This window comes from Balaenoptera physalus, assembly GCF_965194825.1.
Source record: "Balaenoptera physalus genome assembly, chromosome: 3".
In the NCBI taxonomy this organism is placed as follows: domain Eukaryota; kingdom Metazoa; phylum Chordata; class Mammalia; order Artiodactyla; family Balaenopteridae; genus Balaenoptera; species Balaenoptera physalus.
Genome location: NC_138890.1, coordinates 120,833,474 through 121,896,060, shown reverse-complemented (window position 1 = coordinate 121,896,060; position 1,062,587 = coordinate 120,833,474). Strand labels below are relative to the sequence as shown.

The 1,062,587-nt window shown below is 41.2% G+C and overlaps 9 protein-coding genes, 6 long non-coding RNA genes and 1 pseudogene across 53 annotated transcripts; 9 read left to right on the top strand and 7 right to left on the bottom strand.

The window, feature by feature from the left end:
- Nucleotides 1-15,901: 15,901 nt before the first annotated feature.
- Nucleotides 15,902-19,497, bottom strand: LOC309658589 (small EDRK-rich factor 1). Its single transcript, XM_082457433.1, has 3 exons — nucleotides 19,289-19,497; nucleotides 18,391-18,499; nucleotides 15,902-16,167 (listed from the first exon to the last, which is right to left on the bottom strand). The coding sequence occupies exons 1-3, from the start codon at nucleotides 19,293-19,295 to the stop codon at nucleotides 16,095-16,097; spliced, it is 189 nt and encodes a 62-aa protein (XP_082313559.1). The 5' UTR covers nucleotides 19,296-19,497; the 3' UTR covers nucleotides 15,902-16,094.
- Nucleotides 19,498-22,683: 3,186 nt separating this feature from the next.
- LOC309658620 lies at nucleotides 22,684-23,435 on the bottom strand. Its single transcript, XR_014262327.1, has 2 exons — nucleotides 23,313-23,435; nucleotides 22,684-23,072 (listed from the first exon to the last, which is right to left on the bottom strand). It is a non-coding gene; the product is annotated as an uncharacterized lncRNA (long non-coding RNA).
- A 47-nt stretch (nucleotides 23,436-23,482) lies between these two features.
- Nucleotides 23,483-110,918, top strand: BDP1 (BDP1 general transcription factor IIIB subunit). Of its 8 annotated transcripts, none has more exons than XM_082457049.1 (39): nucleotides 23,483-23,947; nucleotides 26,205-26,481; nucleotides 28,442-28,551; nucleotides 30,093-30,152; nucleotides 31,932-32,060; nucleotides 33,391-33,524; nucleotides 34,622-34,716; nucleotides 43,199-43,253; nucleotides 45,967-46,110; nucleotides 48,279-48,560; nucleotides 49,440-49,587; nucleotides 53,738-53,893; nucleotides 56,728-56,887; nucleotides 58,563-58,654; nucleotides 59,548-59,743; nucleotides 60,668-60,801; nucleotides 62,912-64,121; nucleotides 64,835-65,022; nucleotides 65,475-65,697; nucleotides 68,224-68,402; nucleotides 69,125-69,329; nucleotides 70,644-70,780; nucleotides 72,564-72,765; nucleotides 73,023-73,213; nucleotides 74,051-74,438; nucleotides 78,624-78,749; nucleotides 83,327-83,363; nucleotides 83,847-83,939; nucleotides 85,250-85,445; nucleotides 85,801-85,955; nucleotides 91,102-91,252; nucleotides 91,461-91,641; nucleotides 93,809-93,863; nucleotides 94,250-94,427; nucleotides 95,180-95,384; nucleotides 100,803-100,842; nucleotides 102,630-102,894; nucleotides 104,521-104,767; nucleotides 108,192-110,918. In XM_082457049.1, exons 1-39 carry the CDS (start codon nucleotides 23,736-23,738, stop codon nucleotides 108,321-108,323), a joined length of 7,368 nt encoding a protein of 2,455 aa, XP_082313175.1. In that variant the 5' UTR covers nucleotides 23,483-23,735; the 3' UTR covers nucleotides 108,324-110,918. The 8 variants fall into 8 exon arrangements, with proteins under 8 accessions (XP_082313175.1, XP_082313170.1, XP_082313172.1 ...); XM_082457044.1 differs by having other exon boundaries at nucleotides 85,247-85,445; XM_082457046.1 differs by having other exon boundaries at nucleotides 53,735-53,893; nucleotides 85,283-85,445.
- On the top strand, nucleotides 96,440-98,873 carry LOC309658616. The gene is made up of 3 exons (XR_014262322.1): nucleotides 96,440-97,084; nucleotides 97,387-98,356; nucleotides 98,664-98,873. It is a non-coding gene; the product is annotated as an uncharacterized lncRNA (long non-coding RNA).
- A 7,460-nt stretch (nucleotides 110,919-118,378) lies between the features above and the next one.
- MCCC2 (methylcrotonyl-CoA carboxylase subunit 2) lies at nucleotides 118,379-181,993 on the top strand. Its single transcript, XM_082457272.1, has 17 exons — nucleotides 118,379-118,667; nucleotides 122,016-122,082; nucleotides 129,883-129,967; nucleotides 132,153-132,254; nucleotides 134,409-134,536; nucleotides 137,276-137,388; nucleotides 148,989-149,102; nucleotides 155,543-155,607; nucleotides 160,588-160,687; nucleotides 160,798-160,893; nucleotides 164,051-164,123; nucleotides 167,071-167,147; nucleotides 170,004-170,070; nucleotides 173,510-173,666; nucleotides 174,549-174,663; nucleotides 176,513-176,598; nucleotides 179,309-181,993. The coding sequence occupies exons 1-17, from the start codon at nucleotides 118,539-118,541 to the stop codon at nucleotides 179,424-179,426; spliced, it is 1,692 nt and encodes a 563-aa protein (XP_082313398.1). The 5' UTR covers nucleotides 118,379-118,538; the 3' UTR covers nucleotides 179,427-181,993.
- Nucleotides 176,517-225,474, top strand: CARTPT (CART prepropeptide). Its single transcript, XM_082457428.1, has 4 exons — nucleotides 176,517-176,598; nucleotides 223,357-223,577; nucleotides 223,988-224,071; nucleotides 224,911-225,474. The coding sequence occupies exons 2-4, from the start codon at nucleotides 223,419-223,421 to the stop codon at nucleotides 225,016-225,018; spliced, it is 351 nt and encodes a 116-aa protein (XP_082313554.1). The 5' UTR covers nucleotides 176,517-176,598; nucleotides 223,357-223,418; the 3' UTR covers nucleotides 225,019-225,474.
- A 150,564-nt stretch (nucleotides 225,475-376,038) lies between these two features.
- On the top strand, nucleotides 376,039-849,165 carry LOC309658619. Its single transcript, XR_014262326.1, has 3 exons — nucleotides 376,039-376,574; nucleotides 846,850-848,460; nucleotides 848,984-849,165. It is a non-coding gene; the product is annotated as an uncharacterized lncRNA (long non-coding RNA).
- Nucleotides 561,930-562,960, bottom strand: LOC309658575 (large ribosomal subunit protein uL10 pseudogene; annotated as a pseudogene). Its single transcript has one exon. The product of its transcript is annotated as a large ribosomal subunit protein uL10 pseudogene (transcript).
- Nucleotides 580,211-674,371, top strand: MAP1B (microtubule associated protein 1B). 2 transcript variants are annotated; one of them, XM_082457040.1, is made up of 7 exons: nucleotides 580,211-580,580; nucleotides 589,083-589,184; nucleotides 649,850-649,932; nucleotides 652,029-652,169; nucleotides 659,133-665,649; nucleotides 668,518-668,756; nucleotides 669,889-674,371. In XM_082457040.1, the coding sequence occupies exons 1-7, from the start codon at nucleotides 580,397-580,399 to the stop codon at nucleotides 670,042-670,044; spliced, it is 7,422 nt and encodes a 2,473-aa protein (XP_082313166.1). In that variant the 5' UTR covers nucleotides 580,211-580,396; the 3' UTR covers nucleotides 670,045-674,371. The 2 variants fall into 2 exon arrangements, with proteins under 2 accessions (XP_082313166.1, XP_082313167.1); XM_082457041.1 differs by lacking the exons at nucleotides 580,211-580,580; nucleotides 589,083-589,184 and adding an exon at nucleotides 646,341-646,809.
- On the bottom strand, nucleotides 632,013-635,815 carry LOC309658611. Its single transcript, XR_014262316.1, has 2 exons — nucleotides 633,636-635,815; nucleotides 632,013-632,600 (listed from the first exon to the last, which is right to left on the bottom strand). It is a non-coding gene; the product is annotated as an uncharacterized lncRNA (long non-coding RNA).
- On the bottom strand, nucleotides 683,513-773,737 carry MRPS27 (mitochondrial ribosomal protein S27). The gene is made up of 11 exons (XM_082457394.1): nucleotides 773,650-773,737; nucleotides 767,321-767,398; nucleotides 754,899-754,969; nucleotides 752,809-752,867; nucleotides 702,832-702,946; nucleotides 699,282-699,360; nucleotides 696,066-696,181; nucleotides 692,247-692,349; nucleotides 689,844-689,986; nucleotides 687,633-687,806; nucleotides 683,513-684,746 (listed from the first exon to the last, which is right to left on the bottom strand). The coding sequence occupies exons 1-11, from the start codon at nucleotides 773,720-773,722 to the stop codon at nucleotides 684,507-684,509; spliced, it is 1,251 nt and encodes a 416-aa protein (XP_082313520.1). The 5' UTR covers nucleotides 773,723-773,737; the 3' UTR covers nucleotides 683,513-684,506.
- PTCD2 (pentatricopeptide repeat domain 2) lies at nucleotides 773,818-802,129 on the top strand. Of its 4 annotated transcripts, none has more exons than XM_082457344.1 (10): nucleotides 773,818-773,952; nucleotides 775,274-775,366; nucleotides 778,537-778,666; nucleotides 782,624-782,741; nucleotides 785,386-785,452; nucleotides 785,874-785,965; nucleotides 788,469-788,582; nucleotides 790,220-790,294; nucleotides 797,491-797,604; nucleotides 801,170-802,129. In XM_082457344.1, exons 1-10 carry the CDS (start codon nucleotides 773,838-773,840, stop codon nucleotides 801,392-801,394), a joined length of 1,143 nt encoding a protein of 380 aa, XP_082313470.1. In that variant the 5' UTR covers nucleotides 773,818-773,837; the 3' UTR covers nucleotides 801,395-802,129. The 4 variants fall into 4 exon arrangements, with proteins under 4 accessions (XP_082313470.1, XP_082313469.1, XP_082313471.1 ...); XM_082457343.1 differs by having other exon boundaries at nucleotides 785,386-785,464; XM_082457345.1 differs by lacking the exon at nucleotides 790,220-790,294 and having other exon boundaries at nucleotides 785,386-785,464.
- A 25,007-nt stretch (nucleotides 849,166-874,172) lies between the features above and the next one.
- On the bottom strand, nucleotides 874,173-945,249 carry ZNF366 (zinc finger protein 366). Of its 2 annotated transcripts, XM_082457197.1 has the most exons (5): nucleotides 942,865-945,249; nucleotides 896,095-897,455; nucleotides 892,723-892,914; nucleotides 882,331-882,505; nucleotides 874,173-879,363 (listed from the first exon to the last, which is right to left on the bottom strand). In XM_082457197.1, the coding sequence occupies exons 2-5, from the start codon at nucleotides 897,439-897,441 to the stop codon at nucleotides 878,840-878,842; spliced, it is 2,238 nt and encodes a 745-aa protein (XP_082313323.1). In that variant the 5' UTR covers nucleotides 897,442-897,455; nucleotides 942,865-945,249; the 3' UTR covers nucleotides 874,173-878,839. The 2 variants fall into 2 exon arrangements, with proteins under 2 accessions (XP_082313323.1, XP_082313322.1); XM_082457196.1 differs by lacking the exon at nucleotides 942,865-945,249 and having other exon boundaries at nucleotides 874,174-879,363; nucleotides 896,095-897,519.
- LOC309658566 (uncharacterized protein) lies at nucleotides 892,821-952,043 on the top strand (the record flags this gene model as incomplete). Of its 26 annotated transcripts, none has more annotated exons than XR_014262252.1 (5): nucleotides 892,821-892,953; nucleotides 895,867-895,940; nucleotides 898,274-898,373; nucleotides 920,309-920,448; nucleotides 921,625-922,208. XR_014262252.1 is itself a non-coding variant. In XM_082457413.1 (3 exons), the coding sequence occupies 3 exons, from the start codon at nucleotides 898,180-898,182 to the stop codon at nucleotides 950,325-950,327; spliced, it is 576 nt and encodes a 191-aa protein (XP_082313539.1). In that variant the 3' UTR covers nucleotides 950,328-952,043. The 26 variants fall into 26 exon arrangements, 1 of the variants encoding a protein (XP_082313539.1); XR_014262257.1 differs by lacking the exon at nucleotides 898,274-898,373 and adding an exon at nucleotides 914,815-914,939 and having other exon boundaries at nucleotides 895,867-895,967; XR_014262259.1 differs by having other exon boundaries at nucleotides 895,867-895,967.
- On the bottom strand, nucleotides 951,585-1,059,189 carry LOC309658633. Its single transcript, XR_014262340.1, has 3 exons — nucleotides 1,057,937-1,059,189; nucleotides 952,184-952,413; nucleotides 951,585-951,714 (listed from the first exon to the last, which is right to left on the bottom strand). It is a non-coding gene; the product is annotated as an uncharacterized lncRNA (long non-coding RNA).
- Nucleotides 969,754-999,240, top strand: LOC309658587. Its single transcript, XR_014262278.1, has 4 exons — nucleotides 969,754-977,396; nucleotides 982,896-983,022; nucleotides 992,232-992,379; nucleotides 996,753-999,240. It is a non-coding gene; the product is annotated as an uncharacterized lncRNA (long non-coding RNA).
- Nucleotides 1,059,190-1,062,587: the final 3,398 nt, after the last annotated feature.

Here is a 1,062,587-nt window from a genome sequence, read left to right as displayed (position 1 = left end):
ATCTTTTGATGTGTATTAGCTAATTAGGGCTATCTAAAAGGTTTTTGTTTGGTTTTAAGGAGCAAAAGGAAAAGCGTGTAGTAGGTTTTAAATCTTTCTGGAATTTATAGGGAAGTGCATTTGAGCAACTTATAGTCATTCTTCTTTTCTCAGTGATATTTTCATGACTTGGCCATCTGTAAAGACAATATATTCCAATATGTGATTACTATATAGCAAGTAGTACTTCAGTAGGTAAAGTTGTAAGAAGCAGTTTAATAAGTGTTTTTACTCAATTTGATCTAATAGAAAACCATGATTGACAATTCCGTAGAAATAATTCAATTCTTCAATTGAATTTTTTTTAATAGGTCCTCATCACCAAAGGCAATTAAGAATTTACCTAAAGAATCACGTTGAAGTTAAAAATTAAATGCTTTATTTGAATAATGAGTTCATTTAAGTAAGTGCCGTAAAATTTAATCAAGAACATTGAATTTTGGGTTTAATTTTTTTTTTTTTTGGCCACACTGTGTGGCATGTGGGATCTTAGTTCCCTGACCACGGATCAAACCTGCACCCCCTGCAGTGGAAGGGCAGAGTCCTAACCACTGGACTGCCAGGGAAGTCCCCTGCATTTAAATTTTAATGATTAATTACAACCTAGAGATCTTCCTTACCCTAATACATATGTTCTTTCGGACACCATAGTTTTTCCTAGATTTTTAACAATTAAAATTTTAAAAGCCCAAAGACATTCCACTACACAGGATATTTTAAACATGGAAATTATTCATTTTTAAAAAAAGGAAATAAAGGATATGGCTTAAAGCATAACAAGCTCTTTGTACTCAAGGCTTACCATTCTGTATAGAAATTCTGAAGACAGAATTACAGAAATCAGACCCATAAAGAATCTTTGTGATACAAGCAGACTTCTTCATTATACCTTTTAAAAATTATTTTATTTTTTAAATTTATTATTTTATTTATTAATTTTTGGCTGTACTTGGTCTTTGTTACTGCACAGGCTTCTCTAGTTGCGGCGAGCGGAGGCTACTCTTCCTTGCAGTGTGCGGGTGTCTAATTGCAGTGGCTTCTCTTGCTGCGGAGCACAGGCTCTAGGTGCGGGCTTCAGTAGTTGTGGCATGTGGGCTCAGTAGTTGTGGCTCGTGGGCTCTAGAGCGCAGGCTCAGTACTTGTGGTGCACAGGCTTAGTTGCTCCACAGCATGTGGGATCTTCCTGGACCAGGGCTCGAACCGTGTCCCCTGAATTGGCAGGCAGATTCTTAACCACTGATCCACCAGGGAAGCCCTATTATATCTTTTATTAGAATGTAACTTAAGCTGTTGTAATCCTTTTGCCCTCGTGATCACCCAAAAAATAGAACAAAGCTTTACTTTAACTGAAAATCTGTGTTAATAGGAAGATAACTCAGGCTAAAAAACTTCACGTTTGCCTCATTCGTATTAGGCACATGCAGGATTCCATCCTATTTAAGGGCGGTACCATTGGTACATGATCTATCACAAGATCGCCAGAACCATCATTAACTCATTATTGACCAGGGGATTTTTGCAGAAACTAATGCCTGTGTCCAGTAATTTGTTATATGAATGAATATTGAAACATCTCCCGTGACTTCCCTGGTGGTGCAGTGGTTAAGAATCCGCCTGCCAATGCAGGGGACGTGGGTTTGAGCCCTGGTCCAGGAAGATCCCACATGCCGTGGACCAACTAAGCCCGTACACCACAACTACTAAGACTGCGCTCTAGAGCACGCGAGCCACAACTCCTGAAGCCCGCAAGCCTAGAGCCCATGCTCCGCAACAAGAGAAGCCAATGCAATGAGAAGCCTGTGTACCAGAACAAAGAGCAGCCCCCACTCTCTGCAACTAGAGAAAGGCCCAACGCAGCCAAAAATAAATAAATTAATAAAAAAATAAAAATTAAAAAAAGAATCTGCCTGCCAATGCAGGGGACACGGGTTCGATCCCTGGTCCGGGAAGATCCCACATGTCGCAGAGCAACTAAGCCTGTGCACAACTGCTGAGCCTGCGCTCTAGAGCCCATGAGCCACAACTATTGAGCCCGCATGCCACAACTACTGAAGCCCGCGCACCTAGAGCCCACGCTCCACAACAAGAGAAGCCACCGCAATGAGAAGCCCGCACACCTCAATGAAGAGTATCCCCCACTCGTTGCAACTAGAGAAAGCCCACGCAGCAACAAAGACCCAAAGCAGCCAAAAATAAATAAATAAATAAATTTATGAAAAAAAAAAAAGAAAGAAAGAAACATCTCCAGTCAATAACGTTAGGGTAACAAAAGACGTATTACTACGTCTCTGGTCAATAATGTGTTAAGATATTACATAACTCTTGAAGATATGTCCATTCATGTAGTGGCAGACATAATAGATGATCAGTAAAAACCTGTTGAATTGCATGATGTGAAAAATGAAGTATTTGAATACTTTAAAGTTATTTATTACTTCAATGGTATTTTTATTCTTTTTGTAATAATTATGCATATTTACTTCAAACAGAACAAGGTCTCAAACCTCAGTTTCTCTAAGTTAATGTATTTCCAAATTTAAAATCCTCAAGTCATAAATTTTTGAAGAGTCTCAGAACAGACTAAAATTGGCAAGTATATATAGTAAAGGCAGTGGATCAGCCAGTAAAAGCTAGTATGAAGATTAAAAGACAAAAGTGGCAAAATAAACTATAACTACAGTTAGTAGTTAATACACAAAATAAAAAGATGTAAAATATGATGTCAAAAACAAAGTGTAGGATGTGGAGACTTGTGCACTGTTGGTGGGTATGTAAATTGGTGTAGCCACTGTGTAAAACACCATGGAAGGTGCTAAAAAACTAAAAATAGAAGTACCACATGATCCAGCAATTCCACTCCTGGGTATTTGAAGAAAATGAAAACACTAATTTGAAAAGATGCATGCAGTCCAATGTTCATAGCACCACTATTTACTATAGCCAAGATATGGACACAATCTAAGTGTTCATCAACAGATAAATGGGTAAAGAAGATGTGGTCTGTGTGTGTGTATACACACACACAATTAAATACTCAGCCATAAAAAAGAATGAAGTTTTGCCATTTGCACCAAGTATGGACTTAGAGGGTATTTTGCTGAGTGAAATAACTCAGACAGAGAAAGACAAATACTTATGTTATCACTTATATGTGGAATCTAAAAAATAAAGTAAATTAGCGAATATAACAAAAGAGAAACAGACTCACAGATATAGAGAACAAACTAGTGGTTACCAGTAGGGAGTGGGAAGGAGGGAGGGGCAAGATTGAGGTAGGGGATTAAGAGGTACAAACTACTAGGTGTAAAAGGAATAAGCTATAAGGATATATCACAGGGGATATAGCCAATAATTTATAGTAACCAGTTTTTTTTTTTGGCTGGACTGCGCAGCAGGCGGAACTTCCCTGACCAGGGATCGAACCCTTGCCCCCTGCATTGGAAGCGCAGTCTTAACCACTGGACGACCAGGGAAGTCCTATAATAACTATTAATGGAATATAATCTTTAAAAATTGTGAATCACTATGTTGTACACCTCAAATTTATATAATATTGTAAATAAACTATATCACAATTAAAAAATAAAAACATAAAATGTGGGAGGGGGAGAAAAAATGTAATGTTTTTAGAATGCGTTCGAACTTAACCACAAACCAAAAACTTAAAATAGATACACAAGCTATAACACTAAAGAAATATAGTTTATATATAGTTATATAGAACATATATAACTCTATACAAAATCATCAAACTACAAGGGAAGAGACAAAAGAGAAAAATAGGGAACAGAGAAGAACTACAAAAACAACCAGAACAATTAACAAAATGGCAATAAGCATATAACTATCATTTATCACTTTAAATGTAAATGGACTAAAAGACACAGGGTGGCTGAATTGATTTAAAAAAAAAAGACCAATCTATATGCTGCCAACAGGAGATTCACTTCAGATTTAAAGACACACTGACTGAAAGTGAAGGGACGGGAAAGGATATGCCATGCAAATAGAAACAAAAAGAAAGCTGTGGTAGCAATACACATATAAAACAAAACAGACTGTAAATAAAGATTGTAATAAGAGACTAAGAAGGGCCTTTCATAATGATAAAGGGGTCAATCCAAGAAGAGGATATAACATTCATAAATACCTATGCACTCAACATAGGAGCACCTAAATACATAAAGCAAATATTGACATAAAGGGAGAAATTGATAGCAATACAATAATAGCAGGGGACTTTCATATCCCACGTATATCAAATGGATAGATTATCCGGACAGACAAATCAATAAGCAAACACTGGCTTTAAACAACACATTAAACCAGATGTACTTAATACATATATACTGGACATTCCATACAAAAACTGCAGAGGGGGCAGAGTCAAGATGGCGTACTAGGAGGACACGGAATCTGCATCTCCGCACAACTAGGGCAACTAGCAGGCACCAGTGGGGGACCACGGACACCAAAGGGGATGGGAGGAACCCCCACGTGGGGCGTGGGGGGAGTGAAGGAGGAGGAGAAGTGGAGGCAGGACGGGACTGGTACCCCTGAGGGGCGGCTGGGGGAGGGGAAGGGATCCCACGCCTGAAGGGGTATATTGGGGAACCATTGGGAGGGCAGAAGATCAAAAGGGAGTGTGGTCAGGTTTCCCCTGCCCACTTGGACCCCCAGGAACCTGTTCAGATCCCAGGCCTGACCCTCTGCCCACCTAGGTCCCCTCCAGCCATGCGGGTCCTGAGGGAGTGGGAGGGAGGGAAGGGGGAGCAAAAGTAAAGGCTGGACCTCCAGGACTGGCACCCCTGAGGGGTGGCTGGGGAGGGAAGGAGTTCCTACAACCAGCGGGACCCACCCATGGTTAGGAGTCCAGCGGCAAAGGGGGAGACGTTGGGGGAGACGGTGGGGGGGGCACTAAGGGAAGGAAGGGAACGTGGCCAGTGCTTTCCCTGTCCATTTAGGTACTGGGGAGCCTGTTGGGCTCCCAGGCCTAATCCTCTGTCCTCAGAGCCTCCCTCCTGCCGTGCAGAACACAAGCCCCATCCCCACCCCCCCACCCAGGGCCCTACTTCTACACTTGGAGACCCCCTCCAACAAGCTGGGCCTAAACCCCACCCACACACCCTCACTCAGGGCCCTACCTCCAAACTCCAGAACTCAACATTCCAGAGACCTTCCTTTAGACATGCTGCCTCTCCCCTTCTGCGCAGGTCCTAAGCAGAGGCACCGCCCCATGCCTGAACATCGCCCCGCCTAGGCCCTGCCACATGCTCAAACGTCACCCGCCCCTCCTGCCTAGGTCCTGCCCCACCTTAAACCCCACCCCTGCCTAAGTTCCACCCCTCGCCTAAACTCCACCACCAGAGCCAAGGCTTTTTCTTTTTCTTTCTTCCTTTCTTAGATTGGGGTTCTGTTTTGCCTTGTTGATTCATTGTTGTTGATTCTTTCATATTTTTAATTTTCCTAATAAATCTTTTATTTTTCTAATTTTATTTTATTCTTTATACTTTGTTAGTGATTTCTCCTTTTGGCTTGTTTCCATCCCCCTTTTTTTTTTCTTTTTTCTGTTGTGGTTTTATTTTACCTTGTTGCAGTTGTTTCAATTATAATTTTTCCTAATATACTTTTTATCTTTCTAATTTTATTTTATTTTTTATTCTTTGATATTGTACTGCTTTTTTTTTTTTTTTTTTTTTTTAACCCCACCAAAAAGCTTGCGTGATCTTGGTTCCCAGGCCGGACGTTGGGCCCAGGCTCCTTTGGTGGGAGCTCCAAGTCCAAACTGCTGGACTAACAAAGAACCTCAGACCCCAGGGAATATCAATCAGAGTGAGGCCTCCCAGAGGTCCTCATCTCAGCACCAAGACCCAGCTCTATCCAACTGCCTGCAAACTCCAGTGCTGGACATCTCAGGCCAAACAACCAGTAAGACAGCAATACAGCACCACTCATCAAAAAAAAAAAAAAAAAAAAAGAAATGACAAAAAAATATGTTACAGATGAAAAAGCAAGGTAAAAACCTACAAGACCAAATAAATGAAGACGAAATAGGCAATCTACCCGAAAAAGAATTCAGAGTAATGATAGTAAAGATGATCCAAAATCTCGGAAACAGAATGGAGAAAATACAAGAAACATTTAACAAGGATCTAGAAGAACTAAAGAGCAAACAAATAGTGATGAACAACACAATTACTGAAATTAAAAATATTCTAGAAGGAATCAATAACAGAATAACTGAGGCAGAAGAACAGATAAGTGAGCTGGAAGATAAAATGGTGGAAATAATTGCCAGGGAGAAGAATAAAGAAAAAAGAATGAAAAGTATTGAGGACAGTCTCAGAGACCTCTGGGACAATATTAAACACACCAACATTTGAATTATAGGGGTCCCAGAAGAAGAAGACAAAAAGAAAGGGTCTGAGAAAATATTTGAAGAGATTATAGTCAAAAACTTCCCTAACATGGGAAGGGAAATAGTCAGTCAAGTCCAGGAAGCACAGAGAGTACCATACAGAATAAACCCAAAGAGAAACACGCTGAGACACTTATTAATCAAACTATCAAAAATTAAATACAAAGAAAAAATATTAAAAGCAGCAAGGGAAAAGCAACAAATAACATATAAGGGAATCCCCATAAGGTTAACAGCTGATTTTTCAGCAGATACTCTGCAAGCCAGAAGGGAGTGGCAGGACATATTTAAAGTGATGAAAGGAAAAAACCTACAACCAAGATTATTCTACCCAGCAAGGATCTCATTCACATTCGATGGAGAAATTAAAACCTTTACAGATAAGCAAAAGTTAATAGAATTCAGCACCACCAAACCAGCTTTACAACAAATGCTAACAGAAAGTCTCTAGGTAGGAAACACAAGAGAAAGAAATGACTTACAAAAACAAACCCAAAACAATTAAGAAAATGGTAATAGGAACATACATATCAATAATTACCTTAAATGTAAATGGATTAAATGCTCCCACCAAAAGACACAGACTGGCTGAATGGATACAAAAACAAGATCCGTACATATGCTGTCCACAAGAGACCCACTTCAGACCTAGGGACACATACAGACTGAAAGTGAGGGAATGGAAAAAGATATTCCATGCAAATGGAAATCAAAAGAAAGCTGGAGTAGCAATTCTCATATCAGACAAAATAGACTTTAAAATAAAGACTATTACAATAGACAAAGAAGGACACTATGTAATGATAAAGGGATCAATCCAAGAAGAAGATATAACAATTGTAAATACTTATGCACCCAACACAGGATCACCTCAATACATAAGGCAAATACTAACAGCCATAAAAGGGGAAATCGACAGTAAAACAATCAGAGTAGGAGACTTTAACACCCCACTTTCACCAATGGACAGATCATCCAAAATGAAAATAAATAGGAAACACAAGCTTTAAATGATACATTAAACAAGATGGACTTAATTGATATTTATAGGACATTCCATCCAAAAACAACAGAGCACACTTTCTTCTCAAGTGCTCATGGAACATTCTCCAGAATAGACCATATCTTGGGTCACAAATCAAGCCTTGGTAAATTTAAGAAAATTGAAATCATGTCAAGTATCTTTTCCGACCACAATGCTATGAGACTAGATACCAATTACAGGAAAAAATCTGTAAAAAATACAAACACATGGAGGCTAAACAATACACTACTAAATAACCAAGAGATCACTGAAGAAATCAAAGAAGAAATTTAAAAATACATAGAAACAATAACAATGAAAACACAACAACCCAAAAGCTATGAGATTCAGCAAAAGCAGTTCTAAGAGGGAAGTTTATAGCAATTCAATCTCAACTCAAGAAACAAGAAAAATATCAAACAAACAATCCAACCTTACACTTAAAACAACTAGAGAAAAAAATAACAAAGAAAACCCAAAGTCAGTAGAAGGAAAGAAATCATAAAGATCAGAGCAGAAATAAATGAAATAGAAATGAAGAAAACAATAGCAAAGATCAATAAAACTAAAAGCTGGTTCTTTGAGAAGATAAACAAAATTGATAAACCATTAGCCAGACTCATCAAGAAAAAAGGGAAAAGACTCAAATCAACAGAATTAGAAATGAAAAAGGAGAAGTAACAACTGACACTGCAGAAATACAAAGGATCATGAGAGATTTCTATAAGCAACTATATGCCAATAAAATGGACAACCTGGAAGAAATGGACACATTCCTAGAAAAGCACAACCTTCTGAGACTGAACCAGGAAGAAACAGAAAATATAAACAGACCAATCATAAGCACTGAAATTGAGACTGTGATTAAAAATCTTCCAACAAACAAAAGCCCAGGACCAGATGGCTTCACAGGCAAATTCTATCAAACATTTAGAGAAGAGCTAACACCTATCCTTCTCAAACTCTTCCAATATATTTCAGAGTGAAGAACACTCCCAAACCCATTCTATGAGGCCACCATCACCCTGATACCAAAACCAGACAAAGATGTCACAAAGAAAGAAAACTACAGGCCAATATCTCTGATGAACATACATGCAAAAATCCTCAACAAAATACTAGCAAACAGAATCCAATGGCACATTAAAAGGATCATACACCATGATCAAGTGGGGTTTATCCCAGGAATGTAAGGATTCTTCAATATATGCAAATCAATCAATGTGATACATCATATTAAAAAACTGAAGGATAAAAACCATATGATCATCTCAATAGATGCAGAAAAAGCTTTTGACAAAATTCAGTACCCATTTATGATAAAAACTCTCCAGAAAGTAGGCATAGAGGGAACCTACCTCAACAAAATAAAGGCCATATATGACAAACCCACAGCCAACATCGTTCTCAATGGTGAAAAACTGAAACCATTTCCTCTGAGATCAGAAACAAGACAAGGTTGCCCACTCTCACCACTATTATTCAACATAGTTTTGGAAGTTTTAGCCACAGCAATCAGAGAAGAAAAAGAAATAAAAGGAATCCAAATCGGAAAAGCAGAAGTAAAACTGTCACTGTTTGCAGATGACATGATACTATACGTACAGAATCCTAAAGATGCTACCTGAAAACTACTAGAGCTAATCAATGAATTTGGTAGAGTAGCAGGATACAAAATTCATGCACAGAAATCTCTTGCATTCCTATACACTAATGATGAAAAATCTGAAAGAGAAATTAAGGAAAAACTCCCATTTACTACTACAACAAAAAGAATAAAATACCTAGGAATAAACCTACCTAAGGAGACAAAAGACCTGTATGCAGAAAACTATAAGACACTGATGAAAGAAATTAAAGATGATACAAACAGATGAAGAGATATACTATGTTCTTGGAGAGGAAGAATCAACACTGTGAAAATGACTCTACTACCCAAAGCAATCTACAGATTCAGTGCAATCCCTATCAGACTACCAATGGCGTTTTTCACAGAACCAGAACAAAAAATTGCACAATTTGTATGGAAACACAAAAGACCCCGAACAACCAAAACAATCCTGAGAAAGAAAAATGGAGCGGGAGGAATCAGGCTCCTGGACTTCAGACTATACTACAAGGCTACAGTAATGAAGACAATATGGTACTGGCACAAAAACAGAAATATAGATCAATGGAACAGGATAGAAAGCCCAGAGATAAACCCACACACCTATGGTCATCTTATCTTTGATAAAGGAGGCAAGAATATACAATGGAGAAAAGACAGCCTCTTCAATAAGTGGTGCTGGGAAAACTGGACAGCTACATGTAAAAGAATGAAATTAGAACACTCCCTAACAGCAAACCCAAAAATAAACTCAAAATGGATTACAGACCTAAATGTATGGCCAGACATTATAAAACTCTTAGAGGAAAACATAGGCAGAACACTCTATGACATAAATCACAGCAAGATCCTTTTTGACCCACCTCCTAGAGAAATGGAAATAAAAACGAAAATAAACAAATGGGACCTAATGAAACTTAAAAGCTTTTGCACAGCAAAGGAAACCATGAACAAGACGAAAAGACAACGCTCAGAATGGGAGAAAATATTGCCAAATGAAGAAACGGGCAAAGGACTAATCTCCAAAATATACAAGCAGCTCATGCAGCTCAATATCAAAAAAACAAACAACCCAATCCAAAAATAGGCAGAAGACCTAAATAGACATTTCTTCAAAGAAGATACATACATTGCCAAGAAACACATGAAAAGATGTTCAATATCACTAATCATTAGAGAAATGCAAATCAAAACTACAATGAGGTATCACCTCACACCAGTCAGAGTAGCCACTGTCAAAAAGTCTACAAACAACAAATGCTGGAGAGGGTGTGGAGAAAAGGGAACCCTCTTGCACTGTTGGTGGGAATGTAAATTGATACAGCCACTATGGAGAACAGTATGGAGGTTCCTTAAAAAACTAAAAATAGAACTACCATATGACCCAACAATCCCACTACTGGGCATATACCCAGAGAAAACCATAATTCAAAAAGAGTCATGTACCACAATGTTCATTGCAGCTCTATTTACAATAGCCAGGACATGGAAGCAACCTAAGTGTCCATCGACAGATGAATGGATAAAGAAGATGTGGCACATATATACAATGGAATATTACTCAGCCATAAAAAGAAACGAAATTCAGTTATTTGTAGTGAGGTGGATGGACCTAGAGTCTGTCATACAGAGTGAAGTAAGTAAGAAAGAGAAAAACAAATACCATATGCTAACACATATAGATAGAATATAAAAAAAAAATGGTTCTGATGAACCTAGGGGCAGGACAGAAATAAAGACACAGACCTAGAGAATGGACTTGAGGACACAGGGAGGGGGAAGGGTAAGCTGGGACGAAGTGAGAGAATAGCATTGATATGTATACACTACCAAATGTAAAATAGCTAGCTAGTGGGAAGCAGCTGCATGGCACAGGAAGATCAGCTTGGTGCTTTGCGACCACCTAGAGGGGTGGGATAAGGAGGGTGGGAGGGAGATGCAAGAGGGAGGGGATATGGGGATATACGTATACATATAGCTGATTCATTTTGTTATACAGGAGAAACTAACACAACACTGTAAAGCAATTATTATACTCCAATAAAGATGTTAAGAAAAAAAACAACAAAAAAGAAAAAAAAAACCCAAAACTGCAGGGCATGCATTCTTTTTAAGTGTACATGAAACACTGTCTAGGAGAGATCACATTAGTCCACAAAACAAGTCTCAATAAATATAAGGAGACTGAAATCATATCACGCATCTTTTCTAACCACAACAGTATGAAACCAGTAATCAGTTATAAGAAGAAAACTGGAAAACACATAACATGTGGCGACTAAACAACTTTTTACTAAACCACCAATGGTTTAATGAAGAAATGAAAAAGGAAATAAAAAAAATACCTTGAGACAAATGAAAACGGAAACACAATTTTCCAAAATCTATGGGACACAGCAATAGCAATTCTAATTGGGTAGTTCATAGCAATACAGGCCTGCCTCAAGAACAAGAAAAATCTCAAATAAACAATCTAACTTTACATATAAAGGAACTAGAAAAAGAAGAACAAAGCCCAAAGTTAGTAGAAGTCAGGAAAAAATAAAGATTAGAGCAGAAATAAATGAAATAGAGGCTAAAAAAAATCAATTAAAAAGATCCGTGAAACTAAGAGCTGGTTCTTTGAAAAGATAAACAAAATTTATAAACCTTTAGCAAGACTCATCAAGAGAAAGAGGGGTCCCAAATAAAATCAGAAATGAAAGGGCAGAAGTTACAATTAATATCACAGAAATACAAAGAATCATGAGACTACCACAATTACACCAACAAACTGGACAACATAGAAGGAATGGATAAATTCCTAGAAACGTACAATTTTCCAAGAATGAATCAGGAAGAACAGAAAATCTGAACAGACTGTTTACTAGTAATGAAATTGAATCAGTAACCAAAAACTGCCAACAAATAGAAGTCCAGGATCAGACAGCTTCACAGGTAAATTCTACCAAACATTTAAGTAACAGTTAATTAATACCTACCCTTCTCAAACTGTTTCAAAACACGGAAGAATAAGGAATGCTTCCAAATTCATTCCATGAGTCCAGCATTAACCGATCCAAACCAGACAAAGACACTATAAAAAAAGAAAACTATAGGCCAATATCACTGATGAACAAAGATGCAAAAATCCTCAACAAAATATTAGCAAACTGAATTCAACAATACATTAAAAGGATCATACACTATAACCAAGTGGGATTTATCCCAGGGATGCAAGGGTGGTTCAATATCTACAAATCCATCAATGTTATATACCGTATTAACAAACTGAAGAATAAAAACCATATAAGTAGATGCAGAAAAAGCTGCTGACAAAAATTCAACATCCATTTATGATAAAAGCTCTCAACAAAGTGGTTACAGAGGGAACATACCTCAACATAATTAAGGCCATACATGACAAACCCATAGCTAACTTCATACACAATACTGGAAAGCTGAAAGCTTTTCCTCTAAAATTGAGAACAAGACAAGGACACTCTTGCCACTGTTATTCAACATAGTTAGACATCCCAGTCAGAGCAGTCAGACAAGAAAGTAAATAAAAGTCATCCAGGGACCTCCCTGGTGGTCCAGTGGTTAAGACTCTGTGCTTCCACTGCAGGGGGTGTGGGTTTGATCCCTGGTCGGGGAACTAGGATCCCACATGCTGTGCAGCACGGACAAAAAACAAACAAAAAGTCAACCAAATTGGACAGGAAGAAATAAAACTGTCACTATTTGCAGACAACATTATACTATATATAGAAAACCTTAAAGATGCCAGCAAAAAGACTATTAGAACTAAAAAAAAATTAGTATAGTTTCAGGATACAAAATGAATATACAGAAACCTGTTGCATTTTTATACCTTAATAATGAATTAGCAGACAGAGAAATTAAGAAAACAATCCATTTAGAACTGCATCAAAAAGAATAAAATACCTAGGAATTAATTTGCTCAAGGAGGTGAAAGACCTGTGCTCTGAAAACTGTAAAACACTGATGAATGAAATTGTAGGCACCTCAAATAAATAGAAAGCTATTCTGTGTTCATGGATTGGAAGAATTATTATGGTCAAAATGTCCATAACACCGAAAGCAATCTACAGATTCAATGCAATCTCTATCAAAATACCCATTGCATTTTTCACAGAAAAAGAACAAATCTTAACCTCAAATAGCCAAAGCAATCTTAAGAAAGAAGAGTTGAAGGTATCGTGGTCCCTGATTTCAAACTATACTACTAAGTTACAGTAATCAAAACAGTATGGTACTGGCACAAAAACAGACATATAGATCAACTGAACAGAATACAGAGCCCAGAAATGAACCCACACTTAAATGTACAATTAATCTACAACAAAGGTGGCAAGAATACAAAATAGGGGAAAGACAGACTCTTCAATAAGTGGTGGTGGCAAAACTGTAGAGTTATATGTAAAACAATGAAACTAGACAACTTTTTTACACCATGTATGAAAATAAACTCAAAACAGATTAAAGACTTAAATGTAAGACATGAAACCACAAAGCTCTTAAAAGAAAATATAGGCATTATGTATGATATTTCACACCAGCATTAACAGTATTTTTTTGGATCCATCTCCTCAGACAAGGGCAACAAAAGCAAAAATAAACAGGGAATTCCCTGGCGGTCCAGTGATTAGGACTCTGTGCTTTCTGTGTAGGTTCAATCCCTGGTCGGGGAACTAAGATCCCACAAGCCACATAGCACAGCCAAAAAACCCCAAAAAAAACAAAAAACAAAAATAAACAAATGGGATTACACCAAACTAAAAAGCTTTTGCATGGCAAAGGAAACCATCAACAAAATGAAAAGGCAACATCCTGAATGGCTGAATGGGAGAAGATATTTGCAAATGATATGTCCAATAAGGGGTTAATATAAAAAATACAGAGAGAACTTATACAACTCAATATAAAAAAAGAAACAATCTGATTAAAAAATGGTCAGAGGATCTGAACAGACATTTTTCCAAAGACATACAGATGGCCAACCAGTCCATGAAAAGATGCCCACCACCACTAATCATCAGGGAAATGAAAATCAAAACCATAATGAGATATCACCTCACACTTGTCAGAATGACTTTTATCAAAAAGAAATAATGAGCATTGGTGAGGATGTGGAGAAAAGGGAACCCTTGTGTACTGTTGGTGGGAATGTAAATTGGTATAGTCACAATGCAAAACAGTATGGAGGTTCCTCAAAAAATTAAAAATATCTGAAGAAAACAAACACACTAATTTGAAAAGATTTATCTGCCCCTACGTTCATTGCAGCACTTACAATGGCCAAGATATGGAAGCAACCTAACTGTCCCTTGAGAGATGAATGGATAAAGGAGCTATGGTGTATATGTACACATATACAACGGAATATTACTCAGCAATAAAAAAGAATGAAATCTTACCATTTGTGACAACATGAATGGACACAGAGAGTATTATGCTAAGTGAAATAAGCCAGACAGAGAAAGACAAATACCATGTGGTTTCACTTACATGTGCAATCTAAAAAACAAAACAAATGAACAAATGTAACAAAACAGCAATTCACTCACAGGTACAGAGAACAAACTGGTGTCACCAGAGCGGAGGAAGGTGGGAAAATGCACAGTATAAGGGAAAAAGATTAAGAGATACAAACTTAGCTATAAAATAAAAAAGTCACAGGGACATAATGTACAGCGTAGGGAATATAGTCAATAATATTATAGTAACTTTTTGTGGTGATGGTGACTAGACATTGTGGTGATCACTTTGTAATGTATAAAAACATTGAATCACTATGTTGCACACCTGAAACTAATATTCTAAGTCAATTATACTTCAACTAAAAACAATAAACATTAACATATCCACAAAAAAAAAAAGGCACTCTTAGAACGCAAAGAGTGAATCCTAATGTAAACTATGTACTTTGGGTGATAATGATGTGTCAATGCAGGTTCATCAGTTACAGCAAGGGTACCACTCTGGTAGGGGATGTTCATAACGGGGAGGCTATGTATGAGTAGGGCCAGGGGGTAGATGAGAAATCTAAATTTTTTTGCAACCCTAATTTTGCTCTGCAAAATAAACTCTATTAAGAAAAAAAAAGGCAGGGGCTTCCCTGGTGGTGCAGTGGTTAAGAATCCATCTGCCAACTCAGGGGACATGGATTCGAGCCCTGGTCTGGGAAGATCCCACATGCTGTGGAGCAACTAAGCCTGTGTGCCACAACTACTGAGCCTGTGCTCTAGGGCCCGCGAGCCATAACTGCTGAGCCCGCATGCCACAACTACTGAAGCCGCATGCCTAGAGCCTGTGCTCTGCAACAAGAGAAGCCACTGCAATGAGAAGCCGGCGCACCGCAACGAAGAGTAGCCCCCATTTGCCGCAACTAGAGAAAGCCCGCATGCAGCAACGAAGAACCAACACAGCCAAAAATAAAATAAATTTCTTTAAAAAAAAAAGAAATTCTTTAAAAAAAAAAAAAAGTACTTATTCCAGAAAATTTTAAAGCTGTAAGTAGAACTCTTACTGAGACCTCATTTAGTTTATGTTCATTTAGTTGCTATTCCAGGTGGTTTGTACTATTTTTTGTAAACTTTTCAAGCAAACTAGTTGATTACAAAGCAAAATTAGATAAATGTATCTCAAATTCTATTATACAATAAAGTTGACTTTAAAGATATACTTTAACAAAGTTTATGACAAAGATTCTAGATTTATATATAATATCCTGTTACCTGATCATATTACCTCTCTAATAAATTGTACAAATGCTCACTGGTGATAAAAAACAATGTTCACCAATATGTCACACGCATGGTTAGTGCTTTATTCTTTGAAGAATGGTTCTGAAACATCACACTAAGTCAGGCTGAAAGGTAACGTGTAAAATAGTTGTATAAGGATATAACATATGTACTGACTGTTCACGCTACAAAATCTTGATCATAGAGCTTATGATACACTTAGTTAGCAGCAGCACCCAGGTTTTCCAATAGTCATCATTTTTCTCTTGTCTGCATAGACTTCTTCTCATTGGCTGCCTTCTGCTTTTGTTGCATGATCTCAGAGTCCCTATATGGGGGAAAAAGGCTGTAAGTTGTTACAGAAAAACTGATTTTATGTTCTCATTTGTTTTCTATAATAATCCATTCAGTATATTAGAAAACAATTTAAAAGAAGATATAAACTTTCATGTCTTTCCATTTGCATGGACGGAGATAAAATGGGAAGGTGAAGAATGGAAAGGCTTTGAAGTCAGATCTTATTTTGAATACAGTCTGTACTGTTGTCATGACCTTGGATAAATAACCTCCAAGTCTTTTCAAAATTAGAGTAATACATATCAGGTTGTTCTGAGGAACACACACACACACACACACGCACACCATCTGACATGAGGCAGCTATATGTAGAAATAATGGCAATTAATCTTGGTTGTCAACAAAGTTAATTCACTATAAATTTTTTCGTGAATGAAGGGGCATTTCAGAAGTCTTCTAGATATCCTAAGTGGTACCTAGGATTAGGACATAGATGTTATGAATCAATTCAGTTTCTTACAAGCCAAAAAGCAGGATATTCAGGGCATTTTCTTAACCCTTTGTGTCTCTGGCTGAACCTTCACATACTGTGAACTAAAACCAGATTACTTGGGCTGGATGGTCCACGAGCCCGTATTAAAAAATATATTAAATGTCTATGTATTCAACACCTACTATGTGCCAGGCACTTTGCTGGCTCTGGATTAAGTCCCACAACAACCCTGAGTTATTGTCCCTATGTTTCAGATTAAAAAAAAAAGTTAAAGGCTTAGAGCTAAATAATTTGCCCCAAATCACATAAAAACTAAGGTCTGTCCAATTTCAAAGTCCAGGCTCTTTCCTATGTTGTTATTGCATATATTTAGTATTAGATTTTAATTCAGGATGAGTAGCTCTGTCCATGTTAGTAAGACATTTCTGAGAGGCCAATAGCAAAAACAAGGAATGCTCCTTCCTGAGAAGGAAGGAAAAACAAGACAGCTACAAAAAAAATGAGGTGTCCTGAATAAAAACAGTAATAGTTATTTTTCTGTTTGTAACCAAACTCTGCTGTGCTTGCTGTATGATCTTAGTAATGTTATTGAAGTTCAGAGCCCCAGTCTCTCATTGCATGTATTGGGGCTAATAGCACTTTTCATGATTATGATGAATAGAGGTAATAAATATAGAGCATCTAGCACAGAGCTTTGTAAGCAGTGGGTAGTCATTGAGCAGTGACTATCACTGAGCCAAGCTACACTAAGTTTCCCAATAAAAATATTATTTCAGGGTTACTGATCTGTACCATTCCACTGATTGGTTCACTTCTACTCCAATGTAAGTAAACAAATTTAAAGCAAAGCTTATCACTTTAACAATAAATGTCATAGAAAGACAATGTGAAGTGATAATTAAGGGCTTCAACTTCATTAAACTCTGACTGCATATCAGAATCACCTGGGGAGCTTTTAAAGTCAGGTTTAACTTAAGTATAATAAAATTTACCTAGAGCACCTTTTAATGTCCAACCCCACACCAATTAAATCAGGGCTGGGTGTAAGGCACAGGCTTGAGCAGACATCAAGTTTTCCCAGGTGGTTCTAATGTGCAGCCAGCCTTGAGAACCACAGAGAAGCCACGATGGAGCCTGTGTAGTCAATTCTTCACCTCGCCTCCAAGTTTCACATGAACAACAAAATTTGATTTTAGAATAAAATGAAATTTGGCTAACTTTTTTTTAGAAAGATGAATGTTTTTTTTAAAAAAATCTTAAGCTGTAGTCTCAAAGTACTGATATTTCTGTAGCAGTTTTGTATTGTCACTTGTATGTCAAGACAGTGCACCTGCATTCTCTCCAATCCAATGGATCTTCAGAAGTCAATATAACTACATATGCTTTGTGTCTCTTTCAGAAGTTATCAATATAATTGGTGACCTGTCATCCAGACTAGTATGAGTAGGATGTCTGCTTGGAAAATGTTTACCCTCAGTACCTAACAATGCCTTGCACATGGAAGCTAAATGAAATTCTTATGGTTGTGGTGGAGTTGCATGAGATTCTCTGCAAGACAAATTATAGCTTGAGAGCTTTAAATTCTTCATCCATGGGTTGGGATAATGACTACCGCTTATAATTTTAGTATGCCTGGCACACAACAGATATGCAGCTGTTACCCCTTCCTGCAGGCCTAGTTCTACTAAGGATTTAAAAACTGCTTTCCATTCTCCAAAATGAAAACTTCTGTGACTTGAGAATTCCTTTAGTATAACTCACCTCTGTTTCCTCTGAGAGGCACTCAAGCTATCCTCTTTTCTTTTTCCCTTACTAATTTCCTGGGATTTCTTCATGTTTTTCTGGCGGGCAAGTTCTCGTTGATTTCCGCCTACAAAGAGAAATAGTGATGTTATTTTTCCATCTCCAAAATTAATAATTCCATTCTAAGGGTCTTATTTAAATGCATCTGAAGTTTGCTTTTTAAGAGATAAGCCAGCAGAGTACTGCACTGACTGGTGTTCCGGGGATCTGACGACAAGGAGGAAGCTTAAAGGTAAACACTGAAGTTCCTGACAGTTTTATGATACCAGTTAAGATGTTCACTGGCTATAAACACCAGATCTCTTAAAAGAGGCGTTCCAATCGTCTGCCTCTGTGGGCCAGTATTCCAAAATAAGTTCTGGCTTTTGAGAGGTGTGGGTGGAGAGAGAAAGATACACCAGAGATTACACCTCGCACACGTTGGCCCACCATAATTCAACTGTTAAGCGAGCATTACAGATGCTTGTAAAACATTACCTTCGAGGGCCAAACAAAAGAACTAGAGAGGAGACTTACAGCTCCCTGTCCTCGTTAGGCCTCACGACCTTAAGTATTAAGTACCAGCTATAAACCACCTCCAGACCAGGATCCCTCCCGGGGCTCCACACACCTCACCACCGGGGAGGAGTTCCTTACCGTGTAAACTCGCACCCGAGGGGCAGGCACCTGCCCGACCTTTCAGGCCGAACCGGAGCCAACCGTCCCTCTCCCTCTGCTGACTAAAAACCGGGTCACCACCGCGCCGGACGGAAGGGGTTGCACCAGCTGGCCTCCGCCTGCCCTCCCGCCGCGCCTTGGAGCTCGACTTGCTCGCCGGACGCTCCCCGCCGCTTCCCCTACCCGTCCGCATACTCACGGGCCATGCTGACCACCGGACCGAGCCTGGAAAAGAGTGACTCGGAAAAGCAACGACTTGCTCGCACGCTCAGCGGCCGTCCCCACCCGTCGATCTGTAAGCCTAAGCCCGTGCGGGCCCTCAGCAGGGATACGCCTGTGCTCGGTGGACGGCCCAGCCCAACGAGGCCAGACAACAGCAGACGGCGAGGCCGGCGAGTGACTGCGCGTGCGTGGCCGGGAGGGCGGGGCGGTGCCCGACTAGGGCCCAGGAGCCGCGGCTCTGGGGTTAGTCATCCGACCCCGGCGCCTTTCGGCCGTGCAATTTTGCTAGAGTCGAGAAAGCAGGCCCTGTGTCTGAGCGAGGCATAGACGTGTGTGGATTTTCCCTCTGTGTACCGGTCACTGGGACTTAACCAGCCCCTATTTTTTTGATAACGAAGTTAAACGCTACAATATCTAACTTTTCGAAAAGGAACGTTGCTTTTTTTCATCCCGTTGCAGAGGCGGGAAGGGGAGAAAGGGGACAGAACAGATTGAGGGTTAACTCTTTGAAAGCCAGTGTTGGCCCTTCATATTTTCCTTCTTTATTCACGCACCAAGCCTGCAAGGTAGACTTCATTGTTCTCATTTTATGAAACAGGCGGCTGAGACTCTGAGACCAGAAGCGCTGACCTAATAGGTAGGGACGGGTAGAAATAAGATTCAAATTTAAAACGGACTTCAAAGTCTGTTCATTTCCCGTTTGATCCCAGTGCCCTTGTCACTCGACAGTACTTTAGGAGTTCTGTGGCTCTGTGCCTGGGTTGTGTGATGGGGAGAGAATGCTAGGGAATGCAGTCTCACCACGAATTCAGAATAGCCCAGAATAACCTTAAACCTATGTAAAAGCTATGGAGCATCTGCCATTGCTAGAAACAGATGTGTAAAGATGCTTGATACTTATTTTCTTCGTCTATTCCGTTAATTATTACAAACTGAGAAATGTATAGAGTTAGTCTGGACACCCTGAAATAACCCTTTTTTAAAAAAAGTTTTTAATTTGGAAGATTTCAAACATATACAAAAGTATAGAAAATACTATAATGGACCTCCAAGTATATAAGACCAAGCTTCAACAATTTTTATTTCATCTCATAAAAATTACCTGAGGGTTCTGGAGATGGAATGTCTGGGTTGAAAGCCCAGCTCTCCCAATGAGTAGTTATGTGAACTTGGGAATGTCATTTCATTGCATTAAAGCTTCCTTATTAGTAAAATGGGGAGGTAATTGTACCTCCTTCATTAATCAAGTTAATATATGTGAAGTAGTAAGTGCCCAGCACAGGATAGCACTCAACATATTAGCTATACTTGTCATCACTCTTTCAACCTCAGAGAGCCTTTCGTGCTTATCACTCTCCCTACGTCCCACCCCTCCTCCTCAATACTGCTTACAGGCCAGGTGTCTCCACTTAGGGACCTCTTCTGCAGTAACTTGAGCAGGGGAAAAGATTGACTTTCTGGCCAGGCTCTTTATAAAGAGACCATCTAAAGAGGAAGGGAGGGAAGGAGTTTGGGATTGAACTTAAGTAGAGTTGTTTCTGTGTGTGGTCTTAAGAGTCTAATTGAGCTTTTTCTTTGCAACTGAAAATATAGTTTTTGAGTTGTAGGGATACACATGATGTATCCCATGTATACAAGAAATGTTGGGTGTGTTTGCCAGAGAAAACTGGAGACTTTTAAAATTACTATGATGCCGTTAAGACTGTACAAACTAGGAGGAATTATGTGATCGCCCAAGGTCACACAGCTAGCCGTGAGCTGAGCCACGATCAAAACGTGAGTCTCAGAATTATTTTAAAATGATGAATTGGGCGATTGGGATTGACATGTATACACTGATGTGTATAAAATTGATGACTAATAAGAACCTGCTGTATAAAAAAGTAAATAAAATAAAATTCAAAAATTCAAAAAAAGACTGTACAAACTTGGGATGTGTAACAAATAGCTTATGATTTTATGTTAAATAGTAAAATTGAATCTGACTCTGTTCCCATCCCTTTACAAGTGGGAAATTAAATCCTAGTCATTATTTACTTCTTTACCTGCAGAATTGTGGGAGTACCATAGACTCTTAGGTGAAACAGAGAGTTTGGGGAAAGGCCTTATGTCTTCAGTCTATACCGGAATATGTTGTTTAAAGCTGTATGGTTCTGGCAGTAGCTCCAAGATTCCTGAGATATCTGCAGCAGGGGTTATTTTTCTCAACTCCTTGGGCTTCCTTAGGTGTGTTTGAGGTCCTATTCCCTCTCCAGAGTACTGGAGGAAGCCCACAGACCTCCATTTCCTTCCCAGTCTTGAGAGAATCTTTTCTCTCTGTACTTTCAGCCTTGCTTTCCTACTCTTAAAAACACTTGTCTCTCTTCTTTCTCCTTCTGGATGACCTAGCAATCTCTTCAATCAGTTCGGGATTTTATTTCTTTGACATGTAGAATTTTCTTCTCCTTCCAAGAAGGAAGTCAGGCCTTTGTTTTCCATGAATCAGGGGAATTGTATTACTGGTTCAAACACTGGCCCATAATCTCTAGTGTCAGCCTCATCGCTGGACATTTTCCCTCTCATCATAGAGGACTTCCCTAACCACCCTACGTAAAGGAAGCCAGCCCCCCATTAACCTCTGTCATATTACCCTCTAAATGTCTTTCATGGCATTTAATAATTCTTAAATTATCTTGTTCATTTGTTGAATTTTCCTTTCCCACACAGAATGTCTTGCTCATTGCTCTGTTGCTCCCTCCTGAAGCAGATTAAGAATGCTCACGTTAATTCACAAAGTTTTGGGACTAGCCCGGTGGTCCAGTGGGTAAGACTCTGAGCGCCCACTGCAGGGGGCCCGGGGTTCGATCCCTGGTCAGGGAACTAGATGCTGCATGCATGGCACCAGTTAAGATCCTGCATGCCACAATGATGATCCCAAGCGCAGCAACTAAGACCCGGTGCACCAAAATAAATTTAAAAAAAAAATTTTAAAAAAAGTTCCATGTTTCTCCCCAAATGAGCCTAATAACATATTTTTTAAAAATTTTACAAAGTTTTAACCATAATTTTTTCCTTTTTTTCTTCTTTTTAAACTTTTGGCTGTGCCGCGGGGCTTGCGGGACCTTAGTTCCCTGATCAGGGATGGAACCCATGCCCTCAGCAGTGAAAGTGCAGAGTCCTAACCACTGGACCGCCAGGGAATTCCCATTAACTATAATAATTTTTGAACAGGTATTACATTCACATTAAAAACTAAACAAGGATATACAGTGAATGTTCTTTTTTCCCACGTTGTGTTTCCCAGAAACGCAGTTCGCTTCCTAGGAGTTAACTATTATCACTTTCTTCACACTTTAATTTCTAATCTATGTTCCACTCATTTTAGAATTAAAAAAATTTATTTATTTATTTATGGCTGTGTTGGGTCATCGTTGCTGTGCTTGGGCTTTCTCGAGTTGCGGTGAGCGGTGGCTACTCTTAGTTGTGGTGCGAGGGCTTCTCATTGTCGTGGCTTCTCTTGTTGCGGAGCACGGGCTCTAGGTGCGCGGGCTTCAGTAGTTGTGGCACGTGGGCTCAGTAGTTGTAGCTCGCAGGCTCTAGAGCTCAGGCTCAGTAGTTGTGGCGCACGGGGATCTTCCCCCACCAGGGCTCAGGGCTCGAACCAATGTCCCTTGCATTGGCAGGCAGATTCTTAACCACTGCGCCACCAGGGAAGCCTCTCATTTTAGAATTTTTAAGCCTTAGGGATGTGCTGATGAACAGGCAGTGTTCTACAGGACCCTCTTAAAAAAAAAAAAAGCCAGCAATTTGTTTTTGTTTGTTTTTTGGTTTTGCCAGCATTCTCCCCCCCACCCCCACCCCGCCTCGCCGCGCAGCTTGCGGGATCTTAGTTCCCAACCAGGGATGGAGTCCGCACTACCCCCAGTGGACGCGCGGAGTCTTAACCACTGGACAACCAGGGAAGTCCTACGGCCAGGGATTTTAATAGTTCCTGTAAAAGTTTGGGCTGAAGGACTGACTACCTCCTTCCGCTCTTTTGAACAAATCCTGAGGAGCCCTGGAGAGGTAAGAGTACACCGTCTGGCGTCTCAATTTCCGGTTCGCAGGTAACCCAAGCTCCATAACTTGACGGTTACCATGGCTCCGGTGCTGTGCGTCATTCCGCGGCGCTGGATGATGACGTAATCAGTTCCGGCGCCCTCTGAGGGCGGGGGAATAAGGTACCGGGGGAAACTTAGCTATTAGTGTAGCAGGGTCATGAAGAAGAGGCGGCGGCGGGAGATCGGAGGCGGCGGCGGGGGCGTGAAACTGCGGTAGCTGCCCGCTGGGCTGGTGGTGTGGCTTTGTGGGAAAGGCGTAGTTCCTAAAGCCCTCTCCGGGCAGCGGCCGGGGCTCGGGGTTGAGAGCGGCCGTGGGGTCGCCTCCCCGGGCCCCCTGGCTCCGCCATGTTCCGCAGGGCACGCCTTAGTGTGAAGCCCAATGTCAGGCCTGGAGCAGGCGCCAGGGGCTCCACCGCCCCCAATCCACAGCGTGAACGAGAGGCTCCCAGGCCGCCGGAGCCTGCAGCGGCCTCTGTCCCGAAGCCAGCGGAATCCACAGATGTGCCCCCAGTGGACTGCGGGGAAGCGGAGCCCCGAGAAAAGACTCCCAAGAGCAGGTAAGTACTTGCAGAGGGGAGCATTTTCATCTGCCCCGCCTCTCCGGGCGTGTCACCTGGAAGCTGAGCAAAGAAACTTTACCGTAGAAGTACCCCCTCGCTTGTACTAAGCCTGACAGTTGAGGCCGAAGAACACACTGCCAACTGTAGTTGGTCCCTCTAACTACGGTGTGGCAAGTGTGGATTTTGTTACAGCGTGTAGATTCTCGGGGAGGGGACCATGTCTTCAAGTGGTGGTGGGAGGAATCCAGGTCTAGCAGTCCAAGAAAATCCACACGTGGTACTATTCATTAGAGCATTTAGATTACTGCAGTTTTCATTCTTTTGGAGTACTTTACGGGAGTAAGTTGTCTTTTTTTAAATCTTGAAAACATTTATTTTTAAAAGAAGTGCAGTGTTACTTTGATTCTGCTGATTTATGTCAATGGAAAGGAAGTCTGGTTACTTATTTTGATTTGAGGGTGTGCCCCTTTAACTATGGTGACCATGTTTTCTGAACAGAAAAGCATGTGTCATGTACCACATTTAGATTCAGGATTCTTCTTCTTAAGTTAACAATTTATGGACTTTGCCCAGGCAGAATGTACTCATCTGCAAAATGGGGATATTGTAACTCTTGCTTCGGAGAGTTATTGTGGAGATTAGAAGTAACTGATATAAACTGTCTTGCACAGGACATGACAGAATAGTTGCCTACCTTTAGGTGTTTAAAGGTGATGGAGCAAAGTAGTTAAAGTTAAGACATGTTGAGCTAATAATGGCCTCTGTTTTTATACTATAAATGTGAGGAAACCAGTGAAAACCAACCCTATTAAATAACAGTGAGATGGTATAAATTTATACTGTGACAGGAAGGTGACAATTTTATTCTTTTCTCTTTTGGCTTGGCTTCTGTTGACCTCAGCTGGTGCTGAGTATAGAGTATTATTTTGATAGCTTAATGATGCTTAGTAATTTCCAAGTTTCTTACATGAATTTGTGTCAGAATTTCTCCCAACAGTGGAATAGAAATACCAGTTACTGTTAAATTAATAAAGTTCACAGAGATCCTGTTAACTACATGTGAATGTATGATTATTGATAATTTAGTAAATTACTTATTCTGTAGTCTTGAGACATTTAAGCTCAAGGATATTGCTTTCTTAGACTTGACATTTAGGGACTATACTTGGTTTTTTATCATGTGTTTCCTTTTTTTTTTGGTGGGTCTTTGCTAATTGTAAAAATCCATAAGGTATATGTTCTGTCCTTATGCATTCATCTTGATTGGGTGAAATGCAAATGGCACATGTATCACATTATAAGGGCTGAGATAAGAATTTAAATTGGATACTTTTTGGAAAAATTATTCTATAGGTTTAGGCATTTTTTCACTTTTATATACAACTAATCATAACATATGAAAAAAGTAGACTGCTTTTAATTCTTGACTTATACCCTCTTAATTTGCTTTCAGGCCATTCCTGAAATATTTATATCCAATCTGAATTTGGATATGTAATTTGAAGTGACTGAGTACTTTTTTTGAGTGAAGAGTTTATTTTGATAGCTGAATAAGTAGAGTTATACCTGACAAAAGATAAATGATTTTTGCCTCAAACAGAATTTGGTTTGATTAATGTAGCTAAATGAATGTCTTCAAATACTGCAATACAAATATTTCAGAGGTTTGATATTTTGTTTGGTTTAACTAATCTCAAGTTGATAATTAAAGTAAAATGCCAAAAATTTAGATCACTTTAGGAAGTGTCAATGTGGATTATAAACTTAATTTTATAAAACAACTCTCATTTAATGGTGTACAGTCTGTAAAAATACTGAATCACTATGCTGTACACCAGAAACTAATATAATATTGTAAATCAACTATATTTCAATTAAAAAAATTTTTTTAGAGCTATCAAAAGAAAAAAAACCTCTCAGTTATCGAGTAATTCAAATTAGGCAAATTAAGCTTTGTTTTGTAACTTAGGTTTTTTGTTTGTTTTTTGAGGTACCTAGCATGAGCATAAAATTATGTGCTATAATGTTCTTAGGGATTTGAAGTTTGAAAAGGATCATCAGTCTTCATTAGAATTCCATATCTGTTAAAAATATGTACTGAACAAAAATTTTATTGCAACCACTGTTTAAGTCATTGATTATTACTAATGAGATTTTGCTCTTTTGGATTTTTGTCAGACTAGTTGTTAAGCCTCAAATATTTAAAAGAAGATCCATGGTGCCCTTTTTTTTTTTTCTTTTTAAATTTCAACAGTGATGAAAAGACTGATGGTGGGAAGGATGTTGAAGAATCCAGTAAATCTTCCTCTACTGTTTCACAGAGAAGAAAGCGAGTATCAAGTACTTTTAGTCTGGTTAAACCTAGTGTCAGCGTTCCTTCAGAACCTCATCCTTTATCTACAGTTAATCAAGAAGCTCCACAGCCAAACCCTGTTCCAACAAAAGAGAAACAGCCATGCTCAGACAGATACCGGATATATAAAGCCCAGAAACTGAGAGAAATGTTAAAAGAAGAATTGAGGAAAGAGAAGGTATGGTAGAAAAATCAATTCTGATTGTTGCCTGCTAGATTTCTGTTTTTATGTTAGGCATCATTTGGAGGAAGAACAAGCATCTGTAGCATTTTGATGAGGGAAACAAAACCAAGTAACAGCCCTCATGTTAATAGAATATCCCCTTTTGTTTGTTTGTTTGTTTTTTGCTGCCCAGATCCATCCCAACCAGGGATTGGACCCGTGCCCCCTGCAGTGGAAGCGCAGAGTCTTAACCACTGGACTGCCAGGGAAGTCCCACAATATCCCCTTTTGTTAACAGAACGATTGAGAAGCACCATAGAGTTAATAAGCTATTTTTTCCACGATATTAATTTTTGCATATTTTTTTCATCTATATTTCATTGTTTTTGGCGGAGGCCACAAATAGAAGTTTTACATGTGTGCACACACATATACAGATACACGTACAGATGTATTTATAAACTAAACCTTCAGTGAGATTTTTCGTGAAAATGTCCAATTGACGCGAGTTATATTCATTTGAATTAAGCCAAGTGTAGTTGAACAAAATGAATTGGTGATGTTTTCTAAATTGACAAATTTAGACTAGTGTCTAGCAAATAGTAAGAGCCCGACAAGTGTCAGCTCTTATTATTAATTTATAGAATGCCCCCCTTTTTTTAACTAAGAGGAAGGCACTTATCTTTTTTTTTTTTTAATTAATTAATTTATTTATTTTTGGCTGTGTTGGGTCTTCGTTTCTGTGCGAGGGCTTTCTCTAGCTGCGGCAAGCAGGGGCCACTCTTCATCGCGGTGCGTGGACCTCTCACTATCGCGGCCTCTCTTGTTACGGAGCACAGGCTCCAGACGCGCAGGCTCAGTAGTTGTGGCTCACGGGCCTAGTTGCTCCGCAGCATGTGGGATCTTCCCAGACCAGGGCTCGAACCTGTGTCCCCTGCATTGGCAGGCAGACTCTCAACCACTGCGCCACCAGGGAAGCCCGAAGGCACTTATCTTGGCGCTTTTTTTTTTTGGCCGTGCCACACAGCTTGCAGGATCTTAGTTTCTTGACCAGGGATTGAACCCACGCCCTTGGCAATAAAGCATGGAGTCCTAAGCACTGGACCGCCAGGGAATTCCCCCTTGGTGCTTTATATCCATTATCTCATTTAAATATCTCAACTGTGTGAAGTGGCTATCACTATTTACACAGGAGGAGGAGGAAATAAGCTCAGAGAGGTTATTTGCTTTGTATCCAACATCAGTGGAGGATATGGGATTTGAATTCATATCTTCTAAAATCTAAGCCTCTAAAAATGTTCTCTGTTTTATAGAATCTGCTTAATTAGATTTATTTGGGGGAATTAAAAATTAAACATTTGCTTCAAGAATTTTATAAAATATGCAGAATTCCAGTTCACTACAGGGCAAATAAAAGCTATGTATAAATTTTCAGTACACTATTGTAGTTAGTCAGCATCAGTAAGCATGATTTTATACATTGAGCTTTTATGTAGTCCCAGTCACTTTATTTATTTATTTATTATTTTTTGGCTGTGCCACATGGCACGCGGGATCTTAGTTACCTGACCAGGGATCGAACCCCGGCCCCCTGCAGTGGAAGCCTGGAGTCCTAACGACTGGACCGCCAGGGAAGTCCCAAGTCCCAGTCACTTTAGTGTTTTAAAATCCCTTTATGTGCTACAACTTTTTAATATTCAGTTTATAAAATTTTTCCTCAAATTAGGCATAATTGTGATAGGAATAATGTTCAAGCATTTGCAATGAATGCAACAATAGGCTGTATACTTAAATATATACATCTAAAATTCTTCGTTTTTAAAATTTTTTAAAATTTATTTTTATTTTTTTGGACTGCCAGGGAATTCCCCTAAAATTTATATATTTATAAAATAAAGTAAAATTTATATATTTATAAAATATATAAATAATATATTTATAAAATAAAAGTGTATCTGTGTGTTTGTGTGTCTAGAAGCAATGGAAAAACAAATATGCTGTAAATGAAAGTCAGAGGCCACCAGATCGTTCCAAAATGACTATGAGAGACTTCATATATTACCTGCCAGATAACAATCCAATGACGTAAGTAAACTTTATTTCTATTTTACTTTCTTTGAGTATATAGTGATTTAAGTAAGTATCACTTTTAGAGTACAGTTTCATGTTTTCCAACAACATGTTGACAAAATTTATAGCACATATGATGTTCTTTTGGATAAGAATTTTATAACAAAAATTAGTGGTGTTTTGGACTTCCCTGGTGGCTCAGTGGTTAAGAATCCGCCTGCCAATGCAGGGGACACGGGTTCGATCCCTGGTCCAGGAAGATCCCACATGCCGCGGAGCAACTAAGCCCGTGTGCCACAAACGAGCCTGCACCCCAGAGCCCGTGAGCCTGCGCCTCAGAGCCCGTGAGCCACAACTACTGAAGCCCGTGTGCCTAGAGCCCGTGCTCCGCAACAAGAGAAGCCACTGCAGTGAGAAGCCCGTGCACCGCAACAAAGAGTAGCCCCCGCTTGCCACAACTAGAGAAAGACCGCACGCAGTGATGAAGACCCAACACAGCCAAAAAACAAAAAAAACAAATTAGTGCTATTTCAAGTAACTTTTCTTGGGATGGTAAAGATGCCCTTTACCTCTGAGATTAAAAAAAAATTTCTTCTATTATATTACCGAGATGTAGTAAAACCAACTAAACAACTTTTCTCTAATCAAGTTTGCCATTTACATTTCTTACATACTATAAGGTGATCTAAAGGGGTGATCTAATTTTTTTTTTTTTAAAGATTTATTGATTGATTGATTGATTGATTGATTGCTATGTTAGGTCTTTGTTTCTGTGCTAGGGCTTTCTCTAGTTGCGGCAAGTGGGGGCCACTCTTCATTGCGGTGCATGGGCCTCTCACTATCGCGGCCTCTCTTGTTGCGGAGCACAGGCTCCAGACGCGCAGGCTCAGTAGTTGTGGCTCACGGGCCTAGTTGCTCCACGGCATGTGGGATCTTCCCAGACCAGGACTCGAACCCGTGTCCCCTGCATTAGCAGGCAGATTCTCAACCACTGCGCCACCAGGGAAGCCTGGGGTGATCTGATTTTTATATCCTACCTCCTCATTAAATACAGTGGCATTTGATTAACAAATCCTCCAAGAACAAAGCTTCTTTAATCAAAGTTAACCTGGGGAGGCAGAGAGTTTATAATAAATCTCCTCACTGTGTTGTTGATGGTGTAGCAGATGAATGTAGGAGTAATGGCATATTTTCAGTGTAGTCTTTTTCAGGCTCAGTACGTCTTTGGCTTAGTTAAGAGAAGAGCCAGAAACCTAGGTTTTGAGTTGTTTGACATCTAGGACTTGGAAACAAGCCACTTAGGTTGTTTCATGCCTTCACTGAGGAATTAGAGGGAAGAGTGTTCCCTACTTAGGGCCTAACAAATTGTTTATATTGATGACAGAAGTCTTTGACTGAAAAATGTAGTGTTGGACCACATCATCATTAATGGTAGTGTTATGGTATATCATAAAAAAAAATTGCAAGTTAAAATTATTTGCTTCTTCCTCAGATAGAATTGACAAAATGTAAATTGCTTATTTATTAAAAGGTATGTTTTGACTTGTGTTTAATAGTTCTTCACTGGAGCAAGAAAAGAAAACTGAAAAATCACTGACACCAGTCCAGACAAGAGAGTAAGCATCTCATCTGTTTTGAATATATTCTGTTATGGGTAAATTTTTTTAAAAAATGAAATCAAATGATGCTTCCTGTTTTAGTTAAATTACATGTGATAGGAATTTTTAAATGGAATCACAAGAATAAAAGTTACTGCTTGATTTAAGTCAACATGAAAGCTTCACACTCCTTGTGTATTACATGTATAAATAGAGTTATGACTTTAAATGAAAGCTTTTAGAATTAAAAAGGGTTTTGTTTCAGAATAATAATATTCACATGGTACAAAATTCAAAAGGAACAAACGTGTACTGAGAAAAGTTTTCCAACTTTGTTTTTCTGCCGTCTAGTCCGTCTTCCTGCAGGCCACAAATGTTACCACATTTTTAACGTATCTTTCTAGTTCTAGTCTATGTCTATCCAAGCAAACATAGTTTTTTTTCTATTTCCTTTTCTTTCCTTTCTCCTTTCCCCTTCCTTTTCTTTTCTTTTTTAAAAATTATTAGCACGTTTAATTATTATTTGTTTATTTATTTTTTGGGCTGTGTTGGGTCTTCGTTTCTGTGTGAGGGCTTCCTCTAGTTGCGGCAAGCGGGGGCCGCTCTTCATCGCGGTGCGCGGGCCTCTCACTATCATGGGCTCTCTTGTTGCGGAGCACAGGCTCCAGACGCGCAGGCTCAGTAGTTGTGGCTCACGGGCCTAGTTGCCCGGCAGCATGTGGGATCCTCCCAGACCAGGGCTCGAACCCGTGTCCCCTGCATTGGCAGGCAGATTCTCAACCACTGCGCCACTAGGGAAGCCCCTTTTTTTTTTTTTAAAGTATTTTGTATACACTGTCCTTCAGTAGGTATAGTTCTGATGCCAGTTAGAGAGTCTCTTTTTGTGTACAAGCCTTCACTGTCATATATTAGTTTATTCCTAAGAAATCCCTCCAAGAGACCTCCTAGGAAGTTATTGTAGACTTGTAATTCAAGGTAGGGAATTGTGGAAAATTAGCAGAAATATTGGGATTTTCTGGTTGTTACTTCAAATAACAATCATTAAATAATGATTACTTTTTTTTTTTTTTTTTTGCCACACCATGTGGCTTTCCGGATCTTAGTTCCCCAATCAGGGATTGAACCCAGGCCACGGCAGTGAAAGCGCCAAGTCCTAACCACTGGACTGCCGGGGAATTCCCTGTAATGATTAGTCTTTCTTAGAATCCACATTGTTTTAAAGCAGAACTCACAAGCTTCAGAAATAGGTTATGTTTTTACAGATTTATAGGTTATGTTTCTTTCAATAAGACCTTAAGGAGATAATGTAATTGAATGGAAAGTATATGGAATTTGGAGTCATTATTTGGAAAACTGTGTTTGGCTTCTTGGTCTGTTCTTATTGTTGTGTAATCTAGAGCAAAAGTAATTTATCTTCTCCAAGTTTCAAATGGGCGTGAAAAACTAACCCCCAAGGGTTGTTCTGAAGAGGTAATAACATGATCTGGAAACTAATGCTGTAAGGGTTATTTTTGTTAATTCCATAATATCTGGATGGTTTACTCTTATACTCTATTGAGATAGAAAAGATGAACATTTATTTCTCTTTAATAAAGACTCCTATTATATGCTACTAGATAAAATTTGAGAAAATCTTATAACCATGGCCTTAACAACACATAGTATTTTCAATTAGGTTATAGGGAAAGTGGGAAATAGCTAGAAGGTTGAAAGTGCAGTAATTTGTTTTAGAAGTTCATAATGTTCAGGGAATATTTCTCATAGCTGTATGAATTAACCTACCTTTACATTTGGTAGGCAAGAAGGTAAGAGTACTCCTGATGGTGAAGATAATGAAGAAATAGAAGAGGAGATGGATGATGGGCCATTGCTGGTTCCTCGAGTAAAAGTGGCAGAAGATGGTTCTATTATTTTGGATGAAGAAAGGTAAGTTAAAAAAGAGAGAGAGAGATAGATTGTGGTTTTATGAGAACAAACGAGCTTTGTCTAATGAGAGACATTGAGTTTCTGTATTTGTCACTGTCACTTAGACTCTAATGTTTATATTTGCATAATGGATGTTATAAAGAGGAAGATGGGTTACATTCATTTATAATTTTTAGAAATTTTTATAATGCTGTCCTTTATATGAGAAGGTGGTACTGCTGACCTGCCACCCACTAACCTACTACCATTGTTTTACTAATTTTACTGGTAATTGAGATGAGCTATTGAACTAATCACATGCTGTCCTCCACTGAGAATATATTTCGAAGATTGACTCAGCCTTGATGTCAATATTCAAGCTATGTATTATTAACTAATACCATATTCTGGTGTGTGGTGTTAACTATTGAAAATACAATGAAACATAGGTTTAACATATTTTATGATTTTTAATTGACTTTCTGGCTTAATTTCTTAGTTACCACATTAAATTTCTCGAATTTGGCATTGTGGAATTTAGTTGTCTTTCCAATGTGTGTTTTTTAAAAAAAGAAGATAAGAGACTTCCCTGGTGGACCAGTGATTAAGACTCCGTGCTCCCAATGCAGGGGGCCCGGGTTCGATCCCTGGTCAGGGAACTAGATCCTGCATGCCGCAACTAAAAGATTCCTGCGTGCCGCAACTAAAGATCCCGCTCGAGGGTACGAAGATCCCGTGTGCTGCAACTAAGACCTGGTGCAGCCAAATAAATAAATATTTTAAAAAATAAAAAAAGAAATTAAATTAGTAAGGAAATAAAAAAGAGGGATGGAAAGTCTTCTGACAGTTTTATTAGTAATGAATTGTTTTATAGTATGTAAATTCTATGATAAACGTAAATGTAATACTATTAATGATAATTGTTTTTGCATATTGTTTCCACTATTTGGTGATGATGATTTTATTGGTAATTAAATTCTTAAAAGCATATTTAACTGCTTTGTGTGCAGGAATATAAAATGTAAATATAAAATGCTTATATTTTGCAATATCCCCTGTTGGGTATTGCATGATAAGATAATATATATTAAATATAGGGGACATGCAGAAGTCAGTAAAAAACAATTATTTAGGCGGCCCAAAGATATTTTGTAAATTTTATATTGCTGTTAAGGATTTTGAAAAAAAGTTGACATTTATTTTTGCTTCCTAGAGTGAAAATCTGCAGATTCTTGGAAAATATGCATACTTCAAATGTATATTATACTTTTGATATGACTTTGCCATGGTAAATTTCAAAATATAGCTATTAAAATCTCACTTACTATTTGTTTCCTTACTTGTTTTTCAGTTTAACTGTAGAAGTTTTAAGGACGAAAGGCCCCTGTGTTGTTGAGGAAAATGACCCCATATTTGAGCGTGGTTCTACAACTACATACTCCAGCTTTAGGAAAAACTATTACTCTAAACCATGGTCAAATAAAGGTAACTGATTTTCATTTTAAGTTGTGTAGATTATTTATTGGAAATAAGGTGAATTATTTTCTCGGTTTCTGAATTAAACCAGGTCTCCCCTAAGTTAAAAAAAAAAAAAAATGTGAACTAGCAAATTTTTCTCTCTAGCTAATTTTATTGGCACCTTTCCCCTGCCCCCCACGATGGAACTATATCTCTGACTTTATCTTAGAAATCTTTTGAGGAGTTAGCATTATGGTCATTTTGGCTAGAATATTCTTCTTTGTCAAATCCCTGTACAACAAATACCATTTTAATGAAAAATGAACAATATTTTTAATGCTCCTAATAATGTTCTACCTCACTATTGTGTAATACAGTCTTTAATGATAAAAAGTACACAGAGAAGTATACATTACCTATTGCAAGCTGTTGCTTAGTACTTACTTTTTTTTTTTTTATTATTTTCCTAATTATTTTATTTTATTTTTTTTTTCACACACACACACTGTATTTTATTTTTACAAGAGATAAATAGACTGACACCAAGCATTAGTACTTACTTTTATTATAAAAATAATACAGTTTGTTTTGGGAAAAAAATCAGACACAACAGAATAATACAGAATGAAAAGAAAGATTCCCTTCTTTGACTTCCCCAATCCTGTTCTCTTGAGGTTACTTCTATTAGCAGTTTCTTGTGTATTTTTCTAGCTACTTTCTTTCACATACTACTTAGAATGTCTTAGTTGCTTACGTAGCAGCAGTATTACACTGGTAATGACTGACAGTTTTCTTCAAGGCACTTGAGACCAGATAGGCAGAATGTCTTTTAAAAATTCCAGCTGCTTTGGTTTGAACATGCAAATTTCTTAAACCATGTTTCTGTATAAAAGTTTAAAGGAGGTGTTTATAGATCCATGAGGTTCCTTGCAGTAAAATTGAGATATGTCTATGTACGTGTATGTAGAAATATTTCTATGATAAAAGATTTACTGGACTTTAATAAAAAACTTAAGTACTGTCAAATTTATTTTTAACTCAAAATATATACTAAGGTAAGATTTTTTTCCTCTGAAATATTTAGAAGATTATTCTCAGTCGTTCTAAATCTTTTACTTTTACAGAAACAGATATGTTTTTTTTGGCCATCAGCATGGTAGGAACTGACTTTTCTATGATTGGACAGCTTTTTCCTCACAGAGCAAGGATAGAAATTAAGGTAAAGTAAACCCATTATGTTTGTTGATTGAAAAGAGACTAAAAATTACTATTTTTTTAACCTTTGGTTGAAATATCAGTCCATCCTTTTTCACTACTGTGTTTTTGGTACATCTGTCCTTCTTTATAGCTCAAAAAGTAATGTAGTATTTCTCAATTCTAAAATGAGTACAGGGCTTCCCTGGTGGCGCAGTGGTTAAGAATCCGCCTGCCAATGCAAGGGACACGGGTTCAAGCCCTGGCCTGGGAAGATCCCACATGCCGCGGAGCAAGTAAGCCCGTGTGCCACAACTACTGAGCCTGTGCTCTAGAGCCCGCAAGCCACAACTACTGAGCCCACGTGCCTCAACTACTGAAGCCTGCATGCCTAGAGCCTGTGCTTCGCAACAAGAGAAGCCACTGCAATGAGAAGCCCGTGCACCGCAACGAAGAGTAGCCCCTGCTCACCACAACTAGAGAAAACCTGCATGCAGCAACGAAGACCCAACACAACCAAAAATAAAAGAAACAAATAAATAAATAAATTTTAAAAAATAATAAAATAAAATGAGTACAATCTCTTTAACCTCAGTATTATATTTTCTTATTTATATCTTCCTACTTCTAAAATGGATTTGAGGGAGTACCAATAAAGCCAGTGAAACTAAGATAAAAGAAGAGTTAGGTAATGAAAAGGGGAGATAAATGTACCAGAACTTTTGGGTTAAGGGTAGATTTTGAACACAAAATATATCTCTGAATTTCCTAGGAAGAGAACATGCTGAGTTATATAGTTCTCAATATCTGGTCTAACCATTGCTTTCCTAGGCCACCTTAACTTTGGGGGCAACCAGTGATACTATTTTTTTTTTTTTCCAGTGATACTATTAACAACAGCAATGATGTTAATCAATTAGTGCTTTAATATGCCTAAAAGAATGATCTTTCTCTATCTTATAGTTCCTTTTGCTGAGAAATTTCATTACAAGTTTCCTGGGTTGGAGTGCATTTGAGTGCACACCATGTTGCTCTAGTGCATTTCTAATTCATAGTGAGATTTTTATCCAACCATGGGCTTTTTCTTTCAGTAATTAAAGGGACCATTAAGAAAGATTTTTTTTTTTTCTTGAACTAGACTAGGCATGGACTGATTTACTGGGAACCAGTGAACAGTGTAATAGTCATTCTATTTCTACAAAAGATGAGGCATTTTTTATATTCTTTATGTTCCTTTTCAAATGTTGATCTCTGATATAAGGAGAACAGAATGTTAAAGTTCTGTGAAGGCTAGAAGTTGATCGTATAGGGGAGCCCTCAGATGTGACTAACGATAAGTTTGTCAGTAGACTATTTCTTTTAGAAGCAGTTTAGACTCTTCCATTAAAAGTTTAGGGTGGTCCCAGCAGGTCTTTGGGCAAAGTATAGAAAAGTAAAAATGGACTAGTGAATTACATCAATTTTCAATTTTTTTTAAAAAAATTTATTTATTTTATGCATTTTATTTTTGGCTGTGTTGGGTCTTTGTTGCTGTGCATGGGCTTTCTCTAGTTGCGGTGAGTGGGGGCTACTCTTCGTTGCAGTGCACAGGCTTCTCATTGTGGTGGCTTCTCTTGTTGTGGAGCACGGGCTCTAGGCGTGTGGGCTTCAGTAGTTGTGGAACGTGGGCTCAGTAGTTGTGGCTCACGGGCTTAGTTGCTCCGCGGCATTTGGGATCTTCCCGGACCAGGGCTCGAACCCATGTCCCCTGCATTGGCAGGCGGATTCTTAACCACTGCACCACCAGGGAAGTCCTTGATTTTCAAATTTTGAACCAACCTTGTATTCCTGTGATAAATCCCAATTAGTCATACTGTATTCTTCTTTTTATATGTTGCTGATTTTTGTTATATTTTCTTGAGGACTTTTTGCATCTTTGTTCATGAGAGTATTGGTTCATAATTTTCTTTTAGTGTCTTTGTGTTTTTGGTACCAAGGTTATGGTGGTCATAGAAAATGAGTTGGAAAGTGTTCCCTCTTGTTATCTGAGAAAATTTAAGATTAGTATTATTCCTGCTTTTAATGTTTGATAGAATTTACCAGTGAAACCATCTGGGCCTATGGTTTCCTTTGGAGGAAAGGTTTTGATTGTAAATGCAATTTCTTTAATACATATAGGGGTACTTATAGTTTCAGTTTCTTCTTGTGTCAGTTTAGATGCTAAGTTGTTGAATTTATAGGCATAAAAATTCATACTATTCACTTACCATTTTAACGTTTGTAGGATTTATAGTGATATATCTCACTGATTAATGATTTTTCTTTCTCTTTTTTTTTCCTTGTTTTGCTAAAGGTTTTTGACTTCCAAAACTCTTTTAATGAGCCAACTTTTAGCTATGTTAAGTTTTCAGTTGTTTGTGTGTTTTCATTGGTTTTTAAAAAACTCTTTAGCATTTCTTTCCTTCTTCAGGCATACCTCGTTTTATTGCATGTCACAGATACTGCGTTTTTTTTTAACAAATTGAAGGTTTGTGGCAAACCATCTGCATTGTCAGATGATGGTTAGCATTTTTTAACAATAAAGTATTTTTTAATTAAGTATGTACATTGTTTTCTTAGACATAATGCTACTGTACACTTAATAGACTACTTCACTGTAATGTAAACATAACTCTTGTGTGCACTGGGAAACCAAAAAAAAAAAAAAAAACCTGTGTGACTTACTTTATTGCGATATTCGCTTTATTGCAGTGGTCTGGAACTGAACCTGCAATATCCTCAAGGTATGCCTGTATTTACTTTGGGTTTAATTTTCTCTGTTCTTTTCTAGCTTCCTTAGATGAAAACTTAGAACATAGATTTTAAACCCTTCTTTTTTAATGTAGACATTTAAAGCTATACATTTTCATCTAAGCTATAGATGTATCCCATAATATTGATACAGTGTTTTCATAATCATTCAGTTAAAAATATTTTCTAGTTGCCCTTATGATTTCTTTTTTTTTTTTTAATTTTTATTTATTTATTTATTTATTTTTGGCTTCATTGGGTCTTCGTTGCTGCGTGTGGGCTTTCTCGAGTTGTGGTGAGCAGGGGCTACTCTTTGTTGCGGTGCACCTGCTTCTCATTGCGGTGGCTTCTCTTGTTGCAGGGCACGGGCTCCAGACACGTGGGCTCAGTAGTTGTGGCGCATGGGCTTAGTTGCTCCACGGCATGTGGGATCTTCCCAGACCAGGGCTTGAACCCGTGTCCCCTGCATTGGCAGGTGGATTCTTAACCACTGAGCCACCAGGGAAGTCCTTCCCTTGTGATTTCTTCCTTGACATGTCAATTGTTGAGAAGTGTGTTTAATTTCCAACATTGGGACATTTCTAAATATCTTACTGGTATTGTTTTCTTTGACATTCTGAATGTCAAAGGACATAATCTGTAAGATTTCAATCTTTTTGAAATTTGTTGAGATTTATTTTAAAACCTATCATACTTGTGGGACTTCTCTGGCAGTCCAGTGGTTAAGATTCTGCACTTCCACTGCAGGGGGTGTGGGTTCGATCCCTGGTCGGGTTATAAGATCCCACGCGACGCACCGCATGGCCAAAAAAAAAAAAAAAAAAGCCTATCATACTCTCACCTTGGTCAGTGTGCACTTGAAATGAATGTGTGTTCTGCAGTTGTTGGGTGTGGGGTCATCTAGTTCTGTCAGTTACTGAGAGAAGAGTTGACACGTCTAACCACAATTGCAGATTTGTGTTTCTCTCTTTAGATTGATCCATTTTTTTTCCTTTCCTTTTCTTTTCTTTTTTTTTTTTTTTTGGCACAGATCATTTATTTTTATTTATTTATTTTTTAAATTGAAGTATAGTTGATTTACAATGCTGTGCCAATCTTTGCTGCACAGCAGTGACTCAGTTATACACATAGAGACATTCTTTTTTTATATTCTTTTCCATTATGGTTTATTATCACAGGATATTGAATATAGATCCCTGTGCTATACAGTAGGACCTTGTTGTTTATCCATTCTAAATGTAATAGTTTGCATCTACCAACCCCAGACGCCTAGTCCATCCCTCTCCCCACCCTCCAACCCCCCAGGCAACCACAAGTCTGTTCTCTATGTCTATGAGTCTGTTTCTGTTTTGTAGATAGGTTCACTGTATCTACAGGAAATGTTCTTTGTATTCTTATGTTGCCCCTGATAAAAATAAAACAAAATGTCTGTTTTACATTTCTGTTAATAACTTAGTTCATTTATGTTTAATGTGATAATTGATATGGCTGTGTTTAAGTCTACCATCTCACTATTTCCCATTCATTCCATCTGTTTTTTACTCATCTTTTCCTGCTTTATTTGGGGTTAATCAAATTTTTTTAGTATTATATTTTATTTCTATTGTACCTTTTTACCCTTTACATAATATCTGCTTAGAAGAAGAATTCTATTTACCTTCCATCCTTCATTCTATTACATGTTTTACTTCTACTTATAAACCCCACTACACATGAACTTATTTTAGCTTAGAGAGTCTTTTGTTTTTAACAGAAATTTAGTAGATTAAAGAAACTACAGTTAACCCTTGAATAATGCAGGGGTTAGGAGTGTCGATCCTCCTTGCAGTCAAAAATCTGAGTATAACTTATAGTTGGCCTTTCATATCTGCGATTCCTCTGTATCTGCAGTTATGTATCCATGGATTCAGCCAAACTCGGATTGTGTAGTACTGTAGTATTTACTATTGAAAAAAATTCACGTATTTAAGTGGACCCACACAGTTCAAAGTTAGGTTGTTCAAGAGTCAACTGTAGTCTTTAATATTTAGCCACATGTTTACCATTTCTGATGCTTTTCACTCCTTGTAGTTCTGAATACCCTATCTGCTGTTGAAAAATTCTTTCAGCTTTCATTTTTCTGAAAGGCTTTTTAGTCTCATTTTTGCTAGGTATACAAGTCTGGTTGGATAGTTTTTCCGTTCAGTGCTTTTAAAATGTCATTCCATTGTCCACTGGCCTCCAGTGTTTCTGATGAAAATTCAGCCATCACTCATGTCATTCATGTCATGAATTGCTTTTCTTTTCTGTTTTTAAGGTTTTCTTTTTTTTTAATTTATTTTATTCAAGTATAGTTGATTTGCAATGTTGTGTTAATTTCTGCTGTACAGCAGAGTGATTCAGTTATACACATATATGAATTGCTTTTCTATGACTGCTTTCAAGATTTTTTCTTTAACTTTGTTGTTCAGCAGTTTGTTTATGATTTGCCCAAGAGTTGTTTTTTAAAAATGTTTTTTCTGCTTTGTTCCCTACTTCTGGTACTCCGCTTACCTGTGTTAGTTTGCATGACATTGTACTACAGATTACTAAAGCTCTGTCCATTTTTTTTCCCAGTCTTTTTTCTTTATTTCAGTTTGGTTAGTTTCTGGTATCATGTTTATAAGTTCACTGATCCTGTCTTCTGCTATCTTCAGTCTGCTGTTAAGGCCATTCAGTGAATGTTTCATTTCTGATATTATACCTTTCATTTCTGTGATTTCACCTTGGTTATTTTTCTTAGTTTCCATTCCTCTGCTAAGATTTCTGTATCTGTTCATTCCATATTTTCCTTTAAATCCTTGAACATATAACAGGTGCTTTAACTTTCTCATCTGCTAATTTCAACATCTGGGTCATATTGGGATCTGTTTCTGTTGACTCTTTTTATTTCCTTGACTGTGCATCACATTTTCCTGTCTTTTCTCATGTCTTGTGGATTTTTTTTTTTTTCAGTTGCATGCTGGACATTGTGGATATGTTGCACAGTGTCTGGATTATGTTTGTTTTTATTTTATATTTTTTTTCCTTTAAAGAGTGTTTAGTTCTAGAAGGCGGTTAATATATTGCCAACTCTCCTTATTCTTCCCAAGGCTTGGTTTTAGGCTTTATTAAGACTGGTCCTTACTCTAGGTTTCTCATCTGAACTACAGAAAATAATTTGTGTTACTGTTTTCTAATTTTTTCTAAGGATGGTCATATTACACCATTCTAGGTGTACAGGAAAGAAGGTGATTCATTACATGTAGTATATCCCTTAGGACATTAGGGCTTAATTCTCATGCTAGAACCTCAATTGAGAAAGGCTGCTCTAGGGTGTGATCCCTGTCTCTAAGTGGTGGTTGTTCTGGTGTCTGAGGTGAATGTTTGGATGTTAACAAAATCTTTCCATTCATGTGGGAAGAACCCTGTCATCTCACTATGTTACGTGACCTCTAGCATCTTCTTTTTGCTCCCATCCCTGTAGTAGCTGTTCTCCACTAGAGGTTATGCTCTGGGCATATGGAACCCAGACCAACAGCCTATGGGATACTTCTACCAGGCTTGTGAGACTCCTCTTTAAATAGCTGTCTTCTCTGTAGAACCGTGCCCCTAAAGATTATCTACTTCCGCAGCTCAGTAGGATGTCTGTGCTCTGTTTGGCCTTTGTCTCTTTCATTGGTTAGGAAATTTAGCCCAGGCAGACAGCCAGGGTGAACGTTGGTACATCTTTTGTGTTTCCCTTCTCTCTGGGATTGTGGGATTGTAGTCTTGCTCTGCCTATTGTCCAGTGCTTGAAAATAGTTGATGCACTTATTTTGTTTGGTGTTAAAGTTATTTATTTTGGCTTGGATATGTGGAACAAGCTCGTTACCAGTTTTTGTCAGGGCCAGGGATGGAAATTATGGGATTTATTTTATAATCGTGGAATTTGGCCTACAATGGTTCCTGCCTATGAATTCAATGACTAATATCAGGGAATTCCCTGGTGGTCCAGTGGTTAGAACTCTGCGCTTTCACTGCTAGGGCCTGGATTTGATCTCTGGTCCGGGAACTAAGATCTCACAAGCTGTGTGGGGTGGCCAGAAAAAAAACTGACTAACATCAATACATTCTTCAAAAAAGTTTTAAAGTATTCTGGATTATATTCTGAATTAAGTAAAATATGTTGTAGCAATGTTTTAGAATTGAATAATGCCTAAAGCCTACTGGTATTTCTCTCAGGATGTTTAATTTAGTGATTGTAGTCTGTCACTTTTTATGTGACTTTTGTTACATGTGGACCTGACTTTTGTTAACTTTTGAGGAAATGTTTAAAGAATAATATGATCTTTTAAGGGAGAAAGATGATCTTCCTTGAAAACTTCTATATTACTTGGTAATAAGTTTTATGAAGAAAAATAAAGAATGGAATAGAGGGATAATCTGTAGATTGAAAGATGTTAGTCACATGAAGTTTTAAAAAAATAGGAAAGGCTTAACTATAGAGCTAAGGATGCACACTTGGATGATAAACAGTGAGGAAATGTAAGAAAGTGATTGCTTTAAAGTCAGGTTAGGACTTCCCTGGTGGCGCAGTGGTTAAGAATCCACCTGCCAATGCAGGGGACACAGGTTCGATCCCTGGTCTGGGAAGATCCCACATGCCGTGGAGCAAGTAAGCCTGTGCGCCACAACTACTGAGCCTGTGCTCTAGAGCCTGTGAGCCACAACTACTGAGCCCACATGCCGCAACTACTGAAGCTGGAGCGCCTAGAGCCTGTGCTCCTCAACAAGAGAAGCCACCGCAAGGAGAAGCCTGTGCACCCGAGCGAAGAGTAGCCCCTGCTCGCTGCAACTAGAGAAAGCCTGCGTGCAGCAACAAAGACCCAACACAGCCAATAAATAAATAAATAAATAAATAAATTAATTAATAAAAAAAAATAAAGTCAGGTTAGTGGGTAGTTTCTTTTGGAAGGAAGAAGGGGGCCGTGAAGAGGTTCTTTATTTTGTGTTATTTTTCTCTCTTTTTTTTCAATAAAACGATTTTTGTATTTTTAATAAAAGCTTTTAGACCACTGATCTGTAGAAGGGAGAGATTGGCTGATCATTCCCTCCTGCAGGGTGTGTTTGTATATGTGTATGCCCTCAGACTTTCTAATGACCTTAGGATTCATTGAACCCTACCTAAACCTTAACCATCTCCATCTTAAAGGAGGTAATCTGGAGTGGAATTGGGAATGGGGCTCTTTGGTGCTCAGAAAAGCATGAGGAAATGTTCCTTAATATAAAGAAGTTTCTAAACATAAACTTGGCCTGCTTCAAAATTTTGCTTAGTTGTTTCTTTACAGTTTCCCATGCATGCCATTAAAAACATATTAGAATAATAATGTAAGAGGTTTAACTTGATATGAATATACTAGTTTTTAAAGAGTTAATACTGGTTAGCTTAATTGATTACAGTTTGATCTGTTTCCATGCTAGTTGACTTTATTTTTTTTCTATCCTCTGTAAATCCAGTTTCCGTTGCTAATTCATGTTATTGATCATAAGGAGGAGCACAGAGCTCAGTATAAATCTTTCATTTCTATTTTTTAAAAGCTAAGGGTTTAAGTAACTTGCCTATTAGCAAAGATGTGTTATTTATTAGAGAATCATATGTTATAATAAGAATTTTATTTTGATGCTTTTTTTAAGACATAATCTGCACTTGTTTCATGGGAGAAAATTACTAAAGGGTTTTTGTTTTGTTTTGTTAACAGAATAAATTTAAACGTGAGGAGAAAACAAATGGATGGAGAATAGACAAAGCATTCCGTAAGTATTAAGACCTCTTTCACAAGGAATCATTTGGAGATTCTAAAAAATGACCAATGTTTTGTCTTCGGTTCCAGTGTGTTTTAGATTTGTTTTATCCCTATATTGTCATAGGAAGAGTAAGACTGGAAATTTTTCTCTTTAGCAGTTCAGGTCGGGTGGTTGATACAGATCTATAGGCAAGGGAATAGCTAAAACAACAAGAAGCAAGTAAGCAGAGTTCTGAGTCCAAGAAATTAGGGGGACTGAAGATACTATTTCTAAGTGCTTTTTATTCTGGGGGAACTGTATTGAAGAAGAAGTTAATTGTTTCTGGACGATATTACACTATAGATGATTCCTTACCTACTGCGGTAAGTCTGTCATTCAGTCAGTAATACAGACCACCTGCTGTGTGCTAGTCACTGTTGTAGGCATGGAGGATATCATGGTGAACAGGGCAGATGGGAATCCTGCTTTTAGAGCCTTAAGTCTAATTGGGTGGGGGAGGAATATAATTGGTAAGCAGGATAATTTCAGATAGTGATTAATTTCTAAGAAGAAAAAAGGGAGTTAGGGGGTGGGTGTTTAGATTGGGTATTAAGGGAAGTTCTGTCTGAAGAGGTGACTTTTTTTTTTAATAAATTTATTTATTAAATTTAATAAATTTATTTACTTTATTTATTTTTGGCTGCATTGGGTCTTCGATGCTGCGCACGGGCTTTTCTCTAGTTGCGGCGAGTGGGGACTACTCTTTGTTGTGGTGCGCGGGCGTCTCACTGCGGTGGCTTCCCTTGTTGCGGAGCACGGGCTCTAGGCGCACGGGCTTCAGTAGTTGTGGCTTGCAGGCTCAGTAGTTGTGGCTCGTGGGCTCTAGAGCACAGGCTCAGTAGTTGTGGCGCATGGGCTTAGCTGCTCCACCGCATGTGGGATCTTCCCGGGCCAGGGCTCGAACCCGTGTCCCCTGCATTGGCAGGCGGATTCTTAACCACTGTGCCACCAGGGAAGCCCCTGAAGAGGTGACTTTTGAATTTAGACCTGATTTGAAGAAATGACGTATACCTTTCAGCTTTTAACTAATAACCTCATTAAAATGAACATTGTTTCTTTTTAAGTCCAGAGAACTACATCAAGGGATCTGTAAAGAAAAACAGAATTAAGTGTACCATTTAAAGTAGTTCCTTTATTCTTTGTTTGGAATATAATTACCAACATTTCATGATTAATAAGTGTATTCAATGTTCATTTGCCATAGTGTTAATCTTAGAAAAAAATTCTAAAGAGAGGTACTTAGATTGTGTAGCATGTACATTTATTTTATGAGTAGACACAAAGGTAGATGAGTGGACCCTATACCTTACCAATGTGGTATTGAGTCCTCAGGAAAACCACTTCCAGGAATGGCTCCTGGAAGATCTGGAATATTTTAGTCCTCAACCCTCTCCATTTTAGAGAAGTAGTCTTGAAACTTTTCATTATGTTTAATGCATTATAATCAGAAAAGAGTCCATAAATCTATAAACAGTCTTTATGGGGTGTGGAACCATTGTTAAAACCATTATAATAGAACCTTTAAAATTCACTGTTTGCTGCTTTGTAGTGGAAATTGTTAAAACAAACAAACAAACAAAAAAAAAAACCCAAATGGTGTTTTTTAGAACTTATATTTTTAATTCCTCTGAGAACTTCATGGATTATTTTAGTGCTGTGTTTTTCAGAATCATTTGTGTGGAAGGTCAGAACAGATAAAAAGCTGTGTCCACAATAAAATAGGGCTTTCAAGAATCTCAGGTTTGGGCTTAGTTTCCTGAGGCTAATTTATTTTGTTTTGGTATATACCTCTTTTTCTGAGGCCATCTTGTAGTCAAAACAATCTTGGAGCTTATGTATATAGAGCACCATTTTCCCTGTATTCATTTCTCTGTATTCACTGTATTTGTAGACATAGAGCTGAGGCAAGGATTGACTCCTGGAGTGGATTCATTCCGGTTTGTTCATAGATTACTCTTTCTGATACAATACTGTTAATAGATATTTAGTGAGAGTGGTCCTGATCAATATTCATTTACTATCCTCTTTGCTGATATTTGGAAGAGTAAGAGTTCATAGTGAAAGAGTTGTAATAAAGTGAGGACATAAAGTGGTGGATAGGCTTTTGAGGACTTCTTAATCATCCTAGCCTTTTAAAAAAGTATATTTATAATTATGGACAGTGCAATTTATAGTTTGAGTTTTGACAAAGAGTACACCTGTGTAACCACCACATAAAACAAGCCATGGAACATTTTCATCATTCCAGCGAGGCCACTTCTTTCCCTTTCTAGTCAATCTCCACTCCTAATCCTGACCCAGGCAACTACTATTTTCATTTGAATCATCATAGGTTAGTTTATCTTGTTCTAGAACATCTTATTCATAGAATCATACAGTATATACTCTTTTGTGTTTGGCTTCTTTCACTCAGCATGTTTTTGAGATTCACCTATATTATTACTTGTATCAGTAGTTCCTTCTTTTTATTTTTATTTTTTAAACTAATATAGTTTGTTCCTTTTTATTGCTCAGTGGTGTTCTGTTGTGTGACTGTACTATAGTGATTAGTGTTTTTTGTCCGTTCTGCTGCTAAGCCCATTCGCTTTTGATGTTATACTTAAGAAAAATGAAAACTTGAAAGTTCTTTTCCTTTTTTTAAAATAAAAACTTGAAGTTTCTTTTCTTTTTTTTTTTTAAACAGAGGAAAAGCGCCCTTTTGACTTCGATTTTTTTGCTCATTTGCTTCAGAAAGTTCTTGCTGAAGAAGAGAAAAGAAAACAAAAATCTGTTAAAAATCAGACTTTAAAGGAGAAGAAGTCCTCTAAGTCACGGAAAAATGTAAAAGGTATTTATTTAAAAGAAAGTGTGTTATTTTACTTAATAATAATAGACTTGCAATATTGTCCCTCAAGTCTTAGGGTGTTCATATGTAGTTCAGGTAGTTGAGATCATCAGGACATCCGATTGGAGGGAATTGATTTTTCTTCAATCTTCTAGTTATCTGGCCCCAAACAGCAGCTCCCTTTTAAATTTTATAATTGGATGGCTGGGCTATTTGACATTTTTCTTGCATCGAGGGCATAGTTGTAGCTAATAAAGGCGCATCAGAATATTGGGGTGTCATGTTTGGTTACTTATTATCATTTTTCTTTGTAAAACAAATCTGGCACAAAAGTCTAAAAAAAAAAAATGGAACTCTAATACTTTGGGCTTGTGACTCAACTGTATTGTTTGAGCACACCTTATTTCTGAGGGTTAACGTTGACTTGTACCAGGTAGGAAATTGTTTATATGTGGGTATTTCTATTTTTAGGCTTATATTTTCTTAACTATTTGAATTCTGATCTGAGGACAATGTTTAGCTATAATCACATAATTTAAAGAATCTTTGAACTACAGGGAACCTTATATATTAGTTATACATTCCAGCCCCTTTCCTTTTGTTTTAATAACCCAGAAATAACCTCAGAGATCCTAGGTCATTTTTTCCTAAGGTCTCACAGTGTTAGTAGTGGTAGAGGCAGGACTCAAGCTAGGACTGTGAGAGCCTGTGTAGGGGGACCCCAGAGCACCCCCAGGTTCAATTATTTGCTAGGACTCACAGGATTCAGCATATAGTTGTACAGACAGCTGAGATTTATTACAATGAAAGTATACAGAGCAAAATTGGCAAAGGGAAAGGCACATAGGTCAAAGTCTAGGGAAAAGAAGTAAAGCTTCCAAGAGTCCTCTTCCAGTAGAGTCACACAAGATGTGCTTAATTCCCCAACAACAAGTAGGAATGAGGTATGTAAAAAGCTGTCTACCAGGGAAGCTTGTTAGAAAGTCAGCACCCAAGATTTTTATTAGAGGTTGGTCATGTAGACACCTTCTTCCTGGCATGTACCAGAATTCAAAACTCCCAAAAGGAAAGCATTTGTTCAGCATAAACCACATTGTTTGTTTAAACAATTTAGGTGTAGCGAGCCACTTTTGTCAGTTAGGCTGGTGGGAACTCTCCGCAAACCCACGTTTCCAGACACAGCCCAAGGGCCAACCTTTTAAGCAGGCCTTTCAAAGGAGAGCAGTGAGGCCTGCTTTGTTAACTCCTTCTGCACAGAGCCAATATAGAACTTCTTTTTCTAGAGCATAGTGCCCCTATCTTTTTAAAAGTAGTATTGATAACTGCAAAGTTATTTCATTCTTTAGTCATTTTTTTTACTTACATAGCCCTGGGAAATTAAAATAGATATATTAATCTATCACTAATCTTGTGGTTATTATGTTACAGTGATAGCATAAGTAACTCACCGTATCTTATTTAATGTGAGAACTTTTCAGGTACTTTGTTACAAGTCTCAGAATTTAAAAATTGCTGATTATTATTTTGATAAAGAATAAATCCAGCATATTTTCTTAGTTTTAAAATCTTGTTTTGACTTTTTTTGAATAAAAATAAATGACATTTTATTATTTTTGTTTTTTAAAATGTAATTCATTATTTTCATCTTTTGATACAGTTAACTATTAATATGCCTTCAAAAAAGACACTAGAAATTGTTTAAAAATATTTGTTAATAAGGTTGTTCATTGAAAAACAAAGGATACAGAAAATAAAGTACTTGAACTCTCTCTTGTACCCTGCCCTCAAAGTCTTCAGCTTTCTTAGGGATGATTGTTAGTAAACTCTTTTCTATGCCTATATATGTGTATGTGTCTTAGAGTATATGTAATTGTTTTTCTTAAAATAAAAGTGTGGTGATACTGTGTATTGTTCTGCAACTTGATTTTTTTTTAAGGCAACAGTATTTTTTGAAATCTTTTACATGACTACATACAAACCTACCTCATTGTTATTTGCGGCATGGATTTCTATAGCATAAATGTATTATAACTTAGTTAGTCATTCTCTATTGGGCAGTTTAGGTTGTCTTTAAATTTTCACTCAGACATCCTTAAGTATTTATCTTCTCCACCTTTAAGAATTTTTCTGTAGGTTGTTTTTATATTTATAACAATTTCTCTTACTTTAAGTGAAAAAAGTTGCCAGTGAAAGAGTGAATGATAATCCAGATGAGTCTGTGAGCACTAGAATTTCAGACACAGAAGGATCTCAAAAGGATGCTCAGACAGTTGAAGAAGAACAACAGTCTCTGACTTTATCAGGACAGGATTCAGAACAGAATGCATTAGAACAAGATATAAATCAAAAGAAAAGGAGAAGAAAGAATCAGGATGAAGGTAGTGAACAAGAGGTAAATCTTTCAGGAAATGCCACTGTTCAGCCAGGCTCTTCTAAAGGAGAAAAACACAAAAGTAAGTGTATTACATATTTTAATAGCCCCTATATTACTTGTGAAGACATGTACACTAATATGATGTATAACTTAACTACTTTTCTTCTGGATAGTAGCAACTAATAATGCTTGTTAATTGGTTCTGTATTCTCGGTACTGTGTTAAACCCTTTTACTTTTAATTTAAAGAAAAAACGTTTATTAAAAAAAGAGTGAAGTGGGGAGATTTTTCTCTCAAGTTTGTCTCTGAGATGTGTTACCTCCTATGTACTCACATTAACAATTATTCTAAGTCACGTGCATATAATTAAATGTGTATTGTGTCTGTTAATAAATCACAGGTTTTCATGTTCTGCCTCTACAGAGCACCTCTATGAACCCAAAATAAGTTGTTTAATTTGTATAAAAGGTACTAGAATAAGTATTCCTCTCATTTTTCTTTTTTAAAACTCCCTAGAATACAGACATTTTGACACTTGTGAGTCACTAGGGAATGAGAGCTAAGAGTTTAGGGAAGTCTCGGTCTCTTTCTTTAAGAGTTCACATATAGATTACTTAAAGCAGATAACCAAGTAAAGAGAGGAGAAAAAGATAGTAGCAGACCAGAACAACCTTTCTGTAGAATTTAAGTTTTATGTGGTTCAACTTCACCAATAAGATTTTAGTAAGTGAATCCTGATAGATAGCATAGTGTGATTTATAAGCATCATAATACACTCTTTGTGGCTTACTAGTAAAGACATTACATATAAAGCAGAAAAGCTCAACTTTTAAGAAATTGGACTTTGGGATAATTTCTTAATCATTACATTACAGTGTTAATATGTAAATTCCTTTGTGCTTTAAATATATATGTTTTTGCTATCATTTTTATAATAATATGCATTTTGTATTAATAGATAAATGCCTGTCTTTAAGTCCTGAGATAAATGAAGATGAAAGCAGTAAGGAACAAAAGCTTCCCTGTGTACAGAACACAGATGACATTGTGGGTCTATCCTCTAATGAAAAGGCCGAGAAAAGAACTGACCCTGCTCTTTCACCAAGGTATTTTATGTATTTTTACTCACTTTGTCTACATCTTCTATCAGTTACCAAAGGAGTGGGAAATCTTCACCTGTAATTGTGAATTTGCTTATTTCTCTTTTCAGTTCTATTTGTTTTTCTTCATGTCTTTTGAAGCTCTTTTGTTAGGTGTGTACATATCTAGGATTGTTGTATCTTCTTGGTGAAATCACCCTTTTATCATTTGTGTGATATCATTCTGGTATTGCTCTCTGTTCTGATGATTGCTATGCCACTACAGCTTTCTTGTGGTTCATGTTTGCATGGGTTTATCATGTTCTGTAAAGATTTTCTCTTGATTTTTGGTTTTCAGCAATTTGAATGTGATGTATCCTGCTGAGGTTTTTTTGTTTGTTTGTTTGTTTTTACTTGTGGTAAAAAACACATAACATGAGATCTGCTCTTCTTACGAGGTTTTAAAATGTACAGCGTTGTTAACTATGAGCACATTGTTGTACAGCAAATCTCTAGAACGTTTTCATCTTGCATGACTGAAACTCTATATCTTTTGAACAGTAACTCTTTATTTCCTCCTTACCCCAGCCCCTGGTAACCACCCTTCTACTTTCTATGAGTTTGGTTACTTTAGATACTTCATGTAAGTGGCATCATAAATATTTATCCTTCTATGAGTGGCTTATTTCACCTAGCATGATGTTTTCAAAGTTCATCCATGTTGTAGCATATGCAGGATTTCCATTTTTATGGTCGAATAAAATGGTCGACCATTTATGGTCCATTGTAAGTATATAGCACATTTTGTTTATTCATTTATCTGTCAATGGACATTTAGGTTGTTTCCATCTCTTGGCGATTATGAATAATGCTGCAATAAACATGGAACTAAAGATATTTCTTTGAGATCCTGTTTTCAGTTCTTCTGGATAAATACCCAGAAGGGAAATTGCTGGATCATATGATAATTCTGTTTTAAATTTTTTTGGGCTTCCCTGGTGGTGCAGTGGTTGAGAATCTGCCTGCCAATGCAGGGGACACGGGTTCGAGCCCTGGTCTGGGAAGATCCCACATGCCACGGAGCAACTGGGCCCGTGAGCCACAACTACTGAGCCTGCGCGTCTGGAGCCTGTGCTCCGCAACAAGAGAGGCAACGACAGTGAGAGGCCCGCGCACCGCAGTGAAGAGTGGCCCCCACTTGCCACAACTAGAGAAAGCCCTCACACAGAAATGAAGACCCAACACAGCCAAAAAAAAAATAATAATAATAAATAAATAAATAAACAAACAAAAAAACCCAGCAACATTGCTTTGAAAAAAAAAAAAAATTTTTTTTTGAAGGGCCTCCATACTGTTTTTCATTGTGGCCACATTTTACATTCCCACCCACAGTTCATAAGAATTCCAGTTTTTCCATACTCTTGCCAGCATTTATTATTTTCTGTTTTTCTAAAAAGTTAATATATATATTTTAATTAATACATATTTTTAATTACATATATATTTTAAAAAATTAATGTTAGTATAACAGTTCCTAACAGGTGTGAGGTGATACCTCACTGTGGTTTTGATTTGCATTGCCCTGATGATTGTGATGTTGAGCATCTTTATTTTATTTTATTATTTATTTATTTATTTATTTATTTTTGGCTACGTTGGGTCTTCGTTGCTGCACGCGGGCTTGTTTTAGTTGCGGCGAGTGGGAGCTACTCCTCGTTGTGATGCGCAGGCTTCTCATCGCAGTGGCTTCTCTTGTTGTAGAGCACGGGCCCTAGGCGTGTGGGCTTCAGTAGCTGCGGCACGCGGGCTCAGTAGTTGTGACTCGCGGGCTCTAGAGCGCAGGCTCAGTAGTTGTGGCGCATGGACTTAGTTGCCCCACGGCATGTGGGATCTTCCCAGACCAGGGCTCAAACTCGTGCCCCCTGCATTGGCAGGCAGATTCTTAACCACTGCGCCACCAGGGAAGTCCCTTGAACATCTTTAAATGTTACTTGTTGGCCATTTGTATGTCTTCTGTGGAGAAATGTCTATTCAATTCCTTTTCCAGTTTTTTAATTGAGTTATTTGTTTTTCTGTTACTGAGTTCTAGGAGTTCCTTTTATATTTTGGATATTAAGCCCTTATCCAGTATATGGTTTACAAATCTTTTCTCCCATTCCATAGGTTGCCTTTTGACTCTTGATTGTTTCCTTTGCTGTACAGAAGGTTTTTGGTTTGATATAGACCCACTTGTCTATTTTTACTTTTCCTGCCTGTGCCTTTTGTGTCATGTCCAAGAAATTATTACCAATACCAATCTTATGAAGCTTTCCCCCATGTTTTCCTTTAGGAATTTTATACTTTAAGGCGTTACCTTTAATGCGGTGGGCCTGGGTTCAGTCCCTGGTTGGGGAACTAAGATCCTGCAAGCCACGTGGCATAGCTGAAAAAGAAAAAAATAAAAGGTGTTACCTTTAAATCTTTATTCCATTTTGAGTTGATTTTTGTGTATGGTATAAGATAAAGGTCCAGTTTCTCTTTTTTTGCATATGGATATCTGGCTTTCCCAACATCATTTGCTGAAGAGATTATCCTTTTCATACTGTGTAGTTTTGGCACCCTGTCAAAGATCATTTGACTGTGTATGCATGGGTCTTTTCTGTTCCATTGGTCAGCATGTACCCTCTTCTGAAAATTTTGATAAAAGCCATTTATTCTCATGTAGAAAAATACCTATATGCACCTGTGCCAATTTATTCATACAATTCAGAAGATTAATAATTTCTTTGAAGCCAAGCCATAGACCTCAGGCCCTTAACTTGCTGGGTGACAGACATCTAAATTCTGATCTCAGAGACACAACTAATTTCATAGACTATGCACAAAACAATACTGATGACTTTTTTTAGGGGGGAAAACTACCCTTTAATGAATGTTAAAATACCAGTTGGTTTTGTAAAACAGTGAGCTGATTCTAAAATTGTTATATACATAAGAGCAAAGGGTCATGAATGGTAAAGACAATTTTGAAAAACAGCTCTAGAGAGGAAATGTATTAAGACTTATTCTAAAGCTAGAGTAATTAAAATAGTGTGGTACTGGAAAAGGACAAACAAATTGACTGAGAGGATAATTGGATGTAGAATCTAGGAAGAGAAATTTAGGCATCATTTAGATGGCAGAGGTAGCATTAGAAATTAGTGGGAAAGATTGAATTAACCATTCATTAAATGGTGCTTAGATATGAAAAAGATAATAGTAGATCCCTATTTTACCCTATGCACTAACTTCCTCATAGATTAAAGACTACATATATAAAGCAAATCTTTATAACTTTTAGGAGAAAATGTAGAAAAATATTTTTGTGATGTTAAGGATTTCTTAAGACATAAAAAGCACAAACTTTAAAGGATGAAATTGATAAATTCAACTGCAGTAAAATTAAATACTTCTGTTGACAAAAGGCTCCATGAAGAAAGTAAAAGGCAAGCTATTGATTGGGAGGTTTTATATGTAACATCTAACCAAAAAAGAATATAAAAAGAGCTCTGGGAAAAGACAAACACCCAGTAGAAAAAAAGAACAAAAAAACAAAGCATGGCTAAATGTGAATTTGTGTTGAAACTGAATGCTCGTTAGTACATGGTCATCATTTATATTATTGTTAGTTGAAATATTTCCTAATACAGCAGTCCTCTCCTTGCACGCTACAGCATTAACTGCAACTTGTGCATGTTGCAGCTGTGTCTTCGATTTCCATGGCTCTTGGGTAAGTTACACAGTACCATGCAAAGCAAAGACTGCCAATACAAAATTTTAATGAAAGATAATTCCTAAACATTGATTCCTAAACTGTGATTTAGGAATCATAGGAACTATCATTCCTAAACTATGATTTTACACATACATTTGATTTGTGAACCCCATGTAGTTATGAGTTTTTCATTTTGTGACTTCTTGAGCACTTTCCCTGTTCATTTGTGACTGTTATTATCTCCTAAGATACAGTGTTTTAATAACATGGTGCAAGGAGGATCATAGAGAAACCAAAATATCCATTTTGATTATTCCGTGATATGAAGGATCATCTTCCAGAGTTTTGGCTTTGTATATTTTTTAACAATCTTTTAAATAATTTGTATAAAATGTGCATTACTAAGGGTTCTTTTCCCCTGATATATTTTCATTTCCGTAGTAGTCAACAAGATGCCATATCAGTAGCAACTGAGACTTCAGAATCAAGCGCTTCAGATTTGCCTTCATCAGAAGGTGGGATTAGAGCATTGTGTGAGGTGAATAATGCTGAGAGTAGTTGTACAGAAGAAGGAAATGGTGACCTAAAAGATAAAGCACTGTAAGTATTTTACATGGTAGGATTTTAAAATTTGTTTTCAAAATTTTGATAATTTATTACCATTTAAAAAATGATAATAATGTTGCTTCCTTTAGGGATTAGGAGAGGACTGTAGACCATTTAATATGTAATTGTACTGTGGTCTTAGTGACATTAAGGTTTTTCACTTTATATTTCATTATAGAAAGATTATCTTAGTGATACAAGTTATAGCAAACTGGTAACTTACGATGAAATTCTAAAATAATTTGGAAGCCTAAATATTTGCTATGAGATTTAACTTTTACTTGGTTTGAGTTATTTTTCATGCTTGTTGTCAAAGTGTAGTAGATTTTGATATTGATGACTTTAAAGAGATTATGTATTATGTTTTCTAGTATGAAAATACTGGTTAAATTAATATCTTCACTAAAAACAATAAAAGCACCACAAGAATCTCCCTTTGAAAAGATATCTCAAAAGTTCAGACTTCCTTTTTATCTCCTTCATAGCTCCTCATATGGGCTTAAAAGTTGTTTAGTTTATGAATTCTTATTTTCAGTAAAGCATAGTCACATTGAGAATCAAACTTTTTTTTTAAAGATGATTTTTAAATTTATTTTTTATTTATTTATTTTTGGCTGCGTTGGGTCTTCGTTGATGCGCACGGGCTTTCTCTAGTTGCAGCGAGCGGGGGCTACTCTTCCTTACGGCGCACGGGCTTCTCATTGTGGTGGCTTCTCTTGTTGCGGAGCACGGGCTCTAGGTGCGTGGGCTTTAGTAGTTGTGGCACGCGGGCTCAGTAGCTGTTTCTCACGGGCTCTAGAGTGCAGGCTCAGTAGTTGTGGCGCACGGGCTTAGTTTCTCTGCGGCATGTGGGATCTTCCCAGACCAGGGCTCGGACCCTGTGTCCCCCTGCATTGGCAGGTGGATTCTTAACCACTGCGCCACCAGGGAAGTCCCAGAGAATCAAACTTATTTTTTTAAATAAAAATTTAAACTAGTCTTTGGAATAGGCAGTATATTCCTGTGGTTCAAACGTCCAAAAGTGTGAGAAGGTATAGAGTGAAGTATCCCTCCTGTCATGTCCCCATTTACCCTAACAAGTAACCAGTGTTATTTATTTCTTAGTCTTTCAGAGATTTAAAAGAAAAAAAACCATTAAAGCTAATACAAATACATAAAGTTTATATATATTTTACTCTTTTTAAAACCCTAATGGTAGCATAGTATAATACCATTTTGTAATTTTTTTATCTTATATCTTCATATCTTTACTTAAAGACCTTTATTCTTTTTATAGTTGCATAGTGTTCTGTTGTATGGATGAATCACAGTTTATATTATCGGTGCCCTGTTGATGGCTATATATGTTGTTTTTACAAACAATGCTTAGAAACTTATACCTCTATCCTTTCACCTTTGTGCCAGTGTATTTGTAGGGAAAGTTCCTAAAATGAAATTGCTAGCCCAAAGGACACATTTGTATGTGAGTGTGTGTACATTTATACATTTATGATTTTGATAGATACTTCCAAAATGCTCTCCATAGGAGTTATTCTAGTTTATATTCCCACTAACAATGTAAGAAATGGCTCCCTTCCAAGAGTGTTATCAAACTTGGATTTTTGCTGGTCTTGATAGATTATAAAATAAAATAATATCACAGTATGGTATATATACCCCACTCCTCCTTTTTTGACAGGGGTATGTAATTCTATTTTTTTTTTTCCTTCAGTTGCTTACTTAAAAATTTTCTAACCTAAGGAAAAGTCAAAAGAACAATGAACATCTGTGTATAATTCCCCATAGATTCTCCGATTCTTAATATCTTTTCACATTTGTGCTTGCTCGCTCTACTTTTTCTTTTTCAATCTTTTTTTTCTTTTTTTCTTTTTTGGCCGTGCTGCACGGCATGTGGGATCGAACCTGCACCCACTGCGTTGGAAACGTGGCGTCTTAACCACTGGACTGCCAGGGAAGTCCAGCTCACTCCACTTTTAATTTGTACATTTCTTTTTGGGAGTGAAGCTGAGCATCTATTCACATTTAAAACCTATTTTTATTTTATTTTTTGTGAGTTCATATCCTTTTTCCAGTTTTCTAATGAGTTACTGGTATTGTTCTGTAGGAGGTCTTTACATTTTAGAGAGTACATTTTGTGATATGGTTGTAAAACATGTTTTCTTGGTTTGTAGTTTGACTTCTGACATATGTTTTGGCCATGTAAAAGTTTTTGATTTTTTTGTTGTCAGATCTCTCTCCTTTTTTTTTTTTTTTCTTTTATGGCTCCTGATCTTTTAATCAAGTTTTAGAAAGGCTTACTCCACCTCAAAGTTACAAAAGAATTCATTCATGTTTTCTGTATGGTTTCACTTAAATCTTTGATCCATTTAGAATACATTGTGAGTACAGTGCAAGGAATGGAGCTAATTTTATTTTATTCCCCAGTATTGCTAGTTTTCCCATCACCGTTAATTTAACATTTATTTAAAAAAATATATTATTTTTGTGGTCATCTTATTCTATTTTGAAATGCCAACTTTATTGTATAGTAAAATCATGTATTTTGGAGTCATCATCTCAGTTTTCTTTTGTGTTTCATTTATCTGTTATTCGTGTGTTAGTACCACAATATTTTAATTATTGATGCTAAGTAGTATATTTTTAACATCTGATAAAACAAATTAGTTACCCTTCATTGCTCTTCTTGTTCAGTCTTCTTTGCTACGTTTATTGTAAGTAAGCTTAAAGGAGTTCTTTTCTAGCTGTGAATGGATTTTTAAAGAATTTTCCAGAATTTCTTTTGAATATGCCTGCATGTTGGTACAATTTAAATAATGTTAATTTTCTAGGGAAACTGATCAAACAGAAAGTATTAAACCGATGACAAGAGGACGACTCCAGAGACCTAAACCCAATTTATCAAGGGCAGTTGGGAAGAAATCAGTTCTTTCACAAGGGAAAACAGATGCAGAGAACAAGAGTTTACATACAGAAACTTCGGTTGAAAAGGTATGGAGTAAGAGACTTAATGGAAATTAAAATTATAAAGTATTTTTTCTAAATAGTTAGGAATAAAAATATTTAACTTGTAATTACAAAGTAATGTTACCAATAGTAAAGCCAAGATATGAGAACTTCACACATTAATATTAAATTTGTCTTACTAGTCTCATGTTGTATACATTTTCTTTAGAATATAGGATATATCATTTCGAACATCCTTAGTAGTAACAAATATGTCTTTTGTTTACTTATATAAAGTATTTATTCAAACTATTTTTTAAACCAGCTATAATAAAATTATAACCACAACCCTCTTATCTATACACAGAATATTCCTCTGTTTGTCCTTCATAAACTTTATTTCTCTTTTTATGGAAGTAAACATTTTTGTAGTTTTTAGCCATATATAACATTTAAAACTTTTTTCTCTGAAACTATCCATTTACACTTTCTTGGAGTTAATTGATCTTTTTAATAGCTGCATCAGGTTAACATTATTATTAATTTACCTAACCATTTCTCTAATGTTTAGGTTGTTTCCATTTTTTTAACTCTTGTAAATAAAAGCAAACAATTTTGTAAATAGGCAAAGAATAAATTTCCAGAAGTGGTGGGATTAATGCGCCAAAGTATTTTAAATATTTTTTGGCTCTTGTTAGGCATTGTCAAACTGACAGTCAAAAAAAGGAATCTTGGGAATTCCCTGGAGGTCCAGTTGTTAGGACGCTTTTACTGCCTGGGCCCGGATTCGATCCCTGGTTGGGGAACTAAGATCCCACAAGACCTGTGACCAAAAAAAAAAAAAAAAAAAAAGAAGAATCTATTTACATTGCTTTAAGCATTAAATGAATGTTCCTGTTTCCTTATATCCTTGCCAGCATTATATTATTAAAAATGTTTTATTTTTGCTAAAATAATTTTTAAAATTTTAGTCTTTTTTCCTCTTATGTGAAATCTTTTTTATCTTAATAATATAACTGTAACTATATTATTATAATCTTATGAGATATTTTTAAATTCTAGAAGATTGGGAAAATACAGATTCATGTAAAAATTAAAACAAAAGTTAATTTTATTATCTACATGCAACCAACCTTTTAGACTATATCCTTCCAGCTTTTCTTTTACATACTTGAGTAGTAGTATTAATTCACTTTTGTATCCTCTGGTATTTTAACATTTCATAAATATTTTTCCATATCATTAAATATCTTTTGAAAACATGGTTTTTAGTGACTTCATAATATTCTATCAATGGGTATAACTGAATTTATTTAACAGTTTATTCATTATTGGATATTTTGTCAGTTTACAGTGTTTGCTGTTTTGCATAATGTTCCAGTGAACATCCTTGTACTTAAATCTTTGTCTAGATATTTTTTTAGAGTAGAGTCTTAGAAATGATATTACTGGGTCAAAGAGTATGAACATTATTAAAGCTCTTGATTCATGTTGGCAAAAGGCTTTCCAGAAAGGATATACCAATTTGTGCTTCTATCAGTGATGTATGAGATTATATGTTTAAAAGGTTCTCACCTGCCTTTATGATTTTAACAACTCTCTTTTAATAATTAGGAGTACAAAAAAGTGAAACTTTATTGTTTTAATTTCCATTTATTTATTTATTACAAAGTTTGAACTTTATGTTAAGTAGATTAAATATAAAAAATTAAATTCGTAGAATCATATGGAAAAGGATAAAATGAATGCACTTGGTATTTCTGGAATGGAGAATAAAGAGAAAGAGAATCCAGAAGCTGACACTGCATCTAAGTAAGTATTTAGGAAATAGAATAAAAATAGTAACTCTTAGGAATGATTGTAATGACTTATTTTCTACTTAATAATGTCTGCATTTTATTTTCAGCTAGTGTCCATTTTTAACTATAGGGATTGTTGAAACATTTTAATAATGCTCTTTATGCTTGGTATTGTAGAAATAAATTATAGTATGGATCCACTGGTGAGCAATTACGTTTCTCCCTCAACTTACTAACAAGATTTTAACAAAGTCTTGTTAGATAAATTAATGGTTAAGATATATGTTTCTGGATAATTTTATTTATAGCAAGGGGTTTCCAAAGGGAATATTTAGGGGAATTCCCTAGTGGTCCAGTGGTTAGTGCTCCGTGCTGCTACTGCCGGGGGCACAGGTTTGATCCCTGGTTGGGGAACTAAGATCTCGCATGCCGCGCGGTGTGACCAGAAAAAAAGGGCGGTGGGGAATCTTTAACTTGGAGTAGAGATCTAGAATAGGCCTTGCTCCAATATAAATCTGAACCAGTGGATTCTGGACTGTATGTTTATTCCATATTCTGTGTCCAGTGCCCTGGAGGTGTATGTACACAATGGTGTCCTGAGTGGGGAATAGTATTCCATGCTTGTCAGGTATAGATTTTTCCAATTTTGTGGTAACAATTTGATTTTAAAATGCTTCTTTATAGTCATGCTTTTAGGACTATGTCTGTTCTAGAGGGTTAAGGTATAGAGGGGTGTGTATCTTTGAGGGTGTTCTTAAGGACACTTGTGAATTATTTTGTATTCCAAATGGTTTACTTATTTATACCTGGGAGAAGAGAATACTGAAAACAAGCATGTATGTGATATACAAGTAATTATGTGACTTCAGAATAACCATTGATTTTATTCCTTTGTAATTACTCTAGTTTGAGTGAAAAAATTTGTCTGCAGGAAGATGATCAACTAAAGGCTTTCAGACCTGCACGCCTAATGAGGGGCTTATTGCAAAGGCCAAAGCCAAACGTAGGTAAAGCTGCTGAAAGAAAAGAAACTGTTACATCACAGGAAAAAATTGGGGCCAGTGTAGAAAAGAATGAAAATGAGTCCTGTATTGATAGAGATGTAAGTACTCTGATGCCCTCCAGTTTTTTGTTAAACAAATACATAAGCCTCCTTTCATCCCCCTTTTTAAACAGCAATACTGTACACAATTATGTATATTGTTCTTTGAATTTAATGCCCAAATCTCATAGCCAGCAGCTTTGCTAATTGTGAAGGCACTTAGCTCTCAGCTCTGTGGATTTTAAGCATTTATATGATGAATCATCTGCTTTCACCTTACTCATGTTTGGACTTGCCTTCCCCCATCACTCAGCAGGTGTTTGAATTATACTTCCCCTCTGAAAATATAGCTACGTATATGAATTTTAATACTGACTTAAACAAAATAAAATGTTAAAAGCTCCCTCCTAAAATATTCCAACAACAAAGATGATAAATTTTAGATTATTTACATAATAGCTGGTCTTTGTGATAAGAGTAAGAGTTGGCATGATTTGAGATTTGAATTTCTTCTGTTATGATTCCCAGGGTCTATAATGTGATTATAATAATCAAAAAGATTTAGAAAGATAGACCCCAAGGGATAATTTTAACAGATCAGACTGAAGCAGTTACTTGCTTTCTGATTAGGAGGGAAAGAATGGGGGCTTTGAGATGAGGTAAAAGGTGTGGCTTGTGAAATTTCCTATATCTAAAGAACAAACATTAAAAAGTGCCGCTTAGGGAATTTCCTGGTGGTCCAGTGGTTAGGACTCCGTGCTTCCACTGCAGGGGGCCCAGGTAAGATTCTGCAAGCTGCACAGCGTGGCACCACCCCACACCCCCGCCAAAAAAAAGAGTGCCCCTTGAATATCATTTTATAATTTTGAAATGTTTACCATTTTCCTTATACTCAAGTCATATATAATTTTCAATGAAGTCTTTTATAAATGTGTGTTACATTGTGAGACCTAAAACTTTTTAAAAAATGTGTTTGTTTTTAAGACTCCTGAACAAATAGAAGATCAGTCATGTAAAAATTTTGATTGTGAAGACATCATGTCACAATCTGAAAAAAAAGATACTTCTTTTCAAAATGTGCAGTCAGATGAGCCCAAGGCTCTTAATGAATGTCTAAGGTAAGCATCATCTTATTAATGACATAATGTTTGAATTATGTGTAAAGTTTTAGAAATTCTTAATCATTTTTTAAAAATAGCAAATCAGACTGATTTTGTTATCTGTATATCAAGTTACATAATATTTACAAGTGTAAATTCACCTTTCAAGGCAGTTTATGTCATTGCCTTCATGTTGATTTCTCACTTATTGGTATTTTGATGAATTGATTTACCCATGGCAAATTAGACCTTGAGTTAACATGGATAGTATTATCACTTCACATGCATAGTAAATTACATGTTTATATCCAGATGTGAAAATGCTACTTACTTTCTTAATATTTGTTTCTTTGGGATTAGATTGATCACATATTACCTTTATTTAAGGTTTATGTAAATTTTAAGTAAAACTCATACTTCCCATAGCCACAGCTCTCTGAATTTGTTGTTTCCCCTCTGCAGGATATTAAACCAGATCAACGGAATTATTAGTGTGCTTTAAAAACTTTTTTCCTTTTGGGAATATTCAATGCACAAAAGTACTGAGAACAGAATAACAGACTCCCATGTACCTACTATCTAGTTTCAACAATTATTTATAGTTTACCAATCTTTACATTTAAAGTCTGGCCTATTGTATACTTTATTACAGCTGTATGAGCCTGTTTAAATACTACCTAACCTGAGAGTGAAAGCTAGGTTTCCTGAACTACTCAAAAGATCTTTATTAGAAGACAGAAAAATTCCTTTATTCCTCTCTTCTTTCTCTATTCCTTTGTACCCCTTCCCTACACCCCCAACCTATTTTACTTCTCTGCCACACAAACTCTGGGTAGAAGCCTGTACAACTGCATTGCTTGTTGCATATCTCTGATACAAATATTAATTACAGATATCTGACAATTTGGATATTTTGTTTGTATTTTTTTAGTTTAAGCCAGACTCCATTTTCATGTGGCTTAGTAGAAAACCAAGTTTTCCCTGGGTGGCCTTTGGGTTTTAGAACCCTGCTGGATTGTTCATAACTAATATCCAGTCTGATATCAACAACTTTCCTCTCCAAAGGCAGTGGCCTTTCTGGCCTTTGAATCTCCAGTATTCATAAAAACAATTCTAAGATTCTGTGTTTTATCAAATCATATGCCTGTTTATATCCAATAGGCAGTTTCCCTCCTCCCCAGTCTCAAACACTTTGAACTGTTCAAGATGCTATGTAAGAAACTGAAAGAAGAGAAATATCTACACAAGAAAAGGGCCTCAGAGGTCAAAATCTTAACCAGTCACTAAGTGCTCTTTCATTCATTTGTATATTTTTATTGGTTTTACTCTCTATTATTATGATAAAGCACAAAGCAGAGCATGCTGCTGCTTTTTTGAAGAACAAGGTGCTTATACAAGATGGTGATTGTTGTGTGCCCAGTAGCATTCAACAGACTGCGAAACGTTGTTGTTTATTTACTCTTTTCTTTCATTCCCACATTGTATTATGAAATCACAAGCTTTTAGAGAAGTGACTGTACAGGAAATCTCATTTTTAATTGTTTTTAAAAAGTGAGGAGGGGCAGACCTAGTTTTTAGTCATAAGACTGTACCTTATTCAAATTATACCTCCACCCAGCTATTTGAGATCCTGGTTAGTGCTGGCCATATAAATGAGTTTTTTAACTCTTATAGCAAGACATATGTCTGGATAAAGGAGAGTAGGGGCGAAAAGGTAGGAATAGCAGACACAAATTGGTCTAGCTCCAACGTAGAGGACTCGGAGAGTCTTTCTCAGCCAGTATTTGCCGAGGTTGATGTGGATGACAATTAGAAAGAGACTATTTAAGCCCGATTAGCTGCTACTCTAATTGACCTTATTGACAGATTTCTCTGTATATATGTCTCTATATAATAAATATATTTAATTATTTAAAAAATTTACTGTAATTTCCAAGGATGGAATTTCTTCTCTACTTTAATTTTTTAATTTTGCCCAGAGATTCCTGGTGCTTCGTTATTTTTTTTAATTTTTTTTTATTTTTTAATTTGAGAGTTCTTGGTTTTTCAGTAGTGATTTCTCAACCATATCTCTTCAGTTGGCAGTCTAGTTTACAATTTGATTGTGTGTCTTTTTTTTTTTTAATAGTATTCAAGAGGATAATAAAGCAAATAAACAAGTTCAAATTCTAAAGACTCGATTTCAGAAACCAAAGCCAAATATAGGAAGAAGAACTGGAAGAAGAGAAATTCTCTCAAAGGAAGAAGAGGTACCAAAGGAAGTTCTTGCCTCCGAGGAGACGACAGCAGCTTTGAGAGAAACTGCAAGATTGGAAACCTCACCAAGGGAAAAGGTGCCTGTGGAGGCTAATACTGCTAAGGAAATGGAGCCAGATTTAAAAGAAACTGAAAGAAAAGATATCTCTCCCAGGGAGAAAATACCAGAAATGATTGATGTCACTGTGGAACTGGAGACAGATTTGAGAGAGACTGGAAGAGAGATTTTCCCAAGGGAGAAGATAACAAAGGTGACTGATGCCACTGAGGAAAGAGAGACAGATTTGGAAGAGACTGAAGGAAGAGAAATATCCCTACAGGAAAATGCCCCGGAGGAGGTCGATACTATTGGTGAAGTGAAGACAGGTTTGAAAGAAACTGGAAGAGAGATTTCTCCGAGGGAGAAGATACCAGAGATGATTGATACCGCTGAGGAAGTAGAGACAGATTTAGAAGAAACTGAAAGAAGAGAAATATCCCTACAGGAAAATGCCCCGGAGGAGGTCGATACTATTGGTGAAGTGAAGACAGGTTTGAAAGAAACTGGAAGAGAGATTTCCCCGAGGGAGAAGATACCAGAGGTGATTGATGCCACTGAGGAAGTAGAGACAGATTTAGAAGAAACTGAAAGAAGAGAAATACCTACACAAGAAAAGACCTCAGGGCTCAAAACTATAGATGATGAAATGGAGACAGATTTGAACAAAATTGGAATAGAAATTTCCCCAAGGGAAAATGTACTAGTGGGGACCAGTGCCACAGGGGAAAGGGAGATTGATTTGGAAGAAACTGGAAAAAGAGACATTTCCCTGATGAAGAAGGTATCAGGAAAGATGACTGCCATTGAGGAAACAGAGGCAGATTTGAAAGAAACTGGAAGAGAAATTTCCTTGAGGAAAAGCGGATCAGAAGAGATCAGTGCTTCTGAGGAAAAGGTGGCAGATTTGGAAAAAACTGGAAAAATAGACATTTCTCTAAGGGAAAATGAACCAGAGGAGACTGGGACCTCAAGACAAACTGAGACAGATTCATTGCAGAGGGGTAGTGGTGACTGCAGTGCTGTGCCTTCACTAAATATTAAAGTATGTATTTTTCTGTCCTTTAAAAAATATTTTTTTGAATACTTTTTCAGAGAAAAACAAATCAAAATAATTCTAGGGTTATTGCCCTTAAGTCCAACAACATTTAAAGTCTCTAAAAGCATAATGTCTTTCCCAGTCCTAAATTCTGTGTTTCAGGACCTTAAAGAAATTATATATTCTTTTTTTTTTTTTAATAATTGAAAAAATTTTATAATTGTGGAAAAGTTACTGTTCTTAATGTCAGTTTAAAGTTGCTCTTAGATAAAAGGAATATAAGAGATTGGACTGAATTTGTGCTAATTCTAGTATGAACATACACTGGAATTATTTCTTTTGACCATATCTGTATCAGTTTTTCTCTTTATTTCCTGCCCCACCCCGCTTCACTCCACTTTTAAAAGTTCATCTTATTAAAAGTTTCCAGTTAATTGAAGTTGAAGCTATTCTAACATTTTCCAGTTTTCTAACTTTTTTTTGGATAGGTAATGGCATTTGTAGTTTGGAAAAAACATATAATAATATGCAATATAGAAAGAAAGAAGAGTTTTCCAAATTCTGTGTTTTAGCATTTGTAAATTAAATTTTATTTTACTTACAAATTAAAAACCCCCAAACTTCTGCATTTTTAAAAACAGTGTGAAGAATATAGGCTTTTGTTTGAAATGTATGACATGCTTAAGGAATATTTTATATGTGTGCTGATTTATTTCCAGGACATTAGCAGTGAAGTACAATCCGTGGTGCATGTATCTGTAGAAGAAAAAAGAAATTCTGAAAAGGAAATATCAAGTCAGTTGAGTCACTTGAACATTTCTTCACAGACTTCTGAGCTTGATAAAATAGAAGACCAGAGGATGCGATCTCCAGATGTTCCAGAGCAGTTTTCAGATATTAATTTAAGGTACAAGTATATAGGTCTGTGTGCTTGTAAAGAGAAAGCATATAAAGTTATATTTGCAGATTATGTTAAACTAAATAAGGTTTTAAGACATATCATCTATAGCATAGTGTTGAAAATTTTAAGCTGGTTTGGGGAAGACAAGGAGAGATTTGAGGTCCTTCTGACAGTAGATTGTAAGAATTACTAACATACAAAATTGTGTACAACACATACTTTTAAGTCAGTACAGGTGTGACAAACCTGTATTTTCTTTGTGCGAAGATGATATAATTCCTAGGCTTATACCTGGATTGTACCACTCATGTTTTTCAGGATCTACCAAATAGTCCGATTTGTTTTCCTGTTAAGAATTAGAATTAAATATTTACTGCCAGTCTCTAAGGTTGTGCTAAGACTCCGCTCCCACTGCCCCTTCATTTCATCCTAAAGCTTGATAATCCTTGTTCCAAAAGCAAATCTCTTCCTCAAGAACAGAAGCCATTTGAAGTGAAACCAGCACCTTTTGTGAGAAGTAGATTCAAAAGACCAAAACCAAACTTAGCAAGAGCAGCTTCAAAAAGAGAGACTATAGAAGCAGAAAAACATGCACCTGGGAAGAAAGTGGAAGCTGATAAAAAAGGGACTGTTGTGATACAGCAGAATGGAGAACAAACGAGAACTCTCCCTTCTCAACGTGTGAGTGTTATTTAAGATGGAGGTTTTCTGTTTTAGTTATTATAATTGCTAAAGTAAAACACTTGGAATTAAAAATTCACAAATATTTCCTTATGTAATTTTTGCTGTGTGTGGTATTGGTGCTGTACTTAATGTACCTCATTGTTCCATGTGGTTTGTGTAAGAATCTTGAATCTCTGATGGTGGGCAAATGTGTCATGGGAAGGATTTTAAGAGGCCTAGGCTCTAGTTCAAGTTCTGACCTTTATTCATTATGTGACCATAGCCAAATGATGCAACTAGTTTCTTCACAGGAAAAATGAGAATGAGAGTCCATCTTTATTTCCCTCTGTTATGAAGGTGAAATAAAAAGTTAAAAGCTTGATATGAGTTAAAGGAGATTATTTTATTTACTTGATTAACTTGGTCTGTAAGAGGTTAAGATGTGTGATACAGCATCAAAAACCTTGAAATGAAACATTAACACTCATAAGTTGAGCGTTCTAAACATATGAAGTACTTTTTTGAATTAAAATTCTTCTTTTACATCTTAGCTCAGTTCTTACTGTGCTTGAACATTTGTACTTTTTCCTCCTAATCTTATGTTTAAAAAGGATAAATCATGGGAATTCCCTGGTGGTCCAGTGGTTAGGACTCTGCACTTTCACTGCCGAGGGCCCGGGTTCAATCCTGGTTGGGGAACTAAAATCCCACAAGCTGTGAGGCATGGCCAAAAGAAACAAAAACAAAAACAAAAACAAAAAAACCACCACTTTCATTTATTTATTTATTTTAATTTAATTTAATTTAATTAATTTATTTTTTGGCCATGCCATGTGGCATGTGGGATCTTAGTTTGCTGACCAGGGATTGAACTTGTGCCCCCTGTGGTGGAAGCACAGAGTCTTTTTTTTTTTTTAAATTTTATTTATTTTTTGGCTGCGTTGGGTCTTCGTTGCTGCGTGTGAGCTTTCTCTAGTTGCGGTGAGCAGGGGCTACTCTTCGTTGCGGTGCATGGGCTTCTCATTGCGGTGGCTTCTCTTGTTGTGGAGCATGGGCTCTAGGTGCACGGGCTTCAGTAGTTGTGGCACGCGGGCTCAGTAGTTGTGGTGCACGGGCTTAGTTGCTCTGCGGCATGTGGGATTTTCCTGGACCAGGGATTGAACCCGTGTCCCCTGCATTGGCAGGCGGATTCTTAACCACTGTGCCCACAGGGAAGGCCCAAGCGCAGAGTCTTAACCACTGGACCACCAGGGAAGTACCCAAAATCACTTTTTATTGATTATTTTAAATGATTATAAAAATTGCAAGGCTTCCCTGGTGGCACAGTGGTTGAGAATCTGCCTGCCAGTGCAGGGGACACGGGTTCGAGCCCTGGTCTGGGAAGATCCCACATGCCGCGGAGCAACTGGGCCCGTGAGCCACAATTACTGAGCCTGCGCGTCTGGAGCCTGTGTTCCGCAACAAGAGAGGCCGCGATAGTGAGAGGCCAGCACACCGCGATGAAAAGTGGCCCCCGCTCGCTGCAACTAGAGGAAGCCCTCGCACAGAAACGAAGACCCAACACAGCCATAAATTAAAAAAAAAAAAAAAATTGCAAATTGGGAAAAATATATCATCTAAAAAATTAGAGTCCTTTATAATGTTCCATCTTTCTCTCCCAAGTTAGTCCATCTCTCCCTCCCAAGTTAGCAATTTTAAATATGTCTACCTAAACTTTTCTGTATAGATACTTATTTATATAAATAATAAAATGTGCGGGTATTTATTTTCATTGTTTTACAAAAATGGCATCATATCCTGCCTTCTGATTTTTTTTCACTTAACACAGTATTGTGAACATCTTTTTTTTTTTTTTAAATAATTTATTTATGGCTGTGATGGGTCTTCGTTGATGCACACGGCCTTTCTCTAGTCGTGGCGAGCGGGGGCTACTCTTCCTTGCGGTGCACGGGCTTATTGCGGTGGCTTCTCTTGTTGCAGAGCATGGGCTCTAGGCGCATGGGCTTCAGTAGTTGTGGGCTCAGTAGTTGTGGCGCACGAGCTTAGTTGCTCCGCAACATGTGGGATCTTCCCGGACTAGGGCTCGAACCTGTGTCCCCTGCATTGGCAGGCGGATTCTTAACCACTGCACCACCAGGGAAGTCCATGAACATCTTTTTGGATCAGTATATAGAAATTAAACTTCTTTTAAATGACTCTGTACTGTTTCATTGTAAAGAAATTATAATTTATTTAGTTCCCTACTGATTTGTCTTGTTTCCAATTTTTTGTTTTTCCTTTTCTTTTTCTTTCCTTTTTTGGGGGGGCTATTATATTGCTGTAATAAATATCCTTGTGTATAATTTTCTAGATAGTTATTTGAGTGTTTTTATAAGATATATTTCTAGAAGTAGAATTGCTAGAAATAAAAATTCTTGATAGATATTGCCCTGTTGTCTACAAAGACTGTATCAGTTTATTTTTCTAACAGTTTATTAAAGTTTCTATTTCCCTATACTTTTACCAACCCTCGATGAAATTTTGTTTTTTTAATCTACCTTCTAGGATGTGGCTTCCCTAATGACATCAAGAGAAAAAGACAAATCAGATCACAGTCAAGAGGAGGCTGTGATATTACCATGTGTACAGACTGAAAAGGACCTTTCCCCTTCGAGTTCTTGTGAACCTATAGAGGAGTCTCAGCCTACACAAGCCCAGGAAAAGGAATTAGTTGTCTCTATGGGGTAAGCAGTGATAGTTTTATTAAAAATCTAAAATAGGAGAATTATTTCAAATAGTTCTTCATTTCTTTTTTTAAGAAATGTGTTAATGTATTTTGAAAGTGAGTATCAAGAATACTTGGTTTATTTTTATTCATATGGCCTAAAATACAAAGTCAGGTTGAGTTCAACACCTTTTAACACTTGCCTGCTTATATTCACTGTTAGCTGCTTAAGATCTTATACAAAGCAATGCATTTAAAAGTATATGTATATAGGGTATGTATTCATTACCTTTTTAAAAATTGTAGTAAGATGCATATAACATAAAATTTACTATTTTAACCATTTTTAAGTGTACAGTCCAATGGCATTAAGTACATTCACATCGTTGGACACCATTACCACCGTTCATCTCCAGAACATTCTTCTTCCCAAACTGAAACTCTGTCCCCATTAAACAATAACTTCCCATTCCCCCTACCTCCAGTCCCTGGCAGCCACCATTGTGCTTTCTGTTACCATGAATTTGAATATTGTAGGTACCTCATATAAGTTCAGTACCTTTTGAGAATTGAAATAACTATTTTTTTGTAAAATGAGATATAATCAGAAAGTAATTTAATTTTCCTTTAATGTACAAAACAGTTTTACAGAGTTTATTAGATTCAAATTTTATATTTTTATAGTAGTTTTCATCTTTTTACAATCAAGCTGTCTCTCTTTTGTCCTGTCCCCTTTTCTAGAACTTATCATATAAACACTTGCGAACAAGAAATGAAGGAAAGCGTTATCCAAACTGCTCCACCAGGAAGGGGCCGACTTCAGAGACCCAGTCCAAACTTAAGAAAGGTTGGACAGAGGCAAGTAATAGAAAAAAGTGAAGCCAAAGAAACAGTTAAGGAAGAAAGGACACTAGAAAAAGATGAAACTAAAAAATTCCTGACTGTGGTGAGTTATTGCTATGTAATTAAATCAAGCCTTTTAATGCATATTAAAATATCAAATGGTAGCTCAGACTTGGCTTAGAATATAGGCATCTGATACTCTACTTCATACATAATGTGTCTAGTTTTGTTTCAGATTTACCATTGTGGATTTTTTTTTTTAATGAAAATAAATTTTTTTTTCCTAACTAATGAACCTATTCATTGTGAAAATGTTCAATCAGTACAAAATAATATAATAATTACCCCTAGTCTCACCACTCTGAGGTAACCACTGAAAACCTTTTGACATATCTTACCGGATATATCTCCATGCATGCATGTGTGCATACTCATGTAAATTTAAATAATAAAATCATTGTAATCATGTTATTTTGTGACTTACTGTTTTTCACTTATCATATTAAGTGGCTTTCCATGTCATGAAATATGGAGGTACATCATTTTTAACTGCAGTGTAACATTCTGCTATTTGGAATGACAGTTTACCCAATCTCTTACTGATGGATCTTTTGATATTAGAAACAAATCTAAGTAGTTTAATGCCCATTTCAACAGATCTTGTTTTTCTGTCCTTTTCTCTACCAAGGGGAAAATCTACATTTAAAATAAAGTGATTGTAATCCTTATTTGAACCCCCCCCCAAATTAAAAAAAAACACATTGAACTTTTTGGGAGGGAGGTTCACAACAGATGGTTATTGTAGTTTTTAAAGCATTATGTGAACATATTACTGCAGTAATCTTTGAAACTTTCTCTGTACATAGGCAATTTTGTTTTGGGCAGCAAAACATGAACATTGCATACTCAAGTTTGAGACTTCATTTTAAAAAACTAAATATGTTTCTTTTTTATTATTATTAATTAATTAATTTATTTGTTTATCGCTGCATTGGGTCTTCGTTGTTGCGCACAGACTTTCTTTAGTTGCGCGAACAGGGGCTACTCTTTGTTGTTGTGCGCAGGCTTCTCATTGCGGTGGCTTCTCTTGTTGTGGAGCATGGGCTCTAGGTGCATGGGCTTCAGTAGTTGTGGCACACGGGCTCAGTAGTTGTGGCTTGCGGGCTCAGTAGTTGTGGCTTGCAGGCTGTAGAGCGCAGGCTCAGTAGTTGTGGCACATGGGCTTAGTTGCTCCGCGGCATGTAGGATCTTCCTGGACCAGGGCTCGAACCCATGTCTCCTTCATTGGCAGGCAGATTCTTAACTACTGTGCCACCAGGGAAGTCCCTAAATACCTTTCTTAATGATTAAAATATTTTAGGAGGTGTGTTCTGTTGTTAAAAAAAAAAAACAAAACTAATATAGTTTTGCATTTCAGCCAAATTCTCAAATTGCAACGGAAATTGAAGTTGTATCCTCCAAAGATTCAGAAGGCAGAAGGTATGAAAACCAGAGTCACGTTCTTTTAGAAAACCTTCATGTTAACAAAGTAAATGTTTCAGATGAAAAGACGAGGTAAGTTTGCTTTTAATCAGAAAAGCATAAAACTTTTCAAAGATAAAGGTTGGATATTTGAATAATCGATTTTATGTAATTTCACATTTAGTAAGTTTTATGAAAGAAAAAAGTAATTATGAAGCTAGAATAGTTTAAATCTGCTGAACAGCAGAGGGGGCCAGTGTGAAACAGGGGAAGAGGGGAAGAGGAGTAGATATATGAAAGGTAAAGGCTGAGTGGGGAGAAGCGCAGATTATGTAGGACCATTGTAAGGATTTTGAGTTTTACTCTAAATGAGCCTTTAAAGACCAGTGACCTTTGAGGTCAGCCTTTCCTAATGCCTTCATTTATAATTGACTGTATGGATCTAGAGGATTTAAATGGCTTGCTCAAAGTAACATTGGCAGTTTAGTTTTTAAACTTAAGTTTTCAGGATTTATGACTTTAAGACTAGCAAATTCCTATAGTTTATAGGCAGAGCTTCCTGAAAGAAACTTCACATGTTTCAAGAGATTTTATGTTCAGCCTTTGCATTTTTAATGAGCAAGATCTAACTTTCAAATTTCCTGTATAGAAACCCATTACCCACCCACCCCTCTTTTTAAAATCTTTTCTGTTTATGAAGTTTGTTCAAGCTTTTAGCTTTATCATGACTGATACTTTCTTCAGAGTATATATTCTGTATAGTTTTAAGTTAGCTTATTCTTATGTCCAGCAGTTTCTTACCCCCTTTTAACCCCAGTAGCACATTGAGCTTATATATATATATATATACTTTATTCTTAAGTACCTTTGTAGAATCACACTTGATTGTAAGTAGCTTATACTTAAGTTAAATATAACACGTTTTCCCAAATACATTAGCCTACGCTGGAATGTATTAACCAGCATCATTACTTTGTTAGAACTTCCTGTGAACTTCCTTGGTATTTCACTGCTGGAAGAACTTAGCAGGATTGGAACATTTAGAAATGTAACTAACTACTTTCTCTTGTAGGTAATTTATTACAAATATTACTTAAGATTAGTCTTTAATACAGATCTTTCAGAGAACTTATGATCGATACTTACAGACCCAGTTTTTCTTTATAAGTATCCAGATTTATATTAGTTTTAAGCTAGCTAATTCAGATCCTTGCCAGTTATTAAATATTTTCCAGGAAACCTTAAGGAAGCTGTTTGTGTTGCCTTGGGAGCTATGGCTACTGTATTGAATGTTAAAACCTTGTCTTTCTCTGATTTGGCAGATACAAATGGGTTATATTGAGATCCTTATGACACTGGCTGTCAATAAACCCTTTTCTATGAAGTGACAGGCATGTGGTAGGAGAACAGACTCTAGCTTTCAAGCCTGCTCTTGAACCAGAAGGACCAGGGTTGTTGTGACCATTGTATATTTGTTCATGCTTCAGAGCCCAGTTGAAGCATTTGTTTAAAGTGTCATTATGAAGTCCATCTTCAACTACTGGCATTTTTGTTTTGTATCTAGTTATTTCTCTGAAAATTACTTAAAGTAGCATACAACGACACACCAGAATCAATGAATGAAAGTAAAAAAAAGATTAAATATTATTCTGAAAGTATTCCCCAGGCTATATAGAAAATGGAAGTTATAAAAGCTTCTATGTTCTTTCTTTCATATCAGCATGTGTGGTTTCATGTTATATGTTTAGTTTTATAGACTATTTATATATAGTCCTTCGGACATAGAATTGGTTTGTGCCCCAAAATTGCTTAACAGCAGATACTTCAACAAGAATTCTGATTTTCGTTCTTCAACATGATTTGTTTTTCATTCTAGACATGAACATAAAACGTATGTTCCTAGTCCACCACAAATGTTAAGAAGGCAATTTCAAAAGGCTAAGCCAAATTTGGGAAGAGCACAAGGTAAGAAAGAGGAATCAGACATAGAAAAAGACAGAGCAGATCAGAGTGAGGCAAGGAAGCCAGAAGATAATTTGCTGCAGCATGGAGATTCTGCCACCCAGCTTCTTCAAAAAGTAAGTTTGAAAAAAATAATTTATTAGTGGGCTCTATTTTATCAATATCATGAAGGAGAACATTAAAAAAATAGTTTTGCCTTTTGTACTATAACTATTTTCATGAAAATTTGTTGACTTTCCAATATTATGAAAGTTTAGAGACCAATCACTTGTGTATATGTGTGTAAGCTTAGCGCTTTAGGCCAAACTACCAAACCAAATTACCATACAGATTGTTTCCATGGTAATATTAGTTGTTTCTTCTTAAATTTAAGGGAAAAGCTGAGTTTCTGACATCTCTGGAGATTTCAGCAAGAAAAGGTTCTGTAGGTTCCAAGGAGATTGGTTTGGCAAAAAAAGATGCTCAATCAGAAGTTGGACCATCAGGAAGTGTTGGAGAGAAAACCGTAGGCGATAATTCTATGTGTTCCGTTGTCGAAGAGCAGTATGTCAGTAAACCAGCAAGGTAAAGTTTTATTTAACAAGTACTTTCAGAATAGTAAATACAAGTAACTTATTCTTAATGGATGTCCTACTCTAACTTATTGATAGAGTAAAAAGATGGTTTGTTAACAGAAGTATTGGTTGTTTTTTATTGGCAGGTCTGTTTCTTTCCCACTTTTGATTTTTATTTACTAAAATTTCCTTTTTTTATGATCTTCTCAGAAACATTTTTCTTTCCTACATTTAAAATTTCTGGGTGTTGAGTTTGAGTATATTAGACATGAGCAGAAGCCTGACGAAAGAGTAGTACATATTACCTAAATAACTAGGGTGCTGATTCGAATTGGAGTCACAAACACAAGTGAAGGGTACCTTTCTTCCACAGTTTTCAAGGAAAGTGGAAGGGACCCTAAGTTCTAAAAAATGTTGTTCTGTTGGATTTCCTCATTCTGCTTTTTTCTTTTGACCTAATCTGTTTACCCAATAGGATAAACCGTATCATTTTTTGGTCTCATATTCTGTATTTATTGGTCCAGTGTTCTTGATCTCATTTTCTTCTAATAATTTCCAGTGTTGTATTTCATCACCACTTAAATAGCTAGGGGGAAAAATGGCTCAGATTTAAAAACTTACTGTGAAAAATTTGTAGGTAGATAACTAATATTTAACTTTGAGTGAGAAACTAAATCCTAACAGTAAATTCCGTTCATTCTCGTCATAGCATTAGTGTTTGATAGAATGGGTGGTGGGCATTTTATATTAATGGCTTGAATTGAGATTTCACTTTATAAGTTGGGTTTTCATTAAAATTATCCTTGTGCATGTAATGACTATGTTGCTATTTTGATTAAACCTCCAGCTCTCCACAGCTGTTAAAAGAATCACATTATTCTAAAATTGCTGTGGATCGAAGAACAGCTCTCTCTTCTGCCTCTGAATGTAAGATAGATCGTAGTGAAAGGAGAATGCGTCGAAAGATTAAACCAAACGTCCCCAAAGGGCGTGGATCAAAACGAATTCGGAGTAAGACCTCTAAGAAGGAACCTAGAGCTTCTAAGCCTGTGCTGGTGACTCTTCGAGCTTCCCAGGAAGAAGACGAAGATGATGCGGAAGACTTTGAGTCTGACTATGAAGAAGAAAGCTATCATCTTGCTCCTGAAGAAGTAAACAAAGCTCCAGTGTTTGTACCTGTTGGTCTCAGATCTCCTGAACCGGTTTCTGCTCAGATTGAGGAAACCATGGAAGAGGTAGTTTGAATTTTGAATCCTTGGAACTTTATCTTACTTGTTTTTTGCTTTTAGTGGATCATTATCTCTTCTCTTAGTGATTATTAGGATTTGAAGATTATTAGAGTAATTTGTTTGGGGCCTGCTGCATAGCCTAGGAAATCAGTAGAAATAGGCTTGTGTGATCTCCTATGTTTACTCAACCCCTGCAACCCAGGCCCAGCACAAGGTAATCAGTATAACAATACTGAGAGAAATCTAATTTCACTTGTATCTGGGGGCTACTTAATCTCCTTTCTGGTTAATTAAAAAAAAAACAAAAAACTTGGCAGATGTTTTCTATTAACTCTTTGTGGTAAGCTCAAGTTAAGCTCTGGTTGGTAGAGAAGGTAGAAGGGACATATTTCTTTCTCTTTCTCTGTCTCTTTTTTTTTAATGAATTTATTTATTTTGTTTACTTTATTTTTGGCTGCGTTGGGTCTTCATTGCAGTGCGTGGGTTTCTCATTGCGGTGGCTTCTCTTGTTGTGGAGCACGGGCTCTAGGCACGCAGGCTCAGTAGTTGTTGCGCACAGGCCCAGTTGCTCCTCGGCATGTGGAATCTTCCTGGATCAGGTCTTGAACCTGTGTCCCCTGCACTGGCAGGTGGATTCTTAACCACTGTGCCACCAGGGAAGCCCTCTCTCTTTTTTTAATTGTGGTAAATTACAGGTAACATAAAATTTACCGTCTTAGCCATTTTAAAGCCTACAGTTCAGTGGCATTAAGTGCATCCATCCACAGAACTTTTTTTCATCTTGAAAAACTACAACTCTGTACCTATTAAACAATAATTCTGATTATTCCCTCCTCTCTAGCCTGTGGCAACCACTTACTCTAGGTCCCTCATGTAAGTGGAATCATACAGTGTTTGTCCTTTTTGTGACTGGCTTATTTCACTTAGCATAATGCTTTCAAGGTTCATCTATACTGTAGCATATGTCAGGATGTCCTTTTTTTTTTTTTTTTGGCTGCATTGGGTCTTCGTTACTGCACACGGGCTTTCTCTAGTTGCAGTGAGCAGGGGCTACTCTTGTTGCAGTGCACGGGCTTCTCATTGTGGTGGCTTCTCTTGTTGTGGAGCGTGGGCTCTAGGTGCGTAGGCTTCAATAGTTGCAGCACATGTGCTCAGTTGTGGTGCGTGGGCTCTAGGCGCGCGGGCTTCAGTAGTTGTAGTGCACGGGCTCAGTAGTTGTGGCGCACGGGCTCTAGAGCGCAGGCTCAGTAGTTGTGGTGCACGGGCTTAGTTGCTCTGCGGCATGTGGAATCTTCCCAGACCAGGGATTGAACCCGTGTCCCCTGCATTGGCAGGCAGATTCTTAACCACTGTGCCACCAGGGAAGTCCAGGATGTCCTTTTTAAGGGCTAAATAATATTCCATTCAGTATATACAGTACCACATTTTGTTTATTCTTCTGTCAGTGGACAGTTGGGTTGCTTCCACCTTTTGGCTATTATGAAGAACACTGCTATGTACATGGGTATAAAAATATCTCTTCTAATCCCTGCTGTCAATTCTGCAAGTGGAAATGCTGGATAATATGGTAAATTGTAAATTGATGTTTAATTTTTTGAGCAACCCCCATACTGTTTTCCATAGCAGCTGCCTCATTCTACCATCCTATCAATAGTGTACAAGGGTTCCAATGTCTCCACATCCTTACCAACACTTGTTTTTTCTGTTTTTTGTTTTTTTGTTTTTTTTTTGATAGTAGCCATCCTAATGGATGTGAGGTAGAGGAACATATTACTTCAACTTACTTTATTATGAAAGCTCCTTACTCTTTTGCCTCTTGGTCTAACTTTGTAACTTCAAAGTTTTCTGTTCTGCCTCCATTTTTAGTAACTTATTTTGCTTATAGAGCATCATATCTGAATCAGTTTTGTATTCATGGTAGATTCAAAAGCCATTTGAATTACAAATGAAATTCCAAACTCACCTTTTTTTATTCATTGTTAATAATACCATGCTAAATGTTATGAAGTTAGTTGGAATGGTTGAAGCTAAATAAAAATGATGTAAAGTGGTTTCTTGTAATTAAAGTTCAAAGTAAAAATAATGAATTTAAATTTTGGTTGAAACCAAGAAAAGGTAAAAGGAAAGTTAATTTTGTGCAAGGATGGCTGGTTACCACTGCATGAAAATTCATTTAGCTATATGTTTTGTATTTTACAATTTCTTTGGGTGAAAGGCAAATTGCTCGTGAAAACTAATATTAGAAATTAACTTCTGAAAATCAGGTTCTAGGATATATCCCTGAATTAATACAGAATGCCTTTTTTTTTTTTAATTTACTTTATTTATTTATTTAGGCTGCGTTGGGTCTTCGTTGCTGCACGCGGGTTTCTCTAGTTGCGGCGAGCGGGAGCTAGTCTTCGTTGCGGTGCACAGGCTTCTCATTGCGGTGGCTTCTCTTGTTGTGGAGCATGGGCTCTAGGCACAGGGGCTTCAGTAGCTGTGGCACGTGGCCTCAGTAGTTGTGGCACACGGACCCTAGAGCACAGGCTCAGTAGTTGTGGCGCACGGGCTTAGTGGCTCCGCGGCATGTGGGATCTTCCCGGACCAGGGCTTGAACCAGTATCCCCTGCATTGGCAAGCGGATTCTTAACCACTATGCCACCAGGGAAGCCCCACAGAATGCCTTCCTAAATAGCATTGATTATAATAATAGAGCAAGGAAAGCTTAAATTGTATTCTTAATGGCCAGTTTACGAAGGCAGGGAAATTTGTTTATATGTTAGAAAAAGTCCCCTTTAAAAAGCGTTGAAATGCAATGGCATATTATTAGATCATAAAGGGATCTAAAATATTGATATATACTTCAGCATGAACCTTGAAACCTTGAAAACATTATGCTAAGTGAAAGAAACCAGTTATCAAAAAATCACATATTATATGATTCCATTCATGTGAAATGTCCAAAATAAGAAAATCTATAGAGACAGAAAGTAGATCAATGGTTGCTTAGGGATTTGGAGATGAGGAGTTAAAGGAGTCGGTATAGGGTTTCTTTTCTGAAGTGATGAAAATGTTCTAAAAGTAACTATGTTGATGGTTGCACATATCTGTGCTTCCATCACCAAAAAACATTGAATTATACAATTTAAATGGGTGAATTGTATGGAATGTAAATTATATCTAGATAAAGCTGTTAAAAAAATAAAGCTTTGAAACTGTGTAGTGCTTACAGAACCAACTTTCAGTTACCTAGAATATTCGCTTTATCCCCCCAATCCCAGCTTTTCAGAAAATATTTTGTCTTTTCAGATCACTTGAACTTTTAAAATTCATCCCAGGCCTATAGGATATTAGCAAAGATTTTTCTCTAATTGCATCTGAGCAGACAGACACAGAACACATAGGTGTTACCATAATAAATGTCTCAAAGGTAGATTTTCAAACTTGACTGCTCAATTTCTACTGAATCACAGTCTTTTATACTCATCTCTCTGTTAATAAGGGAATAGGAACCAGACTCCCTTCTTTATAGTCTAGGAGATAAATCTTAGTCTTTTTAACCCCCAGACTGTAAGGATCTTTGAAATAAGCCTGCTAAATGAAGAGTAAATGTGAGTGGACTCGTTATTTTACATGGCCATTCATCGCCATCAAGAATCATACAGGTTTTGGGGTTGTGGGAGAGGGTAATTGCCTTGGTGGGTCATGTGTGTGATAAATCTTTTAAAGTGCTTTCAACTCATCTGTATGATAGCACTTGGAACAGTGTATAGTTGATCACATGTCTGTTTTTCTTAGATTGTGAGTTCCTTGTGGGCAGGGACCAACTTGTCTTATTGAGCTTTGTATTCTTGTATCTGTAGCCCTCTAGTTTTTAGGAAGCATTTCATAAATGTTGACAGACTGATGAGAGAAACTGGGAAAGTAGGGACAAATTGGGGATAATGGAAAATGAAATGCTAGGTACTAAGTAGTTTAGCTCTGGAAGTTTTGCTTACTGTTTGTAAGAATCACAGACCCCTCAAAAACATTAAGTGTTTCACTTTTGCCAAGTTGATGTCAATCAGTTTAAGAATTACTATATTTCAGTTTTTTAAATCATGTATAAATGTGAATTATTTCTTCAGTTTAATATTTTATTTTATGATTCATTTTGTTTTTCTGTGATAGTATGCAAAAATGAATTAATGAAACTTTTCATTTTGACAGCTTGAAATACCCATGAATATCCCAGATGTAGGATGCATAGCTGTTGTTGAACATCAGCTCTCATCAAACATAGATTTGACTACTCAGGAAATGAAACAAGAAGACAATTTGAATGCATTATCAATTGTAAGCATCCATTTTAATATGTTTTGTCTTTAATTCTTTGTTTACTTTCAAAAGACTGAGTTTATTTTGAAAGCTTTAGGTTTACAGATGGTTCTTAACTAGTATGATAGAAATTATTCTATTATTTCTAGGAGCTGTTAAGTATGAATGGTAGAAACTAGTGAATAATTCATAGATTTTATATTTAACTTGAAAAGCATAGATTCCTGTGTGTGGGAATAGCTCAATATCTTCATAGACTTATGTTAAAATTCTGATGCATTAAATATATACTAAATGTAAATTATTTAAAACATATTTAGTTGCCTTTTGCTTGGCACTCTTCCTTATTTAGTTGGTATTTATCTTGTTTTTGTAAATGAAGACTTACAACTTTTTCAAAAACAGTTTTATTAAGATACAATTCATACACTATACAATTCATCCATTTAAAGTATATAATTCAGTGGCTTTTAGTGTATTTACAGCTATATGCACAGGCAAATTTAGAACATTTTCATCACCTCAGAAAGAAGTCTTATGCCCAGTGGCAGTTGTTCCCCCATTTCCTTCCAGCCTTCCCCAGGCCTAGGCAACCAGTGATCTACTTTTTGTCTCTATAGGTTTCTCTATTCTGGAGATATACACACAGTATGGTCCTTTGTGCCTGGTTTCTTTCACTTAGCCTAGTGTTTGCAAGGTTCATTCATGTTGTAGCATGTATCAGTACTTCATTCCTCTTTGTGGTCAAATCATATTCCATATGAATATACTACATTTCCTTTATTCATTCATCTGTTCATGGACATATAGGTTGTTTCCATCTTTTGGCCATTATAAATAATGCTGCTATAAACATTTGTGTACAAGTTTCTGTATGGACGTATGTTTTCATTTCTTTTGGGTACATTCCTAGGAGTATAATTGCTGTGTCGTATGGTAACATTGTTTAATCGTTTCAGGAACTAGCAAACTGCTTTCCAAAGCTGCTGGACCATTTTATATTCCCACCAGCAGTGTATGAGGGTTCCAATTTCTTCACATCCTGACAATATTTGTTATTTGATTTTTTGGATCTAACCATCCTAGTAGGTTTGAAATGGTACCTCATTATGGTTTTGATTTGCATTCCCTAATGATTAATGATGTTGAGCATCTTTTCATGTGCTATTATTGGCCATTTTTGTATCTTCTTTGGAGAAATGTCTATTTGGAGTCTTTGCCCATTTAAAAATTTTTTTGGTCTATTTGTCTTTTTTTTATTGAGTTGTAAGAATTTTTTTATATTCTGGGTACAAGTTCCTAATCGTATATATGATTTTCAGATATTTTTTCTCATTCTGTGGGTTGTCTTTTCATTTTCTTGATGGTTTCCTTTAGAGCAGGGGTCCCCAACCCCTGGGCCGTGGACCGGTACAGGTCTGAGGCCTGTTTGGAACCGGGCCACACAGCAGGAGGTGAGCAGAGGGTGAGCGAGTGAAGCTTCACCTGCCGCTCCCCATTGCTCCCCATCACTTTCATTACCACCTGAACCATCTGCCCTCCTCCCCCATCCATGGAAAAATTGTCTTCCACGAAACTGGTCCCTGGTGCCAAAAAAGGTTGCAGACCACTGCTTTAGAGTACTTGGACTTCATTTATCTATTTTTTTCTTTTGTTGCTCATGCTTTTGTTGTCATATCTAAGAATCCTTTCCCAAAGCCAAGATCCTGAAGATTTACTCCTGTTTTACATTTAAGTCTTTAATGCATTTTGAGTTAATTTTTTTTTTTTGGCCATGCCACATGGCTTGTGGGATCTTAGTTCTCCGACCAGGGATTGAACCCGGGCCCCCAGCAGTGGAAGCACCAAGTGCTAACTGTTGGACTGCCAGGGAATTCTCCCCATTTGGAGTTAATTTTTTATATGGTGTGAGATTAGAGTCCCACTTCATTCTTTTGCGTATGACTATCTAGTTGTTGCACCATTTCTTTGAAAAAACTGTTCTTTCCCTATTGAATGGTCTTTTATTTTTGTCAAAAATTCGTTGGCTGCAGATATGTGGATGCTCAATTCTATTCCATTGATTTATTTGTCTGTCTTTCTGCTGGTGAGGCTCTATTGATTTGTTGCTTTGTAATAAGTTTTGGAATTAAAAAGTGTAAGTCATCCTATTTTATTCTCTTTTTAGGATTGTTTTGGCTATCATGGGTCCCTTGCAATTCCATATGAATTTTGAAATCAACTTGTCAGTTTCTACAAAGACGTCAGCTGAGATTCTGGTTGGGATTGCACTGAATCTGTAGATCAGTTGGGGGAGCAGGTGTTGCCCTCTTAACAATGTTTGAGTCTTTCAGTCAATGAACATGGGATATTTTCCCATTTACTTAGCTCTTCTTTGATTTCTTTCAACAATGTTTTGTAGTTTTCAGAGTATGAGCTTTGCATTTCCTTAACTTCATTTTTAAGTATATTATTATTTTTGATGCTATTGTGAATGGAATTGTTTCCTTAATTTCATTTTTGGTTTGTTTATTGCAAGTTTATAGGAATACGTTTGATTTTTATATATTGGTCTTGTATCCTGCAACTTTGCTGGACTCATTTATTAGTTCTAATAGTTTTTTAGTGGATTCCTTAGGATTTTCTACATATAAGATCATGGCATATGTGAATAGAGATAGTTTTACTTCTGTCTTTCTGTATTACTTTTGTAGGGCTGCTGTAACAAAGTACCACGAACTGGGTGGCTTAAAACCACAGAAATTTATTCTGTCATAGTTCTAGAGGCTAGAATTCCAAAATCAAGATGCCCCTGATGATGGGTCCTTCTGGTGGCTCTGAGGTAGAAATCATCTTGGGCCTTTCTCTTACCTTCTGGCAGTTGCTGGCATTCCTTGTCATTCCTTGGCTTGTGGCAACACAAGTCCAACCTTTGCCTCCATTGCCACATGGTGTTGTCCCTGTATGCGTGTCTGTGTTTCTTTTCTTATAAGGACACCAGTCTTATTGGATTAAGGCTAACCCTAATCCACTATAACCTCATCTTCACTTGATTACATCTAGGAAGACCCTATTTCCAAATAAGGTCACCTTCACAGTACTGGGGGTTAAGACTTCAACATACCTTTCTGAAAGACATAATTCAGTTTATAACACATTCCAGTCTGGATGTCTTTTATTTCTTTTCTTGCCTAATTACCCTGTCTAGAACTCCAGTACAATGTTGAATAAAAGTAGGGGAAAGCATCCAGTCTTTCACCATTAAGTTTGATGTTAGATGAGATTTTTTTTCATAGATGCCCTTTTTCAAATTGAAAAAGTTCCATTCTATTCCTAGTTTGTGTGAGTGTTTTATCATGAAAGAGTGTTGGAATTTGTCATATGCTTTTTCTGCATCTCTTGAGATGATCATGTAATTGTCTTTTATTGTATTGATATGATGTATTACATTGATTGAATTTTGGATGTTAAACCAAAAGTTGTATCCCTGGGATAAGTTCTACTTAGTCATGGCATATAATTTTTTTTTGATATTTATTTATTTTCTTTATTTTTTTGGCTGCGTCAGGTCTTCGTTGTGGCACATGGGCTCCAGGGCGCGTGGGCTCCGTAGTGTGCGGCTCTCTTGTTCAGGCACGTGAGCCCAGTAGTTGTGGCACGCGGGCTTAGTTGCCCCGTGAAATGTGGGATCTTAGTTCCCTGACCAGGGATCGAACTCCCGTCCCCTGCATTGGAAGGTGGATTCTTTACCACTGGACCACCGGGGAAGTCCCCATGGCATATAATTTTTATATGTTGTTGGATTCAGTTTGCTAGTATTTTAGTGAGGATTTTTTTGTCCATATTCATAATAGATACTGGCCTATTATCTCTGATGAATCTGACACCAGGTTCTTGTGGTATTAGGAGCTGAAAGCCCTCCAAGTGGGGCCTGCAGGGAGAAGGGACCCTGTTTTCCTGGCCACAGCAGTCTGAGGTGGAGTCTGCCTCACTGAGCTGGAAGGAGGGAGAGAGCAGTCTTAGCTCAAATACCACAGACTTTCACCTTTGTTACTGAATTTTCAACAATTTTATCAAATATATTTGCATCTTACGCCCTTAGGACCATTTCCAGAGGCTTTAAATGGTGGTTCTTTAATAAATTTTACCAGTTTCATTGGGGAGAGGGTCAGCAGAGCTCCTCATGCTGTCATGCTGGACATAGATCCTATAACTTCTTAATTTATTAATATTCATTTAATTTTTAAGCCACCTAGTAGTGTAAAAAATTTGTGATATTGTTCAGACCTTGGTTTCCATTGAGTCAAAACTAGCAGCAGATATGACTAAAGTTGGATTATGAAATTGAAGAAGTAAGAAGGGCAGATGCTTGTTGCATATGATCAGAATTAAAATTTGCATATAATACAAGCAAAAGATAAAAGAAGGAGCAAGAGATGAAAATATTTGGCTTTTAAATGATTTCTGTTCTTGTTTATGAAATTTTATGAATAATTATAAATTTCCACTCCATTGTAACTAAAAGCATAGAAAGACCTGTAAAATGTAGTGCTTTGAGATATAGAACATGTGTTTGGGAAAATACCTAAGCTATTACTTTTCTTTTCCTCTTTTAGGAAATGACCACAGGTGAACATTCCCAAGCAGAAACAGGTAACTGTTCATAAGGAAACAGCTAAAAATACTTGGTTAACACCAGCGAACAGAGTGATTTAATAGTGGTGGTAATTAGTAAATGAGTCAGTTTGCTGGAGAATTGAATGAAAAGATCCAGCAGTTTGAATATGTTATCTCTAGGAGAAACTTGGGTTCTTGGAATGCTGCTTTAGAGAGTGATTAAATGTTTGATAAAGAAGTATTTATTTTCTCTGATTTGCACAGATGTATTTCCTTTGAAGGTATTAAGTTATTTAACGAGAAGGAGGCATTTTCAGTGAGTAAAAGTCAACAGTTGATGCTCTATTTACAGTATATAAGCTGAATGAAATACTCCCCTAGTAAGGGGTTAGTGGTATGGAGGGTTTTGAAACTTGTTACTAGAGGATAAACACCTAAATTAAAATTCTTTTCTAAGCAACCAAACGTAAATTTCCCGATTCATTCTTCTATTTTAATGTTGATCTGGTTTTTCACAAGGTACCAACGATGGAAGCACTGAAGCTGCCATAACTTTACTTACAATGGGAGGTCTGGTGTTGCAGTCAGAGATCAGTACAGAACAGAGTGACGGTAAGAATAAAAGATAAGCCCTACCAAAAAAAGAAACCTTTAAAATCCAACTTTTAAGAAATATACCCATATTTGAATATTAAGTGAATATCTGCCTTTTACATTTGAAGTTGGCATCACTGTGTTATTTTTCCAGAAAAGGTAATATGTATGCATTGATCCATCCTACTTACTTAGCCCTCTAATGGCCTCCATTTCCATATAGTGCACTGGGTTTATTAAGGATAATCTGTATTTGTAGAATAGTTAATCTAGTGAATCCTCTACCTGTATCATCATAAACATCATTGGTTAACTGAACTCCTTGATCACTGATCTCTTCATACATGTTTCTTTAGCGAAGGAGCCGCTGCTTTAGATAGTCTTCACAATTACGTGACAGTCAAATACAGTATGAAGGGGCAATAGCAGTCATTGAGATAATTTAGTTTAGACTATTCTGTTAGTTTGGACTGAGCCAAAAAATATGTCAACCCAGACTCTTAGTATTTTATTTTAGGCTATGGTCTTTACTATCAAAGTACCTTCTACTTTACATTAAATGGATAATCATGTTACTTATAATCCTGTTAATCATTTTAACTGCTGATGAGTGACCTGCCATTTGTTTTAAGTGTCAGATTTCTTGGCCCATAACTATATATTTATCAGGAAAGTCTCTGATTTGTGTTCCCTATAGAGCTCCTTTTTCAATGGCAGAGTATTGCATTGTAGCCTGTCACAAATGTCTAGAACGTAAAATACAGGTTTTAAAAAATTATAAATGAAGATAATCCTATCTGGAAATTCATCTGAGGTTATATAGTTACTGAAAGTAACAAAAAGATTTATTTTTAATTGTAATAACAGAAAAGTTTCAGTCTATAAGAATTATTAAACTTAGAACATGTCAAATCTCTGGCATGAAATATGAGGTCATAAATTTCAAGTTGGAGCCAAAAAGAGCAGACTTTAAAAAAACATAGATAGTCAGTTTCTCAAATGTGTTTTACCCATTTTATCATTCTGCTAGTCCTCTCCTAATGAATTGAATAAATCTTTAACACACTGCTTACTCAAAAAAAAAAAAAAAAAAATTAGGGAATTCCCTGGCGGTCCAGTGGTTAAGACTCCCTGCTTCCACTGAAGTGGGCACAGGTTCAATCCCTGGTCGGGGAACTAAGATCCTGCATGCTGCATGGTGCGGCCAGAAAAAAAAAAAAATTAAAAATAAAAATAACAGAATTCTACCATTGCTGCATGTTAAAGGATTTATTTGGACATCTATTTGTATTTGGTCAATTTTAATTTTCTGGTTTTTTCTGCAGTAGGAGTATGTGTACTTCCTGATGTTCATTCAAACGATAATACAAATCTCAAAATTGTTCATGAATGTCAGGAACCTTCTTCACCTATCCGTAGTACATCTCCATCAGTAGAAGAAAACAAGATTATATTGGATGAACAAAGTACTAAAGAAGAAATTGGTTTAATGGAAGAAGTAAAGGAAAACTCTATATCATCCAGGTTTATTTTGCTTTATTAAACTATTATTGTTTTTTAAGTTTTACAAAATAAATTAGTGTTCAATTAATAAATATATATAAACCAACCATCAATTTGGCCAATAGCTTTGAGTAACAAATAAATGTAAGGTGGGCAGTGCTAATTTTTCACTCTTTAAAGTAAGGTTTAGCAGATTTTGATTTTAGTTTAATAGTTTGCATATTAAAATTACCACAATGGGTGTTTTAAGCTTTAATGAAACAGTTTTATGTAAATATAGTCCCAGTTTTACAGACATGGTCCAGATTCTTACACAGAATCCTGAGAGAATTCTTACACAGTTGATCAATTTCTCTTTCTTCCCATATCTTTCTAGGACAACTTCAGAAGTGACCAATAATTTGAGAATGAGAAGTAGATTTGCCAAGCCTAAGCCAAATCTTAAGAAAATTTTAGGGACCAGCAGGTTTGGTGCTCATCAGGAAGTTCCCAGTTTGTTTGTAACTAAAGGAGAAGTGGAAATTCAAAGAGGTAAACTTTATTGTTCCCTTGAAAGTTACAAAATTACTTTGACCCAAGAAATTTCATTAGCATTTCAAATGGAATATTCAGTTGTTACAATTATTTTAAAAAGTTAAAAAGTTAAAACATACAGAAAGTAGAATGAGCTATAAAATAAATACCCATAAACCCACCAACTAGTTTCAGTAATTATTACCCTTTCACTATATTTACTTGATCAAACTTTCTCTTCATATATATTTTTTTCTGTGTGTTTATACATGAATACTCAAGCAAACATTTCTTAGGGATACATGCATGTGGCAAAAAATAAGACAGTACCCAAAAGTCAAAAATTTTAAAACCTCCCTCTTTCTTGGTTCCCAGCCCCTAATCCCATTTCCAGTATCAGTTTTTATTGTAGACTTCTAAAAATGTTTCTTACACATAAGCATCTAAATAAGGGTGTGTGTATATACAGACAAGCACCCATATATATACATACACACATACATATATATGTATACACATGTATATTCCTTTCAGCAAGAACAAAAATATATGTATACTATATCATATATACTATTCAGCACTTCTTAAAAATAACAATTTTATTGAGATAATTCACATACCATAGAATTCACCCATTTAAAGTGTACAAGTCGGGATTTTCCTGGTGGTCCGGTGGTTAGGACTCCACGCTTCCACTGCAGGGGCATGGGTTCGATCCCTGGTCAGGGAACTAAGATCCCATAAACTGTGCTGAGTGGCCAAAAAAAAAGAAAAAAGTGTACAATTCAATAGTTAGTATATTCAACTTTTGCATATTATAAATAATGCTGCTAAGAACAGTCATTTATAAGTTTTTGTGTGGACATATATTTTTATTTCTCTTGGGTTTATACCTACAAGTAGAATTGTTGGGTCATGTGGTAATTCTGTGTTTAACCTTTTGAGGAACTGCCAAACTGTTACAAAAGTGGCTGCACCATTTTATATTTTTACCAATATTCGGTGAGGGTTTCAGTTTCTCTGCATCCTCCCATACACTTGTTATTATTTGTCTCTTTGAGTATAGCTATCCTAGTGGGTGTGAAGTGCTATCTCATTGTGTGTGTGTGTGTGTGCGTGTGTGTGTGTTTTAATTGGGGTATAATTGCTTTACAATGTTGTGTTTTTGCTGTACAACGAAGTGAATCAGCTATATGTATACATATATCCCCTTGCTCTTGGACCTCCCTCCCACCCCCCGCCCCCATCCCACCCATCTAGGTCACAGAGCAACGAGCTGAGCTCCCTGCACTATACAGCAGGTTCCCACTAGCTATCTGTTTTACACATGGTAGTGTATATATGTCAGTCCCAATCTTCCAATTCATCCTACCCCCCGATCCCCCCCGCTCATGTCCACACGTCCGTCCGTTCTCTACGTCTGCGTCGCTATTCCTGCCCTGCAAATAGGTTCATCTGTAACATTTTTCTAGATTCCACGTATATGCATTAAAATATACAATATTTTTCTCTTTCTGACTTACTTCACTCTGTATGACAGATTCTAGGTCCACCCACGTCTCTACAAATGACCCAATTTCGTTCCTTTTTATGGCTGAGTAATATTCCATTGTATATATGTACCACATCTTCTTTATCCATGCATCTGTTCATGGACATTTATGTTGCTTCCATGTCCTGGCTGTTGTAAATAGTGCTGCAATGAACATTGGGGTGCATGTGTCTTTTTGAATTATAGTTTTCTCAGGGTATATGTCTAGTAGTGGGATTGTTGGGTCGTATGGTAGTTCTATTTTTAGTTTTTTAGGGAACCTCCATACTGTTCTTCATAGTGGCTGTATCAATTTACATTCCCACCAACAGAGCAAGAGAGTTCCCTTTTCTCCACACCCTCTCCAGCATTTACTGTTTGTGGATTTTTTGATAATGGCTATTCTGACCGGTGTGAGGTGAAAGCCCATTGTAGTTTTGATCTGCATTTCTCTAATAATTAGTGATGTTGAGCATCTTTTTATGTGCCTCTTGGCCATCCGTATGTCTTCTTTGGAGAAAAGTCTATTTAGGTCTTCTGCCCATTTTTTGATTGGGTTGTTTGTTTTTTTTGATACTGAGCTTCATGAGCTGTTAGTATATTTTGGAGATTAATCCCTTGTCAGTTGCTTCATTTGCAAATATTTTCTCCCTTTCTGAGGGTTGTCTTTTTGTCTCGTTTATGGGTTCCTTTTGGGCAAAAGCTTTTAAGTTTAATTAGGTCCCATTTGTTTATTTTTGTTTTTATAGTCATTACTCTAGGAGGTGGGTCAAAAAAGATCTTGCTGTGATTTATGTCAAAGAGTGTTCTTCCTGTGTTTTCCTCTAAGAGTTTTATAGTGTCTGGTTTTACATTTAGGACTTTAATCCATTTTGAGTTTATTTTTGTGTATGGTGTTAGGGAGTATTCTAATTTCATTCTTTTACATGTAGCTGTCCAGTTTTCCCAGCACCACTTATTGAAGAGACAGTCTTTTCTCCATTGTATAGTCTTGCCTACTTTGTCATGGATTAGGTAACCATAGGTGTGTTGGTTCATCTCTGGGCTTTCTACCCTGTACCATTGATCTATATTTCTGTTTTTGTGCCAGTACCATACTGTCTTGACTATTGTAGCTTTGTAGTATAGTCAGAGGTCAGGGAGCCTGGTTCTTCCAGCTCCGTTTTTCTTTTTCAAGATTGCTTTGGCTATTCAGGGTCTTTTGTGTTTCCATATAAATTGTAAAATGTTTTGTTCCAATTCTCTGAAAAATGCCATTGGTAATTTGATAGAGATTGCATTGAATCTGTAGATTGCTTTGGGTAGTATAGTTATTTTGACAATATTTATTCTTCCAATCCAAGAACATGGTATATCTCTCTGTTTGTGTCATTTTTGATTTCTTTCATCAGTGTCTTATAGTTTTCTGAGTACAAGTCTTTACCTCCTTAGGTAGGCTTATTCCTAGGTATTTTATTCTTTTTGTTGCAGTGGTAAATGGGATTGTTTCCTTAATTTCTCTTTCTGACCTTTTGTTGTTAGTGTATAGGAATGCAAGAGATTTCTGTGCATTAATTTTGTGTCTTGCAGCTTTACCACATTCACTGATTAGCTCTAGTAGTTTTCTGGTGGCATCTTTAGGATTCTCTATGTATAGTATCATGTCATCTGCAAACAGTGACAGTTTTACTTCTTCTTTTCCAATTTGGATTCCTTCTCTTTCTTTTTCTTCTCTGATTTCCGTGGCTAAGACTTCCAAAACTATGTTGATTAATAGTGGTGAGAGTGGACATCCTTGTCTTGTTCCTGATCTTAGAGGAAATGCTTTCAGTTTTTCACCATTGAGAATGATGTTTGCTGTGGGTTTGTCATATATGGCCTTTATTATGTTGAGGTAGGTTCTCTCTATGCCCACTTTCTGGAGAGTTTTTATCATAAATGGGTGTTGAATTTTGTCAAAAGCTTTTTCTGCATCTAATGAGATGATCATATGGTTTTTATTCTTTAATTTGTTAATATGGTGTATCACATTGATTGATTTGTGTTGTTGGATTCTGTTTGCTAGTATTCTGTTGAGGATTTTTGTGTCTATGTTCATCAGTGATATTGGCCTGTAATTTTCTTTCTTTGTGATATCTTTGTCTGGTTTTGGTATCAGGGTGATGGTGGCTTCGTAGAATGATCTTGGGAGTGTTCCTTCCTCTGCAATTTTTTGGAAGAGCTTGAGAAGGATGGGTGTTAGCTCTTCTCCAAATGTTTGATAGAATTTGCCTGTGAAGCCATCTGGTCCTGGACTTTTGTTTGTTGGAAGATTTTTAATTGAAGTTTCAATTTCATTACTTGTGATTGGTCTGTTTATATTTTCTGTTTCTTCCTGGTTCAGTCTTGGAAGGTTGTACCTTTCTAAGAATTTGTCCATTTCTTCCAAGTTGTCCATTTTATTGGCATATAGTTGTTTGTAGTAGTCTCTTATGATCCTTTGTATTTCTGTGGTATCTCATTGTGGTTTTGATTTGCATTTCCCTGTTCACTAATGATGTTGAGTATCTTTTTATGTGCTTATTTGCATATCTTCTTTAGAGAAATGTCTCTCAAGATCTATGCTCGTTTTATTTATTTTTATTTTTTTATTTTTTATTTTTTTTGATGTGGATCATTTTTAAAGTCTTTATTGAATTTGTTACAGTATTGCTTCTGTTTTGGTTTTTTTTTTTTTTTTGGCTGTGAGGCATGTGGGATCTTAGCTCCCCGACCAGAGATCAAACCCGCACTCCCTATATTGGAAGGCAGAGTCTTAACCACTGAACCGCAAGGGAAGTCCCTATGCTCATTTTATAATTGAGTTATTTTTCTTTTTATTATTGAGTTCTTTATATGTTAGTGCTGTTTTTAAAGATTAATATATTGACAAAAAATCTTTCTGTATGGTTGCATAGTGCTCTTATTTCATTTTTTCAATAGCCTCACTATACTTTCCATGTCCCGTCCCTGCCAAGGTCCCAATCTCTTAGGGTACTAGTGGGAGCAGGAGAAGCAGTGTAAGTGGTGGGCTGCCTAGATTGTATTCAGCCCCACACGTAGAAGATCTGGATAGTTAGCATCATCTTTTCCCTGTTTTGGGGTTCTTGATCTCTGGGATTTTCTTTTCGCCAACAATTCCTGTGGTTCAATTAGTTAATTCATTACTTTGGCTTGAGCGGTACCCGGAAGGTCTCTCAGTGTGCAGACCCCAGTTACCTCTTTTATACAGACGTCATTTTCTTCCGCTTTGTGATATTATTCATCACAGAACAGCTCCCTCCCCAACACTTCCCCCAAGGTGGAACCAGCCAGGCCTGATGTGTACCCACCTCTAAACCTCTTCTGTATGTGGGTTTCTGATCATACCTGCTATTACAGTAAAGTAGAGATACAATAGCTGCGGCTGCCAGGAGTGAAATGTGTGCAGTGCAGACTCATTAATTATCTCATTTATGTTAAAAAGTGTAATTGACCCAGACCACCTTTTTGCCATGTGAATAAGCTTGCTTTTTGGATTAAGAGAAGTTTGGAAGAGCCACTATGTAGTGATCTTTGAAAAAAGAATATGTTTCTAATATGGAGATTTTGACTTTACTATTTTGGGCTGTATTTTAAATGTGTTTTTTATTTAAGAAACTGAGAAAAATGCTTCTAAAGGAAGAGAATTAGAAGATAAAAACCTTGAATCAGTTACAACAGCAGAGAGTAAGGAGCAGAGCAAATTGGCATCTGTACACGGTATTGAAGAAACCAGTATTTCACAAGAAGCATGCCTAACTGGAAGGTAAAAGAGGAAAGATATTCTGGTATTTGATTTATATTCTGTGTCAACTATAGGCATAAGCAGTAGCTGTAAGAATTTGTTCTGTTGCATTAAATCTATCTTAAAAGTTTGAAAACCATTAAATTAGATGAACTTTGACATACCTAGCTCTAAACATAGTTCTGTGGTTGTCTCCTTGATTTCAGATACATACTAATCTGTCTTTCAGAGATGAAGATGAAGAAGGGAGGTCTGCAGAGGTTCAGCTGTCTTCAGTTGCCCCTGTTGTTTCGTCTGAGTCAAGGCCCCACACACTTGGTTTGGGTACGGGTCTTGGTGAGAGTTCTGTCGAAGAGCCCCTGGGAAAGGACTCTAACGGAGACAGTGTGCTTATACTTCATGTGCCAGAGGTAAACGAATGTAAAATATAACGGGGTGGCTAGCTGTTTATTCCTTATTTAAAATGTTAAGTTCTAATTTACACACAATAAACTTTGTCCTTTTTAGTGTTCAGTTCTACAGATTTTCATAAACGTATATAATCGTATAACCAATACATGAACAATTCCATCACTCCCCAACTTTTCCAGGGTCCTTTTTTAATTACTCCTTCTCTCCACCCCCCACCTCTGACAACCACTGATCTTTTTTTTTTTCCCTATAATTTTACCTTTGCGAGAATGTACTGAATATGTTTTTAGTCTCTGGAACATAGAGATAAAATAACCAATACCTAGCTTTGTTGTAAAAGCTTTGAAAAAGAAAGTGTTTTGTACAGAGAGAACTCTTGCTTCTTAGCCTCTGGATCTGAGAAGTTCATTCTCAGAGCAAGTGTTTATTGAGATGTTGTGTGTGCAATACTGTGTGAGATACTTGGAATACAACCTTGTGAGGAACAGATGAGTAAATGAATGGTTAAACTCAGTCTGATAGGTGCTATGAAAGAGAGTTGTGTGAGACTCAGTTGGAGTGGCCCTCAACCCAATCCAGCAAAACTAATCTGGTGGGAGCAGTGGGCGGAGCCCAGGCATTAGCTTTTTTTTTTTTTTAAAGTTCCCCAGGTTATTCTAATGTGCATCTAGCACTGAGCAAATCCTTGATCTGGAAGAACAAGTATGAATTAGCCAGTTACAGGGAGAGGAACATGTACAAAGAACAAGTGTGAAACAGTATGACATGCTCAGGGACTGTATAAGTAGCTGTGAGTGGAATATAAATGAAGAAAGTGCTTAGAGGTGAAGTTAGGTAGCCTGGGGACAGATCATAAAATGAATTTTTATGGCTTGCTAAGGAGTTTGGGTTACATCCAAAGTTATGGGATTTCCCCCTACCCCCCAACTTTTTAATTTTTATTTTGAAATAATTTCAAATTTAGAGAAAAGTTGCAAGAATCTTACATAGAAATCTGTGAACATTTTGCCTCATTTGCGTGCATGCCTAGCTCTAAACATTATTCTCTCTCTGTGTTGCTCTCCATCTTGGTAGGTACTTTAAAACAACTAAACCATATGAAAGTAAGTTGTAGACATGAGCCGTCACCCACAAATACTCCAGCTTGTATCTAAGACCAAGGACCTTCTCTTACAGAAAAATGACAATACTATTACCACACTCAATATTACCATACTACCTAGAATTGATTTAATAATAATGTGTAATATACAGTTGCAGCCAAACCTCTTACAGTGCATTTAGCTGTCATTTCTTCTTACTCTTTTAATCTAGAGTAGTCCTCTTGCCCTTTTTCCTCTTTTGTGTACTTGACATTTTAGAAGAGTCCAAGCTAGTCTATAATCTGGATTTCTTTTACTGCTTCCTCATTATTAGATTCAGGTTAAACGTTTTTTTGCAAGAGTACTACATAGGTGATGTTTTGCTCTTCTTTTGCATCATATCAGGGCACACATAATGTTGGTTTGTCCCATTATTGGTGTTGCTGACTGATCACTTGGGTAGAATGGTACCTACCAGTTTTCTCCATTATAATTGCATCTTTTCCACTTAGTCAGTAATTTAGTATGCATTGATGATTCTTGCCTGAATCAATTACTGACATTGTTGGTTGCAAAATGAAAGTTTTAAGATCTTAAGCAGTAGAGAATTACAATTGGAATTTCATTTTAGAGAAAACAGTGTTTACAGTTTTGTGGAAAACAGATTGGAGGGAACCATGCTGGGGGCAAGGAGACCAGTTTGCTTCCATATACATGTCACCTACTAATGGTACAGTGGCTGCTGTGATGGGGATAGAGAGAAGGTTGAAGGGTTTGGATCTCCCTTTTCTGTTACTTCAGAAATCATTTCATAGCCTGCACGTATTTAACAATTTAGTCATAATTCCCTTGTGTATATATATATATATATATATATATATATATATATGTGTGTTTATTTAAATGAATCAAAATTTTATTGGTACAACTAAAAGTTTCAAAACACTTGAAAAATTCTATATATAGGTTAGATAAGTTGTTGAGTTTTGAAACAATAACTGTTCACAATATCACATTGTCAGGAAAACTTTTTAAAACTGAGATTTGGTCAATCTCACTCTTTCATTTTAATTTTTTATGGCAGTGTAGTATTCCAGAAGTCCAACAAGAGAATATAAACAATCCTCAAGACCTAACAGGTATGATAATCTGCTTCAGTAGAGTCTTAGAACCTAATAGTATGTTTTTTACTGCCCATTTGACTTTGGAAAAACAAAGCAGTTTTTGTTGGTCTATGATGGCCTTAAATTAAAAAAACAAACAAAAAACTTGAAGTATTTTGTATATAAGTTTTGTTATTCAGAATTATAAATCTTAAAAAAAAAAAGGAATTATGAATCTTCTCCATAGTGAATCATCTTTATCCTTTAAGAAATTTTTATTTATTTGTTTCTTGAGGGGTATAATTTAGTTTTTTATTCTTCGGGATAAGTTGTCATGAGACTTTTTAGAAGTGAAATAAATTAATGATTTTCTGTCATTTCATGGTTCATTACTAACTTTTAAACTTTGATAATGAATCTAGTTGCTAATGTACATCAAGAAGGTGAGGATGAACAAGCATTCATTTTAACTCTGGTGGAAATCCCAACCAGTGCAGTAGAAGAATTTGCTGATACTACTATGCAGTTAATGCCAAACCCTTTACTGCCAGCCCCCATATTGGTCAAATCAGTGAATACAGAAGAAAGGGGGGACATGAGGTAATGAATCAACTAAATTGTTTTTGCTAGGGGGAAGGGGTGCTTTATGAATTGAACAGTATCGATTGAACAAGCCATTCACCAACATTATTTGTAGTTGTCGTGGAGATCTTATTTAGTAATTATGTGGTAAATTAGAGAAGAAATTACTGATTTTATATCTGATAAGGATGCCATTTAAATGTATAATATAATACTTTTGTATGAAACTTTGTTGGTATATTAAGTATTTTGAAAGCTAAAAAAATTTAGCAATCTGGATCATAAAATAGCATCTGTTAAAGGTTACTTTGTATACATTTATATATTTTTTAAATTCTGAAATAAATATACATTCACAGAAAGTTGCAAAAATAGTACAAAGGATACATTTAAAAATATTTTTGATATTCATTTTAATTCTTTGCTGTAGAATTCTTAAGTTGTATTTTAATAGTCATTGGTTAAGATGCTTAATTGTCTATCAAGTAACATTAGAAATTGAAGCCCTTTATATTAGGAAGAGGCATTTTAGACTAAAATTTAACTTTACTGGCAAAGAAAACATTATTTTTATGCCTCAGATTTAATTCAATATTATGGAACTTAAGTTGTGAGCTTTTAAGTATGAATGGAGCTCAAAACTAACATTTTTGTGGCCATGGCCATGTATATAATAGTTACTTTGAAGTTTTTTGGCAGTTTTCATTGGAATAGCTCAGGCTTTAACCTCATAAAATAACTAATTTAATGTGTGTGTATTTTCTATGCAGTATCAGTTTTCCAGTAACTTCAGCTGGTCAGGATGACATGTGTTTATCTAATTCTGGAAGAGATGATTCCGAAAAGCCTCCTGCTAATTTGGATCTTGTATCTAGGAAGAGATTTCATTGTAGGCTTGATGAAAGTGACCATGTTCCTCCTGCCAAAAAAAGTTCACTCACTTTAAGAGACGATTGTCAAAAATATACCTCTGAGGTAAGATGGTATCATTAAGCAAGTAAGACGGCCGTATTGCAACGGATCTGTTTTTCTTTTTCCTTTAGACTCTTTATATAAAGATAGCTCTAATACTTTTTGCCATAAATAATCCAGATAAAACCAGTTTTGGATTTTTACTTTCAGCCAGTTCTAGGTGAAAATTGATGGATATTAATCAGAAAACCCATTCCCAGCTCAGTGTCATTGGCTAAAAATTAAGCTGAAAGCATCATACAGATGTGGATCTTGGCTGTACCACTTAACAGCTGTGGGATCTTAGGCAAGATTCTTCACTTCTCTGAATGAGTTCCCTACTGTGTAAAATGGTAATAGTGATATCATCACTACCATTATCATAATGCTTAAAGCTTCCCGTTGCTCTTAGGAATAAAACCAGAACCTCTAAGGCACTGTTTTTGTTTGGCTGTTTTCTGTGTCTAATCTCATCTTGTGCTGGTCTCTGCCTCGCTAGCCACATTGACCATCTTTCAGTTTCTCAAATGCACCATACTCCTCATGTCCCAGGGCTTTTCTTTTGCTGTCTCTTCATTTATGAAACATTCCCTTGCAAAACACAGACTTCTTTAGCTCAGTCATCACTACCTTAGGGACGCCTGACAATACAGTGCAGATTCAGTTACCAGCCACTGTGTTGTAAGTTTCTTAAGCACCCTCTTGTTTTTGTTTCTGGTAATCATAAGTTACTACACTATAGAACAACACTATGGAAAAATTAGAATCTATATTCTCAAAGGGACAGTTGAAGACCAATAGTCCTTAGATGATAGTAGACAACAGAGGCGGTGTATTCTGCCATATCTGATAGGTTAAAAAATGGTATCCTGGAATAGTTTTTAATTTCTCTTACTATGAGTAAGGTTGAACATCTTTTCATATGCTTAAGAACCAGTTGTATTTCCTTTCCTTTGACGTGACTCTATACTCTTTACCCATTTTTCAATTGGGTTTGTTGATCTTTGTCTTGTAGATTTGGAGGAACTCTCTGTTTTTTATGTCTGTGATATGAGTTGCAAATTTTTTTTTCTCAGATTGTTGTCTTTTAACTCTACTTTTTGTGATTTTCTCATACAGACTTTTTTTGCTTAACTTTTTTTAAAATTTATTTATTTATTTACTTTTATTTTTGGCTGTGTTGGGTCTTCGTTTCTGTGCGAGGGCTTTCTCTAGTTGCGGCGAGCAGGGGCCACTCTTCATTGTGATGTGCGGGCCTCTCACTGTCGTGGCCTCTCTTGTTGCGGAGCACAGGCTCCAGACGCGCAGGCTCAGTAGTTGTGGCTCACGGGCTCAGTTGCTCCGTGGCATGTGGGATCCTCCCAGACCAGGGCTCGAACCCGTGTCCCCTGCATTGGCAGGCAGACTCTCAACCACTGCGCCACCAGGGAAACCCCTGCTTAACTTTTTAATGAGAAAGTTTTCAAACATTTAAAAAGGTAGACTGGCTAGTATAATGTATCCCTGTGTATCAGTCATCCTGTTTCAACATTTTGTCAGCATTCCATGCAGACATTGTTTCATTTTATTTTAAAAGTATATTTAATGACATGGAAAAAAGATCACAGTACATCACTACATGCAAAACTAGGTCACCAGTTTAAAATAGGCCATTTAAAAAATGATAGATATACATTGGTGTGACTCAATATATAAGAAAAGTATGTATAGTGTCTCTTGGGCCTGTTTGTGGCTTTTAAATATTTATTTATTTATTTATTTATTTATGGCTGTGTTGGGTCTTCATTTCTGTGCGAGGGCCCCCTCCAGTTGCGGCAAGCGGGGGCCACTCATCATCGCGGCGCGCAGGCCTCTCACCATCGTGGCCTCTCTTGTTGCGGAGCACAGGCTCCAGACGCGCAGGCCCAGCAATTGTGGCTCACGGGCCTAGCCGCTCCGCGGCATGTGGGATCCTCCCAGACCAGGGCTCGAACCCGTGTCCCCTGCATTGGCAGGCGGACTCTCAACCGCTGCGCCACCAGGGAAGCACTGTGGCTTTTATTTTCTAAACTGTTTTCAGCATTTTAATGATAAAAAGTTGCTTATAAATAGCCGAAGTTATAATTTTAAATTCTAGAATGTATATACACCACACTCAGATAGACATGCAAATACTTTTTATTTTTCTGTAATCAGATATATCAGTCTTTTGGGGAATTCCCTGGCATTCCAGTGGTTAGGACTCGGTGCTCTCACTGCTGGGACCTGGGTTCGATCCCTGGTAGGGGAACTAAGATCTCGCAAGCCGTGGAGCATGGCCAAAAAAAAAAAAAAAATTTTTTTATTAGTCTTTTTTTTTTTTAAATTTATTTACTTATTTATTTTTGGCTGCATTGGGTCTTCATTGCCGCGTGTGGGCTTTTTCTAGTTGCAGTGAGCGGGGGCTACTCCTCCTTGTGGTGCACGGGCCTCTCATTGCAGTGGCCTCTCCTGCCGTGGAGCACGGGCTCTAGGCACGCGGGCTTCAGCAATTGTGGCACGTGGACTCAGTAGTTGTGGCACACGGACTTAGTTGCTCTGCGGCATGTGGGATCTTCCTGGACCAGGGCTTGAACCCGTGTCCCCTGCATTGGCAGGTGGTTTCTTAACCACTGTGCCACCAGGGAAGTCCCTATTATCTTTTTATGTATAGATTATGCAGTATGTTATATATTGAAGGTCTACCTTGAATGTAATATAAATTCTTTTAATTAATATTGATTTCTATAAAATTTATTTTGGTTTTAAGAACAGTGGAACCAACTTAATTTTCCCCAGATGCATATCCGTTTGTCCCAGCACCATTTATTGAATAATTCATCTTTTGTCTGCTGATTTAAAATTCTACTTTTGGGGACTTCCCTGGTGGTCCAGTGGTTAAGGCTCTGAGCTGCCACCACAGGGGGCACGGGTTCAATCCCTGGTCAGGGAACTAAGATCCTGCATGCTGCACGGTGTGGCCAAAAAATAAAATAAAGGTGTATTTTTTTAAAAATTATTTATTTATTTATTTTTGGCTGTGTTGGGTCTGCGTTTCTGTGTGAGGGATTTTCTCTAGTTGCGGCAAGCGGGGGCCACTCCTCATCGTGGGTGCGCGGGCCTCTCACTATTGCGGCCTCTCTTGCTGCGGAGCACAGGCTCCAGACGCGCAGGCTCAGCAATTGTGGCCCACAGGCCCAGCTGCTCTGTGGCATGTGGGATCCTCCCAGACCAGGGCTCGAACCCGTGTCCCCTGCATTGGCAGGCAGACCCTCAACCACTGCACCACCAGGGAAGCCCCTAAAGGTGTATTTTTTAAAAAATAAAATGAAATTCCACTTTTGTCAGATATTAAATTCCCATACATATTTGGGCATATTCCTGAACTTTCCTTTCTTCTTCATTGATTTACGTATTTGTTCTGGAGCTAGTATCACACTGTTTTAATTATTGTAGCTTTTAAGTGCTTTACTATCTTAAAAAGGGATAGTCTGGGGGCTTCCCTGGTGGCGCAGTGGTTAAGAATCCGCCTGCCAATGCAGGGGACACGGGTTCGAGCCCTGGTCCAAGAAGATCCCACATGCCGTGGAGCAACTGAGCCTGTGCGCCACAACTACTGAGCCTGCGTTCTAGAGCCAGTGAGCCACAGCTACTGAAGCCCTCGTGCCTAGAGCCCATGCTCCGCAACAAGAGTAGCCCCCACTCTCCACAACTAGAGAAAGACTGCACACAGCAACTAAGACCCAATGCAGCCAAAAATAAATAAATAAAATAAATTAAGAAAAAAAAAAAAAGGGATAGTCTGTCCCTCTCCCCAACCACCAATACAATTTTCTTCTTTTTCCAAGTTTTTCCTAGTCACTTATGTTTTTTTTTTTCTTGGCTGTGTTGGGTCTTCTTGCTGCGCGCGGACTTTCTCTAGTTGCATCGAGCGGGGGCTACTCTTCATTGCGGTGCACGGGCTTCTCACTGCGGTGGCTTCTCTTGTTGCGGAGCACGGGCTCTAGGCACGAGGGCTTCAGTAGCTGTGGCTCACAGGCTCTAGAGCGCAGGCTCAGTAGTGTGGCGCATGGGCTTAGTTGCTCAGCAGCATGTGGGATCTTCCTGGACCAGGGCTCGAACCTGTGTCCCCTGCATTGGCAGGCGGATGTCTTAACCACTGTGCCACCAGGGAAGTCTGCTTATATGTTTTAAAGTTTATATTAATTTCAGAATTAGCTTATTCAGAGCTTAAAAAAAAAACAAAACCCTATTGGTACTTGTGTTAGGATCATACTAAGTTGACAGATGAACATAGAGAAAATTGACATCATAAATGTGATGTTGAATCTTCCTGTCCAGAAACACAGTGTGTCTTTCCAATTGTTTAAGACTTCTTTTGTGTCTGTCTCTCAGGGGTATTTTAAGTTCTTCTTCATATAAATCTGGTACATTTCTTATTGGATTATATCTAAGTATTTTATCTTTTTTGTTGCTATTATCATTGAATTCTTTTTAATCTAGAGAGCGTTACTGAATTACCCTCATTTTGTGTAGTAATTTTTCACTTGGTCTCTTGAGTTTTCTTAGTAAACAGTCATATCATCTGCAAATATAATTTTAATTCTTCTCTTCTACTTTTTACACCTTTAATTTCTTTTTTTCTAATTATATTGGCTAATACAACTTAAAAAAAATCAGAAAATAGCCCTAATAGTGGACAACTTTTTCTTATTCCTGACTTTAATGGGAATACTTCCAGTGTTTATGAAGCGGGATGCTGCCTTTCGGATTGCAATAGTTGTATTTTACGGTGTTAAGAAAATTCCTGTCTGTTCAATTTTACGTTTTTTTAAAGAATGGTATTATTGGACACTTTTCCTACAAATAGAGAGATGATATTATTTTTCTCCTCAGATCTGTTGATTTTTATTAATATGTTTTATAATATTAAATCATCTTTGTATTCCTGAAACAAACTTTTTTTTTTTTTTTTGGCTGTGCCTCGAAGCTTGTGGGATCTTAGTTCCCTGACCAGGGATTGAACCCGCACCCTCAGCTGTGAAAGCGTGGAGTCCTAACCACTGGACCGCCAGGGAATTCCCAAACAAACTCTATTTGATCGTGATGTTTTAGTCTTTTGATGTGCTGCTAAATTATGCTTGTCATATTTCATTTGATATTTTTGCACTGATTTGAGACTGGTTAGTTGGTATCATTATTATGCTTGATTTATAAAAGGCATTTGGAAGCTTTCCCTCTTCTGCTATGCTGTGGAATAATTTAAATAATAGTTGCAGTGTGTTTTTCATAAATGTTTGGTAGAATTCCCATAAAACATGTCTGACCCTAGCGCTTTCTGGGAAGTACAGGTTTTCTTTACTTAAGAAAGAAAGAAGGAAATAAAATTAATTTTATTTGACAAATAGATTTCTAATTTTTTTTTTGTAAATTTTCTTAAAACAGGTGTGTTCAAAGGAATTAATAAATGTTTTGGAGAAAACAGGTGAGTACATAAATTTTAATGTGATTGCATTTTGCTAAGTACCCCTGATTATTTTTGATATATCTTGTTTAAATTTGGGATTGAAGCAGAGTTTTCCTCATTTTTCTCTAAGAATCACGGCTTTATTATTAGAAGTTTTTCTTCCCTTCTGAGATCTTAGATTTGGCACTTTGGTGACCATGAAAAGCTACTTTCATCCTGTATTTAATAGAAAACAATATGGCTCCAGGATTTCCTGTAAAAGCTCAACAACTACATTTAAGGAATTAGAAAGCTGGGTATTAAGGAGTTTTTATAGGTCCTTAGCTTTACCCTTTTTTGTTTTTAATTAATTTTTATTGGAGTATAGTTGATTTACAATGTTGTGTTAGTTTCTGCTGTACAGCAAAGTGAATCAGTTATATATATGTATAACTGATACATATGTATATGTATAACTCCACTCTTTTTTAGATTTTATTCCCATATAGGTCATTACAGAGTATTGAGTAGAGCTCCCTGTGCTATACAGTAGGTTCTTATTAGTTACCTATTTTATATATAGTAGTGTGTATTTGTCAATCCCAATCTCCTAATTTATCCCTCTCCCCACCCTCCGCCCTTTCCCCCTTGGTAACCGTAAGTTTGTTTTCTATATCTGTGACTCTATTTCTGTTTTGTAAATAGGTTCATTTGTATCATCTTTTTAGATTTCACATATAAGCGATATCATGTGATATTTGTCTTTCTCTGTCTGACTTAACTTCACTCAGTATGACAATCTCTAGGTCCATCCATGTTGCTACAAATGGCATTTTTCGTTCTTTCTTATGGCTGAGTAATATTTCATTGTATATATGTACCACATCTTCTTTTTTTTTTTAAATAAATTTATTTATCTATTTATTTATTTTTGGCTGTGTTGAGTCTTCGTTTCTGTGCGAGGGCTTTCTCTAGTTGCGGCGAGCGGGGGCCACTCTTCATCGCGGTGCGCAGGCCTCTCACTATCGCAGCCTCTCTTGTTGCGGAGCACAGGCTCCAGACGCGCAGGCTCAGTAGTTGTGGCTCACGGGCCCAGTTGCTACGCGGCATGTGGGATCTTCCCAGACCAGGGCTCGAACCTGTGTCCCCTGCATTGGCAGGCAGATTCTCAACCACTGTGCCACCAGAGAAGCCCCGTGTACCACATCTTCTTTATCCATTCCTCCGTTGATGGATATTGAGGTTGCTTCCATGTCATGGCTACTGTAAATAGTGCTGCAATGAACATTGGGGTACATGTATCTTTTCGAATTATTGTTTTTTCCAGTTATGTGCCCAGGAGTGGTATTGCTGGATCATATGGTAGCTCTATTTTTAGTTTTTTTAAGGAAACTCCATACTGTTCTCCATAGTGACTGTACCAATTTATATTCCCACCAACAGTGTAGGAAGGTTCCCTTTTCTCCACACCCTCTCCAGCATTTATTGACTGTAGATTTTGTGATGATGGCCATTCTGACCTTAGCTTTACCCTTAATTAGAAAGTGATCGCTTTTTCATTTTGCTAGTTTAGGAAATATTTATGGAGAAAGCTTTTCTAAGTCAAAATATATTGATATGACTATTTTACATCTGAAGGTAGAAGCTGTTGCCATAGCTTTTACCCATTATAATATTCCTAATAGTCCACTAATTTTTAATTTAGCTTACTCTTGTTAGGGTAGGTTCATGACAGAATATCATGGGTTTTCTTCTTCAAATATTGCAATTTAATTGGATGTATTAATTTCAATATGTGTGCTTACCATTTATTTTCTTTTTTGAAGGAGAGTCTTACAAGGGACAAGGTATCTTCCCTACCTCAGGAAACACACATACAATTCCAGAACCTCAGAAAGAGCAACTTGAACCAACTTTTCAGAGTATCAGATCTAAACCTCTTGATAAAATAACAGATACACAAGAAAAGAATACATCTCAGTTACCTCAGGATGAGATAGTGGTGTCTGATAAGGAAAAAGGAACTTGTGCTGCTTCTAAGTCTGAACAAATGGATAGCATCACATCGTCTTCAAAAACCCCACTATCCAGGTATCATGAGAAAATCTTTAATAAATGTTTCTCTCTCTCCATTTTTCTCTCTCAGTGGATAAATATTACCTATATGGAATAGGTGTAACATGTATAATGACTAAGTCCAGTACTAAGGATGGTGTTTTGTAATCATACCCCTCTGTCAGAAATGTAAAGGAAAGGGGTGTCACCAAAGGAAATACAGTAAGGTCAAACACTTTCGGAGGACATTGCATATGACAAGAGCTTAACTTTAAGTGCTGAAACTTTGATTTTAGATAGAAAATCTTTAGAATTTAGTATTGCACACTTTCTTTTCCAGATTGTTCATGGTTATTATTTTAATAATTATTTATTCTACCATACAGTAGCTGCCAGTGCAGATGTAGATGGTCTGAGACATAGGGCTAACATCAGAAGTAGCTCTGGGGGTTGTTTTATTGAAGTCCCAAATACTGTGTGCGTTTTTCTCTCTTGTGGCATACCGAAGAGGTAAACCCTGGCTTTGTCCCTATAAGACTAAGTGTGGAATTTAAGCCCAAAGCCAGCCTCTCCCACATTATTTCCTCATACTCTAGAAGTGAGTCTTCTGGGTTATGGATAACTATTGGCTTGTCAGCAGCATTCAGGTCATTAACGTGGAGTTGGTGAGTTGGAGAGGGAAGACATGTACTAGCCTCCACTAAAGGAAAGTGGGGGAAAGGACATGTATAACTTGAAAAGGCATATTTAACGAACCTGTTGTTTTTGTTATATAAACTACATCTTTTCTGGTGTAGAGATGTGCTGAAAATAGAATGAGGGTAGCATCATGGGGGTTTGGGTTAAAACAGTTGAGAAGCAGTATTCTAGAACAAGGGTCAGCAAATTTTTGGGGTAAAAGATCATGTAGTATATATTTTAGGCTTTGTGGGCCATATATCTCTGTCGCAACTACTCAGCTACTCAACAGATATGTAATCACATCTTTTTACATATATGGTTACATATTACATATGTGGTGTGTGTATATATAATATACCACATATGTGATATGTAACCATATATGTAAACAGATGAGCATGCTGTGTTCCAGTAAACTTATTTATAGAATCAGGTGGTGGACTTCACTTGGCCTGTGGCTCATAGCTTGCTGACCCCTGCTCTAGAGCCCTTCTATTCAAAGTGTGGTCCTGGCACCAGCAGCAGGGACATCATTTGAGAACTCAGTAGAAATACAGGACTCAGGCCCCACTTCCCCACCAACTCAGTCAGAATCTTCATTTTGATAAGATCCCCACGTGATTTGTATGCCTTTCAAGCTTGAGAAGTACTGCTCTAGAGTAAGCTTTGACCTTTGTCACAAATATACATCATGGCAGAGTGATATCAGTACTTAGTGTATCAGTATTTAGTAGGTGTGCCACTCCTGTGGTATCACATGTGCCATTTTAGCATTCATGGAAAGAAGTTGGCATTAAGAATGTGTCTTCCTGGGACTTCCCTGGTGGCCCAGTGGTTAAGACTGTGTGCTTCCAATGCAGGGAGCATGGGTCCGATCCCTGGTCGGGGAACTAAGATCCCACATGCTGGGCGGCATGGCCAAAAAAAAAAAGAATGTGTTTTCCTGGATATTCTTGAATATCTTTACATTTGCATTTCTAGACCTGGCAGAAGACCCCTGGGATTTTTGTCTTTAATATGTTCAAAGAATAGTTTGGAGTCTGATGAACCTACTCAGGTTCATAGCAAGAAACGCCTGAAACCTCTTATACCTGTATCAAGACAGAATCTGAAAAGATCTAATCCGCTCAATACAAGCCAGGAAAAAACTCAAGAGTCCTCTGATCTTCCATCTCCAAGTGTTGTTGTTAATACTCAACCTAAAAATATTGATAGTTCAGCAACTCAGGTATGTGATAACTACTCTTTGTTTGTTTATTTGTATAGAATGGGTTGGATATCAGACTCACCTAGGAAAAACATGGCAATTGTTATTTTCATCTGAATATCAGAAATAATTGCAGAGCAACTCCACTCCATCTCCTCCTTATCCTACCCCACTGTACTGGAAGAAGATAGTTTGTTGAATTAGAAAGTTACAGCTAGTTTAATATAGAGCCATTGAACTAACCATAAATGGACACTTAATTGCCATTCCTTTACTGCAAAGACCCTTCTGACCTGTGGAAGCAAAACAAAGCAGTGCTTGCATTTTATTTCCTTTGGGGCAAATGTCATGACACCTACAAAAATTCAAGGAACAGTAAAATTAGAATTCGTTTGCATGTTTCATTTCTGTGCACTCTGAAGCTGTGATAGCAAGTACTGGGGCAGAAAATTTTGTGAACTTGTATCAAAGACTTTGGAAGAATATTGGGGTGACTTCAGATCTCAACAAAGAAAAGGCTGGTGACCATCTATTGGATAGCATGAGCCTCAAAGGAAGGAGTCCTTTTGTAAAGAACATTTTTAACGTTTTAAAAATATTTTAAATTATTTCTTACAACTATATTCTGAGACCAGGATTGTATGAGTCTTTATTATTATTGCCAAATTACTTTGGAGAATAGTTGTAATTACCAGCAGTGTAACAGTGCCAGTTTAATCACATTCTTGCCAGCCAGAGATATTACTCTTCAAAATACATTTGTTTTTCTTATTTAATATAATGGTGGGGGGGTGGTGGAAATGTCATTTCATTTTTAAAATTTGCATTTCTTCAGTTATTAGTAAGTTGTGTTCTTTCCCATATATTTACTAGATTTTCTGATTTTTTTTTTTTTCTTTTTTGTTCCTATCTTCTGCTGATTTATAGGTTTTGGGATCTTACTGGTTTTCTTACCAATTTGTATGAGATCCTTATGTATGTAAATAAGCCACGTACCTTTTAGCTCTTTACTGCAAGTATTTTTTCCAAGTTTATTTACTTTTTTTAAATTTGGAGGAATTTTTGTTATACATAACTTTTCAATGTTTAGTCAAATCCATTACTTGTTTCTTTGCAATTTGTTAAATTGCTTTTATAATGAAAAGTTTTTCTCCAGAGGTATAAAATTTTAAAACTTTAACTCTGTTCATGGTTATTGACTTTGGTATGTAGTGTGAGGGAAGAATTTAAACTAAATGTTATTCTCAAATTGCTACTTCATTTTTTTGAGTAAGCAGTATATTCCACATGTCTTAAAATTCATAACCTACAAAAGAGAGTTTATAGTAAAAAGTTTCCCACATCTGTCCTTTAGCTTCCTAGTTCCTCCTTTCCACAGGTATTTGGTATTATCAGATTTTGGTTTACTTTTCCAGAGACATTTTAATATACACAAATATAAACATTTTTCTTCCTTTTTACATAAATAATAGCATATCGGTCTCTGCTTTGCTTTTTTCACCTAATAGTATGTCTTGGAGACCTTGCAAAACAGTAGATAAAGGGCTTCCTCCTCTCTCTTGCTCTCTTTAAAAAATTTAAATTATTAACTTCTTATTTTGAGATAACTGTAGATTCACATGCAGTTGTAAACAACTATACAGAGAGATCCCATCTACCCTTCACCCAGTTTTTCCCAGTGGTAACATCTTACAAAACTCTCCTATAATATCATAACCACTATATTGCACTGCTACAGTCAACATACAGAACAGTTCCATCACCACAGAGATCCTTTGTGTTGCCCTTTTATAGACACACCTACTTCCTTCCCGCTCCCCAGTCTCTCTTTATCTTCTGGCAAGCTGGTTGCCATTAAATTCATCATTGCAAGAGTGTTATATGAATGGAATCATATATTTGGGATTGGCGTCTTTTCACTCAATGGTAGTTCCCTAGAGAGTCATCCAGATGATTTTATGTATCAAATAGTTTGTTTCTTTTTATTGCTGAATAGTATTCCATAGTATGGATGTACCAGTTTTGTTTATTCATTTACCCACCAAAGGACATCTAGCACTTGCTTTTATGAATAAAGCTGTGAACTTTTGTACACAGCTTTTTGCGTGGACATAAATTTTCCTATTTTCAGGACTAAGTGCCCTCATTATTTTTAATGACTACATAATATTCCATTGTTTGGATGTACCATAGAGTGATACTGGCCTCACACTGGTAGGCATTTAGGTTATTCCTACTTACTTGCTATTTCAAACAATGTGGTAACAGCTAACTTATAAATGGACGGTTTTTCACATTTATAGGTTAAATTCCTGGAAATAGAATTGCTGGTCTAAAGGAATGATTATTCTTTTGCCAGACATTGCCTGATTGTCCTGCATAGGGATTATATAAGTTTCTGTTCTTATCAGCAGTGTATGAGAGGGCCTTTTTCCTTACATTAGCGTATTATCAATGTTGTTCATTTTTGACATTCTTCATAGACTTAATGAACACATATGTCTGTGATACAGGTTGTAAATTTTTTTCCCTCTATGGCATTTATCTTTTGATTTTGTGTATGGTGGTTTGTGCCATGCAGACATTTTTTATTTTTACGTATGTGAATTTATCGATCTTTTCTGGCTTCTGGCTTTCATGTCATTGCTTCACACTCTCTCTCCCCAACTCTAGGATTATAAAAACATTTTCCCATGGTATTTTATAGTAGATTTTTAAAAAATGTTTTTACATTTAAGTTTATTGATTCATCTAGAATTTATTATATATTGGTGAAGTATAGGTTTGACTTTTCCTTTTTGTGAGATAGTTATACAGTTGTCCAACATTATTTATTGGATCATCCAACTTTTCTCAAATTTTTTTGGAGATATCACTTTTATCAGATACTAAATTTCCATCCATATGTGTTAGGGATATTTCTAGTCTTCTATTTCATTGATATGTATGTCTGTTCCTTTGCCAATACCATGCTGTCTTCATTTTTTCTAGATTTGTAAGTATGCTAATTTTTGATAGGATTGCTTTAATTTCTTATATTTCCTTATGTACTGTTCTGTTTCATGGGTCCTTCTATTCTGGTCATTAAAATGTTTTCATTTTCGATTTAATAATGTTATGTTTTTCAATATTATTTTTTTTCACAGAAATTAGGGTGAAGTAATCATGTGTAAACTACAGTTAACCTAATCATGTTTAGTGTTGTATATTTGTTGATTTTAATTTTATTATTATAACGAATGCTACAAAGGTTATCTCTTACTATGTTTAGGATTATTTCCTTAATATAACAGCATAGAAATGAAATTATTGGGTCAGTGAGTATAAACATATTTAAAACTCTTAATATTTATTGCTATATTGCTTTTCAAACAGATATCGATTTAGAATACCAGTATCAATATATAAATGTTATACTGCATACTTATTTTTATTATCTTTTTAGGTTTCTTGTAATCATCCCTTACCGAAAGGAGAATGTAAAGATGTCCAAAACCGGCAACCGGAAGAGGAACCAATGACAGTCTCTGAATATTTCTTTAGTGATATCTTTATTGAAGTGGATGAAACAGAATAAAAGTCTTCTTTTTTATTCTTTTCTTTTTTCTAAGGCTAGGATTTCCACAGTCAGTTATATCAACAAAGCAGTATCTAGCAAAAAGCCTCACTGGCAATTTTTCTTTAGGTTGATTTTGAATATTTAATAGGCTTGATTTGAAGCTTTTATAATCAGTGAAAAACATTGCTGAGGTTCCTTTCGTTCTGATTGATTCAGCATTTTGGAAATACCAAGCAATTAAGACTGCTTTCTCAGACAGAAATAACAGCTCTTGTTTACATTTTGACTCTTCCTGTGTTGAACACACATGGACATCTTGGAATGTTGTGGATAAATGTCTCTGTATAAATCACAGTGCCGACGTATTTGGAGATGGATTGTAGTTAACATTTAGCAAACCTTTTGTGAAGGTTTTTTTCTGTTTGTTTAGGGTTTTTTTGTTTTTTTGGATGGTGAAGGCCTTTTCAGTTGCCTCTAAGTGTGTGAAAGGAAATTGTGAAACTCCACTTTAGTATGGTAAATGTTAAAAACTTTTCTATTATCAGCTATTTGACTGAAAAATGTGTATTTTTCTAATTCGTGTTGATGTAACATTAGTCCTAATTGAAGAACTAGTATTTAAACTTACTATTTATAAAGATAAAACATCAAAAAGCTTATTTATTTTTAAATTTTTTATTTAAAAGAATATTCAGTTTTAATTATTTTTACCCCTGAGATTATGGGTAAAGAAATCATTAACAAATTTATGTTTGTCTCCTTTCCCTCTTTAATTTTAAAGGTATTTAAAGTGATAAAACTAAATTGTTTGGCTAGTATATACATTTTGAATACATTTTTTTCTCATAGTTTAGTATATTGACTTTGTACTGTGAATTTTTTTGTTTTTCTTATTTCTTGGATAATCTCAGGATTTGTATGGGGAAAAAAACCCTTAACTTTATTTATGAGGCAAATTTCCATACAAAACTCTGTCTCCAGTACACACACATATGCTCACATACACACATTCCTTCTTTAAAAAACGATTTCTTGGTAGTTTTTTTTCCCCCATTAAATTCTCCATAAGGAACTAAGTACTTAGACCTTTATGCACAGAACATAATTGTGATGTTAAAAACAGAAAATAAGATAAGACTTTATTAAGTCAGTGATTATCTTCAATATGAATTTAAGGGTTGGTTTTAATTTGAGATTTTGTGATTTACATAGGTAATTCTGTTACCCACCCAAGCAAATCTTTGGTGGTTCAAATTAAACTTGTGAAAGAACAGATTTATTCTTTTATTTGAAAAGCCTTCTGGGTTGATAATACATTAGATCAGGAGTCAGAAACATTTTCTGGAAAATATTTTCGAGTTTGTGGGCCAGATGCCCTCTGTGGTAACTACTCAACTCTGCCATTTCAGTATGAAAACAGCTACAGGCAATACTTAAATGATGGACATGGATGGGTTGGGTTTTTAGTTTGACCCATACATTAGACAGTAGTTTTCTTACCTTAAGGTGCTGATGTCATTACCTATGAGATATTTGCCACTGGAGTTATGAGATGTGCCTGACAACTTAAACCCTTGATTGCATTATGAAATCAGTATTTCAGTTGGGAAGATATTTTAATGTCTAATTATGTTTGTAATTTGAAAAAAATGGTGGCTAGTTTTCAAGTTCATTAGTAAAGTTGGATTTGGCTTGGCAAGTATAACAGTAATCCTGATTTATGAAAACAGTTGATATTAGAGCATTTCTTATTCATTGCTTTATAGTGAAATTTGCAGTTTAAACTTTTTTGTCATAAAGGAGGATCTATAAGGAAATTCTCTATAGATATGCAGTTATTTATTTCATGGGATTAATATGTCATAGAAATCATGGTAGCAAATCACATTGCTATTTTAATGCCCTGTTTTTATAAATTTTAAAAATCTCATATTCTGAAAAGGCTTTTTTCATTTAGTTCATGTTAGTTTGGGTGTTAGGTTGTCATAGCTAAACTATTATTTTATCCCTTGTTCAATGTACATTTTAACTTTGTTAACATCTGTCTCTTGTTCATCTACAATGAGTTAATTTTATGGAAGATGTAACTTCTTACTGTATAAAGGATAATTTTATCTTTGGGCATTCATTGTGTTAGAGAATCAAGTCAGACAACTAAATTATCCTACTATTATATCCTTAAAACTACTCTTGGAAAAAGAAACTTAGTGTATTTACCTTACAAGGTGGAAAGACTTGTTCACACCTGTGTTTAATGTGACTCATGTAAAGATGATGTTGTGAAGAATTTGTATTTTATAAATCTTAAAAGAGATATGTTTAAAGGTCTTTATTTTTTTCTTGACTTTTCCTCCTGAACACTTACGTCTTAGCAAGTGATCAACATGATGGCTTCAAAGCCTAATTGTTGGTAAATGATTGAGGCACAGATAAAAATATGAATATCCACTGTTTACCACCATGTTTTCTGAAATAGAAGTGACCATGTATACTATCTTGCTTGAAGAAGTCTTTGACAAAAAGCAATATCTGTCATTGTAAATTTTCTTGTTCTAAAGAAAGCAGTTATATTCTATAGATGTAAATTATGTAAATAAAAGTTATTTTATATTATTTCTGTTGTGTCCTCTTTTTTTCAAATGACTTAATAAAGATATTAATGTGTTAGTGAGCAAAAAATAGTTTTGTAAGTACAGGTTACCCTTCCTTCCTTCCCTCCTTCCATGAGAGTATAGTATATTTGGGAGAATTAATTTTTTCTTATGTTCATGCTCTGAAGGATATTATTTTGATTTTGTAAAGAATAAAAATAGACTTTCCCCCACATTTGGGACATATGAAGAGTTGCTTACTTTTTTGTTTATTTGCTCCTTTTGCAATGAATTTTTGGATAAAAGAACTCAATCTCTTTTACTCTTTTTTTACTTCCCACTTTTTTTTCTCTGTAGAGAAAGACAAATGGGAAAGTTTAGTTATGGATATACTGTAAACCTGGACTTTTTACATGGTCAGTTGACCTTTTATTATGGTATATAAGGATTTTACTTTCTTACAATTCTCACTCTTTTCCTGCTTTCTCCCAATGTTAATCACAATTTGGGGTTAATCCATATTCAGTATTTGTACTGTTTTAATTGTCATTTTTCACTGCTGTACCACCTAATGAACTAAGATGACATTTCCTTTCTGGTACAACTTTTTGTTTTTCTTGGAGTTAAGAATTGTTTCACTTTTTCATTTGCTTTGGGTTTGTTTTTGAACCTGTGGCTTAACTTTCAACACCCTCTGGCAAGTCTGTTTATACTTAGTTATAAATGCTCTGTTTATACTTTTCACATGGTCAAGCTGTCAGATGAACTGTTTCCTTCTCTCTTTTTTTTCCTGGAAAACTTTATGGAGCTCTTCCTTCCTGCTTTAATCTGGACTGAGGCTTCACAGGTCTCCATGTGCAGTGCAGCTGCCATACTGGGACTTCTCTGTGAATTCCCTACCCATCTTTTCTGGTTTGGATTCCCTATTCTGGAGCCAACGTCATTGTCTTTCTTGAGGAAAAGCACATCTTCCACTGTTTACTGCAAAAGGGTGCATGGATGATAACATAACTTGAGACTTTACATGTCTGAGAGTTCTTTATTCTACTCTCTCACTTAGTTGGGCTCTGAATAGAATTCTTGAATAATTTGAAAATAATTTCCACTTCATTTCAAAGTCATGCTCTGGTTATATTTTGGTTTTCAGTGTTTAAAAATCTTTTGCCATTCTGATTCTCTATCCTTCGAATGTGGCCTTCTATTTACATATTCTTTGACCCTGGTATTCTGCTCAGTAATGTGCACCCACCCTTTCCTGCCCCTACATTCATGCTCCTGGGCATGTCATGGGCCTTTTAAAATATGGAAACTCATTTCCTTCCCTTCGGGGAAATGTTCTTGCATTATTCCTTTGATAATTTCTCTCTTTCATTTTCACTGTTCTGATATCTGGAATTCCTATTAATCAGATTTTTTAATCTCCTTTACTTGTTCCCTAAGTTATCTTTTCTCTGCTATTTTCCATTTCTCCATCCCCTTCTCTCTCTCCTTATTTTTTTGTTCCCCCCTTTTTTTGCAGGGGGAGATTTTCTCAATTTTTACTTCTACAACTGGAGAAAAATCAAGTGTCAATTCCTTTTTAGAAGTAACTTTGTTAGTCACAAAAGCCGTAGAGAGAAGGCTAAGAATCTTGATACTTCTGATTAACAAATGTGCAGAATCAAAGTCACAGAATGTGAATCATCCTTTGACTTAGTTCATAATTTTGAATCAGCACAGTTTTCTGCAATGAACGTTTTTAAGGCATAATTTACATTTAAAAAAGTACACAGATCTTAAGCTTTTAGTTTGATTACTGACAATGTATACACCTGTGTACCACCCCACAAGACAAATAGACAACATTTCCATCATCCCAGAAAGTTCCTTTAAGCCCTTTCCCCACTGCCACCCACAGGTTAGTTTTGCCTGATCTTGAGCTTTATATATATATGCAGTATATGAACTTTATATTATGTATACTTTTGTATCTGTTTACTTTTGCTCAACACATTTTTGGGATTCATCCATTTTTGTAGAGTGTTAGTAGTTCCTTGTTGCTAAGTTGTATTCCATTTTATCCGTATACCACATATGAATATACCATAATTGCTATCTATTTTCCTACTGATTGTTTCCGAATTTTGGCTCTTTTGAATAAAGATACTATAAATATTGTTGTACAAATCTTTTTGAAGACATGTTTTTATTTCTCTTGTGTAAATGCCTAGGAGAGGCACATCTTAGATTTATTTTTTAAGTACTTGATGTTCTCTGATGCCTTTATAAATGGTGGTTTTTAAATGCTTATTTTCATTTGTATGTTTATTGCTGTAACATAGAAAAACAGTTGATTTTTGTATTGCAGTTAAGATTTTAACAAATGGGGAATTCCCTGGCAGTCCAGTGGTTAGGACTCCACACGCTTTCACTGCTGAGGTGGTGCGGCATGGCCAAAAAAAAAAAAAAAAGATTTTAACAAATGTACTTTCTTTTTTTTTTAAATTAATTTATTTTTGGCTGCGTTGGGTCTTCGTTGCTGCACGCAGCTTTCTGTAGGCTACTCTTTGTTGCGGTGTGCGTGCTTCTCATTGTGGCAGCTTCTCTTATTGTGGAGCACGGGCTCTAGGCGCTCGGGCTTCAGTAGTTGTGGCCTGCGGGCTTAGTTGCTCCGCGGCATGTACCATCTTCCCGGACCAGGGCTCGAACCTGCGTTCCCCGCATTGGCAGGCGGATTCTTAACCACTGTGCCACCAGGGAAGTCCGCAAATGTACTTTCTCTAACATCCTCTCACAGTCTAGCACTTGGAGCTATTAAGGCAAGACTTTTTTTTTTTTAAGTATTATAGGAATGCTCTTTGTTCTTAGCACACAGACTTAGAAACTGAATTATAATGATAAGATAAACAGGATAAATATAAACAAGTAAAATTTTAAGTAACTATAACATTAAATAAGTATAAAATGTAATGCCAATGGGAAATATTTGCTAACCTCTCATTTATTTAATAAATGTAAAGGCTAGTAGAGTATCTTATCTCCTTAGAACATCTGTTTTCTCATCCTTTTAATAATTTCTCCCTAGGAAATTCCCTGGCAGTCCAGTGGTTAGGACTCCCTGCTTCCACTGCAAGGGGCACTGGTTCAATCCTTGGTTGGGAAACTAAGATTCTGCATGCCGGGTGGCACAGCCAAAAAAAGAAAAAGAACTTTCTCATTAAATGGCTAATTAAACTCTGTAACCTCTAGCTTTTGTTACATTTTCTAGACAAGGAACTCTTTTTTATTTATTTATTTATTTGGCTGTGTTGGGTCTTAGTTGCGGCACACGTGATTTTTGTTGTGGCACATGGGGTTCTTCGTTGCAGCACATGGTCTTCTCTCTAGTTGTGGCATGCGGGCTCTAGAGCGCACAGTCTCCGTAGTTGTGGCGCACAAGCTCCTTAGTTGCGGCACACGGGCTTAGTTGCCCCGTGGCATGTGGGATCTTAGTTCCCCAACCAGGGATCGAACCTGTGTCCCCTGCATTGGATGGCTCTTTCTTAACCACTGGACCACCAGGGAAGTCCCCTAGCCAAGGAATTCTTGATTTTATATTTTTTTTCAAAACCTTTTTAAAATTTTTTCATAATCCTGGTCTTTGATGGATGCAATATATTTTCATTTCTCCAAGGATGTTATATTTTCTTATGTTCCTTGCACTGATGGTTTCTTTGGAGTTTTTTTTGTTTTTGTTTTCTTGGTGGTAGTGGGTGTCTTTTTCTTTTCCTTTTCCTTTTTAAAATTTCATTGTGTTTTTTCATATTGAAAGCTTTCTTCAGAGTCCAGAGTGTTAACCATTATGGAACTGCAACAGAAAGCTTTCTTCAAATGCCCATTGATCCTTGGCTATCCATGCATATGTTAGAGAAAGTGTCTAAAAAAGCTGATTAGGAGCTTTTACAAGCTATTGGAGGGTAGGTAGGATATGTCTATTTGTAGGTTACACTGTAGGTCAATTTTCTTTTTTTTTTTTTAAATGTTTCTTTTTTTTTTTTTAATTGGCTGCACTGGGTCTTAGTTGCAGCATGCGGGATCTATTTCCCTGACCTGGGATTTAACCTGGGCCCCCTGCATTGGGAGCAGGGAGTCTTAACCACTGGACCCCCAGGGAAATCCCTGTAGATCAATCTTCCAGGGAGCTTTTTCACTGGAGAACCTCAAATGTCACTTTGTAGATCTTTTCTGTAAAATGGTAAGGTTTCTCTAGACTCCCTTCTATATAAACCTGGTAGCCAGCATTTTGGAACTGGGTGGGAAAAGAGACTTGGGGGGAGGGGGCTCTCTTGATTTGGCCTCCAGACTGTCACTTAACCTCTCTGGTCTCAATTTGGCACTTCACTAGTGCCTAGTGTCCCTAAATTTGGAACATTTCAGATTCAGTTTCTCCAGGGAATATATATCTCCTGGACAGACTGGGGGGTGGAAACCTGGGGTTTTAACTACTTCTTATGCAAATTTTCAAGTAGTTCCACCATTTCTTGGTCTCTACCACCTTTCTCCACTTCCATGCACATATTTCTCTGTACCTGGTACCACCAATTCCTGGTACCACCAATTCTGAGAGGCAAATTGACTTGTTACTTGTTTGTATTTTCCACTGCAAGCACTTAGATTTCAACTTCCTTTATTTTGCTAAATTTATTATTCCAATTTTTGCCTATAGTCTTCATATATCCCCTAGTTTAATTGAAGGCGGGATATGAATTATTTTTTGTATTCCTTTGTTGCTCTGGGATCATTTCTGAGAGAAGGAGGTAAAAAATATCTTTATTTTCATGATAAAAGTTGAATTATTGTATTCCCTTAAAAATGAAAATTAATAAAGAAAAATGTAAAAAGTAAATCTGAATACTATGAACAACTGAACACCAACAAATTGGATTATCTAGATGAAATGGACAAATTCTTAGAAACAAAACCTACCAAGACTACATCACGAAGAAATAGATAACCTGAATAGACCTATAGCTAGTAAGAAGACTAAACAGTAACCAAAAAATCTCCCCACAAAGAAAAGCACTGAATATGATGGCTTCACTGGTGAATTCTACCAAACATTTGAAGAAGAACAAATACCAATCTTTCTCAAACTTTTCCAAAAACTTGGAGAGGAGGGAACACTCCCTAACTCATTCTATAAGGCCAGTGTTATCCTGACATGAAAGGACAAAGACACTACCAAACAAAACAAAACTATAGACCAATATCCCTTATGAACATTGATGCAAATATCCTTAATAAAATACTGGCAACTGAATTCAGCAGCACACTAAAAGGATTATACATCATGACCAAGTGAGGTTTATTCCTGAAATGCAAGGATGGTACAACATAGAAAAAATTGATCAATGTAGTTCACAACATTAACAGAATGAAGGAACAAACTTCACATGATCATCTCAATTGATGCAGAAAAAGTAGATGACAAAATTCAACACTTTTTCATGATAAAAATATTCAACAAACTAGGAATAGAAGGAAACCTCCTTAACATCATAAAAGCCACATGTGAGGGACTTCCCTGGTGGCACAGTGGTTAAGAATCCACCTGCCAACACAGGGGACATGGGTTCAAGCCCTGGTCCGGGAAGATCCCACAGGCCATGGAGCAACTAAGCCTGTACGCCACAACTACTGAGCCTGTGCTCTAGAGCCCACAAGCCACAACTACTGAAACCAGCTCTCCACAACTACTGAAGCCCACGCACCTAGAGCCCGTGCTCCGTAACAAGAGAAGCCACCACAATGAGAAGCCTGTGCACCGCAACGAAGAGTAGCCCCCGCTCACTACAACTAGAGAAAGCCCGTGCGCAGCAATGAAGACCCAATGCAGCCAAAAAAAAAAAAAAAAAAAAAAGCCACATGTGAAAAACTCACAGCAAACATTACACTCAATGGTGAAAAGCTGAAAAGTTTTCCTCTAAGACCAGGAACAAGGCAAGGATGTTCACTTTCACCACTTCAATTCAACATAGTACTATAAGTTTTAGCTGGAGCAATTAGGTAAGAATGAGAAATAAAAGACATTTAAATTGGAAAGGAAAAAGTAAAATTATCTCTATTCACAGATGACTTATTACAAAGCCCTAAAGATTACACAACACACACACACACACACAACCTGTTAGAATTAATAAATGAATTCAGCAAAGTGGCAGTATACTAACTTAGCACATAAAAATCAGTTGCATTTCTATACACTAATAATGAACAAACTGAAAAGGAAATTACGAAAACAATTCCATTTACAATAGCATCAAAAAGAATAAAATAGGAATTAACCAAGGAGGTGAAGACTTGCACAATGAAAACGAAAAAACACATGTCTTTATGAAGACATAAATAAATGGAAACACATCCCATGTTCATGGATTGGAAGACTTAATATTGTTGTCAATGCTACCCAACATTATCAACAGATTCAATGCAGTCCCTATCAAAATCCTGGCATTTTTTGCAGAAATAGAAAAACCCACCCTAAAATTAATATGGAATCTCAAGGGATCCTGGATAGACAAAAAATCTTGAAAAAGAACAAAGCTGGAAGACTCACACTTAATGATTTCAAAACTTACTACAAACCTACAGTAATCAAAAAACTGTGTGGTACTGGCATAAAGACAGACATACAGCCAATGTAATAGAATACAGAGTCCAGAAATAAACCATTGCTTATGAAATAAGTTTTCACAAGGTGCCAAGACTATTCAATGGGGAAAGGACAGTCTTTACAACAAATGATATTGGGAAAACTGGATATCTACATACAAAAGAATGAAGCCACACCCTTACCTAACACCATATACAAAAATTAACTCAAATCTAAGACTTAAGTGGACTAAATAAGATTAATTTTTCCTCACTGTCCAGTGGATGAGAAATTGTGAGGAAGCTCAGATTTGTTATAGGCAAAGTTATAGAAGTACGTTATAATTGTACATCTAAGTTGTAATTTATCACTATTAGAATTTTTATTTTTATTTACTTGTTTATGTTCTCTCCGCTTTATAAAAGAGGACGCTTTGCCTGTTCTCCACTGTATTCCCTGCTCCAGAAAAGCACTTGATAGGGGACATTAAAGACATATTTGTTGAATGAATGGTTATCTCCTTAAAGAGTTTCTTAGGGCAGCTTAATAAGCCTGTTCAGTTTCCAGCTCTCATATAAGGATAAGCTTTTTCAAGCCCCGGAACACCCTTTCTAGCAGCAGGGGAAGAAGAAAACAGCACACAGAAATAGCACGGAGGCCGACAGCAAGGAAACTCAGCCACAGCTTCTAAGCTCAGCATCTCGGGAGACTGGGAAGACGCAAAAGGGTCGCTCCACCCCGGTAACCGCAACGCTCCGGGGCTCGCGATGGGACAGGCCTCGCGGGGCTGCACCTCTGTCCCTTATTCGCTGAATTCGGGGGGCGTGGTGCTCAGCGCTGACCAATCACGGGCGGCGTGCGCCGGCACGTGCCGAGGCTGGCCTCAGAATCCGGGAGGTTTCAGGCGGGTTGGGACTGCAAAGGCCTCGGCTGAGCTGTATCCCGAAGCGTGGGAGTTGGAGGGGAAAGCCTCGGCTCCGGACCGGCGCAGGCCGGTCTCTCACTCTCTTTCCTGCCTCTGTGCCTGCTGCCATGTGGGCCGCCCTGAGATTAGCTTTGCGGCCGTGCGCCCGCGCCGCTGCCCCCGCGCCGCGCGCCTATCATGGGGACTCCGTGGCGACGCTGGGCACCCAACCGGACTCGAGCTCTGCCATCTACCAGGTAGGGCGGGTGAGCGGCCCGGGCCTGGAGTACCCAGCCCGAGTCAGTGATTCCTCTTCACCGACGGCACAAGGCGTTGGCCAGACTGGGAAGCAGGTACAGGGTAGGCGCACTTCAACAGTCGCTGCTCTTTTCTCTGGATCCCCAGTCATGATTCTGGGACGCACCAGGGGGTCGTGAAGTTTGAAAAAGAAAACAATTCCAAATCAGATACATTTTAGTTCACTTTTAGCACTGGCACTATACTTTGTATCTTTAAAATAAGTGGTTCTCAAAACCAGTGGCTCTCTGGTTTAGCAGTCACCTGGGAGCTTGTTGAATATACGGCTGCCTTAGCCTCACCCTGGACTTTTTCCGTCTCTGGGGTGGGGTCTTGGTGTTTGCATTGTTAATGAAGTTGGTGAGAGGGGAGGGCAGGGCCTTGGTGGCAGCCAGCTTTGGGAACAACTGGTCTAGCACAGCTGATCCTGGGTTGTGCTTATCACACTTGAAATGGTTGGTTATGTTAATAGAAAATATTTATCTTTAAATGGCTTTTCTTGGAATTGGGAGGTATCACAGCGTTAAAAAAACAACTCCTGGTTTGTGAAATATCAGAGCTGGAAATTTTCAGTCTGTCCCATGGTTTCTAAGCCTGTACAGATAACATTTAAATTGTGCAAATAACTTTCAGAGAAGACTTTTTCTGGCCGCGCCGCTGCGGCAGGTGGGATCTTAGTTCCCCGACCAGGGATCGAACCCGCACCCCCTGCATTGGAAGCTCAGAGTCTTAACCACTGGACCGCCAGGAAGGTCCCTCAGAGAATACATTTTAAATAATTCCTGCCTTTGGGAAAACAAGGAGGTTGAATGGAAATCAGCAGGCTGAGGCAGAAACAGTATCCAGTGGGAGATTTCCAAAAGTCTTTAGATGTCCTGGGATCAGGAGAGAATGTTTAATTCAGAAACTTTAAGTGGTTACTGTGGTCTAGCCACTATTTTAGGTATTTGGAATAGATGTGTAGGAATGGAATCATAATTTTGTGGGGGAGGTGACAAGAAAGCAATGCATTGTGATGAGTGATGTCTAAAGCTTAAAAAAGGTGGTTGCAGATAGGAGGCAATGAGTGAGTTGGATCTTGAGTTGGGTAAGAACTGGCCAGGTTCAGGATGGAGAATGGGAGGCAAGATTATACAAACTAAAGGAGTTATGAGAACATAGGTACCAAGTTATGAAAGTGGTTAGTGGGAGTGAGAACTTGGAAGTCCCGGCCAGGGTGGGGAATTCATGGAGTAGATGGGATTGCTTATGCAGCCAGGTAGAGGAGGGAAGCCATGTGTAGAAGCCACATTTAGATTTCACCTTGCAGTCTGTCTGCTAAGATATTTAAATAGAGAAGTGGCATGATCCTATGGACATGGTAGAATAATCAGCGTGGCTGCAGTGTGGAGAATGGGTTTCCCACCATTTTGAATGTGGCTTCTCGGCTGGGTGTTCTCTTGGTTGCTGTAGACCTCTGAGTGTTTTCCAGAGCTCCTGTAAGGTTACTTTAGCCAGTTTTGGGTTGTTTTGTGAAGTCTCTGTGGGGGAATAAGGGCCTGGAGCTTCCTGCTCTGCCATCTTTTTGAAGTCACGTCGTGGCTGATGTACTTGACGGTGGCTGCTAGCTAGGGCTTAGGGAGTGTGAGCCTGAGATTATAACTTCTTTCTCTGTGTAAAATGTTGTAAGTTCTGGTTCAGTCTGTGCGCCAGTAATTAGAATAGGGAAGTAGCTGTGCTATGGTGGGAAAAGCACTGGCTTAGTATTTCAGGTATGTTTAAAAGCTAACAAGCAACATATTTCCTTAGGGGGAAAAAGACCTGGTGGAAATGTGCTAAAGTGTCAACAGTGGCCCTTTCAGTGGGCAGAAGAGACATTGTAGCATGTTGCTTTAAGAGCGAGTTTCTGGAGTTGGTGGATTTTGGTTTAAATCCTAATTCTACTACTTGTTAGCTGAGTGACCTTGGACTAATTACTATATTAGCCAGATTTTGCTTCAGTAATGCTGAGTAGCAACCAATCCCAAGATCTCGGTGTTCAAAAGAACAAGTATTTATTTTTTGTGCTTGGATCTATGGGTTGGTTGTGGCAGTTCTGCTCTAGGACTGTAGTAGATTCAGGTCTGCTCTACTTGTTTCTTATTCCAGGACCCAGAATGAAGGGGCAGTGGCTGCTGTGGGATGCTCCTCTCATAATGGAAGGCTGGGGCACAAGAGGAGAGCATGGAAACACTTTGTCCTTCTTTAAGCCTCTTCTTGCAATTGGTACACTGTCACCTTTGCCCACATTCCACTCATCAAAGCAAGTAATACGGACAGATTCAGAGACTGTGGGGTAGGGAAGTATAATCTCACAGTGAACTTTGGCTAGGATGGGAGGGAAGGAAGAATTTAAAATAAGTAGTACAGTTTACCTTATGGTCTAAGATGGCTGCTTAAGCTCCAGCTATTATGTCTGAGTTCCAGGTGCAAAGGAGGAGAAAGGGTGAATAGGTAAAAGGACACCTTCACCTTCTTGTCCTTTTTTTTAAGGAGCCTTTCTAGAAGTCATACCTAACAACTTCTGCTTATATCTCATTGGTTAGCGTTTAGTCACATGGCCACACTTGTCTGAAAAAGGAGGCTGGGATTATTTTATTTTTTTATTTTTTGGCCGTGCCATGTGGCTTGTGTGATCCTAGTTCCCCAACCAGGGATTGAACCCATGCCACTGGCAGTGAAAGCCCGGAATCCTAACCACAGGACCACCTGGGAATTCCCCCCTGTTCCTTTCTAAACATAAAATAGAATCCATTTTCCCCCTGGGCTTTGTTTTTAAGTGTAATTTGTCAGTAAGTGTAAAACAAGTATTTCTGCATTGGTTGGAATCTCCTCAGGATAGTGGTTGACGGGACAGAAAAAATAAGATGGCATTCTAACTCTCAAAGGGCTTATATTCATTGACAAAAGAAAACAAAACTAGAGATCAATTAAGTTCTGTAGATGTGTAAGGAAGGAAGTTGTTAAAATGAGTGGGAGTAGCCAGAAATTGTGTTGGAGATGAGATGGAACATCAGTTAGGCTTTAAAAGGGAGTGAGATTTGGATAGATGGACCAGAGAGGGTGGTGGTAGCGCAGAAGAGCTTGAGCAAAGACAGAGAGGAACGAATTAATCTTTTTTACACGTTGGAGTTGGCCCAGCACGGAGGCCACACGGGTGGCAAAGTGGCGCAGTGTGGAGGCCACATGGGGTTGGCATGTAATGCTGTTCACCTTAACCCTTATTATGGTAAAAAAAAATCATTGCTTTCCTATAATACTCTCCCTCTTTTTCTTTGCTTCTGTTTTAGGAAAACTATGAGCAGATGAAAGCACTAGTAAATCAACTCCAAGAACGAGCACAGAACATCAGACTGGGTAAGCACTCATTTATTCTTCAGTTTATGCTTTTAATTAAGATGTCCCTTGTAATTATTCATTTTAGGAAAAACTAGTAGCATCAAGTTTTTGACTCTTCAAGACTGTGCATTTGCTGTTGGTGGGAATGTAAACTGGGGCAGCCACTATGGAACACAGTATGGAGGTCCTTAAAAGACTAAAAAGAGAGCTACCATATGATCCAGCAGTTCCACTCCTAGGCATATATCTGGAAAAGATGAAAACTGTAATTCAAAAAGATACAGTACACCCCATTGTTCATAGCAGCACTATTTACAAGAGCCAAGACATAGAAACAACCCAAATGCCCATCAAGAGGCGATTGGTTTAAGATGTGGTATATATATCCACATAAATATATGGGTGTATGCTCAGCCATAAAAAAGAATGGAATATTGCCATTTGTAGCAACATGGATGGACCTAGAGAATATCATACTAAGTGAAGTAAGTCAGGAAGAGAAAGACAAATATTATATGATATCACTTATATGTGGAATCTAAAAAATAATGCAGATGAATCTGTATACAAAACAGAAACAGACACACATAGGAAACAAACTTGTGGTTACCAAAGGGGAAAGGGAAGGGGGGAGAGATAAATTAGGAGTATGGGATTAACAGATACAAATTACTATACGTAAAATAGATAAGCAACAAGGATTTACTGCATAACACAGGGAACAATATTCACTATCTTGTGATAACTGATAATGGAAAATAATCTGAAAAAAAAATATAAAACTGAATCACTTTGCTGTACACCTGAAACTAACACAATAATGTAAATCAACTATACTTTAATTTAAAAAAACCCTGCATTTGTTGGCATGCAGACATCTTATTTTTTCCTATTACTTGGACAGTTTTTCTGCTCTTGTAGCACTGCCATTATTTGGGGGAAAGTAGAAATTCAGGTTCATCAGTTTCTTTTTTGGCTGCGCTGTGAGGCTTGTGGGATCTCAGTTCCTCTGCCAGGGATTGAACCTGGGCCACGGCAGTAAAAGCACCAAATCCTAACCACTAGACCACCAGAGAACTCCCTCATCAATTTTTAAAACTATTTCTTCTTAAGGTTTTTATTTCAGCCACAGCATCGCACTGAAATTTTTGTTTCACTTGAAGCAACTAAAACATTTTCTGTCCATTAGTCATATTCATACTACATACTACCTTTTGCGTAATTGTGCATTTTCTGCTGTGTCATGTAATTTGGAAATAATTTCTATATGGGTTTATTGCTAATTAAATAAATGAGATATCCTAAAAACTTTGTAAATTGTAATTATTTTTTATTTTTAAATTGTGGACATAATAGACATTTTTTTGCTTGGAAGAAATTGCATCATAGGGAGGAATATAAAATATTAATGTATAAACAGGTACCGCATCGCATTCTATTGTGCCCTTATTGGTGTATATGACAATTTAGAAGGCTATGTGACTTGAAACTAATGGCCATTTCCAAAGTAAGAGTCTTAATATATTACAGTACCTAACTGAGAAGGAACTATATGAATTTTACAGCCTTCATTTAAAAAGAATTCTCCCCAGTGTCCCCATAAAGAATCTATTTTATCTGTAAACCTGTGGTTTAAGGGTATTGTTTCATTCCTGGGTATGATCTTATCACACTCAGAGGACAGACTTTCAGTAGAAGTCATTAGTGAAATAATTTAGCAAAACCTTGATAGATTTCTCTTTAGTTTAAATAAAAATGTTTTTTATATTTTTTTCCTCTGAGGACTTTAAGGATGGAGGCAAGGTAATTAATTAATGGCAGATGAACAGAAAGACCATCCAAAGTTGTATATTCACTTGTGTAGGTGTTAGGGAAGAAATAAGCTCAGTATTTTGGTTCTTTGTAGAATTTTGAGGGTGGAAGGCTGGACTGGTTACTCTAATAATTAAGCAACTTTGGTCCAGTTATTTAATCCCTCTTATAAATTTTCAGTACCTCATTCATAACTTGAGACTTAGGAGTGGGTCTGTGAATTATAGGCATTATTCATTCCAAGCACACATTGCTGTCTTCTTTTGACTTAATAGATTAATCAAAATTAATTGAAAAGACCAGAAATTAAATCCATTTGGAATATCTTGGTCTCTGTCTTTTGTACTATAGTAGTTTAGGATCAAAATCAATTAAATCCTGTAAAAGTTACCATGACATGAACAAACAGATATGCAACTCAGTGTGGGACCAGTTGAAGCAAAGACCTCATTCAGATGGCAGTAATTGCTCCCATTCTATCTATGACGGTACAGGGGAGAATTAAAAAAAAAACAAACAAAAAACTTCATGTAGCTCCTTCTAAGTTAGGTATTTGTAATATATGAAGAATATTGTTTTGTTGATGGCTGTATTCAGTCCCTTTGGATTTAAGTCACAAATATCCAAATCAAACTTGTTTAATCCAGAAACCGACAACCAAACCATGGAAAGGAAGTGCTGAATGAACCGGGGGGCTCCAGCCCCTCCAGGACTCACTGTCTCTGCCCATCTTCTCTCATTTCAGGATGTGTATGTATGTGTGGACTGCGTTCTCTCTGGCTTCTCTGTGAGGTGGGGAACCATGTTGCTGGCAGGTCAGGGATTACATTCTTACAGTTTACAATCTGAAGGAAAGATCTAGTTATCCTTTCATCTCCGATTTGGAAAACTTTGATGGGTTCACTTGGGTCCCATGTTCATTCTTTGGCCCAGCCACTATATCCAGGGGGATATAGTATAATGGTGCCAACCTGGACCCATGTCCACCAGGGCTCAAGTGTACTGTGGCTGGCAGCTCCTGGAACTTCATGGTGGTGGCAGTACTGTTTTCAGGAAAAGGGGAAAGGAAAGTAAGCAGTCAAAAAGCAAAGAATGTCAATTACACTGTCCCCAGACCACCCGAATTTCTCTCTAGGGAGAGAGGGATGTGTAAGTAGGAGGGTGACTTGTGAAAACAGGGGTAGTGGACATTTGTCATCCTTTTTGACCAGGTAGCTCTCGAACCCCTGTTCTAAGTGTGAGGAAATGGTGTTAAAAAATGACATGAGTTTTTGTCTACTGGGTATGATTCGAGAGGCAAAATATCCTGCTGGTAGGCTTTTCAGAATGATGACTAGAATGATGGCTAGAAACCATCTTGGAATAAGGTCTTGTCTCCTGAAAAAGAACCAAAACCCTTGTTGAGATGAGAGTATGTTTTGTTAGGGAGCAGAATTGATGAATTGATCATTCCCTTTGGATATTAAGACTAGAGGGTTTGAATAAGAGGCGGTAGAGTCCTCCAGCACTGAGCATCTGCTGGGGATGGCGGGTTCCATCATCTGATGGTCTGGGCTCTAAAGGGGAGGAGAGGTGAGCATCTGCTGGGGATGGCGGGTTCTCATCATCTGACGGTCTGGGCTCTAAAGGGGAGGAGAGGTGAGCATCTGCTGGGGATGGCGGGTTCGATCATCTGACGGTCTGGGCTCTAAAGGGGAGGAGAGGACTGAGCAGCGCTCCTTGGGAGGGAAGCCAGGAAAGGACAAAGCCTTCTTCACAGTGTTGCCTGGAACTAATACTGTTATGCCAGGAAGATGGATATTACACAGGTATATGTAATTTAAAAGTAATATATGCTTATGTTATATAATATATATATTATAGAAATTTTGGAAAATAGAGAAAAGTATAAAGAAGAAAAAAAAAAATCCCCTCCTATCAGTAATACCTCTAAACACACATTTAAAAAAGATTATTGAAGTATTGTTGATTTACAATGTTGTGTTAATTTCTGCTGTATAGCAGTCATTCAGTTATGCATATATATATATGTATATATATACACACATTCTTTTTCATATTCTTTTCCATTATGGTTTATCACAGGATATTAAATACAGGTCCCTGTACTATACATAGGACCTTATTGTTTATCCATCCTATAAGTAATAGTTTGTATCTGCTAATCCCAAACTCCCAACCCATTCCTCTCCATCCCCCTCCTCCCTCGGCAACCACAAGTCTATTCTCCGTGTCTGTGAGTCTGTTTCTGTGCGTAGATAAGTTCGTTTTTATCATATTTTAGATTAATATGTGGTATTTGTCTTTCTGATTTACTTCACTTAGTGTGATAATCTCTAGGTCATCCATGTTGCTGCAAATGGCATTATTTCATTCTTTTTTATGGCTGAGTAGTCTTCCATTGTGTGTGTGTGTATATATATGTATATATATATATTATATATATATACATATATATATATATAATATATATATATACATATATATACACACACACACACCACATCTTCTTTATCGATTCATCTGGCAGTGGCCATTTAGGTTGTTTCCATGTCTTGACCATTGTGAATAGTACTGCTATGAACATAGGGGTGCGTGTATCTTTTTGAATTATAGTTTTGTCTGGATATATGCCCAGGAGTGGGATTGCTGGATCATATGGCAACTCTATTTTTAGTTTTTTGAGGAACCTCCACACTGTTTTCCATAGTGGCTGCACCAGTTTACATTCCCACCAGCAGTGTAGGAGGTTTCCCTTTTCTCCACACCCTCTCTCCGGCATTTGTTATTTGTAGACTTTTTAATGATGGCCATTCTGACTGACGTGAGGTGGCACTTCATTGTAGTTTTGATTTGCATTTCTCTAATATATAATTAACGATGCTGAGCGTCTTTTCTTGTGCCTGTTGGCCACCTGTATAGACATCCTGACTTTTATTTATTTATTTATTTTAAAAATAAATTTATTTTATTTATTTATTTTTGTTTGCATTGGGTCTTCATTGCTGCATGTGGGCTTTCTCTAGTTGCAGCGAGCAGAGGCTACTCTTTGTTGCGGTGCGTGGGCTTCTCATTGTGGTGGCTTCTCTTGTTGTGGAGCACGGGCTCTAGGTGCGTGGGCTTAGTAGTTGTGGCGCACGGGCTTAGTTGCTCCGCGGCATGTGGAATCTTCCCGGACCAGGGCTCGAACCCATGTCCCCTGAACTGGCAGGCAGATTCTTAACCACTGCGCCACCAGGGAAGCCCCATCCTGGCTTTAAAATTCATAAGATTTCCTAAGTAATTTTCAGATAAGAAGAAGGGACAGTGTTTCGGGTTGCTTCGAAAGTTAATCCTTGAAGTTTTCATTTGATAGAACTTCTCATAAATAAAAAGGTTGACAATAATGAGTGGACTCTTGTCCTCCTTTTTGTCTTTTCCTTTCTTTCTGCCTCACTGCTATCTTTGTTTCAGATTTCTTCTCAGGGTACCGTCTTTGCTATCCCCTTTGGTTCCTGTTGGAGCATGTAGGATTGCTAGGAGTGGCTTAGTCATTTCTGTACATGGAACAAGGATTAACCCAGCTGTGTTATTCGTGGTAGCCAGAACTAAGTACTTTGATTAACACAAGTTAATTGAAGGGCTCTAAGTGTTTTGATAGATTCAGAGTGCTTAGTTTTTCTAAAACTGGGTAGTAACTTTATTGATATAGAAAAACACGAATAGTTTTTGGTGGTTGAAAGGGGGTCTTTTAATGACCTTAAGATAAGGCTTGTGTAGTCTTTTAAAAAATTTACTTTACTGAAATATAGTTGGTTTACATGTCATGTTAATCTGCTGTACAGCAAAGTGATTCAGTTATACATATATATACATTTTTCATATTCTCTTCAATTACAATTTATTACAGGATATTAAATATAGTTCCCTGTGCTATACAGTAGGACCTTGTTGTTTAAGGCTTGTGTAGTTTTTGAAAACATTTGAAAATTCACGTTAAACTGCATGCAGGTAGTTCCAGCAATGCATATAGCACCATTGAAGTGACCACAGTTAGACATTTGTGCTGTGCACCCAGAGGCAGACAGCTATGTCGCGACTGCCCCCTGGTGACAGAGATGAAAAGATGCTATAAACTGTAAAATGCTTCCTGATTTTAGGGGTGTTAAAATGTGAACAAAATGTGTGTTTTAGAATCAGTGCAGTATGGTAAATGAGAAAGAAGGAAAACATCAGGCTTTTCTGGCTCTGAGTCTGTGGGAGTGGAGATAGTTAATGCAAAATCTTTTAAGAGTAATCCTTGGAAAACTAAGGTGCTGTGACATTCTGTCTTTTTGTGGTGGTCCACATATCCTAGGCCAGTTTAAATGCCAGAGGAGCTGAATTCTGTGACCTGAGAATCTGTATCAAGGATAGCACTCTTTCTGGGTTTTCCTAATAAAAACAGAATTCACTAGGTGCTCGGAATAGCAAAGTGAAGCTCTAGGCAGAATTAAGAATAATGTTGCTTTAAGTACTAAAAAAAAAAAAACCAAAACACAGATATGTTTTCTTATCTCTTTTTCATCCCACCCTCCCCTGCCATGCTTTTTCCTGCTAGCCCCTTAGTGGACGCTTATGTCGCCAAACTCTCCAAAGACCCTCACCCAAGCCTGGTCTTCTTTGCAGTGTCTTAGGTTTATTTTTCTTTAATACTTACTTTTAAACAGCTTTATTAAGGTGTAATTGTTATAAGCCGCATTATTTAAAGCGTACAGTTTGATGAGTTTTGACATATGTATACACCCGTGAAACCGTCACCACAATCAAGACGATGAATGTGTCACTCTCAGAAGTTTCCTCTGCCCTTTGTCACTCTTTCGTCCTCCCTCTCTCCTATAACCATACACACCTCAGTAGGGCACTCTGAGTTCTTGGTGGCTGGGAGAAAAGAGGAAAGCTGTTTGATTTAATTCATACTATCTTGTAAGGCTTTCCCTCCCAGAATTATTTTCATTTTAAAAGATTAGATGTATGTTATGATTTTCTTGGTTACCTTAAGGCAGATTTAGTCTTAAAAATATGCCCTCTACCTTTTCAGAAAAAAAAAAAAAATCCTCTTAGACATAGGAAAGTCCTGATTTGAAAATAAGGTTGTGCTACTTGGAGGCTTGTTTGAAATCTGTATGAACTTATTTGCTCACCTAAAAAACAAATAGCTTTCTTCAACAGCTGAACATTTCAGTAGACAAGGAGTATATTAAGATGGAACTCTTGGGCAACAGTGAAGGTAAACATATTTAGGTACAATTTGATCGTCTGTTCTGATTATTTACCTTGGTTTGCTGAGAGTGGGTTATGGATATTCCCCAGGTACCGAACCCAGCTGTTCTCAGGCTGGGTGAGGTTTGGTGTACCCCTCACCTCAAGCAGCCTCACTGGGTTGGTTACCCCAACGGACTCTTCAATTATTGTAATTTCCTTTAGTCTGGAGCAATGTCAGGAAACACCGAAGATCATCTCTGATTCAGGATACTAACAAAAGGGGACTTTTAAATTGCTGTATAAGGTGTTCAATTCTCTCCTATTTGGGGGCCTAAAAATAGCACCTTTAGCTAAGTTTTGTTGTGCTTATTATGGAAATCATTACTAAAATAATGCTTTTTACCTGGTACAAATGAAGTTAGGAACTTTTCAAATTTCACGTAGTGTATAGGACAGTGCTAGTATTTATAGTAGGTGTAATAAGTGTGGTGGAGATGAGACAGTATTTGCAATGTATGAGATGCAGAGAAAAGTACTGTGTTATTTCCTTAAGTAATTACTACTGAATTTAGAAAATGTATAATATACTGTGGGCTCAGGGATAGATTGATTTTAAAAAATGCCAGTTTGAATGATCTGAAAAATTAGCTGTTTTTCACAGGATATGTTAAATTTTTTAAAAAGTACCATATTTTGGATTAAGTGTTATATGTTTTTCTGGTATTAAGTTAAATGGAGACCTTATAATGAATTCATCTAATCTAATCCTATTTTTTATCACAGGAGGTGGTGAGAAAGCCCGAGCACGTCACGTATCAAGAGGAAAACTGTTACCAAGAGAAAGAGTTGACAATCTTATAGACCCAGGGTTGGTACATACCCAAGTGCTGGCTCAGGGTGTTCTCTATTCCATGGTGCTTTCTTAGATAGTTTTTTTTTGTTTTGTTTTGTTTTTTGGACGTGCCACGTGGCTCGTAGGATCTTAGTTCCCCGACCAGGGATTGAACCCAGGCCCTCGGCAGTTACAGTGCAGAGTCCTAACCACTGGACCACCAGGGAATTCCCATCTTAGATAGTTTTATAAATAAATGATTTTAAATTCTGCTTCTTATCGTAAGATTCAACAACAGATGTTTATTGCGAGGCTACTATGTGTCAGGTGCTGTTCTAGGTGCTAGTGATACATCACTGAACAAAATAAACAAAGTTCCTTGCCCTACTGGAATTTACATTGTAGCAGGAGGAGATAGAAAATAAACGATAAGTGTCATAAATTATATAGTATGTTAGAAGGTGATAAATGTCATGGGATAAAGAAAAGGTAGACCAGAGTACGGGAGAGAAAGATGAAGGTCAAGTTGTAGTTTCAAATGAGGTGGTTAGAATAGGCCTCATTGAGGTGGTGACATTTGAGCAAAGATTGGAAGGAGTGAAGAGAGATGGGCTCTAAATATCTGGGGAGAGAGCGTTGCAGGCGGAGGGGAGTGGCCAGTGCGAAGGTTCTGCGGTGGGGGCAGGTCACAGATGCTGATATGCTAAAGGGGCCAGAAGGCCATGTGGTGGGGTGGAGGGAGTGAACGGGGGAGTAGCAGGAGACGGGCGATTTCGGTAAGAGGTTTGTAGGCCAGTGTAAGAGTTTGGGCTTTTACTCTGACAGAAATGGGGAGACTTTGTAGGCCTTATCTGACTTAGGTTTTAAAAAGTTATTCTGGCTGTTGTCTTGTGAGTAGACTGTGGGCCTTGAGGGTGGAAGCACCAAGACCCGTTAGAGAGAGGGACTACCCTGGTGGTCCAGTGGCTAAGACTCCACGCTGCCAGTGCCCGGTCAGGGAACTTAGATCCCACATGCCGCAACTAAGACCCAGCGCAGCCAAACAAATAAATAAATAAACAAACAAACAAATAAATAAATCATAAAAAAAAAAAAGACCAGTTAGAGAGAGAAATGAAGGCTCAAAAGTATTGTTTCTGGGGACATGCACACACACGCCCAGCCTGGAGACAATCACCGTTAACACCTAGTGTGTATCCTTCTACACTGTTTTTATGCAAATGTGAATCACTTTTTTTTTTTTTTTTAAAGAAAAATGGAATCATACTAAATGTGGTGTTTTATAACCCCCTGCCTCCCCCTGTCCCCCGTCCCGCCAGTGTATCCTGAACATTTAAGTGTAATACAGTGGTTAAGAGCCTGGTCCCTTATTACAGAGCTTATTAAAACCCAACTCTGCCACTTACTAGTAGTTGTGTGACCTTAGACAACTGACCTAATCTCTGTGTTTCAGTTTCCTCATCAGTCAGTGGGGATCATAATAGGATCCACATCAGGAGGTAGTTCTGAGGAATGAATGAGTTAGTGTTTCTGAAGCTCCTAGGAGAGAGGCTGGCACGTGGTAGGTGCTACGTAAGTGTTAGGTGCCATTCTCTTTCTATATTAATAAACACATCTGTACAACATCTTTAAAAATAAGAACCTACTGTTCCTTTGTATGGCTATACCGTATAAATCCCCAGGGTGGTCACACTAGATTTTTTTTTTTCTTTTAAATTTATTTATTTATTTTTGGCCGCATTGGGTCTTCGTTGCTGCGGGCGGGCTTTCTCTAGTTGCGGTGAGCGGGGGCTACTCTTCATTGTGCTGTGCAGGCTTCTCATTTCGGTGGCTTCTCTTGTTGCAGAGCACAGGCTCTAGGCACACGGGCTTCAGTAGTTGTGGCGCACGGGCTTCAGCAGTTGTGGCTTGCGGGCTCTAGAGCGCAGGCTCAGTAGTTGTGGCACACAGGCTTAGTGACTCCATGGCATGTGGGATCTTCCTGGACCAGGGCTCGAACCCGTGTCCCCTGCATTGGCAGGCGGATTCTTAACCACTACACCACCAGGGAAGTCCCCTAGATTTTGTTATTGACATTTTTTTGGTAAATTTTATGTCCAACACGTGTATTTGAAACATTGCCCCATTAAAGAAAAAAATTTCCTTTTCCACGTGTTAACTGTTTAAATATGATTTTTTGAAAAACGACATTAATTCAAGCAGCATCTTTTCTTCCGTTCAGGTCTCCATTCCTGGAATTATCCCAATTTGCCGGTTACCAGTTGTATGGTGATGAGGAGGTCCCCGCCGGTGGCATTATTACAGGCATTGGGAGAGTGTCAGGGTGAGTATTCTGCCCACACTCTGCCATGTGCTTCAGGAAGCAGGCCGAAGAGTCAGGGTGTCCAGCACTCACTGCTCTGCATATGAGCGTGTGAGTTTTATGCTCGTGATATTATTTAGGACTGAGGCTTCCTACCCAGACATGTGTTAGATTCATCTGTGCAGTGTGTGCATTTTAGCTCTTGAGATTCCGTGGAGGCAAGGGCCAGGGCAAGACTGATTTTATCTTTTCACTAGAGCTGCTCTAGTGTTGGATAGTATGACTGAAAAAGATTTCACTCGTTTAAAAAGGTCTAAAGTAGTACTTCATAGTAATTAAAATTGACCTTTCTTACATAATCATATGGTTGAATATGGTCAGCACTCTTTCTCTGGCAGATGATAGATGTGCAAACTAGTTTAAATCAAAAAAGAATTTATTGACTCTCTTAACTGATACGTCTGGGCCTAGCTGGGTCGAGGAGCACAAACGGTGTTACCAGGTCACAGGCTGGGTTTTGGTTTTGTTCCTAGGCAGGCCGAGCTGTCCACAGGCATCCCCGGCTTCTGTGCTATAAGCTTAGCAGCTGCAGTGGGCTGAGAGCTCCTGAGGGTGAAGGCCTGGGACCAGAGCCCATTGTTGAGCCCACAGCGTGGACGCTGAGTAGAAAGGCCTGGTCCTTGGGCTCACCTCTGAAGATGGGCTTTGGGGTCAGTCCTGCTAGAGCCACACGGATCAAAAATAGAGAAAGGGCAGTTTCTGAAAGAAAGTTTAGTTTTGTCGCCAAAATAATAGATGCTGGGTAGGCAAAACCAATAGATGTCTAATACAGTATTTTTGTGGACTAATTTTATTTCTCATTCTGTAACATGTCTGTGACCTTTTAATAAGACAAGTAAAAGTGGTTATGTCTCTTGTCCAAGGTCGCATATATAGCAAGTGGCAGAGTCAGAATTTCACCCTAGCTTTGTCTGACTTCATAGCCTGGGCTCTTTCCTGTACCAGAGCTTCTTAAGCTTTTCTAGTGCAGCACCCCCAGGACGGAGGAGTGACCGTACTCTGGAGGTGTGGGGTTATGGCCCAGCACCCGCCAAAGCCTAAATTCCTTTTGAAGTCTAGTTTGTTCAATGTTAAAGTCATTAAAAATGTACATCCCACTCTATAAAATGTTAATTATAATGCGGAAAAAGGCTTTATATAACCTAGTGAATAAAATTGATGCTCAAAGGAGAGGAGCCACATACCCTAATAAAAGAAGTACAACACCACCTGAGGCCGTGTGCTCAGTTGCTGTTCTCTACTTCATTTTCAGCAAGGATTCAGTAAGTTTCTTTTTAGAATTCTAGAGAATATAAAGTGAGGTAACAAAAACATCATAAATATAAAGATTAAATTTTGTAAAGACCACACTGTTGTTCTCTCCAGTTTCAAGCGAGCCTCTCATCTTCGGGTTTCCTGGCAATACTAAGCAGCCTCCCTTACTGGCCCTCTTCATTCACTTCCCTGCTTCTTGCGTGTTACGTGTGGGCCATGGTACCTGACAGACTGGTTTTGGTGAGAAAGGGCACCACTAATGACTCATTATAGTATATGCTTTCAAACTACTATTTTAAAGTTTGTACTTATTGTTACTTTAAGCAAGGTAAGTGTTGTACTTTAAACTTCTTTTAGTTTTATAGAAAAGCATATGGCAGTGACATGAAGAAAATACGAAAAATAAATACTTTTGTGGATCAGTTTTCCTTTTTGAAAATTACCTTCCTAAAAGGAAATTTTAAAGGTTTATCATGAGGGATTTTCTCACCTTGAGACTTGGATGCCTTGTTGTTGTTGTTGTATTATCTTGTATTATCTTGTTAGGACCCCTTTATTCAAAGAACCATTACAAAATGTGGCTTAGGTTGTTAATTTTTCTCTACTAATATGGGGTGATGATTCTTTAAAAATCAAGTTAGAGTTTGTAAACTTATTAAAAGTGATTCATTTTATATAAATAAATATGTGAACAGTGATTAAAACTTTTATATCATAAGATTGTCTACTAATGGCTGTCATTTGGGATATGTACTAGAAATTGCCAGGCTGTATTGGGAGTGTCTTGTAATGAGATGCAATTGGTCTTTACTTTGAAGAACTCTCTCATGTTCTCTTTCCGATGAAATTTCTGCCTTTCAGAGTAGAATGCATTATTGTTGCCAATGATGCCACTGTCAAGGGAGGTACCTACTACCCGGTGACTGTGAAGAAACACTTACGGGCACAAGAAATTGCGATGCAAAACAGGCTCCCCTGCATTTACTTGGGCAAGTCATGAGAATTGTAAAATAAATGATTATTAGCTAGAAAAATACAAGATTGTTTAGAAGTCTATATATATATATGACATTATCAATGGATATTTTTTAAAAACTGTTGGCTTCTCTTATAATTACGGAAGAGACACATATTCTTTGCTAAAAACTCTGGGAGAAAAAGTAAACAAGCACCACCCATAATAACATCACTGAGGAAGAATCCCTGACAGTATTTTGGGGTTTGCCATTTTTTTCTCTACATGAGTGGTGTTTTTTTCTTCTATATATTGGGTGGGCCAAAAAGTTCCTTTGGTTTTTGAGTAAAAATAAAAGACATTTTTCATTTTCACCAAGAACTTTATTGAACAATGTATTCACCATTTTGTTCCACTACCTTCTGCCATTTTTCAGGCAACTTCATAATTCCATCTTCCCAAAACTTTTTATTTTTTTGAGCAAAAAACTGTTCCAGGTGCTTTTTACAGTCTTCCAGGGAATTGAAATTTTTTCCATTAAGAGAATTTTATAAAAACCTAAATAAATGGAAATCCGAAGGTGCAGTGTCTGGTGAATATGGTGGATGAATCAGAACTTCCCAGCCAATCTGTAACAGTTTTTGCCTGGTCATCAAAGAAGCATGGGGTCCTGCATTATCCGGATAGAAGATTATACCTTTTCTGTTGACTAATTCGGGACGCTTTTCCTAGAGTGCTGCTTTCAGTTGGTCTAATTGGGAACAGTACTTGTTGGAATTAATCGTTTGGTTTTCTAGAAGGAGCTCATAATAGAGGACTCCCTTCCAATCCCACCATATACACAACATCACCTTCTTTGGATGAAGACCGCCAGCCTTTGGTGTGGTTGGTGGTGGTTCATTTCCCTTGCCCCACAGTCTCCTCCGTTCCACATTATTGTACAGCGTCCACTTTTCACCACCCGTCACAAGTTGTTTTAAAAATGGCATGTTTTCATTATGTTTAAGTAGAGAATTGCATGCAGAAATATGGTCAAGAAGGTTTTTTTCACTTAACTTATGTGGAACCCAAACGTCAAAGCGATTCACATAACCAAGCTGGTGCAAATGATTTTCAACACTTGATTTGGATATTTTGAGTATGTCGGCTATCTCCCGCGTGGTATAACACTGATTGTTCTCAATTAGTGTCTCGATTTGATCGCTATCAACTTCAACTGGTCTACCTGACCGTGGACCATCGTCCAGCAAGAAATCTCCAGCATGAAACTTCGCAAACCACTTTTGACACATTTGATCTGTTACAGTGCCCTCTCCATACACTGCACAAATCTTTTTTTGCATTTCAGTTGCGTTTTTACCTTTCTTGAAATAATAAAGCATAATATGCTGAAAATGTTGCCTTTTTTCTTCCATCTTCAATATTAAAATGGCTACACAAAAATTCACCAATTTTGATAAGTTTTTTTTTAAAAATGCACTGCTGATACGACAGCTTTCACAATACAATCTAACAAAATTGTTTCGAGTGAAGTTAAGGACAACTAAGCACTAGTTAGAACCATGTTGTGGAAAAAAACGAACGAACTTTTTGACCAACCCAATATTTTGTTTTTCTGTTCACCTTAATGGGTTCAAACCATGAAAAAATAATAGCTAATATATATGGGTCTCTTGAGTGCCAGGTACTAGGTTAAATGCTTGATTATGTACATAGTTTGAGCAGACGTAATTTAAAGAAATTTAGTATTCAATGAAAGTAAATTTATATTTGGAATGAAAGTACATTTAAATCTAAGGATATCTTTAAAAGAACATAAAAGCAAGGCAGTTTAAAATTGGTACTTCCTGGATATTGGCTTAGTTTGTAAAAACGCCGGTATATACTGTTCATTTTTATGGATATTTGAACAGGTACTGATGAGATTTTTTTCTCCTATGAAAGTGAATTTACCTCATTGACTCAGAGTGTGAACTGCTTTTCATGTATAGAAAACAGCAAATGAGGCCCCACTGCTTGCAGGTGCTGTGCCCAACACTGTAGGGGATGCAGTGAAGAGTGTGGTGTTGTCCCTGTCGCTAATGTATTAAATATCAATAGAAGACTTCGTGGTTGCAGGCAAGAGTGATAGGTATAAGACTAGCTAACTTTTTGTAACGTTCACTCTGTGCACTCACAGTATGTGCTGAGCTAAGTGCTTCACATACACTATTTCATGTCATCCCAATAACAACCCTATGGGATAGCCACTGTTACCTTCATTTCACTGGTGGGGAGGCCGAGGCAGTAGACTGGTTCGGAAACACACCTGTGATCACACAGCTGTGAGGTAATGAAGCTCTGTTTTGAACTCAGCTGACATTCTTATCCACCACTGTAATCTGCAGTAAAAAGAGTACCAGAGGCAATGTGCAATAAAATTATCACATGAATTCTGTAGATGATTTTCAGATTGTTTTAAAAGAGAGAAAGATCCAATTTTAGCTGAACTGGTTAAGGATTTTTGGTGTTTCTGGGGCTAATCCTAAAGGGAGAGAATGTCCTAAACATTTCAAGTGGAATTCTGCACAGGGGTAGGAGAGCCTAATGTGTTTGAAGAAAACAGTACATTTTTGGGGGCTGTATTGAAGGATTGGAGAAAGAGGCTGTAGAAGACTTTAGAAAGATAGGGCAAGTTTTTTGCGAATGTAATTAAGAATTGATGTTATCATTGAGATAAGTCTTCCTGTGTGTAGCATGTTTTGTTCATTGAGATATACTTATTTCTCTTCAGTTGATTCGGGAGGAGCAAACTTACCTCGACAAGCAGAGGTATTTCCAGATCGAGATCACTTTGGCCGCATATTCTATAATCAGGCAGTTATGTCTTCTAAAAGTATTATACAGGTAATTTCTCATTAATGAGATGTATTGCTTTTTGCATCAAATGTCTTTGCTAACCAGGTATTCTGAGATGACTTAAAACAGAATTTGTTTTGTTTTTTTTTTGGCTGTGCCATGCAGCTGGCAGGATCTTAGTTCCCTGACCAGGGATTGAACCCAGGCCCTTGGCAGTGAAAACATGGAGTCCAAACCACTGGACCGCCAGGGAATTTGCAGAACAGAATTTAATACAGAATTTAGTCTTTCTCCACAGAAAGCATCATAAGGATATCTTCAGTCAGATTCATCTGCTAAATATGGGAATACTGTTATGCTATAATAAAGGTTATTTACCAAAGGAAAAGAGTTTTTAAAAAGAAAGAACACTGAGTAAAATTGCTTTTTTAGGACTATACTCTGGAGGAGTTCTAGTATATATATGAGGAGACATGTACAAGAAAGTTCCTTGTAGCATTGTTTGTTATAGCAAAAGTTAAAGAACAAAGTAAATGCCCATTCATAGGAGAGTTATAATAGTTAGCTGTTAAAATGAATGAACTAGAATTGTGTGCATCAACAGAAATAAGCCTCAAAAAATATGTTGGGTAAAAAAAAAATGTGTAGAATAAATGTATAGCAAATTGCTATGTATGCAAGTGTTAAATGTATCAAATAATCTATTATGTATAAACAGGTACATGGGAATGATAGACTCAACTTTAGAACAGTGGTTACCTTTGAGGTGGGAGGGAGGAGGAGAATAAAGGCCAAGTAGGAGGTCTATATAGGCTTCAACTGTATATGAAATATTTTATTCCTTTAAAAAAATTCAGAAGTAAGTTTGACCAAATGTGAAGATTTATTAAGACTGGGTATTAGGTAAAGAATATTTATTTTACTATTCTAATCTTTTTTGTATGTTTGAAATACTTCATAATACTGCTGCAACTCCTTTGTTTTTGTTTTGTTATTGAATTTCTTAAGTTTGTAGTATTTTTATTAGTATTCTAATTAATTAGTCATCACTTGCAATTATTATATCTCTCTTCTTTATAATCTACCAATACAATGTGTTGTTATTATTTATTATATATTTTACTGTTATGTGGAGACCTTGCATATATCTATGCTTTGTTTATCTAAATAGAAACTTCAGCTTTGCTCACTTTTACCCAGATGGCCCTTGCATCCATTATCTGTTATGAAATTCCTATTGTGATCTTTTGTCTTATAGGGGAAATTAGCCCATTTAACCTGGTATTATAATTTATATAGCTATACGAAACTTGTATTAGTTTCCTAGGGCTGCCGTAACAAATTACCACGAACAAGGTGGCTTAAAATAACAGAAATTTATTCTCTCAAGTTTCTGGAGGCTAGACATCTGAAATCAAGGTGGCGGCAGGGCCGCGCTCCCTCAGAAGGCTCTAAGGAAGATTCCGATCCTTGCCTCTTTGAGCTTCTGATGGCTCGAGGCGTTCCCTTGGCTTGTGGCTGTGTGACTCCAGTCTCTGACTTGGTCTTCCCATGGTCTTCTCCTCTGTGCCCTCTCTCCCTTATAAGGACACTTGTCACTCGATTTAGGGCGCCCCTGGGTAATCTAGAGTGATCTTATCTCAAGATCCTTAACTTAACTACATCTGCAAAGACCCATTTTTTTTCGAATAAGGTCACATTCACAGGTTCCGGAGATTTGGGTGTGGACAAATTTGGGGCGTGGAGGGGCACCATTTAACTCACTGTAGACCTCTGCCACCTTGCATGCTTATTCTGTGCTCTTTCTCTTCATGTAGCTTTTGTGGGACTATATAAAACGTCAGCCAACATCTAACAGATATTTATGGAGAAGCTACTGTAAGCCAGGCCCTATACTAGATGAATCAAACCAGGTAGGGTCTCTGCTCCTGTGGAACCTGAAGCTTGAAGTGCTTTAAAAACTAGGTCTTTTTAAAATTAAAAGTGTCCTTATAATTTTGAATAAGCAATATCTGCTTATGACAAAAAAATCTAAAATATCTAAGGGACATTTGACTGAATGCCTTCAGTTTGCCTATTTAATTTTTGTTTCCTAAAAATTTTAACATCAGTATTTCTTTAACTGAGCCACTTCTCAGCATTTATTTTTTCTGTTTCAACCCAATAGGAAGTTTGTGGTTGAGGTTTGCCTTCTTATATTCTTATGAACCTCGTGGAATTAAAAAAAAAATCTAATTGTTATTGTATCCTAGTGTCCATGGTGCCTCTTCTCATCTTTTCCCCTTTTTTTATAGTTTATGAACTATAAACCTGATATCGCCACTGAAGCTATTGCTTCGTACTTTACTGAGAAAGTCATGTGTGAGCACTGTTCTATTAAAAACAATACTGCTTACTCTGTCTTTTTTTTTAATCCCAGGAAGAATTGTCTCTGTTCTCCAAGACTAGACTTGTCATTTATAATCTTAATACTGATCCTTCATTTGTGCTTCATCATTAATCCTCTTTCTCTCTTTTGCTTTAATACTTCACATCCACTTAATTTTTTTTCTCACAGCCAATAATCATGTTGACTTCCTCTTTTTTTTTTTAAAGGAAAAAGTAGCAAAAAATGATGCACAAAGAAAAGGACCTTTTCTAGCTTCTGCTGTTTTTGAAGCTCCTCTCCCTCCCTGGATTACCAGACTTCTTAAGGATTGGCCCAGCATCTTCGTTCCTGACCACTCACTTTCCTAAAAACCTTGCTGCCCTCGGAGGGTCCCGCTAACCTTAACCTCCTAGAGATTCTCACGCTGTACAACCTGTTGGTTTTGTTATTGTTCCCTTTCTTGAAATTCTCCTTAGGCTTTGTGCCACTGGTTTCCTTCTTCTCCCACTCTCTTCATTTAATCCTCCCAACCCCATTCAAGAACTTGTCCTTAGTAGTTTAATAAAATCTAATGATATACCTGTCATTTCCATGATCATTCTCTGGTCCTGGCCTCCATCCACCTCCACCTACCCTTGGGGTTCTGTTGTTTGGTTAGATTTCCTGCTGGTACCAGAGGCTCAGAGTAGACATTCCGTATTTAGCTGCCCCTGCTGATTTGTTCCTTCACCCATGTTTCTGTGTGCTGTTGATGGTACTTCCTTCTTGCTCTTTTCTCTAGGATTGAAACTTTGATGTCATCATTGACTCTTCTCTGCTTTTTCCCCTACTTAATCCTTTTAGGTCAGAAATATATATCTTCCTCATTTTTGTACCCCTGGGAGGTCCTTTGATGCTGGGCAGATAATCAATACATAGTAAACCTTTGATGAATCAAGTCATGTTGGTTTTTACCTTTGGATTGGTCCTCTCCACTCCATTCCTACTGCCATCACCATAGTTAGTTCAGGCATTTTCTGTCTGTTGTACACATTACTATTAGGTTATTCTTTATCTAGTTCCCTTGTTCCAGACCAAACTTCATAGCCTGATACTTAAGACCTCGTGTGATCTGGTTCCAACCTAACTTTCTAGCCTTACTGATCATGCATTGTAAACTGCCGTCAGTCTGCAGCGCTTGCTATTTTTCATGTGTATCGTGACCTTTATGAGTTTCTGCTCAGGTCCATGCCGGACTCTCTTTCCCCCAGTCCTTCCATATGGATTGATCTGAGTCTCCAACCCATTTTCCAAGGTGCATCTCAGATGCCACCTTTTCCAGGAAAGCTTCCCAGAATCCCTTACCGGAAGTGATCTTCCCCCCCAACTCGCATAATTCTTGAGCTATACCTTACTAATGGCATTTATCCCTTTTATCTAGACATATCCTGACTAATTTCCCTTACTAGACTCTTTGCCACTTGAGATTAGAGACAATATTGGATTGTTTATATCCCAACGCATTTACTTACCTACTTAATAATTTATTATTTGAGTGAAACTCCTTAATAACCATTAAAGTGATACCTAACATACTGAGTAGTTCTATTTCCTATATTTTAATGTATGTTTATTATTATTACCATCATCATCGTTATTTTTGGCTGCGCCACATGGCTTGCAGGATCTTAGTTCCCCGAGCAGAGATTCAACCCAGGCCACAGCAGTAAAAGTGCCGAGTCCTAACCACTGGACGGCCAGGGAATTTCCAATATATTTTAATATTTATTTAAGACTTTGGTTTAGGTGGACTGTTAAAAACAATTTTTTGTATTTTCTACATAAAGCAATAACTGTTGTAACTGCAGTTATGTGTGCATTTTGATAGTGAGCACTAGCTTCCCTTACTTGTTCAATTCCTCTTCCTCCCCAAGATTGGTTTTTATTTAATGTTATTAACCTTGCCCTTTGTAAGTCCATTTATCCACTGATTTCTAAGAAGTATGTCTCTTGACAACCATATCTCTGTTTTTTCCTATATTTTTGCAGCTGTAAAGATGTGGCCAGATTCCTACAGACCTCCCAGGTTCAACAATTTTGTTTTTGCACTTGAGAAAAAACAGTTAACTAGGTAGTTACCTTTGTATTCTCTTCTGTTTCATTTTTCCTTACTTTCTGGTAGGTTTTAGGACCCTGGTTTGTTTTGAAGTTTAAAGACTTGGCGTATTGGTGTCCAGTGGTCTTTCTCTGAGCCTCATGTCCCGAGGATACCTTCTCTGGTCCTTCTCCAAAATCCATGCCTGATGCCGTGATGATCTTGGGGCTGTGCTTCTTTTATTTTCCTGATGTGGTTCCCATGTTGCTGGCTTTTTAAATGTGAGACTTATAGTTCTCTTCAGAAGTGGGATCTTGGTGTTTGTTTTCTTCAAGTCTTACATTACCATTAATTTTTATAGTCTAGTGAGAGTCTAGTCTAGACTGGTTTTGCTCTGATGCATTAATTCTCTTCCTCGTTTTACTGTGATCCTTACCACACCAGCAGCAAATGTTTCTGTTTTTTATTAACAGTTTATTTCTTCTGAAATAGCTGTTATTCACCTAGCTATGCTTAGTTGCAGCTCCTCAGGCCTTTCCCCCTTTTTTCTTCTTTGCACTTCTGCCTGTTTGTTCTTCTTTTTGGAGATGTGCCTAAAATTATTCTCAAGTGTCCCTCCCTTCCTCTTTTCTTAACTTTTCCCTCTTCCCTCCTTGGCTTAGCTCATTATTTTTGAAATTTATTTTCTTTGCTTCAGACCTTGGTAATTGTTTTGAGGGTCCTAGTTAGGATAAACACTGTATGTTATTATTTTAAAAATGCATTTCAACCTGCTCATGAAGCCAGATAGGGTCAGGGGTAGAAGAAACCACTCTGTTTTTTTGTTTGTTTTGAGGCTCTCTGATAAAAAGATTGAGGAAGAAACAGAATGTTCTGGGTGAGATGGACTTTTTGTTCCCTATGTACATTTCATCCTATCCAGTGAGCACGGATAAGCATGTACGTTCTAGGGTCAGCAGTGTGATCGTCAGTATAGTTGATAATGTTCTTAAATTCTGGACAGCCATTGAATAGATACTTGTGTATTACGGCTTTTAGTTTTTAATGGTGACTCTTTAGGTAGAGGAAGAAAAAAGTGATACAGGCAGTATTTGCTTTCTACAATACTTTGAATGGAAAAAGAAGAAAGATGAGAGATTTAAAAAACATATTATAGGGCTTCCCTGATGGCGCAGTGGTTGAGAATCTGCCTGCCAATGCAGGGGACACGGGTTCGAGCCCTGGTCTGGGAAGATCCCACATGCCACGGAGCAACTAGGCCCGTGAGCCACAGCTACTGAGCCTGCGCGTCTGGAGCCTGTGCTCCGCAACAAGAGAGGCCGCGACAGTGAGAGGCCCGCGCACCGCGATGAAGAGTGGCCCCCACTTGCCGCAACTAGAGGAAGCCCTCGCACAGAAACGAAGACCCAACACAGCCAAAAATAAATATAATAAATAAATAAATAAATAAAAGATTACTATTAAAAAAAAAAAAAAAACATATTATAATTTTAATGGCTTTTCCACCAAGCAACTGGAAATCTCCCTCCTCAGGTTCTATTACATTTATCACAGAGAGCCTTTGAATGAGATAGTCTTCTGCAATTTTTTAGTGGAAAGATGGAGGTCTAAAGTTCACACAGCTTCTCAGAATTGGGTATGAAACCTCTTGACTCCCTCTCAGACACCCCTTCCATAGGGCAGGCTGCTGACCTACAATATGTAATTTGTTTTTGGTGTGATGAAAACCAGCCTCTACTTGTGCAGGCAAGACCTGGAGGGTAATGAAATTTTGCCCAAAGTTTTTCCAGACTATTACCTCTGTTTTGTAGCCTCTTGTTTCCTTTCATTTCCAGCTTTTGCTGTGCGGTCTGTGCCAGTGATGACAAAGATTGTTACTGTCAGTTACACATCATTCTTAGCCTGCTTGCTGTTTTCTTGCCCTGGATTCAAGTTTTTGAGTTGCCATGGGGCTCCTGACCCTGCAAGAGGGATCTCTTGGCTTGTCCTTGTCACAGAGCAGGCCCACTTCACTGGTGACAGGGTGGATGGTGGCCTCTCAGTAACTGGTGGGAGCTGTCTTTTGTTCTGATGCACATGAGGGGCGCAGTCATGTCTCTCCTGACATAGTGCCTGGGATTTGCCCACACAGCCAAACCTGTACTCTGAGCACGGTCGGAACAGCTTGTGGTCACGCAGCTTCCTTATGTCCCTTTAATGTCCCTTTAGTACAAGAAAGCAGCAGAATTTTCTTTCTGGGGTTCTGAATCATTTGTCCAGTGTGGCCCAATGTAAGGTCTTCATTGTACTACAGATGAATGCTTTGGGATGTGGAAAGTCATTGGTGCTGCTTGGGCCCTGGGGTCCCCATGCTCTGTGAGAAGCAGCAGTAGACACAATAGCGGAGCTCTTGGTGCACGTTCACTCTATTTTGTGAGTGAAGGGCTCAGAATTAAATGCAGAAGAGGAGATTGTGTGACAGTGGTGACTTAACTGTGTTCTTTTATTTCTATTGAGCAATATATATATATATTTTTTATAAATTTATTTATAAATTTATTTATTTTTGGCTGTGTTGGGTCTTAGTTGCTGTGCACGGGCTTTCTCTAGTTGCAGCGAGCGGGGGCTACTCTTCGTTGTGGTGCACGGGCTTCTCATTGCAGTGGCTTCTCTTGTTGCGGAGCATGGGCTCTAGGTGCGCGGGCTTCAGTAGTTGTGGCACTCGGGCTCAGTAGTTGTGCCTCACGGGCTCTAGAGCGCAGGCTCAGTAGTTGTGGCGCACAGGCTTAGTTGCTCTGCGGCATGTGAGAGCTTCCTGGACCAGGGCTCAAACCCGTGTCCCCTGCATTGGCAGGTGGATTCTTAACCATTGTGCCACCAGGGAAGTCCTTGCTTTAGCAGTATTAAGTTTTGTGTCTGTTAGATACTTGGAACTAGAATAGCCTCTCTTTCTTATTGATGAAAAATTTGAGAATTTTGATTCCTGTATACTTAGTAACTCTAGCTCTTGTATTTTTTTTTTAGTTTTATAAGTTTTATTGAGGGGTAATTTATTGAGCTATAATTCACATACCATAAAATTTACTCGTTTAATGTGTATAATTCAATGGTTTTTAGGGTATTTACAGGGTTGAATCAATTTTAGAACACTTTTATCACCCCAGAAGGAAATGCCATACCCACTGGCAGTTAATCTCATTTTTACACAGTCCCTCCAGCCCCTGGTAACCTATGGATTTGCCTGTTCTGGACATTTCATATAAATGGAATTGTGCTAAGTGGTCTTTTGTGCCTGGTTTCTTTCACTTAGCATAATGGCTTCAAGGCTTATCCACGTCTTTCTCTTGGATTTTCATCACTCTCTGGGATGGTACAGAATGCTGATGCTGGTCTGTCTCCCATCTCTCGACTAGAGGAATAGTTCACAGATACATTAAAGAGCAACAGCGACAAAGCACTTCAAACAGAGACTTTCCTGGGTCTTCAGATGGGCCTCAACTGCAGGCGCTTAAGGGAGATGGTTTTTGATCTCTGTATTAGTTCTCTATTACTGCAGAACAAATTACCCCCAAACATAACAGTTTAAAACAACAACATTTATTATCGCACAGTTTCTGTGGTTAGGGGTCTGAGCACAGCTTAGCTGGATCATGTGGCTGACTGCAGTCCTCTCAAGGCTCCGCCCCCTGCCTCGTTCATGTGGCTGTTGGTAGGATTCAGGTCTTTGCAGAAACCCCTCAGTTCCTTATGAGCTGTTGTAGGTTCTTTCCTTTGTGGGCCTCTCCATACAGCATGTCACAGCACGTCAGCTAGCTGCATCAGAGTAAGCGAGCAGGTGGGCGAGAAAGAGGGCCAGCAAGACAGAGGACACGGTCCCTCATACCCTGAGCACAGCAGGGATGTCCTGTCACTTGCCATACTCCATTCATTAGCAGCGTGTCACCGGATCCACTGCACGCTCACGGGGACCTGATCATACAGGAGGTGACTGCCAAGAGTCTAGTATGGCAGGGGGCAGGGCGGTGGCGTTTTAGAAGCTGCCTACCACAGTCTCCTACTCTGTTACTGAGCAAAAGTCTTCTGTATATGTTTGTGATGCCTCACCTGGTGTCTGAGAAGTGGATTGTTGATTTCCTTGATTGCAGAGATTCTGTGGCGAAAAGGCATCTGAAGTGTTCTTAGGAATATGGTAAAATTCGTTTTGTGAGAGAGCATTTGTGATAGTTAAAAAGGGGCTTGGAGGTCTCAAACCGTAAGTTTTAAAAACAAGATAGAGGAGAATACAAAGTGAGTATGGTATTCTCTTCCCCACCCTCCCCCCCAGTCTAGGTTCAGAGATGGGGGAAGATCAGCCAGCAAGACAGAGAAGAACCAAAGGAGGTGGGACTGGGGTTTAAATGGGTCCCTGATGTGGAGCCCGGCAGCACTGCCCCTTGGAGCTGCGGGGTACAAAGGGGCTGCAGCATGATCGAAACCCTGACTGCCCATCTCAGACGGACATTGGAAGATCCGAGGGCTGGAGAGACTGTTGTTTGCCTTATGTGCTAATAATTTGTCAGCTATTCACTTGAGAGACTTTTCTGCTAAATGGGTACATCTTTTCTCTCTACCCTGAGATGACAGGATGACATTTAGTTTCATTTCCCTCATTTTTGTCTTACGACATTTTGACAAAATAATTCGTCTTTGCTCCATCCCCACCCCCCAACCCCCAGTCCTTGGTCTTGGAACACCACTTGCTGGCAGTTGCTCTTCTTTTCTCTCCTTTTGCTCAATACTTGTTTTCATGGAACCCTGCTGTGCCTCTTTAGTTCTTTAGAGCTTACTTTTGAAAATTGTCCCCTTTCATACTCTTACATCGTTGTGACTCTTCTCTAGTTCCTTGACTTCTTTTTTTGATGGTGGATTCTAGTGTTCTAGCACAGAGAACAGGGTGATAAGGTGAAATCGTGTCCTTTGCTTCTGATATGAACTTAAAGAAAAACCCATAAAATATTTCAAACTTGAAGAAAGTACAGAGAATAATAGACCAGAACACTCATGTACCCTCCACTTGGATTTATGAAGTACTAACCTTTCCTGTGTTATTTTTTGCCCCAGATTTTTAAAGAATTTATTTATCCACAGTATCCCTTTCAAAATATTGTATTGATGGACATGTTGGCTATTTGCATATTTTGCTATTATAAACACTGCTATGATGAATGTTTCCTTGTGCTTGTGGGCAAGAGTTTTTCTAGCCATAGATATCTTTAAAACAGACTTCTGTGGGGAGGTGGGGTGTGGGTGGAGGGAGAGAAATAAGTGAGGGGGATTAAGAGGTGCAGATCTCCAGTTGTAAAATAAATGAGTCGTGGGTATGAAATGTACAGTGGGGGGAATATAGTCAGTAATTATGTAATATCTTTATATGGCGACATACTGTAACTAGACTTATTGTGGTGATCATTTTGAAATGTATAGAAATATCAAATCCCTCTGTTGTATTACAGTAGCTAACAGAGTGCTGTAGGTTGATTATACTTCAAAACCAACCAAAGAAACAAGCCCATAAAAAAAGAGATCAGATTTGTAATTACCAGAGACGAGGGATGGGAGGAATGGGAATTGGGTGAAGGAGGTTGAAAGGTACAGACTTCCAGTTATAAGATAAATAAGTAATGTGATGTAATGTGCAATATGAATAATATAATTAACACTGCTCTATGTTATACATGAAAGTTGTTAAGAGTAGATCCTAAGGGGTTTTTTCATCATAAAGAAAATATTTTTCTTCTATTTTAAAAATTTTGGGGACTTCCCTGGCGGTCCAGTGGTTAGGCTCCGCTTTTTTTTTTTAATTTGCCACACGGCATGCGGGATATTAGTTCCTCCACCAGGGATTGAACCCGAGCCCCCTGAAGTGCAAGCACGGAGTCCTGACCACTGCACCGCCAGCAACGTCCCTGATGGATATTTTCTATAACTTACTAAGAATCATTTCATGCTATATGTAAGTCAAATCATTATGCTATACACTTTAAACTTATACAGTGCTGTATATCAATTATATTCCAATAAAACTGAAAGAAAAAAAACTGGGTGATTGATAAGCAAAACCATAAGTGATAAACACTTCTGTAGTATGTTGACAAAGAAATGTTACAACCATTTTTCATAACGTTACATGAAATAGGGGAAAATGCCTTTTGTGACAGCCATTTAGATGGAAAAATGTTAACTCATGCTGCCTTTCACTTTTGGATTAATACTAGTGTGGCTTTTTTTTTTTTTTTTTCCGGAACAGATACTTGTATGACTAGAAGGAAAACTGATGGCATATTGGAATTAGCAAAATCTACGTTCATGTGATAATTTAAGAAAATATTCACCACATACTTCTCTTATTTTTCTCTGTGGTCTTGTTTATTCCCATCTAGGGGTAATCAGCAAAACCCATATTTATTATGTGTCATACTAATCTCTAAGCAAGAATTTTTTTTAAGCTTTTATCATGGAAAGTTTCAAACACACACAAAAGTAGAGAAAATAGTACTGTGAACCCTCAGGTATGCATCACTGAGCTTCAACACAATGGACTTTCTTTTTAGCAAGATTTTCAATGTGATGCTAACATTAGTTTTATATTTAGAAAGCCTTATATTCAGGGTAACACAAAATTAACATTACTCATTTGGAGAATTATTTCAGTATTCCTATGAGGTAAGTGGCAATTGTTTAGAGGACTTATTATTACTGTTATTATTATTAGATTTAAAAGTTGTCCTTTTAATATAATTTTGCTAATTTATGGATGGATTGTGAGTTTCTTCTCTCCATTAGTTGCTCAGGGTAAAGGTCTGTTTGGCCAGTCTTCTCTTTAACAGGGAGATTGTCCACAAGCTTTGTAAAGTGTGACATAAGTCCTTCAAAATGCTTTGATACAAAAGTTAGGAAACTATTCTAAACACTTAGAGGACTACATTTTAAAAATGAAACACAGGGAGTTCCCTGGTGGCCTAGTGGTTAGGATTCTGGGCTTTCACTGCCATGGCCCGGGTTCAATCCCTGGTCGGGAACTGAGATCCCACAAGCCGCACAGCACAGCCAAGAAAAAAGAGAGAGACACGGGTACAAGCTAGTAATATCCCCTGGTACTGCAGTGTTTGTGGAACTGTAGATCCAGGGACTGTATAAATTCACTGTCTGAGCTGTACTGCATGAGTTTCTTGTGTGCTTGGATTCCAGATAGCAGTGGTCATGGGCTCCTGTACAGCAGGAGGAGCTTACGTGCCTGCGATGGCTGATGAAAACATCATCGTACGCAAGCAGGGTACCATTTTCTTGGGAGGACCTCCCTTGGTAAGAAGCTAGCTGTTTGTTTGTTTCTTTTGGTAAGAACATAGTCTTGTTTGCTTACTTGCTTGCTTGATTGAAGTAAAACATGCATAATATGAAATTTACCATTCTAACCATTTTTAAATATACAGTGCTCTGGCATTAAGTATATTCACTTTGTTGTGCAACTATCACCACCATCCATCTCCAGAACGTTGTTATCTTCCCAAACTGAAACTCTGTCCCCATTAAACACTAATTCCCTATCCCCCACCTCCTTCACTGCCCCGACAACCATGATTCTACTTTGTCTATGAATTTGGCTCCTCTAGGAACCTCATTTAAGTGGGATCATACAATATCTGTCCTTTTGTGTTTGGCATATTTCACTTAGCAAAATGTCCTCAGGATTTATCCATGTTGTAACATGTTTCAGAATTTCCTTCCTCTTTAAGGCTGAATAATACTCCAATGTATGTACATACCACATTTTGTCTGTTTATCCATCAGTGGACTTTTGGGTTGCTTCCACTTTGGGGCTATTTGGAATAATGCTGCTGTGACCATGAGCATACAAATATCTGTGTGAGTCCCTGCTTTCATTTCTTTTGGGTATATACTCAGAAGTGGAATTGCTGAATCATGTGGTAATTCTATGTTCAAATTTTGGAGGAATCACTTCATTCCTCTTTATGGCTGAATAATATTTCATTGTATGGATAGGCTGCATTTTGTTTATCCATTTATCGGTTGATGGACATTTGGGTTGTTTCCACTTTTTGGATATTATGAATAATGCTACTATGAACATTCATGTATAAGTTTTTATATGGGTGTGTTTTCATTTCTATTGGATATAAACCTACAAGTACAATTTCTGGGTCATATGGTAGCTCTAAGGTTAACATTTTGAAGAACAGCCAAACTGTCCAGAGCATATTTTGCATTCTTGCCAGCAGTGTGTGAGGGTTCTGATTTCTCTGCATTCTCTCCAACACTTGTTACTGTGTGTCTGTTTGATGGTAGCCATCATAGTGGGTGTGACATGGTACCTCAGTGTGGTTTTGATTTTCATTTCCCTAATGGCTAATGATACTGAGCATCTTTCATGTGCTTGTTGGCTATTTGTATATCTTCTTTGGAGAACTGTCTATTCAGATCCTTTGCCCATTTTGTAATTGGGCTCTTGTCTTTTTTATTGAGTTGTAAGAATTCTTCATGTGTTCTGGATACAAGTCTCTTATCAGATGTATGATTTGCAAATATTTTCTTCTATGGGTTGTCTTTTCACCCTCTTGATGGTATTTTCCTTTGAAGCATAAACGTTTTAAATTTTGATGAAGTCCAATTTTTATATTTTTTTCTTTTTTTTTTTTTGCTTGTGCTTTTGGTGTCCTCTCTGTGAAGGTATTGCCTATTCCAAGGTTGCAAAGATTTAATCCTTTGTTTTCTTCCAAGAGTTTTATAATTTTAGCTCTTACGTTTGGGTCTGTGATCCATTCTGAGTTATTTTTTGGTGCGGTTTCAGGAAGGGGTTCGACATTTTTCTGTACGTGGACATGCGTTTGTCTCAGCATCATGTGTTGAAAGGACTATCCTTTCCCCCTTGAATGGTGCTGCCTGAAGAAAAATACTTTTACTTATCTTTTCTTCTACTCACGGTCAATAACAAACCAATAAATTGTTAAGTGAAAACAGCAAGGTGCTTACACATAGTGTGTTAACTTTTGTGTAAAGTGGAGGGGGGGAATTATACATTTGTAAGCTTGTATACGCATAAAGAAACTGAAAAAGATAGAGTAAATGCTGTTTAAACACAGAGGAGATGAAGCAGGGTGGGAGAGAGACCTTTGACTTTCTGAGTCTTGTGAAAACATTATCTTTTCAAAAGGTTAAGTCCCCCCACCCCCCAAGAAAAAAGAGTTAGAATAGCTATGAGTGGTGCTCTAAATTGTTAATACTAGCAAGCTTTATGGATCACTGGTAGGGCAGTGATTTGCAGACCCCGGTGCAAAATGAAAATATGGAACCCTTTGTTCAAAAAGGAGAAAACTACTGTTAAAAGATACTAAAATATGAAACATATTCCCTTCTTCTGTGGTCTGTCTACCAGTCATGGTGTTTTTATTTGTTATTTAACGACAGGCCCCACCCCCCCCGCCCCTGCCAGGCATCTCTACTTCCCATGGGCCCACCATGTCCCCAAGGATGTGCTGCCTCCATGTGAGAATGTGCTTGGTACCCAGATGGGGAACGAGCAAAAGGCTAGCCCTCAGCATCCCCCCCGGCGCCCCCCCAACACGCAGAGTGGCCTGTTGGAGAGCACACCTCAGCACTGCCAGCCCAGGACAGTGATGGGGCTGCCGTGCTCTTCCCTGAGACACCATGGGGGGCGCACCTGACCTCTGATCCTCCCTACACCTGTGTCAGGCCCCCACTGGGGGCGGGTGTAACAGGTGCTAGGCAGGGGTGGGGAGGAGAAGGTAGGGCAGGACCCAGGGCCCAGGTACCAGTCAGCAGGGAAGCAGGGAGCCAAGAGCCCATCCCAGGGAGATGGGGGGAGGCAGACTGCACAAGATCTGAGGCTCTGAACCTCAACACACATGCTCCATTGTCCCATCAGACTTCACTTACAGAACACAAATTCAAAGATAAAGTTAGTTAGACTTTCACTAGGGTGACCACTGAGCATTAAACCCCAAGCACAGGGCCCTTCTGAGAGTGGGACCCTGTGCAACTTCACTGGCCACCTGCCCGTGATGCAGGTACTGAGGACTGGATTATGTCATCCTCGGCGCTTCCTCATCTCTCCTTTGGACGTCTCCATTGTGATTTTCAGGAAAGCAGTTGTCACCCTGCTTTGCTTATGTCACAACATGATCCTAGGCTTCAGAGTGATAAAGAGAGGCTGGGTGAAGACACAGGTAATTTCTACTGATTACAACAAAACATCCCATTACGTAAGTAAAATCCAAGAATATTAAATAGGTAAAAAGAATAATGTCAAGGAACTTCTAAAGCTATAATAAACCTACAAGTGGAGTAATTCAGCCATAAAAAGGAAAGAAGTTTTGACACATCCTACAACATGGACAAACCTTGAAAACATTGGGCCAGACACAAAGAACAAATATTGTATAGTTACCCTTCTCTGAAATATGTAGAATAGGCAAATTAATAGAGACAGAAAGTAGATTGGCTGTCGCCAAGGACTGGGAGGGGGTAGAATGGGAAGGGACTGCTAATGAGTATGGGGTTTCTTTTGGGAGCGATGAAATGTTCCGGAATTAGGTGGTGGTGATGGTTGTTATACAGCCTTGTTAATATAATAAAAAACACTGAATTGTATTCTTTTAAATGGTAAATTTTGTGGTATGTGAATTATATCTTAAAAAGTAAGTTTATTGCTTCAAAAGTCTGTCAAAGAATTAATCTGGTTTTGGAATATTAACACAAGTTTATTAAAAAGAGTACGTTAAAAGATGTTGTACTTTGATGTTAAATAAGTGTATTTTCCAAGTGATTGTGTTAATTTTTAATAACTTTTACTGAGGATCAGATGAGCCTGAAGAGCTGCCTTTTCAAATGAATTAAAAGTCTCAAGGCATTATTCAAAAAGCCTACAGCATAATATTAAATATTATTCTTCAATATTTCTCTAGCTATGTGTGATAGCAATTGTTTGTTAATTTACCTATGTGTAGTAAACTTTCCTGGGTAATTCTTGTTTATTTTTCACTAGAGAATAAGTAAAGATATGACTAAAACTTTAAAACATCTTTTTGGGAATATAGGTAGTGTCATGATACTGAAATAATGCTGTTTTCAAGAGAAGATTTTGTCTAAAGGTCAGCATTACAATGTCTATTCAGTGGATTCAGATTTAACTTGTGCCTCAGAAAGAAGCAAGGTAGCAGCTGAAGTCTGCAGTTCTGTTAGAGAACTAAACCTTGTTCAGTAGTCTACCATCAAAAGGCTGTATTTACAGGTAGAAAAAGAAGCAGCAGCAGCCTTATCTGCTTGAGAATTCTAAATTTTGATGCTTGTTTCACTGAAAATTGAGAAAAGGCTTTGTAGGTTTCACACATAATGTGAGGTTGTAGCTTTCAGTAGCTTAACGTGGTTGGAAAAAAATGCATACTAATAAGATAAATTTTTTTAACTTTTTATTTTATATTGGAGTATAGTTGATTAACAATGTTGTGATAGTTTCAGGTGTACAGCAAAGTGATTCAGTTATACATAAACATGTATCTATTCTTTTTCAAATTCTTTTCCCATTTAGGTTGTTACATAGTATTGAGCAAAGTTTCCTGTGGAATAAGACAAATTTTTGAAGGAGTTTTTTTGTTCTCCTATCTTTTGTTTATCATCCAAACTTGTTTCTTAATAGAATGAGCAGTTTTCATTTTCTCTTGGACTTTTATCATCTTTATACATATCACAGTTTCAAACATGTTGTGGGTGTTCCATAAATATTAACTGATGACAAATCTTTATTTTTTCAGTTGATATCAGTCAGTTCCCTGAAAATGAATTATCATATGTCAGACGTTTATTCGTTTTTACAACTTTAAATATCCAGACACCTCTTATAAGTAGTTATTGTCTGGACTGAATGTTATTTTGCACCAAATTTTTTGGGAAGAAGAGAATCAAGAATTTAGTTCTGGGGGTGCATAATTGGAGGTGAAAAATTTAATTACCTCTCCCTGTGGAATAATATTTTATTTAAGACAGAGCTTTTGATGTAGTGAATAACTCATTTCTATGCTGTATTTTAGATTAGTGTTCCTTATTCTAATAAAAGCTTTTCTTTTATTACTTGAAGAAAAAGAAACAAATCGACCACCCCAAAGAAGTAGAAATCAATAAATGATTCCTAAGGGATCAGGTTGGCATTTAGCATTAAATGATTTTTCTTGCTTTTTCTTGTTCGAATTTCTCAGGCTATAATTGTCATTCTTTTTTTAAATTATTATTAATTAATTTATTTATTTTTGGCTGTGTTGGGTCTTAATTGCTGTGTGTGGGCTTTCTCTAGTTGTGGCGAGCGGGGGCTACTCTCTGTGCGGTGCGCGGGCTTCTCATTGCGGTGGCTTCTCTTGTTGTGGAGCACGGGCTCTAGGTGCGCGGGCTGCAGTAGTTGTGGCTCGCGGGCTCTAGAGCACAGGCTCAGTAGTTGTGGCGCACGGGCTTAGTTGCTCCGCGGCATGTGGGATCTTCCTTGACCAGGGATCAAACCCGCGTCCCCTGCATTGGCAGGCGGATTCTTAACCCATGCGCCACCAGGGAAGTCCCTATAATTAAGTCATTCTTAATTTATTACTTAAGGTTTCTTTCTTTTTGGTCATATTATGCTGAATCTTAGATGTGGGTAATCATGGAGATTTTTTCCCCCATCTTAAAGATATTATACCTTTAAGAGTTTGTTTTTGATAGTCACTGGAATTTTTCAGCAAAGGTGAAAAAATAGCGTTACTTCAATATATATATTGTGTCCAAAGATGAATAAATCACAGTTTCTGCCATCAAGGAACTCACAGTATAGAGGAGATGACAGAGACACATGCAAATTACTGACATATAGTATGGTAGGCGCCATGTTGGAGGTGTAGGTGGAATGCTCTTGAACCACAGATGAGCAAACATTGCTCTGTTAAAACCATGGAGTGTTGTTAATGGTTAAAAGGCCTGGGCAGGTCAGGGAAAGCCACACAGAGCAGACAGGGCTTGAAGGATAATTGGGGATTCGCCGGGTGGGTGAGAGGGAGAAGGGAGCCCAGCAGTAGGATCAGCATGTGCACAGACAGAAAGGCTTTAACATGGGTGTGGAGGCAGAATAATGTAGGGGAAAGAGAGTGTGCTTTCAGACCAGGAATGTCTGGGTTCAAATCAGGTTCCATCCCTTGCTCAGGGGCTGTGGGCAAGTTCCTTAGTGACTGTGGGTTCACGTTTCTCGTCTGTAGACTAGAGACAATATTATCTAGGTTTACCTAGGTGGGTGGGATGAGAAACAAAATGTCTAGTTCTATGGAAGAAAGAATGGTAGATATAATCAGGTTAGGAGGTGTGTAGGACAGCATTTTAATACAGTAATTCCCCTACATACGAACCTTCAAGTTGCGAACTTTTGAAGATGCAAACGTGCCCCTGTACGTCAGCTGTTGTACTGTACTACTGTACTTTTCAAGGTACTGTACTGTAAGATTAAAAATATTTTCTTTATTTTTTGTGTTTGTTTGTTTTTTATGTATTATTTGTGTGAAAAGTGTTATAAACCTATTACAGTATAGTACTGTATAGCCGATTGTGTTAATTGGATACTTAGGCTAACTTTGTTGGACTTAACGAACAAATTGGACTTAACGAACACGCTCTCAGAACGGAACTTGTTTGTTTGTAGGAGACTTACTGTATCTCTGATGGAGAAAACTCACCATTGACTTTTATCCTTGCTGTAGGTTAAAGCAGCCACTGGAGAAGAGGTGTCAGCTGAGGATCTTGGAGGTGCTGATCTTCACTGCAGGTGAAACAGAAGCAGTTGTTTCTTTCCAGGATTGATTGTCATTTGTTTGTTTAAAAGAAGTGTTAAATTATTTTTTCCACGTGTTAAACTTGCCAGATCAAACCAGTTTATTTGTTCTAGATCTGCTCTTTTAGGGTCCAATTCTTTAGAGTTCCATTTCTAAGCAAGAACATCAACTTTTTCATTATAGCCTAGAAAGACTGGAGGAACAGGTTTCTTATTTATTTAACAAACATCCATTGAGCACCTGTTATATGCCAGGCACTGTTTAGGTATTTGAGATAATAAGATAGACATTGTCTTTGATCTCAAGAAGCTTATAGTCTAGTCAGAGAGGTGGGCAATAAAGAAATAATCACCAAAAAATTATATAAATATGTATACATGATAAGGGCTACAAAGAAGTATAGGCGTATAGAAGGTGGGGCTAACCCAGTGGTGTGCAGGCATTATGCCTTTGTTTAATTAACACTTGTTAAGTGGAGCACAGGGTGCTGGATGGTGAGCCGTGGTTCAACAACAGACCACAAGAGAATTTGAAATAGAGAAGTTTATCAGTCACAGGTCCTGGAGGAAGTACACAGCACACCTTGAGGGGCCACATGAGGCGGTCCAGGCAGAGTGCCCAGAAAGAGAGACAGGACCTGGGGTACATGTTTTTATTAGGGTCCATGGTTGGAGTGATTTGGGGTCCCCTGACTACAGCTGGATTGGTCAATCAAACCAGAAGATTGGGATATTGGTAAGTTCCATGGGGATTTTATCTAAGCATACAGGTGCGGAGAGGCAGGGGAGACTGTTGATCTTAAGGGCTGTTGGGGAAGTCATATGAGGACTTACATTTGCTTGTGACTGAGCTGCTATCTAGGGCTTGCTTGAGGGGCTAGTGTCCATTGAAGGTCCATGCAGGCTGCTTGCAATGCTGGGGAATAGCTTAGCTAAATGCTCAATAGCAGGTAAATGCTTAGCTGATTCACTGAGGAGGGAAAATGTCCTGCTTTGTGGCATCTGCCAATATCTGTGGTATGAATTATCCCGCCATAGCTGATTTTAAGCTACCAGCGGGACACCACTGAACATGGAATCAGGAAGAGATGCACACAGTTGGCTCTTGTGAGTCAGGCATGAGCTGCTCCATCACATCGCTGGTCTTCCCATTTCAGGTTAGAGTTCAGGAGTAAGAAGATCATCTACCTCCTAGAATTTTGTGAGAATTAAATGAGATGGTATGTGTAAATTGCTTGAAACAATACCTGCTTTAAAATAAGTACCTGTAATTGTTAACTGCCATTATTATTATTGTTTACCATCGTAATTGGTCATTAAATGTTTTGGACTTTTTCTTTTATGAGCAATTAGGAAACCATCAAAGAGTTTTAAGGAGAGATTGTGTTATTATTAAACATTTCATTAGGAAAAAAAAAATCCCTCTGTCTGCTAAATGGAGAATGACTGCTTAGAGGGTTGGCAGTAGTGTGTGTGAGGGACCAGTTGGGTGGTTGTATCAATAGCATACAACTATTGCTAGAGTTGGGTGAGAGGTGCCGGTGGCTTAGATAGTTATGGTGGTAGTGAACGGAGGAGGGGAGTAATCAGATTTGTGCTCTATTTTAGCGGTGGAATTGAGGGACTTGTTGATGGATTTCATATATGGGGCACAGTAAAGTGAGGTGACAAAGATGATAACATGAAATGGTTTCATTTCCTGAGATTGGGAAGATGGGGGGAGGGGCAGAGTTGGGGATAGGGCAGGGGGATCAAGTGTTGCTTTTGAACCTGCTAAGTTAGAGATGATCCAGACATCCAAGTAGAGATGCCGAATAGGCAGTTAACTGTAAGAGTCTGGAGCCCAGATCGGTGCTCAAGAACCATCAACATAGAGGTGGAATTTAAACCATAGGACTAGGTGAGCTCACCCTGAGGTGAGTGTAGATAAGGAAGAGGGCCCAGGACTAGACCCTAAAGAACCCAGACATAACTGACAGGTAGATCTAACCATTGAGCTCGGTGGCCTGGGAGGTGCAGTAAACCTTTCTTTGCTTTGCCAAACCACAAACCAGGGAGGCAGGTGACTGTGGGGGCAGTCTAGTAGGTGGGAGACGGAAAATAGGTACAACGTTTCCACCCTCCTATCAAAGAGCACTGCCTTGCCTTTTGAAGAGTTGGCTAAGGAACCTACCTTTGCCTCAGTTTTTCATTCACTCCTGTCTTTTTGAGCACTTATTTGTGGATAGATTGATTGTACTAAGTGTTATGAGTAATACAGAAAAATTTCAGGCCTAGTCCCTGCCCTCAAGGATTTATAATTTAACTCGGCAGGTAAGAGATATAAATGAATGAACTAAAAAACAATTACAAAACAAATAAGCTATTATGCTTCCAGTTTTACAACTAGAGGCAAAAGGAGGAATGATAAAGGGAAGAGCTGGAGCAGAATTGAGGTAGGCAGAGAAAAGCTTCGAGAGCTTGAGTTTTCTGCCTGGGTTTAAACAGAAGACTTGCTTATTTCGGTGAACACTACTGTGAGCAGAGATGCAGCATTTCTCTCGTATCTGGCCATTTACTGACCATTTCAGGGAGACAGTGAAGTAGATGTTTCAGCCTGGAGAGAGACAGGATGCGGGTAGAATAGAAACAGGACAAAGTGGGCTGCCACTGTTTGTAGGTGCTTAATCAGGGGAAGGAGATGAAGATAGTATTTGAGGAGCTTAATCAGGGGAAGGAGATGAAGATAGTATTTGAGGAGCATTAACTAAAAAAATTTTTTTGACAGTTTAAAAAAAGTCATCTGGTGCCCATAAAAGGTGTAGGCGGTATATCAAGTTAGGCGTGTAGGTTCTGGGATTCATCTTCCATTTGCCTCACTTGTTACCCTTGTGACTAGACAAACTGCATAACTTCCCGGAGCCTCATTTCCTCATCTGTAAAATGAAGATATGAATAGTTCCTGCGTCACAACAGTGTCTGTGGCATACTAAGTGCTCTATTACTTTTAGCTATTATCATTCATAATAGCCTGTTTAAAATCATGGGACAGTGGTTAGATGGTGATGGCTTTTTTGGGAACAGTGTCATAAAATTTACTAGTCACAACTTGCTTTGGGTTCTCTCTGTCATTGTAAATACGTATTTGTACGTCTCCGATTCGTCATCCTTCATAGTTAATTTGACACAAAGCTTTACATAGTAGAGTGTCTCATCAAAAGTTTTCCCTTTCCTGTTATTTTGGTAAATGCTAGACAGTTTTTAAAAGAAGGCATTATAGGACTTCCCTGGTGGCTCAGTGGTTAGGAATCCGCCTGCCAATACAGGGGACACGGGTTCGAGCCCTGGTCCGGGAAGATCCCACATGCCGCGGAGCAACGAAGCCCGTGCGTCACAACTACTGAGCCTGCGCTCTAGAGCCGGCGAGCCACAACTACTGAAGCCCACGTGCCACAACTGCTGAGCATGCGCGCCTAGAGCCCGTGCTCCACGACAAGAGAAACCACCGCAATGAGAAGCCCGCGCACCACAATGAAGAGTAGCCCCCGCTCTCCACAACTAGAGAAAAGCCCATGCGCAGCAATGAAGACCCAATGCAGTCCAAAATAAATAAATAAATAAATAAATAGTTATTAAAAAAAAAAAAGGCGGCATTTTATTTTAAATATTTACTGATTTGGAAGCAGTCCCTTCTGCTTTTCTTTGCTTACTGAGTTACTACAGTGTAGCTAGAAGTCAGCAATTGTAGCTGATATTTGTGAAGCATTTGGAAGACAGGGTCAGTTGTAAAACGTCCTACTAAATTAAAGAAACTGAAGGGTCTGCTATTTGCAAAGGGTTGGAGGACTATAAAGAGGAGCACACATGGTCCTTGCTCTTGTTGAGGAGCATGCAAGCCCGAGGGGGACAGTGATATGAAACCGCTGTGAGAGCCCAGTTCTAAGACGTCGCCTAAGGAGTTGGTGTTTTCCTTAGACAAGACATCAAAATTTAGATTGCTGCAGCTTAGTTCTTGCTCATAAAATGAACTAAAATTCTGTTTTTTTCAGGGGTTGTGTGTGTGTGTGTGTGTGTGTGTACACACACACACATATATATATATATATATATTTTTTTTTTTTCTATTTTTTGGCTGTGCTGCGTGGCATGTGGGATCTTATAGTTCCCCGACCAGGGATCGAACCCGTGCCCCCTGCAGTGGAAGTGTGGTGTCTTAACCAGTGGACTGCCAGGGAAGTCCCTTTAGGTGTATATTTTTGCCTGACTTTATAGTTGTTTTTTTTTTTAATACTTTATTAGAAAGTCATAGTATATCTACAAGTGAAACAACAGGCCATCTAATTGGAACCAGAGCACACCCATGCTTTATTCACGTTGAACTTGAAATTGAGCAGGCCCTTACCACAGTTCCATATTATCAATACCCTTTTTCACCATTGATCTGAGGAACAGCGTTTTCAAGCCTTTGTGTGTGCTACCTGCAGCAGCTTACTCTTGGGGTGTAACTTGGTAAGGAAGGCCTCAGCAGTCTCTCAGAAATGAGAGGCCATAGTTGGCATCTTCACTGGGGTCTCAGTGAGGTACAAACACTTTTTGTTGTTACCAACTACATCACGAAAGCGTGCCAGCTGTGGTTGAACTTTATCATATGCGATTTTGTCTGAGGTGTATGGGATGAGCATTCAATAAGGCCCTGTGGTCCAGTAGAAGAAGGTCAAGATTGAAAAATAGAAGGTGTGGGTTGTTATGCAGGTACTGGTGGTCCTAGGACAAGGTACTTTTAACTTTTGTGTACGTCAGTTTTTCCTGTTTGTAAAACAAGGTTAATACTGTTTTGCCAGGGACGTTATGAAGATCAAATTAGATGACAGTTATTAAAGTGTTTTGGAAGTAAAAAGACGTCATCCTTAGATGAGAGAAGATACTTGGGCTTTAAGATATTTAATTATTTTCCTTTTCCCTGTTCTGATTCTTTTAGTGTGCTTTACTCTGTAGAAAGTCTGGAGTAAGTGACTACTACGCTTTGGATGATAATCATGCCCTTCACTTAGCTAGGAAGATTGTAAGGAATCTAAATTATCAGAAGAAAATGGATGTGAGTTGGATCTGTTCTTATATTTTTTATTTTCCCAAAGCATTTTGGCTTATGTCACCTTGAAATAATGTCTTTAAATAGGCTAATGTGATTGTTCTATATTTCTGCAGGTTACCATTGAACCTTCTGAAGATCCTTTATTTCCTGCTGATGAATTGTATGGAATAGTTGGTGCCAACCTTAAGAGGAACTTTGATGTCCGAGAGGTGTGTAAAGTGGAACTGTGAGCTGTAAGCTATGCTATCATAGTTTATGACATGTGTTTAAACTTTGTTTGAACTATAGGCTGTGTGTATCCATTTTCAAAGCTGAAGTCTGTTTTAGGTATGTTCATCCCTAAACTAAGGGACTGTTGTGGGTCTCAGTAAGGAATGACATATAAGGGAAAGATATCTTACTAAAAGAAAGAGGGCAGGGAAAACCTCTTAATTACTGGAAAGTTTTCATTGCACGATGACTAAGCTTGCTTTGTTCATAACTCCATATTCCTGTGGACATTAGGAATGATGTAGCACAACTTTATAATTTCCAGCTATTTCTTTTTTGGGTTCTTATTTTGGGAAATGGATGAAATGTCAGTAAGTTGTTGAAAGGAAAAAACATACCCTTTTAGATCAATATGACATGAGTAAAGATTAGACATTTGATTGCAGTTGAAGATGTTGCTATGGTTACAGATTGTCTTCTGTAGTCTAGATTGACAATTTTTAGTGCTTGCGTATAGCATGTAGTCTTTTATTTTGTTCAGTATCCATATGTGGTAGGATACTTTCTAAATTAGGAAATTGTCCTAATATCAGATTCTGTGCCTTAATATTTTGTTATGTTTCCCCTTGACTATAAAACTATTATGTACTAACTGTGAAAAATATAGAAAATACAGAAAAACATAAAATTGCTTGTAATTCCACCATGCAGAGAAAGCAGCCAGTATTTTGGTGTTTTGACTTAGTGTATATGTGTACATTTTTATGTAGTTCAGATAGTATATATATACATATGTATATTGATATATATATATTTAATTCTGCTTTTTCCAGTTTAAATTATAAACATCTCCCCATTATTTAAAACTTCTTCATGAAATGTTTTTTGTGGTTAGGTCCTGATTCTTATACTAGTACCTGGTGACATGGTAGGCACTCAGTAAATATTTTTTTGGATGAATTGATGAATGTAATATCCCACTTATGGATATGTACAAATATTTATTTAGGCAATACCCTATTATTGTTAGAGGGTCTTAAATGCTGGATTTTAATGGAACTTCAACTGGTACTTCACTTTAGCAAGGTAATTTAGTTAACTGTAAGTTTTAGAATTAGGTTTTTAGTTTGACTTTTTAATTAATTACAGGCACAGAAAAAAATGGCACTTACAATCTGATGTGCCTGAAAAATGAGTTGTTCTAATAGTCAAGTTTTCTAGGTGGCTAAGGATTCATTCTTTCAAGCATAATCACTTTTTTCATTTATTCGACAGTATTTATTGAGTGCTTTTTCCGTGAAGGTATTGTTTCAGGCACTAGGGGTACAGAAATGAGCAAAACAGATGTGAATCCATGCCTTCATGGTAGTTCAATTTCATTTTAATGGATATCTTTTTATAAAGATAGACTTCTGCCTTCTTAAATTGTATCCTGGACTTCTGCCTTTTGTTGATTCATGTTCATCATTGTGATGTTAATTTATTATATTTTTCTGTAATTGCAAATAAGCCTTGTATGGAGGTCTTACTAGCATATGGAGCTGTGGGACAACATTGGGATATTAATTGAAAAACCCAGGTTCTAGTCCTTGTTTCCCTAGTCAGTGGTACTGGGGTTGAACCTCTCTGAGCATTGATTTCTGCTCCTAGAAATAGGAGTAGTGCCATATGATATGTCTGCTTCCTAAAGTTTGAGTCTTTGTGAAGATGAGTTAGTATATTTTATGTGGCTGAGTGGACTTCATTGTAAAGCAAATAGAAGGGGGTTTCACATTAAGTGGCCCTAGGTTGCTCTGACCTTTTGAGTGGCTTTATCTTTGTGTGGAAGAATGGTCGTTGCTATGTGTTTGTTTTTCAAAAGGTGTAATTTTTGAGCCACATAGCACTTAGACAACTTTTATATCTCCATTATGTTATTTGACCTTTCAGGAAAATAACTAAAATATAATTCAAAGTAAGCTATTCACTCATTTTTCAGCCTTTGCATCTTATAAAATAAGGCTTTGATTGATGTGGTAAACAGGAAAAAGGAAGCTCAAACTGGATAGAAAAAATGATGTGTAGCATCTAAAATAGTTTCTGAAAAAATTTAGAATATGCTTCATGTTTAGAACACTTTGAAATAGTCCTGATGTATAATGATGAATATGGAGGATAAACTAGTAACTTTGATTCTGTGTAGATTAATTATATGTGTGTATGTGTATGTGTATCAGATTCAGAATCAGTGAACCTTTATTAAAGGCTTAATAATAATAGCTACCTTTTGATGAGTACCAGGCAATGTTATTAGCTCTTAAGTATTATTATTATTGTTATTACTTTTTTTTTTAAAACAGATGAGGAAACTGAGCTTCAGGGATTTTAGGTAACCAGCCTGTGACTCTAGTTTCCAGTGGTAGAGCTGGGAGAAGCTGGGAGTCAGAGCTGGTTCTTCATCTCAGCATTATTTTCTTAGGTTCCTTTATTACTAGTTCATCACATCTTCACAACTTTGTTCCATCTTTGCAGAAGTGAGAACCGAGACTCAGAGGGGTTAAATGCCTTACTCCAGGACACATAAATCATATGTTATACCCTAGGTTGGAGCCTAAGTCTTCTGACTCTAAGGCTGGACCTTGCTTTCTTTCTTCTTTTTTTTTTCTTAATATAATCTTTTAATTGAAGTATAGTTGATTTACAATGTTGTGTTAACTTCAGGTGTACAGCACAGTGATTCAGTTATATATATATATATATATATATATTCTTTTTCAGATTCTTTTCCCTTATAGGTTATTACAAAATATTGAATATTATTCCCTGTGACATGTAGTAGGACCTTGCTTTCTGATTGAATCCCTGACTCTCAGCCAATACATTTGACAGCCCCTGAAGTTCTGAGTCTAGCAACCAGCCCATGTAGTCTCTGTGCTTCTCTGGTATACAACATGGAGCTGTTGCTTTTATAGTGAAGTGTAAAATCAGGGCCCAGAATGACTTCAGGGGATTAACCATGCATGTCAAGTGAAATTCTACTGAGAAGACTTTCTGAGTAGGGTGAAATTTTGTGAAAGTGACAACTTCATTACAAATTTGTTTTCCTTACAAATAACTTGAATGCAAAAATTCTTTTATAATATAATTGCTCAGGGACATTGTTATTTTTCCTCTTAGGTCATTGCTAGGATCGTGGATGGAAGCAGATTCAATGAATTTAAAGCCTTATATGGAGACACATTAGTTACAGGTATAAAGATGAAGAACTGAAAATGTGAACATTTTATGCTGCTTTGAAAATAAGTGATCTCTTGTCTCATGGCCCTGATGCACTTGGCATGAGCTTTGTTATTTAGAGAGGTATAAACGTGTGAGTCAGTACTCAAAAGGAGCTGTTTTGTAAAGATCACTTGTAGCTGAATGCCTTCATGGATCCAGAATTTTAAATGATGAGGGCAAGGTGCTCTGATCCAGACCATTATTCTGTGACTTTGTAGCATTAGCTGTATAAAAAGGCTCTTAGCATAGTAAAATTAACAAAAATATTTGTAGTTTTTAAAATTTCTCTGGATGACTATAATTATTTTGAAAATTTCAGCACTGTCTTCTTTATTCTTTAGTTTTCAGTTCGACTGTGAAGTTACGTGTGATGTTTTAGTTTCCCAGAAGACTGTAGACTGAGTTAAACCTTCTCACCACCTCTGTGTAGGTCTTATGCTGATCTACACAAAGACTAGATTGAGAATACAGGACAGAATACCAAGTCTGAAAAAACAAAATAAGAATGTTTATAAAAGTTAATTCATTCACCTAAACTGTTACGTTTGTAGGCCTTTGAAGAAATATTTGAAACATAGACACCAGGTCCATAGTAATCTATCTTGGACAAATGGCAAAAGAAATTTGGGCATTTTACTTGGTCTTAAAGAAGCTCCAAAATGTAGTAGTTAATCTGAAGACAGCATATCAGAGTAGAAAAAACAACTAGCTGCAAAAATCCAAATTGTAAATATACATTGAGGCTTAAGGATAAGTCACAGCAGTTTCTCCTGGTCTGATTTATGAGCAAGAGAAGGGTTCACACTGGAAGTGGAATTTATGTGTTTGTATTTAGGTGTTTAAGTGATTAAGAGCTTTTTCTTTGATATATAGACAGGATTTGTCACCAAATAGTTCAGGATGTAACCCTCATTGTGCAGCAGTTTAAAACACGTCAGAAGTGTTTCTGCTTCTTTCTCAGAGACGGGTGGGCTGTCTTTGTCATCTGTTTTTATGTATTTGCCCTGGACTTGCTAAAATGCTTGTGGTACCTTTGCCCCCTAAAATACCAGCGGTAGATCTACCAGATGGCAGATCTCCATCTCTTCTTGTCTGTACTGGAATTCAAATAAGGTTTGGGGGTGGGGGAGTGAGAGGGAGAAGAGAGGAATGAGAGGGGGAAGGGGGAAGGAGAGAGGATATGGGGAGATGGGGGGATGAGAGGGTGAGGATGCAGTAAGAGAGGATGAAAGGGGGCATGAGGGGGAGGGGGCATGAAAGGAGGAGGGAGGGATGAATGCGGGGGCCATGAGTGGGAGTGAGGAGGGAGAAGGACAGATTTTTCTAAGGATCAAGTGTCTCTGGCAGTTCTTACAGCTTTCCTCCTGCCCCTGCACTTGGCATAGGTAGGCCTAGGAGTTTCGTAGACAGTTTGCTTTCTTGTTTAGCCCATAGGAAGTTGGTGAAGGTGCTCCCTCCATGGGTGACCCTCGTGTAGTGGGGCATGCGCCCTACTCAGCAGGACTAAGGGTGGATGGAAAGTTTAAACAGCTCACAGGGCAGAACACCTTCAGGGGTAGCACCGTGCAGCTGAGACACGTGCGAGATTCCCAGCTCTTTTTGTGGGATGGGTCAGGACTCAGAGTGGATTGTTAGAACTTTGGGGAGGTTTGCCCCTCTCTGAATTGCCTCTGTAAGTGGCAGTGCCATTTAGGGTGTGTAGCCTAGGGTTTTGGCTGGGATTTTAGGTCTGAAAGACCAAGAGAAATCAAGGTGACCGGCAAATCAGTGTTTCATTTTAACATGTTAAATAAACATGTTAAACAAGGATTTAAAAAAATAAATCAAGACAAAGCCAGAGTAAAGAACAAAAATAAGTCTTAAAAATTTCGGTGTTCTGGCTTGTCAGTAGGTTGACATTCTCTCTTATCCATTCATTCTTCGAGCACCTGCTTTGTGTTGGGCGCCCCATGCCAGGGGCCTTAGTGGCAGCCTGTCCAAGCTTGAGCTTGGACACAGAGCCTGGTCCAGGAACTTTGGCATTGAGCTTCCTGTGACCCCTCTCACAAGCACAGTTTGTTGACACTTGGCTTCCAAGTATTTGACACCTATTTTTAGTCAGGTAGGTTTGTTGAAAATCACTCTTGGGAAGGTCTGTAGTCACATCCTTCATATTTACAAAATAGCCTCCTGGAATCACCTAAAGTGTCTACTTCACAAAATAACAGGGTTTTCTTCCCCCTTTTTCTTCTGTCTTATTTCTGTGTGTGTGTGTGTGTGTGTGTGTTTGTGTGTGTGGAGTGGAAGTGGTAGTGAGACAAAAACAAAACTTGTGGAAAGGAGAAAGAAAAAGATGCAAACACAGAGAAAATGAAAGTGTAGTGATTTATTCTTCTTATAAGCTTAACTGGATTTCTTACCTTAAACTTGGTTACCACCAGGCTTGACTGCATTCCTGCTTTTTAAAAAAGTTTGTCTTTGTTGAGTTTATCCCTTTTATTTCAAGGGCCTGTCATTACCTCAGGCGTTTTAAAGCAAGCTAGTCACCTGAAACTGGCCGATGGCTCTGAACATTGACCTTTAAAGGGATCTGTGTCTCTGATTTGTTCTATATCAGAATACCCTTCGTGTCTGGTACATAGTAGGCACTCATATATGTTACATGAATGAACGGATGACACACTAATCCAATCATCTAACCAAACTGGTTGGTCAGACAAGTGGATAAGTTTATATGTAACACACCCCTTTCAAGAAAGCAAAAAACCCAGACTCCGGTACCTTAGAAATAAATTAAGCCATGAGCTATTTTGTATCATAGATGAAATCTCTACATTTTAAACATTGATTTGAAATTAAACAATGTATAAATATGTCTGTTCGTTGTGAATTAAAAGCCCTCTGAAATACATACATCTTTTTTTCAATTTTCTTTTGAGGATTTGCTAGAATATTTGGATACCCAATAGGTATCGTTGGAAACAATGGAGTTCTCTTTTCTGAATCTGCAAAAAAGGCAAGTACTGTTAAAAATGTTTCAAGGTTTTTCTGTTTTAATTTAAACATTATCAAGTAATGAATGAAAATTATTACATAAAAGCTTTAAAATATTTAACCAGATGCCTTAGCAAACAGAACATTGTGTGCCTATACGTGTGAACATGTATGTGTGTGCATGTTAAATGTTTGAAACAGCTTTAGGGAGGTTTACGTGAATATGATGAACTGTCTTGAGCACTGTTAAAAATACAAATGTTTGTTTTAGGAAAGTTCTTTTAATACTTGAATTATAACTGCTGTGGATGACGTATACATTTTCTAAGAATATAGGAATACTTGTCTTGAAAGTATTTCATGCACTCGAGGGGTTCAAGCATACTATTCATATGGTTCTGAGACATGATCTGCTCTATTCTATCCCGTAATCAGTTTAACTTGATTATATTTTCACTTTTTGGAAACGGAAAGATAATGGGTCTTGTTACTGAAGCTCTGGTTTTAAAAGAAGGAATTCATGAATATCTTTTGGCTTAGTATTCAATTTCATACATCATTGTCTCAGATTTACCTAAACTTGGATAAATGTAATTCATGTACTTATTTTTTTTTTTTATAAATTTATTTATTTATTTATTTTTGGCTGTGTTGGGTCTTCGTTTCTGTGCGAGGGCTTTCTCCAGTTGCGGCGAGCGGGGGCCACTCTTCATCGCGGTGCGCGGGCCTCTCGCTGTCGCAGCCTCTCCCGTTGCAGAGCACAGGCTCCAGACGCTCAGGCTCAGTAGTTGTGGCTCACGGGCTTAGTTGCTCCACAGCATGTGGGATCTTCCCAGACCAGGGCTTGAACCCGTGTCCCCTGCACTGGCAGGCGGGTTCTTAACCACTGCGCCACCAGGGAAGCCCAATTCATGTACTTATTTGATAAAATATTTTCTTAAGAAAATAAAAAGGTTTAGCCTTGTTTTTCCTCTTCAAATGATAGAGTGAATAACAAGGTAAAAGTTCTCTTACTGAGGCAGGTAACAGGCAATTAAGCACTTTCATACCCTAATTAGGAAGAATTTGTCTTTGGCAGAATGTTTTATTAGTAAAGTTAGTTTCTGGATTTTGCTATTCATTATTGTTCCCCCACTGAGATTATAAGACGAAAATAAGAGAGTAAAAATAAAGAAAATAAAAGTCATCTACATTCATGCCAGAAATAACCTTGAGTAACATTTTATTATGGTTCCTTAGTTTTTTCTATTCCCCTTCTTTTTTTAAACAAAATTGGTTTTGCCATATATAGAGAAGTTTTGCTGGTTTTCACTTAATAGTATGTATAGTGAGCGTTTCCAAAAAATTAAATATTTCTGATACACTGAGTTTCTTTTTAAAGTTTATTTAATTTATTTATTTTTGGCTGCATTGGGTCTTTGTTGCTGCGTGCCGGCTTTCTCTAGTTGCGGTGAGCGGGGGCTACTGTTCGTTGCGGTGCGCGGCCTGCTCATGGTGGTGGCTTCTCTTGTTGCGGAGCATGGGCTCTAGGCACGCAGGCTCAGTTGTTGTGGCGCACAGGCTTATTTGCTCTGCGGCATGTGGGATCTTCCCGGACCAGAGCTCGAACCCGTGTCCCCTGCATCGGCAGGTGGATTCTTAACCACTGAGCCACCAGGGAAGCCCCTAATACACTGACTTTTAATGACTATATAATATACTTATTTCAATAGAGGGTATGTCAGACTGAGGCCGACAAACGCCGCCTTGTTTTATTTGTTGGCTTGTCACAGATAAATCCGGAGGAGAGCTATGTTTGGCCTCTGTTTGACATTTCATTTGTTGAAGTAAACCCCACAAGTCTGTGTGATTTCCTCATTCTCGTATTTGAGGTCGAGCAATTGCTTTGCAATCTTGTACTTGCCAAGGCATTTCCAGCTAAGTTAAAGGCATGTGCAAATAGAGAGTAAAATATAAAGGAAACAGCTTTAAGTGTTTTCTTACTCACATAATCTTTAGAAGGTAGGGAAAGGAATAGTTATATTTTTGTGTCATTAAATAACTAATTTCCTAAACTCAGGGTTAAAAGGTGTCTAGCAGTCATCTAAAATCCCATTTGGGCTTCCCTGGTGGCGCAGTGGTTAAGAATCCGCCTGCCAATGCAGGAGACACAGGTTCGAGCCCTGGTCTGGGAAGATCCCACATGCCACAGAGCAACTAAGCCCGTGAGCCACAACTACTGAAGCCCGCATGCCTAGAGCCTGTGCTCTGCAACAAGAGCAGCCACCGCAATGAGAAGCCCACGTACCACAACGAAGAGTAACCCCTGCTTGCCGTAACTAGAGAAAGCCCGTGCGCAGCAATGAAGACCCAACGCAGCCCAAAAAAAAAAAAATCCCCTTTATTTCAAGTATGTTGGTAAGAAAGATATATTTTACTATAATCTTGGTGCATGAAAGAATTTCAAGTGATCGTCAAAACGTAGGTATCCCAGCAGGGTTTATATTCTATCTTTTTTGAAGTTGAGAACCAGAGAATTGCGTTATGGTGAGGCTCAGAAATTCTCATTGACAAGCAATTCTTTCTTCTCTGTTCCTGAAGTTTCACTTGCTGTTTGGAATATTAGTGGTTGACTTCATCTCTGACACAGGAGTTGGCCTACAGTCATGTGCCAGTGATCACACAGGTGCCTGTGCAAAACAAGTACAGTGCAAATTGTAGTCACACGTTCCATTGACAGTGGGTCCCCATGGTAGTATTATTATTACTGTTACTATAAGGTCAGACTAGCCAAGCAAAGGGTAATCTTTCTTTGACCCAAATGTGTTGTTTACAGGGTAAATGATGATTAGATTTGTTAACCTCCCACTAAAAAGATTTTTATTTTATTTGCTTATAGGGAGCTCATTTTATCCAGTTATGCTGCCAAAGGAATATCCCTCTGCTGTTCCTTCAAAACATTACTGGTAAGAAAATAGCTTGGACTTCCTTGCTGGCCACACAGTGGTTAAGAATCTGCCTGCTAATGCAGGGGACATGGGTTCGAGCCCTGGTCCGGGAAGATCCCACATGCTACAGAGCAACTAAGCCCTTGCGGCACAACTACTAAGCCTGTGCTCTAGAGCCTGCGAGCCACAACTACTGAGTCCACGCCGCAACTACTGAAGCCTGCACGCCTAGAGCCCGTGCTCCGCAACAAGAGAAGCCACCGTGATGAGAAGCCCATGCACTGCAACGAAGAGTAGACCCTGCTCTCAGCAATTAGAGGAAGCCTGCATGCAGCAACGAAGACCCAACGCAGCCAAAAGAAAAGAAAAAGAAAATAGCTTAACCAGTTTGATTGCATTTATTCGAGAGCTGCAGTGTCCAGTATGGCTCATGTATTGGACAGTGCAGACGTAGAATGCTTCCATCATAACAGCTTTATTGGACATGCTCTCTCTAGATTATCTTTAAAGGTTAACACTTCGAGAATCTTGAATATTTGGGGGAATTTATCCATGTTTTTTAGTGAAGCAATTTCTGAGTTTCAAGTGTATCACAAACATTTGAGTGGCCTTCCTTTACTCCTGCACATGTGCACCCACCCACCCAGAAAACAGCAGAGTATTCTCGGCCAGTAACACTCTCATTAGTGCTGGAGGGTGTTATCTGACCCATGGTCTCTTTCCCAGTACTTTGTTCCCCATAAAGGATTTTAAGTACATACTGTGGTCCTCCCTTTTCCTTATCTTTCATTGTGCAGTTAATTCTACCTGAAGCAACATCTTAAATGGACATGCACATCCTGAGCCAAAGTCTGGGATTTGAGGGGGTTTTTTTAAGATTATTTATTTATTTATTTATTTATTTAATTTTTGGCTGCGTCGAGTTTTAGTTGTGGCATGCGGGCTCTTTCGTTGCGGTGCGTGGGCTTCTCTCTAGTTGTGGCGGGGGGTTTTCTCTCTCTAGTTGTGGCGTGCAGGCTCTGTGGCGCGTGGACTCCAGAGTGCATGGGCTCTGTAGTTTGCAGCATGCAGGCTCTCTAGTTGAGGCACACGAGCTCAGTAGTTGTGGCACACGGGCTTAGTTTCCCTGGCATGTAGTATCTTAGTTCCTTGACCAGGGATCAAACCCGCGTCCCCTGCATTGTAAGGCGGATTCTTTACCACTGGACCACCAGGGAAGTTCTGCGATTTGTGTTTTGACTCCAAAGAATGATAAGACCAATGTCAACTGTCTGATTTCATGTTCCATGGGTGATCCTAGCATGACGGATGAAATGATTTTTAAGGGCTCTTAGGGTTCTAGAGTTCTCCCTCCTGGCATTCTGTGATTCTCCTATTTATACTTTTTGTGTGTTGCATGGTGCCTGACAGATAGGAGGCACTCCGATATGTTGATTAGCTAAAAAAAATGTTTCCCCCCCATCTTCTAAGTCAGGGGTTCCCACCCCCGGGCCGCGGACTGGTACTGACCCACGGCCTGTTAGGAACCGGGCCGCACAGCAGGAGGTGAGTGGTGGGCGAGGGAGTGAAGCTTCATCTGCCGCTCCCCATGGCTCCCATTACCGCCTGAGCCTTCCCCCCGCCCGCCGCCACCCCGCTCGTGGAAAAATTGTCTTCCATGAAACCGGTCCCTGGTGCCAAAAAATGTTGGGACCACTGTTCTAAGTCACATGTGGTTATCTCAAGTTCAAAGGAAGGAGAGGTCCTTAATTAGTTGTTGGGATCAGGCATGCCTTTATGAGAAGGAGTTTGGCCTTGACAGTCAGCAGGGCTTTACATAGTACTGGTGCTAAAACATCTTCATCTGGTGCTGTTCTTAAGTTTAAGATACTTGGTTAGATGACTCTTGAGAGGAGTTATATCCAGATGGCAGCTAGAGAGGGCCCTATGTGGCAGACCTTCTAAGAGGGTGGTAAAAGTACTCTGAAGCTTCACTAGGCCAGAGACCTTGTTTCTAATAATGACTCATGATTTATTAACCACCAGTAAGTTAAACCGTGTGCTTGGAAGATTCCTACATTTTCTCTGTGCTTTATTTTTTGTTGGGTTGGGGTCAGAGAGCAGAGTTTGAGTTTGGTTTTGCAACATTGCATTTGAGGGACCTCAAATGTATCCATTTGGAAATATATGGTGGGCAGTTGAAAAGTCTTGAGCACGGAAGAGGTGTGTTAGCTGGAGGCGAACGTGGAGACATCCTCAGAACATGGAGATGGTGTTTAAAGCTGCGGGAATAGGTAACGCCCAGAGACAAGAGAAAGGGCTCAGGGATAATCTTTGAGTAACTCTAATTTCTTCCACAGAGATGAGAGTAAAGGAAGAAAGGCAGCATGATTATGTTGTTCTTTATGGTGAGAAAAAGAAGGGTTAGAGAAAGCCAAGTGAGATGGCCTCGGTCTTCTTTTTCAAGGCAGAATCACTCACGGGGACTAGAGGCACAGTGGGGTGATAGGGTGGTGGGTGGTAGGTGAGGGCTTTTAAAGAGAGTCGATATTTGAGATAGCTACTGTGGGAATGTTACAGGGAGTCGAGATAAAATAGATAAAGGAGTCTCTGAGCTATTCTGAGGGCCCAGTTCAGAGGGCAGGGCAGGTGACCAGGGGAAGCAGATGGTGCCTGGTGCGGGCAGGGCTTGTTACATCAGTACTGTTGTATCCACAGCAAGTACAAGTGATCCATAAAACATGGTTTAATTGAATTGGATTACCCATTGCTGGAGATTTGCAAAGCAAGAACAGCGACCATCACGTAGGCACGTGAGTCCTTGGGCGCGGAGGGAGACAAATGAAGCCTGATGCGACGTTTATAAGGTGAAGAGGAAGAACCCCAAGGCCTGGAAAGCCCAGTGACGCTGCAGACCAGTTTCAACAGAGCTGGGTGGGAGCTTGGAGAAGTAGAAGGATCCTACAATTATAATGAGAATTATTTTATCTTGCTATTGAGTCGCTGACAGGGACTCAGCATCTCTATGAAGCATTAATTTTATTTCATCAAAGTGTTAAAGCAGCGCTTCAGAAGGAATAATCTATATTTTAAACCAGGTCAGTGAGTCCTAAAGCCCTCACAGTTGGGCTTGCCATAGTACTTTTTCCTTAGCTTGCCATATCCTGTTCTTTCATCACCAAACTATTGTTCTGAGATAATTTCTTGAAGATACGTTGTATTCTTATCTTGTTTGAGGATCTCTGTGTGCATCCAGATGAACCATTTAAACAATTTTTTAAATGATTAGAGAAAATTTTATTTTACCTTTTAATGCAAATTTGTGGGGGGCATATTTCACATATAAATATTTTATTGGGGTGAGAGGCCTGTGGTAAAATATAAGGTTGACAAGATGTCCTTCTAGTACCTTGGTGAAAATGACTTCTGTACACTGATCTCATCACCCTGAGGCTCTCTTTCTGTTCTTTTCTCACAGGATTTATGGTTGGTAGAGACTACGAAGCTGAAGGAATTGCCAAGGATGGCGCCAAGATGGTGACTGCCGTAGCCTGTGCCAATGTGCCGAAGATAACTGTCATCATCGGGGGCTCTTATGGAGCTGGAAACTATGGGATGTGTGGCAGAGCGTTTAGGTAGGTGGTTGTCATGATTTTCTCTGAAAGAATGAATCATACTTCAAGTATCATTATGAATGGTCAGTTTACTTCAAGGCTATTTGAAATATAGAATGACATTCACAAATCTTAATCAGTATACCATAATTTGTATCATCTGGAGGGGTGAAATGAAATTCAGTGCTAAAAGTACCACTTGGAAGAAATCCACAGTGGGAATCAGGAAATATTTTGAAATGACTGATAATGAAAATACTACATGTCGTAACTTGTGTGATGTGTCTGAAGTCTTGCTTTGAGACAGGTGTGTAGACTTAATTATATATTATATACTGGAAGAGAAGTAAGGCTGAAAATCAGTGAGCCAAGCAGCCAGTTGAAGAGGTTCAAAGAAGAGCAGCATATTAAAACAAGAAAAATAAAAACAGGACATAATAAAGTACAAACATTATAAAGATAGAAGAATCAGGAAAGCCCAAAGTTGCTTTGTTTAAAAGTGTTAACAAACTTGAGAATCCCCTGTTAAAACTAAAAAATAAAGGGAGAAGGCACATATCACCAATTTTAGGAATGGAAAACAGCACATAACTGCACATAATAAGAGGATATTTTGAATACTTTTTTGCCCAGTAAATTTGGATGAAATGGAAAAATACTATTTATCAAAACAGACATCAGAATCACCTGGAGAGCTTAAAAATTCTACCATGCTGAAGCCCCACTGATGGAGATTACTCTGGGGTGGGTTCTAGGCATTGTTTTTTTTTTTTAATCCCCAGATAATTGTAATGCGCAGCCAGAATGAAGAACCACTGATTTAAAAGGTAAACGTGGGCCTCTGAAAATCTCTGTGTAGTACAGTGAATTCATTTGATCATTCTTTCCTTTTTCCCCCCATAGCCCAAGATTTCTCTACCTGTGGCCAAATGCTCGCATCTCAGTGATGGGAGGAGAGCAGGCAGCTAATGTGCTAGCGACAGTAGCAAAGGACCAAAGAGCACGGGAAGGCAAACAGGTAAGTGCTGTTTCTTTGTCTCCGGGTTTGACTTTCACCAGAACACTGTGGAGCCAGGGAGCAGCATACCCAAAACCCCTCCAAGTTTGTGGCTAGGATTCCAACATTCAGGGCCTGGCTCTATCTAGAAGACGCTGACCTGGAAATTGTTTTAGCAACTTAGACTTACACATTCTCCATCTCTCTTTTTAGAGCCATTTCACTTGAAGTACCTTCTTGCGGTAATTTACAAACTTTTCAGAATCTCCAAGAAAACACTTAACAAACTCTTATCTCTGGGTGCCTGAGGCATGAAGATGTTTGATTCTTAGTCATTTGCAGTTAGTGAGATTTAAATAAATCTGACTTATGTCTTTGATTTTATGACCTAAAGCAGCAGAATTTTGTGTCTCCTATTTTACTTTTAGATTGTTGTTAAGGATACCTCTAGTGGGAGGGCCCCATCGTGTAATGAGAATTGAATACCATTATTATACTGTGAAAGTATGAATGAAGAAGGAGGGAAAGGGCACTGGAAGCTTAATGAAAAGCAAATCAGCTAATAGCTGCTTTTGAGATGGATTCTTTTGTTTGTGTCTCTGTTAGAGATTCATCTGAAATTTTGCATTACATTTTATTATAACTTACAACAATTTTGTGTAAGCAGCAGGCCTATAAAATGATTGGTGCATGTTCCTAACGTTGCTTAGGTGTACTGTTTCATTGTAACAGGGCATAATGTGGAGGAGGCCCTGCCTTCTCAGGCTCTCACTTCTGCCATTTAGAGATTGATCATCTGGTCAACCTCCTAGTTTGTGGAGTGGGGATAACCAGAGGGTGGTTCCTGCCTCCCTGAATGCATCGCATCCATGCCTCACACCCCCAGCTATCTTTTCCAAGCAACAGTAACTCTGCAGACTTAAGTTGAAGTTTCAGATGCACTTTAGTACTAACTAGTATCCAAGCAAAAGGAAAGCTTTACTTTTGTGTGTATGTAGTGGGGAGTGGGGGATATGAAATTCTACCTGATATTTTGAAGGCATGTCTTAAATTCTAGCCCGGCATGGTGATATCTTATTAAATAGTTGTGCTTTGATTAATTTGATATACAGATATATGAATTCATCTATTTTTATATGTGAAAGGAAAGTATAGGATTTTAGTGGTTCTACCTCCAAATTCTGGACCTATAAATGATATTAAACGACGAAAGTACATAAAAGGTTGGATTTATTTGAAAAAAAAATCACTTGGTTTTTGGTGTGGAGTATTTTTTAAGTTGAAAATACTTTTCAGGATTTCAAAATTAGTTTGCATAAAGATTTTAACATCTGAATTATCACTTGTTTCTGGCAATATGGATGGGCAAGCCATTAAATTTTTAATTAGGGAAAAATCTCTCTCAGCTATCTGGGAAATTGAAGAGGTTATTTAAAATGGGCCTTATTGTTTTATCCCTTTAAGCTTTAAAATGTTTAAAATTTTAGCTGTTTTGAATGAAAATACCCTACTGTTCCACCTCCTTATACAGAAACTGCAAGATGTAATATAGCCCTTTGTTATATTGTATAATTCACATCCATTGCTATACCCTGCTGGAATATGTGATACCTTTGGTTTTGACCTGACATTAAACAGCCTCAGGACATTGGCTCTGGTAAGGGGGATATAACAGTGCACTAATTTGATACTCATGTCTCAGGTGAGATCATATATATTAAAGCATCCCTCGTAATCTATACATCAATGTGCAGATGTTGGTTGTAACATTATCGTTCATGAAATCTGTTGCCCCTTTTTTCTTGAGGTTCTCTTGAGTGGATCTGTTGTTCCCCTGCAGCGGCCTTACTCATTGTGCCTTTTCTTTCAGTTCTCCAGTGCTGATGAAGCAACTTTAAAAGAGCCCATCATTAAGAGGTTTGAAGAGGAAGGAAACCCTTACTATTCCAGTGCAAGGTGAGAGCCAGAGAATAACTGACTCCTTGATGGGCACATCTTGGCAGTCAGGGCAGCAGCTTTACAGAGATCTGAGCAGTTGGCATGATCCAACCCTCATGGGAACCAAAAAATAACCTTTGGACACAATTTTGTACTGTTGTTTCTATAATGGGAATGCTTAGTGCTGAAATGCTGCTCCTCCTCCCAGGCTGGGCTTTGGATCCATCACCATTGGTCTGATTCTGCCACTCTCCACCCCTCTTCCCTTACCCCGCTCCTAGTTGAAGTGGTCCAAGGCCTGCAGGAGCACCGTGGCCAGAGGTGGACCGCACTGGGGCTGGGAAGTTGAGAGCTATAGTTCTGGCTGTGTCACCTTCAGGAATTAGTTCTGCACTAATGGGTTCCTGTCATCCCCCTCTCTGATTATTTTGTTTTTACCCCATTTAAAGATGAAAATGGTTGAACACTTACTGACACTTGTTAACAAGTGAGCTTGTGCATTCAGAAGGTGATTATTCATAGCCAGGGTCCACATGTCAACACCAAGCAATTACCTCACACACCATGGCGGCTCTTATTCTGTTTGTTTCTTACACCACTTAAATGAGGTAATAAATTATCACAGCTGTCCCCGTTGGAGACATGCGTGTGCTTTCATACCTCTTTTTTCAACAACTTCAATGTTCTACATTCTGAAGAATAATTGAAGCTTCATGTTTTTCTTTTATCCCTTGGGCAGATGGAAAAAAGAAAATAACTATTTGTGTCCTTTAAAAATTGGGTTATGCTGTGATTTATGCCGTTTACTGTGAAGGCAAACTGGAGAGGAGGGAGAAAAGAAAATCAAAAGTTAGAATCCATGTCAGTTCCTCAAATGCATCTTTTGTGGCAGGCACTGCTCCTGATGTTGGGGGGCAGGAAAAATTGAACATATTTATTTCTCAGAGCATAATTAGTTTCAAAATTCAATTAATACCATTTGGGATTTTTGAAAAGCCTGTTTCTCTTCTTGTTAATATGTATTTCTACAAGCAAATGTACAGGTATATTTTGCTGTGGTGGGTCATTGATTCACTTAATTAAGAACAAAATATTTTGTAGTCTTTGATTTGAGAAGTAAATATTCTTTTTACCATCACTTAAATAGGCTTACATAGTAGCCAGTAGAAGCAAAGAGGAAATAGAAAATCATATAAAAGGTTAAAGAGAAAATATACATTGTAAGCTCACCTATAGTTTTTCGTTTGTTTTTACATAGACTTTGAAATTCACAAGGACAGTTAGAGTATTAAACTTTGAAAAATAACATATTTTGTGTGAACCATTAATTTGTTTTTCAGCCCTGGCTAAGTCATCTCTTAAGAAAGACTGAATCCTTTATTATTTTCATACTTACATTATTATTGTTTTTAGTGGATTATATTCAAGACAGGAGAGCATATGGCCCAGATAGACTTATCTTTGGAAATTAATATTGAAAAACAACAAGGTTTTTCTTCTAATTTATAGATGTTTAACCCTTCTGTTGAAACAGTTGGTGGCATGGAGACACCAACTTTGTTTCAAAGATGAAAGGATTTTCAAGCCAGTTTATGGCACCTTCCTTCGGTTTAATAAATCTCAGCTTAACAGTAAAATTCTGTGGTCTGTTTAGGCTTTAACGTGGCTAGACCTGTCTTTTCGGAGAGCTCTGTCATCATCTGTACAGTACTGTAACCTCCTATGTTTTTCTTAATCCTTACATGTTACATGTACAGCATGCCAATTTTCTTCTGCTTAGTTGTTTTTATTATAATCAAGCTTTTCCAGACATTTGATTAGGGCCTCTTACCTGGAACAGCCCCGGCACCATCATGCTTGCTATATTACTCTGCTGTAGGCTTCAGAAGGGAGTGTAATCAATTGACCGGGTTACAAACTACAAGAGAAATATTTTTTTTTTTTGGCTGTTGATACTTTAAGATCCCTATTATGAATATTTTATGAGCAATGATTTGATTCATGGTCTGTCGATGTAAGTATGGTTTAATAATTGATGCTATGTCCAGATACTGAAGGCAGTTTGTTTAAAGAAAGCAAAACTGCCACCCACTAATGACCTTTAAAAAACAATATTTCTTACTCATTTTTTTTTTATAAATGTGAGGTTGTCCATGAAAAGCAAACTAAGATTTCTACTTGAGTTTCTTCTGAAAGCAGTTTAAAGCCATTACTTGTTTTTCCTATTGTAGCAAAAAATAAAGAACTACGTATGAAGGTATTTATTTTATTAATAAAATGTATTGAAGTCTATTCAGTAATTTTCATAGTTTCTTAAGAGTTTGGGAGTTTGGAGGAATATACCTTTTCTAGTAGGAACTTTGGTTGGAGACTGTTAACCTTGGTTTATGTGGCTCTCCATAATAATAACAGTAATATATCAACTTGATTTGTATGTTTGTGTGGGTGGAGGAGGGACAGGAAAGTTTTTCCTGAAATAAATAAAACCAGGGTTTATTTTGAAGTTCCTTGCAGTAAGCTGTTCCTAAAGCTGTGTAAGAGTCATGTTATTTTTCTTTCTCTCTTTATTCCCCTCTTGAACATTGTTTCCATTGCGAGATTATAGTAGCTAATCAGTAGATCCACATATTACCTGAAGGAAAACCTCCTCGGCACTTTTGGGCATAGGGTGTATAACTGGTGGTTTGGTGGTGGACTCCTAATCACTCGGTTTTTCTTCTTTTGTCAGGCTGTGGGATGATGGGATTATCGATCCAGTGGACACCAGGCTGGTCCTGGGTCTCAGTCTTAGTGCAGCCCTCAACGCACCCATCCAGAAGACTAACTTCGGTATCTTGAGGATGTAATTGGAATATAAAGCATCTTCCATTGGACATGTACCAAAAATTAATAAATTAGTAGCCTTAAAATTTTAGACTTTTTCAATATGTGGCTATTACAGTAAAATTGTTTTCTTAACACAGTGCATTATACTTTTCTACCTTTAAAAAAAAAATCAGTGAAGATATTTATTTGATGCAGCTCAATTCCTTGTAAATTCTCTTAGAGAAACTCTTAGAGAAATTTTTCTATGGCTTAGCTTTACCACCCTGAAAAGGAAGAGAATAACTTAGAGTTATCCTTTCTAAGCCATAAGTACTATGAAAAGTTCTGTAATCTGTAAATTCCAGGTATTGTTGAGATTTTTAACATAAAGTTGTATTTCCACTGAACTGACTGCTTTGCAGATTATGCATGGTGATATTTTAATGTACTTTTAAAAATAAGCATCTGTTACTTTTCCCTCCAGCCACCACCGTCCTCCTCTCCATAGTTGTCAGACTTCTTGTCTGCACTCTGGGCTCTGTTTCCTACCCGTTCTCTCCTCACCCTCTCGTTTTCTGGCTTCTACTGCCAACAGCCCTCTCCAAGGTCACCACTGACCTCCATGTTCCTGAAACCAGTGGGTCCTTTTCCGATTTTACCTGATTTAATTCTCTGGGGCATTCAAATCAGTCAAACACTTCCTCCTAGAAATTCTGTCCTTAGCTTCCATTGCTGTAACACTCTAGGTTTTCCACCAGCCTCCGTGGCCATTCTTGTTCAGCTTCCTTTGCAGGCCCCATTTCCTCTGCTCATTCCTCCTTTCCTTTACCATTTGTCTTGATTTTTCATTAGTCATATGTGAATGCATTCTTATTTTGAAAGATACAAATAGCACAAAAGTATCTCATTATTTAATTATTCTTATTAAAATAATAATTGTGGTAAAATATACATAACATAAAGTGTACCATTTTAACCACTTTTTTGTGTGCAGTTCTGTGACATTAAGTACATTTACATCACCACCATCCATCTCCAGAACTTTTCATCATCCCAAATTGAAACTCTATTATTAAACAATAACTCCCCATTCTCTCTTCTCCCTGCCGCTGGCACATTTCCTTTTTCCTTTTTTTTTAATTGAGATGTAATTGAATATAACATTATATTAGTTTCAGGTGTACAACATAATGATTCAATATTTATCTACACTGCAAATGATCACGAAAATAAGTCTAGTTACCATCCATCATCAAGCACAGTTACAGACTATTTTCTTTTTTTTCCTGTGATGAGGACTTTTAAGATTTACTCGCTTAGCAACTTTCAAATATGCAGTACAGTATTAACTATAGTCACCATGCTGTACGTTACATCCCCAGGACTTATTTATTTTGTAGCTGGAAGTTTGTACCTTTTGACCCCCTACACTCATTCTGTCCACCCCACGTCCCTCTCCTTTCTGGCAAACACCAGTCTGTTCTTTGTATCTATAAGCTTGGTTTTCTGTTTTTCTTTGTTTGTTTTGTTTTTTAGATTCCACATATAAGTGAGATCTTATGGTGTTTGTCTTTCTCACTTCACTTAACATAGTGACCTCAAGGTCCATCCATGCTGTTGCAAATGGCAAGATTTCATTCTTTTTTATGGCTGAATTTTATTCCTCCTCATCCTTGAATGTATGTGTTTTACATGGCTTGATTTATGCTCGCTGGGCCATTTCAGCCCTTCTTATGGTTTTAGTTGCCATCTAAATGGGGATGATTCCTGTGTTGACAGTTCTTAACACAGTTCTCCCCTGAGCTCCAGACCTGTCTATCTAACAGGTCTAAGGGACCTCAGACTCAATCATCAAGTTCTACTGATTTTTGCCTCCTAACTGTCTCTTGAATTCCCCTACTATTTTTGTCTTTTACGCAGGCCTTAGAAGGGGTCTACCTGCATCCAGTCTTACCTAGTCCAGCCTCTCCATCACTCTGGAATTAGAGTGGCCCTTCTCAGGTGCACATCTGTCGTGCTGCTTCCTTCCTTACCTCTTTCACTGGTTCCCTGAAGGGCCAGACCCCTCATGGCCTCCACGGGTCTTGATCCTCAGCTCTTCAGTCTCGTCTCCCTGACTCCTCCTTTCACTCCGGGTGCTCCACCCATTCTAGACTTCTTCCAGTTCCTTAAACCTACGAAGTCCTTGCCCCCTTAGAGCCTGCGAGGCTCCCTGTGCCTGAGCCGTTCTCTTCTCCCTTCTGCTTAAACACCTATCTTTTGTCTCTGTGATTTCCCTGGGCTGGGTTAGACACCTGTTGTGTGCTCTTGTAGAGCACCGTCTTCTTCCTCTGTCACTTCCTCTGTCTTATATGTTTATAAGAAATACAAACATGTCTTTAATATTGCCCTCCTGCTAGAATGTAAGCTCTGTGAGAGCAGGGATCCACCTGTTTGGCCTGTATCTCCAATGCCTGGTACTTGTAGATGGCTCAAATATTTGTTGAATGAATGAAAAGTCCATATTTTAATTGTATCCTCAGGCCACATCATTTTAAAATAAAGTGATTGATCATATGATCTAAAGCAACTATCAAATGCTTTCCTAACAAAATTAATATTTCAAACATTTGTGTGTGATGTTCAGTTTAGGCTGCAGTGTGTATCAGAAGTCAATTTAGTTTTTTGAGAAGTATATAGATAGAAGATCACAATTCAGGAGTAAGTTGCATTTTCAGAAGAATGTTGGAGGAGGTCATGGGGAGGATGTGACTGCCAGTTGACCCCTGACCTGCTAGATGACCTCTGACCCAGAACCAGCCAATCAATTGTTGGCTCCTCCCCGCCTCCCCTACGGCCTACCATCCCCATAGCTTGCAGGACGAAGCCTTGAGAGAGTGAGATGTTGCTGAGACCACCTGGACTAAATACGTGACTGAACCCCGATAAGGCCTCTATATAAACTTTGAAGATTCTGGCTGGCGGGCGGGGAGATCCCCTCGTCTTGCGGCTGCCACCGCCAAGCCTCATCTGTGAGTTTCCTGGCCTATTAAACCTGCCACCTCCCAATCTGGAGCGGCTGCCTCTTTCCTCAGCCCTCCTAGCCCTGCACGTATGGCGGCTAGTTTGCCAACCAACAAAGGAACACAGTGAGTATTTTTAAATAGTAAATTATATTAAAATTTTGGTTAACATTTACAACCAGGTCAGAAAACAAAGTGATTTTTTATCAAGACTAGTTGGTGTTCCATGGGTAGGAACCATCCACAAGTCAAAGATTCATGAATATTTTAGGAGTGTTTTTACCTTTCTCTCTTTAGGAAAAATCCCGGTCATCACTGGCACCACACTTAAATTAATTAAATTATTTTGTATGTTTTATCTGATAAAAAACATTTATAACATTTCACCAAAATAGGCAGCCTTTTTTGTCTGCCCTTCCAGCTTTATTTACATAGAATTGACATACACCATTATGTAACTGTAAGGTATACACTGTGATGACTTGGTACACATACATTGTGAGGTGATTACCACAATATGGTTACTTAGCACATGAATCACCTCACGTAACTACTAATTTTTTTTAATGAGAATTTTTTAAACATTTTAGTTATTAAAAATAATTTCAGCCAGGATAATATGAGTAACTTAGAATTTTGAGAAATATACAGCTAGTTAGTCTCTAAATTAGCCCTTCTGGGCACTTACAGAATGAAAAAGAGACAGAATTACTTCTGTTTTTCAGTTTTCAAGAAAAATGTTTTCAAATGAGAATTTGTCACACTAGCAGAAGGCACTGTTGAATGTGCAAGTGAAAAACTAATCATTCACCAAACATGCATGGTTACGTGCAAGGCACGACTAGAGGCCGTATATTACATTTACAGGGGCAAGAGCAGGTTTTTGAATGATTTCATTAATAAGACTTTTGGGAGGGGAGATCACGTGGTTCTTGTTAGTTGTAAAATGTATTGATAATGGTGTTCTGGAAGGATGATTGTTGACTGTCCTGATCAAAACTGGATCTCTAATGATGGGCTCTGAAATTCAGTATTTAGAAAAATGGCAAGAAAATGAACTAGACACTTATGGTCTCCTGTCATTTATTACATTTATAAATGGTACAAATTAAATACAACTAATATTTAATGATGACATTGTTTTTTTTTGTTTTGAAAAAAAGCCTTTCGACAAACACTTAAAAATAATTTATTATTTAATGTACCTCGGATTCTCTTGTATCTGGAATCTGGATGCTAAGGATAAAGTTGTTCTTGCAGCTAAATGAAATTTCTGTCTGCCTTTGACCTTTGTAGGCAAATGTGCATTATAGATGAGGAGGCTTATAATCAACGTGACTGTATAATTGACCATTCACTCTGGGCCACTTGAGAGTGAAAGGGCCCTACTGCTAATAATTACACTGGGAAACAGGTGTGAGCCAGGACTGACCAGGCAGCCTGGATGTATGGTTGCTCTCTCTGTAACTCACTATCATGGACTGGGTACTGATGTTACACATCAGGTGTTGATAATTCTTACAAGCCAGTATTCCAGATAGCTGCTTTGGAGCTTTCGTTTTTTAAAAAAATTTATTTCATTTATTTATTTTTGGCTGCGTTGGGTCTTCATTGCTGCGCATGGGTTTTCTCTAGTTGAGGTGAGCGGGGGTTACTCTTCATTGTGGTGGCTTCTCTTGTTACAGAGCATGGGCTCTAGGCGCACGGGCTTAGTCGTTGTGGCGCGCAGGCTCTATCAGTAGGTGTGGCACAGGGGCTTAGTTGCTCCGCGGCATGTGGTATCTTCCTGGACCAGGGCTCGAACCCGTGTCCCCTGCATTGGCAGGCAGATTCTTAACCACTGCGCCACCAGGGAAGCCCTGCTCTGTAGCTTTTTAGTGGCTTAAAACAGAATTATTCTCTTATAGTTCTGGAGATCAGAAGTCTAAAATCAAAATGGCAGGGCTGCATTCCTTCTGAGGCTTTGAGGGGAAAATCTAATTCCTTGCTGATTTCAGCTTCTAGAGGCTGTCTGCCTGATGTGTAAATTTTAATATAGATTTCAGTATAATATCAAACACATGGTACGCTTTAACATTTTAGAGAGCTATGTAATTGACTCAAGAGGAGAATTTACCATAAGGCAGGGGTAATTTGATTTTCTGTGGCAGCCAGCATTTCAGTATGTCTGGAAGCTTTTTCTTTCACAAAGATGACCCAAATCACAGGTTTGAGCTTATGTTAATGGAGAGGAGTGTCTGAGAGAGGACAAGGTCTTAGAAGGTGGGGATTTAATGGAGAACTTATTGAAGAGAAAACGTGACCAAACTACTTGTCAGAAGTAAGCTGGAGAAAAGACATTTTTTTTTAATGTGTAATTGAGCAGATATTAATTGTAAGATGTGAACAAGTAGAATTTTGGAGAACTCGGACTAGTATCAAGAGGTTTCTGTAGAAGATGTATTTGATATTTTAAACCATAGCTCTATTCATCACATTCCTATAGCTGTAGGATAATTAAAAATAACTTTTGTTGCAAAATTATTTATAATTAAAAATCCAACAATGTTATTTGTAAAAAATTTAGAGACAGTGAAGAAAATAAAGTAAAATTCTCTGTAATTTCACCACCTAGAGATAACTGCTATTAATATTTTCTTGTATACTATTCTCTTTTTCTATCTGTAGGAATTTTTTTCACAAAAATGTTATTCTGTAATCTGCATTTTCACTTAATGTAGTATAAGTGTGTTGACATGTTTTCATGTCATTTAATATTTCCTCTACAATAATTTTGTTGTTGCATGATATTACATTGTATAGATGCCCTGTTTGATTTAACCACTCCCTTATTGTTGGATATTTAGGTTGTTTCTGGTTTCCCACTATTATAGATAATGCTGCAACAAATATCTTGTAGTTTCTTTATATGACTGTGATTATTTTGTTAGTACAAATTCCCAAAAGTGTATGTAGACTTTTAAGGCATGTTGCTAAATTGTGCTCTATAAATGTACATTTATGGTACAAGAACTGCTGGATATAATGATGACCCTGGTGCTTTCAGATACTGAAATAGCTTCTAGTAGAATTAAATGGTTTACAAACCGAGTGTTTCCTTTAATTTTTAAAAATTGTGTCTAGGTGACAATGTCACATCAGTAACAAGCTGTGAAGACTCAGCATAAATGCATGGGAGACGTCATGGTCGTGGAAAGAACACTAGACTGAGAAGGACTGGGAGAAGACCAGTTCAGTCCTAGTTCTGCTACTAAAATGTTGTGTGAACTTGGGGAAGATGGCAGGGGACCAAAATCAGCCTCTCTGACCTAGTAGTTTTCTTTCTTTTTCCAGAGGCCCAAGTTTTCTTTCCACCTCCTCAGGTCCCCTTTATCTCTGCCAGTACTAGGGCAAGTGGGCAGAGGAGGTGAGGATTTGAGGGAAGGGAAGGTCTTAGAAGGTGGGGATTTAATAGAGAACTTTCTGAAGAGAAAACATGACCAGAACTACTTACTAGAAGTGAAGCGGGAGGGGAAAACAAAAAGGGCGTGCTAAGGACTTTTTTTAAGTTAATTTTTTTTAATATTAATTAATTAATTAATGTATTTATTTTGGCTGTGGTGGGTCTTCGTTTCTGTGCGAGGGCTTTCTCTAGTTGCGGTGAGCGGGGGCCACTCTTCATCGCGGTGCGCGGGCCTCTCACTATCGCGGCCTCTCTTGTTGCGGAGCGCAGGCTCCAGACGCGCAGGCTCAGTAGTTGTGGCTCACGGGCCCAGCTGCTCCGCGGCATGTGGGATCTTCCCAGACCAGGGCTCGAACCCGTGTCCCCTGCATCGGCAGGCAGACTCTCAACCACTGCGCCACCAGGGAAGCCCAGGACTTTTTAAATTCCACACGTAAGTGTATGCACTAGCCGGCTTGGTAAGACTGATGGTGGAGAACATTTAGCAGGATGACGATGCATTCTTCAGCTTTGTCAGAGTTTATTTTATTCAAATGAACAAACACTTTCTGAAGGCCTACTGTCTGTCTGGCTTTGGGATGGGATGCAAAGATAAGTAGAGCACAGCCCCTGTCCTCTTGCAGCAGTGAGGCAGTGACTTGGAAGGGTCTTTCCACCTGCCTAGTACCCCTTCAGCTCCTTCTGCACCTTCATTCTCCTTTGGGAACTACCCCTCTCCTGTGTGATCTTGGTGAGCATGTCAAGCAGAGAGCCCTGGTCCCTAGCCGAGAGCTGGACGCATGACCGAGGCTTGGCCAGGCTGACTCTCTCCAGTGCTTTGACTCTTGAGCAGAGGGACAAAGATGGGAGGCGCCTGGCCCTGAGTTGTTCCAGTGGAGTTGATGAGGCTGGTCGTTCATTCTTGCTCTGGGCTCCCTGGCACTAACCTGGTTGCTGGACTCTGTGAGCCCGGGGTATCCTGGCATCCTACATTTTTCCAACAATCTTTGAAAAAAATTTGCCACCGTCAGGCTCCAGAGCTTGTAGCAACAAACACTAACTGGTAGCATGTTCTGCAAGCCATAGGTTAAAATAAATTCCTCTATATTTTCCAACTTGGTGAAAGCTTTACTGCCTGCACTAAAAACAAGACTTTTCAGAAATGAAACCACTGGAACACTGAAACTAAGTAAAAAAGATAATGTAAACAGAAAAATAAACTGAAGGTATTGACCCTCAGACTCAGAACATTCAGAGGAAGGTGGTAACTTCCCACCACCGCCAATAGTGAGGCTGGATTGGGTGTTTAAATTGCCACAAGGGAAACTCAATTATTTTATTTTTAAGAACGCTGATTTATTTGAGTATTTCTACTTTGTATTTTTTTTAAGGATTTATTGTTATTTATTTATTTTGGCTGCGCCGGGTCTTAGTTGCGGCACACGAGATCTTTGTTGCAGCATGAGAGATCTTTTTTTTAGTTGCAGCATGTGGACTCTTAGTTGTGGCACGCATGCGGGATCTAGTTCCCTGACCAGGGATCGAACCCAGGCCCCCTGAATTAGGGGTGCAGAATCTTACACACTGGACCACCAGGGAAGTCCAAGAGAAACTCAATTTATTGCAACCTTTTGATTGCTGAAATAAGTCACTGAATAAGACTTTAGGTTACTTTTAATTGGCAATCTGGTTAAAAAAATCTGACAATCTTCCATTGGGGATAATTTAAAGCCATATCAAGAGACAGAAAGTAGAACTAAGTGACTTCGTAGATAGCCTTAAGTGACCTTTTGGTCACTTTTGTGTAGCCTTAAGACCACAGTGCTGGTCTTAAATGAATGGTAAATATATTGTCCATAATCCCTTCTGAAACAAAAACACTTTGCATTTATTATATGGATGTTTGCAAGTATTTGTGAGGCTCCTTTTTTTATTTTGGAGCTATTGGTATTTTTATTTTATTTTATTCCTACTTTGTCTTGATTTTAATGTGGCCTGCCTTCTAACCTTCTCCTTCCACCATGAGGGATATAGGAAAGGTAACCAGAGGATCAGGCTCCTAGAACTGAGCCCTAAAAGTAAAGGGACAATGGAGTCTTCAGACTGGGTCACAATTAAATCTATACTAGAATGGATCTAGCATTCTGAGTAGGAGAACTTGAATTGCTTGCTGGACAGAGAGCTCAATTTGGGATCAAGGGATTTGGGCTCTTTTCTAGCTGGTGGTACTAACTAGCTGTCTAATCTTGGGCTAGTCTTTCCTTATCTTTTAATATAAGGGTGGGACTAGATTAGTGGTTTTCCACTAGAAACAGCTGAGGAGGTTTAAAAAAAAAAATCGTTGAATCAGAATCTTTGGGGGCGTGATGGGATATTGTTTAAAGCTCCCTGTAACTGCTCTAGAACAATGGTTCTCAAATTCAGCTGATAGCAGAATGGCCTGGAGGACTTCTTAAAATACAGATGGCTGGGCTCCACCTCGGATTCTGATTCCACAGGTCTGGAGTGGGCCCCAGACTATGCTTTTCTAACACATTTCCTGCTGATGCAGATGTTGCCCATCTGGGGATTGTGCCTTGAGAACCACTGACTGCTCTAGATTATCTTGAAGTTCCTTCTAAAGTTTTAGGATTCTAAGATCAGTTTCTGCTTTGGTGATATGATCATTTTTGTATGTTTTTGGTTAGGTACATTTCTCTCCCTCTCCCATTTTCAGGGTAGGGTGAATTTGTCTTAAATTCTAAGCCAGTGATTCACAGCCTGGACTGAACATTAGAATCACCTGAGGAACTCAGCTTACGAAAAATTCTGCTGCCCAGGCTGGACCCCAGATAATAAATCAGACTCTTTCAGCTCAGGATGCAATTAGTAAAGCTGCCTCAAGTGATCCCAGTGTGTGGCCAAGGCTGAGAGTCACTTCACAGGGTAAGGCGAGGTCAGGAGATTGCAAAATGGAACCACTGTGCATCTCAAGACACTTCCATAAATTTACGATCTTAAATTTCAGATCGTATATACATTTTTTTTTTTTAAGGTATAGCTCACAGCTCAGATAAAAGTTTGCCTTATTTTGACGTCTATATGTACCTTATTTCAGGCTATTTGTTGAAAGTGGTTACCAATAGTTAAAAGTTTCTAATGAGATTTTTTCAAGGTGATGGAAAGAAATAAGATCAGAGCAAAAACAAACACCTAAAAACAGGAGAAGTATTCTGCATCATGGGCCATAACAGCAGCTGATATTTTGCTTCCACAGAATTGTTTTCTGAGTCAGTTCTTTATGCCTTAGTGCCTTTGTTGTAACTTCTCAGTGAATTAAACAGAGGGTTTAAGCCTCTGAGGACTTCTGTCAGTTCCTCACTCCCAACCAACCGTAACTAGATAAAAAGGGGAATATTCATCCACATGGATGGTTGATAACTTGAGGTACATTTAAAACATGTTTTGTTGTGGCAAAACATACATAAAAATTTTCCATTTTAACTATTCTTAAGTGTGCAATTCAGTGGTATTAGGTATATCCACACTGTTGTGCGACCATCACCACCACGCATGTCCAGAGCTTTTTCATCATCCCAAACTGAGGCTCTGTATTCATTACAAAATAATTCCCCATTCTTCCCTTTCCCCCAGGCCCTGGTAACAGCTATTCTATTTTCTGTCACTATGAATTTGCCTGTTTTAGGTATCTTATATAAGTGGAATCACACAATATCTGTTCTTTCGTGTCTGGCTTATTTCAGTTAGCATAATATCTTCCAGGCTATCCGGAGATTATTTTTGATCAGTTGTATCCGTGCCACAATTGAGTTAGGTCCATAAAGGTATCAGCCTCATTTCAATTAAACACACACGCAGGTGATGGAGAATACTCCTATTTCCCTGGAGCCTTTAGGCAACCATGTGGGATGGGCTGAGGCAGTATATGGGATGGTCCTGCGCCAGGCACCAGCATCCTCCTAGTTGCTCAGTCCAGATGCATGGGTGTCATTGTGATTCTTCCCTCTTCCTTACCCTGACATTCTTATTCTTGCCCAATAAATGTTATTGATTCTACCTCTCAATAGCTCCGTAAATCCTCCTTCTTTATCACTCAACCAACCTCAGTTCAGACCTCCATCTATTCTCACTTGTATCAGTACCAGAGTCTCCTAACCGGTCTCCCTGGTTATCACTGCCATCAGTCATTACATCATTAATGCACTCAACAAATATTATATTGCACAAACATTTCTTGTCAGGCATTGAGCTGGCCTCTTAAGTTACAGAGCCTTGTGTATAGCCATTTGAGCCATTTGTCTCAATAACATAAATCTGATTGTACCCAAGCATGTCTGATTCTAGAGGCCAGCTTTGCCCAGTCCATTCACTGCCTTCCAATAAAGGATGGACTAAAGATTCAAGACTCTTGACAGGTGAAATTAAGGAGTCAAAACATCAAGAGGAATTTTAAGAGTAATAAGTGCATAGTCCTACATCTAATTCTAAAGGAAGATAAAGAGCTTATGTATAGAACTGGGGAAACCTGGCTTTGCAGCAGTTCATATGGAAAAAAAAAAGACCCTAAAGTTTTGGTTATCGGCAGGCTTAATAAGGGTTAACAGTGTGACGAGACTCCTTATAAGAGCTAGTCACACTTCAGGCTGCTCTAATTATGGGCCATAATAATGCCTATATTTAAGGCAAAGCATTGTCTTCAGCTCTATAAGCTGTATTCTAGGGAGAAAATTAACAAACTAGAGGGCATGCAGAGCAGTGGTTCTGAGGCGTAGAACTGGGCCTTGGCTGAACTTGTGGAGTATGTAAAAAACACAGATTCCTGGGATCTACCCCTGGGTATTTTCAGGTGATTCCAATGCACATATTAGGTCAGGGACCACTGATATGAACGAAATAAACAGTATGATCTGGAAAATATTGAAGGAACTTAGAGAGGGAGGACTATGGGGAAACATAATAGGTGTTTCCAAAATCTGAATGGTTGCCATTTGCAAGTTGAGATGGCAGCCCGAGGGGAAGGTGTAGAATGATCAGGGAAGCTTTAGTAAGAATTTACTAATAATGAGAGCTCTGTGGTTATGGACCTAGCTGTCCCAGGAAAGATTAGAGGAGCCCAGATGTCAGGGATGCTGTAGGGTGGTAATTCAAACTTTAATGCGCCTATGAATTGCCTGGGGATCTTATTAAAATGCAATTCTAATCTACTAGGTTTGGGGTAGGACCTGTGGCTCTGCACTTCTATCAAGCTTTTACCGATGCCAAGACTTCTGGTCTGTGGGCCACACTCTAGTAGAAGACTGTAGGGGATGCTGGTACTGGTTGGCCAGATGACCTAGAGGATGTCTCAGGGCAGAGTGGGTAGTTAGGAATGGTTCGTTAATTGACGACGGAGAAAGCACGCTACCAAAACTACACTGGTATCCTTCAGAACTTTTGGTGTGGACCATGCTTTAACTTGTTTAGTTTACTTCTTCCAATTCTCTAGAATCTAGTTATTGTAGATGAGTGACCAAGGGCATGATCTTCAGAATCAAATAAACTTGAGTTTGTGTCTTGTCTTCCTCATTACTAGGATTATGAAGCTGAGCAAGTAACAACCCACCTGAGCCTCATTTTCTTCATCTCTGATAACCCCTCGCTGAGTTTTTACGAACATTTCATGTGCTAGTGTATGTAAAGCGCTTAGTGTAGAGCAAGTGCTTGAGGAATGCTGTCTGTTATTATATTTATTATTCATTTAAACATGCATGGGCTCTGCATTGTTACCCTTCCTGGGCCTCCTATGTTCTTAGAGGATTCTTGAGTGCTCTGCCCACGGAGTGTGCCTGTGTGATCTCAGAGGCCGGGTGTTCTCCCAGATTTCTATGAGATTAACTGGAATTACTTTTTTGTGGGTCTTATGTCCTTACTGTTAGCATTTTCTTACTTTCACCTTCCAAAATCAGGATATTTTCTCTACTGATTTTGAACAAAATTACCAGTTAATATAGTTTGATTTCCTGACCCCATAAGTTAGTTTTTCCATTGAGATGTTGTAAAGGATGCTAATGGATGTCTGCTCAGCGTCCATCCTCCTGTTTTCTCTCCTGTGGAGCTCTATTTGTTCTTTCTTCAGTTGTTCATACCTACGAATGCATGCACATGCCTCGGGGAAGCCGGTCAGCCCTCAGCCCCAGGTGGGCCTTCCTGGTTTCCAGGTTTCCCATTCTCTTCCCCAGTGATTAGCCCAGGAATTGGCATGGGTGGAAGTCTGTAGAGGGGTGGTTCTAGGAGATGTTTCTTTGCTCCAGGGAAAAGCCAGAAATTTGGTCTCTTTCTTCTTCTGGATCTTGTCCTGTGGGCATGTGGCTCTGGGATTGGAGACTTGTTGCTGCCCATCAAAGGATGAAGCTGACATTGTGTATGGCAGAGCAGGATGAAAGGATCTGTATCCTTGGTCACATCATTGAGTCACAGAACCACCATTTTGAAGCTCTTCCCTCCTCTCTTTCTTCATCCATTCATACCACATAAATATTTGGATTAAAATTTAATGGGGAATATTTTCAAATATGATTTGCAAATTCAGGATCAGTTCAAAGACTGAGTATGTTAACTCTTGGTCATCTCCCTCTCCAAGTCCCACCCACACATGCCAGCAGGGAAATGGGCATGGAAGCACCTGAGACATCTGAAAGGTGCTATTCAGATCCTCGTTCTGTCCACACCTTTATCCCATGGCCATTAAACCCCAGGAATTCATCTTGTCTCTTTGGTTCTTAGTGGAAGATTTTTTTCTTCTAAACCTCCAGATTGGGCTTCAGTACAATATGGGGCCATATATAACTCTTTATACCCCAAATCAATAATGATAACTGATAGAATAAATGAAAAAGCCTGTGTCAGTGTGCTGTCCTACTATCTGAGAGCTGTGTGAGGTATGAGCTTATGTATTCTCACTGCTGGAACTTGGAATTGCAAGTGAAATAGGTTCTGAACTACTGAGCTTTGGGAACCATGAGTGTGGAAAGTAACTCTTTTCTTTTTTTTGAATTAAAAAAAAATCTTTATTTTTTCAAGTTTTATTGTGTACAATTGACAAATAAAAATTATATATATTTAAGGTGTGCAACATGATGTTCTGATACACATATACATTGTTGAAATGGTTACCACAGTGGAGTTAACATACCTATCACCTCACATAGTTACCATTTGTGTGTGTGTGTGTATGTGTGTGTGGTGAGAACACTTAAGATCTAGTCTCTTAGCAAATTTCAAGAATACAACACATTATTATTAACTAGAGTCATAATGTTGTACATTAGGTCACCAGAATGTACTCATTTCTAACTGAAAGTGTGTGCCCTTTCACTAACATCTCCCCATTTCTCCCACCCTTCAGCCCTTGGTCACCACCATTCTACTTTCTGTTTCTATGAGTTTGACTTTTTTAGATTCCACATGTAAGTGAGATCATATAGTACACTCTTCACATTGTAGGCTCCTCCTGAGCTTTCTTTTTTTTATATATATAATTTTAATTAATTAATTAATTAATTTTTATTTTTGGCTGTGTTGGGTCTTAGTTTCTGTGCCAGGGCTTTCTCTAGTTGTGGCAAGCGGGGGCCACCCTTCATCGCGGTGCGCGGACCTCTCACTATCGCGGCCTCTCTTGTTGCGGAGCACAGGCTCCAGACGCGCAGGCTCAGTAGTTGTGGCTCACGGGCCTAGTTGCTCTGCGGCATGTGGGATCTTCCCAGACCAGGGCTCGAACCCGTGTGCCCTGCATTGGCAGGCGGACTCTGAACCACTGCGCCACCAGGGAAGCCCCCCCCCGACCTTTCTTAAGAACAGTTTTTGATCATACCATTCTCTTGCTTAAATACTTTTGTTGGTTCTCTGTCACACAGGGATAAAAGTTACATGTCTTTCCTTGGTATCCTTGAGTGTTCTGGGCCTGGCTTAAATTCTTAAAAAAAAAAAAATTCAGACAGGGTGAGAGAGTGTCATGGACATATATACACTACCAAATGTAAAATAGATAGCTAGTGGGAAGCAGCCGCATAGCACAGGGAGATCAGCTCGGTGCTTTGTGACCACCTAGAGGGGTGGGATAGGGAGGGTGGGAGGGAGGGAGATGCAAGAGGGAAGAGATATGGGAACATATGTATATGTATAACTGATTCACTTTGTTTTAAAGCAGAAACTAACACACCATTGTAAAGCAATTATACTTCAATAAAGATGTTAAAAAAAAATCAAATGACACCTACAAATGGTTAAAATAAATAGAACAAGCAGTCTCATAATAGTCCCCTTATCCACTTTTCTCATCCATCTTTATCCATAGAAGCAACCACTTTTAACCATTTCTATTTTGTTCTTTTGGTGATATCCCTATTTAAAAGCTTATATTAATATTTCTTTGCTTTTCAGTTTTAGAAATCATCTATTTAATTCTTGCTATGATAAATTAAAACTTTAGCTCACTTACACAGCCATCCCCATTTCCTCTTTTTCTCCCCTCAGTATAGTTATATTATCACAAGTTCATAATATTTTATCAACAGTTTTAAAATTCAAAAGTCTATGAAATCTGAAAGATTTTTTTTTTGAAATCTTGGTGTCAAAACCCATTTGCTGGCAAATTCAATCTCTAACCTATCTCATGTGTGGTTAATTGTGATGAAGCATCTACAGAAGCAAGTATCCTTGGGAACAAGTGGCTGCTGCATTTGACCATTGTGGCAGTAATGGTGGCTACAGAGGACAGTAGCCTGGGATGGATTCTTCTAGGTACTTGGGAGCACTTAGAGAAAGAAAATGACAAGCTTAGATGTTTAAATTCTCAGCTCTAGTTATAGAGAACCAGAGAGCTTCTAGGGCAGCCCTAAAATAATCTCATTTCTTAAAGCCACAGAGCCAATCTAGCTGAAAATGAAATAGAAAATTTAACTGAATTCACAGCTTTGCCATGTCTCTCTTGTGACAGAACATTGAGAAGGAATGAAGTCTTAAGACTTGGATGGGGACATATTTCGGGCTCAGGTAGAGTTGAGAATCTCAAATCCCCAAGTCATTTCAAACTTCCCTTGTTGGTGGAAGCAGGCTACTCTTCTGCATCTGAGAAGACTAGTCTTCTCTAGCTTGAAGATAGTAATAATTTTACTTGGGGAAGTTGCCTTACAAGAGGATGCCAATCATCGTCAAGACCCACTCCAATCTCCCCTTGTTGTCACTAGATCCATAATTAGGTTGACAAGCACAAAGTCTGACATGGGAGGAAATAGCTAATACTGCTATTGTCGAACACAAAAGATGTGAGATGCTGCGACTTGCTGCGTCCTCATTTAACTTTCCTCTTCGGCCTTTGAAGAAGGCAGAAAAATCTTGGAGAATGACTGTAGATGATTGTAAACTTGATTCCAATTTTACATGCTCTTTCAGGTATGATGTACATGCTGGAGCAAATTAATACAGCCCTGGGCACCTGGTATTCAGATATTGACCCAGAAAATGCTTTTTTCTCTTTACTACTTTGTATCACCAGACACAAATTGCTTTTACCCAAAAGAACCAACCGTATATTTTCCCAGTCTTGCCTCAGGTCTACACAATCTGTTCTGCCTTCTGTTATAATATGGTCCACCAAAGCCTTGGACATTTTGACATTCCATGCAACATTATAATGGACCACAATTTTGATGCCGATATTAATTAGATCTGATGAGCACGAAGTAGCAAGTACTTAAGATGCCTTAATGAGACATATGTGAACCCAAGGTGGGAGATAAAGCCTGTGAACATTTAGTGGTCTGTCTCCCTAGTGGTTTCTGGGGGTCCAGTTGAAACAGCTCCTGCAAGGTAAAAGACAGGTTGCTGTATCTTTCATTGTCTACCAATAAAAGGAGGCACAGCACTTGGTAGGCCTTTTTGGATTTTGGAAGAAACATATTTGAATATGGTATTACCACTCTTTGTAACCTTTCAGATTTGGATGAATAATAGAGCAAGAGAAAGGTAATGATCTGGCTGCAGAGTCTACCATGCATGGTGTTGTGAGAGAATGTTTGCTTGGTGAACTGAATTTCAGCTAATTTCCAGTTAAGTCCTGCCCCATTCCTGCTGTCCTTCACACATTCTGAGTTTGGAGCCTATTGTACGTAGCAGAAGCTGTTGCTACCTGGCACCACATCCCTGCAGCTCACCTCTGAGTTCACCTGCAGTTCCAGTTCCTGTAGATACCAACAATTTCCTACTTCAGGTACCTGCTTTTCCTTGCTTGGAGGCTTTCTCCTGGGCCAGGAGGGCTTGGCTCAGCAAACAGGGCAGCCTGAAAGTGCTGGAGGGTTAAGCCTCCAGGGACAACCTTCAACCAGTGAGGGATGGAATTTGTTGGATAAATACTCCAGCTCTGAGGTGCATTACATCCCCACCGGGATGGAGCCCTAGTTGCCCACTAATAACCTTCAAATGAACATGCACTTGATTGGCTTTTTCTCCCTTTCTTTCCCATCTCCCTCATTATGCTTTTTTGGGATCACCTTCCAAACAAACTACCTGTACACAAGTCTTTGTCTCAGGGTCTGCTTTGGGGAAGCCTCAAACTTAGATGTCTGTCATCTACTCTGCTTCATGAATCAACACCGTTTCGAGTGTTTTTCACCTTGATGCGTACACTGATGACCTCCTTGCTGTATCTTTGTTTTTGTTGGCTTCCTCCTTTTGTGCTCCTTTCTGTGATTTTATTGGCATGTAAAGGGGGCAAGGAGACACATGTCCTTGCTTAGTTTGCCTTCTTCAGTCAAAGCCTGCCTAATCTCTTTCACCTGATTTCCTGTTCTGCCATCATTTGACCATAGTCCCACAGTCATGGAACCCTCAAATCTGTTTCCCTCTTTCATGCCTTTGCACGTGCTCACCCCCAACTTGGAATTTTATTCTCCTTGGTTGACTGACAAACACCCACTAAACCCTGAAATTTCTGCTCAAATGTCAGCTCTTCTATTACATTTCCCCTAAATTTTCCCTCCCTCTTTGAACAGTTAATGATTATGAGTTCACTATCTGTCTCCTTTACTTGGTTGTATGTTCTGCAAGGGCAAGGGCTATGCCTATTTATCTAGTGCTGTATTCCCAGTTCCTGACACAGTGCCTGGGCTGGCACATAACAGGTGCTTGATAAATATTGGTTTAATGAACAAATGAATTCATTCGTTAAGGGTAAGAAAGCCAACTTGGCTTGACCTGTCAGCACTAGAGCGAGATCCAGTACACAGGTGGACCCTCCAGAGTGACTTCAGGGGAGCTGTCTCTAACTCTTTGGGGGAAGTGTTTCCAAGATGAACATTTGGGGCAGTCAAAAGGAGGCTGTGGGGACAGCGGATTAGTGGTAGGGACATGGGTAAGAAATGAGGTTACTGTGTTCTGTCCTAGTGTTTGTCTATTGTCACCTTGAAATTGGTGCTAAAAATGATTTGATTTTGTGATGGCTCTGTCTCTCACCATTCCTTTACCAGAGGCTGCTTGGTACCAAGGTGAAGAGCTGGAGCTGAGTCTTGGGTTTGCAGCTTCAGCTCTGTCATTTCTTCATTTTGTATTTGAGGGGAGGGTACTTGAATTCTCTCTGTCTCAGTTTCATTATCTATTGTGAGGATTATAGTGAATATGTATTATTTATTATATTATTATATATATGTATGTATTATTTATTATACATATGTATTATATAGTCACTTAGAGCCCATTCAGGGCACATATTAAGGCCTAAGTATTAGGTTTTATTAATATAATAATTACCAGTGACTAATGCAAGATTCTAGGAGGTCAGCTGGTTTGCCCATAGCCACAGAGGAAGCCTGGGATGGGTCTTAAGTGATTACTATACTTTGAGATTGATGAACCATTAAAAAAAGTCCCAGCTGCCAGAGGCCTGCAGCCACTGGCTGCATGTCACTGAGCAAAAGGACTTGTCAGAGGCATATGCAGAGCTGTGCCTGGATCCAGGCAACAAATGGGATGATTCATAAAGTCTGTTTGATTTCCATCACCCAAGCGCCGATGTATTTGGCATCAACAGCTGGCTGTTCCTGAAGGGCACGTTCAAGCCCAAGTTGCTGTGTTTTGTCTCTGTGGACACATGGATGCAAAAAGGAACTGAGTCTTAGAAAAATTTATCCCTTGGTATTGAAAATGCCAGCAGACTTCTACTTTGGTTATCAGACATTAAACTGTATTAAAAAGTGAATCTAAAATTTCTTCAGGGATGATAAACATTGTTAAAACTGAAATAAAAGTGGTTAATGTCAAAGCTTCAGGACCCAAGCTTCTCTGGTTAAGTCACGGGCTCATGATGAGGATACCTGGCTCTCATCTAGTTCAATTCTCTCTATGGACCCCTATGGACTATTTGCCTATGTCCATTTTCTTTAAAAGTTTGCTCAGGTGGGTTTGGTTGTCTCCATATATATTTTTTAAAATTTATTTATTTACTTTATTTATTTTATTTTTGGCTGTGTTGGGTCTTCATTGCTGCACATGGGCTTTCTCTAGTTGCGGCGAGCAGGGGCTACTCTTCGTTGTGGTGTGTGGGCTTCTCATTGTGGTGGCTTCTCTTTGTTGCAGAGCACAGGCTCTAGGCACGCGGGCTTCAGTAGTTGTGGCACGCAGGCTCAGTAGTTGTGGCGCACGGACTTAGTTGCTCCATGGCATGTGGGATCTTCCCGGACCAGGGCTCGAACCCGTGTCCCCTGCATTGGCAGGCGGATTCTTAACCACTGCACCACCAGGGAAGTCCCAGCCTCCATATTTTGAGTTGAAAGGTGGGACCAAGGAAGTAGACCAGAGTCAAAATGTTAGAGGATATTTTTATTCCTGGAAGAGCAGCAGGTGAAAATGGTGAAGTCGGCCTGCATCTCTCAATGATGAGTCCTTCCTTTCTTTATTTTTTATTATTTATTTATTTTAAATTTAAAAAAAATTTTGCATACAGTTTTTAAAGATTTCACTCCATTTATAGTTATTACAAAATATTGTAATATTCCCTGTGTTGTACAATACATCCTTGTAGCCTTTCTTGCTCCCAGTAGTTTGTATGTCCACTCCCCAGCCTCTATGTTGCCTCTCTTCCCCCTCTCTGCACTGGTAACCACTATTTTGTTCTCTATGTCTATGAGTCTGCTTCTTTTTTGGTTATATTCACTAGTTTGTTGTATTTTTTAGATTCCACATATGTGATAATGTACAGTGTGTGTCTTTCTCTGTCTGACTTATTTCACTTAACATAATGCCCTCCAAGTCCAACCATGTTGCTGCAAATGGCAAAATTTTGTTCTTTTTTATGGCTGAGTAGTATTCCATTGTGTGTGTGTGAGTGTGTGTGTATACCACATCTTCTTTACCCATTCATCTGCTGATGGACACTCAGGTTGCTTCCGTATCTTGGCAATTATGAATAATGCTGCTGCGAACATTGGGGTGCGTGTATCTTCTCGAATTAGTGTTTTTATTTTTTTTGAATATATACCCAGGAGTGGAATTGCTGGGTCATATGGTAGTTCTTTTTTTAGTTTTTTTGAGAAACCTCCATACTGTTTACCACAGTGGCTGCACCAATTCACATTCCCATCAAGTGTATGAGGGTTTCCTTTTCTCTACATCCTTGTCAACATTTGTTATTTGTGTTCTTTTTGAAAATAGCCATTCTGACAGGTGCAATGATATCTCATTGTGGTTTTGACTTGTATTTCCCTGATGACTAGCGATGTTGAGCATCTTCTCATGTGCCTGTTGGCCACCTGCATGTCTTCCTTGGAAAAATGTCTATTTTTCTACCTATTTTTTAATCAGGTTGTTTGATTTTTTTGATGTTGAGTTGTTTGAGCTGTTTATATATGTTGGCTGTTAATCCATTATTGGTCATATCATTTGCAAGTACTTTCTCCCATTCAGTAAGTTGTCTTTTCATTTTGTCAGTGGTTTCTTTTGCTGTGTAAAAGCTTTTAAGTTTAAGTAAGTTCTCCCTTTCTTTAAATATCAGTTATTACTTTGAATCATATAATTACTGTCTTGTTTCATATTTTTTGTTTTAATTATTTAGTAGTTGCTCTTGGGTCTACAATGTGCCTCTTATCACATTTTGCTTCAAATAATATTGTACAACTTCCTGAATAATATAAGAACAGTACTAGAGTTTGCTTCCATTTTCTCCTGCCATCTTTTGTGTTATTATTGTCATATCTTTTAATTTTACTTCTGTTATAAAACCTACAATACACTGTTATTCCTTTTTGCTTTAAATTTTAAATTATCTTTTATAGAAATATAAAAAAAAACAACAAAAAGTTGTTTACTCACTTATTTACCTCTGATGCTCTTCATTCCTTTGAAGAGTTTCCTGAATTTCCATCTGGAATAATTTTCATTCAGCCATAGGAACTTCTTTTTACACTTGTTTGTAGTGTAGGTCTGCTAGCAACAAGTTCTTTCAGCTTTCATTTTTCCAAAAATGTCTTTATTTAAACTTCTTTTTCTTGGAGGGGGGGGGAATAACAGTTGGTTAAATATATACATCCATAGAATCAAACATATGTAACTGTTTAATGCAGAAATGCATTTAAAGACATTTGCTGTGTGTTAAGTGGAAAATAGCAGTTTATGGAGATGAATATACAGTGTAATGTCATTTTATATAAAATTATGTATGTATATTTAATCACAGAATAACCCTGGAACAATATACATGGGACTGTAAACAGTGGTATTTCAGTGAAGTGTCCTCTTGCATCTTGGAATTTTCTAAAGTTTCTAAAATGAACCTGCCTCACTTTCATCATTAGAAAGTAAAGTTTATTTGTTTAACCTATTTGGTTTTGCCTTCAAATCTTTTCATACTATTAAAATGCATAACTCAATAGAAGTAAATGTCATTTAAACTGTCTCCTAATAATACAAATGTTAATTGGTAGGATTAAATTTGAAGCATGTTCATGGATTCTGGGCTTTGCAGATATGAATGACAGGAAAAAATGAGACATTTTGTAAGAGTACTGGGAAAGCTAAAAGGGCAGTGCATTGACTTCACATACTAATCAAAGTTGAAGAAATCTTTTTAAAGAGATAAAATATTAGATAAAATATTAGGGATACAGTTCTGTTCAATTTTTTTTCTCCCCTCCCCCTCCTGAGGCCTTGTTTCCCCCTCTTTCTCTAATGAACTTCTCTCAGCAGCTAGGTGTAGCTTCTTCCAATCCGCAGAAAAATACTTTTACATAATACATTTATATGCTAGTAGCTAGTACGTGGTGTTATTATAATATATATGTGCTCTTCAAGTTTCCATAAATGATGTCTTACATAAAATTCTACATCGTTTTTTCCCCATTCACATTTTATTTTGACATCTATCCATTTTGATTCCAATAGAAATACAGGCAGCAATGTGGTTAGGGCCACAGGATCTGAAGTCAGCCTGTCTGGGTTGGATTCCAGTCCTACCATCACTAGTGTGTGACCTAGGGCAAATTCCCTATTTTATTTGTGCCTTAATTTCTTTATCTGTGACACGCATGTTCTTGTAGTCTTTACTTTATTGCACTGCTGGAGGAGAAATTGAGTGAAACATGTAAAGCGTGTAGAACAGTGCCTGACACAGAAAGAGCTCAGTAACTGCCGTTTGTTGTCATTGCTGTTATGAAAGATGCCCCTGGCTGTCCATCACTGAGACAAAGATACTGAATTATTTATTTCTATCACTGATACAGATTTCCACAGAATCCCTCTTGTGTTCTCAAGCAAGCATTACCAACATTGCTGCATGGGGGGTGGATTTGAAATCATTAGCCATAGAACAGAAATTTGTCCAGTTATTCCATGGTAAGCACTTGATAAATGTACAGTCTTGTAAACATCTAGATCACTTCTTTTAATTCTTGTGTAGTATTCCAGCAGAGCAGTACATTTCCTTCGGGTCGGCATTTAGGTTGTCTCCTTTGTTTCTCTAAACACAGTGCTGCAATATTCATCCACGACCATGGGGGCGTTGTGCACATGGGAGAGAATAGAATTGCTGGGTTGGGACTGAACCCAGGCCTGTTTAATGCCAAAGCCCTCAGTTATGTTTCTCTCACTTACAGGGTCCTAGGTAGAGACAAACAATACATTCTGAGAATGGTGATGACCCACGACCAACGGAAAAATCCCCCAGAGGTGAACATTGTCCTGGAGAGGCAATGTCAGCAGTCATTCAGAGAGGTCTTTGGCCAGGGAGACATTAAAAGTCTCCTCGCTCCATAAATGAATCCACGTTGAACATTTAGCTGAATGTGAACACGTGAGACCAACAGAAAAAAAAAAGATCTACAGGGATATTGTCACACAAACAGTTTTTATTGCTCCAAGAGTCAGGGTTTGTTAGCAAACAAAATTTTAATTTTATTTATTCACTTGATACTTAATTGTAGATATTTGCTATAGACTTGAAAGAGTGGTGATTTGTGGGGACAAGATGTTTTAGACGTTCTTTCTTTTTTTTTTTAACATCTTTATTGGAGTATAATTGCTTTACAATGGTGTGTTAGTTTCTGCTGCATAACAAAGTGAATCAGCTATACATATACATATATCCCCATATCCCCTACCTCTTGCATCTCCCTCCCACCCTCCCTATCCCACCCCTCTAGGTGGTCGCAAAGCACCGAGCTGATCTCCCTGTGTAGACGTTATTTCTTTTTCAGTCTGACATAGTAAGTCTTATTACTGAGCCAAAAACTATTTAGTTGTCTGTATTATCAAGGAGGTCAAGAAATTATTAGATGGTGTGACTAAGAGGTGGAGTATTTCAAAATGTCAAATTAGTGAAGACTGGTAGAAAAGGAGAAAGAAAGGGGCAGAGAGAAGACAAGAAAGAGGACTTCACTGGGGTGGGAACGGGGCAGTAGCAGAACATCCTGGTTTGATGGACGGACGTTCAATACGCGGCAGAGAGGACTGTCCATTCTCTCTTGTAAAGTCCATTTCTAGGGACAGACTCTACAATCTCCCTCAAGCAGACTTTTCTTAGCTTTTAGCAGGCTGAAAAAGAAATCTGAAAATTCAGGTTTAGCCCCACTTCCTCTCCTTCAGGCCTCTGAGGATCGTGATGGCAGCCCTGAAGGTGGGTCTGGAAGCTTATGCTCGCCTCTCCAGGCCCAGGGAGTGGAGGACATGGTGCAGGTGCTGAGCCTTTCCCTCGGTCCTCAGTCCCCTGCTCTGGGCTTCCCCTTCTCTTCCCGAGTCCCTGGCCTTCCTACTCCCCATTTTTCTACCTAATGCATCAAGACACCTGCAGAGGTGCGGGGATGCCCCGCTGGCAGAATTGTGGTCCTTGGTAGTGAGCTCTGCAGCTGGCTCGCCGGGTTTTGTAGTCCCAGCCTGCACCTCCTTTTCCTCTTCTGGGCAAAGATGCAAATGATAGCACTCACTCCATAGGGTTGCTGTGTAATGTGGGTAAGACTCAGCACGGTGTCGAGAAAGGGCTCTGCCATTATGATTCCTCAGGACACAAGAAGAGCACTTCAGTGTGATTGCAGAGGAAGAGGGGAGTAGCCTCAGCCTGTGAAAATTCAGGGCTTTGCTTTCGCTCATGCCTATCCCCAACCCTAACCTTAACCCTGGTCTCTCAAGTAGTTTGAGAGACACTCACAGACGACAGGCCTTAAGTGGACCCCTTACTTCTTTGAGTTGGTGGGGGGCTGGGGCAGCTGGATCCCCCCCACTCCAGGCAGGTCGGTTCTGGTCAGGAGCAGCCTGTGTCTTAAACCTTACAGCCCTTATCCTTTTCTATGTGTGCCTGACATTTGGGAGGTTATCTTGAATGACCTTAGGGTTAGCTAGCTAGTTGAAGTAAAGCAAAGGGTAGAAACTTGCCTCAAAGATGAAGTTAAAGACAGAAAAAGCAAACTGCGCTTTTTAATAAAGCAGTTTAAGGAAAAAACAGCTTACAGGCATTTTCTTCTGTGTGCGTGACCCAGCTGTGATGAGGTCTAACCATTTTTCTCATTTCTTCCCTTTTTCTCTCACCTGCTTTGTAGACAATGTATGTTATCCGGAATTATCCTGTCACCATTGTGATAAGGATCATGATTTCAATGAGTAACAATAGACAACAAAATAATAACAATATCCACAGATATGTTTCCCACAAAATTCTTTGGTTTCCGTTGCTATTATTTTGGGTTAAAATAAGTCATTTAGAAAAAGGAAGAGAGGAACAATTAGTCTATGGTACACTAAAAAGAAATACTGTAAAACATGAATTCCCAGCTTATAGCAAACTTACTTTACAGAATTTTAAACTAAAAACAGTCAATTAAATAGATAATCTTTTTAATGACAACCAATATGACTTATGAAAGAGCCTGGGGATACAGAATCTATGGAGGATAGAAAATAAATAGATCAAAGAATGGCAGATAAATTATACTTTATGAGAGTTAGGTCTGTTTATCTCCTCTTGATGAATAGCTTTTAACATATTTTCAAGGTTTTATAGGAAAACATAGCTGAAATCCCTTCTCATCCTATTTTTTCAGAAAGGCAGTGTAGTGAGTAGAAAGGATGTGGGCTTTGCATCAGATCTGCTTCAAATCCTGGCTCCACTACTCATCCGGCTGCGTGATGGTGGACACATTACATATTCTACCTGAGTGTCCTATTTCCCACCAATCTTTCAGGCTATTGTATGTTATACACACACACACACACACACAACTAATTAAGTATGTTTCCCCAAGATTCACCTTCATGTGGGTTTTAGCTGAGCATCCACTGATGGCATGATTATCCAATGAACACATTACACACCATTTCTGTTGAGTTATAAATGGTGACACTAGCAAATTACAGTTAGGAATGCTGATAAGTGTTGTAAGCATTTCTAAGTCTTTATGTACTTAATCTTAAAAAAAATTAGAATCTCTATAGTATGTAACATTAAGCACTTATTGTTTATTGTGATCTCAACTCAGTGTGTAAAAGTGTTTCTATGCAATGTATGTGATTCTGACTCTGTCACAGGCTGAACTCGTCTGAATCTGCTATTCCTTTTTTATTTTTACAATTATTAGTTTTATGTAGTTATCATTTGCTCTCTCAAGAGTTTAGCCATTGGGCTCATTTGTAGCAGCAAAGAGTAGAGGCCATAAGCTTGGACTCTGAAATCAGACTGCTAGGGTTCGAATCTCAACTCTGCTACCTACTTGCTGTGTGACCTTGGGCAAATTACTTACTCTCTCTGGGCCTCAGTTTCCTCATCTGCAAAAAAATGGGATAATATATAGTGTTGTTAAGAAGAATTAAATGAATTAATCTTTATAGGGCCTGCCCTATTCTAAACTGTAATTGCTATAAAGTCTGAAAGAATGGGGCTTCTCTGGTGGCGCAGTGGTTGAGAGTCTGCCTGCCAATGCAGGGGACAAGGGTTTGAGCCCTGGTCTGGGAGGATCCCGCGTGCTGCAGAGCGGCTGGGCCCGTGAGCCACTGTTGCTGAGCCTGCGCGTCTGGAGCCTGTGCTCCGCAACAAGAGAGGCCGCGACAGTGAGAGGCCCGCGCACCGCGATGAAGAGTGGCCCCTGCTTGCCGCAACTGGAGAGGGCCCTCGCACAGAAACGAAGACCCAACACAGCCATAAATAAATAAATAAACAAATACTTAAAAAAAAAAAAGCAACAACAAAACAAAAGGCAAAAACAAAACAAAAAAGCCCTCGTTTGCTGAAGGCAGTCAGAATTGATTTCTGTTTCTAAAAAAAAAAAAAAAAGTCTGAAAGAATGAAATTATTAACTTTACAAATGATTTGAAATGGATAAATAAAATACTTTAATAGTAAATTCATACTATTAAGATACTATTAATAACTATTAAATTAATAACTTAAAATATTAGTGCAGTGTACGTTATTCATGATACAGCTGTTTAAGAGAAATATCTATGTAATTCATCTGACACATAGTAGATATTCAGTAAACAGTAGCCATTTATTACTATTATTATATAATTCTATGATAATAATTCTATACTACTAATAATTATCTATCAGGAAAGGAATATATGCTGGATTGTATTTAAACGGCACCCACTAGATTCAGCTCTGTCTTAGAGCTTTGAAAGAGCAGCTTATTGAAAGCACATTGTTTTCAGGTTCAGCAGAAATGTGGTGACTCACGCTGAGCACTGTTACTGTTTGAAAGCCATGTCATCAGTATCCTGTGTGGTGTGGGAGCTGGATGTGGGTGACTGGGGGCTGTGTGAGTAGGTGGCAGGAGAGGGTCTCAAGGCTTTTGCCCTCCGGCCCTTTGTTCTCCTCACTGCTCCCGCAGGTCCAGTTTCCTCGCAGCAGCCTTGAGAGCTGTCTGCCTAAGGCGGCTGGTGATGAGGCCACCTAGATGGGGACAGGAAGTGGACACTGTGGCAGTGGATGGTGGATTTTTTTTTTTTAACAGTGATAATGTTTGTAATTTCAAAGCTATTTTTTTTAAAAAAATTTATTTATTTATTTATTTATTTTTGGCTGTGTTGGGTCTTCGTTTCTGTGCGAGGGCTTTCTCTAGTTGCGGCAAGTGGGGGCCACTCTTCATCGCGGTGCACGGGCCTCTCACTATTGTGGCCTCTCTTGTTGCAGAGCACAGGCACCAGACGCGCAGGCTCAGTAACTGTGGCTCACGGGCCTAGTTGCTCCGCAGCATGTGGGATCTTCCCAGACCAGGGCTCGAACCCGTGTCCCCTGCATTGGCAGGCAGATTCTCAACCACTGTGCCACCAGGGAAGCCCTGGATGGTGGATTTTAAGCTGGTTACCTCCCCTGGCTTTCTCGCTGACCTTTGAGTTCAAAAGCACAGAGATGGTGGCAGGAAGAACTGATGGAGCTATGCGGCAAAGGGCTCAGACTCACCACTCACAAGCTGTGTGACTACTTAACCTCTCTGAGCCTGAGTTTCCTCATGTGGAAATGGGAGAATAATTCCTGATCCTCAGTTTAAATGAGAAATGCCTGTCAGGTGCTTTGCTCAGTGCCTGGCCCAGAGTAAGGGCTCCATTAGCATACACGGCGGGGTCCTGATGTCAAAATCTATTGAGTGTAACCCCTAAGATACTAATGCATCTTGTCTTCAGAGCTGGTCTTCAGTAAGCTCTATGCTATCCTAAAAATTAATTAGGTTGTTATGCCCCCCTCCTCTTCACTACAAAATTGTAAAAGGTTTTTTCCATTTGTCTAATGCAATGTATTTTAGAACTAAAATTTTCCCAGTAGATGCAGCTATAAAGGAATAAGCTGTCTGACGACAAGACCCAGGCTTAGTTCAGGGAAATGGCCCTTGAGACGCAATCAGTGGGTATTACCAACAGCCATTTCAGCTTGATCTGTCTGATCCCTAGGAAAAGAGATCCTAGCCATTTCTTTCTGGAGGCATCAAGTCGGTATTTTCCCGTTCTTATGATGAAGTTCATGCTGTGTGGCATTGGAAGTCCAGTGCCAGCTCGTGTGTGATGTCACCCAGTGCCCACAGTCACTGACTGGCACCGTCCCAAACTCTGGTCATGCCGGATGTCCTGGGCAGCAGGGGCAAGGCCTTCCCTGAGGCTGACCTGTGGTGGGGTTCAGCAGGAGCCCCAGAGAAAAGACCCAGCATAGACTCCCTTTGGGAAGAAAGTTGGGAGTGAGGGGCCAGGAGTTTAAGGTCTCAGAATAAAGCCAGAATTGTACCAGTTGTGCAGTTTGTGTCTCCCTCTGTAGACACCTAGCCATGCTTCTCTGGGTGTGTGTGTGTGTGTGTGTGTGAGTGTGTGTGAGTGTGTGCGTGCGTGAGTGACAGTGCCTGTAAGGGAGGTGTGATGAAGAGGGAGGGGGAGGCACAGGCTTCTATTTCCATCCAGTCTGCTTTCCAAAGGCTTTCCTGGGGGCGGGGGTGGGGAGGGGGAAGGAAGCCAGGAACACAGCTGCAAAGGGGCCCTGAGACATTGCTGGACGTGCCAGGTGTGTGGGAGCATTCGCACCAGTTTGGCCGTGGGCAGGTGAAGGATGGCTGACTGCAGATAGCACGAGCTCCACATGGCAGGGGAGTGGGTGGCGGGGGCTGCCCAGAAGGCTGACCTTCCACTTGTTTCCTCATTCAGAACTGTTCATTCCGGGGCTTCCCTGGTGGCTCAGTGGTTAAGAATCCACCTGCCAATGCAGGGGACACGGGTTCGAGCCCTGGTCCGGGAAGATCCCACATGCCGCGGAGCAACTAAGCCCGTGCATCGCAACTACTGAGCCTGCGCTCTAGAGCTTGCGAACCACAACTACTGAAGCCTGCGTGCCTAGAGCCCGCGCACTGCAAGGAAGAGTAGCCCCTGCTCACCACAACTAGAGAAAGCCCGTGTGCAACAAGGAAGACCCAACACAGCCAAAAATAAACGAATAAATAAATAAAAAATTTATAAAAAAAAAAAAGAACTGTTCATTCCTGAGACGCTCTGTGCCTGGTGCTGTTCCACTCAGACCAGAAGCTCGTCCTCACTGAGTTTGCAATCTATGGAGGAAAATAAACCTTTGGCAAGGAAACAAATTAATCCATTTCAGATAGTGATAAGTGTTCTGAAGGAAATGGAGTTCTGTAATTAAGAATAACAAAGGACAGGTATTTTAAGTGGCTGTCGAGGTGACATTAGAGCAAAAGACCTGGAGGATGAGAAGAAGCCACTCAGGAGTAGGTGAGGGTCAAGGCGAGTGGCCTGAAATGAGGTGAGTGGAGGCCTACAGCCTAGTAGATGCTCAAAGAACCAGTGAATGTGGGTGGAGAGGGCAGCAAGGACCAGCTCACTCTGCATCTTGTAGGCCATGAAAAGAGTTAGGAATTCAAAGTGCGAAGTAAGCCTTCAAGGGATCTAAGCAGGGGAAGAACAAGACTCAGTTTATGTTTAAAAAAGATCACTATGTCTGCTATGATGGAGCATGGGATTTGAAGGAGCTAGAAGCACAGCTTTCGAGCTCCAGTTTGGAACGTTCTGTGCTTTTCTCTTTTATAGCTCATCTCACACTGTACTGGAATTGTTTGATGTCCCCTCATCCCACCTCCAGTAGCTTACCCATGGTTTAAGGGCCATTAAATGTTTATAATTCTCCACCATCAGCCCTGAATGCATACGGGCTCAACAATTGTTTGCTTAATAAATAAACTACAATGAATATTCCAAGAAGGGGGTGCAGGTCTTTAGGTTTGGAGTGTAAGTATACTGTCTCCAAGAATGTCTGCTTTGAAGGAAATTGTTAGGGAGGAAAATCTTTTCCTCCAGCCGCTTAGATTCAGTGACTGGGGACCTGCAAATTTGACTGACATTAGATAGATTAACAGGCTTAAAAACACAGAATTTTTATTAATATTTACATGCATGGGACTTCACAGAAAAGAAGTGAAACTCAAAGAAGCAGTTAGACTTGGGAGCTTATATACGCTTCTTAACAAAGGAAAGAGAGTTTGAGCTTCAAGGGACAATAAATTGTAAGGAAGTGACTAGGAAATACATGGGGGAAACTAATGGAAGAGGAGGGCTATTTTAGTAAGCTTTGTTTCTGCAAAACTCATTGCTGTCTCTCTATCTTCGGTGATAAGGGTCACTCTCCTCTTCTGGTACAGGAGAGGGGGATACCTTCACAAAGAAAATATTATTTTCTGCTTATAGGCAGATAAGGGGAGGGCAGAGAACTCTTTCTGTGTTTATTGATTCTCAATTGCCTTCAGCTCAAATTCTTATCAAAATAATCCTTATGCTAAAGTGGCATATTGTAGGGTAGCATACCCTGACCTCCTTCCAGATCTATTTGCACACGAAAGCTCTTAATTTTAAATAATCACTTACAGCTAATTCAAAAAGATATATGCAGTGTTCATAGCAGCATTATTTACGATAGTCAAGATGTGGGAACAACCTAAGTGCCCATCAATGGATGAATGGATAAAGAAGATGTGGTATATATAGAAAGAATATTACTCAGCCATAAAAAAGGCTGAACTCTTCCATCTTTCACAACATGGGTGGACCTTGCGGGTATTATGCTAAGTGAAATAAGTCAGACAAAGAATGACAAATACTGTAAGATTTCACTCATGTGTGGAATATAAAGAAAATAAACAAACAAAATAAATGAATAAGCCAAATCAAACAAAAACAAACATGTAGATATGGAGAACAGAGTAGTGGTTACCAGAGGGGAAAAGTTGGAAGGTGGGGAAGGCAAAATAGGGAAAGGGTTTCAACTGTATGGTGATGGATGGAAACTAAATTTTTGGTGGTGAACATGCTGTAGTGTATACAGAAATAGAAATATAACATTGTACACATGAAACTTATAAAATGTTGCAAAGCAATGTCACCTTCATAAAAATAAATTAACAAAAAATCAGTTATATTAGTTAATAGTCATACCCACTCCACTTCTGGGCCAGGGAATCTGAATCAGAGGTGGATATCTTGGTAAAGAGATACAGAGCAGAGAAGTATTCATAAAAAGCTGCCTAACCACTGATGGGATGTCATCTCCTCAAGAAAACTTGTTCTCTAATGTGGGAGCTCAGGTAAAGGACTCTGTATTGTTCAGCTTGGCCTCCTCAAGGCCTTAGTAGCGTGGTTGGAGATAGAAGTCACTACATGTTTGTAAATTAAACTGTACGTAAACAGATTTCGTGGAAGGTTGTGAACCATGAATGTAGCTGCTTTGCAGAATGCAAAGCCCACCAAGATGGAAAATGTAATTTCAGAACTGGCTGTGGGTGCTGGAGGCAAGATAGGGCTTTGCAGAAAGAGGCTGGGAGAAGGTGCCCTGGGTGACGTTTTTCGTCTCCTGGGTGATGTTTCTGTATCTGAAGAGGATGAAAAGGTAAACAGCACACAGTCTCATCCCTAAGGTTAATTCTGTTGGGAGACTGTATGCAGACTGCTAAAGTGTGGCATTTTCACATCCTGGTGAACTGATTGGCAGGTGCTATAGTAGATATAGTAATACGTGATGTACCTGAGGTATGTGGGAAGGAAGGCAGAATTCAGAGGGCAACAGGAATCACTAGAGGCTTGGGAAAATGCTGGAAAGAGAAAAGAGCTGTGAAGGGAGGGGACATTTGTTACCTGTGTTCCCTATGTGGAAGGAACATGTATTTGCCAGCTGTTGCAGATAAACAAAAGGAATTTAGAATTAAATTGGGTGTTTGGAAGAGCTCTCCAACTGTAAGTGTTCTGAGATGCTTTAATTCGATTACAAAGGGATGCAAATCGTTGCCTTTTCTGATTGGGAGTTTATGGAGTGCCTTCTATGTGCCAGGCACTGTGCTGAGTGCTCTATGTTCATTTTATGTCATCATTACAGCTCTATGGGGGAGGTATTTTTACGCCCATTTTATGGATGTGAAGTCTGGTAGATGGCTTGGTTTGTCTAGTGCCGTACAGTGGGTAAGTGTCTGGCTTCAGTGCCTGTGCTTTTTCCTATACATCACACTCTCTTATTGGTGGTCCTAACAAAAAGGCTCAACAGTGATCTTTTGGGGGTTCAGTTATTCCCCGTCTTATTTTTGTTGAGTTTCTTCTGAAGTCCTGGACCCAGTGGCACGTCCTTGTCTAAGGCCTGGGCTTAGGGTTACCGTAAGGGCTAGCCTCGGGCTCAGAGGTACCCCTCTTGGTTATGGGGATATTCCTGTGCTATCTCTGTAACCACAGTCTTATTAAATGCCAACTAAAGATACAAGGGTATAAATGAGAATCCACCTCTCTTCCCCATATTGATGGGGGCCAGTGTTTACCAGGTCATGCAATCAAGCTCTGTAGACCTGCTCTCTCTTTCCTTAGTTTTGTTAGTTTATCCTGGAAAGAAAGCGATAACCAGATCATCTGAGGACCCACTGTAGGAACTGCTGTGAAGGGGAACCAAGGCTATTGCCTTGTGTACCTTAAAAGGGTTTCATGTTAAATCAGTTGTCAACATTTTAAAATCAGGAAGTTTCATGTAAAAATCCAAATTTCCATCTATTGAAAAACCAGAAGTTCTACCACTCTCTATTGCCTTGTATATGGCCCTCTTCATGCCTTACCTTACTGGCCCTCTTAAATATCTGAGTTTGCAGCCCCAAGGCTAGAACAAAGCTAATTGACCCAAAGACTAGTTCAGTGTAGGCACCAAGAAGGCCATCTGATCATTGAAAGAATGAGATACGTCTGGCTTCCACCTGGGGAGTATTTATTTATTTATTTATTTAAACTGAAGTATAGTTGATTTAGAGTGTTGTGTTCATTACTGCTGTACAGCAAACTGATTCAATTATACATGTATATATATATCTACTTTTAAAATATTCTTTTCTATTATGGTTTTTCATAAGATATTGAATATAGTTCTCTGTGCTATACAGTAGGACTTTGTTGTTTACTCATTCTGTATATACAGATGCCCAATAGGTACACGAAAAGATGTTCAACATCGCTAATTACTAGAGAAATGTAAATCAAAACTACAATGAGGTACCCACCTCACACCAGTGAGAATAGCCATCATTAAAACGTCCACAAAAAACCCCCAAATCTCTTACTTCAATAAATGTCTTGCAAAAAAAAAATTGGAAACACAAGTTTGCAAACTAAAAAAAAAAAAAATTCTGCGAATAACAAATGCCGGAGCGGGTGTGGAGAAAAGGGAACCCTCCTACACTGTTGGTGGGAATGTAAGTTGGTGTGGCCACTATGGAAAACAGTATGGAGGTTCCTCAGAAAACTAAAAATCGAATTACCATATGACCCAGCGATCCCATTCCGGGGCGTATATCCAGACAGAACTATAATTCAAAGAGACACATGCACCCCTATCTTCATAGCAGCACTATTCACAACAGCCAAGACATGGAAACAACCTAAGTGTCCATTGGCAGATGAATGGGGAGCTTTTAAATGGCCCTTGCCTGGGCACTACCTCAGGCCGATTGAATGAGAGTCTGAGGCTAGATAGGCATTACTAGAAAAGCTCCCAGGGTGGTTCTAATCTGCAGCCAAGTTAGGAACAATAAGTAGGGCTTGCCCATAAGTAGCACTCCAGCCTCAGGTCTCTATGTCAGAGAAATGGGCTTATGAAGTCTTGCATCAAAGTTGCTGTTTTTACCTGTCTCCCAGCACCTCCGGGGTAGCCCCATTCACCTCATCCTGATTTACTCACGTGTAATTGGGCTCTTTTGACTTTTATGTTTGCACCTCCAGTGCTAAGATTTTATAGAATTCTGGAGAAAGAGAGAAGATGAGAAAGGAACAAAGAGTTATTTCAAAGTCTTCCTTTGAAATGCTCAAATATCAAGACTGTTTTATGGCAAATATTAAGATGCCTAGGAAAGAGGAAACATTTAGAAGCTACTTACTCTTTTATGTTCACCCTTGCTTCAGAAATAAAACATAATGATAAAAAAATACAATAAACTGGACAGGTTTCTTTGAAGTCCTTTTCATCTGCTAAGGAGAAATTTCATTAGCAAACACTGGAGGACATTGGTCTCTGTGGTTATCTGGTGGCTGCTGTGGGCAAAGCTCCAGCTTTTGTCCATTCCAACCCTCACTGCAGGGCTCTGGGCAAAGGCCATGTCCATCAGTGCTGTCTTCATCCAGGGCTAACCTGGCCAAGAGTGCAAATGGCAGAAAATGACATTTGCATCTGGGTACAAAGCATCACAAATGCTTGTCACTGTGGCTCCGCAGGGCCCCCTCCTCATCAGTCAGGCATGTGGGGTTTTGTGTCCTCATAGGCTGAGATCTTTGCTCTTCCAACGGCTAAAAGGCCCTAAGCCCTCTCGTGTACCTGACATTAAGGTCTCTGTCATAACATGGCCAGTCCCAGTTCACATTTCGAAAGTCAAAGCTTGCACTTGGAGACTTAACCTGCCATTTTTGCAGCTTCCAGTGGAAAATGACCTGGTTTTTCAGGGAGCAAGGGGGAATCTTGACCATTAGGCACTATCTTTTACTGTATTTAAAAATTATTTTAGAATTCAAGTTTTACTTTCTCCTTCTCTTTTGCTCCCTCTTTTTTTTTTTAACCCCCTTACAAAAATGATCAAGTTGATAAAATAAAATGGAAGGAAGGTATAAATAAGAAAACACTAGTTTTTCAGAGGATTTGGGTCCAACTTCCTTCCCACTTGTCTGGGGACCTGGATCCAGTTACTTAAATTATCAATTTTATCGCCTACAGAGTTAGGAACACAGTATCTGCTCAAGGTGAATACAAATAAGTCTTTCTTCAAGGTTTAATTACTTATTATATTTTTGGGGGCTTATTTCTGCATGCTAGGAGCCCTTGGAAAGCCCCTTGAGATGTGTTCATGACCCCTTAGATCAGGGGGCCATAGAAGTCTTTGCTGAACTGGCAGTGACTTGACTCTACCCATCTATACTGGGTAGAGTCTATATAGCTATTGAGCTATTCATGGTTTATGAACAAAGTGTATTGGAATCTTGAAAAGATTTGGCCTTGGAGATCTTTGTAGGGCAAAGCGTGCTTCCTGACACCTCACTAGATGATGCAGAAATCCCTGAGCAGTGCTCTTCAACCAGGGGTTTATATCATTCAGGTTATATCAGAATCACTTGGGGCAACTTTTTCCAATGACACTAGCATTCCCTGAAGAACCCTCAGTTTGACCAATCCCTTGCCAAGAACACTTTCCCCTCTTCTCTGCTCAAACATTCCATCCTTCCTTGACCTACCTTTCCAATTACTCCAGCCTAAAGAGCTTGTCTTCCGTGCGCTTCTTATTCACTCATTGTCCAGATGATTTATTTGACAATCAATTAGCAATTGATGGCTAGCTTCTGTTTCAGTTGAATGCAATTTGTCTTGCTATTTAATATTATCTCTGTCTAGTGGAAATAATACAGATCTGAGGTTTAGTTCTGGCTTGACTTCTAACTGTATATCTTAGGCAAGATATTTAGACTTCTTGGGTTTCAGAGCCCAGTTGTTAAATTCTGCAGTTCTCTTCTTACCTCACCAGTCAAGCCTAGGTTCTTGCACAATTCGTGTTAATCAAATTTTTTTTCTTTTTTGACAGAGTCATTGTGGTAGACAGTTTCTAACACGGTTCCCAATGATCCCTGCCTCTTGATAGTCACACCTTTATGTAATCCCCTGCCCTTGAGCGTGGGCAGGACCCAGTGAATAGAATTTGGCAAAAATGATGGGATGTCACTTCTGTGATTAGGATAGGAGGGACTGGGCCTGCTCTTTTGTTGGCATTCTCTTTCAGGCTCTTCTCGCATGCTTGCTCTGATGGAGAGGGCTACCTGGAAAGAATTGAGGGTGGCCTCTAGTCAAGAGTCAGCAAGTAACTGAGGCCTCAGTAAAATAGCCTTTGAGGAAGTGAAACTTACCAACATCCACTGAGTTATCTTGGAGGTAGATCCTACTCTAGTTGAGCCTTGAGATGACGGCAGCCCCAACTTCTTCTGATTGCAGCCTTCTGAGAGACCCTGGGCTGACACCTTGATTGTAGCCCTATAACAAACCCTGAAGGACCTAGCTAAGACACACCTGCATTGCTGAGCCACACCTGCATTCCTGACTCACAGAAATGGTGAGATAATAAACATGGATTGTTTAAGCCACTAAGTTTTGAGGTAATTTGTTATGTAGCAATAGATAACTAATATTATCTATGAGATGTGTTGATGGATATGGTAGTCTGTCTACCTGAACGGGTCAGATTAAGCTAAATTATGCTGCAGTAACAAATAACCCCCCAAGCTCAGTGGCTCATATCTACAAGTTTATTCCTTGATCACACTCTATGTCCACTGAAGTTTGGTTGTAGCTGTACTCAATATTTTCCTGCCTCCAAAACTCTCTATAACCCAGGCTGACAGAGCTGCTCCTTTTTGGAACATTGCCAATCATCATGGACGAGGAAAAAGAGAGCAGGGCCAAGTATGTACTGACTTTTAAATCTTCCCCCATGAAAACAACACATCATACTTCTGCTTAGTATTTCACTGGCCAAAGCAAGTCATGTGGTCACGTATGAGTTGAACAGGACCCAAAGTATAATCCTACCCCAGGGTGGAGCACTAAATAATCGTGAACAGGAACACAACGTATAATATACCATCAGAGAGAGGGGTAGCCACAGACTGCCATGATATACAGAAAAGAGAAGGAATAGCTCACATCCTCAGATGAATGAGAGTAGAGGCCCCAGAGCCTAAGAGAGGAGAGTACTATTAAAGAGCTCTCTTTTCCAGAGAAGGGTGGAAAATTAAGGGAATATGGGGTACTGAAGAAAGCTGAGGAGTTTTTAAGCATGTCCATAATCTTCATTGTCACCTCTCTAACATCCCCCTAAAACAGTCAACTCTTTGGCACGTGCAGCTTTAAGACATGCCCCTCTGTCCCCACTCTTCTAACTGGATTGCCTTCCCTAAAGTCTCTAAGCTTCTTTTGTATAGAAATATAAGAACCTTCCTTGTCTATAATACTGTTCATAAAGTTAAACTGGGTTTTCAAACAACTGTCTTCCAGCAATCATTAATAGGAGAGGAAAATGTTGAAATGTTACCTTGGGCAAGCTTGGCGTTCTCTGGATTGCAGTCTTTTCAAAGTCCACTCTAATCTCCCCTTCCTGAGTTATAAGCGCAGTCCCTGTGGATGTCCTGCAAATGTTGGAGGAGCTTAAGGAATGCTTGCTAGCCCATCCATCTCAGAGGCTGCCAGTCTGGCTTTAGAGAGGCAGTTTGATGGGAAGAACAGAGACCTGAATGTCAATACATCTAGCTTGCAGAACAGGAGAAGTGGGGTCTGACTTAGCTGGTAAGCCAAGCCAATGTGATGAATGTACTGTTAAAACCAGGACCAGATTAAACTTCTGTTGATGTGCAGTGGAGAAATGTCAGGGCCAGAGAGCTTCTAAAAAGTAGAGGAGAAACTTGTTGAAAATCTTTCTTCTTATAAAATATACTTTTGCCCTCAGGCCCTGCCTCTTTGGATCATGCCAGATGGTATTCTGTTTCTCCTGAGGTTATAGTTTATGTCAAAAGAAATAGACTTCACTTTGATGAGTTCCGAAGGAGGCATAGAAGAGTCCCAGAATAGTCGTTTTTAAAGTGACCTTAGATGCCGTCTAAGCCAAACCCCTGTCCAGCACAGAAGTCACTTCTTCATGTCTCCATGATTTGGAGATTGGTGATCAGGGACAGGTTTTAAACTTCCTAAGAATTTTTTTAGGATTGATCCTATTCCAGTTTTCTTTCCATATTGCACCATGGTGAGTGTGAGGGGAAAGCAATGAAGTAGAAGCCTATACGAAGAGCATGGAGACAATATCCTTCTTCCTAGTGACAAAGCAAGTTTTGCATTTGAGAAAAATTTTCCATTTTGCAACTGAAATGCCCTGAGGAAATGTTGAGAGAGGCCATAGTCTGAACCTCAGAAATCCTACCTCTGAAATAGACTACTATGAAACAGTTTTACCCCTTCTGGCACATTTTTTCCCCTCACACAAAGGTGACGATGGTGTTTCTGGATAGTAAATTGGTAGTACTTTTAAGCTGCTTGGATGAAGCTATTCTGCAATAGATTGTGTACTTTATTGGATGGTCATCTTGTTAGTGTCTAAAGGTAATCTTTCATTTCATAGCAACTAATGTTCCCCTCCTCATCTGTGTCAGGTGCCATGCTACATACTGAGAATACATAGGTGACTAGATATATTCTCTGCCCTCAAAGATCTTGTCTAGCAAATGAGATAGACATAGGATAATATGATGTAATGCAGGTTAGGTGTTTTAATAAGTATATGTACAAAGCTCTATGGAAACAAAGGCAAGGCAAACCTGGTGGTGTGATGGAGCAGTGGATGAGGAGGGCTTCAGGTAAGATGCATCTTGAAGCATGAGCTTTTTAGATGTTCAAGGTGAGTTTCATAGGGAAGGACATGGACAGAGGCAGAGGTACAAACATGCAGAGAACATGTGGTAATCATTAATGCATTCTAGGTTCCTGGTAACACTGTGCTTCTTATTTTGTCCCTTTTACCTTGGTGGAGCCATGTGACTAGTTCAAGACACTGAGTTGGAAACAAAAGTGAAATATCACTTCTGGGCCAAAGCTTTTAATAGCTTGTTTAAGACTGTCCAGAGCTCTTTTTTCCCTTTGGAACACAACCAGAAACATCAGACATGGTGAATGTTCTGTCAGTCTGGGTCCTTGACTGACCATGATGATCACAGCACTCCATCAACCCTTGATGTACATGTGACATGAGTAAGAAATATACCTGATTTTTTCAAGTCACTGAGATTTTTGATTGTTACTTAGCATAACCTAGTCTATTTCTCTAATTCAGTGCAAAATTAAGAAATAAGTATGGTGTGCCTGCAAAATAAGATACAAGATATCTGATGGGACTTGTTGGGAATGGAGAAAAATGAGATTGGAAATATGGGCTAGGACCAAATTATGAGAAACTTTGACACCATTGCTGTGAAGTTAACTAGAATCTATAGGCAACGAGCAGCCATTGAAGGATTCAAATTGCTCACTATTAAGTCATAGACTTCATCTCTTGGGGCATCCTAGTCTACTGCTTTAGTGCTAACCCTATACTTCCTGTAAGCTTAGGAGATCTGGATCCAGAAGAGTTAGAGGAGAAGACGGGATAGATGTGGCACAGGGAGTGTGGGCTAGGTGTGGCACTCCGTCTGCTGTGTTCCAGGTGTGCTATGCAAAAGAAACCAGAGAAAGATTGCTTGCTTTGTCCTGGGACAAGTATCTCTTCATCAGTGATTCCTCCTTATATCCTACTTTTCTTAGGCTAGACCTTTCATGTCAAGAAGCTTGATTTTAGTGTTAGTATTTTAAAAATTGAATTATTTGGGTTCATCTATTCTCGTGTTTCCTGTTCATTGGATCCAAAATTGGAACTATTTATTGCTGCTTTGGATGTTCTTTTTCTGCTCTACAGTTCCTTTTTTAGTCATGTTTCCCATTACACGTTGCCACCTCTCAGATTCTCCATGTAGCCTACTCACCAGCAAACCAGATCACTCAGTGTTCCCTGAGATGTCCTTGCCTCTGTGACTTCATTTACATAGCCTGCTTGTACCCGAGTCTCCAGAGTGGGATGTTTGGTATCACTGAAATTCTACCCAACCTCTAGGACCCACTCACATGCCATTTTTTTGTGAAGCTTCCTATCTTTAGAGGGAATTAATCTCTGAATTTTCTGGGCTTCTCCTTCTCTATTAGGACCCTAAGTTCACTGAGTTGTTATATTATGGGTATTGGTGGGCATGACCAGACCCGAAGATCAAGGGCAAGAATTTGTCTTGATTATCTTAGCAGTCCTCCTAGTACTTAGCAGTGTTGTGAACATATTGGCATTCATATTTTTAAAAATCAAAAACCTTGAAATTGAAAGCCTTTTAACTGAAAGCATAAAAAAATTAATGAAAAGCTTTGTCTAATTTCCCCTGCTTTATTCCTTCGGAGGCTGCCTGTAAAGCACATATTCTTCCCTACTACATCTCCAACACCTCCCAATTTAGCACCAACACCAAATGTCCTTCCCTGAAAGATTATTTTCTTTCACATAGTGATAAAGATGTTTAGTCAGAACAGAGTGAACATCAGTTCCTTTGGAAGGAAGGCTCTGGACTGAAAGTCAGTAAACAGAAGATGAATGCCAATGGAAAGTAATCTCTCTTCCAGAGGCAGGGAGGGTGGAGAGCAGACAATGTAGAAATGAAAGTGTGCCACCTGAGAGATTATAAACGTGTACCAAAGGAGACAGAATGATGTTTAACTTGGGGGGAAAGTGCAGCAAGCACAGGTAAAAAGAAACAATCTTAAATACAAATATTTAAGGATTTAAGGGACTTCCCTGGTGGTCCAGTGGTTAAGAATCCGCCTGTCAATGCAGGGGACATGGGTTCGAGCCCTGGTCCGGGAAGATCCCACATGCCGCGGAGCAACTGAACCTGCGCACCACAGCTACTGAGCCTGCGCTCTAGAGCCCGCGAGCCACAACTACTGAGCCTGCGTGCTGCAACTACTGAAGCCCGCACGCCTAGAGCCCATGCTCTGCAACAAGGGAAGCCACCGCAATGAGAAGCCCGCGCACCGCAATGAAGAGTAGCTCCCACTCAACCGCAACTAGACAAAGCCCGCGCACAGCAACAAAGACCCAACACAGCAAATAAATAAATTAATTAATTAAAAAAAAAAGAAGTTAATGAAACTGAGGAAGTTTTACTGTTGAACAAGACTTGGTTGTGGGGGGTAGAGAGGGCGTTAATGGACAACAAAGTAGTCTGACATTTGAGCAATATGACAATTCAAAAGGCTGGTGCTATTGCGGGCCATATAGGAAAAGAAATGATTCAAAATTTGAAAGAAGGAGGGAGAGGGAAGTACTGGAATTTGGAATGTCATTTTGGTGTCTGATTCTCCATGGTCTTCTCACTATTTAACACTTTAGGGCTCCAGAGTTATCATTTAGTAATACTGACCAACCCCTGTATTTTTAGGGCGTTTAGACCAGAACCAGACTCTCTTCTCTTGCCAAGTCACAAATCAATTAATGGGTTAATTAATTAATTTTTTATAGTGAAAATTTTAGAACTCCAAGAGATAGACAACGGTCAGAAGAGGTTTTTCCAATCTTTTTAATTCGGATAGCAGTACATTATAAGTAGATCTTACTGGCACTAGTTTCTCAGCTCTCTGCTGATGAGATTTCTCTTCTTGAGCTATTTCAAAGAGCAGAACGGGAGACCTGCTCTATCTTAGGAGGAGTGATTGAGAGATTTGTCTACAGTAAATCTCCGTAGACACATCCTGGTCACTGCTTCTCTTTTGAGAGGTGACTTGACTCCCATTTCTATATCTGAGATGAGAAGTAGTGATTAAATCCAATTATGACTTTACTTGCTTGGGGGTATCAAAGGTGGGTTTTTTTTTCTTTCTAATGGAGTCATTAGAAAGTAGCAAGAATACATAAATTCTCCTGCCAGGGCATGGTGTACAGACTGCAGAACATCTCATGCTTTTGTGCCCTCCCTTGTTATAACTTACATAAGTTATCTTTGGGAATAAAATGGTCTAAATCTTATTGTACCATATGATCCCTAAAGATAGGTTATCAAGTCATTCTATTCATAGATGAAAAAAGCAGTGCAGCGTGTAAATGACCAAGATACCTGTGGCTTGCTTCACAGGATTGTCCAAGGGTCCCTTTCCCAACCCTTCAACTAAATGTGGTGTCCTCCTTCCATGAAGAGGATAGCACCAACCAAGCATCAGTAGGACCTGAACTTTGAGCTGTTTTTCCAATAAGAGTGGCACAAAGGAAAAGCTATTTTTTGTGTCTTGATAGATAACAGTTTGAGAGAAAGTATTACATTGGGAATATCCCCATCTTTGCAGAAGGATGGGCTAAAATCTTATTTGGGACTGTTTTTCTTCTAAAGCTTAGAATACTTTTATCACTGGAGATGGGTTTTGCAACAAGTGCCAACATGTGTCTGTAAAGTTTGAGTGGCAATATGTGCTGCTACTGAAGTTTTATTGTATAGAATTGCAAGGTATGTGTGAAAGGCAGAGCTACAGGAGGTGCTATATTAATTTTCAAGTTGCATTTATCCCAAAGGAAAATGTTTTGATGCTGTTAATATGTGTGCCAGTTATTAGAAGAGATATTATTTCTTTTTTTCTTTTGAGATATTACTTCTTGAATTGCTTCCCAGTGTGCATTTGAGTAATAATTAAATACTTGATAAATGTAATAACCAGACACATATTATGCATTAACTATCCCAATGACCCAAAGCATCTGCTAAACAATAAATCTGTGGGAGAATAAATTAGTGGATACTTTAGATGGGGTGGTCAAGGACATTTAAACTGAGATTTCAATGACAGGAAATAGTCAATCATTTGGAGATGAAGGAATACCATTCTAGGTAAGGTAAATGTAAAGGCCTCAAAGTGGGAATGAACTTGGCCTGTTAGAGGACCAAAAAGAAGGCTACTGAGGTTGGAGTGGAGAGGGCAGAATGGTAGGACATGAGGTTGGACAGGGGTACAGATCATGTAGTACTTGGTAAGTCAGGATAATGAATTTAGATTCCTTGCTTAGTATGGGAAGTAAGGGGAAGCCATTAGTGTATTTTAAGGGGAAAAGCATTCTGGCTGGGGGTGACTTACGGATTAGAGGAAAGCAAGAGAAGATGACGTGGGAGTTGGGGGTAGGCAAGAAGTAGGTTGGGGCAGCTGTCCAGGACTCAGGTGGTAGTAATGGGGATGGACGAGAGTGGATGGATTCAGGAGCAGCTGAGAAAAAGAGGGTGTGGTGAGAGAAGAAGCCAGGTGGGCAGGCAGGTGGGATAAGCCTCTAGGTCTAAGTAGGAAAACATTGCCTCCCCTACAGGAACTTTCATCTGTGTTCAGGCTGTAGGGACTCCAACCTCTGAAAAAACAGAGTCTTCACAAATCACTGAGGACCTGGCTCACCACTGACTTTTAATCTTCGGAGATATTTCCATAATCAGGAATTTGCATTTTTTTCCACCCCTTTTCTTCTTTCTTTCTAGTTAGGCTTCTTAGATATCAGGGGTGGGCAGTGGGTAGGAGGGGTTCTGAGGATGGTTGAATTTGCCCTGAGGAAAAGCCGAGACACTGCACACACAGCCACTTGTCTGGTCAGCCTCAGAGTTCGAAGGAGAGGCTTGGTGCTCATTGTGCTATGGGCCAGGGGTTTTACATACCTAATCCGTCATTCCATTCTCCTGAAAACACTGTGAGGTACATTTTAAAATTCCAGTTTTACAAAAGAAAAGGGTGAGGCTCAGATATGTTCTTCATGTTGTCCAAAGTCACCCAGCTTGTAAGTGGTAGAGCCAGGCCTGAAACCAGAACCTGGCTCTCTACCCTCTCCACGCCGCCGCCGCTGAACTGGGGTTGGTCTCTTTGCCTTCTTTTCTCATTACCACACAGACTCCACCAAAGAACCCAGCATGAGAAAGGCCATGCTTTCTCTTTCTTTTATGTACTATATTTGCCTCCCCTCCACCACAGAGTACCTCGTAAGGTGCTCAGCAAACACGCCTGCCTGGAGGCAACACCGTCTTCTTGCTGCCACAAATGGGGCTGGGATAAGAAGCACGGCGGTGCTGGGAGTGGATCGTGCCGCCGCTGTGGCTGCTAGGTGATGGGGAAGGACTCTTCTGTCTGTGCCTTGACTCGAAGGCATTTTCCGTTTCCTAGTCCCCTCCCTCTCTCCATCCCTCACCTCTTGCCCCTCGACTTCAGCTCAGGCCCCTGGGGAGCGTCTCTTGCCGCGGGGCTGACAGCACTTGGGGGCGCGGGGTCCCTGTTCTCCGCGCTCTTGCCCATCTGTGCGCAGAGCCTCGTTCCGGGGCGCCTGGAGCCCAGCGGGCATTGACGTCAAGCGGCGGCGAAGCGCTGCCTACAGACGGTTGACCCGGACCCTCCTCCACACCCCCTTCCTTCATCGCCCCCTCCTTCTTCCCTGCGCCCAGGCTCAGGCTCGCTATAAAAGGCGGGAGCGCGGGTTGCCCCCGTAGCGCCGGATTTCAGCACCATGGAGAGCCCCCGCCTGCGGCTGCTGCCCCTCCTGGCTGCCGCCCTGCTGTTGCTGCTACCTCTGCTGGGCACCCTAGCCCAGGAGGACGCCGAGCTCCAGCCGCGAGCCCTGGACATCTACTCCGCCGTGGAGGATGCCTCCCACGAGAAGCAGCTGGTCTGTATCCCCCCCGCCCCAGACTCCCCTGGGCTGCCGCGAGGTTCCTTCCTTTGTGCGCGTCCTTCCTCTCTCCCTGCCTCCCCACCCCCATTCCTAAGTCAGGGCCCGGGGAGGTGGGCACAGATTCCCGGCTCCCGCTGTTACCCACGGGCTCCGGACAGTCTGTAGAGCGAATCCCTGATCCCGGCCCCTCGGAGCAACAGGAGTCTCCGAGGCTCCTGGACCTGCGGTCAGTTCGTGGGACAGCGCTCGCTGAGTTTCCACCCCTTGAACATCCGTCTTTGTGGAGTGCAGGGGAGGGGTGTGTGTGGCTCCGGGGTTCCTTATAACTAGGGCTGGAAGAGAGCACCGGGGCTGGGCGCACAGCCAAGGCGGCAACTTGGGGCTCTGCGGGCGCTGTGTTGCAGATCGAAGCGCTGCAGGAAGTTCTGAAGAAGCTCAAGAGTAAACGTATTCCGATTTATGAGAAGAAGTATGGCCAAGTCCCCATGGTAAGGCTTTGGGGTCACCCCTCCCCATGCTTTTCCAAGAGGAAATACACCACCTGGAGTCTTTTACACAACCTCCTCTCCAGGGTGTGGCTAATAATTCAGATAACGGGTTTGCAGCCTTCTGCGGGCTCCCCTTTGTTTCCACCGTCAGCGCTTGCCCCTTGGTCTCTAAGGTTAAAGAGTAGATCGGCCGTTTTGGAGGATTGAACAGCTTGTACCAGGAATCAGCCCTTGGGTTTCCGTGGAAAGCAGTATTTCCTAAAAATGGGCTTTTTTCACCTCACGAAGAATTCTCTGAGTTGGAAGAGCCCTTAAATCCAGTCAGTGCTTGTTCCCCTAATTTTCTTCCTGCCTTCCGGACCACTGCCAGTTTTTTAAAAATCTAAGTTCTAGGGTCAAAAATCTTGATTCAGGTCTGGTCACCTTCCTTGAAGAACACACACACACACACACACTTTAATCTTTCTTCTTGGGGTGAGGAGGTGAACATAGGGAGCAGGGGTTGTGAGAATATATAGGTCTATTGTTTATCTCTTAGATAAAAAGGTCTTGTTGATTTTTTTTTTCTTTTGGATGAGCAATTAAAGGAGCCAGGAAATGTAACTTCCCCACAAAAGGTAGAAGAAAGTAAGAGGGGTTCAATAATTTAAATTTCTTTCTTTTTATGTTCTCTCACTGAAATTATAAGCACAAGGCTCTCCTCGTTTCAGGCCTGACTATACTTAGACCAATGGCGATGGTGGTAGGGTTCATCTGTCTCTCCCATGAGGCAGACTTTGTGTTGATGGGGAGACGTGGGCATGCTTGTTCAGGATGACGACACGTTGTGTTGTTCGCAGTGTGACGCGGGAGAGCAGTGCGCCGTGCGAAAAGGAGCTAGGATCGGGAAGCTGTGCGACTGTCCCCGAGGAACCTCCTGCAATTCCTTCCTCCTGAAGTGCTTATGAGGCGTCCACCCTTCTCCATAAGTCCCCCTGCCCCCACTTTCCCCAGAGGACCATACCTTCATCCCCGGAGTTTGGCTTTAGCAACAGAGTTTGCATCTCCCTCTGAGGAAAAGGGGGCTCTTTTCCTGCTGTTTCCAAATAAAAGAACACATTAGGTGTTACTGTGTGAAGGGTAATGCCTTGTATGGTGTTGATACGTGTGCAAAGTGTTCTATTCTTATTTTATCTGTCTGACAAGCTTTTCAAAGCTTTTTCAAATAAAAAGCTTTTACTTTTTATTTAAGTAAAGAAGGAGAACTTCACTTTGAAAATTGTATTTTTGTAGGTGGCATGACAGGATGAAAATTAGATCAGGTAAATCTGGTAGATGACATCACCACCTGGAAAATAAATCACCCCAAGCATCACAAATTGAAGCATGTACAAATTATACATAATAAAGCGTTTTTCATAATTGCTCATAGTGCTTTGTTGTTTCTGCATAAGTAATTTCAACAGGAATGGTGGCATTAATCATGCTGTTGTTTTCAAGGAGAAATATTTTTAAAATAGCAGTCTATTGGGAAAACGGCACCACGGCTCCAAGGAGTTTTCATCATTAATTAGGAGTTTGCCATGCAAGCTTTTGTACACAATATTCCTTTGATTGCAGTGGTGTGGTGTGTGTGTGTGTGTGTGTGTGTGTGTGTGTGTGTGTATGAGAGAGAGAGAGAGAGAGAGAGAGAGAGAGATGAAATAAAATGAAGATGGTTGGAGTTGAGTTGATATATTTTGTTTATTAAACGCTTTAGCTAGAATACTTAATTTTAACAGGGAGACCAATACAAGAGAAATTGTCTCATACTTTAGCCATATTAAAAGCAATTTGAAAAATTAGGACTTTTGTTTTGACACCTCTTTATTAGAAGATATGCATTGGTTAAAAAAAAAAAAGTGGGCTCTTTGGTAGTTGTTGTTTGTCCAAAGGAAGGTAAATAGCTATTTCAGGTACCCTAAGGATGTGAGACACAATCATTCGCACTATTTAATACACCATCTTGGAAATATTCTCGCTTCAAAGGAATAACAGTCATTTCAGTAAATAGTTTTGAGGGGAGCAAGTGAAAATTAATGGGGGCGGTTTCAACTCAAGAAATACAAAAATCTTAAATGTAAAGTTTAAGAGTCTTAAAATGTTTCTGAGTGCTTACCCGAGGTCACGTTTCTGGGGGTTTAAACCAAACTAAGTAACATTTAGGTAGAAGCATCATGAGAGGAACAGATGCTTTTTCCTAATGCAAACTCAGGAGGCACCTGCATAGTAGTAGAATTTAAAAATAAAGTCCCTCCACTGATTCTTGGGGACCTAGAGTATGCTGTTAAAAAATATTTTCATACACAACTGCCTTTTGCGGTGTTCTTATTGTTACTGTTATCATGGCTGGTCTTCCTAATAATCTTGCAAGATACTGTTATCAGTCCTCTGCCCCCACCCCAGAGGAGAAAACAGACACCAAGAGAGGAGACAGAACTAGCTCAAGTTACCCAATCCTAAATCATGACTTCAGCTCTAATTTCTCTGACTCCAAAGATTTGTCTTTTCTCTCCATGTCACTCCAGAACAGGCTGTATGGACTCCCAAATTCCCCAGAAGCTCTTCTTTCTTTAGTAGAAATTAGCTCATTGGGATGCCAATTTATTTTGGGAGGGTCACACTTCCATTTGAATTCCAGGCTTTAGTTGTGATTGAAATGTGTTGCATTTTCATCTTTAAAAACTGAAAAGAGTTATTTAATAGCTTCATAGTCCACTGCTTTTCCAGAAAGCATTTCAGTTGAAATTCTATCTTTCTTCTCGAGTACCTTCACTCTTCCCATTTGTGTCAGTCCTACATAAATAAGATGAGGAAATTGCTTTAATCCTTGGTTAGTGCACAGATAGGACCCTCAGGGAAAACACTTAGAACTGCTTCCTATTTCACCCTGGAATGTTTCACCCAAAAGCAAGCAGTGTTGGAGGAATTTGTAGTTCAAAGAAAAGAATAAGAATGTTGCTCTAACCCCCTTTAACTTGCCCCCTCACCCCTACCCCTACTATGTTATCCCTCCTTTCTTGTTTAATACAATTAAAGGGTATGGACTTACGGGGGATTGATGATGGAGAATCTGTGGGCTCAGTATGAAAAGGCTTTTTCCAAAAATTTTGTGCAGGTGCCCAGATTTTGAGTTCATAGTGCTAGTAACATTTTTACATCAACAATGACAACATTTAATCTCAAGTGGCTTGTTAGAAGTAACTTTGCCTTTTCATTTTATCAGTATTAGAACTCCTCTTCCAATAGAATGTCTTAGTATGTTTAATGATTGAAGGTCCCTTTGGTAGAGGACAAGAATATTAAAGATCAAGAAAGTTTAAATGAGGAAAGTTGTCGCCCATATGGAGGCTTCCATGTGTGTGCCTTAGAGACCTTTTGAGATTGGCTGAAAGATCAGGGGTCTGAAAGTTGACAAGCTGCTCTATCTAAAGATCTGGGGAATAATATTACAAGGCATAGGAATGGAGCAGTGTTTCTCACAGGGGCCTGGAGATGATGTGTGAAAGTTCCTGGAGGACTTTTCTCAATTGCATACAAACATTCCCCTTCCCATGATGATTACTGATATTATACCCCTCACCCTATGCCAGAATCTGGAGGGCTGCGAGGGATACATAGTCTACCTGTGTACCTGTACCCTCTCCCAATCCTGAAAATGGCACATCTGACTCTAGGTATTGACAAAGATTCTTTGCTTGACCAAACTTTAGTCAGCTTCCTGAACCTTGTCCGAGACCCATCTGTGTGCTTCCTTGTAAAATACAGTATTAGCAAGAACCCTGTTAAGTCAGTTTATCAAGAACTCCCCACCCTGGACATTTGATCACTCTCCAAATATGATCAAGTTCCTTACCCTCCACCACCCCCAAGGTGATGTCTGTTCACCCTGGCCCACCTTCAGCAAAGATCCTGTTAGATCAGTTTAGCCAGGATCTCCCCTTTTACCTCTTAATAACTTTCCATTCATAGACACCCCAACCCTGTCCCTTGGCCATAAATTACTACTTGTCCATGCTGTATTTGGAATTGAGCCCTGTTCTATACTGAGGTCTCTTTTCCATGATTGTGACAGTCCTGAATAAAATCTGTTTTTATGTCTTTAACTACTGTCTAGCTATAGTTTTTCTTTGACAGTTTGAAGTGTAGTTAGGGAAGGGGGTTTAGGATTGTTTAGTTTAAATAAGATCCTCAGGTGGTTCTGCTAAGCTTCCTGTTCTAGAACCACTGCAATGCTGAGCTAGCTTTTAATATAATTCATTCATTCCACACTTTTTTGAGTACCTTCCATGTGCTAGGTACTGAGAACATAATGGTAAGTAAGATAGACATAATTCCTGTTCTCATAGAGTTTATAGTCTAGTGCTTGATAGTCTAGTGGTGAGAAAAATTAATAAGAAACAAACAAATAAAAATTGCAAGCCATGAGAAATTCTATGAAGGACATTGTGGTATCAAATGAGTGGTCAGGAAAGGTGATATATGAGCTGAGAGTTGAAGGATAAGGAGCCAGTCATGTCAAAGACAGAGTGGTTGGAGTACTCTGCCACAAGGGCTTCAGGCAGAGGGTTTGACATGTTCCAAGGCAGGATAGATGTTGACATGCTTGAGGAACTGAGAGAAGACCAAGGACTCTTAGCAGATGAATGCCCCACGAGGAGAGGCACAAGTGGCTACCCCTGTGAACAGTTCTTTGGGCCCCCTTGGGTGTACACAGTTGCCTTAATCAGGTGCCAGGTGAAATTAACAGATGTTCATAGGTTAGGAATTTCTCACGGGAAAGTAGGACTGAGAATAAGGAGGGTGGTTGTCCTGGCATCAACTTTTAATCTTCTTTGTCTCAGTGATGGATGAATATAATTCTCTCTTGCCTGGCTAATGTGTGTTTATGGTTTATTTCCTTTACCTTCCTAAGTGTGGGTGTGCTGTTTTTCAGGGTATCTAGTTTTGAGGGTCTATCAGCAAAATTTTTTTGGCTTGAAAATAGTGTATGTAAATATTTCTAGCTGGTGTTCCCTGCACTATTGAGAAGAGGAATCAGAAAAAAGGAAGAGGTTACAAATTTAGAAGAAAGAGGAGATAATTGATGAAGCAAGGCTCTTGTCAGGGATGAGGGGATGGGATTCAGAGCCAAGAAAAAGATTAGTTTGAAGGAGGAGTGGGAAGGTGGGAGAACATGATGTGCACGGATGCAGGTGAATTTGTAGGTGTGTTGGCAGGAAGTTGGGGTGGTTATTTATGGCTTCTGTTTTCTGAGGGAAGTAGGATATAAAGTCATTCTGCTGAGGAGAAGAAGCAACTTGTCCATTCAATAATTATATATACACCATATAGAAATTGATGATAGCCAGTGTGGAACCTAGAAAAACGGCATAGATGAACCGGTTTGCAGGGTAGAAATTGAGACACAGATGTAGAGAACAAACGTATGGACACCAAGGGGGGCAAGCGGGGAGGGGTGGGTGGGTGGTGTGATGAATTGGGAGATTGGGATTGACATGTATACACTAATATGTATAAAATGGGTAACTAATAAGAACCTGCTGTATAAAAAAATAAATAAAATAAACTTCAAAAATTCAAAAAAAAAAAAAAAGAAATTGATGATAGCCAGGTCTCTGCCATAAAGTGAGAGTTTCACCATAAGACACGATACATCTAATACTAGACAGAGAGAAAAATCAATTTAGAAGGCACAAGAGGTGAGTTATCAAGGCTTACAGACAAAGTGGTATTTGAATGTTCTTTGAAGAGTGTGTAATATTTCAAAGGGTGAAGATTGGGAAAACTTGTTTAAGGTGTGGGAAGTAGTGTGAATGAAAGTACACAGGCAAAAGAGAATGCAGTTAGAAATAACTTGAGCACTGGGTCCATGTGGTGTAAAATGATGAAGGAGACACGTTTGGCTCAGATTGTGGGGTAAGGGGCCAAGGCTTTATTCCTGGTAGCAGAATGATATGATCAGGGCTGTGTTTCAGGAAGCTCTCTGATAGCACACTAATGGAGGGACCAGAGAGGGAGACATGGGCACAGAAAGGGCAGGCGGGAGGATATTGCAGTAGTCCAGAAAAGAAGTGATGAGGGCCTGGATGGATAAGAGCAGTAAGGATGGACAAGAGTGACAAAGAAGACATCGTTCAGGAAAAGTCTGAAGCGGTGGTTTCCCAAAACTCTTCTGTTTGTAATGGTGTTTTATTTCATCTTCTATGGTAAAGTGGTGTGGAAGTTGGGATACCAAAGCTAGATATATCCAATTTCTAACTGTTTTAATTCAAAGTTTAGCATACTTGCGTTTAAAAAGTCAGGTTTGTTTGGGTATAATTTATATACAATAAAATTCATCCTTTTGAAATGTACATTCTCTATAAAATGTTCTTTCTTTTATGAAATGATAGTGGAAATAGATGGTTGTTTTCCTAATGTTTCCATTAACAAAACAAAATTTGGGATCTTTATTTTCAGATACCAGAATTTGGGGGGAAATTTGACTGGTCTAGAAAATCTGGAAATCTGGAAGCCATTGAACTCCTGGAGACTTGTGAAATGAGGAATCTGAAAGGCTGGGAGGATGGTAGATGCCAGAGAAAGGAGACATGGGGAGAGATGCTTGCAGTGGAGAGAGAGGACTGAGGTTTTGAATCTCTAAGGAACCTGGAGCTTCTCTAGGTTTGCTCTAGGTTCCAGTTCAGGTGTGGTTTCACCAGAATGGAGGTAAGGGCAGGGTAGCACTGCAGTGGAAGCAGGAAGCCGGGTTTCTAGTCATGGCTCTGCCACTCTTTACCTGTGTAGCCTTGCAGGGATTCGGACAGGCTGACATCTAAGATTCCCCTTCCAGGTGAGGTATTTGGAGACTGAATTCTACTTTATTTGATCATATCTAATATTCTGTGTTTGAGCAACTGGGAAATAAAGCAAATATGTCTCAGTCCAAATTGGTTTTGACTTTATTTGAACTACAGGCTTTAACAAGAAAGATTAAACCTAAAATCACCTCAATTTAAGTTTGGATTTTAAAATAACTAATAATTTTCTTTGTATAGGTTTTGGACTTAATAGGTTTTAGAATTTTTTCAAGTTTTAGATTTATTATTTGGTATCTTTTTGTTGCAAGTATGTATGCTTTTTAATTATATCATGTTTCATAACTGGTTTATTGGTATATAGGAATGTTACATATCATGTATAAACATGAGATCCTGTAATGTTTCTGAACTTTCCCATTAGTTAGTTTTAAATATTTTTTATATATTCTCTTGAATTTTCTGTGTAGACAATCACATTATCTGAAAATAAAGACAGTTTCGCTTCCTTTCTAATTCTTATCCTTTTCTTACTGTTTTATTACATTGACTGGGTCTGTCAGTGTAATGTCAATGGTATAGAGGTGACAGCAGGCATTCTTATTTATGCTTGATTCCAGTGACAGTGTTTCTTAAGTTTAACAGGAAATGTGTGTGTGTGTATTAAAAAATATATACCCTTTCTTAGACTGAGGAATTTTACTTTTATTCCTGGTTTGATAAGTTTTGTTTTTTTTCAAAAATAAATGAGTATTGAGTTTCAAAGAATTTTTTCTGCATTTATTGAAATAATCATTTTATCTTACTTCATCTATTAATATTTTACTTGACCTTTTAATAACCTGACTTCATCTACATCCTAGAGAAGTAGTCAGCCTCTAGCAGACTCCATGGATACATGCTAGTGGTTGAGCAATCAATCTTGGTGGAGTTCTAAGGTGGAAAGATCAGGATTGGAGTCTAAGATTCCGCCATGTCCTACAGCCATAGCCCTTGATCCTGCCAGGTGAGCGGCTAATACTTCTCACAGCCTGAGGGCCTGGATCCCTTTCTGAGAGGCTGCAATCTGATTCTTCTATGCCCTGGGCGGGCAGTGGGGGACCACATACCTGCTCCTGCTCTTGTCCCCATCACAAACTTCTCCCAGCAATGCTTTTCTAGACTTGCTGTTTTTGCTGCCGGTCCTTCACCTTGTCTGCTTGACATGCTGAATTTATTGATAGATTTTCTAATTTATTGATAGCTTTTCTTCTTTCAGTTTACCTCCATCTCCAGGCTTTCCTCTCCTGTCACTGCTACTCCTACAACTACTCCTTTTCCTGACTCCTCATGGCAGCTCTATTGGGTTGTGTAGTAGAATCTTAAACTCATAACTGGTACCTTCTAGTCTCTTTTAAAATAATCTAGTATTTTATATCCAGGTTTTTAACATTTAAATTTTTCTATATTTTTACCTTAGGAGTAATATGTTAACATTTGCATTAAACTACCCAACCAGTAGCAACACTTTTCTTGACTTAATTCTAAGTTTTATTGGTATTGCTCATCATTGATTCTTCTTAACATTGTCGCAATTTTTGAGTTCTTTATTCCAATTCATGGGAATCCTTCTTCGAGCACCTTTCTGGGGACTGGGTACTTGGGTGTTGTGTTTCTGAATCCTTGCATACTTGAATTTGTGTTTATTTTGCTTTTTCAAAAAACATAGTTTTTATTAATTGATGTAGAAGTGTCCTGTCATGCTGTTGGTCTATCGTTTCCTGGCATTGGGGTAAGGGAAGTCTTTCACTGTAATTGTCATTTTTTTGTTGTTGTTGGAGTGTTGTCTCTTCCCTCAATATCTGAGTAGAGATTATTTCCTATACTTGCACTTCAGAAATATCACTCAGGGTATCTTGGGGTAGGTCTGTCTCCATAATCTCGCCTGAATCTTGTTGAGCCCCTTCAATGGAAAGATTCTAGATTTTCTTTGGTTAAGTGAAAGATATTTTTCTCATTTCTTTGATTATTGTTTCTCTGCTGTGTGTTTAGTTCTCTTTCTGGGATTCTTTTATATAAACATAGAATCTCTTATATCTGCTGTATGTTTAGTTCTCTTTCTGGGATTCTTTTACATAAATATAGAATCTATTATATCTATGTTTATGTGAACTATATCTTTTCTCCTTTTTACCTTGATCTTTTCCCTCTGAGTCCTGGGGAAAATTTTTGAGGTGGTTCTCTAATTCATAATTTGTTTTTTTTTTAAATTTATTTATTATTGGCTGTGTTGGATCTTCGTTGCTGCGTGTGGGTTTTGTCTAGTTGCGGCGAGCGGGGGCTACTCTTCGTTGTGGTACGCGGGCTTCTCATCGCAGTGGCTTCTCTTTTTGTGGAGCACGGGCTCTAGGCATGCAGACTTTAGTAGTTGCAGCACGCGGGCTCAGTAATTGTGGCTCGTGGGCTCTAGAGCACAGGCTCAGTAGTTGTGGCACACGGACTTAGTTGCTCCACGGCATGTGGGATCTTCCCAGACCAGGGCTTGAACCTGTGTCCCCTGCATTGGCAGGCAGATTCTTAACTACCGCACCACCAGGGAAACCCCATAATTTGGTTTTATTCAGTAACTCATCTTCTGTTCACTAGATCAGTCCCCACATAGGAAATTTCCTCAAACTTCCTTTTCTTGTGGTTCTGATGTAAAAAGCAAATACTCCTGAAAGACGCAGACCACTCATTTACTCATGCTTATGTTAGGGTGGGTTTTCCACAGCCTCTTTTTTGGTGACGGCAGAAAGACTGAGGTATCAGGGCCCCATAGGGAGACACTGGAACTAGCTTTATCTGCTTCACACTTTGCTAAAGCCTGGCTGGAGATCTCAAAGGCTCAGCACACACCCCCAAAGGGAAAAAGAGTACCAAGGGCTCCAAGATGGCATGTGGGAGTGGCACCTCTCATTCTTCAAATCACATCACGATCGGAGGAGTGGTTTTCTTAACCACATGCAATATGGAAAGAATTTTTGTTTTTATTTTGCACTTAGTAAGGGTTGGGGGAGAGAGAGGGAGAGACAGAGAGTGAGAACGCTTGTGTGCTGTGTTGGGGAAGGGTTGAAGAAGAAGTCGTTTGGAAAAGGAATCTATGGGAAGAACATAAATGTATGTCTAATGAACATTTATCTAGTTATTTGCTGTATGTTTATGTATATTAGAAACCTTTCTTCCCGCTCGCCAATGAATTCTTCAGTAAATTCTTTGTTTCTCAAAGTAACAATTGATGTGGTTTCATTGAAAAAAATGCTTACCAATATTTCTTTCCTTTAGCCAATAGCTAGCATGGTAAGATAGCTATATCCATTCATTCATCCCTTTACTCATTATTCAACAAACATGTTTTAATTGTAGCATAGTTGATTTACAATATTATGTTAGTTTCAGGTATACAACATAGTGATTCAATATTTTATAGATTATACTCCATTTAAAGTTACTGCAAAATATTGGCTATATTTCCTTGTGCTGTACAATATATCCTTGTTGCTTATTTATTTTATACATAGTAGTTTGTATTTCTTAATCTCTACCCCTATCTTGCCCCTTCCCCCATCGTGCCCCTCCCCCCTTTCCTCTCCCTCCTGGGAACCTCTAGTTCTCTATACCTGTGAGTCTGTTTCAACAAACATTTTTTTTTTTAATTTATTTACTTTTGGCTGCTTTGGTTCTTTGTTGCTGCGTGTGGCTTTCTCTAGTTGCGGTGAGCCGGGGCCACTCTTCCTTGCAGTGTGCGTGCTTTTCATTGCCGTGGCTCCTCTTGTTGTGGAGCACGGGCTCCAGGCGCGTGGGCTTCAGTAGTTGTGGCACGTGGGCTCAGTAGTTGTGGCTCGCGGGCTCTAGAGTGCAGGCTCAGTAGTTGTGGTGCATGGGCTTAGTTGCTCCGCGGCAAGTGGGATCTTCCTGGACCAGGGCTCGAACCCGTGTCCCCTGCATTGGCAGGCAGATTTGTAACTACTGTGCCACCAGGGAAGTCCTCAACAAACATTTTTGAGCACCTACTCTGTGTCAGGCACTGTGATAGTCTCCAGGATAGAGTAGAGAAGAAAACAGTCAAGTTGCCACCCTCAAGGAGCTTATGCTTTTATGTAATAGAAGGCCCTGTTTAAGTGGGACCCATGCAGGTGGACGTAGGGAGGAAGAAAGATTCCTGCTATGGCATTGAATCCCTCTCCCCTGAGAATTTGTCCTGATAATCTTTCTTTTACCTGTTCCTACATGGTTCTCTTCCCTGTCATTTTCCCAGGTTGCCTGTAATTCCTTTTGTCTGTGTATCTCAGCTCCTGACATTTGTTTCCAACCTGTTGGCTCTGATAACCCTCTTTGAAACACTCTTCAGCTACACTTTGGCACTGATTTCCTAATGCAGTTCTCAGTTTTACCCTCTGGCCCCCAATATCTGTGGTTGCTGTAAAAGACCCACTACTCCCTCCCCACAGTGTTCTAACAGGTCCCTGGGGCCAGGCCTAGTTCCCACTTAGCCATTTTATGGGGAGAATCTGATAGTATCCACCATCTGCCAGAGGGACCTTCTCCCGGTCGTAATCCTTGAACACTTCTGTGTGAAAACCCAGCCTGCTTGGATGAGAGAGGCTGAATCTGTGTGTACAGACTCTGGAAGGCAGAGCTACACACACGGCTCTAGTTCTCTGTCCACCATCCCTGTTTCCCCAGAGCACTTCCACACTGTCGCCAAGGACAACTGCACACAGGGGCTGTCTGCTGTCTGGATGATTGAAACCATTAATAATTTACCAAACTCTGGCTGCTGCCTTTCATTAATTATCACTCTGCTAATGATGTCCCTCAGGAAAAGGGAAAAGTAATTCCCCCTCCAGGCTCAGTGCAGACAGATCATATTTCATAATATGTGGGCATTTGCTTTGAGTTCCTTTGAACCCTTCCTTCACCGAGAGAGAGGAGGTGAAAGTAGGCGTAATAAGATAAAGTGAAGCAGGTGAAGATCACTGATCAATGTCAATGTGCTGTCATTTAGTCTGTCTATTCTGTCACCTAGGAGTTGGGGTCACCTCTACTGAGACGTCTGCTCAGTACAGGTGGAGACTTTCTTAAAAATGTGACACCAGGAACTGGACACAGCACTCTTAAAATGAGACAGTCTTATAAAGCCACTGATGCCCTGTTAAGATGATGACACCTGCTCTCTAAGAAGGCAGTTTTTTTCCCCCATTTGATCTGACCTTGTTGACCCAAGGAGGACTAAGTGAGTTTAAATGTATGAACAGTACCTGAACGCAATAAGTATTCAATATTCCAAAGAATAAAGGAAAGTCTGCATCATTTCCTATGCTCTGAATTTGTGGCTGGCTTCTATAGGATTTGTTTCAGACATTGTGGGACATAACGGAGGAGTTTCACTATTGCATCTGAGGAACTGTCAGGTCACTCCTGCCCTCTTAGCAAGAAGGAGGTGTCTGGAGGTGTCTGGAGGTAGACTCCCAAATGGGATGTCCCATATCAAAACAGGCAGGGAAGCTTGAGGCTAAATGTGCCAAAATTTTACCAGCCTTTTGGATCCAGTGTGAAGTTATAGGATACTGAACCTGTTTTGGAAGTCTGGCAATTTTTTCTAGGTTGGGAGAAGGGAGTATGCATTCACCCAACAAATATTTGAATAATAAGCACTGTCCTAGGTACTAAATTTTTTAAAAAAGTTTTTTGTTTCTAACTTTATTACTATTTTTCATAACAAGTAAAATAGAAAATAACAAGAAAGTCATCACTCCTGTTTATTGCTCAAGACTTTTGGGGGGGGGGTGTTCCTTCCTGAATCTTCCCCATGAGACTGATGCCTGTTCTCCCCCGTGTGTATTCTAGCTGGAGCTGTCTCCTTTGGAATGCTACCTCTGTTAATGCAGTGAAAGAATCTGGAGACTTCTGCCCCTTGGGAGGCTTCCTCCTCCTCTCTCTCCTAGGTAGGTAGCTTTAGGCCAATACTGGGGACCTTTAGGGAAAGACTTCCCTCTTTGGGGTGTGTTTTCCCATAGATTTATCTTTCCCTGTCTCTTTTCACCCTGGTGAGATCTTCAGGACTAAGAGAGGGTATGGACCTAGAGACAGTGGAACAAGGAAGGCACTCAAATGGTTTTTGAATCAGGCTGCTCAATCAATCAATCTAGACCAGCCAAAGCAAGACCCTGTGAAATATGGTCCAGTCTATTCATCCAGCGTTCCTCAGAGAAGGTGGGGAGCAAATCTCTATCTGGTAATACTAAATATTTTGGCTTTATCCCCTGTGTTCATATCTTTTACAGGGATCTAGCTAGGGTCTCTTTGACCTTAGGAGGCAGGTGCTGGAGAGTTTAGGGGTCTCATTCCCTTTTTCCTGTTTCTTTCCTTCTTAGACACACATTGGTGTATTCTGCAGACTGAGCTGGGTATATCCTCAGGGGAAAAGTCCTACACAAAGAGTGGGGCTCCTCCTTCACTGGGAGACCTCTCACAGTGACACTTCAAATCTCACTTGCAGCTGGATGTTGCTGGGCAATACCCACCATGGAGCTGGTCATGTTTGAGTTTTGCAAGGAGGGGAAGAGGTTTTTGGCTGAGGGCAGGTTTCTTAGTGATTGTATACAGGTAATGCAGTTGCATTTCCTTGTAGGCGAAGTCTCAGGCAGAGATCCAGGCTGTTGCACTAGGAGAGAATGTAATAGATGGAATCTGGTTTTGATAAAGTCAGGGATCTATTTTGGGGCCAGAGCAGGCTTATCCAGAGCTGTTATCTGCAGCACAGTCATACTTCTCTGGGGCAAGGACATTGTGAATAGTAAAGAGTTCTGCTGTCTGGTTAGCGAGATCTAACACTGGCATCATTTCTTGGACCAGAACAAGTTCCTCCAAAACTAGACTGGGCTTCTGAGCTTGGTGTGAGGCATTTAACCATCATCATATTTTCCTTTGCCCTGCTTTTCAGCAATCTTATTTCTGGTCTGTCACTCTAGATAAAGTAGATCTTGTTGTAGAATAAAAATGGGTAGTATAAAGAATATTTGTATTCACAGAGTCACAAAGAGATGATGTTTTGAAAAGACTGAGAACATAGAATCTGGACCCTGATGGCCTGGGTTTGATTCCTAGCTCCATTACTATTTAGATAGATAACCTTGGCCAAGTTACTTAAACCCTCTGAAATTCATTTTTCTCATCTGTAAAATGGGGACATAAATAATAACAACCTTTAGGATTGCTGGGAAGATAAAATGTTAATGTGTGTTAAGTACCTATTTGTGTCTATTTAAGTGTTGGCTTTTCTAAAAAAATGTGGTTAATCGTTTACTACTTTTTTCCCTCAATAGCTTCCCAAGGACAAGGACAGTGTTTATCTTGCTCACCACTGGGTTGCCAGAGATAAGCACAATGCCTAGAACACGGTAGAAGTGCAATGAATACTTGTAGGAGAGAATGTTTTTAAATAGCTTAAGGTTCTTCAAAGTCAGAGAAACAAAATAGTTGAGGAATCCCTGGGTTTTGGAGTTAAGAACATGGCCAAGGATATGTTGTGTTTCCAGGGTCCCTGAGGGGTAGGCGCGGCCTGTACCAACAGCTGCACCAAGGCCTTTGTGCTCTGCTCTATTTGGAGAGATAGAGAAACTAAGAAAATTACAGGAAATAGAATTGTGGGAGTAGGAGGGGCTGTGTGCGTGGCTCACAAGAGGATGTGGATTATATTTGTAAGTAGAGCCTAACAATCAATTCAGAAAATATATTTTCCTACCGTTTCCAACTTTTAGAGGCTGCCCGCTATCCTTGACTCGTGCCCCCCTTCCTGCATCTTTAAAGCCAACAACATCCGGCAGAGTCCATCTCATGCTGCCATCTCTCTGGTTCCCTCTTCTAATGTTCTCTTCTACTTTTAAGGACCCCTGCAAATACTTTGGGCTCACTGGGTGTTGTTTTCTCTGCCTAGACTATCCTCTGTTCTCAGGTGCTGGGCTGGGGTGTGGCTCTGCCCTTCCTGCCAGCTGACCCAAGCCATTGGCCTCCACAGTCACTCTTGGCCTGGTCAGACCCAAACGCAGGATGCTCAGCCTGTCCCCCATGTTTTGTACCATCATAGATTTGAGAGCTTGGGTTTTCTAACAACATTCTTACTTTCTTAAAATTGAAACTAAATAGACATTTTTTAAAAGGACAGAAATTGGGGCTTTCAATAACTCTAAGTTGTCACTGAGGTATAAGGAAGGTGAAAATAGAGAAAAGAAGACAGAAACATGAAGTTCCCAAGAGCCTTGGTACTAGGCTTGGGTAGAGTAAGTGATGTATTTGGGGATTTTATTAGAATAAAATTAAATAAGCTGCTTGACGATTGACGACTCAGGCCACTTTCGGTGAAAAGGCAACATCTGTGGACTGATATGGCCTCAGTATCCCAGCATGATGTTGCCAGAAAAACCCAATAACATCTATTTTCCACTGTACCTGGCAAGTAAGATGATTGACTATCTCCCCATGAAAGATGAAATGTATACGCACGTGGACAGTGAAGGAAATTGCCACTGAAACTTTCTCTAGCAGTCAACAGCACAGCTCGTGAATTTTGGGCTCTTCTCTTTGGAAGGTGAACCAAACTGCAGAAGTCCCCAGGGCCTGATGAAGCTGAGGGCTCTTTGACTCTGACCACTGCTGATGTCATCCAGGTTTCTGCTTGTCTTGATTAGGTTGAGAATAGCCAAACACTGCTCATTAGACAGATATTGATTTTGGCCAGGAAGTTCTGTCATCAGTAGTAATTACAATCGCTTTTTAGATTTATTAGATCAGGACATCTAATAAATTCTCCATGACTCCTCTCCCCACTTTTTGCTGGTATGTGGAATAATCTCACCAAGTTATTTCTGAGAAAATGGGCCCTAAAACAGGACTTAACATGAAATGCAAACTGTTGCTTTCCTCTTTACTGTTCTTCATGGGAAACCACCTTCCTAGCTGTGTGGCCTTGGGCAAGCAGTTTATCCAGGCTACTTAAGTAGGCGCTGTACCTCTTTTTCTACATTTGTACAGTGAGAAAAATAATTGTACCTAGCTCTTGGGTTTTTGTAAAGATTAACCAGACTTATTCACTAAATACTTAGAACACAAGAACACATAGTAGGTGCTTAATAAATGTCAGCTATCATTGTTACTGTTATCATTGATGAACATATGAAAAGACATCTGAGACATATATTCTAGAGAATAGAAATGGATCCTTTTAAAGGTTTGTACTGAGGCAGTGCAGAAATGAACAGAGGGTTTGGGGATTAACTGAGTACAGCAAGTTGAATCCCATATGTGTTGAAGATAAAAAGAAACAAACTTGTCTAATTATAAAGCATTGCATATTTATGTAGAAAACATACAATTATACAAAAAGAAAAAATATATCCAAACTCCACAATCCAGAAATAACCACTCTTAACATTCTGATATTTTTTCTTCCAGATTTTTTTTTCTTTGCATCTATAAATACGTGTATTTTTAAAGATATTTAAGATTTTGTGCTATGTAGTATTATTTTAATTTTTATATTTTATTTTCTTTATTATGTTTTATATATGTCAAAATAATATGACATATATGTAACTTATAAAGCATAATGATATAATGAACACCTATGAATGTACTCTAATCTTTATTCCTCCTCTCTACCCCCTGAGGTAATGACTATCCCAAATTTTGTGTTTTTCATTCCCTTGCTTTTAAAATAAAAATTGTTTTATCTATGTCCAAGTAATATATTATTTGTTTTTGAGTTTTATAAAGAAAAGCATCATATTGTCTGTAATCTTCTTGAAATTGATTTAAAAAATCAACATTCTATTTCCATAAATGGATATAGCTTGATCCATCTTGCTGTATTTGACAACAAATCATTTTCAGTTCTGTATAGTATTGTATTGTGTGCTTATACCATACTTTACAAAAATCCATTCTTCTGTTGATGGATATGTATGTTGTTTCTAGTTTTTTGCTATTACAGGGCTGCAATGAACTTTTTTTTTTTTTAATTTATTTTATTTATTTATGGCTGTGTTGGGTCTTCGTTTCTGTGCGAGGGCTTTCTCCAGCTATGGCAAGCGGGGGCCACTCTTCATCACGGTGCGCGGGCCTCTCACTATCGCGGCCTGTTTTGTTGCGGAGCACAGGCTCCAGACGCACAGGCTCAGTAGTTGTGGCTCACGGGCCCAGTTGCTCTGCGGCATGTGGGATCTTCCCAGACCAGGGCTCGAACCCGTGTCCCCTGCATTGGCAGGCGGATTCTCAACCACTGCGCCACCGGGGAAGCCCCAACTTATCCATTTCTGTGCTGGTATCACACTGTTTTAATAACTAAAGTTTTATAATATATCTTGGTATCTGCTAGGACAGTCCCCTCAACCTAACTGTCTTCAGGAGTGTCTTGGTTATTCTTGACCCTTTGTTCTTCCATATACATCTTAGAATTGGCTTTCTAAGTTCTCTGAAAAAAAAAAATCTGTTGGGATTTTGATTAATTATATTGAATCTATAAATCAGTTTGGACTATACTGATATCTTTATGACATTAAGTTGTCTTTCTTATTAAACATGGTATGTCTTACTGATTATTTAGATTTTCTTTAATGCCTTCCAATGAAATTTAGAATTTTTCTCCATATAGGTCTCATGTATAGCTTTCAGATTTATTTCTGAGTATCTTTTGTTTTTATAACTCTTGTAGATAGAATCTTTTTTATTTATTTATTTTTGCATCCCGTAGCTTATTTATTTTATAGAAAAATTTTGTACCTTAGTAAGTCTTTTTTAAAGTTTTTATTTTATATTGTAGTATATTTAATTTATAATGTTGTGTAAGTTTCAGGTGTACAGCAGAGTGAGTCAGTTATACATATACATATATCTATTCTTTTTCAGATTCTTTTCCCATATATGTTATTACAGAATACTGAGTAGAGTTCCCTGTGCTATACAGTAGGCCCTTGTTGGTTATCTATTTTATGTATAGTAGTGTGTATATGTTAATCCCAACCTCCTAATTTATCCCTCCCCCCACACCTTTCCCCTTTGGTAACCAAAAGTTTGTTTTCTAAGTCTATGAGTCTGTGATAGAATCTTTTTAAATGTTATGTTTTCTAGTGAATGATTTCTGGTGTATACAAATGTAATTACTTTTTGTATGTTGATCTTTTAGCCAGGCTCCTTGCTAAATTATCTTATTACATCTAATAATTTTTCTGTAAAGTCTCTGAGTTTTTTATGTAGATATAATTATATTACCCTAAGTAATAATGGTTTTCATTTTTTCTTTTCAGTATTCTGCCTTTAATTTGTTGTTATTATCTAACTGTGCTGGTTAGAACCTCCCACACTATGCTGAATTAAAATGATAAAAATGAGCATTCTTGTCTTGTTCCTTTTCATGAAGGTAATGCTTCCTAAATTTCCCTATTAAAAATGATGCTTGCAATGGATTTTATGAAGATATCCTTTAGCAGGTTAAAACGTTCTCTTTCCTTCCTAGTTTGTTAGGACGTTTCTAAAGACTATAAATACATGTAGAATTTTGACAAATGTTTTTCTTGAACCTGCGGAGATTATTTCTTTCTAATTTAATCTGTTAACATGATTAATACATTCTTGCATTCTTGGCATATATTCAACTTAAGTTTGTTGTATTATCTCTCTTTAAATTCTAGCTTAAATTTGCTAACATTTTGATTGGCGTCTTTGCACTCATGTTCATGAATGTAACTGGCTTATTATTTTCCTTTCTTGTACTGTACTTGTCTGGTTTTGATATCATTATACCAGCCAACTTCAATTGAGGAATATTCTCTCTTTTTTTAGTATTTGGAAGAGTTTGTAAAATATTACAATGATATGTTTCTTGGAAGTTTGATAGGATTTTTCTATAAATTATCTGAATTTGGTGATTTCTTTGTGGTAATAATTTTAATTACTGATTTAAAAGCTTTAATATTTATGGAAATTCTCAGGGTTTACATTTCCTGTTGATTCAATCTTAGTAAGTTTCCGTTTTTATGAGTTTTTTATTCATCTAAAATTTCAAATACATCATCAAAAAGTTACTCATAGTGTGGACTAGGAAAGCAGCCTGCCACATCAGTAAATAAAGGATGTTGTAGCTACCCCCAGAAGTGAGCCCTGAAGGAACTCAGGAAGGAAACAAGGAATGCCCACCAGCTAGCAAAGTCAGTCTGCAGCCACCCCCAACGGTGCACCCTGAAGAGAGTCAGGATGAGAAAACAAAGGATACTGGCCCCAGCTAAAGTCCTAAGAATGTCTGCTGAATAAAGCATAACTCTCACCTTTTAGGTTGTGCATTTTTTTTCAGTTGACAATAGTATTATCTTTTTAACCTCTGCTATATATGCAGTTATGTTTACCTCTTCATTGCTAATATTGAGCCTTGATCTTATTTTAGATTAATTTCTCAGGAGGTTTGTTATTAGTTTTTCAAAGAGCTCATTTTAGCTTTGCTTATGCTTCCTATTGTTCCTTTTTTAAATTTCACTAATTTTTGATCTTATCTTTATTTCCATATTTTTTTGATTCTAAGGTGTATAATTTTTCTTATCATAACATACCTCAAATGTGGATGTGGCTTTTATTTGTTGTCAGCCAGGTAGCAGTTATGACATACTTGTCATTGCTCTGCATATGCAACCAAAGCTTGTAGAAAGGAACAAAATCCCCAAGACAGTAGTGGCACACTCTCTTAAGAAATGCTACATCACTCATGTTCCTGATAGCACAGAAAACAATATTATGTAGAAAAATTACAGACATTGATAACTTGGAGATGAAAAATAGTTGAACGATATGTGGGAAAAACTATGTCTAAGAATATAAATATAAAATAACAATGCATATAATCAATAACACTTCAAATTAAATGAAATATATTTTCTTCTATTTGGATTCATTTTGCTGTTCTTTTCTAATTTCTTATGTTGAATGTTTAGCTCATAAAGTTTTAGCCTTTTTATTTTCTAATATAGATACTAAAGACTATTGTTAAATCAGAAATGGTGAAGAGTGCAATCCGCTATGACTCTGCTCTCAATTTGAACGTGTTGGAGTTTTCTCACACCACCAAGCAGTTCTCCCGACAACTCAGTTCAACTCTAACACCATCTACCTGGAGATAGCATCACATTCCACAGGTTAAGGACTCAGTCTCACAAGACTGCCCCCACTTCAGATGCCAATTGCAAGTCCAGGTTGTTACCTGGGCTTCTGACTTACTGGCTATAAATCAGAGGTTCCCATGATCCCTTCCTTGTGTTTGATTAATTTGCTAGAGTGGCTCACAGGACTCAGGAAACCAGTTTACTCATAGATTACCGGTTCATCACAAAGGATATTAAAGGATATATATCAACGGCCAAATGAAGAGATACATAGGCTGAGATCTTAAACAAAGGAGTTTCTCTCCCCATGGAGTTTGAGACCCAGCACAGTGGCACGTGGTAGCATTCTGATTCCCAAACGTGGAAGCTCTCTGAACCCTGCTCTTTTGGGTTTTTATGGAGGCTTCATTACACAGGTGCGATTGATTATATCATTGGCCATTGGTGATTAAACTCAATCTCCCTGAATGTTAAGGGGTAGGAAAGTTCCAACCCTCTATTCATGGTTGGTTCCCGTGCAACCAGACTCCAAGCCCACCCCATCTTTAGGAAATTTGTAAGTCACCTTGTTAATATAAACTCGATTGTAGTTGAAAGGGGCTCGTTATGAATAACAAGACACCCATTTAACCTTTATGGCTCTGAAGTGATTTCAGAAACTGAGAACAAAAGACCAAATATCATAGCAAAATATGCTCCCATTGCTTAGGAGATTCCAAGGGTTTGGGGAGTGGTCAGAAGACCAAATATATATTTCTTGTTATGGATCACAATCTTTCTCTCTCTCTTTCTCTCTCTCTCTCTCTCTCTCTCACACACACACACACACACACACACACACACACACACACACACACCCCAACAGGAGACTTAAGACCCCTGGGTTGAGACAAGCGCTATTTACTATTCAGGTCAAAAGCAGCAACCAGAGTAGCTTCATGGCACTGGTTTCTTAAGTCCAAATCCCCATGGGGTGAAATGCTGAGACTTTGATAGTACATGTACATGCAATGGAGAGCATTTCAGGAGAACCCTGAATTAGGAAACTGACTTATAAAGAGCTGCTGGGATCTGCCCACCCTCCTTTCAGAGAGAGATTGCTCTTATCCTGGAATGTAAGCAAATCTGCAGGCAGGGAAGAAGAGGTCTTTATCTTTATTACCCAGGGTTGCCTCTGGGGAGAGAGATGTCTCTAAGCTTTACTATCCTGGAATGTCTCAATTATGTAAACATTAGTTATGAATGTCTTCTCTCAGAGACCCAGACTCTGCAGAAACATGACATATTCATGGAGACTTCATAGCTATGTTTCCATTAAGTACTTTCACTTCATCATGCAATTAAAAAAAAGGTTTACAAGTATTTTGTCATTTTATTTTTTCATCTTTCCTTCTTGCATCCTAGTCTATTTTTATGGAAAATTTTCATTTTTGCTGAGGTTTATTCTTTAGAGTTTTTTTTTTAAATGGATGCTACATTGATACAACTTTTTTTAAAAAATTAACACCTTTAATTATTATTTATTTATTTATTTTTGGCTGTGTTGGGTCTTCGTTTCTGTGCGAGGGCTTTCTCTAGTTGCGGCAAGTGGGGGCCACTCTTCATCGCGGTGTGCGGGCCTCTCACTATCGCGGCCTCTCTTGTTGAGGAGCACATGCTCCAGACGCGCAGGCTCAGTTAGTTGTGACTCACGGGCCTAGTTGCTCCGCGGCATGTGGGATCTTCCCAGACCAGGGCTCGAACCCGTGTCCCCTGCATTAGCAGGCAGATTCTCAACCACTGAGCCACCAGGGAAGCCCCTAGAGTTTTTTTTTTAAGTGAAGATTTGTTTGTGGTAAAATTTCTCCATTATGAGACTTCTTATTTAAATCCTAAGGAGAATGTTGATGTGTTTTAAAGCAGACAGAACCTGGTTAGGTTCAGGTCTCTTCTCTATGGACTATGTTTCCAATGTCAGTCAGTTTGCACTTCTACTTGGATCTGTCCTGCGTGTGCCCCAGCCAGTCCAGGACCCTGGCAGTGGTCTACCTTATAGTAGAGTTCTCAAAGCTTTTAATATACTCTTCAGAGTCAGATCCATGCATGCACAGCTTGGAGTTGAGTCCAGAGTTTTATACACAACTTTGTGAGATCTCTCTCTTGAGCTCTTTTTTCTCCATGATCTAACAATTTCCAGTTGATTCGAGTACCCGTTCCTAGTCTTCTGACCCAAAACCTGGGGTCTTAGTTTCCCCTTTCTTCTGTGTCTTTTCCTTTACTGCACCTCCACCCAAGGCAAAGCAATGGGGGGAGGGGGAGGGGGGAGAGAGGAGAGAGAGAGAGAGAGAGAGAGAGAGAGAGGAAGAAAAGGAACAGGTATTTATCCCATCCTCCTATCCTTTTCCTCTGGTCAGAGAGAAGAATTCCTCTCCCTGGGAGTTGTAAGTGCTCGTCTGGCCACTGATGCCATCATGCTGCTGTTGTGTGGTCCCTGGAATCTGGGTTGAGAGAGAATGGGGAAAAAAAGAACATGGTTTTCCCCGTACTCTCTCTGACCTTTAGAATTCCCCTTCAGACCAGAAAGAGAGGGCTTCTCCTGGCGTTCTTTCTTTCCTCACCCAACTTTTGAGCTGCTTTTTGAGTCTAGGCTGGGTAATACTGGAAAGGAAAAAAATCAGATACTCAATGCCAGTTTAGTTTGTTAAATTTTGGCCTCCTTCCACAATCTGTTATCAATCTTTAAGATGCCTCAGATAGCTGTCCCACACATTCTGGCCATGGTTTGTAGTCGTATTCAATGAGAGACAGATACAAATGTGTTTACTCCATCTTGTCTGGAACCAGGACCCCACTGTCATTTTGATGATGGTTTTGTTGGCATTATAGCTCTGAGTTGATAGTTATTTTTATTTCTCTTCTAACTACTCAGTGTTGCTGTTGAGAGATTTGCTCTCAGTTAAACTACCATTACTTTGAATGTAACCTATCAGTTCTCTCTGACTACTTTTCAGTATCTTCTCTTGTCTTTCTGATTCTGTTTCAGTACAACATATCTAGGCATGGATTTCTTTTTTCTTTTCCCTTTTTGAGATATGTTGTGTTGTCTAGATTTGTGGATTCATGATTATCACTAGTTCTGAAAAATTTCCGGTCATTATCTCTTCAAATACTCTCTTTTCCATCTTTGGTGTTCTTTATTCCCTCAGACTCATGTTAGATATATGTTAATGTATTAATCACGTTTTTTTATTTTTTATATTTCCTAGTGCTTTGATGTCTTGGGGACCTGCTGACCCAGGAGAGATTGCCCCTGCCAGGGATAGCCAATTCCTAGAGATAGTAGATGAGTCACCTGGGAACGTGCCTTTCACATGCAAACTAACCAATCCAAAGCCCACAAACCCCACCACCTCCTCTATTGAGCTGTCATACTCGGGGCCAATATCCCCCTGCCCTAATCACCCCAAGGCCAGGTACCAGACAAGTAGAGACAGCTCCTACACCCCAGAGCCCACTGAAATTATTCAAAGTAGCCAACCCTAAGCCTGCTTACCCTGCCTCACCCATTCCTTCCCATGGAAACCACAATAAAAGCTCTTGCCCATGTTTTCCCCTTGTTCCCTCTGCCTTCTAACCAACCCAGGGCTTCCCTGTGTAGTCCTGTGTGGCACATTATGCCCTCTGTTTCTAGGGATCTGTGGGTATAACAACTTCTTTCTTCATGACAGTCATTTTTGTGTTTGCATTTCTTACCACACCTGATTAAAACAAATCCCAGACACATTCTCAAACACTTAGAACTTCTCAACCTATCCTGCCTATCTCTTTTCTTCCCTTTGTATTTTCCATATACTCACCTCTCTGTGCTGCAGTCTGGATAATCGTTTCACCTCTGTTTTCCAGTTTACTAATTCCCTTTTTATTCTTACAAGTTTCATTAGTTTTTTTTTCAAATGTGTCTGCTATTCCTTACAGTATCTTGTTTTTTGTTCGTATTTCAAATTCCATTATTTATTTATTTAAATATTTTCTTTATATCTATTGCATATTTTGAGTCTGAGAGTTCCAATACTATCAGCCTCCAGGGGTCTAAATCTATTGTTTGTTTCCATTGGCTGTCCCACATGATGGCTTAATTTCTCAAGGGCTTGGTTAACTTTGTGAGTTTATTGCCTGACCTTAATTCTGCTGGCCTGAATTGAAGATGCTTGGAGGATATGAGGTGCTATTGACATGGCACTACTTTACCTTATTGAGTAGTGAAGAATTAACCCTACCTGAAGATCTGGACTTTTCCCTCAGCTACTGGAGGGTGATCTCCAGGCCTTTGGAATACTATGTCTGATAGGAGTGTGTTTGTTTGCCTAGGGACTTTGGCCACTAGAGAGTCAACAGTGTGATTTATACTGGGGGCGTTGGGTCCATTATCACTACTATCAGTTTTGCCTCTCAAAGGGGTTGGAGATTATAGGTATCAGCCTGACCTCTGAGAGGGCTGGAGACTAAAGGTCATCCACATGGGATATATGTTGCTAACCTAAAACAATGGAACAGCCAGTTATTTTACCAGAAAAATGGGTTTATATGGGATCAGTGAAGAATTGCAATTCGGGACATGCAAATATGGCAAGCCATATTCAAGTTTAGTAAAGCAAAGGAGAGGAAGTTTTTTTTTATAGAGGAGAAGGGAAAATTGGGAGAGGCTGTTATAAACAAAAAGTCCATTGGAGGAACCTGGGAGTTCAGAGTATAGTGGCTTTTCATTGACTGAGTGGCAACAGTCTCTTACTGACCAAACTGTTGTCAGGCAAAGAGAAAATCTTTCTTCCTCCTGCTGACATAGTAAAGTAGTGTCACTTCCTGCTGGAGATGTAAGGTATGTCTCTTCCTGTTGGGATCTTTATTGGTGCTGAGTGGTATGCATGTGAAAGCTCCATCCTTCTTCTGGACTCCATTTTAGTGAGGTTTCCCTTTATTAATTTTCACAGTATGATTGAGCCCAAATGAAAACTCTAGACACCAAAGGCTCAGGTGAGCGTCCCTGGATGGCAATACTTAGTGTGTATTGTCATACATTAATATGTCCATGATTCCATGGGGAGAGGACCGCGGAAGCTCCACATTTGGCACTTTTCCTGGACTCTGCCCTATGTGCTTCTTCTTTTAGTTTTATATTCCATGTTGTCACGTACTATGTCATCAGTATTGTCCTCTATTGAAGTAATTCTGACAAAAGCTATACTAGTGGCAGCTTGGCATAGCTCAGATCACAGTTATCTTTTGCCTGAATTCTTTCAATGGCCTACTTACATTACATTGTTTCCTCCAAAGCATTCTTTACGTTGCAGGTATAGCAATTGTCCAAGATGGCAAATCTGATCACATCAGTCTCCTTAATGTAGATGCCAAGGATGGAGCTCAAGTAGCTGTCTTGGATTGTGAGGCAACAATCCAATGGTAATATGTGGAATGGCAAGATAGGAGTCCAGGTCAGTGAAGACTCTGTGGGGTTGATACATCAGCTCAGAAATGTCTACTTTTGGACTCTTACTTAAGAGAGAAATAAATTTCTCTTTTTTTTCCCAGATGTCTGTTTCTTTCCCTAGTTTCCAGTACTTAACTGGTATGTACAACTGGCCAACTTGCATCTTTTACACATACCGTTCCATCTGCCTGAGTCAATCTTTCCCTGGTCAACTCCCCACCCATCCACAACTTGGAAAAAAATGACTGCTAGTCACCTTAAGATTTTACCTTAAATGTTTTCTCACCCTTTTTGCCTTCTTCCCTCCCTTTTCACTGCCTCCTTTCAACCCTCGTGGGCTTTGCATGCCTGTCTGCTTGACAGGACACCCCTGTTACTTTTGGCTGGACTTCAGGCTACTCACTCTCTAAGTACCAAAATTAATTTCTTAGGTAGAGTTTCCCCCATGAACTGAAGCTGAGAGCCTGCTCTACCACGTGAAGAGCTCCATTTCTAACCCCTAGGTCTGTCTTTGGGGCTTCTCTAGCCAGTTTCAATGTACCCTTTCAATCCCAGTTGCGTCCTGAAATGTAATACCTGAGTTAATAGTGCTGTCTTAACTGTAATCACTGAAGAGAGCTTTATTCAAGTTGTAGAGTGCCATGTATCATGCCTGGTCCATAGGAGAAGCATGGTAAATAAACAGAAGTTCACCAGAATGGCTGCATAGACATGGAGGTGTTTGTCTAGGCGTGCTGATAACAACAATGATGATGTCAGTTGTAAGAGAGGGAACACTGCTCCCCCTTCCTCCCACTCAAGAGCACTGACCTCTGTCCACCTCCTCGAGGGCTGAAGACTTGCTAATCTGGTGATGGAACAGAGTCCCAGACAATTACTTGTGTGTGAGGGCATTGCGCCTTGAAAGGTGCCATCTTTGGGTCCCCCGCCTCTCTCTTGTTCTTTGTCATTCTCCTTATTCTGTAGAATTGGTAAACTGTCACTTCTTCCTCTTTCATGTTGAGTCCAAGGAGTTGGATAATTGGATCCTGGGGGGCCCTGAGGGTCATCCATCTCTTTATTCCCCTCCATAGGAACTTGTAAGTTCCTAGATTCAAGTGCATGGGGAAGAAATAAGTTCAATGAAGGTCTCAAGCAGAATCTACTCTGCATTTTTCACAGAGCTCTTTTCGGAACGTCAGGCATTTGACAGCTATTCATGAATTGTTTTGATATGTTCATTTTGCCACTGAACCTTGCATATACCTTCCTAGAATCTTGCTGTGGGGAGCAGATGCGATTGCAGGGCAGAATTTGTCATTCCTGGGTCTCTGACCGTATGACCATGAATAGAGTGAAAACAACCTCACCCTTCCTCCTAATAATCATTCTGAAGTAAGAACTCATCATGCAGTGATGGCTTCCAGCTCTGAGTGGTCACCACTGCTGCTCCTGAGGGAGAAGGAACGAGAAGGGGAAGGAGGAGAGAGATGGTGAGCTGCCAGAGGCGAGGCTCTGGCGATCAGAATGCCAGCCATTACTGACTGCCTGACGCAGCTTCCACAGGTTGCCTCCAAGAGTAATTCCTTGTGATCCAAGGTCCAGTTTCACCGAAGAAAGGGACAATTTATTTTAAGTGACACCAAACAAGATGACAAGTGGAGAGGAGCAAGTTAAAAGATTGGCCTAGAGCTGAACTTTTCCCACCACTTGGGCAGGCAAAAGTCTTCCCTGACGAGTCACTCCACTCCCTCGCATTGGCTGTGAGCCTCTCTGTAGCATCCTGGATCAAAAACAAACTCCACACAAAACCTCAGCAGTATTTATGGAATGAACGCCACTGGTGAGCTGGCAATGAGGTGATGATGTTTGGCTTTTATTAAGTCTCCTAAGTAAATGAGTTATCATTGGAGGAAGTAGAAGCACAGGCATTATATTGTTATGAGCAGCAACAATCCAATGAGTGGCCCCCAGATCACTGTGGGGCAGGGAGGCGGCTCACGGAGCTGACAGGTCTGTGGGTGTCTGTATTCTCTCAGCTGCCTGCCACCAGCTGCCGATATCCCTGAGGCGAGGCGAGGGATGTGGCCTAAGAAGGACTTGCTGTTCCACACAGGACAGCTATCAACTGCTGCCGGGTCCCTCATTAGGAACTTCTCAACCTGACCCTCCCTGGGTGACAGCTGGTGTTTTCCTGCCACAGAGGAGGGAGGTGAGGCAGAGAGAGAACAAAGTCCTAGAGTGACCCTGGGATAAAACCAGGACTGGGACGTGATGTTCCCACTGCTTCCTACTGGCCCGTTCTGAATCCTGGCAGCTGCTACCCGTGAGCAGGGGGCGGCATGTTCTCTGCCATCACTCCCATCACTTTCTCCACTAACGAGCCTCTGGCCCAGGCAACTCAGAAAGTGATTGGCATGTCTTTGGTCCCGATGCTGGACTCATTGAGATGGTCAGGATAGATGTTTGTGTGTACAGGATGATATGGTTTAGCAAGGCAGACTACCCAGGCCGTGTTATCTGTATTTCTGTATAATATTGTATCCTTCACCCACCCAAGGATTATGGGATAAGCCAAGAAAAATAGACATAGCAATCAAAGATCAATATCCAAGACCTAAAGAAGCAGATAGAATCTGACCACTGGAGGTACTTAGCAACATCCAGATTTTGAGGAAGGCGGTCCAATATCATTTCTTGGAGATATTGATATTTGGATTGATGGGCTGACCATTCTGGCTCTTCTCCTGGAATAGAGTGGCTAAGGGCAGGAGGGAGGGGCTGGGGTGGAGCAAAGGTGCACATCTGCATAGCATAGGATTGGGATAGACAAACACTGCATCTGCTCCAAGCTGCATCCACCCTCATTCCCAGTGGAGAAACTGAGGCAGTTTAGCAGTTTCACCAGGGCTGAAGATAAACATATCCTTTCTGTGTATTCAGGTTATCAGCAGAGACCCTGGTTTGGATTTCATTTCTGTCCTGTTTATGAGAGGGAGGTGACAAGAGACACAGGGCTAATCTAACTACCCTTGGGGCTGGCAACAAACAGGGCTGGGATATCCCATGCCGCCTCCCCTGCATCCATCAGGCTTGGTCCAACACCCATTAGACCTTAGGTGATCGTCCACAGGCTTAGATTAATTACACAGGACTGTCTCTTTTATCTGAGCATATCAAAGGATTCTACAAAACCGAATGACTGTGGTGATGTCTTGTAGGCTTTTTTCTAAGCCCTCTTAGAAATCACTCTTTAAATAGTTAACACCAAGAAATTATTCCCTGGGTGAAATATGGCGCACAACATTCTCCAAGATCCCTGATCATTCATCACAGATCAGGCTGCCGGCAGCATGGGCTCAGCTTGATCCGGAAACTTGCTTCAAGCCTAATTGTTTATTCATTGGAGAGATCATCAGGGTCCAGGAAGGACAGGCGATGGCCTTGGTGTAAAGGATGTAGTGGGAGGGAAATGAGAGGAGGTTTGTTGTGTCTGCCTGCATTCCAGCAAGGTTATTGCAGCCTGGAGACAGCTCTCATATTTACTCTGTTAAGTGTTTGAATTTTTTCTGTTGACTTGTGATTTTGACAAATGTGTTGATATGTCTGTTAACACTATTAAAAAAAAAAAGTGATGAAAGAACTCCCACATTGGCAGAGGCATTGAGGCACTCGGAAAGGCCAGTTAGGACAGCACCTTGGAGAAAAGTGTGAGTGCATGCTTATCAGTGCTGTGGCCCCTACCCCATAGCATGATTGGGGCTCCCAGGGCAGAGGAAAAGGGGGCAGTGAAAAGACTAAACTGGCATGAGGCAGTGCTGTGATGAGGAAGGGGACCAACGAGGACCAATGGGATGGTGGTACCAAATCCCCAGTGCAAGGGGGCATGCTGAAATGTCTGATCTTGCCCTCAGCCATGCCTAAGGTAGCATGAAATCAGGGCTTCCAGGAGATGGCTGTGGCTCTTGGTTGCATCTAAGTGTCCAAAGTATAAATCAGAGGTTTACCTAAGCTAATATAGGGAAGAAAGAACCAGCCCCAAGGAAAGGAGCTGGCAGGAGATAGCTGAGGGAGTCGAGGTCTCCATTTCATTAGGATGGGGCAGGGGCTGGGCTCCAGCCTCAGTGGGGTTCCATCTAGTAACTTGGGATGTGAGCATAAGGCCTACCATGTAGTCTGACAGTCTGGGGATGAGCTAAGCACCATTTGCTTCTTCTGTGGACTCCAGACACAGGCAGCACAGCATCCTGATGGACCAGCTGGTACAGAAGGAGCTCCTAATGTTTCCAGTCCACAAGCCTCAGGACCCATAACTGTGCTGAGCAGGGCCAGGCAGCCAGCCCTACAAGGGGAAGAAGAGAAAAGCCTCTCTCCTTTGCCTGAAATTGTTTCTCTGAGGTTAGCAATGACTTCACTGCAGAAGGTTTGAAAGGCCTCTCTCCTTTCCTCAAACTGTGCCCTTCTCTCCAGTGACTCTGCACAGCATCCCTGCTTTCTTCAAATCTCCTCTCTCTCGGCACATTCCTCATTTTCTTTCTGTCTCTCTGGTGGTTTGCTTGCCCTTCCTTGGATCTCTTTACTCTGCCCTACCTTAAATGTCAGACTCTCCAAGTTTCTATTCCTGATATATTTCTCATCTCACTCTCTGATCTCTCTTTGTGTAATCTGGTCCATTCCCATGGCTCTTGTATTAGTCAGCTGGGGCTGCCGTAACAAATTACCATAACAAAATATTTGGTTTAAACAGTAGAAATGTATGTTCTCACACTTCTGGAGGCTACAAGTCCAAGATCAAGGTGCCAGCCTAGTCATTTTCTGGTGAAGATCCTCTTCCTGGCTTGTAGATGGCTGCCTTCTTGCTGTGTCCTCACATGGAGGAGGGAGAAAGAGTGCAAGCTCTCTGGTGTCTCTTCTTATAAGGTCACTAATCCCATCACAAGGGACCCAGCCTTGTTATTTCGTCTAAACCTAATTATCTCCCAGAGGCCCCATCTCCAAATCCCATCACAATGAGGGCTAAGGCTTCAACATATGAATATAGGCGGGCACAATAGCAGCTCTTGGTGATTTCCTAGTGCACATTCTTGGCCCAGAATTCTCTGCTGAGCAATCCATCTATATTTCTAACTGAAACAAATTGACATAGTTAACTCATGGACTCATGGGGGTGTCACAGAACACATTATCTTCTGTTCAATGTTTCCTAGATTAACTAGTGGCACTGCAGTTCTTCTAGGCATCGACTCCTCCCTTGTGGCACTTGAGTTTGATTTCCCTCTCAGGCCTGACTTTGGGTGGTCCAGAGCAGCTGTCCACCCAGGGCTGGGCTTCTGAGCACAGCAGTTATTACAGTTGGCCCCCTATATCCACAGGTTCCACATCTGTGGATTCGACCAACCAGAGATTGAAAATAGGCAGAAAATAAGCAGTTATTACAGTTGACCCCTTATATCCACAGGTTCCACATCTGTGGATTTGACCAACCAGAGATTGAAAATAGGCAGAAGAAAAATTCCAGGAAGTTCCAAAGAGCAAAACTTGAATTTGCCATGCACAGGCAACTATTTACATACATTTACATTGTATTTATGACTTTTTACCTAGCATTTACATTGCATTAGGTATTATAAGTAATCTAGAGATGATTTAAAGTCTATGGTAGGATACGGGTAGGTTATATGCAAATATTATGCCATTTAATATAAGGGACTTGAGCATCCTTGGCTTTTGGTATCTGTGGAGGTACTGGGAACAATCTCCCCTGGATACCAAGGGACAGCTGTAACATATACAAGACTGTGGCCATGTCTCTTCCTTCTATGTCAGCTGATTGACTCTTTAAGCTTGTAGTTCTCAACCCTAGCTTCATGTTTTAAAAAATACGGATGCCTGGGCTCCACCCCAGGCCAATGAATCCGTCTCTCTGGGGAGGGGTCAAGGACTCTGTGGGTTGCTCAGTGAGAGTGGAGAACTTGCTTTAAGCCACTCCACGTGAGGACTCATGTAAGATGTCTTGTGGCTGTCACAGCAGCGGGTTGGGGACCTTGAACAGCTTCCAGGGCTTGCCTTGCTTCACTCCCTCTTCCCCTTTCCTTCCAGGTCCATCCATGTCCTAAATCTTGTTTCCTACCTTTGGCCCCGTTCCTGCCCTCTGGACTTGTCAACTCATCCCTGTTTCCTGGATTGACCATGGCAGTCTCTAAGGGCTTCAACCTGGACCCCTTCTAGTATCTTATCCCCTGGTGGGCTGGTCTGGTCTTGCTTAGCACCACCTCCCCCCATCCCTCCACCACCAGGGGGTCTAGAAGGTCCTTTGCTAGCTTCTTAATGAATCACCAGCACACACAGAGGATGTTCAATACATGCTGTTGCTGTCTGAGCCCAAAGCTGCTTTTGATTATTGACTGAGTGCTACTGATAAAACCAGCAGCTATTTTTTTTTTAACATCTTTATTGGAGTATTATTGCTTTACAATGGTGTGTTAGTTTCTGCTGTATAACAAAGTGAATCAGCTATACATATACATACATCCCCATATCTCCTCCCTCTTGAGTCTCCCTCCCACCCTCCCTATCCCATCCCTCTAGGTGGTCACAAAGCACCAAGCTGATCTCCCTGTGCTATGCGGCTGCTTCCCACTAGCAATCTATTTTACATTTGGTAGTGTATATATGTCCATGCCACTCTCTCACTTCGTCCTAGCTTACCCTTCCCCCTCCCCGCGTCCTCAAGTCCATTCTCTACGTCTACATCTTTATTCCTGTCCCCAGCAGCTATTTTTTTTTTTTTTTTTTAATTATTTATTTATTTATTTTATTTATGGCTGTGTTGGATCTTCGTCTCCGTGCGAGGGCTTTCTCCAGCTGCGGCAAGTGGGGGCCACTCCCCACCGAGGTGCGCGGGCCTCTCACCATCGCGGCCCCTCCCGCTGCGGAGCACAGGCTCCAGACGCGCGGGCCCAGCAATTGTGGCCCACGGGCCCAGCCGCTCCGCGGCACGTGGGATCCTCCCAGAGCAGGGCTCGAACCCGCGTCCCCCGCATTGGCAGGCAGACTCTCAACCACTGCGCCACCAGGGAAGCCCTCAGCAGCTATTTTTAATGATCAATTCCCTTCTTTCTTTGAACGGCTTATTAGAAAAGGAAAGAAGAGGCGTATGGCATTCACTGGAGGAGATAACTAATTTGTTATCTGGCAGTTTTCTGTGCTTTGCTGTAGGTGTACAACACAGACAAGGGGCAATATGCTAACCCCAGGACTGGCTTGGACAAGAGTTTAATTTAGGTTATTGTGTCAGATTATGTTTGTTTTCTGAAAACTGACTGCACTTTGAGACCCCCTAAACAATAGTAAATCTTAAGAATTCAATATTAATAAGAACAAGGCAAGCAACAAAGTAGAAAAATTGGCAAAGATATAAACAGGCAATTCACAGAATAGGAAAGAAAAAAATGACCAATAAACGTTAAAGAACACAACTGCTCTAGTAATCAGGGAAATAGTTAAAAGACAGTAAGATAGATTTTTTTTCAACAAGCCAAAGGTATTAACAGACAATTAACAGAATAAGAAATGTACACTGATCAAGAAACATAAAAAGGTGCTCTTTGTCACTAGTAAGCAGGAAACTACAAATGTAAAGACATCATTTCTCATTAATCAGATTGGTAAAAATTACTGTGTTGGCAAGGATATGGAGAAGTAGATATACAAGGACATATGATATACTGCAGGTGGGATTGTAAATTTCACTGTATTCTGGAGGGCAATTTATCAGTATATATTAAAAGTTTTGTCAGTATATGTTAAAATTTTTGTCAATTTAAAAATTTATTTTGATTCAGGATTGTTTTTATAATTTCATTTTCTCCTGGAGCATCTTATAAGAGCAGGTTAGAAAAACTGTAGGCTAATGAGTGAAGTGGTGTTCCAGGAAAACTTTATTTAGGGCCACTAAAAATTGTGTTTCATATAAGTTGTGAAACATATCATTGTGATATGTTGTGAAGCAACATATTCATAAGTTGTGAAGCATATCATTATGTATCATTCTTTTGATTTCCACCCACAAGCATTAAAAAAAGTAAAAACCATTATAATCTTGGGGACTATACAAAAACAGGCAGTAGGCTGGATTTGGCCTGCAGGCCTTAGTTTGCCAACCTTTGTTCTGCATTATTACTTGTTTCTTAAAAATTAGAAATTGCTGTAACACTATTTACTATAACTTAAAAAACTAACCATTATTCAAAACAAAAAATTAAAGAGCTACTTCAAAGCAAGCAAAGGCAGTTCTCTTACCAATACTTTAAATTTCTTATTTTGTTAAATAAAGGCTAGGGTTTTAAAAAGTCTACCTTATGATCCACTCTTGTGCATTCTTTTCCTGGAGTTAGTCCCCAAATCCATTTGTATTGTCACTCTTATTCATAATTTATAGTATCAATATCAAGCTAGGACAGCTGATGGTGGTGACCTAGGGCAGTCCATCCATAACGTCCCAGATCTGGCAGCCAAGCATCTAGCTGGTCAGCATCTGGATGGTGGTCATGGTCTCATGTTTCAACATGGGTCCATACCTTGGACATTCTAACCACAGTCTGGATCATTCTGAAAATAGCCAATAAAATCCAAGACCAATGGGCTCATTCTAAGCCACTGGCTCAGTTCTGAAGAAAGAGAGAGAGCTAGTCAACTCAACTGAAAGGTGGTTCATTCTCACACATTTGGAAAAAAACCCTGTAGTTTCATGTTGCCATATCCTTATTTTTAGAGTGAAAGAATTCTGTCAAAAGAGTTATAGCTTTATTATTTTCAATAACTTGGGCAGCTTCTATGTCCTGAGCAAGTTTAGAGAGGTTGTCTTGCTCAACCTGTTAAAATAGGTTTCCTTTAAACTTTTTCTTGTGGCAACCAAGAAAGCAAGCTGATTTTTCTGGCTAGTGGTGGGCTCCAGGTTCATAATAAATATACTGAGGATTTACATTTACAAGAAGCTCAGCAGACCATAACCAGGGTACTGAAGATGCTATCTCTCTCCTTAATAATAATATTCTGAAAAGTGGTGGAATGCAAGCTTTAAGGATTTACTTGAGGAATTCAAACCAAAGTCAGAACTATTCTTCAGAACTATTTCTGAACTTTGAGCAGTCTTTCACATGATGCAATTAAACAGGAAGGAATGGTAGGAAGATCTTCATGGGACTAATGTTAAGCTTATTGAGTTTATGTGTGGTCAATCGGTAAAGCTGAAATCCTTTCATGTATCATTTGCAATAATTCAAAAACAGTATAATGGTATGCCAAGTAGGTATGGAGAGCCAAGAGGCTTTTGTTTTGTGTGTTATGTCCTTCTTGCTGGTGACTTGGAGGACATTGCTGAGTCCAATCTATAATCTTATTGTATGACCAGTTAACACCAAAAGGCAGATATGGCCCAGGATGCTCTTTACCTTAACTATGGACTTCCAGGTATGGTTCAACTTCCACATCCACCATCTCATAGAGGCTATTGTTGGACTTACATGAAATCTTGCCTTTTGTCCAAATTATACACTTTTGTGTGAATAGGATTGCATTCCACAATTTTTTCATTTACTGGATTATGCTTGCTTGCTGTCATACTTCCATGGGTGGAACATAGCAGTAGTTGTGGAAAGCATGTATTTGGAAGAAATAGTTACAGATGAGGAGCACTTTCCATCCTGGTTCAAAATGTCTACATGCGAGTCATAATCAGGGACCAACTACAATTCATTGTGTGTGCAGCTGATCTCTTATGCATCATCTTGATAATTTAATTAGTTTTACAATGGCATGTCTCATCACCTGTAATAATTCCGCCAAGCACTGGACGTTGGTTGGATGGGCTGCATCAAGCTGTGTACATGAGGTCAAGGAGTTTAGCAGCTTGTATTCACTCAGCTTAGATCATTGCGTGTTGTCCATCAATCAGCTACTTCTTGAAGGAAAGACTGAGAAAATCCTTGTTCCCTTTTCTGCAGGACTTAAGTGAGGTCCACATCTACTTCCTCAGGATTGCCTTTATCATTCAAAGAAGGAGCTGTGTTGTGGGACCAGAATGGATCCCAGAGTGGTGGTGAGTTTTTTTGCTGCCAGTGACTAGTAGTTGCTTTACTAATGAGCTCCATGGACATACCTAGCTCTCTCAAATCAGCTTGAGTAGCCTTTGTCCACTGAGGGTTTTCAAAGATCTATTGTATAGCCCATTTCAGACACCTTCAGGGGAAAAGGCTGCCTACCATGGCAGTCTGAGTTGTCTTAGCTCTGTCCATCTGGGCTCCTTGGACTTTTCCCCACTTCTGCTGCCCCTTGCTCATCATTCTCAAGGTCAGACTGAGAGAGGTTTAAAACCATGTTAAGATATATAACTATGTGTATCTTTTGCCCAGCAACTTTACTTCCTAGAATTTATTGTAATAAAACATTTACAAATATGTAGCTATTCACTGTATTATTTATTTATAATAAAAATTAGAAATAATTTAAATATCCATCATTATGGGGGTGCTTAAATGAACAATGTGAACATATAGGGAATGCTACATAGCAGGTGCTGAGTATGCGGTTAGATCTATAGGTCTGTAAAGTGGCATGAGCATTATCAGAAATCTATTGTTGAGTGCAACAAAAGGAAAGTCACAGATCAGTAGGTATAATCTGATGTCATTTCTGTAAAGTAACAATTAGCAATGACAAAAAAATGAAACTATTTATTTTGATAAGTCTAACTATAGGTAATCCAAGCGTAGAAACATGCCTAGAAGTATTCAAGCCAAACCGGCAATGATGGTTTTCTCTGTGGAGAGACTGGGATTTGGAGGTTCTGGGGAATAGTTAGCTATAAGTAACATTTAATATCTTTACTGTGGGAATGTACTTGTGTTTATTTGTGTAATTAAAAGTGAATAATAGCTTTTAAAAGGAAAATGAATGAAATGAGAGAGATGGATTAAAAAAAATCCAACCTTGAGAAATTGGCAGTTGTGTGGACGCCACTCCAGACTCCGCATGTGCAGACAGCCCCATGTAGACCACCCAGGCTGCCCCAGCACCCTCCACTCACACTATCCAGGCCTGTTCAGGAGCCACGTGCCTGCCCTGGACGCTGGGCAGCCAGTTCTTGGCTGGAAAGTTAAGAGAGACGATGATAATAATTGACTTCGTTTAGCATGAAGGATACGAAGGATGGGAGGGAGACACAGGGAAGGAAAAAACCTTTTCCTCAAACCTAGGTTCGTTGGCTGGGGCTCTGCAAATGAGACTGTCAAAAGACAGATTAACAGGAGAAAAACAATCAGAAGTTTGTTAACGCGTGCATCTGAGTACAAACGGGAGAAGTCAGTGATGAGCAACTCAGATTGGGGGTTAGAACCTGGGCTTACATAGCATCTTAACAAAAGAACAATACCTTTGTAGAGAAGTGACAAAGGAAAGGGACTTTGTGCTTCTAGGTGCAGCAAATTGTAGGAAGGTAAATATATAGGAGAAACTAATGGAAGATAAGGGTTGTTTTAGTGAGGTTTGTTATGTAGATGCCAGTGGTGTGGTCTCTGGGGTGAGTCTGGAATTGTCTCAGGTGATTAAGAATTGTCTTGCCCTTCCTGGCAGAGAGGGGGAGGGCTGAGAATTTCTCTTGTGCCTGCTTCTTCTCAATTGCCTTCAGCTCACAATAATCCTTATACCACAGTAGCGTATTTTGGGGTGGCATATTCTGAACCCCTTCAGAGGTACTTGAAGGAAAAAGACTACAGTTAAAATCTTGTGTGTGGTGAGAGAAATAAAGTCACCACTCTCAAATATGAAGAAGATTGCTGTGCCATGGACAGGATGCAAGAAAACTTCCTCTCAGATTTATCCTCACAACCCCTATCCCCAAGAGCCTTCATATTTGCCACTTCCAGAATTAGAGAGTTTAGCAGGGCTTGATGGTCTTTATTTCACCAGCTCTGGCTCTGTAAAGTCTGCCTCACACAGGAAGGACCGGAATACAGGCGCACTCTTTGGGGTCATAGGAGTCTTTAACCTCACCGTTAACCTGCTTATCACTTTGCACCGTGGCCTTGAAATAGTGGCATGGTTTGAGTAGTCCTGTTCTCTTAAAATCCTGTACTTGGCGCTGCAAAGACTGGTCCTCCGCTGCCCTCTACAGCAGAAAGAGGACACTGCCAGTTGTCCGGGGGCTTATCTTTTCAAGAGGCAACAGCTGTGCTCTGAGGAACAGACTACCAAAGTCAAGCGGCTTTGGTGGTTTTTAACTTTTCATACAGATGTTTCATCTGGTGATTTTTGTTATTGGAAATTACTTTCTCTAGTTCTAGTATTCTAATTTCTTTTGTATATAATTCATGATTGTTGCAATGGACTGAATGGGCCCCTCAAAATTCATGTGTTGAAACTCTAATCTCAGTGTGATGGTATTAGGACATGGGGCCTTTGGGAGGTAATTAGGTCATGAGGGCAGAGCCCTCCTGAATGGGATTAGTGCCCTTATAAAAAAGGCTCTGGCGAGCTCTTTTGCCCCTTTTGCCGTGTGGGGACACAACTAGAAGTTGGTGGTCTGCAACCTGGAAGAGGGCTGCCACCCTGATCTCAGACATCCAGCCTCCAGAACTGTGAGAAATTTCTGTTGTTTATAAGTCACCCACTCTACGGTAATTTGTTGTAGCAGACCGAACTAAGACAATCACTTCATTAAAGACTCCTAAAGAATAAGTAACATGCCTATGACAGCTGAATCTCTGCTGTTATTTTCCATCTTCTTTATTCCTGACTATGCACATGGGAAGGTATTTCAGGACCATCTGAGTGCATATGGGGTATATGATGTGTTCAGTGTTGTGGACTGCTGATGCTGGTCACCTGGCATGGCTTAGCATAGGTACAATCACTACCTTCCTTATATCTTGATAGTGGCTACAGTTGGTCAACAGGTGTAATAGTGTAAATGGCTGAAGGGGGAGTGGAAGGACCTGGCACCCGCCAGTTCAGAAGTCAGTTTGTGTGCAGTGGTGGAATGACTGTTATTTCTCGGTCAATGGAGTCTTTCTATGTGGGACAGTGAGAGAGAGCCAGAGCCTCTTTTTGCTTTCTGGGAGAGACTGTGTCAGTCTGCTGAAGCCCAGCATTTTATTCCTCAATCCATCCCTATTGATGATGCAGCTGGACTTTTGTGAGTCTTTTCTTATCATTACTTATTATACTATGACTGATATAGTCCTTTTCTTTTTGTTAGATATTTCGTGGGAAATTGGGAAGAGGTGTCCCAAACGCTGCTGGTCTGACATCATGATACCTTGTATATCATCATGGGTTTTTATTACTGTAACAATGGAAGTATCTACAATCTAAAGACCAAGATTGGCAGTGCCAGAACCACAAACTGAGAGGTAAGAAAGGTGGCAGGAAAAAAGGCAAAAAGTCTTACATCATTGGGATGTAAATTAGATGGATGTAAATTAAATGTCTTCTATGATTTTTATTATCAACTGGAGATGTTTGTACAACTCTGGCACAATGTCTATTGGGTGTTCAAACACAAATCTTTCAAATTCCAAAAGAGATTTTTTTTGTGGCCTATTGCAAAATTTGATTAATTAAAAATAAGTGTCTAAATTCCAAACAAGCAAGTAAGCAATGTAAGGCCTAAAATCATTCCTTCTCTTTTTCCCTTTTGTTACTTTCCCATTGAGCTTTGCATCATTTCAATTTTGTGAGGCTAATGAATTCATTATGAAAATTATGAAAGATTATGAATTTGGGCCTGGTTGGAGACAATTCTGTATGAGGAATGTGAAAGCCCCTAGATTATGAGTGTCCGTCTTCATAGGCACTATATGTCAGGCACTGTGTTGGTTGCTGGTGATTCAAAATGAAGTAAGGCATGGCAATTCTTTTAAAGGAGATTACAGTTTTTCTGAGAAGACTGAAAAGTAAATAACTAGCTGTATAATATACACCTGTACCTATACCTAGAGGCATACTTGGTACCTGTAACTGCACTGAAAGAGGAATGTAAAGAGTATTAAGGGAGCAGAGAGAAGAGGCACCTGATGCAGATGTGTCCGAGGATGGGCGAGGGATCTAGGACTTCTGGTTGAAACTGGCATTTTGTAGCTGCCTCCTGAGTAGATGTTATAAATTTAAAACCCCTCTGAAGACACAGAAAAAGCAGAAAGGTCCTAACAACACTGAAACCTAAAAGGGAAAACTTAATACCAGAATCTGAGAATTGCCACTAAGTATTATAACAGGAATCACTCTCAGAAGGAGAAAGATGCTTGATGTCTCTCTCACTTTTTGGCACCAAACCAGTGCTCAGAGACTGTCACAATAAAGCACCCATCTCTCTGCTACATGGTACTGATTTCTGAGGCAGTCCTTTCCTTTCCCTCCCCCTCCACAGCTCATCTCAGAGGCAGCAACACACACACACACACACACACACACACACACACACACACTACACACTACAGGAAGGGGATGGAGATGGGGAGATAGAATTGGTAAATTTCCTTTCCAAGGTGTAGTCCCCATGAATGAAGCAACGCAGAGCTCCTCCACTTCAGAAATTTCAACAGATAGTGTTTTGAAAACAATCTGCTTCTCCTTACCTTGGGGAGTACACACCTTCGCCCTCATTGCCCAAGGCATCCATAAGCCTAGGTGAAGATGAGAAATATTGCAGGAAGAATACAGAAAGAAACTCAGGGTAAAATTTATTTCTTGACATAAAATGTATGAATTTCCAGCAAGGTAACTGCCTTGCAAGCTATTTGTCTTGAGAAAGGGTTGCTTCATTTTCTTTGTAGAAGGTCCATGCTTGGTGTGACCATAGAGTTTTACACAAAGCAGGTTCCTTCCGTGTGTGAAGGGATCGGGTTGAGTGAGGCCAGAGAACAAAGCCGTGAGATTTTTGCTTTCAGAAATGCCCTCTTGGGGTTTTGACCCACAGACGAGCAGGTATGTTGTATAAACTGAGAGGAAGTCTGAGGGTAGGAGCCTCTTGACTGTACCTGTTTGGGCCCCAGGAGGGGCTGTCTCTCATTTTGGGTAAAGTCACATAAAAATAAATAAACTTGGTGGCACAGTGTGGTTTGGCAGAGGGAGTCCTCTAAGCTCCGCTTGCCAGACTTCTGGTGGGCCTGCTGCGGGGCCTGCTGCAATGAGGTGAGGCGATCCAGGAGCCAGACTGGGGGTGGGAGTGGGGGATGAAGCGGAAACCCAGGGGCACGTGGCTCACGAGAGGCCAAGGGAGAGTCAGCAAAGGGGAGAGGGCCAGTTTCCTTTGGAGAATGTCTGAGTCAAAAGAACGGTCTAGATCGGCAGCTGCTGATTGCAGCATCAAAGGGTGGGAGGGTGGCAGCTTTCAGGTGGGCAGTAACACCGCCCAAGAGCCCCCGACATTGGACAGAGCGCATTCAAGGACCAGTACGAGTGGGAGCCCTGCTTGTCCCAACTTTAGGGGACCTGTAAGCCACCATCCCTTTCCCTGTATATCTGGATGACAGCTTAGGGAGAACCAAGGATGGAGGAAGCCATCTGAGAGGCCAAGTGTTTGTTTTATTTAAGAGGTTGACACTATCTAAAGAGACAACATAAATTACTGGATTGAACTAAACTTTTTATTTTTTTTTCAAATTTCTTTTTTTTAAAAACAATTTATTTATTTATTTTTTGGCTGTGTGGGTCTTCGTTTCTGTGCGAGGGCTTTCTCTAGTTGCGGCAAGTGGGGGCCACTCTTCATTGCAGTGCGCGGGCCTCTCACTATCGTGGCCTCTCTTGTTGCGGAGCACAGGCTCCAGACGTGCAGGCTCAGTAATTGTGGCTCACGGGCCTAGGTGCTTCGCAGCATGTGGGATCTTCCCAGACCAGGGCTCGAACCCGTGTCACCTGCATTGGCAGGCAGAGTCTCAAACACTGCACCACCAGGGAAGCCCTGAACTAAACTTTAAATTGTATCGGACACTTAGTTAATTTTCCTTTGCTAACCAGTGGTGGGCAATTATAGTAGGAAGACCAGATTAATTATAGACAAAAATAAAGAAATGAGATTTTTTTGCATTAAATCCAAGTTGCACTGTGAATTAACTGCTACTCTGCTATATCACAAATTTTTATAGATGCAAGGAAAGCCATGTCAGTTTTGTGAGTCCCCAACAGAAGAAGGAAGTGGTGAGCAAGCATTTTGGTTTCCACCCTTCTGTATTATATTGATGTAACTACAGTGTGATATGGGCCTTGTTTGCTGATTGTGGAGATATTTTATAAAATATTTAATTCAATCATGTCTGAAAGTGCAAAAGCAAAGAATGTGTTAAATTTGCTGATAAGAAGAGGCATATGATTGTGATGAAAATGAAAATCAAGATAATTTTATGAATTCAAAATGGTGAAAAAATGACAAGTTCTACATGTAAATATGAGGGGAAGCATGCGGTTTCAGGTGAGGTCTCACGGAGGGTAGCTTCACCTTGATTTATCAGGGGAACTCTGGAGTGAAAGTGACCTATAGAATTTTTCCAGATTCAGACCAGGGAGCTGGGCTTTATATTTTGATACAAGGTGGTCATTGGCTAAGGGTCACTCTGGAGAGATGTAAATTCCCAAGTGTTTCCAGCTCTCTGCCTACTGGGGCAAAGTGGGGCTTTTGTAGCTTGATGGCAGTCTCCTGAAAGTGTCATAGGTACAGGCTGCTAGAGGCAAAAGCACACAGAAGCTGGAGGAGTGGACAGAATTGGTAAAAGAGATCCAAGGAGTTCTGGTTGGAGCACCAAACCATGGTTGCTGAAAATTCCTTAGAATACTGTTGGAGACCATCAAAGGAGTGAGGGAGTTGGGAGCAGAGGGATGACATTTGCCTAAAGAGATTTTTGATGTAGATGCAACAGTTCAATTTTAGAACAAGATGTCTGATAGGATGTTGGTAAAGTAAGAAGGGTACAGAGCTTCCAAGGGCCAACTCACACAGTAATTTAATGGTAATCCATCCAGGGACTGCAATCTTGCAGTATCTTTCTTGGTTATTTTTTACTTTCTGATGGGCTAATGAAGAGCTTCTGGAACTAACCTATTCCTAAACAGAGCTGCTTTTGTGTGGGTGACAGGGAGGCAGGAAGGGAGGAAGGAAGAGCCTTGGAAGCTGTTTATTAGGTTCCCCTAATATTTGTAGGACCCGGGGCAAGGAGTAGAAATGCAGGCTCATGCACCCTCTGTCTAAATTATTAAAAATTATAAGTCAAGATAAAAGAAAATAAATTCTATCATTTTACCTCAACAAATATTCCTTTAAAATAATCTGGAAAGCCAGGTTCAAATTTAGAATTTCCAGTTCCTTGGAGTTCCATTCTGGAATATTGGTGACTGGAGAATGCTGGCCTCAAGTCCATTAACCCCCAGCTTGGTCATCTTCTCTCCCCATCACTGTCTCCTGAATTGCAAGCAGCCTTAACACGTGTGAGTGGTACCCCAGCCGGAGTATCCAGAGCCTCTGCAAATAGCTGCCCTTGGCCATTTGTTGGGCCTGGGAGTGCACATGCTTGTGGCATGGGTTACCCTCAGGAGGGTGGACCTGTGGGCACAGCCTGTGTAGACTCTGCAAACAGGCTTGGGCTATTTGGGCAGAGAATTCCAGGGTCCTGACCACAATGTGGTCTAGAAGGGCTCATAGGTGGGCACATCCTTTTGGTCTCGCAGATTCTTCTCTTGGTGGGGTACGCATAACCAAAAAATGGCCAGAGTGGGTTCTCTGAAACACGGGGCCCAGGTACTAGGTGGTATTGCTGAGAAGTATGATCTTATATCACAGTGAGGCTTATCAGAGAACTGGACTGTGGAGCTAGGGGAAGAGGCTACCTCACCAGCAGGTTGTTGCTCACGATGACTATCTGGGTAATAAGCTTTGAGCTGGGCACACTGATCTATCCTTTTGTTGTAGACTTAGGTAGATTATTTGACTCACATCTAAGTAGACAGAGAGTGGGGTCAGGGGCAAATGCCTACCTGTTAGCTATCAGTGAGTCTGAATAAATCCTGCCTTGTTTGAGAATGAGTAAACATAAACAAAAGAACTTATGAGTCCAATTGAAAATACTGCAGAACAAAGGATAGGGGACAGTATCCTGGAACCTCAAAGAAATTTCCTATCTCTGAAGAGCCTAAAGGGTCCAGAAGAAAACTGTAGGATATTGTTTAGATTCTACAATAATAGGATTCAATGAGACACTGAATGTTGTGAAACAGGAACATAATGCCACGAAGAGAAAACAGGCTGAAAAGAAAGGACAACAGGTTGAGATATGGAAGACTTTCAAGTAAGATGAAAGTGTAATAACATAATTGGTACATGACTGGTTGCATGTAAATCAGCATCAGTTACGTGGAGAACAGATTTGGAAAGCTTTTCCAGGATGCAGAAAAAAAGCACAAGCAGAAGGAAACAGAAAATGAAAGCCAGAGCAAAGGTGTTCCTAAGGAAGATAGCATAACATACGAAATAGAAACAATAATAAAGGATGAAACAAAACCTAAGTACACAGGCTGAAGGGACTCAGTACATTCCATACAAAAACAGAAGGGACCCACATCTAGATATACCCAAAGAAAACATTTTGTATTACATGAGTTTAAAAAAATCCTGCAAATATCCACTTGGAAAGGCAGTTTATCTATAAATTGGAAGGGTAAATTGAGTATTTTTTTTTTGCTAAAAGCATTCTGATACTGTTTTGGGGAATTGCCTCTTTCCCACTTGAGTCAGTACAATGGAACTGTCAGATACTTTATCCTTTCCTGCCAAGAAGTGGAAATGTGACCTGAGACCAATAGAACAGTCTCTGTGGAACTGGAACTTTAACAGAGTTAACAAAAAGACAGAAGATAGTTGCTTCTGATCATTCACCCTCGTTGCAATGTCATGATATCCATTGTCAGTTTCTTCAACTGAAATTCCAGGAGAAGCTCTGTTTCTGTCTTTTAAAGCCTGTTGGTCCTTCTTTTAGATTTTGAGGATATTTCCCTATATTGTTTCCATAAATTCCACTTTTGCTCCAGTTGGCAAGAGACCCTAAGCAACTAAGAGTCTGCATGCTGTAACTAAGAAGCCCGCCTGCCGCAACTAAGAGCCAGCCTGCTGCAACTAAGACCCAGCACAGCCAAAATACATAAATCAATCAATCAAACAAACAAATAAATAAATAATTTAAAAAGAGGCAGATTTTGGGGGGCTGAAGAACTGGCCAGAATGAGGAAGAAAGCCGTTACATTCACCTTCATAAGTCAGGTCCCAACAGCCCACAGTATATCCCAGCAAAACTACGCATTCCAGTCTCCCTAGGTACACCAGAGGGTGGTGCTATGACTAACTTAATAGCTGATGCCCCAAAATAAAAGAGGCATTCTGGAACAGTGGCGTTGGATGGCTGCTTCTGATGGCATTGGATAACCTGAAACAAGAGAAGAGTAAAATCAAATCTCTAAATTATTGCCTCGGGCTAATTTGCTGCGGCCTGACTATTTGGAGGCTTCAAGACTCACAATTACTGATATAATGGACATATTGCCAGAGGCATGGTTCATGTGGAGTTCCTTCCTTGTCTTATCATTTTGGATAAGCTGAGAATATATCAGAGCAGACACTTTAGCTTTTGGCCATTTTAACGACAGAGAGTGCATTTACAGTTTACTATATTTATATTCTGTACACATGCACACACACAAGTTACCAGCTGAGAAGCCAAAATTGGGTTGTCTTCAGAATCACTGCAAGCTAGAAGCCTTTTAAAAGTACAGTATCGGTGGAATTTGGAGGAAGAAAAGGCTGTGACCCAAATATTTAAAATAAGCCATGTTGTGTTTTGTGTATGACCACAATTGAAAGCAATCCTTAGATATGTAAGGGCACAGGGGTCCACATTCCCTTCTTGAAAAAACCGCTCCAGCCAACCAAGAGAAGAAGCAAAGCAGAGAGCTAAATAAGGGGACCCATGGTCTGAAAGGAATCCTGGTTCCAACCTAAGCCTAACTCTGAACTTGGGAGCCCCATTGGATTCTTTGTTGTCAGGGGAATTTTGCAGTCAAAGAGGGAAGCTTGGTTCAGCTTGTGCTTCCCTAAGCTGCTTCCTTCCTTGGCTGCTCATTTTCCTGTACCAGGAAATGTGTCTATCGTTGACACATCCTTTGCCCCCTCATACTCGTAGAATCTAATACCTTGTTTGGTGAGTACTTGTGATTTGTATTTTGTTTATGTATTTGCAAACAAAGCCTAATCTATCCACAGGGCTGTGACTCAGAGCTCAGAAATAGATTTTCCCATTTGCACCCAGCAGGATGCTTACTGCAACATAAAGACCTTTTTAATTGTCATGAAAAGTAATGATTTTCTGCATCTTTAAAACTTGGATTGAACAGTTTTATCCTACAGAAATAAAAGAATTGGCTTGTAAGTAAATATACAAAGATATACATTAGGTGAAAAAAAAAGGAAACATCTTGAATGCTATCAAGAGAGTGGTTGAATAAGCTGTGACATGCCCCTATTTCTGGAATATTATGTAACTATTCAAAAGGAGGAGTGTGATTTACATGTATTTACCTGTGGGAAAAGTCATAAGAAAGCAAGTTGAAGAGAAATGTGTGTGGCATGACCTATTTTTGTAAAATCAGAGAAAAACCTTTTATTGGTGTGAAGATTTTCATTTGGGTGCATTGCTATGAACATAGAGAAGAATGTGGACATTAAGCTGTTAACATTTATCCTCTTCAGGGTGAGGTGGTGGTGGGAGTGAGGGTCATAGGGAAGGCAAATATTGTTGGGTTTTTCTTTGATACTTTTAGGATTTGGGGGGACTTGTAGTAAAAAGCAATAAAAGTATGTATTGCTTTTTAGTTTGAAAGAAAAATCCAATAAAGTAAATATTAAAGATAACTCATCCAGAATGACTTCAGTATTTTCTTTTTAATTGGGAAGGATGAATATCTCATCCAGGGACAAATATGGTGTCAAATCCCTTTGCATATCATTTTTGTGTATGATCTATGACTGTTCCAGTGCTAACTTCTTAAAAATTACTATATGTTGAAAGTTCTCAACTTAATAATTCACATACCATAAAATTCATCCTTTAAAAGCCTGCAATTTGGGCTTCCCTGGTGGCACAGTGGTTAAGAATCTGCCTGCTAATGCAGGAGACACGGGTTCGATCCCTGGTCTGGGAAGATCCCACATGCCACAGAGCAACTAAGCCTGTGCACCACAACTACTGAGCCTGCGCTCTAGAGCCCCCGAGCCACAACTACTGAGCCCACGTGCCACAACTACTGAAGCTCACGCCCCTAGAGCCCGTGCTCCACAACAAGAGAAGCCACTGCAATGAGAAGCCTGGGCACCGTAATGAAGAGTAGCCCCTGCTCACCACAACTAGAGAAAGCCTGCGCATAGAAATGAAGACCCAATGCAGGCAAAAAAAAAAAAAAAAAAAAAAAAAAAAAAGCCTGCAGTTTAGTGGTTTTTAAAGTATTTGGAGTTGCGCAACTTTTACTACTATCCACTTACAGACCATTTTCATTACTCCAAAAAGAAATCCCATACCCATTGGCAGTCATTCTCCATTCTTCCTCCTCCCAGCTCCTGGCAGCTACTAATCTACCTCTTGTGTCTGTGGATTTGCCTTTTATGGGACTTCATATAAATGCTCATACAATATTTGTGTCTGGCTTCTTGCAATTAGTGTAATGTTGTCAAGTTTTTTTCATGTTGTATCGTGTGTCAGTATTTAATTCCTTTTATAGACAAATAGTATTTCATTACATGGACATATCACTTTTGTTTATCTATTCATGATTTGATTGACATTTCCATTGTTTCTACTTTGTGTCTATTTATTGAATAACACTGCTTTGAACATTTGTGAACAAGTTTTTGTGTAGACACAGTTTTCAATTCTTTTTGGTATATACTTAGGGTAGAATTACTGAGTCATGTGGTAACTCAATGTTTAACATTTTTGGACACTGCCAAAGCAGCTATGCCATTTTACATCACAAGGAATGCAGGAGAATTCTACTTTCTTCACACCCTGGCCACCACTTCTTATTTTCTGTTGTTTATTTTAGCCATCCTGGTGTGTATGAAATGGTTTTGATTTACTTTTTCCTAATGGTGTTATTTTTAATGGTTTGTCAGCCATTTGTATTTCTTTTTTGAATAAATGTCTTTTCAAATCCTTTGCTCATTAAAAAAAATTGGGTTATTTGTCTTTTAATTGTTGGAATGTAAGAGCTCTTTGTACATTCTAGAAAGATGTCCCTTAGCAGATAATGTGATTTGCAGATATTTTCTCTCTGATTCTGTGGGTTGTCATCATTTTCTTGATAGTATCACTTGAAAGTTTTTAAATTTGATGTAATCTAATTTATTTTTTCTTATTTGTGTTTGTGCTTTTATTTTTTCTTAGGCTGTGCCATGTGGCACGCAGGATCTTAGTTTCCTGACCAGGGGTCAAACCCATGCCCCCTGCATTGGGAGCGTGGAGTCTTAACCATTGGACCGCCAGGGAAGTCCCTATGTTTGTGCTTTTTGAATTGTATTTAAGAAACCATTACCTAATCCAAGGTTGTAAAGATTTATCCCTATATTTCTTTTAAAAGTTTTATAGTTCTATTGTAGCTCTTGCATTTAGGTCAGTGATTCATTTTGAGTTATTTTTTTATATATGGTGTGAGGTTGGGGTCAGACTTGAGTTTGTTTTTTGTTTTTGCATGTGTATATCCTGTTGTCCCAGCAACATTGTTGAAAAGACTATTCTTTCCCATTCAGTTGTCTTGACACCCTTGTCAAAAATCAGTTTATCATAGACATATGAGCTTATTTCTGGACTCTCAATTAGATACCATTGATCTATATATCTATCCTTATGCCAATATTACACTTTCTTGATTAATGTAGCTTAGAAATAAGTTTTGCAATTGGGAAGTGTGAGTCCTCCAACTTTCTTTTTCTTTTTCAAGATTATTTGGCTATTCTGGGTCCCTTGCATCTCTATATGAATTGAGAATCAGCTTGTCAACTTCTACAAAGAAACCCAGTGGATTCTGATAGGGATTGCATTGAATCTGCAGATTAGTTTGGGCAGTTTGGTCATCTTAACAATAAGTCTTCCAATCCATGAACATGAGATGTCTCTCTATTTATTTAGATCTTCTTAAATTTCTTTCAATGATTTTTTTTGTAGTTTTCAGAGTACAAGTCTTATACTTTTCTGATAAATTATTTCTAAAGTATTTTATTGTTTTTGATGCTTTTGTGATTATAATTGTTTTCTTAATTTCATTTTCAGATTGTTCATTGCTAGTGTATAGAAATACAACTGTTTTTTGTATACTGATCTTGTATTCTGAACCTTGCTGAATGCTTTAATTCTAGTAGCTTTTATTTTTTGGTATTCCTTAGGATTTTCTATATTTGAGATCATGTCATCTCTGAATACAGATAGTTCTACTTCTTCCTCAGTCTTGATGCCATTTATTTCTTTTGCCTGGGCTTATTTGCATCTAGTACAACATTGAATAGATGTGATGAGAGCGGACATCTGTCCTGTTTTTAATTGCAGTGGGTGGGGAGAACAGGAGAGGCAGGTGGGAAGGGCTCTCAGGGACTGGAGGAGCAGGAGAGGAGAGGAGGGAGTTTGCCCCACCCACTCGGGCCAAGGAAGCCTGCTGGGCTCCCAGGTGAGGTTCTCCACCCTCTGAGATCAAGGGTGGGGGGCACACCTGGGCCGCTTTTGTTCCATTGAGCCTAAGCCCCACCCCCCACAGACCCCAGGACCTTTTCAAGCCCTGTGGGTCCTAAGCATAGGCCCCGCCCACCACCCAAACCTTGCCCTTGCTTAGGCCCTGCCCACCACAGACAAGGCATTGTTTTTTTTCTTTTCCCCCCTCCTCTTCTTTACTATTGCGGTACTGTTGTACCTTCCAGTTGTTGTTTCATCTGTATTTTTATTTTTATATTCTTTCTAACATATCTGTTAGTTTCCTAGTCTAATTTTATTTTATTTTTTAATTTTTAAAATTTAATTTTATATATTTTTTTCTACAGCAGGTTCTTATTAGTTATCCATTTTATACATATTGGTGTATACATGTCAATCCCGATCTCCCAATTCATCACACCACCAGGCCCCCCCCACCACTATCCCCCCTTGGTGTCCATACGTTTGTCCTCTGCATCTGCATCTGTGTCTCAATTTCTGCCCTGTAAACCAGTTCATCTGTACTATTTATCTAGGTTCCATATATATGCGTTAATATACAATATTTGTTTTTCTCTTTCTGACTTCACTCTGTATGACAGTCTCTAGATCCATCCACATCTCAACAAATGACCCAATTTCATTCTTTCTATAGCTGAGTAATATTCCATTTTATATACGTACCACATCTTCTTTATCCATTCATCTGTTGATGGGCATTTAGGTTACTTCCATGTCTTGGCTATTGTAAATAGTGCTGCAATGAACATTGGGGTGCATGTGTCTTTTTGAATTATGGTTTTCTCTGGGTATATGCCCAGTAGTGGGATTGCTGGGTCATATGGTAATTCTATTTTTAGTTTTTTAAGGAACCTCCATACTGTTCTCCATAGTGGCTGCATCAATTTATATTCCCACCAACAGTGCAAGAGGGTTCCCTTTTCTCCACACCGTCTCCAGCATTTATTGTTTGTAGATTTTCTGATGATGCCCATTCTATCTGGTGTGAGGTGATACCTCATTGCAGTTCTGATTTGCATTTCTCTAATAATTAGTGATGTTGAGCAGCTTTTCAAGTGCTTCTTGGCCATCTGTATGTCTTCTTTGGAGAAATGTCTAGGTCTCCTGCCCATTTTTGGATTGGGTTGTTTGCTTTTTAATATTGAGCTGCATGAACTGTTTATAGATTTTGGAGATTAATCCTTTGTCCGTTGATTTGTTGGCAAATATTTTCTCCCATTCTGAGGGTTGTCTTTTCGTCTTGTTTGTAGTTTCCTTTGCTGTGCAAAAGCTTTGAAGTTTCATTAGGTCCCATTTGTTTATTTTTGTTTTTATTTCCATTACTCTAGGAGGTGGATCAAAAAAGATGTTGCTGTGATTTATGTTCAAGAGTGTTCTTCCTATGTTTTCCTCTAAGAGTTTTATAGTGTCTGGTCTTACATTTAGGTCTCGAATCCATTTTGAGTTTATTTTTGAGTATGGTGTTAGGGAGTGTTCTAATTTCATTCATTTACATGTAGCTGTCCAGTTTTCCCAGCACCACTTACTGAAGAGACTGTCTTTTCTCCACTGTATATCCTTGCCTCCTTTGTCATAGATTAGTTGACAATAGGTGCGTGGGTTTATCTCTGGGCTTTCTGTCCTGTTCCATTGATCTATATTTCTGTTTTTGTGCCAGTACTATATTGTCTTCATTACTATAGCTTTGTAGTATAGTCTGAAGTCCAGGAGCCTGATCCAGCTCCGTTTTTTTCCCTCAAGACTGCTTTGGCTATTTGGGGTCTTTTGTGTCTCCATACAAATTTTAAGATTTTTTGTTCTACTTCCGTAAAAAATGCCATTGGTAATTTGATAGGAATTGCATTGAATCTGTAGATTGCTTTGGGTAGTATAGTCATTTTCACAGTATTGATTCTTCCAATCCAAGAACATGGTATATCTCTCTATCTGTTTGTATCATCCTTAATTTCTTTCATCAGTGTCTTATAGTTTTCTGCATACAGGTTTTTTGTCTCCCTAGGTATTTTATTCTTTCTGTTGCAATGGTAAATGGGAGTGTTTCCTTAATTTCTTTTTCAGATGTTTCATCATTAGTGTATAGGAATGCAAGAGATTTCTGTGCATTAATTTTGTATCCTGCAACTTTACCAAATTCATTGATTAGCTCTAGTAGTTTTCTGGTGGCATCTTTAGGATTCTCTATGTATAGTATCATGTCATCTACAAACAGTGACAGTTTTACTTCTTCCTTTCCAATTTGTATTTCTTTTTTTTCTCTGATTGCCATGGCTAGGACTTCCAAAACTATGTTGAATAATAGTGGCGAGAGGGGACATCCTTGTCTTGTTCCTGATCTTAGAGGAAATGCTTTCAGTTTTTCACCATGTGGGTTTGTCATATATGACCTTTATTATGTTGAGGTTGGTTCCCACTATGCCCACTTTCTGGAGAGTTTTTATCATAAATGGGTGTTGAATTTTGTCAAAAGCTTTTTCTGCGTCTATTGAGATGATCATATGGTTTTTCTTCTTCAATTTGTTAATATGGTGTATCACATTGATTGATTTGCATATATTGAAGAATTCTTGCATCCCTGGGATAAATCCCACTTGGTCATGGTGTATAATCCTTTTAATGTGCTGTTGGATACTGTTTGATAGTATTTTGTTGAGAATTTTTGCATCTATATTCATCAGTGATATTGGTCTGTAATTTTCTTTTTTTGTAGTATCTTTGTCTGGTTTTGGTATCAGGGTGATGGTGGCCTCATAGAATGAGTTTGGGAGTGTTCCTTCCTCTGCAATTTTTTGGAAGAGTTTGAGAAGGATGGGTGTTAGCTCTTCTCTAAATGTTTGATAGAATTCACCTGTGAAGCCATCTGGTCCTGGACTTTTGTTTGTTGGAAGATTTTTAATCACAGTTTCAATTTCATTACTTGTGATTGGTCTGTTCATATTTTCTATTTTTTCCTGGTTCAGTCTTGGAAGGTTATACCTTTCTAAGAATTTGTCCATTTCTTACAGGTTGTCCATTTTATGCTCTCCAAGCATAGAGTTGCTTGTAGTAGTCTCTTAGGATGCTTTGTATTTCGGTAGTGTCTGTTGTAACTTCTCATTTTTCATTTCTAATTTTAATGATTTGAGTCCTCTCCTTCTTTTTCTTGATGAGTCTGGCTAATGGATTATCAATTTTGTTAATCTTCTCAAAGAACCAGCTTTTAGTTTTATTGATCTTTGCTATTGTTTTCTTTGTTTCTATTTCATTTATTGCTGCTCTGATCTTTATGATTTCTTTCCTTCTACTAACTTTGGGTTTTATTTGTTCTTCTTTCTCTAGTTCTTTTAGGTGTAAGGTTAGATTGTTTATTTGAGATGTTTGTTGTTTCCTGAGGTATGCTTGTATTGCTATAAACTTCCCTCTTAGAACTGCTTTTGCTGCACCCATAGGTTTTGGATTGTTGTGTTTTTATTGTCATTTGTCTCTAGGTATTTTTTGATATCCTCTTTGATTTCTTCAGTGATTTCTTGGTTATTTAGTAACGTATTGTTTAGCCTCCATGTGTTTGTGTTTTTTACATTTTTTTCCTTGTAATTCATTTCTAATCTCATAGCATTGTGGTCAGAAAAGATGCTTGCTATGTTTTCAATTTTCTTAAATTTACTGCGGCTTGATTTGTGCCCCAAGATGTGATGTATCCTGGAGAATGTTCCATGCGCACTTGAGAAGAAAGTGTAATCTGCTGTTTTTGGATGGAATGCCCTATAAATATCAATTAAATCTACCTGGTCTATTGTGTCATTTAAAGCTTGTGTTTCCTTATTAATTTTCTGTTTGGATGATCTGTCCATTGGTGTAAGTGAGGTGTTCAAGTCCCCCAGTACTATAGTGTTACTGTCGATTTCCTCTTTTCTAGCTGTTAGCAGTTGCCTTATGTATTGAGGTGCTCCTATGTTGGGTGCATATGTATTTATAATTGTTATATCTTCTTCTTGGATTGATCCCTTGATCATTATGTAGTGTCCTTCCTTGTCTCTTGTAACATTCTTTATTTTAAAGTCTATTTTATCTGATATGAGTATTGCTACTTCAGCTTTTTGATTTCCATTTGCATGGAATATCTTTTTCCATTCCCTCACTGTCAGTCTGTATGTGTCCCTAGGTCTGAAGTGGGTCTCTTGTAGACAGCATATATATGGGTTTTGTTTTTGTATCCATTCAGTGAGCCTGTGTCTTTTGGTTGGAGCATTTAATCCATTCATGTTTAAGGTAATTATCGATATGTACATTCCTATTACCATTTTTTAAATTGTTTTGGGTTTCTTTTGGGGGTCCTTTTCTTCTCTTGTGTTTCCCACTTAGAGAAGTTCATTTAGCATTTGTTGTGGAGCTGGTTTGCTGGTGCTGAATTCTCTTAGCTTTTGCTTGTCTGTAAAGCTTTTGATTTCTCCATCAAATCTAAATGAGATCCTTGCCAGGTAGAGTAATCTTGGTTGTAGGTTCTTCCCTTTCATCACTTTAAATATGTCATGCCACTCCCTTCTGACTTGTAGAGTTTCTGCTGAGAAATCAGCTGTTAACCTTCTGGGAGTTCCCTTGTATGTTATTTGTCATTTTTCCCTTGCTGCTTTCAATAATTTTTCTTTGTCTTTAATGTTTGCCATTCGATGACTACGTGTCTCAGCGTGTTTCTCCTTGGGTTTATCCTGTATGGGACTCAGTGCTTCCTGGACTTGGGTGGCTATTTCCTTTCCCATGTTAGGGAAGTTTTCGACTATAATCTCTTCAAATATTTTCTCAGGTCCTTTCTCTCTCTCTTCTCCTTCTGAGACGCCTATAATGCGAATGTTGTTGTGTTTAAAGTTGTCCCAGAGTTCTCTTAGGCTGTCTTCATTTCTTTTCATTCTTTTTTCTTTATTCTGTTCCACAGCAATGAATTCCACCATTCTGTCTTCCAGGTCACTTATCCGTTCTTCTGCCTCAGTTATTCTGCTATTGATTCCTTCTAGTGTATTTTTCATTTCAGTTATTGTATTGCTCGTCTCTGTTTGTTTGTTCTTTAATTCTTCTAGGTCTTTGTTAAACATTTCTTGCATCTTCTTGATCTTTGCCTCCATTCTTTTTCTGAGGTCCTGGATCATCTTCACTATCATTATTCTGAATTCTTTTTCCAGAAGGTTGCCTATCTCCACTTCATTTAGTTGTTTTTCTGGGGTTTTATCTTTTTCCTTCATCTGGTACATAGCCCTCTGCCTTTTCATCTTGTCTATCTTTCTGTGAATGTGGTTTTTGTTCCACAGCCTTCTGGATTGTAGCTCTTCTTGCTTCTGCTGTCTGCGCTCTGGTGGATGAGGCTATCTAAGAGGCTTGTGTAAGTAATCAACTCCTGCTAGCCTTAAAAGTCTGATTCTCTAGGAATTCCTCCTCCCGTTTCCGCATCCCCAGGTTGGGAAGCCTGAAGTGGGGCTCAGGACCTTCACTCCAGTGGGTGGACTTCTGTGGTATAAGTGTTCTCCAGTTTGTGAGTCACCCACCCAGCAGTTATGCGAGTTGATTTTATTGTGATTGTGCCCCTCTTGCCATCTCATTGTGGCTTCTTCTTTGTCTTTGGATGTGGGGTATCTTTTTTGTTGAGTTCCAGTGTCTTCCCTTTGATGATTGTTCTGCAGTTAGTTGTGATTCCAATGCTCTCGCAAGAGGGAGTGAGAGCACGTCCTTCTACTCCGCCATCTTGAACTAATCTCCTCTAATTTTATTTTTTACTTTGTCATTGTTATTTTTCTTTTTCACCCCATGCAGCTTGCGGGGTCTTGGTTCACGTACCTGGGGTTGGGCCGAAGCTTGTGCGGTGGGAGCTCCGAGTCTGAACCACTGGACCAACAGAGAACCTCGTACACCAGAGAATATTCAGCAGAGTGAGGTCTCACAGAGGTCCTCATCTCAACACCAAGACCCAGCTCTACACAACAGCCTACAAACTCTAGTGTTGGAAGCCTCAAGCCAAACAACCAGTAGGATAGGAACACAATCCCACTCTTAAAAGGAAAAAAAAAAAAGAAACGGCAAAAGATACATCACAGATGAAGGAGCAAGGTAAAAACCTACAAGACCAAATAAATGAAGAGGAAATAGGCAATCTACCTGAAAAAGAATTCAGAGTAATGATAGTTAAGATGATCCAGAATCTCAGAAATAGAATGGAGGCATGGACTGAGAAAATACAAGAAATGTTTAACAAAGATCTAGAACTAAAGAACAAACAAACAGAGATGAAAAACACAATAACTGAAATGAGGAATACACTAGAAGGAATCAATAACAGAATAACTGAGGCAGAAGAATGAATAAGTGAGCTGGAAGACAAAATGGTGGAAATAACTGCCAAAGAGCAGAATAAAGAAGAAAGAATGAAAAGAATTGAAGACAATCTCAGAGACCTCTTGGACAACACTAAATGCACCAACTTTCAAATTACAGGGGTCCCAGAAGAAGAAGAGAAAAAGAAAGGACCTGAGAAAATATTTGAAGAGATTATAATAGAAAACTTCCCTAACATGGGAAAGGAAATAGCCATCCAAATCCAGGAAGTGCAGAGAGTCCCATACAGGATAAACCCAAGGAGAAACACGCCTAGACACATAGTAATCGAATGGCAAAAATTAAAAAGACAAAGAAAAATTATTGAAAGCAGCAAGGGAAAAACGACAAATAACATACAAGGGAACTCCCAGAAGGTTAAGAGCTGATTTCTCAGCAGAAACTGTACAAGCCAGAAGGGAGTGGCATGACATATTTAAAGTGATGAAAGGGAAGAACCTACAGCCAAGATTACTCTACCCAACAAGGATCTCATTAAGATTCGATGGAGAAATCAAAAGATTTTCAGACAAGCAAAAGCTAAGAGAATTCAGCACCACTAAACCAGTTTTACAACAAATGCTAAAGGAACTTCTTTAGGCAGGAAACACAAGAGAAGAGAAGAAAATGGTAATAGGAACATACATATTGATAATAACCTTGCATGTAAATGGATTAAATGCCCCAACCAAAAGACACAGACTGGCTGAATGGATACAAAAACAAAACCCATATATATGCTGTATACAAGAGACCCACTTCAGACCTAAGGACACATACAGACTGAAAGTGAAGGGATCGAAAAATATATTCCTTGCAAATGGAAATCAAAACTAAGTTGGAGTAACAATACTCTTATCAGATAAAATATTCTTTAAAATAAAGACTGTTACAGGAAATAAGAAGGGACACTACATAATGATAAAGGGATCAATCCAAGAAGAAGATAAAACAATTATAAACGTTTATGCACCCAATATAGGAGCACCTCAATACAGAAGGTAATTGCTAACAACTATGAAAGGAGAAATTGACAGTAACAAAATAATAGTAGGAGACTTTAACACCCCACTTACACCAATGGACAGATCATCCAAACAGAAATTAAATAAGGAAGCAGAAACTTTAAATGACACAATTGACCAGATAGATTTAGTTGAAATTTATAGAACATTCCACCCGAAAGTGGCAGAATACACTTTCTTCTCAAGTGCACACAGAACATTCTCCAGGATAGGTCACATCGTGGGTCACAAATCAAGCCTCAGAAAATTTAAGAAAACTGAAATCATATCAAGCATCTTTTCTGGCCACAACGTTATGAGATAGGACATGAATTACAGGGAAAAAAACTGTAAAAAACACAAATACATGGAGACTAAACAGTGCACTACTAAATAACCAAGAGATCACTGTAGAAATCAAAGAAGAGATAAAAAAATACATAGAAACAAATGACAGGGAAAACGCGACGACCCAAATCCTATGGGATGCAGCAAAAGCAGTTCTATGAGGGAAGCAATTCAATCTCAACTCAAGAAACAAGAAAAATCTCAAATAAACAATCTAATCCTACGCTTAAAACAACTAGAGAAAGAAGAACAAAGAAAACCCAAAGTCAGTAGAAGGAAAGAAATCAGAAAGATCAGAGCAGAAATAAATGAAAAAGAAACGAAGAAAACAATAGCAAAAATCAAAAAGATCAATAAAACTAAAAGCTGGTTCTTTGAGAAGATAAACAAAATTGATAAACCCTTAGCCAGACTCATCAAGAAAAAAAGGGAGAGGATGCAAATCAATAAAATTAGAAATGAAAAAGGAGAAATCACAACTGACGCCACATAAATACAAGGATTATAAGAGACTACGACAAACAACTATATGCCAATAAAATGGACAACCATGAAGAAATGGACAAATTCTTAGAAAGGTACGATTTTCCAAGACTGAACCAGGAAGAATTAGAAAATATGAACAGAACTATCACAAGTAATGAAATTGAAACTGTAATTAAAAATCTTCCAACAAACAAAAGTCCAGGACCAGATGGCTTCACAGGCGAATTCTATCAAACATTTAGAGAAAAGCTAACACTGGTCCTTCTCAAACTCTTACAAAAAATTGCAGAGAGAGAAACACTCCCAAATTTATTCTATGAAGCCACCCTCACCCTGATACCAAAACCAGAAAAAGATATCATAATAAAAGAAAATTATAGACCAATATCACTGATGAACACAGATGCAAAAATCCTGAACAAAATACTAGCAAACAGAATCCAACAACACATTAAAAGTATCATACACCATGATCAAGTGGGATTTATCCCAGGAATGCAAGGATTCTTCAATATATGCAAATCAATCAATGTGGTACACCACATTAACAAATTAAGGAATAAAAACCGTATGATCTTCTCAATAGATGCAGAAAAAGCTTCTGACAAAATCCAACACCCATTTATGATAAAAACTTTCCAGAAAATGGGCATAGAGAGAACATACCTCAACATAATAAAGGCCATATGTGACAAACCCACAGCAAACATCATAATGGTGAAAAACTGAAAGCATTTCCACTAAGATCAGGAACAAGACAAGGATGTCCCCTCTTGCCACTCTTATTCAACATAGTTTTGGATGTCCTAGCCATGGCAATCAGAGAAGGAAAAGAAATAAAAGGAATACAAATTGGAAAAGAAGAAGTAAAACTGTCACTGTTTGAGGTGACATGATACTATATATAGAAAATCCTAAAGATGCCACCAGAAAACTACTAGAGCTAATCAATGAATTCGGTAAGGTTGCAGGATACAAAATTAATGCACAGAAATCTATTGCATTCCTATATAGTAATGATAAAAAATCAGAGAGAGAAATTAAGGAAACACTCCCATTTACCACTGCAACAAAAAGAATAAAATACCTAGGAATAAACCTGCCTAAGAAGGCAAAGAACTTGTACTCAAAAAACTATAAAACACTGAAGAAAGAAATCAAAGATGACATAAACAGATGGAGAAATATTCCTTGTTGTAGGATTGGAAGAATCAATATTTTGAAAATCAGTATACTACCCAAAGCAATCTACAGATTCAGTGCAATCCCTATCAAACCACCAAAGGCATTCTTCACAGAATTAGAACAAAAAATGTTTACAATTTGTATGGAAACACAAAAGACCCCGAATAGCCAAAGCAATCTTGAGAAAGAAAAACGGAGCTGGAGGAATCAGACTCCCTGACTTCAGACTATACCACAATGCTACAGTAATCAAGACAGTATGGTACTGGCACAAAAACAGAAATATAGATCAATGGTACAGGATAGAATGCCCAGAGATAAACCCATGCCCATATGGTCACCTAATTTACGACAAAGGAGGCAAGAACATACAATGTAGAAAAGACAGCCTCTTCAATAAGTGGTGCCTGGAGAACTGGACAGCTACATGTAAAAGAATGAAATTAAAACACTACCTAAGGCTATACACAAAAATAAACTCCAAATGGATTAAAGACCTAAATGTAAGACCAGACTCTATAAAATGTTAAAGGAAAACAGGAAAAACACTCTTTGACATAAACCACAACGTGTACCACAATGTTCACTGCAGGACTATTTACAATAGCCAGGACATGGAACCAACTTAAATATCCATTGACAGATGAATGGATAAAGAAGATGTGGCACATATATACAATGGAATATTACCCAGCCATAAAAAGAAACAAAATTGAGTTATTTGTAGTGAGGTGGATGGACCTAGAGTCTGTCATACAGAGTGCAGTAAGTCAGAAAAAAAAAAAAAACAAATACCGTATGCTAACACATATATATGGAATCTGGAAAATAAAAAAATGGTACTGATGAACCTAGTTGCAGGGCAGGAATAAAGACGTAGACATAGAGAATGGATTTGAGGACACATGGTGGGAGGGGGAAGCTGGGGCGAACTGAGAGTAACATCGACATATATACACTACCAAATGTAAAATAGTTAGTTAGTGGGAAGCAGCAGCACAGCACAAGGAGATCAGCTTTGTGCTTTGCGATGACCTAGAGTGGTGGGATAGGGAGGATGCGAGGGAGGCCCAAGAGGGAGGGGATATGGGGGTATATGTATGCATATGGCTGATTCACTTTGGTGTACAAAAGAAACTAATACAGTGAAGCAATTATACCCCAATAAAGATCGATTAAAAAAAATTGTAGGGGGAAGGCATTCAGTCTTTCACTATTAAGTATGATGTTAGTGAGGGGCTTTTTTTAGATGCTCTTTATTTTAAATTCTTTATTGAGGAAGCTCCCTTTTATTCCTAGCTTGTTGGGTGTTTGTTTTTTAATTGTGAAAGGGTATTGGATTTTGTTAATTAACAACAACAGCAAAAGCCACTGTATTTAGGTATGATGGGACATACAAAAAGCTGTACTTATTTAATGTACACAACTTGATGAACTTGGAGATGTACACGAGTGAAACCATTACCACAATCTATACCATAAACGTACCCATTATTTCCATTGTCAAATGTTTTTTCTGCATCTGTTGAGATAACCATGTAGTTTTAATCCTTTATTCTTTTAATATGATGTATTATATGGACTGCTTATTAGATGTTAAACCAACCTTTCACTCTTAGGTTAAGTCCCACTTGGTCATTGTGTATAATCCTTTTTATATGTTGCTGGATTCAGTTTGTTAGTATTTTGCTAAAGATTTTTTGCATCTAAATTTATAAGAGATATTGATTTTTGGTTTTCTCTTGTGATCTTTGTCTAGTTTTGGTATCAGGGTAAAACTGGCCCCATAAAATGAATTGGGGAGCATTCTTTCCTTTGCAAACTTTTGGAAGAGTTTGTGAAAAGTGTTGTTAATTCTTCTTTAAATAGTTTGTAGAATTTACCATTGAAGCCATCTGGTTCTGGGCTTTACTTGTGGGGTAGTTTTTGGATTACTAATTCAATTTCTTTACTTGTCACAGGTCTGTTCCTTCTTAAGTCAGTTTCAGTAGTTTGTATCTTTCTAGGAATTTGTCCATTTCATCTAAGTTACGTAATTTGTTCCAAACATTGTTAATTGTGTTTGTCTATAATCATTTCAGTTTTGTAAGGTCCGTATTTATGTCTCCTATTTCATTCCTGATTTTAGTAATTTGAGCTTCTTTCTGTTTTTTTTCTTGGTCAGTCTAGCTAACTGTTTGTCAATTTTGTTGACCTTTTCAAAGAAGCAACTTTTGGTTTTGTTGGTTTTATTTATTGTCTTTCTATTTTTTATTTAATATATTTTCTGCTTTAATATTATTATCTCCTTCTTTCTTCTTCCTTTAGGTTTGATTTGCCCTTCTTTTTTAGTTTCTTAAGGTGGAAGGTTGTTATTGATTCAAGATTTAAAAAAATTTTTAATATAGGAATATACTGCTATAAATTTGCCTTTAAGCACTGCTTTAGCTCCATTCCGTAAGTTTTAATATGCTGTGTTTTAATTCTCAGTCATATTAAAATATTTTCTAATTTCCTTTGTGGTTATTTTTTCTTTGACTTCTTGGTTCTTTAAGGGTATGATTAATTTCCACACTTGTGAATTCCCCAAATTTCCTTCTGTCATTGACTTCTAATTTTATTCCATTGTGCTTGGCGAGCATATTCTGTCTATTTTCAATCTTGTAAAATTATTCAGGCTCATTTTATGGCTATTATATGGTCTATCCTCGAGAATGTTCCATGTGTGCTTTAGAAGATTACATATTTACTGTTGTTGGATAAAGTGTTCTGTTAGGTCTAGTTGTTTTATTTATTTATTTAAAAAAAACTTTATTGGAGTATAGTTGATTTACAATGGTGTGTTAGTTTCTGCTGTACAGCAAAGTGAATCGGTTATACATATACATATATCCATTCTTTTTCAGATTCTTTTCCCATATAGGTCATTACAGAGTATTGAGTAGAGTTCCCTGTGCTGTACAGTAGGTTATTAGTTATCTATTTTATATGTAGTAGTGTGTATATGTCAATCCCAATCTCCCAATTTATCCCCCCTTCCCCCCAGGTAACCATAAGTTTGTTTTCTATATTTGTGACTCTATTTCTGTTTTGTAAATAAGTTCATTTGTACCATTTTTTTAGATTCCACATATAAGCGCTATCATATATTTGTCTTTCTCTGACTGACTTACTTCACTCAGTATGATAATCTGTAGGTCCATCCATGTTACTTCAAATGGCATTATTTCATTCTTTTTTTATGGCTGAGTAATATTCCATTGTATATATGTACCACATATTCTTTATCCGTTTCTCTGTTGCTGGACATTTTGGTTGCTTCCATGTCCTGGCTATTTTAAACTGTGCTGCAGTGAATATTGGGGTGCATGTATCTTTTTGAATTATGGTTTTCTCCAGATATATGCCCAGAAGTGGGATTGCTGGATCATATGGTAGCTCTGGTTTTAGTTTTTTAAGGAACCTCCATACTGCCCTCCATAGTGACTGCACCAATTTACAGTCCCACCAACAGTGTAGGAGGGTTCCCTTTTCTCCACACTGGTCTAGTTGTTTTATGATGTTATGTATTACTTTGTAAAGTTAACTTGCACAATCTTGGATACATTACATAATTGAAATTAGATAAAAATTCTCAGCAAAATATTGAGGGAATCCATAATGATTTTAATAATTACTTCTGCCTGGTGGGACCAAGGATGGCTTTCTTCCCTTATTCTATTTCTCTGTATTTTCCAAGTGTCTCGTGATGAGCATATATTATTTAATAATGATAACATAAAGCTAATTTTAAAAAATCAGACAAAAATGGAAGAATACAGCTGCAAAAGCTTGCTGGAGGAGGTGATGAAATTGTGGTAAGAATTATCTAGATATATTTCTTACCACAGAGCATTATACAAAAAGCAGGTCTTCTGTGGCTGTTTGTTGAGTCAAAAATGACAGATTTGTGAGGGTAATTTGGATTTCCATCTGTCCAAATGTTAAATATACATATAAGGAGTAGACTGGTTAATTTGGCTGGTTACTTTGGCTTTTACATTAAAACCTGTAGACTTAGGGCAGCTCATAAATGTAAGTCGTCAGAAAAGACACCTAAGAATTGAAATTCTCAGTCTTTATTTAAGATGAATCGCCTAGTATCTGCCTTTTTGCTGTTAGTAAAATTGCCTGGTTTTGGATTTGGCAGCTCTATACTCCATATTTTTTATTTTATGCTAGATGAATCTTAATTAAAATTTTGTTGGCTATGTTTGCTAATGGTTCAACATATTAGGTCCTTTTAAATTCCCACTTTATGATATAATTATGTGTAATTGTTCGTGATCAAATTAGACAGCCACAAAGATATTTATTGGTTTATATCCACATTTGGTCCAAAAATATTTGCAATGGCTTGAAGATGATAGAGGTATTTCCTATAACTTTCAAGAACTGCCATAATGTGAATTTCGGAAAGCTTAAACAGAGTATGGCACTGCTGTGATTTCTGAGCGTTTTATTCCTGCTCACAAGCAGAGTATTTGTGGAATCAGCATTTCTTGTAATACGACTGGGTTGTAAATTGTGGTGCCATCTGCAAATAAACTAATAACATGTGAGGCAACGCCAGTTTTTATGCCTTATAATTTGGGATGATTCTCATCACAACTGTGATTTGTTCTATTCTGAAAGCAAGAGGAATGAGTAGATTACAGTCTCATTTCCCTCTAGACTGTAGTCTAAATGACAAAATTTATTTTGGGGCAAGATTTAGCTTCCCTACACAGAGAAATAATAACCTAAAATACACTTCTTCCAAATCCATTTTCTTTTTATTTCCGAAGAAATAAAGAACCTCCAGGGAGCTTCTAATGCATGGACACATTTCTGCAATTTATGGTAGTGAATTAAATTAAAATTTCCCCTATCAATGTCTGCCAATTTCCTGTTCCAAATAAATCTGCTGTGTTTGGGAGTCATAGAAGTCTATAAAATTGTTTTTGTTGCATCTCTATTGAGTTAGAACAAAAGCACAAATTAGGAATTTTCCTATTTGCTAAACTGATAATTCAAATAAAAATAAAAATCGACGGTATCCCATCTTCCTCTATTCTCTTGCTGCTGTTAAGGTTTTCAGTGATTTTTCCTAGTTATTTTTCCTATGACCAGACATCGAGGGCAGAGTGAGAGTTTACGAATTTAATGAATTTCAGACAATGGTTATATGCCTATGGAAGATAAAGTAACAAGTTTTTTTTTTCTCCTCCAATTCTCATGGTATCCCTTTTTACTTACATAGGATGATTATATATAAATATACATACGTGTGTGTATGTGTATGTATAGTACATATGTTAGTTTAAAACATTTGCCCTTCTATTTTATTCTTTATTTTTTCTCTGAAAATTTATCACTGGAATTTTTTTCAGCTGTTAATCCAGGAGTATCAGGATATCAGCAGGGCTACTCTGGACCAAAGAAGCTGATGGTTATGTCTCCCTGAAGTTTTGAGACTTAATGTTTTAATGTAAGGGCTGGAGGGGACATGAGGCCACCGTGGGCAGAATAATGATCTGATGTTTCTTCAAACCAGTGTTCTTGAAATATTTGATCTGAAATTATTTAGAGGGAAGGCTGATCACTCTGTGGAGGAAGGAGGACACTTGGGACGCCTTGTCTGTTTAGCTCTGGCCCTGGACTTGCACATCACACTCAGTATAACAAAGCACATCACACTCAGTATAACAAAGCACATCACACTCAGTATAACAAAGCACATCACACTCAGTATAACAAAGCACATCACACTCAGTATAACAAAGCACATCACACTCAGTATAACAAAGCACATCACACTCAGTATAACAAAGCACATCACACTCAGTATAACAAAGCACATCACACTCAGTATAACAAAGCACATCACACTCAGTATAACAAAGCACATCACACTCAGTATAACAAAGCACATCACACTCAGTATAACAAAGCACATCACACTCAGTATAACAAAGCACATCACACTCAGTATAACAAAGCACATCACACTCAGTATAACAAAAAGATCTTGCAATGAACTAAATCAGCCTCTTTTCTTTTTAATGGAATACGGAAAGGTTAATCGGCAAACACTTATGTGACCACCATACCAAGTAAAAAAAAATGTTTATCTTTCGTCATATTTTCTTCTCCCTCTCTTTTTGAAAAAAAAATGGAATAAAATATTACACATAAAGGTGAAAGCCTATATATTTTCCAGTCTCCCCAGAGGCGATGCTGTCATGGGTTTGGTTGCGAATCTAGTCCATATGTTTATACTTGTATGAAACTATGAACAATATATAATGATGCTGTGTGTATTTTAAATTTATGTGAATGGTAGTATGCCGCACTCAACATTCTGAAACAGGCTGTTTTCACAAAATGTTGTATTTTCAAGCACTATTGATATAGATCCACATGGCTAATTAATTTTAACTGCTATTTAGTATTCTGTTGTAAAATAACACCACAGTTTATTGGTCCATTCTTTGATTGATGGAAACAATACAATACAAATTTGGCCCTTAATCAAATTAAGAAAGTAACCCCCTAATCCCAGTTTACTAGGTATTTTAAACTGTCTTCCTTTTTTTAAAAAAAATATTTATTTATTTATTTACTTATTTGGTTGTGCTGGGTTTTAGTTGCGGCACACAGGCTCCTTAGTCTTGGCATGTGAACTCTTAGTTGCTTCATGCATGTGGGATCTAGTTCCCTGACCAGGGATCAAACTTGGGTCCCCTGCATTGGGAGTGTGGAGTTTTAACCACTGCCCCACCAGGGAAGTCCCTAAACTGTCTTCTTAAAGGCAGTTTTATCATTCTACTTGGGGGTCTTTCTCCCAAATCTGAATATCTAAGAGATTTCATAAATTCAGTTTTTTCCCATTTCATTTCAGTTTCCTTCATGTTTCAGTGCTCCCTGTTGATTGGTTTTCTGGAGAGCTGCCCAGCTAACCCACCCCTGCATCTGCCTCTACCAGTTTGTGAAATCCATCATTAGAATATTGTTTTCATATCCAGTTTAAAAATTAATTTCTGTGTTAAACAAAGGCTTCCATTTAATTTATAAGAATTCTTAGAATCTTTAGGTAGGGGGATTCTACGTAAAATCAACACTTAGCGTAATCAAAAAGGAAGAACAAAAATTGTCATCAGAGACTGAGATATTTTTGCACCCTAAAGCAAAAATGATAATTTTTTGGATTTGGGATATTCACTTTTTATTAAGCATAAAAACCATATATCAGACCTAAATTTAAAAAAGTAATCTGTATATAATTACAACATAAGCTAGATATTTAGGGAATAAGGTAAAATGACAAAATGAAGTATGTTTGTATTTAAATGTATGTTTATATATTTAATGTGTATTAAATATATATTTAATATATAAATGTTTATATATTCAGTACCTTTTGTGCTGCACAATGCAGCTGGAATTACATAAAGCATCCTGTGTTTGTTATTGATTATAATTGCTGTTAATAGGAGAGAATTGAAAATAGGAATTGCATAGAAAGTAAATATTTTATGTTTTCTCCGGCTGGAAGCAGGCGAAGCTTCCCGTGGTTGCCATCTCAACAATCCCCACGGTGTGGCAGGAGCAGCCTGCTCAACCCACTAGCGTGGGCGGCGTTCACCATGGCATCCTTTCGTTTCCTACTAGCTAGAAAGCTGTAATTATGTGGATGCTGAGTCGGAAGGAAGGACGGTAATTTAGAGTACGTCCCTCAAAATATTGCTCATATAGTATTGTGTAATCATAGTAGTATTGATGCCTGCATCGTGGAGGGTTTTTTCCTTCTAATTTCTTTTTCTTTCCCCAATAAACATTCTCCCATCTGTGTGGGCAACTGTGCATTACAAGGAATCATTTTATCTCAGATCCACTATGGTATGAGTCAAGATACTGTCAAATATTAAACAAACACAATATGAGCAACATAGCCCCTCAGAGATGCTGTAAACTACCGTTTAGGAAACAGAAGAAGTGTCAGTTTCTTTGTGAATTGCTGTCTTACTCACGGCGACGGCATCCCTTCCTAAGAGCACGTGATACTGAAAGAATTTACTGAGACTTATGTAATGGCTGTGGAGCTGACGGATCGCATGTGCTATTCGCATTATGCCTGCTGATGCTCGGGGATGGTTAAGATGCAGAATATTTCCAACTTGTGCTGGTAACACAAGTCACATTTGAGATGACGTGTGCTTTCATAAGTAAACAATTGTGGAATCAGGCCTAGCATTACGGACTTCGTTTAAGAAAACACCCAGATGTGCTTTAGGAGCCCTCTGCTTGTACATTGCCCCCAGTAGTGGTTCATGATCCTCGAAATCCCGAATATCAGCAACTACTTAGGGTTCTTCTGGAGAGAAGAGTGTTTTAATCAGGTTAAATTTAGTTATCCACTTCCAGTTGAGTTTGTCTAGCCCTAGGGACTTGCCCTAGTGTGCCAGATGTGTGGCAAAGCACAGGATAAATGTGGCATATCTTCTGGGAGGGCCATGTTTGCTCCTTGAGTACTATAAAACATGGCTGTTAAGTTCTTACAAGTAGATCTGAAATAAAATACAACATTCACATAAGTCTTAAGATGAAACATTCATCTTCAATTAATTTCCTGCTTGCAATGGACTGTTTCACTGCACAACTTCCAGACATTCTGGGGCCGTGTATTTTCTGTCTTCTATCTGAGGAAGGAATAGTAAATAGAGAGCAGAAAATTTGAGAAGTGCTAACCAATTAGCTTGAATTTATTCAACATCAGCACTCACCTGCTACCTATTTTAGAGATGACTGTGGCCATGAAACACCGAGGAGTGAGCTTCAAATGGCAGGTCATTGTCTAGGGGGATGGGATCTTGGCGTGGTTCTAATCGGGTACCACATGGGGAGTCTTTGGACAGAAGAAGGATGGCATCAGGGCACTGGCTACCTAAAGAGTGTCAAAGGCACCATCTCAATCTGCTCATGAAATACCTGCGACTCTCCTCAGTCTCTAGGATTATACCCCTGATTTTTTTACCCCCTTAATTTGGTTACTTCTCTAATTAAATTACTGTCAAGTGCAAAGAACCCAGACCATCTTACATGTAGGTACTTAGCATCTAGACTCCTCCATTCTAGATCCTACTCATTAGGACTGAATGCTCAAGTCCCACCTCTTAGCATCGGAGATGGTTTGGATACTCTGGTACATATTCTGAAGCCTTCCTGGCTTCCCATCTGAACTCCTCACCTTGGCCCTCTGGGCCCTTCATGATCTGACTTCTGGCTGCTCTTCGTTTCCCACCAGTCCCCAGACACTCATGGTGATCCAGCCACACCGGCATCCTTGCCACTCCTCAAACATTGCGAGCCATTCCTATCTCAGGGCCTTTGCCTTGCTTTTCTTCTTCCAGGAACGCTCATCCCATAGACATCAGTTTGGATCTCTTGCTCACATCGTCCACATCCACACTCGAATATTCTTTGATTGGTGCATTCCCCCTAGTCACCCTTTCTGACACAGCCCTGTGCTACTCTCTATCCCCTTACTTTGATTTGCTTGTCACTACTGCCATATAATATAGTCATCCGTTCATCTATTTATTGTCTGCCTTACCCCTTCCCCCCACCAGACTATAGGGCACTTCATTGTCTTGTTCAACACCGTATCACCAGAACCACAATAGTGCCTGGTTTATGGTCAGTGCTCAGACAAATTTGTTGTGTGAATGGCTGAGCGCTGTCATTTTACAGATCCCATAACCAAGGTCTGATTAGGTGCATGAGGTCAGGGGCTAGTGAGTCTCAGAACTGGGACCTTCACCCCTTGACTGCTCCCACCAGGCTGACCATTTCCATATCTGAGCGTGGCAGTCCCTATTATCCGTACCTTGCCATCTCATGCCTGACTGAGACCTGCCTCGTCTTATTCTTGGGTTGCTTCGTGTGTGGGTCATGTCTCCATAGCTAGATTATAATCACCTGGAGGGCAGGTATGGTACCTTTCTTTGGTATCTACAGTGCCTAGCACAGTGCCAGGAACCCAACAGATGGTTAATGAATGCTTATTAAATTCCTACTTTTTTTTAAAAAAGCAATATTATCTGGAAAAAAATATGAAATATTTATATGGAAGCTGGTGGGTGGTTTCTGGAATCAGGAATCCTGAAGGCTTTCTATGATTTTTAAAAGACTGTCTCCCTACTCCTGACCTAATCAGACCTCATCATTCTATAAATTTTGGAAAGAGCAAAAGACAAGGTTGCCTCCTTTGGCATTTTCTTATCAGAAAGAAAGGTTTGCTTTAGCAGGATATGGCAAATGAAGGGTCCCCAAAGACCACAGAGCTGTTGCCAGCACTGGGTTTTAGAAACGGCTGGCTAGTTTTATTACCAGTTAATAACATTTGTATTTGTGCTTTTGCAAATAACCATGAGAAATCAATCGTCAGGCATGGATGGTGTGAGAAAATTACTGTCAGGGTCCTAGGAAACTGGCTGGGGTTGAGGACTACGGTTCAGTAACTGCATCAACTGTATGAAGACGAAGGGGAAGGGTTTATACTGGGTATGTGCTGTTCAAGAAGAAGTAGGATTAGACAGTGCCTGGTGCTAACCCGCCTCCTCTCCCCACCACACACATCCGCAGGGCTTTGGAGAGCATCTTCTTTATCTATGGAGAATTATCCCATTTCATTCTTCCTGCAAATGTAAGGAGTGGCTGTGTTTTCAGCAGTGCCTGGGAAAATCCTAAGTCCTGGGTCTCTGAGGGACACTTTGGGTGATTAAGAGGAATGAGGAGGTATGAGTTTGAATCTTGCACCTACTATTTACTTGCTCTAAGAGTCTGGGCAAGTTATTGATTTATTTATTTTTTGGAGAGAGAGCTCTGAGCTCTCTTTTTCTTTTAAAAACTTTAAAATATATATATATATAAAATATTTATATATTTTAAAAAATTAATTGAAGCATAGTTGATTTACAATGTTGTGTTTAATTTCTGCTGTACATGGGCAAGTTATTTAAGCTCTCTCTAAGCCTGTTTTCCTATCTGTTAGGTGGAAACAAAAATGGTACCAAGTGCATGGATTGTTGTTGAGATTAAGTGAGGAGCTGCAGGTAAAGTGCTTATCTGACAAGCAGAAAAGGCTCAATGCATTTTAAATAAGTAAATATACATTCTTGAGTAAAGAAGGGAGGAACCAGCCCAGCCAATGACTTTCTTGTCTTCAAAACTGTCCCGCTTATCCCCTTGGAGGAATGAGCCAGAATTCTTTGGGCTGTTGGTTCACTCCTTGGTTAGCAAGCCTGTAGATTTATTTTCCCTAGCCATTTCAGGCTGTATGCCTTCCGAGGCCAAGTTACCTGCCTTGAAGGTGAGTAGGGAGCTAGATACAAACGGCTGAAGCTGCCCAGGCAGCAAGCCACCGGCTCTCACCAAAGCCCTGGAAAATGAAAGTGGCCATGATAACAAGGGTGGCCCTCTTTTCTTACCTTAGGGAGAGCAGACCCTAAACTGATCCTTATCATGAGCTTCTGGGAATTTAGGCTTGCAGTTGTGTAGTGAGCTGGGAGCGCAACTCTTTGAAGGCAGATTCTGGGCATGATTTCTTTGTGTAAAGTATCTTCTGTTAAGTGGAAGTATTCAGGGATATAAATTTGGGCAGCGAGGACTATCCTCTTGTAAGATTGGGTGCGTTGGCAGAAGTGGGGTCAACAGGCACTGGCCCCTTGAAAATAAATATGCTGTCTCTGATCTCTGGGTACCTCTGTTGGGTGACAAGCTCTTACAGAAACAAAGGGAGTGGTGGCATAGCAGGGACTGTCCCTTGTGGGGACTGTAAATGGCTAAGACTGTTACCATCTGCTCTTCTCGATTCAAATATTTAAGGAGGTTGAAAACACAGAAGTTACTATGAAATTACCAGTTTTTTCCCGAACTTAATTTCTGTCAAGGATGTGGAGGGGTTTGGAGACAGCCAGGAGATGGCGCCAGGGCTTGGTTCTGAAAGGACCCTGGGAGCACCAAGGAAAGGAAAATGCTTAGTGTAGCTCCAGTCTTTGCTTTTGGGTGAAACGATTTCTCCGTATATCTGAACAGAAAACCTGGCTTTGGCGTTCCTCGGGTTAAATTCTCTTCTCTTTTCATCCGACTAAGAATTGAGTTTCGTATCATGGTGCCCTACATTATCACTTAGCGATTCTCCATTAGAGGGTCACCTTGCTTCTGATGTTGTCTTGGTACCCACACTAACATGAAACAGAATGCAGCTTGGAGAGTGATTTTGAATGAATAAGGTTGGAACGTTCCAGTATGTACATGGAAAAAAAAAAGTAGAGATCATGTTATTTGGGAAAGTAGTAGATGTTTTGGATTATGCTAGTTTTTTTCTTTTCAGACCCTCTTCACTGATCTGCTGCAGTCAGCCTAGAAACCAATAGAGCTGATGCCTGAGATTCCAGCACTTTCTACCAGGCAGTGTTTACACTTCAGGGCTGATTTCCTACTAAGATTAATGTAAAAATAAACACCACAACATAAAAACTGCCTTCAGTGCTTGCTTCCTACATCCCAGCGCTGTGCTAAGCATGTGACACTCATCATCGCATTTAATTTTCTCAGTAATCTTCTGGGGTATGTACTTTATGATCCCATTTTCCAGACCAGAACACTGAAGCTTAGGTTCAAAAATTTGCCCAAAGTCATTCAACTAGTGAATAAGAGAGCAGGGACTGAAACCCAGGAAATCAGACTCGGGGTCCGTGTTGTTGTTCCCTGCACATACTGAGACGGTTGGTGACTGTGGGCGATAACTGGATACCCTGAAGTCAGTGCTCAGTGGTCCCAGGTAGCTCACCGTGCTGAGGGCACACAGACTCAGAGATGTGGGAATTGCTTAAAGTTCTCCGGGGACTTAGCCCTGTGCCATGTCCCGTGGCTTCTTGCAATATAACACAGAGACCTCACATTCTGAGACCTCACCATCTGAGCTCTGCTTCCCTCCTGTCTCTCCCTCTTGGAGAGATGGGAGGCACCTTTCTCCAGGCACCTTTCTCTTTCTGGAATTTGCCCAGCCCGTTCCTACCTCAGGGCCTTTGCACCTGCTGACCCTCTGACTGGAGCTCTCTTCCTTCAAATCCTCACAGGGCTTGTTGTTTTTCCTCAGGAATCAGCACAGACGTGACCTCCTCTGAGAGTCTCTCACGACATCATCTAACGAGGTTTCTCTGCCCCAGGTCCCCCTCGTCCATGACTTTCTTTCATTCCCTTCATTGCACTTGTGATGATTTCTAATTATCTTCTCAACTGGTTGGTCGGTTGGTTTACCTGGTGTAGCGTGTTTCTCCTCATCAGAAGGTAAGCTCTGTGAGACAGGAGTCCTGACAGTCCGTTCATTGCTGTATTCCTAGAATCTAGGATGTTCCAGATACAGAGGAGGTGCTTAAAAAATATTTATTGAATGAACATGGTGGGAGGATGTGACAAAGGCAGTAGGAGCTGTGGTCCCACTTGTCAGGAAGCTGGCAGTACAACTAGAGAGTCCCAGCTGACACAAAACAACCAGTGGTCAATGCATGGCAAATCTGGAGGCAGCCTGGAACAGTGGTTAAAAAAATAGAGTCTGGGGCTTAACTGCCTGGGTTTAAATCCTGACTCTGGTACCCGCTAGTTGTGTGACCTTGGCCAAATTATTTCGTTCTTTTGTGCCTCATTTTCCTCATCAGTATGTTGAAGATTAATAATACTATTATTGATAATAATAAATACCTCATGGGAGTGTTATGAGGATTAAATGAGTTAATATATGTGGTGTGCTTAGAATGGTGCCTGGCACACAGTGCTCTACAAGTATTTGTTAAATAAATAAAAAGATAATCAAATAAAAACCTGTGGCTTTTGAAGTTTGGGAAAATAAACTGCTAGCGTGAGGGAAGGCCCTGCTTCTTGTAGGAGGCTGGATTTGGATCAAGGGAGACAGGGGAGCCTGAGGGGATGCTTGCATTTGCTCTGGCCCCTAATTTCTACATAGATATTTACTCAAGAAATATTTGTTGAGCATGAGCAAAAAATGGTCGATAAACAATCTCTCCCACCCGTCCATCCTCCATCCCTTCAAATATTCTAGGAATTCACTATGTATAATGGGATTTGGGGAGGAGAACAATAATATTGTTTGGATTTATCACGCACAGCGATGCTTTAAAAAGAAAAACAAACCCACAATCTCTTCCCCCTCTAGACAAGGTCTTTCCTGTCCCAGTCGAGATGCAGGCTCTGGGGTTTATCTCAACTGGCTCTAGAATGATTCTACTTGAGAGAAATGCAAATTCCTCACTCTCTCCCCTCAATTAAATTCAACCAATGTGCATTAAGCACTAACTTCGTGCAAGGCAGGCATGCAGGGTGTAGAGAAGGTAATAAAAATGACACCCCTGACAACCTGAGCATCTAGAAGAAGTTTCAAATTAGAGTTGGTCCAGAGCCTGCAGTGCGGTTTGTAGGGAACAAAGGGGGCACCAAAGTGGGGGCAGAGAGAGGGACAGACAGAGAAGCCATAGTCGCAGGTATGGACTTCATGCCACAGAGTAAAACGGGCTCACACGTCCCAAGTGGTCGTGGCTCTAAAAGAGATAGTAGCATCTAATAATAGCAGCCACACTGAAAACAAAACAAGATGCTCATTTTTATATCAGAGGAGGGTGAGTTTTGGAGAAGGGCTTTGTGCATTTTCAACAAGGTGGGAGATAAATGGAAAGAAGCCTTCTTTCAGATATAAAGAGAACATCAAAGCTTCGTTATTGATCGAAGAGAAATAATTACAGTGACATCACGAGAAGAATCAATGAACTCCCGACATAGAAGCCCGGGCCTGATTTATGAAATCTCGCCCATTCCCAACACATGGCCTCGGGACACAGTGGCAAATAATAACATTTAATTAAAACACATAAAACAGAAGCGTCAGTGACAGCACATGTCAAAGTCCATAAAATGCTAATTTCTAAAGATTGTGTGTGCATGGGGTCTGGAGGGTCAGCATCAAGGAATTCCACAACAAAGGGCCTTTGTGAAAGGAAGCAGTCTTCCATTTCCTGAAGCTGGAGTCAGAGACCTTGGAGAGCCTCCAGCTCAAAACCCTCACTATACAGAAGGTAAACTGAGGCCCAGAGAACAGATAGTTTCATCATGTAATTAGTAGTAGGAGAATAATCTGAGTTTCAGACTGCTGTTCTGCATTCCCTGGACACGCTTTCTTTGAGTCCCAGAGTTATTGGCAGGAGTGCCCTCCCTCACTTTATGGGGGGGGTGGTGCCTGGATACCACCCTATGCCAAAGCCAGTGAGAGCAATTCATCCACCAGTGGCACAGGTGCCTCTAAATCTTCTTACAACACAAGACATCTTCCATGCCTGACTGCATCTCAACCAAGGTTTTTAACTGGCAACCTGCAGTGTGACAATTCTGAGTAGAATTGCTTCCTTGTGCCTGCAGGTCCCCTCCCTGTCTCTTGGAATTGAGCAGAGCACTTAAAACGTCAGCCTGACAATCCACTCTCTCTTCCCGAGATGCCTTCTTGGCGGGCAAGGCAAATAAAACAAATTATCTTAATCTATTTAGAACATAATACAATTCTGCAATAAATAAAATTTTCTTTTCATCCAGATGAGATCACTTGGGTAAAATGTTAGAAACCTGAGAAGGTTGTGTGGGGTTAGGATTACGTGGGGTTTCCATCAATTCCAGCTCTTGGTCTAAAATTTGGGCACAGAGTTCTGAAAACTCTAACGTTTTAAGAATTTGCTTGGCATTGATATCTTTGACTAAAATGGAAAATGGGGTATGCCTCAAGTCTTAATGGCATTTGTACACTTTGATTGGTGAGTCTTATCAAGCAGCAACAGTGAAGAACAATAGTTGGGGTTGCAGAAATGTGGGATTGGGGTGGTCGTGGAAATATAGACTCTAGGATGGATGATTTCTGCTCAGTAACAGATTTCATCTGAAAATGCCAACCTTACCGTTGCTCCCAGACCAGAGAATAGGTGTTTCTTCAGTGGCCTGTGCTCTTCTGGTTATCTGATTCTCCACTGAAGGCTTACTGAGTTCAGGTATTGGAGGGTGTTTCCACGCAGGCAACCTTACAACACGGGCAAATAGACATCTCCTTTTACGAGCTGGTAGAGTAGTGACCATGGAAAACTAGGAAATGCTTGGCAAATCCTGTCTAAATCAGGAGTTCCCCCAAACTTTCTAAATGAAAGGGGCTTAGGGCACTGATCTGGTTCTAAGTGGGGCAGCTAGGGAGCTGTTCTGCAGTAGAGCTTGCATAATAAGTTAAGCTGTCATTTGATGGAAACTTACTTTGTAGCAGGTGTGATTCATTTAATTCTCAAAACAATCCTATGGCAGATATTCTATTATCAATCCTACTGTTCTAATTTCCATTTGGGACACTGTAACTTGCCCCAGGTCATAGACAAGTGGTAAAGAAAGGACTCAAGTTAGTGTAGACTTACTCCAGAATCTGTGCGCCTGGCCACTATACCCTCTGCCTTTCAGTTGCAAGCATATCTGTCTATCACTTAGATGATAACTTGTAGAGTTCTCATTTGAAAGGATGGTTAGGGTAGACATCAGTGAGACACTGCTTCAGGCAGAGGCAATGGCCAGTGCAAAAGTCCCCTGTGCCAAGGAGAGAGTGGGTAAGGGAGAGAGTAGAAAATGTGAGATTAGAGCAGTGATAGGGACCAGGTCATGAGTGAAATGAGAGGCCACTGGAAGGTTTTGATCAGAGGCATAAGATAACCTGACTCTATATTTTAAAAGGTTTACTCTAGCAGCTGTGTAAGGAATAGACTGTGGGGGGCAAGGGTAAAATCAGGGAGACCACATAGGAGGCTCATATGATAATCCAGGTTAGAGAGGATGGTGGTCTGGACCAGGCTGGTAGCAGTAGAGTTGGTGAGAATTGCTGGGATTCTGAATATTTTTGGAGTTAGAGCCAACATGAGTTCTGATGGACTAGATGTGGGGATATATATGAAAAAGAAGAGTCAAAGGTGACTCCAGGTTTTTTGGCTCAAACAATTGGAAGAATGGATCTGCCTTCAGTTGTGATGGGAAAGACTGTACGTGGAGCAGAGTTTTGAGGGGCACATGTGTTATGTTTGAGACATTGAAATGAAGATGTTAAGTAGGCAGCTGGGAATATGGATCTGAGTTCAGGAGTGAGGCTGAGCTGAGTTACTGTTTACAATACTGAATCCTTTTTATCTAATAACAACATTGGTCTCTTCATTTATTGAAGATGTCTTTTATATGCTTGCCTTGATTTTTATTGTATATATAGAACAACCTGGTTATTAAAGACTGCTTCCACACCGATGCCTGTTGGTGAGCATGTGTGCACATGGGGCACAAATAGTCTCATTCTCTGGACCTAGGTCTGAAGTGTTCATCTGTGTAGTTTTCGTCCAAACATCCTTCTTCTTTTTCACCACTTCTCTTATCTTGCTCCTGCCAGGTCTCTGACTATCTAAAGGAACCATTAAGCACTCGCTGTGATTCAGTGTAGATTTTTGCCTAAGGTTGTTCCTATTTCTGGGAAATGTAAACAGGAGATGCACTATTGAAAGTTTGATACCAGGCCATTTTTAAGGATTTTGATTGAGTGTCCAAAAAAAAAACAACACATGCCCACAACTTTTAAGAAAGGCATTGGTAGAAGCTGAAAGTTCTTCAGCTTTCTAAGAAAGAAAAGACCAACTTCTTTTCCAACATTGGTCAGTGCTGTTAAAATGGTTTTCCCATCTGTGTCAATGCTGATGTGGTTATTTTGATGCAGACATCTTGACCCAGGGCTGTTTTGACCCACTAAAAGCAGATGGAAAAAGGACAGAGCAATTCCACTTCTGTGAATTCATTCTGCAGATATACTTGCACAGATGCCAGATGAATTTTGTACAAGGTTATTCATTGTAGCCCCATTTATAATAACAGAATATTAGAAGCAACACAAATGTTCCTTAACAGAGGACTAGTTAATCATAGTATATCCATACAATGAAATACTTTACAACTATAAAAAAAGAATGAGCAGAACAGTGTACATAGTATGCTGCATTTTGTTTTAAAAGGTTGAGGGTGCATAATATTTATTCATGGCATATGCATAAAGAAACTCTAGGAATTCACAACAAAACAATAGTAGTTGCCTGGATGATAGGAAACTGGAGAAAAGTCAGGAGTGGTGAGAAGACTTTTAACTGTGGACCTTTAAAGGTTTTTAAAAAATATTTGAACCATAAGAATGCATTGCCTATTTAAGTTAATGAAATGTCCATGTAATATACACAACAGATAACTTCACCCCATCTCAGACCCCCTACCTCTTGCCTAACGCTATTCCAGCCTGAATAGCTTCTCTGAACTTTGCCCTTTACTGGAGGGAAATCTGTTTTGCATACTACTTTGGTGATTAAAAACAGAGTACAGTTGTTAGGAATATCTATTAGTTCAAAATGCCAGCTCTTTCTCCTAGCAGCTCAACAGAAATGTGAAAAATGAAACTAAATTGCTCCCCAGATTAAGAAAGGTCTGAGAGTTTGGTGTAAGATTTTATCCATTCACATTATTCACTCTACCAACAAGTAGACCTTCTCCTGTGCCAGCGCATTTGCTGTGTTTAGATAGATTACACCGGTCATGAGTGAGGAGGATTGATGGGAGAGTGCCCAGCTTGGCGGCAGGGCATGGGGCTAAGAGGCTGCCGCAGATGAGGGTCTGGGCTGGGAGCAGACAGAGAGGGGGAGTCGAGTGAGGACTGTCAGGATGCCTCTGTCACTGACACAGTTAGGATGGCCTGTCCCGCTACCGCTGGCAGGCTCGGAGAGGACCCGTTCATCCGACCTTGCATGACCTCTGTTCTCTGTTGTCTGAAATGGACTTCACCTTCAAAGATGTCAGAAGCAGATAAATCAGGCAAAATAGCAGGAGGAACTTCTGTTTTTTCCAGAGGGCATAATGCTGACCGCAAATTCTCATTGCAAAGTGACTTATTGACTACATGTGTTTTGTTGTGTTGTACCCTTTCAGCTCAAAGGTATATTAAGGTGATAAAAATGAAAAGCCCTCACTTTTCTGTTAAATAGTTTGAACAGATAAATACCAGGGTCTGGGGGAATGGAGGGAGTTGCAGAGGACACAGGCCGGTTTTTTGTTTTTTGGGGCATAGGTCTTTTCAGGATATCTTACAGCTACAAAAAGAGTCTTGGAAATTTCAGAAGTAAAACAATGATATAATTCTGGCTTCTTGGGTACTTTGCTATACCAGAGAGAATCTTCTCTGGGATGGATGAAGTTGTCTTATGTATAGAGAAATTAGGTCTCAGCGTATTTTAATTTTGGGGTATACGACTGTCTCAGAACTGATGCCTGATATCCCACCATTAGCAAAAGCACTTTTTGGGGGTGATACTGCTCCTAATTAAAATACAGTCATGGGTACCACATAAGCTGTTGTCAGTTATTGACATTTGGTCAAGGCTTAGTTTCCTAGGACCCAGCTGGGTGGTACAATACAGAGGAGGATGAGACCTGGCATGTGCACAGTGATGGAGACAGGAAGCCCTAGTTAGTGGCCGGGGTACGGGTTAGGTGGGACGGTGAAGGGGCTGGGCAGGGGGTTCTGAACCATGGGGTGGGGGCTGAGCCTTGAGCTGGCAGAGGAACAGAGCGTACAGTACAGAGAACAGGAAAAGGTGAGGTGGGAGGGCTGCTGGAAAGGGGCGGGACAGGATCTAAGGCAGATTTCACCTGCTTCCTAATATTGTCAGGGACTAAGCCTGCTCTGTATTTGGCATAGGGAAGTCTGCATCAAAAGGGGAAGGCAGGGAATTCCCTGGCGGTCCAGTGGTTAGGACTCGGTGCTTTCACTGACGAGGACCTGGGTTTGAATCCCTGGTCAGGGAACTAAGATCCTACAAGCTGCGTGGCCAAGAAAAAACCGGGAGGAGGGAGGCAAAAGCTTAATACACACTTTCACATTGCTGCTTCTATTGTTCATTGAGGTTTCCTACAGAGACCTTGTTTACTTGGCTGACTGGTATTGTCATTAGAGATCTTTGAATATTGAAGTAATTAAGAACTGCAACTCGGGACAGACACACTTAATATTCTTTTTTTTTTAATTTTATTTATTTCTTTTTGGCAGAGTCTGGTCTTCATTGCTGCACGGGGGCTTTCTCTAGTTGTGGCGAGCAGGGGCTATACTTCGTTGCGGTGCACGGGCTTCTCATGGCGGCGGCTTGTCTTGTCGCGGAGCACGGGCTTCAGTAGTTGTGGCACACGGGCTCAGTAGTTGTGGCACACGCGCTCTAGAGCGTAGGCTCAGTAGTTGTGGTGCACGGGCTTAGTTGCTCTGCGGCATGTGGGATCTTCCCGGACCAGGGCTTGAACCTGTGTCCCCTGCATTGGCAGGCGGATTCTTAGCCACTGCGCCACCAGGGAAGTCCCACACTTAATATTCTTGCGGCACAGTGCAATCTTAGAGATGCTCACTTATTTGAGAAATCATGTGGGTGATTTTGTCACATCTTGGTGCATCTCACCTACGCTGTAACTAAGGATTAGGGTTGTAGCTATCTCTGAGGTATGGAAAACTCAGCCAATTATTTTCTACGATTTGATATTACACTGTTATTCCATGTGTATAAACACCATGTGTTCATGTTTGGAGAAAGAATGATCTTTTCCCTTTAACAAAGGGCTCTCTCATGGCAGTGGTGACAAAGTGGCAAGCAATCAGTAGGTGTTGTTTGAGGGAAGGCTACCTTGGCTTTTATTTTGAAATCATTACTTTCATTTTTATATCAAGGCTAGAAAACAGTGCATAACTTTTGATTAGTATCACAATAGCATTTAAATATGTAGTTCTGCCTGCAAAATTGTATGCTACTCAGAGAGCAAATCCATCCGTCTGTGCCTCCCTCCCTCCATCCATTCAACGTGTACTCAGTGAGCAGATTACATTGCCTATGGTGCTGGGCATTTGGGATGTGGTGATGGGCAAGCATAGACCCAGTCTCAGCCTTCTACAGGCTTACATTCAGTGGGGGAGACAGATGTTAGTCAAATAAACACAAAAATACATGTATGGTTTTTGAAAAAAAAAATGTATGGTTTCAAATTATAGTAAGTGCCATGAAAAATAGGCGCATAGTTGTATGAAAGCATATAATAAGGAAAGAGATGTTTAAACTGAGATCTGAAGAATGGCTAGGAATTAACCAGGTGAAAATTGCTGGGAGGTGGGGAGGGAGGGTGAAAAGAACATTCCAGACAAAAAGGAATTTGAGAAATTTGAAGACCAGTGTTTCCAGAGAGCAAGTCTTTGTTTGTGACTTTGGCTGTGCCACTGAATTTGTGTTTCAGGTTTTTTATTTGAAAAATGAAGGTTCTGATACTGGCTCCCTATCATGATAAATAGCAACTGTCCCATAATTAATGAAAAAGCGAGCAGCCATTTGAGTTCTAAAATGAAAGGTGCTGTAATGGTATAAACCCTGCCAAACCTACATCCAAAGGGAAAAAAAAAATTAATAACTTGGCATCTCCTCAGCTTTAGGCATGCAAGTAGGTAATGAAAGTTCTCTAATGATGTTTCGCTTTGTGATGAAATCACAATTGAATTTTTCTGCAGTTCAGAACTCAGTTCCTCTAAAGCTGAATTGTGAGCTTCATCTGCTGGTCTCCCATCTGACCAGATGGGTTGAGTCACCACCAGGCCCACACTGGTTAAGCCCATTATATTTTAGCATACAGATGAGGATTTTGCTCTTTAAAAGATAATTGCTCAGGAAACCAAAACAATTCACCCCTATTACCTTGTTTAAAAAGAAGCAGTTTTTTTTTTCTTTTTTTTTTTTTTTTACGCTGAGATTTATCTGAATAGACATTTCTAGCCAGTTGAGTGATGTATATTGGGCTAATTGGATTTTGCAAGGAGACCATTTGGAAGGCGGGTCAGAGGCCAGCCTGTGTGCATGCATCCAGGAGGTGACTGAGGCTCTCCTCCTGTGAACTGCAGATTCTCACACACAGTTGAGGGCCTGGTTGATTTGGGGCCGGGTGAGTAAGTCGTGAAAATGAGCCCCGATGCAAATGGAAACAGGTGTGTGTTTCACCAAGGAGAAAACTCTAGGGTGGAAAAAAGGCTGAATTCAGTTGGTAGAGGCTCACCTTTCTGTCTGAGATGGGGGCCAGCAGGGCCCATGGAGGTGGCCCCTGGTGATGTCAATCTCACCCTGCTTCTGCCATGGGCGTAATCAGGCAAGGCCGCCAGCTCCCTCAGCTGGAAACAGTTACTCCCCATCTGGGTTGAATTACCCTCCTGAAATGCAGCTCTGAGCCGGCCCTCCCTGCCCACTGGAGGGAGAGATCCGTCGCCCACGAGTGTGTGCTCGCCCCGTAAGCAAGCAGAGATGTGGGCCACGGCTGCTTCAATCTCTGCACCTCAGCCTCCCAGCCAGTGAACTCCGAGAGCTTTTGACCAAGTGAATCAAGGGCAGGAAACAGGCTAATCACAGTTGTGAAGGGAGATAAAACCATGGCTCTTTTGAACCCAGAAGCAGCCGTTAACCCAGGGTAATAGCACAAGGTATGTTTTTGTTTATTTTTCCTAACAATGTTTTGCCTTCTAGTTTCTATCAGATAATAAATAGTTCAGCTGACTATAAAGATTTGGGACTTTAAAAATAATTTTCCTTGATGGCTAGATTGGGAAATGAGAAACCACCCTTCTGTGGGTTGCCGTGGATCAGGCTGATTTTTGGAGTGGTCTGGGTGCTGGATTAGGTTTATGCTAAACTAAGCCCAGAGGCTGTATCAGGATTCGTCACTCAGCATGGGCTCACCATCACAAATTTGTGGGCATCTCCCTCTGACTTATGGAACTGGGGGAACTGATTTCTACCTTGTACTTAGAGGACTGCCATGTAAGAATATCTCACACAGGAAATCTTTCCTTCCGTTCGCGGTGTGGCTAGGAGCGAGCTCTGGAGTCAGATGAGCATTCAAATCTTAGCTTCACCCTGACCGGCTGTAGGGACTTAGACAAGTTACTGCTTTAACCCTGTTTCCTCATCTGTAAAATGGGGATAGTGGCAATTATCTTGTTTTGAGAATTAAGTAATATAATAAATGTACTTTTGCTTGTGCCTGGCTGGGGGAGCCGGGCCTGCTGCCATTGTCCGTGCTGCTGGTTGGGATGGGTCGTTCTCTCCCTCTCCCAAGATTTAAGTTCAAGGAGCAAGGATCAGGAAAAAGGAAGCCCATTTCAGCTTCTAGCCTAAGATGTGTTCTCTATGCAGCTATGACCAAGTTTTATGCTGGGGTATTATAGCCTGCCTGGTCATGGATGGCTGAGTATTTGATTTTTATGTGTCTAGTGGTGTTTGTGTAGACAACTCATCTGCCAAGTCCCCAGAGGGGAGGAGGGTGAGTGGCGTCCTGAGTTCCAGCTCTATAACCACGCATTTAAGAACTGTTCCACTCAGAACTCAATTTGGCGTCTGATAATCAGGAATGCTTCTTTCCACCTGGTAGTTTTCACTGTTTGGCAACGGTGGCAGAGAAAAAGCTATGTGTTCATCAAATCCATGTTCATGCGCCTCCTCTGGGCACACGGGAAATTATGCTCCCCAACCCCTTGATGTTTAGAGGGGGGCCTCGTGACTAGTTGAGGCCAATGAAATGTGACATGTCACTGCCTGGCTGAGACAGGGAAAAACTCCTTTATGATATTGTAGCTTCTCTTCCTCTACCGTAGTGAGCGTGGAGGCCTCACGTTCCAGCTACAAAACAGTGGGGATTCTATCCGCCTGGAACCCCAGGTCATGCCTTGGAGGCGAGCTGCCCTTGAGAGCTGACAGACACTCACAGAGGACTTTGTGAGAAATGAACCTTGGTTGGGTTAAGTCACTGAGATTTTTGTTACTGCAGCAGAATCTAACCTATTCTGACTGACACAGCAATCTGTTTACTTGCTAACATTACTTGTACTGCTTTCCTGGCCCTGTGGCACCCACTCTTTTTCACACCTAGGAATTCTTCAGCTGAAAGGTAGGATACCTCATAACCAGTTCCTGACTGCTCACTGCTGATTCCACTGAAGGATTTTCAGGAACTAAGTGGAGGGTAGTAAATATTCTACTGCTAAGCCTCGCTTTAAAACAAAAAAAAGAAGAAAAGGGAATGTATTTCAGAATATATTTCAGACACGTCTGCTTAATTTTGTGTCGATGGCTGAATTTTCCTAACTCTGGTTGTGACAAATACCTGAAGCCCTCCTGTCAGAGGATTTAGCTTCTGTGGGGTCAAGGGTAATCTCATTAAAGAGATTTTGATGATTGAAACCACCGCATCAAGCAGTGTAATCACTAGAATCCCGCCTGCCTTCTTTCCTCACTAGTTTAGAAGAAGCCCCACTGTTTTTGAAAAACAAATTGTTCTCCAGCCCTTCCATTTCCTTTCATCATAAGGGAAACTTGGGGGAAAGTATTTATGATCACAGAAAATGGAAATAGAAAGCTATTATAATTTTCTCAGCTTAAAAATGTATTAGTCTGCTAGGGTTGCCATATCAAGATACCACCAACCGGGTGGCTTAAACTGTAGAAATATATTTTCTCACACTTCTGAAGGCCTTAAGTCCAAGATCAAGGTGCTGTCAGGTTTGGTGTCTGGTGAGGCTTGTAGATGCCGCCTTCTTGCTATATCCTCACATGGCTTTTTCTCTGTGCTCATGTGGAGCGAGAGATCTCCGGTGTCTCTCCTTCTTACAAGGACACCAGCCCTATCAGATGAGGCTCCACCCTCAGGACCTCATTTAATTTTTATTACTTCCTGATAGGCCCAGTTGTAACCAAGCAAGGGCTCATGTGCCCTCAGCACAGAAAGCTGAATGCTGGCAGTGGGTGTGTACAGCAAAGTAAGGGCTTATTGCAGGGTGTCAATCAAGGGAGTGGGAGACAAGCCTCAGATCCACTCCAGCTTGGTCTTTGAGTTTGGGGTGTTTTTAAAGGGGAAGAACAAAGAAGCTGAAATTAATCATTGTCTTGTGACATTTCTGTGACATTTATTTATTCATTTATTTTTATTGAAGTATAGTCGATTTATAACGTTGTGTTAGTTTCTGGTGTACAGCAAACTGATTCCGTTACACGTATATATATTTGTATTTCAGATTTTTCATTATATTACAAGATATTGAATATAGTTCCCTGTGCTATATAGTAGGACAGAACACACTGTTTATTTTATATATAGTGGTTTGTATCTGCTAATCCCAAACTCCTAATTTATCCCTCCCCACCCCTTTCCCCTTTGGAGGCTATAAATCTGTTTTCTATGTCAGTGACATTTCTTGATCATAGTTTCGGCAGTCAGGATGTCTCCAGTTTACAATTCTCTGGCCAGGTGGTCCACGGCTTGGGGGCCCTGTTAGCTCATCGTGCCCTGGAGAAACCATCTAAGTTTGTACCTTAATGATGATATCTGCAACAGCAATTTTAGTCATCTGACTCTGGTTGATTAGGGCTCAGTTAGCACAGGATTGAGGTCAGAGGGGACAAGAAAGGGAATAAAGTTTTGGATGGAGAGATTAATCATAAACTTGATAAGAGAACTCAGTTTGAGGGGGACTCAGTTTCACAATCTCCAAATAGTCCCACTGGGGTTAGAGCTTCCACATATGAATTTTGGGAGGACAAAATTCAGTCTTTAACAGAACTGATTTGAGTAACCAAACTTTAATAATTAGGTTGCTTGTCTTCTGTCACTTTAGTGGCCTTAGATGCTGTGTGTAATGTGGGGACGCTGAGGAGAACAGGAAGGTATATTGGTGTCTGGAAACTGCCTGACACATCAGGGAGGTTAGCGTCACCTGTGTGCAGGAGGTATTTCCTCCCCCCACCCACCTACCAAAGGCTTCCAGTATTGCCCATGTGTTCTTCAAGTATGGAAGGAGATGACAGCCCTCTCTCACCATCCATTGCTCACACTGTAGTCAGATGAAATTCTCAAATGCAGACCTAAGAAATGTACTCCCCAGCCTGAAATCCTTCAACGATTTCCCTTTGTCCTCAGGATAAAACACAATCTTTAGTACAGCTTGCCCACCATGGTGTCTCCTGTACCTAGCATAATGGTAGCTTAATAGCACATACCCACAAATGCTCAGTGAACAAATCAATGATGCACCCAACACCAGTCTTCAGTATGGGGCGTCCCCTGTTGGCTCTGAGGTTAGCAGGCAGCTTGACAATGTGGGGCAAAGGCCCTAAACCCCACGTGGTCTGAGCCTGGGCTCATCAGCTAGTCAACTGACAATCTGTGGGCAGATCTGATAGAAGCACAGTCTTTGGCTCCATTCAGAAATGTATAGACAGGTGGGGTACACTCACTGCAAGAGGCTGTCAAGCCATTGCTGATGGGTTCATTGTAGATAAGATTTACAAGAATGGATGGGGTACTTAGTGCCTACACAGGCTGAGTTCTTCTCTGCCCATAAGGTATAATTAACCCAGGCACCACCACTTACCTGGTTAAATACCCAATCGCAAGTATAACAATTCAAAGGACGTAAACAACCTCTAAAATGATGGCAGATGTCACCGTGTCACTGCCTGTAACTTTCTCCTTTAGATTTGTTTCTGAAAAATAGCATTAAAAGTGTTACGGGTTTAAGGTTAAAAAAGAAAAATCTGAGAGCTTCTGGCCTGAAACATCCTCTTTGAGATTTATATTGGGAGACAAAACTTTTCTCTTCTGAAGACATTTGTCTGATCTGTTTTGTCCTAGTTACTTAAATACCTTTGGATCTGTTTTCCCACGTAGGAGTAGAGTGTGGGTGGGATTAGGTCTGATTTGGCCTTGATGGGAATGATATGTGCATAAGGGGAGGAGAAAAGATCTCTCCATGGGTGGCTGGAGGCTGGCAGCAAACCCTGAAGTCCCCTTTAACCATCGGCTATCAAACACATCGTGCCTTTTCTCTGTTTGACTGTAAGGTTGTCATGAGGCCTCTTGGTAAGATGTTTACAAAGTTTTGCGTTTGTACTCTCCTGCTCACATCCGGGGCTTGTGACTGTGGTTCTTATAGAGGGGTCTTCTGCTCAGGTAGCTGATCCCAGGGAGTAGGGCACTTGACTTTCTTTTCTGATCCCAACCCTTAGGCTGCCCCAAGCTCCGTCAGCTAAGGGAGCTCTTCCCTCTGGTTACTGGTCACTCTCTTTTCTTTTGTTTTTGTAAATTCTCAAGCTTCCTTTTTATGAGCTACTTCTCAGCCCTTTGCAGGTGCCTCGCATCTATTCAGAACTCAAGGAGATCCTTATAAGGGAAGCAGTGTTGACCCCACCTTGGAGGAACAGGGAGAAGGGAGGCCAGTGCACAGAGAGGTGAGATGTAAGATCAGGTGACCCAGCAGGCAGTTGCAGACCCAGGCAAGGGGCCCAGGGCTAGCCCACTTCAGTTGCTCATCTCAGCCATTTACTCGTTTTTTTCTCCCCCAGATCACTCTGAAGGTTGTAATTTGGGTTCGGCTCTAATCTCCTGTGAGTTCTTCTCTTCTAAAGCTATGTGAGACCTGGGACCCCCAGATAAATCCAATCAGCTGGAGGCACCTGAGGTACTTATTTGGCTTAGACTTCTGACATGCATGTTCATGCCAAATATCGAATAATTTCTTCTGCTCTTTCTTCTTTTTTCCAATCCAGTCCAGGTTTTTTCCCAAGACTAGTTCCAGTGTAACTGCCCCCTGCATGGATTTCTTTATTCTTAAGATCAGGGACCGATTTAGAATTTCATTGTTCTTTTCTGGTTTTAGTGGGGTGATGTAATAATCTCTTGATTCCTCGAAGACAGGGATCATGTCTTCTGTTACTTCTGACTTGCCTGTAATAACTAGAACAGTTCTAGACAAATTAGGTGCTCAGGGAGTAAGTCTGCATTTTTGTGTCCTGGGGATAATTTTTATTTTGAGAGCAGTTTGGATATAAAAGGGCCAGTTGAAAAATGTGATACAAACTTCAACAGCTGTGGGGCTTATGGGCTGCAGTAATCTGACTCATTCTGACATCTCCGATGCTCTATTTGCATATCTCTTTCCTACTGGTGAAGATATTAAATCACGGTGAAGGTTTGGGTTTTACCACAAATTCTGTTTTGATATTTATTCATTGGAACTTTTAAAAGCAGAATTCAGAATAAGCTTCATCCATATTTGTTTAAAATACAGATTCTCAGGTTCTATCCCAGACCATCGGAGGCTTGAAATGACCTTTCCAGGTAGACTTATAATGCACATTAAAGTTAAAAAATAAACATTGTTATATAGGATTTTCAATGCTGATTTTTTTTTTAATACAGCAGGTTCTTATTAGTCATCCATTTTATCCACATCAGTGTATACATGTCAATCCCAACCTCACAATGCATCACACCCCCACCCCCCCGCCGCTTTCCCCCCTTGGTGTCCATACGTTTGTTCTCTACATCTGTGTCTCAATTTCTGCCCTGCAAATCGGTTCATCGGTACCATTTTTCCAGGTTCCACATATATGCGTTAATATACGATATTTGTTTTTCTCTTTCTGAGTTACTTCACTCTGTATGACAGTCTCTAGATCCATCCACGTCTCAACAAATGACCCAATTTCGTTCCTTTTTATGGCTGAGTAATATTCCATTGTATATATGTACCAAAACTTCTTTACCCATTCTTCTGTCGACGGGCATTTAGGTTGCTTCCATGACCTGGCTATTGTAAATAGTGCTGCAATGAATACTGGGTTGCATGTACCTTTTTGAATTATGGTTTTCTCTGGGTATATGCCCAGTAGTGAGATTGCTGGGTCATATGGTAATTCTATTTTTAGTTTTTTAAGGAACCTCCATACCGTTCTCCATAGTGGCTGTATCAATTTACATTCCCACCAACAGTGCAAGAGGGTTCCGTTTTCTCCACACCCTCTCCAGCATTTGTTGTTTGTAGATTTTCTGATGATGCCCATTCTAACTGGTGTGAGGTGATACCTCATTGCAGTTTTGATTTGCATTTCTCTAATAATTAGTGATGTTGAGCAGCATTTCATGTGCTTCTTGGCCATCTGTATGTCTTCTTTGGAGAAATGTCTATTTAGGTCTTCTGCCCGTTTTTGGATTGGGTTGTTTGTTTTTTTAATATTGAGCTGCATGAGCTGTTTACATATTTTGGAGATTAATCCTTTGTCTGTTGATTCGTTTGCAAATATTTTCTCCCATTCTGAGGGTTGTCTTTTTGTCTTGTTCATGGTTTCCTTTGCTGTGCAAAAGCTTTGAAGTTTCATTAGGTCCCATTTGTTTATTTTTGTTTTTATTTCCATTACTCTAGGAGGTGGATCAAAAAAGATCTTGCTGTGATTTATATCAAAGAGTGTTCTTCCTATGTTTTTCTCTAAGAGTTTTATAGTGTCCGGTCTTACATTTAGGTCTCTAATCCATTTTGAGTTTATTTTTGTGTATGGTGTTAGGCAGTGTTCTAATTTCATTGTTTTACATGTAGCTGTCCAGTTTTCCCAGCACCACTTACTGAAGAGACTGTCTTTTCTCCATTGTATATCCTTGCCTCCTTTGTCATAGATTAGTTGACCATAGGTGCGTGGGTTTATCTCTGGGCATTCTATCTTGTTCCATTGATCTGTATTTGTGTTTTTGTGCCAGTACCATATTGTCTTGATTACTGTAGCTTTATAATATAGTCTGAAGTCAGGGAGTCTGATTCCTCCAGCTCCGTCTTTTTCCCTCAAGACTGCTTTGGCTATTTGGGGTCTTATGTGTCTCCATACAAATTTTAAGATTTTTTGTTCTAGTTCTGTAAAAAATGCCAGTGGTAATTTGATAGGGATTGCATTGAATCTGTAGATTACTTTGGGTAGTATAGTCATTTTCAAAACATTGATTCTTCCAATCCAAGAACATGGTATATCTCTCCACCTGTTGGTATCGTCTTTAATTTCTTTCATCAGTGTCTTATAGTTTTCTGCATACAGGTCTTTTGTCTCCCTAGGTGGGTTTATTCCTAGGTATTTTATTCTTTTTGTTGCAATGGTAAATGGGAGTGTTTCCTTAATTTCTCTTTCAGATCTTTCATCATTAGTGTATAGGAATGCAAGAGATTTCTGTGCATGAATTTTGTATCCTGCAACTTTACCAAATTCATTGATTCGCTCTAGTAGTTTTCTGGTGGCATCTTTAGGATTCTCTATGTATAGTATCATGTCATCTGCAAACAGTGACAGTTTTATTTCTTCTTTTCCAATTTGTATTCCTTTTATTTCTTTTTTTTCTCTGATTGCCATGGCTAGGACTTCCAAAACTATGTTGAATAATAGTGGCAAGAGTAGACATCCTTGTCTTATTCCTGATCTTAGAGGAAATGCTTTCAGTTTTTCACCATTGAGAATGATGTTTGCTGTGGGTTTGTCATATATGGCCTTTATTATGTTGAAGTAGGTTTCCCTCTATGCCCACTTTCTGGAGAGTTTTTATCATAAATGGGTGTTGAATTTTGTCAAAAGCTTTTTCTGCATCTATTGAGATGATCATATGGTTTTTCTTCTTCAATTTGATAATATGGTGTATCACATTGATTGATTTGCGTATATTGAAGAATCCTTGCATCCCTGGGATAAATCCCACTTGGTCGTGGTGTATGATCCTTTTAATGTGTTGTTGGTTTCTGTTTGCTAGTATTTTGTTGAGGATTTTTGCACCTATACTCATCAGTGATATTGGTCTGTAATTTTCTTTTTTTGTAGTACCTTTGTCTGGTTTTGGTATCAGGGTGCTGGTGGCCTCATAAAATGAGTTTGGGAGTGTTCCTTCCTCTGCAATTTTTTTTGAAAAGTTTGAGAAGGATGGGTGTTAGCTCTTCTCTAAATGTTTGATAGAATTCACCTGTGAAGCCATCCGGTCCTGGACTTTTGTTTGTTGGAAGATTTTTAGTCACAGTTTCAATTTCATTACTTGTGATTGGTCTGTTCATATTTTCTATTTCTTCCTGGTTCAGTCTTGGAAGGTTATACCTTTCTAAGAATTTGTCCATTTCTTCCAGGTTGTCCATTTTATTGGCATACAGTTGCTTGTAGTAATTTCTTAGGATGCTTTGTATATCTGCGGTGTTTGTTGTAACTTCTCCTTTTTTATTTCTAATTTTATTGATTTGAGTCCTCTCCCTCGTTTTCTTGATGAGTCTGGCTAATGGTTTATCAATTTTGTTTATCTTCTCATAAAACCAACTTTTACTTTTATTGATCTTTGCTATTGTTTTCTTTGTTTCTGTTTCATTTATTTCTGCTCTGATTTTTATGATTTCTTTCCTTCTGCTAACTTTGGGTTTTGTTTGTTCTTCTTTCTCTAGTTCCTTTAGCTGTAAGGTTAGATTGTTTATTTGAGATTTTTCTTGTTTCTTGAGGTAGGCTTGTATAGCTATAAACTTCCCTCTTAGAACTGCTTTTGCTGCATCCCATAGGTTTTGGATCGTCGTGTTTTCATTGTCATTTGTCTGTAGGTATTTTTTGATTTCCTCAGTAATCTCTTGGTTATCTAGTAATGTATTGTTTCGTCTCCATGTGATTGTGTTTTTTACGTTTTTTTCCCTGTAATTTATTTCTAATCTCATAGCATTGTGGTCAGAAAAGATGCTTGATATGATTTCAATTTTCTTAAATTTACTGAGGCTTGATTTGTGACCCAAGATGTGATCTATCCTGGAGAATGTTCTGTGTGCAGTTGAGAAGAAAGTGTAATCTGCTGTTTTTGGATGGAATGTCCTATAAATATCAATTAAATCTATCTGGTCTGTTGTCTCATTTAGAGCTTCTGTTTCCATATTTATTTTCATTTTGGATGATCTGTCCATTGGTGTAAGTGAGGTGTTAAAATCTCCCAGTATTATTGTGTTACTGTTGATTTCCTCTTTTATAGCTGTTAGCAGTTGCTTTATGTATTGAGGTGCTCCTATGTTGGGTGCATATATATTTATAATTGTTATATCTTCTTCTTGGATTGATCCCCTGATCATTATGTAGTGTCCTTCCTTGTCTCTTGTCACATTCTTTATTTTAAGGTCTATTTTATCTGATATGAGTATAGCTACTCCAGCTTTCTTTTGATTTCCATTTGCATGGAACATCTTTTTCCATCCCCTCACTTTCAGTCTGAATGTGTCCCTAGGTCTGAAGTAGGTCTCTTGTAGACAGTATATATATGGGTCTTGTTTCTGTATCCATTCAGCAAGCCTGTGTCTTTTGGTTGGAGCATTTATTCCATTCACGTTTAGGTTAATTATCGATATGTGTGTTCCTATGACCATTTTCTTAATTGTTTTGGGTTTGTTTTTGTGGGTCCTTTTCTTTTCTTGTGTTTCCCACTTAGAGAAGTTCTTTTAGCATTTGTTGTAGCGCTGGTTTGGTGGTGCTGAATTCTCTTAGCATTTGCTCTTCTGTAAAGCTTTTGATTTCTCCATTGAATCTGAATGAGATCCTTGCCAGGTAGAGTAATCTTGGTTGTAGTTTCTTCCCTTTCATCACTTTAAGTATATCATGCCACTCCCTTCTGGCTTGTAGAGTTTCTGCTGAGAAATCAGCTGTTAACCTTGTGGGAGTTCCCTTGTATGTTATTTGTCGTTTTTCCCTTGCTGCTTTTAATAATTTTTCTTTGTCTTTAATTTTTGCCAGTTTGATTACTATGTGTCTCGGCGTGTTTCTCCTCAGGTTTATCCTGTATGGGACTCTGCACTTCCTGGACTTGGGTGGCTATTTCCTTTCCCATGTTAGGGAAGTTTTTGACTATAATCTCTTCAAATATTTTCTCTGGTCCTTTCTCTCTCTCTTCTCCTTCTGGGACCCCTATAATGTGAATGTTGTTGCGTTTAGTGTTGTCCCAGAGGTCTCTTAGGCTGTCTTCATATCTTTTCATTCTTTTGTCTTTATTCTGTTCCGCAGCAGTGAATTCCACCATTCTGTCTTCCAGGTCACTTATCCATTCTTCTGCCTCAGTTATTCTGCTATTGATTCCTTCTAGTGTAGTTTTCATTTCAGTTATTGTATTGTTCCTCTCTGTTTGTTTGTTCTTTAATTTTTCTAGGTCTTTGTTTATCATTTCTTGCATCTTCTCGATCTTTGCCTCCATTCTTGTTCCGAGGTCCTGGATCATCTTCACTATCATTATTCTGAATTCTTTTTCTGAAAGGTTGCCTCTCTCCACTTCATTTAGTTGTTTTTCTGAGGTTTTATCTTGTTCCTTCATCTGGTACATAGCCCTCTGCCTTTTCATCTTGTCTATCTTTCTGTGTATGTGGTTTTTGTTCCACAGGCTGCAGGATTGTAGTTCTTCTTGCTTCTGCTGTCTGCCCTCTGGTGGATGAGGCTACCTAAGAGGCTTATGCAAGTTTTCTGATGGGAGGGACTGGTGGTGGGTAGATCTGACTGTTGCTCTGGTAGGCAGAACTCAGTAAAGCTTTAAACTGCTTGCCTGCTGATGGGTGGGGCTGGGTTCCCTCCCTGTTGGTTGCTTGGCCTGAGGCGACCCAACACTGGAGCCTACCTGGGCTCTTTGGTGGGGCTAATGCCAGACTCTGGGAGGGCTCACACCAAGGAGTACTTCCCAGAACTTCTGCTGCCAGTGTCCTTGTCCCCACAGTGTGCCACAGCCATCCCCCGCCTCCACAAGAGACCCTCCAACACTAGCAGGTAGGTCTGGTTCAGTCTCCCCTGGGGTCACTTCTCCTTCCCCTGGGTCCCAATTCACACACCACTTTGTGTGTGCCCTCCAAGAGTGGAGTCTCTGTTTCCCCCAGTTCTGTCGAAGTCCTTCAATCAAATCCCAGTAGCCTTCAAAGTCTGATTCTCTAGGAATTCCTCCTCCCGTTGCCGGACCCCCAGGTTGGGAAGCTTGATGTGGGGCTCAGAACCTTCACTCCAGTGGGTGAATTTCTGTGGTATAAGTGTTCACCAGTCTGTGAGTCACCCACCCAGCAGTTATGGGACTTGATTTTACTGTGATCGTGCCCCTCCTACTGTCTCACTGTGGCTTCTCCTTTGTCCTTGGATGTGGGGTATCTTTTTTGGTGAGTTCCAGTGTCCTCCTGTTGATGATTGTCCAGCAGCTAGTTGTGATCCTGGTGTTCTTGCAAGAGGGAGTGAGAGCACGTCCTTCTACTCCGCCATCTTTGTTCCAATCTGTCTCATTGTTGATTAAAAAATATAATTATGACATGATTTCAAAGCATACTCCCAGACAATATTAAATGGAGGATTCAGGAAGATAAGATATCTAGGTGACCCAAAAGTTTTATATTGAAATGTGTAATGCATCTTATTTGCTAGGCCAGCTCATTTATATGGTCTCATGATTCTTCACCTCATAACACCTTTTGGGTGCATCACACAGAATATTTGTTTGAATCTTTAAACCAATATCATCATTCCCAGAGTAAGTGCTCAGAGTCATACTGGAAGGCTTTGGAAATGCTAAAATAGGATTTCAGTCTGGCTGAGAAGCTTCTTGGATTTTCCAAGGTGCTTTCCTTTTGGTTTTTCCTTTCCAGCTTAGGTTAACTTTAAATTTTTATGATGGAAATATCATTACGAACTGCCCCTTTCTTACAGCCGTTGGAAATAGCTAATTAGGGTTGGTGTGGGTTGGTAGCTTATTAGCACCCTTGAGTTTGATAGCTGCAAAGGTCAGGGCAGACTAGCTGCTATCACAGGGTCAGAGTATGAATGGCAGCTGGTCAAGAAAGATAAATATGACAAGGTGGGGAACAAAGCAAGCTTATTATTACAAGAAGTGTCACCCAGATAATAATGGAACTTAACCAGTGAAAAATCACTCAAATCATTACCTAGCCCAAAAGGAAAATAAACTTTACACTTCCAGAATTTATTGTAGCACTGTGATTATTTGGCCATTAAAATGTCACTTGCAGGATGAAATAATTGAGGATGCTGACTTCAGTATGAAATAGTTTTTTAATTCTTCTCAAAATATTCTGAGCATTATTGAATGACCAGTTTAGGTCTCTGGAGAAATAATCATGACTTAAGGCCTCTTTGAAATGTAGACCCACCTCCCCACCTCTCTCTCTTCTCTCTCTCTCTCTCTCTCTCTCTCTCTCTCTCTCTCTCTCTCTCGCCCAAAGCTCATGAATAATTTTCTTAGGAATCATTTGAGGAACCATGCTAATGAGGACTTAAACTTCCAGTTCTGTACCTAATGCTGATTATTACTGGTGACAGTATATCTCCAATGCAGTTCTATATGGAAAGATGGCCTTATTCCAGGAAGATGGCCCCCATGAACCTTTGGAATTCCATCTTCCATTTTATCACTTCACTGCTTCTTGAGATAGAATACTGCAGACATTCAGATCAAGGTATCACATGGCCAGCAGCCTGAGCCATGCAGTCTTATTCAACTTTCATTAAAATACCTACGACAGCACAGAAAACAAAGACATGGAAAATGTGGAAATTTACAAGGATGACTAAAAGGAATATTGATGGACAACAAATGCCAGAATCTTGGAGGAGTCCCTCCTCATTACATAAAAGGCAAATGGAGTAGATTTAAGGAATGCCTTATGGTACACCCAGGTTTCAGATCATGCAAGATTGACAACTGAAAAATGTAAGGAGATAATATGCTCTCTACTCTCCTTAGACAGAGACCCAGGGATTGTACCCACCAGAAAATAGGGTAGTTGCCTGACCTTGCAGGTGTTGACCCATTAAGTGACCAAATTACTCTATTCCCATTACTTCCCCAGCCCACTACCTCATTTTTCTGCATGCATAATAGAAAGAATCCTGGACAACAATGAGAAGGAATGAGGAATATGCTGTTGATTAGAGGTTGTCTATATTTTGATAGGTGCATTGCCTTATTGTAGTTTGGGGTCCTCTAGAAGCAGACATTGAGACAATAAAACAAATTATTTACTTTGGAAGTGATCACAGGAAAGTGTGGTAGGGGAGTTAGTGACACAGGAAGAGAGGGCAGTAAATAAAGGTTCTTATCATGCAAGTCAGCACTGTGGGTGACTGGAGTCACAGCCCACCTAAAGAGGTGAAGGAGCTGAATATTTATGCTCACATTCGTATCAGTTATTAGTTAAAAGTGGCTCCTGGGGGCATGGTGCCATTTCCCTGGTACATCTGGGTGCTGTGCACAGGAGTAGAGTTGTTCTGTAGGCCAGAGAAAACCCCTAGGCAAATAAATCTAGGTGCTGACAGGTAGACAGCTGATGTGTTCAGAAGTACTAAGGATGAGGGAGTCTGGGCAGGCCACTGACAGCATCTACTACAGTCCAGACTTTGCACCACTCACAACCGCTCTGCCCTGCGTTAGGTTACTCTACCCTGTCATTGATTCTTCAAAGTCACAAAGAAAGAGCAAAAGAACCTACAACAGGAAGATTGGTGGGCCAGGTTCTCCCTGTCTGCTGCTGCAGTTTGTCCTAAGATGTTCATCCACCATCTCCCTTCTCTTCCACTCTTTGTAGAGGCTCCTCCTCCTCGGCCAGCATTTCTGCAGGTTTAGGAGGCTTGCCTGGTGGAGTAACCCAGAGCTTTATCTTTGAGAGAGGTCTAGGTCCCAGGTTATGATAGATTTCTTCTGTGCAACCCTTGTGACCTGGTGGGTCTGATAATATCTGACTCACAAAAGGCGGTGCTGGTTGCACGGTCCCTTGATGTCCTATGCTCAGGTGCTTAGCCATCCCATGGGCCCAGAAGCATTCAGGAGCTGCTTTCTGCACAGTGAAGAGCCCTCTGCTGCAGATGCCATGGGCTAGCTCCAGACCTCAAGGGGTCTGCATTGTGATTCTCCTGTTGAGGGTTGTCAAAGACCCTACAGACTTGAGTGCCATAGGATCCTCTGGTCATAGAGCCTAAGCACTAGTGTTGCTTGTACCACACCTGGGCCAGCTGCAGAGTTCTCTCTTGCTCCAGGCCCACTGTATCCATTTGCTTGGGCTGCTATAACCAAATACCACAGACTGTGTGGCTTAAACAATAGAAATTTATTATCTCACAGTTCTGGAGACAACAGGTCTAGATCAAGGTGTCGGCAGGTTTGGTTTCTTCTCAGGTCTCTCTCCTAGGATTGCCGATGGCTCTCCTTGCTGTGTTCTCACATAGACTTGCCCCTGTGTGTGTGCCCCTGGTGTCTCTTTGTATGTCCAAATTTCCTCTTCTTATAAGGGTATCATTCAGGACCCACCCTAGTCATCTCACTCTAACTCAATCACCTCTTTAAAGGCCCTATCTCCAAATATAGTTGCATTCTGAGGTACTGGAAGTTAGGGCTTCAGTATATCAGTTTAGGGGGACACAAGGCAGTCCATAACACCCACTCAAAACTGACAGCCTTCTGACTCAGTAATAAATGGGTTGGAGGATCATTAAAGTGTGGTGGATGCAATCTTCAAAATTTGAAAAATTCTACCGAGTAGTATGCCACTTTCTTAGTGGTAGAGGTACAAAGTACACTAATTTGCTTCTCCTTGGAGTGACCTGGCAGGTCCCAGACCACTACAACTGGACCCCTGAAAACTTTAGTGATCAAGGCAAAGCCCTTGATTGTTTATGAGGTTCTTGTCATCTCTCTAATCCATGTGTGCCTGACTCTTGCATCCAGAGTACTTAGCACTTCCTGCTCCCCAGGCATGATTAAATGATGTCATCAGTACAGTGAAACACCCGGACCTTGAACAGAATACTCAGGTGATCAAGATCCTGTTAAATTCTGTTGTGACCTAGAGCAGGGAGGTTAACATAGCCCTGAGGATATGGCGGTGAATGTATATTTCTGTCTGTTCCAAGTGACAGCAACTGCTTTGATCCTCCTTTCTCATAGGGGTTGAAAAGAAAACATTTTCCAATTCAACAGCCTTATACCAAGTGCCGGAGGCCATGTTGATCTGTTGTAGTAAATAAGAATACTGCATCTGAAACAGCAGCTGTGGCTGGTGTTACTGCTTGGTTAAGTTTATGGTAGTCTACCACCAGCAACATGATCCAATTGGCTTTTTCTAGGGGGCAGACTGGTGAACTAATGGCAATATGATGCCTACCATCCTAGCCTCCTGAAGTCTTTCAGGGTCTTGGAGGATGGCCCTAATCTCTGCCATTCTGCCTATCATGGAACACTGCTTCTGATTTTCTTGTGAGTGGTAGACGGGGGCAATTTCAAGGTTTTCACCTGCTTTTCCTGCAACGTATCAGTCGGGATCTAGTCAGGAGACAAATTCTACACAAGTTATTTTAACAAAGAGAATATAATATGAAGGATTATTAAGTAGTTATTGAAAAATTAGAAAGGCAAAGAGAGAACACTAAGGTATCCCAGAAACTGCAGATAGCAGCTACCATTCTTATGGCTGGGGGAACGGAAAGAAGTTGGAATTTGTCACTTAGAAGCTTGGACTAGGAGCTGAAACTCAAATCTTTGAAAGAGGCCACTTCTCATCTTGTGCTGATGGCTCTGAGTTGAAAGGAGGGGACCATGGCCTATGGTCAAGAACTCTGAGGCAAGCCCTGGCCAAGCTGGTACTGGCGTTTCTGAGGGCCCCTATGAGACTCTTCCTGCACATGCTGGAAAAACTGAAAACTGGATTCAATGGCTGTGACTGCAACAAACTGCCAATGCCAGGGTGAGGAATGAGACTAAGGTGTTGCTGACAGGAACATGAAGCAAATAGGAAGCACAAGTCTCCTTATCCTGCTAGTGTCCCCTATCGGCAGAGCTGAATGTAGAGCTGACTGGCAAAGCAGAAAGGTGGTTAGCAGAGGCCCAGTCCCAGCATCACAGAGGAGGACATGGGAAGGGGGTGGGGTTGAAGTTGAGAGACAACAGCTTAATAACTATCAGAGGGCTCTTATTCCACAGGTCAGGCCACCAGTATGAGAGTCTACCAGCGAATATTCATCTAGCTTGTGCACTCAACAGGGAAATGACCACAGGGAAGGTCTACCAACACACTGGAACTATAAGGTAGGCTTGACCCCAGACCCCACTTATCACCTGGCCTCGAATGCCCTGTCTGTAACATGGGGGCCCTGATGGTATTCTGAGTGCCTAAGTGTTAGTGTCAACCCATATCCTGTACCCAGTAGCTCTTGAAAAATCACGGATATTCTTCTTTCTCTGGTGTACAGTTACTCAGGTGAGTGGTTCTGTTGCTTTGGAAGGGACTGGTAGAATCACTCCTGTGGACACTAGCTGTGGCATTGCTGAGTTCTCCACAAGGGGACCCAGCCACCCTTCAATTGATTGGTTCTGGATCTCCTGAGAATTGGCTCAGGTCTGGAAACTGAGTGAATGATTATAACTTTCCACTGGGGTAGCTGACAAGCAATACAGTTGCTGTCTGGCCATCTATCTTGTGCTCAGGAACACCGGGGCAGCCCCAGGTGCCATTGTGACCTTATCTCCATAATGATAATTATGACCCACCGTTTCATCTGATGGCTAAGTTCTACTGCCTGGCCTCTGTCTTTCTGGAATCTCATCATCCCCACTGGTACTAGGAGGTCCAGTGGTGGCTTTCCTGTTTAGGCTAGCATTGACAGTATGAGATGCTAGAGGTACTGCTGAGCCCCTTCAACCTATATCCTATCCCAGTTCATGACGAGAGAGTCTATTAAATTTTTTTTTTTTGCTGCGTTGGGTCTTTGTTGCTGGGCACAGGCTTTCTCTAGCAGTGGAGAGCGGGGGCTACTCTTTGTTGTGGTGCTCGGGTTTCTCATTTGTGGTGGCTTCTCTTGTTGCGGAGCCCAGGCTCTAGGTGTGCGCACTTCAGTAGTTGCAGCACGCCTCCTCAGTAGTTGTGGCTCGTGGGCTCTAGAGCGCAGGCTCAGTAGTTGTGGTACACGGGCTTAGTTGCTCCACGGCATGTGGGATCTTCCCGGACCAGGGATCGAACTTGTGTCCCCTGCATTGGCAGGTGGGTTCTTAAACACTGCACTACCAGGGAAGTCACTGAGAGGGTCTATTAATTGATGACATTGTATGTTATCACCACCCCACTCATCATAATGCCTGGATTCAAATCTTGGTTCTGCTAGTTACTTGTAGTATGCCCTTTGGCAAGTTACTCAGTATATCAGTTTCTTTCCCTGTAAAATGGGAATAAAAGTACTTACCTTTGGGCCATTGGTTGGATTCAATGGGTTAACATGTAAATTGCTTAGAACAGTGTCTTACATATAAGCCTTTACAGAATATTAGCTATTATTAAAGTATAAAGAAATCTTTATAAAGTAAAAAAAATTCATGAGAATGCTAACCATTTTTGTTCAACATCATTGATAAAAAGCAATTAGACATAAAAAATTAAGTGGGGTCAAATATTGGGGAAGAAGAGATAAAATTATTATTATTTATGGATTATAAAATTGACCACCTGGAAAAATCCAAGAATATCAATGAAAAACTCTTCAGAATTAATGAGAGAATACAGTAAAATCAGTAGGTTTTTTTGTTTTATGTTTCTTTTTTTCTACGTTTTTTATGTTTTTTTTTTTACATCCAAAATATAAAACAATTAGGAGGTAAATCCTTATAAAGGTCACAGTACTTATATAAAGGAAACTGTGAAACTTTAAAAGCAGCTAGACAATATATAAAATAGATAACCAACAAGGACCTACTGTATAGCACTGGGAACTATACTCAATATTGTATAATAACCTATATGGGAAAAGAATCTGAAAAAGAATATATATATCTGTATATCTTAATCACTTTGCTGTATACCTGAAACTAACACAGCATTGTAAATCAACTATACTTCAATAAAAAATAAAATAAAATAAAATAAAAGGAGCTAGACAAATGGGGGAACTGTTTCTGGATGATAATTCTCACTATTGTAGAGATATCAATTCTCCCAAAATTAATTATATATTAATTACACAACTCCAATAAACTTCCAAACATTGTTATTATTTTTTAACATCTTTATTGGAGTATAATTGCTTTACAATGGTGTGTTAGTTTCTGCTTTATAATAAAGTGAATCGGCTATACATATACATATATGTCCATATCCCTCCCTCTTGCGTCTCCCTCCTACCCTCCCTATCCCACCCCTCTAGGAGAACACAAAGCAGCGAGCTGATCTCCCTGTGCTATGCGCTGCTTCCCACTAGCTATCTAGTTTACATTTGGTAGTGTATATATATCACAAACATTATTTTTTAACTTAAGAATGAGTCTCCAGTTTATCTGGGAGAATAAACAATGAGAACAATAATAACACATGTTAAAATAAGAATAATAGGGTATCTATCGCCACCAAATGTCAAAAAACATTTAGAAAGTCAAATAGTTCAAGCATTTTAACTGGTAGATAAATAAACAAAAAGAAAAAAATAGAAAAGCTTTGAAAGCCTATAAATAGGCCTTACATATATATTTTAAAATTAGTATGTAACAAAGCTTTAAGTTTCAAGTTAGAGAGGAAAAGGTAGCCAATGTCATAGATGACTTTTCAGCAACTGTCTGATCACCTGGGAAACAATCAAGTTACCTTCCCTAACTCATTATTTACCCTAAAGGAAATTCTTAAAAAGATTTTTTTATCGAAGTATAGTTGACTTACATTATTGTGTTAGTTCCAAAATAAATGCTTAACTGATAACAAAAATTAAGCATAGAAATGAAACTATAAGAAAAATAAAACTGGATAAATATTACATAACCTTGGGGTAGAGAAGGGGAAGGACTATGTAAGGTAGAAAAGAAAGGACAGGCAAGAATAATAGATTTAAATACACAAAAGTTAGGAAATTCTGGTGTCGTAAAACATAATTAACAAAACAGAAAATCAGGAAACGTTTATAAAACAAATGCTAGACAAAACATTGATTTTATTTAAAAAGAAGAGCTCTTACAAATGTATGGGAAAGATATAAATAGTTCAGTATAAAAATGGCAAATAGCCTAGATGGGCAAGTCACAAGAGAAAAAATATTAATAGTATATACAAGTATATGCATGTGTTTAAGAATCAAAAAATGGAAGTGAAAGCAATGAAACAGTATTACCATTTTTTCTTTTTGGTATCACATCAGCAAATTATCATTTAAAAATGATAATATCCAGTGATGGTGAGGGTGTTGGCAAAATAGGCACTTCCATACCTAGTCTGGAGACAGTTAACAGCTGCATCATTTCTGGAGGTAATTTTGATACTATGACTGAAAGCTTTAAAAGTATGCCTGTGGCCTCCATCCTAAAGAAATCAGCAGTGTTATAGCAAAATATACATGAAAAATAAAAAGCTCCCTGGAGAATTTTTACAAAAGTGGATCAACCTAATACAAAAATATAGTGGATTTATTAAGTCATTGTACATCCGTGTGCTAGGATACTATACAGCCATTAAAAATCAAATTTACCATATCAGAAGAATGTTTACAATAACTTGCTAAGTGACAAAAGTAATGTATAAAATAAATTTGTAGTATGTCATCAGTTTTGTAAAAAATATGCACATATATGTATGTATGTGCAAAGAAAAAAGACTAGAAAGATGTGAACAACAGTTACCTCTGGGAATGGAATAATGAGTAGTTTTTTTCTTCATACTTTTTATGTTTTCCAAATTTTATGCATTGAACGTGTATTAGTTTTATAATTAGAAAAGGGAAAAAAATGAGGAAAAAATGAAGGAAATCTAAGGGCTCCATGACTCAGCTGACCTCTACTCTCAGGTTCTGGGTTTCAAGTTTACACAGAAGTTCTAGAAAAAACAGACAAAATAGCAAGTATGTAGTGTAGCCCAATATAGTGGCAACATCTTATACTATAAGAAGAAAGAGTGTAAAGCCCCATGAGATTCTATGCCACTCTTTTGAAAGGTGGTTTTTATATATAACATTTTGTTACTATTAAGAAATTCATTTTGCTGTCAATTGGATGACTAGTTACCCACCAAAGTTAATATTAATGCATATTTTTATATTATGTGGCTTGCTGGGAAAAAAATAAGGACAACTGCCATTCTACACCCACCTCCCCCCAATTCATTCTAGTGCAAAATAAACCCCAAGAAATAGGATTTGAAGTCCTCCCATTCTTGATCCCATTTGCTTTCTATCTCCAATTCCTTCTTCAATTTTGATGATAATCCAAGGCTACTCAAACTTTCTCACCAAATAAAGACACACTCTTTACCATGAGCTGGCTTTGGCAGTTGGAGTTTTTTTTATCAGTAGTCTGAATCTCTGGAAAACAACTTAAGCTGGTTGTAGTATTTCATCACTACTGTTCAATATCAGTGACTGGTGGGCCTCACTGTGGATGGTGTATCCATAATTCATAACGCCATCTAAGTTCGAGAGAGGATACATTGTAATCTCAGAATCCTTATTAGAGGGAAGAGGAATAAACGTGCTTAAAACAAGTACAGCTGAAGCCATTGTTTCAGTTGGGTTTTATCTTTCCAAGGCATAGAAAAGACTAAATCAGTGACAACAGGTGCTAGTCCTTTCTCCTACAATACAAAGGAGAACAGTGCATGGCTAGTACTGATTAATATTTCACTCCACGGAGTAAACCAGGATGATTAATATTGTTTTGATCTACGCATCCGGTGAGACCCAAGATATTGATATGTAAAAGCACTTAAACATACACTGTTATGGCCCAGAGCTGTCAAGAGCTGTTGTGAATTAGAAAGAGCTGGAAATATCCACTTCGGAAGAGATCTGCCCAACAGCCCAGCACTATAAATAGTCCTGAGTGAGCCTGGCTTGTAGCTCAGGTTGGCCCAAGGCCTAAGCTCCTCCCAGGGGACTAAGACCCGGAGGAATGAGGCAGAAAAGGAGTCTGGGCATTTGTCTTGCTGATTCCCTTGTCATTATCACTTTCTCAGGAAAAGCCTATTGTCTGTCAATAAGTAGTTCATCTCTCCTCTCCCTCCCTCCTTCCCTCCCTCCCTCCTTCCCTCCCTAAAAAACAAAACACAAAATCCTCAAACACAAAAATAAGTAAAACAAAGCTTTCCTGGTTACTTTCTGGCATTGGTTACTAAGCACAGGAGATATGCAGCCTACTTATTGGTAACTTTAAATTCATGTTTCAGGAATCTCTGAATGGCTGTGTGGGTAAAATAATATTGTGAGGAAACTGTAACAATGACCACGTACTTCTCACAGTTTTGCTGTCTGCTGTCACAGTTTTATTTAACCCTCACTGTCCTCTGCAGAAGGTATTATGGTGCCTATGTTATGGGTGAGGGAAGTGCAGCTCTGAGAAGGGCAATGTCCAGTGACCTGACTCATTCAAGCTGTCCTGCTAGATGATAGAACAGTGATCTGTCGATGATAAGCAGCTTTAGATCTCCCTCAACTTATATTACTGGTGTCCTTCACTATATGTGATATACTTTCCAAAGAGTTTACTGAGAAATTGTGCTAAGTTCCTCTAGACCACTGCAATTTTCAAACTTTGATCTACCTCCTTCGTATATTGGTGACTGGGTGGCCCAGTTAATGGGAGATGTTCTTGAGGTCCAGGCCATGGATGTGACCATCACATAATGTTAGTCTTTAAATGTAGTTTAGGACTTCCCTGGTGGTGCAGTGGTTAGGAATCTGCCTACCAGTGCAGGGGACACGGGTTCAAGCCCTGGTCTGGGAAGATCCCACATGCCACGGAGCAACTAAGCCCGTGTGCCACAACTACTGAGCCTGCGCTCTAGAGCCCGTGAGACACAACTACTGAGACTACGTGACACAACTACTGAAGCCCGTGCGTCTAGAGCCCGTGCTCTGCAACAAGAGAAGCCACTGCAGTGAGAAGCACTCGCACCACAATGAAGAGCAGCCCCCGCTCGCCGCAACTAGAGAAAAGCCCGTGCGCAGCAATGAAGACCCAAGGCAGCCAAAATAAATAAATAAATAAATAAATAAATAAATAAATAAATTTCTAAAAATAAATAAATAAATGTAGTTTATATACACATATATCTGGCTTTAATATTAACAGCTGGGTGCCTTGGTCACAATGGGGAGAGATAACAGTAGCTTCTGTGTACTAGCAACCAGGCACTGTGCTAAGCACTTAAAGCTCTTTTAATCCTCTCAGCGTTCCTATGGTAGCTACTGTATTATCCCCCTTCTAGAAATGAGGAAACTGAGACCTAGAGAGGTTATGTCATTTGCACAAGGTCCCACAGCTTACAAGTGGCGGAGCTGGGTTCACAGCCAGGCCGTCTGACTGCAGGGTGTATGCTTTCCCCCACCGCACTGGGCCGTAAGCCATGAACCCATGGGGGTGGAGTCACCCACCAGTCACCAAGCCTGCTCCTAGGCTGAGCACTTCCTAAGCTGGGTTGAGATCTGGGCCAAGGTTGGCTTTCCACCCTTTTTTTTCAGCCCTCTCTTTCCTCCACCTGCCCACTTCTCTCATTCTTCTTTGTTTTCTAGTTCTCCCCAACTCCTTGAGACAACCTCGCTTGTCCCCATGCCTCCCTTCGCCCAGGTCTCAATTCTGTTTAGGGAAGTCCAGGTGTAGAGCACCACTGACCAATGGTTCCTAAACCTGGAGGATCATCAGAATTACTGGAGGAACGTAAAAAAAAAAAAAAAAAAGCAGACTCCTGGGCTAACAACTTGGGATGCATTAGTAGCTCTTCAGGTAATGCTGATGTTAACTCAGTTTGAGAACAGTTATCATAGTCTGCAATGGTCACAGTCCTCACTGTAATGGGATTGAAAAAGTTAACACCTGGCTGAACGTAGTTTAGTTCCTCTGGTTCCCTGAAGGTAAATATTGACCTATAGCACTGGTCTCCTGGCTTCGAGAATAGCTGTGGTTCTGCTTCCATGCGTTCCAAAGGGTCTACTTTAGTGCCCTGACACCTGAAAAACCCCATCCTGGCTTACATTTGGGTGTTTGAAATGAACGCGTTCCTGGTTCCTCCGTGATATGCTAGCACTGTGAAGGAGACATGGAACTGGTAATGATATTTAGGGAATAGCTACTGCAAATGGTGCAGAGCTGTTAGAAATCATAATGTTTATTTAGCTAGCCTTCCAAGAGGCTTCTATAGAAATAGGCAATTAAACAATTTAAACAATTAAAAAATCAGTCATTAAAGACAATTTTCCCCCTTTTTAAATATCTCTAACTTTAGTCAACTTCTTAAAAATTGAAGTATAGTCGATTCACCATGTGTGTTAACTTCTGCTGCACAGCAAAGTGATTCAGTATACATATATATATATTCTGTTTTTAATATTCTTTTCCATTATGGTTTATCATCGATATTGAATATAGTTCCCTGTGCTATACAGTAGGACCTTGTTGTTTATCCATTCTCTATATAATAGCTTACATCTGCTAACCCGAACCTCCTACTCCATCTCCCCCCTCCCCCGGCAACCACCAGTCTGTTCTCTATGTCTGTGGGTCTGTTTCTGTTTCATAGATAGGTTCATTTGTGTCATATTTTAGATTCCACATATAAGTGATATCATATGGTATTTGTCTTTCTCCTTCTGACTTACTTCACTTAGTACGATCATCTCTGGTTGCATCCATGTTTCTGCAAATGGCATTATTTCATTCTTTTTTTTATGGCTGAGTAGTAATCCATTGTATATATTCACCACATCTTCTTTATTCATTCATCTGTTGATGGACATTTAGGTTGCTTCCGTGTCTTGGCTATTGTGAATAGTGCTGCTATGAACATAGGGGTGCATGTATCTTTTTGAATTATAGCTTCGTCTGGATATATGCGCAGGAGTAGGATTGCTGGATCATATGGTAATTCCATTTTTAGTTTTCTGAGGAAACTCCATACTGTTATCCATAGTGGCCGCACCAATTTACATTCCCACCAACAGCATAGGAAGGTTCCCTTTTCTCCACACCCTCTCCAGCGTTTGTTTTTGTTTTTTTAAAATTATTTATTTATTTATTTATTTATTTTTGGCTGCGTTGGGTCTTCGTTGCTGTGCGTGGGCTTTCTCTGGTTGCGGCGAGCGGGGGCTACTCTTCGTTGCAGTGCGTGGGCTTCTCTTTGCAGTGGCTTCTCTTGCTGTGGAGCACGGGCTCTAGGCACGTGGGCTTCAGTAGTTGTGGCACATGGGCTCAGTAGTAGTGGCTCGTGGGCTGTAGAGCGCAGGCTCAGTAGTTGTGGCACATGGGCTTAGTTGCTCTGTGGCATGTGGCATCTTCCCAGACCAGGGATTGAACCCACATCCCCTGCATTGGCAGGCAGATTCTTAACCACTGCATCACCAGGGAAGTCCCCCCAGCATTTGTTATTTGTAAAGTTTTTAATGATGGCCATTCTGACCCGTGTGAGGTGGTACCTCATTGTAGTTTTGATTTGCATTTCTCTAATAATTAGTGATGTTGAGGATCTTTTCGTGTGCCTATTGGCCTAAATGTCTCTAACTTTAAAGACATCAGAAATTCAGCCTGTTTTAAAATAATGCATCTGCCCTCAAAGCTAGACTTGCTGCTGCTTCTGATAAAGTTAATTCTGCTGATTCCTGGAAGATTCTTTTCAGAGACAAATGGTTTCTCTGAGGCTCCTTTAAGTCTTTATTACTCAGAGCTTGGATGCTGCATTAAATTTTTTCACTTTGATCAGTTGGGCCATGGTTGCAGACCATGAGGAGTAGAAACTGTTTATTCATAAGTCAAGAGTGTTGTTGGCACTTTTTGAATCTCAGAAGAGGATTACTAGGGTGGTAGTAATGGTACAAATGTCACACTAAATCTTCCATTTTGACTGTGACAGTTAACAATGCAAGTGCAACAATCTGAATATGTAAAGAAGCTGGAGATTATCTGCCAAAGGGCAGGTCCTTTCCTAATTACTGATAGAAAAATCATTCCTCTCTGTAGTTAGAAATCTCTCTCTCTTTCTTCTCTCTCTCTCTCTCTCTCTCACACACACACACACAAAGTTAACAATATTCAACCATGTTTAAAAAAAAAAAAAAAGAAGCATCTGTTCTGCTTTCCCTCAAGACACAATAATGGAGAGTGGGCTTGTATTGCAATGGGAAGCATGAAAATTAAACTTTATGAAGAACTTCCTCATAGGAGGGGTTGGGAAGCACCAAAGGGTTGTAGTATCCAGTTGATTTAAAAAATGAGAAAAGAATGTGCATCTTGTAGACATTCAAAATATTTGCTAAATTGTATTCCAAGAAAGATGGCATGGATTTGAAGGGGATCAGAATATTCCTCCCCAAAATATGCCACTCTGGCATGATTATTTTGAGCTGGAGGCAAATGAGAATCAACAGATGCAGAAAGAAACATTCTTAGATCTTCCCTTATCTGACTAAAAGCAAAAATTCCTGAGAAATGGGGACTGCCATAAATCCCCTCTCCCAGAGTAGTTTTATAGCCAGGAAGAAGGCAGAAAGTCAGCACTGAAATTGGTCTGCAAACAAACATTACTAAAATAACCTTTCTCTAACAATTTGCCACTCCAGCCCAAACCCATTTTTCCTTTGTCTTGTCATGACTGCACAATTTATCATTCTTTGTTAAAAAGGTATATCAACTCCCAGGCCCATCTGTTTTTTTGGATTTTCACTTCTCTATGAAGTTCTCCATATGCATATGTAATAATAAACCTTTCTCCTGTTAACCTGCCTTTTGTCAATCTAATTTGCAGGGCCCCAGGCACTAAACCTAGGGGATAGAGGAAAAATTTTTTTCCCTTCCCCTATGGATTCATGTGAAAAGAACAACCACAACATTAAGAATACAATTTTTTTAGTCACAAGGACCCTCTGGGATAGTAATGGTGCCTGTATTTAAATCTTATCTCTGCCATTGATTTGGATGAGTTATTTAATTTTTCTCAACCTTTATTTATACTTTTATGAACCGGTAATAAAATTAATACCTCATAGAGTAGCTATAATGCATGTAAAGTACTTAATATAGTACGAGGCACCTTTCTTTTATATATATATATATATATATATATATATATATATTTTTTTTTTTTTTTTTTTTGGTAACATGTTCTCCATAGTTCGAGGTATGGACGAGATATGACTACTGTCTTAAATGGCTTGCATACACTTCTGTCTAAACACAGAAAGAATAAGTTGACTAACATCTTGAGATTTCTTTGAGCCCTATGATTCCATAGTCTTGTGTAGACTCTTTGATGATTATTTAGTTTTATGCAGAGGCAAAGGTTGTTTCCTAGATTGTCCAGAAGGGGACTGAGATAGGAGACACTTGCATACAGCTACCTAATCAGATTAGATCACTTGACATTTTTGGATGAGCAATAAGTTGATAAATGAGGAGGGCTGGTCACTGTCATGGTTATTAATGAGATAACCTACCATCTTGATGATAATGAATTCTGATGAAGGAAAAGAAATCACCTTTGGGCAAGACCTGCAAATGTGCAGTCAACCGCCTGGTTATTGCCTCTACATTTTCCTGGGCTGGTGTCGAAGAGGAGACTCAAGACTTAAAGACCTGGATAAATGTCATTCAAAGATGGGCCCTGAAGTTATAGTATCTGAGCATGTAGCTTAGGGCAGAACACGTCAGTGTCATGGAGCTCATTGCTGGGCTGCTTTTTCCTGCCAGCCCTCCAGAAACGGGTCAGAATGGCAAAACAAGCATGTGCTTGGCCTTGCCAGGTTTTAGTAGGAAAATTCTGCCACTAAAAGCCCCACCTCTGACAGTTTTTTGACATGAAGCTTCATGTAATTGGAAAAGGCAGTAAGATTTTCTGCCCATGGAACACCTCTGAACATGATTAACCATGTGACTTAGGAGGTGGTCCTAGCAAACGAATAAGCTTCTAGGTTGCTAAAGACAAAGAAGAAGCCACTAGTATTATCCAACACACATCACAGTCTGCTGGAAAGTTACCCCAGGGGTCAATAGCTTCAGTCTCCTGCCTCTAGTTGGGTCTGCTTTCAGACTAGGCCAAATCTACAAAATTCAATTCTGTTTCTTAGTCACCTTCCCTGATAGCCAAATAAAAGCAGGTGCTCAGTTTAGACTTCCCAAGACATAGTATTGTAGTTGCTACTTATCTGCATTTTGTAATTTCTGAGATTTACTCTGTTGGAGAAATACTACCCAGGAAAATGCAGAGAAAATAGTCTCTTTGATACCAGTCCAAAAAAATGAGTTTCTTAAGAACTACAGTTTAAAAATCTCACAGTATTTGTAGGTTTGTGGCATCATCTTATTTCTTACCTCCACCCACGTGACACAGCCAAATAGGCCTTCTCTCTTCGTTCTGCCAACCTGCCCACTCCCAGGATTTTTCTATTTAATTCTGGGAAATTTGTCTAAGAAGAGGATGAGTCTTGAAGCCAATAATAAGCTGAAATGTCCTGGGTAGGAGTTGTGTGAGGAGTGGGCCATAAGGACTCATGGATCTATGGCTTGAGGGAAAGATGGAAAAACAGAGGCAGGCTTTTCTTCCCCCCTAAACCACTGGTCCAAGAACATCATGAACTTGGTAACTAGATATGCTTTTAGAAGATAGCCCTTCAATTTTAGAAATAGATTTTCTAGCTGCTTTAAAATCAGTATAGCTATACACCAAGTAAATCAATGAAAAATACTTTGTGTGCCAATTTGTGCCAAAGACACATAGCTCCTTCAACAATAATCAAGGGTAAGGAAGTAACCAACTGTCCGTATCTGGTGAAACCAGAATCATCTTTTAGGTACTTCTGTCCTGTTTGGGCTATGGCTTTGGGGCGTGGTTGTTATCTTCCTGCTTCCTTCACTGATACCTGTCCTTTAAGTGTAGGGGCACCCCACCCAACACAGTAGTAGTTGTTCATCTCCCAACCTCTGCTCCCAAACACACTCCTATCTGTAATAGCAGCTCACTAGGGCACTGGGCTGTATATAAAGTGTGTGTTTATGTGTGTGGCAGCGTGGGAGGCAGGTAGTATATTAGTTTCCTAGGACTGTGGTAACAAATTTCCACAAACTGATAGTTTAAAATAGCAGAAATTTATTGTTTCACAGTTCTGGAGGCTAGAAGTCTGAAACCAAGGTGTCAACAAGGTCATGTTCCCTTTGAAAGCTCTGTGGGAGGATTCTTCCTTGATTCTTTTGGTGGTTGGTGGCAGTCCTTGACATTCCTCTTCACTTGGCATTGTCCTCTGTCTCTGTGTCTGAATTTCCTTCCTCTTATGAGGACATTTATCATTGGATTACGATCCACCCTAATTCAGTATGACCTCAGTTAAACTTGATTACGTCTATAAACCCCTACTTCCAAATAAAATCAGGATCCAGGGTTAAGACTTAAACACATCGTTTTGGAGGACACAGGTCAATCCACAACAGGGGGTATTTTTTGGAAACCAGAATTCAGTCCTAGTTCCAGCTATACGTCCTCCTATATTGCAGAGTCTGGAAGCCTGAGAACTATATTCTTCAGAATCTCTGGGTATCAGACTTCTGCTTTATTTTGTGCCAATAAGAGTCATTTGTGCAATGAAATAGTTATTGCTACTGTAGTAGCAGCAGGTAAAGATACAGGCACTGATAGATGGCATATGTGAGATTCTGCAATAACTTCCGGGTGTCTTTCTGCAAATTGTCTCCTTTGGTGTTGTAGTAAGCTGAGATCATCAGTGGTAGTTTTCTGAAACTCCTGTAATTCCAGATTTCTTGGAAGCTAATGACATCTTTCCCTGACTTTGCTTCTTCAGCCTTCGCAACAGTTTTCTGAGCCTCCAGTTCCCTAAATTAAATCTCTTCCTTGAAATACCTTGAATGGTTCCTGTTTTTCTGACCAAATCCTGTTTTATAGAGTGTGTGTGTTATGGGTGTCATGCTCTTCTCAAGAGATGTCTCAGAATCCCTAAAGGCATGCACAGTTTTAAATTCAATCTGTCTGAAATTCCCCCTCAGCTTCCTGAGGAGTGGAGAAACACCTTGCCCCTCACCAGCAGTTGAGAATTCCGTGTATAATGATTTTGGACTTTCATAACCTGCTTAATGAGATTAAGGATGAGATTTCCTTGGAGAAGGTCACAGTCTTCAGGGATCAGTATACTTCATGAGGTTACATTACAGTAAAATAAATAATCTCTAACCCCACTGCTTTTAGATTACCATGGAAACTGCCCAGAAAAGAATATATATTAGTTTTTCTGCTCAAAACCCTTCTGTGGCTCCCCATTGATTGATGAATTAAGTACAAACACTGACCTGATATTCAGAACCTCCATAGTATAGTCCACTAGAATATGAACTGCATGCAGACAAGGACTTTCACTGTTCCATCCTCACCTGAAACTGTCTGGCACATAGCAAATTTTTAATAATTATTGTTTAATAAATGAATGTATTTACGTTTCTAAATGTTTTTGTCATTGTTCACCTATATCCTTATAGACTGCAGTCAGTCTGGTCATCCATCCCAATCATCTATCCTTTATTTTTGCTGTACACTTGCTCATATTGTTGCTTCTCTCTGTAATGGTTTCCCTCTCTTGCCTCTTCCTTTGTTGAAATCCTAGCATCTTTTAAGACTTGTCTCAAAAACTATCTGCTCCATGAAGTCTTTCCTGGCCTGTACCCTTAACTGCATGGGATCTCTCCTTGCTTTAATCTCTCATGCGCTTAAAAAAAAAACTGAGATATAACTGACATACAACACATTAATTTTAAGTGTACTCTCATGTACTTAAAAAATTAATTACTTTTTAGAACAGTTTTAGGTTTACAGAAAATTAAGCAGATAGTACAGAGAGTTCCCATATATTCACCTCCCCCTGCATGTTTCCCCTATTATCATTATTTATTGTAGTAAAATATACATAACATAAAATTTACCATTTTAATAATTTTTAAGTGTAGATTTCTGTAGCATTTGAATACATTCACATTGTTGTCCATCCATCACCACCATCCATCTTCAGAGCTTTTTCATCTTCTCAAACTGAAATTCTGTACCCATTAAACAGTAACTTCCCATTCCCCCTTCCCTAAGTTCCTGGTAACCTCTATTCTACTTTCTGTCCCTATGAATTTGCCTATTCTAGATAACATGTAAGTGGAATCAAACAACATTTGTGCTTTTGTGTGTGGCTTATTTTACTTAGCATAATGTCCTCAAGGTTCATATGTGTTGTAGCATGTCAGAATATCATCCTTTTTAAAGGCTGAAGAATATTCCACTATATGTAGATATAACATTTTTGTTTATCCGTGTATACATTGGTGGACATTTGGATTGTTTCCACCTCTTGGCTATTGTGAATAATGCTGCAATGAACCTGGGTGTACAGATATCTGTTCAAGTCTCTGTTTGCAGTTCTTTTAGTCATATACCCAGAATTAGGATTGTTGGATAATATGATAATTCTATGTTGAATTTTTCAAGGAACAGCTATACTGTTTTCCACAGTGACTACACAATTTACATTCGTATCAGCATTGCACAGTGCTCTAATTTCTCCACATCCTAACCAATGCTTGTTATTTTCTGTTTCCCCTATTATTAACATCTTGCATTACTGTGGTACATTTGTTACAATTAATGAACAAATATTGATACATTATTACTAACTAAAGTCCATAGTTCACATAAAGTTTCACTCTTTGTGATGGGTTTTGGCAAATGCATAATGTCATGCACCCACCATATACAGTATGGTACAGAATAATTTCACAGCTCTAGAAATTCCCTGTGTTACACCTATTCATCCCTCTCCCCCTGAAACACTGGCAACCACTGATCTTTTTTATTGTCTCTATAATTTTTCCTTGTCCAGAATGTCCTATAGTTGGAATCACACAGTATAAAGCCTTTTTAGATTGGCTTCTTGCACTTAGCAATTCAAGTTTCTTCCATGTTTTCTTGATGACTTGATAACTCATTTCTTTTTATTGCTGAATAATGTGATATTTTATGGACACATCATGGTTTGTTTACCCATTCATCCATGGACGGACATCTTGGTTTTTGGCAATTTCTCATGTACTTTTTAAACTTTTATCATACTGAAAATATTTTACCTGCTATTATAGTTTTTTTACATGCAAGTCTCATCAGCCCCTACCTTCTCCACTGTATTAGATGATATATTCCCTGACAGCAGAGCCTAATGTCTTTCTCGCATGATTAGGCATAAAGCCAGTGATAAAAGTGCCTTGCCCATAATAAGTACTCAGCAAATGCTGTTTGAAGTGAATAGGTATTAGATTTCTCACTCTGCTAGAGGACCTGGGGCCTTTAGGGAAGTTTTTCAGGTTCATGAGTGTTGCAGACCTGGTTACGACAGCTTGTCATAGCATTGGTAAGACTTGTCATCATCTCTTCTTCAAGGACAATCGTGTTAGCTCTGCTAACGTTGAGACAGACTCTTATACCAAAGAAATGATCAAGTTTAGCTTTTGGCTGAGTCTCCTTCTCTGATATTTGTGGAGCATGACCTTGTAGTCATGAGAGGGGCAAGGAAAGAAAGACAGGTTCTGTGGAGCTGGGGGCTCAAGGAAGGAGCCCATGCTTGCCTGTGGGGACCCTGAGCTAGAGTGCAAATAAAGACCCCCTTCTTGTGCCATCCCCAGATCCAGCTAGTACTATGAAGAACATTGGACATGTAGCTGAGGACATCGTAGCCTGAACGTCCAACTTCCATCCACGGCCCCTGCCATAAAGAGCCTCTCGTTGGTCACCACTCAGGCCTATGTGTATTTACATGAGTCGCAGTGGAGTTTGCCCTTAGGAGCATAAATCCAGGGAAGGGGCCCACAGAGTTCTGGAAGCAGGCTCATGGCCCATGGGGCAGGGAATTCTGGGATCCTGTGCACCTGGGCTATGGGCTAGAAGGGGAGGCATGAGGTCCTTGTGGGCACATCCCCTCAGCCCCCTGAACTCCTCATCCAGTGAGCAGAGGCAAAGATGAAGGAGGGCTGAGCAGGGCCTTCCAAAGTGTAGGCTCTAGGGCAGGGATCTGTTGCCCAGGTCTAAGGTAATACGAGAAGAGACCTAACTGAGATGCTTAGGCCCAAAAGCAGGCAAAACTCAGGAAGATATATAGTGGGTCAGAAATTAATAGACTGCCTCTTTAGATTTGGAAAGAACCCGTAGCTTTGTATTACAATTAAAAAAAAATCATTGAGATAGAGAGTTTTCCTCACAAATTTCCCCCTTCAGCGGGAGTAGGCAATAGGGGTAAGGTGGGCGCAGTGATGTGCTGGGGCAGGCTCACAGCAGCTTATCAGAGCCAACTGTTACATTTGCAGGAATCGTGCTAGTTTTAGAAATTAAATTATATAAACTTACAAATAAATAACTTATATTAAAACAAAGATAATGAATATATAAAACACTGCTTCCTAATTGTTTTACTATTTTTACTGTTGTCTCTGCCCCTGGAGTTATCTCTATCTACTGTACCTATGTGGTAGAAATACTATATAATGATGTGCTATTCGCACATTTCTTCCCAACTCCATCACATCACATTTGATGCCATCACATTGGTAACTTGAAATTGATCATGGCGGGATATTTACACCACAGAAATTGGTGAACACTGCAAGTCAGGGTCCCTTACCCTGTTGCTCTCAGGCAGGCCTAGGCAGAGGCCTGTGCACCATTCTTAACCTCTGTTCTAGGCTCTTCAGAGTCACCATGCTTTGCTTGCCTCTGGGCCTGGTTTCTGCCCCAACCCTATCTCTTGTTCTCCCCCAGTGGGAGGACACACATGCACAGCCCAGCACCTTGCAAGGTCAAATTCACTTGTTTTTGCACAGACCCTGCCATCTCTGTTTATGAAGGAGAGTCTTGAGACTGCAGGGGGAGCTGTTATAAAGTTTGCTTCCTTTCAACTGTTTATGCAGGTGAATAGGGTGTCCTTGATAGCAAAGAAGTAGAGGAAGAGGAGAAGACAGGGGGTGGGAGTGGAGAGAAGAAAGCCTCAGCAGCTAAGGCTGATAGAAGAAGAGCCGAGGCTGTCATCACAGCCCTCTGTACCTAGACTCCGATTTGATACCTGCTACCCTCGGGCCTACATGTATTGTAGGGCTAATAGTTTGGGTTCTTCCCTTTGTTGTTTCTCTCTGTGCATCCTATCTGCCATTCTGGCCCTGGGAAGGGAGGAGGTGAAGGCCACCACAGGAAGGAGGAGAATACAGCATGAGAGAGGTCTCTGCCAGACTAGAAGAAGGGGACCGGCTGCCCATCTGCCACGCCTGGGGAGTGAGAGAGGTGCGGGAGGAAGGGGAACACAAGGGTGAGGCCCAGAAACACCTCTGTGACCAACCCCCGAAGGTAAGGGTGCTCTTAGGAGGGTGGAGGTTCTGGCCAAAAGCATGAGGGCAACAGGGATGGCTAGTAGGGCCGGGAAACACCATGGCCACCGGGCTCCGCCTGCTGGGGGTGCAAAGGGACAAGGGCCCAGCCTTCTAAATCCTGATCCAGTGCTCTTTACAACAGTTCTCTGGTTTTCTTTTCAATTTTTTTAGACTGTGTGATCCTAAAATGTAAAAGACATCAAAGTGAGGCTGCTCTGGGTGTAATGGAGGTGGGAACCAGAGCTCCCACCGGATCTCACAGCGTTTCGCGTCTTTCCCTAAACTACCCCTCCTCAGAACACAGCTCGAAAATCACAGCAGTGAGATGCGCTGCCTCTCACATCCCATACCTTGAACTTGTTGCTATAAATAAAATAGGAACGTTACCATGGCAACCTGACTGTCTGTTTAAATGGCTCCTTATAGATCAGACTAGCCAGGATCGATAGTGCTTCCTGAGTGCAGAATGACTTATAACAAAAGTTTGAACAAATTACAGAATAAACCCCTGGGAAACAAGGTCTGAGTCAACGCAATTAAATTGTTATCTGCAGCTCCTCTTAAACGCCCATCGGAGGCTGTTTCTCAGAGCAACATGGTCTCCAAGCCTGTGCTCTCCAGGCAGCTGTGTTATTCACTGTTCCCTTCCGTGGCCTCTTCCCCGGCAAGCTCTTCTGCTCTCCTGCATGCGTCATTAGAAAGGACACTTCTGTCTGTAACATCCTGCTTCCCCAGGCTTGGCTGTCATGAGATGAGATGCTGTCTTTGGAGATGGACAGATTTTAAATGACACTCCCTGAGTGGGCTTGCGGAAGCAGATTTCAGAGCAGATGTAGTCCCAGGCCTCCCCCAGCGAGGGGCTTATTAAGAGGCATTAGTTAGCCCTGAAACCAGTGCTAGTCTGCCATTGTTCCCCAGATACAAGAGCAAGGAATTCCTTTCTTCCCTCAGCAAAACCTGGAGAAGCTCAAGGAGGATGGTAGCACTGACTTTGGCCACATTTCTGTGTAGGAAGAGTAAAATAGGGCTTCCTCCCGTGATCTGAGCCCTGAGTCCCAAATTATCTTCCAACTGACTGGGTGCCTGAACTTCTATGTCTTTTACTTAAAATGCAGATACTCCTGGGAAGGGCAGCAATTTAAACAGATTCCCATTAAGTTGTCGGGCTGGAATCTTGCTGGGCAGAATGGAGGGGTGGTTGACATACACCTGCAATGTCCCTACAGCGGCCTTTAACCAAGTCCTCATCTACTCCTCCTAGCAATTGTGTGAGGTCTTACTATCTGTGGCTTTGTGTTCTTTTCTCATGGCCCGTTTATTATACTCTAAGGCTTAATGCCTCTGCCTTGTGGCAGGGGCGACCCAAAGTTTGGGGTTTGGCCTGAGACAAACTTGTGTTCCCAGCTCTATCTCCATCTGTGAACTTTGGGACCTTGGATAAGTTATTTGGAATTTTTGAATCTGTTACTTCCCTTCAGTCAACACTTGTTATTTTCTATTTTTTCTCCCAATTTTATTGAGGTATAATTGACAGATAAAATTGTACAGATGATTCGACATGTGTATACATTGTGAAAAGATTCCCACCATTGAGTTAACACAAGAGTCACCTCAGATATTTACCCTTTTTTGTTTTTGTGTTTTTGTTGTTTTGGTGAGAACGCTTACGTTCTACTCTCTTAACAAATTTCAATTATGCGATACAGTATTTTCAACTGTAGTCGCAATGTTATGCATTAGATCCTAGGACCTTATTCAGGTAACTGAAAGTCTGTGCCCTTTCACCAGCTTCTCTCTAGATACAACTTCGCTCACCACCCACAGCCCCTGCTACCACCATTCTATTCCTTCTTTGTATGAGTTCAACTTTTTTCTTTTAGATTCTACATATAAGTGACACCATGCAGTATGTGTGTTTCCCTGTCTGGTTTATTTCACTTAGCACAGTGCCCTCCTGGTTCATCCATGTTATCACAAATGGCAGAATTTCCTGCTTTTTAAAGGTTGAGTAATATTCCATTGTGAATATATATACCACATTCTCTATATCCATTCATTTGCCTATGGACACTGAGTTGTTTCCATGCTTTGGCTATTGTGAAGAATGCTGCGATGAACATGGGAGTGAAGATATCTCTCTGAGATAAGAGTTTCATTTTCTTTGGATATGTGCCCAGAAGTGCTGGATCATACAGTAGTTCTGTTTTTCATTTCTTGAGGAAACTCCCTACTGCTTTTCATAGAGGCTGTGCAAGTAAATATATTCCTACCAAAGGTGCTCAGGTGTTTCCTTTTCTCCGTGTCCTTACCAGCATTTGTCATCTCTTGTCTTTTTGATAATAGATGTCCTAACAGGCGTGAAGTGATATCTCACGGTGTTTTTTATTTGCATTTCCAAGTGATTAGTGATGCCTAGCACCTTTTTATGTACCTGTTGGCCCTTTGTCTTATTTGAAAAAATGCCTATTCAGGCCCTTTGCCCATTTTAAAATTGGATTATTTGTTTTTTTGCTAGTGAGTTGCATGAGTTCCTTGTATACGTGCGTATCTTGGAGATATTTCAGGTTTGGTTCCAGACCATCGCGGTAAAGTGAATATCACAGTGAAGTGAGTCACACGAATATTTTGGTGTATGTAAAGGTTATGTTTACAGTATACTGTAGTCTATTAAATGTACAAGAGCATTCTGCCTAAAAAGACAATGTACATACCTTAATTAAAGAGTACTTCATGGCTAAAAAAGGTTAACCATTATGTGACACTAAGGTTGCCACAGACCTTCAATTTGTAAAAAATGCCATACCTGTGAATCACAGTAATTGAAGCGTAATAAAGTGAAGCACAATAAAACGAGGTGTGCCAGTATTTTGGACATTAACCCTCTATCAGATCTGTGGTTTGCAAATATTTTCTCCCATTCTAAAAGTTGCCTTTTCTTTTTGCTGATTGTTTCCTTTGCTGCAGTAGCTTTTTAGTTTGATGCAGTCCATCTTGTTTATTTTTGTATTTGTCGCCTTTGCTTTTGGTGTCAAATCCAAAAAGTCACTGCCAAGTCTGATGTCAATAAAAGTACCCCTATGTTTTCTTCTAGGAGTTTTATGGTTTCAGGTATTACACCAAATCTTTAGTTCATTTTGAGTTGATTTTTGTGTATGGTGTAAGATAAAGGCCCAGTTTCATTATTTTGCATGTGGATATTCAGTTTTTTCCAAGACCATTTATTGAAGAGACTATCTTCTCCGCATTGTATATTCTTGGCTCTTTTGTCAAAAACCAGTTGACATATATGCATAGGATTATTTCTGGGCTCTCTATTCTTTTCCATTGACCTATGTGTTTGTTTTTATGCCAATACCAAACTACTTTGAATACTGTAGCTTTGTAATAGAGTTTAAAGTTGGAAGTGTGATACCTCCAGCTTTGTTCTTCTGTCTTAAGGTTGCTTGGCTATTGAGGGTCTTTTGTGTTTCCATACAAATTGTAGGACTTTTTTTTCTATTTCTGTAAAAAATGCCATTGGAAATTGACAGGGATTGCATTGACTCTGTGGATCACTTTGGATAGTATGGACATTTTAACAATATTAATTCTTCCAATCCATGAATATGGAATATCTTTCCATTTATTTTTTATCTTTTCAATTGCTCTCATCAGTGTTTTATAGTCTTCAGCATACAGATCTTTCCCCTCCCTGGTTTAATTTAGTCCTAAGTATTTTATTTTATTTCATTTTTTTGGCCATGCCGTGTGGCTTGTGGGATCTTAGTTCCCTGACCAGGGATCAAACCCAGGCCCCCAGCAGTGGAAGTGCAGCATTCTAATCATTGGACCACCAGGGAATTCCCTATTCTTAAGTATTTTATTCTTTTTTGATGCTATTGTATATGAGATTGTTTTCTTAGTTTCTCTTTCTGACAGTTGACTGTTAGTGTAGAGTCACTACAGTTGACTGATTTTTGCATATCAATTTCATATCCTGCAAACTTGCTGAATTCATTTATTAGTGCTAACAGTTTTTTGGTGGAGTCTTTAAGGTTTTCTACATATAATATGATGTCGTCTGCAAACAGAGACTATTTTACTTCTTCCTTTCTGATTTGGATGCCTATTATTTATTTATTTATTTCTTGCCTAACTGCTCTGGCTAGGACTTCCAGGACTACGCTGAATACAAATAGTGAGAGTAGGCATCCTTGTCTTGTTTCTGATCATAGAAGAAAAACTTTCAGCTTTTCACTGTTGAGTATGATACTATCTGTGTGCTTGCCTTATGTGTCTGTTATGAATTTGTTAAATTAACATTTGTTATGTGGAACACAGAGTGCCAGATGGTGAGCTGCAATTCAACAACAGACTACAGAGAAATTGAGTTTATTACTCACAGGTCCTGGAGGAAATACGAGGCATGCCTCAAGGGGCCACATGGGAAGGTCAAGGCAGAGTGCAGACAGAGAGATAGGACCTGAGGCATATGCGTTAGGGTCCATATGTGGAGTGCTTTGGGGTTCCTAGACTAGGGTCAGAGGTCAATACCAAAACAGTGGGTTTTATGAAGCCCTGAGGGGGTCTTATCTAAGGCATATAGGCCCCTTAATGGGAGGCAGGGGAGACTGTTGATGACAAGGGCTGTTCAGGAAATCATATTAGGAGCTAATATTTTCTTGTGACTCTACGTTTTTTATTTGATTCTCATTTCACAACTGATTAAGATAGTGCGTTGTGTTATTCTGGTTGAAAACCCACTGCTCTAAATTTTGGTAAAAGATAAAAAAATACCCAGGAGTTGATGATTTTGAAAGTAGTGTTAAAGAAAAAATTATTCTGACACTTGTCAAAACAGTAAGGAAGGCTTTATTCACGACTATTGCAGTAAGTGTTAAGACTATTGCAACAGTGGAGAGAGATTGGGCTCAACTCCAAATACAGCCAAGACAGGTGGGGACTTACAGCCAAAAAGCAGAGTGAGGGGGTCAGTGGATGGAGAATTACTAATAAGAGACATCAAGAGTAAGGACATTCCTTGGGGGGTGGTGGTGGTGGGATGAATTGGGAGATTGGGATTGACATATATATACTAATAAGTATAAAGTAGGTAACTAATTAGAACCTGCTGTATAAAAAAATTAAATTCAAAAAAAAAAAAAAGAGTAAGGGCATTTCTGCTAAACTGACTTAACAGGATCTTTGCTAAGATGGGACTATGCAGATTCATCAAGGATGGGGGCCAAGATTGAAGCTTAGTTGTGAAGAGGACTCTGGGGACCCTGACTAAAGTTTGGTCAAGGAGAGAGGCTTTGTGAGAGAGATGATAGTGAGTTGTTTAGAGGATAAATAAATAAACTAAGTAAATAGCAAGCTATTATTTCTCTGTTGACATAAAACAATAAAACAACCAGCTATTTCACCAGGAAAATGGATTTATGCGGGAACAGCAAAGAATTACAGTTCGAGACATGCAGTCATTGGCAAACCACAGGCAAGACCAGAGAACAAAGGAGGGGACCTTTTTTTTTTTTTTTTTTGCATTCTTCTTTTCTCAATCTCTGTAAATAATCCAACTCAATATATTTTTCTGCTCAGAAAAAATCAACAATACCTTTAGCAGAATGATTGTCACTGACCAATCTCAGAAATGTAGGACTATGCCTGAGACAGTTATTAACATATTTAGTTCCAGGTTTATGGAAATGCTAAGTGTTGAATAGTACATATCCTTAAAACTCAAGTAAAGGAGGTTTGGATTAAAGTCTTTGAGACTTCCTGAGAACCAGGAGGGCAAATGGAAGCCTTTTCTTGTGAAGATCCGTGGAAAGGAAACTTCAGTCCTTAGGCTACAGGCTAAGCTGACTCAGGGTGAATTACTGAGTTAGCTCTGACCGTCGGATTGTGGTGCTGGATGAGGTCTCCAGCTTGTCATCTCTGCTGTCCAGTTAGTTGTGCTTTACTCTACAGCCATGGACTGCACTGAAAACCTCTGCTGTTTAACCCCCAGGTATGGACTTCTGGTCTTCAGATTCTGGCTAGCGATCCTGGGGAATGTCAGCAGTGTTTTAGAGGATATTTGAATACAAGGAATAAGCATGGAATTTAGAGATGAATGTTCTTCCACATTTGCTAGAAGTTTGGGGAAATTTTATAGTAAAATGAATATGAAGGAGGGGAACATTCTTTTATAAAGGAGATGGGAGAGTTGGGAGGGGCTGTTATAAACAGAGTCCATCCGAAGAAACTAGAAGTTTGAAGTGTAGTTACTGTTCATTGGTTGAGTTGTGACAGCCTTTCATTTGTTGGGCTGTTGCCGGGTAAGGAGAAATTCTTCCTTCCTCCTGCTGGGTAGTAAAACAGTAACCTTCATCCTGTTGGAGATGCAAGGTGCATCTCTTTCTGCTGGGTCTGCAATTGATGTCAAGTGATAGGGTATGAGAGCTTCCCCTTCCGGCCTCCTAATTCCATTTTAAATGAGGTTTCTGTTTATTAATTTTCACACCTCCAAGGAGTATAAGGAATATTCACAGTTAAAAAGATAACTGATAAACCTTTTTTTCCCCTCATCGTTGCACACCTGTAAATTACAAATATCCTTCAAGTCTTCCTGGAGCCCTCAGGCAGAATCAAGACTTCCTCATCTGTAGTTTTACAGCACCCAACTTAAGGAGAAGGTGTGGCTCTCAACCCATTATATCATGCTTAGCTGTTTGAGTGCCTATTTTCTTTTCCTGGTTATGAGCACCAGGACAGGGGTCTTCTCTTTCATCTGTCAGTGTGTAATCTTAGCTTGGATAGTGTTTGACACATGGCTAGCCAGACTGCAAATGATCATTACTGACTTGACTCACAGAAAATAACAATTTTCCATTCAAACGGTTGAATATACGTGCCCGTGTTGTGGTTTAACTCAAGGAATTCTTTCTGCAAATTTTATTGGGGTGGGATAGAGGGGTTCGCAATCAGGAGTCAACATACTTGTATGTGTATGGTAACTCTGCCATCAAGTGCAAGATCTTATAAGAGTTGTTTAATACCCCGGCTTCAAGTTCCACAGCTATAATATGAAAGGAATTGACTTGATTTGTTAAGCCACCTTCCAGATGTAACATGAAGGAACCGGTTTTCTTTGAGATTTTGGATTGCTGTTTTCTAGATAGCACCTTGATTTCTTGGTTCTCAACTTTTGAAGTTTTCTTACTTTTCACCCTGTCAAGATTTTGAAGCATCATAATTATAGACATTTTTCCTGAGTGTGTCATGGTAAGAATTGGATATAAGTTGTGTGTTATTCCGGGAGCATGGTTTGCATTACAGAGACAGACGAGAAAGTTCTCATGAGAGGGAATGAATAGCAACAAGGAAGAAGCACCCACAGAGAAAGGAAACAAGCCCCGGAGGAGACACAGTAGCTTTGTTTGAACTTCTTGCTTTGTTTTAACATGACAATGGATGAAAAAGCTGTTGAGAACAGGAAAGAAGCTCTTACTGCTGATAATGCTGATGGTAATGGAAAAAGAAAGGCTATTACTCTCGAGCAAAAGGTAGACATATTCATATGCTGGATTTGCTAGGTGTTGTTTAGATATTGTAGCCATACACTTATAGTTATAAAACCTCCCTCTATTAGTAAACATTCGAAAACAGGAAAATGTCTTTGATGAGTCTGAAATTCTCTAGTATATAACCTCTTATTTCCAATGAAGCAACCAATTTTTTAAAAAAATAAGCAGCTCACAGTTCTGGAGGCTGGGAAATCCAAGGTCAAGGTGCCAGCATGGTCACTTTCTGGTGAGAGCCCCTTCTTGTTTCATAGGCAGCGTCTTCTAGCCATGTCCTCACATAATGGAAGGGGCTCTGAAGCAAACATTTTTATAATAAATTTTTTGATTATGTGTGATTTTTAGAAAAGAATTATAATTATTGCAATTCGTACATCATAGCAGAATAGACTTCATTTCTCAAGGCCAGCTACATAATTTGAGGGTCCTAGTACAAAATAAAAACATGGGGTCCTTTGTTCAAAAAACAGGAAAACAGTGTTGTTAAAGGTAAATACTAAAAGATAAAAATCTTTTCCTTTCTTCCAAGTCTCTCTCTTGTCTAGTCATAGTGTTTTTTTTTAAATTTGCTATTTAATTTTATTCTAAGCAAAGAAAGATTAAAAATTTAAATTGTCAGTGTGAATTTCACAGTTCATCTTTAGATGGTGCAATCCTAGTTTTAAATGCAAATATAAGAGAATTTAACTCACATGCAGAGTAACTGAAACCACACAAATTGTATTTCGTAGCTCATACATGCATATATATCGTATTCTTACCAGAACAATGGAAATGCTACACAAAACGAACTCAGCTATGTTCATTTCACTTGATATGTGCATGTTCTACCAACACTCTCTATTTTTGGCTTATTGGTGAGTAAGGAAGGTCTGAAAGGAAAAGGAATGATGGATTTATTGGCTTATTCTGCACCCCTCCCCCCTTATTTGCTATCATTTTTGGAGTAAGTGGTCAGATAAGCAAGGAAGCAACCAGAATAAGAAAGAATGTGATAGAATTCCTTGGTGGTTTGTGTTCCTCAGAATGCCATTGCCTTCTTTCTGCATTTGAAGCAAGTTCTGGTTTGAAAGGAAGGTGTGGCCTCTCAGGGCTCTCAGTGCCTCTGTTATTCAGTCGTAGATATAAAAATGATAATATTTGACCAAATATCTGGGCACTGTGGCACAGCCAAGTTGACGTGTAAAATTAACTATCACAGTACCCAAGAGCATAAGGTAATAAGGTAAGGAAAAGAGTCTGTGTTTGTGTCCATGCAGCCCAGATAACTGAGTCAAGGTTAAATCCTATTGCATGGTGGTACCGGATCCAGGTATGACAGGAATGTATGGGTAAATGTGAGTGTGTGTGTGTGTGTGTGTGTGTGTGAGAGAGAGAGAGAGAGAGGGAATGTGGGAATGTGTTTGCCGAGGACACATTTCTTTTCTCTTATAGACAACGTGCTGTTGGTCTGCGTTATCTCCTCACTGTCTTCTTCCCAGGGGCTGGACAGGTCCTTAGATACAGTGTTTGGGAATCTGGAAAACACAGTGGTTAAGATGTAAGGCTGTGGACTCTGGAGCTATGCTCTCTGGATTTGCATCCCGGATTTGCTATTTACTAACTCTCTGACTGCAGGCAACCCACTTCACTTCCCTTGCCTCAGTGTCCTCGACTGTAAGATGGGGCTAATAATAGAATCCACCTCACAGGTCTGTTGTGAGGATTAAATGAATTAATTTATGGAAAGTGCTTCGAATGGCACTTAGCACTTGATAATGGCTCTGTGTTATGTTGTCTTTCAGAGGGCAGGAACTCAAATGCTGAAAGTCTCTTTTTGGAGAATTATTTGTGCGTATCATGAGGGTTGGAAGCAGGTGAGAAGGAGAAATGAGGACTGTCACAGCTTGTGTTTCAGTGGAGTAATAGCCATCAACAGATGGTATTGGAGAAAGAACAACGAGCAAATCAGGGGACATTTTTTTCCCAAATGCCGGGACAGATCTTTCCCTCGAGTCTCATAATTAAAATCACATTAGAAGTTTGGGCCCCCGGGTTCCATGGGGCTGGGCGGCAGTAGCTCTGCTTCCAGGCCGGTGCTTGTGTCTTTGAGGTTGGCAACTTTCTCCCTTTCCAAGCTGACTCTTGTATGAGAAGGGGCGCCCTTCAGACCCAGTTGCATTTCATGTGTCATTCCCAAGTAGGCTGGAGTTGGTGTTGAAATGGGGTTTGGGCGTGGAAGAATAAAGCAGGGGGCTGACGCGCGTGTGCGCATGTGTGTGTACACGCATGCCTGCGCATGCACACCTGTGCATGTAGGGTGATGGGATTGGTTGGAAGGACAAGTGGGTGAAGTGGTATTTATCTGCACGGGGGCCGCATCCAGGGAAGGGAGTCTTCTCCTGCTCCCCAGTTCTTACCACGTTTCTCTTTCCTCTGTGTGAAGTTTGTAAACAAATCATCCACTGGAAGTTCAGGAAACATTGACTTAGGTCATGGATTTTTATTCCCAATCTTTGTGACCTTTAAAATGGAGCACACATCCCCACTGGGTGTTGAGGCCGTTTGAGGAATGAATTTAGTCATTATAATTATTTTACTAGATAGGAAGAACTCTCAGAGTCTCTCAGGGTCTAAATGCTGTTGATGATCTCAAAATGTTTTTTCCCCGTGGTAGATTATCTGTTGTCACCCTTCCTCTGCTCCCCTAGCTGTCTGCTTCCCTACAGCTTGGGCAACAGGGGTTTGCTAGGAGGCGGTCAGAGGTACAGGGTGAGTGTGTGTGGAAGCCCACGGTCTGTGTAGGGATGGGGTGACTTTCTAGAGCTAGAGAAAGCTGATCTTCGAAAGACCTCTTAAATTTTGTCCTTTTATCCTTTTCCTGTTTATGAGGAATAGAAATTAATGATACAATCTCACTACATAAATTTGAGAAGATACAGGAGGAAGGAGAGCTGGAGAGGGCAGGGTTAATTTTCACTTGTTACTTTGGAACTTGAAAGGGAGGCAAGGGGGAAGGAGAGAGTGAGAGTGAGAGAGACAGAGAGACAGAGGGCTCACTTGCAGAGGTGGGACCAGCCCCAGAGCCGCAGAGGTGGAGGGTGGGGCGTGGAGCACACTGCCTCGCTCCCTGGCTGAGCATCCCTGGGTGGGCTTGGTGTGACTTGCTCTGAATGTTCCATCACTTTGGCCCCGTGGGAGGGAGAGTGGAGAACGGAGCTCAGCCCTGACTCCTGTGTCAGCTGGGCCTCGCAGGTGACACTTGTCAGCCAGCCTGGGTCATTTGCCTTTTCACAGCCAAAGGGCTGCTCACAAGATGTTCTCTGCAGACATTTAAGTTGCTGGATTCCAAAGCATCCCCAGGTCACTCTGGGCCCCTCTTCTTCCATAAGGTCAGTACAGCCAACTTCACATTTTTTAATTATGAAGAGAAGGTTGTTGGGACTTTGATAACCATGGGAGTTATAGTAATAACAATATCAAAGCCAGTTCTTTCCTCCTCTTCCTCCCTCCCTTCTTCCATCTCTTTCTCTTCCCTTCTTTCAAGCTTCTGAAATATGTCCATTCCTAGAAGCAAGACAGAGTCCAGTGGCCCAGTGGCCTGGCCAGGCTTTGCCATCCTGCCTCCAGAGGCAGAAGGAGGTGTCCTGTGTGGACAAGCTTTCCATGTTAAGATATTGCAGTTGTCAGGGACATCCTATGTATTCGTTTTCTACTGGAGCTGTAACAAATTACCACAAATTCTGTGCCTTAAAACAACGCCCATCTGTTTACTCACAGTTCTGTAGTCATAAGTCTGGATACAGGATGGCTTCGAAGGTCCTCTGCTTAGATTCTCGCAGGTGTTGGCGGGACTGTGTTTCTTTTTGGAAGCTCTGGGAATGAGTCTGTTGCCATGCTCATTCAGGTGGTTGGTTGAATTCGGTTCCTTGTGGTTGTTGGACTGAGATTTCCTTGGTGGCTGCCAGTGGGGGGGCTGGTCTTTTGCTCTTAAAGGCTGCCTGCCCATTTTCCATCTCATGCTTTCCATGTGCCCCATCTCTCATGCTTTGAATCTCTCTGATTTTTCCTTTTTGCAGCATCATTCCGACTTCCAGCCAGAGAAAATTCTCTGCTTTCAAGTTAAGGCTTCTATGATTAGATTGAATTTACTTGGATAATCCAGGATACTCTCTCAGTTTTAAGGTTCCTTGATTAATAACCTTCGTTCCATTTTCAAAGTCCTTTTTGTAATTAATAATATATTCACAGGTTCCAGAGATTAGGGTGTGAACATCTGGGTGGGGAGCATTATCTGGCCTACAACACTCTATAAATAATTCATTAATTATCTTGGTTGCCCAAGGGTGAGTAGCTGTTGCAACCTTTGCCAGGGTGTCTGCCCAGCATTTCCACTAGATGCTGGGCAGGGCTGAATAGAGAGAGTGAAGGGACCTAAAGCCAGATGCAGGGCACTTCCACCCTTAAAAGTGAAGTAAAGTCCACTTGTGAAGCTCAGAACCTCTGACCTGGAGAGACGGGTGGAGATCAGAACCTGCCTTGCCCCCGCAAGATGGGGCCACAGAGGCCCAGAGAGGCAACAAGACTTGGCCAAGGCCATGACTACACCAAAGCTGAAGAGTTCTGAAAGCAGCTGTGATAAAGCCGGACATGTTCGGAATTTAAACATGTCTCTCAGATCTTTGGCCTTTTTGCCCTTAAGCTTCTAAGACAGGTGGTTCCAACAGACTGCACAGCCTTGAAGAGAAAAGTGACTGTGGCTTTCTTGGCTCTAGAAAGCTCAAATCAATAACACGATGGCTGGGGCATATGTGAACATGACTGTGGCCTCTCTGCAGCCTGAGGATGCTTGGTCACGATGGCGAGCGAAACATACCCCATCTTATTCTTACAGTTCTAACAATTTCTGCTTAGGGGTCCTGGGTGCCCTGGTGGCCAGACCCCATTGTCCCTCCTTGACACAGGCACCAGCTCTCAGGCCAATGAGAAGACATGGGGCCCACTGTGTGAACTGTTCTGACACCCCTGGGGGAAGAAACATGGAGCGGAATTCCTCCTCTGTTTACTGCTCTTGGAGAGAAGGTGGTGTCCCTCAGGCCAGCAGCTCTATTTCAGATCTGCAGGTGGCAAGTGGTTTGGTAGAGAGATGGGCTCATTGTTCAGGAGCTTCATTCTCTTGTCGCCTCTGCTCACCCTGGGCTCCTTTTTATCTGATTCTAGAGACATCTAGCTCCCGGGGGTTTACATAAAGCAGAGCAAAGTGCTCTCGGGCTAAGAATATACCCACCCCCTTCCCTGGGCGATATGCCTGGGAGGTGAGGAAACTGACTCATTGCATCTCTGACTCTGTGAAAAGACAAATATATGAAAAAAACTACTGGATTAATGACAGGGAAAAAATTGTTATTTTTAGCACACGAGGGCAGAGTTACTTGCTGTAAAGTCCTAGAAGATAGAAGTTTTATTTGAAAAAAGAGCTCTTCACCTTCAGTGTTTTAGTCGTATTTAGCAGTGGGGGCTCTTGAGTGGCAAGTGAGGCACAGAGAGGGGCGAAGACTCTGCAGTGGGGAAATAGCCCGTGATGATCTTATTAACAGCAGAGCAGACCAGCTGGGGGATTTGTCTGTGAGGCCCAGGCATGACTGGCCTCCTTGCAAACCAAGAACTCCATTAGAGCCCCAGGATTCATCTCTGCTGGTACAAGTAAGATGCTGGGCTGGCAGTCCAGCACCACTTCTGCCTGGGTACAAAGAAGCATGGAAACTTGGGCTGCAGGTGACCTGTGGGTGTGTGGCAGCCGGAGAGAACACCCCAGAGTCTTCCATGGGGGTCCCCAGCCTGCTGTTGCCGTCCTGCCTGTGAGAAGAAGCGTGTCTGTTCCCCAGATCTCATTCCAGTGCCCCCCTGGTAGGCATGGTGACTACTGGTTTGCAGATTTCTGTAGGTGGAGCTGCTGCTACTATTCCTTCCAGAAAGATCCCAGGGTTTTCTCCTGCCTGTTAACTCAACACACAATTCTGGAGAACATGGAAAGTGTTAACAAAATGGCCAGTGTCTGTCACCGAGGGCTTAGAGTCTGCCAGTCAAGGGCTGCAGATTGGGCAATTTGTTCCTAGGAAGAAACACTGCTGGTTGTATATCCAGTAGCCATTCTTCTCCCTTCTTGCTTGGTCGTGGAATCAACCTCCTGCTATTGAAGACGTTGAAGATTCATTCTCAGGTAATACACATGGCAGTTGGGATCAATGATTTTGGAGCCAGATGGCCAAAGTGTGAATCTCAGTTCCACTACTTACTCACTGCAACCTTATTTAACTTCTCTGTGCCTCGGTTTCTCATCTGTAAAATAGGTATAATAATACTACATCCCTAACAGGTGGCTTTGAAGAGGAAGTGAGTTAATGCACATAAAGTGATTATGACAGTAGCTGGCATATAAGACGTACTCAATAAATGTTAGTGATTATTGTTAGTTTTATTGCTATTATGTCCCAGTCTCTCCTGAAGCTTGGGTGTGGACATATTACACATTACTGGCCAAGTGGACCTGTGAGGGTGTCTCCTGGGGACTTCTGGGCAATGCATGGGAGGTCATGGCATTGTCCCTTTTGGATGCTCATGGTCAGGTCTCTACGTGACGCCTGAAATTGCAGAGGCAATTCCAGCCCTGGGACCATCTGCCCTTGGATGTTTTGTTATATGGGATAATAAACTGTCTTGTTGTTTAAGGCTTTTTCAACACTTACAGTCCAAAACATCCTAACTGATGTACGTAGTAATGGCACAGAGGGCCTTGCTAGAATTACAGCTGTAACTTGTTAGAGTTACTGCATTTAAGCCATGTGTGAAGTTAAATGTATGTGACAGTATTGTTAGGATAGTTCTTTGCTTTAAATTATTAAGAAAATTTTAATAGTAATACGCTCACATGGTAAAAACATCAAAAAGTACGAAAAGGCTTACCATAAAAAAACCTCCCTCCTACATGGGTCATTTATGTTCTCAATTCTTAGGTCCCAATGGCCAGATAACCACCGTTTTATTCACCCTTCCAGAGATTCTGAAAATAAACATAAATAAAACAAATATATCGTTTTCCTCCTTTGTAATATATATGTTAGTATGCTATACACATCATTCGGTACCTTGCTTTTTTCAATTAATATGTCTGAGTTTTCCGTATCAACACATAAAGTGCCCCCTTATTTTTTTTTTATAGCTACAGAACACTTCATTGAATTTATTTAACCAGTTCCCCGCTGAAGAGGATCCAGGTTCTCTCCAATCTTTCCCTGTAGACTGTAGTGCCGCAATTAGTAAGATGTATGTTATGCCGCTCTGTAGATATGCAAATAGATCTCTAGCGTAAACTCCCCAGAGTGGGGCAACTGGATCCAAGAGCACATACATTTGGAATTCTGATAGATATTGCTAAATTGCCATCCATCTGGGTTGTGCAAATTTATACTCCCACCAGCAGCTTATGACAGTACCAGTTTCCCACAGCCCTGGCAACAGAACATGCTATCAAATTTTGGATTTGGGCTAAATTTATGGTGAAAAATGATATCTTAGGGAAGTTTTAATTTGCATAGTTCTTACTATGAGTAAAATTGAGCATTTAAAAATATTTTTCGGAATAATTTACATGTTCTTTGAATTGTCTGTTTATAATATTTGTCCATTTTTCTAATGGGTTACTGGCCTTTTTTCTTATCAATCTCGGGCTTTTTATATACTGGGAAGATTATTCTATGTCTGTGATGAGTTTAATTATGTTTCCCAGTTTGTCTTTTTATGTTTTATTTTTTTGAATTTTATTTAATTTATTTTTTTATACACCAGGTTCTTATTAGTCATCCATTTTATAAACATCAGTGTACACATGTCAATCCCAATCTCCCAATTCATCACACCACCATCCCCATCCCCCCACTGCTTTCCCCCCTTGGTGTCCATACATTTGTTCTCTACATCTGTGTCTCAATTTCTGCCCTGCACACTGGTTCATCTGTATTATTTTTCTAGGTTCCACATATATGCGTTAATATATGATATTTGTTTTTCTCTTCCTGACTTACTTCACTCTGTATGACAGTCTATATATTCATCCACGTCTCAACAAATGATGCAATTTCATTCCTTTTTTATGGCTGAGTAATATTCCATTGTATATATGTACCATAACTTCTTTACCCATTCTTCTGTCAATGGGCATTTAGGTGCCTTCCATGACCTGGCTATTGTAAATAGTGCTGCAGTAAACATTGGGGTGCATGTGTCTTTTTGAATTATGGTTTTCTCTGGGTATATGCCCAGTAGTGGGATTGCTGGGTCATATGGTAATTCTATTTTTAGTTTTTTAAGGAACCTCCATACCGTTCTCCATAGTGGCTGTATCAATTTACATTCCCACCAACAGTGCAAGAGGGTTCCCTTTTCTCCACACCCTCTCCAGCATTTGTTCTTTGTAGATTTTCTAATGATGCCCATTCTAACTGGTGTGAGGTGATACCTCATTGTAGTTTTGATTTGCATTTCTCTAATAATTAGCGATGTTGAGCAGCTTTTCATGTGCTTCTTGGCCATCTGTATGTCTTCTTTGGAGAAATGTCTATTTAGGTCTTCTGCCCATTTTTGAATTGGGTTGTTTGTTTTTTTAATATAGAGCTGCATGAGCTGTTTATATATTTTGGAGATTAATCCTTTGTCCGTTGATTCATTTGCAAATATTTTTTCCCATTCTGACAGTTGTCTTTTCATCTTGTTTGTGGTTTCCTTTGCTGTGCAAAAGCTTTTAAGTTCCATTAAGTCCCATTTGTTTATTTTTGTTTTTATTTCCATTACTCTAGGAGATGGATCAAAAAGGATCTTGCTGTGATTTATGTCAAAGAGTGTTCTTCCTCTGTTTTCCTCTAAGAGTTTTACAGTGTCTGGGCTTACATTTAGGTCTCTAATCCATTTGGAGTTTATTTTTGTGTATGGTGTTAGGGAGTGTTCTAATTTCATTCTTTTACATGTAGCTGTCCAGTTTTCCCAGCATCACTTATTGAAGAGGCTGTCTTTTCTCCATTGTATATCTTTGCCTCCTTTGTCATAGATTAGTTGACCATAGGTGCGTGGGTTTATCTCTGGGCTTTCTATCTTGTTCCATTGATCTATGTTTCTGTTTTTGTGCCAATACCATATTGTCTTGATTACTGTAGCTTTGTAGTATAGTCTGAAGTCAGGGAGTCTGATTCCTCCAGCTCCGTTTTTTTCCCTCAAAACTGCTTTGGCTATTCGGGGTCTTTTGTGTCTCCATACAAATTTTAAGATGATTTCTTCTAGTTCTGCAAAAAATGCCATTGGTAATTTGATAGGGATTGCACTGAATCTGTAGATTGCTTTGGGTAGTATAGTCATTTTCACAGTGTTGATTCTTCCAATCCAAGAACATGGTATATCTCTCCATCTGTTGGTATCATCTTTAATTTGTTTCATCAGTGTCTTATAGTTTTCTGCATACAGGTCTTTTGTCTCCCTAGGTAGGTTTATTCCTAGGTATTTTATTCTTTTTGTTGCAGTGGTAAATGGGAGGGTTACCTTAATTTCTCTTTCAGATCTTTCATCATTAGTGTATAGCAATGCAAGAGATTTCTGTGCATGAATTTTGTTTCCTGCAACTTTACTAAATTCATTGATTAGCTCTAGTAGTTTTCTGGTGGCATCTTTAGGATTCTCTATGTATAGTATCATACCATCTGCAAACAGTGACCGTTTTACTTCTTCTTTTCCAATTTGTATTCCTTTTTTTCCCCTGATTGCCATGGCTAGGACTTCCAAGACTATGTTGAATAATAGTGGCGAGAGTGGACATCTTTGTCTTGCTCCTGATCTTAAAGGAAATGCTTTCAGTTTTTCACCATTGCGAATGATGTTTGCTGTGGGTTTGTCGTATATGGCCTTTATTATGTTGAGGTAGGTTCTCTCTATGCCCACTTTCTGGAGAGTTTTTATCATAAATGGGTGTGGAATTTTGTCAAAAGCTTTTTCTGCATCTATTGAGATGATCATATGGTTTTTCTTCTTCAATTTGTTAATATGGTGTATCACACTGATTGATTTGCATATATTGAAGAATCCTTGCATCCCTGGGATAAATCCCACTTGGTCGTGGTGTATGATCCTTTTAATGTGTTGTTGGATTCTGTTTGCTAGCATTTTGTTGAGGACTTTTGCACCTATATTCATCAGTGATATTGGTCTGTAATTTTCTTTTTTTGTAGTACCTTTGTCTGGTTTTGGTATCAGGGTGATGGTGGCCTCATAGAATGAGTTTGGGAGTGTTCCTTCCTCTGCAATTTTTGGAAGAGTTTGAGAAGGATGGGTGTTTGCTCTTCTCCAAATGTTTGATAGAATTCACCTGTGAAGCGATCTGGTCCTGGACTTTTGTTTGTTGGAAGATTTTTAATCACAGTTTCAATTTCATTACTTGTGATTGGTCTGTTCATATTTTCTATTTCTTCCTGGTTCAGTCTTGGAAGGTTATACCTTTCTAAGAATGTGTCCATTTCTTCCAGGTTGTCCATTTTATTGGCATATAGTTGTTTGTAGTAATGTCTTATAATCCTTTGTATTTCTGCCGTGTCAGCTGTGTTTTCTCCTTTTTCATTTCTAATTTTATTGATTTGAGTCCTCTCCCTCTTTTCCTTGATAAGTCTGGCTAATGGTTTATCAGTTTAGTTTATCTTCTCAATGAACCAGCTTTTAGTTTTATTGATCTTTGCTATTGTTTTCTTTGTTTCTGTTTCATTTATTTCTGCTCTGATCTTTATGATGTCTTTCCTTCTGCTAACTTTGGGTTTTGTTTGTTCTTCTTTCTCTAGTTCCTTTAGCTGTAAGGTTAGACTGTTTATTTGAGATTTTTCTTGTTTCTTTAGGTAGGCTTGTGTAGCTATAAACTTCCCTCTTAGAACTGCTTTTGCTGCATCCCATAGGTTTTGGATCGTCGTGTTTTCATTGTCATTTGTCTCTAGTTATTTTTTGATTTCCTCTTTGATTTCTTCAGTGATCTCTTGGTTATTTAGTAACGTATTGTTTAGTCTCCATGTGTTTGTGTTTTTTACGTTTTTTTCCCTGTAATTCATTTCTAATCTAATAGTGTTGTGGTCAGAAAAGATGCTTGCTATGATTTCAATTTTCTTAAATTTACTGAGGCTTGATTTGTGACCCAAGATGTGATCTACCCTGGAGAATGTTCCGTGAGCACTTGAGAAGAAAGTGTAATCTGCGGTTTTTGGATGGACTGTCCTATAGATATCAATTAAATCTATCTGGTCTATTGTGTCATTTAAAGCTTGTGTTTATTATTAATTTTCATTTTGGATGATCTGTCCATTGGTGTAAGTGAGGTGTTCAAGTCCCCCAGTATTATTGTGTTACTGTCGATTTCCTCTTTTACAGCTGTTAGCAGTTGCCTTATGTATTGAGGTGCTCCTATGTTGGGTGCATATATATTTCTAATTGTTATATCTTCTTCTTGGATTGATCCCTTGATCATTACGTAGTGTCCTTCCTTGTCTCTTGTAACATTCTTTATTTTAAAGTCTATTTTATCTGATATGAATATTGCTACTCCAGCTTTCTTTTGATTTCCATTTGCATGGAATATCTTTTTCCATCCCCTCACTTTCAGTCTGAATGTGTCCTTAGGTCTGAAGTGGGTCTCTTGTAGACAGCATGTATATGGGTCTTGTTTTTGTATCCATTCAGCAAGCCTGTGTCTTTTGGTTGGAGCATTTAATCCACTCACGTTTAAAGTAATTATCAATATGTATGTTCCTGTTACCATTTTCTTAATTGTTTTGGGTTTGTTTTTGTAGGTCCTTTTCTTCTCTTGTGTTTCCCACTTAGAGACGTTCCTTTAGCATTTGTTATTGAGCTGGTTTGGTGGTGCTGAATTCTCTTAGCTTTTGCTTGTCTGTAAAGCTTTTGATTTCTCCATCGAATCTGCATGAGATCCTTGCTGGGTAGAGTAATCTTGCTTGTAGGTTCTTCCCTTTCATCACTTTAACTATATCATGCCACTCCCTTCTGGCTTGTAGAGTTTCTGCTGAGAAATCAGCTGTTAACCTTATGGGAGTTCCCTTGTATGTTATTTGTCATTTTTCCCCTGCTGCTTTCAATAATTTTTCTTTGTCTCAAATTTTTTCCAATTTGATCACTATGTGTCTCGGCATGTCTCTCCTTGGGTGTATCCTGCATGGGACTCACTGTGCTTTCTGGACTTGGGTAGCTATTTCCTTTCCCATGTTAGGGAAGTTTTCAACTATAATCTCTTCAAATATTTTCTCTGGTCCTTTCTCTCTCTCTTCTCCTTCTGGGACCCCTTTAATGCAAATGTTGTTCCGTTTAATGTTGTCCCAGAGGTCTCTTAGGCTGTCTTCATTTCTTTTCATTCTTTTTTCCTTATTCTGTCCCACAGCAGTGAATTCCACCATTCTGTCTTCCAGGTCACTTATCCGTTCTTCTGCCTCAGTTATTCTGCTATTGATTCCTTCTAGTGTGGTCTTCATTTCAGTTATTGTATTGTTCCTCTCTGTTTGTTTGTTCTTTATTTCTTCTAGGTCTTTGTTAAACATTTCTTGCATCTTCTCGATCTTTGCCTCCATTTTTTTCCCAAAGTCCTGGATCATCTTCACTATCATTATTCTGAATTCTTTTTCTGGGAGGTTGCCTATCTCCACTTCATTTAGTAGTTTTCCTGGGGTTTTAGCTCGTTCCTTCATCTGGTACATAGCCCTCTGCCTTTTCATGTTGTCTATCTTTCTGTGAGTGTGGTTTTTGTTCCACCGGCTGCAGGATTGTAGTTCTTCTTGCTTTTGCTGTCTACCATCTGGTGGATGAGGCTATCTAAGAGGCTTGTGCAAGTTTCCTGATGGGAGGGACTGGTGGTGGGTAGAGCTGGCTGTTGCTCTGGTGGGCAGAGCTCAGTAAAACTTTAATCCACTTGTCTGCTGATGGTTGGGGCTGGGTTCCCTCCCTGTTGGTTGTTTGGCCTGAGGCGACCCAACACTGGAGCCTACCCGGGCTCTTTGGTGGGGCTAATGGCAGACTCTGGGTGGGCTCACGCCAAGGAGTACTTCCCAGAACTTCTGCTGCCAGTGTCCTTGTCCTCATGGTGAGACACAGCCACCCCCTGCCTCTGCAGGAGACCCTCCAACACTAGCAGGTAGGTCTGGTTCAGTCTCGTATGGGGTCACTGCTCCTTTCCCTGGGTCCCGATGAGCACACTACTTTGTGTGTGCCCTCCAAGAGTGGAGTCTCTGTTCCCCCCAGTCTTGTTGAAGTCCTGCAGTCAAATCCCGCTAGCCTTCAAAGTCTGATTCTCTAGGAATTCCTCCTCCTTTTGCCAGATCCCCAGATTGGGAAGCCTTACATGGGGCTCAGAACCTTCACTCCAGTGGGTGGACTTCTGTGGTATAAGTGTTCTCCAGTTTGTGGGTCACCCACGCAATAGTCATGGGATTTTATTTTATTGTGACTGCACCCCTCCTATCGTCTCATTGTGGCTTCTCCTTTGTCTTTGGATGTGGGGTATCTTTTTTGGTGAGTTCCAGTGTCTTCCTGTAGATGATTGTTCTGCAGTTAGCTGTGATTCTGGTGTTCTTGTAAGAGGGAGTGAGAGCACATCCTTCTACTCCACCATCTTGAACCAATCTGTCTTTTTTTTTTTTTGATGATGGGGTTTACTTTCGTTAGGCCAAGATTTTAAAAATTTGTTTTTATATAGTTGAATGGATTGATATTTTTTTCATGGTTTCTTGATTTGGGGTCATAGTTAAAATCCCTCCTGATTAAGAAAAATTGTCCCATCTATTCATTTAGTACCTTTACTGATATTTTTAAAATTTATATTTAAAGATTTGTTCCATTTGGAACATATCTTGAACACAGAGAGAGATATGAGTACAACATTAACATTTCGTATATCACTATCTAGTTTTTCCACCATTATTCAATAGTTCAATTTTCCCCACTGACTTGGTATTTGTGTTCTTTTTCTGGACATTTCTTTCTATTCTATTGGTTCACCTATTCATGAGCCAGTACTTTGTTGCTTTAATTACCAAGCTTTGGAGAATATTTTTGCATCTGGTAATCCCTCTTTGATTTTTTTTATCAGTTTCCCTTTCTAATTTTATTTGCTTATTTCCCAGTATGAAGTGTAGAATTCCTTTGTCTACTGAAAAAAAAAACAAACCCAACCCTCTTTGCAGGTTTAATGAGGTTATGCTGAATTTAAAAATCAAATTAGGAAGATCAGCATACTTTTGGTACAAAAAAGGAAAATGACCTTGAGTCATCTCGTCTAAAAATATGATATGCTTTCCCATTTGTTTATATATTCTGCTGTGTCCTCTGGAATTTTTTTGAATTTTTAAAATTATGTGTTTATTATTGAATTTCCTAAGAAATTTATGTTTCTTGTTATTGTAGTTCTTGCTAATGTAAATGAAATCTTTTTCTCTATTATAGTTTTCTAGCTCCTAAATTTTGACTTAAAAATTTTTTAATTGAAATATAATTGACATACAATATTATATTAGTGTCAGGTGTACAACATAATGATTTCATATTTGCATACATTATGAAATGATCACCAGGATAAGTTTAGTAACCATCTGTCTGCATACAAAGTTATTGCCATATTATTGACCATATTTTTTAATGCTATATATTACATCTCTGTGACTTATATACAATGGGAGGTTTGTATATAAGAGGTCCCCTAAGAGAAGGGGACCTCTTAGTCGCCTTCACCTATTTTGCCCATCCTGCCACCTGCTTCCTTCTGGTAACCATCCATTTGTTCTCTATACTTTTGAGTCTGTTTCATTTTGCTTTGTTTGTTTGTTTTGTTTTTTAGATTCCATATATAAGTGGTATCATGTGGTATTTGTCTTTCTCTGTCAGACTTATTTCTCATAGAATAATACTCTCTAGGTCCATACATGTTGCCACAAATAGCAAGATTTCATTTTTGTATGGCTAATATTCCATTGTGTATATCTATCACATCCTCTTTATCCATTCATCTATCAGTGGACACTTAGGTTGTTTCCATATCTTTGCTATTGTTAATAATGCTGCAATGAACACTGGAGTGGCTATATCTTTTCGAATCAGTGTTTTTGTTTTATTTGGGTAAATACCCAGAAGTAAAATTGCTGGATATGGTACTTCTATTTTTAATTTTTTGAGGGACCTCCATACTGTTTTCTATAGTGGCTGCACCAATTTACATTCCTACCAAAGTACATGAAGTTTCCCTTTTCTCCACATCTTAGCCAACACTTTTTATTTGTTGTCTTTTTGATGATAGCCATTCTGACGTGTGAGGTGGTATCTCACTGTGGTTTTGATTTACATTTCCCTGGTGATTAGTGATGTTGAGCATATTTTCATGTGTCTGTTGGCCATCTGTATGCTTTCTTTGGAAAAATGTCTATTCAGGTCCTCTGCCCACTTTTTAATCAGGTTGTTGTTGGTTTTTTTTATGTTGAATTGTATGAGTTCTTTGTATATTTTGGATATTAACCCCTTTTCAGATATATCATTTGCAAATATCTTCTCCTATTCAGTAGGGTGCCTTTTCATTGTGTTGATAGTTACTTTTGCTTTGCAAAAGCTTTTTGGTTTGATGTAGTACCATTTATTTATTTTTACTCTTGTTTTCCTTGCCTGAGGAGACATATCCAAAAGAAAAAATTGCTAAAACTAGTGTCAAAGAGTATACTGCCTATGTTTTCTTCTAGGAGTTTTACATTTAAGTCTTTAATCCATTTTTTTAAAATAAATTTATTTATTTATTTGTTTGTTTTTGACTGCATTGGGTCTTCATTGCTGCATGCGGGCTTTCTCTAGTTGCGGCGAGCAAGGGCTATTCTTCATTGCAGTGTGAGGCTTCTCATTGCAGTGGCTTCTCTTGTTGCAGAACACAGGGTGTAGGCACGTGGGCTTCAGTAGTTGTGGCTCGTGGGCTCTAGAGCGCAGGCTCAGTAGTTGTGGCACATGGGGTTAGTTGCTCCGCGGCATGTGGGATCTTCCCAGGCCAGGGCTCGAACCCGTGTCCCCTGTGCCGGCAGGCAGATTCTTAACCATTGCACCACCAGAGAAGTCCCAGTCTTTAATCCATTTTGAGGTTTTTTTTTTTTTTGTAGATGGTGTGATAAAATAGTCCAGTTTTGATTCTTTTGCATGTAGCTATTGAGTATTCCCAACACCATTTATTGAAGAGGCTGTCTTTTCCGCATTGTATATTCTTGCCTCCTTTCTTATATATTAATTGACCATATAAACATGGTTTTATTTCTGGGCTCTCTGTTCTGTTCCATTGATCTATGTCTTGTTTTTGTGCCAGTACCATACTGTTTAAATTACTGTAGCTTTGTAGTATAGTTTGAAATCAGGGCATATGATACCTCCAGTATTTTTCTTCTTTCTTAAGATTGTCTTGGGTATTTGGGGTCTTTTTTGTTTCCATACAAAAAGAAAAGCCAAAAGTTAGTTCTGTAAAAAGACTGATAAAGTTGATAAACTCTTGGCAAGAGCAATCACAAAGAAAGAAGGCATAATGTAATAATTTCAGGAATGAAAAAGAGGACAAAACTACAAATGTTACAGACATTCAAAAGATAATAAAATGGTATGATGAACTACTTTATTCCAATAAGTTAGGTAACTTAGTTGAAATTGATAAATTTTCAGAAAAAAACCAACTTACCATAAGTGACACAGAAGAAATAAAATGTCTGAATAGTCTGATAGGTCTCAAAGAAATTGAATTCATAAAGAAAAACTTCCCACAAAATAAACTCCAGGCCCATATGGTTTCATCAGAATTCAAAATTACTGTAAAAGAATAAAATTAACACTGCTCTTAGATAAACTCTTCTAGAGAATAGGAAGAAAACTTTCCAACTCATTTTAAGACACCCAGACCTGACAGTTCTTTACAAAAATAAAAATTACAAAGCAATCTCTTTCATGAACAGAAATGCAAAAATCCTAAACAATATATTAGCAAATTAAATTCAGTGATATATAAAAAGGATAACATGTCATGACTATGCTTTAGTCTATTAATGTGATGTTGATTTTTGCATTCAAAAGTCAATCAATGTAATTCATGTCATTAACAAAATAAGGGAGAAAAATTGTACAATTATCTCAATAGGCAAAAAATTACCTGATATAATTCAATATCCATTTATAATAATAATAGTAACTTCTTAAAAAACTAAGAATGGAAGTGTTACCAAGTCCAAGCTCATACTGCTCACTGCATGACAGGCCAATAAATCGAGAGACAAGTTGTTGGGGCAAGGAATAGTGACTTTAAAAGCTGGCAGACCGAGAAGATGGTGGACTTGTGTCCCAAAGAACCATCTTGCCTGTGTTAGAATTCAGGCTTCTTTTATACTAAAAGGGGAGAGAGTAAAGCCAAACATTTCCTGGTTCCTATCAGCCTCCAGAGGGGAAGTGTTAATTTCTTCCTTCCTGCAGTCATTCACAGCTGGGCCTGGTCAGGATGTTTCCTGTGAGCTAAACAAAAGTACTTTAGCTTACTGCTCATTACCTGGGAAGCAGGGTTTCCAGAGATGGGCCATTATGTATAATTTAACCTTATAGGCAACATCCCTTTAGCAATTAACTTGTAATAGAATACAAAGCTTCTTCCCTATTACAGAAGAAAATATTTTTAGCCAGAGAAAAGGTATGTACAAAAACCTATAGCAAACATCACACTTAATGGTGAAATATTGAATGTTATCTTTCAGGAATTGGAAATGGGACAAGTGTGCTTGTTATTACAACTTCTATTCAACTTTGTGTTGGAAGTTCTAGACAGTGCAATAGGCAATCCAATTTTTTGAAAGGGTAATTGAATTGGAAGTATCATTATTTACAGATGATGTAATTGTGCATATAGAAAACACAAAAGAATCTACAGATAAACTATTGACATTAATAAGTGAATTTAGCAAGATCACTTGATAAAGGTCAATATGTAAAAATAAAATATATTTCTCTATTTCAGGAACAAAAAATTAGAAAATAATTTTTAAAATTATGTCATTTATAATAACATCAAAATGTATCAAATACCTAGTAATCTAATAAAAAGATGTGTGTAATACAAAAAAATTGTTGAAATTAATTAAAACCTAGTTAAATGGAGGGATGGACTATATTTATAGACTAAATAACTCACCTTAATAAAGATATCAATTCTTTGCAAATTGACCTATCAATTCAATGAGTCCCATTCAATATCCTAGCAGCTGTTCTGGTGGAAATTGACAAGCTGACTCTAAAATTCATATGGAATTGCAAAGGGCCAAGAATAGCCAATACAATCTTGAAGAAGAAGTAAGCTGGAGGACTTACTTTAATGAATATCGAGTCTTATTTTAAAGTTGCAATAATTTAAAAGGCAGTGTATTTGTGCAGAGATAACCATCCTCCCTCTTAAAAAAACCAAATGGAATAGAATAGAGTTCAGAAATACACCTACACGTGTATGAACATGTGATTTATGATAAAGGTGGAATTCTAGAGCAATAGAAAAAAGATGATGTTTTAAGTAATTGGTACTGGGCCAATTAGATATGCTTTTGGAAAAAATAAATCTTAACCTCTGCCACATAAAATAAATATATTTCAGGCAGATTGTAAATTGAATGTGAAAAATAAAAAACAATCTTCTGCAAGGTTACATATGAGAGTTTCCCCATGACCTTGGGAGGACAAAGATAAAATGAACACAAAAAACACTACTCAGAAAAAAAAGATTCACAAGTTGGACTGTATTAACATTAGGATCTTTTGTTCATCAAAAGACACCATTAAGAGTTGTAAAGACAAGTCACTGAGTGAGAGAAGATATTCGCAGTACATATATGAGAGGGGTCATTTACAGAGTACGAAAAGGTATCGTCATATCAGTAAGAAAAAGACAAACAATCTAATTTTAAAAACTGGGCAAAAGACCTGACAAGGAACTTTGCAAATGAGGATATTTAATGTCCACTAAACATACGAAAAGCTGCTCAGTCATTGTACTGGTCTGGGATGTTTAAATTGAAAACCATGAAATACCCCGTCACTGTTGCCAGAATGACTTATGCTAAAAAAGACTGAAAACACAAGTGTTGTTAAAGACGTGGAACCACTGGAACTCTCATATACTCCTGGTGGGTGTGCAAATTGATACAATCACTTTGGAAAAGTTTGGCACCTTCTAACAAAGTTAAATTTACATATACTCTAGGACCTAGCAATTCACTCCCAGATCACACCCAACAGAAATGCATACAGATTGGTTCAAGATGGCGGAGTAGAAGGACGTGCACTCACTCCCTCTTGCGAGAACACCGGAATCACAACTAACTGCTGAACAGTCATCGACATGAAGACACTGGAACTCACCAAAAAAGATACCCCACATCCAAAGACAAAGGAGAAGCCACAATGAGATGGTAGGAAGGGTACAATCACAATAAAATCAAATCCCATAACTGCTGGGTGGGTGACTCACAAACTGGAGAACACTTATACCACAGAAGTCCACCCACTGGAGTGAAGGTTCTGAGCTCCACATAAGGCTTCCCAACCTGGGGATCTGGCAAAAGGAGGAGGAATTCCTAGAGAATCAGACTTTGAAGGCTAGCGGGATTTGATTGCAGGACTTCAACAGGACTTGGGGGAACAGAGACTCCACTCTTGGAGGGCACACACAAAGTAGTGTGCTCATCGGGACCCAGGGAAAGGAGCAGTGACCCCATACGAGACTGAACCAGACCTACCTGCTAGTGTTGGAGGGTCTCCTGCAGAGGCAGGGGGTGGCTGTGTCTCACCATGAGGACAAGGACACTGGCAGCAGAAGTTCTGGGAAGTACTCCTTGGCGTGAGCCCACCCAGAGTCTGCCATTAGCCCCACCAAAGAGCCCGGGTAGGCTCCAGTGTTGGGTCGCCTCAGGCCAAACAACCAACAGGGAGGGAACCCAGCCCCAACCATCAGCAGACAAGTGGATTAAAGTTTTACTGAGCTCTGCCCACCAGAGCAACAGCCAGCTCTACCCACCACCAGTCCCTCCCATCAGGAAACTTGCACAAGCCTCTTAGATAGCCTCATCCACCAGATGGTAGACAGCAAAAGCAAGAAGAACTACAATCCTGCAGCCGGTGGAACAAAAACCACACTCACAGAAAGATAGACAACATGAAAAGGCAGAGGGCTATGTACCAGATGAAGGAACGAGCTAAAACCCCAGGAAAACTACTAAATGAAGTGGAGATAGGCAACCTCCCAGAAAAAGAATTCAGAATAATGATAGTGAAGATGATCCAGGACTTTGGGAAAAAAATGGAGGCAAAGATCGAGAAGATGCAAGAAATGTTTAACAAAGACCTAGAAGAAATAAAGAACAAACAAACAGAGAGGAACAATACAATAACTGAAATGAAGACCACACTAGAAGGAATCAATAGCAGAATAACTGAGGCAGAAGAACGGATAAGTGACCTGGAAGACAGAATGGTGGAATTCACTGCTGTGGGACAGAATAAGGAAAAAAGAATGAAAAGAAATGAAGACAGCCTAAGAGACCTCTGGGACAACATTAAATGCAACAACATTTGCATTAAAGGGGTCCCAGAAGGAGAAGAGAGAGAGAAAGGACCAGAGAAAATATTTGAAGAGATTATAGTTGAAAACTTCCCTAACATGGGAAAGGAAATAGCTACCCAAGTCCAGAAAGCACAGTGAGTCCCATGCAGGATAAACCCAAGGAGAGACATGCCGAGACACATAGTGATCAAATTGGAAAAAATTTGAGACAAAGAAAAATTATTGAAAGCAGCAGGGGAAAAATGACAAATAACATACAAGGGAACTCCCATAAGGTTAACAGCTGATTTCTCAGCAGAATCTCTACAAGCCAGAAGGGAGTGGCATGATATAGTTAAAGTGATGAAAGGGAAGAACCTACAAGCAAGATTACTCTACCCAGCAAGGATCTCATGCAGATTCGATGGAGAAATCAAAAGCTTTACAGACAAGCAAAAGCTAAGAGAATTCAGCACCACCAAACCAGCTCAATAACAAATGCTAATGGAACTTCTCTAAGTGGGAAACACAAGAGAAGAAAAGGACCTACAAAAACAAACCCAAAACAATTAAGAAAATGGTAACAGGAACATACATATTGATAATTACTTTAAACGTGAGTGGATTAAATGCTCCAACCAAAAGACACAGGCTTGCTGAATGGATACAAAAACAAGACCCATATACATGCTGTCTACAAGAGACCCACTTCAGACCTAGGGACACATTCAGACTGAAAGTGAGGGGATGGAAAAAGATATTCCATGCAAATGGAAATCAAAAGAAAGCTGGAGTAGCAATATTCATATCAGATAAAATAGACTTTAAAATAAAGAATGTTACAAGAGACAAGGAAGGACACTATGTAATGATCAAGGGATCAATCCAAGAAGAAGATATAACAATTATAAATATATATGCACCCAACATAGGAGCACCTCAATATATAAGGCAACTGCTAACAGCTGTAAAAGAGGAAATCGACAGTAACACAATAATACTGGGGGACTTGAACACCTCACTTACACCAATGGACAGATCATCCAAAATGAAAATTAATAATAAACACAAGCTTTAAATGACACAATAGACCAGATAGATTTAATTGATATCTATAGGACAGTCCATCCAAAAACCGCAGATTACACTTTCTTCTCAAGTGCGCACGGAACATTCTCCAGGATAGATCACATCTTGGGTCACAAATCAAGCCTCAGTAAATTTAAGAAAATTGAAATCATAGCAAGCATCTTTTCTGACCACAACGCTATGAGATTAGAAGTGAATTACAGGGAAAAAAACGTAAAAAACACAAACACATGGAGGCTAAACAATACGTTACTAAATAACCAAGAGATCACTGAAGAAATCAAAGAGGAAATCAAAAAATACCTAGCGACAAATGACAATGAAAACACGACGATCCAAAACCTATGGGATGCAGCAAAAGCAGTTCTAAGAGGGAAGTTTATAGCTACACAAGCCTACCTAAAGAAACAAGAAAAATCTCAAATAAACAGTCTAACCTTACAGCTAAAGGAACTAGAGAAAGAAGAACAAACAAAACCCAAAGTTAGCAGAAGGAAAGACATCATAAAGATCAGAGCAGAAATAAATGAAACAGAAACAAAGAAAACAATAGCAAAGATCAATAAAACTAAAAGCTGGTTCATTGAGAAGATAAACTAAATTGATAAACCATTAACCAGACTCATCAAGGAAAAGAGGGAGGGAGAGGACTCAAATCAATAAAATTAGAAATGAAAAAGGAGAAAACACAGCTGACACGGCAGAAATACAAAGGATTATAAGACATTACTACAAGCAACTATATGCCAATAAAATGGACAACCTGGAAGAAATGGACACATTCTTAGAAAGGTATAACCTTCCAAGACTGAACCAGGAAGAAATAGAAAATATGAACAGACCAATCACAAGTAATGAAATTGAAACTGTGATTAAAAATCTTCCAACAAACAAAAGTCCAGGACCAGATCGCTTCACAGGTGAATTCTATCAAACAATTGGAGAAGAGCAAACACCCATCCTTCTCAAACTCTTCCAAAAATTGCAGAGGAAGGAACACTCCCAAACTCATTCTATGAGGCCACCATCACCCTGATACCAAAACCAGACAAAGGTACTACAAAAAAAGAAAATTACAGACCAATATCACTGATGAATATGGGTGCAAAAATCCTCAACAAAATGCTAGCAAACAGAATCCAACAACACATTAAAAGGATCATACACCACGACCAAGTGGGATTTATCCCAGGGATGCAAGGATTCTTCAATATATGCAAATCAATCAGTGCGATACACCATATTAACAAATTGAAGAAGAAAAACCATATGATCATCTCAATAGATGCAGAAAAAGCTTTTGACAAAATTCCACACCCATTTATGATAAAAACTCTCCAGAAAGTGGGCATAGAGAGAACCTACCTCAACATAATAAAGGCCATATACGACAAACCCACAGCAAACATCATTCGCAATGGTGAAAAACTGAAAGCATTTCCTTTAAGATCAGGAGCAAGACAAAGATGTCCACTCTCGCCACTATTATTCAACATAGTCTTGGAAGTCCTAGCCATGGCAATCAGGGGAAAAAAAGGAATACAAATTGGAAAAGAAGAAGTAAAACGGTCACTGTTTGCAGATGGTATGATACTATACATAGAGAATCCTAAAGATGCCACCAGAAAACTACTAGAGCTAATCAATGAATTTAGTAAAGTTGCAGGAAACAAAATTCATGCACAGAAATCTCTTGCATTGCTATACACTAATGATGAAAGATCTGAAAGAGAAATTAAGGTAACCCTCCCATTTACCACTGCAACAAAAAGAATAAAATACCTAGGAATAAACCTACCTAGGGAGACAAAAGACCTGTATGCAGAAAACTATAAGACACTGATGAAACAAATTAAAGATGATACCAACAGATGGAGAGATATACCATGTTCTTGGATTGGAAGAATCAACACTGTGAAAATGACTATACTACCCAAAGCAATCTACAGATTCAGTGCAATCCCTATCAAATTACCAATGGCATTTTTTGCAGAACTAGAAGAAATCATCTTAAAATTTGTATGGAGACACAAAAGACCCCGAATAGCCAAAGCAGTTTTGAGGGAAAAAAACGGAGCTGGAGGAATCAGACTCCCTGACTTCAGACTATACTACAAAGCTACAGTAATCAAGACAATATGGTCCTGGCACAAAACAGAAATACAGATCAATGGAACAGGATAGAAAGCCCAGAGATAAACCCACGCACCTATGGTCAACTTATCTATGACAAAGGAGGCAAGGATAGACAATGGAGAAAAGACAGTCTCTTCAATAAGTGGTGCTGGGAAAACTGGATAGCTACATGTAAAAGAATGAAATTAGAACACTCCCTAACACCATACACAAAAATAAACTCCAAATGGATTAGATACCTAAATGTAAGACTAGACACTATAAAACTCTTAGAGGAAAACAGAGGAAGAACACTCTTCGACATAAATCACAGTAAGATCCTTTTTGATCCATCTCCTAGAGTAATGGAAATTAAAAAAAAAATAAACAAATGGGACTTAATGGAACTTAAAAGCTTTTGCACAGCAAAGGAAATCACAAACAAGATGAAAAGACAACCGTCAGAATGGGAAAAAATATTTGCAAATGAATCAACAGACAAAGGATTAATCTCCAAAATATATAAACACCTCATGCAGCTCAATATTAAAAAAACAAACAACCCAATCCAAAAATGGGCAGAAGACCTAAATAGACATTTCTCCAAAGAAGACATACAGATGGCCAAGAAGCACATGAAAAGCTGCTCAACATTGCTAATTATTAGAGAAATGCAAATCAAAACTACAATGAGGTATCACCTCACACCAGTTAGAATGGGCATCATCAGAAAATCTACAAAGAACAAATGCTGGAGAGGGTGTGGAGAAAAGGGAACCCTCTTGCACTGTTGGTGGGAATGTACATTGATACAGCCACTATGGAGAACAGTATGGAGGTTCCTTAAAAAAGTAAAATTAGAATTACCATATGATCCAGCAATCCCACTACTAGGCATATACCCAGAGAAAACCATAATACAAAAGGACACATGCACCCCAATGTTCATTGCAGCACTATTTACAATAGCCAGGTCATGGAAGCAACCTAAATGCCCATTGACAGACAAATGGATAAAGAAGAGGTGGTACATATATGCAATGGAATATTACTCAGCCATATAAAGGAACATAATTGGGTCATTTGTTGAGACGTGGATGGATCTAGAGAGTGTCATACAGAGTGAAGTAAGTCAGAAAGAGAAAAACAAATATCGTATATTAACACATATATGTGGAACCTAGAAAAATGGTACAGATGAACCAGTTTGCAGGGCAGAAATTGAGACACAGATGTAGAGAACAAACGTATGGACACCAAGGGGGGAAAGCGGCGGGAGGTGGGGGTGGTGGTTTGATGAACTGAGAGATTGGGATTGACATGTATACACTGATGTGTATATAATGGGTGACTAATAAGAACCTGCTGTATAAAAAAATAAATAAAATTAAATTCAAAAGCTTACAACCCTGTCAATCCTAAAAAAAAAAAAAACGAGATGCATACATATGAACACTGACAGATGGACGAGAATGTTCACTGTTGCATTGTTTGTAATAGCCCAGTGCTGGAAACAACCCGGATATCTTTCAACAGTAGGAAAGGTACATATATGTATCAAGATACATGCGTGCAATTGAATACAGGGGTAAAAAATTGATTCAGTTACAACGAAATGCCTCAACATGGATGAATTTCACAAACATACATACTGTATAATCACATTTATATAAAGTTCAAAACATGCATCTAAATGATGGTATTAGAATGAACATTTATTGTCTTCCCTGTGTGAGGTGCCATGGCTGTAAAACTGAATAAACTGTGGTGTTACAAATTAGGATAGTGTTTACCTTTGGGGAGAAAAGGGGGTAGTGACTGCAGGGGCTCTGGGGAGGCTTCTGGGTTGCTGATAATGTTGTATTTCTTGATCTGAATTGTGGATACTTTGATGTCTTTACTTTGGAATAATTTACTGAGCTTATTAATCATGTACTTTTCCACATGTAATTCAACAAGCGAATATTCGTTAAGCACCTAATGTTTGTTTGTAAGACTGTGTTGGGCACTGTGTCCTCTCTTCCTTTCATCCTTTCTTAGCATCACCCCTGTGGAGGGAGACCGTCTTTACTAATTGGCTCAAGTGACAGCACAGTGAATGGGTGTAGCCAGGGTCTCTGAGTCCATCCTGAGAGGGGAAAGTCAGGCCAGTCAGGCTGAGGCCAGAGGTTCAATCACTTTGGTTGGCAAAGGCTACTTTAGTACTTCTCAGTCCATGACAGCTTTCTGAGCCACACCTAAATTTCTAGAGATAATTGCACTGCTGATGACCAGGAGGCCCCTGCTCCGAAGCTAGAGTGACTCTCCTTGATCCAGGTATCTGACTCTGCCACATGGAAGCGGCAGTTTGTAAGGAAATAGAGGAAGAGCTTGCTTTGACCCCAGTATGCTTGAATGGGTGGGAGGCAGGGTCAAGTGTGAACTCATGGAGAATCATGCTCTGGCTCCACACTAACTATATTACTTATTTTCTCAGCTATAAAGCTATAAGGATGGTATTACACATGTTAGTATTTGAGGAAGATTTGTTTGCATAATTAATTTGTTAATGACATCAATATGTGTGACAGTCTTGCCTACATCCAGATGGAAGTTTCAGTTATAAAGTTAAAGAAATAAAAACATTTTGATTTGCAGAGGTGGTGAAATTATAAGCAAATTTTTCTTTTCTTATAATATCGTTATAATGTTTCTTTTATGTAATGAATGATAACAGTAAAAACAAACCAAAGCACTTTCCCCCCAAAACAGAATGATCTTCATTGTATGTATATTCAGACAAAAGAAAAGAAACACTAAACTGACATTTAATACAAATTACGTGCAGGCATTTCTTAACTAAATTTTAATTTTATTTAACTTGAAAATTTAACCAGGGAATTCAGTCAAATTTGAATGTGACATTTGCTTATTTGCATGTGTTGGAAACAAAAATAACCTTCCATTTATAAATATGAAACTGAATTTTGGTTAAGTTTTAGAACTCATCATTCTGACGGCTTTAGACGTAAGAAGCTGACATTTACTGATGAAAATATTTCCTCACATTTATTTAACATACGTCCTCCGGCTATTGGAAGATTGTTGTTGTTATAACAAAAGGTGGCTTCTGAGTTGATGGATGAATGTTTTAATCCCCATCTGGTCTAAACCTGGCCACTAACATACCAGAATATGCTTGGTTTGTGAAGGAATATTCTTACACCCAAGAACGTCAGCATCTTTGTTTATTTCTAATAAACCAATATTTATTGAGATTTACTATGGGCAAGGCACTGCATACCAGAATCTATATACAGGGAGTAACCAGCCAAGCAAAGGGTTGCTTGGAATTAGGAACTCATTTTCTTACAAAAATAATACTATATGCAGTGGTCAGTTCCCAGGATAGTCCAAAAAAGGAAATTTAACTAGGTACATAGCTGAGACATATATTGCTGCAAAGTCCTGTTCACTGGGAGCAGAGGCTGTTAGTGGAGCTGAGTAGGGAAAGCAGAGACAGGGAAGACAGAGAGAGGAAATGAGAGAGGGAGGAGGGATGAAGGAGATGGAGGAGGAAGAGGAAAGGGAAAGAAGAGGAGGCAGGAGAGGAAAGAGGAGAAGTATAAAAAGAAAATCAGTGAGGAGGTGAAGAATGAAAAAGTGTGCCATTGTGCCTTTTCTACCACAGGACTGCACTCTCCGGCATTTCCCTGGCAGCTTCCTCTGTATTTCTGCACCCCTTCCATATCCTCATGTCCCGTCCCAGACTCCCCAGTGCTTCCAGGTTGCTCTAAGATTCCCAAGGAGGTACCATACCCAGCTACCCTCACCTGAAGGAGGCGCTTTATGCTCCCAAATTACCAATTTACTGAATGATCTTGAATTCACTGTTGATCTCACTTAGGTGTTAAGAGGAAAGCCATCTGATCAAACTATCTGTAAGATAGGAATGACTAATAACCTTGTATCTGTTAAGAGTTGTTTGAATTGCTAAAGTAGAAGCAGAGGAATCTCTAATTGGTAGAACTGTGATCACCATAAAAAGGGAAAGTGGGATGTTCTGACCTTTTGGAATTAGGGATTGAGATCTTTGATCAGAGCAAAACCCTATAGACCTACTGGGCATATACACTGAGAAAATCATAATGCAAGAAGAGTCATGTACCACAATGTTCATTGCAGCTCTATTTACAATAGCCAGGACATGGAAGCAACCTAAGTGTCCATCGACAGATGAATGGATAAAGAAGATGTGGCACATATATACAATGGAATATTACTCAGCCATAAAAAGAAACGAAATTGAGTTCTTTGTAGTAAGGTGGATGGACCTAGAGTCTGTCATACAGAGTGAAGTAAGTCAGAAAGAGAAAAAAAAAATACCGTATGCTAACTCATATATACGGAATCTAAAAAAAAAAAAAAAAGGTTCTGAAGAGCCTAGGGGTGGTGCAGGAATAAAGACGCAGATGTAGAGAATGGACTTGAGGACGTGGGGAGGGGGAAGGGTGAGCTGGGACGAAGTGAGAGAGTGGCATGGACATATATACACTACCAAATGTAAAATAGATAGCTAGTGGGAAGCAGCCACATAGCACTGGGAGATCAGCTTGGTGCTTTGTGACCACCTAGAGGGGTGGGATAGGGAGGGTGGGAGGGAGACGCAAGAGGGAAGAGATATGGGGATATATGTATATGTATAGCTGTTTCACTTTGTTATACAGCAGAAACTAACACACCATTGTAAAACAATTATACTCTAATAAAGATGTTAAAAAATAAACACCCCAAAACCCAAAAAACAACCATATAGACAAGCTAGTCTTGCCTGGGGCACTTCTTGGAATCTGCCTTGGTCACTCTTCAGTTTCTTCTCTTTTTTCCATTTCTGAACCACAGACTCTCTAAAAACTTTATGGCAGAAGTGGTCACCTGTATACATTTATTTTCATAAGTTGGCTGTTAATGAGTTTGTAACAACCTGTACATGTGCTCTACATTATTGGCTCCAAGTTGAAGATGAGGAAATTGAGGCACTTACGGACTAAAGCCATATCCTTTTTAGCACAAGGAGTATATGATTTTTTTCTTTGCTTTGTTTTTCCTTTTTTTGAATTCTTGAATTTTATTTATTTTTGTATACAGCAGGTTATTAGTCATCAATTTTATACACATAAGTGTATACATGTCAATCCCAATCTCCGAATTCATCACACCACCACCACCACCACCCCGCCGCTTTCCCCCCTTGGTGTCCATACGTTTGTTCTCTACATCTGTGTCTCAATTTCTGCCCTGCAAACCGGTTCATCTGTACCATTTGTCTAGGTTCCCCATATATGCGTTAATATATGATATTTGTTTTTCTCTTTCTGACTTACTTCACTCTGTATGACACTCTCTAGATCCATCCACATCTCAACAAATGACCCAATTTCATTCCTTTTTATGGCTGAGTAATATTCCATTGTATATATGTACCACATCTTCTTGATCCATTCGTCTGTTGATGGGCATTTAGGTTGCTTCCATGATCTGGCTATTGAAAATAGTGCTGCAATGAACATTGGGGTGCGTGTGTCTTTTTGAATTGTGGTTTTCTCTGGGTATATGCCCAGTAGTGGGATTGATGGATCATAAGGTAATTCTATTTTTAGTTTTTTAAGGAACCTCCATACTGTTCCCCATAGTGGCTGTATCAATTTACATTCCCACCAACAGTGCAAGAGAGTTCCCTTTTCTCCACACCCTCTCCAGCATTTGTTGTTTGTAGATTTTCTGATGATGCCCATTCTAACTGTTGTGAGGTGATACCTCATTGTAGTTTTGATTTGTATTTCTCTAATAATTAATGATGCTGAGCAGCTATTCATGTGCTTCTTGGCCATCTGTATGTCTTCTTCGGAAAAATGTCTGTTTAGGTCTTCTGCCCAATTTTGGATTGGGGTGTTTGTTTTTTTAATATTGAGCTGCATGAGCTCTTTATATATTTTGGAGATTAATCCTTTTTCCATTGATTTGTTTGTAAATATTTTCTCCCATTCTGAGGGTTGTCTTTTCGTCTTGATTAAGGTTTCCTTTGCTGTGCAAAAGCTTTGAAGTTTCATTAGGTGCCATTTGTTTATTTTTCTTTTTATTTCCATTACTCTGGAGGTGGATCAAAAAAGATCTTGCTGTGATTTATGTCAAAGAGTGTTCTTCCTGTGTTTTCCTCTAAGAGTTTTATAGTGTCTAGTCTTACATTTAGGTCTCTAATCCATTTTGAGTTTATTTCTGAGTGTGGTGATAAGGAGTGTTCTAATTTCATTCTTTTACATGTAGCTGTCCAGTTTTCCCAGCACCACTTATTGAAGAGACTGTCTTTTCTCCATTGTGTATCCTTGCCTCCTTTGTCATAGATTAGTTGACCATAGGTGCGTGGGTTAATCTCTGGGCATTCTATCTTGTTCCATTGATCTATGTTTCTGTTTTTTTGCCAGTACCATATTGTCTTGATCATTGTAGCTTTGTAGTATAGTCTGAAGTCAGGGAGTCTGATTCCACCAGCTCCGTTTTTTTCCCAAAAGACTGCTTTGGCTATTCGGGGTCTTTTGTGTCTCCGTACAAATTTTAAGATTTTTTGTTCTTCTTCCGTAAAAAATGCCATTGGTAATTTGATAGAGATTGCATTGAATCTGTAGATTGCTTTGGGTAGTATAGTCATTTTCACAATATTGATTCTTCCAATCCAGGAACATGGTATATCTCTCCACCTGTTGGTATCATCTTTAATTTCTTTCATCAGTGTCTTATAGTTTTCTGCATACAGGTCTTTTGTCTCTCTAGGTGGGTTTATTCCTAGGTATTTTATTCTTTTTATTGCAATGATAAATGGGAGTGTTACCTTAATTTCTCTTTCAGGTTTTTCATCATTAGTGTATAGGAATGCAAGAGATTTCTGTGCATTAATTTTGTATCCTGCAACTTTACCAAATTCATTGATTAGCTCTAGTAGTTTTCTGGTGGCATCTTTAGGATTCTCTATGTATAGTATCATGCCATCTGCAAACAGTGACAGTTTTACTTCTTCTTTTCAAATTTGTATTCCTTTTATTTCTTTTTCTTCTCTGATTGCCGTGGCTAGGACTTCCAAAACTATGTTGAATAATAGTGGTGAGAGTGGACATCCTTGTCTTGTTCCTGATCTTAGAGGAAATGCTTTCATTTCAATTGCGAATGATGTTTGCTGTGGGTTTGTCGTATATGGCCTTTATTATGTTGAGGTAGGTTCCCTGTATGCCCACTTTCTGGAGAGTTTTTATCATAAATGGGTGTTGAATTTTGTCAAAAGCTTTTTCTGCATCTATTGAGATGATCATATGGTTTTTCTTCTTCAATTTGTTAATACGGTGTATCACATTGATTGATTTGTGTATATTGAAGAATCCTTGCATCCCTGGGATAAATCCCACTTGATCATGGTGTACGATCCTTTTAATGTGTTGTTGGATTCTGTTTGCTACTATTTTGTTGAGGATTTTTGCACCTATATTCATCAGTGATATTGGTCTGTAATTTTCTTTTTTTGTAGTACCTTTGTCTGGTTTTGGTATCAGGGTGATGGTGGTCTCGTACAATGAGTTTGGGAGTGTTCCTTCCTCTGCAATTTTTGGAAGAGTTTGAGAAGGATGGGTGTTAGCTCTTCTCCAAATGTTTGATATAATTCACCCGTGAAACCATCTGGACCAGGACTTTTGTTTGTTGGAAGATTTTTAATCACAGTTTAAATTTCATTACTTGTGATTGGTCTGTTCATATTTTCTGTTTCTTCCTGGTTCAGTCTTGGAAGGTTATACCTTTCTAAGAATTTGTCCATTTCTTGCAGGTCGTCCATTTTATTGGCATATAGTTGCTTGTAGTAATCTCTTAGGATGCTTTGTATTTCTGCGGTGTCTGTTGTAAATTCTCCTTTTTCATTTCTAATTTTATTGATTTGAATCCTCTCCCTCTTTTTCTTGATGAGTCTGGCTAATGGTTTAACAATTTTGTTTATCTTCTCAAAGAACCAGCTTTTAGTTTTATTGATCTTTGCTATTGTTTTCTTTGTTTCTATTTCATTTATTTCTGCTCTCATCTTTATGATGTCTTTCCTTCTGCTAACTTTGGGTTTTGTTTGTTCTTCTTTCTCTAGTTCCTTTAGCTGTAAGGTTAGATTGTTTATTTGAGATTTTTCTTGTTTCTTGAGGTAGGCTTGTATAGCTATAAACTTCCCTCTTAGAACTGCTTTTGCTGCATCCCATAGGTTTTGGATCGTCGTGTTTTCATTGTCATTTGTCTCTAGGTATTTTTTGATTTCCTCTTTGATTTCTTCAGTGATCTCTTGGTTATTTAGTAACGTATTGTTTAGCCTCCATGTGTTTGTGTTTTTTACGTTTTTTCCCCTGTAATTCATTTCTAATCTCATAGCGTTGTGCTCACAGAAGATGCTTGATATGATTTCAATTTTCTTAAATTTACTGAGGCTTGATTTGTGACCGAAGATGTGATCTACCCTGGAGAATGTTCCATGCGCACTTGAGAAGAAAGTGTAATCTGCTGTTTTTGGATGGAATGTCCTATAAATATCAATTAAATCTATCTGGTGTATTGTGTCATTTAAAGCTTCTGTTTCCTTATTTATTTTCATTTTGGATGATCTGTCCATTGGTGTAAGTGAAGTGTTAAAGTCCCCCACTATTACTGTGTTACTGTCGAAGTGTTAAAATCCCCCACTATTACTGTGCTACTGTCAATTTCCTCTTTTATAGCTGTTAGCAGTTGCCTTATGTATTGAGGTGCTCCTATGTTGGGTGCATATATATTTATAATTGTTATTTCTTCTTGGATTGATCCCTTGATCATTATGTAGTGTCCTTCCTTGTCTCTTGTAACATTCTTTATTTTAAAGTCTATTTTATCTGATATGAATATTGCTACTCCAGCTTTCTTTGGATTTTCATTTGCATGGAATATCTTTTTCCATCCCCTCACTTTCAGTCTGAATGTGTCCCTAGGTCTGAAGTGGGTCTCTTGTAGACAGCATATATATGGGTCTTGTTTTTGTATCCATACAGCAAGCCTGTGTCTTTTGGTTGGAGCATTTAATCCATTCACGTTTAAGGTAATTATTGATATGTATGTTCCTATGACCATTTTCTTAATTGTTTTGGGTTTGTTTTTGTAGGTCCTTTTCTTCTCTTGTTTTTCCCACTTAGAGACGTTCCTTTAGCATTTGCTGTAGAGCTGGTTTGGTGGTTCTGATTTCTCTTAGCTTTTGCTTGTCTGTAAAGCTTTTGATTTCTCCGTCGAATCTGGATGAGATCCTTGCCGGGTAGAGTAACCTTGCTTGTAGGTTTTTCCCTTTCATCACTTTAACTATATCATGCCCCTCCCTTCTGGCTTGTAGGGTTTCTGCGAGAAATCAGCTGTTAACCTTATGGGAGTTCTCTTGTATATATTTGTCGTTTTTCCCTTGCTGCTTTCAGTAATTTTTCTTTGTGTTTAATTTTTTGCCAGTTTGATTACTATGTGACTCAGCATGTTTCTCCTTGGGTTTATCCTGTATGGGACTCTCTGCACTTTCTGGACTTGGGTGGCGATTTCCTTTCCCATGTTAGGGGAGTTTTTGACTATAATCTCTTCAAATATTTTCTCAGGTTCTTTCTCTCTCTCTTCTCCTTCTGGGACACCTATAATGCAAATGTTGTTGCGTTTAATGTTGTCCCAGAGGTCTCTTAGGCTCTCTTCATTTCTTTTCATTCTTTTTTCTTTAGTCTGTTCTGCAGCAGTGAATTCCACCATTCTGTCTTCCAGGTCACTTATTCGTTCTTTTGCCTCAGTTATTCTGCTATTGATTCCTTCTAGTGTAGTTTTCATTTCAGTTATTGTATTGTTCAGCTCTGTTTGTTTGTTCTTTAATTCTTCTAGGTCGTTGTTAAACATTTCTTGCATCTTCTCGATCTTTGCCTCCATTGTTTTTCCAAAGTTCTGGATCATCTTCACTATCATTATTCTGAATTCTTTTTCTGGAAGGTTGCCTATCTCCACTTCATTTAGTTGTTTTCCTGGGATTTTAGCTTGTTCCTTCATCTGATACATAGCCTTCTGCCTTTTTATGTTGTCTATCTTTCTGTGAATGTGGTTTTTTTCCCACCGGCTGCAGGATTGTAGTTCTTCTTGCTTTTGGTGTCTGCCCTCTGGTGGATGAGGCTATCTAAGAGGCTTGTGCAAGTTTCCTGATGGGAGGGACTGGTGGTGGGTAGAGCTGGCTGTTGCTCTGGTGGGCAGAGCTCAGTAAAACTTTAATCCACTTGTCTGCTGATGGTTGGGGCTGGGTTCCCTCCCTGTTGGTTGTTTGGCCTGAGGTGACCCAACGCTGGAGGCTACCTGGGCTCTTTGGTGGGGCTAATGGCAGACTCTGGGAGGGCTCACGCCAAGGAGTACTTCCCAGAACTTCTGCTGCCAGTGTCCTTGTCCTCATGGTGAGACACAGCCACCCCCCACCTCTGCAGGAGCCCCTCCAACACTAGCAGATAGGTCTGGTTCAGTCTCGTATGGGGTCACTGCTCCTTCGCCTGGGTCCCAATGTGCTCACTACTTTGTGTGTGCCCTCCAGGAGTGGAGTCTCTGTTTCCCCGAGTCCTGTCAGAGTCCTGCTATCAAATCCTGCTAGCCTTCAAAATCTGATTCTCTAGGAATTCCTCCTCCCGTTGCCAGACCGCCAGGTTGGGAAGCCTGACGTGGGGCTCAGTACCTTCACTCCAGTGGGTGGACTTCTGTGGTATAAGTGTTCTCCAGTTTGTGGGTCACCCACCCAGCAGTTATGGGATTTGATTTTATTGTGAATGCCCCCCTCCTACCGTCTCATTGTGGCTTCTCCTTTGTCTTTGGTTGTGGGGTGTCTTTTTTGGTGAGTTCCAATGTCTTCCTGTCAATGACTGTTCAGCAGTTAGCTGTGATTCTGGTGTTCTTGTAAGAGGGATTGAGAGCACGTCCTTCTACTCCTCCATCTTCATTCTTAATTCCGAGTATATCATTTTTATAGTATAAGCCTGCACTGTCCACTATGGCAGCCACTCACCAGATGTGGCTATTGAATACTTGATATGGGGCTAGTGCAAGTGAGGAACTGATTTTTAAATTTCATATACTCTCACTAATTTAAATTTTAAAACCGATATGCAGTTTAATTATTGGAAAACTTTTAAGTATGTTTGGAACAACTTGGGTATGTGAATCTACTTTTTAAGGTGTAAGTTTATAAAATCTAAATATAGATCAAGTATATCCAATGAAAATTTAGTGTTTGAAGGCCAGGCACTCTCTGCCCCAACTGTGGACCACTATGAAAGGGCATTTCAGCTTCTAAGCTTCCCAACGTGGTCGCTGAAACCTTCGCTGATGCTGAATCACAGTCTGTGTGCTCCTTGGACCCATTCCTGCATTTGTCTTCCCTTCCAAAAGTGTTTATTCCAAGAGTTTTCCTAAGTAACCGTCTGTCCACCAATACCCACCTCACAATCTGCTTCCTGGAACCACAACCTGCTAGGATATATTTATTTTTAAATAGTATAATAAACACCTGGGACCTCTGGGACCTCAAGCATCTGTGGTCTTAAATCTCTGCCTTTTCTGTTCAGCCAGTCAGCAACCTCATGAGTGTTCACTATGTGTATGACCCTTAACTGAGGACTGTGAGTAGGTCCGAAGGAAAGTATGGTCAGGGTGTGCTTGGACCAGAGGAACTGCAGGGTCTTTCCCTGAGCCTCCACACGTGTATTTGTATCTGTAAAGGGGAATCTTGCCCCTAATGCTCAGGGATGGGACTTGCAACTGAAAAGTGGTAGAAGTCATTCTCTGGGTATCTGCAGCTGTGGTAGGAGGGAGTGAAAGATGTTAAGCAAGTGTTGAGAACTGAACATCAATCAAACGGCTCAATGCTCTGGAATCAAACAGAAGTAGGCTGGAACAGCAGCTTCACTTGGGCTCTCCCTGAAGGACACTGAGGAAGAGAAATCCTCCTAGTGGGCAGAGTTTTGAACAGTGCATCTTACTGCCCATTTGCATGGGAAGAGAGTGACGTGAGGAAAGAATGTACACTGACTCATGGGCTGCACAGAGTGGTTTGGATCTGAAAGGAGCAGCACTGGAGGACAGGAGAGTTGGAGGGTTGGAGGAGAGTCATGTGTATTGGGTTTTTCCAAATGAACCAAGTGTGAGAATAGCTGTGTTCCATGAGGCTGCTCACCAAAGACTCGTTGCAGCAAGGGATGGGGTGGTTCTTAATAATTAGATGAACAGAAGCACTTTCATTTACAAAGGCTGATCTACTGACGGACACGTCTCAGTGTGCACTTTGGCTGTACAACTCTGGCACTCCAAAATGGTGCTCAGAGAGGGTCAGCCAGGCACCATGGGGAAGGTAGATTGCTTTAGATTCTTTCTATCATATGGAAGGCAGTGATTTGTCCTCATTGTGATAGATTCTTTAGATTTATTTTTATTACCTACAATATGTCTATTACCATTACTAGTTGAAAAGAATTAAAGTCCACATGACCCTGTGACCAGTGCAGAAATGAAGACTGTAATTTTCATTATATATATGTGTTTAAATTGTTTTTTCCCTTCTCTCTCTTTATCTCACTGTTCTGTGTAGGGTATTTAGCCCAAAAGTTGTACAAATCAATAAGGGATTATGGTAGAGCTAGAGGAAAAATATGCATCACCTAGGAAGTCTTGCATTGTTGCTGGATGCACCAACTCATGGGACTTTGGCTTTATTAAGGGGATGAGAGTGAAGATATTTGCATATGTTAGTTATGAACATTTTAATGTTTGTTTTAGAATTTTAACTATGGAGAGAGGTAAATATAAAGATGGTGAAGAGTCAGAGGGGCAAACTATAGCAGACATTTATTATTTTGGTGTTGACTGCATGGTGTCTGAACCTCTTGTGAAGCTTGAAGAATCTACCTTTGGGTGAGTCTTGGTGGGAGGCAGGGTTCCAGCTTCCATGCAGAAGGCCAGATAGTTTTTCTCTCTGACTTCTAAAAACTGGGAAATTGGCATGTGCCTAAGCTTAGCCAATCAGATGTTCCCATCTGGGACGTTGAATCTGGAGTGAATGGTGCAAAATTTATTTTGCTGGTGGGGGAAGTGCTCAGAGTTCAATGGTACTTGTAGTGGTGGTGATCTTGGAAGTGGTTCACGTCCTTGGAAGGGCCCAGCAATAGTGGCAGCTCTGTTGGAATCAGGCTGTTTCTGTGGTATGACCTTGACTGTGTTCTTGCTTTTTGGCCTCCCTTTGTTTCTGCCTATTTTCTGAGCCTCTTTCTACAGTTATTCCACTAATAGGTAGTTACTCAACAACCCTCCAGTGCATTTCTATTCTATGTTAATCATTTTTGTTGTTGTGGCAACCAAGAACCTCTTTTCTTTTCTCTGGATGCATTTAGAATTTTCCTGTTGCCCTTTTTGTTCCAAAATGTCACAATGATGTGATTTAACAGAGGACTTTTAAAAATGGACTGTTCTGAACATTGTGAGATCTTTCAATCTAATACTTGTATCCTTCTTCAGCTTTGGGAAATTCTCTTGTTATTTTACTAATAATCTCCATCCTTTAATTTCTTCTCTTCTCTCTTTCTGGGAATCCTATTAGTTGAATTGCTCCTATGTACGTCTTCTCTTTCTTCCCCCCTCTTTTTTTTTGCCTCTTTGTCTTAATATTCTACATTCTGAGATATTTTCAAGAATTTAATCTTTCAACTCATTAACTTTAACAAAATTTTAGTGGTCATATTCTTCTTTTCTAAGACTTCTTTTTCCTCTGATGGTCTCTTTTCTACATTTATATTTTGTGGATGCAACATCTTTTCATCTATCTCTGGAAATATTAATTAGAGGTTTTTCCCACTTTGATTTTCTTCTATTCTTTATTTTTCCTCCAAGGTCATTTTACTTTTTATTAATCTTAGTCTTTCTATTTCACATTTTAGGCTTTACTCAACAGTCTTGTGATCTTGGCTGTTTAAGAATGAGACCATAGCAGGGCTGCCCAGGAACTCTGTGTTGGTGGGTGAGCTTGTTGACTGTGGTGGGCTGGGCTTCAGTGAGTGGGAAGGCAGCCACTCCTTCCTCTGAAGGGTCTCTGCATGTCAGAGTGAGAGGGTTTACTGTGGCACGCCACACTCCCACACTGGATGCCCTCGTTCTTCCCAGGAAGTCCATTCACATTTCTTGTAGAGGCACAATTTCCTCTTTAATTTTAGGGTTTTTTTTCTCCCAGGCTTGGATGTAAATAGCTGGATGCCAGATGTTTTGCAAGCAGGGACGTTAGAGGGAAATGTCAGGGCTGTTATTCTATATACAGACTTTCAATTAGTGATCCTGTTTCTACCGTCATTTTCCACTCCTGCCCTCCATTGTCTTTATCTTCTCAGCAGCCTCTTCTGCTCAGCTCCTATTTAACACTCCTCCACCTGCTTTGCATGTTATAGGAAGATTTTAAGATCATAAGTGTCTTGATAGATGTCTCTTGGCTTCTTTGTAGAGAGAGGAGATAAACAAATCTGTGGACTGAATCTGTCACTTTGCACTAGCAGCCCTTGGTCCTTTGGGTTTTAATGGCTCTTTAATGTGCTCAAAGTTTAGAGGCAACCATGACACACGACAGTGTACCTTAGTCTGGTGAAATGCCCCATAGTGTATAGTGCACTTTCTCATTTGATCCTCACAACTCTGGGATCACTGGAGGCAATGGAACTGGAAAAGTCACCTGGAAGGCTTCACTACGTAGGGAGCACTTGATCAGAATGACAAGAAGACACCTCTGCTACTGGTCAGAAAACTAATGGAGAGATATTCCAGGCTGGGATAAGTCTCAGATTAGGGCTTGGAAGTAGAAACAGGTAAGTAGGGTTATAGGAACAGCAATGTCCACTCAGTTGTTGCTGAGTCTGAGTTGGTAGTAGGGGCAGATGAGAGATGAGCTAAGTGGGAAGCCAGTGGTGGAATTTAAAGAGTCTATAAGGTGATATAAGTGATCAGTTCTGTAAGAAATTTGAGCAAAAGTCCTGTAATGAGGGTAAGTGTGAAGCCAGAAAATAACACCGTCAGCAGTGTCACCAGCACACACAAAGGACAATGATAGATTGCAGAGGCCCCCTCTCACATTTCCGGGCTAATGGAAGCAACAGTCACGTGGATGAATGAAAGCCACAGCTTGCCCATTAGTTTCAACTTCCTTCCCCAAAGGCTTTCCACCGGAACTTGCAAAATATGCATTTCTCCTCTTTGTCCTTCCCTTCCCAGCCTGCTAGAAGAGACTGAGAGGACTGAGGAGGCAACTCCCCAGAGACCCCTAAGTTGGCTGGTTGGAGACCGGGCTTTTGTGCACACTGCCTCTTCTGATCTAAGTTTTAGATGGGGTGCAGGCGGGGTACAGGCATTGGGCCCACCATTTCGACATCCCTAGGGCAGTGATATCTGTGCCATCCTCCCACCTCCTCTCCAGCACAGGTGACTCACCCGGCAACAGTCAGCTAGGCTCCTGGGGAGCACGCTGGACCTGCTGGTCCACAGCTGTGCTGAGAAACTCTTTCTCATGGGCCCCCAAGGCAGGCCTTGTGGGCAAACATGGGTTTTGCCCTGCTAAGCAGAGGAATTCTATCTGTTCCATAACGTTTGCACAGTTGCTTGCTTTTTTCCCAGTTTTATTGAGACATAATTGACATACAGCACTGTATAAGTTTAGGGTAGACCACAGTTGCTTTTCTTGATCTCTTCTAGCTCCTGCTTTGAGAAAATTTTCTGGAACAGGTGCTCTGTTTTTTTTTTTTTTTTCTCCTTGCTGATTCCTGGCAACAGCCAACACCATTCAAAGCCTGTCTATCCGAATTTGCTAAGCATATTCCTAACAACCTCACTTGTGGGTGAGTTTGCAGCTTTACCAGTGCTCAACCTCCGTCTCTGTCTCTCTCTCTCTCTCCACCAAACATTTGCTCGACTGTTCCAGACTCTTAATAACCCTCTGGTTTTAGGAGAGCAGCCTCAGTCACACTCATCCTGTGCCCAGTAACAGGGCATGATGTCTCGTCCCCGCAAAAAGCACAAAGAGGTTCCAAAGCCTCTTGGTTCCCTAAATAAAAATACCCTGTATCTGCTTTCTTCTGACCAGAAGAAGCCACTTCTACTCAGAGGCCCCTCTTCTATCAGGGAAAGCCCCAAAGCAGGTACACAGTCATTCATTTATGAAAATGAAAGATTCATGAGGGACTCCGCTGGGCTGCCAGCAGAGTTTAGGCAGGTTCTGATCTTACTTTAATTTAATTAAGCTGTGTTTATTTAATCAGCCCAGAGATATGCGTCCTCAGGCAGGAATGTGCTGCCTGCCTCTGAGCTGTGTTTCTGTCTGTGGGAGGAGGAGGCCTGTGACCTTCCCAGCATTTTTGAAAGGTTTGGGGCCCAAGAGGCAGGCTGGTTGGTGTCCTGGGTTCAGATCAGGCACCGCGGGGCTGCTGCATTCAGCAGCTGTGTGTGTGTGTGTGTGTGTGTGTGTGTGTGTGAGAGAGAGAGAGAGAGAATGTGTGTGTGTGCACACACACATGCATCAGCACTTAGAGCCCATATCACTCAGTGCTCTAGGAGCTCAGGAGCTGGTCTGTGGCAGGAGTGGCAGAGAAGGCAGACCTGCAAGCAGTCTGTGTTTTCAGCCACTACAGGAGGAAAGCACTAGACAAACAAGGCCACGCTCTGGCTTAAGGGCAGTGTTGCTCAGAGCACGCGCCACAAGTCTCTTCTGGGTGCAGGGGAGGCATGCTGACTCCCAGGCTCCACACTGAGACTTGCTGCTCACATGAAAGTTTAGGAACCCTGTGTTCTCGGGTGTCCTTAACCTCAGCAGTATGTACATTTTAAGGATGGAGGTGGGGTGGGCAGAGGACAATGGTTGAAACTCATTCAGAAGGACCCGTTATGGTGGGTTTCAGGCACAGTGGGAAGACATTTGGAAACAGAAGCATTTTCTAGAGCCTCCTAAATGACTCCACTTAGGGGACAGCGTCTCTCTTCTGTGTGTAAGGGCAGAACTGAGAACAGTTGTCTGAACCATGATGGTTGAAGTGGATGTCTGGGTGGATGGTATAAATCCCATCTGAGTCCAAAGGCATGAGAACCAGGAGCACCAATGTCTGAGGATAGGAGAAGATAGATAGACGTTGGCATTAGCAGACAGCAGATCCACCTCCCGCCCCCACCTTTTTGTTCCATTCTGGTCTTCAGTGGGTAATAAATCTCTCTCTCTTCCTCTCTAGATATATATCTGTAACATTATATCCTATTGGTTCTGTTTCTCTGGAGAACCCCGACTAACAGAGTGTCCCCAGCCCGAACTCCTCTGGGGTCTGAGATGGACAGTGGCAGTGGAAGGCGTCACCCAGGATTCATCTATTGATCAGGGAGGTTTCTTCTTCTTCTTGCCTCATTTTGCTGGATAATTGACATTGTTAGAGAGGAGTAGCAGAGGGAGAGTGTGCTGGAACCTGTTTTCATTTTTCACAAAAACCGCACTGTCCCACACTTGTTCAACACTTTCACTTATATTAGCTCTATAATTCCTCCCCCAAACATGTGAAACAGGTGTAACGAGCCCCACTTTATAGATGAGGACACTGAAGGTCAGATCGCCTTGGGGATCAGCCTACAACAGAACCTGAACACAGTCTAACTCAGTACATTTTCCTCTAGACCTATGCCACCCAGTGTGCTGGTCACTAGCCACATGTGGTGTGGTTAGTCTGAACTGAGGTGTGCTGTAAAAGACAACAATTTAGCATAAAAACATGTAAAATATTTTGTTAAGTTTTGTACTGATTTTTAGTAATTTTTATACATGTTGAAATGATATTATGAGCATGTTAACTTAAGTATATTATTGAATTATTCTCACCAGTTTCTTTTTACTTTTTAAATGTGATGTGGATACTATAACATTTGAAGTTACACATGTGGCTTGTGTTTGTGGTCTGCATGTTTTCATTGGACAGCACTGCTCTAGGCTGATGTGTTTTCAGACTCACAGCCTCAAATCACCCCAAGATCCCTAGGAGGTGAGAGAAAAATCCAACCAATTGCATAGTAGCTACCCCCCTGTTTTCCATGTTTTGATATTTCATCATGAAAAGGAAGAGCATGATGGTGGTAACCCAGGGAGGGACCAGATGGTCTCTGATATCCCACATGACTTTCTTTGAACTGTGATCTTGTGTCAAAATGTCTTTCCAAACTTACTTGGGTCTGCAAAGAACTGAGGAAACGTTCAGATCCCTGAGCCAGAAAGCTTCCTCTTCCACATTAAGGTCAGATGAGTGTGTGGAAGAGATGGGGGCACCCCCAGTACTGAAAAGTCTTTTATAACAGGGATAGACAAGCTAAAAGGGAGGGCCAGAAAAGAAGGGGGAAAGCAAAAACCTGGGCAGAAAGAATCTCAGTCAGCCAATGAAAGCAAATGATTCATTTCTACTTTCACTTATCCATTCATGTAGCAAATATTGCTTATTGTCTAATGTGTCCTTATTATCCACCAGGAACTGTTCCATGTTCTAGGGATAAAGTGATGATCAAGGATAAAGGTTTCTGTCCTCTTTAGAATTTATTTTCTAGGGGCAGTAGAGAACAATATACAATACATGAATAAATTTGATGAATTCAGATTCTGTTAGCCAGAGTATAGGTTGGCTGCTATAACAAAAAGAACCAATTAACAGTGGTTTAAGCAAGAGAGAATTTCATTTCTTTCTCATGTAACAATCTGGTGGTGAGCAGTCTAGGGCAGTTAGCAGCGCTGTGGTGTCAGGGACCCAGGTTCCTTCTGTCTTGCTGATTTGCCATCACTAGATGTGGTCATCCACAAGGTTGGAGATGGCTCACCACCTCCTCTAGGTTAATTTCAAGCAAGTGGGAAGGGGAAGAGAAAGTGAGGACACTCCCCTTCCTTCTAAGGATATGACCTGGAGGTAGCACACATCACGTAATTCACATCCCATTGGTCAATACTTAGTCATATGACCACACCCAGAAACAAGAGAGTCTGGGAAGTGTAGTCTTTATACTGAACAACTTGTACCCAGCTAAAAAAAAATTTTTTTTACTGAAGGAACAAGAGAACAGATATTGAGGGACAACTAACAGTCTCAGCAAAGTCATCAGTAACACAACTACTATACTCACAATGTTCATAATAGAATTGCATTACTAGAAAGACCAGGCTCTGACAATTCTTATATAAATCAAACAGAATGTACTTACCTAGTGATAGAGAAGGAAGTCAGCAGTGTCAGGACTCATAGCAGAGAGATTGGCATCATTTTCCAGGACATACAGCAGTGAATGTTTCCAGAACAGAAAATCCTCTAAGAGAATACCCAGTTGCAGATATAATATCTGGGAAAGTAGGGGTCACATTACATTTTCAGGAAGCCTGATGGATCCCTTCTAGACCCAAGGACCTATCCTGCATAAACAAAATGGGGTAACGGGATGGAAGAAAGTTGGGGTGGGAAGTGTCTGGGTCCTTATTAGCAAGTGTGTACAAAGAGGGTGTCTCTAGGGGACAAATATTTAAACAGAGACCCGAAAGACCCGAAGGGCTGAAAAGAGTTCCTCATAGAATGTGTTCCAGGCATGAGGAACAGCAGATGCAAAGGCCTTGAAATAAGATTAACCTTGATGTATACCAGAAACAAAGTGTTCCAGAGTCGCTGGAATGTCATGAGTGAGGAGGAGAGTGAATACGAGAGAAGGAAAAGAACGGAGAAGATGGGAAAAAGGAGGCAGCTTTCGAGTTTAGTACCGGAGGGACAACTTTATCAGACAGAGAAAACATGAGCATCTGTTTCCATCAGGTATTCTCTGGTGGTTGCCTCTTGGCCACTTTCCACTTAGTTGCCCCAAATTAGAGCTGAGAAAGGGAACTTGGCATCATCTTTCCCCAAGCTCATAGTCCTTTCCTTTCCTTCCATTCATTTTTCTTATCTATTTACTCAGAATAAAAATACCTTCCCTGCCTTGCCCTCCTCCTACCGTTGTCATGAAGATCAGATGAAAAGAGGCGTGAGGGTGGCTGGTGTGAAATGCTGAGTTCTGGGGGAGGGAGGCACAGTGTCCCACATCCAGTAAGGTCTCCATGTCATTATCTATATTGTTACAGTAGCCGTCAGTTGTTTCATCAATTTCTAGGTCTTGGCTATAGATCTCAGTTTTGATTTTGAAAAATCTTTCTTTTCCCAACATACTATTTAATTATGTGTTTGTTTTTTCTCATCAAAGCAAGTGCTTAGATGTTTTTAGGAGATTCCCCTTTGTCAGAGATCCTTGTGGCGTGGCGTGGAGAGGTATGAGTTGTATCCAATGGAACATTTAGATCGTTTGTTGGGTGAGAACTCAGCTCTCTGCCTCCCTTTAGAATGTATATGTGGATATAACTTTAAATAAAAATCAGCATTTTCTGAATATCTTTTCATGCCAACCTGGACATACCCCATTTAACAAATTGTGGCTTGTTATTAAACTCTGTGTGTTTTGTTTGTCTGTGCCATTATGTTTTTCCCAGATTGCTTTTAGAAATTTGCTTAGCCCAGGTCTTTGGAACTATTTTTCAAGGTTACTCTTCCCATTCCTGAGAGATGAGTTGAAGGACAGGTGGAGAGACAACTTCTTTAACTACAATTCCATCTGAGTTTCAGTCATCTACCTATTCATTTGTATCCACCCAGCCATCCACCCACCTTCCCACAAATCCTTCCATTGAGCATCTTCTATGTAGCAAATTTCATGGCAGTGTGAGGGACTGCAAGTACAAAGATGGAAAAGACAGTCCATGCCCCCAAGGTCCTTAAAGTCTAATAATAGTTTGACAGTACATGTAGTGTTCTAGAGCGCTGTGCTGGATTCTGTAGGAAAGGAATGTCCAGGAAGGATGGGACAACCCTTAACCCAGGATTGAATGTTCCTAGAGGAGATTACACCTGCACTGAATCTTGAAGGATAAAAGGGGCTTTCTGAGTAAAGGGAACAGCAAGTGCAAAGGTATATTGGCATGGTACTGGAACTCCAATCTATTTTATTATAGTCAGAGCATTAAACACAGGCTAGGAGTGGAGAGTGCTAGGTGATGCTAGGAAGGTAGGTCATCAAGAGTCCTGTAGGCCATGATAATGAGTTTGAATCAAGGAGGAATCCACTGAAATAATTTAAAGCAGGGGAGTGATGAGCAGATTTGCAGTTTTTAAAGATTTTTAAAAATGTGGACCATTTTTAAAGTCTTTTGTTGAATATGTTACAATATTGCTTCTGTTTTATGTTTTGGTTTTTTGGTCATGAGGCATGTGGGATCTTAGCTTCCCGACTAGGGAATAAACCTGCACCCCCTTCACTGGAAGGCGAAGCCTTAACCACTGGATCACCAGGGAAGTCCCCAGATTTGCAGTTTTCGAAAATTTCTTCAGGTTCAAGGTGGAGAATGAACTGAAGGTGGCAAGACTCGCTGAGGAAAATGAGATCATTTGATGGCTGTTGCAGTGATCGTAGGACACAGTGAGGTCCTGAAATTAGGTGGTGGTCTTGAGAGAGAGAGAAGTGGACAATTAAAGACATTACTGAGGAGTAGAATCAACAGGGTTTGGTGCCAGATTGAAGATGCAGGCAAGAGAGGAGGAGGAGGTTCCAGTGTCTGGGTGATGGGCGGGCAGGGGGCGGGGATTAATCCTTCATGTAACACGGGAAGAAGGACAGCTTTGTGGGAGGGGAGCACTGAGTTCAGGTTTGAGTCTGAGGAGGGGGCCACTGTCTCCACGTTGGGTGAGAGGTCTGGGCGGGAGGTGGAAATTGACGGAGATGCATTTGAGTGTGGTTGCCCAGGGAGAGTGGAGGGAGTGAGGCGAGAAGAGGGCCTGGGCTGGAACCCTGGGAAACACCCACATTTATTGAGGAGCAATGGGAGAGTCATGAAAAACAAACCAGGGGGCAACAGCCAGAGCAGGAGGAAAACCAGAGTCCTGGCAGCCAAGGCAAGAGAATTTCAAGGGTTTGAATCAAGGAAGAATCCACTGAAATAATTTAAAGCAGGGGGAGTGACAAGCAGATTTGCACGCTGCTGAAAGGAGAAGTAAAATGGGTCTGGTCTACTGGATTTAATGACAAAGAAGTGACTGACCGTCTTGCAGAGAGCATTTTGGGCTTGGGGGTGTAGAGCCGGGGCCAGAAAAGGCTGAGGAGTGAGTGGCATGTGAGGAAGTTGACCAGGGATTGTAACTCTTTAAAACTCTTTAACACTTTGGCTGTGAAGAAGAGAGAGTAGTGACTAGAGATGAAGATGGAAAGGGAAGGTGAGTTGTCCGGGGGCTCAAAGTGAGTTAATATATTAAAATAGTTCATTCACCTATTTACTAGGCGTCTGTTATGCAACAGATATTGTGCTCGACATGATGAAGGTGCAAAGAAATGTAAGACATCCTTCCCAGTGTGTACGATTTAGCTGGTGAAGCCCCAGAAGTGCAGAGCTGGGGGGCCTGTTCTGGGTTTGCTAAGAAATGCTGTAGTGTGGTAGGAAGTACGCTTTGGAGTTCAAACTGATCTGGGTTCAAGTCTTGGCTCTGTTCCTTTCTGGCTGTGTGACCTCGGGGCAAGTTATTTAATCTCTGTAAGCCTCATTTTCTCAACTGTAAAATAGAAACAATAATATCACCTGTGCAGATTTCTTGAGAGGATTTGAGAGAAAGTCTGTTAACTCCCCATGGGTTGGAGCTTTATCCATATTACTCAGTAGAGTATCCCCAGCCCCAAGCATAGCATACTGCCTGGCCCATAGCAGGAAGTCAATAGGTATTTGCTGAAGGAAGGAAGGAAGGAAGGAAGGAAGGAAGGAAGGTATGTAAAGATCCTGGCATATTGGAGGTGCTCTATAAAGGATAGCCATTCTTCCTCACTGCTCTGGGGCTTCTGAAGATCTGTCCCTGGATTTGTGAAGATGAGATACTGAATTAACAGGCAAAATGCTAGAGCTTCTGGTGGGTAGGGAGTCATCGGGTGGACGTCTGTCCTGAACCTCAGCTCCTGATGGCTGTGAGCGGTTAAGGGACAGAGGCCCTGGAGAACAACTGCAGCTTGGCCAGAGGCCATCCATGGACAGTCGTATCCAGGTACCAGCTAGGTGAGGAGAAGGGATGGGCTGACCTGCAGGTCGCCTCAGGGCAGGGGGACGGGCTGTCCCAGTCATTTCATCTGAGTGAATGGTGTCTGGTTCTGTCCCACTTCTCAGGGCCCGTGGCCCTCGGGCGCCTGGGTCATCTAAGACGGCCCTTTCTGTCCCCGGGTGCTGGGCTTCTCTGGAGGCCCCTCCCTGCCCGCAGCTTAGATTCTCCTTGCAGCAGCAAGAATGAAAGCAAGAAGCTCAGGAAATTCCTGCCTTCATGAACTCCTGCCTGGTTAAACATGAAAAATTGTTGTGGACTTTTTCTCTTTGGAGAACTAATACCTACTCACAAAAAGAAAAGAAAAAAAAAAATCCTAGGACACCACAAAGAAAAAAAATCACTCAGAAATAACTAATGAACTAACGGAAATATTTTGGTATGGTTTTGGGGTCTTTTTTTTTTTTCTTTTTCTGCCTGGTTTTCCATAAAGCTCTCTGCCTAGTTTCCTTTTGTTCTTGGGCTAAGAGGGAGGCCAGAGCCACTTTTCCTGGAATAACGGAGCTCGGCTACTGCCAAAACCTGTGAGAGGGCTTCCCTGGTGGCGCAGTGGTTGAGAGTCTGCCTGCCAATGCAGGGTACACGGGTTCGAGCCCTGGTCTGGGAAGATCCCACATGCCGCGGAGCAACTAGGCCCGTGAGCCACAAGTACTGAGCCTGCACGTCTGGAGCCTGTGCTCCGCAACAAGAGAGGCCGTGATAGTGAGAGGCCCTCACACTGAGATGAAGAGTGGCCCCCGCTCGCCGCAACTGGAGAAAGCCCTCGCACAGAAACGAAGACCCAACACAGCCAAAAAAACCCAAAAAAACAAAAAAACCCAAAAACCTGTGAGAGGGACAGTGTGGCACATCACGGAGGAGCTAGAGGCTCGTTAGTGTCTGTTTACCACCTTGCAGAAAGCTCCAGAGGAAGAACCTGAGACCGTCAGCTCCTGGACCAGGCTCCCCAGAGCTCCCAGCTGAGGATGTGCATAATGAATGCGGCAGCCTGGCCAGGGGAGGGGGGTCCCAGGGGCGGCCTCGTCTTTCCACGGCTCCCTGGAGAGCCAGGCATTCAGGGGTGGGGGCGGGGAACTGGCTTACTGTCTCCTGTGCTTGGGCTCACCGTGGATGCGCTGCTTGGCCCAAGGGCGGGGCCGAAGTTCACAGGCACACCTGCTGCCTGCTGTGCTGAGAGGCCCCTGGACGCAGCTCACACACAGCCCTGGACCGGCAGGGCTGTGGATGCTTCGTGGTCGCCTTGTCAGTCCCCCAGGCTAGGGGCAGGCACCGAGGCACGGGGAGAAGATGTGGCCTGGTGAAAGTCCGCTGTGGGAACAGGGAGCAATCCCCTGATTTCTGATCCGGGGCTCTTCCCTCCGCATGGCGCTGAGCCATTAGCCGTATCGCTTCCAGGCAAATCACCTCTTTCAGTCATTTATGTTCCCATCGGAAAAGTAGGCTGATATTGCCTGCCTCTCCCTATCTCCAGAGAATATTCTCAACATGGCATATAAAAGAGTACAAGATTGAGAGTCAGAAGGCTTTGGTGTGAGTCCTAACCCTGCGGGATCTTGGTCAAGTCTTTATCTATTTGAGCCTCAGTTTACCTGCTGTAACATGAAGGGAATGATAACAGTAATAGCAATAACAATAGCTAGCTTTCTGGAACCCTCTCTGTGGGCTAGGCAATGTGCTAAGTGCTAGGGTTATTTCATTTAATCTTCTTAATAACCTTATGAGGGAGGCACTATTATCCCCATTTTAAAGATGACGAAACTGAGGCTCAGAGTTTGACTAACTTGCCCCAGTTCTCACAGCTGGGCAATAGTACCTACCTCACAGGGTTTATGTAAGAATCGTGTGAGCTGTCTGTGACTATGTTTTTCAACTATGAAACTATGAAACATACATATGCAAGCATATACACTTGTCCTTAATTTTCAATATAAAAGTCTATTGACTTTTTTGGGGAAAAAGTCCTGAATTCCAAGTTATTGCTATTTGATTTCATTCACCAAACGTGATTTGAGCTGCTGCCGAACATCAGGAACTGTGTCAAGCACTGGAGAGGGGGGCAGCACGCACTCCCTGCGTGGTGGGAGGTCACAAGTTAGCAGAGAGTGCAGCCATCCAGGTAAACGTGACGGCTGTGACATCTGTTAAACTGCATCAAAGTGGGATGTGGGCCCGGGGGTGGTAAGGGCTGAGCTTTGTCCTGAACAGCGGTCCCCAACCCTGGCCTCTGTGGCCAACCCCAGAAATTCTGATTCACCTGGGGAGGGATGGGGCCCAGACATCATTGTTTTTTAAAGCCCTCTTGGGGGATTCTCGGGGTCCCCAGGGGTGAGAAGCACTGATCTAGATGGTTGAAGACAGCTCTGGAGGAGGTGATGTTTAAGCGAGGGGCTGCTGGAGTTTGAAGACGGTTCATTCTAACTGCAGCTGACGGCTTCACCAGGGGGAGTTTCTCTTCTCTGACAGGGAGGGTGGGAGGTCGCCCTCAGGTGAGGCTCCCAGGGGAGCTGCACCTCCTGAGAGAAACTTGGCCAGACTGCAAGCCTGCCCACCTCAACCTCTCCTCCAGGCACCGGGCATCCACTGAGAGAAGTGGTTTCCTTGGGAACCTGGGGGCCCCACCTCTCACCTCTGCTCAGCTAGCTGCACCTGAGCAGGAACTGGGTGAGGAGTAGATGGAGGGTTCTTGGAGCTGTGACTTTGAAGACAGGTTTCTCCCTTTACCCACCAGGCTGCCGATGGGGGGCTGCTCTCTAGAGAGACTGCATCACGTGATCCCCATTCATGTCGGACAGCCAGGCCTCAAAGATACAACCTTAAAAACCATGTTGACAGTGGCTTCCCTGGTGGCGCAGTGGTTAAGAATCCTCCTGCCGATGCCGGGGACATGGGTTCTAGCCCTGGTCTGGAAGATCCCACATGCCACGGAGCCACTAAGCCCGTGCACCACAACCACTGAGCCTGCGATCTAGAGCCCGCGAGCCACAACTACTGAGCCCATACGCTGCAACTACTGAAGCCCGTGCACCTAGAGCCCGCGCACCGCAACGAAGAGTAGCCCCCGCTCACCGCAACTAGAGAAAGCCCGCGTGCAGCAACGAAGACCCAACGCAGCCAAAAATAAATAAATTTATAAAAAACAAAACAAAACAAAGCCATGTTGACAAACGGCTCGTACAATTCTTATACCAACCTTATGTGGTAGACAATATTGCCCAGCTTTGAGACTGTGGATAAGTTAATTAAACTCTGAGTCTCAATTTCTTCCTATGTAAAATGGGGATAATAGCACCTCCCTCACAAGGTTGTTTAGTAAAAGAATCACCGGGACAGAGGGACCCCCTCTGATGCTGACATGTGGACACGTCAACATTCAGACTGTGAGGTGAAGTCACACGGAGGCAGGCGGAGGGATGTGTGGATGGGGTGGAGCCCAGAGGGCCTGCTGGGAGGAGGGACACCCACCCTGTCTGAGGCAGTGCCGGATGGAGACGGCAGTGGCAGTGGAGGCCAGCCACTTGCCCCCGCTGCCAGGCAGGAAGGATGGAGTCAAATTTGCCCCCTCGTTCTCCCCAAAGTGACTAACCAGCTAAGTCCCCACCTCCACAGATACAGTGTGAGTGAAGGAGTGAAAAGTGTCTGAAAGTGTCCCTCTAGGGCAGTTTCCTCTATCCAGAGACATGTCACAAGTGGAGAAGAAGCATTCCATACTCCCCCCCCCCCCGCCCATTTTACACAGGAAACCCTGGAATTTCAGAACTAAAAGTACTTTCAAGATTATCTAGCCCAACCTGCTCATTTACACAAGAGGAAACAAACTCAGTGAGGGAGAATGACTTGATGAAGAAGCAGAACTGAGAGCAGCCCAGGGGCTCCTGGTTCCCAGTCCAGTGTCTGTGCCACGTCTGGGGTGGAGCTGGGCGGGCTGTTCCCAGGTCACTGCTCTGGGAGCAAGGACCTCTCCAGCCAGGCCCACCCCTAGCGAGCCTTGCGTGCGGGCCAGCGACACAGCTCAGGCTTCCACTCCTTCCTCTGCTTGAACGTCTCGTGAATAAATGAGATGAGCCGCATCAAGGCAGCATCTGCTCAGTTAAGTTGTAACATGTATAACTATTCATCAGTATTTACCCTTTAATATGCATCTATTAAGCAAATGTCTATTCTTGAATATGTACTTGTCCTTGTGTTTAAATGCATAACTGGAGCCAAACAGAAAAAAAAACCCTGTCCTGTAACCTCCCTGCTGGATCTGACATCTTCCCATCCCTTCCAGGGCTCAGGCTTTGCCTTTGGCAACACATCCAGGACAATGCCATTCCCAGTATGACTCAGCTCACAGCAGTGCTACCACCTTGCCTCATTCTGGCTATGTGGGAGTCTTTCTAATCATCAAATGTCAGAACTGGAAGGGTTCTTATAGATTATCTGGTCCAGTGCTTTTTTTAAGATTCTCATTTCCAGAGGTTCACCCACTAGGTTTTCTTTTGGCCCTGCTCCCTCCCCAGTTCTCAGCCCCCTGAGAACAAGGGGCCCATCTTACAAATGAGCAAAGTGAGTCCCAGAAAGTGAAATCACACAGTGAGCAGACTTCTGAAGCTAGATTCCTGAATTCCATAAAAAGTTGCTTACAAAAAGTAAGACATGCTTTTTTGTTCTCATTTGTTGAAATTCTGATATTTTTGGCATTAAATGAATAAATTAAATAAGCTTTTTCTTTACTAATGGGGTTAGTCTTTTAATGAGTTTGTCAGATATTTGTCAGGCGCATGATCTTACCAGGTGCTTAAAAGATTCATGATCTGAACGTAGACACAAACAAAATTAGCCCTTGGTGCTAATGAAAATCAGAGAGCGCCTATAGGTAAGATCAAATTCCATTGCAAGTAACAGGCGTGCCAAGTAATTGTGGCTTAAACCAGACAAAAGTGTTTCTCCTTCACATGAAGGTCTGGAGATAGACAGTCCAGGGCTGGTATGGTGGCTCTGTTCCATAGAGTTCTCTGCCATAGGGTATGGCCCTTGACTTCTTGCACCAATTTGGTGGCTGGAACTCTAGCCATATTTACCAGATATAGCAGGATTGGAGAAAAGGGAAAAGAAGAAATGGGGCAAATGGCTCAAGCTAGCCACATCTTAATGGAATTTCCCAAACATTGCCAAAAAGAAACTTCTGTTTATATGCTATTGGCTTGAACTAGTCTTATGGCATCCCTAACTATATTCCAGGCAGCCGTGGGCCCAGCTAAAGTCAAGAGTTGTATTGCAGTGGGAGAAGGAGAGAATGAATATTGCGGGACACTCTGCCACAGAGTGAGTCTCCTATGTTTATTTCCCTTTTCCTTGATTTTCATAAACAGAGTTTGAGGGAGCCTAAAGGTATCAAGTGTGGGGAGGTGGAGAGGCGGGGGGAGTAAGGTGGGCCCAAGAGAGGAAAGGACTGGTGATACTCGATGGAGGCGGATGTGGGCCACATGACGCGTGAGTGATTCATTGATCTGGAAGACTGTGTCAAGTGCTCGCCAAACTGTGGGCCCCAAGGGTTCACATATCTCATCCCCTGGCGGGCTCGTTTAGGTGAATTGTCTATTGACTGAACAATAATAATGTTGCCTTAGTGCAACAGAATTTTATCTGATCCTAGATTCTGTTTCTGGAGTAGAGGAGTTTATGGCAAAAAAACCAAACCAAAACAAAACAAAAAACCATTAAGCAAACAAAACCAAACCAAACAGGAAAACTTATGGGAACATTTAATACTGAATAGGCAAGGCATGCCAAAGACCAAAAATACATTGCCCAAAAGCATGACAAAGCTAATAAGGGAAAAACGAGCTAATGTGAGATGATGGTGTATGAAACACCATTATTTCATTCTGGGACTAATGTGGGCAGCTGTGGACAGTCGAGCTACTTTAAGTCATGAACAATGATTATTGAATTATTAATAATGACAGGATTTCTTTTTAAATTTAAGGTCAGGTTAAAAAGCGCTTGGGTCTTATCTCTGTGTACAATGTATGGAGTATGGACAGTTCCTTAGCTGCCAGAGTACATCCCTGCATCTGAGATAGGAATGCATTTAATAGACTGAATCAGTGCGGCTTTCTTTTGGGAAATTTCAATTTCAGTGCAAGCAATTTACATAGAGAGTCACAGCTTGAATTCATAGCTCGTATCTTGGTTGCTTTGGAGATAGCTTCTCTGTTGGAAAGGCAATTACGACCTGCAGGAGAAGCCTGTCTACCATTAGTCTCCAGTTTTAAATGTTGACAGGTGGAGATGGCAGTGGAGGCGGGGGTGATTAATAAAGGGCTTTGTCTTTCTAGTCCACAGAAGGAAAGGGATTTAAGCGTCATGATTTCCTGATCTCCAGAGGTTTGTTTGTTTGTTTGTTTTTCCTGAACATTTCAAGCTTTTGACCAAAATGAGAACATGCGTTCTTTTTGTAATTAGTGAATTTTGTTACCTTAAGTATATAAGGACAAGTACATGAAATGGCTAAAAGTTGGTCCCTTGAAGTTTTACCAAGCCACGGAAAAGAAATCTAGTGAAACTGTAAAATTTGTCTTTAGTCCATGGATGTGGATAGTTTTGAAATCTATACAGTGGTTTTTGCTATAATCTTTGCCCTTCGTTGGGAAAATGGAATTGCACTCTGGTTGTTGATGCTCAATGCCATTGGACCACAAAGCAGTCTTTATGATGGTGTTCATGAAAGAGCTTTTCCCCTTAACTGCTAATATGGTGAAATTGTTGTGTCTGCAAATTAGATCATGGTTCAGCCAAACAAATGTGTATTTTATGAGTGACTTATTCTTTGTGAAGCCCTGATATAGCCCAGAGGCTTGTGCATTCAAATCAGAGGCCTGAGCTGAGAACTGCCAGCATTTTCATCTAATTGACTTCAGCATGGGGACCCCTGATTCCTTCTCCTTTAATCATCACCTTATATTCGAGGCTAAAAGGCTATAATTATTTGAAGTAGCTGAAATTTGAGCGACCTACATCATTATCTCAGCAAAGATGGACTTAAAGTTTATTGACACAAATGCCAGTTTCATTAAAGGTTTGGTACAAAAGGCAAGTCCATGAGACAGCTGGTTGGCTGAGGTGAATTGACAATGAATAGCACCAAAGACCCAGTAATCACCTGGGACTTTGAAGTAATTACCATCATTTCCATAATACAGTTTGCAGAGGATTATGGGAGGCCAGAAAAACCTTTATAGTTCTCACATTTGGCTTTGCCCAAATCGGGGCTAAGCTGCTTAGAATTAGAGGGCTTCTTCCCTCATCATTCCTCAAGCGTGGACCCTATAGCACCATGGCTCAACTCCACCCAGGCATATTCTTAGTCCAAAAAATAGTTGATGTGTCAAAACAAGTCAAAACTTTACTCTTCCCTAGACTGTGGAAGCCAAAGCTAACAGTATGACAGTACTAAAATTTGCACAGGTATAGATTTTTAAATCCTACCATATGCATCTATTTATCTTGTATATTTATTGGATGACTAAAGATAGCACATACCTACCTGCTACAAAGTTGAAAAATGTTATTAACAATTATCATCTCAGTTTAAACATACACAAATAAGCTCTCAATACTGTATGCTAGGATTTATTACTTACCATTACATAGTGAGAATTCCACATGTAGATTAACCATAGATCACTTTGGGAATTAAATATATTTTTCTACCACTTGTCAATTGCTACCTCCTACTGTGGGTTAACATAGTAGGCATGTCATATTTCCCCAACTAAGGCAGGCACCTCTAGTAACAATATTACCACAGACTTAGTGGCTTAAACAACACATATTTATTTATTGATCTTTTTAAAAAATTGAGGTATAGTCGATGTACAATATTGTATAAGTTTCAGGTGTACAACATAGTGATTCACAGTTCTTAAAGATTATATTCCATTTATAGTTATTATAAAATATTGGCTATATTCCCTGTGTTGTATCCTTACAGCTTATTGATTTTATACATAGTAGTTTGTACCTCTTAATCCCCTACTCCTATCTTGCCCCTCCTCCCTTCCCTCTCCCCACTGGTAACCACTAGTTTGTTCTCTATATCTGTGAGTCTGTTTCTTTTTTGCTATATTCACTAGTTTATTATATTTTTTAGATTCCACGTATAAGTGATATGATACAGTATTTGTCTTCCTCTGTCTGACTTATTTGACTTAGCATAATGCTCTCTAAGTCCATCCATGTTGTTGCAAGTGGCAAAAATTTCATTCTTTTTCATGGCTGAGTAATATTCCATTGTATATACATACCACATCTTCTTTATCCATTCATCTGCTGATGGACACCTAGGTTGTTTCTGTATCTTAGCAACTGTAAATAGTGCTGCTATGAACATTGGGGTGCATGTATCTTTTCGAACTAGTGTTTTTGTTTTTTTTGGATAAATACCCAGGAGTGGAATTGCTGGGTCATATGACAGTTCTATTTTTAGTTTTTTGAGAAACTTCCATACTGTTTTCCATAGTGGCTGCACCAATTTACATTCCCAAACAATACACATTTATTATCTCACAGTTTCTGTGGGCCAGGAATTCAGGCATGACTAAATTGGGGCTCTGCTTCAAGTTTCCCTGTGAGACTGTGATCAGTGTCCTCAGAGCTGAGGTCTCATCTGAAAGCTTAAATGGGAGAGGATCCACTTCTCAGCTCACAAATCTTGTGTTTTTGTCTCTTCCAGCACCTGACACTATGCTTTGCACATACAAATGGTACTTGTTAAGAACTGATGGGGATTCTAACTTCTATAAATAGAAATATATGGATGGGTAGCTAAGAACAAAACCACTATCCCGGGCTTGACCTCCTCTTTGAGGGAATGGATGGGAATAGAGATAATAAATTCCAATTTGGGTGGACTGTAGCCCAGTCTGTGACTATGCGGCTGGAGCCATCACACCTCTGGGTGAAAAAAGGTAAATAACAATGATAATAGCTCCTATTCATTGAGCACTTAACATGTGCCAGGTACTGTGTTGAGCAGATGAGAAAGCAGAGGCCTAGAGAGGTTAAATATCATGCCCAAAGGTCATGAAGGTGATAAATGGTGGAGCTGGGAAACCTTACTCTATGAATGCCAAAGTGCATGTTCCCATCTACTGTGTTTTACTGCCTCTGAGAGATGGCACTCTGGGTGGGGGCACAGAGCAATTTAGCTCTGTGGGGAGTGACGTATACTGCTGCCTTAACCTAAAGGTTCTTTTGTCCAGGAAAAGGGTTAAGAAGGGATTAAAAACTCTCACAGCAAGGTACTGTTACAATTGCTTTCCTTTTTATATAGGCCAATTTTAACAGCAAACTAAGCAATAAATCAATGTCTAACTTCTAGCATAGTTTAGCAACTAGGGTCGGGAGAGAGGGCAAGGATCATTCACAGTCGGCAGCCGTGTTTGCAGACGGGCAGGGAGGCTGCTCTTCGGTGGTCGGGGGTCAGCAGAGCGTGGTGCATGGCGCAGGGCAGGAAGCCAGTTGCACACAGGCAAGCTATGTTCCTTGTCAGCTGTCCCCCTGGCCTCCAGCCAGAGCAGGATTTTCTCCCCCAAGTCAGGTTATCGTGCACTGTGGTTTGGGGGCCTCAAGTTTCCAAATCATTAATGTAATAATCATATCGCTCTGGGCAGATTTCTACCCAGTGTCCTCTGTGACATATGGCAAAGACAAATGAAAAACACATTTATCATTCAGAACAAGCCAGCCACCAGCCGTCCTAACTAGCAAAAATAACTTAACAATGGATACTTTTATATATTACACCCAGACATGCATAGACATTAAATACAGGCACTGAGGAAGAGACAGTCATTATGAGGCGATTTATCAAAGGAAGGGGCAAGGCCACGGGTTTCTCAAAAAAATAACAGACTCAGCATTTACTGAGTGATGATGATACAGACCCAGCATCTACTGTACGTTCTCTGATGGTGGCTCTTATCTTATTACCTGTTAAACTTATAAGCTAGAATATTTGATGGTTTCTTACAACTTCTTAAACAGTGCCAGGATGTGTAACTAATGGGTCAAAAAAGTTATACCTCATCCCAGCTTTCCTACTCCTGCCTCCTTCCTGACAGACACAGCCATCTTACATTTCCCCAACTGGTTACCATTACTGTTGGGTCACGGCGCAGGAGTCACAGAGAACTACTTATCCCTTTTCTGAGTGTCACTTTCTGTGGATACCCTACAACGGTCTGGGTTTGTCAATGCTGTTTGACTGGAACAAAGTATTACAGAATGAGCATGTGCAAGAAAGGAAGGATTGTGCATACGCAGGCATTCCATAGAGTCTGAAGTGAGTATTGAAGTGAGATGCTTTTTGGAGAGACTCTGAGAATAGCAAAAAAGATGACAGTTGAAAAAGAAGGGAAACACGAGATTACTACCTTTGCAGTGGTTCTTATATTTTGTATCACGTTAGAATCCTCTAGGTAGTTTCAAAAATTCTAATATCCAGGCCACAACTCAAACCAATTAAATCAGAGTCTCTGAGGGTGGCACTCAGGCAAAAGTATTCTATAAACTCCCCAGCTCCCCTACACTGATGACCTAAAAGGAGAGGAGGCTTGCCATCTCCCAGTATAAACACTGCATCAGTTATCGATCACTGTGTAACAATATTACCACAAACTTAGTGGCTTAAATAACACACATTTATTATCCCGCAGTTTCTGTGGGTCAGGAATGCAGGCATGACTTAATTGGGGGCTCTGCTTTTACATCTCTCATGAGGCTGTAATCAGTGTGACAATCAGAGCTGAGGTCTCATCTTAAAGCTTGAATGGGGAAGGATCCACGTCCAAGTTCACACGGTTGTTGGTAGGATTCAGTTCCTCGTGGCTCAGGGCCCCCTGGTGAGCAGAAGAGTTGGAAATAAAAACAAGAAGCTCAGTCCAGATTATTTCTCTTTAATATTTGATTTATTATGAAGTAGTAGACAATCACGAAATGATTGCCTAGAGTTATATAATGATCACCCTTGTACACTGCCCAGCTTTATAAACAGTTTGCCATATTCCAGTAATTTTTTAAGTTGAAGTACAGTTAACTTACAATGTTGTGTTAGTTTCAAGTGTACAGCAAAGTGATTCAGTTATACACACACACACACACATATTCTTTTCCATTATAGGTTATTACAAGATATTGAGTATAGTTCCCTGTGCTATACAGTAGATCCTCATCCAATAATGTTTTCACTTCACTCTCTTTCTTTTCTTGAGGAAACAGTTATGTGGAAGAAAATGATGATCTTGTCACAATCGGTAACAAGATGAGTTTGCTTGTCTTTCCCTCCTTTCTTCCCGTGGTTATGATTCACGGCATGACGTATGGCGTGATGCATGTTAACACGAGTAGCTAGAGAGGCTGTGCCTGGAAGATCTACAGGAGAGGTGGAAGGTGACTGTCCTTCCCAAACAGCCTCAGAAGGTAAGCAAGGTGCCGGCAGGAGAACAAATGGCCTTGTATTAGGACCACTGTCCATGATGACATATTGAGTGTAAACCCAAGGGTGTTCCTGGCTCCAGTGCTCACAGGTACCAAAACCTGCTAACCACAGGTCATGGTGAGCAGAATTCACTAACCCAACTGACTTGACATTTATGGTGTGTATCTCTACTTCCATTTTCTGATTTTGGCCTGCATGACCAACTAGGTGTTATATTCCATACAGGCAATCAACCAGGGTCAAACCATAAGGATTACAAGAGTGTTTGCAGAGTTTAGAGATCTGCGTTGTCCTTGCTGGGGTTTCAGACAGTGTTAGGAAAGGGTGCTAAGTAAATTATAGAGCCTTCAGGTTCCAGGCTCAGGCCAGGGACAACAGACTTGAGGAACAGGTGAAGATTCTGGGGGATCTCAATCTTTCAGGAGGACCAGTCACAACAAAGCCCAATAGGCTTTCATAGGTGTGGACACGTACTGCTTAAATATTGGGCTCTTATTTATTTTAGATATTCTTGTCTCGTAGTTTAGTTGCATTTCTTTCACGCTCAGTTAAACAATTTCACTTATATCAAAATTCCTCATAAGGTTGTTTAAAATCTGCTTCACTGATCCAGGATATGGTGCCTGGTGAGAACTAAAAATAAACTGGAAATGCTCAAATGAGGTTTCAATGGCAGAATCAAAGGAGTTCCAGGGATTTCTAAACTTGGCCAAAGGCTTTCCTGATTTTCTATTTCAAGTTCATTCACATGAGGATTTTCAAAATCTGAAGATCATTCCTTCCTTTTCCTTGTGTTGAAAATAGAATCCTGGCTTAACTTTGCAGTAGATGGTAATTTACATTTTGGTCCTTCTGTAATGTGGTGATTGTTGTATAATGAGGCAGTAAAGCACTCGGCCATCAGAGTTAGACAGGCTGGGTTCAAATCCCAGCTCTGTCACTGATTATCTGTGAGACCTTGGTCAGGTGACTTATCCTCTCTCAGTCTCTTTGGTTGTAAAATCAGGGTCGATGTATGTGAGGATTAAATAAGATAATGTGTGCATTTAACACAGGTTGTAGAGCACAGTAAGTGTTCGGGAAATAGTATCTCTCACCTTCTCTTATTATAATAACCATAACCATCTCTTGACTTTCTGTAGTGGTCCTGGAAATGAAGCATTAGTATTCCAGATTTGTGGAGGGGTGGGGGGGAGTAAATATAAATGCCTTCTGTGTCAGAGATTGTGAACTCTTCCCTAATCTATTTCCTCATATTCCTGGGCATACAGCTAAGACCACACTTCCCAGCTTCCCTTGCAGTCAGGTGATGCCAAGTTCTAGCCAACTGAATTTGAACAGCAGTCATATGTCCCATTTCCAGGCCTGGCCCATAGAAATTTTCCATAAATACTCCATGCTCTTTCCCTTAGGATGGAGATAATTATGCTGACCTTAGAAACCATTTGATGAAGATGGCAGAGCCCCTGTCATTCTGAGTCCTTGAATGACAGTTGGGTGACAGAGACGAGCCAACTTCTGCTGAGAAGGAACATCCACCTTGGACTGAGGTAAATAAACTACTGTGTTTGAATCGTTCCATATTTTGTTATTTGTTACAGCAGCTAGTTCCAAAGGCCTGGTGCCATCTTGGTCACCTCTGTCCTTAACTAATACTCCTTTCTTGCTTCCCATTTCCTATTGAAAATTCCTCAAGTAAAAGAGTTAAATACAAAGGTTTTTGAGGGGCCAAGTAACCTGAGATCAACATTTGGGAGCTCCTATTGATTTTATGGAGCACTTCTGCTTTTTATTTTCTAAGACCCAGGAATCTTGGGAATTAAGTCTCGTTATGACAAAATTTTGAAGGTGGATGTGGAAGGGCTAAGATTACCCAGATTTTACTAATCTTGACATCAAAGCGTTAACTATAGCAAGTAAAATTCACCTAGCCATGCATATCCATTTGAGCATACTCAAAAGGGTTCATGAAAATGGAGAAAGGCATAGTTGAGAATGACTGAAATCATTAATGGAAATTAGATACAATTTGGTATACATATGAAATCATTAATGGAAATTAGATACAATTTGGTATACATAGTCATTTACAAGAACTTTAAAGAACATACAGTGGATTTTCACTTCAATCTCCAATTCCTGCTCACTACAGAACAGTTAGTCACCCTTGACAAATAAGTTTGAGGAAAGAGTTTTGCTCTGGGGCAATCTGCATCCTCTTCTGTGGGTCTCAGTTGCTATTGTCCCCAGGTCCTTCTGCCAGAACCGACCTTCCTTCCTGCCTTCCCTCCCTCCCTCCCTCCCTCTCTTCCTTCCTTCCTTCCTCCCTCCCTCCCTCCCTCCCTTCCTTCCTTCCATCCTTCTTTTTTCATGTACTTGCCTTATGTACTGAATCTTACTAATGAATATTATCCATTAATAAAAAATGGCTGACTGTTAGTGAAAATGACTCACTTACCAGGACCCTTTTGCTGCCGTCTCTCTGCAATAGTGTTAAGAATGAAGTTTTAAGACTCCAGTTTGGAAGAGAGTGTCACTTCTTGCTTGGAGTCTAAAAAGAAGTTCTGCCCTTGGACAGCCCCTTGACACTTCCTTAACTATGTGTCACCTCATTAACCATTCCTCCAGCAAAGAAGCTGAAAAAGTTACATTCCAGGCCTTGTTTCTCATACTGAAGGCCTTGGCAGTAACCTATATTCTTGGATTCTAGTCTAAGGGCTTATCATCAAAGGAGTCATTATGTAAATATAAGATGTGACCACAAACCAAAACTCCTTATTAGTCCCCTAAATTCAGGAAGTCTTCCTCTTAAGGGATCTGAGAAAAGTTCTGGCAGTCTGAAAACAAGTGTCAGGAGGGATACTAAGGTGTAGTTAAGTTTGGGAGCAGTGACCCATCAGGTCAAACTAGATGCTATGTAGTTCATAAGTAGTGTGTAGATGGATAGATAAAGCCCTTGATTGTCAATGGGTCAGCATTGTTAGTTAAAAAAAAAAAAAAAGAACCATAATCATAGATATAGTCTCCCAGAATATCCCATACTGTAGTTATTAAAGATTAAATATTATTCAAAAGAAAGGAATTTGTATGAAGGAGAATTCCAAAATCTCATAGCCTTCTATTCCAAAAGCATTTTCCCATGAAGAGAATTCCAAGATTCATTGCAAAACAGAGAGGTTTCTAGTTTTTAGATCCTTATTAGGAAAACTCACTCTGAAATTTTGACCTACCAACAATCACTTTGGACAGGTAATAAATAAATAATTGAAGTCAAGCCTTAAATTAGAACTCCACTTAGGACAGGCCCCGTCCTTCTTGTCCTGGGGTTTTGGGCTGCTTGCCGCAGTTTCATAACAGCAGTTTCACCAAATTCGATGTGAAGTTTTCCTTAAGAACTCTCCATGGAATGGGAAAAATGGTTAGTACCTGACATCTTCCTTAGGGAAGAAGAGAAAGGAATGTAGGGTGAACAATTAATATGCAGTATGTGCTTTACCAATGTATTATTTACTCATTGATTTTCTTAAAAATCAAGATTAGTATTACTATTCCCATTTTGTATGTAGAGTTAAGCAACTTGAATAAGGTCATTCAGCTATTAAGTGGACGACACAGTACTCCAAAGCAGGTCTATCAGGCTCCAAAACTCATGTGTTTCCACTGTCCAGTGCCCTGATATTTATCAAAGAGTGTGTGCATACCAAGTTCTTGTCCAAGTACAGGCGTACCCTTTTATTGCACTTTGCTTTATTGTGCTTCGGAGGTACTGCATCTTTTACAAATCAAAGGTTTGTGGCAAGCCTGCATTGAGCAAATCTGTCAGCGTCATTATTCCAACAGCATTTGCTCCCTTTGCGTCTCTGTCACATTTTGGTAATTCTCACAATATTTCAAACTTTTTCATATTATTATATGTATTTGTTGTGGAGAGCTGTGATCAGTGATCTTTAATGTTACTACTATAACTTGCTGAAGGCTCAAATGATGATTAGTATCTTTAAGCAATAAACTTTTTTATTGAAGTATAGTTGATTTTCAATATTGTCTTAGTTTCAGGTATTCAGCATAGTGATTATATACTCCATTATAGGTGATTACAAGATAATAGGTATAATTCCCTGTGCTATACAATACATCCTTGTTATTTATCTCTTTTATATATAGTAATTTATTTCTGTTAATCCCTTACCCCTAATTTGTCCCTCCCCACTTCCCTTTCCCATTTGGTAACCACCAGTTTGTTTTCTATAACTGTGAGTCTGTTTCTGTTTTGCATATACATTCATTTGTATTATTTTTTAGATTATACATATAAGTGATATCATACAGTATTTGTCTTTCACTGTCTGATTTATTTCACTAAGCGTAATATTTTCTAGGTCCATCCATGTTGCTACAGATGGCAGAATTTCATTCTTTTTTATGGCTCAGTAATATTCCATTGTGTATATATACGTACAATATCTTTTTTTTTTTTTTTAGAGACTCCTCTTTTTTCTTTTTTTTTTTTTAATTTTATTTATTTATTTATTTATTGGCTGTGTTGGGTGTTCGTTTCTGTGTGAGGGCTTCCTCTAGTTGTGGCAAGCGGGGGCCACTCTTCATCGCGGCGTGCGGGCCTCTCACTGTCGCGGCCTCTCTTGTTGTGGAGCACAGGCTCCAGACGCACAGGCTCAGTAGTTGTGGCACACGGGCTTAGTTGCTCCACGGCATGTGGGATCTTCCCAGACCAGGGCTCGAACCCGTGTCCCCTGCACTGGCAGGCAGACTCTCAACCACTGTGCCACGAGGGAAGCCCACGTACAATATCTTTATCCATTCATCTGTATATGGACATTTAGGTTGCTTCCATGACCTGGCGGTTGTAAATAGGGCTGCTATGATCATTGGAGTGCATTATCTTTTCAAATTAGTGTTTTCGTTTTTTCCGGATATATACCCAAGAGTGGAATTGCTGGGTCATATGGTAGTTCTATTTTTAGTTTATTGAGAACCCTCCATACTGTTTCCTACAGTGGCTGCACCAATTTACATTCTCACCAACTGTGTATGAGGGTTCCCTTTTCTCCACACCCTCTCTGACATGTGTTATTTGTAGACGTTTTGATGATAGCTATTCTGACAGGTGTGAGGTGATACCTCACTGTGGTTTTGATTTGCATTTTTCTAGCCATTATCAATGTTGAGCATCTTTTCATGGCCTGTTAGCCATCTGTATGTCTTCTTTGGAGAAATGTCTATTCAGGTCTTCTCTCCATTTTTTGATTGGGTTGTTTGTTTTTTTGATACTTAGTTGCATCCACATTTTGGATATTTTGGATATTAACCCCTTATTGGTCGCATCATTTGCAAATATTTTCTCCCATTCTGTAAGTATTCTTTTTGTTTTGTCTATGGTTTCCTTTTTTATGCAAAGCTTTAAGTTTAATTAGGTCCTATTTTTTAATTTTTGCTTTTATTTCATTTGCGTTAGGAGATGGAGCCAAGAAAATATTGCTACAATTTATGTCCAAGATGGTTCCGCCTATGTTCTCTTCTACGAGTTTTATGGTTTCTGTTCTTACATTTAGGTCTTTAAACCTATTTTGAGTTTATTTTTGTATATGGTGTGAAGGAATGTTCTAATCTCACTGTTTTACATGTGGCTGTCCAGTTTTACCAGCACCACTTATTGAAGAGACTGTCTTTTCTGAAGCAATAAACTATTTTTAAATTTAATTTTTATTTTATATTGGAGTATAGTTGATTTACACTGTTGTGTTAGTTTCAGGTTACAGCTAAGTGATTCCAGTATACATATACATATATCCATTCTTTTTCAGAGTCCTTTCCCATGTAGCTTATTACAGAATATTGAGTAGTGTTCCCTGTCCTTGTTGACTATCTATTTTATATATAGTAGTGTGTAAATATTAATCCCAAACTCCTAATTTATCTGTTCCCCCACATTTCCCCTTTGGTAACCATAAGTTTGTTTTCGAAGTCTGTGAGTCTGTTTCTGTTTTGCAAATAAGTTCATTTGTATCATTTTTTTTTTAGATTCCACATATAAGTGATATCATATGATATTTGTCTTTCTCTGTCTGACTTACTCTACTTAGTATGATAATCTCTAGGTCCATCCGTGTTGCTGCAAATGACATTATTTCATTCTTTTTTTTTTAAATAACTGAGTAATATTCCATTTTATACATGTACCACATCTTCTTTATCCATTCTTCTGTCAATGGACATTTAGATTGCTTCCATGTCTTGGGTATTGTAAATAGTGCTGCAATGAACATTGGGGGGGTTTTCTCCGGATATATGCCCAGGAGAGGGATTGCTGGATCATACGGTAATTCTATTTTTAGTTTTTTAAGGAACCTCCATACTGTTCTCCATAGTGGCTGTATCAAATTACATTCCCACCAACAGAGCAAGAGGGTTCCCTTTTCTCTACACCCTTTCCAGCATTTATTTTTTGTAGACTTTTGGTGATGGCCATTCTAATTGCTGTGAGTTGATATCTCATTGTAGTTTTGATTTGCATTTCTCTAATAATTAGTGATGTTGAGTATCTTTTCATGTGCTTTTTGGCCATCTGTATGTCTTCTTTGGAGAAATGTTTATTTAGGTCTTCTGCCCATTTTTTGATTGGGTTGTTTGATTTTTGATATTGAGCTGCATGAGCTGTTTGTATATTTTGAAGAATAATCCCTTGTTGGTCACTTCGTTAGCAAATGTTTTCTCCCTTTCTGTGGGTTGTCTTTTCATTTTGTTTATGGTTTCCTTTGCTGTGCAAAAGCTTTTAAGTTTAATTAGGTCCCATTTGTTTATTTTTGTTTTTATTTCCATTACTCTAGGAGGTGGATTCAAAAAGATGTTGCTGTGATTTATGTCAAAGAGGGTTCTGCCTTTTTTCCTCTAAGAGTTTTATAGTATCCAGGCTTACATTTAGGTAGCAATAAAATATTTTTAAATTAAGGTACATACATTGTTTTTTTAGACATGATGCTATTGCACCCTTAATAGACTACAATACTGTGTAAACATAACTTTTCTATGCACTGGTAAACCAAAAAAATCCATGTGCTCACTTTATTGTGATATTCACTTTATCATGGTGGTCTGGAACTGAACCCACAATACCTCTGAGGTATGCCCATAAATGGGAATGATTTAAGAAGACAAATAATGCAAGAATGACTATTTTAATGTCAGCATGAAATTCTAGTTCTACAACTGAGCCCTAGAACTTTCTCTGTTAATACTTTGGTTAGGGTCTTGTTTCTTCCAGTGTTCAACTCCCTTCTGACTCAGGTTGAAAGATTCCTCTGAAATTAGTAGGGTTTCAATTCAGAGTGATGTGGCAGTACAGAGAATGGGCAGTCTTGAATTTTCCAATCCATCTCAGCCATCAAAGCTTACTCTGTTCTTCTTTCTCTGACCTCTAGTAAAGTGACTGTCAAACTTTGGTTTACATGAGAAACATTTGATGAAATTGTTTAGAAATGAATGCCTTGGCTTCCACCCTAGAGATTCAGGAAGTCCTAAGTGAGGCCAAGAATCTGCACTTTCCACAAACATCCCAGGTGATCAGGGCAATTTGAGTTTGCAAGTGCTCTAATTTTCCTTATTACTCTCATTTTCCTTTTGTTTTGTTTTTAAACCTCACACCCTCTTGGGGTTGAGATTTCTTTTGTAAGCCATGCTCTTTGGTTCTCTGCACCTGTAGAACTGCACTGCTAGTGTATGGTCTGGGCTCGTGAGGGCTCAAGACTGAAGCCAGAAAAATGGGGGTAAGATCTTATAGCCAGAAACTCTAAGAGGGAAGATGCCTTAGTCAGAAGGGAAGTAAGAGGCTACTAAATAAAATATTAGTGGTATAATAAAATTCTGTTGAGAACAAAATGGTCAAAGAGTCAAAGACAAACTCAAAGGAGTGACACAAACCTGAAGGAATCATGCCAGAAAGGTGAGATCCCAGAACAAGCTGAGGCTCACGGAAAATGCTAAGGACAAAAACAAGGGCTTTTAAGAAGCTGCGCAGGGATCAAAAACAATGAAGAAATAAAGGCCAGGAGCAGATGATGTAATGTTGACAGACGATGGGGCAAGCAGCTCTGCTTATTTCCTGTTTTTCTTCCCGACTGCATCAGAGGGAAAGATCTTCCAAACTGAAAATTTGCAGAATAAACATGGCTTAGGGAAAACGTCATCCAAAGATAGGAGAAGGGGTGGGAAAGAAGACCTAATGGCACAAAGTGAGTACAACTTTCAAGACAAGATGAGTTATATCACACAGCACCAAAAACTGGCATCACAAAGATGTTATTATTGGTTATCTTTAAAGTCTATGGAGAAAGAAGTGCCACATGACAGGAGGCAAGAAAATGTCCTGGTTTTTCCTAAAGTTTTTTTCCCCAGAAACCACAGATGTTCATCCCTTGCAAAATCCTAGAAGAAATGACAAATTAGGTAATCTGGCAGAACTTAGAAAAGGAGTGGTGATCCTTTGGGCCAGCACAGGTCCTGCGGAAACACGTTGTATCCAACTCTCTGCTTTGTCTTTTTTTTTTCTTTTTTAATAATATTGCCCTGTAGATAGATGGGAGAGATTGTAGATAAGGAGTTCAGCAACATCAGATCCTGTATCCTGAGCATTTGCCCAACAAACCTCTTAAAGAAAGGAGGCCCCCTACCCTTTGAAATAGGTCTCTTCAGAAACCTGACCATTTAGACTAGCTTCTGGCTCAATCAGGCATGTTCACTTGCTTCCCAACCCCACCCCCCCTTTTTTTTTTTTTACACTATTCACACATCAGTTCTTGTGTATTCCATCGAACAAGTTGCCAGGGTGACAAGGCACCATCTGGCTTCAGATCCCGAGGCTGAGATGGGTCCTGTCTTCTTAGTTTGCCCTGGGCATTCAGTGTCTCTCTAACTTCAGTGCCCTGTTTGACTCCACTTTCTCAAACAGCACTGTCTCTGCTTAACTAGTCCACATTCTGGTGTCCCAGCTACCTTTCTCCACTCAGTTCTTACTGTAGTAACTCTCTAGACTCCCATTCCATGCTCCAATTAACAAACTCTCAGCAAAGTTTCAAGGTGACCCTGTATCAAAGATTTAAACAATGGCTCACTGGTACCATGCTTCGACGAATTCATAGCTGCTCAGAAAACCGTGCCTAAGACTACTGTTTTATGGACATATCTCTCCAGTAGATAATTAAAAACCCAATGTCACCCTGGTTAATATTTTTTTAACAACCTGCAGGAAGACACAGAAGGTTGGATTTTCAAATATGCTGATCGTGTAGTCCTTGGATAGGAACAAGTATCTTGGAAGGTAAAACAAAGATTCAAAAATATAGGTAGTTAAAACTAAAAGCTGGTTCTTTGAGAAGATAAACAAAATTGGTAAACCTTTAGCCAGACTCATCAAGAAAAATAAGGGGAGGACTCAAATCAATAAAATTAGAAATGAAAAAGGAGAAGTTACAATGGACTGCAGAAATACAAAGCATCATAACAGACTACTACAAACAACTCTATGCCAATAAAATGGTCGACCTGGAAGGAATGGACACATTCTTAGAAAGGTATAACCTTCCAAGACGGAACCAGGAAGAAATGGAAAATATGAACAGACCAATCACAAGTAATGAAATTTAAACTGTGATTAAAAATCTTCCAACAAACAAAAGTCCTGGTCCAGATGGCTTCACAGGTGAATTCTATCAAACATTTAGAGAAGAGCTAACACCCATCCTTCTCAAACTCTTCCAAAAAATTGCAGAGGAAGGAACACTCCCAAACTCATTGTACGAGACCACCATTACCCTGATACCAAAACCAGACAAAGGTACTACAAAAAAAGAAAACTACAGACCAATATCACTGATGAATATAGATGCAAAAATCCTCAACAAAATACTAGCAAACAGAATCCAACAACACATTAAAATGATCATACACCATGACCAAGTGGGATTTATCCCAGGGATGCAAGGATTCTTCAATATACGAAAATCAATCAATGTGATGCACCATATTAACAAATGGAAGAATAAAAAATATATAATCATCTCAATAGATGCAGAAAAAGCTTTCAACAAAATTCAATACCCATTTATGATAAAAACTCTCCAGAAAGTGGGCATACAGGGAACTTACCTCAACATAATAAAGGTGATACACGACAAACCCACAGCAAACATCATTCTCAATGGTGAAAAACTGAAAACATTTCCTCTAAGATCAGGAACGAGACAAGGATGTCCACTCTCACCACTATTAATCAACATAGTTTTGGAAGTCCTAGCCACAGCAATCAGAGAAGAAAAAGAAATAAAAAGAATACAAATTGGAAAAGAAGAAGTAAAACGGTCACTGTTTGCAGATGACATGATACTATACATAGAGAATCCTAAAGATGCCACCAGAAAACTACTAGAGCTAATCAATGAATTTAGTAAAGTTGCAGGAAACAAAATTCATGCACAGAAATCTCTCACATTCTTATATACTAACAACGAAAGATCAGAAAGAGAAATTAAGGAAACAATCCCATTCACCATTGCAACAAAAAGAATAAAATGCCTAGGAATAAACCTACCTAAGGAGGTAAAGGATCTGTACTCAGAAAACTATAAGACACTGATGAAAGAAATCAAAGATGACACAAACAGATGGAGAGATATACCACGTTCTTGGATTGGAAGAATCAATGTTGTGAAAACGACTATACTACCCAAAGCAATCTACAGATGCAATGCAATCCCTATCAAATTACCAATGGCATTTTTTACAGAACTAGAACAAAAAATCTTAAAATTTGTACGGAGACACAAAAGACCCCGAATAGCCAAGGCAATCTTGAGGGAAAAAAACGGAGCTGGAGGAATCAGACACCCTGACTTCAGACTATACTACACAGCTACAGTAATCAAGGCAATATCTTTCTGGCACAAAAACAGAAATATAGATGAATGGAACAGGATAGGAAGCCCAGAGGTAAACCCACGCACTGATGGTCAACTAATCTCTGACAAAGGAGGCAAGGATATACACTGGAGAAAAGAGAGTCTGTTCAATAAGTGGTGCTGGGAAAACTGGACAGCTACATGTAAAAGAATGAAATTAGAACATTACCTAGCACCATACACAAAAATAAACTCCAAATGGATTAAAGACCTAAATATAAGACTGGATGCTATAAAACTCTTAGAGGAAAACATAGGAAGAACACTCTTTGACACAAATCACAGCAACATCTTTTTTGACCCACCTCCCAGAGTAATGAAAATAAAAGCAAAAATAAGCAAATGGGACCTAATGAAACTTAAAAGCTTTTGCCCAGAAAAGGAAACCATAAACAAGACGAAAAGACAACCCTCAGAATGGGAGAAAATATTTGCAAATGAATCAACGGACAAAGGATTAATCTCCAAAATATATAAACAGCTCATGCAGCTCAATAGTAAAAAAAAAACCAACCCAATCTAAAAATGGGCAGAAGACCTAAATAGACATCTCTCCAAAGAAGACATGCAGATGGCCAAGAGGCACATGAAAAGCTGCTCAACATTACTAGTTATTAGAGAAATGCAAATCAAAACTACAATGAGGTATCACCTCATACCGGTTAGAATGGGCATCATCAGAAAATCTACAAACAACAGATGCTGGAGAGGGTGTGGAGAAAAGGGAACCCTCTTGCACTGTTGGTGGGAATGTAAATTGTTACAGCCGCTATGGAGAACAGTATGGAGGTTCCTTAAAAAACTAAAAATAGAATTACCATATGACCCAGCAATCCCACTACTGGGCATATACCCAGAAAAAACCGTAATTCAGCAAGACACATGCACCCCAATGTTCACTGCAACACTATTTACAATAGCCAGGTCATGGAAGCAACCTAAATGCCCATTGACAGACGAATGGATCAAGAAGATGTGGTACATATATACAATGGAATATTACTCAGCCATAAAAAGGAATGGAATTGGGTCATATATAGAGACGTGGATGGACCTAGAGACTGTCATACAGAGTGAAGTAAGTTAGAAAGAGAAAACAAATTTCGTATGTTAACGCATATATGTGGAATCTAGAAAAATGGTACAGATGAACCAGTTTGCAAGGCAGAAATAGAGACACAGATGTAGAGAACAAACGTATGGACACCAAAGGGGGAAAGTGGGGCGGGGAGGGAGAGGGGGTGGTGGGATGAATTGGGAGATTGGGATTGACATATATACACTAATATGTATAAAATAGATAACTAATAAGAACCTGCTGTATAAAAAAATAAAATAAAATTTATAAAAAGATAGATTCTTTGCAAGCAAATTAAAATATTTTCTCTTGCATCTTTATTGGATTAAAACATATTTTTTCAAAAAAAAATATATAGGAAGCTATGAAGGTAACACTGAATGGAGAGAAATGTACAGTCCAGTCCTTAAGTTAAAAAAAATCAACTGCACATACCTGGCACCAGTGACCATTGACCACATTACCAGAGGTTAATGTGAAAATCACCTTAAAGCTTTTGTTAACTACAAGCTCATTGTGGGTCATTAATGTGACATGGCTGCCAGGAAGCTAATGCCATCATCAGCTGTATTAATAAAAATATAGACTCAGTATTAAGAGAAGTAATGACCCCACTGGTTAAGGACATGGGGAGAAATCCCAATGTCCCAATGATGACACAAACCTAAAGTAATTATGTCAAGACAGTTATGTCATAGAATGCACTGAAGCTTGCAACAATACACTATGTCTAGGTTATTTATTATACAGGCTGCTGGGATCAGCAATAGGGAAATGGTAAAAAAAAAAAAAAAAAAAAAGAAAGAATAATGTGTGGATTTAATTCTGAGTACATCTATTTCTTCAGAGGTGCCACTGGCAAGGAAACACATCCAGGCTAGTGCTGTGTCTGCAAATCATATCGCAGGATTGTTATTCAAAGGAACTGGGGTATTTAACCTGTGGAGAGAAGAATTTAGAGGCAGGATAATGCATCAGATGTTTTCATGGGCTCTCACGCAGGAGGAGAATCAAGACTCCTTCTCACAAGGGTAGGTGTGGGACCCAAGGGGAGAAGCTGCCACAGATTCAGGCTCTAAACCCAGCACCTCTGACCCGTGGGTGCGTCCCAGATGCCTTGTGAGGTAGTGAGAACTTGGCTCGACTCCAGGAGCAGAGAGCAGAGCCCTCAGGTTGCGGGCAGGGGGCTTTCTCTCTTGCAACTCCCCTACTCTAGTGCTCTGCGCCTTGGAGGAAAGAGGTCCTGAGGGGTCCCGCAAATTGCTCCAGGTATGTCCCCCGCGGTGCTCCGTGTGACAGCAGGAGTGCTTCCGTGAGCAGAGCCTGAGGGGGTGGGGAGAGAAGTGTGTACAAAGGAGTTGGGTCCCTTCACAGGCTCAGTACCTACTGAAGACAGAGCCTAGCACAGTCGGTTTTTCGCTTGCGCCCCTGGTGCCTGGCTGTCTGGTGTTGGGGGACCATAGTTGGCTCTCCTCAGGCTCCACTCAGAGGAAAGGCCTGCTGGGAAGCAGTATGCCTGAGAATGCAAACAGTTTACTGGCAACAGCGTCTCTCCTGCTCTACCAGCGTCTGATGACATGTGGGGGGGAGAGGAGAGAATAGGAGAGAGAAACAGAGTCGGGGGAAGCAGGAGCAATGGAGAGAAGACGGGGGGAGGGAGGGGAAAAGGGCTGGCCTCTGTGCTTTGGTCTGGCGTTTGGCACTTGCTGGCGTATGAGTGCCACCAATTTCTGAACCAGTGAGGGTCTAAGTCTAAGGCAAAGAAAATAGCCCAACAAAAGGAAAAAAAAAAAAAAAAAAGAGGGTTTGTTATACTATTCAGATCTCTGGAGACATTTTTAGTTGTCACAACTTGGGGAGAGGGATGTGACAGGCATCTAATGGGTAGAGACCAGAGATGCTGCTAAAATTCCTATAATGCACAGGACAGCCCCAATAACAAAGAATTGTCCAGCCCAAGATATCAATTGTGCTAAGGTTGAGAAACCATGTCTTAAAGGGATTTAACATCAGAGACCCCAGTGCCTAGTGTCCAGGGCCACCCACTTACAGTGGAGCCAAAAGGACCATAGAAATCATAATCTTCCCCTCTTACAGGTGAGGGGTTTGAGGCTCAGAGAGTGAAGGGGCTTGTCCAGGGACCCAGGCCTTGGATTGAGGTGAGTAAGAGCCTTGGAGTAAGATAGAACTAGTGTTAAATCCCAGTTCAGTTAACATCTATGCAACTTGGACGAGTTACTTCACCTCTTGGAGCCTTAATTCTCTCACTTGTTAAATGGACATCATGTAATAACTCCCTCACAGAATAATTTTAAGGAATATGTGAGATAATGCATGTAAAGTGCTTAACATAGCACATGGCATGTAATAAATGGCACCTGTAATTATGAGTAGCGGAGCTGGAGCTAAAATCTTGCCTCCTATCCCCAAGTTTTGTTCTCTTTCCACTGCATCACTTTAATGAGTCCCAAATTGGGGCTAGCCATCAGTCCTGAGAGGCTTGTAGCGCAGTGGTTGTGAGCTCTGGCACTTGGCCCAAGTGGATCTGGATTCAAAGTCCAGTGCTGCCACTTTCAAGCTGATAAATTACTTTATCTCTCTCTAAGCCTCAGCTTCTTCATCTGTAAAATGGGATAATGCTAATACCTGAGTTATAGGCTTATTGTGAGATTTAGAATCAAAACTCGTATTAAACACTTTAGCTCAGAGTCTAGACTATTGTAAGGAATCATTATATTGATATATTAGTTATAGCTAATGTTTATGACAGGTTGTATTTCCCCAAAATGGCTGCCACAGTGTTTCTCATCCAACGTGCTCTTCTTACAAGGCAACAGTAATTCTCCTCCCACCAAAAGGTCTGTTCATGTATGTGGGTGGACATATGGCTATGGGGAGAATGATACTTTGTGACTTCCGAGGCTGGGTCATAAAGAAGTGATACAGCTTCTTGCTTCTGTTAAGATGCTCACAGTGAAACCAAGCTTCCATGCTGTGAGGAAGCCCAAGTCACCCCATGGAGAGTCCCATTTGAGGAAGAACTGACAGCATTAACTGGCCAGCCATATGAATGAGCCACTGTAGGCGGGGAACCTCCAGTTTCAACGAAGCTGCCTCAGCTGATGCTAAATGGAGAGAAGTGAGCTGGCTCCACTGAACTGTGTTCAAATTGCAGATTCGTGAGCAAAATACATGGTTGTTGTCATTTAAACCGCTAAGTTTGGGGATGTCCTGTTTTTCAGCAATGGTAACTGGAAAGATATTATTTTTATTTATCTCCAAAAAAGGAATTTTCCTCCCGCCCATGTCACCTCCTAAGCCTCAACATCAACACCTAGAAAAAAACCAGACGTCATAGGAAATGTTGCTGCTTCTCCCCAGATCTCCTGTGATTTTCTGGGTATCTGGAGAAGATGATCAGATGCCACCACCGGTGGTGAATGTGACGTATGGAGACTGAGGAACTTGAGAATTTATCTGGGGACACAATTCGACAAATATCTTTTGGGAACAGATTAATTCCAGGGCCAGAGAGGCTTCTTGAAGCTTGTGGATGAGGTCCCCCAAGGGCACATACTCCAGTATTATTCTTTCCCTCCTTCTTCCTTGGTTTCTGCCATGGGTGTGAGAGACAGGAGCGACCTCTTTTGTCCTCTTGAGCTTATTCAGTCCTCCATGTCTCGTTTATGGTTTCAAAGGATGTGAGGTGAGGATATAGGACAGGGTCTGATGATGAACTGAGGAAGATTTTTGTCATTCTAAGGAAAGCAAACTAATTTATTATTCTGATTATGGCATGTATGTGTATGTGTGTGTGTGTGTGTGTGTGTGTGTGTGTGTGATGGAGGGTAGGGGGGGAGTGCTGTTGAGATTAAAAGTTAAAGAACTTTCCTGTTCTTCTTTCTGAGCACAGGAGTTATTCAGAATCTCCTTTCTTTCACCCCAGTGGAAAGTTACTCTGAGTCTTGGGACTAACAGACCCAAGATATCTTCCTGAGGAATGGGGACCAAGTGAGGGCTCTGTGCTTCATTCACCAAGACAGACTAGCCGTTTTTGTGTTTTACCGGAAGGATAGAATAATAATGAGCTATCTGCGCCCTCCCCATGGGAACTCCGCGATGCACTGGTGAAAATTAGTCCGTGTTTCTTAAGGCAGGTGTCCAAAGCTGGGATCCCAGGTTAGGGGAAGGGCAGACAGTTACTTGCTGCTTTCTGGAAAACTGACAATATGTTAGAAACACAACTTCCTCCTGCATCAAATGGGAGAAGTTTACAGTTCCGAAAGCCTCACATGCCTTGCCCTCTTCCACCTCCACCTGTGTGTCTCCCCCTTCATTGAAAGATTCACAGGAGAGCTCTGAGTTCCAAAAGAAATGAGTGGGAAGTGGGCTTGATACTCCCTCAATATTCCCCAGTGACCCTGGCATTGGAGCCCACTTTTGGAAACGGCCTGGGAGAAAACGTTTGAGTGTAGCTGAAGGATGCTTTTAGCCTTCAACAGAAAGCAGCTATGGGTCTCTTGGTACCTTTCCAGGCCCGGTTGGTGAGAAGACTCAGCCTAACACCTTTACTTCTGCAAAGTGGTATTTGAGCAATTTGTCATCAGGATGCATTTAAGGTGGGAGCTGTTTTCCTGGGCTCCCCTTCTTAGTTCTTCCTGTGCAAAACAACTGGCAAGTTTCCTAATGATATTAACTTAATAGAGAATGATTTCTGGCATATTGCTGGCTGCCACACACATAAATTATAAAAGTCAAGAATCTGGCCCATACAAGGCATCCAGCGAGGCTGTTTACTGAAAGTGGTACAATTCATTGTTTCAGAAGGTGGCTAAATGGTTTGTGAGCTGAATGGGGCAGGGTGGCGAAAGGAGGGGCCTCTGGGGGAGGAGGCTGGACCATGAGTCGCTCCCATGAGTGGGCTTGTTGGCAAAGAAGGCCCTCGGAGAGCCCGACGGCTTTGATGGCTTTCCTGGGGGAGGGAGTAATGTCTGCCCCTCTTTGCTGGGTCACGGTGATCTCATTTTTTAGCCTTTTATAGTGGGCTGTGAAAATAGCCTTTCACCTTCAATGAGTCACAGTGAAACCAGGCAAGGAGGTTCGAGAGCAGTGTGATTAATCTGCCTCATTTTGGACTTCCCAGTGAATCCAAGGGGCACATTGGTGAGGCCCCACCGGCAGCCAAACTTTGTTAATCCCTGGACAGAACTGGTGGCAAAGCAGATACCTTTGAGGAAGGTGAAAGAAAAGCAGGACAAGGAGAACCATCTTCACCCCACCAGCAAGCTGCTGACCACTGCCCGCAGTCAGACTGAGCTCAGCTGAGAAATGGTCTGCTGATGCTCGGCTAAACCCCGTTCTTAGCTGGAGCCCCCATCCCTTGCGGCCATAGGAGACTGGACTTTCCCAGGGAGGAAGGGAGGTTGGATTCCAGCATGGCTGGAGGCTCCTTATCTGACCGCACCAGGAGACTTGGGGCAGAGCCAAGCTGCCTTCACCGTGTGATTGGGGATGGCAGTGACTGGGGATGGCAGTGACTCAGGGGGCAGCAGGCTGGAAGGGGAGAAAGAGCTGGTGTCGTCAGCTGTTGTTAAGAAAGAACAGAGGAGCCTGGGAGGAAACTCTAGTCCTGAGAGGACGAGAGGCCCGAGGTAGGTTGCCTAGCAACTGTGCCTTCCAGGCTGCTGGGGCCTCTTGTCCGCTCCTACCTCCTTGTTTTTTCCTTCAAACCTGCCTTTCATATGCCTTTTAGCCAAATTTCCTCTCCCGAGGGTGTGGGAAATGGGTCAGCAGCAGCCAGGGCACATTTTGCTCAGGACCAAGGAATGTTTTAGAGAGTTCTACTCTGGATTGGTCTTCCTGAGAGTAGGACAGTGATGGTTCGGAACTCAGATGCTAGAGCCAGATCTGGGCTCAAATGCCAGAACCAACACTTATAGATGTGTGCTCTTAGGCAATTTCTTCACCTCTCAATGCTTTAGTTTTTCCGTCTATAAAACAGGGAGAATAATAGTGCCTACCTCGATTGAGGCAATGTGAGGATTTAGCGTGAATATGTAGGTAGGTAGGTAGAAAGATAAATGGAAGAAAAGGAGGAAAAACAGATGGATAGAAAATAGATAGGAAGGCAAGAAGGAAAAATAGATAGAAAATAAATAGATTTTTAAAAAAGAAGAGGGAATTCCCTGGTGGTCCATGGTTAGGATTCGGTGCTTTCACTGCCAGGGCCCGGGTTCAATCCCTGATGGGGGAACTAAGATCTCACAAGGCGCAGAGCCAGGCCAGAAAAAAAAAAAAGAAGAAAAGATAGATGATGGAAGGAAAGATAGGTACCAAGAAGCGAAGATAGATAAATAGATAGAGAGATAGACAGACAGACAGATAGGAAGGAAAGAAGGAAAAATAGATTTAAAAAAAGAAGAGAAGATAGATGATAGAAGGAAAGATAGATACAAAGAAGGGAAAATAGATAGATGGATGGATTGACTGACTGATCGATAGACAGATAAACTTAGAATAGTTCCTGGTACATAGTCTATGTACGTGTCAGTTATTAATAGACCTGGAGGACAGCCAGACACAAAAGTCTGCTTGCATGTAGGGCAGAGGATCTGGGGCAGGAGCCCCAGAGCTCTTGTTTCACAGTGGTGTGTGGTGTTGGGAGATCTGGTTCCAGGCCTCATTCTAACAGTGGCTTTCTGTGGGGTCTTGAGCAAATAGTTTTCCTTCTTTGCCCTCTGCCTCCCCATCTGTGCGGTCAGAAGACTGGACTGAAACAGCCTGAATTTCCTCACTCTTCCTTGTCATATGACACTGGGATGTGGATTGAGCCATGAGCCACCTCTGTCCGCACATTTTTTTGGGGATTAGAAAATGTGGCAGCAGGAGGGGCCTCCAGGTGAGCCCCAGAGGGAAGGTTTAGGGGAGCCGAAGGAGATCAATCACTCCCCACAGCCTCAGATAGGGGGAGTGGCTGGGCCAGACTTGGGGAGGGGTCAGGCAGCCCTGCTCACGGGCTATATTTCTTTGTATTTATTTCTGGTGGCTGCTCTAGGGATTATAATATACATAACCTAACTTTTCACATTCTGTTTAAATTTAATATTTGACCACTTCTAGTAGAATGTAGAAACCTTACAACCATATATGTTCCTTTAACCTTCCCCCTTTATGTTATGTATATGGTCATATATATGACATCTACATACATAAGAGCCCCCTGTTACCCAGTGATATTATAATTTTGGCTTTCAATACTCATACATATTTTTAAAATATAAGAGGAGAAAAGTAATTTATTGTATTTACTCAGATGTTTACCATTTCCATTGCTCTTCCTTCATTTCCAAAGTTCTAATTTTCCCTCTCAGATCATTTCCCCTCTATCTGAAGCACTTCTTTAACATTTATTTTAGTGCAGGTCTATTGGCAATGAAGCCTCTTAGTTTTCTTTCACTTGAGAATGTCTTTATTTCACCTGCATACCTGAAGGATATTTTCATGAGATGTAGAATTCTCAGTTGACAGCTTTTTTCTTTCTGGCCCCTATGGCTTCTGTGAGAAATCACAGTCAATCACATTTTTATTCTACTTGTAATGTGTCATTTTCTCTGGCTGCTTTCAAGATTTCTTTATTTCCTTTGGTTTTCACAGTTTGACTATGATGGTTTTATTTGAATTTATTCTGTTTAATGTTCCCTGAGCACCTTTGCATCTGTAAATTTATGTCTTTCACTGAATTTGGGAATTTTTTTGTAATTACTTCTTCAGAATTTTGTTTTCTGTACCACTATCTGTCTCCTCTCCTCATGGCCTCCAATCACACGCACATTAGAGCTTTTTATATTGTCCCACAGGTCCTGAGGCTCTGTTCACTTTTTCAACAGATTTTCTGTCTGTTTTTTCAACCAGATAATTTCTATTTATCTATCCTCAAGTTAATGGACAGTTTTTTTCCTGTCTATTTTTTTTTTTTTTTTTTTGAAGATGGACTCCAATTATTTGAATCTCTCTAGTGAATTTTTTATTCTGGATAATGTATTCTCATTCTAAAATTCCATTTGCTTCTCTTGTTATGGTTTCCTTTTCTCTATTGAGAACCTCCCATTCATTTCAAGAGTGTTCACTTTTTCCTCACATAATGCTTTAAGGTCTTTATCTGACAATTCCAACATCTGGGTCATCTTGGGGTTGGCATCTGTTGATTGTCTCTTCCCTTTGAGACTTCGTCAGATTTTCCTGGTTCTTGGTATGTTGGATAATTTTGGATGATATCCAGGACAGTTTGTATGTTAAGTCATGAGTCTCTGGGCCCTCTTAAAATCCTCCAGAGAATGTGGAGCTTTTTGTTTTAGCAGGCAATCATACCAATTATGTTTACACTGCAAGTTCTGTCTTACTTTCTGAGGGTGGTGGTTCCAGTGCCTGTATTGTTTTCAAAGCCTTTGCTATGCTTTTGGAGGCTGCCTCTTGCCTATACCACTCAGGGGTAGTCTGGGACTTGAGCAGTGATATACGGCTTACTTCTCAAAACCTTTGTTATGCTTCTTGGGGTGTGTTCTACACAGGGCACACTTGGCCATGAGCTCAGGATTTGTGTTAGCTCACACAAAGAAATGTATACCCTTACCTAGCTTCTATTTATGCTAACATCTTATATAACCATGGTACGTTAGTCAAAACTAAGAAATTGACATTGATACAATACTATTAACTAAACTACAGACTTTATTTGAATTTCCTCAGTTTTTCCATTAATGTCTTTTTTCTGTTCCAAGATCCAGTCCAAGGTACCACATTACACTTATTTTTATTTATTTATTTGTTTAGGCTGCACCGGGTCTTAGTTGCGGCACGCAGGATCTTCGTTGTGGCGTGCAGGATCTTTTTTAGTTGCAGCACATGGACTTCTTAGTTGCGGCATGCATGCGGGATCTAGTTCCCTGACCAGGGATCGAACCCTGGCCCCCTGCATTGGGAGCGTGCAGTCTTACCCACTGGACCACCAGGGAAGTCCCCCACATTACATTTATTCATCATATTTTCTTAATCTCCCTCAAACCGTGACAGTTCCTATGACCTTAAACACTTTTTTTTTTTTTTCAAAGCTAAGGGGAAAGTCAAGAGACTTCTTCCCAATAGGATGGAAATTTTATTTTATTTTATTTATTTATTTTTGGTTGCATTGGGCCTTCGTTGCTGTGCGTGGGCTTTCTCTAGTTGCAGCGAGCGGGGGCTACTCTTCATTGCGGTGCGTGGGCTTCTCATTGAGGTGGCTTCTCTTGTTGCGGAGCACGGGCTCTAGGTGCGCAGGCTTCAGTAGTTGTGGCGCACGGGCTTAGTTCTTGGCGGCATGTGGGATCTTCCTGGACCAGGGATCAAACCTGAGTCCCCTGCACTGGCAGGCGGATTCTTAACCACTGCGCCACGAGGGAAGTCCCATGACCTTAACACTCTTGAAGAGTAGTAGTTAGATATTTTTAGAATGTCCCTCAATTTGGGTTTATCTGTGTGTTCTCATTAATAGGCCGAGGTTATGGATTTTTGGAAAAATATCACAGAGGAAAAGTACTCTTCTCATCCCATGTTATCAGTGGGCACATGATGGCAGCATGATTTATCACTGGTGATGTTAACCTTGATCCCTTTGTTAGGGTGATATTTGCCAGGTTTCTCCACTGTAATGTTACTATTGTATATTTCTCCTTCCACAAATATTCACGAGTCTCTACATCGAGCCCACACCCAAGGGGAGGGGAATTAAGCACCATTTCCTGAAGGGCAGGGTATCAAAGAATTTGTGATCATATCTTAGAACCACCACAATAATTAGTGAATTTTGGGAGCAATACTTTGAGGCTATGTTTCCCCTTAAATTTTCTCCCACTAATTTTAGCATTTATCAATGGATCCTGCCTACAGCAATTATTACTGTGGTATTCTAATGATGAGCTGTGTTGCTCATTTATTCTACATTTATTAATTAGAATTCTTCTTTAAGGAAGATCTATCCTTCTATTTATTTATTTATTTATTTATTTATTTATTCATTCAGTCATCTCAGAATGGACTCACAGATATTTATTTTGTTCTTTACATTGTAATCCAATATTATCATTATTTAATTAGTGTCTCAAATCGTTCTAGGTTTGGCTATTGAGAGCTTTTTCAGGTTGGCTCCTATATGCCCCCTCCATCCTTTTTCTTCACCTTAGAATCAGCCATTTCCCCAAGTAGCCTTGGGTTCTTTTGTTGGAGCAAGGTATTTAGAAACTAAGATCTGGGCACTGGGCATGATGTGGCTACTGGGTGTTAACTGTTTCTAGGCTGTCTCTGCGGACAAAACTATGAAGTACATATGTGTCAACCAACGTACTTGTGCTCATAGTATTTGTTTCAGATCTCTCCTATAAGGTGAGGTACCACTGTCTACCCTGTTTTCTGATTATCTGTGTACATAGCAGATATTCTCTACCACCCCATATGCTCTCAGAGAGCAGAGTTCATGCCTGAGGCATGTTATATGCACTCTGGTGCCTGGCATATGAGAGGAACCTGATGTATGTTCATTCGTTGCATAAATGAATAGTGGGGGTCGCAGGCTTTATGATTTATCTGTTTTTTTTTTTGTTTTTTTTTTTAATGGTAAGAGCCACAAGTGTTGAGTTGAAGCATGATATTTAAAGTTACTAATATAAACAAGTTCTGCCATTTGAGAGGTGATCCCACTCGTGTGGAACAACTTGGTCCTTTACAATGCTGGAAGCAGGGAAGGTTCCTACATTGTTATTGTAACAGCTGATGTTTGGAGAACTCAGATTGGCTGCCTGGCAGGGGACAAGCTGTGCTTCTGTGTGCCATCCCCATATTTAGCTCTCCCACAGATGCCCAAGGCTGGTGCTTCATCTGCCCTGCCCCCAGCAGGCCTGGTCCCACTGCCCCAGGCCTCGATTAGTCAGTCACTCAAACGTATGAGAACAAATATTTTTTGCTTTCACCAGTCCACTCCTTCTATGCTCCCCAAACCCAGGGACTGTGGCCATAGTTTCATAACTCAGGAAGCCTCTCTACCTGTCAGCTTGGGTTCCTGTTTGCAGGCCTAACAGTTTTTAGCTGCTGGTTTTCTCTAAGGCCTTCTGGGTGAGACTCTAGACTCTGTTTCTGGTTGTGATGACCCTGATTCCTCTCCTGGGCACCAGCACCCACTCTCGCCCTTTCCTGACCCTGGTTTGATGTTAGGTCAGGCGGTCAGTAAGCACATGCTCAGCCACTGCTCTGTTGCATACTGGAGACTGGGGCAGGGTGCAGCTGGGGCCCCCCAGGCCTAGGCTGGCAGCTGGGAATAGGGTGCCCCCCACCCCACTGCAGACAGTGGCTTTCCCCTCCTGCTGGACTATCCCCTGCCTGCTAAGAGGCAAAGCAGCATGTGGTTCCCCCCGCTCCCCCTGGGTTGGGAAGCAGAGCCTGCAGCCCAGCGGTGGCACTGTTTGATCTGGGCCTGGCCCAGCAGCTGCGGGTAGCCAGGTGGGCCGAGTGGCTCCTTGGGTTGGGCGTGGGGTGGCTCACATTCACATGGGTTGCCGTGAGCCGCGACCTGGTATTTGCTCTGGCTGTTTGCCATAGGGATGTCTGTGAGAAGCCAAGGAGGGGAAACTGAGAGTAAGAATGGGCCTGGGGAGACCAGGGGTCAGATGCAACTAGGAGGCGGGAGGAGGCATGAGCATCTTCCCAGCACCTCAGGTCCAGTAGGAGCCAAGTCCTGCCTGGAAGATCAGCGATGACATGGCATCTTTGTTGCTCATGTGCATTCTCATTCTCTCTCTCTCTCTCTCTCTCTCCCCCTCCTCCTCTCTTTTCCACTCTGGGATCTGCAATACAGAGTGAGAGCGGCATCCTATTCATACCCCGAGTGTCACCAATAGAAACAAGAGGGATTCCTGCGACAATCACCAACCTCTCTAAGGGTCACAGCTACAGGGTCCCTGGACCTTGTGGAACAGCTGGCTCTCCTTTCCATCCCCACCCAAGGGGCTGTTTCTCTTCGGAGCTCTGCAAAGGACTGGCTCGAGTTTGCTTCTTGCACACCCTGGCCTCCTTGTCCCCGGGGCCCTGCCCATCTGTTCCATCCGAGCTGCTGGGAGGCTAACAGACAGAGAGCCTGCCCCAGGGGCAGGGGCCGTGCTGAGTGTTTGAGCGCTTAACTCACTTTAATGGCTTCAACCAGCTTTCTTCTCCCTTCAGATAGGAGGTCATTCACAGTATTAATTTCCTTTGCATAATTTTCTCCCTGGGCCTGGCTCACAGGCTATTGTCCTGAGAACACAGACAGGCAACATCAGGCCTCCACGCAGACTCAGCAAACTCCTCAATGCCGGCAGGAGATGATTTTCTAAGGCAGGTTAACTTGAGAAGGTTCCGCCATGCAGAGGATCCCAGGAACCACTGGGGAAAGACCTGATGGGCCTGGTGGCAGCCAGGGTAACCCTGGATTCGGGGAAAAGAGAAGACAGCAATACCTCAGGACGCATCTCTGAGTGAATGAACCTTCTAGGAGAGAAAAATGTATTCTAGCAAATGTCAAACTCTAAAAGTATTACAATTTTAAAGGGGTAGACAGACACATATCTTTAGTTTTCTTGGATAGCAGTCATTGAACCTAATTTAATTTTTTTCTTTCTTGGGAGACGAATTATCACAGGCTGCTAATACTGTGGAGTGGTCAGTGTCTTTTGAGATGTGCGATGCTGCTCACCCCTTCCCTGAATGATCCTAGACTCTGAGTCTCTGGAATTCTCTTTCTTTTTCTTTTTCTTTTTCTTTTTTTACTTTTTTCCCTTCTGTCTTCTTTATTGTTAGCTATGTCATCTGTTAGAGATACCAGTGCACCTGTTTCTTGGATGGCTCATTCCCCTAATTTGTAGATTTTGGTCTGTTGTGAGCTTACAAACTGGATTTATAAACTTGTTATATTATGTTTAAAGTAAAAATGATTAGATAAATCCTAAGGAATACACACACACACACACACACACACACACACACACACACACACACACACCACACACCACTATTGGAATTATTAAACAAGTTCAGCAAGTTGACGTGATACAAAAATCAATTATAGGGCCTTCCTTGGTGGTGCAGTGGTTAAGAATCCGCCTGCCAATGCAGGGGACACGGGTTCGAGCCCAGGTCCGGGAAGATCCCACATGCCGTGGAGCAACTAAGCCCGTGCACCACAACTACTGAGCCTGTGCTCTACAGCCCACGAGCCACAACTACTGAAGCCCACGTGCCTAGAGCCCGTGCTCTGCAACAAGAGAGGCCACCGCGATAAGAAGCCCACGCACCGCAACGAAGACCCAACGCAGCCAAAAATAAAATAAATTAAATAAATAAATTTTAAAAAATCAATTATATTTCTACATATGAGCAGTGAACACTCGAAAAAGAAGGAAAACAATCCCATTCATAATATCATTTAAAAGAATAAAATACTTAGGAATACATTTAACAAAAGAAGGGCAAGATTATACATTGAAAATTACAAAATGCTGCTGAGAGAAATTAGAGAAGATCTAACTAAACAGAGAGGCATTTCACATTCGTGGATTGGAAGACTCAGTAGTGTTAAGATGGCAGTTATTCCCATACTGATCTATAATTTCTATAAAAATTTCAACCTTTTTTTTTCTTTTATAGAAAGTGACAGGCTATTCCTAAAATTTGTATGGAAAAGCAAAAGCTAGAATAACCAGAACAATTCTGCAAAAAAAAAGAACAAAGTTGGACGACTTTCACTTCCTAATTTCAAATCTTGCTATAAAGCTACGATGATCAAGACAGTGTAGTACTGGCATAAGCATAGGCATATAGATCAATGAGACAGAACAGAGAGTCTAGAAATAAACCCTTGTACTTAAAGTTGATGGATTTTGACAAAGGTGCAAGGCAATTCAGTGGAGAAAGAAGATATATGATCACTAAAGACCTGAAAAGATGCTCAACGTTATTAGTCGTTAGGGAAATGCAGATTTAAGCCACAATGAGCTACCATTTCACACTCACTAGAATTGCTGTAATCAAAAAGACAGATGATAACAAATGGTGGTGAAGATGTAGAAAAATGGGAACCCTCCTATGCTGCTGTGAACATATAAAATGGTATAGCCACTTTGGAAAACAGTTTGACAGTTTCTTAAAAAGTTAAACATAAGTGTACCATATAGCACAGCAATTCTACTCCTAGGTTTCTACCCCCCAAAAATGAAAACACGTTGACACAAAGACTTGCACACAAATGTTAATAGCAGCACTATTCATACAGCTAAAAAGTGGAAACAATCCGAATGTCCATCAATTGATGAATGGATAAATAAAATGTGATATATCCATACAATGGAATATTATTCAACCATAAAAGGGAAAGAAGTACTCCTACACGCTACAACATGGGTGAACCTCACGATCATCATGCTAAATGAAAGAACCCAGACACAAAAGACTACATATATCTATGATTCCATTTATATAAAGTGCCCAGAAAAGGCAAATATGGAGATAGAAAGTAGGCAAATGGTTGGTTAGGGATGGAAACAGGGATTAATTGCAAATGAGATGAGATGAATTTGTTGAGATGAGGAAAATGTTCTAAAACTGGGTTATGGTGATAGCTACACATCTCTATAAACTTACTAGAACTCATTGAATTATATGTTTAAAGTGGGTGAATTTTATAATATATAAATTATATCTCAATAAAGCTAAGCTTTTAAAAAGAGTAATTAGGAGCTCAGTGAGGAGCCCAGGTACTCTCCCTCAAGTAAAGTACTTGAACTGTAGTCATACATTAAGTTGTAAGCTTTTCTACCAGGAGTATCTGGGAGGGTGGGGTCCTATTTATTAATCTCCTTATCCTCCTTTCTGGGGCGTAGTAGTTCTCAATACGTCTTGGTAGAAGAAAGGCGTGGATGAAGGATGGGGCCACTAGTTTGGTTGCTAGAGGGGACGTGCTCCTTCTTTCTTGGCTCTTGCAGCATCGTGTGTGGCTGCTGTCCCCTGTGCCATACCTGTTCCAGCTCCCCTGACCTCTCTCCTCTGAACTGCTGGTGGGCCAGTGATTGTCCCACAAAGTCAGTGCTCACCCAAAGGCCCTTTATCATGCTGTTGATCCCTGTGTGCTGGTCCGGAGGGCAGAATTCTTGTCCTGCTGCCCTTATGTTCCTCAGAAAGCCCAGCAAGAGCATCTCACGTCCTCTGCAGCTCGACTCATTTGCTCTTAACCCTGAGGCTGTCAAGTCACTGGGGAGGTAGAGTCTGAGAGATGGAGCTTCAGACAGTGTTTCCCATGGAGGCTAATGATTGAGAGGTACTCCAGCCAGGTGTAAGTGAGAGAGCCAAGTCGGGGGGTCTGCAAAGCCCGGCCTTTGAAACTACAGGCTGGATGTTTCAGTCTCTGCAAACCAGACCGTTTCATTTCTTGCCCTCTCTGTTTATTATGTTTTCCTCCATTACTTGTTCCCTCCATTTGGTAAGGACAATGCATTTCCAAAATGTGGCGAATGTTCTCAGATCTACAGAAATAAGATGCTGCCCTTTTTGTAAATAAGGTGAAAAGACAAAACAGATCGTATTGAAATAGATGAATTTCTTTCACACCATTGAGGCCATCTAGTCTAACCCTGTGTGTTTTCCAGAGAAGGAGACTGAGATCCAGAGAGGGTTAAAAAAAAACTCGCCCAGAATAACATAACTTGAAAGTGGCACAGGCAAGATTCCAGCTCGGTTCTGACTCTGCAGAGGTCAGCCGGCACCCACCAGCAGAGCCAACGCCATGTGGGAAGTGAAGGCAGGAAGGCAAAGTGGAATACCTTGATTTCTACATCTGGGTAAAAATAATTCCCCAGTTTGCAGACACCTAGAAGATCACAGGCTTGAGGGCAAAAATAAAACTTGCTTTCTGACAGCGCAAATCTTGTCAGACTAATCTGATTTCTCCTGGCCTGGGAGCCAGACTTGGCTGTTGAGAAGGAAGCAGACTTGCTGCGTAGGGGTTTGGCTGGACCTGGCGGGGCCTCTCCACTAGGGATCTCCCTCGTCATCTTTGGCCCTGGTGTCTCTGGAGTTTGTTACCAGGTTGGAGGGAGCTTCCTTAGCCTCTCCCATCCCCAGAAGGGGAGTCCTGCCCAAAGGGGAGATGGTCACAGGGAAATGAGATAGAAGATACCGAGAAGCTGAAGTCTGAACAAAGGGTTTCACTTGCTCTTTATTCCCTTTTATTTAATGCTGGGTATTTTCCATGTTGCTTCAACTTTCTACCCAAAGGTGGGATCATTCGACCCTCCGAATAACCTCAAAACCTCAGAGCTGGTGTCTCCTTTGGTGACAGGGACAGACTGCAGAGGGCTTTGCAACAAATGGCCTGCAGATGAGCTCTGAGTTGGCAACAATTGACCCTGCAATTGGGTTCTGAAGGTAGGGAGTATTCTGACCCACCTGTTGTTTCACCAAGGGCAGGAATTAAGAGCTCTGCAACATTTACTCTCTATCACTTTTCACCTTATTTGGGTGCAAATGGACAAGCTCTCCCCTCATCTTTCCTTTAAAAAATGTGTGGGCATGTGGGTCACATCAAAAGAGCAAGCTATTGTGATTTCTAAACAGAAGGGTTGTTAAAAAAGGCTTTTCAGAGAGCATCTTGTTTCCTCTGTTGTTGCCGATATGCAGCCTATCTCCTGGAAGGGCTTCAGAGAGCCACAGACATGGTGCATGGTTCTGATCTGCTTTCCCGGAGGAGGAGAGGATCCTCCACTCTGAGGACAGGGACCTCAGGCCCACGTAGTGCACGTTCCCCAGGTGCCCATCGTGCGCAGGCCTAGTGGATTGTGGATGCTTTATAAATGTTTGTTGCACTGCCCCGAGCAGAGGTGAGACCACATGGGGAAGTGAAAGTTGAAAAATGCGGCCACAGCTCTTTTAAGGGTTATCACTGGTAAAGCTGGGGGGCATCTTTTAACGTTTCCTTCCCATTCCCTTTCGTTCACTCCTCTGTCTCCTTCACTGAATTTAGACCCTTACAATGACACTCATCTGCCCTGTTCTCCAATTTCACGGTGTCATCACTTTAGACCTCATTATTACCAACAGTGTCCTTGCTGGCTTTCCTGCCAAGGCTGGTCTCTCTGCTGTTTAGCTCATTTTCTAAAACACAGCTTCTATTCAATATGTCACATTGCCCGGCCTGAGCACTGGCCTGGCCCCCTATGGCCGTCACTGACTCCAGAGTCTTTTGCGTGCTTTTCAGAGCTTCCAAGTTCTGGCCCCAGCCCCAGTGATCTGGGGCGTTCTTTATGGCTCCCAGCTCATGCCACGCTTCAGCCAGGCGGGTCTGCTCTGTCCCTCTCAGGGCCAGGGCTGCTCCCACCTTTGCTCCTGCTGTTCCTTTGTCTGGGATGTCCTCTATTCTTCCCACTTAACTAACAAAACACTTCGATCTTTAGGCCTAGATGCTATTCCTGACGGAAACTCTGCCAAATAGTCTAGCCCACACTAGTCATGGTGGAGATGGTGGTCCTGGTAGGAACAATGACAGATTATTAAGCACCTACTGTATCAGCCAATGTGGTATAGTGGTTAAGACTGCATCTAGCCAGTCTGTCTGGGTATAAATTCTGGCTCCCTCACCTACTAGCTGCTGACCTTGGGCAAGTTACTTATATCTTAGGGACTCAGTCACCTGCTTTATATATTGGGGATGGTAATAGTACCTACCTCATAGAGTTAATCTATGTAACAGTACTGGTAGATAATAAGCACTATAGGAATGTTATCACTATATGGTAATTTATGTGTATTATCTGTAATCTTTAAAACAGTCCAGAAAGGTGAGTATTCTTATTCCCATTTTACAGATAAGTAAAATGAGGCTCAGAGAGATTAAGTAACTGTCCAAGGTCACTGAACTAATATGCAACAGGTCTGGAATGTTGGCTGTGGTTTGCCTGCCCCTACTGACCAATGCCTGCCTGTCATTTCGATCGCACTTAGGGCTGTTTCCACAAAGTTTAATGTCCGGATGCCCTCTAATTCTTCCCTGCATACATGCTGCTTTATCTCCCCAGATTTTAAGCTGCTTGGGGGCAGGATTGTTTCTTACACATTGTGTAGTTGCAGTGTTTGGTGGGACAGTATCGATGACACAAGTGCACTCTCTGTGAATAAAGGACGCAGACAATTAACTGTAGGCAGATGGCTGTGAATAGCAGGATTCTCCCCATCAGAAGGGCCAGGTCCTCTGGCGTTCCAGTGCCCGTGGAGCTGTCCAACAGTGAGTGAGTCCACCGGACCAGGGAGAGGAGTCTGTCAGGTCCTCTGATACGTCCTTACGGGCAGGGTCAGATAAAACTTCTTTAGCATCCGTAGAGTGTGGACAGGGGTCACTCAGGTATGGCATCTGGATATCAAGGGGTTGGGAACCAAAATATCTGCCGTGAACAATAAAGATGTGGGAAGAATTTAAAAAAACAAAGTATCCCAGGCCCATGATGGACTCCCATGCCCCAGCCCCTGCGGACTCAGCTTTGCCCTCTCACAGTTATGAGGCCGAGCATATCTGGTCAGATGTCAGGGTCGGAGAGAAGCTTCATGTTCACGTGACGTGAGCCCATCCATGTGACAGAGGCCCATTTGTGACCATCCTGCCATGGTCATCCAGACTCAAACAGAGACAGGAAGCTCGCTAGCCCAGAGCTCGAATCATTTAAGAGTGTTCCTCACGTAGAGCCGAAATCTTCCGGCCCCGGTCCCGCTCTGCCCCACAGCGGGGCACAGACAGATCCCTTGTCCTCATGCCACCCTGCTTGTGTGTGAAGGTCTGGCACCCCCTGCCTGGGCCTCTTCTCCTCCAGGTTTTGCATCCTTAGTTCTTATGGCTTCCTCTTATTCCCGCAACACAAAGCCCTTTGCAAATAAGCCTCAGGGTGACTTTTCCCCCCATTTTAAACACAAATTTAAATCATTTCATCCCAAGTATGTCAGGTTTAGAAACTAGACTTCCCAGATTACTGCTGACTCAATTGCTGTGTCTCTGCCATCATTTCACTGCAAAACGCTTCTGGCCGTTTTCACCGCAAAACTCACAGGCAATGGGAAGTGGAAAGGGCATTTTCTGTCTGAAGCGCTCTGTCCCTGCTCTGCCAGCTGCCTACGTGCCTGTGTGCGCTGGGCAGTGGCTGAGCGTCTCTGCAAACAAATTTACACCCTGCTCTCACACTCTCTTATCAAAGCCACTTGATGGAGGGAGTGGATTCAAGCAGAGGAGGTGCCCAATTAGCATATGCCTGCTGGAATGGTGTTGATTAGCAATATCTGTATTGCAGCGTGTCCTCCAATCTGTTTGCTCAAATCCATTAATAACACCTTGCACTGGCAACTTAAAAATTAAACCTTCATAAAGATTTCCTGATCTGCCACAAGTCCAGGGAATCATTTTAAGATGGAGGCTGACATTCTAATTAGAGGTGTCGAAGCTCCTGAGTGGGTCCTGCCCACAAAGGCGGGGCAGGTGGGGAGGGGTATTAGCTTGAGGACTAAGCCTACATAAAGGGAGTAGTTAGGGAGGAACTCAAATTAGAAAGAGACTGAAGTGAGGACCAAGCAAAGGGGATGTGGTGGACATGTTGGTACCTGGGCAGAGCAGTAGCCAAGGGACCAGAGGCGGGGGTGAGTAGGGACAGAGCTGTGGGGCTGCCCAGCCCAGGAGAGAAATCCTTGAACTCTGGGTCTGAGGAAGGGCATTTCTTCACGCTGAGCTTGGAGCATCTTTTCTGAGCAGGTTGCTTCATAAAGGAGTTGCATGGACTCTATTTAGCCTAAACTCCATCGAATATCAGCATCGGATATGACCTTGAGGAGCTTAATTCCAGCCGTCTCCGCTTGTAGACATGGCAGCAGAAGCCCAGAAAGGCTAAGTGATTTATCCAAAGACACACAGTTATTAGGTAAAGTAGCTAGACGTGAAGGCAGGATGTCTGATTCCACAACTGGTGCCATCTCCATTGCATAAAGCTACTCCATTGTTATTTTGTTGCTTAATTTATTCAGGAAATGTCACTCATTTAGGTCCTTCACTCATTCTATGAACATCTACTATGTATTATCAGGCATTGTGCTAGGTGCTGGGAATAAATAGAGTTACCATCCCTCTCCCCACAAGGAGTTCACAGTATTGCAACAAAGGCAGATTGAGTAAACGACGGTAACAAATGCAATGTGAACCCTGCTAGGGTCAGGACGTGGGTGTGTCGTGAGCACAGAGGGTGTGTCTGTGCCCCCCCTTGCCAATGAGGAAACATCACTGCCTGTGGTCACACGGCAAGGAGGCAATGGACACAAAGTTCAAAGACAGATTTGTCTGAATCAAAGCCCGTCCATCGTGGGTTCCCCTCGTGCATTCCACCAGCGTGTTGGGCTTTACCTCGTAGCTCACCCTTCTTTAGATATTGGGCTGTATCCAGGGCCTGGCATTGTTGGGGCTGAATTCAAGCTTGATAAGTATAGACATGACATTTTATTGGCCCTCCTCCAGGAAGCGGTCCCTAACCCAAGGTCCCTTCTCTGTGCTCACATGGCACAGGACCTGGCATACGGTAGACAAGCATCACACGCTTGTGTTACGCTTGGCCCCTGTGAATTCCAGGTTACGCGATTCCAGCTGCCCATATGGCTGGTTTGGGAATGATTACTTTGCCTCAGACATCAGCTGGCCCTTCCTTGGGAAGCAGTCAGAGGCCTCCCTCTGAATTCACAGACTCAGAGAACAGTAGCCTGCAGCTTCCCTGAGAAGAGACTGCTGTTGGGAGAGCAGCTGCCTCAAAAAATTCCAACCTGCTTTCTCTCTCACTCTGGGCCTGCAGTGTTAATTAGGAAGACTGCATGTGTGAATGCTTGGCTTTCCTTTTCTTTCTTTTCTAATCTCTCAGAAAAGCTCTTTTGATCAGCACCGTGGAGTAGATGTGCAAAGACGGGTTAAGAATATGCAGGAGGTGCCGCCTCTTTGACGCTTGCCTCTACACCCTGAGAGGGGGTTTCAGAGCATTTTGTCCTCTGTTCCCAGCTCCCAGATGGCCTGGACCACAGTTGCTTGCACTTGGAACAGCTCTCCTACTTTCTGCTCCTGCCTGAGCCCCTGCCCAATGAGTTTGTGCAGAATCGGAAAGGCCAGGCCTAGCTGGCTACCCTCAGTGCCCAGGAGAGCGTGTGGCCAGACAGGGCTGCCTTCACCTGGATCCCTGGCAGCCTGGGCCCATGTGCTGGGGCTGGTGTTTGCCCCCAATCCTGGGCACTGCCCCTGTGAATGAGCACGTGGGTGGACTTGCTTTGGAAGAAGGGAGATGGGGAGGTATGGGGTGGTGTGGATGGGGGCCCTGCAGAATGTGGAGGACGGAGGCCAGGGCTGCTAAGTAGATGTAAAGGAATGTGGGGTCAGAATTCCAAACTTCCATCGTCTTTTCTCACCCCCATCCATTACACCAACCATCTTTTATCACCATAGGTATCAGGTGAAGATGTACGTGGCTGTCCCCTAGTTTTCCCCACACCACCCCCAAAGCAGGATTTTGCATTTTCCTGCATCTCTTAGAAAGGAAACTCTCTCCAAGAGGCATTAGTGAGAAATGTAGACTTTACTAATGGTTTATAGTGGGGTCTGTATTGCATAGCACAGAGAATTTCGTGAGACAGAGAGGAAGGAAGGAAGGAAGGAAGGAAGGAAGGAAGGAAGGAAGGAAGGAAGGAAGGAAGGAAGGAAGGAAAGAAGGAAGGAAGGAAGGGAGGAAGGAGGGAGGGAAGGAAGGAAAGAAGGAAGGAAGGAAGGAAAGAAGGAAAGAAAGAAGGAAGGAAGGAAGGAGGGAAAGAAGGAGGGAGGGAAGGAAGGAAGGAAGGAAAGAAGGAAAGAAAAGGAAGGAAGGAGGGAGGGAAGGAAGGAAGGAAAGAAAGAAGGAAGGAGGGAGGGAGGGAGGGAAGGAAGGAGGGAGGGAAGGAAGGAAGGAGGGAAGGAAGGAAGGAGGGAGGGAAGGAGGGAAGGAAGGAGGGAAGGAAGGAAGGAAAGAGGGAGGGAAGGAAGGAGGGAAGGAGGGAAGGAAGGGAGGAAAGAAGAAGGGAAGGAAGGAGGGAAGGAAGGAAGGAGGTAGGGAAGGAAGGAGGGAAGGAAGGAAGGAAGGAGGGGGGAGGGAGGGAGGGAAGGAAGAAAGGAAGGAAGGAAAGAAGGAAGGAAGGAAGGAGGGAGGGAGGGAAGGAAGAAAGGAAGGAAGAGTGGAGGGAGGGAGGGGGAGGGAGGGAAACCTCATTAGGGTTTTGTTTTCCTCAAGTCTTACTTCCCACTGTTCAGCCACAGGCTGTGCCTCTCTCTTCAGTCCCTCCCCATGAAGCCTCTAATTCTCCCCCAAGTCCTGTCTACCACTCAGGACTTCCCAGAGGACTTCTCTGTGTCTTCCTGTCTGATCTGGCATTTGGCTCAGGCCCTGTTCCTGCAGTTTGCACCTTCCCTGTTATCACTAGCTCAGCAAATAATGTACCCCTGAGCAGCTTCAAAAGCAGTAGGAATCCTAAATAACCTACATTTGTTCTTGTCAACAAAATGAAACTTGTAAGAGCTCCAAACAGTACAGAAGTGTGTAAGGTGAAAAGTGAACGACCCCACTCCCCTCTCTCCCAGATCCCAGCCCTACACCTGGTCCTCCAGCTCCCTCCCCCAGCCTCTGAATTGCTGTCACAGGGACTTGCAAATGACTCAGGACCCTCTTCTTCTCATGTCACACAAGCATTTCTTTTTCCTAGAACCCAAGAGGTATTATCCATTGCATTTGGATTCTGTAGTTGTTGTTGTTAGGAGTTTCAGAGAATGCCTTTGGTGCACAAAGGAAAATCACCAAAAGGGACTCCAAACTGCCCTCCAAATAAATATAGAGCAGAAATCTCACAAATGTAATGGAACTAATCACAGCAAATTAACTTCTCTGGTACAAAACATTCTTTCAAAATATGGCAGAGGCCTTGTGCTGCACAGATTCTTCCTTGGAGTGAAGTAAAAGACATGGTTTACCTCAACTGCCCTCTCCATCCCTGGCTCAGCTGCCAGCGCAGCTGTACCCGCTAATGAGATCAGGTATTATTCTTGGGAGCAGGTATTAACGAGACCATGGCATCGAGGGAAAACACTCGTGTTGTCTTCCCACTCACCACAGCGCTGCCATAGATGGCCCTCCGTGCCAGCTCTGTGTATCTGTCTCCGTGTATCACGTCTCGAGCCAGGCTGTGTTCCATTTCCAAACCCTCTCAGAGCTGCGCCGGTGGATTGGGCAGGGACTGAGAAACGGGGTAACGATGGTCAGCGGCCGTGATCCAGCACCTTCCCTCACTGGAATCTGTCAGCCTACAAAAGGCAGTAGCTTTCAGCCAAGAAAAGGAAACGTTTGAGTTAGCTTATGGAAATTTAAGTTGACACAAAAGGGGATGTTGGCTGAAATTTTCAAGAGTTAGAAGCTGTTTTTCTTTGGAGAAAATGGAGATCTAGTTTTTGGTTGACATAACAAAGCCAAAGCATATGACCCACTTATTTTAGGGATTTACCTGCAGATATATATATATATATATATATGTATATATATATATATATATATATATAAATGTAATATATTTATATAGTATAATATACATAAAATATATTATAATATGACATATGTCTATAATATAGAGACATATATAATATACATATACTATATACATACATATGTGTGTGTGTGTGTGTATATATATATATATATACATATAAAATGTCAATAACACTTTGCTTTAAAACGATCCGTCCTCTCTCCAGCTTCCTATTGGTGCCTAAGAGCATGTTTGTATCCTGGGACAATAAACAGAGAAGCTGGCAGACTAAGGACCGATCCCCGGTTGCAGCTGCTTGGGGAAGAGAGGGCAGGAGTACTGATTTCACGAAGGCTTAGCTGATCTTAGCTGAGCGGCGTATCTCCAACTTCCCTTTCCCCAGGTGGCTTTCTGCATTCCTCTTGCCACAGCTGTGCAGGGCTGCATGTCCACGTCCAGTGAAATGGAACACTGACAGACTGACACCTGGGCTTTGGTCCTACCCACCTCTCCACTGTTTAGGCAAGCATCCCCATGGACCCAACCCAGACATCGGAGCAAAGGGCCCTGGGCCAGGAAGGGGGTGTGTGGCAGCGATTTGTGATGGAGGTGGTGTGGGGTAAGGGCTGGGGTGGCCCCTTTGTCTGTGCCACCGCAAAGCCGGGTGGCTCTCCCCACGTGACTCCCCTTCCCTGCGGCTGCTTCTCCTCGTGGGGTTAATTACACCCACCCGAATCTCAGGGAGGGTGAGTGAATTGCCAAACACTTTACAATTATCAGGAGCCCACAAGGTGCTTCACCACCATAAAGCATTACCTCTAATTATTGTTCATAATTATAAAGGCTCTGAAGTGCCAAGGGCTCCCATGGCAACCTTAACTCTTTTCCTTTCTCTCTCTCACACACAGTGATAGATTTTTTCATTACCATACAAAATGCAGCTCATAAATCTGCCATATTATTGGGCAAATATTTATTTTTATAAGGGGAGATAAGTAGGCAGTGCTGGGGTAATGATTCCTGTTCTGAATTCTCTGGACGTCCCAGTCCTCAGTCTAATGGCATACACAAGGTGCCCAGAATATCAGCCAACGTACCTCGCTTCATCTGCAGCAGCAAAATCTTTATCAGATAGACGTCATGAGGAAGGATGAGGAGTGTGACTTTATTTACTAAGAATAACCCAGGTTGACTGAGAGTATCTTGTAAAAATAGCAGAAACATATCCTTAAACAAACAATATAGGAGAATATAAACCATTGATCAATTGAAAGGCTGCTTTGCAGGGAGATGATGGGTTGTGTCCCAGAATGAAAGTTCAAGGCTAAGAGACTTGGCAAGTTTATCATGTTGGCTAAATGAACTGCTCTTAAAAGTCCAGTATAAAAGCAGCTTGACATCTTACAGATGCTTTGTGCATAGTAATGGCGGCATCAGTGGAAGGAAATCAACCTTGTTTACATGGATATACTTGAAACTCAGCTATGTGTCTAGCCTGGGGCATCTGCAATATGAAGTTTCCTAAAGCTGGTGGTTTGGGGTTGTCTGGAAATGCTGCTGCCAGGGGGGTCTCGTGTGGATGCTCCACTCTCACTATCTGGTTGGGGGGGTGTTGATTGGTTCTGTAGTTATCAGTGGGGACTGGTGGTCGGACTTGGCTTTCTTCTCTTCTGCACACCTGGAGCCTAGAGCTGATTTCCTCTGGGACTTTCCTTCTTGAAGAAGAGCAGCTCTGACCCCTGTGCTTGACTTAAATTTGGAGAGAATACTGGATGCTTTCAGTAATGTCTTCAGGTCTGGGGTGATGGCCAGTGCCCTTGACTAGAGCCCACTGACGCTACTGGGTGGAGCTGTGCAGGCAACAAAGGAGGGGGATATTTATCCGGAAAGGTGGTAAACCCAAACCTCAAGCAAAGGGAGGAAAAGCTCATGAAAAGAAAAGACCACAGTGCTGTAGTGAAGGTGCAGCCCTGAAGAGCTGGCCCTCTCTGTGTCAAGTGACCTGGCCAAGTGAGTGAGTCAGTGTACATGGGGTGGGTATGCTCTGTCTATAGTGTCCAGGGAGGTACTGCAAAAGAAATAAAAATAAAATAGTGGACTCACCTTCCAGTAGCTCACAGACTGGGTGTGGTGAATGGGGTGGGGATCAGAGATCCAAATGGAAAAAGACCTCAGTGGGCTGCAAAGAAAGAGATTTCGTAAAGGGAAGATTGTCATGGAACTGCAAGTCAGCAATCAGGGCCAAGGGTGTGGTTCAGAACACCTCCACAGGAAATGCAGGGTAGTGATCTCAGGGCTGCTCAGACCTGGCTGGAATCCTGGCTCAGCCACTTAACCCGCTGTGAGACTGTGGGGAAGTTACTTCGCCTCGCCTGGCTTCAGTCTCCTCTTCTGGAAAATGAGGGACATTAACAGCATATATATTGAGAAGTAATTGTGAAAATCAAATGAGGTACTGGATGTAAAGTATTTACCACACTGCCTGACACACAGTGAGTGTTCCATAAATATTAGTGTTAGTGTTAATTGATAAGCTTGAGAGGGTGGGGAGGGACCTAGGTGGGTAATGAGAGAATATGTAGATTAGAGACATTGAGATTTGAGAGTGGGTCTCTGTGGTGATGCTTGTTATCTCAGGTAAGCGTTGAAGGTGCAGAGTTTTCAGCTTGGGCTCAGACTAAGACGGTCTGGGTTTATATCCCGACTCTGCCTCATGCTAGGTGCATTCAGCAAGTTATTTACCTCTTTGTACCTGGGTTTGCTCATTTGTAAATGGGGATGATTACAATAATACCCATCACTTAGGACTGTTCTAAGAAAACGAGTTAAATACATAAAACACTGAGAACAGCGTCTGGCACGTAGTAAGTGCTACATGGTACTGGCTATACATGGTATTATTGATGTTATTGTTATGTTGTTTCGTATATATACTTAGAGCTAAATAAAAACCTTTACTGGTTATGAACTATAAACACAAAGTATCCAACCCCAGAGTGTTTGATTGACAAAGTAAAAAAAAAATCTGTGAGCTACCAACGTCAGGCCCAAGTGCCTGAGGGGCCCTCATGGGAATAAAAGACGTTGCTGAAATGAGCGGTTCTTGGGTACCACTGTGGCAATGTGATGACAGCTGGAGCGTCCGTCACATCTGTATCATGTTCAAAGTGAAATCTTGGTTGCACAATGAACACCAGAGGAGAGATACCAGTGTCCAGGATGAAATAAAAATTCAGGAACACATGATAATAGTAGATCCCAGCAGTGAGTAGGGTCACAGAATAAAGACGAGGATATGAATTTTCTTGGGTGGCTCTGCGTCATGCTGGCTGAGGGACCTCCCCATCGTAACCACCTGTGGTATTAAAAGGAACAACCATGAGGGCTTAGATGGTGGTGCTGGGGTACACGGCTATTAAATTTTGAGTCATTAGTCAGTTAGCTTATTGCTTACACAGTTACGAAGCCCTTGCTTTAGTTTCATTGGGAACTACGATGCACAGTTTCCAAGCCTGGGCAGGAGTGACAGGATCAGTGCTTTTTGCACACGCGGAGACCAAAGCCAAGTGCTGAGGGGTCAGTGCAGGCAGTCTGTCAGGCTCCAACCTCCTCCAAGTGCATCGCATACGAACACAGTATAGGGCTGCTGGCAACCTGGAGGGAAGGTTGGAGAAAGCATTTGTTGGGACTTGCGTAGGAGATGTGACAGCATTCACCTGTCAATTCACCCATCCATTTATTCACCAAATATTTACTGAGCATTTTCATGTACCAAACTCTGTGCTGGGCTCTGGGTTACAACAACACACAAGGCAGATGTGGTCCCTGGGCTTTGACAGGCCGTTAAGGTATAGTTGGCAGGTGTTATGTAGGGAAGGTGGAGCACAGACCACTTAAAAAGAGGAAAGTAGGGCTTCCCTGGTGGCGCAGTGGTTGAGAGTCTGCCTGCCAATGCAGGGGACACGGGTTCGGGCCCTGGTCTGGGAAGATCCCACATGCCGCGGAGCAACTGGGCCCGTGAGCCACAATTGCTGAGCCTGAGTGTCTGAAGCCTGTGCTCCGCAACAAGAGAGGCCGCGATAGTGAGAGGCCCGAGCACCGCAATGAAGAGGGGCCCCCACTTGCCGCAACTAGAGAAAGCCCTCGCACAGAAACGAAGACCCAACACGGCCAAAAATAAATAAATAAATAAATAAATAAATAAATAAATAAAAAAGGAAAGTAGAGGTTCTGAGCTACCTTCAGCAGCTGAGAGGTCACACTCCCTGAAGAAAGGGAGACAAACAATTCAAATTTGGTGTTTATCTTGAGCAGAATCAACAACTTTTGGTGAGGTCTGATGGAGCTGTTTAAACCACGGGGCTAGTCCCACAGTGTGCTTCTATCCCACTTCTAAGCACAGGACAGTTGAGCTATGCTAACGCCAGCAAAAGCATTGCCTTCTGTGTCATAGGCTTCCAGGCCTTGGGTGGAGCAATACAGTGGGATTCACAGGTACAAACACAGGACAGGGCCTGGAGCTGAGTCAAGGCTCTAAAATCTGCTCCTCTCTACCCATCTCTCTGAGGAATAGAACAAACTGCAGAGTAGTACAAGGACCATTGACCTTTAAAAGCAGATTTCAGCTTAATACTTCTGAAGGGCCTCAAAGACATACATAAAAGGTTTGAAACACATAATAAAATCCATGATAAATAGATCTCCCCACTCCATCTCTTACCTCATGCCACAATTCTTTGTCCAATTATTTTCCAGGGAACATGGGAAGTTTAAAAATGAAGTTGCAGCCAGCGCTTCTAGCAATGCTATGATGCCTGGCACACCAAGTCATTTTTCTTCCGAAGGAAGTAGGAGTCACCTTTTCTGTGTGCTCTGGACACCCACCTACCAAACCTTAGGAAGACCCCTCAACCTTGCTGTCCTGACCTTTATCAATTACTATACCGAAAGAAATTTTTGTTGCTTAAGTTCAAGTAGGCCAATAGGGTTTTCTCTTTATAGAGAACTTTATAGAGACCTCTGTAAAATCAGAAAGTAAATCTCAATAACAACTGAGAAAAAAAGAGAGTCACTCACAGCTCTACAGGAAAATAGCATTGAAAGAATCTAGATTCATAATTCACACAGATTAAATTACTCCTTAACTGCTTGATCTCAAGAACCATGTTATTGATGCGTATTTTAAGCATCTCTTAAATAAGATTCATTTGTAGAATGACAGGTAATGCCACTCACAAGGGGAAAATAACAATTTATTTATCATCCTAGATTACGGATTAAAAAGCATTTCACGGCAATTTAACTGATGAGTCAGAATCTTCACCCAGAGATCAGTTCTCATCATCGTGGTATGCAGCTCATTGACTGGGGGAAATGGGGAAGAGGTGGAGAGGATGTGAAGGAGGAGGCCCGGAGGAGGCCCGTGGGCTTTGTGTGGGCCCATTTGCGGGTCCAGCCTCTGGGCTGCACCTCCTCTGCAGAGGAGGGAGCCATCTTACAATGTATCTAAGCAGCAGTCTTTAAACATGAAGTCTTTCATGACTTCGGCTTTAATTTAAATCATATTTATTTCCCGATTACAAAATAAATAAAAAACAGTACTTATTGAAAATAATTAGAGGGACTTGCCCAGCGGTCCAGTGGTTAAGACTTTGCACTTCCACTGTAGGGGGTGCAGGTTCGATCCCTGGTTGGGGAACTAAGATCCCACACGCCACACAACGTGGCCAAAATAAATAAATATTTAAGAAAAGAAAATAATTAGAAAATTTTTAAAAAGCACAAAGGAGAAAATAGTAACTTTCAAAATCCTACCCCTTGAGACGCACACTTGGTAACATCTCCCTTTGTCTGATGAGTTTGTACCTACAACGTTTCGGAAGAGGGACAATGCTTGATGGAAAGTGAAAAGGCTTTGTGGTGAGAGCAGGTTGGTGTGTCCAAGAAGGAGCAGGTGTTGCTGGAGCAGAGTAAGCCAACAGCAAGAAGGACGATGTTAGGAGAGGTGGTCAGAGAGATAAACAGGGGCCAGAACTTACGAGATCTTACAGGTCAGAGCAAGGATTTGGGGTTTTATTCTGAGTGAGATAGGAAGCCACTGAAAGGTATTCATCAAGGGAATGACATAATATGACTAAACTTCTAAAAGGATCTTTCTTCTTGGGAGAGGGGAGGTGAGTAGCACAAGGGTAGGAATCGTCAAGAAATGATGCTGGCTCGGAAGAGGATGCCAGTGGTAGAGATGGTAAAAAAAAAAAAAAAGGGTTAGATTCCGGATGTAACGCAAAGGCAGAGCCTAAAGGATTACAGATAAATTGCATGTAGAGGACAAGAGAGAGGAGTGAGGATGGTTCCTGTGTTTTTGTCCTGAGCAACAAGGAGGCATTGCTGTTTACTGAGAAGTGGCAGACTGAGGGAAAGCAGATTAAAGTCAGGAGCTTAGCTTTGGATATGTCACATTTGAGATGTCACTTAGATATCCAGGTGGAGGTAACAAGTGGGCAGTTGGATTTATGACTCTGCAGTTTGGGGTGATGTCTGGGCTACAGAATTAAATTTTGGAGTTGTCAACCTGGAGCTGGCATTTGAGGCCACTAAGCTGAATGAAATCACGCAGGGAGTGAGTGTACATAGAGATGTGAAGAGATCTGAGAATGACATCAGAGGAGTCAAGAAGGAGCAGCCAGGGCGAGAGGAGGGGAAACAAGAGGTTGGTGTCTCAGAGGTCAGTTAAGAAAGTCTTTCTAGAGTGAGGCAGAAATCAACCATCAAATCAAAACTGCTGATAGGTTGAGTCAGATTTGCTGAGCAATGGCCATTGACTTTGGCAATGCTGAAGTCAACAGTGACCTTGACAAGAGCAGCTGCAGTGGAATATTTGAAGTGCAGGGGGTTCACGAGGGGATGGGAGGAGAGAAAGGGGAGATGAGAGGTAGAGGCCAAATAGTAGCTCAAAGCAAACATTCGGCAAGAATCTCAAGGCATTCATTGTCAATGTAGTGAAATTGTGAAAAGTCTGAGTATTTACTCAGGAAAGAGGAATTCACTTCTGTCTATGGGCATCTGTGAGGATCAGCTTGCTGGGTGTCTGCTAGATCAGGGATGGTGACGATTTACCCAGCTGAGAGCCCCAGAGAAATGCTTATGTCTCTAAAGATGGGATTAATGATGTCCAGCAGAGAACCCCTTTACTGTCCATTAGCTGTCATCAGATAAGCAATGCAAAAAATGGAATAATTTGATAAAAGCAGCTCACATTTTTCTGTTGGTTTTCGCTTTGCAAAAGTGTCTTCACACATGTCACCTGATCCCCACACGGGCAGGGGAGGGAGCCATTATTTCACAGGCGAGGAAACTGGAACTCGGTCAAGGTCACAGATGGTGTGAATAGAGGAGCTGGGACTCAACGCAAGTTTTTTGACTCCAGATGCCAGCTCATTCCACTTTATCATCCTGCCTCACTTAAAAGGCAGACGTTGCTTTTTTATTTTTTTAAGCTTGCTTACAACAGTGAAATAATTACCATGAGTCAGGCCCTCCTTGATGGGCTTTCCATGAATATACCATGTAAACCTCAGACAACGCTATCAGGCAGTCACTATTATTATCCTCACTCTATAGAGGAGGAAATTGAGACAGAGAGGCTAAGCAACTTGCCCAAAGTCACACAGCTAGGAAGCTGTGGATTAGGATTAGAACCCAGGCATGTTGACTTTAGAACCCATGCTCTTAATGACTACGTTCTGCCATTTCATCTTCTATTTACACAGCCCTTCAAGCAGAGAAAATATGCATTTATTTGACCATAGTCACATGTGGATTGGTATTGATCCTGGTCCAGAATTCTGATAATTTCGTTCAACTAAAGGGATTTTTACTGAGCACCTTCTGAGAGTGACACATAGGGTTAGATACTTTGAAATTAGGCACAAAAGAAGTTGAGATATGGTTTCTTCGTTTGAGGAGGTTGCAGTGTCAGCAAACGTGCCATCAATTGTCTTGTTTGGCAATTCTACTGTGATTCAGGGCAGTAAGGAGAATTGCATGGTCCAGTAGATTATATTATTGTTCAGCAAATATTCACTTTCCCCTATACCTTCCCCCGACCCATGGGAAGAGTGTACTTCCCTGCCCATGTTGGGTTTGGCCACGTCATCTGCTTTGGCCAGCAAAATATTGGCAGATACAGTGTGAGCAGAGGTTCTAATTGTGCTTTCAGAGTTTGGCTTGGTCTCTTGCATTTCTTCCATCCACCATGAAAGGAATACATCCCTGGGAGCCTCTTAGCCTGTCCCAGGATGAGAGACACAGGGAGCAGACCCGACTCTGACTTGCAGCCTCAGGCCATGCCTAGCTGACTCTGCTTGAGTTCAGCTGAAGCCAACAGAGCCACAACTCAGATCCACGAATGAGAAATAAGTATTTGTTGTTTACGTCACTGGGATTATTGGAATAGATATGCAGCATTATTATAGAAAGAGCTGATGAATCCACGTAGGATATATAGACAGAAAATTCACAAATATGGTTGGAAAACTTAGTTACCGTTTTAGTTGATAGGCGATATCTATCTGTGAATTAGGACAGATCAGTTCACTGCAGCCCCAGTTAACGGCCATTGCCTTTCCCCTTGGAGCCACACTTTGAAACTACTCTTTGAAGGATAGAAAACCAACTGCATATCCATCCCAGCCCCCCCACAGCTTTTTTTTTCTTTTGTATTAGACATGTTAACCATGATGACTGTCACACCCATGTAGAACAAAATGCACCACAGCCACTGGTAGAAGGACAGGCTTAGGCAGCCACATTCTAAGTCATACACGTATAACCCAATCTCTCCCCGCTACATCTGATTGGACCAGAGGCAGACAGCTGACCTAAGAACAGCTGACCCATAGGCTGGGCTGAAAAAAATGATTAGCTCAGCCAATCAAGTGTCTCCAAAATTTGAACTAGGAAGGACTGAAACTTACTTGGTTGTTTAAGTAGAGATGCAGAGAAAAATAGAATAGAAGCAGAGGAGAGGCACAGTCTCCTTAAGGTATGGCTAGACAGCTGCAGACTGAAGATCCAGGAAGCCCTCCTGCAGGGACCCCATGCTTCCTGGGGTCCAGAACTGCCCTCCGGCTCCACTGTGCAGGAAGCTTGGCCCCCAGGCACTTCCTGTTCTGAGATGTTCCTGAGATGCTCTTTCCATTGTTTCTCAATAGGCAATCTTCCAGCCAAGCCCCATACTCACCCAAGCTAACCTAGAAGTGTTCTGTTCCTTGCACATTTCCCATCCATCCTTGAAAACCCACTCAGTTCTCCTTCTCCCTCACCTCCCTGGCTCTGACAGAGAGAGAAGGCAGCAGCCACTTCTTGCGTTATTTTTTTTTATTAATTAATTTATTTATTTTTGGTTGTGTTGGGTCTTCGTTTCTGTGTGAGGGCTTTCTCTAGTTGCGGCAAGTGGGGGCCACTCTTCATTGTGGTGCGTGGGCCTCTCATTATCGCGGCCTCTCTTGTTGCGGAGCACAGGCTCCAGACACGCAGGCTCAGTAGTTGTGGCTCACGGGCTTAGTTGCTCCGTGGCACGTGGGATCTTCCCAGACCAGGGCTCGAACCCGTGTCCCCTGCATTGGCAGGCAGATTCTCAACCACTGCACCACCAGGGAAGCCCCTTGTGTTATTTTAATGACCTGTGATATTATAATATATGCTTGGAATGCAAAGAGAATCAATTGAAATAAAACACCACAAAGTGTGTCCCTTTCAAAGTGAAAGGCAGAGATGTTTTGCAGGCTGTTGAATAACATGCACAATCACAGACCCAAGCTCAAGACTCAGTGCTCATGGCAGACAACTCAGAGAAGGTACGAGGACATGGTGGCCTGAAGCTGTCAGGAAGCTGCAGAGGCATGGAGGGCAGAAGGGGACACCAGCTTCAGAGAAATATTGTCTCCTGCAGTAAAAATACCACTTTTACATTCAGAGATGATACTCTAATTTCTTCTGGAAGTGATAATAATAAATGAGGTTATTAATATGCCCCATTTAAAAACTGTTTCATCATTCTCTTTTTTCTTTAAACATTTTTATTGGCGTATAATTGCTTTACAATGGTGTGTTAGTTTCTGCTTTATAACAAAATGAATCAGCTATACATATACATATATCTCCATAACTCATCCCTCTTGTGTCTCCCTCCCACCCTCCCTATCCCACCCCTATAGGTGAACACAAAGCACCAAGCTGATCTCCCAGTGCTATGTGGCTGCTTCCCACTAGCTATCTATTTTACATTTGGTAGTGTATATACGTCCACGCCACTCTCTCACTTTGTCCCAGCTTACCCTTCCCCCTCCCCGCGTCCTCAAATCCATTCCCTACGTCTGCATCTTTATTACTGTCCTGCCCCTATGTTCTTTAGAACCATTTTTTTTCTTTAGATTCCATATATATGCATTAGCATACGGTATTTGTTTTTCTCTTTCTGACTTACTTTGCTCTGTATGACAGACTCTAGGTCCATCCACCTCACTACAAATAGCTCAATTTCGTTTCTTTTTATGGCTGAGTAATATTCCATTGTATATATGTACCACATCTTCTTTATCCACTCGTCTGTCGATGGGCATTTTGGTTGCTTCCATGACCTGGTTATTGAAAATAGTGCTGCAATGAGCATTGGGGTGCATGTGTCTTTTTGAATTGTGGTTTTCTCTGGGTATATGCCCAGTAGTGGGATTGCTGGATCATATGGTAATTCTATTTTTAGTTTTTTAAGGAACCTCCATATTCTTCTCCATAGTGGCTGTATCAGTTTACATTCCCACCAACAATGCAAGAGGGTTCCCTTTTCTCCACACCCTCTCCAGCATCTGTTGTTTGTAGATTTTCTGATGAAGCCCATTCTAACTGGTGTGAGGTGATACCTCATTGTAGTTTTGATTTGTATTTCTCTAATAATTAGTGATGTTGAGCAGCTTTTCATGTGCTTCTTGGCCATCTATATGTCTTCTTTGGAGAAATGTCTATTTAGGTCTTCTGCCCATTTTTGGATTGGGTTGTTTGTTTTTTTAATATCAAGCTGCATGAGCTGTTTATATATTTTGGAGATTAATCCTTTGTCCATTGATTCGTTTGCAAATATTTTCTCCCATTCTAAGGGTTGTCTTATCGTCTTGTTTATGGTTTCCTTTGCTGTGCAAAAGCTTTGAAGTTTCATTAGGTCCCATTTGTTTATTTTTGTTTTTATTTCCATTACTCTAGGAGGTGTATCAAAAAAGATCTTGCTGTGATTGATGTCAAAGAGTGTTCTTCCTATGTTTTCCTCTAAGAGTTTTATACTGTCTGGTCTTACATTTAGGTCTCTAATCCATTTTGAGTTTATTTTTGTGTATGATGTTAGGGAGTGTTCTAATTTCATTCTTTTACATGTAGCTGTCCAGTTTTCCCAGCACCACTTATTGAAGAGACTGTCTTTTCTCCATTGTATATCCTTGCCTCCTTTGTAATAGATTAGTTGACCATAGGTGCGTGGGTTTATCTCTGGGCTTTCAATCTTGTTCCATTGATCTATGTTTCTGTTTTTCTGCCAGTACCATATTGTCTTGATTACTGTAGCTTTGTAGTATAGTCTGAAGTCAGGGAGTCTGATTCCTCCAGCTCCATTTTTTTCCCTCAAGACTGCTTTGGCTATTTGGGGTCTTATGTGTCTCCCTACAAATTTTAAGATTTTTTGTTCTAGTTCTGTAAAAAATGCCAGTGGTAATTTGATAGGGATTGCATTGGATCTGTAGATTGCTTTGGGTAGTATAGTCATTTTCACAATATTGATTCTTCCAATCCAAGAACATGGTATATCTCTCCATCTGTTTGTATCATCTTTAATTTCTTTTCATCAGTGTCTTGTAGTTTTCTGCATACAGGTTTTTTGTCTCCCTAGGTAGGTTTATTCCTAGGTATTTTATTCTTTTTGTTGTAATGGTAAATGGGAGTGTTACCTTAATTTCTCTTTCAGATATTTCATCTTTAGTGTATAAGAGTGCAAGAGATTTCTGTGCATTAATTTTGTATCCTGCAACTTTACCAAATTCATTGATTAGCTCTAGTAGTTTTCTGGTGGCACCTTTAGGATTCTCTATGTATAGTATCATGTCATCTGCAAACAGTGACCGTTTTACTTCTTCTTTTCCAATTTGGATTCCTTTTATTTCTTTTTCTTCTCTGATTGCCATGGCTAGGACTTCCAAAACTATGTTGAATAATAGTGGCGAGAGGGGACATCCTTGTCTTGTTCCTGATCTTAGAGGAAATGCTTTCAGTTTTTCACCATTGAGAATGATGTTTGCTGTGGGTTTGTCCTATATGGCCTTTATTATGTTGAGGTAGGTTCCTTCTACGCCCACTTTCTGGAGAGTTTTTATCATAAATGGGTGTTGAATTTTGTCAAAAGCTTTTTCTGCATCTATTGAGATGATCAGGTAGTTTTTCTTCTTCAATTTGTTAATATGGTGTATCACATTGATTGATTTGCATATATTGAAGAATCCTTGCATCCCTGGGATAAATCCCACTTGGTCATGGTGTGTGATCCTTTTAATGTGTTGTTGGATTCTGTTTGCTATTATTTTGTTGAGGATTTTTGCATCTATATTCATCAGTGATATTGGTCTGTGATTTTCTTTTTTTGTAGTACCTTTGTCTGGTTTTGGTATCAGGGTGCTGGTGGCCTCATAGAATGAGTTTCGGAGTGTTCCTTCCTCTGCAATTTTTGGAAGAGTTTGAGAAGGATGGGTGTTAGCTCTTCTCTAAATGTTTGATAGAATTCACCTGTGAAGCCATCTGGTCCTGGACTTTTGTTTGCTGGAAGATTTTTAATCACAGTTTCAATTTCATTACTTGTGATCGGTCTGTTCATATTTTCTATTTCTTCTTGGTTCAGTGTTGGAAGGTTATACCTTTCTAAGAATTTGTCCATTTCTTCCAGGTCATCCATATTATTGGCATAGAGTTGCTTGTAGTAGTCTCTTAGGATGCTTTGTATTTCTGCAGTATCTGTTGTAACTTCTCCTTTTTCATTTCTAATTTTATTGATTTGTGTCCTCTCTCTCTTTTTCTTGATGAGTCTGGCTAATGGTTTATCAAGTTAGTTTATCTTCTCAAAGAACCAGCTTTTAGTTTTATTGATCTTTGCTATTGTTTTCTTTGTTTCTATTTCATTTATTTCTGCTCTCATCTTTATGACGTCTTTCCTTCTGCTAACTTTGGGTTTTGTTTGTTCTTCTTTCTCTAGTTCCTTTAGGTGTAAGGTTAGATTGTTTATTTGAGATGTTTCTTGTTTCTTGAGGTAGGCTTGTATAGCTAAAAAGTTCCCTCTTCGAACTGCTTTTGCTGCATCCCATAGGTTTTGGATCATCGTGTTTTCATTGTCATTTGTCTCTAGGTGTTTTTTGGTTTCCTCTTTGATTTCTTCAGTAATCGCTTGCTTATTTAGTAACGTAGTGTTTAGCCTCCATGTGTTTGTGTTTTTTACATTTTTTCCCCCGTAATTGATTTCTAATCTCATAGCATTGTGGTCAGAAAAGATGCTTGATATGATTTCAATTTTCTTAAATTTACTGAGGCTTGATTTGTGACCCAAGATGTGATCTATCCTGGAGAATGTTCCGTGAGCACTTGAGAAGAACGTGTAATCTGCTGTTTTTGGATGGAGTGTCCTACAAATAGAAATTAAGTCTACCTGGTCTATTGTGTCATTTAAAGCTTGTGTTTCCTTATTTATTTTCATTTTGGATGATCTGTCCATTGGTGTAAGTGAGGTGTTCAAGTCCCCCAGTATTATTGTGTTACTGTCGATTTCCTCTTTTACAGCTGTTAGCAGTTGCCTTATGTTTTCAGGTGCTCTTATGTTGGGTACATATATATTTATAATTGTTATATCTTCTTCTTTGATTGATCCCTTGATCATTATGTATTGCCCTTCCTTGTCTCTTGTAACATTCTTTATTTTAAAGTCTATTTTATCTGATATGAGTATTGCTACTCCAGCTTTCTTTTGATTTCCATTTGCATGGAATATCTTTTTCCATCCCCACACTAGCAGTCTGTATGTGTCCCTAGGTCTGAAGTGGGTCTCTTGTAGACAGCATATATATGGGTCTTGTTTTTGTATCCATTCAGCCAGCCTGTGTCTTTTGGTTGGAGCATTTAATCCATTCACGTTTAAGGTAATTATCGATATGTATGTTCCTATGACCATTTTCTTAATTGTTTTGGGTTTGCTTTTGTAGGTCATTTTCTTCTCTTATGTTTCCCACTTAGAGAAGTTCCTTTAGCATTTGTTGTAGAGCTGGTTTGGTGGTGCTGAATTCTCTTAGCGTTTGCTTGTCTGTAAAGCTTTTGAGTTCTCCATCGAATCTGCATGAGATCCTTGCTCGGTAGAGTAATCTTGCTTGTAGGTTCTTCCCTTTCATCACTTTAACTATATCATGCCACTCCCTTCTGGCTTGTAGAGTTTCTGCTGAGAAATCAGCTGTTAACCTTATGGGAGTTCCCTTGTATGTTATTTGTCGTTTTTCCCTTGCTGCTTTCAATAATTTTTCTTTAAGTTTTGCCAATTTGATTATTATGTGTCTCGGCGTGTTTCTCCTTGGGTTTATCCTGTATGAGTCTCTCTGTGCTTCCTGGACTTGGGTGGGTATTTCCTTTCCCATGTTAGGGAAGTTTTCAACTATAATCTCTTCAAATATTTTCTTGGGTCCTTTCTCTCTCTCTTCTCCTTCTGGGACCCCTATAATGCAAATGTTGTTGCGTTTAATGTTGTCCCAGAGGTCTCTAAGGCTGTCTTCATTTCTTTTCATTGTTTTTTCTTTATTCTGTCCCACAGCTGTGAATTCCACCATTCTGTCTTCCAGGCCACTTATCCATTCTTCTGCCTCAGTTATTCTGCTATTGATTCCTTCTACTGTAGTTTTCATTTCAGTTATTGTATTGTTCCTCTCTGTTTGTTTGTTCTTTATTTCTTCTAGGTCTTTGTTAAACATTTCTTGCATCTTCTCAATCTTTGCCTCCATTCTTTTTCCGAAGTCCTGGATCATCTTCACTATCATTATTCTGAATTCTTTTTCTGGAAGGTTGCCTATCTCCACTTCATTTAGTTGTTTTCCTGGGGTTTTATCTTGTTCCTTCATCTGGTACATAGCCCTCTGCCTTTTCATCTTGTCTGTCTTTCTGTGAGTGTAGTTTTTGTTCCACAGACTGCAGAATTGTAGTTCTTCTTGCTTCTGCTGTCTGTCCTCTATATAACATTCTTAAAATGACTAAATTATAGAGATGGAGAACAGATGAGTGACCACCAGAGGTTAGAGATAGTGGGGGGTGGGAGGCGGTAGGTATAACTATAAAGGGGTAACATGAAGTCACTAATTTAGATCATGCATTGTGTCCTGAAGGATGGCACCCCATCATTGCAAGGTACCCCTTCCAAATTTGCACTTTAGCTGTTCCTTCAGTAGGTCATTCCATTACTCTGTCGTGTTAGCTGCTTCTGGCTTGTATGGCATTTGATATAACCAGTGGATCCCCCTCACATAGATGCTTTGCTGTAAAATGATGACTTACTCTGTAAACCTCCAGTGGTAGAGTTGGCTTAGACTCTGTGGGCAGGGGAGACAAACCCATATCTGAGTATGTATCTCTTATTGTCAGAGTGACGCACTTCCCCTTCCAGGATGACAGAGGTCCAATGTAATCAACCTGCCACCAAGTGACTGGTTGACCTACTTGAAGGATGGTGCCATGTCAGGGACATATCCTTGGTGACTTAGGCTAGCAGGTTGGACATTCAACAGCAGCATGGGCAAGGTCAGCCTTTGTAAGTGGGAGGCATGTTGTTGGTGCCATACAGTCTCCATCCCTACTGTGATTACTGTATTCACGAGACTGTTGTATTGGAACTGGCACGGCCAATGGTAGGGGCTGGCTGATGCCAACTGGATTTTTAATGGTTCTTCCAGGGTGGGTATTAACATGAAATACTAAAGTCTCCCTATTTCAAGCTTATTCCCATCTGTCCATCCACATCCCTCTGCCCTCTATCTCTTCTTTGTCCCTGAGCTTCCCATCTGTTTCCTCCCAAACTTTTGATCAGCTGGCTATGCCATTTGCCACTGCACATGGGTCTCTGTGAGTTCTAACCTCTGACCATTTCTCTTGTCACACAAAGTAGATGACCAGATTCACTGCCAGGCTCTGCTCATTGAGAGGATTTCCCCTCACCACTGTCTTCAGGTTCACCCATGAGTGTGAACAGTCATCTGTTTTTGGCTTATACTCACATCCAAACCAACCCATCTATGAACTGAACTTAGGCTTCTTTTCTCCTTTGTTATCTGGTCGTAAGGGATCCCCCGGACGTGGCCACAGATATGAGCTGAAGGAGAAGCACTCTTCAGCTGCAGCAATTTCCAAAGAGGGCTGACAGCTGGCACCAGTCCCAGCAGCTAGGAGGAATGTCTTGAAGGAGAATCTGAAGGATGTACTGTAGTGTCCAACAAAAGTATCAACTACGGCTAAAGATATACCTACCCTATAACCCAGACATTCCTCTCTTAGGTAAACATGGAAAAGAAATGAGTGCATTTGTCCAACAACAACAAAGAAAGATATAACAATTTTCATAGCAGCTTTATTCATAATAGTCCCAAGCTTGAAACAACACAAATGTCCATGAACAGGAGAAAAGATAAATCAATCAGGAGTGTTGTCATAGAATGGAATATGAAACCACAATGTAAAACAACAAACTGCTGATATGTACAATAATATGGATGAATCTTACAAACATTATGTTGAGTGAAAAAGCCAGAACCCAAAGAGTATAGACTGCCTGATTTCATTTCTGTAATTTATCAAGGACAGGCAAAACTCATTTATTGTGTTAGAAGTAAGAATACTTCTGGCAGAGGTTGGTGGCTATTGCCTGGGAACTTTCTGGGGTGGTGGAAATATTTTGTCTCTTGATCTGGAGGTTGGTTATGTTGAAATAGATATATGTATGTAAAAATTCATGAAGCTATGCGGGTGAGATTTGTTTGTGTACTTTACACATTTCACTTTAAAAAATTTTTATACCTCATTTTAAAAAACTGCAAATAAGTAGCATATGCAGGTGAAACAAGAAAATAATAGTGTGCAGTAAAAAAGATATACTATGTGGTTTCTTAATTTATGACACCTCTGCTTTGACCTTCTCAGCCGTTTTTTAATAGGCAAAGCCTCAGGGCATAAACACTATGTAAATCCCACTTTGCTATCAATAAATTACATAGAGTTACAGTGTTGTGAATTTACCTGATGTGATTCTTTTTGGGTCTTGGGGTTTCTGCTCAACTGTCCTCCATCTACAGCTGCATCTTCTCTCTGACCTTCCTGGAATAATTTCCATTTCTGGAGCAAACTGCATTCTACAAAATATAAACATGCTCCAGTTCCCTTCTCTATACCTCTAAATCTTCTCCTGTGGCTGGTGTCCTGTGTCTTTTATATTAGAAGCATTTGATGTCACTATTCCTCAGCTATTTTCAATTACCCTGTCACTCCCCTTTCCTCATCCCCCAAGGCTTTCTGTGTGTGGATGATTTAGCAAGACTCAGTAATCAGGTATTTAAAGGGACCAGCTTCTTTTGCAGCAAGACAAGTTTTTCTACACAAAATTAAGCCCAGTTAACACCATGATTCGAGTTATGCACAGCCTTGTTCCCATGGTGAATATGTCAGGCAATGATTTATCTGTTGGGGGCAGGCAGGTGTGATGGGAGCATTCTATTCAAGTTATTTAACCATTTTCTTCGTCTGTAAAATAGAGAAATAATGAGGGGCAATAGGATTGCTGTGGAAATTATGCCAATAGATATAAAACACTAAAACAGTTCCTGACAACGGTGAGTACCTTAATGAGAATTCTGGTCTGAACCACGATGCTCACTGAGCATGTGCAGAACGCATCCATGGAAACCGGCAACAGCAGGAAAATGTCTCCTGTGTAAATAAATGCATCTCACTTGGGAAGGACGAGTCCCAGACAGGAAATGATCGCCTGTTGTTAACAGGCAAAACAGAGAGAATGATTTAAGTTACATGGAGAGAATTTCTTTAAAGACTGAGCTGAATTAATTATTAAAGACGTACGTGATGCGTAGGCAGGTTAATATCAAGGAGTTTTAAATTATTTACACTTTATTGCTCTCTGTCTGTGGGCATCTGACATGCCTCATCTTCTATTGGGGGATTCTGCAGAATGTTCTTAGCCCAGAATATTTCCTGATAATGCACCTCCCTGAGAAGATCTTGAAGCTTCTTACTCATTTAAAATAATCAGAGTGTCTTGAATTCCCTATTACCAAGATTCTGCTTTGGGGAATATTTTCTTTCAGGTTGCAGATTGTACCTTCGATTTTAAGATGTGTGAGATGGAAGCACTGTTTGCAAGGGACATGTTAGTTCTGAATGTACAATCAACTCTCTACCATTTCTGAAAATCTTGATATGATGATAAAAACAATATGAGGAAGATTTCCCTTTTCAGATGCACCTTACTGCTTCTTCTACTTGTATTATTTCCTGGTGCCTTGGAGTTGTCCAAATACGCCTATGTACTGTACTGTGGTAATAAATGTTAACCAACTATTGTGTCTTACCTACACATCTCCTGGGCCAGATGCATGTGTATGGGAAGGGAACTGAAAAGTTCTCATGGTACCAAGCTGCACAAATATGAGAAGAAGGTGAGTGTTTGTGAACACCTATGAAGAGAATTTTGACAAGGAATGAGGGCTCAGTGACTAACCTGGGGCTCTTTCTCATCTTTAAGTGTAAGTAGAGAATGAGAGGCAAAAAAGTCCTGTGCAAATAAGTTGTCATGGGGTCTCTTGAGCACCCCAGTTTCCCAACCTTGCTCTGCCTCCACCAGGATGACTGATTTTGGGGTCCCAGCAAAGGCCAGGTGTCTTGGATAGGTTATGGAAAAATCCAATGCATCTATTAGTTTTTACATCAATTTCCCCCAGGTGTGCAGAGCCCTGGCTGTAAGAAATAGCCTAAAGCTAGGATTTGGGGTGGATGTGGGGCAGTGGAGGTGGTAGAGAAGGAAACAGGAAGGTTAAACTGGGTTTCACTTTGACCACTGTCTCCTGACAAAAAGGTTTCTACTCTAGGAATCTCTATATCAACATGCTTACCTTGGTTGATATCCTTTGGATTAAGGAAGAAACTAGGAATTTGAGAGAGATGATGAAAAACCCTAATCAGGGGCCATCCATAGCACTTATTTACCTTCTTTTTGTAATCCTACCATCACCTCTGTGCACCTAACTTCTTGACATTTGGGTCAGCTACAGTTGGGCTGCGTGATTCTAACGGGGTCTTTGGATTATTAGAAGATAAAAGAGGAGGGGGCAAAATCTCTCAGTCCTAATCCTCAGGTATGCCTGGTAAGGCTTGTGAATCCAAACACCATCTTCCTTCCCTTCAGGGGGTTTGAACAGCCAGGAAGCAGAAGAATGGCTTTGCTTGGGCAGGTCTTGGCAATGCTCTGGAGGTGATGTGTCTATTCCCTGGAATGGGGCGAGGACCAGAGGCTGTTAGCAACACGACGGACTGAGGTGCTCCATCTGAGTTAGTTCTTATATCTCAGCTGCAGTCTTTTGTTTTGCATTAATTTCCAGGCTCTCGGGGAGACCTTTATTCAAATGAATTAATCCGAAAGAACAGCCCCCAATTAATTAGTGTGAGTGCTTTTGACTGTTCCCCTAAATCAGAGTGGTAGCTCTCACTGTCCTGTGCCTGCCCACTCTTGACCCCTGCAGGGCTGTGATCAGGTCCTGCCATTTCCCACCTTCTCCCTGTCCTCTCCTCAGGTTTGGCTTGCGTTCCAGATCCTCTGCATTTCTTTTCACAAGATCTTGGACTGTTTCTAATTCTACATTCCAGACAATTCCTGACCTGCAGCTGTTGCTGTTTATGGGAGCTCTGGATGTGGCCTTGGCAGGATAGAGGCCCTCGGCTCCTGTGGGCCAACAAGCTGGCTGATCCCTTCATGTGACTGAAGGTCTTTTCATTTTTAAACTTCAGTTTCCCCTCCCCTCAGAGACCTTAGGATGTCTTCTGTAGCTTTGCCCTTATTCTCAGATGGCGTGTTAAATCTGTAGAGGTGTTTTCTCTCTAAGTCCCAGCCTTTTTCCTTTCCCCCATACGAGGAGAAACCCTTTTTTCTTCAGAAAGAGGCCTCCTGGTTGCTTTCCCCAACCCCTTCTTCCTTCCCTTAGTTTCTATCCACAGCCTCCTTGAAGCTTATCTGCAAGTGTGTCGGTGGGTCTTCGGGGAAGGGACAGGCAAGACCTGGGACTGAACAATCACCAGTCCTTGCTTAATGAGTGTGGCCCCAGGAGAAGGGGCTTGGCTAGGTGAGGAGGGAATGCGTCCCTTCCCTGGCTTGTTTCTGTCTCGTCCAAAAACTGCAACTCTGCATCCCATGACACCCAGGGCAGCACTGTCTTCCCAGACACCAAGTAAGAGTAGCCTTCCTTTACTGTTGGCAGCCATGGTGGCTAATATATGTAGCTACTTATTATGTGCTAAGCTTGGTACATTATTTTATTTCATCCTTGCTCTGAAGCAATTCTGAGAGGTGGGTCCTATTATTCTCTCAGTTTTACAGATGAGGACACTGAATTCTAATGCAAAGGAAGTGGTAGAACTCTGCTTGAACTCAACTCTGCCCCTAGAGCTGGAAGGCTTGCCCTGGCCCCGACATGAACCCAGCCACTCCTGCTCTGTGACTGCCCTGCCAGTGTCTTCTCTGTCGTCAGATTATTTGGGAAGCTGCAGCAACTCTCTCAAGTGGAGGGGACACTTTGAGTAAATCAACGTTGACAGGCACAGTGAAAAATAGCAGTGTGTTCTGCCCTGTCAGGCTAATTCTTGTTCTCTAGGTGAAAACCCTGGCTCCCTGTCACTTTGGGCCATTGTCACTTTGGTGTGACTAGTTTGGGTTCAGTTTTGAGTGTTTTCATTTCTTTTTTTCCCCAGACAGAATCAGATCCAGACTTTCTGCCCCATCCCTTTTCGGAGGCACTCATCCTTTCTCTGTAAGTGATTGACCAGTCGGGGCTGAACCTAGCCGGAGCCATCTCTTGTTTCTAATCCCCTACCATGCCTGTCCACTGTACTTTCAAAGCCCCTTGGACATACTTTCCCTTCCTATAAGATTGCAACTGACCTTCTGCTGCCTCTCCTAGACCAGCAGTCTCTGGAACATGGTGCACAGCCAATAAATGTTTGTTGAATGAATGAATGAATGAATTAGACTTTCAATGTGTCTAGAGAATCATGGCACTCTGACAGAACTGCTGTTATAATCCCCTTGGGAAGGATCCACGTGCTTAATTTCAGGCTAGAAGGATTGTGGCAACTACATTGTACTGACCTCTGTCTCTTTTGATAGCTTTGGCTTCATCCCAGACCCGTCCCATGCCTGCCAGAGAGAAACTCACACACTAGCTAGGTGAGGGGCAGCCTGGTATTGGGCTATTCCTACCCCAGCCCAGCATTTCCATTTAGGGGCTTGGAAGTAAGCTGACTATTGTCCTTCTGTTTCAATAGAGTCAGTGTGACATCAGCATGTTCATCCCAAGCCACTGGGCAAGAGCACTTAGGTGGGATATTGCATCAGATGCTATATTCTTGTGAGATCTAAAACTTCAATTTCCAACTCTGGAGGGGAGAATAAGGCCTTATCGAGATTGCCTGGCAGAGCACGTTATTTATAAACCCACCCGGCTTATCACCAATGAGAGAGGTGATAATCTTCACTGAGAGAGGCTTTTTTTCTCACTCTTCACTGAGAGAGGCTTTTAAAGATGTCTCTTTAATAGTTGCTTCATCATTTCAGAAAGTCTTTAGCTAGGCCTGATCAGACAGTTATTTCTGGCTGGGTACAAATTCCATTTTCAGAATATTGCTTGGCTCTCTGTTCCTCTCCCCTCCATGCTATCCACCCCCTAGCCTGACTTTTCTCTTCTAGAACCTCCTCTGTCCTTCCCCAAACCACTGGGAGTGATTTACTAAGGGCATTTCCCAGCCAGCTCCCAGACGCTGGCTAGAAAGACCAATTAACGGGAACAAAATGTCCCCAAGTTATCACTGGGTCATTGTCCAAAATCCATTTGAGAATCAGCTATTGGAATTAACAATGTTTTTTCTCATAGGTACAATGGTGGTGCTGGGTGGGGGTGGGGGGCAGCTCAAGACATCCTTCTGAAGCCATTTTATCCATAGCAAAGCTGAATTATAATGCAAATTAGGGGTCTAGGAACAGAATATCCGTGTGGTACAGGAGAGGGTATACAGGGGAGTGGGGGAGATAGGAGAAGAAATGGGAGTAGAAGGGAGCTTTTTTTCACCCTCCATTATTAATAAAATTCTAGTCTTGGACCATAGTTCATAATAATCAGGTCTTATGCAGGCAGTCTCTTGTGGTCTTAGAGTCAAAAAGGATTAGAGTTCAGGGTCTGACCCCTGTTAAACAAACTTATAGTAGCTTGATGTACCAATCAGAATAACATTACTGGCTATCTAGTCCCTGGATAAGCATGTTGCTACCAGTTTCCTCCTTGGCAGCAAATCTATAAAGGAAGCTAGAGCGCAATCAGAAAGCTACGTGGTGAGCCTCACTTAGATCAGGACATCAGCTGTCACAGGACTGGACAGGACATCTTTAGGCCCCACTATTCTCTCCTCTGGTTACAGCATGCATAATCAAAACTCAGGGCTTTCTTCTTTCACCTTCCCTTTCCTAAGCTTCCGGGTCCTTTGCTAGATACATTCCTGCTCTAACAGTGGTGATTTCTTCAATCAGATTAGAGCCAAATGTGATTTCCCAATAGGACTGATTCTTTAAAGCTGATGTAGTATCACTCTCTCTGTTCTGATCCAACAACTGCGTTTTGTAGTTTAACTAGCAGGAAACAATGTTAATGGAGGTCACTTCAATTTAATGTTTCTAACCCCCTAACCATGTTCCAACTATATATTCAACTATAGACAGCATCACTATTTTATGTGTGTATGGGAGGGAGAGGGAGAGGGGAGGGCAAAATCAGTCTATCTTTTTTTTCATAAAATCCTCAAAATCCAGAAATATTTGCCGCCTCAAATCCTTTTCAGAAGTATCAGGAATACAAAATAGAACAAAAGACATGAAGAAATATACAGTCATTTACTAACTTTCATCCTTAATTGAAACTTCCTTTTCCTTAGAGCAAATGATCTCAGCAAGATGTTAGAAAGACAAGTGGACAAATTTTTTAGTAGTTTATACTAATGTGTGAATGACTACTAACATCTCTAATAACATCCCAGGAGCTTTTGATCTTTTAAAAAGAGGGTATAGAGTGATACATATGCATCTTTAACCAGTAGAATTTCAGGCAGTATAAGAAGCTATTTCCCATAGAAGAAAACTTTGGGGAGTATTGTGGGGAAGACTTCAGGTTCAGGCTGGTCTTTTGCTTTGGAGTTCAGCTTCCCTCAGCTAGTTATAGCATCTTCTTTTCTTTCTGAACATCAGTCTCAGAGATTCATAAGGCTCCAGGGTTTATCACAAAAATCCCCATGGCAGTACTATCAGGACCTCTAGTTGTGGGAGTGAGAGAGGGGCCAGGCTGCTCAGGGGAGAAGGAGGGCAATTGTTGGCACGTTTGTACAATGGGAGACCCCTCTACTAGCTTCACTTGACCTTTTATCCACTTCTGTTGCTCAAGTTTCTCATCTCTTTCCAAATGCCCTATTTCATTTAATTTTTTGGTATTGCTTTTAAAGATGAGCATGGCACCTTTACAGTTTAAGCATTTCCCTGAAATCATTCATGTTTTGATTCCTCTCCTTCCTTTCTCCTATCTCGCTTAACCTTGACACCCAGGATCCCACTGTGTCAGGATCTTCTTGTTTCCTAGCAACTCAATTTGATGCTGACTTTACTGGGTTAGTTTCCTCCTTTTTCACTAGCTTCTGAATTTCTTCCCCATCTTGGGGAGAACTATTCTACCAGCCGTATGAATACCTACAACATGCCTCACCCTCAGCTTCACAACCCCCCCGTTCTCTGACCCTCATTGCTGGATACTCAAAGGGACCCTCAGTGGCTGCTCCTGACCAACAGAGAGATGAGTTGAATAGTATCTGTAATGGATGATTTTGTTCTACCATGTACCCATTAGCCACATCTGGACTAATCCCAAGCTCTGCATCTAGACTAAGAAAAGTGGTCCTTAGCTATGGTAGGGCTGGGAAATGCTATAGAACAAGTTTTTGGTTTTGTTTTTTAAAACTTCACATTGATTACTCTCACAATATAAGCATACTGCTTGTGAGAATTGGTCAGAATGACCTCTAGGGCTTCTGCTATCCTTTTGTTCTATGAATCTAGATCTCAAACAAAGCAGATCAGCTGGGGACACCAATGCTAGGGACCATGGGGTATGCTTGGGATGTATTTCACAAGAAACCTTGTCGTCCTCTTTCAAAGGGCAACTGATATTTCCTCATAACTACTCTCCTGCCTTAAAGAGATTCTTTGTCATCAATTTCTAAGAATCCCAGTGACCTAGTTAAACATTCAATGAATTGGCCCCATGAATATGTAAAAAAATCATTTTATTTGTGCCCGAAGGTTTAAGAAACCAATATTGTCAGCACCAAGAAGCTGAAGAAGTTTCCGTGTATATGGTTACTCTTATCAAATCAAACATTGATGGAGTACCTACTGTATATGCCACACTGTGCTAGACCTCAGGGACATTGCAGTGAAGAAAGGTCCACATCTGCTCTCCTCGATCTTCAGGCAAAAAGAAAATCATGGTACTTTTTCCTGCAATGTAGAAGACCATCCTTTCCCAGTGGTCCATGCCATATTTTATCTACTGTAGGTGTATGTACAGATCCTCATCTGATTTCTCCTACTAGATTGTAAACTCCTTGAGGGCATGAGTTGTTTCATTTTGGTGCTTCTCCGCGGAGCCCTGTGCTGTGCTTTCCTGTTGCTTGCCTCATGACTCTATGATGTTCTCCTCCCTTGGGTGTAATAGCTGATGCACACTGAGTGCTTACTGAATGCCGCACTCCTGTTCATGACCTTGCTTTACCCAAACACCGTCCCTAATGGAAGCTGCTATTATGGGCCCCAATTACCACTGTTCTTACCTTGGTCTACATAGCCCAGTATGACCTGGCCGCAGCCTCAGCTCTCCTACCCACTGTCACTCCCCCTTGCTCACAACCTCCGCCACCCTGGTCCCTTCCTACTGTTCGGCCACAGCAGGCATGCTCCCACCTTGCTCTTCTCTCTGCCTAGAATGCTCTCCTCCCAGACTGCCATGTGGGCCTCTGCTGACTCAGCCAGATCTCTGACGGATGCTGCCTCCTCAGAGAGGTGTTTCCTGACCATCTAATAAGCAGCCTTCTCCTCCATTCACGGTCCACTCACCCTGCCCTATTTTTCTTCATAGCACTTATCCTTCCTGACATATTATGTATCTGTTGTTTCATTTTTAATATCCACTTGTCAATATCTGAACGCCAACGTCACTTGGGAGGGATTTTGTCCATCTGGTCCAGAGCTAGAGCCATAGCACCTAGCCTATGCTGGGCATATAGTGGGTCTTCAATAAATATTTGTTAGATAAATGAGTCTCCATTTTACAGATGAGGATATGGAAGCTTAGAAAGATTAAGTGGCTTATTCAAGGCCACACAACTAGGAAATGTCAGAGATGAGATTTCAACCCATGTCATCTGATGCCAAAGTGCATAAATCTTAACCACTCTGTGTGTGTATTTAACTTTCATTCTTCTCCACCAAGCTCTCAGATTCTCCGTGACAAGGATTATTTGTTTTCCATCTTATAGCCTAAATGCTCAAAGAGTCTCACCCATGGAGGGGGTTTTATAAATGTCAGATGAAAAAAATACGGTCAGCTAATGGATGACTGCTTGAGCAGGCAGAGAGAGGCACGTTCCGATGAAGTCACAGTGTAGATAAAGGCACGAGGGCCTAAGGAATGTATTGGAAATAGCAAAGTACTATTCAGCAGAGTTACAATGCCTGCGAGAGTGGCTAGCTTATCACCAGGGGTGGCTTAGGCAATGTGAAAAATACAGTCTGTTGAGTAGGTATAATCATTGCACATTCCCTTGTAGCCGCCGGAGCCACGGTCCCATACCTTGCTCACCGTGCACATGCAGGTTTAAAAGCCTGAAGTGCTTTGCTAATCTTCCAAAGACTTCATTACGATGCACTGGAGCCATGGTAAAAATGCACTAGTCTTTAAAACAAGGACAGATGGCAAATTGATAACACTATAAAATGGCCACAAGACTTAACACTGGTTCTGAATGTCTGCCAGACGACAGGTGCAGTGTAAAAGTTTACTGAGAGAGTTGGACGTAAATGATCCCAATGAATTTGAAGGTGCCTGTCCAACAACAAAGATTTATTTTGTTACTTAACTGCAGAACTCTGGGCTCTCAAGGGTAGATAATAGTCTGGTAGAAAGCAGTGGTAGGATAACCAGTTGTTCTGTTTTTCAGAGCTGGTCCCCTTCTTCCTTATAACATGTTGGTTTCTTTGCACAGCTCTCGTGCTTTCCTCAGCAGGCGAAGCAGGAAGGAGGTGCAATCAGAGCCCTCCCTTGGGGTTGGCCCATGTGAGCCAAGACAGATCCTCCCAGCTGGCTGGCTAGAGTGGTGTCCACTGTTGTGTGCTACCATCAGGATAGTGTGGAGTGAGGTGCACATCTCCTTTTCCACCATGGAGATTTGGTCACTTACGATGCATCCCTTTTCTAAGGTCCTTCTCTCCCACCCATTTTATATACCCTCTTCCATCATCGCTCCTCATCACATCATCCTACTCTTCTCCCATTAGCTCTGCATCAAAGAAAATGTGCTGCCCGACTGGCAGGTATTATTCCGGGGAAGCAACATTTCAAAGCTTAACTGCTTGTCTCTTGAAAGGTGCTTTCTAAATTAAACTGGTGTGTTTCCCAGCCTCTTGAACACCTTTTCTTTCTGTGGGAAGATGGAGCCAATCTCCTGCTGTGAGATTACAAAGATGGAAGCATCCATCTTCTTGTTGCTCATCCAGAACCTCCTCAGAGCCCTGACCGTCCCCGCTAAAGTCTGCTGAATGGCAAGAGGCAGGAGACATTGGCTCTGACACCAGAGGCCACTGCGAGCACTGCTAGGCCTGCGCTGAGAGGGATGTGCTTTCCTTTATGGTTTGTACTTCGTTCGTCATATTTAAGAAATAATTCTCTATGCTGAGTTTTTAGGACTTTCTCCTCTATTGTCTTCTAAAAATCTCTTCATTGTACCATGCGCATTTAAGTCTTTAATCCACGTGGAGTTGATTTCTGTGTATGGTACGAGGTAGGGATCAGATTTCATTTTTCTATATGAAAAACTGTCTAAACTCCATTTATTAAATAGCTCATCCTTTCCTTGCTAATGTGTAATGCCTGTTGTTATAAATCCAGTTTCCATATATACATGAGCCTGTTTTGAGGCTCTCTGGTCCGTCCCAGCCATCTGTTTGTCTATTCCTACACCTATACTATACTGTCTTAATTTCTGTACCTTTATAATAAATCTTTCTAGAGGTTAGAAGGGGTTCCCCTGGCCCACCTTGTTCTTCTTCAAAGCATTATTCTTTGTCCTTTGAATATGAACACACACACACACACACAAGTCAGCTTGCTGAGTTCCATGAAAAACCCAGTTGGGAGTTTGATTGGACTTGCATTAATTTTATAGATACATTTTTTGAGAGAATGAACATCTTCATCATATTGAGTCTTTCTGTCCAATAACATGGAATATTGCTTCCTTTATTTAGCTCTTCCCTGTCTTTCAGTAAATTTTTATAATTATAATTTTTTTCCAAAAAGGCATATATTGTATGTACATCTGTATTTAAATGTCTTTTTAGAAATTCTTTTGTTGTTGCTGTTATTGTAACATCTTTCAATAAGTTACATTTTTTATTTTGTCTAATATATAGAAATGTCACTGATTTTTTAATATTGATTTTATATATAGCAACCTTGCTACTAATTCTAATAATTTAAATACATATTCTCAGGATTTCTTTGTGAACAATCATAGCACCTACAAATAGTGACAGTTAAATATTCTTTTCAAATCCTTATACTTTTTTTTTCTTTTCCATCTGTATGGATAAGATCTCTAGTCCAATGTTGAAAAGGAGTAGTGAAAGCAGATCTTCATGACCTTAAGCGTTCTACCATTAAGTATGTTGTTTACTGTAAATTATGTTTGGGAAGTTTCTTTTTATTCCAAGTTTAACAAGAGTTATATTTCTTTTTTTCTTTTTTTCTTTTTTTTAAAGGATATGTTTATCAGTGCTTAATACTTTGGATTATAATTCTTAGCTACAACATATTTTTTATAGCTACTTTTATTTTTATTTATTTATTTATTTTTGGCTGTGCTGGGTCTTCGGTTCGTGCGAGGGCTTTCTCTAGTTGCGGCAAGTGGGGGCCACTCTTCATCGCGGTGCGGGGACCGCTCTTCATCGCGGTGCGCGGGCCTTTCACTATTGCGGCCCCTCCCGTTGCGGGGCACAGGCTCCAGACGCGCAGGCTCAGTAGTTGTGGCTCACGGGCCCAGTTGCTCCGCGGCATGTGGGATCTTCCCAGACCAGGGCTCGAACCCGTGTCCCCTGCATTAGCAGGCAGATTCTCAACCACTGCGCCACCAGGGAAGCCCTATATTTCTTTTTAAAGCTGAATGGATGTTATATTTTATTGAATGCTCTTTCTGCATCTCCCGTGATGATCTTATGTGTTTACTCATAATTTATTAATATGATGGATTACATTAACCAACTTTTTAAACCAATCATATAATCTTGGGGCATACCCAACTTGGTCATGATGTTTTATCTTTCTTTACACATTGTTGAATTCACTTTGTTAATATTTTGCTTAGGAGTTTTGCATCTACTTTTATCAGTTCTACTGGCCTGCTAGCTTCCTTTGCCTTTCCTTGTCTAGATATGTTATCATGGATATTCTAGACTCATATTCTAGACTCATAGAATGAATTGGGCATGTCCTCTTTTTTTTTGTTGTTTTCTTTTACATCTTTATTAAGTTATAATTTATAGGTAGTAACATTCACCTTTTTAAAGTGTTCAGTTTGATCAGTTTTGGAAAAATGCACACATTTAGCAACCATCATAATGAACTTTTAAAATATTTATATTGCCCTGAAAAAATTGTAGACAATATATACTTGGATCTCCCTTTCTTACCCCGTGTGTCAATCTGTCTTTTGACTGGAGTGATAGTACTTTCACATTAATTTAATAATTAACATGTTTGGATATAGATGTGCCTTTTTGCTATTTGTTTCCTATTTGTCTCCTTTCTCTTTTGTTCTTCTGTGGCTGCAAGAACCTTAATTGTAGTTGCTGCGCTACACTTGGGGACACTTGCTAGAGGAGATTAAGAAGGCCTCAGACATATGGCCTAAGGTCTGTGGCTTTTGTGAATGTGTTCTTTTCTATTCTGATCAGAAAAGATTAGAAAGAGTTTGTATTTATATGAAATGGACAATGAATATTCATTTTCAGTTTTGCCCTAGGGCTATGTTAACTTCCCCACTCTCTGTCATAATATACTCCAAGGAGATCTGGACTGTCTAGACGTCCTGTGGAACATTACATTAATCTATTACTGACTAGGAAAAATGAGCAAGAGGAGGTAGTGCACTGAAGTCCATTTAAAACCCATGGGGTCCAGAAAGTGGGAGAAAAACCCTAGACAATTCGGGAACCTGACACTTCAGTAAAGTTTTTAGGGTGTAGTGGTCAGGCATGTGCTAGGATATCTCCACCAAAGTAAAAGAAAAAAGATAGCATTTTGCATCCAATATCACAAAGAAGGAAGCACAGTGCCTGGTAGGCCGCTTGGGTTCCAGAGACAACCCATTCCACACCTAGGAATATTGCCCTGGCCTGAACACCTAGTGACACGGAAGGCTGCCAGCTTTGAGTGGGGTCCAGAGTAAGAAAGAGCTCTGCAACAAGTCCAGGCTGTGGTTCAGGCAGTCCTGCTATGTGGGTCATACAGTCTAGCAGGCCCTATGGTGTTGGAGGTGTCAGTGGTGGGAAAAGATGCAGGGTGAAATTTATGGCAAGCCTCTGTGAAAGAATGGCAACACAGGCCTCTGGGGTTCTGGAGCAAGGTCATGACATTTGCAGCAGAGAAATATACACCTTTTGAAAAACTGCTCTTGGCATGATATTGGGCCCTGGTAGAGATAGAATGCTTGGTTATCTGGAGAACCAAATGACCCTGCACCTGGGACTATCCATTCTGATCTGGGGTCTATCAGATCTGTCAAATCATAAAGTTGGACAAGCCCAGCATCGGTCTAAAATAAAATGGAAATGTTCTAGGTTCAAGTCTAAGCAGAACAGAGAGCACAGATAACTGCATGGGCAGGTCACCCATACTTCCATGTCACTCACTATAGTTGCAGCAACACCCATCTCCCAGCTCATGCCTGTGGCTGTAGGGAAGATCTCATATGATTAGCTGAGGGAGGAGGTAAAAGCCTGAACTTGTTATCCAGTTGAGTTGACTCAGTGTGTGCAAGCCAGCTGAAAACAGATAGTGCTGCATTATATCCACATTCATGGGTGACCTTGAGAGACAGTGAAAAGGGAAAATCTTCCCAGTAGGCAGAACGGCAAGTGACACACCTGGTCATTCACTTTGAGTGGAAAGAGAAGTAACATGAGGTAAGAATATATATGCAGATTCCTAGACAGTGTCCAGTGGCCTGGCTGGTTGGTCTGGGGCCTGGATGGTAAACAGGAAGATCAGAGACAAGGCTGTGTCAATTGAGTAGAGGCTTGTACATGGACACATGGGAGTGGGAACAATGTGAGAAGATTTGACACCCACTAGAAAACATCCAACAGAAGAGCCGCTGAATAATAAAGTAAACAAAATGATTCAGTTAGTTGACATTAGCCAACCTTCATCATTGCCAACCCAGAACTGGAATGACGGGCACACGAACAGTTGATTATATGGATATTCTCTCACCACAGTATAATTAAATTAGAAATCAATAACAAAAAAGATATATCTATAAAACCCCTCAGTTATTTGGAGAGTTAACAATAGATTTTCTAAATAGTCCATGAAACAAAGAGGAAATCATGAGAGAAATTAGAAAATATTTTGAAATGAATGGAAATGAGAGCACAACATGTCAAAATTTGTGAGATGAAGCTATAGAAATTTTAGGGATTTATGGCATTAAATGCTTATATTAGAGAACAAAGAAGATATAAAGTCAATGATCTAAACTTTTACCTAAAAAGCTAGGAAAAAAAGAGCAAATTAAACCAAAATAAGCAAAATATAAAACATAAAGATGAGTGAAAATCAGTAATACAATAAGCCTAAAAATAATTGGCAAAATGAACAAAGCCAAAAGTTGTTTCATTGAAAAAGATTTTTTTTTTTGAAATTGATGAATCCAGAGCAAAATGGACCAAGAAAAAAAGAGAGAAAACACAAATAATACCAGCAATGAGAGAAGACATCACTATAGCATCTATAGACATTGAAAAGATAATGAGATATTATGAATGCATTTTAATGCTAATAAATGTGGTAATTTAGATGAACTAGATAAATTTACTGAAAGATATAACTTAGCAAAACTAACACAAGAAATACAAAATCTGAATAGCTACATATCTGTTAAGGAAATTGAATTAATAATAAAATACTTTCACACAAAGAAAACTCCAGGCTGCATGGTTTTACTGGTGAGTTCTGTTCAACATTTTTAAGTAGGAAATAAGATCAATCTTATAAAAATCTTTCAGAATAGAGAGAAAAATGGGATGCTTCACAACTGATTTTATGAGTTCAGCATAATCCTGATACCAAAAGCTGACAAGACACCAAAACAAACATACAAACAAACAAACCAAAAATCCAGACCCATATCCCTCCTATAACTAGATGTAAAAATCCTTAACAATATTATCAGTTGAATCAAACAAGATACAAAGAGGATATTTACATCAAGACAAAGTGGGAGATTGTTTTAAGAAGGCACGTTTGGTTTAATATTAGGAAATCAATAAAAGTAAGTAAGCACATTAACAGAATCAAGGAGAAAATTATGATTAGCTCAATAGATGCAAAAAAAGCCTTTGACAAAATTCCAGCATTTATTCATGACAAAAGTAGAAGCTCTTAACAAATTTTCCATAAAGGGAAACTTCCTCAACCTGATAACGGCTATCTACAAAATAATTATAGCTAACATCATGTAATAAAACTAAAATATTGAATTGAAAACAAGTCAAGGATATGTGTTCTCACAATTTGTATTCAGCATTGTATTGGAAATCCTAGGCAGGGCAAAAAAGAAAGATTAAAAAAGACAGAAGGATTGGAAAGGAGAAGTAAAACTTTTATTCACAGATGAGATATAGCTGTATACACAGATAATCTGATATCAAAGGAATCTACCAAAAACTATTACAACTAATAAGTGAATTTAGTAAGGACATAGGATACAAAGTCAGTATCTAAAAATCATTTGTATTTCTATATACTAGAAATAAAAATTAGAAAATGAAATATAGAAGTCTACATTTATATTTACAATAGCATTGTAAAGTATAAAATACTGAGGAATACATTTAAGATGTGCAAGACTCCTAAACTGAAAACTATAAACTACAAAACATTGCTGAAATGAAGAAGACATAAATAAATGGAGAGATATACTGTGTTCGTGGATGAGACAGTCCAATATTGTTAAAATGTCATTTCTCCCCCCTTTAATCCAAAAAATTCAACGTAATCCCAACTAAAATCCCAGCAGCCTTTTTTACTGGTAGAAATTGTTAAGCCAGTACCAAAATTTAGATAAAAATAAAAGGAACAAGAATAGGGAAAACAATCTTGAAAAAAATAACAAAGTTGGAAAACTAACATTCCCTACTTTCAAGAGTAAATATAGGGACTTCCCTGGTGGTGCAGTGGTTAAGAATCCGCCTGCCAATGCAGGGGACAAGGGTTCGAGCCCTGGTCCGGGAAGATCCCACATGCCGTGGAGCAACTAAGCCCGTGCGCCACAACTACTGAGCCTGCGCTCTACAGCCTGGGAGCCTGAAGCCTGTGTGCCTAGAGCCTGTGCTCCACAACAAGAGAAGCCATCGCAATGAGAAGCCCGCGCACCGCAAGGAAGATTAGCCCCCGCACGTTGCAACTAGAGAAAACCTGCGTGCAGCAACGAAGACCCAAGGCAGCCAAAAATAAATTAATTAATTAATTTAAAAAAAAGAGTAAATATAAAGCTGTAGTAATTAGAAGAGTTGGTATTGACATAATGATAGACAAACAGGTCAATGGTATAGAATTCAGATTCCAGATATAGATATAGTCAATTGGTTTTTGTTTTGTTTTTTAGTAAAAGCACCATCACAATTCAATGGGGAAAGGAAAGCCTTTTCTACAAATGATGCTGGAATAGCTAGATAACTGTACAGCAAAAAATGAACCTCAACTACTACCTTATACCATACGCTAGAATTAAGTCGAGATGGATCATAGACCTAAATGTAAAGGCTAAAGTTATGAAGCATCTTAAAGAAACTTAGGAGAATATCTTCATGAGCTTTGGATAGGCAAAGATTTTTTTAGACAGGACACAGTAAGCACTAACCACAAAAATAATTATAAATTTGACTTAATCAACATTAAAAACTTCTGCTCAGCTTTCTCCTAGTCTGAGGCATACTTCTCTATTTTCTGACAAAAAAAAAGTTGTAATCAGAATATTAAAAAACTTCTTAAAATCAATAATAAGAAAACAAACAACCCAATACAGAAATTGACCAAGGAGTTAAACAGACACTACATAACGGAAGATATGCAAATGATCGGCATGCACATGGAAATGTGCTTGATATTACTGGCCATCAAAGAAATGCAAATTAAAACCACAGTGAGATTCCATTTCACACCCACTAGGATGGCTAAAATTAAAAAGATCAACAATACCAAATATTAGTGAGAATGTATATTGCTGATACAATCCTTTCAGAAAATTGGCTTTTTTTCATCAAGTTAAACATATATCTGTCCTATGACCCAAAAATTCCATTCCTAGCTATTTACCCAGAGAAATGAAAACATATGTTCACAAAAACAATTGTATAAGAATATTTATAGCTGCTTTAGTCATGATTACCAAAATCTGGAAACAACTCCAATGTCTACCACCAGGAGAATAGACAAACAAATTGTGGTGCATTCATAAATGGAATCTGCTTAGCAACAAAAAGAAATAAATTACTGAAACCTGCAAGAAAAATGGCTGAACCTCAAAAGTATTAAGTGGAACAAAAGAAGTCAGACATCACAGAGTACAAACTGTACTATGATTCCGTTTATATAAAGTCCAAGCTAATCTATGGTGATAGAAATCCAAACAGCAGTTGTCTCTGGGAAGGTCTGGGGGATTGACTGGGAAGGGACATTAAGGAACATTTTGGGGTAACAGAAATGTTCTCAATCTTGATGAGGGTTTAGATTAATTGGGTATACACATCTGTCAAAACTCATCCTATACTTAATGCCTGTGCATTTCTCTTTATGTAAATTATAGCTAAATTTTTTTAAAGAAAAGAACAAGAGAATATTGAGTATCTGCTATTCTCTGGCATTGTTCCAGGGGCTAGGGATACAGCTGTAAACAAACTGACAAAAATGTTCCTGCCCTTGTGAAGGTTAATTCTAGATTACACATCGGGTGTATCAATAAAATGCTGATGTGCTAAATTGAACCTCTGCAATCACAGATTTCCCCCTGCCTGTAGAAAATGGCTCAGGGTGTCACACCTCCCTACCCCTTCCCATTAATCATCTTGCTGCCCTGACGGTAGATGCTCTCAAGATGTGGAGATAGGCCAGTCCACCTGGTTGGGAAGTGGTGTGTTGGCATTTGGTATTTCCTATAGACCAAGATGTGTTAAGTGAACTGAAAATGAGCCCTGGAAGAAAACCCCTCTGGGCTGTATTTCATTTCCACATAAAGCAGGATTCATTCAATTACATGCTTTGAATGGGATTCATGGGGACAGGCTTGGTTTGGGCAGATGGTGCAGGGGAGGCAGCAACGAGGTTGCTACAGAGCCTGTGATCTTATCAATCTGCAGAGGCTGGGCCCTAGGCTCATCTATTAAAGGCATGCTTTACAAAGCACATGGGACAGACTTGAAGGGGCACAGGAGAATAGACCTCCTGCTAGGACAAAATTTAAACCCAGGCAGCGTCCAGCAACTCCAGCCATCCTAGGGGCTTTCAGCCTTTTGTGAGTAGTTAGGCCCTTTTTTTTCCCTTTCCAAACCTGTCTTGGGGCTGAGAAGGTAAGAAGTTGACAGGAGAAGGTAAAAAGTGGTTGTGAAGACATCTCTTTCTCTGTTCTAGTCCTCCCCAGGAAGCTATTCAATCATATACTATTCTAAGGGCAGGGTTCCAAGGTGTCGTATGAATTTGCGTCTTGGGCTGGAAGGTGCTGAGATGGGAATGAGTGGGAAGTTGCTGGTAGAAATGAACAAGGTGACTTTCAAGGTTCTTTGTAGATCTCTTAACTGTGATGGTGTTGGATGCCTTCTTTTTCTACTGAGAATTTGACAGATTTTTTATCATTGCTAATATTTACATAATGATTTATATTTTATAAAGCACATTTCTTATAATAATCACAGCTAGCTTTATTGATTGTGTGTATGTGCGTGTGTGTGTGTGTGTGTGTGTGTGTGTGCCTGAGTATCTTACTCAGGTTCCCCTAAATGCAGACTCTGAGAAAAGAATTCAAGTGCAAGTTTTTTTTGGAAGTATAGTTGATTTACAATATAATATTAGTTTCAGGTGTACAGCCTAGTGATTCAGTATTTTTACAGATTATACTCCATTAAAAGTTGTTACAAGTACAGGGAACTCTACTCAGTACTCTGTAATGGCCTATATGGGAAAAGAATCTAAAAAACAGTGGAGATATATATATGTATAACTGATTCACTTTGCTGTACACCTGAAACTAACACAACATTGTAACTCAACTATACGCTAATAAAAATTTTGAAAGAAAGTTGTTACAGGATAATGGCTATAATTCCTTGTGCCATACAGAATATCCCTGTTGCTTATCTATCTTATACATAGTAGTTTGTATCTGTTAATCCCATACCCTGAATTTGCCCCTGCCCCCTTCCTTCTCCCCATTGGTAACCACTAGTTTGTTTTCTATATCTGAGTCTGTTTCTGTTTTGCATATACATTCATTTGTATTATTTTTTAGATTCCACATATGTCACATCATATAGTATTTGTCCTTTTCTGATTTATTTTACTAAGCATAATGTTCTCTAGGTCCATCCACATTGCTGCAAGTGGCAGAATGTCATTCTTTTTATGGCTGAGTAATATTCCACTGTCTATATATACCACCTCTTTTTTATCCATTTGTCTGTTGATGGGAAGTGAGAGTATTTTATATCAATATTTGGGAGATGGAGGAAAAACTGGTAGGAGAGTAGGGAAGTAAGACAGGGAGGAAAAGTCAGCCAATAAAAGGTACATTTTGTTGGCCAGTTACCACTAGGGGAACATGACACAATAGCCTGAGTTGCCCTACCGAGAGGGAAGGTTACTGGCTTACTTATACAGCTACCATTAGACATTGGTTGAGGGTTGCTCCTTGGGGGAACATTCATTCCCTGGCACGTTGGTCCCTGGCACGCTGGACAGCAACTCTGGTCCAGCAGCAAGAAAAATCCCTCAGAAAAGAAATGCAGGTGTTGGCAGTTGGAAAGTTGAAGGTGGAGCTGGTGTTGTCTGCAGTGTAAGGCAGGTGGGTCACCAAGAGCATCTGCTACACAGCACTGTGCTAAATGCTTCTTATGCATTTTTGACTTAGCACTCACAACTCTATGACTTGGTACCATAGCCTTCATTTTAAAGAGAGGCAACTGAGACTCAGAGAGGTTCAGTAGCTTCATCAAGGTTGAATTACTGATGGAGAGTTGGGACTTCTGACTCCAGAACTCATTCTTACTATGCTATTCTGTTTTGTGTTTCTTAATTACTTTAACTGCATAATAAACAAGAGGCATTTTTCTTACTTCATTTTATATATAAGGAAACAAAGCCTCACTGGCATCAAACAACTTGCCCACAGTCTTCCAGCTAGCTGGAAGGAGAGCCGAGCCAGTTCTCTGAAGCCCACGCACAGCCTGGTAAAGCACCGCCTGGCTACGCACTTTACATTCCTCACTTGCCTGCCTCCTCCCTAAGGACTGTGGTTTTTCTTTTGCTCTAGTCTTTAGAGAGTTTTATTTATAACTCCCTTGAAATGGGTTTCCCCAAATCCATTGTCCCATACAGCAAGGTTTGAGCTCATTGCCTAGAAAGTCTCTTTCATCAGCCTCATCTTAGGGAGAATTTAGTTGATTTACTGGCTTTCAATTTCTAAGCCTTCATTTGTTTGCTTCCTTAATCGAACAAATTAGACCTCTAGTCTTTGAAGACAGAACTATCAGAGAGGACATAGAATGTGTTCAGTATAAAAATTAAGTGAAGTCCAAGATCAAGTGTCTAGGAGGAGATATTTTGGTCAAATTTGATCACAATAAGCCAACACTTTTATGGGCTTGAATCCAGTTCACATACCTGGAGATGTCTGAGCCACAGCTGCATAGATAGCAGATGGGAAGATCTTTTTCTGCATATAGAAGCTCAACCTGCAGGGGTAAGAATTCTGACAGGACCAAAGGAAATCTTGAGATACCGTAGGTATAGAACTTACTCCCCTAAAATGGCCCAAGGAAGGCCTCAACCATGGCTTGAACTCTTCCATATAACCAATGGGGAACTAATTCCGTTCTCCAAACTTCTGTGCCACTGGAGGTTGGCCATTGGTCTTTCATCCAGATATGTGGCTTCCCACCTCTGTGGGGAGATGTGCCAACCATGGAGGTGTGCTGCTCAGATACCCTTTCAAGAGAACTTGCTGCAAAGATGGTACCTGGAGGATATCTTCCAGATGCTGCAAATTCAGGTCTCCAGCAGAGCTCCCACTGAGGCCATGTTCTCCATGGTTTGACATCTGCCAGGACTGAGCATAGCAGGGACTCTAGAGCCATGCCATTCCTGTTTGACACGAGACTCCTATGATGGGAAATCTTTGCTCTGGGGCTCCCCGTCTGCCTAGCTGAGACCTTCTCAGATCTGCCCTGCAGTCAGGGGTTCTTCTGCCTGTCCTCCTTTCTTACCTCTCTCCTTTTACCTGCATGTTCTGAAGGCAATTCCCACCTACCCCTGCTTCTTCTTCACAAGCATTTTTCCAACAAATCTCTAGCACATCTAATTCCATCTTGGTGTCCACTCTTGGAGGGCTCAAACTTATATAGTTGGTACATAGAGTGGAGTTTGGGAACTAGCTTATTCACCACACAGATGGCAAAGAGAATGCCAGCCCAAGAGAAATGTGGGGCCTGGATAGTCCCTGGAGTAAAATAATGTGGCTCAGATGCTGAAGATTTCATGGGTGGGACCTGGAAGAATGTACCAATGAAGGAGAACACCTTTGCCAAGACAGTGGTTCAGGCATTTGAAATATACGAGGGAACGATAACTACAACGACAGTCATTACTATATTGTATTGACACCCTGTAGAGGGATCATTAGAAACTAAGGGCCATTAACAAACAATTCAGGACTACGTGTGAGAGCCAGACAGCCTCTTTGGACAATTAAAAAGAGTCTCTTATCCTCTGCATTGGAATAATGATCATAGTTGAAGAGAAGACTCAGAATCTAATAGTTTCTCAGAGCTCCAGAGACATTTAAATGATCAACCAAAACAGGGCTGTTATGCTAAGGTCAAGGCCCTGGCTGGGAAAACCTTGGACCCTGAAACTTTGCATAAGGACATCTTGGTGGTTGCCCCCAAGACTTTTAGCTATGTAGACTCCCCTGAAACTTTAAAACTTGCTAAGGCAGCCCACCCCTCTCTATTAAGAGATGTACTTCCCAGTTTCTTGGGACACAGACAAAACCTCACCCTGGGGTATGGGGATAATTCACGGCTAAAGTGGCTCTTAGAAGCCTAAAGAATGTAATGGGTAACACTGAGCAAAGTGGACATTCCTGAATTGCTCTGGCAGATGGTAGAGAAAGGAATTAAAAGACCCAGGGAGGAGAGAATGCTGGAATCAATATTATATGTGACATCAGAAGGACTGGATTGCTTAGGAGAGTCCAGAGGACACACCATTCATCAGGCCATCAGGAATACTCTGTGAAGTTCAGTGGCGGCAGGGGTGAGCTGGGCTTATTGATAGCAATGGGAAAATGGAACCTGGAAGTAATAGAGGCCAGGTGGCAGCACTAAACCACTGGAAGCTAGGGGACTGCAATTGCCATACTGACTGGCAATGTCAGAGGGGCAGCCAAGGGGGCTTGGCCACAGGGAATTGTGGAGATGGTCTGTGGAATATGGCCAAATAGATGAGAAGCCAAGAATACTGCTTAATAACAATCAGAAGAAGATAAGAATAGAGGAGAAGGAGATTGAAGGCAGTTACCGTGATATAAGGTCATGATCACTTGCTCAGTTACTAGTCTTGAGCCAATATTCTGATCTGGGATCCATTGACTGAAGAGGTGGCCAGATCTCCAGGAGAAACACCACAAAAAGTATATGCTATAATGACTCCCATCCTCAAAAATACCTATGGCCATTTACTTGGGTGACTGTACACTGGAAAAGAGGAATACCCAAACATTTCTGTTGGGCACAGAGTCTGAGTTAAAATTGACACTCAGAGACCCAAAATGTTATTATAACCCCCTAATGAATGAAGACCAGTTTAGTCTGGTTTACAGTGGGTTCAAATGTCCATAGACCCATACTTGGCAATTGGAATAACCCTTATTTTAACCCTTGGCCTGTGGGTAAGAGCTTGCATAGTGAGAAGGTCAAGGGGAAGGCTCCAAAGTTAGTAAAAACACTCTCACATCCAGAGGTTTTGTTTTGGTTTTTTTTTTTTGGAAGGAGATGGATGGTGGAGATTAGTACCACCATTTAAGATCTATGGGATGCAGGGATGGTGGTTCTTATCACATTTCCATCTAATTTACCAGTCTGAACCCTACAGATACAAGGTAGATCATGGAGAATGGCTGTAGACTACCACAAGCTCAACCAAGTAGTAGCCCTGATTACAGTGCTATCTCAGACATAGTATCTTTGCTACAGCTGATTAATAAGGTCTCAGGTAGATGGCTATCGATTTGGCACCTGCATCCTTTCTACTCCAATCAAGAAACCGAAAGATCAGAAACAGTTTGCATTCACATTGAACAAACAACAATATTTATTTAGTTTTGCCCCAGGGCTATGTTAAACATTCCCCCTCACTGTCATAATATAATCTGAATAGATCTGAAGCATCTAGAAACCAAGAGGGTGAAAGCAAGAATAGCTCCACTTGCCATCACTCTCAGTGACCCACACGGGGGCTTTGCACTTCCCATCCCCATAATTCTGGGCTTTGCAAGGTTAGAGGTTCTAGTCTCCAGAGAGGATACAGTTTTGTCAGAGGATACATCATGTATCCCATTGTACTACAAGCTATGGTTTCCACCTGGGCATTTTGAACGTCTAGTGTCCAAGGATCAGCTGGTGAGAAGAGGAGTCATCATTTTGGCAGGGGTAATTGTCCTTGGGAATTTTGGCAGAGGAGGAAGGGCTACCGTGACGCAATAGGGACAGAGAGGAATATGTGTGAAATGCAGTAGAGCCAATTGGGCACCTTTTAGGAGTCTTTGCTCAGTGGTCCTGGGGGCTCAGACCCTTTAGGAATGAGAGATTGGGGTCTACCATTGGGTAAGCCATCAAGACCTGCCCAGGCGACACTGAAGGTGAGGGAGATTTAGAAGGGATAGTGGAGGACGGAGGCAATGACCAGCTGCAGAGATGGGGCTATAGTTTACCCAACTAACCTCTTCTAATTTTCTCCTCTAGAGGAGATGCCAGTGGGAAGTGGGGAGATGCTGCTTGCTGAACACGTGTAGAAAAATGGAGCTGTGTGGACATGGCAGCCATGGAAGTCTCCCTTCAAGAGAAGTTGCTCTAAGGAGAGTAGTTCATGGGCAGCTTCCTGCTGTGTGCCTTTGGATCTAACGCAGCATTCACGCTGAGGCCTTGCTTTCTAAGGGCTGCATTTACCCAGTGGCCAAGCACGGTAAGGAGGCCAGAGCCATTGTTGCCCGATATGGGACCCCTCTAATGGACAGTCTTTCCACCGGGGCTCCCTACTGACCTGGCTGAGGCTTTATCAGAGTTTCACTGCAGTCTAAACCTCCTCCTACCCACTTCTCCTTTTTCCCTTCCTCTTAAACAGCTATCAGCCCTGCATAGGGGTCTGAAGGCTCTCCCTGCCCAGTTCTGCTCCCTCTCCCCTGAGCAACGTTCACAAACATTTCCCTTCTGTGTGTTTTATTCTGGTTGGCATCTGCTTCTCCAAGGACCCAAAGAGGCACAGGAAGCCTCGGAAAATGGTAAATAAGATACCTCTACTAAAAAATTGAAAAAATTATACCGTCTACTGCTGGATGGAGAAGTGATTGGGAAAGCATTCAGATATCCATTTTCTGGACATTTTTAGAAATTCAAGGAAACAGGAGTAACTGTCAAAGAGAAAATCTTTAGTCCAAAGCTATTTTCGAGTGTCTCCATAATTCCAAGTTCTATTAACTTGTGTGAAAGCTCTTATACTTGTCAGGTCAAATTCTTGTTCTCTGCCATGATTGGGACGTTTCCCTGCCGAGTGGCGAAGGACAATAATTGAACTTGTGGTCCTGAATCTTGATTGGAAAGGGATTGGCCCAAATCTTATCTCCCCCCAGCCTCTCTGAGATCACCAAGGGTGGCGCTCCTCCTGACTTCCAGAGGGAGTCGTGAAAAAGCATTAACACATTGCACTTTAGGAGCTTGTCTTGATGGGCTGAGAGCATGTCCTCGCCCATCTTCTTGTTACCAATCATGTGTCTGCCAGGTCAGGGAGAGTCTCTGCCGGTGCCTCTTTTTTTAAGCAATTGGATGATTTGCCACTTCCACCCCATCATGTGCTTAAAAGTAAGATATAATTGTACACCGAATAGTTGAAACTAGAGCCAAACCGAAAAAGTGACATTCCCTGCCTTTGGTAGAAGAAATAGAAGCAAGGCCATATGGGAAATTGTTGAGAAAAAACTGAGGCTAAAAATAGGTCAGAAAGAGAAGCAGACTCTCGCTCTACGATTGTAAAAGATGCAGCAGGTGCTCTGCCTACAACAGGCCGTTTCTCATGTCTGTATTTTTTTTAACAACAGGCTTGAAGCTACTGAAAACATTTTCACCACACTCATTTTTCTCCTCCCAAATCAATAAATGAAACAAGGAAATATCCATGACTCCGTTGAATCAAATCCTCTGTCAAAACCTGAGTCATCCCACGAATGAAGGAAACGAGAATGGATGAAGACGGCCTTTGTTCCAATGATAACGGCTGCAATGGCCGAGCGTGTGCAATGTGCCAGCGGCTTTCCATAGCTGCTCTCACCCCCAAGGACACTACAAGGTGAGTATAATTTCCCCCACTGTGCAGAGGGGATCACCAGACTCAAAGATGTCAGGGAACATTCCCAGGTCATGAAGCTTGGACAAGGCAGAGTACAGGCAGGTGTGTTTCCAAAGCTAGTCCGTCCTCTCACCTTTTCATCTTCAGGTGAGAGGAAGATAGAGGAGGGGCAGGGAGACGCTGGGGGGGAATCATTTTCAGACCAGTGGCAATCCTTGTAGTGAAAGGAAATCAAACCACATCATGAGTTTTACAATAGTTGGCAAAAATGAGAGCCACACTGATACCAGGGATACTGTAAGATCTGGGGAGTAACCTTGGCAGGCAGCATTTAAAGAACAAGCAGGTAATTCTTCCTCTTCTGAACTCCTTTGCACTCCATTTGAGCATGTCGTCTGGCCCATATTAGAGCTCAATAGGTATTTTGAACGAATAAATAAATGAATTTGTACCTCTATCAAAATAGCATTGACTTTTTTTGCCTTGTATTATAGGTATTTCTATGTGCTTTAAATCTTCCCTGCTGGGCAGTCAGTATCTTCATATCAATAGACTCTTACATTTATATAACACCTTATAGTCAGATTTTGTGTACATCATTTTATTCAGAGCAATTCTATGAGGTTAGAAAGACAAGCATTCTTATCTTCATTTTGAAGACTCTGAAGCTCAGGGTGGTTAAGTGATTTGCCCAAAATCATATACCTAGCAGGGAAAGCTTGAACTTGAATTAAGGATTTCTAACTTCACATCTGTTTTCTTTCAAACATGCCAAGTCTTCTTACAGAGAACTTCCCCTTGTGACTCATCAGTGCTGTTCAACACAGCCGAGCCCTACACCTGACTCATGATTATGTTCCATACATATCTGTTGGCTCACTTTTGTGAATGAATGACTGACTGAGGGAAGGAATAAATGAAATTCTCCATGAAATGGCCTAATGTTGTTTGCTTTGGGCAATTTGACTTTCAGATCTGGATGGAAGGTGTTCTAGAAAATTATTCTGTCTACTCACATTTCATTTAAATAAACGTCCTCCCTGATGTTCTCAAAGGAGATAGTGTTACTGCACTTTCTACTTGAAAAATGTTTGTGTTTGGTCCTTTCGGATATCATAAATCTCTCTAATCAGTTCCTGATGGTTTGGGGGATGACTCTGAGCAAGTATCCCATTAATTGAAAGAAGAATGTTGTCATCTGCCACAGAGATTTCTCATTATGTTTCATCAAATTCAAAACAGAGCCCTGTTTGGAATTCTGTTATGAGCAGTGTAATTACACTGCGTCCTATGGTGTTTGGAAGTAGCACTCACAATTAGCATCTCTGTCGTGAGTGGGAAGTGATCCATGCTAAATCGGAGCTGGGCCAGATGGGTCTTGCTAAGACCCTCTCCCTTCCCCTTTCAGCTCCATTAAATTAAGCCGGCCCTATGTGTGTGCAGAAGACATAAATCAATCTTCTACTTCTGTGTATTAAAGAAAAGCATCCGCTTCCATTAATTAAAAGTCAAATGCTTCTGTTTACAGTGATCAGGGTAAAACAGACCCTTATGCCAAAGAATTCCAGAGAAGCAGATCCTGGTGAGATGCCACAGGCCTCCGCAGGCTGGGCAGCAAGAGGAACTCAGACGTGAATGAGCCTGTCCTTGTCTTGGGAGGTAAGGGACAGCACCTCAGCACACCCAGGCCTCTATTTCCTTGCTGCAAAGTGGCCCCATCCTGGGGACCTGGCTGGTATTCTCCACAGCTGCACAGAACTCAGGGCCGTGCCTGATGAGTGGGGGCCCCTGACATGCCAGTCACGTGTAGCAGCGTACACTTCGTCCTGGGGTCTCCAATTTCCTCCTGTGACAGTCGTTTCTAATTGTCCCTTTCACTTCAACCCCTTTCTCCTCCCACCCCTACATGCCCTTCCCCAACACACACACACACACACACACACACACACACACACACTCACTCACTCATGATCATTTCAGGTATTCAGTGCTCTCTTGCTCTTATTCTTCCCTTCTCCCCTTGCAGTTGTTGCTAAGTCATATGTCAGTCATTCACACCTTAGTAAGAAGTTTAGCCAATGTGGCTTCCCATATATACCATATTATATATTGTATGTATGTATCTATGTATATTATATAAAGTATATAGAGTACATACTCCATATATTTAGTATACATATACATATATAGTATATATTAATACATATATACATATATAGTGTATATGTGTGTGTGTGTATATATATATATATATATATATATATATGTATTTATAGCTTAGTTCCTCATTATGGGGAAAAAACGTTTTGTACCTGATTAGAGAAATTTTCAGATTTCATTCTTATGTATCGATGTTCTTTTTCTGCCATAAAACAAGTGTAATAATGGATACATTGGGGGAAATTCTTAAAGGAAAAGTAAAGGAATCCCACCTATAATCCTATCCCTCAGAATTGACTGCTATAAATATTTTGGTGTATTTTTCCTTCTCTTTTCCACTTACAAAATTTTGAATTTTTTTTGCTCACAATAAAGTATAGAGAATAATATAATAAACATTCCATGTGTATGCAACCAATTCAAGAAAAAGAAATTGGATATATAATATCCTTTCTTACTCACCAGAGCTAACTAGTATGCAAAGGTTGATGTTTATTGTGTTTAGTGTTCCTATGCATTTCTTTATCCTTTACAACAAATCTATATACCTATAAACAAAATATGATATTGCTTACGTACTCTTAAGTTTCAGGTAAGTGGTATTATTCTACAACTTGCTTTTAAAATTCTTCTAAAACTTGTGTTTTTGCTCAAATTATGTTTTGTGAAAATTAACTAGGTTATATGTTAATTTACCTGTAGCCCTATTTATTCACTTTAACTGCTGTATAATATTCTAATGTAAGATTAAATATATCACAATTTATTACCCATTCTCCTGGAGATGGACATTTAGGTCATTTTTAAGTCTTCTGCTACCCCAAATAGTGCTCCAGTGAATATTGTGCCATGCCTCCCAAGTACACATGTGGGAGGGTTCTCTAGGGGATAAAGCCTGGCTCTCTCAACTGTGGCCTGAGGGCGATCCCAGGGGACAGACAGGGATGCTGTGACCTACCCCTGTGGAAGGGAGAAGGCAGTGCTCATGGGAGGAGACATGGTTGCGCTGTGATAACCCAAATTGTCTTCTGATATTCAGAATTCATAGCCTAGGCAGTGGACAAGTCAGGAGTTCATTATAAGGCTATTAACAATAACCTTGCAAACATCCACGTCTCCGTGTAAATTCATACCAGGCATATAGTCCACCTCATTTACCTTGGGTCCCTTATATCAAATTTTGACATGAGGCAGTGAAGCAGAAAAAGCCCCAGAACAGTCAAATAAGTAAATCTGAAGACTGAAGCTCATGAACTTTAATCAGAAGAGGGGTGACGTGGCCCTCAACTGGAAACTGCTTACTCTCTTGTTTCAAGCATGGCTCTGACAAGCTTGGTTTCATTATTTCCCAGTCCACAGTAGATTAGAGATAGAAATTTTAATGCAGGGAGATTGACAAGGGAAGACAGCAGGCAGGAAAGAATTGTAACTCCCCTACTCTGCACTCCTGTGTTTATCCTCTCACGGGTTGATGAATGAGAAAAACAGAGTCAGACGTAAGAATTGGGGGCCTTTAGTGTAGGGCAAATAGTTCTTTATATACAGCTTGAAACTGAGTCATCAAGAAAAAGCCTTAAACTCTTTAGAGAAGTCTGAAAGCTTTGTGATACTTTTTCGCAACATTTCCATTGAAATTTAGGTAATTGGAAATTTTAACTTTGGGACAAAATAGTACTCGATGTCTGCAGAGTTTGCAATTTAGTAAACACTCTCACAAAACTTGTCTTCACAACCAGATTGTGAGCCCAGGTGGCCAAGCATTTTCCTTAAGAACAAGGAAACCAAGACCTAGATAGGCTTAAATATATATACAGATATTTTAATGAATTTATTTTTATTTATTTATTTATTTATTTTTGGCTACGTTGGGTCTTCATTGTTGCGTGCGGGCTTTCTTTAGTTGTGGTGCGCGGGCTTCTTATTGCGGTGGCTTCTCTTGTTGTGGAGCACAGGCTCTAGGTGGGTGGGCTTCAGTAGTTGTGGCACGCGGGCTCAGTAGTTGTGGCTCGTGGGCTCTAGAGCGCAGGCTCAGTAGTTGTGGCGCACGGGCTTAGTTGCTCCGCGGCATGTGAGATCTTCCTGGACCAGGGCTCAAACCTGTGTCCCTGCATTGGCAGGCAGATTCTTAACCACTGCGCCACCAGGGAAGTCCCAGGCTGAAATATATTGTCCAGGTTAGCCGTGGTTCTTCTGGCTCCTCACCTTGCATTTTTCCTGCCTGGCAATACCCCCCCCCCTTTTTCTTGGAACCCTTCCCTGGAGAACTGGGACAGGGTGCTACAGGGTCAAAGCTAAGAACACTGATTTGACACAGGTGACTCCTCTGTGTGGTGCTTAGAACACGCATTCCAGGGATAGATAGCCTGGATTTGACTCCTGACTTAGCGACTCACTAGTAGCATGACCTATCTGGGCCTCCATTTACACATCTGTACTATGGGGATAATATCCTACCTACATCTTAGGGTTATTGGGATAGTTAAATGAGTTAATTCACATAAAGTACTTAGACAAATTCTTACTGTAGGCAGTAAGTACGATATCCCAGCTCCCAACCTATAGCAGTACAGATGTGAATCTAAAGTATTTAGGAAATAAATTATGATTTGATTGTAGGAACTTGAATAGAATAACACATCCCTGACTTCCATAGAATATTTTAATGCTTCTGCACTATTTTATTACTAAGTAGGTTTTGTTCTAATAGTTTTCTTATTTTTTTAAGTTAGTTTTCTGCCTCAACATATATATTTTAGTAAAATGTTAAACATAAAAAATGATATACTGTTAAACATAAAACATTTATGTTTGAGCACCAGCAAATTGGTATAGTCTGTCTATGCTTTTGACTCATGGTGTGGTTTGGGTCCCTGTGTCTGTCAAAGTTTGCGAACAGTGTTAACGACATTTTAGTAAAATATTTTAAAGTATGTGAACGGGGCTCTGCTGCACCTCCTCATCCCCAGCCCTACTCTCAAGCCTGAGGAGGGGTCCTGCTTTAGGGAAATCGAGTAACCACTTTTCAAAATTATAAAAATACCTTTATTTACTGCCACCGGTGCAATGTTTACTGGAAGCCACCGAATGATCCTCTCTAGTGGCAGCTGGTGTGGTTGGGTTGGCAGTTGGGAAGCTGTGAAAAACGCACACTTCGCCTTTAGCAAATAAAAATATTCACGTTATTTCATGCAAAGTCCTCCCTTTTTCTTACAATATTCTGGAATAGACTGGGAACGTCGGAAGGAAGAGTGAGCTGCTCGGTTGGAACCGGTGAGAGCATCTTTCTTTTTTGTGCCTATTATTAAAGCAGCTCCACAGGCATTGTGCCCCTTCTCTCTCTGTTCTCTTCTGATTATATGATTATTTCCACTTACGAACATAATTGCTGTGAAATTATGATCATCATATGAATACTATTTTGCAGTCTTCGTTTTTCACGCACCATAAACCATTTAAAAATGTTTCTACAAATCTTCCCTTGTCTCCTTTAAAATTGTATGAGATTTTATCTTATAAATTCACCGCAAGTTTATTTGACCCTATCATTGGACATTTCCCAATATTTTCCTATAAATATCTTTTTACTTTTTCTTCTTTTTCTTTCTTCTTTCTCCTTTTTCTTTTTCTTCTTTTGAGATGTTATTTTGGGACCCTTTCCCAAGGTTAGGATTAATAGATCAAAGAATGTGAATACATTGTTGTTTTTGTCACATATCACTATTAGGACTTCCAGAAAATGTCAACAAACATTGCTGTGGAGGTGATTCTTTTTAAGAGAAAGTAAAATAGAATTTTATATTCAGCGATTCAGTTATATATATATGTATATATATATATATATTCTTTTTTAGATTCTTTTCCCTTATAGGTTATTAAAAAATATTGGGTATAGTTCCCTGTGCTATACAGTAGGTCCTTGTTGGTTATCTCTTTTATATATAGTAGTGTGTATATGTTAATCCCAACCTCCTAATGTATCCCTCCCCCTTTCCCCTTTTGGTAACCATAAGTTTGTTTTCTATGTCTACGAGGCTCTTTCTGTTTTGTAAATAAGTTCACTCATATCATTTTTTTTAGACTCCTCATACGAGCGATGTCATATGATATTTGTCTTTGGCTTCACTTAGTATGATAATCTCTAGGTCCATCCATATTGCTGCAAATGGCATTATTTCATTCTTTTTTATGGCTGAGTAATATTCCCTCGTATATATGTACCACATCTTCTTTATCCTTTCATCTGTCGATGGACATTTAGGTTGCTTCCATGTCTTGGCTATTATAAATAGTGCTCCTATGAACATTGGGGTGCATGTATCTTTTTGAATTATAGCTTCTTTCTTTAACTTTCAGGGCATCCAATAGAATCATTCCATATGTTAGCCTATTGGCCATGAAGCTTTACTACTGGTACTTTTTGGTACTTTGGGCCTCATACACTTCCCATTTATTTTTAATCATTTGGTTGGGTCCTTGGTTGGGAGGGTAGATACTTTTCCCATCAGAAGAGTGTGAAATGAGCTCACACGCCCAGAAATTGGCAGAATATAGACCTTTAGATTGCCAACCCTGGGGTTTATTTATTGACCCTTTCAATGAATGGGAGAAAGGGGAGGTGTCATTTTTGGAAGAGTTTGAGCTTTAATTTCCCACTGGTGGATTTCATTAGAATAACAAAACACCCACATGTGCATTGCTATTGACAGTATTGAGTTGAGGGTATCTTGCTCTGAGATTCCCAGGATGTCACCACCATGCACCCAGGTAGTCACCTTCTGTTTGCTTATCCTTAAAGATAACCTCGCCATGATGGGTTTTCTTTCTTGAAGTATGTGAGAAGCATAGGTATGAATTCTTGCAGTCTATAAGTATCCCAAATTCAAGGGCATGTTGGATTTCCAAAACTACAGGTCAGATGTTTGTGACTTAAAATATAATTTCCCATTAGAAAAAATTATACAAATGACATCTCACTTCTTAATCATGTTTAATAGCTTTCAGCTATTGCTCAGGTGTTCATGTGTAAATCGTTATGTGATTTTATTTGATCCTCACAACGATTTCGGGTAGGGAGTATTATTAGTCTACATTACAGATGGTGGAGTAAAAAGAGACAGAGAAACTAAGTCAGACTTTTCAAGTTCATGGAGCTGGTGAGTGGTAGAACCAGATCGCTAGCCCATGTCCTTGGACTCTAAGTCCAGTATCTTTCCATGTCAACACTGTTGGCCAGGTTCCTGGTTCAACACTTAGAAAGCTGTTCTACCCACGATTATTAACACTGCAATTTAGGGAAAATGTTTGCCTCCCAATTTCAGGATTGGAGGCAGACTCTAGGATGTGAAATGATCTGTAATCTGATGTTGTGAAATCAACTATGCTAAGCTTGTCTTTTGAGCCCTTGGGCTCTTTCCCTGTACCCCTGATGCTCTTTTCATTGGCCCAGCTCCAAGTACACTAAATTAGATTATCCAGAATCGTTGTCCAAGAATTTGTATTAAAAAAAAAAATAACCTCACACAAAAGAAGACAAACAAAATGGAAAGGTAAACCAATTTCTTGCGTAAGAAAACAGAAAGACTTAACATGAAGATGTCATTTTCCCCTACATTAACCTGTATGTTAATACCTCAAAACAATACTTCAAGGAAAAAAAAAAAACTGGAAGTGATTCGCTGATGCTAAAGTTTGCTTGGACAAACTAACAAGCGTGAGGCCAGAATTTCTGAAAAAGGAGAGCAGTAGATGCCTTGCAGGATTTTATAACATGATGTGAAGAAGCCAGCTCCTTCCATCTCGCTAGTATGGCACTTTCCTCAGATACAGGCCAAGGTGAGCTACATACAGTCCCTGTGCTTGTCTTCATCAAGTCAGCACTGAATTTTTGAGGAGACGAAAGTCTGGCTGTGAACAGAGAAAGAGTGGCCAGACTTAAGAAGAATGGCTTGGTTCTGAAGAACATTGGAGAGACAATGGCTTAAAAGATTTAAGAAGACACATGTAGATGAAAGTGTGTAGAGACAGGCACTCATATATTGCTGGTAGGTAATTATCCTCAGATACCATGTGTAAAATATCATATATACAAGGGTCTTTATTCTTAAAAATCTATCTTCTAATCCTTCAATAATGTCATTCTCTTCTTCACTTCTGAACCTACAGGGTCTTCAAAAACTTCCAATTTTTCCAAATTTCTCAATTTTTAGGAGCAGTGAGGCCCTCCGGGGAGAGCAGGATGCAGGAAGACATTTTCTTCTGTGTATTGTTTGTGAAGCACATATTTCCAAGTATTAAGTGAACTGATCGAAGTCCTAGTTTGCTCAGACACTCATGGTGGTTGTTCCATATTTAATATAATTATTAAGATTTCTTCTCATAGATGTCCTGATATGGACGATAAACTATATGATCACTCTATTTATAAGGCATCTTAGTGCAGATGTATGATAGCTTTGCCTAGATGACTTTGCATTCCTCTCTAAGATATGGAAGAGGGTTCCCCACACCCCAAACTCCCTTGTCTTGGGTTGACTCAAGGGCTCTTGGGGACTTGGGGCTGAGACAGCCTTGAGCCCTCATAAACAAGATGGGATCCCTGAGTGTTCCATCAAATGCACCCCCGTTAAGCTGCCATTTATCCAGTTGGAACTGTGTGTGTGTGTGTGTGTGTGTGTGTGTGTGTTTGTGTGTACTCACATAAATGGGTGTGGTAGGAACCTAATCTTTCCATGGGTCAGAAGAAAAGTAGAAATACAGAGAGAAATGCTCTTTATTACTGGAAATGCCTGCTCTGTCTGTTTGCAATACAAAGGAGAGAGAGAAAGGTTGAGATGGATTTAAGGCCACCATTGACTCCAGGGTCCTCTCCCTCCCCTGCCCCCAGGCACACACTTCAGTGAGAGTGGCTCTGATAGAAATGTTTTTTGGAAAAGGCAGCCTGTCTCCGAGCTGCTGTACAGCCACCAGTGACGTTGGCCGTCTCTATAGAGACGAGTCGCTTTCCTAGGAAAGCTCGGTAAGCAGGAAACCCTAGCAACCGGTTGAAGGCCTTGTTTTTTTTTTTAATATGAGGATTTTCTGTACTTGAATTCAAAAGACCCCTCCCTGGGAAAGCAGCTTGTGGCAGGCAGAAGAGGGCGGGCTAGCTTGCCTGGAGGCTGAGAATTTGGGAATAAGATTGGAAGGCTGTTGGTGGACCAGGGTAGGAGAGGGAGGAAGAGAGGCTACTGTTTGCTATGCCAGGTTGGCTGGTTCCAGCCTGAATTCATCTTCAGCCTGCTGTATGGGAGCCTACTGCCAATTAATCCACGAAATGATACCCCTAGGGACAAAACAAAGCTTTGATCGCCTTAGCAACCTCATCATGGTTTTCCTTTTCACCTGGCAAATTCCCGGCATTAGTAGCAGGGAGAGATCAGGAGTTCAGGGGGTGCAAATCCGAGTGCTATGCAACCCAGCGAACCTGCTTACTTGGCACAAAGTAAATGCTCCATTTAACTGACATTTAGTTCCTGCCTCTTCCCATCGAATCAGCGCAAACATCCCTTCTTAAGGAAAGTTTTCGTTCTTAGTAAGAGATTTCACTGGGCTGCATGTAAAGAGAACCAACTGAGGAGTTTGACCAAATAGGGATACTTTTCACCTAAGAAGTCTGGAAGTGGGGAGTTCAGGGGGCTGCCAGCTCCATGGTGTCATTCACGTCCTAGCTCCTTTTGGCTCTCTGCTTGGCCATTTTTGGAATGTGTCCCTCCACGGTATAAGAGAGACACCCTCCAGTCATCATTCCAGTTAGGATGAAGGAGCAGCAAAAATTAAGGAGGAAAGAGAGGTGCCCACGTAAAGAAGCAAGACCTTTCCCAGCAAGTTTCTAGTTCCTTCTGGCCAGAACTGGGTCATATGACTCTAGCCTCCAGGGAGGCTGTGATGTGTGGTTTTTCGGCTGAGCAAGTTGCCACCATAAACAAAACAGTGGTTGCGTTTTTCTGTTTTGTTTTTTTAACTTAATTAAAATTCATTTATTTTTCATTTACATTAAATCACATTACCCTAAAAATTTAATATACATATTTTACACATAAAATTTAAACTTAGAAATGAAGCGACTGGTGTTGCTTTTACAACCCTTTCCGCCCAAAATATGAAAAGAGTATTCTGGCTCCATGGCTCAGAGGGATAGGACACTGATATGAGTGTTAGAAAATGAACAAATAGTTCTTCATCATGAATAGTAGAAAGGCAATATTCAGACACGGCAGGTGTCTGCCCAATTCTTGGACCTCAGTATTGAGGTAGAGTATCAATCACATTGACCGAGTCCTTCACTAGGAAGCATCATCAAACACTGTGATAGTCTCAGCTCCAAAATGGCTTGCAATCCTACCGGAATCAATTCTCGGTCCCCAACATTCACAGAATTCACAACATACATATTCCATCCACTGTCAACCTAAAGTGAAAATGTAGTCAGTTCTGTTGTTGGGCCATTATCTGGCTACCTGGCTGAATTTCCATTTTCAGGTTATATACAGAGGCTGTGGAGTAGGAGTGGATGACCACCTAAATATTATGATTTCGGGGGGGGGGTCCCAGAAATTAACGTCCAGAGTAAATCTGAGCTGGTGGTCATCACCCAGACAACCACACTGCATGAACCACAAACTATGAAATATTAACATACATAACAGGGGGAAACATTCAGGGTTCTCCCAAAAAACAGAACCAAAGGGCTGTGTATAGAGAGAGAGAAGGACATTTATTATAAGGAATTGACTCACATGATTACGGAGACAGGTCCCAAATCTGCAGGGTGAGTCAGCAAGCTGGAGACCCAGGAGGGGTGATGGTTTAGTTCCAGTCTGAGTCTGAAGGCCTGAGAACCAGGTGAGCTGATGGGGTAGCTCCCATTTGAAGGCCAACAGGCTCAAGACATAGGAAGAGCCAATGTTTCGAGTCCAACAGTAGAAAAAAAGCCAGTGTCCCAGTTTGAACGCAGTCAGGCAGTAAGAATTCTATTACTTGGGATGAGGGCAGCCTTTTTGTTCTATTCAGGCCTTCAGCTGATTGGACAGGGCCCACCCACATTAGGGAAGGCAATCTGTTTGACTTAGTCTACCAATATAAATGTTACTCTCGAGCTCTACCCGCCACCAGAGCCTCCCATCAAGCCTCTTAGATAGCCTCAACCACCAGAGGGCAGACAGCAGAAGCAAGAAAAACTATAATCCTGCAGCCTGTGGAACAAAAACCACATTCACAGAAAGATAGACAAGATGAAAAGGCAGAGGGCTATGTACCAGATGAAGGAACAAGATAAAACCCCAGAAAAACAACTAAATGAAGTGGAGATAGGCAACCTTCCAGAAAAAGAATTCAGAATAATCATAATGAAGATGATCCAGGACCTCGGAATAAGAATGGAGGCAAAGATCAAGAAGATGCAAGAAATGTTTAACACAGACCTAGAAGAATTAAAGAACAAAAAACAGAGATGAACAATACAATAACTGAAATGAAAACTACACTACACTACACACTACACTACACTACACTACACACTACACTGGCAGAAGGAATCAGTAGCAGAATAACTGAGGCAGAAGAACGGATAAGTGACCTGGAAGACAGAATGGTGGAACTCACTGCTGCAGAACAGACTAAAGAAAAAAGAATGAAAAGAAATGAAGACAGCCTAAGAGACCTCTGGGACAACATTAAACGCAACAACATTCACATTATAGGGGTCCCAGAAGGAGAAGAGAGAGAGAAAGGACCAGAGAAAATATTTGAAGAGATTATAGTCAAAAACTTCCCTAACGTGGGAAAGGAAATAGCCACCCAAGTCCAGGAAGCGCAGCGAGTCCCATACAGGATAAACCCAAGGAGAAACAGGCCGAGACACATAGTAATCAAATTGGCAAAAATTAAAGACAAAGAAAATATTATTGAAAGCAGCAAGGGAAAAACGACAAATACCATACAGGGGAACTCCCATAAGGTTAACAGCTGATTTCTCAGCAGAAACTCTACAAGCCAGAAGGGAGTGGCATGATATACTTAAAGTGATGAAAGGAAGGAACCTACAACCAAGATTACTCTACCCGGCAAGGATCTCATTCAGATTTGATGGAGAAATCAAAAGCTTTACAGACAAGCAAAAGCTAAGAGAATTCAACACCACCAAACCAGCTCTACAACAAATGCTAAAGGAACTTCTCTAAGTGGGAAACACAAGAGAAGAAAAGGACCTACAAAAGCAAACCCAAAACAATTAAGAAAATGGTCATAGGAACATACATATCGATAATTACCTTAAACGTGAATGGATTAAATGCTCCAACCAAAAGACACAGGCTTGTTGAATGGATACAAAGACAAGACCCATATATATGCTGTCTACAAGAGACCCACTTCAGACCTAGGGACACATTCAGACTGAAAGTGAGGGGATGGAAAAAGATATTCCATGCAAATGGAAATCAAAAGAAAGCTGGAGTAGCAATACTCATATCAGATAAAATAGACTTTAAAATAAAGAATGTTACAAGAGACAAGGAAGGACACTACATAATGATCAAGGGATCAATCCAAGAAGAAGACATAACAATTCTAAACATATATGCACCCAACATAGGAGCACCTCAATACATACGGCAACTGCTAACAGCTGTAAAAGAGGAAATCGACAGTAACACAATAATAGTGGGGGATTTTAACACCTCACTTACACCAATGGACAGATCATCCAAAATGAAAATAAATAAGGAAACAGAAGCTTTAAATGACACAATACACCAGATAGATTTAATTGATATTTATAGGCCATTCCATCCAAAAACAGCAGATTACACTTTCTTCTCAAGTGCGCACAGAACATTCTCCAGGATAGATCACATCTTGGGTCACAAATCAAACCTCAGTAAATTTAAGAAAATCGAAATCATATCAAGCATCTTTTCTGACCACAATGCTATGAGATTAGAAATCAATTACAGGGAAGAAAACGTAAAAAACACAAACACATGGAGGCTAAACAATATGTTACTAAATAACCAAGAGATCACTGAAGAAATCAAAGAGGAAATCAAAAAATATCTAGAGACAAATGACAATGAACACACGACGATCCAAAAACTATGAGATGCAGCAAAAGCAGTTCTAAGAGGGAAGTTTATAGCTATACAAGCCTACCTCAAGAAACAAGAAAAATCTCAAATAAACAATCTAACCTTACAGCTAAAGGAACTAGAGAAAGAAGAACAAACAAAACCCAAAGTTAGCAGAAGGAAAGACATCATAAAGATCAGAGCAGAAATAAATGAAATAGAAACAAAGAAAACAATAGCAAAGATCAACAAAACTAAAAGCTGGTTCTTTGAGAAGATAAACAAAATTGATAAGCCATTAGCCAGACTCATCAAGAAAAAGAGGGAGAGGACTCAAATCAGTAAAATTAGAAATAAAAAAGGAGAAGTTACAACAGACACCGCAGAAATACAAAACATCCTAAGAGACTACTAAAAGCAACTCTATGCCAATAAAATGGACAACCAGGAAGATATGACAAATTCTTAGAAAGGTGTAACCTTCCAAGACTGAACCAGGAAGAAGTAGAATATATGAACAGACCAACCACAAGTAATGAAATTGAAACTGTGACTAAAAATCTTCCAGCAAACAACAGTCCAGGACCAGATGGCTTCACAGGTGAATTCTATCAAACATTTAGAGAAGAGCTAACACCCATCCTTCTCAAACTCTTCCAAAAAATTGCAGAGGAAGGAACACTCCCAAACTCATTCTATGAGGCCACCATCACCCTGATACCAAAACCAGACAAAGGTACTACAAAAAAAGAAAATTACAGACCAATATCACTGATGAATATAGATGCAAAAATCCTCAACAAAATACTGGCAAACAGAATCCAACAACACATTAAAAGGATCATACACCACGATCAAGTGGGATTTATCCCAGGGATGCAAGGATTCTTCAATATACGCAAATCAATCAATGTGATACACCATATTAACAAATTGAAGAAGAAAAACCATATGATCATCTCAATAGATGCAGAAAAAGCTTTTGACAAAATTCAACACCCATTTATGATAAAAACTCTCCAGAAAGTGGGCATAGAGGGAACTTTCCTCAGCATAATAAAGGCCATATATGACAAACCCGCAGCAAACATCATTCTCAATGGTGAAAAACTGCAAGCATTTCCTCTAAGATCACGAACAAGACAAGGATGTCCACTCTCACCACTATTATTCAACATAGTTTTGCAAGTCCTAGCCATGGCAATCAGAGAAGAAAAAGAAATAAAAGGAATACAAATTGGAAAAGAAGAAGTAAAACTGTCACTGTTTGCAGATGACATGATACTATACATAGAGAATCCTAAAAATGACACCAGAAAACTCCTAGAGCTAATCAATGAATTTGGTGAAGTTGCAGGATACAAAATTAATGCACAGAAATCTCTTGCATTCCTATATACCAATGATGAAATATCTGAAAGAGAAATTATGGAAACACTCCCATTTACCATTGCAACAAAAAGAATAAAATATCTAGGAATAAACCTACGTAGGGAGAAAAAAGACCTGTATGCAGAAAACTATAAGACACTGATGAAAGAAATTAAAGATGATGCCAACAGGTGGAGAGATATACCATGTTCTTGGACTGGAAGAATCAATATTGTGAAAATGACTATACTACCCAAAGCAATCTACAGATTCAATGCAATCCCTATCAAATTACCAATGGCATTTTTTATAGAACTAGAACAAATCATCTTAAAATTTGTATGGAGACACAAAAGACCCCGAATAGCCAAAGCAGTCTTGAGGGAAAAAAACAGAGCTGGTGGAATCAGACTCCCTGACTTCAGACTCTCCTACAAAGCTACAGTAATCAAGGCAATATGGTACTGGCACAAAAACAGAAACATAGATCAGTGGAACAGGATAGAAAGCCCAGAGATAAACCCACGCACCTATGGTCAACTAATCTATGACAAAGGAGGCAAAGATATACAATGGAGAAAAGACAGTCTCTTCAATAAGTGGTGCTGGGAAAACTGGACAGCTACATGTAAAAGAATGACATTAGAACACTCCCTAGCACCATACACAAAAATAAACTCAAAATGTATTCGAGACCTAAATGTAAGACCGGACACTATAAAACTTAGTGGAAAACATAGGAAGAACACTCTTTGACATCAATCGCAGCAAGATCTTTTTTGATCCACCTCCTAGAGTAATGGAAATAAAAACAAAAATAAACAAATGGGACCTAATGAAACTTCAAAGCTTTTGCACAGCAAAGGAAATCGTAAACAAGATGTAAAGACAACCCTCAGAATGGGAGAAAATATTTGCAAACGAATCAATGGACAAAGGATTACTCTCCAAAATATATAAACAGCTCATTCAGCTCAATATTAAAGAAACAAACAACCCAATCCAAAAATGGGCAGAAGACCTAAATAGACATTTCTCCAAAGAAGACATACAGATGGCCAAGAAGCACATGAAACGCTGCTCAACATCACTAATTATTAGAGAAATGCAAATCAAAACTACAATGAGGTATCACCTCACACCAGTTAGAATGGGCATCATCAGAAAATCTACAAACAACAAATGCTGGAGAGGGTGTGGAGAAAAGGGCACCCTCTTGCACTGTTGGTGGGAATGTAAATTGATACAGCCACTATGGAGAACAGTATGGAGGTTCCTTGGAAAACTAAAAATAGATTTACCATATGATCCAGCAATCCCACTACTGGGCGTATACCCAGAGAAAACCATAATTCAAAAAGACACATGCACCCCAGTGTTCATTGCAGCACTATTTACAATAGCCAGGTCATGGAAGCAACCTAAATGCCCATCGACAGATGAATGCTTAAAGAAGTTGTGGTACATATGTACAATGGAATATTACTCAGCCATAAAAAGGAACGAAATTGAGTCATTTGCTAAGACGTGGATAGATCTAGAGACTGTTATACAGAGTGAAGTAAGTCAGAAAGAGAAAAACAAATATCGTATATTAACGCATGTATGTGGAACCTAGAAAAATGGTACAGATGAGCCGGTTTGCAGGGCAGAAGTTGAGACACAGAGGTAGAGAACAGACATATGGACACCAAGGGAGGAAAACTGCGGTGGGGTGGGGATGGTGGTGTGCTGAATAGGGCGATTGGGATTGACATGTATATACTGATGTGTATAAAATTGATGACTAACAAGGACCTGCAGTATAAAATAAAACAAACAAAACAAGTAATACTAAACTTTCATTGGGTTATTTGTATGGAAGTATGTTAATATAAATGTTTCAGACAAAAAAAAAAACAGAAATGTTACTCTCATCCAAAAACACCTTCAGAGAAACACCCAGAATAATGTTTGACCAAATATCTGGGCACCCTGTGGCCCAGTCAAGTGGACAGATAAAATTAACCATCGCAAAGGGTAATTTAGTGGTTTGGAGAAGGCCCAACTATCACGATTCCACCCAATTCCCCCTTTTTTGTTTTGGCCATGCCACGTGGCTTGCGGGATCTTCGTTCCCTGACCAGGGATCAAACCCAGGGCCCCTGCAGTGGAAGCATGGAGTTCTAACCACTGGACTGCAGGGAATTCCCTCTGCCCAATTCTTTTTTTAAAAAATTTATTTATTTAATTTATTTTATTTTTGGCTGTGTTGGATCTTGGTTGCTGCATGCGGGCTTTCTCTAGTTGCGGTGAGTGGGGGTTATTCTTCGTTGTGGTGCGCGGGCTTCTCATTGCAGTGGCTTCTCTTGTTGCGGAGCACAGGCTCTAGGCTCACGGACTTCAGTAGTTGTGGCACGTGGGCTCAGTAGTTGTGGCTCGTGGGCTCTAGAGCACAGGTTCAGTCGTTGTGGTGCACGGGCTTAGTTGCTCCACAGCATGTGGGATCTTCCCGGACCAGGGCTCGAACCCGTGTCCCCTGCATTAGCAGGCGGATTCTTAACCACTGCGCCACCAGGGAAGCCCCCTCCACCCAATTCTTAAAGACAAACAATCCAGTCTTTGTAGAGCTGGGGAGAGGTGTGACGAGATGGTTTTCAGAGGGTACGTGCAGGTTGGGCCAGGGGCATCAAAGCCTACAAATCATAACCATCTCCAAGACAATACAATTTTATGGGCCTGGAGCCAAAGTAGGTAAAGGTCTGGACCGTGCCCAGCTTAAGACAGAACAGCTGCCTGTACAAAAGGCCAGTACGTCAGACCACTCTTATATGTATTCCAGAATTTCTGTCTCAGGTCCAAAAATATGTCATCCTTTTGCTAGAGAATACTCATACCGAAGTAGAAGGCAGAGACGTACACCGGCCCGCCGAGCGCCAAGTCGCACAGCACCTTGGCCAGGACGGCGCACGCGCTCCAGCAGGCGCAGCCACACATAGTTGAAGTTCGCGTGGAAGGCCACGGCCACGGTGGCCACGCGCCCCGTCTGCCGCCAGTTGGCAGGGCCGCCCTGCAGCCGCTGCTGCAGCGTGTCGCCGGCTAGGAAGAGCGCGGCGTAGAGCAGCACGTTCGTGGGCCAAGGGTAGCGCCGGGCGGTGAGCATGAGCGCCCGCCACCAGCCCGCCGTGCCCGTGCCCCGGGAGCCGCAGTGGTTGGGTTTTTTTTTTTTTTTTTTTTTTTTTTTAAATTTTATAGCTACTTTATTTATTTATTTATTCTTTATTTTTGGCTGTGTTGGGTCTTCGGTTCGTGCGAGGGCTTTCTCTAGTTGCGGCAAGCGGGGGCCACTCTTCATCGCGGTGCGGGGACCGCTCTTCATCGCGGTGCGCGGGCCTCTCACTATCGCGGCCCCTCCCGTTGCGGGGCACAGGCTCCAGACGCGCAGGCTCAGTAGTTGTGGCTCACGGGCCCAGCTGCTCCGTGGCATGTGGGATCTTCCCAGACCAGGGCTCGAACCCGTGTCCCCTGCATTGGCAGGCAGATTCTCAACCACTGCGCCACCAGGGAAGCCCCAGTGGTTGGGTTTTAAGGGCAGAGCTTACTTAAGAATAAGTATGGACAAACAGCTAGTGTTATCTGCTGCACCTTCCCTGATGGCCTTGTGCAGGGGTGTGGAAAATGTTTAATAACCAGCCATCTGGGACAAAAAAGGACCCTGGTTTGTCATGCTTGCCAATTTCTGTGGTATAAATACCTGATCATGGCCAATTTCAGGCTATTAACATGACGACGCTTCGCCCCCCTGGAAGTTTATAGAGAGAGACTTGAGGAGTTCCATTAAGAAGTAACACACAGCCTGGAGCCAAATACAGATAGGTCTTGGATCTTCTCTGTTCCAAAAAGTACTGGGGGCAAAGCACTCCTCCTCCTCCTCCTCCTCTCTGAAAAGGGTCTCTACCTATCCTCTACTGACATGCATTAGAAATCTAGGAGTAAGTTGGAGTGTTCCTAGCTTAGTGGCTCAGCTCTACAGATCCCAGGTTTCCACGTAGCTCCTGATGCATGGGACATCTTTTAGAAAATTAACATTGGTTGCCGCTCTAACATGAGTTAAGCTTTTGCTCAGGGTCCAGGAGCCCAGTGCTTCAGTCTCCAGCACTCAGGCAGGAATGATACTATGGGAAAACTGACAGCCTCACCCCCAACTCTCTGGAGACAGTGTAGCATAGAGACAAAGTAAAGAAGGAACATGGAGAATGGGGTAAAAATATCACTGAGTTGTCTAGTCCCCTGGCTAGTGCACAGCTGGAGGAAGGAGAAGCTGGAATGTCTCCTGCATGTATCTCTATGTTGGGCTCTGACCTTGTAATTCTGGCCACCCTCAAGTTTTATGAGCCCTGCATCCAACCGATTGGCTGGAAAGCTGTTCTTCATGTTCTGCTGTTAAAGCCAAATTCCCTGAGAGATGGGTTTCAGGGCTTACAGCCTGTACCACATTAACAATTGTCTAAATGAGATGCAAATGTTGCCTAGTAGACAGAGGATGAAGTGACCTGTGATGGTGCATTTTGGGACTAACCACCACAGACTGGACCATTTGGGATCCCCTCAATAAAGCTTAAAGAAAGTCTCACTTATTACATGCTCACCTAAGATGGAAAAGTCTGGCTTTGTGAAACCAAGAGCAAGATAGAACCAGTAGCCTCATTTTTAGGCTGTGAGACAACTCAGTTTATCAAAATGACATCAGGCAGTGTCCATGACTTGATTTATTAAGGACAGTTACTCTTGGGCTCCTTTACTACTTTCAGGGACTGGAAGCATCTAAAAAGAAGTACAGACTTAGTTCCAGGTCCTGAGGTAAAGCAAATAAAGTTCACATTATTGTGAAGGGGCTGTTATCCAAGCCTGGGGTCCCAGCATGCACAGAGACCTCCAGGTAACTGCTGTGGTTCATAGGCTTGAAGTGCCTAAGTACAATGCTTGGTTTTTGCAGGCTAATAATAGACAACACTGTCCCTCTAGTGGCAGGAACCTGAATTGCAGGCCCAGTGCCTTGGAGGGACCCATCAGCAAAAGGAAGGAGTTATGTCTCACAAATTCAAATATCACAAAAACTTACATTTTTATAGGACTTACAGCTTTAAAAGTTCTTTCACATGAACTCTCTCTTTTGACTCTCACAACCATCCCATGAAAAACAGCTTGCATTTCATTTTTCAGATGAGGATATAAAAGATAAGCTATTTAAGACCACATAGCTATTAATGGACTCAGGTCTCCTGACTTTAAATTTAGGCCTCTTTCTACCACATCGTGCTTCTTTCCTCTTCTGGACATCAAAATGAACTGTTCTGTGTTATGTCCAGGTCTGAGATGTCACCATGATGTGGAAATGAATATGATTGTTTCTTGTCCAGTCACTGTATTGACCCCATCCTAGACAACAGTTGAGGAAACTTGGCTTTGCAGGGAAATGCTTTAACCTTAAGAGACAAATAGTGAGAATTTCAGGTACTACTGAAGGCAAGTGGAGGAGAGGTTTCCAACTTGATAGGTCAAACCTTGGAAGCAGCCTCCTGTTCTTCTCCAGAGCAGGACTGGAGCTGGAAGGAACTAAAGTTCCAAAGTCCAGAAGGTCTCCTGCCCCTAAAATTTCTCTCCTGTCAGTGGGTTGATGTGTGACTGTCCTTTATAAGGAGAAAAGGCTTTTATTTTGCAATCAGGGCTAAGGCTTACAATGCAAACGACCCTGGGAGAGTGAATGCATTGGCTTAAATTTGCACTAGGTTGGAAATGATTGATTTCCTGACAGCCATTTTACTGCAGTCTGGCAGAGGCGGGAGGGGAGATTCGGAAGGCCATGTAGAAGCGGAGAGTGGATGATGGTTATGCAGAGGACCATTTCTGAACATATGCCCCGCCTGCAGGACTTTCTCTTGAGAAGTAAACCAGCCACAGCTGTCCATCTCCCAACCACCCTCTCACCTTGACCCTCAGCTTTTGACTCAGCCTCTCCTTCCAGGCAGAGCTTCAGCTACTTAGCTTGCCGACCCTGACCCCAGGATGAACTCTGCATCCAGCTCTCGGCTCCCCAGACTGCCTCATGCTCTTCTCTTTCATGGCTCCTTGGAGGCCTTTGAGGGAGCAGACATGGAGGGGAGGAAGCTGCTGCCAGCTCCTCTGCATCCTCTCGTGCTCCCGAGGGTATATCGGAGCCTTTTCCAGGATCTTAAAAAAATTAAGATATTGAATTAGCATGCTGGAAGACCCCACTGGATGGACACACAGCAGAAAGAAGAACATTTCCTTTGCAGGGAATGTATATAGAGTGAGCATTCATGGGTGTGTCCGTAAAGAGAGCATTTTTGCTACATTCCATTGTCCTGAAATAAAAACCATCAATGTTACAAGTATCCCCCAACAGGCACACGTACACACAACACACACACAACATACAACACACACACACACACACACACACACACACACACCCCCTATGGGCTCCTTTCTGAATGAATTTTCATCTCCTGAACTTTTTGCCATAGGCTTTGTCTTTCCCATGACGCAGAAAAGACTAGGGAAGAAAGTGATCAGATGGAAACCCTGGGCCCCTTCTCCTCTGAATCATTGAATGCCCAGGGCTGGACCACCAAGGGCCTAGCACTCTCAGCAAGGCCCAGGCCCCAGCTTGCTGCCCAGCACAGAACAGGTACTGGAAGTACTCTGGGGCGTAGCCAGCTCCCTGGAAGGGCAACGCTTCCTTGCCATGGAATTACTCTTCTCATTTTTATGTACACGGCAAACCACTGCCCCCAACTCTGGATGCAACTGTTTTCTTCCATGTAATTAGATCCTTTCCAACAAGACGCCACCAACAGATTTCCAGAAAAGACCCAGGAAAAATTGTGTAGACTATCCTCAACCTGGTTCCCTGCTTCTGTGGGAAATTCTCTCAGAGGGAAGAGCAAAGAACCTGGGCAGCCCTTCAGCTAAAGACTCAGTCAATGGCCTAGTACCCACCCTGCCAAAGCCATTTCCAGGGCTAACCCAGAAGGATAGAAGCACTGTGTGTGGGGGGGAGGGTGGGGGCTTGTAATACGCTGGTCTGACCTGAACTGCTTGAATCTCTATCACTCATCTCATATATCCCAGGACCAGCCCACAGGTGTGTGCTTTGGGCAGTGCAGAAAGAGTCGGGGGGAGATTGCTGAACTCCGAAGAGGAGAAGAAGGTACGAAAACACTTCGAAGGAAAAGAAAGATGTGGGCGCTGGGTGGAATGGAAAGAGACCAAGGGAAATAAATTACTCCTCCAATTACAAGGAGCGCTAAATGGATGGGCTTGTCCCTGCAGCGATGCAGCAGGCAGCAAGTCAGGGTACAGACATCCAAGCCTGCCTGCAGTCCTGAATGAGGGCTGGGGTTTGGTGTTTTGCTAGATAAGCAGGAGCAAAACCTTGAAAACTTGCTTGATTCCATCAAATGCTTTCACTGATCAAAGGCTTAGAAGCTGCCAGAGTTCTTTAACTCCTGCTGCTACCAAACAGGCGTGGTAGGTGAGCTGCGCAAACGCTTATCTGAATTTAAAGGGAGTAGAGAAATGTGGTTGTGAAGTCCCAACCCAGCAGGCATCGGGGCTGGAGTTTACTGCTCGCTTGAAGATGCCGAGGCCCTGACGAGGGGCTGTAGTGCAAGCATGAGTCCCAGGGTGAGAGACTCGGGAACTGCCGGCTGATGTTAAAAATAACATTCTGCTTTGGGTAGACTCAGTGTCTGCCAGGAACTGCAAGAGAAAGATAAGCACATCTCTGAAGCTCCTGCTGGCCCAACGGTGGCATCCTGGGAAGGGAAGGGAGGAAGAAGAACAAAACAGGCCCGAGGAGAAATGACCTTCTGGCCTGAATGTCAGCAAACCCACCCCGCTGTCAGGTTCCTGGGCTTGGGCTCATGGCTGAAGCTCCTCCCAGGAAGACCGTGATCTTTCTGGGTGAGAGGCCAGCTTGCTGTGGGAAGTGCAGAAGAGATTCTGTCCCCCCTATGAGCAGCCCCAGCACCTACTCTGAGTAGAACCCAGAGCACAGAGGCCCCCTTGGATGAGGACAGAACCTTAGCTGGATCAATGGCAATACTTCTGGACCTGGCCAACAAAACCGGATGGAGCCCTGAGGGCCTCCACTGAGAAAGTGGGGTCTTTTCTGGGTGCCTAGTTATCCCTTTATTTCAAGGCACAGTTCTTTCAAGAAGACAGAACCTGGAAAAGTATCTTTAGTGAAGACCATGAAATCAGAATGCAGCTGTGGATCCCCGAGCCCGTCCTCCTCATTTTACAATCGAGGAAACAGAGGTCAAGGCCACACAGTGAGAGGCAGAGATGGTAGAGCCCGTGGTTCCCATCTGAGCCTCATTCACTCCACCTGCTACCTCTGCTTTGTACCACCTGCAGGAATTCCCAGCCAACCCACCAGGCACCGTGAACTGAGAATTCTTTTTTAACCGACTTTATCTTTCAGAACTGTTTTAGGTTTACAGCAAAGTTGAGTGGAAGGTACGGAGATCTCCCCCACACGTACAGCCTCCTCCATTAACAACATCCTCCGCCAGAGTGGTCCATTTGTAGCAAGTGACGAACCTACCCTGACACATCGCAGTCACCCAGAGTCCATAGTTTATACTACGGCTCAGTCTTGGTGGTGCCCATGTGTGGGTTTGGATAAATGTATGGTGACATATATCCACCATTAAAGCATCATACAGAGTGCTAGTATGTACTGTCTCATACTAAAAATTCTTGCATAGAGAATTTTCACGACAACTATAACAAAGAACGAATCACAAGGCTCAGTTGCTGTTAGTCTGGGGATTCATCTGTGGTGCACAGCTGCCTAGGTGCTCACTGGCTTGAAGACATTCTGCTCCCCACGTTCCTTGCCACTGGCTCCTGGGATGGAAGTGTTTAGACATGCAGGTCCAGGTTGAGGATGCAGACACCTTAGACTGACAGATAGGGTCAAGACAGGACCAAGGTGTGATATATAGAGTTGTCATTGTAGACAAATTTGTCTTTGAAAGCTCCTAGTTCCACCCCTATAATACCTGCATGTACATACACACACACACACACACACACACACACACACACATGCATACACACCCCTTCTATTCCTTTCTTCTAGTACAGTGAACTTCCCTCCATCCTTTTGAAGGAAGGATCCTAGTGCCCTTTTGCACTGTCTTTCATTCTGACTATAAAAAAGTGCTTCAGGAAGGGATCCAATGTCAGTTATTTGCTATTCAGTGTCAGCTGAAGCCATTGCGTTTTCCTTCTTGGGATATTTGCACCATGGGCTTTAGCTCTCCTTGTATAATGAAAAGTTTTCTTTTAGAAATTTTAGATACCTAAAGCAGGTGAGAAGAAGAAGGCTCTTCCCTGGGTCCTTGAAATCAACTGAACTAGTACCTGCTTCTCCTTTGCCTGGCATAGGTTCTAGCCTCCCTTCAGCCAGACACAATGGCAAAGGGCCAACACAGGACGTGAATACAGAAGGGGATTTGAATTAGAAATGGTCCTTTGGAGCAAAAACTAAAGTTTTATTTTTCCAAAATATAAAGCAAGTAAGAATAGATCCCTGACTCAATGCTATGGCACAGATGTGTGGTATTAGAGGAAAAAGCGCTGGAAAGACAAGGATTCTAGTCCTGGGTTCATATAAAAGTGGCTGTGGGACTTTTCAAGTCATTCTACTTCTGTGAGCCTTGATTTCTTGCTCTCTAAAATGTGTGGGTTGGATTAAATGTTTTCTGCAATTTCTTCCAGCTCCAGTGTTCTACAGTTCTATAGTTAGAAGAGGAACTAAGATCAAACCAGATGAATTCAGGGTGCCAGGCTCCCCACATCCTTTGCTTTTGACAAAGGTGATTGAAGTGGCCGGAGGAAGAAGCTATTTTCACCAAACCTAGGCTGTCCCTATCCCAGGAAGTAGGTGCTAATGCCCAGCAGATTGCAAATGCCACTATGACAAAGAGCCGGGCTCCATTTTAAAAGGAAAGCATATTGATTTTTGGAATAGCCATCTCCTAGAGAATGTAACTTTGAGCCAAACCAAGAAAATTTATGAGGGTTCAGTCTATTCTTATAAAGTTTTTAAATCAATAAGTGCTGCTTGGAAGAACCTGGCCATTGTGATGGCTCAAGAAGGCAGACGCAAGGATAGTTATACTGGCCTCAGATGTAACAGACAAAGTGAATCATATGACAGAGGGGAGGTCTGGGCTCTTGTATCTGGTGGAAAGCGTACTAGGCTTGGATCTGGAGTTAAGACACGTAGGTACAACTTCCAGCTCTGATACCAGTCATAGGTAAGGTACATCACTAAGGCAGGGACCATATCTGTCTGGCTGACTATTGCAAACAGTGCCTGGCATCTAGTAGGCACTCAATAAATATTTTTTGAATCAATGTTTTGCAGTGTCACATAATCACTGACCCTCGGCTTTCCTTTCTTACTTGCTCTTTCATTGGATCCCTTCTCAGTCTCCCTACCACCGCTTCCTTATCTAGGTCACTGTTGTCACTGCCTAGATTATTGCAATAGGCTTCTAATGTCCTCACTGCCTCTGGTCTTGCCACCAATCTAGCCCATTTTCCACACTGCAGCCAGAGCAATCTTTCTGAAATGAAAGTCTGGCCATATTACTCCATTTTTTAAAAGTCTTCTAAATTGTCATATTTATTGGCATAAAATTGTTCATAACACACTCATTTTCTTTTAATGTCTGTTAGATATATAATATCATCTCTTTACTTTAATGCCCAATATGTGGTAGTATTTAGTAAACGTTTCATATATACTTGAAAAGAATATGTTCTGAAGTTGTTTGTTGCAGTTTTCAATTAAGTAAAGTTGTCTAACCATATTTCAAGCTTCTATTTCTTTAATGATTTTTTTGTCTACTTGCTCTATCAGTTACTGAGTTATGTTAAAATTTTCGGTTATGATTTTGTATTTATTTCTCCTTTTAGTCTGTCAAATTTTGCTTTACATATCTTAAAGCTGTTACTAAGTTCATACAGTTCAGAACTTTTCTGTTCAATTGACCCTTTTGTCATAATGAAAATTTATGTTTTCTCTTTTTTACTGCATTAGTCTAAGTAGAGAGATTAATTTTATTAATCTTTTCAGCACTCTATATGTAGTAATACTTTTTGACTGGTCTTCTTTTGTCTGAAATTAAGATACCCATACTAGTCTTTGATTTATATAGTGTATCTTTTTCCGCCTTTTTTCTTTCAACCTTTCTATATCCTTGTGAAATAATAAGTATATATATAAGTGTATATGTACCTGTATATGTGTATGAATATGTGTATGTATATGTATATGTGTATGTGTACCTATATGTGTTTATGTGTATGAATATGTATATGTACATGTATATGTGTGTGTATGAATATGTATATGTACCTGTATATGTGTATGTGTATGAATATTTATATGTGTATATGTATATGTGTATGAATATGTATATTTGTATATGTACATGTATATGAATATGTACCTGTATATGTGTATGAATATGTATATGTGTATATGTACATGTATATGTGTATGTGTATGAATATGTATATGTACCTGTATATGTGTATGTGTATGAATATGTATATGTATATATCTCTGCCCCTGGTTCCTGACACATTGCTCCTAAAACCCTTGTAATCGTCTGAGTAATAGGAGTGCTAGGAGCATCTCTTATTCTAATATTTGATCTTTTACTCCAGACCCTGACACAGACCTCCTAAATCCCTTGGAATTTCCTGGGTAATAGGAATGTTTTGTTTTAATAATATGACTCTTGTTGGACTCCTAGATGGGGATTGGTCACCAGAAAGACCAAACCATGCTTAGAACCTTGGAACTTTCAGCCCCAACACCCATCCTCATGGGAGGGGAGAGAGGCTGGAGATTGAGTTAATAATGCCTATGTGATGAAGCCTCAATAAAAATCCCTAAAGTATGGGGTTTGGAGAGTTTCTGGCGTTGATGAATACATCCATGTGCTGGGAGGGTGGCACATCCCAACTGCATGGGAACAGAAGCTCCTGCACTCACTCTATGTACCTGTTTGTCTGACTGTTCATCTGTATCCTTTATCATATCCTTTATACTGTATAATAAACTGGTACATGTAAGTATTTCCCTGAATTCTATGAGCCATTATAGCAAATTATTAAACCTGAGGAGGGAGTCATGGGAACCCCCAATTTGTAGCCAATTTGGACGGAAGTGTGGGTAACCCGGGGACTACTTGTGATTGGCATCTGAAGTGGGGGCAGTCCCATGGAACTGAGTCCTTCATCTGTGGCATCTGATGCTAACTCTAGGTACATAGAGTCAGAATTGAATTGAATTTTAGGACATGAAGCTGCTCTTGGAGAATTGGTTGGTGTGGGGTAAAACCCATACATTGTGTGGCCAGAAGTGTTCAGTACATAAAGAAAATAGAGCGTTTTTTCCCTTTCAATCCTTATATGTAAAGTTTGTCTTTTAGAAACAGCATTTAATTGGTTTTTTAATTTTTTCATAAATGTTGAAAATCTTTGTCTTTCATTCAGTATTTATTTATAATTACTAGTAAGTACTGATATACTTGGTTTTAAGTATACATCTTTATGCCAATAAATTTAAAAATTTGGATGAAATGAACAAGTTCTTGAAAAGCACTATTTCCTAAAATTAAAACAAAGATAAGTAGAATCTTTCTGTATCTATGAAATAATTTGGATTTCTAATTTAAAACATTCCTATATGGAAAACTCCAGGCTCTAATAGCTTCCAGATATTTTAATAGCTTCCAGATATTCTAATTCTTCCAGATATTTTTGGAAGAAATAATACTAATCTTACACAAACTCTTCCAGGAAAAAGAAGAAAAACAATGAATAATTCCCAACTCATTTTATAAAGCCAACGTTACTTTCATCAGGTGATAGCAACATCTGAGAATGACATTTCAAGAAATGAAAATCACAGACCAATCTTACTTATAAGCATAGAGGCAAAAAAACTTAAACAAAATTTAATAAATTAAATCCATCAATATACAAAAAAAGATAATACATAATGGCTATATGCCAGGCATGTAAGTTTGATTTAACATTCAAAAATCAATCAATGTTTCACTATATGAATAGAATAGGGGAGAAAAATCTTATAATCCTCTCAATAGATGTAGAAAAAAATTTGACAAAATTCAACATCCGTTCTTGATTTAAAAAACAAATCTCAGCAAACTGCAAATAAAAGGAAATGTTCTACAGCATACATTATACTTGATAGCAAAATATTACACGCTCCCCACCCTGAGTTTAGCAAAAAGACAAAAATGTCCAATTTCACCACTACCATTCAATATTATACTGGAGGCCCAGGCCAGTACAGTGAACTTAGCATAAAGGAGGTACAAAGATTGGAAAGGAAGAAGTAAAACTAGCATTATTTACAGAGTACATAATTGTATAAAAATAAATAATTCAAAAGAATCAATTGAAAAACTATTAAAATTAATAAATAATTTAACAATATCACTCTATGCAAGGTCATCATACAGCAATCACTTGTACATACTAGCAAAAAAACAATTAAAAATTAAAATAAAATTTTAATGTCATTTTATAGTAGCATAAAAAAATAAAACGTCTAGGAGTAAATCTTACACAAGACCTCTATGCCAAAATCTACAAAACATTATTGAGAGAAATTTTAAGTCCTCAGTAAATGGTTGGATGAATATACCAAGTTAATGGGTTGAAAGACTCAGTGTTGTTAAGATGTCAGTTTTCCCCAAATTGATCCACAGATGAAATGCAATCCCAATCAAAATACCAGCAGATTTTTAAAAAATAGAAATTGCCAAAATTTAAAAATTTACATAGATGTGCACAGAATATAGGATAGTTAACAATTTTGAAAACAAAAGGAACAAATCTGGGAGACTTACATTACCTGATTTTGAGACTCACTATAAAATTACAACCATCAATTCAGTGTGGTATTGGCATAAGGATAGATTAATAGATCAATGGATCATATTAGAGTCCATAAATAGACGCACACATATATAGTCAATTGATTTTTGACAAAAGCTCCAAGATAATTCAATGGGGAATTCCAACAAATTGTGTGAGAAAAAAATGATATTTATATGAGGGAAAAATGATTCTCAACCCCTATTGTATATCATAAAAATTTGTCTCAGATAGATCATAGATCTTCATGCAAAAGAGAAAACATAAAACTTCTAGAAGAAAATAAATATCTTCACCTCCATGGGTTAAGCATTAATTTTTAAAATTGAAGTATAATTGACCTACAACATTATATTTGTTTCAGATGTACAACATAATTCGATATTTGATATATTGTGAAATGATCACCACAGTAAGTCTAGTTAAATCTGTCACCGTACATAGTTACAGAATTTTTTTCTTGTGATGAGAACTTTTAAGATTTATTCTCTTAGCAACTTCCAAATATGCAATACAGTATTACTAACTATAGTCATCATGCTGTATGCTATATCCCTAAGACTTACTTATTTTATAACTGAATGTTTGTACCTTTTGACTTCATCACTCACTTTGCCCACCTTCCATCCCCTGTCTCTGACAACTACCAATCTGTTCTCTATATCTATGAGCTAGGTTTTTGGTTTTTGTTTCTGATTCCACATAAAAATGAGGTCATACAGTATTTATCTTTCTCTGACATTTCATTTAGCATAATGCCCTCCAGGGCCATCCAAATGGCAAGTTTGTCGCAAATGGCAAGATTTCATTTTTTTATGGCCCAATAAAATTCATAGATATATGAATTTTCTTCATTCATCTGTCAATGGACACTTAGGTTGTTTCCATATCTTGGCTATTGTAAAGGATGCAAGCAATAATTTCTTAAATAAAGCACAAAAAACACCACAGGAAAAAAAATGATAAATTGTATCTCAAAATTAAAACCCTGACTTTTGCTTTTCAAAAGACTCTATTAAGAAGAGTGAAAAAGCAAGTCACACAGACTGGGAGAAAATATCTGCAATACATATATCTCGCAAAGGATTTAGAAGAGTGAAAAAGCAAGTCACACAGACTGGGAGAAAATATCTGCAATACATATATCTCGCAAAGGATTTATGTCCAGACTATATAAATAACTCCTTAATAACAATAAAAAGCAAACAATCCAACTTTGTAGAGATCGGATTTGATCAGACACTTAGCAAAAGACATATGAACGGCCAATAAAAGATTCTCAACATCATTAGTCATTACGGAAATGCAAATTAAAACCATGAGATATGACTTCACACCCACTGAATAAACAATACCAGGAGTGGTTGAGAATGCGGAGAAACAAGAATTTTCAAAATTGTTGCTGGAATTGTAGAATGACACAACTTCTTTGGGAAACAGCTTGGCAGTTGCCACTAAAGCCAAACTTAAGCATACAACTCTATGCTTGGGTATTTACCCAACAGAAATGAGTGCATATGTTGACCAAAGATGTGTACAAGAATATTCACAGCAGCTTTATTCATAATCACCAAAATCTGGACTCAGTGTAAATGCCTATTAACAGGTGAATGGATACACATATTGAGATATGTTCTTACAATGGAATATTGCACAGCAATGAAAAGGGACAAACTATAGCAATAACCAGGATGAATCTCACAGGCATAAAGTTGAGTGAAAAAGCTAGACTCAAAAGGATACATATTGTATAATTCCATTTATACAAAGTTCAGAATGAGGCAAAACTAGTCTATAATGAGAGATTTTGGAAGAGTGGTTACTTTAGGAGAGGAGAATTGACTGATAAGGAAGCATGAAGAAGCCTCCTAGAGCTTGATCTACGAGGAGGGTCCATGGTGTAGACATCTGTAAAATTGACACTTTAGATGGGATGACCAACTTGTCTCAGATTACCTGGAACTGACCTGGTTTTAAAACTAAAAGTCCTGTGCTGGGGAAACCAGAATGACTGGTCCCTGACTTTAGGTTTGTGCACTTTGCCATATGTATGTTATTCCTCAGTTTTTATAAATCTGGAAAAGAAAAAAAAAATCAATAAGGAAAAAATGTTTTCAACAGCTCTCCATTGCCCTCAGGACAGAGTCCAGACTCCTTTCTTACGGTACGGACAGCTTTTGCAGCGTGGCCCATGTGTGTCTCTTCATTTTCACGTCCTGCCTCATTCCTTGCCCCCTCTCCACCAGCCACACTGACTGCTGACAGCTCCCTGAATATGCCTTGCTCTCTCTTGCATAAACTAGTCCCTCTGCCCAGAAACCCTTTCCCCAAGCTCCTCCCAGCTAGCTCCAGTTCATCCTTCACAACTCAGCTTAGATACCATCAGCTGTCAGAAGGTTTCCCTGACACATATCCAAGGTTTGGGATATGTCATAACACATGTATAAATGGTCAGTTATTTATTTATTCCTTTATTTAATAAAACATTAGATTAAGCTTCTAAAAAGGTGCCAGGAAGTACCCAGTCCTACAGGGCCTCACAGTCTAATAAGCATGTAAATAGACCATGGCAGAAAATACAGGTGTACGGGATACACACTAAGGCACCATCTCCCCACCCCAAGCCTGCAGGGAGAAAGAGGGCTTTTAATATCTATTTCAAGAAGAAGAAACGATACCTACAAAATAACTTCTTTAAGCCTCTTTCAAACATTTATCACTTGCACAGATCAAAAGGTATCATTTTCTTTGAGTAATCTTTAAAAAAACTCAGTTTTCTTGCTTTTCTGCTCCCCAACCCCAGTTTTATTGAGATATAATTGACATACAGCACTGTATAAGTTTAAGGTGTACCACATAATGATTTGACTTACATACATCATGAAATGATTACCACCATAGGTTTAGTGAACATCCATCATCATTGCTTTCCTACTTTTAAATATCATCCAGAAAAGACAGTTGTACTCAGTAGCAGTGAATTGTCCAATGGTTATAACAATGTTGTGTGCAATTGCACAAGGCTGTCTGAGTACTGAAGAAGTAGAGGGTAGTTAGGAGCAAATCCTCAGGTCAGACTACCTGGGCTTGTATACCTGATCAATCACTTTCTTAGAGCTTTGGGACCTTGCCCAAGTACTTAGAACTCCCGGAGCCCCAGATTCTTCATATGCAAAATTGGAATAACAAATGTACCTATCTCTTACAGTTACTAGAAGCATTAAATTAATCAGTACACATAAAGGACTTGGAAAGGTGACTGAAATATATACAGTCAGCACTCAGTGAGTGTAGCCATTCTTACGCGAAAGACTAGGCAACAGTGCAGACACGTCTCCTTTCATTATTACCCCACGTCTCCCCCACCTCTCTTCCGAGCCTCAGGCTCACAGTTCTTACAGGTGAAAAGATGTTATCACCTGATTGAAATATGAGTAGCTCAAATTCAACATTAATCAGTCTCAGATCCCCTTCTTGATTTTTTCTTTCTTTTTTATTTAAAATTAATTATTTATTTATTTTTGCCTGCGCTGGGTCTTTTTTGCTGCGCGCGGGCTTTCTCTATTTGCATTGAGTGGAGGCTACTCTTCGTTTTGGTGCACAGGCTTCTCATTGTGGTGGCTTCTCTTGTTATGGAGCCCAGGCTCTAGAGCGCAGGCTCAGTAGTTGTGGCATGTGGGCTCAGTAGTTTTGGCTCTCGGGCTCTAGAGCGCAGGCTCAGTAGTTGCGGCACACGGGCTTAGTTGCTCCGTGGCATGTGAGATCTTCCCAGACCAGGGCTCGAACCCATGTCCCCTGCATTGGCAGGCGGATTCTTAACCATTGCACCACCAGGGAAGTCCCCCCTTCTTGATTTTTTCTGACTAATTATCTGTTACCTAGACTAAAAACATCACAATCATACTTCTTTCCATCTTACTCCATATCCAGTTATTCAATAAGTCTTGAAAATTCTCACAGCCATTACTTTTTATTTTTTCTAGTTCCCTTGCCACTTCCAGAAACAGAATTTCAGATCATCACACATTTGGGTTTCTTCCATAACCTCTTAACTCGCTCCCCTCTAATTCAGACTGGTCTTCCTAGATCATCCCTTGACCCCATACTCTTTGGCCCAAAAATCTTCAGAGGAACATAACTGTCCTTGGGAATCAGTCAAAACTCCACAGCCAAAAAAAAAAAAAAAAAAAAACTCCACAGCCTGGCATTCAGTGTCCATCACAATGTGACCCAGATCCTACCTTTTCAAATCAATTTATTTTCTACACAGAATTTCTCTGTCAACTTGTTTACCTAATCTATAACACTGTCTGGCAAACTTGGCTGGAACTGGGCTAAGGTGCAAGGCCTATAAGGAGATTCTTTCTCCTCTAAGCCCAAACTTAGAGCTTAGCACCAGTCCCAAACCTCATGTGAATGAGACAGAAAACCCAAATACTCATGACCAAGGAGAAATGAAAGCAACCAAGATGGCTCCCCTCAGGCCAAAGTGATCCCTATCTTTCCCATCCAGCCACGTGGAGAGAAAAGGGAGAAGAGAGGGCCACACCCGGCTTTTTGCATCAGCTTTTAAAAATTCCAGTATTCTTCCCTGCCACCAAAGCCTGGTCCTATCATTGTCCTGAATCTGGCCAATTGGATTTGTAACTCCTCCTGGGGTGGAGAGAGTGAACTGGAGTTCTAGGGTCTTCCTTCACCTAGAGCCTCGACTTTATAGTGCTTCCCACCTCTTTACCTTGCTCACATCATTGACCCTGACCTGAATATCTTTTGCCTGTTGAAATTCTACTTGAAGTCCTTCCAGATCTAGAATGACATTCTGCTTCTTGATCACCTTACTTCAAACTCATATCTTTTCAGTTCTAACAGCACTGACTGTACTCATTTGATACTTAGCATCTCCTGCCTTGCATTATTAGCTATATTTTCCTGGGTGTATATATTTACTTCTAACTGCACTTACAGCTCCTTAAGCTATAGACCATGTCCCTGTGCAAGTCTGGAGCTGTTAATTAAGATTCTCTTGTCCAGTTGTTTTACTCTGATGCCAACTAAGCGTAACAAATATGTGTTGATGAGTTAAATGTTTTATGCATTAGGCTTTGAGGTATAGATTTCAGTGTGAAAGAGATCTAAAGATATGGGTCACATACAAGGCTGCTCATTGCTACCATACTTATGATGGCCAAAAATTAAAAACCAAGAAGTGTCCATTAGCAAATTAATGGATAACTAAAATCTCTTAAATGTCTATGTTGAAACACTACTCTGAATAAAAATGATAAACTAAAGCTATGTGTATCAACAAAGATAAATCTAAAACCATAATGTCTAATGAAAAGAGCAAGTTTTAGAACTATATTATATCCTACCAGGTATGTAAATTTTAAAAACACAGCTAAAATAGTATATTCTATTCATGGATATGAATAGAAGAAAAATAGGGTATAAAAATATGAATCAAACCTATTCGTTTTCATATGTATCAGTAGAAAGAAGGATTGGTCAAAGAGTCTTCCAACTATTTTCTGTAATTTTTATTTTATTAAACAAAGTAAACACAACAACCTGGGAGCTTGTTAGATTGTTCTTTGTCTTTTTCGGTATTTCTAAAGCTTCTCAAAATGAAGAGAAACAAACAGAAAGATAGCATTCAGTCCAGCCCCCTGTCCTCTGACTGGCACGCTGGTATTCTTGCTATTGTATGAGTTTAGAAATTAAGGCAGACAGGAGGGCCTGAAGCTGTTCAGAGGCTAGGACATGGCTTGGGAATTACTGCTGATGAAAGTTCACTAAATCCTTTCAATCTGCTAGTTTTCTTAGTGATTTTCTTGTAAGTGAAAAGTGAGGTGGAGTTAGGGGTGGACTGGAGGAAAAGAAAAAAAAAAACCTTTCTTGTTGCCTGGTTACAGTAGATCACTATATTCTTTTTCAACTCTTGAAAAGAGAGGTCTCATTCTTTATACCCTTTTTGGGTTGATGCTTTTTCCAGCAAAGGTCTGTACATGTCTTGTACACTGTCTGTAATAATAATAATAATAACAACAAGTGCTAACGATTTTCAAGAGCTTATTACATGCTGCGCATGGTACACTTTACATACAGCTTTCTATCTGTATGGATACTTCTGGCTGCAAGTACCATGAAACTCTACTCCAACACGGTGAAACAGTAAAAAAATGTGTTAGGTCACATAACTTGGAGACCAGAGATTGACAGCCTTCAGGACTGGTTCGTTCAGAGGCTCAGTGATAAAGACCCAAGACTCCTTGCGTCTTTCTGTCCTACCGTTTGAGGACCCGTTTGTCCTACTGTAGGAGAGACCCAAATTGGCTCAGACCTGCCCATCCCTAACAATCACTGTGGAGGAGATGGGGTTCTAGAAACTCTTTAAAGCCTTAAGCAGCTGGGGTAGAATGGAGGGTTGGGAAGAGGACACCGTGCCCACCACGAGTATGTTCTCATTAATCCTGTGAAGTCGATGCTAGTACAACCTACATTCATAGATGGGAAAATGATCAATGAGAGGTTAAGTGGTTTGCCAGAGGCACACAGCTGGTAAGTGCCATGCTCTCCACGACTGTATCGCACTGCCTTCCAGGACCTTCCAGTGCAAGGTAGTAGTGCATAACTCAGTAGTCAGCCACATGGTCCTCCTGCCACTTAAACCCTGCGGTGATGGTTGACGTGTGGCCACCTCCAGGTCTCCACCGTTCCGTTCCTTCAGCTCCTGACTCTCCTTTTCCTTTTGACCACACTGATGCCATCTTTTCTGCTCTGGAAGTTCCTCTCTCTGCAAGCTTCGCTGTGAGTGATAGATGGATACACCACTTCCCCGATTCCCTGCTGTCTTTGGGAAGTTGGCCCCTAAAGTGGTTTTATACTATTAATCTTTTTTGAAACAAATTGTTAGAGACTGAGAACAATAACAACAAACTTGGGAAATTTACAGAGCCTCCAGAAACTCACAGTTCTCTTAGTCATCGAGCTGGATCTCTTCCCAGGAAGTAGGCCTGAGGGCCTGTCCCAGAGGAAGGGAGGAAGGCTTCCTGAAGCTCGTATCTCCCAGCGTTGGGGAAACATCTCTGGGCTCCTCCCCAAGGTCGCCTCCTCAAAGCACTCACCTGATGTCTTTGTCATCTTCCTCCTTGGAAGCACCACCTCCACTGTGCAAGTCCAGTTTTCCTGGACGGGGTCGCTGGTTCCCAGGAATGCTGTGCACCAAGATTCTGGGGCCCCAAATCAGGCACGTGGGTCAGAGTCAGCCAGTGTTCTTCATAAGGCACGTGGGCAAGTGAGGATGTGCTTACGAATGTGCAGATGGATCTTATTCAAATGCAGATTCTGATGCAGTAGGTTTGGGGAGGGGACTCCAGGCTCATTTCAGTACGCTCCGGGGGATACTGGTGTTGCTGGTGCATGGTGCACACTGGAGAGGATGGGGGTGTGAATGATGCTAACATTGGCTGTAGGTCAGCCATCCCATTACGGACACCAGTGTGTCTGGGGCTTAGGGCCAAGGAATCAGCGCGTCCTTGAACCATCTTTTCTGGCCTGATGTGATGGGTGGTCATCACAGGCTGTCAGAGATGAGTAATCCCAGATCTCCTCAGAGCCCTAAGATACCAGTGCCAAAGGGCGGAAGCTATGGGAAGACAAATCTCCTCTTAATATGAAGGCTAGTTCTAATAGCACAGAGCTCCCTAGACCTGGCTGTGGCCAAGAAGGGCCCAGAAGATGCTTGCAGAGGGTGTAGGGAGGGCAAAGACTGGGGTACGGGGAATTGCACTGGGTGTTCTTAAGGTTCCCCTTCAGCCCTGAGATTCTCGAAACCATAATTCAGGGACAGAAAACAGTGATGAGTCAGCAGTTTCTTGCCTTCTCACCAGCTTCCTATTCAGCCAGATTATTCAAAGTGATTTGTGTGAAACCCAGCTTATCATTCTAGCCCTGTTTGTTTTGCATTTGTAGTACTCTCTCCCAATAAAGCCCTGCCTCCTTCTCTCAAGGGTCACAAAGGGTTAATATCATCAATGCAGTTGCAGAAGAGAGAGAGTGCGGTTTTAAAGTGAGAAGAAAAATATTGACAGGTTTGTACAAGAGACATAATTAACTCCATGCTCTGGTGATCTGCCAACATATCTTTCTCTCCTTCCAACCTTCTAGCTCTTCCATAAGTCTTAAAAATCCTATTTTAGCCTTTAAAGGCAAAAAAAATATATAATTTGGCTCTGAGAAATGTTCTAATCTTATGCAATTTAAATTTGGTATCATCTTTAAAAGATAACCCGATACAGATGCTGTGGGTAAGAAACCACTCTGTACTGACGCCAGCCCCCATGTCATCCAACCTCTCCTGACAGTCCAGCTTTCTCAAATGCTTTCTGTCTCAGCAAAGGTCAAATATTAAAAGTCAGAGAGCTCGGAAATATAAATGAACACCATCTAAGCCATAGCCACAGAGGCAGGAGAGGGCCTCTGTAAGAAAAGAAATGCAAACAACAAACAGTGCAAGTAAAAGCATGAGATAAACAGCAGGGTTTGTAATCAGGAGCTCTGAAGTCTGTCTGCGGCATTTGGATGCTTCCAGTATTTTTAATAGGCCAGTGAGAGAAAAGCTTGGTGAGGAGGGCCATCTTTCATCTCTGATCCTCTCCCAGACAGTGGAAACAGCGTGAGCACATTAGCATAACAGAAGAAAGGGACAGATTGCCACTCCAGAAGGACCCGTAGGACACCTGTCAGAAATATTAAAAAGCAGGATAATCTCACGAAGTGTGAAATGTTTCATGGACCGGTCTCGAGATACTTGGTGGAAAGACTACAGTGGAAATCAATAAAATGTGGGCCGTGTCCCACCTACAAACCCTCATCTTGTGAATGATTTCAGGCTCCTAGAAAAAGCCCTCTCCCCTGTCCCTTGATTCCCATTGAGAATCCTTCCAGGCTGTGTGCCCCTCTTCCGTAGTAGAGAGAATGATCGAGTTACTAGAACTCAAGAGAAATTTTCTTGGCTCCCCTCTCAGCCAAGCCAGAGCCCTCCCCATACCCCCTCCCCACCCACTCCTGATCCCCACCCCTAGTGGGAACACCCTTCCCTGCCCTCGGGCACAGGGAGATGCGTTCCTGTTCTCAGGTCACACTCAGACCACGTAGGAGCGCCACCATTTTCAGTAGACAGAACTGAGACAGTGCTGTGAGAACGGTACTCCAGGCCACGGTGAGTTAGAAAGACATTCATGGCTTCCTGCATGTCACATGGTTTCTTGACAAATGCAATCCACGTAAACAACCCAATTTGAGGAGCGTGGCTCTGTGGGTCAATTCCACCGCAGAAAGGTAAAGTCACGTCTCCCCCAAAGACTACGATCTGAAGGAAGCAGAGCAGGGAGATGTTGGAACAGCAGAGCATTGTTTGCGCGTGGCCCAGGGGGCGCCCTTGACGTTTTGTGTGTGGTATTGGCTGTGGTCCACAGCCCTAGCTGCTGAGTAGGAGGACAGTGGGTTTGGGGTTGAATTTCCTGTGCCCACACTCAGAGAGGGGAGAGTCTACTATGCCCTAAAGATGTTTTGGGCTACTGAGACAAAGAATTCGAAAGAAATTGGCAGGACTCGGGGGAGGGTAGGAATACAGAAGGAGACCAGAGCTTTAAAAGGACACCCTAGCAAGTGGCAAACAGATCCTTTCCTTCCCCGTGCCCTGGGCAGCTCTGGGCAGGAGGAGGAGGAGGAGGAGGAGGAAGGCTGAAGAGCCTGAGCTTTCGAGGTGGGAGCTGCCCAGAGCTGCCTGCCTGTGACTCAGGGTGGAATTTTCCTCCCAAGCAATGAAAATAGGTTGAGGTTTGTGTTGTTGTGGTCATGCATATTGATCTTCTATTGTTAGATATCTCTCTCTCTGTCTCTCTCTCTCATAATACACACACACACACACACACACACACACACACACACACACGTATTTACATACCTATGTGTGTTGCCCTTTCTCTCTAGCAGCTCTCTAACTTAAGGGAGCATCAAAATCATCTATGAAGCTTGATAAAAATGTGAATTCCCAGTCCCTCCCCTCAGAGGTTCTGACCTGTGGGTGTAAAAGCATTTTTACTAATCAGAGTATTCAGCACTACCCTCTCTATAAAATAGAGTGTATAATATAGAGAAGAGTCTAAGCAACAAGATAAGTGGGGAAAAGAATTCAGAAATGCATAGCTCCAGCCACACCCATCCTCAGCAGAGATGCCCAGACACCATCCAGCTCACCAGAGGTTTAGACATTCATATGAGGCTATTAGGTTGATATGAAGTGGTACTTCCAGTTGGAGGTCATGATTTCGGACTGAAAGAATTGCCACCTCGGGGCTTCATGGTGTGTTGCTGCAGATGTTTGAGGGGAATCATTCTCAGTCTGTCTGAGCAGTGAGCTCTCAAGGGTGCCTATAAGCTGGGTCTAGTCATTGGTTGTTGATGTTTGGATGGGCCAACCTCAGGGTTTCTGCACATGGGTAAACAGCTCATTTTTTTCAAAGAAAGCAACATGTTAGGTATTTTGGAAATTTATTGCCCTTTATCACACTTAGGCAGTTTCAAATCATCTCCATTCTTGAAAGAATGAGCCCAGAGGACTCTTGATTCAAATGTAACCCTTGGTCTCTCAAATATCTTCTAGACCAGTGCTGTCCAAGAGGGAGGGGATATGAGGATATACGTATGCATATAGCTGATTCACTTCGTTATACAGCAGAAACTGATACAACACTGTAAAGCAATTATATTCCAATAAAGATATTTAAAAAAATAAAATTATGTGTGCTACATATGTAACTTTAGTTTTCTATTGCTGTATTAAGAAAATAAAAAGAAAGATATGAAATTGATTTTAATATTTAACCCAATATATCCAAAATATCATTTCAACATATAATCAATATTTTAAAAATTACCAATATAATACTTTACCTTTTATTTTGGACTAAATCTTCAAATTCGAGTGTGTATTTTATACTTAAAGCCCATCTCAACTTGGACTAGCCACATTTAAGTGCTCAGCAGCCACATGTGGCTGGAGGCTACTGGACTGGACTGTGCAGATGTAGACTGTGGACCAATCTGGGACAGAGAGTGGGCGGAGCACCCCGTGATGAGCGGGCATGGAGGAGGAGGAGCTGAGAAGTGTTGCTACACGACCCATACCCGATCCATACCGAAATGCTACTGGCTCTCCCTTCAAAATATGTCCAGAATCCTGCCTCTTCTCACCACTTCCACTGCCGCCACCCTGGTCCAAGTCATGGTCTCACCTGGATCTCTTCTTACTGGTCTTCCAGCAGACATTCCCTTCCCTTCCCTCTTAGGAACATACTGCCTGTTTCTTCTGCTACAATGCTCTTCCCCCAGACATAAGACATCTTCAAGGCAAACTCCTTCACCTCTAAGGTTTTGATCGAGTGACACCTTCTCTTTGAGATTTGCCCTGTGTAAGAGCACAAGTTGCCCCACCTTCCACCATCCTGCTCCTCCCCTCCTCACAGTGAGCCCCCCTTATCTGTATAATATAGTCATGTTGTGAGTATACAATATACTCATGTTGTGTTTATGATTTATTCTCTGCCACCTCCCCAAACGTACACTTCATAAAGGCAGGAATCCTCATCTCTTTTGTTCATTGCTATATCTGCAATGCCTGGAATAGCGCCTGGCACATAGTTGGTGCTCAATAAATATTTGTTGAGCGAATGAATGAATGAATAAGGGTGGAGGCACCCTGAACTCAGCCCTCCATCAGGCTCCTCTGTCCCAGCCTCCCCGGCCATCTTCCTCATCTTCCCCATCTTCCCACCACATTCAAAGGCTCACGAAGGAACAGCTGGAATCAGAGTGAGTTAATCATCCTCACTAAACAAACGCTTCTCTTAGAGCAATGATTCTTCACTGGTTTTCTTTTTGTTTTTGTTGTTTCATCATGAACTCCCTTGGGAAGCTGATGGCAGCTATGAATGTTCTCCCTCCAATATCCACGGAAACACAATTTCACATACAATTTTGGGAGTTCATAGGCCTCCGCTGCTCATCAGTTAGAGGTCAGGGACCTCACGTTAAGAATTCCTGGGCTTCCCTGGTGGTGCAGTGGTTGAGAGTCTGCCTGCTAATGCAGGGGACACGGGTTCGAGCCCTGGTCTGGGAGGATCCCACATGCCGCAGAGCAACTAGGCCCGTGAGCCACAACTACTGAGCCTGCACGTCTGGAGCCTGTGCTCCGCAACAAGAGAGGCCGCGACAGTGACAGGCCCACGCACCGCGATGAAGAGTGGCCCGTGCTTGCCACAACTGGAGAAAGCCCAAGCACAGAAACAAAGACCCAACACAGCCATAAATAAATAAATAAATAAATAAATAAATAAATAAATAAATAAATAAATAAATAAAATTAAAAAAAAAAAAAGAATCCCCTCTTTTCGTTGTGTGGATAAGCACATAACAGAAAGCACTTAATAAGCTCTAAGGCACTCAATTAACGTTAGCTATTGTCATCAAAGTTCAAATTAAGGGCTTAAAAAAAAAAAAAAAAAGAATTCCTGCCCCAGAGGTTCACCCACACACAGTTTTCCTATCTGTCTTTGAAATCGAATCTTTCTGCTGCAACGAAAATAGAAACCATATCCAGAAAGAAATTTCAGAGCTCTAAGCCAGAAGCAAATTTGAATGATGATATAGTTCATCTTCCCTCCCAGGAAAACTGTTTTAGGATTAACAGGCCTTCTTTAGTCAGATCTTGGAAAACAAGAAAAGTAAGTACTTGACTTAAAGATGAATAAGGATGCCCCTGTGCCCTGTCCTGAGTCCTTTCAGGACAAATAAACAGACTTTTGGGACTATCATCTAAGCCAGTATCATTGGAAATGCTTTTGCTTGGGAGGGCTGGAGACTGGGCTGGAGCCAGCCCAGGGACGTGTCCAAGAGACCCACAAAAGCATGGCCCCCAGGGAAAGGATCACATTCCAGGCAACTCTTCTCCTTTGCCTAGAAATGTGGCACGTGCTGACTGAGAAAGACACAAAGCAGGGGCTCTCCACACTCTCTTCCCAGAAGCGGCTGCCAGATCCACAATGCTGTCCCAATCTTAGCTTTGGGACAATTTATGTGTTTTCATTTCAGTCAATCAGATGATAATCCTCAAACAGGCCTTTGGTCAATGGAATGAGATAAAAGATAAATTTGCATTATTCTGAATTTCAGCTATTCATTGACTATTGCCTGAAAGCTTTAAAAACACTTTACAGGGCTTCCCTGGTGGCACAGTGGTTAGGAATCTGCCTGCAAATGAAGGGGACACAGGTTCGAGCCCTGGTCTGGGAAGATCCCACATGCCGCGGAGCAACTAAGTCCATGCGCCACAACTACTGAGCCTGCGCTCTAGAGCCCGCGAGCCACAACTACTGAGCCCGTGCGCCACAACTACTAAAGCCCATGAGCCTAGAGCCCATGCTCTGCAACAAGAGAAGCCACCGCAATGAGAAGCCCGTGCACCACAACGAAGAGTAGCCCCTGCTCGCCGCAACTAGAGAAAAGCCCGCACGCAGCAACGAGTACCCAACGCAGCCAAAAATAAATAAATGAATTAAAAAAAAACAAAAAACACCTTACAAAATAAATTCTCAGAGCTCCTTTTTCCGAAGCATGATTCAGCCAGCCAGAGAATTGTACAACTCCCTGGGCCAGAACTGAAACTGCCTCAGAATTCTTGAAATGAAATCGAAGGATGACAGTCTGTGTCTTCCCAAAGGAAATTCTATTCATTAGGCAATAAAAAGCAAGCTAGAATAAAACAGAAGGTTTATATCAGAGCCTGATCAGAGGGTTTGGGCAGAAATTGTTCCATCAATATTTTTTGTTGGGATTGCAGTTTATTTATAAGAAATTGCTAAGAGGCACTGATACATTGTGAGAATTCCTAAAGGAACCAGAATTGCACAATCAATGAAACTGAGGAAAAACACATTAAATTCCCTGAAGAACTTAAAGATTGAGTGGAAAATAAAATCAAACATACTGATTGCTTATAGCTGTCTTTCTTTGGCCACCTTAGGCTAACCAGAGGTTCATGGAAGCATGGGGTTTCAGAAAACCTTTGACATTAGCGAGCCCCACAGTCCCCTGCGCTGTGCCCACTGAGCATGGGCACAGACCACACCTCCATAACCACCTCAAGTGGACACTGCTAGCGGTTCATTCATTCCCTCAATTAACAACACACTACTGATGGGAAATTCACTAGCTCCCAAAGACCCAATTCTATTCAAAGGGCAGCTCTAATTGCTACATGGTTCATACTTTTCTGAACCCAAAACTGTTGAGGAATAGTGTTAATAATCATGAAGAAGACAAATAATCCTTCCAAGAGGTTTAATAACTCAGCCAAGCAAAAAACTCTCAAATACTCTATCCTCCCTCATTATCTGATTTTAGTCTCTTGTGGCATGAAAATATTGAGCAATTACAATTGGCCGCACATTGGTGTAATGGCATTCTTTTTCTTTTTGTTTGTTTTTGTATTGTCCAGACTAATTGCTGTCGAATAACTGTTATTTTAAACAGTGATGGGATGAAGGAAAAATTATGTAAGACTTGGAAAAATATTTTAATTTAACACATTGTAAAGATTTTTAGAAGGGAATTTTCTGACTCCCAAGTCACAAGGGACAATAATTTCTGTATTCCTTTAAGTTACTTCATAGGACCCCTGAGGAGCCATAACTACCAAAACAGTTACGGTGTGTTCTGAGAACCATTCAGTTTGGACTGAATTATGGCATAGTCACCTCAGACTGAGGCAGAAAACGCTGGACATGTATTTGGCATTCAAAAGGAAATTTTAAAGGACTTATTCACACAGGGCTCTGTGGAGGGGTTCAGGTCATTATACGGGTCATATCATTAAAAAGTTACTGGGTGAGACCTTTTAAGAGACACATAGGTTAGACACATCTTTGTGCAGGTGCTACATTTGGCTTGACTAACAAATGCTCAGAATCCAGACTGGAGATTTCCTGGGAGGAAAAGCTTTTGCTCTACCCTCTTAGGTTCTGAAATTAGACGCCTGTGAATTAAACTAACAGGAGACAGGTTAACAACAACAAAAAAGGCATACAATTTTTATTAATATTTGATATACATGGGAGTTCACAGAAAAGAAGTGAAACTCAAAGAAGTGGCTAGACTTGGGGGCTTATATATCATTTTAACAAAGGTAAGGGAATTTGGGATTTAAGGGAGAATAGATTATGGGGAAGTGAGTAGGAAATATTTGGGAGAATCAAGGGTAGACAGGGGTTATTTTAGTAAGGTCTGTTTGCACAAACTTGTTTTGGTGTTGACCTTTTGTCTCCAGTGATATGAGGGCTTTCCTCTTCCTGGGAAGTGGGAGACATCTTCACAAAGGGAAATTTATGCCCTGCTTTTAGGCAAAAAAAGAGGAAGGCAAAGAACTCTTCTTGCATCTGTTGATTCTTCATCACTTCCAGCTGAAAATAATCCTTACACCAAAATGGCATATTTTGGGATGGCTTATCCTGCTCTCTTTCACAGCATCTTCCAGGTTGTAATACAGGAAGGTTAAAGTCCTCTAGTAAACTATCTTTTGAAAATGAGTAAAGGGATAAATCTCTCTTGCCACAAAGGGGGAGCAGGATTAGATGGAAAAATTAGGCTTTGTTCCCTCCGTTGGCAGTACTTATGAAAGTGTCTACCCCTAGAAATGTTGGAAAGGAGAAACTGACTGCTAATAACCAGCCTCATTCCTTGAATGAACTAATTAAAGAAAAAAGGGTCCTTGGGACACCACAATGCTTTGATAGGAGGGACTGGGCTCTAGAGAGTTGCTGGAAAGCTCACCTTCCAGAACATACCTGCTGACTACTGGAAACGGAAATCTAAAGGGGACAAGGATGACCTGGGAGAAAATGTCCTGGGATCAGACCAGGCTTGGGGCTTATACGTGGACTTTTAATTCCTCAAGTTTTGCAGATCTGTCTACAAATGTGTCCAAACTTTTCCTTTAATATGTAGGTGGTAAACCTGAAAAATTGTCCTTCAGGTTGTAGGCTGAATTGGTTGTCAGGGTTAGAGAACTTTAAGGAATCCTTCCTTAAGAAAAAAGGTCGGTAATTGTACGCATCTTGAGGAATTTTAATAGTTTTGGGTTTGTGTGCGTGTTCATGCCAAGGCATGAAATTAAAAATCCATCCCTCTAGCTATTGGAGTCCAATTTCCTAAAATGCCAAGGTTATGAAGTTTACCAATTGGATATCATAAACTAAGTGTTCATTAGAATAAGTGGAAATCTTACCTTTCTTTGTAGGAAATACAGGTATGACTATGTACTATATTGTGAGATCTGAATAAAAAGGGTAACATTTTTACACCATTTTAATAGAAGCATTGCTCTGTTTTAAACTTATTCCAAGTTTAAATGAGTGAGTTTTTTCCTTTCTAAAGTGGAATTGAATCTTCTGCTCCCAATAATCAGTGCTGGGATAATTCAAGTTACTTACTTAGTTAAAAGGCAAACTGTTGGAGAAGATGTGGCTGGTTTTACCTAATGGCTGGCCCTATCTGGAATCTAATTTTTGCACCTAAAAATCACCGAGAACCAGGCCCTTATTTATGTCACCATGTCCTGAAAGCATCCATTAGACCATGCCTCACAAGACTGGGATGGATGGGGGTTGTTTGGGGATCTTAGGAGAGAATGAAAGGAAATTGATTAGAACATTCAGATAGTTGGAATGCAGTCTGAAATAAGATATTTTAAATAGATATGTTGGTGGAATCTATAAAGCCTTCTGGAGAATGAGCAAGCAGTTTGGTACTGGATGCCGTTACAAAAGAATGGGCAAGGGCAGACATAAAGAAAGATGTGGAGAAGGAAACAGGTTCAAATAGTGGCACTCAGATGGAAGAATCTGAATATTTAGAACAATTTTTAGCCAACTGAAAAGTAAAGATAGGATGAGATTTTACATAAATCCTTAAAATTCAAAATTATTGTACATGAATGTTCATAGGAGCATTTATTCACAATAGGCTAAAAGTGGAAACAGCCCAAGTGTCCCTCAACTGATGAACGGATAAACAAATATGGTATATCCATACAGTGGAATATTATTTGGCAATTAAAAGGAATGAAGTGATGATATATGCTACAACATGGATGAACCTCAAAAAATGTATGCTCAGTGAAAGCAGTCAGATCAAAGAACACATATTGCATGATTCCATTTGTATGAAATGTCCAAATAGGCAAACTCACAGACATAGAAGGCAGATTAGAGGTAGCCTAGGGCTGAGGGTGGAAATGAGGAGTAACTATAAAGAGATAGGAGATTTCTTTGGGGGATGATGGAAATAATATAAAATTAGGTTGTGCGGATGGTTGCACAGTTCTGTAGCCTTACTGAAAATCATATTATTGTAGATTTAAAATGGGTGACTTTATGGTATGAAAATTATGTTTTTTCAGATAGTATTTTTTTTTTTTATTGAAGTGTAGCTGATTTACAATGTTGTGTTAGTTTCAGGTGTATAGCAAACTGATTCAGTTATACATACATATATATATTCTTTTTCATATTCTTTTCCCTTGTAGGTTATTACAAAATATTGAGCATAGTTCCCTGTGCTATACAGTAGGTCCTTGTTAGTTATCTATTTTATATGTAACAGTGTGTATATGTTAATCCCAAACTCCTAATTTATCCGTCTCCCCCCTTTCCCCTTTGGTAACCATAAATTTGTTTTCTATGTCTGTGGGTATATTTCTATTTTATAAATAGATTCATTTGTATCTTTTTTTTTAGATTCCACATATAAGCAATATCACATAATATTTGTCTTTCTTTGGCTGACTTACTTCACTTAGTATGATAATCTCTAGGTCCACCCATTTTGCTGCAAATGACATTATTTCATTCTTTTTTATGACTGAGTAATATTCCATTGTGTGTATATATACCACATCTTCTTTTATCCATTAATCTGTCGATGGACATTTAGGTAGCATCCATGTCTTGGCTACTGTAAATAGTGCTGTTATGAACATTGGGGTGCATGTATCTCTTTGAATTATAGTTTTCTCTGGATATATGCCCAGGAGTGGGATTGCTGGATCATATGGTGACTCTATTTTTAGTTTTTTAAGGAACCTCCATACCGTTCTCCCTAGTGGCTATACCAGTTTACACTCCCACCAACAGTGTAGGAGGACTCCTTTTTCTCCACAATATGGTATGAAAATTATACCTCAGTAAGGCTGTTAATTTAAAAAATTGCTAAAAAAGAAAAAGAAAAAAGAAAAAAAATTGCTATCTGACTACAGCCTCCTTTATTGTTATTGTTTTATCATTATTATGAAGTGTTCAAGGACTCTGTGTATGAGGCTATGTTTTTTTTTTGGCTTTAAATAAATTCCTTGGCTTTCCCTTGAGGTGTGGTTTCACCTGGTTTATTTTTTTAGGCAGCTAGAGTTGTGCTCAGGTATTGCTAACAGAGAAGAACAACTGGCCGCCTGGTAATCTCAGGACACTTGGGCCAGAGGTCAGGAAGAGGGATCGCATCCCCCATCACTACCTCATCCTCATAAAAGTGCTACCTCTTCTTCTCTCATTGTGAGCCAATTCCCATTCCTCTAAGCCCAGAGGGGCGTTGGTGGGATGATAGATGTCGGGGGTTTCAGTGTTTCAAGGATAAAGGATGCCAAGGGAAGAGTACCTTCTAGTAGGAGAGAAGATGTGCAGCAGAGTAGCGATAACATCGATAATCATACAGGCCTGATGTTAATCGCAAGGAGGGATAATAACTCAGACTGGGGAAAACTTTCATATCCCCTCTACTGACATTATTTCTTCAAGGCAGGTGGTTTTGAATTGCCATGAATAACCTCATATTTACATAATGGCTTTCCTAGGTTCTTTTTTTTTTCTATTACCCCCAACAAATTGCTTTAGAATAACAATATTTCCAGAAAACCCATTCCCCTAGGAACTGGTCCAACCATATGTAGTATTTGGGTTTTTTTGCTCCTTCAAAGCATAACACTGAGGCTCATGCTGATGTTATAAATCTTTGGTTGTCAAGGTTCTGAGACAGGGCCCCAGACAAGCTAGGATTAGAGATGTCTCCTGTCCCTTCTGTTACAGGTCACAGTGAGGAACGGGGTGGGATTGTGAGCAGAGTTCAACTGGTAGCTTACAAGATGTTGGTGAAATCTTCGTGGTCTGATTTGGGCTAGAACAAGGGTATGCCTGGTGTCCATGTCACTTAAATTTGCAAGCCAACAATGTCAACACTCCCTTAAGTTAGCCCAGGATTCCTGAGAACCACACTGCCAAAGGACGTAGACATAAAAAATAATCTCTGTACTTCTCTGACTCATTGATCCTATTTCCATCCTCTGGGGACAGCACAAGTCAAAGCCTTCTTCAACATGACAGCCCTTCATAGAGTTGGACACATTTATCAAACACTTTTCTTCTAAGGCTTCTTTAGTCCAGACTGAGCATTTTCGGTACATCAGCCATTCCTCTAAAGATGTGAATTTTTAGTCTCGGCTGGAAGAATTTTGTTATTGTCTCTCTTACAGTGTGCTGCCCACTTTAAGTTAAGATCTGACTAGAGATGAACATGGTGTGACTATCACCCTCCTCATTAGTGACAATGACAATTATTCATAAGAAATATAAGCTGTGATGAGAGAGAATTCTGTCTTGGCAGGGAGAGAAAGCTATTATCTGTGGGTGTTTGCCGTGGGCAGACTCTTTTATAAGCATTAGCCCTTTATGCCCATGAAGCGGGTAGAGGAGGAGGGGTGCTTCTGCTTACCTACTGGGGCTCACTTTGGGGATGAGAATTTTGACTAAAATCACCAGTCGGGTCCATCCATTCCAGACATCACCCTGAAGGGTCTCTTTCACTTGAAAGTTTACAAAGGCGAAAAGATGACTAATTGTAAATTACCATACTATAAGAAAGGAAGTGAATGTCGTTTTGCTCAAAAGTTTACTAAGCATGATTATGTCTAATAGTAAGGAACTAGTCATTCAGCTCTGATGATAACATCTAATCCTTCTTCACTGGGGAATTGCCAAAAGCCTTCCCCAGGGGTGAGCTAGGAGGCAGCCTGTGTCCTAGTCCTTTCATCATCCTAGGTCTGCATCACCCACTCATTCCCTCCTGGGCCATGCAGTTCTGAGTCTGGAGCGCTAGTCTGAGGTGTCATGACAACTTTAAACCAAATGCTGAGAACTCTCAGGCATTATATGTGTGATTGCTTCAAGTTTACTCCCCAAGTGCAACCTTCAGGGATTGTGTTTCTGAGCGTGTTTGGTCTCTTTCAATGAGCATCCCACTACAGCTACACTCTGTGATCAGCATATTTACCCAAGGCTCTGAGCTGTAGCCATGGGGATGACTAAGTGGGAAGAGAGGGGCTTGCGGAGTCAGCCTTTTCCAATTCAGGAGCCTGCAGATGTTCACAGGTGGATCCTTGGAGGAAAGATCAATGCCAGCAGCAGGTGTTCTTCTAAAATGTATTTCGTATTGAACACAGATGAAAAATACTAGGTGTATTTATATAGTTGTTCCTATTGTAATGTGATAACAAGCCTTTTGGGAGTGACCTGTCATACCCAAGAATGTGGAGAAATCACCAATGCAAGAGCATGTGCCTTTTAATCTCAACAGCACTGACCAAGCCATCACTGCATTGACCTGTGTCACTGGGGTACTTTGTCTTATAAATTTAACATGTATTTGTGATGTATAATAGTTAAAAAGGTTTTTAATACCAAGAAATAGGAAACTTGGTTAACAGTGGCTTATACAATTAAAAATTTGGTATTCTTACCTTCTGAGTAGTTGGGAGGCAGGCAGTGGCAGGCTTGTTTCAGCTGCTCAGTGACCAGACAAAAGATCCAGGCCTTTCTAGTTTTCTGCTCAGGCATCTTCAGCATGTTACCTCATGGTCACAAAGGAGGTTGCCTTTCCAGGCAACATGTTCACATAGGAAGCAAGTTGAGTAGAAGGTTACCAAGGCATGACTCCTGTAAGCTTTTCCTCTTGTGTCTGTCCTTTTATCTGAAAATAAAATCTTTCCTAAAACCTCCCCTAGTAGACTTCACTCGTATATCTCATTGGTAAAAATTGGAATCCCAAGACTACGGCTGGCTGCAAGGAAGGTTGGGAAAGTGGGTGTCTGACAAAAGGGAACAGGATTATTAAAACTGGTTTAAAGAAATCGAGATCCATAGAGGGGAGCTAAGCATATTGTCTCTCCCAGGCAAAAAGATGCAGGGATGGAGACCCCTAGGTGAACAACGGTGATGGAGTGCAATGACCTGCTGTATATTGAATGTGTGGACCACAAAAACTCACTTCCCATGGATCAGGTTCTAAGAAAAAAAATCTTAAATGAAAAGTCAGCTTTTAAACTGTTTCTGATTCAAATCAACACAAAACTAGAATTCTACAAAGGAAAAGGAAACAAGTGTGGATTCAGATTTCTAAAAAAATTGAGACTGAAGTATACAATATAAAGAAATTAATGATTTTTTAGAGAAAATTGTATTGAATATCTATCACTAAACACAGAGGTGCCACTTGTCATTACTTTTCTGTAATAAATCTTTGAAAAAAGAATTTCTCCTATTATGCTAAAAACAACAAACAAAAAGGATAGACTTGATGCTTTACTGATGGGAATATATGACAATATTTTTCCTATAATATACAAATATCCAATTGAAACATACTTCTCATTTTGAAAAGGTTGATGTTGTTCTGTTATTATTTAAAAGAAGAAAAATTTTACTTGCAAGAGGCAATATTGTTTAATGAGTGAGCCCTGGAGCAAGGCAGACCTGGATTCATATTCTGACTTAACACTTTCTAGCCTTGGTCAACACTCAGCGTCCTCCCTGCAAACTGGGGATAATAACAACATTGACTTCATAGACTGCTGAGAGTCGTAAAGGGGCCAGTGCATATTAAACACAGCATATTACCAGGCACATAGTAAACCCTCAATTTACCTAGCTCAATATTTTTGTTGGTTTTGTCCTGCATAAAATAAAATCATTTCGGATCTAATCTTAATTGTTAATTATAACTAATTTATTTGTGAGCTCCTTTTTGTTATTGTTTACTTTAATCCAGGCATGCATTATACCTGTGACCTCTCCCTGCTGATGTTCTGCAAAGAAAGTACAATTTTAAAAATATTCTGTGGTGTGTTTTGATAACAACCCTGTAATTGGACCGGGACTTAAGAAGTCTACAGTAGTGGATCAGACCACACCTAATGGAGTCGCTGGTGTTTCCTAGGTGACACTAGGCATCCCCCTGGACCACAGCGTCCCTGATCTGCTGTTAACCCTCCATGTCCTGTGCTGTAGGCTCCAGATGCAGCAGCTTTGGGCATCGTGGAGAAGTGCTGAGTCATGCTGGCTTTTCCTTCCCACACTCCCCAGGTCTCTTCCAAGAAGTCTTCTCTTGGCCCACATGTCCTCAACTTTGTTCTTGAACAACTAAATTTTTGGACCCAAGTATAAAATGGGACTGTTCTATTAGCCGGCTCACATTATTCCATTTTGCTTTCAAGATTATCAAGAGACACTTTGTCAAATACTTTGTTAAATCCATGCATAGCATATTTGTCTAGACTAGTGGTCTGGCAAAGGCACTGAGGTAAGCTTGGAGTGCTTGTTTGTGCTATTTTCTCTCACCCTTATTGGACAATAAGAGCCAATATGATAGAAAGCATGTCTGTTTTTGTCACAGTACTAGAGACAAAATAAATAATTTTCAGTTAACTCACAGACAGACTGATAAACTGAACCCTGATAAACTGAACCCACCTGACTCTGAATGATGACTAATTGTTTTCTTTACGTGCTCCCATGTCTGTCCTTGAATAATTATTTTCTAGAAAATCACCCATGATCAATGTGAAAGACACCATCACTGTGTGGAGCCCATCTCAGATTTCTCCAGCCTGACTCTTCCTTTCTAGTATCATGCTTAGAAGATCCAGACATATGTAACCTGTCTAACCAGAACCAGGGCTAATGCAGAACAGCATTCTTTCAATAAGGCAATCTAAGCAAGGCTAATACCAGGTATGAATAAAGTTACCTTGGAACGAACTGGGGCTGAGCAGCCCATTCGTATAAGCTCCTCTTAGAACAATGGGTTGCTTTAGCTTTTTAAATTCCAGGCTCCAGCATCTTTGGCTTATGCAGTCACCAGATATCTTCTTCACCCACAGACTTTGTTGCAGAACTGACTTTAAATTAGTGACTGGAAGGGACCAGGGTAGCCATTCATTGCAGTTGGCATTTCCATCCCACTCAGAGTATCAGGAAATGTGGTTAGAAACAAAGAATAAAAATGTTCTTGATGTTTAATCTGAGTATGAAGAAGAGAGGGGAATTTGTGCTTCTTGGCATCAAATGTGACCCAGGGCTGCTGCCGAAATGTCCAGTGGAGACTGCTTCCCAGAAACAACTTATAGCCCAGAACAGAGCTTGAAGCAATGGAAATGGAAGCTTGGAGCAGGCAGGAGACTTCCTCAAGGTCAACAGAGTGACATACTGTAGTGGCCATGGAAATGTACCACTCAGATCTCCTGCTATGGGAGATTGATATTCCCAGCTGCTGCCCCTCTGGACCTACCGTGACACTCATGTTAAGGCCATGCTTACCCCCAGCTGCTCCTAGCCACCACAGCAAGAGCATTAAGGTGGGCTCATTCTGTGAGATGCAGAACTCCTTCAAGGATAACTTTGTCTCAAGGACTCTCCATAGGCTTGAATCTTTCTTGAAACTTTGCTGTAGTCTGAGACCCTTCTTACCCAATCTTCCTTCCTTCCCCCTCTCCCTCTACAGGTGTTAGACCTCTACTGTGGTCTGAAGGTGCTCCTTGCCTTTCAGGCTCTTTCCTCCAGGAAATCTCTTGCACATCTAATCCCATCTTGGCATCTGTTCCTTGGCAGATCCAAACTAATGTATGTAGCATTTCTTTGCCTATTCAACTGAGCATTGTTATTGCTCCAAAAACAAAACAAATCATATCGGGGTGAGAAGAAAGACCAAATATATTTCTAATTCCTTAGACAAGCCAGGAGTGAGAGTGTCCTCTTCCCCCTGTCCCCACCTTGCCCTCTTTGGGCAACCATAAAATACTTGTGTCTCCTATAACTTGTTTATAAGATAAGGACATAATACCATATTATGAGTTAATATACTTATTAGCCATTTGGCATATTGAAAGGGGAAAAAAAAGACCATCACCAATGCTGATGCTGGAACCTCCCTACTCTGGAATGTAGCACATTCTCTCAACTCTCCAAAGATGCCATAGATACATAGGGGCTGGGAGCTGTCCATAGGGAGAGGCAAAGAAGTGTGTTTCACTAGACTTAAAGGTTTCCCCGCTTGCTCTGTCTCAACTATGTTCACTTATTCATCTGTCCAATGTAAGCTCCATGAGCTTAGGGCCTGTATTTATATTTCTCTTCTCTGCTTCCATATCCCAATTTCTTTTCAAGTTGCTGGCACATAGATGTGCTCAATAAATATTTGCCAAATAAACAAACCTTTGCACCCCACGGACCTTTCTTTTGTCCTGGGTGATATTTCCTGCTAACCTATGGAAGTTGGGTGGGTAAGGGTAGGGAGCAGAGGGCCTCAAGTATTTTTACCTTTCAGTTTCCCATAACTGAGAAGTAAATAACCAATAGCTGCTTGTCATTGAGTCTCTCTATGACAGTTTGTATGGTTCTTCTTCTTCTTCTTCTTCTTTTTTTTTTTTTAAATAAATCCTGAATTGTCTTTGAGTAGCAGAAGATAACAGTGAAGTCTCTACATGAAGGTTGTGAAGGAGTTGTCAAGATAAGTGAAAATAATCTCAAAAAAATTGCTGAATTTTGTAATATATTTATATCATAATGATCACAATGTGAAAAATAAATCCAAAATCAATGTGTAAAAACAACTGCAACAGCTCATTTCTCTTTTTAAAAATGAAACTGAGCATCTTATTTGGGGCTGTTTTTTATTTGCCTTAGATATTGCAGGTAAACATTCTGAATGATGGAAGAAAAGTTGTAATAACATTATAATTCATTTTCAGTTTTTGTGTATTAACTCATTAGTCATACCTTCAGTGAAACACAATTTACAAGATTGTATCCATTTGTTTGTGAGCACATTATAAATAACAGAGATGCTTTATTAATATGATAATTACAAGCTGTTATTTGGCTGGAGAGAACCAATTAAGTAAGAAGAATTTAACTCTCTCTCTCTCTCTTTTTCTCAGAGAGAACGACAGAAACTGACCAAGCTTGGGGGAGCATAAAAGAATTAAAATAACCATACTGTATTAGAACTGGCAGAAGACTTTGAGATGATCTGGTCCAGGACTCTTAACCTAGAAGCCATGAATACCTAGGGAATCAGTGAGTTGGCTTCATGGAAGGTAGGTCTATCTACCCTTTAAGTTACATGCAAAATGTTATGGGAAGGTACATAAGCATATTTTTCTGGAGTGAGAATCCATAACCTCAAAAGATCAAGAAATCAATGTGCTGTAGAAGTGATGGATGAAAACAATTATGCCAGGGCCTTGACAATGCTGTTAGATGGTCCTGGAGATGCAGAACAGTTCCGTTGCCCTACCTGAGGATGATATGGACTCAGTGGCTCCCAGAGCCCTCAAAGGCAGGATTACAAGGTGTAATCAGATCAGAGAAAGGAGCAATGGATTGTTCCTGATAAACTCAGTTGTCTGTGAGTATTCCCATGTCCTCCTGGGCTTTATTATCCCAGAACATGATGGTCCTATCATCCTGAAGGGTCAGCGCTACTGGGAGCACATGTTAGGCAAAGAAGAACAAGAGGTCGAAGACAAGGAGAATTGTGGTTCCCTGGACAGAAGCAGAAAAATGATCAAATGTTGGTTTGGAAGGGTAGTCAAGTGTTTGGCTTTCAACATATGACATTCGAGGAGTGGACAGAGCATCCAGGTTCAGGTGTCCCAAAAGCAGCTGGAAAGAGAGAAATAAAGCTGAAGGCTCCCTGTTACTATAGCAAAATTCCTTCCCCAGGAGTTTTTCCTTCCTTTGGGGTTCTCCTGAATCAACCCCAAAGCCACCATTGCACTCAGCCCCAAGACTATGCTGCATCCTCCTTCCTTCCTTTACTTGCAATAGTGTGCTGAGCTGGCTTGTACCAGATGATGAGAGTTGACTGTTAGCCTTTCCCAACTTTGCCTTCAGTAACTTCATATTGATAGCATGAAGCTGACCATGGTGGAGTGTTACATCATAGTATTACATGAGCAAATGTTACAAATCAGGGACACCCCCCCCCCACCATGGGTTGTTAAACATTTACCAGCACTTACCAATTACTGCCTAAGAGTGAAATAGTGATAGAGAGTGTGTGAGGCTTTAAATAGATGGTCAGGGAAGACTTCCATGTTAAGGTGGCATTTGGGAAAAGACTAGAAAGGCGTGTAAAAATAAATCATGTAGTTATCTGAGGCATGAGCATTCTTGTAACAGGAAACAGCAAATACAAAGCACCTGATGCAGGAGTGTGCTTGGAGTTCAAGGGGCAGCAAAAAAGGGTAGTGTGGCTGGAGCAGAGTGAGTGAAGCAGAGAGTCATAGGGGATGAGATCAGAGATGGATGAGGGCGTGAGAGGCAAATCATGAAAGACCTTTTAGATGATTGTAAAGAACTTCACTTTTGCTTTGAGAAAAATGGTGAGCCATTGGAGGATATAAAGCAGTAAAGTGACATACGTATAACTTAGATTTTTACAGGTTTACTCCTTTTAAAAGGGATGCTTTGTAGAGACAGACTGCCAAGGGCCAATATGGGTCAAGGCATCTATAGAAAGACCAATTAAGAGGCTATTGCAACAATGCAGATGAAACATGATGGTGACTAGGGCTAGAGGGCTGGTGGGGGAGGGGTAGGAAGTGGTTGATATTCTGGAAATGAATGTGGTAGAATTGTTATTAGCAGTCAGCTTTCAGCTTAATACAGACGGACCTTCCTAATAGAGATTGTATATAATCTCCTGTGAAGTACCAAGCTTTCTGGGCCTGGAGATAATCAGGAAGAAACGTGATAGCTAACCATCAGAGATACTGTAGAAAAGTTTCCTGTGCTGGGAGGAGCTTATACCCACTGACCTCTAATATTCTACAATGGCATAGGGGCTTAGTTACACAAGAAAATGTTTCTGTTCTAATGTGACAACTGACTTAAGGCTAAGGGAGCAAATAGAGTCGGATATATCTATTAAATGGCTTCATTTCTGTTGATAGTTTTTCTTAGATTAATGTAACATAATATGACATATGATACATATAAAATATACATTAAATTATATTATATATTTATGTTGGATATAATATATTATATGTAATATATAATATTATATATAACATAATATATTAGTACTTCTTGAAGGGGGCTTAATATAATTGTGTGTATGTGTATGTATATATATAAAATATACATACATATATACATAAATATATACATATACATATGTGTATATATATATACACATATATATACACACACACACACACATACACACACATACACATACACACACATATACACACATACATACTTGACATAGGCATTTCACCTCAAAGGGTTTGAAGGTAATGGGTGGGGTTAGTTTAGAGCATGTTGCTCTCCGTGGTGCTGAAACACCGAGGTTAAGGGATAGTGTTCTCTCAACTGGATGTCTCATCCTCCATGGAGGTGAGGCTACTGGGCTTGTGCAATCACATGAGGTACAGATGGGGTGGTTTGGGGAGGTTTGAGAACAAATAAAAAGAAGGTGTCTTAGAATTCAGGATATAACAGCAGGAAAGAATTTTAAGAAGTATCTAGTCCAACACCTTAATTTGGCAAGTGAGGAAACACAAATAGAGAGCAAGCCCATTGGTCCTAAGTAGCAGAGATCCAGGATCCGCTGTAATCTGGGATAGGATAAAACAAGAGAGGGCTAGTCCTGTGGGATTGTTCTTAACACTTCTGATGGAGATTTCTACCAGTTGAATTCTCTCTTATCATGGGACCCCATTCACCATCCCAGTGAAAAAGCATCCTCAGAAATGTGAATTTGTGAATGAATTTTCCTGTGCAATGAGTTTATATCTGGCACCCCCAATCTGGACTTTATATCTGTAAGTGTAAAGGAGCTGCTGGTTTGTGTCACCCTAACTTCCTGGGCTTCTGCCAATGACCACTACTTTTTATTAATTTTCCAAGCTTCTAATTGGTCTGAATTGATTTCTGAAAGATTCAAAGAGCTTGGTATGCATTTCATGTTATTTTTGTCCTGTGTGGCTGATTTTATGCTCATTGAGGCTATAGATCTGCCATTTGAATAAATTAATGAGGTTGAAGGATAGGGGAAAGAACAGAGGGGTAAAGCACCCAGTGGCCAGTCATGCAGACTTGCAGTGAAGTAAGAGCTCCTGCCGTGATCTATTAATTTTTACAAAAGAAGCGAAAGGACTAGAGTCTGCTGAGATGGGTAATCACACTGATTAAGCTGGTGGGAGTTTCCTTGCCTGAATTATCTAGGTAAACACAGACATGCCTGAAAGATTTATATCTCTGAGGAAGCTACATTTAATCTTCACTTTAAAACTTTGTTCAGTTCTAATTAAGTGTGTGTTTTTTAACTGGGCTGACATTAATAACTACTGAACTAGTGAATTGCAAAATGCCATTGACTCCTGATCTGTAAATAGAACAAAGCCATCTGTGGCAGTGGAGAGCATAGAAGATCCTGCTTCACCCTCCCAGAGGCTCATTGTAACCTTGGGTCGCAGATGGAGGTGGCTCAGCTGCCCTGAGCACCAACTTCATCTGGCCTCAGGGACCCAGAGCCAAGAGCAGGTGTGGGCCACTTGCCTAGTCTCCCCAGGGGCTAGGAAGAGTGGCTCGGAGAACCACACTGCAAACAAAAGCCAGGAAGAGGACTTTCCTAGCTGTTTCTGCCTGAGCCAGAAAGCAGGGCTCAGAGGGGAGGGGAAAATCAGCCTTATCCAAGCACCCCCTACCTGCCTGTGTCCAAGAGCACTTCCGATTCAGAAGGTGCTTTTACCAAAGTGTCTGTCTCCAAGCCTGAGTCCCGAGGTTCTCACCAATATGCTATTTAAAGTCTGCACAGGCGTCAGCTGAGACCAGGGAGGCTGTGTCTAAAGAACTGTCTGGATGGCTTGTCTTTCCCTACATCCCTCACTCTCAAAGCCGACTCACTCAACTAGTGTGAAAAGGGTCTTCCTCTAAAGAAACACGTTTACCTTTGCTACTCTGCCTTTCTTCCATACTAGAAGATCTTTTATGTTTCTTTTCTCGATTTCCTCTTCTACTTGAGTGAATGTATTATTTCCTTCTTGTTTGTAAGAAAATTAGCAAATGAAGAAAATGTCCTGGCAAGGACAGGGGGCTCCATCTTTCATTATGCAATCTGAAAAGGATCTTGTGAGCTGTGGTTTGCCCTTGAGAACTCTCTGGATGCAGAGGGTTAGAATGCAGCTAATGGTGCACCCCTGTCCAGATCTTCAGATTTCCATGGCTCGGGGTGTTTCTGACAGCAGGGAGGTTTGCATGGGGTTGGGGGAGGGGCCCAGGGACTTAATAAACTGTTGTAGATGGAGGAGGCTCGGGAAGGGCTGAGCCATATTCCTATAAGAGCCTCAGGAGGCCGGGGTTCCAGACCTGATCCTGCACTGCAGGCTGAAGCTGGCTTATTGCTGGTAATTAAGGCAGGATCTACAGTTTCTGGGCATGCCTGGTGGGGGAGGGGCTGGATGTCTGGCCTTGGATGAGCGGCAGGAAAGCGAGTGTCTGCTCCATTGCATTTGCAGCTCCACCACTCCCAGCAGGGCCTGTTGCTGAGCAGTTTTCAGCACTAGGAGTCTTTGCAAACCTGCTCTTCAAGGATGGAGGACTGTCTTTTCAAAGAAAACCAAGGCAGAATAGAAATAGTCTTTATTGAGAGTTTACTATAGGTTAGATATTGTGCTAAGCACATTTAATTCTCAAAACATCTCAATGAGGGAATTTTAAATTGATGATGATGGTAAAAGATTAAATAATTTATTCCAGGCCTACAGTTAGCACAGAATGCAAATTCAGTTCATTGGATCCCGAGTTTGTGCTTTCAGGGCCTATGCTATTTTGTAGAGGTTGCAAGCTGGTAGCGTATGAAGCTGGATCTGCTCTTCAACGGGTCTGGTCCCGACATTACTTTACAATATGGAAATGTCTAATAAAATTCAGGATTTCTGCTTTTCTTGAAAAAAATAATAAGATCTGCCAACACTGGCCCATTTTTTTGCGTGGCAATAATGAATTGGGGCTGAGTGAATGCTGCCTCTTTTAGAGGGGGAATCTCCCATTTCCCTGGAGATATTTTTTTCGTTTACACTGCTCCCTCTTACCTAACTCCTAGCCCATTTCAATCATTTATGGAACTGGCTTGACCCTTGTTATCATTTTGAGATTGTGACACTGCCTCCCATAGTGCAGGCTGGAATAAAACATCAGGTAAGAGGAAGAGCTGGAATAGAGGAAGGAGGGGTGAGGCCCCGTTACCTAAGCAAGCATCCTTGCTCTCAGCCACACCCTCAGAGAGCAAAAGCTCGTCACTGAGGCCAATTGGTCCCTAGTGTCATTTTCACACTCACAGATGAGCAGAGAAAAGCTGGTTCATGGTGGGGGAGAGATGCACAGAAATCTCAGGAAGCACTGTAGTCTGAGACAAGCAACTTTCCTTGTCTGCTTTTAACAGATTGCTTTTCATAAAGCTTTGCCGTAGCTCTGCTTTATCATCCCTGTGTGAGCGTCCAGCTGGACAGAATCCGAAAGCTAAAAGCCTGCAAACTTGCAGAGAAGGAGGACATTTGGCTGCCATTACAGATGTATGGCCACACCAGCCTGCCTGCTTCTGGGTGATCAGGTGAGAAATTTCATCTGAGTCTAGAATTTCCTGCTGTATCAGTCTTCCCCGGGCTCCTGCAGAGTTCAGACTCATGTGTCCACACCAGCAATCCCACCCTTTAAGAGGCTGAGGTGTCTTTTGGAGAGGAGAGTATAATTAAAATTAAATGATTTATTGGTTTTCTTTAACCAGGAGAATTAGCCACACTGGTCAAGGCAAGAACCATCATGAGGTGGTTCAATGTTGTGGTCCAGTTTTTGAAGTCCTTGGAGTGAGCCGAGAATGACCTCACATCTAATACCCCTAGAGAAACACTGTGATCTCCAAGCTGAGGCCGTAAGACCCCAGAGGGCTTTGTTTTAGAATGTGTCTTCTCTGCCTGAGTGACAACTAAGCTTGGGGGACTAACAATGAGGGTGACTAGGCTTCTCCCTAAGGACTTGTAGGGCAGCTGGTATTTTCCCACTTTCACAGGCCAGGAGATTCTGGCCCTATACGCGTGTGCTCTAGTCTCTTTCTCCCAGACTAGCTCTTCCAAGATCCTTTACTAAGACATGTCAGTGAAGCCCGTTCTTTCCTAAACCTAAACCTCAGAGGTTCCCCACATTAGGGATGAATTAGGATGACTTCAGTCCTGAGCAGAGGCAATGTAGCAGACCCATAGGAGCAGAGTGTAGACTTATACATTCCTGGGTTTGTGTCCCAGCTCTGCTGCTTGCTAGCTGGGTTAGCTTACTAGTTACCTAACCTCTCTGAGCTATGCTTTCCTCATTCAAGGAATACATAACGACCCTATCTCCCAGCGTTGGAATGAAAACTCTTTGAAAGAATGCAGCATATGAAAGAGCTTACTACTATAGGAAGTGTTTAATAAATGGTCTTGCCTGCTCTGTCCCCTGCCCGTCTCTCTAATCGTGTCTCCTCCCATCTCCCTCTCTCACTCTCAGTGATGCTTCTTCTGATAGGAACATTCTTTCCATCCTTCACGCCACACTTGCCGATCTCCCTTTTCCAACCCCCTCAGATCACTGCCTTCCCTGGCCTTCCAGGCTGGATCAGGTCCCCTGGCTGAACTCTTTTCAACGACCTTGTACTTTCCCTTCAGAGTCCTTACTGCTATTTGTGAGAAATGCTACTATCTGTCTCTCCCACTACATTTAGAACTGAGTAAGAGCAAGGTTCAAGTGTTTTGCCCACTCTTGTATCCTAAGTACCTGGCACAGAGTAGGCCCTCAATTAATACTTGTTGAATGATTGATCAATGATAAAACTCAGCTTGAACTTTCTTTCAATTGTACAATAAATGGACAGTTAACAGTCGTGTTAAGAGAACATTATAACCATACACAAAAATTAACTCAAAATGGATCAGAGATCTAAATGTAAGAGTTAAAACTAGGAAACTCTTAGGAGAAAATGTAAGTGTAACTCTTCATGACCTTGAATTTGGCAATGGAGTCTTACAATGTGACATCAAAAGTACACATGACAAAAGAAAAAATAGATAAATTGGGTGTCATCAAAATTTTATATGTTTATATTTCAAAGGACACTATCAAGAAAGTGAAAGGCAACCCACATAATGGGGAAAACACAAGTCATATATCTGACAAGGGACTTGTATATAGAATGTATAAAGAACTTACTTACAACTCAATAATAAAAAGATATATAACCCAATTAAAAAATGGGCAAGGATTTGAACAGACATTTCTCCAAAGAAAATATGCAAATGGCCATCAAGCACATGAAAAGATGCTCAACGCCATTAGCCATCAGAAAAACGTAAAAACCACAATGAGGTACTTCTTTACACTCACTAGGATGGTAGAATCAAAAAGTCAGATAATAGCAATTGTTGACAAGGATATGGAGAAATCAGAACTCTTATACACAGCTAGTGGGAGTGTAAAAGGGGGTAGCCACTTTGAAAAATAGTCTAACAGTTCCTCAAAAGGTTAAACATAGAGCTACTATTTGACCAGCAATTCCACTCCTGGCTGTATACTCATAAGAAATGAAAATATGTGCCTACACAAAGACTTGCATGTAAATGTTCATAGCAGCATTATCCATAATAGCCAAAAAGTGAAAATAATCCAAATGTGGCTCTTTCCCACAAGGAGTTATCAGACCAGTAGGGAAGACAAGCATATATGAAACAATAAGCAATACCAGGTGGGCCAGAATCAGATGCTACTTTGAGAGTTAAGAGCTGCAGTCCTGAGAAGGCACATAGCCTGGGAAGGTGGGAAATCTTGCAGAGGAGATATTTTAAACTCCAAGTAAAAGAAATCACATCCTGTGACACTTGGTGATGGCACTACTTATTTTCTAGTACCACTCTCTGATTTTTCACATGGTTTAGTCAGGTCTGCCCAGCCAGATTGACTGTTTCATCTTTGTTTCCCTCCCAACTGCAAGCACAGAGCCTGAACCCCAACTGGGGGTGATTGGATTTTGGGATGAGGATGGAGCCAGACTCAGGATTTAGAGCTTCCTGTCTGAACTGACCTGTCTCTTCTAATCATGCCTGTGTCACTAAGGGCTTCCTTTTTGCATTTGTCAGCCTACCCTGTAGCCAGGGAGGGCAGAAGAGCATGCTGATGTTACTGTCTGGGGAAGTAACTGGAGAGCAGGAAGAGCAGGGAAGCTGGTCTTACTTCAAGGTCACCCAGAGGGCAAGCACCTGGCTGATCAGGGATTAACATAGTTGCTGCTGTCCTGCTAAGCCCACAGAGCTAGTTTGTTTATCTGTTTCTAAGATAGGTTTATAGTCATTTAAGGGAGAAAAAAATCAGTCTGAACCTATCTTTATTTTAGGACTAAAATAAGTGTGTGTTGGGGGGTGAAGAGAGGAGGGTACAAATTACATCTTTAAGAAGAAAAAAAAACACATGCAAAATAATAAAGTTACCAGAAAAGTGTCGTTGATCCTCAATATTCCTGAGCCCCTCTGACATCTACATTCTGAGATGGGGAAGATTAGCTTAAGGCAGCCTCAGTGTTCCTTTGGCAAGTTTGTTCTATTTAATATATCGTTTAATGTATTTGTTCATTTAGGCCATGACTCATTGCTTCTCTAAATTCTATTTTTAGCTATTGCTTCTCAGTTGGATTTTTCCACATATCAGATGTTCAGCTACGTATCTAAGGGGACAGTATCTGCCTTGGGGCTGAAAAACTGACCATAGTGTTTTATTATTTGTAAACTGTGGAAGGTTCTGGTAAAAATGATTTTCATCTCCCCTCAAACTTGTTAAGATTGAAGCAGCACCCTATAGGGAGTATGTGATGAAATGCAAAGTGTTTTAAATATGTTATAAGGTATAATTCTGAGACACCCAGAGGAGGATGTTGGCTACCTACCTGCACATTACTGTCTAATACTTGAACATCTGACTCCTGACCCCCTCCTTAGCAAGGAATCTGGTAGCAACATGAACAGGGGAGATCCATCAAATGTGCTGATATGGCAGAGGAGTGAGGTTGAGAGAAGCAGTGGCTCTGAAGGATGGAGAGTGGCCAGGAGAATGGATCTGGAGAAGGGCAATCAGGCCCTGAGAAGGCAGTGTAGGAACTTGAACCAAGACAGAAGGAATCTCAGAATAAACAGATTATGATGGAGACTAACCAAGATGGCGGACCACGTGGCTGCTAAGAAACGACCCTTTGTTAACCTTCATTTTTTTTTCTGAGTTTATTACTGATGTATGCATATATTTATAGGTAAAAGCACAGAAAAGTTTTGGAATGATACACACCCAACTGACAACAAATTCTGGAGAGGAAAAAATGAAATGGGGGTTGGGAGAAGTGGAATGATTGCCTTTTACTCTAAATACCTCTAAGTTGTTAGATTTCTTTTTAGTAACAAAAATGTATTCATATATTCCTTCTGTAACTAAAGAAAAAAATAAAAGACAACGGGGAGAGAGTATAAGACTATATACGTCCACTGTTAAAAAATAAAATTAGACTCATGGAACAAGGAGAAAAGAAAAACCATTGGTAATTCTTCCACTCAGATGTAACCTCACTAGGGGAGCATTTCTCGCCCAAGCCCAGAACGGTGCATTTGCAGTTCAGGCAGAAAGTCTCCACTAGTAGAGAAAAGCGATGCCGCACCAATAGGATTGGTGACAAGTGGCCAGAATCAAGCTAAGGTCTGAGCAGACAAAACCATTGGCCAAGTCAGGAAGAAGGTCACAGATCAGGGATTAGAGGGAACTGCACCAGCAAGAGGGACTTGGAGGCCTTGCTACTAGAGTCAGACATTCATCCTCAGTCCTGTTTTCATTATGTGCCTGTAAATGATGTCATCAGCAAGAGGTCAGGCGTTACAGTTGGATCTTGCCCAAACTGGAAGCTGTGATTACACACAGAGTTAACACTACCACACAGATAGCTTATCCAAGGTCTCTGGTAGATGTGGGGCGTGGAGGGAGCTTCTAAAAAGAGAGGTCAGTGGTCTTACAGATCTGTCACAGATAAGGGAAGAGAGGCTTACAGTTGACACCAGAGTGCCTTAGAGTCTGGCAGAGCCTAGAAGCAATAATGAGGATTCGATGGGCTTTGGAACACCCCTTCATTATATGGACTGTCCGTGCATTACAGGGAGTTGGGGCACCCTGGCCTTCTTTCACTAAAGATGCCGTGGTCGGGAGATGACTGAAAGCACCTACGCACATCCAAACGGCTCTGTGGCCTCAGTACACACCCTTGTTTAGGGAGCACCGGATCCAATGCCTGACTAAAGGCACAGCAGGAGGTTGTAATGTCCCCATTCTCCTGCGGCAGGGAAGTTGAACGTGGCTTCAAAATGACTGTGTCCAGGACTTCCCTGGTGGTGCAGTGGTTAAGAATCCGCCTGCCAATGCAGGGGACACCGGTTCGAGCCCTGGTCTGGGAAGATCCCACATGCCGCAGAGCAACTAAGCCCGTGTGCCACAACTACTGAGCCTGCACTCTAGAGCCCGTAAGCCACAACTACTGAGCCCATGTGCCACAACTACTGAAGCCCGCGCGCCTAGAGCCCGTGCTCCACAAGAGAAGCCACTGCAATGAGAGGCCCGCGCACCGCAATGAAGAGCAGCCCCCACTCATTGCAACTAGAGAAAGCCTGTGCGCAGCAATGAAGACCAAACACAGCCAAAAATAAATAAATAAAAATAAAAATAAAAAAAAAAAAAAAATGACTGTGTCCAGACCACAGAGAATGGGGTAGACTGGAGGGGTTCTAAGTAACAAGAGAAGTAGGAGAAAGGCATGAAAGCAAGAGGCACAGTTGGTAGAGGGGAAACACCCTCCACTCTATCCTCTGGGGAGAGAGCTAAATGCCTCCTACTCTGAGCAGAGGCGGGAGCCACAGGGAAGACCCTGCTTCATGCCACCAGTTATGAAACAAGACACGCATATGGGTCCTTTGGCCTTCAGGACTTTAGCTTTGGATCTCACGCATTTTTGGAGGAGGATGAAGACAGCCAGTTGTTGGATCTGCTGTGAACATTTAAAGAAATGTGCTCTTAATCTATCACAGCATTAAGCACCTCTTGAGATAGAGCCTGTCACATCAATAAGACATGAAACTCCTCTCTCTCAGCATATCTCCATATTTAACCATTTGGAGGGAAAGAAAACTTTCATGTTCATGTAGGATATAGATAGTAATCATCCAATAAACCTCGGTTCTATTTTTAGACACTCGTCTCTAGGCTTCTGGATACTGGACAACAATGCAGTGTTTACAAAGCTAAATCAAGAAATCAGTTTCTCATTTTAAGTGGAAAAATGCACTGTTTCTGGGTTTGCTCATATCCACTTTCACAAGTTAATTGCTTGGGAATACATACGCATGCCTTTTCCCCCTTAATCCTGTCCTACACAAAACTGCTCACAGAGCAGATCCTCAACTAAAAACACTGTTTGAAAAAATTTGTGAGACATAAAACAATAAAGCTTAACATGGCAGATTGCAAATGCAGGGCCTTGAAAAAACCAATAGCTACTCCAGCCCTTGGAGGCTTCCAGTCTAATTGGAAGGAAGCCCCACATTCTTCTGCTCCTGTGCAGAGAAACGGAGGCAAGTCAGCAAGACCGTTTGAGGAGATCGTATTTTCTCCATCCTTTGGGATCCCCATCAGCTCTGCATGTAGCCCTACAGCATCAGCTCAGAGAGCAAAGATAGTAGCAGCAGTAGCAGCACACATTTTATGAACGGTAACCCTGTGCTGGGCAGTACACTACATGCTTTATAGGCATTAGCTAATCTAATCATCACCACACTCGGTGAGGCGGGTACTATCCATTTTACAGATGAGGAAATTGAGACACCAGTAGAGAAGTGGTAGAACAACATATAGAGGTCTCCAAAATGCCCAACTTCCATCAGTTTCTGGCTGCAAGAGAACAAAGGCAAGAGAACTTTCTGTAGGATTCCAGGGTAAGAGGAGGGGCCAGAGATAAATGCAGGGACTGTGCCATGTTCTGATGCTGTGGGCCCCCAATGTGACCTCCAAGGCAGGATCAGTACTCTACCGAAGGCAGGTTGCATTGCAATTTTTGTTGTTGCTGTGATTGAGGGTCACATAAGCTGTCCCAAGTGGGGGCAGGAAAGGACTGGCCCCCTCCGCCTGTCCCCTCTTTCCTTTGCTTATTCAGCATCTTCTCCCTCATGTTGGGAGCAGCTGGGGTTAGTGAGGTGGAACCCAAGCAGATCAATACCACGTGCGCTGAAGGATGTTGTTAGCAGAGTACTAATGCTTATCACGGATACATCCGGGATGTCAACCGTGCCGTAGAGGTTAAGTAGACTTTGTCTAATGTCAGGAGGTTCATCCTACTGGAACATGGAACATTTTTCTGCCTCGCTCACCCATAGCTTTAAAGAAGGTAAACTATCTGCTGTTTAAATACTTGTAATAATGCTTTGTATGTGGTGTTTGCATAAATAATAAAAATCCCATCTATCAATGCATACATAAAACATATATGTAAAACACACACACTCACTCTTTTTTTTTTAATTAAAAAAAAATTTATTTATTTATGGCTGTGTTGGGTCTTCGTTTCTGTGCGAGGGCTTTCTCTAGTTGTGGCAAGCGGGGGCCACTCTTCATCGCGGTGCGCGGGCCTCTCACTATCGCGGCCTCTCTTGTTGCGGAGCACAGGCTCCAGACGTGCAGGTTCAGTAGTTGTGGCTCACGGGCCTAGTTGCTCCGCGGCATGTGGGATCTTCCCAGACCAGGGCTTGAACCCGTGTCCCCTGCATTGGCAGGCAGACCCTCAACCACTGTGCCACCAGGGAAGCCCCACACACTCACTCTTAAAAATTGCATGCAGTTTTCACTGTGCTGTAAGGTACTCAGATGCCAAATTTTTTTGCAAAATGAAAAATATGGTGGTAATGTACTTACATGTTTTGCAACACTTGTTTTTGTGTTTTTGTTTTTTTGGTCATCTTTTTTTTAAACGAAAGCATGGCACTATTGCAATGAATAATAACTTATGCAAACTTGAATTCCTTTCCAGATGTAGCTGCCACCTCCCCATGCAGGAGGGTCCTTCCTGGTGGCGAGCAGAGGTGCAGGTCTGTTCCACAAATGCCAGCTTCCCTCCAAACGGTGCCTCCCTTCTCTAAATTGTGTTGGGAGCCATGGTTCTCTGCTCAAGCTTCAAATGTTCTGTAGCCCTTTAAGAGCTGTGAAGGAAACAAGGAGACAAGCTCAGTAAAATGGAGGAAGGAAGTACTACATTTTTCCTTCTTGCTAGAATATTTCCAGGAATGATTCTCCTCCAAATTAGGGATGTTTCACCGAATTTGGCTAACTGAGGCCATTCATACAAAAATAATAGCTATATAATAGGCCATGGATTCTGTCTCTCCTAAAGGACATTGCATTTTCAAGAAAATTCCTGCACAAATACAAATGCACAGAGAGATATTTTGTCAGATTTCCGGCCACACAGATAAAACTGCCCCATGTGTCATTTTTCTTACCAACACTCCTAATAGAGAAGGAGGAATCTTAAGTTCCTGTTACTAAAGGCATCCCTGGGCCCTGAAACACAATGCCAGAAAAAAGAAAAGAAAAGAAAATCCTTTTAAGCCAACAAATAATGATGGATCCCCAGCCATTTGGAAAGATGGAACTAACTACCTGGCTCCCCAGTACTAGAGACCTTTTATCCAAAGTCCCCCATAAGCTGGAAAGCTGCCGTCAGGGGGATTGTACAGATATTGGCCCTTAAAAGGAGCCCACAGATCTGAATTCCTTGCTGAGCTATTCAACAAAAAGAGCTGTATAAAGCCAAAGTGCTGAAGCAGCCCTGTGCAAGGCAGGGACAAGTGGGTAGAACTCACGCCAGTGTGAAATATTTATTTATGCAGCTGTTATCTTCCTGGAGCATGGCTGACCAGAGGTAGACTAGGACCTGTTTATTTTGTTATATTGGCTTCTGCTGTATTAATTTAGAGTAGCTTGTAAAATAAACTACAGACCCTTTAGGCCCCTTTAAACCGGCTATGCATATAAATATTTAGGGGCAATAACGCAGACCATGCAGTAATATGCTCCCAACTACATGTGAAAGTGCTTGGTACACAATGAGAGACTAATAATAACATATAAGATATAATATATATACTAATATAAGATATAATATAGATATAATAAAATAAATAATGTATAATGTATATAACTTAAAAGATGTAATAAGAAAGAATAATAATAAGATATTATTTTCTACATTGCTGCTATTTACAAATGAAAGGGACTGTGACGTACGGGAGATTATTAGGCTCAACCTTGTGAGAGAGATCGGGGTTGGAAGGAATTCTGAAATAGGTACACTCGTCCTAGGCAAGAGAAAGGTAAAGAAAGCCCTCCACCTGGATGGTTCTGACTTCATCTGGGTTGTTTGAGGTAATTCAGACAGTCTAGGGAACTCACAAAGCAGGTTAACCCTGTTGGAGCTGAACAGCTTGTCTTTATAATCCAGGCAGCTCAGATCCCTGTAATGTTTACCCTGCACTGTGTTTCTGTGTTCTGCACTGTCTGCGGGACATCACCCGCAGCAGCTCCAGGACAGGTGGAGCGCTCAACACATGAAGCATTTGTGGAAGAGCTGCTGAACTTAAAATGACTACCAAGTTGTCTTGAGAACCTTTAAACGTCCAGACATATCCTTCTTCTTTCTGGTCTAGTGCCTGTGGGCACGAGGACAAGAAGCTCATCCTCTGCCGTGTCATTGCGTTCCATCTTCAGTTTTCTCAGGGGAAGAAACTTGCAGCCTAGACAACTGAGAGCAGCAGTCTCCTGCCTTAAAGTGCCCTTTAAGAAATTATTTAACTGGGGCTTCCCTGGTGGCGCAGTGGTTGGGAATCTGCCTGCTAATACAGGGAACCCGGGTTCGAGCCCTGGTCTGGGAGGATCCCACATGCCGCGGAGCAACTAGGCCCGTGAGCCACAACTACTGACCCTGCGCACCTGGAGCCTGTGCTCCGCAGCAAGAGAGGCCGCGACAGTGAGAGGCCCGTGCACCGTGATGAAGAGTGGCCCCCGCTCGCCGCAACTAGAGAAAGCCCTTGCACAGAAACGAAGACCCAACACAGCCAAAAATAAATAAATAAATTAATTAATTAATTTAAAAAAAAAAGAAATTATTTAACTGAAATCCACCCGTGTTCTCATTATACATGTTATGGGTCCCTAAATATTTTCCAGGAACAGCTCTCTCCGCCGTTGTTATGGAAGGGCTACAAAAGAGGATCCCTGCCTCAGACAAGTGAAGGCCACTGTGCCTCGAGGAAGGGAAGCAAGTCATCAAATCACACGGAAAGGTGATGTGTTGTTTGCGTTTATGTGTTTTCCTATAACCGTTTTTTTTTTTAAATCAAGATGATTTATTCGTATTGTTTTCATTGAATGTAATAGATTTTTTAGCCCATCTTCACCTCCACGTGACCTTGGGTTTTACGGTGTGATAACTGTGTTGATTACCATTGCGTTGGCTACAAATCAAGTCTGGAATAACCTGGATGACAGCGTGGCAGGGAGCTGCTGATAAACAGGGAAGCTCCGGTTATTAGATGGGGGGTGACGGGGACGCGCACAGGAGTTACGGCCGGCATGTGGGGACAGTCTTCCCAAGAGCCGGTGGGACGGGATGGGAGAAGCACAGCCATGCTCTCGCCGACTTTGCCACGTGGTTTCCAGGCCTGCACTAGGGAAAGCAAAATGTGATCCCGTCCCTGATCTACCTGGGCTGCTCCCAAGGCAAGGCTGCTTGAAACTTTGCACTGGCTTCTTCCCCAACCTCCCCACGTTAATAATAGCTCCCAATTTTTGAGCATTTTCTCCGTGCCATGCAGTATCTATGTGTTTTATAGGCATTGCTTCTCTCATACTCACAACTACCCTGTGATGTGGATTATTTTTATCTCCCTTTTACAAATGAGGAGTCTGAGGTGTAGAGATTAGATAATTTGCTCAAGAAGTGGCTGGGCTACAAATGGAGGTTTGATGTTCACGTGAAGCAGAATATTGGAGCTTTTCTTTCTTTTTCTTCTTTAACATTCTTTTCCTCCCCCAAGGCCCTTGCCTTGCTCTTCAACCCTCTCAGCTTCAACTTTTTAGAGCTGGTGCTTAAACTCTTACTGAAAGAAATGACAAACAACCAATTGCCTCGAACTTCAGTTTCTAGGTTTGTGTCAACATCTGGGGGTCAGATGTCTTCTTAGCAGCTGATGCTGGGGTGTTGGGAAGAGGGAGCAGGACTTTTTGTTTGTTGCCCAACAAAGGCATCGTGATGGAACTCCTGAGCAATGCTGAGATGCATTGAAAGAAAGGGACATTTAGAAGAGCCCGAGGTCTGAGGGGGCCTCTTGAAAGAACAACTACCGCTGAGGAGTTTTCAGACATCCGCCAGAGAACCCATTTTCTCCCAAAAGCATAGAACTTTGAGTACACATTTTAGCTGTGGCTTCTAAGGGCCTATTTTTATCACTGTCCGGTTATTGGTGAACAGAAATGTCTTTTATTTTCCATCGACACTGTCATCTTTTGCTATGTATTTTAGGCAGATAAGATTCTGTGAGAACAAAATGTCACCGCCACGTCCACTAAACAGAATAGGAGCAATTAGAAAGCTCTTCGATTTATTCTCAAGGAGACCATTTTCTTAACTAATACAGAGGGTTGCAGTCCTGTTTTGATTTTTTTGGTGGGACTTTTCAATATTAAAGATCTCAGATTTTTCAAAAAGAGTTTGTGGTTTGCATCTGCAGCGTAGAGATTTACATCTTGGAACTATTCTGCTTAGCATCAGGGCTACGTAAGCTGCTGCAATTGTGTGTCCTCCTGTCCTGTCTCCTCCAGAGGACAAAGATTTCTGTCCAGAAGGGTTGACCAGCCACATTCACAGGTTCAGGTCCTGTTAACTCCTCAGCCCCTACTGGAGGAAGTCACAGAGCAACTTCCTGAGGGCTGCTCTTCTCCCTGCCATCCCTGGGGCAGTGGGACACTGCCAATCATGACGGCAGTTCACAAAGATGATTTGGGATCTGGCTGGACTTCTCTTGCCAGTACCTTATAGTAGCTGCCTGAGAAGCCTGCAGTCACCCTCTTCCCCTCTCCAGGGAAAACTGAATGAATGATCCAGAAAACAAAGGTCCTCTTTTCAAGGATCAAGACACCACACACCCTAATTTCTCTTCCTGATAATTTTGCTATCAGAGAGAAACCTCTCAAAGATCGTATTTGTAAGGGGAAATCAAGATGGAACACTGCCCCATGGTCTGTTTTTCTAAGTGAAGGCACAGAAAACATGGAGAAGCATCTGACTTTGAAGCCCAGAAACCAGATATGGATTATAGCGTAAGAAATGTAGGTGTTCTGTAGGTGATGATTAATTAATTTAACTTTCAAATAGGTAATATAGTCACATGGGTCAAAACTCCAAAATGTATACAGCAAAAAGTTCCCCACTTCTCTGTGCCTTAGCCATTGGGTTTTCTCCTCTCTTGTGTATCTTTCCAGAGATATTCTCTGCATAGACGGACATCCCTCGGTATCCATGGGGGACTGGTTCCAGGATCCCCAAGGATACCAAAATTCATGGGTGTTCAAGGACCTTATACAAAATGGCATAGTATTTGCATATAACCTACGCACATCCTCCTGTGTACTTTAAATCACCTTTAGATTGCTTATAACACCTAATACAATGTAAATGCTTTGTAAATAGTTGCCCGTGCACGGCAAATTCAAGTTTTGCTTTTTGCAAATTTCTGGAATTTTTTTTCAAGTGTTTTCAATCTGCTGTTAGTTGACTCTACAGATGTGGAACCCACAGATACAGAGGGCCAACTGTACAAGCAAGACACGTATATATCTAGCTACTTTTCCCCCAAATAATAATAACCTGTTGTATTCAACACCTTGGTATTTTTCTTTTTTCATTTTACAATGTATTTTAAAGATCTTTCAATATCAATACATAAAGAGCCTTCTCTTTTTCATGGTCACACAGTATTCCACGAAGTGAATGTACTATTTTTTTTTTGTACTGTCCGCTAATGTTGACCAATAATTTCCTGTGTTTTGGCCATTAAAATCTGGACTAGTCACTGAGAGCATTGAAAATCTGCCTACTTAGAGGTATTTAAAAATAAGTTCGGGACTTCCCTGGTGGTCCAGTGGTTAAGAGTCCTCCTTCCAATGCAGGGGACGTGGGTTCAAGCCCTGCTCAGGGAACGAAGATCCCACATGCCACGGGGCAACTAAGCCTGCGTGCCACGACTACTGAGCCCGCGCACTCTGGAGCCCATACACCACAACTAGAGACCCTGCACACTGCAACTACTGAGACTGCGCGCTCTGGAGACCATGCGCCACAACCAGAGAGATGCCTGCGCGCCGCAACGAAGAGCCCGTGTGCTGCAGTGAAAGATCCCTCATGATGCAGCAAAGATCCCGCGTGCCGCAACTAAGACCCAACCCAGCCAAATAAATAATAAATAAATAAATTTTTTGAAAATGAGATAAGTTCTTATCACACAGCAATTTGAATTATGCCCGTGAGACAGTTCCTTTTGAATAGTGTCAGCTGAGGATTCCTGAGAACTTGGACTCCCGAATCCTCCGCAGCACGCCATAAGGCACTGGGTGGTTGCTAAGAAGGGTTCACCCACTTTTACAGCATTTTAAAAAATGAAAGTGAAACTTTAATAAATAATTTTGATAAAAACTTAACATCCATGTGTGCTTGAATGAGGGTTATTCTAACATTTGCTTTTAAACCATTATAATTACAGTATTAAAATAGAAATTATTTGACATCTGCTCTGTTCTGCCATTGCACTTAACTGGGGTAACACTCCCTTTGCCTTATGGTATGCATTGCAAATACAGCAGAAAGGGATTAATTGCCTTCTAATTTGGAGCTTTAAAGATTCAAACTGAAGCTATAGTGATTAACTTTAAACAACATTTGAACTATATTTAATTATAGCTTTCAAATCCATTTTCCCCACTTTTGGAGCTATGTTATTTATGTCACTGACATAATAACATCTATTTTTAAAAAAATTTATTTATTTTATTTATTTATTTTTGGCTGTGTTGGGTCTTCATTGCTGCGCACGGACTTTCTCTAGCTGTGGCGATTGGGGGCTACTCTTCATTGAGATGTGTGGGCTTCTCATTGCAGTGGCTTCTCTTGTTGCAGAGCATGGACTCTAGGTGCACAGGCTTCAGTAGTTGTGGCACGTGGGCTCAGTAGTTGTGGCTTACGGGCTCTAGAGCGCAGGCTCTGTAGTTGTGGTGCACGGGCTTAGTTGCTCCACGGCATGTGGGATCTTCCCGGACCAGGGCTCGAACCCGTGTCCTCTTCATTGGCAGGCAGATTCTTAACCACTGCGCCACCAGGGAAGCCCCATAGCATCTATTTTTGATAGATCTCAGGACCATGCTTCAGCAGCCATACTGGGAGAACAAAGGCCCTCAGAACATGTGCTGGAGGGGAAAAAAGACAATGTGACTGCAGGAACTGACAGCAGATGGGAGAACCTATCTTCCTGAAATCCAGTTTGGAGATCTTGACTTGAAATAAATTACCAGGATGAGCTGTTGAGTTATAACTGAGAACAGGGTGAGTGGTGCTCCTCCCAGGACTCACTCTTAGGAGCCTGTGAATTAACTGAATTGTGCACGGGCCATTCAGAGACTCAGCCAAGAGGCCTTGTTGCCATGACTCCTTTATGGATGAGAGCTGAGGCCAGGCACCCAACTTCCTCTCATTGTAGTTCCCGTGCCAGGCACACACTTGGTGCTCAATGTGTGCTTACTGAACTGAGCTGTTACCAGTGGCCTCACTCTGGGCATGAGACAGTGAAGGAGTTTATGGATGTTTACCACATATTGTCAAGTGTGGAACAAAACCAACCAACCAACCAACCAACCAACCAACCAACCAAATAGGGCATGAAGAGGGGGATTTACTGAAAAGCTAATGGAGCTTAAACTTCAGGACCCCTGATGTGTACAGCCCCTTCCAAGGCCCTGTACATATATTTGTATTCATCATTTTGATATGTTTTCTTAAGAGAGGACCCCAAATTTCATAAGCTTCAGATCCACAAAGTCTATATCCTCTCTGGTACAAAATAGCATATAAACACGATTCCATTTTCAAAATGAAAAATGCTAATTTTCATTCTTAATGGAAAATTCTGTTCAAAAACAGAATAACAAATCTATATGCAACATACACACAAACATACCCACAGGAAGGGTATATATCAAAAATGTTCAAACCGGTTTTCTCTGAAAGTGACTATTTATTAATTTGCTATTTTCTATTTTACTGGAATGATCAAGTGAATTAGTGCCATGTTAAAACTTACGTTTTTTTCCCATGTAAAGAAGTATGCCTTTGAACTCACTAACCTTTTCCCAAACTTTTACTTCCAGTCAATCAATATCATATTTCTCTTCATCCAGCACTAGGAATGAAGTTGTCTTTTTAGCTTCCTCGTAATCATAACTCTAACTTGGGGAAGTGAAATGAAAATATATGAGCTAAACTGGCTCCCTCTGGGTTAAAATCTTCATATTCACGGAAGGATGCACGTCGCTATTTGGCAGGTTTTTTCAGGAAGTTGATAAAAGAGTCAAGAGCTTCTATTTCCCACCCACCTTGGTTCTGTCTCTAAGCCCCTCACCCACACGGTCATACTCTGCTTCAACACCAAGCGTCTTCAGCCCTGCTAACTCACGTCTCTCACCATCACATGGTAACGAACTTGAAATCGGAAACTCTGGGGTTATGGAGGGGACAGCTGGCCTTCAGGTCTTTGTCCACAAAACCCAGGACAGCAAAGGCTGCGTCCCCTGAGTTCAAGTCTCCGTTAAGATGTCTGAGAATTAGAATCTTAGAATTACCTTCATCAACAAGAACTGTTGACAAGTCGTGTCGAGCACTGTTCTTTCTCTGTCTCCCATACCCTCACTCTCAGAGCCCAACCTGTCGAGTTTTTCACCTGTCCCTACATCCTGGGCCAGCAAACAGGAGTGGGCAGGAGGCAGTAACATTAACGTTGTCCTGAGGTTACTACTCCTGTCCTGCTGTATTCTCTGTGACCCTTAAAGAAGACCACAGGGGAAAAGACCACACTGTGAGTACGTGTTTGTGGTCTTGGTGGGTTTGACTAGGAGAGAAAGAGGCAGAGTTGAGGGTTAGGAGCTGACTTGGGGACCATGGCATATGTCTGTAGAATTTCACTAATTTATTAACTTGCTCACTCATTCAGTTTTTCAAGCATTCAACAAACATATATTATGTTCTTACTATGTGCCAGGAACTGTTTTATATGCTGTGGATACAGACAAATGGGGATGAAACAGATAAGAACATTGCATTTAGGGATTCACAATAAGGTGAGGTCATTTCCTGGTCATTTTTAGTATAGTTGTAACTTTTATAAAAATAGGCAGACACAGAAACATACACCCAAAAATACAGACTATCAACCTTCTACCTTTCTAATAAAATTCATTTATAATTAAGTCTATGCCTCAAAAACATTAGCATGGCTGGAAACCCCAGTCTCAATTTAGTATTCCATAGTGGTACCAGCCCCCAATGGAAGATGAGAGAAGGAATAGCACTAGTCCAGGAAATGGGGGTTCTTCTGGAAAAGAAAACACTTAGAACAGTGATAGGCACATAGTAAGCACCATGTAAGCATCAGCTATCATCATCATCGTCATCTTCATCATCATTTTAGGCAAAAGAGACAGCAAATGCACAGGTTTGGAGGGAAGAGAGACAGCATGGCATGTCAAGGAGTTTAAAGGAACTTGTGATCAGCATAGGTGTGGTGAGATATTGGGCTGGAGAGACAGGTAGGGGACAGGCCATGGCCCTAGGGAGCCACTGTCCTTCACGTCCCCCTCCCCTATGTTAAGCTCTTCTTACCATTCCCCTACACTTCTGCTGAAGTGAAATATGACTTGGCATCTCTGCATCCCGTTTATCTATTTTACCGTATCCTGGTCATAGCTGTCATAGTTTCCCATCATTCCTAAAACAAGGCTCCCCTTGGCTCACTCTCCTACTTAAAAACCTTCAGTGGCTGCCCGTTGTCCATGGAATTCAACCAACTGTCTCAATGTGGCATGCAAGCATTTCTGGGCTAGGGCTGCAGCTAAGTGGTCCAGGGTTCTCTTTTCCCATCCCCAGTGTGACCTCTATATTCAGCCACATGCGGCCTCTTGCTTCCAAATGCCCCCCTGCCATCAATATCCTCCCTTCTCAATCTTTTTTTGTTGTTGTTGTTCTTATTTGTGGCTGTGTTGGGTCTTCGTTGTTGCGCACGGGCTTTCTCTAGTTGCAGCGAGCGGGGGCTGCTCTTGGTTGCGGTGCGTGGGCTTCTCATTGTCGTGACTTCTCTTGTTGCAGAGCCTGGGCTCTAGGCATGCGGGCTTCAGTAGTTGTGGTGCACGGGCTCAGTAGTTGTGGCTCATGGGCTCTTGAGCGCAGGCTCAGTAGTTGTGGTCCATGGGCTTACTTGCTCTGTGGCATGTGGGATCTTCCCAGACCAGGGCTCAAACCCGTGTCCCCTGCATTGGCAGGTGGATTCTTAACCACTGTGCCATCAAGGAAGCCCCCTTCTCAATCTTTTGAAATCTCTGCCCCTTTCAAAGCTCTTCTGAAGGCTGCCTCATCTGTGAAGTCTTTTCTCAGCCTCCCAGTGGGTTGTGTCTCCTTCCATCTCTGAAGCCCCACTTTGTGTTTCCTCTGAGGTCCTTTTATGACGCTCTGCACCAGTCTGTTTCCCAGCACAAGGTCATAAGCTCTCTGAAGTCCTTCCTTGTCTGGAGAATCTTTTGGGATGAGCGCTCTGTAGAATACATTTTAGCGAACACAATGGGAAGGTCCGGAACCAGATCCCAGGGTGGGCTCTTCCACATCCCCACTGCTCAGGTCTGCTTTGCTTTCTGATGGAGGGAGACTAGGGGTCCTCTAGAGAGTGAGGCAGAAAATTCGTGGCCAAAGCAGGATGGAGGCTATAGCCACACTGCAGCCCACCAGGTTCACAGGGTTGTCAGAAGACTGAATAATGCAAAATATTCAAGTATAGGATTCTTTTTAATAGAAGAAGCAGTCTTTAAAATTGCCTCACATTCATTCAACAAACACTTGAGAGCTTCTTATGGGCCACACTATACACCAATCTCCATGGATATAAATTGAATCAGCCAGGTACTGTTCCCAGATGCCCCAGCCTCCTGAAGCTTATACACTGACCGGGCAGACAGGCTTTTAAATGGCTTTTTAGGTTATTTTCAGGAGCATAGAGAAATTAGCAATAAGTAAGGGAATAAATAGGCTCAAGCCAAAAACATGTTCTAAAAAAATCGAGTTCTATTTAAAATGCAAATAAACCCTTGAGGCAAAAGATACTTTTTGCTTTTCTTTGGGGTACAAACTGTCCCTGAAAAATAGAAAATCCTTTGGACTGAATTCATGTACTATTTAGTAGCATGCGAAGAAAGTAAAAACAAACATTGAAGGTCAAAAATGGGGATATAGAAAAATGGAGCACAGTTAAGTAAGGGTTATTTCAGGGAGAAAATCAGCAATGACCACGTGTGCTGGGTTTAATGAAGGATCCAAACATAGAACCCATAAACAACCTAAGGTAGCTTGAAATTTATCAAACAGGTCAGGCTCTGTGACCAACACAGAAGCCTGGAAATGTATACTTTGCTTACTCCTTCTGCAGCTGGCTGGGATACACAGTCTAGAAATAAATTCCAAGTTTGGGCTAAGTGATGGAGAAACTCTAAAGCTACACTCATACTTCCATGATGACTCCATCATCAAGCTGTAGTGGGGACCCAGTCACATCAGGCACTGTACCCAGTCCAGTGAAAAAGAGGTGAAGAGAAATAAGCCCTACTGCCTAAGGCTTGCAGACGGTGCTGAGGTGATAAGAGAAGAGATGCTCTCAGCGCTTCCTGTAACTATAGCTGACACCTATTGAGTACCTAATATGTGCTTGATACTGTGCTAAGCACTTGTTTTTTTTTTTTGTTTTGTTTTTGTTTTTTAAGAGAAGTAAGCCTTTATTTCCTTGTTTCACAAGTAAAGCTGGCTGAGTTGGCTGCTTTTTGGTGATGAGTCAAAGAGACCAAATCCCATGTCCTCGTCCGACTCCTCCGACTCTTCCTTTGCTTCAACCTTGGCTGGGGCTGCGGCGGCAGCAGCAGGAGCAACAGTGGTGGCAGCAGCCACAAATGCAGATGGATCAGCCTAGAAGGCCTTGACCTTTTCAGAAAGTGGGAAGGTGTAATCAGTCTCCACAGACAAAGCCAGGACCCGCTTGTACCCCCTGATGATAGAATGGGGTACAGATGCAACAGTTGGGTAACCAATCTGCAGACATATGCTGGCAACATTGTGGACACCCTCCAGAAAGCGAGAATGCAGAGTTTCCTCTGTGATGTCAAGCACTTCAGGGTTGTAGATGCTGCCATTGTCAAACACCTGCTGGATGACCAGCCCAAAGGAGAAGGGGGAGATGTTCAGCATGTTCAGCACGTGGCTTCACTGGCTCCCACTTTGTCTCCAGTCTTAATCAGCTGCACATCACTCAGGATTTCAATGGTGCCCCTGGAGATTTTAGTGGTGATGCCTAAAGCCTGGAAGAAGGAGGTCTTCTCAGGCCCCAGACCAGTGTCCTGGGCAGGCACAGTGACTTCGCATGGGGCTATGGCACCAGCACGGGCGGCAGCTGGCACCTTATTGGCCAGCAGCATGTCCCCGATCTCAGTGAGGTCCTCCTTGGTGAACACAAAGCCCACGTTCCCCCGGATGTGAGGCAACAGTTTCTCCAAAGCTGGGTTGTTTTCCAGATGCCCTCGGATGGCCTTGCGCATCATTGTATTCTTGCCCATCAGTACCACGGCCTTCCCTCGGAGAGACATGCGGATCTGCTGCATCTGCTTGGAGCCCACATTGTCTGCTCCCACAATGAAGCATTTTGGATAATCATCCAGAAGTTGGATGATCTTAAGGAAGTAATTGGACTCCCAGGTCACCCTGTCTTCCCTGGGCATCACTGCGGTGCGTCAGGGATTGCCACGCTGGGTTTAAAGACGATGTCACTCACTCCAGGACGCCTGGCGAGAGGAGGGCCACTTGGTTGTTTTTTAATGTCATTCAATGCTCATTTGAAATAAGTACTGTCATCACCCCATTTTAGAGATAAGAAAATTAAGGCACAGAGAGGTTAAGCAACTTGCCCATGGCCGTTTCTGCTGTTGGGTCCAAGAACCAGAATGAACTCAGAGCCTCTGTTTGTAACCTCTGACCTGCTCCCTTTCAAAGACTACATTTTCCACCGGGGCATAAAAGAGACACTTCTTGCAACATTTACCCTGCTGTTCACTCTACCAATGTGAACTTTTCTGTGATTAGGTTTTCAGTGTATTTGAAAGACAATGTAAAATAAAGTGAATCATTTCTCTCTGTCAAAGTGGAGCTAGAGCTGGGTAAGCATAGGGTCAGGGTAAGTTGTATCAGAAGCCAAAGGAAATAAGGATAAAAACATGGGCAGAGGCAGAATCCCTCAGAAAAGGGGTGATCAGGAACTGACAGTGCAGCCATGTTTGATTGGCATGGCCAGTTGGCTTAATTCCCAGTGCATTGGGGCCCAAGGGAGATTCAGAGGGGAGGGTGACACGGGCTCACTTCAGAATCACGGACTCACAGGGAACTGTTGAGAAAAGAGGTCGTTTCAGAAAGGGCTCAAGGTTGGGAAGAAAGAGATGCAAAGTAACGTCAGGGACTCCTCCTGGATACAAAGGCTGAAGAAGGTGAAAGGGGTGGCATGACCAGTGCCCAGGAGAAGTACGTCAGCCGGGACGGAGGCAGGCGGCCAGCCTTCCTGGGGCAGCTGCACCTGACAGCCTTTCTACGGACTGGCACTTCTGCCAATCCCATCTCCTGATTCAGGGAGAGTGGGGACCCTACAGATAACTAGTGTCACCAGGAGGAGCTGGGATTTAAGTAAAAGGGCAGAAAATTCTCTCTTCTAGTCAAGACTCCGAATTGCCGGCAGTAGCCAGATCGCCCCCGAAGCACAAGCTTGGAGTCACAGAGTGTTTCACGGAGAGTAGAGGGAGGCGAGGCAGAAGGAGATGACCAACAACAGGGAACTGAAACCCCCATTCTGGGAAAAAAAGATTCTAGTTTACTCAGTGTCTATAGAAAAACCTTGTCCTTGGAAAGCTCTGAGAGTGCAGAGGGGGGCCCAGAGGGAGACGGGGACACAAAAGGTGGTTCCTCCAGCTTCCTTGGACTCATTCTCCTTAGCACATACGTATCAATACATCCCCAGGGCAACCCCACTTGCGGAGGCCAGATAGGGTATGGGGGCTGCCGGGCATCCTGCTTGTACCTGCTGTTAATACCATGTGCACTCCATGCTGCCTCTTCCCCTGTGTTCATCACTCACACACTATGCTGCCTTCTTCTGTTTCTCACACACCCTGAACTCAATCCCATCTCAGACCTTCCAGAAGGCTCTCCCCACTGTTCTTCCCACGGCTGGTTCCTTTTCACCCTGCAGGCTTCACTCAAATATCACCCTTCGCCACACAATCATACCTTCCTTGGCCAGACAATCTCAAGTAGCTTCTCCCCCAAACTCAAGTTCATTTTTTTATTCTGATCTACGGTCTTCACAAAATTTGCTACTCTTTGAAATTATCTTGTTTACTTGTTTACACACTGATTTTGCACTCACTCAGTAAGAACTCACCTTACTCCTTATGGAAAATTACACCCTATGTCTCCCCTATTTCCCTTCCCTGCTTTATTTTTCTTCTTGGCACTTAGAGCATACTATTTAATTTACTTCCTTCTTTAGTTTATTGTCTGTCTTTGCTCCACTAGAATATAGCTCTGTGAAGGCAGACATTTTTGTTTGTTTGGGTCACTGCTGTATCCTGAGTGCTTAGCAGGACACTTGGCACATAGTAGGTCATCAATAATGTTTACTGGTCAGAAGAATCCATTAGTTCATAGTCTGTCCCTCTCCACTGGAAAGTAAGCACTACTCGAGCAGGCACTTTATCACCCTGTTCACTGTTGCACGTAACAACTCCATAAGGGCACCCAAGAAATATTTGTTCAGTTCATGAGTGGCACCCATTTTTATAGGGATATCTGAAGATTCAAATGAGATAATACCCATAAACTTGGCATAAGTGCCATGCACATTGTAAGAGTTCAGTAAAAATTAAGATGCAATTACTATTAAAAATTGAGCTTTTGGTATTGAAACTGTAGAAACTCTTGTGCTTTCTTGATTTGGGTTTCAGAACCCAGGACACCTCATATTTGTACCCTGAGACTTTGCATCTGCTTCTGGTTCACAGGGGGCCAGGCAGGATGGGGCCCCTAGAACTTGATCCTGGTCTAGGAAATACTCTCTTTATTACCCTTTCATGGTAAAACAAATCTTTTTGTTGAGTCGACTTGGAATATTGAAGCTCAACTGTTAACAAGTGCTATGTTAAATTACATTAAAGTCAAGGTTTGAGCATTTCACACCAGCTAATAGTGCCCCACCCCTTGGAAACCTGAATGGCTTTTAGGTCAAGGTGAGTCTAGAAGGAATCTATCCATGTTAGACACATCCTGGCTCTTCCAGTGTTTGCCATGTGTTTTCACTCTTGTGCTGTTTGATTTTTAGTAAACGGCTGTGTTTTCCCATGCCCAGTGAAACTGCATTGAAGCAGAGGGGTTGTCTGGCAGAGAGGCCAGCAGTTTAGAGTAGTGTATGATTTTCTCAAAAGAGGGAAGCCCAGACCCAGGCCCGCTATACACTGGGTTTCCACCATGAAGAGTATTTTTTTTTAGGAATGGAAGGCCATGTTTGAGCTTTCAGTCCCACATTTAGGGGACTCTTCTGATACAATAGACACATCCTCCCCCAAAAGGAATTTAACAGTTTGATGACCTGGTAAATCCCACTATTTGAGGCTTGAAAGTGGGCATGAAAGCCTTTGAGAACCCAACTTTCAGCTGATTTTAAGTATTTGCTCTGACTTTAAGAGCACTGCGAACTTGGTGAATATCGTACCTGAGGTTCACTGATTGTCTTTAGACAAACCCTAATCTCACAGGTGTAGCCTTGGAAGGAGAGGAGAACCTGGGTGAGTTCCTGATCAGGCTAATTGTTTGCAATTGGCTGCCTAAAAATAAGACATGCTACGTCTCCAGACCTTTGGAAGTATGGTGGCAACCAAGATTTTTATTTTTAATGCCATGTTCCTACAATAGCAAATGTCTGGAGAAGAATGGAATCTACCAGTATGTGTCTGGAAGCCTTACCCCGTGGACCCCCCAAATTCACCGATGCTGCACATCCCACTCTACCAGCTCCTCCACCCCCAGGTTGGCCCAGGTTCACTGCAGATCTCAAGGCGAAGAGCTGGACCTTCACAACTGTCTTCACCCTCCCAGAGACCTTAAAGCTCAAGAAAAATGGAAATCGGCGAGCCCTCACCAGTGATGGGGAATCCCTCCCCTGGGAAAAGCAAAGGCTAGAGCCCAGCTGCCTTTGATTCTTTGTTAGACTAGCTAATTACAGCCTTAACTCACAACTTTTCTCCTCATTCAAACCTGAAACCTGGACAACTTCCTTTTCTTGCATAATATCCTGGAGTTACCACTGCAAAGGAAGATGTGTGACAGGTAAGTTGCTTTCTCTATTTCTAGACTAACTAAGGTACATGTGAGAAGTGATGTAATCACTGACCATGAAAATGTTGTTAAATTATTTTATCTAAAAAAACGTTTGTTGCAGTTTGCTATCCATACATCTAGAAGTCACAGTCAGTATTCTGTGAGCGCATTTTTGAGGCCTGATACATTTCATATAACAACCTCCTCTTTGAAAATAGTTTTTAAAACAGAATTAGCACAAAGCATTGATGTCACTTTTAAAAGTGGTATTTTAAAATGAGCTTAAAGTGCTATTAAGTTGTAACCACCTTACAAAACAATATGACTAAATATAAAGCAATACAGTACAAGCTGAGCTCACAAGTTTGAAACGAAATTTTTAAAGATGAAGCAAGCAGTGAAATTCACATTCTGTTTAAGCAGATCTTCTGGTACTCCCATTGTAGCTCCTTTTCCCCTATTCCAATAATTTGAATTTTTTTAAATTATGGCAATCTGAAGAGTTCTCAAAATAAGATCTACCTTCATCTCAGTAACAACAGACATATGGTTTTATTTACCTTGAATTATAAGTTGGTGTATTTTGGATATTTTTTTCAATCACACATACAGCAAAACTTTATCTATACAAAACTCAGCTATCCTGAAATCTCAGGGAGACAGGGGTTGGCTCAGGACCACAAAAAAATTAAAATAGATAAATAAATAAGTAAAAGAGGCCTCTGGTTAACCAAATAAATTTTGGAAAATCTATGCACTAAAGCTCATGCACTTGATTCAAGTGGCAACTCAGAATCTGTTTTGGCCTAGTTGACTTACCATTCTAAACTTACAGATTGGGACTTCCCTGGTGGCACAGTGGTTGGGAAACTGCCTGCTAATGCAGGGAACACAGGTTCAAGCCCTGGTCCGGGAAGATCCCACATGACGCGGCCCGTGCGCCACAGCTACTGAGCCTGCGCTCTAGAGCCTGCGAGCCACAACTACTGAGCCCACGTGTCACAATTACTGAAGCCCATGTGCCTAGAGCCCGTGCTCCGCAACAGGAGAAGCCACTGCAATGAGAAGCCCGCGCACCGCAACGAAGAGTAGCCCCCACTCACCGCAACTACAGAAAGCCTGCGCGCAGCAACGAAGACCCAATGCAGCCAAAAATAAATAAATAAAAAATAAACTTACAGATTAAACACTACATAAAAAAGAGGGAGTTAGAGATATTTCTTCAAGGTTATAACATTATCATCATCAGTAAGCAATGGCTGAAAGCTCATCAGCAATGAAGGAGGTAAACAAACCAAGAACCAAGAACCAGCCAGTGAAATTGCCTATATGAAGTAGATATTTATTTATTACAGGGACAAAATCCCAAGAGCTGTCACTGTGTTTCAGCTAATGTTCACAATGATAAACCTGAGTCATCAAAGAAAGATAAGTTAGATTCAGAACATTCCGTGTACAAATGGAGAGAAATGTTTAGCCAAACAGAAAATTAAGCTCTTCTGAGTTATTCATTCATTCAGCAAATCTTTACTGAATATATTTATTTATGTGCCAAGTACTGTGCTAGGCAGGTCTTGGGGACACACAGATACTGAGATAGCAGTTCCTGCTCTCAAGAAACTCACATTCCGGGACTTCCCTGGTGGCGCAGTGGTTAAGAATCTGCCTGCCAACGCAGGGGACACGGGTTCGAGCCCTTGTCTGGGAAGATCCCACATGCCGTGGAGCAACTAAGTCCGTGTGTCCCAACTACTGAGCCTGCACTCTAGAGCTCACGAACCACAACTACTGAAGCCTGCACACCTAGAGCCTGTGCTCCGCAGCAAGAGAAGCCACCGCAATGAGAAGCCCGCGCACCGCAACAAAGAGTAGCCCCCGCTCGCTGCAACTAGAGAAAGCCCGCATGCAACAACGAAGACCTAACGCAGCCAAAAATAAATAAATAAAAATAAATAAATTTATAAAAAAAAAAAAACAACTCACATTCTAAGTCAGAGCTTTCAAAGTATGGCCAGGGAACCCCTAGGGGTCCATAAGATCCTTCCAGGCTATGTTCAAGGTCAAAGCTATTTTTATTAATAATACATACTAAGATGGCATTTGCTTTTTTCCCACTGTTTTGGCATTTTCACTTATAGTGCAAAAGTAATGGTGAGTAAAACTGCTGGTTCCTTAGCATGAATCAAGACAGTGGCACCACACATACTAGTAATCATTGTATTATTCACCCCCCATGCACAGAAAGAAACAAAAACAAACAAACAAACAAACAAAACACTCCTGCCACTTTCACTGCAGAATGTCCTTAACATAGCAGGAAAAATGATCACTTTTATTAAATTTCAACCTGAAATATATATCTTTTTAATATTCTATGTAATGAAATGGGAGTTATGCATGAATCACTTTTGCTGCATGTTGAAGTATGATAGTTGTCTAGAGGAAAAACACTTGTGTGATTGTTTGAGTTACAAGCTGAACTAGCCACTTTTTTAATGGAACACAATTTTCACTTGAAAGGGTGATTGACATATAAACTGTGTTCAAACTTGGGTATTTGGCAGAAGTTTTGTCAAAAGTGAGAAAAGTGAGCCTATCACTTCAAGAAAACAACCTGTATTATTGGTTGCCAATAATATAATTTCAGCTTTCAGATGACACTTTGAGTTTTGGAAAACTAGAGCTTGCAGCTTCCCAATAATGAAAGATATGTTTGATGAGAATGATACTAACAATTTTTTAATATTATATAATGAACTCGTCAAATTAGAATGATGTGTATAATTCAGTGAACCAATCTTTTCCAGATTGCCAAAATGTATGTTACGAAATCACGCATGGATAAAAAATTTCACTCAAAGTGAAGAATAGACCAAATGGATTTTAATATAACAAAATACAGAAAGTTCATTGATTTGCTTTCACATTACACATCGAACGTAAACTTTAAGAATCTACCACTTGTTGAGTTTTAGCATAGAATCAAAGAAGAATATCCACAATTACCTGAAAAGGTTATAAAACTATCTTTCCCTTTTCCAACTATTTGTGTGAAACTGGATTCTCCTCATATACTTCGACCCAAAAGAATTTATTGCAATATATCGTATGCAAAGGCAGATAGCAGAGTCCATGTACAAATGTATAACAATGCCATTTAAAAATGTATAACAATGCCATTTTCTCTCTGAAATTTTTGTTTTGAAAAATATAATTTTCATAAAAACATGTCCTTAGATGTTAACATGTAATAAGTTTATTACCATTATTTTTAAATGAATTGATAAAAATATTTTAAGAATTTCCCAATTCTAATTTCTAATACAATAAATATCAATAGTGATAGCCACATTTACAAAAGCTCTTCAGGGTCCTTAATAATTTTTAAGAATACCAAATATCCTGAGTCCAAAAACTTTAAGAACCACTGGTCTAGAAAGAAGACACAGACCTATAAGTCACTGATTCTAACCTATTTCTAGATGGACTTTGATAGGAAGAAGCACAGGATAACATGGGAGACTAGGGGATCCAGCCCAGTCTTGGAGAGTCAGAGAAGGCTCCCTGGAGGAAGTTATCTCTATGCTAGGACTTGATGGTTGAGAAGCTAGCATAGTAAGAGGGGTAAGATGTTTAGTATTGAAGGAGGAGCTGATGAAAAGGTCCAGAGGAAAGAGAGAGTACGGCTCATTTATGAAAATAAAAGTTACTTGGCAGAGCTAGAGACTAGTTCGTGATAACCTAGATTGTTCTGCTTATATGATCATTTCAATAAAATGAGCATATATGTGCAGTGAAGGGTAAAAAATGGACTCTCTCTCAAGTATACATAATACTAATAAAGGGGGGAAGGTGGAAATAGTCTCTGGCGTGCTATAAATATTTATGGAAAGTTTAAAAGAACCACCTTAATAAGTTGGCACAAATATTTAATTAGAAGTTGTAGTCTACATTCCATAATATCTCTAAACTTAAGCCAAAATTCAGACTATCTTTAAAAGATTTTTTTCATGTTTAAAAGAATTCTAATGAGATATTTAAAGTCTGATTTGAATTTGAAATATTACATGTTAAAGTTTAAAGCCTTATATTCTTTATAAATACTATTTTCACCCCGATCAGTGATAGTTATCTCATGAATTCAGATTATATCCAACAGCGATTTCCTCTAAAAGTGTCATAGATTGTAATGTCAACTTCTCCACATCTTGGTGGCTTCTTTGTCATGTCTGCCATATGGTCATGGTTTCCTGTTTTTTCATTTCCATTCTCTTTAATAGAGTCTTCACATCACTCTAAAGAAAACCTTTCAGTCAAATGCCCTGGAAAACTCCACCAGGAGTGAGATGTTGGCAGAGGCCAAGGTAGGCATGTGTCCTGAAGACCAGGTAACCAGCAGATCTAAGAGGCATGTTCATACTCAACGCCCCTGGTCTATCCCATGGGTATTCATGAGCTGGAACAGAGCTTCTGAGAGTGATTTTTTCTCTTTTTGGTAGGAGTTCAGAAGAAGCAGAAACAAATATTTCTGGCTCAGAGGTTGGGCTCTGTTTAACTGGTATCTTGGAACAGAAAGCCACCCGCAATCACGTGACTGCAATCTTTGGATGGCAGGCTGCTGTTACGTATTATAGAATTAGGATTCACTGTGAAGAAAATGCAGTGGCCAAGGCTGTATTGCTACACTTCACAAACCATCTGAAGGGCTCTCTTTATTCATAAACATTTATAGGGCACTCCAGAGATTATTTAGTCAACTTCTGTTTGTAAGTCTGCATGCATGTTGCTTTATCAGTATATCTTCTGCATTATATGTTGCATGTTGTTTTGTTTGTCTATATCTTTTGTGGTTTCTGAGACTCTGAAAGGACAAAATAATACAACCATGGGTGGATTATAGTGTGACATTTTTTATAGTCTATTGTACTTTAAGGTACTATCAAAAACAAACCAAAAAAGCAGCAAAAATATGTCAAACCAGTAAAACTAAGTAGTTTAAAAATAAGATCAACTCTGGAACTGTGGACACCGCCTATGTCTCCTAAAAGATTTAAAAGGACATCAGACAGTTAACATACTGTATCCCCAGCAACTAGCAGTGTGTCTGACACCCAGTGTGTATGTAGTAAATGCTGAATGAGTAAATGAATGGATGACTGAATTCTATGATATAGAAATGATAGTTATGCACAGTTTTCAAACGAGGAAATTGAGACACAATGAGGTGAGGTAGCTTGTCTAATACACACAGCTAATAAAAGGTGGGATTGGGCTTGGAAGTCAGGCAACCTGACTATAAACTCGATTAACCTTTATGCCACGCTTGAACATACCGTTAGTGAAGTTTTCAGAGATCGTTTATATTTAGGTAATGTGACATTTTTCCATCAAATATGATGATTGAATATTTAATAATTATTTTTTAGGATGAAAGGTCAGACTGACAAATAATGGTCTAACTTCCTCGCTGTCAGTAATCACTTATTGGGGTCATCTCATTGGTGACAGTGAGGGGGGTGGTGGATGAAAATCTCAGGGGACAGCACGTGTGGCTCCAAGACTAGCACAGTGGTCTTCGTGTTCACATGACCTAAGTAGCCCCCTCTTGCCTGCTTCCCTGCTGTGTGCCCCTACTTCATGCTGCTGTCATGATTAAGGTAAAAATGCTTTTCCAGATCAAATCAGAACCTTCTTTTACAATTACCATTTGGTTTGGTTTGTTTGTAATCCTGATGATTAATACATTTTGAAGTTTCAAATACTTAAAAGGCAGTCGATTTTTATATTTGCCACAGGAGGGACTATGGTTTAAAAGGCTGAGAAACGACAATATAGTCATGTTGCCTCCAGGTTATAATAATACCTGTTAGTGATGGTCCTAATGACCTTCCTGTGCCGGTTTTGTATCCTGGAAAATGGAAGCATGGGAATTGAGAGAGACAATGTTTCTGAAGCCTGCTACAAGCTGTGAAAGCAGTACAAATGCCCAGTTACACGAGGGCTGTTCTGAGTCTGGTCATCACCCCACGCCCCTTTAGTTCTGGCAGATTCTCCACACTCCTTACTGCCAGTTGGCTATTTCTTGTGTCATGTCCACTAGCGGCCAGCTTCTCACTCCCTGGTGTGGATGGAGAAACAGTTATTCAAGGGCATTCAAGATGCCATCTCATTCCACACTGAATCTGTGCCACTTCACAGTTCTTTCAGAGGCATTTTGTCCAGTGAACCTTCCTTTATTATCATCTAAAGAATGTTTAAGATGCCGTTTCTCCCCTTTCCCTGGTTTTCTGTATCTGCACTTCTTCCCTTCTGCGAAGTAAGCTCTATGAGGGTAGGGACCAAGCTTGTTTTTCTCATCATTGCATCTTGAGGAACTACAGTAGTATCTGGTACATGGTAGATGGTTATTAAAAACATGCTGACTGAATAAATGTATGAGTGACTTAATAAAGAACTATCCCTTTGTGTGCTGATATCACATCTTGGAAAACTTTCTTTTATTCTGCTTGTCTGTATATGATTTCCCTTTTTTTCCTATCACTTTTAAAAACTTCTCACATGTACACACAGAAGGAATCCATCTCTGAAGTAACTAATCCATAAGCAACTATGGAATTCTAAACAGAACCAAACTCTTTTCAGAAATGGCAAAACTTGAATACCATCTAATGGGAAATCGGATACTTGCTGACTATGGGATTCGAGATAGATGGCCCACAGTTTTCTAAAGGGCAACTTTGATTGTATCGCTATTTTAAATCCCAGTGGTTTTCAGATGTTCTTGCCCAGCTCCGACCTATTTAGAGGGTGAATACCGTGTACCCTGACTGTGCTCTATGAGAAGCACAAAGATGAGAGATGCTGCATCAGGCAGCTTCACAAACAGTCCCAATCCTTCGTTCCCAGACCCATTCTCCCCATGACCCAGCCCACAATGGGTGGGACTGGGACATAGCCTTCCAGAATGCCAGGCTACGTGGGAGCTTCCCAGAAGGCATGACACAAAGAATTAGGTTCCCAAAGTGTTACCTGTGTTAACAAATTACAAGTTTAGTGGCTTAAAACAACACAGATGAATTATTTTACAGTTTTAGGGGTCGGAAGCCCTAAAATCAAGGTGTCAAGCAGTTCGTTCCTTCTGGAAATTCAAGGGGGGAATCCATTTGCGTGTCTTTTCCAGCTTCTAGAGGCCACCCACGTTCCTTGGCTTGTGGCCTTCTTCCCCCATCTTCAAAACCAGTGGAGTACCTTCAAATCTCAACCTCTCTGTCTCTGTCTCTCTCACCTCATCACATCTCTCTTCTATCATCACATCTCCTTCTCTAACTCAGACACTCCTGTCTCCCTCTTATAAAGACATTTGTGATTATACTGGGCCCACCCAAATAATTCAGGATAATCTCCCCATCTCAAAATCCTGAGCTTAATTACATCTGCAAAGTCTTTTTTGCCAGGTAAAGTAACATATTCACCCATTCCAGGGATTAAGACATGAATGTTTTGTGGGGGGCATTATTCTGCCTACTACCCCACCCCCCTGCTTTCTTCCTAATAACCTCACGAAGTGGCCTCAGGGTCTCCCCTCTCCCGAGGCTGAGCACATTCACAGGCTGCTGGAGGCCTCCTGCCATTTCCTCCTTCTAAGTTTTCCTGGTCCTCCCATCCGGATGCCACCTGCTTCTTTCTCCACATTCCTTGGAGCAAGCCAGACCCTCTCGGGGCATTCCTTTCTGCTGCCTTCCACCACATGTGTGTGTGCATGTGTTACCTTCCTGACTCACCTGAGCCAAGAGCCAACTCTCTGTGCCCTCCTGGGGCCTAGAACACTGCGGCGGATTGCAGGTGCTCAGCAGAGGACACGTGAGCCACTTCTCCCTGGGCCGGGGGCCATCCGGAGGTTTCCCCCAGAGTCCCCAGACAGCACCCCTCACCCCCACCCCGGAGCGCCTCTGCCCGCGAGGGGTGGCTTCCCTGACCGTAAGCTGGTTGGATCTTGCTGTTTAGACTACAGTTGTCCCTGGGGCGGGGGCCGTTTGCCCGTGGCCCGGGAAGGGAGTTTGCATTTACGTCTGCAGCTTCCCACCAAGCCGGCTTGTTATTGCTTTGCTGTTTGCTGTGGCCCCGGCAGTTTGTCTGCAGTGCCAGCTGAGGAGCTCCGTCTCCAAGCAGCCTTGGCTATTTCCACTATAATTCTCTTTCCCTCAGGATGCCATCCTCTACGTGTGTTGGTATGACTCACTGGGCACTTGTACTTGGTAAGGGCCTGAGCTTAATGAGAAGGCTGGCCGAGAACTTCCCAGTCTCCTTTTCAGGCACTCCCTGGGCAGGTCTTAGCTCAGCACAGGCAGAATCTTACCTCTAGCCATCAAGAAATGCAGAAGTAAGAACTGCTCAATTGCCAGACACTAGGTGAAGCTTGGGGCTGGAGTTGAAGTGGATGAAAGGGCAGGGCAGGTGAGGGAATAAAAACACGAAATCAAAGTTTCTGCTCTTACACATTCAAAATCGGCTGGGGAGAAAGATAGGTTACCAAGTCATTGCAAAATCTTCTCTCAGCAAAGTGCTGTGGAGCTGAGGCAAAATGAGTGGATTCGTGTCTCCCAGTTTTCATCTGGGTAAATCCAAATCACTAAGAATGAAGTCTTAAAAGTACTGGAAAACCCCTGGGTGAATTTTTCTTACATAATCTCAGAACGGCAAAGGCCTTTCTAAATATAACATAGGACTCATAAACCATAAATGAAAAAATAGTTAAATTTAACTACATAAAAAATATTCCCCATGGCAAAATCTACAATACATAGAGTCAAAAAAAAAAAAAAAAAAAGTCAAAATGAGAAAAAACATTTGTAAATCATATTACAGAAAAAAAAGCAAAGTTCCCTAATGTATAAAAAAATAGACACGGATCAATAAGAAAAATACTAACCATCCAATAGAAAAATGGGCAAAGGATATAAGCAGACAGCTCATAGAAGATGAAATGCAGATCACCGTTAAACGTATGAAAAGATGGTCCATCTCACTTATAATAAGAGAAACAATTTTAAATCCACTCATAAAAACTGAGAACGAAATGGAACAAAGGAACCTATTTATGTATTGAGTTAGTGGCACAATACATAAAAAGGAATTAACTCAAGTGACTTTAAAACTGCCTCCCTGTGGGATATATCTAATAACAGAGAAAACTGCAAAAAAAAAAAAAAAAAGAAAAAAATCCTAAATTGCTTTCAGTAATCCTATTGATAGCAATAGCATTTTTATTGCTATTCTGTTATTCTAAGAGGGTTGTATACGAATTGTAAAATAAAACGAAAAGAAAAATGACCATTTTGCTGTTTTTGGCAACTGGTAATGTTGGTTCTCTAGTGTGATACATGCTAAGAACAAAAGTAATTGCAAAAATTTTAAACTGCTTTTAGTAATCATTGTTAGCAAAAGTATTTTGACCTGAGACTCCTGTCAGTATAATTTGTATATATTTTCAGATAAAGAAAATGAGAAATTATCTGCTCTTCTAATTCTTTCACCCTTGGTGACTTTGAGAACTGGAATTCTTGGCATAAGACAAAGGAAATACAGTTGTAAAGTTGAAGGGTAAGCAAAATCTCTGTAGTCCTGACTCTGAATTGGCAATTTCAGTATGAACTCTTATTATCTTGAAAAAAAATTCACTTTCTATTTCTGTCCACTGAAAATACCTACAAACAATGACTAAGATAGTAGCAACAAGTCACTCCTAGTATTCAGACTATGGTCTCTAAGTACAATTTCCCTCTTAAGGAACTAGGGTTCCTTAGAGAAATGGCTAATTCCATGTTCTGAGGCCAGGTATATTCAAGGTGAGCTGGGACTATTTTAGCATATCACTGCCCAAAGATTGAAAAGTTAAAACATCAATATGAATAATGACTTAAGTTACATTCTTAATGATACAAAAAAATTATTAATCACCTTTGGAGGATGTTATGGAATTCATTATTTTCAAAGTTAGTAGATAAAGAGAATCATGTGTTTATCTTTCCCTTCCTGCTTAAGTGTACCTCAGGCTAACCAAGTGACAGGGTGATATTTCTCCGAACAGAAGTCTCCCAGCTGTCAAATGAAGAAAGAATAATAAAATTAGAATATTATTATATTCCAACCTTTAATGAAATAAAGGATCTAGGTAATGATCATCAATGGCTGCCAAGACCTCAGGACAAGGTCAGCCAGTCTTTATGTGCTTCCTGATGGAAGAACACAGTATCACCCAAGAAGTATAATTGCAAAAAAATATCAAACCTGAATGTGATCAAGCCTTTAGATTTAACTATCAATATACAGATAATTCAGGAGATGGACGAACATGTTAAATAACAGAGATGGAATCAGCAAAACTCAGACTGTGAAATTCTGCAGAACAAATGTTTCTACTATTCAACAAGAAGTTTCAAAGGAAAAAAAAGGGTAGGAACACATAGATTAAGAGACTTAAAACATATCAATCAATCGAAATATATGGATCTCATTTGGATCTTGATTTAAATAAGCAAACTGTAAAAATCATTTGATTTGGGATAATGGGTACATGGAGGTTTCTTATACTATTCTCTCTCCTTTTATATACATTTGAAATTTTCCATAGTAAAATGTTTAACACTAGCAGAAACAACTAACCCTTACTGAGTGCTTATTACATATACGGCACTATTTTAAGCACTTTACATATTTAAACTGTCCCCCTGTCTGTGAGGTGGGCACTCATCTCTACTATGCAAATGAGGAAACCAAGGCATAGAGTGGTTAAGCATCTTGCCCAAGGTCACACAGCTAATAAACTATGGTGCTGGGACTTGAAAGCAGGCAGCCTGGCTCCAGAACCCAATTTCTAACCTGTACACTACTACCTCTCAAGATGATGGTAGCTTGGACCAGGATGGGGACAGTGGAAAGAAGTAGAAGGATTGAAAAGATACTTAGGAGGTAAAATTGACCAGACTCCATGCTAAATTGTACATGGGGCTAAGAGTCAGGAAGGAGTCCAAGATGCCTGTGAGGTTTCTGCTTGATCACAGGATAGGTGGTGATACCGTTCACTGAAATAGGAAAAGTGAGAGAGGATCAGGTTTGGAGGGCAAAGATAATTCGGGTTTGGAGCATGTTGAGCCTGAGGGGCCTTTGGGACACCCAGGTAATATCAAGTGGCAGCAGGTAACACAGGTACTCTTATAAGTTAGTTTTCCCCTTCTTCCTTAGGACTGTATCTTTTTTTTCCTGAGATGGGGATGGGAGCAACTACTTTTCTAGTTTGTAGTGTCACTTAATATTCAATTCTTGTTTCAGAGGTGTTGGTAGTTGTGCCCAACTTGATGTCACCTACACATTTTGTAAGGGTGCTTTTACTTCATTATCTGAGAAACTTGGTCAAAACAGGTCTATTCATCAATCATGTCTTAAGTGCTTACTATATTCCAATCGCTGTATTAGGCATTTACATTTATATCATTTACTCTTCTCTTACGTAGTTACTCACACAGTTGTAAATATATTCTGCCCAGTATATAGATGAAGAGACTGAAGATAAGAATAAGTCACTTGCCCAAAGTTACAAAGTTTTACAGTGGCAGTCAGCATCTCTAGTCTGTGTTCTTCCATTTTGTCTCTTTTTCAAAGCGTGGGTCATGACGTAGGTGGTTCATGGTCATGGCATTTAATTGCACGAACTCATACAGTAAGAAGGCTCTTCTGTTGTTTTCATCCAACCTTCTGTTATGACAACGGAGAATGACTCAGGTGCTAGTATGTCTTTAATACCTCTCTAACACTTGCTATCTCTGTTTTTAACTTAGGGCACACCTCAGGGTCAGAGTCTTGAGCAAATAACAACAGTGTGTAGCAGGAATTTTATCATATTACTTATTTTCATTATGTTTATTCTTAAGGATACCTCCTAATTATAGTAATATTAGTGTTTCCATCTATACAGCAATAAAGAATTTCATTTAAAATAAATTTAAGTGAAAGAAATAGTGCTAATGAAAACTATTACATAAATAAAAGTAATGGTGGTTCAGAGAAATGGAAGACAATCACTAGCTGACGCTAATTCCAAGCCTGACATTGGAAAACAGTGGTCCTCGCCGTATCTCCTCCCCCCATTATGGGCTTTGGTGCCTTCCTCATCTCTCTAACAGCAATTGAATGCCTTCTCTTGACCAAAATGTGATCTGTTACCATCTCACTTGGAAACTCTTTGTCACTGCTCACTGGTGAATGCAGCTCACCAGTAAGATTGTCACAGACCCCAAGTGCTGTGGGCCAGATGGTATCTTTAGTCCCCATTGATCAGACTGGCATTTAGGATGGGGCCAGGACCGTGTCAGGGTTTCAGGAAGGAGCTAAGAGCAAAGAGTACATTACCAATAAGTCAGGGTGGTTAACAGCTAAGACCATGGGCTATTTTGGAAGTCTTAGTATATCCAGGTGATTTTTTTTTTTTTTTTACTAATATGCATTCTAGTATTAAAACTATATTGACTACTCTATAGTTTCCATCCATTCCTCTTCCTAAGCCTCTTATCCCCCAGTCTTTTAGGATAGTACTCTGTTTGCATGTTTTGTTCCTTCTTCACCACCACCACCCCCCCTTCCTGGGACAGAAGCTATATTCAGTATATTCAGTATGTTTGTAGAAATGGTTGTAGATGGGCTGCCTTTAAACAACATTTTTATGAGTTCTTCTAAACATAGACAAAGACAATAAAAATTCCCAATGCTACATGTATTTTAAAAGACATCATTGTCACATGAAATAATTTTTCTTGTGTGTTCCCCAAGGAACTGAAAAGTATATTATAGTCACTCTAATCCTGCTGGGTAGAGACAGTATCTTCTCTTTATTCTTTGTTCTGCCTCATATCTGTTCAGCATATTATTAAGAAAAATCTGTATCTGGAATAATGCATCTGCATTCTTCTCATTTCCCACGAGCACCACAAAGCCAGTACTTTTTCATCAGTGGCTCCTGCAGAGTAAGGTCCAAAGCCTGAACAATGGTAAGCTTAGGTTTTGCATTTTTGATGTATTCTTTACAGTGAAGGTGGTGAATACTGGTAAATATGTCTTCCTGAATTCACATCAAAGAAGAGACAGGTTCCATCTTCCCGGGCGGGGTACCCTCAGCCCAACGTCCGCTGTGCTAACACAGCTCCTAAGAACCTGGCTTCAACGCAGATGGGACACAAGGCAGAGACCTGACTTGTGCACCTCGGACAAGGTAAAATATCCCGACTCTGAAAACGGAAACCCATCCCATTCTCCTGCACCAGCGGGGGTGAGGGTTTGCAGCGGGCGGTGGGTGTGATGTGGGGTGTAGGTTGGGAGTGTTTTCCCCCCTTAGAGTCCTCCTGCCCCTTGACTCGCGGCCCTGCCCTGACCATTGTCCGCACATCTCGTCCCTCCAGCTTCCGGGCCGCGGGCGAGATGATTTGCTGCAGATGACATCAGCCCTGGGCCAACGGCTGGAAGAGCGGAGGCAGCCACCCCGTGAGGATGTGCCGGGTGGTCCTTTCCTCCTCCTCTTCCTCCTCCTCCCCGCTTCCCTGCCTAGTCTCCATATAAAAGAGGCGCCGCCTCCCCGCCCTCTCTCACTCCCCACTCCTCTCCGCCGCGCGCTCTAGGAGAGGGCGGAGGGGGAGGCGGCGCGCAGCGCCAGGAGGAGGGGAGACGCAGGGGGCGGAGCGGAGACTGCACCTTCGGAGATAATCCTTTCTCCTGCCGCAGAGAGAGGAGCGGCTGGAGCGCGGCACTTCGCCGAGGCATAGCAAGCCGGCAGGATGGCGACCGTGGTGGTGGAAGCCACCGAGCCTGAGCCGTCCGGCAGCATCACCAGCCCGGCGGCGACCACCTCGCCCAGCCTGTCGCATCGCTTCCTCGACAGCAAGTTCTACCTGCTGGTGGTCGTCGGCGAGATTGTGACCGAGGAGCACCTGCGACGCGCCATCGGCAACATCGAACTTGGTAAGAGGCCCTGCGCCCCGAGGGGACGCGTTTGGGGAGACGCGCAAACGCGACCCCACCCAGGGCGCGACGGCCACCTTTCTCCCCCGGCACGCCCCGCGCCCATGTCTTTCCCCGCTACTTCCCACACTCGGTCCAGACTCTTTTTTTTCTGGGCTCATTTCGGAGAATAATTTGAATTATCAGATTTGAGACGCAGTGGGAGAGCTTCTCCTAATCTTGATGGATCCGTTACCAGGCTGGGTCGGCAGATCCCAGCTGGCTACCGCCTCTCCCGCTAAATGAGATGCAGGTGTCAAAGGGGCAGAGGCCACAATAAAGCCGCAACCGCAGGAAACCAAAGGTGGGGGGGGGGGCGCTGATGCGACCACTCCTTTCAGCCCCCCTCTCACCCCCGCAAAATGCTGGGATTGCCCCTCGCCGGCAGACCCCAGGCTGAAGTACCATGTGCCAGGGCTCGCGTGGGAATCATTCTCACCACAACCACCTCAGCCCCCGAGAAGTGCCTTTGCTGGCTTAAAACCTCCCCATCTTTTCTTTCCTTGGAATGACTAGGCTAGTCCTAGGGCCACGCCCGCTCCCCCCCACCCCCCGGGACGCAGAGATGGAGAACCGCCTGCGCCTCCTTCCCAGACGGCGCCTGCCTCGCTACCGCCCTTGGGGCCTTGGTTGCAGCTTTTAGCAAGGACAATGGGACCCCCAAGTTGTGGGGTGGGGCTTCTTCTTCTAAAATTCTCGGCCTCGGGAGTGATGGCTTAGGGAGGGGGCCGGCGGGAGGCCCGCGGGGGGAGGGGGCCGGCGCCTCGCCCGGTGCGCGCACTACGGGCGCGCCCTGCAGAGGCCGAATAGCGGTTTGCCGGGAACCCTGGGCGGGGCCGTGAGGGTCCGGCGGGCGCAGCCTCGGGCGCGCGGACCGACCCGCCCCGCAGCCCCACCCGGGCAGCCGCAGTGCCCCCGCCCGCCGCACCTGCCCTCCGCACTGCGGCGCCCCCAGTGGGCGCGGCTGGCCGGGAGTGCGCTCCGCCAGGGCTTGGGGGTGCTACGTGCCCCCACCTCTCCCCAGCCCGGCTTTGTTGCGCTCGAAGTCCCCGGGTAGGCAGTCTGTCCTCTGCCTTTCCCTTTACCCCCGGCGTCCCAGACCTCCCCTCGCCCTGACAGGGGCCGCTGGTCCCTCCGCAGGCCCAGCCCGCGCTCTATTCTCTCGGGGTGGTGCTGAAGCGGTTCTGCCCGGAGACACCGGCTGGTGGGCGTGGTGCAGTCCGCACTGCGGTCTCTACGGCAGCCCGAGGCGGACAAAGGGCGTTCACGCAGCCCTCGTTCCCCGCGCCCCCCCCCCCGCCGCCCCATAAATTTAAGACGAGAGAAAAACCTTGTTTTAGATGAAAAAAAAAATAAACGCTAGTCGTCTGCCTCTACATTTGGAAACGGTCGCCTGTCCCCAGAACAAAAGGCTGCAGGGTGGGGGCTGGAGTTGCAGACCTGGTTCTTTTGTTTAACTTTAAAAGCACTGATGTTCCTTTTCAGATTAAAAAAAAAAAAGAAAGACAGAAAGAAAAAAGAAAAGAAAAAGAATGTGAGCAACAAGCAGTCTTGTTATTTTCTTCGGAAAACAATATTTAAGAATAGGATATGTCAATAGTGAAATGCCTCATTTGAGCATCTCAATAACGCTTCATTTTCAAACTACAGCCCTTTAATCTGATCTGTACTCATTTAGTTTATTTGCACATTTTCTCCTTGGAAGATTTCACACGTACTGATTTTGGGTGTGGCTACTGTATGAATCAATGACTTTGTATTTTTTAAAAAATATTATTTGTCAGCACCTTTGCTGGGAAGCAATAATATATCAGGAAGTGTTTTTCTATCTATAAAAGGTTCATAACCACCCAATGTGGTGCGAGGAGGGGGACCACCATCCCCATTTTGGAGATGGGGGGCCCAGAGACGCAGGAAGGATAAAGGGACCGGCTCAAGGTGACACCACTCATAAGTGACAGAGGTGCCAGCACTGCAGCATCACTGGTTTTCTGGCCCTGTCATGATGTTAGTGCAGGACAAGCTAACATCAGGGAGATCAAACAGCAATTTTCAGAGCTTGCCTTTATACAAAGGCAATAGTCATCCACTTGTGGGCAGCGCCACATGCAGGGAGGTGGTTCAGCAATCACCTTCCATGTAATTATATTCCTGCTTTGTTACTCTGCTGATATCCTTTTAGTGCCCCATTTCTCAGGGGGTTTATTCAAGCTGCTTCTGTTTGAGGATAAACTAGAGGCATTCAAGTATCGCTGTGAAGTGCTCTCTACTGATTTTTACACTACTAGCGCTTAGGGATAATATTCAGATTTGTCTTCCTGTCTTTAAAAAAATTTTTTTATTGATGTATTATATAGAGAGGAAAAGGCACAAGTCATAAATGAGGAGCTTGGTGAATTTTCACAGAACGACATACCTGTATGATCCTGATCAAGAAGCAGACATTACTGGAATCTCAGAAGCCCCCTCAGGTTTTCTTTTCAGTCAGCATGCCTTCCTGATTTTTAATTCCCTGATTCAGTCAGGTTTTTGCAGGTACCTCTGAAATGGCAGTATTGATCCCATTAAGAATCAACCAAGTGAGTGAGCAGAGCCATTTCCTAACGCACAGTAACAGATGCTGCTTTTCCTCTGGAGATCACTCTCTTGGGTCCTGGAGTCTCGGATGCAGATCAAGCCGCAGGGCCTTCCAGTGCTAAGTGAAAATACTGCTCCCGTAGCTTTTCTGACAGTCTAAGATGACTTAGCAACAGGGCAGGCTGGCTGCTTCCCTGTGCCGGACTCGCTGCTGCCTCAGCTTTCAGGTCCCAGCTGGACCTCCTCCAGACGTCACTCTGATACCACGGCTGTAGTTGCTGGTGCCCATGGACCCCGTTGTGTGAAGCAAGATGGAGATGCTCCAGGGGGTTCAGCTCTGATTGTGTGCTGCAGGCTGGGAAAGCCGTTCATCATCTGTGCCTCTTGCTTCCCATTTCCCCTCTTGTCTTAACAAAGGCTCTGTGGGTTTGGAGACCCTGGTGACTTGGATTTTTGCCATTTGATGACTTAGGGCTCTTTGGGAAGTCCAGAAAATAGATCTGTAGGAAGATGGTGGTAATGCAGTCAATCAACAGGCCTGAAACATCCCAGCATGGATGCTTAGTAAATTCTTCATGAAACCCGGTGTTACTGAACCAAACTCGGGTCTGCTCACCCTCGCACAGTAAAGCCGATCTACTGACACCAGGTTGTGGTGAAGGAAAGTGCAGCTTTATTGTAAGGTGCCAATACAAGGAGAATGGGTAGTTTGTGCTCAAAACCCTGAACTCCCCGAAGGGTTTCAGGCAAGGTGAGGGAGGGCGTCCCAGGGTTTGTGATGAGCTCGTGCACAATTCTCTGGTTGATTGATGATGAGGTAACAAGGCGGTAATGGGCACTATGTGCTCATGGTCATCAAGTAGTTAATTTCTTCCATTTGGTGGTGGTTTTAGCATCTGAAAAACAAGTCAGGAAGTAATGCATCAGATACTAATATCTAGGTACTTCAGAGAGGAGCTAAAGCAGAGGATATAGGGGAGGGGTCTGTCCCAGGAAGGCCCCATAGGGTCCTGCTTGGTTACACAAGGAAGAGAGACCATCACTCATTTCTTCAGCTGTATTCAAAATGCATAATGTAGGGTCTGGTCATTTCTTCTCAAATTTGAAACAATAGACTTTCCTCAGACTGGTCTAGCTTTAGTTAGTTAGTTATGCAGGACTCAATGCCAAACCATTGTTGTTCCATCAACTGCTCTTTGGCACCTCTGTTGCCCCCTTCCTAATTAGTCCCCAAGAAGGACTTAACAGTCATCCCTATTTTTAGCAGAGCCTCCACTCCTGTTTATTTTAGGACATGGACTGCATATATTCATGCCTTGCAAAAGGAATTCTAGAGCCTTGTGAAAAGTTTTCTTTGCTTTATTTTATTTTTTTTAAAAGAAACTAAAACATATAAAGAATACAAAGTCTCCGTTTGATGTTTTCAATTACTGTTAAAGAGTGTAACTTTCCCCTAGTTAACATTGGGAATCAGCAGGATTTGTTCATAAAAAGATAGATGTGTGTAACATCTAATGCCCTGGATTTTTAGATGTAAGTTTCGCTAACTACAGTGTTTCTGACGTCATTTATTGAATGTTTTTAGTCTAAGATGGTTAAGAGAATTAAGAACCCAGGAAAGATTTGGGGTTTCATTTCCATTTTGTTTCAACAGGAAAACAACAACAACATGGTAGGAATTAAAAGAAATGTTGGGGACTGTTAAATTTATTATATTCATCTTCATACTTTTCAAAGTCAAAAGGCAGATGCCTTTCTGCTTGCACTGCTTAACTGGTTTTACCTACTAAGGGTTCTTTGATCCATGCTGAAATATAAGCCAGACACTAAACTTAAGGTCATTAAATTGATGAGTCATTATTAATGTTCACTAAAGGCTTACTTTTTAAATAAGTTCTAACTTTTAGGCCAATAAATAAATTATTATAAATCACTTCTTTTGCTTGCTTCTAATGTGAAATGCTAGCCAAGACCTAAATTATTTATTATCAATGCTTTGAAATGATGAACTCTGTAAGATACTGTCTGCATTACACATAACATATAAATTATGAACGTCAAATTGTTGGCTTAAAACAAAAGGAAAAAAGCAAATTGAAGGTTAGGTCAAGGGAAAAAATAGGAAAACTTTTCTCTAGGAAAGAAAACCTTATGGAATTTAGCATTTCTTTGTTTTAATTGTTTCTTTATGATTCAAATCTGACTTCAGATCACGTTTTAGCATAGTTTTGAAAATAGAATCTTATGGTTATAGTTTAGTAATAATTTAGGAACTTGGGCAAAAAATATTCAAAGTCTGTTTCTGAGAGGGAGCAACTAAAGCTCATGGAAGAAAACCAACTTGCTCAAATAACAGATAGAATCCGTGTACCATTTCAGCACACAATGCATGGTCATTTCTTTCTGCTTTCTTCAATCTATTGTTTCTTTCAGGATATAGATTTTAGCCTTTAAATGAGAGGTATTTTTAAAAAATTGTTGGTTTTATTAAATAATCCTGCAAAATGCTTGCATGATCAGTAAACTTGGCAAGATCTAACCTATGTAAAATAAGGCGACCTGGCTCTTCCTTATTGTTCACCCTGACTTGTCCTGTGATACCCACCCCCCCAACAATACACACACACACACACACACACACACACACACACACACACACACACACACACACACACACACACACACACACACACACACACACACCCTTTTCTTTTCTCCTTTTTTCATCTGTCAACTTTATGTGCACTTTAGCCTCCCCTTTGTGCACTGCCACCCCTGGAATCAGAGAACTGAGATGGAAGTCCATGATCCTTTGTTCCCGCCTGGTCATCAGGCTATACACAGACAGTGATGGTACTCGCTTCCAGGGCTGGAAGACAGCGCCAGGTTAGGTAGGGGTGTTCTTAGGATGCCTAGCCATAGGCCAGCTGCCCAGGGGTGACGCATGTTCTCTGGGCCCAGTTTAAAAAGTGGAGGTTGATCTCCTCCAACTGGTGGGGTTGTTTCGTCCCCACCTGGGTAAGCCTGTAAGGGCACAGTCATGATAGAGTTTGCTGGAGAAGCAAAGGCCCGGGGAAGAGCTTGACCCGGCGTGGATTGGGGGATAGTCAGAAAAAGGGCCAGGAAATTCCATGGCTTTTCTACTGCCCACTGGAAACCAGGATGACCTGCTTCTGAAAGCCTCTTCAGACCTTCTTTACCAGCACCCCGCTATCCCCTCCAGCCATGAACTCAGGGAGGGGACTATGTGAGAAGAGCCAAAGAAGACATTATTTTTGTCCTGGGAGCTTTAGAGGGGCCACTGCTGGCTTCCTCTTAGGCACAAAGGAGCGATATATAAACTGACTAAATGCAATATGAATCTTCATTGAGAAGTGGTATTTCCCTTTACTAACATTATCCAGTAGAAGGTACAAGGTAATTACACAGTATTTTCTTTCTAAAATTGATATAGAAAGTGGCTTGGTTCCAAACTTTTCCTTTCCAACTAAAATTACTAGTAAATCCATTGTAACCTTTATTTTATAAGTGGTAGTAGTGATGATGCATCGTTAAGACGTAATTTGGCTGGAAATTGCTCCCTTGAAAAGAGAATCCTGAATTTTTAATTTCACTGGGAGTATAAGTTACATTATCAGCGGTTTGCTAATGTAACTTAAAAGTTACTAAATGGTTTTTCTACTGTTTCATACTTTTTCCATTGCTAAATTACAAATCATAGAACCAGGAGTTTATGAAATAAAAAGCAAATGTTTAACTGCATGTGTCATGACATTGAAGTTAATTGAAGCCAAGGGAAAAATGGCAAACAACAATCTAAGAACAAGTCTATGTATAACTCTAGATGAAGCCATTCAAATCATGTAGCAATTTAGACATTTCTTAGAACAAAGGCAGAAAAATTATACGAATTTAATTTTAACACATATGTTCATTATTAACTTTATTGACCCTGCTTGACAAGGCCTGAAAACAAAGTGGAGCTCAGACCTGGAGCACAGATAATCCGGTCAACAATTTCCAATTAAGCAGCTCAGACAGGAGCTCGATGATTTTCCATGCTAGCCGAATACACAGTATATATACGTGGAAGTAAAATATTCTAATGAATTCAGGCCTCTCGACCTGTCAGGCTTTCTGTGAAACAAACAAACAAAAAAAACCCCATTTATCATTTCTGCACGAAAAAGATCCGCAAAATCACAGCGTGCCTTTCTTGTTAAAATTTAAATACTCCATCAGCACAAATGCAAACTGAGACTGTTAATGTTTCCAGGGAGACCCATAAAATTCTCCCTGTAATTTAGCCTCTCTTTAGGAATGTTAACTCTTGCACACCTGAATTCTTCCCAAAGATTGTATGAGAAATTTCTGCCTCTATGTAGTAGATGTACATCTATTTGAAAATATTTCTCATATTCGTAAAGGTGTTTGGTGTATCATCTGAAGATATTTTAGATGTGTAGTCAACTCAGTTTCCAGAATCTTTGTAGTCTGTGTGTGTGTGTGTATCTACCTTCATTCTTTGCAAGACAGGAAAACCGAACAAGATTTAAATGGGGGTAAATGCACGTATGCCTTAAGGATTTAAGAGGTGTGTTTAAATAACACACTGCCATTTATACTCCCAAGTCTGTATGCATGACTAATGACCAGCAAAAATGATTAAATGACCAAGTGTTTATTTAGACATAGTTCATCTGTGTGGTACCCCTAGAGGTTCAAGTTCCTGCCTTTAGTAGATAGGCAATAATGATTGTTGTTCCAGAGGTTTGTTTCCGGCAATTGAGGATGTTCCATGCAGGGGTACAATCAAGGATACTACCTACGTAATGGCTCTACCATGAGCCGTCTATTTGGGAAGATATAAAAATACATGAAAAACAAACACACACTCCCAGTTCTGTGGTTCCCCAATTTCACCTGGCCTGCTCCCCTGGACTCCCACCTCTGCTCTACCCTTTAGCCATCTCTCTTGGAAGGTCAGGAGAGAGGAAGCAGAAAGAGATGAGGGAGGTAGGGCGTCAGCACTCCTTACCCTCTCATTCCCCTCACCCCAGCTTCCAGTCTTGTGAACGGAAGCCTGAACTTTTGTGGGAATAGACAGTTCATGGCCCTCAACTCTGTAGAAGTTTTATACAGTATAAAATGTTGCCACATTTCTTTGCCTCTGGATAAGAAAATTCAGGACAACTAACAATTGTGAATGAAAGAGCTGTCTGCCAAGCTAGTCAGGTAAATGCCTGGGAGGACAGAGAGGCCACGTCTTTTAAGATTGAGATCCAGCTTTCTTAGCAAAGATCACACAAATTTTGATTGATATCTAGGGGTTGAGAAATCAAGGTCAAGAATGGGAGGGGTAAAGAAAAGTAACCAGATACACACACAAAATGCATATGCACACTGCAAAATCTTTAAAAACAGAGCCCTGGACTTGAATGCCAGCCTCCGTATCTCTGCTTCCCCACCCTCATTCTACGTTTTCTAGCCACGTACAAGCGGACCATGGGAAAGCTAGCAATTGTCTGGTAGCCCCCTAACTGCTACAGGCTCACCATCTTCCTGTCCTTTCTACTCCCTCCCTGGAGTAAAGCCTGTCATTTTCCTAATAACTGTTTTCCTTTACTCTTCTAGAAGAGCTGCATTTACATTTTATGAGGGGCAGGAGTTCAGTCCACACTGCTAGTTATCCTTCCCCTGCGGCCTGGTGGAGAGACTTCCCCGGTCCTCCCATTTTGTGGGCATCCACTGCTGGTCACCACGCTCTTCAGGAAAGGAGTTTCCACATCCTTCCTTAAAGCCTGAGAAATGCTACCGTGATGCTTTCCAAACCACTTCGAAATGAGTAACTGGAGATCTGTCATCTGTCTTCCTTTCCTTCCTTAGGAATCCGATCATGGGACACAAACCTGATCGAATGCAACCTGGATCAAGAACTGAAACTTTTTGTATCCCGACACTCTGCAAGATTCTCTCCTGAAGTTCCAGGTGAGGCTTAGTTCAGTATTAGTCAACCTAGAATTTGAAAGGACGAGAAACAGGCCATTGGCTGGAAAGCTTTGCCTGGGGCATGGAAAAGATTTCCTCTTATTGCTAAAGGATTCTTTGTGTTTGTTATTATCAACTAGGTTAGCAAGAAGCCATATTTTAGGAAAGTCAACTAACTCTTAAGTTGTCACTGTGTGGGTTTCTATTTTGTGGAGTCTTAAAAGTTTTTAAGTTCTAGGGTAAATTTAAAAAATGTTTTTCATATTTATCTCACTCTACTCTGAGCTTAAGGGTTTGTAAACTATTTAAACGTTAATTTTACTCACATGAAGTTATGAATACAAATTGGATGCTCCCAGAATTTCATAACTGCCCTTCCTTCTCAAGAAAATGAAATATCTGCTTTTCTGCATTTTCTATCTCAATGAAATATACATGATCATTTTCGTCATTGCATTATCACCTACTTAGTGTGGGTAAAAGAGTCTGAAATTCCAAACTACTGTTAAAATAGCCTTTCTTTCAGAGATGAAAAAGAATACTACAGAATAATTAAAGGTAAGGACACAAACATTTGTCATTTATGAAGATGCTGCCGCTTCACTGGGGATGTAGTCTACCTGTGCCTCTGGGCCTGGGGATGTAGGCAGACTCACCCACCTTGTCTTCCTCATGTGAGCTGTGACCCATACTTCTCCCCCTTAGTCACATTTGAGGATTATGAACAGAGTTACTTGCCCATAAAGACTCTAAACCTGGGGTGTGTTTCTTTTTTTTTTTTTTTTTTTTTTAAAGGCCATCCATATATCACCTAAAATTGTCTTTGGGCCATTCTCTTTTTTTTTTTTTTTTTTTGTAATATAGTCTCTAAAGGCATTTATTTATTTATTTATTTATTTATTTATTTATGGCTGTGTTGGGTCTTCGTTTCTGTGTGAGGGCTTTCTCTAGTTGCGGCGAGCGGGGGCCACTCTTCATCGCGGTGCGCGGGCCTCTCACTGTCGCGGCCTCTCTCGTTGCGGAGCACAGGCTCCAGACGCGCAGGCTCAGCAGTTGTGGCTCACGGGCCCAGTCGCTCCGCGGCATGTGGGATCTTCCCAGACCAGGGCTCGAACCCGTGTCCCCTGCATTGGCAGGCAGATTCTCAACCACTGCGCCACCAGGGAAGCCCCTGGGGTGTGTTTCTCAAAAGCTCTGCCATTGATCTATCACAGATACTGTTTTGCATTTTATTTCTTAAATATCACCTAGATTTTATGTAAAAGAGAGAACACTTTTCTGTTTACATGATTTTGTTGTATGATTGCAAATTTTGTTGGCATTGATAAAAAACCAGCAAGGAGGTTCAGCCTTTTTGACTGATTACATCATATTCCATTAGCCTTGTACATACTGAGATTGGAAATCACTTACGCAATGTCAGTGCCTTCATGCGTCACACTTGGCTGCAGCAGTATGCCCATGAGACTGGGATAGTTCTTCTCTTTGAGTTTGCTATTAGAATAAAATCCCATACTTTTCAGTTATCAAATGAATTGTAGCTTTCAAGCATGGAGTTGAGTAAATGTGTTAAGAAAAACTTAGCAAGAACTGGTTCATTAAAAGTTAAATTTGCTGTAAAGCCATGTGAAAATCAGCTCTGTAACTTTGCGTCGAGACAAAAAGAATGATCCAGAGACTATCAGACAGCGCATGATTTGCTGAAGTAAAGGTACAGTATATGGTTGTTTCTCTCGTTGTTATGTTGTATTTTTTATGTCTTGCACGTTTCCGTGACTTTTAAATTCATCTCATGGAAAGAAAAATAAGGGAAGTACCCTTTTCCAACAAGTATGTTTCAAAATGTAAAATTCAAGCTTTTATCCTTTCTCTGTAGGTTGTTCTGGCTTTCTTACTATGACTATTTTTTTTTTTTTTTTTTTTTTGGTAAATGAATCCTGTGATTTGCATTGTGTTCATTCATACTTGTATTTGACTTTATAGAATGACAGTATATTGTGAAATAAAAGGCTGCAAGAATTGCTAAAGAATTAACCATTTTTGAACCAGGGACCTAGTATTACTCTTGTGGACTAAGGAAGGTCAGGTCCCCCCACAAACCACTACCTTAGGCTCATGTAGCCCATTCTCCCTTCTTTTCCTGCTGTCACCCGCAGTAAAGATTGGTTACCGACCTAGTTGTAGCAGTGCTGTGCTAGGCTCTGTGTCTAGAGATTGGCGCCTGGACACACAGCACCCTTGCCAGCTCCAGGAAGAGGTTATGAGCTTCCCTCCCCAGCCTGAGAGTGCAGCTGTGCAGGGCTGGGCCTCCGCTCTGAGAACCGAGCATCCAGAATGCAGCCATGGGGGTGAGGCCCTATGTGGGAAGCATTCAGAGCGGGGTGAAGGTTTCTAACCAAGACTACGACAGAGGATAAAAGCGCACGTCAGATTCAGTTCAGGTAAGTAAGTGTGTTTTAGAGAGAAGAGATGTTACGTTAGAGGATGAGGATGCCAAACTGGGGTAAGCGGAGGTCGTAGGATGATCGCTGGATTGGACCCAAAGAAGCCTTTAGCTTTTCCTGAACAACCTGAAGGGTTTTACGGGAAAATTTGAGATCTGTTTTTTAAGTGGCTTCAAATCTAGTGTGTCTTCCCCACTCACTGATAGTCTGTAGAAGCTAATGCATGTACCTCAGGCCCCTAAAATGGAGTCAGCTGAACCTCTGCATTTAGAGTTTCAAGAGTCTGAGTTAACTTAGAGGCAAGGAACAAGATGAAGGTTGAAACCTCTAAAAAAATAAAGCTGTTCCTTCAGCCAATTAAAAAATACCTAAATAGCACCTACAGTGTGCCAGGCCCTGTGGGGTGGGGAAGGTGAACAGACAGTGATGAACAAAAAAGCACAGTCACTGCTTTGCTTACTCTTGTCTTCTTGTGAGAAGAGCAGGCATTTAACAGTCATATACAGACTAGCACAAACTCTAGCACCCTGCGTCAAATCCAAACATTTTTTGTTTTGCTTTGCCTAGGCTGGCAGAGTTTTAATAAAATATTCACTGTCCTCCCTGATGACACAGGTATAGTGGCACTCAGAATCTGTAGAGATTTGGTCCAGGACTCCTGTGGATACCAAATCCGATGAATGCTCAAGTCCCTTACGTGAAATGCATGATGTTTACGTATAACCTACGTGCATCCTCTCATATACTTTAAATCATCTCTAGATTACTTATAATACAATGTATAATACCTAAAAGCCATGTAAATCGTTGCCAGCCTGTGGCAAATTCAAGTTTTGCTTCTTGGAACTTTCTGGAATTAAAGAAAAGTATTTTCAACCCTTGGTTGGTTGAATCTGCAGATGTGGGACCCGCAGATACGGAGGGCCAACTGTAGATGAGGAGCTAGGGTTGCTCATATATCTGTTTTGCATTCATGCTACTATACCCCTGTTGCTATTTTTAAAAATTGGAGAGTCCTTATAAAAGACCGGTGATAGCCTCAAATGCAGCTAATAGCTCATGCGAGCAGCACAGCCAGATTTGTCAGATTTGTTCCCTTGTACTAGTTTACGTCTTGTACTAGTTTTTAAATATGGTTTTGAGATTCAGTTGGCCTATTTCTTCAGGATTGCAGGTCTGATTGAATGGCCTAGTCATCTTGAACAAATATCCTTTGAGCAGGAAGCTGGAATATGTTGCTTTCTCTGCAGAGGTGGAGGTCATCTACTATGAATAAGGAGGTGATGGGTCCTCCAGCTCCCCAGAATGTGAGCTCTGGGATCACCAGGTGCCGTCCAAGTCTGGTATACTCTAATTCTTGGAATAGTCAGTCATCAAGGGTCATCTTACTCGCTCAAACCTGTTGCAGCATTGACTTCCTCAATATCCTTCAACAGATGTCTCTGTTCCCAGGGCAGGTCTCTGCTGATTAGCCCTGGTGTAACACCACTCCTGGCCACATCTAAGCAGGGTTCAAGTGAGACCAGTTATCTTGAGAGAAAATGTTATGTATTCTTTCATGAACACCCCCCCAGTCTTTTCACTCAAGTCAAAGTTCAACAGTTGAGTCTTTTCAAAATAGAGGAATAGTCTTATACTTCCTTATATGTACAAATTCAAATACTATCGTAAAATTTTTGTTTATATATTACAGTATTTTTTTGTACCTTAATTGTGTTCGATGAGAATCATTTTGATAAATCTTACCACGAGAGTAGAGCTAGGTGAATGGAATTTATTCACCATGCTGAATGGAATTTATGTCATTCTCCATTCCTATTTGCTTCTTTCCCTAACTTAACTTTAGATCTGTCTGTCCCTAACAATAGAGAGGACTATCTCCTAGGGTTATAGAAAGTGTCCCATGATTGCCTGTGTTAGACAAACATCATTTCAAAACAACAGATAAATATAGAGCATTCCTAGGACAAGGGACACCAGAATGAAAATTAATTTCAGTCTTTTTTTCCATCATTTTGCTACTTCTGCCTACAAAAATAATTCAACATTTTTGTTAACCTAAATCCTCACCAGCAACAGAGCATGATGCAGATTCTGGATCCTAGCTCTAAAACTTACTTGCTGTGGGATCTCTGACAAGTTACCTAACCATTCTATGCCTCAGTTTTGTTGTTTGTAAAACAGAGATGATCGCTTCTACCTCATAGAGTTTTCATGAGGATCAAATGAATTAATTTGTATAAAGATCTTGAAACAGTGCTTATCACATGGTAAAACAATAAACATAAGCTAGTATTAAAATTGTGGCCCTTGTTGAAAATCTATCACATTTGTATATTTGGTGATTATTATTATCTAGGGGAAATAGTGGCTTTAGATATTGGCTGGCTTCCTTTTTGTAATAATTAAAAAATTTGTATGAAAGGTGTTTCTCAGAGAAGCAATTGCCATCGACATTATCAGAAGGCACATAGTTGCTGGTTATGTGCAGGAGACAGCAACATTCTTTGGCTGAGTTTAGGAAGGTCCTTTGGGTGTGAGAGCGAATTGGAGGTGATGCATTAAGGTGCTGCCATAGCAGGACCGTAGGGCAGGGTTGAAGACCATGTGCAAAGTGGTCCTGTTGCTGCCTCTCTGAGGATGCTGACGTGGGTGAGGTTGCTAGCCTGCCCTCTCGCTGTGATGATCTGTCCGCGGGTGACGTCTTCCGATCCCTCCTACGCCTCGGTTCTCTCTTCTTTTCTCTCCAAACGACAAGTGACTATAGACTTTTCCAATTTTAAGAAACTGAGATTTCTTATGGCTTATTTTCTTAGTCAACTGAATAAATAGTAAGACTTTGGTATATTTACATTTTGTCCCTAGTTTTATAACTCCTAGATCGCATTCACAAAAAAGCTTCATGCGGTGTGATTGACTTTGCAATGTGTACATGGGTGGTTCTGTTTAAGAATCCACGCCTTTTCTCTGGAAGGTAAATAAACCACAGATTTGTGCTGAGTGACTGCTAAAAATATCTTGCCTCAAGATTGGTTTTTGACGGAGAATTAAAATCAAGCCCTTTGAATTTAAGTCATGAGAATCCCTTCCTCCCTTTGACGTTAAAGAGTCAAGGGTTTACAACGTTTGCTGGTAGAAGGATAAGAAAATACTAAAATGCTCTTAGAAAAGGTCTAAGAATGTTTGTAGTCATCTTCTTTCTCTGCCTAGACTTGTATGTTTAGTCTGTCGTTGTACAGAATTATAGCCTAATTGTATGTGCCTAGAATACATCAACCCCCCTGTAACAGCCAGTAATGAATGTGTTTTCAGCCCTGCTCCCAACCTTTAGAAGATAAAGCACACACACACACACACACACACACACACACAAAAAAAAAAGATAAAGCACACAAATACACGTTCACTTGCATTCGAGCGGCTGACTCGACCCTCAGGGATCCTGTGATTTCCAAGGGAAAGCAGATGCATTATCCTCCTGTTGTCTCTCTCACGTGCACACGCACAGGTACAGGCACCTGCTCACATGCCCACCGGGCTCATCTTGTCTCACTGCATCATCATATGAGGTTATGGGAGGAATCCTGGTCTTAGAAGAAAATGGCAAGTAAAGAGCCTTAGTTTTGTTGAAGTAACCAGACCTCTGTTTAACATCCATTGAGGTCAATGCCGCCCGCCTGGGAAGGGGGACTCCCATTTTAATGCAAATCACTCGCCTTTCTCCACTCGCCCCCTGCCCTCGGCCTTCCCGGCCCCTCCAGCTTCGTGCTCCCCCCAAGTGCTCCCATTCACACGCTGCCCCAAACTGCCCGCTTGCCCCCCGCACCCCCGCCCCGCCCGCATTCCTTTGAAACAGTGAGAGGTCCAGACTTTCCAAGGAGAAGATCCAGAATTTGGTAGTGTATGCAATACAGGCGTTAGTTCCTGTGAGGTTTGCAGTTTGCTCAGCTTTGAAATTTGGCGATCCTTTATATCCATAGATCCTTACAGCGCATGTGTGTTTTTTTTTTTTTTTTTCTTTTTCTGGTGCAAGTGTGGCCAGAGGAATAAAATGGTGTTTCATTGCCCTGTGCAGGTGCCTTCATTCCGCAGGGTTGTTAATGACGGCTTTTTCAGACCACCCTAGATCTCACTTTTTTTTCAGTCAGAAGGATGCTTTACTCTGCCGGCTGTAATGGCTCTCAAGCAGTTCCTAATGGGCACTGCGGAACCACTCAACATAGACAAGCACAGGCAGGAAGGTAGCAGAAAATTGGCTGCCCGGGCCCAGTAGCCATTTTGGGGACTGTCAGTAACCCCGCCTTTAAATCTCACTGGGTGCATCCCAGAACAGCTGCTACCGTCGCCCACCAAGGACGGCATCTTACGCTGAATGTCAGTGCTTTTGTCTTCATTTCCAGAGACCAAAGAGAGCCCATGGTCTTTGCTAGATTTGTTGCTATGGTGGGTGTGTATTTGTTTGTTTTTAAAGCACACCACACAGCAACCAGCAAGTACAGTCCCTTTACTTTTTACTGCCTGCTTTTGTTTTTTTGTAGGATGTTTTGTTCAGCATCTATGAAAACATGCTGGAAATGATGGTGGAAGATGAGGAATAAAGCATAAGCTAGTAGATTTCTTTTTAAAAAGTCAAGTAGTATTTCTGAGTGTTTAGGAATAAGCAAGGAATTTGTGAAGGGATCTATGGAAGAATTAGGAATCCCCACTGCTTATAAGTTAGTTGGGAAAATACATCATTCACAGCTTTAAAAGACACTAACAAAGAGTGTTTCCTTAATTTAAAAACCATGTGTGTGAGAGAGACAGACACAGGAGGAGGGGCGCGGGGGTGGATTTAGTCAAATTCCTAAAGAAGACAAGGGGTGAGAAATGGACATCATAACAAGCATTGCATTTTGATTGTTCAATCAGAGATTGAGTCACAGCGACAGAGGTTACCCAGGTACCAGCATCCCACCCCAGCTGCACCCCAAGCCTAATTAAACGCTACCCAGGCAACCATCAAGTATCTCCAAACATCATACTCCAGGGCTTACGCCTTTTGTTTTCTCTGCCGCGGTCTAAGGGTAATTTCTATTGCATGTGAAGTCAGATTTCCTTGGTCCTAGAGAAATGTGAGAAAGTAAGAAGTGCCCCTGGGGATGTGCACTTAAAAGTGGGCCACAGGGACTGGAGAAATTAACATAAACACAAGACAAAAATAATGTTGTTTTAATAAACTTTTCTAACCCATGTCGTAGACTTGCCTACAGTCAGGACTACAGAGGTGGCTGCTTGCAGAAAATGCAATACGAGAGTCTACATATGATTTAAAAGTAAAATTATCTAATTAAAAATGAGCATTAAAAGCCTGGGGAAGGTGGCGTTCTATGAGATGTGGCTCCTTTCCGCAGTTACAGCATTGCTCATTTTAAAGACGCAAACTGAATTGCCTCTAAAAATTGCCTTATGGAGTTAATTACCTGAGGGTTTGATATAAAATATGAACATCCCTAGGATTGCCTTGATTTGGAAAGCCCTCTAATCCTGCCCTTTGCTGGCCCTTTCTTTCCTGATCAAACTGATTTTCTTTGCAGGCTGTGAGTAAGTGAGGCACAGTGGAACATTTTGGACCAAATTCATAGATTCCCTGTTCGCATCTCACGTGGATAGTCTGGGGAAGGGACAGCCGCTCCCCAGAGGGGCACCGCATTTTGGTGCACCTTGTCCCTAGGATGCTGCTGCATATAGGTGTTGCTTTTTGGTTCCAGAAATGTCAGTCGGTGGAAATGTCACATTTGGGGAAGCTAACTTGATAACAATAAAACTAAAGACGGAATAAATTCTGCATCTCAGGCTGACGACACTCTCTTGGTACAGGGCTCCTCAGCCATTTTGGGCAGTTGTTTTCTGCATTCTAAATTCTCATCTGGAAGTGTAGACCTGTGTAAAAAAAAGACCAGTGAAATAGGCATGAAGACTGATTGATGGAACTCCTCCCCTTTAATGTTTGTGTGCATCCAAGACAGATAGAGAGAGAGAGAGAGAGAGAGAGAGAGATGGAGGGAGGGATACCTTATCGTATTTGGAAAGGAGATAATCTTTTCACATTATGTCTTTTGAGAAGGTGTCCTAGTAGCAGCCAGTCTGTCATTAAATATCTACATGGCAGTTCCTGGGAGTTGTTTACAACTGAGCGTGAAAATAAGATAACTAACAGAACAAGTCAGGGTATAATAATGTGTCAAATGAGAATTTTGCAGGAGAGAATCCTTCTGTAAATTTTTTTGTTCAAGCTATTTAAAAAAATATACAGGCATAAAAATATGCACTAAAATCTTATTATCTATACAAATTGAGGCATAAATACAACAGATCTAATGTACTGGATTCCCTTTGTGATCAAGAAATTTGGATTCATACTGAATTAATTATTCCCTAGTTTGGAGCTACGTTGTAAGCCCTTTAATTTAATTATGAAAAGATTGAAAGTTTTAGGATTCCTTCCCCCTCTTTCCTCCCCTTCCCAAAAAAAAGAGCATGTGAGAACAGAACTGCTGAACTAAATGTAGAGGCTTGATTTCAAAATTGTCTTCATCTTTTGAGTGCTGGAAAATTATCCATTGGCAGACTCTGAAGACACTTGGGAGAGATTGTGGCAGTGAAAGGTTTTATGGAAATAAATCTTAAGTAATCGGTTCACTGCCCCGAGGCTAGAAGGGACACTTCGGAGAGAGCAGGGAGGGGACATCTGTTGTGAGCTGCTTCCCAGGACCGCCCCCCTCCAGAGAGTCCCCGAAGCCTGACCTAGTCAGCAGCTCTGGGCCACACCTGAAATTACTGTCGCCCACGTAGCCCCCTGAAAAGTTGCTGTGAGGCCTTTCCCCTTCTTGCAAAACAAAGGGGCTGGACTAGATTGGGGTATCCGAAGCTTTGTTCTGCCAACTGTTAGTTCTGTAAAATATTAATAGATAGTCAGTGGGGAAGAATGCCATGGTGAAATAAATCTGGGAACTATGGCATACTAGATCTTACGTTTTGAGGAGCCATAAGGTATGTAACTGCGTGTAAATAAACTTGTTTAATTTTGTATAACCGTAAATGTCCTTAACCTGTTTGACCTGTCACTTCCACCGCTACTGTCTCCCAGGGATCTAAATTTCTCTAGAACACAATTTGGGAAAGGATGGACTAAGTGATCTCTGAGTCCCTTCCAGTTTTTGTATTCCATGATTCATGGATTTTTACTAAATTGTCTCATCTGTGAAATGTAGAAAGGAATTTGTCCTGTTCTGTGTTTAGCTTACAGTGGCTTTTAATCCAAGTTTTAAAATGTCAGTGAACAAATTTAGTTTAGAAAATCTGCCTGTCGCATCTGCTAGGATTATTAATTTTAGGGGAAGATGCACGGCTTTATGACACTCAGGCTGACTTCCCAGTTTGGTAATTCTTGGCCCTTGGCTTTTCCCATCTGTCTTTACCTTGCAGACAGACCAAACAAGACAGAACTTAATCGTGTTTGCATGATGCCAAACACCTGCATGGAAAGTATTTCAGAAGTCAAATTCTTGAGCATTTTGTCTACGTCATGCCAAATAGGAAATAGCTCCATTTTTTTTTTCCATTAAAATTAGAATTTCCACGTTGATGTTTGGTGCTGCATTGAGCTTCAGATTAGTTACTTATTCACAGATCTTTGGAAGGAGGCTGAAGACTAAACCTCCTGAGTTCTGGGGATCATCTGTAGGTTGAGTGTATTAAAAGTGCCAGGGACCTCGTTTGTTCTGGATAATTGAGAATGGCCTGCATTTTAATAAGCATGATCAGCTATGCATATCTTGTCATGTGAACCATCAATTAGCACAACACAATTTAACAAGTCAGTACATGCAGATATGAACACCTTTGGGAAGCAATGCTCAAATCAAATTATTACTGACAGTGTACAGCTTGCATGCAGGTAATCATTATCAGAAAACCATGATTGTCCAGAAGGGAAAGTGATTTTTATGGTAATGTGTCATGTGACTGACTCTTGGTATCTAATAACCTTTGAGGGAACAGTTTCAATCTGTCCTCTCCCTAATTTGATCATGTTTGCAAAAAATGTTTAATTCACTCCCTAAGACCTATGTGTAATATTTTTACAGCAAACCTCACAGAGTGTTCTAAAACCCAAATGAAATAATCTTTGTACCAAAGACATTACTGATAATATCTCTATGGATGAGAAGACTGGTGGTCCGGTTAATCAAATATACTAGGTAATAGAGAGTTGCCAGTAATTCCTTGTGGGATTATTATTCTTTGAAAGTTTTAGAATCTAGTTATACAGTCCTTTCTTTTATATATACCCTCAAATTTATCTAGAATTAGAATTCCTAAACCAAATTTATTTCTTTAGCTCATGATATATTTAAACAACGTATAGAAAACATGCCCTTAGAAATCTGTTGTTCCTTTTTCCTTCCGATTACGATGATATTTTCAAAGGGAGTTTTTAATAAATAACTATTGTACTTTTGGGGCAAACATTGGCATTTTATTGAAGCATGGGCCAAGAGAGATGCACTCACACAAGAGAACACACTGTGTTTGCCACCTACTTGGAACCCAAGCTCAGAACAATCTAAGTGAGTCTTCCTTAGATAATTCAGGAGGAAAGTCCCCTGTGCTTCGGGTCCTCATTACAAACGCCAGTGGTGACTACACCGTCTACACAGGGGTGTGCTGATTAGAAGCAAGTTCTTGTTATTGAAACATTAGCGAGCCAACCATTTATCTTGAGCTAGCCAAACGGCCACCTCAATACTAATATGATTGTGTTTCTATATAAGACATCGGATGTCCCCGGTAGTTATACTGCTCTTGAAGAAGAGTTATTGGATCTAAATATTGCAGTGGAACTCAGAACTGCTGTAGGGAAAGAAGGGGAGAGTGGAGAAAGAGACGACGGCAGTCTTCTAGGTAGCGTCACAAAATGTGACTTTGCAAAATATGTGTTAGCCCACTGCATTTACATTGTCCTGTTATATATACAACTACTACACCCCACTCCTAAGTCCTCACCATTTTTCCTGCTTCCTGTGTCTCTTGCATATGAAAGCATGATTTTTTAAATAGAGAACTGTCTTCTCCATTACACCATATCCCTCCTCATGAGCTAATAAACAGAAAAACCCAACCAAGTGGTAAAGGAAATGAGAAGTGAGATTATTTTTAAAGGCTTATGGCCTGTGCTTTTAGATGGTCTAGAATAGCTTTGGATCTGGGAATAGACAGGTTGTGTGGCTAAAATTGTGTAAACATTTACATGCACGTATGTAATTATATGTGTGTGCGTGAATGACTTTGCTTTTACATTATTTCAAAAACATCTTTCCTCTCTAAAGAAGCATTCCAACAGCCAAGTAAATATCCATTGATGAAAAAGTGACATTTCATGTGGGTTTACCTCCTTTACTTCCATTGTTTTGTCATCTGTATCACTCAAGCCTTTTTTTCTAATCTAATGTCATCTATTTCCCCCGTTTCTCTTTTCTTTTTCTTACCCTTTTTCCTAATATGCCCCTCCCCACTCTCCAATCACAGTTTTCTTTTCTACAAATAATGCCGGTTTGGGTTATTTTAAAACATCTGACAAGATTGTTGTCTGCTTTTTAAAGAAGCATTATATTATGTATTTGTTATACATATTATTATACTGTGTCTTATTTTCGTTTTATTGTTTTATACATAGAACAGAGACTATTTGGAGCCTTTGGAATAACATTCCAGCATATAAATATAGATGAAATAATTTGGCAAATTGACTCACGCTGGGGTCATCTAGAAATATGATTCCATCATCAGATAGAAATTTCTGTTCTTGGGATCCTTTAGCCAGCAAATGGATTTTCTGTGCTTGGTAAGCAGACTCATCAAAAATATGAAACTAGTTGTTAAAAAACAAAACAAAACAAAACAAAAAACCCAAGCTCTAACTTACAACTTAAAAAGAAGGAAAAGAAAAAAACCAACTAACCAAACAAAAACCTATTTCGAATGAAAAAAATGGAGACCAAAGACCTTGAGTCAAGTAATCGTAGGGCTAGATTTTTAATCTTTCAGGATTCTGACTTTTCAGAAATGGCTTTTTCCCAGTCACAACTGAATGATAAGAGAAAAGGAATGCAATTAGGTCATAACCACAGAACTAAGGAGGCCTTAGGCTAATGTCCCTTAATAAAGAACCGTAGAACAGTGCCTGGCACATAGTACTGGCTTAGTATGTGTATGACAATGAAGAAGAGGTGTCATGGGTTTGAGAAACTATAATTAGCTCTTAGGCTTGACAAATAAGCTGCATAAGAAATCTGAAAATTTGTAGTGATTACTTATATTGCAAACAATTTCTTTATTGCAGATTTCCTTTAAACATTGAGGTGTGGCAAAATGTTTATTTACAAACTATTGATTACTTTCAGAGACTTGGTAACCTAGAAGCTCTGGTTAAGAGCCAGTGTCTTGAGAAGCAATGGATAGAACCTTTGGAGGGTGGAGGTGAGGGATAGAAAATGTGTTCCAATCCCAGTTTTACTGCTAAGTAGATTGTGCTGTTGTGGACATATTACTTAGCATTTATTAATTTCAGTTTCATTACCTCTAAGATTCCTTTTATGTTCAGTACTCTGATATAATACCAACCCATAGTGAAAAAAGTTATTTACATATTTTAAAAAAATGGTTTGCCTGGAAAGTTGATATGCATAGCCAATGTGTAGAAGCAAGATGTGTTGTTAGTATAAAGTTCTTTGGAATTCTTAGGATACAATAACTTGCATGGCTGAACAGTGCATAAAAACGTATACTGCAGTCTATTCATTTCACAAATATATATTGCTTGTCTGATAGGGCTGGTACTGTGTCAAATATTGAGGTTAACGATAATAAGCAAAATAAATAAATCCTATCTCCTACATGGTCTCCCATGGAGCTCTCAGTCAAGGTAAGGAGGCAGATATTAATCAAATAGTCATGTAACTATGTATCACAATCTGTGCTAAGTACTAGGGAAGAGAAGATGGTGCTATATAAGGATATAAAAGAGGAAACTGACCTATAAGGGGAAAGTGAGAGAACTGTAGAGCTGAGATTCGTGATGAATGCTTTTTATTTTATATTAAAACAGTGGACAATGTATTTATCTTTCCCTTTGAATGCAACATTAGCAAGTTAACCTAGTTTTACAGGTTCTAGAGTATACAGATATTTCTTGACTTTCACAGGGGTCAATGTGAGGTTACAATAGCACATTTCTCAGGATGTAGGAACAATTAAATAGACATGATTTTAAAATATTTCTGTGAAGATACTAACGTTCTTGTAAGGATTCCACTACTTTGCTCTGAGTTAAGAATGGAAGTAAAAGAGAGCTATCTGAATATTCATTGGCCTCTTAAAAGCATGGGCTTAATTACAAATTTGCTGGGCTGCAAAAATCCCAATGAGAGGGAAGTGAAGCAACCAAAATTTCTGAATCAGAATTTGAAGGTTTGTGTTGCAAAATAATTATGGTTCCTGAGGCCCTCTGGAACATCCCTCATATCCATGGTTCTTAGAGGTTCGTTCAGTACCTTCTTCCCAGCATCTTCCCTGCGCCTCCTTCAGGGATACTCACCTGGTAATTGTAGGGCTCTGTTAGGCCAGACATCTGTTACTGATGTTTTCTTTTTTTTTCAGGCCAATTATAAGCAGCTTTCTCGCATCACCTCTCTGATCATTTGTCATTTACCTTCTGGTTTAAATGTCCATTTCTCCTCTTGCATGGCAATTAATATCTCTTGGCCCTACTTGATGAAGCATAAAGATACTTTTGCTTTAACCTGGAGGATATGACCATAGCAAACAATCTATGCATTATTGGAAACCAGTGTCCCTTATTGGGAAAAAGAAAACCTGACTTTCCCATTAAGTCTAGTATAGAACAGGCTTTCCTGTTCTACATAGGATTTTATGTGAAGGTGTTAAAAATTCAGTTGCATGCAGATTAACTTTCCCAGTCATTTGTTCACTCCCAGATCTTGGCTACTCTTCTGACGCTATCTGAAATTAAAATATGTTGTAAAGAAATATTGAGATAAAAGTATTTTTCATTATTTTTTTCTGAAATACTCTTGAACCCTTTCAGACTGCAGACTTTGGTCTTTTTTCAGGTGCAAAGTTCTTTTCCATATATCTTTGTCATTGTCTCTGTTCCCGTTCTGATGTTAGCCTTAAGAATATGTATAATTCTTATAATAGTATAAGTTGTTTTTATACTCATCCTCTGTCTCATCATTTTTCTTTGATCTTTTGCCACATGTTCTAGAACACCTCACATTTGCCTTGTACATCACGGTCAATATTCTACAGGGTTTGTCCTGCCCTTTATTGCCAATTTAATTTCTGCTACTGCATTTCGTCTTTCCCAGAATTATTTTGTTAATTCCACTGTCTTCTTTTTCAATCTCTACCTATAATTCAGCACATTCTATTTTTACTGTTCTGTGTCATTTCACAGAGATGATGTCTGCCATCTTTTGTATCGAGTGTCATTTTCTAAAATTTTATTTTGTTCCCTATGGAAAGTCATTTTTAGAGATCGGGTTTTCCACCAAGCCTCAAGACAGTGCTCATTTTTTCTTGTGCTGCAGAGTCTTTTCAAAGGTCCCATTTTTTTCTATTTATTTTCTTCTTCTTATAACACAGAGGAAGGTCTGTCCAGGCACAGCACTGGCTAACAGAGGGTTGTGGAGACTACTTACTGATCCCCACTGCCCACTTGGGTGCTGGCAGTTTCACCCTTTCATAACTAGAGCCTGGAAGTCAGGCTCAGGTGCATATCCCCACCCTGTGTCCGTGGTCCAGCATGTGGCTTGGGATGCAGGCCTGAGAAACGATGGTGTGTCTTTGCTGTCAGAGCTTCTGCCTCTGATAGAGAACTAGATGGAACCTGCAGTTTGGCTTTGTGCAAATAAGATGTCAGGAAGACCGTGCAGTATGGGCTGCTCTCTGAGTTCTTCCTCTCTCTGCTTCTACTTGCGAGTGCTTTTCCTGAGAAACCATTCAGCTCAGGTTGTAATGCAGGATGGCAATATTTTTCTCGCCCCAGTGTCTGCTGGGTTCTGAAGGTGAGGAGCTGGAGGGGAGGGGCAGGGAGCAGTGGGGACAGAGTTATCAGTTACCCTGCAGTAAGGGACTAAGACCTCTTTTTCTGGTCTTTGCATCCTAGACTTAGGAGCAGATATTGAAAGGGTGAGTCAAAACCTTTTTAACCTTCTTGAATCCAGCAAAATGGTGAAGGGCAGGGACTCAAGAGGTGGAGTGCCCATGTTCAAATACAAGCTGCACCTCATGCTTAAGTTCTTTGTGTCATGGTTTTCTCATCTATAAACCCCACCTTTAGGGGATTTATGTTCTTCATCTATAAATCTACCTTACAGAGGATTTATGAAAATTTGGTGGCATTAGGACATGTAAAGCATTGAAGTGGTGGATGGAACATACTAAGTGCTCTACAAACGTTAGCTATTGTTAATACAGGTACTGTTTTTCTGGGGTGGAGAGTATGTTCAAGTGTGCCCAAAAATGTGTATTTCAGTTCCCTTTGGTACAATTCTTCCTCCCCCTGCTGAACCCCTCTACCCACCACCTTTCAGCATATGGCCAGCTACTTACTTTTTTTTTTTTTTTTTTTTTTTGGCTGCGTTGGGTCTTCATTGCTGCACGCGGGCTTTCTTTAATTGCATCGAGCGGGGGCTACTCCTTGTTGCGGTGCGCGGGCTTCTCATTGCTGTGGCTTCTCTTGTTGTGAAGCACGGGCTCTAGGCATGTGGGCTTCAGTAGTTGTGGCACTCGGGCTCAGTAGTTGTGGCTCACGGGCTCTAGAGCGCAGGCTCAGTAGTTGTGGTGCACAGGCTTAGTTGCTCCGCGGCATGTGGGATCTTCCTGGACCAGGGCTTGAACCCGTGTCCCCCGCATTGGCAGGCGGATTCTTAACTGCTGTGCCACCAGGGAAGCCCCATCTATTTACTTTAAATCACCATGGTCAGTTTTTCTGATTTTATATATTTTCATGAATGTTTCAAAAATTCATAAATTTGCATAAGGATATATTAGGCACTTCTGCTACCACATTAACCCACTAGCCTTCCTAATTCCAACTCAAAGTAATAATTAAAGGATATAATCTTCATTTGTGAACATCTGTAATGCTTACATAATGTGCCATTTTGGCATCTTGGATACACTTCAAAATCATTTTTAAGAGAGAATTACACATGTCATTTGTACAAAACAAATCCTCTGGTAAACTTGATTCGTTTCATGGTAAACAGCATACCATTCTTATTCTAAATAATGTGTAGAATTCTGTACTATAAACCAATAGTTTACCAAATACGTTATATTTTTTAAAGGGATTTTTAGATAAAAGTGCTTTAAAAGAAAACTTTGTGAATGATTTATGCTTTTAACCTGCTGTTCAAGGAAATGAATTAGAAATGTTAGCAGGAAAAGCTGATTCATCTTGATGTAATGTTCGAATGACCTGTAACATTTGCTACTCATAAAATCTACAGTACTATTCAAGCATAATTTGTTTGGGCTTATGGTTTCTTTATAACATTATCAGTTCTCTTTACTTGAAGTTCCCTAGAGCTAAATATCTTTATTTCTCTGTATCTAATCAAGGCTTTACACATTTCAAAAGTTTATATAAATCCCTCTCTTCTTTATAGTTTAGAAAATGCCGTCCTGCAACTTCTAGCTTCTGCCAAGTGAAGTGCCACATTCATTCTTATGTCACTATATGAAAACCTTGTGAATTACAGCTTTCTTTTTTACCTTCAGTTTGTGCATGTTTGTGAGTTTTTTATGTGTGCACATGTTGTCTTTTGTGACACTACAGTTCTACTTGGTTGAATGAGAAAGATGCAGTTTTATTTAAGTGGTATCTTGGGGACATAAAGTTTGCATCAGAAAAATCAAGCCTGAACCCATGGCCCAGGTAGTGCTTTGATTTCTGCTTCTTTTGGTATTGTCCCAGCAAGACTCCACCACTGCATTCGTGGGTCCCATTGTATTCACAGAGAGGGCCCAGTGGGAAGGGCTTGCCTGCCCCTCCCAGCGCCTCCATCACTCTGCATTATTAAGCCTGCAATTACAGCGGACATTACATTTGTCCCCAGCTTCTGTGGGATGATGTCATCACCCGTCAAACAGGGGATTAGCATGAAGAGCGAAATCCTACTGACATGTTCGTTTTCATTAAGAAGAATTTGGTTTTACTTCATTTTGTTAACAGGAACTGTTGTCTTACTTCATAGGATAAATTTTTTAAAAGGAAAAAAAAAAAACAAGAAAAACTTGAGAACGTAGAAGCAGGCATGCGCTGACTGCATGAATGGGAACGTGCTCGGTAGCGCTACTCTATCAATTAGTGAAAGAGTCTGGGACACAAAGCATGCCTGGGAAATCTGCTCCCTTTCTTACAAAAGCAGAATATCATTCTTCTCAAAGCCCACAATGGCCTGGGCCTGGCTGCAGCAAATGTTCCTGAAAAGAAGGAAAGCAAAGACTGTGGCTACAGCTGAAAGGGTATGCAGGCGGCTGGTCCCACCCACCTATGAAATGTTTCCCTTTCTCATGATGGCATTGATCGAGGATGTCTTAAAGTCTCATTCCTTACATCTTAGGGGAAAGCTTAGTTCCCTTCCCATGTGGAAAAAGTAAATAAGTCAGGGAGAGAGGCCTGATGGTCAAGGATGCTTTGGTCCCAGAGTTGAGTCCATAGGAGAACATAATTTATATCAATCATTTTCAGTGCCTCCAACAAAAATAAGCGTAGGAAGAAAATCATGATCAGGCTTGGGAGAGGGAGTCCTGTCCTCCTTTGGAGCAAACTACCAATAATTCCGCATCAGGAAAGCTGGATTCAAACGCCAGCTCTGGCTTTTACTTAGCTCTGTGACCTTGGGCGGCTGAATTGCTCTGAGCCTTAGTCTGTTCATCTGTACAGTCGAGTTAACTAGCAGTAGTGCCTGCACCTCATAGGGTTGTGCCTGGTACCTTTTGGCTGTTTTTCATCTCCCAAAATGATTTCCTTTCAGAAAATAGTTCTGAAGTGACCTTATTACTCCAGTGAGTAAAGGAGGCAACCTCCTCTTTTCCTTTGTCTCACCATTTCCCTCAGCGTCTTGCAGGCACAGACCTAGGTTCTCGTCAGTCTAGATTCTCTCCCTGGAGTGTGGGCTGGGAGCCGTGAGATTGAGGAGATCGAGGGTCCCTGGATTAGATAGGCTCTGGAATTTCAGTCTTTTTGAATTTTGTCACAGCATTGGAAGAATTTTTACAAGTTCTCACAGATTTTTCTTGGGAGATTTTCAAACCCTTCTAATGTTTCTCAGTTCTCTATATTTGGACACCAGAATTTTCTTAGCATCCAGTTTCTTTGGAACAGAGTCGTCCTGTGAAGAAGGCTGAATCCAGTCCAAATCAGGCCCTCCTGCCGAGTGATAATTTTCCATCCACACTGCCCTGGGACCTTTCCATTTTCATTTTTGTCTTGCTTTGAAAGGTAGCTTGGTAAGCTATTTCTTTTTTCTCATCTGACTTCTCAGGTTCAATTACCTAGCTAATTGTTGCTTGTTAGAATGACATTTTAGAAGTAAGATCCTGAACCACACGTGGTTTTGAGGTGTAGCACAGCTGGGTTTGACCAAAGGTCAAAGGTCTATGTGTTTGATTGTTGTGCTGGAAGGGAACCTAGATGTGCCAAGCTCTGCGTGAGTGTTCTAGAAAGAACTAGACCCTCCGAATCGCCTCTCCCATTGCCCTTGTATGGAATGAGGAGAAGGGAGAAGGCGCTGACTCGTGCTGAGCACTTCCCTGCGACGTAAAGTGCCAGTTACTGCCCTGGACATACCTGGGTACATGTGCTCTCTCTGAGTTTCCCCTGAGTTTCTCTACTGAATTTATGGAACTTTGCCATTGTTTCCTTCACCCCCACCTCCAGTACTCCTTAGATTATCTGAAATACAGGACAGGTCTCTTAGCACAAGTTACCTGCGTGTAGATGGAATTCCTAGGAGACATATTACAAGTAGGGAATTGGCAGTTGCTTTTGGAAGTTGAAATTGCTCCCTGTAGGTGGCAAGATGCTCTCTCCTGGGCGGCTGGTTGGGGCAGTTAGGTCATCTTCCCAGTGCCTCACTGTGTCCTTTCCAAGCTCTCAGCATGGTGCTGTCGTCCTAGGCTTGTCCTCATCTGTGGGTTTGGTTCTCTAGGATAATTAAATATCTGTTTTCCACCCCCTTGCCCCCCATCTCCCCAGACCTGATAGCTGAGACGGTGGGAAAAGGGAAACATTCTCAGCTACCCCAGATCATACCTGGTCTAATGCTTTGTTCTCTCTACTTAATTGTTGGCCAGCCGCTCCCTTCCCTTCCAATTAGAGGATATTCTTGAGTTGTTTTGCATTCTCCCCTGATTATAAACTGCAGACTTACAACTTTTGTCTACTGAGTCCAAGTCAGCCTATAAGAAAAATCTTGTCTAGAGTTTGCTAAGATGAGTGAATAATATGCGAATCTTTTTTTTTTTGCGAACACAATATAAAAATTTATTTTATTAAAAATGTATTGAATTCAGTTTTGAGTATTTTACATTCGGTCATTACAAGTTGTAGAGAGATTCAGATTTCTTCATCTTCTTCCACCCAAAGAACCGAGTGCTTTTACTGTTACTGAAGGCTGTGTTTATGGCACACCAAATCAGTGGGGTTCTTAGAGTGATTGGCATTTTTGTTTACAGCAGCAGTCTCAAGGGCTGAATGATAATTCACAGTTCCACAAAGTTAGTTCAGTTCATTCATTAGGATGCTTTTTTACAAAGCAGCTTTTCCATTTGTCTTCCTAGGGATGACAGACCATTTGGTGATAGATCCTGTAGCTTGGCTGTTGACCTCCATGGATAGGAGTAAAATCAATGACTTGTCGGCTCTGTTGCTTTCGTGGTTGATCATCTTGACAGCCTGTTTCTGTAGAACCTTGGAGTGGCTTGTATTTCCCAGATCAGTTTCCTCGGGACGTACAGGCAACAAAGGGGTTCCATAACTGTGGCTTCGTGAAAACCACACATTAAACCATATTTTTCATTTGAATTACATGAAAACCTTCTGATCTTTAACTGGTAAGACCCGTCTTCATCCAAAATGAAGTGGCAGCTTCTTCCCTTAATTGGCCTGGCCGAATCAAGCCTGTATTGATTTTAAATGATCTGTAACTAGTGCATATCATGGTGTAGGAGAAGCTCTGGTTTGAAGATTCCTCTTTCTAAAAATGCCATTTGAAAAAGAATAATAAGGCCACCTCTCTCCATTCATCTGATATTTAAACTTGGGTTTTCAATGATCACGACTCCTTAAATCAAGGCACATATACCTGTGTCTAAAATTGGTTCCAGAGATGGCTTCAGAACTAAACTTTGTTTTCTCTTAATGATATCTAACATGAGTCAAAGCTTGTCTGTTTAAGTGAAGTAACCTTAAAAATATTTAGTGAACAGAGATTTTTAGTCATAAGATCCATGTGCATGAAATGTCATAAATCACTCCAGTCCACCATTTGTCTTTTGTTTCCAACACTTTAATATAATCGGCATGGAAAAAGTATTAACTCTGCATCCTATCTTGGAAACATGGAGAATTGCCGTCTATTTTGTTTTGTTTTTTTACCAGCAGGTGGCATGAGTTATTGCTATGCTGGTAACAATGTAAAAACCAATGCGTCTTGTTACTTTAAATTGTTTTAGAGTCAAAAGTGGTTTCCAAAGTATTTGCTCAAAATATAACAGTCAAAATTTAATATCCATATTATATAAAGAGCTTTTATAAATTAAAAGTAAATCCTTAACATTTCAGTAGAGAAATGGGTAGATATGAACATTCAGTTTACACATATGTACACAGACACACACACAGCAGGGAGTTGGGGGGGGTCAGGAAAAAGTGAGGGATAAAAAATGGCCAATAACATAAAATAATAACATAAAAAACACTCAACCTCTCTATCAATTAAGAAATACAAATGAACACAATGAGGTACAATTTTTTACCTATAAATTTGTAAGGCTTTAAAAATTTATACTACTCATGATTGGCAAAGAGGACAAGATAGGCAGCTTCATATTTTGTTCTTTGAATATAAATAACCTTTCTGGAATGGAATTTTTTAATATATATCTGGAGTCTTAACAGTACTCACACCCTTTACTCAGTAATTCCCTACAGAGAATTTGTTCTGTGGAAAATAAGCAGAGATATGCACACACACACACATACAAAAAAAAAAAAACCTATGTAAAAAGATGCTTACTGCCACATTATTTATATATGTGAAAAACTGGAAAAAAAAAAAAAAAGCTCCAAAGTTGTCAATAATAGTGAATGGTGTAATGGATAAGGGTTCATCGGTAGGATGCAACATTTGGCCCGTCTTATAAAGCATATGTTTAAAGAATCTTTACTGATTCGTATATTTAATGAATCTTTACAATCATTACCGATGTGTAATGTTGAGTGAAAAGGGCAGGATATATGAAAGTATTTTTCAGTTTGATCACAATTTTGTACCGAAAGAATTTGTGTATATTCATAGACAAATTACACCCACGTTTTCAATATGGGTTATCACTGACTAATATGTCAACAAGTTCTTTTAATTGTCTTCCTTATCTTTTTCTGTATTTTTTACATTTTACACAGCGGGCACACGCTATTTTACAGTGAGGGAAAAGTATAAGACTTTTCAAAAATGGTAAGCCTAGCATCGGAGACCTGAGTCACGAGTGCTTTTGTGATTCTCATGGAAATGAGATTCAGTAGTAAGTTATATGTCTGGGGAAAATAGAGCTCATTTGAGGCGGAGGTTGGGAAGCTCTTACAAACACTAACCTCAGAAACCTCAAACCAGTATGAAGTGGAATAATGACATGGCACGAAAAGCCACAGATGTCAGTTTGAGTTAAGGAGGTTAGGGCAAATACATAATACAGCCAACAGAGGAGAAAACTCACTAGTGTCTTATCTCCAGCTCTGGTAACCTCTAGGGTCAGTCTGTGCCGCCATATTTAATCTGTATCAAGGTGCATTGCGCCGGGGCTGGGTACTGGAGGCCTGTGTTCTCCTTCTGGCTGCTCCGCTGATACATTTTGTACTTAACCTTGGGCAAGTCACCAAGCTTTCTGAACTCTGAGTTTTCTTCCAGGGCTGGATGTTTATTCTTTTTTTGCAGTTTGGCATTCTGATACAGTTTTGAGCCCTATAAGGTGAGTCTCTTGTGGTGTCTGGCCAACGCTGAGGCGGATTGAGGCCCCTTTGGGGTCACACCCTTGAATCAGATGCGTCTGACATAATCCTGGTCCTGTCATTTTTGAATAATAAGTTACTATGACATAAATCCTTGAGAAGGACTGCAGTCGAGGGTAAAAAAGGCAGTTTCATTCTCTCTCGGAGCTCACAAAATGAAAGCAGAGATATGTCACAGAACGTGAACAGACCTGGTATACTTTAACAGTATATTTTTTTCTTATATAAAAATGCAAGTTTGCAGACTCACAGACATAAAGAACAGGCTTGTGATTGCCGAGGGGGAGGGAGGGAGCAGGAGGAGGGATGGATTGGGAGTTTGGGACAAACAGATGCAAACTATTACATATAGAATGGATAAACAACAAGATCCTATTGTAGTGTATAGCACAGGGAACTATATTCAGTATGTTGTAATAAACCATAAGGGAAAAGAAAAAAATTCAAGTTTGCAATTACCAAGTTAATTTTCATCCCATCAATGGTAGAGGTGGTTTTCTAATTGAGACTTTAGGGGCAGTGGATCTGCATCCAGTAAGTACACTGGCACATAAGGTGGGCCCAGTGCAGGAGATTTTATTGTTTAACCCAGACGAACTTATATTCAGAGACGTATAGGAATGTTTTATAGACTTGTTTTACCATAACTGCAGTATAAAAAATATGTGGTGACTCACGAATACATATAAAATAGAAATAAAATTCTCACAAGACAATACCTGTCCTTCCTATTTTCAGTGCGTTAGGATTATTTTCTCTTCTATTTTATTCTATTCTATTAAAAAATACTGGTTGCGACTCACTAATGTGATTTCCTGCCACACTACAGTATTGCAAACTTCATTTTGAAGAACCCTGGTATAGAGCTTTTTAAAGAGATGCCCAGAATGGAGAGAAAAACTATTAACTAACCTTGAGAGCTATTAAATATCACTTACAAATTTCTTTGCAGAGAAATAGGAAAGGAAAATAGATCCTTTCTGTATTAAGTTCTTTGTGAGGAAACAAGAACGCAAATAACATAGGAAGCACATGTTAAAGAGGAGGTTTGCATGTATCCAATAATTTTCAGGTGAGAAGAATGCATCTGAAAAGAGGTAAAATTGTGCTTGTGGAAGCAATCACTTTAAACCTCTGCAGGTGGAGGAAATTGCCACCGACTTTAGACAACTCAGGAAAAGAAAAGGGCCAAGATCTAAGTGGGCCTGTTTCTCGCGTCCACCTAGTTCTTTTTGCTTTTTGTCTCAATACCAACCTCAGTGTATGGGTCCTTGTGATTGAAAGGATTACCACACAATAAACCAGCTCTAGGCAGCAACTCCTGGGGGTGGGGTGGTGGTGCACTGTCCAATTTCCACCTGCCTTCTGGACCACTCGATTACTGGGGATGCCCACGACATCATGTGCTTTTTCTGGTGTCTGGGTCTCCTGCAGCATCACCTTGGCCAGTGTAGGGAGGAGTGCCCTGAACCCCAGGACTCCACTCCCACCATGTAACTCCCTGCACTCCGTTCCTGCACATTGCCCTCCTCCTGCCCGCGAGCTTTTCTCCTTCTTTCCTCCTGTCCTTTCCTCCCTTCCCCCCTCTTCTGCCTTTGCTTTGCTAGTGGCACCGGTGACCATAACGTACCTCAGCGTGTGGCTGGTAAGGCTGAACACTTGTCACCCAGTGCGCCAGGATTTAAGTGGTTGGAGGTCCTTGAATAAGTCTTGGTAGCCACGAGTCTTTAATTTCTTCAGCAGGTTTTTAATGGCCTCGGATGCCCAGTTAGAAATAGATGAAAAGACCTTTGTGCCGGGCACTTTATCAGCAGGCCAGCCCTGTCTGTGGGCCGAATGGGTCTCTTGAAATTATTAATGCATCGAGCGGGAACCAGTAGCCAGACTGACCTTTCCCACTCGTGGCCAGCCTGGAGCTTGGAAAGGTTAAGCTCTTTCCTGTGTGAGCTACCCCCTCCGTCCCCCGTACTGCATGACTCAGAAAGCTTGAAAGTGCCCTAGGATGACTTTCTCTGTTGAGCCCAAGAAACATTGTGTAGAATCAGTCTGTCTGAAACTCCTTATATGGAGAGGTTCTGAGACTCTATTTTATGTTTGGTTTGTAAGAGGATCACAGCTTTAAAAAAGAAAGAAAAGAAAGGAAAGCCTAAGGCAAGGGAATGATATCATATTACTAAGAGGCTTGGTTAGAGAAAGAAAAATACCCTTTCCAATCCGTTCCACCCTAATTCTGGATTACTGTCGGGGCGACAGCAAATCCATCATTTGCACTGGTTCTGGCCGACCTTCCTCTGCATCTTGAACCCTTTGGACCAAGGAAGCCCTCCCTGATGAGACGCTGTCTGCCCGTGTCTCCCAGCGCGGGCTGCAGACAGGCTGCGAGGCCGGGAAGTCCTGCCACGTGTTTCTGTAAATGGGAGGTTTTTATTATTTCTGGAACGCAGCCCCCAGCCCTAAATCTTAAAATGCTGACAGGGCAAAAGCGAAGGAGATGTGTGGGGCCTTAACCAGCTACAATTTGCTGACCCTCTCCAACCTGGCTCCGTGCCCGGAGGAGTGAGTGACAGCAGTGGGGGACCGGCTTAGGGGCTGGGACACCCTCCCTGTGCCCACCGTGGACCCCCAGCCCTCCTAGCTACCCTGAGTTGACTGGGGGCGCAGGGCCAATGAGTAAAGAGGAGTAATTGATTAGGGTACCTCTGTGGGATGGGGGTCTGGGCGCTGCTTATGATGCAGATGAGATTGTGGTGCCGGAAACTCGCCTGCCTGTGGGTGGGACCTGCCCGCCTGTGGGTGGGGCCTGCCCGCCTGTGGGTGGGGTCTTACCCACCTGTGGGTGGGGCCTGTCCACCTGTGGGTGGGGCCTGCCTTTTCACATCCACCTCCTTTCATCAGGGAGGAGCAGGGGCAGGCTTTCTGTGAAACCTCTCAATGTCCTTTAACACAGTGATGACCCGGAACCTCTGATGGGTGAGCAAGAGCCGAGAACTGTACCTAGGCGTTTCTAGGTAGGATATTGGAGCCAGGATATTGGAGCTAATTGAGAAATAATGACATGGAAACAAATTCAACATCCAATCTTAAATGTATTATTTAAAATGTAGTTAAATAAAGCTGTGCACTTCTAATTTTCAAAGATGATTTGAGAAGACAAGACTTTTCAAGTCAAAGAGACTTGAAATAAAGAAAAAGATTTCTCAGGGAAAAAAATGCTCTCCAAGTGGAACGAGACAAATTTTCCAGCATAAGTTTCAATGAAAACAAACAAGCAAACAACACCCCGGCAAACTGAGTTCAGCACATGGTGTTTGGGCAAAGAATAAAAGACTAAATCAGAACTGTTGTGGGTCATTTTTATATGGCCTGTAATCTATATTTAAACATATTTAACTTCCAGTTTTGATTTTCTATTTCTTAATAGGTTGGGGGTGAGTGGGTGGATTGAGGCATAGAGTTTTTAAGTGATTTGAAGGAAAGATATAATCATTCTAGGTCCAACTGCATAGTTCACCCTTCAGAAATAAGATTTTCTGGTTCTTGTGTGAAATCCATAGTGAGAAGTTTGGTTGTCTAGGTGCCAACACGTTGGTGTTCTAATAAAGGATTCTTCTGTTGTGTTCTTAAGGGGTGTGTGTGTGTGTGTGTGTGTGGTTTCTACAGGAACACACAACTATTGACTAAGTGTGGAAAATCTTTATATTTACTTTAGATAAGCTGTATAGTTTGACCAGGATTCCCAGACAAGAAAATGTGAAATATTGGTCCCGGGAATTTAGTAACAGAAGAATACACTGCCTTGTTGAGATGCTGTATAAAAGAGAATGTTCAGCGCAGTCCAAGGGGCAAATATGTTTCCTTTCAAAGACCCTGGGGTGAGGCAGTGCAGTGAGGCCTTGCTTGAACCCCTTGAACAAAATCCAGACTTTTAAAAACCAATTCAAGGTAATCATTATGAACGTCCACCATTGGATCATGTCATTATGCCTTCAGTGTCCTAGCAGAGCAGACCTGTTGGTTTTTCCATCACACTAAATGGTCTCATCTATGGTTTTTTATTTTTTATTTTTAAAAAAATTTTTATTGGAGTATAGTTGGCTTACAGTGTTGTGTTAGTTTCAGGAGTACAGTAAAGTGAATCAGTTATACATATACATACAGCCACTCTTTTTTAGATTCTTTTCCCATATAGCTTCAGCTATGGTTTTTTAATTCATAGTCTTTTAGAAAACTTATCCATCTTGATCTCCTCCATTGGTATCATGCTGTAGGTTGTTTCTTTCTAAATCACCTTCACTTGTTTCTAAGTACTCTTCCATGTTAGTTTTCTACCGCTGTCCTAAGGAAGAATCACAAACTGGGTGGCTTATAGCAACAGAAACATATTCTTTCACACTTCTGGAGGCCGGAAGTCTGAAATCAAGATGTCAGCTAGGCTGGTTGCTTCTGGAGGGTCTGAGGAAGAATATGTTTCATACCTCCCTCCTGGTTTCTTATGATTGCTGGCGATCCTTGACATTCCTTGGCTCATAGATGGATCAGTCCAATATCTGCCTCTGTCATCACATGGTGTTTTCTCCCTGTATCTCTGTCTCTGTTTTCTCTTCTTATAAGGACATCAGTCATTGGATTAGGGCCCACCCACCCTAATCTGATATCACCTCATCATAACTAACTCTATCTGCAAAGAGCCTATTTCCAAATAAGGTCACATCCTGAGGTTCCAGGTGGACATGAATTTGGGGGGAACATTTTTCTTCCTTCTATTTTGTTCTTTTGAATCTGCAGTAGATTAAAAATCCAGCAACAAAGCCTATTAGACCTCGTATCTGAAGGAGAAAAAAAGAGGAGAGACTTGACCCCGTGTGTTAAACCTTGAGGGATTTCCCCGGAATAATGTCCTTGAGCTTTAGTGCTTTGACTTAGTTGTATCTGTTTTGGAGCTCTTTTCTTTTCTTCCTGGACTCTAGCCTGAATGTCCCGTAGTGGAGATTGCTGAGTAAAGAACCTCTGAACACATGATGTGTTATCGCTGGATCCTTCAGACAGCGCTTTGTAGGGTACTGGGGGAAAATGAGCCAAGTAATGCTTCTGAGAGGTAGTCTAGGCCGTTACCAGAAATGGGCAAGAAGAGGCTGTGTGGGAGAGGTCCTAGAATGCATTCCTTCTTACAACTGAAACACAGATCCCTCTTTTTTCTTGCCCATCTGAGTTGCTGGAGACTGTTGGTGCTTGTGTGTGATTTTAGAAGAGGGCCCATCCCTGCCTGTCCCTAGTGCTGCTGGTGAATTACTCTCTGTGTCGGTGCAGATCATGTTCTGTACAGCTGTGGGGGACAGTGTCTGGGACAAACTCCCTCCTCAGTTCCACTTATTAATATTTTTTAAGAACTACCCTTGTGCAGATTGGCCCACTAGACTGTGGACGGGGGTGGGGGGGAGGGCATTGGCCTCTAAAGAAAATGAGAACAACCCTAGTGGAAAATGGTCATCCACACAGTATGAAGTTATGGAAAGATCTTCCTGGGAATTTGGGAGCCCTTGCCACCAACCTTTTTATTTCTCTGCCGAAAGAAAATACTAAACCTCAGAGGAACACAAAGAAAGAGAATGATATGAAACACAGAATGATTTTAATCTTTGGCAGCAGCCCACATACTTAAAAAAAAAAATCCTGTTTCCATTGTCGTGCACCTGTCATTACTCTGAATGAGTTCTTTTTCTCTCTTGATGGATGGTGGTCTTAAAAGCTTGCTGTTTTTCATTAACAAAGTGAAATGGGGTGCCAGTGCGAATGCTCTGTCATTCTGATGGAGTGTAATGCCTGAATCGGTGTAATTATTCAGTGTTTGCATAATCAGCAAGATTTTGAAGGGGAATGTTGCACAACTCAGAAGTGGCCTAATTTCACCTACAATATTCCATTCAGACTCCAAGCATCTCCTTCAAGAAGAAGTGAAGTGTTGGTGGATTTCTGTAAGGCATAAGGCAATGATGGTGGGAAATTGAGTTGTCCTAAATCACTGGCTAATTATGATAATGCCCAGTGGGCACCTAGAGGGTCTTGCTCTAGATCTCAGATATATTCATCCTTATTGTTTTAGAAATGTCCTTTATTTATTATGCATGAAGCATGATATGTTGTCCCACACGGGTCCAGTAAGGAACGACCAGCCAAATCCATTAAATTCCATTCAGGAGTAAAGTCAGACCCAGAAATATGGGCAGTTTGTCGGGAATCCTGACAGAAAGGCAGAAGCTGAATAAAGAGGTAGGCCAAATCAGAGACTCATTGGGAGTGATTTGGAAAGAGCTACGTAAGTTAAATGTATACTTTTCTTTCTGAAGGAGAGGGTCTCATTTATCTATACAAGGAAGGAACTTGCTCAGTTGAGCTGTTTCAGAAACCCTTGCAATACCAGTTGCAAAGAGGGAGACTGGATTTTTCATTAACTCATTTAAATCAATTTATTTCAGCCCTGCATGACACCAGAACCAAAAATCTGAACAGTGCCCCAGGGCTGGACCTCACAGTCATCCAGCTCATCAAATTTGGACTAGATTGCTTTTTTCATTAAATCTAAAAATAATTTCAGGCAGGCCACCTTTCTAGGGATTTCTGTGGTGAATCATATTCTAGGGAAGAATGCTTGCCTTTCTCAGACAGAGCTAGTGGCTTCTGAGTCTGCATTTGTTCCCCTTTTCTCCATGAAGCCAGCATGCCTTGCTCCTCATTTATTTTTTTCAGTTGAAGTATAGTTGATTTACAATATGGTGTTAGTTTCAGGTGTATAGCAAAGTGATTCATTTATATAGATGTATATATATACATATATAGACATACATATATAATCAAAAAATATATATATTCTTTTCCTTTACAGGTTATTACAAGGTATTGAATATAGTTCCCTGTGCTATACAGTAAATCCTTGTTGTTTATCTATTTTATATATGGTAGACTGTATCTGTTAATCCCATACTCCTAATATATCCCTCCCTGCTTCTCATTCTTGGTGAGAGTTAATAATAATAATAATAGCTAACATTTGCTGAATGATCACCTTGTGCCAGGCACTGTTCTAAGCACTTTACATGTATTAACTAATGTAATCCTCACAACCTCCCAAGAGGGAGGTACTATTATCATCCCCATTTAACTAGGAAGCAACTGAGGCACAGATTAGTTACGTAGCCTGCCCAAGGTCACATAGCCATTAAGTGGTGGAGAGAGATGGGGCTCAGACTCCAGCAGTCTGGCACCAGGGCTCACTCCTCAATTCTCCAAACCTTTGAATACGAGTGGAGAGCGTTCTCTAGGTAAAGAACTCCTGCATTCCAAGGCAGACCCTCTGAGCACCTTATAGGTCTGGGGTAAATGGATTCCAAGCACAGGTAGTACATGCATTTGAGATGCAGCATCGACCCCTTTCTGGGGCACCTAAAACCTTTTGAAAAAGCGGAGCCTGATTGGCAATGAGATATGCTAAAGGATACTCTCATACACAGCTGATGGAAGAACATATCTTATCAAAATCCTCTTTTTTAAAAAAAAATGAGCAAAGCCTAGAATCAACACTGCTGGCCACTTTCTCAGTAAGGCTGTACCAGAAAGGCCTGTCTTTTGTCACTGGGCCAACATCCTGAAGGACACCTGTGCCTTATCACTGGCTCTGTAGTTATTTATAGTCCACGTTAGAGGCATTACTGGAAGGATCCCTTTTAGTGATTCAAAAAGAGACGGGGGAGATGTCTGGGAGGGAAAGGCAGGCTCAGTCCCTGGAAGCCCAAAGCCTGGGGTGAGGCCCACAGAGGACACCCCGCTGAGTGATGAACTGGCCAGTGTTCACGTGTCCTCCTAGGACTGCCCATCCTCTCCTCCCACTGCAGTCGGACGATCAGTGGTGGAGTCGGGGTGGCCCGCTGGCAGGGGAGGACTTGGGAGAGTTGTCAGGGGAGAAAACTGGTGACTGTTGGATGGACCGGGGTTGGTGGCTGTTGCCTGGGAGACCCTGCTGACTACAGAGTGGACCAGAGGAGGAACCAGTTTTCTGTCTTCACTGACAGATTTATAGACTGAGAAACAAGGCCTTCTTACCGGCCCCCAGTGAAAAGTTAACGTGAGAATGAAAAGGAGTCTCTGCAAAGTGGTGTTCAGGACGGTGGTTTCCAAAACATCTCTTGGGTACGGAGGAGAGAAAATCACCCAAATTAGGGAAATGGTAAGTTTCCCTAAATAGAAGAACAATTTCTTACAAAGATGGTACCTAGTTTATAGCAAATGATCCATATTAATTATAAATAAATTTTATGGTAGTTGTGAGGGGTATGAAGACTTTAAAAATAGGAATTATTTCATAAAATACTTATTTCCTGAAACACTTCTTTTGCCTTGCTCCTTGGAACCAAAGAACATATCCAGCTTAGTGAAGCCACTTCTGAAGCTTTATTCTGTGGAACTTTTCATTTCACCCTGAGGCAGCACAGGGCTTCTTAAAGTCCTCTTTCCTCCTAGCCCCCTGGGGATTCAGAGGACACCCCCTCAGCCCCTCTGTTCTTGGAGACCAGTGGAGGCATGCAAAAGAAGAGCCCTCATGCAGGGAGGTCTTTGCTAGCACCGTCTAAGGAATTGGCCTCCCGTCCTCGAGGTTACCCTGCTAGGTTTCAATATTCTCCTCTTCAGATTCGTTGCAGAAAGTCCAGCTTAGCTAAAGCTTTCATCAGACTCCCTTGGCGGGGGCATGCGTGTGATGAACCTACAGCTTCCTGAGTCTCATCCCAGAGCTGCTGACCTGGAGCCTCCAAGAGGGGGATCTAGGAATCTGCATTTTGAACGAGCTCACCACATGATTCCAGTGCACATCAGAGCAGTTTTCTGCTCTCTCTAGAGTTCAGAAAGCGACATGGTCTTAAGCATTTTAAGATCCGTGAGGTCTTAAGCATCACTGTTCCTTCAAACTAACAAGGAAGAGATTTCCTACTTCTAACCAAATGATTTATCCCCTCTTGGGGCAGTGTCCTAGTCAAGCATGTTAGGGGAGGTGGTGAGCAAAATCTAATTTCCCTTTTTTCAAAATAGACATTTATTTCACTGTGTACTCTCAACATACATCTGATGAACATTACATTTGACAAGAAGTGTTTGGTAATTTGTTGCCTTTGTTGAAAAGATTGTTAGCTCATTAGTAAGACTCTGGTCCAGCTTCCTAAGATTGGAGAACTTGATTTCCTAAACAGATTGTTGAAAGTCTCCCAGGACCCCCTCTGGATAGAGTTTGTTTGCTCAGTGGGGATGCCTCTGTCTTCTTCTGTCACTCCTCTGAACTTTTATTTAGAACCATGGAGGCAAGTGGGTGGGAACAGAAAATGGGGTGGAGGTAGGGAGCAAAAGGAAGGTTTTCTCTTACATATACCCTATAGCCAGAAGGGAGAAAGTGGGATAAATGAAATTCAAAAATAAGAATTTAAATTTATTCCTCAAAGCCAACTTCTCTGTGTATGTTTGGGTTTTTGTTTTTTGTTTTTTCCTGAATATTGATGTAGCCACTTGAGTGCACCATGGGGAGAGAAATCTTGGCAGGATTAAGTTTGTTTTGGGATTTGGCTGTGTGTGTGTGTGTGTGTGTGTGTGTGTGTGTGTCTGAGTGGGTATATCACATGGGATCCCATTTTCCCCACTAGGAGCTAGGCGTAGGCCATTTCTGCATCTACATACCTAGGTTTTCACTCATTTCTTAATATCGGGCTGATATTTATTCCCATTTAGGTTTTTACAAAAATGAGTGTGTTGACTTAGTGTGCAACACAAGCAGACTGGCTCATTTAAAACACCGCCATGGTTTTCTAGGTCTTGATGTCTGCTATTTTTATTTTATTATTCACTAATTTCTGATTCAGAATCCATTTAAGGTTTTATACCTATGTAACTCAGGGTATTTGCATTCTCTTTTCTTATGGGCTGAGATTTTCTCTGGTGGTCACTGGCATTTCATTCTAAGCATCATTAACTGACCACAAAGCCAAAATGGACCCAAACATTCTGGAACAACCTGTTGTGCCTAATTTACCAGTGAGGAGTAACTTAACCCCAGAGAGAACTGGATACAGGACTGTTTTTTTTCTTAAGCCATCCCTGTGGTGTATTAACCGAGGGGGCACAACTCGGATGTGCCCTGACGCAGCAGTGGGTGACCGGTTAGGGTGAACTGCAGAGCTGTTGCCCAGTGGAGTTTGTGGGCAGCCATTAAACCTGTGTTTGCGAAGCTTTGGGTTCATGTCGGGAAGCCAATTATGAAAGAACATTAAGTGAAGAGAGCAGGACCGCAGAACGGTGTTTCCAATATGCCTTCAACTATGTAAAAAATGTGCGTGTAGAAATGAAAGGAAATACAGTGAAAGATGAACAATGATGATTGTTTCCGGGGACGGTGAGTCTAGGTGAGTGCTAGCTGCTGCTTCACTTATGGCATCCAAACTGTCCACAGTGGGACATTACATTTACTTTCAAAATTTGTTAAAGGTGTTAGAAAATCCATCTCTGTGAGACTGAAAAGGGCGTGGTCTTGCTGTTGGTATAGGCGGCCTCCCAAGGCGGCAGCGCCGAGCTGGCCTGACCCCAGGGTCCTTGTTCTATCCCTCCGTGGTTGTCACAGCTCCCTCCCTTGTTTTTTGGGTAGGTAATAACCCCTGTGTGTGGACTGAGCATATTTTTAATCACTTTTGACATTTCTTTTATTTTTGAATAATTTTAGGTTTACAGAAAAATTTTAGATATACGTTTGAATAATTCTGGATTTATGCAAAAGTAGTACAGAGAGTTCCTCTAGACCCTTTACCCAGCTTCTCCTAATATTAACGAGTTCTATAACCACGGTACCTTTATCAAAACTAAGGAATTAACATTGGTAGAGTGCTAGTTAAGAAACTACAGATTTTGTTGGAATTTCCCCAGTTTTTCCCATTAATGTCCTTTTATTGTTCAAGGGTCCAAGGAAGAATTCCACCGTGCATTTAGAGGGTGGTTCTTCTTAAAGGTACAAATCAGAACAGCATTCTAGCAGATGTGTATGTAGATTATTCTATCTGTTGTAGATTATCGTATCTGTTTTATGTACATCAAAACCAGATTTTTTTTTCCTCTAGGGATGGAGTGACACAGTTAAGCAGTCAGCCTCTAACTTCTCAAAATGTGAATTTATTTTTTCTCCAAAACCCAGGGGTCTAGTCCTATTCTATCCCCTTCCCACCCTGAGCATTATGTTGAACAACCACAGGGGAAAAATAGCAGAACAAAAGAGAGCATTTGGAAAAATCCCATATTATTTTTGATGGCATTTCTTATAAATAAATCAGGTTCTGTAAAAAAAAAAAAAAAAAAAAAAAAAATCCAGCTTTTGTTGAGAAATACCATTTCAAGGGAGGACAGTGTACAGCTCGGCCTCTGAAAGCAGTGTGGCTGCAGCGTGGCCCCCCGGGCTGCTGGCCGGCCTGGCTGTAACGGGAAGCAGCCCCGTGGTTCCCCCAGCGGAGCCACAGGCAAACCCAGGCCGTCTCAAGTCTGAGAAGAAAGCCCGTCCAGGGTCCCAGGAGTGAGCGGAAGAAAACAAAAGTCAGTCGGGGAATCGCACTGTGGCTGTGTCTGGCGTCCGGCTCTGTGGAGTCTGACCAGACGATAGACAAGTGTTCGCTCAGTTACCTCGTATTTGCGGAACCTTTCTGCATAGGTTTGTCTTTCTTTGTGTGCCACCGGCACACGCGAGGCCACAGGTCACCCTTGTTGCACGGCAACCGGCTGCGCTCTCAGCGCCCGAGTTCTCCCGGGAGGGAGGGGCGGGGCGCGTGCAGGTGCCGAGCCCACACGTCATACCCCCTGGAAGCCGTTTCACACATAGGCAGGGGCCGCAGTTGACTTGACGAGAAGCACTCACTTGATCTTGTGAAGGTATGAGGTCTTTTAATTGGCTCAAGTCAGGAAATATTTGGTAGAAGCAATAGAATTTTGCCATTTTTTCTGCGGGTACCAATCTTCCATTATAGTCTCACTCAAAAATGAAGTGGAGACAGGCAGAACTGAGGCCTTAAAGCTGGTGTGGTGGTGATGTATAAGGGTGGGTTGGAACTGAATCCGGGTGGGACCGCACATAGCGGGTGGTGTGTGGCTTTGGGCGGTGGGGGATGAATAAGATGGGCAGTTAGGAATATAAACCCTTGAAGATGTCAGAATCAGTTTACTTTCCCCTTTCCATTATCCGGGTTCCCTCGTGGGGGTCATGAAACAGGGAGAGAGAGGGCATCCCTTACCCTGGGTTTAGAGACCACAGGTTGACTCTGAAGAGCAAATGAGAGTGGAAATGCCCAGAACAGCTCCAGCTCTCAGCTGTGGGACCCTGTGGGCAGCGTGCTGCACGGACTCACTCCCAAAGCCTGTGCTGTTGCTTTTACATTGTCTATTTTTTTTTTTTTTTTTAATCTCTTTTCCTTAGATGACGTTCAAAACACAAATTCCGACTAAACCCTGCAGGTCGGAACTATAGTTAGGGACCAATTCCTGACTAAAACACCCTGCAAATTTCTCATATATTGAACAAAAGCAAAACCAAAGCAAGTATACTGGTACAGAATTATTAGTTTGCTTATATTTCCACTGGGGGATTGATTGTCTTTATTACTTGTCTCCTCTTCCTCGCCCACCCCGTGGTGTCTGTCGCAGTGGGCATGAGGCCGTCAAGTTCTCTAGGAACGTTATGTACCTGGAGTGTTCTCATGAGCAGAGGGGACTGGATTTGGGGCCAAGGAACAGGGATGGCCCTGCTCAGGGCCCACGTGTAATGCCACACAGACTGAGTGACTTTCTTCCAAGTGTGTGTTAGGCTGACATATTTTTGGATCAGTTGAATGTTTTTGGTCCCGTTCCAGTTTGCTGTTAACAACTTAATCTGTTTGTAAACAGACATAGAGGTGGTGTCTCTACACCATGAAGGGAGGTTTGACAACTTATCGTTAATTTGGCCGCTCCAGATGGCCACGGGCAGGCGAGAGTCAGCGGGACATGGGGGAGCAGTGGGCCTTGTGGTTTCAGCTGTGCCCAGCATCCTGTCCGGTGGAGCTCGTGAGCTGTGCCAGCCAGGGTTTCCTGAATAGATAAGCACAGGGCCCCTAGCAGACAGAAGGTGGATGTCGCACAGGCCCCAGGCGAGCAGCTGTGCCACTCTCTGAGCCCAGGCTTGTGGGCTGAGGAGCCGCTCTTGTTCACGGGGGCCTCTCTTCTCCAGGTGCTCTGATCCCCGCAGGCCTGGGCTTCCTCGTTGCTCCCCTTTGTGTATGCCTCCTCGCACTGTAAACAGGCATCCTAACAGCTCCTGTCTACCTCTGCTCGCCTTGAGAGTGTCTTCTAAACAGGGAATCTTTTATCTGGGGGAATTTTGCCCTGACAAATCCAGGCGCACTGCAAAGTTTTGAGTGTCATCAGCGTGCTCCAAAGCCTAGATTATGCTAGACTCCAGGTTGGGCAACAGATTAGGTGTTCTTCCAGAAATAGAGGGCTGAGCAGTGTGGTGAATTGGAGATGAATCCATGTCCTTACTGTGTCCCTTCACTGGCCTGGCACTTGAATATATACTAGCATATATTTTCTAAATATTTTCTGTACAAAAATCTGGCCTCACTGACTAGAATGTTAAACTCCTCAAGAGTGCTAATTCCATGTTTTGTACATCTTGTTCCCCCCAGAGTATAGCAAAAAGCCAGCTTGGGAAAGGGCTTAAATTCTAGGCTGAGGAGCTTGGATTTAATCCTGAGGGCACTGGGAGCCATTGGTGGTTCTTGAGTTGTGGACTAACTCAACAAAAGCAGTGATTGAGAATGTGATTTAGTGAGAGTGTGATGGCTCGAAAACAGAGGTTGTGGTTTTGTGTATTCCTGTCCTTGAAAGTTTCTGGTAGTTGTGCTAACAACAAAAAAAATATGTTATGGATTCCATGAAAATAGTGTTTAAGTCTGTGAAGGGTAATGTCCCTCATCAAGGAATTGCACAACCATCCCATCATTTCCAGGCTCACACAGCCACATTCAGGGTCTCCACTCTGTGTTCCCAGCATCAGCGGACTTGGAAGAGCAGTAATGTTCTCTGGTCTATGGTGGCCTTTTCTTTAAAAGCATATATATATATGTATATATATTTATTTACTGAAGTATAGTTGATTTACAATGTTTCAGGTGTACAGCAAAGTGATTCAGTTATGCACATATATATATATATATACACACACACATATATATATATATTCTTCTTCTTTTTCAGATTCTTTTCCATTATAGGTTATTACAAGATATTGAGTATAGTTCCCTGTGCTATACAGTAGGTCCTTGTTGTTTATCTATTTTATATGTAGTAGTGTGTATCTGTTAATCCCAAATTCCTAGTTTATCCCTCCCCAGCCCTTTCCCCTTTGGTAACTATAAGTTTGTTTTTCCATGATGGCCGTTTTTGAAACATTTCCTAAATCACTTTGTTTCTTGACAGTTTCCCCCTCACTTCTGAGTAGCCTTTCGGTAGAACATTCAATAAGAATGGTGCAGAGGTAGTTGAAGGATTTTCATGTTGAACACACATCTAGCTCCTCGGGCTCGCCCCTCTGTCCCTGCCCCCCGATTTTCACTTCCTCTGCTTCTGAAACACCGAATTTTCTTTATGGCATTCATGTGCCATCATGCTTGCTACTCCGGGCTGCGTGAAAACAGCAGGGGGCAAGTGCCAGCCTGGGAGGTGGGGGCCTTGCCCACGAAACCCACCCCTTTCTGCTCCTCAGCCTAACTTCCTTCTGTATGGGGTTTCTTAAGCCCCCTCTGGGGATAAGCACTCAATTTAGGAGACAAAACAGAAATCTGTCTGGCTAAGCAAACATTTATTTATGGACCAAGGAGACAGTAGATGAAGGCAGGAAATTTTTAAAAATCTCATCTTCTTACAAACAAAAGGCCACCTGATCATGGAGTATAGCATGGCCACATAGTAAGAGCCACTGTGTGCTAACTGAATGGTATAAGCGTAAAATATGACAGAGATGCTTAAGCACAGTAGAAAGATAAGCTATCGATTCCTGATCCTGAAGGTCGTTACATTTCAGGGATGTGAGTGATAACTCGTATTTGTACAGTGCCTTCCAAAGCAGTTCTCATGTTACCTCTTTTAAATTTTGCAACAACCCTGTAGATAAGAATTGTCATTGTTCCCATATTGTATACCAGGAAACCAGGACCAAGTAAGATTTAGGGACCTTATGGTTCTTCTGGTTCCAGCTCCTGTTGCCGTACTTTTCCACGCACAATGTGGGAAACTGTTGTTTCTGACACACACAGGAACACAGAGCAAGACCAAAGTACCCGAGTTCCTCTGGAGTGTCAGAGCAGAAAGAGACCCTCTAGGGAAGCCAGTACAAACTCCCTCCCCACCTGTTCCCACTTTACAGATGAGGAAACTGAGGCCAGGGAGACCTTGTGAGTCAGAGCGGAGAAGCAGCGGCATCTCATGGAGCAGACCTTCCGCCTTCCTGGCTCCTCATCACTCTGCTGTAGGCTTATTTGTACCGGGCAGTGGATTGTAAGCTCCGACATCCACCCTAACTGGCTGGGGGCCCGTGACCAGCGCTTGGTCAGTGCTTAGTAAATGTGCGTTGAACAGATGTATGAATGATTGACTGCCTTCAGTTGTAACCGTATGCAAATAGTAAATTTCTTTTATATCTGTCTTGACCTAGTTTTCCTACCCAAAGACGTGATTTTTCACTCTGGATCGAGAGGGTGTTGTTTATAAAAATCCTGAGACAATCAGCTGAGAGGCCCTGTATGTGTATCAAGGACCATCAGTGGTAATAATGAGTCTCTTTTCTGTAGTACTGTGGGTTAATCAAAGACCTTTGTTATAGTTGTTTTAAACACAAATCTCCAATTTGTCATTTAATTTCTTGCTTTTTCTTAACGTATTTGAAATGCAGATAGTAGCAAAACACAGGTCAACAGCTGCAGCTGCGGGCTGAAGACAGTGGGAGGCAAGGGACAAGCTGGATATGGGATCCCACGCCCTCCCAGGGGACTGACTGGGGAGGACGGCTTCGATTACAGGGAACGGGGGAGGGTCTAGGAGCAAGGGGGCAGCAAAACCTAAAAGGAATCATTGATCTCATTCCCTCAAAGTGGAAAAAATGACTAGAGAGCCCATACCTGCCTGATAAGATTCATGGCCATCCCCTAATGGATCATGGCTGGAGAAGCAAAGTCCAAGCCTTCCAGTAATTGCTCTGGACTATGGGAAATGACAGTGGTAAAGGAAATAATGCATGCAGAACACTTTCAACAATGCCTTGCACAGGGCATCCCTGGTGGCGCGGTGCTTAAGAATCCGCCTGCCAATGCAGGAGACACAGGTTCTAGCCCGGGTCCGGGAAGATCCCACATGCCGCGGAGCAACTAAGCCCGTGTGCCACGACTACTGACCCTGCGCTCTAGAGCCTGTGCTCTGCAACAAGGGAAGCCACCGCAGTGAGAAGCCCGCACACTGCAACGAAGAGTAGCCCCCGCTCGCTGCAACTAGAGAAAGCCGGCCCACAGCAACGAAGACCTAACACAGCCAGAAATAAATAATTATTAATTATTTTTTTAAATGTCTTAGAAAGCACCTACTAAATGCTAGTTGTTGTTACTTTTTCATCTGATTTGTATAATATTATAGTCCTTATAATCAGATGTATTAGTAAGAGAGAGTGGGAAACTCTAAAATGATGCAGAATGAAATGAACATTAAATCTTGTCCTAATTTCGCACAACTATTTAGGTGACTAAAGCAATTGGAGAGAAGAAAGAGAGGTGTTCGGGAAGCGTGACCGGGTTCCCTTCCCACTAGCAGCAATGGATACACAAGGGAAATGTCACGTGGCTGAATGGGGGAACTTTTCAGTGGTGTTTTATAGTTGTGTGATTTTTAGGATGACTAATTCGGAGAGGATCACCGATGTATTGATTGGTAAAGCAGTGACAGCTTGGAATTTTGGTGAGATCTAAAACTCATGCTCAGTGGAAATGATAAAGGAAGTGGCAGGTAAGATTGAGGTGCACAAAGCACTGTGCTGTCCCTGTTCTAGGACTCTCACGGCCGAGCAGTTCAGGAGTGAGAGCTGATGCGTGGGGACACTGAATGGAGACAGTCAGGGCGTCTTGGAGAGGAGCACAGGGACGGTCCGGGGGGTTATATATAAATGTCTACATTTTGATATCGAAAGGGTTCATTTATGCAGGAAGTTAGATATTTGGGCAATATATCCAACTCCAATTATTATAGTAATTATAGCTACGCCCATTTAGTGAGCCACCCACATGCCAGGCTCCTAAGGAACAAGACCTCATTTAATCCTCACTACAGCCCTATGAGGTGTGGGTCCTGTTATTCCCATTTAATGATGGGAATGAGGAACCAGAGGATCAGAGGGATTCAGGAATCTGCCCAGCGTCATAGCCAGTTGCAGCGCTGGGATTTGAACTCAGGTTTGCTTTCTCCACAGCTTCTTTCACTGCCTCTATTGAGAGAAGGAGTGTTATACAATCAAGACTGGGGAAAAAAATCTGTCTTCGATAAAAGGCTGTAGAGAGGTGATCCATCGTTGAAGAAGGATGTTAGGAATTAGTCAAAATAATAGATTACTACTCCATTATGCCTACATTTGCACTTATTTCTTAAGAATCCTTAAGAGTAGCAACAACTCTCTGAGTCTTTTGAAGGGGCAAAAATATTCAATGTCTGGAAGCTCCTGAATAGGCAGATAGGCTATGTTAACACAGTGAAGGATATTGCTAGGTGCCTACTTCCTAAGGGCTGGTAAGTAATTAACAATAGGCCATCTTCTAGCTTGGCTGTGTATATGAAATTATTTGGTTTAAGTTGACATATTATGTCGTTGATAAACATCATTATACCAGTGATTTAGTTTATGCCCTGGAGGAGGAAGTGCCTTCTAGACTCTCTTAATGTTCATTAAAAGTTGGCATTGATGGATTTTTGAGGGTGCCCTTTAGCCATTGAATGATGGAAATGAAGAAAGGAACATTTATAAAGATTCAACAGGGATTTCAGGGGCCCTACAGGAACTAGAGTTTCGTACCAAATTCACATATGAGTCTGAGTCCAATTTTCAGGGGAACAATGTTTCACGAATAGTGTGAGATCCAGGCCTTCCTCGTGGCTGTTTAACTTGAGAAATGGCGCGCACACCGCCTCTGTCCACAGGAAATCATGCTTTTCACCCGGTAGAGGACGGGGCTCCATCGGAATCACACCCAACTTGCTTCTTTTCTGCTTCCTTATCTTTCTGTGGTTTCTTCTCGAGCCAAAATGTGAGGACTATTTCAGTTTTTGTGGAGAAGGGCAAAAATATGTTTTTGAACTGAGCAAGGGAAGGTTTCAACCCATTCTTTTCTCTTCCCTGTATTTCCATTTTCACTTTCAGCACAAAGGAGGTTGGGGGAGCAGAAGAAAGGAAGATGTTACTGTGCATCAGGGACAGAGGAAAAGGGGGCTGAGCTGGAACTAAACCCCACCCTAAGCAAAAAGACCTCCTGCAGCCACTTGAAAAGACTCTGAAAGGAGAATAACATCTTTAATCAAGAGCAGTAGTGTTAGGTCTTTTACTACAAGTTATACTTTTCTTTGAGCCTATATTTATTTTGCCTGGCTAGAAATAGCTGACGTTATTTCAGCAGCCATGACTATTGTCTAGGAATTGGATGTGGGCTGGGAATAGACTGGCTGATTATTACACTGTTGAGAAATAAACCCCTTTTTTGGCAATCTGTTCTGGTGAGAAGGGTTCATAAATGTCCCTGTGGCTGGTTGTTCCATGGTGCTTTTTTTTTTTTTTTTTTTTTTTTTTTTAAATCAACTCAGTAGCCTTATAATGCGATCATCTTCTTCTGGAATATATTATTTTAAGCAGAGTGCACAGGGCTAGTCTTGTTTCTGGAGACAGGTACTATAGGCAATATCAGGAAGCCTTGTGAGAAATCTCTTAATTAGTACTAGCACTGGTGCTACAGTGAAGGGATGAATGAACTGAAATGCTTCCCTCTCTGAGATTCTTTTCAACTGAAAGGGCCTCTTGCCCCATAACAGCCCGTAGTCTGGCAGATGGACGGACTGGGAGAGTTGCGGTGGCCGCAGTTGGTGATGTTGCTGGCTTCCTCTGCCCTTCTTACCTACTTCTGGGGTTTTCTGCACCCTCAAGTCACACTTGGCTCTGTTGACGGTGTGGTGAAAAGGTAGGTGTTAAAAGAACCAGAATTGTCAGCAGTTCAGAGACCTTACGGGCCTTCAGGCCTGAGACAGCATTGTAGGCAACATTACTCCATCCAAGGTGAAAGGCACTGGACTTTCTGTGGCGCTTAAGACCTAACATTCTGTGATCAGGGATGTGGCCTGTTGTGATAAAACTGGTATGATGGACAAGATGAGTGTCTGAGCTGGAAAGAAAGGGAAGAACCAAAAATAGAGGCAGAAGTTTTTTTTCCTCCTATGAAAGTCATTGTCAATATGACCATTTTAAAGACCTTTTCATTTCCTCTGAGATCTTTTCAAAGTGATTACCTTGAAAAGTCTTTGATGTGAGGGTCAGGACATGATGGGGAAAGCATCTTCTTTTTCTTCACTTTTATCTTACTCCTTGGAGGAGAGATGAAAATAAAATGGCTCTAAGGAAAAGGGAAACATTCTTTTCAAAAGAAAGTTAATAAAAAACAAAAGGTGATAGATAGCTCTTTCTAAACAGCTTACCACCTTACCCCCTGTGGTTACCTGTGTTACCTTATGGTCGTGATAATGAAATATTTCTAAAGAAATAAAAGGATGATCACATGATTTTCCCTCCTTAGATGTTGTCGCTTCGGTGGAGCCCAGAGATTTTGTTTATGTGCATCGTGAGGGACCCAACACAGTGGGGACTTCGTAAATATAAAATCATTATCATTAAAAAACACTTCCTCCTTCACTCTGAGATCTTTCCATTTTATGAATGCACATGGGGAGAGAGATTAATTACAGCACAGTGAGTGTTGCTCGGAGGTGATTACGCCACCCGGCTTGAAGCCTTCCTGTGCAGGGTATGAGGATTTTCATTTCATCCATCCTCCAGAGTTTGCCACGAGGGGTCTCCGAAGACAGGAAAAGAGGAGCCTGAGGAGAGGGGACTTACTGGACATTCTGTGATAGAGTTCCCTGCCTCCACACTGTATCGTTTTGTAAATAAGATAGTTATGTTTTCCAGTTTGTTATTTTTCTAAAAGAAGAGAGGATGTGTGACCAGCAGTTGTAGCCTAAGTGGATGAAGTTTGATGTTCTTGCCATCACTGATCCAAATAGGTAACCTAAGAACAGGGCTTCAGTGGCTTCTCTCGCAGTCCACTAAGGAATCTGAGCGATATCTAGACTGAGAATCAGATACCTTTTATGTCACTTAACAGGATGCTTCCGTTTGCCGTGGGATAGAGTGCAGGTGCAGGAGGGAGGCATCTGGATCCCAGAGCTGTGGGGTCACGAAGCTCTGTGGGAGCATCCTCAGCCTCTGCAGTGGTCCTGCCAGGAGAGGAAAAAGCTTGGGTGTCGGGATACCCACGCTTGACTCCTGGATCTCGCATTATCTTGCTGTGTGACTCTGGACAAGTCACTTAGTCTTTCTGAACCTTAATGTCTATATCTGTAAGACTGGGGTTTGGAATAGATCCATCCAAATTCACATTTCTACAAACCTGGATTACTGGCTGTAGGCCTTCTAGCTGGACTGGATCTCCTCATCCCTGATGGCTTATTTCTAGGGCTTGGGGCTCCCTGCTGTACACCTTAATGCTTCATTTCCCCGCCATCCTCTAACTCCCATCTAGATGCCATCTGAGTACGGAAGCCTTCCTAAGCCCTCCAGTTACTCCCTTGAGCACTTCCTCTCCCGGGTCAGAGTGCCATCACTGAGTGCCATCATCCCAGAAGGCAGGGGCCATCCTGCTCTTTTTGCTGACCACTGCCCCACAGTTCTAGGGTCAGGCCAGGTTCAGCACTCTGTCAGGATCTGGTGAATCGAATTATACCCGATCATGAAGTAAAACACGTCCTCTGCCCAGTCATTTGTTCCTGTTCTCACATTGGCTTCTAGCTCCTTCCAGACTTCTTTGACTCTACACTCCCCTGGCTTCCTCCTGGCTGGAGGTCTTTTTCTTTCATTCTAGCCTGCCACCTCTTTCTTTTCCTGTTTTCTAACTTGTGAGAGCCCCTTAGATTATCTCCTGTTTCAAATCCTAGAGACGACTGTCTTGATACATTGATAAGAGGAGAACTTTCCCAGAGGAGTTGCTTTTTACAGTGTCAAACGTGGTTATAAATCAGCTTATGTGGGATACCTTTATGCAGCTATTTAAAAATATCTGAGTATAACTCATAGTCTGAATCAATATCTATCCCTGTCTGCCTCATTTGCAAAGTCTCTTTTTAATGATTCTGCATCCCTTATTCAATTAATATTACTATTTTCAAAACCTTGAACTACGATTTCCATTAAGGAGGCCCTTTCTTCACACTGTCATCCCACTGATGAATAATAAATAAACACCAAGCACCCACCTGTAAGAAAGGACCAGATTCCATCTTGGAACCTGATTTCTGACATCATCGTGGGCCTCTGCGCTGACCCCGTGGGGAAGCTGAGAGTGACGTTTACGATCGTGGGAGTGAGCCCCAGCTGCTCTGGGGCTGGGCCCTTCAGGGAAGACTCCCCAGTGGTGGTGATGTGTCTCCAAGACCTGAAGGAACATAGGAAGCAGCCAAGTGAATAGGAGGGGACCAGTCTTCTAGACAAAGGGAACAACATATGTAAAAACCCAGGAAGACCGGGTAGAACAGGTTGAAACATCCTAGCTGTGGTTTGTGTGACTATGATGTAAGAACTGCATAATTTATGAGGTGTGTCCCGGCACTTGAAGCCTCAGAACATCTTCTCAGCATTTCCTCCCAGAGCCCTGCGGCTTTGGTGGCTCACACAGAGCCTCGCCTCTGAGCAGCGCTGCTGTTTCGTGACCCACATGAGAGTCCAGGGGGCAAGGGCAGCTCGGGGACGCATTTCCCGCATCTGAGAGGAGAGAACTGACCACTGGAATTGTGGTGGAGAGTATTCCATGGCCCTGCTATATGAAGGACACCTGTGTGTAAAAAGCATGTGGTTTTTGGCCCAAAGAGCATTCATTGTGGTCTGGTTCTTCGCTCTCACCTGCTGGACTGGGGCCCAGCGATAACAGAGCAGTATTCACTCCCTAGAAATCACTTCCAGGCGCCCAGAGGTGTCTCCCTCATCTTCCCCTCGGCTCTCTGGGGTGGGTGACTGCCTTTAGCTCCTTTACTGTCTGCAGCCAGCAAGTCCTTGTGATAACGTGAGGCCTTGGAAGTACAACAGTGCCACAGTTTGTCTCTGGGACTCTCCTCTGATAACGTGGAAAGAGAAACACAAGCCCCAGGCACCAGCAGCTGGCCACCTTCCAGAGCCAAAACTGAATTAGAAACTCATTAAATACTTCGAGCCAGTTAGGCTGGCTGGGCTGTGCAGTGGCTGGGAAAGCTGGGAGCGGAGGAGGGGACGGGGCGGGCATCTCTGCTTGGCAAATGGCAGGCTGTGAGCCGGGCAGGAAACAAGACAAAACAGGGCCGACTTGCCTGTCACACAGACGTGTTTGTGAGTGTGCTGGTTTAGCACAGTCACATAATGTATGCTAATTGCTATATTTCCTTTATTTTTGACACTGGAAACGCTCTGTTGGAAAGCTTTGAAACCAAAGAGGCAGCGCAGAAATGCCCAAATGTAGACGCTACAAAAAAGGGAGGAGGAACAAAGGGAAACGGGGGATGTGGATTTACAGAACGGCTTAGCATTCTGCTCTGTGAGCACCTCCCTCTCCCACGCAACCTTATGGAGAATAAGTAAGCAGAAGGGTCTGGTTTCCTAGTCTGAAATTCGTTGGTTGGATTTTTTTAAACAGTGGAATGAATACAGAGGTAGCAAGATGAAACTCCAGAATAGTTCTCACAGCTTCCAGTAAATGTTAATAAGAAAGCGTGAGCTGGTTCTCTCTCTGCGACTCTTCTGGCCAAGCCAGAAATGCAGAACTGAGGAGGGCGTGCAACTGAGCCCACTTAAATAATTATCCATTAATAGGAAAGACTCTCTCAGTAACTTTTTTTTAACATGTCAAACCATGTAACCCTAGTGTCCCATTAGATACCCTTGGATGACTGTCATTCTTAAAATCAAGTAAAAACAGACCAACATATTAAAATAATGGTTTTTCTAATGAAGCTTATCAGAGTGCACAGACATTTTATATTGGAAAAAAATGGGCTAGGGAAGAGAAATATATTTTCTTCATCAGTGACATCAGAATCCCAAGGGTTGTAGTATTGATAAGTGAACTTCTTGTCTTTACCCCAATAACCCTTAATTTTTTTATCATTAAAAAAAGATGTAATTTATTCTTTAAAGCAGTTTTGGAGACATGAGACATTTAGGAAATTTCATAATGATTTTGATTGGTCTGATAGCAAGACAATGTAGATATTTTCCAGAACAGTATAGAAAACACATCAAAGCATCAGATTATATCCTTTAAGAGTTGTGAGAAAAAAGTGACATAAATTTAAGCATCTTTTTCAGATGTTTTAAACTTCCTATAAGGCTTTTTGTCCCAGGATTAAACATTTAGCCACACTGCACAAAAAATACTGGATACATAGTCAAGTGCCAGTGTGGGGAGGCCACTATTTTATACACAGAAATCCTCTTCTGGCCCATTTCCCCCCAAGTCCTGGTTGTCTGAGGGCACATTCCTTTTGTGAAGCCTAAAGTTGTGAGAGAAAGAGCATCCCCTTTGTCTGGGGCTGGTATTCTGGTCCAATTTCAGTTAGGAAGTTGCCTCCGGAACCACATCCAGACCCTGATCCAGAAGCGTTTCTCTTAAAGAGGGAAGACATCCAGCAGGTCCTGGAACCTCTTCACGGAAAAAAGTTAAGGCTTTAAAGGGAGGATGGTATTGGATTTGCCTGGAGGCAGGATGAACAGTGGCCCCTTTTCTTCAGTGTGATTTGCAGAATAACTGTCCGGGCTGCAGTAAACCCACTGGTACTTGGTTCTCTGTATAGGAGAACCTCGTACTGAAGATTCCAAAACCCGGATTGGGAAGAGCCAGGAACCTTCTAGTGCACTTGTGCAGCCCCTGGTCGTGACCAGCACACTCCAGGCTCTGACCTGTGCTCCAACCTCACAATCGAGTCAGTGGTACCTGCTACAACCTTCGTGTACCTGGCTCACCTTTCTAGCTTCTCCAGTGACAGCCTCTACTCCAAAATAAATGGGCAGGTGTTCAGTGTGTTGTTTTCTAGAGCAGAATTTGATGTTCTTTCTTTCAGTTATACCCCAGAGCTCCAGCAGACGACGCTCTGGGGAGCCTGATTCTGTCTGTTCTCCAGAGCCCTCTTACCTGTCCGCATTTTTTACTTGGGACAAAACATACTCTCAACTCACACTCTTTTATCTGTGAAAGGACAAAGAGTAATGCATTCTAAGAACTTTGCTTAGCATACACATGGAAAGTGCATATATTCCATGTGTATAAATACATAAAAATTAACCAATAAAGAATAATACAAGATAGGAATGTAGAAAGTGATTTTATGCATGCTAATTTTCTTATGAGAACCTGTTACTTCTCACCGAAATTAAAATCTGGAGATTCTCTTAAAGGCAAGTTTTCCCAAAGTCCCCAATTTACCTGCCATCTTCTTTGAACTTATTCTAAACTGGAATTTCAGTCTTTCTTAAAAGATGATTGAAGAGGGTAGAATTTGCTTGACTGACTGACTATCTGTTAGAATCACTTTGCATCACAGGGTTTGGACTTTTTTCCAGGAGAGCTACCTCTGTTGGTTCAGAATACACTTAACACTGCCTTGAAAATGTCCCTTAGCCAGATTTAATTGAATCATGTCAAAAACCAATCTCTGCTAAGTAAATATTAACTAATTATATGGCCCTGAATTTAGTCCTTGTTTCCTACATTAAATTTTCCTAAGTCCGCAGATGTAGTCATTCAGCTACAATCTCCTGCAGAAGGTCAAGTGTGGTTTGGCGACATACAGTGGTACCCCACTGATGGTGACCTTGTGGAGACCTTGTAGATGAACAGAAAATCAAGATGGAATCTTCCTAATGATGCCCTATGTTAATTCTTTAAGGAATCATAAGGGGGTGGCTGAACGACCAGAGGCAAAATTCAGTGCACTGTTGAAAAGTATGAACACAAACAATTCCTGACATCCTTCTCCTGCTGCTGCCTGTTGGAACAACACACACACAGAGTAGAGAGGATAACATGGGAGCAGCGGGGGGCGGGGGGGACTTACCTCTCCTTTGCTTAGAATAAGAAAAGGAGGGGACTTCCCTGGTGACGCAGTGGTTAAGACTACACACTCGCAATGCAGGGGGCCTGGGTTTGATCCCTGGTTGGGGAACTAGATCCCACATGCATGCTGCAACTAAGAGTTCACAAGTTCACAGCTAAGGAGCCCATCTGCCGCAACTAAGACCCAGCGCAACCAACTAAATAAATATTAAAAAAAAAAAGAATAAGAAAAGGAGCAAACTAAGGGGGAAAACATGCGCAAAGATGTCAAATGGCTGGGGCCATTTGTCAGAGCACGGCAAGGGATCAAGGTGCAGCAGAGATCATGAAAGACTGGCTAGGAACCACGAGTTTTCTAAAGAAAAGTCCTTTACAAATGGAAAGAGTGTGCTCCGGAATCAATGAGATGTGAGCAGAGCGTCTGAGTCAGTGAAGCTGAGGACCAGGCTGTCAGTGAAACTTCACATCCTGGGTCAGCAGACGGGGCACATAACTGAGGGCGAAGAACAGGAAAGCAAAGAGGAATCACGGCTCTGGCCCTGGTGTGCTGGGCATCACCCTTCAGCCCCAGGAGAGGGAAGACCCAGGTCAATCAGAATTGGGTGTACTCTTCTGGGCAGCCCAGGCACCAAGCCAGGACGGGACAACACAGGCACATGTAAAGGAGAAATATACAGATGCTGGGCGGAGCAGCCATTTCCGCCCCCCCTTCTGAATGAGGCAGTGTATAAATAAACAGAACTAACACAAACAACAAAATTACAGCTCCCTTGTGTTGGGCTAAGGCTTTATGCCAGGTACTTTAAAAGATAAGACCAGGTTTACTCACAGCAGCTGGAACACAAGACCGCGTATCCCCCTTCTCATTACTTACTACAGATGGTGGCAGTGGAGGCACCACTTCAGCTAAGGCCAGATCTCAGGTCCCTTGAGCCTCATACTTCCAGGTCAGGATCGTGACCTCAAGAAGTCCCCTCCTGGCAGATCACCAAGCTGTTTGCTGTGCCCCAGCCTGACGCTACTACAGTGGGTAGCACTGACCCCTCAGGACGTTACCGGGAAATATTCAACTCCTGCTGTTTCTCCCTGGTGTATGGCTAAGAGCTACCAGGGGATTAGTAATTATTAGTTAGTACGTGTGATATATGTTATGTCAGCTATTTTTCTTTTTCTTTTTCTGTTTCCTTTTCAATAGCCAATACCAAAAGGACTGATTTGATTTTTGTTTTTAAGGCAGCTGGCTTTGAGGTTGAATCGTGTGATGATTTGGTTCTGAACAGTAACAGATGAGGGTGAGAGGTCAACCGTTTCCCTGGATTTGATCAATGGCAGGAGTTTGATGGCAAATTAAATGCCAGATAAAACTGTCAGATGATTCTGAGAATCGATACTTACTGGGAAAAGTCGTTTGAGCCTTTAATGATCACATTGGCTCCCAAGGGAAATAATTCTAGAGTCTGTTCAGACCTTAGGGTAGTAATGCATAAAATCAATGTGAGGATGATTTAAAATAAGGTCACTGATTACGCTGTTATTGATCAGTAGCATATTCAGCACCTACACTGTCTTGTTTCTCAAAGAAGGGACCACAGAACCATCAGAATTGAGACTGTGGAAATGCAGAGTCCCAGGCCCCACCCACGCCTCCTGAATCAGACTGCCTGAGGGTGGGCCATGCAGATCTGCATTTTATTAAGTCTCTCAGGTGACTGTGGGGAATATTGCACCCTGAGGACGGCCAACCTACAGTCTTTTCCCTCCACCAGGCAGATGTCTCCCAGACAGAAAATAAAGCCATGCCCACGGGCTAAGCATAGTATCACGGCAGTGGATATGTAGGTCAAAGTGCATATGCTTTGGGTTGAATTTGTAAAGCAGGTATCAGTTATTACTGGATTATTTAATGTATTTGCAATATTCTGCCTTGACTCTCCTCTATGTGGAGGTGGTTTAAGTTTGCAAATCAGGACAGCACTGCAGTTACAGGTCACGTCAGGGTCTGGGGCTGAAGGTGAGCAGAGAAGTCAGTGGCACCATCACTTCTCTCGAGTTTTTCTCCATCACCTTCACCAGCTCTTTCCTGCTTTTGCCCACCCTTTAAATAGTGGCATTTCCCAACACTGTTCTCAGCAAAAGGCTCTTTCTCCAAGAGCATCACTTAAAATATGCTGATGCCTCCCTGATCTGTGCTTATGGCCCAACCTATGGCCTCAGCATCAGATCCACGTTTCTGCCTGCCTGTTGGACAGAGCCACCTGGCTCTCCCATGGGAGAGACCTCAAACTCAGCGTGCCCCAAATCGAACTCACTGTCTTCTGTCTTCCCTCCTCCCGTTTAAAATGACTTTTTTGGCTAAGAGCCTGGGCTCTGGACACTAACCACCCAGGTTTCCATCCTTCATTAATATTCCCTTGGGCTATTGCTTAACTGCCCTGTGCCTCATTTTTCTCATCTGTAAAATGGGAGTAATGACTTCCTCATAGGGTTAATGTGCAGATTAAATGCGATAACCGCGCATAAATAACTTAGGTCAGTGCCTGACCCAGGGCAGGTATTCAGTATATCTTAGCCATTTTTATTATTCATTCCTTTATCAAATATTGATTGAGCTCCCTGCTGTGTGTCAGATACTACTTCTTTTTTTTTTTTTAATTATTTATTTATTTATTTATTTATTTATGGCTGTGTTGGGTCTTCGTTTCTGTGCAAGGGCTTTCTCTAGTTGCGGCAAGCGGGGGCCACTCTTCATCACGGTATGCGGGCCTCTCACTATCGCGGCCTCTCTTGTTGCGGAGCACAGGCTCCAGACGCACAGGCTCAGTAGTTGTGGCTCACTGGCCTAGTTGATCCGCGGCATGTGGGATCTTCCCAGCCCAGGGCTCGAACCCGTGTCCCCTGCATTGGCAGGCAGATTCTCAACCACTGCGCCACCAGGGAAGCCCCCACTACTTCTGACTTATGTTTCCCAAATTAGACACTGTCAAAATTCCAAGTCTCCACATGAAACTGCATCCCATTCGTGCTTTAATCTCAATGCTACTTTATGAAGGTAGCACTAATTTGCCCAAATTAAACTTTAGAAAGGGGTGTTCTCTAAGTAATTCACATTGTCTTAATAAACAGGGAATATAACATCTCTTACAAAGGCAAGAAAAGACCAGTAAGATTAAAAAACATTCTCCAAAACCTACTCTGATCTCAAGAAAGTGAGGTCTAACTGTTGAACCATAGGAAAGTGTCATTTTTGAGTTAAAAAGTCGCTAATATTGGCAATCTTATGGTTTAACCTAATACTTGGCAGGGTACCTGGAACATGGCAGGTATCTCTCAATACAAAAAGAATTTCCAAACCTAGGTCCCCGATTCTGGGAGTAGTCTGTAATATACTAAGAGAAATGTATCTCAGATAAACCTTATTTTTAAAAAATAAGGTTTCAGACCTTGTAAACTCCTAAAACAACCTGAGAAGCATTGGAAGGCAGTGACGAGAATGGGGGTCAGGATTCAGACGGGCTAGATTCAAAACCTACTTCAGCAGCTTATTTTATCCCTGTGTTGCTGGATAAGGCAGCTAACTCTTATTAGACAACCTGCTTCATCAGCTTCCATTTCCCCATCCGTAAAAAAGGAATAATTATAACAGTTTGATCTTTGTGATGCTCTGAGATAACATGAAAAGTAGAAAAGATTTTATAAGCCACCAAGTGCATAACAATGAAAGGTAGTGTTAGTATTTTAGCACCAGATAGAACTGTCTACAGTATGCATAGGAATTGCCTTTGGCAGCTGCACAAATACAACAGTCACCTGTGATAGGCCGCTGCGCCTCTGAGGCTCGGCTTTCTCTCCTGTAGAGGGAGAAGAGTGGGGTGCAATGTCGCCAGGGCTCCTTCAGATCCCCCCATTCTATGGGATGAGGAAATTATGGTTTCTTCTTCCACAGGGCTGGCAAGTTCTTCTCAAGGCTCTTGGGTAGGCGGGTCTCTCCTTGGCCTGCTCGACTCCTTGCATCTCAGAGGCAGAAGGGGCTCCTGTCTTACGCATGAGGAGCGTATACGTATTTTTCTTTGTCTGCAGCAGGTTTCGTTGAGAACAGGGCACTCAAACCTCCCACCTCTGTGTAGCCCAGAGGACTGGGCTCATAGACTTGGAACACCTTCATCAAGGTTTAAATGGGTGAGCACAGAGGGAGGCGCTTTGCAAATGGTAAAGCGCTAGATAGATGTTGATCTCTGGAGTTGGCGGCCCTGACAGGTTTAATACATCGCCCTTCACTAGGTGTGCCTTTTTTTAATCTGTAGCATCTGTACATTTTGAAGAAACAACCTTCAGGTTATCTTATCACCCTCAGCTGGTGCCAACACTGGGTGCTACTGTTTCCCTGTAGATGCTCTCCAGGGAGCCAGACTTTCATCAACACCATCTCTGAGATTTATTTCTACTTCTTTCAGCCAGAGCATAAAACAGGGGGAAAGAAAAAGGAAACAAACAGCTTTCTTCCACTCTCTTCCACTTCTAACCCTTGATAGCCTGGATTCTCTTCCCTCTGCCTTGAGACCCTTAGAAAAGGGAGTGGGGAAAGGCAAGAAGATTACCTAGGAGAGCAGGATTGGGTAGGAGAAAACCCCGAAGAGAGGATTTAGAAGAACGGTGCACTGTGAGAACGCTGTAAAAGGAATCAGACCTTTTGTCCCTGGCGTCCCATTTCCTCACGGGCTGTGCTCCTAGTGTGCGCAGCTGGAACACGATGGGAAGGAAATGCAAAAGGAGGCTCCCCCTGCCCCCAGGAACAAGGGTGCCTGCACCTTTGTGCGGTGAACGTGTTTGGGACGAGGGAGCCTCGGAAGTCTGGACAATTTGGGTTCTTTGCTTATCTGGGCATCTAAAGGTCAGGGAAACATAAAGCAGAAGATGGCAGAGAACCCAAGAGAATGATGGGGTGGAAGGACCAGCAGATACATGAAAAACCAAACCAAACCAAATGACAACAAAAAAGAAAGATAGTTCAGTCCAGAAAATGTACAGAAAAATAGGTATAGACTCAAATTCCATTATAACTAAATTCTCTGTAATGCAAAAGATATCTAAGTTTTTGAAAAAAACTCCCAAGCAATGATCAACTTATTTAAATTTAAAAAATTATTTGTGAAGTCTCCTGAACTTGTTTATAATGGAATTTGAGTTCTTATTCTCTTAAAAAAAACAAACACTGAAAATTTGGGGAGTGACATGACACTCAGGAACATACATCGGGGTTGAAACAAATGCAGAAACAGAAAAAAATGTATTTCCAGCAGAAAAGAAACACCATTTCCAGGAACTTCAGGGTGAAGGTGGGAGAGAACTGGGCTCCGATTGTGCAGCAGAAACAAAGAGGGACTTGGCCTCGGGGTGTGTGGGAGGCCAGTGTGCCCGCTGGAGGGGTGAGTGAGTGAGTGGGCAGGCATTGGCTGACCAGTGGCTGACCCAGGCTGCATGCTTACTGCTTACAAAAGAGAATCTTGGCATCACAACTTGAAAACCTTTATGTTGGACGAGGTGGATCAGGAAAAGAGGGAGAAAAGGGTAGCATCACGGCCTTGGCCATGAGTGGCTGCATGGCCTGTGACGTGGGTCCTAGTCCTGCTCTCCTGTACTGCCTGTGAGGCCTTGGGCAAGTCATTAGACCTCAGATATTTGGTCCATGAAGAGGGGAAAAGGATATTTGCTCCCATCACTTCACAGGAATGTTATGAGGATTAAACAGGGCACCACTACCCAGAGGACAAAGTGCTCTGGGAACTCTGAAGCCGTCTACAGGCAGAAGGGTTTACTGCTGTGTTCTTGTGATGGGCTCTCTGGTGATCAAAGAGTCGGATGCTCTCACTTCCACGCGTTTGCCTCCTATTTTAGGTGTGTTTTGATCCAGGTGGGAGAGCGGGAAGCACACAGAAGGTGCTCCCACACCTGTGTGACCTGAAACCCAAGCTCGCAGGGTTGGGTCATGCTTCTGCTGTCTTTCCCCCCTTGCCTCTGGGACACCCTGCCTAGAAAGGGCCCTCTTCCCAGCCCCAGGCTGAACGCTGCAAGAACAGACAGATGAGGAAGATAAAGAGTTGATCTTGATGTGCGAGAGCCCCTGGGGAATCAAACTCCCTCTAGCGCTAGGAGTTTTCCTGCCCTGGGCAGGGGATCTGTGTCGCCTCCCTGACGGCTGGTGTCCTGTGGTCTGCACTGACACTGTTGGTCTTTGGGGACCGTGGAATCAGGAGATACCGAGTCTCCCAGCACTTTTTGTTTTAAGGGCGCCTCAGTGGCAGGGGCGAGGGACTGAGCTGTCTGGCCCTCCTCGTGGTCACCGTCGCCCTCTCTCTGCGGTGCTTCTTATCCCAGGGAGCCAGCGGAGGCTTCTGTTAGGTGGGCTCCTCGGCGCTCCTCCTGGCTCCTCCCCGAGCCCTCCCGCGGGAGCCCCTGGGAGAGACAGCTGCGCATTGTGGCCTCGCAGAAGTGCCGTTACCAGGAACCCACGGCCACTGCCTCTTCTCTCGCTGTTTCTCTTGCTCAGCAGTGATGGGGTGGGAGCAGGAGCACGGGGGGGACCATCAGGGGCTCTTGGGAGCGGGCCTGTGTGCTGCTGTGCGGCCTCCAGACTTGCTCTTCCGTCCCCCCCTGTGAGAAGGCAGCTGGGAGCCATGATCCCGCCCGCCTGGGCCTCGGGCCTGCTCTGTGCCCTGGCCTTGGGCGAGAGGCGTGGAGGGGCTTCTGTGAGGGCGCCGGAAGACAGGAAGATCCACCAGAAAACCTGACAGGTTCAGGTGTCCCCCGTCCCTACGTACCAGCTCCCTTTCTTTTCAAACGTCTCCCATCACTTCACCCACTGCTTGACATCGTTACGTGGATTCCCGCAGAAGGGCGTCCCGGACGTTACTCCGAATAAAAAGCTGCCTGCCGTGAAACGAGCTGCTGGAAGACCAGCTGGTAATGAATTTTTAGTTCCTGCACTGAGCACCGTTCGCTTCTTGCTTTCATCCGTTTTGCTAAATTTTCCCCCGGGGGCGTTTTCTGCACGTCGGGGTTGGAGGTGAGAGGTTTCCTCTTTGAGAATCCGCCTTGGTGAAGAGGCAGAGTTGGAGAGTTCTCATTGCTGTCATTTTCTCTTTCTTTCTTCCCTCCCTCCCTCCCTTCCCTCTGAGGAAAACAGACTTTAACCTCAAGTCCTTCTGTGCTTTGTGGGCTTTTCTTGATCCACCAAACCTTCCCTTTAGTTAAATAATCACAGTCCTTCTTTACCCTACGCATTTCCCTTTCTAACTCTAGAATCTTCTTTAACCCTCTCCAAGATTTCTGCTTCTTCACATTGGACCTTTTTCTAGTGCTAAATCATTATATCAAATTCCTTTTCCAAAAAGAGTCCGCTCTGATATTCACCAGGGCCAGGGGCTGGAGGACTTGTGGGTGAAGATGGGGCAGCGGCGGGAGCTGGCGGAGGAAAGCGCAGGGCTGGCGGGCAGAGGGCTCTGCTTCTCCCGTCCCAGTTACTGGTCTGTCCCTATCAGTGACTCAGGACCCTCCTCCTCATCCCCCCTCGATACTGAATGGATACAGAAGCTATCTTTAGTCTTCATATCCATTTCTTGATTATGCTCGCCAAGAGTTCATTTTTTAGGAAAAGCAAGTTGCAGGGATAAGGTTCTGGATTGTGATCATTAATGGAAAGGGAAATTACATATTCATCCCCAAGATATGCAGTTATCGTCCTCTTAAAGACAATCTAAAAGGTTTTAGCATTACTAGTTATTATTTTCATCAAGGATTTTCTCCCATCTCTTAGCGCTCCTGCAGCTTGGGCCCAGCACTCTCTCCGTTGCGCTCAGCTTTTTCATTAAGCGGCTGCCTGCCTGGGCCGAGACCATTGCTGGTGTTGCCCTGGCAGCAGAGATGCTGCAGCCTCCTAAGGCCACTGTGTTCTGGGGCCGACGTGTGAGGTGTGTGTGGGAGAGAAGGGCCAGCTGTGTGCCGGCGAGAAGGCTCTGAGTTTTACGGGGCTTGGTTATGGCTGTTCCTCAACAGTGCGTGTCTTTTAATTTAGCCATGGTCAGACCCTGCTGAAACCAGGAGAGAGCCTGTGTGTGTGCGTGTGTGTGTCTTTAGATGAACATTAATTCTGTGGAGATAAGACCCTATAAGCAGCCTAAAAATTACATACCTAGAAAATGACGTTTTGCTTTCAGAGGTTTCAAAGTCACCTGGATACAGTAAAACGTAAACCACTGAAACAGCCCAACCTTACAAGACACATAGATTGAGTTGATCTGTCAGAATTTCAGTAATTAAAAAAGGGTCCAACAATAACTGAAAAGTGCAGGCTTATCTGAGTTTTAAGCGTAGCCTTTCGGAGCCCACAGACAAAAGTCTCACTGTGTGTGAGGCCCTGCTGCTTCAGGCGGTCTCCAGGCCTTCCTCTTTTGATTCCAAGGTGGAGCAGACCCCTTTTTGTCACGTAACAGTCCTCCCCACCCTCCCTGCCGCCCAGGATTGAGCCTTCCCAATTACCCTGAGTTTTGTGGGGAAGCCCTCAAAGACTTTTTTCTTATCCCAGCAGTAAGTGACACAATCAGTCCATCTCAAGCCCCCCCTTTCGGTGCCCCCAGACCAGTGCTGAGGAGACCTGACTATTCATCTGGGCTGCCTAATGGTTTCCCTGTGAGCTGTTTCTGGAGAATGCAGGCGATAATGGCAAAGAGAGAGGCTGCAACTGTGTTGTCTCTCTCTTCTGGGAACTTCTTTTCTGAAGCAACTGAATGAGACCTCTGCAGGCGAGGGTGGCGGCCTCTCCTTCAGAACGCCTGGCCTGTTTCCCAGTGTGAAACATTCCCCAAATATGCAACTTCGTGAGCGTCGCAGCAGCCTGAGCCCAGAGCCGCCTGCCGCCAGGAGAGCTGGCACCCCACTGGGATGTGGGAGTGCGGGCATGGCTTGCCCGGGCCCCTCGTGCAGGCCCTGGGTTTGCCAGATGCCAGGCAGGCCCGGCCCCTGCTTACGTTGTCAGTCGTCTGGGGCGAGAATCTGGCCAACAGTCGGCTGTGATGAGAGCTTGAAGCTTCTCTCTCTCTCTTTACATCCCTTTCTTCATTCAAATCCCATCCTGTAAAAAGGCTTTTGTTGAAGGAGCAGCCGTGGCATCTTGGTGCATGTCTGTGTCACTGCTGTCCGTATTTCCAAAGATGGGCAGAAAAAACATCCTTGGTTGAATTCCTGAGCCAACAGGTCCAAAAACTGACTTGGAAGGAGTAGAGGTAAACGGCAGCTGTCACGTGGCATTTGTGTTGTTTGCAAGTGATGAAGCCAAAGAGGAAAGGAGCTTCTTGAGGATGGTAAGAACCCCCTTCCAGGGGGTTTGGCAGGAGGGTCCTCACTGCGTGTCTCGGGGAGACGGTGCTGGGGCAGAAGCTCAGGCGGTGCTGGGCTTTTGTGCTTGGACTTGCATTTGGGAGGGTGCAGCTAGCAGGGTCTGGGCATTGTGGAGATCACTTAGGAAAGAAAGGAGCTCTGGGGAAGGAGCCGCTTCCATGTACCTCGCTGGATCTACTTTTGTGGGTTCCTACAGAGTAGAGCCATGACCACAGCCCTACCTTGGCATTATGCTGCCTGAGGCTTTGGGTGCCAAAAAGAGTCACATCAAAAGTACGATCAAGGAAATGAACACTCACTTTTCCTTGGTCTTAAGCTTTCGCTTAATTTTATCTCAACTTAAGCACCTCTGAAGCTCCTGAAGTCTTTGTTTCAAAGGAGGCCACTGATGGAAGGACCTAGAAAAGGGATGGTTTTCTATGTTTTGCTGATTGTCATTTTATCATTTGCTTATTCAGTTTGATGTTCTTTTGCTTTAGCTTGAAATGCACATGCTCGTCAAAAGCAAAAACAACTAAGCGAAAAAGCCACGTCTAATAAATTACAGACTTGAGCATTCACAATAAACAAATGTTCTTTCCCATGGCTTAGTTGAATTATTTTTCTTGAGGCTTAGTCCTTCACCTGTTCAAACTGGGTGACATTGTTCTGTTCTGGAGTTTCTTCATTTTCAGGCATTTGTAGTAAAACATCATATACCTTCCCTTAACTTTACCCTCTTTTATGTGGGTGTTCTGTCACCTTCGCTTTTTTTTTCTTCTTTTTGCCAATATTCTTCTCCTAATGCTTTCTGAGTTCTTGCTTCTTTAAGCACATCTCTGATTTTATTCCTTTGGATTTTTCCCAAGCTCTCCCTTGGCATTCGATGTCTGCACCATGTCTGTTTTTCCAAACCCTCATCCACAGAGCAGTGAGGCGGAGGAGTCAGGAGCCTGGGTGCAGGTCCTGGCTTGACCACTTCTTAGTTCTGTGACTTGGGGCTAGTTAGTTCTCCTCTATAGGCTTCACTGTCCTCAGCAGTAAAAGGGGATAATCATGGTACCTATGTCATAGAGCTCTTCTGCGGACTAAATGAGTTAGTACTTGTGAGGCGCTTGTAACAGTGCCTGAAACCATTATTTAGTTTGGGCTTTTTCCATTTCTAATGTGGGGTTTACTGGTAAATATTAGCTGTTAGCAAAGATAAGACAATGGAGGAAAATGGGCTTGTCAATGTGATGGTGGTAAGTATTTCAACATATTCTGTTTCTATAGTACTTCTGGTCCTTGATGGAAAAAAGCCCTAACTAAAGCCACCTTCTTTTTTTCTTAACCTCTTTATTGAGATTCAATTCACACACCATAAAATTCACCCCTTTAAAGTGTGCTGTTCAACGGTTTTGATACACTGCATTAATAACTTTTTTTTAATTTCTGGGAAAATATATATAAAAAACAAAATTTGCCATTTTAACCATTACTAGATGTACAATTCAGTGGCATTAATTACATTCACAATGTTATGCAACATCACTGCTATTCCCAAAACTTTTTCATCAGCCCAAAGAGAAACTCGTACCCATTAAGCAGTAACTCCCCAATCCCTCCCCCTGCAGCCTCTGGTAAATCTCTCATCTGCTCTCTGACTCTATGAATTAGCCTACTCTAGATAGTTCATGTAAATGGAATCATACAGTTATTTGTCCTTTAGTGTCTGGCCTATTTCACTTGGCATGCTTTCAAGGTTCATATTGATGCATGTATCAGAACTTCATTCCTTCTTATGGCTGAATTATATTCCATTGCATGGATAGACCATAATTTGTTTTCCAGTCATCCATCGGTGGACACTTGGGTTGGCTCCACCTTTTGGCTATTGTGAATAATGCTGCAGTGAACATGGACATACAAGTCTCTTTTCAAGTTCCTACTTTCAGTTCACCTAAAGTGGAATTGCTAGGCCATATAGAAATTCTGTTTTAGCTTTTTGAAGAACTGTTTGCCTGGAAAGCAGTTGCTTTCTGGCCATCCTCTCTTGTTTACTCTCCTTTGGTGTCTGTCTCCCTCAGATTCTATTCCATTTCCTCCTGTCACCGGAGTTTCATTGTCCTTCCTTTTCTACCATCCCAAGCACGTGTCTCCCAGCCGTGTGTCTGAGGGACACCCCTCTGCTGCTCTGTCCGTCACCCCCTGCCAGAGCATGTATCACCCACTCTGGCCATACATCCGCTTGATCACTTTCATCTCACTGTCTGAGGAGGGAGACGCTTGTAGAAGGTCATCCATAGGCCTCAGACCACTTCGGCTGGAGGTGGTTTCATGAAGTTCATAAAACCTTTCAGGTGTGGGGAGCCAGGGATGTGGAGCCAGAAGCCCCGAAGAATTTCAGCCGTCCTCAGACAGGCTCCTCCATCCCCACGTCCCCTTGCTTTCGTGGTCTCCATCCACTTTGCTTGTCTTTTTTTTTTGGCCACCCTGTCCAGAGGGAGAGTTGTTCTCCCATCTTTATTTGCTCACAGTTTCTGCACTTTTCTATGAGCAAGTGAATTAATGAATGAATACCCCAACAGACTGTAAGCCTGCCTCAGACAGACATTCTGGTTGTTGGGCTAATTGTTAGCTGGGGTTTCTGGATGTCATTCATTTCATAGTAAGGCTCCTAGTTAATCTCAGCGCCATTCTCACCAGAAGAAAGGCTGATACGGAGAAACATCCCCAATTACCATGAGAAAGGAAATGTCGAGAGCCCTGTTGAGTTTTACTGGCATCCACCCCTTGTCTCAGAAGAAAACCGCCCTTAACGCGCAGAGGCAGCCTGGCGATCAACCCTGACAACTAGAGGGCTGTGAGAGCCCGTGGAACCCCGGACCATCTTGTTTGGTGACACCAATTGTGTTTCCCAGGACACTGGGGAATCCTGGAGCCCTGGGCGGCGGCGCCTCTGCTGTCCCAGAAGCAGGCGGGGCAGTTTTAATTCGGAAAAGCTATAGGTCTCCTCTTTTGTCTGTGTTTTTGTGCCTGCAGGACAAAAGATCCTTCATCACAGAAGTGACGTTTTAGAAACAGTGGTCCTGATCAACCCCTCAGATGAAGCAGTCAGCACTGAGGTAAGTATCTGGCTCCGCAGGGCCTCACACAGTGGACGGAGACCCAGCTGATGAGAGGGGCTGGGCAGGTGGCAAGAGAGGGACAAGGGACAGACAGGTTCTGGGTCCAGGGATGCTTCCGTACCCCTAGTCAGCGGCTGGTTATCTGCATCAGTACCACCCGAGACTGCCCCTTTCAGTAAGGACAGAGTGGAAGACGCTGGCCAGAACTGTAGTATTTTGTAGAGGTGAAGGGGGTGTGGAATGTGGGGTGCACCTGGAGGGTGGGCTGCTGGGATGGAGTCTGGCTGGGAGGTAGCAGGGGGAGTAGACTGCACGCCTGCAGGCTGAGACCTCCATGCCCCAAATTGGGAGAATAATGGCTTCTCAGATGCAGGCCTCCTTCAGAGCATCCTGCCCACCCCTTGTCACTGCTGAAAGGCAGGACAGCACAGCTGTCAGGAGCACGGCCTCTGCTGCCAGACTGCCTGGGTTCTGCCACTTGTTAGCTGGTGGCCTTGGGCAAGTTATTGACCATCTCTTTGTCTCATTCCACCTCTATAAAATGGAGATCATAATAGCACTGACATTTAGTTTTGTGTCCAAAAGTGTCAAGTGCTTAGAACAGAGCATGGCATATGACAACCAAAACATGTATGTTGGCTTTTCTCAGTATTAATATTTTTATTACCACTATATGAAATTGTTGCCCAAAACCCCAAGCTCATTAGCAGTCACCCCCATTCCCCCAACCACTGGCAACCATTAATCTACTTTTTGCCTCTATGGATTTTCCTATTCTGAGCACGTATTTCGGACAGTGGAATCATATGACATGTGGCCTTTTGTGTCTGGCTTACTTCACTTTACGTAGTGTTTTCCAGAGTCATCTACATCGTAGCCCATATCAGTACCTCATTCCTTTTTATGACAGAATAGTATTCCAGTGTATGGGTACCACTTTTATTTATCCATTCATCAGCTGATGGACATCTGGTTTGCTTCCACTTTGTGGCTGTCATTATATAGCCTGTTTTGATCCCACTTCATCTGCTCCAGATCAGCAGGGCCTCTCTGACAATCCATGAAGGTACAAGGTGAGGCAGGTGATGGGCTAGCAATCTGTCTTTGGCCATCAGAATCAGGAAGTAGATACAACTTGAAAAAAGCTGGAGGTTGAATACATGTGCAGGCAGATTGCCTGGAACAGCTGTGAGAAATGAAGAAGGAAAAAAATGAGGAATTTCTTTAAGGAACCCAAGCTTGCCTATGGAGCAGATGGAGCTGGAACAATTACTTCGGTACACGTGCATTTCCCTGGACTCTGGGGTTCGTGGGGACAGTGGGTCACGTCCTGTTTACTTTGCATCCCTCCCTTAGTGCCTAGCATGATGCCTGGCAGTCACTTTGTGCTGAACTGAGTTGGGCTCAGAATGAATAACCTTGGTGCTTGGAGTGGTATTTCTGCTGAAGGACAGGCTGGCTCCCTGCCACTTAAAGAACAGGGAGTTCTTTCGTGCAAACCGTTTACGATTCTATTTAAAAGATTCCCAATCAGGGCAGCCTTTTGTTTATGTTCAAGTTCAACGTTAGGCACCTTGCTGCTCCCATTGGAGACTGCTTTTGGAGCTGTGTGTTCGGTGTGTGGCTTGGCAGGAAAGGGGTCCTGGGTGGGAGGGGCTGACTTGGGACCCTAGCTGGAAACCTATGTTTCCTGAGGCAGCAGTTGGGAGACCTGGACTGTACTTGATGAGTCAGCCTGTGAGATATTCATGTCTCACTGACTGCACGCTGCTAGTATGCACGCTGCTAGTGGGCACAGCTGTGCAACAAATGATTGCCAGCTGTGGAGACTGCTTTGAAAAAGACAAGGAAACTAAGGGGAGAAAGTTAACTCCTACTACTGTCTTGGTGGTAGCCAGATTTGGAAAATGGCATTCATGGGCAGCTGGTGACCACAGTCATTGGCTCCGTCCAACACCCCAGGGGCAACGTGAATACCGGGGAACGCATAATTCTTGTTGGTAAGAAACTTCAAGAGCTCCAAGGGCCAGCCTGACCCCGAAGGTGGGATTCCAGTGCCCCCCGTGGCTCATGCTCCCCGTGCTTTGTTTCAGGTGCGCTTGATGATCACGGACGCCGCCCGACACAAGCTGCTCGTGTTGACGGGGCAGTGCTTTGAAAATACCGGAGAGCTCATTCTCCAGTCCGGCTCTTTCTCCTTCCAGAACTTCATAGAGATTTTCACCGATCAAGAGGTAGGCTCCTGTCTGGGAGTATCCAAGCTTTACAGTTGCTCGGTTATTGTTGTAGCCTTAGGCTGATCTTTGAAAGCGCTCGTGGGAGATAGAAGGAGGAGGGGGTGTTGCACTCCTTTGAAATAAGTGAAACCGCGTGGTGCAGTGTCCTGCAGTCCTGTGGCTCACCACCCGAGGAATTTAGAGCGCTCATCTATAATTAATTGGAACCATTCTGAATGTGCCCGAGATACAGATGGAGGGGGGTTGGAACAGTCAGCATTTTACAGATGGCAGAGATGATGGAGAAACTTGGAATGACAGGGTCCAAAAGAAAACCCAGGTTTCCTGTTTTCTGAAATACTCCAAAGATCTCTTGGATTTTGGGTAGGATTTAACTGCCCTGATCTCTTTCAGTGCATGTACTTACTTATCCTGGTCAAATAACTTCTGATTTCTCTTACTTTTAATGCCTGGCCCCAGTGTTTGAACTTGGGCTGCTTGAATAGCCCAAGAAAGGGAGGCATGTAGGAAAATGGGGTGTGTCTATGGGCCATGTCCATGCCCCAAGAGAAGGATGGTTAAAGTAGCTGGACTGAAGCCTTATCATTAATATTTCTAACGAATATATCTTATTCAAGGATGATACATGTGAAGTTTTGAAAATTATAGGATACTAGTGGTATTTGGTAAAATCAGATCGAACATTTGAATTTGGTTATTTCTGCTTGAGAATTTATCTGGTTGGGAAACTTCTCTTTGCAAAATAACGCGCCTCTGTCTCCTAGTTAGAGCGACAATTCAGGGCTGTCACCATAGCAGCTTGGGGCTGCCCGTAGCTGATAGCAGATTTCTACATGGAGAGGTTGAGGGACGTGCTGACAGGAGGAGTTGCCGCATCTATTTAAAACCATCTTCCCGAGAACTTCCTGAGATGGCGGCGTCTTAGTCTCATTGCGAAGGGCCATCTGTCTTTCTGCATTCAATCTTCCTTGGCCCCGAGAGTCACAGAGAGGCCTCTGTGTACTTTCCATCATTGGCAAGAGCTGTAAATAAACTGCCCAGCTTCATTAGGTTCACCTGGAGGCTTTTTGTAGAAAGACTGATCGAATGACATCACTGTTTCTTCATTCACTGGGGAGGAATAAAAAGGAACATTTTTCTCCAGCTTTCAGAAGTTGTGATGTCATCTGGGTCCCGAGGCAGATAGCCCAGGCTCCCCCTACAGTGAAAAAGGGCCCAGGGCTCCCTCACAACCTTGTTTGATTGCATTGAGATTCCCAAGCCAGAGCTCTAATTCTCACTCTCCCTGCTGCCCTGAGATGGGCGTGTGATCACTGTTATGTCAGAATCTTACGCAAGATTGTGTCCCCAGGTTCGTGTTCTGCCCAGGGCCAGCTGGGCATCTGTCTGGTAGCTCAGAGGTCACACACACTATCAGCACCTTGGCCTGGGCAAGGGAGAGGGCTGCAGAGGCCTGGAAACAGCCCCGTGGCCCAGTACCACGGGTGGGTGGTTAACCAGCTTGCTCTAGGCTCAGTTCAGCCCCGAACCCTCAGCTCATTTACGTGAACACAGGTGCCTCTCCTACATTCCTGTGCAGTTCCACAGTTAGTTTCTAGTGGTTGGTTTCTACCCCCATGTCATTGGTTTGTCTTTTTTTTTTTTACAGTAAAATAGAACAGAGGACATATGTAAACAAAAGGGTTTGTCATTGCCAGAATTTTAAATCTGGAGGTATCACAATCCACCCATCTGGACCCCAAATAATACCTCTCTCTCTGTCTTTAAATAAGGCAGTGTCAATAAGGTCGTGTTGTGAATATTGCTGCTTAAATCATTTTTACTAGCCCACAAGAGTAGAATTTTAGCACAAGGGACTGTGCATATATCAGAATTTACCACTAATTACAGAAGAAAAAGAAGAAAAAGAAACAGCTTTAACTGGAGAATGGGAGTTCCGTGCAAGGGCTGAATTCTAATCACTGAGGCATGTTCGGAAGGGCACACGTTTTCATAATATCAGGCAGGCGTTTTAAAGGCCAGAGGCTCTGTCATATTCTCCTCTGCCGGCCCCATAACCCCCACCCCGATACTTTGGAGAAGTAATGCTCAACACACGTTAAAAGATCTCTAGAACTTTCCCTTACAGACTAGATCAGTGGTGTCAGGGGTGCTGGGGGAAGACAAGAAAAGGGGAAGTCAGAGGGTAGAATTCACTCACTTCCCCTTGTCCCAACCAGAGTACCTAGGCCTTTACCTTTTTTACATTCTGGACTTCGGAGAAAAGATGCCATAGCCAAAGTGGATTGGAAACCACTGGAGCAGGCTAATGGTTAGCAGGCTTTTAGAGCTGTGATTGCCTATCGTTGCCTTGGGAAAAGGTTTTGAGTACAGAATGACTCAGTAACTAAGGGATCTTAAAGGCCGTTTGATGTCTACTCTTGTTCCTTTTATTTAGTCCTTGAAACATACTAGTCACTCCAGAGAAACCAGAAACACAATTTGGCAAAACCAAAAATGACACATTTTTTTAACAAGAAGAGCTAAAAATAAATGGACTGAAAAATAGAATTATCAGTGCATTTTGAGCTTCGGCTTTTGTGAGTCATTGGAGGTCAATGAATGACAAAACCAGAACCTACAGATAGAACAGTCATCTGGCTAACCCATCCCTCCCTGAAATCTGAGGATGGTGAAATCACCATCTCCTGGGGACATTTTTCATTCTCTCTGTTAGAAAGTTTTTCCGCATTTGTCTCATCGTATCTTCATGGAAGGAATGTGATCCCTTTTCCACCTGACAGTGTCTTAACACCCTTCACCAGTGCTGCCAGTTTTTTTCCCCTCCAGATTAATCACTTTCAGTTCTACTCAGTGTTCTCCATGAAACAAGATATTAAAAGTTCCTTACATTCTCTGGTCACTGTCCATTGGCAGGAAACGGGGGTAGGGTGGGGATGGGGGAAACTCAGGAGCTCAGTCTTGGCCATGTTTCGGTGCCTTGGCGTTATCGGACAATTAGATATAGGAGTCCAGAGCTCGGGGAACTAAGAGTGGGCTAGAGACATTAATGTGGAAGCCATCAGCACATTAGAAAATAGATGAAGTAATCTAGAGGGAGAAATGTGTTAGAAGAGAAGGGGGCCCAGGTCTAGCATTTAGAGGTTAAGGCCAAGGAGAAGGAGCGAGCAATTTCAGTTTGTTTGTTTTTGATCCAGTTTCTCTAAAATGCTACGACTCACACTGGACACCATACTCCAGGGGTCACTGACCAGGTTAGGATTGTGAGTCAGTGACTTCTATAGTTTTCAATACAATTTTCTATTCAATAAGTCTAAAACTAACTTTTGACCATCACCATCCACAATTAAACGTCAGTGAAGAAGGGATGCAGGCTCTGAGGAGCTCTGTAATTAACATAGTTTTCGGGGGGGGGTTCCCTTTAAGAAAAAGAAAAAATTATTAATACACAATTAAGTACAGGACTTTGGGAGGGGACCAGGCCACTGAGGAGCCTTGAAATTTAAGCTTCTTTAGCTTTATGATAAATGCACTTGACTGTCAACTAAAATCCCTGAGTCTTTTCCATGGATATTGTTGATAAGCCCCATCTCCCAATCCTGCTTTCCCAGCTGGTTTATTGGACTTTACATTTATCCCTTTAGAATACCTCTGTTTGTTAGAGTTGACTTTGTCATCATCATCCCAATGTCAAGAGCTTTCCTAAATGTCTTAATTCTGCCACCCAACAATGCCTAGGCCTCCTCTTTTCATGCTGTCCGCAGATTTGATAAGCATGCCTTCACCATTTTCATTCAAGTCAATACCAACAGGACATAAATGAGCCCATCGTAGACCTCCCTCCAGGTTGACATGGAGCAGCAGAATTTATATGGCTGGCTACAGATCACCCAATTCTACTGCCACACTGTGCAGAGATCCTGTTAAACATCTTGCTAAAACCCACAGATACACTGTCTGCTATATTTCCTCATTAGCCAAGCAAGTAATCTAACCACAAAAGGAAATGTAGTTAGTAGGCTATGGTTTAGAAATTGCAGTCTTATTTCATTAATATTATCTGCTGTAAAGTCATTTATTTCCTATATCTTCCTTCCTCTTCCAGTATGCCTGCATTTAATTAGAAAAGGTAATTAACAAAAAAGACTATCTTTGCCCCAAACAATATTCCTTCTGGTCATGTCACCCACCCGTCTTTGGAAGAACAAGGGGAGGGTAGCAGTCAGTGTGCTTGAGAAGTATTAGTGGGCTCTGGTCACTTCCCAAGTGTCCACTTCAGGAGGACAGCACGTATTGAACTGGCCAAGTTCAGTGAGGTTCAACAAATATCGATTGAGCCTGATGATGTACTGGGGAAACAAAGATAGCAGAGATAGAGAAGACGTGTTTCCGCCTATTCAGGAGCTTTTAGTATAACGGGCTCTACTAGCTACCATTTATCATGGTGATGATTTCCAAACTCTCTTAGAGGAAGCCTCAGGTTCCAAGTCTAAGACCTACTCCCAGGTTTCCTTGTCACTGCTCACATTGTTGGCTCCTCCTCGTTGCTCTCATCTGCTCCTTGGTTGAGCGGGCACTTGTGAGACCTGGTCTTTGCCCTTGAGGCCCTCTCTCTCCAGTGTACGTGCTGGCACAGGTCTGGAAGCCGGTTCGGGGGGGGACATCGGGGCTTTGTTTCTGCTGTGCTGCTCCAAGGCCGTAGGACTTGTTCTTCCTCCTCCTCCCGGACCCTTTCCATCTGTCTCTTTCAAGACGGGTTCTCTCCAGCCTGAGACTGTGTTCTTGTCTCATGCACAATATGTTGTTGCTTCTCCAAAGGAACCGGATTTTCCCTCTCTGAAAAAAACCTGTCTGGCAGTGCTGACTTTCTTTTCTGCTTTCTCTTGTACGTCATAGTTTTCCATTCACCAGCCTCTTTGCTGTTTTTCAAGGCCCTTGACTTCCTCAGAATTCTGCACAGCTTTGTTTCCTTTGGGGGGTCATTTCCTTTGTTTCATAGAAACTCTCTGGGTAGAGGTGAAAAGATGGAAAGTAAGGAGGTATTCCTCAAGTCCTTTTACCTTCTCCTTGATCTTGATGATTACCTACTTCACATAAAAAGAGCTAGTGACTGAATACCCCCTGCACACAGCTGGATCATACCTTTACCTGCCACACCCCTCAGGGTAGAATTTCAAAAATTAAAATGAACTAAACTTAATTTTTACATTTCACTATTAAAGACTCAGCAGTTTGAGTTATCCTGGATTTCTCCTCAAAAATATGTTATAAAACATGAATAGTTTACATGTGCTCTGTGTGAAAATTAGGATTGAGACAATTGTAACTGTTCTATAGTGATGGTGATGTGGGTCTATGCTAATTACTGGACAAGAAGCCATAGTTGGTGCTGATGTTTGCTTTGGTCAGCAAATAATTTGAGCAAAGACTCCCGCATGGATGGCTACCATTTACTGTTTATCAGTTTTCTTAGCTTCCAAAATAGTTGATTCTTATCCCTTTTGTAGAAGATCGTCAAGTCAGAGGAAGACAGCAAAGTCAAAGAAAGACTTGTTGTTTTGCTGTTTTGTGACCCTTGACATAAAATGTAGGACAAATAGGCTAACAAAACAAAAATGGCTATTTTACTGCAATCTAACATTGGAAAATTCAGATTTTATAACACTTCTAAACATTCATACTAGTAGCCTCAGAATACTGGTATCCAGGAGGTTGTATGAGACAGAGAAAACCACTCCAGTATTAGAAGGGAAGAGTTTAGACCCACTGGCTCAGGGATGCCTGGACCAAATGAAATCTTTGCTTTGCCCTCATCATTTACCATTAAGGACACAGAGCTCTTTTCACTGGAAACTCTGAGCTGATTTATGAGCTTTGCTGTTAACTGAAGGAAGAAGACTGGAGTTTATGGCATGATTCTCCCTCACTACCTACTAGGCATAGGGCCATAATATGGAGTGAGAAAGAAAACAGCATTTTCATTAAGTAAGTCACAGTCTCTCTTTTGGTCCCAATTAACTCTTCTGCATTCCCATCCTGCAGTACTAAACAATGTATTGAAAACTTTTCAGCCAGATTTGATTTTAGCCACTCATGCCCAGCTTGCCCTGAAAAGAACAGGAATTGTAATAGAGTAGAATATCTCACCTTGGATTCAAACAAGAGCAAATGGGAGACAAATTTTGGCTACTTGCTCACATAATTATCCAACTGCTCTGACCATCTTGGTTTCAGAGTGTCTGTATTTGCAGAGACTCTGCTGGATGAACTACTCATGCTTTACATAGTGTGAACTGATGCCAGAACCAGTAATTTTTTGTAGTAATGTGCAGTCTATAACTTCCTGTCTCCAAGATGCAAAAAAAAAAAAACCACCAAACTTTTTTCTTCTCTACCTACCAAATTCTAAAAATTGACACCATGTGCACTATATCAAAATTCATTTAATGTGTCATCAGTCCTTTTTGCCCAGCCCAGTGGAATAAAAGAAAACATTTTATATCAGTGGTGAAATGACTCACCGAGCCATCCCCTGTGATAGTTTGTTACTTTTTAAAGGGCATTTTTGCATGGCAAGTACCCAGGGGTTGTACCCAGAGTATTTCATAACCACACAGGCACCGATCATCCAGATGGTCACTAGTCTTAGAAGTGGAGCAGAGTTCTGAAAATTCCCTGCTGGGCAAGAACAGATGGTTGGCGAGGTCTGAGGGGGAGGTGCTTGGGGTGGGGGTAGCAGAGTAGGGAGTTGAGGGAGAAGGGAATGGTAGGAGTGGTCAGGACAGAGGCTGTTCACTTACCAGTATGGAAATACTTACCAACCAACAGCTCTGACAAATATTTGCCCTGTGTGCATCCAGTGATCCTGTCATACCTAGTAATAGATGGAGAGGATGGATTGGTGATGACAGTCACTTAAACTTCTTCTTTCTTTGTTTCTTATGATTTTTTAAATCCCAGATTGGGGAGTTACTGAGTACCACCCATCCCGCCAACAAAGCCAGCTTAACCCTTTTCTGTCCCGAAGAAGGGGACTGGAAAAACTCCAATCTTGACAGACATAATCTCCAAGACTTCATCAATATTAAACTCAACTCCGCTTCTATATTGCCAGAAATGGAAGGACTTTCCGAGTTTACCGAGTATCTCTCAGAATCCGTGGAAGTCCCATCTCCCTTTGATATCCTAGAACCTCCCACATCAGGTGGATTTCTGAAGCTCTCCAAGCCCTGCTGTTACATTTTTCCAGGAGGGAGGGGCGATTCTGCCTTGTTTGCAGTGAATGGATTCAATATGCTCATCAACGGAGGATCAGAAAGAAAATCCTGCTTCTGGAAGCTCATCCGACACTTGGACCGAGTGGACTCCATCCTGCTCACCCACATTGGGGATGACAATTTGCCTGGAATAAACAGCGTGCTCCAGCGGAAAATCGCAGAGCTCGAGGAAGAACAGTCCCAGGGCTCCACCACAAATAGTGACTGGATGAAAAACCTCATCTCCCCCGACTTAGGAGTTGTATTTCTCAATGTACCTGAAAATCTGAAAAACCCAGAGCCAAACATCAAGATGAAGAGAAGCATAGAAGAAGCTTGCTTCACTCTCCAGTACCTAAACAAATTGTCCATGAAGCCAGAACCTCTGTTCAGAAGTGTAGGCAATACCATTGATCCTGTCATTCTTTTCCAAAAAATGGGAGTTGGTAAACTAGAGATGTATGTGCTTAACCCAGTCAAGAGCAGCAAGGAAATGCAGTATTTTATGCAGCAGTGGACTGGCACCAGCAAAGACAAGGCTGAACTAATCCTGCCTAACGGTCAAGAGATAGACATCCCAATTTCCTACTTAACTTCAGTCTCATCTTTGATCGTGTGGCATCCTGCAAACCCTGCAGAGAAAATCATCCGAGTCTTATTTCCTGGCAACAGCACCCAATACAATATCCTGGAAGGACTGGAAAAGCTCAAACATTTGGACTTCCTGAAACAGCCGCTGGCCACCCAGAAGGATCTAACTGGCCAGGTGGCCACCCCTGCTGTGAAACAAGTAAAACTGAAGCAGAGGGCCGACAGCCGGGAGAGCCTGAAGCCAGCTGCAAAACCACTCCCCAGCAAATCCGTGCGAAAGGAGTCGAAAGAAGAAACCCCTGAAGTCACAAAAGCTAATCACGTGGAAAAGGCACCCAAAGTTGAAAGCAAAGACAAGGTAACGGTGAAAAAAGACAAACCAGTAAAAGCAGAAGCCAAACCTCCAGTGACAGAAAAGGAGGTGCCCAGCAAAGAAGAGCTGCCTCCGGCCAAAGCCGAGGGGCCTGAAAAGCAAGGCACAGACATCAAACCCAAAGTCACCAAGGAGAAGACTGTGAAAAAGGAAACAAAGGCAAAACCCGAAGAAAAGAAAGAGGAGAAGGAAAAGGAAAAGCCAAAGAAAGAAGTGGCTAAAAAGGAGGACAAAACACCTGTCAAGAAGGAGGAAAAACCAAAAAAGGAAGAGGTGAAAAAGGAAGTCAAAAAAGAAATCAAGAAAGAAGAGAAAAAAGAAGTCAAAAAAGAGGTTAAGAAAGAAACCCCACTGAAGGAAGCCAAGAAGGAAGTTAAGAAGGAGGAAAAGAAGGAAATAAAAAAGGAGGAAAAGGAACCCAAAAAAGAAATTAAGAAACTTCCTAAAGACACAAAGAAATCACCTACTCCCGTATCTGAAGCAAAAAAACCGGCTGCATTAAAACCAAAAGTACCCAAGAAGGAAGAGACTGTCAAGAAAGATTCTGTTGCTGCTGGGCAGCTGAAGGAGAAGGGGAAAATTAAAGTCGTTAAGAAGGAAGGCAAGGCCGCAGAGGCTGTGGCCGCGGCCGCCGGCACCATGGCCACTGCAGCGGCTGTGGCGGCAGCAGCTGGAATAGTGACCACTGGCCCCGCCAAAGAACTCGAAGCCGAGAGGTCCCTTATGTCATCCCCTGAGGATCTGACCAAGGACTTTGAAGAGCTGAAGGCTGAAGAGGTCGACTTAGCAAAAGACATCAAGCCTCAGCTGGAGCTGATCGAAGATGAAGAGAAACTGAAGGAAACCGAGCCCGTCGAAGCCTATGCCATCCAGAAAGAGACAGAAGTCACCAGAGGTCCCGCCGAGTCCCCCGATGAGGGCATCACCACCACTGAAGGGGAGGGGGAGTGCGAGCAAACCCCCGAGGAGCTGGAGCCCGTCGAGAAGCAGGGCGTGGAGGACACTGAAAAATTTGAAGACGAAGGAGCGGGTTTTGAGGAGTCCTCCGAGACTGGAGACTATGAAGAGAAGGCGGAAACCGAGGAGGCTGAGGAGCCAGAAGAGGACGGAGAGGAGACCGTGCGTGTGAGCACCTCCAAGCACAGCCTGGCGGAGGAGGAGGAGAGCGTGAAGGCTGAGGCTGAGGGGTACATCACGGAGAAGAGGGAGTCGGTGGCCAGTGGTGATGACCGAGCAGAGGAAGACATGGACGAGGCACTGGAGAAGGGAGAAGCTGAACAATCTGAGGAGGAGGGCGACGAGGAGGAGAGAGCCGAGGATGCCAGAGAGGAAGACTATGAGCCCGAAAAGGCTGAAGCTGAAGATTACGTGATGGCCGTGGTTGACAAGGCTGCGGAGGTTAGCGGTGCCGAGGACCAGTATGGATTCCTTACCACGCCCACCAAGCTAGCGGGAGCCCAGTCTCCTGTCCAAGAACCTGCATCTTCAATTCATGATGAGACTTTACCCGGAGGCTCGGAGAGTGAGGCCACTGCCTCCGACGAGGAGAATCGGGAAGACCAGCCTGAAGAATTCACTGCCACCTCCGGCTACACCCAGTCTACCATTGAGATATCCAGCGAGCCCACCCCCATGGACGAGATGTCTACTCCTCGAGATGTGATGAGTGACGAGACCAACAATGAAGAGACCGAGTCCCCATCTCAAGAATTTGTAAACATCACCAAATACGAGTCTTCACTGTATCCTCAGGAATACTTCAAACCTGCTGTGACATCACTCAACGGACTTTCTGAAGGGTCAAAAACAGATGCCACTGATGGGAAGGATTACAGTGCTTCAGCCTCCACCATCTCACCACCCTCGTCCATGGAGGAAGACAGGTTCAGCAGATCTGCTCTACGTGATGCCTACTGCTCTGAAGAGAAAGACGTGAGGGCCGGTGCCACACTGGAGATCAAAGACACCGTCTCAGCAGTTTCAGATGAAAAACTTAGCCCACCCAAGAGCCCATCCCTGAGTCCATCTCCACCATCACCCATAGAAAAGACCCCACTGGGTGAACGTAGCGTGAACTTTTCTCTGACACCCAGTGAGATTAAAGTCTCAGCAGAGGCAGAAGTAGTCCCAGCATCTCTGGAGGTGACCCAAGAAGTAGTGGAAGAACACTGTGCCAGTCCTGAGGATAAGACCCTGGAAGTGGTGTCTCCATCTCAGTCTGTGACTGGCAGTGCTGGCCACACACCGTACTACCAATCTCCCACTGATGAGAAATCTAGTCACCTTCCCACAGAGGTCATTGAAAAACCAGCGGCAGTCCCAGTGAGCTTTGAATTCAGTGATGCCAAAGATGAGAGTGAAAGGGCTTCTATAAGCCCCATGGATGAACCTGTGCCTGACTCGGAGTCTCCTATTGAAAAAGTTTTGTCTCCTTTACGGAGCCCTCCCCTAATTGGATCTGAGTCTGCATATGAAAGTTTTCCAAGTGCGGATGACAAGGCTCCTGATAGATGTACCGAAAGCCCCTTTGAAGGAAAGAATGGAAAAGAAGGCTTTCCAGACCAAATAAGTCCAGTTTCTGACATGACTTCCACTGGTCTTTTCCAAGACAAACAGGAAGGGAAAAGCACAGACTTTATACCAATAAAGGAAGACTTTGGTCAAGAAAAGAAAACTGATGATGTTGAAGCCATGAGTTCTCAAGCAGGACTGGCTTTAGATGAAAGGAAGTTAGGAGGAGATGTTTCTCCTACACAAATAGATGTCAGTCAGTTTGGATCTTTTAAAGAAGACACTAAGATGTCCATTTCTGAAGGCACTGTCTCAGACAAGTCAGCTACCCCTGTTGATGAGGGTGTGGCAGAAGACACATACTCTCACATGGAGGGTGTGGCCTCGGTCTCCACAGCTTCTGTGGCTACGAGCTCATTTCCAGAGCCAACAACAGATGACGCGTCTCCCTCGCTGCATGCTGAGGTTGGTTCCCCACATTCCACTGAAGTAGACGACTCCCTTTCAGTGTCTGTCGTGCAAACGCCTACCACTTTCCAGGAAACAGAAATGTCTCCATCTAAGGAAGAAAGCCCAAGACCAATGTCAATTTCTCCACCAGACTTCTCCCCTAAAACAGCCAAGTCTAGGACACCAGTTCAAGATCACAGATCTGAACAATCCTCGATGTCGATTGAATTTGGCCAGGAATCCCCTGAGCATTCCCTTGCTATGGACTTCAGTCGTCAGTCTCCAGATCACCCTACAGTGGGTGCAAGTATGCTTCACATCACTGAAAATGGGCCAACTGAGGTGGACTACAGTCCTTCTGACATGCAGGACTCGAGTTTATCACACAAGATCCCACCAACGGAGGAGCCGTCCTACACCCAAGATAATGATCTTTCTGAGCTCATCTCAGTCTCTCAGGTGGAGGCCTCCCCATCCACCTCCTCCGCACATACCCCTTCTCAGATCGCTTCTCCTCTCCAAGAAGATACTCTATCCGATGTTGTTCCTCCCAGGGATATATCCTTATATGCCTCGCTCACAACTGAAAAAGTGCAGAGTCTGGAAGGCGAGAAGCTCTCACCAAAATCTGATATCTCTCCACTCACCCCGAGAGAGTCCTCTCCTTTGTATTCCCCTAGTTTTTCAGACTCTACCTCTGCAGTCAAAGAGAGCACAGCACCTTGCCACACTGCCTCTCCCCCACCAATGGGTGCGGCATCTGCAGAGCCGTATGGCTTCCGTGCCTCCATGTTATTTGATACGATGCCACACCATCTAGCCTTGACGAGAGATTTGACCACGTCCAGCCTGGAGAAGGACAGTGGAGGGAAGACACCTGGAGACTTCAGCTATGCCTATCAGAAGCCTGAGAAGACAACCAGGTCCCCAGATGAAGAAGGTTACGACTATGAGGCTTATGAGAAAACTACCCGGACCCCAGATGTGAGTGGCTATTACTATGAGAAAACGGAGGGCACCATCAAATCCCCATGTGACAGAGGCTACTCCTATGAGACCACTGAGAAAACCACCAAGACTCCCGAAGATGCCGGCTATGCCTATGAAATTACTGAAAAGCCCACGCGGAGCCCCGAAGAGTCTGGGTACGCATACGAGATAAGTGAGAAGACGATAAGGACCCCTGAAGTGAGTGCTTACAGCTACGAAAAGACTGAGCGGTCTCAAAGGCTCCTGGATGACATCAGCAATGGCTATGATGACTCTGAAGAGGGTGGCCACACACTTGGGGATTCCAGCTACTCTTATGAGACCACTGAGAAAACTGCCAGCTTCCCTGGGTCTGAAAGTTACTCCTATGAGACGTCGACAACAACTACACGAACCCCCGTTACCTCCGCATACTGTTACGAGACCCCCGATAAAAGCGCTAGAACCCCCGAGGCGTCTACATATGCCTATGAGACTCCAGACCAGTGCTACACTGCTGAAAAGAAGTCCCCCTCCGAGGCTCGCCAGGATGTTGACTTGTGCCTTGTGTCCTCCTGTGAATACAAGCATCCCAAGACAGAGCTTTCACCCTCCTTCATTAATCCCAATCCTCTCGAGTGGTTTGCCAGTGAAGAGCCAACGGAAGAATCGGAGAAGCCCCTCACCCAATCAGGGGGAGCCCCACCACCTCCTGGAGGAAAGCCCCAGGGCCGACAATGTGATGAAACCCCTCCCACCTCAGTCAGCGAGTCAGCCCCGTCCCAGACGGACTCTGATGTCCCCCCGGAGACAGAAGAGTGCCCCTCCATCACAGCTGATGCGAACATCGACTCGGAAGATGAATCAGAAACCATCCCCACAGACAAAACCGTCACGTACAAACACATGGATCCACCTCCGGCCCCCATGCAGGACCGCAGCCCTTCTCCACGCCACCCTGATGTGTCCATGATGGACCCGGAGGCCTTGGCCATCGAGCAGAACCTGGGCAAAGCTCTGAAGAAGGACCTGAAGGAGAAGACCAAAACCAAAAAGCCAGGTACAAAGACCAAGTCATCCTCACCTGTCAAGAAGGGTGATGGGAAGTCCAAGCCCTCCGCAGCTTCACCCAAGCCAGGGGCCTTGAAGGAATCCTCAGATAAGGTGTCCCGAGTGGCTTCTCCTAAGAAGAAGGAATCTGTGGAAAAAGCAACAAAAACCACCACCACTCCTGAGGTCAAAGCCGCACGTGGAGAAGAGAAAGACAAGGAGACCAAGAATGCCGCGAACACCTCCACATCCAAATCGGTAAAGACGGCGACTGCAGGTAGGTGGAAGGTGCTGGCATCCTGGTGCAGGACACGACAGTTCTACTTTTCACTGCAGCCTCTGCATTTCCATCCGACTTTGTACTGGGGAGGTGAGAGAACACAGCTTGGTGCTCTCCCTTCCCTTCACTGTTTTCGTTTGCCAAAAGGTATAGATCTCAGCCCAGTGTAGCCTGTAGGCCTGGGGATAGCTCAGCTTATGGCCCAGGGCAGCTCTGATTTCCCAGATGCGACCCCTGGGTTTGCTCCCTTTTGCAACACAGCAACCGCAGCCTTGTTCTGAATCTTCAGAACCAAGGATGTGTGTTCCATGCTCCTTGGGAAGATTCTGTTGGCATTGGCTTTGGCCACGCCGGCCCCAGAATCAAGCTGAGGTGACACGGGCCAGGAGCTCTCAAAGGCCTAGGGAGAACCAGAGTTCCAAGCCAAGCCTGGAATAAGCAGCATAGGTCCAAGATTTAGGTTCAATTTTTTAAAAATAAAAAAACATTTAAAATAAAGTTACAACATTTTAAAAATTAAAAATTATACAGTTTTTAAATAGAAAAAAATTACCAGGCTGGAGATGCATCCCCATTAAAGGCAATGCTTTGTTTGATCAACCAGCAAATTCAGCTGACCACTGGGTACCCAGTACAAATAGAGAGAAAAGCATCCAAGGCTCTACTTATCCCATTCTGACCACAAGGCCTCACTAACAGAGACTCAGCATTCTATTTCAGATTGAAATTCCACTTGGCAAGAGCAGATATCCCTGACTTCAGATTCTTGGACTTATCAAGGTCTCAGCAATGACCTGGGTTTTTGATGGAACAGGTCTCTGATGGCCCAGCTTCATTTTGTTGCTTCAAACCAATTACAGGGATTTGAATTCATACATTTTATTTGCTTTACACAGTTATTTGGGGATTTTAGATCACAGTTCACAAAGTAACATAAATTGACTCAAACGTGTAAAGCAAACAGTAATTTAAGCAACACTTCCTTGATTTATTATGGAAAATCTGAGAGATGAACCTTTGGGACTCTCAAATTCAGTACATTTTAGGAAGTATTAGTTACAGGTACAAATTTTTACTTTTAAGCAACATGGAGCATCAATTTCAAGACTCAGGTCTTATCAGGTTTCCTCTTTTTACTTGCACATAGAAAACAAACTGAATTTGTTCATGCTTAGACTTAATAGAAAACCACCAGATAATTAACTCCTTGATCTAAAGGACTTGACAACTTGACCTGCACTTAGGAGAAAACATGAAATCCATCCAAACAGATAAAATCCAACTGAAATCTGCTACCAAACTTGCTGAACATACACTCTAGCCCGCACAACTGATATTTTTTTTAAACTTTAAACTTTTTAAAAATTGCACTATTAATTAATTTTAAAACAAACCTGGGTCGACTTCTGGCAGTTCCCTCGGTTTGGGCTTCTACGAGCAATGTTCCTTTGGTGTTGATGGGAGTGATTTAGTGTGCAAGGGGAAACCGCAGACATTTTTAAATATTAGAAGAAATGTAACTCACAAACTTCTGTTACAAGTCAGAATTCTCTGGGAGACTTACACATGGATATGTTGAGGGCTTTTAGCTTAGGTTCATTATAAAGGCTGGCTAATCTATTCATAAAATGAGTCGGTTTATCCAAATACCAGTTTGCCTGATTCTCACCACTTCCCTACCCCCCTGAAAATAAAACTAGACCATTGATGGAATTCACTGCTGGTTTCGACTCTGGGATGACAGCCTCTATACATCCCATGGAGAAAGGCAAGAGGATTAAATATATAGGATCCAGCTAGTATTTTAAATGGCTTTACAGCAGTGGTCTCAAACCAGATACCAGATACACATTAGCATCAGCTGGGGTGCTTTTAAAAAATGGTGGTACCCAGGCCCTACCCCAGCCCAATTAAGCCAGACTCTGGGGCATGGGGCCTGGTATTAAGCATGCTAAGTGATTCTAATCATGTGGCCAGGGAAAGAATCACTGTCTTAGAATGCTAGTTGTATTAATGTTTCAAAAAGTTTAAACCTTCTAATTAGAACAAATCAGAAAGCCAGCTCACCAAACAAGGTGCCCAGAAACTTTGGGGTTAGTCTGAATCTTTCCTTTGCCCGGGCTTTCTGATTTAGACTGGGAATTTTGGCTGCCACATGCCCCTGACCTCAGCCTGGTATGTCCTGATTGGCTAGAGAAAGCCTAGTCTTTCTGACCCTTCCTCTTGCCAAAGTTTGGTATCCGATCTTGTCTAAGGAGAGACGTCTCCCATTTTAGAGTACTGTCCTAAGGAGAGAATACAGTGTTTCATCAGTTTATGAATGAGGTTGAGGTGCTGAGGGTCTTGGAAATCATATGGTGTTAATTAAGATCTGACCACTGGCTAGGTCGAATGTGAGGGTATAATATTCAGCTGTGGGCAAAATTGCTTTCAAATGAGATCTTAACTGGATTACAAAGATTGCTTAACTGTGTTTTACCAAATGCAGATATTTTCTTTTGTCCTTTAAAATCTGTGTCTTAGACCACTTTTCAAATTAAAATGCACGCGAGCACCTCTTTCAGGAGGAGTGTTACTACCTAGTTCCAGCTTTGAGGAAGGCCTGAACTCTTCTTCCTAAGGGTTGTCCGCAAAGGGAAACATTCCATTCTTCATTTCTCCTGCTGAGACGGTAAACAACCAGGTGATAGTTTCTCAAACTGCCAGTGTTAAATGCCCTCTATGAGAGAGGGGAATGCCCAGTACCCCCTCCCCATGTGCTAGAGGACCTTCTCGGGAAGGAGTAGGGAAGGTGTACTGGACAGATGGGTCTCTTCGCATTCCTGTGACCCTGGCTTTCTCTTTATTTTTGTTCATTTACTGAAGGGCCAGGAAACACCAAGACATCCAAGCCCTCAGCTGTGCCTCCAGGCCCCCCTGTGTACTTGGACCTGTGCTATATTCCCAACCACAGCAACAGTAAGAACGTCGATGTTGAATTTTTCAAGAGAGTGAGGTCGTCCTACTACGTGGTGAGTGGGAATGACCCCGCTGCTGAGGAGCCCAGCCGGGCTGTCCTGGACGCCTTGTTGGAAGGGAAGGCCCAGTGGGGCAGCAACATGCAGGTAAGAGCTCCAGGACAGTGTCCGCACTGCACATGGAGCTGTGTCCAGAGGCAGAGGCAAGGGATCATGTTTAATGAGGCACCGTTATGACTGTGGATCCACATGAGGTCCCCCGGGGGGTCTGCCACACATAAACTATCCTGAGGACAAAGTGGACTTAACACACAGAAGGCGGTCTAAATGTATTCTTGTTACCACCAGCCACCAGGGGCTTGGAGGAAAGCCACTTTACCACCCTAAAGCATAATACATTTATCTGCAAAATGGGACCAAGATTACTTGCCCTTCACCCTAATATACCAAGAATATTAACCAATGTAACCAAGTGGTCATATTTCCATGTGATGCGGATAAGGACTTGTCTTTTACTCCTTTGTGCTTCACAAGTAGACCAAAGCTTGGAATATGGCCATTTAGAAAATCAGCTGTCCAGTGAGATTCTGCAGGAGGAGCAGTGCTGAAAATGGTCCCCAGCAGGATACTCCCAACTCCCAAACATCATAACTAGGCACGAACCACTCTTAATACTATTTCAGCTGTGGTTTCTGCTTATCTAAGTTTTCCTTATGGTTTTGTACAGTCATTTAGTAAACTGTGCTTGCATAACGTTAAATAGAAATGCTGGTTATTTCATCATATGAAATCTAATGAGAAACACCCAGTGGCCTCTTACTGAATACGAGGTGGAATTTTTACTGTTCAAGCCAGTACCCGCCTACCCACCCAACTCCTCTGCCCCTAAGCACACACACAAATTAAAGATACAAATGTTTGTTCTCAGGATCAGTTATGTTAAAGGAAATACAAGAAATTCCACCTTAACTGAAGCACTTCTCTTAACACTAAAGAACTGAAAAACCGAGGCCTCATTGATAAACTAATTAGCTAGTCATGACCTGCTTTTGGTTCCAGTCTTCAGCTCCCCCAGAAAAACTGATTTTTTGGCAGCTTTATTCTGGTTCCTAGAAAACGTTAGGTTGAAAAGTTCTTTGAATTTCCTAAGGACAATAGAAGATTTTTCTCTTTGCCCTTCTTTTTCTAATGGTCTAATTAATACCTTGCTGTTGTTCTGTTTTTTTTCCATCCGATTCCCGGTTCTGCTCTTCAGCAGCTGTTTTCTCTCTCCCTGCAGGTGACCCTGATCCCAACTCATGACTCAGAAGTGATGAGGGAATGGTATCAGGAGACCCATGAGAAGCAGCAGGACCTCAACATCATGGTTTTAGCAAGCAGCAGTACCGTGGTTATGCAAGACGAATCCTTCCCTGCATGTAAGATCGAACTGTAACAACCAGGCCAGCCACACCACAGGGTTTGAACTTTGTTTCCAGAAATTCTTCAGTTTGAAACCACCTTTTCTAACAAAAGTCAATTCACCTAAATAAGTCGCTGAACTGTTACCTGCCAAACGCTATACTGTGTCATGGTGATACAAGTCACTAATATTTCTCAGTTTTTGCTGATTGCTAAGGGAAGTAGCAGTCTTCCCACACTAGGGTTCAAGTTACTGCAAAATTACCTACCCCAGTTCATCTCTGCTGAACATTTGGAAACCATGCACTAGCAAACCCAACTGATTTCTGCTAGGTAGACGCATCTGTCTTAGAGAGAGAAAGAGAGAGAGAGAGCGCGCACGCACAAAAGAGAGGGAACGCAGAACAGAGAGAGAGAGAGAGAAAATGAGAAAGAAAAAAAGAATGCAAGAGGAGGAGATGTAATGGTAGAGAATGCTGGTGAGATACCAGAGAGAAAGAGAGAGCAGGGTGGGGCAGAGAAGAGAAAATAACCATTAGTTAGGTCTGCATTTTCTGTCTATTCTGTAGTCTGCATAGGCAAAGTTTGTAACTTGTGTCAGTCTGAGTCATCAAAAAGGGTCTTAGGTTCCTAAAACAAGTTGGCTGGAAGAAAACAGAAAAGAACAGAACTTGTAATGAGGGCATGTGAGATTTTTCACGCCTTAATTAAGCTCCTTCAGTTTGAAGGCTGCACACTGACAAAATGTAGTGAGTGTAGACTGGACATGCAAGTGGTTTGAACCCCATTCAGAACTCTCAGACTCTTCAAACACACGAGTAGATTGATCTAAGGCATGCTCCCAGCATCTGTGCACCCAGTTAGTCCACTCTGAGTCAATTAACCTGCATGCGGAGACACCCAAGTCCACCCCGATAAACAAGCAAATACCAAAGCAGTTGGGAGTACATACGGTAGACAATTTGCCTTAGGAAGTGACTTGAATGTACAAAGATACTTGATGCACTTATTTTTTAATGTGAGACAGCGAGTTTATAAAACATCCGTGTAGGATTATAGACACTCCAGTTAAAGGAGCATGTGTGTGCGCGTGGGAGGGGTACTAGGAGCTTACCTGATCGGTGCAACAGTCTGATGCTGAGCATTGCGTGTTGAATACCACCTCAGGCCCCTCAGCCAAGCAAGTTGAGCCTTTCATAGCTTCTTTACTACTGCAAGTTCAAGATTGAAACGGCTTCTATGATCAGAACTGGGAAAACAGTGAATCTTAAAGGTGGAAGAGGTTCTCAGCAAGTGTACAGTATTTAGCTTCCCTTGTCTTACATTGGCTTTTTTTTTTTTTTAATTTTCCATTAATTTCAGCATAATTATGGGAACAAGTGTACAGAAGAATTTTTTTTTTTTTTAGATATGTGAGAACTTTTCATAGATGAACTTTTTAACAAATGTTTTCATTTACAGGAAAATGCAAAGAAAATTTTCAAGTGACAGTCTTTCTTTTTTTTTAAAGTGTTTCGTAAGACAAAAAAATGAATAATGTTTTTTGAAGTTCTGGTGAGATTGAAGTCTGATATTGCAGTAATAATATTTATTAAAAGCCCATCACTACCAGGAATAGTGATACCTCCCACCCCTTGAGTCCCATAACAAAAATTTGAGTATGCGCTATCTTAGAGTGGGGGAGAATGGCTACTTTTCCAGGCCTTTACGAGTACATCACCCAGTGGTAGCCTACGTACTTCTTTCAAGATCTTCAACCATGAGGTAAAAGAGCCAAGACAAGTTCAAAGAACCCTAGCAAAAATTTGCTTTGGGATTTTCTTTTTTGGAAAAAAAAACAAAAAAAGAAAAATACGTTGAAAACAAATGAATTCCCAACTCCTACGGTTCATCACGTAGAGTTCAGAGATCATTTCCATCATTGTCATCATTGAACTATGAACCTGGGAAGCCAGATCATGATTAAAACTGACATTAAGTTTCAAGTTGCAGATCAGCGCACCCAGTGTTCAGATGTGGCAAACTTTTCAGTGACAGCTGTGCTGGGCTCTGTCGAGTTGTGTCTCCTGCAGACTCTAAGATCTACGGAGTAGTCAACAATCACCTCGTTTTATTTTCTATGTTAGTTATTTATTTCAGAATTAACATTTTAGTTTATTTTTGTCTGATAAGTGTGTGTTTTGCACTGCTAACTACTATGAGGGTTTAAACAATGCTTCTTCCAGGTCCCTTCACCGAGGACCTAATGCAGTCTACTTAATGCTGTGAATTACATTTTTCAAATGTTTAATTTTTTTAAAAAATTAATATTCTATTTTTTTTAGGCTTCTCTAGAAATGCAGCTTTTATTTATTACCCTATTTCTTTGAAGTCCTTAAGAACAACGCATTGATTTAGGGTACAAAAAAATGAGCACACGACGGAAAACACATTGTGACAAAAAAGGATTTCAGTGAGTATAAACTCACCTACTTAAAAGGTATTTTAAGAGACAACCTAAGATACTCAAGATGATTATTTAATAATTAGTTGTTAAGTTGGTTCACATGATGCATTGGAAGAGAAACAGATTTCCAGCCTTCTTGCCAAATCCAGACCTCTGGTTGATTTTTCTTTGATAGAAGATGGAATTATTTTCCAATTTCCCAAATTAAATTTATTTAACATGTACATTATTTTGCTTTAAGAAAAAAACCAAACATTTTAGGAAAATTATAGCCAGTCTTCAATTATAACCATTCTATTCCACTCCTTTTTTTTTTTTTCTTTTCTTTTTTGCTATGGAATTTAGTGGAAAAAATATACAAAAGCTGTCACTGGTCAGCTGGCTCTTTTTCCTATGAAATAGATCAGTACCTTTCTCCATCCATTGTTCTCAGTGATGACCACAGAGCCTGAATATAACAGGAACACCAATATTTACATTACAGGTTGCTCCTGTCCTTCCAGACACCTTTCCTACCTGTGTGACTAACCTAATTTTGCTAGTTTCATAAATACACAATTAGTTTAGTAACAGCCATCACAATGTACCATGTACATTCATGGTGAGAGCTAAAGATCGACACAGACTTCTAGGAGCTTTATTCATACTGATTACTTAATCCAATTGTATAGATTGAATATTTGAGTGAAAGGAATTTACACTCTGTTTAAATGATGGGATTCCATCGAGATAGCACTCATGATCATGAACTTTTCGGTAGTATTCTTAAAATTCTACAGAGACTAAACGTTAGAGATGATCCTCCATTTTCAATTTTAACTAATTCTATCCCCTTTCTCAAAACCCAATCCCTGTGCATGCTTTCTCAGTCTTGTGGTGGGGCTGGATACAGTGACTGACCCTCCCCCCCTTCCCAACCCTTAAATGCCATTTTCCATGGTGTTCCAAAAAAAAAAAAATGTTTTTTTTTTCTTAACCTTACATATCATAGTGAATTGTTTCCCCAGTGTATATGAATGTTTTAAGTGTCTCCAATAGCTTACACAGTTTAGGAGCTTTCCAGTACTCATTTAATAAGATTTAATCATCTGCTAATGGAAATTTTACCACTTCCCATTTTCCCTGTTACCAAATTTCAGCTCTCAGGAGCTGCTCTACAATTCTGAAATTGCTTTTCTTGCCTCTTTAGTCACCTGTCACAGGAGGTTCTTGCTCAGTAATGACATTGTGAGTTAGATTAATAACTTTTTTTTTGCGCTTCAGATTTAGAAGAAAAGACCCTGTTTCCATCTGAAAGGAACTGTAAGCTTTTATCTTTTAACCAACTGAACAACACACCAAAAGCAGCCTAGGGGATGAGCATTTCTTTGAAAGCAATTAGGTTATTCACCTGGTATTAAAACTATTTACTATGAAAAAAAAATCTGTGACTTTATTAATTTAAAAGGCAGCATCAACAACTGAAAAGGAAGGGAAGAAATAAATAGCTTCTCTGCACTCATTTGGAGCTCCCCAAAAAAGCAGCCATCGAGATGGGGCTTCAAGACCGGGGCTGCCCTTTTCAGAACGCCCCTGCGGCACTGAGTCAGGCTTACGGCGCTGCATGCAGCCCTTCTTCCACCCTGGAAGGACATGGTCTTGAGCCTGGCTGAGAAGCACCTCCCACTCCTCTCTCTTGTTCTGAATGGTGTTTGTGTCAGTCTGCAGCTGTGTATGGTATTATGTCTTATAATCCTGCATCACTTCTATCCTATCCAGTCATATCTAATGTAGAAAATTAGTTTCCAGTGAAAGTAATATGTAGTGCTTTTATGATATTTGTGTGCAATATCCCCTCTTCCATTGAGGATATTTGATGTAAAAGAGAAAAAAAAAAAAAACCTCAGTTCCACAATAAAATACAAAAGTGGCAAAAGTTGGTGTGTGTGCTGTGCTGTCCTTTTGTGTTGTGTGTTACTGAGTTGGGTGCGTTGGGGGCTGAGGCGTGTGTGGGTGGGTTCATTCACAAGGGGTGATTGATTGTGTTCTTTTCAGAGTGGGCTCCCTGGCTTTTTGGTAAACCGCTGAGAGGGCCCTGCTACTATTTCTACAACTGTTTTTGTAGCCAAGCCCTAGAGGACCTTGGGGTCTAAGGACAGAAACCGGAAGATCAGAGAAAGAGTTAAAATTATTGCTTAAAAAGAAAAAGTCAACAGAGCAGTGTACCTGAAGGAGGATATTGGGAGGGTTTCCTACTAAATCACAATATAAACCAAAAACCAGGTTTTAATCTTAGCTCTGCCACACCTGGCTGTGTGACCTCAGTCACTTAATCCATCCGGAACTCCTTTCCTTACCTGTAAAATGAGAGGATTTGACCAGATGGTCAAACTGGATGATCCCTCCTAGGGCTGACTTTCTGGGGCTCTACAAAGCCATCACACTCAGTCAATATATCCAATACGTTATCTCCTTTTTTTGTTTCTTGCTCAGTTACAGAGTAAGCTCTATATAACATAATGTGCTGTGGATTGGATTCACACCTAGGAACTAAAAGATTTTTAGGAAAAGGGATGATAAATAATAAAAAAAAGAAAAAAAGGAGGAATTCTCCTCAATCATTCAATGATTATTATACCTTTACTCTATACCCAGCAGTGGGTAAGACCATGGGGGTTTAAAGGTGAGCAAAACCTAAGTCCTGCCCTAACTGAACGCGGTGACTGGGACTCCCAAAGTCCAAGGATGAGTGAAGGTGACCATAGGAAAAGCACCAGAAATGATGGCTAAACTGGGAGTGTGTGTGTGTGTGTGTGTGTGTGTGTGGTGTGTGTGTGTGTGTGTGTGTGTGTGTGTGTGTGTGTGTGCGCGCGCGCGCGCCTCAATTCCCTCCACAGAAGACGTGCCCACAGAGTGATCAACAGACCTCCAGTACCTGGTCTTGTCTGTCCTCAGAGATGGTCCTTTGGCCTCAAAAGGCCACTGCAGCCTGTCTGAAGTCATAATGATGTTCTTCTGTCACAAACACTCCTTTTAATCTTACACTGTGCTTCCAAGCCATGGGGCTGGTCGACCGGTCCCATTAGAAGTCACTGTGTACCAGGAGGCATTCTGAAATCCCTCCAGAAATTAAAGGGTTAAGCATGTGAGAACTCAGGGTGGGAAATAATCACCAAGAGATTTTGATTACATCTGTCAGATTAAATTTAAATAAGTTGTTTTCTATTCCACTGCCAAACTACTCGGTTCCAGGAAGTCTTTCTGGCCTGAACACAGGGTCACCAAGCATCCTGCTTTGCCAGGACTGCCCTGGTTTCAGCATGGGAAGTCCTGTGTCCCAGGAGACCCCCTCAGCCCCAGGGAAGCCCCACAGTTGACCATACCTGAACCCCTCCGTGTGTTTCTATCCCACTCCCTCCGGACCGAGCACGGCGGAGATGGCAACGAGTTCATCTCCTTCCAGCTGGTCCTTTTCTACTTTGAAGGTAGCTTTTCTTCAGTTTCTGTTTTCCTATTTTGCAGGCAAATCAACAAAGTTCTGTTAAGGTACTATGACTACATTTTCTTTCTCTTTATAAATGTATTTCTCATTCTAGATGCGTCTCTGTGTCCCTACAATGACCTTCCAACACACACTTGACTCATGAATTCTTGGGTCTCTTGCATAATCCTGGATCCCACCATTTCCTCTCTGATCTTATATTGTACGTCTTAGAAATTCACAGGAGCCATACAGGCAGATTGAGTTTTGGTCACAGTCAATTCCTTTAATATGAGCAGTTCTGGCTAATTCTCTGGGGGTTACTGGCAATGTTTTCACAGATGATGGAACATCATTATGAGGCCACGTTCATGGGGTAATCGCCCCTAAAAAGTAGGCACAGTTCTAGTTCATGGCTTCGACTATCCCCGACTCAAACCAATAATGCATGTTACTTTAATGCAGTCTCATGGATTTAAATGCTATGTGTCAACAGATGACTTTTACAATTTGTATCTCCAGTCTGTACCTCTTCTCTGATCTCCAGACTCATATATTCAGCTGTCCATTAAAAGCTCCATTCGGATGTGCAGTAGGGACCTTTAAAACATCCCAAATCAAATTTAACATGTCCTCAAATAAATCCCTGGTCTCCCCTGACTGCTTCTCCTTTTAGGCTTTTCCACCTCAGTAAATGGTACACACATCATTCCAGTTGCTCAGGTCAAAAATCTTGGCCCGTCAGCAGATCTGCTGGCTCCACCTTCAAGACACACCCAGTCTAACCCCTTCTCCTCACGTTCACTATTACTACTGTCGTGCAGGCCAGGCATTTCTCCCCTGGATAACTGCAGTAGCCCCCTAACTGGTCTCCTGTTTCCTGTCCTTGCCCTCCAAGTATCTGCACATAGCAGCTAGACTAGAGTAATACTCTAAAAATGTTAGGTTGCACCATGCCATCCGGTGCTCAAAACCTTCAAATGGGTTCTCATCTCAGAGTAAAAGCCAACGTCCTTACTAATGGGATGGCGGCCTTCACCACCTGTCCTTTCCTTTACCCCTCATCTCCCTGGCCTCAAATCCCACTGCTCTGCACCTTGCACAGTCCGCTCCAGCCACACGGGCCTTCCTTACACACTCTAGGCACACTTCCCTCCAGGGCCTCAGCACTGGTGTCTTTGTCTACCACGCTTTTCCCCAGGTGACTCCATGATCCTCAGCCTCATCCGCGTGGGTCTTTTTTCAAATGTCATCTACTCAGGAAGGCCTTCCCTCACCGCCCTGTGTTAGGCTGCAACATCCACCACTTAACCAGAACTCTCTTTCCCTCTTCCTTGCTTTGTCTCTGTGTCACGTATCACCACGTGACATGTTATATACTTATTACGTGTCTCCTTCCATAGACTAGAAACACCACGAGGGAAGGGATCTTAGTCTACTTTGTTCCCTTCTGTATCCTCAGTGACTATTTTAACCATTCCTAACACACACTAGATGTTCAATTAATATTTGTTGAATGATTGAACAAATGAATGAACGTACTTAGTCCCAGATTAGCACAGTGACTATAGGGGGTAGTTGTTTGAAAGGGGCTTTGGAATCAGACAAGCATGGGCTCAAGCACTGTCCTTGCCACTTATTAATTGTGTGGCCCTAGCCAATTCACATAAGTCTCAGTTTTCTCCTCTGCAAAATGAGGGTAATAATCCCTGCCCTGAAGGGTTGCTGTAAGGATTAGAGAGGATTTATTTAATTAGGATTAAATTACGTAGGAATGGGCATTCACAAAGAGCAGTTGTTAAATATAATTTGTGTAATCAAGATGGGTACATGACTGTTTGTGAACCAGAGCCGGGAAAACGCTGACACCCAACAGTGGCCCAGCAGACTGTCACTGGAGGAAACTTAGCGGGCATTCTTGCCGAGTCTATTCCAGATACCATCTTAGGCATATTAACCTCGGCATTTTAAGAATTAATATGTTGAACTCTGCAGAGATGAAGCATCATGGAAACCAAAAGGGCAAGCAAATTCTCTTACCACTGGGTATATCAGAGGATATAATGTCCCTTTTATAAATCCTTTATAAACCTTCCCCAAAGTCCTTGATCTAGCATTTAAAGCCCATAATGGAATTTATTTTCAGACACTTCTTTTTAAAGAACAAACCATTTTCTGAACATGTCCAGCTCAGATCTGGAATCATCACATTCATGTATAATAAACACAAAACCTAAGTGTCACTCACTGTTATGTTTTGAACAAAGATCCTGGTGGTAACTGCCACACTCTCAGGGGCGTTGCCACCATCCTTTGTTTGGACTTCCTTGTTACCATACAGGTAATAACATCCTCGTGGCAGCATGCAATGTCAGTGAAAAGGCCAAATCAATGAGGAAAGAAAAGGTTATTTTCAAGTGAATAAGTTGTTATTTAGAATAAAAGGCAACTTTCCTGACATAACTATGTTTGTTAAAAAGTACTCCTTTCCCCATTTTCTAAAGTAAGATTTAAAAATTTATCGTTTTCAGTTTGAAGAGTTCAGCTCTGAAGGTTATTAACAATCTTTAATGAAAATGCAGTCACACCACATTTTTCTGCTTTTATGATTCACTAAAGCCAAAACTTCATCCCTTCCTCAGCCACGCGACTGGGTTGCAATGGTGTCGGGTTCCGCTGACGCAGGGGAGGAAGCAGCTTCATTGTGGAACTCAAGACTCCTGGTTCCAGCTACATACCCCCAGGTAGCAAATCATATAAATCACAGACAGCCTATGGACTGGGAAAAACTATTTGCAAATGATGCGACCGACAAGGGATTAATTTCCAAAATATACAAACAGCTCACACAATTCAATAACAAAAAAACAAACAACCCAATCAAAAAATGGGCAGAAGATCTAAATAGACATTTCCCTAAAAAAGACATACAGATGGCCAAGAAGCACATGAAAAGATGTTCAACATTGCTAATTATTATAGAAATGCAAATCAAAACTACAATGAGGTATCACCTCACACCAGTCAGAATGGCCATCATCAAAAAGTCTGCAAACAATAAATGCTGGAGAGGGTGTGGAGAAAAGGGAACCCTCCTACACTGTTGGTGGGAATGTAAATTGGTGCAGCCATCATGAAGAACAGTATGGAGGTTCCTTAAAAAACAAAAGTAGAGTTACCATATGATCCAGCAATCCCACTCCTAGGCATATATCTGGAAAAACTCAAATTCGAAAAGATACATGTACTCCAGTGTTCACAGCAGCACTATTTACAACAGACAAGACATGGAAGCAACCTAAGTGTCCACTGACAGATGAATGGATAAAGAAGATGTCGTACACACACACACACACACACACACACACACACACAATGGAATACTACTCAGCCATAAAAAAGAATGAAATAATGCCATTTGCAGCAACATGGATGGACCTAGAGATTATCATACTAAGTAGAATAAGTCAGACAGAGAAAGACAAATATGCTATCACTTATATGTGGAATCTAAAATATGATACAAATGGACTTGTTTACAAAACAGAAACAGACTCACAGACATAGAAAACAAACTGATGGTTACCAAAGGGGAAAAGGGGTGGGGGGGATAAAGTAGGAGTTCGGGATTAGCAGATACAAACTACTATATATAAAATAGATAAACAAAGTCCCATTGTATAGTACAGGGAACTATATTCAATATCTTGTAATAAACTATAATGGAAAAAATATATATATATCTGAATCACTTTGCTGTACACCAGAAACTAACACAACATTGTAAATTAACTATACTTCAATTAAAAAAAAGAAAAAAATCATATAAATCACCATTTATCCTTTTCCATATGGACTTTTTTGAGGAAGGATAACGGCCCACCCTCTATCACTGGATATACAGTTAGACAAGAAACAACTAATGTACATCACTGCAAAAATTCCTGTGGCTGCCTGGCTCGTACACCCTAGACCAGGGTTTGTAAACTTGGCACCACTGACATTGTGGACCAGATAGTCCTTTGTTATGAGGGCTGCCCTATGCACCATAACAGGTTTAGCAGCACCCCTGGACTCACTAATATGTTATTTCATTCAGAGTGAAAAAACGACTTTTGATAAACCAGTTTTCAAGGCCTCTGACTACTTGTAAAATGGACAAATTTCCCACACACATATCTGATGTGCACAGCCAGCTACAAGGTATGAAAACAAAATGCAAAGTTTGATGCCAAGGCAACACAGCCCCAAGAAGAGGAGAGCAAGGTATGTGTACCTCATCATTGTTTTTTCTTCTTCTACTACTCTGCCTTTTTCTTCTATTTCTTCTTCCTTTTTTGGTGGGGGAGTGGGGGACACGCAGGGTGGGTGTGGGCTGTTCATTCCAGTTCAACTTAAAGTAATTTCTCTTGAACACCTACTTTACACGACTCCATGGGGAAGAAGAGGACCATCTCTACCCCAAGACAGCTTGAGACAGACCCATGTGACTAACTAAAGCACAAAGCAAGTGATGATGATTTCCCTGCATTAGAGCTTTCCCATCTCTGGGCTTGAAGCGCTCTTCCTGTGAACACCCCTATCACTTTGTGTCTCTAATGATACTTTCTGGTTTATCAAGGGCAGGGCTTTTTCAACCACTCCGTTATTATATCAAGAGGAAGGTTCAAGATACATCAAAAGGCGCCTTTTGCTCAGTAAATTAACCATCATGCATGAAGCATGATAGGTGCATATGTGCCTGCCCCCTCTCTCTCCCTAGAATATAAGTTATTTGAGGGTAGGGTCTATCGTTTATTCATCTGTGTAAACTCAACAGTTCTTAGTACGGTGCCCAGCATACAGTATGTGCCACACAGAGGCCTGTGAGCGCAGGAAAGCAGTGCCAGAACAGAGAGAGACTGTGTGCTGTAGTCACCAAGCTTCTAAGGGAGTGATCAGTGCTGCTAAACAGAGCAGAGGGGAAAGAATCATTGCAGTTGGTATGCAGCAGAGTGAAAGCCAAATTCTCAGGGTCTAATGAACCAGCAACGAACCAGTAAGTGGAGATACCCTTTTAAGAAGTTTGGAGACAAAAGGAAGGAGGGACAGGGTAAGAGCTTGACTGATGGCAGGATAAAGTCTTTTTTGTTTCTAAAAGGGAAGGAAGTCTTGAATAAGATTGCAGGCTTGGGGCTTCCCTGGTGGCACAGTGGTTGAGAATCTGCCTGCCAATGCAGGGGACACGGGTTAGAGCCCTGGTCTGGGAAGATCCCACATGCCGCGGAGCAACTAGGCCCGTGAGCCACAACTACTGAGCCTGCGCGTCTGGAGCTTGTGCTCTGCAACAAGAGAGGCCGCGATAGTGAGAGGCCCGCATACCGCGATGAAGAGTGGCCCCCGCTTACTGCAACTAGAGAAAGCCCTCGCACAGAAACGAAGACCCAACACAGCCAAAAATAAATAAATAAATAAATAAAGAATAAAAATAAAGGAATTCCTTTAAAAAAAAAAAAAGATTGCAGGCTTGGAAGAAGAAATCTGTAGAGACGATGCAAGATGGAAAGAGAAGATGGCTCTGGAACAGGCAGGCAGGTAAGGAATCAGGTGACAAGTGAAGAGCCTAACCTTGGAAAGGAGGGCGGGGACATCTATCACTCTGAAGTAGAAGGGATGATGGAGAGAACAGGTAAGGAGAGAGCTGTTAAGGTAGAAACAAGGGAGACTGAAGTTGTATTATGTGGCCTAAATTTTCTTGATAAAGCAGGAGGCAGGAACATCTGCTCACAGTTCTGGGGGGCAAGGGTCTAGGGCTTAAGCAGACCCAATAGAGAAGCTAGTGAGGTAAAAACGAGAGTCAGTAAGAGAAATGAAAGAACTACTAAGTTGAAGAGGACAGCTGTAAAGCTGTAGAGGAATCAGCCTGACATTACAACTTTGTATGTCAAACTTAGTGGCTCACAAGCAAGGAGACAGAGAACAAGTGGCGGTGTGCTCGTCTCCTAGGGCCGCTGTAACAAAGTACCCAAAACTGAGTGGCTTAAAGAAGCAGAACTGGAGGCTAGAAGTTCAAAATCAAGCTGTCAGCAGGGTCACACTCTCTTTGGTGGCTCCAGGAGACAATCCTTCCTTGCCTCTTCTGGCTTCTGGTGTTGGCTTGCAATCCTTGGCTTGTGGATGCACCACTCCATTCAGGTAGCCATCTTCTCCCCGTGTGTCTTCACCTTGTCTTCCTTCTGTATCTATCTTTTGTCCAAATTTCTTTTTATAATTTGATTTTAATTTGATTATCTTTGTAAAGACCTTATTTCCAACTAAGGTCAGATTCTAAGGCATTGGGGTCAGGGCTTCAACATATTTTTTTCTTGGTGGTGGTGGGTGGACACCATTCAACCCATAACAGGTGGCTCCAAGGATACAGGTCCATGGACGCCAAGTGGGCCTGGATAAAGGGAATGAGAAGAAATTAGAGATGCATCAGTGGGATGGCCAACCACGGGGCCCAGACTGGAAGGCAGGCAAGCAGGGTCTGAATTCTGGAGATCGAGGGTTTGAGTGACAGGGTAAAGGCTAAGGGTTTGCAGGCAGAAAGTAGAGGGAAGGGCTGGTTCAGTGGGAGTCACATGATGAGAGAAAGGGAAGACTGGGAGAATGTGACTTCAGGCTGTAAGATCTTGGAGTAGTGATACGAGACTGGAGGTCTGGCTGTGGCTATGGTAGGTCAGCTAGAGGGAAGGTCATCTGTTACAGTTCAGGTCATCCCCAGAGGCCAGGGTACTGACAGCAGTTTCTCCATCCACGTGGAAGAAATACAGACGGTGATATTGGTGAAAAGACCAAGGACAATTGTGGTCAGCTCTCATCATCTAGGAGGGTGGTAGGGTATCCTATAGCTCAGGGGAGAAGAGCCTGGGAAAAGGGGAGTAGATGGTGGGGAAAGACTCTCAAAGGGGAGAGTTCCTGAGAGAGATGTGGGCACACGTGTGGAAGAAGTCCGAGCAGCGGAGAACTTGGAAACTCCTGCTGGGCAGCAGCACGGTGAAGTGGTCTCTTGAAGGCTGGAAGTAAAGTGCCACAGGCACAGACAAGGAGGAAAATGCAGGCAAAACAATGAGCTGAAATATCGACCAGAAGCTCCATGTGTGATGGTGGTTAATTTACTAAGCAAAAGGCGTCTTTTGATGTATCTTGAACCTGCCTCTTGATACAATAAGGGCTGAAAAAGTCCTGCCCTTGATAAACCAAGATGTCAGAACCAACTTTTGGTCATGACCCTCTTCCTAAGTAAGACTCAGGCCCTGTGTTGGATACTGACTGCAGGTGTGTACGGAGGGAACACGCAGGGTGAGAAGCAGGGCGAGCCTGACCCCCCTAAGTTACTTAGTTTCAGTTTCCTCATTCAAAAACAGGGTAATAGTAGCTCCCTCATAGGGTTGCTGGAGCTCAGCGAGTCCTGAACACAAGTTAGTGGTTGTGGTGATTATTATTATTACAAATGCCACAGTCTACCGGAGAAGGAGGGTTGAAAATATGTTGCTCAAAATCATAGTGACTATACTGACGATGAAACTCCCGACTTCTCCCTCCCTTCCCCCAAAGATGAAGAATACACCAAAATGATCCTAGAACATTTATTTCCACAGGTTCTTGATACAAAAGCACAATCCTGCATAAAAGTATACCACTACACATAAGGGCAAAATTACACAGCAAGCAAGAGCGGCCCCTGACCCCTTCCACAGAGAAACCCCAGAGAGAAATTTTCCGCCTCCTGACAGTTTTACAATCACTCATGTCTTCTACGCACCGCAAGCCCCATCCCATCTCTCATTTTCTCCAACTTCTAACTGAAACGTGTGCTCACAAATTGTATGTGTGCGCATGTGTGTATACAGAAGGCTCACTTTACCTACTTGATGAGGAGCTGAGACAATGCTTTGTGAGAAAGTTACCCCAACGTGATGGGGAGTCAAGCCACGGAAGCTTCAGAGCTAGGGCCAGCTCTCTCCTCAAAAGCCCTTACATGCTAAAAATGCCAGCGGGGGTCCCTGAGATTCGAGAGCCAGCAGGTCTTGTGTTCGCTGCTGTACTGGACTTCTCCCAGTTCAGGTCTGGGCTTCACCCAGTTCAGGTCTGGGCGGGGAAAGTGGGGAGGTGTGGGCATCCCACACCCAGCTCAGGCTGAGAGTTTGCACGCGAGAGGAGACTAGGGGACAGGGTCTCAGGACCTGCAGGTGGCCGCGGCTGGGGACAGAGAGACCATTCAAAAGCTTGTGCTTGAGACCGGATTCTTCGGTCACGGCTTCTCCCACCACCATCGCTAGGTATCAGGGATTTTCAGTCTTCAAAATTGATCCCTGTCCCCCAAGAACTCCACTATGAGCCTCGAGAGCCCTTACTTAAGGTACTTAGCCGGTGGCTTCAGTCTGACCATTTGCCACTTTCATGGTTCCACAGCCTTCTTGGCATCCGGGTGGGTGGTCACATGGCTTGACATGTACCTTAGGGGGTCTGCTTTAAGAACAGGAGAAGGTGGATGCAGGACACTGAGGCTGCCCTCATGGTCACTGTGGATCCTGAGACGGGCTCCTGTGGCCCCTGAGGGGCCTAGTTAGGCAGATGCCTTCGCTGCTCTTCGAGCCGCCTGCTGCTGCTTGGCCCTCTCCCTCTGCTCCTTTTCCCTCTGAATCAAATGCACCCAATCCAGATGCCACTGCTGCAGCTTCTGCTCGTAGGCAGCGATGTCTTCTGCTTCACAGGGAGGGAGCTGTTCCTTGACAAGTTGGGTGGTCAGGGTCAGAAGGCTTTCTGACTCAACTTTGCCCAGAGCGTGTAGCTTAGAATGTAAGGCCTATTGGAAACAAAGGAAAAAAAAAAAAAAAAAAAGAAAAAAAAAGAAGATGTGGGAGGGGCAGGTAGGTAAAGAATACAAAGAGGAAAAGAGAAGAGGTTAAGTCACTTACAAAATCTCCACACATTCTGCTCACAGGAGAAGGTACTTTATTGGGAGCCTGTCATGCTGCCTTTCATCCAGGCACTGTTAGCTTTTGCTCTTTTTTTTTTTATTTCAGCCCAGCAATTCTGCTAAGATGCACCACAGGTCATTTCTTCCCCTTCACTCACAAACGGTAAATGGAACTCCATATGCTGTGACTCCCTGTGTAATTTCTTGTTTTAGACCACAAAGACTGCACAAGAAAAGAAACCTTCATTTCCATTCTGACCTGCACCAAACCAAGCAGCAAACTCCAAGAACAAAGAACCCTAAGGTGGAAACAAAACGGCAGAAGCAGCTGATATAATGGAGCAAGTTCATCCACAGCTTTTCCTCTAGAATTACTGGGATAAATGTTTGCCTAACCAGTATTCCTTTCAACAGATGGAATTCATGTCAATGCTTTCTTACTAACGGCATGCTAAACAGCTCCCATGAGTGCCTGCGCTATTATAAGCCTCCACGTGCTGTGCTTCACTGCAGGTCAGCCTTGACATCCTGACTACTTACGGCTCCATCTGAAACGGCAGCTCGATTTGGTCGGTATTGTATTTCTGGAGAAGTACTAAAAACACTAATCTACTTAAGTGCTTCAAGATGTAGATCATCAGAGACCCACTTATGGCCCCAGACTTAGCAATATATGACACACCCCATGTTCCACAAAACAAATGCAATTTACTGGCGTAGGTGATGAGGCCTGCTCTAACAGCAGGGGCTGGAAGGTGGGAAGGGTCCATGGGCTTCAAGGAGTGGCCAGACGTCTGGTGTGACAGGTCAGTCATAAAAATGAGCCCCAAAAAGATTACCTGGGACTAATAAAAATCAGGCACCAGGAAGAAAAGGAAGCGTAAAATGAGAATTCTTTCTTTCTGATATCACTTCCCACCTGGTTTGAGGCCAAGGAGACAGCTTGGGACACGAGAATAAGGACTCAACTCTGAGTCAGCAAACTTGTGTTCAAATCCAAAGTCAGTCACTCATGGACTAGGTTCCCTCAACCTTGGTGTCATGTAACACAGGAAGAGCAGTATCTACCACCCAGGCGAGGATAAAGGAAACGCAGTAGTGCCTAACACACAACTAGCAGTCAAGAAATATTGGTCTTTTTTTTTGTGAATTAAAAAAAAAAAATGCAGGACTTCCCTGGTGGCACAGTGGTTAAGAATCTGCCTGCCAATGCAGGGGACACGGGTTCAAGCCCTGGTCCGGGAAGATCCCAAATGCCGCGGAGCCACTAAGCCCATGCGCCACAACTACTGAGCCCGTGTGCCACAAATACTGAAGCCCACGTGCCTAGAGCCCATGATCCGCAACAAGAGAAGCCACCGCAATGAGAAGCCCGCACACAGCAATGAAGAGCAGCCCCCATTCACCGCAACTAGAGAAAGCCTGCGTGCAGCAACGAAGACACAACGCAGCCAAAAATAAATAAATAAATAAATTTATTTTTTTTAAAAAAAGCATTGTGGAAGAGTGAGGGCTGAGAATTTAATGCAGGCACAGATTTCTATTCTCCGAGATTAAATATATAAGCAATAAGAAAAAGGTGGTAATTTTTAAGAGTGGTGGGGCAGCCTTGGTTCATATGAACATGGTAAATGATAATCTATGCGGCTAAGCAGATTTTTTGCTTTTTAGCTTTTCTAAATCTGCAAAGTTAAGAGGAAAGAACAGGTATGTAAATTCTTAATCTAGCTGCTAATTCTCCGTGTACCATGAAAACATTGATTAACCTTCCTTTTTCAGTTTCTAAATTATAAAAAAGGGAAGTTGAGCAATTACCTTATAGAAATACTGGAAAAAACAGCTACTAAAGGTATTAGGATCCTCCTTAGAACAAGGGGAAATAGATTTCCCACAGCTGGTTCAATATAATTACTGCAAAGATTTCAATGTAATACTCTGGCAAAGTATATATACATCCCTCTGTACCAAAAGGACACAATGGGTCAGCTGGGATGGATGGGAAGGTTTTCTGCTTCACACAATGAATTCTCCTTCAGGCAGCAATTTTTTTTTTTTTTTTTTTTCGCTTTGTGCTAAATAGATGAGAAACACAGCAAGGAAGAGGCCAAGGGCTTAAAATGTGAACATGGCTCTTCCGCCCTGACTCTGACCACGGAGCGTTTTGGGGCATACAGTTGAAAGCTACCAAAGGCAGTTTGAGTGCTCAGGGCTGTCCTGAAACCTGTAGAAACCTGTTTATACCATCCATGTAGTCCAGACAGCATTTCCAATAGCCCTAGTGCACACCACAAAGCCGAGCAAGAGAAGATGCCTGCATTTCATCTTCATCATATTCAAATGCGGCTTTGTGATTTCTACCTGGGTTTCCAGTGATCAAGAAGGTTCAATGCAATATGGAGAAATGACCAGATCCTCTTCACCCAGGGCTGAAGTCAGGTGCTTGCTATGAGAAGGCAAACTATTACCCACCCATCAGGCAGACGTCAGGGATGAGTAGCAGGTAATGACATGCTGCCTTAGGAAACAAAACTGTGACCGATTCGCTCAAGTATGAAAAGGAACATAAAGATTCCATTTGTTTCTTTTAAGACCACTTCTTGTGTGAAGCAATAACAATGTGATTTTTTTTTTTTTAACAATGTGATTTTTGATGTCAGTTTTTAATGCCCTTGTGTGTGACATTGATGCATGAAGGGATTGCTGGTCTATCACCACGGCAGAGAAGCATGCTTAATGCACAGCTGAGAGGGACTCAATTCTGCCGCAACTCACCTCAAATCGTTCCAGGTAACGGGGAAGCTTGGACTGTTCCGTTTCCTCCACATCCAGCTGCTCCACCAGTTCTTCTGACCTCTGGGTCTTCTCACCTTCTTGGGGCTGGTCCTCTGAAGACCCCTGGGCCGGAGCGGTCAGAGCCGCCTTCAGCGCTTTGTCCAGCACATCGAGCTGCGGAGCAGAAAGGGGGGCAGAGATTAAACATCCTGTGGCCCTGAAAGCACTGGGAAGGGAGGCTGGAGAAGGGAAAGGAAGGGAGGCTGGAGAAGGGAAAGGAAGGGAAACCTGGGATCTAAAATACTGCAAGAAGAGTTCTCTTATCAAATTATAGGGAACAGAAATGGTTATATCATTTTACACTAGAAACACCCTATCCCGTGGCATGAACACTTAGTACAAAACAAATGGAACAATAAGCAAGCTCAGAATTATCTGTATAAGTGAATCAACACAGCAGCTTTTGATTTCACTTTTAATCACCCAGGTAGGAATCCAAGAATTATGCTTGATGGGCACTGAAGTACCACCCCTTCCATGTTTTTCTTCCTCAATTGCTTTGAAATTGGGAGAAAGGGAAAGAAAAACCACTACAGACCACAACCAAAATGGGTCACTTTGAATGCACAGTAAAGCCTCTGAACCTAGGCAGGGGCCTTCTTCGGAGAAAAATTTTAGCTCATAGGGTATCCAGAGATTAGGGATCAGTCAATCTATATAAGCTGCTGACAAAGACCAGATAGACATACATGAAACTTACTGTAACAGGTGATTTCTATGGCTTAGAAAGTAAATAAACTATAAAACTGAAGGTTTCTTTTTGCTTTGACCCCTCTCCCCTACCACTTTGATTTTGGGGCAACCTCCCTCGACCCTCAGAGGGCCTAATCATCAGAGATGGGACAGAAACAACCTCAAGGCAGCATCAGCACCTGCACGGATACCGATTAGTTCTGTCCATGTCACTTCAGAACAAAAATCCAGAAAACACTCCAAGGCTTTTTAATGCCACTAATACATTACACCCAAATGTATATGTGGGATAGACGTACACATACACATACACATACATATGTGACACACATCCCACTCTTGCCGACATCTGAATCACATTCCTATGAAGTCAGAACACAAACAATGCAAATCTGGCTCCAACTGGAAGGAGTATGTCCCTGGCAAAGCATTTATGTATAATTTTGTGTTTTCAATCACCGGCACTGACTACAGCAGGGCTAAAACATGAAAATGTATTTAGAAATGTGTATACTTGGTTGTAAATGTCTGGCAGAGAACATAAGGACTCACTAGACATCAGTATAAGGAGCCAGTACAGGGACCAGACTTGTGCATCCTGTGACTGAACGAAAGCCACGAGGTGAGTCCTAGAGATCAGCATCAAGGCAAAGCAAATAAGCAGCTGCTCAAAGTTAACTTTTACACCCTGTTAATGAAACAACTGATGTCCTCCTATGCCTCACTCTGGCTACAATAGCTGCTTGGGCAGGAGCGAACACTGTTGGCTCCCTATCGGGGGTAAGCTCGCCGCGTGCTTTCCTGTAGCCTGAGCTCACTCTAGTGACTTCGTAGTGTCCAGAGCCCAAGGTGACCAGGAGGGATGAGCTTTGAGGCTGGTGGGAGGACAGAGCCCTAGTCCAGGCAAAGTGAACGCCTTAGAACTATGAGAGGAACATTTGGTCCAGATCTCCTCGGCATCATGCATTCACCACAGAACAGTTTAATGGAAGGAAACAAAGACAGTGCCATCTCTAGTCCCTAGACTCATTTCTTGAGAGCTTGTATGATGGAAAAAATTGACAGGTAGTTAGTCTCTGGGGACTACATGAGGAGACAGAAATGCCAAAAATTAAAAATGAAATCTTAACCTCTCAAGCTCCTACTGAGATTTTACTTTTGGGGTCGGGTGGAATTAAACAGTATTTTACTGAATTCAGTTTGAATTTTAGGGAAGGGGAATGGTCTTCCTCCCAGATAGTGAACTATAAAATCAACATCAATCTTATTTTCCAGTGCTTTTTGTCAGTAGCATTGAGAATGTTTATGGTTTCTCACTCCTTTTCACCTGAATAAGTACATGATTCTACAGACATAAAGAAAGTGGGGCATGGGGGAGACAAGAAAAACAAATCCAAAGCTTGACTTATGAGCAACAGGAGATGATAAATCCCACTGAATTAGAGACGGGGAACTTACCGCTTCTCTACACAGCTTTCCGTCTTCTGGGGAGGAGGCCACCTTCTCCATTACTTGAAGGGCTCTGTTGAAGTAGCCTGGTTGCCACAGCAGGGGCATGTTATGGTACACAGCCCGCAGCCCTTGCTGCAATTCCACCTTCCCTGTGGCCAAAAAGAACAACAAAAATGGCTCAGCCGTGGCTTCCCACTATGTCTGAGATGGAGGACTTGAAGGCACAAGTGAATACTCACCTGGCAGCTCTAGAAATAGAGAAGGATCGTTTCAAACCTATACCAAGAGCCTCATCCCACCCAGTGAATGGGGACACTTTGGATGTATGATGAAAAATGTAAAATTCTATGTATACACCTTTCAATATAAAGTCATGTGAACTTATTTTTCTTCTTTTTCATTTGGACTGCTGGAGATTATCATGAGGATATATGAATCAAAGGGTTGAGGGAAATTTACAGAGGTTGCTATTTATTTTTTATTTATTTATTTTATTTTGGCTGTGCCGGGTCTTAGTTGCGGCACGCGGGATCTTTAGTTGTGGCACCCAGGATCTTTTAGTTGCGGCATGCGGCCTTCTTAGTTGCGGCATGCACGTGGGATCTAGTTCCCCAACCAGGGATCGAACCCAGGCCCCTTGCATTGGGAGCGCGGAGTCTTACCCACCGGACAACCAGGGAAGTCCCTACAGAGGTTGTTACATCTGTCTCTAAGTGGAGCTACCCTTATAAAACAAGTCAAACAACTGAAATACTAGTTTTGTTTCAAGAACAAAATCTTCCTCTGAAAAAGAAATTCCAGAACTTTTTTACAGTGGAAATCCTGTCAACATCTGATAACTTTCCCTGCCAGGAAATGTTTGACATTTTTCAAAATGCTCCAAAACACCCCATTGACTGTCTTTATGAAAAAAAAAAATCTCACTTTGCTCTTTATTTATTTGAGCTTTATTTCCTTTATTTGAGCTTCCTCAGTACTTAAATCGTATAATCCTCATTCATTCTTTTGGGTCTCAGGACATGAATGTTTCTCTTGGTACCTCAAACAATCACAACTGGAGCTTAAAACATGGCTGGCAGCAAGGTCCCCGAGTGAGGAGAGGGGCTGTCTCTGGACTCCTGGGGAACAGAAACTCTGCACTAATGACCAAAGTCACCTTGAGCTGCCAGGTCTTAAATCTACCTTCACTTATCTTTCCCGGGAAGGAGGATTTGGGAAAGCTGTGGTGGAACATAAATAGACAAAGCTCATCAGGTGACAGCTAATTTTAGACCTGTAAGATGCTTGGGGCTGGCTGCAGTCACGTTCCGGGAAGCTGCTTCTGTCGGAGGTGAATGCGGCTGCGCAGCACATGACACAGTGAGAGCAAAGGGCTTTGGATCTGATGCTCCCAGACCCAAAACACCCGGGCCTCTCCTCAGCAACAGCAACAACAAAGTACATTTTCTCAGCCTTGACAACTTCCCGGCCAACTCATGCAGTGTAACAGTCCTGAGTGCTCATCTGAAGGCAAAGGCCAAAAACTTGTAAATCAGTATCAGAATCAGCATCTGAGAATGCCACACTACATTTTATCGGTGAAGATCAACTCCAAAAGCAGTCAAACTGCTATAACTTAGATGATTTTCAGAAAACAAAGGTAAGCAGACACAATGTATGATCAGAAGGGACTTTCTCAAATGCCTACCTACTTAGGAGAGAGACTGGAAGGATAATGAAATAACATGCATTTAATAAACCTGTGTAAATCGGGACACATTTCATGCACATTTAGGGTGAATGTTATTTGCCCAGATTCCACACAACCCAAGTGCCGACCCTGCTCCTCAGAAGCCTTTGCCCTCCTGACTGTCTGATTCTCATGCAATCCGGGGTCTAAAGCAGAGCTAGCTGTCCCGTGTGTGGCACAGTCACATTGCACCAGTGAGCCCCTCTCTGCTTTCCCAAGTGCTGCTGGATGTGCTCTCTGAATTTCTCTTCCCTCACACCTGAAAACAATACCAAGGATATGTGTTCAACTCCAACTCTTAATTTCTTTTCTCCTGGTCTTTAGGTTTAAGAGACAGAAAGATCTTTGTTAATAATGGGAGAGATCCTACTGGCCGGTTCTCCCAAAAGAGGGCCAGAACTTTCCTTTCTTTATCCCTTCCTCACACTGATTACCACTAAATATAATCGAGAGCCATCAGAACTAATTTTCACCTTGCCAGTGGTGGGAGGTTTTAGAACCCACTTTATTGTCTTAGGTCATAACTGTAAGGCCATCAAAGTCTAGTTGTACGTCTAAAAATGAAAGCTGTATTGGAATTTCACTCGCAAATTTAAATCAAATTATAATTTTATTATGAAGTAAAAGAATGCATCAGTTCTATCCATGAAGAACAATGTTTGTAAGGACCTCCAGCTTACCAAGAAGCGCATAGCCGTACAACTGGGAACTCAACCCCACCGAATTCTTTTGCTTTAGGCCTGGGAGTAACAGGGATGCACCAAAGTTCCTCTCCTCTTCCCACTGCAACAGAATATACCAGATCACGGTGCAGCCAAGCAATGCATAAATGCATTTTGTATACAAAAATGTGATTTTTAATGACACAGAGGAAAAAAGAACATGTTATAACATTAAGTAAAAGAAGCAAAATAACAAAACTAAAGGTACATTATAATTCTAATTTTGGAAAGAAAAGATATTTATGTTTAATGAAAAATACAGAATAGAAATGCCCAATATGTTAACAGATTTCTGGGCAGTGAAATTACAAGCAATTTTGGTTTTCTTCTTTGTACTTTTCATTACTTTCCAAATTTGGGGCAGTGAGCAAGAGTTCCTTTTACGATCAGAAAAGCAAAACAAAACAAAAATAAAGCGTACACTCTGGACCAGCATTGCCTCGAGACAATCAACAAAGATTACCCATGCTGTTAGCCCTGTACTCACACTGCTATGAAATGACAGAGCAAGCTTTTTGAATTTTAAACAATTCAGCAATAAGACTCCTTCTACTTCACAGTGTTCAAATAAATATAACTATTAGGCTGCCTTTAGATAGATTTATGCCTCTCAAAAATCAATTAGGCAATCAGAAACACTTAGCGATCATTTCTTTCAACCCAGGGTGCAAAATTACACTTCAATAAAATTGAAGCCTTATGAGACATGGGAAAAGAAGGGGCAAAATACAAGCATTGCTAAGGCTGCTGCAGACTAGCAACAGCAGTGACGGGGGACTCACTGTAAAGGCAGGCCTGAGGAGAGCCTTGGCAACTCCCCAGACAACGAGGGCTGTGATCTTCTCGGTGCTGGCGCAGTAGGAGCACACAGCGGCCTGAGCCTTTGTTCCAGCTTGGAAATACAGAACGCAAAGCTCAGGTGGCCCTGCACTGGTCAGAGGATGAACAAGGTGTGCAAGCTACAATTGCAGCCAGGTATATAAGTGGGGTACCCCAGGTGTTAATGGGCACCCGAACCTCTTTATTGGGAATGATCTTTGTGCAATGCAAGTGCAATTTCTTAAGGTTTTTCTAAACCTTTGAAACAAGCAAAGACCCTGGGAGAAAAGCAAAGCCTCCTGAGGGGCTTCTGCAGCACACATAAGCGAGAGAGCTGGTAATGAAGGACCAGGTCATTTCACTTGCGAAAGCAAATCACTTGGAGGTTTGATTTTCCCCCACAAAAACTGCATGAAAAGGGGCCCAAGGAAAAATAAAAAAGGAGCCTTAGAAGCATTTTTTCTTTTCTTTAGGGAAAAACATGACCTATAGTATCAGGATGCAACAGGGGCTAAAAGCCAAATGAGCAGCATCCTTGTTGTGCTAGAACCGAGCAGGGGTGGTGATGGTGGCTGCAATGGTGATTCTTCCAAAAGCTCTTTTACAAAGATGAATGAAAGCAAATGGATGTGTTAGAGATTTTTTGGATGATTGGGAAAAATACAACCACTGCTGCTTAGATGAAAGGCTAGTTATGTGTTAACATAAAATTTCAGGTCTCTTCCAAGCCTTTAACTTCTACTCTATGTACTATTATGGACTAAATCAGGAGCTATTTTACCAATGTCCTCAAGGTTTTCTCATTTCATGCTTCAGTTTCTCCCAGTAATACAAAGCAAACCCTGCTTCTCTCCTTCCTCCCTCCACTCCCCTTCATGGCCAGACATCTCAAAACACTGCTGATGCGCACTGTCTCCTTTCTGCACCTCGGACTCACTCCACAATCCTCTCCAATTTGGTTTCCTGCTCCATTACTCTATGGCCCTCACACCACTAAGTTCAACGCACTTCGTAGAAGTCCTCGTCTCACCTACCCTCTGAGGAGCGCTCTACATGCAGACCACCTCCTCTCACGGTGTTTGTTCCAACACATTCCTGACTCTCCTTTTGGCCTGTGGCTCATCTGCAGACACTTAACACGTGGATTTATAAATTACATCTCCAGTCCAGACTTTTCCATTAAGATGCCAATTTCCCTTGTGAAATCTCTTGACTGTCTCAATGGTATCTCAAAATGCAACACATTCAGAGCCAAATTAATGATCTTCCTCATCAAAAGAAGTCTTTGCAAACACATGGTGACCCTTTTGTCCAGATACCCCAGGCAGAAACTGAGGAGGTCAGACTTCACCCCCACCTCCCTGCCTCCACATCTACTTCCTTCCTCATCATGCTCTTTGCCTCCTAGATATGGTCATCAGCTACTTTGTACCTCCACCACGTTCTGGTCCCCACACTACCATTACTCTTGCTCAGACGACCATGATAGTCTCCTAAGTGCTCTGACCAAAACCACCCTGGCCCTGATCCAATCTCCTACCCATATTACAGCCCAGATACACAAATCTGATCATGCCACCCCTTCTGCTTAAAACTTTTCAGTGGCTTCTCACTATTTTTAGAAGGCAGACGAAACAGCTTAGCATGACCTGCCTCTGCAACCTCATCTCACCCTATAATTCTCTCTGTGGTAGCTACACTATCTTCCTACCTTCTTCCAGCCCCTTTCCGCTCAGCATGTTCTTTCTGCCACAGGACTTTTGCACATGTCATTTCCTCTTTTTGGATTGTTCTTCCTCTCTTCAGTCTGTTAATTCCTATTCATGCTTCAAATATTAACTCAAGAAATATTTCCTTAAGGAAGAAGCCTTTCCTAACAAGTTTAAAATACAAACAAAAACTCACTACCATACAGGCTCTTCATAGAAGACGTCTTTGTAGTGATCACTATAGTCACAATTTTATATTCGTGTGTTTGTTTTGTTTTAAATGCCTATATTCATCTTAGATTGTAAGAAGGAAATTTTTGCTCACCACTGTATAAGGAGCACTTGAAATGTATGGAATGTAGTAGTTGCTCAATATATATTTAATGAACTAATAAACGTGAGGTATGCCATTGGCTATGACATTCATCTTACAAAAACAAAACACACAAATTTTTTTAGAATGGGGCTAGACTAGATGATCTTTTCAGTTCCTACCCAAAGTAGTATTTTTTGGTGTTACATGTGAGGTTAAGGGCAGACTGTAGGGCCAGGCTGCTTGGCTTCACCAGGTGGCTTCATCACCTACTAGCTGGGTGGCTATTATGTAACATCTCTGTGCCCCAGTCTTCTCATCTGCATGGAGTTGTGAGGATTAAATGAATTAATAAATCTGAAACACCAAGAACACAGCCTGGTGTAAAGTAAGTGCCATTTAAGTATTAGCTATTGTTGTTGTTACTGTTGTTATTTTTAGGATAGCAATAAGCAATGACTAAATACCCTAAGAGATGAAACCAAAACTTAGTCTTCTGGACTGACCCAGAGCAACCTTAGGAAAATACTGACACAAATTACACAATGAGTATTTAATACCTGAGGTCGTGGTCGAAGCTGGCTGCCTCACTGCTTTGTTGGTACGCCATGTCCAGCTCTCACTGATCATCGATTACCCACTTCTGCACGTGTGAGGTGCACTTAGCCTAGCTCAAGTCTCAGAACATACATAAGGACTTTCCCTTGAGATTTTTCCAAGTGGAAGAATGTCCAATTCCACTTTGTTAGAACCCAGTACCTAAAATGTACAGGACGAACACTCATTCCTGGCTGTACGGGGCCACAGGGCTGTACATCAGGCATCTTTTTCCAGACGCTGAGGGCAGAGGTCTCCTCTGGCGCCCACATCCCTACTAAGCAGCCACTGCTTGCTTCTTCTAAGGCTCTCACTGCTGCTTTAAGGTAGATCACTTACACTGAAGTTTGTCTTCTTTGCCAGGCAGTAGTATAAAACATAGAGGGAGAGGAGTTGGGTGGAGGGAACCTCAAAAGCTTCTTGCATCATGATCTCAAAAACCACGGATAAAGCATCTGGAAAGAAGAACAAAGTAAAAATGAGAGGTAATTAGTTTTACGTAACATCATCAAACCTGTATTTAACTATAAACTCTTAAAAAGTGGGGCATGATAGAAAAATAAACAGAATTAAGAAGTTAAGAAATGTGGGCTCTGGTCCTAGTTCTTCCATAAACTAGGTCTTTCCCAAGTCTGCAGCTTCTACTGTACACACTACTATGTACTGAATCAGGTGCTATTATATCACTGTCCTCAAGGATGTCAAATAAACCACTCAAATTTCTCATTATCATCTTCATGATGTTAAAATACCATTTGTCCCACATACATCACAAGACTGTTGACAGTCCAACAAAATAATACATATGAAAATGCCTCATAAACTGTGAAGCAAATTTAAGGCATCATGTCCATCAGCTGGAAGAGCTAAGACATACAGAAAGGAGGCAAATATATTTTCCAGGTCACCCTGACAAGTAGAGAGGGGGCTCGGCTGACTGCCCCACTGTATGTTCTGGAATTTTCTCCCTGTTTGGGCAAAAGAGAACAAATGCTAGAGACAATTCTAAATCCCAGGTATTATTTCAAAGACAGAAAACTGATGACTACAAAAAGGACAATCAGGCTCAATTTAAAAGAACTGAGGGGCTTCTCTGGTGGCGCAGTGGTTGAGAGTCTGCCTGCCAATGCAGGGGACGCGGGTTCGAGCCCTGGTCTGGGAAGATCCCACATGCCGCGGAGCGACTGGGCCCGTGAGCCACAATTGCTGAGCCTGCGCATCTGGAGCCTGTGCTCCGCAGCCAGAGAGGCCGCGATAGTGAGAGGCCCGCGCACCGCGATGAAGAGTGGCCCCCACTTGCCGCAACCAGAGAAAGCCCTCGCACAGAAACGAAGACCCAACACAGCCATAAATAAATAAATAAATAAAAGAACTGAAAGAATGGAAAGGAAATGCTTATTCATAAGTTATAATTCCGTGAGTGTAACATAGAAGATATTTGTTTTTACATGAATGCTGATCATAGGAGACCAGACCTTGAGCAAGGTCTAATTTATTTTCCCTCAATATTTCACAATATAGGCAGAAGGCAAGAAAATCAAATTCAAACAATTTCTTTCCCTTAGTATTCGTTGTTAAATCAGAGAATGTTAATATTGGTTTAAAATACGGTGCCTGCACATAACACAGGCACAACAAATGTTTCTGAATAACTGACTGAGCTGCTCTGTTAACCGATTTTTGCATATACTCATAATTAAAAGAGTTAGCACTGATCTGCAGCTGTTGCTAGCCAGCTGGTTTTGTGTGTGTTGTCATGGCTCTACATGAGGCCACAGGCAAGAGTTTCTATATTTTTTTTGCAGACGGGGAAACTGAGATAGACAGGCAGACCAGGGAGGAGTCACCCAGTAAGTCAGTAGCAAAATAAGAACCTGGAAGAGATTAAACAAACAACACTCCCACCTCACCAACAAACCGATATTTTAAAAGAACACAGTTAAAGTTACAAATCCAGCTTAAAAAAAATCTGTTTTGCCAACTGTTCAATACTGAATCCAAAATTACACATGAAAAATAAATCAAATTTATTTTATCTCTAATTTATATTCATTTCAGTCAGCTTGGGAAGTGAAATTAGGTTGATCTGTATAAGTAATTTCCTTTTCCTCCATAATGATTTATATACTTTGATATTTCCTATTTTAGCCATAAAAAGTATAACATTTTCTAAATTTTGCCATAAACAATAATAATCTTCATCAAAACTTTATTTTAAAAAATCCTCAATATTATTTACTCTGAATTTAGAAGGAAAAAAAAGAAAAAAACCAAACCCAAAACTCCTATTACCCTTCCAACATTACCTTTAAAGAGAGAGGGGAGAAAACTACTACTACATAATTTTCCAATGATAGAGTAATAAGGATTCTTAAATCTGATGTTCACAGAGAACAGACGATGAAACATGCAAAAGCTAATTATCTTTTAGTTGAATTCAGGAAGTCCATGTTTAAAATGGACAAGGGATAATGAGCATTTCAAAAAATAATGCACAGCAAATATTTTTAGGCAGTCAACAACTGCAAGCCTTATGAGAGAGAAGATAAAGCAGAGACCCAGAGAAGAGAAAGGAGAGAGGTCCCCGGTCCCCAGGTCCCCAGCCTAATCACTGAGTCCAGGCAGCGACACGATGGAAAAGGCTGAGGGTGCTGGTGTGCAGGGACAAGAGGATGTAACCCAATGACAGGAATCACAGGTGTCATAGAAGCATAAGTGCACCAGCCCATATCCACACGCCTGAGGTAGTGAGTACCCTAACACGGGCGTGGCTCCTCAGAACCAAGCCTGAGGATGAAATGATGGAAGGGGAAAGCCACTGTGTGTCTTTACACAACGGCATGGCCTCCTCTTTCCTTCTTCACTGTCTGCGTAGCTGCAAGCACAAGCGTGCTGAACTACCCTTCCCTGTCCACTGGAGACTGGCAGGGCTCCACTTGACTGCTCTGTAGGGTCTGCCACATCCCCATCTTTCCTTGGCCTCCCTTATTGTAGCTGAAAGTAAGAGCCACTTTAAATTAATTCCATGGGGTCAGAGGATTTTGGGGGTAAAGAGATCTCAGAGTTCACCAATGCACTTACTTTAGAGATGGGGAAACAAAAGCCTAGGGAGGTGAAATGACTTTCCTTCATAGCGAGTGTACTACTCTCTCCAGTGTATAAGATTTTATACTTACACACTTCACATGCTATAACAACTGTGATTTAAATAAAAGAAAGTTAGCAAATGGTGCTAAAAAAAGTCAAGCTAATAGTTGAATTAATATAATCTTAACTAGCCATGGAAACTCAGGCAAGGCTTATTGCTTAACTAAATTCATTGTCCTTTGCCCAAAGAGACATGAACAAATAAACTTGAGAAACTCAGAGGAAAAAAGACCTGAATATGATTCTGCTACCTGGCCAACTGGTGTGGTAAATCAACTACGCACCTATTTCTGACTGAAAGAGTGATGTAGAGAGTCATTAAGAAATAAAAAAAGTAAAAGTGCCTACATTTACTTCCCTTTGGGAGCTGAAGATCCATTATAAATGGAACTGGGTTTGGTTTCTTACCTTTGTAATTTTCTTCCTTTATGAAATGATCCATCAGTAAATTAAATGTAAAGTTATCTGGAAAAATACCATATTGGACCTGTAATGAAAATAAAAGTAAGATAAGGGAAAAAATATTCATTTAATTCAGTTTATAATTTATGCCTATGTATTATTCAGGAAAAAACTTGCCACCGTTAGCTTTAAAATATCTGACTATCATTTTACAGCATCTGTGATGGTGAAATAGAAGCTGTGACTCACGCAGCTTGGTAACTGGAACTGTTGGTGAGGGTGAGAGAGTTGTGAGTGGGTGTCTGATATAAGACAACTGACATCTGAAAAATAAAGCTCAATTCTAACACTTCATCATAACTAAAAAAAAACCCCAAACCAAACCAAGACAATAAAAAACCACCGTACTCCACTGGTTCAGTGATTCTTTTCAGAAGGTATGAATATCAATGCAAAAATGGACTCCCATGAGAAAGCACACATTATCACATTATGCAGCATTTTCTGGTCCTTAGAGTGCTTTTTCTCCAACTTTATTAAGATATAATTGACATACAACATTGTGTAATTTTAAGGTGTACAACATGATAATTTAACACACATATATATTGCAAAATGATTACTACAATAAGGCTAGTTAACACATTCATTGCCTCACATAATTACCATTTTTTTGGTGGTGGTAGTGGTGAGAACATTTAAGATCTACTTTCCTGGCAACTTTCAAGTATACAATACAGTACTGTTAACTACAGTCACCGTGCTGTACATTAGATCCTCAGAACTTACTCATCTTACAACTGGAAGTTTGTATCCCTTGACCAACATCTCCCCATTTCTCCCGCCCTCCCAGTCCCTGGCATCCATTATTCTACACTGTTTCTATGAGTTCCGCTTTTTTAGATTTCACATATAAGTGAGATCATGAGGTATTTGTCTTTCTTTGAGTGACTTATCTTACTGAGCATAATGCCCTTAAGGTTTGTCCATGTAGTCTCAAATGGCAGGATCTCCTTTTTTATGGCTAACTATTCCATTGTATGTATATGTTCATATACACACCCCACATCTTCTTTATCCATTCATCTGTAAATGGACATTTAGGTTGTTTCCATGGCTTGGTTATTGTGAATAGTGCTGCAATGAACATGGGGGTGCAGGTATCTCTTTGAGATAGTCATTTCATCTCCTTTGGATTTATATCCAGAAGTGGAATTGCTGGATCAAATTATAGTTCTATTTTTAATTTCTTGAGGGGCCTTCATACTGTTTCCCATACTGGCTGTACCAATTTACATTCCTGCCGACAATGCACAAGGGATCCCTTTTTGCCACATTCTTGTCAGCATCTGTTATCTCTTGTCTCTTAGACTAGTTTTTAAAGACCCAAGAAGCCTGAAGTTGCTGTGGCTCCTGTGTGACTTGCACACACAATCAAGTCTGACTACTAATGGTCTAGGCTGTGGTCATGTGTCTGTTTTAAATCCTTACTTCAGTAAGCTCATCCCCCCCGCCCCCCGTCAACCACCAGAAACACCTGAGGAATTCTTTTTTTTCCAATTATACCCATCCCCTTAGAAATTCTGATAACCCTAAACCCCAGTTGCAAATCACTGCTGAACTGAGTCACTATTACCAGCAGGCTGTACAGAATGCCTCAGATGTGCCGAAATGGAAAAAAAGTTTAGAATCCATTGCTTTAAAGGTTGTAGCTCATGGGCAGTGTTTAAATTCATCAAAGCAGTCAACCAAATCTTCACTAATCCCTAAGGCAGGGTAAAAACAAAATATCTTAGAATGATAAATCATTAAAGCTGGAAGGAACCTTAGAAATCAACTGGTCAGTGATTCTCAACACTGACTGCAAATGAGAATCAGCTTGGGAGCTTTTAAAAGACACCAATGAGGTATGAAAAGGCAGAGCACAGAGGATTTTAAGGGCAGCGAAACTAGTGTGTATGATACTACAATGGTAGATACATGTCATTATACATTGTTTAAACCCATAGAATGTACAACATCAAGAGTGAACCCGAATGTAAACTACGGACTTTGGGCGATTATGTGTCAATGTAGGTTCATCAGTTGTAACAAATGGCTCACTGGGGAGGCTGTGCACGTGGGGGGACAGGGAACATGTGGGGAATCTTTGTACCTTCTGCTCAATTTTATCGTGAACCCAAAATTGCTCCAAAAAAATAAAATCTATTTTCTAAAAAAACAATTAAAAAACTACCAATGGCTGGACTCCAGAAAGATTAATTAAATTAGAATCTTGGGGGTGGAGAAAAGCATCTATAATTTTTAAAAGCTTCTTGTGTGATTCTAACAGGCAGCCAGGGTTGGAAATCACTGATTTAGTGCAACTCACTTGACTTAAGAGTTGAAAAAACTAAGACCTAGAAGAATAAAACTACTATTTGCCTGAAGTTATGAGCAATTGGTAGAATTTATGAGGTTATAGCTTGGGTCTTCTGACTCCTTGTCTGGTGTTCTTTCCACTAAAAGACTAGTAAGAGTAGAAAATGAGATAGACATTTTTTGTCTTTCCAGAACTTCTTGTTTTGTTTTCACAGGAATCTTCTTCTTTGAGTATGATCTGTGTCATTAAAGTCTGAACTGAAGAGCAAGATTTAATCCATTCCTTCCCCTGGGGCTTAATATTAGATTTATCAGTGAACCTGCTTATCTACTTTATTAAATTATAAGCTTTCCGAGGGAAAGGATAGGACATTGCTCATTTTTTGGGACAATGCCATACCCAACGCAACATCTCGCACACAAACTATCTGAAATGTATATTAAGTTAAATTAGGCCCAAGTCATGGGAACAAGAACTCCCAAAAACAAAATTAGTATTTCTTTTTGAGGTCTACCATAGAAGGTCCAGTGACACTATAGAAATAACACATTTCCACAGAAATATTGTTAAAGTCTTATTAAGGGTCAAACTAGGATTGTAGCTTGAGACTCACAATAATAAAATTCTAAACTTTTGCTTATTTTGTATTTATTTCATACTATGAAGGGAATGAAGACTCAACCCTTGGGTAGAGTATAACATGCAGAAAGACCCTAATCACAGGGGCTCTGGGGCTTGAGGGGAGGAGTCAGGGGCTTAGGAAGACATGTTTTGAATAACCTAGGAAGTCTGTCTTCTTAAAAATGTGTAAGATGATCTGAATGCTCTGGAGATCACACTCCAGCAAAATGGTCATGTCTTTTTCTCTAAACTTCACCAAAGGGAACTAGGCAAAAAATCCAAGACTTAGGGATCAAGAATGAAATGACCACCAACAAAGTTCTTGTGATTGGATTACCTTTTGCTTTTACCACTCTATTTTTAAGTCACTGTGCTTGGAAAAGCCACAGCTACCGGAATGTTTATTTTTAATGTGTTGGTTAATTTATACCAGCTCCATTCTAAAAAGATTTTCTGAGGGCAAATAAATTTAAAAGTTACTTCTTGTACTATTCTCTGCTGTTCTGTAATGGTACAAACACCACATCACCTAAACTCAGAAGAATAAGCTGCAAATGCCAGGAAACCACTCACCTTATTTACAAGGGTATATAAGGCTTTGTCTGGGGCACCATATTTTAGACACTGCCTAATCCAGGTGTGGATAGTCCAATCTCTCAGGTACCAGCAGTTGGGGCTGTGTCGAAATCTAAATAAAGCATAAGAAGAGAGAAAATTGGGGTTAACTCCTAAATGTCAATGCCAAAATCCTTCTTCCATCAGCAGGTCCTGATGTGCAGTCAATGTGATCATAAAAGTCATAAAGACCAACAGTTGATAAAAGCTTGAGGGTAAAACTCATTCACTATAAAGTCTGAAATGCGAAAAAAGGCAAAATAATAATAAACAAAAAGAGTATAAAAATTTTGTTCCTTATTTATACCCCCAATTCAATACCTTGTTTTAACATGAGATTTACAAAAATGATTTCAGGAATATGCTCTTCTAACCATGGTGTTACATAAATACACATTTCATTAGAAGACAGATGTGGAAGCTTATACTTTAGAAGTTTAAAATAAAACAGATGAAGCAAAAATGAAAACTAGGATAGCATAACAATTCTAGTGGAAAATCAGCTTTGAGTTATATTGCTATTTCTTGTGGCACTTAGGAGAGATTAGGACACTCTTCAGTGAACTGAAAGAAAACAAAAAAGAAAAAAAAATGAGCAAAATTTAGCATTCAGGCCCTCCAGGATCCATGATCACGCTTTCTCACAGCTCTATTCCAGCGCTTCAGTCTATCTCCTCTTGCTTCCTACTGTTCCCCACATGGTTTTAAAAGGCCTAAGCAGTCCAAGCTGAGGTGTATAATAGTACCAGTATTCCCACAAAAGAATGGAACTTGTAAAGGAATTCGAATGCTGCTCTTGCCTTGAGTTGGCACACACTGGTCGGAGCAGCTTCTCCTTGCTCTTGGGGGTCTGTGCCACAGGGCTGAGTGAGAGGGGAGACCTCTCACTCAGGTGAGAGGTGTGAGGGTGTGAGGAGACCTCTGTTTATCTGTTTTGATCGGGACGGTTCCTCAAACATCATCTCGTGTCAGCTGAAGTCCCCACTTTGACCATTCAGGAAGCAAGTCAATCCCTGGACCCCACAAAATTCAAACAGTTTTCTTAAAAACAAAAGGCAAGACAAAAACTTCAAGTGAAAGAATTTTGTGCCATATTTGAGAATTGGGGCTAGAGGCTAATACTGGTGTTTTTCAAAGGCTGGTTATTCAATTTGCCACCTGCTATTTCCTGCCATCTGGCATTGGGATAGTTTCCTGCTGAACAGGTTCTCTGCCAAAGTAAAAGCTGAGAAAAAGAGAGCAAGTGAGAAGTAGTATTTAATTTAGGCTATTTATTAGTGATCTGGTGAGAGATTTGACAAAAATAAGATCTGAAGATGTTTTATGGATTTGAAGTCATCTAGCTCTGTCCAGTTTTTTGACTGCCTTAGATTTGGCTGGAAAATGTCTCTCTCACTCTTTCTTTACAGAATTAACCCCTTTAGATAAAAGCAGAAGGATAGAAATATGTCAAATTATGTTTAAGATGAGAGTGACCTAGCCAGAGAAAGCCATTGTATAAGTGCCCTAGATAGTAGGTTTAATGAGATCCTCTGCATAGAAATGAAACAAACTATATCTTTTAGTATTTCATGCTTTCCCTCACATTTTAAAATCAACACTTGAGCAACTTGAGCATCACTCCTTGTTACTCTGAAAAATCTGAGATTTGAAGTGTAATGGCCAATTAACAGCTAATTTTATTAAAAAAAAAAAAAAAAGTCAAGTGAAATACCAGGTGTACTGCCTAAAGATGGTGATGCTTTCTCGCTAGCCTGTAGGCTCCCTGGGCAGTAAGCAGGGGCAGTGACTGCCTTGCTCCACACTGATGCCTCAGTGCCTGACACAATTTGTGGCTGACAATAGGTTTTTGACAAATAAAAAAAGAGCTTTAATCAACACGTATTAAATGCAATAATGTATTGATCATTATGTTAACGTCTATGGTATACTGTAGAATTTGTAAATTCCCTGTTTGGGGTATTTATAATCTCATTACAAAAATAAGGTATATAAACCAGTTTAACAATAACACGGGGGCGGGGGGCATGATAAATACTAAAAATGCAAAGGGCACTGCTAGATGCTAGAGGTATTTTTGGTAGTAGTGGCTGTTAGGTTTAGTCTATTTTTCCTTTGAAAACAAACAAACAAAACAAAACAAAACAAAAAATGTCAATTATCTCCTTTACCCACGATTATTTAAATCTCATCTTCTGCTTTAGGATGTCTCCAATGACCATTAAAGTTATTACTTTTCTTTTTGATGGACTTTAAAATAAGAGCACCATGACCACATAAAACCAAACACCCTTTTCTCTTATTCATAATCAGCAGACCAGTTTTAGGCTTTGAAAAAGAGGAACAAAGATTGATAGGATCTAGTTATAGACCTTCAAAGTGCAAATGAAAATTTGTTTAAAGCCATTTGCAAACCTTCTGAGGCTAATTTTAACACACGGATGAACAGAAAAGTCTTTTCTTCTCAAATCTTTCCTTATCGCCTTTTATTTCTTAGAAGCCTAAAGGGAAAGTAACTCAAGACTTCATACAACTAATATAATCATCTGCACGGCTGTCCTTTGAAAGATGTGTCAACAGACTCACATGGGTCTTTACTAAGTTCACTCCCTCTCCCATCCTAGAACAGGGCTACTTGGTGTGATCTCTGCTCTGTAAGACCTAATAATCCAGATACACAACGATGACTAGGACATTTTCAACTAAGTGACAATATTAAATCAATTTAGGAATAAGAGGCAAACACACATATATTATGAAATATGTTGCTCAAAGTGCAATTCTTGCATTTCATAGCTAGGCAACAAACAAACTCCTTTTTAAGCCCTCATCAGCATTAAAAAAAAAAAAAATTAGCACACAACTTACGTGAATAACTATCTAGAATATAAACCACTCAAAACATTGGAATAGTAGGGTCCAACTTTGGATGTTGAGTTTAAGAACTCTCTGTCAGTGGCTTTTTAAGCAGTTCAGACAGAAAAACTCGGGCCCTTTTCAGAACAGCCAGTGGAAATATGACAGGCAGGTAAGTCTCTGGAATGGGTACTTGCCTGGAACGATTCTGCAAACTGCTGGACCAGCATTCTCCCGTTTTAGCCAAGAGAAAGGCAAAGAGACAAGAACACAACTAACACATTGATTTTCCAAATTGCCTGCAAACAGACTGGCTTTTGTTCTTGCCTACTCTGACCACCAGCCCGGCAGATTACAGGCAGCTACTGTAGGAGTCCCCTCTGTGCCCCATGCCATCAGCTGTTTGCTCACCTCGACAGAAGCTTTATTATTGTCCAGGCCAGCAGGCTGCCAAGCTAGGCAAACCGTGTGAGTGTGGAAAAGATAAACAAATGCAACCCAAATAACCCCAACAATGCTTGTGCTCATGGAGGCAAGAGACATTCTGAGCTTCCCGCTTATAAAACAGAAGCAAACTTGACAACAATCCTAAGGACGTGAGTATTTTCTTGGAAGGAAGGAGGGGCACAAGAAGGAGAAGGAGAGAATGAAGTGTGCTCTTAAGCTCCGGCTTTACTAGTTCCCAAAGCTGGTACCCTGTGGCTGAAGATAACTCTGTCCACAGTGCTAAGTGGGTTCCCAGGTGAAGACAGAACTTGTCCAGGCAAGTCAAAAGGCAGGAACTGAGAAGCTTCCTCTCCTCAAAAATCAGGTTACATTCCAGGCTTTTCAGGGCATTCACCAGCACTACTGTTCATTCAAGACTAATGTCACCAGGAAGGAAGGAAAGCAGAATCACAGGATGCATGACATGGGGAAAAAGTCTTTGATACCTTTGAGATATCTTAGAAGGGAAGAGCAGTTATATAAAGGAAGTCAAGAGTGAAAAGTAAAACACCAGAGACTTACTATGATTACATAGGAGGTACTTCATTGTGTGTAGAATCACATGGGATTTCCTATTTGTGACCAATTTCATCGTTGCTTTAAAAAAAAAACAAAAACAAAAAGCGATACAGCCTTTTTTCCATGGGTTCAACCAAAGGTTACTGTTGAAGGCAAAAGCGGTGATGCTCCTCAGCTATTTCAGTATCACAAACAAAAGCGCTCCTGACTGAGCAGGGCTAATGCACAGATGCCAGAGCCTGGAGCTCAGCGGCTCCACCATTTAGCTGCAGCGCTGGCTCTTCCATATGAATGAGCAAGCTTTCCACAACATTTATCTGATTATGAGAGCCACCATCCTTAAACACACACATGCAGCTTTCCCGCCTCCCGAGTGAATTCTGTATCCTGTAGCAACAGGCTTTACAGATGGAAATCTCAGCCCCCGAGTTGGGTAGACATGGAGATGGGTGAGGGGGCTGGGGTAAAAGGAGGACAGGAAGAGTGCCAAGAAGAAAACACAGCTGGCTTCAGAGTCTGTAGTGCGGACGGGGAGCCTTATCAATGAAGCAAAGTGGGCACTTATTGAAAGGTTTGAGCGCTTCCCTGAACTAGAACCAAAGAGCAAGAGGGTGTCAGGTGATTATTCAAACCAGAATCTGATTCAGTCATGGCTACGCACTTTCTTATTCTACAAGGATAATTACTTTCTTTTGCATCCTGCTGGAAATTCTGCTTTCATCAATTATTAGTTGCCCCCAACTACCACAAATAAAACCAAGTTCTGATGCAATAATTTTCTAATGACTATTATATCTTTGTCAAGTGTTTGAAAAAGGGGGCTAATATAGGAGTCTAATATAGGAACTGATAATAAAGACATCAGTATTCTAGATTAAAACCACTTTCTTGCTTGAGATCCCAGATTCTTACTTTTATAGGGGAACTTCACGTCATTTTAACTTTTTTAAAAAATTTATTTTATTTTATTGATTGATTGGCTGCATTGGGTCTTCATTGCTGCACACAGGCTTTCTCTAGTTGTGGTGAGCGGGGGCTACTCTTCGTTGCGGTGCACGGGCTTCTCATTGCGGTGGCCTCTCTTGTTGCCGGAGCACGGGCTCTAGAGCGCAGCCTCAGTAGTTGCGGCGCACGGGCTTAGTTGCTCCGTGGCATGTGGGATCTTCCCGGACCAGGGCTCGAACCCATGTCCCCTGCCTTGGCAGGCAGACTCTTAACCACTGAGCCACCAGGGAAGCCCAAGGTAATTTTAACTTTTCAACAAATATGTCCTGAGTGTGCACTAAGTGATGCATCAAGAGCAAGAATCCCCTCCTTTTAAAACATTGCCCTCGCAAATGCCTAAGTTCGGGCGTGTACATTTCCAATGAATTCATTATCTACCTCTTAGGCAGATAAAAATGTCTTTTTTTTTTTTTTTAAAGTTCTACTGCTTTTTTCTTTTTTAAAAAACAGGTTAACAAAGATATAACATACAAACAGTAAAATTCACACTTTTCAGTGAATTTGTGAATTTTGACAAATGCATCCAGTTGTGTAACCACCACCACAGTCAAGCTATAAGAACAGTTCTATCGGGGCTTCCCTGGTGGCGCAGTGGTTGAGAGTCTGCCTGCCAATGCAGGGGACACGGGTTCGAGCCCTGGTCTGGGAAGATCCCACATGCCGCGGAGCAACTAGGCCCGTGAGCCACAACTACCGAGCCTGCGCATCTGGAGCTTGTGCTCCGCAACAAGAGAGGCCGTGAGAGTGAGAGGCGCGTGCACCGTGATGAAGAGTGGCCCCTGCTTGCCGCAACTAGAGAAAGCCCTCGCACAGAAACAAAGACCCAACACAGCCATAAATAAATAAATAAATAAAAATTAAAAAAAAAAAAAGAACAGTTCTATTAGCCCTAAAAACTCCTAATGCCTCCTTTAGAATCAACCTCTCCAGGGTTTGCTGCTTAATTTGAGCAAATTTTATACAGATAACCTCCTTGAGATTCTTTCTAACCCTAGAGTTATTAATTTTATAAGAGGAAAAGCAAATAAGGTAATAAAACTATAATTTCAGTTCATTTGTAATTTACATTCTGCCAATTTCCAAAATAGAACTTGAAAAAATTAAAATCCAGTTTACAAGTAGTTTTCTCTGAAAACAGCCATGAGACATTTGGTATCCCTGTTTGCCATTCTAATAAGGGTAACAAGTAAGTGGATTTTTTGGTAGAGAATAACACAGGCATAGAATTTTACAAAAGTGAAGTGCTAAATAAATGCAGCATAATAACACATTTTAAAGTGAAGATGGAAAACAGAGGGACTTGCTAGATATCAAAGTCTAAATTTGTCATACCCTGGGCTTAAAAATGAGGTCGCCAGCATTTCACCTGGTATAATGAAATAACATTTCACATCCAAGAAAGTACTCTAGGAGAAATACTCCATTTTCCATATCATTCATGGAATAGAAAACAAGCAAGGACAAGTAGGACATATATCCCCAAACTATTCTGTCTTCTCTCTGATCTGGCTATTGTTTAGCCAGATCAACATCTCTCAATATAGGGGACACATTTTTCATTCACTAAGAAAATATTTACTAAGTAGCTACCCTGTGCCAGATGGTCTGTGGTCTAACCCTGCTGGTCTGCCCAGTTTCCTCTAGTTTCAAACAATCTTAAAGATGACATCTCTCCCTTCAGATACAGAAAGAAAAAACCTATAGACTGACTCTATGCTCTGCTGCTCCTTCTCTCATGGTAAATATATAAAGCACAGGAGCCAGTCAGATGAAGCCAACTGTTCTTTGTCTGAAGCCTACTATTTTTGTCAGCCTCCAAAAGGTGATCATATGGGTAACAGGGAAGGATTATTTGTGGGGAGAACTGGAGAAGAAAAAAGTATTTACAGTGATTGCTGAGGTGCCCTCCTGGCGATGGTCCTACAAGCATAAAACGTCTGTCTTTGTAGCCAACAACTGATCTGTCAGTGAAATTGCACCCGAAGTGCCTGGTGGGGCTTCTCCAGCCACTTGCAAGGTGGATACACAGGTTAGCTTCATGCCTGAGAGACGGTGGAGGGCAAGGTGAGGCTAAAGGAAGAGGGCCTTCAGCTCAGGACAGCAGGAAGCTGAGAAAAACTGGATTTTGGAACCAGCCCTATTTATAAAAACACATAGAGTTGTGGGAACTGGCTTGGGTCGGGCAGAGATAAGGGAAATATTTTTGGTTTTCAGTAGGAAATCTATGAGCCATAAATGAGCCAGTTTTAAAAAGACGCCAACATTTCCTGATGTCTTCTAAAGTTTGGGCTAGGAACTTCAGATATAATTTCTGCAAAATCATAAATAATACGATGACTAAGGCAGGAAAATCACATATATTAATTAACCAGGGGTAGCCTATATATCTGAATAGTTCTGAGGAAGGGGGAGGTGTGAAAAAAGGAGGAAGACAAAGGAATAGCATTTAGGATTTCTGGAGTATTCTAGGCTTAGTGAAGTTGTCGGGATTAAGTCTGCCACAAAAGAAATGAGCAGGCAGAGGACTGGCCCAGGGGACGAAGCACACCGGCATAAAAGCAGGGAAGAGTTAAGCTGGTGTTGAGCGGATTTATATGTGTTTTTGTGTGTGAGATTATGGATCTCTTTTGGGGTATTTTTGATGGAAGAGAAGCTCAGCACTAATCTGGATTTCTTAAGAATCATCTTTTTTTTTAAATAAAGAAGAAAAGCATCTCAGCGTTTTAAACATTTTGATTCTCTAACACATGGAAAAGCTGAATCTCAAAGGATTCTATTTATAGCAAAAGGTAAGACTGGATTTACTTCCAGTTATACAACCCAAGTTCATACCTGGTTTCTATTTCTGTAACTCTACTGACTTCATTATTAAGGCTTTAAGCTCTTAAAAGGCAGGGGACAAGTTTTCTATCTTTTTGTGACCTACAACAGTAGGTGTTTGATGATTTGGCAATAGTGACTAGGCCTGCTAAGACTGTATAAATACCAATAATGTCTGTTGAAACTCATAAGTATTATTTATATTTGAAACGATAATCCACTTCCGGTTTTGAAGTATTATCCTGCCTATAAACAGACCAAGCCAGGAGGAAATGCTACCTTTTTTGTGCCAAGGCAGGAGGAGATCAGAGACGGCAGAGAATGTGAAATAATATGTGGTCATTCTGGAAAGTCACCTACTCCTCACTTCTGCCCCCTGCTGCCTCCTTCCCATCATACATAAAAGGATACATAGATGCTGCAGTCCAATAAGTTCAGGGAACAGACAAGCTGATGGGAGAGTGAAACCAAAAACAGGAGAATAGACGATAGAGCACATGGGTTCAAAGACCTCCCCTAACAAGTTCTAAATCAAAAAACTTAGACTCCTCTCAAGATTGGAAGAGACTCTGAAAGCCATCTAGGCCAAGTAAATTGGGGATGGGGAAGGAAGAAAAGTTCATATAGAATTAGAGAATCTATAGTTTAGTGCTGGTAGGGACCTTCAATAACCACTGTTCATTAAACTATTTATTGAGAAGTCACTACTTACCAAGCCCTGTACTGGGTGAAGTGAAATCGTCTAGTCTAATTCCTTTACTTTATGCATGAGGAATCTTGGTGTCCAATGAGATGAAATGATTTATCCAAGATAAGTCAGATAACTCCAGGACCTAAAGTATAAACTAGACTGTTTACTCTTACTATTCCACCACTGCCTTTCAATTCTTTTATTTGTAAGACATCTTTAAGAAACATCTCTGCAGTTTGACAAAGGTCTCTAACCTACTAAAAACAAAGAAACAAACAAAGAAAAAAAACTCAGGCGGTGAAACAGTTTTGGAATTGCCCTGAATTAGCCATTTGACTTTGTAGTCACTCGATCCTTGGGGTTTCAGTTCCTACAACTGTAAAATGAAAAGGTAGGATTATCCAGATCATACACTCAAATGTCTGCAGGGGCCAGTCAGTTAATATAAATGCATGAAGAATCATGTAAGACAATAGGTACAAAGCTACTTGTATTATTATCAAGCAAAGTAGCTGCCTAGTTATACTGTTTTTGAAAACATATTGTATGGGTCAAACAAAATACACTGGAACTCAACTAGACCAGACCCCTGAAACTCCTTCCAGCTCTCATGTTTAATGACTGAAGAATAATAAGCCTAATCCATTCATTAAAACATCATACATTTACACGTCACTGTTAAACTAGAAAAATGGTAGTGATACAAATAAGAGAACAGAGACTCAAGGATAAAAGCCACCATTCAGTCCACATCTGATTCTGCTCTATTCCACTAGCCTCATTCCCCAGTCAGGTGAATATCATTTCACCCAGCTTGGGCAGTCTACATAGACTATTACGGGGACAGCAGACCTCACAAACTGGCATCTAAAATTTCAAGATGAAATGATACAATCACTAAATTAAATTCAAGGTCCTTAAAAGTAGATTTTAATTGGAGATCAAGTTTTGTAAGATAATAAAAATTTCAGGGCTTCCCTGGTGGCGCAGTGGTTGAGAATCTGCCTGCTAATGCAGGGGACACGGGTTCGAGCCCTGGTCTGGGAATATCCCACATGCCACGGATCAACTGGGCCCGTGAGCCACAACTACTGAGCCTGCGCATCTGGAGCCTGTGCTCCGCAACAAGAGAGGCCGCGATAGTGAGAGGCCCGCGCGCCATGATGAAGAGTGGCCCCCGCTTGCCACAACTAGAGAAAGCCCTCGCACAGAAACGAAGACCCAACACAGCCAAAAATAAATAAAATAAATAAATTAAAAAAAAAAAATTTTCAGCAATTGATCTCTCCCTAAGTAAAGGATTTTCTACTCAAATGAATACTTCATTGTATTCAATTTATATCTAAGAGTCAGCCATCCAAAGTAACTTTCCTGTAAAACACAAATTGTTTCTGTATGTTGCTACTTTCTTTTACTCCTTAAATTATTGCTAAGCAGGCATAAACATCCAAATAGTTCACCACTATAACTTACTTATTTTTGGTATCAAACCCCTGTTAAGTGGCAATTCTTAGAGCAGAGATGGTTGAACCCTTCAAAAATGGGGGAGTGATATGGGAGTGGTCACAGAGATATTAAGAAATTACTTGCCAGTTTCTGGAACCATAAAAGGACATAAACATTTTTTGTAGCTAAAAGGGAAAGAAATTTGAAAACTGAGGATTAGATTTGTTAGTCTAACTGGTTTTCTGGAAGCTTTAATTTACCAATTACCAAAACATCCTTATTTATATATGAAGGTAAGAGAATTAAGATGTCCTTTCTTTCCTGTGCTGCCAAATGGTAAAAACCAGACTGCCTACATTTAATAAGCAGCTCCTCTATTTAGCTCAAGCTAGCACCCCCATACTAAAACCAAACTTTTTAATAGCTGAATATTTGAAATTGTACATCACAATATACTAAGAAAAGTCTTAAGAATGACCAAACGCAACATGATAACAATCATTTAAGAAAGAATGATTACCAATTTTAAACAGGGAAGAGCTAATTCCTTAGTAATACTCCAAAAACAAAGGCCTGGGTTCGTCTGTTCTGGCTGGCAAGACTTCCATACAACCACCATGCTACAGCTAAACAAAAGCTGTTAGGCTGGCCCAGAGGAAGGAATGAACAATTTGAAAAACATCTTTTATTGCTTAAGAAAATTTTTTAAATGTCTGAAAGTGCCAGGAGAGCTGTCTCAGTGTGACTGCAGGCAGCTTTCCAAAGTCCCTCTGCTTTTCTAAGGATGAGTCACAAGGAGAGGAGAGAGCATCTTGGCAAAGATACAGTCTTTCCTCTGGTTCCACGTTCACTCCCCCTTTTATTAAAAAAAAAAAAAAAGAAAAGAAAAGCTTTGATGGATAACATTTAAATAGATTCCAGACAGGCTTAACTGAAGAAGTTTGAACACCAGGGAGGCAAAATATCATCGCAGAAGTCTCTATTGTTTGCCATTGTGAGCCACAGACACAGGGAAGCATCTCCTGCATCCTAAAAAGGGCTGCGCCCATGGATCGTGTGTCAGATCGTGGCCATGTTTTGTGGGAGAGGAGAGAGAAACAAGCTATGAAAATACCTTTGCTTCCCTAGCGTCCTAAATGCCATTAGCTCATCTGCTGAACAATTACAGTGAGCTGGAAGGAGCGGGAGCCCGTCCTTTATGAATGCACATCAAGTGCAATTTCACCTGCAGTAGCTGTAGGCTATCCACGTGTACCCGGCTCCTACAATGCATGCAGCCTTCAGTGAACAGGCACAGTTTTTCCTTCACTAACTTTAGGCAGAAAAGCAAGGGAGCTAGTTAAAAAAAAAAAAATTTTTTTTTTTAAACGGAGAACAATTAAGGAAAAGTTGAATGTTAAACTAGAGAGAATAGTTCTGCTACTGTACCTATATGGGATCACTTATTCCAACAGAATGGAGCATGTGGTGAGGACAAAGCTGCTCTCTTCTGCATGTGATCATTCATCGGCCTACTATGAATCGGGATATTCCGCTGGACACTAAGTGACAAAGATAAGCAAATATACTTCTTGCCTTCAATGAGGTTAGATTGGGATTATCAAAAACCGAGTATTTTGTGAGCATCTAAAACAAGCATAGAAGGGTAATTCAGAAGCATTATAATACAATTCCTCATTTATACAACACTGATTATTTCATAACACTCTGGTACTCAATTTTCTAAAAATCAGCTCTCAGTAGAAAAGTAAATTCAATGTTTCTCTCCTCTTCCCAATAATCTTTTTTGTTTTCTTTGAATATATTTTAAAAATAAAATATTACAGATATAAAGTTGTACCTTCCTCCTCTCACTTTCCAGAGGAGGAAAGTTGGTGGCCATCACTCTCAGGCGTGTTTTTATACCTTCATTACCTAGGGATGTGTCCTGTGCTGAGTACTTTAGGGTACATATGCCTTTTAACTCTGTATTCAAGGGCCTGTCTCATAGAGAACTGAGCCAAACCATAGTAATGTGTGCTTCTCCAGGGGTAGAAGGGTAGGGACAGAAACAACAAAATTTCTGCTACCTGAGACACGAGGGAGGCTAGGATGCTACTTTTCCTGTGGAAACTAATCAGCATTGTCACCAGGAACACCCCTGACAAGGTGATTGCTGCTCTGCATCTGACTGGAGCCCAGCCCTGACTCACTTACTGACTGGTTAAATCAACCTGAGAATCAGTTTTGTCATCTGTAAAATAAAGGTGATAATGCCTTTATCACTGGGTTACTATGAAAATCAAAGGAGAATTGGGTTAAGTATTTTGACAACTTTTAATCCTTTTTGGAACCAAGCAGAGTGGAAATATGCACACAAACAAGAAATATTATTGTTACGGCCTACTTGATACAGCACTTGATGGCATTCTGTCTGGTACTGCTTACTCGCTGCCTCAAGTGTGTCCTTCCTGAGGCTAAGGCCTGGGGCAGAACTGCTTTTGGTAGTAGAGAAGTAGAGACAAGATCTGGCAGCAGACGGACCTCACTTCTGTGTTATACCCCCAGGAAACTGACTCTAAAACCTCAGGATCCTAATTGGTAGAATGTGGGTAAAAGTTGTTCCCACTTGTGTGGTACAACTCTGGATTGAAATTCAGGCTGCAGAGAGAAGACACATGATGTGCTCGGTGCAATGGCTACAACGGCGCTTTCAGGCAACCAGGACAGGGAGGCTGGCGGCAGCCACATGCTGAGGGTCGCTGCGTTAAATGTGAGCTCTTAGGACTACTTTTCTCCACACAGGTTGTGACTTGCACGGTGCTGGGCCCCTGTGCAGCAAACACCTGACTGCCACTAGCCAACAGGGATGGAACAGAAGGGGAAGGACGGTCTCAGTAAGAAAGCGAAGAGTCCCCTACCCCTCGCTCCTCTAGACACAGTCTCTAAGGAGGCGCTGGAAGGTGAACCAGAGGAGAGAACAGAGAGGCTTTTCACAACCCCAAAGGCTCAAAGCCAGCCAGTACGGGGTGTGCCAGTCAGTCTGATGACTGGTAGCAGGGTTTCTGATCTTATTTATCAGAGAAAAAGGTCCAGGCTCCCTTCTCCCAAAGAAGGGAGTTGGGGGGTGACCTAACGAGGAGTTAATTTACCCATTAGTGCTCTCGGGCCCTTGGACTGGTTTTCACAAGCCTGGCGACGTGGGGTTACAGCACAGTAGAGTTTATGCTTTGAGTCCTCTGTCCGCTCAGTGCCCAGCAGCCTGTGGCTGGAGCCAACAACTAAGGAATACAGACACCTACTGAAGATACACCAAACCACTCCGAAGAGAGCTGCCAAGTACGCTTATGGCTCAGATCTGTGTGTGGGGTAGAATCTCAGAGGAAGGAAAGAGTATCTACATAGGACATGCCACCCATCTAAGCCTAGGAAATAAGGAAAAGAGCAACAAGGCAACCCATCTGCCACTAAACAAGCCACTGCCCAACCTGCAACCTTTGCCCGCTCCACCCCCCAAGCAGCCAAGAACCCTCTTTTCCATCACTTTTCTACCATCGGGCACCCAAGAGTTTAAGGCTGAAAGCTCCCATTCCTGCCCCCAACCCAATGGTGCCATCAGCCCCTTCAGACAACTTGGACAAGGCAGCTGGCGACAGCCACAGGACAGTAAAGGGCCACCGAGTTAATGGGATATCTACGAAAAACACAATAGTTTTTCTCACGTTGAAAAGAACAAGTGTGGATATGTATAACCAACCACTATTAACTTGTGTTTTAGAATCCTGTGTTAAGATAGGCTCAAAAAAGGAGAGAAAGACGGGGTAAGCTGTTGCTATAGTGACCACAGAATTTGATCATTTCTAGGATTTTTCCATAATCCCATGAAACCTTAGGAAAGTCTAATTTATTAGCAATACCTGAAGTATTTGGTTGGCCAAAAAGTGCCTTCAGTTTTTAAGTAATAATTAAAAACACATTTCTCACTTTCACCAAGAACTTTATTGAACAACCATATTCACCCTTTTGTTCCACTACCTTCTGCCATTTTTTCAGGCAACTTCATAATTCCATCTTCCCAAAACTTTTTAAGAACAGATGCCTTTCACAGACTTCCAGGGAATTGAAATTTTTTCCATTAAGAGAATTTTGTAAAGACCAAAATAAATGGAAATTCGAAGGTGCAATGTCTGGTGAATACAGCAGATCAATCAGAACTTCCCAGCCAAGCTGTAACAGTTTTTGCCTGGTCATCAAAGAAACATGCGGTCTTGTATCCAGATGGAAGATTATGCATTTTCTGTTGACTATGCGTTTTCTGTTTTCTGTTTCAGTAGACGCTTTTTGTTGAGTGCTGCTTTCAGTTGGTCTAATTGGGAGCAGTACTTGTTGGAATTAATCGTTTGGTTTTCCAGAAGGAGCTCATAATAGAGGACTCCCTTCCAATGCCACCACATACACAACATCACCTTCTTTGGATGAAGACCGCCGGCCTTTGGTGTGGTTGGTGGTGGTTCATTCACTTGCCCCACGATCTCTTCCATTCCACATTACTGTACAGTATCCACTTTTCATCGCCCGTCACAATTTGTTTTAAAAATGGCATGTTTTCATTATGTTTAAGTAGAGAACTGCATGCAGAAATATGGTCAAGAAGGTTTTTTTCCACTTAACTTATGTGGAACCCGAACATCAAAGCGATTCACATAACCAAGCTGGTGCAAATGATTTTCGGCACTTGATTTGGTTATTTTGAGTATGTCGGCTATCTTCCGAGTGGTATAACGTTGATTGTTCTCAATTAATGTCTCGATTTGACCGCTATCGACTCCAACTGGTCCACCCGCCCACGGAGTATCGTCCAGCGAGAGATCTCCAGCACGAAACTTCGCAAACCACTTTTGACGTGTTCGATCAGTCACAGCACCTTCTCCACACACTGCACCAATCTTTCTTTGTGTTTCAGTTGCATTTTTACCTTTCTTGAAGCAATAAAGCATAATGGGCTGAAAATGTTGCTTTTTTCCTTCCACCTTCAATAGTAAAATGGTTACACAAAAATTCACCAATTTTGATGTCTTTTTTTAAATGCACGCTGATATGACAGCTGTCACATACAATCTAACAAAATTGTTCTGAATGAAGTTAAAGACAACTAAGTGCTACTAGAGCCATCTTACAGGAAAAAAAAGAATGAACCCTTTGGCCGACCCAATATATTTCTAGAAATGAATGAATACTTATAAAAGAGTACAACATACTAAAGCACTTGCTTGTTTTGAGTATTTAGATCTTTTTTTTAAAAAAAAAATCAAACTGAGGGAAAGCTTCTTCTTCCTGGATCAGTTTGTGCAAAATCTTTAACTATTACTGAGATTGATGATGAGAAGATGATAATGAATAACAGCATTATTAATTAAAAAGTACTTAACACTTATCATGTACTAGGCATTATCTTAAGTACTTTATATACACTTTTTCCTTTTTACAGAGTAGGAAATTGGAACTGCAGAGGATAAATATCTTATCTAAGAGCTTGTAATGAATCCAACACAGGTGGTTTTCCCCATAGTGTTTGAAACAGATTGCTGGTTGTTGTTAAGCATCAGATGTAGTTAGCTTGCATTTAGACAGCCTTCTTTATAAAAAACGTGTCACTCTGAGCACTAAACTTGAGTTCAGCGTGGCAGGAATGTAGAAATGAAAACAACAGGTTCTTATCTTCCATCTCATGCTTTTGTGAGGGTAGCCTGGCAGTGTTATTTTGTTGGGGGGCTCCCAAGGAATGCATAGGTCTTTTCTCTTGCATTGGTCAGTTTGCTCAGAGAGGACTCCCCCAGTCTCCTCCCTGAGAGGCATAATAAGGCTTGTATCCTCAGGTCCAGAGCCTTTCTGCCTCAACTCTCCAGAAAGAAAACCACCAGTCTTCTGCTAGGGTTGGAGAGAAACAATCTGGGTATTTCATTACTTCTTATGAAAACCTCTAATCAATCTGCCTCAGTTCCACCCACATCTCTTCTCTGGGAATTACCTGCTTTTTATTTATGAGCCTTTCTAGGGTCCTCTGGTATGAACCACCTTGCTTCCAGATTTCCTCTCCCGCCAGTTTAAGTTGCAGCTTTCTCCTTCTGCTAAGAAGTTCGTTACCTCCTGTCCATCTGTTTTCCAGCTTCCAAAATTTTGTTGCCTCCTCTCTTGTTCTCTTTATTCTGTAGGTTTTTATCTTTTTTACCCTCTATTGACATATTTGTGGAGATTTTGGTAGGGAGTGCGGTTAAGCACATATGTTCAATCTGTCACATTTAATCAGAAGACGTCTACAGGCTCTTTGATCTCTCTATGGTTGGTCAATGGATATATAACGTTAAAAGTAATGATGATAAAGAAAATGTACTATTTCAGCAGTAATATCCTCAGTTTAAAAAAGAAGGAAACATCTTGAGTAAGACACTTAACTTCTCTGGATTTCAATTTTAATAAATTATGAAACAAGAGGCTAAAAAAGTCTCTCAATAACCCTTTCAACTCTAATATCTTTCAACAAAGACCAAAAAGAAATCACAGTACTACATTTTGAATTATTTGTTCAATCTAAACCATTTTACTGAAAACATCTGTGTACACATATTAAGACCCTAGTACATGGATGGTATGCTAGGTGTTAAGAGTATTGTTAAGACAGGGCTTCTCTGGTGGCTCAGTGGTTAAGAATCCGCCTGTCAATGCAGGGGACACGGGTTTGAGCCCTGGTCCGGGAAGATCCCACATGCCGCGGAGCAACTAAGCCCATGCGCCACAACTACTGAGCCTGTGCTCTAGAGCCTGCGAGCCACAACCACTGAAGCCCACGAGCCACAACTACTGAAGCTCGTGTACCTAGAGCCCGTGCTCCGCAACAAGAGAAGCCACTGCAATGAGAAGCTCGTGCACTGTGATGAAGAGTAGCCCTCGCTCGCCACAACTAAAGAAAGCCCGTGCACAGCAACGAAGACCCAACGCAGCCAAAAATAAAAAAATAAAATAAAAATTAAAAAAGAGCATTGTTAAGACACAATCCCTAAATATTACCTTTTTTTTTTTTTTCCTGGGGGAAAAAAGGATAATCATGTTAACAACGTTATTCAGGATTACTCTGAGCAATGAAAGACAGGTAGATCAAGCTTGGCTAGTTCCTTCTTAAGAAAGTAGGACATTATGTAATATTACAATAATTTCTTAAATGGTAAAACTTCAGCCATATTCATTGTACCTTATCTGCTCTGATTTTTAAAAAATGAAACACTTTATTTACATCTTAAGGGTCAAGAAGCTAGAGGAATGGATCCCACAAGATTATGAAACCAATATAACAGGAATATCTAACCTAGGTTGAAGCCCAGCAGAGCATCAAGGTACTTATGTGGCAACGTCCTGTAGCAGGTTTGCACAAAGCCTGGGAAACTGAGAGCATACATCACACCACAGCCTAGCTTCCTGGGAAATACAATAACCGCCCTCACTTATTATTCTTAGGGTTGACACAAAGCTAACACCATTTCCCCCTTCCTGAAACTCTATACATGGACCCTATTGCTTTACATGGAGAGACACCTACAGTCTAACAGAGATAGAAAAATGTCAGAATTTAGTGAATTCAGTACCACATAAGAACAGGGAACAAAAATCTCTTCCTTTGCATACTGTGGAGAACCATTTGTATTACAGCACAATATCGCATATAATGCCACCTCTACCTCTAGTAAATATGACCAAACTTTTCATTGCTTGTAAATGACACATGGGATGTGACATTACACACAAGCCATGTCTTTAGGTACATTTTATTTTCTACCAATTCAAGGGATAACAAAGACTCAAAGGGTTCAGTTAAAAATTCGACTTTAGTGAATTCAGGTCATTCAAAAGTCAGGACTGTTGTTTGATATGCTTAATGATCTTTTGCTTTCTGGCTACCCTATTCTTTTCTTCAGCAAAGAACCTGCTGCCAAGAAATGTGAATGTCACTTTTATTCACTGAGTCAAAGAAATCTGCAGGATTTAGTAGCTCTACAGAGAAGAGCTTGTCTTTCGCATCTAAATGTTACTATTGTTGATATACATCAATATACACATATACATCTGAAATAAGAATAGCAGACGTGGGGAATTCCCTGGTGGTCCAGTGGTTAGGACTCTGAGCTCTCACTGCTGAGGGCCTGGGTTCAATCCCTGGTTGGGGAACTAAAATTCTACAAGCCTCGTGGTACGGCCAATAAAAAATAACATAAAATCAGTACCCAACATTTTCTGAACTCTTACGTTGTTCCAGTCACTGTGCTTGCTAATTGCTTTCGAAAGATTATTTCACTTATGTATTAGAATGACTCTATATAACGTATGTTATTATCCCCATTTTACAGATGAAGAACCTGAACATCAAAGGGTTAAATAACTTCTCCAAGGTCACACAGTTAATATGAAACAAGACCAGGATTTAAACCCAGACAGTCTGACTCCAGAGCTCTTGACAACTAAGCATACTGCCTGGTACCATAATTAGGTGATTTTAGGGGTAAAGTCTCTATTAACTTTCTACCAGTAATTGGGGCTTCTTAATGCCCCAGTCAGAGTATCAGCATCAGAACAGGAGGTCTATTCTAATTAAGATTTCCCTCTAGAAGGAGGAGGATTTGGCTAGAAAACTCTGACTTACCATTTCAGAAGTTAGAGATAAAATCATTTGGTTTGAATTGTACGGAATGAAAGCCATTCTCATTTTTCTCCTGATCCTGGAATGCAACATTATAAATAGATGTTCAGCAACCTCTCAACCCTAGCATTTCCACTGTTATTCACTAATGACAATCAAGTGTCACTATCTGCTATTATATCCTGCCAATGACTATATGCATCTAATGATATCATAGACACGTGTATCTGTGTATATCTGATATATTCCATGTATAGTGGAATTATATGTTTTATTCCCTTACAGGTTTATACATATATTCACACATAAGAAAATGCTATCAAATGGAATAATATGCCTTTTATAGCTAAGAAGCAGAGCTACAGCCATTCCAAAAATTTAAATACCTAAAAGTATAAATGAAAGAATGAAACTTAAGTTGGGAGGGTGGTAGGTAGGAGAAAGGACCCGTGCTGACTCAGTGGCAAGGCATCCTATTATAAGAATAATGGAGAGCTGGAAAGGAACTCTTCAAAGTAGCCAGTCAATCCTTTCACTTTCTTCATTACAAACAAAGTGAGGTTGGAACGATCATGTAAACTTGGCCAAGAGCTCTTTGACAATTTTATTACGTAAATTATATTAACTGAGCCTTAATGTACTGCCCTCTTTCTTTTCTCTCAGCAATCCCAATGCTAAGTCATTTGGCACTGTAGTGGGTAGAACTGCAGAAATATAAGGGTGAGGCAGAGTGGAAGTAGTTCAGAAAGAAGCCTCTCAGAGGAGAGGAAATTATTCCATGTGCTATGATTTTAGGCATTTGCCTAAGTGATCTTCAAAACATGAGTCTATTATAATGCTCATTTTCCCATAAAACGTCTACCAGTTCTGTACTCAGTGCCTCTATGCTGATTCATGCTGTATTATCAGATCTCAAGAATAAGATAAAAACATGAGACTCCTTAAAGCCTAATGCATTAGAGGACATTATTATTCTTATAAGATGCTATGATGTGTTCCTGTACAGAACAACCAGACATGCCATTCTTGATAAGCTTAGGATTTAAGGCAGTCCCTAAGATAATTTCCAAAAGAAATATAAATATAAGAACAAATACAGTATATGTGCAATTATGTGTTATTTATATACCATTGACAGGAAGGAGACTCACCCACAGGTAACCCACAAGGTATCCAAAGACGTTCCTAAAGCTGCAGCTTTGATTCTCTATCTCCCACACAAGTCTACTTATAACTGTAATGATTTTTGGTGAAATTTTCATATAACTATACTCTATTACAAATAGCTATGTACCTTTGGGAAAGTCTTTTATTCATTTTGACATAGTTTCTAGCTCTGTAAATTAGATTATCTTGAACATTCCAAATTGACTATGAATCTATAATATAACACTGTCTTTGAAGGTCCACAAATGCTTAGACTATTCTCCCTACACTAAAATGAATATAGACTTTTTCCCCCATGGCTGATAAGTCTTTCTCTTCTGTCATTATGGGCTGTTAGGGAGGAGCTGACCACTACGCCTGCTACTTTCACCCACAATCCTGAATCAACTGAATCAACTGAGTCAACTGAATTATAGCTCCATTGCTCCCATGTAGATTCACGTGCATTCGTTTTATGGGTAGCCTGTTTCAGAAGACCAAAATTTCATATCCCAGGCTATGGTGGGAAGAATAAGAATTGGATTTTTGTGACACTCCAAACAGCAGTAGTAGGGTTTCACTACTGTTATTATTTATTCAGTGTGGATTGGAGTGGTGGTGGTAAAGAGAAGACATTTTAGAATTGGCTGTCTCAGTTAAGATGGGATTTTGTGATTATTCAGAGTAGCAGCATGTACTGCTTATCCACCCAAGGAGTTGGTCTACAAGAAGGTCAAAGACTTGGAGAGTCCCTGTTACCATAGCACTTCGAAGATCAAAAGTCCACGACAAAGAGAGATGACATCAAAGAACTCTGACCTACTATATATAAAATAGATAACTAATAAGGACATACTGTATAGCACAGGGAACTCTACTCAATACTCTGTAATGACCTATATGGGAAAAGAATCTAAAAAAGAGTGGGTATATGTATATGTATAACTGATTCACTTTGCTGTACAGCAGAGAGTACATAACTCTGTAAATCAACTATACTCCAATAAAAATTTAAAACAACAAAAAACCAAAAAAACCCCAAACCTCCCCCCAAAAAAAAGAACTCTGACCAGAGAAGCTACAAGGAAAGCCCATGTATCTAAGTGAATGGAGCTGCTGTTCCAAAAGGCACTTATGTCTACTGTGTGATATAAAGAAGCCTACCATGTTTTCTCATTTTTAGAGGCTTAAAAAGCAAAGGCAAACGAGATTTCATGCCTTCTTTGATCTCAGCTGAATATGAACCATTTCATCATCATGATTTCAACAACTAAATACCTCAGGTGAGTATGTAGGTAATAAAAAAGCTTAGCTGAAAACATAGGCAGAACACTCTTTGACATAAATCACAGCAATATTTTTTTGGATCTGTCTCCTAGAGTAATGGAAATAAAAGCAAAAATAAACAGATGGGACATAATTAAACTTAAAAGCTTTTGCACAGCAAAGGAAACCATAAACAAAACCAAAAGACAACCCACAGAATGGGAGAAATGGACTTAATTGATATTTATAGAGCATTCCATCCAAAAGCAGCAGAATACACATTCTTCTCAAGTGTACATGGAACATTCTCCTGGATTGATCACATGCTGGGCCACAAAGCAAGCGTCAGTAAATTTAAGAAAACTGAAATCATATCAAGCATCTTTTCCGACCACAATGCTATGAGATTAGAAATCAACTACACGAAAAAAACTGCCAAAAACACAAACACGTGAAGGCTAAACAACATGCTACTAAACAACCAATGGATCACTGAAGAAATCAAAGAGGAAATAAAAAAATACTTGCAAAGAAATGAAAATGAAAGCATGACGATCCAAAACCTATGGGACATAGCAAAAGCAGTTCTAAGAGGGAAGCTCATAGCAATACAAGCTTACCTAAGGAAACAAAAAAAATCTCCGATAAACAACCTAACCTTACACCTACAGCAACTAAAGAACAAACAAAACCCAAAGTTAGTAGAAGGAAAGAAATCATAAAGATCAGAGTAGAGATAAATGAAATAGAGACTAAAAAAAAAAATAGAAAAGATCAATGAAACTAAAAGCTGGTTCTTTGAGAAGATAAACAAAATTGATAAACCATTAGCCAGACTCATTAAGAGGGAGATGGCTCAAATCAATAAAATTAGAAATGAAAAAGGAGAAGTTACAACGGACACCACAGAAATACGATGGATCATAAAATACTACTACAAACAACTATATGCCAATAAAATGTACAACCTAGAAGAAATGGACAAATTCTTAGAAACATACAACTTTCCAAGACTGAATCAGGAAGAAATAGAAAATATGAACAGACCAATCACAAGTACAGAAATTAAAACAGTGATTAAAAAACTCCAAACAAAAGTCTAGGACTAGATGGCTTCACAGGCGAATTCTATCAAACATTTAGAGAAGAGTTAACACCTATCCTTCAGAAACTATTCCAAACAATTGCAGAGGAAAGAACACTCCCAAGCTCATTCTATGAGGCCACCATCACCCTGATACCAAAACCAGACAAAGATACCACAAAAAAAGAAAATTACAGGCCAATATCACTGATGAACATAGATGCAAAAATCCTCAACAAAATACCAGCAAACTGACTCCAACAATACATTAAAAGGATCATACACCATGATCAAGTTGGATTTATCCCAGGGATGCAAGGATTCTTCAATATCCACATATCAATCATGTGATACACCACATTAACAAACTGAAGAATAAAAACCATATGATCATCTCAATAGATGCAGAAAAAACTTCTGACAAAATTCAACACCCATTTATGATAAAAAGCTCTCCAGAAAGCGGGAAGAGAGGGAACCTACCTCAACATAAGAAAGGCCATCTATGACAAACCCACAGCAAACATCATTCTCAATGGTGAAAAGCTAAAAGCATTCCCTCTAAGATCAGGAACAAGACAAGGATGTCCACTCTTGCCACTTTTATTCAACATAGTTTTGAAAGTCCTAGCCATGGCAATCAAAGAAGAAAAAGAAATAAAAGGAATTCAAATTGGAAAAAAAGAAGTAAAACTGTCATTGTTTGCAGATGACATGATACTCTACATAGAAAATCCTGTAGATGCTACCAGAAAACTACTAGAGCTCATCAGTGAATTCGGTAAAGTTGCAGGATACAAAATTAATACACGGATATCACTTGCATTCCTACACACTAACTGTGAAAGATCAGAAAGAGAAATTAAGGAAACAATCCCATTTACCATCACATCAAAAAGAATAAAATACCTAGGAATAAACCTACCTAAGGAGACAAAAGACCTTTACTCTAAAAATTAAAAGACACTGATGAAAGAAATCAAAGACAACACAAACAGATGGAAGGATATACCATGTTCTTGGACTGGAAGAATCAATATTGTCAAAATGACTATACTACCCAAGGCAATCTACAGATTCAATGTAATCCCTATCAAATTACCAATGGCAGTTTTCACAGAACTAGAGCAAAAAGATTTTTAAATTTATATGGAAACACAAAAGACTCTAAATAGCCAAAGCAATCTTGAGAATGAAAAGCAGAGCTGGAGGAATCAGACTCCCTGACTTCAGACTATACTACAAAGCTACAGTAATCAAAACAGTATGGTACTGGCACAAAAACAGAAATACAGATCAATGGAACAGGATAGAAAGCCCAGAAATAAACCCACACACCTATGGTCAATTAATCTACAACAAGGAAGGCAAAAACATACAATGGAGAAAAGACAGTCTCTACAAGAAGTGGTGCTGGGAAAACTGGACAGCTACATGTAAAAGAATGAATTTAGAACATTCTCTAATACCATACACCAAAATAAACTCGAAATGGATCAAAGGCCTAAACGTAAGGCTGGACACTATAAAACTCTTAGAGGAAAACATCTTTGATTTAAATCACAGTAATATCTTTTTTGATCCACCTCCTAGAATAATGAAAATAAAAAATAAACAAATGGGACCTAATTAAACTTAAAAGCTTCTGCACAGCAAAGGAAACCATCAACAAAACGAAAAGACAACCCACAGAGTGGGAGAAAATCTTTGCAAATGAAGTGACCAACAAGGGATTAATCTCCAAAATATACAAACAGCTCATGCAGCTCTATACCAAAAAAAACAAACAACCCAAACAAAAAATGGGCAGAAGGTCCAAATAGTCATTTCTCCAAAGATGACATACAGATGGCCAAAAAGCACATGAAAAGATGCTCAACATCACCCATTATCAGAGAAATGCAAATCAAAACTACAATGAGGTATCACCTCACACCTCACACATGGTCAGAATGGCCATCATCAAAAAGTCTACAAAAAATAAATGCTGGAGAGGGTGTGAAGAAAAGGGAACCCTCCTACACTGTTGTGGGAATGTAAATTGGTACAGCCACTATGGAGAACAGTATGGAGGTTCCCTAAAAAAACTAAAAGTAGAACTACCATATGATCCAGCAATCCCACTCTTAGGCATATATCCAGAGAAACCCATAATTCGAAAAGATACAGGCGCCCCAATGTGCACTGCAGCACTATTTACAACAGCCAAGACATGGTAGCAACCTAAATGCCCAATGACAGAAGAATGGATAAAGAAGATGTGGTACATATATACAATGGAATATTACTCAGCCATTAAAAAAAATGAAATAATGCCATTTGCAGCAACATGGATGGACCTAGAGATTCTCATACTAAGTGAAGTAAGTCAGACAGAGAAAGACAAATATCATACAATATCACTCATATGTGGAATCTAATTTTTAAAAATAAACTCATTTACAAAACAGAAACAGACGTATAGATATCAAAAACCAACTTATGGTTACCAAAGGGGAAACATGGAGGGGAGGAATAAGTCAGGAGCTTGGGATTAACATACACACACTACCATACATAAGATAGGTAACCAACAAGGACCTATTGTATAGCACAGGGAATTCTACTCAATAGTCTGTGATATAACCTACATGAGAAAAGAATCTGAAAAAAGAATGAATATATGTATATGTATAATTGAATCACTTTGCTGTACACCTGAAACTAACACAACACTGTAAATCAACTATACTCCAATAAAGTTACATATATATAAAAAGAAAACCTCTATACTACAGTCAGGAACAACAGTATTGAACCAATTCTCCATAATGAATGGGGTGACAAAAGCAAGCAGACGGAAGAAAAGGAGAAGAGAGTTAGATCTTCTTGATGAAAGGGAGAATGATGGAATTCCATTTCATAGGAATTCTCCGAGGAACAAAGTGACAGTTCTTTATGCCTGTGTGATGGTGAATTTATATGTCAACTTGATGAGGCCACAGGATACCCAGATATTTGGTTAAATATTATTCTGGTGTGTGAAAGAGTGTTTCTGGATGAGATTAACATTTGAATCAGTAGACTGAGAAAAACAAATTGCTTCTCCAATGTACATGGGTCTCATTCAATCTGCTGAAATCCTTTTTCTAACTTCATTGTATGAAGTACATATAGTGGAGTACTGTTCAGCCATAAGAAGGAATGAAGTACTGATACATGCTACAAATGGATGAACTTTGAAAACATTATTCTAAGCAAGAGAAACCAGACACAAAAGGTCACATATTGTATGATTCTATTTATATGAATAGTCCAGAATAGATAAATCCATAGAAACAGAAAGTAGACTATGGTTGCCATGGGCTACAGGGAGGGTGTAATGAGGAATAATAGCTTAATTGACATGGGGTTTCCTTTTGGGGTGACAAAAATGTTTTGGAACCAGATAAAGGTGGTTATAGTACAACACTGTGAACAAACTCACTGAACTGCTCCCTTTACAGTGAAAATGGTATATTTTCTTTTATGTGAATTTCATTTAAAAAGAAAGAGAGAAAGAGAGAATGAGTGTGATGGGTTGAATTGTGTCCCCTCCCCCAAAAAGATATGCTGAAGTCCTAACCTCCAGTACCTGTGAATGTGACCTTATTTGGAAAAAGGTCTTTGCAGATGTAATCAAGTTAAGATGAGGTCATTAAGGGGGCCCTTCTAAGGACAACTGGTGTCCTTAGAAGAAGAGGACAAGACACACACATACACACACAAACACAAAGGAGAGTGCCATGTGATGACAAAGGCAGAGACTAGAGCAATATATCTACAAGCCAAGAAACACCAAAGATTGCTCACAACACCAGAAGCCAAGAGGAGGGCATGGAACAGATTCTCTCTTAGAACCTTTAGAGAGAGAATGACACCTACTGACACCTTGATTTCACGCTTCCAACAAGAATTGTGAGAGAATAAATTTCCATTGTTTTAAGCCACTAGTTTGTTGTAATTTGTTACAGCAGCCCTATGAAACTAGTTACAATGGAAAAAACAAGGTAGGTGGTAGGCTTCGAGAAGGAAATAATTATAAGATGGAATAGCAACTAGACTGTGAGGAGAGCTCAGACATGAGGTTCAGGGTACTTCTATGGGGAGAACTGGAAAAAAATGATTCTGATCTTGCAGCTTAAGATGGTGGTAAAATTTCAAGAAAGAAGAGTTGCAGATACTCATTTATTTATTTAACAGGCAATTACTGAACATTTATTGCATGTAGAATAATTTTTAAGGCCCTTTGCTAATTATCAAGTTTTATTAGATAAGGTTTACTCAAAATGCAGACAATCTCACAAAGCTGGATCACATGTGATCAGTGTAATCCGAGTAATGCAAGCTAAGTTCTACCAGTGGGCAAGTCAGGGGTTACTGCTGGCTGGAGTGATCTGAAATGGCATCATGGAGTCTGGCCACTTAAGATCTGGCAGACTTTTAAAAGGAAAGGAATTAATCCCCAGGGCAAGAGCAGGGACCAATTTACAGATCAAATACAATTAATACTCATTAAGCAAAACTGAATGACAGGAAAGATAATTCCATAAATGTAGGGTTTATGTTAGGGGTTAGTGATATCTGGCTGGAAAATTAGGCTGGAACCAAATTCTATAAACAGTCTGGGCTATATTTGAAATATGTGGCATCAGGAACAGGAATGACCCTTAGGGGATGGAAAGGCTTGGGTAATCATTTTATTCTTCTAACTCTGAATCTAGTATATGATAGTGGACCTACTGATGACTGTGAGAACATGAGTCACATAGTTTTATCACCTTAATAAAGTTTACTTGGACAGATGCCTCACAGAGTCATAAAATAAGTGAATGATGATGTTCACATCTCTATTTTACAAATGGGAATTGTAAATCCAAGGAGCCATGAATATAACTTGTAAAACACAGCAATATCTAGTGTCTTAACTGAAAAAAAAGCCTGATTCTGTTATAAAAACCAAGAATATGACTTCAAGTAGACTATGACATTAATGAATTTAACTGAAGTCAAATATCTTATTTTAAACTAATGATTAGACTACTAAAGTGAAAGCAGGATTCTGATTTGAAATTTGTTAATGATATTTTCTCTTCTTTGAAGGTTTGCTATGAACAAAATTTGAATATAGACACTTGAAATAAAAATAGAAAACAGGTTAGAGCTTGACCTAGGATGATATTCCATAGAACAGAGAGGGGAAGACACAAGAACGTGAAGGGAGAAGTCAGAGGCCTCGGTGAAGAAGATAAAAAGTGAACCACAGATGCTAGGATATTAAAGGTAAATCATGAAGAACAACAGAAGGGGGTGACAATTTGAGAGAGGACATATATCTACCTATTATTATCATGGAGTTGAAAAGACATTGAGGCTAGAAAATTAGATATCCACTTTGCCTCCTCCTCCTACTTCTAAGACCCGCATCTTCCTTTTCTGACCCACTTCTAATGTGATAAGAAGTGTGTATCTACATCAGTTTCCCTCGAGAATCGCTAGATGTAGTATACACATGACTGCCCCAACTCCTAACCCAGGTAAAGAAGTTGAACAGCAACTTCCCGTGGCCTGAATTTGAACAAAAGTCAAGTCCCCAAAGTGGCACCATGTGCTTTTTCATGTTCTATGTATCTGCTGCCGACTCAGTTCCTAGCTATAGGAAGAGAAATGACAAGGAAAATGTTATTGAACTACAGGAGAAGGAACTCCTACAGCAATACAGAAGGAGCCAGAAATGTGCTATGTGTTACCTTTAGGTTCATGAACCTTTCCTCACATTAGAAAACATGATGAAGTTTAAGGCAAAGGGCCCCCAAACCTTCCCAAGGTGGGTCGCAGACCTCTAGGGAAAGCCATCTAGACACTGGAGCCCCTATAGAATGCGTTAACGTTTCCAAAGCATTCCTACATGACTTTCTATCTTTATTTTAAAGATGAGAAGATGGAGGCCAGCAAGGCTAAGTGACCTGACAAGGATCAGACTATAAAAATCATTTTGGTGGAACTACATGGAAGTTGCAGTTCAGGGCTTACTGTCAGCCCACACCACTTCCCTAGACTGATATTCTGTTTCACAGTGAAATTTATTTGAAATTGCCTAAATATTTGTCCTTACTTGCTCAAACAATGGGTTCAAACAGAGAAAGACAAAGTGTACGTGGTCAGGGTTTTAAATGACATTAATTTGCTTTTGGACTTCATTCAACAAATATTTATTGAGGCTCAACTATGTTCCAGGCACATGTAACTGCTGGGAATACAAAATCAAATAAGATAGAATCATTATCCTTAAAAAGTTCACCTTAGATTGGTTGTTCTCCAGAAGCACATTTTGTCCAAAGTCAAAAATGTCAGCAGTCAAAATCAAATTTACTGCTGCCAAAGATGCAGATACCAAAACAAAAAGAATCCGTACTACCTTGCTGTAATAAGATATCAGGATCTTAAAAAAGAAAAAATGTGTGCTCAGATAGTGCTTTCCAAATACATATCCAGATGAAATGAACTATGTGAATCACTACCAAGCACTTGGCCAAAAAGATCTAACAGCAGAGCCCAAATGATTACACTCTACAAAGAAAATACTTAGAAATGAAAAAAAAGAGAGAGGGAAAAAAATTACATAAAGGCATTTATAACTACTTTCACACTGACTCCAACCTCAACAAACATGGACACCAAAACTAGCCTCAGGAGTCTCCCGATTTGGTTTCAAACCTGTATTCTATTCAGAGTTAAAAGTTCCCTCTACAGTGGGGAAAGATCTTCCTAAAAAAGATCTAAAAGTCAGCTCCTTAAAATGTAATAAAATTTTGGAATCATAAACATGACAATTTATCATTGGACTGTATCAGAATATAACCTTACTCTTAAAATCATTCTTTCTTTCAGTCTTCTAAAAGCCCAGCGGCTTACAGACACATCTACTAGCGAATCAAAACAAATACCAGGCAACTTTTGCCTTTGTCCTTAAAAAGATTTTATGATTCTCTTTACCCCATGAGTGTTTCTGAATAGGAAGAGGAGTGTTTTGGCACCACTAGGGAAGGTGATATGAACACCTAGCCAGAAATATGAGAGTGTACTTTCAGGAGGATGAAACATACCACCACGATTTCACGCTAATTTAAATTTAACCTGTCTGGATGTTTGTGGAGCTGACAAATAATGTTTTTATGAGATTAGGTGATATGGGAAATAAGTGTTCTTTCAGGCTTAGAGGAAGAACCAGAACTTCAAAAGATTTAGGATCACGGCCCTCTGCTGTCACTCACTAGCCATTTGACTTCGGAAAAGTTTCTCCCCTGGTTTACATCCTTTATCTACAAAAGAAGGGCAAAAACAATATCTGCCCTTTCTGTTTTGCAGGCTCTTATATTAGGATGATAAACATGAGATGTTTATCAGGAGATAAACATGGAGATGACAATGTACTTTTGTAGAGATAAAAGTAATTATTATTTGACCTTTATTTTGATGATCCACAATGTCACTCCAATTGACAGGTGGCTAAATGGACTTTTGAGAGGTTTGTTCACTCTCATCCCAATCTGACTGAGCATTCCCAAAGGCAGGGAGTCATTGCGATCGATCAGTCACCTGTACTCCCACTTAAGGAAGCACATTACTGAATGATGTAACTAGCCAGCTCTGGAGCCAGCAGCTCAGATGGGAAGGAGAAGGCAAGGGAAGGAATATGCATCTGGCTTTCTTGCTAATTCTTTCACGGACTACATGATTTGTATGGTGCAGTGCAATTCAAGACTGTTATGTACAGGTTTGCTTTGTAAAGTGGCCCAAAGTTATGAACAGGGGCTAAAATCAGTCCTAGCAACTATGTAATCAAGTACAAGGTTGCATCTTTCAGAAAAAAGTGCTTTTTCTCTAATTTATCTGCCTAGAAGAAGTAATCTTTTTCTTATTTGCACAAAGATGCCCTAAATGCTCTTTGAGGTCCTGGTCACATACCTGAGACTTTCAACCATCACTTGAGTCTCCCCACTAGGGAGAGGAAAGATGGAATGTATATTCAAATAAGGTATTTGGAAAATATTTCCATTAATAAGGTTGTTAAGCACAGGAAAAAGGGGAATAATGGAGGTTGAGCAAAGAGGTGGACAAAACTGTGGACTTTTTCCTCAGATATTAAAACAGAGTAAGAAGCCACAATAATTAAAGCAAACGTGAATCTAATGGATGAAAAGGCAGGTCAGTGGAATAACAAGGAAGGTTTAGAAACAGGCCCCAACTTAAACAAGAAATTAGTACATGATAAGGCAGCATTTTATATCAGTAGGCAAAATATGGGTTGTTCAATAAATGGCATTAGGATAACTGGTTAGCCATTCGCTTTAGGCGTGGGTGGGGGTATGTGTATGTATGACTCTGTACTTCACATAAGTAAATCAAAATAAACTCCAGACGAATTGTATATTTACACGTTAAAAACAAAAGCATACATTCACTGATGGAAAATATGGAAGAATTTCTTGGAATAAAGTGTCATTCTTAGTCTGATGCAAAAGCCATAAAAGAAATAAATTCAATTACATAAAAAATTAAAATGTTTACATAGCAAAAACTATCATAAAGCAAAGTAATTAAAAAACAAAACCAAAAAGGAATAAGAAAAATATTCATCAATCCAAGATTATTCCCTAACAGTGAGAGGTCCTACAAATCAATGAAAGACTAACAACTCAGCAGAAAGGATAAAAGATAAGAAAGTTCACAGAAATATGAATGACACTTCAGCATGTAAGAACATGTCAACTTCACCAATAGTAAAAAAAAAATGCAAATAAAACTACATTGAGAAGCCATATATCTGTTCAAAATATTAATCTGAAATTTAAAATCTTCTTAGGAAGAAAACTCCAGGCCCACATGACTTCACTGGTGAATGCTATCAAATGTGGAAGAAATAATATAAATCTTATACAAAAATTTCAGATAATAAAAGGAAAGAACACTTTCCAATACATTTTATGACATCACATAATCCTGACGCCAAAACCACACAAGGATGTTACAAGCAAAGAAATTTAGAGGCCAGTGTTACTAACAACACAGACACAAATATGTCTAATAAATATTAATAAACTAAGAATATATCCAGACAATACATTCTTGGGAGTTTACCCCAAGAATGCTAGGCTGGATTAACATTTGAAAACCAATCAAAGTAATTCAGTATTAGAATGGAGGAGAAAACCCATATGATAGTCTCTATATTTGTAGAAAAAGTATTTAACACAATTTAGCATCCATTCATGATAAAAAACAGTCAAGAAACTAGGAATAAGAGTGAACTCCCCTGACCTGATAAAAGGGCACTTATGAAAAATCTACAGTTAACATCAGTCTTAATGGTGAAATATTAAACACTTTCTGCCAAGATTAGGAACAAAAGAAAGGATATCTGCTTCCACTACTCTTATTCAACATTGTATTGGAGGTCTTAGTGCAGTAAGGCAAGAAAAAAATTAAAAGGCCTATAATTTGGAAAGAAAGACATAAATGTATTTCTAGTCACAGACAACATGACTGTAGATTCCTTAGTGTTTTCTACATATCCAAACAACTACTAGAGCTAATAAGTGAATTTATCAAGTTCTTGAGATACAAGGGTCAAGATACAAAAATCAATTGCATTTATATATAGTAGCAAACAACTGGAAGATAAAATTTAGAAAAATAACATCAAAACCCATAAAGCACTTTGAAATAAATTTAACACAAGACTTACAATTCCTACAATGAAATTTATAAAACACTGCTAAAAGCAAAAAACGACCTAAAAAGGGGGGGGAGGCAGTGGGAGAAACCATATTCATAGGATGGAACTCAATATTTTAAGACATCATATTAAGACCTAATTAAGAGGACAATTCTTCTTAAAATGATCTATAGATTTAACAAAATCCCAAACAGAATCCCAGCGGGCCTGTGTAACAGAAACTGACAATCTAGTTCTAGTATATGGAAAGGTAAAGAACCTAAATAACCATAATAATATTGAAAAAGAACAAAGCTGTAAGACTCACAGTATCTGGCTTTAGAACACAGTTAATTAAGAGTGTGGTATTAGCATCTGGATAGACAGATCAATGGAAAAGAAGACAGAAAACAGAAACATTCATACTGAAGAAATGAATGCTAACACTTATCTTACACCATACAAAGAATTAGAGATCTAAAATTAAATTGAAACTACAATTTAAAATTATAATGCTTTTAAGAAGAAAACAGAAGAATATCTATGACCAAGGGATAGGCAATAACTGCTTAGGACACAGAAAACAATAACCATAAAAGACTGCTAAATTAGATTTCATCAGAATTAAAAACTTCTGCTCATCAAAACACGCCTTTAAGAAACAAAAGAGAAAAGCTTACACTAGGAGAAAATATCTGCAAAACATCTCTGACAAAGAATAATGAGAACAGGATTTCTTACTGTCAGAAGGGAATTACAAAATAAGGTAAAGGGTAAGATTAAAATGAAACCTGAAGTGTTAGACTGGAATTGCAGGCACCACCAAGAAGATGGTTTAAATATACATATACAGATGACAGACAGATGAATGGATAGACTGATTTTCTAGCTCTGACCACTGAGAAAGCCTGGGAACAATGACACTCCAGTAGCAATGAGCACGCCTAACATGCAGATTTTGACTTCTGAATACCTTTCTCCTCTAAAAAGAACCAGGGCTCTTCGGCAAATTGGCTAATTCCAGGACTGGGGCAGGTAAAGTATAAAATAAAACTAAAATATCTTCTTGTACTAGAAAATAAGAAAATGCTCAAAGAATGATGGAGATAGAACAATGCAAGAGAGATGGTCTCCTACTGACAGAATCTGGGATACTCTGAGCATCAAATAAGTAATGGATCAGAACTAACTGAATAAAATAAAATCAAGAGTCCTTATGATAGAAATAAATGAATAAATAAATAAATGAAGGGAAAGGACAAGTTCTTTCTTACAATAGAATGCTAATTAAAATTTAGACAGAATGATGCAACTAGAAAATCATCAAAGGATGCCAATATTAGTGGGTGAAAGTTTAATGAAGAACAGGATATTTCATAATCTCAAGTACCTCCCCACACACTACTTACTCATTACAAAGGGAAAAACAATGAATTTATAGTGGCCAAATCTGGCAGATACCGCCTTAATTAAGTGATCAAATTAACATCACCAATATAGGAATGAACCATCAATATGCATCTCCTCATCAAGATGCACTGGGAAGAACACAACATCACTTCTGAGGTACTCCTATTCACAAACTCCTCCCTTCCATGGAAATACCAGAAAAACCTATTTTTTGGTAGAACTGAGGGACAGTCTACAGAATAACAGGCCTATGCTCTTAAAAAAATGTCAAGGTCAAGAAACACACGTACACACACACACACACATACACACACCCCTCCAAAGGCTGAGGAACTGTTTCAAATTAAAGGAGACTAAAGAGATATGGCAACTAAATATAATGTATGATCCTGCTTTGGATCCTGGATAAGGAAAAAAAAAATATCCATACACAACATTAAGGAGGCAACTGACAAAATCTGAATATGGACTATATATCAGATCATACTATTGTATTACTGTTAAATGTTCTGATTTCAATCATTGTATAGTGGTTATGAAAGAGAAATGCTTAAATAAAAGGTCAAGTAATCAATATCAATATTCGTGTGAGTTGGTATCTATCAGTTAACAAGGTCATCTTTCTTCTTCTGGAAGCTGTGTGAAAAAGGAGCACATGCCCGCCATCTGCTGTTATCCAGCATCTGTCACAGGACTGATGATAATTATACCTGTGCTCACCCTGGATACAAAACAGCCATCCAACTGATTGCTTCTCCTCGTGCTCCACTGCAAAATCAGACAGCTCAGGAGTTAGTTTCAGCTTTAGTCTCTACTTTTTCCCCTCAAAACAAAACAAAACAAAACAGTAAGAATGGATGAAATGATAAAACAGGATGTTTCCCTCTGAAAATCTTAAGAACAGGGAAGTAGGTGAGGGTGTAGATCAAGGGCTGGCAAACTAGGGCCTATGGGCCACATCCAACCCGCAGCCTGTTGCTGTACAACGCATGAACTAAAATTAGTTTTTATATTTTAAAATGGTTGTATATAGAAAAGAGCCATATCAGGCCTGAGACTGTTATTCTTAGAAAGAGGGTAGTTATCTGGCCCAAGCTGGCCCGAACATATTATTACCCCGTCCTGCCAAAGTGAACTCTGACGCAAGTGGGGCCAGCCCTACCTCAAGATTTTTCTAAGAAGGAATTAGCCTCAAATCTGTTCAAATACGTATTCTAACAAATGTGAAAAGATTTTTTTTTTCTGTGTGGTGGGAGAAGATATTAAAACATTATGAAGTATTTTAAACATTCAGAAAAGTATAGAGCATATAGCATTCATGTACTTGACTACCTACCTTCATCAAATTCTAAAATCTTGTCACACTTACTTCAGACTTTTTTCTTTTTTACAAAACAGAGTATTATAAATACAGTGGAAGCTCCCCTATATACATCTCCTGATCTTATTTCTACCCCACTGTCCTTTTTCACAGGTAAATAACATCCTGAATTTTTTGTTTATCATTCTTGGGCACTTTTTTACACTCTTACACTTCATATAGGTATCCATATACACACATAAGCTATGGCATTGCTTTACATGTTTTCAAACAACATAAATGGTATCATATTGTATGTATGATTCTTCACCATGCTATTTTTAACTCATTATGTTTTTAAGAGAACCATGCTTTAGCTCATTCTTTCTAACTGCTAAACGCTATTCCACTTTGTCTATTTTCCTGTTGATGAACATTGAAGTTGCTTCCAGATTTTTACTATTATGGACAATGCTACAATGAATAATCTAATCCTTGTGCATGCCAGAGTTTCTCTGAAGTATATACCTAGGAGTAAAATGCTGAGTAGAAGACCATGCCTATCCTCACTTTTACCTCATATTGCCAAACTGCTCTTTAAGGTGCTATACAACTTTCAACTCTCACTGGTATCAGTTCCTGTTGCTCCTCTACTTTGCCACAATTATTACTGTTATAACTCTTTGTTTTCACATCTGATGATTGTGAAAGTATGTAGCATTTTAATCTGCAACTTAAATGTTACTAATGAGTGAGCATCTTTTCATATATTTAAGACCACTCTGATTTTTTATTCTGTGAATTCCTGGTTCATATCCTCTACCCATTTCTCTATTGAATCATCTTCTTATCTTATTGATCTATAGATGTAGTCTAATGTTTGCCAGTTACATGCATTGCAAATCTTTCCCTTGTCTTTGACTTGTCTTTTAATTTGCTAATGATATCTCTTGTGATATAGAACTTTAAAATTTTAGTTCATTAAAATTTATCAATCTTTTATCAGTTTTTTGTCTTATTCAAAAAATCTTTCAGAAAGTAACACAAATATTAATATGCTCCTATATTTCTTTATAAAAGTTTTATACTTTGCTTTTTCTATTTAAGTTTTAATCTAACTTAAAAAAATGTGTGTGCACTTGCATTTTGAGAAAGGAATTAATTTTTTTCCCATATAATCAATTGTCCAAACACCATTTATCAACTAGTCCATTCTTTCTCCTGTGATATATAAAACATCTCAAGTTTCCATGAGTACAAATACATTTCTGGGCTCTCTCTATTCTGTTGCACTAGTATGTTTGCCTAAGTCTAATCCAATATCTCATTTGTATTTATTGTAGCTTCTTACTAATTCTTGTTATCTATCTTGTAGATCAATCATTTTATCTTAGTCTTCTTAAAAGTGTCTTAGTATTTTTGGCCCTTTACTCTTTCATTCAATTTTAGGGTCATCATCTCAGGTTCCACAAAAAATTTTGCTGAGACTTTGGATGGAATTACACTGAATTTATAGATGAAATCTGAGAGTTAGATAGTTTAAAACAAATAAAATGCAAAGGTGTAGTAAAAAGCCTGGCAGGAAACAATAAGCGAGTGATTTTTCCTGTACAAATTGGAAAAAAAGTATGTCATTACATTTTTTCATAAGCAAAACATAAGTTTAAAAATATGGAAAAATTTATATGTTCTAACCTATCCTGCAGGGTCACAGCAGTCAGCCTGGTTTTCCATATAACAATAGGCTACACAAATAGAAACTCTTACTAAGTTTCTAGAGCAGGGGGAAAAAAACCAATAAAATAAAATAAAGAATGGGGAATGCCGACAACATTAAGCATCCTTATCTATTCTGAGCTGCTCTCGTGCACTACAGGTATCAGAGCTAAAAATCACTGGAAGCAGTCGCTCAGTTTCTATTTCAACTGTTTAAATGTTTTTCTGTCATGCTCCCAGCCCTCAGAACAGACTTCTCTTCTTGTGTCTAATCTGCATTTTGATTGGTTATTCAATAACATCTTATCGGAGATCAGTTTTGGTGCAGGTTGTTCCTAATGGGAAATCACCTTCTTTAGGCTTCTCCCTGTCTCCACAGATGGGAAGCAGGTGACTTTCTGCTGCCCCCTTCTGGTTTCTGACTGCGGTATAGCTTAAGCAATATGGGTATATACAGCCCTCAGAATGGGAGAAAATATTTGCAAATGAAGCAACTGACAAAGGATTAATCTCCAAAATTTACAAACAGCTCATGCAGCTCAATATCAAAAAAACAAACAACCCAATCCAAAAATGGGCAGAAGACCTAAATAGACATTTCTCCAAAGAAGATATACCAATTGCCAACAAACACATGAAAGGATGCTCAACATTACTAATCATTAGAGAAATGCAAATAAAAACTACAATGAGGTATCACCTCACACCAGTCAGAATGACCATCATCAAAAAATCTACAAACAATAAATGCTGGAGAGGGTGTGGAGAAAAGGGAATCCTCTTGCAGTTGGTGGGAATGTAAACTGATACAGCCACTATAGAGAACATTATGGAGGTTCCTTAAAAAACTAAAAATAGAACTACCATATGACCCAGCAATCCCACTACTGGGCATATACCCTGAGAAAACCATAATTCAAAAAGTCATGTTACCACAATGTTCACTGCAGCTCTATTTACAATAGCCAGGACATGGAGGCAACCTAAGTGTCCATCGACAGATGAATGGATAAAGATGTGGCACATATATACAATGGAATATTACTCAGCCATAAAAAGAAACGAAACTGAGTTATTTGTAGTGAGGTGGATGGACCTAGAGTCTGTCATACAGAGTGAAGTAAGTCAGAAAGAGAAAAACAAATACCGTATGCTAACACATATATATGGAATCTTAAAAAAAAAAAAAGGTTATGAAGAAACTAGAGGCAGGACGGGAATAAAGACGCAGACCTACTAGAGAATGGACTTGAGGACACAGGGAGGGGGAAGGGTAAGCTGGGACAAAGTGAGACAGTGGCATGGACATATATACACTACCAAATGTAAAATCGATAGCTAGTGGGAAGCAGCCGCATAGCACAGGGAGATCAGCTCGGTGCTTTGTGACCACCTAGAGGGGTGGGATAGGGAGGGTGGGAGGGAGGGAGACGAAAGAGAGAAGAGATATGGGGATACATGTATATGTATAGCTGATTCACTTCGTTATAAAGCAGAAACTAACGCACCATTGTAAAGCAATTATACTCCAATAAAGATGTTAAAAAAAAAAAATGGGTATATACATTGAGCCTTTCCTTTTTAATGTCAGACAGCTTTCCAAAAAATGTGATGTCCTTTCCATCTGGGTGTTTAACTACTAGTGTTCATAAGCATCTATTTCTCCCTATCTCTGAGCCATGATAATCTTTGTACCTTGATGCCCTTGGGGTGGGAGTGGTGAAGATGTATGGGAACTATCAGTCTTAGAAACGTAAACTGGAGTCAAAATACATTTTCCCTAAGGAGAGAAGTATGGGGAAGAAATAGTCCCTGTTCTTCAAGATGTTACAATCTAGCAAAACCAACACTAAGGCCAAATTTACTGAATATTAACTTTCTCTGTCTTAAGATTGTTCTAAGGACCTTAATGTAATATATTCATATCTTTAAGTCTCATATACCTATTCTAAATCACAGGCGCTATTTTTCCCCCCCACAGGCACTATTTTAATCCCCATTTTGTGGATGAGGAAACTGAGGGACAGAGAGTATAAGTAACTAAATCATACAGTTAATAGATGGCTGTATTCAAATCTAGACAGATTGGCTCCAGAGGCCATGCTCTTAACTAATACATTATACTGTTACTCAAGTAAAGAAAAATAAGAAGCACATATTTTTGATTAGTCAAAAGACAAAACAAACTAATTAAGCACCCCTGACTAGATAAAAGAAAATTCTATAGAAGGGGTCAGAGAAATCACAATCAAATCATGAAAATCAGAGCAAGTTTATGGATGTAGTAGAATTTGGGACAGGCCTTAAAAAGACAGGTTGTACTCTATTATAGAAGGAGATGGGGAATGGAGGGAAGAACAGAGGCAAAGACAGTAAAGTACAGGGCACATTCAGAGAGCAACAGTCCATTTTGGCTGGAGTCTAAAAGCACTGTGTAAATGTCCCATACACGTTAACTGTTACCACCTGCTATTAAGTCAGCAAATGGAGGATTATAATAATCTATATGTACAAGATCCACAAAGTTCTCGTTTTAATGAATAATTTCAGTGTCCTTCCTATCAAAACTCTGCCTGGGCTTTTATCAATAGGGACTAATGACCGATTTCAGTTCCCCTCCTGGTAGCATCCATCACTGAGCCATGAAACAGTCGGTGTGTAATAAATACAGTGTTCATGTACTGTAATGGCCTAGAGTGGGAACACCTGGTTTTAAGTCCCAGCCTTGCCCATCATTAGCTATGAAACTGGTGATAACATTTGGCTTAGTATCAGCACTGATATTAAAAAGAAGAACAGAACAGATTTCAAAATACAAACTCTTGCCTGGTTTAAAAAAACAACAACAAACAAATATAACAGGAAATCTGGCATGGAAATGACAGCAGCCAAGACCACTAAAGAGAATTCACATCAAATACTTCTAGCTCCTCAAATGTCCTCTTGCCTAGACCCATGACATCTGGAAATACTCAGGAATTTATTTGCCACTGGCCTCAAAAGTCATGATGCAATCAACTGAAACCTCTGTTCCCACAAATCTCTTCCTGAAGCTTTTGTTTATCTACTCATCTCTCCCTTAAATATTGTACCAGCTCCTGAAAAGATCTCTTAATTACCTTCAAATCAAACCTCCTCAATACAAAACCCTACCAAAGTCTCTTTAATAAATATAAGACAATATATTCAGTTATACTTTCTCTCTGCCCTATAGCTATAATTCCTTGTACCATGATTATGACTTCACAGTTATGAAAATAACCAGTAAAAAGATTTTTGGATCAAACGACGCTGTACTGTGGAAAAAACAACTTGGGATATATCTTTTTATAGAAACTATAGGAGTTTTTAGGTTTAATCCTAAACTAAACTAAAGAGTTCTGCAGCTATTAGAATAGATCAACTTTAGCCCTCTCCTTCTAAATCCCATGTACATGCAAGGCATCAAAAATATATGTTTTGTGGGCCTTTCAGATAAAGATCATAGGTAAATGTCAAATATATATGGTACAGAAATTAGTTCCCTGGAAAACAAGAGTGAATACCCTACTCTCATACCAAGAAATTTGCTAAAGGTACTTATAAGTAAGACAGTAAATGAAGAAGCCTGCCCCCCAAATCCAGAAGAGAATGAGTGATCCCCTATTCTTTCTGTTGTTTAATTTTACATCTGTTAGTTGTTCTTTTGATATTCATGGTTAAGGTGGCTGAACTTCAATTCTACTATTTAAATAAATAAGGCTCTGAGTGAGAAACTAAACAAAGACCAGAACCTCATGCTTTCAAAGTCTGAAGCTCCTGGTGATAAAGTCTAGCGTCTGTATCAGTGAGACTGAGAAACAGATTTCAGATATGTAAGGTGCCTTGAGAGGCATCCAAGATCAGCTGCTCGTCTAGGAAGCTGACGTCCAGATAGTTCATTAACTGGTTCCAAGTTACAGATCAAAGGGGGAACTAAACCCGTCCTGAAAACACAGGTCACCTCATTCTTTCCTCCCATCCTGATTTCTTCAGTCTTTTCAGCTCTTTTTTTTTTCCATGACTATGTATTTTTAACTGGTGAACCTCTGTATATGCTAGGTTTTTCTAGGTTTAATTAATTTCATTTCACTTTGTTAGGAGGTATTTAAATATTCACTGAGTATGCTGGTTTACTACCTAGACTGCCTCAGGAAAAAGAACTGGCACAAAGAGACACACTGGTCTAGCTGATGACCCTCTGAACTTCAAGTCAGGCCTTCATCCACAACTAGAGCTTGGACTTGCCACATGGAAACTGCTTAGTCTTCCTAGGTCTTGATTTCACAGATTCTGAAAGTTAGCAGGACTTCAGGGCTTCAGAGATCACCTAGTCTAAAAGTTCCCAACTTGTACCGGGACACCAGGTAGACCCTAATGTAAGTATGTTTTGGCAGTTGTTCTTTCTCCAAAGCTCTGTGGCCAGTTCCTCTCAAACAGTCCAAATGTGGTCAGTAGGCATAAGATGTGATGCAGCAAACTCAGAAATATGTATACGTACAATGAAAAGGCAAGAGAAAAACACACCACCTTGCTGTCTTCTAAATCTGCTTTCAATTCAATACTTCTATTAAAGTAGACCAGCCTCATTAACTGGGGTTCAATTTTCAGTTCATTTTTGACCTTCCTTGTTTTCTAGCTTTCTATTCAACCTGTCACTAATCCTGTTGATTGATTTTTCCTTCTTATGTGCAAAATATTTCTTTCTTCATTTCCACTGTCAACTACCACAGGACAGGCCTTTTATCACCTTAAGTACAGATAATAAATTTCCCTCCCACACTTACCTCTTTCAATCCAAAATTTACTCTATTAATCTTCCTGAAATAGTTTTATGATATACATTTCTCAAGAATCTACTGATGACTAACAATCTTAAGGATCTTTAAAAAAATTTTTTTTTGAATAACTAATATCTGCAGGCCTTGACGGACATAATCTTTTTGTAATGGATATTATTTCACATGTATGCAGTGCGTCAGGAGTTCCTAGAGGTGAAATTATTGGGTCAAAGGGTATGTGCGTTCATAATTTTGATAGATGTTGCCCAAGTTCTCTCTACAGAAGTTGTACCGCTATATATATATCTACTAGCAATGCATGATGCTGCCAGCGTTCTATTCCCTCTATAATCTGCCCACCTTATTTCCCACGACTCCCTGGTAGGCCCCTGTCAATCCCCATAAGGTCAGTTCTCACCTCACTCTATTAACCCCCCCATACTGCTTGCTGCATCTTGAACACTCACTCCCATTTCTTCTACTCATCCAATCTTCAAGGCTGTCTCAAGTTCTGCCTCTTTTATGAATGTTTGCTGATAATGACATCAACCCCTCTTCCAGCCTGCCCAAAGCATGTTTTCTCAGAAACACCATTTTGTTACATATCGTCAATTTACCTATTTATTATATCCAAGATTTCTGTTGATGTTGAATTGTTTCACATATCTAGTTATCCCCAGCCAATTTATAACCTTTTTGATTGTAGTGATTCATATCCTTCCTTTGAACACACCACAGTTCTGGCAAATTAAAAAATACTTCTCTTAAACCTTCTATTGGCTTTGGAAATTCCCTTTTAAACAGAGCTGAGAATCATTTGTCTTACAGACTTGAAATCTGAAATTCTGTCAGGATAGTTTAAATTTGTCTTCAATGGAAAAAGAATGATTACTGACTTTCACATAATCAATATCCCTTCATATCCTATAAGATCCTTCTTACCATCTTATTTCTAAATATATACTAGATACTCAATACATATTTCTGGGATTGATCTTGCTCCTAATTTCTCTATTATTAATAATATATGTATGTGTGTACATACACACAAAGTGATTCTAAAATTGATATGGAATGCAAAGGACCTAGACTAGGTAAAACGACTTTGGAAAAGAACAACAAAGTTGGAAGACTCACACTACCTAATTTTAAGATTTATTATAAAACTAAAGCCATAAAGATAGTGTAGTACTGGCATCAAGAGAGGCAACAGAGATCAATGGAACAAAACAGTTCAGAAAGAGACTCACTTGTCTATAAACAACTGGTTTTCAACAAAGATTCAAAGGTAATTCAGTGCAGATAGAAAAGTCTTTTCAACAAATGGTGCTGACACGACTAGGTATTCTTAATGCCAGAAATTTAACTTGGACCCTTACCTCATACCATATTAAAAAAAAATAACTTAAAATGGATCATAGACCTAACTGTGAAACCTAAAACTATAAAACTTCTGAAACAAAACATAGGAGAAAAATCTTTGTGGTGTTGGGTTAAGCAAAGATTTCTCAGTTGACACCAAAGGCATGATTCATAAAAGAAAAAATTAACAAACTGGACTTCCATCAAAAATAAAAACTGCTCTTTGAAAAACACTGTTAAGTGAATAAAAAGATAAAGAAGATTACGAGAGAAAAAGTTCTCAAAACTCAATAATAAGAAAACAAGCAACTCAATAAAAGAAAAACGGGCAGAAGATTTAAACAGATACTTCCCCAAGGAGTTATATGGCTGGCAAATAAGCACGTGAAAAGATGCTCAACATCATTAATTATCAGGCAAATACAAATTAAAACCACAGTGAGAGTGCGATACCATTAAACACATGTTATCATGGCCAACTCTGTTGGCAAAACTATGGAGCACTAGAACCGCTGGTGGGCCTGTACAATGGTATAACCCCTCTGGAATGTATACCTACTACATGCTCCAGCCACTCCACTGCTAGATATTTACCCCAAAGAAATGAAAGCTCACGTCTCTACAAAGACTCGTAAATGGATGTCTGTAGCAGCATGGACTGCTCTGGCCTCCGAGGATAAGGGCCTTCAGGGACCCATTCATTATGCCAGAGGAATACGAGAGTATCTAAGGTGTGAGATCACTCTGGGCAAGTTGGGTGGAATGTTAGAACCATAGCCAAGAAAACACCCTTGAAGGTTACCCCTACACTCCTCCTATGACCAGGCTCCAGGCTGAAATAACAAGACCAGCGGGAGAGAAGTGCAAAGTCAGGAGGAGTGGAGGCTCCATGGGTCTCTGGCAAGGCGTGGTGATGGTCGTGACAATCTGCTATCCTCTCATGCAGAGCCATTAACAGTACCTCTCTCCCAGGCCTGTGGTAAGGGTTAGCAAATAAGAACTAAATAAAGCGCTTGGCAATATTAAAGTATGAAAGTGTTTTTCTAAAAAATGCTCTAAGACTCATTTACCGCCCCCCTTGGGCTCTTTGCTCTTTCCTTAATAATGTTCAAACATAATGAGACTTGGCAGTATGCTAACAGAAAAATTTTAAATTACATTTTAGTGCTGTAAAACACAATCTCTATGCCCTCAAAGAAAAACGATCACTGCTTAAACTCATGAAGTGTTCCCTCCTAGTAAACTCCCACTTTCCCCTCTTCCTACAGGCAGAAATGGATTCTTATAACATAGGCCTGGGGTAATGCGCTCACCTTCTAAGGAACCATGTGGATATTTTTGCTTATTGAAAAATGAAGCTATTTTGGTCCTTCCTTTTTAACCACTGCGCCACCAGGGAAGCCATTGGTCCTTCCTTTTTAAGGCTGGCTGCCAACCCGGGACCTGGAGACGTGCAGGCTGCCATCTGCCTCGCCCCAGCTGTTCCTGACCCGCCATCCGTCTCCAACCAGGGACACTTGGTATCTGCCAGGTCAGTTAAGCCACGGATGAAAGATGCCTGAGGCCAAGGTACAGCGTGGATGACTCTGTTGGCAACACACAGCCTGTCACACAACCTTAACTTCCTCTCATTAGTGGGTGGCACGCCACTCTCCATGGCAACACAGAGAGCTGTATTCTGAGAAAAACAGACCTTCTCATGGAGCTCTGCCACAATCTTTTCTTATTGTATGACAAGTAATTCAGCATTCCCCACATTTTTGCTAACAACCAAAAGGCTACCTTTTAAAAAGTGTATATTCTTAAAATAGAATATGTTATATAGACATTAGAAATTTCTATCACTTATCCTTAGGAATGACCATTTAGGTTGCAGATTAAATTATCAGTTCAAATTACTGACGCTCTAATAGTAAAAGGAGCAAGTTTAATTTCATGCATCTCTTAACTGCCACAGTCCCAAAATGATTTGAAAGTCTAAATAAGCCTTTAAAAATGCAATTTGCAAACATCCTCAGTGAAAAAGGAATTTTTATGGCTTGGGTTTGAATTCTATTAATGCAGTAATCCAATACTAATACAGCCACTGTTAAAGCTTGTTATAAACCATGAAAATAACAGCTTTTACTGATGCCACAATTTCACTGATGACATGCAGTTTTATCTCCTGAAAGGGAGACACAGAGCCTGACTCAGGGCTCACGTGTCTGCATGTGGGCAGCACACATCAACCTGGAGAGTCCTGAGCTCAGAACTACTGACTAGGTGGTCCAGAAAAGACACGCTCTCCAAAAAATAATAAATGAAAATTCTAGATAAACTCACTATACAATAACATAGACCTCAAGCGGACAGATCACAAAAAGAGACCTACTGTGGAGAAAAAGCTAAGATCATGGTTCTTAGGAAACAAACAACAACTCACAGACTATAAGAAATATAAGGGATTTCCTCTTATCCCTTAATTTTAATTTCCTCCTGCTTTACCACACTCTAGACTGTACTTTCCATGGAATTCCTTCTGCCTCAGTTTTCCTAAAAATAATTGTAGCCCCATCTGAAATCCTTATCGATATTACCTTGCACTGGGGAAGCACTGTCTTGGTCTTTCTAGCACTGCTCCACTGTTCACATTCATCCTCATGGCTTCCCTTCTCAGCGCAGGACAGGCAGTGGCTTACACACACACACTCTATGTTGGGTCTGCTCAGTTAATCTCCATGCCTTAGTCTCCACGTCAGTAAAATCAAGATGCAAACTGCATTCTTAGCAACACTATAAACTGATAGTAAGGCAAAGGTAAGGAATCTTTTTTCTTCAAAAGCCAATGAGAGGGCATGTGGGTAAGAAGCAGAAATCAATCCTTTGGCAAGGAAAAAAAAATTGGTCACTCAATTCCTTTTAAAACTAAAGTGGGACGTATAAAAACTCTTTTTAACAAATGTTAAGCATGAATCAGCAGTCAACTTTTCACGCTCACCAATCACTGAGCGGCCTCTTCCTCTTAGCTGCCGTTACCTGTGCTGTGCTCTTACCTTTATCTTCTGTGCCACCAAACCTCTGCTGTTACTGCAGGGGGAACACTGTGGCTTCTCCCCTCGCCAACCTGGGGCTGGAGTCGGGAGCGGGGTGATGATACCAAACTCGAGCAGCGGTGTTCCTACCCGACACCCTCCCAGCACCAGTCTCCTGATGGACGGCATCTCAGGGCCTGTCCGAATCTCACTTCTCGCCAAACCTCTTCCTGCTCCAGTGGGGAGACAAGACACTGGCTGTATCTAAGTTCTCATTTGGATAACAGAACACATATCAACCATATGCCTGTCTTACTCTATGAGGTCTAACCTAAAATAAAAGAAAGCCTTCTTTGTACGAAGAAAAACAAAGAACTAGAAAACTTCAAAAGGCCTGGGGTAAGAAGCAGGAATAAGACTAAGCAAAAGGCCTTCGTGGTGAGGTTTATAACATTTTTTTGCTGCATGAACTCGCGGGCAGTCTGATGGCACCTTCTCGAATAATGTTTTAAATGCACAGGATAACAAAGGAGACCAATTATAGTGAAATAGAATTATCAAAACATTAAAAAATCCTTGAGATATGGTCACATGTGCTTCTCCATTAATGTACGAGACAACACTAGCCAGCAGTAGTTTAATTATAAATGCAGTTTCTAAGCAGTGATGAGCATAATTTGTCAAGATAGCTGCAACAAATGTAATGAGATATAAAAAAAAAAATCAATGATTTTTATTGGTGAGAAAGGCACAGACGCTGCTAACAGTACTGTGATCTGTTGCCTATATTCACGATTGAAGGCAATGCTAAATACTGAGAGGTGAGTGAAAATAAAAATGTAATTTTATTCTCATCGAAGTTCACAGAACCCCCTGAATTCTTTCCACCACCCCGATACACAAAGCAGCTGGAGGCACAGCTTTTCTGGCTGAAGCAGAAGCAGAGGGCTGGTGGCAGGACCGTCTGGCCTCTCCCTCACATCCTATTCCTCCCCAAGCCACGAACCGGAGGCCCCTTGAGGAACCAGCTCGAGGGCTTCTTGGAAGACAGTTTGCAAACCACTCATAAAGTGATCTGTTGTTCAGCCTGCTGAGAGTATCCCTGCAATAGCGTGCCTGTGCCTATTTTCCTAACCTCCCAGCCATATCTATACACAGTTTATGAAGTCCCTGGCTCACGTCCTTCTTATCTTGCTTTATTTATTTTTTATTTGTTTTTTTTATTCTCTTATTTTAATCATGTTTTATTTTGTTACAGCCCAACAGTTCTTAGCAGGCTTTGCTCTCTTATTTCTTAGCTTTCATATTTTGCTTATTTTACTTCAATTTAGCCTTTTTACTGTTGTAATCACTTTTACTCTTGGTTTGCTGTAGAGTATTATCAGGTTTTTAAAGAAAATTTCTTTATTGTCAACCTATATGATTATAGGTATTATAATGCTGATGCCCCCAAACTTTTAAACCTGTGTACTTCAGGAGATTCAAAGGCTGAGAGTCTTTCCTGGAATGAGAGGATGACAACACACTGGCATGTGCTGGAAGCACCCTGAACTGCTTACTTGTTCACCTGACTCAACGGCAGATGCTCAGCTAGCTCTCCACTGATCACTCAACGTTTCCAAACTTCTTCGGCTCTAATAGCCTTTACATAATCACTGGGGAGATCTGATCACTAGAAGATGAGAGGATTTGGCGATTACATTCTGCTTGCAGAGCCTGGTCTCTACAGACTGAGGCAGGGAAAGATTTGCGCCACTGACAGAGGTGGCAGCCAAAGTCCTGTTGTGGGCCTTCCCCTCAAAGACAGTACTGCCTGGGGAATGAGAAATTCTCCAGGCAGGCCAGCAAGAAGCTATTAGTTGCAGGATTAATGAATTGCTCCTATATTTCTGTATCTTACACCTGTGATTGTAAGTTTACTCCGAGATGTCTAAAGTCATCCCATGTGGAAATGTTAGGCATTGCAACCATGAACGCTGAAGACCTAACTGGTGGAAATCCCAGAGGCCCTTGGTGTCCTCAGGATTAACATTCTTGATTTCAATTAAAGCAGGGAAACCCCAAGAGTTCATAACTTAACCTGTAATTCTGCTGAGGCATTACTATGTTTTGTATATCCTCTAAGGCTGGAAAGCAGGAGTTGATACTTGGCTGATGAACGAATACTGGCCAGCCTCCATCATCTACCCCGATGCAGCTTTATGGTGCTGTATTTGGTCTCACACACATACAACAGTAATCTCATGAAGTCATAAAAACGTTTCTTTCTTAAAAAAAAAAAAATCTCAGAAAAAGAGAGCTAATTTTCTTGGCAATGGAAGGGAGGAGAAAGAACGGAAATAAAGAGTGATAAGTCATGGTTAGAACACTAGTTTTGATTAAGCAAAGGATGGGGAATGTCAAATTAAACAATGCCTCAGATTTAAGATGGACAAGAGTCTTCTATATGACCTATATGAAAACAGGGAGATTTTATGAAACTTTCAATAAGACTCCAGGCCTCACAAAACTGGACATGATATGAAGAATTAATCACAGAATGTCTTTCGGTAGGACTTAAATTTCTCAGTTAAACTTCAATGCATGAAGACAGGGAGAGTGTCTAACTTTTTCATCACTATATGCCCAGCACCTTGGACAAATTCTGGGCACACAATAGGTGCTCAGTAAATACATACTGAATATTGAATTGCTGAAATCAATGATATGCTACAGAGGTACAAGTAAATTTGGGACATATTTCTTCTAAGACTACAGCACTGTGTCCTACAGGATGGAATTCTAAAAAATAGTTCCTATTTATAAATTGGAACTATTTTCTGCATTTTCCCATGAACAAAGCAAACAAAGGTGCCAGCCCAAATACACCTTTCACCGCTGGCAAAAATAACTACCAAAGGAGCCTTACGGTGCCAAAGAACCACTAAAGGAAGGCAGGGCTTGCTCCCATCAAGGAATCCATTTATGTTTATCTTAATGAAGGGTAGGAGGGCACTTGCAATTATGATTTCAGCACCTAGAATTTAAACTTAGGACACTGTTAAAGACAATCTTAGATTTAAAATAATTTTTTTTTAAGGTTTGGAATCTTACCTACTTGAGATTTGTATTTAAACAGAAAACACCAAAACAATGGTAGACTCTACCCAATTCAGGAAGAAAAAAAAGAAGCCTTATTACTAGTTAGCAATATCACATACAAGAAAATTGGATATGTTTTCCCTAATATAAAGAAAGCTTTAAAAAAATATATACCCAGATGGAAATAACTGAAAACTCTCTTGATCAAAACAGAGTTAAGGGACTTCCCTGATGGCGCAGTGGATAAGACTCCACACTCCCAGTGCAGGGGGCCCAGGTTCAATCCCTGGTCAGGGAACTAGATCCCACATGCATGCCGCAACTAAGAGTTTGCATGGCACAACTAAGGAGCTCACGTGCACAACTAAGGAGCTGGTGAGTCACAACTAAAGAGCCTGCCTGCAGCAACTAAGGAGCTGGCAAGCCGCAACTAAGGAGTCCACGAGCCGCAACTAAGGAGCTCACCTGCCGCAACTAAATAAATAAATAAATATTTTAAAAAAAAAACAAAAAAACCAAAGATCGAATGGGAAATTCTAACACAATGTTTACTGGAAACATTTTAAATTTCAGTCTGAGTCTTTTTTTGCAGCCTAGGAATTGGAACAAATCATAAATCTGGTTTTTAAAATCACAATAACCAATCACAATAAAAAGTTAGTTGTAAGGTATCATTTTGACAGGTATTTGATAGATGAAAAATCAACTATAAGAATAAATCATAATCTATTTGATCAATCCTTTATTTAATGAACTTTAGGTTATTCCAGTTCTTACTGCTATAGACGGTGCTGTACTGAACATACTTCTTTGTACACAGGGGTGAGTGTAGCTGTAGTTCAGTGGGATTGTTCCCAGTTGTGAGAAAGAATGAAGTAAATGTAGTAATGTAGAAAAAGTTTTAAAATACAGTGTTAATTGAAAATAGGAGCTGAACAGTACTTAAAGAGTGTGTTTCCACCTAAATAAAAAGGGAGGAAAAAGATAAACAGACATATATTTTTTTTCTCCTATCAGACTCACAAAAATCCAGAAGTGTGAAAATACCTCTGTTGGTCAAGCTGTAGAAACAGGTCTCTTTCATGCACTGCTGGTGGGAATGTAAATTGGTAAGACCCCAGTGGAAAGCGATTTGGCAACAGCTATTGAAATTAAATATGTATATGTATATATATATACATGTGTATTATTATATTTACATATGTATTAAATATACATACTTATGAGAACTATGTGCAAAATTACCTATGTAAAAGGTTATTAATTATTGCATTGTGCATCATACAAAAAGAGAGCACAAACAACCTAAAGGCCCTACAATAGGGAACTGGTTTAAATAATATATTCATAGTATGGAATATGATACAGTTATAAAAAATGTCTAATCTCTCTATACACTGATATGGAAAGATCTCCAAAGCACAAACTTAAAAAGCAAGGAGCTGAACATTATATACAGTACTTACCACCTTTTGTGTTAAAAAAAGGATGTGAAACAAGAGAATATATAGTCAAATGAAATGGAAAACTTACTTGTACAGGTAATACTCTGCATGGTCTATCTCTTCTCGAGATGAAATGTTGTCCACAAACTAAAAGACGAAAAAAGAAACCTTTGGTTGAATATAAATTACGCCATGTATTGAGCCTAAGTCACACACTGACCTTAAAAATAAAACACCCATTTTTTTTAGAACAGTGTTCATGTAGTGTGCTTCCATCCTCAAAACCACCCTATGTTAATGCCAACAAAGAATCTACAATGGCGTCTCTTTTTCTATATGTAGAACAACCTTGGTTAGAAAAACTGTTTAAAAACTAAATGTTAACCTTGCTCAGAACAAGAGAGAGCTCCTCTTAGTGTATTTATAATTAGTCACTGGTATTTCCCATTATCTTTAAACCCTGATATTTTCTCTATGTTCCAAACTCCAAATACATGGGAACACATAGTTGAAAGGATGAAGACTCTAGTGGCTGAAAAAACATGGCCCAAGAGAGGAAAAATCTAAATTTAGAGAACTCAGTCTTATAACCATTTTTCCTATCTGATTTGGTTCTGCTACAGACCAGTCAACCTGTGATTCTTCTACCAGCAAAGTCTCCCCTCGAACCACAAACTCCTTCAGTGTGCTCAACTCTAAACCAGAGGAACAAACAGAAAAGACTCTTCTAAGGAGGAATTCTACTCTAAAGTAAAGACTCAGAGGCAAAAAGCATGAAGTAGGAGATAATGGATGTAGTGAATATAATTAAAACCTCGGGAAGAGGGAGAGAAAAGTAAAGAGGGGGAGACTTAATGGATCTCCCCCTTTTTAGGACTTATGGACTTGGTTTAGAAATCTCATTAAGGGGCAGATAAAATATGGTTCAAACACAGGACCTGAACTTGAGAACTAGCTCTCCTGACTGCATGCTGTGTGGCATAAACAGACGGCACGGCCCCTCTGGAACTTAGTTGCTCCCTCTGCATAAACAGAATAAAGGCACCTGCACTGAAGAGGACGAGGCTCCAACGAGAAAGTGTACGTGAAAGCTCTTTAAACTCTGAAGCGCTGCCTAAACAAACACCAGGCATTATGGCATACAGAGATTTTATACATCATGTAAGGGATGAACCAGTGGTCTTTCAGTTCCCCTCCAATATGAAAATGGTAAGTCTATAAAATTTAGGTTATAACCTAGCTAAACGGTTCCCCTACTAAAAGGAAAATATCAAGGAGCAGAAAGAAAGGACTCAGACTAAAAATGGTTTCTCTACTTTTCTTCTCCTAGATTTAAGTCTCTTGAATTTTATGGTGCCATTAATTTCTACAAAGAGCTTTCACATCTAAGATCTCAATTTAGCGTCACATCAGTCCTATGAGGAAAATACTATTGTCCCCATACTGAGTATGAGGAAATTGAGAGGGGCCCACTTGCCCAATGTCATAAAGCAAATTCATTAAGACAAGATAAGATCTATTTAAGGGAGGCAACAGAAAAGAACTTCAATGTCCCAGAGATCTGGGTTTGAAGCCCAATTTTTCCACCTATGAACTGTGTGAACTTGGGAAAGTCATCAAGCATCCTGAGTCTTGCATGCAAAATGGAGATAGCAATGCTTACCTCATATGGCCGCTATGAGAATAGCAAGATAATGTATGTTAAGAAACTAGTACAACAAGGTGATCAGTAATGGTTACTCTCAAGTCCTATTCCTGACTCCTAGTCTAATATTATTCTCCCATCCATTGCTCTGTAGCAGTTTAACATTAATATCCATTCTTTTACAGACTTTCTCAACTACCAAAATTACTTCCAATATTAACAAGTAAATACTATCACTTTGAAGGGTATATCAACTTAAAAAAAAAAAATCATGATACCAAATCCTGGAAAAATTAAAATAAACCAGATACACAACAGTAATCACTGACACCGGAGTCTGGTAAATTTATTACCTTTTATTTCAGTCAAAGAAATTTGCTACTTCATCATAAAATATCTATTAGCAACTACAAAAACATACCATACTCTGGAAAAATATATCCTATGAAAGATAGTCTCTATTTACAGAGCCTCATGTATATAAAGTGGCTTTCTTGCCTTCTTTCTCTTTCTTTATATTTAAGTTTTCTTACCCGTGATATTGTTAAAGAACTAACGGGCAGCTTTCTCTCATATGTTTTATCCATTAAAGATGCCAGATCAGCTGTGAAGACAAAGAAGAAAAAAGAACCTTGTCAAATATACATATTTCTTAAGAAAAATGTAACAGATACAACTCCTGCCAGCTGGCTGTCAACATTATGAAGTCAGTATTAAAACAGATGCTCTTTCTTGCTCTTTTTTGAAATTATTTTTGTATAAATTAAAGAGGATAGAGAAATATTAGTATAATTTTTTAAAGAATTTACTTGATGCAGAAAGGATTATTTTAAAAGTCCTAGCACAGATTTAGCTTTAAAAAACGGATCAGTACAATATCTCTGGAAGGAGACACAAGAAAGTGTTATGACTGACCGATTCCAGGGAAAGGAGGGCCAAGATGGTAGGGCGGCAAGAAAAGGAAACTCTTCATTGCTTACACATTTATTCCTTTTGCATTTTGAACCAGGTAAATATATTAGCTGTTCAAAAATGTTTTAAGTTGGAACTTATTAAATTACTTTTATACATTCCCTGAACGAATCACAGGGGCCAGGCATTCTGGTTATAAGGAATGATTTTCAGCCTGAACTATTCCTATTCTGATTCCTTTTACCAGAACATCCGTACAAATACTTGGTATTCCTGAGATTACACTGTTATCTCAGAGTCTAAAAAGCTCTGGAATAACAGGCAACATACTCCTCAAAATAATTATTTCATACCTTCTCATTGCTTCTAGAACTTACAACGTGTGTCTTTCCCCGTCTCTGCTGACTTTCACTCTCAGCTCATGATTTTGTGTCTTATTTCCCTAAGTATAAAATAGAAGCAATCATGGGAACTTTATCCTCCTACCATCAGGTCTACCAGGCTACCAGCATCTGTATCCATATACCCTTCCTCCTATTTTTTTTTTAAACAAAGGATGAACTTTATTAAACAAACAAAAAACAAAAATGACAAAAATTTCCTCTGACCTCCTATCTCCCTCCAGCTACTTCTCCTTTGCTCTGCTCCCATCAGCAGCAAGACTCCAAAACAGAGTCAGCCCCAATACAACTGCCACCACTTCCTTAGTTCCATCCTCCCGTGAACTGACTCAAATCACATTTTGGTTTCCATCACTCTACTGACACCAAAGGCCACCTCTACTTTGTTAAATCCAGTGGTTAATTCTTCATCCTCATCGTACCTCTCCTCTCACTAACAATTAATAGAGTTGAGCATTCTGTTCTTCATGAAATGCTCTTTTCTCTCTTTTTGGGTTCCTTTGCAAGGTCTCCTCTTCTTGACTTCTTGATGTTGACATGCCCTAAGTCTGAGGAGCAGACTCTTCACCATCTGCTCGGTCTCTGGGTATCTCCTTCTCTCCCTCCCAGAGCTTTAATCATCATCTACAGACTACTGACTCCACACATATATGCCTACCCTGACTTCTTCTTGTGACTCCAAACTTGTATTTCCAACTACATGGGTGACATCTCTATGTGGGTGTCTAATAGGTCTCTTAACATTACATGTCCTCTTAATTCTCTAACCTTCCACTCCAAACCTGCTTTTCTCCAAACCTTTCCCATCTCAGTAAATGGCCCCTAAGTTAACTGGCTTACTCAGGCCAAAAACTAAGGCGTCATCCCTGATCCCATTCTTTCTCACTCTCTGTAACCATATGTCAGCAAATCATATACGCTCTAGATCTGAAATATAAATATGTATATATAAATAAATCAGATCCTGTCATTTTCTTTTCTCAACCAGCCAATAGCTACCTATCACACTTGGAATAAAATCCAAAATATTTTCTATGATCTATAAATGCCTATATATGCTGGTCTGTGTTTGGTTTTTTGTTTTTTCTCTTTTACACTTAGAAGTAAAAACCATGAAGGACTTAATTCACTGATATATTCTCAGTTCCTAGAAAAGTTCTATAAAAGGCACTCAATAAATATCTAAAGAAATAAATAAAAGGAATAAAGCAAGGGAGGGAGAGAGGGAGGGGAGAAAGACAGGGAGGAAGGAAAAAGAAATGCAGTTATCTCTTGGTGTCCACATAGGATTGGTTCCAGAACCCACTGTGGATACCAAAATCCACAGATGCTCAAGTTCCATAGCTGGCTCTCCGCATCCGCGGATTCAACCAACTGCATCATGTAGTGCTGTGTGGAAAAAAATCCACATATAAGTGGACCCACAAAGTTCAAATCCATATTGTTCATGGGTCAACTCTAACTGGAGTTCCAAGGTTTTTTTTACTCCCTGGTGGAAGAAATTAGTATTAAGCAAAACGGCAACAGGTAATCAATTGACAAGTATTTGTTAAAGACCTATTGCTGTGCACTTAACCAGTATTTTTCTCTTTTCTTTCTCTGGGATAATGCTCTCAATGACTCAGTAGCTACCAGGGGAAAGGAACTTTGCAAAACCACTAAAACCTGATATGATGTAAAAGTAATTACTTTTCTTATGACTATCTTAAAGGGGTTGGTACCATGTGATTTAAAAATTTTAAAACACAAATACACATATACAAAGAAGTCCCTAAAACCTCTTCATACTAAGGTAAATTAATATTGTTAAATCTAACTGCTCACAGAATGATATTAAACAGCATTCCCATGATACCAAATCTTTATGATCTCTTCATAATAGAGGCTCTTGTGTTGAGATGATAGGCAATATAAAGAATTAACTAACCCTTTACTCAAAATTTAAATTTTAACTAAAAAAATGCAGGATCAGGATCTACTGGCCTAATTAAAATGACCTCCATTTCCTCATGGGTTTCATATAGTACACAGCATATAACTAAACACTGGATTGAGCAGGCTTCTGTAGTGTGATAAGTCAAGATTCCATTTTAATCTTTTACACCAAGATATCCTCAGTCCAGTAAAATCGGCTGGGGCCCCAAAAAAGGCAGCACCTTCAGAGCCAGCATCTGATGAATAACATTTGCATATTATAAGTCAGAGAAAGGTTTGGTGCTAAATATAATATGCAACCAATCACCTCACATGATAGCACTAGAGTGATGAATGATGCAGAAAACTGCGCGGAGCAGGGATGGCCATGAAAGCTGGGGCAGCTGCAGCCTGCAGAGGGCCAGCGCCACAGGCTTCTGGACCATGGTTTCAGCAGTCAAAATCACTCTTCATGTTTCAGTGAGGGGCCAGCAGATGCCCAGGTTTTATTCAAAGGGATGTGCCAAAGAAGATGCTTTCTTGCCTGTCACTCAGCTCCCTCAGGAATATACATGGCAGCGGACGGTTGTGGTCAGCAAAGACTGTAAAGGAAAATGGGTCTGAAATTTGAATTCTTCATTAACAAAACTTAAAGCTGTATAGACAATGTGGAAGTATGTCCAGAAAATTAAATGTATAGTAGTATAAAAATGTTCTTTTTGTTTGAAGAAAACAATACCATTGATAATCTAAGGACATAAAGGATTTTCCTGAGGACCCCGCACTATTCGAAGTATAGGAGTGTAATCCTGGTTAAGGATCTGAACCCCTAAGAGGCTTTAAGACTTTAAAATGTCACATTCCTAGGCTTCACACCCAGAGGGCGATTCTAATTCCATAGGTTTGAAGTGAGACCACAGAAACATAAATTTTTAAACAAAAGCCCCAGGAGATTGTGATGTAGCCTGGCAAGCACTCGAGTGAGTTAGTTTGAGAACTACCACAGAGGGAACACAAAAAGGATGTTGCTCCTAAGTTTGAACATGATATTAAACTGAATTCCATCTCAGCAATAAGGTGGACTAAATAGTCTTTAAAAAATTCCCCCCCCCAAAAAAAAAATCCCCCTACTATAAAAACAAAACACCTAAATAAAATGTTAAAAAAAAATTTCAAATATATGACTGAGCTTTCAAGAAGATAGATGTAATTGTCAGCGGCTAAAGGCAGGATGGGAGCACAAACCTTGAGTGTTTAAGGGACTACTAAGGGTAGCAGTCACCTGAGAGCATCTGCAGGTCCGCAGGGACACAGAGCTGTGGTTTTAATGACTTACAGGGAACAGAGGATAGAACCAAGGCCTCTGTAAGGTAGGAAGCCATTTCAGAGATCCTAGGTAAAGCCAGAGCTGCCTAAGGCTACACCTGTAGTGAAGGTGAACTCGAAAGTAATGCACCCTGCAAAGGGAAAACAGCAAGGACATCGTCCCGAGGATTCTAAACCACAAAGTCAGCCCTCACACCTCTGAGGCCCTAATTATACTTCCTATGTCATACAAGATACACCAACTTGAGAACTATGTTTTAAGTGGTTTAAAGAGTTGATTTTACTACATAAAATTGTAGAAAATACATACTAATCTATGATGACAGAAAATATCAGAGGTTTCCTGGGAATGTGGGAAGGCGGGCAGGAAGAAGAGGAAAGGACTACAAAGAAGTAGGAGAACATGTGGGGGGTGGGTGACAGATATGCTTCTTATCTTGATTGTAGTAATGGTTTCATGGACATATACACACGTACATATGTCAAGACTTGTCAAATTGTACACTTTAAATATGTGTGGTATATTCTATGTAAATAATACGTCAACAAAGCTGTAAAAAAGAAATTCGATGAATAAGTTAAAGAGCAGGTAAGACACAGGTGAGGTGAGAATTAGCAACCTGAAAGATCTAAAAGAAATTACAAGAAACTAGAAGACTGCAGCAAAGATAGATAAAAATGAAAAGTATAAAAAAGGAGTTAAGAGATACAGAAAATAGAATAGTAAGGTCTAAAATACATTTAATTGAATTTCCCAAAGAAGTTAATAAAGAGAATGGGGAGAGGTGATACATGATGAGCTAATTGCTAAGCATTTTTTAGAACTGATAAAAGATATCCATTTTCAGATTCAGGAAACACAAAAAATTTCAAGTCAATTAAGTAAAATTAAGCCCACACCATGATACATTACACTTAAACTGAAGAATAAGAGGACTTTAAAAGTAGCCAGAAAGGGCTTCCCTGGTGGCGCAGTGGTTGAGAATCTGCCTGCCAATGCAGGGGACACGGGTTCGGGCCCTGGTCTGGGAAGATCCCACATGCCGTGGAGCAACTGGGCCCGTGAGCCACAACTACTGAGCCTGCGCGTCTGGAGCCTGTGCTCCGCAACAAGAGAGGCCGCGACAGTGAGAGGCCCGCGCACTGCGATGAAAAGTGGCCCCCGCTTCCGGCAACTAGAGAAAGACCTCGCACAGAAACTAAGACCCAACACAGCCAAAAATAAATAAATAAATAAATTTAAAAAATAATCTGTTAAAAAAAAAAAAGGCAAGAACCATATATAAGATTGAGAGAATCACTTAAAATAAATCTCACAAAAAAAAAAAAGTAGCCAGAAAGTAAAGATAGATTACTTACAAAGGAAAAACAACTATACCAACAGGTGTTTTCTCACTGGAAACAACAGAAAACAGTAGAATAACATGTTGGGAGTAAATACAATCAAAATAGAATTACATATCTAGCAAAATTATCTTTTAAGATTAACGGAAAAATAAAGACACTTAAAAACTGAAAGAATTTATTAGCAACAAATACTCACTAAAGGAACTTTTTACAAGTTGTGTTTTTTAGAAGACGTGTTTTTGGAAGAAGGAAGATGATCCTTTAAAGAAGACTTGAAACGCTAGAAAGAATGGTAAGTAAATAAAATTAATTCAGTTTGGGGGGAAGTTGTTTAAAATAATAATGTCTTATGTGTGTATGTGTGTTTTAAAGGATAAAACTTTAATATTAGACAATAACATGGTTGGGGGTTATGTGACTGGACTAAAGGACAGCAGAGTGTGAATAACACTAGAATTTAAGGTAAATATGCATGCTAGAAGTTATGCAGCAACCATCTAAAAGATGTAGATTTAGAATGGTAAAACCCACCATTCTGAAAGAGTAGAAATAGAGGATAGAATTTCTAGAGGGGGAGGAAATGTAAAAAACAAAAACACCACAACCGATCCAAAAGAAGATACAAAAGAAAGAATAAAGAAAGATGGGACAAATCACAAAATATGGTAGAAACAAATCCAAATAAATCAACAATCATAAAATGACAATGTAAATAAACTAAACTTTCCAGTTACAAAGACAACGATTTCCAGATTGGTTTTAAAAATACATAATCCAGCTATATAAACCATATGAACACATGAAGAGTTGAAAATAACTGTATGAAAAATGTACTAAGCAAAAAGTAGCCTAAAGAAAGCTGGTATAGCTATATTAATATCAGACACAATAGATTTAAAGCAAAAAGAATTCATTTTTCAGATTAGGTGGGTCATTACATAATGACCAAAAATTCATTTTTCCAGGAAGATAATTGGTGTGCACCAAAGTAACACAGCTTCAAAGTATATAAAATTCTGAGAAAGAAAATGATAATCTCCTCAATGATCACAAAATCTATAGTAGAGATGTGCTAGGAAAGAAGCCTCTTATAAAGGAGGGTGGTCTCTGGGTCAAAGTTATGATGAGGAAAGTCTCTGAAGGAATGATGGATCCTCTACTGAACCCTGGGAGCTTTAGGTGAGAAATTATTAGATGGTTTCAGTTTTTCATGATTTCTATGTAACTGTACATCACTGTTACCCAGTCAGTCAACACTAAGTTCTTTCTGGGCATATGCGTACCTTACCTAATTTATGTAATTCTTTAAGAACTAGATACAAGTTATTACTGTACTTCCTAGAAGAAGTGATCTGGAAAACACAGGCTGAAACTCTGTTTTTGTTTCAGGGATAGATGACCTATAACATGTATGGAAATAATAGAAGGAATTAGGAAAAATTAACCTAAGAACCATTTGAATATAGATATTTAGCTTCCCTTCTATTTGTCTTTCTGTCACCAGAAGCTTTAAAATAATAAAGAAAAAAATGTCAAGGCAAGCTTCATATACATGTATACTAAGACTAAAGGAGGAGGATGTGCACAGGCCAGACCCATCTCTAGAACTGCCAGCAGACAGTACATATGAAACCTAGTGAATGAATACATGTCACAGACATGCAAATAGAAAGCAGGCCTCAGAAAATCTCCATCAAGTTTCAAGAGCAGGATGTGAAAAACCACTGCAACAAGCCAAAGGCCTCCACAGCTGAAATGACACAGTAAAACTACACCTCAGCTAATAAGTGTCCAGCTAATGAAAGATGACCACAGTGCTCAGTTTCAGCCTCAATGCAAAAAAAAAAAAGAAACAAAAAAGCAGTAACTAAAACTGAAAGGTATCCCTTACTTTATGATTATTTATAAAATGAAAAATCAGAAATAAAATATTTAATTCAGTAGGGCTCAGGAACTAATTCAGTTCAAGTCACCTAGTCCCTTGCCCCTGGCAGGGTAACCCAAGCAAACTTCTCATGGAACGCAGGGAACTTCCCCCATGAGGCCAGCACCCTACCCAGTTCCCCAGAATGGTTTTCTCCTGAATCCTATTCACCGTGGGCCCTAATCTGTAACAGCTGCTAACCGGCTAATGCTGCTAACTTTCACCCTGTATCTCTCCAGTAGATCTGCGTGGCTAATGCAGGAATTTCAGAGACAATGCTTTAATTCAGTGTTTATTTTAACCAAAGGGAAGCCCAGTACAGAAACAGTCTAAAATTGAAATCTTCTGATTTGAGTTGGAAAGCTCAAGAATTCCCAGGGCTCTACAAAGCCTAGCTGGAGAACTATGGCTCTTTCAATAAAATATCAACTGCAATGAATTAAAATGTCTGGAATACTTAAGTCCATGAGTTCATAATATTCGGAAAAAAAAAATTAAAACCCTCACTGATAACCTTTGGAAGATGGTAGGAGGTCAATTTATTATTTTCGAAGCTGCCTCTTCCATACAAACTATAACTCAGGATAACTGAACCGCTGATGAAAGGAAATTCTTTCACAAAAATTTTCTGGGTAATTAATGAGAGAAATGATAGAATTAAAACAGCAACATTTTGCAGCTCCTAATGAAAAAATGGATCTAAGCAATGATCACGAATGGCCTTTAACATCACAGTGACAACCAAATGCTGTGTGTCTCTTGACAACAGTAAACAACACTTCCTATGAAGTACTCATGCCAAAAGAAAAAACAAACAAACAAAAAACCCTGAATCTGATCAAGGCTTCCTCTAATTGCCAGTTTTATAGGACATATGGAAGGTAGAGGAACATGTTAAACACCACCATAAGGATGAAAACAGCAAATCTAGAATGTGGGAAACTACAAGACAAAAGAGAACTGTTTTCTTCAACAAACAGACTGCCAAGACAGAAAGAGAAACCTATAGATTAAAATCATCTCAACATATTACAATGTATGGACTTTATCTGGATCCCATTTCAACAAACTGTAAATTAAAAAGAAATTTATAAGACATTTGAGGAAATGTGAACATTGAGGAAATATTTAATGATGTTAAGGAATTACTGATTTTTAGATATGAGAATGGTATTATAGTTACGTTTTTAAAAAAATCCGTATCTATAGAGATACGTATCAAAATATATATAAAATGATCAGATAACAAGAATTTGTTAAAATGTAATCTGGTGATGAGGTAGGGTTTGATGAAACAAGACTGGCAGGGAATTGAAAACCATTGAAGCTGGGTGACAGACCATGGGGGTTCATTATACTATTCTCTCTACCTTTGTATGTTTCCATAAAAAAGATTTAAAAAGATGCAAAATAAGGGGGGAACATAACCAACTGCGTTGTATGGACCTTATGTGCACAACCATTAAAAAAAATTTACCAGAGTATCAGGGAAATTTGAACACTGACTTGATATTTCACATTTAAATGATTATTAATATTTTAGATGTGATAACGGTATTAAAAAATATCCTTATCTTTTAGAGGTATATACTGAAATATTTATGGGTAAAATGATATACTGTCTGGGATCTGCCTCAAAATCATCCAAAGGATCAGGATGGGGAAATAAGCAGAAGTAGAGATGAAGATTGGCCAGGAGCTGATAATTGTTGAAGCCAGGTGATGGGTAAAGAAGATTCCTCGTACCATTCACTCTACTTTTGTATGTTTTACATTTTCCATTATAAAACATTAAAAAAAATGATAATAACCTACAGTGCTAGAAGTCAGAATAATGGTTACTTTTGAAGAGGGTATTGGGAGCCACAATAAGGGCTTCTGGAGTGGTAGGAACATTCTATTACACAGGTTTGTTTACTTTGTGATAATTCATCAATCTGTACATTATGATTTGCGCACTTTTCAGTATATTATACTGCAATCAAAAAATATTTTTTAAAAGCAAGAGATCCACTACTTCAATGCAAGAGAAGACACTAAGGTAGAATTACAGGTACTACAGCAATCACTAAGAAAGTTTAGTGAGCAGAAAGGCAAGAGGATACTGTACGGCCCTAAGCAAATGCTGGGATCTGGTCTCATTTTTCCCATCTCTTAAGGGAAATAGCAGCTGCCTCGGCCGCTGTTGTGGAGCATTAAACGGAACAGTGTGTGTGAAAGTGCTTAGCACAGACCCGGGGCACACTGCTAGCAGTGAACAAAAGCTGTCTCGACTTTTATGTCAGAGGACGCAGCCTGCATTCATGGCCTGCTTGCCCTCTAGACTGCAACGTACGTATCCTGCACTCGTGGTGTTCATCTAGACCTCCGCAGTAATAAATTACTCTCAGACGGGGAGCTGGGTAGATACCCATCAGCCCTCCCCCAAGGCTCTAAGAGAAAACCACTAATGAGACTGAACAGAGGAGGCACCGCAGCTGTACGACCATCCGAGAGAACCCAGCAGGTCTCCTCCGCAGTATTCGGCATGGAGGCAAAACCACTTCAGACCAGGGAAGCCCACGCCCACGCCCACGCCCAGACACCGTCCCTCCAGAGCCGCGATCCACTCCACCCCACTCCACGCCCTCCAATGGGGTCGCGAGGAGTAAAAGCCTCATATCGCCCCCTCCTCCCTCCCCCAATCAGCAAGCCCGCACCAGATCACAGCGCCCAATCACATTGCTCCACATGCCGAGGACAGCCCTCCGCGCACGCGCGCATAGGGAGGCTTCCCAAGGCCAGCGCCCAAACGCCGGGCTCCACGGGCTGCGCGCGTCTCCGCAGAGGCCACACTGCCACCTACTGCCCGATCATCGGCATGTAGCCCCAGGCGTACTACCTGATTCTCCGGGCCCATAGCCCAGACCAAAGGCTCAGATAAGAATTAGGGAAAACATGCAGTAATATCACGTATGAACGCAAGTTTTAATTACATTCTCTTACACAGCAGAAAAAAAATATTGTCTCTAACAGCCTCTTTTTCTTCCAAGCAGTTTGAGTTTCAAAACCTCATCTCACCTCACAATCTAATGTTTTATATAGGAGTAAAATCAAGGGGCCTAGGGACTTGTTCCTTTCACATATTTCTGGAGCACCTACTATATGTCAGGGTATTACCTGGGGCGGGCATTATCATCCCTAATTTATAGGTATAGGAACCCAGTTAAGGGACATAGTTTCTGAAAGCTGGCAGAGCTGGGGTTCACAGCCAGCTGTCTTCCCCTCCAAGTGCAGACTCTTCACCACATCACACTGCATAATGAAGGTACAAAGTGCTGTAAGAATACAGGATGAGGAAAAATCAACTGACTCGATAGGGACTCAGGATGTGCAGAGAGGATCATTGGCAGGGTGGTATTCAGTACATGGTAGCGGGTACGTACTGCTTTTCTAAGTGCATTAATCTTAACAGAGAGGAGACAGTTACCTCCATGTGATATTTATTCACCGCAGACTATTATGCTCATTCTTTGGCAAACAGCATCTGCTCACTCAGGAATCCATGACAGTTTTCCCTAGGTTTGTCTCCGAGTAACAATACCAAGGCACCAAATATAATGGTCTTGTTTCCTAATTTTCCCGTCATACCTAGGAAAGTGTTAACAATAGCTTATATGAAATTCTTCGTTCTCGTTTCTGCACTTCCATAGCACTTTTCTTATAATTCACACATGGCACATCAGAACAAGCTCTGCAATATCATTAACTGAGCCCATTGTGCTTTCATCACTAGAACAGTGGTTCCCAAAAGGAGTACCAAAAGGCCCTCAAGGGCATTTTAGAATATATAGGAGTATCTTTCTGACTGTCTAAATGACTGCAGGGCATTACTGGCACTTGGTAGAAGACAGGAAAATTACATAACTTGCAATGCCTAGACTGATTGACACATCAAAACACTGTCCCTGTTGGGAGCCAGTGTTTTCAGTATGGAAGGGAGATACAAATATGAACTAGAGGAAGGCAAGGAAGAACTCTGTAGAGATGAACTGGAATTGCAGGTTTCAGAATGATTTTTTCATAATTTGTAAACTATGTACATGTAAGCTTATACGCATGTATGTGCACATATGTATGTTTATGTGTACATGTATACATATTTTTCCTAGCTCTGTCCACTGAATGGGCAAAGAAGCAAAAATTCCATAGTAGCAATGGGGACACCTAGTGCACAGATCTTGGTTTCTAATACCACTCATTCCCTAGTAAAAGGAACCAGTGTTTCTTGGAGAATTTCAGTTGACCCTTGAACAAAACAGGCTTGAACTGTGCAGGTCTACTTATACATGAATTTCTTTCACTAAATGCATACTACAGGATTACATGCATGATCCGCAGTTGGTTGAATGGTGGATGGAACCTTGCCTAGGAAGAAACCACTTACACGGAGGACCAACTATACGTTATATGTGGATTTCTGACTGCGTCGAGGGTGGGCTCCTTTAACCCCCATTGTTTAAGGGCTAACTGTAATTCATTTCAGGGCTAGAGCAAGAAAGGTACAAGTTGGAACACTGAGAGCCAGCCTGAAAGCGCTTCTACTAGCCAAATTTCAGAGAATTGGACTACCAAAATAACTAAGGATGGTAATGAATCATTAAAAGAAAAAAAAAAAAGAGGAATCCATAAGATCATACTGATAATAAACAGAGAAAGAAATGGGAGAAAAAGGGTTCTTGCTTACAGTAAATACTGAGTAATAATTAGTAAATGTGGAGGTATTAATGAATTTGGAAAACCATCATTTTGCAACCATCATAGTAAAGATTGATTCTGCAGATAAAACAGTCAGGCTGCACGGTAACTAACTATATGATAAAAATGAACAAAAAAAAAGAAAGAAAATAATTGTTTACATAATTCAAGGAGACTAACTGTGAAGGCAAAAATGAAATAGAAATTTGCAGAAAAGAAAAAATGATTTTGCCACATGTGAAACAACAGTCTAATTCTTTTTAAGGCTTAAATATGTGCTTATCTGAATTGGATTATCATAAAAGCATCATTTCACATATATCTCATATGAATATATGATGACAAACATGGAGTGACTGGAAACGACACATATAACAGCCCGATAAGTACCTACCAAGGTGACAATCTTCTTTTTCTCTTGCTTCCCATTTGTGGCTGTCCACATATGCTGCAGAAAGCAGGCATCTTTTACCTGAGGAAAAAGACAATTATTTCAACAGGCATGGTTTCACAACAGGTTCAGTTTATACATCTGTTTTATTACACATATCTTTGCCATATTTTCCATTTACTAGATTATTTAAAGATCTATTAGGAAACTGTAACCAATATTACACAGTTTACAATTCAGTTCATGACAACATGCATTCAACCTCTAACAAGCAGAAGATGCAGAAAGCCTGTTAAAATTGCTACCATAACGTTGTGAGTAAAAATGTTGCTAATTTTGTTTCTATTACTTTAGGACTAGGAGCCATTTGCTTCCACTAATGTAGAGCCTAGATGAGCCTTAAAACTCCTTCTTAGAACCCAAAATATTTGCTGAACAGTTGGTTAACTCATTAAAAGACTGCTTTATCATCATTAGTTAGTCCTAAAAAATTTCCATCTGACTTGGATCAGCATATTTACCCTTATTTCACATAAAGCAAAGAGTAACATCTTACCCGGTAGCACAGCACCCTAGTGGTAAATAACAGAAACCTAGTAAGCCAAATCTGGTGTAACCCACAAGATGACATCTGTCACGATGACTGGCATATAGCAATGCTCAATAAACATGAGCTCAAGGAATTAATGAGAAAGAATGAATGGCAACCTAAAATTAAAACCTTTTGAGCTTCAAAGACACCATCAAGAAAGTGAAAGAATAACTCAGAATGGGAGGAAATATTTCCAAAGCATTTATCTGATCAGGGACTTGTACCCAGAATACATAAATAACTCTTTACAACTCAAAATTTAAAAAGACAACCCAGCAGAAAAATGGGCAAAGGATTTAACAGACATTTCTAAAAAAAAGAAAACACACAGATACATACACACACATAAATACACACACACACACACACATATGGCCAACAAGTGCATGGAAAGATGTTTAATATCATTTCCCATTAAGGAAATGCAAAATATATTTAAATACAACTTCACACCCACCTAGGATGGCTATAATCAAAAAGGCAGATAATAACAGCTGTTAAGGTGTAGAGAAACTAGAAACCTCATGTATTGCTGGTGAGAATGTAAAATGGTGCAGCCACATTGGAAAAGTTCAGCAGTTCTGCAAAATGTTAACATGGAGTTACCAGGTAACCCAGCAATTCCACTCCTCGGTATGTACCCAAGAGAAATGAAATCATGTCCACCTAAAAAACTGTATAAAAATGTTTGTAGCAATATTATTCATAATAGCCAAAAGGAAAAATGCAAATATCCATCAATTTATGAATGGCTAAACAAAATAGTATATTCTTATAAAGGAATATTATTCAGCAATAAAAAGAAATTAAGTACTGATACATGCTACAACATGGATGAACCTCAAAAATATTATGCTAAGGAAAAAGAAGCCAGTCACAAAAGACTAAGTATTATATAATTTCATTTATATGAAATGTCCACAATCAGCAAATCTAGAGACAGAAAGCAGCTTATTGGTTGCCTAGATCTGGAGGGTAGACAGGCAGAAAAACCTGGGTGGAAATGGGAAGTGACTGCTAATGAGTAAGGGGGTTTTTTGAAGTGATGAAAATGTCCTAAATTGATTGTGGTGATGGCTGCTGCACAACCCTGTGTATATACAAAAAAAAAAAATTCAACATGAAACTGACTACCTTAAATGGGTGAATTGTATGTGAACTAAATCTAAATAAAGCTGTTTAAAAAAATTGAAAAGGAATGAATGGCAGACTATTACCTGAAGGCCATAGCAGACCATAAACCAAACACAACTAGAAGGCATGGGAGCTGATTAAACACAGTATTTGCATGCTATTGTTATTCTCTATCCATCTCCCAACTAAAACAAATATAAACACGTCTGTGTGTGTTTATACACAAGACCAGTCCCTCCCTTGCCTTCAGCAGAGGATGGGTCAGACCTTTACTAGAATAATATGTCTAAATTTGAAGTCTAAAGCTTAAGCAATGAAGCAATAATATTAAAAGCTGCCAAAGACTGCCTCAAAGGGGAACTAAGATATTTCTTAAAAATAGTAACTATTAAAAAGCGCCTACATTTCAAATGGATTATTTTTTAAAAAATGATTAGATGTTTGGAACTTAGAATACATTTTTCATACAAAAGATGTTATAAATTGTCAGTTACATTCCTAGATCTGTCAAGAAGGATGAACAAAATGCAATGGCATTGATGGCATTACATTAGGTGTGTAGCTGCACATCAGGTCAGGAGTGAGCAGACCTGAGATTTAGTTTGAGTTTTACCAGCTGGTAGAAAACTTCAGACCCTGCAGTTGTAAGTGAAGGAACTGGCCGGGTGATATTTAAGGTCTCTGCATGCTCTAACAGTCTGACATAGAACCAAAACAATCAGTTCAGATAACCCATTCATAATTTACTGCAGCATTTCTATGCAAACTGAATTCCAATTTCTAAAACCACGCAGATCTCTCCTTTCTGTGGGAAACAAGGGCAGCCCTATTCTACGTGAGCATGAGCTCAGGAGAGGGCTGTTAACCTATATACTCCAGGATACCAGTGACTTAAATATTCTGTATTTGTTGTTATTACATTCTCTTACTTATTCTCTATTTCTTCTCCTAGCATATGTTTTATTCTAGCATAAGAAATCAGCCCTCCTTGCTCTAAAGTCAGAAAAGACAATTATCTAGAATTATGTTCATGAGTTTTGAACTGGGAGACAAAAAGCAGAGGAGGTGATGGTGGGGAAAGACAAGAGTGCCAGAATGCTGTGTGCAGTTGTTCAAGGGGATCACATGACCGAAAACAAAATTAGAACTGGTAAATTTACAAACGATAAGCCCAGTAACTTTCATATATATATGAACTTTTAAATGTTTGCTTTATAAGAAAGTAACCAGTAATCATTTTCCATCTCCACTGAGGATACAATGAAAGGAAATAGGTATAAGGATAAAGAATTTAAATTTGGCAAGTGGAAAATCTTCCTAATAGAAACCAATGACAAACATAGGAATGAGTTACCAAGTGGGGTAGGCAGAATAATGTCCCCCCCCAAAAGATGTCCATGTCCTAGTCCCCAGAACCTGTGAATATTAGGGTACATGAGAAAGGGGGATTAAGGTGACAGATGGAATTAAGATCAGCACATCAGCTGATCTTAAAGTGAGAAGAATGTCTTGGGTTGTCCAGGTGGGCTCAGGGTTTGTTTGTTTGTTTGTTTGGCCACACTGCACAGCATGTGGGATCTTAGTTCCCTAACCAGGGATCAAACCCGAGCCCCCTGCACTGGAAGAGCAGAGTCTTAACGACTGGACTGCCAGGGAAGTCCAGGTGGGCTCAATATAATCACAGGTCCTTAAAAAGTGGAAGAGGGAGACAGGTTGTTAGTGTGATGCATGAAAGACAGAGTTATATAAGAAGGACCTGACTTGCCACTGCTCGCTTTGAAGATGTTTGAGAAAGGGACCGTGGCCAAAGAATGCAGGTGGTCTCTAGAAGATGGAAAAGGCTAGGGAAACAGATTCACCCCTAGAGATTCCTAAAGGGAACACACCCCTTGCAACACCTTGATTTTAGCACAAAAAGACTCTGTATCAGACTTCTGACCTATAGAATAGTAAGGTAATAAATCTACGTTGTTTTAAGCCACCAAATTTGTGGTAATTTGTTACAGCAGCAATAGGAAATTACTACACCTTCAGATAGACATTCCATTATCTGTAAACCTTTTAAAGTAGGATATTCATCTTTCTGAGATACTTTTAAATGACATCATTTAAAGTTTTTCCCATTTCTGTATGGTAGTTGAGGGGTCTGTATATTAACGTAAAAACCAAAGAATTTCTATGAAGCCAGACAGGACATTAAGTGGACAATGGCAAAATGGAAAATCTAGATCACCTTCTCAAACCTTAATGTGCATATGAATCTTGATAAAATGCAGATTCTGATCAGTAGGTCTGGGGTGGGAACAGAGATTCTGCACTTCTAAAAGTTCCCAGGTAATGATGATGATGTTGACCCTCAGATAACATTGAAGTAACAAGGGGATAGGATGTTATCAGCCTCACAAGTTTAGATCTCTGAGCCCGTTTAATCCCACTCTGAATACGCCACCCAAGAGCATATATAAACCCTTCTTGAACCTGCTAACCCTTCAGCCAGTCAACTTTAGGAGCAACAATATTCTAAGATAACTATCCACTAAAAAGCAAATATTTCCCCTGCTTAATTCTGAAAAGATACCTCCATGGACCAGAATTTCAAAGTTTAGTAAATACTTATTTATTAAAAACGTATTTATTTTATAGTTAATTTGGCCTTTGGTAAAACGTCTCCAAACATGTTTTCCATCCAAAGGGAAGCAGTGTGATTGTGAACACAGATAGGCTTTAGAGTCAAAAAGTCTAAGTGTGAATCCTAGCCTTGCTGTAAAAAATTTTATAAAAATGTGGGCAAGTTACACCAGGTCTCCGAGCCTCTTTCTTCATATGTAAAACAGGGAAATACTGTACCATAATTTAAATAAGGGCATATATTAAGTACCTAGCCTAATGTCCACTATGTAGTAAGTGCCCAAAAAGTTTCCCTCTCTAGCCTCTTCATATACTGAAGTCACTTTTTCGGTTCATCTCAATAAATCTTTCTTTCACCCTCCTGATCACTTTAGTTGCCCTTATCCATTATGTTGTAGGGAGAATCAGTGGAAGCACCGAAGTATTCCAAATACTGATTTGTCCTGAGTTTGTACAAATTTTTTCCTCTTTTATCTGGTAATGGTTCAAGATGTTTTGATGACTTAAAGCTCCTTATCAGCATTCTCAAACCCCCAGTGGTCCATAATGTACTATCCTACATACTTATATCACTTGCCTTATACCCTTCAGTTCCTGATTTCAAGACTCCTTTCATCTGTGGTCTAACCCCGTGCTTGTGCAATATAACTTTCTGTAATGAAGGAGATGTTCAATTCTCAACTGTTCAATACAGTAGCCACTAGCCACAGATGTCTACTGAGCACTTAAAATGTAGCTGATGTGACTAAAGAACAGAATTTTTAAATTTAAACTAATTTAAATAGCCATGTGTAGCTCCCGGCTACTACAATGGAACAGCACAGGTGTAACCTATCATGAGCTCACCATTTCAAACTACGATCAAAATGCTAACTGGAAATTCTCTCAATTCACCTGTATCTAATTTCCATTCCCTTGTTAGTATGACTGCCCCAGAATATCCTAAGCAACTATGATACTTTCCCTGATAGACAATCCAAGGTCTTGTTTAAATTGAAAAGCATTTACTAACAACCATAAGTAAACAAGCTAGTAAATAGCTACAACAGTTAATTCTTACTGAGGCGCCAAGTACTGTGCAGACCACTTTACCTAATGTGTGGCATGAAACATTTTCATTAGCTAGGTCAATCAGTTAATTCTCAGAAAACTTCTGGTGGCCAACTATAAGGTTTCACGTTGATATTTAAAGGCGTGTGGGCAAAACTGTGTGTGTTGCTTTTTAACAGGGGCTAGAGGAGGTATGTTGGAAAGAGGAGATAATAGGCATTGGAAAAATCAATTGTGATCACTGTATTTTAATCATATAATCAGATACATCTGTCAGGATTTAGCTTCTGTAAATTAAAAAAGTTTTTCCCAATGTCTTCATCAGCAGGTCCTTTAAACAGGCTTTGAGTGAGCCGTCATTCATTCGGATATCAAAGTACTTTAAAAGTAACTATTAGCATTTATTGTCTGAACGGAAAACTTGGGCAAAGAAAGGTCAATCAAAAGTTGCGCCCAAGGTCATCAGGCAAACTGAGATTAGTACTGAGAAATTCCTTCACCAAGTGAAAACCAAGGGTCTGGCCACACGTCAGGTGTTGAGGAGAACGTTTATGACGCCCCTCTACGGAAACTCAACAGAGAGAGAAATTTCACAGCGCCAGAGGGAACACATTTGGGCTTTTCACGGGCAGCAAAGAGAGGACCACCCTCACATACAAACCCGGCAAACATACGCAAAAGCTCTCATGCCAGGACTTCCTCTGCTCTTCACACCTTTGGATAGGCAGACACTATTATTTTAGGGAAAGAGATGGGTCATAGACCTTACCTCCCCTCTCTGTGCTACCAAACACCTCCAGGGGTTTCTCTAGCAACTAGATCCCAGAAGCATTTCCTCTCCCCTTAAAAGCCCACTGCTCCCTTTACTCAAGGAACAGAGTTCTCAGGGGCCTAATGAGGCAGCCCCACGAAGATAGCAGCCACCAACCTGTCAGGGAGAGCTGAGGCAGCGACACTTTCCGCGCCCAGAGGATCCCGCGCCGTACCACGTGGGCCGCCATCTTGGAGCATACCAAAGGGCTGGCCGGTCGGGGGACTGCGGGAGGATCAAGGGCTGGGCACAGTCCACGCCCCCTCCCCCCCCCGGCTCCCGCAGTTGGTGCGGTCCGGGACAGTATGGCGGCTGCCTTTCGGCCCGCGAAGCAAGTCCTACCGCTGCAGGCGCTGCGGAGTTTGGTGTATCCAGGGCTGGGAGGCTCGGGCTCCACCTGCAGCCGCTGCCCTCTCGGAGGTATCCGCGGCCTCGGGCCGTGAAGGAGGGGAGGGATGGGACAGAAGGGAGCTTTACACCTCAGCGGGCATCTCTTTGGAGAAATAACAGCGCCTCGCTCAGGGGCCTAGAGCAACCGAGCATGCACTTGCCCGCTGCACGTGGGTACAGTGGTGGCCTCTGCGTATCGTGGACGCCCGTGTGCCTGGGAATCAAACGACAGATGGGCTGGGCTCTTGACCTGGGGGCTGTAGTACTCCCTCGGATGGAGCTGTGCTGCGCCCCGGGAACACCCCCTCCCCCTTGGGTGTACCGTTCTGCAGAGTTTGGGAGGGGAGGTCAAAGACTCTTAATGATTTTGGAGTCCAGCTCTGTAGCGAACAGTATGAAAGACTCTGAGCAGGTTTCTTTATTTTTAAAATTATCCCTTAATATCTTTATGAAAATGATTAAATTTGAAGATGTTGGTGAGTGATAATAAAATATTTAACACTTTGTGTCAGTCTTTCCTGTAATACATTTTACATACATTCATTCCTCTTCTCCTCACATCACCCAGTGAGAGGGGTACTATTCTTCATTTACAGAGGAAACCGCAAAGCTAATTTGCCCAAGGTCAGAGGGAACTGATAGAGGAAGGGTTTGAACACAGGCAGTCCTACTGTAACCCCTTCTCTGGACTGCCTCTCTAGAAATCAGCAATTTTTGTTGTTACATCGTTATTGTAGTACACAGAGCTCTTGTAGTGGACGATTCTTTGGCCAAGCTCCAGTTCATGCACAGCCGAGCATCCTAAAGAAATGATGTTTCCTAAACTCAACATTTCTGCTAAGTTGTGGTCAGTGATTCCTCATGTATCTAGAGGATACCAAGAGTCCAAATCTGAGAGGCCATAACGCCTCATTTTGCAAATGACAGTCCTGGGAATTCCAATGGTCACACTATAGCTTTTTCCCCTACCCTATATGCTTCTACCTGTTTAAACCAAATCTAGATATACCTGTTTTGCTATCTGTCTTTCAGATCCCAGATTCCTGTCTACCCATCCCCATACCCAGTTAATCACTAGCTCCTTTCACACACACACACACACACACACACACACACACACACACACACACACACAGACAAAACTTGTCTTGTGGAGGATTTGCATTCTTTGGTAGTTTGGACATTTTTTTCCCCACCAGGGTGACTGTTATATTTGTACCTGTCTAGGTGGATTATTTATACTAACCGAAGATAAGATCAGTTATTAGAAAGAGACAGTCAAGCTCTACACATTATTTGCTAAGTATAAAACAGTCAAAATGATTTTACTTTCTCTTTCTCTGATTTTTAGCTAAAAGATACCTACTTACAGATAATATTGTGAAATTAAAGGACTTTCAGCATAAGAAGGTGGCCGTTGCATGTAATCTTCCTGGCACCAAAGGTAATCAAGTCTATTTCATTACTTCTTTCATCGATCTGTCGTTAAACTTCCCTCTGTCTTTATCCCTATTCAGCCTCTTCTTCAATGACTTTATCTCACAGAAGAAACTGACATGATTTATTCTTAGTTTCCTAGTCTGCCCTCGCATGCCCCTTTCACCTCACTCTGTTACTGCAGAGTCTACCGCTCTTCTTTTGTCCCTTCTCCCAGGACCCCAGAGAAATACTAAAACTAGTGCTGCAACCAGTCCTCTAGATCAGTGCCACTCAAAGTGAGGTTCAAGGATTAGCAGCAAGTGAGAGGTGGATAGAAATGCCAAATCTCGGGCCCCAGACAATTGTCTGCCAAATAAAGCCTCAGAAGAACTGCTCCATATGACTGGCTTTCAGACTTCTTGATGCCACCCTCAGTAAAAAATACAATTTGCATTGCATCTCCAGTATACACATACATATCTATAGATAAATGAGATTTAATGAAACAAAAAATGTATGATGATGCATTTTCATATTTTCTACTGTGTGCTGGAAGAATCAGTAGACTAAAAACAAAGGTTTCTTTAAAAAATCAGCAAAACAGTGATAACTGTTGAGGCTGGGTGATGGGCACGTGGGAGGTGATTTTACTGTTCTCTCTACTTTTAGGTATGTTTGAAAATTTTTACTGTAAAAAGCTAAAAACACGGCACCACCACCCTAGGTCCTATTCCTTTTCAGCATCTGAGAAATCTTGTTGTGTTCATTCCCACTTCTCCTGCACGTTGAGTTTTTCCCAGTACTTCAGATTCCTTTATAAACACAGCAAGGCTCTCCTCTTTTTTAATAACAACTCTTTTGTTTGTCCTACTTACTTTTCCAGCTTTCCTCCTTCTCACTGTCAGATGTTTGTGAGCACCTAATGAACACTCCTTGCTTCTCATCTCTCCAGAAAGCAGTCTTCCTTCACTGGTCCGCTATCATGCTGTTGTACAAAACCACCTACAGAACAAGAAGATAAGAGTGACGGAAAATAGATTAATCTCCACTTGAGTAGACTCAATCTAGATTTTACTTCAGTCTTTTCTTCTTACCCCAGGTCATCTGGAGCTCTGTGAAGTTCGCAGTTAGGGCTTCATGTCACTATCTAGTTGTTATTCCAGTTGTCATAGTCTTTCTAAGGCTGTGACAGTCGTGCATATGTTCTGAAAGGCAATTAATATAATGAGTGCCAATCTACTCCACTGTCAGGTATTTACAAAATCCTGTCCACATTTCATCATTATAAGAACCACAGTGGTACTCTGTTATATACCACATCATGTACAAACTTGCCCCTTCCCTCCAGCTTCCTAGCTCTTCCGTAGTGGATCTCACCCTTTCTAGAACCAGTGCAATTTCCTGTTAATCTAGTCACGGTCTCCCCTCACCACCTTTTCCCCCAGTTCTGTGCTTTTTCTCATGCTGATTCCCATACCGACAGTTCCCCACCCCCTCAGCTTTGCCAACCCTACCCAGCCCCTTCCTTCCTCTCTGGTACCTCTCCACTTCCACCAGACCTGGTCTGTTTCTGCTGCCCTGATTTCTCTCTTCTCCCCTGTTATGTTTATACTGTCACATGTCACCTACTCTGTCATTATTTTCAGGTAGCTTTATATAAATATATCTTGTCTTCTCAAATAGACTCTAAGCTCTTTCAGGGTAGGAACCATACCTTATCCTTCCTTGTGTCTCTGACACAAGGAAGGATACCTCTGACTATAATATACGATAAGCACTTAATTTTGATTGATTTGTTTTAAAATACAAATTACATCTGTTGAAATTTTGGACTTATTAAGTATTAAGAAGTACAAGATGTAAAGACGTCCCATTAAAATCTTTTAGGTTGGAAATTGTTTAGAAATATTTAATAGAATAAATCCTCGTGACAGAGGAATGAAAATAAGAACAATATGTCTATGATCTCCTGGCAGTTACTACATGCTGGGCCCTGTGCTAAGTGCTTTATGTACATTATCTCAGGATGACCCCATGAGGTAGGTATCATGGTCCTCACTTCACACATGAATCATGTCTCAGAGACAGGCCTCCCCAGATCTCCCCATAGCATGCAAGTGGCAGAGCCCAGACTTCAGCCCATGTCTTCCCAACTCTAAAACCTTTAACCATTACACGGTTCTGCAAATAGAGATTGGAGGGTCCATTGCATTAATTCAAACCTAATGGACCTTCTTTTCTTGTAAATCAAGAGCAGTGTCTGCCTCAGCTTCCCGATCTTGTGTTTTTAATGTATATTGTGCCATTCCTTTAAGCAGCATTCCTTCGGAGCTCTGGGCCTTGGAACAAATCCTGTAGACTTTCGCAGCTTCTGATACTGAGAACAGCCCTGCCTTCTGGAAAGCAGATGTTTGCTTGGTGGCTGCCTTGCACCTCACCCTACGTTCTGCCAAAAATACAGTCCCTAATGCCAAGAAGCAGTGTTTCCTGTTGGTGTTTGTCTCCACAGTTGATCAGATACAAGCCAAGGGACATAGACCGTGATCACCTTGAAATGATTCTGTTACTAAAAGAGGGTTTGCCGCTGTTTAGAGGACTCTTTTACCCTCTGTGCATTATGCAGTACTGTGGCATGCTTTCTCACAACTGAGTAGAGAGGGACCAGGAGGAATGAAAAAGTGGTAAAATTGAATCAAGTGAAAAAGACGTGAAGTATTCCTGAATCACGTGAGTCATCCATCGTGGGGTGACCACATTTTCCTTTCAGTTTTCCTGCTAGGTGCCCTGCCAATTGATGGTTTGGATATCTTGGTTACTTTTTTTTTTCTCATGGGTCACCTGTAGATACAGTTCTTTGGGCTAAGCCTCTGGGACGTTAGTTCTCAAACTTCCCTGTGCATAAGCATCACCCAGGTAGTCAAAGATGCACATTCTTGTGCTCCTCCTCCCAGAGATTCTGTGTTGGGAAGTCTGGAGTGAGGCCTGGACCTGCGCCCTGTGACAGATGCGCTGCTTCATACACCACGTCTGACACTGCTCTCAAGACCAGCCAGTGACGGGAGCTGCATGGCCGTGAGCCCCTCTCAGTGGCTCTTTGCATTGTGCCGGGTTCTAGCCTCCCCTTCTCCCTGAGGTCAGCCTCCTGACAGTCTAAGACAGCCTAAGTGATGGCCACCCCACTGTGCTTTCTTCCAGAAACCTATTTGAGAAACTTGGAAGAGAAACTGACCCAGAGTAAGCTCATCTTGAAAGAGGAGTTGAGAACCTTACTTCATCTGTGTGAGTCCTGGGACGATGTGGAGCTGGCTAAAAATGTCATTTACAGGTGAGGCATCGCCTTCAAATCCTGCCAGCCTTTGTCTTTTCCTACTGTCTCCTTTTTCCTGAGCAATCTCATCTACCTCCAGGATTTCAGCTCTCACCTCTAAACTGGTGACTTCCCAAACTCTTGTCCAGATGCCTGCCCTGAGCTCCACACATTTACGTTCATTCATTCATTCAGCGAACACTTATTGGGTTCCTACTACGTGCCAGGTGCCAAAGATAGAAAAACAGACAATTCATGCCCCAGGAGATCACCAACCTCTTCACCAAGTCCACTTACATGTTCCCAAGGTCTTCACGTTCAACTTACACAGACTTCTTCCTCTTGCCGTGTTTGCTGTCACACTGACCAGTCATTCTTTCCCCCGATCTCATTTGCCCTCCTCCTGCGTCTGCTCCGTGGTGTCTCTCATCCCTAGCCTTTCTCTCTTGGTCCCCATTACCAGTGACTTAGTTCAGGCCTCACGCCTCTCACTTGGATCACTTCAGTGGACTCCTAACTAGCCTCCCCCCTACAGGCTTATGCCTGTTACGTTCACTGTCTCTGATCCCTTATCAGACTTCCCCATGACAGAAGGAACTCATATGTAATCACAGTCTGCTGTTAGGAAACCGAGCAAAGGTGTCACTTGGGAGCAGGATGGCACCAAGTCAACAGCTTCCTTTCACCATTCTTTAAAGATACATTTCTATACATGAACCTGCATTTATACTGTACATTTACAGAGAAAAATACGAGGTATTCATATATGGAATACTGGAAGAATACATACCATAAGTTAACCATGGTTCTTTGAGAATTATACATTATATTTTTTGTTCGTCTAAGTGTGTACTTTTCTGATTTCTCAAACTTGTCTGTAAGGGATACTATTAATTTTATAATGTGAAAAAATTAATGTTATTTTTAAAAAGGAAAAGAAAAACAGAATTACGCAAATTTCATTGAAACTTTGAAAAACACGAAAAAGTAGAAAGAAGAAATACTGCATACATCACCCAGTTTGCTGTTTCGATGGTCTCTTGCTGCATAACAAACCACACCAGAACTTAATGACTTAAAATGACGACTGATTATTATTTCTCATAACTCTGTTGGTCAGGAACTGAGGCTGGTCTCAGCTGGGCAGTTCTTATTGTTATCGGCTGAAGTCACCTGCACACCTGCAGTCAGCTTTAGTGGGCTGAGCTGGGAGGTCCAAGAAGGCCTTGCTTGCATTTCTGAAGCCTCAGTGCCCCTGCATGCAGCCCCTACCCCCGCTGGTAGAATCTCACTGCTCACGAGTCCAGCCTGAGCTGCACTAGCGCACAGCACACGTGGAAGCTGCAGGCCTGTGGAGCTGCCCAGGATTGGCACGTCTTCACTCCCGTCCCATTCTCTTGGTCGGGGCGAGTTAGCAGCCAGCTCCGATCCACGGGGAGGGGAAAGGATTCCACCTCTGGAAGGACGGAGCCACATGCACATACAGGGAGGAATGATGGCAGCCAACTTTGGGGCCTGTCTACCACATCCAAGAAACCACTGTTCATATTTTGATATATTTTCTCACTGATTTTTTTTTCATGCAAAGATTTTGAGGTTTAGATAGGGTTTATTTTACATAGTTGTAGTTATTAACTGTGTATATAAAATGATATTTTCTTGTTTTCTAATTAGCATTGTAGCATAAATGTTTTTGCCTGTTAATACTCTAGGAATCATATTTTAACGGCTATACACTGTTCGATTATAGGTTAGCTATTTTAATTAACTGTGCCCCTATTGTTGAACATCTAAATTATTTCTAATTTTTCACCAGGATAAATAATGCCATGATGAGCAAACTCTATGCATAAAATTTATTCTTTATTTCCTTTTAGGGATCGGAGGCCATGCACCTTTTAAAGCTTGTCAGTACAGACTGCCAGATTATTTTCCAAAAGGGATTATGCTAATTCACAGCCACACTATATCTGCAAACCTAAACCTGCTATTTCAGTTTCATACAGTTGAATCATTTGAGACCCTCTGGCTCGTTTTACTCTCAGTTTTCTTTTTACTACCCAAAGCTATCAGATGTTTACAAGAGTAACAAAACGGGATAACATTCTAAATGCTCCCTGCTTCCACTCTTATTTTTGTCATACACATTCGGAGTATGGCTCCTAATCCCTTTACTGATGCTAAGACTTTCTGCCTGGTTGCTGCCCTTTCCCTCTCCTTGTGGACAAGCTGGCGGGGGACGGGGGGGCGGGGGGGGGCAGGGGGGTTTGGTCCTCCGCCTCACCAACCTGTTCTCTCTCTTCCTGAGACAGGCGGCCCCCCATTGGGGAAAAAGAGCAACGAGCCGGAACAGAAGCTCTTTATTGAGCCAAAAATGGGGAACGACTGAATCTCCTCAGAGTCTTGACCACATGCTGTTGTTTGGTTTATAGAAGGGTTTTAGATCCTCTAACTTGAATGTTTCTTGTCAAGAGGAGGTGATATTAACTACCTCTGTGACTTTCTAGCACTTTTATTAGTGTGAATGTCATTTAAGTTAGGAAAATTTTCATTTTTGTTTTGTTTTTAATCTGGCACACATTTCTCTTGAGATTATTTACTGAAATACTTTGATTTTTAAAGATGTCCTCCTCAGCGTGCCTTACATTGTATAAGAGCGAGCATATGTGTAAGGCTTACTGTGTGCCAGGCACATCATCTCATTTGATCCTCACAACAACTCTCTGAGTTGAGTTCTTTTCTTATCTCCGTTTTACAGATGAGGAAACTGAGGCACAGAGTCATTAATTAATTTGCTCATGGTTACACAGTTAGTAAGTCAAACAGCTGGGATTTGAACTGTCATTTTGGAATCAGAGTCTAAAAATCCTTAATCACGACACTATATTGCCTTTTAATAACTTATTTCTTCTTTCCTCCAGCTTTATTGAGGTATAACTAACAAATAAAAATTGTATATTTTTAAGGTATACAACTTGATATTTTGATATAAGTTAATTCATAACTGTTAGAAATGAAGCAATGAATATTTTTTGTAACTTTTATAATTGGATTATGAAATGTATCTTTAAAAGTACACTCATCATTCTTTTTGGCAGTATATATGTTTAAAATAGACTATCCATAATGCTATTATGACTTTCCTCAGTGATTTTAGCAGAAGGTAAAAGAATATTCTGTTCTTTAAAATCAGAGCTTCCTAAAATCTGATTTACATGCAATCGTGAGGTACTTGTTTCGTTACCAGATTGTCTTCTTGGTGTCTAAAGCAGAAAGAGTTGGTTATTGAAAGGAAATTTATGGGGGCGATTTTCAGTTCTGCAGTTCTAACTGGCAGACTGGCTGCTTGTAGAAATCCCAAGCCACATACATATAAAACATCACTGTCTTTGAAACTAGCCTTTTTCTAAAACTAAAATTTCAAAGCTGCATTTAATTTGTTTGGCTAGGTGATTGTACTTCACATATACCTTTCCCTTCGCGAAAAAAAACAGAGAAATTGGTCTAAATTGTAAAATGTACCTATTGGTCATTTGCCATCCCATATGGGGATAAAGCCAGACTTGAGGGGGACACAACATCACCCCACTCCTTTCCTTGCTGTTCTCCAGGAGCATGGAAGGAGACAGTCCATTCTGCTGGGCTTACAGATACAAGACCCCTGCTATTCCCTGACATATGCTCACATTCAGTCCTAGCAGGTTGTTGGTAAATTGAGATGATTACAATCTGCATTTTTACTTTCTTTTATTTCAGAGTATGTGGGCCTCTAAGGACCTTGTTTGTTTATTTAAATGCCTAGTATACTTCTGCTTGCCAGGATTCTTCTGGTCATCTTTAATTCTGCACTTTCCCCTCCAGACTGTGAGAGGACCTCATTCTTTGCTGTGTCCCCATCACCTAGTAGAGTGCATGCCACGGTCTGTCTTTCCTCAGGTCCCACTGTTTGGCTCATTGAATTATTTTGATTACCAGGTACCATGCAGAGAACAGGAATATCACTTTGGGGGAGTACAAGTTTGGACCACTTTTCATGAGGTTGTGCTACGAGTTGGATCTTGAGGAATCTGCAGTGGAGCTCATCAAAGACCAGGTTACTGTCTCCCAATTGCTTTCCCTGCCATGGTGACTTCCTTGCGCTGAGGATGGGGTGTTTTCAGTGATGTTAGGAAGGGCAGCTCTTCTATACACATTATTCCTGGGTTAGATTTTCAGAGAAAGGCTGCTGGGTTGAGGGAATGAGCTCTTCCCTGGATTTTTAAGGTTTCCTTGGAGTCATTGCCTATGAAGAGGTGTCGGTCTTTTTATACAGAGGTGTGGAAGAGGTGTAAGTACAGATTACAAGGTATCTACCTACCTTGGATGTGTGTCCACCTGGGACTGACATCTTCTCTTTTGAGGAGCTTTTAGTGGGGGATAGTTTGAGGCAGGCTGCCATTTTAAGACTGCCTTTCCTGTTCTTCACCCATGCCTCTCTCCTGTTTTCATATCTTTACTTCTGGTTGAAGGCTATGTTGTAAAGTGCTTTTCTGTTTTCAGAATTTCTGCTTTTCACATATTCTGATTTTACTTTCCTAAAAGCAAAAGTAACAATAATTAGTTTTGTAATTATTCATTGAATATTTACCAAGTCCGCAGCATCATGTTAAGCACTATACATGTTTCATTTCATTTGTTTCCCACAACAGCCCTGGCGAGGTAGGTACTATTATTATTTCCATTTTACAGATGAGGAAACGGGGACTCAGAGACATTATAAATTCATCCATGGTCGGAAACATTTATTAAATTCTGGGGCCAGGGCTGGCCCCCTGGGACATTTTAATAGTTTTAAGAATCTCCATAACTAAGTTGTCCTTTTGCCTCTTACCTTTTTTCATGTAAAGTGTTGTATCCATGGAGGAACTGTTAACTCTCACCTTGCCCCTCTTTTAAGGACCCTGGGTATTAGAAAGATGACCATAATATATTAGTAAGCAGAGAGAAGGTGGTTTCAGAACAAAAGGAGAAATATACATACATATTTACATTACAGCATATGTGTTTTAAAAATCTAGAAGGATATACACTAAACTACTGCTTATCTTCAGGGAAAATCCTCACTTTTTACTGTATATACTTTTGTATTGTTTGACTATTTTGTAATAAGCATATGTTAATGTTGTAATTAAAAGAAAACAAACGTTTCACTGTAATAAATCATAGCCATGAGTATAATGATAAAAAGAAACACAAAGAAAGAAAATGAGGGTAAAGGTTTTTGTTTTTCGGTTTTTTTTAACCTACCTGAGCATGAAGCATTCATGTATGTATACGTTTCCTGGAGTTGTAGAATAAACTGAATTAGAGTCAAGTGCCATAAAGCCTAATCCTGCTTCCACCTTACCGTGTCGTGTCCCCTGCCCAGAACCCTGAAGTGCTGCCAGCATGGTAGCCAGTACCCCCATGTACCCTTGGAGGCCTTGGACTGCGGCTAGTTCAGATTTACATGGGCTGTAGTGTAAAATACATGATGGATTTTCAATACCTGGCATAAAAAGGAGAATGTAAAGTATCTTATTAATAATGTTTTATATTGATTACATGTTGAAATGTTGGATTTAGTGGGTTAAGTAACATATTATTAAAACTGATTTCACATCTTTCTTTTTACGTTTTTAAATGAAACTACTTGAAAATTTAGAGTCACGTACATGGCTCACACTTGAGGCTTGCAATCTCTCCCTATGGACGGGGCTGCTCTGGTGGCTTCCCATCCCACTTAGCATAGAACTCAGACCCCTGACCATGCCCTCAAGGTCCCGTTGTGGTACTTCATCTCCTGCCACTCTCGCTCTTGCTTACTCCACTCTGGACCTTCTGGTTTTCTCTCAAACAACCAGGCCTGTGGCCTCAGACTGGAGTGCTCTATATCTGCATCACTTCATTGAGGTCTCCTCTTCTCAGAGAGCCTTCCCTGACCACCTTCCATCATCTTCTCTCTTCCCTTTATCCTGTTTCATTGTTCTTCATAGCCCTTATTGATACTTGAAATTATATTTTTATCTTTTCTGCTTGTTTTATTCACTTGTTCATTGTCTCCTCTGCCAGAATTTAAGCTCCCCTAGATTATAAGCCCTACTAGAGTTTAGGGCAGGGCCTTTGTCTTGTTCATCATTTCTTTATTCTTAACACCTAGAATAGGGTCTGCCTAATAGGGTCTCAAAAAAAATAACAGACTTGCACAAGACATTTAATGGTGTATTTGAATACCATGTGTCACATTATCACCCCATTAAAAATGTTGAGAACCACCGTTTTAGTGAGTTATTTCAAAAAGTGAATAATCAACTATTATTCGTTTGCCAAAAGAGGATCATAGTTGTGTAAGCCTCTCCCGCCTTAGCCCTCAAGCATACTTATAGCTGCCACTTCGTGTTAATATTCTGCACCCAGGTTCCAAGACAACCCCCAGGAGGGCTAACCGGCTTGCTTCTTTTCTTCTAAGCTTGGCAGAGCCCATTGCATAAAGACGTCCTTCACTGTATTTCTGAAACCTAGAGATCTCTTGCCGTATCTTTTGCCTCTTGTTCACTGTGCCCGTTGCTAAAGGCATGACCCCAAAAGAGTGGGCACCATTTAAATTTTTTTGCTGAATGAATAAAATATGTAGACAGCCCTAGACAGAGAAGATGCAGTGTAAGTACTCCCTTAATAGTTTTACCTTTTAACCAAAATATATTGTTTTTCTTCATTAGCATTTGCGAGGTTTCTTCTCAGACTCCACATCATTCAATATTTTGATGGATATGTTATTTATCAAAGGTAAATATAAAAGTAAGTATCACAATCTATGTTTGCTGAAAAACAAGGGACTGTGTAAAATTAGGAAAAACAATGGACTATGTAAAAATGATCTTTATATTCCTGATGAGTGGCCGAATTATGGAGACCCCATTCTTTAAGTGTGAAAACATTATTGTATCACATCATGACTTAAACACCCCAGATTTTACTTATGCTGCAATTATAATAGGTTTTAAAATACTAGTTCTTCCTGTTATGACCTGATAATTTATTTTGAAATTTAGTTAATTGATAAATGACTTGGAAAGTTTTTATTGTGCTGAAGTATACTTTTCAGTAGATGGAGCTAAACAGATTGAACTCTGGGAATCAATAGTAGAGGACTCTGAACTCACTTGAATGCATTTAACACTGCCGGCCCACTCCTGGCTTTTGACAGGTGCATTGGAAGTACTGATTGAGATGAAAAACCAAGATGTGAAGTTCAACAAAGATACTTACATCCTTGCTTTTGCAATTTGCTACAAACTGGTAAGACTGTCTTCCCTAAACTTTTAGAGCATTTTGGGTAATGTTTGAGAGAGGATTTATTTTTTTTTTCTCTACATATAAAATTCAGTTCCCCTGAAGTCTGTTTTCCATCTGGTGCAGATATTTCCATTTTAAATATGTTCATTTTTAGAAAACCCAAGTTAGCCATGTCAGACAGTTTTATCATGGGAAAAGCAATTTTATCATCTTTCCATCTTTTCTGGCATTTGTGTAGATAATGAGAACAAGAAACAGCATGCTGGGTTCAGACTCTGCTTTAGAGGCCTCTTTCTCATGCTGGACCTCACGAAACCAGTCTTCTCTGTGGCCCTCTCCCATGGAAGCCTTAGCATCCTTCACTGGTGAACTCAAGGGCTACTTTGTCCTCATCTGTGAATTCTTCTGTGATCACCTAAGTTGGAAGTGCTCTCTCTGTCCTTCAGTATCCCTTGATTGTGATCTATTTGTATTCACAGACATGGCACTTATAACACTGCCCGATCTACTAAGTGGATGCACATTTCATCCTCCCCACTAGAGGGTAGACTCCTTGAGGCATCTTTATTTGCCATCACCTAACAGTGTCTGGTCACAAGTGATCTTTAATAAATGTATGTGACATTAAAATGAGTTCTTTGAGAATAGAGAGCATGACTTATAAATCCCTGTCTCATTACTGTATCAGGATTGTTTCTTGCACATAGACTATTTCTTTATTACTTACTGAACGCATAAATGGTAACTGAAATAGTACAGTGACCAAGATTCCATGCATTACTGTACACATTCATGCCATTTTAACACTGGAAACTTAACAAAACCTTTTTATTACTGAAAATGAAGGAACACTAAGTAAGGTAGAACATGGCTATTGAAAAATTTCCCTGAAAAGCGTAGCGATACCAATTTTCCAAAACAAGAGTGGCAGTTGGGTTACAGGGGAAAGAAACCAACTTGGAAATTGAGAGATGTGGAGTCTAGTCTCAACTTTAACATGAACTGGCTTTGAAGTGGTCACTTACCTCATTTGTGAAATGAAGCGTTTGGATTCAGGAGCCAGCAAGCTTTTTCTGTAAAAGGCCAGATAGTTAATATTTTAGGCTTTGGGGGCCACATACAGTCTCTGCCACTTACGGTCCTAGTCACATCTTCTTTGTTTTTGTTTTTACAGATCTTTAAAAATCTAAGAACCATTTTTAGCCATAGGCTGGCTTTGGCCCCAGGGTCGTAGTTTGCTGACCGCTGGATTACTAGATGATCCTTTCCAATCCCGCCACTTTATGATTCTGGCCAACAGAGGCCAACATGACACACACTTGAGCATCAGTTCTTCAGCACTGTGATACACAGTTTCCTGACCTTCTTAGAGATGTCTCCCTGAGCGTATACTGAAGTGGAGAGAATTTAACTCTACTACTTACAAAGGGCCAGAGGACTTTTCTTCCCTATATCAGGGGTCCCCAACCCCCAGGCTGCGGACCGGTGGCAGTCCGCGGCCTGTTAGGAACCGGGCCGCACAGCAAGAGGTGAGCGGTGGGCAAACAAGCGAAGCTTCACCTGCCACTCCCCACCGCTCCCCATTGCTCGCATTACCGCCTGACCCATCCCCCCACCCCCGGCTCCATGGAACAGCTGTCTTCCACGAAACCTGTCCTTGGTGCCAAAAAGGGTGGGGACCACTGCCCTATATTGTGTTCAAAATAACTTGTTTCACTCAGTAGAGACTGCAGTTGAAAAATTGAACTGGTCAGCTGTTACAAATTCCAAGCCAATTCTGGGAACTGTCCCCTCTCATTAAATTCAGCTTTTCCTTTAGGATTTGAGTTATGAATCACGCCATGACAGACACACACAGGTACAGAACTAATGCTGCTCTCGTAAACCTAACCCACCTACAACATAGACAAAGGAAGAGAATTCTGTCTTACCGCTGCTGTCTGCTACTTTGTATATCACTCATCTTCCTGGTGTGTGTGGGGTTTTTTTGTTTGGTTATTTTTTTAAGGCATCTGGTTTTGTGGGATTCTTTCATGATCTCCATTCAAATATGTTTTCATGTTTTCAAACATTTGACTTAACATGGATATTTTCAGATTGGAAACCCCCTAAGGAAAAGTTCTGTGGTGTTGCTAAGCTTTACTGTTATCATTTAATACGGTAGTAGCAGGCTGACTCTTCACCCGTGTATGTTATGGTACCTATGTCTTGAAACCAGCCTGCCTGGATGAAAAGAGACCTGTATGTTTGTGGGTAAAGCTGCCCCAAGTCAGAAAACCGACAAAGAGCTAAAAATAAAGTTCATTTAAGATTTGAGCTGCTAATATATAGATAACTGAGTCTATTTGCAAATAGTCTCTATATGGAGCTTAATCTTTTAAGTGGCTTGAGATAGGCTCCAGGAAATTCTTCCAAAAGGAAATCTGAAACACTGGGCACCATTAATCATCTTATTACCCTAAAGGTTTGTGACATTTATTTATTGAGCAATCCTGTCTTCCCCCAGAATAGCCCTGAATCTTTTACAATCTGTACCACGTTAAGAGAAGAAGCCCTCATCAAAGGAGAAATCCTCTCCAGGAGAGCATCCTGTTTTGCAGTGGCATTAGCTCTGAATCAGGTAAGGCTTTGGGGTGCACATAAGTGAATTAGGAGTAGGCAAGACTTTACTACTTTCATTTGTTCTTGCTTTTATTTTATCTTTTTTCCTCTGACTCTGTCATAAAGAAAAAGTCCCCATAAAGAGACCAATGCCTTTGGTGCCATGGCAACCTACATCTATACCCCTGTCTCCAAAGAATGTTTTCATTTACAGTTGAGGGCCTAACGTGCACTGCTGTTTACACGGGGCTGGCCAGGATCCTATGGAAAATCAATGAGGGAGGCTGTACTCAGAGAAATTTCTCAAGTAATTAAAGTGGAAATTTCAAATGATTCGTTTACTATGTAACGTGCTCAGGGAATGGTTTTAATTTAAGGCTCTCCAAAGTGTGTTCTGGTAAATTCCTCAGGGGAACAGTACTCCTTGAGTTCTTGGTATTTAAAATTATTTGCCCTTTTTTTTTTTTTTTTTTTTAAACCTGAACTACAGTTTGGCCAGATATAAAATTGTGAGGTGATATTTGCTTTACTTGAGGTTTTCTTCGGCATTGTTTTTCTGTCTTCTAGTATGGAATGTTGCTATGGAGAAATCTGAGGCCTGCCTGAATTTTTTTTTTTTTTTCCACTTCTGAGTGACTTGATCTTGTTAGTTTTTCTCTTTTCTGTCCCTTATATCCATGGAAACATTTTTCCTTTGGGAGTTCTTCATCTGCCAATTCTTTTCTTTTTTTTTTTTTTTCCTTGCTGTAATCCTTTTTTTCTTTTTTCCTCATAATGTCTTTATATAGTTTACATGCTGGTTCTTTTTAGGTTATTCATCATTGAAAGATGCTTAGACCAGCCATTTGTAGAAGATTCATGTCAGAAGAGAATAGCGCCACGTTGCCATGTTCTAGGCTAGCAGGAATTTTCTTTATTTCTGAGTTTTGTCTACAAATACGCATTGGCTCTATTTCTTCCTGGCCAATGGGAGTAGGCATGGAGGTGATTTTCAATGAAAAGTCTCTTCTCTGCTGCTGCTATAAGTGACATATTGTTTCCTGCAAGTATGGCTGATCTGTGTAAATTCTTGATTAACCTCACCTCTGCCACCAAAAGGATCCAACGACCTCATTACTAGTCCTAAACTCTATTATCATCATTGTAAACAGGGATTTAGTACTTCAGGCCGTGCCCTCACCTTGGAGAACTACTTTGTGCACCCCTTCTGAGATATGCGGCAATGTCCTCCTCTTACTGCTTTGTCTGGAACTCACGTCTGCTCCATCTCCAGTGTTTCTGGCAATGCAAATTTCTTCTGTGGTTTGAGGTTTCTGCTATGTTCTAATTATGTCAAAGATGGGTGCACATTTCTATTTCTCAACCTTGATTTTTTTTGAAAGCTCATTCCAGTGAGAGAAGGGGAAATGCCAACTTTATGCCTCCATCTTAAAACGTGGAACTCAGGCAGGTTGTTAAAACATTCAGTAATATGCCACTGTAGGAAACACTTTATAGAATGTTCATTTTTGATTACCAAAAAACTTTTTTTCTTTGTGGACTTCAAAACCCTGGGGCACCATGAATAGGACTATCCTGACATCTTTAAATGATCTTTATGATAGCAGAGTAATGTTGATATGCCTTAGGGGTATGACTTGTTTTTCTTCCTTCTAGAACCAGCTGGAAAAAGCTATATCCATTTTTTCTCAAATCATGAAGCCAGAAAGCATAATCTGCACTAATTTAAATGTAAGTGACTTCTTTATGGTTTAAAGTAAGGCTTGAAATGTAATAAAATGAAGTCTAGATTTTTTTTGTCTGTGTACAACAAATGACTTTTGATCTCCCAAGGTCTTCATCCATTCCATTCATTTATTGATGACTGTGTGAAAGTTATAATGGAGCCCTATGAGAGGAGTCAATACGTGCTTCCAGGAGTGTATAAATAGGTGGGAAACACAGATATGCTCAGATATAAGAGGTGGCTAAATGCTGCAGGTGTAACACATGACTACAGAAGCCTGTCGATTTAGAGAAGGGAGATGGACTCTGCAGTCTCTCCACTGAGACTTAGGAAGAGCCTGCGTGCTGATGACATCCTATCCGTGGCACCTGACTCACGGAGTCAGTACACCTACGGCACAAGGTGGCACCTAACCTGGTAAGCGCTCAGTAAGTGCTAGCCATTTTCATTCTTACTTTGTTGCCAGCCTGCCGTGGCCCGCCTTTTCAGTGAGCAGTGAGTCGTCTGCGCCTTCCTGGGGCAATGAAAAGCCTAAGAGACTCTCCTGTCATTAACGACATCACAGCCCCCACTCAGCCAGGCCCTGCTGAGGCCCTGCTTGTATGCTGAGTACGTGTGTTGTGGGGAGTTGAAAAGAAAGCCCCTAGCGTCCAGGAGCTTACAGTCTCCTGAAACATCAAGGGGTCAAGATGAGGAAAACATTGTCTGAAGAACCGAAATGTGTAAACACCAGCATGACATGAACTGGGATAGCGGGTCTTAGCCAGTGCTGTATTCCAGGCTGGCCAGCAGGCGCTAACGGAGGAGGACGGGGGAGAAGAATATTGTTGAGCAGTGTTCTGAAGGAGGACAGGGCTGTGGGACTGCAGGCATGGAGGTGAAAGGGCATTCTCTGTTGGGAGATGAGCTTTGCTGAGGGGTCTACCTTGCTAGTTAGTTTGCTAGTTCTCTTCCTAGTTCTGAGTCCTTAGGCAAAGTTACTTAACCTCTACCACCCCATTTTCCTTTCATCTGAAGTAGCAATAGTAATAGTACCATTCTTTCATTAGGAGAATTGAAAGAATAATGCATATAAAGTCGTTAGTTAAAACAGCACAGTTAGTGCCTGGCATGTAATCAGTGTTCAGTGATGCTTGCTAATACCAGTAGTATTTATTTAAAATGAAATATGTTAAATAAAAAGGATTATTTATTTCTAACAAATCCTAGAACCCATGAACAGGAATTGGGCATAACTGCAAGCTCCCATGGTTTTCAGTTCTGCCCATAATTATCCTCAAATGTCACCCCCAGACCAGTGCCCAGATGACTTTTCAAGAGAAGGACTAAGATAAGCCTTTATGGTAAATTCTGGGGAACAAGTTCCAGCAAGAAGTCTGAGATAAGAATACCTTATATTTGACCTCGTATTTACTTTTCAAAATGCTTACACAGGAGGGAAAGATGAGCCTAGGGAACCAGAAAGATGGAGACAGTGATTAGTAGAGAACCTGGGGGGAAAAAAGGGAAAGAGGTGGGTTTGGAAGGGAAGAGACTAAATATACGAAAAATACCCAAAAAGAGATCTTGTAGTTGGCAAAGGGCAGGAGCCTGGGGATGAGTGTCAAAGCTGTCAGTTAAGAACATATCTGTAAAACCTGGTAATGAATCTGCTATAAACTGATGAATGCCACAAAAAAGGGAGGTAAGAGGTCCCAGAAATGAGTTTTTATGGCATTAATGGTGAGGCAGAGGAAGCATCAGAAAAAGACAGGGAAGGAATCGTACCAGTGGATCGATACCCAAGCGAGCTGATAGCCCTATGTGCCATGGCCTCCTGCAGGCAGCCCCTGGCCCAAGACTGGGCACCTGAACAGAAACTGCAGGTCAGCCTGAAAAGCTCTCAGCTGAAGGAGGCCAAGGTGGCAAAGGTCCAGAGTCCAGAAGTCCAGGTCATTTGAGCCAGTAAGCCAAACAGACTAGGAATCCTGGTCTTCCAGCAGACGCATATGTTATTTTTTCTTCTTCTCAGCTTCCTACTGGATGTGGACAGCTCAGTGTCTCTAAGTATTAATATATTTATCTGCTTCTGAGAGAGTGGCCTGCAGATGCATTCATTTCATGACTGGATAGCAGGAGAATTGCTAGGATTCCAGGTGGTTCATAGCATCAGGTGGGAAAGAAACACAGGAGAGTGTGTGAGAGGAGTTTTATGTGGGTCATTAGTCGCTTTTCCTAGAGTTGAAGTGGGCGTGGGGGGATCAATAAGGGTTGATAAGAAATGGAAGAGAGTGAGATCGGCAGGGTTTCAGTTTATTTTAGCTAAGGTACCACGCTAGATACTTACATTTGTCAGTTTATTTTATACAACACTGTCAGAACAGTATTTCTCCATATTATACATGTGGAAAATGAAGATTCAAAGGGTAAGTAAACTACCCAGGTTCTCACAGCTAATTAAATAGCAGAGTCAAAGTTTTAACACAATCAAATCTGTCTGACTACATACAAAGCCTAGGGTTTCCCCACCACTCCAGACCTACAGAGATTAGCGTCGTGCATCTTTTTTCTAGGACTGGCGCTAACCGCTTCTCCGGGATGGTGAAAGGAACACAGGACTGCATGTCAGAAAACGAACCTGCCCTTAGTGCACACGCTCCATGCCCTTGCATTTAGATCCCTCGGCTATTCAGTCCTGGCAGCGGGAACAGCTTCTCCTGGGAGAGCTGGGTTGGGGGGCGGGGAGACGGCCGATCAGCATGGTCGAATGAATGGGCATGTTTCTGGCAAGCGCTATGTAAGGATCCTTGAATTGATCTTGAATATGAACCATCCCCTCCATGAACTGGGTCGCAGAATTATCCACTGTCCAGAAACTTAAAGATTGGTAAAGATTGTTTTTGTTTGTTTGTTTGTTTTTTTAATTTATTTATTTTTGGCTGCGTTGGGTCTTCGTTGCTGCGCGCGGGCTTTCCCTAGTTGCAGCGAGTGGGGGCTACTCTTCGTTGTGGTGCGCGGGCTTCTCATTGCAGTGGCTTCTCTTGTAGCGGAGCATGGGCTCTAGGTGCGCGGGCTTCAGTAGTTGTGGCACGAGGGCTCAGTAGTTGTGGCTCACAGGCTCTAGAGCACAGGCTCAGTAGTTTTAGTGCACGGGCTTAGTTGTTCCGCAGCATGTGGGATCTTCCCGGACCAGGGCTCAAACCTGTGTCTCCTGCATTGGCAGGCAGATTCTTAACCACTGCGCCACCAGGGAAGTACAAGATTGTTTTATTGTTTAAAAATTTTCACTCAGGCAATTCTTGCAAATGTCCAATCTAAATTTCTCATATTTCAATACAAGCCTGTTTCTTCTTCCTTCCTCGGGAATGGTGAAAAAGAGCTGGTTGCCATTCTCAGGTTTAATAATCTTTCAGATTCTGGGTCTCTGTTATTAGAGCAGGGTTTTAAAAAATAATTTAATTCTGGGCCCTAGCTTCTCCAAGGCTGAGTCGTCTGCTTAGAATCCTTAAGGGCAATTTGTTAATTATTCAGAAATGGAAACCTAACAAGTAGGCTGAATAGAGTCTGTTCAGTCAGTATCAGCAGAAATAAATGAAGTTTTTTTCTGATCTACTTTAAAAATTAACGCCTGACACTAAAATCTTTTCTTGCTGCCAGTTGGAATATGAACTTACCTAATTTTTCCCCTCAACTTAATTTTCTTTTCACTGAAATTGCTCCTGCTGCTGATACGACCCAGAGGGCCTGGCTCCCCGTTTCCTGGCTCATGCTCGCTCCACACTGAACTGGTTGAGCACATGATCTCATCGAGGCGTGGGCGTGTTGACTCTGCCCTTTGAGTCTCAATTTAAACCCATCCATCGCAGAAGAACTATAGCCCCCTCTTTATTTAGCATCGCTGCTTAATATAAGAGGACTAATTTCCACTTCTCAAATATGTCTGATAGTAGCAGAGGCCAACAAAGGGTAGTTTTCCACTGATTTTATTTGAATTCTAATCATTTCTCTAGAAATCTAGACCCATTTTGGAATTGAATTACCTTACAGGGGAACTGACAAGTGGTGAGTTTCGCTGCTTTTATCATTTATTTGTTAACACAGGTAAATGTTTTAATGTTTGTTTCTCCTTCTCACTAAGGCCACCCTAAAGTTCTAGCTCATGCTGGGAAGTCCTAGGCCACACTGGTAGGAAAGGAGACAGCACTTATTATTTCTCATAAATCCCTTTGTGGCAGCATCTCACCTATATGTTTAAGAATTGCATTTGGTTGGAAGCAATGCAGACTCTAAAAATACAAGAGTCTATACAAATTAGAGGATTTCTTTTTCTTCCAAGTAGAAAACCAGAGGTGGTCAGTCTAGGTCTGGTATGACATTCCGTACTGTCATCAGGGACCTGGCCTCTTGTATTTCCATACCACTATCCTAAGCACGTGACTTCTATCCATTACATCTATTCCAGCAAGAAGTAGGAGAATGTAGGAGGACAAAGAAGTTGGTCCCTTTTAAGAATGCTTTCCCAAATGTCTCACCCAACAACTTGTACTTACATGTTAATGGTGAGAGCTTAATCCCATGACCACATCTAGTTGCAGACAAACCTGAGAAATACAGTTTTTGAGTTCCGTACATGACAGCATCAGTTAAAGTTAGGGAGCTCTGTTATCAGAAAATAGAAGGGAAAAGTGGATATTGGTTAGAAAATTAGCAGTCTCTACCACACTATTCTACTTCAAATATAGCAAACTTGAAAAGAAATGCAAATGTTTGCATGTTCAGGGCTTCTGTTCCCTTTTTTGGTCAAAGGTGTCCAGTGACACATTTCTTGAGGTCTCAGAAAATCAGAGGGGTGGTAAGTATGTGTTCTTTGACTAGTTTTTCTTAACGAAAATTCCCCCTGCTCCTTGCTAATTCAATTTTCGTAGCCTTTTGTTTGAAGTCTGTAAGATGGAAGCAATGCACTGTACCCTGATTTAGCTTTCCTAATTGTACCCTGAGACTTCAGTTTGAGACAAGCTCCTAGCTTTAAATTGTTTCTTTGCCTTTCATCAGTAACTGCCTCATCCATGTTGCCCTTCAGCAGTATAGTTCAAGGTATTGAACCTTACTCTTGAAATCCCCACTGAGTCAGAGTTAGTTGCTGGAGGCAGGAGAGAAACTGGGAAAAATTAGGAAGAAAAGTTGAAATCTTTCAGAAGCACATCATTAATAGTTTCTAGCATGAGCTCCAGGAGGTTTATCCCTGTAAATTGCTAGGGGACCTTCACTCCCTTTCTCATTTCTCATTGTTGAGGGTCTACTCGGTGCCAGGCATTGCAGATGTGGCATCAACAAGGTAGACTTCTCCTTGCCCTTGATAGGACAGAACACTGCCAACCAAATTGGGATTGGTTTTTACTAACAAAACTGTTAAGAACTATTAAGACTTGGAGATGTTACCCCACTTCCGAGCTAACGAGTTAACCTGCCACAGTTCTGTGGATGCTGGTAGAGAACACGAGACACCGAGAGAAGAAGGACGGTTTATTACTCACAGCAATAGCAGTAGCCAGCGGATTAGCATTTTTGCAGCAGTTTCTTGAGCCCAGTTCCCACAGAGCGACATGAAGAGGTCTATATGCTTCTTGCACACACAGGGGATTATATTTTAAGAGAGGAACTGTGAACTTGGGGAACCCAAATCTCTTAAATTGGACAGTAAGCATACCTGCCCTCTGCTTTGGATGAGACACTGACCGTCTTCCCAGGCTGCTGGCTGTACAAACGTCCTTGAAAATACAGTCGGGACTAAAGACAGTCAGTGCTTCTGCCTGACTGTGAGAGACCCACGGAATGTTCTCTCCCTACAAAGGGTTTTGCCTGGGCTCTAGAACACTCAACTTAGATCAGGTCTTTTGGAGTTAGGCTACTTGGGGTCACTGCATTCTGTTCTTCAGGACCAAAGATAACCCCTCATCCCGCTCAGCTGCTCAACAAACACACAATGTTATAAAATGGACTCTTAAGAGGACTCAGCTGGTTTGGAATAAAAAAGGAATCTCTCTCCCAGAAAAACTATCTTTCCTAAAGATCAAGAGGCTTAAAAATGTTTATACCCTTCGATTTTGTAATTTCACTTCTGGGAATCAAGTCTAAGAAAGTAACGATTTTTTTTAAATGTATGACATTTATTGATATAAAAAAGTATGGTATTGCTTTATTTGATTTATATGATGGATTGCTATGCATTCATCATTAAAAATGAGGTTTTATTTTTTCCTAAAACTTCTTGATGCTATGAGAAAATGTTCATTTTATAATAATTGACCAAAAAGCAGAATCAAGTTGGGGGGTGGGGGGCATTAATATATTTGGAAGATAATACATGAGATTGTAAACAATGGTTAACATTAGTTGGTGAATTCTGAGTTATTCTCATTTTCTTTAAACTTTGCTGTATTTTTCAAATTAGACTAGTGAACACTGGTAATTGGGGTGAGGGGGAAATGTGTTCTTTTTTTTCCTTATGTTAACTGTATCTGATGGAAGGTAGCTAGTGGTATCATTTTGAAAGCCAAGTATAAGCACCCAGTTTTGATAGCTATAGTATAAATAGGAGTGCCTCATTAAGACTTTAACCAGCTTCCACTTTATACTTGAACAATCTGTATGCCTGCGATTTCCTAACCAAAAAAATAAAATAAAAAGATAAAGGTATCTTTTGACCCAGAGCCAGTCTTATGAGATTGTCTGATTGTCATATCCTCTGAACCTAGAGGAATTAGGGAAGAAGAATCTAATAGTAATGTTCATTGAGTACCTCCTGCGTGCTGATATTTCATTTAATGTTCACAATAATTCAAAATGTGAGATGTAAAGGTATTTTCCTCATTTCACAAATAAAGATATTGAAAGAGATCAAATACCTGGCCAGAGTCACTTAGCTGTAATTGCCAGTGCCAAGACTCTGACCCAGGTATGTCAGACTCCAAAATCCATGTTCTCTCTGTTTCTGCCTTTTAGCAAGTTTTGAAGTTGTGGTGTTTTGATTAGCTATTGGAAAACAAGTTTTGGCTGGTGGGCATTCATTCAAAGCACCTTTGAACTTGAGCAAGCAAATGAATTAGGAAACGGCATGAAAGCAGGGTAGATGCCTATAAATGTAGGCTTATCTCATAGGATACATTTCTCAGTGTTGATTACTAGCTCAATCTTGTTTTTCTTGTTTCTTCTTTTTATTCAGCTTATGATCCATATCCAGTCAAATATGTTGAAAACCCTAATAGATATACTAAAGGATGCTACAGAGGGAAATCTATCAAGATTTGTGAAAAAACATGTGTTCTCAGAAGAAGTGGTGAGTAGGCGGTTTCCACAGAAATCCTATAAAGGTGCAAGAACACTCTTTAAACTGTCCACTTGATACCTTAATCCTGTAGGCCACCTCTTTAAAGAGACTGTCCACTCCGGCAACCTCTCTGTTGTTCCTGTTGCTAGATTTCTATGTGTGGGTGCAGACTTTTTTCCTCTAACACAATATATCCTCTGAAATTCTAGCAAAACTTGTTCCTTTTACATTGTTCTTTTCCCCACACTGTCTTCATGGGTGTTGGCCCTCTTTCTTTTCTTTTTCCTTTCTCCTTAAGCATCCAATTCCTTCTACCCACTCCTCACTCTCAGTTGATGACCTTGCCTCCTGTTTCACAGAGGAAACAGAAGCAATTAGAGGAGAACCGCTGCCGCACCGACAGCCTCCTTGCCGCTCGCTCTCTCTGCTCAGCCTTCCCTCCTGAAGCCGTGGTGACTGCAGGCACCTCTCTAGAGCCTGGGAGCCCAGCCCCAGCCCCGGCCAGCCCAGGGCGTCAGCCCAGAAGTTGTGTCACCTTCTTTTGAACATCATGCCTATTGCTCGCCTTCCCTGTGGGTCATCCCCATAGGCAGACAGTAGGCTATAGCATCTCTCATCTTAACAGAAAGAAAATCTCCCCTACCTAAACAAGTAAAAAGACATACGGCCTAGAGGGGTGGGATAGGGAGGGTGGGAGGGAGACGCAAGAGGGAGGAGATATGGGGATGTATGTATATGTATAGATGAGTCACTTTGTTACACAGCAGAAACTAACACACCATTGTAAAGCAATTATACTCCAACAAAGATGTTAAAAAAAAAAGACCTGCTAGGTGTTTAGATAGGAAGACTCAACCTCATAAAGTCAGTTCTGCCCAAGTTAATGTGATAATGTAACATTTCAATAAAAATACCATTAGGTTTTTTTCTGTAGTTAAGGTTTAGTAGAAAGAGCAAACTAGCAAGGATAGCTGGGAAAACTCTGTGAAAGAAGAGGTGGTAGCCCTGCCGGATATGAAACCATATTAAAGCTTTTCTAATTAGAACTGTGGTTTTAGCTCCTGAATAGACCAACTAATGGAACCATATAAATGCTTTGCAAAATTATAAAATAAAATTAAATAAAAATGAAGAGAAAGAAGCAATTTCTAAAAATTGAAAGCAAAATGAAACAAATGAACCTTGTGTCATACTGATGGCTTAAGCACATAAAGAGGAATTATTGTAAGTCATTCGAAATTTAGTAATTTGTACATCGCTAGTCATATATAGCCTACGGGGAAAACAGACGGTGAGGAAATCATAAATTATTGGCAGTGATCATATTGTTAGTAATGATACTGGTATTGTCATTTTGACTAACCAAGGGGCCTGGTTGTTGGTCCTCCCCCAGCTTTTTTCCCTTTCCCCTGGCCTTTGGTAGCACAGTCCCAGCTGGGTTCCGGCTAGCACCTGAGATGGCAGGTTGGCAGCAGAGGGCAGGTGGCAGCTCTCCACCTCTGCCACACTGTGGCTTTCCCAGCCCTGTCCCATTCCTCACTCCCACCTGAAGGCTGGCAAAGGGAGCTTGTCGGGAAACTAACTGGTTATGATTAAATTTAAAGCTTCTTTCTATTTGAGGTCTTAGCTCTGTGTAGGTTGTGACCGACCTAAACCTTTTGGGAGTGTGTTTAGAAAAGTAGGGGAACTAGAAACGTAAACTGGTTTTAAAACACACAATCATGTGCATGTGTGTGCGGCACTGACACAACTTCTGCTTTCTCGCTAGCACTGATGTTGATCCTTCCTTAGACCTGGCCCATCAATATGTTGCCTGAATTATACGACTAAAGCATCCAAACTTCACACTGAAAAATACTCATTGTTTTTATCTGATTCTCCCCCGCAAAGCCTATAAGGCTGATTTACTTAGAAAGCTCACCCTCTAGCTCAGTGATATCCCCTGGTTGCTGGGAGGCTACTCGGGGAACTGCTTGTTGAGAAGTGAACTGATCCCTAAAACTCCAGCAGCTTTTGAGCTAGTTCTAAATATCTTTGTGAGATTGCATGTGGAGTCTTATGTTGTAAAACTCTGCATTTTACAAATGCTCTATTTAGTGTTTATGCCACCAGTTACTGGACGTGTTTTTGTGGCGAGAAGGTGCTGTTGTGCCACTAGAGGAATGGTGAAAAGAACTGCGGACTTTTCTGCAGCACCGTGACGAAAACCACTCCAGCGTGAACTGTTTCCTTATTGACTTCTTTTTTAAAACTTAATTAACAAACAATGTCGTACCAACTGTTTTCTGCTTCAATTGTAGGATGGTCCTAGTGATACCATTTAATATTTATTTTTGTAGTGATTTAAGAGAACTGAGATAGTTAAAAAAAGAAAGAAAAAAGAAAAAAAAGAACTGAGGTAGTATCTGCAGTGAGAGCAAGGTTACCTCCAGCTTGGCTCACCTGCTTTGCTTCTTTTGAAAGCCATATGCTGCTGCATCTCACCCTGAACATGAGGACTGAACAAGCTATTCTTTTTAAGAATGTTAGAAGTGTTTAAACTTTACCTGAAGGTTCAGTGGGGAGCCCTTGTTTGAAAAGAAGGTGTGCAGGTTTGTGCTATATTACACAACCTGTGTATATGTGATAGACTCACATTCACACTCTAATTTTGAGCTCACTCATTTTTGTAGAATTAAATACCATTCATATACTTGTGATGCTAATATTTATACCCCTGGTCTAGACCTCGCCCCCATGCCTCATAATTGTGTAGCCAGTAACCTCTGGACATGTCTGCCTAGATGTTTCACAGACATCTCAATCTTGTCCAAAACAGAACTCTTGATTTTCCCTCTCCAAATCTCATCCTGCCATCTTCCCCATCTCAGTTAATGACATCCCCCATCTCCAGGTTACTAAAGCCCAAATTGCGAAGATGTCTTCGATGCCTCCCTTTTCCTCTCCCCTTCGACAATAAATCCTTTCAGTTTAATCTCCAAAATATACTTCATATATATCTACTTCTCCATCTTTTCTATACCTTTCCCAGTCTAAACCATCACCTGTTCTCATCTGGCCTATGATGGGGGCCCCTGGATTAGTCTCCACATTCTTGTACCCTCCAGTTCTCCACACAGCTTTTTAAATCTAAATCAGATCATGTCCCAGTTTGGACCTTCTGATGGCTTTTAGAATAAATTCCAAAAAACTTACCATGAGCTAGAAAGCCCCACGTCATTCGACCCTGCCTCCTGCTCTGATCGTTAAATTGGACACACTTGATTCCATGCTGTTTGACCTCCTTTCCCTGGTATGTTTCATCGTATAGTATGCGCCACTTGAACCCCCCCTTTTATAAAATACCAGGGATGATTTTTAAGTACTAATCTTGAATGTTGTTTATAGCTTATGGCATCCCTTATAGTTAGTTATACCTCTGTGTGCCCCAGTACCCTGGTTTTTACCACTTTAGGTGCACACTTTTTTTTTTTTTTTTTTTTTGCATTTATATCTCTGCTTCTTGGAGGATAAAAAGAACAAGGAAGAAATCTTGCAGAGATATAACAATCTACTCTTCTTGCTTTTCTTTCAGCTGGTCAAAGTGAGGGAAAAAGTGCAGGACGTGCCCGCTCTTCTGGCCACATTTGATGAGCTGTATGAGAAACTGCACATACATGGCCAGGTCACCACGTACACTTTGGATGCTCTGCTCTGCCACACCCCCAGTGACAGGAAATCCCACACGGTGCTACTAAACAAGAGGACAGTCAGCCGTCGGACCTTCCAGCCGCTCAGCCAGTCGCTGTGGGCTGAGTAACCCTGGGTTCAAACCATCCGTGGGTCTGAGTTGGAGGGGGGCCTGCTTCTAGTGAATTATTGGCTTCCTAAGAAATCAGGCATCGTACTCCAGTGTACAGTATACTAACACTTGGTCTCCTTAAATTTCCAAGATCACTGAGTGCTGGCATGCTGCCTTGAGACGTTCATATGTTGTGGCACCAGGAAGATCTAGATACAGGCAAGCAGAAAGCTCGGGCTCCCGTGGGAAGGAGGCTTCCCCTTGTAAAGGGCTGAGGATCTTTGAAGGAACATGGTCACGGTCTCCAGGGGAACCCAATGAGCACTAACAGGAAGGAATTTCACTATAAGTGGCCACCGCCAGCTAATTTTCAGGGGAATAGTGGTCTGAAACCCTACTCTACCATGCTGGGAAATAGCCCAGGATTTTCTCACTGCTTCTGTCATCATTTACCTGTGACCCTAGACAAGATACTTAAGCCCTCAGTTTTTCATCTGTAAAATAATAGTGCCTATGTGAATCTCCATATTGATTTGAAATTTTCATTCAGGGTTCAGTAGGGTCAAGTTTTCTCAAAAATAAGAGAAATTAAAAGGTTCCTGAGAAAACTTGTTGTTTTCTCAGCAGAACAAACAAAACCAGAATTTAACTCTCAGAACTGATAATAAGCCAAAATTTAAATGGTTACCACTTTGGTCATGGGCATTCCATGTGCTTTTCAAAATAAATGCCAATAAAAACCACATTAACGCTCTCTGTATCCCTTAGTTTTCTATATAGGTCATAAATATTTGGTCTTATAGTTCGTCTCGTTTGTTAATGATTTTCTCTTTTCTCTCTTTGGATGTTTTATCTTTTATAAATAAATATGTCATGACAGCAGGTCAGAGCTTCCTCGTAAGGATCTGCCTCTTGATGGTTTGAAGGCCAGCCCCTGGGGGGTTGGTTGTGCCTTTTCTTTCTGAGGGCCCACATGATGGTGAAGGCTTCCAGCTGTCTGCCTGGAGTGCTGCAGACTCCTTATTCAGTGCTGTTTCAAAACCCGGAGATAACTCTAACTTTACTGTTATTCATAGAACCAGAAGTTCTAGAGTAGGAGAAATCTTCTAAGTCTCCTCCTCAGGTCAAGGAAAATGTCCTGTCCAAATTGGTGGAGCTGATATTAAAATCCAGATTCCTAGTCTCATTCCCTTCCCACTGTACCACATGACGTCTCCTCAGAGAAGAAACAGGAGAATCTCTTCAGAGATAAAGCACTAAGAGCTCGTGACTTACTGTGTGGCCATGGGCTCCCCTCCATCTCATCTGTTCAACAGGGATAACAGTAATACCACCTCGTGGACTTACTGTGGACAGAATGAGGTAATAAAGGCAAAGCAAGCTGAACACTACCTGGCACAAAGAAAATGCTATATGAACATTAACTGTTGTTATTACCGTCAGTAGCATTCAGAGTGTTTGCACCTAGTCGAAGAATTACATAAATAAATGAGTTCTTCCTCCTGTTCAGAAATATCAAAAGAATTTCTTTAGCCTATGCTCTGTGAAGCATAAGCTTCATTTAAAGAAAATTCTCTGCCTCGTAGAATCTTAATTGCATCTTATGTGTGTCTGGTGTTTTGCAAAAGAAAAAAAAAAAAGGATTTAAATTTCTCTACCTTCAAAGTCTTAGGGAATAATAGGGCATGCATCCTGTCCCTCAACTTATCTTTTATCTTCTCCAGCGTTCACAGAGAGCATTCAAACGGCTATTATGCCCTGGGTGAATGTGGCCTTGGTTGTTAGCTAACAACTATTCATTAGCAAAAAAAAAAGATCGTGAGCAATAAATAGCAGCCATGACCTTCCCAAGCCCTGCCGCTCTGAGCAGCTGCCGGCTGTGGCTCTCTGCGGACTGCAAAACCAGGCTCTCTGACCTGTTCCCAGAAGTCTTACTGAGGGGCAACTTACTAATGAGGTAATGAATGTGCGTAACGTTCACCTCAAAATAACAGACGATTCTAAAGGCAAAGAAAAACACCATCAAAGAAAAAGTATGCTCAGTATATAGTGACCATTTCATTCTTTAAAACTTGGCAGTTTCTTTGAAAAATGGTGTTTCTCTGCAATCAACAATTTGCCTAAAGCATCTATGTACTCTACGGTAATTTGCCTAAAGCGTGTACTTACTCTGTTAATGAGAATATTTGACGGACAGAACATCTTACTCCCCAACTCTATGTGCCTTTGAAGATTGTTTTCACTTAGTGTAAATGTCTGTTGCTACAGAAGCCAAAAATTATGGTGAGTACAGCACAGTATGAAAAAGAGACGAAAAGATATCTCCTTAATTGGGTGATAGAAGGGTAGTGGTCTGCTTATCTATTGCTGTGTCAAAAATACTCCAGAAATTAGTGGCTTAAAACAAGACCAATCATTTCATTAGACTGGGCTCAGCCAGGCAGTCACCTCAAAGACTTCTTCACTTAATGCTTCTGGCACTGGATGCTAGGACCTCGGCTGGGGCCTGCACGTCCACACGTGGCTCCCTGACTGCACAGTACCTGGTACTAGGGAGTGAGTGTCCCCAGACAGGCAGAAGCTTTGTCACCTTTCATGACCTCGTCTCAGAAGTTGCATAGCATCACTTCCACTCAAGTCACAGGCCCATCCAGACTCAAGGGAGGGAGCAGACATTCCACCTTTCAGTGGTGGTGATGTCAAAGAATTTATGGACATGATTTAAGCCACCACAGATCATTTTTTTCCAGCAAGCTCTTTAAACTTGTCCTTTCCCATTGTTACTTCCCTAATTAAAGTCACCATCATCAATCATCTGTCTTTAAGCTCTTCTCTCTACTGAAGCCAGAGTGAGGTTTCCAAACCAAATTCGTCCTCTGCCCTGTTTAAAACCTCCTGAAGACTCCTCACATCCCTCTGGGTAGAGCTCAGACTCTAACACGGCTTAGAAGGCCTTTCCAAATCTGGCCCTCGGTTTGCCCATCCAGCCCCATCCCACTGCACACCTCTTCTTCCCTCCTACACATCTTTCGGGTCGTAACTTAGACATCTTTTCATCTGGGAAGACTTCTGGATCCACCGGATCCCAGCCCAGGTTAGGGGAGCTACCAACCTCCCCCTGTACTTCACTCATCAACGCACTTATCATACTCCCGTCGTTGCCTGTTTTCATTTTTTACTAGATTTACTATTAGTAATAGTAAATACTATTTAAATAAATAGTGCCACATCTATCTTGTTCTCCACTGTGTGCCCTGTACCTAGCGCGGTAGGGAACGCATCAGAGGACGAGTACTCATTTTTTTTTTCTAGTATATTATTTTTATTTAAAAATCTATCTTTAAAAATAGCACCATTACCAAATAGTTTTATGAGTAAATTGAAACAACCCTCAGAGAACCTTTGTCATTCACGGTATAGCAATCTTTCAATTCATAGACTATTATAGCATATATTATAATATCATAGCATAAAGAAATTAATTTAAAAACTCATTTTAAAAAGTTCAAATAACTTCCAAATCACACTTTTAAAGAATATGAACACACAGCTGTATGAGACTATATACATACACACAAACACAAATACAAATACTATAGGTCATTTTTGCTAATAAACCGAGACTTTAAAAAAAGTAAATAGAATTCAGAAATACATTTAGAGAAGTGAATAAGGTTTGTCCTAGGGATATGAGTTTAGACAAAAATTAGAAAATCTGCTTATTTGTTACACTATGTTAATAAATTGAGGTAAAAAAAATCATATGACCAGATGAGTACTCATTTAACTACTACCTCATTTATATTCTGTAATGACAATCGTCATCATGATCTCCCTGTGAATAGCGTTTCTTCTCCAATGCCATCCACTCAGTCCCAGACACTTCTCATTTAGACCCCACTCCACGCTTTTGCTCAGCCCAGTATGTATCCTTGTCTTCTCCCACCTAAAATGCCCTCACTCGGGCTTCCCTGGTGGCGCAGTGGTTGAGAATCTGCCTGCCAATGCAGGGGACACGGGTTCGAGCCCTGGTCTGGGAAGATCCCACATGCCGCGGAGCAACTAGGCCCGTGAGCCACGACTACTGAGCCTGCGCGTCTGGAGCCTGTGCTCCGCAACAAGAGAGGCCGCGATAGTGAGAGGCCCGCGCACCGCGATGAAGAGTGGCCCCCGCTTGCCGCAACTAGAGAAAGCCCTCGCACAGAAACGAAGACCCAACACCACAGCCAAAAATAAATAAAAATTTTAAAAGAAAATAAATGAATAAAATAAAATAAAATGCCCTCACTCTTTCTCTACCCACCCTTTTCTACCCAACTCGTGTCACCTCTTCCATAAGGCATTCTCAAGCTGTAGAACCCATATGGATTCTCCATTCATTCATTTACCAACTCCATATTGAGCATCTACAAAGGACACGGCACTATGAAAGGCCCTTAAGTTGCCACAGGGTAAAGACTGACCATATCCCTTTCCCAAAGCAGAATATTTTTATCCTGCCATGAACTTAAGGACCTTTTGGCCTAGTCATTTGCTCTTTGCTTCTGTAGATAGTACTCATTACAGATTGATCAAAATCCTGCCAAAAATAGACTCGGTAGTGAAAGAGACCAGCCCTGGGCCATTTTTGCTAACAGTTTTGTTGATGATGACCCAAGAAATTAATACAAATTTGAACTAATTCATAATGAATATCACTGGGAAATTATAATGGGGAGGTAAAGATTTATCTGCTACAATTCAGGTAGGCAAAACTGTAGATTTCTCTATTTCTTTGCAAGTGAACAAAAATTTCTTATTCATTTTCTGGTTATATTGAGAACCCAAGAGAGGATTTCATGGGAGACTTGATCTTGCTTGAAGGATATTTTTAAGCTTTGTTTTAGATAAATGTTTGATCTTTCTGGATATCTTCCTCTTACCCATTTTCATAGCCACGAGGACAGCTGGGGATAAAGCTGTGGTTGTCAAACTTTAGCAAGCACGAGAGTCAGCTGGAGAGCTTGTTCAAACCCAGAAGGCTGGGCCCCAGCTCCAGAGTGTCTGAATCCGTAGATGTGGGGTAGGACCCAAGAATGCATTTCTAATACATTCTCAGCTGCTGCTGTTGCTAGTCTGGAGACTGTGCTTTTCACCACTGCGTTAGAGGAAGCTTGTGCTTCTTCATGTGCATGGGAAGCTCAGGCTTCAGCTGCAATCTCTGGGTCCTCTCTGGTCTCTGCTGTGAGGAGGGAAGAGCAGGGAAGCGTGGCCTTGGCCCTGGACTCCTGAGCCAGTATCTGCTGGCACCCACTTCTGAGCTCTGTGCCACTGCCATTTGCCTCTACTCATAAGGACCCTCCCTCCGATGTCAACCCACCCCAACCCCTACACTGGACTTAATGAATCAGGAGTCCCAGGGCATTATGATTTAAGATCAGTGAAAAGTGTATCTATTTAGTGTTTTCAGATTGTACACATATCCATATAAACACATGGCAAAATAGCACAGGGCTTGACAAAACTAACCCAAGATTCAAATTTACGTTATAACACTTCTATCTACAAATTTGACTTGGGGAAATCAAACTCAGTAGATAAAGTAGCCATTTAAAAACTCACAATGGAACAAGCTATGATTAGTAAAATTTGATATGCATTATGCATAAAAAATGTGTGGTGAACCAAATCACTGTGAATGGATCTCAATGGAAATAGTTCAGAAAAGTAAAAGTCAAAAGATTTTTACATAGGAAATGGTTTGTATTGCATAGAAAATGGATCACAGAATTAAGCTGGCTTAAACGGCATTACCTCAAAAATATCTTCTGAACAAAAACTGAATGATATTGGTGTAATTCTGATTGAAATATTTTTTATTCATTAACATGGCGTTAAGAACAAGGGGGTTAAAAATGCCCTCTGTTCTCATGGAGCTTGCATTCTACAGGAGCAACAGACATTAAATGGATGACAATGCAAATGACCACATGATCACAACTGGGATAAATGATTAGCCTGGGGGCATAGATAGTAAGTGGTGCGTGTGCACACATGCACACACACACACACATAAGAGGAGGACCTTTTCTGGTCTTGCATAGCACCAGTTGTCTATGGCATTCATTTTGACACAGAAAGTATGTTGCCGTGTATTGTTACAGAACCTTATAGTATATCAAGTGTCTCCTGAAGGATGAAGTATTCTACATTTGTCTTATATGACCCCAAAGTGCCTATGTAGCATAATACCGTACATACAATGGGGCCTTAATGTTTTTTGAAAGAATGAACTAATTAATGGCAGATTTTAGTTAATATGGACCATCTGCCACAATACACTTTAAGTACTTCACAACTTTCTCACAAACCGGTCACTCTTTCTACCCCAGTTTTATAGATGAGCGACCCCAGACCCAGAGAAGGGCACGTGGGCCGACCAGTGCATTAACAGACTGGCCGAGCCCCTCTACCTTCCAGCTCCGACACATGGATTCCCACCCCTCCCCCGTCTTGTTGCCCAGCCCTCAGCTAATCTGAGACAGAAGTGCCCACGCACCCCATCCAGCTGCCCGCCTCGCTCAGGTGACCCTTCTTCTGAGGGCTGTGGCCTCCAAGGGCCTCAGAGGCACTGTTACCACCATGATCAAAGGTGGGGTTGGGGAAAGAAGGCTCAGAGGAAAAAAGAAGCCCACGCTTAGCTGCTAATCACTGCCCTGCAGCTGAAACCTCTAAAGCTGGGTGAACTGGGACAGGAGAAGGCCTCATTTAATTAGGCTCTGAGAGGAAAATGCATCAGTAGCCCGAGTGGGCCCAGAAGGCATCAGGGTATCCTGTGTGTCACCTGCAGGCCTGCCTGGGCAATGCCTGCCCAGATTAATGATGCTTACACCCACCATCTTCGCTGATTCCTTTTTCCTACCGCAAATCAGGCAAGCTGCTCACCCACAATAGCCCAGCGTCACCACATCACTTAATCCCCCAAACCTCCCTCACTCCCAGGCAGCAAGATCATCCCGTCAAATTACAAGTGACATCACAAAGAAGGAAGGCACAACCCCCCACCAAGTGACTGCTCTACAACTGGATTTGGTTTGAATTCACCAATGCAAGTCCCATGCCTGGCAACCAAGCAGCAGAACCTCATGGTGTGTCCTACTGCACCCCAGGGGGACATATTATGTAGCCCTTAGGGTTCAAGAGGATTAAAGTGACCTTCACTTTCATGGCTGAAAATTACTGGATTAATATCAGGTAGTTTAAGGAATATGTTCTGGTTGTAGCAGGGGGCAGGACGGCCACACACGTCCAAAGATAATTCAACAGGAATGCCACTTGCTGAGAAGCCAGGAGAGAACCAGGCAACTCAGCATGAGGCTTTTGGGCCATAGGGTTTGTACCCCCCCCCATATAAAACAATAGAGAGCAGAGAAAATGTCATTTCCGATTTAGATTAGCATAATCGCTTCTTTGACAGTTTGCTGCTCCGGTGACAGGGAATTCAACAACAACAACATACGCTTTGCATGCTAAACTTCATAAAATACAAGAAATAAAAGAAAAACTCTAACACATAAGACTTACCGTTTGTCAGATCCTGTTTAAAGCACTTTGTATACAGTATCTTATTTAATTGTCAGGAAAACTCCACGTGGGACTATTACCCCACTTCACAGATGAGAAAACGGAAGCTCAGAGAGGTTAAGGTACCTGCCCATGGGTATAAGAGTAGAGAGTGGTTGAGCTCAGGTAGTCTGGTGCCAGAGCTCACGTTTTCGACTCCGTCTCTGTACTCCAGCTCTCAGGGCGGCTCTACGTGCACGTGCGCGCGCGTGTTCGCACATGCGCATATGTGCCCTTTTCAGGCGAAGCGGTTTGCAGTGTTGATTCAGCAGAACCTCAAAGGGGCCTCTGAGCAAAAAAGGTTAAAATAGACATGCTTACACACATATACATAGATATGCATGTTACATATGCGTATATTACACACACACACACACATACATAAATGTGTGTGTGTATGTCTGAGTCTTTTTCAGTTGATCCCCGACCAGCTTCAAGCTTTGCTCTGTCTCCAGTACGCAGCTGAAGAACTTAGAGTAGCCAGCAGAGGGCGCCCAGAGTCACTATTTTTAAAGGTGCAAGTTTTTAGACGCATCTTCCATTTCTGGAATTCAGAGAGAACAGAGGTCCACATTGCAGGCTAGACGGGAAAGGTAGCTGTAGATAGACTTCAGAGAAGATACAGCCTTCACTCAGATTAAGAATTATCCAGTGTAGAAAGGATGTTTTTAGAAGAGAGAAAACAGAGAGGATGATCCTCTGCAGATAATATACCAATGCAAGTGTGTGTGTTGCATCAACTAGATGTTTCATGAGAAAATATACAACTCAGCTCCTTATGAAGGAAAAAAGATGGTCCTTGCCTAACTTGGGAAAGAGTTTCCTCCTAAATTAAGAAGAAAAACAATGAACTGTTTGCTTTATTTACTAAAATCACATGGTTATGCGAGAGAAGTGAAAAGGAATTAGGCTCTTAATTATTTCTATTGTCTTTCCACCCTAGTCAAATCAACCAAATGAATGCAACCTGACTACCTCTTCCTGCTGCCATCAGAAAGGTCCTATGTCTTGGAACTTTCTCCATTTAGGTGAGGGGGAGTTTGGTGTTCTGGTATTCATCACTACCCATTTCTAGGAATACGTCAAAGATCAAGTCCATTATCACGAAGCTTTAATGTATATTGAGACTTCACAGAGTACTAATTATTATAACAGGATTGAGGTTGGGATTCTGGTGAAAGCCACCCCTGACAGAGACCAGAGCGCAGGAGGAGGAGAATGGCAGAGCCCTTGCTCAAGAGTATTCAATAGGTAACTCCTAGGAACCACGAAAAGTACCTGGAGGAGATTCTGTTGGACTGGATATCTGACAACAACTGACGGGGGTGAAAAAAATCACAGAACACCTGGTTGATGGCCATTTGATCAAACTCCTCTAGGAGTGTGGAGTGGAGCGGCCAGAGCTAAGTCTGTCCACACGCTGTGTCTGCAGACTTTTATCCCATTCTGAGGTTGGATGTGGAGGTAGGGCCATGTGAAGGCAGTGCTCTACTGCACTGCACCTGGTGGAGGGGATCTCACCATCACCTGACCCTCACTGCAAGTAAACAATCAGTAGCATGAAGTTCACTCATGCAGGATGTGTCCTGACAACATTGAGAGCTGAGCGGTTAACCAGTGAACAGTTGGTATGAAAAGCAGTTCTGGCCTCCTACACACCTGGCAGTCCACAGCTTTTGTTACCTTCTTAGAGTCAAAATGCTGAACTCAGTGGACCATGGGTCTGGCCCAAATGTATAAACCTTTTATTCATATGGACCATTCGGGTCTGTTTTTAAAACCTTTTGTTCCCTCGAACCATCTGAATTCCGCATTTCACTTTGCAATAGTAGACACAACTTATAAGTTGTCTATCCCTTCACTCTGTTGAAATTCTTTTATGTGCAAAACACCTGGATAGATACAGAGGGGGAAACAAAGGTAAACAGCACACAACTGCTACCTCTGAACAGCACACCTCCTGGCTCCATTTTATCTTGGAGTTAGTTTTGACAAGCAAGCTGGGCTGGAGGAGACTGGGTGCAATTTTGCCTTCTGTTAAGTTTTCAATAAACCAATGTCATGATTTTTTTTTCCTCCTGAATTCTACTTCCTCTTTCTTCTTTCTCTGTTCTTCTATTTTGTGTCTTCCCCATCAGTTTGTTAATGCTTCTCCCTTTGAAAAAATATATTTTAGGTCCCTTTTTCGGGCTCTTTGGTGACGGAGTTTGGCTTCCTGTGTTCTCATTCTTTCACTCACTGACTCAGAGTGGAGGCTGCTTTACTGGAACTTAGGAGAAACTTGAGGTTTGCTTTCAGTCCTGTTTTCTCCCTAGCAGAAACTCTTATTTCAAGGGAGAAGATCTGAATAGGCCAAGTTGAGAAAAGCAAGCAACAAGCCTAAAAACCGGTTTTCCTCACCAGCTGCCCTTGGGCTATATTCTGTAGAAAGGGAACAAGGCCATTTGGAGCTGCCCATTTGCTCCCCAAATATGTCTTCCGTGCCCAGCGTCTTATGGAGCCTTTGACATAAGTTAAGTGCCTCAAAGTAGGGCATGGGCAGGATTAACGAACTACAACTGTCTTTTACCTCAACCCAAGGTACGTTTCAACTTTCCCACTTTGTTCAACAGAGAATATTTAGCAAGCATCCATTCTGCCTGGAAGACAGGACAGATTAAAAATAACAAAATGTGTTGGCCAGTTCAACGTTTCCAGACCCGATATTCAGGTACCTCCTCATGATGAACTTCAGATCTAAGTTTAAAGTTCAACTCTAGGACTTCATCTTTCATTCTCCGTTATAGTTTGGAAGATGCTTATTACCACAAAATTAATAATATTATCCCATCACTTTCATCTTTATTGTTTTAAGTGGAGGCAAACAAATTACCTTTGTCCATAGCAGCTAGGAGAGGAATATCTATTTTTAAATTGATCCCATTTTTTCATTCATAGAAACTGATAAACGACTAGAAGATGCCCAATCAAACCTCTGGGTAAGAAGTCAAAGATTGTGTGCATGTGTGATTAGGGAAATTGTACACCTAATGAAGACAACAGTGGGAAAAGAATGAACCACGATGCTCATGATGACTCACTTTTTGGTAAAGTCCACACTGTTTGGAAAGCACATTTTCATCCCTGGTGTCAAAACCTCCAATGGCACATAGAAAAGTAAAAGATGCTGGTCCACGATGAGTTTATCTAGGGTTATTTTGGAAGCCCCTGTAGTATTTAATGGTGATGAAAATGCCTTTTATTTCTTCACCTTGTCTAGCAGAGTCCCTGTCCAAAATAATAAGTAAAAAGGAAGGAAGGCCAACTAACGAGTAGTCAGCCCACAACTGGACTGGTTCCAGTCAAATCCAATAGAACCACATCAAGTTGCTAAAGAAATTTACCTGCTGACAACAATGGCACAGCAGCAAAGCTCGAGCCTTTGTTTCACATTCCCCACTGTTACTAGGCTGTTATGGCCCAGATTTTGAGAAATTTAACCTGCATGCAAATGTGTGACAGGGCTTTCCTGGCAACCTGTAGTTCAACAAAGAATAGGAAATGAAAACCATCATTATCGCCACAAGGTTCCTCTTACACAAGTTTCCATAACTTAGAGAGGTACCTCTGCTAAGGACTCTCTGTCCTATTTTTCTCATCTATACTGCTCTGCACTACCTCAGAATGAGGAAGAAGGAGAAGTGCTTGTCCCAGGGGTGAAAGGTCTCAGGAATTGGCTGAGACTCCTTTCAAGGGCAAAGGGGTACCCCTCAGAGTGGGCACGCTTCCTTTTGCCCAGTTGGAGCCCAGAAGTCACTGCCTTAAGGTGAATAATTTGCATACCAAATATATCAAAGTTAAAAAAAAAAAGAAGAATACCATTTGATTTGGAGTTTCTCAAGTAACCTCAGCAGCACTTGAGACCGAGGACCACGACGTACAGCTGTGTGAGCTGCTCCCCACCCAAGGGTGTTTGGCAAAGCGGCTGAGTGTCAGCAACAATATGAGGAAGCACCTTTTCCTAATCCACTGAGATCCACTGTGTGGGCAAGTGCGCTGTGAAGAGCCACCCTGACCCCTTCTGCCTGATGGTAAAAACTCAGAACATGCCATTCCCTGTCTCAAAGTTTCAAAGGCCTTCCCATTGCACTGAGAATCAACTTCAAGTCCACATGGTAACATAATCTGTTCCCAAGACCTCTCCAACCTCAGCTGTCACACTCTTTCCTAACCTGAATTATTCCTGCCACACAGGCCTTCCTCCTGTTCCCAGAAGACCCCGGGCAGGTTCCTGCTTCAGGGCCTTTGCACTGGCTTTCCCCTCTGGTTTGTTCCTTCACTGCATTCGGCTGTCTGATCAAATGTCATGTCCTCAGGGAGGTCTTCCTTGACCACCTCGTTGAAATTCCACCTTGCCTCTTTTCTGTCTCTTATCCTGCCTTTCAAATAGAAGAGCACTCACTTCTTGAATTTTATATTTATTTGTTTATTATCTGTTTTCTCTCTAAATCAAAGGTTGACAAGCTATAGCCTGAGGGCTAAATCACACTTGCTGTCTACTTTTGTAAATAAAATTTTATTAGGATACAGTCATTCTCACTCATTTACATATTGTCTTTGGCTGCTCTCAGCCTACAACTGTAGAGTTGAGTGGTTGCAATAGAGACTGCATGGCTGGCAAAGCCAAAAAGATTTACTATCTTGCCCTTTACAGAAGAAGTTTGTCAATCCTGCTCTGGAATGTAAGCCCCATGAGGATAGGCCTTTGTCTCTTTTGCTTACTCCTGTATCCCCATTGCTCAAAATGTTGCCTGATACTTGGTAGACACTTGGTAAATATTTATCAAATGATTGAACACATGGATGAATGAGTATCAAGATGTATCTAGAAAATGCTTTTCTTAATTCAGCAGTTGAGCGTCAACTTGTGACAGGATTCTATGCAGAGGATCCCACAATGATGAGAAACCAACAAATTCAAGGCTCTGTGAAGAATATCACGTTACAAGTAAGTGCCAGGTGTCACAGGGCCATAAAGAAAGATACCCGACCAAGGCACCCAAGAACGGTGATTCCTTCAAGCAGTTCCACTCCTGAGTATATATTCAGAAAAAAATGAAAACACTAATTTGCAAAGACACATGCACCCCAATGTTCATAGCAGCACTATTTACAATAGCCAGGACATGGAAGCAACCCAGGTGCCCATCAACAGACGGATAGATAAAGAAGATGTGGTACATATACACAATGGAAAACTACCCATCCTTAATAAAGAGCGAAATTCTGCCATTTGTAGCAATGTGGATGGACCTAGAGAATATTATGTTTCGTGAAATAGGTCAGACAGAGAAAGACAAACATTGTATGATATCACTTACATGTGGAATCTAAAAAATAATACCAATGGTGGGACTTCCCTGGTGGTCCAGTGGGTAAGACTCCATGCTCCCAATGCAGGGGGCCTGGGTTCGATCCCTGGTCGGGGAACTAGATTCCGCATGCATGCCAGCTAAGAGTCCATATGCTGCAACTAAAGATCCCACATGCCGCAACAAAGATCCTGTGTGCCACAACTAAGACCCAGCACAGCCAAAATAAATAAATAATAAATAAATAAAATAAATATTAAAAAATAAAATGAAATAATACCAATGGTGTATATGCAAAATGGAAACAGACTCACAGATATAGAAAACAAACTAGAGTAGGGGTCCCCAACCCCCGGGCCGCAGACTGGTACCAGTCTGTTGCCTGTTAGGAACCACACAGCCAGAGGTGAGCAGCCGGCAGGCGAGCAAGCGAAGCGTCATCTGCCGCTCCCCATAGCTCCCCATCGCTCCCATTACCGCCTCAACCATCCCACCCCCGCACCCTTCCGTGGAAAAACTGTCTTCCACGAAACCGGTCCCTGGTGCCAAAAAGTTTGGGGACCGCTGAACTAGAGGTTATCAAAGGGGAGAGGTAAGGGGGAAGGGGCAAGATACGGGTATGGGATTAAGAGTAACAAACTACTATGTATAAGATAGATAAGAAACAAGGATTTCTTGTATAGTATAGGGAATTACAGACGTTATCTTGTAATAACTTTTAATGGAGTATAATCTGTAAAAATATTGAATCCCTATGCTGTATACCCAAAACTAATACAATATTGTAAATCAAGTGTACTTCAATTAAAAAAAAAATATGGTGATCCTTATGGATGAGTTTCTCCAAGCCAAGAGAAGGGTGAAGGGAGTTGCAGGCAGAGTAGAACGTGCACTGGTCCAGAGGCAGGCAACCGGCCATGGTCATCTGGGTTGCAACAGGTTGTTTGATATGTGAGACTTGTTTGAAGGGGGTTTGAACAATTCTTCATGGGTCTGAATAATCACTCTCTTCATCTTTCTGACTATGACTCCCTTGGTTGTCATTTAAAATTTGGAGGAAAATAATGATTCTTCTCAAAAGCTTACCCCTTTTCTTCTGATATCTTCAGTCAAACCCAAAACACACTAAATGCATTTTCTAAAGGGACGTCTGGGATACATTACATCCAGGTTTCTCAACCTTGGCACTAGTGACATGTTGGACCAGATAATTCTTTACGGTGGGGGCCGTCCTGTGCATTGTAGGAAGTTTAGCAGCATCTCTGGCCTTTACACACTACACGCCAGTAGCACTCCCCCAGTGTGACAACCAAAAATGTCTCCAGATGTCGCTACATGTCCCCTGGGACCAATAGCACCCCATATTGATAACCACTGCATTAGTCAGTGCCAGCGAAACATGACGGGCAACTTGCAGATGAAATATGTTAATGATCTGCAAATGCTGGATAGAGGGGGCTTTTGAAAGCCTGAGGGGCTCAGTCTCTGGAATAAAAACTTCCTGTCCCTTTTCATCTTCAGATGATCAACCCATCATGGTTATGACAAGTCACCATAGTTACAGAGTTATGACAAGTAGCCACAGAATTTGAAAAATTAACCTTAGCTACTTCTTCACTTGGTTACTCAAGTGCCATTTTTTCTAGGGGCTCATGGGGTCTTTGCTATACCAGTGAAATGCTAAGTTAAATATGCACTGGGATAATGGAACCCTAATCAGCAATAAAAAAAGAATAAGCTGTTGATAAATGCAACAACATGGGTGAATCTCAACAGCAAAGAAGACAGTTTCAGAAGGTTAAATGCCATCTGATTCTATCTGTATGACTTTCTGGAAAAGGCAAAATAGATTAGTGGTAACAAGGAGTTGGAATGGGGGAGAGTGTGACTACAAAAGGACAGCATGAGAGTTTTGGGGGTGACAGACTGTTCTGTATCCTGATTGTGGCGGCAGTTACATGAGTCATTTAATGCATGAATTTAATACATGCATTAAAACTGCACACCCAAAAAAATCCCTTGATTTTACTAGATGTTAATTTTTTTAAATTTATTTATTTAATTTATTTATTTTTGGCTGCATTGGGTCTTCGTTGCTGCGTGCAGGCTTTCTCTAGTTGTGGTAAGCAGGGGCTACTCTTCATTGTGGTGTGCGGGCTTCTCGTTGCGGTGGCTTCTCTTGTTGCGGAGCACGGGCTCTAGGCGCACAGGCTCGGTAGTTGTGGCACGTGAGCTCAGCAGTTGTGGCTCGCAGGCTCTAGAGTGCAGGCTCAGTAGTTGCGACGCACAGGCTTAGTTGCTCCGCGGCATGTGGGATCCTCCTGGACCAGGGCTCCAACCCGTTGCCCCTGCATTGGCAGGTGGATTCTTAACCACTGAGCCGCCAGGGAATCCACTAGATGTTAATTTAAAAAACAAACAAAAAGGTAGTTCCTGAAGAATATTAAGGGCTTTTAATATTTACATGTCTTCTTCCAACCACAGTGAAGCATTTAAAGCCACGTTTTTAAAAGCATAACAGGTATCGAGGCCTTGACTGCTGGTAATTACAGTGCTCAAGGGGAGAGGAGAAAGTCGATGTTCTAGAAGCAAAGGAAGAGCGTTAGCTTCCTTGCTTCGATTCCTCTTTCACTTGCCACAGAACAAGGTGATCTTCACTTCCCAATCCAGGTTTACCAAATTTCACCCCAGAATTGGTTGAGCCTCTTTGGGCAGAAGAGAGAAAATGTTTTCAGTACTTGACATATATTTGAGCAGATTTACCACACACTTTGAGGACCGTACAGGTCAGAATGTTGCATGGATATGACATTCTGGGTAGGTAGAAAAGGCTCATCTAAGGGATAAAAGAGAGTCTAAAAGAGTGTGGGGCTAGCTTTCCAACGCTCCAGGCAAGAGCAGGAACAGAGAGCACAATGGAATGACTTGATTCGAAAAGAGAACAGTATCCCGTGTTTTTATTCATATGAATAATATCACCAGATTCATGTGTATATGAAATAATCAGTACTTCTGGGAGATTTTTAACTCACCTGAAATATCTAGTCTGTTGGTCTATGATGATGGTGATGGGGCCCAGGGAGTACATGGGAAGGTAGTGGTGACATTTATCTAGGATCCTACTTCATAAGCATCCGGTTCAGGGTAAGAATATTTAGCATTCCTCCTTTTTTTGCGGGGACTGCACGCTGTGGCTTACACATACATGAAAGGGCTGTTCACAGGAAAATCTTGCTCATCTGCTTATGCAGTGATGCCAGTGAACCACAGAATTATCACACCAGAAAAGAATGTGCTTGACTTCTCAGAGAATGAAATGCACGGCAACAGTGAGAATCAGAAAGTGTCATCTGCCAGACATTCGTCCTGAAAGAGCTGCACAAAGCACAACGTCACAACTGTGAATATTATACTGCTTTCTCTTCGTCCCCCATCATCCAACATTTTCAGCAACATGATTTCAGAAGGACAGTTGAAGTGTCTTTACATTTTTTCAGAGGTAGCCTAGTACACCAAACATCCTCAGGGGCTGTTGATTCTTTTCCCCCTCGGCTAAATGTAAACTGTGAAAACAAAGTAAAAATTATAGCCCTCCTGTGTCTGTGGAGGGGAGCGATAGGGCAGAGTGGCAGAGGTAAGAAATATACTGCAGAAGGACTAGCTCGTGACTTCAGATCATCTTGAAAGTAGAGCTTTGAACTTTTCGGTAGCGTTTTATATCTTTTATCTTAATTGATCCTCACAACTACCCTCCCCCCATGATGTAAGGAATTATTACTCTATACCCATTTAACAGAATATAAAACCAAGGCAGATGTATGTTAAGAATTTACCAGAGGTAACACAGGGGGTTAGTGGAAAAATAAGGTATAAAACCTGAGTCTCCCGATTCTAGACCCCATGGTTTCAGTCAGCAGACTGTATTGTAAAGTGTCATCTGGTTTCACCAAACTTAGACCAAAAGCTAGGAGGTGAAGACGGTTACCTTCTGTAGGAATTGTTGAACTTGTACTCCTATTTCCAGGCTTGAAGATAGTTGGGAATATGCTTGGTCCCTTTTAAGACTTATCTCAAGCATCAAGCTGACCCATTCCTACCCACAAAGAATTGTTTACTCCCTTGGTTGAGCCCCACCATATCTAAAATGCAGTGCTATCCTTGTGCCTGCAGCTCTTTCACATGCTTCAGGGCCTGGCTCTTGCTGCTCTTGGATTCCCAGACCCTGACACAGTGCCTGGCACACAGTAGGCATTCAAAGCTTGTGTGCTAAATGAAAAGCATGGCATGAACTTTATTCCTTAGAGGTGCAAGTCAAAGCCTTCCAAGCTGGGCATGGAAGAACCTTGGGAACGTCATTTACACTCTCAAAGCCTCAGTTTCCTCATCTGTAAAATGGGGATAGTAAGAAAACAAGAACCTTGAGGGGTTATTGTATGTAAAATGCTTGGCAAGGTGTCTGTCTCACAGTAAGTTCTCAGTATATGGTAGCTCTTTGTGGTAGCCAGCCTCCAAGATGTCTCCCAACGACTCTCACCTCCTGGTATCCACACCCTTGTGTGGTCCCCCTCACACTGAATAGGGCTGACTATGTGACAATAGGATAATGGAGAAATGACAGAATGTGACTTACCAGACTAAGTCTTAAAAACTATTGAGGCTTCTGCCTTGCTCTCTCTGGGATCACTTGCTCTGAGGGGAGTAGACATCCTATCATGAAGACACTTCAAGCAGCCCCATGGAGAATTCAATGTGGTAAGGATCTGGGCTTCCTACAAAAGCCAACATCGAGTCACCTTCCGTGTGAGTGAACCATCCTGGAAACTGATCCTCCAGCCCCCGTAAAGCCTTCAGATGGCCCGCAGCCCTTGCAGGTAACTTGACTGCGACTTCATGTTAAGCCACTCCTAGATTCCTGACCTACAGAAATCCTGTGAGACAAATGCTTATTGTTGTTCTAAGCTGCTAAGTTTGGGGGTGATGTATTACAGAGCAATAAGTAAACAGTACACTCTTATTGTAAATGGTTGTATGTGCATCAGTAGCGAGATACCTCTCACGGGGGCAGTTCTGGTTCTTGCCTGATCTCAGTTCACAGGAGCTATGTGGAAGGAAGGCTGGTTTTGACCAAATTAGGACTTCTCCTTTCTCCAAACTGAAGAGGTAACTAAGGTAGACCTCCTCAGGAACTGACCTGAGGAAGGTGAGAAAGTCCTCATGGAGATATTTGCTACATCAGACAAACTTTCAGAGAATATCACTGGACCCTGAACCAGATATTCTAATGTTATTTAACCTTGTCAGGCATGTAAGTCATCTCTCCAAATAATGGGACAATTCTGACCCTAAGAGCTAATCTTGGACTCCCTTTTCTGTCCCCTACCCTAGCAGCTAGCATACCACCCACACCAATTCCTTGCTTGTGTTCACCTTCCCAAGCCCTTCATACCACAAAACTTTGATGAAAATGGTGACATTTTTACAGTGGCCAATATTTGACTGAATATTGAGAAATCCTTATTTTTTCAGGCTACACAGGCCTTGGAGATATTCAAAGCTTGGGTGATGGGCATGGAGGTATTTGGCTCTGAGCTCCCACATGGTTGTGTTACTGTAACTCTAAACCCCAAGTCCCTTCCCTTCCCCCATGATCCCTGGTATCTCCCTAGAGTATTTGCCACTGCTTCTGGAGCATTCCATTCCTCAACAAATGCTTTCATTCTTTACCACCATCCCCAATTCTCCTGTAGTCCCTGCCCTGCTCAGTTTTTCTCAGAACTAGAGGGTTTGTACCCCAGGCCCCAACCCAGGCAAATCCAATTCTTTCAGATAACCTTGAACTGTCTGACCCTTAAGTGACCACAGACTTTGAAGGCTGCCTCTGTGTAGGAATTTACTATTTCCCTGGACACAAAGACACAGCTCTTTGTTTTGTACTCAAAAGCATGTCTTGACTCTAAAAGATGAATGCCTCAAGATGGGAAATACGAGCTGTGTCCCTCCTTCACCTCAGAGAGTTCTTGGCCTACATGCACTCCCTCTTCCTGCCGAGAGGTTGGCACAGACACAGGCTCTTCTTTTTGTTCAGAAATCCTGAAGTTCCCACTGTGTTCCAGGGAGCTTAATCACCTATCATCATTGGTTCTACTGTGGCCAGTGTGCCTTGGATCCCGGACCTCCCAGAGAGGCAAATATATTGTAGATGGGACCACCATGCCTCCCCTAATGAGAACTAGACACCAGCAGGACCCTGTGTGAAGCTTGCCTTGACCAACTCCATTCTGTTGCATATATGGTATTCCTCAAAAGTTCCACCTGCGACTCTCCTAACCCTTATTTCTCCCCAGTCCAGCTGTGACAGGAACAAGAGGAGGGCATGGTGATCCTAGCCACCAGACCACTCTAAGGCCTTGGTTTAAGGATCCCCCAGCAACTGGCCTTCATCCAACCCTGACGCTAAAGTCCCGTGACTTGATCGCCAGGGCCTACTTTCACATCCACACAGTCCCCTGAAAACGTGGCCGTTTTAGGAATCCGTGGGCGTTGTGTTGTCTGAAACATCTAACGGCCTATGCTTTAAGCACTGGAGAATGTCTGAGTTGACTTTAACACTCAGCAGAGAAACCAATGGGCAGAGTATGCCCTTGGGGTCGTTACGTGGAATTTGAAATTTTAACAACTCACCTCTGCTTCAATGCGGACTATTACATTGACAGTACACAAATCTCTGTCCCTAAGCTTAAGGAAAAATTATTCAGTGTTTTCTCTTAGCATGGTGCGTTGCACATTGAGGGCTGCCAATCAAAGTTTTTGATTTGGCTTTATTAGTATTTCATTGGGTTGGGGGAATCACCAGTTTAGTGTTCGTACATAGGATTTCTTCCTCTGTTTTGTCAAGGTTGTAATTTTGTTTTATGACTTCAGCTATGTTAAGAAAGAGAGGCTCCAAGTTCAGGCTGGGGCAAAAGGAAAAGACAGTTCAACCTGTCACCATTTTTATCAATGGGTTTCTCCACCTGTATTACTACTGACCCCTCTGGATTTAGGGCTTAAACCTTCCTCTTCAGTCTTCTCACCAATAAAACTGACAAACTAACCCACCTCCAAACTTGATACTTAATCTCTAGTGACAGAAAGACATGTTTCAGCACCAATGTTATTTGTGTTATTGGCATGCTCGAATTATATCAATAGCCTCAATAGCTGCAAAACACACAGAAGAAAATAAAATTTACTGATTTTCACTCTTCCCAAGACAAACCCACAAGTAGCTTAGCCCAATTGCCTGAAACTTCTTACAAGTAATTTCAATGGTAATTTTACTATGGAAAAGAAAAAGGAGAACTAGAAGGTAAAGCCTAGGAACTTCTCCTTTATCTCAATTGTCTATCTCTTCTCACACTTGGAGTGACAGGAACAGAGACCAAGCGTGGAAATGGTATGATTGATACATATACAAAATCTCACCCGTGGTTAAGACTTTCAGGGGAAATTTAGACCACAGCCTCAGCTTCCCGTGCTCACTACCCTTTGGATCAGTTCTGTTTTTAAAAATCAAAAAGCACAACATTTGGAAGCTTCAAATAGGATATATTATAAGAGATGAACAGCATATCTCTCTACCAGAGGCAATGCTTTGTAGCAGAGCTCAGTTCCTGCAGGACTGACAATTCCAAGCTTGTGACTGTCATAGAGAAGACAAGGAGGTAGGGCACTTGAAAAAGCATCCTGCGTGAGACGATGAAGCCAGCTGTGAAACATTTCCTAGGATTACAGGGCCCCCATAGCTATGCGTGCCTAAATCACCTCGAGGCTTTTCCTAGTCCAATCCTTCTGACACCTGTCTCCAGGCTAATCCTTCTAGTCTAAACAGCTGCCTCGGTTACATCATGACTGTCTTTAGTGACTCCCTGAGGCCTCCAAAAATGTCAGTTACACCCTAGGCTGGCCTTTATATTGTGCAAGAATCTGGCTGCCTCTGACGTTTAATCTCCCTCCATCTCCAACAGGAATCTGCCACCCCCAGTCAGCAGTCTCTGCACCACTTTCACTTTGCCCATCTGTATTGCACACCTTTCCCTGTAACGGTCTCCATTCTCTTCACCTGACATATCCTCCTCCTCCCGCCCTCCTTCTCACCCACCAACTCCAAGTTATGATACAAAGAGTGGGATTTTGAATTAGGCAGATCTGCGTTAAATTCTAGCTCTACTACCTGCTTGCTGTGTCTCATTGGGCAAGTGTCTTACCTTCTCTGAACCTCAGCTTCCTCGTCTATAAAATGAGAATGTTCACACCAGGTTCACGGTAGATGCTCAGTAAAGGTTAATTCCTTTTTTCTGCATGTCTACTCAACTCCATGCACCATCCCAAGCTCCTAGGTCAACTGATTTCTATCAATGGGCCATAAAATATGGTTTACATATGAGAATAAGGTTTAAGTGTAGTAAAGCTGTTACCAAGGAATGGCCAGGTCAGGAACATAGAGATCACAAGACCCTCTCAGGACAGAGCTCAGAGGCCAAGGCGTATGGGTTCATTCTCTGCTGGTGACATGCTGAAATTTCAGTTTCGAGGGAGTGGAACCCAACACAAATACTTGGAAAAGACCCAACCAGTCCATGGATGGGAAATTATAGTGGTGTCATGACTCACTGTTAGATAGTTGAAAGAATCCCTGAATAACACATTTTTATAATTCCCCTCAAATTTGCAAAAGATGCCAATTAACAAATTCAGTTCCATGATACTTGAGTCTTAATTTTTTAAAAAGCAGACACATTAGATGTATTTATGATGCTTCAGCCCCTTTGAAAGAAATTGACCCACTAACAGATCTTCATTTGGCAGGCGATTTTCCATGTGATGGAACCCTTCTTTGCGCACATCTGATTAGTGTCGGGATGGGCACCAGACCAAAGGACAGCCTATCCCATGGTCTGGAGGGCAACTATGACTCATGTCCAAGTGCAAAAAGATGAGCTGAGCCAATCACATTCTCTGTCTTGCAAGAGCTGGGACTAGGAAACACGGAAGGAACGAGCCCAGAGCAACAAGAATAAGCATGCCCTAAGGGAAAGTCAGGGACGTGGCAGGCAAAAGCCGTAAGCAAGCCAGAGTTAAGAAAGTTCAGAAACGTCTAACAAGCAGAACCAGCCAGTTAGTAATGAGGAGAACTGAGCAGAAGTGTAAGGAGAAGCAAGAAGCCATGAGAAAGCGATGGTCTGAGCACTGGGTCCCTGGAGCTGACCAGTTCCTCAGGCTGCCTCAATCTTTGGAGTGATCTCAGTTCCTACAGTAAAATCCCCTGTTTCAAGCTAACTGACGATCAGTATTCCTTATAAACAGAACCTAACCTAAACAGTAGGAAAGCGGTGAGATATTTTATTACCAGAAAAATATAAATACACCTACTCTGAATGCGTATATTATTCCACAAGTCACAAAACCAATAGGACCCTGAGGATTATTTCTTTTCAGTGAGATGCAAGGTGCAGGGTTAGACTACCTTAAAGGACAGACCAATGTTTTCTCAGAGCACCAGCAGGAGGGAGCCTCTTATTACTTCACTTCTGAGGGCAGCCATGACAGTTTCCAAAACGTTTCCACTGGCTTTGAGGACTTGGACCATCCCTGGTGGAGGACACCAGGGTGACTTGGAAGAGAGAGCCCTCTTTTGCAATAAGACATGCCACCTGTGCCCTGTGCTTGGTGATACCTACTAGTCCTGTGACCTGCAAGAAAGTTACCTCATCTCTCTGAGACTCAGCTTTCTTCCTTGTGACGGATGACCACTAAAGTAACTGTTGGAATTAATAATATATGAATCTCCTAAGTAAAATTCTTCCTCCAATTAGATCAGAAGAGGAGGCAGCCTAGAAGAAAAAGAAAAACTGTGGACCACAAGTCAGGAAGCCTGCATTTCAGCTCTGCTGCTCACTGGCTGGGCAAGCTTGGACAGCACCTATCTGGGTATCACCCCTAAAAGGAGGAAGTTGGTTTGTGTCTCATCAAAAGGGCATTTTCACCCCAAATTCATAATTCTAAGATTTCTGAACATCCCAATCTATAATTCCAATGGCTCCTTACATCTGTATTTAAAATTCCTTACGTTGTTTTTCTTTCCCACCCTGATGGTCCAGAAAGCAGCCTGTGCCACAATTCCTAGGAGAACTTACTTCTTTCAGTTTGTCTAGCTACAGATTAAGCATGATGCATGTTGGGGACAAGTCTGATGTGTTTCAGTCCAATGCTAGTTGAAACAGACATGTGGACTAAATTGGATTCCTGGTGGCACAAGTTGTCTGGTTGCTGATCGAGAACTGTGAAGTCTAAATAGGAAGACAGGCCATATCCAAAAGAAAATCTGTGTCTCCTTCCCAGAAAACCATAAATCCATAAATAGAAAATAAAGATGTGGAGCCCAGAGCATTCCTCAAGGCCTTTTTAAATGTCTCTTTTTAAAAAGATTAAATTGATTGGTGGAAATTAGGAGTTTTGGGGTCCATGGATTAAGGGAGTCACAGGCCAAGAGAAAAAGGGCAGGAGCAAATATGGCTCGTTATAAAAGAAAATAGTGCCCTGAGATTTCAGCGAAAACTGAAAGCACAAATGACTCCAAGATACTGAAGGTCATGGATTTTCATTGTTTCACCAACACAGCTAATGCTCTGGCTAAATGAAGTCACAAAACTCTACAGTAACATTTTTACTAGCCCGTAGGGGCAGTTGACCTAAAGTAATCGGAAACAAAAGGCGTGAACTGATAACTCACAGAATAAATACCTACAGGCAAGAAAGATATGAAAAGGGGTTCAACGTCGATAATAAAATTTTAGACGAGATTTTTCTTTTTGCCCATCAGGTTGGCAAAAAAATAAAGAAATAGCATTCACTGCCGCTAAGGATGTAAGGGAATAGCCAATCCTGAACACAGCAGGTCATGCAAAATTTTAAATATGCATAGTCGCTGACCTAGCAATATCAATCCTAGAAATTAAGCCATCAGAAATTCTTCCATGGGTATTTACGTAATGCTCATTTGCTCTCAATAGCAAAAACTTGAAACCACTCACACCAGTAGTGGTTTGGTTGAACAAACTTTGTACACCCAAATAATAGAGTAGTACTCCAGAGCTGTTTTTAAAAAGGATGAGCAATATCTAAATGTACTGATGGGGGAAGATCTTCCTGTGAAAAACAAGTTTTGGAAAAGAACGCATAGTATGATCCAATTTCTTTAAAAGGTGCACAAGTGCATACGTGTGCACGGGTGCACGCAGGCACACACACGACGCTCCCAAAGTCCCCGCCTGCCTCCACCCTCACGTCTGGCCACGCCCACCTCACACGCCTTGTCCTAGCACCAAACTGCGTCTCCAGCTTCTGTAATGTCTCTTACGATCACAAGTTCTCAGCCCTGGCTCCCCACTCAATGACTGGTCAACTCCTAACCTTAATCCTATGTTAGTGCAGGAATCTGGGAGAGTATACACCAAACTGTTAACGTGGATATTCCTGAGACGGTGATGACAGGGTATTTTCTCTTTCTGTATCAGACTTTCCTGTATTATTTGAATTTCTAATAATGATAATAATGTTTGACTACTTTGTAATCAAGAAAAAAACCCACTGTAAATGTAAAGAATAAAACTGAAAAATAAAGGGATCAGATTGTACTTCTTGTTCTGCAACTATTGCTACATTCTGCCCCCTATAAATTCCTCCAGTTCCAGTTAGATATCACCCATCTGTGGACTAAAAAGCTCCAAATAAAGCATCCCAGGGAAGTCTAGGATAGAGGGGGTGAGACAGAGAGAAAAAAAGGAGATTTGCCAGTGACTTAAAAAGATGGTGCTTACTTCCAAATTTCAGGTTAGGAGACTGGAGTATTTTTAGCCCTATGGAATGAAAGCTGAAGCTTTGGTTTATTGTTCAACTTCTCAGAGAACCTAAAAAGAGAAATAACTTTAGTAGGAACTAGATACGATGTTTTAATTTTATATTATCAAGCCCCCAAGCCAAAAAAAATCAAAGAATACACTTTCGTTAACTGTAAAATTAAACAAACAAAGCTCTGTCACTTAATTGATCTTACACAAGTCAAAGTATGCTATATTTGAAAATTCGTAAGTATCAGAGCATCTGGGTTATAATTTGAGTTCTACAATAATATGTGGTGCTCATGTTAGTTCATGCCACTCCAAACATAGTAAGTTCATCTTTAATTTCTTTCTTTCCATCCCCTGCTGACCTCCCCACCCTCCATCCAATGAGTCTCCGGGCTCTGTCAATTCCTGTCCTTGGGTGCCTCTCAAATCCATCCACTGCCACTGCTCTACCACCGCTCAGCGCCCTCCCTCACCTGGACCACAGCTTTATGGCTGGTCTCCTTAGTCCTAGCAGTCTCTTCTCCACCCTAGAACTGGACTGATCTGTTACCATTCAAAATGTGATCACGTCTTTTCTCTGCTCTAACCCCTTTGGTGCCTTCCGAATGCTCACAAGACAAAGTCAGAACTCTGATTGAGTCAAGGGTGAGGCTTGAGGCAGCTTTCCTATTAGGTGCTGCCTTGGTTAAAGCGGTGATTCTCAACCCTGAGATTTATCCCCCCTCAAATTTTAATGCTGATCCATTTTGAAAATTCATCCCAGGTGACTCTAGCCTAAGTGGCCAGATGCCCACTTAGAGGTACACTGATGAGGGACAGGAACAAGGAGAGTCAGAGGTCCAAATGTGGGTGCAGCCTGGAGTTTGCAATTAACCAAAAGTGGCTTCCAAGTGCAGGCTAAGCCCCTGTTCTCAGAATCTGCACCGAAGAAGCCTCATTTCATCTCATCCCCTCTCCATGGAGGAAGGTTCTGGTGACATGCTCCAGCCAGGGGCTCTTTAAAAAAGCAATGTAAATATTGAATCTTCCCTTTTGTAAATAATGCACCTATTTATTTATAAGAAGTGAATATTTAACAAGCAGCAGTGTGGCAATTTTAATTTGGAATTTAACCGGTTTACAAAATCCAAGAGCAAAATTCCACAAGGGCAAGACAAATTCATACATATGCTGAGTCTCCGTTGCATCTCCAAGCATTCCTGTGTACCGCTTGTTTAAATACGCCTTGGGTCCGGGGCAGGGGGCAGGGGCAGGGGGCAGGGTCGGGAAGGATACTCCATATACTCTTTTAATCCCATAGCTTCTCATTGAGCTTATTATCTTTTTCCCTTCACACAGGACTGAAAAGTAATTCCAAACAGCATACATCTATTGGATGCTTGAAAAAGAACTTGAGGAGAGTTTCTCAGGTAACTGTGCATTCTAATTTCTAAGTCTTATTACAAGGGCACTTTTATACTTGTTTTTATACAAATTATCTCCTCTTGTTATTATTATTACTCTTCAAACTAGCCAGGCCTGGGGTTGAATACCATCCCTCCGAGCTACTAGTTGGCTAACTCTGGTCAATTTACTTACCCTTCTCAAGCCTGTTCTCTGGTTATTCTTCTTATTTAAAATAAGTATGCAGGACCTGGTAAAACAAGGTAGGTGTCCCATGAATGTCAGTTCCCCTCCCTTTCCCTTCTCCCCACTTCCCATCACACACCACAGCATTACCTCCAGGCTGCAGTTGTGCTGTTGATAATCTCCTTTTAGTCTAGAATTGGAATTTCTTTTCTTGCAGTCATGCACTCCGTAATAATATCAGTTTAAAGGAAACGTTGTTTGGTCTCACATGGTCCAGCAGGGCATCTTCTAAGAGTGTGGCTGGCTGGCCGTCAAGGGGACTTTGAAGGTGGTGTTTACCCTGTGGGAATTCACGATGGCCCAAGGTGTCATCTTCAGCCTTCCAGACATGGAACCTGATTTGTCCAATATGCTGATGGAGGGTCTCTCCTCTCTGGGACGCTGTCTGTTAACCGAGGTCACAAAGACTAATACATACAAACCAGAATACCGATTCTTTAATTTACAGTGGTAGGGGAGGGACACTTTATTAGGGGTACAAAACAAGAAAAACTGGCTCCATAATGTCACTGTCTAGGAGGCCCTGACAGCTCTCTCTCCCACTTTCAGAGATAAGAGTTTGCTAAGGTAGACACATCCAGCTTCTTATGTTCTAGATCCCAATTTCTATGTTCTAGTTTATGCTTTTCTGCTCACGCATCTTTCTCCAACTAAAGTACAAAACTATTCTAGTCCTGCTGCCTTGCGTTCTCCTTGGTTGATATCCTGGGTGCCCCCAACTCTGGAGTCATGCTGTTACACCCTCATGGTTTACCGCCACTACATGGCAATGCTTTCCCCCTGGCTGGCATCTCCTTCTTTGTGATGGAAGATCGATTAACATAATAGCTCGGATTTTCTTTCACTCTCCCTTTCACTCACAGTCTCCTCCTCTTGACTCCCTAGGAAGATGGAATGACTTCTCCACTTGGTCAATTTGGGGAAAATAAACTGGATGTTCAATATCAGCTTCTTTTTCTCTTTCTTTTTGGCAGTAGACCTGTTCACGGAGAATGGGATTTCTCCTCTGTTCCTCCAGCCATGCGTCCCATAAGGAGAGGTCCAGCACTGCCTGGGCCAGGTGGAAAAGGCTACCTCGTTCTGGGGTTCAGTATCAGGGAGCCGCCCCCATAGATAAAAGCCTTGTTCTGATCTATCCTTATCAGTGAAAACAGTGACTATTTTGATCCCTGTTTGTCGTTCTTATATTATTGCTCATTGTTTCAGAAGGTGAGCGGGGGGTAAATGATGCTGTTTATTAGGCCCTATCGAATGTCCAGTGGCTGTTAGGTGTTCACCAAAGCCATTTCCACTTTTTCTAGCGCAAGGGTGATGGATCAACCATCCTGGTTTGTCTGGAACTGAGGGGTTTTCTGGAATGAGGTCCCTTCTTGAAGGCAGGGACCATATGTACACTTTTTAAGGTCGTAGTAGAAGCTCAATAAACCTGTGTCAATTCAATGGATTAGTTAGAGATGGATGGATTAGTTAATGAGATTCACAACAGGCCCTTGTCTTTAATAGCTTTCTATTTTGTCAGTGGCAACAATCATGGCTGCTTTGTTTTAAAATTGTGGAACTATGTAGCCAGTGTAAAATATGTCTTATAATAGCTTTATGCTTAACTTTCTATATTTTGAATCCAAGTTCCCAGAAAATAACAATAATTCTTACCTGTGACTTTGACTAAATCTTCACAAACATATTGAAAACGAAAGGATTTAAACTCTGGTTGTTTTAATACTTTGATTTGTGTGAACACGTACAAGAGATCATACTGACTGACTATGCACACGAATGGAAGGAAGCATTGACACAGAGAGTTTTAAAAGAGGATTAAAATATTTTCCTGATGATTTTTGAGTACAGATGCGCCAAAGATCCTGGAACTCCCATTGTTTCAAATAAAATAATGAAGTCATTGTGAAAAGATTTCATTTGGGAGAGCTGAGTCATGCTTCTGTATCCTGTCTTAACAAACTGTTCCCTGATCTTTACCCCATCATAAAAATTGACTACAGCACCCCTCACACTGATGGAAAGCGAACCTTATCAACACTTTGTCTCAAAGCTGGCTGTCTTCTATATCCTACTTCCTTGATGTTGCAGTAAAAGCTTTACTTATGTATTTTAACTGGAAAAGAGTTAACAGGTTTAGACTAATGTTGACAAATTATTCAATAAAATTAAGTTGATGACGTTAACAAGAACTGAAAGGTAAATTCTGCTAGTGATGACTCACAATGATGATGTGGTAGGAGTCTGTAACCTGTGCTCCAGGAAAGAAAAAAACATTCAGTGACACTGGTTAAAGATGGAAAGACAGACTTTCTTCAGGACCATCATGATAGGTGTAGGAATCGCTGCATCGGGGTGTTACAGTGGGGAAGAGAGATTCGGCTCAACTCTGAATACAGCCTGGGCAAGTGGGAATTTATAGCCAAAGAGCAGGGTGGGGCCCCATGCATGGAAGGTCACTAGGAGGAAACATCAGGAGTAGGGGTTTTTTTTGGCTAAATCAACCTAATAGGATTCTTACTGAAGACAGGCCAGGGTGATCAGACATCACCTGAGAGATGGTGGAGGGTGAAGAACCTGATTAGATGTTGAGGGTGATCCGATTTTATGGGTGGAAAATTCTAGTTAAACTGACTTAGCAGGGTTCTAGTTAAGCTAGATTGTATAGGGACGTGCACAGATGGGCCTGGGAGAAGGTTCAGGAGCCTGACTAAAGTTTGGTCAAGTAAAGAATCTTTGTCAGCTCCCCAGACCTCTACGGGGCCCCTGAACATTCAGAATGCAAGCGCTAATGGTCCATCCCCATAAGGAGTTTTTCATGCACTGGGGGAAGAAGACAATCAACAAGTAAATACAGAGGATAACAGGTATTAAAAGAAACTAATAGGAAGCTGTAAAGGAGAATTAGAAGAGGCCACTTTGGCAAGTCAGTCAGGGGCGGTGCCTTGAGCAGTGCAAAGACCTGAGGCCGGGGGGAGCCTGGTGTGGTCTCAGAAGGGTGGGAAAGCCAGCATGGCTAGAGTGCTGGGAGGGCAATGCCCAATGCCAACGTCGAGGGGGAGCTGGGCCCAGGGCATGCAAAGGAGGGTCTGCTTTATTGGATGTACAGGGTAAGCCAGTGAGGGGTTTGAACCCAGGTTGAGATTGGGCCTGACTTGCATTTTAAAACAATTGTTCTGCACTGTATGGAGAGAAGTGGTGGCAGTGGAGCCAGAGGGAAGCAGGGAACCCAATTAGGAGGCAATGCAGCAGGCGGTAAGAGCTGACGCAGGCTTCTCTAAGGCTGGGACAGTGGGCCCTCAGGAAGAAAGATGGTGTCAATCTGAAGATGCATACGTAAAGATATCTCATAGTTAAATAAAGGCTTTTTAAAATATTGAGTGTTTTAACGTTGACGCTGTCCTCAAGAAATGCACTAACGTTATGGAACAAATAATCCCCAATATCCACATAAATGCATAGGATTGACATGTAATTTTCGTTGAATCTTCACGCCTAGCAGAAGAATCCTATACCAGCCATAAAGCATAGGAGCTTGGAGACGGTGACTGATTCTCCTGCCAAACAAACTCCTGTTCTCCGTGATTAACAGAGGCTGAGTCATGCAGGCAACAAGCCTGTTTACGTACAGCTGTCTTAAAATAGGCTGGGTGGCAGAGTGAGGGAAGAAGGAGGAAATCACACTCCTAAGTTTTTCTTACTAATTTCCTCCTTGGGGCATTGGGTGCAGGCAAGGATCTATTATCAAAGATGTATCAGGTTATCCTGGGAAGATGTAGTGAATGAAGGTTGTATGCACACATGTGTGTAACTCACTGCTTTAATCACCTATGCATCGCTCTAACTAGCTACAAACAAAACAAGCTCATAGAAATTCCATTAGTGAAAAGGTTCGGAGAGAAATGATTTCATTTGGTGACATAAGTAAAAACTCCACCAAAGTAAACTTCATGTGACATCTAAATTGCTTGGCAGGAAATATTAACAGGTTTGAAATAAATGACTTGGTGAAATCATTCTACAGAAGCTACAGTCTATGAGGCAGAAATTGGGCCTATTCTCTGGGTAATGAATTTATCATGTAAAATGGCACTTTTTGATTGGAACCCAGCAAGGGAAAGGAAAACTCAGTACCTCTGCTTCACCTCAGCCTTTAGGCCTATTTCCTGTCTTGAGGCAATATGTGGCTGGCTAGGGTGATTGAGATGTTTGAGGTGAGGAAAAATCAGAAGACTTGAAGGGTCACTGCTACCTGAGGGCAGAACAAAAAACTTGGATCAGCTCAGCTCTTCCTCTCCACAAGCCAAAGCAGTCAAATAATTCATTCAATTTTTTTTTTTTTTTTTAGAATGAATGACATTTTGTGAATGGGGATGAAAGGAAAATGCTATTGTAAGATCATTTATTTTATAAGATTTTAGGCATATCAATAAAGCTCTAATCCAGGATATAGAAGATACCCTCCCCCAAATTATTCAAAATTGGTTTAATTGTTGAAGAAATATTGGTAAAAATTTCAGAAGCACAAAAGGAAAAAATTGAAATTCCCCTCCTCACTTCCTATACTTTCTCCTCCCCCCAAAGCAACCACTGTTACATGTGGTCTATATCCTTTCAGATTTTTTCTAACCATATATAAACTTATATATAATACACAGCATACTACTAACACATAGCATGGAACATAGATTTTTTTAAAACAGGGATTCTACTAGATGTATTCTTCTGCAAATTGCTTTCTTTACTCTCTAGACACTGTACATAGTCACCTCATATTAAAAAATAAATGCACCATTATTTTACCAGTGTCCTATTGGTGAACATTTAGAAAGTGAATTTCAAAGAAGAAGTTTTCTTCATGTAATGGTAGGATTCTTTCAATGTAAGGGTAGAATGTGCCTATGCTGTGGTAGGATTTTTATCCAGGTGGTTTAAACCAAGTATGGATATGAACTGAGAACTATTTGAATTTACAGACAACTGAGGCCCTGAGACATTGAAGAACTCGTCCAAGGTTGTAGGGCCCTGAGCTGTCTGCCTGCTTCTCAGCCTGGGGTCTTCCCTTTCGAGCCAGTGAATGTCACTGTCCCCTAGGGATTGGAAGAGTGCTGAGAGGGGGAAGAAGAAGTTTTTAGTGGAGAAAATAATGCAAGGAAAGGAGGCAGGAAAGTGACACAACAGGCAAGGGAAGAAGGAAGAACAAAAGGAGTTGGTGACCTTGCTGGGGGCCCCCGAAGAGAAGAAGGAGGCCACAGGAGGGACTGAAAGACTGTGTGGAGATCCTTGGAATGCAGAAGATCCTGGAGTCATTGTTTTCAAAGGATATTTTGAGGCCAAAATAAAATTTAAGGGAGAAACCAGAAACTATTCACATAGGAAGGACATTGTGAAACTTTGATTACATTCTGACAGATGACTCAAAGAACATTGCCATGACTCAGATTGGAATAAAAAGCATGATGCAAGTTTTAGGAAGGGAGTGATTTTTCATGTAGTTATTTTGGGGGTTAAGCACGCCAAAGATGAAGTTTACAGAGATGATGTGTGTTGCCTCCAGGCACAAATTCCAAAGGAGATCCAGCTTTGTCTGGGTCCCCATTTCCCCATTCTCAGCTATCTTCCACCTTGTAGGGTGTCCCCCGCCCTCTAATGCCCTGAGTCACAGTGGCAGCTCCAGAATTTCTGTAGTGGAGGAATTTAGGGGCAGCAATTTGAGTAGAAGGAGGAGCTAGAGGCCTAATCTTGAAATTGCAACTATAGAGCAAGCAAACCATTTTTTGCTTAGAGTATGTTATAAAGCAAGACAAATAGCAAAGTTTCTAAAGATGCTTTTATTCACACTCTTCATAATAGTAAGAGAAAGTTAATTATTCACCTCAGATGATGTTTCTCATATTTTCTATGGGGTGGCTTGAGAGAATGGAGGGAGGGAATCTCTTCCCAGGCCACGCACTCATTCCTTTGTACTGCTGGCCACATCCTCGTGTTCTCTCTGCTTCCTTCTTCTCATCAACACTTGCTCTGAGGACAGGTTAGGATGAGCTCAAATAAGGCACTTCTGGATCACAGGCTCAACTGTCACAATGACTGCGCTATCTGTACTCTGTCAGGGAAAAAACCCAAGCCAAAGAATCAGTCTCTTTGGGGTACAATGTTAGTTGGTGGAGTGAGGATTCTGGAAGATAAATTGCTCTTCTCAGGCTCCTAAAGTTTTTCTGCCTTTCTGTCTGCTCCTGAGGCCAGGTCAAATAAGAGTCAAGGGATTTAGTGGATGCTTTTAGGTTGGGGAAAGATTACACTGTCATTAGTCAAATAAATAAAACACTGGATAGATCCTTGAGTACGTAAAGACACACAAATGAAGATATTATCTTCATTGTGAATGATGTGCTATTTTAAACACGTTGAGCCCTTTTCATGTGATCAAGCATGACAAGAAGCTCTGGAGGGGGGCTCCACAAGGACTGAACGCAAGGACTGCCCTCAGGAAGTTTATAAGAGAATGCTAAAACGGAAGTGTCAGCCTGGTTGTTGATGTGCCAGTGAATTTTGTTCCCTACTCCCTTTCCTAAGGGGAGGTATAACAGTCAGGGATCATTTGCAGGAAACAGAAACCACTCTAGATATTTTAATCAGAATGAGGTTTATTTCAAGGAATTTGGTGCTTAGAAAATTTTAGAAGGACTGGAGGAGTAGATTTCAGGCCAGGCCTACAGAAACGACTGTCAGAAGAGGACCACTGAATGGGTCCCCAGGGGAGCTGCTACTCTGGCCACCATCCAGAGGTGAGGAGTCAAGAGGCCAACACTAGGACTCTAGAACCATTGACGTCAAGATCATACCACCAGAACTGTGATCCAGGGAGGAGGACATCTCGCCATCACTGATGCAACTACTTCTTAATGCCCATGAAGATAGGGGTTGGACACTGGATCATGGATGCAGAAAAGTTCTATCTTTATCTCCGTGGCCTTGCATGCAGTGAGAAGATCCCTTACCCTGTCCCCCTGCTCCATTCTGCCTTCCAAGTCTTCTTCAAGTGCCATCAATTGATGGAACCTAATTTGCTTCCAGAACCCTAACTGCAAGAGAATCTGTAGTGCAGTACAAGAAAGCACACAAGAGAGGAGATTGGAATTGATGCTAAGGACCAATTCACTATATCGGTTATAGAAGGGAGGACTTGGGGTAGGTGTCAGGGGGTGATTCCCCCTTCCTTCAGGTCAAGAGAGAAGGGCCTCAGGGGCACTATTCAGAAAGTGAGAAATGTGTCCTTTGCAGTTTAGGAGGGAGGAGGGGGATGCATTCTCACCCCTGCCTAGGGAATCTAAAAATGAGAGACACCCTGACAGCAGGAGCAAAGGTGATTTTGGTGCTGCACTGTCTGGCCTATTCTCCCAGAGTTTGGGACTCAAAAGGAAGAAAGTAAAAGGGTTGAAAAGCATGAAAGTAAAAGCATGAGGGTTTCCAATGGACATAATGGCCCACACATGAGAGGGAGCTGGTGTGGAATTGACTCACGTCTGTGCAAGTAGGTTGTCTGAAGGGGAGAAGGGGTTTCGGCAGGAAGATGCTGGAAGTCAGCTCTGGAATTCTTGGGGGCTGAGGAAAGAGCTGTAAGCATGGAGCAGGAGGATGTAGCAACCATATCAAGAAGGCCTACTAAGAACTGAAAAATATTCTTCCTAAGAGAAGGAGTCATGTTTACACTCTACCAGGCCTGGAGAGTGTACTGAAGTCTCACACCAGCTTCAGACAAGTATAAATGGTCCTGCTGGGACTTCCCTGGTGGTCCAGTGGTTAAGACTCCGTGCTTCCACTGCAGGGGGCACGAGTTTGATCCCCGGTCGGGGAACTAAGATCCCACATGCTGCGTGGTGCAGCCAAAGATTAAAAAAATAAAATAAAATAAAAAATTCAAATGGTCCTGCTTTGTTAAATCTCCTCTCTCCCCATATTCATGGGCCAGAAAGTAGGTACAAGAAGGGAAGGAGGAGGAGAGGCAAGGTGATGAAAGTAAGTTTTACAGACTGAATTGTGCCCCCCCAAATTCATATATTGAAGCCCGAACCCCCTGTGTAACTGAATTTGAGATAGGGCCTTTAAGGAAGTAATTAAGGTTAAATGAGGTCATAAGGGTGGAGCCCTGATCCAACAGAATTAGTGCCTTATAAGAAGAGACACCAGAGAGATCTCTCGCTCCACCTTGTGAGGACACAGTGAGAAGGTGACTGTCTGCAAGCCAGGATGACAGTCCTCACCAGGAACTGAATTGACCAGCACCTTGATCTTGGACTTCCCAGCCTCCAGAACTGAGAGATATATTTCTGTTGTTTAAACCTCTGAGTCTATGGTATTTTGTTATGGTAGCCTGAGCAGACTAACACAGTGAGAAGCCAGCCAAACCCCTTCTCTGTCTCATCACAACTCACAAGCTGAAGGGAGGGATGCACCAATTTGCTAACACAAGTCCTCAAGTCTTCTGGATGACTTGACAATTCATGCTAAGTTCACAGATTGGTGTTCTGGTTTGTGTATATCAGTCCCTGTGAGCTTGGCTAATGTGAGTCTGCCCCTGAGGGAGAAGTCCATTCTCAGTGTCTGCCAAACATCAGTCAATCAAGCAAGCCATGGATTGATAAGAGTTCTAATTTTAAGACTGATACCCGAGTCTAGAAAATTATCAAGGGAAATACTTTATTGTGTCTCTTGGCAACTAGCTGTTGGCAACTAAAGCTATACTTCTGGAGACATGCATTATCAGATGCCTTTCCATTTCCAAAAGTACCAAAGGCCTATATAAACAGAGGCAGAATTCAAGTTCCTGAGCCCTTCAAGGAATCCATGCAGATCATGGCACTTAAGTTGGAGCTGTTTAATGAATCGCAAACTAATTTCCTCCACTGTTCATGGCTGTTTTGTTGTTGCTGAAAATGTTTGCCAAGTAAAGGATCATACAACTTCTTACTTTAACACGTTAAAGCATATTTGGTATATGATGGTATATGATGCCTCAGGCATGCAGCACAGAGCCAATTTATAATCTATGTGGAAATAACAATTGTGTAAATAGTCTGACAAGGAAATGTAATTTCATTCCAGTGACTGGAAGCCAAAGCAAGGAGATTCTGTCCATTAGCCACCTCCAGTCTGCTTTCTTCAGCCACTCTGGCCCTTTACCCAAGCAGGATAAGTCTCATTACTGAAACAGCACAGCTTTAAAGCAGGCCACCCACATGATGTTTGAATGGAATGAAGACACATGGGAAACATTCTTGGCCTTCTACCAATAAAAAACCAGAATAGGTTAAGGCCCTCTTTGTAGGAAGAAGCCTAATCTGACAGGTAACAGACAATGCAGATTCTGATGAAAAATTTGACCCTGATAAAGGCAAACTATGTTGCCTCTCTTCACCACTAGTCTTTAAATTTTTTAATTAACTGAACAAGGTGAAACCATTCTTTCAGGTCTAAAAGTCAGCATTTCAAATGTGTCTGTTTATTCAGTGTTGGATTTTGAAGACGTTGACTAACATTGTCAAAATTTGGTAACCCAGTAAAGGAAATCAACATACACTTTAAAGTCTATTTGTAGTTTATGTTGCTCAGTGGCCAAGCAAGGGCAAATGGCACCAAGGAACAGTGTAATGTGTTTGGACCCTCTCTCCATTGTGATGCTAGAGTTTTCCCAGAAATGGAAAATGCCAAGCAAAGCAGCGTGGGTTAATACGTTCAAAAGTCAATAAAGCTAAAGATAAAAAACTTAGCAAAACAATTCTCTAATTTGTATATCACATATTTTACCCATTATGTTTCATTATTTCTAACCAATTGGCAGTTGTATAACCATCATCACACCCAGTTTTAGAACTTTTCTACTGTTTCAGACAGTGTCTTATGCCCATTTACAGTAAATCTCCATTCTACCCTCAGCTTCAGAAACTAATCTAATTTCTGTCTCTATAGATTTTATATAAATGGAATACAATGTGTACTTTTGTATACATCTGGCTTCTTTCAGTTGGCATAAGGTTTGGCTTTTATGAATAATACTGTGATGAACATTCTATACAAGTATTTGTGTAGATGTTTGATTTTATTTCTCTTGGGTGGATACTTCAGAGTGGAATAGCTAGGTTGTATAGCAAGTTTATGTTTAACTTTTTAAGAAACTACAAAACTATTTGCCAAAGTGGCTCTATCGTTTTACAACCTCATCAACAATGTATGAATGTTCCTATTTCTCCACATCCTCTATAACACTTGTTATTGTCTGTCATGATTTTAGCCATTCTAATGAGTGTGAAAAGGTAACTCATTGTTTTACTTTGCATTTCCTTAATGAGTAATGACATGAACACCTTTTCCTATGCTTATTAAAATCCCTATTTAAATCTTTTGCTCACTTTTTAATTGGGTTACCTTTTATTATTGAGTTGTGTGGGTTCTTATACATTCTGGATATAAATCTTTTATTAGATACATGATTTGCAAATATTTTCTCCCAGTCAAGAGACTTGTTTTGGTTTTCTTAGTAGGGTCTTTTGAAACACAAAAGGTTTAATTTTAATCAAGTCCAATTTATCAATATTTTTATTTTATGGATCATGTTTTGGTGTGACAACCTTTTTTGTGGGGGACGGTTCTATCATAAACTAGTTCATGGGAACATATATTCTCCTCTGTCCCTTTTGCTATATCCCTAAAGCTGCCCAAAAGTATTCAGCCGAAGCAATACAGGGATAGGGAAGAGTTTTCAGATATGCACAGTCTCTAACAGATTATTTTGAGAGTGGAGAAAACTGAGCTTGCAATGAATAAAGGTAGAAAATAACCTAAAACACAGTCTGAAAGTTACTATTAGAGAAATGTTGCAGTAAACCTAACATTAAATTAATGTGAACAAGAGGATGGAAGAGCAGGAAAGAAGAAATGGTCAAAAATTAATGCTATTGATTCTTTCCAGGGATTATAAAAGAACAAGCAGACGGCTCTGGGGGGACCTTGACTCCAGGTGGGCCACGGGAGGGACCGGTGATGTTTTCCCCTCTGTCATTCTCTTATCTCTCTTCTGGTCCCATGAACCGAGAGGGTGAGCAGGGTGTAAACGAGAGGAGGAGAACGGAGCACTCAGTTGGTAACATATACGGAAAAGGATCATGTGCAGGAGTTGAAGTCAGAACACTCAGGCTTGTATCCCAGCTCTGCCCCCAACTAGCTAAGTTGCCTCAGACGGGACACTGGATCGCCAAGACTTGTTTCTTCCCCTTTAAATTGGGAACAATAATTCTGCTTCCCAGGGGGTTGTGAGGATCAGGTGTGTGTGTGTTGGGTGGAGGGTGCTTGTGAATGTGCCCGCTGCACGATAGGAAATAAGTCGACTCCACCACAAGGATCCAGAAAAGTTCTGGAGCAAAGTACATCTAGATGTGACAAGGGAATGCCAGCACCAGGTCCCAGAAGCTAGAAACTGAAATAACCATTCATAGCAAAAGTCTACATCCCCACTGGAAGCCCTCCCAGACACTACGAGAAGGAATCCCGGGGTCATCAGTAAACTGATTTGCAGAGTGGAATATAGGAAAGGCTCTCTGGGAGAAAGAAACCCCATCGTTTTTTGTTTTTATCTTAAGTTATTAGAGGTGTTGGAGATCTTAGACCCTAACTGATAGATAACGGAGAACAAATGGGAGAGGGAGAGATGAGTTGAAATCTAATCACTGTCATTAAAAAAGAAAAAAGCAGGAAGGCTTTTTCTCATCAGTCAGATGAAGGGGTTGCCATAGATAACCTCGGAGACTATTGCTTGCTTATGATTCCACCAGGAGGAAAAGCTTTTCACAGAAGTAAGACTGTACTTGCCAGAGGACAGCTTCCAGAAGAGATTTTAAGGTAGTTGGTAAGACAGAGAGTTGCTCAAAAAATTCCCTTAAGAGGGAAGGTATTTTGAATGAAGTGAGAAGGCAGAAATAAAGAATTCCTACCTTAAGACACATGCCAGTACTTAAAAATTGATGCGTGGAAAACACTGAGGACATATTTAATTCTGTAGATAGAATTTTCTTTATATAGGAATTCAGAAAAAGTCATTATTTTGGAACATGATGCTGAGAGAGCGCTAACTTTCAGATTGCAATATTAGACGCTGCAAAATAAGTACGTTTGGAAAGGCCTGGAGATTTGCAAATAGATTATGAGAATCAAGAAGGCAACTGAGGGACAGATTATTTAAGGGGCCTGGACCTACACTGGGACTTGAAAGAATATTGTGACCCACGTATGTCACAATTAAACAGCTTGTCATTGAAAAGAGCATTTCCAGAGACAGGCAATTTCCCCCTAATTCTCTAGGCCTGCAACTCTGGTTGCCAGCACCCTGAAGCTTAGACCCACCAGGCAGGTTTATCTGTGGCATACGGCTATGACTGAGTTTTAAAATATGTTCTTCAGTACCTGGATATGATGTTCTATAAAGATGTAACTACTACAGTAACTTAGTCATCACACCTGTGCTGAATCTTTCTCATCCCTCCCCTTATATCTTTTTCCCACCTGTCACTGCTCTGCTCTTGGCCCTGGAAGGCTGCCCTCTTTGGTGTGCATCAGCAGAGCCCTTTGCCCTCTAAATCCCTGCTGGGACCCTGGCAAATACTATACCTAGTGCTAGGTGTTAGGAAAGAAACCTGATTAAATTTCTCAGTCTCAGGAGAATAGGAGTTTTGTTTGGGGTGTGAGTGTGAGTGTGTGTGAGTGTGAATGTGTGTGTGTGTGAGTGTGTGTGTTTGTGTGTGTGTTTAATTACATAACAACGTGTGCTGATTTTGAAAATTCTGAGTATATAGTACTGCATGGAGGAAAAAGTAAGAGACACTTTTCCCTTTTGGATCAGAAGTTGATAACGGGACATCAGACTAAATAACATAGTTTCAGCCTTCAAAGTGTGATTGCTCACAGAACTTGGTCACATGCTCACAGCCGAAAAACGTACAGGGAACGCTGACTTTGAACGATATTTCTCTCCCTGAGGTTCACAGTTTCTCCCTGTCTCTGTTCCCCTCTTCTTTTTAGTGGATAACTATTTGGTCATGACAATTTTGATGACCATGATCTTAGAGGAGCTTAAAAAGCTTTAGGTAGGAATTCTTTCCCTTTCTGAACAATGTAAAGGTATTTGTGAATTAAAAAAATAATTTTTGTAACAAATTAGTACATTATTATCATAAAAACTTTAAACAAAAACAGTTAAAATCAAATGTAAAGGTGCCCTGTTCTCCTCCCAATCATTACCCAAAAACTGCCCCAATTCCACACTTGGGGGAAACTATTGCTTAAATATATATATTTTTAAAACTGTATAGAATGGCTATCATCAAAAATAATAAATGCTGGAGAGAGTGTAGAGAAAAGGAAGCGTTCCTACATTGTTGAGGGGAATGTAAATTGGTGCAGTCACTATGGAGAACAGTATGGAGGTTCCTTAAAAACTAAAAATAGAGCTACCATATGATTCAGCAATCCCATTCCTGGGCATATATCTGGAAAAGACAAAAATTCTAATTAAAAAAGATAATGCACCCTGATGTTCATAGAAGCACTATTTTACAATAGCAAAGACATGGAAGCAAACTAAGTGCCCATCAACAGATGATTGGCTTAAGAAGATGTTGTGTGTGTGTGTGTATATATATATATATATATATATATATATAAAATGGAGTATTACTCAGCCATAAAAGTGAATGAAATATTTGCATGCATATTTCCATGTCATTTGCAGCAACATGGATAGACTTAGAGATTATCATACTAAATGAAATCAAACAGAGAGAGACAAATATTATATGATATTACCGATATGTGGAATCTAATCTAATAATACAAATGAATCTATATACAAAACAGAAACAGACTCACAGTCATAGAAAACAAACTTATAGTTACCAAAGGGGAAAGGGAGTGAGGGAGGGATAAATTAGGGGTATGGGATTAACAGATTCACACTACTATGTATAAAATAGATAAGCAACAAAGATTTACTGTATAGCACAGGGAATTATATTCAATAACTTGTAATAGCCTATCATGGAAAATAATCTGAAAATATATATATACAACTGAATCACTTTGCTGTACACCTGAAACTAATACAATATGGTAAATCTTACACTTCAATTAAAAAAAGAGAACTGAATAAACAGAACAATTTTCATCAGATGTTTTTAAGGTATGAAAAAAATTTTTGGAGAAAGAGAATCAACCTATATTTTGCCCATTTTAAGTGGGCAGAAAGGGATAACACCAACACAAAACTTACAAGGTGAGAAGGAGGCTTACAAAGCAGGCAGCAAAAAGGTAAGAGACAAGGTAAAAAAAAACATTCTGAGAGAAAAGTGTACCCCTAGAGAAGAATTCAATTTGTTGGGGGGAAATTAAGAAGCGATTCAATTTTAGCAAGTTTTAAGAATTGAAACTTCCAGAGGGAAGTAGAGATGGAGTGTGGTTCATACACCAGGGGAAATGGCTCACTCAGGAGGTTGTGGAGGGCTTCAGCAGGATGGTGACAGGGTTCCCCAGGGATGTCAGGGAAAGGAAGGCGAGGGCTGGCCACACTTGATTGCTGGAGGCCTAATTTTAAGCCCTCGGGCACAACCCATTTGGCACAGAGGCTAAGGAATGGTGGGATGGACTGAAAACGTTTGGTAATACGAACATATTAAGGAGACAATAGAAAGCTTGATATGAGAAGAGGAACATTAATGACCCCGATGGTACATTGCTTTCTTTTAACAGTTTAAGATGATGTTTATAATTAGAGAGTGTGGTTAAGAAAATAAAGACCAAGGATGTTTACCAAGTAGGGCACAGGTGAAAATCTTTCTGGTTTTGTTGATGGCTACAACTGTGTGCAGGGCCTATTACTGATTTGTAACCAGACTCCTTGGAATTTCTTTTTTTCTTTCAAAAATAGCCACTGTATTTTTGGAGATCGCTGTGTTGGGATTAGAGCCCTAAAGCCATTTTGCAACGAGAAAACGTTTGAAAGTAAGATCCTGCGCAAGCTTTCATGGGACCAATTATGGGCTTGAGCCCATTTAGGAAAGAAAGAAAAATCCTCCTTAAGGGGAAGTGAGAAGAAAAATGAGGAACAAAACTGTAAGAAAGAGGTAGGCTAGAAATGTTTATGTTCAGTAACTTTGTGTTATCGGTTTCTGAGTGTGGTGTGAAAAAAATTAATAGATGATGATTGAGTAGGAAGTGGTAAAGTGGAGAGAAAAAGAATCAATCCTCCAAAATAAGGTTAAGCTATTTTTGTTATTATTGTTGTTAGGCAGTTATTAGTCGCTGAACTGGGTGTTTTTTTTTTTTTTCTAAGTGTAGGAATTATGAAGTTAAAAGAGTTGGTATAGGAAGACATAACACTTGTTTCGTTATTTATTTTTTTAAACTTCCTTTGTAGCACTTTTCCTACTAGAGTATGTTGGTCATTAAGTTGAAATCTGGCTTTGAAAAGTCAGCAACCAATATTTACCCTAATCATCCCATTGATGGAAGCCCAGCTGTAGAGCCTAACAATTAGAAGAGGACTGTCCAGCAAGCATTTCTTCAAGTGGGCAGACTGAAGCAAGTAAGTGGCAGAAAGAGTTTTTAATAGAAAGTGGTGTAAATAAAGTAGCAAAACTAGCTGTTTCCACCTCCAGTCTTCCTACTCTTTTATATATGCTTATTAGCTGCATGCTAAAAAAACAACAACAGCAACAATAAAAAAAAACCTACTTGCATTTCAGTCTGTTGAATATCAAGAATCCCTGTCATGGTTAGAATTCCTTTGATTATAAGAAACAGTGTGGTTACATGCTAACAAAGACACATGCTGACGCCCCTGGGAGTCTGACCACCAGGCCACCGGGAGGGTGAGAATCAAGGCAGCTTTGAGCCCTGGCTACATTCTCTCCTCTCCTTTCCTGCTCGCCCTTTCTTCTCCCTCCCCCTTCCTTTCCTCCTGCCCCGTCCCCCTTCTCTCCTCTCCTTTTCTTGGCAACTTTCTTCTTTCCTCTGTCTACTCAGTTGGTCCAAATGGCTTCTTCTGGTTACCCCACCCTCTCTCCCTCATCCCTCTGCATTTGCACGTGCTGCATCTTCACCCTGACTGTTCTGCTTCCTCTTCTTGGCCTGGCTACATCCTGTCTGCACCTGGTGCAGGATGCAGCCTTCTCAGGTGCAGCCTTTTCCAGGGAGCTGCCCTTGGTCCCCCCAAGGCTGGGATAAGTGTCCCACCTCTGAGCTTCCAGGTTCACCGGTGCTAATTATTCCACCTAACATCTTTCCACTCTGTACTGTAATTGCCTGACCACTGGTGCCTTTCTCTCACTGCACTGAGCCCCTTGAAGGCAGGGACTGTCCCTTGCTCCCCTGGAGCTTTACGCAGAGTGTGGAAACATCTGTGAATGGCATGCCCTGGAGCGATAAAGTGCCCTCTGACCAGGAGCTCAATGAACACTTATTGAATGGATGACCGGGTGAATAAATGGATCTATTGCTCACACTTCTGGATTACACGTAAATTCTTTGTATTGTCACAGGACCTAGTCTTCCCGTCTTTGTCTTCCTCATCATAGCATGCATCAGGTTTACTTGGGACTGGAGTTGAAGTCCAGAATTTTATAGTGCAAATCAGTACAGGTCTAGCACTAAGTAAAATTGTACTGGAACTGAACATAAAGGACCCTGACTCAAGTCTTGGACTCTCTGACTGAGAATTCCAGCTGGCAAAGAAGCAGCACACCTGCAGGAAGATGGCTAAGATGAGTGGCTTTGTCCACATCCATAAGACAAGTCCCACTTTGGATATCAAAGGACTGAACTGGTTGGTACTCCTCTTGAAAGTTTCCATTCCCAACTGGAGAAATTCACAGTGTATAAAGAAAATAATGGCTTGTGATTTATATTTTTGTGATCTTAAGAAGATTCCCAGGGGGCACCTTATGTGTTCATCCTCTTACCAGGCTCATAAACTTTTGTTTCGGGTCTTTAGCTAGATTGCAGAAATTGGTTTTAACGTTTCTGATTTGATTTCATCACAGTCTGTGAACACTGCAAATTGGCCGTGTCTATGATGTAAAAATAGTCTATTTTATAGTTACTGGTTCCTCCAAGAGTCCATTACTACCCACTTCAATCTGGGCTCATGCTCACCTGTAAAAGGAGGGTAAAAGAGTGGGTTTGAACCCTAAAGTATTTCAAGGTCCAGTGTAGATAACCCTATTCAAGCTCTTTTCCATAAGTACCAGATCTAACTGCTGAGTTACAGGTATCATATTCCCAGAGGGGCTTATTGTGAATTCTTGGGACATCAACATCAAGAAAAATCATGTTCTCTTTCTAATTGGAGGCAGAAGGATATAAAGAACATTTCTTTGATGCGGAAATGGGATTTTCCTCCCAAAGCTCATGGGGAAATTTTTGGCTTATTTTTTTGCTGCCACAGCCATGGAGGTAGAATGTCCTTAAGTACAGTATAAGAAATCAATTTCTAGTTGTCAAACTCTGTACCAACCCAGGGATTAATTTCTCTTCTGACTAGTTTCACTGCCTTTGTCCGTAGTTATGTTTCTCTCTCAAGCATCCTTTACTCAAAATATATAACAGAAAAATCTCCACGGTAGACTGAGGGGCATTCCTTACACATGAGCACAAGAGGAGTTTGCAAAAAGCAAATGAGGTTCCGGGATGGGAAGGTCAGAGAGAAAATCAAGTCAATTTTTTTCGTGTGTGTGGCGGTGGGTGGTTGGGTGGGCAAGGAATAGCACCTTTATTTGGAAAGCCAGCAGATCCAGAAGATGGTGGACTAGGGTCCCAAAGAACCATCTTGCTTGGGTTTGGATGCTAGTTTCTTTTATAGAACAAAGACAGGGAGGTGAGGAGGTCAAGTACAGAAGACGATAAGTTTGTTGCAGAAAATCAAGTCAATCTTGATTAAAAATGGCCACTTAAACAGTGAGACTCTAACATAGATAACCGCATGGAATTTCACTTTTGTTATAAGAAGCCAGGTGGATGTCTAGTAAATATGTTGTTTCATTAAGTTCAGCTCTGACGGTTGGTTTCTGGGACATTGTGAATTAGGCAGAAGCTGAAAGGAGGTAGCTTATAAGCAAATTATTTCCTTTTGCAGGAAATAGCCCAACTGGTGGTATATTGGCTTATGGCCATACCCACTTGTAAAGGTCCAAGCCAAGATTTGCTCTTTCCTGGATTAAGATTTTTCCAGAACCATATTTAGGAGCAACTGTATCCTTCCCTTATTAAGGCTCGGGCTATGGAAAGAAGAATGGAAAAGGAGGAAGCTTGTCTGTCAGCAGGGTCACTAAGGTGCTTGGGCAGCCATTCAGAGTTGAAAGGCCGCAGGACACCTGGATAGGGTGCTTCCTGCCTTACCTTGACGGCACAGGAGCCACATACTTGGACAATACTGAATGTGAACTGACCAACCTGCCTTTCAAACTCCCCTGCAAATCATACATCAGGCATCAGGTGATGCCAAAAATAGTTTTTCAAGGCAAAAATATCTGCCCTACTTTCCAGTCTCTGATGCCTAAAATACCACCAGTCAGTATCCTTGTACTGAAGAATTGAGTTCACAAGCCAGAGGTTTGGGACTGTGTCATTCTGTAACCGCAACAAGGCACTTAACCGCTTTGAACCTCGTCTATACAATCTGGTAAATAATGTCACCTTTCAGGTTGTTGTGAGGGTTAAATGGGATATTAGCTGCTTTCAAACTTTGGTGCATATGAAAATTATCGTGGGTGTTTGTTAAAAATGTAGATTCTCAGGCTTCCTTCAGAAGATAATGTGTATTAACTAATTTTGTAAATGTGAAGAGTCGTACAAATATAAGTAATAGCTCTTATCATCCTGGGCACTCCTAGAAGGCTTAACACTTCAAGTAGTAATCAGCCTGTTACACAACAAGAAAGGGAGTGGGGTTAAAGAAACTGACATTTAGGGGCTTCCCTGGTGGCGCAGTGGTTGAGAGTCCGCCTGCCAATGCAGGGGACACGGGTTCGAGCCCTGGTCTGGGAAGATCCCACATGCCGTGGAGCAGCTGGGCCCGTGAGCCACAATTACTGAGCCTGCGCGTCTGGAGCCTGTGCTCCGCAACAAGAGAGGCCGCGATAGTGAGAGGCCCGCGCACCGTGATGAAGAGTGGCCCCCGCTTGCCACAACTAGAGAAAGCCCTCGCACAGAAACGAAGACCCAAGACAGCCATAAAAATAAATAAATAAATAAAATTAAAAATTAAAAAAAAAAAGAAACTGACATTTATTGAATATCTAATATGGTCTAGGCCTACTAAATACTTTAAATTATTTAATTATATGAGGTGGATATTAGTATTCCCACTTTACAGATGAGGATATTGAGACTGAGAGAAGTGAAGAGTCTTGTTCAGCGTCAAACAACAGGGTCTGTGAACCTGCTTTACTTGCCTCCAAAGACCAAACTCTTCCCGCTGTACTAGAGTCACATCACTGATAGGTATGGATCCTGTCTAAGGAACCAGAAGCAGAGACCAGGCCTGTAGAAGAGGAGAGATATAAACACGAGATCCTCAACGTGTGCTTTCCAGGTCAGCAGCTTCAGCATCGCCCTGGGAACTTGTTAGAAATGCAAACTCCTGGGTCCCACCCCAGGCTTCTGCATCAGAAACTCTGGAAGCGGGCCCCAGAAATCTGGGTTTTAAGAGGCCCTGCAGGTGATTCTAATGCACGCGCACGTCTGACAACCTCTCCGGTAGACCCAAGGCGCTGAGTGTGAGTGTGTGTCTGTGTGTGTCCCTATTGTGGGGAGGACCCTGGGAGGGTGCAGAGGAGGGGCGGCCTGAGGTGGGAGGTGACCTGAGAAGGGGGAAGGTAACTGAAGCAGAGGTAGGAGACCTGGCAATGCTCCCCTTCCCTCCCCAACTTGCTCTGTGTGTCTCATTCCCCAGGCAGGGTGGGGCTGTATATCACACACCCCGTGCCTAGGAGTGAAATGGTGTCGGGAGAGTCTTCAGTAAATCGAAGGATCTGCTAAAGTTCTGAGCTAATCATTCATTCATTTTATATAGGTGACTAGAGACTTAGGGCAAGTTCAACAAGAAAATCTTCAACCAAGTATCAGAATGATCTCATAATGAATGGAAACAGAAAACCTGCATTAAAAACTGTTCCTCTTTTCTTTTTGCTTTTACCTCACCTCCCTTCACCGCCACCCCGAAAACACTATCTGGCCATCACTGGAACTATCTTGCTCCCTTTCAAATTAAAAAAAAAAAATTCCCCTCAAAAATTTTGTTGAGATTAAAAAACAAGAGTGAATGGAAATCAATAACTAAGTGACACGAGGTTTAAAAGAGAATTCAAAAGTAAATATCCTTACGAATGGAATGACTAAAATGCAATTTTTGAACTGTGTTAGTTCATGAGCGTAAATTAACCGTAGGCATATAAGAAACTTCAGAAAATTACTAAGTGTGGCAGAAATGGATTCTTTCAATTAATTGCTTAGCCTTTTAAAAATGTTTTTGAACAAGCAAGTATACTCACATGCTTCAAAATTTAGAAGATTCAAAAGGGCACACAACATTCTCCAGGATAGATCACATCTTGGGTCACAAATCAAGCCTCAGTAAATTTAAGAAAATTAAAATCATACCAAGCATCTTTTCTGACCACAACGCTATGAGATTAGAAATGAATTACAGGGAAAAAAACGTAAAAAAGACAAACACATGGAGGCTAAACAATACGTTACTAAATAACCAAAAGATCACTGAAGAAATCAAAGAGGAAATAAAAAAATACCTAGAGACAAATGACAATGAAAACACGACGACCCAAAACCTATGGGATGCAGCAATAAGCGGTTCTAAGAGGGAAGTTTATAGCTATACAAGCCTACCTAAAGAAACAAGAAAAATCTCAAGTAAACAATCTAACCTTACACCTAAAGAAACTAGAGAAAGAAGAACAAACAAAACCCAAAGTTAGCAGAAGGAAAGAAATCATAAAGATCAGAGCAGAAATAAATGAGATAGAAACAAAGAAAACAATAGCAAAGATCAATAAAACTAAAAGTTGGAAAAAAAAAAAAAAAAGGCACACAATGAAAAGTCTCCCCGTCCCTGTCCTTCGGCCACCCAGCTCCTCTCACACTAGGCCACCAAGTTTATCGTAAATCTTTCTAGAGATAGTTTACACATTTAAACATTTTTACCTGAATTTTGGGATAATATACAGTCTTCTGCATTTGACTTTTAAAAACCTAATAATATATCTTTCAAACCATTAAAAATATGATATTTTATATAAAAATAGGAGCCAGAATTATCAGTGTGCCTTCCAAAAGAGTATTCCCAGGATAAAAGAGTATTTCAATATAACTTGTTCTTCTATGAACTAGTGCTGCATTCATTAACTTCATTCTAACTAACTTTGTCATCTATTGGTGGTTTCTTGCTGTGAAAGAGAGACAGGGGGAGGTGAGCTGTTGTTTCCAGTGAACACACTTGGGCTGGGTGGCCTAATAAGACGGGCTACCATGTGCCTTTGCGCATGGGGGTGGGGTATCATGAACCTTTACAGGTCCAGAAACACCCCTTTATTTCACCACGAGTTGTTCCACCTCAGTAGGACTCTCAGAGAAAATAAGTGCCCATTTTAAACAAGACCCCCAAAGAGTCAAGTGGACTCGTGTTGGCTGATGAGTCCCATCTCGTTTTCTAGGTAAGTGTACACAGGAAACCAAATCACTATCTAGAGGGTACTTGGTAAAACTAGAGCTTGAGGCATCAGGTGGTGGTATTATTGGCTTTTGTCGTTGAGCTACTCACAACTGCTGGCCGGCAAACTCTTCCTTTTATACTAGCTATATTTTTGTTGTATAGTTGTTACTTAATGCTTGTCATGTGCCGAGCACTTTACTCCTGTTACCACGCTCAGTTCTCACACAAGGCTGTGAGGTCTTATCTGAATGTTACAGATAAAGAAACTGAGGCTACGAATGGGTAAACAACTTGCTTAAGGTCACACAGAATTCCTAACTAGTCCTCTCCACTCTCTCTTTATGATCTCTGGGCAAATCCTCCAATTAACAGATTCACTCTTCTCACAGGCTAAAGGACCTTGGGGTCACAGTTTTTTTTATTACATCCCAGTCCTAATGACACCCCCTACTTTTCCAGCACCTGTTCACGCATGTATCCAGCATCACTGGCTCCTTGGCTGCTAGAAATGCAGGTATGAAGGGGCTCCCACCTGGTGCCCTCAGCTAGGGGTGAAAAAGACTTATACACTAGTATTTACAATGCAGGATGTTTTCACAGAGACTAGGTATATCAAACTTTACCCGAGGGTGTAGGAAATGGTTATAATGGCTAACATTTACTGAGTACTTGCCACATGCCAGGAACTGCCCTAATTTATTTTATACTTATTTAATCATCTCAACAATCCCCTGAGGGAGGGACTATTATTATGCCATCAGTCACAGGGAGGTTATGTAACTGGCCCCAGTGGCACACAGTTATAATGTAAGCTAAGCATTTCCATGATGTGTTTTCTTAGTTCAATTCAGAGGACAACATAGCCGAGTCTCGTGGCACCTTGCCATGACACTTAAGAGCTAACTGTGTTGTTGTAGCTAATGTTTGATGATGTGGTAGCTAGAGTAGTGTCTGCGGAGAAAGAATAAAATATGAAGGTACCCAAAAAAACTGCTTTGAACTTTAACTGCGTGGTCAGATCACCCTTGAGGGAGAGACTGGGGAGAGGAGACTCAATGTGGTATAGACATAAGTCAATTTCAAAACTGATAATGCATTCCATTTAGGGTGCAGTGCTCTTGTGCCTGGATTAACTTTTCACTCCCTGCACTGGCCACCCAACCCTTCCACTGGGAAAAGCCCTGTTTTGCAGTTGGCCAAAGACTATACCTCGCAATCAGCCAGTTTGCTCTCCAATGCGTGAGGTCACAAGGGAAACTAATCCGAATGACTCAGCATGACCCATAACTGCCACTAGAAAAATCACCCAAACCAAGATTCACGGGCTCTGATTTCCTGGTGTCCAAAGAGCAGTATCATCTCACTGATCCTAAAGGAATCCCCTCTAGAGAGGGGATTTCACAGAAGCACCCAAATGTGTAAGATGAACAAGAATGCACATTGCACATGGGTGGGACCTGTGCGGGAAGGGGACTCGGGGCATTTCAGAAATGGGTGGGTCTGGAGTGGAGTGTGGACTGGGAAGGGAAGACAGAAAGGGTCTATCCTAGGAGAAGTTTTACAATCTATTCTCGGAGAGGGACCGAAGGTAGGAGCTGGGGAGGGGAGTCAGGAGAGTAGCAGCCTCTCGGGGCAGTTGCCATGCTCTCATTTCCTCTTCTGAGAACTGGCCCCTAATCACAGACACTGTGGATGGGCCCGCAGCTGCTGCGTCTGAATTCCTTGACCCTGTTCTTTCTTGACCGCAGCGGATTGGTCCAGGGGACCCCAGGACTAAATGGAGCCAATCAGATTTGTCTCTGAGGAATGTGGAAGTTTGAACTGAGAAGCACAGATATCAGGATCCATGCTGTTGAGTGGGGCTGGTGGCCTGGAACTGTTGCTAATGTGTATGACTGATCTGCCTTGGGTCCAGCACCCCCTCAAGCTGATTGTTCAGCTCCTGCTGGGTTTGCCTTATTTATTTTTTCATTCATTTACTTATTTACTTACTTACTTACTTATGTTTAAGTTAGCTAGGGTCGATTTCTGTGATTTGGGATCAGAAGAGCATTATCTGAGGCTGTCAGAAAGCTGGCAAACACCTCTTCAGGCTTCAATGCTGTCTGCCCAGTTCTGACTGAAGGAAACCCATTTCTTCTAAGTAAGATTGACAGGTTACTCAGCTGCAAATTAAGGCTCCGATGAAGTCTGAGACTACTGGAGAGTGGAAACCAAGAAAAGTGCAGCCCCCACCCCCCGTCTCTCAAATCCTTTAAATTATATCTCAGGGAACAAGGTTAGGGTCCAACTGTGTTGACTCCAGCTAGGGGTGGCTGAGAGGCCTACCACCTGATGACAGCTAAGATTTCTAGAACATACTACTGGCTGCTAAGCCAGATTTATTACATTAGAATAGCTACAGAAGATCTAGGACCCAGGAATGTGCATTTTACACAAGCTCTCCTATTAAGTTTTCTGTTATTTTTTAGATGGATTATATATATCAGTTATCTTGGGTAATTCCAATTTTTAAAAAACATTTACTAATCATTGGCTTACTATATTAGATTTTTGGGGCAACCTAAACAAATGACCACAAACTAGGTGGCATAAAATGACAGAAATGTGTTCTCTCATTGTTCTGAAGGCTAGAAGTCCAAAATCCATGTATAGGCAGGTCTGTGCTTCCACTGAAGATGCTAGGGAAGGATCCTTCTTCTCTCTTCTAGCTTCTGGTGGTGGTCAGCAATCCTTGGCCATCCTTGGCCATCCTTGGCCATCCTTGGCCATCCTTGGCTTGCAACTGCATCACTCTAGTCTCCACCTCCATTGACACATAGCCTTCTTTTCTGTGTGTCTGTATCCCTATTTCCCTCTTCTTACCAAGACACCATTCAGTGGAGGAAGGACCCACTGTAATTACGTATGAGATATCTTAACTTGATTACGTCTGTAAAGACCATATTTCCAAATATGGTCATATTTGTAGGTACTGGGAGTTGGGACTTGAACATAGCTTCTTGGGGGACGCCGTTTAACCTATAACACTTGCTGTTGGATATTTATGTTGTTTCTAATTTTCTTCCAAATGATAATGCTACAGTGAACTTCTTTTGTATAAATCTTTGATGTCACCTTCTCTGATGATTTCTCTATGATAGATTACTAGAAGTGAGTGACGGGTCAAATGGAGTATCAGTTAAAGTCCAATCAGGGAAACAAAAAAACACTCAAGTTTTTCTAACATTGGGGAATTCATGCAAAAAATTGAACCTGTGTAAACAGGTTCTAGAAGTAGCCACAGAGCCATCAGGGGACGTGAGGTTACCCAGAGCTTAGGAGTGAAGCCACGCACCCTCTGTGAGCATCTGATGGAAAATCTAGAACTAGGACAGGACTGTTGGGCAGGAGCTGGATCCCCAGCAGTGGCTTTTAGAGGTGCCGCCCAAGGTTGAGAGAGAGGGGGGACCTGCCTCATCCTCTCCTCCCATCCCCCAGCTCCTCACTAGTGTGTCCATGACCAGGTGACCAGGGAGCTTGAAGCACACAGTCCATGGGGATCAGCCCCCTGCAATTCAGAGCAGACTAGGGACAGGCAGAGAAAGTAAGTTGAAGGCAAACAGATCAAGACTAGAACAGATGCGTGGAATTTTAAGGGTTTGATGTGTTGCTAAATGCTTTCCAGAAAGTGGCTACCAATGTACACTCTCACAGTAATAACTGAGGGCCTGTCTCTTAAAGCTTTTGCTAGTGTTGAGTATTTAAATTTAATAAATAATATTTCCTCCTAGTTTCCAAGGCAATACCTATTCACTGTAAGAAATCTGTAAAGTAGAAAAGCAAACAGAAAAATATGAAAATCCCTTCTAATGCTGTCACTCAGTGACAACCACTGTTAACAAGTGCCTCATACACACCAGTGAGAGCTCAATAAATATTCCAGAAACTCCAGAAACTACGTGGCATTATCTGTTAATTGGCCTATTATATGCAAAGTAAGAGCTGCCCATGAATGTCCCTGTTGAAGATTTTTCTGAGCATTTGCTCTCCTGAATTCTTGAGCTTACATCACTGTTAAAATATGCAGTATGATGCAACTCAAACATCCAGCAAGGAACCCCACAGATTCTGCCTTCTGATCCTTGGTTTAGTAATTCATCTTGCTGGATGGCAAACATTCAGACCTTTCCTTCTCAGCTTCCTATCCCCAAGTCCAGCCCAGTGTGAGGCTCATAGTAGGTACCCTATATATAAATGTGTATGTGTGTGTGTGTGTGTGTGTGTGTGTGTGTTTAATGATGAGAGAATGAGTACACCAGTACCTTCTTTAAAATTAACCACATCAGCACAATCAGCCTTATACAAACTCAAAAGTAAGATAGGGAATAATTTTCTCACAGAATAACATAATACGATTACTGCCTCTGGCCGTGTTCTCAGAAATGATGGAGATGTGTCTCAGGCTATGAAATATGCCATAGGTGCTAGAGTTTACTCTTTCTCGGCCGAGGCAGCCTCCCTAGGTCTACTGTCTAACCAGATTTCAAATCAGGCAATCCATGAACACATCCAAGATTCAGACCAAAGACAATGCAGCCTTAAGTAAATAAAAGCCTATAGGACCTGCAGAAAGAGAGGAAACAGTTTGCTTACATTCATTTACGGACAGATGAGGTAGAGACAGCAGCTTGTCCCGGCTCCCAGCCCTCGGCTCACAATATCAGAGGCTCAGGCAAATCAAAGGCAGAGACTGCCTTTAAGTTCTCATCACTGGACTCTGCTTTGTATTTTACTTCCCCTACATTACTAAAGTGATGATAGAAAGGCCCCACAGGCCCCATAAAAGATAGGCATTTTGCAACTTTGTTGAGTCCTGGAAATAATTTCCAGACCCTCTTTCCCAAAAGAGACAGGCGTAGTCCACCATGATGATCGGTGTTACGTCAGACGAGGTTGTGAGTTATGAAGGAAGCTGGAAGCTGCCTTCTGGTGTGTTAGGTCTAATCCAGGTGTTTCATGGGGGACCCAGGGGAATACGGCTGGGCAAAGGGAAAGAGAATCTAGACACAAGGGTTGCAGAAGCGTGGCTGTCCCAAAGTAGGAGAGGGGGAGCGAGAGCCATTCGCGCCTCAGGCACCCTTGGCCCTTCTTGTCTGGGGTTGCCGTGGGATCGAGTTCATCTTCCTTAAGTGGTCTAGGGCCAGCTGCTCCTCCAAAGTATTTTTTCCTTCCTTCCATTTTTAAGCCAAACTGTTCAATGGGAAGCATTAGCGATCGATGCCTAGGCTGAAAGGCCCCAACACAGACTGGAAGTCCTGGGACACAGCCTAGCTGGGCTCCACTGCTCCGTGCTCCCCTTCACGCCAGCATCTCTGCAGTGGACCTTCTCCCAGGGGAAGGGGCTACAGCTCTTTTTCCTTGCTCTGCCTCATTCAAACATCGCCTTATCCCACCACCCTGAAAGATTTTTAAGAATTAAGAAAATGTAAGAAGAGTTCCTTTTACAAAACGAAGTCTTAAACTAGGCAATTCATTCTCTCCTCACATATTTATTGAGTACTTAGCCTGTCCGAACCAAATTCGGACCCCAATATCCCATTTGGGGGGATCAGTCAATATCAGCCCAATGTCAGTATAGTATCTGTCATTTTCCGTATTTTCCCTTTCCTTTGGCTTGCACCTGGACACTGGCTCCTTACAGGTGTGTCTCCAAAGACGTGTGTTATTGTGTGATTGTGTGTGTGTGTGTGAGCGTGTGTATAGGGGACAGGAAAGGCGTCTGGTTATCATTCCACACCGGTTGCCCTCGGCATCACCCTGCCTGTGCTGCACACTGTTGCTGCTCACTGGCCCCTGTTTCCGCAGATCTCCGCCTTCACTAGAGCTCTGGGTGTAAGGGCCCAGCTCACCTCTGAAGGTCAGCAGAGTCATTTGGCATCTGGCCTCTGTAGGCCTCACACAGGTCCTGCTGGTCAGACCCTGCCCACGAGGAGCGCGAGCCCTACCTCTCTCCTAGTATCCTGGAAACCAACGACCCAAATAAGAAAAGGCGCTCTCTTTTATCTTCAAACTACAAAAGGCATTCTCCATGCAAGGCAATTCTCCACGCAAGGCAATACTTTGAGAGTAAGGCCTCTTTGGGGTTGTCTGGCAGTTTTCCTTAGGTGCATATGTGTGTGTGTGTGTGTGTGTGTGTGCGTGTGTGTGTGTGTGTGTGTGTGTGTGTGTACGTGTGTATATGTAGCATCACATATAAAATTTACAAAACCACTGGTAACTCCTCCTTGAAGGTTAGAATAAAGGGCTAACTGCCTAGCCTTTCTTAGTGGAGAGAAGGGGGTAAAATTCCCTTTGTTTCTTTCCAAATGTCTAGAGTAAGGAAGAGAAAAACAAACAAAAAGGCAACAATTCATATTATAAGAACTCATCTTGTTACATCTGAATTCATTCCAGACTCAAAATCAGGCTACATCTGGATTCCAAAGCTGAAATAAATGTGAGCCAAACGAAAATACTGGAGTGGTGGGAGGAGGGGAGAATTTAAGTCGATAGAAAAGGCGTTCACAGCGAGAGGGGGCAGGGCCTGAACGCTCAAAGATCTAGGCTCCTAGATTCTAAAAAGTGGAAGGAATCATTGAGACACAACTTCCCTCCCCATTTCAAAACCAATTTCATGATATCCCTTGCAAGTGATGACCTAGTCTCAGACTATCTACACATAGTAGGAAAGGGCTTTCTTCTTTTGGAGGAGGTTTATTCCATGTCTTAAATCAAAACATTCTAAATTTCATCCCTTAGCCTTCGTTTTGCTTTTCAGGAGTAATGTGGAAGCGGGCAGCACAGCTTGAAGGCTGAAAGTCAGTTATCACCCTAACCCACCTGGCTCCCTGAGCGCCCCAGTTTCCACAGCTGGAACTGCTTCCTCCTCACTGCAGGCCAGTTAGAGACCCAGAGAAAAGCAGCCTTGAAGTTCAGCCTCTGTGCTTCCCGTCAAGCAGTAAGATGGTTTGTTCTACTTCACCAATATACCCTAGTTCTAGTGACTCATGTTAAGAGCAATGTTCGCAATGCTTAAATATGCCAGAGTCGCCGGTCTAAGTGCTTTGCATGTGTGTTTGTGTATGTGAGAGATTTAATCCTCACAACTACCCTATGAGGTTAGTACTATTTTTATCACCATTTTATAGATGAGGAAATTGAGATCACACAGCTAGTTACTGGCAGAGCTGGGATTTAAACCCTGGCATTCTGGCTCTAGAGTTCCTGTGCTTAATCACGAAGCCAATGGTTCTCAAGTTTGAGCATGCATTAGAATCACAGAGGGCCTATTCAAACATAGATTGCTGGGTGTTTCCAATTCAGTAGGGCTGGGGTGGGCGTGAGAATTTGCATGTCTAACTAGTGCCTGGGTGGTACTGATGCTGCTGGCCTGAGAACCACTAGTTGGTGCTAACTGACTCTTTCTCTTGATCCCCATTTTGATGCCTGCCTGGTACCCCAGCCCCTCAGGAACTGGACAGTTCCAAGTACCAGAATACGGCTGGGTCTCCTCTCTCTGCTGTCAGATGCCCCTGATACTACTCGCTTTCCTGGACCTCTGCCTGTGTTCTGTCATCTGCAAGATGTTCCTGTTTCCATCCACCTTCCTGGGCTCTCAGATGCTAGAAACTCCCCCAATCATAGCCACTCTGTGGTAGGTTTGTCTGGTCTGTGGATTCTACTCTGTCCTGTCCTACGACTGACCGAGCTGTGGCCAACAACTGTCACATAACCTTTAACTTTTCTCTGACCTAGAACAATTAACCTAGGTCCTGTGTTCTCAAGTGACATGGTCTTCAGATCTGTCACTGTTCACATGACCCTCCTCTGACCGTCCTCTAGGCCATCAATGCCTGTCTTTAGTGTGTGGAGCTCAGAACAATGCCCCTATGGGATCCGACCAGAATTCACTGGAACCATCACTTCCCTTCTCCCAGACTCTTCTATTTTATTAATACTGCCTATGATTGCATTCATCTACCCTTTTGGCACATATAGACTTTGAGCCCAAGCCTTCCAAATATTTTTCGTATAAACTGTTCTCAGGCCCATCTTTTTCCCATTTTATGCTTATGTAATTTTTTTTACCTTAACACAATGCTGTATAGTTATTCTTGTTAACTTTCATCTGGTTTGTTTTTATATTGTTCCAGACAATGGGATTTTTTCTTTTTGAAATGTCTCTTTATTATTTTTCTTATTATGAAAGAAATACTTGTTCATTACCAAAAAAAGTCATAAAATATAGATAATCTAAAAGAAGAACATTCAAACTTTTATTATGCCACCCACCCAGAGTTAATCATTATGAATACCTCGGTGTATATCTTTCCAGACCCTTAACAAACATCTTTCCAAATTATCCATAAATAAACTTCTGTACATAGACGACCAATAGAGATCATTTTTAGACTCATTCTTACATCCAGTATATTTAATATATATCTCTTCTAGCCCTGAGTCAGTCACAAAGTGGCTTCTGTGTTTTGGCATAAGTTGTCAAAAAATATTGTACAAGATGGCCAAGAACAGACTCCTGCAGCATAGTCCAAGATCCTGCCCTCCAGAAGGCTGTTGAATCATCATTCAACATGTATTGTATAGCAGTTTTCAGCCAGTTAGAAATCCACGTATTAGGACTTTTAATCCAGTTTTCCATCTTGTTCTGATGGACAGGCGTGAGGGGATTCACCTAAGTTGTGATAATCACTATATAGCCCGCAGGTGTGATCTAAGTCTTGTAATTCCCAAAACACCAGGCTTCATATTAAGTAGACTATTTGTAGATTACAAACCCCAATATTATACTATCCTACCTCCTTTCAGGCACCTTTTCCATTCCATTTCCAATTTTCAGGCACCTTTTTCATTCTTCTTGATTTTCCAAAAATTACTAGCAGTAACTCTGCAGTTACTTTGGTTAGTTCTCTCAGCCCCTTGGGATAGAATTCATTCAGGTCTGGAGACTGCAGTCTTTTACAGAGAGACATCCTGTTCTCTTACTATCTTGGCTCCTATCTTGGATGTCAATGACCCCCTAACCATGTTTATTCCACACAGTCAGGCCTGAAGATCTTTCTCTTTTATTGAGAAGATGGAAGCCAGTTAGGAGTTGTGAAGAAATTCTTTTCCTCTCCTGTCATCCACTGGCCTTAGGACATCAGCCTCAGTACACAATCCTGGCCATTTGTGTTCTCATCATATCCAACAAAAGGCCATTTTGATGACTCCAGATTTTTCCATAAAAAAATTGTTTTCTTGGCTTCAGCCTTCCAGCTACAATTTTTACTCTTTTATACCAACCTTTCTTTTTCCCCTTAGTAATGTACTGTTCTCTGATCTTGTGTGTCTGTGTGTGTGTGTGTGCGTGAGTGTGTGTGAGTTCTTTTACAATCTGATTTCATTGAAGTGGCCCATTTGCTTCCTATATTCCTCTCTCTTTTCCTTCACACCAAGATCATTTTTTAAAATAATTTTTTCAGATTTATTTCTTTATAGTCTTAAGCCACTTCCCCCTTTATAGGATCTAGATATACCAACATATCTATCTCTTTGAGTTTTTGAAATATCAGATAGATGCCTCATTCATGCCCTCTGTTTTCCTCTGGGCTATCACAAGGATGATATAGAGTATAATATTCAATAAAGAGTGTGTGGACGTCATATTCAATATGGTTATTAGGTTAGTAGCAGCAGAAACAGACTCTGGCTAAGTTAAACAACAATGGAATTTGTTGGGAGGGTTATCAGGAAGCTCACAGACTAATAAGATTTGGAACCGGGCTCTGAAACTGACAGAACCAGGATGGCTCCAGAAGTTCACTTACCAGGAATTATTCTCTCCTTGTGTCAATCCACTTAAAATTAAAAGTCTTAGGAGAGACAGTGCATCTGATTGGCCTAGCTAGGTCTGACAGCCATCCCTTGGCTAGGGGAAGGCAGGAAACCTTGACTGACATGCCCCAAAAGATTGCATGCAATGTTGGGGGAGGGAATCACTCCCCAGGGGATTGGGGTGCAATTACCTGTAGTGGGGTGAATAGAGTGCTAAAGAATAACAAATGTCCACTAGCTACCGTCTCCCAAGGATAACCTCACTTCCACTTTACCAATAGGATCTAGCTTTTTTCTCAAAATTAAGCTTTGGTCAGCATTGATTTTATCTGCTTCTGAAAAAAAGATGTTGTTAGCAAGGGGCATTAGGAATTTATGAGATGCTCTGTTTTGAGCAAGGAGAGACTTCCCACAGGTATCTGAATAGTGGAAGGAAATCCTAGGAATACCAGTAATCTCTGCCAATTTTAATAATATCTCTGAGATTCTATTTCCCTTGTGCTCCCAAATCTTCTAGAAAAGAGGATCAACAAACAAATGCATTTACCTCATATTAAAATACTAAATTACAACCATAGTTTGGGCTTATTATGTAGACACTGGGAAATCATAAATGTTGTTCCTGAACCTTTCCCATTATTTCTTCCTCAAAATTATTACTTGTCCTCTTAATAACATTAATAACCTTTTTCATATGGTGCTGAATATGGACCTCCTGATACTCTGTTTCATCTTTCTTTCATTCCTGTACCCTTCATAATATTCGATGTTACATTTTTTTCTTAGACTTTTTTTCCCCTCATCACTGTTTCAGGAATGTCATTTATTATTAACCTATTAAATGTGTTCCTTCCAGGCTTTATAAGTGGCCCTCAACCTCTGCCAGGAACTTCTGCCAGTCATGTATGTAGCCATTCATTTCTCATGATTGTCTTCCTTTAAGGAGAGACTATTCAACAAGAAGGAATAAAAAAGTATTGTGATGCCTAGTTCTTCTCAGTTTCCTATCTAGAATCCCAACTAGATATGCAAGTTTCTTCTAATTTTACCATTTGCTCCCACGTGGCAGGTGACTTATGACAGGCTTTCCTTTTCAAACACCCTCCAAACAGATAACCCAGTTCTAACTTGACCAGGACATGTCAGCTACAGTCATCTCCTTATCCCTCACCACGGAAAAGCTCCACAAGATACCTTCACCCGGAAAATCATTGAGCACATAGATACTGGAGGAGTAAGCAATTCTTAGAATCATTGATTCAGAGGCAAAATCTTAAAAGATAATGACAGTGGGTGGAAGAATGAGATTAAGGGAGTAAAGGGGTAGTAGAACAGCAAAATTCCTTGATAAGTTTTTCTCATGTCATCCTGGAGATCTCCCCCTGCCTAACAAATCAGAATGACAGTAGAACTGGGAGATTATTTTTTAAAACTTCATACTTCCAGGGATTGTATTTGAAACTGAGGAAGGGCACACAAATAGTCTACATGTCATACACAGGTGGTGTCATCGACCCCAGAAAGGCTTGGGCTTTATAAGAGAAGTTGGTGACTTGAGAAACCACAGCAGCCAAGACACGCTGAGAGCCCTGTTAAGATTTTATATTGGAACCTGTCATTGGGATGCCCTTTTAGTTTCAAGGACACACTAATCTGGAAATTTGAAACTTGCCCATGACTCAGTTTCCTTTCCTTTCAACTGTCTTTAATGAAGTCACGAGATCTGACAATGGCTAAACAACCAGACATGGATGGATCCTAGGCTCTGGCACTTACTAGGCAAAGTAGCTTTTGGGGGTACTTAGATGTGAAGGAAGCTGAGAGTGAAACAACGTTTGTCTAAAAGAATGCTAAGTGTCAAATGGGGGAAGCCAGGTTCATGCTCCAGGGATTCAAGAACAACACAAGAAGAGAGGACAAAAAGCAGGAATAAGGAAAGACCATTTTGTCCTGAGTGGGTCTGGGAGACTGGAGCTCTCTCTCTTTATATGACTGACCCTCTGGGGTGTGGGTAGGGCAGCCTGGGTTAAAGGTACTGGGCAGACTGAATAAGAACCACTGTTTTCAAAGAAAGAAGTACCCTTCATTCTCTTAACCTGACAGCAAAGTAAAAATCAAGAGACTTTCTCCTAGAATGCCAGCCAGTCAGCTGATCCCCTTATCAATAGAAGCTGAAACATCAAAGGCATGGTTTGTCACACAGTGTACCCAAACCAGCAGCTACCCCTGAAGAGTGTAGGACAGCCTCGGGATGCAAACGTCGTTGGGAGACGGGGCTAGGAGGCTTAATTGAAGCTAGATTGAGTCAGATTGTATATTTATTTGGGGTCAGCTCTAAAGTTGATGGAAATGAGGGCTGATGGCTATGGAGAGGCCACAGTCCTCAAATCACCTCTTAGAACCACTTCCTTTCACAGTCAAATTAGCTGATGATTAAGGCATGTGAAAGATACAGGGAACTGTGGAAAAGATGTTCGTGGGGAACAGTGATGGTGGTGGAGAACAGGACACACAAAGATACCGTCTGACCCCAATAATTTAACTGACCAGTGATTGTAAGGGAATACAATTCAGATTTGCAGTCTATATTTCCATTTTCACTCATGCAAATAGGAACACAATGAAAAAGATGGTGAAGGAAAAAGATATAATAAGAACGAGATTATTTCATCATACCAAGGAAAAGAGAGAGAAAGTGTTAATGAGTAAGTCAAAAAGGGATGTTGGGTAAATAATGAGCACATATTCTCCGTGATGTCAGGGTACACATAATAAAAGCAAACAGACTGCAGCCACAGCCAGAGGGGACATTGACCTGGTAGTAGAATTTCCTCCTCGGGAGGTCTTTAGAGCAGAAGGGATGCTCTTGTTCTAACACGGCTTCCGGCTTAGCTGCAGCCCCTGCCCCTCACTCACACACATCCTCACTGCCTCAGGCGTGGTAAGCTCACCTCAACCAAACACACCCCGCTCCTGTCACCAGTCTCTGCCTGAATTCCTGACCTACAGGATAACAATTCACATTGTTGTTTAAGATGCTAAGTTTGGGGGTGATTCATTACACACACAGAGAACCAAAACAGCAACCTGTGGGGCAGGAGGGAGGGAGGTGGGTCCAGGCAGAGGGAGCAGTTGAGCTGTGAGAGCCTTAGCTGTCCCTGTGAGAATTTCTGAAGCCGGCATGACCCTTTAGAGTAACATGTTTTCTTTTTGTAAGCTATAGCAATTTTATTTTTTCACCCGCTCCATGTAAGTATATAAATGGCTTCCTTATTCTTTTCCACAGCTATATAGTATTCTACCGTGTGGAGGTAGGTACCATCATTTATTTAGGAAATCCCCTATTGGTAGGCATTTAGATTGTTCTGATATTTCAAAGCATGCTTCACAGTACATATGTACACAGTCTTTTTCATGCACAAGCACAGGTCAAAGCACAGAACAAAACCCTAGAACTCGAATTGCTGATATGCAGGTTTCTCACTCACGGTCCAGCACTGATCTATAGGAGTTGTGACCTGGGAACTGCCTGAAGACCCCACTGTACCCATCACACAAGGGGCACTTCATGTGAGCTCAGAGGAGATGCTGGAAAACCGTATGGGTGCATTATACAAAGACATTAAAAGAGAACTGTCTCAACAAGTCCTCCGCTGTGTCCTGCACAGACTTTCAGGTCAATACAAAGTTCTCAAACACCTTCTGTGCTAGGACACCGTGACACAGCCGAAAGAAAGAAACGACTTCAGGAGCTGAAGATCAAGTCTACCCACTCAGTGGGACCCAGAAGAGCTGCATGCAATCAGCTGGGTTTTCTCCCTCACTGAGGCAGGTCCAGTTACCAGGGGAGAGGCTGCCCTGAGGTCACTGAAAGACCACACTCTGTGGAGGTCTTTCCCTCCCTCTCACCTGCTCTCTCTCTCTCTCTCTCACACACACACACACACACACACTTTTTATGATAAAGTACACAAAAACAAAACAGAAGACACTAGCTGAATGGTTTGGGTTTCCCATTATCTGCATATAATTCTTTACTCCGGAGTGGGTGTTTTCATTTGTTTTGATAAAATGCACAGATGTATTTCTGTACATCTAGTATTTCAGTGGCTTTCAAACTATTTTGACTATGACCAACGGTAATAAAAACATTTACAACACAATCTATCCATCTATGTATATCTAAAGAAAAGTAGCAACCACCAAAAGCATTTAGCTTTATTGTGCATAAGACTCTCGGATATTTTCTATTCTAGTCTATTCCATTTTGTAAAAATGCTGGCCTCAACCCACTTGATTTCATGACTCACTCATGGGTCAAGATCCGTAGTTTGAAAAACAGGGCACACCATAGGCTTGGGGTAAAACTCAGGTGTTTGCCTTGTGTGATAAGAGCCTTAAAAGCCTGTGCTGTCTGCTTGCTAAATTGTTCTTTCTTTAAAAGTTAAAAGTCATCCTCGTTAAATGTACAGGAAGCAACATAAATCTGCCTTTCTCAGAAGTTGGCATTAATGTGCTGTAATTTGGTGCCGGTGCTGGGAATATCAGTAAGTGCACCTGGCTCTGCCATTCTGCTTGCCTCTCTGTCACAGTTGGGGCATCCCTCTAGATGCCCTTTGATGCAGCTCAAATGAAGAGAATGCAAATGCTAGTCAGCCTGGGCCAAGAATCTGTCTCCCTGACTGGGCCCCGTGGCAGAGAGAGGCATGTGCATGTCTCTGTCACTCGCAAGAGTGATTTCTTGCAAGGGGAAGCCAGGCAATGGAGTAAAATGAGAAGCAAGGAAAGGGGTGCAGGTGTGGAAGAATTCTCCCTAACCTTATGCTATCACCCCCAAAGCAGTATAAATGATGCCACATCTGTGTTCAGGTCAGTTCAGGAGGATGGGGGAGAGAAACCGACATGTTCTGTAAGTCACCTGTGTGTCAGGTCCTTTTCCAGGCGCAGTCCCATGTGGTCACTGTAGTAAGTGTAATAGGAGCTAACCTGTATTGAGTGCTTATTTTGCTTTAGGCATCTATAAGCATTATCTCCCTTAAATCTCACAATTCTATGAGGCAGATGCTATGTGATTCCTAACTTTGCAGAGAGAAAACTGAGGCTTAAAGGGGGAGAATCACTTCCTCCAGGTTACATCACTGGTGTAAGATGGAACCAGGACCACAGCCCAGGTCTGTCCGAGCCCAGAGCCTGTGCTTGTCACCACTGATCCGCATCATCTCTGTTTGGCAGATAGGAAACCAGCTCAGAAAGGTTAAGTAGTCTGCCCAAGGTCACACCTGTCGAGGTGACACAGCCAGGATTCACATGGAGTCTGCCTTGACACCGTGTTCTTTTAATAGAAGCACTCAGCACTGCTGCATCCCAAGCCCACAGTGACCTGGAATAATCTAAGGGGAAATGCGGTTCTTCCAGGAATGCAAGCATGAATGTGGTTGGGTGGACCGACCCAGGGCTGCTACTGAGAAACGCGGACACCGCTGTTGATCCTCCATACGATGGCTGGGCGGGGGGCGGAAGGGGGCAAGTCTCAGATGAATCATCCCATGTCTTCAGACAAATAGCAGCGCAAGCTCGTGGACATTTCTGAGCTCCCTAAGGGTCAAACCTAAAGTTGTGATGGCTTTGAAAATTTTTCAACTCAATCTAAAGCCTTGACTTAAAATTCCATCTTAAACCAGGCCCCTTCTGAGAGGCCAAGAGAAAAGTTATACTTCATTGCTTAGAGAAATAGAAGCAGATCGCTGGAGGGCAGGAACCATGCTGCTTGGTTCTTAGAATACTTAGTACTCAGGTTCTTCACTATTACCTTCTAAAGCCCCAGAAAAGGAATTTCTAATGCCAGGGAAGACATTTAAAACGTGGGGGAAGGGAGAGGTGTCTAGATAGGTAACCTCTACCAATTCCACTGAAGGCATTTGAGTAATAGTTGTTAACATTATACATAGTTAATTTACATGAGTAGAATTCTAGAATCATCCCCTCAACAGGAACTTAATTATTCTGCTTGTAATTTGAGAACTTTCTATACAGCTGATGTATAGCTGTTTATTAGGGCACTCATATCAATGGTCTTTTTATATATTTATTTAAATTTTTTTTTTTACCATATGATATCACTTATATGTGGAATCTAAAATTTGACACAAATGAACTTATCTATGAAACAAAAACAGACTCACAGACATAGAGAACAGACTTGTGGTTGCCAAGGGGGAGGGGGATAGAGGAAGGGAAGGATTGAGAGTTTGGGATTAACAGATGCAAACTATTATATAGAGAGAATGGATAAACAACAAGGTCCTACTGTATAGTACAGGGAACTATATTCAGTATCCCGTGATAAACCATAACAGAAAAGAATATGGAAAAGAATGTATATATGTTATACATATATATGTATATGTAACAGAATCACTTTGCTGTATGCCAGAAACTAACACAACATTGTAAATCAACTATACTTTAATAATGTTTTTTAAAAATTGAATTAAAAAAAAATTGAATTTCAATGATGTTAGGTGGGGATGTAGTTCCCACTTGGTCACAGTTCCCCCAGCTCTACATTATCTCACACAAGCCCCAATTCTGATTTTATGCTACTTGCCTGACCCTGCAGGAGTCAGTGTTTGCATCCTCTCTGTTCAAGGCAAACCCGTCCCTTTGCAGAGAAGGAGTGTGAAGCCCAGAGAGGCTGGGTGACAGGTCCAGGGTTGCTCAGGGCTCACTGTCAGGGCACAGAGGAGGGAACCCAGGGGTCCTCCCTCCCAGCCAACACTCACATCTAGAGTTGCCAATGGCCTTTTCATAAAATGGCCTCCCGAGGTCAGTGGGGAATGGTGACTGTGTGATGCTCATTCTGGCATCTCCAGAGCCTCCCAGCACAGTGCCTGTCACATAGCAGGCACTCAGTAAACATTCATTGAATGAATAAATGAAGTTGCTGATGCCCCTTTTTAAAATTTCAAATGGGAAAATAATGGTTGGTAATACTACAGACAGATTTTCAAGTTTAAGAGTAAGGATCAAGGTTTTGATGAATGGATACTGTTTCCTAGTTTTAGAGGCTAAGTATAGACTTTGATCACTAAATGACTCATATTAGTACTAAAGTAGCCAAACATGTTCTTTCTCTCTAAACAAACAAAAAAAAAGTCTCATAGAGGTGTTTTGTTAATTTTTTAAAAAGTTTTTACAGTGTAAAATTGTAAGCTTGGACAAGGGGATAGACAGTTCCCAGCAACTTGGCTCCCGGTTGGATGCATGTTCTACTGCTTCCGTGCGCATGGGTGTCACCACCCTCCAGCCTCACCCAAACTGAAGGTGCAGCTCTGCCCACTATTCACAGACAAGTCCCAGCAAAGACTAACCCCAATCTTTTTGGTACAAGTTTTACAAGGGCCAACCCAAGGTATATCCAGCTTACTATAGTTATTAGCTCACCTGGCAATTCAGGGTCAAGGGAAAATAGGATCAGGGAACAAAAAAAGAAAATGGACTAGTAAAACAAAATAAAGCAACTGGGATAAAGACTTCTTTTCAAAACTCAAGCAGAGTCTTTGTCCTTTGAAGGATAGGAGGTACCAAAAAACAGCAAGACAACCGGAATAAACCCCATATAAATCACTGGAGCATCCACTTTCTGTTTATAAGGAAAAAGCTCCAGTCCATCTTTTATTTTCTATTTTTATATTCATGAGAAAAAAACAAGTAGATTATAAAATGAATTATGGATCTCAGCATTAGCAGCTGAACAGATAAAGGAATAAATAAAAAATTATGATCACAATGAGATACCATTTCACACTCATTAGGATGGCTCTTATCCAAAAAATGGAAAATTACAAGTATTGGAGAGGATGTGGAGAAATTGGAAGTTTTGTGCATTGCTGATGGGAATGTAAAATGGTGCAGCCACTGTAGGAAACAGTTTGGCAGTTCTTCAAAAAGTTATACATAAAATTACCATATGACACAGCAATTCCACTTTTAGGTATATATTCAAAATAATTAAAAGTAGGGACTCAAACAGATATTTCTACACTAATGTTCATAGCAGCATTGTTCACAATAGCCAAGAGATAGAAACAACACTACTGTTCATTACAAGACAGATGAATGGATAAACAAAACGTTTATCATACAATTCAGTCTTAAAAGGGAATGAAATTTTGATATGTACTACAACATGGATGAACCTTGAAAGCATTGCTAAGTAAAATAAGACAGACACAAAGGACAAATATTGTGTGGTTACACTTATATGAAGTTATCTAGAGTAGTCAAATTCGTAGAGCCAGAAACTAGAATATAGGTTACCAGAGGCGAAGGAGAGGGGATACTTATTGTTTAGTGGGTACGAAGTTTCTGTTTGGGATGATGAAAATTTTTGGGAAATGAATAGTGGTGAGGTTGTACAACATTACGAATGTACTTAGTACCACTAAATTGCACACTTAAGAATGGTTAATATGGCCAGTTTTATGCTACCCAACTCTTACCACAATAAAAAAGAATATATTGTAAAACCTGTGAATATATTAAGTATCTTCACAATATCGTACAAACATCACCACCAGCTGCTGCCACCTCCCCCAGAATAGGTGTTCCAAAACACAGAGTCAGGCGAAATGGGATCTGCTGATGTTCACTGGATGCTCAGCTGGCCTGGAATAGTTTTCCTACACCAGGAACTGGGGGAAATGGGAGCTGCCCCTCGGCTTCTAAATCCCCTGGACTAGCTCTTGCACAACGCAGGGCTGTGGGGAAGGAGGGACTGCACTCACCACTGCCCCGCTCAGCTCCTCCTTAGTGAGCAAAGGTTTGGGTGGGGGGAACTGACACTACCGCCTGGTCACCCACCCAGGATAGGTCTTCTGCACGGAGCTGGGGAGGTGGGAATTACCACTTGGCTGTCAAGCCCATGGCAACAGTCTTGCACAACATGGATCTGGGCGGGTGGGGGGCAGGGGCGGTGCAGACATGCCTACCACTGTTCCTACTGAGTTTCTGCAGATTTTGTTGAATAAACATTTCTGAAATTGTAAGCTTTTTGGTCAATCTCCAGCGATTTTGAATGGTTATCTTTGCTAATTTTTACCAGGCTAATAAATGTCTCTCTGGGAGTGAGGTTGCACTGGGATCCTCACACCACTGTTCTGGGAGCCCCTCCTTCTCCACAGAGTTTTAACCATAATGGAAAGATGCATATTTTTGAATAGCAGCCTTTTGTACAGGTCCCCTTGAAGGATGTTCCTGGTAAGTTCATGTGCCGATTTTATACCCTTCATACAGTATTCCAAGGAGAAGCAGAGATAATGGCCACATCCAATCTCAAGTCTGTCTAAAACCCTGCTGGAGGTGGTGTAGTGGTGGCCAAGCCCTTGGCTCAGAGAGCTAACAGTCTGAATGAGGAGAAGCATCTGATTAGATAAATCTGAGATCAAAAGTGAAGTGTCCCTGCTGGAAGGTAAGAGGATTAGCATCTTGGAGGCACACAGAGCTTTTGGAAAGACAAGTCCTTTGAAATCCACAAAATCACCTGTGTTCTGCAGATAGGCACTCAGAGTGACTTCTGAAGGGATTAGACCCTGTCTGCAGTGCTTGCTTCACAGAGATGCATCATCATATTTGATGAATGTTTATCGAATGTCCCCTGGGAGAGTGACATTGTCATTATCTGTTTCTAAGGCTCTGGATAACCTTGTTTTGATTTGTGCTTTCTTTTCCTGTAAAGATGTGGCTATTGCTGGGGATTTCATACTTCTTTTATTTTTAGTTGGTTTTTAAAGAGTGAGAAGAGTTAGCTGACTCAATGTTCTATATATACAGTCTTGCAAAACCACAGCTGAGGATATTAAATAATATTCTGACTTGGATAAACTGCCACTCTAAGTGAAGGTGTTTTCTTCACTAGACTTGCTACAGGTTGGAAGGGAAACTGCCCTTCAACAATGGCAAATGACACAGCCATCATGTCTGCAAGTCCAGAATGATTGATAGATTTTACCTCATCTATTCCCTCATCTGACACAGGTTGGAGACCAGTTTCATTATTACTACTTTCTAGAAGAAGAAATAAAATTATTTGCCAGCATGCTCAATGTGATGAATTGCTAAAACGAACGAAGTAACCCCTTTAGATTTCTCTTAATGTATCTCTCCATTTTCCTTCCAAAGGCCATTTGTTTATTAACATCTGCCCAGTGAAGAGACTTGCAATGCATATTTCAAACATCAGTTTAAAATGATTCTTCAGGTACGATGCCAGAAACTAATAGCCCCCCTTCACATTGCCTCTGTGATCTCCGGCATGTCCTTCCAAGCACCCTCCCCCTTTCCCCCTCCCTGCCCACGTGCATGCTGAATAGCAAGGATTTCTGGCTGGACTTATTGTTTGGGTCAAGTTCAGAGAGTGTTCTTGTGTTTCTTTCATCATCTAATAAAGATGAGGGGCGGAGGTCAGCGGAAGTACGTCTTGGAGATGAAGGGCAAATTGAGATCTTTGATTCAAAGACTGTGGCTCCATCACTTTCTCTTACATTGAAATGGTATTCATCCCACACTTCCTACTGCAAATCACTCTGGTACGACGTGACAATGCAGCAGATACACAAGGACTTTTCCCACATCACACTACAAACACAGACACCCTCTCCGGGGAACCTAAGAGAAACTTTTGGGCTTCCACTTCCCCTCCATTTGTTTGAAGGATCAAGAGAACACAGTTCCATTTTCAACAAAAATTAAAAAGGAAAATCATGAAAAGAGCCAACCTCCTTTTTTTTCTTTCTTAATATATTGTTGCATCCAGGGAAGAGGAAACAGTGAGCGCCACTGATACTGGGTCCCCAGAGACCCTGTAAGGGTCACTCCCCAGCTCTCAAATGAGCTCCTCTTCCTCCGCTTGCAGAGCAAGCTCCTAATGGGACTGGAAGTTACTCTTGGCTCAGGGCTGCTGTGCAAAAATGAAATGCCATGGGGCTTCAGGGAACCAGGCTGCGTGCGCACCTGGGTTTTTACAGGGAAGACAGTTTTTAGCTGTAAGGCTTTGGAGATTTGGATACGGAGATTTGAAAAACCCTGTTCCTGCCACCCTCCATAGGCCTGTAAGAACTGTGTGTTCCTTAAGGGCAGGGACAGACTCCTGCCACACATTTTTGTTTTTTATTTCTTCTTAAGGTACTGTCTGTGGTGCCATGGACCAATTCACTTTGGGACGCAAAATATGACAACATCTTGTTTATTCTGCAGTGTTGCAAAATAATGTGTGTACTGGATAAAATTTTCCAGATAACTGGACTGCCACCCTTTGAGAATTGAATAGTTTAAAATGAAAGTGGATTTGGAGTACATTTAGTTAGTAAATATGGTAGAGGGGATGCACTGTTCTTTGACTGTGCAAATCCATTATCATGAACATGTATTATTTTACTGGCTGGATCAGAGACGTCCCGAGGGCCTGGGGAGATGAAAAGGACTCTGAGCCTCACCTGACAGTCTTGGAGTTCTAGCCTCCTTCCCTTGGTTTACTGAGTTCTAACTCTGTGTCCCTTTCTCTCCACTGCTGCCATTTCTTCCCAGGATCCGTGTAATAAGGTTCACTGCTTTTTTCAGTCTCGGCTATGTTCTTTTTCACCAATCATAACCCAGAACAAAACTGAGAGAAACCAGATGGACTTACTTTTACATATATTACTTGGCAAACATGCTCTTGCCAATAGAGTAAAGATCATGGGTTTTATGATAGCTGTAAAAATCTAATTCATCCTTTCTGTCATTATGTGAGGAGAGGGACTTTATATCAAGTGGCATTCTATTTTGTACTTAGAAAAATATGTGTTTATCTTGTTATTAAAATTAAAATTTGCTTTAAGCAGAACAAGTCGATCGGACCTCCAAGACAGATTTGGAACCATCCATTTCTAACTTCCTCTTTGCTACCTTTTAAATCCAGGCCAGTATTATCTTCTACAGACTATTAAAACTGCCTCTTACGCAGACGTAGAGAATGGACTTGAGGACACGGGGAAGGGGAAGGGTAAGCTGGGAGGAAGTGAGACAGTGGCATGGACATATATACACTACCAAATGTAAAATAGATAGCTAGTGGGAAGCAGCCACATAGCACAGGGAGATGAGCTCGGTGCTTTGTGACCACCTAGAGGGGTGGGATAGGGAGGGTGGGAGGGAGATGCAAGAGGGAGGAGATATGGGGATATATGTATATGTATAGCTGATTCACTTTGTTATACAGCAGAAACTAGCACACCATTGTAAAGCAATTATACTCCAATAAAGATGTTAAAAAAAAAAAAGAATTAAACGTAAGACCTGAAACCATGAAACTTCTAGAAGAAAACATAGGAATAAAGCTCTTTGACATGGGCAAAAAAAACTGCCTCCTAATGGTCTCCCAGCATCACCCTGGCTTCCTCCCAACCCACCGTTCACACGATAGTCAGATGAGTTTTAGAAAATGTAAATCTCATTATTTCACACCCACGCGCAGTGGCTTTCCGTGTCAGCCTCACCTTGCATCTCCCTCCCTCTCCTGCTGTGTTCTCCGCACTGTCCTTCTCTCCTTGGCCATGTTCCCGTAAATCACAGACCTTTGCAGATGCTGTCTGCTCTGCCTGAAACGCTCTTCCCTTTGTTTTCTCCACGGCTGGGTCTTTCCATCCTTCAGTTCTCAAATTAAATGTCACTCCCCGACCACTCTAATTAAAGTAGATATTCACTATTATTGTCTATCTAGAGTAGAGGTGTGTGGATAGACATATGGGAGTGAACACAAAGTATGAAAATCTTTGTATCACATGCTAACACCCATCAGATAGCATCCACCATGGATGAACATTAAACAGTGAGACAGACAAGTGACCTTGCCAGTTGACTTCAGCTCTCTGTCAACAGCCACTCCAGTGCTGTAACAAAGAGCATATGAATGAAGTGGCCACAGTGGCAGAGATGGAGGCTACACATGAGCACAACAGCATGAATTGCGTTTACCAAGGCTGATCTATTGCTGAATATCTAACATACCAGCAATGAAGACTGATGCTGAGCTTCCAATATGGCACCGTTGCTCAAGAAGACCAATTAGTCACTTGGTGAGAAGTTGACTATATCGAGTCCCTTTTGACTTGAAGAGCCAGTAGGTCTTTGCCTCAGGAATAGATGCATAGTACTTCAGATGTAGGCTTGCCCTTTCTGCTGGTAGGACCTCAGCCAGCACTACTATGCAAGGGGTAGGGTTATGGAGTGTTTGTTCTATTGGCACAGAATCCTATATAATATCACATCAAACCATAGCATTCACATTACAGTAAATGAGGTGAGAGATGGGCCTATGACCACAGGATCTATTGGTCATATCACATACACACCACCCAGAAGTGGCTAGCTCCCTAGAGCTCTTCTTGGAGGAAATACTCCACAAGGATGGGGTGTCACTTTCCAGTGCATGCATTGAATCAAAGACTTTTATATGGTCCTATGTCCTCAACAGGAAGAACGCATGGGTCCAGGGATGAAGGCTGGAAGCAGGAGTGGTCCTACTTCCCTTCACTCATAGTGACATGCTGGGAGACTTAGTATTTCTCGTCCCTGTGGCACTGAGCTCTGCAGGATTAGCAATTCTCCTCCTCAAAGAGGGTACACTTCCACCTGGGGCATAGCAAGAGGACCATTGAATGATAAACCATGTCTGTCGCCCGGGCACTTTTTAGTCCTTGCTTCCAGGGACCAGCAGATGAGGAAAGGAGTCACCATCTTGGCAGAGGTAAACGACCTGATCATCAGGAGAGAGTAAAGCTGTTGTCACACAAGGGGTCAGGGAAGAATACACGTGGAACCCACTTAGGATTCTTTTGGTATTTCCTTCCCCACCTGTGACTGTAAATAAACAGGTACAGCAACTCCATTCTGAGAAGGACATCTGTCTTAGTCTGTTTGGGCACAGACTGAGTGGCTTACACAACAAACGTTGATTTCTCACAGTTCTGGAGGTCGGGAAGTCTGAGATCAGGTGCCAGCAGCTCCTGTGTCTGGTGAGGACCCCCTCCTAGTTTGCAGATAGCCACCTTCTTGCTGTGTCCTTACATTGTAGAGAGAGAAGACTCTCATCTTAGCTGTCCCATCATGGGGGTCCCATCCTCATGAATTTATCTAAACCTAATTATCTCCCAAGAGTCCTACCTCCAAATACCATCTCACTAGGGGTTAAGGCTTAAGGGGCGGGAGGGTGGGGAGGACAAAACCATTCGGTCCAGGGCAACATGATGACCAAGGCTCAGACCCTTTGGAGATGAGGGTCTGGGTCAAGTCACCTGGAAAGCCACTGAGCCTGGCAGAGAGGGATCTAGACAGGTAACGGAGGAAGGAGAAAATGAACATCAGTGTGTCTCCTAGACTAATTGCAGCGATGGGGCTGAAGTTTATCCACTACTCTCCCTTTTCTTAGTTTTCCCTCAGGGAGAGAGGCCCCCTGGAATCCTGGAGAAGATATTCTCTGAGTGTATGTGAAGAAGTGGATTGGAGTGATGCAAAAGGTGGGCTGCGGCAGACGCAGAGATGAGTGACCCAGTCTCTCTTCAAAGCCGGCCTTGTGCGGAGCTGTGGGGAATGCAGTCAGCAGACACCTCCAGCCACCAGCTCCCTGACCCCCTCAGGGTCTGTCCCCGCTGCAGGGTCACACCTTCCTGAGGTCACACTCTTCCTGGGCAGCTCACATCTGGTGACTGAGCAAGGCAGGTGCGCAAAGGCCTGGACGTCTCTGCCCAGTGTGGCACAGCTCTGATGGGCAGACCTTGCCCCGGAGCTGCCCACCATGTTGGGTGAGGCTTGGTCGGGCATGCATTACAGTCTGGCTTCTCTTTGCTCAGTCTTCTTTCCTCCCCCTTCTTTTCACTGGTACTGATCCCTAATAAACATCTTACACCCAAATCTGTCTCAGCATCTACTTCCAGAGAACCCAACCTGCTACAGGCTATATGCTCGGAGGGCAAAGGAGGAACTTGCTAACTAGGTAATTTGGAGCAAGTCATTTCACTCTCCTGATCCTCCATTTCCTCATCAGTAAAATGGAGATAGCAACCTTTGCCTCTCAGGGTTGCATGAGGCTTAAATGAGATCGAGTGTGTAAGTCACCTGGCACAGTGCTTGGCAAATAACAGCATATAACATTTAAAAGGGAAGCTTCCTGGGAAATGGACAGCTTCGCATGCCGACAGAGCTTTGTGAGTGCTCTGTTGAAGAGAGAAAGCTGAGCGTTCAGTTTTCTGGCCAATTCACTGATGGTAATAATGATGGCTACGTCTTACAAGGCGTACACTGTGAGCCCGGCACAGGAGTGTCTTCATATACTAACTCATTTAACCCACAAAACAATCTGGTGAGAAGGTGCTGTGCCGGGCCCCATTTTACAGATGAGGAGACTGAGGCACAGAGAGATGCTCACAAACTGGTCTCAGGTCCCAAAGACTGGAAGTGAGAGAGCTGGGCTTTGAATCCAGGAACCTGGCACCAGAATCTGTGCTCTTGCCTACGAGAACATATATTGTACAAAGAACTTGACGCAGAATAAAGTAATCCTGCCTCTAACCTCCCACTTCTCCATGACACCCTTCCAGAACTAATTTTTCTGAATAGGAGAGAAGAGCATGAGGAAGATGTCACCTGCCTGCTGATGAGCTGAAGTTCATTAATCCTTTTTGAAGCCTTGAGGGAGGGAGACATCACCCGTGTCTCCCTGGGGCCAAGACGCCCACCAGTAGGAAGTGCTCTGGCAGAGCGTCTGAGGGCAGGAGTAAGACGTTGACAGTAGCAGCTTTCTTGCAAAATTTCAGGTATTCACAGATAATTAACTCAGTTTTTTCAACACGTCTTTATTTGCTTAAATTAACAAAATATAGGTTACATGCTATTTTCAGGTAAACTGCTTTTTCACTGAATCAGAAAGCAATATTCACAACTTGGGTTGCTACACACTTCGAGTTTTATTTTTAAATAGCAAGCCAGAATTCTGTACAAAATCAACATTTGGTGTAATGTCCAAATATGTGAAGGATTTTAAATGTTAGCTCTGTTACATTTTGTTCCAGCAAAGCAGACAAAGATCATAATTCAAAACACGATGTTAATATTTTATTAAACGCCCTCAGGGCTTAATAAATACAGTATGCACATTGGGCTGTCTCATGTAACTACTCATATACAAATATACCAGTTACCCTGCTGGGGTCATGGAAAGTCAGCCTCAGTCTCATGGCCAGTGGGGAGTCAAATTTTTAAAAAGAGAGAACGAGTTGAAAGGCAACAAGAGGGGGTAATCATAGGCCGGAATAAAAAGGATAACAGAAAAATATGCCAGTTGGCTGGGTCAGTTGGTTGGTTCAAAGACAGTGGTCAAAAGCCTGGAAAGCATTTGGTAGTGACCTATTTTCAGAGTGTCACAATGTGATGGATTTCATGCTATCTTGGTCCTGGGATTGCTGATTACCTTGGATGGTTTCATCCCTTAATTCTCTTGAGGATGGCCTCATGGCTTCTCTTTCAGACTTGCATTCTGGTTAATTAGCTCTAGGCAAGGTTGGCCAACCCTTCCCTTAGCTCTGCACTTAATGCACAGGGTGCCCATATAATTTATCACCCAAACTGGAACACTTTTGAGAGTTAAGGTGACACTCTTAGTAACTACCTGGGGACAACAGGTATAAACCCGGGTTGTCCCAGGCCAACCAGGATGTTGGTCACATACAAAACCAAGGTTTTAGCCTTGGTTCTCAGAAGGTCAATGCATATGAACCAGTGGGTTATATCTAATGAAGTCTCTCACATCCAGAGTCAAGAATGAAAAACAGGCTTTAGAATACATTCCATAACAATTTTTTATGACTTTTCCTAGACCCTTTTCTCTTCCTCCAAATGAAATTTTACTTGGAAGGCTAACATAAAACAGATGGAATTTGAGCAGCTCTGAGTGAAGTGGGGATGTGGGTTGAGAATTTTCCCTCCCCTAGCAGCTCTAGAAGGGCCTAAGAGGGGCCTCTTGCTTCTCAGCACACAATGTGGAAACCAGCATTCTAGACCATACTCTTTCCATCTCAACATTAACTTGTTCCTCAAACACTCCCACATGATTCGCTTTGGGTGGAAAAGTCTACAGCTTGCTACTCTAGATTTTCTAGTTCCTATTCCAGCTCAGCACACCCAGAACAAACTGGAAATCTGCAGCCTTTGTAGCAGGTCCTCAACACCTTGCTGCTGAAACAATGAATATGTAACAGGACCCTAGGAGGAGGCCTCACAGGACACTCTGCCAGCCCCAGACTGATGTCATCAGAGGCACTGATGAACTGTATTAATAATAATGGGTGGAAGGCAAACTGCCCCTATGAAGATCTGGATGGGTTCTTGGCCCAGAGTCGTGCTGGTAACCGCAGAAAACCACACTCTTCCCTTCACCATCCCCTCTGCAGGTGCTCTGACCTTGGGGCACAGATGGCAGTAGCCAACCCAAGCAGCTTTGGCACGTTGTAGTGGTGGTGAGGCTGGACGAAGGAGCCTTAAGCAAGGCAGCGGGAGGAACGCATCAGGGATTGACAAAGCGCACGTGTGACTGATGAGAACTAGATGAGGCTGACGGCGAAGCACCTTGGCCAAGAGAAAAAGCCAGCATCCCACAGGCAGAGATGGGCCGGGTCGTCTAAAGAAATGTACTGGTAACTTTGGGAGGAGAAGAAGCAAATAATAAACAGTACCTAGCTCTACAAATACGAGTTGAAACTACCAAGGGACAGTTTTTACATAAACACAGACACAGTACCAGAGGGTCACTGCTTATGGTCAGTCACACATATGTGACATCCTGTCAGCACTGCTTTATTTGTCAGATGCCGGTGCCTAAGGGAAGCCTACCTGCGGGGCTCGACCCACCCTTTACAGTCACTACCACTCACTGGACTCGTGATTCACGCATCTAGTAAGAAATAATTAGTCACTATAGGCTGGCTGTGTATTTTTAAACATTAAGTGACCATAAGCATCACAGGCATCATTTCTAGTACAAAAAGTGTGTGTTTATACAGTGTGTGTGTGTGTGTGTGTGTGTGCGTTTCCTCTCGTGAGGCTCTTACAGAACATGTAAGAAGGCCTAAGTCAGCAGTATGATTTCAAGGTCTCCTGCTTTCTATCTTAATGAGTCTAAAGCCAGAAGCTGAAATATTTATGGAGTCCCTGGGAGGGGGTCTTGGGAGCCACTATTTTAGCCTAGTCAATCTTTCTCAACCCTGGCTGCACATAAGAATCATCTGGGGTAACTTGGAAAATAACCGGTGCTAGAGCTCCACTCTAGACCAATTAAATCGGTCAGGCCCCAGCATTGGCATGTTTTAAAAGGCTCCCTGAGATGATTCTAATGTTCAGGTAGCATTGAGAATACAGCCCAGAAACTCCTTTACTAGTGATTAGCTGATGGTTATTCTAATACTCTAAATAAGTTAGAGCTTAAATTTCAGGGAGAATTCCTCCCCCCCACCCCCAGCTCCAGCACTGAGGAGAAATCCACTGCTCATGGGGTGACAACTCTTCCTGCAGCTGCTTTATGGGGCATGAAGCCTCAAGCAAGGTCTCCAGGAGGGAGCTCTGCTCAGGACACGGGGTTAGCCTGCAGACGCTGAGCACCGTCGGACCATCTAAAAATATGCTCCAAATGCCACATCTGATGAACGTAGCAGAAGCCAAACGAGGCAGACCCAGGCAGGAATCTAAGTATTGCTGGTTTTTCCTTAGTCAAAATTCTTCTTATTCTCTTGAAATGTTATCTTACATCTGCAGCAACTACTTGAGAACATCCTCTTCAATAACTCACCCTCCTGTGTCATTTCTGGCGTTTTTTGATTATTTAATGAAGCAAATTTTAAAATATGTACAACTACTAATATTTTCATCTATCTGGAAAAATATTATACCTTTTACACATTCAACTAAAGAGTCATTAATAAGGTAACATGTCAAGCACCATATTTTTGCAACTAGAAAGAAATTTACCGTATTAGTCAATGGAAAATATAATTTCTAAAAGCACCTCAGCATCAGCTGACAGTTAGATGTCTAGAAGAATATGTACAGTTTATTACACTGGAGATCCATGAAATAACATTGAAGAAGACCTTGCATGTGCGTTAAAAATCAAGGGCCCAACGCATGACCTGAGAAGCATTTACATGCCTGCGGACGCCCCTGCTCGTTTAGTCTGAGCCATTTGTAAAGATTCGTGCCCTTCTCCGGTCTCCAGCAAATGAGAGCTCATGCGGAAAGCTGTACTTGCACAGCCTAGTGCTTATTTTCCAAGTGTAATTTTTCAACCGTCCACTTAGATCCCTAAAAGCACTGCTTGTTTTTCCATTTTCCTCTCCAGTAATTCTTTTAAATGCTCATCTCTGTGCTTGAAGTACAAGTAATCAGAAAAGGAGGGGCCCCGCCGAGCGCTCTGCAGGGCCCGGAGGCCGGGACACTCGTCTCTGCGGGCAAACTCTCTCTCCCGGCCGCCCTCGGGCCCGGGGCTGTCCCGGCTCTTCGGCTGGAGGTCCCCTGGCGGCGCGTCCCCCTCCGCCTGCGCGTCCGCCCTGGGGCCCGGCTCGGGCTTGGCGGACAGGTCCTGGGGCGCGCAGAGCGGCGGGCGGCGGCGGCCGAGGCCCGGGCTGTCCCGCTCCACGTCGTAGCAGTTGTCGTCGTCCTCCTCCTCGTGGCAGGAGCTGCCCCTGGCGCTCTCCCCGTCCGACTGGAAGGCCGGCCCCTTGGCGCGGCGCTTCTGGGACAGGTCGAAGGGCTCCTCCTGCTCCAGGCTCCTCAGGCCCCCCGCCGTCTGCGCCAGGGCAATTCTCCCCCTTCCAAAACCTGCCGGAGCAAAGGCACGTTCAGGCCCCGGGAAGCGTTCAGGTCGCTGGGTGGAACCCAGGGCCGGTTAGTGTAGCTTGCTTTTGCATTTTAGAAATAGATAAATCCCCAGGAAGGCTGTAGAGAGATGGGCCTTGTCACGGATGGAGTCTACAGCGGTAGGACTCCTTTCAGGGGAATTTGGCAACATGCAAGAAAAGCTTTAAAAATAAGCACACCTTTGACTTAGCAGTTACACTACTGAGAATTTGAACTATGAATATAGTCTGGCAGATGCACAAAATGTATATGTAAGGATGCTCATCACCACGCTTTTAATAGTGAGACTGTGAAAACAATGATCAATTTAACGATAGAGGTTTGTTTAAATAAATAATAGTACCTCCATACAATGAAGGTATTACATGTGTTGAAGGTGCTTCTATGTTTAGAAGATGTAGAGACCTATTACTGACCATAAAAGGTATTCTCTATATACTTTAAGTAAAAGAAATATATATTTATCATATATATTATTTATCATATATATTAATAGTGTAGATTCTATTTTATATATCAAAAAATATCTGGAAGGACATATGCCAAAAATCTCAAAAATGATTAACTATGAGGTGATTTTTACATTTCCCTTTTCACTTCAAATATATTTCTTTTTATTTTAACAGTGAGCACATATTGTACCATAAGAAAAAAAATAAAACAATAATAAAGATATTTTCATCTTGAAAAACCCCCCAGATATTCCATTTGGGACCAAGGGGGCCACCCCATAACTGGGCCCCCTAAGCATAGACAGAGTAGGGAGGGCGCAGGAAGGTCCTCTGAGGAGCTCAAAAGCCCTTGTGTCCCACCACAAGGGTCCTTGCTGTTGGGCACAGTGATGTAAGAGGGTCTCATTTTTAGTCTCAGTTTGAAGGCCCTTGTAGGGATGGACTTTTCCGCGGCCAACAGGCATGTGGTAGGTCTCCACCTGATTTGATCTTGGAGCTGTCTGCCCATGGTAAGCCAGCAGCCAGGCCCTGAGGACCAGGCGGGGAGGACTGAAGAGAGGGATAGGAGGGAGGGGGCTGGGGTGCGGCCAGACCCTGCTGCACAGGCGGAAGCAGGCTTCCGGGGTGGGGATGCACAAAGGAAGCCGATGTCCAGTGCTGCCTGCTTTATGGTGGGGTCAGGCGGTGAAGCTGTCTGTAGCTTTAATCTTGTCAGGGGCACAGGGAGGATCTTTTTAATCTGGGTCTTGATTTTTGAGCCATTTCAAAACCTAGAGTGGAGAAATGCTAACACCTTTTGTAGTTGAAAACATTAAAATTGTTGAAAGTCTGTTAAAAACTTTCAGAGCAACTCTCTTGTATACGGTGATGCTCTTGATTTTTCCAGAAGGATGATGGTCTTTAGGTGCCTGTTAGGATATGAGTATCCACATGGGGTAAGTCCTGGTGACCAAGTCAGGCTTTCAGATGGAGGACTGTCTCCTCATCTCCTTCTATGTCTCTAGCCCTGGTGACTGAGCATACTTCACCTATTCTGGAAAAATCCAGGCCTAGCTTGGGAAGTAGTTCAGGCAACTAGAGATGCAAAGAATGATTCAGAAAAAGAACATTCTCAGGGAAATAAAGTGCTTTTGTTTTTTAACCAGAATTTTTTCAGGGCTTTTGTACAAACTCCAGGCCTTGTTTTATGATGATCACAGTTTCCTCTCAACCAGGAGTCACCATAAACTCAGTGGGCGTTTGAGAAATCTGAAAGCTACCATCATTTTGTTTCATGCTGCGTGTGCACGTGTGCATCCTATTCATGAATACGGGTGCCTAGTCGACCACCTCTTTTGTAAAGGGGTGGGAGAAGCAGCAAACGTGAACAAACCACCCCATGTTTTTACCCAGTGCAGTAAACACTGGCTTGAGCCAGAAATTCTTGAGTTAGAATCTCAGTTCTGCCTTCAGACTTGCTGTTTGACCTTGAACAGTTTATGTAACACCTCTTGGCCTTGGTCTCCATTTACATAAAATGAGAATAACACAGTCTACTTTGTGGAACATTGGGGATGAGCAATAATATCTAAGTGCATCACCCTGTGCTTGGATCATATGTGAATCAGAACATGTCAGCCAGTTAACATGATATTGTAAGTTACATATATGTGTGTCTTCTCTCCCCACACACAGACCTCCCAGAGGACGAATGAAGATGGTCTCATTCCCCTGGTATCTGCCATGGCATATAGCACACTGCATTGGACAGAGAGCATTTACTGCCCATTTATTGAAGGACAACCTACTGAACCCAGTACATGTGGAACATAAACTCTTCACTGCTAAGGAAGCGACCGAGAAGATGAAGGAGGCAGAAACTTTCATCAGTTCAGTTAGGACTCAGCTAGGGAGATTCAGTGCTCTGCCTATGGGCCAATCAGCCCTACCAAGCAGGAAAACTGTCCTTGCGAGTTTCTGGTTGTGAACAGATAGACGAGACCTAGCCTGCTACAAACACACTTCTGCTGACAGCAGAACTTGCAGACCTGCCCCTTAACAGCAGTGTGATAAAGAGGATACAATAAAGCTTTAGAGTCAGAAAGGTCTGTGTTCAAATTCTCGGTCTGCTACTTTTCAGTTGAGCAAGTTAATATTTCAAAGCCTCATAACAGAAGTTCCTCCAGCCTGGAGTTACTATAAAGATTCACAGAGACCAAGCACCTGCTGCAGGGTCTGGAACAAAGAACTAACAGTGGTAACGACTGGCATCATTATGATATTCTAATCTACTCCCTAAAATTCACTTTTACTCACTACCTTCAGATATCAGCTTTACGTTTGTTATAGTAACACTGCCAACCTCCTCCTGCTACTCTGCTGTGGGCTTGAAAATTATGCTCCCTTTTATGACGGTAAGAATAACCCCCCAAAGTAAAGCTCCCTAAAGACAAGTTCAGCTCCCATTTGTTACTCACGGGCCTGGAAGGGTGATTACCTTGAGAATGGAGGCCCCGCTCCATGACCCCATGCTTCACTTTCATGTGGCGTGTCAGGTTCCCCTTCAGGGTGAACTTGCTGGGGCAGTAGAGGCACTTGAAGGGTTTGCTGTCAGAGTGCAGGTGCATGTGGCCCATTAGGTTGTGCATCCGGTTGAATTCCTTCCCACACAGCTGTGAAGACAGTGATGAAGAGAACACAGGTTACTCAAAGGCGGGGACCCTGCCCAGGTGACCACACCCAGGCCTGTGTGAGGATGGATGTGTTGCTACTTTGTTTGGATCTTGGCATTTTTAAGTTGCTTCCAAAGAAACTGTCCCCATGGAAGTCAAAGAGGGGCTGGATTGAGCCCAGGCTCAGAGGTGGAACAGGTAGGGATGGATTCATGAGATTTTATTCCTGTTGTATTGGGATTTTTAAACTCAAGGTAAAAATTGCAAAGTTATTAAAGTTTCTTTTGAACGCAACCTTTTGGAAAGGAGAAAAGCTGCTCTGAAAGCAATTGCTCAAAGTGTGCCTTCACTTGAATGATAAGGATACGATGACTTGTTTAATATTTATGGAGCGTTTACAATATGGAAGGCACTGTCCCAAGTCTGCCATGGAATATCTCACTTAACCCACATCAGTCCTATGAGATGGGTGCTGTTCTCATCCCTATTTTACAGATGGACAAACTGAGGGATTAAGAGTAAAGACTGGCCAAGGCGCACAGCTGGAGCTGGGATAATAAACTCAGGTCCTCGGACACCAGAGGCCACACCGTCAATCACCACATCCTACTGTGTCCCCCCAGTACAACTCTTCTGTTAGACTATCTCAGGCAATGCTTTTCTAATTTTTAAATTTGCTAACTTTGGGGATGGCTTTAAGAGTTAAAAGGAAGGAGTGTGTCTTTTCTCTGGGTAGAGATCTGAAGTACTGAAAATATCATCCTAGGTATACAAAAAGCAAACATATTTTATTCACTTTTTTAAAATTTCTATTTCCATCAAATTGCAAATACATGATGGACCACAGCAGTGGTTCTCCAGCTCCTTTGGGAAGAACAGAACTGCCTTTTCAAAGGCAATGTGTGCAGATGCAGATGGTGTAAGACAGAAGCAGTTGTTCTGGGGTGCTTTCCTTTCTTTTCTTGTCCCCAAGCTTCAGCAGAGCAGGGTTTGGAAACTCCAGCCCTTCCTTGACTGTGCTGTGAGGAATGCAAAGGAGGATTCTGTGTCTGTGCTGGGACCAGAGCATTAAGGGAGGAACATTCTCCTTCCCTTTTCCCTTCCCACCCTCAGAGGCCCATGTCATGAGGGCAGTGATATGAAGCAAGAGGTGCCCAGAGAGAGGATGCGGGGTACGGCATCCTCCGAAGCTGACACTGGTCTTCCTTTCTCACCGAGAGATGTTTTCAGGGCCATCGTGGAGGTTCTGGGTTGAACTTTTATTAATGAAGACAGTGTTTTCTTCAGGTGGCTATGGAGGTGAGAGCTGAGCTGAACTTGGAAGAATGGGTATACCTAACAACTGTGACCTTGGGAGATTAGCCTAAAAGAATGCGGGGCAGTAAGAGGAAGCCATCCTGGGATTACAGATTTGTCACAGATAATCCATGCATGGATAATAAACGGCTGGTTCTGTATTTTTAAATGATTCCTATTTGGGGGTTTTACGTACTTTTCCCCTTTTTACTTCCTTACTAGCGAGAATGAACTCAGCATACTGGTACCCCACACTGGTATTCAGAGCACTCCTCACCACATTCATTTGGAAAAGGTGACCCAAGAGGGGAAAAGCTGAGACAGTGGGTCTAATTTAGGGGAAAGCATGGATACTTGCTTTCTCTTTATTCTCAACCGAGACAATTTATAAAGATATATCAGCCTGTGGCTCAGTTTTGCCCATGTGTGAGAGTTCTGGTGGAGTGCTCTTCATTAGCTTAGTTTATCCAGTTCTCCATCCTGGCTAAGAAAAAAAAAAATTTGTATCTAGAGCTTCTACATTAGGTATTTCCAGTCATGGGTCATTCTGGAAAAGATAGATCTCATTTGGTTTCAGGGGACAGTTCTGATTACTTGGAGCAATGCTGCTGCTGGACTTGCTGAGCTCAACAGTCCTTCATTAGACTGCAGCATCTCTGAAGGCTCTGCCTGCCGTTCGGTTACAGTCCCTGCCTAGCACCAGGCTTGACACATGATAGTTCCTTAGTAAGTCTCTGTGGAGTGAGTGAAGGGGTGAGGCGCATCGCAGCAGAAGATCTGAAAACAGCAAAAGCCATGGGTAGTTAAGCACAAGACATGTAGGTGGAGGGGAGATAGAGGTTGGAAGGTCAATTAGGCCACTGCACTAGTCCAAGCCTGGATGGGTCTCATGGTCCTATAGGCCAGACAGAGAGAACTGAAGGAAGAAATGGGTGCCTTCTTCCTTCAGTGACTTCCGTGGCTGGTGATATTCCACTTTTAGCTATCATCTGTGGTTGCTGAGGTATTAGAAGCTGGATTGGTCTGAAAGGGTTTTATAAAGGAGATGAAATTTTAGCCTAACCTTGAAGAATATGTGGAGTGCCTTTTGTTTTTGTTTTGACACAAGAATAAAGTCTCCTCATTAAATATTTTCAGACACTTCAGTCAACCTTAAACTACAGGCACAGTAACTATTACTATTGTGATAATGATACACTGCTTGCTTGTTGCTGCTGCAACTGCTGTAACTTTGGGGTTAGAGCAGATCCTGTAATTCACCTGCCTGAGGTCGCAGCTCCCGTCCCCCGTCACCCTACCTCCACCCAACACACATGTGCACACATAAAGAGGGCTACTGCTGGGTATTTTCCAGATTCTTCCTCAGCCTCAGAAAAGCAACCTTTTATGATCATCATAGCTGAGTGTGTGTTTTCTACTCTAATGCTTTTCTGGATCAATTCATTCAGTACTGAACTTCCTGGGACATTTTAGTGGTATGTGGAGGTATTAGGATGTTTTATCATTTTAATAAATGACGTTGTCTCCTGAAGTCAAGGCCTACAGCCTCAGGGAAGAAGATCTACTGTGGAACATGGCTGGTCAGCTATATTATCTGATGTGTGATTGGTAAAGAAGACTAATTTTGTTGCTGTTGATAAAATTTAATCTTTATATACCAGAGTTACCCTTCATGGTTTATGATAGCCTACCGATAGCCAATGGAGAGCTTTCCCAGGGCTAAGCAATAATGTGTCAACCCTGAAAGATGTTTAGGGCACTAAAAGGTGTCCCAGGTAGTATTCAGAAACATAAGAACTACCTTCCTCTTCTCTAAGGCCAACCTCAGTATCAAGCACAGGGCTACACACATAGTAACACTTAATGAATATCTAACTATATGGTTAGGAAATAAACAACCAAGTCAGGAAAAATATCACTTCCTTATGCAAAAATTCCACAAAGCAGCCATCACCAACTCTCTCTCGTGCCCCCTTTAAAGCTATACACATTAGTTTGCAAACCAAAACCCTCAGTGGCAGAAGGATAGAAACAATTAACTCAGGACCTGAAGTACTTGGACACCACTCACATCTCAGCGGTTGGTACCCTTAGCTTCTTCCTCTCAGCCTCTGACCATTCCACAAAGCCCTTTGGTCCTCATCCAGAACACCTGGCCTCTTCATCCTTCTCAGAGGATTGTCCTCACATAACTATACACAAATGTATGGATATATTTTGTGTCTGTGAAATTTGGAGAGGTCTCTCAGTCACCATCAGTGAAGAGGGGCCACAGAAGGAGGATTGGGACAATTAAAGATGGCACCCTCAGGTGGGGTTTGAGTGTGAGCTCTAAGCAGAATCCTTGTAGTAGAGGAGAGGAGTAGACGGGAAGGAAGAAAAGCTGGGAGGGAGCATCAAAACTCTAGTTTCTTCTCCTGGGAAAAGCAGTCATCTACAAGGCCCCTTTAATCATGAGACATGTGGCTAAGAGCTTGCCCAAGTCAAGACTTGCTGAATCACCTGCTGCCAAGGTCTGTGGAGATTAAAGGCAGGGTGGGTATTGGTACAGGAAGCTGCTGGAGTGATAAGGAGTCAGATTTCATCTTGCAGGTGGTCATCTCAACCAGTCCAGCCCTTTTGAACTCTCAGTTGCTCTAATGAGCAGTATTAGTGTGCTTCTGACATTAAATATCAGTTTTTCCACCAATACCCACTTTTATACCTACTTTTAAAGAGAGAGGTGGAAGTCTGTTGCTTACTTCCCTGGTGGCACAGTGGTTAAGAATATAACTGCTGGGCTTCCCTGGTGGCGCAGTGGTTGAGAATCTGCCTACCAATGCAGGGGACACGGGTTCGAGCCCTGGTCTGGGAAGATCCCACGTGCCGCAGAGCAACTAGGCCCGTGAGCCACAACTACTGAGCCTGCACGTTTGGAGCCTGTGCCCCGCAACAAGAGAGGCCGCGACAGTGAAAGGCCCGTGCACCGCGATTAAGAGGGGCCCCCGCTTGCCACAACTAGAGAAAGCCCTCGCATAGAAACGAAGACCCAACACAGCCAAAAAAAAATTTTTAAATAAATAAGTCAGGAGCTCAAAAAAAAAAAGAGTTAAGATCTCTAATATGTAATAAGGTCATAAGATAGGCAAATTAAATATATTAAAAAAAAAAAAAGATTATACCTGCCAATGCAGGGGACATGGGATCGAGCCCTGGTCTGGGAAGATTCCACATGCCGCGGAGCAACTAAGCCCGTGTGCCACAACTACTGAGCCTGTGCTCTAGAGCTCACGAGCCACAACTACTGAGCCCACGAGCCACAACTACTGAAGCCCCTGCGCCTAGAGCCTGTGCTCTGCAACAAGAGAAGCCACCGCAATGAGAAGTCCGCGCACCGCAACGAAGAGTAGCCCCTGCTCGCCGCAACTAAAGAAAGCCCACACACAGCAACGAAGACCCAACGCAGCCAAAAATAAATACATAAATAGAGAGAGAGAGAGATGGACCTCAAAATGTAATAGAAAATTGGAACAAATGTCTTGGACTGTCCTTTAAAAATGGGTTGCATGGATCATTAGGCTTTGAGATGGCAGAGCAGAGAGGCAGTGGGGAGACCCCAGAAGGATACAGAACTTGCTCCATTTTCTCTTCCGTAAAATGTCGATGATAATCTTAGTTTCCCATGAAGGTTTTTTTTTTTTAATAAATTTATTTTATTTATTTATTTATTTTTGGCTGCATTGGGTCTTCGTTGCTGCACGCGGGCTTTCTCTAGTTTCAGTGAGAGGGGGCTACTCTTCGTTGCGGTGCACAGGCTTCTCACTGCAGTGGCTTCTCTTGTTGCGGAGCATGGGCTCCAGGCATGCGGGCTTCAGTAGTTGTGGCTCGTGGGCTCTAGAGCGCAGGCTCAGTAGTTGTGGCTCGTGGGCTCTAGAGCGCAGGCTCTGTAGTTGTGGCGCACGGGCTTAGCTGCTCCACGGCATGTAGGATCTTCCTGGACCAGGGCTCGATCCCGTGTCCCCTGCATTGGCAGACGGATTCTTAACCACTGAGCCACCAGGGAAGCCCCTCCTATGAAGGTTTTTGATTCAGGTAAAGGGATTGGCAAATAGTAAGAGCTCAATAAATATTAGCTCTTATTACTATCATTATCATGTACATTTTACATTCTAGAAATGGCAAGTTCTTTGTGGATAAGGGTACTGTCTTTTTAAACCAAATTATGCGGAAGGAATATTAAGGAAGGACCTCAATATTAAGGTATTCAGTAAATACCTCCCAGGTTACTTGAGGCATAAGAGAAATGGAAGCAGGTGTGGCTGACGCAGCCCTGGTAATGTGGATGGAAAGAGAAGATTCATCCTAGATTGCAGGCTTTGGGGAGCCTATTATCTGGCTCTCTGATCCTCTGTCAGCCCTTTAAACAGCTGGCAGAGGCCCTGTCCCCTTATCTTCATAGAAGCTCCTAATTCTGGCCTCCTGACGCCCCTTCCCTCCCGGGTCCAGGCAACTTCCTGTGAGTCCCAGAGACAGCACTGACAGCCAGAGTCACAGAGAAGTCTCTGTGCACAGAGGCAGAGTGATGGCAGTGGGCAACCACTGGGCTGGGGCCAGAGGCCCACAAAGCCAGAAAGAGGCACGCTACTGAGACTGCGATGCACCAGGAAGCCTGTGTTTCCCTATTCTGAGAGGAAAGGTCAAAGAGCTGCAGCCTGCAGCCTCGGAGAATGGCCTCCGCTAAACTGCCCTTCCCTTACATCCTTCTCTCTCTCTCTCTCTCTTTTAATAAGAAGGGTGTTCCTTTCCTCAAAGGGAGAGAGAGGGAGGGAGGGAGAGAGAGACTGTAAACTGTCCAAAAGGACCGTGAGAAAACAGGAAGCTTTGAAAAGTACAAGAGAAAGCAAGATGAAATCTATTTGCAGGCGGGCCCCTGGGGACATGCGGGGCATTGTTAAGCAGGCAGTTCATACAGCTATATCCTTCCTTCTGCTGAGGAGGGCTTTGCTGCCAAAAGGCTGCTATCTGGTCACTGCCTTAACCCCCTCAGCGCCAGCCTGAGAACCCTGATCCCAATCACTGGGCCCCTACAAGTCCCCACTGGGTTTCTCCCCTGATGGAGCATCCAAGAGCTGGAGGGGGGAGATGGAGCCAATTTGGCAGAGGCGGTGGGGACCCTTTTCAGGGAGACCTCATCCTTTTCTATCTGTTCTTGCCTCAGCCTTCAGCCCTCTGCTTCAGGCCAGGCTGCAGATGACCTGGTGATTCATAACATAGGCAGCTCCCGGCTTCACCCATCTCAAAGGAGAATTTGTCCCGGAAATTCTGGATGACTACTTTTCCTGGACAGGTTTCCCAAAGAGAGCAGCTGGTTCTTTGCTATTATGGAGTGTGGCTGCTACGAGGATAGCATCCAAATCAACCCCTGCGTGCTTACGCAGGATCTGGGAAGCATATTTCTGAAACATGGCTTAAGTCTACAGGCGCAGGTCTCTGGAGAAACTCCAGCTGGCTCCAAGAAGCAAGCAGTCCAGAAGTCGAGCCAATAGCAAAAGAACCCAGAAGGGCAGTAATTTTTTTATAAGAAAAAAAAAACCAGAAACCTTTCCTCTCCTCGAATTTTCCATCCTATTGTTAATGCCTAATCCCGCAGTAAACGAATGTTTCTGTTTGCTGTGGACAGCTGTTTCCACTGAGCCAGGGCCAGAGAGAACCAGTTCATGTGGCCACAGCGGGAGGGATTTATGTTAGGAAGAATTTTTAGTGGTGAGAATCCCAGGAAATTAGAATCTGTTACTTAAAGACTCTCCCTTTTTTTTTTTTGGCAAGTTTTGGGGTAAAGGAGATGGAGTCAACTCTTGGAATATGGCTGGAGCAAGGTCTGCCTCTTTTTTCCAGCCATGTCAGTCACATAAATGGAATAACCCTTCCCTGTTACCGCAATACAGCTCGGGTTTAGTTGTCTGGGCCCGTTCTCCAGCATCACCGTGTAGCCAGCCATCCACTCCTCTCTGAGGGCTGTGAATTGCATGGTGATGAGCAAATGGCCCTCTGTTCCTCTCCCAACTCTCAGACCCTAGGAACCCCTACCCAGGGCCAGATTTCCAGGAATACAGCACAACATGAGTAAGAAGCAAAGTCCACAGGACACCATCTGGAGATGGCCTATCCCACAGTGGGATCTGGAGCTAGTTTATAAATACACAGGGCCCCATTGCATAATCTGTAAATTCAGACATGCTCTGAAATTCCTTTGAAATGAAGAAGGGTGATGGTATGAAGAGGACACCAAGCAGGTGGCACTTTGCAGGGAGATGGGGACAAAGGGAGGAAGAACCTGGCAGTGTGTTCTGGCACTCGCCAGGGGACAGAGGGCGCCTGATCGAGGTGATTGACACCTGTTCTTATTTCAGGAATGTCTAAGAATGGAGAGGGGCCGCCTAAGTTTGAAAAACTTACTTTAACATCCAGTTCTTTTTGTTCAAATGATACATACTGCCTTCTAGGTAGCCTCTGACCTCCTGTGGTCTCCTGAGAGAAACTGCTCCTCAGGAAGAAGTGACCTTTGCAGATGACCAGTCCAATTCCTGTGCCAGGCCCAACTCCCACTGGAGAGTTACACTGTATTCTATCACAGCTGGCATTTCACGTTACAAGCGCCTCTCTTATGGGGTTTGATGGTGTGACCAGATATCTGGAGCCTTAACCACCCTCAAGGAGACGTCAGATTGAGTTTCTGAACTGTGTAGTTCACCAGCAGACACCCTTTGAACCATGTGTGGTGCGCTATCATTGGGGTGAAGGGAGGCCTGGCATCATTGGGCCCGTCATGTCCCATCACGTCCCATCTCTATGCACTGGTACCAGAGAGAACTCTCTAAATCCTCAAGGACCACTTGGTCCAAGATCCTCCAGGCCCCTCTGAGGCCCTTGAGGTAGAGAAACAGGACTGCCTCTGTGCCCCCAAATCACACACAGCTGGCAAGCCCTTTTCCTGCATTGGCTCTGCCCTGACGTATCCCTCTGTTTCAGAGATGTTTTCTGCCTGGTTTAACCACTACTGCTGGCCCTGAAGTGGTGAGGTGGAGGAGGGAGTCGGCTGGGCTGGATGGACGTGGATTTTTAGGGGACTACAAGCTATGCAATGGCTCCTGAATATTTTAACGACTTTATGTGCCCCGCCACCAGCTGATAAAAATACAGTTCATGCTCGAAGCCCAAGAGTAAACTCAACACAAGGAATGAAGAGGGGCGATGAGCCCCTGATGGCACCTCTACTGTAGGAGACAGTAAACCCCCGGCAGGCGGGAACAGCTTTGTTAAAAGTGAAGTGTTCAAGGGACTCAGTGAGGCGGAAGGGAAACCAAAGGTGTGTCTAAAGGGAGACAGAAGAGCTGGCCTGTGGAGTCCACAGGGTTCCGCAGTCAGGTCTGGCTTGACGGGTGTGTGGCCTGTGTGGTCACACGAGGCCCTGAACTCAAAAGTGTCCCGGGTTTGGTGTTATGCTCTGCTTTCATTGTCTTGAAATTCTGAATAGCATCTGAACAAGGGGGCCCCGTGTTCATTTTCCACCAGGCCCTGCGAATTACGTACACCATCCTGCATGCAGCTGCCTCCCCCTTCAGCTCAGATCACTCAAGATGGACATAAATTGACTTTCAAACCACTGGGAACTTGAAGGAAAGGAGGGGAAACACAAGTAGGTGGCAGGAAAAGGGCTGGAGGGAGACCCCTCCCTCCCCCACCTCCGGAGAATGCCCACACAGGTCTAGGGAAGCTCTGGCTCCTGACCCCTCTCACCCCGTCCAGGAGTGGCCAGCACAGGAAAGAAGTCAGCTTCACAGGGGGTTCCTTCAAGTGGGGGGACATGCTGCTGAGGGATTAAGGCAGGAACAGCCCCTGGAAGCAGGGAACCCTACTCCAGAAACAGGGGTTGACGAAGAGTATCATTTGGACCCCATCAGACACGCAGGACAGAGAGAAGGCAAATCCGTTTCAAACAGAAAGGCTCTAACGATATCTGAACGTGGTGATTTCCCTCTGCTTCCCCCTCAGCCCTCTCCTCGTGACTGAGGTGTCACTTGCCAGTACCTTCCTTGAATTAAACTGCCCAATCCTGAGCAAGCTTCCTTCTCATCTTAGAAGTGGAGAAGAGAAACAATGTTGGGGGTGGGGGGAGCCAGCCTGGGAAGCCTGAGCATTTCTGCGTCATACCCGTCAGTGCCTTGGGCTTTACAATTCTCCAGCTCACACTTTACCTTAGCGCATGAAATAAAAACCCCACCAAGTTAATGTGACACAGAGATTGTAACGAAGACGCTCCATCATATTCAGTAATAAACGAGAAGCACTTCAGCTGACCTTGCACCCAGTTGTTTCTCGGCCGACGCAAGCATCTCTGAGGTCACCTGAGGGGCTAGCCTTGGAATCTCTTCCATCCCCTCCGGGAGACCTGCCCTCAAATTACAGTGCTCAGTCCAAGTGTCAGGAGGGCAGGAGCGGGGGCAGTGGGAAGGGAAGGGGACAGGGCTGGAAGCTTCTCTGACTCCTCTCTGTGTTCTACTCATTGGCTTGTAAGGGGAAGAGGGCTACACCTGACTGCTGCTTTCTAGAGCACCAGCTCTCACACCACCTTCATCCTTTAACGACCTCATTCGCCAAATGGGCCTTCCACCCTCAGCGCTCCCTGTACTGGCTGTCTCCACGCCCTGTGCACTGATTCTGCCGCGAGACACACAGGGCAGCTCCTAGGGCTCAGCTGAGCACAGCTGCGGCGGAGAGAGGCACAGAGCAGCAGACAGGCCTGGGCTTGGCCGCAGACCTACTCTGAGCCGCAGAGGTCCCTCTGATGAGACTGAGTAGAAGGTTCCCTGGAGATTCTTCCTGCGCATTTGCACAGCCCTCTGAGCCCTCCCTCCCCACGCTCCTCCCGGGCAGCCGCCCACCTTGCATTTGAAGGGCTTCACGTCCGAGTGGACGATCATGTGCGCCTTAAGGGTCTGTTTCTGCACGAAGCTCTTGTAGCACAGGTGACACTGGTAGGCGCGGATGTTGGTGTGGATCAGCACGTGTCTCTTCATGTTGGCCAGCAGCGTGAACTCCCTCCCGCAGATCCCGCACTTGTGCTCCTTCACGCCCTGGAAGGGGGCAAGAGGCGAAAGAACCGTGGTGAGCAGGTAACAGACTTTCATCAGGACAGCGGTCTTTGCTTTTCTCTCTGCCACATAAATCCACGAAGGATTTGGTGAAAGATGTTGAGTTCCAAATGGTGTGGCTGTAGCCTTCTTAAACTACTATTTTCTTGAAAAGTGTTGATTACGTAATCCTTTTTTTCTTCTAAAAACCATAAACTAGCCAGACTGTTAGAGGAAGAGAAAGCTACTGCTTTTGTTGTTCCTGCTGCTGCTGGGGTTAATTCTATGGTAACAGTTCTCAGGGATTAATAAGATTTTGGTAAGAGCACCATGGAATGAATGGTATGTGAAATGAGTCTAATCCGGCTTTCATGATAATGAAAAAACAAAGCCCCCTAAACTGATAATACCATTTCCCATATGAAAACCAATGTTCTCTTGAGTTCTCATTAATGGACTTGAAAATCCAAGAAGAACAACTCACATCCACACTTCAAAAAATTACAACTCGATAATCGCCACTTGAGATGGTCCCCTGGGCTCCCACGGGCCACAGTGGCCTCTATGTGATTCGGCTGTGGAGCCTCCTCCAAGCCGGCTTCTGTCCGACAGAGCAATTTGGCAGAGGACAGCTTTCTGAATTAGAAAACGGGAAAGAAGAAGATTTTCTAGTTCCCTTGCTGTTTGTGAAGTGCTTTAATACTTAAGCATCAATGCCCTCAACTGAAAGCATTTCTAGGGACTCACGGCGTGAGTAGAGCATTACCTAATCCTGACTAACCAGTGCTTCTCTGAAACGGCTGTTACAAGAAATCTTGACCCAGAATGACTTTTTGGAAGGACCCAGAACCATGGTATTAAAACTAAGGTTATTACAGGTTTAGAACAAGTCATTTGGCTAACAACTGTATCTTATAAAATCCATATGGCCTGATATTCATAGTGACCTAAGGCAGGAGGGGTTCCAAGGTTCCCTCTGCCTATATTTTCATTTCTTTAATTTGGGACATGGTAAGAGAGTACCACTCCTCAGTTTAGGTGAGCCCATGGCACTAAAGGGTGAGTTTGGGTCTCTGCCCAGCTGTTTACTGGCTACATAACCTTAAATGAGTCCCGCAGCCTTTCCTGGTGAAGGCTTCCTCATCTCAAGTTGAAGTGCTGGGACATGAGACCCCGGGGGCTCTTTCTAACTGGAATACTGTCTAGTCTAGATGATTGCAGATGAGTATGGATTTATGCTAACGAAGAGATCTAAATTTTAATGTCCTCCTAAGAAGATGAATTTTTGAAATGTGTTGCATATTCAAACAGTGAGTTAAAAAGTATTAAATTAATAAAAACTATTTTCTTGATGGGTTTAAAATTTACTTCAGTATCTTTCTTCTCAAGATTGTCCCTATACTTGGTTATGATCTAGTTAGTACCTACTTATCACTGTTTTTGGAATTCTCTAAAAAGAATTCTGTGAACAAAGTAAAATTCACATGTGGGCTGGCCTAGACCTCAAGTAAATGAGAGACTGGACACAGCTTTAGGAACAAAGGGAGCTGCTGTGTCTTTAATAAGATCAATGAAATCTCAGAGAGGGGACCTGCGGAGCTGCTGGGTGAAGGGAAGGAGGGAGTAGTCTTGATAGTTGTGTTCAAGAGCTCAGGTGCTAGAGACAGAGATCCTGGGTGACTTCCCCATGGCTTGGTGTCTTCATCTGCAAATCTGGAGTAACGATACCCATAGGTAGCTCTTACAGTTGTTGAAGAGGATTAAATGAGAAGTAGAGTACCTGGCACTTAGCAAGTGCTCAGTAAATGCTACCTCTCACTGTTTCCTGACTCCTTTAATTAAAATGCATTTTGCTTCCTAATTCAAACAAGACCTATTTCAGATACCAGGCTGTTTTCTCCATTTTGAGTTCATTTTCTACCATCTTACAGAATTTTTATCTGTTCTAAAATGCATCTCTGATTCCTTTTCCACACATGTAGGAGTCCCTGAAATTAGCACATGGCCCCCCTGCTGGCTGACTCTCAGTTCAGGCTCTTTGTTGATGGCTCCTGCACTAGGCGGGCACCTCCCCTCTGGATGCATCTCAGGTGCCTTTTGCAGGGCAGCTGTTTGTGCAGAGCCCACAAGGCAGTCACGCATTTTGCCCATATTTGGTCCTAACCTATCAAATGAAACCCACAATGCCAGAGCAGAAATATTATCTTGGCTGAGCAAAGTCCTCCACTGACCTTTCAGAATGAAAGAATGTTTTAGAAACTCTGGCTTGCTAGAAGTCTCTTCTGCCAAGAAAACCACTTGAGGTCAAGGGTGTGAGAGTAGAGGTCAGTGGGGCAAACTTCCCCTCTTGGAAGCTCAAAGCAGACCCAAGTTAGCTTAGCTGGGTAAGATTTCAGGAATGCACTGGGGCCTTGTTTTAGTTCGTCCTGAATGACTCCAGGGCTTTGTTTGCAAACTAGGCTGAACTTAGACACGTGGGCCTATATTTCTCCTTGAAGACCTGCGGCTGGGGAAGGTAAAACCAAACCCAACAGACAAGAATGCTCTCTCATGCCTCCTATAATACAAACCATAGAGCACTGCCACCAACTAGGCAGAAGCTCAATGGGGGAAGCACAGACCTGGCCAGACCCAGGCCAGGTCTGCTGCCCTCAAAGCCACCTGCAAATGAAGCAGTTGAGGGAGAAAATAAAGCAAAAGGTAGCCACAGCTTTAGCAGAAAAAGACCAAGAGAATTTTCTAGAGTTTTCTAGAAGGCTCCGATTAGTGTATCCCAGGCACAAAGCTGGTCTTGGGTAGATAGGGACTGATGCACCCTCATGCTAGCACCCCAGATGAAGTTTCCAGAAATAAAATTTTAGGGATTCTGGGAGGCAAAGAAGCAACAGCCCAAGCAGCAGCTGCTTCCTTCATCCTTCCGCACCCTCCTCTCCAAACTGCATTCTTTTTTTCTAGGACCGCCTGAGACTCCAGAAGTCGAGATGGGAAAGGGCTTGATGGCTAGTCTCCTCACTCTCCCCCATTTCAAGGTGAGGAAGAAGAACGTCTGGGCTCAGGTAAGGGACGCCTCCTGCCCAGGGTTACACGTGTCAGGGGTGGGGAGCAGCGCAGGTCTCCTGGGCCCTCGCCCCGGACTCGCTCCTCTCCCCGGACTCGCTCCTCTCCCCTGGGGCCCCGCAGTACCTTGTGCGTGAGGGAGTGCTGCTTGAGGTGGTGGGGCTGCACGAACTCCATGCCGCACTCGGAGCAGATGTAGGGCCGGATGTCCTTGTGCTTCATCATGTGGTTCTGCAGCTGACTCGGGTACTGGAAGGTCTTGTCGCATTCGGAGCAGCTGTACTGGATGGGGCCCCGGTGCGTGGTGAGGTGCCTCTTCAGCTGGGCCAGGGTGGGGAAGTCGAGGCCGCACTCCACGCAGATGTTCTCCCGCCCGCTGGCGTGCTTGGCCTCGTGGGCCTTGAGCTCGCTGGGGTAGGCGAAGCCCCGGCCGCACACGCGGCAGTTGTGCGGCTTCACCTCGCTGTGCTGCATCATGTGGCGCTTCAGGTGGCTGGTCTGGGTGAAGGCCTTGTGGCACACCTGGCATTTGTGGGGCCGCGTGCCCTGGTGGGTCAGCATGTGGGTGTGCAGGTGGCTGAGCTGCTTGAAGAGCTTCCCGCAGCGGCTGCACGCGTGCGGCTTGATGCCGCTGTGGCCCAGGATGTGGGTCACCAGGTTGTACTTGGAGGTGTAGGACTTCTCGCAGGTGGGGCACTGCCAGCGCTTCTGCGCGCCGCCCACGTCCACGTAGTAGCTGTCGTCGATCTGCACGTTCACGTCCACCCTCTCCACCTTCTGCTTGGTCTCCTCGCTCTCCCGCGGCTCGGCTTTGCGGGGCAGCAGCGGCTCCGGGGGCCGCTTGGGCAGGAAGGTGTGCCGGCTGAAGGGGAAGGGCGAGGCCGAGGGCACGAAGAAGGGGAACACCAGGCCCGGGGGCACTTTGGGGTAATAGGGGTAGGGCGTGGGCAGGAACGGAGGGGGCGTGGGCGCGGGCCATGTGGCGCTGGGCTTCACGGGCTCCTGCTTGACGGCCTTGCCCCCCAGGTGCTCCAGGCTGCGGTAGAACTGAAAGCCCACGTTGCACAGGTCGATCATCCGAGAGTCGTACTTGGGCCGTGGCGGCGGCGGCGGCGGCGGCGGCGGCAAGAGCAGCCGGAGTTCCGGGGGCCCGGGGTTCTTGCTCTCCTCCGGGTGCAGGGCAAGAGCGGCTTCTTCCGAGGGGTGGTTATAGGGCATCTTGGTGGGCATGCTCTTCCGTTTGCGAGACCCTCCTCCTTCAAAGACCCCCGGGAATCCGTCTAGGTCTCCTGGAGGAGGCTCATACCGGAACTGGGAAAACGGCCCCCGGAGAGCTTCCGGGAAGGGGTGTCTTGGAGGAGCTCTTCCTCGGGAAACCACTGGCTGCAGGCCGTGGGGGAAGGAGGGGGCCCTCTTCGCACCCAAACTGAAATGCACATCCTCGTCTTTGACCATCTTCATTTCCTTCTGCATCCTTGGCAATTTTCCTTTAAAGAGAAAGAAACTTATCGTTAAAAAAAAAAAAAAAATCCCTTTTTCCATGAAGAGTTGTGGCTAGATGTCAGTACTAATTTATGAAGAGTAATGTTTGTTTAATACTGCTCCCCATTTATCCTAAGGCTGTTTAAAATATCATATTTTCCCCCTTGCAAACCCGGTTACTAATGTGGAAAGCACTGGCCTCCTGGAGTGGGACCCTAGGGCTCCAGTGTAAATCACAGCCACAAAACCATAGCTGGGGGTGGAGGAGGGGAGGTATGAGAGTGGGCTGGATTGGGAGGAAACCTGAGACCTCATCTGGCCATTGTCCCCATCTGAGATGAGGGTACCAAGGCCCAGAGAGATGAAGCAACGTGCTTGAGTCCCACAGCTACTCAGAGCAGGAGTCAGAACTGGGACACATTCTTCTGCGACTTTTCAGCCTGAGATGGAATTGCATCTGCCAAATGGCACTTTAAATGTCTTTTAGGGTCAGTTCTTCTCTAAGTGAATTGATTTCCACTGCCTTTCCCTGTCTAAGGGCCTTTGCTGCTGGAGGATGGGGATATTGAAGGCCACACAGGAGAAGGGACTTTACTGCTTAACTCAGATCTCAGACTTTCTGAGTATCCACCCCCAGCAAAGTGTGCTGCTGGGGTATATCGAGCAGATGAGATCAATGTGATTAAGAAAAGCATATAATCCAATGTTACAGAGTCATCCTGGCAATTTATGCATTCTAATCCTCCACCTGAAGCAACTTCAGGGAAAAAAATCCAAGATCGTGAGTCTCTAAAACTGCACTTGTGTCTCTTCCTTCACGTAGGTGTCATTCAGAATAAAGCTTGGCCTTTGGTGTTGGTGACTCCTGTGGTGCCTGTCATTTCCCTGCTGAACCAGTTACTGTGTCCTGGTGACAGCATCAGGTATATCTAGGAGAGCCCGTAGGGCCAGAATCTAAACCAGGGGCCATGCTTCCTTTCACACATCTCCTTGCCAGTTTTCTATCCTCCTCACTTGGATACAAGTGGAAAGAGCCAAGTGGCTGACTTCACATTTCCAATGAAGGCCCTTTCTACCTAGATCCTCTGAGCTTGAATGGGATTGGTCCCCTTTGCTCAGCAGAGGCTCCCACAGAACCACTCAGCCTGGTCAAGTGTCAGGTCTGGCCTCAGGCCACTGAAGACAGGGCTGGGATAGGTTCTGGACTAACTCAGGTCTCTGGCCCTGGGAATGACTACATGCTGAGCAGTGCAGGGTGAGGGTTCCAGGGGTGAGAGGACCAGTGATTTTCTGTAGTCCCTGGTGAGGCAAATGCAGTTTTTACAAGTACCTGGATATTCCCAAATAGCATGTGTGTCTTTATGAGAGGTTTGAGAACCACAGCACAATTAGAACAGAAATGGGTCTTTTTTTGTTGGATTACCAATTCATACACAGAAATCCGACTGAGGGAAAAAATATGTGCCCTTATTATGTGAATATTTGGACATTCTTTAAAACTGTTATGTGAAAGTGTTAGAGAACTAAAGCATAATGTCAATTAGTCTTTGCTTTGTGTTTCTGTGAGTGGGAAGATAGCCCTGGCTTGTCTTCTTTCTGTGGGTTTGGGGCTTAGTAATTAAGAGGGGGAGTTTGACTGTCCAGCCTGTGCCCCATCCTTTTTTTCCTTCTTCCTAAAATTCTTACTGAAATGCTAGGTCTTCTACCACTGCTGCCTCAAGGACCACGTACTTGTAGGAAGGGATGCGAGCAGTACAAGAATGCAGTGTCTAGCTTTGTGAGTCCAGGAGGGGTGTGGGGACACCATCAAAATGAGGGGAGTAGTGCAGCTGCTGTGAAAGGACCAGGACAAGGATGGAGAGGGCAGAGGCTCTTGGATCATTTCCTAGATCATCTCTTGCCTAATTCATCAGGTCTGGAGCCCTGGATTCACACACAGCTAACGAGGGGGTGGCCCTGGTCCACGAACTTGTTGCATCTATAAAAATAATTGGCTTTCAGACAAAGCTAATATGTCCTATTGAAATAGAGGGGGAAAAGTGGCAGCTCCTTTCTCTGGAATTTCATTTTGGCCACAGTTGGTTGTATAGGAGATCCTATTTGCAAAAAGGCTGCTCAGACTGGAGAGAACTGTTCCAGGCTGCAGTGCCTAGGGCAATCCACAGCAGAGCCCATCCAAATGCAAACAGGTTCTGCTTTATTCTTGTCTGGTTAAAAATGGCAATGGTTCCTATGTCATATTAGAGAGCTTGATTGGAGAATTGGTAAAATAGACACATATCAGAACATGGGCCATAACTTATTGAGTTTTTTGTGTATTTTATTGTTAAAAAGCTATTTGAAAGTGCACGGCTAATGCTGTCTGGTACCTTTATACCATGTGCTGTATCATACCAGAAAGTTACTTACTTGGAAAGGAGTGTTATCACTAATTTTGAAACTGAAATTATTTTGGTTTGTACACATTATTATGGTCTTTGTTTAATATTTTTGTTTTTAGTTGTGACAGTCTACTAATTCATTCATTTTAATATATTAGGAGTGACACTTCTAATATAATGTTAAGTTCAAAAGCATATTTATTTTCAGTGTTTACATTTTTATTTTGTCACCATTGACCTAGTAAAGCAAAGAAACATTGTTGAACAGAGCTGATGTGATTTTTAACATAAACGGCAGAATTATGTCTCCCGAATCCAGAGATTTTACATATCTACATTTTAATTTCCTCCCTATTTTAATATGGTAAAAATGTTTACCCAGTTTCTGACTTGTGCATATACATACCCCACCTCTAAAATAGTAGTCTGCCTGCTCTAGAATAAAATCAGTAGCTCAGGAGGTTTCAGAAAGCATTGAGATCCATCCATGGACATTTTCCCAGACCTGTAAAACAGCAGCCCCTTTCTGCATAAAGATGTGAAGGAGCACTGCCAATCCCTACAGAGGTCAAGGAGAACTAGATCTGCTTCCTTCTGACCTTCTTGAGACATAAGTCAGCTGTAGCTGCCGCTAGTTATTAATATCCCTGTCTTTTGAGTCCAGGGTGCCAAGGAGAGCCCTGGGGGGTGGGTAAAAGAATTACACCCCCAAAACAAATCCATATCAGGGATGGAGAGTGTTGAAGGGAAGAGCAGGGAAAGGATGTCTTCCTCTGGAGGTCATTTATCAGTCAACTTAAAACTCTGAACGGCCTCTACAAAAATATTAACAGATTCCTAGAAAACCTGAATGTGTGCCACCCCACTCTCTCCTCTGTCTCTAAAAATAGCTCCGCAGGCATCCATGACAGATGTGGGATTCCTACGTAGGAGGCAAGAGAGTGCTGGGGGCAGCGTAGGGGGTGGGGGAACCACAGCCCCTCCCCTGGCCAGTAATCTGTGGCTGCTCCCAGAAAACCAGCAGGTTAGAAGACCATTCCCCACCAGGATGTGCTGAAATAATGTGCAAAAATAAAGAACTGAAATTGTCAAAGGAGACAGCTATGGGAGAGTGCAAAGAGCATTGGTTTGGAGCCTGAGGATCTGGGCTTGAACGCTGGCTTTGTGTTAGCAGCTGTGGGAAAATGAGCAAATTAATTTGGAGGTTTGATTTTCTCATCCATGAAATAGGGGTTGGGATATCCCCATGGGATTGTTGGAGACTTAAAATAGAATGTGTACGTGAAAGCTTATTAACACTGGACAATGTGGTAGTACTCTTGAGTGGTAAGAAAGAATAGACACGAGAGGAGGGTTGGGGTGATGATCAGTGCATTGAAGCTGACTGACCTCATCTCTGTTTTCCAAGCTGAAGCTCTTGGTCAACAGTGACTGGCATCTGGGCCTCCTCAAAACCAAGGCTTTACCCATTTACCCCGAGCTGGTCTTATCCCAGCAGTGAATGTGAACCACACTAGAAAAGGCCAATGGGTAAAGCCAGGATGAGTTTATTTATTCAGTGTGGAGATCAACCTTCTAGTATAAGAATACTCCCCCATCCCTTCTCTATGGCTCTTTCCTCTTACGGACATATCTTCGAGCCTCCATTAGTAACAGATGACTTTGGTTACAAAAGGGATTGGGGATTGGGTGGGGACAAAGGGGACGTGGGTGGTCTCATGAGCTATTTTAGCCAGTCTATGGGAAGCTAAGGAATTGTCCCTATTTTAATATCAGAGGTCACCTTCCCAGAGACAAGAGGACCTGTTTGTCAAACCCAAAGTCTCAGACACGGGGACAGTGCTGGGTCAACACTGGCAAACCAGCTCTTGCAATGCCTGTGGGACTGTGAGGGCAGAGACTGGGTCTGTTTGATTCACTGCTGGGTTTCCAGTCCCCAGCATGATGCCTGATGCAAAGTAGATGCTCAATAAACTGCTATGGGATGAGAGAAGGAATGAATGGTTCTTGTTTTGAAAGTCTCCATATGGAACTTTAAATGTTTAATTTTATCTTACATTATCTAGACCGCAGGTGACTTTTGGGGGACATCCCTAATCAGATCATGAGCCCACTCATAAATTCTTGGGTAGTTATTGTGGGAAGAACCTGATTTACGCGCCTTGTGTGTGCCCTTGCTTGGCTCCGTTCCCAAGGATACCACTCTCTGAATTGACCCTCAGGTTTAGGGTAAGCCCTAAATCCTGGCTATACTAATGCTAGGATACAAGATTCTGCACCTCAGTCAGAAAACAGATGCCTGAAAAGTCCAATAGGCAGCAGATAGAAAGAAAGACCCCTGGACTGAAACTGGGAAACATAAACCAGGAGTGGGTGGTCACCCCGCACTCTTCCACCCCAAGGAAATGTTTGGGAAGTTGGTAGCATCTACCCTTTGTACTAACGTGGGGTGGAGAGGGAGAGGCCTCCGAATAATCACGCATCTTCATTGCTAGAGTCAGACAATGCTCTAAGGTTCCTGGCTTTCTTCCATATATACTCAATCGCCAAACCCAATAGGCTGTAAGTCAGGAAGCAAATGGTTTGAGGAGGAAAATATTGGGTTGATCCGTGTTAGGGGAAAATGGGACTCAGGATGTCTTCTGTAACAGGTATTATCCATAAGAGTTAGTTATGAGGAAATGGGGAATGAATGGATTTTAAAAACAAAAACAAAATCTCTTTGAACCATAAATACCAATTAGAAATTCAAGGCTTAACCAAGATGAAACTACTTTTAGTTTGGGGAAAAAATTCTTCTAATAATGCCCTTTAATTGGGAATTCACCTACTGCACCAAAATATAAATATTCCCCAGATAAAATTACTGGTATTTTGTGGTTCTCATTGGAATCGGAGGTCAGTCCAGTAAACGCTATTAGAAGAGTCACTGTGAGTCAGCATCCCAGGGGCAGATCTCTTTATCCCCACTCTACAACACTGATTTCTATTCATTCTGAAACTCATGAAACAATATATTCTCTCACATTCTTTATTCCTTGAAGGTTTCCAGTGTTTCATTGGAAAACATTACATTTTACTACTGGAGACACTGACTTGCCTTTTACTTTGAGAGAATAGCACTTTACTTACGTGGTCAGCCCTGGAGCTCTGCCCTCAACAAAGACGGAAGCAGTGAGGAGGTGCAAGTGGAGGAGAAGTTTAAGAATAAGAAGCAGTGCTGAGAGCAGCGAAGGGTGGAGAGTTGTGGGAGGATAACAGAAGGACAGAATGGGAAATGTATGGACTAACTGCCAACGTCTCTCTGTTCATACAAAGGGATCCTGTTATAAGGCTCCTCCAAAGTGGGATTTTATTGGATCACCTGGTTCTTTCTGAATTTGTGACAACAGAAAGAGACTTTGAGTCGTAGAATTAAACGTTCTAATGATTCAACATAATTGTTTTAATATGTATGTAGTTGTACTGTTGAGTTCTTCATCTGCAGGTGTTTGGCAAGTAATGATTCAGTCTCGCATTCCTGATATTGGCAGGAACAGAAGGATCTCCATATGCATCTGGCAGGTAGAGCAATATGTTCTAAAGAGATAAATGGTCTGCCTTGTCACTCCCTGGGTTAGAGGTAGAGTCAAGAAGAGGGAACCAGAAGCCTGGTAGCCAGATCGCAGAGCACTTCTGGATGCCCCTGTGGCCCCTGTTTAATTTATAAACCTGAATTCCTTGCGTTTTGTTATAAAATGTGATCTGTCAGCCATGGCATGAGCTGAGTTTTCTAGGTTGGTCAGAAAATATTACTTGGTGATGAGACCTGTTCACATGTGAAACAGTCAATTGAACTCACATATTTTTTTTAAGTTCCTAAATACCACCAAGACATAACATAAAGTCAAGTTTAGTTTTCCATTGTTTACATTGTCCATAATGAGCATGCATATATACCATTTACATATAGATATAGATATATTTTGTAAAGAGCCCTTATTAAGACAGCAACAAGAAATTCAGCTACTAACTTGCATAGGTTAAATGGATATGGGTTTCATTTAGGAAAGTGCTTAATGCCTAGATCTAGTTTCTGAAAAGCAGGGATAAATATAATTACTTGAGCCCTGGAACAGTTGCTAGCATGTTGGGGTTATCACTGCCCTCGTGACCCATTTAAAGGAAGGAAATGAATTGGAGATATGACTTAGCAGTTCTCTCTCCCATCTCTCAGAGCTAATATATCTCTTGGGGATGGAGCTCCAACTGGAATGTTAGAATTTTTCTCCTAATTTCTTTAGAGTAATGTCCTTAGAATATATCTCAATTTTGTTGTTGTTGTTTTATGTTCACAGATCAAGTAAACTTGATACACCCACTCCTAGCCAAGTAAATAAACACATGCATGTTCAAAAGCTTCATTTTGTCTGTCTCTGAGGATGACTGCATACATGGTCTGGTGGGCCTTAGAATTGGTAGATAATACCAGAAAATATGACGTCTGGCAAGCAAAAGTAGTAAGAATCAACACATAATAGATGAGGTTAGCCATCTGTGGAAGGAACCTATTTAAAAATGTCACTCAAGGCAATATTTTTGTGGGGAGGGGAGTAAAAAACTCTTTTGTATCATGATTGTGGTAGTGGTTACACAACTCAAATAGAACTCAAAAAATGAATTTTACTGTATATAAACTCAAAATAAGTTAAAAAATATAAAAGAAACATACAACAAATGTTACTCTGTACATTATAAAAGGAGAAATTGACGATATATGGGAAATATCCAACAACAGTTAAGGTGACCAGATTCTACTCTCTAATCAATTCATATCTTTGGAATGCATCCAATAATATGCATATGGTATATAAAGAGGGGTACTGAGTTTTAAGAATTTGATGATCTAAATTCCTGCTCTATCCAAAGGGCAGACTTTATATATGGCAGATACTAGCTTTTTTTTTTTTTTGCATGTATTCTATTCAACAAGAAACATTGTGAGGCAGGGATTGTGCATTAAGTTATACTTCAAGGTCTTCTAATCTTTGGCCCTTCTTGGATGTTCAGCAAATAGTCTTTAATTCCTCCAACACTCTTTGAACGTAAAGTAGTCTGCTATTAGTGGATAAGATCATTCTGGTGACTAGAAAATATACTCCTGCCCCTTGTCAATTAATAGGTTGCTATTGACAGTTAGGTCCATAGATCACTCTTATGAATGAATCATTTACCCTGAGACTGGTTGACTGAGTGCTCTTACAAAATGGAACTCATGAATCTCCAAACCCACTGACCAAATCCTGATTCATGGCAGCCCCACCAGGAGCTGCTACCCCATGAAGTCTACCTGAGCAGCCAGCTGCCTTCTTTCTCTGATACCTTTCACTGAATATATTAGCCAGACTGTCCCAAGTTTCTACAGGGCGGGAGGTGGAAAGAACCTCACCGACTGGTGGCTTTATGGAGACTTAGAGGTGAAACTTTCCATTCCACCAGAACTGGAAGAAAAGTCCTCACTTCTCTGAAGTCTATCACATTTGTTTGATGTTCCACTCATTGGCTGGGTCCCGTGCTGCTAGTCACCTTTCTGTGTGGGTGGGTAGCTTATATTTCTAACAGAATTTGGTAGAAAGTCAGAAACTTGCCTGTTGCCTTATATATTGTTGGGATCTAATCATTACTTGGGAATTTATTTGACAAATGCCACGTTCTAGCTTGCTCTTGCTCCGTGATCTCAAGCAGAATTTTGTGTTACATGAAAGAAGGAATAACTGCTTTACTTGGCCTGTCCCAATTCATCCTGAGCCAACTTCACATCAATAAACTGCCAAGAACACCTCCAGTGAGGAGAGGGGTTTAGTGAAGGTGTAGCAATGACTAGGGTTGTGCTTTTCAGAAAACATGGCCCCCTCTGCTTTATCCTGGCTCAGAATCTTTGGCCAGTGTGTGCTGTATTCCTTTGACCTGGAAGATGGAATGTCATATTACACTGGAGTATATGAATGATTATGGGAGGGTTCTGGAAATGCCCAAGGGCACAGTTATCAAATGCCACTGAGTCTCCCAGGGAACATGTCACCGTAGAGTACAACATGCCCACGTTCTAGCAAACACTATCCCAGGAGGGCAGGCCAGCACCATTTCTCTCACTTACTCAACAACTGCAAGTGCCCCATGCTCTCCTGGCAAATGCTCATTAGCTTTGTGGAAACACCCATCCTAATGGGCAGATGGATCTGTGACCTCACCCTTTCTTTTTATTTTTACATGGGTAGGAGTCCTGTTCTTTTTCTGCCTTCTGATGAATAATTACTCTTCTTTTTATCCCTTATACTTCTTAGTTCAAGATCTTCTCACTGATCTGCTTTATGTTGATTTTTCTATTGATTCTGCTCACTAAAATCATTCCTGGAAAATATATATACTTACAAAATATATAGACTTATCTCCTCATGTACTTGTACCCATAACCTATTTTTGGCAAGAAACACAGGAATCTTGTAATATTACAAGACTGTATGGCTCGGGGTGGAAGGCTTGGGAGTCTATCTGGCAGCCAGGTTACCCACTTTAGGAGGGACCAGTCCCATCAGAGTCTGTAGGAAGGTGCTGCTCAGTTGTACAGCTCCCTGGGCAGAGAGGAGACTTTTAAATGTATACCCTTTCAACTTATATTTTTGTACACTGTGACTGCCTTAGCTATTCAAATACTTGCATTTAAAATATAAAAATGCATATTGTCTTTCAAACAGCAAACATTCAGACAAAATTAGTCTTGAAATCCCCTTCCTTTTGAATGCTGACCAATTCTCTTGAAGCATTTCTTTGGACTCTCCATTTTTCTGCCCCTGGCAGAGTTTACCCTGATTTATACTTTGGGCATGCAGCTTTATGACCCAGGCTTATATCAACAAGGAAATAAGTATAAGCAACCACAAAGACCACATGAAGAAAGTCAGGTGTGTATAAGTCACAAATAAACTACATTCAACCTTGGAAGTTAAGATAAAGATGAGTCTGACTTGAAGATTCACAGTAATTACAGAATCACACTGCAAATATGACTAATCCAGTTTCTCCATTCTACCCACCCCTGAGTTTTTCCTTGGCTCCTTCCCCAATGCTGAGAGGGAACACTAAGACGCTAAGGTTGAGATTGTTGGATTGGGGGCAATGTCAGGTCCTACCCCTGGGCCTCAAGGTAGTTAAGGATAAAAGTATGATCCTATTTATGCCACTGCAGAATCATAAAATGTCAAAGCGCAAAGCATGCTCCAGCCCTCAGATGGGATTAGTCCCTCCTTCCTCTCAGCCCCCGAGCCTGTACCCACACCCCTGATGTAGCCTCCGCCCGGAGTATTGCAGCCATCTGCCTCCGCCACACACTGTGGTCCCCTTGCGGTCGGGACTAATTCCCAGACTTTTCTGTGTCTTCGCTGACTTGTACAATGACTGGTACTTACCAACATTTTTAAGTGATACATTTTCAAATCGCAATAATTTTCTAGTCTTAAAATGATTTCATTCTGTTTTTATATGTAATAATATATAATGTAATATACTCTAGGACTTGTTATTGCTTCAACATGTCTCTGATTCTGGGATTTTTCTTTTATCAATTTCTCTTTTCTAATAAGTTCTGTCTCATCCACCCCAAATATTAACTTTCGACATAGAAAAAAGGACCAAGAAGTCAGTTTGTCCACACCTTCCATCTTGACCATTCATTCTTGGACGGTCTTTACAAAATCCTGTTCATTGTTCCTTGGACATGACTATTAGCTTCTCACCTTCTTCCCATTCCCATACCTAGTATTCTAGTTCAAGTGCCCACCACATCACTGCAGGGTTACTTTCAACAGTTTCCAGCCACTCTTCCAGATCTTCCTTCTCCTTCCTTCCAAATCCCTTGAATACCAATGCCAATTCCATCTTCTGAAAATTCATCACTTTTCAATATATTTTTGGCTGCACTGCATACTTGTGGGATCTTAGTCCCGTGACCAGGGGTTGAACCAAGGCCCCTTGCAGTAGGAGCTCAGAGTCCTAACCACTGGACCGCCAGGGAATTCCCTGAAAATTCACCACTTTTCCTAAGACAACTCTCTGTTCAGGATCCTACAACAATCGTGTGTTGAGATGCTGTACATCGTGTGTAGAGATTGCTAATTGCTGCTCCAATATCCATTCCCCGTTCCTTGAGAAATGGAACCCTGATTTTGCTTGTGGTGACAATGTGCCCAGCAAAAACACTAACCTTCCCAGACATTCTTTCAGTTAGGGTACCTTGTGCCACAGTTCTGGCCAAAACAGATGTAAGCAGAAGACTGCTAGGAATACCTGAGAAAGCCTTTGCATTCCTAATGCAGAAACCACCCACTTTATCCTTTCCTGTCTCTATTTTCTGCCTGAAATGTGGTTATGAAGCTGGAGGTGGAGCAGTCATATTGGAACCGTGAAGCAATAAAGTTAATGACAATGCCTTCCACAAATTATGGCAGAAGGGAAGAGGGAAAGTGTCATTGTGGAACTCTTGAACCCACTTGGTGCTAGTCTTCTTGCTTTCTGAGCAAATGAATCCTTTACTTGCTTAAGAAAATGTATTCAGATTTCTGTGGTTTGTAACTAAACACGTTCCCCATCTGATACACAGAGCAAATCAAATGTAAACATCGCTCCCTGACCTTCAAAGTCCTTTATAAGCAGGTCCAGCTCAATTCCCCTTTTCTCTAAAATTCTCTCAACCCCAGTTGAGACCAGGCCTTCACTATTCTCTACGTGGGGCAAACTAATTCCTACCTCTTTGCCCTTACTTAGACTGGTTGGTCATCCAGGAATAGCCTTTCTATTGACCCACCTCTTCTTCCAGACTGAACTTAGATTCAGCTTCTTTCTGGAAACTTTTTTCCCTACTCTTATGCCCAATTATCTCTCCCAAGAAGATAAATCCTACTGTGTCATCTCATGGAGCCCTGGAGATTCCCTAAGAAATTAAAAGTAGAACTACCATGCAATTCAGCAGTTCCACTGCTGGGTACATATCCAAAGAAAACAAAACTATTATCTCAAAGAGGTATCTGTACTCCCATGTTTGTTGCAGCATAATTCACAATAGCCAAGGTATGAAAACAACCTAAGTCAATCTAAAGTTATGTAATCTAACATTACAGATCTCCCCATCTTCCACCTCTCTTTCACAGTCCCAGCTTTACTTTCCTGGCAGCACTATTAGAATATATCTTGGCCATTCATTTATTTATTGTCTGTCTTGCCCCACTGGACCATAAGCTTTGTGAGACCAGGTATCTTGCCTATGCTCTTCACTGTTTTACCCACCTAGAAGAGTGCCTGGCACATAGTAGGTTGACACATTAGGTTCATTTGGGAAGTCTTAAACATGTAACACGCCCCCACACATACACACCCAAAATCAATGCAATGCCTAGACCCCTCCCTAGATCTGTATTACATCAGGATCTCTGGGGGTGGGGCTCCAGGTAAGGCATTGGTGTTTTTTAAGAGCTCTGTAGTTGATTCTCATGGCCATTCAAGGTTAAGAACTAGTTTAGGGAGGTGCTCGATACAGAGCCTACACAATTAGGGAAGCACGAGCGGGCATGAGGGTGGCGGTAAAGGAGGGATTCTGATGGAAGAATCCCTGTGACTTGCAGTCATCCCTGCCTTTCCGCCTCCCGCCCAGGCTCCTAGTGATGGGGTGTGAGGGTAAGGAGAAAATTCTCCTCTATGCCAAGGCTGAGTTGATGAAGCATAGCCCATGGCAGTGGCCACTTTGGGGTCCAGGTAATCCACAAAGGAAAGCATCCTGGAGAGGTCATGCTGCACCTGGTGAGAGGGAGGGCACCACCGTGCACTATTTGCACACATATAAGTCCTAGACTGGAGAACCCTCCTGACCCCTTTTCCTCCTCCCAGGCCACCAACCCACCCCAGGGCCCTGCCTAGCCACCTTGCAAGAAGCTGAGCTGGAGATTTGCACCCACCCTCAACCTCCCACCACAGGGATGGCTCTTCTTGGCTCTTTTAACCTGCAAAGATTGACAATAAGGAAGAGGTATGAGACGATTTTCTCCCCACATGATTATGATACTTCTGAAAGGTTGAGTTGTGGGATTTTTTTTTTTTTTTCACTTCTCTCCTGGAAATCACCTCCATATGCTGATTGAACTGTAGGATAAGACTTCTTCTTTACACTGAGAAAGCATTTCCCACTATATTTAGGAGACAAGTGGAACGGCTATTTTTTCAGCTTCCTTAATGGCTTTCAATGCTATTTGCCAAGGTTGATTTTCTTTTTTTTTTTTAAAGTTAATTAATTAATTTATTTATTTTTGGCTGTGTTGGGTCTTCGCCTCTGTGCGAGGGCTTTCTCTAGTTGTGGCAAGCGGGGGCCACTCTTCATCGCGGTGCGCGGGCCTCTCCCGTTGCGGAGCACGGGCTCCAGACGCGCAGGCTCAGCAATTGTGGCTCACGGGCCCAGCCGCTCCGTGGCATGTGGGATCTTCCCAGACCAGGGCTCGAACCCGTGTCTCCCGCATTGGCAGGCAGATTCTCAACCACTGTGCCACCAGGGAAGCCCAAGGTTGATTTTCTTTAAAAAAAATTTTTTTTTTAATTTTCTAACAGTAAACAACTAGATGTAAAATCTTCCCTTGTACTTTGATTTGTGGTTCACACCTTTTGGAATATCTAGCTCATAATTTCAGAAGGAAGCAGCTGGTACTCTTGACGTTTAATTCCAACAAAATGCCTCATTCAATTCCCCCTCTCCCAGATAGGGTACACAGACAATTGGAAAATATTCAATGACACTGATCCAAATGTCCACAGTAAGTGTGGAGAAAAGGTAGAGTATGATTTTAATATCCTGGAAGCTGAGCTAATGGCATTGAAATGTCTGATCTTAAGAAAATATGATTGTGCCAAGAAAGGGTGACTATTTTAGCTGCTGTTGATATCTGCATGGGGGACCTTTGAAACTAGGGTAAACACACAGGTTTTTGTTCCTGAGTCTGGGTGAGTGTTTTACCCAAGGAGCTTTGTTGTAAATCAATGGTTTAAGTATTAATAATGATAGCTATTGTTAACTGAGGACTCACCGTATGCAAGGATTTTACATAGATTATCTTGTTCAATCACTACTATCATTATCCCTATTTTATAGATAAGGAATTTGAGGCATAGTGAGTATAAATAATTCATGTAAGTTCACATAGCCTGGAAGTAGTAGCTCGTAGCCAGGGGTTGGCACACTTTTACTGTAAAGTGTCAAAGAGTAAATTTTTTTGGCTTTGTGAAGCCTACAGACTCCATTGCAACTACTCAACCCTGCTGTTGTAACGAAAGCAGCTATAGTCACCATGTGAACAAATGGGAGTGGCTGTGTTCCAGTAAAACTTTACTGGAGATAGGTATATAAATGGGAGAGAGAGAGAGAGAACTATATCTCAATAAAACTGGAAGAAAAGTTAAAAAAATAAATAAAATTTAAAATTATGAAATTAAATTTTAAAGGCTACTGTATTGTATATTTGAAAAAAATCCTTTAAAACAAAAGCAGGTGGTGGCAGCCAACATCGTTCTCAATGTTGAAAAACTGAAACCATTTCCTCTAAGATCAGGAACAAGGCAAGGATGTCCACTCTCACCACTAGTATTCAACATAGTTTTGGAAGTTTTAGCCACAGCAATCAGAGAAAAAAAAGAAATAAAAGGAATCCAAATTGGAAAAGAAGAAGTAAAACTGTCACTGTTTACAGATGACATGATACTATACATAGAGAATCCTAAAGATGCTACCAGAAAACCACTAGAGCTAATCAAGGAATTTGGTAAAGTAGCAGGATACAAAATTAATGCACAGAAATCTCTTGCATTCCTATACACTAATGATGAAAAATATGAAAGAGAAATTAAGAAAACAGTCCCATTTACCATTGCAACAAAAGGAATAAAATACCTAGGAATAAACCTACTTAAGGAGACAAAAGACCTGTATGCAGAAAACTATAAGACACTGATAAAAGAAATTAAAGATGATACAAACAGATGGAGAGATATACCATGTTCTTAGATTGGAAGAGTCAACATTGTGAAAATGACTATACTACCCAAAGCAATCTACAGATTCAATGCAATCCCTATCAAACTACCACTGGCATTTTACACAGAACTAGAACAAAAAATTTTGCAATTTGTATGGAAACACAAAAGACTCTGGATAGCCAAAGCAATCTTGAGAAAGAAAAACGGAGCTGGAGAAATCAGACTCCCTGACTTCAGACTATATTACAAAGCTACAGTAATCAAGACAGTATGGTACTGGCACAAAAACAGAAATATAGATCAGTGGAACAGGATAGAAAGCCCAGAGATAAACCCATGCACATATGGTCACCTTATTTTTGATAAAGGAGGCAAGAATATACAATGGAGGGCTTCCCTGGTGGTGCAGTGGTTGAGAATCTGCCAACGCAGGTGACACGGTTTCGAGCCCTGGTCTGGGAAGATCCCACATGCCGCAGAGCAACTAGGCCCGTGAGCCACAATTACTGAGCCTGCGCGTCTGGAGCCTGTGCTCTGCAACAAGAGAGGCCGCAATAGTGAGAGGCCCGCACACGGCGATGAAGAGTGGCCCCCACTTGCCGCAACTGGAGAAAGCCCTCGCACAGAAACAAAGACCCAACACAGCCATAAATAAATAAATAAATAATTAAAATAGCTTTACCTTTAAAAAAAAAAAAAAAAGAATATACAATGGGGAAAAGACAGCCTCTTCAATAAGTGGTGCTGGGAAAACTGGACAGCTACATGTAAAAGAATGGAATTAGAACACTCCCTAACACCATACACAAAAATAAACTCAAAATATATTAAAAACCTAAATGTAAGGCCAGACACTATAAAACTCTTAGAGGAAAACATAGGCAGAACACTCTATGACATAAATCACAGTAAGATCCTTTTTGACCCACCTCCTAGAGAAATGGAAATAAAACAAAAATAAACAAATGGGACCTAGTGAAACTTAAAAGCTTTTGCACAGCAAAGGAAACCATAAACAAGACGAAAAGACAACCCTCAGAATGGGAGAAATATTTGCAAATGAAGCAACTGACAAAGGATTAATCTCCAAAATTTACAAGCAGCTCATGCAGCTCAATATCAAAAAAGCAAACAACCCAATCCAAAAATGGGCAGACGACCTAAGTAGACATTTCTCCAAAGAAGATATACAGACTGCCAAGAAACACATGAAAGAATGCTCAACATCACTAATCATTAGGGAAATGCAAATCAAAACTACAATGAGGTATCACCTCACACCAGTCAGAATGGCCATCATCAAAAAATCTACAAACAATAAATGCTGGAGAGGGTGTGGAGAAAAGGGAACCCTCATACACTGTTGGTGGGAATGTAAATTGATACAGCCACTATGGAGAACAGTATGGAGGTTCCTTAAAAAACTAAAAATAGAACTACCATACGACCCAGCAATCCCACTACTGGGCATATACCCTGAGAAAACCATAATTCAAAAAGAGTTGGACTTCCCTGGTGGAGCAGTGGTTAAGAATCCGCCTGCCAACACAGAGGACACAGGTTCAAGCCCTGGTTTGGGAAGATCCCACATGCCGTGGAGCAACTAAGCCCATGTGCCACAACTACTGAGCCTGCACTCTAGAGCCCATGAGCCACAACTAGTGAAGCCTGCGAGCCACAACTACTGAAGCCCGTGTGCCTAGAGCCCGTGCTCCACAACAAGAGAAGCCACCGTAATGAGAAGACACACACCGCAATGAAGAGTAACCCCCGCTTGCTGCAACTAGAGAAAGCCCATGCGCAGCAACAAAGACCCAACACAGCCAAATATAAATAAATAAAAAATAAATAAAATTTTAAAAAAAGAGTCATGTACCACAATGTTCATTGCAGCTCTGTTTACAATAGCCAGGACATAGAAGCAACCTAAGTGTCCATCAACAGATGAAGGGATAAAGAAGATGTGGCACATATATACAATGGAATATTACTCAGCCATAAAAAGAAACGAAATTGAGTTATTTGTGGTGAGGTGGATGGACCTAGAGTCTGTCATACAGAGTGAAGTAAGTCAGAAAGAGAAAAACAAATACCGTATGCTAACACATATATATGGAACCTAAAAAAAAAGGTTCTGAAGAACCTAGGTGCAGGACAGGAATAAAGAGGCAGATGTAGAGAATGGACTTGAGGACACGGGGAGTGGGAAGGGTAAGCTGGGACAAAGTGGCATGGACATATATACACTACCAAATGGAAAATAGAGAGCTAGTGGGAAGCAGCCGCATAGCACAGAGAGATCAGCTCAGTGCTTTGTGACCACCTAGAGGAGTGGGATAGGGAGGGTGGGAGGGAGATGCAAGAGGGAGGAGATATGGGGATATATGTATATGTATAGCTGATTCACTTTGTTATAAAGCAGAAACTAACACATCATTGTAAACCAATTATACTCCAGTAAAGATGTTAAAAAAAAAAAAAAAAAGCAGGTGGTGGGCTGGATTTGGCCCTGGGGCAGTAGTTTGCTCACTCCTGCTCTTAGCCAAGATGCTAAGCTCTGTTTTGAGGCCTGTTGCTGGACTCTTTTATTTCAATAATCCTCTTTCAAGATCTTTTACATTTACGTATTAGTCATTGAGCCTACTTACACAATGACCTACTGAGCAAATAATTGTGATTTTTTAATAAGTCATATTCTTTAATGCCAGCAATACTCTAAATGTTATAGGAAAGAGCTTCTGGATGAGTGGGATTATAAGCCAACCAGGACTCTTCAGAGGAGAGCCTCCGTGTGCATCTTAGCTCTCAGGAGCTTATAAGCTGGCACGGTGGGAGAGGAGCTGGGTTTCGCAGCATCCGCTCTGTGCCAGGCCCTGTGCAGAGGCTCTTCATGCTCTCCATGTCCTCAGAATGTCTATATACCACTCTTTCCATACAGGCTTCAAGGAGGCCCTCAAAAACACACAACACCAACAAGATAAAAGAACTGAAGAAGATGGAGTACTGTATCATTTTATCCCCACATCAATTCTGCAAGACAGGCACCATTATTCCATTTTATAGGTGAGAAATAGAAGCTCAGAAGGGAAGTTACTTGCCTGAGGTCAGAGAGCGAGTAAGTGACTGAGCATTTCACCCCAGACGTGCCCAGTTTCTTTGCCTGTACACCTTCCGATTGGCTACAATGCTCCTTTGTAGTGGACTGCACGCCTCACCTCACTTCATAACTCAATCATTGAATGAGTTTGGAAAGTCAGTTCAATTTGAAATTCTGTTTGCTTCTACTCTGTAAAAATGAGGATAGGAAACTTGGTGTATCCTACTTGCTTGACATAGTTGCTAAGATAGTCAAGCGAGGTAGAGTACGTGAAAGATCCTTGCAAAGCGTGGAACTCTGCCAAGGTGCCATGGTGGCATGTGCCAGAGGACGGGTCAGAGTTGCGGTGAGGCAGCAGCTTTCACCCCCTCACCACACTGCTGGCTACTGAGAGCGTTCCCCTGCCCCCAGGGGACTCTGGGCCACTGAATCATTCAGATTGCCCAAGTGTGGAGAGGAATTGGCCCCCTAAAATCCCCTGAAGTCAGCCCAAAGCTCAGGAACTTGGAAAACTAACAGAATTGTCATCCAATTTCTATTCACATAAGTGACTCTTACGAAGGCACTCATAAGTGTCGTCACCATCTCTCCCCACACCGCCTTCCTCCCAAGGGACCTTCCTCCTACTTCTATTCCTCTAGTTTCAAAAAGGGCTCTTTCTCCTCAGGATACGTATAAATCCAACCCTTTCTCCCAGCTCTAACCCCTGCCCAGTTGTTTCAACGTAAGGAACGTGGTGTGAGACGGCTTTCATGGGTCTTTGCCTCAAACCTGTGACTTTTCAAAACTCTTGGCTGAAAGTTAGAAACTAGAAAAGTGGAATAGCTTGATTATATTAGGAAAAAAATGTCTGTATGTCAAAAATCACATAACATTCAAAAGGAAATGGCAGGGCTTCCCTGGTGGCGCAGTGGTTGAGAGTCTGCCTGCCAGTGCAGGAGACGCGGGTTCGAGCCCTGGTCCGGGAAGATCCCACATGCCCCGGAGCAGCTGGGCCCGTGAGCCACAATTACTGAGCCTGCGCGTCTGGAGCCCGTGCTCCACAACAGGAGAAGCCGCGATAGTGAGAGGCCCGCGCACCCCGATGAAGAGTGGCCCCCGCTTGCCGCAACTAGAGAAAGCCCTAGCACAGAAACGAAGACCCAACACAGCCAAAAATAAATAAAGAAATAAAATTAAAAAAAAAAAAAAAAAAAAAAGGAAATGGCAAACTGGAAAAATATTTGCAACACAGGACACAGAACTAGTATTACTCGGTATCTAAGATCTTCTACAAATCAATCACAAAAGTGACAACTTAAAGTGGAAAACGGGGAAAAAGCCATCAAAAGGCAATGCACAAGACCAATTCTAAAGACAAATTATAGAAAACTTTTTGCCTAGTTTGACGTAACACCAGATATCCAATTCTTATGGAAGCATCAATAAAGGAAATGTTTAGACAAAACATACAGAATTACACTGGCATATTTAAATTGTGTGTGTGTGTGTGTGTGTGTGTGCACTCACATGGGTGTGTGTAATCTCTCTGTATAAACCTACACCTGCCTGAGACAATTTGGATGACTGGAGAGAATGATATTGGAGATGATGATTGGACTGAATGTCAGATTTAAAACTTATGAAAACCACAGATACAAACATAGCCAGGATTTCAACTCTGAGAATTTTGACAAAGGGAGAAAGAAGCAGATATGTTTAGGGAGGAAGCAGCCTCATAAACTCTTGTTTTGCAACAGTGTCTGGAATGAAGTATATAAGGCCTGAGACTCCATCTAAGGCAAAATCATGAAACTAAGTCATCTTAATGCAAATGACATTTCATGAGTAGAGACTGAAACTAGTGTGAAGGACATTTTCTAAATCAATGTAAAAGTGTGCAGAAATAGCTGGATCTAAATTGAATAAGAATTGTGTGACAAATCGATGAGGTGGTGAGGAAAAGCCAATTAAGGTACTGATGGGCCTGTCAAGAGAATCTGAATGCTACAAGACCAAATCTAGAAGATTCTGGGTAAAGATGTTTCCTTGGAAGGGTTAGCAAAAGAAAGAGTTCTTTTGAGTGCTTTCCCAAAGCCTATTTTCTGTCCTTTGGAGCTTTTTGACTTTGAGTGGTTGGGAATGATTGGTTTTGATGATCTCAATCGCTCTCTTGCATTCTCTCTCTCTCTCTCTCTCTCTCTCTCCCCCTCCATTACCAACAACAGGCTGACTCCCCTCGCCCCCTCCAATAACAGACTGATTCTGTTAGATCATCAACCTTCTCTTTCTTATAAAAAGAGTGCATTTGATAACATCATTTAATGGGGCACTTGAAAAATGGCCCCTTTCAAGTGTTCATCTTCATTTGTCCTGGTTGAAGAACTGGTGAGGCTAACTTAAGACAGAAGTAAGCACCTTTCTACTGAGGGTCTCACCTGGTAAGAGGTAGCTCATTTGGGTCCATTTAATGATAACAAAAATATGAACAAATCCAATCTAGAGGTTAGGGAATTGCCTATAATTTCAAAAATCTTTGAGTTTCAGCTATTCTGTAGGGATTGATGGGAAATTCAACATGAGTGGAGAACGTTCCTGCCTTAGAACTTCTTAGGGAGAATCAAGCAAACCACAATGTAAGAGTGACCCTTGGTATATCTTATTCTAGAAGAAACGAGTCCTGGGCCAATTCATGTTTTCTGAACTTCATGTGAAGAGTGTGTGGGATATTCAAAGAAGGAGTGAGCACCATATGGGGACACCTTAAAATTGACAGGTGACTCAGCTCTCTTGGCGCTATCTAGGCTGCTGGCAAATGACAGGCATAATACAAAGCCCATACAGTGTCGTGGTTAGCAGAAAAACTGGAAGAAAGTCATGAAAGCAGTTGAGATAAGCTGGCTATTGATCAAGATGGATTAAAAGACAAAATGAGTTGGCACCAGAATTAGATTAAGATGAGCAACTCTACACACTTTATTTTTAATAACCTTTAAATAATATAAATTCATTACCATTTTACAATTTAATACTGCAATGTTTAAATTCTTAATGCTGGTGGTGCAGTGGTTAAGAATGTGCCTGCCAATGCAGGGGACACGGGTTCGATCCCTGGTCTGGGAAGATCCCACATGCCGCGGAGCAGCTAAGCCCGTGCGCCACAGCTACTGAGCCTGCGCTCTACAGTCCGAGAGCCACAACTAAGCCTGTGCGCCTAGAGCCCGTGGTGCCCCGAAACAAGAGAAGCCACCACAATGAGAAGCCCACTCACTACAACTAGAGAAAGCCCGCGTGCAGCAAGACCCAACGCAGCCAAAAATAAATAAATTAAAAAAAAAAAGAAAATGAAAATAATCAATAATACCACCACCAAGAGTCACTGTGTTAATATTTTGGTTTGTTTCTTTCAAGTCTTTTACTATGCATGAATACATTTTCTTTTACAACACTGATTATTTACTATATACCTCTATGCAATATACAATTAACTCTGTAGTAGACAACTTTGTACGTAAATCTTGGTTGAGTGTCTATCATTTCCTTAGATTAGATTTTCTAGAAATAGAATTACCGAGTCAAAAGATATGAATTTCGGACATGTGGACACGGGGGGAAGGGGAGGGTGGGATGAATTGGGAGAGTAGCATTGACATATATACACTACCACGTGTAAAATAGATAGCTAGTGGGAACCTGCTGTATAGCACAGGGAGCTCAGCTCAGTGCTCTGTGGTGACCTAGACGGGTGGGATGGGGGCAGGGAGGCCCAAGAGTGGGGGGATATATGTATACATATAGCTGGTTCACTTCGTTGTACAGCAGAAACTAACACAACATTGTAAAGCAACTGTACTCCAATAAAAAAAAAGATATGAATTTTCAGGTCTTAACACGTATCACTAAATTGATTTCTGGGAGGGTCAACCTAACTTATTCTTAAATTATCCATTTCTTTAAATGCATCTTTTTACCTTCTATAGAGCCTTTCATTTTCCCCTTGAAATTAAATAATCTCTTAAACTTGGCTCAATATTGTAATAGGAATAAAAAACAAATCCAGGTTTATTGAGAGAATTATTTTGTGATTTTGTGGTAACTTATACTGAGATAATTCTCAACTTTCTCAAATACTTTCATACCCGTTATTACATTTAGTCCCCACAAAAAAATCCCATAAGGTGAATAGAATTAATTAGAGAATGTTTTAAGCTTTGGGAGAGGGTTTCAGGCATTATCTTGTTCAGATTTTATTAATGTTTCCATCTGACAAAGGCACAGGGAGGATATGAGACTTTTAAAGTTCTAGAGCCTAAGTGTTTGGAATCTCAGTTCATATATTACCTTCCCACTGGATGACCTTGACTTTATACTGGTCCATGTAAGGTTTTGTGTCACTCCCAATTTCCTCCTCCCCCTGCACTGTTTTATCAATGTATTGGGAACTACACCATTCAATCTCTCCTTATTATAGGGATATGCAAATAATTGGAAATCTGGACTGAGACTCATAAGCAGAGACAAAGCAAACTTGAAACAAGCACTTTATCTATGATGTGGATGATGACCTAGAAAAGTATCCCCAAGAGTATGTAGATGAAAATGAGCCAATGGACTTGAGAGAGTCAGGTTAGAACTTGGGGTGAACTTGATAAACCAAAGTGGGCAAGGGAAACTTGGTGAGAACAAGTTTAGAGCTCCAGGCTCAACATATTTTAGTATTGTACTGTTCTGACCATGAGGACTGCTGAGAGCTGGAGTATGCAGAGACTCAGAGGGAATCGTTTCCGCTAGTAATTCTCACCTGCTCATGCGATTTAAGTAGCATAGGTGAGTTCTGTCAACAGACAGGAAGAATCCTCAAGAAGAACCATCAAGCCTCCTTCCACCCCAAATATTTGGACATTCTTTACAGATTATCATCTGCCTAAATCAGTGTGGATTACAACATATTGCATAGAAGTTAAAACAGCACTCTGCTGATGTTTGATGATCAACCAATGGTCTATCATGGTCTCTGGTCAGTTGTTGCTTTGTTTTCCCCCGGGGTCAAATTTATTTTATTTAAAAACATCTCCATAGCATTTCCATTTATTTTGTGTGTCTGTAATTTTAAATTCGGAGGAACCACTTCTTAAAATGCCTGACATTTAAGAAAATCTGGTGCTGTATTGCCACCATGGAAGCCAAATATCATGTGTATAGAAAGTAGCATGGTTCAGCACGTTGCGTGTACCAGATTTTCCTTAAAATTAACATTCATGCCATATGTTGGTACCCTAAAATCAATACTACTTTGGCTGATGAAAATGCAAAAGGAAAACATTCTCAGACTGAGTGCTGTTCTCTTTCTTTGTAGACAATGTTTTATGTAGACATTAGCAATTATCTTGGGGAGAGAAAATGATGAGTGCCTGCTCTGTAATTCTTGGTGAGAGGTCAAACACCCAAAGGCGTGGAAGCCAGAAGATCCAGCTTGTAAGGCAAGGGAACCTGAAGGTATTGGCCCTGTAAGATAGTCCTGTGTTCTTAGTTTACTATTCAGCTCCAGACAATGTCTTGGCAGAAACTTGGAGGTAGACTCCAGACTCATCCACCATCATTATGTTCAAGAGGGCAAGGGGGAGAGGAGGAGGCCAGAAATCTTTCACTGAACTTAGAGAGGGCATTACACCAGAAATTTAGACAATGCCCTGGCAACCCAGGGCAACAAGTGACCTATACTCACACATTCCCTTGTGCGTCCCAGCCGGTGGGCCTTGTGACCTTTGAGGTCACACTCCCTCTGAGTTGCTCCTCTGCCCCTACCTACCTCTGCAGCATATGGCCTCCATGGTGCCAACAAGAAGTAAATCTTTATGCCTATGGTTCAAGCATCTGCACTGTTCTGGATTTGCAATGTGCTTTGCCTATGTGTTTATATCACTATGCTCCCTGAGCCCCTCTATGGCTTGGGCAGAGTCTGGGGCTCTCCCTGACACACAGGGGGCACAGCCTTTTGCTTATAAATATTGATCCAAAACCCATACTAAAGGGAAGGACAAGAGGGCAAGGTCACATTACTACTAAAACCACCAGACATATTTAAACTATGATGGGAATTTTGTGCCTGGGGCTTCGTTCTGCTGCAGTATTAAATAAGAATGGTGTGTTCTCAAAGCTGAAGCAGGCGTTTACATCTGTACTGTAAAGGATACACAGCATTTAAGGGGAACATTTGAAAATCCTACCAGTAGTAGAACCTAAGAAAGTTTGGAAATCTATCTTTTAAAAAAACTTTTTATTGTGGAAAAATCAAACTATAAAAGTAAAGAGGATAATATAATGAATCCCCATGTCTCATACCAAGTTTCCATTATGACCAAGCTTATTCCACCTATACCTACTCACTCCCTTACCTCCCAACTAGGATGATTTTGAAGTAGATCCATGACATCTTATTATTCCATCTATACCTATTTTAGGATGTATCTCTTAAATATAAGCACTTTTTTCTTAAAACATAGCTACAATACTATATGTAATATCTAAAATAAATCAGTAGTTTCCTTAATCATTAAATATCCAATCAGTATTCAAATTTCACCAGAAAATCCAATTTTTTGCCTTGGAATGAAAAACATTCTTGGAATTGTGTCAGTTTACTAGTAAACTAGCCCGTTTTCCACCTTTCAGATATCATAGAAGAGTTTGAAAGGTTGAAAAGAAAGATCCTTTTGGGAGCTCTGATAATGAAGAGAAGGAAGAACTACTTGGACTTTCTTAACCTGGTGTCACTGAGTGTTGAGACTGAAAAGGTTGTTACACATTATCCAGCTCCACCACACTTCCTTGTTGTAAGCTGAGGCACAGAGGAGTAAACTGACTTCCTCAAAATTCACACAGCTAATTAACGACAAAGTATTCAATTTTAAAATTTAAGAGGCTCTATTTAAGATATTACTTATTTTGTTTTTAAAGTTGTTTTAGAAGGACCTCTATTTCCAGGGCTTTGTGCATGGATTTCAGGTCTGTGTCGCTGCTTTGATGGTTTAGAGCTGTGCTGTCCTATTCAGTGCTCATCAGCCACACGTGGCTCATGAGCACATGAAATATGACTAATCTGATTTGAGACATGCTATGCATGTAAAATATATGCTGGATTTCAAAAATTCGGCAAAGGAAAAGTAAAATATCTCATTAACTGTTATTTTATTGATTAATGTTAAAATAACATTTTTGAGTTATTGGGTTAAATAAAATAGATTTGTTCAAATTAAGTTCACCTGTTTCTTTTTACTTTTTTAATATGGTTACTAGAAAATATAAAATTACATTTGTGTCTTACATTCTATTATGTTTCTATTGGACAATGCTGGTTTAAAGATTGTGTTTTTGATCCAGGCAGGATTCCATCAACTCATTACACAACCAGGCCTTGGGGCTGGAGAGGGCTGGGGGAGGTCACCTAGCCTATCCATCTCTTACCACTAAGGCTGGAAACTAACTAAACCACCCTACAGTAAATCTTATTTTTAAATATTTGTAGAAAAATAAAACTTCTAACTTCCCATGGCGTTGCCTAATATAAGTAGGTGAGTTCTACAAGTAGGAGAGTCATACATCTACTTGTGCAAGTATTTTAAACAAAGCACTAGGAATTATTCTTGAACTCTCCCTCCATCAACCCTCATGGCCAATCTAAAAGCAAGTTCTACTTTCAAAATACCTCTCAGATCTCTACATTTATCCTCATCGTGACCTCCCCAACCAACTGCCTGGTCCAAGCAACCACGATCTCACCTTAGCTGCGGCGTTTGTCTCATAATTAGTCTTCCACACCATTCTTACTCCACTCTTGTAATCCATTCTCCACGAAGCAGTGCAGTGGCTTCTCAGAGAGCACATATGACCATGTCATTCCCCTCCTTGAAGGCCTCCAGTAGCTTCCCATTTATTTCAGGATAAAATTCAAAATCTGAACATGGCCTTCAAGCCCAGCATGGTCTGATCCATTTCTTCGGCTGCATCTTGACCATGTTCCCCAAGCTCTCTGCATTTTACTCATATTGGCCTTCTCTCAGTTCCTCATCCATACCGTGCTGCCCCTCCTTTCAGAATCTCCATACATGTCATTCCTATTGCCTGAAAACTCTTCCCTTCCCTCCATCTACCTTTATCTAATCAATACATATTTATTCAGATCCAGTTCAAAGCATCCCTTCCTCAGCACTTCCTGACCAGGGCAGGTATACTAATTTCAACACTCAGCACAGATCAGAGTGGTCATTTTCACTTATTTGTGTGATTATTCACTTAATGTCTAACTCCCTTTGTAAATTGTTTGCTCCATAATTGCAGTGATCCCATTAGTTCACATTCACTATTGTATCCCAGCACAGTTCCTGGCACATAATAGGCCCTCAATTAACAGGAAGGACAAAGGAAGAAAGGTGAGGTGGTTGTACCAACAAGAATCCTGTCTTGGGCTTCCCTGGTGGCTCAGTGGTTGAGAGCTCATAACTACTGAGCCTGCGCTCAAGAGCCCATGAGCCACAACTACTGAAGCCTGCGTGCTGCAACTACTGAAGCCTGTGCACCTAGAGCCCGTGCTCCACAACAAGAGAAGCCACTGCAATGAGAAGCCTGTGCGCCACAATGAAAGGTAGCCCCTGCTCGCCGCAACTAGAGAAAGCCCGCGCACAGCAAAAAAGACCCAACGCAGCCAAAAATAAATAAATTTAAAAAAAAATAGAATCCTGGCTCTTCTTTCTTTACTACTCTTGAGTGGAGAGGAACACCCCTCATCACCATTCCTTCACAGCTCGTTAACTTATTCCTGGACAGACTACCTGAGTACCCCAGTTATGGATTAGCAAATTCTATGGGCTCTATTTTCAGTGTCTATCCATAATCCAGCCACTTCTCACCACCGCCACTGCCTCTACCGTGGTCCAAGCCACAGGTTTCTTCTAGGAACTTTGAGCTTTACTCTGAAATAATGGAAAATTGTTTTATAATAGCCTCTTAACTCTTCTCCTTACTTCCACATTTGGCTCCTTGTAGCCTACTCAACACAATAGTCAAACTGATTATATTAAAGTGTAAGTCAGATCTTCTCACTCTCCTGCCTAAAACTCTCCAACAATCTTCTATTTTAGAGTACAGCCAGAATCCACCCTGTGGTCTGCAAGTATCTCCATGATGTCGTTACCCCACTGACCTCATACCCTACCACACTCTCCCTGGCTTACTCCACTCCAATCCCAATGACCTCTGGGTTTTCTCACACACACCAGGCTTTCTCCCGCCTCAGGGCCTTTGCACCTGCTGCCCTTTCTACCTGGACAGCCCTTCCTCTGGATACCTACATGATTCTCTCTTTACCTCCTTCAAGTTTTTGTTCAATATCACCTTTTCAACGAGGCCACCCTAACCCCGCCCTGCTCCCCACCCCTGCACTCCCTATACTTTCTCCTTCCTTGTTTTATTCATTTTTTTTTTAATTAATTTATTTTTTGGCTGTGTTGGGTCTTCGTTGCTGCACACAGGCTTTCTCTAGTTGCGGAGAGTAGGGGCTACTCTTAGTTGCGGTGCGTGGGCTTCTCATCGCGGTGGCTTCTCTTGTTGTGGAGCACAGGCTCTAGCGCACAGGCTCAGTAGTTGTGGTGCACAGGCTTAGTTGTTCCGTGGCATGTGGGATCTTCCCGGTCCAGGGCTCAAACCCGTGTCCCCTGCATTGCCAGGCAGATTCTTTTTTTTTTTTTTTTAATTAATTAATTAATTTATGGCTGTGTTGGGTCTTCATTTCTGTGCGAGGGCTTTCTCTAGTTGCGGCAAGCGGGCGCCACTCTTCATCGCGGTGCGCGGGCCTCTCACTATCACAGCCTCTCTTGTTGCGGAGCACAGGCTCCAGACGCGCAGGCTCAGTAATTGTGGCTCACGGGCCCAGTTGCTCCGCAGCATGTGGGATCTTCCCAGACCAGGGCTCGAACCCACCAGGCAGGTTCTCAACCACTGCGCCACCAGGGAAGCCCCGCCAGGCAGATTCTTAACCACTGTGCCACTAGGGAAGCCCCCTTGTTTATTTTTCTCCATGTCTTCTAACATATTATATAACTTATTTATTTTATTCATTGTCCACTTCCCTCTACTAGAATGCAGGCTCCAAGAGGACAGGGATGTTTGTCTTCTGTTTCCTGTTATATCCCCTAACTCATGGCCAATCTAAAAGCAAGTTCTACCTTCAAAATACCTCTCAGATCTCTACATTTAGAGAGATCTGTCTATCAGATCTCTCTAAAGTGCCTAAAACACTGTCTAACAAGAGGTGCCTAAAACACTGTCTATCAAGAGGTTGTTGCCGGATAAATGTCTGTTGAAAAACAGGCAGGCTTGCACCCAGCCATCCAGCGTGACCAGGCAGAACTGGCCTGTGTTGTCAGCAGGGCCAGCTTGGCTCTGCCTCAGAGCTAGTTCAGGAGACTTGGAGGCTCTCTAAGCCCAGGTCAGCTGCCCAATGTCCTAGCTCAGTTCTGGTAACTGTCTGTGAGGCCAAGGAAGCAATATGGTTCCAGAGAGCATCTAAATGGCTCCCCCCGACATCCTCTCCACCTCCCCCTCCTCCATCCCCACCACACACAAATATACCACACAACCGTCTCCCTTTCCAAGGACACAACTCAGGCTATTTCTAAAACTGAGATTCTGATCCAAAACAGTAGCCAACACATAGTGCATCTCCGTGTGCACAGGAAAAGACAAGAGACCTCTGAGCAATTTCCTGGCCCTATATTTTTCCATTCCAGTAAATGAGGCCTTCTTTAGCTCAGGAATCTATCTCTGAACCAAGCCAATGCCTTAATGGTGCATTCCATTCGTTACTGCCTGGGCTTGTTTCTTTGTTCTTTGATTTTCCATTTTAAGTGATGGACACCTGGATCCCTTCTGTCATAAAAATTTTGACAAGGAGCTCTCCCGGGTGTTGACTACTAGTTAAGGTAACGTTAATAGAGAGTTCCTTTCCTAAATAGGCATTTTATTTAATAATACGTAATACTTAAATTGTACTCTCTGCCTTCAAAGAGTTTTGCAAACTTTACACTCTATTAAGCTGAGCAGCATTCGAGTTCATGCTTTATGGCTGAGAACCCAGCAAGGTTAATTTGCCTAAGGCCACGACTAGCTGTGCTTTGGACAAAGTACTTTGTCTTTTTTAATAGCTGAGGAAAACATAACTAATAAAAATTGTAGTTATTTAGCAACTGTCATGATCAGTCAATTAGTTTTGAGTTCTTTCTGTGTGTTTTTTTAAGGCCATGTTTGGAGTTCTTTCTTGGCTGTACTAGCTCCTCCATGTCTCCAGATACCATTCCATGTTCCTCTTCTTCTTTGTCCCCAACCCCTACCCCTCCTCCTCTTCCTCGTCTTTATTCTCTGTTGGGTCTGGGATACTCCAGCTGCCAGGAGGAACCCACCATATCCCCAACCTGACAGTTACCCTTATCCCTGTTTCTCTGGGACCTACTTTTAGGAGATAAGCATATTGTCATTAATAGATTACGAAGGCTTGAAGTCAAGTTCCAATGGGTGGAGAAAACCAAAGAATAAGTTGTATAATATCTTTCTGGCTTATCAGTTTTAGTGGTGAGTAATTTAAAACATTTTAAATGCAAACCAATATGGATATGTTATGGAGCAGAATGCAAAAATTAGGACAGGTTAAAGGCTGAAATTCTACCTAAGCAGATTACTTAGGATTTCTTTTCTAGATTTTTCTCTCCCATTAGCAGTACTTGGATTAGAAAAGTCTAAGAAGAACTGATATAACACGGCACTTCCTCTGAGCTCCATGGAGGTGAAATATCAGGATTGATTTTCTAAGGGCTGGTAGAATCAGTCTTGTTATTTTACTGTGCCTTTGAGCAAGGAATGTTTTTTTCTGGGGACTATCTGGAAGGTGATGGAGGGAAGTTGGGGATCCTTTCCTCTGGATCTTGAACATCCACCAGGCAGCAGCCTTACCAAACTGAGGGCAGAGTGGCCTTTTTCTCATTATTCAACAAATAAAAGAAATAAGCAAGGAAACTTATCATACCTGAGACTATGATTAAAAAGAAAAATCTGGCATGTGTTCAAGGACGAAATTTCTATTACAAACTGATTTCACACTGAATGTGTTGAAGACCTTTAAAGAGAATGGAAATATGTGAAATAAAGGCTAAGCCACGATTACTTGGATTTGGCTTTAACCTGTCCACACTGAGGTGCACATACTCTCAAGCCCCAAGGATACTTAAGCTCATCACAGCATGTGGAGATAAGGAGGAGCACCATGTATGTAACGTGCCTGTAGAATGCACTTGTTATAGAAGAGCAAAGAGCTCAGGACACAGTCAGAATCCCAGCTCCCCCACCTACTAACTTTCCTAAGCCTCCCTTTTCTTAACTGTAATAACAGGATAATAACACTTTATCAAATATTTCTAGCTCTTCTTCTGAGCACATAGTCAGATTGCACGTCCCTATTCCCTTTACTTGTAGGCATGGCCATGTGACTTGCTTTGGCCAACAAAATGCGAGTACAAGTGACATGTCATTTCCTTGTGGAATCTTTGAGAATCAGTCCATGGTTCCCATAATTTTCTTTCCCTCTACCATAGCAACCTGAAACATTTCCAGTATAGCTGTTCTGTCAACCTAGGTCCTAAAGCTAAGGTGACCTGGGTCAAAGCCATTGTTTATTTACAAAACGGATATGTAATGGAAGGGAGATATAAATCCTTGTTTTCTTTCTTTTTTCTTTATTTTTTTAAGCTGTGGGGATTTAGAGTGTGCTCGTCACTGAAACATTACCTAGTCTATCCTGACTAATACACTACTTCATGGATCTGGGGAAAGACTAAAACGAGATACCTAATAGTTGTTACTATTGCTATGTACCTGCATGGCACATAGCAAGTGCTAAATAAATGCTAGTTCTTTCCTCCCTTACTAAATTTAAATTTCTCTGCTTTGTGATCCTTCCCAGCCCTTCTTTATCAGCCCTGAGCTATGCTGCTCTTCAGATGGTTGTTTTCAATTTGAGAAGAATGAAAATAATCTTCATTTTAAGACTTTTAAAAGTATTCCTTCATACACTTTAAGAAAACGAGAGAGCCCTTGAGTGGAGCAGAGTTGGGAATTCCCATGATGGGAAGAGAACCTCCTCTCTGAAATTTATAAAAGAGAAAGGAGCTAAGTGTCTTATCAAGGAAATCAGCCAGAAAGTAAAACCAGTGAACTCTGAAAATTTCCAACCACAGAGAATGCTCCACCCGACAGCAACATGCCTCTATCACAGAGCTGGGAGCACAGACCTTTCATGGGGATCCAGTTCTGACTCTCCTTTAACAGGCTATCTGTCCTGGAGGGAGGTGGAGTCCTTGATCTACTTAGTACCTGCTTTTATGACATTTCAGTAAGAATGATGAAGATGGTCAGACCTCAAACTTTTAGCTTTTTCCTCACTGGCTTCTTAAGAGGCCTCTCCCTTCCTCTACCCAATCCAGGCTGTAGCTTCATGGGTCTGAGAGGGGAAGCCAATGGGCCACTGCTGCTGCTTTAGCCAAATCACTTAGACTTAATCATTAACAACTCATTGAATTAGGCCATCAACCTAATACTTTTTTTAGGGTGTTTAGCTCCACATTGGAGGGAAAAATTTCCTACCTAAATTTACCCTAGAAAGCCATGTCTTTGAGACCTATTCAAAGGGTAAATGTTTATTGATCAATTTAGAAGGCATTCATTAGGTCCGTGGTTCTCTAAACTGTTGAAAATTTCGAGCATAAGAGAAGGAAAGAGGAAGAGAATATATATGAGACAGATCTTAATAAGTCCTCCACTTTTGCAGTCACTTCCAGAAATTAGAGGCAAGCAAGACAGCTCTATTTCAGAACCTCCAGTGCGAGAAGAGACATGCAGAAAAACAGGAAAGGTGACAAAGGAGAACATTCATTCAGAGATTTGTATTAAGCATCTGTGGAAGGATAGGTGCTGTGCTGGGCATGGATAGACAATGGTGAGAAAAGTCATGGTCCTGACTTTCTCAAGGGGAGTGGACACTATTGCTATTTTGTGTGGGTTCACAGCAGAACTTTACCATCCCTGCCCACCCCCAACCACTAGATGCCAATAGCGCCCCTTGGTCATTGTGATAATCTCCCTGTTTCCAAATGCCTCTGGGGCATTTGGAACTCTACTGTCCCCAGTTGAGAACTACTGAACTTGAGTATGATAGTTGCTGACGGTGCTACATTAGAGAGCTCTCAAAGGGGCATAAAGGACCCCAGTGAGATTAGAAGGAGCCAAAGAGAAGTTCATCCTGAGATGGCACTTGCTGCCTACATCTTTCCCTGATTTACAGATCCGAAGTTCCAAAGAAGGCAGGACTAGTTTTGAGGTGCTGGTGGCTCTGAAGATACTCTGAATTTACTTGAAGTTTGGGGAATGAATAGAATTATTTGAGGAGGAGGAAGCTCTAAGGGGTGCGGATAGGTTAGAAAGAACCGCTAGACATCCCTCAATAGTAAGCTAGTTGGCTAGTAGATTAACAGGGGCCCTTTAGAGCTGGTCCACAGCTCCTTGGAAGGAGCTTAGACGGCTAAAGGCACATCATGTTGGAACTGATGGCGCACGGCCACCTCAGGGGTCTGGCACATACTTTTGGCAACTCACAACCTTCTTCCTCATTTTTAGGTTGCATTAGTTGGAGGACGAGAAAGGCTGATAAGAGAAAGGGAAACTAACATTTATTGAGCACCTAGTATGGTCAGATAAAGCGCTAGGAATGTTCCAATGTGCTATATCACAGAGAGGCTGAGTGAGGTAGAAAGAGCATAAACTGAGAAGTTAGGCAGCCCAGGGTTTGAACTGTAGGTCTTTCACCTACCAGCTGTGACCAGTTACTTAATCTCTGAGCCTCAGGCTCCTCATCTTGAAACAAACAAAAAAAAGAAAACCACCTCACGGGGTTAATTATGAGATTTCATAAAATAGGATATACAAAACACTTGACCGAAAAAAAAGCACTCAATAAATATAACTATACTAGTATTTTTGGCTTCCTAACAATACTAGTAAGAAGAGATTCCCATGGTTGTAAAGAGGAAGGAGGAAGACCTGAAACAAGATTAGGGCTAGAGATCTAGAAAAATAACAAGACAAATCAATAATGCTCATTCCAAGTTGCTAGTTTGTTACTGCAGGCCTTTTCATCTTGACATTTTGAGGGAAAATCTCAGCAATTGCTGCAGCTCTGAAAATGGGCCTCAGAGAGCCCCTCTCTCTACTGTGCACTGGCCAAACCATTGGGATGGGGGGCGGCACATTCTGGGTCAAACCTTAGGGACAGGGACACACTGGAGAGCACACAGAGGAGTGCAACCTGCTGGTGAGGAGATGCAAAACCACACCTTACTGAGATGGCTGACAGAACCTGGAGTGTTAAGAAGGAGGTGTGTTGGAGGTCTGGGGACTTGATAGCTTCTACTTGAATACTTCAAAGGGTCGATACTTGGAAGGACTGGATTTGTTTTGTGTGGTCCCAGTGAGTAGAAACAGTGTCAGTGGATGGAGGTGACAGGGAAGCATATTCACCTCCATTCAGTATAACCATTAATTTACTGGAAACTTCTGGAAAGCTTGAACTGGGTTTTATTCATGTAGTGTCCACAGCACCAGCACAGAGCCTTGCCCACGTGGTACAGCCAACGATGAGTAGCTGCTAGGATTATTACTGCCTGGTCTTGGGAAAAGCAGCCGGTTTGGAGAAGCTGATTATCTCTTCATTGGCCCATCAGCCTGAGACCTTTGTTAGAAACAATTATGTCAGGCAGCAGTGACACTCAGGGCAGCCCGTTTTTAAAAGTCTAGCAACGGGTTCTTTTCTTCTACCTTAAACACCTCACTTTGCAAACACTGAAAAAAAAAAAGTTTCTATTGGGCTCAAAGGTTGTTCATGGCATAAAGCTAAATAACTATCCATGGGATGATCTGGAAGTGAAATTTTAAGCTAGATAAACATTGAGCCTGCTATGAAAGGTCATTCTGACTTCCTTTGACCCTCTCATAACTGTGATCCTCAGCATTTTGGTTTGTGGCAAGAAAGCATTGCTTCTCTCCTCCTATCTAGATGGTTTACTGATCTTGTTTCCTCTTATAGTTTCTAAGGAGGAATAAAGCCTGTACTTGACATCTGCTCCAAGCCCAAACTCTTCCTGCCTGATCTATTAAATGCATATTTTGATGAATTTAATGCATAAAGTTGATAGATTTGTAACAGCTACTGGACCAGAAGATATAGAAACATCATCGTCTCTCTAGCTTGAGCTCATTGAAGCAAATACTCCCAAGCACAGCATCTGCATAAAAGCTGCTGTCCTAACTGCCTGCCTGTGACTAAGGAAATGTAGATGAGGAATTACATATCTAGAATTGCCCTTTCTTCCTATTCCACATTTTCACTTATTCATTAATTTATCCCCCAAATGTCTATCAAGTTCCAACTACGTGACAAAAAGCAGCAGCAAGTGGTGCCTAACACAACAAGACCACATTTGCTGTTTCCTATGTTACAAGAATGTGTTAAGGCATCACGTGCATTAACTCACGTGACTGTCACAGCACCCTATGAGGTAGGCTCTACCCTTTTCCCCATTTTGTCAATAAGGAAACTAGTACGCAAATAGGTTAAGGAGATTGCCCAATGTCACGCAGGTCAGAAAGGAATCTTTAGGGAGACAGTTGTTAGACGAAGGAAGAAATTAAACAATAATGATGACTACTTCCAGACACTTTCTATCAAATATAGGTATAGGTAGCAGTTTAAGAGTGGAAAATCTCACTGCCACCAGAAGACCTAGATTATTCAAAATACCGCCCTGTAATTTATTAGTGAACACCAGCTTTGGTCTACAGACAGTGGTTCCCAGGTTTTTCAGCATGATTCCCTTTGTAAATTTCATAAATAAATAAATAAATAAACCCATTTTGCAAATCCCCAGAAAGTTTGAAAAAATACAAAATAACCAAAAGCTATTTTTAATTCAGCAACATTTGACATTAATTTATATTTTATTAATTACCACTATATAACAAGATTTGAAAGCAGAGTGTACTTTCAAAACAGTATTTAGTCAGTGTGCAAACAGTAGGTACTTGACATCCAAATACAGACCCCTTGACTCCTTGCAATAACTCCACAGACCCTGGAGATTCACAGAACTTATGACTTCTGCCGAATCGCCTATCTTCTCTGAGTCTCGGTTTACTCATCTCTAAAGTGGGGATAATAAGAGTTTAATGTGAGACCAACAAGAATTTGGAGGGCTCTTGTCTGAGAGAGTACAAAAATAGTTAAAAACAGCCTCTGACAAATATGGTTCCAATGTAGTTAGGGAGAACAGACACACATGAAAGAATTAGTAGGCAGGGCAACCCACTAAGCTAAACTATGCCTTCTGGAATCTAGTTCTAGAATGTGATCTGATAATATATAAGGCAGTGAGTGTATGCAAAGAGGGTTCACTATCACCTTACACACAGAGGGGAAATTCAATTCACTTAAAAGCCGTCAAATATTTTTTATTGTTTTTGCTGGAGGGCTGCTATCTATGGCTGAGACACTTGAAGTTACAGGGACGCACAGATACATCCCTTGCTGGGCTGCACTGAGACCGAAGCTGGGAGACACGGGCATATGCATGTCATGGTGATGGAAGATTTTTGGCCTGGTTTGGTTTGGTTTGAAGCAGCAACTCATATTTATTAAATGACTACCATGGGGAGGAAGTTATACAATGGCCCTAATATTAATATTTAATGATATTTTGATCCAAATGTAATTTAAGGAACATTTTTCATGCAAATTGAAACTTGCTGATTAATTTAACTGGCTCAACCCCCAGCATAATGTCACAATCTTGCAATTTTCCAGCCTGCATTTATCACATTTTCAGGATATAATTGACTCCAGGGGATAGAATTGTGGAAGTAGTTTCCCTCAATGATACTAGCTTGGGGGCAGCAGAAATTACTCCAATCTCTCCCTTTGTGTTGTTGGATTGGGGAAAAAAGAGCCTTTGAATCACCCCAGGACTCTCAGTTCATGGTGCTAATGAGTACACAGCTTGATGACTTAGATGCCTCTCTTCCCCACTTCCCCAGGAAGGCTCCAGATCCCATGAGCAGGGAGAGTTCAGATAAATAATTAAAAGGGCTAACATTTATTGAATATTACTATAAGGCAGGCACTGTGCTAAGCAGTTGCATGGATTATCACTCTTAATCCTCACAACAAACCCTAAGAGGATGGTGCTATTTTATGCCTGTCATGCAGATGAAGAAACTAAACTACTCATGATCACACCGCTGGCAAGCGAGTGGATGGGGACTTGATCTCAAGCAGCTGCCCCCAGAACATGGGTTGTAACCACTCCTCTATACTGCCTTGCCACTCTCCTCTCAAACTCAGCTTTCTGGACTGCTTTCTCACCCTGGTTGACACCCATATTTTACATGTTGCCAAGGGAATGGGGACCCTATGATTTGAGAGTCAACTGAAGGAGAAGGAACAAAGCCTTTGGTTGTGGCTTTGTATGTGGCATTTAGTGACATGCGGGCAGGGAAAGGACAAGAGGAATGTAGATGGATGTGAAATGATCATCCTTAAAGAAATTATCAGAGCACAGAATTTAAAATCAGAAGCATTTTCATTATATATATGTACTGTACTTAATTGAGCCAATCCCTTATTGGACAATTATGCTATACCTCATCTGTTTTTTTTTTCTTGTCTTGCATTGTAGGTATGTCTTTTTACATCTTACAAGTATATTTGTAATATAATTTCCAAGAGGAGTCACTTTTACATTTTGATAGACACTCACAAATTGCTCTCTAAAGTTTTACTAATTCACTATTCTACCATCGATATATGACAGTACTCTCCAGATCCCCAGAAACAAATATGCTAATAAATGTTTTATCTTTTGTTTCATCAAGTAGGTAAAAAAATGGTATCTCATAGTTTTAATTTGCATCCATTTTTATGAAGTAGATTGAGTATCTTTTATTTTTTACATGTTTATGAACCAAATATGTTTCATTTTATGTGAAATGTGTTTCATGTCATTTGTCCATTTTCTGGTCATATTAAGTTCTTTGTGATACATGTTTAAAATGTTTCCCCCAGTTTTTTGTTTGCCCTTTTGACCTTGCTTATTGAGTTTGGGCCCTATAGAAGCTTTTTAATTTTAATGTATAATAAATGTTAAGGCTTCTAGATAAAACTAGAAAGACTTTTCCTACCCTGTGATTCAAAAAGAATAAATCTGCCAGTTTCCTATTATTTTTATGCTTTTATTTTTAACATTTTAAATCTTTGATCTATCTGGAATTTTAACTTAAGAAATAAAGAAGAGATATGTTTGGTTTTTCCCAAATAGCTACCTAGGTGTCCCAACACCATTAACTACATAATCCAACTTTCCTCTCTGATATGTAATGCTATTTTTGTCATATACTAAATTTCCATATGCTTTTGGGTTCACTGACTTGCCTTCTATTCATGTGTCAGCAAGCACACTCAAGCCTCTATCTCTGACTCCAAGTTTAGCCTTCTCTTCTGCATTACTTACATTTTCAAAACAACACACAATAAGTGAATGGAACCCTTTACGAATTTCTTGCAATAACACTTAAGTCCTCTCTCACCTTCTCCCCTACTGCCACTAGCTAACAAAATTCAAGCTCTTTTTTTTATTATAGCTAAGAAAAATATAATTACGATAGTAAATCTGTTTGAAAGTATAGGGGACTGAGAATCAGATACTACATTCTTGAGTCAAATAAACAGTTTGGGGCTAATCCACAGTTTCCTTCCATAACAGCCAAAGATTTTGGATAGTCTCTGTGTGTGTGTGTGTGTCTGTGTGTCTGTGTGTTTATACACACATGTGTAAGGCACATGTGCCATGTACAGGAGAGATAACACACTATTAAGTAAACCAACTCCCCCTCCCCCAAAATCCATACTGGTTGTAAAGCAAATAAATTTAGCACTTTATGTCCTAATCCTTCTGGGATAGGATTTGCTCACTGCAGAACGTCCTTCCTGACTGCAGGTACTGAATATGTGATGCCGAAATTCCTCTCCTAGGAGGCTCAGAGAGAGCACAAGGAGCCAGTGTAAAGTGTGGAATGCCTGAGCACTTAAAGGTTGTAAAGACAAACCAAAATGATGTAATATTGAGCTGCACCTTCTTTTCCAAACACTGGGGTCTCCACTCCTTCTCCAACATCCTCTCTAAGACTCACGACCCAGGCTACAGCTAGGAGATAAGAACTCTCCATCCCTGGGGACCCAGAGACAGGGGATTGTGCTGATGTGACTGGGATGCAGGAGAGCTCTGGATGATGTTGGAGGAGACGCCGACTTGCTTGCTGCATTACATACTGAATATCTCCTGAGTGTTAAGAAAGATGGTGCTTGCCCAACTCTCTCTCTCTCTCCTCTCTCGTTTTTTTTTGGCTGCACTGCATGAGAGCGCAGAGTCCTAACCACTGGACCGCCAGGGAATTCCCCCCAACTCTTAAAAAATCTGGTAGGAGGCAGGATTCTGGATATACCTAGGAGTAACCTTGTAGAACTTTTTGCATGTTCTTCACCCTAAGATTTCAAGTTCTAGTAGCTCAGGAACCCCACCTTGATGGGTTAAGTATGGTGCTCCTTAGCACCTTAAAAGTTTTCAATGCATACATTTTTCAGGATAATGCTGAAAGATCCCCCTTTGTACATTTTTTTAACTGAAAAAGCTATTAGGGGTGGAGGGGAGGGGAGGGAGCTCCACTATGCTGTGGAGAGAAGACTGCCTGAATTAGAAAAACAGTAAGAGACAAGCAGTGGCTTTTGTGGTGGGTGTTCCATAAAACAGCGTTGAAAACGCAGAGTTCTTTCTCTCCCTGCACTTCCCGTGAGGAAGGCCAGAGGGCCTCGATTAAGGGGGAGAAGCCACCATCTCCATCCAGGCAAAGGCGTTGTGTCCAGGCTGAAGCAAACCAGAGGTTATTCCGGTCCTCTCCCTCACTCTCTTCCGGCCCTGCTTCCTTTCCCCCACCCCTCCAACAATAGCCCCTCTTGATTTCTGTTCCAAGTGAGAACGGTGAGTCCCCAGTGCAAAGGAAGCTCTAAGGATTCTTTCGAACTGGGAAGAGTGAGGGGTGTGTGCTGGCATCTGCTCCTTGGCAGTGATGCTGGGGACCCGCCCCCCAACCTTCTCCCAGAGGCAGGTAGCAGGGTTTCTTGTCCCCATTCTCCAGCATTCAAAGGGAGAAGCTGGCAGCATACCTCTTCTTCCCAGAAGGGCTCTGAGATACTCTATCTCATACTGTTGCTTTTAGATATTTTTTCAAACCGCTGAAAAAGCTGGACACCTTTTTGGAATGATGTTCCCAAAACTTGTCACTGCCCCTGCTGGGTCTTCCTTACCTTGAGCCAGTAGCCTGTGGGACAGTCAGAGCCTTAGGCCCCGCCCCAGATTCATTAGAGCTGGGAAAGGCATAGTAATCGGCCCCAGGTGATTCTGATGTTTGGTTCTCAGAACACACTTGAAAAACAATACCCCGGACCTTTACTCTCTGAGATTATTAGGGTACCGTGGTATGGCGTTAACTTGCTAGGTGAGACCACAAAAATCATGCCTAATGTTGCTCAGAGCTGAATAGACTTGAGGCTTGTCCAGTAACACCATTATCCAAGAGGGAGTTATGTTGTCTTGGACAAGTTCAAAGTTTAAAAAAGGACTCTGTAGAACAGGGACCTACATTCTGAAGTCAATCTGTGTATACAACAGATCAAAGCCCTAAGGCAGTGCTGCTCAAACTTGAATGTGCTCCTGAATCATATGGAGATCATGTTAAAGTGCTGATTCTAATTCAGGGGGTCTGGGGTGCAGTCTGAGATTCCGCTTTTCTAACAGACTCCCAGGTGATGCCATGCTGTTGGTTCTTGGACTACACTTGAGGAACACTGCCTTAAGGGATACTTAATTTAAAAAAAATAATTATTAGCTGCTTCCTCCTTAATGAGAAACCTGCAAACAAGGAACATCAATTCAGTGACCTTGAGTAAATCACTTAACTTTTTCTAGCCTATCTGTTAAACAAGGTAGTTGCCTTTCCTCATCTCTGAAATGGGGAAAATAAAGCACCTACTTCTTAGAATGGGAGGGTTAAGTGAAATGATGTATGTAAAGTTCTTGGCAGTCCCCAAACATCGTCATGACTCCTCCATAAGTGTTGCGGGTGGTGGTGATCCTGTGGTTATCTCATTCTCCCATTAATACCAGTGGCCGTCACAGAATGAGGTCAAAGCGGGGCCATAGCAGATCATAGGAAAATAGGAGAAGGGGTCAGAATTCCTTTGTGTGGCCCTGGTATTTGGCACTAAAGAGACAGGCTTTATCAATGTGAACAAAGAGAGGTTTTTCTGTTCCTACTATGGATAATGGAAACCTAAGACCCCAATGTTGTTATATTCATACTTATATCTACCACTTTAAATTTGCCAAATAAGTGCAAAACTGCCTCAGTCCAGGATTTGTTCATTTTGGCTGTCTCCAGTGCCTAATTATATAAAGGAAAAGGTATTGTGTGCCACAAGGATATCACATTTCCCTCCCTGAATTCACTCCTTCGTGTTTGTGTAAACTCAGTGGCATCCCTTTAACTTGGATTTACAGCCCTGCCTATAAAAAAAACCTGAGAGCACTGAGCATTTCCTACAAGGCTAAATCCTGGCTCACAACTCTTTTAGTCAAGGAGAAACAAATGACCACTCTCTCTCTGTCTCTCTCTGTCGCCAAAAACAATGTGCTAACCCATCATCTGCCCAGAAAACAAATGGAAAATAAAATGCAACCAAAGTCATTTCTGTGTATCTGATAAATGTTTATCTCCCATAAGCAAGTGGGTGGGCTCCTTGCCGAGATGACACATTAATATACATGTAACAGCCCCATGCATGTAATGGTGGGACAAGCCATAATTCCAGTCAATTCAGGTGGGAATAAACATGTCAAGCTGGCAGTTTGGCACTGTCCAGAACCCCAGAAACTTTGACTAATTTTCAACTTACTAACTGCTGTATTTAGCATTATATTAAGATAGCATATTTCACTCTATAGCCCACTTATTTATTGTCATCTATTCCACAAATATTTATTGTGCATCTATTTTATGCCATGCACTATTCTTGGCCCTAGGCGTATAGCAGTGAACGAACAAAGGCCCTGTCCTCATGGTGCTTACTGTCTAGTGAATTTATGTATTATACATAACTTCTGATGAAGACATCTTATTCTTTTATCTATATGTCATTGTTTTATCTAAATGTATTTGATATTTGAATGGTTAAAAAGAACAGCCATCATTAGGCTAGCTGTTTCTGAGAGTGCACATCAAAATATTTGCTGCCTCTCTGCTTCTGTCAGGTGGAGACCTGTGTTCAGTGCTGCTCTACTTATTAGTCGTATAAACATGTGAGAAAAAAATTCAAGAGATTTGGGTAGAAATGAAATTAGGGAAATCAGAAATTTTTCTCTAAGCTACAGATTTTTCTTATGATTAAAGCAGATTTAACAGGACTTGTGGGTGCCGGTTTTTCAAACACCATTATCAATCTTTTGCCTTTCCATGTCAGTATTAACTTAGGGACAAGGATCTAACTTCTAAAATAGGCTCAGCACAACACACACTGTAAAAAGGTAAAAACAAAACCAAAAAACTTACGAGATTGAATCTACAAATATTATTTTGAAGTGAATAGAAAAAAATAGTATCTGTGTTTTCCTTGATTAAAGAAAGAATGCATTTGTATCTTAATGTAAGATGCAAATAATATATAAATGCATAAATCAAAGAGTGCTATTCATACAGAATTACAATATTTATAATTCTAAGTAATTGCTCTTTTATGATACATATGTTGTTATAGAACATTCATCAGTCTTATCCGATTGGTTGCATAGTCCTTACTCCATAATGCTAACAGCTTCTAGAATAACAATTGATACGTCCAAAACTAATTTCTGGAGAGAACATCAAATGCCGAAAAGGAATTATGCTTAAAAGTATGGCTCTTAAAACATACATTTTAATTTAATGTCAATGCAATCCTGAAGAAGACAGAGCAAGACAGTGACCATCTGTTTTAGAATATCACAGGATGTCAGCATAAGAATCTCACAGATCATCTAGTGCAGCGGGCCGGGGAGAAGAGTGTAAACAAGCCCCAGGTGAATTCTGATACACACTCACACACACAGAGCACTTTGACAGTCACTGATTTGGTCCAACTTCATCATTTTACAGAGAAAACTGAGGTCCAAGCAAGTGAAGAAACCTATCGGGTCACACGTATAGGGGGCAGCAGAGGTTGGACAAAACAGAACAGAAGTGTTCTGACTCCCAAACTGGTCTTTGTTCTCCTGCTCTAAGCCACCTTAGAAGACACATTTTGCACATTAGGGTAGAAAAACCCAGCTTCAAATTGCTCTCTGAGGGTTAAGTTGTCCGAACAAGTCTCTATTGTATCAGAGCCTCTTATTCTAACAAAAGAACCTCAAAGGTTTGTGTTATTGGTGATTTTGGTTGTTGCTGTGGTTGTGTGTTTTGCTTTTGGAAGATGGAGAGGGAAGTTTAACTAAGACCTAAGTTAAAGTATCATTATTACTTAACAGACTAACCAGGATGTAGGTTTTAAAGGTTAGAGTGAGAGAAAAATAGCAGTTGGATAACACACACACACACACACACACACACACACACACACACACACAAGTGGTGATACCGGTGATAAAGTAAGTGGCTTGCCGCTAAAATATTTGAGGAGAGGGATCTCTTAGCCTTCACTGTGGGGAGAACATGTCACTTCAAGTCCTTTTCTCTCTGGCTGAGTCACTGCCACAATGGTCTCCAAAAAAAAAAGTCTCCAGCCCTCCACTGCCAGGGAAAAGGTCACCAAGAGCACAGAGCTCGAGAGCTTGGGGAAGTGGGTGAAAGGGAGAATGAAATATCTACAATATCATGTAGTCTCTTCAAACATTCATCTAAGTTCAAGACTTTTATCCCAAGACAAACTCTTCCCTACTCTCCCCTCTATTGGACACAGCTGGCATTTTAATGAGGCTAAATCTGGCTTTTCTGCCATTAGTGAAGGTGAACATCAAAATATTAAGCTCTGCTTTCCTTTGTTTTAAAAGAATTGAGCTTCACTCAATGTATGCCGAACTCCAAAGCTATGAGGCATGATTTTTGTTCTGACAGACCCTTGGTATAGTATTGATCATGGATAATGACACAAATTATGGGGATATAGTCTACTCTCTACATTCCAAAGAGACAGTACCCTTAAGTATTAACATAAAACTTAAAAAATTACAACTGACATTGGTTGACTCCTATTAGTTGCCATGCTTTGTGTTAATCGTGTTACATAAATAATCTTATTTAATCCTCACAACAACTCTGTTATAACATAGATGCAATTTTACATTAGGGGAAACTGAGGCTTAGAGTAATTACCTGGCCGAAGTAAATGTCACACAGTAAGCAACAAAGCTGGAATTCAAACCCAGATTTGTATAACAACAAAGCCTGTGCCTTTGATGTTCTGCTTGCTCTCATTTGATTCACATCCCAGCACACAGACCTACAGGATACATCCTAACATAATTTAACATTTATATGACAAATTTATAATTTAGTTATATGTACAGTTTGGGCACAAATTAATTAATGCAACCTCTGTGTGTCAAATTATGGCCCATTCCAAGCTGGAGTTCCCCTAATGTTATCACAGAAGAGCCTCTGATGACCCCAAAGAAGAATCACACACTGGAAGTTTCCACAAATGCCAACTCACTCCTTGGAGTTGAGTGAAGACAGATTGGTAGCAACTAGCCTAAACGAGTCAATGGCTTTTTTCATTAGGGAGCTGATTTTTTCCCCCCAGTATCCAACAAATATTCTCATGGCAATGACTTAACGACTCAAATGGAAATACTGAATACATATTTTTTCTTTTAAAGAAAAGAATCTATCCTGAGCTCCTTAATCTTGGGCCATAGTGGAGACACACGCTCGAGGCTGTTTTCTGCGCCATTGGTATACCCACCTTTTGCCTTACTTGTCTTTGGTCAGTGTGACTCTGCTGTCATTTTTTTCATATTGTGTTGCATCTGATGCTTTTATTCAATAACCCAAATGAGAGAGTGTTCTCTGATGTTGTTCTAATTGGGCATAAAATCAAATACATTATCAAGGAAAAATGAAACTGAAAGAAGCAAGAAAACTCGCAGCCCTAAGTTTTCTACTGGTGTCACATTTGCTGATAAAAGATGCAAAATAAAAAAACTGCCCAAGCTGATCAGTCCCGGCTCCCTTATGACCTGAAGATCTATGAAATGGGGTGACTGTGTAGGTATTAGGGGAGCTGGAGAACACTTCCAACTGTTATTAGCATGATTTTGCCTCCTCAGCAGGCAAACGCTAATCACATCTCTTTTCCGTTGCTCGTTTTATAGTGCTCCTAAGGAAAGCCTCTTGAAAAAAAGGAGAAGAAAAAAGAAGTCTGACTAATGGAACAAAATCCACATAACAGTCCAGTTCTATCATATTTTCTTATTCTTATTAAGATGATGGCTCGGTTTCGAATAAAGATTAATTACTTGATTGTGGTTAATGCATAGTCTGGCCAAGTTAATTTATAAATGAGAGAACATCTATTTTTATCACACTCTTCACATCCCAGATGACTTCAATCAGTAAATTTCATAGAAATGAATATAAGAGAAAACCTCTGCCTGTCCTTTGTCTGTCACCCATTCAACACCTCTCTGAGTTGAATGATTAATATTAGTAAATATACACAGTCTTTCAGGGTGACCTTGCTGGCCTGTTTTTGACAATGTGATCTTGGCTTCCTTGTGGCTTGCCATGATGAGTTCTTCATAACATTATACTTTCTGCCGAATTTAATTAAGTAAGTTAGACTTTTAAAAACTAGTTGTGTGTGTAATCTTGACTAGTTTGCTGTATTCTGTTTGGTGCTTCGAAAACCAGGTGCAGGGTAAATATTTTTCAACATTTAGCTTTGTTTTTCACTCCTACTGACACAAGCGATCAATCTCAATCTTTCTCTTAGTGGCATGTTGTTTTCCAAAACTAAAGCTACATGCCCCAAAATCTTTGCCTTCTTTTGCGTGGCAGATGACATCTTCCACTGACAGTGGATAATAAACTTACATTCAACCCACATGTGGAACCTGAACACATAAGCCCCCCTGCCATGAAGTACAATTTGAAGTGATATTCCCTTCTTTTTTTCCTCCTACCTCAGTGATGCAGAATAACAATCATAAATTAACAGTTCTCTTTGGGGGGGATGCTGAATGAAAAGAAAAGAACAAGAGAAGGCACCTCAATCTAGACAATGGGTAACAAAATCCCCAGAGCAAACCACAGCTCTTAGCAGACACCCTGATAAGGTTCTCAGGACACAGCACTGAGGAAGAGTGAATTCTCCAGTGAGACATATCACATACTCCAGTGGCTCCTGGTTAACCCGGCCATCTTATCTGTGCCAAAATTCAGATTTAACACAATGTCCTCCTTAGCCCAATGCAATTCTATGCCCAGTTCTGCCAGCCTCAGCTCTGCAAAACATCAGTATTCTCTTAAAAAAAACATATAAGCTTAAATTCTGGGCCATCCTTCAGTCGTACACTTTGATTAAGGATTACACCCAGTAAAGCATTTTCTGTTGAAGATGCCCACAGCAATATCCATCCCAGGGACATTGAAATGGAAGTAGAAAGGATTGCATGGGTAACTTACCAGCTCCTGAGTCTCAATGGCTGCAGCAGCCCCCGTGCTTTACCTGATCCCTTGCCTCTCTGTCTCCCTCTCTCTCTCCCTCCTTGTCTTGTGTACAGATTGCAGGGAACTTAAAGAACTCGCAGGGACAGTGTTTCAAATGACTTAAGAAAGAGAACAGGAACAATACTTCGTTCTCTTTTTCTCAGATGAGTACCTTCGGGAAGAAGGAAGGAAGGGAGGGGAGAGGGAGGAAGTCAACAACCCTTTGCTTTCCTGAAAAAAAATAAGGAAACAGAAGATAGACATCTCATTTTCTCTTAAACAAAATGTTGGAAGGGGCAAAAAAAAAAAAAAAAAAAAAAACTTTGAAAAAAGGAATTCCTCAAATATGCTCTCTGCCCTGGGAGCTTTAAAGAGATGAAAAGCCTTACTGGCTTGGCCTGTCCAAACAAATGGTGTTCCAGAAAGTCAGGCTCTCCTGAGCTTGCAGCCTCTGGTATCTAGTTTGCAGAACTGACACAGCCAAAGGGGAACAAATCATGTCTTGTCCACTCTGAGCAAGGGAAAGTTTGGTCTGTCATGCTAACTGAGGCAAAGCGGCAGCCTGTAAGGCCAGGCAGCATGCAGGTCAGCCAGAATGCGTGGCTCTTCCTAGGCTCTCTGAAACGCCAGCGTTGCTGCAGTTCTTCAGCCTGACTCTAGAGCCTTAGAGTTCTTCCCAGATCAAATAACAGATTCATGCACTGCTCCCTGCCATGGACCAAGACAATGGACTAAAACAAGCTTCCATCTTTGCTGGTGGATGAAAAAGGAAAAAAAAAAAAAAAAACCAACTTGCCACACTGCTGTTGGACATCGTTATCTCAGAACTGTTGTTTACATTGTCCCATCCTTTACATTCTTAATGTTTCTTGGATTTGGTCCCCTCTGGAAAAACTGGAAGGTGATTTCTAATTTGTTTTCTAAATATTGCACAGGTCTTAGATAAGTCAGCCACAGTTTGTGGGGTTTTTTTCAGCAATATGTAGATTTTTTTAAATTTATTTTTTTATTTTATTTATTTTTTAACATCTTGATTGGAGTGTAATTGCTTTACAGTTAGTTTCTGCTTTATAACAAAGTGAATCAGCTATACGTATACATATATCCCCATATCTCCTCCCTCTTGCGTCTCTCTCCCACCCTCCCCATCCCACCCCTCTAGGTGGTCACAAAGCACCGAGCTGATCTCCCTGTGCTATGAGCCACAGTTTTTGAAAAGGGATAGGGAGGCTGAATACAAAGAGCTAGAAAATGGAGGGAATATCCTTTACCAAGTTAGGGGCCCTAGGAGTTCAGTGGGCAAGCATGAGCTCTGTTTAGGGTTTGTTTCGCTTAGGAATAAGCATGGTTTAAAATTCTCTGATTTGTGTTGTTGTGTCTTATGCCCTTCATTCATCTGGTTAAGACCATTTTTCACCACGAACAGGAACCAGCAGTTATGCAGATCTTTGTGGCAGCAAAAGAAAAAACAGCTTTAAGTACTTCCTTATTTCAACCAATTATGAAAAAATGGGGTGGAGAGTCACACCTGAGCACAAGGGGCAAGTCAAGTGAATTCGGGAAAAGAATGATTCTGATTCAGTCTCTCTGTAAGACTTTAATTGGATTCAATGGACTATACGATCATTCATTTATCCAGTTTTCTTCCCCCAGTAGTTATCTATCAATTTATCTCTCTACTTGAAGATGTGTGTGTATGCGTATGTATGTGTGTGTGTGTGTGTGTGTATCATAGAGAATATAATGTCATTCGGTAAGTTTGTAAGAGCCAGGACAGTCTTATTCTTTGCATTCCCGTGGCACCAATACTGGCACAACACATGGCATTGGATTTCTGCCATGGGTGATCCAACCCCATCTACAGATGAGAAAACTAACGCCCAGAGAAGACTCTGTACTCTTTGCCCGAAGTCACACACATAGTGACTGAAACCAAAATGCTCATCTCTCTCCTGATTCAGTTCTGGTGCCCTTTGCCCTCTGCTGGCCTTCCTCTGTATCCTGCCTTTGTAGAAATGGGAAAGAACACGAAAATGAAAATCTGAGAAAGCAAGAGAACAACATGAAAGAATGGCGTGGGGGACGGATAGGAATTGATCCTTGTAGAGCAACAGCGATACTGGGGGCAAACCTTTGAGTAATTGTGAGGTTTAAGAAGCGCTCTGCTGAAATGGACAATAAAAAGTGGAAGTAGGTGGGAGGGAGGTGAGGGTAAGTGAGGAGAAAGAGGGAAATGCTGGGCTGGGTTTCTGAGGCACCAGTCAGCGGAGGCAAAGAGGGGATGTGAAGAACAAAGAAGCTCGGGCTGCAAATGTCTCTGATCACCTGGAGAAGCAATGACAGCAACATGCAGCCCTTTCCGTGTTCGTATTCCTCTTGCAGCCTCAGGGCAGAGCCAGGGCTGAGCCCCAGGAGCCCAGTCAGAATCCAGAGGATTTCCCTTTCAAGTCTGCAGAATGTGGGGACGGTCACGTTGAGGCACGTTGTTTTCTCCAAGCCAGCTGACCCGCCCAAACACAGCCTGGATGGGGACATGTGCCGTCCGAGCTGGACGGCTTTGATGTCACGGAGCTGCATCCAGCTGGGAGCTTGTGACTTCACCTCTGGAAAAGCTGGAAGGTGATTTCTAGTGTTTTCAAAATACTGTGAAGCAGCATGGGTCTTAGGTAAGTCAGCCACGGTTTTTCAAAAGGGATTCTCAGCCCTGCCTGTGCCCAGCTGTTCCATTCGCATAGCTCGTTGTAACCCTCCTGTGCGATTCATAGAACGGGCTTCTCCCTCTTTCCCTGCTCTGCCAGTCATACGAAGATGATCCCGTACTACTTATAAAATCACCCGCTGGGTGTCTAGAAGCTGAGATTCCTAAGTCCCTCCCATCAGGTTTCACGGGAGAGATTTCTCATCAGGCTGAGTGAAGCTTCACTCAGGCTGGTGAAGCTTCCTCTCCAGCCATCTCATGATTTATTCAGATTCTGAAGGAAAGTGAAGGGAATGGATGTTTGTACTGCAGACAACTGAGGAAAGGCTTGTGTAGAATTGGACTATGGCCGAGCCTCTGACCCAGCAGGTGAGCTCCACATTGCACTGGATATTATAGAGATCATTTGATTAGAGAGAGAGGGCTACAAGGTCAGGGGGCAAGGAGCAACACCAAGGTTAAAATTCACTGAGACAAAAGTAGTGACCCAAGACTCAGAACCAGCACTGCAGAAACATGAGCTCTACTCAAAACGGCTTCCCACTTCTGAAGCATCCTAACTGGTACTTCTCCAACTTCTGAATATCCAGAGCTCTAGGGCTATCTGTTCACCCCAGGACTAATTTGACCCCTGGCCATGGAGGGTGGGGAAGTGAAGAATGAATTGAAATATAACATACGTTCAGAACAGTGCACAAAAAAGTAAGTGTATTCATCAGTGAATTTTTATAAAACAAACACATCTGAATAACAGAAACCTAACAGGAGACGCCCTGTGGCCCTCCAGCCTTCTACCTCTCCTCAAGGGTCACATGGTCCTAAATTCTCAAACCTGATGTAAATGCATATTACCTGGTTTACATAACAAATGGCATCAAATTGTACTTTCTGTTTTGTATTATATTTGTGAGATTCGCCCCTACTGTTGAGTGTACTTGTGGCTCAATCACTGTCGTCGCTGGAGAATACTTCATTCTGTGACTGTACCACAATTTATATATATACTCTACTGAAGATGATATTTGGGTTGTTTCTATTTCGGGGCCATTAACAACGGGCTGCCAGGAATAATCCTGTCGCTGCCAGATGTCTTTTTAAAGCCTGGTGCAGGACTCCCCTCTCTCCAGGAAGATTGTCCACTCCAGTGATTCACAGCCTTTTGTTTGGTTTCTTTGCACCTACTTCCTCTCACATGGGACGCATGGCATAGTTTTTTTTTTCTTTAATTCAAGTGGATTTGGTTTGAGGACATGGTGATGCCTTTGGAGACACTGGCAGAGTTCCTGAGTCACTTCGGAACGGATTGGGAGCCACGGTTCTCACTTCCTGCTACAACCTGGAGATGCTAGCTCCTACTTCTCTGAGTCACTCTCCAAGGACTCGCCACCTCCCTTCCAGATTCTGTGGCAGTTGGGTCTCCCCTCCCTCGTGTAGGCTTCTCACGCATTAGACTAACGTGCGAAGAGAGGGCCAAGTCCCGGGCCTGAAACAGCTTTGAAACTTCCTTTGTTTCTTTGATTTATTCTCTTCATCTTGCCAGGCCCTAATATCCTCCAAGTCCCAACTCCCAAAATGTGAGAACATTCATTTCTTTCTTTCTTTTTAGTTTTTTTTTTTTTAGCATGAAAAAATGATATGAAGGATTATAAACAAGTTACTAAAGAAAGCTTGTTTTATGCATCTAGTTTCCTTATCTGACAAGTGGGGATAATAACATAACACCTATTTTTCATATTCTTAGGAGTAAAGAAGAAGAGGAGCTAAAATCTTTCATACACTTACCATGTGTGAGGCACTGTTCTAAACATACTACATGTCACAACTTATTTAATCATCACAACAGTCCTCTGAAGTGGGTGCTATTGTTGCCCTTTATCTCCTCCTCTTTTTCAATAGATGAGGAAACTGAAGCATGGAGATGTTACACTACCTCCCAGTATCACACAATTAGTAAGATTCCAAACCCAGGGAATTCTGGCTCAGAGCCCTATTTCAACCAAAAGCTAACAAACACTGCCTGTCACACAGTAAAAACTGGTCCCTAGAATTGGAGAACATGTTGTATAACATAAAAGGAATTGGAGAACATGTTGTATAACATAAAAGGTAAAAATGTACAGCACAGAGGCACATTCTGCAAACATTTAGTGAGCATGTCTTATGGACCAGAGGCTCCACGCTAGGAGTGGGCAATGCACTTATGAATTTTACTTCCTGGCAGAGAGAGACACTTTCAATTAAATAAATCATGCTTGGATATCTGAACAATTACAATTGCAGTCACTGCTCTGAGAAGGAAACCTAAGAGTTAGGAGATCGTGTAGTCAGGTACCAAATCTGTACAAAAGGTCAGGGAAAGTCTTCTTAAGAAAATGAAACATAAACGGACACCTGAAGAATGAGCAGGCATGTGCCAGGCAAGGAGGGGAGGCAGCAGCTCCTGCAACGGGCAGCTGGGGGATCCGAGTTCAGATTCTGAACTTGATCCTACGATGGTCGGGAAATCATTAAAGATTTTACACAGGAGAAGGACATGATCAGATTTGCATTTCAGAAAGCCTGTGTTGGTCACTGTGCAAAGAATGGCTTGTGGAGGGGCAAGAGTGGAAGCAGATGAAGAGTTGTAAAGTCTAGCCCAAATCTGGTTGTGTCGAGAAGGGCCGTCAGGAGCTGCAGGTGGACGTGTTGGCGCCTAGAGAGGTCATGGGTGGTAAAGTCTGAGCGCCACCCTCATACATTGTGTGACAAGGGTTTACTGGAGAGTGAATATAGGCAGTGCCTGGCACGCAAACAGCTGGCTCATGAAAGAGTCACACTGTTGAACAGCAGCACCTTCTACCATGCCCCCACCCCCATCCCCAATCTCCAGAGCTTCCGAAGCTGAGGACCTACCTGCCTTTGCTCCACCCTAGCCTCTTGGTCGGCTTGCCTTACTCTCACTGTCCTCATGTGTATCCCGTGCCTGCATTTCTTAATATTCACCCAACAGAGCTCCCTTTTCTCCAGCACACACCCATGCTGCTACTGAAAAGCTGGTAGCATTCTCAAAGCTGGCCCAGGAGGGATGAGTCTGAGGGATAGAGCAGAACTCAGTGTTTGAACTACTAGGGTTGGGGAAAATGTACTCTAGGTATTCCATGTTAGGACCCGGGCTGAAATTCTCTAAGGAAAGTCTGTTAGATGTGGTAGATGGATAGGGTTATGATTTAGTTACAAGACTAAATCTTAAGAACTGGCCTGTGGACTTAATCACCAAGGAACACATGGTTTCTACAGGAAAATGCATTCTGAGCTCCAAATATCTGATAGAAGCAAATGAGTATTTTTAAGTTGGGGGATGGCAGTAGTTGTATTAAAAAGCACCTGTGGGTTTCTTGTCAGGCCAGAGGTGAGCAAGCGTCCTCCTCCAGTACTCACTTCCATTATTCAGTAGGGCTCATTTTTCCACAGTCTTCCTCCAGAGTGGTCATAAAGGCCTTTTCTTCTACTTACAGGCTCTCTCCAAGCACCCTAAGATCCTATGTTTCAGTGACACACAAGAGACAAGAAATAACTTTATTTTTATACATTACATTAAGTGTGATTAAAGTTCCCCCTCCTCGGTAAAGTTGGCTAACAGTTCTATATCATTATTTTTCATGACTCTCACACTCTTCCTTAGGTTGTACCAGACCCAGGACTTTCACAGCCCTAAGAAAATAGCACTGAGGCTTGATCCCTGTTGGCTAATTCATGGTCCCCTCAGAGGTGGCTGGCTCTGCTCGTGCCTCTACACCCTCAGTGCCAAGTGCAGTCACAGGAACGCCCACCCAAACTTCCAAGGCCATATTGACCAGATCTCTACGGTTATCCTTGTCATCTTTACAGCCCTACATAGATGAGACCCAAGGTTGCTGCAACCTGTCTTCTTTCCTAATCTTCTGGGATCCAACTCACACCAGGGGTCAAGCTACCCCCTTCTTCAACCCCATTACCACACATTTCAGCCTCCTTGGACCTAGACCAGGGGTAAACTCAAATGTTAAACAAACCAAGCAGGTTCATTTAACCAGTGCCCCATGTGTAATACAATAGGGTGTGGTGGGGATCAAGGCAAATCGAAGAGTTCATATCCCACCTAAAGTTGTTTGTGACCATGTGAGAACATAGGCCTAGTGTGACCCAGACCATCTTATTTTTTTTTAAAAAAGCTGAACATCTGAACTTTTAACGTGGAATTTCTTGATTTTAAAATTTTAGAATTGAAAACAGACTATTTTTAAAAGATATTAAGGAATTATTATTCATCATTTGGGGTGTGATCATGGTGTGGTGGTTTGCCTTTTAAATATATAGTGAAGTATTCACAAATGAAATGTGATTTGTTTAAGACTCTACATGAAAAAGTAAAATTTAAATCTGAAGGGAGTCTAAATTTGACGGTTTTAAACTATGCCCACAAATTCTTTACTCTTCTCTTTGAAAGACAGAGTCTAATTCTAACCACTTAGATTTAGTGATTTGTTCCCAACACTAGAATAAGGCAGAAGTGATGTGGAGTGACTTAGGAGACCAGGGCACAAAAGGCACTAAGGTTTTCTCTTCCCTCATTCTCAGATTACTTGCTCTGGGGGAGGTCAGCTGCCATGCCATGAAGACCCTTAAGCCACCTGTGGAAAGGGCCACATGGACAGGGACTGAGGCCTCCTGCTGTGATCTCAGCAATGGATCCTCCAGTCCAATCAAGCCTTCAGATGACTGAAGGCCCTGCCACATTCCGACGGCAACCTCACCAGAGATCCTGAGCCAAACCACCCAGCTAAGCTGTCCCTCAACTCCTGACCCATAGAAATTGTGAGATAATAAACATTTGTTTTTTTAAGCCACTAGGCTTTGGAGTAATTTGTTATACCCCAAAAAATAATGAATACATTAGCATCAGGAAGGCTGCTAGTTTACGACTTTTGGCCTTATCTTTTCAAACCAAAACTCCCAGGTAGGAATATTTGCTCGTGGCAATCACAATTTGACTCTGAAACTCAACAAGGCTGTTAACTGTTACATCCACCTCCACTCACCACCAAACAAAGGGGGTCAACTTTAAAGGATCACATGCTTATCCTATTCTACATGGAATTCCTGAGAAGAGAATGCACTAGTGACCACCCCCCCGGCACCAATATAATGGACTATAAGAGTTCAGCTCATCATCTATACCATCAATTTCTTTCTTTATTTCACTCCCACATTTGTCAGTGAGTGATACTGTCTGGGCAAGTTTTCTTTTTAGGTGTCTTTTCTTGATAGATTTTAAACTGTCAGAGTCTGGAAGATCAGCAGCTGATTTGTTTTATGTAGTGGCAAAATCTCTACTTAATGTTGTGAGTGTTTGATAGGTACCAGTTAATGCTTTGAAAGCTAGATATTGGAAAGACTTTATTTGCTTTAAAAGAAAAAAAAAATTGACAGAACCCTTTGACCAAAAAGTAATCTTACTTAGAAACTAATACAGAAAACAGAATATAAGTTTCGTGGGAACCCAGGCTTTGCTGGTTCCTTGCTGTATCTCCAGTGTCTGGAAGTCACTGGCACATGGAAGCTGCTCATAGACATTTGTTAAATGAATGAATGAGTGAATGAATGAATGAGACCAAAGAGAAGAGACTCCATTGGAGGAGGAGGGTGGAGTTCCATCCAGTAAGCATTCTCCTCCCTTCCCCCATCGCCTCTCAAATGTCACCATCACTGAGGCGCTTTTGAGGCAGGCTGACTGCCTGAGAAACACAGTTCTAAATGTGAGGCCTGGCAAGAACCCCTTGGAACTAAACACAAGCAGTCCTGGCCCCCCCATTCTTCCACTTACTGGCCACAAGGCCTGGCAGTGGTTTTCAGCTGCTCTTCTTTAGTCCTGATTTCTTCTTCTGCAAAATGAGATAGAAGCTTCCAGCCTTAATTCCAGTGGTGTCATGAGTATGTCCAGACTTCCCCTTCTTTTAACATTCACCCGGAAGGAGGCAAGTCACCACTTGTGAGGCACTTTGAAGCTGACAAACAGGAGGCCTCAGAGCGATGTGACCAGAGGCGCACAGCTTGGCAGATGACCTGATCTGACTGATGTTCAAAGCTGCTGTCCGTGAATAGAAGGTGGCCTGCACAAAGGAGTTAGCCAAAAATAATGAGGGAGGTGAAGAGAAAAAAGAAGGAAAGGAGGAAAGAAAGAAAGAAAGAAAGAAAGAAGAAAGAAAGAAAGAAAGAAAGGAAGGAAGGAAGGAAGGAAGGAAGGAAGGAAGGAAGGAAGGAAGGAAAGAAAGAAAGAAAGAAAGAAAGAAAGAAAGAAAGAAAGAAAGAAAGAAAGAAAGAAAGAAAGGAAGAAAGGAAGAGAAAGAAAGAAAGAATGAAAGGAAGGAAGAAAGAAAGAAAGGAAGAAACGAAGAAAAATATGCAGGGCAGGGCTTGGGGTCACTTGGGCTTCCTCTGGTCTCACCACCGCCCCCGCCTCCCCGCCTCCTGCTCCTCCTCTGCCCAGTCCTCAAACAACCCCCTTCTGTCTCCTCCAGAAGAAAAGTTAAAAGCTTTCTTTTGGAAAAAGAGCAGTTTGCTTAGACCGCTGCTGTTTACCTTTGGTAGGACAGCCATTGGTGGTGAGTTCAAACACAGGAAAAGGCCTCTTGGTTACAGGAAGAGCTGCAGACATGTCTGGAAGACTTGCCACGATGCTGCGGAGATGCACCTTCCCCGCCATGCACAGCCCCAGGAGGACACTGGGTCCTTGCCTCCACATCAGGCAACCCGCCTCCAGCTATTTCTTGAACTTCGCCTATTCCTCCCTTCCCTCAGGGATATTGATCCTAAAGCACAAAGACGGTGAGGGATGGCCGATAGGACCGGGAAAGGGGAACAAAAAGAGAAAAAGAGGCTTACATTACAAACAAAAACACCATGACTATTTCCAGTCTAGTATGGAAAATACAATTATAACAAGCAGCAAACCTTGGGTTTACATTTGGGGGTCTTATTTGTTTTCGGTCATTAAAATCATCCTTCATGAACTAAAGAGGCCACATTTGCCAAAACAGGGCCAAAATTCTGCCCCAGAAAACTGATTTCTCTACAGCTACCTCCAGAACTGCATGATTTATTTGTGAAAGGGAAGGGAAAGAATCTGCCTTCATATTTTCAAAGCGCTTGCTCACGAGACCTACCCACCCCAAGAAGGGTTAGACTAAATTGTGAGAGAAAGGAAGAAAATCACGCTAAGGGAACAAATGCTGTCAAATAATCAAAATCTTCTGGGTCTTTCCCATTTCCCCCAAATTTCTTTTCTCTAATTCCACTTCAAAAATTCCCCTGGCTCCAAGAAGCTCTAGACTTTCTGTTCAGACTATTCTCAAGTTTAACATGAGGATCTCACTTCTCTTTCCCTGATTTTAGAGTCATTTGGGTCAAAATCTTTATGTCTTCCAGAGAGCCTGCAGCATCCTGCTCCCTCCAGAAGACCTTACCCAACCAAAATCGAAATGAAGGGCTGCTAATCTCTTTTCCAGCCACAAACCTCCATCCTACCTGGCACTCATTGTCAACGAGCTTCTCACATAAAGGATGTGCTGTAGAGAAAAGCAGCCATTTCTCCTCCCCTGAAATATTCCCCCCAGTACGCCAAGTCCACTAAACTTTAGCTGCAGCATTTTACTTGGTGCGGAATGAGTCTGTAACAAAATCCTTTGGGTTCTTCAAGATTTTTCTCCTAAACTTTGGTTTTTAGCAGTTTGACTCTGATATGCCTGGGCATGTGTGTGTGTGTTTTTAAATCTGTTCTGTGAGGAGTCTGCTCTCCTTCCTAAGTCCGTAAATTCAGCTCTTTCTCCAAATTTGTACATTTTTAATCTTTTTTTTTTTTAATATTCTTTGCTGCACCATTTTTTTTCTCTTCTCCCTCAGTGACTCCAATTGCACATATATTAGACCTTTTGATACTGTCCACAGGTCCCTGTGGATCTGCTCTTTTTTTTTTTTTTAATCTCTCTTCTGTCTGTTCTTCATATTGGATCATTTCTATTGAACTATTTTAAAGTGCACTGATTTTTTTTCTGTTCTTTCTATTTTATTGTTAAGCACAACCAGTAAATTTTTTTTTTGGATATTGCAATTTTCAGTTCTAGAATTTTCATTTTTTTAAATAGTTTTTTAAGAATCATTTTCTGATCTATCACCATACTCATCTGTGAAACATCCATATGAAGAATGGTGAGATAATTTTCTTAGCTCAATTTTACATCTAGAAAAATCAAAGAATTGAGATGTTAAGCAGATTTATCAAGATTGGAGAGGTAGTGATAAATAGAGCCAGGATATATAATATATAGTATGTAATACGGTGGAGGGTGATGGAGAGAAGAACAGGACAGGAAGAGATTAAGAAGTGTGGGAATAGGGACTTCCCTGGTGGCACAGTGGTTAAGAATCCGCCTGCCATTGCAGGCGACATGGGTTCGAGCCCTGGTCCGGAAAGATCCCACATGCCGCAGAGTAACTAAGCCCGTACACCACAGCTACTGAGCCTGTGCTCTAGAGCCCATGTGCCACAACTACTGAGCCCACGTGCCACAACTACTGAAGCTCACACACCTGGAGCCTGTGCTCCGCAACAAGAGAAACCACTGCAATGAGAAGCCCACCCACTGCAACAAAAGAGTAGCCCCCCTCGCGACAACTAAAGAAAGCCCGCGTGCAGCAACCAAGACCCAACACAGCCAAAAATAAATAAATAAATTTATACAAAAAAAAAAAGAAGTGTGGGAATGGGGGGGAGTTTGCAATTTCAAATGAGATGTTTAGGGAAGGCTTCATTGAGAAGGTGAGGATAGAGGAAATATCTGAAAGAGGCCAGGTAAGGGGGAAAGGTTTTCATGCAGTGGGAAGATCAAGTGCCCTCAATAAGTATATATTTTGTGCATATGTTATATATGGATCACTGGATCTTCCATTATATTCTTATGAGTAGGTGGGGCATAAGTTTATTATACAGAATTTCAAAGGCCAGAAGTAGTCATGACTTCAAATTGTTTTATGAACTATTTCATTTCATACCAGATTGGGTTCTTTTAAAGGATTTGATGAGTCCTACATAGCAATTTTGGTTCTACAGAATATATTACATCCTTGGCATGTGTAAAGTGCTTTATAGGAACTAACAAATTGGTAAGCATGAAGTAGAGATAGAAGACTATGAAAAATTTTCTTTCCTCTGATGAATATATAAATTGTAACTTTTACTCCCTATAATTGATGACTAGGAAATTTAGACCAACCCTCCCACCAAGGAAACCTAAAAAACTGTATAAAGTATAAAAAATATTTTCTTAAAAGCATCAAAATGTTAACCAAGTAGTGAGGAGTTTAAAAGCCAAAATCTGGTAGTTAAGAACTCAGAGAACAGGACTGATACTTAAATCTGATTTCTCCCTAAGAGCATTTGCCCGTCCTAGAGAAACAGCTGCAAAACTGAGCTGTACTTTCAACAAATTTCTGGGGCCAGGGAGCAAAAGGCAAGACATGCAACCTACCAGAGGTAGAAATTCTAATAAACTACCTCCATTTTAAACTGGGGTCCCAAAGAGGTGCAGCTTCAGGTAAGGTGAATCATGAGTAAACCAATCCTTGCACATAATTTCCTTCTAGCTTTATGTTATCTGGGTGGTCCAAGGAACCTCAAGCCTTGAACTTGGTTTGAGATGGATCCAGACTGGTAGGACCTCAGGTGTCTGGCAGAGGCAAATGAAAATCCTCTTTGGAAGAAGACGCTATAATACTAAGCCTCAAATTATTCTTACAAATAATTTTTGAAGTACAAGGTCCAACCACTATCAAAAATCAATAGTCATACAGGGAAACAAAATACATTGAGCAAGAACCAGCAGAAACAACAGAAAATTAAAATAGGCTCTGGAAAATTAAAATAAGCACTGGAGTTAATATCTGTTGAAATCATTAGACACAAACTATAAAACCACCTTGCTATGTTTGAAGAAGAGAGCAAGAGGGAGACTCTTGTTTAAAGAAGGTTTTATGTTTGAGGAAGAGAGAGAGCCAAAGGTAATAATTTTTTAAGATATAATAACTGAGAATATTCAGAACTGATGAAAGACATCAATCCATAGATTCAAGAAGCCTAATTGTTTCTACACATTGTATCCACTCAGCACTTCCAGACACATCATAGTAAAACCATAGCAAGCCAAAGAAACGGAACTGTATATATACCATACATTAAAAGTAGTCATAGGGGAAAGGACATAATGCCTTCAAAGACGTAAAGTTAAATTGACAGCTGACTTCTGAAAATCAATAATGGAAGTCACAAGACAGTGAAATGGTATCATCAACAGGCAGAAAGAAAACAATAGCCTGCTTAGCATTCTATTCCCAGTATATATATATATATATACTCTCATATATATATATATATATATATATATATACTCTCATATATATATATATATATATATATATATATATATATGAGAGAGAGAGAGAGAGGGAGTGCTCAATAATAAAGATGAATGAAGACTTTTTTAAAAGAGAGAGTTTGGGAAATTCTAAAAGATGTATGTCAGAATTCTAAAAAATGATCCAGATGGAAAGTTTGGGATACAGAAAAATATGAAGAGCAAAAAAACAAAGTATCTACGGAATTTTAAAATTATATAGAATTTAAAATTTTGACAACAATAGCAAATGAGTTGGGATGTGGGTAAACAGGGTTAAAGTGTGCTTATGTTTCTGAATTGTATAGGCTAGTGATAAAGATCAATATTTATACTAGACTTAGATAAGTTAACAATGCAAGGTTAAAAATAAAATAATAAATATTAAAAAAAATAGTTTCTAAGCTTTTAACACTGAAAGAAGAGGTAACTAGTGTAAATCTTCCAAAATAGTAAATAAGAAAAAATAATAATAAATCTTAGTCAATCCAAAAGAAGTCAGAAAACAAAAGACAAAGAATCATAGAAGAGGTTGGACATAGTGAAATCATGAAATAAGATGATAGATTAAAACTCAAATATATCAATAATTACATTAAATGAAAATGGGCTGGCGTTACTATTGCTTAACAAGTACACATAAGAGGGCTGTGAAGAATATTAGAGAGTGCACTGGGCAGAGGGTGGGGAGCTTGAATTCAGGTGCTGGTTTAGTTATCAGCTAGCCATGGAATTCTGAGCAGTTCTCTGGACTTCGGTTCCCCCAAGAAATGAATAGAGACTGAGCTTCATTCAGCCCTTACAGATGTAGAGACTGCTCTCATGACCTCTTTTCATAGGTCCTAGGTCTTAAGACAGCCTCTTGTTGCTAAGGGCTTGCTACATTCCTAGAAGGAAGGGACGCCCTCTGCTGAGATAAAATTGAATTCTCTTAAGCCCTTGTCAGCTACTGGGCAAGAAGATATCTGAGATGGCATACGGAAATGGTATATTTAGAGGTGGAGAGGCCTTAGTTAAAGGTAGCATAAACACCCTTTAAATGACTGTTCATACTCTTGCCAGAATCTCCAACTTGAGTTAGCAAATGAAAGATGCAACTCATTGGTCTCTAAAGAAGGCTGGGCAGAACTCCCAAAGATACTTATATTCATTGTCCTGCATAAGAAATTTAGATTTATCAACATTTAGTATACCTAATCACACTGGTGCCCTCACTTGGTTCATATGTAAGATTGTCACAGGTCACAAACAGAGCTGGAGCTATTCTGAGGGAAAACTGGGAATTCCACAATGGAAAGGGGTTCACCCGAATACCATCATTCCTTCATTGGCTTTTGGTGTATTGTAACATAATACAGCTTGTATGTTGCCAACTAACAATTTGAACAATTGGCTTAAAAATATTCCTGCCAAAAAGTTACAAATTGAATAGAATATTAATAGTACAAACTTAAGCAAAGAGCAAGAAAATGGCAGAGCTGACCTTTTTCCTACACCTTCATCCATATTACAAAGTAAAAACAAAATAATTATTCAGATCTGCAAAGAGGCCTGCTGAAAATACTATCAAGAAAGCTTTTTGAAATACAGATTTATACCTTATGTCAATAAGGAAAACCTCAACTAATATCAGCTGATATCCGCTCATGATCGAATAGGGCCACTGTAGTTAGCAGGAAACCTTAAAGTATGATTTATTACAATTTTTCCCATCCTTTTAAAATTTTTTTTGCATTTGTTTTATAATAAGCTAATATGATTGCTTGTGTGTATAATTAGTAAACAGACATTTTGGAGATGGGGTGGGGGTAGGGAGTGGGCACTACACAGAGAAATCTGGAGACCCCAGGCCTAGTTAAAACCCAGATCCCTGGGGCTGACCTTGAGAATGACATGAATCCTAGGGCTACCTGGGAACCGAGTAGCCACAGGTCCTTCGACCAGAAGGGTTGAGCACTGTGGTGTAGTGGCTCTAAAGTCACACAGAGACTCCAGTTCCAGTCTGTGTCCTCTAGGCAAGTGGAACATGTCTAGCCATTGCTGGGAGGTCAGGCAGGGTTATTTCAGTCTCAGTTCCCTTGTGGAGGTGCTGCCCCAGCACCCAGCTTAACTCAGAAAACGCGGTCCGCCATGATGCATACAGTCCGCTTAGCCCCATTTCCAACGGAACTTTGACAGAACCTACTTTCCACATGCTCCATGACTTCAACTTTCCAAACATTTGCTATTTTTAATTTTAAAAAGAGATTTTTCCTTTAGTTTCTGAGTATGAGTGATATTGTGATTTGTAATAAGAAATATGTATATTTGGTCTTCCTCCACTGTTTCTGACACAGAGCTCCTAAAACCCTTGGAATTTCCAAAGTGGTGTGAGCGAAAAGGTGTCTTTTGTTATGTTAAGGATTTGACTTTTGGAGGCACCTAAGGATGGGGGCTGGTTGCCAGTAAAGCCAACCATGTGGTTAGAGGGCTGGAACTTTCAGTCCCACCCCCGGGGAGGGGAGACGCTGGAGGTTGAATCAGTCACCAATGGCCAATGACTTAAACAATCATATCTATGTAATAAAGACTCCATAAAAACCCAGAAGTCCGGGGTTCAGAGAGCTTCCGAGTTGAGGAACACATTGAGATTCAGGGAAGCTCCTCAAACTTTTCCCATACCTTTGTCCTATGTGTCTCTTCCATCTGGCTGTTCCTGATTTAGGCCCTTTTATAATAAACCGGTAATCTAGTAAGTAAACTGGTTTCCTGAGTTCTATGAGTCACTCTAGAAAATCAATGGAACCTGAATAGGGGGTGGTGGGAACCTTTGAGCCTTAGCAGTTTGGTCAGAAGCACAGGTGACAACTCGGACTTTCAGGTGGTGTCTGACACGAGTGGGGTGTGGGCAGTCTTGTGGGACTGAGCCCTTAACCGGTGGGATCTGACACTATCTTCAGGTACACAGTGTCAGAATTGAGTGTAGGACACTAAGCTGGTGTTCCCAAAATTGCCTGGTGGTGTGTGGAAACCATCCCCTGCGTCCCTCTCCACATTAAAATTGGGTCCTGAACGTTTTGGTATGACATATTTTATAATGTTTTGTATTCCATTTATATCACCATTCCTATGTATTAAAGTAGGGAGAAATATTCATGTGATTATTTTGCTATCTTGACTCAAAATCTTTGAACACTGATTCGGAAGGTTAACAAGCTGAAGCCCAGACAGGGTCGTTGAGCTTCACAGGTGTCACAGCAAGGTGTTGTTAAAGTCAGGTCTCTTGATTAGGATACAGTGCTCTCTCCTTTTCACCACACTGAGCTATGGGATTTTATTTGCTTTGTTGGTCCATTTATGTAAACATATTTATTAAGCTTCAGTAGCCTGGGGATCAAATAAAATAGCAGCTCTATTGTGTTTCAAGCTAAATCAGCTCAGCTGGGATAGCAGAATGTGTAATGACCCTTGCGAGACATGTGCCCTCTCCCTGAATTGTCCAAGAATGTCAGGGGTTGTTTAGTCCAAAATAGCCATTCTTCCTGTCATGGTCCTGGTTCTCTTTCTAACAGATGTCTCACTCCAGATTACTTCAAGCCATGCAGTATCCGATTACTGAGCTGGTGAGTGGCTTAGCATGAACTATTTGACCCAATTCTGGCCCATTAGACAAGAGAGCAAGGGGGGAGGTGGGAAGGGAGGGCACATCTGGAGAAGACTTCCTCACTCCTAATAAGAGAGATAAGACAGGTAACCACTCCCTCCCCTTTTGTTTCCTCTGCACATTAAAAATGTCTGGATGTGACTTTTGGGACTTCCACAGATATATTCCCCTTGAGCTGAGCCAGATCAGAGTAAAGTGGAAAAGTGAGAAGCACCAGGTCCTAATGATGCCACTGAGCTACTGTGTTAACAATCACAGTGCTGGGGCTTCCCTGGCGGCGCAGTGGTTAAGAATCCGCCTGCCAATGCAGGGGACGCGGGTTCAAGCCCCGGTCCGGAAAGATCCCACATGCCGCGGAGCAACTAAGCCTGTGCGCCACAACTACTGAGCCTGCGCTCTGGAGCCTGTGAGTCACAACTGCTGAGCTCACATGCTGCAACTGCTGAAGCCCGCATGCCTAGAGCCCGTGCTCTGCAACAAGAGGAGCCACCGCAATAAGAAGCCCGTGCACCGCAACGAAGAGTAGCCCCCGGTCTCTGCAACTAGAGAAAGCCTGCGCACAGCAACGAAGACCCAACGCAGCCAAAAATAAAAATAAATAAATTTATGGAAAAAAAAAAAAAATCAACCCCAGCGCTTCCCAGCCCTGGACTGTTTTCTCATTATTATTTACATCACTTTGAGTTGAGGTTGCTACTACTTGAACACTGAAGCATCCTAACTGATAATCCCTGCTATGGCTCCAGCCTTGAGAACAGGATCATCTAGACCAGAACTGCCCAATCGAAATATTGAATACAATGAAAGCCGCAAGTATGGGCCACGTATGTCACTGAACATTTTTTAGTGGCCACATTAGGCTGAAATTAACTTCAATAATGTATTTTTAACCTAATGTATGTAAAAATTTATCATTTCTACATGTAGTCAACATAAAAATTATTGCGATATCTTACGATCTTTTTTTTGTATTGTCTTCAAAATCCAGGTTTCATTTTACACTTGTAGCACATATCTTTATTCACACTACCCACATTTCAAGAGTTCAAAAGCCATCATAATGTAAAAGAATATGAAAAAGAATGTATATAGGCATAACTGAATCACTTTGCTGTGCAGTAGAAATACAACATTGTAAATCAACTATACTTCAATAGAATAAATTTAAAAAAGCCATGTGTGACTAGTGGCTGCTGATCTAGGTTCTCCAGCAGGCTGCGCTGGGGACTGGGCTGCCTGTCTCACTGGGGCATTCAGGATTGGAAATGGACTGAGTGGGGACCCCTGCTGGGGCTCCCGAGATAAGCATTTTGGTTGAGTCCATTATACCTGGGAAGTTGGGGGTGTGTTCCAGCTTCAACCACGGGCTGACCTGGACCAGGTCTCTTCACAAGGACATCCAGGCCTGATACTCAGCCCAGGTTACCAACCAGACCCTCCTCCTTCCCTGTGGGCTTTCCTGAGAGAACCCTCGGTGTCTTTTCCTGCTGGTGCGTACTTCAGTCAGGATCACACTGGACTTCAAAACAGAAGAGAGATCTTACATCTCTCTTCCCAGAAAGTTTCTTCATCTCCCTCCTTACAATTTTTGTTTTTAACTCTTTATGGGCCACCTCTTCATAACAAGGGCCACTGGGATGGGCAGAAACTTGTTTTTAGGCCATAAATGTCATTTTACCTTCCAGGGCATTAAGTCCCAATTCATCTTATGTTTGGATAATTGAGAGGGGACACTTAAGTCCCAGGCAGGCAAAGAAATCAGTAGCTACTTTTAAAAAGAAGCATTTCTGGCTCAAGTTCCATCTAAGCAGCTAACAAAACAAAACTGAAAAAACAAACGAAAAAAACCTTTCATGTTTTCTTTCAGTTAGAGATTTGGAAGTGTAGATAAATAGACACAGTAGGTGCCTGATGAAGTCTAACTTTATTATTTTTCTAATAGCTGAAGAGCTATTGCTGGTTGCTTCCAGCAAAGGTAGCCACAGACAGTGCATCAACCTACCTTAAATAAGGGGTGTCATGTGGCAGTAATAGAAGTAACGACAGGAAAAGATAGAGGACCTGCTGGAGGAGGGAACAAATTCTACATCTCTTTCTCTGTGAGATGCTTAGAATCAGAATGGCCCTTTGGACTGAGTAAGCTGCAGGGGTTTTCTTGGACAATTCCAAGGTCAGAATGAGGGGGAGGTCTAGAGAGGGATGTAGGGTTTCCTATGAATTAGTGCTGGTTCGGGGAGGGGGGGTGTGGGGAGGCTCACATGATTATTCTGAACACTAAAATTGAGTTTTAACCTTGTTTATACACATGGCAGTCCATACAATTACAGCAGATAAGAAACACCAGATATTGACCATCTGTAGTTATTGACATTAGCTTTTAACTGCAACTACATATCTAGTTCTGTTTTCTATGTAGAATGTGTAAAATAATGATGTACTATGATGATGTTTCTCAAATTTTCCTGTTTTTAGAATCACCTGGAGAGCTTTTAAAAATCCCCATGCCCAGGCTGTGCCCCAGACCAATTAACCCAGGATCTCTGGAGGAAGGACCCTGGCATCGCATTTTCTAAAGCTCCCTTACATGATCACTTTGTGCGGTGAGGTTTGAGAACAAGTAAATTATGAAATTCATGGTGTCCTTTTTAACAACGACTTTAAAACATTAAATAGGTTTAATACAAAATATCCAGGTGAAGTTGGTACTGTTGACTGTCTGCTCAACAATTCTTCCCACTTCTTGTTTTCCAATAGAGCCCTCATTGTGGCCCTGTGCTTCAAAGAGTTAATCATGATTGGTCTTTCCTTTGTGGTAGGGGTGGAAGGATTGGGGATTACATGCTGGGAATGGGGATAACATCCCTCAGTGTACTTGCTGAGGCCTGACCTTTGGAAAAAAACAAGTAATACTCCTGCAGCAGAACAGAGGAGAAGGTGGGGAGAAGAAAGTGTTACGTTGTTCAGTGTGGGTGGAAAGATGCCAGTAGGGTTCTTTCCAGTCTAATGATATTGTGCATAAGAACCAGTCACCAAGTTGTGTACAGGGTTCTGAGAAGAACATGTGCTCCCAGGGAGTGGCACTGTTGGCTCTATTCGCTTTGTCCTTCCTGTCCCTCTCTGGTGTCTGTGATGCCTGGTAACATTCCTTGAGCAGGAGAGCTGTTTTGAACTCCTGCCACTCAGAGTGACTTTGGATGCTGGGTGAACCAATTATCAGTCAGTCAAAATGTGCCCAGAGAGGCAGGATTCCCGGGGAGCGGGGCAGCCACTGGAGAGTCCAGTCCAGCACACAGAGGAGGCAGGTCCCTGGTCTGTGTTTGCCTCCGGGGACACATTTCTAAAGGACTGCTGTTCTGCAGGCTGACTCTTCACACCCAGTCCTAGCCTGTGGGAGGATTCTGTGCGCACTCTCCTGCAAGTAGGCAAGAAGTCCTGGCAAATGGCCTCCGAGAGGAAATCAACTTGTTTAAATGTAAGGCAGTCTTAAAAAAAAAAAACAAAAAAAAAACAAACAGGGAAAGCCATTCTAGAGACTCACATATACATGAGTTATCACAAGTTATCATATGACCTATAAGAAAGCCTATATTTATATCTCTTCTCCTCTTTGATCTTCTTTGAATTGTTATAGGAACTGGACACCTCCCACAAGGACAGGGACCACTTCCAGCAATATCTGAGGCACTCTTATTGAATCAACCCCCCTGAAAATAATAACTATAAACCCGTAACAGGGTATTAAGAGCCCACTACCTAAAAGCATTGAAGAGTAAGAAAAAGCAGGCAGATGTTGGAGAGGGTATAAAATCTGGAAGAAGGGAAGGACACTGGGTGAGCATCCTATTTTTTGTTTTGTTTTGTTTTTTAATTTATTTTATTTATTTTTGGCTGCGTTGGATCTTCATTGCTGCACGCGGGCTTTCTCTAGTTGCGGCGAGGAGGGGCTACTCTTCGTTGCGTGTGCGTGCTTCTCGTTGCAGTGGCTTCACTTGTTGCAGAGCACCGGCTCTAGGCATGCGGCGTCAGTAGTTGTGGCTCGTGGGCTCTAGAGTGCAGGCTCAGTAGTTGTGGTGCACAGGTTTAGTTGCTCCGTGGCATGTGGGATCTTCCTGGACCAGGGCTCGAACCCATATCCCCTGCACTGGCAGGCGGATTCTTAACCACTGAGCCACGAGGGAAGTCCCTTTTGTTTTGTTTTGTTTTACAAATTTTAGCCTGAGGGCAGACCCGGTCCCCAATCTGCAGGTCATAGAAACCTGTAATCTTATGCTTGAAGAACCAGGGGGCCAAGTTCAGGGCAACTGTAGCATCTGGAAAGGGAGAGGAGAAATTCCAGAGGCAGAGTCAGAGAAGAGAAGCCCTTAAAAACTGCTTATAAACTCTGCTTAAGTTTCTGGCTGACCTCTGAATTGTTCGTCTGCAGGGCCAACTCCAAGCAACCCAGCTGCTAAGACTAAAGCACTGAACTGATGTTTTAGACTCTGGTTCTTCCTGCTTAAAAAAAAAAAAAAATCAATGTTCTTTGGAGAAACATAACAGAATCAAGATTCTCTATAACATTTGCTCATAATGTCAAGGATACGATAAAAATTATTTCACATGAGATTTGTTCAAGATGGCAGAGTAGAAGGATGTGTGGTCACTCCCTCTTGTGAGAGCACCAGAATCACAACTAACTGCTGAACAATCATCGACAGGAAGACACTGGAACTCACCAAAAAAGATACCCCGCATCCAAAGACAAAGGAGAAGCCACAATGAGATGGTAGGAGCGGCACAATCACAATAAAATCAATTCCCATAACTGCTGGATAGGTGACTCACAAACTGGAGAACACTTATACCACAGAAGTCCACCCACTGGAGTGAAGGTCCTGAGCCCCACGTCAGGCTACCCAACCTGGGGGTCTGGCAACGGGAGGAGGAATTACTAGAGAATCAGACTTTGAAGGCTAGTGGGATTTGATTGCAGGACTTCGACAGGACTGGGGGTAACAAAGACTCCACTCTTGGAGGGCACACACAAAGTAGTGTGAGCATGGGGACCCAGGGGAAGGAGCAGTGACCCCATAGGAGACTGAACCAGACCTACCTGCTAGTGTTGGAGGGTCTCCTGCAGAGGCGGGGGGTGGTTGTGACTCACTGTGAAGACAAGGATGCTGGCAGCAGAAGTTCTGGGAAGTACTCCTTGGAGTGAACCCTCCCAGAGTCTGCCATTAGCCCCACCAAAGAGCCAGGTAGGCTCCAGTGTTGGGTCACCCCAGGCCAAACAACCAACAGGGAGGGAACCCAGCCCCACCGATCAGCAGACAAGCAGATTAAAGTTTTACTGAGCTCTGCCCACCAGAGCAACACCCAGTTCTACCCACCACCAGTCCCTCCCATCAGGAAACTTGCACAAGCCTCTTAGATAGCCTCATCCACCAGAAGGCAGACAGCAGAAGCAAGAAGAACTACAATCCTGCAGCCCATGGAACAAAAACCACATTCACAGGAAGATAGACAAGATGAAAAGGCAGAGGGCTATGTACCAGATGAAGGAACAAGATAAAACCCAAGAAAAACAACTAAATGAAGTGGAGATAGGAAACCGTCCAGAAAAAGAATTCAGAATAAAGATAGTGAAGATGATCCAGGACTTCGGATAAAGAATGGAGGCAAAGATCGAGAAGATGCAAGAAATGTTTAACAACTCCCTGACACCATGCACAAAAATAAACTCAAAATGGATTAAAGACCTAAATGTAAGGCCAGACACTATCAAACTCTTAGAGGAAAACATAGGCAGAACACTCTATGACATACATCACAGCAAGATTCTTTTTGACCCAGCTCCCAGAGAAATGGAAATAAGAACACAAATAAACAAATGGGACCTAATGAAACTTAAAAGCTTTTGCACAGCAAAGGAAACCATAAACAAGACCAAAAGACAACCCTCAGAATGGGAGAAAATATTTGCAAATGAAGCAACTGACAAAGGATTAATCTCCAAGATTTACAAGCAGCTCATGCAGCTCAATAACAAAAAAACGAACAACCCAATCCAAAAATGGGCAGAAGACCTAAATAGACATTTCTCCAAAGAAGATATACAGATTGCCAACAGACACATGAAAGAATGCTCAACATCATTAATCATTAGAGAAATGCAAATCAAAACTACAATGAGATATCATCTCACACCGATCAGAATGGCCATCATCAAAAAATCTAGAAACAATAAATGCTGGAGAGGGTGTGGAGGAAAGGGAACACTCTTGCACTGTTGGTGGGAATGTAAATTGATACAGCCACTATGGAGAACAGTATGGAGGTTCCTTAAAAAACTACAAATGGAACTACCATACGACACAGCAATCCCACTACTGGGCATATACCCTGAGAAAACCATAGTTCAAAAAGAGTCATGTACCAAAATATTCATTGAAGCTCTATTTAAAATAGCCAGGACATGGAAGCAACCTAAATGTCCATCGACAGATGAATGGATAAAGAAGATGTGGCACATATATACAATGGAATATTACTCAGCCATAAAAAGAAATGAAATGGAGGTATTTGTAATGAGGTGGATGGAGTTAGAGTCTGTCATACAGAGTGAAGTAAGTCAGAAAGAGAAAAACAAATACAGTATGCTAACACATATATACGGAATCTAAGGAAAAAAAAAAAAAAAGCCATGAAGAACCTAGTGGCAAGACGGGAATAAAGACACAGACCTACTAGAGAATGGACTTGAGGATATGGGGAGGGGGTGGGGTGAGATGTGACAGGGTAAGAGAGTGTCATGGACATATATACACTACCAAATGTAAAATAGATAGCTAGTGGGAAGCAGCCACATAGCACAGGGAGATCAGCTCGGTGCTTTGTGACCACCTAGAGGGGTGGGATGGGGAGGGTGGGAGGGAGGGAGATGCAAGAGGGAAGAGATATGGGAACATATTGTATGTGTATAACTGATTCACTTTGTTATAAAGCAGAAGCTAACACACCATTGTAAGGCAATTATACTTCAATAAAGATGTTTAAAAAAAAAAAAAAAGAAATGTTTAACAAAGACCTAGAAGAATTAAAGAACAAACACCTAGAAGAATTAAAGAACAAACAAACAGACATGAACAATACAATAACTGAAATGAAAAATACACTAGAAGGAATCAATAGCAGAATAACTGAGGCAGAAGAACGGATAAGTGACCTGGAAGACAGAATAGTGGAATTCACTGCCACAGAACAGAATAAGGAAAAAAGAATGAAAAGAAATGAAGACAGCTTAAGAGACCTCTGGGACAACATTAAACGCAACAACATTCACATTATAGGGGTCCCAGAAGGAGAAGAGAGAGAGAAGGGACCTGAGAGGGTATTTGAAGAAATTATAGTCCAAAATTTCCCTAACACAGGAAAGGAAATACCCACCCAAGTCCAGGAAGCGCAGAGAGTCCCATACAGGATAAACCCAAGGAGAAACACACCGAGACACATAGTAATCAAATTGACAAAAATTAAAGACAAAGAAAAATTATTGAAAGAAACAAGGGAGAAATGACAAATAACATACAAGGGAACTCCCATAAGGTTAACAGTTGATTTCTCAGCAGAAACTCTACAAGCCAGAAGGGAGTGGCAGGATATATTTAATGTGATGAAAGGGAAGAACCTACAACCAAGATTACTCTACCCAGCAAGGATCTCATTCAGATTCAATGGAGAAATCAAAAGCTTTACAGACAAGCAAAAGGTAAGAGAATTCAGCACCACCAAACCAGCTCTACAACAAATGCTAAAGGAACTTCTCTAAGTGAGAAACACAAGAGAAGAAAAGGACCTACAAAAACAAACCCCCCAAAATTAAGGAAATGGTCATAGGAATATACATATCAATAATTACCTTAAATGTGAATGGATTAAATGCTCCAACCAAAAGACACAGGCTCACTGAATGGATACAAAAACAAGATCCATACATATGTTGTCTACAAGAGACCCACTTCAGACCTAGGGACACATACAGACTGAAAGTGAGGGGATGGAAAAAGATATTCCATGCAAATGGAAATCAAAAGAAAGCTGGAGTAGCTATACTCATATCAGACAAAATAGAGTTTAAAATAAAGAATGTTACAAGAGACAAGGAAGGACACTACATAATGATCAAGGGATCAATCCAAGAAGAAGATATAACAATTAGAAATATATATGCACCCAACATAGGAGCACCTCAATACATAAGGCCACTGCTAACAGCTATAAAAGAGGAAATCGACAGTAACAGAGTAATAGTGGGGGACTTTAACACCTCACTTACACCAATGGACAATCATCCAGACAGAAAAGTAATAAGGAAACACAAGCTTTAAATGACACAATAGACCAGACAGATTTAATTGATATTTATAGGACATTCCATCCAAAAACAGCAGATTACACTTTCTTCTCAAGTGCACATGGAACATTCTCCAGGATAGATCACATCTTGGGTCACAAATCAAGCCTTGGTAAATTTCAGAAAATTGAAATCATATCAAGTATCTTTTCTGACAACAATGCTATGAGATTAGAAATCAATTATAGGGAAAAAACATAAAAAACACAAACACATGGAGGCTAAACAATATGTTACTAAATAACCAAGAGATCACTGAAGAAATCAAAGAGGATATCAAAAAATACCTAGAGACAAATTACAGTGAAAACACGACGATCCAAAACCTATGGGATGAAGCAAAAGCAGTTCTAAGAGGGAAGTTTATAGCAATACAAGCCTACTTCAAGAAACAAGAAAAATCACAAGTAAACAATCTAACCTTACACCTAAAGGAACTAGAGAAAGAAGAACAAGCAAAACCCAAAGTTAGCAGAAGGAAAGACATCATAAAGATCAGAGCAGAAATAAATGAAATAGAAACAAAGAAAACAATAGCAAAGATCAATAAAACTAAAAGCTGGTTCTTTGAGAAGATAAACCATTAGCCAGACTCATCAAGAAAAAGAGGGAGAGGGGACTCAAATCAATAAAATTAGAAATGAAAACGGAGCAGTTACAACAGACACCGCAGAAATACAAAGCATCCTAAGAGACTACTACAAGGAACTCTATACCAATAAAATGGACAACCTGGAAGAAATGGACAGATTCTTAGAAAGGTATAACCTTCCAAGACTGAACCAGGAAGAAATAGAAAATATGAACAGACCAATCACAAGTAGTGAAATTGAGAATGTGATTAAAAATCTTCCAACAAACAAAAGTCCAGGACCAGATGGCTTCACAGGTGAATTCTATCAAACATTTAGGAAGAGCTAACACCCATCCTTCTCAAACTCTTCCAAAAATTTGCAGAGGAAGGAATACTCCCAAACTCATTCTATGAGGCCACCATCACCATGAAACCAAAACCAGACAAAGATATCACAAAAAAAGAAAGTTACAGACCAATATCACTGATGAATATAGATGCAAAAATCCTCAACAAAATACTAGCAAACAGAATCCAACAACACATTAAAAGGATCATACACCATGATCAAGTGGGATTTATCCCAGGGATGCAAGGATTCTTCAATATACGCAAATCAATCAATGTGATTACCATATTAACAAACTGAAGAATAAAAACCATATGATCATCTCAATAGATGCAGAAAAACTTTTGACAAAATTCAACACGCATTAATGATAAAAACTCTCCAGAAAGTGGGCATAGAGGGAACCTATCTCAATATAATAAAGGCCATATACAACAAACCCACAGCAAACATCATTCTCAATGGTGAAAAACTGAAAGCATTTCCTCTAAGATGAGGAATGAGACAAGGATGTCCACTCTCACCACTATTATTCAACATAGTTTTGGAAGTCCTAGCCATGACAATCAGAGAAGAAAAAGAAATAAAAGGAATACAAATTGGAAAAGAAGAAGTAAAGCTGTCACTCTTTGCAGGTGACATGATACTATACATAGAGAATCCTAAAGATGCTACCAGAAAACCACTAGAGCTAGTCAATGAGTTTGGTAAAGTTGCAGGAAACAAAATTAATGCACAGGAATCTCTTGCATTCCTATACACTAATGATGAAAAATCTGAAAGAGAAATTAAGGAAACACTCCCATTTACCACTGCAACAAAAAGAATAAAATACCTAGGAAAAGCCTACCTAGGGAGACAAAAGACCTGTATGCAGAAAACTATAAGACACTGATGAAAGAAATTAAAGATGATACCAACAGATGGAGAGATATACCATGTTCTTGGATTGGAAGAATCAATATTGTGAAAATGACTATACTACCCAAAGCAATCTACAGATGCAATGCAATCCCTATCAAATTACCAATGTCATTTTTTACAGAACTAGAACAAAAAATCTTAAAATTTGTATGGAGACACAAAAGACCCCGAATAGCCAAAGTAATCTTGGGGGAAAAAAACGGAGTTGGAGGAATCAGACTCCCTGACTTCAGAGTATACTACAAAGCTACAGTAATCAAAACAGTATGGTACTGGCACAAAAACAGAAATATAGATCAATGGAACAGGATAGAAAGCCCAGAGATAAACCCACACACCTATGGTCAACTAATCTATGACAAAGAGGCAAGGATATACAATGGAGAAAAGAAAATGTCTTCAATAAGTGGTGCTGGGAAAACTGGACAGCTACATGTAAAAGAATGAAATTAGAACACTCCCTAACACCATATACAGAAATAAACTCAAAATGGATTAGAGACCTAAATGTAAGACCAGACACTATAAAACTCTTAGAGGAAAACATAGGAAGAACACTCTTTGACATAAATTGCAGCACTGGGATGGTGGGAGGTTGGAGGGAGAGATAAATTAGGAGTTTGGGATTAACATATACAAACTACTATATATAAAATAGATAAAAAACAAGGACCTACTCTATAGCACAGGGAACTATATTCAATATTTTGTAATAACCTATAATGGAAAAGAACCTGAAAAAGAACATTCATATATGTATATACATATAGTTATACATATATATGTATATGTATAACTGAACATATATATACACATATACATGTATAACTGAATCAGCTTGCTGTACACTTGAAACTAACACATTGTAATATATTAACTATACCTCAATAAAATTTTTTTTAAAAAGAGCTATCTTTTCCAGAGAAGGGTGGAAAATTAAGGGAATATGGGGCACTGACAAAAGTTGAGGATTTTTTTAGCATCTCCATAATCTCCATTGTCACCTCCCTAAGATCCCCCTATATCAGTCAACTCTCTGGCAAGTGTAGCTTTAAGACACGCCCCTCTGGCATCAATCTTCTAACTGGATTGCCTTTCCTAAACCCTCTAAGCTTCTTTTTTATAGAAATATAAGAACCTTCCTTGTTTAATCCTGTTCACAAAGTTAAACTGTGTTTTCAAACAACTGTCTTCCAGTAATCATTAATAGGAGAGTTATTTATATATATGTATATATACACATATATCTGAATCACTTTGCTGTATACCTGAAACTACACAACACTGTAAATTAACTAGATTTAATTTTTAAAAATGGTTTAAAAAGCATAGAAAGCTTAATTGTTAATTCAGGAATAAAACTGGAGACAAATGAACAAATTACCTGAATTATTTTTAAAGCTGAAAGTTTAATCTTTTTCTCTAGGCCATATCAAAACGCCATGTATGCATCCCAGTATTAACCATTACTGAGTCTTATTTGTGATGTGTGCAGTTTCAATCCTTTTTAATAAAACCATATGCCACTAATTATTATAAAGGAAAACAAGTACTTGGAGTAGAAATAGTGAAAGTGTTCCATCTTCTTTAAACCATCTCCCCAATTAAAACTACAAAGCCTCAGAGATATGGCAGATTTAATGGCATTTTCCTAGAGCTAACTTTTGAGCGTAACTTTTTAAGTCAGTTGTGATGACCATTATTCCATATACTCAATTCTGCTTAACTGAGTTGGGTCTTAACTATGAATTTAACTAGCATTTCCCAAATAAAGATTCTAGAGTACACTTTGTATAGGAGGTCAAAACATAAGTCACAAAGAAAGGGTTTAATGATTAAATACTTTTGAGAAATACTGAGTTAAACAGATCTGTTTTTTCTGCCAAGGCTTTTCAGAGCCTTCAACATGGGAGTGTGCATTGTGAGTCACCAAGGGTGTCAGGTGGCACAAGGCCTGTCAATCAAGTGTAGAACAGAGGCCATGGATATGGCAAGGACTCTGAGGTTCTCCCAGGGGAGAAGCTCATTTATTCACTTGACAAACATTAATTGAGCACTTACTACGTTCTAATCTAGGCACTTGCAAATATATGATAGATAAGACTGTTCTCACTGAACTTATTATTTAGTGAGAGAAGCAGACACAACCAGGTAAATAAACAAATAATAATATAATTCCAAGTAGTGCTACAAAAAAAGAAGCAATAGAGACGAATGGTGTGGGATGGGAGGCTAACTAGATAGACAGTTAGGAAAGGTCTCTCAGAGGCAGTGATAGACAACATGAGACCTCAACAACAAGAAATTGACCACGCATGAAGAGCCAAAGGGCGAGTGTTCAAAGGAGAGGAAGCAACTTGTACAGAGGTTATAAGGCAGGAAGTAGTTCTATGTGTTTAAGCCCCTTAGAGGGGACCATGTGGCTGGAGCATAGAGAGGCATTTAGAGACGGAATGTATTAAAAGGAAGAAAATGTCCGTTACAGAAAGTGACAAAATGAGAGCTGACTCTTAACTTGCCAGACAGGAAACACATACCAATGAAGAAATTCATAGAATTTTCTGCTAGTGAAAATGTAAAATAGTACAATTACTTTGGAAAGTAGTTTGGCATTTTCTCACAAAGGTAAGTGTATACCTATAACATGAGCCAGCCATTCTACTCCTTGGTATTTACCAAAGAGAAATTAAAGCCCATGTCCACAATGAGAATTGTAAACAAATGATCATAGTAGCTTTATTTGTAATACCTCAAAACTGAAAATAACCCAAATATCAATTACTAGGTAATTGGATGAAAAAATTGGGGTATTTCCATACAATAGAATAATACTCAACAACAAAAGGAACAAACTACACAATACATAATACACAAACAAATACGCACAATAAAAATATATGATTGGAAAGGGAAAAGTAAATTTGGCTTCATTTGCAGAAAACATATCTGTAAACAGAAAATCCTAAGAAATCTACAAATTAATAAGTGAATTTAGCAAGGCCATATAAGGTAAAAAAAAATCATCTGTACTCATATATATTACAATTAAGAATTAGTTAATTAAATTTTAAAAATTCAATTTATAAGTTCATCTAAAAACACGAAATGGGGTAAATTTAACAAAGTTTTTGCAATACTCCTACACTGAAATCTAGAAAATATTGCTGAGAAAAATTAAAGACCTAAATAAATGTAGTGATATGCTCTACTCAATATTGAGAAACTAGATATTGTTAAGATGTGAATTCTCCCCAAATTGATATATAGATTCAATGCAATTCTTTTCAAACTTTCAGCAGGCTTTTTTTGTTGTTGTTGTTAGAAATTGACAAGCTGGTTCTGTAACTTATATGAGAATACAAAGAACCTAGATGAACCAAAACAATTTTGAGAAAGAACACAGCTGGAGGATTTACACTGCCTTATTTCAAGATTTACTATAACACTACAGTAATCAAAACTGTCTGGTACCAGTGGAACAATACGCATATAGATCAATGGAGAGTCCAGACATAGGCCCACACATAGACAGTAGATTTTTTTTAAAAGGTGCCACAGCTGGATGGGAGGGGAGTTTGAGGGAGAATGGATACATGTATATGTACGGCTGAGTCCCTTTGCTGTGCACCTAAAACTATCACAACATTGTTAATCGGCTATACTCCAATATAAAGGAAAAAGTTTAAAAAATAAAAATAAAAAAAATAAAAGGTGCCACAGCAATTTGATGAGGAAAGGATAATCTTTTCAATAAATGTCGATGAAACAATTGGATATCCCTAGGCAAAAGCCTTTGCAACCTTGGAGTAAGTAAAGATTTCTTAGATAGGACACAAAAACACAAATCATAATGGAAAAATTTATCAAATTGGACTTCATCAAAATTAAAACTTTAAGTTCCTTGGAAAATACCATTAAGAAAATGAAAAGACAAGACACAGACTGGGAAAAAATATTCATGATACATATATCTGATGAAGTACCAGAATATACAGAGAACTCTTACAACTCAATAATAAGACAAGTAATCAATTAAAAATAGACAGATTTGGGCATTCACTTCACAAAAGACATGCCAATGGCAAAAAAGCACATGAAAAGATGCTCAACATCACTGATCATCAGGGAAATGCCACAATGAGATATAATTACAAAACCTCTAGAATAGCTAAAATGAAGAGGAGGAGGATTGGTAAGGATATGGAGCAACTAAAACTCTGACATCTTGCTGGTGGGTACATTTTATTATATGTAAATTATATCTCAATAAAGTTTTTTTAAAAAAGAGTTAAGCCAATGAAGTTTCAAAACGGTGGCAAATGATTTACAAGAAAGGCAAAAAGAAAAAATTACAAAGGAGTAGTGAAGTACTACTGCTAATATTTAAAGAGGCACTATGCTCATTCTTTGCTGTATGTTTCCTCATTCGACCTTGACAAAGAGCTTATGAGGTAGGTATAATTATTATCTCAATCTTAGAGTTGGGCAAACTGAAACTTATAGAGCTTCAGTGGTGAGGTCTGGGCAGGCTGACAACAGTATCTAAACTCTTAAGCATTAAGCAAAAGAAGCTAAAATTGCCACGTTGCCGGGCTTATTTAAGTCTGGTCATAAAAGTGGAAGATCGTAATGCTCAAGAACATATGTTAAATTTACTTTAAACCAAACTCCAGTTTTATACACAGCACTGGATGTTGTAAGATCTTTATGGAAGAAAATTGATTTGAAAGGCTTACGCTCTAGTTCTGGCTCCACAACATGCTACCCTATAACCATGTGGAAATTCCTTACCCTTGGTTTCCTCGGCTGTGAAATGGAGATCTAATCCCTGCCTTCTATACTCAAAAGTCTACTGTGAGGATGAAATAAGCATCACATTTGAAGATGCTTTATAAACTATACAGCCTGACACAGTTGCAAAATCATCTGAATAAGCGAGAAAGTCATGGTGGAGATGACCTATGACATACGTTTCCTTCTTCGAGTTCTTATTTAAGTTTAAAGGACCTGCAGGTGTATATATACTTTCATACATTGCATGAGTGAACCAACTAACTAGTATTCAATTATTCTTACTGTGTGACTAGTGCTGGACTATGGTAATTACCAGAAGATGCCTCAATTCTTGCCTTCAATCTCTGACAGTCTAGCCAAAGGAAAAAAGAACTACACAACACTGCAGAGGATTGAATTTCTTAATCCAAACCAGTAAGCCCACACCTCCTTGCTCATCTTGCCAACTTTGTCTTTCAGTGCCTAGTGCCACCTCTCCCATGACACCTTTTATATCTGTTCTAGGATGGATTCCCTAATAGGATCTAATTTAACGTCCATCTACTTTCACTCGGTTGAATTTCATTTACTCATTAACGCAACATCTTCCTACACGTTGATTATATACATAATATGCTCTAATCACTTCATTTCTGTGGCTCTAATTTCTCTCAAATTAGTAACCTCTCCAAAAAAGGGTTCATCTTGTTCTTTTGTATTTGCCACACCACTAGCAAAGTACCGGGAACAAAATGAATTAAAACTAAATTGAATGTGGTGAAAGAAGATGGCAGAGATGTGGTTTGACAAGACCACATGGAACAGTGGCTTTGGACTGTGGGTTACAATTCTGGCTTTGGCTCTATAGCTGTTGTGTATGCTCTTCATGTTTATTCATTTGTAAAAGAGAATAAAATATCTCCCTGGGGATTTATGGTCAGGATCAAATAAATTAACATATATCAATATAAAGTGCCTAGCACACAGCAGGCACTGGATATATTTATTTTCTTCTCCTTCCTAATGGAAAGCAACATGTTTCATATTCTGACAGAAATTTAATCCTTAGGTCATATAGCAGTATTGAGTCCAGAATAAACTTGACAGTCTCTTTGGCTTGGGTTTTGAGTATTCATAGAGAAATCCCCGTGTACATTCATTCCCTAGTCCCAAACAAAACCCCATCTCCATGTAAATTGTTTAGAAAGTGAGAAATATTTATTCTAATTAATCCTTGATATGTGAAGGTAATCAAAATATGCTCACATCATTATCAGAGCCTGGGTGCAAATACAGGAAGAATCTGGGTTTGGTTAATCAAAATAAGATTGTCCCTTTGAGGACGAGGGTTAGTGGAAGCTATAAGGAATCAAGTAGGAAGTAGGTTAAGTGGATTCTGCAAAAATTCAAATATAACCCAGTGCTCTTCCCTAGTGTAATTCTATTTCTGGTTCTGTGAGACTCCGCTCTATAAATCTCTGATTTGCTTTGTCTACTCCATCTCTCTGGATTTGGCTGTCATGTCCTTGTCTGCCTTGAGTAAGGACAAAGACCATTTTCTCCACTATGAGGATTCAGCAATTATGTGGACATCTGTGGCAGCAAAAGAAAACCAGCCTTGAATTGTCTCCATTTCACCAAAGTTTGAAAAATAAAATGTGGTGTTAAGTTACACCTGACAGCAAGGAGCTACTATGATTCAGTCTCTAGCTGTGTGTGTGTGTGTGTGTGTGTGTGTGTGTGTGTGTGTGTATCAGAAAAAATGTAATGTTATTCAGTAAGTTTGTAAGAGCCAGGACAGAGTTTTATTCTTTGCATTCCCGTGGCACCAATACTGGCACAACACATGGCATTGGATTTCTGCCATGGGTGATCCAACCCCATCTACAGATGAGAAAACTAACGCCCAGAGAAGACTCTGTACTCTTTGCCCGAAGTCACACACATAGTGACTGAAACCAAAATGCTCATCTCTCTCCTGATTCAGCTCTGGTGCCCTTTGCCCTCTGCTGGCCTTCCTCTGTATCCTGCCTTTGTAGAAATGGGAAAGAACACGAAAATGAAAATCTGAGAAAGCAAGAGAACAACATGAAAGAATGGCGTGGGGGACGGATAGGAATTGATCCTTGTAGAGCAACAGCGATACTGGGGGCAAACCTTTGAGTAATTGTGAGGTTTAAGAAGCGCTCTGCTGAAATGGACAATAAAAAGTGGAAGTAGGTGGGAGGGAGGTGAGGGTAAGTGAGGAGAAAGAGGGAAATGCTGGGCTGGGTTTCTGAGGCACCAGTCAGCGGAGGCAAAGAGGGGATGTGAAGAACAAAGAAGCTCGGGCTGCAAATGTCTCTGATCACCTGGAGAAGCAATGACAGCAACATGCAGCCCTTTCCGTGTTCGTATTCCTCTTGCAGCCTCAGGGCAGAGCCAGGGCTGAGCCCCAGGAGCCCAGTCAGAATCCAGAGGATTTCCCTTTCAAGTCTGCAGAATGTGGGGACGGTCACGTTGAGGCACGTTGTTTTCTCCAAGCCAGCTGACCCGCCCAAACACAGCCTGGATGGGGACATGTGCCGTCCGAGCTGGACGGCTTTGATGTCACGGAGCTGCATCCAGCTGGGAGCTTGTGACTTCACCTCTGGAAAAGCTGGAAGGTGATTTCTAGTGTTTTCAAAATACTGTGAAGCAGCATGGGTCTTAGGTAAGTCAGCCACGGTTTTTCAAAAGGGATTCTCAGCCCTGCCTGTGCCCAGCTGTTCCATTCACATAGCTCGTTGTAACCCTCCTGTGAGATTCATAGAACGGGCTTCTCCCTCTTTCCCTGCTCTGCCAGTCATACGAAGATGATCCCCTACTACTTGTAAAATCACCCGCTGGGTGTCTAGGAGCTGAAATTCCTAAGTCCCTCCCATCAGGTTTCACGGGAGAGATTTCTCATCAGGTCACTCAGGCTGGTGAAGCTTCCTCTCCAGCCATCTCATGATTTATTCAGATTCTGAAGGAAAGTGAAGGGAATGGATGTTTGTACTGCAGACAACTGAGGAAAGGCTTGTGTAGAATTGGACTATGGCCGAGCCTCTGACCTAGCTGGTGAGCTCCACATTGTGTGAGATTTACAGTTTAAATAAGAGCCAGAGGTCTGAGAGCCTTGAGCTGGGATGGGATAAGGAGGAGAAGGACTATGGTTCACAACTGATGGGGTGGAAACAGTACCAGCAGAACTCTGAATGTGCACCCCCAAATCCTAAACTCATTCAAATGGCTTCCCACCATCTGGCGTAACTTTATTTCTATTTCCTATTTCAGGTCCAATTTCTCAGACTAGCAAGGCTGTCCATTCAATCCAAGACTGATTTAACACCAGACTACTGTTGTTTCTTGTTGGTTTATCTAATTTTTTAAGCCTAACATTTATACACAAAAACACCCAGATCATAAGCAGTCAGCTTTATACCCAGCCAGGTCCAGAGATAGAACATGGTCAGCACCCAGAAGCTTCCTCAAGTCCCTTTCAGCGACTGCCTCCTCAGGGACAACTATGACCCTGACTGATTTCTGACCATGAGGATTCGTTTTGCCTGTTTCTGGACTTAGAGTCATACACTGCATCCTCTTCACTGTCATTTTTGTTACTCAACCTTGTGTTTGTGAGATTCGATCTTGCTGTGTGTAGTTGTAGTTTGTTGACTCCTTCGATGGTTGTTGTAAAAGTATTCGGTTGCTTAAACGTACAGGATGTGTATATCCAGTCTACGGGAGAGGACATTTGACTTAGTCTGGTTTGCCATGGCATGCAGAGTGTTGCCATGAACATCCTGCACATGCCAGATAATATTTTAAAAGTTTGATGCAGTGCTGCCTATTGTTGCTCTGACCCTTTCTACCAGGAAGATGGTTCACTCGCAAGATTCACAACATTTTTGGAGTTATGATACCCTATTTTTATTTCATTAGAGCATCTTCTTCCTCCCCAAAAGGTGTATTGTATAGACTTTTAAAAATAAGAATTAACCTAGTTCAAGGACGTAGCAATGTCATCAGCATTTACTCACTTCTGTGTGCCCATTGCACCTTGTCCTGCGCAGAGCAAGTCATTACAACATTTGTTCAACTGCATTGAATTCTTTGAGAACAATCCCCCCACACACACACCAGCAACATTTCTCGCCTCTCTTCATCTTCTCTAACTAAAATATCATTGCTCCCTTAACAATTCTCTACAGCAATTGTACTCTCTTCTTTGGCTTTGATATCCCCAGGGTAAAATATTTTTGGAAAACTCTATACCCATTCACACATTTTTAAGCTGGCATCTAAAAAATTTATCATCAGTTTAAATAAATGTAAAGAGTAGAATTTCCACCATGTTTTAAATCAACACTTTAACTTTTAAAAATTTTAAAACTACAAGCTTAAAATAAATAAAATGCAGGAAACAAAAAGTATCTAGTGGATTTATATCAACTGTAGCAGGATGATAGAAGACTGCATTTCCATTATAATACCTTTAGAAATGGAGACAAATGTCATCAGGTCACAAAAGATCTGTCAGTTTTACACTGTGTGACATATGGGGAAGAATGTGAATGATTAGTGGTTTTCCAAAGTTCTTTGTAATTCAACATCCTGTGTAGATATTACTTGAAAAATATTTATAGCTTCTGAGTCAGTGAGATGCAATTTATTCCTCCATGGAATTCATTCTAGAATGTGTGGAATATTGCCTTGAACCTTAGTTATTCCCATATATTCCCTGGAAGTATCATTATTGTCAATAAACAGGTTGTTCTGCCAAAAAAAAAAAAAAAAAAAAACTACAAGCTTAGCTCATACAATTTATAGAAAATGGTCCACCATGTTACATAATTGGCAAAGCTGTCTTCATTGAAAATTAATTAGCAAAGTCAGATTTACTTTCATTCAGATAGGGCTTTCTGTATTTTAAAATTTTTATCATTTCAAATAAATATGTTACTACACATCCCTTGGCAAAAATTACATCTAAACTTTAATCCTAAACTACATGTATGGATGGATGGAGGGAGGGGTGGAGGGAGGGATGAAGGCATGGGTGGAGACTTGGAAACTCACCATGACCTTTTCCCCTGAATGAAACAAAGTGCCACACCTTCAATATTTCCTCCCTAAGCTCCCTTTGCTTTGCTTTCATGTGACTCTCTCAGAAGGGATGCATTCCTGGATGTTTATTTGTTTGGTGCTCAGAAGTCTTTTACACTCCAGGGTAATAATGCTCCACAGTAAGGTCCAGGGTGGATGAGAAATCTGTTTTTCTACCCTTTAAAGTGGGACAAGGGAAAGGGGGAAAGCTGTGCTCTGAACCAATTTGTTTCGTATTTTCTTTCTATAATCATGCAGAGGAGAAAGTGGTGTTTTAAAGATGTTGGATCACTTTACTTTCTCTTGGTATTAGGCCAAGCTAATCCTTATTTCCAGCTTTATCGGAGATGTAAAAGACCCATGGGACTTCCCAAACTAGTCAAAGGATAGGTTTTCCAATCTCTTAAGGAAATGGACTCAGAGATTTCCTGATAGGATATTTGCTTACTATGTTCAAGTGTTTTCTAGATAGTATTAGAATCAGCACTATCTTCAGTTCTTAATTTAACAATATTTATTCTGTTCATTACCTGAGGTCAGTTTTTAATTCAGGTTGATGTTTTCCTGAAATTTAGCACAACAAACACCTGGGCTCATTTGCCCTCCGGTGCTCAACTAGTTTGAGCCAGTGGAATGCAAACTAACTTTAAAATAAGCAAAGGACTCCAAAGGCAAGACTTTGCTGCTAATAATAATAATAATAATGCATTGAGCCAACTGATATTACTCTGACATCTGGCACCCCCTATTCTCCACTACAGCTGCAAACCTGAAAATACTTCCAAAAGCCTCTGGGAGTGAGCACTCTGGGAAGAATCAAACCTTGAAGGTTACAGAAGACATAAGACAATCAGTTCTTCGCCCAGACAATAGAGCACACCCAGGAGAGAAGGACCTCTGAAGGTTATAGAAGTCAGCCACGGAAATGTCAAAACTCAAAAGCCGGGCTTCCCTGGTGGCGCAGTGGTTGAGAGTCTGCCTGCCAATGCAGGGGACACGGGTTCGAGCCCTGGTCTGGGAAGATCCCACATGCCGCGGAGCAACTGGGCCCGTGAGCCACAACTACTGAGCCTGCGCGTCTGGAGCCTGTGCTCCGCAACAAGAGAGGCCGCGACAGTGAGAGGCCCGCGCACCGCGATGAAGAGTGGCCCCCACTCGCCGCAACTGGAGAAAGCCCTCACACAGAAACAAAGACCCAACACAGCCAAAAATAAAAATTAAAAAAAAAAAAAAAAAAAAAAAAACTCAAAAGCCCAGGCGAGTTAAGTGGGAGAAAAACAGAAGTAGCAGAAAAACGTGATGAAAAATGAGAAGCAAGTGGCAAAAAAGAGAAGCCAGAGCAAAGCTAGAAATGTTGATGATTCAGGAAGAAAGAGAGTCCCCAAGAGTGAGGAGAAGGGACTTAGGGAAACCCAGAAGACAACATAGGAAAAACAGTAGCAGCTCAAAGAGCCGAGCAGACTGGAAACCTTCAGTGTTGGCCCCCCGCCATCAGGGCCTGTACATAGTATTCAGTAAGGGTCCTTGTTCCATTTCTGTCCTTTGAGCTTCAAGGGACAGAGATCCACTCATGAGCCCAGAAAAAAAGGAAGGTACTGAAATAATCCATGTGTATTACAACACAATTTAGAACCGGAATGCCATCAGGAAGTAAGATGGCTCAAGCAGTTGGCTGTTCCCTCCTCTTCCTGGATCACAGTATTCCTAGAGACCCTGCTTCTTTCTGCATATAGGCTCCTTAACCCTCCCTCGGTTAACTTTTTATCTGCTTCTTCATGGTTACTGCTTCCTTATAGCTGAGCTTTCTTACAGACCTTCATGGAGTCTTCAGCCCCAACTTTTTTGTCACACAGTTTGCCAAAGATCAGCCTGCCAAGTATATGTCTGTTCCCATATCCGTCTATACCAGGAGCGTTATTATTATAATTATATAATTTAATTAATTGATAGGTAAACTCAAAGCATGTAAAGAGAAAAAAAAAAAGAACTGTTTCTACAAAAACTAATTTGAATGCTTTGAAAAGACTCATAAAGTTGAATCTCACACACACAGAAACCTCGCTATCAAATCAGATTGTGATAAAGACAACTCTAAAAGATTAGGGAGAAATATCCCCAAAATCTAGAAGTGTTCTGTACTCAGCTTACTTGAAAATTGTCTTTAGGTTGTTGATTCACTTGAAAGAAACCCAAATTGGAAATGGTAGATGACTCACCATGGGTGTCATTTATTCCAGAAAGACAATACAGAACTCCAATCAGCCAATCCATAATCAAAGCAAAGGTCTTAGCCTTACATGAAAAGACGGCAAGTGAATTTACATTTATAGGTATTTATACGAATTCATGTGTGCATCTACTAATTTACATGTATACATACAATTAAAATAAAAAATTTTAGGTAGTATCATTTTTTAGTTATTTTCCACAGTAACTGTCAAGCATCACTGCAGTCAGAGTGGGTAGGAGGATTTCTGCTGCAACGTTCATCCTTCCTGCTGCTCCCCACTCAGTGACTTGCTTAGCACCAAGTACATAACAGGCACTAATGGACCCTTGTTGCTTGAAAACCTCAGAGGAGGTAAACAGGTCAAATGGTGATAACATAAACCCTACTCCTAAATTATCTTGAGGAGGCCCGATACTCCTTAAGCACTGAGCCAAGCATAAGTAATAGTGAACTCAACCCAGTTCACTGTTGGTTCCAAGAAATAAAATAACATAGTCTCTTGCTCTGAATTAATTGTTAAAGGATTTGGCATGCTTTTAAAGAGTCCCTTAAAGAGCAAGGAAACTGCCCTAAATACTGCCCTGCCCCTGGAGGTGGGGTAAGCAGGACAGTGGAGACAATCCAAATAATGACATGTGTTCTCTGTCCTCCCAGCTACTGTGACAGGTAAGGGCACAGCTCTGGAGTCCGAAGCTCCTTGGCATTAACTTGCCATAAGGCCTTGGCAACTACTGTACTTGTCTCAGTTCCTCTTCTGTAAAATAGGTGTTGTAAGAACTAAATGAAGTAATGAATAAATGGCAAGATAAGGTTTTCTTTCCCCTCCATCCTCTCCCTTTGTTACCAAACCAGGTCTGTTTGCCAGATGAGCAGCTTGCCAAATGCTGAGAAGCTGAGGTATACAGCCAAAAATGAGTTTACTCACAAGGCAGCCAAGCAAGAAGATGAGAGAATAGGTCTCAGATCCACCTCCGTGAAGGTGAGAGGGCTGGGGTATTTATGGGATAAGCAGGGTGGTCTGTCTTAGGCATGGAGAAAGGTGATTGGAGGTAGGGAAAAAGTGTGGTCATTGGTGTTCTGTGCAGGCACCTCTGGGTTACATGCTCTGTTTATTCAAAATGGAGATGCTTAGCACGATCTGAGGGTGGAGTTTTCCAGCCCTCTGACGTCAAAAGGCCATTCACCTGGACACCTCTACAGGCCCAGTTTGAGTGTGGGTGGTCCCAACCAGCCTTAGCCAGCTCACACTGGGCAGGAGCTGATTCCATATTCCTGTAAAACTACTGGTCTATGTGAAGCTGGGAGGGAAGGCAGTTACAGAGAGGAAAAGAGAAAGAAAAACAAAATAACTTAGGTGAGCTTAATCAGTGAAGGCAGGTTACAAGCAGAGGGGTTTTAACGGACTGTTCCCCTATCTGTTGCTCTGCAAGACAAGCTCAAGGATTCCTCTTAGCCATCAGTTTCTGTTTCTCTAGGGGGCACAGTTTCCGTTTCACCTTTTCTTCCCCTACCCGTGGTAAGCATGGTAAAGAGAAGAAAAAGCACTCTAAGAAGGCCTAGAGTCATTTGCAGAACAGTTAACTATAAGAATAGAAAGGTATATCATTATGTTTGCCACACTCTGAAGAACATAAAGGGCCTAAAACCTCCTCAGCATCTCACTGTAAGGCCCGCAGCAGAGCGCCTTGCAATCATTCACTCATCCAGTGAGCACCGCCCATGTTCCAGGCACCGTTCCAGGCACAGCGGTGAACAGTACAAGTCCTCTCTCTCATGGAGCGTACGTGACATCCCAGTTGAAGAAAAGACAGAGACTAAGAGGCTACCTGTGAAACCTGTGCACAACGCCATAGTAAGCTCTCAATAAACACCAGCTATTTTAATTACTGTTGTTATTATTAAAATATGGCCTTTGACTTCACGCCATATATAGCTGTTTCCTATATACCCTAAAGCTGGAACCTCCTCGCACTAGCTTTCTCAGAAGCCAACCACAGGACTCCTGGGCCAGGACTCAGAGCACAAAACTCCTTGGATTTTATCATCTTTCCCCTCCCCCAGCTTCCTACCTGTTTTCAAGAATCACAACCCTTTCCCCAGTTCTCCGGAGGTTAGGAATGGAAGCTGGGGAAGTCAGAGCTATAATGCTCTATTAGAATACGAATTATTGATGCTTCGCCTCCCATCCTATTCTAGAAGTGGAAGACAGCCACCCACTTCAAGGGTCTCGCTCAATGCAGATCTGTGGACACAGAGAAGTTACCCCTGGGGCAGGGTTAACTAATCTGCAGATGGTCTCATTCCTGCCTGGCACCTTTCCATTGTGTGGTCCTACCCGGGCTTACCTAGGCCACTTGATTTTATATAGGAACCTATCACACTCTGAGTCCCCCCCGTGATTTACGTTTTTAAAATATCTTCTAACATGTAATTCACTTATTTATTAGGTATGTTCTTTATTTTCTTTTTCCTCCATGAGAATGTAAATTCTTATGAGGGCAAAGATGTTAGGTTTGTTCACTGGGGCCATGCCAGGCACATATTAGGCACTCAGTAAATATTTGTGGAATGAATGAATGAAAACTTCAGAGGAAAAAGCTTTCTATCGATCCTGGAAGGACTTTGTGGCCCTTAGCAAGGGCTCCAAAAAGCAAAATCAACCAAAACTTGGACAACTGACTGCGACTCTATCTTTCTTGCAAACAGGAAAGCAAAGATGGGGTGGAGGGGGGTGTCCCCCAGCCCCTCTCCCCTTCTCCCTCGCAGAGGAGGCCAAGGCAGCGAAGGGAGGGCAAGGTCCTTCCCGATTTCTGGAATAGTGGCTGTGTTACCTGCTTGTCTTGCTCCCATTCTCTTGACAGCCCTATTCCTGGATTTTATACTGTGTGCCTGTTCTTTCCACATCATGGCTACTGTGAATAAATACATTGAAGAAGGATGAAGGCACCTTTTTTTTTTTTTTTTGTCCTGCAGCATGACTAGCAGTTAGTGGGATTTGGTAGACAGGAAACACAAATATATTGAAACCGGGATTTGAAAGCTGCACCTTCAGTTGCAGGATCTCGTTCTTAAGAGGACGGATTGAAGACCGGAGGCGGGCGGGGCTGCGCGCAGGGATGCGGTCCCAGGCCTCGGAGTGCCGGGCGAGGGCGAGGGCGAGGGCAGGGGCAGGGGCAGGGGCAGGGGCAGGGGCAGGGGCAGGGGGCGGCGGGGGGAGAAGAGGGAAGCGCCGGCTCCGCACGTGTCCCCACCCCAGTTAGCTGGAAAAGGCCGGGTGTGCTGTGCCTCCCGCGGTGGGTCGTCTCGGCTTAAAGCGGCAGCAGGCGACCAAGGAAGCGGATGGAGAGGCCGCGGGGAGCCGGGGATGGCAAAGCCGCTCCCTACCCGAGGGCTCGCTGCCCTCGCTGGCAAGGCGAGGGCTCACTCTGCAGAGGCGTCTCCGCGGCTTTTCCCAGTTTTGCTCCGAGACCCAGGTTGGTAGAGCGGGCTGGATGGGGGCGCGGGCTCCGCTGGCTGGGCCCGGCCGCAGAGGCGCCGCTGCGCTCTCCGCCCTTCTCCGCGCCTCGGCCGGCCGACTGCCCGGCTCCCCGGAGGCCCCTCCGCATACGCCGGTCTGCCCACCCCGCCCTTCGTGGCTCCCCCGTCCCTGAATTCCTGCAGCGCTTTCACAGTTCACACGGTCATTCATCTCTCAGTATGTTATATGTCTCCCCAGTTAAATTATAAAACACATAAACAGCCATATGCTCTTTTTTTAAGCTTTCTCTTTTTCTGATTATAAAGTGCTTCTCTAGTTCCTGTTGTGTTCAACCCAAAGCAATGGCCAGCACAGGCCTCTAATTGCATGACTTCAGGAAAATCCTTCTGGAATGGTTTTCTCATGTGCAAAATGAGATTTTTAAGGTCCCTTCCAGCTTTTAAATTCATGGACTTCCCAAGGAGAGCTAGAGTTGGTTTACTGGATAGAGCTGCTCTGGCTACAGTGGTTTGGGGTCCAAATGTTTTGTTTCTGGAGGTTACGGGTGGGTGGCATCTGTGAGTGGTCACCAGGAAGAGGAACCCACAGTGACTCCTGGCTTCTTCTCTCCTGGCCACTCACTATCTACCCAGCTCTTCTAAAACGGGGTCCCCAGGCCATACGCATGAGACCACTTTGATACTGACTGAGGGGTAGGAAAAATCCCTTCTCCTGTAAGTTCTATGCTGAAAAGGAAGAAATTTTTCAGAAAGGCTTTTTGCTAGGAAATTATGAGGTACAAAAACACAAAACCATGGAAGCATCCAGTCAGACCCCACATTCTTTGAATTACTTTGATAGAGGCCAAACATTTGTTAGCAAATTTTAGGCAACCTTGAGCCCCACGTCATTGCCCTCAGCTGAACCATGAAGGAGAAGGATGCCAAGCCAAAGATACTCAAACTTCCCCCCAACAGCCTATGTGGCCCCTTTCCAGACTCTGTACAGAGCACAGGGCATGGCTCTGGAATAATTCACATGGGAACTTGACTTCAGTTTTGCCCTTTTTTTTTGGCTGTCTGGCCTTGAAGAAGCTTCTTAACTTCTCTGATTCCCACTTTTCTTTCTATTCAGTAGGAATAATATCTTCTGTCTTGTTGAGTTGAGCGAATTTTAAATAAGCATGTTTGTGTATCATTCAGAGGTCTTCACTGAAACACGGGCTTACCCCAGTTGCCTTAATCACAACAGCAGTTTATTAAGACATGCAGAGGGACCACAATCTCTAGGAAGGCCTGGAGGCAATGAAACGGGAAGGCTTCCCAAATAACACTACCAGTGCTCCCGGGAGATGCCCAGGCCCCATCGCTTGACTAGTCCGAAGCCTGCAGTGCCTCATTAAGGCTTCTGACATCGCTGCTTCTGAGAGCTACACTTCTCAGGATACCGCCTTCGCTGCAGCCACGCCTTCCAAACCAAAGCCTCTTGTTCCCTCTGTTATCATCCCTGAAGATCTCTCTCTGGTCCTGGCAAGGCCCACCCTGTCCAACCCATTTTCCTCCATCTTGTTGTTAAGGCTGATTCTACCCTTGGATGAAATTCAAATTCTTCAAGAATAGAACAGTGTGACCTTGGCAGGAAGCACCGGTTTTTCCTGCAACCTCACCATTTTACCCCCTCACAGCCCTAAGTTAGTACCTTATCCCCCCCTGATATAAAGCCTACACTATCTTTAGACTACCTGCTACATTGCCTTGTCTAGTCTGAGTCAAGTTCTGTTACCAGCTGAGCCACCACCTGGATGTTCTTTGATTCAAATTCAAATGCTTCCAAGGCCTAGACCAGTGGTTTTCAGCCGTTGGCTGCAGAATGAAGGAGGGTGGGACGCTGGGCCTTGGAGAGTCTGATTTAATTAGTCATGAGTGAGCCCAGATACAGGCATTTTTAACAGCTCCCCAGTTTATTTCAGCAGGGGAACTGTCTTCTAAAATCCCATCAAGGTTTTACTTAATAACACTGAAAGTTTTAAGCAAGGAGTAAAAATTGAAAGCATAAGATCAAACAAGAGTGGAAGAGGGTAATATACTCCCAGTCTCTAACAACTATCTGCAAATATTAACTTTTGAGTTAACAATTTTGCAAGTAGGGACAATGAATTAGGCTTTTGGGGCCATTTCAGCTTCTGGGTTTGAAATGTGAATTCTTCTTGGTCATTGTGTACCTATTAATATTGAATTTAAATAGAAAATGGGCGGGGGGAGAGAAGGAGTCTTTACAGGACGTGACACAATGCCTGGTAGTCTAGTCTAAGATAAGTGAGGAATGGCAGATTGTAAATTCTGTTTATCTCAAATGTTTGGTTCATTCAATAACAAGCCATCTTTTGACAAAGTGATTTGAGATAAATATATTGACAGCTGTGAGGATACCAGGGTGTTCATTACTCATCCCTGACTTCACATATCTCTTTTCAATAGATTTCCCTGTATATTCACCATTCTGAACTGTCAATTACAGTGATATGAAAGGAGCAGGAGGAGGGAATCAATATGCCTTCAATGATGGAATAGGTAAAATGTTATAGAACAATGGAAATAACATCTCAGCATGACTCACATCATGTACCTGAATCACCAACATTGTGAAGGTGCGGGGTGGATAGCTATGTGGATAACTATGAGAACAATTGTATTCTACTGCTGCTGCCATTGTGGAAAAACCATGAGAAGACTTACCCCAAACTGCCATTTGGTACACAACCAGGCAGAAGTGCAAGGGCTAAGGAACAGAAGGACCCCACCAGTTGTGGATACTTGTCATTCCTTTATGGCCAATTAACATTTTAAATCCGTGTCCCTATGGTTGGGAATCACCCATCTCCCACTATAGAAGCTGAGAGTGTCAGACACTTATTTTGCTTCCTGCCCTTGTAGCTAGAGCATGGGCATAGCTACCTGACCCAGGCCCCACCAATCACAGATAACCTCCAGACCTAGAATTAGAAGCCCAGTGATCAGAAGTGACATATGATGACATTAGGCAGTGGTTTTTAGCAGACGGGTCCAGCCTCAATGGCATTTGGAGCACAGGCTACAACATTGAGGGTGCAGTGCTGGCAGTGGAGAGACATACACTATGACAGAGCTGGCTTTTAGACCTCTCAGATATTTGATAAGCTACCCAATATTCTTTTAATAAAATTTTTCTTTTTTCCTTAAATGACCTTGCATTATTGCAGTCATGTAATTGCCACTCTACCTCAATCCTTGCCCCTCTGTAACCTATTCTCAATGGAGGAGCTAGAGTGTTCCCATGAAAACGTCAATCATAATATTTCTCAGCTCAGAACCCTCCAATGGCATCCCCTGTCACTCAGAGTAAAAGCCAAAGACTTAGAGTGGCCTAAAATGTTCTATGTGGCCCCTCTGACTATACTGTCATTACGGTCTCTCCCACTCAAATATGCTTGCCTCAAGGACTGTTCACTTGCTGAAATTCTCCCTGGAAAGTTCTTCCCCCAGAAATCCACATGACTCACTCCCTCATCTCCTTTAAGCCTTTGCTGAAATATGCCTTCTTGGTGAAGACTTCCTTGAAAACACTCTCCAAAAATGCAAATGCACCCCTTGACATTCCTTATATCCTTTCCCTGCTTTAGTTTCCTCCATAGAACTTATCAGCCTCTATCATATTTTATACTTGCCTTATTTGTTTATGTTAATCTCTCAGCCCCCACTAGAGTGTAAGCTCCAAGAGGGCAGGGATCTTTGTTTTGTTCACTGCTGCATCTACAGTGCCTGGAAGAGTGAGTGCATGGTGTAGATTAGATCCTCAACAATTATTTGCTAGATGGATGGATGGATGGGTTGGCGGATGGATGGATGGATGGATGGAGAGGATGTTAATGATTAGTGAAAAGTATAAGTTTACCTGACAAAGGGAAAGCAGCAGGAATGAGAAGATGAACTTGCAGATGCAAACTAGAGCTCCACTTCCACTGGAGGGTACTGAGCTGAGAAATGTTATGCCATGTTTGATATCTTGTGAGGGATGGTCAAAGACATCTGAGGACTCTTTGCTTTTGCTTTTTAAGGAGTAGGCTGATTTTTGCTGGTTCACGAGGGCCAAGAGGAAACCAGCAATCAATCTTGGTTGTCAGAAATTCTGATCATGGAACAACTGTACAAATTCATTTGAGGAAGATCTGGTCAGTATAATGGCAGTAATAGTAATAGTAGCTTACATTCATCGAGTGTTTACTGAATGCTGGGTACTTCTTTAAATGCTTTACGTAGACTATCTCATCTAATCCTTACAACAAATATATGAGGCAGGCACTACTTTTTTCGTTCCCATTTTGCAAATAAGGTAATCAGAGGCTAAACAATTTGCCAAAGGCCAGGTATCTGAAAGATTTCATTTAATTATTTGGCTATGTTTTGAGATGAGACAAGAAAAAAAATGAGATTGATCTGGCTACCCAGGATTCTAAAAATGACCCTACAGAATGACAGATACCAAGTATGATGTTGTGGAACATGAACAGGCAGATGGGGTTTGAACATCAGTTTTGCAACTCACTGTCTGCATGGCTTTAGACAAGTTACTTGTCTCTGAGTTGATTTCCTCATTTGTAAAATGTAAACTCATATGCTCCTTGCAGAGTTGTCAAGATTAAATAAAATCACACACGGAAACACATATAATGTCTGGCCCAGAGAAGGCACTCAAGAAATGACATTACTACTACTACTACTACTGCTAATACTATTACTATTATTACTGTTATTGTTATTATTGAAGGAATTCAGAGTCCATCCAGCCTCTTGGCTCCATACTTGTGAATGTCCCTGTGTGTGCTTTTCAAACATTAGCCAATAGCATTTAGAATCAACTAGACAACAATCTAAAAGTACAAATTCCTGAGTTCCACAAGTCTCACTCTTGGATGGAAAACTGACATTCTTTTAAAGAACTCTAGAAACAGAGAGAAACTCCATGCCTCCTTTCTAATGTTGTGTAAGCCAAATTCCTTATGGGAAACTGATGCCTCGAGCAGTGTGGCCTAATGGTTAAGGGAGTAGGGTCTGGAGTCCTACTGCCTTGGGGTCTTAGGTCAGATGGACCTCTTTGTACTTGCCTTTATGTGTAAAACTGGGATAATGATAACTCTTAACCTTATAAAGATGAAGCTTAAAATAAACATGTAAAACAATTAGTAAGAGCTTGGCAAAGATTAGGTTCAAGAAAGGTTAACTATTATCATTTGAATTCATTTTCCATTCTTTGGGCTTCCACTGATGGAACAATTTAAAAAAAAAAAAAAAAAGTGGAGATTTTTCCACTCCCAAACTTTGCAAACAAGTATCCCTGTTTGGTCTTCACACGGAAAGAGACAACATGCTGAGCCCACTTCTGACAGGTCCTGTGCTGAAGAAGTTCAGGCCTGCTGAGCAGTTCCAGACTCATCTTAAAGAGCCTTTGCCAGTGTTTCATATATGTAAACTTAGGAAGGTATTCTTGATAGCTAAACTAAATCTTACAAATTAAAATTCCATATATGATAGTGTGTAGAAAAGAGCAGGTGCATTCATCTTCCCAGTGCTCTGGGGATCCATCAGTTCCTTTCACTGGTCACTCTTACGTGCCAGAGGCCACTACAGTTTTGCTCTGCCCAGAATCAGGTCTGCATTCTTGGCATAACTGCTTTCCCTTATCAACTTTTAGAGGAAATGTGACCTCTGCAAAGACACCTCTCCCATACAGAAGAGTTCCTCTTACCCCTGCCCCACACCCAGATGGCTTCGCCTTCACCCAACCATTTCCCCTCCCTAAGCCCTTTGTGTACTTCATAGCTCTCATCACAGTACATAATCACATAACTTATTTTCTGCTTTCTTGTTTCCAGGCTGTGCCCCTCCACATGCACACCTGTCTGTAGCTACCAAGAAGCCAGGGATCACATCTGTCTTGTTTCCTCCTTTGTCACCAGCATCTATCTCAGGGCTAGGTCTCAACACCTAGCAGCTCTCAACAAATATTGGATAAATAGTGAATGAATCTAAAGACGCATTTCCTCTGGACTCTTCTATCTGGAAGAAAAGGTGAGGGATGGACCTGAATAAACAGTAAAGGAACAAAAACATTAGACACAACCTCTGTAATTTTCCAGAGTGTGGCCATGAGTGAGCTTCATATCCAAACTTTTGAGATCCTTAAATGAAGATCTCCCACCTTAAATGTGAAAACCAGTAGCTACACAGAGGCTGGTGAAGTATTGAAGTCATTAGAAGGGATTATGTGTAAAATACAGTATGATCTTTTATTTTTTTTTTAAAAGAAAAAAGAAAAAACTTTGATGAAATCAAATCTAAAATCTCCTGATCTTTCTGAGAGGAGAGAAACTGGGTCCTTTCTTCTCTTTACCATTTTTGCCATTTTGATGTTTAAAGTCAAACTGTACCCTCGGCTTCCAGCTGAACCATTCTCTGTGCCCTGTCTGCCCTCATCCCCCTACCCAACCTATATGAATGAGTATTAGAGTTGGAGGGACTTTGAAAATAATCTTGTGCAATCCTCCTTTTTGTTGAAGAGGAAAGAAAGTCCAGGCCACACTGTGAGAGGGTCTCAGGAACCAGAAGGGGTCTCAGGTCGCTCAACTCCCCTGCTAACCCTCCACTCCTCCATGTCAGATTCATCTCACTTTGGACTTATCCCCTCTGACTCTCCAGGGCCGGATCCACTTTTCAGCCCCAGTACAATCATCCAGGAGGCAGCTAGTCAATATCCTGTCTACTCTGAAGACAAGAACAACCCCGCAGATGTCAGCCAGACCTTTCTTTTCTGGCAGCACTAAATGAGCCTTCCTTTCTCCAATCAGTAAGTCCAGCCAGAAAATTTCCAACCAGGAAGTGTTCCATCTCTGAAGACAGTCCTTTCACTCCTTAATCAATCTGGGTTCACTCTGTAAGTCTGAAAGGCAGTGAAAAGCCCCACAGTGTACATTCTAATCCTCAGAAAGCCTTGCTTTTCTCTCCCTGAGATGCCGAGGCCAGAACATTCTCAGTCCTCTTTTGCCCTACCCCCGCCTCCAGAAGGTGAGATGACGCCCCCAAATGCTTTGGTGAAGAAAACAAGAGGTGTAAGTCCTGACAGGCCATCGAGAAGTTGAGGGAAGACAGAGTCCTCATGCACAGCCAGTCTGGGGCCGTGCCCTGGACCCACACAGACCCTGGAGTTTGGTGGACAGAGTTGAGTTGGTTAGTTCTGCCTTCCCCTCCTTTCTGTCTACCTGTACGGCAGAAACTGAGATGGGCTGAGAAATCCTTTGCTATAATCCTTTTCTCCCTAGAAACTTTGTTCACTCAACGACAAACCCCATGGGTCATTCACTTTTTTCACATGGTTTCATATATTGCCTAGTCCCAGTCTATTCTTGATTTTTTATCGGTTGGTTTGGGATTTTTGGGCCAGTGTGTTGGGAGGAGGCAAGGAGGATTTGATGATTTTTAAGACAAAGTGTCTCACCCTCATCTCAATCTCTAAAATTGTCTTTGAGCTCATTTTCCCTTTATCACTTGAGTCGTCCACTCACCAGTGCCAGTCTTTCAGTTGTTTGTTGATTTTATTGTTACTGTTGTTTATGGGTTTTTGTTTTTGTTTTGTTAATGTAAGAGAGTTATTGATTTTAAGATAAGGAGACCTCAGTCTCCAAAACTGCCTATGCCTGAAGTTATATTCTTCACAACACTCTAGTTTTTTAGTACCTTCACTGGTATCAACACCATGTTCCCTCAATCTGTGAGCTAAGGTTATCTTTATCTCTTTTGTCTTTTCTCCACTTGGTCACCCATTCTTCTTAAAAGAGTTTCTCATAAGAACTTACTTTTGATAACTTCCAGCTTTGTATTAGTCATAAATTTTAGAAATTATTGGCATGAACTCTTGTCAAGATGGTGTTGTAAGTTCAAAATTTGAGGCTTTGTTTTGCTCCAAAGGCATTGTTGTGATACATAAAATAGAAAAAAAGGAAATAGAAAAGCATGGCCGGGACTTCCCTGGTGGCGCAGTGGTTAAGAATCCGCCTGCCAATGCAGGGGACATGGTTCAAGCCCTGGTCCAGAAAGATCCCACATGCCGCAGAGCAACTAAGTCCACAATCTACAGCTACTGAGCCCACATGCTGCAACTACTGAAGCCCTCGCGCCTAGAGCCCGTGCTCCACAACAAGAGAAGCCACACTGATGAGAAACCCATGCACTGCAACGAAGAGTAGCCCCTGCTCAACACAACTAGAGAAGGCCAGTGTGCAGCAACAAAGACCCAATGCAGCTATAAATAAATAAATAATTAAAAAAAAAAAAAGGCATGGCCATGTTCCAAACAAGATAATTATCTCTATGAGCTATAATCAGAGGAGAAAAAGTGGAAAGTGGGACCATTGAGGTCTGAACCATAAGTGAGCAGAAGTGGCCAGGAGTTCTAGCTCCTGTGGGATAACAGGAACCAAAATACCCCTGAGAACACAGGGACAGAAGCGAGGCCCCCTGCTGGTTACCAATCCACAGCCCCTTCTAAAGGGACAGTGCTAGGAAGCCGTATTTTGGACCATATCACCCTGCCCTACTCCCTCCAAAACTGCTGACTGGACCAACGGTGGGCTCCTTACCCAAAGGCATCCAAGCCATAGGGCTTCTATGAGGGGCCATGAAATGAAAAGTTTCACCAGATGAAAAGGAACTGGCCCTGTAAGATTCTGGACCCAATGAAGTTAAATTGGGAAATATGTGAAGAGGTAAACAATTTTCGATGCGAACTAAAGCTGAAAGATCCTGAGACAGAACGGAGACAAAAGGGCTCTGATGGATCACAATCAAGCCAAAGTCATGAGGAAGGAGAAACCCTGAGATCACAAAACTTACAAGCTTTAGAGTGGAAGATGAAGATGCAACTTGATAGCTGAAAGAGGAAACCAAACCCATAGAGAAATGTGGAGTCATGATAATGTAGGAAAGAAAGCAAAATCCTACAACTCGCACCACAGAGACCCAGAGGAGTGCTGGCGATTGCCGGGGTCTTTCTGATTTCAGCCTCCAGGAGACACAGCTCTGCGGTCATTTCTGCCCTTTCCCCCAGAGGCTGCTTGTTTGGCTCCACCTTGGTTACTATGAAGCTTGGCCCTGGGCTTGGACCTCTACTTCCCTGCTTTCACGCATAGCTTTCAGCTGTCTCCCTTCTGCCACTCCAATTACTTGAAGTTCTGTGTGTGAGACTATTCCTTACAAGCAAGAAAACTCAACCGAAACATATGTTAAGTCACTTAATCACCCCAACACCATAAGAGGTAGGAATAATATTCCCATTTTACAAATGAGGAAACTGAGGCTATAAACATTAAGCAGATGGATCACATAGCTCCTGGGCTGGTCATTTGCCTGTTTGCTCTCATACTTATTTCCTGGCCTTCCTCTGCTTTACTGGCTGTGCAACTGTATTTCCTAGGTTTCCTTGCCAACTGGCTTCTGGCTCACAAAGAGGTTCACTGGCAAGAAATTGAAGAGCTGAAGGAAGGGAGAAGCCAGGATATTTTTCCCCCATGCTTTGGGTAGCATCTCTGGCAATAACTGCATCTTCTTCATGTCCCAGATCCCACAAGAGTGCCTTTCTTCCATGTTCCCAGTTCCCATCCTCCCTTTGACTCTTTAGGCTCCTACTTTTGCTATTCTTTGGGTGTTCTCATTGTCTCCTGTTTAGCTTTTTACTTCTTTCATTCCGTTTGTAATTTGTTTTTTGTATTAAGTCTCATCTAGTAACTGGCATGGCTCTGTTTTCCTGAAGGGACCCTGACTGATACAGCAGTTACTGAGTGGCTAAGTGAGGATTCGAGGTTCAGTCCGTTTGATTCCAGAACCCACACTCTGAAGAACACATAACACTGACAATTCAATGACAGACAGATTTCTCTGGACTTCAACTACAAACTAGTGAGGTTTCCTCCAGAGGAAGCTTGTAGAGAGGGCTTCTCACTTTGTGTTTTTACTACTCAAAGTCACGTGCTAACTTTACAATGCCACCAATCCAAAAATCAAAATGCGGCCAGAAGAGTTCATTTCTAAGGGCTGCCTCTGGCACCACAACTCTTTAACTTGTTCTGTTCTGATTCTGTTCCCTAAACCCTCAGGGCCAGTCTAGTAGCTCTGGATTTGCTGCCAGAAGAGGAGTTCTCACAACACTGAGTGTGCACCATTGAGGCAAGCTTAAATCTCATGTTGCGCAGTAGGTTTGCACTGCTTGAGAGCAATACAGTCTCTTCCTAACACTCTTAGTTTCTTGCCCCTTCCCTAAGCTTCAACCCTTGGAGACCCTATCCTTTCATGAAAATCTGTCCTCCTTGCACTCCCTACTTGGTCTAAGTGTTTTGTTTCTTCTCATTCTCCCTCTCTCTTTCTCTCTGTCACTCTCTGCTAGATTCCTGGATTTCTGACCATCTGATCTCCCAGGCCAGAACTTACCTGCTAAGGTAAATCATGTATCAATAGTCCTCTGTTGGTCAGTCATCAAGAACCACATTACTCCTGACAAGCCACCACCATCTGTTTAACATTGCACTAAGGTCTGCCTTACTGTACTGTATTGCATTTAGGGGAGCCTAGAAGTAGGTGAATATCAAATTTCTCAAAACTAGATACCCTGTCCAAGGGAGCAGAATGTTCAGATCATCTTCCCTGAAAAAAAAAAAAAAATCAAAGAAAGAATTCTCAACTTTATGGTCTTTAAATAAACCCATAATTGCTTCCCTAATTGTGAATGCCTCCTGCACTTGGTCTCAATCCTTTAAATACTAAATTTAGTCCATTCGTCTGTAAAGGTGGATAATTTCAGCATTCAAGTAACAAGTGTACGATGGAAAATATGCCAAACTCTTGAGGTTTGTACTACACAATATCCTGTAACGACTGACGAGTGACAGTCTATGTTTCACAGACCACAGTTGAACGGTCTGTACGATCATTTGTAAAAATAACTTAAGTCTTATAAAAATGGATGCTATCTTTGGCATCTCCCTCTTTCCTCCCTCCAGCTACCACCTCCCACATCCCAGCTGTCTCCTAATCCTATGAGGGTTCTTGTTTCCCCAAAAAGCTTCTGTGGCTTCTCTGTTCTTTCCCTTTCCCTCTCTAAGGGAATCTCAACATTACCAGGGACTAAAATGGATAGCCACATGTCACAGAGAATGAAATATCTTTTCCCAGCCCGTGTCTTCTGAGCTGACCTAGAAGCCTAGGAGCCATTCCACTGAGACAGACGAATGGACCACATGACCTGAGGAAGGCTCCTCGCTAGCTCCTACTCACCAATCAGGTCTTGAGCAAAGAGTGACATCCTTGAAAAGATATTCTCCAACCTCCAGCCTAAGTCAGGGTCTTAAGAGTAATTATCTCAGTTTGTAAATATATCTTCCTCTGCATCATCTGGATAATTACTGTCTACCCCGGTAGGCTGTAAGAACCGTGAGTATTTACGTCCCAAATTGTATTTCACAAAAGTGGTATTAGTGGGGGTGTCTGTGGCAAGTAAATGTGGGAAGAGTCAAATTAAGCAAATTTCTTGACTGTAGGACTTCTTAGAGTCTTTAAAATGCTAATGTGTGTTATAACCACCAGTGTTTCACAAACCATACTCACCATGGAGCCTTTTCTCATAACGCACGTTGACATGTGGATGAACTAGTGTTCTGTGGAATATAGTTTGAGAAAAGCCAGTATAAAATGAATTACAATTTCTGCCTTTGCTCTAACATGACAGCAGACTGGTAATTGTAACTAGCACACAGATTTCAAATGACCTTGGAAGCTACGGTGGAAAACTGTGACAAAATTTCATTTTTGTCACAGAAAGAGATAGTTGGGCTAAAGATAAGTTTGAGGAAGATACCCAAAAAAGGGAAGGGGGATAAGAAAGAAAGGTGGTTTACAGAATATGCAATAATGGAGTTTCAATTAAAGAAGAAATCATGCCAACTAGCTGAGTAAAAAGAGAACTGATAAGATTCTCCCCAGTACTTGATACTGATGAGTGAGAACCAGTATGGCACCTGCGGCTGGTCCAAGACAACAGGGAGAAGTGTGGGGACCTTGGGTCTTCTGGCTGGCCTTCACATAATAACTAGCCATATGGTCGACTTGTTCGTGATAATGTGAATTTCAAGTTCCATAGGGTTACATTATTCAGGAACACGGAAATGTACAAAATTACAGTTAACTTAAATAATATAAAATATATAAAAATATATTATTTTTAAGCTTTTGACAAAATCATTTAAATATTTTAAAAATGAAAACATATAAGTACTACTGTGAGCTATTGTTATATGTGTGACCTGGAGATAGATGTTTATTGATATTCCAAAGGGCTGCTTCAGATCCTTTGTGGAAGTAGAGGTGTACACTTAATAAATAGATGCAGAAACAATTATTCTAAGCTTTGTGGCTAATAAAGTGATGTCTAGGAGGTTACTATGGCTACACATTATCTTTTAGAGTTAATCCAATGAGTAGAGATTTTCTTTTTGAATATACGTTCACAGCAAGACACGTGATCACATGTGAACAAAGCGAACTCAAAACCTTGTTTTGAAAATCAACTAACATTTAGTTTTTCACTTTAGCCAATCAACTGAGAGGACAGTTCTTATGACGAGGACTCAAAACAGCATTAAGTAAAATTTCCTTTTTTTTTTTTTCATTATACAACTGTTTCTTGTTTCATTTTTCTTGAATAATTGAAACACCAGTTTCAATTATGGAAACTGTTAGAAATTGGCAAAACAAGCTTGTGCATATTATTCTTACAACTTTAGAAACGATGCTAATCACTAGCCCCCATAAATCCCATATCTCAGTTAACCTTTCATGTGTATTCATATTGGTATATAATAAATACATATATGCTATTTAAATACAGTATACATAGTACTATCTGTAGTATATAAATACAGAATAAAGATGAAATTATACTATAAATGTTTTATAATCTATTTTTTACTTAATAATACATCATGACTATTGTTCCAGTTGACCAAGTTTTAAACTTTGAATACTCATAGCACTTGTTTTGCTTTGAATTACTCTCTTACTCTTTGCTACAGGTGTGTGATGCTTTCCAACTAGTATAAAGAGTGATTTAGGAGAAAAAAAGAGTGCTTTAGAAGCAAGATTTGGGTTGTGTCTTCCTAGCCCCTGATAGAGTGACAGGTACATTAAAGCTACCTAATAAGTGATTATAAAATTAAGTTAGTGAGTGGTTCAGTATATAGCTGACCACTATTTCATATGTGACTATTTCATATTTCATAAAGTATTAAGGTTTGGATATTTTACAAAGTCATCAAAAAGTCATATGGGCTATGTAAAACAAAAAAACCGGGCTTCCCTGGTGGCGCAGTGGTTGAGAATCTGCCTGCCAATGCAGGGGACACGGGTTCGAGCCCTGGTCTGGGAAGATCCCACATGCCACAGAGCAGCTAGGCCCGTGAGCCACAATTACTGAGCCTGTGCGTCTGGAGCCTGTGCTCCGCAACAAGAGAAGCCGTGATAGTGAGAGGCCCGTGCATCACGATGAAGAGGGGCCCCCACTTGCCGCAACTGGAGAAAGCCCTCGCACAGAAACGAAGACCCAGCACAGCCATATATAAATAAATAAATAAAAATAAATAATTAAAACAAACAAACAAACAAAAAACCTAATTTGTTATAAACTCTATTCCCATTTGTATTCAAATTTTTATATACAAAAGTTAGTTCTAATGACTGCAACATTTACTACCTTTAACACCAATGGGAGCATCAATTATGTAAAAGGCTTAGTCTGGTGTAATTTTCAAAATCTGAAAATCTCTTGATGTTTTAAGGAGTTCCAATAAATAAAAATCAGGCTCACAAAGAATCAAATGGTCCAAAATACCAACACAATGCCAGTGTGTTGGCAATGAATATTTTTCAGCAAACTATTTTCTGTAACAATATATTCTTCTTATTTTTTGACAAGGAGAAAGATTAGGAGAGAGACAAGTAGAGCCAACCTAGAACTGAGCTATCTCATAGACTTAATATTTTGGACCTCAAAATCTCATATATCCCACTAGAAACATTAAAACTTCTAAACCAGACAAATTTCTAACCCCAAAGTTAGCAGCTGCAAGGCCATAAAATTTACTTTTTTATGTATGAATAACAGAAAGAAAGACGTTAGCTGTTGGAGAGTCTGAAGACTTTCAGACATTTGCGTTATTGCTGAAAACAAACTTAATCCATAATTTAATGTAGACTATTTCTGGGTACATAAACACACATATATAGTGCAAAGGCAAAAAAAAGGAAGAGAACTTTGGAAAATGCTAAACAATGGGGATTAGGCTTTTCTCTGGTTGTCTTTTATGTTGACCCTGGAATCTATCTTCAATTTAAAAGATTAAGAGAGGTTTAATTCCAAAGGATGGTTGCCTTTTAAAAGGGTTCTTGGGTCTTGACACTTAGATGCAAAAGCAGAATTTGCATAGTCTGGACAAAGCAATGGTTAGAAGATTGTTTTAAGCCTCTGTGTTCCTGAGATCATGGCCATTTCGCTAAGTTCTGAATTGAGGAGACAGAATATTGGGTGAGAGGTCAGAGAAAGGTCACTGAGGAAGGGAATGAGGACACGTCGGTAAGGGGAGGAGAGCTGGCTGGCTGATCACGGGATCAAGTGCAAATCCAGTCCACTTTCTCGTGCTGCAGTCCCCTGTCTGCTTCTTCTCCATCTTCCCAGGCTCGGGGAATTCCCTCAGCAATCCCTTTTGGGTCCAGCCACTTCTACATCCCTGACTCAAGACCTATCCTCTATCAACGTTAACCCCTCCAGAGGGAGTACCCAGTTTAAACTTCCTCAAGGGGCCTGAAAACATGAAAGCTCTTTACTTCCCATCCCAGAGGTATATGTGTATGTTGGGCTGGGGACGGCTGGGGGTGTAGCGGGGTGTTTTTCAGCACAGGCTGTTATGTGAGGGCCTTTCAGACTTCAGAAACATGGTACTGGCCTCTCTTTCCTGAGGGGGTGAGTAAAGAGACACTGAGACTGGTAAGCCTTCTCAACACCTCACTCTACTGTGTGAGGAATAAGAGCTCTCTGTTCGTTTGGTCCCAAGCCTTTAACCAGATTGCCTGCGCACTTAGCTGGGCTCCTGGGAACTTGCTGAACCAGCTGCTGTCCCAGTGCCTGCTCCACCTGCCTGCTCGCACTTTTTGCTCTTGCCTCCTCCAGCTTTTGGACATTGCCAGCTTGCTCCCATACACGCCTCAGGCCTGCTTGCTCTGAAGTTGTCCAAATGTACTCCTCTGGGCCTGGCCCCAGGATTCCAACTCTAACACAGTGCCAGAAAGGTCTCTCAGGCGCCAGGAACCACAGCCACCTTGGGACATTCTGGCTTCTTTCTGCTGAGGCAGACCAGATACCTTTCAGAAGACAGCTCCCAGAACCAGAGGTGGCTTCTGCCTGTGTCTTCAGGGAAAGGAAATCTCTCCTTGAGGGTGACAGAGGCATGACTAATTTGATTTGTAGCCTTATTATCAGTTCCAGAGCATCCTGGGGACTTACTGTGGTCACCAAACCTTGGCCTCCTAACCCACTGCAGGAGAAAGTCAAGCTTCTCTCCTCTTCCTCTTAGGATCAGCCTGGCTATTCACCCCAAAAGGGAAAGCTGGGGTTGGGGCCACAGGGCTTGAACCCAGCCTGGAGTTCTCCTTCCCATTTTCTATCTTTCTCACCCAAACCAGGAGGCTACCACCAGTTGTGGTAAACACTGCTCCAGTGGTCTCCAATACTCCTTTCGTAGTCATGTAAGGCCTTTAGGTTTGACATCTCTTCGTGTAGGACACGTCACCATGGCAGAGTACCTTCAGCTCAGCTGACAGTCATTTTACACACACTGTACACAAGCCGTCATTGAAGATGAAACTGGAATCTCAACCAGCCCCCCATCTAGACCAGAGATGGGCCTGGGCACCCTCCCTGCCACAGACAGACGCCCAAGACAGGCAGGCAGCCTTATGCCCCGCGTCAGCCCTGGGCCGTCGTGAACCTCCTTACTCATCTTCAGGGCCTTTGTTTCAGCCCAGGGTGAGCAATAGTTTTTTGTTCAAAGTTCAGTTCAGGAAAGTTATAGTATATCTTTACAACCCAGCCTCTATTTCATTCAAAGTGAGCATGGCTTCCTGGATTCCTGTCAGGGTGTGTATTCTTTCAAGTTAGTTTCTTTAATGAATAGGATAAAGCTAAAGGAAATTTGCCGTGGGCTTTTATTTTTAAACATATTTTTATTTACATTTATGTATTAATTAATTTATTTATTTTGGGTTGCATTGGGTCTTTGTTGCTGCGCACGGGCTTTCCTCTAGTTGGGGCGAGCGGGGGCTGCTCTTCGTTTTGGTGCGCCGGCTTCTCGTTGCAGTGGCTTCTCTTGTTGCAGAGCACGGGCTCTAGAGCGCAGGCTCAGTAGTTGTGGTGCACGGGCTTAGTTGCTCTGCAGCATGTGGGATCTTCCCGGACCAGGGCTCGAACCCGCGTCCCCTGCATTGGCAGGTGGATTCTTAACCACCGCGCCACCAGGGAAGCCCCGCCATGGCCTTTTAGACACCAAATGTTAATATTCACAAGTCTGAGAAGCAGCGATATGGAGACAACATTCAGATCTTTCATTCTGAAAGGCACTGTGGGCACTGTGGAAAAGACAATGGGCCACTTTCTCCCTGCATACTGCCCATCGCTGGCCTGTGCCCGGGGACGACAAAGCTAGATCTCACATGGTTCCCAAGCCCCTGTTCGGGCCTTGTCTTCCTTCTCTAAAACTCCAAACTCTGAGGCATACTGGGGGAGACTTTGAGAATCAGGTACAGGCTTCCAGGACATCTGGGTTCGGGGCCAGGCCTGGTTCCTTCCATTCTTTATGGACCCTGAGCAGAAGTCACACAGTCACCATTGAAGACCGGAAAGAAATATGTTACCAGGGAGAGCTTCGCCCTCCCTCTGTCCCTGGAGGGCCTACTGTGCACAAAAGGAGGTGGCCCCGTGAGTTAAGGGAAGGAATGAGTCCTCCAAAGTGAGATTCCTGGATGTAATCTGACTTTTCCACTTAGAGTGATCCTTAGACTATCTTAATAAGTTTCCCAGTGTTTCAATTCATTTCATTTATCTTCTTAAGATAATGTGGAAAAAAGTTTTAAAATTACTTCAAGGCCCTATGCATCAACTAGATAAATGGTGAGGTCTGCAGAGGTTAATACCTTGTAGCATAATCTTGCTCTGGAATCCCATCAGGGCAATTGTGATCTGTTTAATATCAACGGGATGACTACAGGTCTCCAGGAAGGAGTTATCAACTAATTTCAGAATAGAGATAAAAGCCTGTGAAATATGCAAAGGCTCCTTTCTAATTAAATTATTCACTGAACAAATTTCCTTAAAATGTACTTTCCACATTTAGAACAAGTGCTATCCAACCCCTCAAGGAGATGGCAAGGGGAGTGACAAAATGAGGCTTTGGTGATCAAATTTGGTGATTATCTGCTCACAGATGGTGTGGCAACAATCTGTAGGATTATTAAAAGGGGACTTTAATCATTTTTGATCATGTTTTGGTCTCTGCCCCATCCATTCCACAAGCCCTTTAAAAAGAATTGACCCCAAACCATACCAGGGTAGTAAAAGGCTCTAGCTACTTCCACTCAGGTCCAAGCTACCAGATCACTCTCCCAGATTATTGGAATAACCTTTTAAAGGGATTCCCTTCTTCTTTCCTTGTCTCCCTACAGTCTATTCTCAACATAGCAGTCAGAGTGATCTTGTTAAAATAGGAGCCAAATCAGAGAATTCCTCTACTCAAAATTCCCCATCTCACCCAAAGTAAAAGCCAAAACCTTCGGTGGCCTCCAGGGCCCTTCCTAATCTGCATTCTACCCCGCAGCAATCTGACCTCACTCCTACTCTCCCCAGCCACCCCTCTCTCTTTGCCTCGTTCCTTACTTCCCACAGATTTTTCTAATCATCATCTCAATGACCCCTTCCCCTACCACCTTGTTTAGCATCACACCTCTCCAATTTTCTCGATTCTTCTTCCCTGTGGTGTTTCAGCACTTTTAGCCCTGTGGTGTAATATATACTTTGTATAGACATCTTATTTTATATTTTTCCCCTATCCCCTACCCCCGCCCCACCCCACTAGAACATAAGCTCTAGAAAGACAATCACTTTTGTTGGTTTCTTTACTGCTTTGTCCAGAGGGCCTAGATCAGTGCCTGCTACATGTTAGGATGACTTGGAGCACTTGGAGGCCGTGTGCAAGATGAGTGAGCAGAGGGCAGAGAAAGGAACACACATGGGTGGAGGGGGTGTGTGGAGCAGAGCAAAGAGAGACTATGAACCCCTGGGCGACAGAACAGTAGCCTTGATCCTCAGTTTACCAGTTCCCAATCCTGACTCCGTTAGATGTCTGACATGTCATTTGTTTCCTGTCTTTGTATTGCCCACGTATGTCCACAGTATTACCCACTTTATCTTTACAACAACACTCTTTAACTTGAACCAGCCTGAAAGGGAGACTAGAAGGAGACAACATTAGAAAAGGAATAGGCAAGCCAGAGCACCTAGGGCCTTGCAGGCCATTGTAAATACTTTGGCTTTTGCACTGTTTGAAATGGGAAGCTGTTGGAGCATTTTTTTGATCAGAATAGTGACTTGCTGATTTTCATTTTAAGGAGCTCCCTTTGACTGCTCTCTAGAGAGAACCATCATGGGGTGGCGGCGGGGTGTGGATTATTAGCCAGGGTTCTCCAGAGAAACAGAACCAATGGGAGAACATATATATATATACACACATACACACAGACAGAGAGAGAGATTTCTTTTAAAGAATTGTCTCACATGATTATAGGGACTGGCAAGTCCAAAATCCATATTGCAAGTCAGCACCAACACCACCTCATACCTGTTAGGATGGCTACTATAAAAAACAAAACAAAACAAAACCAACAACAAGAACAAAACCAGAAAATAACAAGTGTTGGCAAAGTTTAGAACCTTTGTGCAAAAAGGTACAGTCACTGTGGAAAACAGGATGTTGGGTTCATCAAACAATTAAAAATTGAATTACCATACAATCTATCAATTGCATTTCTGGGTATATATCCAAAGGAATTCAAAGCAGAGTCTTAAAGAAATATTTGTTCGCACATGCTCATAGCAGCATTATTCAAAATAGCTAAAATGTGAAAGCAACCCAAGTATCCATAGATGGATGAATGGATAATCAATATGTGGTATATACATTCATAATATATACATACAATTGACTATTATCCAGCCTTAAAAAGGAAGGAAATTCTGACACGTGCTAAACTATGGATGAAACTTGAGGACATTATGCTAAGTGAAATAAGCCAGTCATAAAAAAGACAAATACTTATATGAAGTACTTAGAGTAGTCGAAATCATAGAGATAGAAAGTGTTTTCTAGGATCTCTGGGAAGGGGGGACTTAAGAGTTATTGTTTAATGGGTATTGAGTTTCAGTTTTACAAGATGAAAAGAGTTGTGGTAATATTATGGTGGTGATGGCTGTACAACATTATGAATGTATTTAATAACACTAAACTGTACACTTAAACTGGTTAAGATGGTGAATTTTATGTTATATGCACTTTACCCCAATTTTTTAAATTGGGGGGAATAAGACAGGTAATGTTGCAGTTTTGAGGCCAAAGTTAGAAACTCAGGCAGAATTTCTGTGCTACGATCTGGAGGCATTCCCTCTTCTTCAGGAAGCCTTGGTCTTTGCTCTTAAGGCCTTCAACTGATTGGATAAAGCCCACCCACATTATGGAGAATCTGCTTTACACAAAGTCTACTGGTTTAAATGTTAATCACATTTAAAAATACCTTCACAGCAACATCTAGACTGGTATTTGATGAAATGCTTGGGCACCACAGCCTAGCCAAGTTGACAAATAAGATTAACCATCACAGAGGCCACAGGCCCTGCACAAGTGGGGAAATTGAATTGACTCTCTGGACAAAGCTGGAAGTTGAGGAAATCTTTGTCTGCAGTTCACAGACTTGGCTTGGAAGCAACTGCCAATCCCTGTTACTGGTAGAAGAGTCAGCCATGAAAAATCAGAGCCCCCAGACTGCTGTGCATGGAGCTGTGTGGCCAGACCTTTCCCTGCACACACACACACAGAGAGACAGACATAGACACAAAGAGAGGAGCACAGAGTTGAGAAACTGGCAAACATCTTAGGACCCTGTCAGAGGTGATCACAAAACAGAGCTGAAGGGCTCTCTCCATGACCCAGGTATGCATAGGACACTGAAGAAGATGATTTCCACTGTACATTAGCTGAAGCAAATAAGGAAATGCAGTTTGCTCAGAGATAACCAGCAGTGCAAAAACAGGAGAAATTATACCCAGAGAACTACAAGTATTAGATTAATCTGAAAGTGATTTTCAAACAAATATGTTTAAAATATTCATCAAGATGAGAAAAGAAATAGAACTCATTAGGCAAAATGGGGCATTCTGAAGAAATGAGCACAGAGATTTGAAAGGGAGCCAAATAGAAAGGCAAATAATGAAAAAATATTTTTAAAAAGAGAATCTCTCTTATGGGGAAAGCAGCAGCAGCTAGAAAGGGTTTAAGTGCCACCCAAACAATAAACTACCAATTATTGATATAACTGGACTACTGAGGAGAAAACTCAGCTCACTGAGGCATAAACGTTAATTAATTTTTTTTTTTAGTTTTCCTAATTACTCCTAAATAGGCTCTCTTGATACCCTCCTTTCCTATTTATGGTAACTGGTCCATAAATGCCCCTTTGCCAGCTTCTCTCTGCTAACACTCTTAACCACCTATAGTGTTTGGAGCCATCTCAGTTTGATATTTAAGTCTCAATCTTACTTACTTTAAAACTTCATTCCAATCTCAGCTCTTCCTCTCCCCTCAGCTCTGGGATGAGAGTAAATAAAATCTGTTCTTCACACTGTTTTCTCTTTTTTTCTGCCTTTGAACCTTCTCCTTCTCCACCTTTCCGACTCCGGGCCAAACTCTTGCCTACTGCTGGTGGCCTCTGCTAATGGGTGTTCTACACACAGATGGCACTCCAGGTTTTCCTAGGGTGGGGTTCCGCTTCACTCCAGCCCCTCCATTGTTGAACCTCTTTCCCCAAAGGGGCATCTGTATCTCCCTTGGGACCCACACACTGCAATTCTTCTGCTGGGTTGGGCATCCCATCATGTAACCCTGAGGCCACCTGGCAGCCCCACACCTCCTGCCTCTCCACTACCCTCTGAGCTCCTCTTTATGGACACAGGGATCCACTTACACATCCTTTCAGCCCATAGATGGGGTGGAGGTCCCTTCTCTTTCCTTCCTAAGCATACTGGCTGTTCGTGGAACTTGAAATGCAGAGTGCTTAGTGCCTACTGTGCTCACGTTTGCTTTCTCCAAAATCCTGGGACAACAGGAAAAGTCCCACGCAGCATCCCGAGCTCCCACACTGTGCCACATCCTGCACTGACAGAAAACCAGGGCTCAGGGAGGTTAAATAACCTGCCCGACTAGTTGCCCGGGGAACGTGGATCTTTCTGACCCCAACACAAAGACTTTCCAGCATGTTTTGCTATAAAGGAGAGTATTCTAAGTCTAGAAAAGAGGTGGAGGAAATTAAACAACTTCCTACCCTGGGAGAGTTACCACAAAACTGCAGTAGGAGCAAAGCATTAGTAGAAAAAGCAAGGGGTGTGCAAGTCTTGGTCCATCGTGTCACCCAAGCTCCACCCCCAGAGTCCTCTGACCTGAGGAGTTTGGAGTAGTGAGATGACGGTAACGTGCAGGCACTGAGGCTCCTGGGGGAACAAGAGCAGGAGGAAAGAGGAGAGGACTGTCTTTGTCCTTTAAGGAGAGGATGCAGGGATCCCTGTCCCCCTGCTGTCTCTAGGCCTGAAGGGAGGAAGGAAAGGTCCTTCTGATTTTCTTCCAGGTTGTCTTCATAGCTCAGAGTACCAGGATTGGGAGGAGGGGGCAGCCAGGAGTAAATAGTAGACCTCTGACTGGCATTTCCTTTAAACTCTCATTCAGGAAGTTAGCAGGGCAAACCGGTTGCAGGAAGGTAAGAAACGACCATCTTCCTGATAGCCCAGAGACCGTGGGTAGAGTGGGCGGATTCATAACCGTAATTTTCAGAGATGAGGAAATCCAGACTCAGAGAGTGAGCGTGACTTGCCCAGAGATGCACAGAGTCAGGACTTAATCCAGGTTGCCAAGACGAGAGTTTCACCCACTTTTCCAGGCTGGCTGCCTTCACTGCTTTACCTTCTGTCCTGTGTCTCTCTTAGGTTTTATTTCTTAGCAAAGGAGACACGGGGTGGGGGGGAGGGGGAGTGTAAGGAACACAAGTGATACTCAAAGGAAATAATATATGTAAAAACACTTGGAAAACTGTGATGCAAGGAAGCATTGCTATTAAGTGTGGGAATGGTTTATAACATTTTCCTTCCCTGTGTTGACTAATAATTTTAATTCCCCACCTTCCCTGAGAATTGAACATTAAGGTAGGAGAAATGTGACTTAGGCTGGAGAGAGGAATGCTGAAATTGGAACATGATAAAGAAAGATTGCAGAGACCTTCTAGCAAAGAAACTGGGGAAGGAGCCCATCTCAAGGTGCCTTCTCCTGAAAGCAAAATAGATCACGAAAACAGGTTGTGGAAGAAATTCGGATCATTCAATGAGGAGCTCTCAAAAATGGTTTTCCATGAAGGCAACTCTGATTTTTTAAAAGTGATCTACTTTGGGGGTACCACCCACCCAGCCAAGAAAGAGTATTGACGAGGAAAAATATGAAAGCTTCAGGAAGAATTTATCTGCCCTGTGAATGAACAACAGGCCTAATTTGGGGTCCTGTGTGAAAGAAAAAATAGCATGAACCCAAAGGGAAAGGCCTGAATCAAGAAAGTTCCTCACTTTCCCCCAGAATCCTCAGCCCCCTAGAAAGGGAAACAACACAATCCCATTTAAGAACATTTTAAGTGAGAAACAAGACCAATCATCATCTAGCTGCTGAGAACCATCTATTGAAGGAAATGGGGCATGTTTACCAGACTCAGACAAATGTGTGAGTGGTTATCTAAATGTGACCCCTAGTGTTCAACTTTCATGGCACTCACAGAGGAAAATCTAGGTGATTTGATGGGCTAGAAACCATAGAACCATGAAATGCTAGAGCTGGAAGGCATTAGAGAGCATTTAATCCAGTTTCCTATTTTACAAATGAGTGATTAAGGCCCAGCAGTGATTAAGTGACCTCCCCAGAGCCAGATAGATAGTGGCAGAGCTGAACTGGAACCCAGGTCTTCTAAGTCCTGGTCCAGTACTATTTCCTGTATCTTTGAGAATATTTTCCATAAAATGCAGTTGGCTTTATGTATTTCATTATAGGACCTATGGAAGATCATGAAAACTCAGTGTTTATTTCCTAGGGGCTGAATTATAAAGAGGATATTGACATTATTTACTTCATCTGAAGCACTGCTAATCAGTGACTGAATGTTAAATTGTTCATGCTAAGAATTGTTAAAAAGATTTAAAGCCTTTTCCGTATTTTCCCCATCACACACCACACATTTAAGTGACAGATTATGCCATTTCTTCTCAGCCTAAGGTTTATAGTGATTTTCAAAGGAAATAAATCACACCATGTAACAGGAACAATCAGGGTGGGAATCAGATGCACCAGGTCTCCCGAGATTCCCCACCATGGCCATTTGTATCAACAGCTGTTATTTTCTATCCATTTCCTGTCCTTTTCCTCACAGCCTGCTGCGTGAAGCCAGAGGGCATCATGCCACCATTCACGCTGGTTCCCCTAGAGACCCAGATGACCCAACCTCAGCTGGCTGCTCACTACCATCCAGGAGTATTGAGGTCACTCCTTCCCAAGCTCCTTCCAACAGCTCTTCCCCCTTCCAGTGTCCCCACTTCACTGAAAAATAATCAAGTCCATTCAACATGACCTAACAAAACTTCCCTTTTCATCACTCTTAAATGCCTCTTTATCATCTATCCTTTTTTCAAAGGAAGAAATGTCCCTTTTCTTTTCCAAGTTTTTGTTTGTGCTTGTGAATCCTTCCTAGGACATTGTTCCATCAGTTATCAAAGTTCCTGTCTCATCCATTTTCCCTTCTCTTCTTTCTGACTCCTCTCTTGCCTAGAAAAATGCCCAAATTTCCCTTAAACTTAGAACACAACCTTTTGGCCAACTCCTTTTAAACTAAACCCCATCTCTACCCTTCCTTTTACTGCCAGACTTGATCTACTCTCATCACCTCCTTAACTCCTTGTAATCTCAATTTTATTCCAATTGCCTCCTGAAATCATTTTTCTAAACAATTAAAACAATAGAGATTTAATCATTAGACCCAATGGCCTATTCTTAGTTTTTAGTTTTCCTTGACCTGGCTATAGGGTTTTGTTCAATCAAGAACTATTTACTAAACATCTATTTGGCAAGGCCCTGAGCTGAGCCCTGTGGGGAATAAAGATGAGTGAGGCCCTGCCAGGAACTTATAAACTAGTAGAAGAAATAAACACAGAAATGCATCAAGTGAGTGCTTTTTCCTTACAGTCCCAGCAATTTGGTTATAAAATACAATGATTTTTTTCACATTATTTTGTGTATATGTCTAATCACCGAAGTTAGAATAAAAGTTCCTTGAGGAAAGGGACCTTTTCTTCTGTCCCCAGTTGTGCCCTGCATAGACCCTTGGCCCTGATAAATGTTTGTGGTAGTCAGCTTCTGCAACGGCCCCAGAGATCCTCACCTTCTGGTAGTCGTGCCCATGTGCGGTCTCTTCCCATATTGAATAGAGCTGACCTATGCCACCAAAAGGTTATTGAGGAAATTATGGTTTGTGACTTTTGAGGTTTGGTCATGAAAGACATCATGGCTTTGCCTTGCTTTCTCTTGCAAGATCATTCACTCTAGGAGAAGCCTGCTGCCATGCCATGAGAATACTCAAGCAGCCCTATGACTGAAGCCTCCTGCCAACAGCCAAGTGAGCTCTCTTAGAAATGGATCCTCCAGCTCCAGTCAAGCCCTCCGATGACTGCAGCCCTAGCTGACATCTTGACTGCAATATTATGAGAGAACCTGCACCATTACCTCCCAGCTAGCTGTTACCAAATTCCTACCCACAGAAACTGTGTGTGATAATACATGTTTTTTGTTTTAAGATGTTAAGTTTTTGAGCAATTGTTACACAATAGATAGTTAATTCAGATTTTAGTACCCGAAAGTGCAATGGTGCTGCTATAATAAAAATCTGAAACATGGGTATGGCTTTGAAATGGAGAAGCAGGCAGAAGTTGCAAGGACTTAGAAAAAACTATTAGAGAAGCCTGAAGAACCCCGAAGGTTCTGACAGTAGAAGCTTGAGAGCCTTTGAGGAGGCTGCAGGTGAGGCTTAAAGGAAAGAAAGGAAAAAGCTATTGGAAATTAGAGGAAAGTTGATCCTTCTTATGAAGTGGCAAAATATTCAGCAACATAATAGAAATTAGAAGATATACCTGATGAACTGGCTGATCTAAGGAGATTTCCAGTCAGAGTGTTGAAGCTGCCACCTGGTTTCCTCTTGCTGCTTATGGTAAAATTTAAGAGGAGAGAGATAAGCTAAAGGAAGGACTGATAAACACAAAAAGCCCAGGAAGTGTTTATTTAAAGTTTCCCGGTTTGCCCTTCTAGGAAACTCTTTTGAGGGTACTCTTAGAAAAATATGGTCTAAAGATGAAGCCAAGGAACTGACTATTAAATCCTTTAAGATCTCAGAAAGATCCAAGGTCGTGCTTGGAGAACTATTAAGTCAACAGGGCTTCTAAGAAGTTTAAGGATGCTGTCCCTCTACAGTCTCAGAGAAGCTCAAGAAAAGAAGGGCTTATCTTGAAGCAATTTGTGGATGTTGCTAATGGAGTGAACCCCAATAAGACTGCAAACCTACAAAGTTTTATCAGACCCACAGATTGTATTTCAGAAATATAGCCAGCTTTCATTAAAAGAGACAGAGATAGTATAAGAGCGAAAGCAGCCTCTCGACTCAAACTTCTACAGGAAGAAACAAGCTGAGAAAACTATACAGCTGCACACGAGTTACCTTTGATGGAAAAGGAAAGATGACTCAGAGGGTGGAGCTAAGAGTCACTGAGAATCATTCTGGGAAGGAATGGCACTATCTAGTGAGGTCTCCTATGAACAGCCTGTGACAAACTGAGGCTTTCTGCCAATAGTCATGTGAGTGAGCAATCTTGGAAGTGGATCCTTCAGCCTCAGTCAAGCCTTTGGATGACTGCAGCCCCATTGTTATCTTGACTACAACCGGAATCACTGGGCTAAGTTGCTCCTGAATTCTTGACACTCAAACACTGTGTGAGATAATAAATGCTTATTTTTTTTGTTTTAAGTTTGTTTTAAGTTTGGGGGTATTGTGTCATGGAGTAATAGATAATTAATATAGTGTTCAATAAATGTTTGTTGAGGAAAGTAAAGAAATAATATCTCAAGAAGGAATACAACCAAATCCCCAGTGTGCCCCTTGATTAAGTATAAAAAATCTCCTAAAATGTATACAGCTAGGCTATTGGCAGGGAGAAAAATGGACTCTTAATCCATTTCTTCTGTATAGACACCTAATACAAAGAGGAAGCAAGCAGAAGTATCATGATTCACTTTACCAGCTGACCACTGTCGTCCTGTTACTTGAATGCTCAAGGAGTGTCCAATGTATATGTGGAGGGGCACGACAAACAGATCGTGACCTAGGAGATCATATTATATAGGAGTTAATGCTCATCATCCTCCCATTCTCCCTTTTTTCCTCTCTTTTAGGTCTGAATTTGTCTTTGTCCTCATTGCTTCATTTTCTGGGATTATGTGAAAGAACTCAAGTATGGTAGGTGGAGTGATATAGCCAGGAAACCGCACCTTATCTTTGTACCTTTAGAAGCATTCCTTCGAGCAGGAAGGGTTTAAATACTAGATCCTAAGAGAGCAAACATAGCTGCATTGTTCCAAGAAGTCAGTAAGGAAGATATAATCCTGCTTTTCAAATGAGTCCACTGGAATTGATGGAAAGTTATCTCATAGGAAGAGTATTGTCACCAGATTGAGAGGTTTAAGGGCCCAATGGGAACAGTGCTTTCATTGGATCCGTATTTGTGGGTCTGGCCCTGAGTTCTCCAGAGTTCATGTCATTGTCTGAAAATTCCTAACGCAAATTGTTACCTTGATGAATACAATATCGTTGTTGTTTTACTCCTACTAAACCCAACAGTACCACTGAGGAATTATCCTCTGAGCTGAAAGACCCTAAAATTAGGCTTGTACTTTGACTGCAAACAACAAAAGCCCTGCTGAAAATGGTTTAAGCAGATAGGAGTTCTCTCAAGCGAGAAAGTGCCCAGGAGTAAACAACCTGGGCTCCTTTTGGCTTCCTCTTCTGCCATCCTTCAAACATGGTTACTCCAGGTGGGCATCCTGGTCACCTTCCAAGCAGGAAGAAAGCAGCAAAATCAGAATGGGCAAGTCAGTCACAACTGTCCCTTTGGAAAAGCTTCCCCAGAACCTGTATCCAGCAATTCCCATTCACATTTCAGTAGCCGAACTGGGTCACATGACAATTCCTACCTGTAAAAGATGAAGTTTTAGTTTTCTTGCCTCTTCAATAGAGGAGAGCAGGGAGAAGGGAGTTGTGAGTCTACCACACCTCGGGTTAAAGGAGACCTTGGGTAATTCTGTGACTCTGTCCTTCTGCCTCAAACAGGGTTATTCCTTAAACATAATTCTCTCCATTAGAGTATGTAGTGAATATTGGAATACAGAAAAGTGTCTCTTGCCCCTCTTGCCCTTCACAGCAGAACAAAGCAGCGAGAGTTCTTTTAGCAAACAGATGCCTTGCAAGTTACTTCACTGGGGGTCAAACCTGTCCTCTCAGCAGCAAAGGTGATTATTTTTCTTAATTACCATTGCTTTGCATCTTGTTATGTGAGCTGTCGGCGTCTTTATTTAGCTGATGACCTTCCACGATCATTTTAGATTTATTTGGGACCTAATTTACTTAACACAGCTTTTGCTGTGCAAGTTAATCAGGGGTCCCAAAACTCTTAATTAGCTCAATATTTTACAGTGAATACCACCCTGAGGAATGCTTTACAAAAATGATGACAAGGCACAGGGTCTGTAGCTTTCAGAATCAATAAGTTACCAACAAATGAATTAAGAAGGTTTTGAACTTACACTTCACTACAGGGTTCATGCAGCAGATGCACAAATAAGCATTTGTAAACAGAGCTGGTTCTTTATAGAAAACTTCCATTAACCCAGCAGCTGGGTATAGGAGAATCTCTGTAGTCTTACGAGTAATGATTAAAGAACGTACCCCATTCAATAATTAAAATGATCTTGTTTTTGCCACCATTTCTTCAGCTATTTCTTTTGGGACAAACTGTTTTGTTTTGTTTTGTTTTCATGTTTCTACCAGTCCTGAGTTTTGATATTGGTGGAAGTCACTGAAGTAGACAAAAATGCCCTGTTGAAGTATCTCTCTCCATACATCAAATAGAGGTAAGTTCAAAATGGATCAATGGAACAGAATAGAGTGCCCTGAAATAAACCCACCTAGCTATGGTCAATTGATCTTTGACAACGGAGGCAAGAATATACAATAGGGAAAAGACAGTCTCTTCAACAAGTAGTGTTGGGAAAGCTGGACACCTGCCTGTAAATCAGTGAAGTTAGAACCCCCCCCATGCCCTACTCAAAAATAAATTCAAAATGGCTTAAACACGTAGATATAAGGCATAACACCATAAAACTCCTAGAAGAGAACGTAGGCAAAACATTCTTTGACATAAATCGTACCAATGTTTTCTTAAGTCAGTCTCCCGAGGCAATAGAAATAAAAGCAAAAATAAACAAATGGGACCTAATCAAACTTATAAGCTTTTGCACAGCAAAGGAAACCATAAACAAAACGAAAAGACAACTTACAGACTGGGAGAAAATATTTGCAAACTATGTGACAGACAAGGGCTTAATTTCTAAAGTATACAAGCAGCTCCTACAATTCAATAACAAAAAAACAAACAACCCAATTGAAAAATGGGCAGAAGACCTAAACAGACATTTCTCCAAAGAAGATATACAGATGGCCAATAGGCACATAAAAAGATGCTCATCATCACTAATTATTAAAGATGCAAATCAAAACTGCAATGAGGTACCACCTCACATTGGTCAGAATGGCCATCATTAAAAAAGCTACAAATAACAAATGTTGGAGAGGGTGTGAAGAAAAGGAAACCCTCTTACACTGTTGATGGGAGTGTAAATTGGTGCAGCCACTATGGAAAACAGTATGGAGGTTGCTCAAAAAACGAAAAATAGAACTACCATATGACCCAGCAATCCCACTCCTGGGCATATACCCGGAGAAAACCATAATTTGAAAAGATACATGCACCCCAATGTTCATTGCAGTACTATTTACAATAGCCAGGACATGGAAGCAACCTAAATGTCCATCAACAGATGAATGGATAAAGAAGATGTGGGATACATACACACACACACACACACACACACACACACACACAATGGAATATTACTCAGCCATAAAAAAGAATGAAATAATGCCATTTGCAGCAACACAGATGGACCTAGAGATTATCATACTAAATGAAGTAAGTCAGACAGAGAAAGACAAATACCATATGATATCACTTATACATGGAATCTAAAATATGACACAAATGAACATATCTATGAAACGGAAACCGACTCACAGACATAGAAAACAGACTTGTGGTTGCCAAGGGGAAAGGGGGGTGGGAGAGGAAAAGACTGGGAGTTTGAGATCAGCAAAAACAAACTATTATTATATATAGGATGGATAAACAAGGTCCTATTGTATAGCACGGGGAAATATATTCAATATCCTGTGATAAACCATAATGGAAAAGAATATGAAAAAGAATATATATACATATATATGTATATATAACTGAATATGTGTATATATATAAAAAACTGAATCACTTTGCTGTACAACAGAAATTGACACAACATTGTAAATCAACTATACTTCAATAAAAATTTTAAAAAAAGAAACAAAATGCAGGGACCGATCCTCATGTAATTTACAATCCAAGACTGAAAATACAAATGTAGAGGAACACAGGGAAGTCATAAAATAGACACACCACTTAAAAATGCAAATATAGTTGCCCCCACCAACTGTGAGCATCTTGCACCTACCTGCTACCTTCACTACTAAATATCTAAATAGTGCCCTGAAAAAAAGTAGGAGCTCAAGGAATATTTGCTGAGTAAATTATTTTCATAGTGATAGAGAGTAAAAAGGAAGGGAGGAAGGATGAGAACAGGCAGAGTACCCGGCCTAGGGTAGGCAGGAAATAAATATGCTTGCAGAAAGACTGGGATTTTTCTTTTTCTCCCAGATAAAGAATTGTAGAAAACCTGAGATTTAAAGGAGCAAGAGAGTACATCTGTCTTGGGCAGGGGGGTGTTTGAAAAGTGAGGGAGACCAATCCAAGCTTCTAGGCTCTAACCTGGAAGGCACAGAGGATGACATGTGAACTTCAGGAGAAGCAGAGCGAGAAGCTAGGGAGTGGGGAGAGGTCAAAAGAAGGGAAACACTCCTGGACTCTGAGCCTCAGTTCCCTCATCCTTAAAATAAGAATAAGTAATATTTGCTCTGCCTATTTCAAAGTGGTATTATGAGGATTAAATGAAATGCTATGTGTAAAAGTGTTTTCAAAACTTGAAAACACTATATTAATACAACAGGTCCTTTTAAAGATATTTTTGGCCCTGGAACAAGTAAGCAGGTGCCATCATGAAGGGAAATGCGGCATAGAGGCAAGTCATAAAGGGATCATGGCCCTTGGGAATAAATGGCTCAAGGGCACTTTAAAGGGTCACAGGAGGAATCTCAGATATCCTACATTTTTAGGGCCCCAAACTTCCTGAAATGTTTTCACATAAACTGTGTTTATCGCTAGTGAGACCTTGTAAGGAATAAGGAGGTTTCGACTCCAGAAGTTAATGGGCTTACCAGGCACAGACAACTGGTTAACAGCAGGGTTAGGACGAGGCTCAAGCTTCCTGGCTCGTAGTCTAAAGCTCAGGCCACTCCAGGAAAACCTTCCAGCATGATTTAAACCCATCAGCACCAGTTCCCTTTGTTTCAAGGTACAAGTTAATGAGCAAGAACAAGGAGAGATGATATTACTTCCCTGGACTTCTGATATCTCCCCTAAGAACAATTTTCACAGGGAAAGTAATGGGCACCATGTTTTGTCTAAATTGATTTCCTTTTTGCAAAGCCGAATCTATTTTCAGAGGAGGAAACTGGGTGCTTACGACCTCCCTGTGGAATTCTGTGCAGGGATTTAACAAGATGAGAGCATCACAATGGGCAGGCTGACAAGGCTTCATAATGAGAGAGCTAGACCTGCATTAGACTGCACAGGGGTCCCATCTGTTGGAGAGGTTCTCTGCTTTGAGCTAGATTTCTTTGTCTTGCAGCTGGGCAATACACTGATTTAGGTTGTTAGGCTAATGAGTTTGTCTTAATCAGGTCAGACTGCTATAATAAAAATACCATAGACTGGGTGGCTTAAACAACAAACATTTATTTCTCACAGTTCTAGAGGCTGGGAAATCTAAGGTCAAGGCACCAACAGGTCTGGTGTCTATTGAGGGCCTGCTTCCTTGCTTGTAGGTAGCTACCTTCTCCTGCACCCTCATGTGGCTGAGAGAGGCCTTCTCTCTCCCATCTCCTCCTACAAGGACACTAATCTCTTTCACGAGGGCTCCACTCTTATGACCTAATTACCTCCCAAAGGCCCCAGGTCCAAATACCAACACATTGGGGATTAGTCTTCAAGATATGAATGGGGTGGGCAGCACAAGCATGCAGTTCATAACACAGTTATGAGCTCTTCCTGACCTTGCCTATTTGACCTGACATTGACCTTGTCTGATTTATATCCCTCCAAGAAGCATAGGCAACAGCCCATTTTTATTTCAATTACAGAGATCATTTTCTTTCCTACTAAGATAAGAGTAGGATGAATATGCAATAAAATAAGTAGTTTTGTGAAGTAAGCACTCAAACTAATAAACGCTTGTTGCCTGGTAGAGGTGACCTCCTTCTTGCTTCACGGTATAAATAACTAACATTACCCAGGCAAATCCATATTATAAACATTTTATGAAGGAATTACACATGCGTACACATATTTGTGGATTTTTGTGAACCTTAGAAAACCAATTTGGAAAGATATTTCATATTGCTTTTATGGTCTACACCACACAATTAAGCACTTAATTATACACTAATTCTTTTCATGTTAGTTTCAAAGCCCTTAGAAGTTGAAGATCATGTACTAAACTTCTTTTATGACCTCCACAAGACCTAACACAATCTTAAGCATGCAGAAGGTGTTAAGAAATATTTTTAATTGATTGATTTCAACAGATAAAATACTAATCCTTAAGTATTAACAAATAGCTGGAGAGGTAAGGAGAGTCCAGTTGATGAAGAGCTGTAAATGTTATGTCAAAGAAGATGACAACATCTGCAGCTTAGGAAAATGACTCTGAAGGCATGTGGAGGCTAGAGCTAAAAGGAGAAAAGAGGTGGAAAGCTGATGATAGCAGGGAGATCTATTGGAAGCTGCTTAAATGGTCCAGGTGGGGAAATGTCTGAATAATGGCCATGACAAGGATCAAGGGAAAGACAAGACTGAATCAAGAGATATGTAAAAAAATACAATCAGTGGGAATCTCACTGGAGTGGAGAAGAAGGGAATCTGCAATGACTCCTAGGTTTCAGGCTTCGATAGCTGTGTCATTATCCAAAATAGGAAATGCAGCATGATAAAGAGGTTGGATGCGGGAAGAGGTAAAGAATTTCAGGTTGGACATTTTGAGTTTGGGGGGAATCTAGATAAAAATGTCTAGTTAGAAGATATAAATGTATGGGCCATGGGGCTTCCCTGGTGGCACAGTGGTTGAGAATCTGCCTGCCAATGCAGGGGATGCGGGTTCGAGCCCTGGTCTGGGAAGATCCCACATGCCGCGGAGCAACTAGGCCTGTGAGCCACAATTACTGAGCCTGCGTGTCTGGAGCCTGTGCTCTGCAACAAGAGCGACCACGACAGTGAGAGGCCCGTGCACCGCGATGAAGAGTGGCCCCCACTTGCCACAACTAGAGAAAGCCCTCTCACAGAAACGAACACCCAACACAGCCATAAATAAATAAATTAATTAATTAATTAATTAATTAATTTTAAAAAAATGTATGGGCCAGTCTACAAGAGAAGAGGGAAGTTTGGAGTAGGGATTTAGACTTTGAGGTTGTAAGAGCATGGATGGTAGTTGAAGGCACAGATGTCATTAAGAATACGCAAGAACGGATATAGAGGGAATGAATAGAGGAGGATGTTAAGATCTAAGGCAGGCCCATGAAAGAACTTGAGAAAGAGCTACTATAAGCTTAAGAGGTAAACCAGGGAGGTACTTTGAGGTTGTAAGAGCATGGATGGTAGTTGAAGGCACGGATGTCATTAAGAATACGCAAGAACGGATATAGAGGGAATGAATAGAGGAGGATGTTAAGATCTAAGGCAGGCCCATGAAAGAACTTGAGAAAGAGCTACTATAAGCTTAAGAGGTAAACCAGGGAGGTGGGAACACAAGATGGTGACTGCAGTCAATAGAACCAAAGGCCCAAGGCCTCAGAGAGATCAAAAGCTGGGGGAGAAAAGGAGATCTAAAGGATGATTGGTGATTAGGACCCAAATAAAGCTAATGTCAGATGGATGACAGTGTCCAGGATGTAGCCATAGCAGAAGCTTGTCCAGGTTGAATCCTGAAACCTCATTTCTGCAACATGACCCTTCACCTGAATCTCAACTTTCTCATTTTTTTTTAAATTCACACCTTCTTCCTCTCTCATAATCTCACAATTTGGCCATAGTTTAACTCACTCTTACATGCAATTTCTCTATCAGCTCCTAACATAGGTTCTGTTGTTTGTTTTGACTGGGCTAAAGGAGCAGTATCTGTTGGACAAAAGAAAAAAAAATGAGGCTATTTGACAAAAGATAAAGCTGGGTTTCTGCAGACACAGCAGGAACTGTAGGGTACAGTCTTATTTTCCAGTCTTTTTGTAAGTGTTTTAATTAGATGCCATTTGCTGATGATAATTGCTGTGTGAGGGATTGCAAAGAAAGTTAAAAGGATACACCTCACACAATCACAGCAGTCATGCTGCACGTCAGTGTAGGGAGGACAGGATACTGGTCACACCACATTTGCACAGGTCAGATGGTATATGGGGATGGAAACTTTACCAGGCATGCTGGGAGGAATGGATGTTTAGCTGAAAAAGAGAGGAAGCCAGAGGAACAAATAATTGACAAAGTACTTTAATATTGCTGCAGTTAAAAAGTAGTAATAATGACTTATATTGATTGAGCCTGTATCGGGCACTGAATTCTACATAAGCTTTATGTGCATTATCTTGTTTAATACCTAAACACCCCTAAGAGATAAAATAATAACTAACACATAAATCACTTACTAAGTGCTTTACAACAACCTCATGAGTTAGGTACTATTATTATCCCTGTTGTGCAGATCAGGAAGTGAAGGCATGGAGAGGTTAAGGAAACCCATTCTAAGTCAAGCTATTAAATGGTGGAGCCTGAATGTGAATGATGCAGTTGAAAAGCAGAGTCCAGCTCTTATGCAGAAAGTATTACAGTATTATCATAGGCATCTTACAGGTGAGGAAGATAACACACAGAAACTATAAGCCACTGAACCACAGACACACAGCTAAATAGTGATGAGTGGAATTTGAAGCCATTGGAAACGAATTTGCAATTAGGAGGCAAATTATGGTTCAATATAAAAGAAGTTGTCTAATATATACACTAACAAACGTAAAATAGATAGCTAGTGGGAAGCAGCCGCATAGCACAGGGAGATCAGCTCGGTGCTTGGTGACGACCTAGAGGGGTGGGATAGGGAGGGTGGGAGGGAGGGAGATGCAAGAGAGAAGAGATATGGGGACATATGTATATGTATAACTGATCCACTTTGTTATAAAGCAGAAACTGACACACCATTGTAAAGCAATTATACTCTAATTAAGATGTTAAAAAAATAATAAATAAAATAAAAGAGGTTGTCTAACTACCAAAGCTTCATAACAATGAGATAGGCAGCCCAGTGGGGTTCTGAATCCCCTGTGCCCAGAAACACCCAGGAAAATAGGTAATAATATAATAGTGTCTTCGATTTACATCCATTTTATCCAAGACTCCCTTTCTTGGTTTTGGATTTAATGGCCGTACTGGTTCCTCCCCATCTACTCTGGTTAAGGACTTCAAACTGCAAGCAGATTATCTTGACCTGCCCACTACTAACCACTGTCACTGACACTTGAGCTGGTTTGAAAAGGTCCCAAAAGGTTTTTGACAATTGAGCAGCCTTTGCTGAACCATTAAGCTATATTTGTGCATATGTGCTCTTCATTTATCCACCTGCTCATCCAACTAATGGTTGTTGAACATCCATGAAGTGCCAGGCGCGGTCTAGGTGCTAAGGATGCAGTGAGGAAGAAGGCACAGTCTCTGTAGCCGCAGTTGTCCGCAGCCCCCTCATAGTCTGCCCATCCCGGAGGTCACCTGCAGACAGGTCCCATCCAGGCCAAGGGCTTCCGGCCTCTCTGTGCCTCAGAGTGCTCTCCGGCCCTGGCCTGCTTGGCCCACGCAGAGGAGCGCCCCTCAGCCCGCGCAGGGAGGAAGTTAGTGGATATGTGCCCCAGCTTCCTTGCCCTTGGGTGGGACAGTGTGAGGTATGCTCTTTACGGACTATTCAAGCCCTGCCCCGCCCCCAAGAGAACTGAGCCCTACAGCAGAAATGTCATCAATGCTCCTTCTACTGTCTCTCCTCCATTCCCTGTCTCATCTCCTCACTTGCTCACCGTGCTTCTTCGGATCATTTCCTAAGTAAACTAATTACACCCAAATCCTTGTCTCAGGTTCTGCTTTGAGGGGGGAACCTGTCCTCCAGGGGCTTTTGACTTAGTGGTTAGCACATGTGTATTATGATTGAGGCTGCAGATTCACTTGAGTAACCACAGTGAGAAAATCAGAGGCGCCTTCCTTAGGAAGGACGTACGCATCATGTGGCTGTCCCCTTCAGTACCTTTAGGTCAGAATTTAATGTGGAAATTGACACCCAGGGACACCTGCAGGGCAAAGCTAAGCCAGAGCACCCTGCTGAGAAGTGAAGCTCTGGCACATGGAGATGGCATTTCCAAGTGCTCTGCAGGCACCATCACCCATTGCCCGCACAAGAGGAGAGAGGGGAGAGTACAGGAGGAGAAGGAGAGGTTGTGGTGCAGTGCCCTATAAAGGCCTGATTTTAGCTACTGATTGTCCATGTCTGCAGTGGGAAGCACACTCTGACTCAGCTGGACACTTTGCCCCGGACACAAGATCACTCCTGCAGCAGCTTTGGTTGTCGGCTGCTGGTAAACCACTATACACCACGGGAAGCTTGAGACATCTGGGACTTCATGTCCCCAAAAGAGAAGCATCAAGAGGAAAGGAAAATAACATCTGACAAGCAGCCTAATGTCCTTTTGTACCAATGTCCTTGAGACACAGATTTAAGCAGATTAAGATCACAACCATAGCCTTCTCTAAGACCAACTAGGGTTCCCTTGTCAGACATGATTTTTGCCAAGAGGATCACAGGGTGAGCTTTAGGGTCTGCTCCCTACTGAATTTCAGTTAAGTTTAAGTGTGTTTAGCAAACTGTTGGAAAAGGTTCAAGACCAGTCCATATCATAAGCTGATTTACATGAAGGCTTTTATTGTTATAGGGAGGAAGCTTTGAGCTCTGCTCTCTGGGGGAAAGAAAGCAGACATGGGGTGTCTGTCCCCTGGCCTGCCCCCATTTAAGTCCTATGGAGAGGATTTCAGGAAGAGGCAGAAGGCACTGTGGTCCCGAGGCACTCGACGGCTTGTGGAGGGCCCCTGCGTTAGCGGTGGGACAGAGTGCAGGGAAGATGGTCCTCTCCATTTCCTCCTGGAGCACAGCAGGGCGGTGAGGCTGGAGGAAACGTGGGACTGTGAAGTCATCTTCTGGGGTTTCAGGCAGAGGGGGCCCGGTGGTAGAGGGAGCCAGCAGACACACCCACTTCGCTCACTGACTGTGTTTCAGCAGCCAGGCCCCCTTCATATGGATAAGGGCTGCAGACCACCATGATGGGACCGGAGGGGAGGCCCAAGACCACTCTGGAGCTCCTATAAAATACCCCTAGGGATCCCAGAAGTAACTGGCAGACTTTTTTTTATTGGGGTAGAGAAAGAATTTGGCCTCTTTTACATGGAGGTAGGAGTTAAATTTGCAATTTTCTAAATCAAAGGTTGGGGAAACTGGCCAAAACTTGTATTGGTACATGGCGGAGAGGCTGACCCAGTCAAGTGCTGCTCTACAGCTCCTGGGAAATGATAAGCAGGTCCACGTTGTCTTCAAGGGTCCCAAACTGCAGTCAGATCCAGCCTCAGTAGAGCCTGCCACCTCTAGGCGTGGACAGTGAACTTTCCAAAAGCCATTTATTCAAAATTTGACTTTAAAGGTTTCCAGCTCATTCTGGGGGGTTTTAACTCTTATTATAAACCTGTTTTGAATTTTGCACCTTTATTGTTAACTATTCTATGCATAGGTGCAAAAGCAAGGACTTTTGTCACTCTGAACTTGAGTTGCCAGATTTAATAGATAAAATATAGGACATCTAGGTAAATTTTAATTGACATAAAAATTTACATTTTCTTGACATAAAATGTAGGACATCTAGGTAAATTTGAAACAACAAATAATTTTTAGTATAAAATTAGTATGCAATATACTAAAGATTATTCATTATTTATAAAAAATTCAAGCTTCACTGGGTGTCCTGTGTTTTATCTGGCGACCTTACTCTGAAAAGATCTTTCCCTAGAGAGCAGAGCAGCAAAACATCTGGAATAAAGGAAAAGTTCTGTGGTCCTTTTTCCTACTGGGTAAAACTGAAGTGGCTGACTAATTTGTCTTTCTTGAAATGTACTCTCCATTTACTTCCCAAAAGGATTGAAATGGCATAAAATAAAAGGCACAGACAATCAGCCCATTAACATAGAAAAAGAAATTCAAAAGAAATAGAAAGGGATGAGGAAGTTTGAATTCCAAAAGCCATATGGTTGTGGTTGATCTTTACTTTGCTTCTCCACTGCTTGGCAGCCCAAAGCCAAAAGAAAACATGATCTGATACAAGAACACAGGCGATTAAGGCTTTTGTCTGGTCCCAATTCTTAGAGGACTTTATCATATGGGTCATTATATATAAAACAGCGTGCTAGCCAGTGTGGTCCAAAGGGAGGGCAGCTTAGGGAGTGCAAGCACCTGGAACACCTGGCTTGAGGCTCAGCTCAGCCTCACACTGTCACTTCAGTTCTTTCACTTCATTTATTCATCTATAATATGACTTCCCCACTAAACATATTACAAATGTAAGATATTATCACTAGAGCTAGGACTAAGGATACCAACACCAGCAATAATAAAAGCGCGTTCTACGAGGGTTTTATAAAACACACATAAACACTCTTCAAATGACTGTTATTACATTAACCCTTGATTTAAAAGAATAGGAGACAATATTAAAATGTAATTCAACAAGGGCCTTTTTGGCAAGGCAGGTCAAAAAACCAAAGTCATCCTGGCTGACCACCTGCCTCTTGGACTTCTCAGACAAGTGATGCTCAGGGCTGTGACGTCACAGAGCACAAGTATGCCAGTGAGTCTTTCCTTTACGATTGCTAGTCATCTCTACAGCCTGGAACCTGAGAATAAGTTGTCTTGACCTAAAAGCAAGCCGCAAGCAAATGGGAGTGCCCATCCAAACACAGGGCAGGGCTGCAGGCCGAACTTCTTTCAAGGAATTGGCAATGGTTGGCCAGAGTGTAAAAGAAGGAAAGACATGTGTCTGTGGATACCACTGGATTTGCAGACAGGCTATGGAATGCAAATGCTTAGTCACTGAGAATTGGCTGCCAGGAGCTGATGGCATATCAGTATGACTATCACAAGCTTCCTTCTGCATCAGCCACATTTATATGGCGCCCTCTTCTCTTTCGAGGGGGAGGGTCAGAGGGCTCCCCTTTTGCTCACAGAATTCCTAGAGAAAATATGCTTCATTTTAGAAATAATAATATAATAATAACAACAATAATAGAAGTAATCATTATATGCTGTGCTGTTTTATACGCCTGACTTCATTAAACCCTTGTAAAAATGTTCTATTATTACTCCCATTTTACTGTGAAAAACTTGGTTGAAGATGATCCTTTCTACCATGTGAGTAGGGGAAAAAAGACCCTGGGACTCTGGAAAAGAAGATTGTTCCATTTTCTGTTCTTATTTGCAAGGCTGGTTTACTTTAACTGGGAGAGTTGCAAGACCTCAGGACCAATTGATTATTCACAAATTTAAATAGTGATTGAGTACCTACTATGGTAAGAGCTTTAAGCCAATCACACGAGGAATGCACAGATGGCTCCTGTCTGCACATGCTTACGATCTAGTCTGGTCTACAAGTTAACCAAGGTAGAATATACATGCCCTCAGAAAGGTGTGACCTTAGGTCACATTACACTCCTTCTGACCAACAGCCTTTGTGGTGGTGAACTTGAGTATCAAAGGCAGCCAGGGGTGCCTGATAGGGGAGTTTGCTTTGTACCTGGACTGAGTCCCCCAAGAAAGGGAGGGTTTAGAGGCCAAGTGTAACTCTCAGGGCCTCAGATAGTTGGTCCCGCTAGCAGGCCATTTTGCTGGCACCTTCGAATGAGTTTCCTGATTCTTCTAGACACATGCAGGCCCTTCAAATCTGGGGGCTTTTGAGTGACCTCGTCATTGAAGGTCATTGGAAACACTGTCTCATCCTGTGTTCTGTCAAAAATAGTTACCGTCACCCCCTGGGCAGAGAACAGAGGAGAAGGTGTGAGGGTGGGCACCGTCACTCGTTCTGAAAATGGACAGCACTGGTCAGTGAGAGTGAGGATGGCTGGCCACAGAGGTAGGCGGAGGGGTGGCACTTCTCTCTTGACAGAAGGCGTCCCTTAGCTGGACCTCAGAGCCAGGCATCACCACCAAGAGCCATCTGGCGGAAAGACCAGTAGGCCCTCCATGGGACCACATAGCCCCACTGCTGGGATTCGGGGCAACCTGAGGCTTGCTCAGAGGGTACCCCTCCGGCTCTCCCTGTTTCCCAAGCCAGTGGCCTGCCCTATGGAGCGTTCCTCCTTTGCTTTGTGTACGTCTTGCATTTTTAAACAGCAGTTTCTCAGAACAGATGCTTCTTCCCTCGTTCCTGGTGGCCTTTCTGTACCAAAAGCAGATTGCCTGCTTCTGTCATCTTAATCAAGAGAAGGAGAGAAACATGCTAATCATGTTATTTTCCCTTCCTTCTGCCTGCAATTGGCTGTGTGAGCCAAGGGCCCTCTCTCCTCCTCAGCTCTCCTCATGCTGAACACCCCAAGTAGGAGATTTCCCTTGGTACATCTCACCAAGCCTGCTTCCCCTTTGACCAGAGGGGTTCTTTCTAAACAGACACTTTTTTTTTCTAGATCTCTCTTCCTTTGACTTCCTAGGAATCAGGTTGCCATGCAGTCACTGGTAATGTCTTGATTTTGACTTCCCCTGTAGGTTAAAGACCCAAGCCTGGATTGAAATCCATCAGCATCAAAATTATGCTCGTGCCTCCTTCTCCCAGGGCTGCTGCATCCCACAACTCCAGGGGGCATCATTCACACAGGGCTGTGTATCTATCTGATAGTTGCACAATGTGATGCACAGATGTTGTACAAAACAAGCACAACACTAAGCCATAAAACAACCGTAACGAAGTGCATCAAAATTCTGGGGCTTTTTCTCATGATGATGACTTTAATACTTGTTTTGAAATATCATATGGATTCCCCTCCAATGCTCTTTGTTTAGTGCCATAAACTCATGAGTAGCCCACCCACTGAGTAATCCAGCACTGAGCAAAGTCACCAGAAGGCTCTTCGCAGCCCCCTGCTTTGGCAGATGCCCCCATGTACCAGAGAATGAGAGTGGGCATATTTAATCCTGAGAAACAGAAGAGTAAAGATGAGTGTTAAGATTTCCCCTCTAGAAGAGTGATGCATCTGAAAGAATCTGAAATGGAACAGGCTAGAATCAAACCCTTCCCTCAGCCTTGCAGAGTTGTTAAGTGATGTCATACATAGTGGTCATGGGGATTCTCTGCCTCTTACATACATAATTTGCACCAGACCTACCTTTTGGGGGCAGTGCTGAGAAACAATAGCCTAGCAGGTCTCCTCCCCCTTCCCAGCAAAGCAGAAAGGTAGGCTACAGCAGCGGTCCTGTGTCAGGGTGCAGGTGTGTCAGTTGGTGCCTAACCAAGGAAACAGAAACCAAACAAGTACTTAAAGCAGAGAGGATTTAATGCAGGAAGTAAGTTACAGTTTTCTTGGCTAGGGTCCCCAGGAGATCCAGAGACAAGGATTCCAGCGCAAGCAGTTTCACTGGGAGGTGATCCCAGGGAATACAGGTAGAGAAGTAGTGGGATGGGCAAGGGAAGGAAACCAGTCTAAAGGGTCCATTATCAAACATAGTGTGGAAAGAGAGCCCAATCCCAGGGAACCCTGGAAGCCAGTGTAGCCTCAGGGTTATCCCCACCCCCGTGGGAAAGGGAGCTGGGGTATTTCTGTATCAACACTCCTTCTGAGTTGTGGCTACTTCTGGGAACATTCATTCTCCAGCTTGTGCTAAACACAGGTTGAATATTCTCCAATGGTCAGACCCAGACTTGGCCAGCGAGTCTCAGGTGTTCCAGTAAGTAGCCTTGGCTTGTAAATTTGCTACCTAGAGGATAAGTGTAGCATGCTCTAGTGTCTGCTACAACAGGTGACGGAAGAGCTGAGAAGCCAAACAAAAGACAGTGAGGCCACCCAGAGATGTGCAACAGCAGAAAGGGTGTACCGCTTCTAGGCTGCAAAGACATCAGTGGGAAGCCAGGCTCCTGGATCCAGGGGTTGGGACCACAGGCAGTAAATGGAACGAAGAAGAGAAGGATGGTCCTGCAGGAGCAGAACAATGGAGAAGGCGCAGCCACTGCCAGAGACACTGCCCAAGGCAGAAGCAGGAGGCAAATACCTTGGCTCTTCTCTTCCTCCCTCCAGTCTCTCACCAGAGACCAAACCTAGCTGGGAGCCAGCTAACAGGGGAGTTGGAAAGTGGAGTCTGCAAGGGTTGGTGACCACCCCCTCACCCTCCACCTTCTCCAGCCCCCTACCCCCACCTATGTTACAGAGCAAAGCAGAGGAAGAGCAAGGAAAAGATCCGAATGTAAACTGGCCTAGGATAGCACTGGAGGGTGTGAATCAGTTTCCCATACCACCTCCTCTGCGCACGTACCCCTACAGTAATAGGACGAAGAGGAGTTCTAGATAAGGATGTATCGGTCCCCTAGCAGATACAGGGACCACAAACTCCTTGGAACCTGTGTGATTGGCCCAACCTGTGTGATTGGGCCTCCATCCTAAGAGGATAATAAGATGATAACCCAAGCGTTCATTAACCACATGAATCATTCAGGTTGACCCCCAAATCCCTAAGAGTGCGGCAAAGGACCGCGGTGTGGTGTGGGATCTAGAGGAGTGCAGTTCTAATTTCCACCGTAGCGATTTGGGGGGCCTCAACAGTGCTGGGGGAGCAGCACAAAGACTGCTGTGGTGAAGCTGCAGTGTTACCAGGAGTCCATGCACGGTTTAGCCACATTTTCTAAACTATATCCTGCTAAATAAATATAATAACTGAATATTATACTCTTCTGATAGATTCAAAATGTGTGCTAGCATATTACAGACTCTGAGAAGTCTTACAACATTTCTCAAAACTTCTTTGTGTCTAGAATGCCACCCCTTCCCATTTTTCTCAATGTGGAGTGCCCTTTACAATCTCAAGGGAAAAATATTCTGTAGCACAAAGTTTAAGAAACACTAAACTACAGAATTTGCAGTAAGAAGAGTGTTGATATCTCTATGAGAGTATATTTATAAAGTTTCTGGTAGGGTCTTTAACTAAAAAACGTATAATAAGCCACTAAATATCACAACAGCCATCAGTGTGCCGAAGCCAGCTTGCACTGGCTCATGTGAACCAATGTTAAATTTCCTGGAATTTTAAGAGCCGGTTGGTAAAAAACAGCCATTATTAAAAATAAAATCATATGAACTTATAATTAAATATGTTTTATTAAAAACAGAGGTAATAAATATTCAAAACTCATTACTGTGTACTTAGTTTACTATTATCTGTGTTCTGTGGATGATTTATGTCTATTGTATCAGTATAGTGGAAATGTTATATAATGGTGAGCTACTGTGCTTCTCTCCCCAACTGCGTGTTCAGTGATGTCACATTGGTAGCTTGAAATCAGTCACGACGGGAGTACTTACACTATGGAAATCAGAAAATGCTATAACTCAGGGCTTGATTTATTATTTTAACAGTTGTCTAGACTTACAAGAAAGATAGAGAAAATAATAATGTAGATTAAACTTGAAAGCTGTCATTCTATAGACAATGCTCTGTGAATAACACACACACACACAAAATGAGGAAATATTCTTCCAGTATTCAAAAATATAATCCAATTAAGCAAAGAAATTGCTAACATCACTGATGAATAAGTGAATTTCTGAAATGCATAGTGCCAAAACTGAAAGAGGTTTCAGTTTCATGGATGTACTCTGTACAAGGGAAAGAAATAGTTGAACAATAGATTACATATCAGAGAAATGATGATAAATTGATTGGGAAAAGAGTTAGAAGACTGGGATGCAACTCCATGTGTTAAATCATGGTTCAATTGCAACCATAGCTTGGCTGCAGATTCAAGAGTTCAGCAAAAATCGATTAAAGCATTCTGTGAGAATCAATTGGCTACATGGAATTTACAGTAAAGAGTATTTTATATTTTATTATTATTTGTAAATTGTGTGCTACACAGCCTTTATATCAGTAAAACTTATAATAAATTTGAATAAACTTACATACATACATATTGGATGGTTCCTTTTTCCCTTTACCAGTACACCATTGATGAAGTGCATTCATTTAAAGGTGATTCTGCCCCACAGATATACTATATTAAGAACCTGAAGATGTCATCTGATCCAGATATCTCTACACGTAGCAAAGTATTGTCTCTCATCCAAAGAATCACACTCCAGTGTTCCTTTCAATTCAATTCGGCAAGTATTTCTTGAGCACCTATTGTGTGCTAGAGAGGTTTCAGTAAATTATAGAGTCTTAGAGTTTAAGAAACATTTGAGCTTAACTTTCTCATTTTTCAAGTTGAGATAAAACACACATAATATAAAATTCACCATTTTAACCATTTTAAAGTGTACATTTCAGTAGGGGTTTTTTTTATAGTTTATTCACAATGTTGTGCAACTCTCACTACTATCTAGTTCCAGAACATTTTTATCATCCCCCAAAGAAATCCTGTACCAATTAAGCAGTCACTCCCCATCTCTCCCTCCCCCTAGTCCTTGTCAAACACTTATCTACCTTCTCTCTCTATAGATTTGCCTGCTCTAGACATTTCATGTAACTGAAGTACTACAATACGTGACCTTTGTCTCCGGTTTCTTTCACTAGCATGTTGTCAAGGTTCACCCATGTCCTGTGTCCTTTTTTACAACTTTATTCCTTCTTGTGGCTGAATATATCTGTGGTGCAGATATACCACATTTTAAAATTCATTTTTTTTCATTCATCAGTTGACGTACATTGAGTTGTTTCCATTTTTTCTGGCTATTATGAAGAATGTTGCTAAGAGTATCCATGTACAAGTTTTTGTTTGAACCTGTTTTCAGTTCTCTTAGGTATGGAATTGCTGGGGTATATGGTAACTCTGCTTAACTTTTTGAGGAACTACCGGACTATTTTCCACAGCGGCTCACCATTTTACATTCCCACCAGCCCTGTACGAGGCAAATGCCTCCGTTTTAAAGTGAGGATTCTGCGGCCCAGGAAGATTAAGTGACTTGCATGAAGTCATGAGAGAGCTAGAACTACAATCAAATCACCCGTGTATGCTTGGTGCTCCTTTTACCAATGGCCCACTCAAAGGCCAACGCGAGATGCTCTTTCTACTGTATAACTTAGGGTAGGAGAACAGTCATGGTAGAAAAAAATTTTCAATATTGATGAAAACAAAACGGACCAGTTTTCACAAAAGCTGAGTTAACCGTAAAGTTAAATTAATCAGAACCCCCGCTTTGTTGCCCTCCCCCACCCCACGCTTCACCCCCACTGACCCAACTTCTCAAAGTTCTGCTCTACAAAAGCCAACTCTCCGGTAACACACTGGCCTCAGCATAAACACTCCAAACAGTAAGATCACTGCTTACACCCACATTTAAGGTACTTTTCTGAGAGCTAACACTTGATTCTTTACCCTTCGTTTAGTCCTTGTTCTGTCATTCTTTTCCCAGGCTGTTATGAAAGCAGCTTCTCAGGTCTCAGTGCTTCCTGTTTCCCCCACTGCTGACACCTATATCCTATCTGTCCCCAGACAGCTACCCAAACAAAGACTAGTCCCATGGTTCTCCAGTTGTAAATAACATCAAGCATTTCTCAGGGTTCAAACTCTTCCCAACTTAGGCCCCTCCTCCCTTTTCAGTTAATATCTGCACCCACTCACTCACTTAGTGCTCAAGACAGACCAAAAGAACTGAGATCTTTCACCATGTCCAGCATCTTCATGCTTTCAAGATTTTTCCAAATCATAGTTAATCCAAAAAACAAGTGTCAGTCCAGGTATGCAAATGAACACATTTCCTGCTTTTAAAGATCAAACTCACAGCTCCCATCATAGGTGAAGTTCCCATTAAGCAAATTATAACAATAGAATCTGATAAATAAAATAATAGATTTGCAAAGTGCAGAAGTAGAGCAAAGTGGGAAATTATTAATGCTCTCCAGGAGTAGTGCACAAAAGGCTTCACAGAGGATGTAATAAAGGCTTTGAAGGATGAAGAGGAGTTCACCAAGTAAACATGGAGGAAGAACAGTCCAGGCAAAAGGAAACAGCCATTGAAAAGGCAGAGTGGCAAAAACAGAAAGACATGTGAGGGAATTCACGGGTAGTTCTGGAGAGCTGGGCGAAGGAGGCAGGCTAGAGAAGAGCAGGAATTGGACATAGGAAGGTCTGTGTGTGCCCGATAAATGGCTTGTGTGCTAACTGAGGAGTTTACACTTTGCTTTAAGCAGAGGAGGGATAGTTGGTGTTTAGCTAGCTAACTCAGGGGTTACTTTAGGAAGTGGATTTGAGGGGCTCCAAAGAGTGGAGGCAAGAAGACTCTTACTGCAGTCCAAGTAAGAGATGATGAAGGGCTGGCTTAAGGCAGTGGGAGATCTACCACCGCTTCCTCACCTGACAAGCCCCCGGAGGAATGAACCACTGCCTCTTCGGTTATCTAGGCTTTGTACAGATCTCTACCTCAGCACTCCCCCCATGGAATGAGTTCTCTGTAACACATCATCTTCTGCCCACCTCCAGACCACAGCTCTGGGAAGGCAGCAGCCAGGATACCTTGTATCCCCAGCATTCAGTTATCCTCTCACTTCCTACAGCTAACTTTCATTAGGGTGCAGATTTGGGTCAGTCGGTTTTGGGTGGAGGTGAGAATCTGCATATCTAGCAAGCTCCCAGTCACATGCTAGCAAGGGCTTAGCACACAGACTTGTTGACTGAACAAGAGCTGTTCCTGGAACTTAGACTTACAGAGCACAGTCCTCCTCTGCTTCCTGGTCTTCAAAAAAGGGCTTCACAGCACATGCCACTGGGTCCTCAGACAAGGGGAGAAACATTCTGGTGGAAATTCTCCCTGACCAAACCCCTTATCTTCAGTGGAAATGCACTCCATTGTTGAGTCAGAATGGCGAGCAAGTCCAGATCCTTTGGATGGACACAAGTAACAGGGGAAAGAACCAATTGGTCCTCAATATATTAATGAATGTCCTTGGTAGGCAGAGGGCCCTTGAATAATTGATGAATGGGACCGTTCAGTGTTTGCTGCAGCTCTGGTTGACACTGCTCATTATGGGCGATGAGTCACTCTCTTCTATGGAACAAATTGTTCCCAAAGTCTAACTCCATTTCCCTTGCCCTTTTTTTTTTTAAATAAAAAGCATGCACCTGTGGAATTCAAATGCACGCAACTGTGTCCAGAATAGAAATGAGAGAATTAATTCATGTCCTACAGCCCATAATAGAACAACCTCAGAGGACCCTGCCAAGGGGCTTAACTTTAGGAAAGACTTCTTTCCTCAGAGAGGAGGAAAGATATAGATGTGTCAAATTTCTGCCGGCTGCAAAGATTTCAAAAGCAGGATGAACTGAAATGAGACCATCTTCCCCAAGAAGGCTTGTTATTTACTAGGTTTGGCAAGGGGACAATTGGTATTCAAACTGCATGCCTATATTTTAGATTGTGCATCTGGAAGCTAATTCAGTGTGTCTAGCTCCTCTTAGCCAAATGTGTCTAAATGCTTAGGGTTGCCTTGTGAATTGGGACAGAGAACAGTTTAATTTTGCTCTCAAAGTCTGATGTTTTAAGAAGCACACATCAAGCTGCTATGCCTCCCCTATATCCCTTCTCTGTCCTCCAAGTTTGGAAATTTCTGTTTCATCTTTCCAACTTATGATTTTGATGAAAAGATGCCTATTTGTTTTGTAAAATTAAGTAAAACCGAAAATTTCACCAGACACATTTCTGTGGTGGTTTACATGTGTGCAGATTCAGCCCTGATGAAATCCTTAGCAAGAGAAGAAGGTAATAGCCTGGGACACCAGGGTCTCTTCTTTATACAACTAGAGAGACTTCAAAACTGAGAGAATCGGGTGGTCCAGCAAAGCCTAACTGTGCTGTGGTCCAAGCATAAGCCCTGGAAAATATCAGCCACCCCTTTCTAGTCCCAAATCCTGCTCAAATTTGCAGATGTTAATATGGCTCAGCCCAGTCCCCAGAGTATAATCTGGATTGGGTTGGGCTCAAAAGCTGAACCCAGCTGTGGCTGTCTCTTGACTGCCTCCAGCAAGGCCTTGAACTGACCTGGGCTCTGGGCCACTATACAAGAGACAGATTTCCCTGCCAGATTGGAACAAACCAACCCCGAGAATCCCAGAGACCCAGAATGACCAGATCTTGGTGGAGCTGGACCTCCCGAAATGAAAGCAGGCTTCTTCACCTCACTTTGGTTCTGACCACATTCTTAGGACCTAATGAGTCAGTGGCCCTTTGAGGGTGGGAGATCTTTGCTTTAGAATCTTTGTCCCCCTACTTTCCTATGAGATTTTCAATAGTTGGCTACATGTAGAAGCTAGAAATGTGATGGAAAGGCAGAGATCCTCAGTCTCTTCTCTCTCATTCTTTGGCTCCTCCATCATCTACTGCCTATTGTTGAAATTTGGACGGGCTGGCAAACTCTTATTGCCTTCTGTGATGCTCATTTGGGAGAAGCAGTGTCTGGACAGCATTCTTTTGTCTTATGGCTGTTTCTAAAGCGAGTGAGGACATTGGTCCAGATTCTCACATCCTCAATTTATCTGCGAGCTCCTGCATTCAGCTCCCGGGCCTCTGCTTGGACATTGCAGGCCTCACCCCTCGCCTCTGGCTTCTAATGTCTTTTTGATGAGACCAAAAGGGTGGTCTGCTCTTCCTTCATTCCCACCTCCATTGTTGTTTTCAAGCCCAGGTTCCCTTTTATGTCTGGAGGTGTCCTGCATACCACAGAGATGGCATGGACAAGAAAAAGATGAAAGCACATGCTGGTGAAGGACACCACGCCAGGCAATGCTGAGGGCTGCTCCTCCACTGTCCCCTCTCCTGGCTGCTGCCGAGGAGCCTTTCCTTGGCCACAGACAGGGAGAGCACTTCAGGGTACTTAGAAAAGTGGATTCTAGATGCCAGCGTTGGGGGAGAACCTACAGGTCGGCAAGTCACCATCTACCTGATACTTGAATCCCACCTTCACTATCCTTCCCTATAGCCGTGCAGGAGGTTCTTGAATAGCTTGTATTAGACTGGATATTCTGAGAAGCAAATGTCAAGCAAGGATTAAAGGTGCAAGGATTTTATTAGTGGAGGTGCCTGAATGAAAGAAATACAATGGGAGCCAGAGAAGGCTAGGAGAGCACATGCAATTCGGACCCTAAATGACAGACAGAGGGAGCAGATTGGGTGAAAGCATCCTAGACTGTCGTGCAGTTCAAGGAAGTTTCAGCAAAACCTTTGGGAGGTTCTTGAGGCCAAAGTCAGCTGGCAAAGTAGTCCCATGTTTCCCTGGAATGGGTGTGCTTTAGCCTCCCTGCCACAGGTGGTCACTGGCCGGGAGCAGCCTGTGGGAGACATGCCCTCAATGCAGATGCAGCTGTGGTATTTGTTCTTCCCCCAGGTCTCCATGAGCTCAACAATTTAAACTGCCCTGTCTCAGCCCAGCACTCTCCCAGAACAGGAAAGAAAGGACAAGCAGACATCTGAGTGGAGCTAGGCCAGAGCAGAGAGAGGCCATGCTTGGAAAGCAGGGAGCTGCGGAAACTCAAACCTGTCTCCCGCAGGCACTTGGGACAGCCATTTGGCCCGTGCTCAAGATCCAGGGATCTCAAGGCTTCAGCTAGTCCTGGTTGAAAGGGGAGGGCTATGTTCTGGGACTACAGCATTTTATTTCAACCTAAAAGTTTAGCTCTGTTTATAATAAAAACCCAATCAACATAAGCACTCAGAAATTCCTCCCTGAAATCCATTCCCAATTTTCACCTAACCCCAAGTGATACATTTAAAAATGCTGATCAGAATTTAGGGAGGTGGGCTCCCACTGGGAACAGATGATTTGAAGTGCCCACTGGTTCAAGATCACACTGTTTTTCTTCTTATTGGTAAAAACAGTCACAATTCTAGGACTGTTAGAAATGGCTCTTTTGGAAAACCCCAAGGAAATGACTTAAAAATACCATGAAATGGTATAAAGTGTCATAGAAATGCTTAGTGACAGTGTACAGCATCATGGCCATCAGACTCTTCAATTTATCTAAGAAGTTCCTGCATTCAGTCCCTGGGCCCTCTGCCTGGACATTACAGGCCTTTATCCCTCTCCTCTGGCTTCTAATGTCTTTATGATGAGACTAGGGTGTTGCCATGGAAAACATTCCCAGCTGGTGGACCAAAGTCAGGCTGTTTTTAGGTTTGAGTCTGACTGGTACATACTATCTTGTGGCCAGGCTTTGCTTAACCATATTCAGAGATTCACACCACACGCACACACACACACACGCACGTGCGCACCATGAAGAGAGAAATCAAATGGGGAACGGTGTCTGCTGATATTCCATGATTTTCTTCCCCACTCAATTCTCATTTTGATAAAATGTGAGATCTGAAATTTAGAAATATTTAAGAATTGTAGAATCTCCTGCTTCTCTTACATCCTATGTGTGGTGTGTCCAACATTACACACTGAGCAACTAGAGGAAGAAAATAAGAAAGAGGAGTTTTGAAGAAGGAAAACTATGTTTTAAAGTGTAGATTCTATTCCAGTAATGGATCAAAGATCCATACAAGGACACAGATAATAGATTTATAGGAAAATGCAATGATTTTTAAATAGTGTCTTTTGCAACAACATGGATGAAGTTCAAAAATATTAAGTTGAGCAAAAGAAGCCCCAAACAAAAGAATATTCTCTATACTTTCATTTATATGACATTAAAAACTAATTTTTGGCAATAAAAGTCAGAATTATGGTTTTCTAGGGAAGGGTGAGGAGTGGATTAACAGGAAAGGACCATGAGGGAAACTTCTGGAGTGATGAAGAGGTTCTGCATCTTGATTTGGGTGATGGTTACGCAATTGAGTACATTCAGCAGTGGGCTGAGTCTGGCTCTCATGCTCCTGAGAGGCAATTCTTAAATAATCAGGATAATTTTGAGAGCCGGTTGTTAAACCATTGCTAGCTTGAAATCAGCCATGGTGGGATTATTTAAACCAGGAAAATCAACAAATGTTACAAATCAGGCTTTTTTTTTTTCTAGAGAGCCAGCTTACCAGCACATCTCTGAATACATTTGTCAAACTTCATCAAGGTATACACTTAAGAACCATGAAGTTTCCTGTAGCTCTAGTAGCAATAAAGATGGAGGATAAAATAGTGTTTTCAATTAGTGATCTAGCCCAGTGGATCATCCTTGACTCTCATGCCCTCATGTACCTTTGCAAGTCTTTCTGTTTTCTAAAACTGAGGGTCACCATGATTATAGAAAATAGCTGATTTGGCACTGGGTACTCTTGAAGCTGATGAGCTTATTTAGTTCATATATCACTACTTTTAATACAACATTTATCCTAATTTTTACCCCGGCTGGTAAAATACACTTACACACGCGAAACATATAGGTGTGCCCCACTTTTTAAAATGTTAATATGTAAAAATCTTAACATGCCAAACAGAGCAAATATTATATCACTGAATATTCACTTAGTTCACAAAGTGTTCTTTTTAATTGGGTAAATCCCCCATAGTTTTTATGTCCTATTTTCCTTATCTTTTGTGGGGGATTTTTAACCATGAAAAGGGCACATTGGCTATGTTGAATTCAAACAGTACAAAAAGTTGAAAGAAGATGCCTCTCCCCAGACTCCATCCTGAGTGCCACTCTCTAAAGGTAGTCATGGTTAAATGTTAGGATTTAACTGTCCAATCTTTTCCTATACCTACATTATACACAAATCGAAATACATAAATATATATACACACAAATACTTTTTTAAGAGCAAAAATTGGATTACGCATAATGTCACTCAACTTGGTCTGTTTACTTAATATTCCATGGTCACCTTTCCTTTTCAGTGTAGATTAGCTCTACCTCATGCTTTTTAAAAGCTTCATAAAATATGTACCACTATTTATTTAATGTTTCCTATTGCTAAACATTTAGGCTTTTTCCAGACTGTAATCATTACAAGATGTTACAGTGCACATCCTTGTATTAGGTTGACTCATTTAAGTTGCTGTTTTTGTATATCAAAATGGTTGATCACAGTAATTTCATATAGTTCACGTTATACATTTATATTTCTATAGGATTCACTTCTTGATGTGGGATTGGTGAGTCAGAGCATATGTGCATTTTAAAATTTTGCAGCTACCACCATACTGCTCACCTAAAAGGTTATGCCAATTTATATGCTCATTTCTCCATGCCCTTGACAACAATAAAAGCTTTTAATCTTTTTTGTTTTTGCTAGAAAATTACACCTCACTATTTTGATTTGCTTTTCTTTCATTATTATTGAGGAGGCCGAACATCTTTTTGTATGCCTCCTGCTCCCGTAGCATTAAAATATCATTTGATTATCCTACAGCTCTCCAGACACACTCCTATTTTAAAAAAGAAAATCAAATCTGTTTTTAAAGGAGTTAAAGAAAATATGCCACATTAAAATAACCTCTTCAAGGAAGCCGGAATGGATTATTTTTCTGCCTTCAATTTTCCATTTGCTTCTGTTATGGACACACAAGCGTGTATTGTTTTTACCCAGAGTGAACTGCTTTGACCTCATTCTTCTGTTTTCTGAATTTGAATCACTGGGAAAATCCACTGGGCTTTGGCTCTGAGAAGCTGACAGTAGGCTCTCCGCAACGCTGGTTGGCTATGCAGCCATGTGGCCTGCCTGCCAGCAGGGGGCCTCTACAGCTCTGAAAGACCTCCTGGCCAGAGCTCCATTTTCTCACTGCTAAATAAGCTTCATCTCTCTATAACAGAGAGGCAATTGCTGGCTTCTGCTTAAGCAGACTAATTTGCTGAATTAAAGTCGTTTGGCTTCCACCATAGCAATTAGTATGCAAATTACCGGTATATTACCTGCCTAGTCATAAATTACATTGACAAACTTAATATTCACAGATTCAACATATCAGTGTGGGTAATTTTTCTATTTTTCAGTAGTTGTAGACCAGGGCGATTCATCACCTTATTGAACCATTATATATTAAATCAACAGTTGAAAAATTGAGCATTTTTCAAAGCATTTTGTTATGCATTTATTTCTTTCATCAAGCAGTAAAGTGGAACATTAAATATGCAATGTGTCTAAGAGTACTAAATGGCTGGTGAATACGTCTAAGCCTAAAACAGTTCTTTTGTAACTTTAAAAAAAGAGACACAACAAGGGAAAATCTATACCATAATACAACCTATTGACTCTCCTTCACCATCATTAGAACCAAATATTTCTTAGTTTGGGTTCCCGTAAGCGTAAAGAACAATTAATCCCCAATATGTGGTTCAAGCTAATGCTGCTCACAAGCAGAAAAGGGCTGGTCACTAGGATTCAAGGTTCATAAATTGTCACCAAGGTATTTAGCTATGGCGTAGCATCTGAGCTTTGGTCATTAACTCATTAAATTGATTATACCCACTTTTTTTTTTCTCCTGAGTAAATAAGGTATTGAGCCTTAAGATTGGGAAAGGGCTGGAACAAGTCCAAGAAGGGGTAGACAGGTCAAATCCAAGCATGCCAAAGCAGTCCTTCCTTCATTCACCCAAGAAGCAAAGTGAGCCTGTATTCTGTGCCAGCTCAGTGGGATGAATCCTATCCCCAGGGTATTTAAGGATTGTTAAGAGTCAAAGTCCCTTAGCTCTGTACCTGCTGATGGAACAACACTAATCACTGAAGAGTCATGGGGACCCTCCTGGCACCGAACTCCTTCCCTCAATTCCTCTCTGCACCCTCCAACAAAATAAAACTACCTTTGCTTTAAGATTCTAACCTTGCTGCTAAGGCAATCAAAGGACATATATAGTATTGATCGATCAAGCAAGGAGATCTGAAAAAGGCTACTAGAGGTGGTTAGCAGGAATATACTGAGAGAGACCCATTCACAAGCTGTGTGGATTATCCCAAATTGTAAATAAATCATGTGGCTAACATCTTATATTTGGTGCTTAACTTTGAAAAGAATTTGGCTTGCACATAGAATATTTTCTTTCAAATCCAACAAAAATGTCCCCTGTGGAGACGGTGTGATGATTACTCTTAAATGTCAACTTGACTGGGTCACAGGATACCCAAGTAGCTGGTTAAACATTATTTCTGGGTGTGTTGGTAAGGGTATTTTCAGAAGACATTAGTATTTGAATTGGTGGACTGAGTAAAGCAGAGGGCCCCCCCCAGGGTGGGTAGGTATCGTCCACCCACACTGAGGGTATCAATAGACCAAAAGGAGGAGGAAGAAGGAATTCACTCTCTGCCTTACTGCTGAGCTAGGACATCGATCTTCTCCTGACCTAAGCATTCCTGCTTCTCAGGATTTTAGACCCAGACTGGAATCTACCCCATCAGCTCTCCGGCTCTCAGGCCTTCAGACTACACTACTGGCTCCCCTGGGTCTCAGGCTTGCAGATGGAAATAAGCAGGAAAGACCCTCCTGTGTGACTCGGGAGAAGTGACGAGAATGATATAAGCAAAGGGATAAAAAGACGAATACATGCATTTAACAGTTTCCTCCTCCTTTCCACAATCAATCAAAAGCTACAGAGCATGGGGAGAGACATAAAAAGCACAGGCTTACACCAACCACAGATCATAAAGTCCCTGTGCACTGACTGGAAGCTGAGGGCATTTGGGCTGTTACCACATCAAATCCCACCATCAGCTGTGGTTTGTGGCCTGCCTTCACCTAAAGGTGAGAGGTGGGGAACTACCCTCTTTCCTTAAAGGAAAGAAATATCTTTGCTCCCTACATTGGCTCCTGAGATTTTGTCTTAGCCTGGTATAATCTGGGGTCATTATCAATGCTTAAACTTTTACTTCAAGGGAAATCAGACTCAGGAGGTTAGGTCTATTGACAAGTGCCCTGGGAGCGACTTGAGGCCTGGCCAGTTCTAAGGTGAACTGAGAGGTTGCTGAGTTCCAGGATGGAGCACAGTTCTCTCTGCTCACTCTCAGCTAGAGGTACAATCCCAGCCTCACAAGGATGTGGCTCCAGGGGCCAAAAGTGACCCCAAATGACAGTGACCCAGACTGCTGGAAGGAGGCAGTGATTGAAAAGACCCAAAGGGTTAATACTAGTTTGTAAATAATAGGAAAAAAATATTCCCATTTCTCTATCTTTACATGTAGACCAAGCACAAATTTTAAAAATTTAAAAGAAATAGATGGAGTATATATGTTGTTAAAAATATATATATATATACAAATTTTCCAACTATTTTGTGGAGACAAATTAATTTTATCATCTATGAGTTTCTGCCCCTCAATCTTGGCCTTGCTTACCCGCTGTGTCATTGATAGAAGGGCAGAAGAGTAAGAGGAATATTTTCACTTTCTCTACTTGGTCCAGGAGTTGGATTACAGTCACATGGTTCTAGAACTGTGGAACCAGCGGATTTGTATTTTTAGAGGCAACTGGCAAAGCATATATGAAAAAGAGGTCAAAAGTGATAGGGCAAAGCATAGGCAACTTGCAGTCACTTCCTTTCCTGGTGTCATCTTACTTTGCAAGTGTTAACCATGGAAGCATTTCTCGTCTCTCTTTAGACACAGGGAAACAAGGCAGGCAGTGATCAAGCAACTGGCTTGAGTCAACCCAGCAAGTTACTACCAATGGTTGAGGATTCAGCCTTCCTAACTTCAAATCCATCCTCCTGCCTTGACCCATTGCCATTTCCTCTTTAATCAAATGCACATTGTTGAGGCTTATGAAAGTGAAACTTCAGAATCCAAAATACATTTCCCAAGAGTAACATAGTCATTTGCTGCAAATTTTTACGAGAGCAATATACACTTTTTTAACATCCAAAGAAAAGATACTGGAACTTCCTGTTTCCTTGTCTAACAGTAATTATTGCTGTCTACCCCTAAGCGAATGAAGGCAGTTCTCTAAAACTGGAGAGGGATACAACCCAAGTGCCCCACTCATTTAGTGCCAGGTACTTCATTAGAGAGGCCAGAATAAGTCACAGTAAGGAAGCTTTGTGTATTCACCCAAGGGAATAGACCTTTAAACAAGTTATAATACAGACATATATACAGATATACAGACATACATGCATATATATACATATAGTTATATATATTGTGTATATATAGAACATATGTATGTTAGATTAGATTAGATTAGGTTAGATGAGATTAGATTAGATAAAATAAAAATAAGCAGCAGGAAGATAGCCTTGAAAGTCAGGCCATTCATTGCTTTGAGGCAAAATTGTTCAAATTCTTCTGTCTTCCCCTCAGTCTATCAACAACTGAACTCTGTGGACTCAGCTCAGAGAGAAAGAATTACTGCTACATGGAGGAGATACTAACACCTACCATTATAGCTTAGCCAGAATTAGAAAGAACTAAGTCATAATGTTGGGGAAACCAAAGAAATGCCAGCTCTTTTCCTGTCTTGGAGAAATTGGAAAGGGAGCAGAGGAGAATTGAGAGAAGTCAAAGGGGTAAACAGTAAGATCTGTTCCTGACTTCTCCTCTATGAGCCTTGGCCTGCAGAAGCGGGGGTGTTAAATACATTGAGGGAGCACCAAGGGCAAGGTTATCTTTGCTTAGTTTCCACATTGGATTCTGGGAGTAGAGGTCAAAATGCATGATCACATAGAGAGAAGTCTAATTGGCACTCATGAGCTAACCCCAGCTCCTGCATGGGATGGATATTTGATGGAGCACAAGCTATGAGGTCCAGTGTGGTAGGACAAGCTGACCTAGAAACAGAGGCTGGGATGAACCATCCGCCCAGGGTATTGGATAGAGAAGTCATAGAAACCCTAGGATTTGCCTCCTGTGAGAGCTGAAAGAAAGTTGAGTCATCCAGAGGGTTGGTTTATCTTTCTTGGGAGCACATACAAACCAAAAGAATGGATCATAAGTTCATTGGTCATGTATAGCAAATCTGGAGGCCACCAGAGCACCCAGAAAGCCAAAAGCCAAGTGTTCCCAGGCCATCACGTTAGAGGCCAATCATGAAGGAGACAGTGTAAACAGAGAACTGGCATGAGGCCAGTCATTCCATCTTTGCACAGGCTGTGATGACATAAAAATTCCCCTCCTACTTGAATATCATCTTGGGGAAAGAAGCAAGAAAAGGTGAAAGCAACCTTTAGAGACTGATGGTTTTTATTCCAATGACATTATTTCCTAGAGAAACAATTTAAATTTTCATATCAGACTAAAGTTAGTGTAAAGGTTTGGCATTTAATTACCAAAAAACTGAAGAAGTTCTATTCTCTCCATTCAGCTGAGTTATACTGTATACTACAGTTTGCAAATATCTAGTATAGTATGAGTTCTACCTCCTAATCTGCTGTTTTCCTACGATACTGATGCATCCTATATTATTGTCTTTATTTCATATCAGAAGGGTGTGTACATACCTTGGAACACCAGTTTTTAAAAGCAGATCCAAAACTGAAAAGTAATGATGTATTATGCTTTACTGACAAGACCAAATGCATCTCAATAGCTTGAAAGAAATAAAATGCAGATCATTTTACTTCTGTCTCCTTTGTAAAATAAAATTATATTCAGCCTGAAAAAAAGGTTCAGCAAATATGATAAGGTGTCCTAAATATGTTCAAATCTACTTGCCAAGAAAAAATGTCTTCCAAGATATAAAAAGAACTTGCACACCCAACCACAGTAACTAATGTTTCTTTTGAAAAATAGGAAAACTAAATGTGGTCACATGTAGAACAAATGTTCAAAGAGGAGAAGGCTGATGCTATAAACTGGAAAGTGGTGACCTTGATATCAGTCCCAAACCAGAGGCTAGAATGGAGAGTTAGGACTGGACCATGCTTCCTTAGCACAGGAAATGCTGATCAGTTAAAAATAACACAGATTCACAATGAGCAAATATTGCCAGACCACTCCTTCTTGCTCTCTGCGGCAGTAATGCTAGACTCAATAGCAGCATGGCTTAGAAATTCTGCACTTTAATTTTAGCAAGGGATGTGGCAAGGTCTTCATGATGGACAAGAGGAAAAAAAAATGTGAGCTGAATCACAGTACCATGGATTTGTAACGTGATCAGAGTGGTGATCAATGCCAACTTGATGGAGGCTCTGGTGTGGACTGAGAGGCTCTGTCCTTGGCCTGGTTCTATTTTTTGAAGCAATGACTTGAATGAGAGTAGCGATGGCAGCTGATGAAATACATGGGTGCATGCAGCTTTAAAGAAATGGCTAATATATCTGGGGACAAGACCAGGATCCAAAAAAATCTCAGCTGGCTAAAAGGAAGGGCAAGTGTAACCTGATTTATATTTACTGGTTCTGCTCTTTGATGATGGGGCCTCTGCATTCTCCTTCCAAGAAATGTTAGCAACAAAAACATCATGCAATTTTAGAAGGTCAAATAGCCTCAAGTTCAAGAGTACCTGCTTTGGAGTCAGACCTCTTTAGGCAAGTCTCTGCTTGTATGAGCCTCAGTCTACCCACAATAGGGGCTACGGATACTTACTACGTCATTGGGTTCATGTGAGGATTAAATGAGATGCAAAAGATGCAAAGCATTTAGCACATTGCCTTGCCCATAATAAGCACTCAACAGATAATAACTATATATAGCTATACACACACACAGTGGCTTAGCAGGAGCATGTGTGAAAAAGACTTGTGGTTTTAATTGACTCCAAGTTCAACATGAGCCAATGATATGATGTGGCCTCCAAAAATAACTGATTCAACTTCAGCTGTCTTTAAAGAGCCATGGTAGGCTGAATGTGTGAAGCAACAATTCTTGCCAGATTCCACATGGACAGATCACAATTGAGCCCCATATTCTGCTCCCAATATCTCACCATTGGAAAAGACCTTTGTAAACTTAAACTCATCCAGCTAGGAGAGCCTAAGACAACAAGAGAACTTAAAACCCTGGCCTATGAAGAACTGGACTTGTTTAGCCTGGAGAGAATATACTTAAGGGCATCATGACAGCTGTTTCAAATATTTTTAGGACAGTCACATGGGAGAAAAATAAACGTTGTTCAATGTGAAGCCAAACTGGCATTAAAAAATCTTTCTACACAGGAAATGCCAGGGGTTGGAAGGCACTAATTGACTGAAAATATAAACAATAATAATGAAATAAGAGGTTTCACTTTACTTTGAAGAAAGTCTAGTTCAGCCTTGAGCCTTTTTTTTTTTTTTTTGATCATTGGGCATGGAGGACCATGTCTCTGAAAAAGCCCTTTCCAGAGATTTTGATCAGCCTTGTGGTTAGGTATACACATCACCATCCCATTTTCAGGGGATGAAAATTAAGTAAAGGAAAGGCACTTCAGTAATTTTCCCAGGTTTGAATGGAGACTAGAACTCACCACTCCGTTTTTCTCACTGTTCACACCTCTGCTGAAATCAATGGGCTTTGATGCCTCTTATCTCAGTTAGCCATCTCCTTAGAGTCATGAATATGGTGATGGTTGGGATAACATCCCACCACCCCGCCTCTGTTTAAGCTGTATTTATTTGTATACACTTGCTTTTCAAAATTCAGTGCCCTAGAAGAGTGTTATGAAAGCATTTTGCTAGAGATATGCTCTTAGCTACCATGAAACCCAGAGCAATACATCGTGACTTCAGCTCAAGTGTGCATGGTTTCTTGAACACCATCTCTAATTCTCATTTGTGCATTGCTCCGAATACTCTCTCTGTTTTAAAATAAGCTATATTTCTTAAGGAACCAGAATCGAGTGATTTGTATTCTGGTCACAATATGGAGCTTTGATGGAATGGGCTCAGATTTCTCTCATCTGATCACTGCATCTAAATGAGAAAAAATGGAATCCCATTCACAATGCAAATATTACAGAAAACCGGAAATCATTCTGCCTTATAATCAAAACCAGAAAGCTGTTATTGTAGCTCTGCACCATTTCCAGAGACTCTTAATTCACTGCAGAAACCCTGTCCTAAAATGAAAGTCTGGGCAGAATGACATTGTTTCTGCTAAAGAACCACATTGTCTTAACGGCATCATTTCCAAAGCCATGGATGAAATTGACTAACAATAGCTGATTAATTTGGGTACTTTGTCCTGGTCACATATTTGTTTCAGAATAAAAAATTAACTTCAGTCAAAGCCAGGCAGAAATGAAGTAATTAGGACAATGACTGCCCTGGTGACATTTATTAGAGATGGGAAATTAGAGTGAGTGCTTTCTTGAGTTAATATTATATTTTACAATCACTATGAACTTCTTGAGGTAAATCTAACACTAGGACTGTTGATTCTGAAGTATTTAAAGTATTGTTTGAAGTTTCCCTCAAGGTTTTTTTTTTTTTATATATTCTTCTACAAAACGTTATTTGGCAGCAAGCTTCAAAGGATCCAACAGTGATTTTCAATTATATTTATTATTAGCTCCATAATCAGCCAACATATTAAAAAGAGCAAAGGCAGTAACTTGGACCACTTGTGCATTGGCATCAAGTTTCAAAGTTACATTTGGCTTTTAGAGAGGGTAACAGATTTGGTGAAGATTTGATCCCAGTTCTGTTTTGTGTTGTTTTGTTTCATTTCAGTTTTCTACCAATGGTTTCCCAAGTTTCAGACAACCTTGTTACCTTCCCAGGAGGGTAAAAATCAAATCAAAATAGTTTAGGTGTTTTTCTTTAAAAAATGTTTCCTTGGTCCTTATGCCACCAATCTATTTCTCTTTGTTATTTTCCTTGAATGTTTTCCTTTGGTTTTAGGATTCATTTTAATTACATCATTTCTAAAATTATATGAAATTACATTGTCTTGAATTTCTATAGTGTTGATTGCTATTGATATAGTAAAACACAAAAAATGTTTTGATAATTGTAGGTAAATTATATCACTCTGAATTGAAAGTCTTAAGGAAATAGGATCAGTGAGTCAGTAGGTTAAAAAAAAAAAACACAACACTTTTTTTTTCAGGGTTTCAAATAATAATTTCTAAGTATCATCTCCAATTTTAACTGGAGACACAACTTTTCACCTCCAGTTCTCACACTTCTGTGCCATTGCCCTGCTATGAGTCAGTTTCCAAAGGGGGGACTGGGAATTTATTCCTTGGAGAAAAGGATGCTGCTTATACCAATAGCCACCTCAATCAAATGTTCTGGAATTCAAAACAACCTTAATGACGTTATTCACAGCAGCAGAATGTTGTGTTCTTTAAAAACCAAGACAGTATTGTCATGGGGAAGGAACACAGACTGGCACACTGAAAGGAAACAATGAGGAGAAGGATGGGGCTTGAGACTGAAATTGAGAGGAATGTCTGAAGCTGGCGCCCTCCTCTGGATAGGACAGGTTCAGCTATTGGTATCAGTTTCTCTGTGGTCTCTAAACAAACAGCTTCAAGTTTGCTAGCCTCTGCTAGAGGCTCTTTCACAACTTCCCCATGACTTATAACTGCAGCTGGAGTGGTTGTCACTGGACCAGAACCAGCCACCACTCTCAAAGTCGGCCACAGGCTAGTTACAGAATTCAGGCAGCACGGTGATCATCCATGGACTTAGAGTAAGTTGAGCATGTTGAAAAGTATAGACGGTGCTTCAGGTTTCATTTGCCCCAAGGCAAATGCTCAGAGATGCCCAAAGGTCAAGAGAACCTCCCATCAAGGTGGCTGCCACTGACCATGACTTTACAGGCAACTTGTGCAGATTTGTTGGGAGCATAAGTGCAGATGGCTTATCAGGTCCCATTCTTCCCCTGGCCTCTTCATAATATTGGAACAAGGTCTTAGCTCTTCATCTGATTTAATTCTTGGAATGTGATACTCAATGTACACTAATGCTGAAATGAGACCATCTTGAACATTCTCAATTATAAGATGGTAGGGGTAAGACCTTAGTCAGCAAAATAGAGGCTAACATTTTTTTCTCCTACTAAAATTGCAAGATATTATGAAGTGTGCTGGCAGACAATTCACAGTACTTTATAACAGCCACAAGGTTACATTTTCAAAGTGTATATCTCTTGCTTTATTGTCATTACCGACGATTTTATTTACTACAGACACCTACAGGTTGAATCAAGGCAGCAATATTAGGTTAAAAATGAAGACGCAGAAATTCAGGTTAGCCAGAAGCCAGTGATTTTCCAGTCACGAATCAAAGCCCAGTAGAACTATTCAATACATGGAGAAACCAACCACCTCCCAGTCCTTCACTCTCTTATTTCACTCACGTTGATGGGGGTCAAGAGCTTTGGTTACCATGAAAGCAAAAGGGGAAGAGAAGAGCAACGGAAGGCTCTACTGGTTCAAGTAACTTATTACCATACAGAAATACACTTTTGAAAAAGACCATCAGGAGTTTAGATCAACAGAAGTAGAGGTTGTAGCCAATAGATCTCTAGTCTCCTGTCCACTAAAAAACTCAATATGACTTGCAGGAAAAAGGATCCTTTGAATCTGAGTTCCATCTCAACTGATAAAGAGATCCAATGGTGACACAATGTCCCCCTCACCACCACCACCTCCATCCAGATCCAAAAGCTGATAGAAAATTACATAAAGTCTATGGATAAAATGAATTTAAAGATGTAAGGACTAAGAAAGTGGTGAGTACTTGATACTTTGGTTCATTGAGTTCTCGGGATAAAAGGTACCATTATAAAGTGTACATTTATACTATTAATACTAGCTGCCACAAAATTCGTCTACTAAGTCTCTCTCTTTCACTTAAAAATATCGTTCTTGGTAGATAAACAACAAGGTCCTACTGTATAGCACAGGGAACTATATTCAATATCCTGTAATGAACCAATAATGGAAAAGAGTATGAATAAATATATGATATATATATTATTGAATCACTTTGCTGTACACCAGAAACTAACCCAACATTGTAAATCAACTATACTTCATTTAAAAAAAAAGATTAAAAAAAAAATGTTGTTCTTGGGAAACATTTCTAAGCCTCCACTGGTCTTGAACTTCGTAAGAAAACCTGAGGGTCCTTTTTACATGGAAACACAATAGGTTGTCTTTACGTTTGGTCTGTTGTTTAATTTCAACGGCTTTAGCTTCCAAGGTTAGCGATGCAATTTTAGGGCAACGCCAGTGGGAAGCTTATTCAACGCTTTGTCTGTTGTGCTTGAAAGCCATACTGAGTGAACTTGGCCTAATACTGTGGAGTTGGAATTCGATAGTTTCCTTGTAGTGGAAGGGAAAACAATTTTTTTTTTTGCATATAAAGTCTGTGACTAATTCCATAATGACCATTGCAGAGCAGTGATCTCTCCCTACATAGAGACTGTCGCTTTAATTCAAGGGGATTTTCATGTAAAAATGCCTGTTTTAAAAAGAAAAAACTAAAGATTTCTTTCTCCCTAAGAATCTCATCCAAAACCAAATCAAAACAGAACCTTAAAATAGTTCTTGAAAATAGTTTTTAAGGTCAGATAAAGGGTTTGTCAGACCAGGGAGATGTGAAGGAAAATATTTTAAACCATCATGGGACTTTCTAGGAATAGAAAAGGAATGTTGAGTCCCCTCTGTGGTTTTGACACTCTTCTCTTACAGCAGGGCTTTGACGCTTGGGGCCTTGTTACAGGCCCACCTGTCTCTCTCTGAAGACTAATGTGACACCCACCCCAGGACAAAGTTGAACTGAGGCATAATTTCTGCACTTGTAGATTTCCAGTTTACAGGGGAGTACAGATTGGCTGATGCGTCCACCCTGTCATAAACATTGCGGATGATGTCTCTTCCCTGACATACTGGCACCTAATTTACCCCATTAGCAAACAAAAAGAAAATTTAAGTGAAAACCTTAAACCCACATGTGAACGAAATGCTTGGTTCATATTCACTTACATACATTCATGTGCACATACATGAGCAAGATGTGTCTCATCCTGGAAGCATTGTGCTTTATAGTTTGCAAAAAACTTTCATGCCCATCATAACAACTGTGACATTGGTGGGATGCTAGTGGAGAAGGCAGCTACAATTGCCTCTATTTTTTTTCCAGGTAAACCTAAGGCTCAGATAAGTAATGGTGATTTTTCCTAGGGTCTCTGACCTGAGTCAGGATTTTAACTTGGATCATCAAGCCCTTACTCCAATTACCTTAAACCTACAATTCACTTTGTCTCTGTCTCTAATTTTTACTTTCTCTACAACCTCTGGAATTTTCTTCCTATAGAACTAAATAGACAGATTTGAAGGAATCCAGGCTTCCAGAATCTGAGAGAACCCATACTACAAAATGATGTGAATCAGAAAAGATTTGCATTTCACTTCTTGGGCCTAACTCCATGCCAAGGTCATGGAATCCCCCCTTTTCTCCAAGTTTAGGTTAGCTGTGCCTCTTGTAGACCACAAATTCCATTTTCTTCCTCCAACATAAAAATTGAAGTAATTCTGCTGGATGCTGAAGAGCTTAAGGAAAGAATCTCTTAGCCACCAAACATCAATACACCCAACCCAACTCTGGTATACTGATGTATTCAGTCCCTGAAAGTTCTTGAACCCATATGCTGAATTTTTTATGTATAGAGCAGCATGACTCTTCCCCACTGAGGAATTCTGTGGACAGAGAAAATACTCAGGTACAAGAACAGAACCACTTCTGAAACAGTTACGTCCATTCTGAGGGCAGAGAGCACTTTGGTGCTCAGGTAATAGTGTTTCTGAGAGCAGCAACCTAGTGAATGAATTTCTGAGTGTTAGGCTCAGCCAAGAGCTAGTATCTAACTGCTTCTTCAGTTTTAAATGCCACACACAGAAAATTGCTAATAAGGATATGGGAGCCATGCTCCCCTCCTTCTTCACCACCTGCTCCTGAGGCAGTAGCTCATTTGTGGGAGTTACCCCTGCCAGCAGGACTCTCTGTATGGACCCCTCTATGGCAGAAGGCAGAGAATGGGCATCCCTTGGGCATTTTTCACACTGTGTTTTTCAAGCTGGTACTCCTAGGGGATGATGAAAAATTGATTAGCTTTTCTAAGCATAGCTGGAAATGATTGATGCCAAAGGGCTACGGTGTGGCACCTTCTAGTGACACCTTGTTGTGAGGAATCTCCTGGCCTGCTTAGCATGACAGCCCCAGATGCCAAACTCCAATGTTAGTGCAGCCCAAGGCAATAGCTCAAAAGCTTCCATGAGGCTCCTTTGTCAGATTTACCCCTTGATGACTTCCTTCTTAATAAGGAAAAGCAGGACAGCATTGCTGTGCTGCTCTGTACTTTCAAAGGCAAAGGGAGCCAGCCACCAAGATCCCCTTAGAGGCTACATGCTTGCCTATCATATAGGAGAAGCATATTGAAATCAGGTAAGTAATTCATAGCTAATAAATGAAATAAATTTACATTTGTATAAAGCTGTTCACATCACCAAGCACTTCTACATTCATCATGCAATAACTAAAGCAAGTTTCGTTATCCTCACTTGATAACTGAAGACGTTGAAGTTCGTGGGAGGTTAAAAAACTTGCCCCAGGGACTTCCCTGGTGGCTGAGTGGTTAAGACTCCGCGCTTCCCCTGCAGGGGGCACGGGTTCGATCCCTGATCAGAGAACTAAGATCCCACATACCTCGTGGCCAAAAAAAACAACACAAGAAACGAACAAAAACTTGCCCCAGATCACACGACCAGCTGATGGCAAGGCCAGCGCTAGATTCCCAGTCTTCTGATTCCTGAATAGAGGCGATTGCCTGTACATGGCATGTGCAAATATTTCTTAACAATATTCAGCTTATATTTTTATTATCCTGCTAAAGGAATTTTTCTCATCTCTGTTCTCGCTCACCAATTGTATTGCCTCCAGACTCCCACGCATGAAGCATACAGCAAAATAAAAGGGCACCTTCCTGGAGAGGGGAGGTGGGTAGGGATCAGATGCTGCCACATGTCTGCTGGCTACCTTGGGGGAACCCTGCTGAGTCTTCTCTCCCATTTCACACTGGCAACTCCTCAACATACCAAATGAATAGGCTTGGCCTTTTCTGAGCTTTGTCCTTCCGGCCCCCAGAGTGTGCTGGATGTATTAAATGGATTGCATGGGAGGGAGTGACTCACATGGGGGATGGTAATGAAATTTTGGAAATGAGTATCTACAGAAAAGCAGAAAAACTGCAGGCCCTGCAGCACTCAAGGATGCTGAGAGCCTATCTGCTGATGCAAGAGAATTACAAGAACTCTTAATTTGGACTTATTAAATAAAGGGGGTAGGAAATTATACAAAATATATGGTACAGTAATTTGTTTTTTAAGGAGACTCTCTTCTCTCTCCTCTTCTTTCCCTGTCTTCCTCTGTCTGACTAGCTACACACACACACACACACACACACAAACACACGCATGCACAAATAGACGTACATGCTCAGTAATTCTATTACCAGTACAAGATGAGCTCTTCTCTTTACTGTAGCCCAAGGGGGTTTTAGCATAATGACTAAGGTAACAATTTTTGAATAAGAGTTCTTCAGATTTGAAGAGTGTCTTGTTTCCAGATTACAGACTCAAAGCTTTGGCAAACATCATGCCATTCTGAAATCCTCTCGGCAGCTCCATGGGAGTGAGCAGCACACACAGTCTCTCCATGCTGCAGTGAGAGGAACTGCGGGGAGAGAGACTGGAGGCAGACTTGTGTCATGGAAAAGTACTAGCCTGGGAGCTGAGAGGGCTGGGGGCTGGCTCCAGCTCTGCCACTAACCAGATGCGCAAACTTAGGCGAGTCCTCTGACCTCCCTGGGACTCTGTGCATCATCTGGCCACTGAAGATCTGGCCAAGATAATCACCCAGCTTTCTTCCAGCTCTAACAAGTGTAACAAGACATTCGAACTGTACAGTACAATTTACAAAGCCTTTTCATGTTTATTAACACAATCTTCACTACAACTCATCTCATAAGTTGAGGAAACTGAGACCCAGAAACAATAAGGGATTTGCTTGGGGGTCATAGAGCTAATAGACAGAAGAGCCAGATTAGGGAACCAGGTTTCTGACCCCAAAGCCATGTTCACATCATAACCCCAGGCTGCCTCTGAAGGAAAGACCCTCTGTGCTTTCACTTCCTATGGTAGAAAAGTGAGATTTTTCAAGAAGAGTTAAAACCAAAAAAAAGTGAGTTTTCAAGTTTACCAATCCAAAAACAGTGACTTTCCAAAGGCCAGATCTTGAGCTACCTCTGGAGAAGGGTAAGATTTGACCTCACTGGAAGCTAAAGTCCCCTGGAGAAGACCTCTGTGAAATGCACACAGCCCATGTCCATATGCCCATGTGTTCAGCCTTATGTAATTAGGGTGTCCCTGGGAACATTCTCTTTATGAAAATATATTTGGTCAGGCAAGTTATATTTTGAACAAATGAAACTCATCTGCACTTTAAGATGGTTGGTCATCTTAGAAAGTTCTTGCATAGTTTGAAAAGAAAGAGAATATTTTCTAATCCAAGAGCTCTCTATTGTTCACATTCCTAGCTAAGGACCAGAGCAACTAGACAGAGAGGGGAGACTTTGACCAAGAGGAACAAATGGGATCAGCGCCCAGCAGTCGTGCTGCTCTCCACCCTTCAGAACGGAAGCACTCAGTCCAGCAGCTGCTGGCAGTGTTGATTGCTGGGTCTTGCTAGCTCACAGCTGAGCCCTCATACCAGTGACTGCCTAAGCTGAAGACAGCTGCCTAACCCAAGGCCACACCCCAATTCCCTGGGGCTGCCTGGGAAATAGCATTTCTCATCAGTACACAACAGTATAAAAACCTGGCCCTTTGCCTCAACCGCAGATAACTCTGCAAGGCCAGACCAGCTCCAGAGCCTCACCGTGGGGCTGGCTGCAGCGTCTGCTGCGGCTGCATCACAGGCCAGCTTATCCCTCCGCTGAGCCTGCTTCCCTTACTCCCCCATAAACATACTGCGCCCCAATCTCCATCTGAGAGTCTGCTTCACAGAAGCCTGACCTGTCATACATCTTCCTTTCTCTTAATCTTGAATCAGCAGAATCTCTAAAATCTCCATTTCTTTTTCTTTAATTGTTAAGAGCAACCGTCCTGGTAAGGACTCCAGCGGTAGAACCCAACATTGAGGAAGATGGAACATGGCTGTTTGTGAATACTGATCTACATGTACATATGATCTTGGAGATTGGGAACAGACTTTTGAGATGAAGTCATACAAAGAATAGGTGATTTGGCAGAAGAAATAGTATATAGAGAAACTGACGTTGCATAATAAATTAAGAGGAAATCTACCGCGTGCACAAGAACTTCAACCAGGAAAAAATAAAGCTCTGTCTGACCCCCTCCTGAGGGCTCATGTTCTCAAGCCAGGCAGTACCTGCTGCAATCTGATCAAGCATACCTTCCATCCCTTTTGAGCAAAACAGCGATGACTTTACTGATAGTGTATTTTCTGCATGAATTCTCTACCCTAAATTTCAGGGCTTTTGTGTTCATGGTTCAATCAGCTTACTATGCCATGAATTCCACACCTCCCCCCACAGAGAAAGTAAATGATTCAGTTACAAAATCTGAATAAGTCTGCATAAAGCTAGCTATATCCTAAATCATAGTCAAATCATCATAAGCAAGTCCCATAGTCAAAAGCCTTTCTCAGGATCTAATGTTCATGGACAACCAAATCATCCCCACTGTGGGCAACACAACTAAATTCAAAGACAGTCATTGTGCACAGCAAGTTACCATTGGATGATGTTGTCTGACCTTCTGAGTTTCCATATTTTTAACTATAAGTTGGCAAGTGTGAAAAAAAAACTGGAAAAATAAAACCCATGCTAGCTTCTAACAATCAGGTCAGTTCTAATTTGATTGTAAAAATATTAGGTACAAATTATGACACATAATCTGGAGACAGCTCTGGGATGGAAGTCTGATTTTGCCCTCAAATTTCAGGGTTATGCATATTTTTCCAGGTAGCCTGAGGAATTCAACTGAATGGAATTTTCAGAGCAAACCCAATAAGTGCTTGTCCAAAAAACATCGACATCCACAGTCCCTCCAGTTTTTCTACACAGAGACATGTGGATGTCCCCTGAAAATACACACAGTGATACCATTAAAGGGGCAGGGATGGGAAAGGAGTACAATGAATGATTTCCGTAAATCAGACTCACTACCAACATTGTCTTCTCTCTAAATGTGAATTTATGATTTTTGGTTAGCCTAATGCAATATATATTTACAGAGTGACTGCCTATTGAATAATAGTTTTAATGGCTAGTTTTGAATGACTGGACTCTCCCAGAGAGTACTGAACACAAAACAAGTTTGCATGTCAATGAAAATGCAGGGCAAGAGGGCACAGAAGGACTAGTTAGGAGAAGCACTTAGAAATAGCATCACTCAGGACCCCGGCAGGAAACAGAAGTGCACTACATGAGGATGATCCAAGGAAGGACTATTTATGGAAGCAGACAGGACACAGGAAACCATAAGGGGTAGTGCAGAACCCCTGGGCAAGGACTAGTGGAGCTGCTACCACTCCTAGAGCTGAAGGAGAGAGGGGAAGGAGCAATTACTGGAACCCAAAATGAGAAGTACTGAGAAGAAGCATAATGTAAGAGAAGTGACTTTTAGTCCAGAGAAACAGTCAGCCTGAGGTGACCCCATAGGGAGAAGACAGGGAGTAATACCCCAATCTCCATCTCCTTCCTCTCCCTAATCTACTGCTCTCCCTCTCTCATTGGCCAAGGCCAAATGAAGCCCCCTTATGTGGTCCAAGGAAGTCAGCCTCCTGGCTAGAGAGCAGGTAGAATAAGAAATCCTGGAGGGACAAAGGAGGATACACCCCATTCCAAAACAGGGAAGATACCCAGGATACAATGCATCAAGATTGGAGCATGAGCATCTTTTTTTTTCCCTTTCATTCCAACCTCTAAAAATTTTAAAAGCATGGGATAAAATCAATTGAGAAAATCTTCCTGGAAGTAAGTCTTAAGCTACGTTTTAAGAAAGAAGGGGGCATGGCTAGGGGATATTCAAGAAAATCATAGGAAGAGATTATTGATGGAAGAGATTATTGGTGTTGCTATCATCTTCATCTGCCCTATCAAATACAGCACAAATACATCACCCGCTATATCAAATAGAGTAAAAACTATGTGCTATCATCTTCCACTTGGGTTTTGCTGTATTTGAAAGCAAGCACCCCAATGACAGTGAGGTCAAAAAGAAGAGATGAGGTAGATCCACATTTCAGGGGTGGCTTTTCCTGAGCTCTAATAATGCTGTGTCCAGAACCATGGCTATCTGAAAGCAATCTGTTGATCTTCTAGAGAACAGAGGATGGGAAAATGCTGCTTCACCACTTGTAGGACCAAACATTTTCCTAAAGTCCTGGCTCTAGAATCACATGGATCTAGCTGGGTCTGCATCCTGGCTCTGCCACCTAATAGCTGGGTGATCTTGGGTCAAATTCTATAATCTCGCTAAGCCTTAATGCCCTTATTTGATCATTGGCGATACGCTATCTCCTCCTAGTGTTGTAGTGAGAATGAAAGAAAATAACGTATCTGTATTAGGAAAAGTTCTTTCACTGCAAATATGATTCTGATTTACATCTGATTCTGGCTAGGAAGGAAGGAGGGAAGAAGAAAAAGAAAGAGAAGAAGAAGTAAAGTATTGAAATAGTGGGGTACCTCGGTGTTCAAGGAAGAAGGGAAAAAGAGTGGGTTAAAACACTCATATCACATACAGACCTCCCCACAGTTCTTATGGTTTCGAGCTTGGTAAATCTCTGAGAGATCAAGAACTAGTACCATTCCGGGATCCCAGCAGCAGCAGTGGTGCCCATTCTTTCTGGAACACGTGGATATGTGGCTCAGTTTCAACGGTTACAGACCCTGGCCTCTTCATTGCCCATGTAAATTCCAGGGAGAGAGAATTTCATTGGCTCAGATTGGATCAAGTCAATCAGCTGGGTAAACCAACCATGGGATGAGGAGAAGCCCCAACAGTCATGTAGGGGACATGACACTGCGAGTCCACCTTTGTGTATCTAGAGGGAGGTCCTGGGGAAGGAGGAATCTGGATGAACCATGCAGCCTCCTCTATGTATAGAAAAGCCATAGTATATGGGGTCCATCACATAGAAGTCCTCATGAGGTGTTAGCTATTATTATTTCAATGATTATGATAGAGGTAGCATTTAGAAATTTAAATTTCTCTTCCCTGTAGATCTGTGGCACACCATTAGCTGTTACTGATGATATCTATAATTTTTAAATTTTGGACTTATCCTATACTTCTTATTAGATTATAAATCCACGGAGAGAAGACACCATTATATTTCCCTCTTTCTCTCTATATCCTTATTATTTAATGCTTTAAAAACAGTAGGTGCCCAAATGAATGTGACCTACTCCCTAAAGCTCACTAACCTATACTGATATTAGAACTACTGTAAGCAAATATGCCCCCATTTGCCTTTCCTTAAACCTAAGACATAAAAGCAATGCCCACTCAATGAACTGGAAGTTTAGAGTACAATACTTAAAGAAAACTCGAAGAAAAAAATTAACTTATAATATTCAACTCTGCCCAACATTTTCAGTTATTGAAAGTGGCTTGCAATAAATATATGTCTGCTGCCAATTCTGATCCAGTGGTAGGAGCTGCCTGGCACTGTGCTGAAAAGGTATATGAGAAAGAGCCTGAGACAGAGAAAATGCCATAATCAATTATTAATGTCTGGCATGGACACAGGATTGTGCACTGGTGGCATGTATGTTAAGTATTTGGCAATCCTGGGCCATATTCAGAAATTGAAATAAATATGAAAATTCAGAATTTACGTAGAGAAAACTAAGACCAATTTGAAGCAAGAATGAGGTAGAGTACTGTAAGTTTGTCCTCAATTTTTAGATAACTTGAGGTTTGATTTAAGGTAGATTATGTCAAGGCAAGATTTATTTACATAAATATTATCTTACTATTAAACATTATTATCATCATTGTGATTATTTAAATGATACTAGAACAAGAGATGATTATCAAGAGTACAGTTAAGTAATTTGTTACTTATCCTTTAAAGTCATGATTTCCAAATCTAGCATTTAAGTGGTGATTGTGTATAGTTACATTGTATATAATTTAGGCTTGGGTTCAACTACACAAACAGAAAACTCAACTCAAGAAAATTTGAATGAGATAGAGACTTACTGAATTTTTCTCTCCCATAGACGTCCCAAGACAGGCAATCCAAGGCTGATATGGAGGCTCCATAGTCACCAGTAACCTGGTTGTCTTCTACCTTCCTTAGCAAAAGGCTCCCATTCTCAAAACCGCCTCATTGGCCAAGATAGCTGCTGGATCTCCAACCATCATATCTGTATTCTAACTGGGAAGAAAAAGGAAGGAGAAAATTGCAAATGGAAGTGTTTTCCAACTGAGTCAGTCCCGTTTTAAATAGATTTCCCAGAAGCCCCACTCAATGACTTTCAATTACATTGCAGTGACCATCTCAAGCAGTAAGGGAATATGGGAACTTCTATCTTTTCAGCAGAACAAATTCCCATCTGGGAGATGGGGAGAATGGATATTTTGGTAGGCAACTAATGATCTCTGACACAATTTGCTTATTAGAAACATGCTGTCCTAAGCACCTAGTGATTCCACTAGACCGTAGACTCCATAGGAGCAGGGACTTGGTCTATTTTGTTCACTATAGACCCCCATCCCACTCTACCCCAACCCCAGTGCCCAGACACTGCATGAAATATGGAGTTATTAATTGGCCCACAGTTAATCAATGAATAAGAGGCCGAGTCAGAAGTAGAACCCTGACTTGCCCCCAAAGCCCAAACTCCCCCCAAAACATCCATGTTTTGAGGCCTGTACAAAGAGGTAAATGGTAGAGCTTTGAGACAAGCTAGAGAGGTAGATTAGAGGCTAAGTAGTGACAGTCCTGAATGCCTTTTCACTAGAGCTTTTAAACACAGATCCCACAAGGGACCAGGGATCGTGTAAAGGCAGCAAGAAATGGGAGAGACTCAGTAGAATAGTGCACAAATCCAGGTTAATGCTGCTTGGCCTGAACCAAGACTTTGTCAGTAGAGACAGAGGACTGGGATGAATTTGAGAGACAGCTTTCAGGAGCCACAGGACAATGGCTGTAGGGAAAGGAGGTAGTAGGGATCACAGGCTTCTAATTTATGAGACAGTGTGGATTAAGATTACATCCAGAGTAACCGAGAGGAGATGCTGCAGATTTTTAAATGCAGATGCTAAGAGTATTTTTGCACAGAAAAACCACGAAAGGATAGCCAAGGAGCCCAGTAAAATAAGCTAATTCAGCCAACGGACTGGAGGAATGAGATTGTTTTTAACCTCTTCTAGTTATCACGTGCATAATCCTCGGTTTGGAAAGGTTTTCATTTTTTGTTTTTTTGTTGTTGTTGTTGTTTTCTTACAGGTGAGCTACTAGAAAAGAAGAATTCGCGTGAACAAACCACGGAGGACAAGCTCACTGTTCTCTGAAGTCCCGCTGAAGGGGGAGCCGGTCAGCATTAGCAGCAGCTCTGTAACTATTACAGGCTGAGGGATCGCCCTAGAACATGTCTTCTTTGAAAATGAAAGTCAATATAACACTTCTAAACGTGGCTTTTTAAAACCTGAGAGCTTAGAAGTTTCTACTCCTCCCTTCTGCTCGTAATTATCAGGTTTTTTCCCTTGAGCGCAACAAAGCTGCAGAGAAGGACTGCACAGTCAGCCCTGCGTATCCATGGGTTCCACATCTGCGGATATGGAGGGTTGACTCTCCGACACCATTTTATATAAGGGACTTGAGCGTCGGAGAATGTTGTTATCCATGGGGGATCCTGGAACCAGTACCCCACAGATACCAAGAGACAACTGTACTTAGGATAGAACATGCTAGTTGTCTACTTAATCCAGAAGTCATGCAAAGTTAAAGATGGGCAAAGCATTTGGAAATATTATAGGTCTGAATTGTTCCACTTAAGTCTGATGTCCTTGTGGCCAAAGAACTGCCTCCCAGCTCTCTGGAATTATCTGATCAGTTTGACGTTCACTAGATTTTATTTTGCTAACAATGTTTTGGCCAGCATTTTCTTTCCAATTATTGCTTTATAGACGTTTTGCAAGGTTCCTGAAATAGGAACAAATTTGATTTATATAGTGGAACGTAACATCAGCAGTTGATTTAATTATGGGGTGGAAATGCATACGGAAATGTTTAAAAGAAATTTCCATGGTCAATTAGTTTTTGAAAACAAAGAAAATTCAAATTTTTAAATATAAAAAGATTCACAGTAAACTATGAAAGGTATTTTAGGACCAACAATATGTAATTTATTTCCTTTGTTTACTGGTACTCCCTCCCCCACCCCCTAAGAAAACACTGTTATTAAAATATGTCAAAAATATTTTATTGTTTATTTATTTCCCAAATTGAATTATAACCTGATGGATTAGTTTCATTAAAAAGTTACAAAGAATTGAGAAAAAATCCAATAATATTGTAAAAAAAATATACAGACCCAAATAAAATAATAAAAACAAGTGAAAAAGGAAGAAAAATACCCAGAATACCATAATCTACTTTCCTCTTAATGTCCCTAATTTGAGTGATTCATAACCAATTTCTAGAATAGTGCTTGTATCTTCAATTAATTCATTACAAATTAGCTTTTGGTTTCTTTTAGTTTCCTTAGAATTTATGGGTCAAATGTTCAAACATAGCAATTCCTGGTTTCTGTCTTTGCAGTTTAAGATACCATTACTTAGCCTTGTTTTCTCTAAAGAATTCTTAAAGACTTGATAATATAATTGTCCGTACTTTAATTAATTTCCTAATGAGGAAAGTATTATTCTAAATATATTGAGGTTTCTAGGTACTTTTTTGTTTAAGCAGTTCCAATTATGCCTTGCATACTCTGCCCATTCCCAACCCAACCTCCAGGGCATGAGAATTCTGGCAGAAATGGTTTTAGATGCCATTATTAATATTTGTCAGGTCATGCAATCCATCCATTTTAGAGCTTGAAGGAAACCGATAGGTTTGAAGATCTATTTGGTATTCTGAGATCTCTAGTCTGATTCTCTTTGATGTTTCTCTGGGTGTCATGGAATACTTAATCCTATTCATTGCCTGGACCATATCATCTCATAAGCTTTCCAAATGAATAATCTCTGATCTACCCAATGTGACATTTTACTTCACCTTTTGAAAGGTGGATTTATGAGAGAGAAATATACACTGTTTTAGAAAATTTGGTCCAAATTTCCCACCACACTTTTAAGCACTTCAAGGTTATAGTCCAAATATGACCAAATGCCTTTTTTTTCCCCATGAAACCCTAGAAGCATCCAAAACTCTATTGCTATACTAACGAACTACTTTTAGCATTCATCCAGGAAACCAAATCTAAATCATAATAATTTCCTAGGCTGACAGAAAATGACATTTAAGTCAATATTACTCTAAAGAACTTCTGCTCTCTTACTGCTTATGAACATATTTTCAAAACACAGGAGTAAGCTACAACCTACTGTGAGCTCCCACTGAAGGCATAGATATAATTTTCAGCAAATCTCTCACTCAGACTGAAAGCCAGATTTGTCACAATAGTGCTATTCTAATTCAAACCACAAATCCTTCTCTAAAGTAAAATCCTCTATCTTATATCTGCAGGAAAAGAAAGTGCATTCTGTACAGGTTTAAAACCCATTGATTTCTGAGCATCTGCCAGCTCTATTCTCTTTCAAACACCTACCAAAACCCCAGCCCCTCCACAAATGCTCCCATGGCTTGGCGGCAGTGAGGTCCAAGTCCATGGCCACCAGTCCGGAGAGGCCAACACCACACTGCACATAATAATCCACTGAAAGGAAAAACTATTGTTTTGCATGCTTAATTATTTATCTTATTTTTGTTCCGTGAGAATTTACCTTGATTCTGTAGCACACAGCATATAAAGATACTGTTTTTATTTTACTTTCTTTAGACTGGGTTCTGTGTTCCTCACTAATGACAGCAGTTCTAATTCTTAAAGGACCCAAAGCATTACTTTATGAGGTTTCTCACATAGAAGGGTATTTTAAAAGATTGCATTTTAATCTCCTCATTCTTTAACTTGGGAAAATCAAAGCCAATTGATAAATATCCACAAATAACCACTGCTTATTAGCTTACAACTCCTTGGCCCTCTATAATTCTCTAGATGAATCAAACATAACTGACAGGGAAGGATCGGGGCTCTTAATGAGAGTGGACTGTTGCTTATAGATTATTTCAATAATCTGTGATCAAGAAATAAAAGAATATGACATACATGCTCCACTGGAAGGATATATTTATTTATTTACTTTGGCAAGGAATCTTGATGACTGTGTCTCTAGTACCTGGCAAAGAGCTCAGGTTCTGGAGTCTAACTGTCTGAACTCAGATCTTAGCTCCACCACTTCCATGAGGGATATTTATCTTCTCTGACCTGGGTTTTCTGATTGGTGAAATTGGTACCATCATCATAATAACATACCTTGTGGGGGCTATGGTTAGGATAAATGAGAGAAGATGACAATTTGGGCAGGGGAGGTGGAAGAAGGGGGTGGGCAGAGACCTCTCTCCATTTGCTTCCTTTTTTCACACTCTGGCTCCTGAGTATCTCTCATTCTTGTCGTTTTCCTGCTTCTCTCTTAATTCAGGGACTAACTGCAAACATCACGGAGCAGAGAATTGCTCGGTAGTATGAACATTTACTCCATGTACAGTCAGCGGGCCATGCAGTGAACTCATGTGATTTGGCAAATCCCATTGATTTCATCCGAAACTTGAAATTTTTTTGTAAAA

Coding starts and splice junctions, on each gene's coding strand:
- LOC309658589 (XM_082457433.1), bottom strand. Junction 16,168..18,390: donor GCCTCTCAGAGGAAACAGAG/GTGAGTTATACT, acceptor TCCCCCATATAG/GGACTCTGAGATCATGCAAC.
- BDP1 (XM_082457042.1), top strand. CDS start 23,736: ATGTTCCGCAGGGCACGCCTTAGTGTGAAGCCCAATGTCAGGCCTGGA. Junction 34,717..43,198: donor GAGCAAGGATAGAAATTAAG/GTAAAGTAAACC, acceptor TTTTGTTAACAG/AATAAATTTAAACGTGAGGA. Junction 58,655..59,547: donor GAAGCTGACACTGCATCTAA/GTAAGTATTTAG, acceptor TAATTACTCTAG/TTTGAGTGAAAAAATTTGTC.
- MCCC2 (XM_082457272.1), top strand. CDS start 118,539: ATGTGGGCCGCCCTGAGATTAGCTTTGCGGCCGTGCGCCCGCGCCGCT. Junction 122,083..129,882: donor AGCACAGAACATCAGACTGG/GTAAGCACTCAT, acceptor TTTTTATCACAG/GAGGTGGTGAGAAAGCCCGA. Junction 160,688..160,797: donor ATTATCAGAAGAAAATGGAT/GTGAGTTGGATC, acceptor ATATTTCTGCAG/GTTACCATTGAACCTTCTGA.
- CARTPT (XM_082457428.1), top strand. CDS start 223,419: ATGGAGAGCCCCCGCCTGCGGCTGCTGCCCCTCCTGGCTGCCGCCCTG. Junction 223,578..223,987: donor CCTCCCACGAGAAGCAGCTG/GTCTGTATCCCC, acceptor GCTGTGTTGCAG/ATCGAAGCGCTGCAGGAAGT. Junction 224,072..224,910: donor AGTATGGCCAAGTCCCCATG/GTAAGGCTTTGG, acceptor TGTTGTTCGCAG/TGTGACGCGGGAGAGCAGTG.
- MAP1B (XM_082457040.1), top strand. CDS start 580,397: ATGGCGACCGTGGTGGTGGAAGCCACCGAGCCTGAGCCGTCCGGCAGC. Junction 589,185..649,849: donor ATTCTCTCCTGAAGTTCCAG/GTGAGGCTTAGT, acceptor TTGTGCCTGCAG/GACAAAAGATCCTTCATCAC. Junction 652,170..659,132: donor AGATTTTCACCGATCAAGAG/GTAGGCTCCTGT, acceptor TTTAAATCCCAG/ATTGGGGAGTTACTGAGTAC.
- MRPS27 (XM_082457394.1), bottom strand. CDS start 773,722: ATGGCGGCCCACGTGGTACGGCGCGGGATCCTCTGGGCGCGGAAAGTG. Junction 754,970..767,320: donor AAAAGAAGATTGTCACCTTG/GTAGGTACTTAT, acceptor TTGTCTTCACAG/CTGATCTGGCATCTTTAATG. Junction 702,947..752,808: donor GCAGAGTATTACCTGTACAA/GTAAGTTTTCCA, acceptor TGCTTTATTTAG/ATTTCGACACAGCCCCAACT.
- PTCD2 (XM_082457343.1), top strand. CDS start 773,838: ATGGCGGCTGCCTTTCGGCCCGCGAAGCAAGTCCTACCGCTGCAGGCG. Junction 778,667..782,623: donor GCTAAAAATGTCATTTACAG/GTGAGGCATCGC, acceptor TTTGATTACCAG/GTACCATGCAGAGAACAGGA. Junction 788,583..790,219: donor TGGCATTAGCTCTGAATCAG/GTAAGGCTTTGG, acceptor TCTTCCTTCTAG/AACCAGCTGGAAAAAGCTAT.
- ZNF366 (XM_082457196.1), bottom strand. CDS start 897,510: ATGGAAAAAGGGATTTTTTTTTTTTTTTTAACGATAAGTTTCTTTCTC. Junction 882,506..892,722: donor TGAAGCCCTTCAAATGCAAG/GTGGGCGGCTGC, acceptor CTGTCTTCACAG/CTGTGTGGGAAGGAATTCAA. Junction 879,364..882,330: donor GCGGGGCCTCCATTCTCAAG/GTAATCACCCTT, acceptor TTGCTCCGGCAG/GTTTTGGAAGGGGGAGAATT.